General features: G+C 36.3%; 2 protein-coding genes and 2 long non-coding RNA genes across 8 annotated transcripts; all 4 read right to left on the bottom strand.

Annotated features, from left to right (window-relative positions):
- Positions 1-23,046: 23,046 nt before the first annotated feature.
- AGMO (alkylglycerol monooxygenase) lies at positions 23,047-397,104 on the bottom strand. Of its 5 annotated transcripts, XM_079932552.1 has the most exons (17): positions 396,971-397,001; positions 396,644-396,749; positions 393,197-393,265; positions 392,739-392,832; positions 346,160-346,441; positions 343,819-343,949; positions 333,735-333,886; positions 239,000-239,103; positions 223,886-223,981; positions 194,797-194,863; positions 192,526-192,591; positions 192,359-192,438; positions 188,607-188,741; positions 187,024-187,140; positions 174,184-174,266; positions 173,358-173,463; positions 23,047-24,454 (listed from the first exon to the last, which is right to left on the bottom strand). In XM_079932552.1, exons 5-17 carry the CDS (start codon positions 346,283-346,285, stop codon positions 24,380-24,382), a joined length of 1,338 nt encoding a protein of 445 aa, XP_079788678.1. In that variant the 5' UTR covers positions 346,286-346,441; positions 392,739-392,832; positions 393,197-393,265; positions 396,644-396,749; positions 396,971-397,001; the 3' UTR covers positions 23,047-24,379. The 5 variants fall into 5 exon arrangements, with proteins under 5 accessions (XP_079788678.1, XP_079788677.1, XP_079788681.1 ...); XM_079932551.1 differs by lacking the exon at positions 396,644-396,749 and having other exon boundaries at positions 396,971-397,093; XM_079932555.1 differs by lacking the exon at positions 396,644-396,749 and having other exon boundaries at positions 396,982-397,059.
- Positions 397,105-403,098: 5,994 nt separating this feature from the next.
- Positions 403,099-468,718, bottom strand: MEOX2 (mesenchyme homeobox 2). The gene is made up of 3 exons (XM_079931249.1): positions 467,610-468,718; positions 418,769-418,941; positions 403,099-404,579 (listed from the first exon to the last, which is right to left on the bottom strand). Exons 1-3 carry the CDS (start codon positions 468,121-468,123, stop codon positions 404,355-404,357), a joined length of 912 nt encoding a protein of 303 aa, XP_079787375.1. The 5' UTR covers positions 468,124-468,718; the 3' UTR covers positions 403,099-404,354.
- An 11,642-nt stretch (positions 468,719-480,360) lies between these two features.
- LOC307191293 lies at positions 480,361-508,169 on the bottom strand. The gene is made up of 4 exons (XR_013829683.1): positions 508,054-508,169; positions 486,743-486,900; positions 485,830-485,882; positions 480,361-481,615 (listed from the first exon to the last, which is right to left on the bottom strand). It is a non-coding gene; the product is annotated as an uncharacterized lncRNA (long non-coding RNA).
- Positions 508,170-819,176: 311,007 nt separating this feature from the next.
- Positions 819,177-829,754, bottom strand: LOC307191518. The gene is made up of 3 exons (XR_013829793.1): positions 829,680-829,754; positions 821,908-821,987; positions 819,177-819,358 (listed from the first exon to the last, which is right to left on the bottom strand). It is a non-coding gene; the product is annotated as an uncharacterized lncRNA (long non-coding RNA).
- Between the last annotated feature and the right edge of the window lie 22,496 nt (positions 829,755-852,250).

The raw sequence follows: 852,250 nt of genomic DNA, 5'->3' as shown, positions 1-852,250 counted from the left end.
CGGGAAGTTTCTCTTTTTACCTGCCACTTAACCTCCTAAAAGTATTTAGATAAAGGGCCTGGTCTAGGAAGAGTAGTAGCGTCAGAGAGATCTAAATATAAAGAATCTGGTCTAGGGCTTCCCTCGTGGCGCAGTGGTTGAGAGTCCGCCTGCCGATGCAGGGGACACAGGTTCGTGCCCCGGTCCGGGAAGATCCCACATGCCACGGAGCGGCTAGGCCTGTGAGCCATGGCTGTGAGCCTGCGCGTCCGGAGCCTGTGCTCCGCGATGGGAGAGGCCACAACAGTGAGAGGCCCGCGTACCGCAAAAAACAAAAAAAACACTCCTGATGTATCAGTTCTTGAGCCCAGCTTTTCCCTAGAATGTGCTTTCCTCCTCATAAGGGTGGTAGAAATATTAAAAATACTATCATATATGTTCAGATAACATTTTTCATAGAAACCTGAAATGACAGAGACAGAAGTCACTGGATATTTTTCTGATTCCTCAGGGAAATGACAACAAAGTTTTCCAGATATTTGAATTAGGCATACTTTACCTCTTCCTCATGTCTACTTACCAAGATGTTACTGAAATGAAAGATCAGAATATAAATGAAGTCATTGAAGTAATATACAAAGTAGAGCACAAGCTGACAACTTTAAGTGCAATTTAAACGTTTATTTTGTAAGCATTATGAATTACAAGTTATTTCTGCCTTCAAAGTGTTTTAAATCCCAAAGTGATAAAACAAAATGGAATGCCTGTTAACTTTTCTTAAAGAGGGTACTTTTATTAAAATCTGTAGAAGACAATTTGTGACATAGTTCCCAACTTCACAACACCTAGTTTCCTGAGATTTACATCTCCAGTACCAAAAGTCTCATGAGGAACGGTCCCTAGGAGCAGTATTTATACATGAGATTGCACCGTCTGTGCCGCATTGGTTATGCCAGGGGTGAACATTTGATTCAATTTTAGCCAAATTCCCTCCAATAAAATGGAAAGTGAGGTTAGCAGATATTTTGCACCAGGTCTCTGAAGGTGGTTGGTACTGAGGTAAGGAACCTGTCTGTAGAGAAAAAAAAAACTTGAACTAGAGAAAGAACAATGTAGGAGATACAAAAGAGCAGCTGGGATGAGATCTATTGGCTCAAAGACAAAAAAGAAAAGAGATCAAAGAATGACTCCCTGGGTACTCTAGTTACCTCACTTCCATCATGAATCCCCAGTGTACTTTTTACTCCTAGCTTTCATAAGATCTGTACTTGTAAAATAAATTCCTCCATTTTGCACAAGTTTGTTCTAAGCCTGTTTCTGTAATATAAAGCCCAAATGTCTAAGACATCATCCCATAATTATCACTTGCAAATACTGGCCACAAAAGTATTTTAATATCTTTCAAATTTTAATGCCCATTCAATAGCAAATGTTTTATTTTTTTCTATGCAATTTATCCAAGACACCAAATTGACCTGCGTTCACAGGTATGAATAACAGGCCATATCATATGTTCACAGGTATGATGATGATTTTATTCTGCTGCCTGCTCACATTTCCAAAACAAACAATAAATTAATAATCAAACATTAATTGAGTACAAAATGTTTTTAAAAAATATTGGAGCTATGGAGAATGCAAAGAGAAAATAATGCAATTCACATGAGAACACATCGTTTGTCAATAACACTAAAAAGGAAAGAAAAAAAACAAAGAGCATTTTTAAAGCAGTTATAACACATTTCAGCCATTCACTGGGTTCTCAGATCAGACTGAAAACTGAAAGTTCACATCTACCTGAAGTTGCTTGGCTAAGATCACTGTTCTGAGAGCTTTACAACCACTTCCGAAGCTTCTTCAAGTCCAACTCAACAAGAAATTTAAATCTACCATAAATATCTGTGCTGTGGCATCATGAACCTGTGTACCTTGTAACTCTGCGGCAACAGGCATTTAAAATTCCAAATCCTAGAATTTTGCAAGATGTTTCAGAAATGGAAGTGTGATTGAGTATAAAATGCTGTGCCCTAGGGCAACAGTTCTAAACCTTAATAAATATAACATGTAGACATCATCATCTACCGCAGCATAAAGTAATCTTGTCTACAGGCAACTGGCTGTCTCTATAGAAATTCAGCGAGCATATTGGGCCAAAGCAGGTCCCAGCAATGGTACAGGGACCAAACACATCTCAGCAAACATATGCCTGTAAGCTATGCAGATATCTACTGCAGATTCTGGCTGCACAGCGCCTAGCAAGCAATGCCAACAGCACTGGCCTCAGTAAAGGCACAGGTCAAAAGCGATCACTGGCAGCCTCAGGGCACCTATGCTCCTTTTGACTATAGCTTTAAACTTTGTCTCGTATGCCTACCGCAGGGGGAGCAGATAGCATATGCTGGCAAGTCTCAAGGGCCTTACTAAACAAGTGCAACAGAAGTAAGGATTCAAGAAAAGCAAAGAAAAAACAAAGGGAGTCTTTATAGTCCTTTTATATATTGATGGTTAGAGCAATGTTTCCTGTTTTTAAACTGCAAAGCATTAACGAGATCCTAGGCGTAAAATGGTTAGGACATTACCTGGTCAGCCAGTATGTGCTGCCCAAGATGTTAATATTCACACAGAGCCAAGAAGGGATTGTGGAGGATGAGATTTGGATTCAAGTGCTTGTCCCACAGGGTTGAATATCACCCCCACCACGTGGTCTCCATTTGGCTTTTCATTGTTTAATTACATAAGAGGAAGACTCCTTAGCAGGGAGCCAGGCTATTTTTAAGCCTAAGCATTTTCATAGCAAGAGGCAGTAGAAACAGTTCCTAAAACACAGGATAGAAAATATTCACAAGAGAGTATCCATGCTCAGTCACTAGATGGAGCTCACACTCAATTCAGTTTTGGGGTGTCAGAAACATGACTCAAAGTCAACACAAGAATAAGAATGCTTTAAATGTGTTGGATATGAAAGAAAGTCACTTAAAATAAACCTGGTGATTGGGGATGCTGTTATACAAATTTCCAAATTTTGCAAGAGGGTAGCTATGCCTTTAATTCTTCTCTCACTTCAGAAATTCCTGGTAGGCTATATGCAATAACATACTTGGAAATGATTTGGACTGGACAATGGAAAAAGATAATTTTCAGCCTTGGAGTTGGATTGATTAATATACTGCTCTGACCTAGTTCAGAGCCTTCTGGGAGTGCTGTTCTAGAGGCAAAATCCATCTGCCTGTTATCCTCAGGAGGATAACCAGAGGAGGCCTCATGAAGGTGGGTACATTCTGGCTGGAGAAACTGCTGATATCCTCCATTGAGGGAGGAAGCAAAGCCCCTGACTGACTTCAGGTCAGGGGCCAGCAAACCTTTCCTGCCAAGGCCAGACAATATATATTTTCGGCTTTGCAGGCCAGATGGTCTTTGTCACAAGTACTTGATTCTTCCAACATGTAGTGCAAAAGCAGTCATAGGCAATATGTAAACAAACGAGTATGGCTGTGGCCAATGAAACCTTATTTATGGACACTGACATTTGAATTCCACTTAATTTTCATCTGTTACAAAAATTATTCTTTTTTTTTCCCACCATTTAAAACACTGAAGCCCCTTCTTATCTCCTGGGATGTACAAAAACAGGCAGCAGGCTAGAATGGCCCATAGGCTGCCATCTTCTGCTGATCCCTGTACTGAGTTAAAAGGTAAGTCCAGTGTGTTAAGGTGGAGCTATTTTTATCCACCTGTGATGTTTCCTTTTTTTGCTGAGAGCCATCTGTCAAAGTTATATCTCTGGCCTCTTGTTTTACCCCTTACGCCTCCTTATGGAGGTAGACTTACCAGATTGGTGGATCATACCATTAGCTGATATTTCTCAGTTGGACAGAACTAAGGTATTGAAGGTCCTAAATTGCAGGTAAATAGATAGTCACTGGCATCTACTCTTACTATTTGTCTGAGGCAGTGGGAGTCAATAACCGGGGCAGGTGTGTCCCGTTTGCAGACTTAAACTTTCCCTCAGGAGTTCTCCAACAGACTTTTAGTCCTCTCCGGCCAGCCCACCTCATCAGGGGAAACTGACTGGATCCTGATTAGACCTGAGCCATCATTTCCAAATCCTCCAATAGTAACCGGCTCAGGAAACTTGGCGTAAGGCCAGGGAACGTTTGTAATATGTGATGGTAAGTGTTACTAGTTTAGGGATGGGCACAGTGTCCTGAGTTGACTCAAATCTTTTTCCAGAGGACATGTTTTTCTTTTCTGTCACTGGATATGAACAAGAAAGCATGTTGCCACATAATTCATGCTGGCATTTATCTTGTGACCATAAAGGAAGCAAACCCGAGGATAAAGCTGGTATGCTGGGGACACAGAGCTGAGAGAGACGGTGAAAGCTTCCATAGCTCTGACTCATACATGAGGAGAACCCAACTTACCTCTAGGTATCTTGCTTTGTGAGAAAATACATTTCTGTGTTGTGTAAGATTTCTGTAGCTTATAGCTATAATAAGCTACTTAAAAGGGGACAGAGGGTGATTTTAGATTTTTTTTTTTACTGTATAAATAACACATTATTAGTGAAGAAAAAAAGATAAAAAGCCCACCCTCAAGAAACAACCAAGGTTAGCAGATTATCATGTCATTCCAGATGTTACCCTAGGTATACACACACATGCATGTATTTTACACTAACAAATATATACTATGCCTAATGTTTCTTTTATTTTTAGCAAGTTAAAAGTTTTAAATAGTTATAGATCCACAAAAGAGTACAGAGTCTTCCCATATACCCCATGCCCAGTTTATTACCTTAGGATGGTATATTTATCACAATTAATAAACCAATATTGATATATTATTGTTAACTAAAGTCCATACTAAATTCATATTTTGTTAGTTTTTACCTAATGTCCTTTTTCTGTTCCAGAATTCCTTCCAAGGTACCACACTCTACATAGCTGTCATGGCTCCTTTGGCTTCTCTTGGCTGTGATAGTTTCTGAGACTCTCCTTGTTTTTGAAGAGCTGGATGGTTTTGAAGAGTACAGGTCAGGTATTTTGTAGAATGTCAGTGTTTGGTTTCACTGATTTGTTTTCTCATAGCTAGACTGCGGTTATGGTCTTATGGTCTTCCACAAAGGTAAACTGCCATTTTTATCACATTATGTCAAGGATATAAGAATCAACATGACTTATCACCCTTGATGTTAACCTTGATCACCTGCTGAAGTAGTGTTTACCAGTGTAAAGTGTATACTTTTCTCCCCTTTCCATATTGTACTCTTTGGAAGGAAGTCACTATGCATAGCCTATACTTAAGTTGTGTGGAGTTAAGTTCCAGATCCTTGAGGGGTCTCTACATAAATTATTCGAAATTCTTCACCAAGGGGGAGATTTGTCTATTCTCCCCTTCACTGATATGTAATGTATTTAGCACGTTTTCTCCATGAAGCAATTTGTTAAGTCTTTTCATGTCACTAATGAAAAGATCCACATCATCGTTTAATTAGCTGCCTAGTATTCCACTACATGTATGTACCATAATTTATTTTTATCACTTTCTTATTAACATTCAAATTATCTTCCTTTTAACTATCATAAACACTACAATATATATTAAGAAACTTGAGAAATTCATGGGAAGGATCTGCCACAGATGTGAGCTGAGTTTAAAGAATGTCAGAAATTGTGAACAGATGGACTCTCTCGGAGCTGGAGACACACGTAGATATCTAAGTAACCATGTCTCTGACCCAGCACTAGAGGCCACTTACGGAACAAGTATTGAGAACCTGGGATAATCTCAACTTCGTAACTACATCTCAAAAGTGAGAAAAGTGCTTTTCTTTTGCATTCCCCCATGAAGACGATCCAGAGAGTTCTATGCATCACCACGGCAAGATCTGGAGGCACAGAAGCATCCTATTAAATTTGAGTTAATTGTTTGTAGGCAAGAGATCCTAAATTAAATCACAGTCTTCATTATAACCCTGAGTGTATCTCAGACTCAGGAATGAGGAGGAAAGAGGTGTCCATGGCTACCCTTTGGGCACAGGATAGCCAGCATCTCAGACAGAGGTAGGGAGCTGTCCATAGTGAATATTCCTCAAACACCAATAAGTGACTCTGATAAGTGAGTAACAATGGGTAGGGATGAATGGGTTAAATCTTTCCAGTTCATCTTTCTCCCAGATCCATCTCAGGGCTCAGGTTGAAGACAGTACTTACTCAGTTACTTCTAGTCCCACAGAGAGGGTCACACGTGGGATTGTAGTAGTCATTTTGTAAGCCTCAGCAAGGTGAGGGGGATTCATTGATCATGCCTGGATTGACGAAAACATCAGGACTTAAACAAAACCTGACCTTTGACATAGTTGGAGTGAAGAACAGCATTTGTTGACAGGCTGCAACCCTAAGGCTTTCACTGGTGGTTGAACACACCCAAGAGAGGTCCTCAAACCCCAGTCCTAGTATTGCAGAAATGGACTTTGAGGGCTCAGCAAGCCAAGCTTGTGAGTGCCTCCATAGGCTGGAGAGAAAGAATGATGCTTATCCAGAATCCAAAATGGGTGGAAAGGAACAAAAGACAGGTGCTGGGGGAGAGAGTGGTGCTCTTTTGCCTTTCCCTCCTTTGCATCCAAATATAAACTCCACCCCGTGAAGGCTTTACATCTGAAATCTCTGACCAGCACAACTGACAGACACAAAAACTTAGGTGAGAAGAAAATCTCAAAGATAACGACTTCTGAAATAATTATATCACATTATATCTGCTTAAGAGGTAAAATATTTCTTTATAGCTTCTCTTATTATATGTACTTTTTTAACTGAATTTGATTTTTCACCTAGTTCTGTTAAATAAAATTCCTTATATCACAGCAGAAAGGCCAAATGCATGCAAAGGAACTCAACAAAAATTAAAAACAAAGAAACATTATGCCATGTCTTATTTTATAGAAAGGGAGAAAATATCATCTATTTTTATGAAACAAATTTTCCGTCTCTTGGACTTTTACATAGTACTGACTCTAAACATTTTAAAATCCACCTTGATTTCTTACAGCAACATGAGTAAGATCAATCCCCTGGAAACCAGGTTGAAATTAAGCTATGTATCTGCTCCATTGACTATTACCCCAAGATTCAAATGAAACTATGACTGGAGTGGGCAAAAGAATGAGTATAATTAATATTGATAAATGAAATATAAAATAGATAAATATAAAACTACTAAATTGTAGTACTTACGATTACAGAACCATGACCATGTGAAATAAATAGGGCTACAAGAAAATGGAATAAGAAATGAAAAAAGAAGTTGGGAGTTTAAGTTTGCAAAGTTCCTTATTTTGCATAACAAAGAGTCAATAGATAATGTATAAATCTGAAAATGCAGCTTAAGGAAAAAAATACGTTTTGATTCATATTTCTTTAATATTATCTTCATATTTTTCTCTTATGTTTATCTTTAGGAATTAATATCTTTTAGTGTAAAGAAACATTGATTTAAAGCTCTGTGATTCCTTCCGCTTTATTTCAATTTCTTCTAGTTCTATGTCGTGTTAACTTTAATACATTTAAAATTTTAAAATAACATGAAGAGTATGATCACATTTTATCTTTCTTATTTACATCTGTGTTTATAAATGCAAGAGGTCTGAAATGGTGTTTGTAAAAACCTGAGGACCAATATTCCTCGACAGTAGCATTTGGGGGAATTGTTACTTCTTTTTTAGACTTCTTCCAATACTTGTATGTATTTCTTGAATTGCTAGAATATTTGCCCCTAAATACATAGATGCATATGTGTATAAATAGATAGATATGTGTGCCACACCTTTTGTAAATACACATCCATAGATATGTAAATACATATAGTCTAGAAAAATTAAGTTAAGATTCTTTTCCTGGGAGGAGGGGAGTGGTATTAGGGAAGGGCAAAAAGGAATGATCACTTTTTACTCTCTATATACTGTTTGCATTTAATCATGTATTACTTTTGTGATTTTAAATGTCTAATTTTTAATCAAGAAAAGAGAGAAGTTAAATTTTAAGAAGGGTACTTTTCTCCATCACATGCTTGATTTTCTTGGTTAAAGCTCAAAGAAAATGTTGGGATATTTGGTAAGGTCTGCAACCCAGCTGAATGTAGGGAAAATATGTACCTTATAGGTTGTTTTATCAAACAGGGCTTGGGTCTTGGAGTGTGTGTTCTGTATTTCCACGGATTGTCTGAGAGTTCCTTTAAACACAAAATGCCCTACGTAGGCCTAGTACATCCAGGTCTACTTAATTGAAGAGAAGTTTGAGTAGTAGTTATAGAGTAACATATATGCTTTGTTGGGCAAACATATTTTTGCTCAAGTGACAGATTGGGAAAAATCCTAGCTAAAATATTCCCCAAATATTTTTTAAAAGGATATTCACATGTTGAATCAATGAAATTGGTTCAAAAAACTTCCTTTTCTTTATGTTACTGATTCATGATAGAAAGAAAAATCTTTTCTTTAGAGCCTGATAGAGTACATTCTAACTTAAGTCAAACTTTACTCTTTTCTTTCACTACATAATGTTCAATTGTTAGTTTGAATCATGAACACATTGCCTAGATTACATGAGCATTAAAGAATATGTAATTATATTTGCAATAACAACTACTGGCTTTAAAAAAGGCCTATAATACTGAAAACTCATGTAAATGTGTTTTCAGGCAATTAGAGAATGGTGTCATTAAAATGGTTAATCTATTTTACATTCTTAATTTTTAATTTAAAATGGGGTTTTAAATTTAATGAAACCAGTTTTATTTGTCTTCAAAAAACAAACATACACATATTCTCCTGTTTTCCAATAGATGTCAGTATCAAAAAAGTAAAGAGCAAGTCTAGTCATTTAATATAATTGTCTTGCAGTACAAAGGAGAATATTCTTTTCTCTTCTTTCTGGTTTCATGTACTCAGAATTTCTAGAGCTGGTCTAAGCAATCCAACAAGGGACAGTAGTTTTAAAATACATAATGGTTATTATATTTTTTGGGGGGGTAGGAATTCATGTAGTTAGTGTAGGTAGGAATTATGGTACATGAAGTGGAAGAAAATAGTAAGGAAACATCTGAGTGTTTTCTAGATAATCCCTATTTCTTTCTTTGTGTCTCTTCTCTGTATAAAGATCTAATTCCTCCTTGTTAGTTCCCATTTCCAAATGTTAATGCACAAATGATTTTCTCTTCAAAAAAGTTGTTTACATATTTTCACATGGCATTTTAATCTTTGAAATGCACAATGTCTTTTTAAAAATAATAACAACACTAGTCTTTATCTCCATTCCGTTTTCACTATCACAGAACTTTAATTTACCTTAAATGAAACATCATATTAAGAATAAGTATTAATTACTAGAGTTTTAAAATTAATTCAGCAACAATATACAGAATTCAAGGCTGGAGAGAATTGAGGATTTAGAATTTTGTCAAAAATGGGAAGGAATTTTACTCTGAAATTTGTATTTAATCATATGTTACCAGTATAAATTGAGTCCTAACAGATTTTAACATGGTATGTAAATCGCAGAGCAGATCCATTACAGACTCATGGAACTTCTGAACTAAGGTCATGAGGAAGCAATTGTGTCACCATATACAAACAGCAGAAGTGCAATGGCATTGGGAGGAATGGTTAACAAATTCAGGTCATGCCTGTCATTTTGTTTCATTCCATTACACTTAGAACTTTACCTTTTTCTACTTTTAGACTTCAGAATTTGCATCTACTTAATTTATCAAGAGAGAAATGAAAAAGGATCTCATGCCATCTGCACTCTTCAAAATCTTAGAGACTAAAGGACATGAAAGCATTGCTTTTAATAAGATTAGGTTCATGCATTTGAAACATACCACAAACAAAAAAAGTTAATACCTGAGTTAATAAAAAGAAAGAAAAAGGTGTTTCTCATAGTTTGCACAAACTCTGTTCTTTACAAACTCTGGTCTTTCTCTTAAATTAACTGCTTTTATTTTTATAAGAAAATTCACATTGTTTTTGTAAAAACTCAAAGAACATAAGAAGGGTTACCAGCGGGGCGGGGCAGAGGGACAAAATGGGACACTGGGATTGACATATACACACTACTATATATAAAATAGATAACTAATAAGGACCTACTGTATAGCACAGGGAACTCTACTCAGTACTCTGTAACAGCCTATATGGGAAAAGAATGTAAAAAACAGTGGATATATGTATATGTATAACTGATTCATTTTGCTGTACACCTGAAACTAACACAACATTGTAAAAAACAAAAAAGAGAGCATAAGAAGGATTATATAGTAATGAAAATAATAATACAAGAAAATGAAAATGAACAGTGTCCTCCCAGCCCACCAAAAGTTCTATTCCTTCAGAAGCAAATCCTCTTACTATTTTCTGGTTTCAATTTCACTGGTATTTATTTTAATCTTTAAATTCTCTTTTATAACACTTTTTTTTGGGTTCACAAAACATATACATTGTCTATTGATTTCTTCTTATAATAAGAAAGTAATTGTCTCACATTTGTCACCTGCTACAACTCCTTTCCCCCTCTACATCAGAAAACTTTCTTAAACCTCCATTTTGCATCCATTTTCCATAAACAGCATCTTTTAACCCCTCTCTCTGTAAAATGGAAGACATTAGAGCTTCCACCAATATCTCCACTTTTCTCTATCCCCTCCCCACTCGCTATTTGCTTTCTCATTCTCTTGTTTTACAATGCTAAAGTTAAAGATATATACATTCTCTTCAATAGCCATAGTTACATTGTACACTATTTCTAAGAAGCATTCTAGGAATAAAGATGATTTACTATCTTTCTTTCTTTTGGGGGTCCTTATCCACTCCTGTGTCTCTCAATAGCAAAAATTTGGGGCAAAATTAAAATTAATTTTATATTTATACCCCAAGAAATCCTCAATTATTCCCAAGATCATATTACCTAAGTATTCCACTCCCTTCACACCTTCTGACTCTGCAGACCTCCTTTCTGTTCCAATCTCTGTTCCTGGTACTTGTCTTCATCCTGAAAAATCCTCTTACTGCCTTCTTGGAAATGTTGAATCTCTTGTTTCCTGGACCATATTTTCCTCTTTCTTGGTTTATTCCTTGTTTTGCCAGAGCACTTTGTTGAAAAACTCACTAAGAAAGGAATTTTCCAGGGAAAGCTTTTCTGAATGACTTAAATGTCTTTATTCTATCTACCTACTTCATTGATAGATTGACTGATTTGGAATTCTAGGTTAAACCTCATTTCCCCTCAGTCCTCTGAAGGCACTGTTATGTTGTCTTCCACCAGACTACTGCTATTGAGAAATCTGAAAAACATTTGTTCCATAACCTGGTCTTTCTGGAAACACTTAGGAGCCTTACTGCACAGAAATTTCATGGTGATGTGTCTGATTATAGATCTTTTCTTGTTGTTTTTGTTGTTCCTGTGTGTATAAGTTGGTGGGGTTTTTGTTTGTTTTGTGTGTTTTTTGGCAGCTTTCCTCCTCTATCTAGTGTCTCTTCATGAGACAGAGGCTGTAGTAAAAATAACTATGTACTTTGTCCACAAGTAGAGATTCTTGTCTCCCTTACTTAGGCTGCATGTAAACAGTCAAGGAGCCTTGTGTTAAGTTTTGGAACGATTAAAGGCCAAAATGAAATAGGCTTTGTTCTAGGGTACCAACTCTTAAATTTTTCAAACTTCATTAGAGAAAAATTCTCATTTTATTTTCTGGGGCAGAATCACCTGGCTCTTGGCATTTCGTGCTAAATGCAGAGAAGTCTTCCACATAAAATTTTAATGAATTCTTATTTTAATTCCCACATTTCATTCCTATCCATTTCTATCTGTTGAGATTCCTCAGGGACAAATCTCCTTTTTTCTTATCTAGAGGCACTCCATATTCTTCACTGGGCCCTATGCCAGACTACTTTACCAGTCACTACTTACCCATGAGCTGGCTCTCACCTCCCCAAAGCTCCTAGCTTTCTAATTCCTCCCCTCCTATTCTCTTCTTTATTTCTAGATACATACTTTTTTTATTCTATTACTCCTAAAGGAATAGATTTTTAGGAGGGAAAGGAGATAGACTTGTAGGTTCAATACATCATTTGATATTGGAAGGCTCCCTTGTTTTTTTCTTTAATTTTAATATTCATTATAACAAAATTACAGAAGTTTTGGATATCTGTGTTTTGATTCTGATGATTGTTTGTTGTATTTAGTTTTAATATAGGCAGCTCCTAAGAAAGAAAACAGGAAACTTTGTTACTTTGTTAACAGTGAATGAGTAGAACTCAGGGATTTCCAAAGCTTCTGAAGGTGTTGTCTATAGAACTTATAGCTAAAAACATACATTGTACAACTATGTTCACAGCAGCATTGTCACAATAGCCCAAAGGTGGAAGCAACCCAACAGCCCATCAATGGACGAAAGCATAAACAAAATGTGGCATATGCATATAATGAAATATTCAGCCTTAAAAAGGTAGGAAATTCTGACACGATACAACATGGATGGGTCTTGAAAACATTACGCTAAGTGAAATAAGCCTGTCGCGTAAGGACAAATATGGTGTGAGTCCACTTTTATGAGGTGCCTAGAATACTCAAAATCATAGAAACAGAACGTAGGGTGGTGGTTTCCAGGGACTGGATGAAGGAGGAAGGGAGAGTTAGTGTTTAATGGTTACAGAGCTTCAGTTTTGGAAGATGAAAAGTTCTGCAGAAGGATGGTGGGGATAATTACACATCAATGGGAATATACTTAATGCCATTGAACTGTACACTCAAAAATGGTTAAATTGTCAGTGTTATGTGTATTTTACATCAATAAAAATATTTTTAAAACATATTGGAGAATGTATTTCTTTGGTTCACATATGCTTTTCATTATTGATCACGATGGCATATATTAGCAATTGAGAAGGGTTCTATCTTTATATGTCTACTTTACCCTTTTTATATATTTTCCTTTCTCCCCCCCGACTTCAGAGAAAATAAAATTGCTCACATCCGAAACCCACACAGTTGGAAGAAGATCCAAGTAAATGGATCTCATGGTCCCCATCCATTCTACAGGGTGAAAGAGAACAACGGAGCAGGTGTTTGAAGTTTGCAAGTGTTAATTTTTTTACTACCTCTCATGATATTCTGCTGTTTCAATTTCCAACATATAAAATGTTAATTTCATGCTTTAGATGAATCACTTTCCTTGGGGAAAAACCAGACTTAAACACCTTTATTTGTCTAGATTTTGTTCTTGACTTTCAGCTCAGTGAGAGATGATGTAATATATCAGATTCTAGATTCAAATGCTCCCGGTTCTCTTTCAGATCCTTCCATTTAACCACCACATGACTTTTAGCAAGGTGCTTACTCTCTCAAAGGCTCAGTATTCTCAGCTATAAAATGGGCATAATGAATACTTACTAGTGTGGATGTGAAGATCCAAGCAGTTAGTGCACAAGGCAAGAAATTGATAACCTGTTAGCATCTATGACATATTTGGGGGCCAAACTGCAGTTAGATTAGAGTTAATTAGGCCTTTTAGCATCATGGAATTATATTCAAGTAAAAACCCATATAAAATCAATTGTCTTTAATGCCATGAGGGGCACAGAAAAGACAACATAGGGATTTTTTTTCAGTTTATTAAATACAAAAAATTACAATAAAATTGCAAGTACAGTTTTCTAAAATGTGATTGTCTTTGTTAAGCCCATTTTGATTAGACAGAAAACAGCGTGTTCTAATAATTTGCTTAAAATCTGTTAAAAGTAATACCTCCTGGGGAAACAGCCTTTAATTTAATCTCTCCCATCTCCACCAATCTGAATATTTTAACAATTATCCTATATTTAATCTCCATCTCAAATATCAGAATGCTCATTTGAATTTGAATTTCTGAAGCTTTAAAAGAAATAAAATAGTATTTCTCTTTGGAGAAAGGCAAAGGAAGGAAGGAAGGAAGGAAGGAAGGGAAGGAGGGAGGAAGGAGAGAAGGAATGAAGGCAAGAAGGAAAGAAGGAAGGAAGGAAGGAGAGAGAAAGAAAAAAGGTTATTTTATAAAAAGAATCATGAGAGCTACAAATAAATTGTTTTATCATGTGATACTGGTATTAACAATAAAATTTAAAAAATCTATTCTTTTAAACTTTCCCCAGAATATAAAGTTTAAAAAAATTATGTAAGATTAAAATTCATGAAAGCATTTTTTTATATCCATATTATAATATACTTTACTTTATCATCTTTAAAAATGCCTCCAAAGTGGTCATCATCTTATTCACTGTTAAGCTTCAATGCATATTTTGGTTGAATATTGATTTTAACTAATTTTATCAGTCCCTTTCAGAAAAATAAATTGAAAGGTATGATACATTTAAGTTAGAAAATCTAATGTCTTTCAGTTTGCTTGCCTGTTTTTTGGCAGTAAACACATTGGGTCTCGACTTCATTCTAACTTTATGGTATTTTGTTGAAAAGGCTTCTTATGAATATATTTCTGTTTCTGGTAGCTGAATGAATGAGGCCTAGCATTTCTGAGTATGCTTGACATCTCCTAAACCACATACTTTGGCCATGTATGATATATGGCTCCAGGATAAGTAGTTCTTTCATGAAAGACAGCAGGGCTTCTGCCTTGTGACTGCCAGTCTGCATCCGAAGGAGGCTACCCTTCTCATGGATGCCAGGTGTGAACTGTGAGGGGTGAAGGCAGATGATTTGTCTGAAACTTAATCATATCCAGGGCTAGAACTTTCTTTTTGAAGATTAGAGCCCAAGAGCCTTGTTCAGTAAGGCTCTGAACCAACAGTGAATAGTGAAAACCATGATCTCTAAAGAATATGTGTCTTGTTTTCTATAAGAATAAGGTTAATAAAATTTCAATACCACTGCACTTAAGAGACTTGTTATATTGGCCTAGAATCAAAATTCATTAAGTAGGTTCCAAAAGTTCATGGTATGTATTCTTCCTGTCCAATCTTCTAAATATAGCTCTGTCCCATATAATTTTCAAAACTCTGTATACTGAATTTTAACTGTCCTCATACATAAGCTATTTAGTGGGCAAGATGTCCAGACCCACATGCTGTAGATGAAAACAAACCAACCCCCAAAACTCATCTGTGAGCATTTACAGGTATGTATATCAATATTCTTGTTGCTCTCAATACCTTGGTCATTACAGTTGGAAAGTCTCCCCTTTACTGGAGAAGTCAAGTCTAAGGCTGGTTATTTTTTCGCTAATATTTTGTTGGTAATTTGCCACTTGGTAAAACTGGCTTCAAGAGTTCCAGAAAACACTTGGCTCCCAACAACACAAAGGACCATTGCAAGCATTTTTGGTTAGTGCTGATTGAATGCAGATTGCAGAACTGTTTTGCTAGACCACATTATTCTTTCAAATGTTTCTCCAGTAGTCGCATATTACTTTCTAATGATAATCATTTGCATTCTCAAAGCCCGTTTTTGCCCCTGATGTTTTACGAGGAATTTACTCAGAGTTCATCTCTGTCTTCACTGTGCTTCCCTCTGGTTTGAGTGGAGGCCTGCAGCTTCTGGGCTTTGGCATAGCCATGGTAATAAATGGCTGCAAAGGACCAGTAGGAAGAAACCTATGAAAACCACCCAGCATAGGCTCTAGAGCAGGTGATGGGCAAAGTAGAATGCTATCATTTCCCATACTCACAGAAAAAGAAAAAATGAAGGGTGTGCTATGAACTCTATTTCAACACCATACTTAAGAGCTGTTTTTCTTGAGAATGCTACCGCTCTTAGTCTTCTAATGTAATGGAAAAGCTAAACCGAAGGTTAGGCAAGTCAGTTGGATGTTTGGGCCTAGCCAGCTCCCAGTTTTTCTTTTCGTGTCTGCTGCTTCCGCCCCCATATGCTTCTTTCTCTCCACTTCTGGTGGTCAAAGGCCTACTCTGCAGATGTTTCTCCCACACAGTGGAAACATTCTCTAATGTGTCTGTACACTTCCCGGCTCTGCTCATATGGGAAAAGGAAAAACTGGAGAGACATAATGAATTTCTGGATTGGTCTTATTCCCTTTTGTGCCTTTCAAAAGTGCTGAAACAGAGAAAAAAATTACTTTAGACCTATTCACCTTTCCCACACTGCTTGCTACAGAAATTGGTTTATAAAGTCATTGTTTTTACTTTTAAAAAGTAAATAAATAATCTTATCATACCATCTTTCAGAAGTCTCAAGACAGCTAGTCTGTGTTAGAAAACTTTTATAATTTGTTTAAATTGTATTTTTTTTTTTTTTTTCGGTACGCAGGTCTCTCATTGTTGTGGCCTCTCCCATTGCGGAGCACAGGCTCCGTATGCGCAGGCTCACCGGCCATGGCTCACGGGCCCAGCCGCTCCGAGGCACGTGGGATCTTCCCGGACCAGGGCACGTACCCGTGTCCCCTGCATCGGCAGGCGGACTCTCAAGCACTGTGCCACCAGGGAAGCCCTGTATTGTTTTTAAAATAAGAGTGATAAATGCTGCAGACTTGGAAAATGAGACTATAAGCATATACATAGATTGCATCCTGGAATTTTCAAATAATTTTCATAAAGAGATGCTCTTCCCTATTTGCACAGCGGAGTACAGGACCAGTATGCTGAAAACGCAGGACTCACAGAACACAAAAGAAAAGAGTGGCTTTAATTTTCTCCACTCCCCCTCCATTCTCTCTGTAAAGCCCAAGCCATTTCTCTGCCCTTGAATGACATCTTGAGCAGCATCCATAAACGGGCTGAGTTCTCTTTGAATCTATTTCCTTTAGTCACTTTAGTCCTAAAAATATTCTCAGTTCAAAAATTAATATGCCAATGTCTCTGTTTGAAAACCAACTCTGAACTTTATTAGAGGTTCTTCCTCTCCTGTGACCCCTCCCTCCTGATTTGGCCTGCTGCAGGTGAGAAGTATGTAGTGAACCTGTGAGTGTGTGCTGTGTGCTGTGTGTGTGTGTGTGTGTGTGTGTGTGTGTGTGTGTGTGTGTATGTGTATGTGTCCTGTAGGAAGGGTATTGGGGTTTTGATCTTGGTTTCTCTTTACTTTATCATGTCTTCTCTGCTGAAGCTCAGAGCTTAGTCATGGTTGAAACCTAAGGGTCAGGAAAGAGCTTTCCTGGCCACCACTGATTTCCTGCTATTTCTCCACACCCTTGGGGGAAAATAAGACTAACTATCCGCTAGGATCTCTCAGGTCAATTCCTGACAAGGGTGATGCCTTCCCAACTGCTACTCCTGGCTCCAACCTCATGTCACCATTGGGCTGTACACCTCCAGCATCTCTTAACCGGCGTCCTGTCCCCCCAGCTGTCCTATGCCAGCTCTCACACTCACTGTGGCCTTCTAGTTCATGGGAAAACTTGCAAACGAGACCCAGTGCCATGAGTGTGGTTACTTCCCAAATGCAGCCACTGGCCACTTGGCCAGAGATGGGTCAGACAGAAGTCCACCGAAGCACGGCACAAGCTTCAGAGGATGAATAGCTAGCTCTTAATTGGCTTCTCTGAAGCTTCGCTTACAAAGTTTGAGGGAAGGGGAAGGAAGCACTGCCAACTTTTCCCATGTCAAGCGAGGGACAGGTGGAATCTTCATTCCATCAAGCTCTCTCCAGAAATTCTCTTTCCTATCCTCATTTCCTAAACTCACAAATCTTCTTTTGTGTGAGGAGTTAAGAGTCTTAGCATGAATTTAAGACAGTGGAGGTCTTTCATGGTTTTCTATAATCTCACTTTGGAATTTAGGATTAGCTGGTAACTATTATCTTGGGATTCAGCCAAAACTGAGATTGAAAGATATTGGTTTTACCTTGGGTTAATATATGGTCTTAAATAACTAGGGAGTTCATTAATTCACTCATGACACATACTTATTGAGCACCTCCTGTGTGTCAGTCATTATTTGAGTAGCTGGGGAAACAGGACTATAAAACTATAAGAAATCCCTGCTCTCACAGACACTTAGCGGAGAGTACTAAGTATTCTCTGTTGATTTAAATAAAATAAACAAGAAAGATAATTAAAACTAAAGCATGCAAGTAATAAGGAGAAAAATAAATAGAAGAATTCTTTGGGGATATGTGTGTGTGTGTGTGTGTGTGTGTGTGTGTGTGTGTGTGTGTGATTTTAGTGAGAGAAAACTTCATTAAGAAGGCATTTGATTAAAGACCTGTTGAGGTTAGAGATCAAATCACACAAACAATATCAATTTGCTAGGGCTTCCACAGCAATGTACCGCAAGCTGCGTGGCTGAAACAACAGAAATTTGTGGTCTCACAGCTCTGGAGGCTAGAAGTCCAAAACTAATGTGTCACTGGGTTTGGTTCCTTCTTAGAGTTGTGAGGGAATATATGTTCCATGACTCTCTCCTAGCTTCTGATAGTTTGCAGGCAACCTTGGTTGTTCTTGACTGGGAGACACATCACCCTGATTTTTGCCTTCACGTTTCCACGGCATTCTCCCTGAGTGTATGTTTGCCCAAATTTCCACATTTTGTAAGACCACCAGTCGTATTGGTTAAGGGTCCATGCTACTCCAGTATAACCTCATCTCAACCTAATTACATCTATTAACTACACTATTTCCAAATAAGGTCACATCTTAGGTTTTCGGCAGGGTGGGGGGTTAAGACTTGAACATTTGAATTTTGGGTGGACACAATTCAACCCATAATGCCAACATCTGGAGGAAGACACTGCAGGTAGATGAAAGAGTACAGATTGATAAACATTTTATGCAAGTTACATATTTAGCATGAATTTTCTGGAAAAAATTCCGTACTTAATTTATCATTAAACATGCATTTATTTATCAATTTTTTGACTTACTGATGCAAATTAGCAGCCTGATGGTTTTGTTCCTGCAGAGTATTGTATAGGACAAGGTAAGGCTTCTTAGTGTGCCACGTGGCTGCCAGATGCCGTTGTTAGACAGTCTCCCCACATCTCCTGCCTAGAAGGAATTAGCCATCCTTAGACACTGACTGTCTTAGCACACAGCGTATTACCAGCAAAGTAAAATGCATGCTGTGTACTATTCCTGAAAGGAGATGTTAGTTGCATTTTGTCTGAATAGGGCAGAGCAGGAGGAACAGAAACTATTACATATGGACATCTTTCATACTTAACTTTGTATTAAAGTGAGAACTCTCTTCACTGCACATCCACCTTTCACTTTATCACAAGAAGCCCTGGCAAAAGCCAAAAGTACAAAATCCATGTCTATCAAACTTAATCCAGTACATTTTAATTCTGCTATTAATAATATATCATTAAAAATGAGGGCGTCTCTGGTGGCGCAGTGGTTGAGAGTCCGCCTGCCGATGCAGGGGACACGGGTTCGTGCCCCGGTCCGGGAAGATCCCACATGCCACGGAGCGGCTGGGCCCGTGAGCCATGGCCACTGAGCCTGTGCGTCTGGAGCCTGTGCTCCGCAGCGGGAGAGGCCACAACAGTGAGAAGCCCGCGTACCGCAAAAAAACAAAAACAAAAACAAATAAAACCCACAAAAAAATGAAACATCAGGGGCAAATATAAACACGGCTATGACACCAATATTTTTTGATCACACTTCCTTTTTTTTTTAAAGTTATTTATTTAACATCTTTACTGGAGTATAATTCCTTTACAGTGTTGTGTTACTGTCTGCTGTATAACAAAGTGAATCAGCTATATGTATACATATATCCCCATATCCCCTCCCTCTTGTGTCTCCCTCCCACCCTCCCTATCCCACCCTTCTAGGTGGTCACAAAGCACCGAGCTGATCTCCCTGTGCTATGCCGCTGCTTCTCACTGCCTATCTATTTTACATTTGGTAGTGTATATATGTCCACGCCACTCTCTCACTTCGTCCCAGCTTACCCTTCCCCCTCCCCGTGTCCTCAAGTCCATTCTCTATGTCTGCGTCTTTATTCCTGTCCTGCCCCTAGGCTCATCAGAACTATTTTTTGTTTTTTAGATTCTATATATATGTGTTAGCATATGGTATTTGTTTTTCTGACTTACTTCATTCTGTATGACAGAATCTAGGTCCATCCACCTCACTACAAATAACTCAATTTCATTTCTTTTTATGGCTGAGTAATATTCCATTGTATATATGTGCCACATCTTCTTTATCCATTCATCTGTTGATGGTCACTTAGGTTGCTTCCATGTCCTGGCTATTGTAAACAGTGCTGCAATGAACATTGTGGTACATGACTCTTTTTGAATCATGGTTTTCTCAGGGTATGTGCCCAGTAGGGATCATGTTTCCTTCGCCTGCTAGACTTCTGTCCTCTCCCCATCTCACTGACACTTACCTAAGCTTTAAACTTTCAGGTTTTTTTCAGGTTTGTGAGGATATGCAAAATAATCTCATAGTAAAGTATACTTTTCCTTGGATGGCATATCTAAATATCCATGCTTATTTAATCATTATCACCCCATTCTTTTAATTAGTTATAGAAACAATATTCCCTTACATGGTACATCTCTCCTGCGTATTTCTGAATCTCAAGGAGAGGGTCTAGAGAAGTTTTCTTTCACTCTAGATTGCTTATAGCCTCTGTAACTTATCATTAGTAGAACCCTGAACAATATAGACTCTCTGGTACCACTTGAATCTTATGAAATCAGAATTCCAATGTTCCTACCAGCAAGTTTTCATTTTTAAAAAGATCCACGGATAATCCTAGTACATAAAGACAAAGGCTACTTCTTCCTGTGTTCTGCAATGTAAATCTATGCAAGTTAGGATTTTGGATTTATTGATGTTAAAACTAAAGGAGAACACACCTAGGGATTGATAGATACTGGTGAGTCTGGAATGGTTGAAAATCTGACTAAAGAGGTATGACACTTGCAGAATTCTAAAAAGCAGACACAACCCACAAGAGAAAACCATCAGTGCTTGCTTATTTGCTTTTTTTGCTAATGACTTTTTCCAATTGAGTTTTTGGTGAGGGAGAAGTTATCTGTTATGCTATTGAGAAGAAAAGGCAGCAGACTGGAGCAAGTTCCGAAAAAATACCCCAGTAACAGATAGAACATTGTTAAATCTACTTTCCTTGAGGTAGGCTTAAGATGGGGCCTGACACATTCCTTAGTTCTGCTGAAGATAGTGACATGAGAAATGTTTAAGATTCTGAAAGCCAGACTACCTCCGTGTTCTCTATCTTTCCTTGGGATTCTGGAAGCTACAAATGTAAAAATATAGAGGAGAGGGCATAAAAAAGGGAACTCACTTTCTAACTACCGTTGCTCTCCCTAATAAATCACAGTATGTTCATCATAATGTACCCCATACCTTAAAGCATTCCACTCTATGGTTCTATTGCAGAACGTACACTGAATAACTGAATCATATATGACCAGTAAAGTGAAACGTGAGAACCTCTGATAAACATTAATGCAAGCAGGTAATGTTAACTATAACAAAGATTCATGTACTTTGGTGATCCACTGAACTTCAGATACTCAAGGACAGATCCACATATTGCTGAATATCATGGCCATGAGATGATTAGATTAAGTTTAACCAAAATAATTAGAAAGAACAAGATGAAGGGGAAGTAAATGACACAACAAATAGAGCTAGAGTAATGGCCCATTTTATCAAATCAAATCAAGTACAGGAATGGACTTCTTTTAGACATATGGCAATCCTATAAAATAACCTGGGCCTTATCACTTTCAGAAAGATCTTATGTTCTGTACTCGTGCACCTAGTCAACTAATCCATCCTGTAACCAAACTACTTTTTCTCTGAACTTTGTTTTGTACCTTGGAGCATCAAATTGAATAGGAAGTTCTCTGAACTTAAACTCCTGAGGCTGTATTCTAAGGTTCTGCCTTGGGTATCTGATATCATGTAAAGGAGAAACATGGCCTTCAATGTCAGAACTCAGAGGTTTTAAATTTTCTTCTGACAATCGATTAAGCATGATAGGTCTGAGCACGTTTTTTAAACTCTCTCAGCCTCAGAATTCTCTTCTGTAAAATGGTATCAACAGCACTTAATTCCCAGGATTTTAGAGAGTAAAGGAAAGAATGCTAATCGAGTATTACTCAATAAACAAATATGTCTTCCCTCTCTCTAGCCTTCCTTATGGTAGATTATCAAACCTGAGAATATTCATAATCATTTCAAAGTCAGTTGACACCTCTCCAGTACAAGTGCTGAGTAATTGATGAACCCTATTTTTAGTGCTTTTCTCGAGAGAATGAGAGAGAGAGAGAGGTAAAGTGTTTCCAGTCAAGGGTAAGCATAAATTACATGGCATGACTCAAGATTAATTTACAACATTAATAATAGTTATCTGATCTGTCGTCATGTATTAGTGCTCGACAAGAGAAAACTTGACTGGAAAACTAACAAGGTTGAAGGTGAAGAAAAAAGTGCCCTGATTAACACACACAGGCCTTGGGAATATTACCTATCTGGGAATCACTTCTACTTTCAAAGGCCTGAAAATTCCTAGCTTGAAAATAGTCTGCATTTCTAAAAAAATAATAATAATAATTTATAATCATAGTGAGAGTAACTAGGAGAAAAGAAAATAGATTAATTTGAGTTGACTAAAAGAAAACTAAACTTCAGCATAAAAGTATCTTTTATCAATTTTGAATTCTTTATTTCCATTATTAAGCTCATTCCTAGAACACTCCTATAAATTCATATATATTCAAGCATATATACATGTTTATACATGACTCATGGCGAAACCAATGAACTGTCATAACACATTAAAAATCTACTTACAGATTTGTGGAAGCTCTCTTTTCTTTGCTGTTCTTGAAGGCTGTAACCTATAGACTGAAGGGTTTTAGGATGTAGAATATGGGTATTCAGAGTTTTTATGCTATAAAATTAGCAATTTCAAGCCAACAGAGGTTTCACTGCTTTAATACGATTCTAAATATGCCAAGCCCCGCAAGAACTGTTGGTAAGGGAGAAGAATAGGGCTAATATCTGTTATGGGTTCAAGTATTTGCTCTAGCTCTGTGTTAAATTAAGAAGTAAAAAAAGATGAATGAAGCAAAGCCAATTCCCTACTTCTGATGCTTGAAATATAATTTGTTAATTTTTTCCATCATGCAAAATTTAATCTTCCTCTGCTTTTCCAGTTTTCAAAATAAATGTGCTTCAGTTTTGCATCGTGAGTCCAGACACCTGCAGTTTGATTCTTCTTACTAGTTCCACAACTTTTCTCTGTTCAAAGGTTAGAAAGCATATTAAAAATAAGTCAACTGGGCTTCCCTGGTGGCACAGTGGTTGGGGGTCCACCTGCCGATGCAGGGGGCGCGGGTTCGTGCCCCGGTCCGGGAGGATTCCGCGTGCTGCGGGGCAGCTGGGCCCGGGAGCCATGGCCGCTGAGCCTGCGCGTCCGGAGCCTGTGCTCCACAACGGGAGAAGCCACGGCGGTGGGAGGCCCGAGTACCGCAAAAAAAAAAAAAAAAAAAAAAAGTCAACCAACTGATCAGCCTCTTTAAACCAGCAATGAATACAGGCAAAGCTCAGTGAAGGACAGTATTAACTGTTTTAGTGCTTATAACTTTGGTTACTTAAATTGTAACTTTAAATCTAAGAAATACTGGAAGAAGGAAAGAAAAATATTCCAACTGTTTTCAGACCTTCCCCCTTTGAACCATTTCCTGCTTATCTCTGTCAGTTCCCTCCTAATGAAATACTTGGCAGATTTTTACAATCCCAATGAATAATATACACACAATGCTTGGACAATTTTATTTAGAGAGTCTTTTAACATGATTGTGACAATTTAAAATAGCACAGAAATACCGCACACTCCTCAATTTGCCAAAACAAACTGACCAAACATATTAGACATATGTATCACAAATTAATCTACGGAATAAATGAATTCTGACGAATTCTGGTGATTTTCATTTCAGTGATGTCATTTTCTGTAATGTTACTCCTTAGGTCATATGGCTTTCAAAGGTAAACCTAGCCTTAGGCAGACAACTCATGTAATACATTTTTATGACAACAAATATGTATCCAAGCACAATTTTAGCAGACAGCAAATGAAAAGTTGTCTAAACAATGCTAATAAAATCTTAATTCCTTTTACTGTTTTGAAGTTATCCCTTATTCTCATACTCATTGGCTTAGATGTTACCAGTGGATGTAACATCATTCTATTTGAAATCATCTTCTTTCAACCCTAGCAATAAAGTAACTGCAGCTGACTTTAATTTTAATAGAGAATAATAAATGTGGAAAGGAAGCAAGAGTACATAAATGTATTTACCTCACATTAGAGAAATAGTTCATATAATCATTATATAAAATTATACTTCCATAGGCAGTAGTAATATATTATTGTTGTGGACAAATGATTAAAACAAGAGAGTTGTGTACAAACGTTTAGTCATTTCCCAGGGTCTGAGACAAGTTGTTTCATGCTTCTTACTCCCCAGAAAGCAAAGCAGATGGAAAAAAAAACCTGAAGAAATAAAATACAGAGAGGAAGAACAATTAAAATTGATTCAATACTTCTGTTCAACTGAGTTAGAAATACCTTTCTAGGGGAAAATGAATATACATATTTTAAGCAATTAAATTATTCAAATTGAATCTAGCAGTTGTTCACTGATAGAATTTAGCCAACCCAGCTTAAAACATGTTATGTGAAGAGTAGGAGTAAAAAGTTTTGTTTCTGTGGCTTATAAAATAAAATATCCTCACAAATCTGGGTCATTTCTAGGGATGGGGCTATATAAATTAGGCAGTGAATGAAACAGAACTGTCTTCCGGCTTTTGGATACACTGCATGTCGTTTGTATTCTACTAAACAATCTCATTATTTATATAGTTTAAGAAGCCTTCGGAAAAGGAGAAATAAAAACAGTATTAAGGAATCATTTATCTCTGAGGCAATGTGATCTACCATATTATGAACTTCACCCAACATGAATTAAATTCTAAACACTGCTGACTTAACTACTTAGTCTTTTGATCTTCCCAGGTATAAAACTGTAACTGCAAAATTCTCTTTAAAATTGAAGACATACTAAATCATAATAAACAGTCATAAGAATTCATTGAGTTTACCCCTTTGCTTTCAAGTAACACCACACATTCCCAATAAATCACCAAAATTTAACCAAGTGAAAGTGTTGACTTCTTATGATCCTCGCAAGAATGATAATACAGCCATCCTCAGGAAGAATTAACCGGTTGCAGAAATTTTCATTGTGTGTCATCTAAATGCCATAAGACCTAAACACACACACCTTCTGCTCTTCTTGAGGTAAAATCTAGAAACTGGTCATAGTCCTTACACCTCAGAGCTTTCCAAAGTCAACCCTTACCCTTTACCTATACACTAAAATTAAGCTATAGGATTTCCTTTATGATCTCCATTTTATGTGTTATTAGAGTGATGATGAAAAATGTCCAAACAGCTGGGGATATGGGGAAAGCTGGGAAAGCGTTTCTCCATACTTTTTTTTACTGTGCAAACCTCTTCCAATGATTAAAATATGACCACTTGCCTCTCCCCAGAATGATCACAATTACTGAAAGATCCATTAAAATGTACCAAGAGACATAGTCAAGCAATAAGATGAAGGCGTGGGGAACTTTCTGGGGTGATGGACTAAAGTGAAGCCAAGGCCATTAACTGAGGCCAGTCATTCATTCACAGAAAATACCCTCAACTGCCATGAATTTGCTATTAAAGCCTGGATATGAAAATAACAACAACAAAACCCTCTTAAACCCGGATATTTAGATTAGATGGGTAGGTTGTTCAGTTTCATAGGAACCTTCTTGTTCTTTCTAGAGAACCATTATCCTTTACATTAGCTAATCTGATAGTCTTATTCAAATCCATGTGTTACTTTCAGCCTATAACATCCACAATATAAAAAAGAAATACCAAAAATAAAATCAAAAGTCATTTTGAAGCAGGAGTCAAGAATAATATTAACATTCTGGAGTTGCCTCAGAAATCAAATGCAATATACTTAAAGGCTGGTTTTGATTTTGTTTCTTTTGACTGTACTTCAACTAAAATGACCTCATGGGATTTCTCACGCGGTGCCAAGCAAAGTAATATCAAGATAAGGGATATTTGTGAAAGTTAGTAGATTGTGCAGTGAATTACATTTGTATATGCATATGGGTTAATGTTGGCAGAGGGATAGCTGAGAAGACAGCTTTCAAGTGGGACAGAGATGATAAATCTATGATATCGGGGTGAATAGTTTAATTTGGATCCATAATATTAACTGAGCAACTAATTGATACTTTGTGCTGTGCAAGGCACTGGTATCTGAAAAATATTTGGCAGCAGAAATTTTTATTGGTTTTCAATCTAGTGTCTAAGGTCACATGGATTATTTCATTGGTTGAAGTCTAGGGAGAATGAAACCTCTACAACTGTGTGTAAAATTTTGTATGTCATAATTCTCCTCTTCCCTACTTTCCACCCACTAGACTATCCATACTTTCATCTAGGATCTCTGAAATATTAAGAACCTCTGATCTAACAAGAGTGTGAGAAAGGTTATAATTCAGTACTTGCCTTTGTTGTTAATTCACCACTTCCCAACTAAATCCTTCCACTTTTGAAACTATAAATCCAGTCCTATTTCCTTAAGGACCCATCCCTAATGAAAACACAAAGATCTTATCGTATTACCTAAAATGCTTTTACCTTCTTACCAAAAAGTGCAATGTTGCGCAGTTTGTAGTTTTATTTTGTTTCTCTATTTTTGGTTTTCTAGTTTTTCAGGCCCCTATGTATTATCCTTCCAAATGGAGGAGAAAAGCTAATGAAGTGAAGGGGTCAGATTCACATGTAAGATTAATGCACAGTGAAACCCTTGCTTAGGCTGGGCATTGTCTTAGATGCCTTTACTGGATTATAATGTTTTATTCTCACAGCAAACTTGGAGAATTGGTATCCAGTTTACTGGTGAGGCAATGGGAACTCATAATTTATGTGGTTTACGAAGCAGTCACAAAACTACTAAATATCAGAGCTTGTATGATGTTTTTGTCTACTTAATGTCCCCCAGAAAATCAAACTACACATCCTGGCAAGTTAGTTCAGTGAATATGAACATCAATAGTGAATTCATTTTCTCTTTTTTAGTAATCACTGTACTTTTTTGCCACTAACTACTAGGTTTCTAAGACCTTTTCACAATCAATATTTTAAGCATAAAGTGGATTTTTTTATATATAATGAAATCCAGATTGGCACAAGATCATAGAAATTCAACGCAATGAATATGTCCTTCTCAAAATATGCATGACCCTGAAATAGACACCCAGTTTTATTAGAAAATAGTTAAACAGGAAGACACAGATTTGCTTTTATATTTTTGAATGTGTGTATATACTTATAATAGATCTAAACATACATTTCATATATCATTTTAAGCTGGAAAACTACTTAACATGAACTCAATATGATCACTTGATTATTATAGTCATTTTATTTTAAATTTTCCCTTGTCCAATCTTCCTCTTGATTTTTGTATTAGGTTGTTCATTTTAGTTCTCCATAGCTGATCAGATTAAAAGTGTCATTTGAGATAATTGCTCATTAACATATTTCTCAATCAACTATTTGTACAATGAAGGCAGGGGAATTACTACTTAGGCCAGTGTAAGACTACATGGCAACCACAGCACTTTTTCTTTGCAATATTCTTCCCTAATCTGTAGATATGATGCTTCCAGATACGTACAAACTCAATGAACACTTATTTTATTCTAGGTCTGGGCAAGTCCCATGATTTTAACAGCTGGATTCAAAATATGAAACAGAGGAAGTTCACTCTTGGTGTCAAGCCCTCTCTGTGTAACACATCATTAGTGGCCCTTGTCTTCAGGCTATTTCCTTGACTTCCCAGGGCCCTCCACTCTGATGCCTGAACTTTGGCCTGTACAGATGCTCTCCACATTTTCTCCGCCCCTTTCCCAAAAGTTCACCAATTGGCAGGTGGCTAATCTGAGCCATTAATCCATAATAAAATGTCAGCGGGAACTGATGTGTCATTCTGCTGCTCCTCCCCATTAAGTCTGTGTTTTTAGAGGCCTTATTAAAAATGGAGGAAATCAGGCATCTAATCCTTTTTTTTAACGTTTTAAAATTGAAATAGTTAATTTACAATGTTGTATTAGTTTCAAGTGTACAGCAAAGTGATTCAGTTATACATACATATATACATATATATCTATGCTTTTTCAGATTCTTTTCCATTATAGGTTATTACAAGGTATTGAGTATAGTTCCCTGTGCTATACAGTTGGTCCTTGTTGGTTATCTATTTTACATAGAGTAGTGTGTATATGTTAATCCCAAATGCCTAATTTATCTCTCACCCCTCCCCTGCTATCCCCTTTGGGAACCATAAGTTTGTTTTCTATGTCTGTGAGTCTATTTCTGTTTCATAAATAAGTTCATTTGTGTCATCTTTTTAGATTCCACATATAAGTGATATCATATGATATTTGTCTTTGTCTGGCTTACTTCACTTAATATGATAATCTTTAGGTCCATCCATGTTGCTGCAAATGGTATTATTTCACTCTTTTTCATGGCAGAGTAACATTGCATTGTATATATATGTATCACAGCTCCTTTATCAACCTGTCAATGGACATTTAGGTTGCTTCCACGTCTTGGCTATTGTAAATAGTGCTTCTGTGAACACTGGGGTGAATGTATCTTTTCAAATTAGAGTTTACTCCAGATATATGCCTGAGCGTGGGGTTGCTGGATCATATGGTAATTCTATTTTCAGTTTTTTAAAGAACCTCCATACTGTTCTCTATAGTGGCTGCACAAATTTACATTCCCACCAACAGTGCAGGAGGGTTCCCTTTTCTCCACATCCTCTACAGCATTTCTTATTTGTAGACTTTTTAACGATGGCCATTCTCACTGGTGTGAGGTGATACCTCATTCTAGTTTTGATTGCATTTCTCTAATAATTAGCGATGTTAAGCATCTTTTCATGTGCCTGTTGGCCATCTGTATGTCTTCTTTGGAGAAATGTCTATTTAGGTCTTCTGCCCATTTTTGGATTGGGTTGTTTGTTTTTTTGATAGTGAGCTGCATGAGCTGCTTGTAAATTTTTGAGATTAATCCTTTGTCAGTTGCTTCATTTGCAAATATTTTCTCCCATCCTGAGGGTTATCTTTTCATCCTGTTTATGGTTTCCTTGGCTGTGCAAAAGCTTTTAAGTTTCATTAGGTCCCATTTGTTTATTTTTGGTTTTACTTCCATTTTTCTAGGAGGTGGGTCAAAAAGGATCTTGCTGTGATTGATGTCATAGAGTGTTCTGCCTATGTTTTCCTCTAAGAGTTTTATAGTGTCTCACCTTACATTTAGGTCTTTAATCCATTTTTAGTTTATTTTTGTGTATGGTGTAAGGGAGTGTTCTGATTGCATTCTTTTACATGTAGCCGTCCAGTTTTCCCAGCACCACTTACTGAAGAAGCCATCTTTTCTCCAGTGTATATCCTTGCCTCCTTTGTCATAGATTAGTTGACCATAGGTGTGTGGGTTTATCTCTGGGCTTTCTATCCTGTTCCATTTATCTATATTTCTGTTTTTGTGCCAGGACCATACTGTCTTGATTAATGTAGCTTTGTAGTATAGTCTGAAGTCCAGGAGCCTGATTCCTCCAGCTCTGTTTTTCTTTCTCAAGATTGCTTTGGTTATTCAGGGTCTGTTGGATTTCCATTCAAATTGAGAAATTTCTTGGGCTAGTTCTGTGAAAAATGCCATTGGCAGTTTGATAGGAATTGCATTGAATCTGTAGATTGCTGTGGGTAGTATAGTCATTTTCACAATGTTGATTTTTCCAATCCAAGAATGTAGTATATCTCTCCAGCTGTTTTTATCATCTTTAATTTCTTTCATCAGTGTCTTATAGTTTTCTGCATACAGGTCTTTTGCCTCCTTAGGTAGGTTTATAACTACGTATTTTACTCTTTTTTGCAACCATAAATGGGTGTGTTTTGTTAATTTCTGTTTCACATTTTTCATCATTAGTGTATAGGAATGCTAGAGATTTCTGTGCATTAATTTTGTACCCTGCTACTTTACTAAATTCATTGATTAGCTCTAGTAGTTTTCTGGTAGCATCTTTAGGGTTCTCTACATATAGTATCATGTCATCTGCAAACAGTGACAGATTTACTTCTTTTCTGTTGGATTCCTTTTATTTCTTTTTCTTCTCTGATTGCTGTGGCTAAAACTTCTAAAACTATGTTGAATAACATGGTGAGAGTGGGCCACCTTGTCTTGTTCCTGATCTTAGAGGAAATGGTTTCAGTTTTTCACCATTGAGAACGATGTTGGCTGTGGGTTTGTCACATATGGCCTTAATTAGGTTGAGGTAGGTTCCTCTATGCCTACTTTCTGGAGGGTTTTTATCATAAATGGGTGCTGAATTTTGTCGAAAGCTTTGTCAGCATCTATTAAGATGATCATATGGTTTTTCTCTTTCAATTTCTTAATATGGTTTATCACATTGATTGATTTGCTTATATTGAAGAATCCTTGCATTCCTGGGATAAACACCACTTCATCATGGTGTATGATCCCTTAATGTGCTGTTGGATTCTGTTTGCTAGTATTTTTTTGAGCATTTTTGCATCTATCTTCATCAGTGATACTGGCCTGTAGTTTTCTTACTTTGTGACATCTTCGTCTGGTTTTGGTATCAGGGTAATGGTGGCCTCGTAGAATGAGTCTGGGAGTGTTCCTCCCTCTGCTATATTTTGGAAGCGTTTGAGAAGGACAGGTGTTAGCTCTTCTCTAAATGTTTGATAGAATTCTCCTGTGAAGCCATCTTGTCCTGGGCTTTTTGTTTGTTGGAAGATTTTTAATCACAGTCTCAATTTCAGTGCCTGTGATTGGTCTGTTTATATTTTCTCCTTCTTCCTTGTTCATTCTTGGAAGGTTGTGCTTTTCTAAGAATTTGTCCATTTCTTCCAGGTTGTCCATTTTATTGGCATATAGTTGCTTCTGGTAATCTCTCATGATCCTCTGATTTTCTGCAGTGTCAGTTGTTACTTCTCCTTTTTCATTTCTATTGATTTGAGTCTTGTCCCTTTTTTTCTTGATGAGTCTGGCTAATGGTTTATCAGTTTTGTTTATCTTCTCAAAGAACCAGCTTTTAGTTCTATTGATCTTTGCTATCGTTTCCTTCATTTCTTTTTCATTTATTTCTGATCTGATCTTTATGTTTTCTTTCCTTTTGCTAACTTTGGGGTTTTATTTGTTCTTCTTTCTCCAACTGGTGTAAGGTTAGGTTGTTTATTTGAGATGTTTCTTGTTTCTTGAGGTAGGATTGTATTGCTTCCCTCTTAGAACTGCTTTTGCTGTATCCCATAGGTTTTGGGTCGTGTGTGTTCATTGTCATTTTTTTCCAGGGACTTTTTGATTTCCTCTTTGATTTCTTCAGTGCTCCCTTGGTTATTTAGTAGTGTATTGTTTAGCTTCCATGTGTTTGTATTTTTTACAGATTTTTTCCTGTAATTGATATCTACTCTCATAGCGTTGTGGTCGGAAAAGGTACTTGATATAATTTCAATTTTCTTAAATTTACCAAGGCTAGATTTGTGACCCAAGATATGGTCTATCCCGGAGAATGTTTCATGAGCACTTGAGAAGAAGGTGTATTCTGTTGTTTTTGGATGGAATGTCCTAAAAATATCAATTAAGTCCATCTTGTTTAATGTATCATTTAAAGGTTGTGTTTCCTTACTTATTTTAATATTGGATGATCTGTCCATTGGTGAAAGTGGGGAAAGTCCCCTACTATGATTTTGTTACTGTTGATTTCCCCTTTTATGGCTGTTAGCATTTACCTTATGTATTGAAGTGCTTCTATGTTGGGTGCATAAATATTCACAATTGTTATATCTTCTTCTTGGATTGATCCGTTGATCATTATGCAGTGTCCTTCTTTGTCTCTTGTAACAGTCTTTATTTTAAAATCTATTTTTTTCTGAAATGAGAATTGCTACTCCAGCTTTCTTTTGATTGCCATTTGCATAGAATATCTTTTTCCATCCCCTCACTTTCAGTCTGTATGTGTCCCTAGGTCTGAAGTGGGTCTCTTGTAGGCAGCATATAGATGGGTCATCTTTTTGTATCCATTCAGCCAGTCTATGTCTTTTGGTTGGAGCATTTAATCCATTTACATTTTAGGTAATTCTCAATATGTATGTTCCTATTACCATTTTCTTAATTGTTTTGGGTATGTTTTTGTAGGTCTTTTCCTTCTCTTGTGTTTCCTGCCTAGAGAAGTTCGTTTAGCATTTGTTGTAAAGCTGGTCTGGTGATGCTGAATTCTCTTAGCTTTTGCTTGTCCATAAAGGTTTTAATTTCTCCAACAAATCTGAATGAGATCCTTGCTGGGTAATCTTGGTTGTAGGTTTTCCCCTTTCATCACTTTACGTATGTCCTGCCACTCCCTTCTGGCTTGCAGAGTTGCTGCTGAACGGTCAGCTGTTAACCTTATGGGGATTCCCCTGTATGTTATTTGTTGTTTTTCCCTTGCTGCTTTTAATGTTTTGTCTTTGTATTTAATTTTTGATAGTTTGATTAAGATGTGTCTTGGCATGTTTCTCCTTGGACTTAACCTGTATGGGACTCTCTGCACTTCCTGGACTTGATTGACTCTGTCCTTTCCCATATTCAGGAAGCTTTCAACTATAATCTCTTCAAATATTTTCTCAGTCCCTTTCTTTTTCTCTTCTTCTGGGATCCCTATAATCCAAATATATTGCATTTAATGCTGTCCCAGAAGTCTCTGAGACTGTCCTCAATTCTTTTCATTTTTTTTTCCTTTATTCTGCTCTGCAGGAGTTATTTCCACTATTTTATCTTCCAGGTCACTTCTCCTTTCTTTTGCCTCAGTTATTCTGCTATTGATTCCTTGTAGAGAATTTAGATTTCATTTATTGTGTTGTCCATCATTGTTTGCTCTTTAGTTCTTCTAGGTCCTTGTTAAACGTTTCTTTTATTTTCTCCATTCTATTTCCAAGATTTTGGATCATCTTTATTATCTTTACTCTGAATTCTTTTTCAGGTAGACTGCCTATTTCCTCTTCATTTGTTTGGTCTGGTGGATTTTTACCTTGGTCCTTCATCTGCTGTGCGTTTCTCTGTCTTCTCATTTTGCTTAACTTACTGTGTTTGGGGTCTCCTTTTCGCAGGCTGCATGTTTGTAGTTCCCTTTGTTTTTGGTGTCTGCCCCCAGTGGTTAAGGTTAGTTCAGTGGCTTGTGTAGGCTTCCTGGTGGAGGGGACTAGTGCCTATGTTCTGCTGGAGGAAGCTGGATCTTGTCTTTCTGGTGGGCAGGACCACGTTCTGTGGTGTGTTTTGAGGTGTCTGTGACCTTAGTATGATTTTAGGCAGCCTCTCTGCTAATGGATGCAGTTGTTTTCCTGCCTTGCTAGTTGTTTGGCATAGGGTGTCCAGCACTGGAGCTTGCTGGTCGTTGAGTGGAGCTGGGTCTTAGCGTTGAAATGGAGATCTCTGGGAGAAGTTCTGCCGTTTCATGTTACGTGGAGCCGGGAGGTCTCTGGTGGACCAATATCCTGAACTCAGCTCTCATACCTCAGAGGCACTGGCCTGACACCCGGCCAGAGCACCAAGATCCTGTCAGCCACGTGGCTCTTTTGGGAAGTCTGCAGTCTCCTGCCAGCGTTCAGTAGGTGTTCTGTAGGAGTTTTTCCACATGTAGATGTATTTCTGATGTATTTGTGGGGAGAAAGGTGATCTCCATGTCTTACTCCTCCACCATCTTGTAGGTGTCCTCTATACTTTTGAACATTATATTTTGTTTCTTTAAACATGACTACTGTCTGCTGTACAGATAAGAATTTAAGCAGAGATGAGACCTGAATTGTTACAAAATATATCTATTTCCTATTAATGCAAGAGAAGAAATAAACACAAACAGAACTAGAGTAGAAATTGAAGCCATATGTATTGAAGGTCCTTCTGAAATGAAAACATTAGAATATATTAGTTAACAATAAATTTTTTCCCCTAGAGTTTTGCAAGAACACAATTTGACAAATTCCAACTCATAACAAATTGAGAATTATTGATTTTACTTCCAGTATGTTCTATATATGACCAAAATACTGAGTAATATACAGACAAATGAACAAAGGGCTTAAGAGAAATATTTCCAGAAACTACTACTATTACTTGGAAGTCCTGTGTTCTCTGTGCTTATTTCTATACCCTATTCAAAAGCAGATATAATCACAGCTATGTTTAATATGTGGTCTTATAAAGATTCAGTAATATTCATTTCTATTTAGACTTTAAATCAAACATTATAATTTTACATTAGTTTAAAAAAATATATTTATGTTCTTAACTAAGGAAAAAACATGAAAAGAAAGTTCACATGAATGCCCATGTACTAACAGTGGCTTATTTGAAAAAGAATGTGTTTTCCTCAACCATTAAACGTCCTCTGAAATTAATGTTTAAACGAGAGAATACACTAAGCATAGCACAATAATGTTTTTTAAAAAGAAAATAAACACAAAAGAAACATTAGAACAGAGTTTTAAAATAATTCAGCTGAACTCCAAAACCAGAAAAATCAGGTATTTCATTATTTTACTACTCAGTTGGGGCAAAGGACCCATATAATTTCAGTGACAAAGAAGCACTAAAGCACTAAGTTAATCTAGATAACAAATGCAGAATCTTTATTGCAACCATTTCTTCAGTTCCCCAGAGATGATTGCCTCCTATTATGTACAATAAGTTATTCATTTCTTCAAGTCTAAATTGCTCAAGAAAGTGTTTATCCTTTTCAGCAGTACTCCTATAGAATATCCCATTGTTCACCCAGATCACCTTTGAGATATCATAATGACATTTGAAAGCCATAATATTAGTAAGAAGATTAGAGATCACTTAGAGGTCTCTAAGACCTACCTACAATTCAGAGAATATACTTGAAGACAGTTGACATGAATTAGCTACCGTGCATACAAACCCATCTAGTGGAAACCGAATAAACTATAATTAGCATAAAGAGAAAATAGATGCTACATTTCTCAAAAACATCTGTGGATTTTTCCTCTCTGAATTCGAAGTTATGTATAAAGTGTCTTTATAGATATATTACTTTAAATATTTCCAGTATTACCAACCCTTATTCTATGGGTACAACCATCCAGTAACATGGATTTTTAAATTGCCTTTGATTACTTACTACATTCTTGCCTTTCCTTATATGCAATGATAAATCTTCGATTTATACTGATTTCCTGGAAATTTTCTAAATATTTTAATATATATACTCTCAATATCCAGTCTTCCTTTTTCTCAGTTTTTTCCAGGTTAGTTTTGTTGTTGTTGTTAGTTGAAGTTTGTCAAAAGGATAGGTACAAAGAAATGCCCAACTTACCACAAAGAGAAAAATTAGAGAGACAACCAAAGTTGATAAGGCATGATTTATATCCAAAGTATGACCAGAATATGTGCCTTGTCAAAACTGAAGCCTAACTTTATATTTTTCTAATTGTCCAAGTTCTTAATGATAAGATTTTAGAAATTTTTCTTGAACTACAGGAGAGAAAACATTATGAAGACATGGAGAGAGAGTTATAATAAGGTCAAATTAATAAAGGTCCAAATATCACTTGTGAGAATGAATGCTTGGGTCAATGTTGACCATTCTTTTGGGAAAAATATCTTAGGAAATATATATTTTATGGAAAGAATCTTTTTACACTCATAATCTTCCTCTTATACTTATCATGGAGCCTCACATTCTTTACTTTTTTTTTTTTGGTACGCGGGCCTCTCACTGTTGTGGCCTCTCCCGCCGCGGAGCACAGGCTCCGGACGCGCAGGCTCAGCGGCCATGGCTCACGGGCCCAGCCGCTCCGCAGCATGTGGGATCCTCCCAGACCGGGGCACAAACCTGCGTCCCCTGCATCGGCAAGCTGACTCCCAACCACTGCGCCACCAGGGAAGCCCTCTTTACTTTTTATAGATGTGAGAAGGAAAAAAAAAAATCAGGGCAATGAAAAATTTTAAGGATAGTCTGTTTTAGTTTTTATAAAGTTAAGAATAAAACAAGAGTAGGAAAAATCACAAGGGACCCAAGGAACACTAGTTTGACTCTGTATTAAAGTTAGCAATAGGTAAAACATTAAATATAACCCGACTCCTTGCCCTGTGTACTATGACTTCACTTTCTTTTTAAGTGTAAGATAGTTCAGTGAATTTAAAAATTAATTGCTATTATAATTTTTGCTTTTATATTTCTGCCAACAAGTTCTGGCTACTAGAAATAAAATTTCTTTTTAGTTTTCCTGAGTATGCCTAACATTGGCATAAAATTGTTTGCCTCATATCCAGTATGTTTTGAAACTGAAGATTTTTTAATAAAATGTTGCTGGATTAATCATGGTCCTTAAGTGTCCTAACAGAACCCTCAGTAATGATAAAACACATGATATTTAATCTAAAATTCAAAGTACCACACCTTTCTAATGCCTTTTTTCTGACTACTAAAATGTAAAGCATCTACATTCTAAAACCAGAGCTTTGTTTCAATAAAAATTATCAAGAAAATTGTTCTGTTCTAATCCATCAAAATGCCATTCTCCTGGTAAATGAGTGGCAGTTCCTGCCAGATAATCCTACCACAATAGCATGTTGATTCTCAGGATGTCCTACATAGCAATGCTCCTGACATCTCTCTGACGTAAATCAACAGCCCAGGTCTTGTCACATGAATAACAACTTTTAATACTTGATGTACAAAAATTTATATCTGGAAGAGAATATATTTATGCATGCAGGATACCATTCAAGACTGCTAATCCAGGACTTTTACCCTGCTGTTAAAAAAAATTCCTTGTACTTGCCTTGCCTTCTATCTAGGAAACAAAACAAGTCTCTTAAAAATGAGTTCATTTTTGGGGAAAAAATGCCATGTTTACAGAAATAATAGTCATGTCTGGTTTTTAAAACAGGCCAGTATATCTTGGAAAGATATGTTTTGAAAAGATCCTTTTGTATTGTTTTTGCTTGTGTCAAAGGAATGATTAGAGCCCCAGTAAATGGGAACCTCCCAGAGTAGGCTACATAGAAGGCCAACAGCTCACATATGGCTTGCAGCTTGGGGGATTTCTCTCAATGTTCTGCCAGAGATGGGACTGCCCAAATGGTTTCTCGCGTAAGTCCTAAGTCATAAACTGCATCCTCCTAGGCCAGCCATGCCAGAACTGGACCCAAGGGTATACAGAGTCTTGGCTGATGGGAAACAATGACTGCTTCCTAAGGAAGCCACAGCTGCTTTCCTGAGAGACACCCCAGATGTCTGAATTTCCCCCTACTTTCCATTTCTGACTACCTGTTCTGGCAACAGTTCCAACAAAGGGTGAGGCAGGCAGCAGGCACCCAGCTGTTTTCAATAAGCCTTGGCAATGTAGGTACTGATTACATAAACACTACAAACATTCAAAGAGCATATTTTCTAGCTTTTAAAGCTATAAAAAAGGTGTGAGCCTGTTCAAAAGCCCTACATCTCCTTTGCTCAAAATAGTGATAATGGTGACACTGATGATGAGGATAAAAATAATAATGGCTTTAATTATGAAAGCAAAGATTATTAAAGGAAACATGATAACATGAGCTTCTAGGAAAGAGCTCAATCTATACAGAGAAAATTGTAGAGATGTGAAATTTCCACATTACGGGGTCACCATTCCTTTATGAAACAGCAAGGTCAAAATGTGTACTTAATTCACTTAATTTCTTATTTTTCCCACAACCCAGGCAAAAAACAATCAGATGTTGCATTATCCATTTGCTTTACAGCACATTTCCCTTTTCATTCACATACATTCAAAACTACTATTTTAAACTTTTAATATATGTAAAATATCCTATGAAGTATATTAATGAAATATTATATAAGGTCCTCTTTATATTAATATCAGGTCTAGAAACCTAGAGAAGATGTTGATTTACATTTTAATTAAGATGAATTTTCCTGGCTTTAAATTTATATATATACACACACACACACACACACACACATATATATATATATCTCCACTCTTCAGATCTGAGAGTTGAAAACTGAAAGATTTAAGTAACTCATTCACGCCTATAGGTACCTATACAGGTTTATTATTTTTTAATGGTTTCTATATTTTACATATTAGATCAAAAATATATTTGAACATTGTAAGAAGTGAGTTGGAGCTTCAGTAATCTATATTTCTAGGTGACTATTCAATTTTCTGTACAACAAAGTGATGTCCCTCTCCCAAAGAACAGAATTGAATTCAATTTTTTACCTGAAGATTCTCATTTATTTTTTTCTCAATAATTCACAAAAATGAGCTTTGGCCAGGCCAATTCTCTTCAATATATCTATTATTTTTGCTGTAATATTCTTTCCTCCAAGATCCAGTATATATTCTTTGATATGGATTTTAAATTAGACTCTTTCAAAGAACAAATGCTACTGAATAAAAGCAGCGGAGGGAATGTTTTTCAAATTGTTCTAGAAAAATAGTTTTGGACGAAGTGATCAATTGCTAATCCAAAAATTAAGCTACTGACAGGAAATCTGAATATCACTGGTAAATTAGTGAAGGCTAAGAATGATAAACCACATACACATTACAATTGACTTGGGAGATTAAGTGACCTTAGTCAAACCAGAAGAACTCTGGAAAAGGAATAAGAAGATTAGGTTGTCCCAACTCAACACAAGTTATTTTACCTCAGAGATTACTTAGAATTTCAGTTCCTGCCTCTATAAAATTGGAATAATACTGTCTCTAATTTTCACAAGATTATGGTGAATATTGATTCAATTTTTAAAATTGTAAGGCTTTATAAAGATATAAGATAGATTACTAAAGTGTGTTAATTTTCGTGCTAAAAAGATTCAATAAATTAAAAGTGAAAACAGTGACAGATAAGGAGATAAAAAATATAAGTAGAATTTGGAACATGTGAGATTTTATAAATGCCAGCTCTGTGTCATGGATGGTCATAGTTAAAATGATCCTTTTAAAACTGTGAATATATAATTATTGCTGGGAAAACATAATTCTCCTACAAAGTAGAGTAGGATTTTAGTGGGTAAGTACAATTATAGATTGATCATTGTTTGGAGTATTGATAGTTCCATTATGTATCTCATCTTGTAAGAACATGGGAGAGTTTGATGTTCCTGATGTGTTTTCATCATGCCAGCCTTCTGAACTATATCTTTTAGTGCCCTAAAGTGTCCTTTGTAACTCCTTATTTATGACAAAAGTATGGAAAAAGTAATAATTTCTAACGGTCCTCTGTTTTGATCTCTCATGTTAAATTAAATTTCCTTTTCATACCTAAAATTGTTAAAACAATTGTTTTTTACACAGATGCTACTGCAGGGGATCCTGGGTAATATAATGGAAAATATTTTTCTCAATAATTCTACAGTAAATAAATAATTCCTAGTGGTGGTGTTTCTTGAAATATATATTTTTAGAAAAATGTAAAAAGATTATTTAGTGCTAGGTGTGGTGTCCGTAAGAAAAAATAGCATGGCTCCTAGTTCAAAGGTGAATGTATGTATAAAAAATTACATTGACTCAGTCCCCATTGGGTTGTATCCACGACATGAATATTTATCACTCTTGTTTTATGCCAGGCATTCTACTGCTGACAGAACTCACTGGTGAGCAATATAGTCCCTGAATTCATTCATAGAACTTAGACCTATACAGTTTTTCATGAACATATCTATTAAAGGTTGGTTTTATATATATATATATTTCTAAATCTTCAGGTCAAATTATCTTCACAATATTGAGTTTAAATAGAAAATAAAAATGTTTTACTAAAAGGAGGTCAATCACAGAACTATGTTAAATTCCATTCATTGAACAAGTTATTTAATGCCACTCTGCCTCAGTACCTTCACCTGAAAAACGTAGATGATCTTACAAGGGTTGTTGGAATAATTAAATTAAAATAATGTTAGTATTACAGGGTTTCATACATGCAAGTGCTCAACAAATGTCAGTAGTTTAGTTGATGCTACTGATTTGTTATTGTCACTATTGATATTAGGTCCACTTCTATGGCAGTATTTTCTAAACTTTGTTTGAAAATACATCATAGCAGTTATTCTCCCCATTTACCTTTACAATTTTTTCACTTTAAATTATTATTTGTATATTCTAAGACATATAAAAAGAGATTTCTTTTAAAAGAAAGATGGGATAAAATGACTATAAATAGAAATTCTAATATTCACTTCTTTCATTCCAGTGGATCCTCTCATCCATCACCTTCAAAAACCACAATCACAAGCATAAAGAAGCCTTCAAAATCCTAAATTTGGTGCCCTGGGAAAAACACTGGCTGAGAGCCCTAAAACCTGGTTTCTTGTGCTTTCTTTCATAAAATGATTGAGTCATTTTACTTTCTCAGGATGTCAGTTTCTTTAGTTTCTTTTTCTGTTCAATGACAGAATAGAAATAGAAAAATCTCTAAAGCCTATTCTCAGTTCTATTATCTGAAAAGTAATCGAATTGGCCAAGACAATATCACAATGGTAGAAAATTCCCAGGATAGTTCCCCCAAATAATTAAATTTGTAATAAAAAGAACACATCAGAAATGCTTCATCTTGCCCACAATACTACCACAATAAGGTAATTGAAATAACAGAAGAAATGACAGGGAAAAAGACTTTAAAAGAATCATTCTCTACACATGTGGAATATATGAAGAGACTGGCAAAGGATGGGAAAAATGATTTCCAAATTGTCCATTTTTAAATATCAAGATCCCTAATCGTCTCCCTGGACATAAGCTGACTTTCTGGCACTCTGTTGCTGAAATTTAGAAACTTAAGGTTCATCTTTGAAATAATAGCTTAGTGGACATCATCAAAAAGGTACAGAGAAGTAGCCGCAGCGTGATTCTTAGAAAAATCTGCAGAGGCATATACTGAAATAAAAACAAGTAATGGACAATTTTGATAGTTATTGGTAAATAATGATGAGTTTTAAGGACAATAGAAATTTGAGTTAAATAACTTACCTGCTTAAGTTTAAAGTTTAAGAAATACAGTTATACTTCAATAAAGCTGGGGTAGGGGAAGAAATAAAGTTTGGCCATTAATGTATTGTCTAGGTCAAGAAATGAAATTTTCAAAACTTTTAGTTTTTATCTAGTCCATAATTCATTGCCAATTGTTTCTCTCTCCAGTGTGAGAGAAAGGAGAGAAGGGGTAGGGGAGAGGGATTATTACTTGGATCCTTAAAAATAATATTATAAAAAATCTGGGGGAAACTAGTAACCAACATAAGATATTGAATAAAGGGATAATTATATTTTAGTACAGTATGAGTTTTCAGAAAGCATTTTTGTAGCTGTAAATGTGTTTATAATTATGCCAAAAGTATATTTTATGGATTCTGGGGAAATGTGTTAATAATTTTCACAAATAAGTAAAGGCAAGTGGAACCACCTTGGTTAGCTTCTGAAGTTAGCACATACAACAGAAGTTGTCCAGAGTTAAAATTACCCTAGAAAATCCCTTAAATAACCCCTATAGTATAATGGTTTGTGTACACAAACCCTTTATGGTAATTTCTTCACACACTCAAGTTTGAGAACCCTTGTGCTATACTGAAGAGAACAATCAAAGTAAAGTATGTAGATGTCTGATAATTTAAACCAATCTTGCCTTTTGGTTAAATGACAAAACTTAGCAGGAAAAAAAGAAAGAAAGAAAAAAAAAGGAAGGAAGGGAGGGAGGGAGGGAGGAAGGAAGGAAGGAAGGAAGGAAGGAAGGAAGGAAGGAAGGAAGGAAAGAAGGAAGGAAGGAAAGAAGGAAGGAAGGAAGGAAGGAAGGAAGGAGATAATGAGCTCTAAATTGTTTCTGGTTATCTTTTTTTTTTTGCGGTACGCGGGCCTCTCACTGTTGTGGCCTCTCCAGTTGCGGAACACAGGCTCCGGACGCGCAGGCTCAGCGGCCATGGTTCACGGGCCTAGCTGCTCCACGGCATGTGGGATCTTCCCGGACCGGGGCACGAACCCGCCTCCCCTACATCGGCAGGCGGACTCTCAACCACTGTGCCACCAGGGAAGCCCTACTCCTTTTTATTTTTAATATTGAGACTCTGTTACTCTAGTACTACATGTTAGATGAATGTGTTTGCTTTTGTGAAAGTCAAACAAGATATTAGAGTGCATCTTGGAGTTAGCAGTAAGTTCCAAATTCTGAGAGTAGCTTAAATGCACATATGATGTTACTCCACTTTACCTTAATATGCAGGAGAATATTTAGCTTGACTTCTTTGCCATAAAAAAATTTGTTTTGAAATGTTTTAACTGCCCTCAGCTTTTGGTTTCCATTGCTATTTCTAACTGCATCTTTGACAGCAGTGATCCTTTAAGACCTATGCAGGCAGAAGTTTTATTTCAAACATTCAAGTGAATAAATCCAATTCAAATTCTGTCACAACAAGTATGATGTATCAGGACTCTCTGTTATAAGTAAACTAATTTTAGATTTGAATACTGTCTTTTTTTTTAACCGAATTATGACCTTCTGCAATAAACCAGTCTATCACAGAGTGTTTAGTACAGGGATTCCCCTTATTAAAAAACAGGAGTTAAACAGAGAAAATTACAGAAACCTGGAATGAGATGACTATCATGACCCTTGAAAATTTCACCAGGATGAATATTGACTGAAGTGCCTTATAACTGACAATTATTCTATGCTCTTATCAGAAGAAAACACACATATTCAGAAATGTTACTTTTCTTTTTCTTTCTTTCCCCCTCTTTAATTTTTTCCTTTGCTGTGGTGAAGTGAGTTACAAGCTCCCACAAGACCTGAAGCCTCAACACAGCTTGGGTTGTGGACTGGATTTCTCCCACATGAGTTTGGTGGCCGGGTCAGTCGGAATGATATTAGTACATTTAATTTTCAAAACACACACAGTGGAACAGATGTGTTTTATAGGGACTGCAAAATGAAGTTCAGAAATAAGGGGGCCTGGATAATGTTCTGGTACAATATGGTTAGAGATCACTGTATGAAACTAATTCCTGCTGATAGTCATAACTTGTCTCTGTGAAAACTGGTTTATAATATTTGTGTATAGCACTATGGAGAATATCAAAGCTACCAAGATTTGAAACAGTGCAGCAGGAGCTCCAGAACTTTATGTAAATTAACCCCACAACATGGAACACATTAACTTGAGGGTTTCAGGAATTTGGAACTCAGAATGCCTGGGATGTGGGTTTAATTGAAACGTGGTATTATGACAATCAGTTTTTCTCTGGAGACAGAATTTTTTAAGGTGCATGCAAACGTATAATTGAGCATTGACATATTACATCATAGTGATACATTTTAAACAACCCGTATCTGCTTCACAATATTTACTTCACTGAAATACCACTGGATATTTAAAGATTCCTCCTTTCCAGTCCAGCCATCTGAATAAATGAACAGTACACTGAGGTGAGCCAGTCAACTCTCAGATGGGGTCAGGCCTCAAAGGCTCACACATACACAAAGCACTTCTTCTGGAAAAAATGTTTCTGGGTTTTCAACATAAATCAGGGTCAACACATAATACAATCATACTCTAGTACATTTAAAAGCTGGAAAATAGTCTAACTAGGACAGTGATGCTTCCAGCAAACCTTCAGGCCAAATAGCAATCAGAGAATTCATGGCTTTGTGCTCAAACCCCATCTCTGTTCAAGTCCGTGAAGGGGTTGCCTGTTCTCATGGGGAAATTTTAAATGGGAGTTAGAAAACTGCACTTTCTCCATGGTTATGATTTTACAGGATTTCTTTTTCTTTTCCTTTTCTTTTTCCTTTCCTTCTCATTCCTTTTCTCTTTTTTTTTCAACTGTAGCCACAAATGTACCAATATACTTGTGAGTAATACTAAATTCCAGGAGCCTTGATTTTCACACCATAACAATTAACTTACATTTTTATGGTAAAGGAATAGAGTGAAATTCTATATGAATTACTTATAAATAGTAATAAGATTAAATAAAAATATAAAATTTTCTAATTGTACAAAGTCTAACAATATAAAAAATCCTATTTGGTCAAATTGCATATTAGATTCAGAATATGCCTGATAAAATTAAGTATGTTATTGTTTAGGTTCTTTTTATATAAAACATAAAGCACAAAACTAAGAGTTACTTATTGCATGGCAGAGTTGGAAGCTCCAGGATCAACAGACTAACACAAATCTATTGAGTATGCATCATATTCCTAGATATGTACTAAAACTAAAGTAATAGAGAAATAGTATAAAACAATACTATATTTATAATACACACCGTCAAAGGGGCTGGGCCTTTAAGGAAAGTGACATATTACACAGATACAGACCCTCTTCTACCACAAATACATTGAAATGTTACATAAATGCAACCTTTGAAAACCTAATATATACCTCATCTCAAAAGAAAGAAAGGGAATGCTAGATGCTGGGGAAAAGAGCAAGAACGGGAAGGAAGACAAAGCTGGAACTGGAGTTTTAATGCTCGACAGAGCCATGAAATGTGGTCTTGAATCTTTAAGTGTTGTGATGCCAGAGGTGGTCATTCTACATTATGCCCAATCCATGAAAAGATACTAGGAAACAAACACTGGCCCAGAGAGGTGGCAAGGAAGCTTTTAGTTCACCCTATGCTAGAAATGGGAAAAAAAATCAAAGTGTTGCATGAGATATTGAACAGCCAACATTTGTTCTAGAAGTGAGGGTGGTTCAGATATCCAAAGATGCTAAACTAACATAAAAATGGGTCCGTAACATGAAATTGCTGGTGGCCCAAAAGAAATAAATATTAACTCATAAAGATGCTATCACATGCCAAGGCACATGAGAAGCCCAGGGATATAAAAATCCCAAATGAGCGTGAGCTTATAGTAAAAATGTAAGTATATACACATCCATACACTCACACACATTTATAAAAGCAAACCAAAAACATCCTGAGGGAGATTCTAACAGATAGAAGAAATGGATAATTTATACCATGAATGTAAGAACTAAAGAAGCATTTGGAAAGATAGAATAAAGTAAGAATTTTCTTTATATTTTAAAGGGATGAAAATATAGAAATAATGAGGAACAAACAAGGGACTAAGAAAAAACAGGAGATAAATTTAAACATAAACCAAATTAAAAAATCTCAAAACAAATATAGTTATTAAAATTAAAAATCCAATGTGCTGGTGGAAAAGCTCATTATACACAGAAGAAAATAAAATTAGGAAACTAGAAGATGGAAATGCTAAAGAGAGAGTTATAGAAACAAAAATATGAAAAAGAGTTGGAGACATGGAAGTTACATGTGTCTAACATGTGTCTAATTAGACACATGTGTCTAATTAGAATCTAACACATGTTAGAATCACTTATATGTGGAACCTAAAGAAAAATAGAGTAAAAAAGTGGTTGCCAGTGGCTGGTGGGGCAGAGAATGAAGAAATAAAGAGATGTTGGTAAAAGGGTACAAACTATCAGTTATAAGATGAACAAGGTTTGAGGATCTAATGCTTAACATGGTGACTATAGTTGATAACTACATAACTATAGATATATACCATATAACACTGTATTGTATAAATGAAATTTGCTAATAGAGTAGAACTTAACTCTCCATGGTGATGGATGTGGTAATGAATTTGATGGGGAATTCTATCACAATGTACATATACAGCAAATCTTTACATGTACATGTACACTTCACATATCTTACAGTGTTATTTGTCAATATACCTCAATACAGCTGGAAAAAAAAATTAAATTTTAACTCTGATTAAACTTAGTGTTAAATCATGGGTATTTTTAATTGATTTGCTTAATTTTTCCACAGTTTGAAAAAAATTATAGTTTAAAAGTATTTTTAGGGCTTCCCTGGTGGCACAGTGGTTAAGAATCCGCCTACCAATGCAGGGGACACGGGTTTGTGCCCTGGTCTGGGAAGATCCCACATGACGCGGAGCAACTAAGCCCCTGCACCACAACTACTGACCCTGTGCTCTAGAGACTGCGAGCCACAACTATTGAGCCCACGCACTGCAACTACTGAAGCCTGCGCGCCTAGAGCCGGTGCTCCGTGACAAGAGAAGCCACTTCAATGAGAAGCCCACGCACCGCAACGAAGAGCAGTCCCCGCTCGCCGCAACTAGAAGAAAGCCCGCTCGCAGCAACAAGACCCAACGCAGCCAAAAAAAAAAAAAAAAGTATTTTTAATTAAAAAGAGGGAATTAATGAGACCAGTGAAGGTTCAGGACACCATCAAGGTAGAAATGGTATTCCCCTGGGCCTGAGCAGTGGACTGGACTTGGGGTGGAGAGAAGGAGAAGTAACACAAATGAAGCGAGGAGTCCACAGTCACCCTTGTTGGCCTGACTCTCTTTGAACATATTTGAGAGTAAAAGAAAATTTGAAAAAGAAGTCTTTCTATGGGGGCTATCCAAAACCACACTGAAGAATGCGTATCTCACTGGATGATTCTGTAGGAGAATACCATTACAGAAGTATAAAATATGTGAGATAAATTGAGCAAGAGATCATTCAAATCAGGAAAATCTGGCATATTCATGTGTAGTAAGAGAAAGATTCATAGGTTTATTAATTTATTGCTCAAATTTGTTTTACCTCCGTGCATGAATTATCTGTACAATACTCAACAATATTCATCAGGCTATTTCTACTCGTCTGAGATTTGTATTGGAATAGATAATACAGATCGCTGAACGGACAGTGACAATACAGTGACATGCAGGGTGCTGTGTGTAGCAGGGCCACACAACACAGTCTGGGAGATCAAGGCAAGTCTCTTGGAAGAATGAAGGGCCTGGAATACATTATTTCCTCAACTAAATCTTTATGAAAGAGTGATTGCATGGTTAAACAGATGATACTTAAACATTAGAGATAAAGGGGAGTTTGCTAGTGGAAAAAAGAATGGAAAATTTGGGGGCTAGAGACAAATAACCAGGGAGAAAAAAAGAGCACGCACTGGAAGAATTAAGAGACGTTCGGAACGGTCTAACCCCAAAAGCACAGGAAAAAAGTAGAGAGAAATAAGGTTTGCTTAAGACAGGGCAGGCAACTGAGGGATGTTCATCACAAAGTGATATGCTTAACTTTGTTCTGCAGCACCTGGCTGTGGTGTGAAGGGTCGTGACTGGCACACTGGGGGAGAGACCTGTTAGGATGCTGTCTCCGTAAGCGGATGATGACAGGGGCCAGAACTAGAATAGTTTTGGCCGTGGGGAGAGAGAGAAAAAGATGGATTTAAAGGATTATAGGGGATTTAACCATGAGAGTGAATGAGTTCCCCCAAGAAATATATACATAGGAAAATATTTTTATACTCTCCTAATAATCCCGTAGCATATTTTCAGAAAAACCAGACAGCTTATTACTTGTTTCCTAAATGCACCCCAGATCTTTCCTGTTGTACTGCTCTCCTCATTCTCACTCCCTCTACTTCTCTTTTCCTCCAATCCCATTTCTTTAAATCCCACCCATCCTTCAAGGTGGGCTTCAATGTTACCTCCTTCATGGAATATTCCATGATCTCAGTTCTCAAAAATATAGAATCTCTACCTCCTCTAAACCTCCAGATTTCCCACCTTTATTTCTTTTATTGCATTTACTACATATCGCCTGCAGTGATGGCTACTGAATATCTCATACACCTATCCAACTGTGCTTTAAGGCCAGGAAAAACATCCAATTCAATGTGTTTCCCTCTAAAGCATTTGACATATTGTCTTATACATACCAAAATCAGTTTTTACATGTAATACATTACAGTGTATGTAAAAATAATACATTGTATCAATCCAGAAACGTTTCTTTAAGTATGGATTTGCAAGTTATTTCAATAGAAAATTAACCTCATTTTACAACTATTTAAGTTTTAGAACTGACTGTAAAACCAAGTCTAGAACTGACTGTTAATTGATGTCAATACATGCTTATTAGTAGTAGTAACATCATCATATATGATTCTTAACATCTGTCCCTTAAAATAAATAACATTAATCTAATTTTAAATAAAGTATGTTTCCAAAGTGATATGTAGGCTTATAATGATGTTATTTTCCGTAATAATATTCATACATAGAAGTGTTCAATAAATTTGAGAGAATAGGAAAAATAAAATCAAGATATTAGAATTTTAACAATTTGGTTTCCTTTTACATCCCCCAAAGATTAGAAGGAGAGAGAGAAGCAAACCGGATCAACTTCTGTAAAATTTTTCTGAATCAGTGTGCCTCCTTGGTACTGCGCCAATAGAAAATGTAGAAGAATAATTTGGCCCCTATTTGGCTTCTGGATATTGAGGACATGTGTGTCGGATCACAGTTACGGGGTGATTTCCATGAATCTATTCCAATCCTTCTGGAAGTAAAGTCCATCTGACAGTTTCTTGAGCCCGAGCTCAGCTTTTGTTAAGTCATCTATCAAAACTTTGGAATCTGGCTGATAAGGCTGAATGCTGCAGAGGTGCCTTTCATGAACTAACAACTTTACCTACATCATAATAAAGAGAGGGAAAAAAAATGACATAATTTAAAAAAAGATCCTCCTTGTCTTTCTCTTTGAATTCTTTATTTCCCTCTCGGAGACAAAGGGCAATAGTAGCAAACATTTGCATAATTCTCTTTCCCCCTAAAAGATCAAATACAGTCTTGACTTCTTAGCAGTCAACTTTGATATTTTTTCACCTTACTGAAGAGTTGGATATACTACTTTGCCTTTTTTGCAGACATACTGGAAGTAAATTATGGAATTCCTTTTAAAGAGAGAATAAACATATGGGAGTCCTTTAAAGAAAATATTGTGCAGTTCGATGTTAAACGTGCCATCCATAAAGTTAAATTTAAGCATTTGCTTCCTTCAAGGAGTAGCCACTTGCTCTCCTCCTGGAGAAAAACTCAACAGAAGGAACATAGTTTTACCTCTTTTCCAGTATCTATCAATTATCAGGTGATTATTAGACATATGATTACATAGATTACTAGACAATTTCATAACAACTTCTGTCAATTTAAAAGTCAAAGATTCTTAATATTTATATAACATGACCCTCTTTACCCTCAAATTATCTCAAAATTTACAAAGAAGAAATAGCTTAAATACTTATTTTATGATTAGATATTGCATTTGGAGAATAAAACCTCTAATCTTCCCTGTAGTTGCTCTTTGAGATATTTTGGTATGAAATGCTACCTTTGTCTACAGCCATACCACCCTGAATGCACCTGAGCTTGTCTGAAAGATACTACCTTTGGAGGAGAAGGTAGGATGTAAGCTTCAAATTGGTCCACTTTGCTATGGTTTAATCACTCCACTAAGGCATTTTGAAAAGAATAGTGTTACTGTTATGAATCCAATATATTCTGGGAGGTATCTGATAACAATATTTTTGGTCTAGGTAAATAGAATACGGAGGTTAGTCAAGATTTGATGATCAGTTTAATTAACTAGTTTATAAATATTTGAAATGTAGCCTTAAATTTTGATTTTGGAAATCATAATGAAGCGAGATTCAGCCTGATTAACAGCAAACTTAGACAAAAGGCTCAAAATATTTTTAAAGTAAAACAGAGAAAAAGAAAGAAAATGCGTGTGTGAGAGAGAGAGAGAAAGAAAAAGAGAGAGAGAGAGGGAGAGAGAATATGAATGAATGGAGATTTGGTGATTTTTAACATTCACCTAAATAGTCCCTTAAAGGCAAAACTTTTTTCTGTGTTAGCCCCCTTTTGCAACTTACTTGAGTAATGATTAGAAATGTTCAGTAACCTAGCAACCCTACTTGGTTATAGAGAAAATTGTTGCATCTACTAACTTATCCTCTAATTTGTTAAATAAATGATCAATTTCCCCCACCTTATTATGAAAATTTTAAACCTACAAAAAGTGGAAAAATAGTACCACAAATACCTCTATAATCTTTACATCTTTCACATATATATTATAGTTGGCCATAGGTGTTTTCTCCCCTATCGATCCTTCTCCCTCTTTCTAAACATTTTTTTACCATTTGAAATTGCAAATAACAAGAAATTTTACCCCTATATGCTTTAGTATTTGTTTCCTAAGAACAAGGACTTTGCCCTACTTAATTACAAAACTATCGCCACATGCAAAGAATTTAATATTGATAAAATGATTACAGTATAGATTCATATTTCTACAAATGTCTCAAAATATGCATGTGTGTACCTATGCATGTACGTGGGCTCATGTGAATCCCAGATACACTCAAAAAATCAAGCATTGAATTTGGTTAAATTTTATATTTAATTCAAACACCAACACCACTTTAAGATCTTATGGGCATAGGTGAAGCATAATAGCTGGAATCCAATAGCTTTGCAAACTTTAAATGAATGACCAAAATTTAAAGAAATTATTGAAATCCAGTTTCTGCCAAAACCTAAAAGATGTGAAGAAAATTCAAAATGGCACAGTAATTGGTATTTCTAATTTGATCATTATTCCTGTTCAATTTAGTATTGATACTAAGGGTTACTAGAAATGGTATTATCTGATATCCAAGATGAAATTAGCAGATAAAAATTTTGATGAAACTATAGTTGCAGTGATATCGTTATATTGAAATTCTCCATCACATTTTCAAGTAGAAATGACTACTTGCTTTTCTTTTAAAAAGATAATTTTCAGAAAAAAAAGGGAATCTCATCTAGGTATATGAATGAACGTTTGTTAGGGGTTGAACTCAGGCAGATCTTATAACTGGGTCAAAAGAGAATATTAAGAACAGGCACTTTTACAAAATATTAAAATGAATGCAATAGGATGTACAATTGATTTTTGTCATGTGAAAGAGGGAGCTAGACAGGACAGAATTTACATGTCTACAGATAAGAGCTATTTTTACCTTGCTATGAGTTATCTATAATTTATAGAGTTGTAAAATAGCTTCCCTAGAATAAGAATCTGATGCCTGAAAAGGCCTTTTCCAGGAGTCTAGATAATGTGCAGTTTTTACTTAAACACACCTTTTCCCCTATATCTTTTCTAATTCCTGCCCTCAGCTATTTAAAATTTGTTATAATGATGACTACATTTAACTACAGATGAACAGCAATGTTATGGCATTCGAATTCTTGAGATCTGTATAATTCATTGAATCCTGACAAATAAATTATGAATATGTAAACATGCAAACATTTTTTTATCAGCAGCTTTATTGGGAAATGTGCTAAAAATATGTGCTCTAAGCAAACTTGGCTGGAGAATCATACCTTCATTGTCAAGTAACTGTTATTTGAAGTATTCTTTTAATGAACCTTTGATATATAACATTTATTTACAGTGATGTGTGTCAGGATTATTACATATGGGTAGTAAGAATGAAACAGATCTAGAAGTCAGAGAGCCACTTTTTTTTTTGCGGTACGCGGGCCTCTCACTGTTGTGGCCTCTCTGGTTGCGGAGCACAGGCTCCGGATGCGCAGGCTCCGCGGCTACGGCTCACGGTCCCAGCCGCTCTGCGGCATGTGGGATCTTCCCGGACCGGGGCACGAACCCGCCTCCCCTGCATCGGCAGGCGGACTCTAAACCACTGCACCACCAGGGAAGCCCTGAGAGCCACTATTTTTAAGGAGGTATGATATTCCTCCCTATACTCCAGGCTTCCAAAGAGTTCTAGAATAGGAGTATAATAAAAGGGAAAAGGATTTCACAGAGCCACACTGTTCTTTGGAACTATACACTGTGGTCAAATCTTTGACCTCTAACTGTCTTATATCCCTTCCTCATCACCCAATGCCCCTGGAACTCCATGCTTGAAATTTCTCTTCTGCTGTTTTTCTGAGCACTGCTTTCCTATTCTAACTCTAAGAGGTTAGATAGGACTGTCCATAGGAAATATGACACAGTGTTTGGCTCACGAAGAGGATCAAAGCAGTTAGCAAATTTGGCGATATTACTAACAGGGTCCAATTATATCTTCAAAAGTCTTAAAAATTATTTTGCTTCATATTACACACCTAGTAATACTGGAAGGGTTTTAAACGTTTAATTTTTGTTGACTAAAAATATACACACATTGCCAAAATATTGGAAATAGGAATATTATAAAAAACAAAAATAAAGATCCTAATTCAGTGGTGGGGGTAGTTTGGGAAGACATTATCAACATTTGGTATAATTCCTTCAATTTTTTTCTTTATATTTCTTTTTATTCAGTGCATGTTAAATCATACTAAATATTTTGATATATTTTCAATTTAACACATGTGAACATTTTTCTTTGTGATTACATATTCTTCAAAAATAAGATTCTCAAGAATTATGTAGTGTTTCACTGCATAAATGCTCACAATTTTATTCATTCCCTAAAACTGCATATTCCATATGCTCCTAATAATTTACCTCTATAAATAGTAAGGTGATGGTAATCTCTATACGACAACCTTTCAGCCAATCTTTGTGTTTTCTTATGACATATTTCTGTGGTTGGAATTACTACAAAAGACCACAAATATCTTAAATTTCTCCATACCTATTACCAAAGCTCCCAGTAAAACTGTGTGAAAATTTATAATACAACTAGAAGTATAAAAGTATGCACATCTCATTACACTCACACCAATCTTAGTATGATCTGTTTTAAAAAACATACGTTAATCTGAGGGATGAAAAAAGCAACCTAATGGTTTTTGTTGAGTTTTTTTTGATAATTGCTAAGGTTATTCAGCTTCTACTGGAATTGTTACTCATCTAGCTCTCAATAAAAATACCAACATATTCATCCCTAAGGTCATTTATTGTTCATATGAGTAAATGAATATGTCTTGGTTTATGAAATATTCAGGAAAGACAAGCACAGACATCGTAAATATTTTAATGCATCTTCTTAATTATTTGAGTACTGATGAAACTGATTGGTCCAAATTATGATATTCATTCTGTGAAACTTGGCTTTTTCTTGACAGTTTTTTTCTACAGTTCTCCTCTTACCTGGGCATCTAGGTACCGAGCCCACTATCTGAACTGATAGTACTTTTTCCATAAATATTTACTGAGTGAATGAACAGGACAAGTCAGCCCCTACTGTGATAGACATTTTCTCATTGCATATTTCATAGGTATAAATGTGACCCAAGTTTGTCCTGGCTTCATTTGCCTCCATCCTATTCATCCTCTGCCCTAATAAAAACCAGCCCTTCTCACATCAGGTTTTATTCACTAAAATCTTATCAAACCTGGGTCTGGAGGGTATCCAAAAAGCAAAACTTTGAGCTCGATGTTACCTCTTCATAACATCTGATAATGCACTCTATTTCAAATATCACTGGCCTAGATCTGTATCTAAAGTCAGACTGGCAGCCAAGGAGACGATCTGCACTAAAAGAAACCAGTTTGCTCTTTGTTTACAGGGATTCTATATTGTTTAGCCATTGTCAGACATGACCTTAGAAAAGTCAGTGATGCTGTGAGATGGCAATTATCTTCCAACTCGAATTCTGAGAAGGATATTCTGAATTGATTTCTAATGAGAAAACAGTAGATATAAAATTAATCACAACAATCTTCTATAGGTCCTACATTAACAAATAGTCCTTGATGGTCCAGTCCATTACTTAGCTCACTAAGCCATGCTACATTTTAATTTTTTTTCCTTTTACTTACATATATATATATATATATATATTTTTTTTTATTTTACATTGGAGTATAGTTGATTAACAATGTTTTATTAGTTTTAGGTGTACAGCAAAGTGATTCAGTTATACATATACATGTATCTATTCTTTTTCAAATTCTTTTCCTATTTAGATTGTTACAGAGTATTGAGCAGAGTTCCCTGTGCTATAGCAGTAGGTCCTTGTTGCTCCTCTATTTTAAATATAGCAGTATGTACATGCTACATTTTTAGAGAATAGAAATATAGGGTCAGAATTTCTGTTTTGGTAGAGCTGGCTTTTGAGAAAAAACAAAATTCTCTCTGCATAGGACCTTTACTTTATTATTAGCCCTGGAGAAAATAGCCCTGGATAATGTCAGCTTGCTCACTGACCCATAGCGAATCATTTTGGCATATAACGGCACACTAAATTACTCTCAAACCTTAATTCCAACTATTTTTAGGGCAAAAACATTGGATGCTAATCTTACAGATATACCTTATTATCAGAGTCACCTTCCGAAGAGTTTCACATCCATGAAAAATAATCCAACAGAAGACATCATTATAAAATCAATTAAAGGAAAAACCAAGAAATGCCTTTTTCAGACTGTATCTCCAATAAATTATCATCTCACAGAAGAAAGGCAAGGGCCTTTAATTATAATTAGGGAAGAATGCTGAATTATCACTTGAGTAATTACCTGAAAAATCCAGAGAAATGTGAAAAACGTGCCTTATTTTCATCTTTTCCCCTAGAACCAGCTTACCCCTATTTTTATCCATTTCTCCTATTGTTTTAAATAAAACTTGTGTTTCCTCCCATATTGTTTCTTTCCACAGGAAATTAAAGTCTATACTTTTCCAACAGGCAACACAATAAGTCTCAACTTTGGTGGGCAAGTGATAAAATATATCTTAAATTAGCAGGTAGCTTGAGGCACATGTGGCCAAAACATGAGTTGAAGGTGCTCCAATGTTGACAAAACATACTTCATGGAGGGCATGGAAAATCCCAAAAGATCCACAGAGCTCAAGGAAAGGTAATTAAAACCAACTCTGCAGGTTATAAAACTGGAAAGGGGTTTAAAGGGAGGCTGAGTACCAGGAAAGAGAGGCACAGTGTAGGAGAGGCAAAGAAAGATTGAGGGAAAAGGGCTGGAGGAGAGTTGTGAAAGGGTCAAGTAAAAGAGGTGCAATTCAAAATATTAAGAGTTAGGCAGAAGGACATATTGGAAATGCATGTAGAGAAGTGAAAAAGTCACTAAGAGAAAAAGAAGAAGGAAAGACAATAACTAAAGGAAAATAAGTACAAGATACCAAGAGATACAAATGGTCATTAAAAAGCTATCTGGCATTCATTCATGTTTTGCCACAGCAATTATCTGCCAAAGCTGAAATTACAGTATTCCCCTGTGATTCGCCTTAATAGACTCAGCCAGGTGCATTATCTGCAAGCATTCTCATTCAGGAAAAAAATTAGCCAATCATCAATCTGGATGTGAATTTAAGGGACAAGAATAAGTGAAAGCTCTCCAAATGATATTTATGCAGTGGGCCAATCAAAATTGCATAAATTACTGAATTCAATTGCCAGGAAAAGGGGTTAAATTTAATACAGCTAGACAGCTGAGCAGCTGCTTTCATGATTTAAATAAAAACAAGCTGAAACCCATGCTGTCAGCTCAGTGATATATGACTTGTAATGGGATGTTTCCAACCTTCACTTCCATATGACCCCCTCCACTTTAGGTAATGCTCCTTGCCTCCAGTGCAACCAACTTTTCAGAAAAACATCTGGGTCCCATTCCTGCTCTGTTAGCTACAATGCTGTCTCCTACAAACATAAATGATTCATTGGACAACACCCTTCACTTCAGGATCAAATTCGGGAGTTTCACTGATAATTTTATCATGTTTACAACCAGAGATACTGTACACGAACACGGCACACATTTGATCCACAAAATTCCTTCACATGGTGTTCATACTAGTATAGACTGTATGTATAAAATGAGAGGTGAATTTCAGTGGTTGAAATTAGAAAAACAAAGAAAGGCTATCCCCAACAGAATGCAGTTTTTGTCTTGCTACTGACCTACTCCTTTGTATTAGAAACTTCTCTTCATCTACACATTCCCCCATCCTTCCGAAAAATAAAGGGAAGGGAAGAAGAAAAGACAAACATCCCTCTGAAAAGTGGGCTCAGCACAGGGAAAAGAAAGATGAGGACTTTGCCAATTTCACAAAACTTTCTCTCAGGTCAAGGTCAAATCAAAAAGAATTTATCCTACTATAAGAATAAAAATGCCAGAAATGACAATGATTATGGAAAAATGAAAAATCATATATATAAAATACTCATGATTTGAACCAGGACATTTTGTGTCTTGCAAAGCAAACCACGAAGCTCACACTTTCTATGAAGGTATTCATTACTGTAGAACCCAAAACACAGTAGATACTATCCCGAAAGGGAATCTGAAATAGTCACTTGATACTTTAAGACTGTGCCTCCAATAATCGATTTGCAAGTTGTAACCAGCATTAAAAACAAACCATATTTCCCATTTTTAATTCATGAAACCCAAGTTAATATTATAACGTATACAATTTACATTAATTTCTCATTTTAATACAGCAAGTGTCTACATATAGGCACATACAAAATTTTAAGCCAGACTTTCTAAAATGCTTACTTTCCCCATTAAAAGTCAACAAAAGCGGGCTTCCCTGGTGGCGCAGTAGTTGAGAGTCCGCCTGCCGATGCAGGGGACGCGGGTTCGTGCCCCGGTCCGGGAAGATCCCACATGCCACAGACCGGCTGGGCCCGTGAGCCATGGCTGCTGAGCCTGCGCGTCCGGAGCCTGTGCTCCGCGACGGGAGAGGCCACAACAGTGAGAGGCCCGCATACCGCAAAAAAAAAAAGTCAACAAAAAGGAGAAAGGAGGAGGGAGAGGAGGAGGAGGAAGAGAGAGGATGAAATAGAGCAGCAACGAAACCACTGGCTTACTGGGGCTGACTGCAGAAATTTGTGACAATTTTGTTTCAGGAAAGAAGAAAAAAAGCAGTAATAGTTAAAAGTAGTAGTTTTTTTGGTTTTCCCCCTTGCAAAAGAATACAAAGGTTCTTACATTTCCTCCTTACAGTTATAAGCTTCTCTGGTGCTCTGAAAATTTTAAAGTCAAAAATGTTCACCAATAAAGATAATTGGGGAATCCAGCTTCTGCTTAAAAACCAGTATGTAATTTTCTAGGCCTGACTATACGCCTTTACAAAGGTTTTACCGGGCAGGCCTCGAGGGGGAAAGCTGCCCTCCCGGAACTAGCCTTGGTGCACAGTCTGGAGGGAGTTGCAGCTGGAGACTCAGCCCTCCCACTCCCCCCCCCCACCCCAGGTGGGACAAGCTCTTTCACATATTGACATTCTGAGCCCAGGCAACTTCATTCCCAGGTTTCTTGATCTGAGGCCTTGAGCAGAGGTCTTCTGCAGATGCCTCTGCTGAGACCTCCTTGAGGGAGAAGGTAAGGCAAACTTAGAGAAGACTCCACTCAGACTCAGGACCCGGTATTTTTCCACTCCTAGCCTTTCCCCCTTGCGTTCTCCCCAACCCAGGGTCCATAAAACTGCCAGAGCATTTTATTTGGGGCTCCCTCAGCAGTGAGACACGACCGTCACAGACCTCATGTCTGTGCTGATGCACCTGACCCTCCACCTGTGGGAGGAGAAAGGAACAGGGGGAGTTGGTGCTTTCTCTGGTTGTGGACTCCTGCTTATACCATCACAGTTTTAAAGGCCTAACTTCATTTTGGCTTGTTGCTTTAATCAACTACTCTGACACCTGGCAGCTCAGCTCTCTCTTTCCCAGTTCACCTGAGCCCCAGACGATAATAATGCACAAAATTCACTCATTTACAAGTTAAAGCATCACCAGAAGAGGCTTTTCAGAGCATCACAAAATATAAAGTGTTTCCCCTTTAATTTCTCATTAATTCCTGAATATATTAGTTGGATGGTTGCAGTAGGCCAAACAGAAGTTACCGGAGGATGGGAATATGATCACCGCTACCTTCTGTTACACTGGGAAACCTGCTCAACTTCTAATACATTTTTTTTTTTTGCGGTATGCGGGCCTCTCACTGCTGTGGCCTCTCCCGTTGCGGAGCACAGGCTCCGGACGCGCAGGCTCAGCGGCCATGGCTCACGGGCCCAGCCGCTCTGCGGCATGTGGGATCCTCCCGGACCAGGGGCACGAACCCGTGTCCCCTGCATCGGCAGGCGGACTCTCAACCACTGCGCCACCAGGGAAGTCCCTCTAATACATTTTTATCTTTCTTGTTTTACAGTCAAAACCTATCAATAAGACAGTTTGACGGATGCTGCTTCCACAATCGTCTCTCACTTCCCCAGCAATGAGAGCCAACGTACACCCATTTGGTCCTCCACATTCCCCACCTTATCTGAAGGCATAGATCAAATTGTCAGCTCTCACATACGAGCTTTCTTTGAAGTTCCATTTTGTATTTGAAATAATGCAAAATTTGCATTTTATTTTATGATGTGATTATGTTTTAAGAGAAAAATCATGTGTTAACCATCATGCCATTTAAGAAAGTATATATCCGTGTTTATTCAACAGCTCTGCATAATGAATGGCCCTAATTAACTCATATGTATATTTCATTTTGCAAAGCAAAATCTAGTGGAGCCAGTCAGACCTGGGTTAGGATCCTAGGTCTTCTAAGCATTACTGAATTATCTGTGGGGATAATGTTACCATCTTGCAGGGTTGTGTGAGGGTAAAATGAAATAATGCGATCTTCAACACCTATTTCTTCTCTTTCTTCTGCACCTCTTTTCATATGTAACTGGTTAAAAAGCTGCTCAACTTTGTGGCCCAGACATAGCATGGTGTCACAGCCAAAGTAACACCAATCTGACAATCAAAAGTAATGGAGAGGTAATTTATATATTCATGGCAAACTCTTCAAAAAATGTCAAAGGGGGGTTATGCACAGAAAATAAAAAGCTCTTAAAATCATTTTCACCATTCTTTCCCCAAAAGTCCTATTTGTCATATAAGTATCTGTTCTCTATCTTTCTCACAAAAATTTCCAAAGTGATTTTTAAATATTTTTTTGTCCTGCCATCTGCTGAATGTTTTCCTCTCTTTTCCTCAGCTATCAAACTGACCCCTTCAATGCAAAGCATTCGCCTCTCTCCATTTCTCATTTGCTGATTCTGTACAATGCTAGTCCAACAATCTGACTGGTAACATCTGCTCCTTACCAGGCGTGGGATATGGAGATGTTGAGTATCCACGTGCACTTGGGGAAACAGGATTTGTGAAGCTAAGCGACTTGCACAAGGTCACAAATTTAGTAAGTGAAAGATTTAACATGTGCTTTTTTTCTCCTCCTTCCCTCCCTCTGTCTCCCCTTGGCTGTCTTAATACCACTCCTTTTCATAAACCAAACAGCCTTAGTCACGCATCAGCCTGTCAGAATATGAGGCATAAAAATGTGAGTCTCGTACCACTGCTAACTTGATGGATAAGAGGATTAGGGAAGAGCTCAAAGTAATCAGTTCATTAACACTAAAATATTTTATGGAGAAAGGAATTCTGCCTTTAGAACTTAAAATCTATGCTACACGATTTGAAGAACGTGTGCTACACAGCAGGGAAGAAAACATCTGCCAATGAGTAGAACCTGAATCAAAGGAAGTTTTATTAAGAAAATTGCCTTAATTAAAATTCAACACTTCAGTACTCTACAAAAACACAGTAATTACAGCAAGATTTAACTTTAAATGTGCAAACCACAAAAAATGGAAATTCAGAAAAATCCCATCTGGTTCAACCTATCATCTTCAGTAGGCAGGTGCTAGTCACAGTGTGACTGGGAGGAAAAGAACTTAGGATGTATTCAAAAAGAGACAATAGGCTCAAAATGGCTTCAAAATGGCTACAACAATAGGCTAAGTCCACATCACCAAACAAAGTGAGATGTAATACCCAACCTAATTACAGTTTCAACCTCTCCCAGCAAAGTAATCTTAATGGGTCAGTCTGGAATTTCCTGGTCAGCACCAGTGAGGTAATCTGCCTGACAGATCCCTTCCATCCCCCAAGAATGCTGAGGAAAGCCACTCTTTCCTTGTCCCTGTCTCCTCTGCCTACAGAAGCTTTCCATTTTGTACAGTTCCTCAAAGGGAGCTCATTTATGTTTGCTAGATGGGATGCTGCCTGACTCATGAACCATTAAATTCATGAACCATTAAATAAAGCCTATAAGATCTTCAAATTTACTCAGTTGAAATTTGTTTTTTTTTTGCAGTACGCGGGCCTCTCACTGTTTTGGCCTCTCCCGTTGCGGAGCACAGGCTCCGGACGCGCAGGCTCAGCGGCCATGGCTCACGGGCCCAGCTGCTCCGTGGCATATGGGATCTTCCCGGACTGGGGCATGAACCCGTGTCCCCTGCATCGGCAGGAGGACTCTCAACCACTGCGCCACCAGGGAAGCCCTGAAATTTGGTCTTTAAGGAGAAGGAAAAAGAAGAGCTCAAAGAGAAATGAATAAAACATTTCAAAGAGGAAATAGAGATTATAAAATATCAAATTGTGGCATAGGTGGAATTTTATACCATGATTTCTATCTGAAAGTCAGACTGTTGTTCTAAAGAAATAGTCACTTATTGTTTTTGATTCATTATCAACTGTCAAAAAAAAAAAAAAAAAAAACCCAAGAATACAAAGGGAAAAATTAAAGACATCAGAAAAAGAGAAAGGGGATTAATAGCCTCCAAATCTACGGATTGTTTTTACATGAGCATATTAGTCTTTTTGTTTTGAACTTCTATGAAGAAGTTTTATGACAAGTGTATTAAATTGTGTGGGTTAAAACAAATCCATCTAAAGTGCCAGCCACAGCCTGGTATTGTGCACACTTGTCTGGCTGGGAGTAAGGAAAACCTCTCTCAGAGTGGACTCACAATGTCTATCAGGCAAAGCCCAGGCTAAAAAACACAGCTCACGCCAGGGAGCTTGAGGGAGGGATTGAACATGGAGAACCAGTGACAAAACTGATGGCAGAGAACAGAGGTGACCAGGGGCTGGGGGAGAGGGGATTAGGCAGTTACTGCTCAATAGTTACAGCACTTTTGTTTTGGATGATGGAAAAGATTTGGAAATAGTGGTGATGGATACATAACATTGTGAATATACTCTAGGCCACTGAATTGTACACCTGAAATGCTGACTTAAAATACACTGATTTGCAGAATTAGAAATGGTCAAATTAATCAACTTTCTGTTGTGAAAATTTTACCACAATCGCAAAAAAAGAATTAAAAAAGCAGCCAATAAAAAATAGGGATGGCAGAACACAAAAACCTACAGGAAACAGTGTAGCAATTTAGAGATTAACCACAGCAATAGATTAACCACAGCAAGAAGACTTGGCTACCTAGGCTAGAGGGACCAAGGGAGCAACAATGGAGTTACCAGGGTCTGGGAGACAAGGTTCAAGGACTGGAACAACAGTAGAAGCTGCAAACACCAAGGAGACATAACCACTGCTGAAGATGCTGCCCAGAGCAGTCAGAGGGGAAAGGACTCTGGCTTCTGGCTTCCTCCCAACCATCAATATCGCACTGCTGCCCTACAGTGGCCAGAACGAGGTGGAAGACAGAGGTTAAGGAGCCCAGCAATGTACTTGGCAGGGTTCAGTCCCCTCAATCCAGAAAAGAGCAAGGAAAAGACAGGGAACGGATCAGGGAGAAACCAGCAAGTAACCCCCATACAACATACATCGCTGATGGGGTAGTTGGGCATGTCTTAAAAAAATATGATAAAAAATATTATAAGGATTTGACCAAATCCTTATATAATGTGTATAATGTGTTTTATACACATTAGAGAAAGATCATAATAAATCTTTTCCTGAAACTCAACCACTAGCAACAACCTCTAGAAAGGGATTAAAAATAGTCCTTCCATCCATTTATCTTTTTAGACCACAGGTGAATTTGTGTTTAGCAAATAGATTATAATGTGAATCTTCCAATGTGAGGTTCATAATTTCCTATCTCAAAGAGGACTTCGTTGTTTCCTTGCCACCTCCACGTACTTTATTCTGTGTGAATGTCTATCTCTCCCAAAGTTAGTGTCATATACTAATATCTTTTTCATTTCCCTAGCACAGCCAGGGGCCAAAAACGTCCTGACTTGCTTATCTGCTGATGCCTTAGTTCACTTGGACACTGGTCTTGCCTGCACTCAAAAAGTTTTCAAAATATGCCACCTGAGAAATAGTTTACAAAACAGCTCTTAGTGAGACACTTTCTTCCTTAAAATCCATCCATAGCTTTTTTCTCTTATGGTGTACACTTTTAAAGTGTTTGGTCTACAGTAAGGGTCAGCAAAATTTTTCTGGAAGGGAACACATAGTAAATATTTTGGGTTTTGTAGGCCATATGGTCTCTGTCATAACCACTCATTTCTGCCACCCTAGCGTGAAAGCAGCCTCAGACAATCTGTAAACAGAAGGGAGAGGCTATGGTCAATAAAACTTTATTTGTGTACACTGAAACTTGAACTTCATATGATTTCATGTGTCACAAAATATTCTTCTTCTTTCGATTTTTATTCTACAATTTAAACATATAGAAACCATTCTTAGCTTGTGGGCAGTACCAGAACAAAAGGCAGCCTGCAGACCCCTGGTTTACAACATAACATTTTCTGAGATCTGTTGCCTGCCCTCTTTTCAGGCTTATGTTTTCCCATCCCCCACTCTTGGTTTAGTAATGCTGAGCTACTTATTGTTCTTTGAGCATATCATGCTATGTTACAAGTTTCCTCTGCCTAGAATGACTCCTCTTTCTCCTATGCATTCTGCAAATCCCTGCTCAAAGAGACACTCCTCTGAGACTCTTACTCAGGAATTTGAGCTGCTTTATCCAATATTTATCTTATAATCTCTCATTACCTATAATAGTGTATGTGCCCAAACATGGTTCTTACTGTACTGAAATTATCTGCATTTTCATTCTCATTGACCTTTAGGTTTATGCGGACAAAGACCTTCCTTGTTTCATTTGTGTTTTCATCCCTAGAATTTTGCAAAATGCCTAGAATATGGCAAATATTCCAATGAATAATTGTTCACGGAATGGAGTGCCAGTTAACTAAAATAAAATTTCACTCTTCATCATAACACGTTAAGTAACTACCATAAATGTTGAGCTTAGCAGTGTTTCCTCATCTAAGCACTGGTGAGTTAAGTTTGGTCACTTACTTATAATATGTAAAGGGTTCCTTCAAACCTCACTCTGTTCACAGACAACTACTACAATGACTCCAGAGTGCTGTTTCCTGTTAGTGTAGAAATAAGTTGTTGGGTTGTTTTGGGTTTTATTTTGGTGTTTTTCCAGACACTAATTAATTATTGTTTTGGAAAACAGATCCTAATGAAGAAAAATAGAGACTGAGATCACTATTGCCTCCAAAAGCCACAGAATCCTGTGAACATGCAGATGAAATGCCCAGAAACCATACTGCTGATTTTTTGTCAATTTTACTCTCTTTGGATAGAAGAAGGAAGTAATTTAAACCATTACTTTTTAAAAACGAACTAGTAAACAAGGAAATATTGGGCTTCAGACTGCAGAATTTATGTGATTTTTAAGGAAAAACGGGGGAGATTGGAAAGAAATTCCACACCAAAAGTAATTTTTTCTTCTCTGCCCTTTGGTATCTTTTAGGAGGGGGTTCCTAGAAACATTAGTGGGTGGGGAACCTGAGGAACAATTTTAAAACAGTGTTTCAAACACCCTAAAGAAATATTAAATAAAGGAAACAAGAAACTGCTTTCTATGTCCTGAGAGGGGCAAGTATAAGGAATGTAAGTTACACATTTTAAAAACATTACCAGTATATAACAATTAAAGATATGGAAAGGATTCCTTAATTGAAGACAGTTATTCTGAAGATTTTAAGGAAAAAAATCTATCTGTTATTGTATAAGATGTTATTGTATTTTTCATAAATTTGGAGGGCAATCATATATTTATTAACAAAACAGAGAACAAAAGCAAACAGCTTTTGATAGGTAAGTATGGCAAAAGAAGATAAAGATCCCTGTCTTGACCTGTATCAGATGTTAGATGTGAAAATACTGTCCCAAGATCCCTGCTTCGACTTAGACATAAGAGGTCTGTATACAGACAATAACTGGTCCCAGGAATAAAGTGGGTAACTCAAAAGCTTAAAGGAGCAGCCACGGATGATGTAATTGGCAGATGCAATGAAGTGAAAGACAATCAATTAAGATGTGAATTAGAAATACATAATTTAAATACCAAGAGATTTGGGTGTGCTGCCCTCCTGTTATATATTGGAAGTTGTCCTAATTTAAAAGTTAGAGTCTAATTATTGGTTAGTGGTAAAAAGTTGGCCTGGGGCTTTTTTTATATACATCAGATTTTCATACTACTTTCTATTCTATCATCAAAATTCTCTTTAAAACTTTCCTAACACTGTAATTACACGAAAACCAGACTGAAGGTCATGACAAGTGCAACCATCACCTAAAACCTAAATAGCTAAGAAACAGCTATCTAAGAAATAGAAAATATTCAAACCCCACTATAAAAAGTGAAGAGATCTTTATGATTAAGGCAAAGAAAGAGATTTTGAATGCTTTTCTTCTATAACCACTGTGTAATCAACCTCTGATTTGCCTTATAGCTCTTGGAACTTTCTGAAAGATTATTTTGCTATGAAGCTCTGTGTCTGCACATATTCACACCAGACAATGGAGAGAAAACCAGGGGAAGTAGCTTCCAGAAGCAGCAGCTGAGATCCAGAACATGTGCGTGGAGAAACTGTGTGTACCATTGTTGTATGTTCTTTCTTCTTTGGAGGGTCATGCTTATGTCAGAGTTTTCACAGATTTTCACCAGAAAAGATGAAAAAAACATTTAGGGAAAAAAGAAGCTCATACAGACATCCTTATCCTTTTGTGTCCCCAGTGTTCTCTTCATTTGTGAGAAGAAGAAATAGGTCTACCTGGTATTTAAAATCCTGCCTACAGTTCTGTGACAATGTGTATATAGCATATTTGAGTTAGATCTAGAGATTTTTTCCCTTGCCTACAGAACAATTTACATTCAAAATCTGACCACATAAAACTATGGAACTTAAGGTCTGTTTCAAGAGATGGGATATAAAATGTCAGGGAAACTAAAAGATATGCTTCTGTAAGCGTTCACTAAAGATAAAAGTTAAGATAAACATTCCTTTTGCAGGTGTAAAATATCCAAAGTTTTCCTTTAAATAATAGTTATATACATATATATTGACCAAGAAGGACTTAAGTTTCCTTCAGATTGACCTAACTTTAGACAGTCTTCGACCTGACTCCAGGCACCAGACATCCCTTTTCTTAGAGTAGTTACTTTAGAAAACTTTCAGTTGTAAATTATTTCTCTGCCCCTTTGAGATGTTAGTCTCCCAGACTCTTACCAGTTTTACAACCCAGAAATGTCTTTCTCAGGGACCTGGAAGCCATTGTTTTGCAATGTAATCATCAGGACCCTCCTATCTCCGGTCTCTGTGGGAAGGTGGCAGTCTAACTTCAGCAAGTGACAATATCAAATACAGATGGTCTAATTACACAGACCAATCTCCCATGAACATCCTCAGGTACTTTTCCATTAGCTCACCCCAGCATTTACAAATCCTCCCATATTTGGTTTTAGGGGAATTGAGTTCAGTTTCTCTCCTGTATTGCAATACAGGAGAGCTCTATTGCAATATTCTTAAATAAAGACTTATTTGTCATTTTTAACAAGTATTTAGAGTTATTCCTCTTCTACAATAAACACACACATATACACACATGCCTGCACACACATACATGCACACAAATGTACATATACATTTCTAAAGCTAATTCTATTTTAGATTATTCATAATTTTAAATGTTATTAACAAATTAATCTAAAGCTACAGTTTAAAATATAATGGCAAAAAAGATTATACGTTAAAATTAACGTCTGTGGAAAATGAAGGAAATTCAAAGGTATGCATTTCAGAGAATCTGAGAAAATGAAAATTATACAATTTGTTTAAGAAAAAAATTTCCAATTTTACATTCTATTATTATAAACAAAATACACCATATTACACAATAAAATGGTCATGGAAAGTTATAAGTGTAATTATTTTTGAAAATAAAAATATTTTAAATGTCCTAGGGCATTTAATAATTTAATAATATGAATAATTATAATTATACTAATTTAAATAAAACAAACAGTAATATTAACATGAATAATTTAATAACACATCCCTATTACTACATGCCAGGTACTATTTAAAGTTGTTTGCATATAATCAACACAATGATTTTGTGAAGTAGGTTTTATTATGCTCTGCTTTACAGCTGAGGAAATTGAGGCACAGAGAGGTTAAGTAACTTGCCCAAGGTCACACAGGTAGTGAGCAGGAGAAGTGAGATTTGAACTTGGGAAGTCTGGTTCTAGGTCTGTGCCCTTAGCCTTGTGGAAGGCCAGCTCCCCAAATATCACCAACACCACTTGTTGATAAGACAAATCTGAGTGGCTGCTTACTGCCCTAAAGGGGATCAACACCTCCAGAGCTGCAGCAGTGTCTCTGAGGACAGAATCAGAGGTCAGAACTTACTGAAAATTGAAAACTTGGTATAAGGCAGGTCTTAACAAAGGAATGGCTTGATTAGTATTAGCTAAAGATCCAGATAAAAGAGTCTAGGATTAGTTGCAAAAACAAGCTGAAGATATATGAGGCAAAAGATTTACAGAACTGAGGGCACAAATTGTATGCTAATACTTTCTGTTGAAGATGGATCAATCTGGACCAGTATGAAATATCAAGCAATTTTCCTGAGCTAAAGTCATGCTAAAGAAGACAATAGAATAGTAAAGTCATGTGAATGTACATACTAGGCTGTATGGGGGCCTGTAATTTGGTCTTCACTGTCCAAGCTGGGTGTGGGAGTATATACTTTGGGTTCTTTACATCTCTTAAAAGACTACTATATCAATTTTTGTTTTTGTTTGAAAGCAGTATGCCTGTCGAATAAATTAACTATTTTAAGTTGACATTTTAATATGCTTTTTAAAGCACCATTTATGTTAATAAACCTATCAGGATAATTTATAACTTAGTGTGTTTTATAAATAATTTAACTTGCTCTGATTTAACTCTATGTAAATGTGTCTGAAAATTAACATATTTGTATATTTTGTATATTCATATACAATTGAATATATGAACATTGGTATATTCATATACAAATAACACAATTAATTGTATTCAATTAACAGTTAAATTGAATACAACTATTCAACAGACCTCACTGGTTTTTAGACTTAAAAGCAAACCTTAGAGTTTTGTCTAGGACATGTAAGAATAGGCTATTTTTCACATGTGTATTTTCTCATCAGTGCATTTTGCAACTAATATTTTCCCTTGCAACTATCTTTTTTTTCTTTTGTGTTGTTGCTTTAACTCATTATGAAGCAATAACTGCTGTTGCCAATAGAAAGCTTTAAAAGAGAAAAAATTGACTTCTCCTGACAAATGATCAAACTACATTAAAGAGATAATATAATTATATATAATAAACATCTTTTTATTAAAAGTACAATTAATATCAGCTATGCCAGTTCTCTTCATATTAAAATTTCCATACCTAGCAAATAAAAATATAGGACACTAAGTAAAATTTGAATTTCAGATAAAAAATGTTTTTAGCATAATTCATCCCAAGTAATATTGGGACATACTAAAAATTATTAGTAGTTTATCTGAAATTTATTTATTTATTTTTATTGGAGTATAATTGCTTTACAATGCTGTGTTAGTTTCTGCTATACAATGAAGTGAATTAGCTGTATGTATAACTATATCCGCTCCCTCCTGGACCTCCTTCCCACCCCCCCCACCCCCCATCCCACCCACCTAGGCTGTCACAGAGCACGGAGCTGAGCTCCCTGTGCTTTACAGCAGGTCCCCACTAGCTATCTATTTTACACATGTTAGTGTATTTATGTCAAACCTCATCTCCCAATTTGTCCCACCCACCCCTTCCCGCCTCTGTCCACATGTCCATTCTCTACATCTACGTCTCTATTCGTGCCCTGCAAATAGGTTCATCTGTACCATTTTTCTAGATTCCACATATATGCGTTAATATACGATATTTGTTTTTCTTTTTCTGGCTTGCTTCACTCTGTATGACAGACTCTAGGTCCATCCACATCTCTACAAATGACCCAATTTCGTTCCTTTTTATGGTTAATAATCCATTGTATATATGTACCATATCTTCTTTATCCATTCCTCTGTTGTTGGACATTTAGGTTGTTGCCATGTCCTAGCTATTGTAAAGAGTGCTGCAATGAACACTGGGATACATATGCCCTTTTGAATTACGGTTTTCTCAGGGTATATGCCCAGTAGTGGGATTGCTGGGTCATATGGTAGTTCTATTTTTAGTTTTTAAAGAACCTCCATACTGTTTGTTTTCCCATAGTGGCTGTATCAATTTACATTCCCACCAACAGTGCAAAAGGGTTCCCTTTTCTCCACACCCTCTCCAGCATTTGCTGTTTGTAGATTTTCTGATGATGCCCATTCTAACCAGTGTGACGTGATACCTCACTGTAGTTTTGATTTGCATTTCTCTAATAATCAGTGATGTTGAGCAGCTTTTCATGTGCCTGTTGGCCATATGTATGTCTTCTTTGGTGAAATGTCTATTTAGGTCTTTCACCCATTTTTTAATTGGGTTGTTTGTTTTTTTGATATTGAGCTCCATGAGCTGTTTGTATATTTTAGAGATTAATCCTTTGTTGCTTCATTTGCAAGTGTTTCTCCCATTCTGAGGTTTGTCTTTTTGTCTCATTTATGGTTTTCTTGGCTGTGCAAAAGCTTTTAAATTTCATTAGGTCCCATTTGTTTATTTTTGTTTTTATCTTCATTCCTCTAGGAAGTGAGTCAAAAAATATCTTGCTGTGGTTTATGTCAAAGAATATTTTTCCTATGTTTTCCTCTAAGAGTTTTATAGTGTCCAGTCTTACATTTAGGTCTTTGATCCATTTGGGGTTTATTTTTGGGTATGGTGTTAGGTAGTGTTCTCATTTCATTCTTTTACATGTTGCTGTCCAGTTTTCTCAGCACTACTTATTGAAGAGGCTGTCTTTTCTCCATTGTATGTTTTTACCTCCTTTGTCATAAATTAGGTAACCATATGTGTGTGGGTTTATCTCTGGGCTTTCTATCCTGTACCATTGAGCTATATTTCTGTTTTTGTACCAGTACCATACTATCGTGATGACTGTAGCTTTGTAGTATAGTTTGAAGTTGGGAGCCTGACTCCTCCAGCTCTGTTTGTCTTTCTTAAGATTGCTTTGGCTATTCGGGGTCTTTTGTGTTTCCATACGAATTGTAACATTTTTTGTTCTAATTCTGTGAAGAATGCCGTTGGCAGTTTGATAGGGATTGCACTGAATCTGTAGATTGCTTTGAGTAGTACAGTCATTTTCACAATATTGATTCTTCCAATCCAAGAACATGGTATATTTCTCCATTTGTTTATGTCACCTTTGATTTCTTTCATCAGTGTTTTATAGTTTTCTGAGTACAAGTCTTTTGCCTCTTTAGGTAGGTTTATTCCTAGGTATTTATTCTTTTTGTTGTGATGGTAAATGGGATTGTTTCCTTAACTTCTTTCTGATTTTTCATTGTTAGTGTAGAGGAACACCAGAGATTTCTGTGCATTAATTTTGTAACCTGCAACCTTATCAAATTCATTGATTAGTTCTAGTAGTTTTCTGGTAGCATCTTTAGGATTTTCTATGTATAGTATCATGTCATCTACAAACAATGACAGTTTTACTTCTTTTTTTCCAATTTGTATTCCTTTTATTTCTTTTTCTTCCCTGATTGCTGTGGTTAGGACTTCTAAAACTATGTTGAATAATAGTGGCGAGAGTGGACATCCTTGTCTTGTTCCTGATCTTAGTGCAAATGCTTTCAGTGTTTCACCATTGAGACTGATGCTTGTTGTTCGTTTGTCATATATGGCCTTTATGTTCAGGTAGGTTCCTTCTATGCCCATTTTCTGGAGATTTTTTTTTTTTATCATAAATCGGTGTTGAATTTTTTCAAAAGCTTTTTCTGCATCTATTGAGATGATGATACGGTTTTTATTCCTTAATTTGTTAATACAGTGTATCACAGTGATTGATTTGCATATATTTAAGAATTCTTGCATTCCTGGGATAAATCCCACTTGATCATGGTGAATGATCCTTTTAATGTGTGGTTGGATTCTGTTTGCTAGTATTTTGTTGAGGATTTTTGCATCTATGTTCATCAGTGATATTGGTCGGTAATTTTTTTTGTGTGTGATATCTTTGGTTTTGGGATCAGGGTGATGGCGGCTTCACAGAACAAATTTGCGAGTATTCCTCCCTCTGCAATTTTTTGGAAGAGCTTGAGAAGGATGTGTGTTATCTCTTCTCTAAATGTTTGATAGAATTCACCTGTGAAGCCATTTGGTCCTGGACTTTTGTTTGTTGGAAGATTTTTAATTACAGTTTCAATTTCATTACTTGTGATAGGTCTGTTTATATTTTCTAACTCTTCTTGGTTCAGTCTTGGAAAATTGTACCTTTCCAAGCATTTGTCCATTGCTTCATGGTTGTCCATTTTATTGGCATATAATTCACCCCAAGTAATATTAGGATATACTTATACTAAAATTATTAGTAGTTTATCTGAAATTTAAACTTAATTGAACTTTTTTTTTTTGCGGTACACGGGCCACTCACTGCTGTGGTCTCTCCCGTTGCGGAGCACAGGCTCCGGGCATGCAGGCTCAGCGGCCATGGCTCATGGGCCCAGGCGCTCCGCAGCATGTGGGATCTTCCCAGACCAGGGCACGAACCCGTGTCCTCTGCATCGGCAGGCGGACTCTCAACCACTGTGCCACCAGGGAAGCCCTTAATTGAACTTTTGTATTTTATCTGACAACACTCCTTAGTTGCAAGTTTTCATCTGATAAGAGTTGAGAGCAGTAAAATCTACTTAGGATACATTCTTCTATCTTATTCAATTCTTTTCTAACAATGCCCCTTCTATGATTTGCTTTCTTCCATTTAAGCTGTCACTTGGACTTAGGTGCAGAGATGAAGGCAGACCCAGGGTGTTTCTTTATCCTATAGATAGGTTCAATCTAGTCTTTATTAAGGTTAAAAAGCAAAATTAATCTGAAAGGAAAGTTATATGCAATATAAAAACTAACTTTTAATAACTTTAAAAATAACTATCCCTGATATTCCATATTTATAACAAATACAGATGCTGTGGGGTTAAAAGTCTATTCTACAGGGCAATTTTCAGAGATGTAAGACATTATTAAAGGAAAAGAAGAAACAAAGAAACATCAGTCATTCCTGAACGTTTGCAATATGCTCAGGTCCACACTAGAAGCTTTAAAACTTTAAAAAAATGTTTAAGTGGGTTGTTAAACAATATCCCTTGTTACTTTTATTTTCCCAAAATGAGAAATGAAGTTCACTGGAGATAATTGATTTCCTCAGGCTATTGGTCTAATGACCAGTGAAAGCAGAATTCTAGCTATATCTCTATCTGTTAACAATGTTTCGTCCATCATACCAGCTGGGTTTAGATTCCAGTCAGCTTTAATTGACTGTCACAAATGGTGTCAAAAGAAGGAATAATCTATATCAGGGAGTGTCAGCCGGTTCCCACTCAGGAAAGGTGAACACCCAAATGTAAGCACTCACTGTGGTAGGACTGGTCTTGGCATCAAGCCACCAGGTTAACATGCAGCAGCCAGGTTAAGATTAGGGAAGTCACCAGGTGGACAATGTTTAGGAAATGATGATTCCATGGGAAAAGCAAGTCTCCCATCTGTTTATTGCTGTGCCCTTCCTTCCATCATAAAAAACAAAACAAAACAAAAAAGACAACTGATATGGGTCAAAGATGGAGGCATTTATTGGACTCTCAGAATTTTCTTCTCTCCATCTGTTGACTGTCAGTTCCCTCAGAAAGATCAGTAAAAATCTGTTGATCAAGTCAAACTAAGTTTATTAGATGTACTTCAGGGAGGGGTAACACAACCTAAGAGAAACAAACAAATCTTAGGACTGTTATAGACAAGGGAAATCAGAGGACGTATGAATTTTTGTTTGTTTTGTTTTCTTTTTGCCTGGCCTAGGTGATTTTAAAGTAAGTCTGTAAAGGCAGAGAACTATTTGGAATTGGGCAAAGTTCAGGTGAAACAACAGTTTTGGATTGTTGAACTCAGCTTTGGATTGGAAGTGAGACTTTGTGAACAAGTTGATAAGTAAGTTATCTTGGTTGATATAGAGTCTCATCACCAGATGAGATTTTGGATGAATATTTTTTAGCTAGGGACAATTAGATTCAAATTCTAATTCTCTTGATAGACCAGTATTTTACATTATTAGTTTACAGGAATGAAATCAGATATCAAATCAATTATATTTTTTAATCACAATGTTTGGAAAAAATTATCACTTAGTGATAAATAATATCAACAGTCTTAAGACTAAATGCTGGAGGAAAGAAGACAAAAGACCAATGAGCCTGGGCTGCTAACTGGTGATTATGAAGATCCAATCCTTAATTTGAACACATATTAGTTCCAGATACCAGGACAGAGAATCAAATTGATCAATGAACAACTGATTTAAAAACTGCATCATAGAAAAGGAGAAAAGAATTTCTATGTCTAATCAATAAAACTGAGATTATATTAGAGAAGGACCTAACTATTTACATAATTACCACCTTCCCCATTGTAGGGTAAAAAACTTCAGGGGAAAATACATGATAAGCCAAATTATGTACAACATAAAATAAATATGTGAAATAATGAACAGAAACTATATCACCTGACAATTACCTTACTTATATTTAAAATATAAAATGATTTAATTTATTAAATTATAGAAATAAGGTAAATAACATTAAGTGTCGATGATAGATGCTACTACAGTATTTTACCAGATTCACTAACCTAAGATGGAGGAAAACTTTTAAGTCAGAAAAAAAGCACTGTTGTTTGGAAAAAGAGTTTGGGAAGAATGTGGGAACAGCTCGAAGGAATTTCTTATATCACTTTAAAAGCCCACTCTATCATATGATATTTATAATTTTATAATACTTTAAAAAATAGAGATTTAGATGAAAAAAAATCTACTTAGTCTTAACATGCACAGAATGGTCAGATCTCAAGGGACCATTTTTACAATCCTACTCACTAAATCTAAATCATCAGGAAAGAAATCTTCAAATTAAATTTAAGCAAAGTATCTTTTTAGAGTTGGGTGGTAAACATTCATCAATGTTTCTTTGTTCTCTCAAGCATCTACAGCATTATTATTCTCTCAACTACCCTACTATTATGATATCATCTGGAGACCCAAGAGTGCATCTGGTTAAAATTGATGGACCCTTGCTACACAGAAATCATATGAGCTAGAGTTTTCCCCAGAAGACAGAGCAAAAAGTTAAATCAATCCAGATCCATTTTATTCTCTGAGACTTGGAAGAATCTCTATTTTTTTGTTTGTTTGGTTTTTTTAGTGTTGGCCCATGACCCTTAGCTATGGGTAGTGTCAACATCATTTGACGCTAAGCTGAGAAGAGTTTGCAGTGATCATGGCTGGAGAGTTTCAAAGAGAAGCTACGAAGTGACCAAACATATGCCAGTTAAATTTGAATTTTTAAATATTTTAAGTAGTAATAAAAAACCATTGAGTTATTTAGTCAAAGGCAATTTTAGCAGTCAAAACCCAGAAATCCACCAACTCCAGCAACACAAGATTGGTATACTTTTTCCAAAGGATGGAAAATTTTGAGGTTACAATAGACAAAAATGCCCAGAAGTCCCCCAAACCACTCATTCAGTTTCTCCCACTACTCTATCCATTTATAGTTCAACTTGATATTTTCTAATTATTTCCTGAACTTCTACTTCCTGCCTCTGAGCTTTTGATATTCTTTCATATAGAATGTTTTTTCCCTGCATTACCATATTTTAGGACTTAAACAAAAACTCATCCTTGAAACATCCCTCAACTCTTAGCTAGAAGTTATTTCCGTCTTTTGTCCCTTCTTCAAGTGTTTTGCTCACAACTCCTAGAAAACCTTGTACAAGGGGTAAAATGGTGTGTATATAGTAAATTATGTGTATAAGAAAGGAGGAAACATACAGATTAGTTACATTTGCATAAAGAAATAGTGGAAAGGATATACAAGATACATAAAAAGTAAGAGGGAATAAATGTTCTCAATGTGTACCTTTGTCTAATGACTTGATTTTTTGAACCAGTGATTATTTCTTCAAAGATGTGTTCAAATATAAGAAAGAACCATCTTGCGTCACTGTTGTTTATGAGCATTCTCTCCCTTATTTTTTGGTAAATTCTCCTAGAACAGGGGCTATATGTTGTTCATCTTTTATATCCCTTACCTGATTTTGTGTAGTGTATACATTAAGGGCATTGCATAAACACCTGCCCCCCAACTTGCCCCATTAGGGTATATTCTGAAACAAAAGCTAAATAAAAATCAACACAAAGAGAACATATCTTCCCATTTTGTAGAAGTAATAGTTTACACCATTAATGTATTGATGATGAGGCCAGAGCTTCTTTCCCATCTTAATCAAAGACAGTAAAGTACTCACTAATTCTTTTTTTTTTTAACATCTTTATTGGGGTATAATTGCATTCACTAATTCTTAAAGAGATGAAAATATAGTGAATTTTACTTGACTTACTATCTTGAAAATAATACATACTACTGTTAGACTATAAAAAAGACATTTTAGAGTCTAGAAAATTTAAAATAAAGGTTACTCTGTGGATTATAAGGATAACAATGTCAGTAGCAGATGATCTGAGTATTCCAGATCACATGGAAGTCCTAACACTCTAATAGATCAGGTTATTGTATATAATATGACACATTCCACTACAAATACTTAATTTCCTTTCACTTTACTACAATGAAAGATGTCCTCCTTCCCAACTAATCTCCCACTCTACCAGATTCCCAATGTCATCACTGCTTAACTTTCGTTTCCCTTTTTCCTCTGAGATCTGGGACTTAAGAATATACCTCTCTTTCCCCTTTGACCTGAGGGAAAACTAAATACAGTCTAAATTAGAGCCTGAGCTAGACTAATAGACTGAGTCTGAGATTTGCAGGTTTCTAAATAAGCCCTAGATTCCTAATTAGCTCAACAAGGAACAAAATAGCATTCAGCCTTTCTTTCATCTTCTGATCCTCCACCAACTTGGCAAGACAATTTGCAGCCCATGAGGCTCAGTAAAAATAAATCACCATCATAGAGGTATAGTGCACCATAAATATTCAAAACCTAGAATCACAAACTTACAAATTGGAAGGGTTTCACGTATATGTCCAGAGTGCCCAGAGTTATGGACCATTACCCTCTATTAAAAAGGAGAAAAATGCCACAGTCATTACTCATGACAATTTAATCACCTCTATTTTTAGTTAATTAAGAATATTCGTTAACTGTTAAGTACAAGTCTAATTTTCCAATCCAGAAATAACATAAATGCTTGTGTTTTCTCCCTGGGATTAGTACAGAAACCAGAGCTCAAAGGAATGATGGAGGAAGAGAAGGGAATCCCCAAAGCATTAAATAATAGGTCTGCATCTTATAGATCATCATCCCCAGACAATCAGACACTACATAAATGTTTCCATTGTTCATTTCCTTTATTGCAGATACAATGAAACTGTCCAGTATGATTAAGAGATGTCTTACGATAGAAAATAGAGGCACTTTGCTAGAATATATCATTGAAAACATTTTTTAAAAAGCTGAATAAAAGTCTCATCTGTTTCATCACAAACCCTCACTTACTAAAGATAAAGAAATCATGCAGTAATTCAAACTGCATTTTTAGGGATTAAGTTTTATGCCAAAATGATTACATATTCCAGCAACAGCTCTCTAAGGATGCTGGGTTTACAAAACAGCTTCTACTGGTTAAAATAGATAAGCATTTCTAAACTGAATATGCTGCATTTGGTACTGAGCAGGAATTTGTTTAACTAATGAATAAATTTGCTTCTGTGGTAGTAAATGCTACCTGCTGTTAATTAAAACCCCCTAAAATATGTTTTACATAGTGACTTTTTGGAGGAACAACTACTAATAGAACCTTGTTTCTTATATTCCTCAGCAGATAAAAAAAAGTGTCAGTTAATAGATGATGACTTGAAGTTTATTCACGCTCCACAAATTATGATGCATCCTTTTCCAATAGAAGCTATCAAGCAGAGCTTTCTCAAACTCTTGTAGTCTCCCCCCAACCAATAACATATATGTTATATATGTTTTATATATTATATATTTAATATTTTTTATTATCTTATCTCTTCCAACTCTCCATGATAAGGGTTCTCCAGTTGATGGGTCCTCCCCAGTGCTCTGAGCCCCATATCCAACTCCTTCATTGCACACCTACCTGCATATCAAATGCCTCATTTTTTTTTCTTTTTCATCTAGAGCTTCTCACTTTCTGGCACACCTTTAAACAAGCTTAAGACTCTCTAAACTTTCCTTTTTGTCCTCTTTCCCCTTTGGTCCTTTCCCTCCTTTTGCCCTCCTTCTAAAGTTAAGCTTCTAAAAAGTGTATTCCATAGACACTGTCCTCCTTTCTGGCTTCTTATTCCATGCCTCCACCCAAAATTGGAATCTTTTTCCCACCACTCCTCTGAGTCTCTCCTGGATGCACCACCAGTGCCCTCTGGGCATCGTGCAGTCCTTATCTTAAGTGATTTCTAACAACAACTTTCTTGAAACTCTATCCCTTTGGTTTCTGTGATATAATTCTCAGGGTTTCTCCAGATTCTTTGGATCTGACTCAACCTCAGCCTTCTTTAGGAGCAAATATGCAATTTTTTAACATGTCAAATTCACTGGTAATTAGAGAGATGCAAATTAAAATATGATTTATAATGTGTTTCTTATGAAACTTATAGGGAAAATAATTCATACATTGCTAGTGCATATAAAAATTGAAACACCATTCCAGAAAGCAATTTAGCAAAGTGTTTTAAAAGCCTAAAAAAGGCATGTATTCCTTGACCTAATATCATTCTATTGTTAGGAATATGGCCTAAGGAAAGAATCATGAATATTTGAAGGAGTTTATTTGTCAGGACATTGATCTCACAGCACTGGTTATACTAAGGAAATTGATAAACAACTGAAAATGCTCAATAGTGGAAAAGTAAATTATAGTTATCAATACAAATAAATGCTACGCCGCTTTTTGAAATGATGCAAATAATTATATGTACCTGTATTCTCAATACATTTTCAAGTTGAAAAGACAGATTAGAAAACTGTATGTTAAGTATGATCTTATTTATAAAAAGAGTATGTATACAAACACGTAAGTACAAGTACATAAAATACTGGAAGGTTTTGGATCCAAGTGTCTGCTGCTGTTTCATGTGACTGGTGGAAATACCGGTGATTTTTTTTAACTTTTCAATTTTTAAAAAATTTCCTACAATAAACAAGTATTATTTTTGCCAGAATGGAATAAAAATGAAAATATTTTCAAAACTGTTTGTATTTGAATAAACTAAACACAGTATTGAATTTTCAATTTGGAACTTTGAGCTTATAACTTGGATGAATTTGTTATAGTTTCTCTTCAGGCAGATATTCAGAAGTTAATGAAATAAGTGAAGGTTGTTTCAAAATGTTCCCTTGTTCTGACTTTGCATATGGAATAGAACTGAAAAATAAAAGGTTTGGCATGAAAAGCTTGGAAAATTTTACATTGTAAAACAGTAGTTTTTTAAAGATGGTAGGGGAAAGAAATCAACACAGTATGATTTCTGAGCTATCAGAGACGGTAGTAAGTATTATACACTATGAATTACATTTTTATTTCACCAACACCAACAATATTGCTCATATGAGCAGTACTAAGCAATATGTCCAAGTATTGTGCTGAAGACTTAATATGAATCATCTACTTGTTCCCTAGAGCAAAATTATGAGGCAGGCGCCATTACTATTCCCATTTTAAAGATGATGAAAGGGAGACAAAGAGAGATCAATGAACTTATTAATGGTCATGCAGGTAAGTGACTAGGTTTGAACCTAATCTAATTCCAGAGTTTGAGTGTCCAATTACTTTGTGATCTGTCCTCATATCTATCATATCTAAAGAGAAATTACCATTACCAAAATTTCTCATACATATATGACCCAGCTACAGAAAGCGGAAGAGTATAAATGGCATCTATTTTGTTTAGATAGAATATTATCCTATCTATATCCTTTAATTAAAATGGAAAATATTTTTCCTTAAAATTCATTAAAATTTCAAATGTTAAAAAAATGAAATATGATGAAACAATGATAGCCCCTAATTATAATAATTCTATTACACTTTGTTACAATAACTTGGAGACATACACACACACACATATATGCACATACACTTGTGAGTACATATATATATTTATATAAAAATTTCACACATATGAATAGCCACTGTGCCATTACCATTTACCAACAAGGCCATATTCGAATTAACCCCAACATACACAGACAAACAAACATTTACAGAGTTCTAATGCTAATGGAATATACTCTATACACACAAAAAGGAAAGGTGTGTGTTCCGAAAAGTAATAATAAAATATTTTTCCCAACATGACCAAATGTTTTTACTACTTTATACACTATCAGTTAAAGATTCAATTATTCATTATTTCATTCAATAAAAATTTCCACGCATGCCAAACCATGCTAGACACTAGCAATAAGAGATACAAAACTGAGGTCAGTGGTAGAGGCAAAGGTATAAATGACAACTCAGAAGGTGCTTTGATAGAAGGGTACATAAAGTGGTAAGAGGATGAATTCCTACCTTCATCAGAAAATGGGTTGAGGGGAGAGGGAGTTCAAGAAAGCTTCCTGGAGAAAATAGAAGAGTGAACTCTTAAAATGAAGGAAGGAATTAGCTAAGCAGAGCAGTAAAAGAATGTTCCAAACAGAAGAAATCCTATGTATAAATGTAGCCCATGCAAGAGTGGACAGGAAAGTCATTAGCTGCCGTGGGTAGCAGCTTAATGTCAAAATTAGTGTCTTAAAGTCCACGATCTAGCACAACATGTAGTCCCCCCCCCCTTTTCAGTTCAGATTCTAGTCAAGAAGCAAATCTTTTCATTGAGGATTATACGGATGAAATTTCTCTTGCCTTCAAAATTTGGGGTAGAATAAGAACCACCCAGAACACAGAGGAGGCAGTTAAGGAATGAGGGTCCCAAGGAGAGGTGGAAAAATACAACAAAGAAGTAGTGTAGAATAGGCTAGGTAGGACTGGGATGGCAACGAGCTTCAACCTGAATGCAAACTTCTATTAGTTGGAAATAACTGTGCCAAGAAAAATTTCCATTCCCACTAGAATTTTGGTACTGCCAAGGGGTGGCTTGTGAGCCTTTAGTTCCTCCCTCCAAATGCAGAGATTTTGCAGCTTCTCCTGAACCAGGTTCAGTGGGAATGAGTGCTGTAAGCAACTAATGACAGTCGTCGTGGACACTGAATTTGAGAGTAGTGACACATAAGACAATATTATCTTGTGGCTATTTCCAGTCTACAACATAGACTGCTTTTGGGGGAGTAGTGAGAAATGATGCTGAGCTGGGTAGGTAACTGTTGTAGAAAGGTTGTTCTACTATCCTCAGGAGTCTTGGGTACGGTACAGAGGCGGAAAAGTATTTTAACCAAGGGGACAGCTTGATAATCCCATTTCTATAATGACGATTACCACAGTACATGAAAATGTCTCATTTTATTGTCTGATTTCCTCATTAGACTCGAAGCCCTTTGATAACAAGGGGAATAAATCTTTATGTACATGCAGTGAAAAACTCAACTTAGCGAATGAGTACTGATGAGGTGTTTTTTTTTCTTTCTTTGTTTTTTTTTTCCAGCCCTTAAGAAACATTCAAGACATCAAGAATTGTCCAGAGAGATAAGATGAGCATTACATGCCACAGAAATCAAGAGAAAGGAGATTTTCTTTTTTCAAGGAAGAGTTAGTATTTAACTGCGAAAAAAGTCAGAACAGTCATGTAGAGATCTGAATAATGGCCACAGAATTCATCAGTTAGAAAGTTATTGTTGACCTTACTACAGAGATATCAGTACAAAAGTATGAGTGGAATTCAAAGGGCAGTAGGTTTAGGAGAAAGGAAGTAGGATACAGAGAGTATGTCCTATTCTTGGGTGAGGGTATGGGAAGAAGAATAATGGTAACTAAGGACACATATAAAGTTGAGGGTAAGATTATGGGAATTATGTGAATGAACATCTTCTTAAGATTAGAATACGTAGACAAAGATGCAAAAATATTTAGTTACTTCAAACTTACAATATTCTAATTTGTCATTGTTCTCCTACCAGCCTATGTCTGTTGTGCTGAAGAAATGATAGTTTTAATCAGGATAAAAGTTCATTTAAAAAAAGCAATTTCGACCCATGACACACTTTTCCATAAAAAGCCATCCCCAGCTGAAGGCAGACCCCAGTAGAATGTGTGGAAGCAAGGCTTAGGTTAATAGGAAGGCCATGGATATTTAGAAGAGTTACAGAGATGTGAAGAGGAGAACAGAAAGGAGGAGATAGGATGCAAAAAATAAGGTACATCTACTTCACAAAATTTCCTAGAGCCATACTCATTTCTTACCCATGGGTAATGGGTAAGAAATGCCCTCACTCAAAACTTTTTCCCCAGATGTGAAATTAGCAAAGGATCATGACCTAATATCACAGGTTTAATGGTTTATAAAATTTAGCTTGAAAAGCTTAGACTTACATAACATTTCCTCTTAGGGAAATGTCCAAAAAGTGTTTTAAATTCTGAATTATAATGTATCTTTTGATAAACAACCTTTTCATAAGATGCATCTGTCAGTATTTATTCCAGGCTAAGAGAAAGATGATTGCACTCCACTCATGGATTTGTGTTCAGTCTTTTAGGAACTGTGGTTGAAGTGTTCCACAAAGTGATGTAATTGTGCTGAGTTACCACATTTTTGAAAATGATTATTAACTAAAATCTTTCTTTGGCTGACCTAGACTTTTCTAGATGATCTCTGGGAAACAATGTCTGTGAAGATCTATTGTAAACCATCACAGTCTACTAATTTTTATTAATGATCAAGTTGGTTGTCAAAAAGTATTTAGTAGGATATTCCCAGTATTATAGAAAGAATCCTCAGACACTTAGGGAGTGGCTAGATTTTCTTCTTAAGGAATCACTTGAAAATTTAAGGCACACAATATTAAAGAAAAATTGTTCTGCATGTGTGAAGCACGTGCTAGATATAAATATTAATGATCTGTAATAGGTAGAACCATAATCTGGGAGCATTCAAGCATAATTCCAACTGTCTGATGCTTTGATAATATATTCTAGTAAGTGGAAGGCTCAGACGGAAATGAGTCTCATAGGAAATTGAATCACACACCCATAGACTTATGTGGTTGAACTGATTTGAGTATATAAATCTGAGGTTGAAAAAACTCCTGAAGTGACCACTTGAAAACATTTGAAAAGTTTCACCTTGGAATTTTACTGTAGGGTCAAACAGACAAAGCATAGTCCAATGAGGAAATGAAGAATTTATGTGTGCATGTCTAAGCCAGCAAAAGTTGTTTCTGAACCAACAAAGTTTGTTCATACATATATCTATGTGCTTTTGATCCAAGCAAGTTTTGCTTGAATATATTAATATTTGACAGCTCAAGGAAAACATTATATATCCCAGTCCAGCTCAACATGCCTGTCTCTTTCTCTGAGATAGTACTCTGATGTTCCCATCAGTCATTCCCATACTACATGGCCCTGTTTCTTTGTGCACAGATGACAAATTCAGGAGTGGGCACCAGACCACATATAAGCAATTAGATTCTCTCTCAAAGAATTTTGGAATTTTGTGCTTAATCAGTGTCAATCAGGTACCAGCCAGGAAAATGAAAACTATCCTAGGTAATTAAAACAGAGGGAAGTTAATGCAACAAATCTGTTATATCTGTGATGAAAGAGCTACGAAACCAAACGGGGGAGAGTGAGTCAATGTAGAAAGGAAGCCACAACATCCATAGGGCAAGGGGACAAAGGGAGGGAGTGGTATTGCCAGATCTCCTGGAAAATAAAACAGTCAAGAGGCCTTGCACTTATGGAGTTAATATTCCAGAAAGGTAGACAGATAATAATTATAAGCCTATCGGGGGGCTTTTTAGTCTCTACTAAACATTCAGAGTCAAAGGACTGCTCAGTCTATGCAGAACCGTGTAGGACAGGAACCACAGCTTTCTGGAAGGCCAGTGTCAGGCATTCCTCCCAGTGGGGTCCTTGCAGTAGCCACACAGCAGACAACTGAGGAATAAGGATGTGAGGTCCCCACGGGGCTGGTGCAGGAACTCCTCACCAGCACCACTCTGCCTCACATCTCCATGCCTCACACGTCTTAATGTATCTTTAATAATTCCATGGGTGTAAATTTCAGTGTCCCTTGCAAGGGACACCCTAGTTCCAAGACTCAAGACATTCAGAGAAGCTTAGAATATGATGTTCTTATTAGGTATTTATAGGTCATTCTTATTTCCTCCCAGTCTGATGGAATTTACCCATCAGGGGTAATAATTAGCAACAATGCTTCATAATATAATGGACACCGTATTTAGGTCTTTTCAGGGAAACAGAGCCAGGGGTTTAATGGAAGATAAGTGGGGAAAATAGTTCTGTTAGCTCTTTCACTCACAATAATCACAGTGAAAAAATAAAATATACAGTGTGTTAGAAGGTGTTAAGTATTATGGAGGAAAAAAAAACTTGAAGAGGATAAAAAGTTCTTTAGAAGTTAAAAGTTCAAGGTGGTTACGATCTTAAATATGGTGGTAAAGTATGACGGACATACTCTAAGGCGGGACAACATGAGCGCCACCTTCTGGTACTCTTACAATTATGATATCCTGTCTCCTTGAGTATGAGTGGAGCCTGTGACTTCTTTATAACAAATGGAATATGCTAAACGTGGCAGAATATCACTTCTGTGATCACATTACAGATGATTGTAATATCTTTCCATTTCTGGCTTTGAGGAAGTAAGTGGCCATGTTGGGAAGACCTCTCTGGAAAGGAGCTGAAGGCAGACTCCAGCCAAGAATCTCAACCTCTCACTCCAACAGCCCATGAATAATTGAATGCTGCCAACAACCATGTGAGCAAGGATACAGATAGATCATCAAGATACATAATCAAGCCCCAGATGTGACTGCAGCCTTGGCAGCTCGATTGCAGCCGTGCAGAGGACACAGCTAAGCCACGACTGGACTCTTGACTCACAGAAACTGTGAGGAAATAAATGTGTGTTATTTTAAGTTGCTAAATTAGTGGTACTATTTTTTTTTTTTTTTTTTTTTGCGGTACGCGGGCCTCTCACTGTTGTGGCCTCTCCCATTGCGGAACACAGGCTCCGGACGCGCAGGCTCAGCGGCCATGGCTCACGGGCCCAGCCGCTCCGCGGCATGTGGGATCTTCCCGGACCGGGGCACGAACCCGTGTCCCCTGCATCGGCAGGCGGACTCTCAACCACTGCGCCACCAGGGAAGCCCTGTGGTACTATTTTTATGTATCACTAGATAACTAATACATCAATGGACTTCATGTTAACGAGGTGCTCAAATGGCATGTATTTCTCAAGGTGAAGAGCATTTGCAGCAGAGGAAACAGAGAGTGAAAAATCCTCAAGTGGGAATGTACCCAGAATGTTTTAGAAGTAAGCTCATTTGGAATTGAATGGGCAAGGGAGAGAGTAAAAGGAGAAAGAGAAATTTATGTCAGAATTTATAAGCCATAGTAAAGACTTGAGATTTTGAGTGAAATAGAGACACATTAATTGAACAAAGTAACGTGCTATGAGTTAGCATTTTAATAGCTTCATACTGGCTGGCGTGTTGAGAAAAGGCTGTAGGAGATCAAAATAGTAATAAAAGAGACCAGTTAGGAGGCTATTACAATAATATAGGTGAGAGATGATGGTGACTTGGATCAGAGTGAGTGGTAGTGTAAGTGGTGAGAAGTGGTTGGATTCTGGTTATATTCTGAAGCTACAGCCAACAGGAATTCCAGATGAACTAGATGCAGGGTGTAAGAAAAAGAAAATTCAAGGATGACTGAAAGGGTTTGGACAGGAATAACCAAGACAGAGAAAACTGTGAGTGAGCAGGTATTTTGTGTTTTTGTTTTTCCTTTGTTTTGTTTTTCAGTAAGAGGGTGGTGAATACCAGAAGCTCAGTTAAGGATATGTGACACTGTCAGTTCTATTAGGCATCCAGCTGGAGGTGTTGTATCAGTATCGTGGTATGATTAATTCAGAGAGGAGCCACAGCCTGGTGGATACATTTAGATATTTAAATCTGTTAGGCCGAATAAGCTTACTAAGGGGGTGAAGGTAGAGAGAGGAGAGAGCCACAGACTGAGTGCTGGAGTACTTTAAGCGTTCCATCTTTATAAAATGGTGGAACCAGCAACAGAGACTGAGAAAAGGGGACCAATAAGTCAGAAGGCAAACCAAGGGGTTGTGGCATACAGAGAGCCAAGTGGAGGGAATGTTTCCAGGAAGAGGATATGATCCACTATGTCAAATGATGCTGAGAGAGAAAAACAAATTGAGAACCACTGGATTCAGTAGAAGTTATTTATAAACTTCATAAAAACAGATTCAGAAGAGTAGTGAGATTAAATTTGATAAATATGTAGTAACTCATGGGATAAAGAGCAAAGTGAATTTGTTACTATAGTTGTTTTGAGACGAGAGAAATAGCACAGGGAAATTGGCAATGTGGAACAGAAAGAAGAATTGCTGGAGTAATATTTTTGTGTAGATGAGAAAGGATGAGGTCTTCTCAAAAGCAAAAGCTTGGGGAGAAACAAAGAATGTACATGTGTTAGAATAGGAGAGGTGGCATAGGATGGAGACACCAATGATGGTAGGCAGGAGTTTACCAACATTCTTTCCTTATTGCTTCAAGTTTGTCAATTAAACAAGAAGTAAGACTATCAGCTAGGAGTGGCAATGGAGAGTAGCTATTGACAGTTCAACTAGAAGCTAGATGATATACAGTAAGCACCAGGGAGAATGGGAGAGAGGATGGATGGAGAAGAAAGAACAATTTATGGGCAGGATGAAGGACCAATGTGCACTTTCTGAACATGAATTTGAAGCAAAATAAATCAGGATGGTATTACACTTTTTCTCTTTTTATTCTAACCACATTCAACCAGTCAGGTGCAGGCAAGGAATAGGTGAAGGTTTGGAATTAACCAGGGCTGTGGTTTTGCAAAGCACCATGACAAAGTAAAGGAGGAAAGAGGGTTGTGAATATATATGTGAAGTTGTTATTATAGTGATTGGCCATGAGATTTAAGTTAAAGAAGGAGGGATGAGGGGGCATTGGGGATGTAATAAGGTAAAACATTCCACTGATTCTATGTGATGGGGCAGTGGCAATGTTGTAATAGTAGAGATACTAGAAGCGGGAAACCCGTAAAACAGGAAGTGGTGGCCAGTGAGTGGGATATATGGAATTGGGAATTTGGAGATGCCAGAACATATTGGTAATGACAAAGGTCATTGTCCAAAGTTTAGTTGAGAGTGGTATTGGGTAGAATGAACATAGCCAGGAGTTAAAAACCATTAAGAAATAAGAGGGCATATCCTGGTGGCCAATAGGACAATGGTGAGGGGTAGTATTTGATACAGTCTGACTGGATGAGATACAAAGCTGAGTGTTTTTATGATGCAGAGAGAGATAATGGAGTCAAGACATCAGTGAAGAGCAAAGAAACTACCTACCTCACTCCTAGACCCACTGATTCAATTGATGTGGAAGAAAAAAGAGCTACAACCTGACAGGGCTCTAGGTGATAGAGTGTCCCCTGGTTTTACTTAGAATAAGAAAGTAAAAGCAATTTTCAGGTTGGCTTGTTCAGATATTACCTTTCACAATGTCCCTTGAACCCACCAGCTCATTCTCCATGGCACAAAAGAGCAACATTTTATAAAGCAATTATGATTGTGGGAATCCTTCCCTTAAATTATTTTAACAACTTTAAATTCTTCTCAGGATAAAGTCCAAACTCCACAGTTTAAACAATCCAGCATAATCTGGCACTTGCTAACATCTCCAACCTCAACTCCTGTACCTTGCCACTTCTATACTATACACTGAGCACACTGAACTACTTCAAGCTCCCTGAAAATTCTAGTCATGTTTCTTTTGCCTTCTAGTCTTCACAGATACACAGATTCTTTCTTTTCCCTAAAGTACTCTCTGAAACTCCCTAGTTTCATAATCCTTACCATCTACCTCATTAGCTTAGACCCCCTTCAGTTCTTAGCTTTTAATACAATTTCCTCTAGCCAGTTTTCTCATGACCATTCCAGTCCAGGCTAGTGTCCCTCCTATGCCTTTCTAGAACAATGTATACATCTTCATTCACATTACTGCTCATAGCAAACTCTACAATTTATGGACAGGGACCATGTCTATCAAGATTATTCTTCTAAATCCAATATTGAATACCATGCCTAATAAGTAACAGATGTTCAATAAGCGTGTGAATGGGTGATAAAGTACATATGAGTATGAATCTTTTTTTTTTTTTGCGTTACGCGGCCCTCTCACTGTTGTGGCCTCTCCCGTTGCGGAGCACAGGCTCTGGACGCGCAGGCTCAGCGGCCATGGCTCACGGGCCTAGCCACTCCGTGGCAATGTGGGATCTTCCCGGACCGGGGCACGAACCCACGTCCCCTGCATCGGCAGGCGGACTCTCAACCACTGTGCCACCAGGGAAGCCCATAAGTATGAATTTAAAAGAGAAATATCAGTAAAAGGAAAGCAATCCTTCAAACTTCCAACTTATTTACAAACAAATAAATGCTATGGAGAAAATATAGAGGATTAGAGGTCTCAATTGGTTACTAATGAATCACTGTATTCACAGAAAAGGCCAATCAAGTAAATGGATACACTGTTAGATTGTATTGGAAAAGTAAAAACTGCTTAACTACCCAAGAAATTACCATGAAGACACCAGAGAAAATAAATAATAAAGAGATGCTCCATAATGTTCTCCTAGTAAGTCTCTAAATAAAGAGGAACAATTCTCTATGAGAATCTTACATGTGTATTTCTAAGATTCAATACTTTTTAGGTAAGAATGATAAAAGCAATTGCCTTAACTTTTTAACATAGTTTTTTGTTTGGCTTTAGTATGCAATGTACTTTAAAAAAAATTCTTCAAAGTACAACATGAATGATAATCCATGAACTCAAAAGAAGTGAAAATGTTTCTAATACATTATTTACATAAATCATATGTACAAATATGGAATGAGTGTCTAAGAATGATAACCATACACAACACAGGACTCCTATCTCAGGCAGATCTTTATATAATTCAAATATTAATTGGGTACCTGTTATGGAAATATAATTGTCTAATGCTATTATAAAACAAAATTTGAGATCACTTTATTGAAATACCAATTCCTCTATGCTCATCTTATAACAATGCAATATTTATTACAGATACTGTGTTTACATTTAGGCCATAGAAAAGAAATTTAACTGAATTTCAATTCTCTTGATTGTAAAATACAAAGAACATCTCTTTCTACTTAAGTCACAGAATGCTTTTTAAGAATTTTCCAATTAATTATAAATACTCTTTAGGGCACAGAACATTAAGAAAATCCAATGTAATAAGAAGAATTGATCCAAAGGATGTTACATTTTACTTAGAAACATAATTTACCTGAAACACTGTGTTTGGCACCTTACAGTAATATGAATGGCAATTAAAAGCCTGCCTGGCTCTGGCAGGATAGGGGGAGGGAAGGACAGTAAAGAAAGGTTTCAATGGTTGCTCCATCTAAAGGGAAATCATATGCTTTCACCCTCCTTTTTAAAACTTCTGTGTACAACCGGTGTGGGCAGTGGAGATGAGCACCCATTTAACAATTTATGGTAAAACATAAAGCTGCTGTTCAGCACCACACCCAGTCTCATACCCTAAACAGATTTATTTTAGGGAGTTTTTCTTTGTAGTTAACCAAAACTGTATTTTAAGTGATCTGTTTAGCATAATATGAAAACTCAAAATAATAAACTAAAAGCACATGAGTCTCCATTCCTCATTAAATGTATAACATTCCTAACCACACTGCCATCTTAAAACAGTGTGATTTACAGTACCCATGTAAATGTAGAATCAAGGTGTTATTTTAGGTTATAATTTTACAAAAGTTAAGGTATCATCTTTAGTTATGAATCAGTATGTTTCTACTTTCTCATGGCTTCTAATTTTGAGGCACACAATCTGAAATGAATTTTTGAAGTGGGTATAGATTATGTGAGACCAAAGATAACTTTTCCAGTTAGAGGGTCTGGATAGTGTTTTTATTTAAACTCCTCTCTCTCCCTTTATTATTATTTTTTTTAATTTTTAAAGGATCAAATGATCTACCTGGCACTATCTGCTGTTTCATTACCTGCACTTAAAAATACTGATTCTAGCCAAAGCAATCTTGAGAACGAAAAATGGAGCTGGAGGATTCACGCTCCCTGACTTCAGACTATACTAAAAAGCTACAGTAATCAAGACAGTATGGTACTGGCACAAAAACAGAAATATAGATCAATGGAACAGGACAGAAAGCTCAGAGATAAACCCACGCACATATGGTTACCTTATCTTTGATAAAGGAGGCAAGAATATACAGTGGAGAAAAGACAGCCTCTTCAATAAGTGGTGCTGGGAAAACTGGACAGCTACATGTAAAAGAATGCAATCAGAACACTCCCTTACACCATACACAAAAATAAACTAAAAATGGATTAAAGACCTAAATGTAAGGCCAGAAACTATAAAACTCTTAGAGGAAAACATAGGCAGAACACTCTATGACATCAATCCCAGCAAGATCCTTTTTGACCCACCTCCTAGAGAAATGGAAATAAAACCAAAAATAAACAAATGGGACCTAATGAAACTTAAAAGCTTTTGCACAGCAAAGGAAACCATAAAACAAGACCAAAAGACAACCCTCAGAATGGGAGAAAATATTTGCAAATGAAGCAACTGTCAAAGGATTAATCTCAAAAATTTACAAGCAGCTCATGCAGCTCACTATCAAAAAACAAACAACCCAATCCAAAAATGGGCAGAAGACCTAAATAGACATTTCTCCAAAGAAGATATACAGATTGCCAACAAACACATGACAGAATGCTCAACATCATTAATCATTAGAGAAATGCAAGTCAAAACTACAATGAGATATCATCTCACACCGGTCAGAATGGCCATCATCAAAAAATCTAGAAACAATAAACGCTGGAGAGGGTGTGGAGAAAAGGGAACTTTCTTGCACTGCTGGTGGGAATGTAAATTGATACAGCCACTATGGAGAACAGTATGGAGGTTCCTTAAAAAACTACAAATAGTACTAAGAAATACCCTGAGAAGACCATAATTCAAAAAGAGTCATGTACCAAAATGTTCATTGCAGCTCTAGTTACAATAGCCAGGACATGGAAGCAACCTAAGTGTCCATCATCAGATAAATGGATAAAGAAGATGTGGCACATATATACAATAGAATATTACTCAGTCAGAAACAGAAATGAAATTGAGTTATGTGTAGTGAGGTGGATGGACCTAGAGTCTGTCATACAGAGTGAAGTAGGTCAGAAAGAGAAAAACAAATACTGTATGCTAACACATATATATGGAATCTAAGCAAAACAAACAAACAAACAAAAAAACGGCCATGAAGAACCTAGGGGTAAGACAGGAATAAAGACACAGACCTACTAGAGAATGGACTTGAGGATATGGGGGGGGGGAAGGGTAAGCTGTGACAAAGTGAGAGAGTGGCATGGACATATATACACTACCAAACGTAAAATAGATAGCTAGTGGGAAGCAGCCGCATAGCACAGGGAGATCAGCTCGGTGCTTTGTGACCACCTAGAGGGGTGGGATAGGGAGGGTGGGAGGGAGGGAGACGCAAGAGGGAAGAGATATGGGAACATATGTATATGTATAACTGATTCACTTTGTTATAAAGCAGAAACTAACACACCATTGTAAAGCAATTATACTCCAATAAAGATGTTAAAAAAATACTGATTCTACTGATGTTTTATTTTTTAGTATGTTACAAAATTCCTATGTCCGCCTGATTCATCTGCAATCTTCACTTATTTTTTTTTTTAACAAAAATAAGATTATAATAGATTTAACATGTATATTATTTGGAAATTCCTGTAGTCTTCACTGATAAGCACAACACCAAGAAAACGCAGAGAATGTGAATGAAATAATGTTTGTGAATGAAATAATGATACATTGTTTGTGAATGAAATAATGATACATTGCCATGCAGGTTATTTCTATTCAGAAAAGAATGAGACTTGCAACAGAACTTCAAACGTTAAAGAATAAACTAAATGGAGGTTTGAAATATCAGAAAAGAGAAGAAGGCAACACATATTTTAGGGTTATATTGGTTAATTATATGTATGCATCTAAAATAATGATACCTAAAAACAACCTTTTTGAAAGAGTGATAATTATCCGTTTTCAAATGATACTTTTAGAAAAAGCTCAAAAGATATTTTTTAACTACTTTAATCACATATCGTAACTCAGTCAGAAATGGCATAAAAATAATTTCTTCATAGTAAAATAACTGGCATACACTCTATCTTAAATAGTCTGTAATAAAAGCAAAGAAATGGATAGCCCCAGGCAAAAAATACTTAAATTTTGTTTGGGAAAAATATGTACCTTGGATTAAATCATCATCGAGGCTTTTCTGCAGTATTAATTAGTGTCTAATGCAGTAAGGCAGATTTTCAAATAGATACTTTAACATTGATTATTTTTTAGATCCCCATTTAAAAAGTAATTTTAGGGCTTCCCTGATGGCGCAGTGGTTGAGAGTCCGCCTGCCGATGCAGGCAGGGCATACGGGTTCATGCCCCGGTCCAGGAAGATCCCACATGCCGCGGAGCGGCTGGGCCCGTGAGCCATGGCCGCTGAGCCTGCGTGTCCGGAGCCTGTGCTCCGCAACGGGAGAGGCCACAACAGTGAGAGGCCCGCGTACCGAAAAAAAAAAAAAAAAAAAAAGTGATTTTAATTAATTTCAAAGGGACGATTATTGTGGAAGGTTCTTTGCTTGTAACTCTCATATTAAATTTTTACTATATAAAGGGTTTTTCCTTTGGACCGTGATTCATTTCTCTACCCATATGGCTTATTGATACTTCTATTTCTATTTGTTCTCTGCTCACTGTTTGTCATTTTCAGATTCTTTCCCAATAGCTCACAGCTTCATAAAAATATCCTAGAGAAGTCTAAGAGAGAGATACAAACTTTTTCAGTATGGGGAATTTTCCTTCATAAGTTTTTATGAATTCATTCTCCTCACTAACAATTATTACAAATAAAATACTTTATTATTCTTTCATATGTTTTCTCACCATGTATCTGAATAGTATAACAGAATATATACAAATGGTATCAAAATATCTAGGGAAACAAAATAAAGGGTCTATTACAATCAGTAATCTCAAACTAGATGAGATTTAAGATGGCTCAAAATTTTAGCCAATTTTGAGAAGTCCAAGGAAGGGGCAATCGGATGTCTAAAACATTGACATAACTGGACAGTAAACTTTACTTTTGCTAAAACTATCATTTAATGGAAAAGAGAATTTAGAGAAAATGGAAAAGTTCTTTCTTTGACCTTTTGGATAAAATCATCCCATTAGAGGCACTTACTTTGTTTCAGAGAATTTTAATAGGTGGGAGGTTTCTTCTCATTAAAGAGAAATCCCTTAAAATTTAGTTAAAAACAGTTGCAAAAAATTGGCTAATGTTTCTTGTGTAGCTAATCCTCATTATTTTACTTAGAAAAAACTGTTATTTTCAAACTCATTTCTCTTTTGCTTCATGGAAAAATACACTACAGATAATTATAGTGAGATACATTGATTACACCAAAATGTGTTTTATGCATTAACCTAAAGATAGCTGGACTCACTCAGTGAAAAAGATTTAGAAAATAAACTCAATGTGTTTTTTTGTTTGTTTGTTTTTGCGGTACGCGGGCCTCTCACTGTTGTGGCCTCTCCCATTGCGGAACACAGGCTCCGGACGCACAGGCTCAGCGGCCATGGCTCACGGGCCCAGCCGCTCCACGGCATGTGGGATCTTCCCAGACCGGGGCACGAACCTGTGTCCCCTGCATCGGCAGGCGGACTCTCATCCACTGCGCCCTGAAAGGAAACCCTGAAATTTTTACTTTTAAGTGTCTGTTATGCCATCACATGCAAGAGTATTACTTATTCAAGCATTTTCCAAAATTTGTTTCTTAAAGCATTGTTCTCATAGAATATTAATAGTTGTTGAGGGTGAGGGAGCTCAGAAAAGTTTCTGAAATGTATTAAGTTAGGGAACTGCTGGGTTAAATAAAATCCATGAAGTATTCTTTCTGTAGGAATGCTCAAAACCTAAGAGAGAATAATCAAACACATTCATTATTATCTTCTGACAAGACTCAGTTCAATGTCTCTCATTTGCTTTTCATTGTTCTGAGTGATGCCTATCCTGAATATAAGTAGAAGAGGTTGGGCTTACGTGTGGTTCTATGGAGGAATGAAGCCACTAGAAAATTGGTTCATATCACGATCAATAGGGTGAACTCCCTATACTAAGTTAGGTCATTATGTCCAGTATTTTCAGAGTAAGCGTCTTTGCTGCAAGCATTTTTGCTGCAAACATTTTCAACCCATAACTAATTGGCCATAAGGCAATTTTGCCCATGAAAGATAAAATAACTGGATGACAGTTTTGGGTTTGACAGTTTGGTTTCAACTGGCTGAAATGTATTAGCACTTCTTCCAGTTAGCGACATTATTAATGGCTTTATTGAGCTGACAGATGACAATGATTTGCCCCAAGAGTTGGTTCCTTATTCTGAAACACACTACATTGGAGAAGAAAGAGGCCAAGGGTGAGAATAAATAATTGGCCATAAGGCAATTTTGCCCCTGAAAGATAAAATAACTGCTTGACAGTTTGGTTTCAACTGTTTGAACTGTGTTAGCATTGCTTCCAGTTAGCGACATTATTGATGGCTTTATCGAGCTGGCAGATAACAATTATTTGACCCAAGAGTTGGTTTCTTATTTTGAAATGCTACATTTGAGGAGAAAGAGGCTGAAGGTGTTGAAGGCTCAGAGTTGAACCCACATTTTCCATAGAACTTTGAAACATCTTTCAGGAGATACGTGACAATATGCCAAGAACAAATGACAGTTCAGAGGCCTTTACAATGCAACACAAAGCTCAGTTACAAATATGCCTCCTAATATTTGGAAACTGATACCTCTTGTAATAAAGGAAGAAATTTTACTGGAAAAGTGTGGTGCTGAAGGAAAAGATGAATCAACAAGCCAAAAAAACCCAAAACACCAAAGAAATGTACAAAATACTATGAACAAAAGACTTGGAAGACAAGTGCTTAGGTACAAGCCACTGAATAAAATCTGTTATTTGTATAGCATTGTCATGAATCTATATACATTTTAAATGTATTCAAATATTTTGCATTTCACAATAAAGTCTTATTTTGTTATTCATTTCTCATGTTTCCTTATGTACTCTTTAATGTCCCTTTTTTATTTTTCACTGTCGTATCTTTATGGCAAAATAGCCTGATGGCCACTTAGTTATGAGCAAATGTTTGGGACAAAAATGCTTGAGGCAAAGATGTCTACAGCAAAGATGCTGACTGTGAAAGTACCTAAAACTAAGGAAGGTTAGAATACTCACATTCTGTCACCAGATCATTTAAAGAAAACAAAAGAACATTTAAACTTTATTTATGTCAATATTTCCCAAACTTCTGTGATGACTTAAAAAATTATTTGAATGATAGTTACAACAGAGATTTGGAGATTTCCACACCAGATTTCCTGATTCATAACCTCTGGATGACTGGTCATTTTAACTTACTTTTTCCCAGGGTTTCTTATTAAGAAAAAAGAGCTAGAAAATCATCTTTTAGGACAGACAATAGCGTTTGCTTAACTTAATTTAGCTCTTTTTACCGACAGTAAATTTCATTCATTCTCATCCACAACAAGAAAGGTTTATGAATTTTCTGGATCCCAGCAATTCTTCTAGTACTCCAGTAAGGTAATGAAGGAAACACATTAAATGTCTTTCCGATGTGTTTGGATCATCTCCCACAGCCAAAGAAGAGTCAAAGATTTTAAAAAACAGTGATAATGTTGGGGGTGGGGGGTGGACAAGGCTTGGGAGAAGGATTCTGTAAGGTGCCCTCTACGAGGCGAGGAGTGTTTAACTTACAGCATTTAGGTCATCTTGGCTGAATATCTGACTCACCTGAGGAGCTGTAAAAATATAATGTCCCAATTGCACACTTGCCCAATCAATTATATTAGAATCTGTAGGGAGTGCGACTGAGGCGACAGTATTGTTTAAAGCTCCCTAGGTGATTCTAACGTGCAGTCAAATTGGGAACCAATTAGATTGTTGGTTCTCCTGAGCTAACTGGCTGATCCATGAAGGTGATGAGAGGGAAGGAGACATCAAGTGCCACTTGTGGTTTTTTGCTAGAGGAACTGGGTAAATAGTTAAGCACTGGCATTGATAGGAAATATGAGAGGACAGCTGAATACCGTAAGTATGAGTATAAGCCCAATTTTTAACATTTTGAATTTAGAGAAACACATTTTACACTATTGTAAAGCTTTTTCCTGCACTTGCTTGTGAACTTTTGTTGGTTTGGGAGAATGAGAAAATCCCATAAGGACATAAGAAAAGGAAAGATAGAGAAGAGTTTAAATATTAAGATTTCCATCAACATGGTCTCTGATTCTCCAGCCTCTGGAAACATATGCTTTTCCTCACGTTTTAGGCCGAGATTTCTTTATTTAGTTCTTATTTAATAAATAATCACTTATTCATTCCATGACTAGGTTTGTGCTAGAGGTCCCTCAAGGAGGAGTAAGACCTGGTGTCAATTTCATTTAAGGCACATCTTCCAGACTCTGACCACAAGTGTTCCTGGCCTTAACTTAGTTAGTGTCACTTAGGCTGGGCACGTTTTACCCACTTCAAAGCCAGATGGTTTTTACAACAAAAGTCTAAGTAAGACAAAAGAGAGACCTATACTTAAGCTGTATCATTTCCTTGACGATGCTGAACGATTTCAGAGTATACTTAACTAACCAGGGCAGCTGAGGTAGAGTAAACATGTTGGTAGAGGGATTAGAATGAGAGAAGGAGGTATCTGTCCCTCAGTAATTTCTACATGTATAGACAATAATCCTAACAAAATGTGGATTATCCTAATGCAGGAATCCATGATTTTTCCAAGCTATCTAAGATTTAAAAACAAACCAACCAACCCAAGGTACTTGTTGCAAAGGAGTGGTACATTTCAGCTTGCAGTCTGGCTCCCCAAGCAAATGGTTAAAACCCACACTTAGTTGTTCACAGAAAGACCAGTGTTGACTAGTGACGAATAACATAAACTATGCCTGATTTTCTGCATTTTGTGTGTGTTTAAGCTATGCTCAGCCTTTTACTCCAGTGAGTATTAAATTAATACCCTACGCATTTTCTTTGTTCAAAAATAACACTTCTCTCGTTATCTCCAGTTTCAAATATTTCTAGATTCTTAAACTTATATGTATTAAACTGTTGTGTAACGATTAAAGCATTCAGAGTGCACAAAGATGCAATAGTGGTATTAACCAAAGTCACATCATAAACTTTCAAGTATCACAAAGATAAGCACTGATTAGTATACAGGAGAAATAGTGTAGCTGAGGTATTTAGCAGAAAGAAAATTTAGCAGAAAGTGTAAGTAGAAATGTTTAAAAAAGGAGAGTTAGTTGCTTAATATTGGTTAAAATATATTAAGGAATAGCTATCCTAGTTTAAAGCATTTATATTTAATAATAAATAAATAGTTGAAGTCTAAAATCTTGAACAGATTCAACAAAATAAAGCATATTTTTCAAACTATGTGACAAGCCACAAGCAAATTCTACTGAGATTAATGGTATAACACAGTTGCATGTAATCATAGAGGAATAGACATAACCTATAAGAATTATTTTTTGTTATACTATTAGGGCATGTAGTACAAACCCACAATAGCTTGGTTATGACATGTTAGAAAGATTCAACTAAAGCTGAATGTAATACAGATATACTTGTTAATATTTTTGGATGTCCTGAAATGAAACAAAAATAAAAACAGAAAAGCAAAAAAGTAAATTATTAATTCATATAACCCAAAAGTAATAAACTAAAAAAGTTAGCATTACTAGGAGTAGATAGTAAATTGCCTGTTGCAATATAAATGTGAACTAATATTTCAATATATCAATAATATTAAATTATAAAATATATCAAAATGTCATTTTCAATAACAAAAATATAAACTACATGGGGATAACTCTAATGAAATATAAACTAAATGTGATAACTCTAAACTACATGGGGATAACTACATATGTGATATACATGAAGATAATCTTAAAAAATACTAAAAATATTTAAAAATGTGAATAATTTAAGACAAATATAATTTGGGGAGATGGAAAAGCTGCTTATTTTAAAGGTGTTGAGTATTTTCATATTTATTTAGATGCTGAAAACCCCACTAAACATCACTGGTAGCTGTTTGAGCCTTACCAAATTATGCTAAAGTGTATCTAAAGTTTCATTCTGATCAATAAAACTGTGACAAATGGAAAATAATTTATAGCTTGCATACAGTAATTTAATACATGATAAAAGAAACATAAAAATAAAAAGTCATGATATTTATTCAAAAACTAGTAAAACAATGAATATGAAAGCATAACTTAATTTTTTTTTTTTTTTTTTTTTTTTTTTTGGCAGTATGCAGGCCTCTCACTGTTGTGGCCTCTTCCCTTGCGGAGCACAGGCTCCGGACGTACAGGCTCAGCGGCCATGGCTCATGGGCCCAGCCGCTCCGTGGCATGTGGGATCTTCCCGGACCGGGGCACGATCCCGTGTCCCCTGCATAGGCAGGCGGACTCTCAACCACTGCGCCACCAGGGAAGCCCTGAAAGCATAACTTTAAACCCACATCATCAACCTAAATAAGACCTAAATAAAATAATAATAAAAAATAATAAAAGAAACCACCATAAAGTAAAATCTAATAGAACTGAATTACTTTTTACAACCTCAAAAATAAATAGAGAAAATTCTAATCTTGCAAGCTATGGATATAATCATAATTGCAAAAGAAAAGATGAACAGATGTTCACAAGTTTAAAACAACTATTTTTTCCCACTTTATTGAGATATAACTGACATACAACATGGTGTCAGTTTAAAGTATACAACTTGTTGATGTGATACACTTATATATTGCAAAAGGATTACCACTATAGTGATAGCTAACACCTCCATCACATCACATATCTACCGTCTCTCTTTTGGTAGTGAGAACATTTAAGATGTACTCTATTAGCAACTTTCAACTATGCAGTACACTGTTATTAACTATAATCCCCATGCTATACATTAGATCCCTAGAACTTATTCATCTTAAAGCTGTAACTTTGAACTCTTTGACCAACATCTCCCCATTTCCTCCACTGTCCAACCCCTGATAACCACCATTCTAGTCTTTATTTCTTTATATTCCTAAAACATCTATGCTGACATAAATACTGACAATATTGAAATATCAACAATATTTATGTCTATACTGACATAAATAAATGTATATATTTATTGATTATACATATATTTATTTAGTATTTATGTCAAACTACAAACGGAAAATATTTTCAGAACATAATATAGATGAAGGACTGTTGTATACAGTCCTCATTTATATTTAGAAAACACATATTACTTAAAAGATAAATGGACTAAAAAACTGACCAAAATAATAGTATAATTATTCACTTAACAAATTTTTACTAAGCACATGCTACATAACAAGCACTGTTCTAAATCTGAAGAAATAGCAGCATGCAAGCAGACAAAACCTGCTGCCCTTACGCAGGAGGGATAGACACATAAGTGTGACCTAATGTATTGGTAGTAATTGCTATGGAGAAAAATAATTCAGGGAGGGATGATAGGAAATGTGGAAGTGGGAAGGAGACTATAGTTTATACATTCCAATTAACAAATACATGGTTAGAGAATGACAAGGTGATCTAAAATTTAATCCTCACTTTTAACACAATAAATTTGAATTAAAATAATATAGAAATAAATCAGCATTTCTATCATCAATTAATCTACGATAAAGGAGGCAAGAATATACAATGAGGAAAAGAATCTCTTCAATAAAAGGTGCTGGGACGGGCTTCCCTGGTGGCGCAGTGGTTGAGAGTCCGCCTGCCGATGCAGGGGACATGGGTTCGTGCCCCGGTCCAGGAAGATCCCACATGCCGTGGAGCGGCTAGGCCTGTGAGCCATGGCCGCTGAGCCTGCGCGTCCAGAGCCTGTGCTCCGCAACGGGAGAGGCCACAACAGTGAGAGGCCCGAGTACCGCAAAAAAAAAAAAAAAAAAAAAAAAAAAAGGTGCTGGGAAAATAGGATGACTACATGCAAAAGAATGAAACTGGACCACTTTCCTGCATTAAAAAAAAAAAAAAGAAAACTCAAAATGGATTAAAGACTAAAATATAAGACCTGAAACCATAAAGTTCCTCGAAGAAAACACAGGCAGTATGCTCTGCTCTTTAACACCAGTTCTAGCAATATTTTTTTGGATCTGCCTCCTCAGACACATGCAACACAAGCAAAAATAAACAAATGGGACTAAATCAAACTAAAAAGGTTTTGCACAGCAAAGGAAACCATCAGCAAAACAAAAAGGCAACCTACTGAATGGGAGAAGATATTTGCAAATGATTTATCTGATAAGGGGTTGATATCTAAAATATATAAAGTACTCATACAACTCTATATCAAGAAAGCAAGCAATACAATTAAAAAATGGGCAGGGGACCTGAATAGACGTTTTTCCAAAGAAGACATACAAACGGCCAACTGGCACATGAAAAGATGCTTAACAACACTAACCATCAGGGAAATGCAAATCAAAATCACAATGAGATACCACCTCATATTTGTCAGAATGGCTATTATCGAAAAGACAAGAAATAAAAAGTTGTGATGAGAATGTGGAGAAAAGGGAAACTTCTTGCACTGTTGGTGGGAACGTAAATTGGTGCAGCCACTATGGCAAACAGTATGGAGGTTCCTCAAAAATTAAAAATAGGACTCTGTATGATCCAGCAATTCTACTCCTGGGATTTATCCAAAGAAAACAAAAACACTACTGAAAAAATATATGTGCACCCGTATGTTCACTGCAGCATTACTTACAATAACTAAGGTATAGAAGCAACCTGTTTCCTTTGACAGATGAATGGATAAAGAAGATGTGGAAATCTGCATTCCATAAATACAGGCTATTTACACACAACTTTATGCCATCATTACATGCATATTTTTGTGATCATTAAATTATGGTGTCGAGTTCTATAAAAATATTGAAAATATAAACAATACAATGTTAATTGAAGAATATCAGAGTATTATACTGTATATAAAAGGTTCTTAAATTGTCTTTTTTAAATACAAACATTTATGGATGAAACAAAAATATTTCATGAAAAAAATATAGAACTAATCTGCTTTAAGTTGATAGTATTTTTACCCAGAATTACAAAATTTTATAGTGAATGAGACCATATAATGACCAACTTTAATCTCTCAACCAATAGAGAAAGCATTCTACATTATGCCTAGATAATTTAGTTAATGTCAGAGGATCACTCCCCACTAAGATACACTTTTGTATAGCTTTTACCTTCTCCAAGGATCACAGCTTATTTGGCTAAATTATGAGTTCCAGATTAGACAAGGTCTAATCTCATCTAATCTCATTTGGTCTTACAAAATAGTTTTCCACTTAGAAGATTTTTGATACTAGCAACTCTTTCCAGGTGTACCATGGGCCTTATACTGTCCCAGCCTCAACCCCTTGCTCACAGTGCCCATTGCATCTGAGTAAAATAGCCATCCCTTTTCCATCTCCTTGTTAAAGTCTTCCTCATATTTTAGGTCATGGCTTAAATTCCCCCTTATTCAATAGTAAAATTAACAATGAGTAATAATAAGCATAGTAATAATATCAGTAAAAACGTATCATAAAAGGAATGTAATTGAGGGATTACTAGTAAAAGTATTTTAACAATATTAATTCTGTAATAGTCCCTTACCACCCCAAACCACAGAGTACTTTTATTTTTCTTTTCCAAATTAGGAAACTAGGAGTTCAGGAACACCAAAAAACTTGCCACATCAACGATAAAATTAGCTGAGCTGGGATTTGTCCTTGCGCCTGAAAGAAGCCAAAACTAGGGTTTTGTGGGATTTTTTCCCCAGTTTTCCATATTACCATAGTCTTCTTAAGATCCCTCAGATGGAACAAACCTCTCCCTTTGCTGTTCCTCAACTATGTTTTGAACTTGCGTACAGCACTGAGTTTACAGACTACCTTATACCATAGATATCTATGCCTTTCGTTCGCATACTGCCAAGCCATGTCACACAACACACACACACACACACACACACACACACACACACATCTATCCACAGAGGTAAGTACTTGCTCAATAAATACCCACTTAACTGACATAAAGAGAATCCCAATTTAATCTATCACTAGTGAGCCATTGTTGACATTTCTCATTCCAGTGTTCAAGGTAACATGGGCATGAAATCCCCGGAATAATACCACCCAAACCAACCGCAATGACGCAGGGCTGTGAAGAATGTGGAGCAGTGAAAACAGATAATACTTTTAATACTTCTAAAGGAATAGAGTATATCAACCCTAGGCAGTGCTACGTTTTACTATTGTAGTTATTGGCATTATGGAATACAGTTTTAAATGGAGTTTTTTCAAGTCAAATATCTTAATAGAAATGGAGCTATAATTGTACAGTGTGGTAAATTTTCAGCATCTAATGACTCATGAAAGTTTGCCAAAAGAGGCAGACTGTGAAAGAAAAGGTTTACTTCTTTTCTTGATTCACTACAGAGTAAATCACAGACAAGCTAGTGTTGTTTTTGGCTAAGGACTTGAGACTAAGGCATACAAATGTACAAAAGAAAAATATCTAACCAGTATATTCCCCTCCCTGGGCAACACTGAGCTTATCATGTGAGAATGTAAAAGATTTTCAAACAATTATGAAAGTATTTACTCCAGGAATATTTCCATGAAATCATTTCAAGTATGAAGAGAGAATTATACGCATTTAACGAGTTGACAGAAAGTAGGAAAACATGAATGAATGAGTTTTGTGTGAAGGATAAATGATAGATATTGAATTAACATGAAATTCAAATAGCCACGAAGACTCTTCTAATTGCTTAAATACTTATTCTTAGGGGAGATGCTAAATTCAATGGTGAAAGTAAATATTCTAGTCCATTTTTTAACATGACTCCCTTCTAAAGGCACTATACCTTAACTCAAGATAAGTCAATAAAATATCCAAGCACATTTGATATGGAACATTTGGGCAAATCCATAAAAAGAGGATAAAGATTCATATCCTCTGAGCTTTTGAAGACTATCTGTTTAAAGCTACGAAACACAGACTAGCTATGTATAATAAGAATTATCTTGGCAAACTATAAGCTAATCAATTTCCATGTAATATGATTAATGTGATATAAAATAATTAAGAATATTAAATTAGTTCAACACACACTTTTCTATTTTACAATCTAGCCCATTAACTCTGATTTCTCCCCCCTTAATTATTCTCCTTCACACAACTCTAATCATTTAACATCTGATCAATTGTATCTTCTAGTTACCTCCTGTCTCTTTTACAATTTTCTGTTATCATTGCCACTTACTCATTTCAAGCTATAACCTCTTTTTTTAAATGAGAATTAAAGTATGTTATTACAATCTTTTTTACTGAAGTATAGTTGATTTACAATATTATATTAATTTCAGGTATACAACATAGCGATTGGATATTTTTATAGGTTATAGTTCATTTAAAGTTATTACAAAATAATGGTTATATTTCCCCATACTGTAAAATATATGCTTTTTGCTTATTTATTTTATACATCGTAGTTTGTATCTCTCAATTCCCTACCCTTGTCTTGCCTCTTCCCCTTCCCTCTCCCCACTGGTAACCACCAGTTTGTTCTCTATAGCCTCTTAAATATTATACTTGCCTGTGATCTACTAGAGCAACGGTAACCATTTTATTCTTCTGCTTAAAACTCTTCATCATTATTGGGTTGAAACACAGATGTCTTAGTGCCAATGTCCTCTATGATTTTACTCTTGTCTACTTCTTACTTCATCACTTTTGTCTCACTCACACTGAACTATTTTCATTTCCCCCAACTCCCCATGATATTTCACACCTCATGTCTGCTTTTATCACTGTCCTCCAGGCCTCCCTACATTGCTATTTCCATTCATCTTTCAAGGCTCAGCTCAAGTGTTACCTCCTCCTCTTCTAATTGATCTCTAGCCACTTTCTCATCATCTCCCCAAACTGTTAGGTTCTTCTCCTCACGTTTAAGTTAAGATTAGCCAGACCTGAAATTCAAAACCTGTTCCTTTTACTTATGAGTTATTTATGTTGAGCAAGTTAACCTCACTAAGCTTTAGTTATCACATCTGTATAAAATCATATCATGTGGTATCAACAGCACTGTTTTGATGAAAGAAAAGTGTATTTTCTGGAGAATATCATTTCTTTTTGTTCTGTGCTCCCTGTTCATACCTCTATGGTATTACTGATAAGAGTGCTTTGCCGTAATTTATTTTTTCTTGGTGTCTTCAAGTAGACTGAACTTCTTGAGAGAAGAAATAGAGTGTATTTCTCAAATATGTATCTCAATACCTAATCTAGGACTAGTAACAGCTGATACCTACTTCTAATGTAAGCATTTACTAAGGGCTAATATTATGCTCAGCATTTTATGGATTAGAAACATATATTCAACATATCCTCTGTCCTTACTTAGCAGATAAGAACATGTAAAGAAGATATGGGTAAACCATGACATGAGGAAGAAAGCTGTGAATACCATTAAATAAACATGGGCAAAGGCATGGGATTTCAGAAGACAACAAATACTCCCATCCTGAGAGAAATGGGGGAAAATAGAGGTGGAAGTAACCAAGTAGGAAATGAGGAAGATTCTAAGAAATTTGCAGCATTTGAGTCGACACTTGGAAAGGTACTTAGGATTTGAACATAGAGAGATACAAGAAGTAAAGATAGAAGCAATGTCAGATGGGGGGGGGGGGGAAATAAAAGCACAATGAGGAAGTGCTGGGCATTTTTACTTGCTAGCAAATAGGTCCACTAAATGAGAGTTCATGATAGCAAAAGTGGTGAGTATCTTTCACCAGTAAACATGGATCCTAGATTGATAGTTCAATAGCTCAACCAGATTTGGATATGTTGAGTGCACAGCATATTCTCAGCCATAGCAGCTATAGGACAGGATTAATTTATCATAGTCGTACTGACATCTCCAAAGACATAAAACAGTGGCTGTTACAGCCATTGTTCATTATTAATTGAGGTGAATAAAATTTAAAAATTTTCAAGAAAATAGTTCAGTACAGTTATCCTAAAATCCTTAGAGAGTAAAAGCACAGAAATCATCTTCAAAAGTAACAAGCTATTTTTTCCTTGCTGATATCATTTAAATATAACACTCATAGTGCCTTCTCATGTGAAGAGTAACAGAGCATGACCTCATCTGATGAATGGAAGAAGCAATTTTTCTACCACTAACTGGCATGAGAAAGAGCAAAACTCCTGGAGGAAATTAGCAAATCTTAAAGGTGTGGATGACATTCTATAGTAGTGCCTGTCCAAAAAAAAAAAAAAAAAAAAAAAAAAAAGACACAAATTATGGCACTGAACTGTAAAGCCAAACAGCTGCAGACACTCTCTCCATGGCAAAATGTATTTTTCCAGAGATTAATTTCTAAACATGTCAATGTTTAAGTGTAAGTTTGCAGTATATTACAAGTTACACTAAGGAGTCAGTTGAACCTCTCCTCTGACTTAAACACACATAAACACACACACATAGAAAATTTCCACTGGACAACAAGAAAACAAATTCTTATGTTCGAAGAAGCAACTGTATATTTAAAAAGTCTTTTCCATATTTACATTGTTTTAGTCACTGTATGTGTTTGTGGGTGAAGTTAAAAATGTCATTGATGGTAATCTGAATGCAGATGGTGAATGTAACCACAAAATAAAGGCAGATATGTACTCTTATTTTTTAAATGCCAGGGTAGGACAACCAAAATTATGCAACTAATTCTCATAACATGATCTAAAAACAATCCAACAAGTGGCAATTTAAGAATTAATCTTTATGGATAAATATATAAGCAAAAACATAGGAATGATAAAGCCTGAAATCAGGACTGATTTATCCACTAGGTATAACAGCCACAGTGCCAAGGCCCCAGGGGCTCAAAAAACTGTTTTAATTTTAATGTTTTTAAACCAGAAAAAAAATAATATAATAACATTTAATATATAACAAAGAATTCACCCTGGGTTATATTCATCTTACTACCAACACAGTTGGAAAATACAAGTTTTTATGAACTTTATTATGGAGAAAGTGGCCCCAAAAGACAAAAGAACCCATGAAAGTCAGAATGTAGTCCTCTGTGAATTTATAATAGAAGCTACTTCTAGTACTGAAAAGAGGAAAATGATATTAAAGAAGAATATACAGAGAGAGCTCCTCAACTTTTTTTGTAATATTTACTTAAAATTATTAAGCAGATGGGGCATAATGAGATTTCATAAAACTCTTTGGGTACATACATGTTTGCTGTGTTTTCTCCAGTTTTAAAAATAATTCACAATTAAAAGGTTAATAATTGATCCTTTTGATTGAATGAATTATCGTTACATTTTTTAAGGGTAAAATGGCCCTTTAAGATAAGCTGTTAGTTTGGTCTCCATAAATATTTTTCATCTCTCAAATGAACAAACTTTCTTTGGAAAGAAATGTTTCATCTCAAGAGACATGTGATTTTAATTTACAGAATTGTTCTTCTAACCAAAAAATGACACAGTGAACTTTTTTTGAAAATCATGTTGGTTACGGATTTTTTATAGGGTATTAATGTTCCCTAATAAAATTGGTATGGTGACAGAAGGTATGGGATATTTTTGCAAGATTTCCTTATTTTAAAATGTATTATTTTGTTCCAACTCCAGAACTTAATAAAAACAAACTTAGGAATGAAAAAGAGATGGAAAATGTAAAAGTTATTTAAAAATTAAAATCACTGGAAATAAGAATAAAAAATACATAAATCAACCTGACTGGTATAAGGCTTTCAGTTCAGTACTGGTTACAGAGCAGATATTTATTTTCCAATATATTGGCTTATTTGAATTAGAAAGTCTATTTTCCTTAGACTGTAAGCTCCATGAAGAGAAGCTTTTTTGTTTTGTTTTGCTCACTGATGTGCCTCCAGTAACTGGAGCAGTACCTGGCACGTAGTATGTTTTCAATTAATATATGTCAAACGAACAAATCAACTAGGGTTGAGCTTCATAAAGGCGGGGTTCAAGCCATGAAATTGTTGTTGATAGTAATAATTATTTCTGCTCATATTCCTTCTTGACTACTCTTCTGACAGATTAAAACAGGAGAATTATCTATATGTTTTTAATCAGTACAAAACACCTGCGAACTTGGTTGTATTAGGTGAGAAAATTTGAAGGACCTCAAAAGACAGAAATTGGGGATAGTCAGTGAAGAAACAGGAAGAGCAATCCACACAGGAAGAACAGAAGTAAGTGCATTCTTAGAGCTACTTCTCAGAAGACAGCTCACAATGCAAATGGTGATGAGAAAAGTGCAGTCCACAGATGATATTAAGATAGCAACAGCGATGCAGAGAAATGGCTGAATAATACAGGAGTTTTCAGAATTAGACATTCAAGTTAAAGAATAAGTATGTGCGACCTAAAGTTTATTCTAAGTATTAGTTGGGGTTTTTGTTTGTTTTGTTTTGTTGTATTTGAGATACATCAGATAGAAATAAAGATCAATCGTTTCTCAACATAGCAGAAGATAACTAGCAAGATGAATGATGCCTAAGTGTGTGTTTGGCGGCAAACAAGGAAGAGACTAGAAAAAAAAGAGAGAAGTGGTGGTGAACATCTGGGGTGGTTTCTCTTCTATGAAAAGGAAAAAGGTCATATCCCACCCAGTGAGAAGAAGTGACCCCCTCGAAAATGTAAGTGATCTTGCTTGACCTATGACGCGAGCATGAGGATGACCTCGGCTGTTTCACCGCAATGTGTGTTTCTTGTTAGAAAAAAGTGTGAGAGTTGTGCTCTGCCGTAAAAGAATGTGAGGGGTAGGAAGGTGCTGAAAAGCAAAAGAAAGAAGTGGAGCGTGGGGAACTTGATGCAAGCTATGGAAAAAATGGAATACTAAGTCAGCCCTGCCTTTTAAAAATGTTAGGTAGAAAAGATAAAAAGAAATATGCATATATGTACTTCCCTATACACAAATAGATATGCATATACACGCAGACACACACACAGCTTTTTTTTTGTTCTTTAATTGTGGGGATCAGTTCTTTTTCTATTAATGTCTTCTGCTTATCATTAAAATAATGATCTTTACTTGGAAGGGAACAAGGCCATGGGCATGTCTCTAATAGCTCAAAATATCTAATACTATTTTCTGTGGACACCTAGACTCCCAAGTCTAAAACATCAATTTAGGTTAGTTCAACTTTCGGTCCTTTTACAAAAAACAATACCAAGCCAACACCCTTATCCAAGGCTTCACAGTACCCTCAGAATTTTTTTATTCTATAAAATATGTGGGTTCTTTGTTCAAAGTAGCTGAAAAATCCCCATATTACAATATAAATTAATGAAAACTTAAATGACTTGACCTACATAAACTCCTAACATTTGTTTCATCTTTTAAAGTTTTTTTCAATCCTTTTCTCTCCTCTAGCCCTCTCTAGTCCCTCAATCCCCTTGAGGTCTTCTCCACAGAGCCTCATTATTTAAGTAAGAATGCACCCAGCAAACAGCTGTGGAAGGGAAGAACTGGACCGAGGCACATGGCCAAACCAGGACAGAAATATTGGGTACAATGTCAAATCTATTGGTATAAGGACAACCAAACAATTATGAGTTCTCAGTTATGTTAAACGGTGGTGATTCAGTGTTTGTCATTCAGTGTTTCATTATGGAAATATAGGGGAGATTTTACAGCTGAAGGATTGGGGGATTTTTCCGATTATTTCATAATAAAAATCTTACTTATTCAGTTATTAGTTATGAGTCAAAGATTCTGTTTATTTCAAAAGCCCATGACTGAACCTTTACTGGGCCATGACTTTTTTAATAGTCCAATGAACCCAAAGAAACAGAAACTCTCATTTTTTAGGATGCTGCCTGCAGGAACTGAGATGAAACTATTAATCCAGTTATTTAAACAGAACTGAGAAGTGAGATGTCTTCTGCCATCTGTCCTCCCATCCCCCAAAATATTCTCATGGAAATATGAGACCCTGTTACTCTTTCACTTACACAAAGCACCAACACTTAATAAGAAAGTCGACTCTGGCCAATGATTTAGTTAAACCCTGGGAAGCACACTGGATAACAATTTCCTCTTGCTTTCCCTTTCCTCTGGGATTCCCTCCTGAAATCTGAAGGCAGAGTGAGCCAGCTGACATTCAGTAGTGTATAAGGAATTTAATATTAAAAGTAGGGCACTGTTTTGAAATATACACATTTTTACTAGACGCTAGTGTCCAGTGACATGTGGTTACACCTATCTTAAGTAATTATTCATCATCTCACCGTGGATGCTCTGCCACGTGTCTTTGCCCTTGCTTTTTCTACTCATACTCCTGCTCTCCACGAGAGGGCAGGCAGGGGCAAGGAGAAGGCAATTCTGTCGGGAAATCTGGTTAAAAAAAGAAAAAGTTTGATAGGACAGGAAGTAAACAATATTGTCTAAATCCAGATTTGAGGATTATCTGCAGATTTTTTTTATTCCTCCGTTTCCCCACCTCTCCCGGATATGGAGCAATAGGGATTGGCACTTATGGAAGTAAACTGAAGTGAAGGATTTTCTGTGTGTTTGGGTTCACTGGTGAAACCTGAATGATCAAAGTTCAACATGTTGCATCAATTTCTTTTCAACTGGCAGGATGGGTGACTGTGCCACTTTTTCAACCTTGTGATTTTATAGTTATTTCCTTTGACTCAAATACTTATAGTAAATAATTCTTAATAATAATTCCCAATTTTATTCTGAGGAAAATTGCTTCAAAACTACATTCCCACGTGTATATAATCTGGATATATATGTGATTTAGAATTTGGAATGGTGATCTGGATTTTACCTTAGGTATGCTAATTTACTTGTGTATCACAGTTATACATAACAAATTAATTTTTCCCCTGTGCTATTGTAAAATGGAAACTGTAGCTCAAGAGAAATCATATAGAAGATTCTATGAATGATACTTGGACTCCTCTACAAAAAGGTACTAAAAATGTATAATACCCAATTATGGGTAAAGTGGCATTATGGATACGTGGATGGGTTAGAAGAACAAGTGATTTTTTAAAGATATTTTTTTCACCTTAAAATTCTGGGTAATGAAAAATTTTAAGCAACAACAATCAAAAGTCTTCAAATATCTTATTTTTCTGGAAATTCATAATAAAATAATTTTGTGATAAGTAGAAGAAAAAAGTATAACTTTTGATAAAAGAAAGTTCTTAAAAGTAATTAGAAGGCTACTTGAATGCATCCCCTAATATTGTTTTAATTAACCTACTTCCATTACTCACTTTACATTTTCTTTTACATCATATTATACTCACCTTAACTGGAACAAAAACTTGTGATATGCACTGACATTGACTTCATTAAAATACGAAGTTTTGACAGGGAAGAATTTTCTTATTCTATACTAATAAATGGAAGGGTTTCGAATTTCAATGGCTGAAAGGAAGTCAGATTTTAGTTATATGAATCCAGGGTAACTTCATTCATGGATCAAAAAAGACCTCTTGGGGCTTACAAAACCTTTATTATTTTCAAGCTACAAGAAATAGTTTGGTAGAGAGCTGGATAATGGAAAACATATTCTTCTCCAATCAATCCACTTTGGGGTGCTTTCCAGCTGTGAGACAGTCTCTCAAACTTAAAAGTTCTCCAAAGTTCTCCTTGGCCTGGAGCCCAAATTTACTTATAAAAAATATGACTACGTAAAAAAAAGCACTACAAAATACAGCAATTTTTGTTACCTTGCTAAAAACTTAAAATGATTTATGACACTGTTAAGGATTGTTAATGCTTCGAATGGTTAGATTTTAATGTTTAGAATTAGCACAGTTTAAATTTTCACCTACTATTTTAGATTGTATTAATTCTTGTAGGCTGAACAGTATGTCCCCAAACTAAGATTTCTACTTTATTATGCTAAGTACACCGCACTGGAAGAAGGCTACTGGAAATACATAAGTCATACATCTGAGGTGTAAAATATTATTAAGATAAGTTATAATCACCATAACAAAGATAATGAACTCTTTCTCTCTATAAAGTAGTTCACCATTTCTAAATGCATAAGTTACAATTATGAGAAATAAACGTCATTAAAGCACGTAAGATTTGGGGGAGTTTTGATGTTAAAAAGTAATGTAAGTGGGCTTCCCTGGTGGTGCAGGGGTTAAGAATCCACCTGCCAATGCAGGGGACACGGGTTTGAGCCCTGGTCTGGGAAGGTTCCACATGCCACGGAGCTACTGAGTCTATACCCTAGAGCCCGAGAGCCACAACTACTGAGCCCACGAGCCACAGCTATTGAAGCCCACGCACCTAGAGCCTGTGCTCCGCAACAAGAGAAGCCACTGCAATGAGAAGCCCGCACACCGCAAGGAAGAGTAGCTCCTGCTCATTGCAACTAGAGAAAGCCCATGCGCAGCAATGAAGACCCAACGCAGCCCAAAATAAATAAATAAAATAAATTTATTTTTAAAAATCAATATAAGTATCTACATTTAAACTTATTAAACATGAAACAATGATAAAGTGACTCCAGAAGGAAAAATATAATAATTTTAAATTTGTAATTACACAATTATTTCATTCATTGCTAATAAGACAAATCTACGAGTAATGACGATGAGATACATATATTACACTATCTAAACTGTCTAGTCTAGTCCCCTAACTCTAATAGTCTTGTGAAGGATAAAGACATTATTTATATTCCATCACGATGGATTGTTTTGGGATACTAAAATGTGGGAATTCTTGTTTGACATGACTTGTCTTCAAGCCAAACCCATTTATTTGGAAAAAACTGAATCACCCATTTTTTCACATGGGAAAATACTAAAACAGGCATACACTTACTTACAGGTATAATTGAAAATAATCTAAAAGTGATAGTGACAGTACCTGATATAGGACCTTTTTCTTAGATGGGCAAATCAATTTAAAATCTAACATAATATGACTCTTTAATTTACTTGTTTTTTTAAAAGCTAATGTGGATGTTTTAAAATAAATCACTAACTTATACAAGACTTTTTTTTTCTCTTATGACACCTACGGGAAGTAGACATTATAATTACCTAATCATGTAATTGCGTCAAAGTGAGCAACAATAAAAAATTTCCCTAGGTGATTGCTTCTGTGCTGATGGCTGCAATTACCACCTTCAAACTGCACCCAAATCTATGCCTCCAGGCCTGACCGATTTTCCTGAGTTTCAGACTTGCAACTGAGATTCAGGTATCTTACATGTACCTCAGTATAAACAGGCCAACAAATAAACTCAGTATCTTTCCTTTCAAATCTTTGCCTTTCCCATGTTTCTATCTCAATAACAGTATGAACTCACCAATTCTGAAATTCAACAGACTATGCAAGACTCCACAGGTATCCTCCACCTCTGATCAGTTAGTAAACACATCAGATAGAGTCTCTCTTAAATCTCTCTAGTCAATCCCATTTGTTCCCAATGCCTAATGCTTTAGTCTATTTCCAGCTCTGCTTTCTAAATACCCAGAATTCCCCCGCAAGGCCTCAGGCCTCACTGCTTTCCTCCAGCTCTCCATACATCACCCACAAGCTGCCAGAAGAATCTTCCAAAGAGCAAATCCATTCATGTCACTTCTCTTATTAAATTTTGGTTCTTCTCATAACAACAGAGTGGGATAAATTCTCCTTATCCTGTATGTACGTCCCTAACTCATCATATCCCATTCACTCCCTACACAGGTACCCGCCACTCCAAAACATGTGTTACTCCCTGAATATAGAAAAGTTGTCATAACTTTGCACATGATTTTCTTCCTACTTAAAAATGGGTCCTCTTTTCCTTATCCTGCTCAATTTACTCTCATTCTTCTTCTGTAAGCCTTTAACCAAGTTTACATCATTTGAGAAGCCCTTTCTGAGCTACTAGTCAAGATTGGATATCCCTTCTACTATACTCCTGCAGCATCCTCTACCTATATCCTAGAGGTTTTCACTTTGCACAATAACTGTTTCCTCATTTGCATGTATCAATTTACTATAAGCGTCTTAAGGACAAAATTGATATCCTTAAATTCATTTTCAACAGAGCTTTCAAACTTATAACTCAGATAAAATCACAAAAATACTTCTCTACTAAGCAAAGCCCTTTGAGATTCCTGTATCTGTTGATAATCATATTATTACATTGCATATAATGAGAATATAACAACTAACATTATTACATGCTTTACAGTTTACAGAGGATTTCAAATAACTCTTCGAAGCAGGCAATGTTTTCTACATTTTGTGGATAATGAAACAAAGTTTCACAATATTTAAGTAATTTATCCAAAGTCCTTCAGTCAGTGTGTGGTAAAATTAATATTTAATCCAATTTTAGTTTGATTTCAAAATCACTGACTCGTAGTTGGTCACACAGAGAGATTTGGCTTAAATTCACAACTTAAAAGCTTAACGTTTCTTAATATTAAGCAGCTTTACTATGCATTCCATTGTCCCAAATACTGGGCTGGAGTCACAGGCTGAAACAGCGACATCAAGAAATAGTCCATCAGCAGCATTCCCTTCAAGCAGTTATTTATCAACTACTCAGTATAGAAGAGTCATGGTCTATTCTAGAAAGACAAGCCCTGCTAAAAGTCCTTTGGGGGAACACGTTAATTGCAACTGCAGGCACGCATTATGAAGAATCATCATTTTCCTCTCTGAGCTGTTTTACAGACCAGCAAGATGAGTAGGGCCAACATTTTTTCCATAGGAGGACATCTCCAAATTTTTGAGTAGGTACCAGTAAAAGATGATCAGCAGAGGGGAAATACTTTATACTTTCTTAACATGTCTCAGTAATAGTGACGATCTTCAACTATATCAAAAGAGTTATAAAATAAACTTTATGGGTTAGAGGTAACTAAGGCAATTTTGAAGACCATTGCCCTAGCCACAATGATTTGTACCTTTTTCCAGCTCCTCCCTGGAACATAAGATCTCTCATCTAGCCAATGTAACTCAGGTGCTGTTTTTATTGAATTTTATTTTAAAAAACATATTTAGAATGTTAGAGGAGGGTCCTTATTTATTACTATATTTATATATATTATAATAATATTATGTGAGCATATATATGTTTGTGTAGGTTTGGGAGTGTGTAGCCTCTCTAAAATACAATGTTAGAGAGAGAAAAACTTTAGTTATTATATTTATTCTTTATCATTTGAGAGATAACACGAAGAAGGCCAAGAAGGACTTGCCTACGGTCCCTCAATAAATGATCATCATTCTACTTAATAAACAGCATTCCCCATATTTAATAAACATTGTCACCCACTGCAAAGTATACTTGACTCCAGGATCAGTAGAAGTGAGGTCTAATTCTCCCAATCCCATTTTTGCAGGTTTCCAAATTAATGCTAAATTTATTTATATTCCTTCAACTTCATATAAATTTTATGACAAAACATATATATCATATGCTGTCTGGAAGGAAATTTTTGCTCATCATGATTTGTCATAGGATCCTATCCCCAAGGTCCTCACACGGTCCGTGCCAGTCCTTTTAGGATTAGCAGCTGCTGTGAGCAGACACATAGCAGGAAGGCTGAGTAACTTGGCACACTTTAAATAGATCGAGTTTGGTTTTAATTTAAAGAATAATTTGAATCAGTAATGTTATTTAAACAAATGTAAAACCTCTCACAAAAACGCATATGCAGTAAATGATCAAAGCTGTGGTTATTTAGGTTTTTATTTGCTAAAAAAGTCAAGATAATATTTTTAGCAAAAATTTCCATTCTATCCTTAGCTATAACTTGGGAGGAAGGGACCCAGTTAAAATTTCAGTTTCTATCACTTTGCCAGAAATAAGCATATTTGGTAACCATTTGAAATAGTTTGTCTTTTAGCTTCAAATCAATAGGGATTTAAGGTAGAGAGCATCAATCACTAATATAACAAATTGGATCAGACAAAAATGCCCTTATTTTCCTCAGCATCACGTTATTTCACTATTATAATGTTTTAAGTAATTAATGTAAAATAACCAGGACTATAGAGACAGTACTACCGTTATTTTTAATATTTATACTCTTCATAAAAAAAATTGGGAGCTTCTATTCCTGTTAAGATAAAGTATATTATTTTCCTATTGCTGCTGTTATAAATTACCACAAATCTAGTGGTTTAAAATAACACAGATTAATTATTTTACAGTTCTGGAGGTCAGAGGTCTGAACTGGGTCTTACTGTTCTAAAATCAAGTATGTTGGCAGGGCTGCCTTCCTCTCTGGAGGCTCTGAGGGAGAATCCGTTTCCTTGCTTTTTCCAGCTTCTAGAGGCTGCCCACATTCTTTGGCTCAAGGCCCTCTTCCATCTTCAAAGCCAGTAATAACCAGTTGAGTGCGTCTCACATCACCTCACTCAGACTCTCCTGCCTCCTTTCACTTTTTAAAGCCCTTGTGATTACACTGGGCCCACCCAGACAATTCAGGACAATCTCCCCATCTCAATGTCAGATGATAAACAACATTAATTCCAACTGCAACCGCCAATTCTCCTTGCCATACCGTATAACATAGCATATTCATAGGTTCTGGAAATTAGGATACGGACATATATAGGGAGCCATTATTCTGCCTACCACACAGAGTTAAACAACCCTGCTACTAAAAACAAAAATGCTGGAGATTACATATATATATATATATATATATATATATATATATATATATATATATATATATTTTAAAAGTACTGAAGAGCTAATGAAAGAATTACAGAACCAAAAATTCAAGGGAAAATGGGAACTCAGGAGTGTGAGAACTAATTTGGGGCTGAGGATATCTGTGCTCTATCAAATTACTTATTTTTTGACGTCCTCATCTCGATGAAGGGGAAATAAATGAAAATCTAAGAACATGCAAGATGAGAAATCTAACAGAAACCCCCCTCCACATTAATCTGGAATCTCAAGTGATCCCACCTACCTTTCTAACATCAGGGTACCAGAAAGAAATTTGCTTAGGCCCTGAGAGTAGGTGGGAGAAAAGGGTCCCCAAGAAGTTGCAATCACAAGCCAACACTTGCTCAGATGTGCAGCAAAGTCCATATATCTTAGGGGGACCAAATAACTTGTCTGATTGAATCTTCAACTGTCTAGCCAAAGCAGACACAAATTCTCTCTGGAGGAAACCACTAATTTTAGGCCTTAATGAATCACTATATATAATTTTTTTAAAGGCAGTGGCCAATATATAATGAAAAGCAATCAAGTTCACAAGAAAACAAAGCATCCTGAGTGAAAATAAACACAAATAATAGAAAGTTAAAACAAGTCTGTTGAAATTACCAGACGTATATTCTAAAAAAACCTCCTTTTGCCTTTTGCCATATTGAAAAAAATAAAAGATATGTTTGAAAATATTTGTAGGAAATAAACTATAAAGTAATACATTTTAGGAAAACAGTACTCCTGGTAATAAAAAACAGAATAACCAGAATCTTTAAGCTCAATAGTTGGGTTTAACATCAGATTATAATATCAGATTAGATACACATGAAGAAATGGTTTGTAAACTGTTAAGTACATTTTATCTAAATGCAGTAGTGGGAGAAAAAAATGGATATATTTTTTTTTTTAAAAAGAGAGAGAGAGAGAGAAATTAGAAGACATGGAAGATAGGGTGAGAAGGTCTAACATACATTTAATCAGAGTTCCAAAAGGAAAGGAAGAGAGAGTTGGGGAGCGGCAGTATTTAAGAAATGAAAGGTTGGAGATTTTCCAGGATTGATATAAAACACAATTTCGTAGCTTCACAAAGTCAGATGAATGCCAAGCACAATAAATAAAAAGAAAGTCAAGCCTAGATATATCATATTAAAACTATAAAACACAATACAGAAAGGAAATGCTTAAAGTTTCTAGGGCAGGGGAAGAATAAAAGGCAGGTTGCTTCCAAATAATTGACAGTTGGGATGAGAGCTGACCTCTCAAGAATAGTCATGGAAGTCCTAAGACAATCAAATACATCTTTAGCATGCTGAAAGAAAACAGCTGCCGACCTAGGATTCTACACCTGGGGGAAAGGCACGGGGAGATCTTTCAAGAATGGAGTTGTTGGGATTTCCTGGTGGTCTAGTGGTTAAGACTTCACCTTCCAGTGCAGGGGGTGTGGCTTCGATCTCTGGTCGGGGAGTTATGATTCCACATGCCTCAGGGCCAAAAAATCAAAACATAAAACAGAGCAATATTGTAACAAATTCAATAAAGACTTCAAAAAAATGGCCCGCATCAAAAAAAAAAATCTTAAAAAAAGAAAAAGAATGGAGTTGTGAAATAAAAATATTTTCAGACAAACAAAAACTTGGAAAGTCCACTGCCAGCCAACAGCCCCTGAAGGAAATTCTTCTGAACTTCAGAAGAAAAGTGACTGAGACAATGTCAGAGATGCAGAAAAAATACAGAAAAAGAGATGGTTAACATGTGGGAATGTCTATATGAACACTCAGTATGTAACGAAAAACTATGATCAATGTCTTAAGGGGCTAAAAATGAAAACAAGTTTTAGGTGAACAGAGAAAGCCCTTTTATGATTTGTCCTTTTTCATGGCAATAAAGGCATGTTTCTCACTGATCCCCTGTAATAGTAGTTTTAATAAAAATAAATCCTCCCTCATTGACTTTCTATTAACTACATTCCAAACATACTGCTAAACAATTACAGTTACTACCCTCAGTCCTATGAGGTAACTACTATTAAACACATTTACAAATGAGGAAACAAAACAGGGAGTTTACATAACATTTAAATATTCTAAAACTAGTAAGCAGTTGGGCCCAGACTTATCTTACTTTTGTCAGCATAATTTTCAAAAAACCCACATCCTAACAGCTAGGCTTCCTGAAAAGATTGGGGAAATTTTACTAACAGATATGCCTGTATTTTAGAGAGTGAAAGGATTTAAGGTTCTGATAAACACAAAACTTAGTTCAATAAAGCAACTGCTTCATGAACTCAAACACAAAGAAGAGAGATAAGGAAAAGCAATAATGTCATAGTAATATAGTGATATAATTCACAGACAGACATTTATTTTGTTCAGTAACTTAGGAAAATAGGCCAAAAAACCCGGTGAAATATGTATGTTTAAAGTTTGTAAATGTTTATTTTATATATCTAAATATAAAATTAAAAATGAAAACACCTACATTGTACTATAAATCAAATTTTATCCTTCAAAAATTTAATGAAACTTTTCTTGTATCCATATTAATCTGAGGGCTTTTTTCTCCAGTTCATTGGAACATAATCTAATCATTTTTTCTTGATTTATTCTTAAAATATTATTTATGACATATCAAAAAACAGTATACAAATATTTATAAAGTGTACTGCAGTAGGTTGGGTAATGACCCCCCAAAGATGTCCATGCCCTAATCTCTGGGATTGTGAGTACATTGTCTTACAAGGCAAAAGGGATTGTGCAGACATAATTAAGTTTATAAACCTTAAGACAGGAAGATCATCCTGAATTATGCAGATGGACCCAATCTAATCACCTGAGTCCTTGAAAGCAGTGAAATTTCTCTGGCTAGAGGCAAAAGAGGAGAAAAAATATGTAGCAGAAGAGGAAATCAGAGATTTCAAACCTGAGAAGGATTTAATATGTCACTACACTACTAGCTCTGAGATGCAGAGGTCTTAATGTAGGGATTGAGGGAGGGCTTTTGGCAATTAAGAGCAGCCTCTAGCTGATAGACAGCAAAAAAAAAATGGGAATGTCAGTCCTACAACCACTAGGCTCTGGGTTTTATCAACAACCTAAATGAACTTGGAGTAAATTTTTCCTAAAGCCTCCTGATAAGAACCCAGCAGACTGACACCTTGATTTTGCCCTTTGAAACTTAGAGCAGAGAAAAGAGCTGAACCAACCCAGACTTCTGACATGCAGAGCTGTGAAATCATAAATCTTTGTTGTTTTAAGCCATTAAATCTGTGGTCATTTGTTACTGCAACAATAGATACATACATGCAGCAAAACATTTAAAGTAAAATTGAAGTGCAGGTGAAGAGAAAAGCAAAACATCTGCGGATATTTGCTGCATATTTGACTCTCGGCTATTTAGCAACCAATACAAATAGAAAAACAAAACCAGTTACAAAATTAACAGACATCAATACATAAGACAGATACAAATGAGTTTGTCAAGATTACATAACTATACCTGTTAACTTCCTAAAGAGGACCATGATGAAGAATGCCAACTATATCCATAGAGTAAATAGATTTTAAAGGACCATCACACCATTTTTCATAATTTTCTTAATTATAGGTCAACTTCACAATAATTTAGCAGTTTAATAAATGTCGAAAAACAAGACCTAATATCTGAAATTTCAGTTATCTAGAGAAACAATTTCTAAATGATGCTCCAAGAAGCATTAATTTTGAGAGATATTATTAGAAACAATATTGTTGATTGGAACACCACACACCAGTTATCAATGCCAGGGGAGTACTCCAATTCCATGGAGGATAGCAAAGATCATCACAATGCCAGCCACCAGGAAGAGAGGTCCAAACACTTCTGCCCACTGCATCTTTGTATAGGACTCGCCAAGGAAAACACAGCACAGTCAAGCACTGGGTGGAAAAATGCGTTAAACAAGGAAGAGAAGAGTCAGAGCAAGGTCAGCACCAATAGTGTGCATCAGTTCCTACATGGCTAGTGGGTCCTCTTGGTAGTGGAAACAGGGCAATTAGCTTAGCACCCCTCTCTTTACGCAGTAGAAGGACCCCTTCTCCTCCTCCATGTAGTCTGAAATACAGAAGCCTGTGGGACAGTGACACACATACTACAGCAGAACAAAGGAGTGCTCACTGAGTCTGAAATAGAGAAAGATGTTCCCATTCAAGGTGATAAACCCTGCATAGTCTGTGTAGGCACTTTGCCTCTAGGTAAAGAAGTATTCCAGGCCAAAGATCTATTCTTTTGTGGTTGCACGGGTGTCTAAAGACTGCCCATGACACTGCTATCTTTCCTAACAAATATGCAAAAAAATTTTTTCATTAGATCACTAGGCAAAGGGGATATCAATAAAGTAAACATATGTTTTGCTGTACGATACTGAAGTCCTTAATAAGTTATATATTTACTCTTTAACTTTGTAAGCAATATAGTTTTTTGCAAGAAATCCAAGAAAAAAAGTTTCAAAGTAGATTCCTGTGTAACTTAATAAATCAGTCCACTTTACAGGTTTATTGACTGTATGTCACTTAAATTATTATTTTTAAAATTTTAGGCAGTATGTAGATAGCATAATTCACTGTCTGCCAGTGGCATTCCAGTTTCACAGTAGTAAAACCAAATTGTCTTCACATAAAGAGAATGTTTAGCTTTTTGCTTTCTATAACTGGCAAGATGGACATAGGAAAAAAGAAATACATCAAGTATATCCACATGTGGCATTGTTATTAAACCATAAGTACTTTAGAAAAGACTTTCAATTTACAACTCTGCTTTTCTCCCAACCAGTCAAGTGAATCTTCCTTGTGACTGACTCTCGAAATAGTAACTTTGACTTTCATTTTAGTAAATTCTGTCATTATTTAGCACAAATCACAGAAATATTCCACTATATTGCAGATCAATATTAACTTAATCTTTGTTATTTTTAAGATTACTTTTGACTGGAACTGTATATCTAACATATATAAGGTATAAATGTATGACCCTGAAAAGTAGTCAATTCCATAATCCCAGGACACTGTGAAAGCTTATTTAACCAACTGCAACATGACCATTGGCAGACGTCTACATGAAACCAGAAGCTTATATTTAGTGTTGGGACATAAAATAAATGCAGACTAGAATAAATCAGTATGAGTAATCCAGTTTTCTTTATTAAATCAGCAGTGGGAAAAGGCAAAAGGTTCAAATTCCACTCAAGTTATTGGGTTCAAAATCATCTTGTAATAAGAGAAATTTCCTAACCTATTGGTTGGTCTAAGCTTCCTTACCATTTTAAAAACCTGTTAAATCCTCTTAAAGATGAACTTGATTGGAGTGAACGTGAACACATTATTATTAAAACCACTAATAGTAAAGTAAAATATCCCAGAAGACTTTCATTCATTTATTAATTTCCAAACACAGTCGGAAGGTATTTGATACAAGTGTCTGGTATAGCAGCGGTGCCCAACCTTTTTGGCAGCAGGGGCCAGTTTTGTGGAAAACAATTTTTCCACAGTGGGAGGTGGGGGGGTTGATGGTTCAGGCAGTAATGCGAGCGGTGGGGAGCAATGGGGAGCGGCAAGTGAAGCTTTGCTCGCTCGCCCACTGCTCATCTCCTGCTGTGCGGCCCGGTACTGGTCTGCGGCCTGGGGGTTGGGTACCCCGTGGTACAGCAAGCAGGAGAAGAAAATTTGCCACTCAGTAAAGCAATGGTAGTATTCAATGAATAGCAGCATTTATTAATTTCCACGGGAAGGGATTCAGAAAGGTTTCCTTTTATTTATTTTTTGATTTTTTGAATTTTATTTTTTTATACAGCAGGTTCTTATTAGTTATCTATTTTACACATACTGGTGTATACATGTTGATCCCAATCTCCCAATTCATCACACCACCACCACCACCAACCCCCCCCCGCCCCGCCCGCTGCTTTCCTCCCTTGGTGTCCATACGTTTGTTCTCTACATCTGTGTCTCTATTTCTACCCTGCAAACCGGTTCATCTGTACCATTTTTCTAGGTTCCACATATATGCGTTAATATACGATATTTGTTTCTCTCCTTCTGACTTCGCTCTGTATTCTTTGTTATACACAAATAAAAAAGATTAAAAAGTCTCAGAACTGTCCATCATGTGAGTTTTATTCTAACACAAGGCAATCAAGTTCAGGTTTCTGCTGATAAAGATAAGAGCCTTGGATATATACTGTATCTCTCAAAATGATATTATTTTAAAATGTATCCATTTAAAGATAAAAATACCTTGCTGGTCTTGAATTCCTAAACCATATTTTCGGACAGGTGGATATGTTTGCAGATGAGTTCACAGAAATTAAATATTATCAAATTAAGAAAAATATGGAAGACCTAATACTATTTTTCTTCCAAGCTTAAAAGAAATTTCTCTTATGTCTTGTCAGATTTTAGGATTGGTTTGGTAAGCATCATCCGTGGAGTCCATTCACGAAGAAATTTAATTCCAATTTAATCATGGTATGATTTAATTTAAAATGTTTTAAAACATATGGACTACAATTATGTCCTACATTGTCTCAAAACCCTTTTTCTTTTCTTGCCATTACCCAGCTTCTTAAAGAAGCTGGTAAATATGCTTTTTTACCTAACTAGTAATTCAGAAAACCCTAAAATTAGTCTTGAAGTTGTTCACATTAAATTCTCTAATGCTTTCCTAATTACCAAATTCAGTTACCCTTTGCTCAGTACTCATCCTATTTGGTCATTCTTACAGTGCTACTCATTAGCTCTTCTTGAAACTCTTTCTCCCTTTGACTTCCATGATCCTACTTTATTCCTACTTCCACCACTGATTATTGCCAAAATCTCTCAGTGGGGCTTTTCCTTCACCCTCTTTTTCCTCTACCAGCCTTGTCCTGACCTAAATTCCTCCTACTCATTTCTATTCTACACAAAGTTGATTGTTGATGCCTTCCTATGGAACTTCCTCTTTGACGAATGGCAATCTTGGTAATCACTCCTCCAGTGAAGAAACTAAAAAAGTGCGACAAAATCATTTTAAAATATTTTGGGGGAAATTAAAGAATGCTTGTGTGGCATTATCAGAGCAAGCAATGGGAGAGGATGGAAATCCAGAGAAGTGAGTCCAACATGCAGGATTCTCTTGCTCTCACTGAATTTACCAACTGGGAGAGGATGGAGGAAGAAAATCAAAGTCTAGGGTCTCCCAAAGGAGTGACCCTGGTGAATCAACTCTGAACTTGAACTGAAGACCAAAGGGATGCATCCTAGGACTGACGGGATAAACCAAGTAAACCGTGCTTTGCACGCTGTGAAGCTTGGCTTTGAAACATGTATGTAGAAAGTATCATGCCTCAAGGTTGAGTTAAGGTTACCTGGATTGTTAGAGACTATGCCAATGGTAATTTAAGATCCTCTTTGGTGGATTTTCCTAGGACTCATTGATCTCTATAAATTAAACTTTAAATTTAATATCTATCGCACATTTAAAAAACACCAGAAACATAGGAGAGAAGACTCCATGAATGAGAAGCAAGAGAAATGAAAGACAACAGAATAGAATCTTAAGTACTAAAAGATATTGGTATTATTTGACATAGATTATACATACACATCTTTAATATTTTTAAGGAGGTATATGCCAAGCTTCAGTTTTGTCGATGGAAAATGGTAAAGTTACATAAAAGATATGAAAAAAAACTGGCTAGATATAGAAACAAAAAATACAACAATTCAGTGGTTTTTGCTTTGGAGCAAATTAGACATACACGAAGTAAAAACAGATGAAGTCCAGTGTAAGCCTAAAAAGTCAATCCACAGTAAAATTCAGGAGGTAGAGGACAGGAGTGAAGGTGGGAGGATGAAACAGAAGGGAGTGTAAAAGGACACAATAATGAAGTTTTAAAATACGTTTAATTAGAGTTTTAGGATAAGATGGCAGAGAGACTGCATCAGAAGCAGTATTTAAAGGGATTAAAGGCAAAAATTTCCCAAACTGATTAAAGACATCAATTCATAACTTTAAGAAACCCAGAGAATCCTAAGCAAATAAATAAAAAGAATCTAAAACCAGATGTATTTTAGTGAAACTGCAGAACACCAAAGACAAAATCTTCAAAGTAGCCCGAGAAGCTGTAACATAGTGACCTCTGTAGGTGAAAATTCTAATACCTTGATTCTTTTCCCAAGCCTTCTCATACTAGTTCTACAATTGAATAGAAATTTTGCCTTTAAATATTCTAAGTGAGTTATAGTTAAGTTTGTATAAAGAGAAAAAAAAGGACATTAAATCACTCAACTCTCCATTTACACATTAAAATGTTCACACTGCATTTTCATAATATGAAAATAATAAAAAGGAACATTAAATATAAACTTAGATTTATTTCCTTAATGGCTAGATTTCCAAAGTAGCTCAACATTCTTGTTTTCCCTGTCTTTACTGGGAAATGAACTGACAGCCATTATTAAATGAGATGATAGATGTCACAGAGTGCTACATAAGTCCTATTAAATGCATGGATATAAATGAGCTTGAAAAAACAATCTCCAAATTAGAAAAACAGAAAAAGCACAAGCTTTCCCTTTCTGATCAGAGAAATCAAATTAAGAAAACGACTGTGTTTAACATAATTGTCAAATATATGTTACATTTGGGTTATATAGCAAGTTTTTTTAGTCTTTAAAAACACAAAGTTTAAATGTGGTATGACTTTTTTAACGTGAAGCTAAATGTTATGGAAATTGTCTTAAATAACTCTGCTAAGAAACTAACTCTAAGTCCACTCACCCCATTTCATTCAAGCCCCTATTCTGGCAGAGAGAGATGGAGACACCTCCAGAGATGATTCTTTGTACAATTTACAATTCTTGTATGAAATTCAAAAGCTCTGAAATCCACCTGTTATGTCTGTGTGTACGTGCATGTTTCTTAATTTATTCTGCCATAGAACTTAACTGGAATTGACAGAAGGCTGTTAATATTCTCCATTTAGACAAAAATTTGCCCCCCAATGTTTTTTTTTTTTTGGCTGGCAAATTTGCTACAAAAAGTATTGATTGCTGGACTAAGGGTGCTGCAACAGACCCCCTAGGGGTGTTGCATAATACATGGTACATGTACCTTTTAAAAGCTCTAAAATATACCGGATTCTAAACACAACTGGCACTAAAGGTTTCCAAGTGGGATACATTCTTACACGAAGCAATGGCGAGGATCTGTTGGTGGCAAATGCTTATATATACATCATCACCTCCAAATAAGAACAGGTATGTCCAACATTAACTAAGAATGGAGCTCTTGAGGGTTTTCTTGGGTCAGGGGGCAGAGGCAAAAGACGACTACATGATATAAAGGAAGGACGCATCTCTACAGTTTGCATTTGTAGATAAGACAATTTGCTGAAAATTTTGCATTTAACAGTGCAAGATATAAAAATTTTAAAAGACATATATCACTGCTACATTTAGAAGACATCTATTCAACAAAAATAAACTTTAAACTTTAATAGTAAAAAGAAAGACAAATGAGACCTGAGATTTTGCTTCAATACTTTTTTTTCTGTGACTTGAATTTAAGGAGATTCTGAAAATATGGGTAGATTGGTTATTACTCTCCATAGGCTAGTAAGCTGGCTATTTTTTTCTGCTTTAACCTGCATACCAGACCCTCTCTTCAGAGCCGAAAATCTTGGGCTATGACAATGGAAAATTAGGTGTTTATTCTTTTTCCTACTGGGTTTTCTAGAGTAATAAAGTTATTGAAAATGGAAATAAACTAAGCAAAATAGGTTAGGCTTAAAAAAAAAAAATTCTAGGCAGAAGAGCTCAGACTTCCCAAAAGGCCAGAAAATCCCCACGTACCTGGGTAGGGCAAAAGAAAAAACAGAGACAAAAGAATAGGGATGGAACCAGCACCTCTGGGAGGGAGCTGTGAAGGAGGAAAGGTTTCCACACACTAGGAAGCCCCATCACTGGTGGAGACTGCGGGTGTCAGGGGGAAGCTTCGGAGCTACAGAGGAGAGCACAGCAACAGGGGTGCAGAGGGCAAAGCGGAAAGGTTCCCGCACAGAGGACTGGTGCTGACCAGCACTCACCAGCCTGAGAGGCTTGTCTGCTCACCTGCCAGGGCAGGTGGGGGCTGGGAGCTGCGGCTCGGTCTTCAGAGGTCGGATCCCAGGGAGAGGACTGGGGTTGGCTGCATGAACACGGCCTGAAGGGGGCTAGTGTACCATGGCTAGCTGGGAGGGAGTCCGGGAAAAAGTCTGGACCTGCCTAAGAGGCAAGGGACCATTGTTTCAGGGTGCACGAGGAGAGGAGATTCCTTCCCTGTCTGCCCAAAGAAGGCAGAGCACCGCCTAAACGACCTCCAGAGATGGGTGCGAGCCGCAGCTATCAGCTTGGACCCCAGGGACGGGCATGCAACGCTAAGCTGCTGCTGCAGCCACCAAGAATCCTGTGTGCGAGCACAGGTCACTATCCATACCCCCCCAGGAACCTGTGCAGAACGCCACTGCCAGGGTCCCGGGATCCAGGGACAACTTCCCCGGGAGAACACACGGCGCACCTCAGGCTATTGTAAAGTCATGCTGGCCTCTGCTGCCGCAGGCTCACCCTGCATTCCGTACCCCTCCCTCCCCCTGACCTGAAGGAGCCAGAGGCCCCTACTCAGCCGCTGCTTTAAACCTGTCCTGTGCGGGCAGGGAACAGATGCCTGAGGGCGACCTACAAAGAGAGGCGGAGCCAAAACCAAAGCTGAACCCCAGGAGCTGTGGGAACAAAGAACAGAAAGGGAAATTTCTCCATGCAGCCTCAGTAGCAGCAGATTAAATCCCCACAAGCAACTTGATGTACCCTTCATGTGTGGAATACCTGAAGAGACAACGAAGTGTCCCAAAATTGAGGCGGTGGGCTTTAGGAGCAAATGTACACTTGCGGTTTCCTGTCTATGACTGATTTGTTTCTGATATTTATGTTTCTCTTAGTTTAGTTTTTAGCACTTGTTATCACTGGTGGATTTGTTTATTGGTTTGGTTGCTCTCTCTTTTTTAAAATTATTTTTTATGTTAATAATTTTTCTTAATTTTTTTATTTATTACTTTTTAATTTTTATTAATTAATTAATTAATTTAGTTATCTCTTCTTTTTGTTCTGAGCCATGTGGCGGACAGGGTCTTGGTGCTCTGGCCTGACGTCAGGACTGAGACTCTGAGGTGGGAGAGCCGAGTTCAGGACATTGGACCAATTGGTGACTGCTCTCCCAGAGATCTCTGTCTCAACGCCAAGACCCAGCTCCACCCAATGGCCAGCAAGCTCCAGTGCTGGACGCCCCATGCCAAACAAACAGTAAGACAGGAACACAATCCCACCCATTAACAAAGAGACTGCCTAAAATCATAATAAGGTCATAGACACCCCAATACACACCACAGGATGTGGTCCTGCCCACCGGAGAGGAAAGATCCAGCCCCACCAACCAGAACACAGGCACCAGTCCCCTCCACCAGGAAGCCTACACAAGCCACTGAACCAACCTCACCCACTGGGGGCAGACACCAAAAACAATGGGAACTACAAACCTGCAGTCTGCGAAAAGGAGACCCCAAACACAATAAGTTAAACAAAATGAGAAGACAGAGAAATATGCAGCAGATGAATGAGCAACGTAAAAACCCACCAAACCAAACATATGAAGAGGAAATAGTCTACCTGAAAAAGAATTCAGAGTAATGATAGTAATGATGACCAAAATCTTGGAAATAGAATGGAGAAAATATAAGAAATGCTTAACAAGCGCCTAGAAGAAATAAAGGGCAAACAAACAATGATGAACAACACAATAAATGAAACTAAAAATTCTCTAGAAGGAATCAATAGCAGAACAATGAGGCAGAAGAACAGATAAGTGACCTGGAAGATAAAATAGTGGAAATAACTACCACAGAGCAGAATAAAGAAAAAAGAATGAAAAGAATTGAGGACAGTCTCAGAGACCTCAAGACAACATTAAATGCACCAACATTCGAATTATAGGGGTCCCACAAAAAGAAGAGAAAATCAAAAGGGACAGAAAATATTTGAAGAGATTATAGTTGAAAACTTCCATAACATGGGAAAGGAAATAGTCAAGTCCAGGAAGCACAGAGAGTCCCATACAGGATAAATCCAAGGAGAACACACCAAAACACATATTAATCAAACTTTCAAAAATTAAATACAAAGAAAAAGTATTAAAAGTAGCAAGAGAAAAGCAACAAATAGCATACAAGGGAATCTCCATAAGGTTAACAGCTGAAATATCAGCAGGAATTCTGCAAGCCAGAAAGGAATGACAGAACGTATTTAAAGTGACAAAAGGGAAAAACCTACAACCAAGATTACTCTACCCAGCAAGGATCTCATTCAGATTCGATGGAGAAATAAAAACCTTAACAGACAAGCAAAAGCTAAGAGAATTCAACAGCACCAAACCAGCTTTACAACAAATGTTAAAGTATTTCTCTAGGCAGGAAACACAAGGGAAGGAAAAGACCTACAAAAACAGACCCAAAACAATTAAGAAAATGGTAATACGAACATACATATTGATAATTACCTTAAATGTGAATGGATTAAATGCTCCAACCAAAAGTCATAGACGGGCTGAATGGATAAAAAACAAGACCCATATATATGCTGTCTACAAGAGACCCACTTCAGACCTAGGGACACATACAGACTGAAAGTGAGGGGATAGAAAAGATATTCCATGCAAATGGAAATCAAAACAAAGCTGGAGTAGCAATTCTCGTATCAGACTTTAAAATAAAGGCTATTATAAGAGACAAAGAAGGACACTACATAATGATCAAGGGATCAATCCAAGAAGAAGATATAACAATTGTAAATATTTATGCACCCAACATAGGAGCACCTCAATACATAAGGCAAATGCTAACAGCCATAAAAGGGGAAATCAACAGTAACACAATAATAGTAGGGGAATTTAACACCCACTTTCACCAATGGACAGATCATCCAAAATGAAAATAAGTAAACACAAGCTTTAAATGATACATTAAACAAGATGGACTTAATTGATATTTATAGGACATTCCATCCAAAAACAACAGAGTACACTTTCTTCTCAAGTGCTCATGGAACATTCTCTAGGCTAGATCATAACTTGGGTCACTAATCAAGCCTTGGTAAATTTAAGATAATTAGAATCATATCAAGTATCTTTTCTGACCACAATGCTATGAGAGTACACATCAGTTACAGGAAAAATTCTGTAAAAAATACAAACTCATGGAGGCTAAACAATAAACTACTAAATAACCAAGAGATCACTGAAAAAATCAGAGGAAACCAAAAAATACCTAGAAACAAATGACAATGAAAACACAACGACCCAAAACCTATGGGATACAACAAAAGCAGTTCTAAGAGGATAGCTTATAGCAATACAATCCTACCTCAAGAAACAAGAAACATCTAAAATAAACAACCTAACCTTACACCTAAAGCAATTACAGAAAGAACAAAAACTCCCAAAGTTAGCAGAAAGAGAGAAATCATAAAGATCAGATCAAAAATAAATGAAAAAGAAATGAAGGAAACATTAGCAAAGATCAATAAAACTAAAAGCTGGTTCTTTGAGAAGAAAAACAAAATTGATAAACCATTAGCCAGACTCATCAAGAAAAAAAGGGACAAGACTCAAATCAATAGAATTAGAAATGAAAAAGGAGAAGTAACAACTGACACTGCAGAAATACAAAGGGTCATGAGAGATTACTACAAGCAACTATATGCCAATAAAATGGACAACCTGGAAGAAATGGAAAAATTCTTAGAAAAGCACAACCTTCTGAGACTGAACCAGGAAGAAACAGAAAATATAAGCAGACCAATCACAAGCACTGAAATTGAGACTGTGATTAAAAATCTTGCAACAAACCCATGACAAGGTGACTTCCTGCCCAAGACAAGTTAGCTTCACAGGCGAATTCTATCAAACATTTGGGGAAGAGCTAACACCTATCCTTCTCAAACTCTTCCAAAATATAGCAGAGGGAGGAACACTTCCAAACTCATTCTACAAGGCCACCGTCACCCTGATACCAAAACCATACAAAGATATCACAAAAAAAGAAAACTACAGACCAGTATCACCGATGAACATAGATGCAAAAATCCTCAACAGAATACTAGCAAACAAAATCCAAGAGCACATTAAAAGGATCATACACCATGATCAAGTAGGGTTTATCCCAGGAATGCAAGGATCCTTCAATTTACACAAATCAATCAATGTGATACACCATATTAACAAATTGAAGAATAAAAATCATATGATAATCTCAATAGATGCAGAAAAAGCTTTTGACAAAATTCAACATGCATTTATGATAAAAACTCTCCAGAAGGTAGACATACAGGTAATCTACCTCAAAGAAATAAAGGCCATATGTGACAAACCCACAGCCAACATCATTCTCAATGGTGAAAAACTGAAACCATTTCCACTGAGATCAGGAAGAAGACAAGGTTGTCCACTGTCACCACTATTATTCAACATAATTTTGGAAGTTTTAGCCACAGCAATCAGAGAAGAAAAAGAAAAAAAGGAATCCAAATTGGAAAAGAAGAAGTAAAGCTGTCACTGTTTGCAGATGACATTATATTATATATAGAGAATCCTAAGGATGCTACCAGAAAACTACTAGGGCTAATCAATGGATTTGGTAAAGTAGCAGGATACAAAATTAATGCACAGAAATCTCTTGCATTCCTATACACTAACAATGAAAAATCTGAAAGAGAAATTAAGGAAACACTCCCATTTACCACTGCAACAAAAAGAATAAAATACCTAAGAATAAACCTACCTAAGGAGAGAAAAGAACTGTATGCAGAAAACTATAAGACACTGAAGAAAGAAATTAAAGATGGTACAAACAGATGGAGAGGGAATAGACAGTCTACCTGAAAAAGAATTCAGAGTAATGATAGTAATGATGACCAAAATCTTGGAAATAGAATGGAGGAAACCTAAATGTTGTGCAAAAGCTTTTAAGTTTCATTAGGTCCCATTTGTTTATTTTTGTTTTTATTTCCATTTCTCTAGGAGGTGGGTCAAAAGGATCTTGCTGTGATTTATGTCATAGAGTGTTCTGTCTACGTTTTCCTCTAAGAGTTTTATAGTGTCTGGCCATACATTTAGGTCTCTAATCCATTTTGAGTTTATTTTTATGTTTGGTGTTAGGGAGTGATCTAATTTCATACTTTTACATGTAGCTGTCCAGTTGTCCCAGCACCACTTATTGAAGAGGCTGTCTTTTCTCCACTCTATATTCTTGCCTCCTTTATCAAAGATAAGGTGACCATATGTGCGTGGGTTTATCTCTGGGCTTTCTATTCTGTTCCATTGATCTATATTCCTGTTTTTGTGCCAGTACCATACTGTCTTGATAACTGTAGCTTTGTGGTATACTCTGAAGTCAGGGAGCCTGATTCCTCCAGCTCCATTTTTCGTTCTCAAGATTGCTTTGGCTATTCGGGGTCTTTTGTGTTTCCATACAGATTGTGAAATTTTTTGTTCTAGTTCTATGAAAACTGCCAGTGGTAGTTTGATAGGGATTTCATTGAATCTGTAGATTGCGTTTGGTAGTAGATTCATTTTCACAATGTTGATTCTTCCAATCCAAAGCTTTTGCACAGCAAAGGAAACCAAAAACAAGACCAAAAGACAACCCTCAGAATGGGAGATAATATTTGCAAATCAAGCAACTGACAAAGGATTAATTTCCAAAATTCACAAGCAGCTCATACAGCTCAATAACAAAAAGCAAACATCCCAATCCAAAAATGGGCAGAAGACCGAAATAAAAGTTTCTCCAGAGAAGATATACAGATTGCCAACAAACACATGAAAGAATGTTCAACATCATTAATCATTAGAGAAATGCAAATCAAAACTACAATGAGATATCATCTGACACCGGTCAGAATGGCCATCATCAAAAAACTCTAGAAACAATAAGTGCTGGAGAGGATGTGGAGAAAAGGGAACCCTCTTGCACTGTTGCTGGGAATGTAAATTAATACAGCCACTATGGAGAACAGTAGGAAGGTTCCTTAAAAAACTAAACATAGAACTACCATACGACCCAGCAATCCCACTACTGGGCATATACCCTGAGAAAACCATAATTCAAAAAGAGTCACGTACCAAAATGTTCATTGCAGCTCTATTTACAATAGCCAGGACATGGAAGCAACCTAAGTGTCGATCATCAGATGAATGGATAAAGAAGATGTGGCACATATATACAATGGATTATCACTCAGCCATAAAAAGACACGAAATTGAGAAATTTGTAGTGAGGTGGATGGACCTAGAGTCTGTCATACAGAGTGAAGTAAGTCAGAAAGAGAAAAACAAATACCGTATGCTAACACATATATATGGAACCTAAGGAAAAAAAAAAAAAGGTCATGAAGAACCTAGGGTTAAGATGGGAATAAAGACACAGACCTATTAGAGAATGGACTTGAGGATATGGGGTGGGGGAAGGGTAAGCTGTGACAAAGTGAGAGAGTGGCATGGACATATATACACAACCAAACGTAAAATAGATAGCTAGTGGGAAGCAGCCACATAGCACAGGGAGACCAGCTTGGTGGTTTGTGACCACCTCGAGGGGTGGGATACGCAGGGTGGGAGGGAGGGAGACACAAGAGGGAAGAGATATGGGAACATATGTATATGTATAACTGATTCACTTTGTTATAAAACAGAGAGTAACACACCACTGTAAAGCAATTATACTCCAATAAAGATGTTAAAAAAAGAGAAAGGCTTCCCTCGTGGCACGGTGGTTGAGAGTCTGCCTGCCGAAGCAGGGTACACTGGTTCGTGTCCTGGTCCGGGAGGATCCCACATGCCGCGGGGTGGCTGGGCCCGTGAGCCATGACCGCTGAGCCTGCGTGTCCGGAGCTTGTGCCCCGTACGCGAGAGACCACAGCAGTGAGAGGCCCGCATACCGCAAAAAAAAAAAAAAAGAAGACCTAAATGTTAGGCCAGACACCATCAAACTCTTAGAGGAAAACATAGGCAGAACACTCTATGACATCAATCACAGCAAGATCCTTTTTGACCCACCTCCTAGAGAAATGGAAATAAAAACAAAAATAAACAAATGGGACCTAATGAAACTTAAAAGCTTTTGCACGGCTGGACACCATAAACAAGACGAAAAGACAACCCTCAGAATGGGAGAAAATATTTGCAAACAAAGCAACTGACAAAGGATTAATCTCCAAAATATATAAGCAGCTCATGCAGCTCAATATCATAAAAACAAACAACCCAATCCAAAAATGGGCAAAAGATCTAAATAGACGTTTGTCCAAAGCAGATATACAGTTGCCAACAAACACATGAAAGGATGCTCAACATCACTAATCATTAGAGAAATGCAAATCAAAACTACAAGGTATCACCTCATATCGGTCAGAATGGCCATCGTCAAGAAATCTACAAACAATATACGTTGGAGACGGTGTTGAGAAAAGGGAACTCTCTTGCACTGTTGGTGAGAATGTAAATTGATATAGCCACAATGGAGAACAGTATGTAGGTCGTTAAAAAACTACAAATAGAACTACCATATGACTCAGCAATCCCACCACTGGGCACAGACCCTGAGGAAACCATAATTCAAAGAGTCATGTACCACAATGTTCATTGTAGCACCATTTACAATAGTCAGGATATGGAAGCAACCTAAGTGTCCATCAACTTAGGTTGGATAAAGAAGATGTGGCACATATATACTGTGGAATATTACTCAGCCATAAAAAGAAATGAAATTGAGCTATTTGTAGTGAGGTGGATGGACCTAGACTCTGTCATACAGAGTGAAGTCAGAAAGAGAAAAACAAATACCGTATGGTAACACACATATATGGAATCTAAAAAAAAAAAAAGAGGTTCTGATGAACCTATGAGCAGGACGGGAATAAAGACGCAGATGTAGAGAATGGACTTGAGGATATGGGGAGGGGGAAGGGTAAGCTGGCAGAAAGTGAGAGAGTGGCATGGACATATATACACTACCAAATGTAAAACAGATAGCTAGTGGGAAGCACCTGCATAGCACAGGGAGATCAGCTCGGTGCTTTGCAACCACCTAGAGGGGTGGTATAGGGAGGGTGGGAGGGCGATGCAAGAAGGAGGGGATATGGGGATATATGTATACATATAGCTGAATCACTTTGTTATACAGCAGAAACTAACACAACATTGAAAAGAAACTATACTCCAATAAAGATGTTAAAAAATTTTTAATTACTACAGGAAACTTTATTTCCTCGTTGAATAGAAATATATGTTTAATAAGAAAAATGCAATAACACATCATTAGCAAATGTCAATTGAAAAATCAAATACACTTTATGAATCTTAACGAAAAATTGTCAGAAGTATGTCATACTAAATGGGATAGGAATGGGCCAGTAAGAGGTGAAGAGAGTAAAAGCACAAGTTATCAGGACTGGTAAATTCTGATTTAAATATACTATATTAAGTTTTTTCTGTGTAAAGAAAATAGTAAGCCATATACACATAACTATGAAGATCAACCTGTATAACCTAAAAAACAATTAAAGAATAGAAATTAGGCATACCTAATGCGTAAATAAAAACCTCATACTTCAAGAATAGTACAATCTTTGGAGTAATAAGAATTCTTTTAAACTTCCAATATAAAAAGACGATAAGCAAATATATTGATAAAGAAAAATCTTGGTTTTCATAGTATAGTTAAGAGCAGAACAAATTTATTAAATAATCTGCACCGATACAGGCAATTTACCTTAAGAATGTGTTCCAATAGTCAGAAACGAATTAATTGACTGTTCAAGTTTTTGTATATATATTTGTATTATTTTGTTTTTTAATTCTTTGATATGAAAGAATTAGAGGAAGGCATACTGGGAAAATAATAACCATCATGGGAGAAATCCCATTACCTTCCTTTTAAGGGGGTAAGAGAAAAACTGAGAGGAAAAATACAGTGTGTACAATACGAATATTTAATATGGAGATGGTAGGAGGGATGCTGTCAAATTATACTGATTTTTCCAGTTTTATTTAAAAACATTTGTTGTTCTTCATCGTTTCTTTATTTAAACAATTGATATATCTCTGATTCCATGCTACAGCAACCTACTGAAATATTGAGGTAGGATACTGAAATACTCTCAATCTTTTATAATAGATATATAGAGTTGGGCTTACGCAGAGATGCTCAGATTTTATATCCAAACCAAAATGCATGTTAAATTTGCAATGACACTTTTATTGGGAAGGTTTTAGAAGTGAATAAATTGTATCTATTTTATCTAATATTTTCAGATATATGTAATTATAAATATTAACAAGTATATGTTTAGTATTTATATGTAAAATTTAATACATAATTTAATTTAATCTCAGATTAAAATTTACTATAAAAAGCTGGTAAGATAACTGTTTTTTTAAACTAACTTCCCTCACAAAATTCACATCCAAACTGATCTGATAAAGAGTAAAACACCCTACACACACACACACACACACACAATCATATGTATGTACACACAGGTAAATGACAATACCTTAATTCATCAGGACTTTAAAATATATTTAAGGAAAAAACTGTTGAAACAGGAGAAAATAACAACTCAAGACACTGAAAGAAATACCATGTAAGAAGTAAAATGCTTAAATTGAAAATATAGTATTGTACTTTACCACTTCGTATCTCACTTTTAGCTAGTCAACTTAGATTTTTCACCCAGTTCTAACTTTCTTTAATTATATCATTGTTTCATTAATTTATTATTTTTTGTTCATAAGCTTTATAATTTTTTGAACCATGAGACAATTTATGGCATCTTAGCTTGATTGTGCAATTTGTGTTTGTCCTCTTGAATGACAAAAAAAAAATGAAGAAACCAAAAGAACAGAAACTCACAAAAATGGATATTCACTGTAATTACTGTGTAGGTTAAATTTTATAAAGCAGAAGAAATAAAACAGTCTCATTAGAAGTGGTACAAAACTAATATTGTGGAAACAAGTTTTTAACCTTGGATATTACTGTTTCTTAGAAAGAATATAAAACTTAATTCATAGTGTCCTCAAGATGCAAACTCTATTAAATATATTTTTTTTAAGGCTCTGGGAAAATGGTAAAAACTTACAGTTACCTTCTGCCACTAGATGGAGCCTGGGCATCTATACGGCAAAATTCTCACCAAGTTTACATTTGGCCATATTTCATTACTTAGAAACTGACATAGAGCAGTTTAATATGAATGGAGGGAAGGGGAAATAGGCGATTTTTAGCCTGTAGTATCCTGGCAAAATGTAAATTAATTCAAAGTTGACATTACTTTGTCTCTTTAGAGTCTCCTTTCCTGAATATAGATTCTCCAACACAAAACCCACAGACCTCTTTACTTGTATACCTGCCTCTCAATGTTCTATCTGTTGTGCAAAGACTTCTCCAGAGCTTTCAATAATGCTTTAAAGATTATTCTACCTCCATTTTTCTTATTTTTTTCTGAACCGACTGATCATATGAAACATTCATTCTTGATCTTGATCATATAGTATCTGTTACATGTGGTTATAATGATTTCACTTAAAGAAGTGGCCTTCTCTCTTGTGAGGAGATGACAAAACTCTAGGATCACCACTTTGGAATGGACATCAACTTCAAGAATGCAAATGGCCTACTTGAGACAAACAGATACCATCCATTTGTTGTGGGTTGCATCTTTAGGCCTCTGGGAAGTAGGGTAATCATAGGAGAAGGGTTTCTGTGTGCAACAGGTATGGCGAAAAAGAAAAAAAACAGAGATCTGCTGCATCCTGCCTTCAGTAATTCAACTTGTCAGACTGCCAGGTATTATCTTGGAAAAGATTTAAAAACTGTAGTCCCAGCACTAACATAGGAAAGATTTTGTGAAATGCTGGAAAGTTTACAACGTTCCAGAGAATAGAATTTTGGCTTTTGTGGATTTAATGTAAATTATTTCAATTCTTTTTGATCAATCCTGAAAGTTCACAATGTTTAGTATTTGTAATTATGCTGAGGCAAAGCATAATTGAGAAATTTGTAGTGTTATGAAGCTCTTGTACAGGAATGAACCTCTTAGCTTAAGAGTAGGTCTAGTTAACTGCCTAGAATACACATAGCAACTCAGCTCTGTTCTCAACTTACTATGTATGGAAGAAATGTTTTGTGACTTCTCTGTTGAAGTCACCTTCTCTCTTGAACACCTATATTTCTGTTGAAGACCACCTATATTTTCTGTTTTATATTTGCAATTAGGAGAAAGAACACTAAAAATGAAAAATCCTTGAGGCTAGAGATCAGAGAAGAAGGAGGAACCAGTGTTTGAGGAGACAAAACACCTTGGGATAGGGAGACTGTATCAGCTACCAAAAAGACTACTTGAACCTGAATTCCAGAAAGAAAAGGAGCAAGTGTACGGATGACCAGACTTAGCCTAATGCATCTTCCTGGAGCCTCACTTGCTCACAGGCAAAGATCATTTGCTCAGCACCAACAGTGTGTCAGCCACTGAGTTAAGGAGGCTGCATATCCTTTATTGCAACTCAGTTATGAAACTTAGGAGTTTAATGCAAAAGAAAAGGGTAGAAAAGAGACAACTATAGCACAATGATATAGGAAATATAAATTACAACGCGCTACTACAGGAAGGTTATCTACCTTTGGGGTGTATATAGTTTGGAAGTAGGAGCGAGAGAGTAGAGGCCTCCATGAGACAATGGTAAGTTGATTTCTTAAGCTATTAAAAATTCGGGCAAATTTTAAAAAGAGGATTGTCACTGAAGAACAAGGGAAGGAGCTATTTCCCACATGAGTAGCCTGTACTCAGGCTAGAGTAACTCTGAAAAATGCATTCCTTCAAAGAGGAAGATACCAGGATAACTGAAAGAAAATCTGGCGTTGGAGAAGCTCATCAAAAAGGATCTTATACTAAGCCTGATGCCCAGAAGCAGTCACTGAGGGTTTTACACAGGCGAAGGAAACTCATATGCTTTTACTTCAAAATAGTCAATCAATATTCCTTTTAAAGCTAAGTTTTCAAGTGATTTTTTAAAAATTTAATTAATTAATTAATTTATTGGCTGTGTTGGGTCTTCGTCGCGGTGCACCAGCTTCTCATTGTGGTGGCTTCTCTTGTTGGAGAGCATGGGCTCTAGGCACGTGGGCTTCAGTAGTTGTGGCTCACCGACTCAGTAGTTGTAGCTCACGGGCTCTAGAGCGCAGGCTCAGTAGTTGTGGTGCACAGGTTTAGTTGCTCTGTGGCATGTAGGATCTTCCCAGACCAGGATCTTCCCAGAACCCGTGTCCCCTGCATCGGCAGGTGGATTCTTAACCACTGCACCACCTCGAGTGATTTTTGAAAGGTTAAGTCATATCACATTACTCTTCTGCTCAAAAATTTCCAATATTTTCCCATGTATCCCTAATACTAGCCAATAAGCCTTGATGAACTCTGTTCCCATGTTACTTCTTCGACGCATCTTCTACTCCTCTCTCCTTCCATCCATCCTTTCCAGTCCCATTGGTCTTATAGCTCTTCCTTGAACACACCAATCATCCTCTCATAGCAGGGTTTAGAATTATCCTTTCTCTCTGCCTGGACTCCTGTTTCCTAAAATAACTGTATGGTTTGCACCTGTACCTTTTTCAGGTGTTTGCTGAGAGTTTACTGGAACACACACATCTCTTGCAGTCCTTCCCTCCCCAGTTCCCTCTTCACTTCCCTTGTTTTGTTATTCCTCACATCTGACTTATCACTATGTAACACATGGTGTATTTTGTTAAACTATTTCTACAGTCTTTCTTTCTTTACTAAAATGTTAGCCCCCTGAGGGCTTTGGTTTTTGTTTGTATTGTTTCTGACATACCTCTAGAAACTAAGAAAATTCCTGGCACACAGTTATGCCCACTAAGCATTTTTTTCAATGACTTAAATCACGGCTAATAAAAACAAGTTATTAAAAATTTCAGAAATATAAGAAGAGAGGTCATGAGGATCTCCAGTTAAAGTTTGATAGGGCAGAGGGAGAAAACCTCCACAACTAATTGGAAGTTCCTAAAAAGCGTGACAAGACATTGACTATAATCAAGAAGCCTGGGGCCAGGTAAACAATGAGTACTTGCCTGAAGGAAAAACATTTGTTTCTGAAATGAAAATGACAGAAGAACGATTCAAATATATCTTTACTTTCAGAGTGGAATAACCTAGCAACTAGCAGGTACCATTTTTATATAGTCACTACAGTTGTCACTTACTGTTATCTGTATTAGAAATGTTCTCTTCGTTAACTTCATTATCCTATTTAATCCTCTCAAAACCAATGTCCCTGACTCTCCATTTTACAGAAAGGGAAACAGAGTGATCATGGGACAGGAAGCGGTAGCTTCAGATTCAAACTCTCCTGTGGGAGTTTGGATGCTATTTGCTGGAGGAGCATAAGGGAGATTCACTTCCATGAATGTCTTTTCTTGTTGAGTTTGGTAGAGAGTGAAGATGCAGCTCGCGAAAGTTAGTGGAGTATTAACTCTGTACGTAATGTCAGAGACTGAAAATAAAACGAGACATGTATCTTGTGCTCGAGTAGCTTATGGACTGGTGGAGGGGGAAATGTCACTAACATATGGAATTGCATGGCATCATTTATTTTTGATACACTAAATTTAACGACAAGACATTATACAACAATTTCTTAACTTTTTGAGACTATTAATGTTTAAACATCATATTCTTTTTATTGTAATCACCAATGATAAGCTGGATTTCACAGTATTATCCATCTGCCAACCTACTTACAAACAGTCTAAGAAAATAGAATCCTAGGCTCACAGCCTAATTGTGCTTCACTTTAAAACCGTTGATAATAGTTAACTTTATCTTTGGGGGAGGAGAAAAAGATAGGAACAATTGTCCCGGCTCCAGAAAGGGGCTTTTGGTAAGGTTGAAATTCAACCCTAACTATAATCCTCACCTAGTCCCTCCTCCTCTGCTAATTTCAATACCCAGAAAGGAACTGATGACTTACTAATACAATATGTATGTATGGAAAAAGAATATTTTGATAATCATTTATGTTGTAATTTCTAGACCTGAGTTGCAAGAAAGTTCTGAGCTTTTCTGATACTAAGCACTCCCTTTATTTCAAATTTGAACTATCTGAATTTCTATAGTAGCTTTAGCTTCTGTTTGTGCTTACTGGCTGCACATATTTTTTTCTGGGAGAAACACATGCGTACGTACTTTATCTGCTCATAGTGACAATGTATTTTCATTGTTAATAGTATGAATTTTAAAGCCAAACATTCTGTGTGCAGCTATGGGCTTGCTAATTATGTGACCTTGAGCAATACACTTAACCTTCCTTTAAGCCTCACCATCCTTACCTCCTAAATGGAAGTGTATGAATCAACCTGCAAAATGATCCCAGTGATCTATCCCTCTGGTAGTCATCCTGTTATATAAAAGATCCTCCCACAATGAATCAGGATTGGCCCTGTGTGACCCACAGAATACGGTAAAGTGATATTGTGTGACTTCCAAATTAGTCATAAAAGGCATTAACAGCTTCTCCCCTCACCTCTTAGATTGTTCACTCTGGGCAACCCAGAAGCCATGTTTTAAAGACATTTAAGCAAGCAAGAAGACAGGTTGATACAGAGGAACTGAAGTTACCAAGTCCATGACCGGTTTCATCTTTCAAGCCTTGGAAGTAAGACCTCCAGTCCTAGTCAAGCCTTTAGATGACTTCAACTCCAGCCAACATATGACTGCCACTGCAGCAGAGATAGACTCCCAGCTAAGTAATGACTGCCCAGCTAAGCCTTCCCTGAATTCCTGACCCAAAGGAGCTATGAGAATATAAATGATTGCTACTGTTAAGCCACTAAGATTTAGCATATCTTGTTATGTAGCCAAAATAACTATAACATGAGTAACATATCTTATGGAATTGTTATGGGGATAAAATGAAGAAATGTAAACCAAGAGGTTAGTATAGTGACTAGCACACAGTATGTGCTTAAAAAGATTGCGAAAGGTGCTATTAAAATTGTATGTTGGGGCAGGGGGGAGAGGTGGGGCTGGTGCTTAAACACAGCAAAAAACACAGAGAGACCTCTCTCAGGACAGGCTCTGCTACCATATAGATTTTTGCAACTTATAGCCAAGACTAAGTGTTCGCTAAAACATAGCTGTCTCTTGTTAGGCTTGATCGTATTTTTCAGTCTCATGTTTAATTAAGAATGGCCATCTGACTAAGTCCTGACAATGAAACGGGAGGAGAGGTTATATGTGCTGCTTCCACCATGGCCTAAAGCCCTCTAGTGGACAATCTTCTCCTCCCCTTCTACTCTTCCTTTCAGAAGAGAGGGAGGAGAAACCATAAGATGGAAGGAACCTGGGGTCCTAAAAGACACAGAAGACTACACTAAACAAAAAAATGATGTCAGTCTTTTTGTGAGCAAAAAATGTTGATTAATATACACCTTCACTGGACACTGGCATCTTCCTCCCTGTCAGGACTCCTCTCTTTGTTACTGAGAGTTTACTCTGTGCCTGCTTCTGGTTTATCATAGGAACGCAGCAAACATGAGGAACTGAATGGATTTCAACTGTCAAAAGCACCCCTGAGACCAAAATCTCTCTTATCAGGAACTCTCACAAAAATTTTAAAAGACCACATCTTCAGGCACTGGATTCCGTGTACTTCACTTACATTTTTCTTTAATATATTCTCTCCTTATATCCTCTTTCCGATATTTTACCTCATTTTCCCTTGCCTACCTCGCCTCCAGCTTCTGGCCCATCCTAACCTGATATTCTGATTTTTCCGCTTATTAGTTATATGACCTTGGGCAAGTCAAAATACGAAACAAGGCCATTCTGTAAAATTCCAAGAATAGTTAATATGAAATGAGATAAACTAAATGAAGCCAGGGGCCCAAGAGAGTGCCTGGTACTTAGTTGGGGCTTAATAAATAACTACTATTATTCAAAATAAAATGATTTACCCAAATAATTTATATTTATATTCATTACCAAAATAAAAATACATTTTACATTTTTGTTACATAATGATATTTAAAACTATATTTCACCTCTCGATCCTCTGGCAGATATTACAGAATAATACCAATGTCTCACATTGTGGTATAAATTACATGATGCTTTCCGGGCATATGAGTGTTAAATTGATCAGTTTCCCTTTTTTAATCCTTGGAATCTCTCTGGCAATAGAAATTCTTGATGCATACTAGAAGGAAAAGCTTATAGTCCAAACATACAACCAGAAAATTGAGTTCAATTCTATTTTACCATAATATCTCGTACTAATGTGATGACACAGCTGAAAAAATTGAACAAGCTTGCTGATATTTATTTCAGAGCCCCACTTTGTAGCCTGAAATGGATACTCATCTCAGCAGGTGTCAAGACGCAACAACAATCCACTTTCAAAGTTAAATGCAAATTACACACTGAAATTCTATAGAGAAAACAACTCTATTCCTTTCCCCCCAAAAAGACTTCTCATTCTCTAACAAGAGTGCACTTAGCTGATATAGTAAATGAACTGCGGAAAAAAATCCCTCTGGCTTAAAGAAACATCAAAGTCCATTTCATAAATGAGAAGTAAAATGTAACTTCCTTTCAATAAAACAAACACGTTGATGATGATGCTTTACCACATTAACAAGGGATTTAGAGTCCATATACTCTCTTTGAACTTGGTAATAAGTTTCAATGTGCTTAGCATGTTGATGTGGCCCTGACAAGTGCTAATGTATACCCTTTGGGTTACTTGATACTCTCTATTGAGATGCACTACTGAATTGAAAAGGAAAAAAAAAAAGAGAAGAAGAAAAAAAAAGAAAGTTACTGCCATGGGTTCAAAAATTCACTTGTAGAGAAAATGACTATAGAAAACCATCCATATTTAAAGCACTTGGAAAAATATTGATTGTACAAATTATTTCACACTAATCTAGACATCACACTTAAGAGTTAAAAATATTATTGCAATAAGTATCAGGAAAAGTGGTAAAAGTAATTGTAGTATGGTACTTAATAGTCATTTTTCTCTGCAGGATTTCCAAATTCCAACTGTATTTATTCCTTAAATATCTCTTCTTCCAGTGATGTCAATATATCAGCATTTATTATGGACTCAATGTTTTAAATTTCCCATTAAAGTTACTATAGACTACAAGTAAGCCCAAGTAAGTGTGAAGGAAGCAAGTGAACAACAGAGGAAATTAATTTCCCATATCACAAAGAGGATTCCTGAGAGCAGTAATACTCCAAATGATGTAAAAGGAAGCTTCACAAACACCTTTATTTTCTCATTTTTTTTTTACATGTAAAGAACTATAAATAAATGACTTTAGAAGTGGCCAGGGAAAAGTAGGAAGGAGAAAGAAAAACTCATAAAGCAAAATTTGAAACTTTAAATGTCATCTTGAAGTGATATATTATAATGTAAAATTTCACATCATTCTGAAGTCTCTGACAACAAAAACACACTTACTAAAAAGTGTTATTTATGCCCTTGTTGACTAGTTTAAGGAATATGTATGTGCTAGCTTGTATATTTACAATTACGATTTGCTTTCAAATAGTAATATCTTCGAGGTATTTCAGAAAAAAACATCACCTCATTCTATTCTCCTTTCATGATATTAGAGTGACTGAAAAGTAGGTGATTAGAAAATAACAGTCTTTTGTAACTTCAACCTTGCTCTCCCCTGGGGCAGTGGATTATTCTTACATCATAATATCTGTTAGTTAATACCAAAGGCTTCGCCCAACTTCAAAGCAGAGATATTAAAGGCTCACTTTCCACTACAAGCAGGTGTATTTTTATTAGCTTTCTCTTTCAAAATTGCTATGACTTCACTTGCGGATATCCCGCCAACAGCCATTATTGAAAGCCTTACTATAATTGCTAAGTTACATGGAACGTCTGAAGCACAAAACCAATGTCACTTGCAGCCCTCCAACAACTGACTGAAACCAAGTGTTACATCATTAAAGCTGAATTACAACACACCCATGGCGTGTTTTCCATGTGTGCTATTTTAAACAATAGTACAGAAAAACCTGGCTATAAATTCACAGATCCCCAATTTGTTCGAATTCATGAACAATAAGAGCTGTCCTAGAGCCTTTTCTGGCTCTATTTTAGTCAGAAATGTCATGCACCAAAATTAAATGTCTGTTTGGATTTTATTGGAGATGGAAATGCTAGCTTTATGTTGTAAATTTAAACAACCTGCCACAAAGGGAGCCTCACATTTATATCGCTTGGGAAGGCATATTCATCTCTAATTGCTTAGGGTAACACAAATAAACTAATGTAAAGTGTTCGGTTTCTCAACTGGTTCTGTGTAGAATAAATGAGATGAAGTGATGATGGCATGGGTTTTCAGTGGGTTCAGATTGGATTTGTTTTCTTTGATAGAGTTGGATGTGGAATCAGTGTATTCAGTTATTGTTAATGACCAGGAAGTTTTCTGGAAATTCATAAAAATACAGTTAGACATTCATTACTGCCGATAAAAAGAAATATTAGCAGCATACTCGTATTACCTTTTTTTTTTCCCAATTAGGTTCAACCCATTCCATTATTTGGTGATCTAAGTGGAAATATTTCTCCTGTCATAGTGGTACGCAAAGCTATTATAATTACATTTTAGAAAGGTCGACAACTTTTTTATTTGGCTTCAGTGATTTTATGGTGCCTAGATTCCACCGGAAAATATTTAGTCACTCACTTACTTGGATAGAAATCCATCACCTGGAATAGAAATCATGGTTAACATGCCAGCATCTTTGTGCAGACAGGCCTGAAAATATATACTAGGCAAGGCCACTGCCAAATGACTTGTGTCTGGCCAGGACTACCTTTCAAATGTTCTCTGCATACCAGTTACTGTTAAGATTTATTGTAGTATGTGTAGATAAATATACTTTAGCTTTCATATCCATAACTTAGATAATACAGTAGCAGTCTACACTCTACATATTACTTGTCTTCAGTTATGGTTCCTGTAGCCACTCACAATATTCAGATTTCTCACCAAAACTTAACAGTAGTCTTCATGTTACTTTAAATAGATCACATTAAGCCAAGTGTAGGAATTTCATATACACATATATAACCAATCCATAAAGAAATTAGTTTAGTGTCTTAAACGAATCACTATCATGAGAAAATACTTCATCATAAGCAGATCTAATCTAAAATACATGAGAGAAACGGGCCCTATAAAAATATATACTAATCTCAAAGCTAAGTGCTTGACTGGGAGAAATCCACTATATTATTTAAATTCTTTCATTCATGTGAAAAGTAAATAACCTCTATACACACATAAACACAAACACATACACATCAAAAAAATTTAAGGGCCATCACTTCTACCACATTCAATTCACATCACAAATTATGACAGCAAAAGAAATCCATCACACCCACCAAAAGAACAACAAAAAAACCCTAAAACTATCCTCTCACCACAAATATATGTCCACCCAGTTCTTTCCTTTACTTAGAAAATCTCAGTGCCAACTGAATCAAAGCAACCATACTATTTTAGGGTTTATTTGTTTTCTTTAAATTTGGCGGACACTGTTCTTTCCTATAAAATTGGTTGACTCAATAGGGAAAAAAATATCCACCATTAACTTTCAGCATACCCACTTGTTATTCTCATCTTCAATCCCAAAATTCATCCTACGGATTCATGTTTAAGGATTGCTGTTGAATAAAATATTTTATGAAGTGATGTGTTCTGAGTTAATGATTTTGGGGAAATCTGTCATTTAAATGTGTGCCATTGAATATATTAAGCACATTCTTTAGATTCTAGGATCTGGGCTGTTATACTCATCTTCAAGTACTTGGAATTTGACTACTTTGTGTGTTTTGATACACACTGACAAAGTCACAGAGAAACTAAACTATGAGTTACTTCCAGTTTAGACATATCTACTAAATTCTAGGTTGTAGCATTTACATTATTTGAAAGACATTTATTAAGTATTTGTCTTATCAGGCCCTACACATATTTCAGCAAATCAAGATAGCCTAGATTGTATTTACATTTAGACTGTAATTTTCCCAAACCACATAAACAAAACCATTTTGACACCTGGTCCTTTAGAGTTCATGAACTTCAACATCTGAAAACATACGCAGGATTGTCAAACTTTCCACTTCCCTCCCTGGGGGCACCCAAACATATGTAACCATGTATATCACTATGTTATATGCCATCAAATTTCCTTAAAAGAAAGTAACTGGGTCTCTTTATCGCGGCAGCAAACTGTCCCAGCTCTAAGTCTGTGAGATACGGAGCAAGGGCTCTCCGGGAGGAAGCAGCCCAAGGGCAACCACAGGCTTTCTAAAGTTGGAATCAAATATACCCGCTCTCTCTACACTTTCTTTCATTCAAAACCTATAACAGTACCAAACATTAATGCCAGAAGAGGAAACACCTTAAGCCAAAAATCACATTTCAATAACAGAACATATTTTATAATTATATAATTTACATTCTCAATTATTCCGGGGGGGTGGTGGGGAAAGACAAAATAAAAAGGGGAGACAGGCAATGAGAGGAGTGATTACCCATAAAATAGGGGTGTATCCTCTCACTCAGCAAAGCTAAAGGGGATACAATGACATCCACCCCCACTGCTCATCTCTACCGGGTCAGAGATCTTCCAAACTGAGCAAAGGATTTTTGAAAAAGGGGCAGATGGGAAGACTGATTAAATCCACCCTTACCTGCAAGATAGGCAGCATCTCCCCAGAGAAGAGCGCTTTGTAATTCTGCCAGGGGACATGGGAGGGTCAAGTGCAACCCACCTGCTCACCCAGCACATCTTAAAGCTTGCTAGCAACATGTTCACAAAATGCAGCCGCTGCCGAGGCAGCGCTCGGGGTGAAATCTCTTTAGCAGCCTTCGTCCACCTGTCTCTGAGTGCAGCGTCTGGCCGCGTCCTGCCGGCTGTTTCTGACATTTACCAGATTGCTAGCCCTTTTGACCATGGGCAGATAAATTAAGGCACCTGGGCTCCACCTTCCTAACTTTGAGTAGCAAAAGGAAGCCACTCTCCAGTGGATTCTTAGCTCCAGCAATTAACTGAAGAAAGCGCTTAAAGGCTCCCAGGCAGACATAATAGAGGATCTGGGGCTTTAATTAAGCAGTGACTTAGGTTGGCTAGAGGGAATATGCTATGAAAATTTTATCTCTGGTGGAGAGGTCAGTTTTCTAAGTACTTTAGAAATACTTTCCTGTATGTAAACAGGGTTTTTTTACTTTTGTTTTTTACAATCTAGAGAAATTTGAAACACTGATTTCATCTTTTTCCTCTGCGTGACACTTTTTCTGTTTTTTTTTTTTTTTTTACTGAGGGCAAATTCACATAACATAAAATGAATCACTTAAACGTGTACAGTTCAGAGGCCTTTAGCGCAGTGTTGGGCAACCACCACCTCTGTCAAGTTCCAAAACATTTTCATCACCCCCAAAGGAAAAGGTAAAATTCCACACATTCATTTGTTAGGCAAATATTTAAAAGTTATAAGAATTTATTGCTAACCATAGATAAAAATAATATATATAATTTAATCTTAATCATTCAAGTTGTTACACAAAATATTTTGCTGCTGTATCTCTGCTTTCAGATTTGCTAGCTGTAAAACTGTGAAGCTCTCACCTGTAATTATGTAATTTGAAGGTCAGCATCTGACGGAGATGCACTTTAAAACTCTTCCACGTGTGGGTACCTCCACAGCCCTCCTCCCTCCCTTACTGCAGTCTCTACTCAGGAACCAGAAGACCAAGTACTTCTATGCATCCTAAAAAGTAAACTAACTTTAAAATAAATGTATTTTGGGGATTATAAATGAGGGGACAAATGAGGGATGAGTGAAATGAGTGGACAAATGAAGGGATGAATGAAAGTATATTTCAAAAAAGAGTAGATTTCATGACACTGAATTTCATTTAAAATGTAGCGCACAGAATGAATCATGTTCACCCAATCACATTGCCTGCAAGTATTTATATCTGTTAGATCTTTAACAGATCAATGTTTGGTATAGGAGGTTGAATCCCTGCTGCTTCATACAAAATTGAAGAACTGGTAATAATACCAAGTTGTAATTTTATCTGTTCTCTCATACATAAATTGGTTAGAATGCTAACTAGTGGTTCTAAAACAAACAAAAAATTGTTTCAAATAGAAATAACCATTATAGAGCTTAATTAGATTTACATGTATTCAAATAAAGTAATATGAGTGAGCAGTGAGATTGTTTTATGTCTGCATTTTTGTAGTTAGAATAATATAAGAAACCTAACTTGCCTCTCCAAACTCATCAGTTCCCATGGATCTTTAAATGGTTGTCTCCCAAATTTACATCTTCAGCTTAGACGGCTCCTATTATTTCCAAACTTGCATTGCCCCACTTAGATACAGAGTAGGTAATTAGATTTAGTAAGTCTGAAATTCAATGGAAAAACCAGGAAAGGGTAGATAAAATTTTAGGTCAATAGCATTTAGAAGGCGTTGAAATCCACGAGACTAAGGTAAATTGTCTTGGGTTGGGAGTAGATGACACAGAGTGAAAGTAAGAGAACTGAGACTGACGCACTACGAGAAATGATGGTGAGAAAAAAAGTTGCTTCTAGCAGCTAAAAAGGAGAGGCTAGTAAGGCAAGAATAAAACCCACAAGAGAACATTGCTGTGGAAACCAGAACCAATGAAGAAGGAGGGAAAGGTCAAGGTTGTTGCTACAAAATTAAATTGAAGTAAATTCATGTATGTCTTCCAAATCCTTTCCCACCTAAGGAGAGTTAACTTGTTTTTAAAATCCAGTGTTAATCACTTCACTGGTAAACTCCTCCCACCTTTCATCATTCCCCACACCTGCCATTAGTTAGACCAGGCTTCATATCACGTGTTCCAAGTTTTTAGGCAGTCTCATCAATAAAAGTTCTCAGAATGGGAATAATTTTAGGAGGTCAAGAGATTTGGGCTTGCTGTCCTGATCAGACTTTTAAAAAATAGCTTATTTCATTAATGTATGTATTTATAAGGGAACTGTCATGTGTGTTAATATTCTCATCAACGCAGTCATTGTTATTCTTCAGGAGACAAAATAACATAATACTATTATGTGGGAGTACAGTATAATAGCAAATGTACAGTTAGAAAAGAGGTTTGAATTCTACCCTTATAACTTACAATCATATGACCTTGGACAAGTTAACTAACTTTCTGGGTCTCAATTCCCTCATCTGAAAAGTGCATATAATAATATATACTAAAAGATGCTGTGAGTACATGAAAATGCATACTTAGAATGGAGTAGACACTTGGTAAACATCAGTGGCCTTTGCTTTAATGGATGTTTTGCCTTTCTTGCACCTAATAATAATTACACAAATGGAAATCTTTAAGAAATTTTATATTTTCCCACAGCAATTATTAAAACCTAAATTATATTTGGTATTCAGTTACATTCTAAGGAACCCTTTGCAATAGTATATTAGCATATTAGTATATAGTATATTTCATAACTCTCCACTGTAAAATGATCAATTCTATTAATTTCTAACTATGTATCTTTTATGGTAGAATATATCAATGCCTTTTTCTCTTAATATATTCAGCACAAAATTGCCTTTCTGTCAATGAGTGCTTGAACACTCTTCTTGTTCATTCACCCTTATTTCATCCTTAATTAAGCTTTGAATATCAAATTATAATAAGTATAGGTGATATTCTATCAAATATTTAACTCATTTCCTATCCTAACACCAGCATACCTCTAAGTGACATGAAAAGGCAAACAAGCCCGAATATTTAGTTTAGAAGATTTTTGAATGAAAGGGGTTAGGGAAAGTATTAACAGGATCTTTTGTAGGTCTGGGTTCACTTTTGGCATTTATGATATCATATTCTTTCAGGGATTATTAGTATCAAAGAAAAATATAATTCAAAGGATCAAATTACAAAACAAACAAAAAATCTATCATATACACAATTCCTTACCAACCCCGTTGCTTCACCTCACTGCTGTTTTATTTTTATCTGTATATGTTTGAAAATGATGCAAACTTCATAGCTTCCACTTAAATTTGCTGTAATGTTTACCACAAAAACCTCTGCAAAACTTGTATATGATAGTAGTGATTGCCCTTCAAAAATGATTTAAAGTCATGAAAAGCAGAGGAGTGAGATCCATTTATTACTTAGTACTGAAATAGCAGACAAAATTTTTCCTTCTGGTAGCATGTCTTAAACATGTTTTTTTTTTTTCTGTTTTTTTTTTTAACTTTTGGGAAGTCACAGAAATTTTTATTAAAATACATTTGAAGCTTTGAACAGTTATACATATATATATATAAACATAAAATAAAGCAAATGTTTTATGATTATAAATATTCTACCATGTAAATATCTCGAATCTATTCACATCTCTCTAGCCTACTGTTATCACCCTATATAAAGCCACCATCATTTTTTTTTACATCTTTATTGGAGTATAATTGCTTTATAATGGTGTGTTAGTTTCTGCTTTATAACAAAGTGAATCAGTTATACATATACATATGTTCCAATATCTCTTCCCTCTTGCATCTCCCTCCCTCCCACCCTGCCTATCCCACCCCTCCAGGTGGTCACAAAGCACCGAGCTGATGTCCCTGTGCTATGCGGCTGCTTCCCACTAGCTATCTACCTTACGTTTGGTAGTGTATATATGTCCATGCCTCTCTCTCGCTTTGTCACAGCTCACCCTTCCCCCTCCCCATATCCTCAAGTCCGTTCTCCAGTAGGTCTGTGTCTTTATTCCTGTCTTACCCCTAGGTTCTTCATGATATTTTTTTTTCTTAAATTCCATATATATGTGTTAGCATACGGTATTTGTCTTTCTCTATCTGACTTACTTCACTCTGTATGACAGACTCTAGGTCTATCCACCTCATTACAAATAGCTCAATTTCGTTTCTTTTTATGGCTGAGTAATATTCCATTTTAAACATGGTTTAAAAGTTGAAATTTGGGGGGCTTCCCTGGTGGCACAGTGGTTGAGAGTCCGCCTGCCGATGCAGGGGACATGGGTTCGTGCCCCGGTCCGGGAAGATCCCACATGCCGTGGAGCGGCTAGGCCTGTGAGCCATGGCCGCTAAGCCTTCGTGTCCAGAGCCTGTGCTCCGAAACAGGAGAGGCCACAACAATGAGAGGCCCACGTACCACAAAAAAAAAAGTTGAAATTTGTACTCACTCATGTACATATGGGAAACAAGATTTAGAAAATAATAATTTTTACTCTAACTATCCATAAAATTCAGTGGATGATGCTGGCTATCATTTTCCTCTTACAGATTTGGGATTTTAAAAAAAGAAACAACTTGGCTATCAGTCGGGCTGTTACAAATAAAAAGATACAATTCCAAGCTTAAATCAAGAATTTCTTGATTACCCATTTAGAAAATAATACATATTTTTGGTCACTGATACATCTGAAACACCTACATCCATGTATGATACATAATAGGCACTCAATAATATTTACTGAATAAATAAATGCATACATATATGTAATTACAAATACTGGTGTCCTAATTAAGGACACCAGTTAAGGAGTTTGAGTTTCTCTCAACAAAGCTAAAGCAACACAGAGTTTTAGGCATTGCTAATTTTGCAACAGACTAATGGTTTCAGACCTAGAATTAATCTGTGGAGCAAAAATATATTACAATTTGAAACTAGGAATATGCATGTAGGACCACCTAAATGGTATGATGCTTTTTCATTGGTTGAATAAATCTCTAAACTTAAATATAACCTCTCTCAACATTTTACCTGAATTAGTTACCTTACTCTCTTCTATTAGTTTTATCTCTCTGGTGAGATTGTAATTTTCCTGAGATGCTGACATAAATTATCCTAAATTTCTCACTTTTCTCTATCCCTCTCTCCGTAGAGTGACTATCCTAGTTCAAGTCACTGTCATATCTTACCAGGATTACTACAATTAATCCCTAATACATGTCTTGTCTCTTACCTGTTCCCTACCAATTCTTTCTTTACAAAACCATTTCAGTGATTATATTAAAATGTGAGTCTAAGCAAACGGCCTCTGTGCTTAAAACTCTTCAATGGCATTGGTGGTGATGCCGTGAGGACAAAACCCCAAACTCCTATTGTGTACTCTCTACACTTCTTTTTCTGCTATCGCACTTTCCATTTTTCTAATATTATCCCTTGCGTTCTTCCACTGTCACCTAACACTAGAGCCATAAAGAACTACTGTCAATTCCCCAACATGGTGGCCATTTTCTCACCTACCGCCTTGGCCCAAGCTGTTTGGTCTGCTGGACATGCCCTCCCTCAAAACCCTTCAGTTGGTAAACTTCCACTGATGCTCAAGATACACATCATCACCTCGGGAAATCTTATCACACACCACAACTGGATTGTTCATGCTTTTCTTCTTTGTTCTCTCAGAGCATGCTGTGCATAACTTTAACACAGCATTTATCAAACTCTACTGGAATTACTAGTCTATTTGATCATCTCCTCCACCTTCTTAAAGACTGGGATAATGTCTCATTTGCCATTTTCCCTTAGTATCGGTCTCAATACTTGGTACTGGTGCTGTTGTTATTGTTGTTTTCATCATCAGTAACAACACCAGCTAGCACTTGTTAAATATGTACCATGCAGCAAAATTAAGTGTTTTACATCCAATATATCATTTAATTCTTGCAACAATTCTATTGTTATCCCCTGAAAGCTTGAAAACTTACTAATTTTCGCACAACTTGTAAATATCAAAGCCAGAACCCAAACCAAAATTTGTGAGTTCCCACTCCCTGTTCCTAACCTCTATGATAACAATTCCAGCGCAAAGTTGGTACTTAATGTTTCTTGAGTATGTGACTGATGGATGGATGTATTCAATCCAGTAAGTTGAATGAAACCTCAATGTTTTAGTAATAAAATATTAATTCTTAATAAGTGCTAATATAATTATTGTTCAATATAACTAAACATTTTCCTTATAAATAAAAGAAAGGATCATTTAAATAGATTTTTGTTGTGAATAGGAAGAAAAATACTGATTCTTTCTTGGTAGATGTAATACAAAAAAGATGCATTATATTCAGGTAAATATCAAAACCCATTGATAGTATTCTTTGTCATATAAAAACTATACCCTTCAAACTGGAAACAGGCGTCTCAACTGCATACACTGTATATTAGCATTCAATCAGCAATGTAAACAATATAATATAAGCATTACATGGACTCTACATTAAGATAAACCAATCCACTTCTGCCAAGACAGATGTAATCACTCAAATCCCATTGGGAAAGAAGTAACAGCGTTGTTTGGTCTAGGTCTCAAATACTTCATTTAGTAAATAACTTGGGCTTTGTATATTCATTTCTTCATAACACATATTTCTAACATTTAAATATTACAAAGTGTTTCAAGAGTTCTGGGCTTAGGATTCAATGGTAAAGCATGATATTTGCTAATCTTACCTCATCACGCAATTGTTATTTGACAGTTAAGGGGATAATTTACTTTACTCTTTCTTGCATAACACCTAAATAATAAGAGGAATATGGTATTGTTGTACCTTCCTTATATTTCAAGCCCCCTCATTTTTCTAAATCACAGATCTAGAAGTAAAACATAAAGCAGTTTTTAAAAGTTATACTCAGAAAAATTCAACAGTTTGACTTTAGTCAAGAGGTTACTTTTTAAAAATTATTCAAGGGTTAAAATCAGACAAATGAGTTGAGTATATTCAACATATGGCTTTGAAAAAACCAGTTATTTTAGTGTTGATTATCAGCAAAAAGCAAAGTTGTCTAAATTGAAGTGCACCTTGTTCTTTTTTTAATTAGATCCATTTGTTTGAATTAGAACTGTATTTACAAGTAACCATTTTATATATCTAAATGTACACGCTTTAGGGTATTATGTTTATTTCTTATACATTTATGGAAAAAATTACTCTTTGGCCTATCAACATAGGTCATAAAAATAGGTAGTACATTCACATGAATCAACCTTTAAAGATTCTGTGAAAAGGTCCCTTCCACATCTGTTCTCCTGCCATGCAATTTCTCTCCCCAGAGTATTCCAATGTTATTGTGTGTGTGTGTGTGTGTGTGTGTGTGTGTGTGTGTGTGTGTGTGTGTTTCTACGCACCTCCTGACAAATTTCATGCACCTACAAACCATAAATATACAAACAGCAAAAGACTTAGATCCATGTCACATGTAGGGCACATCTGTAAAGTGCCAAAAAGGATAATTAGGTTTCTTCCAATTCTAAAATATCTCAAATGATGAAAGCTGACAACAGCGGTTTATCCCTCCATTTAGTTTCATTTCAGTATTGAAACATCCTCCTTTAATCTATAATAGGTAATCTAGTCATTTTCTTCCATGGCACAAAGTTACAGGGACTTACATGCTGTCTGTCCTTATTTGCCTGTCCTTCTTGATGTCTATGACGCGCAAGAGTCAAAACCCTGCCTAGAGGACCATTCATGGACTCAAAACCATTCTTTGGCTTTAACTCATTAATGTCCTATGGGAATGCCAGTTCAGTGTTGCCAGATCTTTAAATTTTTCAAGAGAAATCATTAATCCAGGTTCTTAAAGTTTCCTGATTTAAAAATGTTGGTAAACTATCAAAACTTTTCCCAGTTTTATTGAAAAAAATTGACATACATCACTGTATAAGTTTAAGTCATACAGCATGATAGTCTGATTTACATATATTGTGAAGTAATTACCACACTAGGTTCAGCTAACGTCCATCTTTTCATATAGATACAATAAAAAGAAAGGAAAGAAAAATAACTTCTTGTGATGAGAACTCTTAGAATTTACTTTCTTAGCAACTTTTCTATATGTCATACAGCAGTGTTAGCTATAGTCATCATGTTGTACATTACATCCTAGTAGTTATTTAACTTATAAGCCATGTCTTGGCTATTGTAATTAATGCTGCTATAAACATGAGGATGCAGATATTTTTTCAAGTTAGTATTTTCATTTCCTTTGAATGTATTCTCAGAAGTGTAATTGCTGGATCATATGTTAGTTCCATTTTTAATTCTTGAGGATCCTCCATACTGTTTGCCACAGTGATTGTACTAATTTACAATCCACCAACTGTATACAAGGGTTCCTTTGTTACACATTCACACCAGCATTTATCTATGTTTTTTATGATAGTCATTCTAATAGGTATAAGATGATATCAAGTACTTTTAATTTGTGTTTCCCCAATGACTAGGGATACTGAGTATTTTTTCATGTATGTGTTGGCCCTTCCTAGATCTTCTTTGGAGAAATATCTATTCAGCTCTTTTGTCTACTGTTAATAGGGATATTTGGAGGGGTTTGCTAATGAGTTGTATGAGTTCTTTATATATTTTGGATATTAGTCCCTTATCAGATATATATTTTGCAAATATTTTTTTCCCATTTCAAGGGTTGTCTTTTCACTTTGTTGATGGTTTCCTTTGCTGTGCAGAAGCTTTTTAGTCTGATGTAGTCCCACTTATGTAATTTTCATTTTGTTGTTTGTGTCATATCCAAAAAAAAAATCATTACTAAGACCCATGTTAAGGAGGTTTATGCCTGTTTTCTTCTAGGAGTTTTACGGTTTCAGGTCTTATATTGAAGTCTTTAATCTATTTTGAGTTAACTTTTGTAAGCAGTATAAGATATGGGTCCAGTTTCATTCTTTTATATGTGAATATCCAATTATTTCAGCACCATTCATTGAAGAGACTGTCCTTTCTCCATTGAGTATTCTTATCTCCCTTATCAAATATTAATTGACCATATATACTCGAGTTTATTTCTGGGTTCTTGATACTGTTCAACTGGTCTATTTGCCAGTACCATACAGTTTTGATGACTATAGCTTTACAGTATATCAGGAAGTGTGATACCTCCTGCTTTGTTCTTCCTTGGAACTTCTTTGGCTATTCAGGGCCTCTTGTGGTTAGATATAAATTTTAGGGCTATTTTTTCTACTTCTGCAAAAAATGCCATTGGAATCTCGATAGGGATTACATTGAATGTATAGAAGGCTTTTGGTAGTATTGACATGTTAACAATATTAATTCTTCCAATCCATGAACATGGATACCTTTCCATTTATTTGTGTCTTCTTCAATTTCTTTCGATGTCCTTTAGTTTTCAGCAGAGAAATTTCATCTCTTTAGTTAAATTTATTCCTAAGTATTTTATTGTTTTTGATCATTTTATAAATGAGATCGATTTCTTATTTTGTTCTTATTGTATAGAAATACTACTGATATTTGTATGTTAATTTTGTATCCAGAAACTACTGAATTCATTGACTAGATCTAACAAATTTTATTTGAAGCTTTAGGATTTTCTCTATAATCATATCGTATGCAAACAGAGATAATTTTACTTCTTCCTTTCCAATTCTGATACCTTTTATTTCTTTTTATTGCCTATTTTCTCTAGTTGAGACTTCTAGTACTATGTTGAATAGGGGTGGTGAGAGTGGGCACCCTTATCCTGATTTTAGAGAAAAACTTCCAACTTTCCACCACTGAGTATGTTAGCTGTGGACTTGTCATAGTTAGCATTTAATATGTTGATGTATGTTCTTTCTACGCTTAATTTGTTAAGAGTTTTTATAATAAATGGATGTTGAATTTTGCCAAATGCTTTTCCTGTGTCTACTGAAATGATCATATGATTATTTTCTCATTCTATTAAGGTGATGTATCATATTGATTGATTGTGTATGTTGTGCCATCCTTGAATCCTAGGGATAAATCCCATTTGATCATGGTAAATGATCTTTTTAATATGCTGCTGAATTTGGTTTGCTAGTATTTGATGGAGAATTTTTGCATCTATACTCATCAGGGATATTGGCCTGTAGTTTTTTTTCCTAGTAGTGTCTTGTTCTGGTTTTGGTATCAGAATAATTCTGGCCTTGTAAAATAAGTTTTGAAGTGTTCGCTCCACTTCAATTTTGAGAAGATTTTGATAAGGATTGATGCTAATTTTTCTTTAAATGTTTGGTAAAATTCACCAATGAAGCCATCTGGTCCTCGGCTTTTATTTGTTGGGAGATTTTTGATTACTGATTAAATCTCCTTACTAACAATTGTTCTATTCATATTCTCTATTTCTCCGTGATTCAGTCTTAATAAGTTGTATGTTTCTAAAATTTTTTTCCATTTCTTCTAGGTTGATAGTTTATTGGCACATAGTTCTTCATAGTAGCCTGTTATGATCTCTTGAATTTCTGTGGTATCAGTTGTAATGTCTCCTTTTACATGTATAATTTTGTTGATTTGGGTCCTTTTTCTTGGTTAGCCTTGATAAAGGTTTGTCAGTTTTGTTTAGCTTTTTAAAGAATCATCTATTTTAATTAAACTTTTCTATTTTTTTGGCTATTTCATTTATTTCTGCTCTAATCTTCATTATTTCTTTTCTTTCTTTTTTTTTTTTTTCTGCTAATTTTGGGCTCAGTTTGTTCTCTGTTTTCTAGTTCCTTAAGGTATAGAGTTAGGTTATTTATTTGGGGTCTTTCTTGCTCCTTAATGTATGCACTTATTGTTATGAACTTCCCTCTTAGAACTGATTTTGCTGCATCCTATAAGTCTTGTATATTGTATTTTCATTTTAATTTGTCTCAAGAAACTTTTTTATTTCCACTGTAATTTCTTCTTGAACCCATCTGTCATTCAGGAGAGTGTTGTTTAATTTCCATGTGTTCATGACTTTTCCAGTGTTTTTCTTGTTATTGCTTTCTAGTTTCATGCCATTGTGATCAGAGGAGATATTTGGTATGATTCCAGTCTTCTTGAATTTGCTAAGGCTTGTTTTGTGGCCTAACATATGGTCTTTCCTAGAAAATGTTCCATGTGCACTTGAGAAGAATGTATTCCACTGTTGTCAGATAAAATGTTTTGTATGTGTCTGTTTTGTATATGTCTGTTACATCCATTTAATCTATAGTGTTGTTCAGATCACTGTTTCCTCATTGATTCTCTGTATAGATAATCTATCCATTATTGAGAGTGGGGATTAAAGTCCCCAACTATTATTGTATTACTGATTACTTCTCCCTTTAGCTCTGTCATATTTTGCTTTATATATTTAGGTACTCTACTGTTGGATGTATAAATATTTATAAATGCTATATCTTCTTGATGGATTGAGCTCTTTATAATTATATAATGATTTTGTCTCTTTTTACCACTTTTAGTTTAAAGTCTATTTTGTCTGAGTATAGCTATTTCTGCTTTTATTTTGATACCATTTGCTTGAAATATCTTGTCCATCCCTTTACTCTCTATGTGTGTCTCTAAGGCTAAAGTGCATCTCTTGTAGGCATATTGTTGGATTTTGTTTTTATTATCCATTTGAGCTATTCTATGAATTTTGATCAGAAATTTTAATCAATTTACATTTATATGAAATTATTGATAGATAAGGACTTACAATTGCCATTTTGTTAATTGTTTTCTGTTTGTTTTATAGATCCGTTGTTCCTTGTTTTTTACCCTGCTCTCTGTTTTGTGTCACGATGTCTTTTGCTATCAGTATGCTTTAACTTTTTTATAGTCTATAGTTCTTTTGTGTAATTGCTATAGGATTTTCATTTCTGGTTACTGTGAAGCTTACATAAAATATCTTAGAATTTTAACAGCCTATTTTAAATTGATAACAGCTTAACTTCAATAAAATTTCTAAACTTTACACTTTCACTTCTCTTCCCCTCATATTTTAGGATGTTGTTTTTTACAACTTACATATTTTTATATTGTATAACTAAAACAGATTAGACTTGTAGTCATGGTTATTTTTACATGTTCTTTTTTTAACTTTTAAACTAAAGTTGTGAGTTATGCACCAGTATTATCATATTACAAAATCTAACTAGACTATATATTTACCATTAGCAGTGAGATTTGTGCTACCCTTTTATGTTTTTATGTTGTTAATTAGCATTATTTTAATTCCACTAAAGAACCCACTTTAGCATTTTTTGTAAGGCAGGTCTTGTGGTAATGAATTCCCTCAGCTTTTGTTTGTTCAGGAGTCTTTATCTCTACTTTGTTTCTGAAGAATAGCTTCACTGGATATAGAATTCTCAGTTGACAGTTATTTTCTTTCAATATTTTGAATATGTCATACCATTCCCTCCTGGCCAGAATAGTTTCTATTGAGAAATTCACTGATACTTTTATGGGGGTTACCTCCTACATAACTTTTCTCTTCTCTTGCTGCTCTTAAAATTATTTTTTTGTCTTTGATTTTTGACAAATTTAGCCCTATATGATTTCAACCTATTTGGAGCCTTTGGGCCTCATGGATCTGTATGTCCATTTCTCTCCCCATGTTTGGGTAGTTTTCAGCCACTGTTGCTTTAAATATTCTATCCCTTTATCTTTCTCTTCTCCTTCTGGAATTCCCATAATGCAAATATTATATATTTTCATTGCATCCCGTAATTACCATTCCCATAGTAGGCTTTCTTCACTTTTTCTTTTTCTCTTTTATTTATTTATTTTTGATCCTTTGGGTAATTCAAATGTCCTGTCCTCTAGGTAGATGAATCTTTCTTTTGTGTGGTCACATCTATTTTTGAAAACCTCTATTGAATTCTTCAGTTCAGGTTTTGTATTTTTCAACTCTAGTTTTTCTGTTGCTTTTTTTTTTTATGGTTGCTATTTCCTGGTCAAACTTCTCATTCTGTTCATACATTGTTTTCCTACTTTTGTTTAGTTGTCTGTTTGTGCCTTCTTGTAGTTCACTAAACTTCCTTAAGAAGATTATTCTGAATTCTTTGTCTGACAGTTCATAGATCTCCATTTCTTTAGGGTCAGTTATTGAAGCTTTGTTAGTTTCTTTTGGTGGTGTCATATTTACACCTGTAATGACCTGGAATACATTCTATGGTTAATTGGGAACAGGTATTCTCAAGTATGTATTAATCTACTATAGCTTTGGCTACAGTCCCTTCCATTTGCTGCTTTGTAACATTTGTGTGTTCATACAGTCAGATAACCTACTTTTTCAGGGCCATTATTACTGAGGATAAATATAAATAAAGAATCTCCCTGATTTTCATGTGAAGATTTTTCTCTGGAATAATGAAATAAGCCTGAGCTAAAAGTACCATTGCACATTGAAATTAGTCTACCATTTTACTTGTTGGTTTTAAAATAAACAGAAATCTAATACAAAATTATCCATAGCCTTCGGCAATCATCTGAAGAATATTTAGCAAACTGAGGAAAATATTTTTTTGCACTGCAATTTCCACATAGTATCACTAACAAAAAATGGAAGAGCAAAGTTTTTTCTAAGTTATCTGACTAATGTATTTTGATTAAACACTTTCACATGCTGATTGTAAACCACTCATGTGTCTCACATTGAGACTTCTTCCTGTGAGTGACACCTCAGTGATTTATAATTGACACTTTAGGAGAACAAAGTGGAAGTAATATATTCCTCTGGTTGCCTTAACTCTAGGCACATTGACAATAACAATGTTGCTGAACATGGATAACACTCTCTGTGCACAGCTATTATCAGTTTTTGGCACAAGGATTCTCAGAGAGCCTTGTTAAAGACTTGCTTTCAATTTATATCATAGATACTGGGATTAGTATTTCAATATCCAGTGTTCTCCCAGTCACAGATTTGTTTCAGAGCCCACTCCAATGACCTGACTCCATTTCCACTGGCCTGGAACCCTTCTAAGCTCCATCATCACCATTAAGAAAGCTTATCTGGAAAAATGGACTTATAGCAAGCAAACTTTTAAAATCTGTTTTGATTATTCATTTGTTTGGAGTGACTCTAGGTTGAAAAGGGTGAAGTGGTGATTATATGCAGGTGCAATTAAATTCTCGCAAAGCACGATTAGGATTATTATTGTCCCAGGCCTATCTTTCATGTTCTCACACATCATGTACTGAAAAATCTCATAGAGTCAATACTTCATTTCCCAAAGATTCCTCAGAATTGCACTCTTCTTAGTGAATTAATCATATGAATGTAAACCAATAGTATCTATTTAATCTGTTTTTCAAAAATTACATAGCCAGTATGAAACCTTAAACATTGAAGTAACTTTAGAAATCAACTTCATTCCCTTGACTTTACAGATGGTGAAACTGAGAACTAAGTGATTTTCCTCATGTTGTTAATTCATAACATCCATGTGTCTGGAACCTGATGCCAGTTTTTTCTCCATCTCATCACAGTATTTTAAACACTTGTACAAAGCTAGGCTGAGCCAGTATCAGACACTGTCATAAACAAACACAATTTAAAAGAGGTAGTAGCCTCTTGGGCTGTACACTAGATCAAATTCCTTACAAGTATTGAATTTTGGTGGGAATAATATAAAACACAGCATAAGCTGTGTTGAAAATCCATATTAGCTTTTAATCTGTATCAGCTGATTCCCTGATCCATTATGTAAGCGTGAAGAGAAGATAATACCAGTTAAACAGCAAACTTAGGAGTCACAAGTAAGGGTGTCAGGTGGTAATTCTCCATCAGCTAGATCCTTTTCTCTGAGATTGCATGTCCAAATGGTTATTAGCGGGTTTGCAACTATCAATGGGCTTAATACCAAACAGATAGATTTTGCTCTTAGTTCTGAACATATTTAGAAAACACACGGGATGTTTCATCACAGAGAAAAGGAATGAACAAATTAGTCAGCTTTTCCTTTCTGTAACAAGTTGATCACAAGGAAGTAACTTTTAGAATGTTCTTAAAGGCTGCATATCGCTTTTTTTGTTTTACTCAGTAAAAGGAAGTTTGGCTCACCAATAACATGCAGAGCATATGGAGGACCTTGAGAAGGATAAATAAGGCATTATTTTTGAAAGATGGTAATTAAGTTGTTCAGTCTTGTTTCTTTTGGTTTATGTTGTTGTTGGTATGCTACTTTACCCAGCAAACTATTAGGTAATATATGTCTTTTTGACCTTTATTACATTGTGGCATACATGTGACATTAGGTATTTTAAGCAACTGAGTTTTTCAGCCTACTTAAAGTTATTCCATGAATATAATAAAATTGTATGATATATTAGGTACACTTGATAATACAGTAATTTATTCATTTAGTTTTACTAACTAATATACTTCAATCTAGAAACCAGACTAACTGGTAGGCAGATGTCTGCACATGTGGTAAGAGTTCTCATAAAAATGCAAATTTAAACTTATCTCTGTTGCCGTTAAATATGAAGATACTACCAGAGAAACAGACACAAAATTCCTTTTACATACCTCTCCACCATTATATAAGTAGAAATTGCAATACTTTAAGAGGAAATAACAGGTGCTTAAAGTTCCATTTGACTACAGAAGTAATAGGTAGTTCTGGGAACTAAAATTCTGTTTTTTTTTTTTTTTTTTTTTTTGCGGTACGCAGGCCTCTGACTGGTGTGGCCTCTCCCGTTGCGGAGCACAGGCTCCGGACGCGCAGGCTCAGCGGCCATGGCTCACGGGCCTAGCCGCTCCGCGGCATGTGGGATCTTCCCAGACCGGTGCACGAACCCGTGTCCCCTGCATCGGCAGGCGGACCCTCAACCACTGCGCCACCAGGGAAGCCCTAAAATTCTGTTTTTAATGGTGATCCTCTTAGAAGAAAACTTGGTAATATTTCTTGAAGGCATGAGTGAAAATTTCAGTGCTAAAAATGTACTGTTGAAATTTTCTCTGCTTTTTGGCCAGCAGGAGAAACAGAAGCAGACTTCCAGGAAGCATGTCATGTACTTAAGGAAAGAAACGGACATGTGCCCAGTGATAATTTGAATACCTGTGTTACTTTGCCTTTTAATTTGGCTTTAGGAAAATCATGTCATTTTCATGCTACAATAGCTGATGTGCTTTAGTTGGATACAAAATATAAAAAGAAGCTTACAGCATCTTATCAAATGAGCATTAATAAAAGCTTACCAAATAACTATGGTTAAAAAGGAAAAAAATTCTTATTATAGTTTTTATTAAATAACATATACACATATAGCTAGAGAGAAAAAGAGTAGGCGAACGTATTACACAGTATTAATTCACATTATTTTCAGAAAATGGGTTTTGACTTCCCTTAACCTTGACTATCTTTAGTTGTCAAGCAATTAATATGACAGAAGAAATAACAGATGTTCTTTTACCATTAACCTTCAGAAAGGAGATCCCCATTTCCAGAATTTATAACCATTTGACACAATCTATTAAAGCAATGGAAAGATTCCCCCAATCAGAGATCTCCAGTTTGCTCACTGCAGATAAAATAAATATATAATCCAAATTTAACTTCATTTTCAAAGGCATATGAGACAGTCTCCTAACGTGTCTTGCCTATTTTTAAAATTTTTATGACGGTAAATAAACCCTGGAAAATTCCTTCTTAGATTTTACCACCTGAAACTGCAGCTGTTGGCTGCCACTATCAAAGCCTCACAACTCCAAACTCACGTGCAAACCTCATCAAGGGCAGACATTTCTAATTGATTCCAGAAGTATTTCTTTTGCTGAGATCAGGGGGCAAAGGAAGAATAATGAGCAGCTTTTTAGAGGGAATTGGGGGTTAGGGTGTTGAGGGGAGGGGAAGGGGAGCTTTTAAAATCTTGGGTTTGGCCAGAAATGCATAGCAATTTTACGGTCAATTGGTGAGAGCATCTGGAACCAGGCATTCTGGCCTCATAGTTGATGGTAGTGAAACCAGCTTACAGGCAACAGCAAGCCCATAATGAGTCCCTGTCATGTACTAGTGGAAACCATGCTGACATTCTGCCAAGTATCCCTGCACCTTTTTCTCAGGGTCAGGATTCCCCTTAGAGCCCTCATCTACTGTGTGAAATCCTGTCCACCCATGGATCTTAACTTATTTTAGCCATTCTTAAAGGCAATGCAAAAAGAAAGACTAAAAATTAGAACTTGTGTATGTTTCATTCCTTGCATGAAGACAAGGCTTTATATCACAAGGCTGTGTTTGCTTTCATTTGGGGGATATATTTCAAATGCAGTGGGCCATCTTGTTAGTGTATGCGGAGAGTGTTGGATGCTCAGGTCATAAATCACAGCACAGCTCGTGGCACACTCAGACTAGAGAAGGCAAAATTTGAGGCTCTTTGTTATTTCAAATGTAAAACAGGTGATTATAAAAAGGGACAGGAGTTCTTTTTTTTTTAAATGCCAAGTCGAAAACCAAGGTGATGTGGAAATAATTTCTTATGAGTAAATGATGTTTACCTTAAGCTGCTGCTCGTAATTCACTATGCTGACATTGGTAGATTATACCCACAAATAAGTCAGGTAAAAGGACAGCCATGAAAAATGTAGAGTGATGTGAGTCAACAGGATGGAAACTGGTTCAGTGGTCAGGAAGGGGCGATGCAGAACGCTAGACTTCTAACATTCCTAAATTTTTGTTTTTATCTAAGCAATATAATTAAGAGAGATGGTATCCATTTTAGAAATCACTCAAAATTCCAAAGTTTGTGATATCGAAATAAATTCAACATGTTTTCTCTTCTAGTTAATCTCTGGGCAAGTAATCACTTCCTGTTTTCAAACAAGAGAAGTGAAACAAGCAAAAAGCAAAAGCAAGGAAACAAAAACTAAACAAAAAGAAAGGCATTTAAAATATTTTTTAAAAACAATATATTTTGATGTAAAATTTTCATAAAATACCTATGCTTTGATGATTTGAGTATAAGTTAACAGAAATATGTAAAATTAGTGTTCCTCATAATTCATATAGTATTAAAATGTGGGGAAAAGTGCTTGATGGTGAAAATTTCCTTGAAGATAAAGTATTTGCAAAAGCAACCATATTTTGTAGATGCCCAGGCTAGTACTTTTCAAATAAAAGCCTAAGGGAGAAGGGACAGGTGGGTAAAAATATAAGATATATTTATATCTCTTAATTTTTAACCATCTTAATAGGAAAATATAATACACAGAAAATGATCAGGGATTAATATTTTCTTGTATGTAGATTCAAAATTTATTTTAAAAATCTCATACTAGGGCCAGTAAATTTCAGGAATTTTAACGTGATCATCTACAATCCACTGTGTCAAATGTAGTCTCTTTGTGCTATCGTAAAACAAAAAAAGCAGTACTATATTCTAATATTGTTTTATTTTGGTTACCAAGTATTTTGTTGCTCATAGAAAGAAAAAGTAATTATTTCTAGAAAAAACACAGGCAGTGGAGAGGAGTTTTTAAAAAGGAGCCTTATATAAATCACCCCAATCGTTTATTTTCACTTGCTACTAATCCTGCTCCACATTCAATGCATTACTTATGTTCTATCCACTCTTATAGAACAGTATATGAATGGACATGAGAAATACATGTGCACTGTCAATGAGTTTACACACATAAAGCTCTCTGCACAGGACCTGGAACAGAGTATTTGCTGTTTGTATGTGCTATACATTGAAAATTTTATATCTTTAGATAATAAAAATGCAAGGAATATAAGGGAGAGTGAAAGAATAAAAACATTTTAAAAGAAAGTGGCAATGATACTTAAATTGAATTAGAGGTGAAGGCAGAAGAGTGAAAAACTTTCTTATATGAACACACAAAAAAATCTAAAGGAAATTTGCTAATAACCTCAATGCTTGTGTATTTTATACTATTCCATGAATGTTGCATATTTTCCTAAAAATAAATATCTCTTATGTCCTATAAAACATATACTCTAATATGTCACATGCAGGTTATTTTCAAATTTCTTAATTTAAAGAGTACAAAAGGGATTACATTCTGGAACCGTGATCTGGCTGGTGAAGTGGCTTATAGTCACCTATTGGATAAATAGCTAATGAACAGGAAATAATGGCTAATTTTTGGGTTGTTTAATAGAAGACTCATATATTCTCTGTAACGTAGCATTATGGACATAGGAGCATTTCAGTATTTTAGCAGTTTTGATATAATGTAAAGATTCTGAAGTAACTTTGAGTACTTTCTCCTAAAAAAGGATAGGGGAAATTCTGATCTATGTATTTAAAATTCAAACAGCCCATAAACCTTGCTAAAGAAGTCAGGCTTGTGGAATTAAACTTCATATTATATGTTAGCTTTTTATTTTTGCATAATTATAGACTAGATTCATAACCCTGTCCAAGATTCATATAGGTTTATACTGGTAGTTACAGGAAAAACTGTAGCTGGATATATTTAGCACTATGTATATAAGAAAAAGTATATGTTTATCAGAATTCATAATAACGAATGGTAGTATCATGTTTATGTGTGGAGGCAGTATACTATTATATGGCATTACTCTGTGGAAATAAAACCTATCTGAGTTCAATCCAGGGGCAATGAGACAAACTACAAGCTGAGGAAAGATACTTTTAACAAATATAAATGACGAAGGAATGGTATCGTACACAGAATTTCTAAAAAGCAAAAGAACTAAATAACAACCAAATAGAAAAAATGGGTAAATGATATGCAAGTGCATATCACTGGAAAAGAAACATAAATAACCAATGAAGATGAAATAATGATCATCTTCAGTAATAAACAAGAAGATGGTAATTAGGAATACAATGAGATATCATTTAATCCCCCAGATGAACAAAAGTTAAGAAAGCTGACAATTCTGACTTTGGGGAGGGAATTTATACTCTTTTAGTGGTAAATTTTACAATAACTTTGGAAAACAAATTAGCGTTCTCTTAGGAATATAAACGGGCCACATCCTACAATCCAACAATTCCACATCTACTTGTATAACCCCAGAGAAACTACATATATGCCATGTGCACTACAAGACCTGTGCACGAATTTTCATTGCAGCATTGTGAAAGTAAAAGCTAGAAACAAAGATTAGAGAATAGATATTGGATACAGTCATACAATGTACATAAAGTACAAATACATGCAATAAAAAGGCTATATTTTAGAAACAAAACGTTCAGTAAATTAAAGGAAATTGCAGGAAACTATACATATATGATATTTTGTTTTACTCAAAGTTTTTAAATAAATCAAATATTGCTTAGTGATAAATTTAAGAATATATGAAAAAATTAGAATTTGTTTAGAAAAAGCATGACAATGATAAACACAAAGTACAAAACAATGGTAGTATCTGTGGGAGTGTGATATAGAGTAGGATCACCCAGGTAGCACATCACAGTGTTAACAATACTTCACTGGTATTGTAATATTTATTTTTAAGGTGGGTGGTTTTCATTCTGTCTTTTAAAAACTATTTTATATAATTTAATGCATAATAAATACTATAATGGAAAAATTATGAGTTGATATGAAGAAAGTATTATTTAAAACATATAGGTACTTTTCATAAATGCAAACTTTGTACGGTTGATAAAAATATTTGAGGTTTGAATAATATTGAAATAGATTAGTCAAAACTGCTCTATATTGAATATCATAAGTCAGTGTGTGTGTGTGTGTGTGTGTGCGCGCGCGTGTGTGCGTGCCTGCGCGTGTTATTTTTCCACATAAATCCATAAGTATGTTTATGGCAGACTAGCATATATTTCATGAAAAAAAGTTGGGTGCAGTCTATTCTCCACATTCATAATGAGGATGGATGTACAGCTGAAATGAACCAACTAAGATGGCTTCAGGCAAATATGTCTACATCCTGTGATATACTAATCATCATTGTGAGATGAACCTAAATAATTATAAAACCCAAATGTGGTAGATTAGATAATGGCCATAAATTCATCATACCCTTTTATAATTGCCTGCTCTTCTAATCAAGAGATGGAGTCTATCTTTCTACTCCTTGAACAATGGCTGGCCTGGTGATGTTCTTTGACCAATGGAATATGGAAGAAATGACACTTTTTGAGTTCCAGAGCCTAGGCTTCAAGAAGTGTGGCAGATTCAGTTGTCATGATCCTGAAATTGCCAGGTTAAAAACCTGGTCTGGTCCACTGGAAAGAGGTCTTGTGGAGTGAAAATAAAGGTGTTCCCATCAACAGCCAAAATGGACATCCCCTCATGTGACCCTTGTGTACATTCAGCCCAGCTGACCCTTAAGCTGAATACAGCCTGATGCGTGAGACTACATTAAAACAGCGGTAGAAACACCACAGAATTGTGAGAAATAATAAATCTTCATTATTTTAAGACATTAAATTTGGGGTTGGTTTGTTTTGTAGGAACAGATAACTTAAACAGCAAAGAAGGTTGAATTTTACTAAAAAGAAGAAAGGAAGACTCCATGAAACATGATGCTGCTAAGAACTGCTAAACCTCCCTTCACTTCCTGACACACGCATTTTGATCAACCCTTTGGATAACAAGGGACATCTGAATATGCATGCCTTGTTATTTGAAGTATTCAATATTTAATTCAGCATTCTATGTAAGGTGAAAATTCCAACAACTTGCTCTCTCCCATTTGGGTGATTATAGCTGTGGAGGAGGTGCTGTCAGTGTTCACTCAACATTTGCTGAATCAACAAATAAATGCTGAAGTCTTTATCATATTCTATTGGCTAGAAGCATTCACAAGTCTCACCCACATTCTGGGGGAAGGGATTATATAGGCTGACAGGTCATAAACAGCAGAGGCAGGGATTATGGGGTCACTCAAGGTTCTGTCTGCCACACTTGGAGAGAGTACGGACAATAATTCAGACAAATACTTATATACATATAAATACTAAGGGGAAAATTAAATCAGGGGTGGACGAGGCAAAATTAGAAAATAACAACAACAACAAAAGTGGTACCCAAGGAAGGCTGGTGGCATTTCAGGTAAGACCTGATATGAGGGCAAAAGTCCTGTGGATTCCTGGGAAAGAGCAGGCAAAGGTAAAATCAAGAGCAAAGGTACTGAGGCAGGGTATACTGAGCATGTTTCTAGAACACTGCACATGCCTGGAACTAAACAAGCAAGAAGGAAAGGAGTAGAAAATGTGGTCAGGGCACTAAGAGGACATCTACTTTTTCATTTGATAAAAGTAGAGTATCCTGGATGAGCCTGGCTGAATCACGTAAAAATCCTTCAAAGAGGCCCTGAGCCCTTCCTGAAGCAAGAGTTTCTCTTTGGGGTTTGATGAAGTAGACGGCCGTGCAGAGGAAGCCCACATGGCAGGGACCTGCGGGTGGCCTCTGGGACCTCAGGGCAGCCTCCAGTCAAAAGCCACAGAAAGTGGGGCCCTAAGTCATACAGCTGCAAGGAAATGAATTCTGTCAACAACCTGAGTGAGCTTGGAAGTGGATTTTTCCATAGATAAGCCTCCAGATGAGAACACAATCTAGTGGACACCTGAAATGCAGCCTTTTGAGATCCCGAGCAGAGAGCATAGAATGAAACTGTGTCTGACTTCCTGACCCATGGAAACTGTTAGACAGTAAATGTGTGTTGTTTTAAGCCACTAAATTTATGGTAAGTTTTTTACAGTAATCAAAAATTAATACACTGATTAAAATCGAGCTCACAAAGGGAAGGCTTTTGCTATGTTTTTGCTGGATCAGGCGTTCAGTAAGTGTTGAATAAACGTTTCCTTTTGCCACTTAGAGCATTAGGCAGGCTGGTTCTGTCTTCTGTGAGCATGTGTTTACCTCCTATTAGGATCCACTCCTTGGGCTGTTGTCACTAGTTTCATCTCATCACTCAAACAGTCCATGGCCACCCCTGCTTCCAGACCTTTCACTGTAATCTCCCTTCAGTCAAGTGTTCTCCACCTTCCCCTCTGCTTGTTCAAATTCTACTCCCCTCTTGTGCACATCTTCAGCAGACATAAGTTGGTTCACCATTTAACAGTGATGTGTTTCCATTTTAATGATTCAAGCAAAAACTGTAAGAATTTAGGGTTTTTCTGAGGTCTAAATTTATAGACATTGCATGTTCTTTAGGAATCAACTAATAAGCAGTTATTCTCAGGTTTTTGTTTTCATTGCTTTTAATGCCCTAGTTCTCAAAACATTGTTTTAAATGTGTGTATGTAGTTTGTGTATGTAGTGTGTGTGTGAATATGGCATAGATAAGTGGATATAATTATTACTTACATGCCAGATATTATGGTAGGTTCTACAGACTATCGTCTTTACTCCTTTGAATATAAAAACAACTTCCATAAGTTTTTTATTCTCCTTTTTGTTGAGGGAACGAAGGTGTGGTTATTTTAGATAATCCCTCAAGGCCATACAACCAATTGGCAGAGCTGGAAATGGCACTTAGATTTGTGTGACTTCAAAGCCAATGCTTTTTCCAGTACCCTAAACTATCTCCTCAATTAAATAAAAAGTTATGTGAAACAAAACATATATAGTATCAAAATATATGCAAACAAGTATTTCCCGTTATCTTATATACCTATATACTTATCAAAATATTTATTCATCTTTGACCTTGCTATCTTTTCTTTAAGTGTCTTTCAGGTTAGACACGTTTAAAGCTACTGATGCAAGTTAAATCAATCACAAATTCATAGGTGATCTTAGAAAAAACAAATTGTACCTGAGCCAGCAGAAAAAAAAGTATGTGTTGCTTATGTGAGTGAGAAATGAGTGAATGAAACAGTGAGGTGATTGGTTTTCTGTCAAATTTCTTATACATAAAACAGCAAGTTTTTTAAAAAGTATGTGAGTCAGTCAAGATATTGATTGATCTATCCAAAAAGAAATGTACAAGGGCATGGACTAATCATTTCATGCACTAGATAGACAACTATGCTCTTGTATACCAGTAAATTTTATTTATAAATAGCAAGAGCACCACACCCTTACTTAATGCTCTCGTGGATCCAAGCTAAAGGGAATAAAACTTCCACATGGAAGTCACAGGATCAGATTCAAATTATACCTTGTATTTCTAACTCAGAATTGTAACTACCTAAGAGCTCTTTTATAATCTAAGTGAAAAATACTTTAAGGTCAATTTTCCAGTCTGTGTGTGCTTGTGCGTATGTGTTTTTAGCTGAACAGGTGTGATCAGCAGTACGCTTGTTTAACGTAGGACTGTTGTCATGCACACCTATGGAATTTGGCTTACATGATAAAGCAATATAACAGACAATCTCCAACCAGCCTTCGAGATAAACAGAGAAGAGTCGTCGGGCTACAAGCTGATGTTGGCAATACATACAACATTGATTTATAAAGAAAAGAGGATTAATTGCTTCAATGTCTCTGATTCTAATGATAGATTCAAAGAAAAATGATGAGAACACTGTATCCTTGTAGAATAATCACTCCTAGTCAGTCAGTCCTAATTCATATTGAATGGAGTCACTGAGGCCATTCATTAGGTTTCTGTACAACTTGTGGGGTGCAAAGAACAGTTTTAGTAAAACTTTGATAAATGGCAAAGATTTACATAAAGTTCTAAGAAATAAAAATGTTAGGAAAACACAAATTTGAAATTCACAATTAGAAAACAAGATTTGGTAACTGTTTTTAATTTTTAAATTTTTGAACTTTAAAAAGAAGTGGAAAAAAGCCTATTTCACAGGTAAAAATGTTGATAATAAAATACTTGCCCAGTCTTTACCACATAGTTATTGACCTCTGGTCAGAGAAGACTTATTCAGGTTTAACCTCGGAAATTCAGTGGCTAATAATAATAATATTTTAATAATGATAATAGTAGTACAAATACTTTTTATAACAACAATAATAGCAGTAATAATAGTAATATGAATAATGATAATTAAAATGTATCAAGTGCTTCCTATGTTCTTCCTTTGTGTCATTTAATTTTTCCACCAAGCCACATGGAGTAGACATCATTATTATACCACTTTAAGGAAACGTTTTAGTGGCAAATCACAGGCAATATCTGTTCTTGAAGAATTGGCCATGTGTGTGCCTTTCTGGAAAGAACAGGTAAGCAGCTTGAAAGATTTGGCCATGGTCCTCCCCTCCTTGAATCATAAACCAAAGATAATTCAGAGGTAACTTATTCAAACTATTAGTCTTTTCAGAGCACTTTGCAGCTAAATGGATAAGACCTTTTAGCTCTCCACATTTTTCAAGGTACTTTTGTTACACTGCATCTGAAATTTCATCTAAACCCCCTGAGGTAGGTGAGTACTGCTATCAATACATGGAAGAAAACATTGCTTAGTGATCAAGAGCTATGGTGTCAGACTGCCTTTGCTGTATCCTGACTTGTTTGCATATTACCTATGTGAATTCAAACAAGTGATTCAACCTGTTACTCAGTTTTCCATTATGAAAATAAGAATACTAATCACATCAAAAGTTTGATATGAAGACTAAACGAAATAATGCAGGTAAGTCTTTTAGAACATAGTATGAGCCCTATGCATATTAGCTCTCGTTAAACCTATTTTACAGGTGAACGACCTGAGGCAGAGTCCAATGTCCAAAAAAGTGAGTGTCAGGCTAAGAATCCATTACCATAACATTACGTTCAACATTGTTTCTCCTTCCCAACCCCATGTCAGTAGTTCCCAAACTTGACTTTTGGATCTCGTGGCAAGCCAAAAAATTATTTCAAGGGACCCTTAAGCTCATATAAAATAATAATAATAGCACCTAACATTTATTAAGCATGTACTATGTGTTAAGCACTGTACTAAATCTCTTACATAGATTATCTCATTTAATTCTCAAAACCCTATTTGATAGACATTATTAGTTTATTCCTTTACAGATGAGGAAGTTAAGGCCAAGAATATTTAAGTGATCAAATAACTGCCCAAGGACACGCCGAAAGTAAGTTCCTGATCCAGGAATCAAATTCAGACAATATGGCTTCAAAGCTCAAGTCCTAACATTCGCTTTTACCTACTGACTAATTTAAGTAAACAGATAGCATTTCACCCCTAGAGTTCATCACCCTCAAAAGCTGGACACACTACACTGCCCTTCACTATCCCACCACCACAAAGCCCAGTGTTTTTTGTAACTATTCCTTTTCACGTTTGCAACATGGACAACTTAAAGAACCTACATTCTCTCTTTGTTCTGGAGCATTTAAGATAAACTACCACAATATACCCAAGAGTAGGTTCATTAAATGGAATTACTCTCCTTCATGCCTCCAATTAGAAGGCCTTCCCTCATATAAAATGTGATAATGCTATGTTTTTTTTATTTTTAAGGGTTTTTTTTTGCATTTATATTACTAAACTTCATTAAACATGTACAATTTATGCTTCTTTATTTTGATTTTAGGTTGTAACCTCAAGAAACAAAATACATGTAGACATATTAACTTTATTTAATGCCTATTTAAATATATATGTTAGATTAGATGATATCCAAGATCCTGGTACTAAGATTTAATACTTCATTTTTTTTAATTTAGATTTTTTAAAAATTGGAAATATATTTACATGGTTCAGAAATTTTAAGGTACCAAAAAATATTAACTTAATGAAGAATCTTCCCCCTATTCTTTTCTTCTAGTCACACAATTCACTTTCCCACAGGCAACCACGTGTAAGGATCTTGTTTATATTTCTGTATACATTTACATACATGTAAAAATATTTGTACATTTATATGCATATAACTCCCCTTCTTCATTTTTATACTTATATGCCTTGTATGGTAGCATACTTCACAGATTCTCCTGTTTCAAGTTTTATTCTTTCTTTCTCTTTCTCTCTTTTCCCCTCTCTCTCTCTCTCTGTTTAATATATACACACATGATGCAGCAAGATCAAATATATATGTATTTTTTATAAATGCTCCGTACTGGTATTAAAAACTTTGCTCTTTCCATTGGTAAATGCATATTCTACTTTGTGAGTGAACCACAAAATTTAAGCAGTTCCCTATTAATGGCTATTAGGTTGTTTTCAGTCATTCCATTACAAATGACTAACTTTGCATATACATCAGTTTGCACACGTGTGAGCGTATCATTTGTGTAGCACAAATTCCTTGGAGTGGAATGCTGCGTCAAAGGGTATGAGTATCTGTAATTTGCTAAGTATCACTGAATTGTCTTCCAAAGCGTCTGTCCCAACTTATAATTATTACACAATTATGAAAGTGTCTCTTTCAGTTTTCCATTAACACTGGAGAGAATATTAGCATCTATGTTTCATGCTTAAATAAGGTTACACAATGCACATTCCGAGGATGTTGGCGGGTTGCTCAGCACCAAAGTTAAACAATATAACCCTTGATTTAAAAGAATAAAACCATGTCCATTAAAACAATAGTGATGAGAATTATGTTTTTTAACAGTTATCTAAGATTCAAAATCATAAATATGAATGCAAAAGTTCAGTGTTCTTGGAAGATAAGTTTTAATCCTAACAGGTCAAATTAAACATATTTTTCAGTTGTAGAAAAATCTCAATTACATTAATGATTTTATTTCTATAGAATTATTAACTCTCGTAAGTAATTAACAAAACATCCTAGTCACAATTTTCACTTTAACAGCCTAAAAAGAAAAATCTCAAATGGCAGAGACTCTGCCAAGAACTTTTTGTAAAATCACTTCTACCACTTGTTGAGAAACAACTACATGGCCTACTTTCTTTATAAACATCATGCAATGCAATTTGTCCAACCACTTTATGAAGGTTAATAGTATCAATCCAAATTTAGAGACCAAAAAACTGAGACTCAACAATATTAACTAGCTCAAGGTGACAAAACAAGTAAGTACTGGCAAGTAAGTGAATGGGTAAAAATTTCCCACAAATACTAGTCACAAAATAAATAGACAAAAACATTGTTGAATGAATGAATTAAATATGCAACAGATGTTTAATCCTGCTATAGCTACCTAAAGCAAATATCTTACCTCAAAAGCAAATGACAAAGAAGGGATGAAAGACTTCAGATGACCCAATCTACACAGCATTAGGAACACCAAGCAACGGAAAGTTTCCAGAACAGCTGCCTTAGGTCTGAAATAAAATGTCATTTACATGCATTAGCTTTATTTTGTTTTGTTTTGTTTTGTTTTGTTTGCGGTACGCGGGCCTCACTGTTGTGGCCTCTCCCGTTGCGGAGCACAGACTCCGGACGCGCAGGCTCAGCGGCCATGGCTCACGGGCCCAGCCGTTCCGCGGCATGTGGGATCTTCCCGGACCAGGGCACGAACCCGTGTCCCCTGCATCGGCAGGCGGACTCTCAACCACTGCGCCACCAGGGAAACCCTACTATGCCATTTTACATAAGGGACTTGAGCATCTGCAGATTTTGGTATGGGGGTGGGCGGGGCTAGGTCCTGGAACCAATCTCTTGCCAATACCGAGAGACAACTATATATACACTTAGGTGTATATTCTGAACTGTTCAATAGCAAAGGAAAAATAAATAATTTTTAGGTTTTATTACATACTCAGAGTTATACTCTATGTTTTGCTGACTTAATCACTATATTTTATAAGTTTTCTTAATATACTTGAAAAACCTAAATTTCACTTAAAGGGCTTAGATTTAAAATGGACCTTTGATTTAAAACCAGACAAACCACTACTCTGTCTCATTTAAAATGAAGGTGTGAATTTGTAGTTTCAACTTTATTTTTTTAATAACAAACATTTGCTGAATTTCAAAATTTCACATATATTTTTAAAACCACATTATAAAGTTACATAAAATGAAAGAATTTCATTTCTTACTTTTGATCCAGAAGAAATCCAATGGAGGTCAAAGTCAGGATAATGAAGCAAGCCCTCAGAAGGAGAGTGACCTGTGATAGTACCTGTCAAACAAACACAGAGACCAATGGATCTTTAGATGAGTCATCCAAAGGAGCATCAGAATTTAAAGCTGACAATAACAGACTCAATTTTATTTTGTTATACCATTTGTTACTGACATTTTTCAAGAAGGTTGAATATGCAGAGAACATTTTGGTTTTCCTAATGTCATTTAGTTATCTTGTTGGACACTTGGAGAATGAATTAGACAATTCTAATGATGTTTTGCTTAAAGTGTTCTTTCTAATAATTCTCCTTTGATGTTTTGGCTTTCGTAATTCTTTGAAACACGCCTCCACATATGGAGAAATCACTTACATTTTTATGAACAAATATCACATTTCAATGGTTATTTTTAATATCACCAATTCTTCGTGGTTTCAAACCCAAAGGTGTCTTTAATAAAGAAAATATTTAAAGGAGAATGTGTTATGAGTGCAAACACATACATGAAAGAAATTATGCACATCCACTCACATTTTTATTTGATGAAATCTGTATGTTCCTCTGTACATGTCAAGGGTCCTTTTTTGAATTAGTAACAAAAACCACATATTTCTTTGTTATAATTATAAATTAATTATGCATTTTGTTTACATGTAAAAATTTAATAATAATATTTATTGAGCATCTACTATTTTATAGCTTCCATGCTATGTGTTTCACACATGCTAATTCTTTTCATATTCCCAACAAACTTGCAGAGTAGGTATCATCATATATGCTTCATATGTGAAAAAACAAAGCTGGAATCAAAAGATGAAGTAACTTTTCCAACATCACACAGAAATAAATGATGCCTCTGAAATTCGAAACAGACCTACCTGACCCTTAAGTGTGACAATGGTAGAACACATATGAGCAACAAACTTATAGGGGGCAGAAGCAGAGATCTATACTGAAGTTACATAGCTCATGTTAGGGCCAGATGGTTACCACTTCAGATTGAGAGTGGATCAGTAAAAGCAAGGAGTTAGACGCACAGCCAATGGACGATTTCCCTACTCACTGATGGTATTTATGTTTCACCTTTATGAGAACACCGAAGGTTGTTTTATGTTGGCTAAAATAGTGATTGAACGCTCTCTCTTTTTTCTTTTTCCTGAAATAACTAGAGGTAATTTCAAGTCATTACTAACTAATATACACACCTACAACTAAGTAGCATCTGTCCAAAGTTATAAACAAATGTTTGTTACCAATTGCAATTGCTGCTCACATCCAATATCTCAGTTCCGTATCATCTTCTAAATCAGCGCTGTCTCTCATGGCCAACTTTTTACACCTCCCTAGTTACTTTCTAAATGCCTACAATGGCACCCAGAATTGCCAAGGGGCTTTAACCCTCCAGGACAATAGTTTAGTAGAAGAGTATTGTTGAGTGGTCAAAAAACTGAATAAAAAGTGTCAGAATGTTTAGGAATATGGAGACAGTGCTGGATATCAGATATAGGATAAGGAGTTCAGTGAACTCCAGAACGTTTGAATGGAGAGCAGGAGAGTACTATTTGGGTATGTGGAATTCCATGGTGGCTGCTTTGGGACAGTAAAGCAGAAAAACAAAAACAAAAACAAAACAAAACAAAAAACACACCAGAAAAATATTTTCTTGGTGGTAGAGGTAACTAGGTGTGCTTGAGTAGATTAATGTTTGCTTAGGGGAACTATTTTGTCTCTAAAGAAAAATGCTTCTTACACCATTATTGCTTCTTTTTGATCTTTTAGGGAAAAATTAATATGGAAGGGAGAAATGATTTGTGCCCCAAACCTATAGCATGATTTTAAATGCTCTATAAGAATGCAGCGCTTGAAATTATTTGAACCTATTAGCCATGTAACCAGTCAAATTGTTCAGCATTTCTAAGCCTCTCTTATGTGTTCAGTACATCTGAAATAAAATATGAGTTTGGCAAATACTATAATAAAGTACTTAGAAGAGTGCTTGGCATAAAGTAAGAAGTCAATCCGTGATATGATGATTATCATTGTTATTATATTCAGGCTATACTAATTTTCTAAATGGCTCTTAGGCTAATCTTAATTAATTACAATAAGTTAAGGAAGCACAAATAAAAGGTTTATTAGCTCTTTCAAATATCATAGGAAATTCAGAGACAGGACAAAATATATTTTTTGTTTTGGTTAGGGAATTTATGATACCTGGACAGAAAAGAATAAAGAACTCCTCTCTCCACAAATTGCTTCCTGGCTAATGGTGTCTGAGTGAAAACCAACTTAATACAGCTATCTGGCTGCCTAGTGAAGCTTCTACTTGGCTATTACACATCTGAAACTTAGCCTGCCTAAAACCCTGTATTTGATTTCCTTCTCCACACCACACGCTCCCCACTTCTCTTCGTTTTAGGGATGGTACCCACAGTTTTTCATTTGCTCAAGCCCAAAACCCATAACTCATCCTTGACTCTTTCTCTCACTGTCTACTTCTAATACATCAGCACTATATTTGAAACACATCCAGAATAAAGATATTTGCTACAAACAGCACACACAAAAAATACCATGTTTCACCCCCAACATTATCTCTACTATATTAAAATACCCTCCTAACTGGTCTCTCTGATTCTAAATTGTGTGTCCACCTATCCTGGCTTCCCTCCCCTGGTATGTAGCCAGAGCTATCTCTTTAACACTAAGTCATTAGTTTTAAACTAAGTCATATTATATCATTCTTATGTTCTAAATCCCCCAGGAGCTTGAAATCTCAGTAAGAATAAAGCTCAGAGTCCTTACTCTGGCCTCTACACAACATACCCACTATTATCATATAATTCCTGAATCATTTCTGTCTTTCATTCTTATGTGACATCAGAAATTTTGCTCTTCCTTGAATATGACAAACATCCTTCCCATTCAAATCTGTTTGATCTGTCTCTTAGGCTTGAAATGACTTCCCACAGTGACCCTTATGGTTTATTCCTTCATTCCATTCAGGTAACTACTGCATGCCCTTGTTCATCCTGTATAAAATAGTACTTCTCCACAATGCTCTATAACCTTATTCTGTTGTATTTTCCTCCATACAACTTATCACGCCCATACACTTATACATTTGCTTGTTTGTTCATTCTCTAGCTGTGTTGTCTGTCTTCTCTCACTCCCTAAGAGAGGTTTTATCTTTTTATTCACTATTATATCCCAAGTACCTAGGACACTGCCCAGCACATAGTAGCTAATATGGTTTTTGAATGACTGACTGAATTATTGAATTATTTTACATTTGTGTTTATTATTCATACCTTTAATATAATTCTAATTGGCTTAATAAATAATTTAATATCACAACATTAATATTTAATTTAATATCAGTATTCTAGTCCTTAAAATTAAAATTATTTAATAATTTAATATACTAAATGCTTGTGTTAAATATTTAAAACATTAAATACTTTAATATTTCTATGTTTAATTTCTTAAAGAACAAAACTGTCCTAAAACTGTTTGAGTTTAAAGGAAACTAAGATTACCAGAAGAAGAAATCCAATATTGAACACATGTTTCCTTTAGAGTCCATTTTCCTATGAAACTCTTAAGTTTTTCCATATTACATCCTTTGATAGGCTAATCAGTTGATCTTCTCTGACTTCTGCACATTCATTCCATGAATATGTACTGAGCATTTGCTAGAGCTGTGGTAAATAGGAGTTTAAGAGAGTGAGCAAGAAGGACAAAATCCCTGCCTAGAAATCACACTACTTTAATCCGTGCTGGTAGGACCATAGTCCAGCTACACTAGAGCAAAATGGAGGGAAAAATAGGGCTTCCCTGGTGGCGCAGTGGTTGAGAGTACGCCTGCCGATGCAGGGGACACGGGTTCGTGCCCTGGTCCGGGAAGATCCCACATGCCGCGGAGCAGCTGGGCCCGTGAGCCATGGCCGCTGAGCCTGTGCTCCGCAGCGGGAGAGGCCGTGAGAGGCCCGCGTACCACAAAAAAAAAAAAAAAAAAAAAACAAAGGAGGGAAAAACAGAATAGACTTCATAGACTTTGACCCCTGTAAATACTTAGCCTCCTGTCTTTTAAACAAGATGTGAAATGACATGAAGCTTGTTAATTTTTTATAACAGTACAATTTCATTTTTCATTGGGTTTACTACCATTTTACACCATTCACTGCTAGTATATCTTTCATGTAAGATATTGCTGTCCTAAAGTGCTAAAATGGAATTATTCTAAATTAGGCTTTGAATATATTATAAGTCTTTATCACAAAAAATGAGAAGGTCCATAACTATAAAAAGCTTATGAAGCAAGGAATTAATTTGCCTCCTTTAAAATTATCTTTCAAATCCCAAGCAGTTTGGTAGCTCTTATTTCCATAGGTTTCTCAGTACGGGAATTGCTGTCCAAATTTTTATGCTTGAAAAAAGCAAACATCCCTGCAACTTTAAGTAGATGAGAAAAAATACTCATGAGGCAACGTTAACTACATAGGAACTCAAAAATTACCATTACATGTTTGATGCAATGTTGCTTAAACAATTAATGAAGGTGTGAGAAGTCCTCCCTTTGCCCACAGGTATATAAAGAAGAAAGCCTTTTTCTTCTCGAATGGGGATATCACCCTCTTACTATTCCACAGAAAAATTCTGGTGATCAACATAATTACCTTTCATGTTTTCCCACCCGACAAATCTCACAAAGGGAAATATCAGACCCATACACTATGTCCTAAAATAATAGTAAGTGTCTGTATGCATTCTTTTTTAAAGAACTTTGTGTATTGTCAGAGGTAATTTGATATTTTCCATAGTTTTATTATAAGGATTTAGAAATGAAAATGTCTTGATTTTACTGTATCAGGGTTGTGCATTTTTAGGATTTTCGGAAAAGATCTACTAAAGTCATTATTTTGACTCAAAATGTTCACCTTCCCAAACATCTGTAAAATAAGGTCAAAATTTTCCTAATACTTAAGTGTCTGTAACCTCTGATGTGAAGGCAGAAAATCTGGTTTGGGGCACACTTGCTCTGCTACCTCATCGTCCCTGTGACTCTGATGGCTCCTTTTAGATACCTTGTGCTGAAACCTAAGGCTTGAAGATGCTTCCCAGTATTACAACATAGACACAGGAACAGAACTCAAGGTGATATAAAGCAATTTGTAATTCTATATGGATCTCAAGAATCTATATTGAAATAAGATCCTGTTTTTTAAAAAATGTATAACAGTATTGACTATATTTTTTTCCAATATTTTCAGAATGTTTGGTTACTGTTGAAGCATACATAAGGAAATATAATTAGAATGAACATTTTCTATAATTTCAAACAAGAAGCAAACTAAATAAATATATCAAAGGTGAAAATATATTGCCTAAAATGTATAACAAATATATAGTTCAGAAGCACTGAATTGGTATGGAATAGTGAGTTTCTACAAAAATGTGTAAGAAATAAAAGCAAAAAATTTTATTTTAAAAACTTTAAGTAACATAACCTGAAGAATAGTTATGTTGTAGTCATATTTCAATCTATGATTCCATTCTGTTAATAATGAATGTGCACCCAACTAAATAGAGAAACAAGGATTGATTTTCCCTCCCACTTGAAAACAAAACAAAACAAAGCAAAACAACATATCTGAAACAATTGTTTTCAAGACCCTGGACACCAGGCAACAAAGGTCAGTGATCCCAGGGAAACAGGATACAAATGACATGACCCCTCACTATTGCTCCAGGTTACTACCTTGAGAGAGTTTCTATGCTGCCACACAGAGGGAACTCAGAGGGGCCTGGTGGACTCCCTGATTTGAGGAGATGGAGCTGGGATTTGGGAGAAGTCAGGGAGGCTATTATTTGGAAGAGAGTACCAAAGAGGAGAGAGCTGCATAGACAGAACTCTATTCATCTGCAGCGGGTGCCCATCAAGTCTCGTATATCAGCTCATACATGTGAGGAGACTATCAAAGGTTAGAAAAGGACTAGAGCTTGCAATGCCCAGAGCTCACAACAGGGCCAGCTAGAGTACAAGTTCCCATCAGCCAGACTGGACAGCCTCATGATTCACTGGGCATTGGGTAGAGAAATCTGTGCATTGACATATATACAATGGAATATTACTCAGCCATATAAAGGAATTAAATTGAGTTATTTGTAATGAGGTGGATGGACCTAGAGTCTGTCATACAGAGTGAAATAAGTCAGAAAGAGAAAAACAAATACTGTATGCTAATGCACATATATGGAATCTAAAAATTTGGTACTGATGAACCTAGTGGCAGGGGAAGAATAAAGATGCAGATGTAGAGAATGGACTTGAGGACACAGGGGTAAGGGGAAGCTGGGACGAAGTGAGAGAGTAGCATTGACATATATACACTACCAAATGTAAAATGGATGGCTAGTGGGAAGCTGCTGCATAGCACAGTGAGATCAGCTCAGTGCTTTGTGATGACCTAGAGGAGTGGGATAGAAGGGTGGGAGGGAGGCTCCAGAGGGAGGGGATGTGGGGATATATGTATACTTATAGCTGATTCACTTTGTTGTACAGCAGAAACACAACATTGCAAAGCAATTATACTCCAATAAGGATATAAAAAAAAACTGTGCATTGAGATTTTGAGTTTCCAAAGCTGAATTAAAGTATCTAATTTTTACATATTTTTAATAAGTCAAAATGAGATCTTAATTCAAATTATAAGCAGTTCATGGTTGGTTGTATTTATTATATGATAGCTTTTAAAAGAGCTGCCTGATGCTAAACAAATTTTGAGACAGTACTAATAGTATGAAGATATATTTAACTTCACAGTTAATATTTCATTATTTGATGCAAATGGCATTTTTAAATGTTCAATTTCCCACTTTATTATATTTCAATATAGTGGACAAAAATAGATTTTTCACAGGAATTCACAGTGATCACTTTTCTAAGTTCCCAAAGTCTATGCTTATTAGACAGGTAGCTTTGGTTAATATCCTTCCTTTACTAATACACATTTATTACATTCATTTCATGGATTTAAATTATAATTGATGCTCAATTTAGCTCACATTTCTTTTTTCATATTACTTCAGTTACCACCTAAGAACTTTAGGAAATTAAATTAAATCCCAGTGGGCTGCACTGGAAGAAAACAGTATGTGCTGAATACTGACTTGAGAGGTTTCACGTAGGACCTAAGTTAGATCTAAATTGTGCAAGCGACACTCTCTGTTATGAGAGTACCACTAAATATATTGATTTTTCTAAGGGTCTATTAAAACATGTCAATATGAAAGCATTGGTTACAAAATTTTAGTGCCCATAATGTTTTACAGGGTACAGCAACCAGGGGAATTTAAGACTATAAAAACCTGTTTCCAAATTTATATTGGATATTCTCAGATGCCTCATATTGAAATATATCACCAAATAATCTGGGTTAGACATATCTACAGTAACTTTATTATATATTCTATTATAAGACCCTGTTAAATATTCAAACTGTTTTGAGTGTGTCTATTATTGAAAAGGGTAGCATTGCCTTTACAGTTTTACTTTGGAAACATGCTAGTGCGTCCATATTTCCATTTCAAGCCCGTATTCATGATATCACCCCATGAGGTGGACCCTGGCAGCTGAGGAATTGATTTCCCAAGCATTACTAAACTAAAATCAACATAAAATACTGTGGGTCATATAACTAAACTAAACACTATATATTTAAATGTATACATTGCAAGTTTCAGTAAGAAAGAAGTGTGCCTTTTCCACCTTTTTGGTGGCCATCAAATTGCTATTTTGACTCCCAAAGTTACTTATACAGAACTTGCACACATTAAACAAGTAAGTATTTATCTACTCTGGTAAACGCATAAACAGAAAAGGCTGTGGGACTACAGCAGGGTCCGCAATTACACGTCAGCCACAACTTTTCTATGTGATTATTGGCTACAGTGAATCTGGAAAAAAAATATTGCTGTTGGATTTTAATGTCTTCAGATGCTTTTAAACATCCCTGAGACTAGAAAGAAACTATAGAATTTTGCAAATAAGCAAGCTTTTTTCCTATTTGTACAGCATGTTTTTAGCAAAGAAAAACATGTGTGGGAAACAAGCAAATGCACTTTTCAAAATTAATTTGTGTCAGGGATGAAGCTGTCTCCAACTCTAATTTTAATTTGAAAAGGATTTCATCACTTGATATTTCTCTTTGTCGACATATCTACATGAGTTTCTCATATAGTTTTTTTACGACAGTGGAAAAATCTTGTGAAAACCATGCTATGAGTTACATATTTTAACATACACCCTGTCTGGCTACATTTTAACCCAAGAAGCACTCACACATGCCTAGACCTTCAAATTCTCTTGGTGAGCTTAATATAAAGGCCTCTACTTCAAAATCAAAATGGGTAAATTTTCATTTTTATTTCTATGAATTAGGTTAATTTACTTTGAGACTGTATTTAGTACAACTAAAAAAAATTCAATAATGCAAACTGTACTCAGTATTGATCAGTATATCAAGAATTAGATATTTAGATGTAGATGATATAGCTTTTCTTCTGGTGTTATTCAATTATCTAAACTCTATTAACGCAGGCATATTTTAATCATAACTTAGGTGAACAAATTAAAATAACAAAGTAGTTTAACAAAGTAATCAGTGATGGGTTAATTATGTAATACTTGAAGACATGATTATGAGACCTTAGGTTAAGCAATTAATAAGTCTAACCATTATGGTAGTTTGACATCTACTTGTGCACTGCTAAGAGTGATGTAATCCATGCTGCTTTTAAGAAAGATTTGCTCCTGAAAGAAATTCTTGGGTTCAAACTTTGTCTCTTTTGAAGCTAAAGACAAATGAACCTGCTACAATTTGGAATTGGTGACATTAGTTGTAGTACATGTATGAACCAGCAAATAATAAGCCATTATATATTCTTCCATGATGTTTTCAAAGCATTTCTGGTCACATCATATCCTATTTCTTTTTTTCAGTCCACAAAATGGAAACCAGAATTTAAATCATTGTTTTCTCCTATGATCAGGAATGAGTTTTCCTGTAGTTTAAAAAAAAAACATTGTACTTGCGCAGAGAGAACATGTGAACTTGTCTAGTGTCCAAAATTGGAGTCACTATGTGTAGCAATTTGGGGTTATTAATTTTAAATGCTAAAAACACAAATACATATGGACAATACCAATCGTTAAAGACTTTAAATAATGTTTAAAATTGAAATGGCTTTCTTCAATATATTATCCAATAGTCTCTGCAGACATCTTGTAAACCTATTTTATTTAGCAGGACACACTGTGACATACACTGCTATTTGCCCAACCAGAAAATATCCCCTATATCTTCTATACTAATACTATGCTGATTTTGTCCAGGTATAAGAAAGGGATGTACTCAGAGGCAAAGTGAACCCTTTATCCCCAGGGCATGAATTATGCTTGGTATAATTCATTCATGGTTAATTCATGAACTAGTGTTACTTATTCTTTCAGTGTGGGCATGTGAATCAGTCCTGAGCAATGAGACATGAAAGGACATTTGCTGAGAAATACTCTGGGACTTTTTTCCCCTCCTTCTTAAGTGAAATTTACAAGATGCTCTAGGAGAACTGAACTTGCTGCCTTTGGTCACAGTGTGAGGACATGATGCCTTGAGTTGCTGTAATTATGATGATGAAAGCCCAGAGAACTGTAGAGAAGGCTTTTTGGAAACTCCACATGTTTGAATTGCTGAACTAATCAATCCTGGAAATACTCACCTCTGAATTTTCAGTTATACTTAAGCCACATTTAATTGGATAATCTGTTTCTTAGAACAGAAGATATCTAATGGACACTCATATCATAGATACTTTAAAATGATATCCTACAAGAAGGTTTATTGTGTTACTAAACATTTATGAGTGTTCAAAGAATATTCTTTGAAAAGAAGTTCAAATCACATAGTATTTAGGAGTGAGAAGGATTCATATAGATCTAACATTTGTTATTTTTGCCTACTTGAGTCTATTTCCTTTTTTCCAGAAACTATCATCTCAATATGTCTTTCAAGCCTTCCTATCACTGGCCCTGTCCTCACATTGATAGATTAAATGGTCTGTGATCCAGGCTTGATCACTTTGATGGGTTCAGTGATACCCAGATGAACCCACCCATAACATCAGACTCCAACTTGGAACTTTCACTTCTGGAGTTCCTTGTGTGGAAGTATTTAAAGCTAGAGCTGCTGGTAACCATCTTGCTACCATGAAGGTTGAGAGCCTGTAGGAGAATCTGCTTTGAGAAATGCATAACTGCAGAAAAGAATGAGAAGATTCCTGATGAAGTTACTTGACTCACTGGATCCAGCACTGCCTAAAGAAGAAAAACCCCAGACTCTTCAGTTATATGAGTTAATAAATTCACTCTAAGTTGAATTTCTGTCATATACAACCAAAGAGTCCTTCTTAATACACTCAGTGACCTATTTTGAGTAGACTTATTTATAGAACTCACTGTGCGAGTCATATGGAATACTTAGAATTGTTCCAATAGAATATACTGTGATTTTTACAATGGTATCTAATTATTAAATATAATTCCATAGGCTTTATATATTAAAATTATTTTAAAAAACTTAGACTAATTTTTCTGTGTATATCATTTATTAACTTCTATTACGGAGCTTTCATGGACAGACTGACATCTTTCAATAGCGCTTTCTTAATCTTTGAAAAAGGTAATTTATCTTTTTTGAATTCACTGCCTACTAATCCTATTTGTATTCATCTGCATTTTTTCTAGATTCTTGTATTATCTTAGACTTTTTCACACTATTTTTTATGTCTAAAGATAACTTCTGTTATGTTTTTTAATATCATTGTCTGTTCACACTGTATAATGGATACTTTTTTTGCTCTTTTAATGTACTAATTCTCGCTTTAGTTGTCTTTAAACTGCCAACGAAGTCATTGACTTCCTTATGTCCATTATATTTTTGTGTTCTAGAAGTCTAATTTGATTATTTCTAAATGTGTTTCATCATTGTTTCTTGATTTTCCATAATTTCTAATTTCTTTTTAATTTCAACTTTTGCTTTTTCAAATATATTAAATTTACTTAATTTATCTTTTAATTGATTTTATTTTCAAAATCTGTTTTTTTTTTGAGGGTATAATTCTGTCGCTTGTTGTTTCTGTTAATGCTTTGTCATAGTGGCTTTCTCCTAGTGTGTTTCTGTGCTTTTTATCTCTCAGTTCATCATCACTGAGACATTACCTGGGGGGACTATGCTGAGACCTGAGTTTGAGGGGATTGCTCTAAGCATGATTTGCATGGGTCTTTTAAACATGAGTCCTAATCTGAGACTACACACTTAGTTTAGGTTTATAAATCAATGGTTAGTGTAAATCCTGGATCCATATCTGAGTGAGAGGTGGTTTGTAGTCAAAAATTCTCAGGGAAGGCTTTTTTCTGCCTCCTCAAAGCCAAGTCCAGTATGGGTAAGTTTCCTTTTTACGTTTCTTTTTCTCATCCTCCTCCCCCTCCCCTTGCTGAGAGTATTTCTTTTGCTTTCAGTTGTTTTACTTGAAGTTTTTTAACTGACTTTCCACCCACGTAGGCTCTCAGCTTTGTTTCGAGTCCCTTAAGGTCTTGATCAACAGAGATTTTTCAGTGCCTGGGATAGCTGTCAGGAAGAGCACCTCATTGGATTTGCATTTTCTCAACATTTTTAGCCTCTAAGGAGTACCTCAATTTTTTGCCTACTCATCTATGCAGTGTATTTAAAGGTTTTTCTTAAAAATTACATTTTGTCCAGCAATTTTAGGTGTTTGATATGCCTTAAAAAGAAGTAGGTGTATTTAACCCACCATTTTGCTAGAAATGGAAGTCCGCTTTCCCTGTTTCTTTAGAGCGTAAACATTACTCATACAGTGCTGCTATGTGAGGCCTCAACATCCCTGACTCAGTGAGGTTCTTTCATGAGGTACATACTACCTTGGTAACAAAGTGAGATACTGATTTTTCATTCTTCTGTCATCCTATTTTCAATTTCACCTACTTCCAAGTTAGTTACTTTACTATAATTTATGTACCTCTTTGAACTATTTTAAATCCTTTTTGGAAGAATATAATATGAATAAATCTGTGAAACAAAGCAAATATTTAAAAATACCTCTGTTTTTAATCTTTTTATGGTTTACAGTGCATTTTTACATACATTATGCTATTTTTGTTTTCTCCAAAATATAGGCAGTGAGGGTATTCTCATGTTGCCAAAAAATGATTCCCCAGGTGGTAATGCCTGAATCAGAATCCAGATTCTAAACCCTGGTCCAGTGCTCTTGTGCTTCAGGAATATTTCAAATATTTAGAAAGGACAAAATAAATGAAGTTAACTGTACATTGCAAACCCCCTAAACTCAAGTTATCAGGGTATTCTTTAATTGAAGATAAGCATGTTGAAATTGCTATAAAGTCTGCTTTCCCCAACACATTTAATTCTAGCTTCTGAAATACTTCTTTTTATTGTTGAAGAATTTATTTGTGACAAATCATTTCCTACTTATATTTTAGATCAATTATATACCATTTGATGGACATCTTATACACAACACTTTGGATACAATTAATTAACTTACATTAATTAAATTAATTCTAGACGAATCAGTTTACCTGTTTAAATGTGAGACATTGCCAAAATTCAAAGATTATTACAGAAAAGAATAGAGCACAGCTATAATAGAGCTTATTTTCATCTTCAAAGTGACAGATAACTTTTTCACACTCTATTTAAAATGAGCACCACTTACAGCTTTATCTGTATAGGTCTCTTCATAAAATGTTAGTATCAGAGCAAACTGTACAACTGCATATGTCTTTAATAGCCGAGATGCTGCTGATGAGAAGGGAACTTCTTCCCCCTTGACCTAGGAAGATAAGAAAGAAGCCTTTCCATTATATTGTTCCCTTATCTCTCACATTGAAATTCACACTAAGTGAAGAGGAGATATGCAAAAAGAAATGAAAGGTTTTGCTATCCTTTTTAATCCTCGAAATGACTCTAACGTTTATTACTTTGGATAGAAAAAATGTAAAAATTAGGAGACTTGTTTTTCATTTCAGAAGCATTATGATTCTGATCTACTCTGCTTTATATAGAGCACTGTAAGAATTGATACTGATGATTAACATAAGCAAAATGAACATGTAATATGAAATATGAAAATATGTCCATGATTATACATCAAAGTGTAGCAAAAGAGAAAATGGAAGGTGATTTGGGATAGTGTAGATATTCATGCTTCAAAGGCAAATACTGTCTTATTGAAAACAGCTTTCCCAAACTACAGTTTCCCAGAAATAATATAATCCTATCCTTATAATGCAGATTTAGGCATCGATATGATTTTAAAACATTCACTTTGAATTATCTATTGCAAAAAAGGAAAATAATAAATGAACTGTAGCTGACTAGACTTTCTGGAGCTGAAATAAGCAAATTATTTTCACTTATATCAAGTCAGATCATTGTTATATAACTAACTGTGAACATAACCAAGTGTCTGGAAATTCCAACACAGCAGCTTTCATAAGTGGATGAGAAAATATCCTTATTCAGATCAGGATTTTTGAAAAATAATAATATTCAAATAAAACATATTTCATTTTCTTGAATACTGGCTAATTTTTATACTCATAATTATCTTTCAAATCAACAGTAGCTTATTGTTTCTATATTACTATCAATGACAGTTATTTTGATAAGCAATCTCAATACATATCCTAAATGATTGGAAAGAAATTCCTTTTCCTCCATTTCATAAGAGAAATTCCATATTGAAACTGTATTTTTCATTTGATTTTCAGTGTTTTAAACCTCTACCTTGTTTATTTTTAGTTTTTCATGGGATTTCTGTATTTAATGCTACTACGCCACTATGAAATGAATAAAGTTGTAATCTAATCTAATAACCACATCATTTCGGTATGACTTTAGACCTTTTATTCTGGAGACCTCAGTTTTTCATGGACAAAATGAAGGCTCGACTGAATCTTCTCTAAGCCTCTCTGTGACAGATCCATAAGTGTCTGTGTGGTTTCTGCACTACACAAAGGCTCTCGGCTGTGGGTTTGAGCCAAGAAAACCAGCTTCTGCTGCTCTGCCCCAAACCATGCTCCCTAGTAAGAGGCAGTGTCAGTCTGGGAGAAGGCACCCCTCTTAATGGCCCCTAGGTGGTGTCCACTTATTAATTTACACATTACAGGGCTGTATCTGCCTAAGGGAACATCTTTTTTCAGATTTGCATGAAGTCAGCATGTATTACAGGCCGGCTGTAGACCTGACAATATGAAATTAATCTTTGCCATCATCGAATTCATGAACTTTATTTACCTCTGGAATTTCTTCAATCAGTCCAAGTCTTGGTTTACCTGGACCCCATCCTGGTCCTTTAAATATGACAGAAAACTTATTGAAGAATCCAGGTGTGGCCCAGAATGTAGTCCATATGGTAAGTAAATGGTGGAACTAGAAGAATAAAAATATAGTCTATTTAAGATAAGAAAAGACCATAACAAAAAAGATTAAATACATTAAATCATGGATTTTATTTTATTGTTTAATGTAACTTACAAATTATTCTTTCATATATAGGTTATGTATAATTTGCTAATATTGATTAATATGCAATTGCATTATAAATTGAAATTCATTCTATGCATTCTGCATACGTTTACATTTAAATGTGTTCTTGTCAATATTTCTGAAGCTCCACAAAATTATAAACAGGAAATTTAATAATAGGGCAATTGTTTAGAAAATTAGCAAAGAATAAAAAGTGAGTTCAGAGAATTTGCTTCCAATGGATTTAACTAGCAGCCTGTGCACTCGACAGCCACATCTCGCTAAATGGTTTTTAAAGTTGAACATGGAATCATACAAATATTGCATATCTGTTATATATTTTTAAAATAATCTTTTATTTAATGTATTGAATTACAGACAAACACCTCATTTTAAGAAAAAATGTTCAAAACCATTTCTGATGGTAGACCTCTGAGGATTAAATAGATAGACCACATTCTGTAATAGGAAAAGTTTGCTGAGTCAGAAGTTTACCTTGAGGCTTATAGCAGGAATTCACATTCTTTAAATAACACACATTTGATATGTATAAAGTTAAAAGTATGCCCACACATGACAAGGACTCAACAAATACTGGCTATTAGGATAAATAGCTATACATATCATATATATTATAAAAATGTATCATAGGATTAAAAATAATCCTAGATATTGGGCATCAGCTGTTGACTCGAAATGAGTTCTATTATACATGTAGTGATAAATTAATGTAGAAAGAAGTTATGGCTCTATCAGAATTTGTGGTCTCATTGGTATTTTCACTATCTCTTACAGAATTTAAACTGCTAGTATTATAAAAATTGTTTTTAAAATTACTTGAAATATTATAATAAGGAATCTGAAGCAATTAAGCAACAATGTAGGATTTAGCTGAGCAGATTTTAAAGAAAAAGGAAATGTTAGATGGAAACTTATCCTGAGGATTTGCAATAATAATAACATAGAAAATTAATGTTACAACACACATTAATATACTTACCTGTTTTGTTATTTTAAAAACTGAGTACAAGACTTCCCTGGTGGCAGAGTGGTTAAGAATCCACCTGCCAATGCAGGGAACACAGGTTTGATCCCTGGTCTGGGAACATCCCACATGCCGCAGAGCAACTAAGCCCATGCGCCACAACTACTGAAGCCCGCATGCCCTAGAACCCACACGCCACAACTACCGAGCCCATGTGCCACAACTACTGAAGCCCATGCGCTCTAGGGCCTGCATGTCACAACTACTGAGCCCACGTGCTGCAACTACTGAAGCCTGTGCGCCTAGAGCCCGTGCTCTGCAACAAGAGAAGCCACCGCAATGAGAAGCCCGCGCACCACAGTGAAGAGCAGCCCCCACTCGATACAACGAGAGAAAGCCTGCGCGCAGCAACGAAGACACAACACCACCAAAAAAAAAAAAAAAAAAGAAAAACCTGACTGAAAATTTACTGCTATCATTCTAGACACAAACCATGAGAATACAGGGCTTTTAAATAAGGAGTACTTTCTCACTTACTTGTTTTCCAATGCCCTGAAACTCTTGGACTCCAAAGGAAAGCAAAATGAATGGTCTATACCTAGTGTCAAAGGGGAAAAAATCCTCTCCATCTAACAGGGGCCATCCTAAGGTGCTTTTGATGCCTCTGATGGGAGGTTGAGAAATTTAGCTAATATAAAGGAATACAAGTGAAAGTAAATACGTGATTTTGTAGGTTTAGGAACTCCTAATTATTACAACTCGCTGATTTGATATTTCTTACAATATAAGTGAGTATGTAGGAGACTAAAACTTAGACACAGTTGTAACAACTATTATGCTAAAGGCAATGTTTACATGAGGGCAGATTTAGCAGCAGCTCATAAAGACCTATGACTGAATACTGTGTCTCCAAATCCTAATCATCCAACTCCTTGTGCAGCTCATGTGATGCAGTTTTCAACTTCTTATTGTATCTCAAATATGAACCCCTTTTCCTCCATGTGTGTATACTCCAAAGCCTTGCTAGCTAAAGGATTGCCATGAACCAGCAGTGTCGGCATCTCCTGGGAGCTTGTTAGAAACACAGTATCTTGGCCAGATTTCAGACCTACTGAACCCTACTTTAATAAGATCCTCCCATGATTCATACGCACATTAAGTTTGAAAGGCTCTCTCCTAGAGGGCAGGGACCAAGCTGTATTTCCTTCTTAATCTCTACATTATGAAGACAAGACCACGCCCAGTGAAGAAGTGGCTCTCAATGTATTATCTTGAAACTGATTTCAGTTCTATCAAGAACGTACCTAGAAATGTTTATTATTAAGGAAGTACCTGGATTCTCCTGAAAAAAATCATATTCTTCGTAATGCCTAACCAAAAGAAAGAGAACCAAAGACAGAGAAAGAAATGCCACTAGTTGAGAAGAAAGAAGAGAAATAATCAACTTTTCTCTTCTGAACAGAGACATAAAAATGCCTTTCACTTGAAAATTGAGTTAATCAAGTTTGGGGCTTGGCCTTCAACCCACCCTACTTAGGTTAGCATCTGACAAACTGTGTTTAGGCGGGGGAATTATTTAAATCCTGAGAAACCTCAGTTTCATCCACCAAAAAACTGAGGTTAAAAAGAACCACTACCTTATAAGGTTTTAGTAATGGTTAAATTAAACATGTGTGCTGTTAGCAATGTCCTGCACATAGTAAAAGTTCAATAAATGTCCATTTATTTTGTTACTGTAACTTTCTTTAAAAACCTTGAAGAAGTAGCTTTGAAAAGCAGACCCAACATGAACCTGTACTTTCTTCCCTTTCTGAATGCTGTATATCCAGTCCCCTGGACAGAGCTGTCATTGACTGATCTCTTCATTTTTTCAAGCATTTTTATCTTTTTCTCATTTATTAGTCCCGACCCCTGGGAGTGTCTGCGGTGCTCTGCTACTGACGGATCAGAGCTTCACAGACATTCCTTATTTCTCTAGTGCCAACCATTGAGACCAGCAAACAACCAATACCACATGTCTGACAGAAAACTGGTCCAGGGCAACAAGTCTTAGCAGGTGAGGCAACGTGCAAACCTAACCAACCCGTAATAGCTCCTGACACCTCCGTCCAAGAAGAGGAGGGCAAAGGCCTCACCCTGAATTTCTAACCAGAGTCATGCAGGCTTGAAGCAAATATTTTTCTTACTCTGGGATCAGCCTTAATTATACATTTTACTACCGCTCCTTCTGAATACATGAATATATTTCAGGTCTATTCTGAGAAAGGGTATGTTTGCTAAAGAGCTATTTCTTTTAATTCTAGGTAACAGACATATTTTAAAATTCTTACAATGAATTGTTTTCAAATGTATTCTGCCCAATTTGATTCAAGGCTTTGAGTGCCAGAGTTATTTCTAAATTCTTTTACAGTTAAAATATATATTTTTTAAGGCTAGTGTAATGTGCTTCCACCTTTCAACAGCTGATTTTTCTTTCAAATATAAAATTTATAAAAGGATGGAATCAATTCAGAAGAAATAAAACCAAGTACATTACCTGCACCTTGAAAGGTTCAAATGAATTAATGGGATGTGTTAGACCATATACAACTTTTTCCTTTTCTGCCTCAAATGTTCCTGGAAGATAAACAATAATGATATGATTGACTTTCTGTGAATGAAGGAGCTAATTTAATTTTTTAAATGCTCATAGTTTTTACTTACCAAAAATTCTATCCCATATAATAAGAGTTCCGGCAAAATTTTTGTCTATGCAATAACGATTTCTGCCTATGAGACAAAATATTTAAAAAAAAATTTTTGAAAATGGAAGTTATACTTTTTGAAACAATGATATTCCTAAAAATATCTTTTCACTGACAACACTAGACTTTATTTGCTAGTAAACTGAGTATTTATTTTCCAACTGATTTTACTAAAAAGAGCAAAGACTTCCTTAAAGCCATAGATATTTAGAATTATCCCAGATTTCTAAAAAAGCATCGTTCACAATTTTTCTGGTCTTTAAAAATCTGGGATAATTCTAAGTAATTCTTTTTTTTTAGGACTATTAAAAAGTAATAATTAAAAATTAAATGGTCCAGAACAAAAGGCAATATGAAATAAGATAAATATCAATAATATGTGCATTTTTTTTTTGATGTGATCTTTACACCTTTTCACTGCCTCTTTTCCAGGAAGAAAATTTTCCACTTACAGTAAGACTTTCCTATTTTTTTCATCACAAAAGACATAAGTAAAAATTAAGTTACCTTTGATTATATTCATTGACTCATAACATACATGATATTTTAATGCCCCAAATAAATAATAGTTTAAATTTAAAGAGTTGGACATAGTTTACTAATTTAAAAAAATTAAATAAACACAATCATATCCACATGATTGTAAATCAAAGGAAAAAGAATATTAATCCACCAAGCCACTACTCCAATAAATTCAACTGTCTCCACGTGTCCTCATTTCTTTACACATCTTCTGTACATGCAAATGTACACATGAATGTAAAGGTACAAGGAAAATTCTCCCCTGGTACAAAAGTAGAGTGGGGCTGGCTACACAGATCCACCAACTCATTGCCACACGTAGGCTAAACAGTGGCTCCCAGTTGGGTGAGGGAGCACTTTGAACCTCAGGGAATATGTGGCAATGTCTGGAGACACTGTTAAGAGTCATAACTGGGAGGGGATACTATTAGCATCTAATACGTAGAGACCAACATCTTATAATACACAGGGCAGCCTGCACGCTCTCCCCACATTCCCAAGTGAAGAAGTATCTGGTCCAAAATGTTAATAGTGCAGAGGCTGAGAATGCCTGATATAAAGCAACACGCATGCGAAGGTGCTCTAAGGCCAAACAGGAAACTAGCAACTATTTCTTTTTCAATGTGGACATGTTTTTCTCCAGTCCTTGTGTTTCCTTTAATATGGAGGGAACAGCAAGAGCATAATGCTCTTGACCTCTGTACCAACTCAGTAATAATTCCCTGTGGTGGAGGTATGACTGTGGAGTTTGGAAGGGGAAACTGCACATGTGCAGCAGGACCCCAGCCTCTCCCCACCTGGAGGAGCTTGTGCTTCTGCTCTGCTCCCTGTCCCAGGGAAAGGGACCTGCCCACCTTGGGAAGGCAGGCCTGACGTGTGCCAGTACTACTGCCTGTGATGCCTGGAAACTTATAAAAACAGAACAATAATATATATTATTTTCTTACTAGCTTCTGTCTCTCAAAATGGCATTTGTGAGATTTATTCATGCCATTACATGTTATAATAGGTTGGACATTTTCATTGCGATGTAGTTCTCCACTACATGAATAGTCTACAGTGTATCTGTTCTATTGCTGACAAACATGCGAATTATATCTTTTTTTCCTATTACCTAATACAAATAATGTCAATATGCACACTCTTTACAGGTCTTTTGGTGAGCAAATGTAAATACTTCTGTTATTTCTTAAGCTAGTGTCTTTAAACCTTAGGCACTGGTCACATGGGATTTTTTTTCTTTGTCAGGAAAAAGCAGTGTATGTTGAGTTTGTTCACAGAATTTAGGCAGAAAGTGAAGTGTTGTTTATTAGGCTTTCCTTAAATACCAACAGTTTTTAAGACCAAGACACTATGACTGTATACAGGAATGACCCTCAGCATGGGGTCAAGGAGTAACTTTCAACAAGCTCCTCACAATATGAAGTGTGTACCCCCTCAGCTGGTTAACTCCTTTTTCCATTACATCTGAGGAGAGCTAAGCAAAAAGGAAATTCAAAAGTCAGCTATGGAGAGGATTTTGTTTTGTTTTGTTTTCCTCCAGTCCTTTCTTTATAGATGAGGTTTGTCCAGGTACGAAGGAAGAAGCAAATGCCTATTTGCAGTGTGTGGTGACTAGGTTGGGTAATTGTGCTGAAGTGATACAAAATAATAATGTCATTTTTCAAGAAATGAGGAAGGAATGAAAGAAGAGATCGAATTTCCTCACCATGATGAACCCTATGATGGCTAGGAGTATTAAGAATCAGTTCCAAAGGACCAAGGTTATCGATGACCTGTTTAAAAGAAAAGGAACATAGTTATTAAATTATATATAATATTTAGGTACTCACATTAAAATCCCATATGGGTTAAGAAATATTGCTAATTCCACGGTTGGCATTAGAGTCCTAAGAAGGTTCTCTATCTTCTGGTGTTCATATAAAGATAACAATTAGCTCATCACGATATTCTAAGAGACAATATAGTAGAGTAGTGAGGTTAAGAGTAGTGAACTGACTGCCTCAGTTCAGTCCCTGAATTCTCTATTTATTATTATGTGGTACTGGGGGAAATTACTTAAGCTTTTTATAAGTCAGATTCCTTATCTTTAAAATGAAAATAATAGTATCTACATAATAATGTTCTGAGGATTACAAATGTTAATGTATTTAGATGCTACTATTGCCAAGGCATACTTCTTTAAGTTTCATGTCATTTTATGTTCTTCACCCATCAGCTATGTCTTTGATGACTTATGTTAACAGAGCATAACTAGGCGAAGGGAAACCCAGTATTATATTCGTTTTCTGGAGTTGGTTTCACCCAATAATCAGTCATGCAGTAACTTAGTATTGCAGTTGCATTACGGTGATCCTTGCTTATTCAAATAGACTCCTAAATGTTCTCTTACTGTAGATGCCCCATCTTCCAGTCCATTTCTGAGGCACGATTCAAAGTCAAATATGTAAAGGGGCTTTTTTGGAATTAAAGACCCTTTAAAATAGCGTCTATTATTCTCTAATGTTTTCTCTCAACATTTCTCAGTAAGAACCCCCTATGCCAGAGTCTGCACACTCTAAAGAGTGTAGAAACCAGGTAGTTACCATAAATTAGAACAGCAGGCCATATTTAAGATATCCATTATGTCATACAGTTAATATTGGACAATGTGGGAACGCTTTTCATCTCAATTACATTATTCTTTCTTCCATCAACCATGGCAGATAACAGTCTTTTACTTTTCTTTAATCACAATCTAAATAGATCTTTTAGAGCCTATTTATGACAAAATCAATACATTGATATTTTAAGAAATTACTCACCTTTAAAGTTAACTTCCATTTAAAGGATATATAAGGAATAAAGTAATATGTTAAATGCTACTTAAGGGGAAAAATAGTCACTGAAATAGTAACACTGACATGAATTTGGCAACAAGTCAGTGGTACGAGAAAAAACAGGGAGCTGGGACTGCTTCAGATGAAAAGATATTTTTGAGATACATACAACCAAACGTATTGTGGGGATCTTGTTTAGATACTGATTTGAACAAACCAAATATAAAAGACATTTTATAGGCAATGAGAGAAAACTGATTATAAACATAGTATGACATGATAAGAATACTGTTTTATTAGGAGTTATGATGGCATTGTCATTGCATGAGAAAATGTAATTGTTTTTTAAGAGTTGTATAACTAAAGTATACGTGACATGAGATCTAGGTTTTGCTTCATCATATTTGGCAATGAAAAGGAAAAAGAAAAAAAGAATAACTGATGAAAATGAATCAAAATCATAGTGTTTTTATTGAAATATAGTTGATTTACAATGTTGTATTCATTTCAGGTGTACAGCAAAGTGATTCAGTCATACATATCTATCTATTATCTATTATTTTTCAGATTCTTTTCCATTATAGGTTATTACAAGATATCATAATGATTTTTAAATTGAAGTTATGGAGCTAGAAACATTCATTCTATTATTCTACTTTTCTGAATGTTTTAAAATTTTTAAGACAAATTTAAATAAAAGAAATTACTACTCTATTAATATACAGTAATGCTCAGTTAGTTGGTTGAAAATATTAATATTGATAGAGCCCTATAGTCCCAAACATACATCTATGTTGTAACTCTTTATATGGCAGGGTTTAATACTTTTTTGGCAACCTCTGACACTGAAACACCCAATCTGCAATTGCTCTGCAGACATGCAGAGCCGCAGGAGCCACACGGTCCTCAGCTTGTGGGGTCCTGCACGTTCCTGAAGGAGAAGCAGCAGCAGCGCTGCCACATAACAATGTTGCATCTCTTCATAGGGCAGGTGTCACCAGCATCTCCTTATTAGACTCACTGCACACCTGAAAGAAACAGTCCTTGCCTCCTTCCCTGCTGCCCAGCTTCTAAGGGGTTCTCAGTTTCCATTACGGTACAGGCATGCAAAGGATGCAAATGTTTGCAATGCAGAGGATATGTAATATGTTATCTCTCTCTCTCTCTCTCTCTCTCTTTCTTCTTGTCTCTCTTTTCTAATCTAGAGTTCTATAGCCATTTTTAAAGTTATCCATAAGAAATGTATTATGGGATCCAAACAACAGACTTTTTTTGTTGATCCATAAGACTTTTTCATTGATTCATACAACAGAACTCATTTATACATGAAAAAAAAATCTCTGCAGTTTTTAATTTCAGGAGTTCAAAATACGGTGAATATATAGCCCTTATATCAGACCACAGTCCTGTGAAATAAGAGGCAAAAATATTATCCCACAAATGCACTATTAATGACCAGAAATTGGGAGGGGAGTAAGTAGAAATAACCCTTAATTTTATTGGACTACATTGCTTTGTACTGGTGGAAAAATATTTGTTGAGAAGAAGAATGGTGACGGATAGAGAACAAGAAGGGGGTTTCTCAGCAGTCAGGACATTGAAATCTGATGCTCTGCTCAGGCTTTGTATCTCTGGCAGAGAACCAGATGGGAAAGGAGAAAACCATTTTATCCTTGTTTGTGTCTTTGGTGGCTAACATATGTTACAAAAACAGACAACAAAAGGGGGTAGAGGAGACTACACTAACTGGTTTCTGCTACCCAGATGCATTTCTAATCCTTGGTCCCGGCGTGTGTGCAGCCAGATTTAAAGCCCCACAAATGGTAAGTGAATTCAGATGATTGGAGCCTTGGCTGTGGGCATTATTTTTTTAATGTCAAGTACTTTTCCTCAAAGAAAATCTTTTGCTTCTGCAGGCTAATGCATGGTGATATCAATATTGAAAATTCCTTTTTTTTTTTTTTCTTTTTTTAGTAAATTGCCAAGTATAACACAGGCAACCAGAGTTAAATTTCCTTGTAGTGCCTATGAGTACCTTGGAGCTGGGGAAGACCACCTTGGTGTGGGAAATGATTCATCATTCAGACAGCCCAGTCAGAACCTCTCTTGTAGTAAACCCTTCTGATTCAAAGTCATGGAGAAGTAATTAATAACTAATAAGAGCTGAGTGGGACGACTTATCACCCATTTTTGCAAATTCAGTCATTTAGAAATTCAACCACATCTAGCTTTGAATCACTTCTCGAAAATATTTTACTGTGAACATAACTGGAGCTATTCTCATTTTTAGAAGTTATTTGTCTTGCTTTTTTTTTTAGATTTAGATGAGTTAATTTAAATTATAAAATTTTAGAACATATAGAGGACTTAAAAATAATATAGTGCAATACTCTATTACAAAAAAGCATAAAACTGAAGCTCGGAGAAGTTAAATTACTAATCCAAGTTTAAACATCTTAGAAGAAGCCCTAAAGTCTTCTCAGTTTCAACTCAGTAATCCTTCCATTTTTCTATCATGTTGCTTTATGAGATACAGCACTTTTTCCATCAAATAAAAGAAATCTAAATTTTTAGAACTTTAACGGGAAATGATAACTAAGTGCTTTTTGACTACATTTCAAAATGAAATCCAGTTATTTAGAAAGAGCCCAGGAATTTCAGCTTCTACATTGCGCTCATCGCATTTTAGGCACTTCTGGGGCTTCTTAGGTCTCTAAAGCAACGGTCTGTGTCTTGTAGCCTGTAGTTTTCTATCAGGGTTTTATAATCTGAGGGCCATGGATGTCTAGAAGGGCCATTTACGGGCTTCAAAAGGCCAAGAACACCCTGAAGTGTCATACCAAATTTTATGAATATGTGACTATGGGTATTTTCTTGGGGAAAACTACTATTTTCACAATATACTCAAAGGGATACATAAGTCCCCAGAGGTTAAGAATCAATGTCCTAAACAGAGTGCTTTAGGTTGTTGCCTTTGCCCTTCTTATTTATATTGTGTTTTTAGTTTCTGTATTATTAAAACTTGGGTGCTAATTTCCCACCCAATCTTCACGGACAGTAACTTTAACATTTTTTTCTGCCTATTTCGTGAAATCATTGTTTTCCAAAAAGATTGTTTCTTAAGCTGCTTTTACCTGTTTAATAATAAATTATTAAAAATAAATAAATAATAAAAGTAACAATTTTATAATTATAAGCTCCATCCATTCTATTGATTAATCTTTATCCAGCAGAAGTGCTCTGGACTGGATTTGCTGGAGTGGTCACAAACTCCTTATTTCTCTCTCCACAATTTATGGTGGATGTAGGGAAGAAGAGTTAAATGTAAAAGTAAGAGAACAGGAACCATGAGTTTCATCATGTCATTTCATCATGTCATTTCCTCTCATCAAAACTAAAATGAACTCAAATAAAAGGATCTTCAGAATGAACTAAATAAAGTCCAAAACATCTGGAATTCAAAGCCGTTCACATTTTTCCTCCAGACCAATCCCAATGCTCTCACTTTTGCCTCTAAGATCTTCATGTCCCATCCTGACCTGCTGAAATCATGCTCTACCTCCAAGACCTAGTTAAATTTTCCAAGCACTCTTCTGGATTTTTCTAAAGGGAATTTTGTTTTCCTTTCTCTGAGTACATATCAAGATACCACTACTTTTTATGTCGGTCTGTCCTATGTCCTAATTATTTGTGTTCATTTCTGTGAAGACAGAAACTGGGTCTCACCCTTCTCGAAGTTTCTCACAGCACATACAACATTGGTTCGCACATAGTGATTTCTCAGCAAGATTATATTGGGTAGATAAGTCAACTTTACTGCCCTCCACACTTCTGCCTTTATAGTAGTGGTTCTTAAACAGGGGTGATTATGCTCCCAGGGGACTGGTGGCAATGTCTGGAGATATTTTTGGTTGTCTCAGCTGGGGAAAGTGCTATTGTATCTACTGACTAGTAGGTTTTAGTGCCGCTAACCACCCCACAGGGCACAAGACATTCTCCGAAAATAAGAGTTATCTGGGAAGCAGCCGCATAGCACAGGGAGATCAGCTCCGTGCTTTGTGACCGCCTGGAGGGGTGGGATAGGGAGGGTGGCAGGGAGGGAGACGCAAGAGGGAAGAGATATGGGAACATATATAACTGATTCATTTTGTTGTAAAGCAGAAACCAACACACCATTGTAAAGCAATTATACTCCAATAAAGATGTTAAAAAAAAAAAAGAAAAAAGAGTTATCTGGTCCAAAATGTCAATAGTGCCAAGGTGGAGAAACTCTGTGTCATGGGTGTGAATGTCTTACTGTGCTCTAGTCTTGTGTAGTTCAGGAGGGAGGCTCTGTATAATTTCTGTCTTCTAATTGGGAAGTTGGAGGAAGGGGTGCATTAGGGAATGAGCCTGGTAGTTACTGCCAAGGCTAGAGGCAAAACATGAGTCTGGAGTGTCCTTAGAGTTTAAAGCCAGGAAAGTGAGTCCAAACATAATTTTTGTTTTAGTGAGGTGAAAAATTAAGACAAATAACTAAAAATAAAGGGGCTAACAACAACAATAACAACAACAACAAAAAAAACACACACAGAAAATCACAGAGGCTAGATGATGAGATAATTGAATTATGATAATCATCGGCAGCTGAATTTCCTGAATTACCTTTATGCTCTCTTAGCACCAGTTTGTGTGGGCTTCAGTTTCAATGAAATGAATCAGAAATAGAAAATGTAGTTTACATGTCATCAAGTGCTTTTGAAAGTTCCTTTGAGAGTTCTCATGACACCCGCACCCCACCCACCCTCCAGTTACACTTTGAGTGAGCTGGATAACTTACAAGTCTAGAAGAGTGATGACACCTTCATAGTGCGTAGGTTACCAGCCTGAAATCATTTGGCTTTGCAAATTGATAAACTAAGTACACGTGGTAAATCAAATATTTAAATGTCTATTATGAACCGATTGCAATTAATTCTTTCCATGATATAGTTCTCAGAAGTTTTCTCACTACCTTACATTACATGAAAAACATACCTCAATAGGTCTTTCCAATTGAAATTGAAAAATCACTTACAGTTGAACTCTACAAGCATCAAAGTAAGTGTTTTAAATTAGTGTCTTGTCTGAAATTATTTCTTATAAAAGTAACTTAGTCCATTCTATACATTTCTTAACTAGTTTCACGGATTCTTCTGATTGGGAAACATGGGTTCGATTTTTATAGTTCAGTTAAGAATACAGAAATAATTACTGGATGGTCAAGTTGGATGACAAGATTTCCTTTCAACAAAAGTGATTAATTCAAGAGAAAAGTATTTCGTTTGTCTGTATTGCTTAGAAAATTGCCTCGTCTCACCTCACTTTGACTATTGAGGATAGGGAAGAGACTTTCTAAATCTAATTTTAAAAACTCTAATTCTATTTTTTCCCCAATTTTGGACTAATATGTGAATACCATATTACATTTCTACCCTGCAGTTTTTCTATCTGCAGACTGGCACCGAAATGCTAAAATATATTACTGAAAGGCCACAGAAATCCTTATAACAACTTACTTTTAAGTAAGAAGGCATGAGCTTATAGTTATTTGTAAAGTTCTTTCCAAATAAGAGATGCTTACAAATATTCACGCATCCTGTCTGAGAGGAAAAAATTATAATAGGGAAAATATGTCTTAAAAAGCATGTGTTTTACAGAATTCTCATTATAAAAATGAATGTGCTAACAATATGATAAATGCTGAGGGGCGACTGGGTTGAGGGTGAAGTGAAATGAAATCTCCGTAGCAGAAAAATGCCTGCATTCAGATGAGCGTAGGTTACAGTGACGACATTGACTCTAAGTAATCAAGACTTCTCCTTACAGCATCATGCGTGATTGATGTTCCAGAGGGACCCATACTACTGCAGGCCTCTGGGTTTCACTGCATCAGTATTTAAGGGAAATGCTAAGCCAGCTCCCAATACATTTATCATCTGATATAAAAATCATTGTCATGTTATATTTAACTAAGAAACATATGCTTGAAGTGCAGACTAAAAACAGCAAAACTTTTCAGGTAAATTAGTGGCAAGATTCAGTGCAAACCCAAACTAAAATTAAATGGACTAACAGTTATATTATGATTACTTGCCTTTTTCTTATCTAATTTTCTTTCTTTCTTCCTTCTTTCCTTTTTTCCTTCCTTCCTCTCTCTCTCTCTTTTTAACTTTTTCCTTCTTTCTTTCAACTATCTATCTATCTGCCTTTCTACCTATCTATGTATATGTCTATGCATGGGTGTTTTTGTATTAAAAATTTGGAGAATCTTTTATTTGGAAAGATCTTTACAATTAACTATAGGCTCATGCATATCTTTTTGAAAAGTAAGTGATTATAAATATTTCTATGACCTTTCAATAATGCCTTCCAGTATTTTAGTCCCATTTACAGATTAAAAAACCTGAAGGACAAAAATATTAATGTATATACATATATTTATTTCTATTAAATATATTTATTATATATATACTAAATATTAAATACAAACTCAAATACCAATCAATGACAATTTTAGGTACCAAACTACCAGTAAGGGTTTTCTATTAGGGTTGGAAATAATCTGTTTCAGAGGATTAAAACCTGTATTTATAAGTCCTTATCAAAGTGTTTTATTAAAAGCTACTTGCAGAATAATCAGAGCAAGAAGTCTCTTGTCAGGGATTCCATTCATTCTGCAAACATTTATTGAATTTCTATGAACTTTACTATAGGTTTTAGAAGTAAAAAGAAATAAAGCGAGATGCAGGTACTTCACATAGGAAGCTTATTTACAGCCCAATGGTCTCTTCAATGGAAAGGTAAAGCTATTTCAGAAACAAAGCTTTTCTAAAAACTTATCTTTCTCGTAAAATTTTGTGATTTTGCGGGAAGGATGAGAAAAATCATTCTTTTTTTTGTCTTGTTTTGTTTTCAGTTACAATGCACAGCAGAGACATTTGAGCTTACAATAAATTTGAATATGTAACTGGCACAAGAGTTATTTAACAAGAAGCAAATTGAGTTCCTTTTCCAGGTCTCAAGCTGAAAACTACCCTTAATAGAGATATATGCTTTTGCTTAGTTTTCTATACTGCTGTTTTGCAAACAGTCCCATTGCTTGTTGCCAGAGAATGCTGTAGAGAATTCTCCCTTGTTCATAAACTTCATCTGACTGTATGGAAATTAAAATAACCTATGTGGGTTTCATTTATTCAATAGGTATTTACTGAGTGCATATTTTATGGAAAGTACTGTGTTAAGATCTTTTGAAAGGTCACGGAATAAAACAATGGAAATTACAATTTATTAGCAGGTAGTTTATTAATTTAAAGGTAGAATGAATGGCAATGTTAGATTTTTATTGTTTGCATATATATATTTATGTACGAATAGGTTTTTCTCTCTCAAAAAAATCTATAGCAATTTCTCACTTAAAGTTTTAGAAAAAGGATAAAATCCATAAATACTACAAGTCAACATATTAAAATAATTTTACTTCTTGTTCTGAATTAGTTGATCTTTAAACACCCATTGTTTTCCTTATTAAAAACTTAATCAATCTGAACAGTTATGGATAAATTTATACTGTAGAGCATCTGGTGATGAAATGTAAAAACAAAATCTTAATTATACCCCCCACTAGATCTGCTGTGTTAATTCAAGACAACAGATTCAAGTATTTAGACAGATGGTAGTGGAGGCCATATTAGCCTCTTGATTTCTCTACAGGGAAGCAAGAGAAAGCAGAGCTCTTAGGATCTGGGCTTGTCTGCCTACTTTCACACTTTGAAATCCTCGACAAATGCTGATTTATTCACAGCCAAATGTTTTCCTATCTGATTAGGCAGTTTTCTACTTCAGTAAGCATGTAATATGGAGGTAGCTGAATTTCCACACTAAGGAGTGAAAAAACAATATTTATAGTTTGGAAATAAAACAATCTGGAGGAATCAGGACTGTTGGGATCATAAAGAGCTTCATAGGGAGTAAATTTTTGATGAATCCATACCACAGGGTTAAAGAGTTAAAAACTTGGTTTTAAGAAGAATGAGACTAGGCTATGTTTATACAATAAACAAGGGTTTTAAAGAACTGTGTTTGTAATAAATTACCTTGAAGGCTGACTCTTGTCACTTATGATTGTATTATTCCTCAAACAAGAGGTGGACAAGTTAGCATTCTATTTGAATTCATCTCAGCTTACATTTTGAGTAACACTTTTAACTTTTCCTTAGAAAAATGAATGTAAGTAGCTGCTGAATGTGTTCCTTCAAAGGCAGGTGGATTCCAAGTGACTTCTATAAAGCAACACCAATTAAATTGACCTAAGAAAAATGGGAAATATTCATAAGCATAACTATGTAAAACTTCATTCTTGTGTAACATCATTTTATTTTACCAATTTGGTCACTCAGTGAGAAAAGGAACCACATTGTTATTAGTGGTAGTAACATCATGTTAAAAGAAGGTAACTGACAAACTGAGAGTTTAGGTAGTTCTTACACAAACTCCAAATGTTTGACTCATTCTAAGGCTCAGTACATTGTGTCTGTCATGATGATCATATTCCCAATTTCAGTGTCGCTTTTACATTCATTAATCAACAAATGTCAGTGATTACTGACCATGTACCTGGCAGTTGCTAAGCATTAGATATAAATCTGCATTTTAATGTTTACAAACTCATAGGTCAGATCTCCTGTCACTCATTATAAATTTTAGTCTGTTAAATATTTGTAAATACCAATTGCTTAAAGGCAAATATCATAGCATGATTTCTCAATTAGTTGTTTGGAAGCTACAAGTATCTGTTTGTCATAAATTAATTTGTCCTGTTCCTATTTGCATATTTTCCTTCTAAGGACAAGCTAAAGGACAACTTCTCCCCTTGTCCCTCAGAATTTATTAAAGATTTATTTATTTTTTAACTGTACATCATGTCTTAGTCAGTTTGGGATGCTGTAACTAAATACAATAGACTGTGTGGCTTAAACAACAAACATTTATTTCTCACAGTGATAGAAGGGAAGAAGTCCAAGATTAAGGTGCCAGCAAATTCAGCATCTTGTGAAAGCCACCTTCTTTCTGTATCCTTTCCTCTTTGTCTCTTCTTCTATGAGCACTAATCCCATCATGAGGGCTCCACCTTCAAGACCTGATTACCTCCTAAAGGCTCCATCTCCAAATATCATCACTGTGGGGATTAAGGCTTCACCATATGAATTTTGGAGGAACACAATTCATTCCACAGCACATCCTCTCTGATCCAAATATTTGCCATGGGTACTCTCTTCTTGTTTCTCCTTCTGCTTCTCTTCAATATATACACATATTATAAAGAATCTGGTTAACATGACCAGACAAGACAATGGGAAAACAAAGAGGTATAAAACATAGTCTTTGTCTTCAAGAAGTTTACTGTCACCTCCTGCATTCATTGTGCTCAAACTTCATCACAACAATGTTCAGTCTAATCTCTTGGGAAGCTTGCTCAAGTTTCCTACTCTTGCTCTCCAGAGATTTAGATTCTGTGGTTCTCAGAACGGGACCATGATTCTATATCTTGAGTAAGCACAAATAGTTCTGATGCATGCGGGTGACTGGCAACAGTTACACCTGCTTCTATTAGCTCTGTCTCTGTGTACCAGTTCCAATATGCAGGGTTTGTTTTGTTTTGGTTGTTTTTTTGCTTTTTCATAATTGCTATCGGTTGAAAGCGTATTATTTTCCAGACTATATACTTAACACATGTTATTTCATTAATCCTAACAACACTCTTATTGGGTAGGTATGACTAGTTTCAGTTAACAGATTTGGAAGCAATGTCAGAGAGTTTAAATAACTCTACTAAATGTCCACAGGCATTCATTCAACAAACATGTCTTGAGCTCCTATTAAGTAGGTACCTTTTATATTCTGGGAACACATTAGTGAAGAAGATGTACAAACCTCTAACAGAGGATAGACTTCTCTTTCATTATAAAACCTTATGCCATTATGTTTTACTATTCCCTTGTTCCTGAAATGTCTTTCTCTTCAATTCTGGTTATAGATTCCGATCTTATTTCTTGTGTCTGAAGGCCTCCAATTCCAATCCTTTCACAACAGATACTTGAATACGGTGATCTATGAATTTTTAAACAGTTTATTGATAATCTTCAGGAAACTCAGTAAAATTCTTGATATTTTATCAAGTTTTTTCCTTTGGCAAAGAGTCACCAGAATCCAACAGTTTCTGGAAGGAGGTTGTGATCCTCAAAATGTTAGTAATAAAGTGTGCCAACCCAGGTCAGAAAACTGGAATCGCTCTTTGGCCCAGAGTAGCTGCTTGAGAAATATTTTTTGAACATATGAACTTCAAAGAGATTTATATATCTAATACATGTGGAAAAGCATTACTAATTTATACAAGAATAAGCAGGGTGGGGGTGAATTATTTTAAAAGGTAACTGTAGAACAGTAGATTTCTTCTAGAGAGAACATGTATAGGCTACTAGAGAGATCAAGGAGTTGAAGATGACACCAGGATTTGATCTTGACATTGTCTTCAAGTAGCAATGGAAACAAAGAACAGCTGACTTGAGGTGAGAAGAGCTGAAATGGAACACGTTTTAGAAATGTCGACTCAGAGTGGTGTCAAATATTCCTATGAATATGTTAAGTCAAACATTCAAAAGATAGATCTTAAATCCATAAGAAAATTCGTATTAGAGCTATAGACTAAATATGCAATTACTTGAAGACAACCTAAAAATGGTGAAGTAAATTAAATTCTAAGAAGGAAGAATACTGAGAGAAGAAAAGAGAATTGGAACCGGAAATTCAGGAAGAAGTCAAACAGAGTAAGGGAGTAAGGAGAGCACAAGTGCTGAGAAATGTCTCAACTTATTTCAAGAACAAAAGGTTTATGATACTAGGTACTATTGGAATAAGCACTGGATAGAAAAAAAGCATGAAAGTTGATTTTTGTTAAAATAAGTATCTTTCAAAAGCATATATTTTGAAATAGAACTTACTCATTCCCCCAAGTTCCGAAAGATATGTAATCATCACCCTCAAAAATTTACACTCTATTAGGGGAGATCCAGCATAAGTATATTCTAGATATAAATACAAGTACGTACACACATATGTTTATTAATATCTAACACTAATAATTATTATCAGCAAGTTACAGTTAATTGTCTATTTAAATACTGGTGTTTGTTTTTATTAAAGTTTGTATATATTTATATAATATATGTACACATACACGTAAATAGATGCTCACATAATAGATGAGGGACACTTTCTGCTATCAAGGAACTCAGAGAATAATGGGAGAAGCAGAGTTAAGCAATAAATACAATAGAGTGGTGTAAGAATTAAACTTCACCATTATTAATTGGATGCTTCCTATGTGCAACAACTGATATGTTATCTCATTTATGCCCTCCCAACAGAGCCCATGCTTTTTATCATTAACTGCCAATATGGAAATAGGACACGGGGTAGTGTCAAGAAAAGTGCGCTCAACTTTAACTAAGAGGTGAAAGAGTGACATTCCAGAGGAAGTGGTAATTGAGTTGCATCGTGGGGAATGTCTGGAAAAAAGGTATCACAGAGAGAGCCTATGCTAATACAGAGGGAAAAAATGTGTTGGGCATGCTTAGGGAGCAAAAAGCAGTGTGGTTTAGCTGGACCGGCTAACTAATGGAATGAGACTGGAGAGTAAGCAGGGTCATATTGTAAGGCTGCTAAAATCTATGTATGTATTTAAGGTGTTTGATTCTATCTTGGAGGCAATAGAGAGCCATTTAAAAACTTCTGTTGCTGATGTTTGTTTCATGTTGGGTGTGCCCTGATACTGCTTGGGTTCTAAAATGATCACCACAGTTGTATGCAAATATATAGGAGAGGAAAGAGTCTGCAGGAATAAGAAAAAAAAGGAATTTTGTAGTAATCATCTATGTAACATGATAAGAGCATAAATTAAGGCGAGGCAGTAGAAACAAAAAGGGGAAGAGAGATGAAAGAGCTGTTTAGGAGGAAAACACAACAAGTGTACAATGAATACCTTAAGAGAGTGACAGGGTGTGCTAGTAAAAATTATGCCAGAAAAAAAAAAGGTATACATTGGGGCTGCACCAGGCAAACTGGGACGTTACCAAGAGATGTGAAATCAATGATACAGGATTTCAAAGGAGGAAAGGAGAGAGAATTGTTTACCAGGTTTTGAGCCACAGATCTACTATAAACTAGCTGCAACAACATTAAACAAGTTCATCTCTATGTAGTTCAATTTCTTCATTTTGAATGGGGACAACAGGGTTGCATTAGTAAATACATTGTATAATCAAATAAGTACATCTTGTGAAATACTTAGCATAGTGACTGACACATGGTCTGAGATACATATGTGTTTGCTCTTAATAAAGGAAACACTTTATGGAGAAGAGGGAACTGAGTTGGGCCTTGCAAAATGTATAGAATAGCAACATGTAGAAAATATAAAAAGGAGAGGCACTGCAATGATCATATATCAGATGTATTTGGGAAATGGAAATGGTCTAGTTTGACTGAATTGTACAGAATGGAAAGTAATGGGATATATACCAGGAGATCTATTTGAAAGGCAGTGCGTGAGAAACATAAAATGCAAGAAATTTAGACTTAACTCAGCAAGCCATGGAACATCACCAAATAATTTTCAGCAGGAGCAGCCTGAGAATAGATTAAATTTTAAGAGGGACAAGTAGATGTGTATGAAGTTCACACAGCAGTTTGGTATAGGTAATATTACAACTGAGCTCTGTCTCAAGTAACCAATAGCCATGATCTTTTCACCGTACCATATTGATTCTTTATGAACCCTGTCGCATTCTGCCATGCTATACTGAGATGTAATCAAATAAAAATTTTGTTTGAAGAAGTACGATGTGTGAGTAATGGCAAAAAATTATCTCTGAGCCAGCTATGTTACCTTATATAAACTGTAGAATCTCAATATTCTTAGCTTTAAAAGGGATGGTGTTTGCTCACAGAGTTAGTGAATATAAAAATTTCAGTTTTCTAAAATTGTCTGTTAAATTTCTGGTATGGTTTCCTGCTGCATGTACTTCTATATGTTGTCCCCTTAAAATAAAGCTCCATTAACTGAAGTTATTTGAACTTACATTCATTCTTTACAACCTGTAAAAGTTTAATTGGTCTTTAGTGACTCAAATTATTTTATGGGAATTAAATGAAAAATTTTTGCTTGGCACATACTCAGTGCTTAATACATGGTAGCTATTTTATTATAACATTAGGATCAGAAATGACCCATCTATAGGGAAGCTGTATAGTGTAGTGGATGAGAACAAGGAATCTGGATCCTGACTACTGGATACAAAGCCCAGCTTTCACATTTACCAATCACATCACCCAGAATAAGTTACTTAGTATATTTAATTGGAGGAAATAGTATTCGTATTTCATAGAGTTGCTTTGAAGATTTAATGAGATAGTATTTGTTAAGATGCTTAAAATTTAATATTTTCAAACATTTTTATAATGCAATAAAATAAGGTAAATTTAATTTTAAAATAAATAATAAATCTAATAACTTAATAAAATGCTGAAAAACTGAGTGCTGGCTAAGTATATGATACACAAAATGAAATAAGTAAATAGACAAACAGAAACGTCATTTAATCATATTTTCCTTGGGATATCTCAGCCAATAACAACTATCAGTAACTGAGAATTATTGGCCTGGGATGACTGTAACTGTTTATTCTCCTAAACTTGTCTGTTTTTTAATATCTTTCAAGCTCAGATACTTTTCCTTCTTCCAGAATATTGCATCTCATTATTCCAGTCTTTAACCCAATTTTGGTTTTTGTTATTACATGCAAGAGTAGGAATGTAATAGGCTAGGCACTCAGTGCATGTCTGTGGGATATAATAATTAAAATATTTAACAAGATATACAGAACTTGGCAAATTTAATAATTTTTTATATTGATTAGTTTCTAAATCACACAAGAAAAGATATTAAAAAACCTGATCAATGCACTTCATGCTAACAATCTGAAACTCTTATAGTGAAGAATGAATTTTTTTTCCCAAAGTAAATTTGTTCATTAATTAATTATTCAAGTTTAAAATCCAACTGCATGGGACTTCCCTGGTGGTGCAGTGGTTAAGAATCCGCCCGCCAATGCAGGGAACACAGGTTCAATGCCTGGTCCAGGAAGATTCCACATGCTGCAGAGCACCTAAGCCTGTGCACCACATCTACTGAGCCTGCGCGCTAGAGCCCATGTGCCACAACTACTAAGCCTGTGGGCCCTAAAGCCCGCATGCCACAACTACTGAGCCCACATGCTGTAACTACTGAAGCCCATGCACCTAGAGCCCATGCTCCACAACAACAGAAGCCACCACAATGAGAAGCCTATGCACCGCAACGAATAGTAGCCCCTGCTTGCCACAACTAGAGAAAGCCCGTGCACAGCAACAAAGACCCAACACAGCCAAAAATTAAAAATAAATAAATAAATAATAAATTTTAAAAAATAAAAAATCGAACTGCATTTATTCTTATTAGTAATTCATACTAAAGTATGTATTATATTAAAATTATGTCATAAAATATACACAAATAATTATAATGATGGCTAGGAATGAATAGTAAGTGACATCCAATAAAACAGGTATCTAGAGTGCAGAAATAGTAACATCAACAATAATAGCACTGAAAACATTTTTTAGTACTTTTTATGTGCCAACTGTTCTAATCAACAGATTGTAACATGAACTCTTTTATAATCCTCACAACAATGCTACATAGTGTTACTATTTTTATTTTACATGTGAGGAAACTGAGGCATAGGAAGGTAAACAGTCCAAAGTTGCAGTGATGATTCACACCACAACAGCCAAAACATGGAAACAACCTAAATGTCCATCAACAGATGAATGGATAAAGAAGATGTGGTACATATATACAGTGGAATACTACTCAGCCATAAAAAAGAAGGAAATAATGTCATTTGCAGCAACATGGATGGACCTAGAGATGATCATACTAAGTGAAGTCAGAAAGATAAATACCATATGATATCATTTACATGTGGAATCTAAAATATGACATAAATGAACTTACCTATGAAATAGAAACAGACTCACAGGCATAGAGAAGAGATCTGTGGTTGCCAAGATGGAGGCAGGGTGGGGGAGGGATGGACTGGGAGTTTGGGATTAGCAGTTCCAAGGATGGAGAAATGGATACATTTGGATACATAGGATGGATAAACAACAAGGTCCTATGGTGTAGCACAGGGAACTATATTCAATATCCTGTGATCAACCAAAATGGAAAAGAATATGAAAAAGAATATATATATGTATAACTGAATCACTTTGCTGTACAGCAGAAATTAACACAACACTGTAAATCAACTATACTTTAATTAAAAATAAACACACACAAAGTTGCAGTGATTGCAATAAATGAAGTCAGGATTTAAATTCAGGTAATTTAATCTCTAAGACCCCAAAAGGAAAAACACAGTTTACAGTATGCAAATGGTATTTCTTACTTTTACTGTGTTTCAAAAAAAGCACTTGAGATGAATAATTGTGTTTATAATACTCATATTTAATTTTAAATAACTATAGTATGTGAAATATTCAAGAATGTCTTCCCAGATGTCACTTTTCTTTATGCAAAATGAATATAAATCTGTTAATGAAAAAGACTTGTTGACTAGCTTAAAAATTCCAATACATTTCCCACCTACACAAAGGACAAAACAACAGCTACAGAGACTTGAGATAAACACGTTTCTCTGCACCTATGACTTAAAATTTATGTCACAAATATTACCTATTTCACTCTTTCTCAATGGTTTATTAAAAAGATAGAATAAAATAGATATAGCTAGGTAAAAGAAAGCTAAATTTTTACATATGACTGGGTCTTGAGTAGACCTGATAAGATTTTGAAGAATAGATAAACACTGCCAAACTTCCATGAGAAGCATAATGTTGGATGCAAAAGGGCAATAAACAAAATACTTTATTAGTTATATCATCAAGAATTCAGGTGTCCTAATTCTCTGCTCATGCTGCTACCACTCTATTGTTTTTGCTGCTATCGCATTACTTTTTCCTATTCTTCTCTATATGTCCTGGCTTCTGCAAACTTCTGGCTTCTATAGTCTCACTAGCTATATTGCTTCAAAATACCACTGTATGTTTCTCATGCTTTCTAACTGTGCACATTACACTCTGCAGTTCTCCTGTATGCCAATTTCTACTGACCTTTACTGTACAGGTCTATCATGAATATATCCACAGAGAAAAGATCTGACTGGGGCAGCTGCATGATTTTATGGTGTTGCTGATGAGAAGAATTTGTTTTCTTCATAGCTTGTCAACTAGATCACTGATGGCAAGTGATGGCAAAACAGTGATGTTTGTTCTTGGTGGATATAGTCTGCACAGTAGGATTCTACTAGAATGGCCACACTAAGTCATGTCCTGATTGCAAGGAAAAGGGGAGCTGGAGGTGGTAGAGCTTGAAGAGAAAGTGCTGGTACCACTAGGTTAGAAGTCAGAGATCAAATTTTGAGACTGCAAGAGTGACCGCAAATTGAACGGAGAAATCCTGTGGCACCACAAGGGGAGGAGCCACATCATCAGCTCACATACTGCCCTCAAACTTGAATCTTGAATTAAGAGTCTTGGCTGACTCTTATATTATTCATGCATGGGACAAGACATTAAGAAACTTGCTGAAAAGTTACGAGGGTAATGAGCAGGAATTTCAACTGCTACCTGGTACTGGCAAGAGGAAACTGAGAATTCATATTCTACCAAGTTAAAGGGGCTCTGTAAACACCTTATGCATTTCATTAACAAACAAACAAAAGGAGGCTACATGCTCTTTGGTGGGGCTAATGGTGGATTCCAGGAGGGCTCTTGCCAGGGACTACTTCCCAGAACTTCTGCTGCCAGTGTCCTTGTCCCCGTGGTGAGCCACAGCCACCCCCCACCTCTGCAGGAGATCCTCCAACACTAGCAGCCATGTGGCTGACAGGGCCCTGGTGCTCTGGCCTTGTGTCAGGACTGAGCCTCTGAGGTGGGAGAGCCAAGTTCAGGACACTGGACCACCAGAGACCTCCTAGCCCCACATAATATCAATAGGCGAGAGCTCTCCCAGAAATCTCTGTCTCAACACTAAGACCCAGGTCCACCCAACGGTCGGCAAGCTCTAGTGCTGGACACCCCATGCCAATCACCTAGCAAGACAGGAACACAACCCCACCTATTAGCTGCCTAAAATCATACTAAGTTCACAAGCACCCCAAAAGACACCACTGGACGTCGCCCTGCCCACCAGAAAGACAAGATCCAGCCCCACCCACCAGAACACAAGCACCAGTCTCCTCCACCAGGAAGCCTACAAAAGCCACTGAACCAACCTCACACACTGGGGACAGACACCAAAACAACGGAACAAGGAACCTGCAGTCTGTGAAAAGGAGACCCCAAACACAGTAAGTTAAGCAAAATTAAAAGACAGAGAAATATGCAGCAGATGAAGGAGAAACGTAAAAACCCACCTGATCAAACAAAGGAAGAGGAAATAGGCAGTCTACCTGAAAAAGAATTCAGAATAACGATAGTAAAGATGATCCAAAATCCTGGAAATAGAATGGAGAAAATACAAGAAACGTTTAACAAGGAAATAGAAGAGCTAAAGAGCAAACAGACAATGATGAACAACACAATAAACAAAATTAAAAATTCTCTAGAAGGAATCAATAGCAGAATAAATGAGGCAGAAGAACAGATAAGTGACCTGGAAGATAAAATAGTGGAAATAACTACCGCAGAGTAGAATAAAGAAAAAAGAATTAAAAGAACTGAGGACAGTCTCAGACACATCTGGAACAACATTAAATACACCAACATTCAAATTATACAGGTCCCGGAAGAAGAAGAGAAAAAGAAAGGGTCTGAGAAAATATTTGAAGGGATGATAATTGAAAACTTCCTTAACATGGGAAAGGAAATAGTCAATCAAGTCCAGGAAGCACAGAGAGTTCCATACACGATAAACCCAAGGATAAACATGTCAAGACACATATTAATTAAACTTTCAAAAATTAAATACAAAGAAAAAATACTAAAAGCATCACGGGAAAGGCAACAAAAAACATACAAGGCAATCACCACAAAGTTAACAGCTGGACTTTCAGCAGCAATTCTGCAAGCCAGAAGGGAGTGGCAGGACATATTAAAACTGATGAAAGGGTAAAACCTACAACCAAGATTACTCTATCCAGCAAGGATCTCATTCAGATTCGATGGAGAAATTAAAACTTTTACACACAAGCAAAACTTTTACAGACAAGCAAAAGTTAAGAGAATTCAGCACCACCAAACCAGCTTTACAACAAATACTAAAGGAACTTCTCTAAGCAGGAAACACAAGGGAAGGAAAAGACCTACAAAACCAAACTGAAAGCAATTAAGAAAATGGTAATAGGAACACACATATTGATAATTACCTTAAATGTGAATGGATTAAATGCTCCAAGCAAAAGACATAGACTGGCTGAATGGATACAAATACAAGACTGGTATATATGCTGTCTACAAGAGACCCAATTCAGATCTAGGGACATGTACAGACTGAAAGTGAGGGGATGGAAAAAGATATTCCATGCAAATGGAAAGCTGGAATAGCAATTCTCATATCAGACAAAATAGATTTTAAAATAAAGGCTATTATAAGAGACAAAGAAGGACACTACGTAATGATCAAGGGATCAATCCAAGAAGAAGATATAAGAATTATAAATGTTTATGCACCCAACATAGGAGCACCTCAATATATAAGGCAAATGCTAACAGCCATAAAAGGGGAAATAAACAGTAACACAAAAATAGTAGGGGACTTTAACACCCACATGCACCAAGGGACAGATCATTCAAATTGAAAATAAATGAGGAAACACAAGCTTTAAATGACACATTAAACAAGATGCACTTAATTGATATTTATAGGACATTCCATCCAAAAGCAACAGAATACACTTTCTTCTCAAATGCACATGGAACATTCTCCAGGCTAAATCATACCTTGGGTCACAAATCCGGCCCTGGTAAATTTAAGAAAATTGAAATCTTATAAAGTATCTTTTCCAACTACAACCTTTGAGACAAGATATCAATTACAGGAAAAAAACTAAAAAAATATAAACACATGGAGGCTAAACAATATGCTACTAAATAACCAAGAGATCACTGAAGAAATCAAAGAGGAAATCAAAAATTACCTAGAAACAAATGACAGTGAAAACATGACGACCCAAAACCTATAAGATGCAGCAAAACCAGTTCTAAGAGGGAAGTTTATTACAATCCTGTCTCAAGAAACAAGAAAAATCTCAGATGAACAACCTAACCTTACACCTAAAGCAGTTAGAGAAAGATGGACAAAAAAACCACAAAGTTAGCAGAAGGAAAGAAATCATAAAGATCAGATCAGAAATAAATGAAATGAAGGAAACAATGCAATGATCAATAAAACTAAAATCTAGTTCTTTGAGAAGATAAAAAAATTGATAAACCATCAGCTAGACTCATCAAGAAAAAAAGGGAGAAGACTCAAATCAACAGAATTAGAAATGAAAAAGAAGTAACAACTGACACTGCAGAAATACAAAGGATCATGAGAGATTATTACAAGCAACTATATGTCAGTAAAATGGACAACCTGGAAGAAATGGACAAATTGTTAGAAAAGCACAACCTTCCGAGACTGAACCAGGAAGAAAGAGAAAATATAAACAGACCAATCACAAGCACTGAAATTGAGACTGTGATTAAAAATCTTCCAACAAACAAAAGCCCAGGACCAGGTGGCTTCACAGGCAAATTCTATCAAACATTTAGAGAAGAGCTAGCACCTATCCTTCTCAAACTATTCCAAACTATAGCAGAGGGAGTAAAATGCCCAAACTGATTCTACGAGGCTACCATCACCCTGATACCAAAACCAGACAAACATGTTACAAAAAAAGAAAACTACAGGCCAATATCACTGATGAACATCGATGCAGAAATCCTCAACAAAATACTAGAAAACAGAATCCAACAGAACATTTAAAGGATCATATACCATGATCTTGTGGGGTTTATCACACGAATGCAAGGATTCTTCAATATACGCAAATCAATCAATGTGATACACCATACTAACAAACTGAAGGATAAAAACCATATGATAATCTCAGTAGATGCAGAAAAAGCTTTCAACAAAATTCAACACCAATTTATGATAAAAACTCTCCAAAAAGCAGACACAGAAGGAACCTACCTTAACATAATAAAGGCCATATGTGACAAGCCACAGCCAACATCGTTTTCAACGGTGAAAAACTGAAACTATCTCCTCTAAGATCAGGAACAAGACAAGGTTGCCCACTCTCACCACTATTATTCAACATAGTTGTGGAAGTTTTAGCCACAGCAATCAGAGAAAAAACAGAAAAGGAATCCAAATCGAAAAAGAAGAAGTAAAACTGTCACTGTTTGCAGATGAGATGATACTATGCATAGAGAATCCTAAAGATGCTACCAGAGAACTACTAGAGCTAATCAATGAATTTGGTAAAGTAGCAGGATACAAAAGTAATGCACAGAAATCTCTTGCATTCCTATACACTAATGATGAACAATCTGAAAGAGACATTAAGGAAACACTCCCATTTACCAATGCAAAAAAAAGAATAAAATACCTAGGAATAAACCTACCTAAGGAGACAAAAGACCTGTATGCAGAAAACTATAAGACACTGATAAAAGAAATTACAGATGATACAAACAGATGGAGAGATATACCATGATCTTGGACTGGAAGAATCAACATTGTGAAAATGACTCTACTACCTAAAGCAATCTACAGATTCAGTGCAATCCCTATCAAACTACCAATGGCATTTTTCACAGAACTAGAACAAAAAGTTTCACAATTTTTATGGAAACACAAAAGACCCCAAATAACCAAAGCAGTTGTGAGAAAGAAAAACGGAGCTGGAAGAATCAGGCTCCCAGACTTCAGACTACTACAAAGCTACAGTAATCAAGACAGTATGGTACTGGCACAAAAACAGAAATATAGATCTATGGAAAAGGATAGAAAGCCCAGAGATAAACCCACGCACATATGGTCACCTTATCTTTTAAAAGGAGGCAAAAATATACAGTGGAGAAAAGAAGCCTCTTCAATAAGTGGTGCTGGGAAAACTGGACAGCTACATGTATAAGAATGAAATTAGAACACTCCCTAACACCTTATACAAAAATAAACTCAAACTGGATTAAAGACCTAAATGTAAGGCCAGGCACTATAAAACTCTTAGAGGAAAAAATAGGCAGAACACTCTAGGACATAAATCACAGTAAGAATCTTTTAGACCCGCCTCCTAGAGAAATGGAAATAAAAACAAAAATAAACAAATGGGACCTAATGAAACTTAAAAGCTTTTGCACAGTCAAGGAAACCATAAACAAGACAAAAAGACAACCCTCAGAATGGGAGAAAATATTTGTAAACAAAACAACAAAGGGTTAATATCCAAAATATACAAGCAGCTCATGCAGCTGAATATCAAAAAAAAAAAAAACCCCAATCCATAAATGGGCAGAAGATATAAATAGACATTTCTCAAAAGAAGATATAAAGATTGCCAACAAACACGTGAAAGGATGCTCAACATCACTAATCATTACAGAATGCAAATCAAAACTACAGTGAGGTATCACCTCACACTAGTCTGAATGGCCATCATCAAAAGATCTACAAAGAGTAAATGCTGGAGAGGGTGTCGAGAAGAGGGAATCCTCTTGCACTGTTGGAGGGAATGTAAATTGATACAGCCACTATGGAGAACAATATGGCGATTCCTTAAAAAACTAAAAATAGAACTACCATTATGACCCATATGCCCACTACTGGGCATATACCCTGAGAAAACCATAATTCAAAAAGAGACATGTTCCACAATGTTCATTGAAGCACTATTTACAATAGCCAGGACATGGAAGCAACCTAAGTGTCCATCAACAGATGAATGGATAAAGATGTGGCACATATACACAATGGAATATTACTCAGCCATAAAAAGAAATGAAATTGAACTATTTGTAGTGAGGTAGATGGACCTAGAGTCTGTCATACAGAGTAAAGTAAGTCAGAAAGAGAAAAACAAATACTATATGCCAACACATATATATGGAATCTAAAAAAAAATAATGGTTCTGATGAACCTAGCGGCAGGACAGGAATAAAGATGTAGACGTAGAGAATGGACTTCAGGACACGGGGAGGGGGAAGGGTAAGCTGGGACGAAGTTGGAGAGTAGCACTGATATATATACACTACCAAATGTAAAATAGATAGCTAGTGGGAAGCAGCTGCATAGCACAGGGAGATCAGCTCAGTGGTTTGTGGCCACCTAGAGGGGTGGGATAGGGAGGGTGGGAGGGAGATGCAAGAGGGAGGGGATATGGGGATATATGTATACATATAGCTGACTCACTTTGTTATACAGCAGAAACTAACATAACAGGTAAAGCAATTATACTCCAATAAAGATGTTAAAAAAAGAAAAATGAAGGGTGATAATTTAAAAAAAAAGGGCTTCCTTTGTGGCACAGTGGTTAAGAATCCGCCTGCCAGTGTAGGGGACACGTTTTTCTTGTTTGTTTGTTTTTGTTTTTTAACATCTTTATTGGAGTATAATTGCTTTACAATGGTGTGTTAGTTTCTGCTTTATAACAAAGTGAATTAGTTATACATATACATATGTTCCCATATCTCTTCCCTCTTGCATCTACCTCCCTCCCACCCTCCCTATCCCACCTCTCTAGGTGGTCACAAACCACCTAGCTGATCTCCCTGTGCTATGAGGCTACTTCCCACTAGCTATCTATTTTATGTTTGGTAGTGTATATATGTCCATGCCACTCTCACTTTGGGGGACACGGGTTTGACCCCTGGCCAAGGAAGATCCCACATGCAGTGGAGCAACTAAGCCCGTGCACCACAACTACTGAGCCTGCACTCTACTGTCCATGAGCCACAACTACTGAGCCCATGTGCCACAACTACTGTAGCCTCTGTGCCTAGAGCCCATGATCCATAACACGAGAAGCCACGACAATGAGAAGCCTGCACACCACAATGAAGAATAGCTCCTGCTTCCCACCAACTAGAGAAAGCCCGTGAACAGCAATGAAGACCCAACACAGCCAAAAATGAAAACAAATAAATTAATTAATTAAAGAAAAGAACCCTAAAAAATAAAACAAAAACAACACAAGACAGGCCTTGTCCTAATATTAAAGACCACCAAAGATAAGGTATATGCCCTAGGACTAAAGACAGTACTAAAAGATGGATGTCCTATCAAAGTGTACATCAAAGCCTCCAAAAACACAAGACAGTTAGCTAATTATTTTGCTTCCTCCTACAATAAAAAATAAATGGTCAGAGAAACACAATAGAATCTAGAGTCTCTACAACAAGTTTTCCATAAAGATTGGCTAGTAATAATTTACTAAATATACAAAGAAGAGAAAAAAAGTGATCCATACTGAGGAAAAAAAAAGCCAATTGAAGTGCAAATGACTTGCACATGACTCAGGTGTTGGAATTAGCAAACCAGAATTTAAGCATAATTATTATAATTAAGACTTAAAGGAAAAGATAGTCATAATAGGTGACAATTTCAGCAGAGAAATAAAAATTCTAAAACTTAAAGCATAATAACTGATGTGAGAAATCCACCTAGTGGGCTTAAAAGCAGATTCTTAAGAGCAAGTAAAAGGGTAAACAAACGTGAAGACAAATTAATCGAAATTATGCAATCTAAATAAGAAAAAAAAGTGAAAATTTAAAAATTATGGAGCATTATTGATCTGTGAGTCAACATCAAGTAGTCTAATAAACATGTATTTAGAGTCCCAAGAGAGGAAAGAGAGAAAGGTATAGATATAATCTTTAAGGAAATAATGGCCAGAATTTTTTTCCAAAATTTGATTTAAAATACACTGTCTGTGAACTCTAACCAATAAAGCAAGAAAAGTAAATAAATAACATAAATACAGGAAAGAAAGAAATAAAAGGCCATAAAATCACACATGGGAGACATCCTAGAGAATTTTAGTTTACAACCTGTACAAACAATTCTTCCTATAAAGATACAGTGATCTATAAAGTGAGGGATTTGTATAAGAGGAGACAAACAAATCAATGAAAGAGAAGACTAAAATTATATTCAACCACATATATGGTCAATTTCTTTTCAACAAAGAACCCAAATAACTCAATGGATAAAAGAAAGTCTCCACAACAAATAGTCCTGGAGTAAGAGGATGTGTGCATAGAGATCATTATGAATTTTGACCCCTACCAAATGCCATTCACAAAAAATTTGTTCCAATATTACAGACCCAAAGAGAAAATTAAAGTTCAAAAACTTCCAAAAGAAATCCTAAGATAATTTATTTGAAAGTTTGTGATAGTCAAATATTTCTTAGAGAAATACAACGAAAGTAACCATAAAATTTTTAAATGATAAATTAATCTTCAAAATTTAATATTTCTTTTCATGAAAAGTCATCAGGAAGAAAATAAAAAGGTATGCTACAAGCTGAGGGAACATATTTAAAATACATATATTTGACATTGATTCATATCTAGAATCTATAAAGAATTTCAACAAATCAATTAGGCAAACAATTATTTAATAAAAAATAAGAGTTTGAACGGACAATTAGTTAAAGCAAATGTATCAGTGTCCAATAAATACATGTAATACTGTTCAACATCATTAGTTATTAGGGAAGTATTACCAACAAAAGATAGCTCTTAACCCACATTAGACTGGGTAAAATTAATGTTAACATTTCATTGTAATCCTATCTGTCAGCCATCCCAAATATCCCTCCCCTGGGAAAACAGCTGGCTACCCACGTGTATTTCTAGAGTCATTTTAGGCATATATGAACATATAAAACATAGAGTTGTTTTCTTTTTTAACATATAAATATTAGTATACACTATACCCTGTTACATAATTTGATTTATTTGGAGATCCGTCCATATTAGTACATAAACAGATCACTCATGTTTGTAACTGAAAATAATGTTCCATGTAGAAGCTTCAGTTTAACACTATAAAAGTCATCGAATCATATGGTTCAAATCTTCAATACCAAGTAATTATTTTTATATTTCTCTGCTCAAGCATCATCTGATATGTATATGAACAATATGATAGCAAATTTAAGTTAAACCAAAGGTAACAGATAAAGTTACTACCGTTACTGTATTATCTAAATCAGTTGACACCCAAATATCATCTAATAGCTTAAAAAATAATTCCAATATTCCATAGTTACTAAGTTTAAAACATGTATTAAATAAATATTTTTCTAATTACATTTAGCAAACTCAGAAGAAAAGTGTATAATTGACGATGAACTGCAGACACTTTAGATGAATGAACAATAAACAAAAACACTGTCATAAAAATTAAGCAACAGTGTACAGTTTTAAGCAGAATGTTTTGTAACTTTCAAAAAAAGGAAGAGATAGATGCTATTGTTTCTTCATTGAAGTAACTCAAAACTAAGCAGAAAATTTCGTTATAAACTCTTTAGTTCGTTATATGACCTACTTTATCTCTCATTTACAATCTTTCAAAACCATGTTGTTAGTTTTTTTTCTTCCTCTTATCCTCATCTGATTGAAGTGAATAAACTTTTCTTCACTTTTAGAAAATCGTACTTCCTTTAGGCCAGATTCCCCTCAATGAAAAGTGATTTTATGGATGTCAGCAGAAGTGAAATAACTGTAAGAAATCAAACCTTCATCCAGGTATGTACAGGGCTCTTTGGTCAACACTGCCACATCTATGGCTCATATATTGTTTCTGTGAATGGAGACCCAAGTATGATGCCTGAAATTAAACAGTGCCAAAGTGGCCTAAAGGGGCTAACATATTTTAGAGTCACAAAGTGGGTATTTTTCTAGGCTGAAGGCCACTGTTTTCAGTTTTTATTTGTTATTTCTTAATCTAATATGTATTAATCTCTAAAAAGTAGGGCAAAAGCATGATAATATATATTTTTTCTTTTAAAAAGGTTAAGTCTTCTCCTCACTCCAGTTCTTTGTATCACTTGCTCCTCTCTCCAGAAGCAGCCACTGCTACAAATCTCTTGGCTCTACTTCCTGAGTGGTTCTGTTATTAGTAAACAAATGGTAGTATGCTGTCTAGAATAATTAATGCAATTAAGTACACAGCTGTAAAAATTTTAGAAATGTACTCACAGTTAATGTATAATTTAAAATTCCAAGAATCAAATCTTAATTTCAGAAGGTATGCTCTTACTTCTGTGCCACTGAACTGTAGTAACTATACGCGTACAGTACTCGCAAAAGTCTAAAGCACAACACAAGTGAGAGGCTCTAATGCATTGCTTTCAAGTTAGAATGAAGCCACATGCAGCTTCTGAGCTTAAAAGAAATGTCTGACCACTGGCTTTCCTCTACTCCCCATTTACTTCTTAGGATAGAACTCAAGCCCTGGCTCATGGACTTCTCGGAGGGCCACAGGAAAAGGCGAAAGTTACTTAGGCACCATTATTCTGTATCCAGACTAATACCAGACCCAACACATGGCATGATGTGGAGCAGAGCTGCTATAAAAATGTATTTCTCCTTTAACCCCTCCATGTAAATCATCACAAAGCTTCCCTCCACTGATTTAAACAAATTTGTCTTTGACCTCTAGAGTCAGAACTGGCCTCAACAACTCTTTCAGATGGTTGTAGTATTGACTGTTTGATGTATGTCAGCTACCATAAAATGCAATACTATTTCATGACAGATCTTCAAATAATGCCACATACGTCCAAAGTCACGGTAACAGTCTTTATTCCAAGTAAATAAGTAGCATGAAATACTGCAGATTAATGAAATAGTGCACTTTGTTGTATCAAGCTTTGGCATCTAATGCAGCTGTGATTTGTGGTAGTGTTCAACCAGTTGCAACACCTGTCAGCATGCTTCCTCTAGAACTTCAAAAGGCTTCCGATAAATACCAAATGCTTGAAAGGGTTCTAATGTGCATAAGTAAGAACTTTTCAGGGTCTGTGATTTTTGGTATTTAACAACCAGATCAATATGATAGTTCATAAAACAATCAGTTGCTTAATGATCTATCTGCAAACATTCAAGTCTGACAATTTGAAATACCACAGAAGACCCAAGAAATTATATTTGTTCACTTTTGTGGAAGAAAAAACTTATTGAACACTCTTTAAATAAAACCTAAACTCTAAAACTAGAGAAAGGTTTCCAATCAAAAGATATTTAGATAATTTCTTTAAGCATTAAATGTTTTTCAAGGAGTTTTCAAGCAGTTTCCACCGATTGATATATATATGTATATATAACTAAAAATGTATAAACATTATATATCTTATATAATTAAATATTGTTCATTATATAACAAGAAATTATATTATACATATAAATTATTATAACTAGTATATATTAAATATATAAACAAAATATTCACAAATATATACATATATATAAATTTGTATCTCTAAATTGAAATGAATTTCAACATCTTTATGTTTAATAAACTGTAATACAGGAAGATACTGTATTGAGTACAGTATTAAAACATTTTGGTACTTAACAGTTCAAAAATTATTTTATTTAATTGAGACCAACTGGCCTCATTGCTTCTTATAAACGTTGCAATATATATTCAGTAAAAAGGAATAAAAATGAACACATGTTTCTCCTTAAAGAAGGCAAACAAAGGTTTTTCTTACACAATAAATCAGCTGCTAGTGGATTTCTAGGACATTGCTTTAGGCTATTTAGGTATAAAACTTAAGAAAAAAAATTACCTTTGTGTGGATCCAAAACTGGTAGAGGAGATTGAACTGAAGATGAACAGCATAGACTGAAGGTGGTATGAAGAGGGCCAGTGGAGAGTAGAATATCTGAAAGATTAAAACATTATAAATTTGCACATAGGACTTCTCAACATAACATATACTATCACTAATGATTCAATATTTTGAGTCTATCCTTCAGCAAATATGTCTTATTTTTAGCAAATATATCTTATTCTGTACATTTTATTGCCATGTTTGACCTGGCAACATTAATTTTTCCACATGATGATAAAGTTATAGACATGTTGGAGCTAAGTCCACTGGACTTCTATTTCACATTTAATATTGTCTTCTTAACAAAGCATACAATGTACGTTGTTTCCTTAATCTTGAAAAGGTTGGGTGTATTTCCTGGAAGTAAAGAGGTTTTTTAATATATACAAAAATACACACTTTCTTTAAGTAAAAGAAATGTAGGAGCATGTGCCTTTATACCTTGACAGCTCCTAAACACTGTATTATTATGGCATTCTGAGTAACAAAATGCAATTATAGTAAAAGACAGTAACTTCATATGAGAAGGGGAAAGAATACATTTTCCCTCTTAAATTTTACTTTATTATTTTGTGGTTGACAATATCTCCTGATTTTTTTTCAAAGTTAGTAAAGAAGGAGCTATGATACTGTGCCATTGTGGAAACAAGTTTTGAAGGTCCCTATTTCCTAACAGACGGAAATGCCTCTGCCTTGGGAAACAACTTATTCGTAAACCACTGGTTAGAATCAATGAGTAAGCACAATCTGCTGTGTTCTCCCAATGACTTTGATCCCCAAGAGTGGTTTCATGTTGTAAGAAAACTTTCTATTAAATGAAAAACTAAACAACAAAATAGGAAGAAAAAGAATCAGACTTCAACTTTACATTTTGGGGTTTATAAAGTTAGTATTTCCAAAAGATGAGATATTTTCAAAACATGCTTTCAGAATACTACAATTTTATTTCTGAATTATTTTAAAGCTTTTATTCCCAATTAGGCCAAATATCATCTCAACAACGTTTAGTAATGAGGATATATTTGAAATCAGACATTTTCTTATAGTTTTTGTTTCGAACTTTAAGTCATGAAAAATCTCAGCTGTCATCACAACAGGATCAGTTGCATTATTTATAAATTCATTATTAAGCAATGGATTAGATTAGTGAACAACAAAAGAACACTGGGCTCTTACTCAAGACATTCCCTTTTAAGCCTTCATTCTACTACAGAATGGCTCTGCAATATTTACAAATTTCTTAAACTTCTCTAGGCTCCAGTTTCCTCAAATGACTGGTGAAGGAGAAGACCATCTGAAATCTAGCCATCTTTTTAGTTCCAAAAAATCTCTAATACTGTGATTTGATTTGAGAATATATTAATATAGTTCTCTTACAATAGGTGAAAAAAATATTTGAAACACATATATGACCAATGATTTAAGTATTTTAAGTTAAGGAATATTTTGGAAACTTTGAGATGTAAATAAAAATATAGAACAAACTTATCTTGATGCTTAATAAATAGTTCTCTCTAGAAAAAGAGTTCATACAAGATGACTATTTATAGTTCATTATAATTCCTCAAAGTGTGAAGAAATAGTCCTTTGAGATAACAACAGGTATTATGGAAAAGGGTGTTCTATCATCAGATAAACTGTGAAGAGTTGAGTAAGGCAAGTGAACTTTCCTTACCATAGAAATTCTCAGAGACTTTATCATGCTAGTACAAACCACAGCCTGTTAGCCCATAGAACACTTTCTTAAGGAATTTCCCATAAGATTTCCTAAAAACGTATTTGATGAACCATGTTGTTGAATTGGAAGAATCAGTATTCTAATATGACCATATTACCCAAGGCAATATACAGATTCAATGCAATCTTTATCAAATTATGAATGGTATTTTTCACAAAACTGGAACAAAAAGTTTTTTAATTTGCATGGAAGCACAAAAGATCCCAAATAGCCAAAACAAGCTTGATAAAGAAGAACGGAGCTGGAGGAACCATGCTGCCTGACTTCAGACTATACTACAAAACAACAGTAATCAAAACGGTATGGTACTGGTACAAAACCAAACACATAGATCAATGGAACAGGTTAGAAAGTCCAGAAGTAAACCCACACACTTACAGTCAATTAATCTATGACAAAGAAGGCAAGAATATATAATGGAGAAAAGACAGTCTCTTCAATAACTGGTACTGGGAAAACTGGACAGCTACATGTAAAAGAATAAAATCAGAACATTTTCTAACACCATATACAAAAATAATCTTCAAATGGATTAATGACCCAAATGTAAGACTTGATACTATAAAATTCCTAGAGGAAAACATAGGCAGAACACTCTTTGACATAAATTGCAGCAATATTATTTTGAATACATCTCCTAGAGTAATGGAAACAAAAGCAAAAATAAACAATGGGACCTAATTAAACTTAAAAGCTTTTGCAGAGCAAAGGAAACCATAAACAAAAAGATAACATATGGAATGGAAGAAAATATTTGCAAATGATGCTACTGCCAAGGGCTTAATTTCAAAAATATACAAACAGCTCAATGTCGAAAAAAAATCAAATCAAAAAATGGGCAGAAACAGACATTTCTCCAAAGAAGACATCCAGATGGCCAACAGGCACCTGAAAGGATGCTCAACATTGCAAATTATTAGAGAAATGCAAATCAAAACTACAATGAGGTACGGCCTCACACCGCTTAGAATGACCATCATAAAAAACTCTAAAATTAATCAGTGCTGGAGAGGGTGTGGAGAAAAGGGAACCCTCCTACTCTGTTGGTGGGAATGTAAAGTGATGCAGCCACTGTGGAGAACAGTATGGAAGTTCCTTAAAAAGTAAAAATAGAGTTACCAATGATCCAGCAATCCCATTCCTGGGCATATAGCTGAAGAGAACTCTAATTTGAAAGATCCATACACCTCAATGTTCACAGCAGCACTATTTACAATACCCAAGACATGGAGGCAACCTAAATGTCCATCAACAGATGAATGGATAAAGAAGATGTGGTATCTTGATACAATGCAATATTACTCAGCCATTAAAAACGAATGAAATAATGCCATTGGCAGCAACATGGATGGACCTAGAGATTATCATACTAAGTAAAGTAAGTCAGACAGAGAAAGATAAATATCATATGATATCACTTATATGTGAAACAAAAAATGTGATACAAATGAATTTATTTACAAAACAGAAATCGACTCATAGGCATGGAAAAAACATAATTACCAAAGGGAAAGGGGGGAGGGGGTTTGGATAAATTGGGATATTGGGATTAACAGATACACACTACTATATATAAATTAGATAAACAACAAGGATCTACTTTAGCACAGGGAACTATATTCGATATCTTGTAATAACCTATAATGGGGAAGAATGTGGAAAAGTATCTATATATGTGGATATATATATATATATATATATACTCATATGTATATATACACATATGTATATTTAACTGAATCACTTTGCTATACACCTGAAACATTATAAATCAACTATACTTCAATTTTTAAAAATTGATGAAACAATGTCTCAAATCTTACAAATCAGTAAATATAATGATGAACTTACAATTAGAAAAATGAACTCAACATAAATTACAAAAAATAACATTTCTAATAAGAAATAAAGATATATGTCAGGGAGTAAGTCACATGAATCATATTAAAATTAATTTCTTGTGATTAATATAATACTATAAAAAGAGTCTAATGATACAATTAAGGTTCCAATTTCTAAAATTGAAATCAGCTTAGTAAATGTCAACTAGTTCTGAGAATTCTTATCTTCTTCTCTACTTCCAAATCCTATACAGTTTTAAAAACTGGTTTAAATGCCACTTCCATCATAAAGCTTCAGATGGTACTAATTTGTCAGAAGAAATTTCTCCTTCCTCAAACTTAAACTCTTAGTACCTGGGCCAGAGGATATTATACTGTTTCCCGAATATATCCATTTCTGCCGTGCATTCAAACCCATGTTATTCTGACTCCAAGGCTCTTTTGCCTTAAATTACACTATCTACCTTAGGTTATTTTATTATCTTTTGATAGAGGTCATACATAATAGGGTCATGAAGGAGAGAAACAACACAAATCTGTATGTGTGAGGAGAGAATAAAGATAGGTCTAGAGGTGACCTTAGGCTAATGGGGAGGAGATGAGTGGGTTTTATTCTGTTCATCAAGTAAATGGGGCAGGCAGGGGTGGTATGAGGAAGCATCATGAAGGAAAAAGCAACATGGCCTTGAGGGGGAACCGTGAGTATTCTGGCACTGCAGAAGCCATTAGAGAATGGGCAAGAGATTGGGGGGAACCATGGAATTCATGGATAGATCTTAAGAAGTCTGTGAACCCCCTGGATAGGACTATAATAAAGTGTGAACTTGTATGTATGGGGGAAATGTGTGATTTTCTAAAGAAACAATCTGTAGCTTTCATCAGGAAGGCTCTGGGGAATCTGTGGCTCACCACAGCCAAACAAAAACAAAAGATAATTTAGACATTGGTCAAACCAGAGAGGGAGCATTTTAATGCCATTCTAAGGAGACTGGATTTATCCTAGGTCAGGAGGGAGTAGTTAACGTGTGATTTTTAAGCTTGTAAGAAATATAAAAGTGGTATGAAATCCTATTTGTATAGCCCAGTGAAAAATCATGCACATTCACCACAGCAGCAGCCATGGGAATGGAGAGGCAGACTATATACAAGAGACCCGTGGATTTGGTAACTATTTAAACATAGGAAATGAGAGAAACAGAGGAGAATTAGAAGACACCCAGATACCTGGCTTGTGTGAAGGGTGATGTTGTTCACCAAGATGATGAACAGGAGGAAGAGTAGATTTATAAAGTTCAGCTTAGGGTATACTGTGTTGAAGCCCTTGAGGAATATTCCAAGAAAGCTGTTGAGGAAGCAAATATGTCCCGAAAATATCAACTGAACTAAAAAACGACACTGGATTTGCAGCTATGGATCAGTGGAGCAGTAGGCCTGGAATGCAAACCTCAGTAAGTTGAAGAATCATTCAAAGGAGGTGATGAAACAGAGGTAGGTTTGATTTACTTCTCTCTTTCTCCAAGAACAAGGAAGGAGAGAGCTGGAGGTATTTCTTGAATAGAACATATGGATGAGGGAGGAGATATTGTGTGTGTGTGTGTGTGTGTGTGTGTGTGTGTGTGTGATTTGATGTGAGAGACATGAATATATTTATGGCATATTCAGAAGGAGCCAGTTGAGAGGAAGAGGGACAGATGCCAGGAGTCATTGACAGGACAAAGTCCAACAGAGGAACACAGTAGGACCAATGTCACCAATCTAAGGATTAGACCTACTGAAGAGAGGTGAACATTTTCTGCAAAACTAGAGGTAAAGGATATGCAGTAGGTCCTTGTTGGTTATCTATGAACCTAAATGGGAAAAGAACTTGAAAAAGAATAGATACATGTATATGTATAACTGAATCACTTTGCTGTATGCCTGAAACAAACACAACATTGTTAATCAACTATACTCCAACGTAATATAAAATGTTTTTACTTAAATTAAATTAAAAAAAAAAATTAAGTATATGTACCTGTGAATTCACAAATCTTAATGAAAATATCTGAACAGAAATAGAGAGAGGGAAAACCAGAAAAACTAATTTCTCTGTGACGTTTTAAATTCATTTATTGGCTGACAAACAGGGGCAGCAGTGGAAAGATCTTGAGGAGACTGAGGAATTTTAGAAAGGCTTCTCCCAGGTAGGGGAGAGGCTCATGTTTATGGCTTAGTTAGCAGCACTGACAGCTCATTTGGGTTTGGAAGCCATTCGTGGAGGGGCACCAAACTCCCAGCTGGTGATGGAGGACACCCATGGCGCTCAGCAAGCTGGGTGTGGGAGTGAAGCAGGTGAGTGACCAGATTCAAGCAAGGCTTGGGGACTTAAGGGCAGATGTAGCAGAAGGAGGTAGCCTGTGCTTGCTAGCGTCATGGGCATTAAGCATCTTAGGTTAGATGAAGTAGGAAGGAAAGCCATGAGGAATGACAAGCTGGGAGAAAAAGCAGGGGTTGACAGAGGAGAGCTGGCCATGAATAAGCTGTAAGCAAAATGGTTGAAGCTCAAGGGTATAATTACTTTGAAAGAAATATTTTTTAAAAAGTCTTTTGCGCTCCAGATTCATGTCTACTTTATTTTAATAAAGTAGTTTAACCTGACTAATAGCTGCACTTCTATGATTCTTGTTTATTTCTGTAATACTTTACAGACATTTTCCTTGAGAATTGAGAAACTAAAGATTGAATAATTCCTTAAGTCTGTGATTAGCAATGACAGACAGCCAATTCCTCTGATTGCAGGTAGAGTACTCATCTCCGTCCTTAAAACACATCTACTTAAATTGTGATGTTTGGAGAAAGTGCTTGTGTTTCCACTTAGAAAGTCTTCTTTAAGAAATCTGGGCCCACCCTTCTGTTCCCATTTCTGTGCTCTTAGCCATTTCCCCTTTTCCCCATTCCGCCTTCTTATACATCCTGTATTCTAGCCATACTCATACCGTGATGGGTTGAATTATGTCCCCTAAAAAGGGAAGATTTGGACACAGAGATAGACATGAACCCAGGAGGAACTTCAGTGAAGAGGGAGGCAGCAATCGGAGTGATACATCTACAACACTAGGAACACCAAAAACTGCCAGCAAACCATAAGAAGCTGTGGATCTGATGCTTCCTCACAGCCCTCAGAAGGAACCAATCCTGCCGATACCTTGATCTTAGATTTCTAGCCTCCAGAACTGTGAGACAATGCACTTCAGGTGTTCTAAGTCACAGTTTTTGGTACTTTGTTAGGGCAGTTCTAAGAAAATAATACACATACCATACATGTTACTTGCCATTCCCTACGTTTATCATATTTGTTCATAATTTCGTGTTTTCACAGACATTCTCCTTCTACATAATGTTCCACTTATAACCATATTCATGGCAAAATTTTTTTCTTCTTACAGATTGGGCTCAAGACTCGTTTCTTCTGTGGTGCTTCACTTGACCCTCCTTGGTTCTCAGAGCAGACATCTCTCTCCAAATCCTTAACAATTTGTATTACAATGGCTATAGACTTGATTGAATCCCTCCAAGGAAAGCAATCACCTTAAGCACAAAAGCTCATGTCTTACTTCTCTTCATATCCCCAACCTCTGCCACCATGAAGACCTCTGTCAGTCAAAAGTGTATATAGAAAAAAACAGGAGTGGATGCGTTTCTCAAAACAAGAAAAATAACATGTAAAGGGAGTGTTTTAGCCACTTGAACATTTTTTTTAAATGCCAGTAAGATAATGCTGTTTTATGTAGAGGTCTTCACTATGATACCCTTATTTATCTTTCATTATAAGGACTACAAGTGACTATCAGATTTCTGTAAAGAAAAATATCAAAAATCAGGGGAAAATTTTATTTTTACCAAATTTCAAAATGGCTTGGTAAGCACCAGAATAGTTCCATTTTGCTGATCTGTGCTAGAATCAAGGATCTAAAACTGGTCAACACACAAACTGGCAAAGTGCTTCTTTTATTTAATGTATGGACATAAACTTTGTCTTACTAATGTCTTTGAATGGAGGTTGAGGGTGGTGAAGGGATACCTTGGAGTTCTGAGGCAAGGTCCTGAGAGAAGTTTTGTTTTTTTTACTTCATGGGAGGCTCAAGGCATGTTTTCCTTCTGTGACATAAGAGTTGTGAGAATTTTATCCCCACTGCATTTGACTGCATTACATCAAAGTTGTTAGTTTTTTGTGTCTTTACTTGTTTGCATTTATCTTTATATAACTCCAACTCCCATATATTGAAAAATAGTCTTTGCTTATGTAGTTTGGCAGAGAGTGTGTCATAATAAAAAGATCTGAGATTTCACTAAAAGTTCCTCTGCGGTTTTATGTGTAATATAAAAACAATATTATACATGTGAATCATACTTCATATAGTTCAAAGAATTTAAAGAATTTACACACATTATTTAAGGTGATCTTCCAATAACAATATGAGAAGGCAGAGCAAATATTAATGCCTAATTTCATGTTCAAAATCACTGAGATTCAAACATTACTTAATTGGTTCAGTGTGGCAAATCTAGCTAATAACTGATCTAAGGCTGGAACCCAGACTTCTTTCTTCCAAGTGAGTTGTTCTCTACTGTTTCCTCAATGAAATTAATATGTATTTTGAAATTATTATGCTCAAAAATAATATCATCATACATTTACATATTCCCTAACTTACAGATATAAAGGTTTTCACAAATTGGTATTTTAACTGTATGTCTTTCCTCTGATACTGGTTAAAATTTACTTATTTTTAGATTGCTAATATGCTCTAAACATATTTTACTAATTCTTGTAATATTGATAATACCAACCTAAAAAACAAGTACCTCTGACAGATACTACAGAGCTAAAAAAAAATTACATAACCCAGTCATTTAAACTAACTGTTTATCATTTTTTACTGCTTTTAAAAGAAATACTCACCTACTGAAATGTAGATAGTGTACTATTTCCCATTCAATAGCTTCATATGTCATGCAAATATGTTAAAATATATTTTATTCCAAAAAATAATTAAGTTACTCACGCTGTGCTCTAATTTTTTGAGGATCTGTTAGATCATAAACATTTAAATGACTGACAGATTTAAATTATTTCACACACTGGTCTTACCCTAGGTAACTTAGAAAAATAATTTCTTTGACAACTATTAAACTTTTCGTTTCATTCATTCATGTTATGTGCATTTATTAAGCACTGACTGCATGAGGCACTTTATACATGCTAAGTATGTAACAGTGAAAAAATAGAAGTAGGTTCATTTCCTTCAAAGTTTACATGCTGGTGTGAAAGACAACAATGCAAATAAGTATTATAATAGAATATGCAAGGCTTTATGGGAGGACAGAAAGAAAAAAAAAAAGTGACCTGGGGAAGTTAGGAAGGTGGCTGTAGAAGAGAAATGAATCTTGAAGGATATAACAATCAGAGGTAAAGCATAAATAACTTTCTAGGCAGAGATAACTGTATGTTCAATAAAATATCAAGGCATTGTGTCATGGTAGATTTAGAGAATTGAAAATTAATTGTTAAACTGGATGGGGTGACAATGGGGGAGGGTGGAAGATGAGATTGGAAACAGGTTGGATCAGGTTTAGACCAGCTCTGCCTGTGATAAGGACTCTATGAGGTTCCTTTCTAACAGCAATAAAGGAGTTTAGCTTGTTCAGAGCTGACATTTTGGAAAATGAGTGTTGGATTGAGAGATTAAGAATGGAAACATAGCTACTTTAGAACAACAGCCAGTTTAACAACTGCATGGCTGAATCATTGTTCTTTATGATACTCTAGGGGGTTCCAGGAATCAATGTCTATTGCTAATGGCTAGATCTAAGTTGTTTTTTTCTAGAGTTGGTATATGATCTACAGTGGCTCTGAGTTTGAAAATGCAGGTATGGACATGTAGCTCTATCTTTTAATGAACTATTTATTTTATAATAGATTTATACTTGCAAAAGGGTTGCAAAGATAATATAGGAAGTTGCCACATTACCTCCCCTGCTACCCCCAGACTCTCTATCGTTAACATATTACTAAGCTGCATTGAAACAACTAAGGAAGTGAAAGTGGTACATTACTTTTTTTTTTTTTTTTTTGCGGTACGCGGGCCTCTCACTGTTGTGGCCTCTCCCGTTGCGGAGCACAGGCTCCGGACGCGCAGGCTCAGTGGCCATGGCTCACGGGCCCAGCCGCTCTGCGGCATGTGGGATCCTCCCGGACCAGGGTACGAACCCGTGTCCCCTGCATCGGCAGGCGGACTCTCAACCACTGTGCCACCAGGGAAGCCCAGTACATTACTTTTAACTAAACTCCACTAAACTCTACACCTTATTTAGATTTCATTAGTTCTGTTTTTCTTCCCCCCTAATATTCTTTTCCTGCTTTAGGATCCATCTAGGATAAAACATTACATTTAGTTTTGTATCTTATAGTCTCCTCTGATCTGTGACAGTTTCTCAGACATTCTCTGTGTTTCATAACCTTTACACTTTCGAGTACTGGTTAGGTATTTTGTAGAATGTCACTCAATTTGGGTTTGACACATGTCTTTTCTTATGGTTAAACTGGGGTTATGGGTTTTGGTGACAAAGACCACAGGGGTGAAGGTCCATTCCCATGTATCTTGTCATAGGGTACATACCAACAGCATAATTTTATCACATCTTATCAAAGGGTACCTGCTACCAATACAACCTGATGATGTAAACTTTGACCCGCGATTTATTGTGTTCGCTAAGTTTCTTCAATCTAAAGTTAAACTTCCACTTCCACCCCACCCTTTGTCCCTTTCCATACTCTATTCTTTGTGAAGGAGTTATTAGAGTCCACACTCAAAGGGCAATGGTAAAGGAGGTATTAACCTCCATTTCCTGGATGGGGGCAGTATCTACATATATAATTTGAAATTCTCTTGAAATTCTTTAGGGGATTTCGTTTCCCATTTATTTGTTCCTATTTATTTATGTATTTAATCATTTATCTATGTCAATGTGGACTGATTTCAAAGATATTTATTTTATACTTTGGATTATAACTTCACACTATGTTATATATTTTGTTGTTCAAATTGTTCCACATTTTGGCCATTGGGAGCTCTTTCAAATTGGCTCCTGTAACCCTTTGACTTATCCCATTCTTTTATTTTTTGAGCACTTCTATAACTATGTTTTGAATATAAAGCTGTAGCATTCAGATATTTTATTTATAAAGTTGGAAGAAAATGAGATGTTAACCTTGACCCTATTATATATTACATAATATTCATGAGTCTAGACACATTTTATTATTTGCAAAGTGGAGAGACTATCATGTTTAAGGCATTATATTATTAAGATGTATAATAAAAGACTGAAGTAGCAAGCAAAACCATATATTTAATTATTATAATTAATATTAATGTATTTAATTATTATAATTAATTATAATAATTAATTATAATGAATAAGCCTCACTTAAAAAGGTGCTACCAAAAGGGGCAATATAGGGATAGGGGATTAAGAGGTATAAACTATAATTGTACAAAATAAACAAGTATATATTGTACAATACTGTTTTGCTGAAATCCTTCTTTCTGTTTCAAGGTTCGTTGGATTCACTGGCAAAATAACCACTCATCTCACACAACTGAGCAGACTTAATTAATTTTTTAATAGAAGATTATTTAACTTAATTTCAATATACAGGCATTAGAAGGGGATGAATAAAAGTATTAGAGAGACATAACAGAGTATATATCATCAGATTGGTCCGACACCTACATCCAGATTCAAATAGCAGCTGGGAAGTCCCAAGTAACAGAAAGCTGGAGTCCCAGTTGGGAAGGGTCCCAGGCGGTGCATCCACCCCACAGGTGAGACTTCAGTTTGCCACTCGAAGGAGCCCAGTTTTTAGCACCAGGCCGCAGGCTGATAACAATCAACCTACATGCAAGCTTGCAGCTCTGGTTATTGTCATAAATGCCTTGGTCTTAACTCATAAGTCTTGGAATGTTCTTGATCCCCAGGGGCTGGCCAGACCCTCAAGGTGCAAGAAGTCCCAGGACTTACTCTCTATCTTATCTAGTGGTTTACAGTGTGTGCTGGCGCCACCCCTTTGGCCTGGGTGTAGCTCAGCAGTTTGGCATGCAGCCGGCTTTAGTGTCATTGTCAGGTCAGAGAGAGGCCTAGTGTGGCCTCTGAAGCCTGAACACGACTACTTTACTAGCTTCCCCAACAAATACAGGGAATATAGCCAATATTTTATAATAACTATAAATGAAGTATAACCTTTAAAAATTATGAATCACTATTTTGTATACCTGTAACATATAATATTGTACATTGACTACACTTCAATAAAAAAAAAATCAATAATTTGGGGAAAAAAAGTTACTCCACTAATTGTAGCTCTTTGGGGATAAGTAATGTTAAATCACCTAAAACTGGATTTAAAAAATGCAAAAAGTATGGCTATAAATTCTCATCTTTAACTACTTTAAATGACAGGCCTGCCACCCTAATTTTCATAGTAATGTCAAAGAAAAGCACTCTGAGCTTAATTTTTCTTTTCATTTCACAATTTTCTCTCCAAAGACATGACCCATTTATTATTTGTTCTAAAATACATTGTTACCTTAGTAGCTACCAAATTATATGCCTTATATAGCTGTATCGATGAAAAGAATCTTACAAAAGATGCAAAGAAAATGAAGAGACCTGACAACTCTGATTTTAATGTCTAGAAAGAGCTATCACAGACTGGCAACCATCACGGATCCTGAAACCATCCAAGTTATCCTCTGGCACACTTACAAATATTAACCAAGAATCCAGGCTGATTGACAATCTCTACCTTTCATGTCCCATACTGGAAATCCTCTCTTCCTCCCCATCTCCACCCCAAATTAAAAGCTGTAATGCGTTCCCAATGCTCATTTACTTATTCAGCATATTTTCTGTGTCTTTGGCAAAGTGATAAGAGGTTATAAAGGGAATTTAGTCTGGCAATAAATAGGTGTGAACCTGCATTTCACTTCAGTTTTCACTAATCTGTATCTTTGGATGCATTGATATAATAGGGGAAAGGACACAAGCTAGACCAGGATAAAGATGGGAGTAAGATGTCTGGACTGTTCCAGCCAACAATGTTCAATACTGGTTGATGGGTGGGCTCCCCTGAGATTCATTTTGTAGCTTTAAAAATAGATGATTTAAATATCGTATCTCCCAGGTTTCTTCTACTTCTGAAATCTCTGATGCTCAGATAGAAAATTTTCCTTTGATCATTCCTCAGATAATTAACTCATTAATGACACTGATTTACCTGGAGCAACTTCCAACATAGCTACATCCCTTGGAGACTTTCTCCCCCAAAATGTAACTACTGGTGGTTTGAGTTATCCTTATGCAAAGAGTAATATATAAATCAGGAGAGAATAAATATTTTTGAGATTATTATTTTAATCAGTCATATAGTCAGCCTATTTTGTATAGGATAATAGCAATTTGTATTAATGCAGCTATTCCTTAAGAAGGGAGGGTGGACAGTATTCTCCTCCCCAGTCAGGAGCCTGTCCTTGCCTCCATTCACTGGACCAGTCTTGAGGTATATACAGCGTGTAATAGGTAGTATGTTCCTCTACTTTTAACCTTCTAAAGTTCCAGCACAAGCTGGCTATAGAAGATGTGAGGGGGAAATTATCTATCTATCTATCTATCTTTCTTTCTTTCTTTTCCATGTATATTGCTTAGAGCTGTGTTATACATTGAATCATGTCACTCTAAAGTTCATGTGTTGAAATCCTATTCCCTAATACCTCAGAATGTGACCTTGTTTGGAAATAGGATCATTGCAGATGTGATTAGTTAAGATGTGGTCATAAGGGAGTAGGGTGGGCTCCTAATTCAACATGACTAGTGTCCTTATAAAAAAAGAGAAATTTGAACACAGACACAGGGAGACCCCCATGTGAAGATCAGACTCCCATGGGGAGTGAAGATTGGAGAAGCTAGGAGAAAGGACTTGAACAGCTGCTCCCCTAGAGTTTTCAGAGGGACCATGACCCTGCCAGCACTGGTTTCAAACTTCTGGCCTCCAAAACTGTGAGACAATACAATTCTGTTGTTCTAAACCACCCAGGTTGTGGTACTTTGTTACAACAGGCCTAGGAAATTAATATAAGCTGTAACATAGGTGTATGGTGTGGGGAGCAGGGGGTGGATTTCCTTCAATATCCTTTGCAGCAAATGTATTAGTGCCACCACTGGCTTATCCATTTGTATGGCCTATGCTCCTGTTTGGGTCAGAACACATGCCAGTACATCTTTCTATTGATTATGAAGAATCTGATTTCAAATATGGGACTTTGTCACTTACTGGTTGTGTAATTAACCTCATTGACCTACAGGTACCTGATAATGGTAATACTTGATCTAGCATAGCACGGGGGGCAGGGATCAAAAGATATGACATAAGTGAAAAACAATACAGAGGTACATAGAAGAGAATTTAGTGTAGAGGTTAAGATCTTTGCAGCCAGGTTGAATGAGTTCAAATTCTACTCCTCCCTTTGCTAGTTTTGTGACTAAACTATGGACTCAGTTATCATTTTGAAATGAGAGTTATACTAGTACCTATGCCTTGAAGTTGTCATGAAAAACAAATGAATTAATACATAAAGAGGTCTTAGATGATTGTCCGGCACATAGAAAATATTCAATAATCATATCTAATAGAAGTATTATACATGCAAACTATTAAGAACCATACAGATGAACATTTGTATTATTATCATTATAATTTATCATTAGTAAACAGCTACTGATGAATGCACTTATACATTGATAACTCTGACTTTCTAGCTCAAGGTGCATTTTAGCAGCAGTACTTTAGACAGCTCAGAAGAGCTAAAGAGGGACAATCACAGATGAGGTCTGATACCAAGTGGACCAGGTTTGCCCAGAGAATGAGAAGAATCTTAGAACTAGAGGCGATTTCTGGTATTCATTAGTCTTGTCATTTCCTTATGTTAAAATACTTTAGAGCCAAACTTTCTGTTGAGCATTGTACTAACTATGCTAATACATAGATAAAAAGCAAAGAATTTAATTAGATTTTACTCAAGCATCCAGAAATGGGAACGGATTTTTTAAAAACTGTTTTTAAAAGTTTGTAATGAAATCTTTACATATATTTGAATTGAGATACATTGTCTATATGTCACACTCCTCAGTTGACAGTAAATAAAGAACAGCCAGCCACTTTCTCACCGTGAGTTTTGGGGCCTCAAGTAAAAGACTACCATTGGAAAAAACCACTTCCTTCATGCGTGTCTGGCTTCACAGAGGAGAAGGAAACACTTTAGTGTCTGGCCTTACAGAGGAGAAAGAAGCATTTTTTGTAAAACAGCTTCTATTCATTTACTTGGAGGAAACAGAAACAGTTGCGACTAAATGAAATTATATTATCACCTTTATTCAATTTCATAAACTTACCCAGGAAGTGTACAGTTGGAAGACAGACTGTCTCAGCGCTGTGGATAAGTTATAGTCTTCTGAACTGTGGTGTGTTTGGTGTGCAGCCCACATAAAATTAACCTCTGCAAAACACACAATTTGAAATGAGCCATGACAATAAGAACAAAGCAATTTTCATTTTCAGTTATGTATGCTGCTCTGTTGAGTGAGGAAGAAAAATCTCGAACATCTCTGAAAAACCTAGCCAATATAATTATAATTAAAATGAGCTGCCTCAAATCATTTTTGGAAGCAGAGATGGTATAAATTACAAAGAAATAAAAAAATTGAAACACAGCCAATAAATATGTATAGTGTATGTGATATAATTAAATGCCTTCAGCAAACTGAAATGACTTCCAAACTTTACACTTTCCTAACATATTACAATGTGACAAATCATAAAAGCCAACTGGTAATGTTGTAACAAATACAGTCAATGCATTGTGATAAGTTTTCAGCATGTGATAACATATTTCTAATTAAAGAAGAGTACTCTGATGGGAGAAATTGGTGCATAAATTTTGGAATGAAATATTTCATAATATTCTTCCCTAATGGCTTTTTAAGAAATTTCAAAATCTGTCTATTGGAATAAGAGGCAAAGCAGAATAACATCTGGCCCTAAAATTTAAGGTTTCAGTTTTATTTACAGATATATATTAATAACTAATAGTTACATATAGTTCTTCCCATACCTCACCAAAACAGTATACCATTTCTAAAATTGTCCCACATAATTGCTGTTTGTCCTCAAAATAAAAAAGAAAATGCAAATTGTTAATTTTCACCGAACATTATGTAAATTGCCCTTGTACTGTCTTGAGATTCATATATACCTAAAGGAGAGTTGCTTGCCTTTTCTACAGCAAATGTGCCACTATAATAACCACCTAAGTATATGGAATTTAAGAAAACAAGCCCACATTTTTCATTCTGCTCTCATTTTTCATTCTGCCCTCATTTTTCATTTCCTACCAGAATTACAGATCAAAATGCCATATATTCTGTTTTAGTAAAAGAAAGTATGCTCTTAGCTAAACTAAGTTATATTTTGTCCTTTGCTACAAATACACGAGATAGAATTAACCATATGATGTGATAATTGTATCCCTGCCAGTATAGATTAGAAATTTAAAATTTTTTAGGCTTGGATGCATGGGAACTGAACAGTGAACCTAAAAGTGGAAATATTGAGCTATTGGTCTCTGCAGCTGCCATATACTCATAGTTAAAATACATGGCACATGGCAGAACAATTTGTTAGAAATTTTTAAAATGAAAAGCATGGATAAATGGAGACATAGACATAGATATAGTCATTCTGGGTGGACTTCTTCTTGGCCATTCATTTAGGAAATGAAAGGTCTGTGGACAATCTATGTAGGGAGTTACCAAATAAAATGTGCAAAAGAGTTTTGGTAAACAAATGAGATATAAGAAAGACTTAGTTCTGTGAGAATGAGATTATGAACAGGATTATGAATACACAGCTCTATCAGAAGTCATTTCTATTAAAGTCATATATTTTCAAGTGGGGCAAGTATTTTCACAAACCATCAGTTTATATCTAACTTAGATCCTGACTGGTTTCATACTTTAATCATTCTAATCGTTCCTAGTAATGACCCTGTATTTCTACCCGAGCAATGAAGGAAATTGTTCTTACACAAATGAGAACTACTTCACCATAATGATCTCTAACTTCCCAAGCATAATCTCTGAAATAACCTAGAACCTAAATCTCTGGTTTACTGACTAGCCTATATAGCTATAAAAATAAGAGAGATACAAAGAATCCCATGGCACTTGAAATCTTCAGATGTTGTGTGGAATATTATTAAGAGGTAATAAATTTGATGAATCTCCTAAATCTTTTAAAACTTTTTACAGATTGAACATCTGAAGTAATCTGAACACCATTTTCTCTTTAGAACATACACATTATTGAACATTTCAGAATCTGTCACATAAAAACTTCATTACAAATAAAAACACTACTTTGTTGGGCCTTTCAGGATTTTTGTTTAAAAAAATTCATCATAACGTATCCATATTATGAGTTCACAAGTGGATGAGCTAATCAGATGGGGTTTAATTAGAGGGTAACAATATGCATTGGAACTACCTCCTTATAATCTCCACAGAAGCTAAATGGTGGAACAAAGAATCCATGAGGGTGGAGGTTAAAGACCTGTCTCTATAGTTGTTTTAAAAGCATTTACTTCCTATCACAAACTGTGTGTAACACAAGCCTTCATTCAATGAAGTACAGCTGTATAAACAGGGTGCAGTAACTGGATCCCACTGCCTTACCTCTGTCACTTTTCAGAATTGGGAAAAACAAGAAGAAATACAGAGGTTTTTTTTCACAAACTATATTCAGTTTACTTGAAGTAAATTATTTTCAAAAGTGGTTATAAAAATACATTTTATAGAAAATTGTCCCCACAGTTTTTTAGTAAATGAGGAGAAGTTAATAGTACATTTATATATATGTTCATCTTCCCTAATACTTGAATTGATGAGTTGTCTGTTCTAAGGAAGAAAACCAAATGTTAAAGAGAAAAAATTGATATTATCACAGTAAACTTCTTTCTGTGAAAAAAATTAATAAAATTATAAGTTGTCAATAATAATAATTTTCTTCTTCTATAAGAAAAAATTATTGATTTTCTAAGCATATGATATGTTATTATGGTTTTTTAATTATATTAGAAATAATAATGCTACTTTCCAGTGCCAAAATATAGATTTCTTTAAATATATTTTATTAATACATTGACCAATCATTCAATTTGTTTGGCCAAAATTTAATGTAATATGTGTGTTTGTATGTATGTTACATTCTTGAGTTTGTTACCTTGTTTCTATTTTTTGTAAATTATGGTACAACTTACATACAGTGAAATTCATCCCTTTTGATATTTAGTTCTATGAGTTTTTGCCAAACAAACACCACTGTGTAATCACTGTCACAATCAAGATAAGATATGGAACAGTGTTGATCACCCCTAAAAGTTCCCTGTTCCACTTTGTGTATGGCAGGCTGACTCTACCATGGCTCCCAGATTCAGATGATGAGATTCTGGACTTTGAACTGATAATGTAATGGGATGAAATGTTTAGGACCTTGGGAGAGGTGAGTGTGTTTTGAATGTGAGAGAAGTAAGAATCCATGGGACCCAGAGGATTCCTATAGGAGGCAGCCCCTAAGATGGCACCCAGTGATTCTTGCCTACTGGTGTTCAACCCCCTGTATAAACCCACCCCTTGGGTGTGGGCTGGATTTTATGACTCCCTTCTAGTAAATGTAATTTTGGCAAAGGTTATGGGATGTCACTTCTGATATTAGGTTATAAAAAGACTGTGGTTTATGTCTTAGGTGCTTTCTCTTGTACTCTCATATACTCTGTCTGAGCAAAGTCACCTGCTGTGTTGTGAACTGCCCTTTGGAGAAGCACATATGACAGGGGACTAGGAGAGGCCTCAGGTTAACCAGTTAGCAAGGAACTAAGCTCCTCAACCCAAACTCCACAAGAAACTGAATCCCAACAACAACCATGTAAGTGAGTTTGGAAGCCGATCCACCCCCACTTGAGTCCAGATAACACTACAGCCAGCAGACAGCTTAACTGCTTAACTACAGCCTCATGAAAGACCTTGAGCCAGAAGCACTGATCCAAGCTGTGCACTGATTTCTGACCTACAGAAGCCGTGAGAGAAGCCACGGATGTGTTACGAAGCAGTAGAAAATTAATACTGTGGTCAATTCTCCTTGACCTCATTCTCAGTCCCTAGTATCCACTGATTTGGTTTCTTTCACTTGCATAATGCATCACAGATTCCTCCATTTTGCTGTGTTTTTCAGTAGTTTGTTCCCTTTTTTGCTGAGTAGTATTGCATTTGTATGGATGTACCACAGTTTTTGTTTTGTTTTGTTTTGTTTTGATCCACTTAGTAGTTGAACATTTCAAGTGTTTCCAGTATTTGGCAATTACAAATAAAGCATCTATAAATTTTCTAGTATAGTTTTCATGTGAACATAAGTTTCATTTCACTTTGGCACATACTCAGGAGTGAGATTACTGAACTGTATGGGATGTTTACATTAGGTTGTCAAAAACTGTCAAAACGTTTTCCAAACTGACCGTGCCGTTTTGTATTACCACCAGCAGTATACAAGAGTTAAATTTGCTACACATCTCTGACAGCACTTGACATTATTAATTTTATTTTTATTTATTTATATGATAACATTCTAATAGGTGTGTATTATTATCATATTGAAATTTTAATTTGCTTCTCTGCAATAGCGAATGACAATGATTACCTCTCCATGTGCTTATTTGTCATTTATATGTCTTCTTTGTCTATTCAAAATTAGTGCCCACAATTTAATTGGGTTGTTTTCTTATTATTGAGTTTTGAGATATCTTTATATATTCTGCACACAAATATTTCCTCCCAGTCTGCGGTTTGACTTTTCATTTTTTTTACAGTACCTAATTAAAACCACTGGGTTTTAATTTTGATGAAATCCAATTTATATACTCGAGAGTTACATTAAAAGATATTTTTAGTGTGTATAAGAACAGAGGTTACTTCCAAGAAACTTTTCAGAATGAGGAAAATTTGTAAGCAGAGTAAACTTGTAGTTTAGAAGCTAACAGATTCTATATGTACTATACATCTAAAGTATATCTAAATAAGTCTCTTCTGTCATTTCTTGTCACCTATGAAATGGAGAGAAATAATTCTTTAGGTTAATCTGAGACACAAACAAGGTCTACAAGGAATTTTTACAGCTATATGATAGCTATTTAATCTTCAGTAGTGGACAGGAAGTCTTGGGGCATCCTGGGGGTGATGATGTTGCCTTCACTCATAATTTGGAAAACCTTCGAGTTATGAAGGAAAAAATGTTCAGGCATAGTTGCAAAATGTTGGTATTTGCACCAAGAAAGGCATGTTAGTAACACTTGATGGAACATTTAACATATTGTGTGGTAACTATGGAACATGAGAACTGCAAGGAGTTTATGAGGTTACTTAGTTCAAATTCTTTATTTTATAAGTAATAAAAATGAAATTAAAAGGGAGAGGGAAAAAAGTTTCATTAAAGGAGAAAAAGCTTTTTAAAATTTTGTCTCTCTCTCTCTCAACAGTGATTTATTTGATGCATTCATTCCCCTCTTGGAGTTTTATTTCTCCTCCAGAAATGGAGGTGACTGGGACCAACTATTCTGTGAGCCCCAGATGACATGCATTTGGTAATTTCCAGTAAGTAAAGGACATTAAGGAGCTCAACACACATTATTAAATGATGGTGCTAAATCTCTTGAATTGGAGCTACTGCTTACTGCCTTTTGCAGGAAATCTAACACTACAAAATACTGAACTAGTCTATTTTTGAATGAAAACAATTGTCACTCTGAATTTGAAAATATCAGTACCAGGTATAAGTGTATCCTTTAAAAATTTGTTCCATCTCTTTCCAACAGACAAGCATGACTGATAAATGATTTCAAGAAAGTAACTGAACTAAGCAATCAAAATATTAGTAACAGACTCGAACTGTCGAAGTCAAGTCTAAATGGAAAATTTAATAGCTGGTGAAATAACAAAGAATATACCCTCAATGAATGCACTGATGATGACATCATCAATTGTGTCATCACAATTTCATTCACTTCCTATAGCAACAAATCAAAGTGATGATAAAATTGATGATATTGCTAATTCATTCAGTGAATAGAGATTGATAGTCTTTATTGAGTATTTTTTTCTAATCTATCCTTTGTCCACTTAATACCAAAACATAAATGACTAAATATATCTAAAAGTATCAAATCAATGAGAATAAAATTGATAAACTGGCTGGACCTCCATATTTTTGTTCAACACATTTTGCATATATCCAGATGTTCAGCATCATAGAAACCAGTCATCTGAAGGACTGACCAAATTTTCACTTTTTATCTATACATTTGGCAACATGTAGATATTAAATCATCTCTCTAGAGGAGGTAACAAATGATGGCTCTAAAATTGTCACAAACACTAAACTGTCTCTCTAATCTTTCTAGCAATCACAACTTTAATATTTTTTTTAAATTTATGTTCACATGGAAGTCTTTAAAAACTAGCATGCAGAATTTTAAAAGACTAGTTCTCCATATGTTTAAATTCTTTCAAAATTTAAACAAAAAATAAAAGATACAACTTTTTAGTATGAAGCAAAATAAATCCTTAAGAATGTATATCACCTTTTCAATCAAAACTTCCATTTCTATACAATGCAAAAGCAAGAAAAAATATGATGCTTATTATTGTTATTTAGATGAAATGTTAAAATTAATTGAAGATATAAAAGAATGTTATTTCCACCTACCATATCCACTATCATTAAAAATGAAAAATGTGATTTTAAAATTTCAGAATTTTGACACGTCCATAGTTAGTTCAGTTGTATTCTATTTTAAATCCATTTAGGAAAGTCTAAAAATTAAGATTATATTTGAAAAGATTTCATTTAAATTGTGTATTTTTTAAAAAATAAGGATTTATTTAGCACTAATTTATTGAATCCCTACTATGTATATCTTTGTGGATATTCTGATAGATAAAAGCATGCAATCAATCAAACAAACAAACAAAAAACATCCCTCAAAGAACCTACAACTAAATAGAAGCAAAAGAAAGATATAGAAAGAACTCGCTGATACAGGAAACTTTTACATCCCTTAAAATAAAAATAATTCTGTGTAAATTATACATGCCCTGCATCACTTTGTAGTCATTGTTTCATAACAACTTTTGAAAGATTATTATAACCAAGGCTTCCATGAAATATAAGAAGACATTAGCTTCACTCTGTCTGACAGATTAAGTGACCCCTTCCCTACCTGTCTTTCTATATGTCTATTCTCCACCTTTTCTAGAAATGAGATTTTACAATATCTCATACAATTTAAATTTGGATCATTGCCTACTTACCTAATGGTTAGAAATGCTATGAGTTCCTCCTTGACTTTACTCAAAGATGAGACTGATTAATGATGATAATAATAATAATAATAGCAATGATTGTAAACACACAAAAGTGCTTATCATGTTCTAGGGGATATTTTAAACACATTATATGTATTAATTCATGTATTATCTAGAACTATACTAGAGGTAGATGTTTGTATAGTTTCCATTTTATAAATGAGGAAAGGGATATATGAGATTTAATAACTTGCATAAGTAATGATTATTTTTCTTATTACATATTAATAATTTTATCATTGGCAGAAATCATATTTTCCAGCCCCACTGCCCCTCAGTGGGTTTGTGTGTCTGATTCTCAATGATGCAGTGTAAGTATAAATAATGTGTGTCACCCCGGGAAGGGGTAGAGAACTGGTGTGATCCTTTGCACTCTCTCTGTTCCCCTCCAATTGCCAGACAGGATATTCAGTGGAGGACGCTGAGGCCTTAGGGTATGCAAAGAAACCAGACAGAAGGATCTTGGCTATCTGGCTACCAGGGTAGAATAGAAAGCTCCCACTGACCATTATTTCACCAGGATGTGAATGAGAAATAAATCTATTGTGCTGTCACTGGGATTTGTTATCGCTCAATGAACTTATTCCCCACTAGTAATTTTTGCTCTTAATACATATGAATATGATGCAAACCCCCCCAGTATCAGTGACCTTATTACAGATCTATGTACTCTATCACTCAGTGTTTCCTATGGACTGACTTCTATGAGGAAATCACTTCACAGCATACTGGGTACCTGTGTTTCTAAAAGCAACCTCCAACTAGCATAGCTCAAAGTAACGTATTTTCTTATCATTAGCCTTCCAAAATGAGTGCTTCAAAGAGATGGCAATAGGGAATCCAGAACATATCCTGCAGATGTTTCCTCTCTCTCTTTCTTCTACTACCTTGAGTCTCCCCTCACTTCATTCTAATGAAAGGCTTGCCTTGCCTTGGGGCAGGTGTGTGTAACAGGGCTGGGAATGTCAAGGAAAGAGAAACGTCACATATCTTGTTAGTAGCATCTGATACCCCAGTCTCATTTCCATGCTCCTCCAAGAGTCCCCATTGTCTTCTCAACACTATTCCTGCCCTTATACTCCTCTCCTTTCATCACCACCCTGCTCTGGAAAGCCCAAGCCTGACTATTCACTTTCCTCACAATGCGGATGAATCTAAATTTTGCTCACCAAAGACCCACCATTTTATTAGTTATGTATGAACGTATTTCTACCTTTACTACCTAAATATATATAGAATAGGAAAACTTTCCTTGTTGCCTTGCCAGATCAAGGAGTAAGAACTTTTAGAAAACTTTAGCAGAACTGAGCTTTCCTTGGCAGAGGAGAGAAGCTATAGGACCACGCTCTCTTCCACAGGGAGTTAGATTACAATGCCAGGAATAAAGGCTCCTATGATAGGCAAGAGGTATTAGGTATAGGAAGGGAAGCAGACAGGCCTTGAGGAGTCATTGAAAGAAAGGAACTCATACTGGGCACTAGGATGAGTCCTGCAAAGTCTCTCACTTCCAATCTCTCGCTACACTTCACCATCTTCAACTAACCTTCCAGGTTAGAGCCCTTGTCCCAGACCAGAAAACACAAAACCAACCATATCTTGAAATTAAAGGTGTACTTCCTTCAGCCTAGGCCAGGCAGGTGGAACAGAAAGTGAGAGGGGGTTCCTCATCCCACTGCAAAGAAAGAGATGCTCCTGGCTTCCCAAGTTGAAAGGCTAAAAGCAGTTCCCACCTGAAATATTATTGTACATGGTAATTACGTCCTATAGAACAGTTTTCTTTCAGTTTTATGATGAACTATATGTCTTTATATAGGCAGATTTGAGAACCTAAGTTCAAAAGGGTGCATTTCTTTTTGAAAATGTGCACCTCGTTCCTAAGAGCCAGTTTACAACTAAGATTTCTAAATATTGCTCACCCATATGAGGAAATTGCTCATATACATATTTTGAGAATTGAAACAGGGGAAGGATGAAAGCGAATCTATGAGGAGAAAAGAAAATGAGGTACATTTCCAATGTAATTTACACATAGGCACACGCATATATTTACCGTACATTTGTGTGTATGCATGTTTATGTATTTATATTCAAGGCAGACAGATATAAAATACACATAGTTTCATATTACATTCCACATTTAGGTACACAGATACGAAGTATGGTGCTTAAGGCTCCACCGAAAGAGTAGAAAGAAACAGTAGTGCATTTACACATGAAAGTAGAGAGAGTTCTACTTTGCAGTCTACTCCATCTCTGAGTAGACTAAGCTTTATTGTAGGTTGTCAGTCCATATAATCTCTGCAACACTTCCAACCCATGAGATAAACTGGTTGTCTACTAGCTTAAGAATAAAATGGTAATTTTTGACTTTACTGTCCACTCTATTAGAAGGTTATAGGCTGCCTGAAAAGAATGCTCTGAATAACAGTTTGATGTCATGCACACTCTTCCTTCTCTAAGCTCCATCATTCTCCATTTATATCCCTCTGCTCCTAGCCATTTTGGGCGTTGATACTTGCCAAGACTAAATATTCACCTAGATTTCTCTTCTTTCTCTTCAGATTAATATTACCTCGGCCCTAGGCCATGGGCCAAGTAATTTGCTAGAGAATACTGATTATATCCTTGGTAATCCGTTGGAAGGAGCTCTTCCTCACTCAATAGAAAAAGTGTTATTGAACTGAAGTATTAAGTGGCTTGAATACTGACATTTCCAGAAATACAACAGACTAGTGAAGAGAGATTTTTGGTTAAGGGAGATTCCCATACCTTTCAACCATGTGGAAAATAAGCTGTGTTTATAGGAAAACTATCCCTCTCTGCAGAAGTTGGCAGAATTAAATACAAATTCTTTGAAATAAAAGTTATCAGTACTACATTTTAAAACAATTATGAATTTGACAATTTTTATGTCTCTTTATTACCCATTTAATAAAACCAAATTCTAGTGCATGTGGGTCCTGGTTAGCAACAGCACAGTAATATCATGGTTTAGGTTTTGGGGGCTGTTAGTGATTTTATCACGAGATTTCCAATATATTCAGATTCTAAGGAATCCACATGCTTTACACAGAATAAAAGCAAGAAACCTTCCAGAGGATTTAATGACATATATTTGGCACTCCTAATGACCTAACTAGCACAATCTGGGGGCAGAAATCGTGGGAGAAGAACTGTCTTTATGTCAATAGACTTAGCTAGGATTGGCAAGCACTCCTTCTGTGCAGCATGCTCGCCTGTGGTGAGACCCAGTGAACTTCTGCTGTATTATGTTTGGAATAATGATTTCTATAATTTGTCTCCACAAGTCACAGAATCCAAGAACAAATTAACCTCCAAAGTTTGAAAGGAGAGAAACGTAAGGAAGTGAACAGGAAAGCAAAACAACCAGGAATTGTCAGGAAAAGACAGGAAAGCAGGAAAAAATGGCACTAAAACCACTAGTTAGAAGGTGGCTGCAATCTGTCTTTATTCTTCCTCTATTAAGCCTCCTGAGTGGATACAGATTACCCCTGTCAACAGCAACAAAACCTACCAGGATCTCTTTGCCAATAATAAGGGCTTTCTATTGGTCTTACCATTTGCCTTTGTGTTCTGAAACTAATTTTTACTGCTTCATAGCAAATGAGTTAGAAGCTTGGAAGATTACTGAATTTGCAAGAAATGCGATGGTGTCCAATGAAGGTGCCAGAGTGAATCAGCACTGGATGTCCCAGCTGGAACAGGTCAGTCTATCCTTTGTGAATGGTTTCATTCTGACATAGATTGGCATTGTCCCTGACCTCTGAGGAACCAATCTGCATCTGATAGATTTCGTTCTACACATTTGTTCCTCACTCTCTTATTATCATTTGCTGACACGTCATAGAACTGAACGTTATTTGTTACTGTGATGAGTTACTTTGCCCTTTCCTCTGTTCCCTGCAAAGTAAATGCATGTCTGAAATCTGAATATATGTCTGGTTTAAAAGGGAGGCCATCAATGACTACCGAGTCTCACTACTATTTGAGGAAGAGGTCTTGGAATATTCTTTGGCCACTGAGAGATGGAAGGGGTTGTGCAGGACCATATCCCCCATTATTCTAATAGACAAAACTTCATATTCTACCTCCAAAGTCCCCAACCATGACTCCATTGCTACATGACCTTCAAATCCAAATGCTATTTGTTAAATGAATTCATTGTTTTCTGCCTATGCTCCTTCTTTCTGTTTCTGACCTTGTAATATGACTATTGTACCTTTGATCAGTCCTTTTCCCTCCCTTGGGCCCCCACCAAGACTTCCCGACTGACTGCCATCAATCCACAAAATCACCTGATTTTTTCCTTTCCTATCTCATACCTGCTGTCCTGGATTAAGGCCTCATTGCCTCGGTACAACCAGAAAATATTCACTGTGTGATATCTATGTGTAAGATACTCTGCCCTTATGTCACTCACAATCTAGTGCAGGTCAGAAAACTGACATCACAGGCCAAACTCCAGCCCACAAACTGCTTTGTACAGCCAACAAGCTAAGAATGGTTTTTACATTTTCAAATGACAAATAAAATCGGAAGAGTAACAGTTTGTGACACATGAATAGTACATGAAAAAATATGTATCTTCCTCTTTTTTTTTCTCATGTACCCTCCATTCTCTGGGCATCTTGAACACCGTCAACACTTTCCTGGTCCCGTCTTTGTGTGACCTGTCAAAATATCCTTCATCTTTCAAGAATAACTGCATGTGTCATTTTCTTCAGGAAATCATATTCAGCCCTCCCAGGTACAATTATTGTATAATTCTTATTACTCCTTGGCCTCTAATGTCACAAATAACTCTGCTATTTTGCACCCTCCCCTATTTTATGAGCTTCTTAATTCGAGGGATTAATTTGTCCATCGTTGTACTTTCCACAGCACCTACTATGATCTTTGTATAGTAGATCACTAATGTATTTTCTTTTCTATGCTTACCAAATAAAACTGTTTCATTTGAATAATCAATAACCAAATAAATAACTATTGATTTTATTTGCTAAATACATGTATTTTCATTAGCAAAATCAATGCTTTTTAAATTTTTCTTTTTCCTTCCCACTGATTCCATCTCCCTAATTTCAGTCATATCTAAACATTCCATTTTGTAAAACATGAACACTTGGCTTTCCCTTTCCTTAATTTGTTTTTATCTCAAACATCTTAAAAGAGCAGATTATTTACTTACTTACCACGCATTCATTCTTAAGCTCATTGTTAATACCACTTAGTTCTCTCCAAAATCATTCTTGGCCTCTTTTCTTGCCAAAACTAAAGACCTCATTTTAGATGTCGTCCTATTTGAACTTTCTGAAACATATGACAATTGCTTCTGTTTGAAACTCTTTTCTTCTGGCTTTAGTAACACCCCTTGCTCCCAGTTTTCCTCTTTATCCATCCAGGTGCAATTCCCTGACTTCCTTCCTGATTCTCACCCACCTTAAAGGGACCAACTCTTGTTTTCCTTTACCCCTCACTCTTACTGTTTTTCATGGTGTGCTACGACCAATGACTTCAAGAATCACTGATCCAAAAATTGATGGCTCCCAAATACTTCAGTCTACAGGTTTCCATGGACTCTGGGTCTGAATTCCTTTTAAGAATTCTATACATATTGTGCCCTGAGTCTATCTCATGATCTTACTTTCTGTCCCCTGTCGTCCTGTTTTCTTAATGGCATTACTACCACCTTGGCCACCCAGGCAAGGGAGATGACAGCCAGGGAAGGTCTCAAAGCAGAACTAGATCTCAGTGCTTTTTTGTATCCTTCTGACCTCTCTTTTGATATTTATGCAATGCTTAGCACATGATCAGGACAAAACCCAGTATCACTAAATGGATAAATTTTTTAAATGACTCCACATTAGTTTGTGATATTGTCTTCTAATACATGGTAGCAAACAGGCCTAAAAGTTGGTTTTATTACTAATAGGAACAACCATATATATAAAAAACATAAAGGGAAAACTGGAATGGCAAAGGTAACATAGAAAACCATTATTATTTGTGCAAGTCAACAATAAAATGTAAGATTCTTTCCTCAAAGATTTGACATTTTAGGAAAAATCCATAAGGAACAGTATATGAAGAAACTCAAAAACTATTTGACACAAACTCTAAAATAATGAGACAGCTTTTATACTACAGAAAATTTTCCTCTAATTCCTCAAGGTATTTTAAATATTATTAAATGGTGTATTACTGCCCCTCTAGTCCCAAAGTTAGAACATCAAACTGGGAGCCTGTCCACCTGGATGCTGTTTACAGATTTCTTAACCATCTGCAAGAAGTCATGACTAGAGTTATCTCACCTGCTTACAGTTAAGCTTACCTTATCATGAAGTTAATCTTTACTTGAACATAGATATTTTTGATACACTTATGAGGTTGGGAGAACAGGAAGGTGATACAGCACTTTAGCATTTTTTTCAGAAGCCTCAAACATTAAAAAAAACAAAAATCAAAGAATATGGCTACACAAAACTCCTTAAAAATTTTCAAATCCCCAAATGGAAAACAAAGATACTGTCAAAACACAAAGGGCTATCCCCGTGGTTTTGCTGCTAGGTAACCCACACTTGCTCGTGATATCCAAAGGAAGTTAAGGGCTCCATGCACTCCTCTTGCCCTTTCTTCTGCCATTCCAAATACGTGTGGTTGTTCTGTGAACTGAATTTAATTCTACCCCGTCAAATACAAAGGACCAGATATTTTATTGAAAAAATACTCTTCCCTAAGAGGACCATTGTATTTCAATATAATTTTGAAAACAAGTTGTTGGAAATGTTTTATAATGTCATTAGTATGTGGAACTGTTATTTTTAAAGTTATTTTGCAAGCAATGAAGATCAATTAAATAGGTTCCAGGTAAAAGGTCATGAAGCAAAATATTACCAAAGTTTAAGGCACACGTGGAACATTTCTCAGCACAATCTAACATCCAGGAGTCCACAATAACTGGCCTTGATCTCTGAGCCTTGCAGTGCAGTGTGAATTTAAGCAGCCATAAATCTATTAGCAGATAACATGACAAGTTCATGTAGGTCAAAACAATGATTTGAACACATTTCGCCTAGTAATTCCCTCTTTTCTTGTGATCATCTTGTCTGAAACCTTGTCAAATGGCAAAAAAGACCAACAACCCAGTTCTGGTGTTGCAGAGTTGCATAACGTGATTTCCTATAATGATGTCACGGTTGATGCAGTAGACCATGTGAAACAGATTAACTGTGACCAAATTAGCATTCTTTTGTAAGGCCAGCTGATATGCACATGTAAAACATGAAACACCCTCATACTTTGAGAGGCAATTAAATGATTCTCAAACACTATGCTGTAAATAATTTAAACCTCATAAATATCTACCTTATAAAGTAGAGATTGCTTTTTATTTGTTTCTTTAAACAAGCATCATGACAACCTAAGTCATTTCAGTGCATTTTCATCTTTGGGAAACTTACTAGGAAAATGCTTTGGTGGCTTTTTTTTTTTTTTTTTTTTGGTTGGATAATGCCTCGTTTGTTCTTTTTAAAGAGTTCTTATGTTCATGTGTTCTCGGCTGTCTTCTGGAAAGATTGATGTCTGGTGTCACTGCTAGGAAGTGCAAACTGTTCAGCCTCACTGCAATCTATGTCCTCATCCTCTTGCTCCACAGGATACCACATACTTTGGCAGCCAACATTCAGAAGGGAAGTGCTTTAATGGTAATAAGTGATGCCAATGAAACCTTTCCCCCAATGCTCAAAACTTAGTGGTTGGAGGCTGAGGAACCAAATGGCGGGACTGAGGGGAATAAATGACCATGTTAGCTGAAAGGGACCAATGCTGTTTATCTAACCAATGGTAAAAGAGATTTGAAATTTCCTCTCTCATTAAACTTTTCACCAAAATATCATCTTCATGGTAGCCTGGGAGAATCTGGATCTATTTAAGGATGTCTTGACCCTCTTTTCCCAGACATAAGAGTTTAGTGATCAATTGTGTTAATAATAGCAATTGTCAGTGTGCTTTTTAGACGTAATTTCCACAGTATAACATGTTCCAGCTATACCTCCACCCCTATGGAGAGTCGAGCAATAGGAGGGAACCCTTGCAATGTAAGTAAAATGAAAGGAATTTATATAAGATGACATGAAACAGGTGTTTGAGACATGTTGAGCTCCTTAGTGCAAAAAAAAAAAAGTGCTATTGTGGAAGCAGTATGTTCAGAAACTGTGTGATGGTGGCAAAGTCATTTAAATTGAAAGTCTGCAATGTTCTCATCTCAATGAGTGAGTGAGGGCATTGTTTTTCATGAAGCGCAATATGGCTACCTTTACAATATCAAGCAGAAATAGAATGTGGATTTTTCTTTCTTATAGATGAGTTGGATTCTGATTGATAGAAATGAGTTACTCATTTGATTGCCTCAGGTCACAAATGTAGTCAAAACCACCAAATCCAGTGAAAACAACTAACCACATGGTGATCTGACCTACCACATTGGTCTTATTATCTCTGTGCTTTAAACAAATTACCTAATTCTTTGAACTGTCCAGTGAAATAGATATCCAGTTGTTTGCAAGCAAAACCATTAAGCATAAAAACTCAAGTTGATCTTAACAGCCATGAGTGATTTCTCTAGTAGTTTAGATTGCTTTTTGTTTGTTTGTTTTAGTTTTTACCTAGGTCACTGCCAAGACTTTACCACATGTAAGTAAAATTCTACCAGGTTTTTTATATTACTTTTGAATTAGGGACACCAAAAAGCAACCATAATAAAGAGTGGTGGGTAGTAAAGACTAAAAAGAAATGATTCTTGCAAGCAATTGTGAGGAGAGGTAAAGGTAGTCTGAAGGAGAAATGAAAGCTAACATACATTGAAGAGTGAAAATGTGTAGAGTTCTAGGCAGATACTTGAGATTATCCTTGCTAAGCTTAACAATGAGTTAACTCTTATTTTCTTGCTGTTTTAAAGAATAGGAAATTGAGGAAACAACTTTTTAAAATCACAGCTACAAAGATGCAGAGGTAGAATCTGAATCCAGGCCCATCTGGCCCCAGAGCCCACACTTTTTTCTGAGCTCTAATATAGGTATCTGCCCACAGCTCTGCATGACATAAAATGTACAGTGAGTGATACCTAGTGCCTACTTTTAAAAGTTTGTTCTTTAGACAGAAAGAGAAGATAAAGACATTCATACGAAAAAGTAAATATTAGAAAATAGTAAACCATTATATGCATAAACATTGCATATAATGGAGATCAGGGAAAGATAATATAGCTGAGACCTGATTACTCAGGTTACATCCTCAGAAAAGGTTAGGGTTGAAGCTCTGCCTGAATGTTAAAATAATAATTTCTAGAAGGCTGGAGTTTAGTATATTAAGAGAGCAACTTTCATTAAAAAAAAATATATATATATATAAAATGCAAAATAATTGTTAGAGTATGCCTTCCTTTAAAACAAATTCAAAACATTGACATTGAGATTAACCCAATTGAGGTATATTTTTTAGTTTTACAAAGTATTACTCAGTTTAAAAAAGGTAAAGTACTACTTGGTTTAAAAAATCATTTTTTGGTGTATTTTTAGGAACTATTACTAATGTTCAAAGTGAAGAATACAAAATATGAACAATTTAATAATGTTTCATTTAGGGAAAGGAAAAATGGAATTCAAACATCACTTGTTTTAAATAAAGAAGGACCACTTAACACTTCATCACATCTTAAAAGCCCCTTTTCTCAAATTTTACAATAATTAGTTCTAAGACATAGACACTTAAATGAATTTCTGCTCAACTCTTTTTCCAATTTAATTTATGTAATCATGAAGCTTAGTTTTTCTTTAAAAGCCTCTGAAGTTTTCGTAAAATATCACAGATGATTTCTATTATTTATATCAACTAAATATTTTTTTTTTGGCGGTACGCGGGCCTCTCACTGTTGTGGCCTCTCCCGCTGCGGGGCACAGGCTCCAGACGCGCAGGCTTAGCGGCCATTGTTCACGGGCTAGCCGCTCTGCGGCATGTGGGATCCTCCCGGACCGGGGCATGAACCCGCGTCCCCTGCATCGGCAGGCGGACTCCCAACGACTAAGCCACCAGGGAAGCCCTCAACTAAATATTTTAAACTTTTATTTCAGTTAAATTTACTGAAAATACTATTTTTTCCTCAAAATATTTGCACTAATATTTTGAAATTTCACCAAAAATATTTATTTAAGTGTATTTACTTAAAAAAAAGGAAGAAAAGAACAAGTCCCTCTATGGATTTTAGAGTGAATATTTATGTAAATGAGATTATTCATCTTGGTTAATCTATTCACAACCACACACACATAAACACACATAAACACACACACACACACACACACACACACACACACACACACAAATGCAAAGTGCCTGATATTATTGTCAATGCATAAAGCTGTTGGATTCTGTACCTTTTCACCCATAAAATGTGCTCCCAGCAATCAAATGCTCATGAGTATATGCTGCTTTCTTTGGTTTTACTCAAAGGCCTGTTGCTGGCCAATTCACTCTCCTTTAACAGAATGGACCCATTTGACAATTTTTTACTTCTATTTGAAAAATACATTTAGGAATCAAAACGTGAAATACTAACAAGAAAATTAAACAAATTCTTTTATGCAATACTTTGGAAGGGGCAAAAATAAAATTTGAACAAAAATAAAGAAAAAAATCTTCAATAGACAATGTTAACTATTGTTACTTGTTTAATTACAGTGTTTTCTTGCAGTGAAAGATGAAGCTAAATATGTTAGGAAGATTGTTTAACATCAGATTTTACTATAAGAAGATAAAAATTTCAGCAAAGGATGTTTCAATCCTCTCAGCTCTTTTTAACCTGAATTGTAGCTGGGCTCTTATAGCCTCTTCATCAGGGAAAGCAAGCAATTCTCTAAGAGGGCTACATACATTATTTTTAATGGAAAAGAAACCGGATATGATATAAAATTATTTTCACTGTAATGGAAGCTATAAGGCTCAAAGAAGACAATGCTTATAATTTATTGCCTATATTTTAACAAGGTAAGAGTGATCCTAATAATCTTTCTATAATAGGACATGAGGAGTTCTGGGTAATTAAATATTCTGGTTAACAGAGAAACACACTCATATGAATTATCCATTTTCAAAGAATTAGGCTAATAAAAATTGGCCACATGAAACTACAATGAGATAATTACATCTTCTCTGTTGTTTCAAAAAATGTGTAATATTGAAGTGTCTCAAGACCATGTCACTATTTCAGCAATGTTGGATGGCACATGTGCAGACAACGTGTTTAGTGAGAGGCCCAGGGTTACAGAGAGCTTCACACATTGCCTTTAATTTGATAACATTTATCTGTTATTATACTGTGTTGAATGGCTATGGGGATTTTTGTCCACCATTGAAAGAAAAGGGAACATTGACCTGTGCTATCGATTCACAGCTGCTTCAAAACACAATATTGTTAAACACTTTGAAATAGTATAAAGACATGAGTCTGTCTTTCCTTCCTTACTTTCAGTTTCCTTCATTCGTTCTTTCGTTTGTTCATTCTTCCTTCCTTCCTCCCTCACTTTTTTCTTTCTTTCTGCCCCAAGGACCTCCTGGGGACCGCTCCTTCTGTATAACCTTTGACCTCTTGGTACTATGCTCTCAGACATGATTATAAGGGACCATTTCACTTTCAAAAGGGATACTTGAACACAGTAACACTCTATAATAAGGGTTTTTCTAGTAATGCAAAAGGCACTAGACTTTAAATGTCTCAAATTCTAGTATAAACTAACGCAAATCATTACATTATTATTATATTATATTCCTTAATCATGTTTGGCTTCAGTTTCTTCATTAGAAGGACAATGGCATTTTGGCAAATGTTTGCAGGGAAGCATTGTATCAACAGGACTTTACATTCATTTGCACAAACACTCATGCTAGGAACAGGCTGGTTCTGATTTGGTATGGTACACTCAAACAGTGGCTAGTAATAGCATTAGCCAGTAAAATTGGTATTTCTTTAAGAAATTGGAAATTTGAACAAAGGAAAGAGAGAGAGAGAGAGAGAGACAGAGACAGAGACAGAGAGAGGAAGAAAGAAAGAAAAAGAAGGAAAAAAGAAAAGGGAAGAAAGGAGGAAGGAAGGGAGGGAGGAGAGAAGGAAAACAAACAAAAATTGTAACCTGATAATAGCCAAGTGTTAAATGTTATACAGTTATCACAATGTTATTATCTAGGAACTAGAATCTTGACTCCCAATTTTCACTATCAGTTAAGGGTTAATATACTGCTTAATTTTGTACGTGAATCTCATAGCTTACTTTTGCCGTATAAAAAATAAAAATTAAGTTATTCCCCTTTGTATTTGATGTATATTATACAATTTGCAAAAAACTTGCTTTTAGGATTTTCTTCTCCCAGTTATTAATTATTCTGGTCCTCCATGCTCTTATCTCACCTGAATGACAGTTTTTGCGTACTCTTATTTCTTGATGTACATTTTTCTTATTTGCTTTCCTTAGAATATCACTATGACAAATCTCCATGTCACCTGGCCTCTGCCTGCGCTTGTTTGTTTATTCTTCTCACTGCAATATATGCAATCCCTGGACATTATCAAGTTTTCACATAGAGAAGGAAAGTGAGACGCAGAGAGCGAGTGACTTACACAAAACAATTTGGCAACAAAACTAGACTAACAGTACAAATAATCACTTCTTACCTACGTGTAACAATTTATAGTGATCCACATACTTTACTATAGTTTATGTATTATGATCATACTCTAAACCAATCAACTATAATCTCAGTCTCTACAATTTTTATTTCTGTGCTTTTCCCATATAACATACTGGGTGTGGAATGCATTTTAAAGTATTCACCTTTTATCTCTCTGCTTGGACAATTCTAGCTCTATACTTTCTCAGTGGAATAAAATTTTATCAGAAGCCAATTCTCTAGTCATCTCACCCTCAACTCAGTTTAATTCAATAATTTTTTTCTGTGCAACCTCTATTTGCAAATCACTGTGTTCATCCTACGCACAAAATAACTTAAAATGGATCAAAATATAAGAACTACAGCTGTAAAACTCTTGGAAGAAAACATAGGTGTATACCTCTGTGACCTTGGCTTAGGCAATATTTTCTCAGATGTGATACCAAAGCCCAAGCAAGAAGAGAAAAAATAGATATACTGGCCTTAATTAAAAAGTAAAACATTTATGCATCAAAGGACTCTATCAAAAAAGTGAAAGACAACCCACAGAATGAAAGAAAATATTTTCAAGTCACATATCTGATAAAGACCTAGTATCCAGAACATATAAAGAACTCTTGTAACTCAACAATAAGACAGATTATCTGATTTAAGTATGAGCAAAATATTTGAATAGACACTTCTCTCAAAAAGATATACAGAAGACCAATAAGCACGTGAAAAGATGTTCAACATCATTAGTCATAAGTGAAATGCAAATCAAAACCACAGTAAGATACCATTTCGTACCTACAAAGATGGCTATAATTTAAAAAATGGACAATAACAAGTATTAGTTAAGATGTGTAGAAATTAGAACACTCATACATAGCTGATGGGGATGTAAAGTCATTGCTGATGGGGATGTGCAGCTGCTTTAGAAAACAGTTTAAAGGTTTCTCAAAAAGTTACATATAGAGTTACCATATGACCCTGTAATTATACTGCTAGATGTGTACTCAAGAGAAAACACATGTAGAGAATATGTGCTTACACAAAAACTTACACTTACACACAAACATACACACATACCACAAACTTCCTCTCTTCACTTTCTCCCAAAAAGGCTGTCATCATTATTTTTGATAAAGAAATATTAAATGTGTATATTTTGTGACTTTGAAAATATTATGCACCACTGAGCTATGCAGCATATTATGAAATTTTCTTCTTCTTCCACATTTTGTTTACCTGAAATTTGCTTTTCTACTTATCAGTAATTTATCCCCAGATTTTGCTGCAGAAAGATTCTCTTTTAATACATTCAAATATATCAGGTAGTCTATGAAAGTTCTCTTTTATTTTTCTTTTTGGATATAGTTCATGAAGACTTTGGGTCATCAGCTTCTCAATCCAGACTGATTGTTCTCAGCTTGGCTTCATAATTTTTGTCTGAGGACAACAAATTTGGAGTTTCCTTTAATGTCTCTCCCATTGCATTTCCTATTTCCTAGATGCCACTTCTTCCTCTTTCTTTAATTATTCTCTTCTCTTGATAAATACCACTTCTAGTCCACAGGAGGTAAGTTTTGATATTAGGCACATCTGAATATATTTTTATTCTATTTACATACTTGATTGATAGTTTGCTTAGGTATATGATTTCAGGTTGGGAATGATTTTTTTCTTCAGAATTTTGAACCCATTGATATACTAGCCCCTAGCATCTAGGTGCTGGTGAGAAATTTCATGCCATTTTTATCCCATCACCATTGGATGAGACTGACCTGATTTGTTCACTTTTCTGCAGGAAGTTAGTGTATATTTTTATCCCTAATGTTCTAAAATTTCATAATGAAGTGTTTAAGTACGATTGTTATTTTCATTTACTTAACTGGAACATGCTAAATTTAGGAACTGCCATCCCTTAGGTCTCAAAAAATTTATTTATTTATCTCTTTGATAATAAGTTTCTTTCCATTTTCTCTATTCTTTCTTTCTGGAGGAAAAAAAAAAGTTAGTTAACCAAAACCACACACAGACATTACAAGAAAAGAAAACTACAGACTGCTATCTGTCATTAAAGATAGATGCAAAATCCTTAACAAAATATTAGCAAAGTGACTCCAACAGCATATAAAAAAGAATTATACATCACAATCAAGTGGGATTTATCCCAGGTATGCAAAGCCTGGTTCAACATTCAAAAAATAATGTAATCCATCACATCAACAGGCTAAAAAAGAAAAACCACATAATCATATCAATAGATGCAGAAAAAGCATTTGTCAGAATCCAGAACCCATTCATGGTAAAAAGTCTCAGTAAACTAAGAATACAGGGGAACTTAATTAGATAATTAATATCTACAAAAAGCCTATAGCTAACAAGATACTTAATGGTGAAAAACTTGAAGATCAGGAATAAGGCAAGGACGTCTCCTCTTACAACTCCTTTTCAACATTGTACTGGAAGTTCTAGCTAATACAATCAGACAAGAAAAGGAAATAAAAGGTATACAGATTGGGAAGGAAGATATAATAAAACTGTGTTTGTTCACAGATGACATGATTGTATGTGTAAAGAATCCCATAGAATTGATTTAAAAGCTCCTGGAAATAATAAGAGATTATAGGAAGTTACAAGAAACAAGGTTAACATACAAAAGTCAATTGCTTTCAAATATACCAACAATGAACAACTGGAACTTGAAATTAACGACACACACACAGATGTAGAAAACAAGCACAGTTATCAGGGAGGAAAGCAAGGGGGTAGGGATAAATTGGGAGACTGGTATTGACATATACACACTACTATATATAAAATATATAACTAATGATGGCATACTGTATAGCACAGGGGACTCTCCTCAGTACTCTGTAATGACCTATATGGGAAAAGAATTTTTAAAAGTGTGTATATATGGGCTTCCCTGGTGGCGCAGTGGTTGAGAGTCCGCCTGCCGATGCAGGGGACACGGGTTCGTGCCCCGGTCCGGGAAGATCCCACATGCCGCGGAACGGCTGGGCCCGTGAGCCATGGCCGCTGAGTCTGCGCGTCCGGTGCCTGTGCTCCGCAACGGGAGAGGCCACGACAGTGAGAGGCCCGCGTACCACCAAAAAAAAAAAAAAAAAAAAAAAAAAAGAAGTGTGTATATATGTGTATGTATAACTGATTCACTTTGCTGTATAGCAGAAACTACCACAACATTTTAAATCAACTATACGCCAATAAAAATTAAAAAAAAAATAAACTTGGTGACTTAAAACAAATAAAAAAGAAATTAAAAACACATTTCCATTAGCACCACCAAAAATGAAATACTTAGGTATAAACCTAATAAATTATGTGTAAGACCTATATGAGGAACACTAAAGAACTCTACTGAATAAAATTCAAGAAGAACTAAATAAATGGAGAGATATTCCATGTTCATGTATAGGAAGACTCAATATGGTTAGGTCAAGATGTCAGTACTTCTCAACTTGATTTATAGATTCAATACAATTCCAATCAAAATTGCAGCAAGTTATTTTATGGATATTGACACATCGATTCTCAAGTTTTGTAGAGAAGCAAAGGACCCAGAATAGCTAACACATTATTAAAGAAAAATACTGAAGAATTGACACTACCTGACTTCAAGATTTACTGTAAACTACAGTATTAAAGACAGTGTGGTATTGGTGAAAGAACAGACAGGTCAACCAATTGAACAGAATACAGAACCCAGAAACAACTCACATAAATATAGTCAGCTAATCTGTGACAAAGGAGCAAAGGCAATACAGTGAAGCAAAGATAGTGTTTTCAACAAATGGTGCTAGAATATTGGACATCTACAAGGAAAAAACAAAAAAAGAATCTGGGTCTTACAATCCTTCACAAATATTAACTCAAAATGCATCACAGACCTAAATGTAAAATACAAAACTCTGAAACTCCTAGAAGATAACATAGTAGAAAACTTAGATGACCTTCGGTATTGCAATGACTTTTTAGATACAACACCAAATAGAACATGAAAGAATTGATGAAATGGACTTCATTAAAATTAAAAATTGCTTTGTGAAAGATAATGTTGGGGGGATGAGAAGACACAACTGATAAGGGTTTGTTATCCAAAATGCACAAAGACCCTCTAAAACTCCAAAATAAGAAAACAAACAACCCAATTAAAAAATAGGCCAAAGACTAAATCCTCACCAAGATACACAGGTGGCAACTAGCATATGAAAAGATCCTCCACATTATATATCCTCAGGGAAATGCAAATTCAAACAACAATGAGATATCACTACACACCTATTAGAATAGTCCAAATCTGGAATGCTGCCAACATCAAATGCTGGCGAGGATGTGGAACAACAGGAATTCTCATTATTTCTGGTAGGAATGCAAAATGGTGCAGCTACTTTGTAAGACATTTTGGCAGTTTCTTACAAAACTAAACATACTCAGCACAAGATCCAGCAATCATGCTCTTTGGTATTCACTCCAAAGATTTGAATACTTATATCCGCACAAAAACCTAAACACAGACGTTCAGAGCAGTTTTATTCATAATTGCCAAAACTTGGAAGTAACCAAAGTGTCTTTAAGGAGGTGAATGGATAAATAAGCTGTGTTATACCCAGATAATGGAATATTATTCAGTGCTAAAAAGAAATAAGCTATTAAGCCATGAAAAGACATTTAAGTATGAAAAGTGAAAGAAGCCTGTCTGAAAAGTCTACATACTGCATGATTCCAACAATTTGGTGGTTTCTTACAAAACTAAACATACTCTTACCATATGATCACTGGATCACTTTTGTTCTTGCATATTTCTTTTATTTAGCATTCTATTCTTGTTTCATAAATACAGTACCTACTCTTCCTTCTCTAAAGACATAATTGTAATTTAATTATAATAGGATTTAAAAACTATTTCTTTTGCTCCTTGCATTGCACACCTTTGTATTTACTCAGAGGAGTTGAAGACTTACATAACATACACACAAAAACCTACACATGAATGTTGATGGCAGCTTTATGCATAATTGTGAAAATTTGGAACAACCAAAATGTTTTTCAGTAGGTGAATGGATAAACTGTGGTATATCCAAATAGAATATTATGCAACACCAAAAAGAAATGAGCTATCAAGCCCTGAAAACATACGCAGGAACCTTAAATATGCACATTAATAAGTGAAAGAAGCCAATCTAAAAAGGTTACATAATATACAATTACATTTATAGGACCTTCTGGAAAAGGGAAAACTATGGAGAGTGTAAAAAGATCAGTGGTGCCATGGTTGGAGGGGTGAATAGGTAGAGTTCAGAGGATTATTAAGGCAATGAAAACACTTTGCATTATACCATAATAATGGATACATGTCATTATACATTCATCCAAACCCATAGAACATACAACACCAAAAGTAAACTGGAATGTTCACTATGGACTTTGGGTAATTATGATGTGTCAATGTAGGTTCGTCAATTGTAACAAATGCACCATGTGGTGGGTCATATTCATAATGGGGCAGCTATGCATGTGTTGGGGGAAGGGGTACATGGAAAATTTCTGTACGTGCCTTCCTCTCAATTTCTTCTTAAATTTAAAAAGTATGTTGATTACACTAAATTAGACCTCCTGTACTAATCCTCTAATTTTTTTTAAAAACTTATTTCTAGTTTTTATTTTTTCTTTTTTGTTTTTATTCTATCCAGAAGATTTTCTCAACTTCATCTTTCAACCCTTGTTTGGAGTATTTTCTTTCTGTTCTCATATAGTTAATTTGTAAGAATTTACTTCTGTTCTTGCGTATTTCTTTTATTTAGCATTCTATTCTTGTTTCATAAATACAATATCTACTCTTCCTTCTCTAAAGACATAATTGTAATTTAATTAAAATAGGATTTTAAAACTATTTCTTTTGCTCCTTGCACTGTCTTTGTTTCACCCAAGTTACTTTTATTGCTATTGCTGTTGTTCTGTTTTTTATTTTGATCTTCATATTTCTCTGACATTTTGAATATCTGTAGGTCAGGAAGAAATCGTCTTATTGTGGACCAGGAGGTTATAAGAACTCTCCAGATATTTTTGAAGCCAGTGGGGAAAGATTTCCTCAGTTTTCCTGTGTTCAGTTTAGTTATCTTGCCTTCAGTTCTATTTGCTATTCCCAAGTGCTACGGCCTTCTGTTTCACTGAGATCAGAAAGTAAGCTTCCTGTCTTCTCCTGAATAAGGAAATAAAGTTCGCCCAGCTCTTCTGGGGACCTGGGGAACACTAATGCTTATAAGGAATTTCAACTCGTCCTCAGTTTTCAACTCCAACTGTACACCCTCTTCAGATGCACCTACGGTCTCCACTTTTTGAGACTTTCTAGGGTTTTCTCAGGCAGATCATCTTTATTCTTGGCTTCATACTCAATAAGTTTGGGTTTCAGCCTTCTTGATTCAGCAAATTAGTTTAATTCTTGTTCATCAACTTTCAGCTTTCAAGATTTTGTTGCAGTACTCTCCACTTGTTGCTCAATGTTCTTGGGGTTTATGGCTTTCTTTGTCAGTCTCTTACTGTCATTTCCATGAGACTTCTCAAAGAACCAGAGATGAATGCAAGTGGTCAATCAGCCATTTTTAAGTGTAAGCAGTATCCATGATATTGTACTGTAAACTGGTATAATAATCTGTAAAGTTATCATTTAGTAATTCTTATCAATGTAACATACAATACTGTCTTTTTTTTAAAATGAACTTTAGTGTGCCAAAGAAAGTTTGGGATTTTTATTTTAAAACTATCAACTTTTCCAACAAACAATTTGAAATATCGATTCCTTTTGTGTACTACGTTTCAAAATCAGAGTTTTCTAAAATCTACTAGTCATTCAGTAGTCAGATAAATTTAATAAATGTGTATCCTCCTCCTAGAGATATCTGATACTTAGTAAGATAACAAAGGTTCGGAGTAAAGAAACATATTTAACTTTATTTAAACTTGGGTTTTCTTTTTTTTTTTCTGCTGTATGCGGGCCTCTCACTGTTGTGGCCTCTCCCGTTGCGGAGCACAGGCTCCGGATGCACAGGCTCAGCGGCCATGGCTCACGGGCCCAGCCGCTCCGCGGCATGTGGGATCTTCCCAGACCGGGGCACGAACCCGTGTCCCCTGCATCGGCAGGCGAACTCGCAACCACTGCACCAGCAGGGAAGCCCGAAACTTGGGTTTTCTTAACCTATTCAACAATTCGATAATTTTCCCACAAAGTTCCTATCAGTATCCAATAGAATATTTGTTCTGTGCAATACATTCTGAGAAACTCTGCTATGGGTTTAATATTTACCCTGTTAGAGTTTACACAGACATAGTGTGTAATTAAGGTTTATTGAAATTATTACCAATACTTTTAAATGTCTTAGAAAAGGGCTACAGTGGATTAGCTTGCCATGATACTACTACTTGCCTCAAATTTAGTTGATAAGTTTATCAAAGATAAGACTATACACCTAGTTCCTTAAAATGTAAGTACCTTTTATAAGATATATGACTACAGTAGTATCATTATTTGGACTCCAACTGTCAATTATGACAGTCATATTTTATGCAGAAGACACAAATATGAAGAATAAATTATACCTGCTTTAACTTAGTTTTACAGTTAATAATGAAATCACATCCTTGCCTTGTTATATTCTTTAGTACAGATACATACACTTTTAAAATCTAACCCACCTGTGATATTCAAAATTGTAATTCCAATTATATACTACATAATGAAGTAAATTGGGATAAATTTACATAAAAATATTTAGAACTAGGAAGCAAAAAAAAAAAAAAAAGGTAATTTAGCTCATAGGACTACTTCTATTTATTCTCTCACTTGCCTACAAGAAAGCATCACTTGGATTACCAAAGTAGATATTTTTCTGCTGTTAGCTCTAAACCAAATATTGGCACCTAAGAACACCATCCCTCCTTCAGCGGATCAAGCCAAGTACAACTACAGCCCAAAAATACATCCTGTCCCTCCTTCAAAAGCCAGCAGTCTTCCCTCACAGTTCCAAAGAAAAACAAGAACAAATATTTGCAAAGATTTTTGTCTTGTACTGAAAATGAGCATTAATAAAATCATGCTTGGAGGAAAGTGCTGAGAGAGTGTATAAAAACGATATTGTAATGTCAAAGTGGGAAGCATTAATTCATAATATGCAGGAATATTTTTAGATGGTACTGACAGTTTGCATGAAGCTTGGGAGTGGTGTAACTTGCTTTCATAGGAAAGGAATGGCCTAGCCTGGGAATTTTATTGGCAGATATCATAGCTTAAAAATGCACATGGGATGTCTGTTTTATAAAGCAACAAGTATAATATTTTACAGCTTTTTTCAATTTATGATAGGAATCAGTTATACAAGAGAAAAGTTTTCTTGTTTTTCTCATTATTCATCGTACTTTTGCTAGACAGTCTTAAACAGAAGTCTGCATATTATCTTGGATTTTATCGCTCTCTATGGTTTGCAAAGTACTTTCACATACATCACCTCCTTTAATCCTTGCAACAACTGTTGAGGGTGTTATTAATACATCTGCTTTATCGAAGAGAAAACTGAAGATCAAAGGGGATTAGTGAGTTGCCTAAGACTACATAACCACTAAATAATAGAGCCAAGTGTGGAACCTTGAACTTCTGCTTCCAAATCCAAAGAGGACACTCCCCTCTCCCGCCCCTGTGACATGTTCTTTCTTCTTTTAATTAGCTAAACATGACTCAGGACTTTACAAAATGTCAGTCTACATTAGGGAGTTATTTTCCATTATATGACAGACTGAAGCCCACAAAATTACCATTTTTTTTTAGGTCAGAAGTAGGTGAATATCAGCAATTGCACATAGTACGATCTAATACATACAGAAGCCCTGTAAAGATATTTGATAATTTGCAATACTGCTCACACACACGTCCTGTTTTAAAACTATATCATAAAATTTAATGGTTTTTAAAAACATCAGCTCTAGCACTTTAAGCCGTGTCTATGCACACACTGGTTTCATCAATTTGATTGACTTCGTTAAGCCAAGGTAAATAAAATCATCCAATGAGTTGTTCTGACTTAAAACTCTTTGTTTTTGTTTTATAAGGAATGAATCAATAAACGTAGTTTAACAGGGTTCATTTAACAGTGTAAGTGGTACAGTGAGAAAGGTGCTTGTGGGCAGGGGTTCGAGGGAGTTCTCAGATGACAGAGGCCCTTGTGCAGGGGCCTCAGGATGCTGAGAGGGAGGGAGGAGTGGTCGTGTTCAGAATGCTCTCATTTCCTGCCCTCTCCCCGGGGAAGCATAGATATCATAAAAGGTCCTGGAATGAACCCTTCTGAATCTTAAAATAATTCATTTTCAACTTTTCAGGGATAGATAAAATTTAGGTTTGATCTTGCTTTGAAAAAGACATGATTTTCAGTCATTAAAAAAAGAAACGTTGCCCAAGCCATGAATAACTTGTGTTCATAGATTTTATGATGGTTCTAAACAAAGTGTATTTTTAAAAAGGCATAGATTTTTACTCAGTTTAAACTAAGGCAGAAAAATAGGAGTAAGAAGAGCAAGATGTCTATATGTCAAGCTATTTGACAAGGCAAACTGTAATAGTTACTCTTTCAGATACAGGTAGTCTCCTTCATGTTACCGGATTCTATAAGAAGGATAGCATGTTTTACAGGGCATGCTCGATATTGAATTTTAAGCAACACTGTGATTAATATTTATTAGAATTTTCCTTCATTGTTTCATTCATTCATCGATTAAATTTTATTTGTTCATAGTAAATACCTAATGAGTGCTTATTGTGGGTGTAGCAAGATTACTCAGGTACTTTGCAGTCCTGGGGGTACAACAGTGAACAAAAGAGACACATAAGGTTTCAAAGTGGCTATTTATCCAATTTCACATTTTTTTCTAACAAAATCTGTTTGTCAAACCTTAGATGCAAGTCCCCATTTTTCAACTGTTCATAAACACAATATCTATAACCACACATGTTCCAGTAATGTTTTCTTTACGATGAGCCTCAAAAAAGGACATTCATCATAATTATGGAAAATATTTTATCTTATTTAAATAAGATTGTGTTCAATTATACTTACTATATTAAAATGCATATGACTATTAAATAATGGCTGAAAAGAAAGAATATTAATTTAATAAACTCTTCAGTGAGAACTGAGAAATTAAATATTGACCTTGGCTATATGCCATTTAGAAATAAGATTTTCGACTCACATTGACATGATTTAAAAATAAGACAATAGTGGGTTTCCCTGGTGGCGCAGTGGTTGAGCATCCGCCTGCCGATTCAGGGGACACGGGTCCGTGCCCCGGTCCAGGAAGATCCCACATGCCGCGGAGCGGCTAGGCGTGTGAGCCGCGGGCACCGAGCCTGTGCTCCGCAACGGGAGAGGCCACAACAGTGAGAGGCCCACGTACCGCAAAAAAAAAAAAAAAAAAAAAAGACAATAGTAAGAAAGTAAGAAACATTTGTAATCTGGAACTTTTATAGGCAGCTGATCAGAGAAAGTTGGAGCAAAAATAACGTCTATGAAGCAGCAGTTTAGGTAAAATACGAAATAAAAAGAAACAGTTGATAACTTCTGAACTGGGAATTAAACTGAGTTTTCGAGAAAGCTAAAAGTAATTTCTATGATTATCAACAAAATAAAGATTTTGATATATTAGTGTGTGATTTCTTCACTGAATTATAATCATAATGTTCTAGTAATTCATGCAACAGACATTTATTGTGTGCCTAGTGTGTAATACAGCCAGTGTTGAAGAAGAAAGAGGTAGTCCCTGCTTCAGTGGGGCCTGCTATTGAACAAAGGAAATGAAAGTTGTGTAAGTGTCCAGAGATGAGGGGACATCCCCAGCTAAAGCACGGGTCATCAAACCAGAAGTCATTGCTTCAAAGTAGCTGGAAATTTCTGACCCCGTTAACTGTCTCATTACAATGCTGCATGCTTTTGAGATTGGCATAGCATTTCTTTAAAATAATCATAAATATAGTAATCATAAATATCCCATATAATCATAGATAGCCCACATAATCATAAATATATATATCTAAACCAGCTAATTATAAATATCCTATATTTAACCCCGTGTATATAAAAATAACTTGATCACCCTTTCTGTTTTCAAAAAACACATGTTAAATAAAGGCTGAAGAGAAACAGCATCATTCATATTTCCTCTCAATGTTGCAACTTCATCTTTACCACCTCTAGATAATAAAAACAACCATAGTGGGTTATACTTAAATTCAAGCATAAAGAGCTTCAGTAAAAAAACTATAGGCAATGGTGATCTACTTAGATATTAGCATAACCACCAAGGACCTGTTTTACCAGAGCTCAAACTTGTCTATTTCTGAGCAGTAGGGGTTTTCATTAACATTCATCAAATCCTCCTGCAGAGAGACCTGGGCTGCTAGTCTCCCTAGAAGGAGCACGTCTTTTGGCACTTTGTTGATCAGACCCCTGGGAGATCAGAAGGAAAGCATACTCAGTAAATGATTCAGGATTTTAGAATTCATTTCCCTTGCCAAGAAAGGAAAACCAGGGTCTTTGGGGGGCTGAGAAGCTCACATATTTACACATGTATTTACTCGAAGAAGTGTGGTGCAAATTCCCAGGACTCCTAGGAAAATAAGAATACTATTTTGTGGTTATATTTGGCAAAAGGACCAGAGATTCAATGTCATGATAGACAAATATTACAAACACTAAAATAAATGAAATAAGACCCCTTCTTTATTTATGCAGCACAAATGTTTGAAATAATTCATATTAGTTCTGCAAATGACCACAGGTCCACAAGCTTAAGATTGAATGATATTAAGCTGGACCCAGAAGAATCTTACTTGGAAAAGGTAAAAAATTTTCTAAAACAAAAAGAAGACACAAAATATGTAGGATAATTTAGGCCCATTTTATCACCTATATCAACCTAGAATTTCTAAGTAAGATAAGTTTTACAGCATATCAGAAAGCTAATTTCTTTGTACATATTCCCAGTACCCTAAATAATGCCCAACACACCACGTGATCTCGATAAATATCAGTTGACATTGATGTATTGTAAAATTTTTGTAAAGTGAAATTATTCTATTCAAATTTATTTGATGTTCTGCAAAAGATGGAAGGTTTCAAGGCTGTAAAAATAAAATGTTTTTATGTAATTGTTCCATCAAATATAAGTCATTGAGATTATTTATTAGTCTGCTGGAAAATCAATTCTACTAATGTCATAGAAGTTTTTTCTTTCTACAGTGTGCAATCACTGGCAGAGTCCTACAAATTCAAATATCCAATTAAGAGTGAAAATATACTAAGAATAACTTAAGAGAAACCATATTTCCTGTAGCAAAATGATAAGCCTTGACTACTGAGCACTAAAAATAAAAGTTTAATAGGCATGGCTAAATCACAGTCATGCACACTAAAGACATGTAGGAACTGTAGGTCTGTATCAACTCTATCCAAACCTAGCTACATTTCTGATTCACTTACTGCAAAAGTTATACATTTCTCTTTATAGAACTCTATCACAGGGACAAGAGCATACTAAAATCTATCATGTGATTGGCCAAAATGTCCTATATAAACATTTCATATGTCTGATCCATAATGGTAGAGTAATATTGATTTATAAATGAATTTATGCAAAATAGGGAGCATCATCTCTATAGCTGCTCCCCATCGCTTGCATTACCACCTGAGCTCCACCTCCTGTCAGATCAGCAGCGGCATTTGAGCACGAACCTTACTGTGCACTGTACATGCAAGGGATCTCGGTTGCACGCTCCTTATGAGAATCTAATACCTGATGATCTGGAGCTGAGGTGCTGATGCTAGTGCTGGGGAGCGGCTGCAATTACCGCAAATACTGCAAACCTCTCATTAGCAGAGAGGTTTGACTGCACAGAGACCATAATAAACCAATTGATTGCAGACTCATATCAAAAGCCTACCAGTGAGTGGCAAGTGAAAACAACCTCAGGGCTCCCACTGATTTTGCATTCTGATCGTCTGGTGAGTTGTATAATTATTTCATTATATATTACAATGTAATAATAATAGAAATAAAGTGCACAATAAATGTAATGCACCTGAATCATCCCACAACCACCTCCCCACTCCAGTCTGTGGAAAAATTCGCTTCCATGAAACTGGTCCCTGGTGTCAAAAAGGTTGGGGACCACTGTCCTACAGGTCAACCAAGACAAATACAATAAACAGTTTATTACTGTAAAAACTACTCTGGACTATTGTAAAGCCTCTTCTAAATCAGTGCAAGATTCACTTTCCAGAACACAAATGGAACAAACACATTGGCGTTCATTGTCTCTTTTATCTAATCATTCTAAACATTCTTCTTGAAACACCTAGTACATTTTTAATTCTCCTTTATAAGTCCGAGGTCCAAAAAGGAATGGAGAAGACCAAAACCTCAGTCCTCACGGATCTCATGCTCTATTACTCCAGAGCCTGTTCTGTAGGCAGCAATGTGCTCATTGCTGCAGGTACAAAGAGAATGATGATGGTGATGACAGTCATAGTAGCTAATATTTATTGAGTGCCTCTCCTTTAATATTCATAGAGGGTCTATCTTTATCCTGATGTATAAGTGTAGAAATGGGGCACAGAGAAGTGAGATAATTTTCCCAAAGACACAGAATTAGTAATTAGTGGAGCCAGGATTCAAATCCAGGTAATCTGAACCTTATGCTCCCTTCCTATCCTTAAGCATTCTTTCGGTCTAGTGCAGTAGACAAGAATTAATGTAAATAATCTTACAAATAAATATGTAACTGCAAACTATGATAAATAGTATAAAGGAAAAGAGACCTGGATTTATAAATGTGAACAACAGGGCATACTGGTCTGAATTCTGCAGCTCTTCTACTCAGTTTGTGTACTTGACCTGCTTTATAACCTGAGATATCCCATCTGTGCTCTTCCTGAAATCATGAGACCAAATTCTGATACTGCAGCCACCTACAGTCCCCAGTACACACCCAGGTGGCCTGTAGTGGTGGCTGTTTCATCCCTCATGTGACTCAAGGATGCACATGGACTGTGTCTTACATCCAGGTTTTGCAAAGCACCTCTAACCTTTCACCTTGTATGTCTGATGTTACCTTCAAAGCAAGAGCCATGGTAGATCTGCTTGGCACCCAGGTATGCACACAAAAATGTAAAGGCCTTAAAACCTTATGGACCACCTTTGACTAATGGAAACAAGAGCCAGAAGAATAAATTATTTTCCCTTCCTAACCCTGATGGACCACTTAGGGAGCTTATCGGGACTCTTGGAAGATGCAGCGGGTGAAGCAGCAATCAGCTTGACAAGAAGCTAGGCCATCTGAGTAATGTACTCCCTTGCATTTACTATCTCTCTCCTTTAATGCCTGCCTTTCATTTTCCTCACTCCTTCTTCCCTGGGATTGCACTTCCTTAGAAAATGTCCAGCCAAATGGAAGAAACATATGCCTTTGCCTCAGGCTCTTTATTCTAGGGAGCCAAAGGGGTGAGGAGTGCTCACCCAGTATGAAGGTCAGGAAAGGCTTCCCTGAAGAAGGTACATTTGTACAGGTCTTAGCATATAAGCTAATTGGAAATGAAGGTCAAGAGGGTCAGAGGTAGAGACAGGGAGAATTTCAGCTTGCATGCGCAAAGCCCTGATTAGGGTAGGAGCACAGTGCTTCTAAAGAAATAAAAGAAGGTCAGTAGGGAAAGTGATGTTGAAAATAACAGTAGTTAACACTATATGCCAAGTACTGCTCTAAGCATTTATGACTATTATCACATCTAATTCTCACAAATCTCTGAACTAGGTATAGTTAGCAGTCCTATTTTATATACGAAGAAAGGCTGAGAAAGGTTAAGGAAATTGCCCAAGGTTGTAAAATGAAGAAGTAGCATAGGAAAATTTAAGAATGCAGATTTTAGAACTAAACTACGTGGGTCTGAATAACTGCTCAGCTGTTTGAGAGTTGTGTGACTTTGAATTCTCTGTGATGCAATTTAATCATCTATTTAAGGGACTAATAATCATACCTTTCTCATAGTATTGCTATAGAATTAAATAAGTTAATATGTGTAAAGCATTTCAAGCAGTTTTAAGTACTCCCATTTTAAACACTGTGTAAGTGTCTGATAAACAACAAAGTCAGTTTCAACTAAAATGCTGGGTCTAGATCCCATACTTCATAGGCACTCTACTGTCTTTTACTGTGTTAACAGTAGTAGATAAGGGTCACCAGGAAATAGAGAGGACAGGGATTAGTGATGACTTAGCAAGGTAACTACAAATTAGGGGTATAAAACAGTATTTACTAGCATGGACCTATTGATTCTCAAATACTGTTGCAAGAACATTGTCAAATATGGATCATACAGTTTTACAGTACTGCTAAATGTAAAAACATAGAACAAAGATTGGAAGAATGTAAATGCTATTCAATCTAATAGTCTCCAGGGATTTTACCTGGAAAGCATGATCCAGACAACAATGAAATGTTGTATTCTTACTTGCCTAATAGACGTGTTGAACTTACTATGGCTCCCCTGATTTCACATGGACATGTGAAATATATTGAGCAGGAAAAGGGGACATTTAGGGAACGTTAAAGGCCTAAGAAGAGCAAGGGGATTCTGTTGTTGGAGGGAAACTTGGCCAGACACATCAGGCTTAATTTATGGGAAAGGAATGGCAGCTACAATATTTGTCCTGACAGTGTAAATGGTTACAGTATTTTTACTTGTTTGGACATAGGTGTTTCTTAATGAAGCTTGTTTTAATTGAAGGCATTATAGTGTTATCAAAAAAAAAAAGAAAAAAAAAACCCCAAACCAGAATTAAAAGCATTTAAATGTATACAAAAGGAATAAAACTTCACAACAGTGCATGGAAATTTAATAATAGGATTCCTGAAAATATTTACACCCCAACACTGCGTCTATAATGGCTCTTCCAGGCAAATAGAAAATCCAGAATTTTACACAGGGTATTTGTACCGTATTAAATAACAGGTATCTGTAGTTTTTGGATATTATTTCTGAGGCAGTTATGGGATTTGTTAAATAAATCTATATTTGAATTCACTAAGCCGTATTCATAATTGTATAATTTTAAGGAAATATAATTAAAGATGAAGAACTTTAATCCTTTTAGAAGGGAGATTTTATAGTTCATGTTTTAGGAAGATGCTCGCTGTTCACTATAGTATGATCCTGAGATGCGGGTGAGGGATTTGTCCCACCCCTGACCCCTGTGAGGCCCCCGTCACCTCCCACACAAACTCAACTTCTCCTTTGACCTCAGCAAACCTAATAGTCTGTTTTTCATTTGTAACTCTTCCTTGGCCTCACTTAACAAGATGTTCTAACAGATCTAACAGCTCTCCTCCCGCCTCCTGACCGAATAGGTGGGCGATTCATTAAATTCTCATCTGTTTCTGGGATAACCCATCAAGAAGGTAGTGAGTTTAAACGTTGGCTCTAAATCACTAATCCAAAATGGTGATGGCAACAATACTATTACAACTGATATATCCATTGTAATATTCTTACAAGTGGCAACACACACAATGCAAAGATTGCTTTATTTTTGTTTTTATCTTTGTCCTGAATTGTAACAGTACCAGACCTTGGTACCAAGACAACTATGCCAAGGATATATTTTCTATATAATACAAGAATTATTTTTTCTGAACATTCAAAGGCAAGATCATTCATGTTTGAAATTTCCTATACTGCTTAACAACTTCACTGTAGGAGAAATGTGTAGTCCTCTCAATTGTATAATTATATGTACATGCATAATACATATATGTATGGGTACTAAATACATGTAATAATTACACATATGCATTAAATGTTTATGTATACACACAAGTGTATATGTATTTATGTACACAAATTACATATATATGTATATGTAATTTGTATACAAGCATATGTGTATGTGTGTGATTTTTTTTTTCTACACTTGGTAAGATGGTGCCTCAGAGGTATAAACTCAATTAATCTTTGAAAAAATATATATCTCATTTTGGAAATGAGAACTTTTAGAACTCCCCTTTTATAAGCTATTTTAATATCTTATGACTTTTACTTTATTTGAAGACTATTTCGAAAATCTCATATATAAATATATAGCTTATTCCTCTTGTCAAAAGCTATGGAGATGGAACTTCTGATGAAATAATACAGTAATATCACAGTATCTTCATGTATGATAGCTGAGGAAAGTCAGTTAATATTTTATCCATAATGTCTAACACAGATTTTTAATCAAGTAAAAACCCATGTAAGAGCAACAACAACTACAACATCTACAAAACCAATTTTAACAAAATGAATGGATGGATTGTACCATTCGATATCTGACTAAAGAACAAGCAGTCAGAGAGACTCACTGCAGTTCGGCCACCTGGTGAGGCAATTACCGGCTGTGTAACCTCGGTAGGTCAGCTGAGCTCCTTGTGCCTTACGGCAAGAAACAGAGTCTGAGCTAGGACCATAAGAATGAAAAGGGATGGGCAGACTCAAGAAGCTCTTGTAGTCAACTGACAGAATTTTGTGACTGGCTGAATGTGAAAGAGAATTAGAGAAAAGAGGCAACACCTTAACCTGTGAGATGCCTTTGAGATGGCAACATAGCTAATAGGGATATAAAATACATGAGGAGAGCCTGTATGGAATAAGGTCTCATCTTAACACACATTAATTTTGAAGGGGCTAGAGGATATCCAAGAAGAAATGTCTAGGAGATACAGTTGATAAGAGAAATCTAGATCTCAGTAGAGAGGGGTCAGGTGTTATAATGCTCAACACACTTGGAAAGGCATCTAGAGAAAACCAAAAGAATGGATGATCTCATTCAGGAATAGCTGTCTTAATGGTAAATGGACCAAACAACAAAAACCTAATGGAAACAATTTTTAAGGTCTCCATTTAAAAAAAAAAAAAAAAAAAAAGAACGGTGAATGACTAGAAAGGGTAATAAAGATGTAGGAGACTTGGAAGAGGTCTGAAATAGAAAGATGGAGTCGTATGGAAAGAGATCAAATAAAATAAGGTCTGGATATATGCCATGTAATTGAATCATTAGGAGATTACTTTCAACTTTTGTAGGAAGAGTTTGGTAGAGTGTTGGAAACTATATGGCACAGTTCTAAGAAGTATATAGCAAGAAATTTGAAAGTGAATATAACATTAATAGTCAAAATAGTCATATTGTATTACCATGACTTCAGTTTTTTCACATTTAAAAAATTGTATCTATTACAGGGGCTTATACATCTTCCAACAGTAGGAAATAATAGACTCAATCTGTTTCTATAATATTACAACTTCAGGTATCCATAATTAGTCTGTTAATAGATTGACTTTCACAAATTAAATCTCAATTTGAAGTCTTATTATATTAAAATATGGGATAACTTTAGAATACTCTTATGTGACCTAAGTGAAACTGCTCCTCTCTAACCTATGTAATACAAAAACTAAACTTTAAGTAACCTTAGATCACTTAAAACGTTGTTATTTTTTCTTTCCTTTTTTTTTAGTGGGGTATAGTTGCTTTACAATGTTGTGTTAGTTTCTGCTGTACAGTGAAGTGAATTAGCTATATGTGTACATATATCCCCTCCCTCTTGGACCTCCCTCCCACCCCCCTCATCCCACCCATGTAGGTCACCACAGAGCACCGAGCTAAGCTCCCTGCACTATTTTTTAATTGTTATTATTTTTGTTATTTTAATTCTCAAGGACAGCAAACTACAGGAACATAAACATTTAATAATATATATACTTACAGAGCTTTTTAGAATACCCATATATACAAATACTTACTTCAAATGTACCCTTTTCTTTTGGGAGTGTGAATAGGTAACACATTTCTTTTTATTATATATAGCATGGATATATTTTTATGAATAACTAAACATATTCATAATCTTAGACCTAAATTGTATATTTTTTAAAAGAATAACCAGATCCTTCCAGGACAAACAGCTGTCTCTAAGTAAAAATTAAGCACTTGTGCGATATATTTGCCCTCTGGATTTAGTGATCTATTGCAACTCCAACACATTCAGATGAACACATTTCCTTAAGTGGTTTATTTATACCTCTAGACTAGTGTGCACATAAATCAGAATCATACCCAATTGTCATCATTATCATTTCCCCATTTCCTCTATAATTCTTGTATTGATGTTGCACACTGGTATGATCTCACAACTTTGCAAGCTGGAGATGAGATATTAAATACCACAGACATTTGTGAACAGAGGTAACCCACTGAAGTACAGGACTTTAAATTTAATATTTTCTGACTTCACTGTATTTCTAGCTATAAACTATGATACTAATAGTACCCCCCAAAATGAGATAATAATTATAGGTCTACATGAAACCTCTTATGAGCATAGTCTATTCTGTATAAGAATGAGAGCATGGCCCAGGATCCTTCTTTCTGCTTTAATTATCAATGAATAATGTCATGATTGTCATGTCTCAGCCATACTTGGCAGGGCATGGAGGGGAATCTTTACTCTTGAATATTGTTTAGTAGCTTAACTATAAATGAGGATTACCCCACACTAAAGCAGCATTGTTTCAGAGACAATGTTAACTTGGTGATTAATGAGGTGATGGATGAGGAACATATGACTGTTTCCAGGTTCATTCCAGCATTTTTCTTAACTTCGACCCCAGCCAAAGCTGTCAGCACTAATGACAAGATGACCAGATAATGTTTCACCTGCAAGTGGGGATCTTGACTGCAATTTAAAATTTCCAAAACTTCCACACGGCACAGCTCTTATGTAAAGCCAAAAAATTTTTTTTTTCTTTCAAAAAGCTTAAAAACAAATGGGACAGCAAATCTCTGAGGAGGAAAAGCAGCAGATCGGTTTGCACTTTTGGAAGTCATGTAAGTATAGACTGATTAGCAGAGTGACTCGGCTGCCCAGAGACTGGAGCATTCAAACAAAGAATTTCGTATTAAAAAAATGATACAAATGAACTTACATACAAAACAGAAATAGACTCACAGACATAGAAAACAAATTTATGGTTACCAAAGGGGAAAGGGGCATAGGGATAGATTAGGAGTTTGGGATTAACATATATACACTACTGTATATAAAATAGATAACCAACAAGGACCTACTGCAAAGCACAGGGAATGTATACTCAATATTTTGTAATAACCTATAAGGGAAAAGAATCTGAAAAAGAATCTGTATGACTGAATCACTTTGCTGTACACCTGAAACTAACACAACATTGTACATCAATTACACTTCAATAAAAAATAAAGTCCCCCCCAAAAGAATTCTAACAATAAAGATGAACCTGATTCTGAATGATTTAGTCATTCAAAATGCCTGCGCCCATAATTTTTGATGAAAAGTTTCTGAAAGACGTACTGAATTTTAGCAGCTTGCAACACGCTTCCACACTGTAAACTGAACTCTCATACGTTTGTCATTTATTTCTTTAGCATAGCCAAACCTAATTTTCCTCAGAGGAAAATATCAAGAATCTGTAAATCTACAATTATACTTACTAAGAAAGAATTTAAGTGTATTGAATGTAAATCAAATGATGCTTTTCCTCCTTATTTAGAATTTCTAATGTTGTAACTCAGCTAGACATGACTGTAGGTGAAAAAATAAAGAAGGAAAATGATTTGAGATGCAGGACTCAAAGAGGATTTAACTGAGCTGTAAATGTAAATGGTTGTATTTTCCACATCAGATCTAAAAAAGGCAGATAAAAAATTCATTTCTGTGAGCCCTCGTTTTCAAATCCTGAGGTAGAGATACTTCCAAATCATCACTTAACAGAGCATCAGCGATGCATTGGTGTTTAATAATCAAAGCAAGTGAAGTGCTGAGTCTGGTTCAAATTGGACTGAGGCAAAACTTCTAGGCAAGTGATAGAAGTGTCACTTTAAGAGGAAGCTTATTGATATAAATATGTACAAAGTGGGAATACATTTCAAAGTAGAAATCTCAGTTCACTTCTGTTTTGCCTTTATCCTTAAGGACTAGAAGATGACCTCAATTACCAAGAATCATTGCTGTTTGAATAAGCAGAGGATATTAAGAAGGAATTGTGGAAACCAAGGTAACAGTTTTCCAAAACAGGATCTCACATTACAAAGATTTCTGTGAGGGTACATTAATCCACAGATGGATTGTATCACTCTTGACATTTTACTGAAAGTAGTGAACTATAACATTCATGAAAAATTCAGTCTCTGAAGATATCCTTTCCATGGAAGGCTTCTTCATGCCCCAATGTGTTTATTTGACAGGAAGCTCCATGGAGGGCAAGACATGGATAAAGGATATTGCTGTTTTGTCTTTGTCTTTCTATGGGCATAAAGTATGTTATTTTATCTACAACTTTCTCTTTCAAAGTGGATTCTTTTCGAAAAATTGGGAGAAAGATAACAAATCTGTCTTTGTGGTGGTGGTGATTTTAATCTTTTTTTTTTTCTTTTCTTTTTTTGTCAAGAGTTCTTTCTGACTAGTTGTTGGTTTGTGTTCTCTGCGAGGAGAATAAAATGATAAAGAACCAAAGAGCTGTTTTCCTTTTATCAAACTTCAAAAGTTGTTGATAATGTTATGTCTCCTGGACTTTAAAATATTGGATGCCCATTTCCAAATACTGCAAAACATATGTAAAGCAAAATAAGTGAAAGCTTGCTGTATTTGAAGGACTTCACATGTCACATAATTTAATTCTTACAACAGCCCTCCAAGATTAATTTTATTATTATCATCCTCCCAATGTTATAGATGAGGAAATGGAAACAAAGTAACTCACCAATTGGGCTGGGATTTGAACCCCAGCAGTCTGAGTCTCAAGACCGCCTCTTAACCATCATGATCTACTTCCGACCAGAGGGTGTACCTACACAAAGCCCCCAGTCATCTGAGGGTGTTTTTTTTTCATTGAATTACATCAGTTTGTGCTAAACAAATTATGTATATACAACAAAATTATGTCTGGCATTAACTATCGATTCTGGAAAGTGCTTTTTTAAAAAGATAAATTCTCCGTACGGCTTTATGTGTTAGGCAAAGTTGAGAATCTCAGATTAAGGAATGAATGAAACTTTGAAATAAAGCACTGAACATGAAAACGACCTAGAGCAATGTAAAAACAAGAAAGGATCGCTTGGCTGCAGTAGCTGGATGCCACTGAAAAAAGTAACTACTGGATTATAGAATCTTCCCCAGAGACAACAGCGTACGTTTTCATCAAATAACTGTTACCTACACATTCACTCTGTCTCCTTGCATAATACTATCATGTTTCAAGGTGTAACTATATTCGGCACAGCAGTATACGATGAATGTAAATGAATAAGAAATTGGGGCAAGGAAATGAGAAAAAATTTGTCTATTTGCCAGTAGAATAAAAAGTTTCATAGTTCACAAACTTTGAGAGGAAAAATTAGGCAATTCTTGGGGACCGCCTAATATTTCTAGGTAGCTGGTATCTAAAATGCCAGTGATGTATGACTAGCTCTCTGATGCTCAGTGAACGTGTAAGATAACTTTTTTTTTCCTTATTGGATTCCAAATTTCTTACCATTAATTATCACAAGAAATAGTAGCGCCTTGATACTCTACACCCTCAAAAGTGATGTTTCCTTTCTTTTTTGATTTTATGTTTCTTCTTCAGAATCACTGCTGAGATTGGTTTTCTCATACAGGAAAGCAATTGAATGATTAAGTCAATTTCGGATTTTTAAGTCAAAAAGTCTAACAATAAAAAGGCTAGTATACTTAGAGGTTACTAATTTACAGTGAGCAATTTTAAGCTATTTACCTAAATGTCAACATTTCCCCACAGTCACTCCTTTTATAAATAATGAACCCATCAGCTTAATCACTCCTTCCCTCCCTCTGCTTTGAAAACCATAATTTTAACTTGGAGCTCATGCTTGACACTTTGATGAAATGTAGGAATTATCATGAATAATCCATAAAGACAATTTTTATAGATGATAATCTAAAGCTTTTTTCCCCTAGAATTTCAGTGTGGTATTTCAAAGTTTGAAATTACTTTCTACACACACGTTTAAAATGTTACAACTGTTCCAAGTGATGTCACTGCCCCTTAGGTTAGGGCAAGAAGACCAGCAGAGAAAAAGAGATGTTCTACACTTCCCAGGCATAATGCAGTCCTAAAATACACTTGTCCATTCCTGATGGCTGTTTAGCTGCATATTATGGAGAAAATAATACCTTATGAAAAGAGCAGGAAAGCATGGATTTGTCAATGTGGAGCAAACTTTCCAAACTTTATTGAAAGATGTTACACGACCTAAACATTTCCAGTTGTAGCGCGTAGTGTTACAAAGGCTTATGCTATAGCAGAAAACCACAAACAGCTGAGTCCTCCTTCCACAAAAGCTGTGAGTCCAAAAACTGACTGCAAGTCCGAATTACCTCAGAACATTAAACCAATACAGATTCCCTGATCTTGCCAACAGAGATTTCGATTCTGCTGCTCTGTCATTACACTTGAGAATCTATATGAACATGTAAGTAAATAAAAACATAATAGATGAATAAATACATAATCATATAACCCTTGGTGATTCCAATACCCAGCCAAATTTGAGAAAGACTTCTGTGCAGGATGTCAGTTGAATTTGGGCCACTGTGCAACCACGTTTCTTATTTTGGATGGACTCCCAAAATATAAGAGGACGAGCCCTTGAACCTTTCCCCTGTGCGTATTAAAGAGACATATAACCTCCAGAGAAATGCTCCGTCTTTGACCAGCTAACATCCACTCATGGGTACGGAAAAGTAAAGCCTCTTCGTAGTGACAGTTTAATCATACATATCAATTAAATACAGCTCTAGCCTTAATTGGAAAATGAGCAGAGACAAGGGGAAAGCCTGGACTCTGAGTTAGGAGAAATTAAATTAATATACCTAACAAATTCCCTAATTTGATATGTGACCTTGAGCATGTCACTTAAGCCCTCTAGCCTTTAATTCCTTGTCTATAAAATGGGTACTTCTATAAGAGGAAGGACCACTTCTCTCAAGTATCGTTGAAGACATACTGAAGTACAAGGAAAATGTTTCATGGGTTTTTTCTTTCCAAACTCAGTGTGGAGCAGACTGTAAAGTGATCACTGAAGCAAACCAGCCAATACACTCTACAAAAACCAGAACAGTGAGTCCAACACATGCACACAACAGGCTGTTGACTTTCCTGTCTGCTGACAGGCATCAGATCTCGTCACTAGTACAGTCAATGGGGTGCAAACTCCTCTGGAATTTGCTGAACTGAACACCACACAGAGGATGGGAACCTCAGACACTGGCCATGGCATGTGTTGTCAATGCTGATCATGTTCCTGTTCTTACTCCAGGGCCAGCCAGAGAGTCTGTTATTTACATTAAAGACAAGACTCTTCATATCAGATAAAATCTTAAGCAATTATTTTGACTTAAGACCTCCTCTTTTATTTTCGAGTTAATGATTTGGTTTTTGAAAAATATATACCCTGGATAAACAGTTTTATCCTAAATTTGGTGCCCTAGAACTTTAATCTATCATGCGGTTCATCATCCGGGATAGGTAGCACTGGAAATGTAAGTTTGTATAGTAACTTTATATCATGTGATGTCAGACAAATGAGCCAATAATATTGTGCCTGCGAGTGATACAGCTCTGAGGCTGAAGAAGTTAGACACACAATTGCTCACGCATTCTAATTGATTTCATTAGAATCAATACACTTATCTGTAGAGACAAATCAAAGATGCATGTTTCTACATAATCATTTGCTCTGCAGAAATGATAGCGATTACAAGACATTTAATTGGTATGGAAAATAAAGGACATCCCAAAATAAGAGTCCCTTTTATGTTTGTGATACCAGAGTTTAAAATGACAAAAGTCAAACGAGGCAGGACCAGGAAAGGGAAGAATCCAATCAGAGCGCAGAAAAACAGAATGGACCTAATACAAACACAGGTGATCTGAAGCTCAGTCTAAATCCATAGAATTGTAAAGCTGAAAAGACCTGAGAAAGACCTAGAAGAAAATGAGCCACTGAGACATTAGGTGATTTGCTTAAATTCACAGGACTAGAACTAGCATCTCCAGACTCCTGAGCCAATGTTCTTTCCACTCTAGTCCATAGCTACAGTTTTAAGTTATTAAGTAGCTCCACTGAATATAGATGGCTGAAAGCAGAAAGAGATTACCATCATTTTTTTTTTTTTTTTTTGCGGTACGCGGGCCTCTCACTGTTGTGGCCTCTCCCGCTGCTGAGTACAGGTTCTGGACGCGCAGGCTCAGCGGCCATGGCTCACGGGCCCAGCCGCTCTGCGGCATGTGGGATCTTCCCAGATCGGGGCACGAACCCGTGTCCCTTGAATCGGCAGGCGGACTCTCAACCACTGCGCCACCAGGGAAGCCCGAGATTACCATCTTTTTGCATGGACTACCATGGGATGTAAACAAAGAAGCCATTGTGGTTTGGGTTAACACTGACAGACATAATTTAGTGAGAGTCATTCAAATAAAAATTGACCCGTCTTGTCATGCATCTTTCTTCTCATGCATTCCATCTATAATGAGGGCTTACCCTATGCCTGGGCATCTCCTCTCTATAAGGGAGACAGGAATATAAATAGACGGCTGCAAAAAGGTATATGGTAGGAGTGGTGATGAGCAGTTAGTAACAGGGCCGGGATTGTAAGAAGGACCCAGATTATGAAGAAGTTGTTCTTGGTAAGGATTTTAAACTATATTTTTGCAGCCAAGAGTCAGTGGATGACTTTAAGCAAAAAAGTGACATGAACAGGTTTATTTAGGAAAATTACTCTGGCTTGTTGATAAGGTAAATGGACAAGAAAAGGGAGTCTAGCAGGGTGACCAAATCAGAAGCAGGTACCATAGCCTGAGAAGATGGTGAGCTTGAAACAAAACAGATATAGAAATGTTTCTGTCAGTAGTTACTTCTGAGATGGAACTATTAGTCTCGTATGGTAATAATTAGAAAGTGATCATAAACTTCTGGTGCATGTAATAAAGGAAAATTCATTTCTTCAGATTAGAGTATGGGTGTTTCAGTCATGTGGAGGAAAGTATATGTTTATGAGCATAGAGAAGTTCTGTTCAAAGCATCTTCAGTTTCAAGTTCTAGGAGAAAGGTAATGATGTCTTGAGTCAGTTGAACATAACTTCCTAAAGTTTGGAATGGGGGAATGGAGTAGAAATGGGGAATTGAGTAGCCTTAAGCATGTGGTTGATGCCATGGGGGGCAGAGGAGAGCACTACAGGCGATAAAGATACAGAGAAAATCATACAGTTTCATAGAATAAAAGTCATAGCATTTCCTATCACTAAGCAGCAAATCAATAACGGGATATCACAAGCGGCATAAGATTAGATTAAAAATTTTAACTGCCCTGATTTTGGAATTCTCCCTCTGGCTCCATACTAATTCAAACACTTCCCCCAAATTAGCTGAATTCTTTAGCATCAAAGTGTAAGGCACTTTTAGATGGAAATTTCCTTATTTCCCATTTCATAAGAAAAGTTTATAGTTTGAATCTTTTTTTGATTTCCCCCTCATTTATTATTTATTTATTTTTGGCTGCATCGAGTCTTAGTTGCAGCACGCAGGATCTTCGTTGAGGCACGCGGGATCTTTCATTGCAGTGCGCGGGCTTCTCTCTAGTTGTGGCATGTGGATTTTCTCTCTCTAGCTGTGGGGCATGGGTTCCAGAGCGTGTGGGCTTTGTGGTTTGTGGCACGCAGACTCTCTAGTTGAGGCACGCTAGCTCAGTAGTTGTGGCACGTGGTTTGCTCCACAGCATGTGGGATCTTAGTTCCCCGACCAGGGATCAAACCTGCGTCCCCTGCATTGTAAGGTGGATTCTCTACCACTGGACCACCAGAAAAGTCCCTATAGTTTGAATCATATAGTCCATATTTTTTCTGAGTCTTGCCATTACATATAAATATATATATTGGAAAAGTCACCTGTTACTGCCACAGGAAGGTGATGACAATTATTTGAAGCCTCAATCAAGCCCCACCTAAGGTTAAAGTGAGTGAGAACTAAGTGTGTGTTGGTCATGATGACTGATTAACGAATAAGAAACCCTCGCAGCTACAGGGTCTTAGGTGTCAGAGAGAAATGGGAGCAGATATAGAATTAATATATATTGCCACATCACAAGACTGTGGACTCAAAGGAAAATTACTTTGAGTCCACAGTGTCAAAGTGGACTGTGAGATTTTAATAGATTAAATTTATTAAATTATATTTAATTTACTTTCTACATTTTAATAGTTTCTATATTTTAATAGTTCTTCTTTACTGCTTTAAAGGAAAATAGTGGCATATAAAAGGAAAAGGAAATAGGGGAGACAATATGATGGTTCTGAATACAAAGTATTTTATTACAGGGATCCTATCCACAGTTCCTAATAATGGGAAGGTCTGGAAAAGTGCAATGGAATCTTTTTCAGTAGGAAAGGACTTTGAGAACACTTTGAGAGTGACATAAGTGTTGGGAGTTACCACAGAGTCCTTGAATCTCTGCCAAAGATATCAAAGCTGAATGTGAAGAACTAGACAGTTTCCTTGATTCTACAAGGTCATAAAACATCTCTAACAATAAAGAGGAATATTTCATAATGATAAGAAGATCAATCTGTAAGGAAACTCTGTCTTAACTGTATATACCTAATAGTAGAGCTTCCAAATTTTTAAGCAAAAGAAAATGACAGAACTAAAAGATAAATAAATCAATCTATATTCAGACTACGAGATTTAACATACCTTTCAATAACTAAGACAAGCAGACAAAAAAAACTTAATAAGGATATAGAAATTAGATCAAATTTGTTAATTTTGTTGTTTAGGATCTAGCAAAACAGAATTCAATTCCTTTTGAGAGCTCCTGTAGCAATTCTGGGGCTAAATGGTGGACCATAACCAAGTTTAATAATTTTCAAAAGACTGAAATACTTCAGAGCATTTTCTCAGAACACAGTGAGATTAAGCTAGAAATCAATATGAAAAATCTGACTAGAATACTACCAACTTTGGAAGTTAAGCAATACACTTATAAGTAACACAATGGTCCAAGAAGAAGTCACAACAAACTAAATGATAATAAAAACACAGATCACACTGTGAGATATATATAAAGCTGTGCTTTGAGTGTAACTTATAGTTTTGCACAAATTAATAAAGAAGGTTGAAAAATCAATGATATAAATGTCCATATTAAAAAGTTAAAAATAAAATTAAACTCAAAGAGAGGAGAAAGAAGGAAATAATAAAAGATCAGAAATAAAAGAAACATAAAATAAATGTACAATAGAGAGACTCAACCAAAGTAACAGATGTTCTTATGAAAATTGAAAAAATGATGTACCAGTAGCAAGACTGATCAAGAAAAATATAAGGAAGGCACACATTACCTATATAAGGAACAAAAAAATAAGATACTCTAAATTCTACAGTTTAAAAAAATGTGAATAGGGTGATACTATGAACAACTTCATGGCAACATATTTTGAAAATTTAGATAAGTTGAACAAATACCGATAAGCGAAAACTTACAGAAAAAGAAACAATATTAGAACATCTGTATCTTGGTATGTGTCCTAAAGAAATTAAATCTGTAATTAGAAATAGCCCCAAACTAAATATCCAGGCCCAGATGTTTTCATGAATGAATTCTATCAATCAGTAAGGAAGAAACAGTGCCTGATTTAAACACTTCTATATGCTAGGGAAAAAACAGGGATACTTCCCATTTTTATTTTGTGGTAGCATTTCTTCTGTACCAAATTCTGAAAATGAAATAATAAAAAAGGAAAATAAAAGGGCAAAATCTATGAAAATAGATGAAAAACACTAAAATATGAGATGTCTCAGAGCTGGAGAAAAAAAGTAATATCACATAATTAAAAACATTATTGAGGACCAACCTGTTTAAAAGGTCTTATGATTTCTATGCAGCTAGGTTTACACATGAATTATATATGTAGGAGGTGGATGGGAACTACTAAAGGCTGGCCGCTATAAGAAGTAAATGAGAGATTACATAAGACAAAGTGATATGAGTACAGAGAGATACAAGACAGATGGTGATAAGAAAAAGATGCTTTGTTTTTAAGCATGGGAAAATGAAAGACTTAAAGAGAGAGAGAGAGAGAGAGACAGAAAGAGAGACTGACGGCCAAAAATGTCAGCTCAGAAGATAAAAACAAACCCAAGAAACACATATTTAATTTTACTCAGACTTTTTATTGTACTTAAGTAAACACTGATCAGACCACAGAGGCTGGCACAGAAAAGGAGTGGGCAGAGGGCTAGGGATGCTAAAGATCAGGTCTCCAGCACATCTGTTCAGTGTTCCTCTTCTAATTCCAAGTTCTCCTCTTGCCCCTCAGGGACCACAAGGCACAGCCAGATCAGGTCTCCCCACAGCAGTGAGTTCTTACAGCTACCGAGGGGCGAGGTTGGTAGGAGACAGGTCTGTATACACGACCTGTATCTGCAGGCATGAGCTTTGAGCAGCCTTCATCAATTTTCTCATGTTCACCTGGGGTCTCTGTGGTGGTTTGTGCTTTGGCGGTGAGGGAGACCTGCTCAGTGTTAACAAATGCACATTGTAACTCATTTCTTAAAGCATAACAGAGATATTTCTCCCACTTTGGTAGGGGGTATGGGAGAAGTTGGGGCCTGATGGAGATTGATTGCAGCCTTGGAAGAAAACTTAGATGACAAATTACAGGTTTCACACTCCTCACAAGGTGCCCTCTTGATCACTACCAGGATTGTTACTCCTTCTCACTATTCTTTTTTTTTTTTTTTTTTTTTTGCGGTACGCGGGCCTCTCACTGTTGTGGCCTCTCCCGTTGCGGAGCACAGGCTCCGGACGCGCAGGCTCAGCGGCCATGGCTCACGGGCCCAGCCGCTCCGCGGCATGTGGGATCTTCCCGGACCGGGACACAAACCCATGTCCCCTGCATCGGCAGGCAGACTCTCAACCACTGCGCCACCAGGGAAGCCCCTCACTATTCTTTTTTTAATTGAAGTATAGTTGATTACAACATTGTGTTAGTTTCTGGTGTACCGTAAAGTGATTCAGTTATACATATATATGCATATTCTTTTTCATATTCTTTTCCATTATGGTTTATTACAGGACGTTGAATATAGTTCCCTGTGCTAAACAGTAGGACCTTGTTTTTTATCTATTTTATATATAGTCGTTTGTATCTGCTCATCCCAAACTCCTAATTTATCCCTCCCCCATCCCCTTTCCTCTTTGGTCACCATAAGGTTGTTTTCTATGTCTGTGAGTCTGTTTCTGTTTCATAAATAAGTTCATTTGTATTGATATCATATGATATTTGTCTTTCTCTGTCTGACTTGCTTCACTTAGTATGATAATCTCCATGTCCATCCATGTTGCGTTACTTCATTCTTTTTTATGGCTGAGCAGTATTCCATCTTCTTTATCTATTCATTTGTCGACGGACATTTAGGTTGCTTCCCTGTCTTGGCTACTGTAAATAGTACTGCTATGAACATAGGGATGCATGTATCTTTTCCAATTAGAGTTTTGTCTGGATGTATGCCCAGGAGTGGGGTTGCTGGATCATATGGCAACTCTATTCTTAGTTTTTTAAGGAAACTCCATACTGTTTTCCACAGCGGCTGCACCAGTTTACATTCTCACCAGCAGTGTAAGCCATTCTTACTATTCTTATAACCAAGGAGGACTAATTCTTTTGTTTACAAACAAGGCTACCTTCTCAGTGAAGCATGCTTTACTCCCTTGTATCAATGTCTCTTTTATAAATAGGACTTATTTGTGGCTCTAAGGCATGAAATATTCTAAGGCTACTGGTATACTACAGAGACATTTTTTGTTGGTCTTCTTAAGTGAAGCTCAATTCTACTTAACTGCATTTTTGCAATTTCTGTGTTTTGTAGGGTTAAGAAACACTTATCGAGAGCAGTTGTAAATTTCACAAACAGAATAGTATGATTGCAACACAACCACTTTTTCCACTGTACCATGCATTGTATTCTTGCTGTATCCTTTGGAGATAACACAAGCCACCTTTCATATGTGCAGAAGTGTTGTTATTCAATGTTTGAAAGCTGACCTGGGCTGTAAAAGGGCTGCTCAGTATCTAGATTCTATCGCCCAACCTCAGTGGTCTCCAGGAACACCTCAACACAAAGTCTCCAGACAGTCAGGGGTGTAATTTGGATTTAGGAAGCAGAATATTGTTTCTAGAGAGTGATGTGGCCTACGTGCAGTTCAATCTTGTGATCCTGGATTTATGAAAAATACTGTCTCAGTAACTGAAATAAGTTTGAGAAAGTGACAACACCTACTAAACATGAACACATGGAAATTTTGTTTGACAGAGGAAAACATTCAAATGACTCCTGAATTTTTGTAAACCATTCTAAATAAACACATAGGGAAAAAAATATCAAGTTAAGTTTGTAAAAAGGAAAAAGTAAATATAGAGAGACTGACAAAATGTGGTAGTTAAAAAGAAATTGTGCTGTAATTAATTTAAGAAAACTTAAGCTAAATTATAAGAGCCCAATTATAATACACCCTGCATGGTAATAGTGATTTTATTGTCATGACAAATAAAATTAACAATACTCACTTTAGATTTCTGAAAAAATACAGTAATACTTCTTTATATCTTATCTCAAAAAAAATCATGATTATTTTGACTAAAGTATGTCCTTTATGGGAAATCTCTTACTCACTGGGAAAAAAATGGGCAACATTATTTTGCTTTAAGTAACTTGTTTGCTCTACGTTATGCTGCACAAAAATATACACAAGTGAGACGAAAACAAAGAACCACTGCCAAGAGTATCTTTCTTTGCTGCCTTGTTTTCTTGACAACCACCAGACACCTCCTCCATCCCTCCCATCCTGTATGGAAGATCTGTCAAATCTCATTTGGCCTAAGTACATTAAAAAAAGTTAAGAATGAATGAAAACAACAGGGAATTACTTATTATTAACTGCTCCAAAATTGACTCTAATCTATTATATTTAAAATAATGGTGGATTAAAGTTTTTAATAAAGATTCTAAATAAAAAGTTGTATTTTATGCTCCAACTTGGTGAAAAAAAAAAAGACTTAAAATGAATTGTAAAAAATAATACAAATGTGAAACAAAAAATCACTGACAATTAAATTATAATAGGAATTAGAGACTAGCCATGGAATGGAACACAAATAAGTCAAAAGCCATATATGGTCACATAAGCTTTGTGACTAGAGCATCTTATGACCTCCTGTGCTGGCAAATTTAATAATTTAATAAAATTAAATAAATTTAATAAAATATTAAAAAATTAAAGCAAATTGAATAACACACTTACATTTGTAGAGATGAGGAGCTAAAGAGTATATTTTCACTTTCATAATAAGTTTGGTATCTGATCAATTGGACAGTGATTCTGTTTATACAGAAAGTTTTGTTTGGGAAATTCACTTAGATATAAAATTATTTTTTAAATTACATTTTAAAATTGCAAATTTCCTAAACACACAAGAATCCAGTCTCTCCTGAAACACTATGAAAAACAGTGAGAAAATTTACTATTTTATTTAAACATGTTTCCTAATCACACTTTCCATTTTATATTTAAACCATTTTTGCCAAATGATGTCAGACATTTTGAGGAGAAAAGTATATAAAATGGGCAGAGCTTTCAAAAGTAATGAAAACTATATTCAGAGCCCTTAAAAATATTTGAAAATATCTTATTAATTCTTGGAATGTCAATTACAACTAAAATGTATTTTCACCTGCAATGTGATTAGAACAGACACAGAATAGAACATCAGCTTCTGGGGATAATGACCTAACGAATTAAAAATCTTAAAAAAAATAAACAGCAAGAATTAAAACTTTAAGTCATCAGTGTTTTATCTCCTTAACAATATACATATAATTTCCCCCAACATCTACTTAGAATGAAGCTGTTTCTAAGAAGAGAAGGAAGCGGCACATTTTATTGCTGGCCCATAAGCAGAGAACAAGGCATAAAGCCACTAAGTTTATTGAAATGTGGAACACATTTTTCCCAACTTTCAAAAGCTATTCAACTTGAACTTCAGCTAAACAGAAGGTAGAAAGTTTTTAAATATTATACTCCTAGTGAAGCCATTTAGCCTAGATTATTAAAGATGCTCTTTGGAATTGTAGTTTCTCAGGCAAATGATTTTTTTTTTTTAATAGTTTTGACTCATTGATCATTCACAACGGGTACTTACAGCCAGATACCTTATTACAAAAGAAGAGGACTTTTGTTTTGTTTTTCGGGGAAACGTACTAAAAAGGTAGTTGACCTCTGTCATACTCTTTATCTTCATGGTAATATTTTTTTGGTAATATCTGAAAGTGACTTTAAGGAACCAGACTCAACAAATTTTAAACAAGCCCATTCTTGACATTGTCGTGGGCCATACAACATAAACCTTGTTTTATCGTCTATTTGGCAAAGTGTGGGAAATTATCGGGCTTGGATCTAACCTTAGAAAATCATTAAGGATCACATCACATATTCGTTTAAGCTACAAAGCACCTAACAGTGCTGAATAGTTAGTAGGTATTTAATAAATATTTAAAGATTATTGAATTTGGATTCTCACAAACTATTTCCAGGATAGTTTAGAACTGCCAGCAAGAAAGACTATATGTTTGACCTGCTCATGCCCAACGATAGGTACATAAAAACACAGTCTGTTATGATCCTTACACTATATGTAAACAATATTAGAAATATAATTTGTGCCAGTAATAATATATTTTTAAATGGATGGAAATAAATGACAATATTTGATAAACTGATTGTATGATAAGTTGGTTTATTAAAGCTAAAGATTTCTAATCAAATAGAATGGTTTGGGAAATAGTTACAATGTAACATAATCACTTTATCCTTACTTTCATTTGTAGTAATTGATAAAATATAAAGAATTCAACGAATTATATACTGTGTCTTCAAACTATGACCACTACTATTAAAAAAGGTGAAGTCTGTAGTTGTTAATGATTGTTTTTGAATTTAGGAAAGGCTCTTGAACATGTTCAACATAAATAACTGAGAAACATTACTTTCATAATGGCCATAAAAATAACAATAAAATAACTAATATTTATTATAAGACCGTAGAATCATATATTATAAGACCGTGTAGAATCATGAGAAGCCTTTCATTGGGGAAGGAAAGCCCCAAATGACAATAAAAACTGTACAACTGTAAGAATTTTCTTTAATGCAGAAGAAAAAGAAGAACCTAAAATTAAAACTGTTATTAGAAGCAGTTGAAAGCAGGCAGGAACTGAAGCTGTGCCTTGCGGTCTTGGCTATTGTTATATTATTGCAGAGTCCCATAGGCAATCCTCACACGTACAGTACATCCTGGATCTTTTGATTCTTTTGTCCACCCTCCAACCTACACGGCCAGGAACTTTCAGCCAGGAAAGATTTATGGAGCCCCCACTAACAGGGTCAACCCTGTTTTATCACCAGAGGCCTTCTTCGTAAAAATAACATCCATCTACAGCTCTGTTGGGCTGATTCTCTTGGCATCAACATTTTGTGTTTATCTTAACAACCAGTGTACACTTAAAGCCCTGGTTGCAATGAACGCCGTCATCAATTCTATTGGGCACAGTAGCCCAGACTCCTGTGGTTTGTCAACCCGATGTCATTCAACGTAATAAATAGGTCAGAGCGTGTGTCCACTTTGAAAGGTTGATAGGGTTTGTATTTTAAGATGAAGATCGTGAGTTTTAGGGAGAAGAATTTTCAACAAAGAAAGCAAACCTACTTCAGTATAATCATGAGTAAATGGCCCCAAGCACAATGGGGACAATTTAAAATGTTACAAATAAATAAGTGGAGGAAAGTTAAAATATTTTTTAAAAGAAATTATTTTTAGAACTTATGCTACTCCATGCACATGGCACTCTGAATTTGAAAGATGTCTAATTTCAGGGTACTATCAATAAGTTATTTCAATGTTATCCTTGTTCTACTTTTAGAAGGCTTACCTAAGCTATTTTAAAATATTAGATTTATATAAAAATAGACTCCTGAGTTGTAAACATTATATACTTTTAGATGGGAAAGACTCACTGTTAGCAATTTAGTATTTGAGATATTTTATGGATCAACTAAATTATTGTTTCTGAAATGCTGATAATTTATTTAAATCATTCATTTTACTTGCTGGTAGTATAAATTTGTGAGATTTTACAAAATGTTTTGGGATTTCCTCTTGGAAAGGAATGTGCATAAAATCCAAAGAAATGCTCAATATTTTATTATAATTGCATAAAGTAGTTCTCTCAGAAAGATCGTTCTTAACAATCTTAATCCCCTGTGCTGTGATGAGAGAGGCTTTTCATGGGTATTTGGCCAAAGGTTTTTTTCTAGAGTTAATACTCCCACTCTTCTTCCTTACGTGTCTTGGGATTTTTAACATCCGCAACACAGACAGGAACTTGGTTTTATGCCTCAAGAAAAGAATGGATCTTTTTTCATATAATAATCTGCAGTGCAATTACCAATGAAAAAGTAATATTGTGCACCATAAACTGAACAATCTGCAAGGAACATTTTAGTAACAGACAATTCTAAACACAGGGAGCATACGGAATTTAAATCAAGTAAAGAGGGAAATCAATACAAGAAAATAAAAAGGAATTCCACCATTTCTTATACAAAATAAATGTGGGGGAAAAGACAGAATACTGTTGTCTGCCCCAGACTTCGAGGTCATCAGAAACACGTTTTCCAAAAAAAAGTCTTATAATTTTAAAATCAAAATTTATAAGATGCTTGAAGACAGTCAGTAATCACCTATATTGATGAAACTAGTTATCAATAGTAGCTTAGCTCAAGAATCAATATTTTCGGGGGCTTCCCTGGTGGCGCAGTGGTTGAGAGTACGCCTGCCGATGCAGGGGACACGGGTTCGTGCCCCGGTCCGGGAAGATCCCACATGCCGCGGAGCGGCTGGGCCCGTGAGCCATGGCCGCTGAGCCTGCGTGTCCGGAGCCTGTGCTCCGCAACGGGAGAGGTCACAACAGTGAGAGGCCCGCAAACCGCAAAAAAAAAAAAAAGAATATTTTGGTAAGAATGTCACCTACCATCATGATTTCATGCCAAGTGGAGGCATAAAGGAGGATCCTGATGGTTCAGTGTCCATAAAACTGAGAACTCTAATCTGCTCAATCTTATAGTTGGGTAGGATTACATTTACTTACTGTTTCTTTCATTTCTCAGTCCATTAATTAACAAAGATGTATCAAACAACTACTGTATGTCCAGGCCCTGGAATACACAGAGATGATGGAGAAAAAGTCCCTACCACCAGAATCTCTTAGTATAGCTGGGGAGACAAACATGTGAGCAAGTAATAATTTTTCAATGTCATGTGTGTGAAATAGAAAAATAAACTACGGAGGGTATTATGAGATAAGTAGTGCTAGGAACAGTCTCAATCCCACAGCGATCTTAACATCACTTGCTGAAATGGTCTCACTGATATTTATTCTGTTTGCTCTCCATTAGTTATGAGACTGAAAATAAATAAATTCACCCAAGTTTCTGCTATTAAACACTTAAATATAATACTTATTATGTGTCATACCAAAAAATAAGCATTACATATAACATTCTAAGGACTTGAACAATATTAACTCATTTATTTCACTTCATCATACTAGTAACAAAAAATAAAGTACCATGTCTCAAGGCTACACTTTAACAGCACAACCCAGGATGACATCCCAGAGGCAAATGGATTCTCTTATGATCTATCTTAAAGACACGGCATTCATTAGTTCATGCGAAAGTCATACTTCTGTTATTTGTGAGGACCAAAGAGCACACCAAAGGGAATCTAGAAGATGGAGACAAAAGAAGACTTCTCTCTGGGCAGTTTTTTTTATATTTGGAGCGAATAAACAATATGTATATCTTCGCAGAGGAACTAAGTAGCCATTTTCTGAATCTTAAAATCAGACAGACTGAAGTCTATCATCTTTCAGCTGGTTGAGAGAAGGAGAGATATCGTCCTGGCTTCACACCAATTCCTCTAGTTAGCCAAAGCTAGGAATATTTGCACTACTCTAGAATAACTGATCTAGCCACTAAGACCTTGCACAGTGGCAACACCAACAATGATGGCAGTATTAAAACATCATATTTATGGAGCGTTTCCTGCATTCTGAAGTGCTTTCAGACAGAACATTTTATTTGATAAGATACTCATTCTAGGGTTGTAAATAGAGCAAGATGTGTTTTTCATTTGGGGAAACTGAATCTCTGTGAAGTGAAATGACTGGCTTAATACACAGCTAGAACCCGATTGTCAAAGTCTAGTCCTTTTTTACATTCTACTCCACCTCAGGGTTAGTACAACTCCTTTCTGGAGATAAGGCAGTGTTCTTCTGCTAAGCTACCAAGGTGGATAAATGCAACTTACTGCAGTTTGTAGCAGGTCCTTCTGAGACCCAATACAAATAATAATAATAAATAATAATAATTCACTCACTAGCAATGGAAGTGTTCTGCTGTTCCACAAGGGTACACAAGTTCTGTGGAGCCAGAAGTGGAATTGTCTAGAATTGCAGTTTCCAAATTGTTCCTTAGGTACCCCAGGCCCCTCACAGCTATACTTGACGTCTGTCTGATACCATACAAATTACTAACTCAAAGCATTCATGGGTCCAACGTTACATTGCACCACATTACTTTCTAAGACATCCTGTCTCGGTGAAGTGGGGTTTTCATAAAACACAAGTACCATGCATTACGCAATACAGGAAAGGAAATGAGAGCACTGGTGTACAATCTGATTCCCAGATTTGAGAAACTGTGCAGTGCCCAATAGACACACATATCCCATTAGAAAGTAATTATGGTTTTTTAAGAATGAAATAAATGTTTTCTGTTTATACGTCTTATCTTTTCAAACAGCTACTAAGGTGTTAGGACATGAATACTTTCAAGTTGATTTGACCTACCTGCCTAATAAACAGGACGGTTGGCTATTTCTCTTAGCCTAGGGATGCCATGAAAAAGTAACTGAGACAGTAAGAGCATCATAAGCCAAGAACTTTGGGAACTTCTGTTTAGAAGTTCAGAATGACTCTCTAAATTTCTCAGTAAATGACTTCTTCAGGTTCCTCTATTAAGGAAAAGGAATAACTCTGCAAAATGGAGAACATAGGAAATCTTAACTTTATTAAATTATTTTTGACTCTTTCACAAAGTGGTGGATATTGGACTTATGAAAAACTAAATTATTTTTCTTTTCACAAAAGTGGAATATGTTCACTTAGTAAAAATTCATATAATCCACATGCACTTACATTAAAGAATACCCTTCCCTTTTGCTCCTGCATGCACCCTGAATGGGTCTGACCACAAATATTTCTGACCTTCTTTATGTTCTTTCTTACTCAAAGTTTTTATATCATTAAACACTCTTAACCACCTTCTTTTGTTGTTATTATTTTACTAGACCATTAGCTCAATAAAGGGACGTTCCTTACCTAGTTCATCATTATTTTCCCAATACTAGTAAAGTCCTTGGGACTTAGTAGGCATGCAATAAATACACACTGAATTCATAGAGAAATGAAGGAAGGAAGGAAGGAAGGGAGGGCAAGAGGGAGGGAGGAAGACTGCTTCCAAAACTCTGCCTTAATCCTGGTCCTTTTATATCTTTTTCCTCTGGTCCTACTTTGGTTTGGTTTGGTTTTGGTTTGGTTTGGTTTGGTTTTTTGCCAGACCTTTTGCCTCCTACAAATGAAATTTGTCATTTCTGACCTCATCACTTTCTTCTCTTGTTATGAGATATTTAGGATGTTTTTCAAGTGTTTGGTACTATAACCAATGCTGCAATAAACAATTTTCCAATTATTTCCTTAGGAGAGATGCCTAAGAGTAAAAATTTTGTTTTAAGCTTCATTTATAAACATCTTAAGGATCTATAATTAGACATTGCCAAATTGCTCTAATAAAATTTTATATCAGAGCTTTATTTATGCTTGTTTTTAAAAAAACTTCAAGCTTAGTTAAAAATTTCTAACAAGGTACAAGAAAGATGCATATAATCATTAGCCACACTGACCAACTGTTTTGCACTTGCCCCATTTATTATTCTCTGCCTTTCTCTCTCTCTTTTGCGCGCGCGCGCACACGCACACACATACACACACAGCAGATTGTTTTCTGACCATTTGTTAGTAACTTGGTGGCCTCATGTTTCTTTACCCCTAAATCTTCTCATGTGTATTTCCTAAGGACCAGTATATTTACTTACCTAATCCCTGTACAAAGATCAAAACTGGGACATGGTTTTACAGATATTTGTTTGTAATGCATGTTTCTTATTTCTTCCTTAACACTAAATTAAGGCTCTAAAGTTCAATGAGTGAATCCCACAGCACTGTATACCTTCAGAATCTGGCAGAGTATATTTACTCATAGCGGGGACTGAGTAAATTCGTCCTGATTACTTTCTTAAGACAAAGAGAAAGGGCCTTTCACAAGGCACTGCTCTACCAGGTTTTGATTTGAAAACAGAGGCTCATCAAAATTAAAACATAAGGGGTTCAGGATATTTGAGCATAGTTATTCACAGGCTGAAGCATATGCGAAAACTGAATTTAGTACCAGATCAAGCGCATTATGGTTGAGTATATTCATGCTACAATTAAAATAATTACTTCATTTAAAAATTAATGTACTCTAAGTATGTTTAATGACTGAAATTAAAATGTGCAATTATAGTATAAATACATGAAATGATGTTGTAGTGTGTTTATACTAATTACCATGCGTCAGCTGAAACAGCTGTAGTGAACACTTAGGTAAGGGTCCAGTGAAGTTGTTCACAGTCCCTCTAGCAAAGGTACTTCTAGACCAAGCTCCACATGGGAGAAGCACGTTCACCCTGGTTGGAGGTTTGAGCAGAGAAAATGTTGCTTTTTTCCTCAGTAGTCTTGATAATTATGCAAGTAAGTAGCTAGTTTACAGAAAGTGTTAAATGCATAAATATCCTCAAGTATTATGGAACAGTTCTTGAATCAAGAGCTCCATTATACAGGAGCTTAGAAATACAGTCACAACCTACCAGACTAAATACAGTGTCCTACAGAAACTGTAATACTGATGCGCAGTCACCTCCCTCTTGTGACTCTACTGACCAATCTTTATAAATCGGATAAACAGGTACCTGTCACTAATTATAAATAAATTCTAAATAATTTTGCCTCACTTCTGATGCCTCTAGGACCTAAGAAATTTTAGCATGGCAGTATAACCTAAAGTATGAGTTTTTTATTTGTTTACTTTAGTAAACAAAACTTTGGCAAATACAACTCTCATAAGAAAAAATAACCATTGATGCATTGATACCTTTGTTAGTACACACTTGATTTATAGCATTTTGCCTCGTGCTTCAAATATTTAAGATTCTGGCACCTTAAATTCCAGGACTCAGAAGCCTCTGGTTGCTCCTCTAAATAGTAAAACTCCCCTTCTTCTTCTCAAGCTAACTTGAGTGCCCCGTAGGATCTGGCATCCTTCCAAACACTGCCCCTTCCCCTTCATGTTTATGCTCCAAAGTATTTCAGAGATAATTTGGTCCATATGTTTCTGATTCATTTACCCTTATGTCATCAAAATATTGTTTGCTTAGAATTACTTGATGCCCAAGTAGTCTTACCAAATTAGTTCATACATCATTTCTTTTTAAAATAGAAGGAGAGATTTTCTAAGCCTTACACAGTAACTAAAGGGGAAAAAGTGGTTTTGATTTTAAATTCCTATAGTCCAGAGCTTCCCATAGCTCTATTTTTAAGCATGTCTACTGTCTTAGACTGCTCGGGCTGCTATAACAAAATACCATAGACTGGGCGTCTTGAAAAGTAGATTTTTATTTCTCACAGATCTAGAAGCTGGGAAGTCCAAGGTCAAGGTGCTGGCAGATTTGGTTCTTGGTGAGAGCACTCTTCCTGGTGGGTAGATAGCTGCCTTCTCAGGGTGTGCTCACATGGCCTTTCCTGGGTGCAAGCACATGGATCTCTTCCTCTTTATATAGGCTGCAATCCCATAATAAAGTTCCTACCCTCATGACCTAAAATAAACCTGATTATCTTCCAAAGGCTCCACCTCCAAATATGAGCACAAAGGGCTTAGAGCTTCAACATATGAATTTTGAGAATACTAACATTCAGTTCATGATACCTACAAAACACTAAAAGCATATTAAAGAAGCAATATCATTGAATATTGTCTCACACAGCCTGGGCGACATGCAAATATCATCACACCCATCCTTAAGGTGAATGGAAAGACTTCAACTCCCATGGGAGCCGACTACCATCTTCAGAGGGTAACCACACAGGCAGTGAATAACAAATTACTACATTTCAGATAGAGATTCTCTTTGACACAAAGGGAAAGGATGCTTACTGACTATTATAAAAGATTTGGGTTCCCTAAAATCAAAGTCTCTCTCCTGCAGTGTAACTCACTCTGTGTTCTGATGTCACCTAACACTTTCTTCCTGGCTTGTAGGAATCTGGGCTGGAGGAACCAGTGGAAATGCTAATACCTTACCTACTGCAATTGCTGAGAGATGATTGGACAAATGGGTAGATATGTGATAAAGCAAATATAACAAAAAGGCAATTGTAGGATCTAGGTAGTGGACAGTTATATGGGTGTTCACCAGCAATTCTTTCAACTTTTCTAGGTGATTGAAATATGCATAATAAAATACTGCTTAAATATATGTTTTCAAAGTCCTACTTCAAAATTAGTAGTAGTTTAGGAATTTAATGAAATTAGCAAGGCCCATTTGAGTTACTTCAGCCCTTGTGCAGTATTCATTTATTCACAATCATTCACTATTTTATTAATTATTGATCATGTTCCCAGTTACCCCAAACCTCAGTGGTACTTCACAGGCCTGCTGTCCCTCACAATGCCCCTAGCCTTGAACCTATTTCTCTACTCTCAAAACTTATCTACACTGTATTCCATTCTTGCCCAGCTCTCTGCTAGCTGTAATATCTGAAATAGATCTGACAGCAAGCAACTAAGGTGTGCTTGAGAGGAAAGAGCAATGAACTCTAAATCAGAGAACTGGAATCCTCACCCTAGTTGTCCCATTTATTTGTGCAAATAGCCTTTGTTGAGCACTGAGGTGCTTATTAAAATCATTTAAACACACTTAATCTTCACAACAACCCTACTGCTCCTATTTTTCAAATGAGAAAGGGTGAGCCAGAGAAGTAAAATATTTTCTCAGGGATCCATGATGTAGCCGAGATTTGGAACTGACCTGTCATGCTCCAAAGCCTCACACTGTAACCACTTGTTCGTATGGTCTCCCAAGCAACATTACCTCTTTGAGTTTTTGTTTCTACAATAAAACCATCTTATTTCACATGGATTTGTTCTTTAGCATCAAATAAAAAACATAGTCGAGAAAGTGTTTTAAATTGTAAAGAACTCTATAAATACAGGTATAAATATTAGCAAGGAGTAAAGAATCTCTTAGATGGCTTTGACAAGTGAAATGAGGTGTCACATCTCATAAAGGAAAGCTATAAAAGAATATCTCCTTATTTAACCATTAGACATCCATTCCTTTGATATTTACAAATAGTGAGAGTGCATACACATTGAGCGGAATTAACTCTAAAGCTCAACTCTGAACACGATTATTAGATCCTTTTTAAAACCATGCCTTGATGAAGCAAAGAAAGTATGAAGAGACAGGACACTTACAGAAACACAGAGAAGCCAGGTGAACTGCAATAAAAGCATCTTTTGCTGCACTGATATTAACACTGCCTGGCACTCACCTGACTTGCGAATCCCAATACAGTCTATTTCCACTCATAGGGCAATTGCAAATTAACAGAGGGACATAAAGATTATAGTTCCTTAACTCAGTGGTTCCCAAACTGAAAGCCTATAAATATCAACATTAAAAAATATTAAGTTTTGTGTTTGTCTCTAGGAGATTCTTAGAGTAGGTTAGTGGGACTTGAGAAACTGAGTGTTTAGAAACCTTACTGAGAGATTTTGATAAACAGCTTATTTAGAGACCAATGCCTTAACTAAAAGAAATGTTTGGAACTATACATTTGCGGGGCACCATTCCATGCTTGATGGCAGAAATGTGCGGCAGCAAGAAGGCTCTTCAAATTATACTACGTAGGCTGCCCCTTCCACACACTTTGTCTGTATGGAAAGTTAGGTCGTTTCCCCTCAGTGAATTAGATGGCATTGATTAAACATAATTTGTCCCCAGACTTACAGAGACTATTACTGTGGCTGTCTGAATGTTAAGTATATCTACTATTACAGAAGAACAAAACAATACAAGCTGTCCAAAAAGATAGAATTAAGAAAAAAGTAGTTGAGATTTCTTGGCACTCAAAAAATAAGTGGATATAACTCCTTGCAAAAGTTTTTCCTGTGGAAAAATATGATAGTGATAATTTACTTTGTATATTAACCAAAAAGGGTAGCATAAAAGGACGATTTAATGGTTTTGAGAGTGACTCCAATTTTTGCATCAGGAAACTGAAGATTGCCTTTTTTGGGAGACATTATTCTTATTTATATTGTTTAAGTCACTTGTATATGTAGAGGAAGCAAAGAATGACTTTTCCATTCCTATGTCTCTGCAGTTTGTTACAGATGAAAAATAGTTTAATTTTGTGTGCTCAGAATAAAAGAGGTTAGAAGGTTACAAATCATGTTTGTATAAGGTATTACAGCATCTCTCTAGTCAATTGGAAAATTAAACTTACTGATGCAGTGACCAAATCAAAACAATGTGCTTATTTTTTTCTCTAGAAAATCTCCAGCCCAAATAGCAATTTGGCTTCCTATTCCTTCACTTACAAAATACGTTTTGATTTACCACAAGTGTCTAATTTAATCAGAGGTACAAACATGTAAAGGGTGTCTGGTTCTTGTTTCACTGTGATTTTAGAATATAAATGAGAAACAGTGAGAAATGCACTTTCTGAAGACATCTATTGTATGTTTTCCCAGCAGTGTTTATAAATTGCAAACTCTTTTGCAGCAGTTTCTAAAATGTAAGAACATTTTATCTGATACCTAAATATGAAAAAAATCTCTGTCTGATATATAAGTCATGTCATCCTCAAAGAACGTTTGCACTTGCATGAGTCATGAGTGGTTAGAGAAGAAAATATGAAGATTCATAGACTCACAAGTATTCTCCTATCCTTGTTCTTAAAATGAGTAACACTTAAAGTTTTAAATCAGGATTCTCAGATCTTTTCAGAGAAGACCATTATTAAGTGACCACCAGGAAGTGATAAATAAATACTTCAGTGCAGCACATATGGACCCTTCATCCTCTCTGGTGGTAAGTTTGAGAACAATGCTGATGATGCTTTCATTCCATTGCAGCCATCTATCTCATAAAATGTTTACCCCAGGCTCTCCCTTCATGTGTGCCTTCTGCCTTACACAGAACTGAACACAGCTTTGAAGAAAACGCTTGCCTCAGAAAGGGTTTATTGGGAGATACATGTGCATAGAAAACTCATAATATACGTGAGCATTTATTCTACCAATCACAGGTGCTCCAAATGCATTTCTATGCCATTAAAATTGCTCTGAGATACTATTTTCACCTATCAGATCGGCCCATATTTAGAAGTTGGACAATATACTCATTTTGGAGAGGATGTGAAGAAACTGGTGCTCTATACAAGGGTGATGTGTATACAAAATGGATCAATGCCACTGGAAGGGAATTTTACAATAACTTGATAGTTATTGCATATTCATTTTCCCTTTGTGGTCTCCTTTAAAAAAAACCTATGTTAGATATACACTGCCAAGAAATAATAAAGAATATATAGACAAGGCTATTTATGGCTGCCAAAGACTGAGATAATCCAAATAACCAACAACACTGAACGGCCTGGATAAACTATGATACATCCCCACAATGTACTATGCAACTGTAATCAAACAAGGCAGATCTCTTTAAGCTTTTTTAAAATGATCCCCAAATATATTAAGTGAAAAAAGCAATGTACAAAGTGATACTTAACCATAATCAAGCAATTTTTGTGAAGAAAAGGAGAGAATACAATTATATATATATATATACACACACACAAATATTTTTTTTTTCTAAAAAGAAACATTTGAATTTTGAAATAAGAATTCATAAAAAAATGTTCAGGCAGATGGGAAAGGACAGAACTCGATGTGTGTACATGTGCGTTATATTAAAGCGAATTCTTTCTGAATGTGTGTTGACATACTTTTGACGTTGGATGCAAATATTTTATCTAATTAAGAAACAAGATTAAAATTTTAAAAAGCAAAGTTTAGAAATTGAAAAAATTAACAAGTGGGATTAACTGAATACCCAGATAATGGAATATCAAAGTAACTTTATTTCTAGTGATTTTAAACAGAATATTTTGAGTGTTTATCCTGAGTGAGATATATCCAAATGACAAAAAGAGCCACAAAGTAGTCTAAAACTGCATTAAGGGGCCTTGTTTTTAAAGAGAGTAGGATACAGTAGATAAGTAATTACATTAATTTTATTAGGAAGCAAAATTTTCATTTTAAGTAAAAAAGATTTTAAAAATCCAAGAAGCAAAAACCTACAATATTTATTTTTATTTGCAAGCATCAGTATAAATTCATATGTTCTTGTGTTACATTTTATTCTGATATTACACCAAACTTACAGAAAAGTTTCAAGTGTAGTCCAAAGAAACCCCACAAACTCTTTCTAATTTCCTATATTTCTTTTTTTAAAGAAAGAAAAGTATTTCATAGTTCTGTCCACTAAAATGGCCTATAAGCAGTGACAATCTCCTAGAAATGAACATCATAGCACCTGGACTGTGTATACTACGTACCTTAAATGAAATCAGAATTTTTTGGAAAAAAAACTAACTCCAGATTTGGGTCAGAAAATGTACACTATGAAGCTAGGTCAGCTTACTTGCCTGAAAGCAAAAAGTTTATCAAAGACCATTAAGGTCATATCAAAAGGTCATAGAGGGGCTTCCCTGGTGGCGCAGTGGTTGAGAATCTGCCTGCTAATGCATGGGACACGGGTTCGAGCCCTGGTCTGGGAGGATCCCACATGCCGCGGAGCGGCTAGGCCCGTGAGCCACAACTACTGAGCCTGCGCGTCTGGAGCCTGTGCTCCACAACAAGAGAGGCCGTGTATAGTGAGAGGCCCGCACACCGCGATGAAGAGTGGCCCCCGCTTGCCACAACTAGAGAAAGCCCTCGCACAGAAACGAAGACCCAACATAGCAAAAATAAATAAATTAATTAATAAACTCCTACCCCCAACACCTTCTTTAAAAAAAAAAAAAAGGTCATAGAGGTACTCCAGTACGAAAACAAGTGATGCCTCTCAAGGATTTAAAACAGCAAATACATTTTAGAAAGCTCATAAAGCCAGGATTTTTATTACAATATTCCAAAAGAAAGGTACACTCATGGATCACCTTTGCTAGGACATGAATTCATGAATCTGAAAATTAATAGGAAGAAAACAAGCATTTACCCTGCCTTTCCTGAACAAAATAGTTGGTTAACTAGTTAACCATACATAAATATATAGTAAGGGGAAACTTTTCAATGAAAAGTTGTTCAATGCAGGAGAAATAATACACTTAGAAAATTGCCATTTGACAAGTCCTGATGAGATCATTAATTAAGAAAGGCCTGGAAAAAAAAAAAAAAAAAAAAAGAAAGGCCTGACACTGGGTGTTATAGTTCCTAGACTGAGAGCTGATGTGGACCTTCAAAATGGATGGATTAACCTGGCACTGGACATGATATGTTAACATAGGTGTATATAGCATCACCTTGGAAGTATCTTTGTCCTTCCCACCTTCCCGCAAAATTCAACTTAAACCTAATCAATTCTCTAGATTTAATTATGGCTTTCATGAAATATTAGGGTGAAAGAAATTAAAGGTTAATGGTATTGAGAGAATTAAATAGGCGAAGGTCTTGGAAAAGAAGATGACACATACTTTTTCAGCAGAAAAAGGGTAGATTGTTATAGAGATCTTAAAAGGCTATAAAACATTTGACGTAAATGCACCATTTGACCTTATTTAGATTCTAATTTTTACAATCAATTGTTAAAAACAAACACAAACTGTTCATTAGATGCTATTAAGGAATTATTATAAATTGTGTCATGTGGTAATGGCATTGTTATTATTTAAAACAAAAGTGTTGTTACAGTTGTGAACTGAAATATTCATAGGTGAAATACAATGTTTTGGTTGTTTTATAACATTTCAGGCAAAAACATGTGTGCTTGTGATGGATGAAATAAGAATGGCTGAATGTTGATAATTCTGAAACTGGATAATGAGTACCTTGATGTTTATTGTTGTATTCTTTCCACTTTTGCATATATTTGAGATGTCCATAAAAATTAAAAGAGTAATAATAAAGTATGTGACTAAATGACTCAATCACTTTAATGATTGGGTTTAGGTCAAATCAAATTAGTACACAAGAACTGCATTATTGCATCCTACAGAGAAAGGAGTGAGATGAAATGAGGGAGAACCCAACGAAAGTTTCGTAAGTGATAGATCTGTGGTGACAGTGGGGAAAGGGTATCAGCAGCATATGAGTTTTTAAAATCAAGAGTAGACTCAGGACAGTAATTATAAGTTTAATAGGAAGGCAAGTGTAATTGAACAAAAAAAAGTAGAAAGCATAAAAGAAGAAAGACAGGAAATCTCTGTGAAAAGTAGAGTCCATTAAAATGTTATAATCCAAGAGTAAATAATCCCAAGGGAATATATCAAAATGAACTGCAGAAGAACCTAACTGATTTCAAGGATCTTTCCCATTAAGGTGGCTAAATTAACTCTATATTTAGCTAATATTGCAATTTCATTGTGCCTTTAAAATAAATTTTACCAAAACTACTCAGCAAGTATAAATAAAAAGAACGACTCGGAGGCAGTAAGGTTTCTCCAGTATTGAAGTTCACAAACCTCAGCACAAATCTCATATTTTAGACAACAGATTAATCCACTTACCCTCTCTGGGCATGCGTTTTTTCTCACCTCCCAAATGAGGGTTTTAAGTCAAATATCTTAGAATATCATTTGTTCTAGAATTAACATTCTGTAATTTGATGACTCAATTTTTTTTTTCTTATCTCTCCAAAATTCCCTGATCTTTCACACCTTTTCAGATTAGAGATCAACTGCATGCAGCCCTGCCTCTCTTCCCTCATTTCTAAACATTCTTTCACTACCCACCCCTGCCCAACCCCCTATCCACACACATTCTGGTAGCATGGGTGAGTGCCAGAGACAGGATGCTGGGAAGTAATTTATAATCATATATACTGCTGCTGTCACCTCGGAGAGGGAGACAATTTATAATAAACAATGGACCTCTTAAAATTATCAAAGCAGTGGTCCTCAGCTCACAGGGTCAGTTCTCCAGAGGGTCACTGATGGTTGCAAGGGTCTGGCTAATATTTGCATCCTGTGTTGCCTCCTCATAAAGTTCCCTCTCATCTCTTCTCCTGGATTCTGTAAGGGCCACCCTAGGAAATGCCTGGGCAAATTATTCTAAGGAATAAACGATGAACTGCAGAAAGGAAGACTTCAGTTTGGCAACTAAGATGAAAAATAATGTTTTAGGTAAGTATATGTTAGGTAGGTAGAAATAAAAATATGGAAAGTAAATGAGGCAAATATATTTAGAGAAACAGAAAATTCCTTTCTTATTTCATTTAGTCTTGAATGGGCAGGACAGTGTTAAGTGTGATAGAAAAAAGAACACTGAATTTGATGCCTGAAGATCTGTGCTCATATGGGAACTCCATCATGTATTCTATTTCTGACTCTCTGCTAGGAACAGAGGTTTAAATTTAGGCACACAAAATGATAACAATAATAACTTCCCTCACACATCTTCCTTTATCTGTCCACACCACTGCCCTAAGCCACCATCATCATGGTGTTATTTTTGGATTTGAGGCACTGACTCAGAAAAGGACAAAGCAGAGCCAAAGTGTCCACAACTTCTAAATTATTCATTTATTCTCTCAATTTATGTATTCATTCCTTTCTCTGAGGTAGTTTGGAAGGCCTGTCTCTTAATCTAGGATAGAGATCATCATCAAACAAATTGTCAGTGCTAAACACCTATTGAGTCACTTACTGCTCACAACCACCTGGATAAGGAGGTTTTATTATCACAATTTTACAGACGAAAAAAGTAGGAAAAAGAAGTTAAATTATCCTTGACCATCCAATTGTTAAATGACAGAGCAGGGAGTTGGGGCCAATTTTGCTTATTCTATCTAGTATTTATTGATTTAACAATTAATATATTTTTCAAGAATATCACTCAAACATTGCATTTAAATACCATTGAAATAGACTTAAAATTACAAAAGAAACCTTTTGTACAACATGAATCAAGGCATGCAATAAATGTAAACATTGTTTAGTATTCTCTAACTGACAATATCACAAACATTTCTCTAAAGTCAATGATAGGAAGTAAATCATATTTCTTGCCTCCCCATTTCAAAAAATTAATAAAAACTATATTACATTTTTGTAATAAGTAAAATAAGCTTTTATTTTTCAGATTACATAAGGAGATGTTTCTGTGTAGTTTTAAAAATCATTCTTTCTTTCTTCAATTCTCCCCAAAGCAATCATAGAGGCACCCCAACCAATTTATGTAAAAGCCCTCTAATTCTTCCACAAGACATGTAGGCGTGTACCTTAATACCAGCAGAGGGAGTGGAGATCTAAGAAGACATTTTTCGATGGAATATAAGGAAACATTTTAAAAGGAAATAATGATTTTCTTACCCAGCATATCAATTGCAAAAATCATGATTTTAATGCATAAATTCTAACATAAACATCTTATCTTCTCTTTCCATCTTCAGTTGAATGCATCAAAATTTATATCTAGAAAGTTTATAATGATAAATGTGAGGGGAAAAAATTAGTATCACTACTTTCCAAAGAACATTTGATATGTCCCAATCCTGGGCTTCTCTGATGGTTTCTACAGCGCCACGTGTTAAGAAGGAAGGCTTTAATCTGTAAAGATGAATTTCAACCTCAAAACCCCCACTGGTTTTAATGGGAGTTACACAGCTAACATGTCACAACAGACTCTGGAAAGGTACCCCTGAGTGTCCAATTAGTTTAAGTGCTTTTCCTATTCACTGTCGCTCAACTGATCACAGTGGATTTATTTGGCAATAACATTCCTCTGACATGAACTTCCGGAGGAATTGCTCCATAATTCAACCCTAGTTAATGCTGCCTTAAAAATTAAGTGTTTCCGTAAGTTTTAAATAGATAACAGTACTTTCTAACAACTACATTCTTGGATACAAGTTTATTACTTAGACAGGATTTTAAAAAATCTGGTAAGAAAGATTTTTCCTTTTCTAGCTAAAATTTAAAAAAAGGTTAAGAGAAAACATCCAGTCATAGGTCCCAAAAAAAAGTCCCCAACCAGGAATTATTTTCTAATATTGCCTCAAAAAAATGTAAAACACTCAGTTCAATATTCATTTCTTTTTTAAAGAAAAAAAGATTATTGTTTTTAGTATTATTAGTAAGCATTTCTCCTTCTTCCCTAATGTGTTTTTCTAGGATTATTATGTGCTCCAAGGCCTCAAGTTTATAATGTCAATGCTAATTTCATGATTATTATAAAAGGCATTAATCCAGTTCCCCAAGTATGCTCTCCAGTGGGCACAGACCTATAGCTCTAGGTTTATTCATGCTTCACATCAAATCCCCTACTGCTAAGCTGCTGCCTATTTTTTTGTAATAATGAAAATACAAATGAATGGAATCTTTTCATTCTATTTAAAATAAGAGAGATAGTGTCTATTAAAAATAACAGGAGAAAATGCTGTTTGCTTTTCTTTTTGTTCTTCTCAAGGTCATCAGGATTTATGAGCAGTATAGATGATGGACCATACAAACAAGCTAGAGTGAGGCACAGACCTGGTATTCACAGAAGATAATATAAAGCTAACATGCATCTGTCTGGTTAAAAGACAGTCAATAATTTAGCAGAATTTATAGATATGTGTGCTAACTCAAGTCTACAGCTAAAACTACTTTCTGCCACTTCAACCAAGTAGGCAGATGTTATTTCCATATAATCCAAATGAAACCAAGGACTATGTCGCTCTTCCTTCCAATTAGTTTCTTATGTTACTAAAATAAACAAAAACAGGCATTGAGCATCTACTTGTTTTACAGAGTTGCAAGAGGTCTTGAATTTTTATTCCTGGAGACAAAGAGGAGTTGATATGAGCATAATAAATACAACTACTTCTATAAAAATCAACTGATATTAAATCTCCATGCAGTTGAAACTTTAAAATATTCTGGATAATTCCCATCTCTTTATGATTTTTGGAAATATTTTTCTTGTTTACATTATTAATAACAGAGAGGGTCTAAGAAGTTCAAATATACTCTTTATTTCTGTTTTTAAAGAAGAAAAGTAAAACAAAAATGACTATCAGATGAGTAGTCTGATGACTTTAAAGCTTAATAGCTTCAGCATGATACAAAATTCAGTATTTTAAAATGAAGTGTCCACCTACATGGTTGGCAAGTTGCCAAAGTCTAAACTACCACAATGGCAAATTTACAGAGGGTCAGGAAAATACAATTTTAATCTTATAAATATCAAAGCTACCTAGAAGGAATATTCATTTTCATTTGAACTATAATTTGTCTGATTTTAATTAAATTCAAAAGTAAAGTCAAATTACTAAATTTACTTGGAAAGACACTTTGAGCTCTGTAACTTGAATTTTTCTCCAAGCCTCTAAAGATGAACCAAGTGAAGTTTCAGTAACTGAGCATTTACTACATGCCAGGAATTGCACATAAACGATATAAAGGTAGGTACTGTTAATTTCTTTTTATAAATGAGGAAACTGAGACATAAAGAGATTAAGAAACTTGCCCAAGTTTCAAAAATTCTCAGTGACAGAGCTGAGATTCAAACACCAGGCATCAGATTCCAGAGTCTGTGCTTGGAACCTGTGCTATACTTGCCTTCTATGACACCATTTTATGACCCTGCTGTCCTCTGTGGCCATTTGTCTTTATTCCAGGCACCTGCGTTACTCCCTGAGAATTGACAGATAACTACAATGTAGTAGTTATCTATCAAGAGTATTCGTGTGGGAAAAAGAGACACAATTCCTTTAACAAATAAATTACAAGGGGGAAAGAAAAGGAGATAGAAGTGGAATTTATAATTAAAAGATTTAACCAATAAAGCAACCATTGCAATGTAAGGAGTTTATTGCCATCCTTATGAAAACAAGTAAGCTCAATAGTGTTTCTGCCTGTTTTTGTTTTAAACTTCCTGTAACTTTGTGGAAAAAATATAAAAATAAAGACAAGTTTCTCAAATAATATTTGGCACTAATATTGTACCTGAAACTGTCTCCTTTGTCTGCACATTAATTTTAATGCCACTGTAGATGTAGAAACTGCTACAGAGCATAGGAAATGGGAAATTCAGGTAAAAGTAGGAGAAGAAAATAGAGCCAGATCTCAGAAAGTATAAGGTGATATTGTGTGTGAGTATATACACACACACATATATATATAATAAAAACATATTATATAAAATACATAATATATATGAAACACATATATATTGACATTTCATTAAAAAAAACAATGAAAGAGAGAGCTCTAGTGCTGTGAGGTTGAGAGAGCTATAATAGCACACCCTTTCTCCTGAAGTTAAGGAAAACTAAGTTTCCATAAAATGAGTAAAAGGATCATGGTCTCATATTCCAGAGATTACATTGGGTCACTGAAGAAGGAAAGGAAATCAAATTTCTGTCAAGTTTATTAAAAACAATATTTTATTTCTAAAAAAAGAAAAGGAATAACACATTTAAGATACTCAAGGAAAGAAAATGTGAGCCAAGGATTTTATAAGCAGCTAAACTAACTTCCAAGTATTAACACCAAGGAAAAACTGTTATCAACATACAAAAAGTCAAGAAATATTGTTCCCAGAGGAATCTACTGAAGAACAAACTTCAGAAAACCATAATGAATGCAGAGACATTGATAAAAGGACTAGTCTTAAGATTATGAGTGCTAACCTCACAAAAAGAGAGAAAACACAACAGTATGTTCCTCCTGACAAAAGAAAATAATACCACTTATAAAGTGACCTTGTGCCCCCAAATCAAACTTTAACCTTACCCAGCCTCTAGATCCTACCAATAATTCAGAGGAATTACAGAGGACAGATGTTAAGCTATATAGCACAGGGATGCAATCAGCAAAACCCAGAAAAAGAGACACAATTCCTTTAACAAATAAATTATAAGGGGGGAAAAAAAGGAGAGAGAAGTGGAATTTATAATTAAAAGAGATTTAACCAATAAAGCAACCATTGCAATGTAAGGACTTTACTGCTATCCTTATGAAAAAACTAAGCTCAAAAATGTTATGATATTCATGAGACAATGAGAAATTGGAACACTGAATGGAGAGCACATGATATGAAGCAATTCTTTTTAACCATTTTTACATGTGACATTGGTCAGGTAAATATATAAAAGAAGGGAAAATGGCTTATTCTTTAGATATTAAATTAAATCATTAACAGATCAAATGAATGCACTGATACAATGTCTAAGTCTTGCTCCAACACTAATTTGGATGGATATGGGTGTGAAAGCAGTAGGACAGTCATGGGGTGATGTCTGTTGGGTGGATGATGAGTGCTAGGTACCTATTTTTGTCTGTGTTAAAAATTCATCCTAATAAAAATTTAAATGGGAATGAAATAGAGGCTTTTTCAAACAAACAAAAGTTAGGAGAATTCATTACCTACAGGTCTGTGTTAAACTAAAAATAGAACTACCATACCACCCAGCAATCCCACTACTGGGCATGTACACTGAGAAAACCATAATTCAAAAAGAGTCATGTACCACAATGTTCATTGCAGCTCTATTTACAATAGCCAGGACATGGAAGCAACCTAAGAGTCCATCGACAGATGAATAGATAAAGAAGATGTGGCACATATATACAATGGAATATTACTCAGCCATAAAAAGAAACGAAATTGAGTTATTTGTGGTGAGGTGGATGGACTTAGAGACTGTCATACTAACTGTGAAGTAAGTCAGAAAGAGAAAAACAAATACCGTATGCTAACACATATATATGGAATCTAAAAAAAGAAAAAAAGTGGTTCTGAAAAACCTAGGGGCAGGACAGGAATAAAGACATAGACATAGAGAATGGACTTGAGGACACGGGGAGGGGGAAGGGGAAGCTGGGACGAAGTGAGAGAGTGGCATGGACATATATACACTACCAAATGTTAAATAGATAGTTAGTGGTAAGCAGCCGCATAGCACAGGGAGATCAGCTCGGTGCTCTGTGTCCACCTAGAGGTGTGGGATAGGGAGGGTGGGAGGGAGGGAGATGCAAGAGGGAAGAGATGTGGGGATATATGTATATGTATAGCTGATTCACTTTGTTATAAAGCAGAAACTAACTCACCATTGTAAAGCAATTACACTCCAATAAAGATGTTAAAAAGAAAAAAACGAATATGGTAACAAGACTGAACTCAACCTGCTCCTCAAGGGAAGAGATACAAATGCCAAGGAGAGCCCACCAACAAGAATGCCAACACAAGACACGGCCTGTGCACATCAAGCCCAACAACAGATTCTTTTCTATTTTCACCCCTCACCCATACTAACCTTGACTGAGTGCAGAAAAGTGTGTTTTTATAATGAGAGCAAATAAAATTTCGCCATATTTTTGGCATATTTCTATTTTTTTATGTCATGTAAATAATAATGTGTGAAAATTTAACGTAGAGATATATCTTAATACATTCCATTCAGGTAAATGTAATTAGATCTAGAAAATACCTTCTAGATAATTTAGCTTCTTTTGAGAACATGGATCAATAACAAAAAGAAACCATCAATCATGCTAAAAATGAACAGAATAAACTTGTTTCTGTGGGAGCTTCAGAAGCTCTGCTTGTAACCACTTCTTAGAATTGGGTAGCCCTTAACAGTCTGACACAAATCACCTCAAATGAGTCCTGTAACAATCTAATCAGAAGGGGAGAGTTTTATTATTTCTAATTTTTCGTTAAGGGAAGGGAGGTTTTGAAACAGTAAGTAGCTTACTTAAGGGCAAATAGTTAGATACTACTGATTCAGAAAAGAAAACAGACGAAATAATTTACATAAATTAAACAACTTATTTTGATGCAGCACGCATCATTCATCTACACGTTGCACACTCAGAATCACATATTTAATGTTTTTTGAATTTACTAATCTCTTGTATTGTCTTTAAAAATAACTTCAGCAAATAATATTGATTTCTCTCATTATAATTCACTTATGATGAAATTTGATATTTCTTTTTCAACTGAGAAATATGTAAATGAGAGTTTTGCCTACACATTTAATAAAATTGATTATTTGGGGTCAGTAATTTATAGGTCAGTGTCTTCAGACAATATTTTCTAAGGCTTTTCCCATTTCAATAACATTTTCATTTATTTAGAAAATTTTTGAAGTAATGTTAGGATTAGCTCCAGGAACTATGAAGTTTTAGAAAAATGGTCCTCTTCAATGTACATAAGACGTCACTCTATTCGTTTTTATATCTTTTCTTCCACGGTTTTTACCCCTTTTTTTTCTCTAGGCTACATTCTTTATAGTTTCTTTTGCTCTACTACTGAAAAATATCCTCTTCTGCTTCATACATTCTGTTATCAAATCTGAGTACACAGTTTTTAATTTCAAATTTGTAGTTTTCATTTCTAGAAATTGTATTTATTTTTGCAAATTTGCAATGCCACTTAAAATTGTTTTCCTAATATGTCTATTTATTTGCAACGTTTAAAAAATGTCTTTAAACATAATAAGTGTACTTGCTAAAATCTGCATCTGATACTATTGGTGTCTGAAATCTGTGCAAGTGAGTTCCATTTGTCTGTTGTTTTTCCTGGTTGTCAAATATAATTGCTTGTTTCCTTATGCGCCTGATTTTCTGTGATATGTGCTGGTCATTGGTGTTGAAAAGTTGAAAAAATAAATGAGGCATAGATAAGCATCACTGTTTCTCCAGAGGCATTTGCTTTAGTTGGCAGGTAGCTGGAGCACCACTTTAAACTACGTTCATGGCCTGAAACGTCTTGTATAAACCTGGCAGTGCACATTTTGACTATAATTATGTTTGGGCTAGTGTTTGATTTACAAACTCTTAGGGATCAGTTTTTTTTTTTTTTTTAATCTTTCTTTATTTCCTCTATTTTCCCAGCAACCAGACAATTTCTCCCGCACTCTAGTGGGAGTGTAAGTGAATGGGTGGGTTTATGTCTGTTCGACTCTTATGTCTTGAGGTCTCAGTTTAATTGATAGAGTCCCCATCTTTGGGGTCTCTACCCCCTTGTGCCCAAAGACAACAAAAATCACCTTTCATTTTAACAGCTGTTTCTTCAGGAAAAAAAAACTAACAGAAGCCCACACAATAAAAGTGGATTGGAGTGCTACCTTAATTTTGGTGTCCTTGCTGTCTTCAGTATGTGACCTGGTGATTCCTCACTATTTGGACATGTCTCTGAAGCTGTTAAGACCGTTTTTATATTTCATCCAGCAGTTTTAGTTGCCCTCGGAGAGGAAGTTAGTCCCAGCAACCTGGCCTACTATTCCTAAATCAGGAATCTCTCAGCACTACTTGGTACAGTTCATCATGACCTTCTCCTTGATATACATACTTTCTTCGATTTCTTCTGTGACTTTTCTGCTGCCTTCCCAGTCTAATTTGCTGGTTCCCCCTTGTGTGCCAAACACAAATAATGGAACATCACAGGGCTCAGCTTTTGGAGCATCTTCCCTTTCTAGATTTACTCCTTTGGACCTCAATCTCTCCCATAGTTTTAAACACCAACAGTATGTTAACAATGTGCTCATTTACATTTCCAGCCTGGACCTCCTCCCTGAACACTAGTCTTATATAAAACTTCCTCCTTGACATTTCCACTTGAGAGTCTAACAGATACCCCAATTTCAACATGTCCAAAATGGAACTCATAAATTCCTGGCTCACTAAACCTACTTACCCCGCTTCTCTTGAAGCAATTCAAGACTAAAAGATGTAAGGGAAGGTATTATTTTAATTTTTAAAAAAGATAAAGTGTAAATGCAAAGTAGTACAATGACTAGTACTCATCTAGAAGATTAATTCAGAAGGCATTTATAAACATGTAGAATATACCAATTAGTAATTGATGTTGAATTTTCCAAGATGAGTAAGACAAGATTCCTGCTCTGATCCTCTCACATTCCATTCCCAGAAAGTGATGGAATGTAAGTTTCATACTTAGAAGTAGTTGTTTAGAGCACTCTGCTAAAAAAGATTCTGAGACTGTATGGCATCAGTGAGACAAAGCACTACAGTCAATTAGCACTATCTTTTACAGTCTGGAATTCCTGAAATAGTCATCATATACTTACCATATAGTAATTACAAGGAGTATCATGGATAAGGTATGTACTGTGTGCCAGCCATCAAACACATAATTATTTCATTTAGCCTCAAAGCACTTTGAGGGGTGTATAATATTAATGCCCATTTTACAAAAAAGTAAATTGAGACTCAGAAAAATTGAGTAATTTGTACCAGGTCACAGTAATTAATAGATGATGGAGTCAGAATGTGAAATCAGGTCAATCTGACTTTAAAACCTCTCCTCTTCACATGAAAAGATGATCAGCATTGCTAATTATTAGAGAAATGCGAAATCAAGACTACGATGAGGTATCATCTCCCACCAGTCAGACTGGCCATCATGAAAAAGTCTACAAATGATAAATGCTGGAGGGGATGTGAAGAAAAGGGAACCCTCCTACGCTGTTGGTGGGAATGCAAATTGGTGCAGCCACCATGGAGAACAGTATGGAGGTTCCTTAACTAAAACAGAGCTATCATATGATCCAGCAATCCCACTCCTGGGCATATATCTGGAGAGAACTCTAATTCGAAGAGATACCCGCACCCCAATGCTCATAGCAGCACTATTTACAATAGCCAAGACATGGAAGCAACCTAAATGTCCATTGACAGATGAATGGATAAAAAAGATGTGGTATCTTGATACAATCGAATATTACTCAGCCATTAAAAAAAAAGAAATAATGCCATTTGTAGCAACACGGATGGACCTAGAGATTATCATAATAAGTAAAGTAAGTCACACAAAAAGACAAATATCATATGAAATCACTTATATGTGGAATCTAAAAAAAATGATGCAAATGAACTTATTTACAAAACAGAAACAGACTCACAGGCATAGAAAACAAATTTATGGTTACCAAAGGAGAAAGAGAGTGGGGAGGGATAAATTAGGAGTTTGGGATTAGCAGATAGAAACTACTATATATAAAATAGATAAACAAGGTCCTACTGTAGAGCACAGGGAACTATATTCAATATCTTATAATAAACCATAATGGAAAAGAATATATATATGAGCACACATATGTATAAGTGAATCACTTTGCTGTACACCAGAAACTAACACAGAATTGTAAAGCAACTATACTTCAATTAAAAAATAAATACATAAATAACCTCTCCTCTTATCCTCTGTGTGAAATTGTCTGACAATGAAGGGCATCTGAAAACTAAGAAAGGAAGTAAATGAATGTCTTAGAAGAGTATACGAGTATATGCAATGCTTTTACATCTTGATAAAAGAATTGTCATATGCATTACTTCTTAATGTCAGTGAGGGAAGAAAAGAAACAGTTTTAGTGGTACCTTTCATGAGAATAACTAAATTAACCCTTCTATCCAACACCTCTCTCTTATGGCCTTTAGAGGTATTGATTAAAGTGTGGACACTTTTCCAGGGATAGGCCAACATTTTGGCAGCTTGCTTCCCACCCCTCCACCTCTGCACTCAAACACAAATAAGGGAAGGAGGGAAGCAACATCTCTGTTAGCACTGGGAGGCTGTTCTGGGAGAGGGAAGACACTGATGAGCTCTGTGATGCTTGAACACCTTAACCAGGGTTGAACTCCTCTTTCTGTCGTTTCCCCCCTCGTCCTCCCACCAGCTGTCTACAACAGGAGGAAGTTAAACCCCAGAGAGGTAGCTCCTCCCTTGGGTGCATTTACAAAGGATGAAAAGGAAGTGCTGTGACTTTTAAAATTTCTCTTCCAATGTGAGCAATCACTTTCTGCCTGCTTATGCTCCTGAGACGACTACAAGATTTCGCCCTGGTCCAACTCTCTAGTGAATTTCCACTGACAAATTTCTCATTATTAAAGGTCACCTATTTCACTTCGAAGCAACTTCCTATTATCTGAGCAAGTTATCGCACTTTTACTTCGGACATCACTGTTCTCTCCAAAACTACATGAGATTTAGGGACACACGGAACCCAAATGGCTTCTTTCTTCTCTAGTTGTATGTTGGAACGCAGCCAAAGAAGTGTCAACTTCAAATCCCAGAGCCCTTTAAAATTCCCGAATTAGGATGTGCTTTGTCATCATTCCCATGGATGTATGTTTTGGCTTCTAAGAAGCATGCAAGGCATGGTAACCATGTAGAACAAAAAGAATATTTTGCTGCATATAAATGAATATTTGAATGAGGGCAGTATCTATCCTATGCAGGAACAATAGCTTTCTCAGGTAGAAAATACTCCATTTTTCATACTACATATTTTAAGATATTATCCATACTAGTTTGTAAGACAGAATTAAGAAATATACTGCTGAAGGATGACATCGTTCTGTAGGATTTAGAAGCAACAAAGTAATTTTGCTACTTTTCTTTAACAGTTTGCCCTAGCCTGTGGTAACTCAGAATATTTGCAAGGTATTTTTGAGGATGTTTAGTACTGTCTAAGAAAGAAGAGCAAGAAATTTGTAGGTATAGATGAGTAAAGGTTTAAAAGAACAGTCTACTTTTATTTCATGGTAAAAACAAGTTCATCAAAAATGTTCAACCACATATTAAAGATAATAAAGCAAGAATTATCATATTCTAAGTCCCCATTTGATTTAATTGAATCTATGATCTTTCTGATACGGTTTTACTTATATAAATCTTTTTAAGCACTGCTAAATAGCGTAGAGATGAAAAAAGTATTTGCTACTTTAAAATCTTGAAGAGTCAGACTATAGTTAATAGTTATGTATTTACTATTTATAACTTCCTCTCTAAAAATACAGGTATTGCATTCCTTGTCTTAAAATGTAACCTTATACATCTGTTGTGCACACATCTGGACATTTAGCCTAACTCATCATTTCCTTCTGTATGTCTCAAAACTGTCAGTTATTTCAGCCGAGATTCAGCCCTTGGGAGAACTGAAAAAGTTACATCCTTCTTTTGTCCAGGTTTTATAAACTCTCCTTTACCTTTTTCCCCAGGATATCAGTAAGTATAAAAATAAGCAGTCTGAATTCCTTCTGGCTCTGGAGAAAGGAGCACAGGAGGACGAGGGGCATCTGCTCCATTAACATTTGCTTCTATAAAGAACAAAGCCTTCATCTGAAAGAACAGACATGGACCGTCCACACAGTTATAAAACAAGCACTTTTTGGGGGGCAAAGGAAATACAATTTGAATATAAGAAGGAGGGAGCTTGAGCACCAATGAAGAAGATTTGTACTTTCAAAAGATAAGGATCTCACACTTCATAATTTAAATTTTTCAATTCATCAAGGAAAAAAACATGTACTATATGACATAGCAAATAATTAAATACATTAATATTATTTCGTGTCAAGATTTTCAGTGTAAGAGAATAAAAATGCAAATATGAAAAGTGAAGAGAAGAATGCTAGAGAGAGGCATGGACATATATACACTACCAAACGTCAAATAGATAGCTAGTGGGAAGCAGCCGCATAGCACAAGGAGATCAGCTCAGGGCTTTGTGACCACCTAGAGGGGTAGGATAGGGAGGGTGGGAAGGAGGCACAAGAGGGAAGAGATATGGGGATATACATATATGTATAACTGATTCACTTTGTTATAAAGCAGAAACTAACACACCATTGTAAAGCAATTACACTCCAATAAAGATGTGAAAAACAACAACAACAAACACAACTAAGCCCAAGCTCCTTGCCCAGAGATTCTAATTTAAGTGGTTCCGTTTCTAGTCTAGGTATGAATATATTTTTTAAAGCTTCCAAGGTGATTCTAACGTGCAGCCACAAAGAGTATCACAAGTCCATCAGCTAACAAACACTGTGCTCTAGGCTTAAAAGGACAGCAATATGAGTATAATATTGATGGTATGAGAGAAAGAGGGTAAGCCTCTTTGTATCCTACTGGAGCTTAATTCTCATTTTCAATAAATTTTTTGACATTTTAACAACCAAATTACTAAATTTAAATTTTCTTTCCTACCAAATATTTGAGGATTTATATATGTCAACAACAATCTAAAATAAATAGATTGGACAGATGGTGATATTAGTATATATTTTATTTAATTAGAAGTTAATTTTAGGGCTTCCCTGGTGGCGCAGTGGTTGAGAGTCCGCCTGCTGATGCAGCGGACGCGGGTTCGTGCCCGGGTCTGGGAGGATCCCACATGCCGTGGAGTCTGGAGCCTGTGCTCCACAGTGGGAGAGGCCACGGCAGTGAGAGGCCCGCGTACCGCAAAAAAAAAAAAAAAAAAAAAGAAGTTAATTTTATTAAGAGGCTAGAGTAATAACAAAGCCAAGAGACTCAGATCAATGGCCCCCAATCAAAATATTCAGGCTGTGGCACATCAACTCTGAGAGCTGGGCAAGTTACTTAAACAATATTTGTTTTAGTTTCCTCTTTTGTCAAAGTGCTGTGATAGAAGTCATCTCCTGGTTGCTTTAATTAAATATGAAAATGTATAAGAAGCACTTAGAAACACTGAGAAAGAACTCAGTAAATGTTAGGCAGTATTAATATTATTTCATAAAGTGACAGGTTTTCAATGCCGAATAGGATGACTTCTCGTCCTATTAGGTCTGGTACTTATCTGGCCTTAATATATTCACAAATATTTTTGTTTACTATACTTAATTCAAGTGCAGAAGATTCAAACTCTGGAGTCCCATAGAATTTAAAAATGGCAAGAAGACTTCCTGCCACCTGTAGAACATCCTACTTACATTTAAATTTTAGTGAAGTTCAGTGCTCACCCTTCACTCACAAACTTTTGGCAAAACCACTCAGAGTGATATCTTTTAGTTCTCCCTGCTGAAGTTTTTGATCTGTGTATATGCTGAAGTATGCATTTAGAGTCACTAAAAAGATGGTGGGTACTTAGGATCTAAGGAAATATGTATCATCCTTCCAAGAAGTTCATGTTATACTGTGGCTACGTATTTCTTTACATTGCAATATTCTTATTCATCTCCATTTTCATAAAATAGTAATCAACCTCTTTTCTTTACATTAATAATTATATCTACCTTTTTTCATATCCCAGTTTTCTACTGATCTTCATCTAGTCTAAAAAATAAGCTATGATGATAACAATGTGCCTATATAACCATTATCTGGCTTTATTCTTAAATTATATGACTGCTTGCACTGTTTCTTTTTAATAATTTTTTTAAATTATAGATTACTGTTATAAATATGATTTATATGTAACTGCCTGCACTAAATATCTTCTACTCAAACTCATTTGCTTTCTTTGCTTTCTATCAATACTTCTGACTCATGTGGCTTTAGGTCACTCTATTCTTTGAGTTATTTTTTTTCCTGAAGCAATATTATCACCATGATGGAGCCCTTAAAATTCTGCATAATGACATATTTTCCCACTATATTTCAAAATTTCTAAAGAAAAAGGGAGTACTGCTAATGAAATCTAATACAATGAAATAAAATTTCTTGTTGATTTAACTACCACCTGCACACCCGGTGCATTTTTCTGGGACTTGTCTGTACCGTTTAACTCATGGTATAAGCGCTTCACATTACAGGACGTGTCCCCTTCAGTGCTTCAAACAGCTCGAAGGCACAAAGCTGGCACTGAACATTTGTTTTTAAAAAATGATGCAGCACAAGCTACATACTGCAAAACCCTACAGTTGTGGAGGGTATTTTTTTGCATTATCAAGATTTGTGTGAATTTGGAGAGGGGAAAAAAATCAAACACATACTTTAGAAATGCCCATAACACAAAATTACATTTTGGAAAGCATTCTAAGAAATATGAGGCTTCAAATTGTAAGAAAAAGGACAAAGTCAAATTACCTATTAGTGTAAGAGAAGAAGGAACAAATCTGTTTTAGTGATTTTTTTCAAGTCATTTTCTAGGTCCTGGAAAAGAGATTTCAATCTCTAAGGAAAAAACTTTTGACAAATTAATATTTAATTAAGCTGAGAAGGCAACAAAAGAAACTTTAACATATAAATAAAATTTATAAATTCTAATAGATTTTGTTTCTTCCAAAAGAACAAGGTAAAAACAATGATGTTTGAAGGAAAAAAGAGTATGAATAAGTTTGACCTACCAAAAACAATTCAAATTATATGACATTCACTTGAGGAAAGAAACAATTTTAAAAGCAAAGGATACTGTAATTTTATTCTTATAGTTGACAACTATTCATTTAGGAAAAGATTGTTAATATCATGTCTGTATGAGTGGAAGCCTAAAACACAATCTTTCAGTGTTCCCTATTGTCTATATATCTGACCTGGTGGTGAGGCCTGAAATGTTCATTTTCCAATACATGCACCTTATTAAACACAGAGACGATTTTGTTAAAACTGATAAATCAAAATCCACATGACCTGTTTGATATAATCAGAATTCTCTAGCTTTAGTATATATTATATATTTCTACATATACCCAATGATACAAATATATAGGACATCTTTACAAGATCCTTCATGAAGTATTATTATTATCTCCAGGTAACAATAAGAAAAAATTGAGTTTGTATGAGGATAACTAAACTTAATTATGCATTTTGAGAAAGATAATTATTTTAACAACTAATATATTTAAGTATCATTTAAGGAAAAAATGATAATTTTCATAATATTATTATATATAACATATTAACAGAGAGACCTGACAACATAATAGTTAATATTTATTTTTTTACTTAATTATGTATCAGTCTCTGCCCTAAGTGTTTTCTCAATTGCAATTCATTTAAACCTCACAATGATCTTATGTGGGTTACACTATTGTTATTTGCGTCTTACAAATAAGGAAAAATAAAAGGAGGCATAGCTTGCTCAATAGTATACAGTAGGTAGTAGAGCCAAGGTCTGACCCTAGGCAGTTTAGCTCCAGGGATCATTCCTTACAACCTACTTACAGAGGTTGTCTATAATAGTTCTTTGTATATTTTAGAGAACAGTCCATTATCAGATGTGTATTTTGCAAAAACTTTCTCCTATCTGGCTTATCTTCTCATCCTTCTGACACTGTCTTTCACAGAGCAGAAGTTTTTAATTTTAATGAAGCCCAGCTTATCAATTTTTTCATGGATCATGTCTTTGTTGTTGTACCTGAAAAGTCATCTCAACACCCAAAATCTTACAGGTTTATTCCTATGTTACCTTCAAAGAGTTTTATAGTTTTGTTTGCTATTTAGGTCTGTGGTCCATTTTGAGTTAACTTTTGCGAAGGGCTGTTAGGTCTGTATTCAGAAGCATTTTTTTACATGTAGATGTCCAGTTGTTCCAGCACTATTTTTTGAAAAGACTCTGCTTCATTGCACTGCCTTTGCTCTTTTGTTGAAGGTCAGTTGACCATAGTTATGTGGATCTATTTGGGGGTCTCTAATCTATTCCATTGATCTATTTGTCTTTCTTTTGTCAGTACCACACTCTCTTGACCACTATAGCTTCATAATAAATCTTGAAGTAGTGTAGTGTCAGTCTTCCAACTTTGTTCTTCTCTGTCAATATTTTGTTGGCTATTCTTTTCTTCTCCGTCAATATTCTGTATTGGCTAGTCTTTTGCCTCTCCATATAAACTTTAGAATCAATTTGTCAATATCCACAAAGTAACTTGCTAAGATTTTGATTGGGAATGAATTGAATATATGGAGCAAGTTGGAAAGCACTGACATCTTGAGAATATTGAGTCTTCCAATATTCTGGCTTCAAAATCTACGTTTTTCTACCACTATACTTGTTGCTTCTCCAATGGCTTTCAATAATAGTTGATTTCTACTTATTAGTATTAATATTAATACTATTACTAGCATCATCACTTCAGGAATATGAGGGTTTTTTTTTAATAGATCTTTATTGGAGTATAATTACTTCACAATACTGTGTTAGTTTCTATTACACAACAAAGCGAATCAGCCACGTGCATACGCATGTCCCCGTATCCCCTCCCTCTTGAGCCTCCCTCCCATTCTCCCTCTCCTACCCTTCTAGGTCATCGCAAAGCACCGAGACAATCTCCCTGTGCTATGCTGCTGCTTCCCACCAGCCAACTATTTTACATTCGGTAGTGTGTACATACCGATGCTACTCTCACTTCGCCCCAGCTTCACCCTCCCATCCCATGTCCTCAAGTCCAATTCCTATGTCTATCAGTTTATTCCTGCCCTGCTACTAGGTTCATCAGTACCATGTTTTTTTTTTTCTTAAGATTCCATATATATGTGTTAGCACACAGTATTTGTTTTTCTCTTTCTGATTTACTTCACTCTGTATGACAGACTCTAGGTCCATCCACCTCACTACAAATAACTCAGTTTAGTTTCTTTTTATGGCTCAGTAATATTCTATTGTATATATGTGCCACATCTCCTTTATCCATTCATCTGTTGATGGACATTTAGGTTGCTTCCATGTCCTACATGTTGTAAATACTGCTGCAATCAACATTGTGTTACATGTCTCTTTTGGAATTATGGTTTTCTCAGGGCTGGGTCATATGGTAGTTCTATTTTTAGTTTTATAAGGAACCTTCAGACTGTTTTGCATAGTGGTTGTATCAATTTACATTCCCACCAACAGTGCAGGAGGGTTCACTTTTCACCACACCCTTCCTAGCATTTATTGTTTATATATATATATATATATATATATATTTTTTTTTTTTTTTTTTGCAGTATGCGGGCCTCTCCTATTGCGGAGCACAGGCTCCGGACGCGCAGGCTCAGTGGCCATGGCCCACGGGCCCAGCCGCTCCACGGCATGTGGGATCTTCCCAGACTGGGGCACAAATCCGTGTCCCCTGCATCAGCAGGCAGACTCTCAACCACTGCGCCACCAGGGAAGCCCCTATATTTTTTGATAATGGCCATTCTGATTGAGGTGAGGTGATACCTCATTGTAGCTTTGATTTGCATTGCTCTAATGATTAGTGATGTTGAGCAGCTTTCCATGTGCCTCTTGGCCATCTGTATGTCTTCCTTGGTGAAATGTCTATTTAGGTCTTTTGCCCATTTTTTAACTGGATTGTTTTTTTTTTTTTTTGATATTGAGCTCCATGAGCTGTTTGTATATTTTGGAGATTATCCTTTGTCTGTATTTTCATTTGCAACTATTTTCTCCCATTCTGAGGGTTGCCTTTTTGTCTTGTTTATGGTTTCCTTTGCTGTGAAAAACTTTTAACTTTAATTAAGAACCATTTGTTTATTTTTGTTTTTATTTCCGTTACTCTAGGAGGTGGGTCAAAAAAGATCTCGCTATGGTTTATGTCAAAGAGTGTTTTTCCTGTGTTTTCCTTTTAAGAGTTTTATAGTGTCTGGTCTTATACTTAAGTCTCTAATTCATCTGGAGTCTATTTTTGTGTATGGTGTTAGGTAGTGTTCTAATTTCTTTCTTTTACATGTAGCTGTCCAGTTTTCCCAGCACCACTTATTGAAGAGGCTATCTTTTCTCCATTGTATGTTCTTGCCTCCTTTGTCATAAATTAGGTGCCCATGTGCGCGTGGGTTTATCTCTGGGCATTCTATCTCGTACCATTGATCTATATTTCTGTTTTTGTGCCAGTACCATACTCTCTTGATTACTGTAGCTCTGTGGTATAGTTTGAAGTCAGGGAGCCTGATTCCTCCAACTCCGTTTTTCTTTCTCAAGATTGCTTTGGCTATTTGGGGTCTTTTGTGTTTCCCTACAAATTGTAAAATGTTTTGTTCTAGTTCAGTGATAAATGCCATTGGTAGTTTGATAGGGATTGCACTGAATCTGTAGATTGCTTTGGGTAGTATAGTCATTTTCACAATGTTGATTCTTCCAATCCAAGAACATGGTATATTTCTCCATCTGTATATGTCATCATTGATTTCTTTCATCAGTGTTTTATAGTTTTGTAAGTACAAGTCTTTTGCCTCCTTAGGCAGGTTTATTCCTAGGTACTGTATTCTTTTTGTTGCAATGGTAAATGGGAGTGTTTCTTTAATTTCTCTTTCTGATTTTTCCTTGTTGGTGTATAGGAATGCCAGAGATTTCTGTGTATTAATTTTGTAACCTGCAACCTTACCAAATTCATTGCTTAGTTGCAATAGTTTTCTGGTGGCATCTTTAGGATTTTCTATGTATAGTATCAAGTCATCGGCAAACAGTGACAGTTTTACTTCTTCTTTTCCAATTTGTACTCCTTTTATTTCTTTTTCTTCTCTGATTGCTGTGGCTAGGACTTCCAAAACTATGTTGAATATGAGTGGTGAGAGTGGACATCCTTGTCTTGTTCCTGATGTTAGTGGAAGTGCTTTTAGTTTTTCACCATTGAGTATGATGCTTGCTGTGGGTTTGTCATATACAGCCTTTATTATGTTGAGGTAGGTTCCCTCTATGCCCATTTTCTGGAGAGTTTTTATCATAAGTGGGTGTTGAATTTTGTCAAAAGCTTTTTCTGTACCTATTGAGATGATCATATGGTTTTTATTCCTTAATTTGGTAATGTGGTGTATCACACTGATTGATTTGTGTAAACTGAAGAAATCTTGCATCCCTGGGATAAATCCCACTTGATCATGGTGTATGATCCTTTTAATGTGCTGTTGGATTCCGTTTGCTAGTATTTTGTTCAGGATTTTTGTATCTATGTTCATCAGTGATGTTGGTCTATAATTTTCTTTTTTTGTGATATATTTTCCTGGTTTTGTTATCAGGGTGAAGGTGGCTTCACAGAATGAATTTGTGAGTGTTTCTCCCTCTGCAATTTTTGGAAGAGTTAGAGAAGGATGGGTGTTAGCGCTTCTCTAAATGATAGAATTCGCCTCTGATGCCATCATCCTGGACTTTTGTTTGTTGGAAGATTGTTAATTATGGTTTCAATTTTATTACTTGTGATAGGTCTGCTTATATTTTCTAATTCTTCCTGGTTCAGTCTTGGAAAATTGTAACTTTCCAAGAATCTGTCCATTTCTTCGTGGTTGTCCATTTTATTGGCATATAGTTGTTTGTAGTAGTCTTATAATCTTTTGTATTTCTGCAGTGTCAGTTGTGATTGCTCCTTTTTCATTTCTAATTTTATTGATATGCGTCCTCTCCCTTTTTTTCTTGATGAAGCCGGCTAAGGGTTTATCAATTTTATTTATCTTCTCAAAGAACAAACTTTTAGTTTTATTGCTCTTTGCTATTGTTTTCTTCATTTCCATTTCATTTATTTCTGCTCTGATCTTTATTACTTCTTTCCTTCTTCTGACTTTGGGTTTTCTTTGTTCTTATTTCTCTAGTTGTTTTAGGTGTAGGGTTAGATAGTTTATTTGAGATTTTTCTTGGTTTTTGAGGTGAGATTGAATTGCTATAAACTTCCCTCTTAGAACTGTTTTTGCTGCATCCCATAGGTTTTGGATCACCGTGTTTTCATTGTTATTTGTTCCTATGTATTTTTTTATTTCTTCTTTGATTTCTTCAGTGTTCTCTTGGTTATTTAATAGTGCACTGTTTAGCCTCCATGTATTTGTGTTTTTTACAGTTTTTTTTCCTGTAATTGATTTCCAATCTCATAGCATTGTGGTCAGAAAAGATGCTTGATATGATTTCAATTTTTTTAAATTTTCCAAGCCTTGTTTTGTTACCCAAGATGTGATCTATCCTGGAGAATGTTCCATGTGCACTTGAGAAGAAAGTGTATTCTGTCACTTTTGGGTGGAATGTTCTATAAATATCAATTAGATCTATCTGGTCTATTGTGCCACTTAAAGCTTGTGTTCCCTTATTTATCTTCTGCTTGGATGATCTGTCCATTGGTGTAACTGGGGTGTTAAAGTTCCCTACTATTATTGTGTTACTGTCAATTTCTCCTTTCATGATTGTTAGCATTTCCCTTATGTATTGAGGTGCTCCTATGTTGGATGCATAAACATTTATAATTCTTATATCTTCTTCTTGGATTGATCCTTTGATCATTATGTAGTGTCCTTCCTTATCTCTTGTAACAGTTTTTACTTTAAAGTCTATTTTATCTGATATGAGAATTGCTACTCCAGCTACCTTTTGATTTCCATTGGCATGGAATATCTTTTTCCATCCCTTCACTTTCAATCTGCATGTATCCTTAGGTCTGAAGTGGGTCTCTTGTAGACAGCATATATATGGGTCTTGTTTTTGTATCCATTCAGCCAGTCTGTGTCTTCTGGTTGGGGCATTTCATCCATTTACATTCAACATTATTATCAATATGTATGTTCCTATTACCATTTTCTTAATTGTTTGGGGTTTGGTTTTGTGGGTCTTTTTCTTCTCTTGTGTTTCCCACTTAGGGAAGTTTCTTTAGCATTTGCTGTAAAGCTGGTTTGGTGGTGCTGAATTCTCTTAGCTTTTACTTTTCTGAAAAGCTTTTGACTTTTCCATCGAATTTGAATGAGATCCTTGCTGGGTAGAGTAATCTTGATTGTAGGTTTTTCTCTCATCACTTTAAGTATATCCTGCCACTCCCTTCTGGCCTGCAGAGTTTCCACTGAAAAATCAGCCTGATACCCTATGGGGATTCCTTTATATGTTATTTTTTGTTTTTCCCTTGCTGCCTTTAATATTTTTTCTTTGAATTTAATTTTTGTTTGTTTGATTAATATGTGTCTTGGTGTGTTTTTCCTAGGGTTTATCCTGTATGGGACTCTCTGTGCTTCCTAGACTTGGGTGACTATTTCTTTTCCCATGTTAGGGAAGTTTTCAACCATAGTCTCTTCAAATATTTTCTCAGACCCTTTCTTTTTCTCTTCTTCTTCTGGGACCCCTATAATTCGAATGTTGGTGTGTTTAGTGTTGTCCCAGAGGTCTCTGAGACTGTATTCAATTCTTTTCAGTCTATTTTTCTTTTTTCTGTTCCTCGGCAGTTATTTCCACCCATTTGCATTCCAGCTCACTTATTTGTTCTTCTGCCTCCGTTATTCTGTTATTGATTCCTTCTAGTGTATTTTTCATTTCAGTTATTATGTTGTTCATCTCTGTTTGTTTGTTCTTTAGTTGTTCTAGATCTTTGTTAAACATTTCTTGTATTTTCTTAACCCATGCCTCCATTCTATTTCTGAGATTCTGGATCATCTTCACTATCATTACTATGAATTCTTTTTCAGGTAGATTGCCTATTTCCTTTTCATTTATTTGGTCTCGTAGGTTTTCACCTTGCTCCTTCATCTGTGACATATTTTTTCGCCATCTCATTTTTTTTTTTTTAATGAATGGGATTGTGTTCCTGTCTTACTGGTTGTTTGGCCTGAGGCTTCCAACACTGGGGTTTGTAGGCTATTGGGTAGAGCTGGGTCTTGGTACTGAGGTGAGGAACACTGTGAGACCTCACTCCAATGAATATTCCCTGGGGTGTGAAGGAATATGAGTTTTTAACATAATTCCATTTGGTTTTTATATAACCACTTTGAAAAAGGTTAATCAGCATATTCAGAAGTTTGGAAATTTAAGAACTAATGCCAATGAGAAGGACAAAGTTTCTTTTGTGAATTTTAAGAATTCACTCCAAAATCATCTTTGCACTTCCCCTATCATTATTGTAGTTAATTGTTAATGTCTTTTACCCATAATAAAATGAACAACTGGTGTTCACATATGTTATTATCCAAGCTACCTCTGATGCCTAATATAGGGTTCGTATAAGATAGATGGTCATTAAACATTTGTTGAAAAAGTTAATGCATGAATGAGTAGATGCATGAATGAAAAGATTATAATCATAGAAAGAAGTCTCTAAGTTAGTTAATGATTCTTGCTGGAATTTTCACTTAGAGTATTTTCCTAGTACTTCACCATGCTTAGTCTCTTTTATTGTAGATTTTAATATTATGACACTAAATTCAGTCACAATTACACTTGTTTAATAAGTGAAAGAGGATAGATTCCAATTGATTTGGCCTTTTGTGGTCTAAAATGTCTTTGCTCGTAGATCTTATTTGCTAATGCACCATATGCCTTTAGTAACAGAAACTTTTTCAAATTCTCCTTTTGAGCAAAAATATTTGGCACAAATGAGACAAATTTGTATGGAAACACAAAAAACCCTGAACAGCCAAAACAATATTAAGAAAGAAGAACAAAGCTGGAGGTATCACACACCATGATTTCAAACTACACTACAAAGGTAAAGTCATCTAAACAGTATGGTACTGGCACAAAAAGAGATACACAGATCAATGGAAGAGAATAGAGATCCCAGAAATGAACCCACAGTTATATGGGCAATTAGTCTACAACAAAGGAGGCAAGATTATACAATGGGGAAAAGATATTCTTTTCAATAGATGGTGCTGGGAAAAATGGACAGCTATAAGCAGAAGAATCAAACTGAACTACTCTCACACACCATGCACAAAAATAAATTCCAAATGCATTAAAGACTTAAATGTAAGACCTGAAACCATAAAAAATCTAGAAAACATAGGCAATACTGTCTTTGACATCAGTCTTAGCAAAAAATGTTTTTGAATGTGTCTCCTCAGTCAAGGGAAACAAAAACAAATAAATAAATGGGACTACACCAAACTAAAAAGCTTTTGCACAGCAGAAGAAACTATCAACAAAATGAAAAGGCCACCAATGAATGGAAGAAGATATTTACAAATGATATATTTGATAAGGTGTTAATATCCAAAATATACAAAGAACTCAACATAGAAACTCAACATTAAAAAAAAAAAGCAACCTGATTTTAAAATTGGCAGAATATTGTAATAAACATTTTCCAGAGAAGACATATAGATGTTCAAAAGGGACATGAAAAGATGTTCAACATCAGTAATCAGTAGGAAAATGCAAATCAAAGCCACAATGAGATATCATCTCATACCAGTCAGAATGCCTATTATCAAAACTACAGCAAATAAGGAGTGTTATCTAAGATGTTAAAAAAGAGGAACCCTTGTGCACGGTTGGCGGGAACATAAATTGGTACAGCCAATATGGAAAACAACATGGAGATTCCTCAAAAAATTAAAAATAAAACTACCATACAATCCAGCAATTCCACACCTGGGTACTTATCCGAAGAAAACAAAAACAGTACTTAGAAAAGATATATGCATCCCTATGTTCATTTCAAAATAATTTACAATAGCCAAGAAATGGAAGAAACTTAAACACCCATCATAGATGAATGGATAAAGAAGAGGTGCTATATATATATATATATACATAATGGAATATTACTCAGCCAAAAAAAAAGAATGAAATCTTACAATTTGTGACAACATGGATGGACCAAGAGGGTATTATGCTAAGTGAAATAACTCAGACAGAGAAAGGCAAATACTGTATTATTTCACTTATATGTGAAATCTAAAAAAACAAAACAAATATAACAAAACAGAAACAGAGTTATAGATACAGAGAACAAACAGGTAGTTGTGAGGGGATGGGGGTGGTGGGGAGGAAAGAAGTAGGTGAAGGAGATTAAGAGGTACAAACTTCCAGATTCAAATAATGAGACATGGGTATGAAATGTACAGTGTGGGGAATATAGTCTATAACTATGTTATATATTTGCACAGTGAAATATCATTTTTTTCCAACTAGCTTTCCATCACAAGTCAAAAGTCTTTGAACTTATGAGTAAGCTTCATAGCCTGAAAGTGTTGAGTGTTTTTCCAGAAGGTTTTCAGATTTTTTTAATGCCTGCCTTTACTGGACTTGGTTCAAAATTTTCTAATGGGAAGCATACTTTAAACAGCCTTGATTCCATGTTTTTAATATATTATTTTACTTTATTGCTATTCCCTGAGAGCACTTACAATCAACATATTTTTTAAAGTTTTATATTTGGTAATATTCTGTTGGTTCTTTGTTTCCTGTTATAATGGGCTTTCAAATATTAAGCAAATTAGCAGATTTTCCAAACACACACATCTATACAGGACAGTGTGATATTAGAAGGTTCCTGAAATTAAGTAATACAATGTAAATGCTTTCTGCATTACCCATTTGCTGCATAGAAAGTGAGGAAAATTGCCAATGGGTTTATTTTAGGGAGAAAACTACTATTTTGAAATAAAATACCAAGTTTACCACATCAATCCTATTTTATTCTTAATCATGTTCAATTTGGGAGTATCCTCTTACATTTATATATAAGGAAATGATGTAAGGAGCTGACCTATTATTTTCAAAGACAAAGGTTATCATACACAAAATAAATAACTTTTTCTAGTTTATCTGTTCACTACAAAGTTTTTAATGAATTAACACTTTTTATAGTCTCATTAAATGTACATGTTTAAAGTGCTTAACAAAATAATGCCATGTTTAAAGTTTAACTGCCTTAAGCATAACGCTGTCCATGCTACTCCTATTTCCTTCATCCTTGCTTGGGAAGGATATTTGGTCACACATACTCCTACACACACATAGCTCAGTTATTCACCCTGATCTCAGAGCTCTTCTTTCCACCTCCCATCTATTTTTTATTATTATTCCAGGTTTCTTCCTCTTCCTTCCTTCCTCCCCACCCACTCAACCCAACTACCCACTGAAATCCTGAGTTCTGCTCTTCAGTAGTTTTTCCAAATTAGCACTTTCCTCCGTTTCCCTTCAGCAATATTTTGCATGCCTAATTCCTCCTTAGAGACCACTTGTTCATCCTAGCTCTACAATCATTCTCCAATTTCTGCTTATCTCACGAGAGATTTAGACAGCTCCATGCTCTTCCATTTTCCATTCCATAACAAAACATTTCTTTGGAAGGTGTGGCCAAGAATCCCCAAAAGCAAGTTCAGTGAACCAGTACCGTAAGAAGGCTTTGTAGCAGACGAGAAATTTTGCAAAGCTGTGGTCACACTAAAGTGCATTATGGCTAATGCCTAGCTGATTGCATTTTCATTTGTAAATATGGCAATACTGCCAAGAACATGAATCAGGCTTACATATGACAGCAGGTTACCTAGGATTCCATGCTGTTACAAAGCTCTTCTGAAAGACCCTTGATAATTGGGGTGTGGAGTGATGCTATAGTCAACACTTTCTAAATGGTTTTAAAAATAAATTATATACAAGGGGTGTGAAAAATGTACCTCTATAATTTCACTTTTTTTCAACAATGACTTCAGATTGTTTCCATTTAAATTACAAATGAAATTTCATTATTAATCTTTAGATGCTGTAAAATAAACTAAGTTATTCATCTAGTCACTTGTTCAATAAATATTTACTGAATACCAGCTATGTGGCAAACACAGTTCAACATAAGTTGAGTATCAAAAAAGTCTTGGTTTTCAACTTACCATGAGCCATACGATGAAACCAGTAGTAACCAAAGTCAACTCCCAAGAAAGTTAAATACCAAGTCCATGGAGAATCCCAAGGCAAACTGATAAGCCTGTAGTTCTCCCAGATATAAATGTAACTGGTCAGTTCAATGCTCCTGGAAAACCAACTGGAAAGATACAATGTATAAGCAATGATTATACTATATTTTAGATGTAAAATTATGCTAAACCATTTTAGATAATATTTAAAAATTAATATGTTCATACATAAAAATAAAATCCTTTCCCCCTTTCTCTTGGCTTCTTACTGCTCTATCATACCTTTGAAGAGGCTCAATTTCCTTGGTATCAAAATGATTCACATGATGTTTCCTTTTGCATAACAGGCATCATGGATGTCAACTATTCCCCTATTTCATGGAATTGAGGAAGTTCCCTTTATATGTCTCTTAAAAATACTTTTCATGGAAACCATATAACATAAAAATGACAAAACTATGACTTATTTTCTGTGACTGTCATTTCTAAATCTTAGTAAAGAACACAAGAAGGGTGCTTTTTAAAGGAAATGTAAAAAGTAGCATATTTTTTAAAGGGACTGCAAAATGACTACTGCCTTAAAATATATTAATCCCATAAAGTTTGCCTTTAAAGTTGCTTCTGACTGACTCTATTCTCTCTTCCTGTCTAGTCCCTCCTCTCTTTCACACACACACACACACACACACACACACACTCTATGTTTTCTAGATATTATTCTTAAGACTACAAATTGGATTCTCATAGCATATCAGTATTTCTTACAGTAATATAAACTATGGATCTCATAAGGGAATAATTTTTCCCTAGAAATAAACAATTGTTTTTAAAACCCAGACAGCATATCTCTTACCACATATTCTACCAAGCTTCTATAAATTCTTATGTCAAGAAATTTCAAAAATATACATAATATACTTCAATTTTATAAAGAGTAGTATTTTTTCTTTTAAATCTCCTGTGATCAAATTTAGGATCAGACTCAAGATAATCATTCCTTTTATCACTTTTATAGATATGATTGAACTGACTTTTTCATTAATATTTTTCACTTATATGTAAAATGAATTATTCTACTTAATAAAGATTTATTTATAAACCATGAACAAGTGAGAAAGTTCTGAAATATTCTAACTTTAAATAAAAGTCAAAGAAGCAGCTCATTAGTTTATTGTTAAAATTCATTATTTCACTAGTATTTCCCTTTACATAGTCATCATCTATGAATTAGCATGTTACTGGTTTTGTTGGAGACCCAGATGTTTACTTTTAATCTAATGTTGACATTAGTTATGATATGACTTTAACTGTGATTTAAAAACTTTAAAATTGTCTCACATTTTGAATCCTTCAAGTTATTATTTAATCAGTAACATAAAACACTAGGCTTCTTCACAACAGCATTAATATAAGTAACTAATAGAAATGCCAAATACCTACACTTTGAAAAAGGATTACACATCATCAGATCTTAAAACTCAGTTTTCAATTTAAGATTACTCTAGGTTTGTAAATTGGTCCCCATACACGGAGGGTAAGAAGAAACTAAAGAAAGAGACAGAACACTCCAGACTGGGAAGTGGCAGTTTTAACAAACAAGGAACTTAGAGAGGAGGTTTGTCTTCTGTGGCTGCAAGACATGTAAATGTCCATACTCACACTCCAGAATGTTAAAATTTTCTAGAAAGGTCTTAACTGGGTTCAAGTCACTTATTCAGTCCAGATGGTCTCAACAACACCTTACTCTCTCAAGACTGCATCCTTGAAACAGCTGTTAGCATGGGACTGTAGATGGAACTTACATTCCATGGACAGGGGAGAGAGTAAGGGAAAGGGGAAGGGGAAGTAAAGTTCAGCTTATAGGTCAACCAGGGTCGCATCCTCTCCACGACCTCCTCCAACAATTATATGGCTGGAAAGAGCAATTTTGTCCTTATTTGTGAGTCCTTGATCCAAGGAGACTACCTACCCAGCACCCCTGTCACAACTCAGGCAATGCCCTGAATACTTCCAGAATCCCCTGTCAAGTGGCCCTGAGCCTGCTTTCAGGACTGCATGGGCCTCTTTCCTGGTCCAGGCCTCCAGAGGGTCCACCTATGCATGCGTGTAAAGTCCTCAACATGACAAGGTAGACAAAAGTGGCTTCATTGGACGTGTAGACAGAGCTGGGACGAGCAGTCTGGGGTGTGCACACACAGGTGTGTGAGGTCCCTCATGAGACAGCACAGGCCATGGGCCAGGGGCTTTCACCCTGTTCTGGAACTCTGAGGAATCCAAGAACTTGAAATTTGAAATGTGTCTTCCAATTTGTCATCCAGGTTATTTATCAGGGTAGGGGGAATAGAACGAATTTTATTTTAAAGCATGTTAGCTTGGTTGGTAATTCTTACACATCTAGACTAAGGCTTCTGAACAGTGTCATTACTGACATTTGGACAAGATAATTCTTTGTAGTAGGGGTCTGTCCTGTGAAAACTATTACCCAAATTATGAAACCTTATAATTGCTCCCTAATACTCATTAGTAGAGGATTAACCACATAAAATTCAAGTTTTAGGGAAAAAATGGTGAATAATATCAATCTTATATGATTATAACTTATTATTACTTAATTTTTCTAAAACAGAAATTCTAAAGTTAGACACTGCTGCTATTTGGGCCAGATGATCCTTTGCTGTGGGGGCCTATCCTGTGCTTTGTAGGAGGTTTAGCAGCATCCCTGGCCTCTGCCCACTAGATGCCAGTAGCACAGCCCTCCACCCAGGTGTGACAACAAAATGTCCAAATGTCTCCCAGGGGCAAAACTGCCCCAGTTGATAACCCTAAAAAAGACTGATCTAGAAAGAAAAAATTAAAACTTAGGAAAATGCAATAGAAAGTTGAAATAATCTAGATTTTTTTATATCCGCTTTACTACATGGTGTCAAAGCAGGTCAATTCATGGATTCATTCAGTCATTCAAAAAATTCATATTAAGTGCCTGCTAGGTTCCAGGCACAGCACAAGAAAGGGAGGACACACTGGTGAAGAGGGCAAATACAGCCACCTGCCTCATCAATGTCCCACCAATTCAGTATCTCTTTTTAAAGCTGCTATCTTTCTTGTCAGTTTTCTAGTGACAATTGAAATAGGCTTTCAGATAACAAAACTTCAATAATAGAAAGAGGGTCCCTGGAAAACTTCCATGTGTAAAACAAAAAGAACCTGCCTGTAATTGAAATACTTTATTTCCTGTGCAGGTGCCAGGTCTTGAGCAGACACCCAATTTATTATTCTGTCAACTTACTTATTAGGGTTGACACAAATCGAGCTGAAATATGCCTTACATACTACAGGCAAGGCTGTTTCTTTTTTTTTTTTTTTTTTCACACCTTAGCACAAAGCCAAACTTTCCTCAAGGTGAAGGGAAAGAGTGGAGAAGCTGTGGGAATTAAATTCCCGGTACTCTATCAGCAAGATGAATATGATCCTCTTCCATCATAAATGGGAAAAAACAGAAATGGAGTGCCCACAACTAAAAACAATTCGGCAAGAGATACACCTGGGAAATGATTATCAAGCTCTGGAAAGCCCTTGATTGCAGGAAATAGCACCTATATTTTCAAAAATGTTCCCACCAGACCTTGAATCATAAGACTAACCCTCTTCCTCTTTCTCTTCCCAATTCCTTCATTCTCTCCCAGCCCCCAATCCCAGCATATGACTCTGCACTCTGGAATTCAAATGACAACTCTAACCCCTATCCTGTAGAAAGAGACGTATGTAATATGCATATATAGTGAGCTTACTTTATCATGTGGAGATGGAAATTAGGTAGCACAGGGGCTTTGAATAACCAAATGCTAGATCCGTTTTATTCATTAAGTTTGAATGCAAGACTGAGAAAATAATCTAAATATAAGGAGGCATTAGACTCCTCTAATTAACAACCTGTATGTGTAGAGACTCCCCTCCCATTTTGTCCTATATTCTTTATAAATTCACCCCAAATAGCTATTTCTCTTGGGTCTGAAGTATATCTTCTGGCAAATGAAAGACAGTTAATTTTTCATGTGTTTTATGTAAGCTTTTCTGTCCACACTAGAAATCTGTCCTGTCAGACTGGTGGTTGCCAAGGGGGAGGGGGTTGGGGGAGGGATGGAATGGGAGATTAGGGTTAGCAGATGTGAGCTTTTATATATAGAATGGACAAACAACAAGGTCCTACTGCATAGCACAGAGAACTATATTCAATATCCTATGATAAAGGAAAAGAATATTTTTAAAAAGAATGTATGTGTGTGTGTGTGTGTGTGTGTGTGTATGTATAACTGAATCATTTTGCTGTATAGCAGTAATTAACACAACACTGTAAATCAACTACACTTCAATAAAAATAAAATCTGTCGGGCTTCCCTGGTGGAGCAGTGGTTGAGAGTCCGCCTGCCGATGCAGGGGACACGGGTTCGTGCCCCAGTCTGGGAAGATCCCACATGCCGCGGAGCGGCTGGGCCCGTGAGCCATGGCCGCTGAGCCTGCGCATCCGGAGCCTGTGCTCCGCAACGGGAGAGGCCACAACAGTGAGAGGCCCGCATACCGCAAAAAATAAAAAATATAAAATAAAATCTCTCCTGTCAATGTTTACTGACTGTAAAATCTGGTAAGATACCAAAATAGTATTCCAGTACTGATGGTGGATTTTTAAAAATATAAAGTTACCTTATAATGTTGAAATTTTTCAATAATCAATAAATGAGAATAAGTATTTGAGGATTGAGAATTACAAAGCTAATCTGTTATCAAAGTCATCTGAGTGTGAATGTTCCCATCATCAAAAGTAGAGAAAGGTAACACTGGACAGGTCGTTCACCATCTCACTATCTCTCAGCTAATTTGACATGAGAGCATTAGGCTGAATGGACCTTAAAATTATCTAGCTCTCAAAATACTCTCATGCTCTAATCATTAATCAAGCAAATGAAATTTGATGTAAGGCTCTCACTGCAAACTGTTAAAATTTCAAAGCAACTTTCAGAGTAAGTTGAATTACGTACTCAGTGTTCACAGACGTCTGCCAACTTGTACTATTTTATAACTGTCATTAGAGAAATTTGGCCAGATTATGCAAAATTGAAAAAAATAAATTAGACTTTTTATTTCTAAAAATCTTGTCATAAATTAGAAAATAAACCAATATTTAAATGAGATCATTTGAAATACCCTTACAAGTTTCACGAAGTTATAAATAAATTAATATATATATAACTATATGTTATATATATAATTATATATATATTGATTTTTCTGATAAATTCCGTTGTTTACTTCTAAATCTCTTATACCTGGCCCAGGAACTTGCACTCTCTATCTGTAAAGCTACTGCCACTTTTGCTCCATCTAGTGGAATATTGATTTTTGCTCAGTAATAACAAAATACATAACACAAGCTCTACCTTCTGCAGGCAGACATTTGTACTGCTATTTCCTACTGTGAAATGACATTTATGAAACAATCACTTAATTTAATTTCTTTTTAAAACAACCGCAAAACCATAGACTTTTGTAAACACAATGTGGTAGATCTGGAAGAAGTAAATGTGCTACATTTTTTACTTTGCAAGAAGTAAATTACTTCAAGTAATTCAATTACTCTACTGAATAAGCACGCAAAGCCAGACTAATAAGTGCAAGGAAGCTTGCATTCATCATTTGGGAAGGATAGTCTAAGAGCTAGCTCTGAAGTCACACCATTAATAACAAAGTCTATTTATAAGGTTTCTAAGGTAAAAGTTAAGGGGACATGTAAAAGTTAAGGGGGCATTCTCTCTAGCAAAAATAACTAACAAACCAGCAGATTTTTTAGATATATTTTGTTTGCATGGGGTGTTCGTTTCATAATTTTCTAAGTTAATAAAAATATGTTAATATTCATAATAAAATACCATTATTAACATTACATAAATAAATTTATCTCTTACTTAGGACAATGAATAACTGTTGACTAAAGTCATCATCCCAAATGACAGGTACTTGTTTGTCAGAAGCCCACGTTGCCAAAAACAGTATTGCCTCTGCTACTAAAGTCTAGTGGAAAAATGCAGTACACAATTTTCCTTTATTCTCTAGTCCCACCCCAAGGAGTCAAAAGTATCTCAAAGAAGTTTAATATCCTCCTCTTTAATTTTTTTTTTTTTTTTTTTTTTTTTTTTTTTTTTTTTTTATGAATTGAAACTTTCTTGTCAGGAGTGGAAAATTCCATGGCAGTCATGGCCAGTAAAACTGTAGATACCTTTGGTCTAACACTGCAGACCTAGTTCCACAGTAAAAATTGGCAGGGACCCATGTGTATTAAAAGTAGAGTGTCCCCAACTCATTTGAAAATTTACCTACTTAAATTATCCCTCTAACCTATTGCAATTTGATTTATAATCTGCTGTTTCAACAGAATAAATGAACCCATTAAAAACAAACATACTGTAGATATTTATATCAGGAATAAAATTTCTCTGGGGAGGATGCAATTTATGAAAGCAGAAATATTGGAAGGAAGTAACAAATTGAAGTCCCGATTTTCTAATGAAGGATTGGAAACTGAGCTCTGCTTCAACAAGCAAGAAAAAAAAAGACGTAATTATTTTTCACTCATTAGCATTTCAGTCAGTAGCAGAATATTTCAGAAGTTTCAGATAGATTTTTAAAAATTGATTTAGTCAATATTTTGTTTAGTTTAACTTTTTATAGTGACAAATGCAAGTAATTGATAGAAAGGCAGATTATCTGCATATGATACAATGCATTTAACTACAATAAATACACATATCTCTCTATAATTTCAGGACTACATTCTGACTAGGAAGTCTGCCTACTGGATTCCAGAAGAGCAAAACAGATGCAGGCCTGCCCAGAATCTGGTTCTTAGGACAGATGGACTTTTATTACATATCATGGTCTGTCCGACAGGCTTGTAAACAAGGTACAATCTTGTCTATGATGAATATTTTCCTTACATAAAGATTTGAAAAGATACACATATATCTTTTCCATCAATATGGTAAGTATGCTACCAATCTTCAAGGTACTTTGACTTTTATGTAATAACGAAATTGAGATCCTCAAATAAACATTGTTTTTCCTCAAAGTCTGCACACAGCATTTCCATTACATGAATGGCAAAGTGGAAAAACATGTTCATGGCTGCACTTTGATTTCCCCAACTTCTTTTTGCAGAGGCCACATGCCTATTTCAAATTATTATCCAAAGTATAATTCCTCACAAAGGGATTAACAAATGGTATACTACCATTTTTCTTGCAATCATGTATTTTAAGGACGTGGCAAGCCCCTGTTGTTGGTATAGAAAGTGAAATTAGTCCCTCGGAGAGGGTATGATCAATGCCGTGTTAATCTAACCTTCAGCTGTTAACGATTTGCAGGAGGATTCCCCTTGATGCTGTGGCTTCAACTGAAATATTGTTCTAAGAGTTTCTGTCAAATCCCCCTTCTCGTCTTGTGCTGAAAGGGGATTGAGGGGCGTGCATCCTGAGGATCAGCTTTCTCTGCTTATATCTATGAATTTTTTTAATAGCAACAAAGTAAATGAAAATATTTTAAAATTTTATTTTCAAATAATTAGCTTTGCTGAGATCTTTCACATAAGACTATGAAAGATAAAATTCTTTATAAAACTTACAAAGTTATCCACATTTCATAATTTAGGATTGTGAACAAAAAAGAAGCAAGATGCTGTTCTCATTCAAAATACAACTATAGAAAAATATGCTCCAAATTCAAGTTCACAACCTTTTCCCTTTCTTTCAAAGGGCACCAGAGTTCACAGCTTGTGTTAGCTTAAGGAGTGTTATGAGTAGTGGGATGTGAAGAAAAAGAACTGCAGGCTTATCCCTGAAGGACTGGTTTGTTTTGTTTTCTCTCTCTCTCTCTCTCTCTCTCTCTCTCTCTTTCTCTCTCCCCCCCCCATTTTCCTTATATTTGGGGGTTTCATTTTTAGCAGAAATATCTATTTACTCTTTGGGTCTCCTGTTAGAACTCTGTACCTTTTTTTTTTTCTTTTAATCACAGTGTTGAACAGAAATAGAGTACTGAGGATACAGTTTATATTTCTAGTTGTTACAATATTATAAGAGAAGAATCTAATCTCACTGTGACCAAAGTCAAACTTAAAAAAGTAAAAGAAATGCTGAAGCATTCATTCAACTTGATGTCTCCCTGAGTTCTTAATAAATTCATTCCAGCTCAACAAAATATGTGATCCATAATTGTACCTGCAGGGCACTTCTCAGTTATCAAGTTATTTTGACGGTTCATCAACCGTCCAATTTCCATAAACCTATACACTTAACTTTCTCAGAGTGAATTATTGTAACCAACTGGGTATTTTTCAATACCCAAATATACATGTCCCTTGAGTATGTTGAATGTATTTCTTGTTCAGTTCTATTCAAGGGAGACATGAAATAGAGGAAATTATGGGTAGTTGTAAACTCTTAATTAGAGTATTCTGGAAATTAACTGAGAATAATTTGAGATATTATTCTCTGATTCTGACAGGAATGTGCAACCATATGAGTAGTTTTTTAGAGACTCTTTTATGATGATTATTACTATTATTATTTTATAACTATTATCCTACCTTTTTCATAGTAACATTTATGAAAAATATTTTACATTTAGGTTTTAAACAATTTTATGCAATTATATGAAATTATTTTATCTTTCCTCAGATATCATTAAGTTTTCATTTTATTTTTAAAAAATCCACCTTGGTTTCCCACTGGGCGGTTCATACAAACATTCCAAAGCAATGAGCACTGGTTAGAAGTAAAGCTCTTAAAACAGTAAAAGAAGCAATGGGTGGGAAGCAGGAATGAGAACATTCTTCAGCAACGCAAAGCACAGACTTCTAAGGGAATCTTCCCTCACCCTCTGCTCTTTGGAAAACTCTCATATAATGAAGAGCCTTCCATTCATTGGTATCTCCTCTAAACACATTACAATTTACTTTCTAAACAGTAGTAGGTCATTTATTGTTTACTGTTTTTTGGTCCCTTCATCCTCAGACTTCACCATCAACATAACACTACAGGAATGTTAGGTGTTTTTATTTTAAAAAATCGACCATGTATCAGACAACATTCCAGGCATAGGAGTTAAAACTAAAAGAACACCTCTGTTTCTCAAGTTGCATGCAAGCCTGCGGGAAGGGCTGGGAGGCAAACAGGTGAGTTTAATATCATGTGACAATTCTATTATGGGGTAAGCACAATACTCCACAGCAAATAGAGCCCATAGTAAAGTGGTGCCTAAAATAGGGTTGGAAAACAGGCAAGATTTGCTGAAGAGTATGACTCTTTAAGAGAAGTCTATGCTTGTGAGACTTAAGAAATGAATGGGAGTTGGCCACTCGGATGACCACGTGAGACATCTGGGTAATGGCAAGTAGCAGAGTATGGAGGGAACAACTACTGCAAAGGGGGAAGAAGAAAGAAGGGACCAGAAGCAAAGCTGGATAAACAAAGGCCTCCATAGATCAGGCAAGAAATATTCCTCAGGCTATAAGGAATCTATGAAGAGTTTCCACCAGATTCACATTATGGAAATGTCTGGCTGTAGATGAAGTAGGACTAGAGACAATGATACCACTTAAGAGACCACTGTAGTAATCCAGAGCTTTGTATGACTTTGAGTAGGGAGTGTCTGCACCCCAGATTGCTACAGCATGTGAATTTACCCGAGGCCAAATTAATTTTCCAGTAGATAACTAGAACATCACTCAGGCCTGGGACTAGCGTAATACAAGTAAAGCACTTGTCTTGGGCACAAAATTTAAGAAGGCACCAATAAATTCAGTAATTAAGATAAATAATATTTACAGCAATATTTTTAATAACAAATGTAAAAAATCCATGATGAACGAAACATCAAAAAGTTAAATAAGGACAGTAACTGAGTTCTTTGGGGATGTATGTGAAAATAGACCAATTCCCCATACAACGGGTTTCTTTTCCATCTTACTTGGAGAATTTCAGTTTATTCACTCAGTGTTGCTAACCAGCTAACTCACCTCGGAAGCCGAGACACAACACCGGCTGATATGGATGTTAAGGCATCGTCCAAAGGACCTGATGGCTTCCCTTTGCGAATCCAGCTGACAACCAGTTCAAGCAGCATCAAGGAAATGAAATATGGAGTTGCCTGGAAAGGAAATTGCAGAAAAGAGATGCTATTGTGCTCGGTATGAAATTCTTCCAAGTTTCCTGATTAGTCATTCCCAAAGTGGGAGGCCCAGAGTGATAGTTCATAGCAGAAAAGGTATATACCTATACTAGAGGATCATTTCCTCCCAACAGGCAAAGAAATCTGATTATTTCAGACAGGCACTAAACAGATGCTCAAATTCTATCATCCAGTTTGGACATGAAATATAACTATAGATGTAACGACGATAATTCTGCCAAGAAAATAAAAAGATTAGGCAGGATGTGTTTCAAGTTAGATCTAAAAAAATACATTTGAAAAGAAGTGCAATAATCAGAAGTCTATTATCTACATGCCTAAGGCCCACTTTAAAAGGCTTTCCTTAAGGATGCACATGATTCTAGTTTTTCATATTAGAATTACAGGAATCACAAAATTGAAACTGTAAGAACAAAATATTTGCTTCTGAGTATTTCAGAGAATGAGGTCATTTTAAATGCTTGTTTTAGGCATCAAGTTTTATTCATACAGTATTTTTTTTATATCACAGAAAAAAATTCTTGTCATCCACAATTGATGACAAATATTGGACTAGGTTTGGTATCATAATATTAAAAAAATGATTTATGAAGATGCAAGTACCACATTTTTTTCTTTAAAAAATCAGAAAGAAGGAGTGATATCAAATCCTGAAAAAGTTATAGGTTTCACTCATTTGGAAGCTGATCATGAGTACTGAAGTTTTCTAAACTGAACTCCCAAGAACATATTCTCTGATGTCATTTTCTTTTCTATTTCTGATCTCAACTAGTAAGTGTTGTAAGAACAACTTTGACAGGGTGGGGAACTTAAACATTCAAGTTCTAATTCTGGATATTTCCACTTCCAATCATAGGCAGGAACCGGAAGTGCAACATGCCTCTGAACACCTGAGTTTCAAAGAAAACTTGGTTTAAGCTGAGACTTGGGAAGTCAGGGTTGAACTAAGTCAGCTGTGTATTCATTCTGCAGAACTATGCTGCTAAAATAAAGAGCAAATCGTTCCTGGAAGGTGGTAGACAAATTTTCCCTTTAGAAACACAACTGTTACAAAGTTTAGTGATGTCACATAACCACTAGCTACTGAGCTTCTAACAGCTAAATTTGTAAGGCCACTGCGTCCAGGAAAACTTTTTTAAAGTTTTATCATAGTCTGGAGTAACATATCGGAGAAGACAAGTTTAATAGGAGAAGATGGTCAGGCATACTGCATGGAGGTTCAATTCAAGTGGAAATTCTACTTTTGCCCCATGCTTTTTTTTTTTTTTTTTTTTTTGCGGTATGCGGGCCTCTCACTGTTGTGGCCTCTCCCATCGCGGAGCACAGGCTCCGGACGTGCAGGCTCAGTGGCCATGGCTCACGGGCCCAGCCGCTCCGCGGCACGTGGGGTCTTCCAGGACCGGGGCACGAACCCGTGTCCCCTGCATCGGCAGGCGGAATCTCAACCACTGCGCCACCAGGGAAGCCCGCCCCATGCTTTTTTGAAACTATTATTTTTTATTAGAATTATTTGAAGAATGGACATGAACGAAACCCTAAAATGTGTTTAACTTACTTCTTATTAAGAGAAAAGCAAGAGTAGCCTCTTCCCGGAGAGTCTCACCCGTTTTTGTTTTTTTAACATCTTTATTGGAGTGTAATTGCTTTACAATGCTGTGTTAGTTTCTGCTGTATAACAAAGTGAATCAGCTGTACATATACATATATCCCCACATGCCCTCCCTCTGCATCTCCCTTCCACCCTCCCTATCCCACCCCTCCAGGTGGTCACAAAGCACCGAGCTGATCTCCTTGCGCTATGCGGCTGCTTCCCACTAGCTATCTGTTTTACATTTGGTAGTGTATGTATGTCCATGCCACTCTCTCACTTCGTCCCAGTTTACACTTCCCCCTCCCCGTGTCCTCAAGTCCATTCTCTACATCTGCATCTTTATTCTTGTCCTGCCCCTAGGTTCTTCAGAACCTTTCTTTTTTTTTTTCAGATTCCATATATATGTGTTAGCATACGGTATTTGTTTTTCTCTCTGACTTACTTCACTCTGTATGACAGACTCCAGGTCCGTCCACCTCCCTGAGAAAACCATAATTCAAACAGAGTCATGTACCACAATGTTCAGTGAAGCTCTGTTTACGATAGCCAGGACACAGAAGCAACCTAAGAGTCTCACCTTTTGAACATAATCAGGCACCTCTTCCAGGGTTTCAAATGACGTTTCATTGGGTTTCATCACGTAAAACATCATGCGAATTCCCTGGGAAACCGAAACATCCTGTTGGGCTTCTGGGTTCTTCATCTCTGCCCTTGTCTGACTCCCAGCTGGAGAGTATTTGTGATTCTGTGGTTGAAGCCAGAGGCTGAACAAAGAGGACGAGATGTGCTGCACAGATCAAGCCCTTTGTCAGAGAACAGCTAAAAACAAAGCGCCACAGAGCACAGCCAACAGCAGATTCTGTGTGGAGAGACAGGAAAATACAAGGATCAATCAGGAACGAGTTCAGAGTTCAGGGACGCTGTCCCAGAAACAGTGCACTTGGGGAGGGGGAGGGGAGGAAGGGCTGCTGCCCAAATCAAGGATAAACAGTGGAGTCTGGCAGCAGGTGGAATAATTTATCATTAAAAAAGAAAAAAGACAAACAAACAAAACCACATGATACCTCCTTGGAAAGGAGAAGAAAAAAAGTGATAGCAGGTGAAAGTTCGCTCTGAAAAAGTGGGTGGAAATTCAAAACTCGAATCACATGAGGAAAATACATTTTTTTCTCTCCCTTTTGAAATTCACATTGTGTTCAGGTTTGTAGTCTCCCCAAAGAGTCACATTTCCTGAAAAGCCAAGGTGTTCTAATCTCACTTAATAAGACTAAGCTCAAAAGTCAATAAGCACTGAATATATCTTACTGGTGACTGCCTATATATTTCTGGATGTGTATCATGTTAATGTCTGAATGTCTGAAAACCAATTTAGGGGCATGTAGCTTCTTGCATGATTTGCATTGTTTAACGGATCTCAACTATTCACATCTGTATTCTTCTTAGCACTAACGGGGACTCTGAAGAAGCTGTTAAGATGCTGCTGAGAGACCTTTTCTGTTTTCCAGGAGGAGTATACGTTGACTGTGCCTCTTAGGTAGAGCAGAAGGCCCTTAACTGGTTGCATCACCAGTGCGTAAGCAGAGCTTTCCTGATTAGCCCTCCACCTAGAAAAGCTGTGGTCATGCTTTGGCTACCACCTCATCTTTTAAAAATGTTTATGTAGATTTAATTAGATTATTAATACATGATTGTTTTAGGAGAAATAAGTAGACACTATAGATAAGCAACAAATAACTTACTACCCAGAGACACTACTAACATTTTGATATATGTATAATCAGTTCCGCTGTCATATGACATACTTGTTGCTAAAAAATCACTGCACTATGCAAGTTTGTGCAATAAAAACCATGGAGCTAATGAGAAAAATGGGATTAGAGTGCAATACTCAAAAATGTCTTAATGGTCCACAAGGAGAAAAAAATAGGAACCTAATAAAAATGGTAGCACACTTTTACACATGCATGTGTCGACTTGGGAAAAAATGCACAACGTGAGAGTTGCAAGTTAAGTTTTATCTGGGGCAAAATGAGGACTAGAGCCCGGGAGACAGCACTTCAGATAGCTCTGAAAAACTGCTCCAAAGAGGTAAGGGGGAAGGTCAGTATACATGTGATTTCAGCAAAGGGGTGTACATGCAATCAAGCACATGTTTTTTGTAGAAGGTTTCTGCTGGTCTCGTGATGGTTACTGCTAGTCATGAGGAACAGAAGTTGCCATACAGGATTTTAGTGCTTTTCTAGATATGAGGAGATACAAGAATTGGGCTCATAAAATCGGCTCCTGAAAATATCTAACTATCTGAAGACCTGTTCTGCCAGTTTTTCCCAGAGCACAGAGTGCCTCATTTCTGCTCTCCACCCTGAGCTCCTTTCAGGGGGTGTTGAAAGTCAGCAGCTGCAGCAGCACATGATTTAATCCTTGCAGAGGCAGATGGCAAGTGCCCATGGCAAGTGCCAATTCGTAGTTGACACATGTTATGCGGTGAAGAAATGCATAAATACTACAATAAGTATGGTATTTCATCTTGAAAAAGACCTGACCTGACCTTTGTTCATGGAAGCGGGCCTTGGAAGAGTTGCAGATTGTGAGTTACTGCTGAGTATGGGAGGAGGCTTATCTGAAATCATACAGAAAGTTGTAAAACCAGAGGTCAGGATACCATAGTTCATAACACACAGGTAGACTGGGGACACTGGTAGATGTTTAAGGTGCGTGCAGATTCGTGCATTTTGTGTCTTCCTAAGCCTTTCTGTTCAGTTGGGCGCTACCTTTAGCATTCATCTGGAATTTATCCCTGACAAAATCACATACAAACATAGATGGCACTCTCAAATTATTCTGTAATATATTAATCCTGTTGAAACAAATTTGTACTTTCAAAATATTGCAGAACTGACTGTACTTTCAGGGGATTCCCATTATAAATGAATACATATGGACATACATATTTAATGAAAGTGATCGTATTAGACACAATATTTTATTACCTGCTTTAAAAATTCTTTGAAATTACGAATATTATGCGTCATAGGAGAAAAAAAATCCAAACGTAGAGGTATATAAAGTAAAAAGTAGGAGCACACCTTCCCCTCAAAAAATACATACACACCTACCTTCAACTTCTCACTAACAACTTATCCTGGAGGGTATTTTGTCATAACTGTTTTTCCCTACAAATGTTAATTGTTGTCATCATTATTATTATCATCATTTAACATTTAAACACACACACATTGATTTTTTTAAACTGACCATATTAAATAAAGATATAGCAACTTTCCTTCTTGAAGTCAACAACTTATCAGGAAAATTCTTCCACTCCGTATATGGTGATACAGCATTTTTTTTTTTTTCCTGGCTGCACTGCTGTGTGTGTACTCCAAGCAGGCAAACAAAATTATTTAAAGTATTTAAAGTAGAGAACTTTAATGCAAAGAATTAATTACAGAGATGATGAAAGAAGTGAAAAGCCAAATGGGAATAAAGAGGCAATCTAAAGGTTAATATCAATAGGAAGCCACTAGCATCCTTAAACTATAGATGGAAAAAGAGGTTATGTGAGTAGAGCTTGGGGGCTGTGGTCACCCAGGGAAAGTTAGAACCATGATGGGCCTGTCAAGGAAGAGCACAGAGGGGATGAAAAAAGTACTTCCTGCCAACCAATCTCCCAGCAGTACTTCCCCTTGGCCTAAAGGAGTCCAAAGCCAGGTGAGGGAGGATCCTAGGAAAGGAAGTCTGCAGGGGGCAGCCCCTGGAGAACACAGCAGGGAAGGAGAAGGTGAGGACTGGATCTAAAGAAAAAGTCAACCAAGGGCCAGCACACCATCATAACTTACTTAACTGTTTCTCCATTGTTGTGCAATTAAGTGTAGTCTTGCAGTTGGGCTAATAAGTTTAATGCAGCAACGAACATCACAGTATAAATATCTTGTACACTTGTGCACATTTTCAAATTAGATTTCTAGCAGTGGAATTACATTGTTGAAGGTTTTATAAAATTTGTATTTTGATAGTCATGCCAACTTCACCTCCAAAATTGCATTTCTCTCTTGCTAACATTGGCTACTATCAATCTTTTACAGTTTTTAGCCAATTGATTGGTGAAAAATGACATCTTGTTTTAATTTGCATTTCCCCAGTGACTTTGAAAATCTTCTCAATACATTTATTAGCCATTTGTTTTTCTTTGTGTGTGATTTACTTTTTAATACATGTTGCACATGATTTTATTATATTGTCTCTTTGTATTGATTTATGGGCTATTTCTATTCTATATATGTATATATTTCTCTCATCTATGTGGTAAATGTTCTCTCATTTTTTATTTTATTTTAACTTTGCTATAAATATGTTGTCATACAGCGATTGTAACTGTGTGTGTGCTATTATCTTTTATTACTTCTGACTTTGGGTCTTGCTTATAAATGTTTTTTTCACCAGAATTCTGTAAAAACGATGTCTTATATTTTCTTCTAGAATGCTTTCTTCTAGGATTTTTAGGCATCATTCCTTTCATCAACTGGAATTTAGTTTTGTAAATGTTATGAAGTCATTATTTCATGTTATATCTTCCCTAACTCCCTTTGATAGATCACAGTTCTTCCCGTACCATTAGTTAGAGTCAATACTTTTCACACTAGCCTTCTACTTAACTGGACTGTTTCCAGGCTCTCCACTCAGGTCCACTGATGTATGTGTCTATTCTTGTGCTGGTACCATGCTGTCTTAATTACTGTATTATCGTAATAAGTTCTGGTAACTTGTAGAACAATTGCTCATTTATGAATATTGTTTTTCAGAAATTGTACACTTTTTTTCACATTTGCTCCCATGAATCTATTAAGACTAAACTTGAAGGAATTCTATTGGTATTTTACTGGAACTTCACTAAATTCATGATTGATTTGGAAGCATTGACATCACAGGCATTCAGTAAACTTATCTGGAACAAATGAATCTATATACTACAATCATTTAAACTTAACTCTGTATTTAAATGATGCTAATGCTCACTACCAATCCTTGTATTCCTTATTCTCTCCATTCCTTTTTTTTGTACTGGCTTAGATTACAAGTTTTCTTTCTTTTTTCCAGAAGTTTACATATATGATCGCATGTTATACAATAATATTTTCTTACCTATATATGTGAGGAGTAACTTAGCTAAATATAAATCTCTAGGTCAAAAATTTGTCCCGCCACAAAAAAAATTCAACAGAGACAAACACTTTCACTGGAAATCTGTCAGGTGAAGCCAAGGTATGTAGAACAGAGGATGTTAAGCCTTTACCTGAACTAGAAAGAGGAAGCCCAAGAATAGTTCCAGGTGCCTTTCTGCCCAAATATCGCAGTCAGAACTTCCTAGTCAATGGGGCCTTGCTGGCAGTCCCTTCTTTAATCCAGTTAAAGTGGAAATGCTTGGGAAGAGCCTGATATGAGTAACAAGCATCTCATGAGAATGCAAGACACGAAAACCTGCTACTCTTAGTGCCACATTTGCAAATAACTCAGCACAAAAAGCCATCAGAAACTTTTTGTAAAGAAAAATCACTTAAAAAACTGATTGGGAACCTCTAGTGATATTGGTAACTATCCATTCCTATTGATATTAGGAACCTCTAGTGATATTGATAACAAAGAGAAATCACAGTAATTTAAACAGGGAAATTATAAAGAATTGTCAGCTGTAATTGGGAATTGGAATAATGACAAAGTGACCAATAAAAGTTAAGGAAACTAGGAAGAGCATAGAAATAGCAGACGAAAGGGGCAGGCAGTACCTCTAGGGCTGGACTAAGGAACTTGCCAGAAATTGTATTGGAGGAGGACAAGAATGCTGGTTGACCTACTAGCTTTGACCCAACTGGAGGCACTCAGAGGCTCCTCACCTCCTCCCCTGTCCTTGGAATACATAAACCTTCTGCCCACCCTTCCCACAGCTGGAGCCATTTTCAAGGACACAGTCTTGAGAGAGCAATGTGTTGTTGAAACGTCTGGACTGACTAGTGACTGAACCAGTCAAGACCTCATATAAACTTTTAAGATTCTGGCAGATGGGTGCAGAGATCTACTTGTTCTGTGGCTGCTGCAGACAAGCCTTGTATGTAAGTTTTCTTGCCTGTTAAACCTGCCACCTCCCAATCTGGAGTGGCCTCTTTCTTTGGTCTCCCCTTGCCCTCCGTGTATGGGGGACAGTTTCAGATTTCACCTGGGAAGTTTCCAAGGATTCAAACCAACAAATCTGCCCTCTAGGATGACTAAGAAAGCTCTTTACCACGGGTATCTCACCAAGGCGCTTCCCTAGGAAACCACCTGAGGGGGTAAAGGCTCTGGCTTCCAAGCATTGCAGGAACTGGGCACTGGAGAATCCCGATGCTGCACAGTGCTGTGTGGTACTGCCAAGTGAGCACAAGAAACCAGAGAGGAAAACCTCTTCCTTCAACAATGACTGTGCAGGGCCCACTCCTGGCAAAGCCTAACGTTATGTCAGCTAGCACACGACCAATATTTAAGGGCTCAGATCCATTTTTGCAGATCAGGCAATGAAGTATGAACTTGGATATGAGAAGCAATACCTTATAACTAACACTAAACATAACACTCTTTAGTAATTATAAAAAATCTTCCTCATCATAGCCTCTTATGCATGTGACACAGTTTCAATGTTCATGAAATTATAAATCACGTAAAAACAATTTTTTAAGATGTGTTCATTGTAAGAGAAGGGGAGGGGGAGAGTTTCTATGTAGAGCTCTGCATTTTCTTTCAGTATTTAACATTTCAGATTAATATGAAGTCTGAGTTCAACTTGACTTTTTTTCTTCCCTAGGTTAGCCATTTCTGTCTCTTGGATGTTCACAGAATACTTTTATGCCCTTGAAATTAAATCATTTTGGTGTGTTGTTTCTTTGATAGGAATATTTTAAAGAGGTAAACCTTCTTAAACCTCAGATTCTAATCTTCCTTTCCTTTAAGGAAATTTTCTCTAATTGTATTTTTGGCTATTATTTCTATTCCATTTTTTTACACTTATTCACAAATACGATTTATCTGTTTAGCAGATCACATTTGTCTTTCCCATACATATATTGTCTCTGACCACTTTCATCTTTCATTTTCTAATGTGCTCTGATTTGCTCAAGGTTATGCTTTAGGTGTATTTTTCTTCACTGTTTCTTTTTTCCTTCTGGTTCTACTTTAAATTCTACAGTAGCATTATTTGTTTTCTTAAATCCTTTCCTTAACTCTCTTAGTATTTCTATTATGTCTATTTCTTATCATATAATCTCTTTTTTCTTCAGATTTATTTCCTATTTAACTTCTTCCTGTGCATAAAACAGTGCTGCCTAAAATTCTTCTTAATTACCTGGGGATGGTAATACTCAGGATACTCAAAAGAATGCCCTTCATCTACTTTTGGCAATCTCTTTCTGGGCCTCATCCCCAATTTGTTTATCTTTGAATGGGTACAGGTCTTTCTGTGCTTTTAATCTCCCAAAAAGACACATGTGGATGATTATTCCTTGGTACTATATCTTCAGGCCTATGTGGCATTTTGGAGATTAGGTTTATCTTGTTAATTCAACCTGAGGGGGGGAAGAGGAGCTCTGAATATGACAAGTCTCCACCAGTCTCTGCCTGTTTTTTCAGCCAGTTGGAACTGCTGTAGTGGTGGCCAGCTTTCCTCATCTTGACTCTCTTCTTGACCTATATTACTTGTCATACAAAAAGACCGTTTAAGGTTTTTTTCCCGTAATTTCTCTTTATTCAGGCTGGAGTTTCCATGGCCCATCATGAAGGGCTTCCAGTCAGAAACCTTGTCTTTTGATTTTGGACAATTTGACAACTGGGAAAAATAAGAATTTGTTTATGGAAAAGTTTCTCAGCATTTGGATTCTCTCTTTTGTGAGAAATTCTATACTCCCCTCCACCCTAGATGATCCCATCCTCCTCTGCTGTCTTTGGCACCAAAGGCCAAAATGACTCCAATTAGACTGAGTCAATCTTAGCCGTAGTTCTCACCACCAGTCCTGACCGCATGCAGATTACAGGGTTCATCCACCACAATGGAGGAATCAAACTCTGCTTTTGCAAAACTGGGCTGGAGAAGTAGCTTATTGTGTAGTCATCTTTCTATTAAGTGTTAAAAATCACACATTAAGTTGAACTTCAATGTGGATGCAAGAAAGGACACTCTCATTTTTTTCTTGGTGCTACCACAATTTTATCCCTCTGAATAAGGGGATATTTAGTTTGCCATTTACTCTAGAACTGATGAAGTCCTTTCTCTCCTATATTAATTTGCTAAAGCTGCCTTAAGAAAATGTCATAGACTTAGTGGCTTAATCAACATAAATTTATTTTATCACAGTTCTAGAGGCTGGAAGTCCAAGATCAATGTGTTGGCAGGTTTGGTTTCTTCTGATGCCTCTCTCCTTGCCTTGTAGATGGATATCTTTTCACCATGTCCTCATATGGCCTTTCCTTTGTGTACATACATACTGGTTGTTTCTCTTACTCTTATAAGATCACCAGTCCTATCGGATTAGGGCTCCACCCGTAAGACATCATTTAACCTTAGTTACTGCTGTAAAGGCCCTATATCCAAATACAGTCATATTGGGAGGAAAGACTTCAACATATGAATTCTGAGGAGTCACAATTCAGTCGAAAACACCTCTTCATATATCCTTTCTTTTAGTCCTTTGAGTGAATTTCTGGGAATTGGACTGGAAACATGATCTTATATCACCCTCTTTAAAAGTTTATTTTTCTAAGGTCATAAAAGCAATATAGGTTCACTGTAGAAATATAGAAAAATGTAGAACATGCTTAAGAAAATAAGTAAACCATCATAATCCCACTAATCAAATTAGAGACTCATTAACATTTTAACATATCAATATATCTTATGTTTAGGTTTTTTTCAGGGACATTATTTCACATAAATGAGTTCACACTATGCATAATTTTAGGTCCACCTTTTTAAAATCTGGAAGTCACATGATGAATGACAAAGTCTCAAAATGGAAGATGTCTTGGTCTTTAAGTCACTACTCGGAGGAGAGTTATCCATCAATCAGAATATTCTGTAAGCAAAATTTATCATTATAATGTGTTTTGTGTTTCATTTGTTATCATTTGAGGCAAATGGTGGCCTAACCAATATAGACAAAAAGGCATTGGAGGGTTTTGATCAGAAGAATCACATAATCTGACATCAGTCTGGTTTCTATGTGAGGAATAGGCTTTAGAGGAGGAGAATGAAAGCAAGGGAGTGTTCAGAAGTGATTGATACAGTCCAGGAACTACACGTGGGTGACTTACACTAGGAAGGTTTCAGTGGAAGTAGTGAGAAGTGGAAGGATTCTGGATACATTTTGATTACAAAGCTGACAAGGACTTCCCTGGTGGCACAGTGGTTAAGAATCCGCCTGCCAGCACAGGGGACACAGGTTGAAGCCCTGGTCCGGGAAGATCCCACATGCCGTGGAGCAATTAAGCCTGTGTGCCACAACTACTGATTCTGCTCTCTAGAGCCCGCAAGCCACAACTACTGAGCCCGCATGCCACAACTACTGAAGCCCATGTGCCTAGAGCCCATGCTCCGCAACAAGAGAAGCCACCACAATGAGAAGCCCACGCACTGCAACGAAGAATAGCCCCCACTCTCCACAACTAGACAAAGCCCGTATGCTCCAACAAAGACCCAATGCAGCCAAAAATAAAAATTAATTAATTAAAAAAAAAGCTGACAAGGTTTACTAACAGACTGGATAAGGGAACAGGCATAGTTTCAAAAATTTGGTTTAAGTAGATGAAAGAATGTAGTGGTTATTAACTACAACGGACAAACTGGGGGATTTGGCTTTAAACATGGTATGAGATGGCTAAAGACATCTAAGTGGAGATGGTTGTAGAAAATGGGTATATAAAACTGAAGTTCAAAGCTCAAAATAGGAGAATTAGTTATGAATAGAAAGGAAAAAGTACTGACAAGAATAGAATAGCTACAAGCCAAACATAAGAATGATTTCCATATATAGATTTTTCAACCATGTTCATATGCATAAAAAATACTCATTTTTAATTTGAAAATCATGGTTAGTATATTTATTTTATTTGCATGACAAAAATTTTATAGTTCAAATAGAGAAAACATAAAATATTATAATTTGCACATTATTATAAATAATCTCATTATGGAAGTAACTGAAAGGCTATATCATGTTCCTATGTTAAATATTAGTAGGCACATCTTTTTTTTTCAAGTATTAACAGTCTCATTTCCAGCTGCTAGAAAGTCCAGTGTACTTTTCTTTTTGAATTTTATTTATTTTTTTATAGAGCAGGTTCTTATTAGTCATCAATTTTATACACATCAGTGTATACATGTCAATCTCAATCACCCAATTCATCACACCCCCACCCCCACCACCCCGCTGCTTTCCCCCCTTGGTTTCCATACGTTTGTTCTCTACAACTGTGTCTCAATTTCTGCCCTGCAAACTGGTTCATCTGTACCATTTTTCTAGGTTCCATATATATGCGTTAATATACGATATTTGTTTTCCTCTTTCTGACTTACTTCACTCTGTATGACAATCTCTAGATCCATTCACGTGTCAACAAATGACCCAAATTTGTTCCTTTTTATGGCTGAGTAATATTCCATTGTATAAACGTACTGCAACTTCTTTATCCATTCGTCTGTCGATGAGCATTTAGGTTCTTCCATGACCTGGCTATTGTAAATAGTGCTGCAAGGAACATTGGGTGCATGTGTCTTTTTAAGTTATGGTTTTCTCTGGGTATATGCCCAGTAGTGGGATTGCTGGATCATATGGTAATTCTATTTTTAGTTTTCTAAGGAACCTCCATACTGTTCTCCATAGTGGCTGATTCAGTTTACATTCCCACCAACAGTGCAAGAGGGTTCCCTTTACTCCACACCCTCTCCAGCATTTGTTGTTTGTAGATTTTCTGATGAGGCCAATTCTAACTGGTGTGAAGTGATACCTCATTGTAGTTTTGATTTGCATTTTTCTAATGATTAGTGATGTTGGGCAGCTTTTCATGTGCTTCTTGGCCATCTGTATGTATTCTTTGGACAAATGTCTATTTAGCTATTCTGCCCATTTTTGGATTGGGTTGTTGTTTTTGTTTGTTGTTGTTTTTTTTTTTGCAGTACACGGGCCTCTCCCGTTGTGGAGCACAGGCTTCAGACGCACAGGCTCAGAGGCCATGGCTCACAGGCCCAGCCGCTCCGCGGCATGTGGGATCTTCCCGGACCAGGGCCGAACCCGTGTCCCCTGCATCGGCAGGTGGACTCTCAACCACTGCACCACCAGGGAAGCCTGGGTTGTTGTTTTAATATTGAGCTGCATGAGCTGTTTATATATTTTGGAGATTACTCCTTTGTCTGTTGATTCGTTTGCGAAAATTTTCTCCCATTCTGAGGGTTTTCTTTTTGTCTTGTTTATGGTTTCCTTTGCTGTGCAAAAGCTTTGAAGTTTCATTAGGTCCTATTTGTTTATTTTTGTTTTTATTTCCATTACTCTAGGAAGTGGATCAAGAAAGATCTTTCTGTGATATATGTCAAAGAGTGTTCTTCCTATGTTTTCCTCTAAGAGTTTTACAGTGCCTGGTCTTACATTCAGGTCTCGAATCCATTTTGAGTTTATTTTTGTGTATGGTGTTAGGGAGTGTTCTAATTTCATTCTTTTACATGTAGCTGTCCAGTTTTCCCAGCACAACTTATTAAAGAGGCTGTCTTTTCTCCATTGTATACCGTTGCCTCCTCTGTCATAGATTAGTTGAACATAGGTGTGTGAGTTAATCTCTGGGCTCTCAATCTTGTTCCATTGATCTATGTTTCTGTTTTTGTGCCAGTATCATATTATCTAGATTACTGTAGCTTTGTAGTATAGTCTGAGTCAGGGAGTCTGTTTCCTCCAGCTCTGTTTTTTCCCCTCAAGACTGCTTTGGGTATTCGGGGTCTTTTGTGTTTCCATACAAATTTTAAGATTTTTTGTTCCAGTTCCATAAAAAATGCCATTGGTAATTTGATAAGGGTTGAATTCAATCTGTAGATTGCTTTGGGTAGTATAGTCATTTTCACAATATTGATTCTTCCAAGATAAGAACATGGTATATCTCTCCATCTGTTGGTATCATCTTTAATTTATTTCATTAATGTGTTATAGTTTTCTGCATACAGGTGTTTGTCTCCTTAGGTAGGTTTATTCCTAGGTATTTTATTCTTTTTATTGCAATGGTAAATGGGAGTGTTTCCTTAATTTCTTTTTCAGATTTTTCATCATTAGTGTACAGGAATGCAAGAGATTTCTGTGTATTAATTTTGTATCCTGCAACTTTACCAAATTCATTGATTAGTTCTAGTAGTTTTCTGGTGGCATCTTTAGGATTTTCTATGTATAGTATCATGTCATCTACAAACAGTGACACTTTTACTTCTTCTTTTCCAATTTGTATTCCTTTGATTTCTTTTTCTTCTCTGATGGCCATGACTAGGACTTCCAAAACTATGTCAAATAATAGTGGTGATAGTGGACACCCTTGTCTTGTTCCTGATCTTAGAGGAAATGCTTTCAGTTTGAGAATGATGTTTGCTGTGGGTTTGTCGTATATGGCTTTTATTATGTTGAGGTAGGTTCCCTCTATGCCCACGTTCTGGAGAGTATTTTTTTTTTTCTTGCGATACGCGGGCCTCTCACTGTTGTGGCCTCTCCCGTTGCGGAGCACAGGCTCCAGACGCACAGGCTCAGCGGCCATGGCTCACGGGCCCAGCCGCTCCACTGCATGTTGGATCCTCGTGGACTGGGGCACGAACCCGTGTCCCCTGCATCGGCAGGCGGACTCTCAACCACTGCGCCACCAGGGAAGACCTGGAGAGTTTTTATCATAAAAAAGTGTTGAATTTTGTCAAAAGCTTTTTCTGCATCTATTGAGTTGATCATATGGTTTTTATTCTTCAATTTGTTAATATGGTTTATCACATTGATTGATTTGTGTATATTGAAGAATCCTTGCAACCCCGGGATAAATCCCACTTGATCATGGTCTATGATCCTTTTAATGTGTTATTGGATTCTGTTTGCTAGTATTTTGTTGAGGATTTTTGCATCTATATTCATCAGTAATATTGGTCTATAATTTTCATTTTGTAGTATCTTTGTCTAGTTTTGGTATCAGGGTGATGGTGGCCTCATAGAAAGAGTTTGGGAGTGTTCATTCCTCCTCAATTTTTTGGAAGAGTTTGAGATAGATGGGTGTTAGTTCTTCTCTAAACGTTTGATAGATTTCACCGGTGAAGCCATCTGGTCCTGGACTTTTGTTTGTTGGAAGATTTTTAATCACAGTTTCAATTTCATTACTTGTGATTGGTCTGTTCATATTTTCTATTTCTTCCTGGTTCAATCTTGGAAGGTTATAGCTTTCTAAGAATTTGTCCATTTGTTCCAGGTTGTCCATTTTATTGGCATAGAGTTGCTTGTGTTAGTCTCTTAGCATGCTTTGTATTTCTGCAGTGTCTGTTGTAACTTCTCCTTTTTCATTTCTACTTTTATTGAGTTGAGTCCTCTCCCTCCTTTCCTTGATGAGTCTGGCTAATAGTTTATCAATTTTGTTTATCTTCCCAAAGAACAAGCTTTTAGTTTTACTGATTTTTGCTATTGTTTTCTTTGTTTCTATTTCATTTATTTCTGCTCTGATCATCATGATTTCTTTCCTCTGCTAACTTTGGATTTTGTTTGTTCTTCTTTCTCTAGCTTCTTTAGGTGTAAGTTTAGATTGTTTATTTGAGATTTTTCTTGTTTCTTGAGGTAGGCTTGTATAGCTATAAACTTCCCTCTTAGAACTGCTTTTGCTGCATCCCATAGGTTTTGGATCATCATGTTTTCATTGTCATTTGCCTCTAGGCAATTTTTGATTTCCTCTTTGATTTCTTCAGTGATCTCTTGGTTATTTAGTAACATATTGTTTGGCCTCCAAGTGTTTGTGCTTTTTACATTTTCTTCCCTGTAATTCATTTCTAATCTCATAGCATTGTGGTAAGAAAAGATGCTTGATATGATTTCAATTTTCTTAAATTTACTGAGGCTTGATTTGTGATCCAAGATGTGATCTATCCTGGAGAATGTTCCGTGCGTACTTGAGAAGAAAGTGTAATCTACTGTTTTTGGATGGAATGTCCTATAAATATCAATTAAATCTATGTGGTCTATTGTGTCATTTAAAGCTTCTGTTTCCTTATTTATTTTCATTTTGGATGATCTGTCCATTGGTGTAAGTGAGGTGTTAAAGTCCCCCACTATTGTGTTACTGCTGATTTTCTCTTTTATAGCTGTTAGCAGTTGCCTTATGTATTGAGGTGCTCCTATGTTGGGTGCATATATATTTATAATTGTTGGACTGATCCTTTGATGATTATGTAATGTCCTTCCTTGTCTCTTGTAACATTCTTTATTTTAAAGTCTATTTTATCTGATAGGAGTATTGCTACTCCAGCTTTCTTTTGATTCCCAGGTGCATGGAATATCTTTTTCCATCCTCTCACTTTCAGTCTGTATGTGTCCCTAGGTCTGAAGTGGGTCTCTTGTATACAGCATATAGATTGGTCTTGTTTTTGTATCTATTCAGCAAGCCTGTGTCTTTTGGTTGGAGCATTTAATCCATTCACGTTTAAGGTAATTATCTATATGTATGTTCCTGTAAACATTTTCTTAATTGTTCTGGGTTTCTTTTTGTAGGTCCTTTTCTTCTCTTGTGTTTCCCACTTAGAGAAGTTCATTTAGCATTTGCTGTAGAGCTGGTTTGGTGGTGCTGAATTCTCTTAGCTTTGGCTTGTCTGTAAAGCTTTTGATTTCTCCATTGAATCTGAATGAGATCCTTGCCAGGTAGAGTAATCTTAGTTGTAGGCTCTTCCCTTTCATCACTTTAAGCATATCATGTCACTCCCTTCCGGATTGTAGAGTTTCTGCTGAGAAATCAGCTGTTAACCTTATGGGAGTTCCCTTGTATGTTATTTGTCGTTTTTCCCTTGTTGCTTTCAGTAATTTTTCTTTGTCTTTAATTTTTGCCAATTTGATTACTATGTGTCTCGGCATGTTTCTGCTTGGGTTTATCCTGTATGGGACTCTCTGTGGTTCCTGGCCTTGGGTGGCTATTTCCTTTCCCACGTTAGGGAAGTTTTCCACTGTAATCTCTTCAAATATTCTCTCAGGCCCTTTCTTTTTCTCTTCATCTTCTGGAATCCCTATAATTTGAATGTTGGTGCAAATAGTGTCCCAGAGGTCTCTGAGATTGTCTTCAATTCTTTTCATTCTTTTTTCTTTATTCTGCTCCCAGAAGTTATTTCCACCATTCTGTCTTTCAGCTCACTTATTCATTCTTCTGCCTCAGTTATTATGTTATTGATTCCCTCTAGTCTATTTTTCATTTCAGTTATTGTGTTGTTCACCTCTGTTTGTTCTTCTAGATCTTTGTCTAACATATCTTGTATTTTCTGAATTTGTACCTCCATTCTATTTCTGAGATTCTGGATCATCTTTACTATCATTACTCTGAATTATTTTTCAGGTAGATTGCATATTTTCTCTTCATTTATTTGGTCTTGTAGGTTTTTACCTTGCTCCTTCATCTGTGACATATTTTTTTGCCATCTCATTTTTTAATTTTTTTGATGGCTACGATTGTGTTCCTGACTTACTGGTTGTTTGCCCTGTAGCTTCCAGCACTGGAGTTTGTAGGTTGTTGGGTGGAGCTGGGTTTTGGTTTTGAGATTAGGATCTACAGTTGAACTCACTCCTACAAATATTCCCCAGGTTCTGAGGTTCTCTCTTAGTCAAGTGGTTCAGACTTGGAGCTCCCACTGCAGGAGCTTTGGCTTGTGAACCAAGATCCTACAAGCCGCATGGGGTGGCAAAAAAAAAAAAAAAAGAAAAGAAAAAAAGGAGCAGAATAACAAAGAGTTAAAAAAATAGACTAGAAAACTAACAGATATGTTAGAAAGAATATAAAAATAAAAATATAGATGAAACAACAATCAGAAGGAAAAACAGAACCACAGTAGTAAAAAGGAGGAGGAAAAAAAAATTGTGGAAAATGCCTTGGTTGTGGGGGGCGAGGCTTAGGGTGGGCGGGGTTTAGGCAGTGTGTGTGGCCTATGCTTAGGACCCACAGGGCTGGAAAAGGCCCTGGGGTGGAGCGGGGAGGGCTTGGGCTCAAGGTAACAGAACAGGCCCAGGCTTGCCTCCGATCTCAGATAGGGGAGGACCCAGCCTGGGAGCCCAGCAGGCTTCCCTGCGTGAGTGGTCAGGTCTAATGCCCTCTGTGCCTCTCCTGCTCCTCTGGTCCTAGAGGGTCCCTCCCGCATGCCTCTCCTGTTCTCCCCTGGACTCCCTCCTATGTCCCCAAGACCCATGTGGCTTAGAGGGGGCCTCTGAAGGCACAGGACCCGGCCTGAGAGCCAGGCAAGCTTCCTGGGTTGACTGGGCAAGGGAAACGCTAGGCGTGCTCCCCCCTGATCCTAGCCCCTGAGGGTCCCTCCAGGCATGAGAACCCCTCTCCCCTCCCAGCCACCCCTAAGGGGCGCCAGTCCTGTGCAGCCTCCATTTCTCCACCCCTCTCAGTCCCCCCACGTTTTAGACGGTTGCTTGGGGGTTCCTCCCAACTCCTTTGGCATTGAGGTCCCCCACCAGCTTCCAGCGGGTGCCCTAGTTGTGGGGAGATGCGAATACTGCATCTTCCCATGCCGCCATCTTGACTTCGCCCCTCCAATGTCAAGCGTATCTTTTAACAGTAAGAAACTGCCTAACTGTTTTCCCAAATGTATGCATCATTTAGCAGTCTCACCAGTATGGAAGTTCCAATTGTTCTGCATGCTTTATAGCACTTGCTATATCCAGGATTATTGTTATTTTTTATTCTCTTTTTCAGATCTATACGGCTGCATAATTTGTGTAGAATAGGTAAGTTGTCACAATGCAAGTTTATTATCTTCATTCCTATTTTATTCCTATGTATTTGGAGGGCAATTGTTTTTAGAACATAGCTATGTGTTGCCAAATTTTTAATATTGTCTCTAAGAGTCTTTGAATCCTTTGTATTAATACATTTCATTAGAAAATGGCAATGTATGAAACTTAATCTCTCTATTTTCTTAGATCAGATTTTATTACTTTTGGCCAAAGTCCTTTCCACGACTTAGAAGGCAAAGATCAGGTACAACATGATCTTTAAAGAAATTTATGGCATGCACGTCAGTTCAGAGCATAAAAAACAAATAGTATTTCAGAAGTTATTTCTTTAAAATCCCATCAAGCTAATACATCTCATTGTTATTTTAACAGTAGTCACTGCCAAAAGTGCAACTCAAAGTTCTGCACTCATATCAGTGTCAGAATGTATGTAACTCGCTCTTTATAGGATTGATTTTGAGTCAATGTTGGAATTAAGCCAAATGCACAGTACAGAATAAAAGAATGTGGAAGATCTCAAGAGTATTTCTTGAAAGAGCTCATGAGAGTCTCTGCAAAGAGAGGCTTTTTTTGGAAAATAAGTTTGGAAAATAAAATAATACACATAACACTTAAAGATAAATTTTGTGTGTAATAAATATTTTAAAGGTTCTGACAAGTCCAGCAACAAAGAAATTTATTTTAATTTGTTCAACTTGCAGTTTCCCAGCTGTAATTTACTAGAGAACTCCTGTTAATCTAACAGTTGCAAACAGCTCTGAGAATATGTATGACACGGTGCATGATTTGGGGATTGCTATCTTACTTAGGGCCTCTTTAGGGCTGTCCTCTGGGGGATGAGGGGGAGGAAGAATGGAAACCTAGCTTTGGTAACAGTAATTAACACCCACTGATTTGAGAGAAAAATCATGATAAAAGACTTGCATATTTCTGAAAATAAGTAAAAAGGCTAGATTAGTGTTCTATACCACATACAAAAGTGTGTTTCTAATAACACCAGCAGATAAGGCAAAGTCCTTTACCTAAATATCCATCACAGGAACTGCTGTCTGCTGATGAAAGGACCTGTGAACCTTCTTTTATAAAACAGAGTTGAAGCAATTCATCGTAGACATAAATTCAGTTCTTATCATTCTCTAGGACACATGGTTAAGAATTTCTCTCTAGTTTCAGTACCAAGAATAATGTGTTTCTCCTGAACAGCATTCACATTATTTAACTTTATGGATGCTATGAATCACCTGACTAATCATGTTTCCCACTTCAGATGGTTTAATATGTAGCTTACTGCCAGATCTATGACATAAATCTAGCAAGTGTGTAGGATCCAACTGGTGGCATACAAAACTCACCCCTGGATCCACGTTGATTCTACCCACATTTTTCTTGCTTAATTTTTATCACCTATTTCATTCTGCTTTATTAAGCTTTATTGAGTGTACTGGTGTAAGATGTTTTTATTTCTTCTTGTCACAAGGTAAAGAATTTTTAATGTTAATAGATTATTTAATGAGTGAAAAAAGCAATTCTCTAGTAGTGCCCCATTTTGATAGCCATTCTCAGGAGACACCTGTAAATTTTTATTATCCTCACAAAAGCACAGATTGCAATTAAGAAGAGCCAGCATTGAATGGGATGCTGGTGATGCCAATGAAAAAAAACTGAAGAGTTTTAGGGCACCAATACGTGATCCCAGCAAACTGATATATTTTTCATTTATTTTTAATTTTTATTTCAAGAATCATTCTCCCAAAATAAAGAGATCACTACTTTTTGAATCATAGTTGACTTTTACTTCAGACTTTTTTCTTGGGAGAAAGGGATTAAATTTATTCAATATCTTGTATAAGGAACTATACTGCTCTATACTTCAAACATGTAACTGGGATGTCTGGATCTTCATTTGGGGGTAGAGCAAATAAGGCTATACCGTAGCATCAGAACAAACAATTCTCAGTAACACATATGCTTCTGCAACACTTCCCCATGTCCTCCTTCTCCGGGAAGTTCAGGAATCTTACTTGGGGGTCAGGGTTCCTTGCTGGAAATGGACAGTCCCACCTTGCTTATGTAACGTAAACGTAAAACTCTGCCCTTGAGTCTGGATGACTCCACAACACTACCAGAACTTGTCTGCCTTATCATTAATCACTGTGCTGTTGTTGCCATCACCTGGTCAAGAATTCTTCTGTGCCAACTGAAATCAGAAATTTCTCAAAGATATCTTCGGTTCATTTTTGCTGACGCCTCTGGAACACTACTGCACATCACTGTCACCTGCCCTGTGCAAAGCAATGAATTTGATGCCTATGATCTGCTTGCTGCTTTCTTCATTTATGAAGAAAACTCTGGAGTCACAGGGGTTCTTTAAAGTAAAAGAATATACCTCACACAAATATATCCAAAGCCACATACCTTCTGCACCTTTCCCACTCCCTCAAGAACTATATCAAAATTTTACATTTCCACTCTTCAAAAGTCACTGTTAAAAGAATCAAAAGATGACCCCAGACTGCGGAAAAGTGTTTACAAATCCTGTATTTATTATGAGAACTGGACCCGGAATAAACAAATAACTCTAAAAACAAAACTTAAATGCAACCTAATTTTTAAAAAAGTGGGCAAGAGATTTAAAGAGACACTTCACCAAAGATCATTCAAATGGCAAATCAGTACTTAAATAATGCTCAATGTCATTAGTCATTAGAGAAATGCAAATTAAAATCATTAAATACCAATTAAAATGGATTTTACAAGACTGGTGATAATGAGCATTTGTGAGGAGGTGGAGTAACTGTGGTCATCGTATACTACTGGTGGGTATGGAAAATGGTACAAATCACTATGGAAGGCTGTTTCACAGATTCTTAAAAAATTAAACATAGACTTACCTTATGACGTACCCATTTAACTCCTAGAAATGTACAGAAAAAAGGAAACCATATATCCGTGCAAATAGTTGCACACATGTTAATAGCACATTTGTTGGTATTTATAACAGATAAAACACACTAATCCATAGATTCACCTTACAATATGCAGGATGTTCCCATTTTCACAGTGGCTTTATGGGAAATATTCAGCTACTCTGTCAAATTTCACTGTAGAGCATACATCTGGGGATCTACCTTGATGCTTCCATTTTTCTTACTTCCCATGTCTAGTTTAACATCAACTCCTGTAAGTTCTACCAGCAAACCAGGGTAGGATCACAACCTACTAGTGGGCTGTGAAATCAATATGGTAGAACATGAGTAGAATTTAAAAAATAAAACAGAACCAAAAAAAGATAATAAAATTACTTCAAAATGTCATCATTCCTGACCAGGGATAAAATCAAGCACCATTTCATGAATTTTTTTTTCAGTCACATACACACCGCTCACAGACATTCACATCTCACAGGTTGAAAATTTACATCTAAGTGTAAATTGCAGTAAAAAAAAAAAAAATTGAAAACCATTGATCCAATTCTGACTCCTTCTTTCCATTTCTCTCCAACAAGCTTGAATCCACTGCTCACACAGCAACTAGAAAAATCTTTTAGTATGTCAATCATATCAATCCTTTCTCCCCCTTAAAATTTTACATTCCCTCTTTTGGGTGGGGCTAATGGCAGACTCTCATGCCAAGGAGTACTCATGCCAAGGAGTACTTCCCAGAACTTCTGCTGCCAGTGTCCTTGTCCCTGCAGTGAGACACAGCCACTCCCCGCCTCGGCAGGAGACCTTCCAACACTAGCAGGGTCTTGGTGCTCCAGCCAGGTGTCAGGCCTGAGCCTCTGAGGTGGGAGAGCCGACTTCAGGGCACGGATTCACCAGAGACCGCCTGGCCCCTTGTAATAGCAATCGGCGAGAGCTCTCCCAGAGATCTGAAACTCAACGCTAAGACCCAGCTCCACTCAATTACCAGCAAGCTCCACTGCTGAACACTCCATGCCAAACAACTAGCAAGATAGGAAAACAAGCCCACCCATTATCAGAGAGGCTGCCTAAAATCATAAAAAGTTCACAGACACCCCGAAACACACCACTGGATGCGTTCCTGCCCACTAGAAAGACAAGATCCAGCCTCAACCATCAGAACACAGGCACCAGTCCTCTTCACCAGGAAGCCTACACAACGCACTGAAACAAGCTTACCCACCCGGGAGCAGACACCAAAAACAATGGGAACTACGAACCCTCAGCCTGTGAAAAGGAGACCACAAACACAGGAAGTTAAGCAAAATGAGAAGACAGAGAAACACACAGCAGATGAAGGAACAAGGTAAAAACCCACCAGACCAAACAAATGAAGAGGAAATAGGCAGTCTACCTGAAAAAGAATTCAGAGTAACGATAGTAAAGATGATCCAAAATCTTGGAAATAGAATGGAGAAAATACAAGAAACATTTAACAAGGACCTGGAAGAAATAAAGAGCAAACAAACAATGATGAACAACACAATAAATGAAATTAAAAATACACTAGAAGGGATCAATAGCAGAATAACTGAGGCAGAAGAACGGATAAGTGACCTGGAAGATAAAATAATGTAAATAACAACTGTAGAGCAGAATAAAGAAAAAGAATGAAAAGAATTGAGGACAGTCTCAGAGACCTCTGGGACAACATTAAACACACCAACATTCTAATTATGGGGTCCGAGAAGAAGAGAAAAAGAAAGAGACTGAGAAAATATTTGAAGAGATTATAGTTGAAAACTTCCATAATATGGGAAATGAAAGAGTCAATCAAGTCCAGGAAGCACAGAGAGTCCCATACAGGATAAACCCAAGGAGAAACATACCAAAACACATATTAATCAAACTATCAAAAATTAAATACAAAGGAAAGTATTAAAAGCAGCAACGGAGAAGAAAAAATAACATATTAGGGGATCCCCATAAGGTTAACAGCTGATCTTTCAGCAGAAACTCTGCAAGCCAGAAGGGTGTGGCAGGACATATTTAAAGTGATGAGAGGGAAAAACCTACAACCAAGATTACTCTACCCAGCAAGGATCTCATTCACATTCAACGGAGAAATTAAAACCCTTACAGACAAACAAAAGCTAAGACAATTCAGCACCACCAAACCAGCTTTACAACAAATGCTAAAGGAAATTCTCTAAGTGGGAAACACAAGAGAAGAAAAGGACCTACAAAAACAAATGCAACACAGTTAAGAAAATGGTCATAGGAACATACATATCGATAATTTCCTTAAATGTAAATGGATTAAATGCTCCAACCAAAAGACACAGACTGGCTGAATGGATACACAAACAAGACCCATATATATGCTGCCTACAAGAGACCCACTTCAGACCTAGGGACATGTACAGACTGAAAGTGAGGGGATGGAAAAATATTCCAGGCAAATGGAAACCAAAAGAAAGCTGGAGTAGCAATTCTCATATCAGACAGAATAGACTTTAAAATAAAGGCTACTATAAGAAACAAAGAAGGACACTACATAATGATCAAGGGATCAATCCAAGAAGAAGATATAACAATTGTAAATATTTATGCATCCAACATAGGAGCATCTCAATACATAAGGCAAATACTAACAGCCATAAAAGGGGAAATTGACAGTAACACATTCATAGTAGGGGACGTTAACACCTCACTTTCACCAATGGACAGATCATCCAAAATGAAAATAAATAAGGAAACACAAGATTTAAATGATACATTAAACAAGATGGACTTAATTGATATTTATAGGGCATTCCATCCAAAAACAACAGAATACACTTTCTTCTCAAGTGCTCATGGAACAGTCTCCAGGATAGATCATATCTTGGGACACGATCAAGCCTTGGTAAATTTAAGAAAATTGAAATTGTAGCAAGTATCTTTTCCAACCACAATGCTACCAGACTAGATATCAATTATAGAAAAAAAACTGTAAAAAATACAAACACATGGAGACTAAACAATACACTACTAAATAACCAAGAGATCACTGAAGAAATCAAAGAGGAAATAAAAAAATACCTAGAAACAAATGACAATGAAAACACGAGGACCCAAAACCTATGGGATGCAGCAAAATCAGTACTAAGAGCGAAGTTTATAGCAATACAATCCTACCTCAAGAAACAAGAAACATCTCAAATAAACAACCTAACCTTACACCTAAAGCAATTAGAGAAAGAAGAAAACCCCAAATTTAGCAGAAGGAAAGAAATCATAAAGATCAGATCAGAAATAAATGAAATAGAAATGAAGGAAACAAGTAGCAAAGATCAATAAAACTAAAAGCTGGTTCTTTGAGAAGATAAAGAAAATTGATGAACCATTAGCCAGACTCATCAAGAAAACAAGGGAGAAGACTCAAATCAATAGAATTTGAAATGAAAAAGGAAAAGTGACAACTGACAGTGCAGAAATACAATGGATCATGAGAGATTACTACAAGCAGCTATATGCCAATAAAATGGACAACGTGGCAGAAATGGACAAATTCTTAGAAAAGCTTCTGAGCCTGAACCAGGAAGAAATAGAAAATATAAACAGACCAATCACAAGCACTGAAATTTAAACTGTGATTAAACATCTTCCAAGAAACAAAAGCCCAGAACCAGATGGCTTCACAGACGAATTCTATCAAACATTTAGAGAAGAGCTAACATCTATCCTTCTCAAACTCTTCCAAAATGTAGCAGAGGGAGGAATACTCCCAAACTCATTCTACGAGGCCACCAACACCCTGATACCAAAACCAGAAAAAGATGTCACAAAAAAGAAAACTACAGGCCAATATCACTGATGAACATAGATGCAAATATCATCAACAAAATACTAGCAAACAGAATCTAACAGCACATTAAAAGGATCATACACCATGATCAAGTGGGGTTTATCCCACTTGATCATGGTGTATGCAAGGACTTTTCAATATATGCAAATCAATCAATGTGATAAACCATGTTAACAAATTGAAGCAAAACCATATGATCATCTTAATAGATGCAGAAAAAGCTTTTGAGAAAGTTCAACACCTATTTATGATAAAAACTCCCCAGAAAGTGGGCATAGAGGGAACTTGCCTCAACATTATAAAGTCCGTATATGAGAAACCCACAGCCAACATTGTTCTCAATGGTGAAAAACTGAAACCATTTCAACTAAGATCAGAAAAAAGACAAGGCTGCCCACTATCACCACTATTATTCCACATAGTTGTGGGAAGTTTTAGCCACAGCAATCAGAGAAGAAAACGAAATAAAAGGAATCCAAATCGGAAAAGAAGAAGTAAAGCTGTCACTGTTTGCAGATGACATGATACTGTACATACAGAATTCTAAAGAGGCTACCAGAAGACTACTACAGCTAATCAATGTATTTGGTAAAGTAGCAGGGTACAAAATTAATGCACAGAAATCTCTTGCATTCCTATACACTAATGATGAACAATCTGAGAGAGAAATTAAGGAAACACTCCCATTTACCACTGCAACAAAAAATACCTAGGAATAAACCTACCTAAGGAGACAAAAGACCTGTATGCAGAAAACTATAAGACACTGATGAAAGTAATTAAAGATGATATTAACAGATGGAGAGATATACCACGTTCCTGGATTGGAAGAATCAACATTGCGAAAATGACTATACTACCCAAAGCAATCTACAGATCTAATGCAATCCCTCTCAAACTACCAATGGAATTTTTTCACAGAACTAAAACAAAAAGTTTCAAAATTTGTATAGAAAACACAAAGGACTCCACATAGCCAAAACAATCTTGAGAAAGAAAAATGGAGCTGGAGGAATCAGGCTCCCTGACTTCAGACTTTACTACAAAGTTACAGTACTCAAGACAGTATAGTACTGGCACAGAAACAGAAATATAGATCAATGCAAAAGGACAGAAAGCCCGGAGATAAATCCACGCACATACAGTCACCTTATTTTTGATAAAGGAGGCAAGAATATACAATGGAGAAAAGACAACCTCTTCAATAAGTGGTGCTGGGAAAACTGGACAGTTACATGTAAAAGAATGAAATTAGAACACTCCCTAACACCATACACAAAAATAAACCCAAAATGGATTAAAGACCTAAATGTAAGGCCAGACACTCTAAAACTCTTAGAGGAAAACATAGGCAGATCACTCTATGATATAAATCACAGCAAGATCCTTTTTGACCCACCTCCTAGAGAAATGGAAATAAAAACAAAAATAAACACATGGGACCTAATGAAACTTAAAAGCTTTTGCACAGCAAAAGAATCATAAAAAAGATGAAAAGGCAACTCTCAGAATGGGAGAAAATATTTGCAAATGAAGCAACTGACAAAGGATTAATCTCCAAAATATACAAGCATCTCATGCAGCTCAATATCAAAAAAAACAAACAACCCAATGCAAAACTGGGCAGAAGATCTAAAGAGACATTTCTCCAAAGAAGATATACAGGTTTCCAACAAACATTTGAAAAGATGCTCAATATCACTGATCATCAGAGAAATGTAAATTAAAACTATAATGAGGTATCACCTCACACCTGTCAGAATGGCCATCATCAAAAAGTCTACAAACAATAAATGCTGGAGAGGGTGTGGAGAAAAGGGAGCCCTCTTGCACTGTTAGTGGGAATGTAAACTGAATCAGCCACTATGGAGAACAGTATGGAGGTTCCTTAAAATACTAAAAATAGAACTATCATATGACTCAGCAATCTCACTACTGGGCACAGACCCTGAGAAAACCATAATTCAAAAAGAGACATGCACCACAATGTTCATTGCAGCACTATTTACAATAGCCAGGACATGGAAGCAACCTAAGTGTCCATCAACAGATGAATGGATAAAGAAGATGTGGCACATATATACATTGGAATATTACTCAGCCATAAAAAGAAATGAAATTGAGTTATTTGTACTGAGGTGGATGGACCTAGAGTCAGTCATACAGAGTGAAGTAAGTCAGATAGAGAGAAACAAATACCATATGCTAACACATATATATGGAATCTAAAAAAAAAAAAAGGTTCGGAAGAACCTAGGGGCCGGACAAGAATAAAGACGTAGACGTAATAGCATGGACTTGAGGACACGTCAAGGGGGCAGGGTAAGCTGGGACGAAGTGAGAGAGTGGCATAGACTTATATGTACTATCAAATGTAAAATAGGTAGCTAGTGGGAAGCAGCCGCGTAGCACAGGGAGATCAGCTAGGTGCTTTGTGACCACCTAGAGGGGTGGGATAGGGAGGGTGGGAGGGAGACGCAAGAGGGAGGAGATATGGGAATATATGTATATGTATAGCTGATTCACTTTGTTATACAGCAGAAACTAACACACCATTATAAACAAATTATACTCCAATAAAGATGTTAAATTTTTTTTTTTTACATTCCCTTTCATTGCTTTTGGAACAAAATGAGAACACATTCCCATGCCCACGTTACCTGGATTTGAGTGTGGAACATGAACTGACCCAAGCCTGTCCCAGCAACAACCTCCCTGAGTGCCCCACCCGCTTCACTTCACTCCTTGTGATTTTGTCAGTATCTCAAATACAACTCAGCCCCCTTGAGGCTTATTTTTGCCTCTGCCTTGAATACTTTCCCCGCCTCTTAAAATCCTTGGATCCGTCTCATTCTTTTTTTGTTGTTTTTTTAAATTTATTTATTTATTTTTGGCTGCATTGGATCTTCGTTGTGGTGCGTGGGCTTCTCATCACGGTGGCTTCTCTTGTTGCAGAGCACGGGCTGTAAGCACGCGGGTTTCAGAAGTTGTGGCTCGCGGGCTCCAGAGTGCAGGCTCGGCAGTTGTGGCACACGGGCCCAGCTGCTCCGTGGCATGTGGGATCCTCCTGGACCAGGGCTCGAGCCCGTGTCCCCTGCATTAGCAGGCGGACTCTCAACCACTGCGCCACCAGGGAAACCAGATCCTTCTCATTCTTCATGACTAGTGTAAATAGGCCAATCTTCAACTGGTCTTCTTTGAATACACACTGACTCCTGTATATCCCTACTCGGATACTACAGACATATTTAGAACTTAACATGTCAATATTGAGCTCATCATTGTTTATCCCTGATCCTCTCCTCACATCACTATTATCAAGGCTGTGTATCTTTCCTATGTCCTACCCCTGTGAATATTGCCACTTTTTAAGGTATAGATATTTCTCCAGTGTAGATACATCCTGAGTATTCCCACTCTCACATCCATTCTATCTCCAAGTCTTGTCAATTCTACTTCTCCTGACACTAGCCAGGTAGATGTTGTCAACCAAAGAGCTTAGTATGTCAGTTTTTCATGCATGACAAAAACAGAGACAGAGAGACAGGGAGACAGAGAGAGAGAGACAGAGAATGTTTGAAGCACACAATTGCTCAGGATTTTCCAACTTCATTGGTATTATTATTATTATACTATGACCTAATATGCAAATATCCATGCTATCTCTAGGACTATACAATGCCCTACTGTGTGATCCATGGCTTGGGTAGCGGGTTTAGAGACTAGGTCATGCCTGCTTTAGGGCAGAGGCCTCTAAGCCCAACAGCAAAAGGAGCAATCTGGCAAGTTCCAGCTCCATGCTAGCTCCAACCTGCACTGGAGCCTCCTACAACTAGGCAGCAATGATGGGCTTTTCTTCTTTTAAAACCATTAATACATGATTTGTACTAGTCTTTATCTTGCTTTTATCTTTAACTTTTTCAATATTCTTTTAAGGTAAACGTTTGGCAGCTCTGTTTAAACTATCAGCCAATTTAAATATTTTTTTGTTAAATTTATTTGTAATATTCCATGGAAAAATTACAAATTTTTCTTAGAAGTTCTCTAAGAAAGCAAATTTGCCCGTTCATGTACTTAATACTTTACCTATGAAACACTGAATATTCCTGAGTCTTCAAACATGTAATGTCTCTTTGATAACTCAACATATCTTGAGGTAAATTAATAATCATTTGTACCCCTCCTGTACAGACAGTAAGGCCACCTCTATTAAAATTTTAAATGACAATCCAATTAATGATACAGTATTAATTCCTGCTGCACACATATCATTTGGCATTCCTATGCTAATTGATATCAAAGGAAAAACATGGAGATGTCTTACAGATGAAGAACCTCATCTTCATCTTAAAGAAAGCAATGCAGAGTCCAATCCTGAGTTCATTGCCAACTAATTTTTGATAGTTTCCTTTATTCATTCAGGAACTTTCTTCAGTTATAAGCACTTTGTAAATTAAATTTTTATTATTTGTATTTAAGTTATTTTTATTATATGTTAAATATTTAATGACATTTAATTTTTGTTATTTTCTTAAATTGCCATCTATAGAAAGTATTCTTTAGTATGCATTCATGTTTGTAATACAAAGTTTCTTCTTTAAATGGTTGTATTACTTTTTTTAAGATTTTTTTTTTGATGTGGACCTTTTTTTTTTTTTTTTTTGCGGTACGCTGGCCTCTCACCGCTGTGGCCTCTCCCGTCGCGGAGCACAGACTCCGGACGCGAAGCTCAGCGGCCACGGCTCACGGGCCCAGTCGCTCCGTGGCACGCGGGATCCTCCCGGACCGGGGCACGAACCCGTGTCCCCTGCGTCGGCAGGCGGACTCCCAACCACTGTGTCACCAGGGAAGCCCAACGTGGACCATTTTTAAAGTCTTTATTGCATTTGTTACAATACCGCTTGTTTTATGTTTTTGGGGTTTTTTGTTTTTGTTTTTTTTTTGGCTGGGAGGCATGTGGGATATCAGTTCCCCGACTAGGGATTGAACCCGCACGCCCTGCATTAGAAGGTGAAGTCTTAACCCCTGGACTGTTAGGGAAGTCCCAGTTGTATTATTTTTTAAATGCAATTAACTTAAAGACACTTAATAAATGATTGGCCTGGCAGAATTTTCAAATTTGATACTCACATGACTAAAATTTAACTAATATTGTATTATGTTATTTAATCCTTGTCTCCCAAGGTGTATATTTTTATCCCATTTTACAAATGAGGAAGTTGGGGGTCAGAAGGCATACTTAAATTATTCAAGATCATATTTATAACTAAAAACGCAACCAAAGTCGAAGAGAACTATGATGAAGGTAAATACAACATTGTTTTGACCATCACTATGAATTAAAGGTGGCAAAGATAAAGAACCTAACTTTGAGGAGCTTGCAGTTTTGTTACTGACAACCATGTGAGCCCACCCTTGGGATATAATGTGCTCAGTGCCTTAGCAGAAAGGACTGTAAAGGGAGCAATAAGAAGGAGGTAGAATATAGTCATATTGACCCTCCTGGGAGGTGAAAACTGAAACAGTGAAGTCTGATTCAAACAGCCATATTTTAAAAAACAATATAAATTTAAAAGTAAAAATTTTAAAAAAACTAGAGTTTTCCCACCTACTAACTTCAGAATGCTTCACATTAAATCCATTTAGATATGTAAATATCTAGAAGACATAATGATATCCATCCAACTTGAGTGGGACCAGAAATTTAGCCCACTTGGAAAGCAGGCAATGTTCTCACTTCTCTAGGTTATTTCTAACCCATCCACACTTCAAAGCAGAGAATCCCCACATGCTTCCTGCTTGAGTTTCTGAATCCTGGACCTCAACTAAATGCAACTCATGAAGTGCAAATTGGAGAGAAGCTATAGACAGAACAACGTGAAATAAGCAGCCACTTATTACATTTGAAATCCTATTCAGAGCTGAGCCAATGCAATTTATTTCTGTCATTTAACATTATTTTGTAATATTAAATAAGCTAACAAAAAAGAGACCATCCTTGAAAAAGTGACTCTTATACTGTTTTTCCAACTGTTTGCAGACTATATCAAAATTGGCAGTGGTCTATTTTTAGAGATTTATATGACATTTATTATTAGTCTGGCTACCAAGTGTAGCACAGACTCAGTACAGAGAATGCCAAACCAAAAGCTGCATTTTGGCCAGTACCTATAGGTTAGGGGTCTGTGTATTATACTTAAATATTTTTATATATGGCACTGACATATCTAACAGAAAATGTAATATGCTTGGATTAGGCCATCATGACTGAGCCAGGTTGCTTGGTGAAGCTTCAAAGGCGATGGTAAATCAAGGCCTGGTTGAATCTCACTCCCTAACATGCTACATGATAAAACTCAGGCAGCCAGATTCCTGGAGGCTGTAAGAATGTGAAACATAATAGCTACCACCACTGGTATCAATTTCCTGCAAGTTTTTTTAGAGGAAAATTGGGCCCTGAAGATCAATAGCATGTTACTCACAGAGCTGTAGCGTCCTCTAGGAAAGGAGCTGTAAAGAATCAGCCCGTTAATCGGGGATGAAATGGACATTGCCATTATTATTCTGGAAGACTGTTCATGGGTCAGACATAAAGTCCTTTCCTTGAAGTCAAATAAAACCAGACTAATTTAGAAAACAAAACTCGTAACGCTGAGCTGTCACAGAGAGTTGACAGGCTGTTTCCTAGTGTCACACTAGGGCATGATGTGAATTCCCAGGCTTTGGGCTCGGCCAGATGTACATTTCAAACCATTTAGTGATTCTAACACAACTCTGAAAAAGTTGCTTAAAGTTTCTGATGCTTTGCTTCCTCTGTTTCTCAACTAAAATAATTTTATTTAAATGATATTTATTTCTTCAACAACTCTTTATTGAGGCTTTTCCATTTGCCTGGCCCTCTACAAGCAGGGCATGCAGGATGACTGCAATGGTCTTGTTATCATAATTCATACCTAGGATTATTATAAAGATTAAATCAAATGATGTGTGAGGCAAAAAGTAGGCACTCGAAAAACATTAATTTCCTTCCTTCCCTTTCTTGAAAAGGGCACTTACTACCAGACTGTAATTCTGTTTTACAATAGAATAGGTGGAGAAAAATGAAGTTGTTTCAGATGAAATTATTTAAAGGATATCACAGTATTCCCTGGACCCACAAGAATATCATGGCAGCTATACATTTACTTAATAGTTATTGAGCACCTACCATATGCTAGATCTTGGACTAAACATTAGAATATAAAGAATAAACAAAGCTGGACTTCCCTGGTGGCGCAGTGGTTGAGAGTCCACCTGCCGATGCAGGGGATACGGGTTCGTGCACTGGTCCGGGAAGATCCCACATGCCGCGGAGCAGCTGGGCCCATGAGCCATGGCCGCTGAGCCTGCGCTCCGCAACGGGAGAGGCCACAGCAGTGAGAGGCCCACGTACCGCAAAAAGAAAAAAAAAAAAAAAAAAGAATAAACAAAGCCTATAAACTCAAGGGGATCAAGCTTTACAGACTCAAAGTATCATTATCATGAGAGCAATGCATATGAATTAAACCACAACTCATATAAAATAGTTGTTTATTTATATAAAACATACAAAATAGTTGTTTACTTATGTTATTAATTATATACTTTTATAATTATTTAATATATTTTGCAGTATATAATATATAAATATATTTAAATTATAATATAACAGAAGCAGATCAGCAATCTACTTAAAATTGATTCAGGAAAAAAGTTCTTTGTATTTATTGTAATCCAACTTTTTGGTGATTGGAATATTTCTTTTAAATAAAGAAGCAAACAAACAAATTAAAAAAAACAAAAATATAAATAATTTTTCCAGTTAATAATATGTAAACAATACATGTTATTTAATATTATACATTGTTCACTAAGACATTATATGCCTTTTTCACTGTGTACAAAAGCAATGGTGGGTAAAACTGCTGACAACAAACTGTACTAGGAATCAGTGTACTCTTCATCACTGCACAGTGGCAGTGCAAAACAGAAAGGAGAAAACAGTTACATTTAAACGTGTCCTTGCTGAAGCAGTTAAAATTGTTAATTACATTAAAACCTCAACCCTTGAGTGCACATCTTTGTAATATTCTGTGTGACATGATGGGAGTGGCTCATCAAGCCCTGCTATTGCACATTGAAGTATAATGTAAATCTCAAGAAAAAGCACTTTTATGATTGAGTTGTGAGCTTAACTCTCCACTTTTTTCATAGAAACCATTTTGACATAATGACAAACCATGGTTATTCTGACTTTAGTACTTAGAGACATTTTCAAGAAACTGAAGTAAGTCAGTCTGCCCATTTGACAAGAATTCTAGCTTCTGAATGAAAAACTATCATCTTGGAAAATTTGTAGAGGCCATCATTAGCTTAACAGCATAATTTGGTGACAGATATTTTCCAAGTTACCAAGGCATGTTCTTCCAAAATCAAGCACGATAAAAGATTCAAAGTGCAACCTGGATAAAAGTATTTTTAAACAGCTTTATTGAGGTATAATTGACATACAACAAGCTATACACATTTAAAGTCCATTATTCATATATGTATGTACACATCCATGAAACTATCACCATAATTAAGATAATGAAAATATTTGTCACATCCAAAATTTCCTCACAGCCTTTATAGTATGTACAGATGGTCCCCAAGTTAATGAGGATTTAACTCACGATTTTTCAGCTTTACGATGATGTGAAAAAGATATGCATTCAGTAGAAACTATACTTCAAATTTTGGATTTTGGTCTTTTCCCATGCTTGCTATATTGAAACTGAGTCCCCCTAAAACTGAGTTCCTCTGCTGAGTTTATGATCAACTCTCAACCCAAAACTTTACTCCCTTTTTTTTTTTTTCCTGAACCCGTTCCCCTCAAGATTGAGTAGTATCAAAGAAAAGGGGGCAGGCTTCCCTGGTGGCGCAGTGGTTGAGAGTCCGCCTGCCAATGCAGGGGACACGGGTTCGTGCCCCGGTGCGGGAAGATCCCACATGCTGCGGAGCGGCTGGGCCCGTGAGCCATGGCCGCTGAGCCTGCGCGTCCAGAGCCTGTGCTCCGCAACAGGAGAGGTCACAACAGTGAGAGGCCTGCGTACCGCAAAAAAAAGAAAAAAAAAGAAAAGGGGGAATTGAAACCATATACAAGCCCCTGTGTCCCTATCCTTGGGAGTAAAAGGCTTTTACTTTAGTCTCCCTGGCCTCTCTTGAGTCTCAAAAGGCTGACTCAAGAGTTAATGTTTAAGAAATGTGAAGATGTAGAAACAAAGAATAGCTGTTGCACTGCGAAACTATTAACAATTTCAACTATAAATCCACCACACAGCAGAATCACTGAATTCACAGTTCCCTGAAAGCTATAGATAAAGGCCTGAGACACATTCCTAAGTCGTTTTTACAGGAAGCAGACTGAAAACTGCTGACTGCAAGAACACAGACCCTAGACTGGTTGAAACCAGAAGGCTGATGATGCTTGAAACTGCACCTTGATGCCAACCAATCTGAGAATTGAGCATGAGCTGATCATGCCCCATGCGGCCCCCTCCCTCACACTGCCTTTAAAACCCCTTCCCTGAAAGCCATCAGGGAGTTTGGATCTTTTGAGCATGAGCTGCCTGTTCTCCTTGCTTCGCACCCTGCAATAAACGCTATACTTTCCTTTACCACAACCTGGTGTCAGTAGATTGCATTTACTGTGTGTGGACGAGCAGACCCAAGTTTGGTTCAGTAGCAATATGTGGTATGATACTCCCAATGAACCACTTGATCACAAGGGTAAACAACCTATACACTTCCAACCATTCTGTATCCAGGCAACAATGTGTTTTTCTCTTTTGATACAGTATTCAATAAATTACATGAGATATTCTATACTTTATTATAAAATAGGCTTTGTGTTAAATGATTTTGTCTCACTGTAGGTTAATGTAAATGTTCTGAGCATGTTGAAGGCAGCCTAGGCTAAGCTATGATGTTCTGTAGGTTAGGTGTATTAAATGCATTTCAACTTATAACATTTTCAACTTATGAAGGGTTTATCAGGATGTAACCCCTTCGTAAATGAAGGAAGATGAGTATATCCTTCTACTTCTGTCCCCATAAACCACCCCCTAATTCTATCCCCAGCTCCAGCCAACCACAGAAGTACTTTCTGTCACTACAAATTAGTTTACATTTTTAAAATGTTCCTTGAGTGGAATAATATTGTAGGTACTATATTTCTTTTCTGCTGGTTTCTTTCACCCAGCATTTGTGAGTCATGCAACTTGTGTGTATCAATAGTTTATTCATTTTTATTGTTGAATAATGTCCATTACATGGACGTACCATAATTTGTTTATTCATTCATCTGTTAATGAACACTAAGTTCTTTCCAGTTTTTTACTGTAACTAATAAGACTGCTGTGAACATTCACATACACATCTCTGTATGACCAAATGCTTTAATTTCTCTTGGGGAAATACCTGGAAGTGGAATGGCTGGATCATAGGGTAAGTGTATGTTTAACGTTTTAAGAACTGCCAAACTGCTGTCCAAAGTTGTCATAAAATTTTACAATTCTACCAAGAGTGAGAGTATGAGAGTTCCAGTTCCTATCCTTTGCAATACTCAGCATAGTCAATCCTTTTAACTGTAGCTTTTCAAATAGATGATGAATATTAATGTTGAGTACCTTTTCATGTGCTTATTTGCCAGCTCTATAACTCCTTTGGTGAACTGTCTGTCCAAATCTTTTGCCCATCTTTTCATTGAGTTGTGTTTTTCATTGTCGCTTTTGTTTTGCTTTTTATTGAGTTTTGAGCATTCTTTATATATTTTGATATAAGTCCTTTATTAATTATGATTTGAATTTATTTTCTATCAGCCTTAGGCTTGTCTCCATTCTCTTAACACTGTCTCTGGAAACACAGAAGTTTTTTTTATTTTGATGAAGTCCAACTTAAGTTTTTATTTTATGTATTGTGCTTTTGCTTTACACCTAAAAAATCTTTGTCTAACCCATGAAAACAAATGTTTTCTCCTGTATTCTACAAGATTTATAGTTTTAGGCTTTATATTAGGTATATGAAATGTTTTCAGTTAATTTTTGTATATGGTGCAAGGTATGGACCAAAATTCATAACTCTTTTTTTTTTTTTTTGCATTTGGATAGCCAATTGTCCCAGCAACATGTATTGAAAAGATACATGTTCTCTCCACCGAACTGTTCTGTTTCTTTGTTGAAAACCAGTTGTCCATATATGTGCAGACCTATTTCTGGACCCTGTATTCTGTTCCATTAATGTACTTGTCTATCTTTACATCAATACATTTTCTTGATTATTGGAGATTTGTAATAAGTATTGAAATCACTTATTAGTAGTATTAGTTCTCAAACTTTGTTCTTCTTATTCAAACCTATTTTGACTATTCTAGGTCATTTGAATTTCAATATGAATTTTAGAATTTGTTGTCAATTTCTACCAAAAAACTGATAGGATTTTAATCGGCATTACATGGATTCTATAGATCAATTTGGATAGAATTAACATCTTAACCATCTTGAGTCTTCCGATCAATGAATTTGATACATCTTTCCACTTACTTAGGATTTCTTTTTATCTCACTGTGTATTATAGCTTTCTGTATATAGTTGTTGACCAAATTTTGTCATATTTATCCCTATCTCATAATTTTTGATGCTATTGTAAATGGTATTCATCCTTTCAATTTCTAATTGTTCCTTACTAGTATATGGAAGTACAATTAAACTTATATTTTACATACTACAAATTGCTAAACTCACTAATTAGTTCTAGTAGGTATCTTGTAGATACAGATATTCTATATACAAATTAAAATGTCATCTGAGAATAAGATAAGCTTTGATATGCTATTTTTTGTTTTTATTTAGTTTTCCATATTTTTAATTTCCTTTATGATTTACTCTTTTATATATAGTTATTGCTGTGTGTTATATATGTTGCAAATATTTCAATGTTTCTAGAGACCTTTCTGATATTGATTTCTAATTTAGTTTCATTTTGTATTTAAAGGATGTATTTTTTAAGACTTGAAACTTTTCACATTTATTGAGCCTTGTTTTATAGCCCAGAAGATGGTTTATCTTAATGTTTCTTATACACTGGGGAAAAAAATATATAGTTTGCTGTTGTCTGAAGTGTTATATAAATATCAAATACACCAAGTTGTTAGTGTTTAAGTTTTTATGTCCTTACAGATTTCTACTTGTTCAATTTATTTTTGAGAGGGTGGTATTAAAATTGACTATAATTTTAGATTTCTTTATTTTCCGTCTAGATTTATAAGCTTTTTCCTCATGTATTTTAGAGCTCTGTTATTAGGTGGTAAATATTTAGGATTGCTATATCATCTTAATCAGTAGGCTTCTTATCATTATGAAAAATACTTTTTTTTGAAATACCCTTCTTTAGCATTATTTATATTTTTTCTCTGAAATCTAGTGTGTCTAATAATAATATGGCCCTTTCAGCTTTCTTTTGGTTAGTGATAGCATTGGATATCTCTCTTTTTTTTTTTTTTACTTGTAATCTATTTGGATCTTTATATTTAAGAGTATTTTCTGTAGACATTATATAGTTTGGTCTTGCTTTTATATTCATTCTGACAAATGCTTCCTAACAATTGTGGTACATAGAATGTTTACGTTTAATGTAATTATTGATATGGTTATTTAAGTCTGTCATCTTGCCATATGTTTATTTATGTTCTATTTATTCTTTCAGTTATTTTTCTTCTTTTTCTCCCAGTTCTGTATTGCTGGAGAATTCTTACTGTAAACGCAGTCTCAAAAGGAAATAAAATTTTTTGACATAATTATGGTTCTAGCGATTATTAGCAGAGGTTGCTATTACCATCCTTGTGAAGACATTTAATCACCCCATGTCATTATGAAGGGTGCCAGTTAATTCATTCTAAATTTTTTGCAATCCTTATTAAATTAGCAGAGTACAGATATTGATATGAAAAAATTTGAAATGAACTCATTTCTAATTTCCAACAAAAATCTAAAGGGCATGCTTTTAATAACTCCTGCTGCAAACAAGTGTTACATAACAGGTTTCTTGTTGATATAAAAATATAAATATCCCGAGAAATGTTGGATGAACCAAGATCCAACAGAGCATGACTTTTACAGAACTTACTAATTTTTAAGAATCACCACAAAATGCAAACCTATTTCAAAGCAAGTTTGAGGAAGCTGAAAGAAATACTGCCATTATGAGCTCTGAAAATGGAGATACTTGGATGACTTCTGTCTTCATAGCTTATGAGTTCTTAAAATAGGAAAGCCTGTTCTGTAGATTTCACCGAGGCAAATTTGGCATAGACCCTGGCCCGCCTGGAAAAACTCCATTGTGCTAATGTATAAAGCAGAGTTAGGGCCTGTCTCCTTGGCATAGTATGGCCACATAGAAAAGGATGCATATGGCTCTAGTTTAGTTTTTTCCTCAAAGAATTTCCTTGCTGCTTTGAGTACTAGAATTTTTCTCCTTAACTTTGCAAATATTTATACAGCACATGTCTGATAACTCTTTTTTTAAAAAAGGTACAGGCCCTAGAAAGTTAAGAAGGCAAAATGCAATATGCTTAGAAAAATAATTAATAAAAATGCTAGTGTTTTCTTCATTGCTGGTATCCTACAGCCCAGTCCAGGTTCTTACAAAAAGTAAGATCTCTGTAAGCATTTTTGAATCAGTAAATGTCAAAACATGCCACCTCTCATTCAGAAGAGAAGTCTTCTGTGGTATTTTCTCTTATGGACTTTTTCTGACTGCAAGGTTACTATTCATAGTAGGAAACACTGCACTTCAGGGTATAAATTATGGCCATTATCTAGGCTGGGGATAGGAAACTCCCCTCGCCCCAACAAGAACTTGCAATGATGTTGTGGAAACAGGACATAAAAAGATGAGTTACAATAAAATGTAATAGTAAAATCAATAGAGCTACAGAAACTGAAAAGAGTGAGGAGAGAGAAGGTGGGAGATGAGTAAGATGTTGATATTTGGGTGAGAGTGAGAAGGGAATAAAATATACTAATTGGGAATGTATGCCTGGAGGCAAATTCTGTGAACAAATCAATAGTTTTTTGTTTGTTTGTTTTGGTTTTGTTTTGCTTTTTGTTTTTTTGTGTTGTTTTTTTTTTTTTGCTAGGGCTGGTATATTCCTGTAGTGAGCGTGAAATATGAAGAGGTATCCAAGAGTCAAATTATGGAAGACAATGAATGCCAGTCTATGACAATTGAACCCTGCGTTTCTTAAGCAAAGTTAGTGTGTGAAAATGGTGTTAACAGAAAATCAAACCCGCAGAATTTGATAAAAAGAATTGGAAGACCTAGAAGGTAGAGTAGAGGGACCATTAGCAGGCTTCAGAAATGGCTTCAGATATGATGTGGTCAGAACCTGGTAGTGATGATGGGAATCAGATAAAAGAGCCATTAAAATGGAAGCCTGGCTCTGGGGAAAGAGGGTATTTGAAATAATTATTCCAACTATTCAAGGCTGAGTTCTTATAAGCATGAGGGCACATTTCATGGGAATGAGAAGATGTGCATTTTGGAAAATGATGATAAATTCAGTTTTAGATATGTTGAGTTTTGAGGTGAAAGGTCAAATAAGACATTTATAGCAAAATTTTGAATATCCAAGTTAGAAACTTAAATATGGCAATGATAAACATTCAACTGCATAGACCTGGGAAATAAATTCACAAAAGTAGGATAGAGAGGAAAAAGAGATGTGAGATAAGTGCAGAACCACATTTAAGTGGGTGGGGGGGTGTAGAAGAGACCATGAGGAATAAGTCAGTTAGATGATTGAAAAATTAGACACTTCAGTATAATGTAAAGCAAATAATGATACCCAAATTTTTCCATTGTATTTACAGTTACAGAATGCCAAAGGAAAATCAAACTTGATGTAAGCCATTAAATTAGTGATTAGTAGGACATCAATAAATAAATACCAGAGAAAGTTACAAAATGTTAGTTTGCAAACTAGGGCCTAATTAAATGCATAAATAATTCAAAACAACTGAAAATAAAATTCTTTGAATATGGATTATTGCTAATGCAAATATTATACATGGCTTTATTTTATTAATTTTCTATTTTTTAATCCACTGATATCTATAATTTATATTAAAATTCATTTTGTGTTGTAGAGTTCTATGCGTTTTTAAAATGTGTAATGTCATAGATCTATTACTATTACAGAATCATATAGATTAGTATTTTGTACGCCTAAAAATCCATTTTTTTAAAAAATTTTTTTTAATCCATTTCTTGTTCTTCACCTATTCACCTTTCCCCTTCTGCCCTCCTTTTGACAACCACTGTTCATTTCACTGTCTCTATTGTTTTGTCTTTTTCAGAATGTCAATCAGTTGGAATCATACATTATATATCCTCTTCAGATCAACTTCTTTAACTTGCCAATATGAATTTAAAGTCCTTTCATTTCTTTTTGTGGCTTGATAGCTCATTTATTCTTATCACTGAATAATATTTCGTCTTATGGATGTACCACAGTCGGTTTATCCATTTACCTATTGAAGTATACCTTTTTTACCTCTAAGTTTTGGCCACTATGCATAAAGTTGCTGTAAACATTTATGTGCAGGTTTTTATGTAGACATAAGTTTTCAACTCAGTTGGGTACATATTGAGGAGTTTGAGTGTTTGGATCATATGGTAACATTATATTTAGATTCATAAGAAATTACCAAAATGTCTTTCAAAATGGTTATACTTTTGCATTCTGACCAGCAATAAATGACAGTTCCTGTTGCTCTGCACCCTTGCCAAAATTTGGTGTTGCTATTTTTCTAATCTCGGTCTAAATAGGTATGTAGTAGTATCTCATTGTTTTAATTCTGAATTTCCTAATGATTTATGATGTTGCACATCTTTTCGTATGCTTGTCATCTGTATATCTTGTTGGTTAAGGGTCTTTTCATATATTTTATCCATTTTTTATTCAGTTGTTTGCTTTCTTACTGTTAAATTTTACGATTTCTTTGTATGTTTTGGATAAAAGTCTTTATCAGATATGTGTTTTACAAATATTTTCTCCCAGGCTTTGGCTTGTAGTTCTCCCAGGCTTTGGCTTGTATTTGTCTTAGTGTCGTTCACAGAGCAAAAGTTTTTAATTTCAAAAAGACCAACCTATCACATTTTTCTTTCATGGAGTACATTTTTGGTGTTCCATTTAATAAGTCATTGCCAAACCCAACATCAGACATTCTCTTAGTTTATCTTCTAAAAATTTTACAGTTTTGCATTTCATATTTAGGCCAATGATTTATTTTGAGTTAATATTTGTGAAAGGCATAGGTCTATGTCTAGATTCATTTTTTAAAATTGTATATGGATGTCCAGTTGTTCCAGCATCATTTGTTGAAAAGACTATTCTTTCTCCATTGAATTGCCTTTGCCCTGTGTCAAAGATCAAATGACTGTATTTGTGTGGGTCTGTTTCTGGGCTGTCTGTTGTGATCAATTGATCTAGTTTTCTATTCTTTAACCAATACCACACATCTTGATTATGGTAGCTTTATATTGTCTTGAAGTTGGTTAGTGCCAATTCTCTGACTTTGTTTTTCTTCTCCTGTACTATGTTGGTTATTCTAGGTCTTTTGATTTTTCATTTAAACTTCAGAATCGATATAACTTGCTGGGATTTTGATTGAGATTGTGTTAAACAGATTGCATTGGCAAGAATTGACATCTTAGCATTATTGAATAAGCATTTCTCCAAACCTGATATACACATGTCCAACAAGCACATGGAAAGATGCTCAAGAATAGTCAGTAGTGAAATGCAAATGAAAACCACAGTGAGATACCACTTCACTCCCATTAGAATGGCTACCATTATTAAAAAAAAAAGCACACACAAAGAATTACCATATGACCCAACAATTTCACTTCTAGGTATATATACCAAATAACTGAAAACAGGTACTTAACAAATACTTGGATATGTGTGCTTACAGCAGCACTATTTGAAGTAGCCAAAAGGTGGGAACAGTTCAAGTGTCCATTAACAGATAAACAGATAAGCAAAATGTGATGTAAACATACAATAGAATATTATTCAGCCATAAAAATCAATGATATGCTGACCTAAATAGACATTTTTCCAAAGAAGACATACGGATGGCCAAGAAGCACCTGAAAAGATGTTCAAAATCGCTAATTATTAGAGAAATGCAAATCAAAACTGCAATGAGGTATCACGTCACACCGGTCAGAATGACCATTATCATAAAGTCTACACATAATAAATGCTATAGAGGGTATGGAAAGGGAACTCTCCTACATTGTTGGTGGGAATGTAAATTTGTGCAGCCACTATGGAAAACAGTATGGAGGTTTCTTAAAAAACTAACAATAGAGCTACCATATGATCCAGCAATCCCACTCATGGGCATATATCTGGAGAAAACTGTAATTGGAAAAGACATATGCACCCCAATGTTCATTGCAGCACTACTTACAATAGCTAAGATGTGGAAGCAACTAAAACGCCCATTGACAGATGGACGGATAAAGAAGATGTGGTCTATATATACAATGGAATATTACTCAGCCATAAAAAAGAATGAAATAATGCCATTGGCAGCAACATGGATGGACCTAGAGATTATCATACTAAGAGAAGCAAGCCAGACACAGAAAGACAAATATCATAGGATATCACTAATATGTGGAATCTAAAATTTAAAAAAGACACAAATGAACTTATTTCCAAAAGAGAGGGGGACTCACAGACATAGAAAACAACTTTATGGTTACCAAAGGGGAAAGGGGGTGTGTGAGGTATAAATTAGGAAGCTGGGATTAACATATACACAGTACAGTACTATGTACAAAATAGATAACCAACAAGGACCTACTGTATAGAACAGGGAACTATACTCAATATTATGTAATAACCTATAAGGGAAAATAATCTGAAAAAGAATATGTACTGTACACCTGAAACTTGTAAACCTGTAAATCAACTATACTTCAATTAAAAATTTTTTAAATGAATGATGTGCTAATACATAGTACAACATAGATGATTCTTGAAAACATTATATTAAATGAAAGAAGCCAGACACAAAAGGTCACATATTGAATGATTTCATTCATATTAAATATCCAGAGTAGGTAAATCCTTAGAGGCAGAAAACTGATGGAGGGTGAGGGGGTTAATGGGAAGTAATTGCTTAATGGTTAGCGAGTTTTTCTTTTACGTTGATAAAATGCTTTGGAAGTAGACAGAAACAGTGGTTGCGCAAAATTCTGAATGTACGTAATGCCACTGGATTGATCTCCTGTGAAAGGGTTAATTTTATGTTATGTGAACTTCACCTCAAAAAAAAATTTTTTTTTAAGCATCTCTATTTGAAGGCATTAGAGAGTGATCCAGGCAGGACTTGATAAGCCCTGGTCCTGAGGAGAAAGGAAGCGAATTTTAGCAATTCTGACATTTAGTACTTTTTCTGCATTAAACCATTTGCTGATTCTAAGCATCAGCTCAGGGGCTAAATAACTGAGCTGAAAGAAGTAAATGATAAAATCAGAAGCTCAGCAAAACTTTCAATAATTTTATGGGACTAAGATTGGGTGTAAAGTGTGGGACAAAAATTACAGTTCTGTTTCCAATAATGAAGAGAGGCTCAAACAAACTAGAATAAGGATGAATTAGAAACAGACCAGCCTCAAGTAGACAAACTCAGCTAAAAAACACCTCATTCCTAATTGAATTATGTGTTCCTACCCAAAAGAATGCCAGAAGCAAACTTGAATCCTTCTGCAGGAATGTAAAATCATCCAGGTCTCTAATAATAATGAGTGTCTTGGTCAAGTTAATGAGAGCAAAGATGGAGTGTAAGGGATGGACATAAAATGAAGTTAACTGAACTATCGACCATCAATTTGAGTTTGAGGGCAGGGAAGGAGTCAGAAGGAAGAGACTCAGAATTAAAATTTGAGCATCTAGGAGGATAGTAGTGGTATCACTTGAGTAGGACATACAGGAGGAGTGGGTTTAAGAAATGAAAGAGTAAATAAGCTTGGATGGGGATTTACTATACTTTGAAGTATCTGTGGATTTGTTCCAGGTGGAAATGTGTCCTGTTACAGGAAAACTGTCTAGAAAAACAATATTTTTTATACGTTTGGACCTGACTCTTTGCATTTGCCATCACTGGGCAGCCTGACTATACATGATGTGAATGCCACCTGTTACAAAGTTCATCTGAAATAGCTATGTGGTTAAAGTCGAAAAAGTACAGATTGTCATGTTGGTAATGAACTCTCTTAAGTGCATAAAAGAAAATAAATTTATAAAAGTGAAATGGAAGTATTACTTTACATATATGAAGTAGAATTCCTAAGCTCACAGTCAATTAAAAAAAATTTTATCTCAGCGTAGTTTTTCCATTCAACTGTGAATTTGATACTACTGAAATATCAGTATATGCTGGAAACACATTCTCCTCAGTTTGCAACTTTACAGAAGACATTCCTGTCTCAATCCCAGGTTATACAGAAAGCTTTAATAATATTTGAAAACTGTATATAACTAAAAAATGATTTACATTTTCAATTGTTTGCAAGCCTTCATCTAATTTATATTACATATCTTAACACATGATATTCTATGTTAATTTCTTTCTCTCTCAGCATATTTACCTAAAAATCCCTTTCCAAGGAATTTTACTTCTTTCCATTGAGAGCAGTGGTTTTTAAATCAGCTCTGAGCTTTATAAGGAAACAAACAATTGATGAAAATTGATGAATTCATTTAGAAACAGATTATATAAAGTAAAATATGCACTTATTGTATTTGATATAAACATATACCTTATAAATATATTTTTTTTCTTTATTATAGTAAAGAGAGAGTGGCAGAGATCTAAAAAGAATGTCTATATTGGATACACATGAAGAATGAATAACAAGGGGGTTTACAAAGCATTTCATGAAAGGAAAAGTATACACCTTTGTTTTGGTAGAAAGATCAAATGGTTGATTTGGGAAATTTTAAAAAACAACTATATCCATTTTCAGAAAAGTGGTGAAAGTGTCTAAGAGCCAATCTATAACAACTGATCCAGAATCTCAGTTCATCTACTTAGATTTCAGCTCATACTCATGTCCTCCTCATAGACAATAGAGAGTTCCCTATTGCAGAGCTCATTTAAAGCTAATCCAAGACATTAAAAGTCCCTGATTATTGAAAGCAGTCCCTGCCAACTACTTGCTATAATGTCATAGGCAGAGATACTCCTGAATCATCCCCTCAGATGGAAGACTGGATAAATCCACTGGCATTTGGAAAGGACTGAACCTATAAAAGCAGGACCCTGAGGTACTGTATCTGACCTAGACCTCTAGAAAAAAATTTTAAAAAAAAACTTTTATTTATCATTGAGCAAAGACAGATAATATAAATTAATAGCAAAATTCAATTATAAGCCAAGCAACACACACAAGCCACTGAACTCTTCAGACAGACAATCACATAATAAGATCTAAGTAATACAATAGTCCTATGCCATCATAAAAGTAATCACTCATTAATCAATGTTGGTAAAATCTAACATTGCTTATCCTACATAGTTTGGTTACACTGCATATTTTATGGTTACATTAGCTAAAAATGGATTATAGGTTTTGGCTAGTGAGTCCCTCACTACAAATATACATGGTAGATTAATTTTTCAATTAAAATTTAGATTACATGAGAGGAATTCAGAATCATTATGAAATACCATTGAATTTTCTATTTAACCAAAGTGACAGTAGAAGATGTTAAAGGCAAAAACAGAAGGTTGTATAGTTGTTAATATTGAAAAGACTGGGTTTTCTTAAGTAATCAAAGACCTGATAAAGACAATGTGAAGCACAGTAAATTATTTTAAGATGGAAAATCTTTGCCGTTCAGGCAGATTACTTAAATGTAAAGCAAAATCTTTGTTTACAATTTCTTATAAGAGAAGACCAACATCTAAACAAACTTTGTCCTTTCAACAGAAAGAAAATCAAATTCTAATTTTGCACCAGCATACTTTTAATATTAAACCTCATTTTTTAAAAATTTAAATAAATCCCTTTGAATCTTAGCAAGCTTGAGCACATATAAAATTTCTTTCCCAGGATTCCTTTTCCACAAACCTTCTAAACTTTCTTACATCCATTCAGTTTTTGTCCTATTTTTTTTTCCTTTTACTCATTCTGGAACAGCCAGTCACTTTACTTTCCTTACCTACTTTTTGTACACAGTTCTTTCTTTTCACCCTCTAAGTAGTTTTAATTACATATATTTATTAGAATTCTTAACCCTTAGAATCCTTAATTCCTAGTGAAAACTAAGAAGTAAGCAATTGTGGACTGTCTGTTATGCTAGCATTCTGTATATTGGCAAATTTATAAATACATTTCTGAATTTCTAGAAGTATTGATGTATTCCTCCTCATAGTAAATATTCCAGTGTGGCACAGACATGTTTACTAGTAGACCCAAATATCTCTAGCTCCTTGGTAAAAGAAAGCCAAAAATGAATAAACCTGTGTTCAGTAATTAATTTTTCAGTATTTTATCTTATTCCAAAACAGTCTAGATATTCAATGAATATTCATCATTTAATTTTCTCAGCATAACTGTAAGGATTTAAGTTACCAAAAAGATTTTGGAAACTATTTTTAAGTAGACATACCATAAAGCATAGTTATTGTTGAAAAGCTCATTTATAAACTTTTATCTTACTTATTTCTATTTAACTTATTTGTTCTTAACAATAGATTTAGATTACTTGTGAAAATTTCATGAGACATTGAACAGCTAATCATCACCTTAAGTTCTCTTACTGACAAATTCTGTAACAGAGATAACATGAGCTTATTTGACTTTTAGTAAACCTAGGTAGAATAAAAGTTACATGCCTGCATTATATTTACTATTAATAGCTCTAAAGATATGCCTGTTTTAATTAAACCAACAAGCTTAAACTAGCTTTTATTTGCTGAAGACTATCCTAGATCACTTGAATTTGAAAAATGTTTGGTTTAGTTTCTATATTTCTGAGAGTATGCTTGATTTATATAAATGCTTAGTTTTCTTTAAGCCAGTTAAACTGACATCTTTACAAATTAATTTTGGAAATTCCATTGGAGGTAGAAAGAAAATCACTCATCTATATAACGTACATACATAGATATACATAAACATATAGAGAGATGTAAACAGAGATCTTACAGCTCTGGGTTCATAGAGGAGACTGGGTAGAACATTTACTTCTCAAAGGCACAAAGAAAAGATATCAGTTTCTCTAGGAAGAGTTTTGTTTTTTTTTTTCTAAGTCCAGATCTTTTGCAATATCGGCAAGCCTCTTAAGATGCATACAGGAGGTTTGGGGACTGGTCAAAAGGATAGGTGGCCTTTGAATTATTTTTAGAGCTGCATTTCTGTTCTTGTAAAGACTGGATTTGTAAAACGAGTACAGTTGTTTTTTCACTCCTCAAAGAATTGGGTTGCAACCAGAATGATATCAAGAGGCTGACCCAGCCATCCAACTACATTATCTTTAATTTGTTTCTTTATATCAAGGAGAAGATTTTCAACTAAGGTGGAAATAAAAAATTCCTATGTTCTACACTTGGAACATATCTTTGGAATGTTGAGGCAAACCCTTCCACAAAGGCCTCAGAATCTTAGCTTAGGGAAGAAAGCCTTAAAAAAAAAAAAAATGCTCCTATCAGGCTTTGAATATCAGCTTTCAATTTCACCAACATCTCACCATAGAGATTTCTTAGAAAATCTTATCAGGTTTCAGCTGGGACAAATAGTCAATATTCCTGGAAGTACTGAACAATCCCATGGATGTAAGAAGCATCCCCAAAGAAAGTAAAGAAGATACCACCCTCCTAAGATCCAGAGCCACGCCCAAGGAAAACCAAAAGAAAGACAGACAATTTCCCTGAGAGCCGGCAACAACTGGTGGGACCCTAGCCATAAATGGAGTGAAACCCACATTTCTGTTAAGCCATATTTCGGGGTCCCCAACCTGACGGTTAAGCTGCCTGGACACACAAGAACCTGTGTGCCCCAGTCAGGCAGAAAGCCAAGTTCTTAGGACACAGAACAAGAAGCCAAACAAGAAGGCAATAGCTGTCCCTGGAGAGGACGGATCAACAACCAAAGAGTACCTGAAAGCAAATTTACAAGTCACAATTCAGAGATCTAACTCTTACACACGTTTTTTCTTGCCAGTGTGAAAGAAAGAGGCAATATGAAATTTCACCTTCCTCTTTTACCCAGGGAACAAAAACAGACATCTGGGAGAGCTTTGGTAAAAATTCTTACCCTTTGCTGGCTTCTGTCAGTTTTCCCAGCATCCTTTCTACAGGCTCTAGAGCAAGTGGGTTGTCCCAGCAAATCTCTCCCTGGTCACCAGAAACTGTGGAGAAGGAAAAGTCATTTCCCTCTATCCTTTATGGTGAACGTTTGGCTGAGACCCCTTTTTCTTTAGAGCACCTGGTAAATGGATAAGCTAATCTAGGTTAAAAGTTCTCCACTGTGGCCACTGTAATTCAAGATGATCTTTGGTAAAGTTAACCCACTCGCGCAGTTTTAAAGCAAAATTTTACCCACCTGAAACCTCACACTGGACCCAGGCAGACCCAGCCCTACCCCAGACCCAGAAATGCTCCAAGTCTGAAAGCTCGTGATGCAAAAGCTGCAGTGCTACGATGGGAGAGGGACTTACTCCCCACCTCCAAAGGAAGCAAGAAAACAGTGAACTGAAGGGGCTCGATAGGTACCTTCACCTGCTGGCTCACTGCTCCTGGGGCCGTTGGGGGTCTCTTCAGTTCCCTCTTCCAACTCCAGGACTGTTAAAAGATAAACTGAGGCATGTTAAATTTAAGCATTTATTTGAGCAAAAATCAATTCCAACCTGAGCTCTGAGGACATGTAGGAAATGAAAAACCTTTATAGGCAGAAGGGAGCAGGAACAAGAAAGTTATACTAACAAAGAAGTGGGTTGGTTATTACAAAGTTACTTTCCTTTAGGGGATGGCAAAGATCTGTTACCTAATCGACAGATTACCTAACTAGTGCTGATCAGGTGATCCTTGAAGGACTGAAGATTCATTTTCTGGGAGAGCCAAAACGTTAATTAAGTCTTGGTTTGATGACATGGGATTTAGCATAAGCAACTCAATTTTGGGCCTGTTGTCTTGTTTTTAACACACCTTAATGAACTAAATCCTGTGTAATGCAGAGATTTATCATGTAAAGGTAATTAGTTTCATTAATTAGACTGAGGTGGCTCTAATGCCACGGCAGCCAATGTAAGCAAACCAAAATCTAAGCCTATAAGTGCCTCAAGGACATGAAATTAAAACGCTAAGGACAACCGATTACAAACAGCCAACTAGGATTTAAGCTACAGCCAATCAATAATCTTCTTACTTTGCTTCCAAACTTTCTCTACATAAGTCTCTCCTCAAGCTCCTGTCAGCAGTGGGATCCTAACCACTTCTGGTTTGCTGCTGCCCAATCTGAATCACTTTTTGCTCAAACTCTTAAAAGTTTTAATATACCTCAGTTCATGTTTTAACAGCTCCAAATGACTTTTTATCATTTTTCTGGATTCTCCTTTGATACTTAAGCTTCCAGTTCTGTTCAAAACCCAGTGTCTGGCAGTAACAACTTTCCAAGTCTTATTTGATAATTCGAATTCATTGCAAGATGAGAAACTGTGACAGAGAAGAATAAATCTGACTCCGTATTGGATCTATTCCTTTAGCTCTAACCCTTGTGCTCTGTTGCCTGTGCTTGGTCACGCTGGCTCTGCATCTAAGAGAGTATTGCCTATAGCCAGAAATATGCAAGATAGCCCATTCTCAAGGCTCTGCCCTTTATAAAAAGTTGCAGAGCAGAAAATAACAATTGTCTTGTTGGAGGTTTACAGGAACATTGTGAGCAGACCTACATGGACAGCTGCGAGAACAAAGGGTTCCTGCACCAAGACATTTGTTAACAACCAGCCACGGTGCTCCTGCACTGCCTTTTTGTATAAAAGCAGCCTGAATCCTTACTCGGGTAGATGGTTCTTTGGGACATTAATCCACCATCTTCTTGGTCTGCTGGCTTTCTGAATAAAGTTGCTGTTCCTTGCCCCACCAACTAGCCTATTTAGTGGCCTGTCCTGTGGTGAGCAGTACAAGCTTGGACTCGGTAACAAAACAAGATAACAGAGCTAATTGGAATTGGATAGAAGAATAAGCTTCCTGCTTTAAGTCTCTTGGCTTTAACAGACCCACTAGATTCATGGTAAAGGAGGGGCCTTTTAAACTCCCTGTTTGTAGCTCTGTTTGCCTTGGCTACAGTGGCTGAAATTTTAGCTGATATCAAGTGGTATGTAAGTTACAATATTTTGCTATGCTGGGGACATTTCCTTTGCGATTAGATGGGCTAATAAGGGAAATCCTTCTACCTAATATGCTTGTTTTATGAAGAGACTATTTTTGGAGTGGTCAAAACACAGGCTTTGGGGTTCAACAGATATGACTATAAGCCACATTTAGTGGTGTATGGGTTTAGGCAAGATGCTTTAACTTGCTAAGCTTCAATTATCTCATCTGTAGCCTAGAACAATACTGGACTCTTATAGAGCTGCTGTAGGGATTAAACGGTATAACGCGTTAACCGTATCGCGGATAGGAAAGGTCACACACCATAAGCATTAACGAAGTTAGAGTTTATAATGATGATGACTTTTTATTGGAGAAGACAAATCTATATTCATACTTTAAAATTTGTCTGAGAGGGCTTCCCTGGTGGTGCAGTGGTTGAGAGTCCGCCTGCCGATGCAGGGGACACGGGTTCGTGCCCCGGTCCGGGAAGATCCCACATGCGGCGGAGTGGGTAGGCCCGTGAGCCATGGCCGCTGAGCCTGCGCGTCCGGAGCCTGTGCTCCGCAACGGGAGAGGCCACAACAGTGAGATGCCCGTGTACCGCAAAAAAAAAAAAAAAAAATTTATCTGAGAGGTTTTTCTATCTTGCATTATACGAATTAGCATAGTATCAGGGGAGTGTGTCATCATGAATCTGTAGTAAAATAACTGTGATAGCCTATAATAATTCTATTTAATTAATACTTTTAAGGAAAGTAAATTGGTTATTTTGCCCTGCAGAGGGCTAAAAAAGACTCCACTGAGTCTATTTATTCCAATAATACAATGGGTTCCATTTAATAACTATGAAAAACTAATTTTGACTAATTTTACAAAATTAATTAATTTATTTTGGAATCGGTAGTCATACTTTTCAGTTCCTCCTTCATGTAATTTTCAGAAAAAACTATAATTGGAAAGATATTTTAGTGAGGGAATATATAACTTTGATGTAGCCTATATCCTTGATTTAAAGTAAAGCTTTAGTCCATTGTTGATGGTGGAAGTAGTTTGAAAGTTTTACAGCTTTGCTATGCAATCTGACCTTTACAACACCCCAAAAATGGAATGCTTACATGCCATGCTTAAATTCCATCTTACAATATGGTAATGCCATTCTTTTCCAACATAGCATAGTCATTTTAGACCACTGTAAGCTTGACACCTGATTTCACTTTAACAGCACCTGCCCGGAGTACAATTAGCAGTCCATTTTTAAAGGAGGATTTCCATACTGCACAGATGGCATTCCTCATACCAGACAAGCAATGATGTATGTTTGGAAACCAGCCAAACTGTCTGCAAAAAAAATTGTGAGAATTTCAAGACAGGCACCTGAGCAGACGGAAATTTTTCCCTTTTCTCTCCAACTATAAATGAACATCTGTTAAAGCCTATTCTCCTTAACTTTTCTTTCTATTTATTCTCATCCGACTTGGTATATTATTAGTACAATTTCAAAGACTATAACCAAATTTTTGCTTTGGCTTGTGACACCCATGTACTGCCCATTAAGAAAATGTACCAGAGCTCCATTTTACAACGAATTTGGATCTACAGGTATATCTTTGAATGGATGTCATGTCATTTCACTCATGAATTAATTCAACAAATATTTACTGCTTGCTACAACTGAAACCATGCGCCACGGGCTTAACAGAAGCTGACGGCTAAGGGGAACTCTAGAGCTTGTCCTGAAGAGCAACAGATATGGGAACAGCTTGTCAAAACCCCTCTGCTTGTAAAGGGCCTTCACTGATGAAGCTGGCGATATTTTTCCTTTTTCTTTCCCTCTCTTTCATTGCCTACCTTCCCAGCTTCAAGTAGCCCAGTTGTTTTACAGGAACTTGGAGTCAGCTCTCGTCCAGTGCGAGCCCGCTAAGGCCGGTTGGGCCCACCGACCCTAAAACTGGACCTGTGCAGATGAATGGCCTTTTGAAGTCTGAGGACTGGAAAATTCCACCCTCAGATCCTTCTAAGCCAGCGGTCCCCAACCTTTTTGGCACCAGGGACCGGTTTCGTGGAAGAAAATTTTTCCACAGACAGGGGTGGGGGAGGGGTGGTCAGGCGGTCATGGGAGCGATGGAGAGCGCTGGGGAGCGCTGGGGAGCTGCAGATGAAGCTTCCCTGGCTCACCTGCTGCCCACCTCCTGCTGTGCAGCCGGTTCCTCAAAGGCCGTGGAACGGTCCCGGTAGCGGTCCGCGGCCTGGGGTTTGGGGACTCCTGTTCTAAGCGCCTCCATTTTGAATACGCAGCTGCAATTCCGCAGTGACGGAATACGCCTCCGCAGATTACGTCACCTCTTCCCGCTTCCAATCACCTTTCGCCAGCTTAGAACCACCAGGCGCAGCCCATAAATATCCCAACCCCCTTGCCTCCGTGGAGGTGGATCTAAGACTTGTTCTCTGTTTCCTTGCTTGGCTGCCTTGTGAATAAACTCTTTCTTGGTTGCAAACCTTGGCTTCTCAGCATTTGGCTTGCCGCTCACAGGGCAAAGGAACTTGGTTCAGTAATATAACCTTTCAAGCACAGGATCGATGTTTATAATTGCGCAAATCATGCGTTGCTCACCGCCAGGGCATGTCATTTACTTCACAATTACCATTGCAGTTTTACAACGCACACTCTGCTCACTGAGCATGGCATTCTGATATTTTGAGGCAGGAATGCCCTTTTGTAATTCCCACAGATTCAGGATATGGGCTGGTGGTCGGGCTTCCAAGGACAGTTCAACGTACTGGAGACAGAGTAATGAGCCCAATACACAAAGTCCTTGCTCCCAGAAAGTCTGCAATCAATAAGGGGAAAAAAATCAGTAGATATCTTCCTAACAGCTAAAAAGGAAAAAACAATACTACTTAAAGGGGTAGAATGTGACAGGTGGTGCCGTTTTATTTAAGATCAGGGATTGCCTTTGTAAGGAAGTGGAAGCCTAAAGGAAATGAGGGAGTAAGTCCGAGACCTATGTCGTGGAAGAGCATTCCAGGCAAAGGGGTTGGGGAATGCGAGGCCTGAATGAGAGAGGCATGAACTCAGCGTGGTCAAGGGTAGGCAGGAAGCCAAGAGTGGTTGGAGCTGAGGCCGTGCAGAGAAAGTATTGGCAGACAAGTCAGCAGTTTGTGGCCAGATTTGCCTGTCTTGAGGCCCAGGTGAAGGTTTTGGTTTTTATTCTGAGCCACTGGAGTATTGTACGCAAAGGAGGGACATGATCTGATTTGCCTTTTAAAAACATCTACAAATGTTACATTATGGACTACAGCTTTCGCTTGAAATTTTACATTTGCAAGAGTCCCCATGAACCATTTATTAATCTGATTTGCATTTTAAAGGGACCACTCTGACCGCAGTGTGGAGAACTGATTATAGCAGAAGAGGAATGGAAATGAGGACAACTATTTTCATGTGTTAAATTTCCCTAAATAGTTTGTAAGTGGCTTTAGCATAGGACCACTGCATTCTTCTGTCCTTCTGCCCAGAGAACCACCTAGAATTTCAAATGCTGTTTGGAAAACAGTAACTTTCATAAGCATAGGTAGGTGTGTAAATTGGTATTTTTAGGCGGGAAATCGGCAATGTGTACAAAAATTCCTAGCAATGAGCACACCTCCTTGTCCCAAATAATCTACTTCCTATAAAAATCCCTTCATGGGAAAAATCAGATTTTGCAAAGAGGAATGTAAAAAGAAGTTCATTTCAATATTGTTTAGGGAAAATTTGGGGGAGGGGGAGTAAATACTCGCTAATAAAGGATTTATTCAATATTGCATACTACATCCACATAAGGGAATACTATTTAGGTATTAAATATGCTTATATTATTAAAACCAAAACAAAACAAAACAAACAGCTTACAGAGCAGCATGTATGCTCTTTCAACTATTACTCAAAATATACATTTTTACTGAAAAATATTTTCTAAAATTTTGTGTAATGTAAATAAAAAGTTCCTGTTACCCATATATATTCCAAGAACATGCAGACGGCATCTCTCCTAAGAAAACATCTACACATAATTTGAATATTGCCAACAAGTAAGCCTAAATCTAGTTAAAGAGGCTTGCACAATTTCTATGTCAATAGTACATTTTAGTAATCAGGGTAACAGTAAAGATGCTGATAGAATCTTCACGAGGCTACCAGATAAGAGTATGGTCACAATTAAGCATCTTTTCATTTAATCAATCTGACTTGTGGTCTGTTGTCAGACTGAACATTCTAATAAGACAAAGTCTCCTTATAAATGTTCTGACTCTAACCTCATGAGTGGTATGACATTCAGTAAGTATTTCATTTTAGATACAATTGATAGATCTTGTCCATCATCATTCTTTGACATCAGCTAAAATTGCATCTTTCCACAGAGCCAAAACTTGTGGTGGTCCGAGAGGCAAATTCGAAAAGAATATCTAATGAATTCTAAAAGAAGTTGAGTTGATGCTACTTTTATAAAATTTCTAATGTCATGAGTTACTTTATCTTTTTCTATTGAACAACTGAAGAAGTCTTTTTCAATTTTATCACTTTAGATAAAATGTTCTCTGTCCACTTTTTCAATGTTTTTAAACACTTAAACATTCTCTTACACTTTACAGGCCTGATGTCATGAAAAATTACTATATCCCAGTGTTGGCAAATCCAAAGAAAATTGAACTCTGCCCTAAAGAAAGTGAAAGCCAAGCAAATAATTTACCTAGGATTAGTAGTCTGGCTTTAAACGTATAGTGTGGGTCTAACGTTTCATCAAACTGAGCAAGTAATGATATATTTTTAAAGTTAACATGTGTACTAAATATAAAAATAATATTTAATGTTTTCAACTACCAATATTATTAACATGTATGCAAGAATGCAATGTATGTTTAATACTTTTAGGATAGTGTAATTGTTCCTTAACATTGTGATTTCTTTCATTTAAAGCAAATACATGTTTGTGTCAGTGCATTTAGTTCATAAAAGGCACAAATATAAATTATAGCCTAAACTTGATATTACTATATACTAAATCACTATATCATCCCTTACATGAAGTGGATGTGACAATAATTTATATTTACAAATTCATTCTCCATTGGAAAGTGTTTCTGAGAATCATCTTGACACAAAAGTGACCAATATCTTAAAGGGGGTGCACTGAGCTGGCTGAATATATTGTAACCCAGTAAACATTTTTCTTGATTTTTTTCTTGACCACGGTTTGAAGCTGGGTTTGAATAAAAGTTAGTAGCTATTATGGAGAAAAAAAGATATAAAAGTAAAAAACAAAAAATGTTTACTCTGTTAAATGTACTCTCAATATATTTAACCATTTTAAATGTCAAGATGAGAGTATTTAAAATAGGGAATTTAGATAAAATAGAGAATTAGATAAAGAAAAGCCATATTTATGTCCTGAAGTACATATTTTATAGGTTTTTCAGAGTTTGGTGTAGCCATCTTTTTCTGGGGCCGTTTTTGTTCCTTTGTCCACTACCTCTAGTGCTATTTTATAAGAGCTAAAAGCAGAAATGTTGAGGTACCCATGAAAAGGACTGTTCTTCAATATTCCGGTTAGCTTCAGGCATATTTAGGGAAAATGAAAACATAATAAAAAAGCCCACTTTTATAACAGTATTTGCAGATCGATCTTGCAGATTTCTAATGCTCATAAGATTTGAAATGTTTAGAATATCAAACTAAATGCTGAATTCATAATAGCTCTGAATTTGTTTTTACTTACAGATTGCTTTTTACTGAAGGAATGCAACAAAAGGAGCTAACAAGAAAATACAATTATTCCCCAATGGTTCAAATAACTATACCAATTATGTATTTGTATTTGATAGTTTAAACATTGCATTGTAATCTAAATACCACTCACCTCGAATATTAACTGAATTATGTTAATACAGTTTTATTAGAAAATAGACCATGGTATAAGTGACTTATTCTTAAACTTCACCCGCCTAAATATATTTAGAAATTAAGGTGAACACGTTTTACAGTAAAGCTTTCTAGTCACTAACTTAGGATAGCTACCATCTTGTTGCTGATTTTATTTTAGCTCTATAGTTTTCTCTAAACTTCTCTCAGAAGAAAATTAGCGTTTGCCATTATAAATATGCCAGTAATTTAAAAAATGTTCTTGAAAACCAGTAGCATTAGAAACATAAAATATATATTTTTATAATTTACTTCACTTTTCTATCCACCCTCTAATCTCATTCTATTATCCTAAGGAAAGCCCTTATTGAATGTCACAAGTCATTCTCACGTTTATTTTATGTAATGTCATCCAGGAGTGTACTAAAACTGTGGGTGGGATAATTTTAAGTGCATTTAGTTTGCTTAAAAAAACAACAAAATGGCAAACTCAGTTCTCAGGTCTATGAAGGGGAAAATATAGGTTGACAACCCTAGGTAAATATGGGAAGTAAGAGATAATTGGGATCATATTACTAATGAGGTAAAAGTATGTGGATCAGCTTTTGGAAAAACTTTGTAGTGTTCATCCCTCTAAATCCTGTGGGAAAAATCACTCTAACCATGATTCCACACTATTTTCAGAGAAAGGTGCTTTCATGCTATTATAAAGTTCCATGGAGCTTCAAGCTCTGACACAGAATTATATGAAAAGGGCATTATGTGAAAAGATACCATGGCAAGCCAGGATCCCAGTGTAGAATCAAAACAAATAAAGTTCTTTTAGATTTTGTCATTCTGGAGTAAATTAAACCCGATAGTACGTGAGAATATCTGAAGTTTCCTTATGGGATTTTAATTCTAGAAGGATGTTGAGTCACTGTCTAGCAAACTTAAGCACCACTTTTAAGATAAGAGAATACAAAAATACTCCAAAAAGACAGTAAGTTCTTCCAATTAAAATTAACCTAGTCTGCTTGTCTACCTGTCAGTGTGTCATCATTTTGCTAATGTGTTCCAGCATCTTCTATGGTGGATCACTTTAATCCACTGTGAATAAAATGATGCCCCCTTTTGGTCAGCCAGTGGCCTCTTCTGCCTAGTGATTCTTAACGTTCTCCAGAGTCAAATTTCACTTCATCATTTTAGAATAGCTTATGATTCTCTAATAAAGGAATGGTCCACAATACAAATGCTTCACATTTCCTAAATGTCATATCTATTCAGAATCACTTTTTCCCACTTCATTTATCACGCTAAGTGGTAATTCTCGTATCTTTCTATTTGGCCACAGCCCTTAGCTCTCATTTTAGCTGCTTTTCAGCTGTCCTTTCCTCTTATTACTGGAGATTATTTTCCTGCTGAAATGAAATATTCTCCACTTTGTCCCTATAGAACTCAATTGGATTTTTTTATCTTCCCACTTCTCTGTCAAGATGTTTTGAATTTAAATCCAAAGTAAGAAAAGTCAGTCCACCCAAGTAGATGTCATCAGTACAAATATACTTTGTATTCATTCAAGTAATTGATAGAAGAGTATCTGTTTTATGCCTGGAAGATGTTAATCTGAATTGCCTCCCTCCAAAAGTTAATTTAGAAATATTGCTAACTGCCGTGATAAAATTTATTACACAAAGGGAAAAATGTGATATGAACAATCTAATTATTCTATTTCTTGAATACTCTGTATATATCATGCTAGACTAAGCAAATTAAAATTAACCAAATCTATTTTTTTGTCAGTCTCACTATTCTAAAGCAAATGAAATCCAATAATGAGGTTTTTGGAAATTTTTACGGATTAGTGTTCTTTATTTTTATTTCTAATTAATTAGGGAATGGGGGAACTGCTGGATATTTCAAAATATTTTTGGTTAAAATATGGGAGACAAGAAAAACAGTGTTATAAAGTTATTAAGTAGGATGTAGATATCCAATGTATGTGCGATCATGCATGATACAAAGTACATTAAGTTAACATAATGCTTGACTTCTTATACTGGTAATGTCCACTAGGACTAAGAATTTTGATTAGCTTATTTTCACATCAACAACTCTGGATATTTTTACTTAGAAACAATCATTGGATAATTCAGCTCTATTTATACATAAGCTTAAAAATGTATGACTGTGTTGTTTCTCACATTGTGGTGAATAATATTACTTTTTCTCCTACTTTTGTCTTTGATTTCTTAAAACATACAAAGAAATCTATTTGGCATATTCTTCAAATCAGGGAAATGGCTTACCACATGCCTATTCTCAGATGCTTTTTTATTACACAAGGATTTTTTTCAGTAATAAAAAAGTTCAGAAATTTAAAAAATGTAGACGATTCACTAATTATGATCATCTGGATTTACACAAGTGCAGACAAATTGGCACTTCAGCATTATCATGAAAACCTGTAAACATTTAGGAAATCACTGTAGGGAGACCAAAATTATTTACAAAGGATCATTTATTAAACACTTTTTTTTTACAAAATACAAAGATTGTTGTTCTGCATGAATACATCATATATGAAAAAATAATGTGTTTTTACTGAATTTAATTTGAAAACATTCAGAATTTTACCTTCTACCAACTTGAGGAATCAATTTTGTTTTGCAACTTGTCTACCATGGCCAATCAGGGGGGAACCCTTTTTCTTGTTAATTAAATCATATTCACAACAGCTAACATTTTATAGAAATAAAATCAGACAATGTCTGTCATACAAAGCTCTTTCTGCAAGTAACTGATTTGCCTATGATCCTAAATTTTTTTTCCAAGCTATAAGATAGGAAGAATTGAGGAGCTAGGTAAGTTTTATAATAATGTATTAGCAGCAGTTGATAGAAAATGCAACATAAGATTTGTTTTGTCTGTGGTACAAGAATATGTCCTATCAGACTCTAATGTATTTTTCTCTACTCAAACACAAGTAAGCATGTGCTGATTGTTTCTGGGATGACAGAATGTATAAAAAGACAAGAAGCTGGCTCTGGCTGTCATTGTGAGTGCCTATTTTCATCAGCTAATACGAATGCATTGCTAAACTTAGTGAAGACAGTAAAATGACTTAAGGGTAATATATACAGAGTTAAAATACATTTTTTAATCCACTTAAGAGTGATTCAGGCACTGTGGCTGTTCAGGATAAAATGTCTCATGGTTTATTCTTGATAGTAGTGTAATTGTCAGTGCAAGCAAGAGCAAATACCTGCCCACTGTCACACACATAACCTCGGACATCTGGAATGTTCAGAGCAAATTCACCTTCTGCATCTTCACTCTGGAGGCACCTTCAATGCACATGTCTCATAGTTTGCTCTTGATAGCAATTTAATTTTCAGTGCAAGCAAAAGCAAACACAAAGCTGCTCACTGTCATACACACGACCAACACATCTGCAATATTCAAAGCAAGTTCACCTCCATCTTCACTGTAGTAGAAACTTTAGTAAGTGGCACTTAGTGTAAACCCTCTATATATCATGAGAAACAGACTCGAGATGCCTGAATTTAATAATATTAAAAATCACGGTCCTAGTCATCTCTCTGTGTAAACGATGTTCGAAGAAGGCTTGCCATCACAACATTTCTTTCCTGAGAATGGAGCTGATCCCCTCCGTGTATATCATAAGTGTGCATGCTCTGAGCTGTGGTCACTGTCGTGGCTGTCTTCATTCGCTAGAGAGTCCCCTGTTTGTTGGAGAGTGGCTGCACCGATTCCCGAAAGCTCTGAAGGGAGAAGTGTTCCTTTTTTCACATTCACCAGTTCCTTTTCTCGAGCAGCAGCTCCTTGCTGTCCTCCTTTTACTCTCTTCCACTTCATTCGCCTGTTCTGGAACCAGACTTTCACCTTTAACGAAGAAAGGGAGCAAACAAAAGAAAGCACGAAAGAAAGTTAAATGGGCCATTTTATTCTTCCTTTTTGGTCATCAGTGAAAAAACTAGCTTTTCAAAGGCTTATACAAACACACTATGAAAGAGTGAATATGAAAATAAATCAACATTGAATTTAATCATGTCCCATGTTCATGAGAATAATTTTAAAACTTTCAGAAGGTACCAAGGACTATATTTCACGTTTTATGACATACAGTATAAAAAATAGATGGGAAAGTACTCTATCATTTTAGGTGGTTCAAAGGTATTTAGCTTTATAAAGAGTTTCTGTGAATTAGAACTAACATTTAATAATTGTCTGGGTCAAACAACAGCCCTCCTCCCGCCCCAGGCTATCAATTCCCGAACCCATTTTAAAAATGCTCAGGGAGGGCTTCCCTGGTGGCTCAGTAGTTGAGAGTCCGCCTGCCGATGCAGGGGACACGGGTTTGTGCCCCGGTCCGGGAAGATCCCACATGCCGCGGAGCGGCTAGGCCCGTGAGCCATGGCCGCTGAGCCTGCGCGTCCGGAACCTGTGTTCCGCAACAGAAGAAGCCACAACAATGAGAGGCCCGCGTACCGCAAAAAAAAAAAAAAAATGCTCAGGGAGCTACTGATGAAGCTACATCTGGAAGGTCATTCTGTGCCGCTGCAGTCCACGGCTGCATTCCCAAAGCTTTACTTGACCATTCCACCTCAGAGTGAATCCATCTTCTTTTGAACTATGCTTTTTTTTCAGCCCTTAGTACTTTTATTTTACTTTACATATATGTGATTCCAATGATTTCCTCAAAACACGATCGAGATCCAAAATTTTCACTGATACTTGTTAATTGCTAATACTGAGATGGTATATTATGTTAGTCTCATCAGCTTTGTAGAGACATGCATTAAATGACCATCCATGACCACAACCATAATAATTAATGGCATCATTTCACTTTCTTGTTTAGGAGGAACTGACTTCCTTTCCTGCTGCACTTCTCATCACTGTGTATTCTTATTAGGCTAACTATTCCTTTTACATTGCATTTCTCTGTCTACCCCACTCAAAGTTACCACAAGCCTGAATTTTGTGTTTATCATCCCCAAGTCCTTATTTGAAACAAAGAAATAAACAGAGACAACAGCTTTTTTCACTACATGTGACCCTAAAGAGTACTGTTTAATTTCACTTGTCTTTTAGATTTATCGAAATGGAATGTTTTTAACTATAGCCTTCTTGCCTTATCCATGTTGATTCAAGGGACTGCATTCATTCATTTTTCATGACTGTATACGATTTCATTGTGTGAATATATCACAGTGTACCCATTCTCCTGTTCATGGACACTTGAACAACTTGTTTTTTTCCATTGTAAATGATGCTGTTATAAATATTCTTGCATTTGTGTTGTGATAAACATGTGATAGAACTTCTCTGAGTATACACTCAGGAGTTGCCATCATACACAGGGTGTATGAATGTTGAATTTAACAGGATAATACAGAAAAATTATTTTCTAAAGCTTCATCAATTTAACCGCCCCACAGTCCGGGGTGTAAGAGTTCTTACCAGTCCACATCTTTGTCAATATTTGGAGTTATCAGTCAGTTTTTTTCCAACATAATGACTATAAATGTTATCGCACCATCTTCTTAGTTTGCATTTCCTGATTACTATGAAGTACAGCATCTTTTAAGTGTTTATGGTCCATTTGTATCTCTTCTTTTGTGAAATGCCTCCACATCTTTGGGTTACACTGAGTTGTTTTTGGATTTAATTTCATTCCTTATGGACTCTTAAAATATGTTCTGAATGCTCATTTAATGCTTTGTGGTTATATGGCTGTTACTATAGTCTCTCAATTTATAGTGTGTCCATTTCCTTTCCTTAGAGTATCTTTTGATGATCAGAAACTCTAAAATTTATTATATTCAAATTTATCAATTGTTTCTCTTATGGCTATCTTTTTCATGTCATCTCTAAAAATCTTCTTTCTTCTGAGACCATTAAGATATTCTTCTTTGTCTTCTAAAAGTTTTAAGGTTTGCATTTCAAATTGGAGTGCTCAATCCATGACGTACTGAGTTTAGTATATACTGCAAAGAAAATTTCTAAATTTACTTTATTCCACTTGTATAATAAGTTATTCCAAGACCATTTAACGAATAGTCCACCCTTTTTCCAGAGATTATTGTTTTCAACTTTGTCACACATCAAGTTTCCATTGACACATAGTTTTATTGATGTACTCATTTGTTATATCCTTTTGACAAAACCGCAGTCTTAATTATTATAATTTCATAGTAAGTCTTTATATCTGGCAGAGATAGTTCTGTTTTATTCTACTCCAGGAATATTTTGAATATTCTCCATTTTCACTTTAGAAACAATCTCAATTTCTGTAAATGCAGAGTGCTAAAGAGAAAGTAAAGAGAAACATATTACATTTCTAAAGATGTACTTATTTTAGTGGTCTTCAAATCACAATACTCCATCAAAATTTGTACAGTTTTCTCAGCTGCTGGCACTAAAAAACATTTAAACCAAGTCATTTCTCAACTCTGGATTTTCACTGTTCTATCAGGCCATAATTAAAATCTTGTATCTTACATTATCCATACACATATTAATCCATTTAACAATCAAAAATAAGAAAATGTAGGAAAAGATTGGTTAGAAACGCAGAATATTTAGTAAAATAGACTGATTAAAAACAAGCTGATTGGTGTTTTTGTATTATTATTACTTAATAGCCAAATGACAAGCTGTGATTTTTAATCACATATCTACTTAGGGCTAAGCCCCTATACTGATAGGTGCTATATATGCATTTTTCAAATACTCAAAATTTTTTCTATATGATTCCTGTTTTATAGATGAGGCAGTTGAGACTCAAAGGTTAAGTGACTTGCCTAAGAGTACACAGACGGGAAAATGTGTTGCCAGAATTTAAACCTGGTGGTTTGTTTGGCTCCAAATTGATTTTTTTTTTTTTTTTTTGGTTTTGTTCCTGTTATATTTCAAACTCCTGCTTTTTAAGCCTTCAGGTTAGAAAAGTAAAGGATATAAAGTATGTGAACTCCATCCATATGATTACTATCATTCAGGTAATTCTCCTACCCAATATAATTAGGTTTGTAAATATGACAGTATTTTCCTGTACTGTAATTTAGGTAATTATACTACTCAATTTAATTACCTTTGCAAGTTTGACATTGCATGTTTCATTAGATCTTTTCCACATGAGTTGGGCTCTACTCCTGGCTTCACTTCTGAGTTTCTGTGTGAATTTGAGAAAATTATACTTCTCTCTGCCTCAATTTTCATATTTGTAATATTGGAATAATGAGCCTTTCAAGATTCTCCATAGGGACATTTTCTCCATGGACAATTCCAGATGGAAGAAACACATCATCATCATTGTCACCAAAGAGTGAAATATCCAGCCAAAATAATCTTGGCAGAAAATGGGAGGAATAGATTTCTTTAAATCTATACTTATTTCCTTTTCTGGGAGGAGGGGTGCATTAATTCTATAATACCAGTATAAAATCTGTTATGTGCAATTCTAAATGAGAAAAATGTAAGAATATGGTATTGATTTTAGAAACAGTATAGGTTATTTTGTGTTGTTTCCTATGTCTACCATGTGAAATTTTGCCATTTCATTTTCTTAAACAGACAAATGAAAGACTTCAGAGTTTTCAATAGTAGCTATGTATCAATATATATACATGGATATATAGATATATGCATGTATATGTGAAAGCATTTGATGATTATATAATAAATCTAATAATTCTAATACCTTTAGGTATTTTCTTGAGGTATTTCTTGAAATGCCTTGAGGTATTTTCTTAGTTCAAGCTACATATTTGATACAGGAACTCCATGAATTTAGTAATGGAACAAAACACAGAAACAGATGCATGATGAGTACACCATATAAAAATGGGAAGGAAGAGTACAGAACTTCAAAAGTCAGTGTGTCCAGCTGTATTTTCAAATATACTATAAAATATTGGGATGAATTGAAATAAGGAGAGGAAGATTTTGGGGAAAAGCATATGTTTTTCTACAACCATCACAGTATTAAAAACAAATCTATAAAAGTATTCCGGATTATGTCAATCTTGCTATTAGAATAATAACTCCATGGTTTTATAAATAAAGAAACTTTATAGTTTAATTTATTATCACTTAATAATCCAGCTTCATTGGCTGGATTGAAAAAATACTTTTGTAAGATAGCTAAAGAATAATCATTCAAATGCTTGACAATTTTTAAAATATGCAAATTATTTTGATTAAAATTTGCAAGTGTGTTTCATATAATAATCTGCACTTATAAACTAAGTAGAGTAAAACTAATCTTGTGTTTCCTTGGTGACTTGGAATCTCTAGTCATTCATTCATACACTCAATATTACTGAATGTTTAGTAACAGGTAAGAGGGGTTAGATTGAGGAATGTGTACAAATAAATAAGAAATAGTTCCTGCCCTCAAGGGCAGTTTACTGACTGTATATGAGGCCTTTGGCATATACTGAGGTGAGTAAAGATTAGCTTCATCTTTTACAGAATATCCTTAAACTGCTTGTTGTTGTAGTTGGTGTCATTGCTGATCCCCTAATAAGAGGTTCCCCCAATGGTCCATGAGATGACATGAACTCTACCCCTACATTCAATGTCCCACACTGTTTTGCTGCCACACAATTATTATAGCAAATGATTTCTTTCCTCTGGGAATCTCATGCTCTTGTTGTTACTGGCATCCTGTGTGTCTCTGAATTTTTTGTTCTACTAACCTAGGGTAGTACCTTAGGTGCTAGGAAATTGGATCATCAAATATTTTGCATACAACTAAAACAAATCTGTCCATCTTGGAGTATGCTATATAAATTTTGTGAACTTTTATTATTTTATTTGTGCTTAAACTCAATTTATCTCCTATCGGCAATTTCTCTGGAAATGCTGGTTAACGAGTTTGTTTGTTTGTTTTTAGTATTTCCTTTTTTTAAGATTGGATCTAGGGCAAGATTCCATATGAAGTATGTTTTGTTACACAGTATGATTAATAACTCAGATAAAAATAAGTTCTTTCTCCCACAAGAATCTGAGTAAGGAAAAAATACCATTGTTCATGAAACCAAAGCAATATGAACCGAACTTATAGCCTCTTAATATTTCTGCATGAAGGTAATATTTTTCAAAAAAATCGTCAAAATAAAAAAATAACAAAGGAAATAATAGCCTGCAGGATTAGTAGTAAATATTTAAAGTGCTCAGTTATAAACCTTACTTTTCAGAACATCTGATTATTACGAAGCCTCACTTTTTAATCCCCTAGTTTACAAATATTTAGTATTCACATTGCCTGGATAATCAAACTACTATTTAAATAAATAGGAAAACATTTTTTCACATCTTGACTCTCGTTACTGATGAAAGCAGCTAAGAGAATCTTACTGTAGCTAATATGTTTAAATGATATTTCAGAATCTAGAAATCTAATTTTTCTCTTTAATAAAAATACTGTAACTGAGAATCATTGTTACTATTTGCTAAACATTCATTTTATCTCTTTAATTTATTTAGTCATTCACATATGGCCTTCTATGTATAAGTTCATAACACCTGTCCTTGAGGGTTCACAATATATCAGGAGAACACAAATGAAATATGTAGCTGTATTGTCATACAATTTTCTAAAATGGCCAGAGGCAAACTGGTTGATAGAAAGTAGAATCTATATAATGCTATAACCCATATTTATAGACTACCATAAATGTCTGTCTTTTGAAGAAACAATCATAACACGTAACATCTGGATGAAAACGAAATATTTCAGTGACATATCTAGATGTCTCTAAACATCTGGAGTTTGTAGATTTAAAATTTCAACTGTTTCTATTTGTATATGAACACTTGAAATACTGTAAACACTAACAAATATTTATTTACATCTTTAACATGTGAAAACATGCAAAGGAGTAATTGTATGAATATAATTTTATCACCGGTGTGATTAAATTTGATCATGGCGGCTGATCTAGTAAACCTACTGTATCAGTAAATGGATCCCAGTAAGACTCATCTAAGTAATTCAGTGGCAAAGTCAGTGGTTAAACTGAAGAATTAGAACCAAGAATGCTCTATAAGGTAAGGATGAAAAATGGGGGAATAGTAAGCTTGTTTACTCTTCCTGTCTGAATAGATTTATATCTGATTAAGAGAAGGAATTCCTCGGCTATTTCCAAGAAGCACATGGGAGCTACCGGTTGACTGCTGTTTCTATAGCAGTGCAACAAGGGGTTGGGACGTGGGGTGTGTGTGTGTGTGTGTGTGTGTGTGTGTGTCTGTGTGTGTGTTGGGGGGTGAAGGGGGTTAGGACATATTCCATGACTAACGCCTGAATCCCTGCGTAGAGGACTGCCACTCACCTTTCTCCTCTATTTTAACACAATGTTTAAGACCAGGAAGTCATTTTCCGGCCTCTAAAATTTTCAGTTTCAAAGTCTCTTTTTTTCTTTTTGTACTTAGAATGCTTGAGAACCAGGCTCACTAAAAAAAAATGTAGTCATAAAACATTTACTATTTCACACGACTTTGAACAAACTGAATACGCATCAGCCATTGGCAGCTGTGGGCAAATAACATGTTGAACAAGAAATAAACTATTTTCTAGGCAACAAATGAAATTCTCCATAATAAATGGTAAAGCAATGGGTACTATTACAAGCCAATCATATGTATTATATTCTCCTTAACAAAAATGCAGCTAGAGTCATCACTCACATGATGAGCAAAATTCTTAGAGGACTGACCACTTTTAAATTTGACCCTTTAGAAATGTCACAGTAGTAGTAAATGCTAACAATTATACCTCTTTTGTCATACCTGATGAAATTCAATTCAAATGACCTACTTTATTAATATGAATTTACAGTGAAAATTCACTACACTATTTCTATACAAGATTAAAAAAACAGATACATCTTTTAGTTATTCTAAGTGAAATACTGTTTAGCTCAGTATATCATGAGTAAATGACTTCAGCAAATCTAAGTGGAAATATCAAAACTAAATTAGGCATTTTTCTCCATTACTGTGTTAACAAATACCTGAATAGCAATTCTTGAATACATGGAAATTGTGTATTCTTACCCACAGCTGCTACTTACCTTGTTTAAACTACTAAGATCAACTAGAATGATGACCTTTGCTCGCAACATCTTGCCTAATCTCTGGGATAATGTTTAACAATAGTTAGCAATATATCACAATCAGTATATACAATTTTAAGAAATGAACTTTATCCTAGCCACTGTCTAATTAAGTGAAATCTATCAAATGTAAATATTTGATTGAAACACAGAAACTCACCATTCTTATAAGAGCAGTAGAATATTGGCAATTCTTATGATTCAATCTAATTAAATATTCTGATTATTTCTTGACAACTAATTTCAAGATCAGAATACATGTGAACCTTCACTACACTTTTATTAGATTTTGGGACTGTCTCCAAAATTATTCTAAGAACTTATAATGGCAATTATTACTATCATATGAATATACACTGACCACAAAAGTATTCAGTAATTTCAATAACTGGGAAAATTTCAAAAAATTGAAAAAAAACTGTTCAGCATAAGAATTAGAAGTGATAAAGAGAAATGAAGTTAAAATCCATCCTAAGTTAAATACATCTCAGGTTTTCATGAGGAGTCATGGAAATAGGGAGTTAATTGGTAGAATGTCTTTTATAGCCAAATTCTCTAGAAATTGTCCATTATTAGATCTGTATTTACTATTTTATAGATGTCATAGAACATATGCAATGCTCTATATACATTTTTAGATAACAGAACATCTCTTTAAAGTTGAAGATGTTAACATAAAACTTGAACCAGCTTCTCAAAATTTCCAGAAGCTTCTTAGTTTTAGAATTCATTTTAAATTACATGAAAAAAACGTATATGATCGCAAGGATACTGTGGAAAAGGAGTAATCTTTCATTACAGAAGATTTTTTCTTTAACATTACACTTTAAATGATGATCTGTGTTGCAACGCATATGTTTCAGAATGTTACTGTCGATTTATTGATTAAATATAAGTTAATTATTTGTTTCCTTATTGAGGAAATACCTAAAATTAAGGCTCACTTTATATGTGTGTGTATATACACATAGGTAGATAGTGATGTATCTGTATATCTCTACGTCTATCTCTCTATTCATCTACCTAAGAACGTTTTAAAAAATAGATTCTTTACATACTCTCAAGGCTGGTTCAATAAGGGTGGAGTCTTATTTTTCTGATTTTTTTCTATATTATTTCAAACTTGGATATTTACATTGGTAAATGGTTAGGGTTCAATTGTTTATTTCTCAGCCTTCTACTTTATACAGCTAATATCTCTGAAAATTAAGTTAGGAGAGGCTGGAATTGTTAATCTTCTCTTTATAGATTTTGCTTTATTGTTGATATTCTTAAATTTTACATCATAGCCTTTGTTTTGTGGAACCTAAGGCAGTTCTGAATGTGGCTTTTAGAGCTCACCACACATTGTCGATATGCATTTCTTTAAAAAAACAAACAAACAGCATCACTCAGGAAATATCTCTTTTTATTTTGAACTAAGATTCCATTGTATATTCCACCATCAAATTGTCCACCCTATTCTACCCCATTTTTCCCATCCGAGTCAAATCATATTTAATCTCGCAAATTAGCAGGCACACCATGATTTAAGCAAAAGAAATATCTAACTGTTACTCTATGTGACTGTTAAATACTACTCTAAAGAAATGAGGAAATATCTAAAATCACTGGCTACACAGGTATTCTTGGATTACCTTGAATAGACAATATGTCTGATCTTGGAGACATAATTTATTACCTAAGTAACTGAAAGTATTCACAGAAATGTATAGAAATAAACCTGCAAAGGGGAGGGATTGCGCAAAATTCTGAGTAAAACACAAAACCACTGTTTATTTGGCACAGGAAAAATTCTCCTTCATAGTCATCCAAAAAATGGACGTCTATTTGGAAAATACTTGGCATTGAGCCATTTAATGATTTATGAGTAACAAACAAAACATAATCCCTCTCATTCCCACTAATGTAATATGATCCAACTAGGTGGGATTTTCCATTTATCTTGGCAGAGGTATCATGAATTCAGGCTGTTTATCCTGGTAATCTTAGCTTACAAATCTGCAACATTGCACCTTTGATTAGCTCTGTGAAATGATTTTGTGAAAAGGAAGGATCTCCCATTCTTTCTATATTTGGCAGCCTTAACTCTATAAATATGTCCATTTTGTCACTCCTATAGTTTTATGCAGCTGCCTTCCCTCTTCTTCCCATTGTGAGACATTAAAAATTTGGCATGAGCTTTTTCCAAGTGTATCTGGATGGATGAAAAAGCGGAATAAGCTTGTCAAACTTAAAAAAAATCTTGGGACAGGAGGGTCTTTAGACTGACTGGCTCTTCAAAGTATTCCAAGTGGGTCTGCCAACTGAGGATTATTAGATGTTGACTGAGAAGGGTATACGAGAATATGTTGTACACTTGAGGCTGTAAATTAGAAACTGGAAGGTTACTAGAGTGGTAACTGAAACCACTATATAATTAAAATATTTAAAGCTCAACTTTGTTCCAGTGTATCCATTTTTATTTAACATAAAACAATTTTCTTGAACACCTAAGTGCTAACATGGAATTCCCTTTGCAGGATAAGCCTCTTTTTCTCCTTCTTTCTTCTTCCTCTTTGGCCCGATGGAGTTCAAAGGGGATTACAGACTTCCCCTACCTGTATAGGCATTGCATTATGGGAGACACAAACATAAAAGTCCTATTTCTTTGGAGATTTCAGAACTATTCTTCAGGTTTGAAAATTTGAGTCCTGAGTGATATTTAAGGATTTAGTGTACCTTACTTTTCTCTAAAAGGAAACCTAATCATTATTGCAAATATTTATAATCACATGTATGTGGCCCATCAGAGCATTGTGGCAAGTATATTGATTGGGTGATATAAACAAGGGAGCAGTATCTACAAATAACATATCAATTATACATATATACATATCAAATATACATATATACATATATACATATACATATACATATATACACATACATATCAAATATACATATATTATACATATATGTATATTATACATATACAGTATCTACAAATAACATAACAATTATACATATTTTATAGGCAATTATGTAAATTTTCTAAATAAAATTACATCTAAAAACTGTTTCTGGTTATAAAGTAGTTTTCATTTAGGAGAAAGTTATTTCTTGTGAAACAATTCTGCTATTAATGGAAATGATTCAATATTTGTTGTTTTTTCCCTTTACATTACTAGAACAAACAAGTTCTTTTTCTATATTTGAATTTTGACAAGCTTTTAAAAAATCAATAAAAAAATTTTTTAGGAGATTAAACTTCTATTAAAGTTAAGGAAAACACTGAGCAAAATGGAGTTAGATATAATATTCTTTGGTGTATACATTTAAGTTACTTTAATAAATCTCATGTTATTTTAAAGTGTGGAAAAAATCTTGCAGCAGAATGGAACTGAAAAATTGTGCATCTATAATTAGAATATTTTACATGTGGAAATCCTATAAAAGGGGAGTTATTTAAGATTTCATATGTCAAGATATAGATTACATAGGTAAGTATGTATGACATTAATGCAAAATCAAAGTAATGGAATAGCTGTATCTCAATTAAAAGAAGATGAATGCAAATGGTTCAGTTTATAACTCTATGTTTATAATTTTAAAAGCCCAACCATGAGAAAATGAACTGAAAATATCTCACTGGGATGAGCACTCTGGCATCTTGGAGGAATATGCTTTCAGACCTTTAAGAATAGCAAAATTGATTGACAGCATACAATATTTTTCTGATGAATTTAGCATAGTAAAATTCAGCCCAGAATAAAAGCCTTCAGATTCTTAATTTAAGATATTGAATGTGTACAGAAGTAGAGGAAAAAGACATGAACATTTGGCATAACCAGAAACATTCTCTCAGATGACCCTGTCATTCCTCTCTTTTGATATTCAACACTCATCACAATAGTGAACACTTGTTCAATTTTTGCTTCTTCCATGAGTTCTACCAGACTTGTCCAGCTTATTTTAACAAGATTTTATTTCTATCATTTAGCTCAACAAATATTTGTGTTACAAAAGGATTAACTCACTATGCCTTGCATAGCAAAGAAGTTTTCCCCCCTCTTGGTGATAGATTTGTTTTATAGTTTATGCTAAGATTTCTTTCACATTCATTGTGACATATAAACCTGAGTAGAAGAAAGAGAAGGTAGTTTTAATTTCCATTTTAGGCCTTGGGGAGATTGTTACTTGCCTAAGAATACCCAATTCCAATTGGCAAATCTAGGATTTTTGTTCAGATTTTTCTCATAACAATTAAATTTTTTTCTGACTAACAAAAACTAAAGACATAATTTTGATTGGGAATTTAGATTCCACATGCATCCATCATATTTTCTTATTAACTTGCAAAACCGTTAATAGAGATTTATAGGATAAAAAACTCTTCTGCACAATACCAAATTTTGAATTCTTTGAAAACCTAATTAACTCTTAGTGTTTGTTGTTGTTATTTTTTCCCTTTATGAGGCTATAGTTGGATTGTTTCCCTAATGACCTCCAAAAAATTTTGCCTTCCTTCCATGTGTCTACTCCCATAGGCGGTCCTCTCTTACAATGACACGGAACTTGGTCATATGATTCACTTTAGACAATGGGACATTAGTAAATATGATGCGAGCAGAGGCTTTGAAAGCCCTTGTACGTTGGCGTTTTTCCTCTAACTACTCCTGGGAATGCTTCTACCACCATTTGTGAATCCCAGGGAGCCTATTAGAAGATGAAACCACATATGCAACAGGGACAAGATGTCCCAGGTGAGGCTGCCTACACCAACCAATTCTTAGTTACCCACCAGCTGACTACAGTTCCATAAGGGCTCTAGGTAAGGCCAGAAGTAGGCCAATTGGGCCCAGTCAAAATCTTTGATCCTCAAAATTTTGAGCAAATTAAATGTTGGTTATTATTTAAAGCCATTAAGACTTTTGAGTGGCTTGTTACACAGCAAAGGCTAAGTGATACAAATTTTAAAGGGACCCTTTTGAAAAAAACAAAGATTAAAATTGTGCATGTGCGTGTATATAGTGTGTGTGGGGGGGGGTATGTATATATATGTACATAAGTTTTTCACATAATGGCTTCTGATTCTTTTCCAAGAATGGCAAGTCAGTTAGAAAAAAGAAGAAATACCCAAAATACCTTCAAAATTCCCAAACCAAATTTAAAGAATTTCTCCTAAAAAGACATTATTCTTAGCCAAAAGTGAGACCTCTGCTCTATGATCAGATAATGACAGGTAACCATAGGACATTCCCAGAAAAGAAAGCACAGATCTTGACTTTTCTCTAGACTAAACACAGTAATGCATCCCATATTTTTGTAGATTACAAGCAAACTCTAGTTTCTTATTTCCTTTATGTATCATTTAAAATATAGTTTCATTTCCTAGAATTCACTGTCTCTATACAAAAACATTAATGTATAATTCCACCCTCCTTCTTTTTTTCTGTTTCCAGTTAAAAAAAAAAAAAAAGCGAAAAAACAGAGGTCTGACAATGTAGATTTTGGATCCTGCTTTCCAGCATGCCAAATGTATACTTATGGAGAGAACTTTGTATGTGAAGTTCAAGGGACTGAAAATGTTGTGCTCCATAACTTCGGTACTTGTCGTAATATTTAATAAAATATAAACTGCCAATAAATAAAACCACATAAAAGTGTTCCTCTGTATATTTTCACTACCCAGAATTATCCTACTAAAACCTGAAACACAGAAATTAACAGAAGGAGAGCAGATGATTGAAGAAGTTGGATAAAATAACTTGCTCTCCTAAGATAGTATTCATCTGTCCACACTATGTTGATATTTCTTTGCTTCCAGTGGGATCCCTGAAGGAGGTGCATACAGTGGAAGAGGAAATGAGACTCTACTCCTAAGAGTGCCAATCAAAACTGCACTGTCCATAAAGATGTTTGCATTTGCCTTTCAGGAATGTTTTCCTAAAGATTAGCAACTATTAACCATCAGTAGGGTAGATTCTCCTAGGGAAAATCAGAATCCATATAAGGAGTGCTCTGGGAACACTACTGGAGTAAATCATATGACATTCAATTAAAATACAAGAAAGGACCTAAAAAGTAATTAATTAAAAATATTATTTAGGTCTTATTAACTGGTGTCCACAGGTCACTAATAATTTCAAAGTGTTCTCTAAATGAGTGGGTACCAGAATTTTGAATTTCTGAGACCAATACAATTTCAAAAATATTTGAAGTAATGGGGTAGAAATGTTTACCAATGATCTATGTAGCCTTGCTCCCATAATTTCCCAGCTCCCTTGAATTTAAGTAGTACCATTGACTATTTCCGGACATTAGAGTGTAAATGGAAGTGACATGGGTCATTTCCAGGTGAAAACATTTAAAGGTCACTGCATGAACCTCCAACTCGTTCTTACCTCCTGTGGTTACCAAGGACACCACATGTCAGGATGCCAGAGGGTCAGATTGGGTCCCTGAGTGATTATTTGGAGTGCTGGACTTGTAAAGTTAGTATACTGAGAGTGAACAAACAATGAATTTTTTTCTTATGTCACTGAGGTTTGGGGGTTAATGTGCAACATAAACCCTATTCTGAGCAATAGAGGAAACCAACATGGGACTGCCAACTCTCTATTGTGCAAAATAAGGAGATTTTAAAATATAAGCAAATAAAATTCCTCTCCATATGCTGTCATTATATAAAAGAAATAATATTTTAAAATAAAAAAAATAAGAAAGGTACAATCACAGAACAAAGGATGATTCCTTAAACTGAATAAATGCAGTTTTCTATAAAACATGGCTATCTTATTCTTTCTTAATTTTGTCATTTTGCTGGGCAAAAACTTCATCATGAAAGAGAAAATCTGTCTTCCCAATGATATTTAAGAACCACAGAGCTAGATACTTCAAAAATGGCGGGAGAAGACTGTTGACCCAAAGCAATTAAAAATATCATATAATCTCAATATCCGACATTACCTGTCTTTCAGTGAGATCCAGATTCACTGCTATCTCATATCGCCTCAGTCTGGTCAGATAATTATGATGGGCAAATTCTGCTTCAAGTTCTCTGATTTGCTCTTTGGTAAAAGCTGTCCTTTCCTTCCTGGGTTTGCTATTGACTTCTGACTTGTAATTTCCTTCCTGGGAGTCTGAAAATAAAAGAGAGAATTAGATTTAGTTCATTCATTTAAGCATGTTCAATCATATCATTCATACCAGAAACATTTACTGAGTAACTACTTTTCCAGGTAGCGTTAGACATGATAAAAATAGAGAGAGACCAAAGACAGTAAGACTTATCTCAACACGGTGAGATAAATTTCTTTTTTTTCCCAATGTGCCCCCAAGTGACTCACAACCTAATTGGGGAAGTGTTTAGTTTTCTTCTTTTGAAATAGGAACAAAAAACTTAACTGCTCTTAACATGCTGTTAAGATAAAACAAAGCCCCTCTAGAAAACAATTTTATATCTGAAACTATTCAGATATAAAATTTCTTCTAGTAAGTTTTTCAACATAAATTCTTGAGATCTAAGGATGACTAAACAGAGTGATCCTAAGAAACAGTGGTGACTTAGTATGTGACTATCTGAGCAATTCAAATATCTAGCAACTGGACCATAAAAGTCAGTTCAAGCTCAGAGTAAGCATATGTGTGTGTGTGTGTGTGTGTGTGTGTGTGTGTGTGTGTGTGTATTTATTGGTTTTTTCATTTCAATTTAAGTGCAGTCTCCTTGAAGGCAATAGCAATGCTCTCCTTTTATTTTGAGTAATACTTAGTGCAATGTGGAATCTGTAAATACAATTTTGTTCATTTAACTCAAAATATGAACAGAGTTTTAAATGTTTTTTCCCTACATATGAGATAAACATAAGATGCACAACACCTAAAATTAGGTACCCAAACACCAAATCTTATAATGCCCTGTAGAAAAAATCATAATTTACAGCAAGCATATCATGCCATCTTTTCTTCTAAGAGTTCAAGACATAATTACCATAGAGTTATTTTACTTATCTTCATAATATCCCTGAGGTGTAGGTTAGAAGACATTCTTAACATACTGAAGAACAGAACGTGTGTCTATAATGGAAAAAAATTCTACATATACAAAGTAATAGATAATCATACCAGCTCTAACAATTCATGTCAAATTTACCTCAGTGAAATATCAACATAATCAAGATAAAGTGGCATGTCTGTACTCTCTCAAAAATTATTCCAATTTTCTAATTATTTTTGAGCCTGTACACACAAATAGTGATGCCTTTACTAGGTAGTGATACAATGAACTCTTCTATGAAGCCAAATGAGAGAAATGATATAGGAAAAATGACGGTCAATCACATTATGAAGTGTGACATTTTTTTAACTGACAAACATAGTATGGTACAGCTTTATGAAGGAACTTTTAAAGTGGTATTTGTTTCTTCATCCAATGATGCTTAAATATGCTATGTACAAAATATTGTTGTTTTTTTTAGTGTTCTTTTCCTTTCTGTCTGGCTGGGGGAAGTCTAACTAAAGTCAAGAGGGGTCTGCATAATGGAAATCCTCTAGACAAGGTGCTCTAATATCAACAGTTTTGATTTGACTCTTACCAGAATCTACGCTGGCCAAATGTAAAGTTTTCTAGGTCTAGTAGCAGCAGTGGCAATAGGTTTGCATCAAAATTTTGGCATACTTGGCCACTAATTTCCTGTGAGGGATCACAGGACATGTTTCACTGACTGGTGCACTGGCACTGTCATAAATTCTTTAGAATTCACAGACCACATTTCTGGGCTTGACACATAGCCCTGTGTTGACTGCCTCCGCACCTTGACAGGGCAGTCAGGGCTTTATCCAGTGCAAAAAGTCGTTTGTGGTATGTTAGACACAGGCTGACTGTATCTGATTGTAAGCCACTGGGACCAGATGAGTTATGGATTAGAAGATGTGTGAGTTCTCAGCTAGGCTGTGTTTACACCATATGAACTTACCAGGCTCTAAGTGGAACTTGCATTATCCACTTTTTTAAGCCACAGATTTGCCAACCTCCACATCTTTGGTTCATTTTGCTATTCTGGTATTATGTGAACAAAACTTTCCGATGATTGATTTCTTTTTTTTTTTTTAACTTTTCCATCAGCTGTACTGGCAGAGGCAAACTCAGTCACAGCCCAGAATATTCAGATAAGTCTCTCTCACAAGGACTCATGTTCTCACGTGAATCAAAAGTATATTTTTGCCAGTTTGGAGCCATGTTTAGTCTGAAATCTGTGGCTGATTATTCTTTACGTGGGGACAATGCTCTTTTCCCTTCAGTAATGCAACTCTGGAAACTGAAAGCAAAGCCAGGGCATTTTTTCTCATAAGCAATTCAGTTGGAATGATTCATGGTTAACACATTCCCTTATATAAGCATGAATGAACAAATTCACATTGAGGAAAGCCTATTAAGTTGTATTTATTTTTGAAACCGATTTCTTTTAACTTTTGCAGTATTCAGCAGTACTTCAAAAATGCCACAGACACACACAAACATACAAAACTTGGGCCAGTTCTTGGAAGAAGGGTTACATGCAGTGGATCTACACGGATGCCCACTGAAACTAGAAATATACAAGAGAAGGTTTATACATCCAGTGACTGAATTTGAACAAAAGTCTGGCTATAATTCAACATGTATATCCAAAAGCAACTTACCAAGTGCCTGAATTCCAAACCAAAGTAGCTCACAAAGTGAAATCCAGTGACTAAAATGATGTGAGTTGTGCACACTTACAATAAGCGCAAATGGAATAGTTATATTGTAATTAACATGACAAAGAGTGGGTATGTGCTTCTTGATTTCATTACCTAAAAGAGAACGTCAATGTAGCTGAGGTAGCACCAATGTCAATTAATTATGTGGGCACTTTTATCCTTGGATCTGTGATTCTGTTGTGGTTTCCACCCATGATGCTCCCACTTTTTCTTTCCTGTGAAAAACATGCTCCTTGGGATTGCATTTCTGGACTTATATTTTCTTATAAGAAAATATAACTTATAAATATAACTTAAAAATATAACTTTTAAACTTATATTTTAAATCTTGGATTTAAAACATTTTTTGACTTTTTTCCCCTGTATTTTGCAAAGTCCATCGTTTGCTGACCCTGAAGCTTCTACTCCTATCACCTGACTAGCTTTTCTTTGGTGGAAAACGGGTGACAGCCTTGGACGAGGCTTTTGGCAAACTGCACATTAGCTTCCATCTGTTTCCCAGCTGTTTCAACTGAGGCAAAACTCCCTCCGTTTTCTTCAACCTCCCATATCCTATGCCAAATGGTAGGTGTTGAGGGGGGAGTCTGGAAACTGCCCTCCTTTCTTGCCTACAACCGCAAACAAAATGTCACCATCTGTACAGTACATTGCAATGTAAAATAGTACAATTGTTGTTTCTCGTCTCAGATACTTTAATGCACATGTGGGTGCACTCTCACACTCCCTCACCGCTTGGAGGAAATGTTGACTTATGTGTTCAGGTATAGTTGGCAGTCCCAGTTCCCTAACCTTTTGCTCCCTGGGACTATGCTAATGGAAGAAGTCTGCAATACTTCCGTGGAGGATAAAAATTGCCCTCCAAGGATCGTTTCTGTCTAGCATTTAGAACTTCTCCACATGTGACTTTTTATTTCCCCTAGTGCAAGAGGATGCCAAAAGATAATAATGTTTTACTGACGACAAGTAATGTGAGGGCTTGGTCTGTTCACTAGTGGCACAGAATGCCTTTTAGCAAAAGAGAAATAATAAAGTATGATTGAGTATATTTTTGGCTACCCTGAGTAAACTTATTACCTTGTTTAAATGAAGAACATAATTTACCAACGTCTGTAAAATATCAAAATGTAAAGGAAGGTCTCCATAGCTTAGACTAAAATGAATACTTATTTCATATTCTGAAGAAAAAAATGAATACTAAGCCACTGTCTATTCTAGTGCTTTGCAACTTCTTGTGTTAACGTTTTGTAAGCTATTCAAAATGAGAGATATTCTGTTATTATTAACAAAGCTCGGCAAATAGTAGATATAGGAAGCTAATAATTATATTTATATAGGCATAGAGATTGTGGATAGATGTAGGGTAATTTATAGAATAATCCTATTGATGCTAGTAATTTTCACATTTAAACGGGAAATTGCCTTCCTTATGGGAAACTTATCCTACTTGCTACTCCAGCTTCTTAATGAGTGGGCATTTCAGCCTTTCCAGATTTTTTTTTTTTTTTCCAGAGTAAATAATCCTCCCCAGGGGTTCTTAAATCCTCTAGGTGATCCACTCTCCAGATTTGAGAACCACAATCATAGTGAGCTACTATTACTAATGAATGTGGCTATTATACACTGAGGTATGTAAGGGAAAAAAAGGATTGAAAACTACTATGCTAAATCTAGAATAGAAATTAGCATTGAAAATATCCACTGTTTCTTATATCATTGATGTGAAAAATGTAGAGCTACTATAACAGTTTCCCGTATAAAGCAAACCCAAATTTCAAAGACCAAAAAAAAAAAGAAATTTCCATTTTTAGTAACAGTTTAGTAATAGTAACAGTTGTATTCAACATGCAAAAGTCATTCTATGGGCTGGACCAGTGACTATCAATTGGTGAATGTACTCTTTTACCATCCAGCCTCCCTCTTCACTGCCTCCTTGATTACTCACAGGATTGTCTAGTATGCTTTCAGGAATGAAATAAGTCAGATAAATCTCACATTAGTGAAACTGAAGATATATTTATTTTTATTACATTTGTGTTGCCAATTGTATGTTTTGAACAAATAATTTATCAAGGATACCCTATTTACTTCTGTTAAAGGCATTTAGGTTCTTACTTGGTGGGAGATATTGAAAGATTAACTGTATATAGCTAAAACTTATGTAATAGAATAGTTACTATTATGTCAGAGTAAATTTTAGTTTACAGATTTGACTTTTTCCCAACACACTTGGGCATAATTTTATACAACTAATTCTTAAAGTGAGAAAAATCAAAATTCAGTGTACATGATTGTGTCAGTATTTAGCATTAGCTACTTACATAAGCAAATATTATAATTGGTAACATTACAGAATCATACCACATGATGTAATTACATAGAGGAAAAGAGTATGAAGACTTGAGATACTTTATAAAATCTATGTATTTTTAGGTCACATTTTAGAATGAGAGCGAAAGAGAGAGACATAATAGCACAAGATTCTTCTTAAATTAGTACCAATTTAATAACTTAGTATGAATCTGGATATAAATAACTTGAAAACAAATACCTCAGAATATACATAAAAATAAAATATTTGGGTCTCTTAAAGTCACCCACACCTTATACATAGATGTTTCCCCACAGTAGTTAATAATCTTACCTTGGCATTGCATTGTATTCTGAGGATAAACTGGCAAATATTATAACAAAGCCCTTCTCTTTGCTTCCTCCCTCCTCTATAATTTTAAGATGATAGCAGTTATACGAATTTTAGCCAATTTAAAGTAGATACGGGCATTTTAACAATATTAATTCTTCCAATCCAGGAGTACAGGATATCTTTCCATTTTTTGTGTCTTCTTCACTTTCTTTCATCAATGTCTTATAGTTTTTAATGTATAGGTCTTTCACTTCTTTGGTTAAATTTACTCCTAGGTATTGATATTTTCTTCTTTTTGATGTGATTGTAAATGAGATTGTTTTCTTGAGTTATCTTTCTGATAGTTCATTTCTAGTGTATAGAAATGCAACAGATTTTTGTATATTAATTTTGTGTCCTGCAACTTTACTGAATTCATTTATTAGTTCTAACAGTTTTTTTGGTGGCATATTTAGGGTTTTCTATATATAGTATTATGCCATCTGCAAATAGTGATGGTTTTTACTTCTTTCTTTCCAATTTATGTCTTTTACTGCTTTTTCTTTCCTAATTGCTGTGGCTTAGACTTCCAATACTATATTGAATAAAAGTGGCAATAATGGACATCCCTGTCTTGTTCCTGATCTTAGAGGAAAAGCTTTCAGCCTTTTACCATTGAGTATAATATTAGCTGTAGCTTTGTCATACATGGCCTTTATTATGTTGAGATGCATTTCCTTTATACCACTTTGCTGAGAGGTTATTTTTTAACCGTAAATGGAAGTTGAATTTTGTCAAATACTTTTTTTTGCATCTATTGAGATGATCATGTGATTTTTATCTTTCATTTTGACAATGTGGCCTATCACGTTGATTGATGTGCAAATGTTAAACCATCCTTCAAAAATTCCACTTGATCATACTAATGTATTGTTAATACATTAATGTATCGTTAGATTTGGTTTGCTAATACTTAATGTATTGTTAGATTTGGTTTGCTAATATTTTGTTGGGAATTTTTGTATCTATGTTGATCAGCAATATTGGCCTGTAATTTTAGGTGTGTATGTTGTTCTTGTTTGGTTTTGGTATCAGGGTAATGCTGATCTCATAAAATAAGTTTGCAAGTGTTCCCTCTTCCTCAATTTTTTGAAAGACTTTGAGAAGGATATGTATTAACTCTTCTTTGAATGTTTGGTAGAACTCACCAGTGAAACATCTGGTCCTGGATTTTGTTTGTTGGGAGGTTTTTGATCAATGATTCAACCTTCTTACTAGTAATCAGTATGATCGTATTTAATACTGTTAAAATGTCCATACTATCCTAAGCAATTTACAGATTCAATGTAATCCCTATAAAAATTCCAATGCATTTTTAACAGAACTAGAACAAATAATTCTAAAATTTGTATGGAACAACAAAAGACCCCAAATAGCCAAAAACAATCTTGAGAATGAAGAACAAAGCTGAAAATATCATGCTCCTTGATTTTAAACTATATTACAAAGCTATAGCAACCAAAACAATATGGTATTAGCATAAAAAACAGACATAGAGATCATTGGAACAGAAGAGAGAGCCAAGAAATAAATCCACCATATATGGTTAACTAATTTACAACAAAGGAGGTAAGAATATACAATGGAGAAAGGACAGCTTCTTCAATAAATGGTGTTGGGAAATCTGGACAGCTATATGCAAAAGTAAGAAACTGAACAACTATCTTACACCGTATACAAAAATTAATGCAAAATGGATTAAACACTTGAATGTAAAACCTGAAACCATAAAATTCCTAGAAGAAAACATAAGCATTAAGCCCCCTGACATTGGTCTTAGCAATTTCTTTTTTATATGACTCCAAAGTCAAAGGAAAAAAAAGCAAAACTAAACAAATGGGACACCAGCCAACTAAAAAGCTTCTATACAGTGATGTAAGCCATCAAAAAAATGAAAAGGCAACCTAGTAAATGGGAGAAGATATTTGAAAATCGTATTTCCAATTGGGGGTAATGTCTAAAATATATAAAGAATTTATACAACTCAATAACAAAAAAAAAGCACTTGAAAAGATGCTCAACATCACCAATCATTAGGGAAATGCAAATCAAAACCACAATGAGATATAATCTCACATCTGTCAGAATGGCTATTAACAAAAAGACAACAAATAACAGTGTAACAAATAACAGTGTTGGTGAGGATGTGAAGAAATGGGAACCTTCATGCACTGTTCGATGGGAATGTAAGTTGGTACAGCCACTATGGAAAAACAGTATGGAAGTTCTTCTGAAACTTAAAAATAGATCTACCATATGATCCAACAATTCACTGAGTGTCTCTCCAAAGAAAATAAAAAAACTAATTCAAAAAGATATACACATCTTCACTGCAGCATTATTTGCAATAGTCAAGATATGGAAATAACCTAAATGTTCATGGATGGATGAATGGATAAAGAAATTGTGGTATACATATACAATGGAATACTACTCAGCCGTAAAAAAGAATGATGTCTTACCATTTGTGACAAAATGGATGGACCTTGAGGGTGTTATGCTAAGTGAAATAAGTCAGAGGAAAACAAATACTACATGATTTCACTTATATGTGGAATCTAAAAAGCAAAACAAAACAAACAAACAAAACAAAATAACACCCAGGCTCACAGATACAGATTGGTGTTTGCAGAGGGAAGTTGATGGCCTGGGGGGCCATGAAATGGGTGAAGGAGATCAAGAAGTACAAATTTCTGGTTATAAAATAAATAAATCATGGGAATGTAAAGTATAGCATGGGGAATAGACTCAATAATATCATATTAATGTTGTATGGTTACAGATGGTAACTAGACTTATTGTGGTGATCATTCTACAATATATACAAATGCTGAAGCACTATGTTTTACACCTGAAACTGCTATAATATTGTAAGTCAGTTTTCCTCAATAAAAATATATGTAATAAAAATGATCAAAATAAAATAGGTACCTAAGCAATAACTCATTTCAATTCTGTACTTTTTGTGTCCATCAATATGTGAATATAGTTTTACCTTACAGCTTCTTCTTGACAGAGTTCCTTTGTTTTAAATAATGAGACGTGAACAGTTGATTTTTTTTTAATTCATTACCTTGGCTTTTTTATTATTTATTTACTATGTAGTTCTTTCTGATAGTAAGAGGCCAACTTAATTGTTCTTCCTTTGTGACATAAATACAAAGTGAAATGTCAAAGAACTAAGAAATTTTGATGAAATTAATATCATGATTGATGTACAATTCAAATATATTTAATAAAAAAAGTATTTTTGCTAAAAATTGAAAAAGAAGCCAAAGACACACAAAATGGAAATACAGCGCAACTTAACTTGAGTCAAATTTAGCTGAGATTTCGTTCTCACTACAAAATTCAAAGTATTTAACACAAAAACAAAATCAACACATGTCTTCAGGGTAAACGTAAACGTCTCCAATCTTTTTTTTTTTTTTTTTTAGTGGTACACAGGCCCTCACTGTTGTGGCCTCTCCCGTTGCAGAGCACAGGCTCCGGACCCGCAAGCTCAGCAGCCATGGCTCACGGGCCCAGCCGCTCCGCGGCATATGGGATCCTCCCAGACCGGGACAGGAACCCGTGTCCCCTGCATCGGCAGGCGGACTCTCAACCACTGCGCCACCAGGGAGGCCCAACGTCTCTGATCTTGCTACACACTTCTAGGCTTAGAAACTCATTACAGAAGCCTAGAATTGACTTTCTGCCTCTACTTATATCCCAGGACAAGGGGATGCAACAGAACAAGGCACACGTACCTGCTTGGATTGTGCCTGATAGCAAAGGCTTTCACTAGGATCACCATTTCCACCTCCAATGGGACCAGGAACCCCTAGTGAAGAGCTTTTGACATACAGCATTCCATTATATTTTCCCTGATCATATTAGTTTAAAAGTGCACCTCTCCTCTGGGATCCCATGAAACGGTCGCGTTTCCTTTTTACAATGCTTACCACATTCTGCCACTGTATGGATTCTTTACTTCCCCTACTAGAACATAAATGTTTGATGTCACCTATTGTTCTCATTTATTCAGTAATTGGGGATGAATACGGGCATTCATATTTACATTTTAATACACACATAAGCAATAGTCAAGGATATGAAGAGGATGCAAACCTCCAATCTATTTGTCATTCACCTTCTATTCAGCTCTATGTCAGCAAAGGGCATGGGGTTACATGGTGTTACAGTGTCTCTGAGAGAATAAGGAGGGAAAGAAACTCTTTCAGAAGTCAGGGATCTACGTCAGTTGGCCGTGGCCTGAAGAATTGTGACATTTCTAATTTACATCTGTCAACAGGTCAAAAGGGACTGAGATCCCTTTCAATGTCAGACAGCACCATACAGCTTTTGCAGTGAGGCCTTAGAAAATTCTGAACCAATTCTGCTAACAGCTTGATAAATCCCTTGGACATGGAAGAGCAGAGCTTCCATAGTTTTCTTTTATATACTGGAAGACAAGTCTACGTCTTCTAAGAGTGTGAGGGCTTGCATTTATGCCATTGTTCTCAGCCTTTTTTTGGCAATTCACCATATATATTTTTTGGCAAGTGACTTTAATATATTTTTATAGCAGTAACTCATAAATTACTGAGCTTTTCATTTATCTTCATGTCTGCTTTCCTTCTCTGGATTCTAGACTTTAGGTAATTTAATATTAAGAAATTTGCCTTATTCATGTTCATATTCCCAATGCTAAGCACCTAATTCTGAATCTGTTCTGGATCTTTGATTTCCATGCTGTGGTCATGAGTTATGATTTCAGTGACAATCCTAAGGGGCTTTCTTCTGTTATAAAAATTTGAATGACCTTCAACTTAGAAAAAAAGAAAGCATCACTCAATATTGCTTTGTATTAACTTTTCAAAGCACACATCTTTCATATAATTGATGGCAGCTCGAGACAGATCCACATTCTAACTGAATATGGAGACATATTCAGATAGAAAAGTGCCAAAGCAGTGTCACGATTATAAAATTTAAAACTCAAGAGATTAAATGTTATACCAAGTGAAGGAACTGATTACACATAGTTCATAATTCCCACCCTCAGCACTATTGACATTTTGGACTGGATAATTCTTATTACATTTATATGCAGTGAAATATGAGCATATTCAAGATAAATGGATGATGGCTGTCCTGGGCATTGTAAGATATTTAGCAGCATCCCTGGCTTCTACTCACTAGATGCCTGCAGCAACTCCCATCTCCACTTCAGTGTTGTCAGATACTACACAGAACTTCCAGTTCAATTTAAAATCCAGATAAACAATGAACAGCATTTTAGTTACGTATACCCCAAATATTGCTTGGGACATACTTATATTAAAAATATTGATCTTTGGGGCTTCCCTGGTGGCGCAGTGGTTGAGAGTCCACCTGCCGATGCAGGGGACACGGGTTCGTGCCCCAGTCTGAGAAGATCCCACATGCCGCGGAGCGGCTGGGCCCGTAAGTAAGCCATGGCCGCTGAGCCTGCGCATCCGGAGCCTGTGCTCCGCAATCGGAGAAGCCACAACAGTGAGCGGCCCGCGTACCGCAAAAAAAAAAAAAAAAAAAAAGAAAGAAAGAAAGAAATTGATCTTTGATCGAAAATCAAATTTAACTTGGAATTGTGTATTTATATTGGTGAAATCTGGCAACCTTACCCCAGTCATGACACTCAAAATGTCTCCAATTGTTTTCAGTGCCCCCAAGGGGCAAAATTACTCCCACTTGAGAACCACTGAGTACAGATAATATTTGAGACAAAACATCAGGGCTTCCCTGGTGGCACAGTGGTTCAGAATCTGCCTGCTAATGCAGGGGACACGGGTTCGAGCCCTGGTCTGGGAGGATCCCACATGCTGCGGAGCAACAAGGCCCGTGAGCCACAACTACTGAGCCTGTGCGCCTGGAGCCTGTGCTCCACAACAAGAGAGGCCGCGATAGTGGGAGGCCCGCGCACTGCATTAAAAAAAAAAAATCAATAACTCCAGGTTATACAACTCTCTCTAGGAATGACCAACTTGATTCAGAAGTAAATGTCTTATGTGCAAATACCACCCTTTTATTCCACAGCCGAGTCTTACCTCCTCCAAGTCAATGACAAGATTGTCTGCAGATTAAAATTGCTCATGAAGTATTTTTGTCAATGCTATGTTTCTACAATACGTCAAATCACGTAAGAGCTATAATAAATCCATTATTTTATTAAATATATATCATTTAATTAGTAAATCTTGGTTTGATTAATAAATCTTGATTTAATATGCATGAATTTTAGAACTTGAACAGATTCTTACAAATCATCTAGTTCCACCTGCTATATTTACAGATAAGAAATAAAGACACTCAGAGTGACTAAAGTGCTCATCAGAGATCACATACTATCAGGTCATGTTTATAGGCTTCAAGTGTCACTCAGTTATAGAAAGAGACATAAAAGCATTTTTCCAACTCCTTAAATATCCTTACGTATTGCATGGTGTCTTCTCAAGAACAAGGATTTCAGAAACTTCACTATTTAATTGTGATACTAAATATGGCTATGAAAGCTACACAAACAGAATCTTTATTATCCAAAATGCCAAATGAGCAGATGTTAAGACCACAGTCTCTGCCACTTATCTGCATATTCAACCATTAAACTTCCTTTTCTGCATATTTAACATAGAATTAAAGTGAAGGAGATAAAATTAAGTAAATCATTTAGCATAGGACTTGCATACTGTGGGCACTCAGTAATCAACTGCAAACTCTAGCCATTATTAGGGGGGGACTAGGCTCTAAGGACCTCAGTAATTGAAAATGATAGATTTGATAGAATCAGGAGCTTTAGAAAGGTTTTTTTTTTTAAGCATATGAAAATTTTGTTCTGAAAACAGAAGTCAACCTAAAACCTAGGAAGTTTAGAATTTACACAGTAACTAGCAGAGCTTTATTTTACATTGAAAAATGCACAAATCTCTAAAAGAATCTGTGTGTTATTTTTGGCTAGTCTACAAATGAAGCTTAAGGTTTAATTATGATTTTTCCAATGAAACTGTTGAGGTGACATTTTACAAGGCCCAGTGGGATCAATGTATGAATTCTTGTTTCCTCTGAAAGTTTTATTGGGATATTTGATGAAATTTAACCAAACCTGGGGTCAGATAGTGTGTGTGTGTGTGTGTGTGTGTGTGTGTGCGCGCACACACGCGCCTACCTGCATGTGTTTATTCTCCTGCAAAGAATCCTAGCAGCCAGGTATATGGTTTTAGGTAGAGAAGAGTCATATTCTGCCTTGATATTAGAGTATACAAAATGTTTAACTAACATTCTTAAATTGATTAAAAAAGTAAAATCAGAAGTATTTACTAAACAGCATTATGAATCCATATATAGTCTACTTACAACTTTCTTCACATAGAGGGTTTGAGAAGTTAATCACATAGGTATTTTTTAACCTCAGAAATAACTATACAGGAAGATTAATAGCAAATGACTTATAGATTGATTTTTCTTTAATTTCACAGTAATAAAAGATAAGTTATAAACACAATTAATAGATAAAAGTAATACAATAAAAATAATTGGAAAATCCCAGCCAACTCGGGATTCTGGCCCATGCAACCAAGCACCAGTTGGTTTCCTTTTGACGGCCGCTGATAAAATTCAATGCTTTGTGATCCATTTCTCTGCTGCAGCTGTACTGGCAAGAAGGAAAACAGCCTCAGGGTGACCAATCTGCATTAAGTCAATTTGTGATTGTTTTCGTAAAGGGATTTTTTTTTTTGAATTCTTAGCTGCTTTCTTTTTTTTTTTAACATCTTTGTTGGAGTATAATTGCTTTACAATGGTGTGTTAGTTTCTGCTTTATAACAAAGTGAATCAGTGATACATATACATATCTCCCCATATCTCTTCCCTCTTGCATCTCCCTCCCTCCCACCCTCCCTATCCCACCCCTCTAGGTGGTCACAAAGCACCGAGCTGATCTCCCTGTGATATGCGGCTGCTTCCCACTAGCTATCTATTTTACGTTTGGTAGTGTATATATGTCCATGCCACTCTCTCACTTCGTCCCAGCTTACCCCTCCCCCTCCCCGTGTCCTCAAGTCTATTCTCTAGTAGGTCTGTGTCTTTATTCCCGTCTTACCCCTAGGTTCTTCATGACATTTTCTTGCAATTGGGAGAAGTCTAAGAATTTATGACTTACATTCATGGAACATTACTTAGGTACTCTCCACAAATAGAATTCTGTTTACATTCACTAAGCAGTACATGCTTTATAAAAAATAAAAACCAATAAAAATAAAATCAGTGCTCTATGATTAAATCAACTTGTGATTTAATAATTTTACAAAATAACAAAGTCTGATGTAAATGTTTGCGCATAATAATATTAAAATGACAAAAGTGTTGATGATGGTTCTCAAAGTGTACAAGTCATACCATCCTCTTTCTCCTCATAATTATTACTACTACTTACTACTTATATATATTTTGAGTTGGGAAAAACTGCAGTGAAATTTACTTTGAAAAAAATCTGAAACGTAAGATCTGACTGAAGAGATGAAATGATAATTTAAAAGAATTTTTGATGGTAAAATGTTAAGAACTACCGGGCTACGCGATAAAGAATATGGAAGCAAAGGTGGTTGATGACAGAGACCAGTGAAGCCAGAATGGTTGCAATGAATAAGAGGAAAAGATAAGCCTCCATGTAGTATATATATATATTATCCTGAGAGATGAAGGAAGAGGTTGAGGTCAGAAGGACTGATTCTAGAGTTACACTTCTTGGACAAAAGAAGGTAGGAACGATGGTCGAGTCTGGGATCTGCCTGTCTGTGGAGAAAGGAGTGTTGGGATCTGACAATCTTGTTGAACTCTGAGGCTCAATAATAAAGCGGCATTTGCATACCAGTTTACGCTATAATCCGTCTTTGAATCAGGCATCCACAGCCTAATACGCTATGTTGAGAGTGTTGTGTGTTAGACACAAACATGAATAGTTTATTGTGTAAAGTGCTAGGAAATGGATCAATATGACATAGTACCTATCTTAAGGTAGCTTACAATCAAGTTGGGGATAGAAGCCGCTTAAGATAAATCCACAAATAATTATAAATAATCATTTTGGGTATAGTATCTTGACAGTCTGATGTTTGATTGTCAAAATTTGATGTTTTGGGATGCATAACCTGTGTTTTTGTTAAGAGCACTTTATGGGAAATACTTGGATAATACCATTATTAGTCCATTTCATGTGGGGGGAGCAATTTTAGAAAGATACATGTGTATATTTGCATATATAACGTACACTAACCATGAAGCCTTCCTTTAATCCCACATACGGCATAAAATATTCTGCAAAGCCGTAAGAATTGCTAACTATATAGGGAGCTCCTAAAATACTTTTTGGAAGTCTTAAATGCAATTACCCTTACATAGAAACTTAAGAACTTAAATGCAATTATTATCTATGCCTTCACAATATTTTTGAGACTAACTTGAATGTAGCACTGTAAGAATTTCACTAGGATATTCACTGAAGTGTGAAAAATAAAAATGATCATAATTACTTTTATATTAGATTTGAAAAATCTTCTACACTTATTTTGAATCTCTACCAGGATAACATATAAATGGTACAGAGTTAAGTCTATCACAAAGTAAAGCTTTCATCTAGGTCCTCCGGACAATTCATGGCTAGTAATTTCACATCAAATTAAGGCATTCCGTCAAAACTCAGTTTAATAATTTTTTCACATGTCACAGATCACAGCCTGTAGCTTTTGAAATGAAGGTTAGGTATTGAATAGCATTCAGTATTCCACTACACTGTGGAGGGAAAGGGGCCTGAAGTATCAACATTATGTTTTACTTAACACCTGTGGATCCACACCTGTGTTGTACAAAAGGAGTACACAATGTTCAATAGGTGGAAAAAAATCTGAACAGTACACATTTTTAAAAGTTTTGCCTTGAGTACACAGAACTGAGGTTATAATTAAAGCTATATACATTTTACAGCTTTACATACTATTTACAACTTTTATGTATTTAGAAGGGAAGAATGACTGAGAGAAAGTATCAGGAGATTTGAAGCCAGCCAACCTCAGTTAGAAGTCCACTGTAGCTACTTACAACCTGTGTGGTCTTAGGTCTTTTGAAATTCAGATTCCACATGTACAGAATCCACACATGATGGCTATACAGAGGAAAATGAGCAAATTTACAGTGTGTATATCTGAGATGTATTACGAATCCAATAATATACACCTATTATTAATAACATTATTAAACTTAAAATGTATCATAAGTAAGATTTAACTAACTGAAATTTTTACTAAATCACATTTATTAGTCTTTTAATTTTATTTGAATTGCTTAGTTGTCATTTCTCACCTAGTATTTAGTTAAATACATGTTGATTTGTTTTTTAAAAAATGATATTGATTTCAAAAGGAGGTGATTATATTTTCTAGCTCTTTCTACCAATACACATGTTAAAAGACCCAGCTGTGCTCATAATTTCTTTGGCCAATCAGCAAGGTTTAATTATGTTTCCTTTTAAAAAATAAATGGGTGCTGCAAGTCTGTATGATTTTATTTCTTTCATACTTTCTTTTTACAGCTTTGCTACTAAAAAGTGTAGCCAAAATTAAAGCACACATTTTTCCTGAGTGTAATTAAACGTCATTGTCTTTTATTTTCAAAGTAAGCTAAAATAAAGTGTATATATGTTTGTATGTGTGTGAGTACATATATATTTATACTCTGAATATTTAAAATATTTTGTTTTATTTAGTCATCATTTGTCACATAGGCATTTAGTCGAATTCAGGCAAATTTTGGTACATATATAAAGCACTTCTAGATTTTTACATTTTCAATCACATGCAGTATTTGAATCCTCTTTTTGAATGACTACAAATGAATTTTATCCAGTTCTGTGCTGGAAGGTGGGGGAAATGCTCTGGTTTGTATTTTCATGTTGTAAATACTCTCACCATAGTGAATTTCAAGCCAGTAAGTTAATGTGATGGCAACTAGCTCTCAAACTTCCTGAAAAGTTAACAATTGTCTCTCTAGAGCCACTACTAACTGGCCCTAGCACACTGCGGTAACACCTTACTATTTCACAAAGCTGAATACTGGGATTCAGAAACTATCATAACATCACGGATAACAATCTATAGTTAGAACTTTCTAGAAAAGAAAGATAGATTAGGCTAAGAGGGTATGATTAGCTAACCTGGGAATGATCTCAATGATTAGACAATAGTATTCAGAGCCGTATTCTAAAGTTTATCTATAGAACTGATGACATTTATCTATGATTCATTAAAAACCCTTCCTGCTGTGCTTATCTGACAATTAATTCATCAAAATGGGTAAATCACAGAGGCTATGCTCATGTCACTGTGAACAAAGAAAAGGTTAGAAGTTGCTATAAGTAAGTGAAAAATATTTCTTCTTAATTCTGTTCAACACACAGGGAGCTGTTGCTAATCACAGATTATTGGGGTATCCAGCAATGATCACTGCATCTGAGTGTTTTGTTTTTTAAATGAAATAATAGCTGTGCAAACCTAAAGCATAGAATAAAATATGTCAAGAAGAAAAAGACCACCCTTCAATATCCAAGTATTGGAAACTAAAAGCACAGACACGGTCGCATAAGAGTGAAAAAAAGCTCCAAATTTCCCATCATTGCAATAATATTTTTCTCTTAAGATGGATACTGGTGTTATTTTCTCTTGAAGATGTTTCCACGTTGAAATTACTTAAGGAACTAGCAAACTGAAACAAAGAAAAGACGAATAATTGTTTGGAAGACAGCAGAGTACCTGAATTATCAGGACTGTCAACAAAGATAAAAGTATTTCTTAGATGCTCTCTTGGTTATCACGCTATTTTAAGTACCAGACAATGTAAGTAAACTATACAAAGTACCTAGTCTCTAGAAAGAGTTGGCTTTCAAATAGTAAACAAAAGGAAAACGACTACGTATATAAGCCTTGTAGCATTCTGAGAAATGTGTATGAGTATTTTTGTGTCATGTGCATTTTGTTTCACACACATTTAAGTGTGTGCTTACAGGTATGTACTTGTGGCAGTATTAAGGGAAAATTTTCCTATTTTTAAGCTTATATTTAATTACAACATCAAAGGGAATCTTCCATAATGAGCACTTACTATGAAATATTGGAAATTTAAAAGAATGTGTTTATAATTAAGCTCCATGTTAGTAGCCACACAAGAAATGTCAATTAATCTACACTAAAACACCAAGTTCTCTGGCAATAGCTACGAAAATGAAAATGGCAACACACTTGTAAAAACCTCAGTGGTGTGAAACCCTGTTCATTTATGTAATAGTTGTAATCCTTTTGTTCTCAGTTTACTGCCAGCCTCAGGTTTCTTAAATGAACAAATGAGATAATATACATGAAAGTACTTTATAAACATCCCCATAAATAAACAGAACATTTTACCTGGGACAAAGTTTATATAGCACTTTGAAAATATATTTTTACAATGTAATTGTACTTTTTTTCTTCCCAGACATCAAATAAAGTGATACTGGTTTTCTATTATTGTCTCCTTCAAATACCTACACATTTCCTTCCTTCAACTCTGGAATATGCTATTTCTCAACTGAAGAAGAGAATATCTCTGCAACATAGAAAAGTTTTGAACTTGAGTTTGAAGTATGTCAAACTCAGTAAAATCCATGGTATTAAAGATCTAGGCTATTGGAAATACTGTACTCAAGGGATTATAATTTAATTGCTCATTATATTACAAACAGAGCTCTTCATGCATTTAGTTAGCTATAAAGCAATGACTTATTAAAAGAAAGTACTCCATGGAAGCTAAGAAGTTTTTTATAATGAAAAGAAAAAACTCTATAATTCATAATTATATTTAATCATGAATTTGAGAAGAGCTCCAGCATTTTTCACTTAAATAAATCACACTGACATAAAATTAATATCCAGATTAGTGGTTTGGTAATGCTTTAGTGAACCTGTATTAACTCTTCCTCTCTAATAATTCATTTTAACAAGTATTTTCTCTTTAATGATAGCTCATTATCCTCAAGGGACTATATTGAATGTGATGTGTATATTTCAAAATATATTTGCCACACTAAATGCAATTTATATACAGTATTATCCACACATTCTCCGTGCTATAGAGAATGGTATACACACCAAGAAAAAAATATAACAAATACATTTATTATGTTAAACAACCCATAGCTAAAGCTAAAATTTATCTAATGTTCATAAATAAGACTAGTAGTAGAAAAAGTTCTTATTTTAGGTATTTCAATAGTTCTATAGGAAGAAAGTTTTTATTAGCTTAAGTAAGGTCTTTTCTGATAATGATTATGCTCTAAAAATATGAATTAAGGTTTCTGTTGAGAAAAATAAACCATCATGCAATTCCCACAAACCTGTGATACTTGAATATACATAAAATGAAGTTGGAAGAATATTTTCATTGCTCATTTTTACCAATAATCCAGGTTTGCCTCATGAACTCATCATAACAGTATCTCGGCGAGGTATCTGTGCTTTCCACATTAAAATGGTAAGACATTTTCAGACATATGGCTCAAAGATATGTTTTAGTAAATTCTATAGCTAAGTTCAACAAGCACCAAGATTCTGCTTATTATGCAAAAGTCTACTTTGATGGTTCAATTTCTTTGTCTTCTCATATTACACTATTTCCTTTCCTTAGCAATTGTATGCATTAACATAGCAAAATCTCAAGGATCATGATCTAGGTTCTAAAATGTAAAGACAGGAAGCTCAATTTTATGGAACATGAAACTAAAGCTGCTGTGAACAGTTATTACATTCTAGTGGCAACGCTACAAGATTTAAACTTTATAATCGCTTTTAATAGCCAATAACAACTACGAATCCTGGAATATTTATTATTGCAATTTTCCTGAAATTGGTAGAACATAATTTCTCATTTTAAAAGATGACCATTAACAAAGCAATAGGACTTTTAAAATTTAATTAACTTTGAAAAGAATGATCACTTTTTCTAGGATTAGCATGTATGCATTAGCTCATCTTCTTACAAAGACTTGACTTCAGAACTCTTTTTATTTTTAAATGCCTCAATTTACAAACCATGTTTTGGAGGGTTCACAAGACAAACTCAAATAATAGAAACATAATAATCTCAGAAGGATTTCCTTTATCCACTCATTAAAGTGGGAAAATCTGGTCTTCAAAATGCTGAATATCCTATCATGCTAGAGATATTCCCAAAGTATTCAAATTCATCCTTATGACATGTGCTTTTTAATTAAATGAATACATATTGGAAGAAATATCAAGAATAGGCAAGCTTTGTCTCTTTCATATTTAAAAAGTCTTCAAGATTTAATATCATATTTTCTTCTCCCAATTGTCATTAGCAGAATGAATAATAAATGTTTACAGATAAAGCACAGCTACTTTAAAAGTTGACTTAAATAGCATTAGTTAATTGACTAACAAGACAATTTTGAACCATACAATCATGTAGTAGGGGACTTCTTTTTTCTCTTTAAAAATGTAACCAACTACACATAAAAAAAAATTTGATGCTGCTGTGGATGAGGAAAAAAATAAAACCAGGAAAGTGAATATCTCATCACACAGTAAATAAATGACAGATTTCGTTTGGAAGGTTTAAGATGGCCCTCTTTTTGGAGTCTGTATAATCACTGCTGGACTAGAGAGGTAAGGATAGCGGGCCAGAGAAGCGGATCTGGGTCCTTTATTGTTACCATTAAAGTCATACATAAAACTGTCTCCGCATTCCATAAAAATGCCATGGTGCTTCAGGAAAAATACAGACCTGAGACAATAGTTTATTTTGGCTGGAACTAAAGTTCCAGAACTGAAGAGTTACTGCCAGAAATAGGAACCAGCTTTGAGAAAAATTTAACTGCACTAGTATGCAAAGAAAGTGCGGCAGTATTAATACCCTGGCGCTTCAGGATCTGAATCAAGGGTCCTTTGTTAAGAACCTTGCAACATAATTGATCATTCAGAGGACGTAAAGAGGTATGAGGTTGCAGTCCAGTTAGCCAGGGAATACCCTTTTCCTCTGACACCCACTTGCCAGTACAACTATAAAATAGGAGCAGAAATGTCTCACTCTATAAAGGATTAATAATATCTGATTTCCATGAAGTTGAGTTGTTCTCTAGCTAAGCCGCAGTTGACCTGGGTTCTAGGGAGGGCCTCCCACAGCTCCCTGAATAACCAAAGCAAGTCACCCTGTCCGGGCTTCCTCATCTCTGTTCCCCTTATTCTTTTCTCTCAAAATGGGGAATTCTGCAAAGGGCTATGCTTAATCTGCTATCTTCCAATTATGAATTTTCATATCTTAACAGTTCTCCATTTTCAAGGTGTCAATTACCATATAAATTCCACTCAACTAATATTTATTGAATATGTACAAACTGGTAAGTCATATATCATGTAACTTCATTAAGTTAAAAAAAGTGTGTGTGGGGGGAGGGGTAGTGTGTGTGTGTGTGTGTGTGTGTGTGTGTGTGTGTGTGTTGTGTGGAGATATCAGGAAAAGGGATATTTTTTAAGTTCAAAAATAATTCAGAACTTCAAAGAACAGGCTTGGTGACGGAATAGAGATACAAACGCCCATGGATAATCAAAGAAGAAAAAAAAATCACATGAAATTGAGGAATCATGAAAAGTTTCATGAACAAATTACATTTATGATGGTACTTTAAAAAAGGCAGTACTTCTACAATGGGAGATGGCAGAGATACCTTTCCAGGTAACAGGGAAAATAAGAGTAAAAAGTAAGGTTAGAGGGGCTTCCCTGGTGGTACAGTGGTTGAGAGTCTGCCTGCTGATGCAGGGGACACGGGTTCGTGCCCCGGTCCGGGAAGATCCCACATGCCGCGGAGCGGCTGGGCCCGTGAGCCATGGCCGCTCAGCCTGTGCATCAGGAGCCTGTGCTCCGCAACGGGAGAGGCCACAACAGTGAGAGGCCCGCGTACCGAAAAAAAAAAAAAAAAAAAAGTAAGGTTAGAAACCAACTAGTGAGTGCAGAAAATAGCAAGTACCTAGATTATACAGTACACGTGGAATAGATGACAAAATCACCCCAGAAAATAGGCTGAGGCAATCTGGTGCCTTGAATGACAGGCTAAGGAAGTAATATGTTTCTGAGCAAAAAAAAGAAAAGTTCTATTACAGCAGTAAGGAAGGGGATAAGGCAAAAGTACAGGTGCCCAGCGTACAGGCTCGCAGAACAAGGAAGGGTAGATCAGGACACTATGCTGCTGACAAACCATCTGAAATTCAGGGCAGGGCTCTAGTTCAGCAGAGAGCCTGATACCTCACGGAAAAGTAAAACAGAAGACTTTCAAATTTAGACAACACTATAGAGATTAAGGCTAAGATGGACTTGTGTGTGTTGCAACACAATTTATTCTAAACTCTCAAAGTTGGTGACCAGACAGGACTACAGATCAAAGGTTTTGGGGATCAACAGCTAAGTAGGGTGGATGTCAGGAGAGCTCTCTCAGTCCCGCTTCTGACTGCCTCCTGGCATTCCCTATTGGTTGTCTTGCCACTCCCTACAAGTCAACAGATTTCGTGTTTTCCTCCTCAAAACTAAACTAGCTACCTTTTCCAAACTCCCTATCAGTGGCATAACAGTTTTCTCAATTCCAGGCTCAAAATCCTTAAAGCATTTTGATTCCTTCCACTTTTTCCCATCCCCCCACAACCTATTAGTCACAATGTTTTGTGTAACTTTCCTTTGAGAAGGTAAACAACACCTGAGTCAGGTTCAGCATTTCGTGCTAAGATTACCACAATAACCAATCAGCCCGATTCACACTAGATATATGAATTTGCTTTTACTCTGCCTAAGAAACTATGTTCTTATTTTATCAAGGTAGGTATCATATGTTCAAATGATGCTGGTCTCAGTACTCTATCCCAAGAACATTTTAAACTAATTCCATCTCCTGTGGATGCAATTATTCATAAAATGTTTACTGAATGCTTCCTATGTGCCAATAACTGTGCTGGGCACAGCAGAGGACATGAAGGTGAGCAAAAAATTCCTCCTGCCCCTGAGGAGCTCACAGTATCAGAGAGGAGAGGGTGGGGGGCAGAAAGAGAGAGAGAGAAAAAGAAGCGAGAGAGAGAGAGGCAGGGAGAGAAGGAAAGAGAGAGAGAAAAAAAAAAAAAAACCATGGATGCCAATTATACTCTTCATTGTACTTTCCTGTAGTTATAAACTTTGAAATATAAAATCAATTAGATTGAAAAGAAATAAGTCAATACAATGAAGGGGGTAGGGTAGAGGTATTTCCATAGTGGTTTGAAAAGAGAGAGAAGCACTCAGTTTGCTTGATTTTAGTTAAGATGGAACCCATAGAAGGCAACTGTGAGCCAGAATTTGGAAATGGAGAAGAGTTTGCCTAAAAGAGAAACCCAGAATTGCATTAGAATCAGAGTGAACAGAGGACTGAGATGGAGCACCTTGAATATGCCAGGAACACTAACTACCTCAAAGTGCTAGAAATGAGGATGTGGGGAAGGAGGCGGTTTAAGGCCAGGGCCAGCCTGTGAGAGCCTTTAATTTCCATGCTGAGTGTTTTCTCTTAATAAAAGTCATTGATGGGGACTTCCCTGGTGGCACAGTGGTTAAGAATCTGCCTGCCAATGCAGGGGACACAGGATCGATCTCTGGTCCGGGAAGATCCCACATGCCACAGAGCAACTAAGCCCGTGCGCCACAACTACTGAGCCTGTGCTCTAAAGCCTGTGAACCACGACTACTGAGCCCGAGTGCCACAACTACTGAAGCCCGCGCACCTAGAGTCTGTGCTCAGCAACAAGAGAAGCCACGACAATGAGAAGCCCGCGCACAGCAACCAACAGTAGTCCCCGCTCGCCGCAACTAGAGAAAGCCTGCACACAGCAACAAAGACCCAACGCAGCCAAAAATAAAAGATAAATAAATAAATAAATTTATTTATTTAAAATAAAAAAGCCATTGATGGTTTTAAAACAGGTGAAATAAAAGATTCATTTTGAATGTCTAATTTTGTTATTTATAAATGAAATATGATATATACTTCCTCCATATATACTTCCTCTACACTGCTATGGAAATCTTCATTCTCCTGTCCAGAGTAAATAAAAGCAGGGATGATTTAATGCATCATCACTAATAGTAGTGCATGGTAGGCACTGAACAAAAACCAATCAATTAATTCTAGCATAAGCTTGATGGTCGAAGATGGTAAGCTATTGCCTCTGGTAAAATTCCAATGCAATACCATTTCTAATCACTAAAAAAGAGAAATTCTTTAAGAATATAGTGGAATTTTACAGTATTCTTGATGTTGATACAATAGTAATGGCTACCCCCTAAGTTGTGCTTATTATGTACCAGGCTGTATGCTAAGCACCTACATTTATTGACTCAATCCCTCATTTCAGGAATAAGGAAACTGAGGCACAGAGAGGTCCAATAACACATGCAATGTCATGTGGCCAGCTAGGCCAAAGCTAGGGTTTAATCCTGAGGATTCTTCCTCCAGAGTCTGTGCATTTAGCCATTGAACACAACTATCTTGTCCCAGTACTTCATTTTGAACCCATATCAAAAGAAATGCAAAGAATGAAAGAAATGCAAAATAAGGAGAAAAAAACACATGAGCAACATTTAATTGCTTGAACCTTCCCAATATAAAAACTTGAAAGCCATATTGTTTCAAAATTCTCAAGGTCTTTAATTATGTAGGGGACCACATTATTAATAAGCTGACATGATTACTAGTTAATTTTGCTGCACCAACGTAAGGCCACTGGACCTTAACAAGCACATCCTGGGAAGAAGGAATGATCTAGAACCCATCCAATGATAAACTCATTGGCTTCTCAGCCTTATATTCTTCCAAAAAGGGATCTAAACAGCTTGCGAAATACCATGTTTAATAGTGTGATACTTACTATTGGGTATAATGATAGGGTGTTATTCTTCGACTACTTTGAACATAGAGGCATCTCAGCATTTAATTCATTTTCTTTTGACTTTTTTTGAAAATTCATTTTCAAATGCAGTTATGCTTTTTTTTTTTTTTTTTTTTACTGCTCAAAAGAAACTCTGGTAGGTGAACTAGCTGTAACAGGGTATTCTTAGGATACCCCTATAGAAGTTTTTCACTAAGTGTAAAACTCCTTTGTAATTACTCATGTTCCCTGAATAAGTAATTTACAATATTTTCAACAAAATGTATGTGGCATAAAAGCATGGAACATATGTTGTGACATCTTTTGTAAACACCAGTCATGTAAGCAGATCTTCTATTCTCAGCCAAAAGAAGTAGTTCCTATTTGAAAGGCAGCACTAACATCTTCTCTTTGGAAGAGAAAATATACACTATGAGTATAAACTATATAATGGCCCATATAAAATGTTAAATAAATATATATTATTTTATATAAAGATATGCTAGGGCTTCCCTGGTGGCGCAGTGGTTGAGAGTTCGCCTGTCGATGCAGGGGACATGGGTTTGTGCCCTGGTTCGGGAGGATCCCACATGCCGCGGAGCGGCTGGGCCTGTGAGCCATGGCCGCTGAGCCTGCGGGTCTGGAGCCTGTGCTCCGCAACGGGAGAGGCCACAACAGTGAGAGGCCTGCGTACCGCAAAAAAAAGAAAAGAAAAGAAAAGAAAAAAGACGTAACTTTACGGTTTCTACACCACTCATATTTTAAAATAAGATTGCATAGTTTATAAGTTTATACATTAAATGTAAATTTGGGGGTTTCTTTTTCCAGAAAGATAGAATAAATGTACTTTTGTGGATTCCTTCCATTAAGTACCACTGAAAATACTGGACACTTGTAGTAAAACAAACCTAAGATGATTCTGAAAGGTAGAGAAAGGAAGGCAGAATGGCTAGGGAATTTGACACGAGAAATGATATGGTGGTCAGGTCCCTGAGTTGGCTTTTGCCTTCTGTGTCGCAGACTTGGAGCTGAAGAAGACAGCAACCTCAAAACGCCAACAAACACAAACAAAAAAGCTCTGACAAAAGTCTGCTGTCTTTGGGCAAAGGTCCAGAAAAGGGGTAGCCTCACAGAGCAAAATACTTCATTCAAGACAACAACTGCTCTACTCAAGCAAAACAACTTTTGCTCTGTGAAAGCCCCTATTCAGAGGGTCAGGAGTTAAAGAGGAGTTAACTATTGATGAATCTCACCAAGTTGGATAATCTCCAGAGAATGATGGTGAGAAAAAAGTCAATCCCAAAGGTTGTAAATATGTTGTATTGTTCCATTTATACAACATACTTGAAAGGAAAATTTACAGAAATAGAACAGAATAGCAGTTGCTAGAAATAAAGGGATGGAACCCAGGGAGCACTGGCCTATAAAACAGTAGTATGAGGGATCTTTATGGTGATGGAAATGTTCTGAATCTTGACTGTTTCAAGGCCAACATCCTGACTGTGATATTGTGCTCTACTTTTGCAAGATAACCATTGGGTAAAACTCGTCAAAGAGTACTTGGAATTTCCTTGTGTTATTTATGGCTGCATGTGAATCAACAATCATCTCAAAATGTAAAAGTTAATTTAATAAAAAATTATGATGGCTTAGTAGTTCTTTAGCATATCTTTTTTTTTTTGGACCAGATAATTCTTTGTTGTGGACAGTTAATTTGGACCAGATAATTCTTTGTTGTGGGCACTGTCCTGTGTATTGGAAGATGTTTAGTAGGATCCTTGGCCGCCAACCAGTAGACTCCAATAGCATTTCACCTACATTCAAGTTGTGACAAGTATCTGTCTCTATATATTGCCAGCTGTCACCTTGGAGATGAAATCACCCTGGTTCGAAAACAACCAATCCCATTTTAAAGTTCTAGCACTGTGCTGACACATAGTCAGTGGTCACTGAAGGATGTTTAAATCAATGTTCATACTTGCATTTAAAAAATGAGGAAGGAAGCATTGGGATAAACTGGAGAGGTATTCTTGTAATGATACAGGTGAAAAATAGCATTTCTAAACTAAGAAATTAGATTAAGGGAAATATTAAACAGTTGTTCAGAATGTAAAATTGATAGCCTTTGATAACTAAATACATAAATAACTTTCCTATTGGTAAGTGGTTTATTTTCTTTCCTTATCAAACTTACAGCTGAGATCTTAGAACTAAGCAAATTAGCATGATTTGAGAGAATATCCAAATTATTTCAATTCTGCTCTTAATTGATGACTACATTAACACGTTCATTAAATTGACTTGGTCAAATAGGCACCTACATAATATATGGGGCCTGAATTTTAGACACTTTTTGCTTTTTAAATCAACCACACATTTTTTTTTTAGAAGTACAGCACTTTGCCAATAGGAGGCACTCAATATGCACATTATAAATGACTGAATGACTGAACAAGTTGGGGTGATAAATCAATCATCCTAAAAATACGATCAACCTTTTCAAAGTGTCCTTCTTGAATGGGTTTTCCATTTATGGCTGAGCAAACACACACAGTTCTCTGTGTAACAGAGAATGCATTTATTATATGACTGGTAATGATTAGGGCAGTGCTCTATAGCCACGAAAGAAAGTCATTCTCTAAAGGAAGCTAATGTCCCAAAACCTGAGCTTGTGGTTTTGGCATTATTAGCACTCTATCCACTTGAGCTAATTGACAAATTTTCCAGTAACAGATAATGACTGGCTGGGGTAGCAGATATAGGTGCTACTACCACCATAATTATATTTAATCACATAATACGAGATAGCATTACGCAGTGGGAAGAGTCAAGTTCAATAGGATAAAAGAACATAATTTTGTAGTTAGAACTTTGCACAGTTAACCATTTCATATTTATTTTAGGCAAGACCATCCTTACACCCTGGAATTAAAAAGGACAAGAGCACTCTCTGCTCCGCCCCGACTAAACTTTATTCTCTTTCCTGGTGTTGACTAAGGAAATCTGGAGTGGAAAATCAACACCACTACTGCTATTTGCTTTCTGGATTATCTTTGAAAATGAAAAATAAGATCAACCAAAGATTATTATTTAGAGAATTCTATATTTATCAACTTTGAGGTCTTCAAGGAACGGTGCCATGTTAATGAAATACATAATACTTGTTCTTTAGGGAAAGGTTTGACTTTTAGTGTTTTTCAGTTCTCCATTGTCTTAAACTGAAAGCAATTAAGCAGATAGAGAAAGAAATCTTGAATCAACTCTATAATCAATAAAGTGGATATATCAAATGGCTCCTGTAGCGTGAGGAGAATATCAGCTGTACAATATTCCGAAGAGATTTTAACTGTCAGCAGATCGAACTTGAGAATGATACTGCATTCAAAATAAAGGAATAAAGATAGGATTGGAAATTAAACATATTTTGTAGTTGCCAGGCAATATAAATTTTCAAGGTTGAGTAATGCATTAATCCCCTATAGGAATAAGCAGACTTTTAGTTTCCACAGTCTTATAAGCCAAATTTTGATATTTTTGGCTTAGAACAATGGAGCAGGCCCCCATTCCTTCAACATTTTTCCACATCCTCTTTAATATCCACACAGTGCAGTGACTGAGTATTTTTGGTAATTTATTTGTATTTCATCCTGAGATTTATAAAGAATGAAACTATTCTAAGAGATTTATGATTTAATGTCCTACATATGAAAATGTAAAAACACAGTTCCATTAAACCAATCAATCTTTCCCATAATTAGAAAGTAATAGCCTAACAGACAATAAATTCTTCATGTTCTGGAGGTCAAAGTCTAAGGTATTATCAACACTGCCCTAGAATTAAAAGGCCTCTATACCTTTTTATCAAATAATTGAAAGATGTAAATTACTCAAGACTCAAATATACTAACACAGTGGCCATTTCCACATCTGTAAATAACCAAAGCCAAACCTGTGGATAGAAAATCAACTTTCCTATTGCAGTTCCCAATGACTGAGGCTGCACAGAGCATACTGGTATGACACTCTTTCATAGCTACAAACTGTATTTTGTTTAAAAGTACCAGGAATCTCTGAAAACCAATATAATTATAAATTTATTGATGATAAGGTGATAAATAGATTCCATTTTAAAACGATGGAATGAAATAAGAACTCTCATCTCGGCACCAAATCTGTTCACGTCAAGCAAGAGAAATTTCTATGATAATTTTTAAAATATCTGATGGCATAGCATCAGATTTATTTTAAAAATTTATTTTTAAAAGAAAAAGTAAATGTGCAAGTTTCTTGAAGGCAGAACCATTATAAATAATTGCACAGTGCAGGCATCCTTAAAGTAGTGACAGATTAGTATAAAGCAGGCAGTGAGAGGCCTGAGTACAGTAATGGCATTATTCCAGTCACTGGGCTATTGGCAGACACAAAACAACTTACTGTCTTGATCTCCCCAGTTACGCTCTTGGTCCTTTCTACATCATCTATTTGAAATCTATGTATGTATGTATGTATGTACGTATTGGTCTATCACCTGAGTTAAGGGGTTTATCAACCTTGAGATGAAAAAAGTTTTTAGTTCAAACAAAAATTGTAATTTGGATCGTGTGTTTTGCTTTTTTTTTTTTTTTTTTAGTATTATGATGTTAAAACAAATATCAATCACAGTAACTTGTGCTCACAAACCTAAGAACTACATGTAAAGGAAATGGGTTAAGAGAAATTTGCTCTGTTACAGAGACAAATAAATTCCTAAATTAAAAATAAAGGATGGGGCTTCCCTGGTGGTGCAGTGGTTGAGAGTCCGCCTGCCGATTCATGGTACACGGGTTCGTGCCCCGGTCCGGGAAGATCCCACATGCCGCGGAGCGGCTGGGCCCGTGAGCCATGGCCGCTGAGCCTGCGCGTCCGGAGCCTGTGCTCCGCAACGGGAGAGGCCACGACAATGAGAGGCCCGCGTACCGCAAAAAAAAAAAAAGGATGAACACAAAATTTAAAGAAAATAGCAATGTATCACCCTTTTAAATTTAATTTGGAGATATACTTGAGTTTTCTTTTTTTATTTCCTTTGTATCTTATTTGATTTTTGGTCTTTCTAGGAGCTTTAACATTTGGCTTCTGTTGTTGTTCTGCCTCTTACTTGACTTTGTATTTCCCTAGTGAATTCCTGGCTAGAATACATGTGCATTTACTTTAAAGAAACCCATTTATTTTGACTGAGATAAACAAAAATAAAACATATGTCTGGAGTTCTCTGAAATTAAATAAGCAAGCAAACAAGCAAACAAAAAGCCCTCAGTGATGGATGCTTGACGTTTACTCCTTAACCAAGACCCTGCCTTTCTAATACATGTTCTTATGTCAGGATCAACTGCCATTTGATTTAAAGTAGAAAATGAAATACCCTAAAGATAAAACAACTCTGTGCCTAATTCAGCTGGGGGCCACAGGCCTCCAGATTCCTGGCCTTTCCTCTTCAAATTTCCTAGGTTTCCATAATTCAGGCTTTCAACTTAAGAAGTTTCCAAGGGCCTTCCAAAGTTTTTTCTTGGCTTCGTCTCTGCACTTTCGCTGAACGTCAAGGTCTGAGGTTTGTTTGAATTCCTGCTCTGTGGAGATCTGCTGGACTTTCTAGCAGGTGTGAAGACCCCATGGCTCCTTCTGTTGCATCTCATTTCCACTTATTAAATACTTTATCTTGGAGGATGAAGCAAAAGTGACTTTCGTGTTTCCTGGCAGTCTCCTGCTTCAAAGAACTTAATAGTGATTTGTTTATTTCTGAGGAAATGGAGACCAGTCAGTGATGACAGATTTATTAGTTAAGTGGACATCACCCGCAAAAAAACCTTTCCTTACAGTTCAGGCTTTCTTCTAAGCACACTCTAAATGTTCAAGACGATGTTATACATTTTGGCAAATCAAACCCATGTGATTCAATATAGTCAAATGTGTGAACTGATACAACTTCTTCCACATACATTTCCAGAATAACTTAAAGAAAAGAAAATGAACAAAGAAAGCTACTATTATCCTAAACTAAGAGAAAAAAAAAAGCACCCTGATGAACTGGTAACACTGAATATGTTTTGGAAGATAACCGAAGGAATATTAAAAGCAAAAAGTGATGAAACAAAAAAATTCAAGTAAGATGTCTGGAATTGAGAAAAAGCACTTGCAATACTGGGGAACCCTCAAATACCAGATCATGAAGTAATTTCAAGTATAACAACACTATAGATTTAATTTTTATATTAATCACTGATAAAATGTATGTTAATGTTTAAATTTTCAGAGTAAATATGAAGAATAGACATCAACTCCAGAATGGCCCAAATTATTCCTCCTCAACGAATGACCAGTTTTACCAGGAAGTAAATGTTAAGCAAGGCAGACACTGAGATCCCATCAAAGGAAATTCTATCCCTTCCAGATTCAAGTAAAAGAAATCAGCCAACTAACACTCAGTATTCATTCAAACCAAGTGGACAGTGGTAATGAAATGATAATATTGCTAGTCTAGGAAAGTAGATTTATATGCTTTCAATACCCTTACTGTAGAAAGTGAACAGTTGAGCAAGAAAGAGTGTAGCTATTTGACATCTTAATATTAAATAAATGGGGTGAAATTTTCAAACAGCAGATTATAGAAATAAGAGAAAGTTACTGAATTGGAAGTTCTTAGTCCCATCTCTGCATACATTATTTTAGGGATGCCACTCTCTGAGCCTCAATTTTCTCATCTTTAAGATTGACAGGGTGGTTTTGATAAATTCTAGAATCCCTTCCAGTTCTAACATTCTGTGAAGGTGCTTAAATATAGTCTGCAGGAAAGTCTTAACAGCTCTCAAGATAAAGATGGAGAGAAATGCCAAGAAGACTAAAGAAGGGAAACCTAGGAAGGACTAAAAGTCATTTCACTTGTTTCACAATATTCTAGTAAAGTCAGCCCTTGAAATATGGGAGAGCTAGTAACACCACAGTCATGCCTATAAATGTACTCCTCAACGTCCTCCATGGGCCTAATCCTTTCCTGCCTTATCAAGATAACATCGATATCATGCCAAGTATAATACAGCATATATATTTAACCAGCTAGCATCTTTTACCTTTCACTGTGATTTTAGCAAATAATAACCTGGGGATAAAATTTTTGAATTACAAAGTTTAGCTATGTACAATCAATTACTGCCCCACAAACCTTGGTGCATAAGACAAATGAATGCTTAAATCATATGATTAAAGGTATGGATGTGAGTGTCCTAGGGACTCTTGTGCATGATTTTGTGCAGGATCCCAGGAGCCCAAAACCTACTCTGCATTTCATATCTACAATATTCAACTAGGATACTCATATTTTTCTCCAAGGGTGATCTGATCCAGGCCACAGTTTAACAGATTTTTAGGTACTCATGCCTTCAGAAGGGAGAAGTAAGAAATGAGAGGAATTGAGGGAGGTGTCATGCACTTTCTGAAACCTTCCTGGATTTCTCAGGATGTTTTCATCACCTTTGCTACATTATTATTTCTTCTATTATATTGCTGCATTTAGTTGTTTCCATCTTTGCCTTCCCTACTATGCTATGGACCCCTCCAGAAACCTCAAGGTGTTCTATTCGTATCAGTGTACCCACATCACGGAACCAAGTCCCTCGCACAGAGTACTCATTTAATGAGTTATGTCTGAGTTTGTGAATTATGAGGCTACTGAAATACCTATGGCATTGGTGTGTGTGTCCTGTGTGTTTCTGGGGGCAGGGGGAGGATAGGCTACAATTTGATACTAATTACCAATTATCTAGATAGTCTTTCTCTGAGTTACTTGTTTGTAAGATTTCAGCTTTATCTAAAATACTAATGCTGCTGCCTAAGGTTAATAGGTGGTTCAAAAAGAAGTATAATTCTATCAGAAAATGTAAAATGAGAACTTTCTGTGTTTCAGTTTTTGTTTCTAATATTAGGAAAAGGGTAGAGAAAATGTGAGGGTATTTATAGCTGAACTGAGAATAGCACAACTACCTCATGAAGAACATCCCTTAATAATAGTTCTGCTTGTGACTCTTGTGTGAAGCAGCCCCTCGCTCATTCGGCACCTCTTCAGGACACAGTTAAATTGTGGAACCTCTTTATTCCACCCACTTTGAATAACATATTTAAATTTCCTATTGGTTTAGTTTGGCTTTTTGACAACCTGAGTTGTCAAGGTAAAACCATTCAATCTGGAAGTCACCTATTTCTACTGTGTACTAACATCCATTCAACTCTATTGCATTTAGCTAACATTCTTTAATTAGCGATGCCCTTTTTTAAATAGAGATGCTTTGCCAATGCAGACTCTTTCTTCTATCTGGTTTTCATAAAAATATAACCCCTTATCTCTATTACTGGGTCCATGGAAAAAACATATTTTTTTTTAACTGGGAAAAACTAAGATTTATTCATCTAAAGTAAAAATCCAATTGCCATTAGTAACAGAGATGACCACATCCATACATTTACACACCAATGGCCACCAACATCTTATGAGCAAATTTTCAATACAAAATTTCTCTCACTGAAAACTACTAAAATGTTTTCTTTACTCTTCTTCTACACTGCCAATAACACTTTATTACAAATTACATTTGGTCTGGCCTGATTCTATTCCAAAACCTCTCAAAAAACAGTGAGAGTTGCCTGGACACTTACGTATGCTTGGCCCAGTGCTATAATATATATATATATTTGTTTTTTGTGTGTTCCTAAGATAGTCTGAACACAATCATTAACATTCTTCCTACATTTTCCTACATGAATATACACTCTCAACTCATAAATTCTAACATGAAAGTATCCAGTGAGATTGTTGCTTAATATGTAGTATTAATATTGCCTTTTCTCCCATAAATCGCCAGCAGTTCAATCATCAATTAGTTACCAATTAATCTCTATTAAAGATGAATCCACTGATGAATAGTCCTGCTTCCCACATATTCAAAACTCTGCGGTTGGCAGCTTAATTGTGTAATGTATGGCTGCAGCCAAACAGGCCCAGATGGTTCACAGGACAGATGTGAGACTCCCTATACTTCACTTTTCCTTGCATTTGCTCTTTGCTCATGCCAAGATGAATATTTTATCCTCATTTTCTTCCCCCAAAGTTAAAAATCTTCTCTAATACACTCTTCTGTTTGTCAGCTACCTGACTTGCAATTCTGGAATTCATACCAGGGACTATAAAAGACCAAATCTTTTGAGAGGCTTTAAAAGTTAATAATTCTTTGTCATTAATTGCCACTGTCTGATTCTATTAAGTTTTCATACTTTCCCCCTGGAAAATCTAGCCTAATTCCTGGCATGTTCCCCACCCGTTCCCAGAAAAATGTTCTCCTCCCTATTCCTCAAGAGGCCTGGAAGAATCTCCCTAGTTGACCTTACATTTTTGAATATGCTTTCATTGTTTGCCTTCCCACTTCCAAAATTCTATAATTTTTTACATTCACACTCATCATTATGTTGTGATTTACTTCGTTTTAATTCTGCATTTATAATTCAACAATTTAACATCTTTCATTTTGCTTTTACTTTGGTAAGTGCCCAAATCCCACATTACACATTATGTTTAATTAACCATTATTTTAAGGTACACTTTGGCCTTTTCAAAACCATGAATGTATTTTATTTAAGTAAACATGTGGTTGAGTAAAGCAAGCATTTATCCAAGAAACCTTTTAGCAAGGTAATGCTCCTTACATTTTAATTTCAGATATTTTTCAACTTTTACAGCTATACTTTTAACTGAATTTGACTTTGTCTGGTATTTGAATTCTCATTATCTCTTTCTCTACTTGAGAAGGTTCCCATCCTTGATGACTCTTTCAATAGCCGAAGAGTCAGAAAGTTTGTCTTTTTGTCTAGAAGCACTGTTCAAGTGGACTTTCTAACTGATTGAAATGTTCTATATCTGCACTGTTCAATACGTTAGCCAATTAGCCACACGTGGCTAGTGAGTATTTGGAATGTGTTTACTGATACAAAGGAACTGGTTTTTTAATTTAATTAACTTTAATTAATTAAAATTTAAATAGTCATATATGGCTAGCGGCTACCATACTACACAGCATAGGAGAGTATTATGATTATTGGTGATAAACAGAGATATACAAATGGCCATTTCTAGGAAATGTGTAATGTTTTATTGAGCGACCGTGTCTAACATTGCTCTCCATGGGCAGAAAAGGGTAAGATTTAGAATACAGCATCCCTGCCCCTCATAGCTTTTTAACCTAGAAACAAGAGTAGTTCTCTGTCTTGGCTATACATTAGAATCACTTGAGAGCTTTTTAAAAGTATCAGTGTTCAGATGAAATAACAAGAAATCTGAGATTTGTTTCAAAGTAATTGGGACAAGGTAAGGGAGGAATGGAATGATAAATGAGTTAAGATTTGCCACGTGTTGATCTATATTGAACATGATGGGCACCTGAGGGTTCATTATACTATTATCTCTATTCTTTTAATGACATAATTTTCCATTATAAAATTTAAAAAATTCCACCTCTGTTCTAGATTAACTTAATCATACTCTATGAGGCACGAGAATTTTTTAAGAGTGCCCAGATCATTCCAATGTAACATCAGTGTTGAGAGTTACTGGTCTGAATAAAGTAATCTCATGATACCATGTTAATGAAAAGGTCCAGAAGCATGGAAAATCTGAAAGTTATTTTTCTTTATGAGCTGAAGGAACTGTTAAAATAGAATCAGTATCAGAGTCATGGATAACAGAGTTTTTAAAAAATTGTCAAAATGTTTTGCAATATGGATTAATTTTACCTCTTTTACAAAAATAAATGCTAACTTACTTGCATAAGTAGACTTACTGCAAACTTTCTTTTCATGAGACAGTTCGTGTGATGTGTGACTAAGCTCAAAGCCACAAGTGAGATGATTTTTTTTTAGCCTGCCCACTTCTCACTGTCATTGCTCTTTCCTTACTAGCCAGACCACCTCATGTGTGGTCACTTGTCAGTGTCTTGGATCCATATTCTCTAATCACATACCATTGTTTGAATCTCGTTAACCAGTCATACTTAAAGCAGAATGATACAGGCTGAGGCATCATGGATTGAATCAGCATCACTGTATCAAGGCACTCAGAAAAGGGATTTTTCATTTCTTTTTTAAAATTCAGCATACTTGAAAATTTTGAAAATTATCTATCTTCTTTTTCAAATCACCATTTGTGCCACTATCCAACACTACAATACTGATTGATCAATACTCCATATTTTCCCCAAATGCCTGATAATTTCAAGTTTAATTTAATTTTTTGGCTTTGTTAGACAGAGATTTTAAGTACTATGATTACTTGGTTGTATGTAATGTGCAAAAGCTCAACAATTCACAGCATAACTGCACAGAATTTTCATAGAATCTCGCCTCACCCCAAAATAATGGAATGAGACATTTCTATACATTAGTTAATGGGAAACTGGGCTTAACAATCACTAAATTGTTGAAAGTATATGCACCTTACCTTTTAAAATGTAGGTGAGTTTTGCTGATTTATAATAAAGTTTCTAATAAATGAGTATTTATTTTTGTCTCGATTAATTCACAAATGGTAAATATATGCCATGTAATCAAAGGTATTTCACTTTAGAAAGCATCCATAAAAATCATTCAGAAACAAATACAGATAATTACTTAAAGTCAATATTCATTAAACTCCCTTATGGATTGACCAACAATCTTCTGAATTTGCCCAACTACTAGAATCCTGGAACCAAGAGTCTCAGAAAACCCCCGATACAAACAATTCATTCAACATTAGTGAAGCATTTTCTATGCCACAAATGGGATTTACCAAGCACTTCTATGCACCTATCCTAATGCTGGATACCACATTAAAAGAAAAAGAAGATAGACTTTTTCTTTGGGAATACATGTAATTCAAATCAAAGACTAGAGACATATGAAATAAAACAGCAAATTTAACTGTGTTGTTATGCAGAATACAGACATTAATGTGGTAAGAGAAATGCAGTCATTAACTTAGGGTGGTATTGACCTGAGAAGGTGTCACAAGCTGTATATTAATGAAAATAATAAATACATATTGGAAAAAGATATTACAGGCTTCAGAATCAAAATACAAAATAAATCTGGCAGGCAGCATAGAGCTAAATACACACACACATACACACAAGAGTGCAATAGAGCTAGTGAAATCTGAATAAGATTAGTGGACTTTATCAATGTCAGTTCCTGTATTACAACATTAACACTGGGGAAAACTAAGTAAAGGGTATCGAGATCCCTCTGTATTATTTCTTACAACTATATGTGATTATACAATTTTCTCAAAATAATAAACTTTTTAAAAAGGGGTAGACATAATCAAGTTTATTGAGGAAATATTGGTTTAAAAAAAAAGCAAAATCAATAACAACAAAACTGGCCCAGCTGGTCAACAAAGCCTTTAATGACTGAGTTGGGATATTGTAGATGGAATCCCATTAATATATATCCCAAAATTTTTAGCAAAAGAAATTGGATAGTAAGTAATGTGTAGCATGTCTTGTCAAATAGAAGATGCAGGAATCTTGTGTGAAAAATTCTTCAATGCAATTACGACTATAAATATTTAGGTACCCACATTAGGAATTATCAGAACACAGTTTTAAAGTAACATTTCACATTGTACTCCAAAGACTAAATGAAAGATGACTTTGCCAGAAAAAAACTGCTCTAAATATATCTATCAGATTATATATGGAATATGTATGAGATTATATTATATATTTAATTATATGTAATATATAACATATAATTGATATAAATGATATTAAACAAAAAGTAATTGCACACAAGAAGCAGTACAAGTAAAACCTAGTGGTATATCATTGACGACCATTAGCCACTCCATGCATATGCATCAAAGCCTATAATTAAACATTCATATTGTCAGTGTAGAATACTTTCAGTTTAATGCAGAATTCCAAGAAGAGGAATGACAAAGTCGAAGTATTACTATATGTTGAATGTAGAATTTAATTAGGGAAGAATGAGCAGAAGTAAAGATATCTGGAAGAGAGAGCTACATCAGAAATCCTGTAGCGAGAACAAAATTAAGTGAAAGAAACATCAAAGTAGGAATACGAAAAATAATATAGAATGATATGCAATAGAATGGATTTGGCCTGAGCTGTGTAGGAAAAGGCGGCATGACTGACTTTGAATTTAAGTCTAGTGGAAAAGGAGTGGAAAATCATCAATTGAGACCATTAACATGAAGGGATTTTGGCTGTAAATTAAAATGAACTAGGTAGAAGAGGAATTATTTTTTATCACCTTGGAAATAGAGTTGTGTTTAGACAAAAGAGGAAAAAAATTCTTGGAAGAACCAACTGTATATTTTATGTTTAATTTTGTTTTCGAGGGTCTAGTAAAAACTAAGGATCTGGAATTTCCATGAGAGGTCGGTGTTAGAGTATTCCAGAGGTTATATGGTTCACTGTATTGGGGAGAAGCACATGGGTCTGGTGTTTACAGATGATGGCGAAGACGGGTGTCAGCAGAACAGGAAGAGAAACATGGAAGGCACATCTGGTTAGCAAAGGCAAAAAATGGTCAATCATTAACATTTTTTAGTATCTTCTGGGCAAAAAAAAGATTGTATTCAATTAAAAAATAAGATCAATAATTATTTTAAAATGGAGTTAAAGTTAAGACTTGAGACAAGGGAAAGTTGCTTGGTGTCTACTTGTAGCTATTTATTACATTGCACACAAAATGCAAATATGTTATAGGTAAAGCCCAATTAAATAAAATCTACTAGTATTGCATTAAACATTTTAAAACAGGAGACAGATTCTTCAGTTCACAAATGGCTACCCAAAATATGATTCCCTTTATATAAATACCTGTTACTTATAGATATCATATAGCAAAGTCCATCTGCACATTACCATATATTAAACTTTAAAATGCTATGGTTTATTGTACAAGGTGTCAAAAATATGCAGGCACAATGGTAACCCATAGCAAGAACTACGTCATCAGAAAACTGAAGCTAAGAAAGAATAACAGTGTTCATATTTATAAAACAAGAATGAAAAATGACCGAGGTCATCATAAATTCAGATTCAGAGAGAGGTAGTTTACACCCAGGTAAAGCATTTTGCCAAATTTTTATTCACTCAAAAGCAGTAGCCAACATTTTAAATGAGCTGAAATTTACTTTCATTGGGAAAACTAAATACTTAAAGTTTCAAAATATGATACGAGATTTTCCTTTTAAGGGCACTAGGCTGAAGTTAAGATATGGAAGTTCAGTTGGTACTACCTGGCTGAGTGCACAGACATTACTCAACTTCTCTGGGTGCAGTCTCTCATCTAGAAAATACATTAATCGATCTGTGTCATGCCTTGGGTCTCTTCTAGTGTCTTGATAATTCTGATTCTAATCATCTGTTGAAACATTATCAATTATAAATCATTTAGAAAACTGACAAATCAAGCCTACCCTTGAAACCCAAGAGGAACGAAATAGTTGATGAAGTTGCCTCTTCCTTGCTGCTTCTGTGTATTACTGAACATGCAATGTTTTGTTTTCTTCTTGTACCCCTGTCCCTACCACCTCTCAGCCCTCCCAATATCTAGCAGAGAAGTAATCAATAGTCCTTTAAAACTCTCTCATTTTAGGGATTAAATTGCTGTCAATCTAAGAGCTTTGAAAGAGTTAGCTCTTGACATTTAGAATTTTAATATAGTATTTGATTCTACTATTTATTCAAAAACAACTGCCACAGACCATCACATATAATAATACAAAATTTCTCTGAAATACATTTCTGAATTTGCCACATTAAACTGTGAGCATAGGAGAGGTGAGTAAGCTGAATAGAATGAAACTAGCTAATCACTCAGGACTTACAACTTGGGCGGGTTTTGTTCTCTATTGCCTCAACCTAAGCAATAATTCTCAGGAATTTATTAAATATAAATAAATACACAAACAAATAAATAATCATTTCCTTTGAAAAAATAACTTATCACCATTATAAAAATGTCTTTATGCATTTTATGTGAGATATAATACAGTTTTAGTTTTTTGTAGCATTTGCATATTTACCATTCATGAGGGTGTCCAAATGGAACCATCAAAAATAACAAAGGGCTATAATATGTAAATTCTCTCAGCAATGAACTTTATAACAGAGCAGAACAATGTCAAGTCCAACTTCCTAGTTAGCAATGGCAAGAGAGACCTGATATTTTATTTTCATATTTAAAACCCTTTGCTTTAAGTTCTGTTCCCTCTTGACTAAATACCCCTTTGTACATTCCTCTTGAAAACAGGTGTTTGATGGAGAAGTGGTAGGAGACATTTGAGAAAGGTTAGGAGATGTCCAAACAAAAAGGGTAAAGAATGGGAATCTTAAGTGAAGGAAACTTGAGTCTCTTACACAGCTTGGTCTAAAACTCATCCTACATTTCAGGAAAATGGCATGAGACATAATTCTAGGGACAGTTGCAGATTATTTTAAATAGCAATCTCAGGCAAGCAACATTTCCTACAGTAATGTTAGCACTAAAATACAAATAAACAGGCAACATAAAACAGAGATTGTTTCCAGATGGTGTATACCCACAACATAATTGCACCTACATTGATAGAAGATAAAAATAACAACACTTACTGAGCCAGACATTGTTCTAAGTACTTTATGTTTACTGACTCACTTTAATTTTTAGGAAACTACACTACAGAGAAGTTAACTTATAGTTAGAAGAGACAGAAGGATCTGTTGTGTTCTCCCAGATCAACTCTTGACATTTCTCTTCTATGGCCTGCATTCCTTTAGGTTGACTTCTATGGATTTTATCTACCGAGACCTCTGCGATCTGCTTCTCTATATTCTGATTATATCTGGCCAGTGGGAGGCAACAGAAGGAGATGGGAAGGCATGAAGAGAGGCTACTGTGTGATATTTGAGATTAGCTGCAATCTTCCATCTGAAGTCCCAACTTTGCTGGAAGGCTTCTGTCCTGCTGCTCTTACTGGATTCCAGATTCGTGTAAAAGCTCCCTCTATTTTGTCAGGTTTACAGGCGCTAATGTTTTCCAATTGTGGGCAGGCCCTGAGTGATGCCCCATCCTGTTGCTTCCCGACACACTGCCCACCATTAAATAGTCACCATCAACCTCTCTTCAGTTATTGCTATGGGTGTGCCACCTATTTTCTTGCCTAATAGGATAACAAAGAAATAAGATAAATCCTTTGTGATCTATGAACTATTGACTAAAAATGCAAAAAAATTAAAAAATAGCATTGCTGTTTCTTCTTATTTTCCCAAACATCTGGGTATCCAAGAAAAAATGGGGTGCTCTACTTCTAGGAACAAAGAATAGTTCCGGAAGAAAAGGCCTCCACAAGTCTCTGAATTTTGAAGGTAAATGTTCAAAAGATAGTAATCCTGGAAATGTGTGTGGCAGCAGGCCCCTAAATTTGGGTGCCTAACCTCTGGTTTTCCTGTCAATTCGGTCTTTCTTAGTAGTTTACGTGTAGATATTCTCTAGTTTAATGCATCCAGACCCATTTACACTACAAATAGGAAAAAAAACCCAAAGTAAATGTAGCCTGTAGTTGGGGAGATTTTCATTGTTAAAGACATTAAAAATACTGAAAACTCATTTTACTTTTGAAAATATTAAATAAGAGAGATATCACTTAAAAGTCAATGTATCCAGTTGGGAGTAAAGCTCTCTTTGGATGGTTCTTAAAATGTGAAAGCCACTTGCTAAATTACTGGCATCCTACAAAATCAAAGCTACTATTTATCAATTTAGTTCCCAGTAAGCTTTTGACGGCACAATTCTATTTTCCTGAGCTGTGTATTTTAACTAACAAAATAAAATCAATCTTTTGTGAAATGTACTTGGTATTCATTGCTTATTTGATAAGAGTCATTGGCCATTTTATACATTTTTTTAAACTAATAAGAATACACCTCAGTTTACTTTGCTAGTTTTTCAGGAGGCTAAGAATACTCATCCAGAAGTTTCCTGTGCAGTCTAGAAAGCTGTAAGAAGCTGCCTATACAGACACCGAATATATTTCACCACTACACTTGCAAATAACTATCATTTGCAAAAATAAGTTTTTATTTGGGTGTTATTTCTGGCAAAGCTTTAAGGCTATATTTTCAAAGAGCAAAACTCTAGGCCTTTAAAATTCTACTGGCATCCACCAACCCAAGCTGGACTCTCCTCTAGGTTTCCACAGAGCCTGAGAGAGAGATGACTTCATCTTAATCATTTTCTTGCCCACAGTCATGTAAGATAACTGGGATTTTTTTTTTCTTGCAGCATTATAAAATCTCTTGAAATGTGTGGAGAGAAAAACAAAAGAAAACAGAAACTGCAGGGAGTTGGCAGATTTGATTTTACGACTAGCACTGATTATCAGCTTCAGCCTGTTGGACTCTCCACACAGCCATATATGCTTCAAACTTAATATTTTATTTTGTAACTAGAACACTTAACATCATATTATCGTCTCTAATTGGATACTTTAGTTCAGATGATCTGTTACGAAGAAATTAAATTTGAAATTCTATTAGTGTATATATACATTTATATAAATAATTATTTTTAAATGTTTATTGTATTTTATTTTTTTAACACCTTTATTGTAGTATAATTGCTTTACGATGTTGTGTTAGTTTCTGCTGCATAACAGTGAATCAGCTATATGTATACAGTGTGCTTTAAGTGTAGCTGCCATGTCCTAGTTAATTCAGCACCTTCACTGTTTTTTTATACCATTAACCTTTCTATTAAAATACAGTAGGGACTAAAAACTATAAAAAATAAACACCTTATGTTCACAATTTCAACCAATACAGTCTATCTAGCTTCAAGAAACATACCTATAACATCTTAGAAAGAAGGCTTATGAAAACAAACACTAGGATATTTAAATGTTGGCTTGGCCAAAAAATTCGTTCGGGTTTTTCTGTAACATCTTACGGAAAAACCCGAACGAACTTTTTGCCTGCCCAATACATTTGAAACATTCTAATCGAATTGATTCTATGAAATTTTGAAGAGCAACGATTTCTGAATTTAAATCTTTAAACAAAACCCTAACATTTTCGCTACTACGAGTTATTACCTACTAAACTTATATTTGCGATAAAACTAAAAACTCCAAGGATGTAAGAATTAAGTCACCAAAATACACAAATATTTTAGAACTATTAAACTTTTAAGGAAATGATAATTTTGAAAAGTAACATAGGTATAATATCAGATAAACTGAAGATTAAATTTATTAACATTTAAATCTATATAGTATAGAGAGCAAAGTAATTATTTTTGAGTTTTCCCCATACAAACCCCTTCCAAAAATGTGTACTTATTAATACAGATTTCACCTGATTTTTCTTATTCGTATGCACATGGAAGTGATCAAAAAGCATATCATAAAATAATTTCAGAGCCCTATGAAAATCAATATTCCAAATTTGTACCAAAAAGTACACAAAGTACCAAATTTGGTACCAAAAAAGTACCAAATCTGCAGGCAGTAACACGTTAAATTCAGAAATATTATATTGCTGTGGAAAATGTGACATTATAAATAAAGGTTTCATGGATAAGGGGACTTTAATTGTATATTTCAAATTCCAAATATAAAGGAATATTAATAATTGACCGAATCAATTCCAAATGAAGGTATATTTTTACCAAGTAATTCTCAGTTAATTTAGTAAGAAGTATTTCAAAAGGTTTTAAAAAGAAATATTACTCTGAAGTATGAAAAAACATCTGAAATTTATACAAATGGATTAATAGATATATTATTTATTACTTTGTATCAGAAAATACTATCTAACACAATTCCTTAAAGGGAAAATAAATTCCTTACGTTTCTGTAATGTAAGTAGAAAATCATTAGAGAAAAGGGGATCCAAGTTAAGTTACTTCTGCCTCTACATAGGTAATGCAAATTGAAGCCTGGGATGTAAAATGACCTTTACTATTTTAAGTTTTACTTCATGAGAGTAATAAAATATTCTACAAGGTTTCCTCCGATTGATTTTTGAACCTCACTGATGACTATGATTTAGAAGTAGTGTGGAGAATGAGAGAGTGTTGTAACTCATTTTTCTTTATTGTGTTACTCCATCTCGACTTGGGGGTTTCAGTTTGATACAGCTATTCCAATAAATAATCATAAAGGTATCATAACAAAAATAGGCAAAATGTTAGTGTTTGATTTTCTTTATAAACTTTACAAAAAGCTTATTATTGATAACTAAACCATATTAATGACTAAAACACATGAGAGAAATAAGTTGTGAGTGTTTTATCTTTTTTTTTTAATGAAACCATTGAAATCAGTCACCAATACAATAAGCCAGGAAATGTAATTTACCTGGCCACTCAATAATTAATCCTTCTTATTTTATGATTACAATCAAGTGGGAAAGAATTCTACTCCTGATAGTCTTACTTCACATGCTAATATATTTTCCTCACAAAATTTTTTATTATTATAAAAAACAACATGGCAAAAATACAAAAGAAATGAGAGATAAATCATCCACAACTCTTAAGTCAACAAATACTAGTTAAGGAATTCCTGTGTGTATTTTATTTGCTAATATCTTTTCACCCTTATCATTTATCACTCGTAAATGTTTGTAATAATTGTAGCAATTCTTGGGAAAAAAATCTCACTCTTAAATTTTAAAAATAAATTACTGAAGTGAACACAGTCTAAAACTAAAATATATTATAACACAGCCTAAAACTAAAATATATTATTGTATTATATTGTTTATTTTCATTTGAAATGAAAATCTAAAAGACATCACATTTTTTGTGTGTTTCTGGCTGCCACTTTTAATACAGTAAATAACGAAATTTCCCAGCACATATATATTTTAATATAGTAAATGAATAAAACTGGCACCATTACTAGGCTAAATACATGTAATAGGTTTATATGTGGGGATTTTTTTTTAACATAAATCAGCTATTAATTCACACATAGGTTACTTCTTAAAAAAAAAAAAGTTAATTCTTCTACTAAATATAGAATTAGTCTCTCAAGTTTCTCTGATTCTAAGGGGATGGGTTGTCCCTACTGTTATTTTATTTTGTTTAAAATTAATTTCTTAAGACTGTTTAGGTCTTATAATAAAAATTATATTATAAATTCCAACGCTGTGATGAAGGGTCTATGTTTTCAAACACAGACAAACAAAGTAATGTTTAAAATATGTTTTTCAGTTTATTAGTGGCGATCAGCTTACTGTGTGCCAACATAATGGTTTCCATTGATAATTACTGTAAAAAAGATTAAAATTTTAAATACTTGGTAAAGGCTTTTTAACCCAAATGAATGTTTTAGCAGTGTCATGTATTACATTTGATGCTTTTCCTTTTCAAATCAACTATAAAGATATTTACGGAGAAATGGAAACTATTTCAGTATTTATTTGCATTCTTCCTTCCATCCATTGCTGACTTTCCACAATAAAGCGCCTTGATTCTAAACGAGTTGCTGCTCTTGACTTTTGAGCGTAATCATTTGAGAACACTCATGTAGGTCAATGGTACTTAGCAGTTTTTTTCATCTCAGGTCATCGTTTAAAAATGTTCACACCTAAAATTAATGTACCACTCCAAGAAAAAGACTGAAAATGGTACTTTTTAAATTCCATAGATTCGAGGCCCTTAATTTCTTCAGTACTGTCCTATAATCATCTATATCCAAAAGACTGTATTTTAAATTCTAAAGCAAATGCTAGAAAGTCATCATCCAGCAACACAGGGATGAATAATAAAGTAACTTTTTTTCTTTCAGAAAACATGACGATAGAAATATCAAGAAAAAAGTGTAATATAATTCTAGAGTTAGGGTAGGTACGACACTACTCGGTATTTTAATTTCTAGCATATTAACATAATACTTGTGTATCATTCTGCAGAGCCAGGCATACAGACAGACATAATTTGACAAGTATTTTATGATCTTGTAGCTATAATAAAATGTTTACAATTTTACAAGAATCTGATTCAAAACCTTGTAAAATCACTACCCCCGAATCACTCCCTTCCTTTTTGATATAATTTTGATTTTTTATAAAATTAATTAATTTGAATATAAAATACTTACATATTTATACTGTATATTACCTGCATAAAAACTAAAGTTAGATTGATTAATCTATTTTGGTGATATTAACTGAAAGTAGGCAGTATTATACTTATTACTACATTGCTTGGTGAACAATCAAAAGTAACTGAAGCTAAGTAATTCACACTATTTATAGACATTTTTTCAGAATCACCTGCTTTCTATAAATTGTTTTAAGTACAGTTGTAAAGTTTTGATTTTTAAGAGTTGCTTTGAAGGCATGGCAGATGTTGGTTTTGCTAATAGTGCTGGAAAGCACAGCAGGTTCAAAGTTGCAAATATGCTTAACACATATAAAAAAATAGTGTGATTTTCTATTAAACTTCGTTGTTTTCAATTGTCAGTAAACTATAGTGGAAGCCTAAAGTCCATAAATATTTGCTTCTAGACCCTCAAACTTCTTGAGTTTGTATATGCGTGTGTCCATGTGTGTTTGGGAAGGGGAACACATGTAAATGCACACTGGAAAATGTTACATATTATGGTTTTAGCATCAGTACCATGGATAAATATTGGGGTTGTTTTCCAGGGCTTAAAATTCCATTAGAATTTCACACAGTCATACACACATACACATATTCATACAATCTGGGTATGAGATGCAAGGATACAGAATTTTGGTTCCGACTTTGCCCTGGGTTTATGTATTACATTTACTCTCAACTAGAAATACACAGAAATTATAAACTGCCTAACAAAATATAAATGGTCTCTATAATGCATGATGTGAGTTTTGTCTAATACAATTTTAAAATTTCAAGAGTGCAGAAGTTACTTTAATATAGTTTTTTGGAAATACCGAAACATTAAACTATGCTATAAGTAATGAGAGATATATGTGTTAACAATATACCAATATTACACTGACTCTGTACTTTGCTTTAGTTTCTGCTAGCTCAAGATGCCCTTATAATAATATGAAATGAAATAACTGTGAACATAAATTATAGAAGACCAAATACAATATCATTCCAGGAAAAAGCTACCTTGAATTTAAATCTAGCTAAAGACCTAACAAATATTAATTAACTAAAATATTGAATTTGGCTAATTAAATTTTATTTTCAAAGAGTATACAGATATTTAACCAGAAACTATTGTTATATTTCTTTTTAGATAGCCAAGAGTTCTTTCAAAATATCCCATCAAAGAAAATGTTCATTCTAACTCCCCAGTGATTCTACCCTTGGTGATGGCTAATTGTATTTCCCGCTCAAGATGTAATCTATTAATACTTTATGTAGCTGATGAAAACTTTTGTTTGTCTTTCCAGGCCTTTAATTGCCAGCTTCAACATGAAAAAATAAACGTATTTTGCTATATGGTTATTTCCCACCAAAGGAGGGTAGCACTGTTAATATAACCAATATTCTTAAGAAAGTTGTTATTAAAATAATTGAAGGGAACCAGTTCTTAGATCCCATTTTCCTTCTTTCTCCTCAACCAAAATAACATATGCCTATATGAAAATTCAATTTGCCCTATGAAACTTAGGTGCATTGGTTCAGTTGAGGCAGCATATGAAACAATCCATCACATAGGTTTCTCACTGCAGAAAGTAAAATGAACAGTAAGAGCTTCTGGTAAATGCTAAAGTGCCGCTAACCAAACTGACCTTGGATCCTCTTATCCCAGAAAAGTTATATTGATATCAAATGCTAACTCTATAAAATGATCTCATTCTAAAATTGACTTTTTTTTTTCTAATGAAGATGGAAACCTTGCTATGATTAACCTTTTAACTCTCTGTCTGAAGGGTGTTTCACTTATGGTTAGTAAAAACCATTAAAATGAGTGATACTGCTGGCAACTTTCTTGGATATTAACTAATTTGTGATGGGGCATTAGAAGTTCACCCGACCTTGGAATGTAAAAGTCAGATTTTAAGTCTGTGATAGAAGAATCCATCCCATACTAACGCTTAAGAATAACTGATACCATTGCTGCAAAAGAACATGAAATATGCGGCTCATTCATTGTCATTCATGTGGGATCTTACCTAAAGCATTATAAAGGATAGACATTTTTCAGTCTTTCAAACCAATATCTGGAATTATCTTCCAGGACTGTTAAACCAATTCCGCAAAGAAAGAAAATATGTGTAAATATTATATTAAACAAACGACAGCTTACGAAAAGACGGAACGCAGGCTGCACTATAGCTACAGAAGAAAACTCACAACCTCCTTAATTATAAAGCATCTTTTAACAATTTCATAAGCATACGGATAGGTCAGGGCTTTGATGAGTTGCCTGCAAAACTTCAGTTTCTCTGGACTGCTAAAATTTAGTTGGCAGCCTCTGCCTTCAGGCATCCGCATTCAGTAAGGTTCCCCTTTTTGCGTGGCGGCTCAAGTTATCCCCACGTAGGTCTGTGCCTCCTGCGCACACCCTCCAGTACCAGCGCTACCCGGGTTGCTGTTTGTTTCCCAGTACTTGTTTCCGATAATACTCACCTGGAGGAGAATTTTACTTTCCACTTTAAAAACTTAGATTTTCTTTTTTGTTAGCATCACATAAATACAACTACTATTAAGAATCGTCTTTCTTCAAGGGTCTGAGCATGTATTTAGTTAAAATTCTCTTACATTCCTTAAAATCCTCTGAATTCCTAGACTGTCTTCTTCCCCAAGAAAGGGAAATTTTTACCATTTGGAATAGGGTGCTATTTAAAGAACTCTGAAATCAGAATTTAAAAAAAAAAAAAAACACAACGAAAACTTTTTTCTCATATGCTCTGCCAAGTTCCATTGCAAGTTCCAACTATTGTGCAATAATTTGGAAATCCAGTTAACGATGGGAAAAATCTAGCCACTCAGTCGGGAACTTGCAATGGAAAAGTCAAGGAACGGCACCCGCACGCACGGCCAGCGGACGCTGCATCCCAGGGTGCAATCCTCTCCCCATCGCTCAGATGGAAGGTCACGCTTCGCAATCGATTTCACATACTTGTCACTTGTCCTTTTTTCTCAACGCTCTGGTAAACTAGTTTGAATCTTGGAGAGCTTAACGCAGTTGGCTGAGTGTTGCGCTCGGAGAAACACGTGCCCCCAAAATAAAAGGACCAAAGCAGCCTCGCCGAATTTGGCGGCGAGGAGCCAGGGAGGAAAGACCTGTACCATAACGCCCGCCGCCTCACTCTAGGGCGAGAATCTTCCCAGTCATCTCTCCGCCCCCTTTCGCCGAGGGTGCCCGGCGCGCCCTTACCTGAGCTATCGCTTTTCCTCTTGCCGCCACTTCTCTTCTCCGCCTCCGCGGGTGACAGCGCCTGGCGGCCGTAGTCCCCTGGCGGGCACGCGGCCCCGGTCGGGGTGCTGGAGCCCAAGCTGGAAGAGTTGGAACACAGGACCGGCGGGCTGCTTCCCAGCTCCGGGGGCCCTCCCGAGTCCGGCTGGAGGCAGAGGCTGTGCCGAGCCGCGCTTGGCGGGGAGGACATCTGCGGGAGGTGCCAGTTGGTTTGCAGAGCCTGGTGCTGCTGCTGCTGGTGGTGGTGGTGGTGATGGTGGTGGTGGTGGTGGTGCCCCCTGTGATGCTGGCTGGCAAACATGCCCTCCTCGTTGGGGTATCCCGCGATTATGCAAGACGAGGAAGAAGTGGAGAGCTCGGGATAGGACATATGGTCAGATCTTCCATGGAGGGCGAGAGAGGACTGGGAGAACGGGTGCAAGCCTTGCGCGGTGGCGTGAGGGCTGCGCAGGCAGCCAAAGAGCGGGTGTTCCATAGCATGCAAGTCTCGGGTTCCAGACAGAAGACTTCACGACGGTTCCAAACGCCGCCACCCTCTGTTACTTTTCCCTGGAAACCGTGTGACTTTTCCCCCTCCCAAAGCAATAGCCGCCCGCGTTTCAGCAGAGCTCGGATAATCCCGGTCCTGAGCCCTAGCGGCCAGTCTCCTTTACATATAAACACTCGGACCTGGAGGAGCTTCCCTCCGAGCTACTCAGATGTTAAGAGTAGGAGAGGTTGAAGCCAAAAGAAGGTGGTCCCAGAGAACTGCTTTCAAGGGGAAACGGCTCTGAGAGGTTATAAATAGAGTGTAACGTGAGCTGGGGGCTGGCTTAGGAGCCCAGTGCTGACCACATGCGAACTCCCTCCAAAACTCCGGCTCAGTCCGCGCCATGCGCTCGCAGTTCCACTTCCTATCGCCGGCTGGACGCACGCAGCGCGCCCACGCCCGCCCGCCCCTGCCAGCAGCCGGGACTGCAAGCGGCGCGCCTGGCGCCTAAACCCGAGCCCCGGCGGGCAGCGGCTCCCTTTCCCACTCTGTCGGCCAGGCCGCGCCGCAGCGCCCTCCAGCCCCAACCCCGCACCCAGTGTCCGACCTGCTCACTGCTCTCATGAAAGGTGTCTTGTCAGTGCCCCTTGGGTACTGTCACCTGCAGGAAAGCTTGGGCTGCGCCTAACTGTGGAGGAGCACGAAAGGAGCACTAGGATTAAGGGAAAAGACCAGAGCTAGTCTGGCGCGCGCTCAGATAAGTTTCTCAAACTTCACATCAATTCGTGCCCTGGGCGCAGGGGCACTCCTAGCTTTTTACAGCCGGTGTCTGTGGGTGGGTTGTTAATGGGCTGGGACGTCAGATCCGAGGATGCTGGGAAGTGACCCACGAGCAAAGAAAGGGCCATTTTCGGTGCTGCAAGGAACGAGACCTGGTGGGGTGGTAGAAAGCATGGGGCGGTGACAGTTGCAGATGTCCTGACTCTGGCATCCTCACCTGCGGTACCAGGTGGGGTCTTTTCCTCTGCTTTCCGCAAATGTCCTCCCTCCCGATTTCCTAGTCCCACTCCATTTCCTAGCCACTTGTCCACCAAGAAGAACTTTTCCTGGATCAGGAGTATTCCGAAGCGATTACGTCCCGGTCACAAGTGAAGTGTATATTGCACGCACATTTCCAGTCTTTTCCCTCAGGAGCCAGCCCACGTCCCCTTGTTTTCCTCCAGAAACCCATCTCTCTTCCGCTCAAAGATAAATCAGCTAATCGCACCCCTCCCCACCTCCCGCCATGGTTCCATTTACTGAAAAAATATTGCACTTCGGTATCCCTTAAAGTTCGGGTCTCCCTGGTTACAATCTTGCATCATAGAAAATGAATTAGAAAACTTTCCACCAGTAAATTAATGCGAGCGGCGGCTGGGCTTTGATACCGTCACATGCTTGAGGGACGACACCGTCTGCTGGGGGCCAAGTCGTTTACACAAGGTAAGCACGCCGCCCGCTCATAATGAGCTGCAGGAACAGTCGCATCATTCCTGGGACGTGTCGCATCAGGAGAATATCGGCGCTCACCTATCCCGCCCGGGACCCCAAATGTGCCACCAGCAGCGTCGCCCTGTTATTTTCATTGTCTCAGGTGTCCAGAGGACGGGGACCAGGTCTTTGAAGTTGTTAATGGGATTAATGGGTACAGCAAACTGGGCCAGACATCTGGTTTGAATTAGGAAAAAGTATTGATTAATCTTTGAGAAATGTCACCAAGGCAGAACCTTTTCCCTAGCCCCGTCCCTCAGGCTTCAGCCTGACCATCTCCCTTTCCTTTTAAGTTGTCCTGTAGAATAGTGGCTTTGCAATAAACCTTTACATCCGTGTGAAAGTTCGAATTGTTTTCCAGTGCTCAGAGGTGGGATAGGGTGGGGGTGATCAGGAATTCTGAGATTTGTAAGCGCTGCTTTCTTTAACGGAAATTGAGCCCTATTTTGAGGGAAATTAGTTTTGCAGACTTCGTTTAAAAAAAAAAAAAAGCTAAAACTTTTGTTCACCAGCTGCTCAACTTTTCAGTCTGGGTCTGAGCTGGAACCTGCTGCAAGCGTTTGACGGTAAGGCTTTCTTTGCCGATATGTTTTGGGAATCTAATATTGTTTTAGATTTCGAAAGGGGGTGTTCTTCACGTTGCACGCTTCTAAGGGTTTTAAGCGCTCGCAGGATGGCGTCCAGGGCTTAGATCTTAAGAATGTTTCTTCCTGCCACTCCCCACGCCCTTGGCTCTTTAAGGATAAAAAAGGAGGGGATATAGTCTTCTAATATAGTCGGAATATTTTTTGAATTTTCATTGTGTTTATGGTTTCAATATGTGCTCTGATATTAAAAGTTAAAGTACAAAGAGCAGCACTAAACTTCCCAAACTCGGGTAGCTCCTCTACGGATCCTGGGTGAAAGCATTAAAGGCTTTATCCAAAGAAAAATTTAGGCAACCACCTCCATAAAGTCACCAGACATATTTATATAATACTGTCTACTAAAAGTATTGTGGAAAATGTCAGACAAGACTAATTAAAAGATACACTTGATTTGCACACATCAATAAAAAACATCCATAAAGGTCCTTTTGGTTTGCATTACAGTGGTTTAGAGGGAGAGACACGAGAAATGAATGGATTTGAATTTAACCAGTGTGTTGCAGGTAACCAGCAACTAGCAAACACACAGAAGTTTCCCTCTCCAGGAGCTGCCACTTCTCCTTGAACCTGCCTTGTGACTGTGCTGGCTTTTTTTCTCACTGTGTCAGATGTTAACAACATGTCCAGAAATTTCTCTACAACCTGTCTCAGTCAGTCAGCTGAGTGTGGGGCTAAAAGTCTGGTGAAGAAAAATTAGAAAAGATTAGAAAAGAAAGGAGTCTCTCTGAAAGGCACACAGTTAAAAGAAAGCTAGCAGAAAAGGTCTTTTTAAATGTAGACCCAAAACATATATCAGGAAACTTGATGTCTAATAGAAAGTATAACACAAGGAAAATGTTACTTGGAAGAGAAAAAGTGTGATTCAAAGGAAAAAAATGTAAAAAAAGGAGGTCTTGGTACATTCCAGAATTAAATATGACTGGTTTGTTTTCTCTGAATTTCTAAATATATACTAATTATTCCATAAAGTTTTTTTTCAGAAGTTTCATTTCTTAGAATATTTGGAAAAACATAAAATATTAACTTTTATTTTCTAGGCCATAGAGAATTTTTTTAAAATGCAATAATAACAGGAAAAATCCTAGCATTTTCTATAATAGCTACATCAATGTCTACATCTATAAAACCCAATGTTGAAAGATGCCTTTTTACCTCAAACGGCTAATTTCATGGAGAATGGTAAAAATTACCAAATTTATTAGAGAATTTCTATAGCATTCATTTTAAACTACATATAGCATAGTATTTACCATATATTTACAATATACTTGAATTTCTGTGAAAAATGTTTCATTAATAATATTTTATGCAAGATTTTGATATCAAGCAGCACATTATAACAAGAGGCTGAATATATGAAAAATGTAAGCTGCTCATCTTTTGTAGAAAACATGATCAAAATTATTTTAAACATGTGCTAAGCTCTTTAAACTTGATAAATGTGTATATCTATGATTCCTTCTGCTTAATGAAATGATATTCAGTAGTAAAGGCAGAGGTATTTTTTAATTAATATTTTAAGGGGAAAAGAACTTAAATTAAGCAAGCTGAAAAATTTATGTTTAAATTCTAAGACTCATGACGATTCTTTTAAGAGTTGCCATTCTTCTGTAAGTTTGTGACATGAGATATGATGGGAATAAAAATATTATAAATTAAAAATGATCTTAGCTACAGATATTATACAACTTTATTTTGAATTTTACCTGCTAGATAAAATTGCCTTGGTAACATATAGTCATGATATATGAATTTAAGTACGGAAGATTATGCTGAAACCAGAATTTGTCTCTGAAAGTTTTGTTGAGAGTATAAATATTATTTCTGCTACACTTTTCCAAGAAATAAAGTCAGTTATTTTGAAATAAAGAATTTTGAAAATATATTAAAAGATGCTAAATACTCAATGGTAATTTATGTGATTTATGATGCGCTCCATTTTACAAAACTTTACAATTGGCTTTCTCCAGGAATTATGAACTATAAAATTTAAGGAAAAATTTGGCTATTGCATGTTATTTAGTGATTCTATATATTTTATTGATTTTTTAAATAAATTACTATTTTTACATAATAATTGGTGCTTTCACAATAAAATCTGCTATCCTTCTACATATACTAGAAGATATGAATACCTATTCATTACTCTGAAAAGTATAAAATAATATTCAGCATATTTTGTTTTTCTAATTTCTCTCTCTTCCTACAATTAGATTTATGATTTCTTTTAGAAATTGGTGGTTTTCTTCAAGTGTCATATAGTAAATAATGTGCTGAAAACTAGCATGAAATATAGATTATGACTGATAATATTAAATTTATGATTTAATTAAAAATTCAAAATATATGCAATCTTTCCTAATTCCAGTTGCTTTCCACATATATTTCATGAAGTTCTAATTATATATTTTTTTGCGGGGGTGTTCAAATTAGGAAGACAATGACTACCTCTCAAATTTCAAAAACTTCTAACTGAACTTCCTTTTGTCCACATGTCTTAAATCCAGAATTATTCAACAAAATTACTTTAAAATGATGCATGTGAGGAAAAATTACATTCAATTCCTACATCTTCATTTGCACTCAACTTGTATGTTATTTTTATTGATAAAGTATGCATCTTAAATTTTTAGAGTTGAAAATTGCCTCCTTTACATATCTAAGATGTAGAGGCACATTAAAGCAAGACAGTTCCATAACGAAATGCTATTTATTACATTATATATTCTATACCATCAAACACATAAGCATTAAATTTCTATCCATATTTTATGGGAAATAAACCATTTCTCCCATGTCATAAAAAGCAATGTTATACTTTTAAGCAGATTGAATTTAGAACAAGTTCATAAATCTTGGGGAAGAAAAATTTAATCAAAACTAAACAGGGGAATTTTAGGTAAAACCTTAGTCTTCTGTTTTAAGTTTTCCAACTTGAAGAGTTTAACATGACTAATGTAATTTTGACACTACGGTAGGTTTTTCTTATGTGTTTTTATTTTTCATGCTTCATCAATTTGTAGCATGTTTTATTCTTACAGTATCTCTTTCATTGTGAGCCTGGGTTTATGATTTGTATCACTAAAAACCTCTGTGTTTTAGTTGTGCTGGTATAGCTTCCCCAAAATATTTAACTGCACACTACAATTTATATAATTCAGACTCGGCAAAGAAAGACCAGCTGCCTTTGATATCAACATTTTTGTTTATAGGGATAAAGGGAAAATTTTTTGCTTACCAAATAAAATGGAAAGTGAAGGCCAAACACAAGATGTCTTATAACAAAATATTTTTAAGAGTTTAATATTAGTACTTTGATTCAGCTCAGATTTGTAAAAGATTTTGAGAAACGATCTGGAGTAATTTTATACAAGGTAATAGACATATAAAAATGGATCAAAACAAGAATGAAAATGACTAAATGACAAATATCTGCTTATGCCTCAGTTGACCTAAGAAATTAGAAGGATGATCAAAGGACAGATTAGGTCAAGGGAAAACCAGAAGAAAGTATTTAACAGGGGGAAAGGCAGGGAAATAAGATAAGCTTAAATATGCAGAAAATAATTCTATATTTGTAATTCATAAGCCATGTACACTTATAATAATGGTAAAAGGATCCCAGGAACATGTTTTAGTTTAAGTGGAATTTTACAAATAAGTAATCAGAAGGTTTATGTTTAAACATATATGTGGCATTTATATTTTTGACAAAAGTAATAAAAACAAAATACTGTTTGAAAAACAGTTTCAAGTAATCACATGTGCATAATGTGAAATGTACGTGCGGATGTGGTCAATGCCTAGAAATGTGCAAGCTACTGAATGTTTGAGGTTCTGAATAACTGTTGCCTTCTCGGCTTGCAAATATGTAACCTGATACTCAGTGTAGTCAATTGTTTTTCTAAATTTTATTTATTTTTAAAGGATGATTTTTGCTAAGTTGGGGTACTAGTATTTGGGAAGGGAATAGCTGGTTTTCAACAGCTTTCAGTGACTGAGGGGGATAAAGAAAAGTATTGGGCTAACTGCGTCCTAGAGCACTTCAAAGTACAAGGGAATCCCGGTAGAATAAATCACTAACCAGAACTCAGAAGGAATATCAGCTGTGAGCCCAAGGGCTCAGGATAAGGCAATTCCTCCTACCATCAGCTAACAGTTTTTGTTTTTACTAACAAGGAGACCTGTGATCAAAGTAAAGCTTTCTCCGTACTACATGAGGTATGAGTACCAGTTGAAACCTCTTCAACACAGAGTGGCTATAAAAGATACCCCCTGCTTGGCAAATTCATTCTGCATGAAACTTGCCTTATTACCTCAGAATTGCAGTTATCCCTTTTGTCAAATTTCATATTTCTAAAGACTAATTCTTGAGAGCATAAGTAACTAATGGACAGGAAAACAGTCATGATTGAAAAAGTCCAAACAATCTTGGAATACTTTACGATAAAATACAGTAAATCTTACTACTGATCTTGAAAGCAGGCTGCATGAGTAGTGGGAAACCTAACAGTTCTTTTCTTTAATCTAGAGCACCTGTAGCAATCTGCAGCAGTATTTCTGCACATACCTTATTTAAGATGACTACATGTACTGGTTTCAGTAGGTGTCTATGAAGACATACTCAAAGTCAATTTAAATAAATTTTACCCATTATCGAATACAATAACATCTCCACTTACTGCAAACAGCTTTAAGAATATTTATATAGAGAAATAAAAATAGCTCAATTATGACTTTCTAGGATAACTGTTACTTTCTTTTTTTCATAACAAGTTACCATCTGTTGGCCAGTAGTCTCTGTCAATTGCTTATGAGATGCTTGGATTCCTCCAAGTTTTGTTCTTAGTCACCTCTTGTATCCTGCATTATGCAGTTAATGATGTGATTTGATCAGAGTAAAGAGCTGAGTAGCTTTGGATTATTAAGATCAGATTTTCCAAAGTACATGGCCTACCACCATCTAATAGACCCTGCCAAGGCAGATGGCTCAGGCCCAGGTGGCATCACTTGGAATTGTTCTTCCAGGTCCAAAGATAAGCACATGACTATGAAACCCCACAAAAATCATCACTGTTGCATGTGTGGTGACAAAGCTAAATGGGTATCTTTTAAAAAGATATAAAGAAGCACATAGAAGCTTCTACGTGCTGTAAATCTGAGGTTGTTGAATTAGATGTTGGTGTTCCTCTTTCTGTAATAACACTAAAGACGTGCCAACCCATGTGTAGTTCTGTTATGCAGATATTATTTTTCTTAAATAGCAGGTGTTAAATCATTATTATGTGGCATTTGTGACCAAATATAACCTAGTCATGGCTAAAACAAACAAAAAAAATGGGTTAGGTTCCTTGCACTGTAGTGGCAATTCCAGTGACCCAAAATTGCTAAATCTCAACTTCACCTTAACAAGTCGCATGTCATTCTCTCTCTGAACTGCATCATTGCCAATCCAGTTTCTCCAGTCAGAAGTAGGAACTCACCCTCGACAAGCCCCTCCATTCTCACCATCCGGTATGCAATCAGTCATTAGGTACAGTAGTTCCGACTATACCGCTTTAATGTTCATTAACTTTATCCTTCTCTCCATCACCAAGGCCATTACCTTACTGGGTGGCCTCACTGTTCTTAGTTGGATGACACGGGACTCTCCACTGCAATCTACTTGCCTAGAGCATCTCCAGAAGCAGGAGGGAGAATGGTTTTGAATCTTAGCTCTATCATTTTCTGACTCTGTGAGTGCATTCATTTGTTAACTCAAAAGAATATTACAATGAATAAATTCAACAATGTTTTGAGTGTGCCTAATACAATGCCTAACATAAACTTAATAAACGTGGAATAGATTTAAGTTAAATCTAGAGCTGTGCTGTTAAATACAGCCTCATGTGGTTATTGAGCATTTGAAATGTGACCAGTCTAAATTAAGATATGCTTTAAGATTAAAATGCACATCAGATTTCAAAGACTTCAGGTTAAAATGATATTTGATGGATATACTGGCCTAGATAAAGTACATTATTAAAAATCAATTTTCTTTCTTTTTCCTTCTTTTAATATAGCTACTAGAATATTTAAAATTACAAATGTGGCTTATATAATATTTTTCTTAGACAGTGCTGATCTAGAGGAGGTAATTTAACTTTTTCTCTGTTTTATTCTCTCCCTCACAAATAGGTACCAAATTACATATAGATCTGTCAGAATGATGTAAGACCTGATGTAAGAAATCTCTCTGTAAGTTGATCCTGTTGACCCCATGATTAGGAGCTTCACAATGTGGTACCACACCTGGAAATCTCCAGAACAAGACCTCAAGGAAACACAGGAAATCCCTGGAGTGGCAAAACATCCGACTTGAAGACATTCAATTATTTCTCTGTGCATCAGGAGCATCACTGTTAATTAACTATTGATATGCTTGAAAGAGTTTGTTTAGCAATAGCCCTTGCAGAAAAAAAAAGAGCCGTGTATTATTCATGATGAACTAGACAATGCTGCCACAATGAGTTAACTTCTACATCTTATTCCCTTGGCAAAAGTTTCGTTCTTAATCCTGCAAATTTTGATGCAAGATGGTTGGCTCTCCAGGCAGATACTGACCTTGTGAAATAGTCATCTCAACATGTTCCTCCATAACAAGACTCCATAGCAGGGGAAGATGGAAGTGGAGGGTCACACACCTGGTCTTATACACTTTGATGCAAAGGTGATACATGTCATTTTTACTTACAGCTTGTAGGCCAGAACAAAGCCTAATATACCTGCAAGGGGTCTGGAAAATATTCTGAAGCACATGGCTGTTTGATGAGCAGTAAATGTTTCTGCCACACCAGGCTTTGGCAGACTTCAAATTTCTTCCTAATAGGCCTAATTTACACCACGAACTGTATATCCCTTGAGTCTTCCTGGAATATTTTGTTAATGTTTTTCTAGTACAGTGTCTGGCACAAAGTATTCAATAAACATACTCAGCAGAACACTTAGATCTGTAAGTTTCACTTTATCTTTGGACTTAAGAACCCATGTAGCTGCTATATCATATCAGGAAAGTGTAACTGCAACTCTAACTGCAATGAAAATTAACAGATAAAATGCTCAGCCCAGCTTCAATTTTGTTTTGTTTTGTTTTTGATTTTTGTAGTTTTTGCTTTCTTTGTTCCAGAGCAGAAGTTCACACCTGATTGTCACTGGACTTAGAACAATAGTTGTGTCCACACACAATGGGAGTGGTTCAAATTCTTTGGGGAATTTGTCTTCAAGTATCTGAAGCCAGGTTGGGACACCAGTCTCTATGTGTAAATTAGGTTCATTCCCTTTCAGATGTTGTATTTTATTTTCGGTCAATACTGTCCATTCGGTAATGGTTCACTGCATAGACTTGAAGATGACATTTTGGGCTGTGTCTTGTATTTGTCACTAACTAGCACTTTGTGGCCAGGTTAATTAACTTTTTGGGTCTAGGTTTTCTCATTTCTAAATAAAAATGTTTATTTCTATAATTTCATGTTGACAAACTAGCAAGTCAATCTAAGTCTGGTAAGTGTGTGTGTATATCAGTGATAGATATTGTTATCATAATGATAATTTTCATTATCATCTATCCTAAAGATCTTATTCTATCTAAAAAGAAGTCCCTGTAAAAAATTTTGAAGTATTTACTTATATATATTTATTCATTCCACTATTTCCCTAATTAACACTCTAATATCTTAAAACATCTTGTCTTAAGACAAGATTCCAATGTTTGTTGAATGAGTAAATGATATACTAATGATAAATGTAACTCTATTCTCAGCATTTTGTACATAATGATCATACATTTAGGTTACACACATTTCACTTGACTTTTTTACTTGCTTCAAAATATGATTGTAAAAACCCTCTCAGCATATAAAACCTAGAAATTGGGGTGAGTGACAAAAACTCTTCAGTATGGCCAAAAGGACTATTAAGTTCTAAGGAAGAAGCTAACTAACATTGCTTAACTATAGTACTTTGGAATAAATTTATAGTAGCATTTGGCACATTTTATTTTAGGTTTTACTGGATCTAGGCTTTGGTTTAAAGGTAACGAACATTTTTTAATAGCAGATGTTTAGTGGGGTAACAAGTGGACTAATCCTACCTTCCATTCTGTTGAAATATGCAACCCCTTGAATTCCAGACAATTAAGACATTTTAACGGTGAAACAAAATACCCCCAAATAAGTAACATTGTAGAACTTAGGATTTAACATCTATGTATATAACTTATGCTTCATTTATATATTGTGTATATGAATTAAGCTAAAAGTAAGCTAATTGTTACATAGGTAATGTTCAGAACTCACTACATCATCTATGCCTGAATAATCTGAGATAGCTATATTAGATAAACATGAACCTACATTTTATTATGCCAATTAAAATTTCTATTATTTTAGAATTGAAACTCTTCCTAGTTCCAGAAAGTTTTTCTGGTGATTTACAGTAGAACTTGATATAACAAAATAATTTAACACAAAGAAAGAAAAACCTACTAGAGCAGTCATTTCAGAACCCTAATCATCAGAAGGACCCTCTTTCTTCTGTTACAAAAGAAATTCATTATAGAACCAACTATATGAAGTTAACAGAGAGAAGCAGAATAGTTATGACAGACTCAGGTAAAGGGAATCTGGTAGCACATGCCTAGTGTTTTGCCTTCTCCTCACTTACCACAGGTTTGTGGGTAGTACCTACAAAGAAACAAAGGAGCTAGGGACACAACCTGAAAACCACTAATCTCACTAATATATACAATCCACCCAGTAAGATGGCCCCTGAAATGCCATACCTGTGTTTTCCTGGTTCATTGATTTATTTGATAGGCACACTCCTGGGGTAAATATTTGAACCACATTATTTTATTTCTGTCTTCAAGTGTTAGTCATCAGTTCCTTCAGATTTTCTATTTAAAAAAAATATAAAGTTAGATTGTCAAACTTTATGACTGTAGAAATACTTTTAGTGGAGAAAATTTTAATGTAATAACCCTATATTTATCAAGTCAAAATTAGAGAAAAAAAATCTATATGAGGAACATCTCCATAAGATCTGAACAGCGCAGTGTTACTTAACAGAATCCAAAAAAGGACCTAATCCGTACAGAATTCAGTGCCAAAAAAAACAGATTGCCAGACAGAAAGGGGGGCAAATGACAAAAACTTCTAAATTATCAAAGAAAAAATACATATGATCAAGAAATATAAAAATATCGCAAGCTACTTGTAATGAAAATGCAAGGTAAAGATGATAGCATTTTCCTTCTACCAAATTGACAAAGTTTAAGAAACAAGTTACCATGACAAGGATTTAGGAAAATAATAAATCTCATACACTACTGGTAAGAGTGTAGTTAAAACAGATTACCAAGACAAAATCAGCAGTAAATGTTAACTTTTGATTCAATAATTTCAGATGAATATATTCAAAGGAAATAATCAGATATATCAAAAAGTTTGTATATAATCAATTGTCTGAAGTGATATTCATTGTATTGAAAATGTACATCTAAAAATAAAATTGATTAAATGCTTTACGATAAATCATTATGATATAGTGCAACTATTAAAAATCATGTTCTAAGCTAATAATAATAATATAGAATTATGATATAATTCTAAGAAAAAAAGCAGGCTACAAACATATGTAAAAGATGCTCCAAAAACAACCACATCATACATCTTTGATTTGTATATATTATATATTTGTCATGTATATTATATATACACAAATATATGATATCAATAGATATACTCAAAATGACAGCAGTTTAATGAATGTTATCTCTGGTTGGTGAGATTAGTAGATATTTGTATTATTTCTTCACATGTTTCAAAGTTGTTTTTTAATTTTATAATGAAGCTATGTCACTTTTATAATCAAGAAAACAACATTATTATTTCTATACAATTAAAAGATGTCCTGTGAAGTAGAAAAAGTCTTTGCGGTTTGAATAAACTTCTTACATGTTAAATAGTTCCATCATGTATAGAAATAATCATCATATAATTATTGACTGACTGGCAGCTTGTGTCAAATACAGTGATTATCTTTGTTATACCTTTCCCTTAGAAACTATTGTTCCTCTTTCTAAATAACATCCATCAGTCTAAAACTGTATTATTATGCTATCTCCAATTCAGAACTACTAATCTGAATTGACTCAAATGTGAAAAGATTCAGTTGTCTGCCCGTACAGTATGGTGAAGCATATGGAGTGCACTACACCTAAGACTGAGAGTTTACACTGGCTGCATGACAGTGTCTGGAGTATAAACTAAGGTGTTGTCTTGGACAAATATAGTCCTTAATGGTTTGAGTTACTGTAAATTTGAAACCAATTCTCCCATGTGTGAAAGTAGAGATTGAGCAAGGGATTTTTTTTTTTTTTGGCAATGGCAAGGTTCAATATTTACTGGGGGTCAGAACAGTAGAAGGTGTTCTCATATTAATGTATGACAAGGAAAAGTTCAGAGTATCACATGATGTCCTCCATTGTTTAAGAAGCACGAGATGCTACAGTGTTAAAGCAGAAGTTCACAGAGTTCCAGCATCTTGAGATTTTCACACCTACTGCAGAGCTCAAACTATTACCCTTTTCTCCCAGTTGATATCATTTTGGGAAATACATTATTTAACTAACAATGCAAAAATAGCACATTCAAATTTCTAACACATAACCAAAGAAGTTTCCTTTCCTTACTTGATAGTGAATGTACTGCACAAGAAAACACAGTTTAATATCCATGTGCAGTAAAGAAACATCCTCTTTCTCTCTCCCTTTCCCTCTCCTCTCTCTCCCTACCTCCTCCATCTCTAGTATATGACTTAGATAATGTTATTGATATCTTTAATATTAAAATACCCTTGGCATCGTCAGAGTTTAAATCAGGCTGGAAATTCATTGAAATGTAAAATTAACAACGAATCTTTTTTTAAAAATAAATTTATTTATTTATTTTTGGCTGATTTGGGTCTTTGTTGCTGTGCACAGGCTTTCTCTAGTCGCAGTGAGCGGGGGCCACTCTTCATTGCAGTGAGTGAGCTTCTCACTGCGGTGGCTTCTCTTGTTGCGGAGCATGGGCTCTAGGTTCGCGGGCTTCAGTAGTTGCAGCGTGCAGGCTCAGTAGTTGTGGCTCATGGGCTCTAGAGCACAGGTTCAGTAGTTGTGGTGCAAGGGCTTAGTTGCTGCACGGCATGTGGGATCTTCTCGGACCAGGGCTTGAACCCATGTTCCCTGCATTGGCAAGTGGATTCTTAACCACTGAGCCACGAGGTAAGTCCCAAAATATTTCCTAATAAAAATATTTTTTTCTGTTTTAGTCATGTTAATATGAATATTCACAGAATGAGCTACAAAATTCAGATTAGACTGATGTTAGCGTTTTTAGAAGTCTATGTTTATTACAAATGTCCACAATTGTTTCCTTAACATCATAGATTTTGACAATTATATAACTGGTAAATAAAAATAACCATGTGCCATAAAAGCAAATTACACTTTTTTTTCAAATTACACTTTTAATCAAGACATGTCAATATTGAGCAAGAATTGTTAATAAAAATAAAATGAAAACCATTTTCTATATTTATGAAGACAAGCATTACTGATTTAACTGAGAGAGAATGTACATATAAAGCATGAATATTCTACCATTATATTTAGTGAAAATGAAAACCTTCAAGTTAATTTTAATAATTTTGTTCTATAGTGGAAAAACACAGGTTAAAAATGTCAAAAATATACCTTAAAATAAAAATAAATTTCTATCATTTAAAAACATGAATCAGTGTTTACTTCAATAGGCACTAAAGGATATACAGATCCCTACGTTTGCCAGCATTTGGTTATATTGATTCTGGAAATAAGTGACAACCAGTTAGGTTTAAAAAAAAAAATGTTACAGGGCTTCCTGGTGGCGCAGTGGTTGGGAGTCCGCCTGCCGATACAGGGAACGCGGGTTTGTGCCTCGGTCCGCGAATGTCCCACATGCCGCGGAGCGGCTGGGCCCGTGATCCATGGCCTCAGAGCCTGCGCGTCCGGAGCCTGTGCTACGCAACGGGAGAGGCCACAACGGTGAGAGGCCCGCGTACCGCAGAAAAAAAAATGTTACAGATTTTTCTTCTGCTTTATCTTTTCCCGTTGGACTTCATTTTTTATTTTAAATATGTCATATGTAAATAATTGCTCATTCTGTACTAAAACTTTGGGTTTTAATTATTAAACACTTACCCAGCTTTGCTAGAAAATTGTTAATAATCCAATAATTCAACTAAGTCAGAAATGATATAAGCCCAAAGAGCTCCAAAGAAGTGCACATCATAAAGGTAATATTTTAAAAGAATAGTCAGATTCCTCTCCTAAGGAAACTTGCTGTATTTTTAGTAAGAGAAGATTTATATACATGAGGAAGCTAGATATATTAAAACAGACATCCTTTATGTAAAAAAAAAGGTTTTACGTATTAGAATTGCAAAGCTCCTGTAGGAAGATAAAACAGCATAAATTTGAAGGAAGTTTGAAATTTCATTTAGAGGGAGTGCTTAGGCATTGTTTGGGCAGCAAGTTAGATAAATAGGAATTGTCAACTGATTATATTTTAGGATCAGAAAAGTAGTTATTAATGGTCATGGTGTCCATTCTTTTGGGACTAGGAGAACGTTGTTGTAGTTGACAGAATTGGAAACATCAAAAAGGGATTTCATCAAGAGAGGAAGGTGGTGAGTTTTATATTAAATACATGAGATTTGAGCTGATGTTTGCTTACTGAATAGATCCCTTTATTAGATGAACTGGAGCATACATTAGAAGTAAGGATAAAAGACTTGGTTGCCAAGTGATCATTGAAGTTATGATGATGAATGAGCTTTCTGAGAGTATAAAAGGTAACAATATAAAAATAAGAGTTCAGCGTTGGTAGCCTCACAGAGAGCAAGAAAAGAATTGAAAACCAAAAGGAAGGCTTGTCAGATGAAATATTAGAGAAGCAAGTGGCAGACATAGCATACTATTCTGAAAGCCAAGAGACGAGAAAAATTTTATAAATGGGTGATGAATAGTTTCAAGTAGAGTAGAGCTATTGTGGAAGATAATATTTGAGAAAAGACTCAGAAAAGGATATAGTTAACAGCATATAGACATGTTTCAGCACAGTATTCTTGGATCCGGAATGCAAAGGAAAGAAGGGAATGCAGCATTTTCCAAGAATTTGTACAATAGCCAGAAAAAAGAAAATAGTGCAGTTATCTACAGGAGAGGCAAAAATAGTGGAAATGCTTTTGTTTGTTTCTTCCTAAGGAAGAAGCAACTTTTGAGAAGGTAATGTTGAAGGAAAGAAACTGATTATGTTCTCATTACTTAATACATGTCAGTATTTATTGAGTGGATAATTGAGAACTAGTTGGAAAAGGCAAAAAATAAGGAAAAAATAATACTTCTTGGAAGTCAGAGAGGGTTACTATAAGTAAGGAGTTTGTTTAAAGGAAGAGAGAGAGAGAAGTATGCTACTTGTAAAACATTTTAAAAGTCATCATATCTTTTCTATACATTGGGATGGGATTGTGGAGTTTTAATAAATTAACATTTTGATATTAAAGAATAATTATTAAAGAATAATAAGAATTTGTAAATAATAATAAGGAATATTGCTTGGAGGTCTTGGTTTATCTTTTCCATGTACATTTTTCTTTCAACCTTACTGTTTAAAGATGCTGGAGTTTGATATACAATATTCTCCTTATGTATCTGTAATCAATTCTATAATACATAAGTAATAAATAATACAATTACTAAATTTTATAATATGTAATAATGTAATCAAAATATGTGTATCAACATTCTGACCAATAAAAACTTCGTAAAGAAAATCAACTAAACAACTCTCTCATTAAGACCTCAGAAAGTTGTTAAACATGCAATTTTTAGACACGTATCAGAAGAAAGTACTTTGGACTTCAGATCAGAATTTTAGAGACTCACTCTTTCATGCAAATTTATAACTTGCTTTGTCAACCTTAAATCACACTTCATCATTCTATAAAATGATCAAGAATTGACCATTAAGTTCAATCAAGCAACTCTCCTGTTTGCTTAAACTTAAGGTAGCATGTTTTCCCAATATTTTCTTAGAGGAAATAGGAAGCCACATTTTGGATCTTTGAATCCTTGCATAGTCACATATGGGTGGGTCAGTCACTTTATTTTGAACTACAAACCACCCTTTGGAAAGACATTTAATCTGAAGTAACTTCAATCAATAATAAAGTAAATGATGATAATAATAATTTTACTGCTTATAGAAATCACCCATAATAGAGTGATAAAAAAATGAAGGAAAAGAGGGCTTCCCTGGTGGCGCAGTGGTTGAGAGTCCACCTGCCGATGCCGGGGACACGGGTTCATGCCCCGGTCCGGGAAGATCCCACATGCCACGGAGTGGCTGGGCCCGTGAGCCATTGCCGCTGAGCCTGCCCGTCCGGAGCCTGTGCTCCGCAACGGGCGAGACCACAACGGTGAGAGGCCCGCGTACTGCAAAAAAAAAAAAAAAAGGAAAAGAAATTTAACACAGATTTAATATTTTTTCCCAGGAAATGTTCTCAGAATTACAAGTGTTAGATATCTAATTAGTTTGGAGTCCTGTAAAGAAGTCTTTTAAAAATTACTTTAAAATAGGGAATGATTAAGTTGTGAGATCAAGCAGATACACTTCTAGGAAAAATAATGTCTTAATATTGTGCAACCAGTACGTAAACAGTGAGATAAAATTTCATGTGAAAGAATTATGAAGTTTTTAAAAGTTCTGTGTCTCAAAAGTATAGAAGAAGGTGAGGATTATGTACTCTTGAAAACTGCCTTGGAAGATTCAAAAAGTGACTCCTGTGTGTATGAATGCACTGGTGTTGAAATGTATATTAAAAGTGTACATATATTAGTGTAAATGTATTCCTAGGGCTGCTATGACAAATTACCAGAAATTGAGTAGTATAAAACAGGAGAAATTTATAGTTCTGGAGACTAGCAGTCTGAAATCAAGGTGTTAGCAGGGCCATGGTCCCTCTGAAAACACTTGGAGAAGGATCCTTTGTTGCTTCTTCATACCTTCTGGTGGGAGCCAGCAAGCTCTGATGTTCTTTGGCTCTAGATACATCACTCATGCCTCCATTGTTATGTGGCCTTGTTCACTGTGTCTCTTTTTTTTCTTATAAGTACACCAGTCATATTGGATTTAGAGCTCAGTCTAATCTAAATAGTATGACCGCATCTTAACCAGTACCATCTGTAAATACTCTATTTCCAAATAAGATCATATTCTGAGGTACCAGGTAGACATGAATTTTGGAAGAACACTAATCAATCTAATATAGGGAATGAAAGCATTCCATAAAAGTGGAGAGTGGAAAATAGCAACATTTCTAAATAATATATTATTTTACATAGGGTTTAATTTAAGTATGTTATTGAAACTTGACAGGTTAAATAATATAAATAGACATATGGCTATTTACCTACATTCCTCAAAGTTTATAAATCCACAATGGCCAAGATCTCTCTTTTCCATCTCCCTAGGGAAAAAAAAAATCACCTTACTCTCAGGCACAGATTGTAGTCTGATAAATACCCTTCTTAACACCATAGAAATAAAGTTGAGCTTAAACATTAAGCAAGTAATTATACCTGGCATGCTTTGCAATGGAAAAACAAAATAAATATTCCTTCCTCAAATGGAAAATGCAAATCTAATCTGATCCACTTAAATCTTTTTTTTTTTTTTTTTTTTTGTGGTACACGGGCCTCTCACTGTTGTGGCCTCTCCCGTTGCGGAGCACAGGCTCCGGACACACAGGCTCAGCGGCCATGGCTCACAGGCCCAGCCGCTCCGCGGCATGTGGGATCTTCCTGGACCAGGGCACGAACCCGCATCCCCTGCATCGGCAGGCCGACTCTCAACCACTGCGCCACCAGGGAAGCCCCACTTAAATCTTTTTAAGTGGCGTTTCATTAAAGTTTTTGTGTCTTCCCTGTTTAAAGACAGGAGCATATCCATCACTAGATAGATATGACTCAAAGATATAGCAATACATGCCTTCCTTTTTCACTTTTTTTTCTGCTCTCTAAATGCTTAAAGGCCCAGTCCAAGACTCACTTTTGCCAGTAATAAACTATATACTTTATTTACTTAGTCTTCTACATATATCAACTATTGCTTCTCAAAAAGCAAACAGAACAAACAATACTCTTACTTGGAGTATGCAGGCATACCTCAGAGACATTGCAGGTTTGTTCCATAACACCACAATAAAGTGAATATCACAATAAAGCAAGTCCCATGAATTTTTTTGTTTTAAAGTGTATATAAAAATTATGTTTATACTATGGTCTATAAGTGTGTGATAGCATTGTCTTTAAGAAATAATGTACGTACCTTAATTTAAAAAGGCTTTATCTCTAAAAACTGTTAATCATCATCTGAGCCTTCAGCAAGTTGTAATCTATTTGCCGGTGGAAGGTCTTGCCTGGATGTTGACGGCTGCTGACCGATCAGAGCAGTGGTCGATGAAGGATGGGGCAGCAAACACAAACCTAAAAGAAGAAAACAGAAGTCTGCCACATTGACTGCCTCTTTCTTTCACAAATGATTTCTCTGTAGCATGCAATACTGTTTGATAGCATTTTTTTTTTTTTTTTTTGCAGTACGCAGGCCTCTCACTGTTGTGGCCTCTGCCGTTGCGGAGCACAGGCTCCTGACGTGCAGGCTCAGCAGCCGTGGCTCACAGCCCCAATCGCTCCGCAGCATGTGGGATCTTCCCGGACCGGGGCACGAACCCATGTTCCCTGCACCGGCAGGCAGACTCTCAACCACTGCGCCACCAGGGAAGCCCTTGATAGCATTTTATTCACAGTAAAACTTCTTCCAAAATCAGAATCAATCTTCTCAAACCCTGCAGTTTTATCATTTAAGTTTATGTAATATTCTAAATCGTCTATTGTCATTTCAACAGTCTTCACAGAATCTTCATCAGAATTAGATTCCAGCTTAAGAAACCACTTTGCTCATCCATAAGAAGCAACTCCTTATCTATTTAAGTTTTATCATGAGATTGCAGCAATTCAGTCACATCTTCAGGCTCCACTTCTAATTCAAGTTCTCTTGTTATTTCCACAACATCTGCAGTTACTTCCTCCACTGAAGTCTTGAATTCAAAGTCATCCATGAGGGCTGGAATCAACTTCTTTTAAACTCCTGTTAATGTTGATATTTTGACCTCTTCACATGAATTATGAATGGTCTTAATGACATCTAGAATGGTGAATGCTTTCCAGAAGGTTTTCAATTTATTTTACTCTGCCCAGATCCATCAGAGGAAAGGAATTATGTATGAAATTCCTTACAAAATGTATTTCTTAAATAATAAGACTTCAAAGTCAAAATTACTCCTTGATCCATGGGTTGCAGAACGGATGTTGTGTTAGCAGGCATGAAAACATTAATCTCATTCTATATCTCCATCAGAGCTCTTGGGTGACCAGGTGCATTGACAATATTGACAATATTTTGAAAGAAATATATTTTTCTGAGCAGTAGGTCTCAGCAGTGGGCTTAAAAATATTCAGTAAACCATGTTGTAAACAGATGTGCTGTCATCCAAGCTTTGTTGGTCCATTTATAGAGCACAGGTAGAATAGAGTTAGCATAATTCTTAAGAGTCCTAGGATTTTCAGAATGGTAAATGTGCACTGGTTTCAACTTCAAGTCACCAGCTGCATTAGGCCCTAACAAGAGAGTCAGCTTGCTCTTTGAAACTTTGAAGTCAGGCATTGACTTCTCCTCTCTAGCTATGAAAGTGCCAGAGGGCATCTTCTTCCAATGAAGGGCTGTTTAGTCTACTTTGAAAATCTGTTGTTTAGTGTAGCCACCTTCATTAATTATCTTAGATAGACCTTCTGGATAACTTGCTGCAGCTTCTATATCAGCACTTGCTGCTTCATCTTGCACTTTGATGTTATGGAGGTGGCTTCTTTCCTTAAACCTCATGATCAAACCTCTGCTAGCTTCACACTTTTCTTCAGAAGCTTCCTCACCTCTCTCAGCCTTCACATAATTGAAGAGCGTTAGGGTCTTTCTCTGGATCACGCTTTGGCTTAAGGGAATGCTGTGGCTGGTTTGATTTTCTATCCAGACCACTAAAACTTTCTCTATATCAGCAGTAAGGCTGTTTCACTTTCCTATCATCCATGTGTTCACTGGAGTAATTTCTTTCAATGACTTTCCCTTTGCATTTGCAACCTGGCTAATTGTTTATTGCAAGAGGCCTAGCTTTCAACCTATCTTGACTTTCGACATGCTTCCCTCACTAAGCTTAATCATTTCTAGCTTTTGACTTAAAGTGAGAGATGTGATTCTTCCTTTCACTTGAACACTTAGAGGCCATTGTAGGGTTATTAATTGGCCTAATTTCAATATTGTTGTGTCTCTGGGAATAGGGAGGCACAAGGAGAGGGACAGAGATGGGGAACTGCCAGCTGGTGGAGCAGTCAGAACATCTATATTAACTGATTAAGTCTGTAGTCTTATATGGTCATGGTTCATGGCACCCCCCCAAAATTATAACAGTAACATCAAAGATCACTGGTGACAAATCACCGTAACAAATATAATAATGAAAAAGCTTGAAATATTATGGGAATTACCAAAATGTGACACAAAGACATAAAGTGACCAAATGCTGTTGGAAAAATGGGACCAATAGATTTACTTGATGTAGGGTTGCCACAAATTTTTAATTTGTAAAAAAGCACAATATCTGCAAAGTACAATAAAGTAAAGGACAATAAACCAAGTATGCCTGTATTTATTCTCAATCAATTTACCACAGAGGTTAATACTTTGCCCAAGTTTGCAGAGCTCTTGGAGGCAAGGACTAATGTCCAATACTTTCAAATTGCAATCTATGTATTTATGACATAAAGTCTTTGTTGATTTTCTACTTTCTCTAAGCACTTAAAGATTTTATAATTGATATTACAGGGCTGAAAAGTGTTTCACCCTAGTTGTTTCAGTTAAGCTTACTTAAATCCATAGATTCCTATGGGAAGCAGCAGATTAATACATTTGGGACCCCAGGGTTTAAGAATCTAGGTCTGTATCCTGGCTTTACTAAATTCTGTTCCATGACCTTGGGCATGATATTTAATCTCTTTGCACTTCAGTGTCTTCATCTGAAAGTGAAAAAATATCAGAAGTATTACTGGAGTGAGGATTTAATGAAGTATTCTATGTCAGGTAAATGGAGCAGTACTGGGCAGAGAGTAAGTGCTCAATAATTGTTAGCCATTGTTCTGTACTTCCTGCTGCCCCTCAAGCATTAAGCATGCAATAGCACCATTTGCATACTTTTCTCATTTTTAACAGTTCTTTGAAATATCTGATTTGATTTAAAGGCTGCCTTAGTGTTGAGTCATATATAATTTAACTTGAAAATTAATTGAAACATTATATTCCAAGTGTTTAGTAAATTTGAAGTCTCTGATTAACAGCTCTTGAAGAGATGAAAATACACATAATTTAAAATATTTTTGAGGACACGGGGAAGGGGAAGGGGAAGCTGGGACGAAGTGAGAGAGTGGCATGGACATATATACACTACCAAATGTAAAATAGATAGCTAGTGGGAAGCAGCTGCATAGCACAGGGAGATCAGCTCGGTGCTCTGTGACCACCTAGAGGGGTGGAATAGGGAGGGTGGGAGGGAGGGAGACACAAGAGGGAGGAGATACGGGGATATATGTATGTGTATAGCTGATTCACTTTGTTATAAAGCAGAAACTAACACACCATTGTAAAGCAATTATACTCCAATAAAGATGTTAAAAAATATTTTAAAAAAGAAGTGTCTTAATTTAGACAATAAATTATAAGATTGCTCTAACTTGAAAAAAAATAATTTGGCTTTTAGGCACATTCTTTCAGATGTACCTATTTTAGTCTGCTACCCAAACTGTATTAAATTCAAAAGTATAGTAATATGATAGATACAAGGTCATGACCTGGATTACAAAAACACCATTCTAATTCCACTGTGTTGGTAATGCTAAATATAAGTCAATATTTAGGCCCGTGAGCCATGGCCGCTGAGCCTGCGCGTCTGGAGCCTGTGCTCCGCAGCGGGAGGGGCCACAACAGTGAGAGGCCCGCATGCCGCAAAAAAAAAAAAAGTCAATATTTAATCATGTGTGATCCGTGCAATATAAAGGTATAGAATATAAGACTATAACTAATATATGAGAAGAAATATTATACCAATGAAGTAATACTATCTGTACTTCATTAACTAAAGGTAATGAAAATTCCTATGGAAGGAGAATTCCTATTTAGGGGAAAATTGCATGAGAAATAAACGTTGGAGACTGAGGTTACTGAAAAATATAAACAATATTTTTACACCCTTTGAAATAAAAATTTACCTAAAATACACTATATAATTAGATTCTCTGTCAGAGTTCACACACTTACAGCAAGTAAAAATACATAAAAGTCATTTCAGTTTTACTTACCATACCTGCTCAACAGGAAAACTTCAGTGTCTAGTCTTCTTGAAATTCCAATGAGATTTATACAATGCATTTTCTTTGTTGCACGAAATCTTCTGACTTACAATTTATAATTGTGGATCCTTATTTTATGCACAGAGTAACAAGAAAACTTGAGTAACTTTATTCCTGTACCACTTTCTCTGTCCAAGTTAAGTTCATGACAAAAACCAGGATCAACTAGCCAGTGTTTCATATATTCATCTCAAGCCCTTCTCATTTAGACATAGTCAAATATTTCTAAGGAATAGTTTATTCTAGAACCTTCCATTTCTATTCGCCATAAGACTCTACCAGTTGTCAAACCTTATCAATCCTAAATTCTATCTCCTACATATGTTTTGCCTCTTTCTCTTTTCCTCCATAATTATCTTTATTGCACAGTTTGTAAAAATAACTTCCGTGTTCTTTTGCTTCTACTTTAGGCCTCATCAAACCAACCTACATACTATTGCCTGGAGAATAAAACCCAGCTTTGTTTATAAGATTTTTTATACAAATATAAAGCACACACAGAATGCCTCATATATAGAAAGATGCCATTTGAAGGTAGAACAGTGTTATTTTCCTCTTTAAAATCCCCTTCCTAAATTGCCACAATACATCCTGCTTGCTGTCAAAGTAAAAATCTTTTGCCTTGATGGACTGATTCAATGAGTTTGCTGCAAGAAAGCCAGACTCAAAGTGGCTTAACAAGAAGGCTATTTTGAATTTCACATAACATGGAGTTTAGAGAGAGATTGGGCTCTGGGCTAGGTCCCTCCGAGTTCAAGCCCTGCTTCTCAGGTTTTTTGGCTCTGCCTTGTGTCAGTTAATTATTCTCAATCTGGCTTCTTTCATGTTTGCAAGAGGGATTCCAGCAGTACCTATGGAACATAATTCTCACCCTGCTTGGAGAAAAAGTTGTTTCTCTTTTCCATGGAGCAAGGAAGTTTTTCTCTTTGAGTTCCTGTTTACTGAGCCAATTATTAGAGAAAGAACCAAATTACTATGATAGGTATATCACTATCTGGAGAATAATTATCTGGACTACAATAAATATTGAAGAGTCAATCATGTATTCCCTTTATGTAACATATCTAATTTTTACATGTTATAGCCTTAATTTTGCCTATATATACTCTAAATGCTAATCACAACAAACTACCTCTGGTTCCTAAAAATCATGCTCTTCCTTCCCACGAGCCACCTTTTCCCTTTTGCATTCTTTAAAGGTTAGCTTAAGTTCCAACTTCTCTGGATACATTTCCCTGATTCTACCAAGTTGAATTAAGAACACCTTTCTTACGACCTTGCTTGCCTCAGCACAGTATTTCTCAACCTCCTCCACGTTGAGTTTACTTTGTGGATCATTTCAAAATACTGGTGGCTTGAAACCACTCTCAAATATTCTGATTCAATTGGTTTGGGAGGGAGCCTGGACATGGGGATTTTTTTTTTAAACTTCTCAAGTGATTCTAATGTGAAGTTAGAGTTGAGAATCCTGCTCCAGCACATCACTTGCCACATCCGATTATTACCACAAATTTGTTTTTCTTTAGTTGGCTGTGAGTTTTTGAGGACGGGACTAGTTTTTCACCTTTGTAACCCAAGCACCTGAAAGAGTGCCTGGTACAAAGTTAGTACTCAAAATCAGTTGATGAAAAAAAGGCTGTTTTGAAAGATGGTCATTTCAGTTCAACTTAGCAGCTATTAATTGCCTACTGTGTGCTGGACTCTATTGGAGATTTGGTGTCCAAAGGTAAACAATACAATGTCAGCCTTTAGCGAAATCATTATTCAGTGGGGTGCTCAGAAATGAGCATACTTATAGTAGCATCAGTCCACTACATCTTAAATTACTGGTCAAGAACCACCAACATTCTCAATTGAACAGAACGAGTCATTCTTTCCTTCAATCATACTCCCATTACTGTAAGTAACTGAAGGCAAAGTTTAAAAAAATAGGGTCTTGCAAGTATATATTTATGAATATGTAAAGACTATAAACAGTTCCCTTTTGCTTTTTTCTTTAAATATTTAATATATAAAAGAGCATCTATTTTTATCTGAGCTCCAAAATAAAAATACCAGAAAAAAGAAAACCTAATAAGTCTTACTTTGTTTGGTTCATTATTCAAGCAAAGGCAGGTGTTCACTAATTAGAATGTGAAAATTAAAAGCAGTCTAACTGCAGAAAGTCCCTTTGAGCCACAAGTTTAAAATTTTTAATGGTTTTACAATCTTCTCAAGCTGTAAATGGAAAAAAGTGGCTTGACATTGAACACATACCAAGTCAGTAGCATAACTATTTTATAATGTCTGATTGGTCACTGAAAAAAATAGTTTAAAATTCAATCCATGTGATGGAAATGCCACTTAGAAAAACACCATTCATACTGCTGTGCTGCAGGAAAACTGTGGTTATAACAGTTCCCATTTCATTCAGCAACAGGATTCTTAAAGAATTACAAATGGAATGGTTCCTAGAATATTACACATTGGGTATTATGAATAAAAATTTTACCATCATAAAATTCATCATTGGTAAGAAGGAAAAAATACTATTTTTCCATCCCACGGATTGAAATGATTGCTCACATTAAATGAATATTCTCAGGTTTATTTATGGGTTTCCCTCTGGAAATCTCCATTCATAATTCCACGAGGATATTCACACATTAATTTAATTGAATTATACTGAACACTTGTTACTGTTTCTCACAGTAGATACGGTTTGCCTAGTCATCTGTCCAACTTCCATGAATATTAGTCGTAGATTCTGAATTCTATGTGAGAAATCTGAGTAGATACAGACTAATTAGTGATTATAGGTTGCTGAAACAGAATTGGTTGCTTCAAAAGATTTATATGTTGAATAACCCTCTACCCCTTCTGCAAAAACAAACAAGTAAAATAAGGAAATAAATCAAACAGTAAATTTAAAAATTCAACATCTGTTATGGAAAATTGTTATGAAAAGCTAAATAGACTTAACCACATTTAGAAATCAGATTCATCTCATATATCTCAGTACTGGACAGTTTTGAGGCCTATAGGTGCTAGTTTCAGCTAAATGTAAATTGCCTAGCTTTGAGAAATCCAAACTAATTGATTTTCTTTTATGCCTAGGGACAAAGAAAGAAAGCATTACAAATCAAACAGAATTTGCCCTATCTTGGTTATTCACTCTGAAGATAGTTTTAGTAGAAGGTTAAAATTAGTGGATAAAACAAAAATTTCAGATAATATGTGGATTTCCAAGATCTCTTTTATCCATTTTCTTCACCATTGGCCCAAATCAGGAATTAGTTCTACCAGGTAATTATTTGTCTTGAAATTTACCCCCATTCTCATCTATAATATGAAATTAAACATTAAAATCTACTTCAATAACTGTATGCTGATAACTAATAAAAATTCCTGTGAAGTACTGAGAGATTTTCAAGGACAAAATAGTTATGAGGTGATGTCTTTAAAGTACTTTGAGACCTGGAAAGGAAGCTAATTTATAGTTACATTTATTTTTTGACATAATTTCAATTAACTTAAAGAAAACATACTACTAAACTTTTATTTTGATTATTAAATGGACTTTATTTTTTAGGTTCACAGCAAAATTAAGCAGAAAATTAGAGTTCCCATCTAACCCCTGCCTCCACACACACAGAGCTTCCCCCACTATCAACACGCCCCACCAGAGTGGTACATTTGTTACAACTGGTGAACCTACATTGACACATCATTATCACCCAAAGTCCATAATTTACCTTAGCGTTCAGTCTTGGCGCTGTACATTCTATGGGTTTTGACAGATGTGTAAGGACATCTGTACACGATTACAGTATCACATAGAATAGTTTCACTGCCCTAAAAATCCTCTGTGCTCTGCCTCCTCATCCCTCCCTTCACATAACCCCTAGCAATTAACCACCGATCTTTTTACTGTCTTCATAGCTTTGTCCTTTCTAGAATGTCATATGGTTGGAATTACACGGCATGGAATCTTTTCGGATTGGCTTCTTCCACTTAATATGCATGTAAATTTCCTCCATGTTTTTTCGTGTTTTGATAGCTCATTTCTTTTTAGTACTGAACAATATTCCATTGTCTGGACATATCACACTTTATGTATCCATTCACCAATGAATGATATTTTGGTTGCCTCCAAATTTTGGCAATTAAAAATAAAATGCTATAAACATCTGTGTGCAGGTTTTTGTGTGGACGTAAGATTTCAACTCATTTCTGTAAATACCAAGGACTGTGATTGCTGGATCATATGGTACTATGTTTAGTTTTGTAAGAAACTGTAAAACTGTCTTCCAAAATGGCTGTACCATTTTGCAGTGAACGACAGCTGCTGTTCCTTCACATTCTTGTCAGCATTTGGTGTTGGCAGTGTTTGGATTTTGCCATTCTAATTGGTGTGTAGTGGTAATTTATTGTTGTTCTAATTTTCAGTTCCCAAATAATATATGATGTGGAGGGTCTTTTCACATGCTTATTTGCCATCTGTATATCTTCTATAGTGAGGTGTCTGCTCAGCTTTTTGGCCTATTTTTTAGTTGGTTTGTTTACTTTCTTATTGTTGACTTTTAAGTGTTTTTTGTATATTTTGGATAATAGTACTTTATCAGATATGTCTTTTGCAAATATTTTCTCTCAGTCTGTGGTTTGTCTGCTCATTCTCTTAACATTGTCATTCACAGAGCAGAAGGTTTTTTTTTTTTAATCTTAATGAAGTCCAACTTCTCAAGTCTTTCTTTCATGAATCATGCCTTTGGAACTGAATCTAAAAAGTCATCACCATACTTAAGGCCATCTAGATATTCTCCTGTTATCTTCTAGGAGTTTTATGAACTCACATTTTATATATTTACGTCTGTAATCCATTTTGAGTTAATTTTTGTGCAGCAGGTAAGGTCTGTGTCTAGATTCATTTTTTTGCATGTGGATGTTCAGTTATATTAAGGTTTTAATATTTGTTTTGTGACCTGTGTTTTTGTGAAAATATCTTTTAAAATTTCATTACATTTGTTTTAAAAATACATTGTAAAAATTAGCCTTAGGAATAATTATCAAGGCCAAACAGTCAAGAATTATAACCACAACGTTTATGAAAACAATGCCCTTTATAAAAGCATCGGACAAATATGTAACACAACACTTCTATAAAAATCAGCAGAAACACTGAAAATATTTCCCTATTATATCTTAAATTGAATCTTACTGAATTATATCTTCCTGAAGAAATAGCGAACAGTGATTTCACTATTTACTTGGGTAGTATTAGTAATCATTTATTAGACAAATTCATACCTAAACCTAAACCAAAAGAAATGCTGTCTGTAAATAGGACGGGTATAGCTCCTATTTTAAAAACACAAGCCATTGCTTTACAGAAATGATGGGAGAAAGGAAAAGCAAAGAAGATAAATATCTAGCATGTTCATTCAGCCTCTAATTTTAACAATTTATATGGCAATCACCATATACCCACTTCAAGTATTACAGCTAAAAAACATTCTAAGTCTAGGAGCTTGCTTTAGAAGGTAACTATCCATCCTTTAAATGTGAAAAATGCACAGTTACTATAAAAAGATGTGTAGTTTAAAGGATTTGTAAAAGTCATTGTCTGTTATTGTGATATATTAAATGCCTTTTCCTCAATAGACACGTAATATCCTTTTCACTGTGCATTGTTAGGATGAAAAGTCAAAAGCAATGGTATGTGTGTGTATATATGTGCCTGTGTGCATATACATGGTCTTTTTTTCATGTATAGGATGAGAAGGTAAGAGAACTTTCTTTTTTCAGGACTTTGAGAATTACATATTTACATCTCTCCCTAAAACAAGTATAACAAGATGGTGTAAAAATGATGAAATATACCCAGAAATGAGGGGAGCAGAAATATTGACAAAAAACTTATGTAATATAGAGAAGAGAGCTAAATATGTGTGTAGAGAAGTTAAATCAATTAAGGTTTTCCTGGATATAGCTCTACGCACACACTATTTCAATAACTTGTCCTTTTTGGGGGTATAAAAGAACATATTTTGTTTTTTCTATCCTATATATATTATTAACATATGCAGATTTCCCCTTTCTCTTTCCTCTCAACCTCTGATCCATTTTCCAATCCCCCACTGATTCCATGTCAGCATGGTCTGTGTTTGACAACACAAATAGTACACAGATTTATTTCTACAGAAACAATCTCTGGTAAAATCATAGAGTGTCTGCTTAAATAATACCCCAAAGTTAACTGCGTGCTTTCCACTGACCAGAAATAACTCACAGAAAATGAATCCACAAACCAGTCAATGGAATATTATACCCCTCTTAGGGGAGCCATTGTACTATGAGAGAAATTTAGGGCAGTGAACCAGCCTTTATTTTACATACACACAGACACACACACACCGTCCTGTGTATGGTATTAACTATGGTAAGAATATGACTATTGATCTGCAAAAATTTCCACTTTAAGTCACGTAACGTTATGTTAATACTCCTTTCATTTACATTGTACCATGGTGATAGCTTATTAAAAATAATTTCATTTATTACTGTTGTAACACTGACAATGATCTGGATTGCAGTAATTCCAAAACAAGAATGGGCTGATATTACTTCTTAGATATAAATCAACATAGATGGAAAAGTTGGTAATATGGGATATGTGTTCCTTAAAGTAAATTCCAGAACTTATTTAAGGGGGAAAAAAATTTCATACTTTCAGTGCATACATTCTGTATTTCTGAGATTAACTATAAGAATTAATTTCACAAATTTCTTTCACTAAAGTCACTTTGGAATTTGGTATCAAATCTAGGGCTGAAAGTGTGGAAAAGTGAAGATGGAAATAAAAATTTTTAGAAGTAAAACTGAAATGTGTCACATGGGGAAAATCATTAACTTTTCAAGTAAGAATGTTTGACTATTGTTATATCATGGTTCTGCCAATGTGCAGATTCATCGTTTTATGATGACATGTTGTGCTATAATTTTTGTGTTATTTTTGGAAGCTCACTTTTGAAACTTTCTGTGAACATACTGGGAGAGGATCTAACGTGCCTGAAAACAAAGAAATGTACTTTTTTTAAGGAAATCAGTGCACCATTAAAAGTAGAGATACAGTCTCAATTTGCCCCAGTCCAATTTAAATGTCCCTTAAATCTAAATGTCACTTAGAATTAACAGTCTTCCTTCCAGTCTAGGGATTTGGTAAATCTTTTCCCCATCCCAAAATGATATTCCAAGGGATTTCCAGATCTTTCTTCCCTATTACACTTGATTGCTTGCTATCTCATCATCTCAAAATCTGATGTTTCCTAGAATATCTACACACTTACACACAAACAAACACATGCACATTAACTACAATAACTATATTGTTTTCCCTTTAGACGTAGTCATGTTTCCTACTTCTTCTAAATTCTGGGCTAGTCACATTTCTCACTTCATCTAATTTCTGGGATGGTCACATTTCTTCACCTCAACTGAGCAAGGGCCGGATTTATCATGTCAGGACTGATAGTGAAAACAGCATGACGAAGGTGAGGAGAGCACACCCTTGCTTCCCATTGTGCCCACCCCCACCTCTCCTGAGAATACAGATCTCATACCGTCATTCTTCTTTCAGAGGTGACCTTCCAAGAGATATAAGGAAGTGATCAGATTCACAGCCTGTTAGAGTGGCTCTGAGTACACAGGACCCTCTATGGGAACCTCATCTGAAGTCTTCTGCACCTTTTATAATTATTATTCCTCTGTGCTTTTATGTCTGTACATTCTTAATGGGGAAGACAAACAAAAAAAAAAAAAAAAAAAAAAAAGGGAAAAGAATCCCAAGGAGATAAAAATGGAGCCCTTTTTACAGAGCCCCCTAACAGAGCTTTCCTTCCAACCTGCATTTCTACTTCTTCCCTGGTCCTACCAGACCACTTGTGCCAGACATGGCACCACAAATGGTAGCTTACAGTTTATGAAATGCCAAATACTAAAACCTGCTAGGGTCTTCCTATTCCAGTGTCAGAGCTGGGGTGTGATTGTGGCATCTCAGGATAGGATTCTGACTGAATTTTTCTCATGTTTAATATTTTTTGCAATACTAGTACAGAATTATCCTTTATGTACAATATGTAGGCTAAACATTGTGGGTCAGGTTGGAAATGCAACCACCATTAACAACACTGATTTTTATTCCTTTGCTCAACAAATATCCATTAAGCACTATAAGGATTTATTCAAATTTGCAAGCAAATGAGAATATAAAGACCACACGTTTTTTAAACTGGCGATTATCTGGGATTAAAATGTGTATGTTGAAATTATTCTTTTTGTCCTCTTCCAGAAGATGTTTAAGAATAAATTTTAATTATTTAATCACCACTAGAGATTTAATATGATTTCTCCAGTTAGACGTGCTAGCGTAAGGTTTTCTTACTTTCAAAACATAGAAAACATATGTCCTAATTTTTTAAAAAAATGAAAGATTGTCTGACTATCCCTCTTTCTACCTATCTATATAGACAGATAGATATGTATATACAGAGATCTCTCTATAGATATCTATACCTAGATAAATATATTTCTCTATATAGAGAGAGAAATGTATATAGAAATATAGATATCTATACTTATATCTTATACCTAATATTTATCTAATACCTAATATATGTCATATCCTCTTTGTAGACATATCTATCTACCTAGAGAGACAGAGAACCTTTCATTTGTGTTAATAATTTGGATATATATATGTATACATACATACCTACCACATTAAAGGGGAATATAAACTGGGAAAGTACTATGTATTTCTGCCATAAAAATAATAAAGTGACAGGATCTGAAAAGATATTTTCTTCCTATGTAATTTTCATAAGACTTATTTTAAATTAATAACATATCTTCCCAATCTGAAGAAAACAAGCCTGTATTTGAAAAAGACACTACACCAAAAAATCTATTTCTGAATCCAGGCTCAGGTACAGAGAAATGTTAAGAGACATTTTATTGCTAATCAAAGAAATTAAATTTTCACATCTATAATAACTACTACATGATATTTTAAAATCTCTATATTATCACAGAAATAGAATATTAAAATAGTTATTCAATGTTATTTAATATCAGTTTAATAGTTAATTTTATCAATGTATATTTTAAATTAAGACACACATAAAGGTTGAGTTGATTTTAAGAAGAAATTAATGGATTGAGGCAAAATAATACTGATATAGTTGAAGGAATACAGGTAGGCAGTTAGAAGCACTAAGCAGAATTTCTGACCTCTTGTCCAATTCTAATCTATAGTTTTGATTTTAAATTTTCAATATCTGAATATACAATACCTTAGTATGAAAGAGTTTGTTTTAAAGACATTTTGGGGTTTCTCATAACATCTTAAAATTTTTATATTTGTAATACTGTGCTTCATACATTGAACCACAAAAAAAGATTTTCTTTTATTTTCAACCAATTTAGGTGAAAATAAAAGCCTTTTATTTTAATAACCTCTGTCTACAAGATTATCATCTAAGTTGGAGGTATTTAACAATACGATACCAGCCTGTGATCTGCAAAGTAACAATCTGGCTATAATCTAACTGTAACTATGTTCATATAGTAATAATAGGCTCTTTTCTTGAAAATGATACTTAATTGGAGTTTCTAAATGATTGCATTTTCCCATCTAATTTCATTTATTCAGTGACATATTTCCAGTTATCTTTTCCATAAGTTACCTAGTGTTTTAAAAAGTGTTTGTTTTTAAAAAGACAAATTATGTTAAACAGATACAATCTTGGGGAGTTTGCAAAGTGCTTATAATTGGGTGAGAAAAGCTCATTAAGAGTTGTGGTTTGGGGACTGATGTAGTTAGGACATTCTCAATGTTCATGATTTATGATTGCCATTACCATGATGACAAATCTTCAAATGGTCTTGGGATAATTTAGACCTCCAATATTCTAGAACTCTAAATATGTATTCTAAATACATATATAAATATATATATATATATGTTCAATTAATACATACATGTGAATATTTTCCCCAAATAAACACAATTATAACAGAAAAAAAGAACAAAGTAAAAACCCAATGGGTGACTAAAAGCCATTAACTTGGTTTAAAATCCAGTCAAAAAGATCACGGTTCTATGCAAACAAAGAAGCACAGGTTGTATGACTACTGTCTCATTCTTTCCTCACTTGTGTCCTGATATCAGGAGGATATACATTTGGGTTCCCAAATTCTTGACACCCTAGGAGAATTTTCATTTCCCTATGATTCTCAGCAGTGAATATGAACCATTATTTCACACTGTATAACATTTCTTTCAATACAGCAGATGCTCAAGAAGGCATAATTAACTGAGTCACACCTATACATGGTATAATGAATTTTGAGCATTTGGGTTATAGTTGGAAATAAAAGTAATCTATAAAGGAAAAGAAAATACTGTAATAACATATTTAATTTAGATGATAAAAGTACTTTTTTTACATTACCGCTTTTTCTATTTTCATATTTTTGGCAAGAAATAAATACTTAGAGATCACCCAGAATTGAATTTTAAAATTAAAAAGTCAAACTCTATACTTTTAAAATTTAAGAATGTTAAAATGTTGTATTAAAATGTATAGATTTTAATGCCTCAAATTTAGAAGGCTTCTTGAGTGCCTAATTTATACATGGCCTATACTAAATACCATGATCTTCATAGAGAAAAGAGAAGACATTATCTTTAAGAATATTCCTTATCTGTATAAAATAGGTAACCAACAAGGACCTACTGTAGAGCACAGGGAACTATACTCAATATTTTGTAATAACCTATAAGGGAAAAGAATATATATATGAACTGAATCACTGTGGTGTACACCTGAAACTAACAAAACATTGTAAATCAACTGTACTTCAATTTTAATAAAATAAAATAAATTTCAAAACCCCCCAAAAAAACAAAACATAAAATCTTTCAAGACAAAACTAAAAAAAAAAAAAAAAAAATCCCTTATCTGCTTTTAATATGGAATGCCAATCTAAAAACTACACATTTAAGATGGTCTTTATGGAATTCTTTAGCTATAACTATTAGAAAATGGACATCCTTAGGTGACAGGTGAGCCCTGATAACTTTGTAATCATTTGAACAAAGACATTTGCCAATTATTGTATATGTATTTATTCTAAAATTTATATTTTAAATGTAGACTCTAAACCAATAGCAGATAATTCCTCCACATAATTACATTTTAATTTCTAGTAACAGAATAAATCTAAGGAAAAAACTTCTAAAAGTGTTGTGTTATTGTTGTTGTTGTTATGAAATGACCCATAATATGCAGATGTGGAAAATCCCTATTTTTCCAGTGGTCAGATGTTTTGAACTTGTGTTGACTGAACCACGAAAATGGCTGACTCCACCACTCTACCTCTAAGGAAATTAAACCTGAAAGATGTATTTCCTTGTTTTGTTCCTCTTCTTTCTTTTCCCCTCTGAATTATTTGCTTTTCCTACAAACTTCACAATCCCCTTTCTTATATTTTAAAATTATTCACTAAACTCACAAGCAAGTGAACAAGATAGTCTTAACCTGTTATGTGGCTGAAAGATGATAAAGACAAATGTTGCACCAGCCCTGCATGATTTTAAAGGTTTAGATGTTATAGAATTAAAGAGCTGAATTGGAACAGGATATAGTTATAGCAACCGACAAGAAAGAAAGGTCTTATATCCTAAAAAGCCTCTACTTCCTATGCTTATATGATCCATCACTGGCACCGAGATGTGGGGGAAAAAAATCACAAAAACAAAAACCAACTTAAGAAAAATTGGAAAATATGCTTAAGTGTTGGAGAAGTAGAAGTCTGTCAGGAACACTAGATTTAGACATCTTAATTATCTGGAACAACAGCCAACCAAAAGCACTTCACAAAATACAATGACATTTCTGAGAATTACTTGGAAAATCAATTCTCAGTATATGTAACACTGATGAACATTCCCTCAACAGATTCTGCAAATATGGGAACTTGCTTCTGAAATTCTGAGAAAAGACTGGAAGAATGTTTTCATCCCTGACAGTGAATCACACCCTGTCAGCGCCATCTACCAGTTGCAGTTCAAAATGCAATGGAAGAAAAGATTCTAAAACAAGGCCTCTGACTGTAAATAACTCAAATACTTTCTTAAGCCATGTAATATACAGTTGTGTCTAACATAAAACATTTTATTTTAAACTCATCATTTTTTCCTTTTTATATGGCCTCATAATAAATGATGTAGGTGGTTTCCAGCTAGCCAAAAGTATGCAGTCACATAGTCCATGGATCACTACATATAGATCCACGGGTCACACAAAAACACAGCTTCCTAAGCTAATTACTATTGGAAAATTCAATTAATTTTAATCAGGACCAATATTTTCTCCAGGACAATATAGTGTCCATACTTTGTCCATGTCTTTCTAACTGTGATGGTGTGTTATGCAGAGAATACTTCCATGACTTTCTGTATCACTGGCCTTCTCATGGTATTTTAGGGTACAGAAAAATCCTACCTTTTATCCTAATACAGATTTGAGCTTTACACTTAAAGGCCCGTTAGTCTTTATTTTTCTCTTGTGGTACTTGAAAATAATTGAAATGAAACGTATTACTAAATCATTAAAGTGTTATCACGAGACATTTTTGTATAGTCATTTGGTTTAGAGCCTGCTGAATGGGAGGCACACTATTCTAAATTTTGCCTTGGAACACTGCTTTAGTTAAAGACATTAAAGTCTCTCATGGGCATGTGGTATAGGCTTTTCTTTCCAAAACTAACAGTCAATTGGCTTATTATCATTTCCTACCCTCCCTTTCTTCCTCTTCCTCTTTCTCCTCCTCTTCTGACAGAAGCAGAGAAATTATTTGAGTACTTTGAAATAAATGTCCTTTTGGGGCCCAACATGTCTCTCTTTTCACTACACAATTAGAAAAGCAGAAGAGGAGGGCTTCCCTGGTGGCGCAGTGGTTGAGAGTCCGCCTGCCGATGCAGGGGACACGGGTTCGTGCCCCGGTCCGGGAGGATCCCGCATGCCGCGGAGCGGCTGGGCCCGTGAGCCATGGCCGCCGAGCCTGCGCGTCCGGAGCCTGTGCTCCACAACGGGGGAGGCCACAACAGTGAGAGGCCCGCGTACAGCAAAAAAAAAAAAAAAAAAAAAAAAAAGAAAAGCAGAAGAGGAGAACTCATCCAAACTGGGAGGCCAAAGGGTAAGCAAGTTTCCAAGATGAAACATAAATGCTTCCATGGGTAACTGAATTGGCTTTGGCACTTGAATCTACACTAAAGATTCAAAAAGATAATTTGCTTGTAAGCATAAACAATAAAAAGTTGTACATATTATTTACCTCAAGGCATTTCTTCTCTCATACATAATCTCCATTATGCATTATAAATGAAATGAATGAAAAGAACATTTGCTGGATCATAAAGCTCTATTTGGTTGACTTCGTTAAAAACTTTATGAAGAATTTTAAAGGGCCACAAATAATGTTCTGATTGTTTCACTTTTAGGAAGAAAGAGTATTCAGTTTGCATTTGTCCAGACCTCAGCAATATAAAGCCTTTTTCCTTTTTGGAAAGGAAGCTTTTTTATACACTTGGTTCACTTCACCAAAAACAATCTGGGACACAAATGTAGGCAATTTAAACTAGTTGTTTGGGTGAAAATCTCTCTGTCTTCATCTCACTCAAAATATTACCTAAATGTAATCTGAACCATTTAGAGTAGCTCTACTTAAACCATGTTATGTTTTCAGTAGTAAAGACTGATAACTCGATAGTTCCCAAGGGTTTGTTTCGTATAGTTTAACTACAGAGTTGACATTACATGCTATTTTTCTGAAAATCCCCAGGGCTATATGAGAGATGAGATAAGTAAAGATGTATAGAGCTGTTTAGAAATCTGGGGCTATCTTCAAACCCAGTACTACTAGTCAACATCCCTATAGATGTATTCATTCTCACAGTCATATAATCTTGTTAACTGGTAATTAGAAGAAGATAATGAAAACTTGGCCTCCAAGTTCTAAATATATACACATACATTATTTGTACTGTGAAAATGCCATTAAATACACTTTGTAGGTGTTATTTTTTGGAGGTTATGAATTCATTTTTTCATTCTAACACAGAATGAAAATTGTATTACCAGAAAAGCTCTTACTTCAGGCCATCATAACTTCTCCTCTGAACTACTGCTTCAGTCCCTGTGTTCCTAACCTCAATGACACCATTCTTCAATTTATCCTTTCCACAGTTCTCACACTGATTTTCCTAATGTGATTATCCCACCATCACTACATAAAAATACACACTGGTACTCAACAACAGTCCCTCATGTTAAGATTTTATCTCCTCACTTCTCTAACTGAAACCTGAAATTCACCCACACCGAACTGGTGACAGTTATTTTAAAGGCCGTGTGCTTTCTCTCTCAATCACCCACTCCTAACCCCAATATCATATATTTAGGACATATTCATTCATTTAATGATAGCATTCTACTAAATGTTTACTAATTCTAACTACTTTTTTTTTCTTTTTTGGCCACACCATGCAGCTCGCTGGATCTTAATTCCCAGGGATAGAACCCTGGCCCTTGGCAGTGAAAGCATGGAGTCCTAACCACTGGATGGCCAGGGAGTTCCCTACTAATTCTATCTAAAAAAAGGGCACTCCTATGAGTAATCTTTCCTGACCTCTTCAATCCCTCTATTAATCTACCCAGGCTTCCTACTCACATTGCACTGTAACCACTTACTTGGAAGTCATGATTTTAAAGGCAGAAAGCATGCTTGATCCATTTACTAATCCTAAAACTGGACAAGGCCTGACTAGAGATAACCAGTGTAAGTTCCCTGCATAAATGAATGGATGACTGAGTAAACAAACAGATCAACTTAGTAACTTTAGAAACAAGGAAATTGAGAGGCAGCTTGATTAAGAGACTTGCCTAAGGCCACCCTTCGAAAAAACTGCACTATAACTTACCAGATGACAATTATTATTATTCATCATTCAGTGTTCCTCCCCTTCTTATATCTTGATAGTAGTCCCAGAAAAATCTTAAGATCAATATCATTAGTTTATGAATAAATCTTGCTACAATGGTCCAGTAAGAATAACATGCTATGCTTTTTTCTTTGTATTTAAAGTACGTAATCTGGAACACCGCAATTTGAATCTAGTGGCCTCTGCCCCATGCCTGAGGTGGAGTACACAGTTTCGGGAGCTATGATTGAGTGACAGCCCTTTCTATGAAGCATCTAGGCTGCCCACAGTTTCTTGAATGCTTGGGTTTTCCTGACTTCCTCCAGTGGTGGTTTTTTGTTATTGTTGCTGTTATTGTTATTGTTGTTTGTTTTTTTTTTCTTTTTTGCGGTACGCGGGCCTCTCACCGCAGCGGCCTCTCCCGTCACGGAGCACAGGCTCCGTACGTGCAGGCCCAGTGGTCATGGCTCACGGGCCCAGCCGCTCCGTGGCATGTGGGATCTTCCCGGACCGGGGCACGAACCCGTATCCCCTGCATCGGCAGGCGGACTCTCAAACACTGCGCCACCAGGGAAGCCCTATTGTTGTGTTTTAAGTTTGAAGTACAGCCAGCTGGCTAGAATCTGCTTCCATGCGTTCTTAATAATTTTTATTCCCCTAAGACCTTGCCTATGCTTATCAAACCTGACTACACATGAGAATCACCAGGGTAACTTTAAAGAAATACCAACGGGTAAGCCTATAACTAAACATACTGATTAAATTGTTCAGGGCTGGATCTTGGACAATAGTAGGTTATCAAAACTCCCATCTGATTCCAGTGTGTGGTTAGACCTGGCCCGGTCCACTCTTGACCTTTTCACGTGGAATACTAGAATGGCCTGACCTTTTATTCGATTTGTACAACATTTCTGCACACAACTTCCGGGGCAGAAGACCCTGCATACCAATATATAATGACTATTCAAATGTGGAAAGAATGATGCATTTGAAAAGACTGTTCTTTCCTTGTGTTATAGATTGAGAATGGTGCTGGGCAATAATGCCTATGACAGCCAATAGGAAGAGAAGGAACCACTCGATTCCCTACCATCAACGTCTGACCTTGTCTTGTAAAGAATATACTGGAAACCTATACAGATTTGGTTTTGGAAAGCCCCTCATTCCCCCTGAAAGTTGAGGCATGTGGTAGAAGAGTCTGAGTACAGAACAAAGAACCATTTCCCTTAATTTCTCTTAAATTCCTGCATAGTTTTAACTCAATTCCCATTCCACTAAACTCAACTCCCTCTTGCATTGAATATGTGATATGAATAGGTCCTCCATCAATGTCAAAAAAGATATTGCTAGTATTAACACAGTAGAAGATTAACGAAAAATGAACAATGAGCTATACTTAGCATAAATAACAGAAGAGATAGAAGACGCTAGTGCCTTATGACTGTCTAATCAGTGATGATTCTCTTGAGATATTAAATTTGGTGCTGCTGGAGGTTTAGGCAAAGGACACTGCAGCTAATGTGTCAGCCAATTCACCTGTCTTTTCTATGCTTCCTTTTCAGAGACGTTGCTTTGGCTCATAGTATCTGTCGACTGAGCAGTGGGTCTAGAGAAAGCTCCACCTCTGGCCATTTCTGACTGGACAAGAATAGACATTTGATTTAAAGCTATTCAGTTTCTTGGTTGGCCAGTGACCAATCTGATTCTCTTCCCAACACTCCTACTAATGGTGTCTGAGATATTAGGAGCGTTTTGGACACTGAAACCTTAAGGTTATACATTCTGTGGGCCAGTGGCCAAGTTCAGCAATGTGTAAGTTGATCATTAAACAGAAAACTATAGTTGCAAATTCAATGTATTGGGTATTCGGCTTAACGAGTGGCAGAAAATCACCAGGGTAACTCTGCGTCGCCACGCCAGGAGCGAAAGCGAAAGGGGAAGGGGACTGGCTTGCTGGCCCAGTGCAGTCCCCCAAAGACTCTCATCGACCTGAGCAAGCCGGGGCTCCAGGCACCCCCGCCCCCCGCGACGCTCTTTCCCCGCACCCCCTGGCCAACTACCACAAGGGCACACCCCGCCACGTAAGCCTGCACGGCCTCGAGCCCCACCTGGCACACAAGAAGCGCTGGTGCCTATCCGTCTGCACAGCTTCACCAGCGCCCGGGCTGCCGTCGTGCGTCCCTACGCACCCGGGCTGCGTGGTCGCGGGAGACGGTCTGGAGCACTTCCGCCTGGAGCGCGGCCTGCTGGGAGGTGAGCCTCGTGCAGCTTCCGGGCGGGCGCCTGGTCACCGGCCTAAGGCTCTCCGCTTTCGGTCAGCACCTCCTCGTAGCCTCGGCCCTTCGCCTCCCCTCCCCGGACAGCCTTCACAGAGCTGAAGGAGCCGCCCCAGTCTGGTCCGGTTCCCCGCCACCACGCCAGCCCACAGCCCTTCACCGGCGCTGGAAGCTGTGCTGGGTTCCCGCCACGTCCCTTTCCCACTCAGACGGACTAGGACATTCCAGAGCCCCGGCAACCACAGGTACTGCTGTCTGTGCAACATCAGTTTCAGCAGCCGGTCCGCCGTCATCGCTCATGAAAATTATTACTGGTCCTCGCAAGTGCGGACGGAGCACGTGAAGTGAGCTAGGCACGATAGGATGGAGTGGTACCCGCTTTACACGCCCCACTTCTCTCTCCAGCAGCAGGACCGGCTTGCTTGTAGGATTGCAGAGATGGGACAACCCCCAGGGCCCTGGCTGCTGGGGATTCTTGCTCCCGGAACCTCACCAAGCACAGGACATAGTAGAGGGATCCGCCTGGACCCTTGGCACTTAATAAATAAATTCAGTTTGATGAGCCAGCCTCAATGGCCAGAAGCTGATGGAGCCGCCCCTGGGATTCCTGATGACTTTTTGGTTCCGGGGAATCATTTCTACATTTCCTTTGAATTAGTTCAGGAGTTTCCCGTGTACTCATCCGAGGCATTAATTTATTTCCTCAGTTACTTTTGGTTCATTAAAATAACACTGCCCTTCACTAGGAAAATAACGAGTTCAAGAACATAGATACCTGGATTAATCTGCACCTGGATTTTCTTTACCAAAAAGATATTTAGTTTTGGATTGACAAATTTCCAAGGAAGGCTTTTCACCTAAAGGTTACAGTGGAAAGAACCACAGGCTTGTGCTATGGAGGAAAAAGCAGGAGAACTTGAAAGATGAGGAAAGCATCATATCAGTAAGTTATTTCTTCTTATATAAAACTTCATAATATTCTTTGCAGGAACAAAAATATTTTGTATACTTTTAAAAGGCTACATGGGTACACTGTTAAATACATAAAGAAAGAAAAATGCTGTCTTTTGAAGGAATGCTGATTATGATGATGATGATAATAATTGTTAATTATGCGTCAGCCTCTGTGCCAAAAAAATAACAACAAACTTTATATGGAAGAAAACATTGAATTCTAACAACAATTATATTAAATAAAAATTTTATGAAATATTATGCCTATTTTATGGATAAGTAAACTTAAGCTTAAAGTGATTTAATCATATGTCTAAAAGTTGTATCGCTGGAATGTGGTTATTGCAGATTCAGGACGAATCGAGTCTTGTTTTAGAGGCCATTATCTTAACCACTCCACTCTATTATACTTAGAGGGAAACTTTTCTCAATTTCTAGAGTTGGAAAATTACCCAGGGTCGTGACAATGCAAACCATCTGAGAAGGGAGAGTCTGTGAGTATGGCTGTCTGAGAGACAGCATTTCATTATAGCTGACGTCCTTGGGATGAATAGAGACTTTGTAAGATTTAATTTGAAAAAGATTATCTTGACACTTCTCAGGAGGGTTGATCAGAAAAAGAAACGTAAGTCAAAAGACTATTTAAGTAATTAGAACGAAACAAAGATCTGTGGACTTGGGTTACGGTTGTCGAGATTTGTGGATGTTGGTAAAGGAGAAAAAGAGTTACAGACAATTCTAAATTTTGAGTCTAGTGGACTAAAATATTATGGTGCCATGGGGAGCGACAGGAAAATTTGAAACTGTAAATTTTTTTATGAGGGAAGGAAAAATATCAATAATATGTGTTTTACTGGTGGTTCAGCCAAATTGCGAGCAGAGATGTGAGATAGATCTTTTTTTGAGATAGATCTTTTCTTGTTCAGGTGAATTGTCTTCCTCTTCTGTTCTAGACAGGTCTCCTGAGTGTGTAGCTCAGTATTTCAACTTCAGATTAATATTTTAGCTGGTCTTAAATGTGGTCTTTGTCTTGTACTTTGGGACAGTGATTTTTCATCCCTTATCCATATTTCAGTAGCTAGATAGTACACAACTGTATGCCCTGATATCCTGTTGTGTTTCCCACAAGGATCAAAGGTTATGGAGACCTGTAACTTAACCCAGTGGTTGGAGTTTCTAACTAGCAGTAGCTCTTTGGTGCTAACTTTATATATACTACTTGGATCTTTGCTTATTGACTGATCTGCCCAGTTCTCATGGTGTTGTATTTTGCTTACTGTTCACTATATCACCTGGGTAACTGTTCCTGCATAAACCTGAACATTGTAGATATCTATCTAGTTTCCAGAGACCAGCTATTTCCAGTGGGGCTAATTCTACCTGGGCCACAGTCCAAATTTTTTGGTTCTCCTATTGATGCAGAATTCCTTGATTTCATTTAATACATCAGATATAATGTGTTGCAATAAATCTATAGTTTAGTAGCCAGTGTACCATCATCTTTCCTTCCTCTTTTTAAATTTGTAGTCACAAAAAAGAGGAACCACCAATAACCTCAAATTCTTTACTTTTTTACCTTACACAGTGAAAGTCATTCTTATGTTTGCTTGGTCACTTCCATCTCCCAAATGTAACCACTATAGAATTTGCTAAATATATTTTTTTCTGATTTCCACACATTTGTACATATCTGCATATGTACTCTGATACATTTATTACATTCATTAATTAGCTTCTTGTGTACAAAACTGGAATCATGCTACATATATTGATTTTTGGCATTTTTATCCACTTAATAGATTATCATATGTAGGTTTACAGGTCAATATCTCATTCCATTTAATAGTTTCATAGTAATCTTTGAATAAAGGTACTGTATTTTTTCTCTTATGTTACTTTACTGACATTGAAACTGCATGTAATATTTGAAACCAGTATTGCTCTCTGTGAGAGTGTGAATATGTGTGTGCATGTGTTTGTGTGCTACCATGGTTAGGACAGTATAACTGGCCTAAGAATTTATACATCAAAAAGATATAAAGGGAGGCTTCCCTGGTGGCACAGTGGTTGAGAGTCCGCCTGCCGATATAGGGGACACGGGTTCGTGCCCCGGTCCGGGAAGATCCCACGTGCCTCGGAGCGGCTGGGCCCGTGAGCCATGGCCACTGAGCCTGCACGTCCGGAGGCTGTGCTCCGCAACGGAAGAGGCCACAACAGTGAGAGGCCCACGTACCGCCAAAAAAAAAAAAAAAAAAAAAATATATATATATATATATATAAAAAGGGGTGTGAATTGACTTTGCACATCTACTGCATAGGTTCCAAATTAACTTTAATGTCTGCTGAAATGCACCAGTTGGCAAATCTTTGTGGCCTTAATCCATACTGGAGCTCAAATTATACTGAGGATCTCACTATTTTTTTTTTTAACATCTTTATTGGAGTATAATTGCTTTAAAATGTTGTGTTAGTTTCTGCTGTATAACAAAGTGAATCGGCTATATGTATACATATATACCCATTTCCCCTCCCTCTGGTGTCTCCCTCCCACCCTCCCTATTCCACCCCTCTAGGGGGTCACAAAGCACCGAGCTGATCTCCTTGTGCGATGCAGCTGCTTCCTACTAGCTATCTGTTTTACATTTGGTAGTGTATATATGTCATTGCTACTCTCTGACTTCATCCCAGCTTACCCTTCCCCCTCCCTGTGTCCTCAAGTCCATTCTCTATGTCTGCGTCTTTATTCCTGTCCTGTCCCTAGGTTCTTCAGAACCTTTTTTGTTTTTTAGATTCCATATGTATGTGTTAGCATAGGTATTTGTTTTTCTCTTTCTAACTTCACTCTATATGACAGACTCTAGGTCCATCCACCACACTACAAATAACAATTTCGTTTCTTTTTATGGCAGAGTAATATTCCATTATATATATGTGCCATATCTTCTTTATCCATTCATCTGTCGATGGACACTTAGGTTGCTTCCATGACCTGGCTATTGTAAATAGTTCTGCAGTGAACATTGTGGTACATGACTCTTTTTGAATTATGGTTTTCTCAGGGTCTGTGCCCAGTGGTGGGATTGCTGGGTCATATGGTAGTTTTGTTTTTAATTTTTTAAGGAACCTCCATACTGTTCTCCATAGTGGCTGTATGAATTTACATTCCCACCAAAAGTGCAAGAGGGTTCCCTTTTCTCCACAACCTCTCTAGCATGTATTGTTTGTAGACCTTTTTTTTGGCGGGGTGGGTGGGTACACGGGTCTCTCACTGTTGTGGCCTCTCCTGTTGCGGAGCACAGTCTCCAGACGTGCAGGCTCAGAGGCCTTGGCTCACGGGCCCAGCCGCTCCGCGGCATTGGCAGGCGGATATTCCCGGACTGGGGCGCGAACCCGCGTCCCCTACATTGGCAGGTGGACTCTCAACCACTGCGCCACCAGGGAAGCCCATGTAGACCTTTTGATAATGGCCATTCTGACCGGTGTGAGGTGATACCTCATTGTAGTTTTGATTTGCATTTCTCTAATGATTAGTGTTATTGAGCATCCTTTTCATGTGTTTGTTGGCAATCTGTATATCTGCTTTGGAGAAATGTCTATTTAGCTCTTCTGCCCATTTTTGGATTGGGTTGTTTGTGTTTTTGGTATTCAGCTGCATGAGCTGCTTGTATATTTTGGAGATTAATCCTCTGTCAGTTGCTTCATTTGCAAATATTTTCTCCCATTCTGAGGGCTGTCTTTTCGTCTTGTTTATGGTTTCCCTTGCTGTGCAAAAGCTTTTAAGTTTCATTAGGTCTCATTTGTATATTTTTCTTTTTATTTCCATTTCTCTAGGAGGTGGGTCAAAAAGGATCTTGCTATGATTTATGTCATAGAGTGTTCTACCTGTTTTCCTCTAAGAGTTTTATAGTGTCTGGCCTTACATTTAGGTCTTTAATCCATTTTGAGTTTATTTTTGTATACGGTGCTAGGGAGTGTTCTAATTTCATTCTTTTACATGTAGCTGCCCAGTTTTCCCAGCACCATTTATTGAAGAGACTGTCTTTTCTCCATTGTATATTCTTGCCTCCTTTATCAAAGATAAGGTGACCATATGTGTGTGTGTTTATTGCTGGGCTTTCTGTCCTGTTCCATTGATCTGTATTTCTGTTTTTGTACCAGTACCATGCTGTCTTGATTACTGTAGCATTGTAGTATAATCTGAAGTTAGGGAGCCTGATTCCTCCAGCTCTGTTTTTCGTTTTCAAGGTTGCTTTGGCTATTTGGGGTCTTTTGTGTTTCCGTACAAATTGTGAAGTTTTTGTTCTAGTTCTGTGAAAAATGCTGTTGGTAGTTTGATAGGGATTGCTCTGAATCTGTGGATTGCTTTGGGTGGTATGGTCATTTTCACAATGTTGATTCTTCCAATCCAAGAACTTGGTATGTCTCTCCATCTTTTTGTATCATCTTTAGTTTCTTTCATCAGTGTCTTATAGTTTTCTGCATACAGGTCTTTTGTTTCCTTAGGTAGGTTTATTCCTAGGTGTTTAATTCTTTTTGTTGCAATGGTAAATGGGAGTGTTTCCTTAATTTCTCTTTCAGATTTTTCATCATTAGTGTATAGGATTGCAAGAGATTTCCGTGCACTAATTTTGTATCCTGCAAGTTTACCAAATTCACTGATTAGTTCTAGTAGTTTTCTGGTAGCATCTTTAGGATTCTCTATGTATAGTATCATGTCATCTGCAGTGATAGTTCTACTTTTTCTTTTCCAATTTGGATTCCTTTTATTTCTTTTTCTTCTCTGATTGCTGTAGGTAAAACTTCCAAAACTATGTTGAATAATTGCAGTGAGAGTAGGCAACCTTGTCTTTTTCCTGATCTTAGAGGAAATGGTTTCAGTTTTTCACCATTGACAACGATGTTGGCTGGGGTTTTCATATATGGCCTTTATTATGTTGAGGTAGGTTCCCTCTATGCCTACTTTCTGCAGGGTTTTTATCATAAATGGGTGTTGAATTTTGTCAAAAGCTTTTTCTGCTTCTATTGAGATGATCATACGGTTTTTATTCTTCAATTTGTTAATATGGTATATCACATTGATTGATTTGTGTATATTGAAGAATCCTTGCATTCCTGGGATAAACCCCACTTGATCATGGTGTATGATCCTTTCAATGTGCTATTGGATTCTGTTTGCTAGTATTTTGTTGAGGATTTTTGCATCATGTTCATCAGTGTTATTGGCCTGTAGTATTCTTTCTGTGTGACACCTTTGTCTGCTTTTTGGTATCAGGGTGATGGTGGCCTCGTAGAATGACTTTGGGAGTGTTCCTCCCTCTGCTATATTTTGGAAGAGTTTGAGAAGGATAGGTGTTAGCTTTTCCCCAAATGTTTGATAGAATTCGCCTGTGAAGCTATCTTGTCCTGGACTTTTGTTTGTTGGAAGATTTTTAATCACAGTTTCCATTTCAGTGCTTCTGATTTGTCTGTTTATATTTTCTTTTTCTTCCTGGTTCAGCCTCAGAAGGTTGTGCTTTTAAGAATTTGTCCATTTCTTCCAGGTTGTCCATATTTTTGGCATATAGTTGCTTGTAGTAATCTCTCATCATCCTTTGTATTTCTGCAGTGTCAGTTGGCACTTCTCCTTTTTCATTTCTAATTCTATTGATTTGAGTCATCCCCCTTTTTTTCTTGAGGAGTCTGGCTAATGGCTTACCAATTTTGTTTATCTTCTCGGAAAACCAGCTTTTAGTTTTATTTATCTTTGCTATTGTTTCCTTCATTTCTTTTTCATTTATTTCTGATGTGTCCTTTATGTTTTCTTTCCTTCTGATAACTTTGGGGTTTTTTTGTTCTTTCTCTAATTGCTTTAGGTGTAAGTTTAGGTTGTTTAGTTGAGATGTTTCTTGTTTCTTGAGGTAGGTTTGTATGGCTATAAACCTCCCTCTTAGAACTGCTTTTCCTACATCGCATAGGTTTTGGGTGGTCATGTTTTCATTGTCATTTGTTTCTAGGTATTTTTTGATTTTCTCTTTGACTTCTTCAGTGATCTCTTGGTTATTTAATAGTGTGTTGTTTAGCCTCCATGTGTTTGTATCTTTTACATATTTTTTTCCTGTAATTGATGTGTAGTCTCATAGTGGTGTGGTCAGAAAAGATACTTGATACGATTTCAGGTTTCTTAAATTTACCAAGTTGTGATTTGTGACCCAAGATATGATCTGTCCTGGAGAATGTTCCATGAGCACTTGAGAAGAATGTGTATTCTGTTGTTTTTGGATGGAATGTCCTATAAATATCAGTTAAGTCCATCTTGTTTAATGTGTCATTTAAAGCTTGTGTTTCCTTATTTATTTTCATTTTGGAATGATCTGTCCATTGGTGAAAGTGGGGTGTTAAAGTCCCCTACTATTGTGTTACTGTCGATTTCCCCTTTTATGGCTGTTAGCATTTGCCTTGTGTATTGAGGTGCTCCTATGTTTGGTGCATAAATATATACAATTGTTATATCTTCTTGGATTGATCCCTTGATCAGTATGTAGTGTCCTTATTTGTCTCTTATAATAGTCTTTATTTTAAAGTCTATTTTGTCTGATATGAGAATTGCTAGTCTAGCTTTCTTTTGATTTCCATTTACATGGAATATCTTTTTCTATCCCTTCATTTTCAGTCTGTATGTGTCCCTAGGTCAGAAGTGGGTCTCTTGTAGACAGCATATATACGGGTCTTGTTTTTGTATCCCTTCAGCCAGTCTGTGTCTTTTGGTTGGAGAATTTAATCCATTTACATTTAAGATAACTGTCAACGTGTGTGTTCCTATTACCATTTTCTTAATTGTTTTGGGTTTGTTTTTGTAGGTCTTTTCCTTCTCTTGTATTTCCTGCCTAGAGAAGTTCCTTTAGCATTTGTTGTAAAGCTGGTTTGGTGATGATGAATTCTCTTAGCTTTTGCTTGTCTGTAAAGGTTTTAATTTCTCTGTCGAATCTGAATGATATCCTTGCTGGGTAGGGTAATCTTGCTTGTAGATTTTTACCTTTCATAACTTTAAATATGTCCTGCCACTCCCTTCTGGCTTGCAGAGTTTCTGCTGAAAGTTCAGCTGTTGACCTTATGGGAATTCCCTTGTATGTCATTTGTTGTTTCTCCCTTGCTGTTTTGTGTGTGTGTGTGTGTGTGGTACGCGAGCCTCTCACTGTTGTGGCCTCTCCCGTTGCGGAGCAGAGGCTCTGGACGCGCAGGCTCAGCAGCCATGGCTCACGGGCCCAGCCTCTCCGCGGCATGTGGGATCTTCCCAGACCGGGGCACGAACCCATGTCCCCTGCCTTGGCAGGCAGACTCTCAACCACTGTGCCACCAGGGAAGCCCCTCCTTGCTGTTTTTAATATTTTTTCTTTTTGATAGTTTGTATGGGACTCTCTGCGCTTCCTGGACTTGATTGACTATTTCCTTTCTCATGTTAGGGAAGTTTTCAACTATAATCTCTTCAAATATTTTCTCAGTCCCTTTCTTTTTCTCTTCTACTGGGACCCCTATAATTCGAATGTTTGTGCATTTAATGTTGTCCTGAGGTCTCTGAGACTGTCCTCAATTCTTTTCATTCTTTATTCTGCTCTGCAGTAGTTATTTCCACTATTTTATCTCCTAGGTCCCTTATCCATTCTTCTACCTCAGTTATTATGCTAGTGATTCCTTCTAGAGAATTTTTCATTTCATTTATTGTGCTGTTCATCATTGTTTATTTGCTCTTTAATTCTTCTAGGTCTAGTTAAACGTTTTTTGTGTTTTCTCCATTCTATGTCCAAGAGTTTGGATCACCTTTACTACCATTACTCTGAATTCTTTTTCAGGTATACTGCCTATTTCCTCCTCATTTGTTTGGTTTGGTGGGTTTTTACCTTGCTCCTTTATCTACTGCGTGTTTCTCTGTCTTCTCATTTTGTTTAACCTGCTGTGTTTGGGGTCTATTTTTCACAGGCTGCAGGTTCATAGTTCCCATTGTTTTTGGTGTCTGCCCCCAGTGGGTGAGGTTGGTTCAGTGCCTTGTGTAGCTTCCTGGTGTAGGGGACTGGTGCCTGTTTCCTGGTGGGTGGGGCTGGATCTTGTCTTCCTAGGTGGCTGGGCCGCATCCAGAGGTGCATTTTGGGGTGTTTGTGAACTTAATATGATTTTACGCAGCCTGTCTGCTAATGAGTGGGGTTGTGTTCCTGTCTTGCTAGTTGTTTGGCATGGGGCGTCCAGCAGAGAGCTTGCTGGCCTTTGGGTGGAGCTGGGTCTTAGCATTGAGACGGAGATCTGTGGGAGAGCTGTTGCTGATTGATATTATGTGGGGCCGGGAGGTTTCTGGTGGTCCAATGTCCTGAACTCACCTCTCCCACCTCAGAGGCTCAGACCTGACACCAGGCTGGAGCACCAAGCCCCTGTCAGCCACGTGGCTTAGAAGAAAAGGGAGAAAAAAAGAAGGAAAAAAAATAAAAATAAATAAATTTTTTAAAATTATTAAAGTAAAAAATAAGAAGAAGAATAAAAAAAGAAGAGAGCAACCAAACCAATAAACAAATCCACAAATGATAACAAGCACTAAAAATTAAACTAATATAAACATAGAAAATCAAAAACAAATCAGTCGCAGACAGCAAACCCCAAGTCTACAATTCCTCCCAAAGTCCACCGCCTCAGTTTTGGGATGATTCGTTGTCTATTCAGGTATTCCACAGTTGCAGGGTACATCAAGTTGATTGTGGGTATTTAATCTGCTGCTCCTGAGGCTGCTGGGAGAAATTTCCCTTTCTCTTCTTTGTTTGCACAGCTCCTGGGATTCAGTTTTGTTTTGGCCCCTCCTCTCTGTGTGGGTCGCCTGAGAGCATCTGTTCTTCACCCAGGCAGGATGGGGTTAAAGCAGCAGCTGATTAGGGGGCTCTTGCTCATTCAGGTCAGGGGGAGGGAGGGGTACGGAATGCAGGGTGAGCCTGCGGCAGCAGAGGCCAGCGTGACTTTACAATAGCCTGAGGCGCACCATGTGTTCTCCCAAGGAAGTTGTCCCTGGATCACGGGACCCTGGCAGTGGCGTGCTGCACAGGTTCCCAGGGGGTATGGATAGTGACGTGTGCTCGCACACAGGATTATTGGTGGCTGCAGCAGCAGCATTAGCGTCTCATGCCCGTCTCTGGGGTCCAAGCTGATAGCCACGTCTCACACCCATCTCTGGAGGTCGTTTAGGTGGCATTCTGCCTTCTTTGGGCAGACAGGGAAGGATTCCCCTATCCTCTTGAACCCTGAAACATTGGTCCCTTGCCTCTTAGGCAGGTCCAGACTTTTTCCCGGACTCCCTCCTGGCTAGCTGTCGTGCACTAGCCCCCTTTAGGCTGTGTTCACGCAGCCAATCCCAGTCCTCTCCGTGGGATCCGACCTCTGAAGCCCGAACCTCAGCTCCCAGCCCCTGCCCGCCCCGGCGGTGAGCAGACAAGCCTCTCAGGCTGGTGAGTGCTGGTCAGCACCGATCCTCTGTGCGGGAATCTCCCCGCTTTGCCTTCTGCACCCCTGTTGCTGCGCTCTCCTCTGTGGCTCTGAAGCTTCCCCCCAGCCCACTCACCGTCTCTGCCAGTGCAGTTTGTTCCTAGTGTGTGGAAACTTTTCCTCCTTCACAGCTCCCTCCCAGAGGTGCAGGTCCCATCCCAATTCTTTTTTCTCATTTTTTCTTTTTTTTTTGTCCTACCCAGGTTCGTGGGGATTTTCTTGCCTTTTGGGAAGACTGAGGTCTTCTGCCAGTGTTCAGTAGGTGTTCTGTAGGGGTTGTTCCACATGCAGATGTATTTTTGATGTATTTGTGGGGAGGAAGGTGATCTCCATGTCTTAACTCCTCCACCGTCTTGAAGTCCCTCGAAAAGTAGATTCTTAAAGGCTGAATCATTGAGGCAAAAAGTAGACAAATTTTAAAATTACATACATATTCCCAGACTATGCTTCAAAACTCGTATCTACTCACACCAAATATTTGAGTGCCCTTTTACCACATCCTTGACAGCATTGTATTCTATCAGTGTTTTGATTTAGTTAAGTAGCTGTATAAAAAGTATGACATTGTTTTAGTTATATTAAATTAACCAAGATGAGGATCTTTTTATGTTTGCGGAGGTATTAATTTGCATCTTCATTACTTTTATTCATTTTCTTATTTATTACATCTTCCTAAATTGTTTTAGAAATTAGTTACTAAGTTCTGTTTCTCAGATTTTACTAAACTTTATATGTAAGAGCTGCTCTTTATTAATATGCTATTTACATCTTTACTTTGGTGTAGTTTATTAAGATTAAATATATTCTTCTGTTTGAATATAGTATTTTAAACTTTATATTTTAAACAATTGTACTTAGAATGATTAAAAGTACATTAAACTAACCACAATTCATTTTTTTTTGGATTTTACGTTAAGCAAGGACTACATGGAGAAAAAGATTTCATTTATCTGAATGCACATATAACTACGGAAAACTCACCACATGCACATGCACTTTAAAAACATGTAAAATATATCAGCCGTGTACAGTCTGCTCTTAATCATGGCAGTATGTTAAAGGAAATTTTAAAACTACTTAGCAGACATAATTGAAGTATTTACAAAGAATAAAAGAATTGAGATTATGCTTGCCAGAAGTAGTATGTTTTGCACGGTACTTCATATGCTATATTTTTAAGGCACAGCCAATTTTTAGCATATTTGTGAGAGGCATGTATAAACAAGTTTACAATGTTATTTCCCTTCAAAATGTTGTTTCGTAACTTCATACTGATTAACAATATAACAGTGATTACAGTGGTAGTATAGGGCTAGATTTACAGGCAGTAATCAGATTTCAGTGAATGTGTTTTAAAAGACGGAAGATTGAGACACTGAAAGAGAAATAGAAAATGATAAATTATAGCTAGAGAGAGATGCACCAGGAGCAAATCCCAGATTACTAGGGGAATCAAGATAAATACATTTATACTAGGGAAATTTTCCTTTGTTCATTTTCTCACCTTTTTTTTTAACTTTTAATTTTTTTTTAATTTAATTTTACTTTTGGCTGCGTTGGGTCTTCATTGCTGCAGGTGGGCTTTCCTCTAGTTGCAGCGAGTGGGGGCTACTCTTTGTTGTGGAATGCGGGCTTCTCATTGCAATGGCTTCTGTTGTTGCGGAGCATGGCCTTAGGCACACGGGCTTCAGTAGTTGTGGCACGTGGGCTCAACTTAATTGCTCCGCGGCATGTGGGATCTTCCAGGACCAGGGCTTGAACCCGTGTCCCCTGCATTGGCAGGCGGATTCTTAACCACTGCGCCACCAGGGAAGTCCCTAACTTTTAATTTTATATTGGAGTATTTTCTCACCTTTCTTTCAGTCCAATCTCTCTTAATTCCTCTAGGAAAATGAAATTAATGGTAGAATTGCGTATGTCTATGCCCATATATCAATAGAAATCTATATAATTCTTTTATTATTTTTTTCCCTATGAGTAAAATAAATCAACTAGAAACTTTCTTCACCTCTCCATATCATCTTGGGTCATGAAAAGACATCTCTAAGAGAGTTTCAGAGGAGAAAAGTTCTTGCTGTCAGAGAATTATAACCAGCACCAATGTCCATTGTCTCCTAGGTATGTAGTTGGTATGCATCAGGTTAAACATTATGTACATTAAAATCACTCAATATTTATGAATTGGTGAATGAATATCCAACATTTATTGTGTATTTGTGATATGCTAAAGAATACAGTGGTGAGTCAAACCAGAAAGTTTCATTCATGGAACTCAAATATATTTTAACAAAAATATTTTTTAATTAGTTTTATAATACTATATAAAGAATATAGTGGTATATTATAAATCATGGTCTTTGGGGTCTCAGATATATAGATTGTTGTCCCAGCATTGCCACTTACTAGCTATATGACCTTGGGCAATTTATTTGACCCCTCTAAGTGTTTTTAATTATTTTGTCAGAGATTATTTCCTCCTGTCATTCTAGAAAGTGTAATGGGAAGAACACTGAACTAGAAGTAGGATCTTGGCTTGTTGGTTTCCACTCCTGCCTCCTTACTCCTACTCACTGTGGGCCTCAGTTTCCTTATCTGTGAAAGAAGGAAATTGGATCAGGCAATTTCTTAAGCTTCTTCCATATTTTAGGATGCAAGGAATCTTTGTCCTTGCACTTAATTTCACATTCATGAAGTAAAATTAGGTTTCCTAGTGTTTCTCCATTCCTTTGTTTTTCAGGTTCTCTTGCAAGACTGTAGTTTTGAATCAAGGAACAAAGTACGTTGAAAGTTTTAAAGTTTCAAAATCATTTATTTACCAGAAAAGACCTTTGCCATTGGATTTCAAACAATGATAGGAGTGGTTTTAAGAAACACAGTCTGCACTACAACTTATTTCCCAAGGGCTCCAAAAGACAGACCTCTCCTTCTAAAACTTACATTGTTGGGAAGGGTGGAGCTGAACTCTCGTCTGTAGAAAACATCTGTCAGAATGTATGACTCATTGCCAGAAGCCCTCTTTTGGAATCTTTTCTTAATAACAACAATGTATAACAAAAAGACGCTTTGTATTTCAGTAATGCCTTTATTTAGACCACCTTTCCAATCCATTTATAAACATGTCTAAGAAACAGGCTATGTCTAGACTACCAAACAAAACAAGGCACCAAAATTGAACAGGAAGAGTGTTATAGCATTGCTGAACTGCTGTATTCAGTAGTTTGATTCACAGTAGTTTATTCCATTTATAACTTTCATAAAGACTCTAGGAAAAAATACAAATTTTATGGCAGCAGATTTCATTTAAATCCTTCTTTATAGGTTTGGACGTATTTAAAACATCTTTGTTAATTGTGATTGGTGCTGGTAGCCTAAAGAAATGTAGGCTATGCCAGGCTTACCCACATAAAAAGATAAACATCAAAATAAGAGTGTCTTAAAATATTTTACCCATTTTTAAATTGTGTAATTTTCTAATTATTGATTTAGAGGAATTCTTTATATATTCGAGACATAAGTTCTTTCTCAGATACATGTTTTAGGCATATTTTATCCCAGTCCTTTTCTTGCCTTTTTGTTTTAATAACAGTGTCTTTGAAAGGCAAACGTTTAGTATTTCCACATAAATTTGAGAAACAAATTGTTGATTTCTAAAATAAAGCCTACAGGGATTTTGATTGGGACTGCATTGAATCTAAAGAGAAATTCCCTGGCGGTCCAGTGTTTAGGACTCGGCACCTTCACTGTGGTGGCCCAGATTCAGCCCTTGGTCGGGGAACTAAGATCCTGCAAGCTGCGTGGCACAACCAAAAAAAAAAAAAAAGGAAGATAAATTTGCAAAGAATTAATGTCTTAACAATATTGGGTCATCCAAATTATGGATTCAAGATATTTCTGCATCTACTTAGGTCTTTATTTTATCCCAGGTATGTTTTGTAATTTTTAGTGTATAGGTCTTGCCCCTGTTCTGTCAAATTTATACCTGAATATTTCATATATTTGATATTATTATGTGGCATTATTTTCATAATTTCAGTTTCCAGTTATTCACTGATAATATAATAGAACTGTGATTAATTTTGTAAATTGATCTTGTATCATTGCAACCTTGTTAAACTCATTTACTAGTTCTGATAGCTTGTTTTGTAAATTTTGTAGGATTTTGTACATAGACGATTGCCTTTTAGTTCTTCTTCTACCTGAATGCACAGGCTAGAATTTCCAGTACAACGTTGAACAGAAATAATGAAAATTATTACCACCTTGCATTGTTCCTAACTTTAGAGGAAAATATTTAGTCTTTCACCATTAAGTATAAGCTGTTAGTTTTTTGTAGATGCCATTTAACAGATTGCAAAGATTTTTATTATTATTGATATTTGAAAGCATTCACCAGACTTCACAGAGCACACACATATGAGGGTACTGTTTAGAGGCAAAGGATAAGGTACAGAATGAGAAAGAGAATGCAGGCAAGCAGCAAGGGGCTGAGAGACATTCCACAGGGGAGTTCCTGGTTCATACACATGTACCACACGTGTACCATGCTGTGTCTCCAGCTTGAACTGGCTGATCTGTGCAAGGAATGTTGGCTTCAGGAGAGTTCCCTGAGAAGCTTTCACTGGCCATTTAATCTGTCAAGCGAGGTTGTCAAAGTGGTTACACTAGTTGCAAGCATCAGTAAAGAAACTGGCCAAGAAGGCCATCAGAAGAGTTTCAGACCTTAAACAGCACATCATAAAACCTGCTGCCTTTATCTGGTCCTAAAGTTACAAACCAGGTACCCAGGCATCCGGAAAGGTAAAGAACTTTTCCAGTCCAGTAGTAAACCAACTCATGATCTCCTTGTAGTTTGAAGTTCACTTCTATTCTTACTGCTGAAAGTTTTTATCAGGAATGGGTAGTGTATTTCATCAAACACTTTTTCTGCAGCTATTCAGATGATCACACGGTTTTACCTTTTTAAGCTGTTAATACGGAGAATTACATTGGTTAATTTTCAAGTGAGACTAAGCAGGCACCCCTGGGATAAACCCCATTAGTTATGACGCATTTTTTTTACATATTGGTGGATTGAGTTGCTAAAACTTTTTAGGAATGTTTACATCTGTGATTATAAAGGATACTCATATCTAGCTTTCTTTTGTTGTAATATTTTTGTGGTTTTGGATCAGGATCATAATGGCCACACAGAGTTGGGAAATGTTCCTTCTTCTTCAGTTTTCTTGAAGATTTTTTGTGGAATTTAAATGTTCCATAGAATTTTCCAGTGAAACTGTCTGATCGTGGATTTTTCATTATAGGAAGACTTTAACTAATAGTTGGATAGATTTAGGGCTATTCAAATGACCTGTTTCTTCTTGAGTGAGCTTTGTTGGTTAGGGTCTTTCAAGGAAGTTTTTCATTTCTTCAAATTGTCAAATTTATTGTCGTAAAATTTATTATATTCCCTTATTATTCTTTGAGTGTGTTTACAATTTGTAATGACATCACCTCTCTTGTTCCAAATTTGGTAATTTGTGCCTTCTCACTTATTTTCTTTATCCATCTGGTTAGAAGTTTATCAGTTTTATTGGTCTTCTCAAACAAGCAGTTTTCATTTTTATTTGTTTCCATTTACTTCCGTTTTTCATAATTACTATTTCATATCTTATGTTTTCTTTGTGATTAATTTTCTCAGATTTTGCTAGTTTCTGAATATAGATGACTACTGATTTGATAATTTTCTTTTTAACATAGATATTTTGTGCTATAATTTTATCTTTTAGTACGGTTTCAGCTGCATCTCAGAATTTTTGATAGGTTGTGTTTTCATTTTTCTTCAGTTCAGAATGCTTTCTAATTTCTTTTTTCACATATTCTTTGATTAATGGATTATTTAAAATTTTGTCTTATATTAATAGTTTCCAAATATTTTGGGACTTTCCTAATATTTTACTGTTATTGGTTACTAATTTAATTCCATTATGGTCAGAGAACACACTTTGTATAATTTGAGACTTTCTAAATTGAGACTTCTTTTATGGCCCTGAATAAAGCCTTTCTTGGTAAATGTTCTGTATGAACATGAAACGAATGTATAATCTGTTGTTGAATGGAGTGTTTCATAAATATCAATTAGTTCATGTTGGTTGGTAATTTTGGTCATGGTTTTTATATCCTTAAGGATATTCTGTCTAATTGATCTATCAGTCATGAGAGAAGGATGCAGTCTGGTCCTACATATATGGTTTTGTTTATGTTTTTCTTATAGTATCATCAGTTTGTTCTTTATGTGTTTTGAAGCTCTGTTATTTAGTGTACACACATTTAGGACTGTTACATTTATCTTATATTTATATTGATCCCTTTATCATTATGAAATGACCCTTTTTAGCCCCTTTAATATTCTTAGTTCTAAAATCTCTTATGTCTTAAATTACGACAGCCATTTTAGTGTTGTTTTCACTAATGTTACTATGGTATTTTCTCCTATTCCGTTAATTTTCATCCATTACTGTCTGTATACTGAAAGTGGGTTTCTTTCATGCAGTTGTATTTGGATCTTACTGTTTTATACAATCTAGCAATCTCTGTCTTTTAACTGGAGTGTTTAGATCATTTATGTTGAATGTGATTATTGATATTATTGATTAAACTACCTCCTTATTATTTGTTTCTTAATTGTCTCATTTCTTATCTTTTTCCTCTTTTCCTTTTTTGTCTTCTTTCAGGTTGAATGTTTTTATGATTCCATTTTATATTATTTTTGGGTTATTAGCTGTAACTCTTAATTGATGGCAAATAAGCACATGAAAAAATGCTCAACACCATGAGTCATTAAGGAAATTCAAATTAGCACTATAATGAGATACCAATATACCCATAGAATGTATAAAATCAGAAATTCAGCTAATAATAAGTACTGGTGAGGAAGTAAAATAACTAGAACTCTTATACACTGCAAGTGGGAATGTAAAAATTATGCAACCACTTGATAAAACTATTTGGAAGTTTCTTAGAAAGTTAAACATATATTATGATCCAGCTGTTTAACAACTAGGCATTTATCCAAGAGAAACCAAGGCAGATATCCATATAAAGATTGAACACAAATGTTCACAGCAGTTTTACTCATAGCAGTAACTTGAAAACAACCTGAATGTCCATCAAAAGACGAATGAATAAATGAATATCTATGCAATAGATTCTGCTCTGCAACATGAATTGTTGAATATCAAAATAATTACGTTGAGTGTAAGATGCCAGATCAAAAAGGGTTCATAGTGAATGATTTCTGTGATGGTTAATTTTATGTGTCAAATTGACTGGGCCATAGAATGCCCAGGTAGCTGATGGAACATTGATTCTGGGTGTGTTTGTGAGGGCGTTTCTGGAAGAGAATGACACTTAAATTGGTGGAATGAGTAAAGAAGGAGGCTCTCCCCAACGTGGGTGGTATCACCTAGTCCACTGAGGTCTTGAATAGAACAAAAAGGTGGAGGAAAGTTGAATTCACTCTCTGCCTGACTGTTGCAGCTGGTCCATCGATCTCCTCCCCTCAGTGCTCCTGGTGCTCTGGTCATCAGACCCTGGACGAACATGCGTGTGCTCACCCTCTCTCCGTATTTTACATAAGTGAATTATATATGTTTTTTTTTTCTGGGCCTCTCACTGTTGTGGCCTCTCCCGTTGCGGAGCACAGGCTCCGGATGCGCAGGCTCAGCGACCATGGCTCACGGGCCTAGCCATTCTGCGGCATGTGGGATCTTCCCGGACCGGGGCACGAACCCGCGTCCCCTGCATCGGCAGGCAGACTCTCAACTACTGTGCCACCAGGGAAGCCCGAATTATATATGTTTTATGTGTATGTATATATATAATCTACATAATCTATAGTGAGAGAAAATAGATTAGTGATTGCCTGGAGCTGGGGAATGGTGCAGAGTGGTGAGTGGGAAGAATTACAAAGGCTGATGGGAAAACATTTAGAATTGATGGATAAATTGAACATATTGATGGTGATGGATAGATTGATAGATATTAAACACTAAATATTGTGGGACAACTGTATGTCATTAAAATAAGAAAAATCAACACAAAATATTTTATACTAAATTCACAGTAGAAGGTGGAGGAAATCTGAATTATAAGAGTTCCAAAATTTTGATGATCATTGAGAACTGGGGCAGTTACAGGTGGTGTTTTTAAGTTTATGGTTATATTCATGAAGGGAGTTTATGGTTAAAATGGACCCTGATTTTGGATGGTGCTAAACAGTAGCAATTTCCTGTAACTTTACACATAAAGAATGTCACCATATGGTGCAAGCAGAAAAGAATTATATTCTATTTCCCCCTTGCCTATTCAAAGTTTTCTATGGGGCTAGTTATTTCCTGTCTTTGGTGACATCTAAGGCAGCCCTCATGTCTTTGTCTGGTCTTATTTTAGTAATTAAAATGTCTAGATTCATGAAATTGTCAAAACCCATTTCACTTATAATCAATGATATCTTCTCTCCATTCTCCCTTGTTGTACCTGTTCAGGTGTGGAGCCTGTAATAAAAAAGAAATATGCCTTCATTTTCTCTATTTTGCCAACCATTGCTTCTTTCTCTCCATCCCTGCCTCCCACAACTTGCCAGCTTGCTAACCCACATTTCTACCCTCTCCAGTGAAGTTGGAAGAAAAGAGAGGTAGGGGAAGGAATTGTTGTACTGATCTAGTACTGTCATGATCTTGCTTTAGTAGATATTGAAATTTAACTCTTTATCTCATGGAGTGTTCTCCTGCACTTCTGGTTACTCAGGTGATGTACCTGTTTATTTGTCCCTTGCCCCCCAACTCCACATTCCTTCCTCAGCCTTGGATTTCAGAAGGCGTACCCATTTGGTTGGGTAATATCAAGCCTGAAGATGGTCCTTTTTAATTCCATTCCTGACCACCAGCTCTTTCTCTTTTGGCACAACTCTATATTATAGAACACACTCACAAGTTATTGCAGGGATGTGTGTGATGGCTACCTCACTTCTTTCTCTGTCTCTCTCCCTCTCTCTCAGATTTCTCAGGCGCCTGCATGCTCTTCCTTCACTCCAGAGCACATATATCAAGGTCTCCAAATGCTTAGATTAAACCCCCTCTTAGTGAATTCAGTTAAGAATAGAATACCATCCTTACTTTTCTGACACTTTGAGTTGAGTGGAGGCAAGGAAAAAAATGCCATAGCAGTTTAACAACTTTATCCAGAAAAGAAGTTATTTCTCTTAGCTGCTTAATCCTTGAAATATTTGTGCTGTGGTGAGTATTTAACTAGGGCTTGAAAAACAGCTTTCATTTTTGTTTCCTTGCTCTTTCCTTTGCTAGTCTGATATAGGCAGTATTTCACCTCAGTGTGGAATGTGGAAGCACTTGCTCATTATTGTTTTCTTCTTGGAATTTGAAATCTGAGCCAGAACTGAAACAGAAGGGTTTCCATTTTGACATTCTGTTAGAAGACTGTGTACTGCCAAGGATAGGTTGTAATTGAATTTCACTATCAAAGTCTGTGGTTCTAAGAACATAGGACTGCAAGAGGCATCATTTATAAGCGTCTTGAAAGAATGTGTGATTAGAGTTAGGATATTTAATTTTTTGTTCGTTTGCATTTATTTCAGATTCTGTGTGAAGATGGTATTAGGATTTGGATTGGATAACAAAACAAGATTATGTATAACTTTAAAAATGTCAAAATATTGGAAAACAATCTTATTAATATAGTAATTTTCTATGGAAGCTCTCAGAGTAAAAACCATATTTTGAAAAAAGATGTTTCTTATAATATCACAGATTTATCGGTATTGACATTAAAATCATAACTTTTTCTTGCAACTAATATATAATTGATTCTTTTGGGCATGGGATAATATGATTAAATATCTGATAGTTTTATTAATTCTTGAATTTATCAGTCAAAGCTTCAGGTTGAAAAATTCATAACAAGTTAAAATGATAAAGTTTATGCACCCCAGTGTTCATAGTAGCACTATTTGCAATAGCCAAGATATGGAAACAACCCAAGTGCCCATCACCAGACATTTGGCTTAAGAAGATGTGGTGTGTATATATATTTATATACATATGTGTATGTGTATAAAATGGAATATTACTCAGCCATATAAAAGAATAAAATATTGCCATTTGCAACAACATAAATAGACCTAGAGAATATTATGCTAAGTGAAGTAAGTCAGACAGAGAAAGACAAATATTATATGATATGACTTATACGTGGAATCTAAAAAAATAATACAAATGAATCTATATACAAAACAGAAACAGACTCACAGACATAGAAAACAAACTTCTGGCTACCAAAGGGGAAAGGGATGGGGGCAGGGATAAATTAGCAGTATGCAATTAACAGATACTAACTACTATACATAAAATAGATAAGCAACAAGGATTTACTGCATAGCACAGGGAAATATAGTCAATATATTGTAATAACCTATAATAGAAAATAATCTGAAAAAAATATATATATAACTGAATCACTATGCTCTACACCTGAAACTAACACAATAGTGTAAATCAACTATACTTCAATTTTAAAAAGTTATTGAGCCTAAAAAAGAAAAAAAGATAGTAAAGTCTTTAAAGCTGTTTCATAAAACGGGGAGAAATTATGTATAGATTTGCTAGGAGGTGTGTCGAAGACAAAAATCCAGACAAGTAAGGAAAATGATTTTATTCAGGCTGTTCCAATAGCGAGAGCACCTCAGATCTGAACATCAAAGTTTCTCAGTAGAGTGGTTTTGCTTTGAATGTATATATAGGTGGGAATACACAGTTTATAGGTAGGGTGATTATATAGTAAAGATTGTTTTTATAATTAGTGAGAGTCTCAGTCAGCTGAATATGACGTTTATCTCTGCATCTCGCTACATATTCTCAACTTTCTGTCCAACGTGTAAAGAGCTTAGAAGTAATCAATCCCATTCTCACAAAAAGAAAAAGAAAAAAAAAAAGCTAAACATAGAATTAACATCTCTGTTTAGAATCATTAGAGAATTGAAGTCACAGGGCAAAGGAGTGCCCTGAAAACTGAAGAGACAGGGGAATATAGAGAATCACAGTTTACCAAGAACAGAAGGAGCCACAAATGACAGCAACTGGTAGGAACATTTAAATGTACAACATTTTGCCTATAGTTAACAGTAATATGTTGTACATTTAATTTTTAAGAGGATAAATCTCATATTAAGTGTTCTTTTTACAATAGAACATTTTTTAAAAGTATGATTGACCTTGGACTAGCTTGAAAGATGAAACTTCCTGGGCTTAGCCTTAAGGGGGTTGTCATATATTCTGAGTTTTACCTCTAGGAGCCCACCAGGATCTCAAGGTGAAAGTCAGAGGAAAACCCTGTTATGCTTCTGGCAGGGGGAGGGAAAAAGTAACTATTTGGAAATAAGCCCATAGTATTCTGTCCTTCTTAACAAAGGCTTAGCCTCAAAGGAAACTATTGTACTAGCAATATTATCTTTCAAAAGCAAAGGAGAAATAAAGACTTTCTCAGACAAATAAAACTTGAGGGAATATGTTGTCAGTAGATCTACTTTGCAAGAAATGTTAAAAATTTTTCAGAAATAATAAAAATGATGTAGGTCAGAAACTCAGATCTACACAGAGAAAGGAATAGCATTAGAGAAGGAAATAAATGAAGGTAAAATAAAATATTTTTATGATTCTTAATTGATCTAACAGAAACCAGTTGTCTAAAATAATTATAACAGTAATGTGTTTGTTGATTATAGGTTATGGATAATGAATGACAGCAATGTTACTAGGGATGGTAGGGATGAAATGGGAATGCTGTGTTATAAGGAACTTGGACTGCCTGTGAAGCAGCATAGTGTTATGGGAAAATGGACTTAGATTACTTATAAATGTATATTAAAAACAGTAGGGCAACCTTTAAATGTTTTTTTAAAAATTACAATTGATATGCTGAGAGGTGAGAAAATAGAATCATATAAAATGCTCGACTGAATCAGAGAAGGCAAAAAAAAAGAGTAGAAGACAAAAAACAAACAAAACAGAACAAGTGCAGTGCAAGAGAACAGTTACAACTCTAGTAGAATTTAAGGCTTAAATAGGTTAAATCATTTCCTCTAAGATCAGGAACAAGACAAGGATGCCCACTCTCACTGCTTTTATTCAGCATGGTATTGGAAATCCTACTTACAGCAATTCAGACAAGAAAAAAATAAATTTAAAAAAAGGAATCCAAATAGAAAGGGAAGAAGTAAAATAGTCACTGTTTCCAGATTACATGATGCTATGTATAGAAAATCCTCAAGACACCATTAAAAAACTACTAGAGCTCATCAGTGAATTCAGGAAAGTGGCAGGATACAAAATTAATATACAGAAATCTGTTGCATTTCTGTACACTAACAATGAGCTGTCAGAAAGAGAAATTAAGAAAACAATCCCATTTACAATCACATCAAAAAGAGTAAAATACCTAGGACTAAATCTAAGGAGGTGAAAGACATGTACTCAGAAAATTCTAGGACACTGGTGAAAGAAATTGAAGATGACACAGACAGATGGAAAGGTATACCGTGTTCATGGATTGGAAGAATTAATATTGTTAGAATGACCATACTACCTAAGGCAGTCTACAGAATCAGTGTAATCCCTATTAAAATACTAAGGGCATTTTTCACAGAACTAGAACAAATAATTCTAAAATTTCTATGAAATAACAAAAGACCCAGAAAAGCCAAAACAATGTTGAGAAAAAACAACAAAGCTGGAAGTATCACCCTCCCTGATTTCAAACTATACTACAAAGCTACAGTCATCTAAACAGTATGGTACTGGCACACAAACAACACATAGATCAATGGGACAAAATAGAGAGCCCAGAAATAAACCCATGCACTTATGGTCAATTAATCTGTGACAAAGGAAGCAAGAATATACAATAGAGACAAGATAGTCTCTTTAATAAGTGGTGCTGGGAAGACTAGACAGCTACTTGTAAAAGATTGAAACTAGAACATTTTCTCATACCACATACAAAAGTAAACTCAAAATGGATTCTAGATTTAAATAAAACCTGAAACAACTTCTAGAAGAAAACATAAGCAGTATGCTTTTTGATATTGATCTTTGTAATATTTGGCTCCTCAGGCAAGGGGGAAAAAAAGCAAAAATAAACAAATGGGAATACATTAAACTGAAAAGCTTTTGCACAGAGAAGGAAACTACTAACAAAACGTAAAGGCCACCTATTGAATGGGAGAAGTTGTTTACAAATGGTATATCCAATAAGGGTTTAATATCCAAGATATACAAAGGACTCATACAACTCAACATCAGAAAAACAGACAAACAAAAAACCTGATTAAAAAATGGGCAGAGGATCTGAATAAACATTTTTTCAAGGAAGACGTAACAGGTGACCAACAGGAGCATGAAAGGATGCTCGGGGGCTTCCCTGGTGGCGCAGTGGTTGAGAGTCCGCCTGCCGATGCAGGGGACATGGGTTCGTGCCCCGATCCGGGAAGATCCCACATGCCGCGGAGCGGCTGGGCCCGTGAGCCACGGCCGCTGAGCCTGCGCGTCCGGAGCCTGTGCTCCACAACGGGAGAGGCCACAACAGTGAGAGGCCCGCGTACCGCAAAAAAAAAAAAAGGATGCTCAACATCACTAATCATCAGGGAAATGCAAATGAAAATCACAATGAGATATCACCTTACACCTGTCAGAATGGCTATTATCCAAAAGAGAACAAAGTCTTGGCAAGGATGTGGAGAAAAGGGAACCCTCATACACTGTTGGTGGGAATGTAAATTGTTGCAGTCGTCATGGAAAACAATATTGAGATACCTCAGAAAATTAGAAAGAGAACTACTATATGTTCCAGCAATTCCACTTTGGGGTATTTATCTGAAGAAATCAAAAACACTAATTGAAATGATATAGGCACACCTTTGTTCATTACAGCATTATTTATAATAGTCAAGATATGGAAGCACCTGAAGTCCCCATTAACAGATGAATGGATAAAGAAGATGTGGTATATATACACACACACACACACACACACACACACACACACACACACACACACACACACACAATGGAATACTATTCAGCCATAAAAAAGAATGAAGTCTTGCCATTTGTGACAACATGGATGGACCTAGAGGGTATTATGCTAAGTGAAATAAGTCAGACAGTTAAAGACAAATATTGTATGGTTTCACTTATATGTTGAAGCTAAAATATTAGAACAAATGAACAAACATAAAACAGAGTTATATATACAGAGAACAAATAGATGATTGCTGGGGGGCTGTGGGGAAAGGGAAAAAATAGTTGAGGGAGAGTAAAAGGTACAAACTTCCAGTTGCAAAACAAATGAGTCACAGGTATGAAATATACATTGTAGGAAATATAGTCAATAACTATAAAAGATATTACTACAAAGTAATATCTTTGTATTGTCATATATTGTAAGTAGACTTATCTGTGCTGATCAATTTGAAGTGTATAGAAATATTGAGTCATGTTGTGTAACAGCAACTAACATAATGTTGTAGGTCAATTATACTTCAAAAACAAACTCACAGAAAAAGATCAGATTTTTGATTACCAGAGCCAAGGGCTTGGGGGAAGGGAGAATTGGATGAAGGTAGTCAAAAAGTATAAACTTCCAGTTATAAGATAAATAAATACTAGGGATTTAATGTACAACATGATAAATATAATTAATAATTAACACTGCTCTATGTTATATATGAAAGCTGTTAAGAGGGTAAATCCTAAGAGTTCTCAGCACAAGAAAAAAATATTTTAAAATTTTTAATTATTTTTTCTATTTCTTTAATTTTGTATCTATATGATTTGATGGATATTCACTAAACTTTTTGTGATAATCACTTCATGATGTATACAAATCAAATCATTATGCTGTATACCTTAAACTTATACAGTGTCAACTATATCTCAATAAAACTGGAAGGAAAAATTTTAAAAAGACTTAAATAGGTTAAAAAATAAAGGGATGTTGAAAGATATATCATGCTAACACTCATCAAAAGAAATCTAGAATAATATTCCAGGCAAAGCATACTTCAGGGTCAGGACAATTATCAGGAATAAAGAGGATATTGCAAAAGCATAAAGGAATCAATTCTCTAAGAAGGCATAACAATCATTAATGTCTATGCATTTAATAACAGAGTGTCAAAATATTTAAGAGAGAAATTCATAGAACTTCAAGGAGAAATAGACATTCATCCACTATTATAGTTGGATATTTCAACACCCCTCTATCAATAATTGACAGACCCAGTAGGCAGAAAATTAAGTATATAATTGAACTGAACACCACCATCAATCAATTGGCTCTAATTGACGTTTATAAATTATTTTATTTAATAATATCAGAATGCACATTCTTCTCAAGCTCACATGGAACATTCATCAATATAGACCATATTCTGGGCGATGTAACACACTCTAACGAATTTAAAAGAATAGAAATTATATAAAGTATGCTTTCAGTTCACAATGTAATTAAATTAAAAATAAATAGAATGATAGCTGGAAATTCCCAAAGTATTTGTAGATTAGATAGCACACTTCTAAGTAACACCAGTGCAATAAGAAATCTCAAGATGAATAAAGATATATTTTAAACTAAATGAAAATGAAAATACAACATATTGAAGTTTGTAGAATACAGAGAAAGCAGTGCTTAGAAGGATATCTATAGTATTGAATGCATATATTAAAAAAGAAGAAAAGTCTAAACTAAGAAACCTAAGCTTCTATATTAGGAAACTAGAAAAGAAGGGCAAATTAAATCCAAAGTAAGCAGAAAATAAATAAAAATTAGAGCAGAAATCAAATAAAAACAGGAGATCAATAGATAAAATCAGTGAAACCAAAAGCTGGTCTTGTAGAAGATTAGTAAAATGTATACAACTCTAGCTGGGCTAACCAAGAAAAAAAAAAGAGAAAAGCTACAAATTACTAGTATCAGAAATAAATGGGGGGGGTGTTCATTACTACTGATCCCATGGATATTAAAAAGGTAATAAAGGAATGTTATAAATAACTCTTTGCCCACAAAATTGATAACTTAGGTGAAATGGAACAATTCCTTAAGTAATGCTGCTGTTCAGGGTACCACACTTTGATAAACATTGCTTTAAATGAACTTAGACTGCCAAGATCTTTAAATGTTTCTATCATTTTTTATAATAATATGTTCCTTAACATTGAATTGCCATTTGCCACTTCTACATCTTAAAACAACAAAAGCAAACACCTATAACTATAAAATACCCCGTTTTCATCCTTTTCTCTATCTTGAAAGTCTGTCTGTTGGTAAATCTTTGGACTGGGATAGAAACCACCCCATTCATGGATAAGGAACTCCATCTACACACAAAACCTCAGCACAAGGTTTATCAGCAGTTGCATAACACAAGAGAGAGAATACTTTTTTTGGGGGGAAGATTTGGGAAAACAAATATCTGGAAATGATTTATTATAAAACAGAAGATATACTTGGGAAGATCTACTTAATGTTCTTGCAGAAGGTAGAGAAAAACATTACCTGAGTCATTTCTTAAAAGACTGATTTGAACATGTTACTGGGTATGAATCACAACTGAAAACTCAAGCTATGTTCTCTTGGACCCTCCTATATAAACAACAGGACAAAATGCAATTCATCATACAGTCTCTGTCAGGAATCATCCCTGGGGGCAAGCATGGTGGAGGGAATGGTCACATCAGCGAACTTATATGTGTGTGCAAAGTAGTCAATGTGTGTGTAGGCAGGATGGCCTTTTACAGTGTAATCTGGCTCATGAGCCAAGGGAAACAATTTCCTTATCTGTGCTGTTCACAAGTCCTTCGGTAGATTTGCTACCAGATTCTGAAGTCCGGTGAAATATTATTATAACTGGGTTTAAAAAAAAAACTTATGTCTACTACAACAAAGTTAACTTATATAATACATATTCTAGCAGATCAATGATATTAATCATGTCTAATTTAGTCATATATATTTATGGTAAATATAATAAAACATTTATTCCATAGTCACCACTAGATAAGCTCAATTGTAAAACTCTTGAGAAAGTAATATATAATGTTCTCTGATTGAATACATACCACAGAAGGCATAAGCAGATTCTGCCAAAGTATTTCCCTGTGACACTCTGAGGTGCATGTGATTCTCATAAATACTTTCATGCATTATATTGTGTTCCAAATCAATGACATATGTTTACCATTACCTGTTGAAGAAATTCCAAGTTTACGTTCAATAGTTAAAGTAAGCAAATGCTTAGAAATATAGAAAATTCTTATAAACTGTTACTACCTGTCACCTGTCAATGTTAACATTTTGAAACTAACAGGAATGCATTCACTGGCTGAAGTGAGCACTTGAAAACCATGCCCAGAAAAAGTTTGGGGAAATGAACATAAAAATTTCGTGCAGATGAAAGAAGATAAAAGAGGAGATGGTCTAGCAAAATTTAGAGAGATCTCAGCTGGCCCTTTTCATGCTTTGTGTGCTGCCTGTGTAGGATGGCCAGGAGCCTTCCTGGGTTCTGAGGAGGGAGAGGGGGTCTCTGCCTGGGTGGTAATCCTAGGGTATTCTAGGAAGGTCTCTTTGTCTGAACTGGCCAATATGTGTGACACAGTCGATGTGTATGTTGCCAGCATGCCCAGAGTTGTCAGGATGTAAGAGCCATTAATGCATCTAGACTCTAGAGTATCGTATCAGTCAGCCTGGGCTACCAGTTTATCCAGGAGAGCACAGATGCTCAAGCAGGTGGTTGGTAAGGTTATTGGCTATACCTTTTTCCAGCATCTCTTTGTAGGTGTTGGAGTGGTCCTGCCCTTGTAGCTGGGATATTGCTATAGGCAGATTGCTACTGGAGTGAAATGTTCTAACAGCTCATTTTGGAATTCAAACTCCTGTTGCTTCCAGTTTTCCAGTTTTCTTCTAGCTGGGTACATCTGCACTGTCTTGTCACACTCCCCTCTAGGCAAGAAGTCAGGGAATGGATCTCTGGAAAGTAGCTTAAGTCCTAGGTAATATAGACAGTGGGAATCTCTTCTTCCCCAAACTGTCTTCCCATCTTAAACCTGGGGGCGTGTGTGTACTGTATCCCCAGTAGTTGCCCTCTGCCACCTGTAGAGTCTGAGTGAATCAAAGTGTTAGTTGTACTAGTTACTGGTCGAACAACTCTTAACCACTGTGTGCCTTAGTTAACTCATGTAAAGCAAGGATAGTAATAAGATTTGACAGTAAGGATTCTGGAACTGGAATTCCCAACTCCACTATTTTCTAGCTGAGTCACCATGGACAAGTTATTTAACCCTTCTGTGCCTCAGTTTCTTCATCTGGAAAATGGGAATCATAGTAGTACCTACCTCATAGAGTTGATATAAAAATTAAATGAGTTAATATTTGTAAGTAGTTAGAACAGAACCTGTTACATAACAGACACTATGTGTTTGTTCTTATTACTATTTCATCATCATCATCATCATGGCATTTTCCTAATAATGGAAAGTTGAAGAGTTTTTGACATGATGATTGGATGTCTCTGCATTCGTTGGCCAGTGTGTTCATGTAAAAATTACACACAGGTGAAACTTCAGAAAACATAAGTAGATAGAGAAATAGATAAGTAATGTAACATATAGATAATAGTATTTAAGTGGCATTTCAGTGGGCTATTATTTTTCTCTTAACTTTTCTGTGTTCAAAAAATGTATAAATAAATGTATCATTCTTAATAAAAGTACAAGCTTGAAAAAAGCCTATAGTTGGCAAAGAGTGATACAAGCATGCAAAGAAGAAAAGGGAAATACTATTTAACATGTGGTGGTTAGACAACTGGCTAGCTTCTATCAAAATAAATTTCTAATGGAGAACATTTTAAATGTTGAGAAGTCAAATAATAAAAAGAGATAATATAGAGGGAGAATTAAGAAATCTCTGAATAAAGATGAATTTTATAAAATTAAAACTTATCATAACAACATTTTAGATTTGAGCAGGACTTACGGAGTGGTGAAGTGAGAACCTTGGTAAATCTCCTCCACAAAAACAACAAATATCAGCAAAACAGACTCTTTCAGAACTCTGGAAATCAACCAAGGGCTTCCAACCATCTGAAGATGGATTATTCAAGAAAAACTACCAGACTTCAGTAAAAACAGTGGGGTCTTTGATGTTTAACTTGGCCTACTCCCATCCCCCTGTCCACAGAAATGCAATTTAAAACCACAATAAGATGTCATTTCAAACCACCTAGAATGCCTGTAATAAATGAAACTGACAATAGCAAATGTTGATGGGGGATGTGAAGAAACATGCTGGTGGGAATGAAATTTTTACAACCACTTTGGACAATGGTTTGTCAGTTTCTCAAAAAGTTAAACATAAAATTACTAAATATCTACATAAGAGAATTGAGCACATATGTCCCCACAAGGACACGTTCATAGTTACATTATTCATCATGTCCCAAAACTGAAAAACTGCCAATCAACTGGATAGACAAAATAGGTGGATCGACAAAATGTGGCATATCCATACAATGAAATACTATTCAACAATAAAACTATTGACATATGCTATATCATGGAAGAACTTCAAAACATTATGCTAAATGACAGAAGCCAGGCATTTTATGCACATATTGTATAATTCTATTTATATGAAATATCCAGAATATGCAAATTTTTAGAGAAATAAAGTAAATTAATGGTTGCCTGAAGCTGGGAATGGTAATTAAGCATAAGTGGATAAGAACAATCTTATTGAGGAATAAAAATGTTCTAAAACTGATCTATGATGATGTTTATAGTAGTTAGTAATATTAATAATCTTTAAAATATACACTTGAAATGGATGAATTGTATGATATGTAAGATATAGCTCAGTAAAAATTTTACAAGAATATTTTAAGCTAACTTTTCCTCCCAGCTATCAGGGAATACTTTACTGGGTGTACTCTGGGACCAGTGGCCTGGAACCCCAATTGGACAAAGAGGCAGTTTCAGTTGCTAATACTTTGCTGTGCCTTGTACTGAGAGCAGGCATAGAGAGGAGAGTTTATGAAAGTTTCTTGGGAAGCCTTTGAATGAAAAAGCCATAAAAAGAATGGGTTTTCTTTAAAAAGGAAATTTTTTTGTGTGTTTTATTTTTTTGTTTTAAATTTTACATTGGAGTATAGTTGATTAACAATGTTGTGTTAGTTTCAGGTGTACACCAAAGTGATTCAGTTATACATATACATGTATCTGTTCTTTTTCAAATTCTTTTCTCATTTAGGTTATTGCAGAGTGTTGAGCAGAGTTCCCTATGCTATCCAGCAGGTCCTCGTTGTTTATCCATTTTAAATATAGTAGTGTGTACATGTCAGTCCCAAACTCCCAAACTATCCCTCACCCCCCGTAAAAAGGAAGTTCTTGATGTGAAGTTAAATTGCTGGATGTGAGAGATTCAAGTATGTACAAGAAGATTTGAAGTCAAATTTAGGAAGCAAAACTCAGACACTTTTTTTTTTTTTAATGACAAAGAGATAGCTAAGTGGCCTTGGGCAGCTGTGTATAAAAGGGAGCTATACTGACTGCCACACATTTTTCCTCTCCTCCTAGATTTTTACTAAGGAAATAAACATTCATGGATAAATAACCAAGGGAAGAATAAAGTAGAGCTTCATCATTATAAATAAGCATCTTTTATCATTGAAGCTGAACTTTGAGAAAATCCAAATTACAAACACAACTTTTGTTTATTTTATTGAACACTACATATTTCACCTTTCTTCCTTAACAGAGAGTAGGATATTTACTCTACAGTTCATAGCTATTTAAAAAACAATTATTGAACAATTATTATGTTTCAGATACTCTTCTGAGCACTTAGGATATAGCAGTAAACAAAACAGACCTCAAATGTTGCCTTCATTGAGCTTGTATTCTGAAGGGGAAAGAGAAACAGTGGCACATAAGTAAATAAATATGTCAAGTATGTTATATAGCAATGTTATTGAAAGATGTAAACATAGAAGTGCATGTGTACAGCTATGGGAAAGGAGCTGCAATTTTAGTTAGGGTGTTCAGGGATACTTCAAAGAGAAAGTGGGGTCACTCTAGGTGTTACTGACCCAGGTTCTTGGCCTCCCTTAATCAATAGAAATTGATAAGAGCCAGGTAAGAAATTCACGCAAGGCGTTATTGGGGCTCCTGCTGCAGCAGGAGGGAGTGAAAACAAGTAATAGTTTCCCTTGTTCGCTCCCCGAGGGGAGGCAAGCTGGTTCCTTATATGGGGTGAGGGTAGGGGTGGATCCAGGGGTTGGGCCAGAGGGGTGGCTTAGGTAGTCTGCCCACCCCCTTGGTGCTGCTATGTGCATGGTGCATGTGCAGTACCCTACTTTTGTTGAGTTTTTGGTCTTTTTGTATCTTGTTCACAATTAGTCCCAACTAATTATGTGCATGCATGCGGTTATTTTTAGTCCCTTATAGTTTCTTTGTATTTTGTTGCTCGAGGAGACATTTGTCCAGGTGTAAGCACTGCAGCAAAGGGTCCCAGGTCCCAGGTCCCAGGCTGTCTCATAGGAAGGGACAAAACCTTAGGTGAGGCAGATCTCTACATCTGAGGCAATCACCAGGGTGGCTGACAGCTAAACACTGTTCACCAATAGCAATCCCAGCCATACTTGACAAGAAGTCCTTTCCTGAAGAGAGATCCAGGCCCACCATGTAACACAATATTCTCAAACTATGAAATTACCAGAATAAGTTATTCATCATTCGTTATGTATAGGTTTATGTGTAGGTGTTTAAGACCAATATAGTCAAACCAGATGAGGAGGTGATGCTGTTTTTGTTCTAAAGCTTAAGACATATACACCTATCTACTAAAGGATCTTAATCAAGTCATTAGGGCTATACTGCATTTTTAAACAGGCTAAAAAAAACATGTGAAACAATTATCAAAATAAGCATGAGTTTAATACTTTACTGGTAAATTTTTAGGTACAGAATATGTGTAAGAATTCAGAAAGTGTAATAGTGATGTGGTGGAAGAAATCATCAAGGAGTGGATAGGTTCTTATTTGGGCATTTGCCATCTTTTTAATTCTTAGACCTAGTAAATATTAAATAATATTGCTATTTTGTCTTCTTTTTTTCTCAGGTACTTTAGGGTTTAAGCAAAAAGATGAAAAAATCATGTGTATATTCTTTAAGTTCTGTTTACTTTAAGCCATCAACAAATTCCAGTTCTTTTACATTTAATCATAACCTGATACAAGGTAATTTAATCTAAATTAATAGTTATTTCACAAATACTTTTGAAGAGTGCATATTTTCAGAAATAGTAATAGCTATGCTTATTGAGTAACCTCTGTGTGTCAGGCATGACATGGAACACTTTAAATAATTTACCTTAGTCCTTTAACAACCCTACCAGGAATATTCCAGTCTTAATTATCTTCATTAACATATGAGGAATCTGAGAGTTAGGGAGTCTAAAAAACCTAAGATTATCAGATACTAAGTAGCACATCTCAGGTCCAGCCCCAGCCTTGGGGTTAGTTGCAAAACTCTTAAGAGCTTTATTGCAAATAATCCTGTCTGATGGCAACAGGAGAAATATTGCTGCTATGAAACTGAGTAGCAGAGATAATAGTCATATATCAAGGATATGAATAGCACTCCTTAGTCTGGCCTCATCCCCATCTCTACCTCTTCACCTCAGATCTTGAATGGAACAGTCAACCATCATGAGACTATTCACTTTTGCAATGGGAAGTTAGAAAGCCAAGAGCTAAAAACCTGAATAATGACATGAGAAGTGATAATAATTTGGTAAAAGCTAACAAAGACAATTCACTTGCATAAAATTTCACAGGAAAAGTATATGATCTTTAAGATGTGCTATGGGATAGTGTCGATTCTCTGACGATACATAAAAAAATCAGTCCAGTATTGGAGGAACAGAATGCAATATTTAACAAAAGTAAATTGCTGAAAATTTGTCTTTGCAAAGAAATTCTGCAGTATGCAATTGCTTTAGCTGAAGCAGATGGAGTTAATCATGCCATATTCGAGATTTTTTTTTCACCTCTCCTTGAAATAATTAGCCACATGACTATAAGTACATTTTTCATGTCAAATGGACAGTGGCTTCAAAGAAATTGGAAAGCGGAAGTGCAAGAGAGTGAGAAGACTGAGTTGATGCACGAAAGACAAAATATCAACATTTCTTGTATAACCACTGAACATGTGTCAGCAAGCGTGAAGTCACTTTTCACTGGAAATAAACTAAAATAGGTAGTTTATTAAGTTAAGAGACGCAATAAAATGGAGCTCATCTTGCCTGTCAATGCAGCAACTTGCAGAATATTGAGGACAGCCTAGGGGTTTAGTTAACTCTAAATTCAAACAATATGAGTGAAAGTATGTTAAAACGTCTAGAAAAACTAATGCTAAATATGATGTCTGGCAAAGAAGAGCAAAAACCTACTTGCTTCCGTGGTCAGATCAAAGTTGATGAGATATCTTCTGGTCAGTACTCCATACTTTGCACAATGGTGGCAAAGGAGAATGTGTTAGGAAAACATTTATATTATAGAAGGCATAGTAGGAGATCTCTTATTCAAGACTATCAAACTGGTAATACTAGGTTAGGTAGTTTTATTTTAGTTCAGAATGTCCGTTATATGACTTCTGCCTGTGCTCATATGAACCTGAATTTTTAGTAAGGAGTAGTCAATGAGTTTTTTGAGTCTCAATTTAGTTTCTGTCAGATTCTAGTTACGTGAGCAGAAAACAGGCACACTTCTGGTTTGGCCATGCTAAGACTATTTACTGCCAAAGCCTATACATTGCGTCACCAACCACAAAATAATAATAATAATTGTAGTGTTCTGGTCAAGGCACTTTATATATATCAACTCCTGTAACTGTCATAATACTCTTTGAAGTAGATCCTATTATAATATATTCATTTTACTAATAAGCAAGCCGAGATGCAGAGGGGTTGGATGACTTTATTGCGTCACACAGCTAGTAAGTAGCAGAGCTGAGATTGAAACCCAGTTATCCTGTCTTTAGAGTCTGTGCTCTTAACCATGATGTAATATAAACCGTGACAGCTATACTGAAGCCACTTTGCTATAATACATGCCATACCCTCTCTCTTGGATCTAACTAGAGGTTTTTCATTCACTACTGCTGACTATTCTATGGAGTATCTCTTTTTGCTTTTTCTCTAGGGTAGCCCAAGTAACATTTATGAGAATGCCATAACTTACATGTAGCCTCTGTGGAATCAAGTTGCGTTTCTTCTGTATTATAGAACAAGGTCCTGGGAGGCCTAAATATAAAGTGAGTGGAAATTTACCCAATTCAAAAGTACAGCATGCCGTATATCATTAAATAAGAATGCTCAGAGGGCCTGTATCTAAACCTGCTTATATAAACTTGGACTAATGATTGAAAAATGTTTTGTAAAAAACTCAAAAAAATGTTCTAAGCAGTTTTGGAATGAGTAGTTGATGTTTGTGGTATCCAGGGACAAATTAGTCATTCAGAAATTTAAGAAAGGAAGAAAAACCCCATGGGTGTTTCTCCAAATCTTATTTTTCTTCTCTTTTTTTTCTGTTGTCCCTGTTTATTGTAATGATCTGTCTGATTTTGGGGTGCTTCTATTCTCTGTTTATATAGCTAAGATCACTTAAGAGACATCTGCATGTTTTGGCATTTCCTAGGTATAGATGCTTAGCCATACCATCATCTATGGCAGCAATAATGTCATTCCCATGCTTGCCCCTCTTTCTAATCTAAAACCTACTAGACTTCTACCTTTAGAATTTAATTCCTGTAACCAAAAGATTTAAACTTCTGCCTATTCCAAACACTGACCTGCCCTAGAGAAATTGTCTTTCTAAACTCATTTGGGGCTCATTCTCACTTTTACCTCTGTCTTAGAATGTCCTAATACTCACTGTCATCTCAACCACTATTTATCTCCCGTTATCATTTTTTTTTTTTTTTTGGCTGCATCCGGTCTTAATGGCGGCACACAAGCTCTTCATTGGGGCATGCGGGATCTTTCGTTGTGGCGTGTGTGGGATCTGTAGTTGTGGCGCATGGGTTCCAGAGCACATGGGCTCTGTAGTTTGTGGCACACAGGCTCTCTAGTTGAGGCACACAGGCTCAGTAGTTGTGGCACACAGGCTTAGTTGCCCCGTGGCATGTGGGAAGCTCCCCCACCAGGGATCGAATCCACGTCCCCTGCATTAGAAGGTGGATTCTTTACCACTGGACCCCCAAGGAAGTCCCTGTCATTTCTTTTTAATCCATGACCTTTCTCTATAGGACTTCTTTTTCTAACCCATAACTTAGTTGATATCCCTCACCCCCTGCCCTGTCCTCAGTCCAAAAGCCTGCCCTAGGACAGCTACTATTTTTTCTGATGGTCCCTGTCTTTATGCTCCTTGACAGTAATATTAGAAATACCAACTCTATTTTCAGTCAAACATGACACATTATTTGTTGCCTAATTCACTAATTTCCTTTTTGGGGATCTTCTCATGATTAAATTTCTGGTGCACAGCACATTACCTGGTGTATAGTGAACACTCAAAAATATGTGTTGAAAAAGGGAAGAGAAGAGGTGGGAAGAACATGAAGTCAAACATTCTTGTGTTCCAACTTCAGCTTAACTTCTTGCTAGTTGGGTGAACGTGGATGAATAAATTAAGCTCTGTGTAACTCACTTTCCTCACTATAAAGGGGGACTAATAATATGTTTCATGTAAATTAGGAAGGGTTAGCAATTTTTGCCTTTAGTAACAAGGTAGAATATTCTTTAAGTACTGGAGTAAATAAACTGACTTTAAAACATGTATATATCATATATAATTGTATATGATTATATATAGTTATATGTATATGTGATATATGTAATAACTGTGATACCAGCTAATAAAAGGAAGGGGAAATTTAATATATTTCAGATCAGTGTCTTTAGCACATTTGTTTTCTTGAATACCAGATAACTGATAGATGATATCTTGCTCAAAGTAATATATATATTAGTAGGATTATTTTTAATCAGTTAGTAGTATTTTAAATGAAGTGACAGAAACGCCAGTATTTACTATTTGTATTTTTAAAATTCTGGATTTTAAAATAATCGATGAAATTTATATCTGTCACACATAAATTTCTCTTTTTGTACAAGAAATTAATCTACCTTTCTACGTATAGAAGGAATATAAAAAGTTTAAGTAAAGTCTTGGTTACTTTGAACAACTAACTGTTGATTACAATAATGGTGCATGAATAGAAATATGGATGCAATATAGTTTACACTGTCATGTTTCAAGGTCTCCCCCAAATATTATATAATTTGGCTTATTAGTTGCACTGGTCTATTTCACTTGTCCTCATAGCAGCAAGGTATTGAAATAGGAAATTATTTGAGCCAAGTAATTTCACTGGAAGTAATTCAGTTTACTCGTAGTTTTTGAGTCTCTCCAGGACAAGTCAAAATACACCTTAACTTACAAATATCCAAAGTTCTGACCTTTTGATTTTTCATAACTTTTTTTTACTGACATCAGTTATTCTTCCCACCCTTTTCCAGTTAGTAATTTGGGTTCCTTCCTGAGGAGGATTTTTCCATGCAGACCACATAAAGCTATCCATCAACTTCTTCCCATGCTTAGGTTTTTATTCATCTTACCAACATCAATTTTTGTTGGAAACAAATCAGAAAGTTTGGGAAACTACAAATGGAAAAGATATGACATGTCAACCAGTATAACTTCCTACAAACAAGATTACTACTTGTAATTTATTTAGTTTATTATAACTGACACCATCACAAGAACACCATTATCCTTTAATCACAGAGTGAGAATATTATCTTTGTTTAATGCTTAATATAATATTCAGTTTTATGTTTTCTCCCTTCAGAGAGTTTGAGGAAAAAAAGAAGAGAAATATTTTGGCTGCATAATTCTTCTCCCATCCCTGCCTGTGCCAAATCTTTTCCTTTGAGCCCTGAACCATTAATTCTTAGTGCACTCAGAGGCATTACTAAGCTAAAGGGGACTCTCTTCACCAGGGCAGAAAGCCATTTATCATTTACTGGAGAAGGGATAAAGAAAAGTATCCAAATATATTCTCTGGTTGAATAAAGCTAGCACCATGATCCTCTTAATTGCTATCTCCCACTTCCAAACTTCCTTGTCTATGACTCTCAACTCTCTCACCCAGTTATTCAGACAACATTCAAGTAGTTCATACTATATGGCAGGCATTTTCCTAAGCATAGGGTTTAAAAAATTGAAATTCTGTAATTCCAACTCTTAAAGTGGTGGGGAAAGAGATGGCAAACCACAATTACATACTATATAAAAAGTGATTTAATAGAGGAATGCACACAGCGTGATGAAGATATAAAAAGACATTACCTCTGGGATTACAGAAAGTCTTCAGAGAAGAAGTGATTGAGTTTTGACTTGATATTTGACTTGAAGAATGACTAGAAGGAATTCATTAGGCAAGATGGCCAAGCAAAGGGAGCAGAGTATGTAAAAACTGAAAGCTGTGAGTGAATGCAACACACTTGGCAAACATTTCTGAGTCACAGGATGCCTGAAGGTAATAGTGAATTTGGAACTAGATATCATAAGACCTTTGATTTTTATTCAGAAATGCCTGAGCGTTTTGGACAGTTTAAATAATAAGGGACACCTCAATCAAGTTTACATTTCTGAAAGTTTATTCATCTTATTGGTATAGTTCTTCTGCAAAGATATCATTTAAAATGTTTAAGTCTAGATGATGATAACCATATTCTATGGTGAAAAGGAAGGCGGGAGAAGCACCATGGAATGGCCAAGCAAGGAATTCTGAAAACCCTTGCTTCCATAAAAGTAATGTGAACAAAAATAATCAAAATTAACATTTCCAGAACTCTGGAAATTGACCACAGGCTTACAACAATGCTGGGAGCATTTATTCAAGAGAAATGGATTATGTGGAAATGATATCAGCAAGATAGCTATATAAGACATTTGTCATTGTATCCCCCCTTCAACAACAATTTGGCATCCATCCACAGACAAAAGTACCTCTGAGGGAGCTATGGGATCCAGCACCATATGCCAAGGAACCTAGAAGACCCACCCGAGCAGTGGGTAATAGGCATACAGACTTCGTCTTGGTAGTGGACCCTGCAGTGGTCTGTGAACTGGCTCTAGGTACTCTCAGTCTGTGTTCTCTCCTGGAAAACACTGTATTAGAAAATTACTTATGGATAGGTGAGCTTTTATGGAAGTCCAGAAGAAGTTCCAGCACTTAATTGAAACAACAACAAAAACAATTTTGGAGACATTAGAGAGGGTAAGAGGAAGCATTTGATTTTATCTATATCACCCCAACCCAAAGTGGCATAGTCTAATGCCAAGAGAGACCTTCTTGGCCAGAGATTTCTCCCAAGGAGGAAGGGAAGAGCATTTGAGTGAGTACCCAGTTTTCCCAGCTGGGTGGGTGGGATGCTGCCAGAAAGGCCCATTTCTCTCTCTCTGCATCCAGAGTACTGTGTTGTGAGCTACAGGAGTTGGAGACACAAAGAGGCTGGGGGAGTGGCAGGTAGGACTCTTGCAGGGCATTAAAGGGACACGGATCACACCATGGACTTTATTAAGAAGCTGCGCATGAACCACTGGGGATGCCTCACCTGTAGATCCTCCCGGTGGCTGATGGGCACCGCCAGCTCTCTGTGCCTCACCCACACATTTGTGGCCAACTCCTTGTGCGTACTCCCAGTGGTGGCAAAAGTGAGCTTTGGCAGAGGACTAGTGAGCAGAAAACTGGCCTGAATCCGCAGCCCAGGGAGAGACCACAATAAGATCAATGGCTGACTTTTCATCAGAAACCATGGAAACTGGAAAGAATGAGATGACATTTGTAACGTACTGAAAAAGACTTACCCAAGAATTATGTATTTTACAAAAACATTCTTCAAAAATAAAGGAAAAATTAATTCATTTTCAGACACTAAAACTAAAAGACTTTATCATTAGCAGATCTGCTCTACAAGAAATATTAAAGGAAGTCCTTCAGGCTAAAATGAAGCTAGATAATAACTTGCTTCAACATGAAGAAGTAAAAGCACTGATAAAAGTAATTACAGAAATTAATAAAGATTACGGTATATTTATCTTTTTGTTTGTAAATCTTTTATCTGATACAAAAGACAAATGCATAAGTCAATAATTACAAAACTATGTTGATGAGATTATAATGTACAAAGATGTAATTTGTAGTGTGATAGTAGCACAAAGGAGTGGGGAGGGAATGGACCTATATTGGAGCAAAGCTTTTATATAATATTAAAATTAAGTAGATATTTATTTGAACTAGATTGTTTCAGTTAAGATGCTAATTGTAATCCTAGGGCAGTCACTCAGAGAATACCTCAAAAAGTAGTAAAAGAAACAAAAGTTTTAAAATAGTATGTTACTAGAAAACCTCTATTTAACACAGAAGGAAGCACTTATGGAGGGATAGAGGAATGGCAGCAACAGCAAAATAAACAACATAAGACTTATGGAAAACAAATAGAAAATGGCAAATGCAAATCCTACTTTATTCATAATTACATTAACTGTAGATGGGCTAAACTTTCCGATCAAAAAACATATTTGCAGAATGGATTTTTTAAAAAGATCCAACTATGTGCTGTCTGCAAGATACAGAGACATTAATTCAAAGACAAAAATAAGTTGAAAGTATACGATGGAAAAATAAATACCATTCAAACAGAAACCACAAGAGAGTTTGAACGGTTATACTAAAATCAGACAAAATATACTTTCAGACAAAAATTGTTACTAAAGACAAGGAGAAATATTTTATGTTGACAAAAGAGTCTATTCATCAAGATGATAAAACTGTTATGAATTTATATATCCACTTAAGAAAAAAGAGTCCCCTTCAAAAATGAAGCAAAAACTGACAGAATTGAAGGGAGAGACAGACAATTCAATGATAATATTTGGAGACTTCAGTACCCCACTTTCAATAATGATTATAATAACTAGGCAGAATATCAAAAAAGAAAAAAGAAGAATAACAGTATAACCCAGTTAGCCTTAACACACATCTGTTGATTGCAGCCCAACAATAGCAGAATACATGCTGTTTCTAGTGCACATGGGATATTCTCCAGGACAGATAATATGTTAAGCCGTTAAAAAAATTTCTGTAAATTTAAAAGGGTTGAAACCATAAAACATGTTCTCTGACCACAAATGACATATTAATAACAGAAGAATGATGAGATCAAGTCTGACATGATCAAAATATGAAGTCATATTTTTTAAGCAGAAAGAAAAATTATGAACATTTGTCTTTAAGGAAAATTAATTCAAAAACTTTAACATTCAGTAGAAAAAAGACTATATAATCATGTTCATAATGATAATTGGTAATTTATGTAATCATATTAGAATGACCAAATTTAAGAATTATTCTCAGCACCTCACATTCATGAATATATTTAACCTTTCATAAAACCTATGATAGAGGAGATATTATTGTATCTCCATTTCACAGATAAGGAAATTCAGGATAAGGGATACTAATAACCTTGCACACCATTACACATACCACAATTTATCAATTCTCCTATTAATAGGCATCAGGGTTGCTTCCATTAAGGAGCTATTAAGAATTGTGTTGTCATTAACATTTGTTCACACATGTTTTTGGAACTACATGTTCATAATTCAGGTCCTCTGAAAGTCAAACATTAAAATGGGATTAGGTGTGAAAAAGATTATTCATGGAAGTAGCTATGAAGGATAAAGGGGAGAATCAGAGAAGATGGAATAGCCTTCAGACCACAATTCAAATCTGTTAGGAGAGGAAGGAAAGATGATTGCTAAGGAAGAGTACCAATATGCAGTGCTATCCTAATAAAGTTTTAGCCCAGTGAAAGTAGGCCAAATTTGTAAATGTCATAAATCATATTAGTGAAGTTTCTTTCTATTCTTAATTCGCTGATAATTTCTTATGAAAGGCATTAAATTTTATCAGTTGCAGTTTTGTGTCAACTGAAATAATCACAGTCTTTTTTTTTTAGTTCTATCAATGTAGTGAATTAAATTGATTTTCAAATGTTAAACCACCCTTGCTTTCCTGAGATAAGTCTATTTGATCATGATCTATTTTCTGATTTTCCTGGAATATGTTTGAGAATCATTTAAAAACTCATGCCTGGTGATTCTTAAGTACATTAAAATTTGAGTACAAATGTAATCCATTTGTATACCTTGCATATCCTTTATTATGACCATAAGGTATATAGATAAGATTATGAGTTCACACCAAAACCTCTAATTCCTATGTAACAGAACAGTTTATCTAGCTTTCTCCATTGTGATATTTGTAAATTCTCTCTCATGCAGTGAATAATGTGGTACCCATTATTTATTTACTTAAGTATTTTCCCTGGATGTAAACAATTTTTCATCTTCTTGCCATCACATCATCCTTGTGGATACCTCATCACCCCATCTGAGCTTTGACTCCCAAGGCATTGTCTGCCCTCTTCCACATCAGTGCTCTCTTCAGCTTTCTTGGGCTTCAACACCTCATACGACGCAGCCCCTCCATTTGGACATTCTTCTCACCTTGCTCAGGCTCTGACTCTCCACTCAGGGTCACCCACCTTCTTGCATAGAAACCCTAGTTAGCACATTTGGGCTCGAACAACTCACGCTGATCTGTTCTTCTACATGCATGTCCTCCTCACCTTGCTTGGATTCTAATTGCCCACTTGCTTGGATATACTCCTTGCCCTTCTTGGGCTCTAATGTCTCACACCAGGCTGTTCCTCCTCAGGAACACACTTCTCACTCTGCTCTTTCTCTGACTCCCTGCTTTGGAACTTTGCTGTTTGTATTACTTCCTCATCCCACTCAGGCCCTGACACTCTACATGGGGCGACCCTTCTATAGAGATGCCCTCTCACCTTGCTTAGGCTGACACCTCATGCCAGGCAAACCCTCATGTAGATACCCCCCTTAACCCAGTAGAACTCAGACAATCTTTCCAAGGTATTCTTGCCATGTGGGCACACTCTTCACCCCACTTGGACTCTGACACCCCTCTCTGGGCCTCATATCTCCCATTTTAATGCTGACGTAGTCACCTACCTTGATCTGCCTAATCTAAAGCTTTCAGGACTAAATTATTCATTAAAAGAAGTAAAGGGAAGAGAAGGTAAAGGAAGGAAGAGTGGAAGAGATAAAGAGGAAAATGAAGCACTTGCCATAAACTTTTAGGACTAGAAGGAGGAACTAGAGGTGTTCTTTGCATACTAGAGAGAGTCTTGCCTGGTAAACAGTGTCATTGGATGTACTATCTGTGAAAAACACCTGTCAGTATTAATTAGTGTGGCCTTGGAGGATGCCAATTAAACGTATTGAGATAAAATTCACATAACATAAAATTCACCAATTTAAAATGTAGAGGTCAATAATGTTCAGTATATTCACAGACTTGTGCAGTCATCACTACAATCTAAGTTTAGAACATTTTCTTCACTCCAAAAAGAAACTCTGTACCTGTTAAGCTGTCACTCCCCTTACCCCTCCACCCTCTGACATAGGCAACTACTAATTTACTTTCTTTTCCTATAGACTTGTCTTTTCTGGACATTTCATATAAATGGATCCATACAAAATGTGGTGTTTTGTGCCTAGTTTCTTTTACTTAGCTTAATGTTTTCAAGGCTCATACATGTCATCACATGTATCAGTACTTTATTTCTTTTTATGGTCAAACAATATTTCATTGTAGGAATATGCCACATTTTGTTTATCTGTTCATCAGTTAATGGACATTTGGGTTGTTTCCATATTTTGACTATTAAGAATAATGCTTCTATGGAATTCATGTGCAAAGATTTGCATAGACATATCTTTTTCACACCTTGTGTTAGTCTGCCCAAGCTGCTGTAACAGAATACCACAGACTGAGTGGCTTAAACAACAGCAGTTTATTTTCTCACAGTTCTATAGTCTGGAATTCCAAGATCAAGGTGCTGGAAGGATTGATTTCTGGTGAAATCTCTCCTCCTTACTTGCAGATGGCTACCTTCTCACTGTATCGACACATGGACTTATTTCTGTGCACATATACTCCTGGCGTCTCTTCCTTTTCTTATGAAGACAGCAGATTATTTAGACTGGGGCCTCATCCTTATGACCTCATTTAACTCTAATTACTTCATTAAAGGCCTTATATCCAAATTGAGTCCCATTGAAGACTGGGGATTCAACATATGGATTGGGTTGGGAGACACAACTCAGTCCATAACTTTCTACAGTCTTGCCCCCTCCAAATTCATATTCTTTTTTTTTTCATATTCTTCTTGTATGCCAAGTACATTCACCTCATCCCAGCAGCCCCAAAAGCATCAACTCCAAGTCCAAAGTCTTATCTAAATATCATCTAAGTCAAGTGTAACTGAAGCTCAAGGTGTAATTTGTCCTGAGGTAAAATTCCTCTCCAGGTATGAAACTGTAAAACTAGACAAGTTATGTGCTTCTAAACTCCAGTGATAGGATGGGCATAGTGTAACCATTTCCATTCCAAAAGGGAGAAATTATAAAGAAGAAATGGATAACAGGCCCCACTTAAGTCTAAAATTCATCAAGGCAACTTCTGTTAGATCTTATGATTTCAGAATAATCCTCTTTGACTAGATGCTCTGTGCTTTGGGTCTACCACGGTGGTGACCACTCCTTCCAGGCCTGCTGGAATGGGGCCTCACTGTTAGGGCACATAGGGCACCAGCCCCATCCCGTTGGCTCTGACTGGTGGCCCTGCCCTCTCAGCCATAGGCTATGACCTTGCTCCTGAGGCCCCAGACAGGAACAGCTTGGTCTACTGAAACCAAGGAGGTGGCCCCGCCTGCAGTAACCTAGCAGGAGAGAGCCTTGCCCCCTGGGCCTGTACACTCTTGGTCTGTGGTGGCAGTGAATTAATTACAATCCATCCATAACAGGTACATACCTAGGAGAGGAATTACTGGATCATATGGTAACTATCTTTAACCTTTTGAGAAATTGCCAGACTCTTTTCCAAAGTGGTTGAACTATTTTACATCCTCAGCAATGAATGAGGATTCCAGTCTCCCCATCTTCAGCAATACTTGTTAGTGTTTGAAGCTTGTCATTTTAAAGGAACTCTTGAGCACACTCGCTGCCATCATAGTTTTAACCACAGCCTCTCTCACATTCTTTCCTTTGCCCTTTGCTGACTTGTTTTCCTTTCTCTATCATTCCTTCTCATCAGGCTAGTGCCAGCTGAGTCCCCAGAAAGCAAAACATAAAAGGGACCTTATGAAGCTATTTAAGGTCTTTATTTATTTATTTGTTTTAGCTTTGTTTTTAGTATTATGACATTTGCCATCACTTAGTTAATATGGTTTTGCAAGGCAAGCTCTCTGAAGCCGGTTAATTTTGCTGAGACACTGTTGCTACAGTTTCCATCCAGATAGTTTCTGGTTGCCTAGAAATTAGCTAAATGAGCCTCAGGCAAGGACTGTCCAATGTCAGAGCATGTATGTACACAGGAGGAAAGTACATTTTAAAAAATCAATACAACTAATTGATATAATAGCATAAATTATGTAATTGCTCAGTAATTTATGCTGTTTACCTAGCAAATTAGCGCATAGTTTTAAAACAAATTTATGCCCTTGTAATAACCTTTTCACAGGCAACAATATGGGACACATCTAGATACCGAGGAAAAAATAAATTAAGTAGAATAAATATTTTTTATTTAGTTAACTGAATTTTTTTAATAGCCGAAGTAAAACTGGTGCTTCTGGTTTCCAGCTGTGTATTTCCTGTCTGTAATTTTTTTTAATGTTCTGTTTTGGTTCATAGTGGTCACATAAGCCTGGGATATCCTCTTTAACTTTCAGTTGAAGATTATCAATATCAGACTGGAATTACATCATAAAGGATTACTGACTGATTCATTAGAGCTAGTGTTGTAATGTTTCTTCATTAAATGTGTTTACTGTGAAGCTAGAGCTTCAGAGATTTTTTGATACACAGAGTTTTCCATGGCAACAGAGAATGTCTTGTCATTTTATAATTTACTAGACTGAAGTAAGACCCAACCAAAGATAAAGTCAGCGGATGCTCACAACAGGAGGAACAAATTCCAGGCCAAAACTAAAGACATTATAAATGCCTAAAATTGCAGTCTTTATCTCTAAGCCAGGTGTTTCAAAACTGGACTGGTCCCAAATATTTTTTTTTTCCTTTTTGGTTATTGTTTTTCTAGAAGTTGAAAAGGATGTTAACGATAAGGCAGGTGTTAAGATAAAATTCCTCACTAGGAATGACTCATCAATAGCCAATCAGGGGTTCTGTGTCTGAACATGACCGGGGAGGGGCGGGGGGTGGCTTGGCCATGGCTATGAACTCTCTCTTCAGTCCAGGAGAAAACAATATTTTTAAACAAAAGTTTGAAGTAATTCCCACTTAAGGGAGAAAAAAATCTCTGTAGTGACTTGCCCCATTTAGATAACAAGGAACCTGTTACTATGTCACTATAAAGTTAGCAGCTCTGATTTCAACTTTGCCATTTACATTGAAGTGCATTATATTGTTAATAGTTAGAATTTTATAGGATGATAAATCTCTTAGTACATATAAATTAAGCATGTCAAAATGAATTATTAAAGTAAAATATGTTAATGAATGAGTCATTAATAAAAAGAAACAAACATAGAATTTAAGATGTTCAAGGCCAGTGTCTTCCAGAGATACACCAAGTATTTTTTCTAGGAAGAAAATGGATTAATAAATAATACCAAGAAAGTTTATAGACCTCTTTTGTCATTTACCTCCTCAGGGAATTATGGCAAGGAACAGTTGCCCTTGTTAACCTGTGAACATTTTTCACTCCCGTAGGTCACTGACTCTGGCTCAGGGGTCCAATTTTCCTTTCATTCATTAACCACATTGGGAAGCAGAGTTTCTAACCCTTTCCAGTCTAAATGTGGAACAATCACATCCCCTCACAATCAACTGCCAGTGTGCTGGGACTTTTACGTTTCACTGTGCTCTTGCAGTGACGCAAGTTTTTAACAATTGAAGGATATTAACTCAAAAACTTGTTTTCTAATTGGAGGAGCTCAAGGGATTTCAAATAAATGAACTTGTATAAACTGGAAGCTTGTACATGTGCCTTTCCAATTATTTTTGCTCAAATTGGGGGAGAGGGCACTGCTAATCTCAGAAAGCAGATTTCAGAAATTATTTTCGCTGTGAAGCCAACTCAGGATAACAAAATTGAGCAGCTGTGAATCGTTTGGATAGCTGAAAAGACATAACTTTGTTTTTTATCTTAGTAAAGGTATCATATATTCAGAACAATGTAATTTAATTATTTTAATATGTGCATTTTTGTTAATCCACTAGATTATTTCCTTTTATCAGACCCATTGGAAAGAAGAAAAAGAAATGTCTAATTGAATTTTAGACTTTTGCTAGACCTTTTTCACTTTCCTCTCATTTGCATAACTTAATTGTGAATTTTAAAACCACAAAGTATCCATTTGTAACAATTATTACCAAAATATTGTCTTTGTTAATAAAAAAGATACTAAGAAATTTATACTGTCAGGGAACATCTTCCCATACTGCTTCAATTAAATACATTACTTTCTGGAGATTGAAAGGAGTACATGACACAGAGCTTTCTAGGAACTTTCAACTGTACAGTAGCATGGTCAGTTAAAGAAACTTGGTTTGGAAAAATGATGGGGGAATCCTCTATGTTCTTTGTCATTTCCTATTTCCCTCCACACAAGTGAGTAAGAAAGAGAGAGAATGGGATGTGGGGTGGGATGGTGATTCTAATGGTTAATTAAGCCTTTAGTCAGATAATAGTAGATATTTCTTGAAAAGAAAGAGATTTAAACCCTTAAAATCTATAACTGATCTTCACAAGGGAACATATTCTTTAATAAAATATTTTATCATTCAGGAATAACTTTTTACGTAAAGTGATATATTAATATATGAAGATATTAGAAAATTCAATATTAAGAAGTTGCCATTTCTCTCTCTCTCTCTCTCTCTCACACACACACACACACACACACACACACACACACAAACGAACACTATATCTCCAATGGCAGAAATGTCTTATACTTAAATAACATTTTTTTCAGTCAGCTCCTGGAATTAAGGCACTAACTGGACCAGTTGGCAAAGTATGCATATTTGGGTATAGAACTGAAATAATTAGCCATTCATTTAGCTTTTTAAAACTTTGTTTAAATTACAGAAGTAATTCATAAAGACATATCTCTCATAAAAGAGTCACACTATACATAACACAACTGGACAGCCAGTTCTGCAAGATAGATTACCAGTAGTAGCATTTTTTGAAAAAGGGATATCTATATTTTTCATGCCCTTATTTTTTCTACAAATATTTATTTTGTAATATACTACAAATTACCAATTTACAATTTCACCAAGAGTATGTGACAGTGCCTGTTTTTTCATAGCTATATTAGACTCAATATTATTCATTAAATTGTTTTCAGTATTATGGACAAAAAATATTTTTATTGCTTTTTTGATTTGTCTTTCTCTTATTATAAGTGAATTTGAGCTGCTTTCAATATATTATTGATTATATATTACTTTTAATTTGTTTTTTATATACTTGTGTTCTTTAGATTGTTTTTATTTTTCCATTTACTTATGTCAGAGCTCTATATAGTCTCAATAGCTACACTAAATGGTTTATTTGTTCATCACGTATTTACTAAAGGCACTTGTAACTTGTCAGTCACTGTTTTATGTCCTAGGAAGACAGTACTAAACAAGACAATCCAGTAAGGGAAGACAGACTAAGAATATACAAACAAATGAATACATAAGGTAATTGCTGTGAAGAAAGTAGATTATAAAAGAAAATTATACCAGAAACTCTCATTGCTGGTGGGAATACAAAATGCTACAACCACTTTGGAAGACAGTTTGGCAGCTTTTTACAAAACTAAACACACACTTAGCATATGATTCAACAATAGTGCTCCTTGGTATATACAAAAATGAGTTGAAAATGTATTAATATGTCCACACAAGGAGGTTTATAGCAACTCTATTCACAATTGCAAAACTTGGAAGCAGTCAAGACGTCCTTTGTTGGTGAATGGATAGATAAACTATGATACATTCAGAAAATGGAATATTATTCGGTGCTAAAAAGGAATGAGCTATCAAGCCATGAAAAGGCATGGAGGAAATTTCAGTGCATATTATTAAATGAAAGAAGCTGAAAAGTCTACATACCGTATCATTCCAGCTATATGACGTACTGGAAAAAGCAAAACCATGGTGATAGTGAAAAGATCATTGGTTACCAGGAGCTGTGGGAGGTGGAGAGCAGGGGCAGGCAGGGATGACTAGGCAGAACACAGCCTATTTTTAGGGTAGTGAAATTATTCTATCTGATACTATAATGGTGGATACATGTCATACATTTGTCAAAACCCATATGGTGTACAACATCGAGGACAAAGCATAATGTAAAGTCTGGACTTTTTGGGTGATAATGATGTCACCATAAGTTTATCCATTGTAATAACTTTACCACCACTCAGGTGTGGGATGTTGATAGTAAGAGAAGCTGTGCCTGTGTGGGGACAGAGGGTATATGGAAACTCTACACTTAACAGCTCAATTTTGCTGTGAACCTAAAACTGCTCTAAAAAATAAACTCTATTAAAAAAGAACAAATTATAAAACAGGTTCTCATACTTCTAATTTATTTGTAATTTTGCATTATTATATACACTGAATACTATTAGGTAAGATCTAACTTATATTTGTTAAATGGATAAGGAATTTCCACATGTTAAATTTCATAATGATTTGGAGAACTTTTGAAATTTTGCATTAACATGGGTCGGTATATGGACTCTGTACTATCCCATTACTTACATGTCCATACTTACGACAATACCAAATGGTTTTAATTACTTTGACTTTATAATATATTTCATTATCAGGATGCATATGGTATTGGTCAAGGATGTGGACTTTAGAATTAGACCACACAGTTACTAATGGTATGTATAACTTGGGCGATATACTTAGTCATCTAGTGTCTCAAATAACTCATCTGTCAAATTAAGATATTAAGAGTTTTTAGCTATATTAAATAATATATATGTAAAGCTTTTAGATGAATGCCTGACACAGAAGTGGTATTTATTACGACGTTTACTAATTCTGTGATTGTTACTATCATGTGATAGGGCAAGTACTCTCCTTGTTCTTATTTTTCAATAAACGTTTGATCTTTTAATTCATTTTAAAGTTCTGCCTTCCATGTGATCTTGGGGGAAAAAACCCCAACTTGTTGCATTCTATAAAAAAGATAAAGTTTGCTGTCTTGATTTCTTTTGTAACAGGTTACAGCTGAATTTATATATTAACTTGAATTTGAATGGGTGTTTTTATTTATATTGAATGAGTGTTGTCACTGCATTGTATCTTTCCATGCAGAAACATTGCATTTCTTCCCTCTTATTCAGATATTTATGCCCATTGGTGAAGTTTTCTCCATATAGTGATGACCTTTTTATTCTAATTTTAAGATTATTATTGTTTTGTTGTTGATGTTGTTGTTGTTTATGGAAGCCACCCTCCCCCTTTTCTCATTCCCTCTCTCCTTACAGTTTTTAACTTTTTATTTTTGGTCTAAGGGAAAATAAATAATTGATGTTGATATTACGTATGGTCACCTTTTTCAGCTTGCTTATTATCTAGTGGTTTTTCAGTTGATTCTTTGTATGCCTATTTTTGGGGTGCAATTATATTCCCCCAAAAAGTATTTTGAGGTCTTAATTCTCTGTACCTCATAATGTGACCTTATTTGGAAATAGGATCCTTGCAGACGTAATCAAGCTAAGATGAGGGCATTAGTGAGGGGAGGGCCCTAACCCAGTATGATTGGTGTCCTTACAAGAAAAGCAAAACATCAGGTGAAGACAGAGACACATGGGGAGAATGCCATGTGACTACAGAGGAAAAGATGAGAGTGATACAGAGAAGGAAACTAAGGATCAAAAGTCACCACCAGAAACTAGGAAGAGGCAATAAAGGATTCTTTCCTATAGCCCTCAGAAGAAGCATGTCCCTGCCAACACATTGATTTTTTTGTTTTGTTTTTTTTCGGTACGCGGGCCTCTCACTGTTATGGCCTCTCCCGTTGCGGAGCAACAGGCTCCGGACGCGCAGGCTCAGCGGCCATGGCCCACGGGTGCAGCCGCTCCGCGGCACGTGGGATCTTCCCGGACCGGGGCACGAACCCGTGTCCCCTGCATCGGCAGGCGGACTCTCAACCACTGCGCCACCAGGGAAGCCCCAACACACTGAATTTTCATTTCTAGTCTACAGAATTGTGGGAGAATAAATTCCTGTTGTGATACACCATTCAGTTTGTGGTACTTTTATATGACAGCCTTAGAAAACAAATACACTTATGAAGACATATGACCTGCAAATAAGAGTTTTAACCATTTCTATGTATACTTCAGTCCTTTTTTCTTGTGTGATTACATTACTCAAGATGTCCCCACAGTGCTAAAGAGTAGTGGAGATAATGGACAATAATCTTATTCTTGAATGCAGTGAGATTCTTGTTAGTGATTTACTAATAGTATGTTGCTTTCTGGCACTTCTGTTAGATAACATTTATGAAGTTAAGAAAGTTTCCTTCAATTGCAGTCTGGCTAGCAAATTCCATTAAAATTGATTTTGGAAATTTTAGGGGGGGGGAATTTATTGAGAAAATCATATTATTTTTCTTCAGTCTTTCCCTGCAGTGACTTGATTTATAATATTCCCTCACTCTGAAATATTCTTATATTCCTGAAAGTGTTATTGATAATGCATTGTTATTTTACTATATTGCTTGATTCAGTTTATTAACATTCTATATAGGATTTTTCATACAAGTTCATAAATACAATTGACCAATAGTTAATTTTATCTTTTTGTGTTCTTTTGGTTTGTTTCAGGATTATGCTAATTTTGTAAAATGAGTTGGAAAGTTTTATATCTATTTCCAGCTTTATTTCTCATTCCTAACAATATTTAGTGGTGTTTTTGTCTTTTTTCTTTTTCTTTTAGTCTTGCCACTTTATATCTCTTTAAATTTCTCTTTAAATGATAGTGTTTGACATTTTGATCATAACTACTCTTTAAATTAAAAAAATATTTTTATTACAGTTGACTTACAATGTTGTGCTAATTTCTGCTGCACAGCAAAATGTATCTTTAAAATTGTGTTCTCATCAATCTATTCCTTTCTGTTGCTTTAGACTTTTTTTTTCTACTTCATATGAAGCTTGGATAACTTAATTTTTACATTTTCTTATTTATTTATTTATTTTTAGTAAATCAATTTATGGGTAAACGTTTTCTTTTGGGCATGACTTTGGTCACCTCCCAGAGATTTTAATATAAAGTATCTTATCTTTATTTCTAAAGAGATTCTTGTTTTCATCTTGGTTTCTTCATTATCCCAAGAGATAAAATAATTTCTTTTAAAATTAATTAGTAGATATATTGATTGTGATTTTTATTTTTTTAATTTATTTTTAGTTTTTTTATTGTGATTTTTGAAAAACAATCCACATTATTTTTACATGTGAGCCACATGGTCTCTGCTTTTAGGAATCCATAGAGATTTCCTATCCTCTGTGACCTAGTTCCTGGCTAATTTGTGAATTCCCCAACTTAAAAAAAATGTTTTTTTTGTAGAATATAGATACACACACATTTTATGTTTATTATATATACATAATCATGTTTTTATTTGTCTTAAAATTTATTTAGACAATTTTATTTGTTAACTCTTCTTGTATTTTTTAAAACTTTTAAAAAGTGTTTTTTCTTAACATATGTCTGTTACCACTTTAGTCCTATTTATTGGATTTATTTTGTTGGGAATAATCTTCTAGTAGTTCTCTTTTGGAAGGTCTGTGATTAGGAAATTTATGAGTATTTATGTTTTATAATGTCTTTATTTTTTCTTTCTATTGATTGATGGTTTGGATGGACAAAAGATTCAGACTTAAATTCACAATCATATTCTCTGAACTTGATAAATACTGCGCTTTGTGCTATAGCATCTGCCATTGAGAAAGAAGCCAGATTCAGGTCTAATTCTTGTTCTTCTGTAGGCAAGCTAATTTTGTCTCTCAAGAAGCTTTTAACTTTTCTCTTTATACTCACAGTTTTATATTTTACCATGCATTTCAATGTGTAGTTCTTTCTTCATTCATTCATGTTAGGATTTTGTTGTTTGTGCGTTTAATTTGAAGATGCCAGTTTTTATGGGGGAAATTTTCTTCTGTGTTACTCTGATTATTGGTTTTTCTTCATATATTTGGTGGTACATTATTGTCTGCCCATTGTTTTATTTGATGACACTTTTTCAAATTTTATTAGAATTATTTCTGCTTGTATGAATTGGTATGATCAATTGTGGGAAATGGATAGAATATGCCTGTATGAGGTGTAATCGTAGTTTGTCTTCTGGATGCAGGGCTCCACCTCCTTTTAAAGATATTGTCCAGATACCTTTGCTTCCTCTAGATTAGCCAAAACAGGAGATAGAGGAAGGTCTAATTCCTGTGAGGTTTACAGTCACCTGAATAGCCCCCCTGGTTATCATTCTGCTTCTCACGTTCAGTTGCTTTGCTCTATCGTCCATGACAGCTTGTCTATAAGTGTTTTGTACCATATTAAGCCCCAGCTTCCCTCTTAATCTGATTCCGCCTGCTTTGTGTCTTACAGAAATCCCTCCTAATTTCAAATCCACTGTTGCAGGGCTGCTATATTATGCATGGTACCTTTTGAGTCATGCCCTGCATAATAGCCTGTTAATGTGTGTGTTGTTGGGCCAGGCAGGCGTGGTTTTCATTTTCCAGCATTGTTGAGATTCATTTATCAATTTAGAGATAGTTTTCTTCTCTATTAAGGATTTACTCAGGAAGCAAGCCAGAAGTATTTTATGAATCTGACACCTTCTAACAGATCTCTTTATTGACCTTATCATTTGACTGTTGCTGTCATCTGTGCACCATAACCTAAAATTCTTTTTCTTTTTTTTTTTTTAGTAGTATAGAAAGATCTTGCCCTGCCATGAACACAAGACTATTACTACAAGTAATCAGATAACATAAATTTCCCTCTTCTCTCTCTCTCTTTTTTTTGGGGGTGTGTGTGTGTGTGTGTGTGTGTGTGTGTGTGACAACAGTCCACTGTTTCTGAGGAAATTTGGAGTATGTTGACTCCAATCAAATAATTATGTTCTTTTAGCTTTATCTAAAAATTAGAAGAAAATTATTATGAGTTAATTATTCAAGAGAAGCAATAAAGGAAAACAATTTACACTCTCAGTCTTTTGAGAAAAGCCATGGCTTGTCAAATTTTGATGTCTGATATAATTAGTTTGACATGAAAGAGTTTACCTGGCTTATGTACTGGAGGTAGTTTGATCGTGAGTACAATTTTTTAGGAAACATAAACATGGCTTTCTAGGTAATTAGAAAAGAACGTCTGGAAATGAGATGTGTTCCTTCCTATCCTTTACACTTCCTCTGCTATGGAAAATAAAAAAGCCCTTAGAATTTTTTTTATCTTATCCGATCTGACTCCACACAATGAGTTACTGAAATGAACTTCCTCCCATACATAGTTCATTATTCTGCAATACTTCACCACTAATCAATCCATCTGGAACTTTATCTAGTCACTAGCCAAAATCCTCCTCCTTCTTAAAGATGTTCTGACCCTCCTCTGAGTTTTCATTTCCTCCCACTCTACCCAAGTGATGAGCTCTAACCTCTTTCCTCCAGATGTCAAACCCACCTATTCCTCTGAGATAAAATATCTAAAACAATCTTGCTTCACTGCCAACCATTCACAAGGTAAAAATGAATTTTCATATGTCCATGTCAAGCATCAAAAGAACCCGCTTCAACTGGAAAGAATTGTATCTCTTTTTAAACTTATTATCACTCTACCAAATATATCAATTTGAATGCAAGAAATTATTTTATTTTAGTTTCAACAGTTCTTACAATTTTTTCAGTGTACAGACACATACCATATTTATGATAAATTATATCCAAATGGCCCATTTCTATAAACTTATGAAAAAAATCATACTTTCATTTCTCTGAAATATTTGGAGGCAGGATCCCTCAGTGTAAGCTCATACATGCCTTATAGTTAAACTCTCCTCTTTATAATTTCTTATAGTATTGATTGCTTATAACACTAATAGAAGTATGTAGTCTTAACAATAGAAGAGATCATAGAAATTATATAATATAGCTTCCTACTCCTACCATGGAAGCTTAAATACATCTAATTTTAGGTGCTTACTATTTTGTGATAAAGTTTATTCGTTATTCAATCATGTAATCAAGAAGTATTTTTTGAATGTTTCAGTATGTCCCAGGCTTAATGTAATGGCTGGGCATAAATCAAGGGTCTGCACTTTCAAGGAAATTACATTTTAGTGGAAGAGAAAGAGAATAAGTTAAAAAAAAACAACAACAATACTGAAATCAGTAATATAATGTGATGGTATAATCTGGGATTTTGCCTACTTGCAAGTTAATAAGATAGATAACCTGTTATTATTTCGTGGTTGTTGGCAGAAGACATGAGACCTCTGGGTCAGAGACAATATTCTCTTTTATGACAGCAGAGATGGCAGTGTATTAGTACATTTTGCATGGGGATTATGCAGATGGGACCGGATAGATACATACTGTGACCACATTAGTAGAGTTTTGTCACAACTAAGGAACAGTGAGTATGGGGAAATAACCATTTTTTAACAAACAGTAAACATACTTCTTTTTTTGTCTCAGAGAGAGACATTAACTTCTCTCTCAATATTGCTTACTACCAACACAACTCTGAGATATGTCCCAGTTAAAAAGATATCTGAGTTTTGCATTCTTTTTTTTTTTTTTATTCAAACAGAAAGTCACAAAAATTATAATCATCCTCGTCAGTTCACTCAGTCCCATGTAATTAATTTTTGTTTTCGGGCTTCCCTGGTGGCGCAGTGGTTGAGAGTCCGCCTGCCGATGCAGGGGACACAGGTTCGTGCCCCAATCCGGGAAGATCCCACATGCCGCAGAGCAGCTGGGCCCGTGAGCCATGGCCGCTGAGCCTGCACGTCTGGAGACTGTGCTCCTCAACGGGACAGGCCACAACAGTGAGAGGCCTGCATACCGCAAAAAAAAAAAAAAAAAAGAAGATATCTGAGTTTTGCATTCTTTTTTTTTATTCAAACAGAAAGTCACAAAAATTATAATCATCCTCATCAGTTCACTCAGTCCCATGTAACTAATTTTTGTTTTCATCTTGATCTTTTGTTAGCACTTTTATGAATTCATCAGTTTTCCATTAGAGTTCTGAAAATGCTTATTCATTCAGTTCAGCAGGTATAGTCAGTTACCAGAAACCTGTACTTGTCAGAGTCTTTTCCATGAATTCCTTGAAGATGAAACCCTTTTATTGGAACATTTTTGCGAAAGCATCAGAGTACACCCAGAACTGTCTGTAAATGACAAAAGATTTAAAAATGACCATGGTTAAAGATTTAATGAAAGTTCATAATAATGCAATTGACAAGGAAATTTAGTTATTTCTGAGATATACATTTTAAAGTAATAACTAGAATTATGACTTATAACATTATACCAGAACATATAAGATTTTTAGAAATTTCATGTAATGTCTGAAACACTTATATTAACATATTTCCATACAAATAAACCAAAGAAAGTTTAGTATTAGTTGTTTATTTGTTTGTTTATTTTTGTTTTTTGTTTTTTTTATACTGCAGGTTCTTATTAGTCATCAGTTTTATACACATCAGTGTATACATGTCAATCGCAATCGCCCAATTCAGCACACCACCATCCCCACCCCACCACAGTTATCCCCCCTTGGTGTCCATACGTTTGTTCTCTACATCCGTGTCTCAAGTTCTGCCCTGCAAACCAGTTCATCTGTACCGTTTTTCTAGGTTCCACATACATGCCTTAATGTACAATATTTGTTTTTCTCTTTCTGACTTACTTCACTCTGTATGACAGTCTCTACATCCATCCATGTCTCAACAAATGACTCAATTTTGTTCTTTTTTATGGCTGAGTAATATTCCATTGTATATATGTACCACAACTTCTTTATCCATTTGTCTGTCAATGAGCATTTAGGTTGCTTCCATGATCTGGCTGTTGTAAATAGTGCTGCAATGAACATTGGGGTGCATGTGTCTTTTTGAATTATGGTTTTCTCTGGGTATATTCCCAGTAGTGGGATTGCTGGGTCATATGGTAGTTCTATTTTTAGTTTTTTAAGGAACCTCCATACTGTTCTCCATAGTGGCTGTATCAATTTACATTCCCACCAACTGTGCAAGAGGGTTCCCTTTTCTCCACGTCCTCTACAGCATTTGCTGTTTGTAGATTTTCTAATGATGCTCATTCTAACTGGTGTGAGGTGATACCTCATTGTAGTTTTGATTTGCATTTCTCTAATAATTAATGATGTTGAGCAGCTTTTCATGTGCTTCTTGGCCATCTGTATGTCTTCTTTGAAGAAATGTCTATTTAGGTATTCTGCCCATTTTTGGATTGGGTTGTTTGTTTCTTTAATATTGAGCTGCATGAGCTGTTTCTATATTTTGGAGATTAATCCTTTGTCCATTGATTCGTTTGCAAAAATTTTCTCCCATTCTGAGGGTTGTCTTTTCGTCTTGATTATGGTTTCCTTTGCTGTGCAGAAGCTTTGAAATTTCATTAGGTCCCATTTGTTTCTTTTGGTTTTATTTCCATTACTCTAGGAGGTGAATCAAAAAAGATCTTGCTGTGATTTATGTCAAAGAGTGTTATTCCTATGTTTTCCTCTAAGAGTTTTATAGTGTCCGCTCTTACATTTAGGTCTCAAATCTATTTTGAGTTTATTTTTGTGTATGGTGTTAGGAAGTGTTCTAATTTCATTCTTTTACATGTAGCTGTCCAGTTCTCCTAGCACCACTTATTGAAGAGACTGTCTTTTCGCCATTGTATATCTTTGCCTCCTTTCTCATAGATTAGTTGACCATAGGTGTGTGAGTTTATCTCTGGGCTTTCAATCTTGTTCCATTGATCTATGTTTCTGTTTTTGTGCCAGTACCATATTGTCTTGATTACTGTAGCTTTGTAGTATAGTCTGAAGTCAGGGAGTCTGATTCCTCCAGTTCCAGTTTTTTCCCTCAAGATTGCTTTGGCTATTCGAGGTCTTTTGTGTCACCATAAAAAATTTAAGATGATTAGTTCTAGTTCCGTAAAAAATGCCATTGGTAATTTGATAGGGATTGCACTGAATCTGTAGATTGCTTTGGGTAGTATAGTCATTTTCACAATATTGATTCTTCCAACCCAGTAACATGGTATATCTTTCCATCTGTTGGTATCATCTTTAATTTCTTTCATCAGTGTCTCATAGTTTTCTGCATACAGGTCTTTTATTTCTCTAGGTAGGTTTATTCCTAGGTATTTTATTCTTTTTGTTGCAGTGGTAAATGGGAGTGTTTCCATAATTTCTCTTTCAGATTTTTCATCATTAGTGTATAAGAATGCAAGAGGTTTCTGTGCATTAATTTTGTATCCTGCAACGTTACCAATTTCATTGATTAGCTCTAGTAGTTTTCTGGTGGCATTTTTAGGATTCTCTATTCTCATCTGCAAACAGTGACAATTTTACTTCTTCTTTTCCAATTTGTATTCCTTTTATTTCTTTTTCTTTGCTGATTGCCATGGCTAGGACTTCCAAAACTACATTGAATGATAGTGATGAGAGTGGACATCCTTGTCTCGTTCCTGATCTTAGAGGAAATGCTTTCTGTTTTTCACAATTGAGAATGATGTTTGCTGTGGGTTTGTCATATATGGCCTTTATTATGTTGACGTAGGTTCCCTCTATGCCCACTTTCTGGAGCGTTTTTATCATAAATGGGTGTTGAATTTTGTCAGAAGCTTTTTCTGCGTCTATTGAGATGATCATATGGTTCTTATTCTTCAATTTGTTAATATGGTATATCACATTGACTGATTTGCCTATATTGAAGAATCCTTGCATCCCTGGGATAAATCTCACTTGATCGTGGTGTATGATCCTTTTAATGTGTTGCTGGATTCTGTTTGATAGTATTTTGTTGAGGATTTTTGCATCTATATTCATCAGTGATATTGGTCTATAATTTTCTTTTTTTGTAGTATCTTTGTCTGGTTTTCGTATCAGGGTGATTGTGGCCTCATAGAATGAGTTTTGGAGTGTTCCTTCCTCTGAAATTTTTTGGAAGAGTTTGAGAATGATAGGTGTTAGCTCTTCTCTAAATGTTTGATAGAATTCACCTGTGAAGCCATCTGGTCCTGGACTTTTGTTTGTTGGAAGATATTCAATCACAGTTTCAATTTCATTCCTTGTGATTGGTCTGTTCATATTTTCTGTTTCTTCCTGGTTCAGTCTTGGAAGGTTATACCTTTCTAAGAATTTGTCCATTTTATTGGCATAGAATTGCTTGTAGTAGTATCTTAGGATGCTTTGTATTTCTGCGGTGTCTGTTGTAACTTCTCCTTTTTCATTTCTAATTTTATTGATTTGAGTACTCTCCCTCTTTTTCTTGATGAGTCTGGCTAATGGTTTATCAATTTTGTTTATCTTCTCAAAGAACCAGCTTTTAGTTTTATTGACCTTTGCTATTGTTTTCTTTGTTTCTATTTCATTTACTTCTGCTCTCATCTTTATGATTTCTTTCCTTCTGCCAACTTTGGGTTTTGATTGTTCTTTCTCTAGTTCCTTTAGGTATAAGTTTAGATTGTATATTTGAGATTTTTCTTGTTTTTTGAGGTAGGCTTGTATAGCTATAAACTTCCCTCTTAGAACTGCTTTTGCTGCATCCCATAGGTTTTGGATCGTTGCGTTTTCATTCTCATTTGTCTCTGCATATTTTTTGACTTCCTCTTTGATTTCTTCAGTGATCTCTTGGTTATTTAGTAACGTATTGTTTAGCCTCCATGTGTTTGTATTTTTAATTTTTTTTCCCTGTAATTCATTTCTAATCTCATAGCGTTGTGGTCAGAAAAGATGCTTGGTATGATTTCAATTTTCTTAAATTTACTGAGGCTTGATTTGTGACCCAAGATGTGATCTATCCTGGAGAATGTTCCGTGCACACTTGAGAAGAAAGTGTAATCTGCTGTTTTTGGATGGAATGTCTTATAAGTATCAATTAAATCTATCTGGTCTATTGTGTCATTGAAAGCTTCTGTTTCCTTATTTATTTCATTTTGGATGATCTGTCCAATGGTGTAAGTGAGGTGTTAAAGTCCCCCACTATTACTGTGTTACTGTCGATTTCCTGTTTTATAGCTGTTAGCAGTTGCCTTATGTATTGAGGTGCTCCTATGTTGGGTGCATATATATTTATAATTGTTATATCTTCTTCTTGGATTGATCCCTTGATCATTATGTAGTGTCCTTCCTTGCCTCTTGTAACATTTTTTATTCTAAAGTCTATTTTATCTGATATGAGTATAGCTACTCCAGATTTCTTTTGATTTCCATTTGCATGGAATATCTTTTTCCATCCCCTCACTTTCAGTCTGTATGTGTCCCTAGGTCTGAAGTGGGTCTCTTGTAGGCAGCATATAGATGGGTCATGTTTTTGTATCCTTTCAGCAAGCCTGTGTCTTTTGGTTGGAGCATTTAATCCATTCACGTTTAAGGTAATTATCGATATGTATGTTTCTATTCCCATTTTCTTAATTGTTTTGGGTTTGTTTTTGTAGATCCTTTTCTTCTCTTGTGTTTCCCACTTAGGGAAGTTCCTTTAGCATTTGTTGTAGAGCTGGTTTGGTGGTGCTGAATTCTCTTAGCTTTTGCTTGTCTGTAAAGCTTTTGATTTCTCCATCAAATCTGAATGAGATCCTTCCTGGGTAGAGTAGTCTTGGTTGTAGGTTCTTCCCTTTCATCACTTTAAGTGTATCATGCCACTCCCTTCTGGCTTGTAGAGTTTTTGCTGAGAAATCAGCTGTTAACCTTATGGGAGTTCCCTTGTATGTTATTTGTCGTTTTTCCCTTGCTGCTGTCAATAATTTTTCTTTGTCTTTAATTTTTGCCAATTTGATTACTGCGTGTCTCGGCATGTTTCTCCTTGGGTTTATCCTGTATGGGACTCGCTGTGCTTCCTCGACTTGGGTGGCTGTTTCCTTCCCATGTTAGGAAAGTTTTCAACTATAGTCTCTTCAAATATTTTCTCGGGTCCTTTCTCTCTCTCTCCTCCTTCTGGGACCCCTATATTGCGAATGTTGTTGCTTTTAATGTTGTCCCAGAGGTCTCTTAGGTTGTCTTCATTTCTTTTCATTCTTTTTTCTTTATTCTGTTCTGCAGCAGAGAATTCCACCATTCTGTCTTCCAGGTCACTTATCCGTTCTTCTGCCTCAGTTATTCTGCTATTGTTTCCTTCTAGTGTAGTTTTCATTTCAGTTATTGTATTGTTCATCTGTGTTTGTTTGTTCTTTAATTCTTCTAGGTCTTTGTTAAACATTGCTTGCATCTTCTCGATCTTTGCCTTCATTGTTTTTCCGAGGTCCTGGATCATCTTCACTATCATTATTCTGAATTCTTTTTCTGGAAGGTTGCCTATCTCCACTTCATTTAGTTGTTTTTCTGGGGTTTTATCTTGTTCCTTCATCTGGTACATAGCCCTCTACCTTTTCATCCTATGTCTCTTTCTATGAATGTGGTTTTTGTTACACAGGCTGCAGGATTGTAGTTCTTCTTGCTTCTGCTGTCTGCCCTCTGGTGGATGAGTCTAAGAGGCTTGTACAAGTTTTCTGATGGGAGGGACTGGTGGTGGGTAGAGGTGGCTGTTGCTCTGGTGCGCAGAGCTCAGTACAACTTTAATCCACTTGACTGTTGATGGGTGGGGCTGGGTTCCCTCCCTGTTGTTTGTTTAGCCTGAGGCAACCCAACACTGGAGCCCACCTGGGCCCTTTGGTGGGGCTAATGACAGACTCTGGGAGGGCTCAGGCCAAGGAGTACTTCCCAGAACTTCTGCTGCCAGTGTCCTTGTCCCCACGGTGAGCCACAACCCCCCCCCACCTCTGCAGGAGACCCTCCAACACTAACAGGTAGGTCTGGTTCACGCTCCTATGGGGTCACTGCTCCTTCCCCTGGGTCCTGATGCGCACAGTACTTTGTGTGTGCCCTCCAAGAGTAGAGTCTCTGTTTCCCCCAGTCCTGTCGAAGTCGTGCAGTCAAATCCCACTAGCCTTCAAAGTTTGATTCTCTAGGAATTCCTTCTCCCATTGCTGGACCCCCAGGTTGGGAATCCTGATGTGGGTCTCAGAACCTTCACTCCAGTGGATGGACTTCTGTGGTATAAGTATTCTCCAGTCTGTGAGTCACCCACCCAGCAGTTATGGGATTTGATTTTACTGTGATCGTGCCCCTCCTTCCGTCTCATTGTGTCTTCTCCTTTGTCTTTGGATGTGGGATATCTTTTTTGGTGAGTTCCAGTGTCTTCCTATTGATGATTGTCCAGCAGCTAGTTGTGATTCTGGTGTTCTCGCAAGAGGGAGTAAGAGCACATCCTTCTACTCCGCCATCTAGAGTCCTCCCCAGTTTTGCATTCTTGACGTACTCAGCAAGATGTGTGGAAGCACAAGTGACCCTTGATGGTGATTTCCCAAAAGATAGAAGGTGATAACTGCTATGGAATAAAGAATAAGGTATATCAGGATCATTAGGACAGGAGAGGCTGGAGAGGGAATGGTAATCTGCAGAGTTTAAGAGGTTGGTCAATGTAGATAGGCTAGGTTAGGTTATGCTCTAGTAATAAACAATTCCAAATCCTAGTGGTTTATGGTGACAGAGATTTTTGTTTCATTCACCATATATGTCCACCATCAATTGTCAGGGTACCTCTTTCATGGCAGTCATCGTTTCTCTTGTACCCACACCAATGGAGCAAGAACAATGTTTTCCTAGTCACAATATTAGATGAAAAGGGGAATAGAGCAAAGCACAACCTATCAAAGCTTCTTTCTCACTTATGTCTCATTAGCCAATGCAAGTCAGATGGTCAAGCCCAGCTTTATATTAGGGAGGAGAATTGGATGCTGATAATAAAAGTAGTCTTCATTGAAAAGGTGAAATTTGAGCAAATACTTGAAGAAATGAAGAATCTAACCAAATCGATATATGGGGAAGGGAATCCTAGGCAGAAAGAAAAACTAGAGAAAAGACTTTAAGGTGACAGTGTGCCTGGGATGTTGGCAGACTATCAGCGAGGCTACTGAGGATGGAGCAGAACAAAAGAGGGGAGAATTATTCTGCTGAGCAAATAGAAGAAGGCCTTGTAAGCCACTGTAAGGGCTTATTGTAATACTTTGAGTGAAATAGGGAATCACTACTGTGCAGGGAATAAACTATAGGAGAGGAAGGATAGAAGCAGGAAGATTTGTTAAGAGCTAAATTAGTCATACAAGCAACTGTAATACTGGCTTAGACCAGGGTAGTATCAGGTACCATGGTAAAGAGATGGATGTTGCATATACTTTGAAGATATCACCAATAGGATTCTGATAGATTGCATATGGGGGACTAGGGAAGGGAAAGAGAATGAGAGAGAGGCTCATCATGTCATACTTGAAAAGATTGTATTATGAAAGATAATGTGTGCTGTAAAATTCACATTACATTCATACTAATGTGAATTAATAATATATTCTTAATCTTCTTTATATTTAAGACATTTTGCCTACTTTTTTTTCTATCAATTTCTGAAGGCCACGTATTAAAAACATCCCAGTATGATTTTGCAGAAGAATTTAAAATTGTCATATCTTCCTATTGGATTGATCACCATTATGAAATCTGTCTCTCTGTTCCTAGAAATATTTCCTGATTTAAAGTGTGTTTTATCAGATATTAGCATAGCCATATCAGCTTCCTTTTGTTTAGAGTGTACATGACATATGTCCAACATTTTTACTTTTAAACATTTAAGGGGTATGTCTTATACAGCTTATAACTGAGTTTTGTCTATTTATTTCTCCAGTTTGACAATTTTGAATTCTAACTGGATCATTTCATTAATTTACATTTAAAGTTTTACTGATATATTTGTATTGAATTCAGCATTTTATATTCCCTATTTTCCTAATAGTTTTCTTTCTTTAAAAAATTTTTAATCTCTGTGTTTTGTTACTTTATTTTCCTTCTCTCAGTTTGTTAGGTATGTTATTTCTTAATTATTTTTTTGTGGTTACCCTAGAGATCACAGGATTTGTCCTTGATTTATTAGACTCTTTTTCAAATTAATACATTTACCACTTTCCAGAAATACAAGGATCTTCTTTATTTTAACCCCATTTAACTATCTCCCTTTATTTTTTTCTATTTTGGTAACATATTTTAAATCTGTGTATATATTTCACACCATGTCAGATATTGTTACCGTTGCTTTTTACAGTCAATATTCATTTATATTTACCCTTATATTTAACCTTTCTGTTCTTTTTCATTCCTTCTTATTACCATGTTTTAATCTTGGATCATTTTCTTTCTGCCAGAAAAATCCCCTTAAGTATTTATTTTAATGCTAATTTCTTACTATTGCATTTTTTGGCTTGAAAATTATATGTATTTTCCCTTCATTTGTGAAGCTTACTTCTGCTGATTATAGAGTTGTAGGTTGCTACTACTGCTTTCAAAACTTTAAAGATGTCATTCTACTATCTTTTGTCTGCTGAAAAATCTGACTTTAAGTCTGCTATTACACCTTTGAAAGTAATGTGTTTTTTTCTGGCTGCTCTTAAAATAATCTCTTAGATTTTAGTGTTCAACAATTTTTCTAGCCCAAAATGAGGTGTGGTTTTTTTGCATATATCCTGCTTAGAGTTCATAATATTGAATACCTAACTTAAAATAATGTATTTTTTTCATTGTAGAATTTCCATTTGGTACTTTTTATTAATTCTACATTTATATTGAAATTCTCCATTTTGTACCTATTTTTCTTAAACATATTAGTCATAATTCTTTTAAAATTTATATCTGGTAGGTCCAGTATCTGTGTCACCTATGTGTTTGTTTCTAGCAACTGGATTTTTTTCTCCTGATTTTCAGTCATTTGGTTCTATCTCTGGGATACTTGCTTATTTTTTATTGCACGCTAAACTTTGCATATAAAAAGTTATGTAGTCTTTTTCTTGCATCAGAGATTTAATTTTTAGCTAGCAAAAAATTAGGATATGGGTGGGTTAAGCTGTTTCAACTAAAAATTAAAAACAATTTTTATTTAGATTTCAGTGTGTTTGAAAGCTGGCTTACTTCTGTTGTGCTCTTAAGCCTAGGAAGGGTCCTCAGTTGATGAGGGCCCTTTTTCCTTACAAGGCAGTAAATTCCTATTTTTTCTCTCTGTAACATTGGGAGACTGATAAAATCTGTTTCATTTTTTAACTCCTTACCAGCTATTTTCTAATTTCTTTTTTTTGTAAATATGGCCCACACAAGAGTAGCTTACGAGTTAGGAAATCCCTTAAGGGGAAATAGTACAGAGAATGTTAGGCTGTGATTCTCTTTATTATCTCTGTGATTCTCTTTATTATCTGCGATCTTGGAATCTTGAATCTTGGCTGTCTTGGTGGTCTAGAATTCCAATTTTTTATCTCCTTAACCTAAGTTGATTGCTAAAATCTTTAACCTGATAATTTTCTGCCTCTTTGCTCAATGCTTTGAATTACCAAATGTCCCAAGGGGAAAATGGCAATGGCAAATGTATGTCTTATTTTGATGCATTTCTTCTCTTTCCTAGGTCCCCTTGTTTGTTCACCAGTCCCTCTGTTGGCTGTGTTTTACATTTGTGTTTTTGTGTTTGACATTTTATTTAACCTTTTTTCAGTAGTTATCCTTAGCAGCAGCCTTAGTCTGATATAACCTACATTGTTACAGTAAGCATTCCAACATTTTTTTTACATATTTTAAAAGTTGGATTGTGTGTTTATGAGTCAGATTAAGAAAATCAAGTTTACTACTTTTCTGACTACCAACTATTAGCAAGTTAGTTACTCTTGGCCTGAGTTTCCTCATATGTAAAATGAAGATAACAGAGTTGCAACATTACAGAATTGTTGTGAGAAGGTTTAGTTGGCCCTGTGTATCTGCAGATTCTGCATCCACGGGTTCAATTGCAGATCAAAAATAATCAGAAAACAATTCCAAAAATCAAAACTTGAAATTTCTGCACACCAGTGACTATTTATATAGCATTTACATTGTAATAGGTATTACAAATAATGTAGAGATGATTTAAATATGCAGGAAGATGTACATAGGCTATATGCAAATACTATGCTATTTTATATAAGGAACTTGAGCATCCACAGATTTTGGTATGCGCAGGACAGGGGCGGGGATTGGCCTGGAACCAATCCCCCTGCAAATACAAAGAGATACCTGTATAAGAGTTATATATTCAATATGCTAAGCATTGAGTGTGGCACTTGTGAAGCACAAAGACAAGTTACAAACATGCATATCAGTCAGGTTCTGCTCTAAAAGTACTCATCACTCAGCAGAGTAGAAGTGTCATATTATTTTTTAAAGTAACCCTGGTCAGTGCTTAGCAGTTAAAACATTTTTTAGTAATCAAAAAATAATAACAATCCATATCACATAACAATCACTGAGAATCTATTCAGTGATTGTTGCAAAGTTTACTAAATTGTATTTAAATATTTTTCTTTTTAAAATCTGTCGTTTTTCTATCTCCTGTCCTGTGACACCTTGGCTGTTCTGCAAAATTTCCCTAATATTATCTGTAGTAATATTATACTATATATGCTTCTTTGGAGCTGTTTGGCATACAGTTTTATACTGTTGTTTATTTAACTTGTACTTCTATTTTCTCTCCAACAAAATTTTACATTCCTAATGGAAACCATGACTTTTGTGTTATCGTTGATAACATTACTTTGAGCAGAGTATAGAGTGCATTATTGTCATTCAGTAATTATTTGTTGAATTTAATTGGGGCATGAATTGAAAGAAAGAAATTGGAAAAAGAGAGATTCCCACTTCAGTTTAAAAAGTTGAGAAGATGTACAGGGATTCATGGTTCTTAAGGCTGTGCTTTCAAGAAAATATTTCATTTCTATGCTCTTTGATCACCAGAAGATGTAAAATGTTAAGTCTAGTAAGAGAGATCATTTATTTTATATATTCAAAAGATAGAAAATACTTCCAAATTACAGATTTATTAATTTCAGAGACCAATCATAGCTTGTATTAGGAAACATTAGCCTGTACTAACATATGAGAGCCATTGCACTATAAAAATCACATTAAAATCTTTTTGTTACTTGAAAACAATTGATCTTATAGTTTGGTTTTATGATTAAAATTTCCAGGCTCTTTGGTAGGAGAGAGAATTCCAGGAAGGCATAAACTGTGAAAGCCTCTCTTTAAAGGCCTCTTGGCTGCCCTGGTCCATTAGACCATTCTTAAGACAAGGCCTGGCTTGTAAAACTAAGAGACTTACCTGGAACAGAACTTTGTCTAGCTCTGTCTCAGTTCTTTGTCTACTTCTAGTTTTGATAAACTCCATATAAGAATTGGAGAGCATCTTTACTTATACTATCTACATATGACCTTTCTTCAGATCTTCCTTGCTTTCAGGTTCTTTCCACAGAGGGCTCAAGTTTGAGTTTTCTACTTAGGCTCCCTCTATAATTCTAGTAATTGCCAATATGAAGCTTTTACCGATACGGTGTAATAATTACCTAAAATTCTCCAGAGAAGCTCTTAATCTCTAGCTTTTAGGGGATGCCTTGGCCACAACATAGTCTAAAAACCAAACTTTCATTAAAAGGGATGAACCCAAGCCTAACTGAGGGGAAGATATAGGAGTACTATAAATAGTAATTTAAACTGTATACTGTTCTAGGATTAGTCTTGGTTTTGGATTGGCAATTAAAGTAAGATACACAATCGACTTCACCCAACACCAAGTTGGCTTAGCTTTAAGAAGGAACACATTACAAGAAAAAATACAGCATCAAAGCAATAGCATAGAACTACCAGACACAACTTCCAGTGTCCTAATATTTCACATTTGTATTGCATGTGTTCATGAAAGATGACGCTAAGCTGTCATGCTGGGGCCTTTCATGTTTAATACCTGCTTAGTCACTTAGCTCCTTCAGAAGTATGTGACTCTCCTGTTTCTTCCTATTCTCTGTGTCTATCATCAATACCTTCTACATATTGCTTGGGAACAGGTGCTTGGTAGCCTTTGGCCTAACTAGTTTCCATTTATCTTAGATCCAATATAGATAAACTGCTAATAGTTAATTGAGTTAAAAGCAGAATTGTCCAAAGATCAAATCCTCTGGTGTCCTGAGACCAAAGGAAAGGCCACAGAACCAGCTATTAACCCAATATACAAGAGTGCTTATGAATTTATGAATAATGAACAAAAATAACATCTAAAAGTGTCAATTATTTTATAATTAGTTAATGACATTCAGTTAAGGAAACATTTATCTGTCACTTCTATATTTTTGCAGCTAATGGAAGGATTTTCATTCTTTTAGATTGGTAGTTTAAGTCCAAAATGGGTTCTGTTTTTAAATGTTGGAACCATATTTTTAGTAGAGTGCTACAGTGACTTCACATTGGAATAGTTATGTGTTTTACTAATATTAGCAAGAAAACGTTTGATAGCAAATAAGCTAGTATGAATGTGTTTCACTGTCTATCTGTGTCTTTATGTTCAAAATATTTGTACCAAATGAGGTTCAGAATGAAGAAAAGTTTCTTCTTTACTTCAGTTATTGACAACAATAAATAATCTGAGATGGAGCAGTAAAAAATCTGAGCTTAGTTTTCTTTAACAAGATCAAAGTAAAACGTTATCTGTCATAGCATGGTTAACAAAAATATTTCAATATTAGTAGCATTTGTGATATGTTTAAATAACACATTCATAATTTTTTTTAGTCAAAATACTGAAAATATAAAGTACCATTAACTAGCCAACATAATACTTATGGTACTGTTACTGAAAATTATAAAACTATTGGCAGTTTTGAATCTCTCTTCCATTGCAGTCATTCCAAGAAAGAGCCTATGTACTTGGGTCTGAATATATCATTATTGATCTCTGAATAATCTGCTCAGTATTTGATGAAATTCTTCTGGAAGTCTTCCCAGTATTAGGTGGCAGTTGTTCTGTAAGAAGGGGCATATAGAAAAGCCAATTCGCTTGCCAGGCTCCGTAAGTGGTATTTAAGAGAGGCCTATGGCTACTTTGATTTTACAGATTTCACTAGGTAAGAATCTCTCAGCTATCAGAATTAATGAAAATTCAGGAAATGTCAAACTTCAGGGGATATAAAACCTCACATAAAAATACTTTAGAAGAACTCAATAACCTTCCCAAGTGACAAATCAGGCCTTTCTTTACATACATTAGAGGGAAAAGAGAAGATAGAAGGTGAGGATCGGTATGGGAGGCAAAGCTGGATCCAAAGCTTCTGACAGATGTATTTTGATCCTCTACTGCACCTGAACATGGATCAGTCTCATTTAATTAACTAGTCCTTCTCACACATCCCGTAAGAATGGAGCACATGCTAGATCTCTTGCAGAATATGGTAACTGAAAGAGTAAATGGAAGTACAGAGCAAGTAGAGTGATGCTTGCCAACTTCATAATCTAAGATAACATGTATGTCCATCCCTGACCCTTCATCAGCCCTTATTCTAGAAGTTCTAGAAGGTGCTGACCACACTTTAGGCAATTCAGTTTTCACTGCCTTATTCTTTAGGACCAGCATCTGTGAAGGTGATTGAAATAGTATATTAGAATATTCCCTGTAAAAGGCAGGAGGGAAAATAACTCTGGCATATGTAGATTGAATTTTTCCTTTCCCCTAAGAAATGCACGTCTCACTTAGCTGAAGAAAGAAACATTCTTCTTTGTAACCAGCAGCTCTAATGCTTTTTTGAACTTTCTTAGGAACAGTATGTATATCTTCCAAGGTCACTTCTGTGTACCTGGGATAATCCTGGGGTATATACCCCATCTCTGTGGCTTCAATGAGAACACAACAACTCTTGGATGCAGACGAATGAAGGGTTTTGAAGCCCTGGTGCTTTGTACTATAGGTAAACCTTTAGAAGGTAGCACATTCATTTAGAACAGGTCATGCATCTGTCTATATATTTAAAATTTTCTGCTCCACGACCTATGGGTTTCAGCAGTAAGTTGGCCTGATACCACTTTTCATCCATTTTTCACACTGCAGTCAGAAACGCAGCCTAAAATAAAAAGGCTGTGAAGCATAGCCATGGGAGCCTCTTCTTTTACTAGGGCTGTCCTCTGGAAGCACTTTTCCCCTCCCTAAAGAGCTTATGCTTTTACCAGCTAAACTAAAAATGGGTCTCTTCCATGTCCATTTCCTGCATATTTTGTTCTTGATCCAAAACATTTTTTTTTCTGCCTTTCATGTTAGTATTTAAAAAACCCTCATTGTGCCTTAGTGCATATATTAAAATATAAAATAAAAGAAGATTAAATGTGTAAACGGAAAAGTCAGCAAGCAACTAAAGAGCCTAATACCAAAAGGAAGAAGGTCAAAAGGTTACAAAGGAAAAGAATATGGGTTTCTGAAAGTGGTTTAAATGTAAACAGCCCCCTGACCTTGAGTTCAAATACAGAATGAATAGAATGGTTGGACATATTTATTAAGGCAGATGATTTGAAAATTTTAATCCTCAGCTAAAGTAAAAAACATCCAAGGAAGGCAGTATTTGAATATCTACCCTCAAGTCCAAGAGGAGGACTCTCTAGGGATTTTCTGGAGAGAAGAAACTCTATTACAACATTTTCCTGGCCTGAAAGCCTATTTAGGAGGAAGTGAACAGAACCTTGCCCCAAGGCCAAATTTCAAGCTCAAGTGGATGGACTGCCAGGACATCCTACACACCGGACAAAGATAGTAGAGCCAAGACTACCCACATTCCCATGTTTTTAAAAACTGGGGAACCTCAAGGGGGTACTTGATTTATGTGGAATAATTAGCCTGCCCAAATACATTTCAGAAAGAAAACCTTTTCCAACACCCTCACCTGGGATTGAAGACTCTGGAAAATGGGGGTAGAAGAAGAAGGGAGTAAATTAAATTACTCCTTGGCTAATGCATTAGGACTCTTGGAAAAGAGTGTAAGTTTGGGAAGATAACAATGACCAGCAGTTATTGAGCACTTTCTGTGTGCCATGCCATGTAGTTTTAAATGTAACATCTGCTCCCATCCTTACAAAACTCCTAGTAGGCATACGCAATTATTATATTAAATTATTATATTAATTTTTATTGATAAAGAAGCTTGAGCCTAGATTAGTTACCTAACCACTTAACCAAGAAACATGCTATGCAACATAAAATGAACAGCTAGTAAATGATAGAGCCAGGATCAAACCCAGATCTGTCTGACTTGGGGCCTGCATTCTTGACAACCTACAGAATTGGATGAATGAGCCACTGTAATAAAGATAATCATGAACTGGGAAGCAAACTTATTACACATATGATGTGTATGATCTTTACTCAAAGTAATGAATCTCATGAATAAAAGATATCAACCTACCTAAGGAGACAAAAGACCTGTATGCAGAAAATTATAAGACACTGATGAAAGAAATTAAAGATGATACAAACAGATGGAGAGATATACCATGTTCTTGGATTGGAAGAATCAACAATATGAAAATGGATATACTACCCAAAGCAATCTACAGATTCAATGCAATTCATATCACACTACCAATGGCATTTTTCACAGAATTAGAACAAAAAATTTCACAGTTTGTATGGAAACACAAAAGACCCTGAATAGCCAAAGCAATCTTGAGGAAAAAAAAAAAAAAAAAAGGAGCTGGAGGAATCAGGCTATTATTTACACTATTTACAATAGCCAAGACACGGAAGCAACCTAAGTGTCCATCGACAGATGAATGGATAAAGAAGATGTGGCTCATATATACAATGGAATATTACTCAGCCGTAAGAAGAAACAAAACTGAGTTGTTTGTAGTGAGGTGGATGGACCTAGAGTCTGTCATACAGAGTGAAGTAAATCAGAAAGAGAAAAACAAATGTTGTATGCTAACACATATTTACGGAATCTTAAAAAAAAAAAAGAAAAGAAATTGGTTCTAAAGAACCTAGGGGCAGGACAGGAATAAAGACAAAAAAGTAGGGAATGGACTTGAGGACATGGGGAGGGGGAAGGGTAAGCTAAGAAAAAGTGAGAGAGTGGCATTGACATATATACACTACCAAATGTCAAATTGATAGCTAGTGGGAAGCAGCCTCATAGCACAGGGAGATCAGCTCAGTGCTGTGCGACCACCTAGAGGGGTGGGATAGGGAGGGTGGGAGGGAGACGCAAGAGGGAGGGAATATGGGGGTATATGTATATGTATAGCTGATTCACTTTGTTATACAGCAGCAACTAACACAACAACGTAAAGCAATTATACTCCAATAAAGATGTTAAAAAAAAAAAAAAGACTGTTTAGAACCCATCTATAGAACAATAAGTGCTTAGAAGACCTAACTTTGCAAAGTGCAATTTTCATATTCATGTTCTAAAATTTCGAACCTCTATGAATTGACCCTACTCTGTTGCCAACTGTTATCAATCTAATTTATTGATATTAAAATAATGAAAAGTAAAATTTTAAATTGTGTCTACAATAAGTTGTTTCCTGTGCTTTTGCTGTATGCATTCACAGATATTCTCTCTTAATATAATGCCCTGCTCAGTGGTTAGCATAAAATATGCATTCAATAAGTATTTTTAAAATAATGAGGTAGGTAATATTTCCCTCATTTTACAGATGTGACAACTGACACTCAGAGAAAACTTACCAAAGACCACAAAACCTCATGTAGGATTCAAATTTAGTTTTTCTGTCTTCAAAAACCATACATTTGGTATAATATCGAAAGCCACAAAATTACAAAATTATGTTGTTATAGAAATGAATAAAATGAGTGGAAAGGAGTTTACACTTGTGCAGGACCTTAAATAACGTGCAAAACCTTTCATGGAACAAAAATTGATTGTATATGGGGATGTGGAAGAGTGTGGAGGGAAATATTCTTGGCCACTGCTTCCAAATTTGTTCATATCATGTAATATTTTTATAGCATACTGTAGCAAATGAGGAAATAATTATCAGTTGGAATGCTCTGGCCACCCCTGACTCTGCCCAGCGTAGCCTGTGAGCAGTGGGGATCCATATCTTAGCACACGTTTAATCCACTGGCTGCATACAAATAGTCCAGAGTTACCAGTTGAGGAGCTTAGTTCTAGGCATATAAATATAAAATAGCATTCAGAAATGTAGATATGAGGACAAGCATAGAGCATTTTTTAGATGTTGAGAAGTTCAGCTTGGCTTAGGAGATAGGGAGATAATTCTGGAGCAGTAGTTTAGAGTCAGATTATGAAGATTCTTATATGCCATGTACTAGGATTGTAAAATTATAATAAATACACAAAAAACTAAAATAATGCAATAATGGAAAAAAGGATTTTCCTTTATCTGATTTTTTCTTCAATATCATTTTATGTATTTGAAACTACATTTATAACTCAGGGCTTCTTACTGTGATGCAGTAGTTGGTATTATACAAAACCTCTCACGGAAATTAACTATGAAAGCTGAATAAAATGAAATCAAATAAAACAAAAAAGAACAACTGTTTAAAATTATTCTCCAATAACTAAGGCAACAAGAAAATGAGGAACCAAATTCCTGAAGAGAAAAGAAGTGCATTAAAGTGAACTCTACATTTGTCTCCACTTTTTCACCTTGGCTGCCGATTCCTAGCCCTGAACATAGAAACTGATTACAAGACAGCAGCCGAGAAACTGCAGAAAGACAACAAATTGGACCTTAGGATTACCAGAAGAGCTCTAATTTGAAGGGTGAAAATCAGAGGGCTTCTGACAGTCTACATGTAATTTCTACTCTAAGCGTTCACTAACTCTGATCCAGGGAGAAACTCTGAGACTCTGCTCAGAAGCTAAAAAATATAGTGGAGATTTTGAAAATCTCATGGTGCTAGAGAGACAAAAAGCAGTGTTAGATCCCCCAAATAAGAATGATACCATTTAAACTTTACTCAAGTTTTTTGCACTGAGATTCCTGAAAACACTGCATACAAGGAGTAAGAACAAACTAAAAATAGGCCGGTTCTGCCTGGATGAGTAAATCCAATGAAAATCGTAATACTTTGACACAGATATCTACAAAATATTGTAAGAGAAATCAAAGTAAACAGAAATAAATGGAGAAAAACACTGTGGTCAAAGATTGGAGGATTCAATATTGTTAAGGTGCTAATTCTCTCTAAATTTATCTGCAGTTTTAATATAATTTCAGTTAAAATCCCCACTTTTTTTAAAATTAAAAGACTAAATTTAAATTTATACGAGAATGCAGAGGGCCAAGAATAACCATGATAATCTTGAAGAAGAACAAATTTGGAAGATTTGTATCACCAGATACCAGGCATTTTATAAAACTACTATAATGAAAAATATGTGAAATCTCTGATACATGAATAGATGATTTGACCAATGGAACAGAATATAGAGTCCAAAAGCAAACCCGTTCATATATACTCACCTGATTTACGACAAAATTGCTGTTAAAATGCAGTAAGGAAATGATGGTCTTTGCAGTAAGTAGTACTGGGTCATTTTAATTTTTATGAAAAGTGGTAATTTATTCCTACTTCACACATCATATACAGAATTCAGCCCCAGTAGATTGTAGAATTAAATGTAAAAGGTAAAAAAAGTAAGATCCTGCGAGATCAAAAAATATCAACATGTCCATTTGGTAGAAAATATTTCTTACAATCTTTCCGAAAATTAAATTTTAAATCATAAAACACTGTCCAGAAACAAAGTTTTGATAAATTGCACTTTATTAAAATTAAAAGAAATTCTTTTGATCAAAAACACGCCTTTTAAAGAGTGAAAAAGACAAGCCACAGAGTTTGAGAAGACATTGGCAATACCTATATTTGGGAAAAGACATGTATCCAGCATTTATTTTTAAATACCTAAAAATACATAAGAAAAAGGTAATCAATTTTATTTCAGTGGCCAAGGACGTGAGCAGGAATTTTGAAAAAGGTGATTTCCAGATGTCCAATAAATATGTCTAAAGTTGCTCAACCTTGTTAGTGATCAGAGAAATACAAATTAAAATCACAATGAGACAACACGAAGTGTTGGTGAATATGTGGGACACTGAACTCCTATACACTATGAGTGGTAATGTAAATTTTTATAACTATTTTGGAAAACTAACAATATCTATAAAGCTTAGTGTATGCATACCTTATAACCCAGCAATTTCACTCCTAGCTATATAATCAAGAGAAACGCCTATCATTACACATCAAAAGACAGGTTTGGGAATATTCACCACACTGTCAGTCACAATAGAAACTGGACACAAATCTCCATCAACAATAATTTTTTACATCTTTGTACAATGGGATGATATACAGGAATAATAAAGAAAAATTCTGCTATATGCAAAAACTAGATGAATCCTACTGATAGATGAGCCAAAGATCCAGACATGAAAGAATGCCTGTGTAGTGTAACTCCATTTATTTAAAGGTCAAAAGTGGCAAAACAATTCTAGTTGGTAAAAGTGAGGTTACTGGTTAATACTTGGGGGCATTTTAATTGGTAGGCTGTTAGGGAGGCTTTTTAGATTTTCTATATCTTCTGCATGTTCTATATTTTCATCTGATTCTTAGTTACATAAATATATTCCCTTTGAAAAAATTCATTGAGCTGTGCATGTCAAATGGGCGTATGTTACCGTACATGAGTTACATTTCCATAAAAAAGTAAAAATATCTTTATGCATGGTGTAAATAAATTGTATATGTTTTATTATGCATTCATTTAAACCATTCCCTTTTGGATCAGTGTACTGCTATCACCCTAAACTAAGCTGTATAAACTCGTCCTGTGTTTGGTTTCAACCACCTACTCGCATCTCTCTCTCTCTCTCTCTCTCTCTCTTCCCTTCCTTGATCCTCGCGTGCCGTGAACATCTGAAAAAATAAGTTTACTTTTTGGGCTCCTGTTTCTATATAAGTAAAATATAAAGATTGTGATACATTACTTCAAAAAAACTTCTCTTCAAACTACTGCCACTCCAGTCTTCCTTACGTATAGCTTTCATTACTCCTCTGAACAAATCTGACATTTTCAACAATAAATTTTAAAAAGTCTGTGTGGTTTCGAAGGCAGAAACTGTTCTCTGCCTGTCCAATCTTATGTCTTGCAGCTCTCAAGAACATCCCTCTCTCCCCTCTTGCTGGTCCAGAATCCTCCCTGCCCCATGGTTTCTACATATTAAATTTTGTTATGTCTTCTTTTTCTGCCTCTCTCTCTGATCTCTGCTTATTGTTCATGCCCCACTCAAGCCTTCTTTCTCCAGTAAACATCTCCTTAGTGCTCTGGTCCTCACCGATGTGCCTGTTTTCAAATTCTTTGCAGATAGAATGGGGTAACCTTATGCTGTCATAATTTGCCTTACCTGTGACCATTATATCCTCCTAAGGAGGTATCAGCTCTTTAAGGAGGGGAAATATGGGTTTTCATTCCATACCATTAATATGGCATGTGTAGTCTCCTGATGTAAGGCATTTTTCCCCAATTTTCTTAAAATACAATTGACACACAGCACTACATAAGCTTGGGGTGTACAGTATAATGATTCGACCTACATATATCAAGAAATGATTACCATGGTAAGTTTAATGACCATCCATCATCTCAAATAGATACAAAAAAAGTCTAAAACAAACAGAACAAAATATATCTTTTTTTCCTTGTGATGAAAACTCATAGGATTTATTCTCTTAACAACTTTCATACGTATCAGTATCATACAGAAGTATTAACTATCATAACATTGTGCATTGCATCCCTAATACTTATTTATATTATAAGTGGTGTTTGTGCCTTTTGACCACCTGCTTCCAATTCCCTTTCCCACCTCTGTTTATCTGTTTTATAATTCATCTGCTTGAATACTTAGTAAGATTCTAGAGGCCAGGCTTCTAATTGTATACTTTATTTCCTCACAAAGATGAGCCTAATGTCCTGCATGAAGAAAACCTTCAATACATACTCATTTTTTTAATACATACTCATTAATTGATTTTTCCTGATCCTTTCAAAGAGACAGATAGGCCATTATAGTATTAGAAACTAACACCACAGAAGTTTCCTTTATTCAAACCCTCCAATCAGGTCACACTCTGCCTAAAATCCTAACTTCCCATTATTTCTATAGGCCGTATAGGATCTAGGCCTTGCCTAACGCTCAGGCATTCTGTCCTTGCCTCTCTCCCCTTGCTCCTTCTCAGCCTTTCGTCTTACTCTTCCCTTTGCCTGGAATGCTCTTCCCCCAGGTCTTCACAAATGTTACCTTCTTAGGGAGGTCATAATCCATCTTATCACTCCCTATCCAGGATTTTCTCTTATTTTTCTTCATAACTTCACCTATTCCTACCCCAAATATAAACTACTCAAAAGCAGGGACTTTGAGTTTCTTATGTTTGGTATATCTCCAAGCCTTGCAGTACAATGTGTTTAATCAATGTGACTTGAATAAATACATCAATATTGAGAAATGAAAAAATGAAATAAACACCTACAAATAATGATTGAAAGAGAGATTCTAATTCAAAGCATAGATTCAAAGTGAATTAAAGATCCTGAGGGACAGAGTAATATATCAACCATGCAGGAAAAAAGACACAACCTCAGAATCTGTGGGTATAATTAATACAAATAGGGTGAATGTGAGTTGTGGGCAAATTGTTCTTACAAAATGATAGGATAAGTGATAGTGTTTTAAATCTTCTGAATTCAGCCTAAATTGAATATTGAGCTCCATAGTAAAAAATGAATAAAGTTGATTATTTATTTCTAATTTTATTATAAAAAGCAGTGCATCTGGGCCCAAATGACTTTAGAACACATTATAGACAATAACTCTTTAATTCTTTAACATAGGTGGAGACAGCAATTATTATCCCATTTAGGAGATCTTAAAAATTAAGGCAGGGGCTTCCCTGGTGGCGCAGTGGTTGAGAGTCTGCCTGCCGATGCAGGGGACACAGGTTCGTGCCCCGGTCCGGGAAGATCCCACATGCTGCGGAGCGGCTAGGCCCGTGAGCCATGGCCGCTGAGCCTGTGCGTCCAGAGCCTGTGCTCCGCAACAGGAGAGGCCACAGCAGTGAGAGGCCCGCATACCGCAAAAAAAAAAAAAAAAATTAAGGCAGTAAAAACTAATGGTTTGTCTAACATTTCAACATTAGAATGTCATGTTGAATTTCAGTTCATAGCTACATGTTTTTTCCTGCATCTACTACGTTTATTATTACATAATCACAATTATTACATAACTTATATTATGAACATGAGTTTCAACATAGTGAGAGAAGCATCACACTCCACATTCTGCAATAGATTTCTCTTCTGTAATCATCCAATTATGGGTAACCAGAAAGGCCATGAATACAGCACTAGGTCTTAAATGTGGACATTTCTCCCATTAATTTATTCAAAAAGTGCTGTATTCATGGTCAGGGAGTTGGTTCAGATTCAAGAATGGACTGACTACGGAAAGACATAAATTCAAGGCCAGATTAGAATCTTAAAGGAAGTATATAGTACCCTACAAAGCAGAGAAAGTGGGTTTGTGGTGGCAAAATTGTAGCAAATACCAATTTGATGACTCCTGAAAAGTCACGTAGAAGCAGTTTCTCAAAAAAGTAAATCAAGATTTAGAAGAAATGTTAGTGATATATAATCATTTTTCGTCTTGTGTGCCACTTCCCATAGATTTATTTCTTTAATTTTAGTTATTTTTTATTCATGGATACCCCAAATTCCACTCTCCCTCCACTAAGAAAGTTCCAGTCTCAAAGTTGTTAAAGTAAAAACAATTGTTGTTAAAATGGAAAATAGAAGCAATTTTTATCATTGGCCCACCACAGTTTGGCTCAGTTTTTCTAGTCTCTGCTCTAGTGAGAATAAAGCCAGACCACACACTGAGGCTGAATTACAGCACTTCAAAAAGAAGAAAAACACTAATGGAAAAAGTCTAATGGGTTTCCAAATGGGAGGTGGCAGACAGTGCAGAAACCTCTTAGCACAGCTCTTATGAGGACTAAACTCTGAATCCAAGAGCCCAACACGCAATCATGAGTTTGCATTCCCATTCTTCTGTGGCTATAGAACAGGAAATGTCCATTCAGCTGTAGACTGTACTAGAGTCCATCAGCTTGAGTGGAAAAGCGTGTTTAGAGCCTTTCACCGCAATCCCCACTTTTTGTGAATTGATACTGCCATTTATGAAAATAAAAATGAGTGCTGCATGGGATATTTTCTCCTTTAAGATTATTTCAGTAAGTGAATGGATAAATTGGGGAGTGAATAATTGGAAAGAAAACCTTAAGTTGGTAGTGGTAAAGAAACCTAACTTCTGGTATCTTGGACACAAATGCAGCTTTCTAAGTCCTAGAATCCAAGTAAGTGTTGATAAATCAAATTGTGGGAAGGGTACAAGTGACAGTGTATTTTAGGGAAAAGTCAGAAAAGGTACTTGATTCCTTCTGAAGTATTCTCCATCTTTGTCTCAGGCCTAGGCATTTAGGGTATAGTAGTAAGCAGAAGAAGATACTGTCCCTTCCTTCAGAGAGACAGATCTAAATTTAAAAACAGCCCCACAGATACAAAATTAGAATTGCTGTGAGTAGTGGTAAAGAGAGATACATGTTAATATGAGGGTGTATAAAATGTGTGAATTGACTAGGGAATCAGGGAAGGCTTTTCTGTAGATTTAATGGAGTTGACCTATACTCTGTGCTAATCAATCTCAGAGTCATAAAGATTTTCATATCCTAAACGCAGCTGGGCTGAGGAGGGCTTTCCAACACTATGTCTTGGTTAGACCTGGGAAAGTTAGGGTCATTTGGTGAGACATGTATGCTTCCATGGCTCTTTCACAAATATGCAAACTTCTGAAAATCTGCACCAAGCTGGGCATTTAAGGAGTCATTTGGGGAAGAGCACAGATAAGAGCTTGGGAAGATGCTTTAAAACTCATCAGAATAGGGCTTCCCTGGTGGCGCAGTGGTTGAGAGTCCGCCTGCCGATGCAGGGGACACGGGTTCGTGCCCCGGTCCGCGAATGTCCCACATGCCGCGGAGCGGCTGGGCCCGTGAGCCATGGCCGCTGAGCCTGCGCGTCCGGAGCCTGTGCTCCGCAACGGGAGAGGCCACAACAGTTAGAGGCCCGCGTACCGGAAAAAGAAAAAAAAAAACCTCATCAGAATAAATAAAAGGGAAAAATAGAAGAAAGAGGCAATAAGGAAGAAAATGGACATTTTTAAATGGGAAGTAGAAACTAGGTGCTATATATAAGTTATCCCATTTAATCTCCCCCTAATACTATGGGCATTGAGTGTAACTATCCCAATTTTATAGATGTGGAAACTGAGGCTTCCAAGAGTTAAGTAATTGACTGTGACAAATCCAGTTGATAGATATGCTAGAATTTGAACACAGGTCTCTGGCTTCAGACTCATGCTCTTAATTTTTCCATACACAGTGCTTCTTCTCTAGAGAAACCTCATTAGGTCGTGTAGTGGATAATATGTGTCATTCTAAAATAAACTCTGCCTCTAATCTAATTTAAATAAAGGGGAATGCTCTTGAGCACTCAACCCAATTGCCATTATTCCAAGAGAAAAACTACAGAGATTTGCCTTAATTCTGTGAGTCTTTGATACCATTGTTTCTGTCAACCTAGTCATGCCCTAAACTTTTTCTTGTGAAAATAGATTGTGCTCTCCCTAACTGTAGACGTAGGCTCATAACCCAGGCTGGAATAACAACACATTTCTATCCTCCAGGCAAAGCACTTGTCAGTATGGCAGACATTGTGGTTTGGCTCCATTACTCAAATATAATCCATTTCTTCTCTTCCTGACTCCATCACAGAGTTTGGAAAATATGAAATAATCTTTTTCCCAATCTCCTGTGAGCTAAAAGTAGCCATGCAATCCATTTCTGGTCAATAAGATGTATATTTGCTGAATAGTACTTCTGTGAAATGTTTCCTTCCCCAGTAAGAAAGAACAGACTCAGTTGGCTTGTCCTTTTGAGTATTTGTTCTCTTACAAGCCTGAAATTCAGATGTAATAGCTGGAGATGCAGCATCCCTTCTGTAACCAGAAAGCAATGAAGGCATAAGCCAACGTTGAGGATGTTGGAACAGAAAAATGGAGAGAGCTTAGGATTTTGAGTCATTTGTCTGGCAATTGACTATGTTCTCTTGGTTTTGTTATTGGGCGAATTCATGATCCTCCAGTTGTTTAAGCCACTACTTTTTAAAAATTCTTTTCCACTATGGTTTATTACAGGATACTGAATATAGTTCCCTGTGCTATATAGTGGGACCTTGTTGTTTATCCACTCTATATATAATAATTTGCATCTTAAGCCACTATTATGAAGTTATTTTCTGTTTTAGTGCCAAAAGCACTACTGAAAGATAGAGTCAGAGTTGCATATATAAAATAAGCCAGGCCGGTTGGAACCCTTCTTCAACATTTTTCTGCTTGAATTAGAAGGGTGATGCTCTTTTCAATGTTTTGTCTGAAGGAAGTGGTCATGTTCCCTCTTATTGTGGCCACTCCACAGAAACAGAATGTACCCCCAACAAAACTGAGTTTGGATGTCTAGATTGATGATGCCCCACACACCCAAGGAGGGTATGAAAAGATTAGTTATAAATCAGACAAAAGGTGTGCTAACCTGTACAAAACCTACAAAGCTTTGCTGGAAGTAATTAAAGAAAGTCTAAATAAATTGAGAAACATACATTGAACAGGAGTTGAAGAACTCAATATTTTAATATGTAAATTCTTCCCAAATTAATTCATAGACTCAAAGAAATCACAACCAAAATTTCTGCAAACTATTTTTGTAGAAAATGACAAACTGATTAAAATACATATATAGAAATGACCTAGAATAGCCATAACAACTTTTGAAAAGAATGAACTAGTTGAAGGACTAACACTTGATTTTAAGTCTTACTCTAAAGTTATGGTAATCAAGACAGTGTGGTACTGGCATCAAAGTAGACAAATAAGTGAATTAATATAATAAAGCACCCAGAAATAGAATCACACATATATGGACAATTGATTATTGGCAAACATGCAAAAGCAATTCAGTGGAAAAAGGAAACACACAAGGTGCTGTAACAATTGGCTATCATTATGCAAAAGGTAAATGTCAACCCATACCTCACATCATATATATATGTGTATATATATGTATATACATATACATATATATATATATATACACTCAATATGGATCATAGAACTAAATTTGAACCTAAAAATATAAAAATTAGAGAACAAAACATAGGAGAAAAGCTTTATGACATTGGATTAAGCCAGTGTTTCTTAGATATGAGCCTACTGCAGTGGATGGGTAACAGTATTTCACTGAGGTTTTAGTTTTCATTTCCCTATTGATGTGGGAAATCTAAGTATCTTTTCATGTGCTTATTTGTCATTTTTATATCTTCTTCAGTGAAATGTCTGTTCATCTTTAGCCCATTTATGATATTTTATTTTGTCTTATTGAGTTGTATGTTCTTTGTACTAGATATAAGACATTTATCAGATCATTGTTTTGTAAATATTTTCCTCAGTTTGTGGCTTGCCTTTTCATTTTTTAAAAATAGTTTCCCTTTAAAAGTAAAAACGTTTGATTTGATGAGGTTCATTTTATGATTTTTTTTTTACGGATCAGCTTTAGAAATCCTAAGAAATCTTTGCTTACCGCCAAGTTATGATGATTTTCTACTGTTTTCTTCTAGAAGTTGTATAGGTTTAGCTCTCACATGTAGGTCTTCAATCTTTCTGAAGTGTGAGGTAAGGTTTCATTCATTTTCTGTATGGATATTCAGTTGTTTCATCATCTGTTTGTTAAAAGCTCTGTCCTTCAATCCTTCACTTATCTTGACACGTTTGACAAAAATCAGCGGTTCATATATGCATTTCTGGACTCGTTCTGTTTCATTGATCTGTTTGTATACCCTTAATGCCAGTATCACAAGTCTTGATTACTGTAGCTTTATTAAATTCTTAAATTGTTGTATGATGACTTTGGCTTTTACACCAGCAAAATTGATTAGCATATTCTATGTCCTTTGATTTCCATATAACTTTTAGAGTCAGCTGTACATTTCTAAAGAAAAGGCTCTCCTTTTTTACAGCTTCCTTCTCTTTCTTATTCTGATTCACAAATTCCTGCCACCTTGGTTTCTCTAGACTCTGATGTCTGTCTTGTTAAATCTGCAATCCAGAAGGCCAGCAGGCTCCATTTGGGCTCATCCTTCCCACCCTGAGGCCTGGAAATTTCTTCCAGGAAGTATACTGGAGCATTTATAGGACTGACCTTGTTTGTTTCCTTTCTGTCAGGGATCCTAGGTCTCTGCTATCTGTTGTTCAATGTCTGGAAACACTTGTTGCAAATATTTTGTCCAGTTTTCTGTTTACATTGAGAAGGCAATGCCTGTAGCAGTTAATCCTTCATGGGCAGAAGCAGAATTCCTGCCAGTCATTTTAATTTTAGCCCTTCTAGTGGATGTATAGTATATCTTATTGTGATTTTAATAACTGATGAGCAAACTGTCATGTGCTTATTGTTCTTTCATATATATCTTTTATTAAAAATTTATTAAATATTTTGTTCATTTAAAAGGGATTGTCTTCTTATTAAGTTGTAGGAATTTTTATACATTCTAGAAGCCTTTGTCAGAAATGTGTATTGTGGGACTTCTCTTCTGGCTCAGTGGTTAAGAATCCGCCTGCCAATGCAGGGGACATAGGTTCAATTCCTGGTCTGAGAAGATCCCACAGGCCACGGAGCAACTAAGCCTGTGTGCCACAACTATTGAGCCTGCGCTCTAGAGCCCGTGAGCCACAATTACTGAGCCCGCATGCCACAACTACCGAAGCCCACCTACTTAGAACCTGTGCTCCACAACAAGAGAAGCCACCGCAATGAGAAGCCTGCACACCACAGTGAAGAGCCCCCCTTGCTGCAACTAAAGAACGCCCGTGCGCAGCAACAAAAGACCCAACGCAGCCAAAAAAAAAAAAAGAAAGAAATACGTATGGTAAATATTTTCTCCAGGTCTCTGTCATTCTTTTCTTTTTAAAATTTATTTATGTTATTTATTTATTTTTGGCTGCGTTGGGTCTTCATTGATGCACGTGGGCTTTCTCTAGTTGTGGTGAGCGGGGGCTATTCTTTGTTGCAGTGTGCAGATTTCTCATTGCTGTGGCTTCTCTTGTTGTGGAGCACAGGCTCTAGGCACACGGGCTTCAGTAGTTGTGGCATGCAGGCTCAGTAGTTGTGGTTCATGGGCTCTAGAGCGCAGTCTCAGTGCATGGGCTTAGTTGCCCCGTGGCATGTGGGATCTTCCCAGACCAGAGCTCGAACCTGTGACCCCTGCAATGGCAGGCAGATTCTTAACCACTGAGCCTCCAGGAAAACCCTCCATGTCTCTGTCATTCTTAATCATGTCTTTTGAAGGGCAGAAGTTTTTAACTTCAGTAAAGTCCAATTATTGATTTTCTTCTTTTATGATTCTTACTTTTTCAGTCTCAAGAGACCCTTTTCCTACCCCAAGGTCACAAACATTTTCTCCTATCTTATTTTTCTAGAAGTATTATAGTTTTAACTTATATGGTTGCATCTATAATCCAATTAAAAATTAATTGTGCATATATAGTGTAGGGTAAGAGTTGAGGTATATATTTTTTCAAATGGATATCTAGTTGTACCAGCACCATTTGTTGGAAAGAAAATCTTTTCTTATTACTACTTTAACATACTTGTTAACATTGATTAACCACATGTGTGTATGTGTTCATTTTGAGGCAATCTGTTTTTTCTTTCTTGATTTATATATTTATTATATTTGAAGTTATGTAGTATAAGTCCTCCAACTTTGTTCTTTTGCAAAATTATCTTGGCTTGAAAAAAGGATCAAAAGTTCACAGGAGCAAACCTGAAGTCATTCATGCCCAACGGCCAAGAAGAAGAAAATTGAGAAAAAATTATATAATTATAATATTGAATTTTAACATATAAAATTTTTATCTCCATACTAATATAAATAAAAAATTTTAAAATGTGTATGAGGAAAAGGACAGCTCTTCCATTCAGAAGATTTCCAAATATATGTAGAAAGAAAGAGGGAAATTCTGTTACATTTTGCCATAAATGAGTGTTGAACTGTACTATCTTTCTCTCTTTCTTTCTTTCTTTTTGCTGTGTTGGGTCTTGGTTTCTGTGCGAGGACTTTCTCTAGTTGTGGAAAATGCGGGCCACTCTTCATCGCGGTGGGCGGGCCTCTTACTATTGCGGCCTCTCTTGTTGCGGAGCACAGGCTCCAGACGCGCAGGCTCAGTAGTTGTGGCTCACGGGCCTAGTTGCTCCGCAGCATGTGGGATCTTCCCGGACCGGGGCATGAACCCATGTTCCCTGCATCGGCAGGCGGACTCTCAACCACTGCGCCACCAGGGAAGCCCCATTCTTTCATTTTTAATGTTAATTTATATATTGAAAGATTACCAGTATAGTTTACCCAAAAAGGCTGTTTGCTTTCTTGTGTTTCATATATATATATATTTTTTCATATATATATATTAGATTCTCACCCAATCGTAAGGATTAATTTGTGAAAAAGTGTAGGCTGCATTAAATGGTACCCCTTAAACATTTTTGCTTTAATACTCTTTGAATTTAGTAAAAAAAAAAAAAGATCACTGGTAATTTGAAAAGAAATGCATTGAATCTATAGATTGCTTTGGGTAGTATGGTCATTTTAACAATATTCATTCTTCCAATCCAGGAACACAGTATATCTTTCCATCTGTTTGTGTTGTCTTCAGTTTCTTTCACCAGGTGATGGTAGCCTCATAGAATGAGTTCAGAAGTGTTCTTTCCTCTGTAATTTTGGAATACTTTCAGAAGGATTGGTGTTAACTCTTCTCTAAATGTTTGGCAGAATTCACCCCTGCAGCCGCCTGGTCCTGGACTTTTGCTTGTTGGGAGTTTTTAAATTACTGATTCAATTTCAGAACTGTAATTGGCGTTCATATTTTCTGTTTCTTCCTTGTTCAATCTTGGGAGATTGTACCTTTCTAAGAATTTGTCCATTTCTTCTAGGTTATCCAATTTATTGGCATATAGTTGCTCTTGGTGGTCTCTTATGATCCTTTACAGGTCTGTGGTGTCAGTTGTAACTTCTCTTTTTTTATTTCTGATTTTATTGGTTTGGTCCCTCCCCTTTTTTTTCTTGATGAGTCCGGCTAAAGGTTTATCAATTTTGTTTATCTTTTCAAAGAACGAGCTACATGTAAAAGAATGAAACTAGAACATTCCCTAATCTCATATACAAAAATAAACTAAAAATAGATTAAAGACTTAAATGTAAGACTGGATACTATATAACTCATAGAGGAGAACATAGGCAGAATATTCTGACATAAATTGCAGCAATATTTTTTGGATCTGTCTCCTAGAATAATGGAAATAAAAACAAAAATAAACAAATGGGACATAATTAAACTTAAAAGCTTTCACACAGCAAAGGAAACCATAACAAAATGAAAACACAACTTATGGACTGGGAGAAAATATTTGCAAATGATGCAAGGGGTTAATTTCCAAAATATACCAAAAGTTCATATAGCTTAATATCAAAAAAACAAACAACCCAATAAAAAAAATGGGCAGAAGACCTAAATAGACATTTCTCCAAAGAAGACATACAGATGGCCAAAAGGCACATGAAAAATGCTCAATATCGCTAAGTATTAGAGAAATACAAATCAAAACTACAATGAGGTATCACCTCACACCAGTCAGAATGGCCATCATTTAAAAGTCTACAAATAATAAATGTTGGAGAGGGTGTGGAGAAAAGGAACCCTCCTACACTGTTGTTGGGAATGTAAATTGGTGCAGCCACTATGGAGAACATTATGGAGGTTCCTGAAAAAACTAAAAATAGAACTACCACATGATCCTGCAATCCCACTCCTGGGCATTTATCCAGACAAAACCTAATTCAAAAAGATACATACACCTCAATGTTCATAGCAGCACTATTTACGATAGTCAAGATATGGAAGCAATCTAAATGTCCATTGACAGATAAATGGTTAAAGATGTGTTACATGTATACAATGGAATGTTACTCAGCCATAAAAAAGAATAAAGTAATGCCATTTGCAGCAACATGGGTGGACCTAGAGATTATCATATTTAGTGAAGTTAGACAGAGAGAGACAAATGCTATATGGTATCACTTATATGTGGAAGCTAAAAAAATGATACAAATGAACTTATTTACAAAACAGAAACCAACTCACAGGCATAGAAAACAAATTGATGGTTACCAAAGGGAGTAGTGGAGGGTGGGGGAGATAAATTAGAAGCTTGGGATTAAAATATACACAATACAATATATAAAACAGATAAACAAGAAGGACTTACTGTATAGCACAGGGAACTTTACTCAATATCTTGTAATAACCTATAGTGGAAAAGAATCAGTTTGCTGTGCACTTGAAACTAACACAGCACTGTAAATTAATTATACTTCAATTTTTTTAAATTTAAATAAATAAATATTTAGTAAATATATGTATATCTTTGCACATTTTCAAGTTAACAAATATTTTATCAAATGTTTGATTATTTTTGCGAGAGGTAGGATTTCTAGTATATTGTAAAACTTGGCATTAAAAACAATCTATTTTAAATGTTTAGTGTTTTAATAAATGTTGTAGTGATTTGATATCCTCTATAATCTACTTTTTTAAATGTGTTTACCAGTTCTTTTTGAAGCAAATTTCTACCAAAGACTGTTGTGTCATAATGTAATATATTTTTAGCCTTGAATTATTTTATTGACTTCTGTATTATACTTCTCTGTCACAATAATAAACACTGAAGTTGAAAGTTAAGTTTTTTTCCTCATTTTCTGGAATATAATATCCTCAATTTTAAAAAGCATTTTCTACGTATTATTATAATTATTGATATTATCCTAAAAATTGTTCTAAGTGACATAAAATACACATTTTGTTAAGTAATTATTAAACATTTAAAGAGAAGATTTTTTTTTAAAGGGAAGATTCTTATGAAATGCATTTCTTAACGAGATGGATAGATTTTGTTGGTTTTTGTTGTTGTTTGTTTTGTTTTAGCTAGTTCTGTATCCTTGGATGCATATTTCTATTATTAGGATAAGAAGGGCCTCAACATTTATTACCTGACCATTTTTCATTTTTATAGAACTAAGCCCTGAGGAGTCATGTACTCATAAATACGAGAAGTGAAATGAAGGGAATTTTATTTTAACCATGTCACTCAATTCTTTGTACATCTTCTGGGTTACATGCCGAAAGTGACATGATGATTTATCATTAAAATTATTTTTGATGATCCATAAGTGTATAACTAGATTATAGTTTACTTCAGTGTTCCTGATTATAAAGAATTTGAAGCCATCTGATCTGCAAAGAACGTTTGTTAACTAGTAGTGTCATTTATTTTCACTGATGTCATAACACCAATATTTAGAATATTTTTAATTGTTCTTTTTTCACCTCCCTAGAGGTTTGAACACCGAGAGTTATGAATAAAAGAAAGATTCAATCAATATTTCTGTTGTAAAACAGAAAAACAGCTATTAATTCCTTGACTATAGGCATTTTCTTAGACAACTTTAGGAAAGAATATAGATTGAAGTTGAGGATCTGGAAATACATACTATTTTTGAAGCTATCCATGTCCATGCATTACTTGGAAAATCTTTATGTACCCTATGTAGTCACAGACCACAGAACCAGAAGACTCTGGGTGTGTGCATCTACTAAGAACAGTTCTAGACACTGTACAATATAGAGAGTGTAAGATGTAAAATTCTGCTTTCTATAAGACCACTTTATTTGGAAACAAAAGACTACACACTTAAACTCTATAAATATTCCACTCATTTTTACAGGTGAGACAAATGAAGCTCAGAAAAGTAAGGTAGTATGCCCTGTTTCACGGATGGTAAGTGTTAGACCTGGAACTCAGACCTGGGCTTCTGTTATTCCAGAGTCCATACTACTTTTACATATACTATCCTTCAAATGGGCAGAAAAATAATTACATTTGACAAACTTCATAAATGTAAGCTACTAGCTGAGTAGTTATTCACTGGAGGTCTACATAAAGAAAGAAAAAAAAAACTTAAGCTTGAAAAATGTGGAGGATTTTTATAGGTAAAAACAAAGACCTAAATAAACTAGAGAATAGTACAAAGAAGTTGGGAATGTGTAAGGTACATTGTAGGGGAAAGGGGAAACCAAAACAGCTATATATGGAGTTTAATTGGAAAATAGAGAAAGTTGGCAAGTTGCTGTTAAGTCGGGTATGGGAAAATCTTAAACAATGCTTCAGTCCTGAAGAATTAGGAGTCTCTGACGGGTTTTGAACAGGGGACATGATAAAAGTCATGTTTTAGGAAGAATTATCTGGTAGTTGCCTGCAGTATAGTTTGAAAACAGCTTTGACAAGACTACCTAAGTAGGCTGTTGTAATAATCCAGATGTGAGATTATAATGGAATAGGCTAGAGTGTTAGCTATGGGAATATAAAGGGGAAGACAAATACCAGACACAGTAAGAAGAAGGAAATCACAGGTTGGGGTAGATAATTCATGTGGGGAATAGTGAAATATTAGGCAAGAGCAACTGCCTTGGGTTGCTCAGAGCCTTTAATGCAAGCTCAGGTCTCTGGACATTGTAAGTAGTGAGGAGCCAGAAAATTTTTTGAGCATGAGAGTGAGAGTGTTTAAAGAATATTAATAGTAAAATAAGTATTTTCTCTCATTCTACAGCAATAACATTAGAATATAATTGCAAAAATCTAGAAATCTAAAGTCTTAATTCCATAAATTATGAATTCCATTCCTCAAAGGGTAAAGTTATTTATTTGTTGTATTAGGTCACAGCCAGATTATTGTTTCTGGTATTTTATGTTTAAAAGGAAGCGTAAGATGTTCAGTGAGTCTTTTGGTTTGCCCTGGAATTGGCTTCTGTCCGGAGACAAAGAGGATATAAACAATTTGGGCTTAGACACCTCTTCAGGTAGTAAAGCTTGTTTAAGCAAAGGCTCCTATGCCCAACCATCACCATGAAACATGCCTTTTCCTTTCTGCTTATAAAGTCTTGTGGGGAAGGTGGTGATAAAAGGATGTTTAGGGGTAGCAGAGCTAATCTGGTATTTTCCTAAGAAGATTGTAAGAGGATCTGATCCCTAAATTTTTAAAGCATTTTAAAATATTTGATGATTTTTAGTTCAGAAATAATTCTAAACTTCCTGAAAATTTAAGGAATATTAGAAGGAAACTCCCTACTGCCCATATTCACATATTGTTTACATTTTATTTTATCATCATATCATCTATCTATCTATCACCTGAAAGTTGGAGATAATGAATCTCTTAACCCTTAAATACTGCACTATATATTTTCTAAGACATCTGGTTCTTTTTAGAATGTGCCAGGACCAGCAATTTGTCCCTAATTTTCAATTCTAGTGATAAAATCCAGAGCAACTAAAAAAGTCCCACTCAACACCCTATTATAACAGCATCTATGAAACATTTTTCTTAGAAAGCAAATTGATAAGTAGTAATATGATATAGATTTGTTATCATTATACAACAACTACTTATTAAGATTTTAAAATATACTTGGCAATGTATTAGTCATGTTATATATAATTTAGTACTCTCATAATATATTTCTAATCATGTTACTCTTCACAATAAACTTATAATGGAGGCTCTATTTGAACAAAATAGCCATAGAATATTAGTTCAGTGAGTAAGGAAACCTGGAAAGTGCTATTAGTTAATATGTGATAAATTATTAATTTATGCCCCTTTATGTTAGAAAGGATGAATTTATATCCTATTAACAGAAAACATCACTAAGTGATTAAGAACCTGAACAATTTGTAGAAGACTATATCAAATAGATTCTCAAGCTCTTATTGAAAGTGTTCACTTTGAGCAGGGAGTTTGGGTTGCTTTGATTTTATATTTCCTTTACCTTGCTCTAGCCTTCTTCATTGGGTACCACAGTAGTTTTTTATTCTTGAATGTTATAGTTGACTACTTGTTCACTTCTCTTCTGATGCCCCAGTGTTCTTTTCCATCCCACTCTTTGTTCCTTTTTCTTTTCCTGGTCATGTATATCTAGGGAGGCCTTTGGATCTAGCTGACATAGAAGAAAAAAGAACAATAGAAGGTCAAATATCTACAAAATGATTAGATCTTTTAAATAACCCAGGGTAATTCATTCTTAAAGTAACTTCCATGCTAAGATCTTCCAGTTCTTTTCTTATCTTTAAGTGTCATTAACAATAAAAAAAATATTAATTTAGTGTCTTCTAAGGGTCATGCTCTGTTCTGTCATTTTATACATAATGCAGTTGAATCTTCAAGCTTATTCTCTGAGGGAGCAATGTAACCAATAACTGAGAAAAGATTGCTATTGAAAACTCTGTGACTAGAATATAAGATATTATCTATTATAATTTAATAAGACACTAGAACAGAAATAATATGATAGAATATAAATAATATAATAAATAAAAATATCTCACTATTTGGGGCCCATCTTATAAAATACTCATTTTTTTTCTATTACTGTTGGGTGTCACTTTCAGAAAAAATCCTTAGAAGTTGTTTGAGATGCTTTTCCTTTCCCCACCTTACTCTGTATCTTCTCTTTCTGCTACCTGGCACAGATAGGATGGCTGGAGCTCTAGCAAGCATCTTCAATCATAAAGTGATCTTGAGAATGGAAATCTTGTGCTAAACATGGTAGAGGAAGAAAAAAAAGGATCCCTGGTCATTAATGACACTGTGAAACCTCCATATGAGCCTAAATCTGCTGAACTCCAGAGTTGTTTATGTGAAATAGAAATACAATTCTCTCTCTTGAAGCAACTCTGGTATCAGTTTTGGTTTTTCCATTATATAGAAATAAACCCAAACTCCTAACTTTAAGTACTTAAATATCCTATATATTTTGGTTCTTGTACCTTGTTTTACCAGAAGCTCCACAAACACATTAATAGCTATTAGGCAGGGCAGAAGGGGATCAGATTTTGTGTTTCAGATTTTGCTGACTACAATATGGGGGATAATTTTTTAAAAACACAGAAAACAGTATTGGAGGCAGAAAACCAAATAGGAGGCTGTTAGAGTCATCCAATAAAAAGGTGATGGAAGCCCAGTCTAGGAAAGTTGTGGTTGGGATGGGAGGAAAAGGAGAGATTAAGCAAATACTTGAGATATAAAACTGTCAGGAGTGCAAGATTGATTGGTACTGGGATGGTGGGAAGGGAATGGGCAAGTTCTAAAAACTCTTTGAGTTTCTAAAACTAGTGGTGCCGTCAATAGAGTTAGTGAATACTGAGAGAAGAAATGTCAGTGGGAAAGTTTAACTTTGCCCATGTTGAATTTGAGTTATTTATGTAAAAGCCAAAGGGATATATGCAGGATACAGCTGGATAAGAAGACTGTTGCTGTTGCTTTAACAGAGGAATTCTGGCTGGCAGTGTGTGTCTGTGTGTGTGTGTGTGTGTGTGTGTGTGTGTGTGTGAGAGAGAGAGAGAGAGAGAGAGAGAGAGAGAGAGAGGCGGAGAGAGTGAGAACAAAAATTATCAACTAGAGAAAAGACAGAGAGTGGGAAATTCAGTGAGCAGATAATATAATCCTGGAGATCCTCAAAATTTAGAAGCTGGTGGAATAAAACAGGTGTCCAAACAGGAGACAGAAGAAAAAGCGAGTGCAAAACAAATATATCCAAGAATCATTTCAAGAAATGTCATGTCAAGAAGGAGTGAATAATAAAGTGTTCTCGGTACAGCAGATCATCGCTGGATTGGGCAATGAGGAAGTCATTATTGTTAATGAGCACAGTTTTGACTGAGTTGTTGTTGGCTTGGGGCATTATTACAATAGATTAGGAGTGAATGGTAATTGAGGCTAGTTGACTATCCTTTAGAGAAGCTTAGATGAGTAGTAAAAGGAAACATTCAGTAATAGTGAAAGCAAAATCTGCATTAGAAGATGATTAAATGACAGCTGATTAAAAAAATAAGATGATTGAAGTGTCCTTATTAAATAATTGAGTAAGAACATTTGGAGTGGCATCAAAATGATGCTCATATCCTTGGTCTAAAGAAATTTGATCTTGGCTTTAATTAAGGTTTTAAAAAGAGAGCAGCAGCTCAATACAAATTTTAAGTTCTGTGTGGTAATGGATGAAGTTATTTAGAAAGGAAATAATGAATAATTTACTTTGGTTGGATTTTGTATCAGTGGGAGAAAAATGAAATAAATCAAGAAGACAACGAGGCAAATGATTGGTCCACTAATATATTTTCATACTTCTGCTGGCAATTAGGAAAATGACACACCAGTCACATCTGTACTTTTTCAGTCAGCATACGGATCCAGGAATGAATTCTAAGTTAGTACCCCTGAAGCCAGCAAGCCCATGCCAATGTTGTAACTCACGTTTTTGAATTTCACCATTTCCCAAATCAAGTTGACCCAATGATCTATATTTAGTGGTGATTTTTCTTCCCAGATGTTGAAAACAGCTTCTTTGTTGGCAGTCGGTCCTCGAGGATGCATTTTCTCTAAGCTTTAAATAGCATACTTTAGGGAATTAGTGTTACCCAAGATATAAAAAGACTAATAAGGATTTAAAATTAAATAACTTGGTAATTCCTTTAATGGATATGCATCCAAACTGTTTCCTTGGTTAATATTATAACAGCTTATTTATCAGCACATTCCTAGGAGATAACTCTTGAGTTTGTGACTGTAGGGTTTCAGTCATAATGCAGTGCTGAGGCCACAGGCCTTATGTCTTGGCACAAGAGCAACCTTGCCTAAGTCCATGTGTGAGATTTTGGAAGGCCTATCCCCTTCGATCCCCTGTGTAAAGTTTCTTTTTAAAGACATATGAATTTTATCTGTGTCTTTCTGGCTTTCATTGAGAATGTTTATTCAATTCAATGTGAGAGAACTGAACTCTCGACAAGGAGCATGATGAATTTTCTAATTCAAACTGGGTACCAAGAGGTGGCCTGTCATCATTTTCCTTTTGTTGCACTGAAAAAAAAATAGCAAATGAGTCTCCTTGAGAGCAGTTCCCACTTCTGTTTCAAGTTCCCCCATCAAGTCATTAAACATTCTCTGGGTTTTGTCAACAGCCTGGTAAACATCCAGAGAAACAATCAAAATAAGATCGTTTATTTAACATTCTTCTCCTCCAACTGCTGATTAAAATAAATAGTTTGGATAAAACTCCTATCTGATCCAACAATCACAAAAAGAAAGCATTTAGCTGTTGGAGAAGTTTAGACTGAGTTAGAAATACTTTAAACAGCAAAGAATTTTTTGCACACTTTGATATTTTCTTTATCTTCAACTCATCTTGTTAAGGCGATGTCAGAGCTAAATATTAATGTTGAAAAACTACTGAGAAAGCTCCCTAGAATCTAAGTAAAAATGTAGGCACTGATTTCCAGAACAAGCTATAGGCTGAAAAACTGCAAATTCAGTGTTCCATTTTAAGTAACTGCAAGAAGATGAGTCTAGATAGCTATTTCTGAGAACTGCCTTTTCAGACTTTAGGTGAAATGTGTGTTGATTCTACTTATCTCTAGAAAACCCAATAACTTAGCCAAGGAGAAAAAATGTTTCTAATTATCAAAAAGAATTTTAGGCTTGTAGGAGATCAGACATAATATTATAATGCCTCTCTGTGTAAGCTGTATCAAGAAAATATGTTGTAATCCTAAATAAAGATCTAATGAAATACTGCTGAGTATGCAAAAGACGTATTACCATCTCTTATGACTTATAATGCAGTTTTTTAAACATCTTTATTGGAGTATAATTGCTTTACAATGTTGTGTTAGTTGCTGCTGTATAGCAAAGTGAATCAGCTATACATATACATATATACCCATATTCTCTCCCTCTTGCATCTGCCTCCCACCCTCCCTATCCCACCCCTCTAGGTGGTCTCAAAGCACTGAACTGATCTCCCTGTGCTATGAGGCTGCTTCCCACTAGGTATCTGTTTTACATTTGGTAGTGTATATATGCCAATGCCACTCCCTCACTTCGTCCCAGCTTATCCTTCCCCCTCCCCGTGTCCTCAAGTCCATTCTCTACATCTGCGTCTTTGTTCCTGTCCTTAATAGAGTAGTTGTGGACCAATAAGTTAAATAATTAGCAGATTAAATTTTTAACAAGGATTCAAGATTCTCTAATCGTTCACAAAATCTCCTCTACCTCCAGCTCTTACCAACATTGCTCTTATCATCTGTCCCATGCTCCAGATAAAATAGTATAAATACAGGATCCACAGGATACCACACATTTCAGTGCTTTTCTGTCTTTTCTCAGTCCTCTACTTCAAATGCTCTTTTCATTCTTTAAGGCTGATTATACTCCTAGTATTCCTTCTAGAATGACCTCAGATACCACCATGGAACATTATCTTTACTCAAAATAATGATTGACCAACAAACTACTATTCTTCTGACTTGGATATTGGGCAAACGTTTCCTGGAAAAGGAATAAAATAAATCTGTCACTTTGAGAAAAACAAGTGACAGTAATTGTGATAAAATTAGAGCTGTCAAAAGAAAATGAGGATTTTGGAAAACTTTTATCTACCACCATGATTTTGTAGTTTCCCAAAACTTTAAACACTTTTTCTGATGAAATTGGTGAGGACATTAATGAATGTGACTTTTTGATAACATATAATTAAACATGTCAACCTTTGGAAGAGCAACATAAGTCAATGATCTGTTTCCCAGCTGATGAATATTTGAAGTTACAAAGTCATGTTTGAATAAAGTGTAAGAAAAACTAGTGATTTTAATATGATGGGGTAAGAAAAGTCAATTGGTATGATTTCAGATTCTACATTCCAAATAACTTTTTAGAAACAAATACTTGTCAGGTTTTGGTGTAGTATCAAAGACGAGTATTTGCAATTATCTGAAAATTCTCCTCCCTTTTCCAATTACTATCTATGGGAAAAATAGATTTTCTTCAGATACTTCAACAACAACAGAAAACTACTCTATAGATTGGCTGCAGAAAAAAAAAAAATTAAGAATCCAACTATCCTTGATAAAGATACCACAAAGATCCTAACAGTGTAAAACAATGCCACACTTTTAACAAAAAATTTTAATGTATGGTTATTTTTCAAAATAGCTGCCAGTAAGTATGTTCTATTGTTGCAAGTATAATTTCCTCTGAAAAATATGGGTATGTAAGAAATCCAACTTCATTTATTTTCTGTATGCAAGTAAATTATTTGCCTGATGAAGAAAAATATACATATATTCCTAATAGTCTCATTTAAATTCAAGGATCTCTTAATGATTTTAGGTTTAATACAAATTATTTTCATCTCTTTCTTCCCACCTAAATTTGGTAAAAGGAGGGAAAATGGAGACGGGGCTGTGCAAATGCTAAAACTCTCAGTGGAGTAAGAGAATGTTAACTTCTCAGTCTTGATCTGAGATCTATGACACTTCCTTCACCACGTTTGCAATAATTTGTCATCTGATATTCTGCATAGCAGGGATTTGAGGTTCCAAGGGTGTATGGTGGGTGAAGGGTAACAAATTAAGTAACATGATGTGAGAAGAAGTATGAAAAGCATATCCACTAGAACTTAGATATATTATCATCGCCACATTGTTTTAGGTATATGTGTGTGTGTGTGTGTGTATATATATATATACACACACACACATATATATACATGTATATAATATATATATACACATACATACACACACACACACCACACACACACGCACACACATTTTACATCTTGTTTCCCCATTACATCTGTTTTATAAGCTTAATATACTGGGGACATGTTGTCTTGTCATTACATATTCTCTAAATTATAATTTTTAAAGATTGAATAATATTTCATCATATTTCTTTCAAAGGACATTATACTTAAGAAGACTCTTGTTGAATATTTAGATGTTTCCAATTTATTGTTATTATAAACAATGAGCTTATGTGAACATCTGTTCATCTGTTCACCCAAACCTTTGTATTCATTTGTATTCATTCATGATTATTTCCTTAGGCTTTTTTGTTTTTTGCTATTGAGTTGTATGTGTTCTTTTTTTTTACGGTACACGGGCCTCTCACCGTTGCGGCCTCTCCCGTTGCAGAGCACAGGCTCTGGACGCACAGGCTCAGCGGCCGTGGTTCACAGGCCCAGCCGCTACGCGGCATGTGGGATCTTCCTGGACCGGGGCACGAACCCGTGTCCCGTGCATCGGCAGGCGGACTCTCAACCACTGCGCCACCAGGGAAGCCCTGTGTTCGTTTTTTATTTTGGATATTAACCCCTTATCAGATATTTGGTCCACAAATATGTTCTCTGATACCATAGACTGCCTTTTCATCTTGTTGATGATTTTCTTTGCTGTGCAGAAGTTTTTTTGTTTTGATGTAGTCCTACTTGCTTATTTTTGCTTTTATTGCCTTTGATTTTCATGCCAAATCCAAAGAAATCATTGCCAAGACCAGTGTCAAGGAGCTTACCCCATATGTTTTCTTCTAAGAGCTTTAAGCTTTCATGTCTTAATTTCAAGACTGATCTATTTTTAGTTGATTTTATGTATGGTATAAGATAGGGTCCAGTTTCTTTCTTTTGTATGTGGCTATCCAATTTTTCCATTACCATTTAATGAAGAGAATATCCTTTCTCCATTCCATATTTTTGGTTCCTTTGTCAAAAACTGACTATATATGTAATGGTTTATTTCTGGTCTCCCTATTTTGAGGATCTACCTGTCTGTTTTTATGCCAGTACTATACTATATTGATCGCTATAGTTCTGTAATATAGTTTGAAGTCAGGAAGTGGTGATGCCTCCAGCTTTGTTCTTTTTTCTCAAGATTGCTTTGGCTATTTGGTGTCTTTTGTAGTTCTGTAATATGGATACTTTAGATTCTGCTTCTTAATGTAAGTTGTGGTTGCTTTTTAGTTATTAAAATACATTTTAACCACAGCAAAAATGTTTACCTCGCACCTGTTATTTAATTAGAGTAATAACACTTGAATTATTTCTCTGTTGCATTACACACCCAGTTGTTGCATTATATAAGGAGCTTTTTGGTGATGACTTTTGTGTTATTTTAGCATGACAATTTTAAAACATACTCAAAATTAAAAAGCTCAATGAAGCCCATTATACGCATCATCCAAATCCAAGTAAGCTGTGTCATCTATCCTTTTTTTACTTAAGAATATTTAAACTCACGTTTTTCTAATTGCCAGTGTCAATAATGAAAAAGAACCAATGCAATAGCTTTTATAAAAATGATAATTTATGTCCGTTTTATTTTCTTTCTTATTTCTCTCTTATTTTTGAAATCTTTGTTGATATATGCATATTAATATTAAATTATTATATTTATATTATATAAACAGTAATGTAAGAATCTTTTGGACACACATTGAAAACCTCTGAAAATAATTATTTAGACTTAATTCTACATTTCCTAGTTTCGTGGTGCACCACAATTTCTTTCATACCATTATTTTCCACACTTGAAACTTTGCATTATTTTCCAATCTACTACAGCATGTATTTGGGTGTATTTGGGTCGTCTTTACCAGAAAACTATGTAGGTGGCATCCTTCCTAATCCGTTGTATGTCTGATAATGTCTACCTTCTCATCTTGCACATAAATGAATTTGGCTGGTCATAGAATTTTGCCACACATGGAAAACATGACACCATTGCTTTCTGGCAGATAAACAATTCTTTGTGTCTGGATGCTTGTAGTATTGAAAAGTTTATCCTAAAATTCAAAGCTTTCGTAAGGTTAGATGTAGACAACAACTTATTTTTCCTGAACCATGACAATCTCTTCTACTCTGAGTATATTTTTCTACAACTCAAGAAAACTTTCTTCAAATGTCTCTTTAACTTTCACTTATTTGTCCACTCTGTTATCTTTTCTTAATCTCTGTTACGTATATTGAAATTCTTTGGTCTCTCATAATATATCTTAATTGCCCACATTTTAGTCTTTTTCTTCTGTGCTGTGAGAGACTTTCTGGAGCTTGACTTCTGTTTCATTTATTCCACTTTCTACAATGCCAGATATGTTTTCTGTCATCTCTTTTAAAGTGTTAAATTCTGCAACCAAGTTTTCCATTTCCACACATCTTTCTGGGGTGTTATATTTTTATCTTCATGTGCCTGCTCTAGTTACATAGTTAAACCTTCCTCAAATTTTCTTGAGAGGATCTCACATTTCTATAAAAGTATATTAATAATATACTGCCAGGTTTCATATAGTGTTCCTTCATATGTAGACTGTCACTGTTGAGGGAGAGGAAGAAAAGTGAAGTGGTGGCTTCTTTCATATTTAAAATCAACTAGTCTTATTTTCAATATTTTTAGCAGGAATTCTTCAGTTTCTGTTAGGAGGGCCTTCCCATTCTCCAGTTTCCAGCACAGATAAAGGTGTTTTTCTGTATTTATAATGCATCCTTTCAATGCCCCATTTATAATCTAGCTGTTGCCCTCTAATAATCTCACCCATTGGGAAAGTAGCCTTTTGGTGACATTTGTGTGACTGTTTCTGACATTTTCCACCAAAGATTTTGCTATTCCTTCAGGATATTTCCATTCCACACAGTGCTTTAGCCTTCCATCCCCTATCACCAGGAATGTTTTAGAGATCTCCATGATCTCTTCCTCTAAACCATTATGCACAAAAATTTCAGACTGGAAGTTGACATTCTCCTACTCCACTGAGACTGATGACATTTGCATAATCCTATCCCCATTTCCCTTCCTCCAAGTTTAGATGGGAGAAAAGAGATTAAAGTAATTTAATATTAAACCCAAAATCATTTAGAAATCTCTTTAAAATATTGATTTCATCATATAATTCTCCTGGCCCAAAAAGTGTCAGTGCACCCAAAATGCCTATGGGATAAAATGTAAACATTGCAATTTATCATCCAAGGTTGGTCATAGTATGCTTTTTAAATAGTTTTTCCAGTCCCAGCTCACATATCTCCTCAGTTCAGTGTTTTGCTTTAATGAGATTGTTTCCTCGTTTTTTCCAGTTTAAACCATACTAGATTCTACCTGCACATCTTCTTCACACTGTATCATTGCTCTGAAATGCCTTGTATCTTTTCATTGAATTTTATTATTTTATTCCTAGCTCAAGACTTACTTCTTTTATTGAGCTGTCTAAAACCATAGTAGATTATATAGCATTTTTTCCCCTGTGTTACTCAAGTTCTTGATTAATTGTGTTGAGTATTTTACCATACATGAAATGAGGAGTTGTCTCATCTCTTCTACTTGGATAATACCTTGAGAAGCGGCACTTAGCATTAATACTGCTTGATCTTCATTTTACCTCCAACATTATTTACATAGTAGTATTGATACTTAACAAATGCTTGCTGTATAAACAGGGAAAACAAAACAAAAAAGACCTAGTAATTGATTTTCATTTTAAGGTACTTTACACATTCTTGGAAAAAAAGTCTAAAATTATCAGTGAAAAGTTCAACTGAGTTGGAGAGAGTTTGATCAATAGTTTCCACAAAAAAGTTTAAATTATTATAAAAGAAAATTAGACCACATTCACAGGGTATTTAGAATGACTCTCAATGGTATCATTTCTAGGGAGAGATAATGTTGCCTCATCATGGAGGGAGAATGGTGAAATAGGCTCTGAAGTGAGATTACCCTGAGTTCAACTCTCTACTCTGTCACTGTCTAATGGAGTCCTCTCGGGCAGTTTTCTAATTCCACTTTACCATTTCTTCATCCATTATAAATGGGAATAATAATTGCCCATGAATGATATATCAGGAAATTAAGTGGAGACTAAATGTTTAAAATATTTCTAGAAGTGCAATGTCTACTACATAGGAAATAATAAAAATCCCATTTATTGAGTATATTTCTGTCACCTTAAAATATATTAATTCATCTACTGTAACTTGATGAGACAAGTTGTATTGTTACCTCAATCAAAGATGCTAAAACGGAGAGACAGACAGGATAAGTAATTTTCCAAGATAATGTGGTTTTAAAAAAAGTGGCAGTACCAGACAATTCATGTTGTGTATGTCCAGATCTCATAATCCTGACTACTAGGCTATGCCGTCACCAAGATGTATAGAGATTCTTGGTATCTATTCTTATCCATCTTAACTCACACTGGCAGTCAGTCCTCATGCAAGTTACTTACCTACTTTTGCAGAGCTGGTGTAAGCCTGTTGGGATGTTAATGAGAAATGATAATCCTCTATTTCTCTTGAGATGTGAACACAAGATGGGGGATTTAAGAAAATATATCATATTGCTACAGAAAGTCATAAAATCTCTTTTCTGGTGATTTTCAACAATATTTTTGGAATAGTTGAAGTATTTCTGGATGAATTTTACAATATTTCATGGTCCCCTTTGAGCCCTATATTCATACAATTTGATTTTCTAAATCCATTGATATATGTTACAGATAAGTTTTCCTTCATTTGGAAATGAAATAGCTAGTATCCTAAGTGGGAAAGAATTCATATTTCTAAATTAGGCTTCTGTTTATAGTTTTTGGAAAGAAATTTTAAAATTTTATTATATATACATTTAAATGAGACTATGCCTTTTTTATAGTTAATGAGGTAACAGCATTCCAACAGAGTTTAAAACATTTAATATTCGGGCTTCCCTGGTGGCGCAGTGGTTGAGAGTCCACCTGCCGATGCAGGGGACGCGGGTTCGTGCCGGGGTCCGGGAAGATCCCACATGCCGCGGAGCGGCTGGGCCCGTGAGCCATGGCCGCTGAGCCTGCGCGTCCGGATTCTGTGCTCTGCGACGGGAGAGGCCACAACAGTGAGAGGCCCGCGTACCGCAAAAAAAAAAAAAAAAAAAATTAATTTTCAAAACGCTTTTCATAGCTTTAATAGATTCTGTACATTTTAGTTAAAGTAATTAAATTGTCGTCTTAGAACATTCACAGCACAAACATATTAAGAGATATAGAAGCAGTAACAGAGAAGGAAAGAGAAGTGAAGTGACAGGATAGCAATGGAAAAGCAGCTCACTGGGCTTGAAATACTGCTGAACATGTTTATATCCTAGCCACAGTATCCATATCAGAACATGATGACAATTCTAAAGACAGCTCCCAGGATCAGACTTTTGGATGTGGATGGCATGAACATGAGTGGGTGTGCGAATGTTTTTTCTTGGCTGGACAGATATTTTTCCTCTTGCCAAAGCCTTGGTGTTTGTATGAAAGATGAAATTCCTGTTCCCAGTGCTGTTATAGGTACCAAGAAGGAGTAGGAACATACTGGAAGCCAACTCCAGTTTGGAAAACTAGACCAGCTCTTGGAAGGAAGCCTCAAAATACTGAGTTAATCTTTGTGTAGAAAATCATTCTTCTGTGGTTTGCATATCAGTTATTTAAATATCCTGAAACTAAGGTAGGGAGATAACACATTACAAAACTTGAACTGAAATGACCTTAAATGCCCATTTGGAGCAAGTCTTTGATACTTTATCAAAGTCTTTATGATACTGTCATAAAGCCAACTATAAGAAAATCATGCAGGATGGTGGCCAATCAGCTTCCTCAATGCAAAGAGAAATATCATGATTTTTCACTTGTGAGGCTATTCCTACATTTTATCACATTTCAGTAATGAAATTTCTCTTTACAAATAGTGAATGTAGACACATATGGGTTGGGATATGAAAGAGAAGAAAGAAGTGAAAAAAAATAGTTTAGCTACTTTAGCATTAGGCACATAGAAGATGTCAGTGAATACCAGTCCCTTACTCTTTACAAAAATCCTCTCAATAGCCCTTAAATATTAATATTATACCCATTTTACAGAAAGGAAACTAAAGCCCACCACTTACAATGATGGAGCTGGACTTGGTGTGTTTGACCACAAATGACACATACAAGCTTCCCAGAACATCAGGATCTTTCTCAGATTGTACTGACTTTCCCAGAACTATAGCAAAGACCCTTTTTTTCTGTTTAATCGGTATAGTTTCTTCTCAACATGTCTGATTTAATGATCAAACCTTTCTCTCCCAAGGCATTCTAAAGACGTGCTTAAAAGTTTGGGCCTCTGGAGTTAGTCTGAATTTAAAGACAAGCTCTGTCAACAACTATTGCATAATCTTGGAAATTACTTTAAAAGTCTGGTGTTCAGAACAGTGAAAGGACATTAAGTAAGAACTAAGGAAATTTGAATAAAGTGTGGACTTTAGTTGAGAATAATGTATTGGTTCCTTAATTGTAACCATACTAATGTAAGATATTAATTATAATGTTCATACTACCTCTGGGCTTAGGGTATGGGGAAACTGCAATTTTTGTATAAATGTAAAACTGTTCTAAAAAATAGTTTGTTTTAAAAAAACTGTACTTCAGTGTCCTCACGGTTTTCTTATGAAAATTTGATGAATTAAATACATATACAGTACTTAGTTCCTGGTAAATATGAATATGCAGATAAGTGTTAGCTTTTTTTTTTTTTTTTTTTTAAGTATTAGCTATTTGGGAGGGATGTTTAGGGAAAGGGGAGGTTTTGGCAGAGAAGGAAATGTTTTTTATTGGGAATCTACTTAAAGTGTGCAAAGAATGAGTAGTCAGACTAAAGAGTTCCTGCCTTGCTATGTACCAGAAGTTTGTATAGCAAAAGTCTTATCAGGGATGAGCTTTTTAAGATCAGCAAGTATCCCTATATCTTCCAAGAAGAGTTTACTAGCCTGCTTCTCTCCAACCTGTCCCCAGTTACAAAGAAGGATCAGGTAAGATTGAAAAGAAGAAACACACAAGGAGAAGAATTAAACTAAGCACTGAAGAGAACCACATTAATCCCACATACAAGTTAAGGATATTCAGCTTAGAATAGATTCTGTGTGACTGGTTGAACTATGAAGCTCAATACTGGAAACTCAGTATTCTGCTGCCTAAATTTCTCAGTCACCAGTCGCCCGTCACCGAATTCCCTTACTCCTCAGTATTTGTCTGTGTTGCTTTCTGTTGCAATTTTCTTACATAGGATGAACATTTCTGTGTAGTGCCAAAGAAAGAAAGCATATGTGAAAAGATAGCGCATTCATTAGGAAATGAAACTAGGTGTCAGATGAAAAGAATTAACAACTAAAATGAATATCTATGAATCATCTTGAGAAGCTCACCACTTGGTTGACTTTCTGCACATCACAAATTTGGGGAGCAGTGTCCCTGTCCCCTTCTTAACATAGTGCTCATTTCATCTTCTAGTGTATAATCAGATCACAAGAACAGTGAACCCTTAACTTTAAAAGATTTTCCCATAGCTGAAATTATACATTGATTTTCCCCAGTCTTGAATGTGCATTTCTTACAGACTTCTAGACATTTGAACCCACTTTGTTGAGTAAAGTTATAAAGGATTAACCTAAGGTACACTACACTGTGCCTGCACATGGCATTTGAACTCAGTAAGGGCCAGCAGTCCTGTCTACTACCACTGGGTAATAAACTCCTGTGTTCTAAAACTCTCAAGTAGTTCTAAATATGTCTTCATTTTTTTTTTAACAGAAATGATTGCTTAGCTCAATAATCTTCAATTCTGGCAGTACCAGGGAGAACTTTCACAAATTGCCCCTATGTTGTCTACAGAGATTTTGATTTAGTTGGGTTGGTGCAGCCTGGGAATTACTATTTTTTAAAGCTTTCCAGATGATTCTATCATGCAACCAAGATTGATAACCACTGTAGAAGTAGATCAGCTTAATTAATACCTTTTTACTTTACCTTTTTCATTAGTTAGATTCTTCACATCACCCAAATGGTACTAAGTTCTGAGGCGAAACAAAATAAGTGGCCGCTAGCCTCTAGGATTCTGAAATCAAATATGTTTGAGACATGCTGTGTACTGTACTTCTTGTCCCTTTCTTAGAGAATCACTGTGCATTTATTAAAGCTATATAGGTTATCAGAGTTTCTGTTGAATATGAGCAGAATGCCAGAACTGTGGGGCTGTCAACAAACTGATAGAAAATGTACTTTGGGCAGACATTTGCGTAGGTTTACACATCTAAAACCTGCCCTACCAAAAATGAACCAGTCTCTAGAGATGACACTGAGAGCAATATGGGTGACAGAGTCTCCCTGGCCTAATTAACGACATGGGTATCAAGTTTGTGTCAATAGAAAACACATTAATTATAAGATCTTTAAATAGCAGTATCACAGCTCTCATCCCTCTAGCCTGTCGATCTGAAAGGAAGAGAAAATTTTAATAGTGTTATAAACAGTAGGAACAGACCTTGGCTTTCCTTGAATCCGTGCAAGGAAGGAAAAGTGGTGTCTTCTGTACTCAGCATAGGACTCTGATTACTTCAATCAGGACCAACTGCTGACAGATTTCTCCTTCACTCCACCCTTGGAACCAGGCCAGAAGCTGGGCTTCAAAGTATATCTAAGTGAAAGTTCATTTCAGCTTTATCAACAAACATGAGTGCGGCCAAGTCATTCTGAATTACCCTTATATAAACAATGTTTATCTGTTATTTCCCTTTGAAAATAACTATTGTGTTTTTTGAATAAGCCAATAAAATATTGTTTTTCTTTGTGATTCCTGACATATTTGTTTATACAAATTCCACCAGTAAAACCTACTTTTGAAGGTTCCCAAGATTTGAAAAACATTTAGTGTTTTGCCTATGAATGAGAGTGCAAACACAAAAAGGGCTATTCTGCATCATTGAATATTCAAGAGTGTCATAATATTAAATATTACCACAAAGTATTCCCCCCCCTTCAAACTTTAGTTTCCTTACTAGTAAAATGGGGTGAATCACACCTACCTTAGTGGTAATGAGGATAAAGTGAGAAAATATTCACTGTATTTAACAACTTTTAAAGCTGTCTTCTGTCAATGGTGAGCTACCTGGTGCACAACAAATTCAAATTCAGTCTGTCCTGTCCTACACTCAATTTGTGCATGACCCAGTGGTGGGGACTGTAGTACACTGAAAAAGAAATGTGTCGTACACTTAAGGTTAAAATAGGGAGCTTCTTGAGTCTGCCTCAGACTCAAAGGCGGAGATACCTTTTCAGCTTCATCTACTCTCAAACTAATTGAGATTCATTCTGCTTTTAATCAATGAAAACATGTACAAAGGATTGCATTTCTTTCTCCTTTTAGGCCTTTACTTTTTAGAATCAGTGCTTCCCAAACTGGTTCTCCCAGAGGCCAAATACTTCCTCAGAGGTATTGGAGGGGGACAGAGAAGGAATGATCATGGGTTCAAACAGGTGCTTCCACTTCCCATTAGAGCAGCTTTACTCCTACTCACTTATAATTACTGGTCTGGAATAAGACTTCTAGAAAGGAAAGAGTTCTGCAGCTAAAATAAGTGTGGTAACCGTTGCTTTAATGAATCACAGGGTATGGAGCACTACCTAAAACGAACCTATCCCCAACCAAAATAATAAATGATTGAGTGACCTCCCATTTTCCTGCCAACTCTATTAATATTTCTTTGAAGGGGTATGTTAAGTGGCAACTTGTATATTAAATTTCATTTCCATTTTGACTTCCTATGTGTTTTCAGATCTTTGTTTCCACTAAAAAGTGTTTTTTGTCCTCCTATCTCATTGAAATATTTAATCAATAAAAATGACTTTGTCAATTTGGTTAAAATAAGTTATGTTAAATGTCATTTTATTGGAACATGCTATTCAAGCCATCATTCTGGACATTCAACAGTTTAAAATGTGCAGAAATCAAATCAACAACAGGTATGACCACATGGATATATTTTCAGGGGACTGTACAAGGAGTGAAGGTTTTGTTTAAATTGCTGTTAATCTTTTCAAGATATTTTCAGATCTCTGCATAGCAGCTTTTTCATATTTGCTAGCAGGACAATTCTAAATACAAAGAGAGAGGCATCAGATAAACAAATCAGACTACAGTAGCACTTCATTAAATGCAAGGATGTGAAAGGTCATTTTATAAATATGAATATAATGAACTGACCTATTAAACATGTGCCTTTTAAAAAGATATATGAATCTCAAATACTACTATTTAAATATAAAATTCAAACACTGCTAATGCTATAAATTTATTTTTCAAAAGAATTCAGCTCACCAAATTTGATTCAGACCAGTGTATAGATATTTGGGCTGATGTTTCCAAATAATCACAGGTGAAAAAGATTATGTTTTTCCTCAAGTTAATTTAAGTAGGTTTCGGAGAAGGTAGGATTTATTTCTCTTTCATTAAAAGCAATGAAGAGAAAATATTTTTCTTTTCTCTCTTTTTTTTTCTTTCTTTTTTGCTTAAATTAGTTCATCACTCTAGAGCAGCGGTCCTCAACCTTTAGAGCACCAGGGACTGGTTTTGTGGAAGACAATTTTTCCGCAGATGGGGGATGGGGGGGATGGTTCAGGCAGTAACGTGAGCGATGGGGAGCGATGGGGAGTGGCAGATGAAGCTTCACTCTCTTGCCCGCCGCTCACCTCCTGCTGTGTGGCTCAGTTCCTAACAGGCTGCAGACCGGTACTGGTCCATGGCCCAGGGGTTGGGGACCCATGCTCTAGAGAGAACTAGAGAGGAGAATGAATGAAGCCTATCAATTATTTCAGGGAGTAAACTATACTTTCTGTAGGTTATCATGAATAGATTTTTTTCAATGTTACTAAGATTACCAAATGAATGACAAACATTTTGAAACTCCAATAGATTTCCCCTTTGCTAAAGTCTGTTTTAAAGTATAAATTGGAAGTATGTGACTTGAAATAGATATGTGAGGTTCTTTCAGGGATATGTAAGAAGACATCCATTGTAGCACCTTTTTCAGTAGTGATGATTTGGAGACAAACTGGGACTCCATCCAGGAGAATGGATGGTTAAAATGTGGAGGATGTGCAACATGGAGATTGTAGAGCAGATAGATACTGTGGATCAGATTACGTGTTGCAATGTAAATTGACCTTAAAGACATAATAATGGTCAATGTAAAGGACAGAAGAGAATGTGATACATAACATAGTACTATGTATGTAAACTAAATATCTCTGCACCCTAAAAAACAATATGTATTTTGCAAGAGTACATATATAAACCAAAAAAAAAAATGTGCATTGATTGAAAAGTAAGATTATTTCATTCAGTCCTGTGCAAACACAGCCCACTAAAAAAGGGTGTATGATATTAGTCCTCCATCAAATGTTGATTAAGAAATACAAAGAAAAGAAACAAACAACTTAATGCATTATCACGCTTTTTTCCCTTTCTTACATGTAATATTTTTACAAGAATTAATACTGAATATTTACAGGACTGATAAAAAGTTCAGGATTATTAGCTACCTTGAAGTTAATTTAATCATCATTTCCAATATTAAAATTCTCTTTATAACATTGCCTTCAGGTGCCTATCAAACCAACAAGGAACACCTGCAATGAAGAGGGCTCTGCATCTTTTGAAGGAGCACACTATTTTGGAGTGTGCAGATTTATTCTATTCATAGGAAAACCAGTAGGAGAATGAATAAGAATAAGAATAATGCTCTTTGTGCAAAATTTAATTCTCATTGGATATAAATCAGTGTTTTTTCAAAGTTGAGGAAGTGACCACTGGCATTAGTATCAAGGAGAAAGTTGTTTAAAATGCAGATTCCTGGACCCCACCCCAGACCTACTGAATTAGAATCTCTGGGTCTGAAAATTTGAATTTTTGTTAGTTTAGTATTTTTTTAAATTGAAGTATAGTTGATTTACAATGTTGTGTTAATTACTGCTGTACAGTGATTCAGTTATACATATATGTATATATATGTACATTCCTTTTTAAAATATTCTTTTCCATTATGGTTTATCATAGAATACTGAATATAGTTCTCTGTGCTGTACAGTAGAACCTTGTTGTTTACCCATTCTGTATATAAAAGCTTACATCTGCTGCCCCCAACCTCCCACTTCATCCCTTCCCCAGCCCCTTCTCCCTTGGCAGCCACCAGTCTGCTCTGTATGTGCATGATTCTGTTTCTGTTTCATAAATAGGTTCATTTGTGTCATATTTAGATTCCACATATAAGTGATATCATCACTTATTTGTCTTTCTCTTTCTGACTTACTTCACTTAGCATGATAATCCCTAGGTCCATCCATGTTGCTGCAAATGGCATTATTTTGTTCTTTTTATGGCTGAATAGTATTCCATTGTATATGCATACCACATCTTTATCCATTCATTGGTCGATGCACATTTAAGTTGTTTCCATGTCTTGGCTATTGTGAATAGTGCTGCCATGAACGTAGGGGTGCATGTACCTTTCTGGATTAGAGTTTTGTCTGGATAAATGTCCAGGAATGGGATTGCTGGATCATCTGGTAATTCTATTTTTAGTTTTCTGAGGAACCTTCATCCTGTTTTCCGTTGTGCCTGCAGCAACTTACATTCCTACCAGCAGTGTAGGGGGGTTCGTTTTTCTCCACACCCTCTCCAGCATTTATTATTTGTAGACTTTTCAGTGATGGCCATTCTGACCAGTGTGGGGTGGTACCTCATTGTAGCTTTGATTTGCATTTCTTTAATAATTACCGATGTTGAGCACCTTGAAAATTTGAATTTTTAACAAGTCTCCTATGCCCACATCCACTAAGTGATTCTTATGCTCATGAAAGTTTAAGAACTACTTGTATGAATAAGCAACATTAAAGTATAACTCACTCCACTCGTGTTCCTATTCATAAAAAACACGATGTCTGGTGGTAAGCTATTCTATATTTTTTTGTATATCAAGTTCACACTTCATCTTTCTTCTCTTTCGTTCTTCTAAAACATCAAATTCACAATGAAATTTACAATAGAGGAAACAAATCTATTAGCATATTTTTAATTTATGGTCTTGTTGAAGAAGAATCCAAAACCATCAGGAATAAACTTAAAACATGATTACATTTATGTCCTTCTATCATAATAACAAAGGATTATTCCTTTACTAAATATCCCTGTAGTTATCCAATTCAGAAAATCCTTTTCCTTTCAATACTGTCACAGAAAAACAAACATTCACTGGCAGAGTTGAAAGAAAGCATTAGGGATAAAACATTAAGATCTGACACTAAAGTTATATTTGTCACATATGCATATCTATTTTACTAAGAGAGGATACTACATGAGGATTTTGAACACTGAGCAACACTGTTTGGAAATCTAAGTTCCGAAGCCAAAGTTTGTTGCTCTGTGCTAATGAGAGGACCACTTTCCCCCTTGTCATTCTCTCATTTTTAAAATCTGAAAATTTACATTTATGATGAGGAAAAAAAGCATAAGAGAAAATCCACTTTTTCTAACTACAGCCAGTTGAAATGGACAATATATTATCAGGCATACAGTGATCAAGTTATTGTGGTATTTAAGGCTGTGATCTGCCTCATTGATTTGACTTTGCAAATTTTGGAATTCTGGCAGTGATGCCGGGACTTGGGATTTGTAACTTTTTTCCTTCTATTTTCTCTCCAAAAGCTCAAAGAAAACTACTGATACTGCTGACACACACACATTGACTACACACTCGCACACGCACATGTATGCATATGCAAGAGTGCATGCGCCGACGTGCACACACACTGCCTTTTCTCTCTGAGAATAGAAATCTGGCCCTTTGAGCATTACAAAGAATACTAAGGGCCAAACGTCTTAGGGCTGGAAAATAGCTATGTTCTTGCCAGTGAGTTAAAGCCAGAGTATCCCCTTTGTCATAGCCAAATTTATGACATGGATCAAAAACTATAAAAAGCTATGTTGCATCCTGCCATTAAGGAGAATTAATATTTTCAGTGGTATGTTAACCAACGTTTTTCCAGTGTCTCTCGTTAAAAGCAGATTGTTGACTTTTCATCGTGGTGTGCCAAACATTTTCATTGAAACCCTAACAAGACTTTCATCTTAGAACCATTATTTCTTAATGGACTTGGATAGGGACAACATAAAGGAATGGCTCTGCTTTGCAGCACTGCAGCATTAGGCAATGGCCGTCATTAGCGTGTTGGACCTTGCTGAATCATTACACATGCAGACATTTAAGGCATTTCCAGTGTGACTTGATTTTTCCCTTGAAGCACACTTCATGTTTTATCTATTATGCTTAAGCAATATAGGTTCTTCTTCTACTTTTATGTGTCTTTATTATGATTCTTTCTATTCAGCTCTCTCCAGTTAAAACTATAATAAATCACAGCATACACACACAGGGAGCTTTTTTTGCTTCTTATTTTTTTATTGAGAATATCTATCTGTGGTATTTTCTTCTGTGCTTAGGAAATCAGTGCATCTTTAACAACCCTTCAGCCCCAATAATTTAGCAATAAACTACATGACACCAGTTGTTCAGATTCCCCAAATACATACTTTCTCATATATCATTGTCTTGATGTGTACTGGAAGTGACTGTACTATATAGCAAAGGAAGTCTGTAGGTTAGATGACAGAGGGTACCATGAAAATAGAATGGACCCTTCCATTGGCTGAGTTTTGAAATACATGATGTGAAAATGATTTTCATACAGCCACTGAGCTGATGCTGACAGGCTCTAATTTGCCCAATACTTCTTTTCTCTCAAATACATATTTAGAGTCAATGACAATTACACATAGAGATGGAAATTTTGGCTTTTGGCTTGGGTCCTCACTTGAATGTATTGGCTTGAATGTCTATTGAGTGTTTTATGATGTGGTTGATCAAACTGTAAGGTATGGCTATAGACCACACCACTGACTCTGAAACCAGCAAGCTGAGAGTCACCTGAAGTTAGCTATCAAAATCAGATAAACTTCTGAAATCCAAGAATGCATGGAAGAGGGCCATTTATCCAAGAAATAATACTTAATTCCAGAATTTAGCTTTTATTAGTTTAATATGCCTCCCAAGAAGTTTTATGACTTGGAAACCAGCATGAATTAAATACATACTTCAAAATCCTTTATTTGGAATATAAGTATAGCTATTCAATTTTTATTCCTAGGAAGCAAAAATCATCCCACTTCCCCTAAATCTATTATTTCAGTTCAGATGCTTTTGAATGCAAGTAACAGGTTTTCACAACATAAGTGGATTGAACAAGGAAAGGTTGACCATCCCAGGTGGGTAACTGAGTAGCTCAAGTGTGTAGGGCCCTGGGCAGCCCCTCTGCCATTAGCCTTCCCTCATAATTCCAAGACTGTTGTAGCTCCAAGCATCGCTTCCTCACACAACAATATGCAAGCCTAAAGCAAAAGTAATTGAGGCTTTCTACTCACATTTTTCTTTCTTTTTCTCAAAGAAAAAACATTTCTCAAAAACTCAATAGATTTCCCATTATGGTTTTGTTCCTTTATATGTTTGTTTTTAGCAAGATATGCTACATGTATAAGGTAAATGCAAATACTTTACAAATTATTTGAAGGAAGCGCAAATGATAAAAGTTTTTACTGTGTCTAAACAGACACATGCTATTCCAAATATTTAATAAATTGTACAACTTGGGGACTAACCAGAATAGATGCGGTGACCAATCAGAATGGATGTCAGGTGTAGTGACCAGAGCCTGTTCAACTGAGAACTGGCTGAAATGACTTGTCTTCATTTAGCCTTTCCAAGTGTTTAGATAAAAGGGCTTTAAAATAAAAGGTCATGGAAACCTACACTGTCATGACCTCCACCAGACTGTCCGTTTCTTGAGGGCTAATAGTGTGTTTTACTCGTGACTGAATCCCTAATATTCAGCATGGCCCTTGAAACTCGGAAGGCACTCAATATTTGGTGAATTAATCAATGACTAGGTGTAGTCAATCACAGAATATCTGGATTTGTTTACTATGAAGTTGCAATTCTTTTTTTAAAAAATAAATTTATTTATTTATTTTTGGCTGCGCTGGGTTTTCGTTGCTGCACGCGGGCTTTCTCTAGTTGCAGCGAGCGGGGGCTACTCTTTGTTGCAGTGCGCGGGCTTTTCATTGCCGTGGCTTACTGTTGTTTTGGAGCACTGGCTCTAGGCACGCGGGCTTCAGTAGTTGTGGCTCACAGGCTCTAGGGCTCAGGCTCAGTAGTTGTGGCGCACGGGCTTAGTTGCTCCGCGGCATATGGGATCTTCCTGGACCAGGGCTCGAACCAGTGTCCCCTGCGTTGGCAGGCAGTTTCTTAACCACTGTGCCACCAGGGAAGCCCATCTTTTCTTTTTTAACTCTTCCATCTGTTACATTCTTTAATTGAATTTTCAATAGATTCTCTTCTTTAAGTTTTTTTTGTCTTTTTATGGAGTGTAACTGTAGTTGGTTAGAATCTTTTTCTCTTTTTTTTTTTTTGGCTGAGCCATGTGGCATGTGGGATCTTAGTTCCCCAACCAGGGATCAAATCCTGCATTGGAAGCGTGGAGTCTTAACCACTGGATCGCCAGGGAAGTCCTGAATCTTTTATTTTTGATATGATGAAATATCTAACCATTTTATTGCTGATATAGTAGAATTTAGTTACTCTGTAACTTTTGAAGGGAAGCAGAATTTGCTACCCTAAAATATGTCTCCCGGGGATAAGGATTATTTTAGGCTGATTTTTTTTAAGAAACAGCAGACCTAGAAAAAGCCCTGAAAAGTGAATAGAAGTTACTCTTTTGTAAGAGATATTTACATTTATGAGGGAAACCTTCATTTATAAGAGTGTCTTCCCCCCGCCCCCCACAAACCCCATTTACTAGGAAGAGGAAGATGACTAAATCTCTAGAAACTCTTATCGAAGGAGAAGGCAAGGACTTAAATCTGTATAACAACCTTATCCGTATTTACTGGCTTTGCCTGATAACCTCCCATAACTGGCTTCCCACCTCCCAACATCTTATTTTGTCTTTAGCTGGAGGTGGTATTTAAGGAGATGGCTTGGGCCATTTTGGGGAGTTAATAAGTTTTCCTGAGTCTTTTCCATGTATACAGGAAGAATACATTTTATTACACTTCTGTTTTTCTCCTGTTAGTCTGTTTTTCTTACAAGGCATGTCTCAGCCAAGAACCTAGAAGGGTAGAGGAAAAATTACTTTTCCTCCCCTAAACTTTATTTTTGAATCAAATAAATGTATTATAAATGTTTCAAAGTAAGTAGATTCTTCCTGTGACATATTTTGTTTCTACTGTGATGGTAATTATGAGGTTAGAAATAACACTGCATTTTATATTTTAGCATAAACTATTTGGTTTATGTTTCCTCTTTGGGCACAGACATACACTAGCTGAATTTCCTAACTTTGCAAATTCCAAAATAAAAGTTATCTTTTAAGCATACAAATATTGTATGTCTTAAAATACGTACAAATGGAATATTATGATAATAGAATTACCTTAAAACTATATATGAAAGACTATGATTATGAAATTAACTCCTTGTTAAATAGGTCCAACACAAAGGCAGGGTACTTTTAAAATTTATACTTTAAAAAAAGCAACTGCACCAAAGGAAAAACTATGGAGAGAGCAAAACTTTCAAAATGTGATTTTAAAAAAAAATGGAACCAGAGAACACTATTAATACAATATTTGATGTGCTAAAATACTTCTAATTACTTCAGAATTCAAACCTGCTTTCGCTTACTAGAAATTGTTGTATAACTCAAAAGTACCATTATAATTCAATCCAAATGGTATGGTACTTCAATGAGCTGGTGGAATTGATTCAGGACATTAAAGAGATGCCTGCAAAGTTATAAATCGCTATTCTAATCGGGAGTGAAGAGGTTAATTCAAGATTCCACTAAAAAACAGACTGGCAGAAATGTTTCCAGGGACATGCGTTTGTTTGGGTTTTTTTTTTTTTCTTCTTCTTTCTCTCTCTCTCTCTCTCTCTCTCTTTTTACTCAGTAGGGGTTTGGAGAAGAGGTTTGGAAGGGAAGGAGAGGGCTGGTTCCAGGCCCCCTGCATTCCCCAGAGCACCGTTTCAGAACGGGGAGGGCTTCCTGCCCAGGCAGCCATCTGTAACATTCTGCGAACAGCAGGAACCCAGGCTGCTCCAGTCAGCAAGCCCGGGGTGAGGATTCTGTCTGCATTCAAAGAAAAAAACTGGAGGAGTTCCCCCTCTTATTTCTCGAATCCTCTCTGCCTCTCTTTTCTTTTATCTGTTGCTGGCGAACAATGGAGCTGGCTTTATTAGGAGTTGCTTGCGTAAATAAAATAGTATCTCAACAATGTCAGACCAATAATATTGAGGAGACTGGCTTGACCAGTACCAAAATACCCAGGCTGCCTCCAGGAATGTGCTGGCAGCAAGCTGGGAATGTCATCATCCCAGCTAATGTCACACTGTGGAACACTTTCTGGGTTCACTGAACGTGTGTCTGATGTTCCCTAAAGTTACTGCTTTCTAGGCTTGAGTCAGTTAGAGCTGACTTTTTGGAAAGTGGTGTCATTTAAGACCTATTTTATGAAAGTTATTTTTGTGCCTATAATTTGGAGCTCACACGTCTGTTATTTCCTCCAGTCCTTGGCATGCAGAATATGCCGCCTATGGAAAGTAGTAAAGAGTGACAATGGAAAAAATAACAAGGGTTTTTTTTTTACTTTCAACATCTGGAGAAAACACATTTAAGGAAATGTTAACAAATAGGTACAGGAATAGATAAAGTAAAAAAAAATATATATATATATATATATATATATGCTTCCTTATAGAGGCAAAAATTATCAGGATAGATGGATTTTTTTATAATCAGTTTTACACAAAAAATACAATAAAATTTAACAATGAAAATGATCTTATTTAAGAAGATTCAGTTTACATCCTTTCTTAGGGTCAGCCAAATGACTAATGTCAAATCCCCAAAGCACATAGGTACAAAAACATTTTCTCAGAAAAGAAGAAAGGCACAGGATTCTAATTTTCAAATTTTCCTATTTTCCATTTTTCAATAAAGCTTTACTATTATATTTAGATTCCTGGCAGCAGTCTAGAGAAGCAAGCAAATTCTACTGTAGAATTTGAAACTTAAAAATAAGGAAGAAAACTTCAAGAAGCATTCCAATACAGAGATAAATATTAGGATGAACAATTCAGCTGTAGTGTCATTGAGAAAAAAATGTACAAATGTGAAGGTACTCTATTTTTATACACCAAAATAACTTAAAGACAAAGTATACTTCAAGGGAAAATGGATTGTAATGAATATCTACTACTGTTTTAACAAAACCGAAAAACAGTAGATATATTTCAGCATAGTTTTTCTACCTCATTTTTTTTTCACATTTTTTATTCCTTAAAGTAAGCATCAGTAAATATTCTCATCTGGTCTAAGTTTTAATTTTTGTCCCTACATCACAGTTTTATGATAGTATAGGCTAATTTACAAAGGCATCGCATCAAAATTTGAAAACACGAAGAACTGAATAGTTTCTTTTTTTCCTAGCATTACCCATTGTTTAGATGAGGAAAAAAATCCAAATCAGTATTTGGGGACAAACTACATATTAACAAAATACTGTAACAAGACATTAAAAATTGCAAAATCAGATCTGTAGAAATGTTTAAAGCTTTAGAAAATAAGTGGTTTGCTTCAAAGTACATAGAGTTAGTACTTATGGGGTTAGAATACCCTTGTTGGGGGGGTGGGAGAGGCACTTCCTAAGGTTGCTTTAATTCTTTCTTTGTGTCCAATCATCTTGATGTCAATGTCCAGGATTAAGCTTTGAGTTTAAACATCTCAGAACGTATTTTCCTTTTGATATTTCAAAGAAAAAGGCCAGTGCATCATCAGGATCATGAGACTACCATATACTACCAGAAAAACAAATTATTAATTTACAATTTTATGATAACAAATAATTACAGTAAAAAGGAGACTGCCCTGATTCATACAACCAGTGTTTCTTACCTAGGAATCCAACTAGCTAATGAATTGGCAATGAGAACATGTTGTCCAGGATAAGAATGGTACAAATTCTTATGACCATCACATTTTCTCCATTAAGGCAGATTTTCCCTCTTTAAACAAATTAATATATTGAATAATGTTACAGTCCAGATAAGAGGTCCTGGGATCCATTTTGTCTCTTCACGGAAAATATAAATATATTGGATGATGTACAGTTGTAAAGTACAAGTCTCAGCAAACAATTTTATCTTTCTCACGTCTGCATTTTTCCAGGCACTTTTTATTTTATATAAGTACTGACAACAGAGTTTACTTCCATGTATTGACTGTTTTCAATGGCTATTCAAGAGAAATGGTTATTGTGAAAATCTCTAAATTAATGGGAGCCCCCATTTTTCTGGAATAGAGCAAGATATTCATGAACCTTAGCTATATATGTGCCAATAAAAGACTGTGAAAGTAGTTATGGGGAAGTCTACACCTGCTTAACCATTTAACCCTGCCGCTGTGGATAAAACACAAAACCCTTGAGTAAGAATAATTAGCCCTGATTTTCTGATGAGGAAGCTCAGCTTACACAACATTTTCTAGTCACTTCTCTGGTAAAGACAATGAAAGTATCTGAACTAGGTGTCTCTGACTTCTCCGAAGGACCACATGGCACTTCTCTATTTTGACTTATACTTGGCTAAAGAAAGGTAATGCCCCATAAACTAGAGATAGGTTATTAGATGCCGGGAACTGTGGGGTTTGATTTATACATTCCCAGAAACTAGCACAGTGAAACAGAAATGAGACCCTCAATTAATATTTGCTGAATGAATGAATGATGTGAGCTCAATAAAGAGTTTAATTGCCATGTTTGCAAGCTGTAAACTGACTTATATTTCATTAATCTGTTTCCTTCAAATTTATAGTCATCTTTGAAAAATATACTTATTGTGTTTAAATTATGCTCACGATTTTGGAATTTTCTTTAACTCTTTTCCTTAGAATTATCAAGGAGAAAGGAAAAAGCGTTTTATCTATATAATTTAGAAATATAATCAGAGCTGAACATCACTAATAATTAAAAAAGTACAAATCAAAACTGCAATGAGATACCACTTCACATGCATTAGAGTGCCTAGTATTAAAAAAAAGAAAAACAGAAAATAAGTGTTGGTGAGGATGTGGAAAAATTGCAACCCTTGTACACTGTTGTTCAGAATGTAAAATGTCACAGCTGTTGTGGAAACCAGTATGATGGTTCCTCAAAAATTGAAAAATAAAATTATCATATGACACAGCAATTCCACTTCTGGGTATATGCACAGAAAATTGAAAGCAGAGTCTCAACGAGATATTTGTACATCCATGTTCACAGCAGCATTATTCATAATAGGTAAAACATAGAATCAACCCAAGTGTCCATCAACAGACAAAAGGATAAGCAAATTGTGGCATATACGTACAATGGAATATTATTCAGCCTCAAACAGGAAGGAAATTCTGACATGTGCTACAACATGGATGAACATTAAGGACATTATGCTAAGTGAAATAAGCCAGTCACCAAATACTGTATGATTCCACTTACAGAAAGTAGAATGGTAGTTGCCAGGTGCTGGGGGAAGGGGGAATGTGGAATTATTACTTAATGGGTATAGAGTTTCAGTTTTGCAAGATGAAAAGACTTTTGGAGATGGATGGTGGTAATGGTTGTGCAGCAGTATGAATGTACTTAGTACCCATGAGCTGTACACTTAAAAATGGCTAAGATAGTAAATTTTATGTTATGTGTATTCTACCACAGTAAAAAATTTCGGAAACCGATAATGATCAGGGAAAGAGACATTAGTCCATACACATAAGACCCTTTTTGGATTCTACTCAGCATTATCCCTTTCTTGTTTTTTGGTTTATTATTTTAATATAGCTAAGTTTTAATTGTCTAATTGTACTTTTTTATTATGAGGGAGAAGGTGAAGATCTGCGGACCTTGGTTAATTATTTAAGTGAAGTGGCATCTTTCAAGTTAAAAGAACCGATTTGTTCTCAGAGAGTTTTAAAAAGCCAACGCTTAGATACTCACAGGAAAGTGCTGCCAAGGAGTCTTAAGAAAACCAAGAATTATTAGAAAATCCAGGGCTTTAAAGAACAATACCACCAAAGCATGAATTATTTATGAGCAAAAAAATTTAAATTATTGATTAAGGCACAGGCATAAAGAGACAGCAGCAGTTAATGAGCTGGGTCTGTTGCTCCACATTACATGGATTCTGTGAATTAATTTTGGAATTGTTGCCTCTGAGCAATGAAGTTTCCATGGGCCAAATGATACTTTCTTTAGTCAGCAGCCCATTAAAATATGTATTTTAAAAATTCATTTAGCAAATATTATTGATGACTAGCCCTGAGTAAGTAGAAGGGGTACAAGTCTGACAAACATGGATATATTGAAATATGCATTTTTATTAAATAACAATTCCAAAATTTAAATAGTTATGTATATTGTACAGGGCTTTTCTTTTAAAATTAATATAATCCAAATTTCTGGCATTGAATTAGAATGTCTAAAATATAGCACTATAATTGATTGGCAGAATTTTAAATGTTGCATACTTCTACTAGTGTTTACAAGTGGTACTGGTCAAGTTCACTCATTTATGGTTAAAAAAGGTCTTTCATGGTTTTTGCTCTACGCTGTTTAATGAGGTCAAATAAAATTCTCTTTGAATTTCTTCTTTTGTGACTAATTATATAAACTCATATATTTAAGAATTTAATTAAAGGGACCATTAAGGAGGTAGAGATATGTAGAAAGGAGTCTCAGTAGAGATTCAAGTCATCACGCATGCTTTTAGCCGTGGAACACGTTGTTACATCTTATTAAAGAAGTTAGCGAAAAGAAGGCTGTGTGGCATACTGCCTTGGTTTTTCAGGAGAACCCTGGTGTCAGTGCCAGCAGCCTTCCTTAGGTAGTTCTAGGGCCCTTGACTTTCAAAGAGAAAACTGAGGAGAAAGAACCTGAGCAGTTATAATTTTACACACCAATCAGGTAGCCCCCAGAAACTCTGAGGAAACCAGATAAAATTTTTTAAAAGGTTGACCTAAGTTCCTCTGGTCATGCATGTGGAAGTAAAACCTTCCAAATGTGGGCTTTAGTTTTAGAGTGAACACATTTATCCACTCCCCAACCCACCTCCAAACTAACAGGCTGGGGACATTTACAGAAGACACACTTTATATCTATACCTTTCACATGGCATTCATCTCCCACTTTGGATTCCTATTTACATTCTTTTGTGCTTAGATTTAGTTTCTCTAGGAGAACTATAAATGTCTTTATGGCACATATATGGTAAATCAGTAGAAGGTGCTTCTGATACCAAGGAAGTGTAGAGCAGAGGAAGATGGGAACCTAAGTAGCGGATTCACTACTGGCTTCTGATCACATGTGTTTGGTAACGGGTAACAGCAGGGAATTCCCTGGTGGTCCAGTGGTTAGGATTCTGTGCTCTCACTGCCGAGGGCCTGGGTTCAATCCCTGATTGGGGGGTTCAATCCCTGACTGGGGAGCTGAGTTCACACGAGCCACGCAGCATGGCCGAAAAAAGGGAAACAGCAAATAATTTGTGAAGAAAAAAGACATGGTTCTACATTGGGAGGTGTAGATGAGTAGTTTCACAGCTTTGAATGGTTATTAATGAAAGCAGTCATTCAAAGCTTTCAAGAGGTAACCGATACCCAATTTTAATTTTCTAGTGGCCAGTTCTAGAAAGAGCTTTGCAGAAAAACAAATCCTACACTGGTGGGGAGCACAAAGAAGGAAGGGAGATATTTGGAATATGGGGATTTCCCTTCTTGCTGGCCCAGATCATTCCTACTGTCCCAGAGTGGCTTTATCCTGGCCAGGCAGCACCATCAAGAAGTAGCAGTGTGGAGGTGGGTTGGGAGCAAATGACAAGCTCCCGCCCCAATGCATACATTATAAGGTTTTTCCTAAGTCAGAAGAAGAGGTATTGAAATTGGAAGACTGTAGTCTGATGTGGTAATGATGGGTTTCTCAAAACAATGGCACTCATCTTTGTTTTGATTTATACTTGATTTAACATTTGCAATAATTAGACTATTGCAAAACAAGTTAAACTGTGCGTATATTTTACAATTTATCCAGCTAATTTTGTGTACAAATCATGTTTCATGTATTATAATATTTGAGCATATAGTTTCTTCCACACAGGTAATACCGTTATAATGGGGTATCCATTATAACGGTATTACCTGGAGGTGGGGGGTGAAGGCAGGTGCCCCGGTTCTTGGAGGTGGTGGTAAACCTATAGTTACGATTATGCTATCATGTGGGTAAAGGAACATTGTGAGCTACTGCGCCAAGGTAATTTTCATGTTTGCCTCGTTGTGAGCAGTTAAAACAGTAATATAGAATATGGTAACTTTTTTAGCACGGACCTAACAGTGACCTTTCCTGCCCTGTCCCACTGTTTCTTTATACACTCACATGTTAACTCATTCAATCCTCACAACCATTCTGTATTAGCCCCATTTTACAGATGAAGAAACTGAGAAGGTTTCGCTCAGTAGTGCTAGAAGGAAATAAAGCTGGAACAGCAGCTCTAAGTCCAGGAGTCTGTGCACTGCTCACCAAGTAGCCTCTCAATAAACAGATTCATCCACAGAGACTGAGGGTTGCTTCCTGAATGTTCTTGTTTTCCTGAAAGACCTTTCAGCAAGAACTGTGCTAAAAAATAAAGTGGGACATTGTAATTGAATGCTCTTGCGTTGCTGTCTGCTCATTGTCTCTCTTTTAAACAAGAACATATGGCACATCCATTTCTCAGCAGCATCGCAGAATATCACTACCTAATTTAGGCTTCATTCAGGAAATAAATAGCAGGTTCTAATATGGGCTTGGGAGGTGCAAATACATGTGTATACATACCAGCATGAATGTACATAAGTCCCTTTGGTCTGCTCAGTCACAACAATTACTACAAAAGCTTCAGTAACTTCATTTTGGCAAACAGAATGATAGGTCTGTGAACCAAATGTTAGCCTTAAGTGTGTTTTTCTGTTAGATCATTAGGTTTCTTTTTTCTGTACTTAACAGATGTGTGGGAACAAAATGGGTCTGGAGTCACTGATATTTTACGAATATGAAAAGCACTGTCCTTCCTGTGAATATAAACAACCATTATCCAGTTAATTGATCTAAATAAAATATTTTTCTGCCTGAAAAAAATAGTTTCTAATGCTCTTAATTTCACTTTTTATACTCTTAACCTCTGGAAACCTAAACATAAAAGCCTATGAGGCTATAAATGGGAGAAAACCCTTACTTATGCATTTTTCTCCATTTGCCTGTTAAATTTGACTCATGTCCTCTTTGAAGAGGAGTGAGTGGCAACTCTGCAGCCCCACCATTGTGAATACTACTACAACGCGTGCTATGTCATCACACACTAATCACTGTATGAAATAACAGGAAGGGACTTTGGAGATTACCTGATTTAATTCCCTTACTTTATAGAGGAGGAAACCAGGGTCTAGCAAAGGAAGTCCCCGGCACAAGGTCACATATAATTAGGGGCAAACCATGTTTATTTATATTAATACAATTCAACCTTCACTGTTCTACAAACAGCTGGTGGCTCTGTGACAGGAAAGAAGAAAAAAAAGGATAACACTGCTGCCATATACACAAACTTCATTTATTCATTCAACTTATTCAGTCAACTTTTAAAAAATATTTATCGAGCCTTCCAGCATGCTAAATGTTGGGAATCCAGAGCTGAACATATCAGCTGAGGTCCCAGCAGAGAAGAGCAGTCCTCTGCTTCCATAGGCAACAATCAGGAGTTGGTCTGTAACAAGCAAAGGCCATTGAGGACTCCTCATAGCATGTGGATATTGCACGAAGATAATGGCTCCTGCCAAACAGAGTGAGAGAATTCAAGGGGTGGTACGTTAACATTTTCAAAATCACTAACAGCTGCCATTTTCTGTCAATAACTCAATCAGGAAAGACTACACATGAGTGGAAAAGTAGAGCTGACACTAGGGTACTGATTCACAGGTTTCACTGATTGTTAAGTTGCAGTTTTCCTTAGACTTCCTACTCTCTAAAAACATTACGTTTTTAAAAAAATATATATTCTTTTAAGCTCTGGAATAGACGTCAAGAGATTAGAGCCTTCTTCTCTTAGGTAAACGTTCTCAAGGAGTTTAAAAATAAATGACAAAAAACACTCCTTTAAGAATGTCAGGCTGGATAAAAGCCAATGTCCCTTTCAGCCAGCAATTCTATTCAGGAAATACTTCACTTTATATTTTGTAGAAAATATATTTTTTAATAGAAACATATATAATTTGAGTGGTTATTTTTCTGTAACAGGATTACACAAAACAGAAGAATCAGAGATAAATTCCTAGAAGACAGGGACAGTACCTAGGATGTCTGTACATAAAGGTCATAAAAAACACTAAAAAATAGTGAACACTCAGGCATTAGACATATCTCAAGTAGGAAGGATTCAAAATCCTAGAGGTAAAAAGTAATAGAAAATATGGTTAATTTCAAATAGCAGATTACCTTAGTCATGATACAACCCGTTCACTAAGCACAGAAATCGAAGAGGCTCTAATTTCTAAATCTAAGTGGTATAATGTGCTGGGGAAGACAGATCCGGTTTGAAATACTTGTTCTGTCATAATAGTTTCAATAACATTCAAAAACATTGGAAACTATGAAGATGAAGTAGCAAAGTTTATGTTTTATATTCCTAAATTCAACTATACTTGAAACTGAAAATTTTTCATTTAATATTAAGCAACATGTTAGAAATACAGATATATATCTCCTTTAGCTGGGCAGGATGCATTATTCACCAAATGCTGGAAATCCTTTTCTGGTTTCCCTACATGGAGATCTTCTACAGCCAGTTGTTATTTCTATCTCTTAAGGACATGGACAGTTAACAACAAGCAGATTAGAAACTGAAGTTAAAGAAGTGACTGAGAACCAAAAAGGATTTTCTTAATTGCTTATTCTATGTCAAAACAGGCCTTGGGCCCTAAAGACGAAAGTGAGTGTTTCCTAACAGATAATTACTGGGAGGATAGTTTCAGTGACAGTTCCACAGCCAGGAGTGGAAGCAAATTGGCAACCCGGTCCTTCCATTCCTCTCTTCTGTTATTTCAGCAAGATAAGGTGGTGTGAGATCAATTACCCCCTTTCTCTGGGCTTTCCATCTTTCTCTAGCAATCAAGGACAGTTCCTTTCCATGTTTCAGTGTCAGTCACCCCTTGCCCACCTCTCCCACCTCAGAAGTCAGTGGAATCTGCCTTGGGTTAGGAAAGTTCCAAAATACTTCCTAGCAGAATCATGGATGTTAAAGATGTGGAGGACTTCGTTGGATCATCTCGTTCATCTATTTCCCATTAAGGAGTTTTCCAGATGGATGACTTTCATACACTGGATGCCTCCTCTCATTTCTGCAGAGCCTAAAGTCAAATTTTTAGCTTCCAAGCCTAATGTGGAAAGGTGAATAAGGCCTGCATTCAATAATTTCATAGACAGAAAAGTGCCTTATCCCAAAGGTGTTATCATATTACAGCAGCTTTTGGATGGAAATAGGTGACACCTCATCAGAACAGTTACGTGAGAGTGCTGTATGGTCCTCCAAGCTCCACGGCCTGACATTTTTTTGCAGAGAGCAGTGTTTGGTTGCTGTGTCCTGAGCACAATGGAACCCATTGGGAACTCAGCCTTTCTCTCTCTCTCTCTCTCTCTCACTCTCTCTCTCTCTCTCTCTTGCTTTCTTTCTTTCTTGTTGTTCTAGTTTTCTACACATAGGAACTGCTGTTTCAGGGATTTTTTCCCAGAAACCTCCTGGAAGAGAGGAGTAATGTCTAATGGTACATAGATAAATCTGCAAGAGGACTTAAGTCAGTAACAGATACCTTTTCACCAGCAATTTATTTATGAATCTCCCCTTCATATATTTCCATCTGTTTCACACAATGCCGCCAAAAATTGGTATGAATTTCTTTCTTAGTGTTTTATTAAAGAGACACCTTAAGTAAGTGCCATTGTGGTTAGAAGGTTATGGCCACATTATGGTCCAGAAGAACCTTCTGATTTTTCCATAATGCCAAAATCCAACTTTAACGTCAGGTGAGGTGGAATCCTGGCTTGCTTTCTTCCTTAGCTGTGTAAACGTGCATGAGTTATTTAGCTTGAGTCTCAATCTACTCATTTGTGCAAGGATTTTTTTATAAGACAAAATAAATATTAAAATATCTGGCCCATGCTCAATGCAAAATAAATAGTAGTTTCTTTTCTTCCCTTTTTTAAAGGTAATTCATCTCAGAGCCTTGGAAGAATCCCAAAAAATGAGGAATAAATGTGAAAATGTTTTCCCCCCTGCCTCACTTTAAGAAAAAGCCCAAATTAATTCAACTTTTTTCTGGTAATAATTGCTTGCTTCTGAGTACGCAGCTCCTTGATACCTTTTTTTAAAAGAAAGAAGAAAAAGAAATCTTGGCATTCAGTGTAGAGTTGACAAAAACATTTAAAAGAATTTTAGATACTAAACTTATTAAATTCCATGATGCCCTTGCCATGACACATTAAAATATACCTTAAAAATGTTAATAACATTGGAATCAGCAGACATATCATACTCATGGGTCAAAATGGTAAAGTCTCTTAGTTGCCAGTAGCAGGAAACAACTTGAATTAACAAGCACAAAGGGTAACTTATAGGAATAATTTGGGGAGCATCTTTTCTTGAAATTCTCTTCCCTTAAATACTCCATTTTGCCTTTTCTTCCTCATATTGTTGTTAAAATGTTACTTTCTCAGTGAGGCTGTCCATGATCTCCCTTAATAAGATTACAATCCCCTTTACATCCCCAGTACCCCTTCCGGAACCTGCTATATTTATTTATATTGTTTATTTCATGTCTGCTCTCACTAAATGTAAGGCTCACAACAGCAGTGATTGTAGACCATTTTATTTACTGCTTTTGCCTTAGCAACTAAAATGGTACCCGGCATATAGTGAGAACTCAGTAAATATTTATTGACTAAGTGAATGAATCTGAACCTCGTGGAATCTGAGGAAGAATAAAAAAAATTGGCTTCAGAAAGAACCAGAGTCATGTTCTTTAGAAGCAGGAGTATTTAGATTTTCCCCCTGGAGTTAACCATTAACTGCCATTAATATGGAAGTCCATTTATGGATAAAATGTTGTCTTCCAACATCTCATTCAGTGTTCATTCTCTGTTAGCATATCCAAAGAATTGATTTGAAGGAGGAGGGTGTGACTGACTTGCCTGCCATTAGCGTCCAATGGCACCTCAAACATTTCTGCTTAGATTCTGGAGAAGTGGCCAACACTCAGATGTTTACCAAGTAATATAAAGGTGTGAAGCCAACTGGGTGTAATCCACTGGGAAGTAGTGTACCCTAGTGGTTTACATTAGGGGATAGTGTATTGAAGCAGAGAACAAGTTCCACTTTTAAAGGGCGAAGCCCCTATGCAGTCTGACTGCGCTCTGTTGGGCCAAAGCCCACTTTTTTCCAGACATTCTGATTTTCGAAAGAAGCTGTAAATATGGATCTTTTATAAAGTCTCCCCATTTCAAAATTGCGACAACTATTTAAAATACTATGTTAAAATACACTGTGAAGGTCATGCAAAGCATATCTAGAGGACAGATGTGGCCAACTTGCCCTGTGTTTGTAACCTCCAGTCTAGAGTATCTTTCAGTTCTAGTTATCTGAATTTCATAATCTAAGCCATCTTCACTTATTTGTAACATTTATAAAATCATTAACAAAATCTGCTTTCTCCTTCTAAAGGATCCTCCTTATTTCCTTGATTATTTTAATGATTTCCTTTAGGACCTTTTCTATCTAGTTCATTATATTTGTATCTTTCTTGAGTGCTAAGTGAAACGGGTAAAAGAATACTGAATGTGCATAAAGAACATCTAGGTTCCGTCCTATGTCTCACTAGTTGTGCAAGTTTGAAAAAAATAATTTAAACTACTTAGATCTATGCCTTTGACCCTTAAAATGAGAATGACAGCACTAATTCTTCTATCCGATGTGAGGCCATGTACGTGAAAGAACTTGCAAACTATAAACTGCTTAAAACGTAAGACATTCAAGTAGAGTAAAACCATTGCTTAATAAGACTGTTGAGTCCCACTGAATGCTTTATTTCTAATAAAATGCTTTATTGCCAATAAAACTCTTTATTTCCTATAAAATTTAGAATGCATAATTGCGTGGTTTTGTTGTTGCTTCTGCCATCACAGCAACATTCTGAGATGTTTTCCAGACTATATGATATTTTTCTTAGGTCGTAATTTATAATGCACAGTGTAGTAGTTTATAAATTCATTTTGCCCTCAACCTGGCTCATTTTATCCTTTTTCTGTCTTCAAATCAACTCTCAGAATATCTTCTTTTTGTTGTCGATTATCTCCTTTCAGTCACCCCAATTGTATTTATTGGCACATTTAATCCTTCTTTCTCATTTATTCTTCTTTTTAAAATACCTCCCTTTTTAATCTCCATCTTTAAAAATCACATCAAGACATTGTTAGCTGCTCAAATAAAATGTTTTATTTTCAGGTCCCAATTCATCCAACTAAAAATTACCTCTTCTAAACATTTCTATAACTTTATTTTTTAAATCTTAATGCAGTTCACTTTGATAAACCATTTATTCATGTATCAAAGTAAATACGATGTTCAGTCTTGTTCACTTTTGTACCCCTGCAACTCTTAAAATAGGACTTTGTATATAATAGGTACTCAAAATAAATTGGATAAATGGATTTTTCTTTATTATCTTTATTTTCCTACATCAAAGTTAAGTGCTATTATTCTTTATTTTAATTGTTTCATTATATTCTTGCATGTTATGCCTGTCAACTCAGTATCTTACTACACTTAAGACCTTGGCAATTAGGAAAAAGAGGACTTAAAGAATTCTTTTATTCTAAGCAATATATTTAACATGTTGGTTGAGACTGTGTTGCAGCATCAGTCCCCAGGGAACCCTGACACTAACTTTTCTAAGTAGAGAAATGATCATTTATTCTTACACATTGCTTCCTGTCATTAAGCCATTTCCGTACTTAAGACAAAACATTTTCCATAATAACAAGGAAACCAAGTGGTTTTTTTAAACTGTTGTTTGACTACCTATAGCATACACACACTTCCAAAGTTTTTTGAAAGTAGAAATAAAATTACCTTCTCTTTTGTCAGTATCACCTCTGAGAAATCTGAGAGATTCGTTTATTCAATAAATCTGTTGAAAACCTGCTAAGTGCCAGGCGCTATAAGAGACTGTAAGGACACATAAAAGGAAATCCCATTTAGCCCTCAAGAAGCTTCACCTTTTGCAATTGGCTAGGTGCTTCAGTAAGAGTGCAAAGGAGTAATCCTCAAATTCTGCCTCGTAGGGAGGCCCATGAAGGTTTAACTGAGGTGGACGCTTAAGCAGAGTCTCCAGGAAAATTTACTTGGCGGTCAAGTGTCAGGAGGTACATTCTGTGAAAATGGAAAAGCACATGCTAAGGCGTGGAGGCATGCACCAGCATCCCAGTGTGATGAACTGCATGCAGTCTGTCAGGCTTTTCTGGAGAGGAGCCACAGCGCAAGATAAGACCAGAAGAGACCTATGGCAGAAGGCCTTCTGAACTATGGTGGAGAGTTCCTATTTTGTCCTGTAGTCTGAATAATCACATGTTTGCAAGCAAGGAAGACATCTGATAAGATATATCCTAGAGGGCTTCCCTGGTGGCGCAGTGGTTGAGAATCTGCCTGCTAATGCAGGGGACACGGGTTCGAGCTCTGGTCTGGGAGGATCCCACATGCCGCAGAGCAACTAGGCCCATGAGCCACAACTACTGAGCCTGCGCGTCTGGAGCCTGTGCTCCGCAATGAGAGGCCGCGATAGTGAGAGGCCCACGCACCGCGATGAAGAGTGGCCCCCGCTTGCCACAACTAGAGAAAGACCTCGCACAGAAACAAAGACCCAACACAGCAAAAATAAATTAAAAAAAAAAGATATATCCTAGAGACAGTACTCTGATGATGGGATAAAAAATGTACCATGGGAAGTGAGACTGTTTGCAGATTATCTGAAAACTTTAGTTTGATGCTCTAAGCTGTTAGAGCAGCAACCATGAGGAGAGAAGGGGATAAGGTATATTGTTTTGGTGGTTTAATCAATAGTAATATATGATTATGATTGAGTTCATTAGTAAGGCATTATTTTCCACTTGTAGAAGCCACAGGACATATTTCTTCCAAAGTTATATTTTTCTAGGAATCCATGTTACTATCATTCTCTCCAGGTGCTGCCATCCTGACGAGTATGAGAATACGAATCACCACACTTGAGTTCCCAGGTTTGCTTCCAGTTTCCTCCCAATGGACACTGTGTACTGGAAACCATTAGTCTTTGCTACCACAAGTCAGTTTAGCATGACAGTTTGCACATTCTAGCCAAAACTTTTACCAGGGTCCCTGATGACTTATTCGTATCTAGTCTGTCAATTAAATATGGAACATACTCTTGATTTACTCAGTACAACTTTGTTTTTAGATTTTAACTTGCCATAGTTCATGCATCCCTTGCTTTCCTTTAAAGATGAAGATCTTATCCCTTCAGCAGTCTCTGCTCATCCCTCATTTCTCATTGTAGCTTGCTAACAGGAGCTATGTTTGAGTTACTTTTTTTTAACATGTGACACACGTTTTCCCTGAGGTATTTAGTAAGGTCGTTGTAGGTGACTCCAGGCTTCCTGTGTTCCAGTTCCTCTCTAAATCCCTTATTTTCTTTACCAGTTTATGCCAGTAAGTGAGGATAAAGAAATATGGGACAGAAGGAATTCTGATACATTATATATCATATACCATGAAATTAAAACTGTTGGGTCCACCCTTAATTCTTTAATTTTTTTATTTCTTAAGATCCCAGAAATTTAATTAAGGTACATACCAATAGCTCCAATTATTCCATATATTCATCCTGGTATTGTTTTTAAGCACAGAAAAAAATAGGAAATAATCACAATGCACTAAAATGTTATATTTAGTGACTCAATTATGGTATGTCTAGATAATATACTAAGCAGCCTTTAAAACTTATTACTTTAATCTGATATTTTGACATGAAAAACTATTCATTATACAATATATAACAAAGAAAAAACACATTACACAATTAGATACGGGGTATGACCTGATTTTGTGATAGATTTCTTTTTATATGATACAATTTGAGTAATAGAATTTCAGTTGAATTTAATGTAATTTTTACTATTTTATATTTTCTGGTGAAGGGAGCACATTGACCATTCAGAATACTTGCTATCTTTATTTGGGAATGCTTGTCCTGGGTTTGAGCTTTGCTAAAATTTTCAGAATAAGATATTAGTAAGACAAATGGTCAGCAGCATATTTTAAGAATGTTTTTGATATGTTTTGAGATGTTGCAAAACAAAACAAAAAGCTTCCATCATTTCCTCTGAGTTAGTAGCCCTTGTCTGACTAGAGAGAGACACTGGGTTTTCCCTGTGCCTAAGTCTAGTCAGGGTTAATTTCACAAACAGTAACACCACCATAACTAAATCAAATTGACAACTTCAGATTCATTATTTCTGAGATGATATTTAAACTTTATATATATATATATATATATATATATATATATATATTTTAGATAGAAGACTGGGTTTTTTGTTTTTCTTTTTCTTTTTTCCTACGCTCCTTGTTGAAAGAATCCCAGCTCCTCTGCCCTCCAGTCTAGCGTAGAAGGGCATTATTTAGCATTATTATTCCATACTAAGAAAATAAAAGGACAGTGGTTGGGCAAGTTGACATTCAGTTCTGTCTTTATTTTCTTGGTGGCACATATCCTGACATTTCCCACTTGACAACTAGTGTTAATATACTGTGTACATTTTTCTTTTCTTTTATTCCCCTTTACATTGGCAAGTCTCGTAGGAAGAGGGGATGACTTCTTCCAATATCCAGTGGGTTTTTTTTTTTCCTTCACAATCTGGAAAGTTTCATTATGAAATCTAAACTCAGTGTTATGCCACCGACACATTTTGCATGCTAACTCGCCAAGAAGATAAATCACATTTTCTCATGATTCCAGAATCCCTAGGATTATAGGGCATCCCACACTTGCTCCCTGGACGTTCTACACTGGAGCTCCATCTGGTTTTCTTTTCTAAATATGCTCCCCTGAGATCTTCTTCAATTTGAATTGTATTAAATTCATCAAAATTCTTAATGAGCCTTGGGCATTGTTCAACTTGTGTGGTAGTCTCTCCTGGATAGTAGCAGAGGAGAATCGTAACTGTTCAGTATATGTACTTCTGGGCGTTCCCATCAGGTCTAAGCACTGTTTCACATTATGTGAATGTCATAAATAACTTGGTTGAAAGGGTCAGTGTTTTCTTATCTAGAAGAGAGTCAAAGGGCAGTTTGCATTTATCTAGGAAATGCACCTCACAGATGCTAGTCTTAAAAGCTCCTCAGGGGATGGGTGGGGAAATACTATTATCCTTACATAATTCTAAAAGCCTAGGGGGTGGTGGAACAACTGCACAAATTCTTCCTTTTCCTTTTCATCAAGGCCACAGCAAGAGGAAAAAAAAAAAAAGAAAAACACCACTAGTAATTTCATTTATCTTACAATTCACAGTTTCTTCTCAGTAGTGTATACTTGTCACATCTTGGCTTATTTCCTTTAGGATGTCTTTTACTTGTATACAGAGTCGGTTGTAAGAGGTTTACTTCAGTACTTCCCTGGAAAGATTCTCAAGTATACCTCCCCAGATCAGAAGAGCAGAAGCCAGGGGTTTTTTTGTTTTGTTTTGTTTATCTATGATGGACTTAAGAAATTTAACTCAAATCAGGTTTAAAAAAAAAAAAAAGACTTGTAACCATATTTTAAAGGCCCCCTACACAGTCTACAGCTGTCTGGATCTGTTCCTGGATGGAAATCATAGATGAAATCTGTGATGTCTCCCTATTGAATTTTCAGTCCACCACCCAGTTTTAGTTCATGCTTTCTGCTCCTTGCCAAATTCTACTTCCTTTAGACTATAACCCATATCCATTGATTTATGTTAGAAGTCTGGGAAAATCAGCTTCTAAACACTAAAAAAGTTGAATTTTACCAACTAATCTTAAAGAATAGATAAATGCCTGCAAAATTCCTCTTAAAACAAATATTTTGAGATCAATTCTACTTTATTATTGACTTCTGCAACTGAATTAGAGGATTTTTTTTCCTTTAAATCAACTTTGTTGAGGTATATTCTACATGGAAGAGAATGCACTTGTTTCAAATGTGCAGTCTGATGAATTTTCATAAAGATATATGAAACCATATAGCAACCAATCGAATGAAGGTACAGAATAGTTCCATCCCGTTAAAAATTCCCCTATGCCTCTTCTAGAGTGCAGCTAGTGAAAAATTCCTAAAGTGAGATTGAGATTGGCAGGTACAGGGAATGGAAAGAAAGCCAGTGCAGCTGGCTTAGTGAAGTAGCAGAGGACAACATGAAAAGAGGGCAGAGAAGCAGGTGGGACCTGATCTTGCATGTTGTAAAGTTTGACTTTATGTCTGATGTAAAGAAGCCCTTGAAATCTTGTATATAGAGGAGGATTATGATCTGATCAGCGTCTCATTTTCCTTCCAACTCCATCTGTCCAATCCTACAGTTTCCACCTGGCCTGGATCCCCTGCTTCATGCTTTTCTGATCTCATCCAGAAGAATTTCTGGAATCTTTTTTAACCCCCAAACTTTTATACTACACGTGTCTTCCATTACTTACACCATTGCTTCCGTACTACCTTCTAGCATGTAAAAGGATGGAAGGAAAGAAAAGAGATGAGGAAGGAAAGGTTTTAAAACCACATTGCAAACTGACCATGACAATAAATTACATATTTTATAATATATGACTGCCCTTATTGGCAATTTACTGCTATATAGGTAGTTTTATGAAAAGTGAGACAGAGCATAAAAACAGCAATTTGTTAAATGCATACTATCTGGCATTACTTCAGGCATTGTAGCAAGCATTATACAGTAGAGCATTTAATTTAATAACTACCAGGCTCAGTAGATGCTGCTTGCATTTAACAAATGAGGAAATAGTTTCATAGAATTAAATTAACTTTCCCAAAGTCACCTAAGTTGTAAGAGTGCCCGGGTCTTTATGGTACCATAACCCATTCTATTCTCTTTTAATACATACTGTCTCCTCAAAATTAGGATTTCCTTTCTAGGAGAAATAATATATGCATTTTAACCACGTGAACAGAAACAAGGAAAGGAACTGATACTGTTTGTTAAGTTCTTAATATGTGCTGCTCATTAGGCTAGGTATCTAAAATTTTATCTCTTTTAATTATTCCAGCAATCCCAAAGGAAGGCTCGGAGAAGTTAAGAAGCCTACTCAAAGTCACATAGCCCATTGGGGCAGAGCTGGGAATTGATTCAGCTATGCCCAGTTTTGATACCCATGTTCTTGGCACCTAACTAAACCACCTTCAGAAGGAAAAAGGTGGCATAACCTCCCTAGAACTAGACTTAAAAGGTGCATAATATACTTATTCTGCAGAACTTTCATCCAGAGGTGAAACAGAAAAACCTTGTACCAGCAGGGAGTGGGGCAGTAATCTCCCTCCACTTCCTTGGTGTCTCTGAAAGAGAACATGGTTGTCAGGTACCCTAGAATTAATGACACCTTTTGATGGAAGCGTAAGAAGATCTATGTTTCAGGACTCACAGCCACAGAACAGGAAATGGAGCTGTTTGCAAGAGAAATGAAGTTGCCTTCTCTGGGGGGAAACAAAAAGGAACATTTGAACAGGCAATTGATCAGTAGGAAAACTGCAAGGTGATAAAAGAACTGGAAGTCACAAAAGCCCTTGGCATACTAGTTTTAATAAAAAGGATTGTCTCCAGCTATGCTTTATGCGATGAATTCCTTGATATATGTTTCTAAGTGTTATCTTTAACAATTCAGGTGTTTCCATCCAGAGTCAACCCCTCTCTTTACCAAGGATAAAAGAATCCCTTTGGACTATTTATCTGATTGGCCAGTCAGGATGTATTCTACAGTTTTGGATATGTGACTTTTCAGTAATTATTCCTAGGATTAAATTTGAAACCATTATAAAGTAGGTATTCACTAAATATTCCTTTTTAAATTAGATGCTACTTGGTAAAAATCTTTTTTTTTTACTTGGTAAAAATCTTAATAATTCTGAGTAAAATATTAAAAACTCCAAATTGGTTTAATATAAGAAAACACATCTTAAAACATTAAAGAAAGTTAATATTTAACATTTTGACTCATGATATGGTGACATGTAATTTATTTTGTAATAATTAGATTAGAATCAACAAACTAGATCATATAAAGGTAGTATAACAATCACATGCATTACGTGGTCCATAATAGCTCCTTGCTGTGTATATATTATTATATGGCACATAACCATACTAGCTAGTAAAGTGATTTTTCAACTCAAAATGAATATCAGAGTTGCTACTGAGAGTTTTCAGATTGAAAAAACACTGGCACGAAATTACACATCTTGGTAATGAATAAGAATAAAAATCTCTTTGCCTGTGTAGAAACAGCTTTGTCACGTGGCAAGAAAAGCATAGCAAAGTTTTCTCTTTTTTTCTCCTTAATACGCTCAGAACTAGCATTCACCTGGCATTCCCTAAGTAGTTTAGGATTTCAGAACTTCTGCAAAACAGCCACTTCTCAAAATTGGTGTGACCAAAAGACCCTAAACCATATGCCCCAGATAGTTTTTCTTCTGGAATCTATTGGGAGACCATTTGTTCAAAAGACTCTAGAGAAATTCAGCAACACATCGGGATCCTTGTCCATTATGATTGACCATAAAATACACTGGAATACTGTGGATGTCATCTCTAGTGTTTTCAGGGGGGAGGAAGGTTGTAGAGAATAGGTAGCAGAGTCCTCTGACTTTGTGGATTAACATAAAATGGCCATGACTTGTGTATATTGCTTCTATTCACAATCCTTTGGAAATACTGTCTAGAATATAGGAAGACAATAATGAGACTCTTTCATGGAACACCTTATCTATGTATGTATGTATGTATCTATGTATGTATGTATCTATCTATCAATATTTGCAATATCAAATTCATCTGAAAGTTACCCCGAATACATCAAATATCCTTTTAAGTATAAAAGACATACATTAAGATGTTAAGAGATGCTTTTCTACAAACATAGATCAGCATATCAGAGCCATGATATGTGCTTGGACCAAGTTAAACCAATATTATATACTTCGAACAGACCCAAATAAATAATAATAATTCAAAGTAGCTAAGAAATTTGAAAATTGATTGATGTAGTTTAATGTTAAATGTTCCTGTATCCATTGATGTATTTATTTATCCTTCCCAGTCAAAGAAGAGCTTTGTGCCTGCTACAACCCAAAAAACATATGTTGGCTCTTACTTATTACCATACTTTTTTCTTGTTGCTGCTGTTGTTGTTGTTGGTTATAATCATTTTTTTTTCCCTCTATTCACATTAGATTCTACTTGTGATAGTTTTCAAACCTCTAAGCGTAGATCTGACCCTGAAGAACATGTCAGGGACTGATTGCCTAAAAAACAAACAAACAAACAAAAAGCCTCATGAAAATGGAAATAAATCATATTTAAGAAATTCCTTTGGGAATTTGCCTGGTGGCTCAGTGGTTAAGAATCCACCTGCCAATGCAGGGGACACAGGTTCGATCCCTGGTCCGGGAAGATCCCACATGCCATGGAGCAACTAAACCCGTGCGCCATAACCACTGAGCCTGCGAGCCACAACTGCTGCGCCCATGTGCCACAACTACTGAAGCCCACGTGCCTAGAGCCCATGCTCTGCAACAAGAGAAGCCACCGCAATAAGAAGCCTGTGCACTGCAATGAAGACTGGCCCCCACTAGCCACAACTAGAGAAAGCCCGCGCTCAGCAACGAAGACCCAACTCAAAAAAAAAAAAAAAAAAAAGCAACTCCTCTGGAGTTTGTCATCCTACTTGTTTCCATCACTTTAGCCCTGCTCAGTGAATAGTATATAAAAAAAAATGAATAGAAATATTCTTCTTTGGGTTAATTTGCCAACTTTGATGGTGTAAACGTAAGATTCATATCTGTCATGAAAACAATATTGTATTTTCAAGATTCACAAATCCCCAAGGAGGTAATGCCTCAAGCATAAACATTGCTAGTTGCATTTATTCACTTGACTCCTCTTGATATTTAAAAAGAAACAACAACAACAGCCTTTACAAATAGCATTGTTACAGTGGCTTCACTTTTCTCCAGAATATCAGTTGGAATTGATATAAGGCCAGGATAACATGAGATGGTGTTTATTTTTAAAGTTACCTCTATAAATGAATCTTCCAATTTCACATTTTTATGTTTCTCCTTTATGATTAGTCTCTGGGGAAAATACAAATTAAAGAGTTTTTATTCAGCTGAAATGGAGGCTTTCTTTAGAAGAATTTCTTTCATAAAGCATAGATCAAATCTAACCTCATATTTTGAATATGGAAATTCTCTTGGTGATGAAATTTATACTTAGTAAATGTGGAATGTGTGCTTCATGCTTTATGTGTTCTTGAAAATAATCACTATGCCAGTGAACTTCAAGATGATGAAGTTTATAGGGCCCTGGAGCCTGAACAGATCTCACTTCTTGGATTCAAATATGAACTTGCAATCAGAAGTGTGTGTAGAATCAGCACAAATCTGCAGAGAGTCGTGGCTCTGGTGGCAAGAACATGTGTGCCAGTCACAGGAGCCCATGGCTGGTGTAAGTGACTGAGGAATTGAGAACTTTGGCTCGCTAAGTGGAACTGGGTGCTAGACAGGATTCCACTAGAAAACTTGTGCTGAGATTAGACTAGTTTGTAAAGGATGCCAAGAAAAGCACAGTTGGTGCTGCTGAGGGCAGACTGAGGCAAGAAGAGTGAAATCATTGGACATTATAGAGTATTCTAAAAGATGAGGAATTATCTAATAAAAAGTGTTGTTTTTAGTCTTTGGACCTGCTTTTTTGGTTTGTTTTCTTTTTCCTTTTCCTCTTCCCTGTCGTGGTCAGTGGTTGACCTACAGCTAGGTTCAGTTATTTGGATTCTCTGGCACTAATGTCGTGGTCAGTGGTTGACCTACAGCTAGGTTCAGTTATTTGGATTCTCTGGCACTAATGTCATCTGGCCAGGGAATTATAATTAATTATTTTCGTGAAATAGTGACTATCTTAACGCAATTCATTTATACTGGCAGAAGGTCAAGGCTAGTGTCAGAGTTTTGAGTGCCAGAAAGAATTGGAAATCTTTCTCTTCTCATGTCCTGAAAATGAAAGCAAGTAGGTAGTTCCAAAAGGAATCGTGGAGCTTCTGGCATTACTGGCCTTTGCTTTGACAACAAGAAGAAAAAGGAATGATTTGGAAAGACATAGGAAATTTAGTTCTTACCTAGATGGATCATGTCAAGTTTTGGTTTTTCCATTTCCCTGTATTTCATTTACCTTTTTGGACAATGCTGTAATTTCACAAAGTGGTTGCGAAAACACTGCTGACTGAATTTACATCCCTGGGTCACAGTGGTCACCAGGAGATTGGGTCCACAGTGAATAAGCAGCAAGAATCTGGGTAGAGGCAGTGGGCACAGAGATATTATAGTAACAATTTATTTTAAATAGCACAAGACATCACCACTCTAACTTTTTTCTAATCCATATAGCTATAAGGTATTTCAACCCTTAGACACAGTGTTGGGATATGAAAGGAGTAAATCATGTAAATTAACATCTTAACTATATTAATTTGTCTTCAAAAGGCTTTATAATTACATGAAAAATCTATTAGTATATTTGAAATTTAGAATTAAGGGCTGAGTTATTGCCAAATAATAAGTGAGTTATTTTATTTATGAAAGTTAGGGGAAGAAGAAAATCAAACTAATCAACTGAAAACAGTTATTTACTGAACAGTACGTTGTTGATAGAAATTTGGGAATTAAGCAAGTCCTATGACCTATAATCTAGTAACAAAGAAAGTTTGCCTATCTATTCCTTTCCCATTCTTTAAGGGAAAGCGATAGGCTTTTAGAACCTCTCAGCCTTTCCTTGGAGCCATGTGCCTTGCTGTGAAAAGAGGAGTAAGACACCAGTGTTTACAGACTGTCTACTCTAAGTCAGGTGTTTTACACACGCTATCTGACACAACCTGGATTAAATGCTACTGAGGGAAGCATTATAGTCATCTTTTTAGTGAATAATAGCATGAACCTCGAAGGCAAAAAAATAACTCCACCAAAGGTATATTGTTAATGTGATGAAGTTTGGATTTTGAACCAGATCCTTTCTATCCACAAATTCACATTTGATTTACTTCACTGACAAGCTAGAAGTGGAAAGCAATGAAACATATTTTTCAAAACCTGTACTTTTACCCTTAGCACTATGGGAATGAAAAAAAATCAATGGAAAAAAAAAAAAGCCTGTTTCATTCACAATTTATACATTCCGTGAGAGTAGTTTGGAGCAGTGAATGACCAAGGCTGGAGCAAAGAACTAACAAATGTGCCTGTAGTCTCCTCTACAGATCCTCACTCTCTGGAAAAGCCCGATGCTTTTGTATTGTTTCTCTTATGTGATGGTCAGTCAAGTGTGGTCACAAGAGGAGACACAGGAGAGGCTCGGGCAAACAAAGTTTCTGATGCTCACAGGTCCAAGAGACAGGAGGCAGGCAGGGCCACATGGGAAAGACACCAGGGTGGTCAGGAGCCAAACGACAAGAATGAGGGGAAAGCCTTAGGCCAGAGCCTTTACTGGGGTTTCTGTGGAAAAGGCAAGGCAGGGCAGGGAGAACAGTTTCGGATTGGCTGGTTTGAATTTTTTCAGTGGGCTTTATACAGCTATAGGGGTGGTCCCTAGTTGCCTGGTACCTGGCCCTGGCATGATTAAGGCAAAGGAATAGTTCCTCTTGAGGAGTATGGCAGATAGAGGAGGTGCTGGCTCTGGCTTGGTTAGTGTGCATTTCAAAACACACTCTGGGCTGGACCCTTTGCCGTCATCTGTAAGAACTGGTTGACCCTGGGAGGGGCAAACTCTCCCCAGCTGCAAAGGTTTTTTTGTTTTGTTTTGTTTTGTTTTTTTAAGATATCAAAACATTATAATACACAGAAAATTAAAAAGATATACGCTACACCTGACGGACTGTCTCACATGTTATGGTTAATGCTGTCCCTTGAATTTCAAGTCACTATCCCCTCAGGTCTTTGGTTCAAGAATATGTGAACGCTCTTGACCACCTGATTGGCAGACATTCTTCCACCATCGAGAGAAGCCTGAGTCTTAGTTAGTTCAGATTTCTGACTTCCTTCATGTAACCCGCATGACTCAAGAGAAAGGTGACCACACCATGAGTGAGCCTGAATTATCTAAGGGTAACTGCCCTTTCTGATTAGCAGTTGAGTCCAGTTGTGGGTATGTGACTCTGTAAAGATTTCTGGAGGGCTCTAAAGAAGCTTTCATAGATCTGCTGAAAGGAACACAGAAAGCCTTTCTCTCTCATTTTGAACACTTGTGACCTTAATGCATCAGGCACTCACTGCATGAACACAAGGGGAGACAACCTTGCGATGAAGCCAGCATTGCACAGGACAGAGCAGATAGACAGGACTTGTGAAGTAAAGGTATAGTGGGGCTGAGGGTTCAACAGTCCTATCTCTGGATGTCCCCTCATTGTCTGAGCCAGGTTGAGGTGGATTTTCTATTGCACTTTTGGCTCCAAAAGCTTGCTCCTGAAACAGGAGTTTTAGATAAGTGGGAAAAAGCTGGAGAGGACCCCCACTACAACATTGACTCTGGTGTTTATCCAGGACTACTGTTTAGAAGCCCTACTATTCCACTTTTGCTTTTCAGAAGGTGTTGCATTAAAGAGAACGAGTAGAAAGGAAGGCATTTTCAGTAAACTTTTGTCCCAGAATTAGGATCACACAGTAGGAAGTTAGTTGAACATCTGCACTGTGCCAGTCACTCTTCTGGGCTGTAGAAATATAGTGAAAAGCAGACAAAACCTCCAAAGACAAGTTACTATTTTAAAGGAGGAGAAAGACAGCAAACAAATCAGCAAATAAGTATATAAAAGGCCAGGTGGCATGAATATTTTCATGCCAAGGCAAAATAATATTCTAAGTAAATATTAGAAAGTGCTATGAAGAAGAGTAAGAGAGAGTAAGGCAACAGAGAATGGCAGTGTGTATGCGGGGGGGGGGGGGGGTACTATTTCACATAAGGTGCTAAGAGATGATCTTCCAAAGAAAGGGCATGTATGCAGAAACCCCGAAGACTGAGAGAAGCAGTCATGGAGTTATCTGGAGGAAAACTCTTCCAGGCAGCAGGAACAGCAAGTGCAAAAACCCAGAGGTAGGACCATTCCTGGGTTAGAAGAATGTCAAAACGAACAGTTTGGCTGTAGTAGAATGAATGAGAGGAGAGGGAGAAGATGAGGGCAGAGAGTGGGGACACATGCCTGGGCATCACAGGACACAATAAAGACTTTGGATTTCTTCTTTTCAAGAGCTTTGTGTGGAGGCGTGAGATTCTCACTGAAGTGAGAAAATAGACGCTAAGGAGGTAAGACTAGAGGCAGGGAGACATATTAGGAGGCAAATGCAATAGTCCAAATGAGAGAAAATGATGACTTAAATTTGGAAGACAACATGAAGCTAGTAAGAAGTTGCCAGATTCTGAATATATTCTGAATATTACTGAAAGATTGACTATGCAGTATGAGAGAAAGAAGGGCTTCAAGAATTATTCCATGCTTTTGGTCTGAATAAGTAGAATCCTCTTTTTGTAAGATTGTGGTAACTGCAAGATGGGCTACTTTGGAGGAGGGTGGAGTTACAAGTTCAATTTTGGAATTGGCAATTTTCAAATTTAGGATTAGTGAAGAAAACTCAGATTTTTGTGGCCCTCCACAGAGAAGTGTTGAGTAAGAAGCTGGGTATCCAGCTGTAGAATTCAGAAAAGAAGCTTAAGGTTGAAAACCTAAGTTTGAAAGTTGTCAGAATCTGAATGTATTGAAAGTAGTGAAACAAAATAAAATCATTTGGGGAATGAATACAGACAGAGCAGAGTTTTAAGACTGATTCTTGGGCACATCAATGTTTAGCAGTTAGGGAATATGAACATTACCCAGGGTAGGAGGGAAGAGATTAGAAGGGGAGGCCAGTGAGTTTAAAAAAAAAAAAAAAAAAAGACAGGGCTGTTCCAGAAGCCAAGTGAAGAATGTGTTTTAATGAAAAAGGAAAGAGCAAGTCCTTCAAATACCACTAATTGGTAGAGTAAAACGAGAACTGGAAAATGACCATGATTTTATGAGGAAAAGGCCAAATTCAACTTGCTTGGCTTTTCTTTTCTGCAGGTACCACCTTATCATAGTTCTTTAGCATTTGGAATGCAGACTAATTAGACTACTTATTTTTGAGATTATATTTGATTTCTTATCCTAGACAATAAGTGGTATAAACTTAAATATGATTAGCAAGCTGAAAACACCTGCCTCTGTGCTTCTACCTAGACTCTAATTTGGTGAGTGAGTTAGGAGTATTCAGAGGGTCATCCTACAGTTACATGGGACTCCTGAAAATATGCAAATAACCCACCCCCCCACCAAAGCATTACATCTCTCATTGGGCTTTAAGGTACACATTTCCAAAGCCACCAGGAAAGGTTTAAAACCAATCTGATTGGCTTTAGCAATAGTCGAAGGATGAGGACAGCATATACTAATGATTTCTGGCAAGCCATTTGGAGATTTTTATTTAACTTTCACTATATATAGCTGTTAAATTATCAGAAGACCTCATGCCAGTATGATAGGGTAAGTCTTCCAAACTAAAGCATTTCCACATCTGTGAAACAGCTGAATATATTTTAAGTTTGTGAATCTATGTAGTTATAAATTTAATTAAATTCCAACTTATATATTAATGAAGAATTCAGGCTTCCAAATTGAATATTATACTCAAATTTTGGCCCCTGTTTTTAATATTGACCATCAAACATTCAAACTAAAGGCTTTGTATTTTTTTAATTAAAACATTTTTTTGATGTGGATCATTTTTAAAGTCTTTATTGAATCTGTTACAATATTGCTTCTGTCTTACCTTCTGGTTTTTTGGGTTTTAGCCGGGAGGCATGTGGGATCCTAGCTCCCTGACTAAGGGATTGAACCCACAACCCCTGTATTGGAAGTTGAAGTCTCAACCACTGGACTGCCAGGGAAGTCCCTAACGGCTTTGTTATTTTCCTTTGTAGTAGAAACAATGTCTCGAGGCTGAAGGGAGCTGATAGAGTGCGGTACAATGAAAGGGAAGACTATGTTGTTTGCATAGTAGTTAGCAATTAACCTTAAGCTCTTTCTTGATTATTTCTATGTGAATATAGATGTTAAAGAAATGGACAGCTTTTTATTAAATCTCAGTTCTTACTATTTTTTCAAAGGGATAATTTTTGTCTTCTAATACGTGATTCACAGAAATCTTAGTTTTCACTATAGAGGCATTAGTGATTTTCTGTGGCTACAGATCTGAGAAATGCCTCACCGCCACTGAATGAATTCAGTAGGAATATTGTAGACAATATATTTATTACTAATTAGGGATAAATGTTAGTTCTTAAAGAAAAGAATAAATCAGCATGTCCATGAGTAATTATTTAATAGTTTTTTCATGTTCCAGACACTGTAATAAGCTCTTGATATGTAATTAATTCCTGGGAAGAACTCTAAGGGATAGGACTATTTTACAGATGAGCCCTGTTTTAAACAATGGAAACTGGGGTCTGGAAATTTTAAGTAATTTGGTGAAAGTCACAGTAGGTATGTTGGCTTGCCAGGCTCTTAATCAGTACTCTATACTGAGCCGCTACGTACAAGTCCAAGTCCTCTTGTAAAGCTTCCATTCCAGAGGAGGAGATAAACAATAAATAAATCAATATACACAATTTTTTCACATAGATATCCCAAAATTTCTTGAGGTTTATTTTTTCTGAGTGGTTAATAGCTCTAATAGATACAAAATATTATTCCTTGTTCATTTTTAAAATACAAGACATGTATGTATTTTATTTAACTTATTAATAAATGAGGAAACCAGTAAGATATTAGAACATGTTCGAAAGAGAATTCAGAGAGCACAGATATGGGGAGTCAGAACTGCTGAAATGAATGTGTTAATAGTTAATGAGTTCTTGGAGGTGCACTAGACAAATTCACTTTCTGTGGACAAGAATCATTTTCATTGCTACCAATTTCTACAAGTTACCAAGTTATAAACTTGTTCAACAATAATAAATGCAGATAAACCAAGAGTATACTAGACAGGACACCAAGTTATCTTTTTGCCGTTCAAAGTCTTTAATATCTTTTCTGACAGTCTATTCATCCTGTGATCATAGTAATCTCAAAGATTATCCTTGAGCATAAAAATAGTGCTCTTAGGTTTGACCTGATTATTTCCCCAAGTGCAGGAAGAGTGTAATTAATCGTGTAGACTCCTTGAGTTTGCTTTGCAATCCTGAGTCATGCATACAGTACTGAACAGCTAAAAAGGCCATAAATTAACGTCTGCCTAGATATTTTCATAAGGAATCTCAGATTTTACTTTTTTTTTTTAACATCTTTACAGGAGTAGAATTGCTTAACAGTGTTGTGTTACTTTCTGCTGCATAACAAAGTGAATCAGCTATATGCATACTTATATCCCCATATCCCCTCCCTCTTGCATCTCCGTCCCACCCTCCTTATCTCACCCTTCTAGGTGGTCACAAATCACCAAGCTGATCTCCCTGTGCTATGCAGCTGTTTCCCACTAGGTATCTGTTTTACATTTGGTAGTGTATATATGTCATATATAGTGCAACTGACATATATAGTGCAACTCTCTCACTTCGTCCCAGCTTACCCTTCCCCCTCCCCGTGTCCTCAAGTCCATTCTCTACATCTGAGTCTTTATTCCTGTCCTGCCCCTAGTTCATCAAAAACTTTTTTTTTTTAGATTCCACATATATGTGTTAGCATACAGTATTTGTTTTTCTCTTTCTGACTTACTTCACTCTGTATGACAGACTCTAGGTCCATCCACCTCACTATAAATAACTCAATTTCATTTCTTCTTATGGCTGAGTAGTATTCCATTGTATATATGTGCCACATCTTCTTTATTCATCTGTGGATAGACACTCAGGTTGCTTCCATGTCCTGGCTATTGTAAATAGTGATGCAGTGAACATTGTGGTATATGACTACTTTTGAATTATGGTTTTCTCAGGGTATATGCCCCCTAGTGGGATTGCTGGGTCATATGGTAATTCTATTTTTAGTTTTTTAAGGAAACTCCATACTGTTCGCCACAGTGGCTGTATCAATTTACATTCCCACCAAGAGTGCAAGAGGTTTCCCTTTTCTCCACAACCTCTCCAGCATTTATTGTTTGTAGATTTTTGATGATGGCCATTCTGACCAGTGTGAGGTGATACCTCATTGTAGTTTTGATTTTCATTTCTCTAATGATCAGTGATATTGAGCATCTTTTCATGTGTTTGTTCGCAATCTGTATATATTCTTTGCAGAAATGTCTGTTTAGGTCTTCTGCCCATTTTGGTATTGCGTTGTTTGTTTTTTTGATATTGAGCTGCATGAGCTGCTTCTGTATTTTGGAGATTAATCCTTTGCCAGTTGCTTTGTTTGCAAATATTTTCTCCCATTCTGAGGATTGTCATTTTTATGGTTTCCTTTGCTGTGTGAAAGATTTTAAGTTTCATTAGGTCCCATTTGTTTATTTTTGTTTTTATTTCCATTTCTCTGGGAGGTGGGTCAAAAAGGATCTTCCTGTGATTTATGTCATAGAGTGTTATGCCTTGTTTTCCTCTAAGAGTTTTATAGTATCTGGCCTTACATTTAGGTCTTTAATCCATTTTGAGTTTATTTTTGTGTATAGTGTTAGGAAGTGTTCTAATTTCATTCTTTTACATGTAGCTGTCTAGTTTTGCCAGCACGACTTATTGAAGAGGCTGTCTTTTCTCCATTGTATACTCTTGCCTCCTTTATCAAACATAAGGTTACCATATGTGCATGGGTTTACCTCTGGGCTTTCTATCCTGTTCCATTGATCTATATTTCTGTTTTTGTGCCAGTACCATACTGTCGTGATTACTGTACCTTTGTAGTATAGTCTGAAATCAGGGAGTCTGATTCCTCCAGCTCCGTTTTTCTTTCACAAGATTGCTTTGGCTATTCAGGATCTTTTGTGTTTCCATACAAATTGTGAAATTTTTTGTTCTAGTTCTGTGAAAAATGCCATTGGTAGTTTGATAGGGATTGCATTGAATCTGTAGATTGCTTTGGGTAGTATAGTCATTTTCACAATCTTGATACTTCCAATCCAGTAACATGGTATATCTCTCCATCTGTTTGTATCATCTTTAATTTCGTTCATCAGTGTCTTACAGTTTTCTGCATACAGATCTTTCCTCTCCTTAGGTAGGTTTATTCCTAGGTGTTTTATTCTTTTTGTTGCAATGGTAAATGGGAGTGTTTCCTTAATTTCTCTTTCAGATTTTTCATCATTAGTGTATAGGAATGCAAGAGATTTCTGTGCATTAGTTTTGTATCCTGCACTCTACTAAATTCATTGATTAGCTCTAGTAGTTTTCTGGTAGCACCTTTAGGATTCTCTATGTATACTATCATGGCATCTGCAAACAGTGACAGTTTTACTTCTTCTTTTCCTATTTGGATTCCTTTTATTTCTTTTTCTTCTCTGATTGCTGTGGCTAAAACTTCCTAAACGATATTGAATAATAGTGGTGAGAATGGGCAACCTTGTCTTGTTCCTCATCTTATTGGAAATGATTTCAGTTTTTCACCACTGAGAATGATGTTACCTGTGGGTTTGTCATATATGGCCTTTATTATGTTGAGGTAGGTTCCCTCTATGCCTACTTTCTGGAGATTTTTGATCATAAATGGGTGTTGAAGTTTGTTGAAAGCTTTTACTGCATCTATTGAGATTATCATATGGGTTTTATCCATCAGTTTGTTAATATGGTGTATCACATTAATTGATATGTGTATATTGAAGAATCCTTGCATTCCTGGGATAAACCCCACTTGATCATGGTGTATGATCCTTTTAGTGTGCTGTTGGATTCTCTTTGCTAGTATTTTGTTGAGGATTTTTGCATCTATGTTCATCAGTGATGTTGGCCTGTAGTTTTCTTTCTTTGTGATATCCTTCTCTGGTTTTGGTATCAGGGTGATGGTGTTCTCATAGAATGAGTTTGGGAGTGTTCTTCCCTCTGCTATATTTTGGAAGAGTTTGAGAAGGATAGGTGTTAGCTCTTCTCTAAATGTTTGATAGAATTCACCTGTGAAGCCACCTAGTGCTGGGCTTTTGTTTGTTGAAAGATTTTTAATCACAGTTTCAATTTCAGTGCTTGTGATTGGTCTGTTTATATTTTCTATTTCTTCCTGGTTCAGTCTCAGAAGGTTGTGCTTTAATAAGAATTTGTCCACTTCTTCCAGGTTGTCCATTTTATTGGCATATAATTACTTGTAGTAATCCCTCCTGACCCTTTGTATTTCTGTAGTGTCAGTTGTTACTTCTCCTTTTTCATTTCTAATTCTTTTGGTTTGAGTCTTCTCCCTTTTTTTCTTGATGAATCTGGCTAATGGTTCATCAATTTTGTTTATCTTCTCAAAGAACAAGCTTTTAGTTTTATTCATCTTTGCTACTGTTTCCTTCATTTCTTTTTCATTTATTTCTGATATGATCTTTATGTTTTCTTTCCTTCTGCTTACTTTGGGGGTTTTTTGCTCTTCTCTCTCTAATTGTTTTAGGTGTAAGGTTAGGCTGTTTCTTTGAGATGTTTCTTGTTTCTTGAGGTAGGATTGTACTGCTATAAACTTCCCTCTTAGAACTCCTTTTGCTGCATCCCATAGGTTTTGGGTGTCGTGTTTTCACTGTCATTTGTTTCTAGGTATTTTTTGATTGCCTCTTTGATGTCTTCAGTAATTTCTTAGTTATTTAGTAGTGTTTTGTTTAGCCTCCATGTGTTTGTGTTTTTTACAGATTTTTTTCCTGTAATTGATATATAGTCTCATAGTGTTTTGGTCAGAAAAGATACTTGATACGATTTCAATTTTCTTAAATTTACCAAGGCTTGATTTGTGACCCAGGATATGATCTAGCCTGGAGAATGTTCCATGAGCACTTGAAAAGAAAATGTATTCTTTTGATTTTGGATGGAATGTCCTATAAATATCAATTAAGTGCATCTTGTTTAATGTGTCATTTAAAGCTTGTGTTGCCCTATTTATTTTCATTTTGGATGATCTGTGCATTGGTGAAAGTAGGGTGTTAAAGTCCCCTACTATGATTCTGTTACTGTTGATTTTCCCTTTTATGGCTGTTAACATTTGCCTTATGTATGGAGGTGCTCCCGTGTTGGGTGAATAAATATTTACAATTGTTATGCCTTCTTCTTGGATTGATCCCTTGATCATTATGTAGTGCCCTTTTTTGTCTCTTGTAATAGTCTTTATTTTAAAGTCTATTTTGTCTGATATGAGAATTGCTACTCAAGCTTTCTTTTGATTTCCATATGCATGGAATAACTTTTTATATCACTTCACTTTCAGTCTGTATATGTCCCTAGGTCTGAAGTGGGTCTTTTGTAGACAGTGTATGTACAGGTCTTGTTTTTGTATCCATGCAGCCAGTCTATGTCTTTTGGTTGGAGCATTTAATCCCTTTACATTTAAGGTAACTATCAATATGTATGTTCCTATTACCATTTTCTTAATTGTTTTGGGTTTGTTTTTGTAGTTCTTTTCCTTCTCTTGTGTTTCCTGCCTAGAGAAGTTCCTTTAGCATTCGTTGTAAAGCTGGTTTGGTGGTGCTGAATTCTCTTGACTTTTGCTTATCTGTAAAGGTTTTAATTTCTCTGTCGAATCTGAATGAGATTCTTGCTGGGTAGAGTAATCTTGGTTGTAGGTTTTTCCCCTTTCATCACTTTAAATATGTCCTGCCACTCCCTTCTGGCTTGCAGAGTTTCTGCTGAAAGATCTACTGTTAACCTAATGGGGAGTCCCTTGTGTGTTATTTGTTGCTTTTCCCTTGCTGCTTTTAATATTTTTTCTTTGTGTTTAATTTTTGATAGTTTGATTAATATGTGTCTTGGAATGTTTTTCTTTGGGTTTATTCTGTATGGTACTCTCTGCTGCCTGGACTTGATTGACTATTTCCTTTCCCTTATTAAGGAAGTTTTCAGCGATAATCTCTTCAAATATTTTCTCAGACTCTTTTCTCTTCTTCTTCTGGGACCCCTATAATTCAAATGTTGGTGTGTTTAATGTTTTCCCAGAGGTCTCTGAGATGGTCCTTGATTCTTTTCATTCTTTTTTCTTTATTCTGCTCCTTGGCAGTTGTTTCCACCATTTTGTCTTCTAGCTCACTTATCTGTTCTCCTTCCTCAGTTATTCTGTTATTGATTCCTTTTATAGTATTTTTAATTTCAGTAATTGTCTTTTTCATCATTGTTTGTTTGCTCTTTATTTCTTCTAGATCCTTGTTAAAAGTTTCTTGTATTTTGTGCATTATGTTTCCAAGCTTTTGGATCATCTTTACTATCATTACTCTGAATTCTTTTTCAGGTAGCTTGCCTATTTCATATTAATTTATTTGGTCTTGTAGGTTTTTACCTTCCTCCTTCATCTGTAGCATATTTTTTTGTTGTTTCTTTTTTTTTTTTGATGGATGGTGCTGTATTCCTGTCTTACTGGTTGTTTGGTCTGAGACATCCAGCACTGGAGTTTGCAGCCAGTTAGATAGAGCTGGGTCTTGGTGCTAAGATGAGGGCCTCTGGGACTCCTCACTCCGAATGATATTCCCTGCGATCTGAAGTTGTCTGTTAGTCCAGCAGTTTGGACTTGGAGCTCCCACCACAGGACCTCAGCCCCGACCTCTGGCCTGGGAACTAAGATCCCATAAAATTTGTGGCGTGGTAAAAAATAAATAAATAAAAGGAAGAATGAAAGAAAAAAGGAGCAGTACAATATCAAAGAATAAAAAAGAAAATAAAATTAGAAAGGTAAAAATGTATTAGGAAAATAAAACTATAATTGAAACAACTGCTACAAGGTAAAATAAAACAACAGCAGAAAAAAGAAGAAAAAAAAGGTGTGGGGTGGGACAACAAGCCAAAGGAAGAGATCACTAACAAAGTATAAAGAATAAAATAAAATTATAAAAATAAAACATTTATTAGGAAAGATAAAAATATAAAAGAACAACAATGAATGAAAAAGGTAAAACAGAACCCCAATCTAAAAGAGGAAAAAAGACAAGAAAAAAAAAAAAAGCCTTGGCTATGGGGGCCGAGTTTAGGTGGGGGGGGTTGAACTTAGGTAGGGGCAGGGTTTGGGGGAATGGAATCTAGGCGGGTGGGATGGTGACATTTGTGTGTGGGGCGGGGCCTAGGCAGGGCAACGTTCAAGTGTGGGGCGGGGCCTCTGCTTAGGACCTGCGCAGAAGGGGAGAGGCAGCAGGTGGAAAGGAGGGCCTGTGGAGTGAGGGGTTTTAGAGTTTGGAGGTAGGGCCCTGAGTGAGGGTGTGTGGGTGGGGCTTAGGCCCAGCTCATTGGCGGGGGTCTCTGAGTGTAGAGGTGGGGCCCTGGGTGGGGGTGTAGGGGCGGGGCTTGGACTCTCAGCGGCAGGAGGGAGGCTCCGAGGGCAGAGGATTAGGGCCAGGAGCTCAACAGGCTTCCCCAGTGCCTAAGTGGACAGGGAAAGCACTGGCCCCATTTCCTTCCGTTCCTTCACGCCCATCCCCCACCATCTCTTCCACGGTCTTCCCCGGACCTCTAACCATGGGTGGGTCCTGCTGGGTATAAGAACTCCTTCCCTCCCCCAGCCACCCCTCAGGGGTGCCAGTCCCAGAGGTCTGGCCTTTACTTTTGCTCCCCCTTCCCTCCCTCCCACTCCCTCAGGACCTGCGTGGCTCGAGGGGTCCTTGGTGGGCAGAGGATCAGGCCCGGGATCTCAACAGGTTCCTGGGGATCCAAGTGGGCAGGGGAAACCCGGTCACGCTCCCTTTTGATATTCTGCCCTCCCAGTGGTTCCTCTATTTCCCCCTTCGGGTGTGAGATCCCTTCCCCTCCCCCAGCTGCCCCTTAGGGGTGCCCGTCCCCTACCACCTCCACTTCTCCTCCCCCTTCACTCCCCCTATGCCCTACCTGGTCCCTGGGTGTTCCTCCTACCGGTGCCTGGTAGGTGGCCTAGCTGTGAGGAGATGCGAATTCCGCGTCCTCCTAGTATGCCATCTTGACCCTGCCCCCAGATCTTACTTTTTAAAAGCCTCTACTTTTCTATCCCAAGGCCAGGAAGCCAAGCCCAAGAATGTCTCTCCACCAGGTTTTACTGGCAGTACCTACACATCGAAGTGAATTCCTATCTTCTGGAAGTCCCCCAAATTTTTAAAGATTCCTAGTCAGCCAAGAATTTTCTTACTACGCTTTAGGATAACGCTGGGACCCTGTAAGCCAGGTATTGGGCCAGTTTTCTTGGGAGAAGTTTGGAGACATTGGCTCCATATTTTTTTTTTCCCCTTAAAGGCAGCTTGTCACACCTGATTTAAAAAGTTTCAGTCTCTAATATTGATACAACACCCCAGGCAAAATCTTGATGTACAGATTTGTACTGTGGCTATGCAAATATTTCCATGAAAGGTAAAGAGACATACTAAGTTTCTGAAAATAGAAACTTAAAACTATACCAACAGTATTCCAAACAAATAATCACAATAAAATTATCTTCATCGCTTTTCTTATTCAGCTCCAGGAAATGAATTCTTATCCTACTGGATCTTGGATTAGTGGTCTGGCTTCATGAAGCCATCTAGCAGTGTGGTGTGAAAGTTGTCTGTGTGATGTAAGTTCTAAAGCCTGTACTCAAGAAACCATTCTTCGAAATGTCAATCATTTAAAGTCTCAGAGACCTTCTCTTTTTTTTTTTTTTTTTTTTTTTGCGGTACGCGGGCCTCTCACTGTTGTGGCCTCTCCCGTTGCGGAGCACAGGCTCCGGACGCACAGGCTCAGCGGCCATTGCTCACGGGCCCAGCCGCTCCGCGGCATGTAGAATCCTCCCGGACCGGGGCACGAACCCGTGTCCCCCGTATCGGCAGGAGGACTCTCAACCACTGCGCCACCGGGGAAGCCCCAGACCTTCTCTTTTGATGACACAACTCTGGCCCGTAGCTTATGGCAGAGACTTCAAGCAAGAATCAGAGTAAATCAAAACTGTTTAGAGACTTAATGGCTTTTGTTAATATATCACCATAGTCAATAATATTATCATCATAATCAGTAATATCAAAGAGAGTAAAATTCTCTATTGGGGTATAGCCTATATCTATTTTATAGAAGTCTTGATCGATTTCCCTTGGGAGTAAAACTGTATTATGGATATAAAGGACACTGAAAAATTTCCAGGGACTTCCCATGTTTCTGAAATATTTACATTAACAGCAGTTCATCCCCACACACATTATCAGAAAAGGCTGAGTGTCTCTTCCGAACTGATAACTTTTCTATGGGATTCTTGCAATAGTAGTAGATCAAATGAACATAAAGTTGTCTCACATCTCTTTATTTATCAGATAATAGAACAAATCTTTGTGATTTCTCAGGAGACCTCTGGGAAATCTCAAAAATAGTTTTAGGAGTAAAATACATCCTGAAAATGTTTTCATTCTTTTCTAAATTCAGTTTTCAGGAAGGCAAAAGCAAAAGAGTAGTCACAGGCAATTTGGGCACTTTAATAAAATAGGATAATCCTGTCTGAGAAACAATTCCTAGTTACCTATTTAATCAAAGTGACAAAAGATTTTAAAAACAAATCTAGAAGGTAATATCATTGTAAGAACTTTAGCTCTTTAATAACTGAGGAAACTGTATTCTTTTGTGTTTGTTTCTGTTTAATTAAATAATCAAAGACATAATTAAGTAAACATAAAGCACAGAAAATTGTTCTGATGAGACAGTCTCTGCTAGGTAAGCAAGTTACAGAGAAAGTAAAGAAAATCCTCTCATAGTGTAGATGAAGGCATGAATCAGTAAACCAAGGAATTAAGCCCATCAAAAGTGAGCAAATGTTACTAAAATTTTAACATATTTCATAGCTTCTTTTCAGATTTAGGTATCATAAACCAAGGCTAATTCATTCCAACTTTCCAAGTTTTGTCCTGTATTTCACCCTTTCATATTCTGGAACATACTGACCTTTTATTGGAGGACAACATATGGTCTAGGACCCCTGGGGAATTCTTCAGAGGTCTATGAGGTCAAAACTCTTTTCATAATAACATTAAGATTTTTTTTTTTCATTTTCATTCTCTCACAAGTGTGCATTGGAGCTTTCCAGCAGTGACATGATGTCTGATATTGTGACATATTGGATGCAGAAGCAGGTTGAGAATCCAGCTGTCATCTATTATTTCATATATTAAAGATATTTTTTAAAATGTGAAGCAATGTTACTCTTCTAATAAAAAGCTTTTTAGTAAATAGTTATTTTCATAAAAATATGTTCTTTCTATCAAGATGTGATTGATTTACTCCTTCTATCTTTAAATAAACCAATAAATTTGTATATTAAAAATATCTCAGTTTTAAGCTTTAATATCAAATATTGATAGTTATAACCCACAAGATAATGCTCTTTGGGGTTGACAGTAATTTCTAATAGTTTAAAGGTAGGCAGAGATGAAAAAGTTTAAGGAAAGCTACTTTAGGAAAACTGTACTTTTCCTTAAAAAAGAAAAGCACAGAGTTGTATTTTTCTGTCACTATTGCTCCCTGTATGGTCTCAACCACCATATTGATTGTAACTTTTAACCATGGTAACTAACTTCTATATCTAAAGTCATAGGAAGAAACACATTTTTTTTTTTTTTTTTTTTTTGTGGTACGTGGGCATCTCACTGTTGTGGCCTCTCCCGTTGCGGAGCACAGGCTCCGGACGCACAGGCTCAGCGGCCATGGCTCACGGGCCTAGCCGCTCCGCGGCACGTGGGATCTTCCCCAACCAGGACACAAACTCGTGTCCCCTGCATTGGCAGGCGGACTCTCAACCACTGTGCCACCAGGGAAGCCCAGAAACACATTTTTTAAAATGTAATTTGAATATATATGTAGGCCATCCTTTTACAGAATAGACATAAAATATGAACTACACTGATAGGATACTAATATCTAGATAATAACAAAAATAGCTCTGGAAAAGAAAAAAAAAATAGCTCTGGAAGATAAGAGGGACCAGACACAACAGAGCACATGTTTTAGAGATTAACAAAACTTCATTAAAATCACAAGTTATCACACAGAGGAATTCAATATTCACCAAGAGACAGGCTCTCTATTTTATGAATGTAGCCTGAAAAATCTAACAAGAACACAGGAAGAAGGACAGTCAGAATCTCAGCCAAAGCAAATAAACTTTAGTTAGAAAGACGCATGTTAGACCCACTGAATAGCTGTACACTCCCGACCATCTTACACCTCCCTAAAGGGATGGGAAAACCTGCACTTATCTAGGAATTTACTGAAGACCTAATGACAGAAGCTACAAGTGACTTTCTTTGTAAAGATTATTTTGGCTGTGGTGGGTTTTGTTTGTTTGTTGCTTTTCTCTGCAAAAAAAGAAAATCTATTATCAGTACTGTTTTTGGTTCTTACTAGGAAATGGTGACACAACAGCTGAGTACACTCATAGAGTCTGGTGAATGGGAAGAGAGTATATATGAATGTGAAAAGTCATCTCGATTTCAGGAATTTGTAGGAAATGCCCTGTGCAGTCAAAGAAGGCTCTACACAACTATTAATGAAAGCCGTCTGTGTGCTTCTTAGCTGAGAGAGACGCTCCCATCTTGGCTTGTGAGAAAATTTATTGTTTTTTTTAATTTTTTACTTATTTATTTAATTGCATGAATGTAAAATGACACTGAGATACTGTACCAAGTTTTAATATCATATTGGGAAGCATTAGAGTGAATGATTATAGTCACTATAGCTAATGCATTGGACTGGAGACACTCACATGTACTGTTCAGGAGTGTAACTCTGCATCTTCTCTGGAGGACTATTAGCCACATAGTTAAAGCCTTTAAAACTGTGTCAATCCTGTAATGCAGCAATTCTGCTTCCAGAAACTTACAGAAACACTCAGATGTTATCAGTGTTAATATAGTTAATTATTATTAACAAATAATAATAAAGAAATAGAAACAAACTGAACAAGCATCAATCCAGAATTGGTTGAAGAAAATAACAGTTCATCCATGTAATGAAACACTATTAGTAGTTACAAATAATGATGTGCCTCCATTTGTGTCTTCATTCACTCAACAAATATTTGTTTGTAATATTCTAGGCACTGTTATATAAGTTGGGCATACAGAAATAAACAAAAAAGGAAAGTCCCTGTCCTCCAGGAGCTTACATTCTAGCTGGAGAGAGAGGCAAAAACACACTAATAATAGGGCTAATATATCACGTTAGCACTAAGGAGAAAAATAAAGGAGGGAAATGGGAAGGCGGATTTATGATAGGGTGGCTGAGGAACGATCCACAGAGAGTGTGAATTTGCAACAAGATGTGAAATAGATGAGAAAATAAACCACATAGATATCTGGAAGAATAGGATCCTATACAGAGGGAACAGCTAATACCAAAGCCCCTGAAGAACAGCAAAGAGTCAGCATGGGCAGAATGTAGTGAGCAAAAAGACGAGTCCTAGATGGTGAGGTCAGAGAGGTAAAGGACTTTACCTCTGTAAAGTGCCAGTGAAGGACTCTGACCACTGGAGAAGAAGGAACAGAAAGGTAATGTGATTTGTCTTACATTATAAGATTACACTGACTGCTATATTAAGAATAGATAAGAATGAGCTAAAAGTGGAAGGAAAAAGACGAGTTGTAAGATTTCTTCAATTATCTAAGCAAGTGATAAAGGGGCTTGGACCTGAGTGTGTTAATGGATGTGGTAAGTGGTAAATTCAGGGCTTATTTGGAAAGACAACAACATTTTTATCCAGTCAGATCTGGGATATCAGTAAAATAATTAAAATATGACTTCAAGATTTATTTCATGAATAACAGGGAGGATGGAGTTATCATTTATTGAGATAGGAAACAGGAATAAGTTTGGCAGATAATATCAACAAGATTTGAACTTGAACTTTGAAGTTTTGAATCTTAAGTTTGAAATGCCTATGAAATCATCAAATAGAGATGTCAAATAGTCACTTGTATGTATCAGTCAGGAATTCAGCGAAGTCCAGGCTGGAGATATATATTTGGGAGATGCCATCCTGCAAATGGTATTTAAAGGCATTGGATTATGTATGAGCACGATGGGTATAAGTATAGAAAGACAGGAGAAGAGGTGAAAGGACTGAGCTCAATAACACTCCAGATGTTTAAAGACTGGAATTGAGAAGTCAAGGAAACCAAGGGAATTCCCTGGTGGTCCAGTGGTTAGGACTGGGTGCTTTCACTGCTGGGGCCCAGGTTCAATTCCTTGTCAGGGAACTAAGATCCTGCAAGCTGTGTGGTGTGGCCAAAAAAAAAAAAAAAAGAGGAGAGAGACCAAGAAGAGGCCAGAAAATTAAAAGCAGAAGAGGCTCTAGAAGCCAAGTGAAGACAATGGTTCAAGAAAAGAGAGGGATCCACAATGTCAAGTAAAGGTCAAGTAAAATGAGGAATGAGAGTTGTACATTGAAGTAGAAGTTAGTAGTTGTCTTATGGAACAGTCAGTGGAATGGATATAAAAGTCTAATTGAATCTAAATTTATAGATAGGTAACATTTTTGAAGCCTACTTATAAGAATAATTAGGGTATAAAACAATACATATTTGGAAAGTATAGTATGAATTTGTTAAATATGTATGTTCATATCAATGTTATTTTTTTCTTAAATTTTACCCCCAGACTGTATATTTCATACCCATGACTCTTTTATTTTATAACTGGAAGTTTGTACCTCTTAATCTCCCTCACCTATTTCTCTAGCAAACAGGTGTTTGCCAGAGAGGAGGGAAGTGGTAAGGTAAGAGAAATATCAGTGTGTCTTTATATGTATATGTGTACATGTTTAGTATTAAAATACATATATAGGAAACGTATGAAACAAAGTCCACCAAAATATTAACAGGGACTATTTTATCAAGTGATGTATTAAATCCTCTACTTTTGGGGTTTTCTCTGTAGCTTTTTTTTTTTTTTCTAGTGAGTATCTATTATGCTTTCAATGAGAAAAAAAAAAAAGCCAAAGCAATTTCCTAAAAAAATAAGGGTAAAAATACACCACAAAAAATAAGGTAATGTGCACTATGGTAAAAACATCTGTAAGATAAAGAATAAGCTAAAAAGATTTTGGTTCCTCTTAAGTTAGGAAGGGTTTTAGAAAAAGTTTAGTTGTAAAATGCATTTGTATTTAAACACTTGAAGAAGTTCGTAGAACTCTTTCTTCCTACACTGTGAATTATTATTTAGTAAAGAGTGTTCTTTTACTTAAAAATAAAAATCTGATTTCAATTGTTCTTAATAGTCTAAAAACAAGATGCTGCATTTAAAAAGCTCATAAGAATATGCATTAGAAAGTTGGAATTTTATTCTTTTTTTTACAAATTCACTTTATTTTTCCTATAGCTCAATAAGTGTTTAATATAGCAAGACTTATATTTTATGTGTTTTAATAGTGATTGTTTAGGAAGGCCTCAGTTTACCAAAAGATCCTCAAACATAATCATGACCCAAGAAGCAGCTGTATCCCATTTCCAAAGAAAAAATTACACCATGCTGAATTGTTTAAAAGAAGTAATATAGTGGTGAATTTTTTTCTTGTGATTTAGTTTGAAATACTGTGCCTAAAATGCTGAGCTCGAAGTCCCATAAAGCTTGGTATGCTTTACAAAAAGCACTCCCAGCTTAATTTAGGACAGGCTTCCTTTTGCTTTGAAGGAACAAAAAAGAAACATTAACTGTTCCTGGCCTTCTCCTTAGGAATTGACTCAACATTTCCTCAGCAGTCATGGTGATGTTCATAGCAAACTGAGCTAATTTTTGAATGAATGAATGAATGAATGAACTGTGGAAAAAAAAACAAAACAGTAAGTCACATTTTATCTTAACAGAATGTAAGTGTAAAGTCTTAAAAATGTAAAAGCTTACAGTCAAATATATTTTTCTTTCCCCTGAGGCTGTTTCCTTTCAAAATTACTGTAGCTTCAGGCATGCACTACAGTATTTAAATTAAGGCTCATTGTGCTGTATCACCTAAAATCTAAAAAAGATAAATTTATAAAATATTTATGTATTTACTCTTCAGTCCAAGTAATATAAATGGAGATTCAGTCTTGCCCAATATTTGTAATTGCTGTACTTCTTGTTTTCTCATATAAGAACTATCTTCTTCTCTTTTCTTCTAGTCACTCTGAAAATAACTTTCCATTGTCTCCATAATCTGAGTTTCAAACACACATTATTGGTGTCAAATAGCCAAATATCTCTTCTACTGATCTTATATAGAGGAAAAGTTCAAATTCAAAAAATAATCATATGGAATGCATATTCTAGTCTATAAAGTAATAACTAAAAATATAAAGCAATGAAGTATAGATTAAAAAGTCATTACAGGGAACAATACAAAATATTTAAAGATATTTGATTGTTCCAAAGGATCAGAGGAACGGAAGAGAAAAAGAACAAAAAATTGTTGGGACAAATAGAAATAAAATAGAGAGACTGTAAAATTAAATTCAACAGTGCCAATAATTACATTAAATGTAAATGGACTAAACGCTCTTATTTGAAGGCATAGATTTTCAGAATGTTTTCAGATATATCCAGGTATATCCTGCTTACACTGACAAAGTTGAACAAAGTTGGAAGACTTAACTGTCTGACTTTAAGACTTATTATAATGATACTGTATATAAGAGAGTGTGTATTGGCATAATAGTAAATAGAACAATGGATCAGAATATAGAAATAGACCCAAATATATACAATTTATTTTTGAAAAGATGCTGAAGCTGTTTAATGGGAGAAAAGAAAATGTTTTCAAGAAATAGCACAGGAAAAGTGGATAAACATATGGGAAAAAATAAACCTAAACCTTGACCCAAACCTCACACCACACATACATGAGGTGAATTGTCAGCCTAATGTAAAAGCTAAATTGCCTAGAAAAAAAATATAAGAGAAATATCATTGCAAACTTAGGTAGACAAAGATTCATTAGAAATTAAAAAGTACTAATTTTAAAACAAAAAATTGATAAACTGGACTTAATTAAAATTTTGCTCAGCAAAAGTTATTACAACATGAAAAATCAAGCCATAGAATGGGAGAAAATATTCACAACTAGCATTTCACAAGAACTTGTATCAATAATATATAAAGAATTCTTGAAAAATAGTATTATTCATAATAGCCTAAAACTAGAAGTGATTGATGTCTATCCACAGGTGAATGGATGAACATATAATGATATAAATATATCATTATTCTACTTGGAAATGAATAAAAGAAAACTGATATAGGATGATCCTCAGAGACTTTATATTGAGCAAGATAAGCCTGATACAGAAGTGTGCATACTGTATTTTCTATTTATATAAAATTCTAGAATATCAAAACTAAACTATTGTGACAGAAATTAGAACAGTAGTTGCCTGGTGGTGGAGGGATGGAGATTGGTAAGGGGCAGGAAGGAACTTTCCAGGTTAGTGAAAATAATTTATGTCTTGATTAATCTAGTGATTACATGGGTGTATACAATTGTCAAGAATCATCAAATTGTACACCTAAAACCTCTGCATCGTATTGTACTTGTTATACCTCAGTTTTTAAAATGTGGTCATATTAAGGAACTCTGGCTGCTGGGATTCCTCTGCTGGGTTCAGGGATATCAAGCAACACTATATTTATTTTGCCCAAGAATGCTAAAGATAACTCTACCAATAGGATATAGTGATAATAATCCTTTATAGCAATCCAACACATAGAGTTTTAAAGCAAACATAACTCCCTTTTTGCCTTAAAATAAAATCTCGAGTTAAATAGGCAGACATCATTGTTTCATGTCATAAATGAGGAGAGTGAAGCTTTTTAGCAGGGCATAAGATTAGAAGGAGGAAAAAAAAAAAAAAAGATTAGAAGGAGAATCTCAGCTTTCTGACCATTAATCAGTTCAGCTCTCTGGACAACTGTGTCTATACAGACTATTGCCATTTTAAGGCTTTGACTGATTGTCCACATTCAACAATCACCCATCTATCTCCTGGCTGTGCTGTTAGGTTATAAACATGAATAACACAAGGCCTCCGTTGTCAAGTAGAATATAGTCTATACTCACTCTGCTGGAGTACCTTGTAGGAGGATATGTGTTTTGAACACCTTATACAGACATTAAGATGTGAATGCATTTCCCACATTATCTGGTATGCTGGAATTAAATTAGACATCTTAATCGATAATTTATCAAAATGTGTTTATTAAGGGAAAAAACACTTTTGGACTTTAAATTCATCATTTGTCCAACTCTTCAAACCCTGAATAGTAGTTTTTATTGCAACAGACCAACCCACTAAATGTGTGCCTTTATTTCTCAACTGGAAGTGGAGGCCTCAAAACCCCAGAAAGGAAACATTTGTTTTGGCCTTTTTTTAGCTGTCCTCGTTGAGAATATACGGACAGCTAGGAGAAGGGATCCTGTTAAGTTTCCATAAAACCACCAGTCCTGACACCACAGAACAGTTTGTTCCTTTTGTCGGTTTTCACATTCCCTGAAACTCGGAGGTGGTGACAGGAAGAAGAAAGGCTCATCAGTAAGGAAATGGGAAAGTTACTGTAGAATAATTAGGCGGTTGGTTCTCCAGCACAATATTTTTTATCTAATGAAAGAAATAGTTTCAATTTCACTCTGAAAATTAATTTTAATTATTTGAAAGGGTGACTTTACCAAGGATATCCTTAAGCCCTAATGTTTATTTTCCATTGTATCCTGAAATTTAGAATACAGTGATTAATTTTGCATTTTAAAATTAACAGAAAAGTACAAAAATACCTATTGTAACCTTTTGACTTATTTGGATATATTAGAATTCATAGATTTTAATCTGTAAACAACTAGAATATGTTGACATTTAAAATGACGTTTTAAATGGCATTTCTGACAGATTAAAAATATCCCAAATTACTGTATAGATAGTGAGCTGTAGAGCAACTGAAAGCCTCACTTGTAACTTTAATGAATGTGAAGAGTAATTCTATTTTTTTTAATAAATTTATTTATTTGGCTGTTTTGTGTCTTTGTTGCTGCACACAGGCTTTCTCTAGTTGTGGCGAGCGGGGGCTACTCTTCATTGCGATGTGGGGGCTTCTCACTGTGGTTGCTTCTCTTGTTGCGGAGCGCAGGCTCTAAGCGCGCGGACTTCAGTAGTTGTGGCATGCAGGCTCAGTAGTTGTGGCTCGCAGGCTCTAGAGTGCAGGCTCAGTAGTTGTGGCGCATGGGCTTAGTTGCTCTGAGGCATGTGGGATCTTCCCAGACCAGGGCTCACACCCGCGTCCCCTGCATTGGCAGGTGGATGCTTAACCACTGCGTCACCAGGGAAGTCCAAGAGTAATTCTTATTTAACATTTTAGAAGTGGTTAATACCATATTTGTTATACATTTTTCATATAAAATGTGGTTTTCAGTCTGCAAAATAAAAAACACTTAAGACTATAAATTTTATCATAAAAATCACAAAAAATGAGATTGATAATAAAGAAAGATTTAAGTACTATTCAGTAAGGAAGAGCAGTGGGTGTTTGAATTATAAGACTTAATCAGAAATGACTATGAATATGTTGAATAACTTGTTAAATCTTGTAGCCAACCTGAACAAGAAACTCTGATCAAAAGGAGAACCAGTTTCCATTCCTGGTTTTGCCACTAATTAAACGTGTGATATTAGATAGAAACAAAGAATTTTAGAATGATATGAAGACCCAAAAAACTCAGTGAAGGAATTTTCTCCAATGGAAAAGACCATAACACTGATCCTACCGTCTCTGCCTGATCACTTACATTAACAAGGACTCATGGCTTCCTGAAGCAGATGTTAATTTCCTATAAATTATCTGAGATTACTTCAGTTTAAATAAAGTGGTATAAATGTGAATGTTAGTTTTAATCTGTGCCCTAGATAGAAATAATTAGTTAACTTAAAGAATCCTAATCGAGACTACACCCCCCCAGGGATGGTTAACTACTACTTGGAAAATTCTTATCAGAATCCTACACTGCAAAATTATGGTCATAATCAATTCAGTGGTCCTAAGTCTTGATCTCTGCTCAGTGTCAGATGGTATAATGAATAGCCTAAGGAAAGTTAGCAGTGATTTTTCTGTGATGAAATGAGTATCATATAAAATAACATGATAACATGAGTTGATCTCTCTGCTCTTGGTTGAAAGAGATATAAGAATCTTGGGTTAGCTCAGTTGTTCAAACTGGTGCCCTACGCCTAGGGCTATGTCCTCATTCTGACTAGCAGACTAAAATAATTTTGCTACTGAAATGTTGTCACATTTGCCTCATGGGACCCTCTTGTTTAAATTCATTACAAGAGTCGCCCAAAAGAACAAAGAAACTTCATCGAGTTTCATGTTGAATTCCTGACTTGTGTGTGCTTTGCTAATGTGTGGCATAATTTAGCCTGTATCTTGCTTTTCTCATAACATACCAAATGCTAGTAAGGTGCTGGAAGCGACAGCTACTACCCCCAAAAATCCAATATTTATTTATTTTCAACTTTATTGAGATGTAACTGACATATAATATTGTACAGGCTTAAAGTGTACAATGTGATGATTTGATACATATATTTATTGCTAAATGATTTCCCGTGTAAGAGGAACCCAGTAATTTTGAAGGACTAAATCAGTTTAGGTAAGTTCACAACAGCAGCTCATTCTGTTTTTATTTTTGTGTTAATGTCTCAGAATACCATTTATTAATTTGCAAAGAGAATATCAAATTTTAAGGGAACCAGAACATGTATATTAGCTGATGAACACATTACCTCTTCTGGCTTTATAGCTCCCTAAGGAAATATTCTTTATATTTAGCTGACATTGACTTCTGTAAAACTTACATGCATTTGTCATGGTATTTTGCCTTCCGGGCCACACACATAAGCCTAATCCCTCTAAAGCAGGGCTAAATTTTTAAACACAAACTCAAAACATGACTTAGTTTTTCTATTCTGACGGAGACCTCACTTACCGTAAGAGGATAAAGTTCAGTCTCAGTCCATTTGAGTGTTTACCCTTTCCAGCTCATGTGAAAACCCCCGAGTCTCACAAAAGATAGCCCATTCAGGGAGTCTTCTCCCATCTTCAGTCCACATTTGTTTCATCTCAGTTACTCATTACCTAAGATCCCTTGATGAAGGCTGTAACTTGCCATGGTCCCACAGCCCTGGAGTTGGAGGCAGGGCCTCTCTAGTTGCACCAGACCATTCTACTCTGACATTCTGCCACTTTCCTGAAAAACAGCTTCTTGGGAATCCATGCTATCAGTAGAATTACAAATCTTGGCTCTCTTCTTACCATGGGAAAAACAGCCTACTTCCAGGAATTTCTACCTCCCAATCTCCAAGAAATCGGCCCTTATACACAAGCACACACATACCCATTACCTTCATCCCACAATGTTTCATCATTCCCTTCCCCATGAGTCCCCACCACCATCTTCCCAGAGGCAATTACTGTTATGATTTTTTTAAAGCCATAGATTAGTTTTGTCTGCTCTAAAATTTGTATAAACAGAATGATACAATATGCAGTATTTTCTTGTGTATGGATTCTTTCACTCCGTAACATGATTTTGTGTTGTTTGTATCAGAAATTCATTCCTTTTTCTAATACTGTAGTAGTATTCCATTATATGAACATACCGCTATTTTAGGCATTCTCCTATTTATGAACACTTGGATTGTCTCCAGTTTTTAACTACTCTGAAAAGTGTATTTGTGAAAGTATTTTTAAACTTTTTCTTGGTTAAATATATTGGAGTACAATTGCTGGGTCATAAGGTATATTCAGTTTTAGAAGAAACTGCCAGACCTCTACTGAAAGTGACTGGTACCATTTTACATTCTCACTAAAAATGAGTTCTTCTACTTCTTCATCAACATTTGGTGTTGTCCGTCTTTTTATAACTATTTTGTTGAGTATGTAGTTGGATCTCATTAAGGTTTAAAGTATATCTTTTCTATACTTCTATGTGTTTTAGTATTATTAACTTCAACTCTAAGCCACAGTGGAACAATCACTTGTGTGCTCAAGTTTCAGATCTTCAAATCTTGCGAAATATCCCAGTTGGAAAGATAAATATACAGGCCTATTCCTAACTCGCAGCAGTGCAGGGGGAGCAGATTCCCAGTTCATACTTGAATGTGGAAGTGTGGGGAAGCCAGCCTGAGGCCTCTGGCCTCTGTTGTATCCCATCTTTGGCTTCCTCCACCTACCATGAGGTTGCCCTGTGCTCATCCATGTAGACAGTCCAGGCCAGGCATCTGAGCTTTGTTCTTATCCTCATACACAGCTTCCCTTTGAGTCTAGGGAAGTACATATCAGTGTAGTAATCTGGAAGCGGGCTGAGTGAGGGAGTATGGACAAGGAATTCAAGATTGCATGTTCCTGCAGATGGGCCAGAGGGAAGAATGTGGACTTTAGGTGGGCACATCCTTTGACCCCTACCCAAATCCTTGCTCTTTGGGAGAAGTAAAGCCAGAAGCAGAAACCCCTCTTGCACAAATCTGAATATAGTAGTGTAAGAACACCCATTTCAAGTTTCATTTTACTACTTGCCTGAGTGATAACGATTTTCACCACTGTTGCTGCATTGGTAGATCCTAAAGGGACCTCTCATTTCCTCAGCCACCTTGGCCTTTCCCCAGTATTTGGCTGAGACGAGTGTAATGTTTGCACAAGGAAAAGAGGGAGAAACACAAAACCAACCAACAACCCAGAAAATGCAAAAGCACATGCATGGATGTTACCTACCTCAGAGAACTTTTTACGGCTGATATCTAGAAATATGTTAGTGATATAGCCAAAACAAGATAACCAGAGAAAAGGAATTCACAACCCCCTCCTACACACACAGACACACATACCCCTGCCAAAATTATACACAGTTGGAGCATTCAGAAATGCTTCAGAAAACATTACGAATCATAGTTGATTGAACACTGTCTATATATGGTAGTCACTGCTCTAAGGACTTTACATGCACTGCTTATTTAATCCTTACTCTTGTCACCTTCATTTTACAAATGTGGAAACTGAGGCATAGTGAGATTAAGTTAAAAAGATTGCTCGGGGCTTCCCTGGTGGCGCAGTGGTTGAGAGGCCGCCTGCCGATGCAGGGGACACGGATTCGTGCCCCGGTCCGGGAGGATCCCACATGCCACGGAGCGGCTGGGCCCGTGAGCCATGGCCGCTGAGCCTGCGCTCTGCAACGGGAGAGGCCACGACAGTGAGAGAGGCCCGCGTAAAGCAAAAAAAAAAAAAAAAAGATTGCTCGAGTTTACTTGCTAGGAAATGGCAGAGGCAACAGTCTGGCTGCTGAATCCACAGCCTAGGCTGGAGGCTATGCTGGGTAGGTCTATGTGTTAGGGGTTTTATGAGGTGTTTTATATAGATTAGCTAATTCAAACTGTGACATAGGTATAATTATCTCTGCTTGACAGATGAGAAAACAGAGGCTAACTAATTTGCCAAAATTATAAAACTAGTAAATGACTGAGCTGGATTTTACTAACTTGGCAAAATTTTATAACTAATAAGTGGCTAAGCTCAGTTTCAAACTTGATTAAATTATATTTGGACCCCCCCCCATAGCATATGAAAACAACATGTAATATTTTAAAAGATGTTTTAAAAAAATGTTTTTTTATGTTTTCACTTTCAATTTACACATAGAAGAGTAAAATTCAAGTATCTGGGCATTTCTTTTACATGGAGCACCCCAACCTTTAACAATGCCTGATAAATAAGGCATTACTATACCTTATTACACACAGGGAAGATTTTATTTGATTTCCAGTCCTGCAGCCTAAATCAAACCTGGGGTTTTGAAAGTGGTGTTATAATTGGCATTAAGTGCATTTGATTTTTCTCTGAGAGAAAAAAAATTCCTTCTTAGACATAAAAAACAATATATCCATAAGTACCAAACACGTTACCTCATTTCTATATACATTTATGGATAAGATAACTTAGTGATTTCATATTTTCCTGTGAATGCAATAAAATCTGAGGAAAATTAAAGAAAAAATATCTACACCAAATCACTCAATATGCATTCCTCAGTGCATTCCACAACTTGGAGCACATACAGGAAAGTATGGAAAAAATGACTGCCTGAGCTCTCCTACTTGGAAAGATTTAATTTTTCTTCTGAGCCCTTAGTGTGAGCATAGGTGCAGCATTTATTGTACATCTGTCACACGTTTTCAGGTTGCCACTGAATTGAGCATGTGCTTCTTGAATGTAAGGCGGAGTGAAAAATTAGGAAAGGTTCTTAAAGGAGGCAATGCCCTTTCTATCCCTGAGCAGAAATATTTGCACATTTAAGCATAAACCAAGACTATACTTACCCAACAGCTTACGACTTTACTTCTCAGTATGCTTTTATGATAAAATAAAAGCATACTTCTCAGTATGCTTTTATGATACTTGAAGAAATATTCATTGACTAATTATTCTGGTTAGACTACGCTTTGCAAGCTTCACAGTAAAATTCATTTTTTTACAGATCTTAAAAATACTAGAAGGTCTGAGGAGGGAACCCCTCCACAAATGGGGAATCTCCAGTAGCACTGTAGGGCTGGTGATTGGAGAAAGCAGAGCAAACGCAATTGCAGGAAACCCTACGGCTCCTTTAAAATTAGTACCTCCGTGGAACCTTACTTCTGACGAGAATGCGTATCAGTATGGATCGAGGTTTACTAAGCCTGGTGATGTTGTTGTGTGTGAATATTAGTGGGTGTGTTTCACTTCCCCTAATTCCTCCACACAAGCATGCTATAAAATGTCAATGCATATTGCTGCAGAATTTATCTGTTTGTTTAGCTTTGGAACTTGACTTTCCAAGAATGCTTCAGCAGTAAATGAGAGGCCCCTGGTGAGAACAGACCCCACACAGCTGCTGGCGCTGAGGATGCCTGGGCACAACCCACACCGTGTGGGAAGCTGCTCCCACATATTTGGCAGTCCTGCTGGGGCCTGGAGCCACTGGCAACCTGGCCACCCCAGATCCTTTCCTAAATGATAGGGTCTTCTTCGGAGGATGGGAGCCAACATAGCCGGAGGCAAGGCTTAGAAATGAACATGGAACAAAGGGAGATGAGAAGAAAAAAAAAAAAAAATCTTGTGGCTTCTTTGCCAGAACCAACAGTGGATGGAGAAATCCTTTAACTTGCTGGTTTGAAAGAAAGGGCCTTCAAGGTGAAGAATATTTTTCTTTTGTTCAGAGTTTGAACTCTGCCCTGATTTGATTTTTGATTTATATTTCACTCTGTTTTTTTTTAGTTGTTGTTGTTTTTGACTATTTAATTTTTTGAGAAACAAAATCAAACCCAATAGGAAATGAGAACAAATGATTACCCTCCAGGTGATAATAAAGATTCTGTAGAAAGTATTTTTTAAATTAACTTTTAAAAAATGTTGGAGAGGCAGAATACGCTCTCTTGAGGTTCTGCTATGTGCTAAAGAACGTGCTAGATATTTAACACTTATTATCCTGTTTGGTGCTCATAATAACACTGATAAAATATTTATTTTTAGCTCGGTTTTGCTGATGTAGAATTTAAGGTACGAAGAGGTAAAGTGACATGCGCAGAGTGATACGCCACAAATGTGATTTGTGACTCAACCTTTGTCCAACAGAGAAGTTCATTCTCTGTCATCATACTGAAAAGCAAATTGTGTGCATTTCTCCTCATTATTAATTGTTAAATAATTTTATCACATACTAACGTCTATACCAAATAAGAATTTAGAGGTTTCTCAGAAAATTCCATTGTCAGTTTTGTATTCTGACTTTAACAGGACTTCCGTAGAGATATAAGTTTTCAACCTATTTGGTTGCATGGCTAGAGTTTAAACATTCTTACACAGAATCAAAAGAGGATTAAATTAGGAGACGCAAGAGATTGTCGAGTCATGCGCTGTCCACAGTTGTCACTAGCCACGTGGGGCTGTTTAAATTTAAATTAATGAAAAGTAAATGAAATGAGAAAAATGTGTTCCTTTGTAAAGCCAGCCACACTTCAAGTGCTTTAGTAGCCCCGTGTGACTGCTGGCTACTGTATGGGACAGTACGGAATATGGAGTATTTCCATCATTACAGAAAGTTCTGTTGAACAGGGGTTTTCTATCCCTCACCACTTTACGTTCCAGATGAAGAAGCAGAATTCCAGAGAGTTACTGTGTGTATAACAAATACCTCTGGTGTGCTCTCATCCAGCCCTCTTGTCCCCGCACTACACTGTCATTTAAGGTTTTGTTCTTTGTTTTTTAATATGAGAAAAAAAAGTAAACAATTATAGGAAGAACTGCAGGAAATTTATTTCTTGTTTGTGACATGCCAAAATGAAGGGAAATGATACTTTTTGTTTCACGATCTTATTGTGAGCTATAGGTTTGATGGCAAAGGTAGAACTCATCTGCCCCAAATCATGTTTCTTATGAAACTGCTTTAAAACCTGGAGAGGACAAAAAAAAAAGCTATGAAACTTTGATCAATATTTTTTTTTCCTAAATGCAAATATCTGTAAGAATTTATCTCTTGTTTTTAAGTGATGGTCATTTAATAAAGAATGTTTTTCAAATGCCCATTTTGTGATAAAATAATCCATTCAATTATACTTAAATAATGAAATTTAAAGGAAATTACCAATATATTTTGTGAAAATGAAAATAATTTCCAAAATGTTTTAAACCTTAATTCTCACAGTATTTGGACATTGTCATTTCTTCCCTGATTTTCTTCATATAAATACTCATATATAGATTGTATACTTAAATCTACATTTCTTCATTTGTTCCTAAAACTTCATGTAAACAATTGCAAACACATGTAAGGACATTTTGATTGAGACCCAAAAGGTTTTTCTCTATACTTATTTAACATTAACACGTGGAATCACTTTCCTTACAATAGTTACACCTGACTTTAAATAATACCTCACTGAGTCTTTACATTAATACTTGCACTTCTATGTTGTAAGTCATATTTGTTTATTAAGAAGGATTCAAATACTTTAGTTCTTACTTTCCTCATAGTATTCTCCTGATGTAGAAAAACAACTAGCTGAATTCTGATTCACAGGAGGGAAAAATGAAGCACAAGGCTGTGATTATCTGAGAGTTTATTCAATATAGTAAAACATGCAGCAGTTGGATGTCAGGTAACCTGGATCTGCTGGCTCACAAATGATCACAAACTACGTAAGTCTCTTAATTTTCACACTTGTAAAGTCAGTATTATAGTTAAAGGGTCCTGATAGATGTAACATTTATGACTATGTTCAGTGTATATGTGGGTGCATTTATCATTTAGGATATACACTAGAGTGAATTATCTTTGCTAGATTCTGTGAAGTATTGGGTGTGGGGTTAAGTCCTGACATGATTATAACATTTAGAGATAGAGAATCTTTCACTTAAGCACCCAGCCCATTCTTCTCTACCATTAGGGGTATTTCATGAAAGAAGTTAGACAAACATGAATTTAAACCATCATCCTTCAGTTCAGAAGTTTCAGATTTTTGTTTTTTGTTGACCGTGCTATGTGACTTGTGGGATCCTAGTTCCCAGACCAGGGATCGAACCTGTGCCCCCTGCAGTGGAAGCACAGAGCCCTAACCAATGGACCACCAGGGAATTCCCAGTTTCAAATTTTTTTAAGTTTATTTCCCACACTGTCTCTGTCTCGTCCAAGTTTTCATTTCTTTTCTTTGTTTTAGTTTCTTTTAGCTTTCTTTTCAATTAGGATTTTTTTCTAAACTGCTTAGCAGTTCTTGGCAGTCATCTTATGTTAGAAGTGTACCAAATGGATCAAGAAAGCAGAGCCTGCACATTGGTAGGCTACTGTATGATCAGGCCACTCAACGTGGCTGTTCTCTTGCTCTCTCTACATCCCTGTTCAACCAGTGCCTGCTTCACCTACACCCTACTCACCTGACTGACCTTCCTACATACTTGCCTCAGCCCCAGCTAATGATTGTTCTAACTTTCGATCAGAACACCTCCACCTGATAGCTTGTCAAAGGGGTGGTGAGGGGCGGGCCCCTCTGCTAGTTTCCCTGGTAACAGATGAACCAACCTGACATCAATTCCCCCTATAAGTGGTAACCTCCCCCCTGCCCTTGGGAGCGAAGACTTCCGGCACATTCTGCTCGCAGGTCTCTGCCACGCACAGTGAGGTGTCGCTCCAGGACCTTGCTTCAGACATGTAAGTTTGATGTCTCTGTCGCTGACTCTGGGCTCTTTCTTTGGTCTTGAAGCTGGGCAAGTACAGGGCTTGCGGACCTGCAGCGTGCAGCCCAACAGTTGATAGAGCAGCCAGGAGACTAGGGAAACTTCCATGAGCGCCGAGATACGAGGAAATAAGGACAGGAGATGGGAAGGGGGTGGGGGTGGCATGCACTAACATGTGGTGCCTGAAAGTTGGGGGGGTTCCCCGGGGGTGGCCCTCCACTAATGTGGGGCTCTGTGGTAGCTGTCCTTGATGAATCGTGGGCTCCCAGAGAGTACAGAAAACTCGGACACCCCTAAGGCTGTTTCAGAGCTATTGGCCGCCATTACAGTGGGGAAAAAACAAGTGGCTACAGCTGTGGGCTGGCTGTTGCCCTTTGTATTGAGGCCACAGAGGCTGAGCTAACAGCCAAGGCGAAGCTTAATGCTAATTAAGGAATGCTGATTCCTGTTCCTCCGAAAGTGAGACGTGTGAAAGTGAGGGAATGACATGTATTATCGTCTATTACTGTTATTTGTTAAACTGAATTGGTGATTTTGAAACAGAAAAAAATCCTGAAAAATGGCCAAGATGGGAATCTTTTGATATTCTAAAATGGTTTTTGTATGTGCCTTAGAGGAAGTTAGCTTTCTGGAAGGTATTTCTCTTCTTGTGTGTTTGAGATGTAAATGATCTATGGGGGCTCTCAGGAACTTTAATCCCTGAGAGTGAAGGAAAAAAAGAGGCCTATTGACTTATTTATTTAGTTATTTATGAAGTATGGTTAATTTATAATGTTGTTAGTTTCTGGTGTACAGTATATGTGTATGTGTGTATATATATATTCTTTTTCACATTACTTTTCATTATGATTGATTACAAGACATTGAATATAGTTCACTGTGCTATGCTGTAGGGCCTTGCTATTTATGTATTTTATGTATAGTAGTTGGTATCTGCTAATACCACACCCCTAATTTATCCCTCCCCCACTCCCTTTCCCATTTGGCAACCATGAGTTTGTTTTCTATGTCTGTGGGTCTCTTTCTGTTATAAATAAGTTCACTTGTATCATATTTTAGATTCCACATATAAGTGATATCATATGGTATTTGTCTTTTTCTGTCTGACTTCACTTAATATGATAATTTCTAGGTCCATAAATGGTGCTGCAAATGGTATTATTTCATTCTTTTTTATGGCTGAGTAATATTCCATTGTATATATGTACCACATCTTCCTGATCCATTTATCTGTCGGTGGACATTTAGGTTGATTCAGGTCTTGGCTATTGTAAATAGTGCTGCTACGGGCACTGGGGTGCATGTGTCTTTTGAGATTAGAGTTTTCTCGGCAGGAGTGCCCAGGAGTGGGATTGCTGGATCATATGGAAACTCGACTTTTAGTTCTTTAAAGAAGTTGCATACTGTTTGTCATAGTGGCTGCACCAATTTACATTCCCACCAACCATGTGGGAGGGTTCTCTTTCCTCCACACCCTCTCTAGCATTTATTATTTGTAGACTTTTTAATGATGGTTATAAAAGAGGCCTTTTTAAACTCTAGCAGGAAAACTGTGCAATCTCTCTGTCTATACAGACATATGTATGTCTACGTGTACCTTATAAATATGATGTGTCTCTGCCTCCAGATAGCATGGCCAAGATCATTAGGCATAGAAGCAACAAATGACTTCAAGTTACAGTCACTAGGGGTGAAAAAGCTTCTAATACCATTCAAGAGTGGCTGGGTTAACATTTGTTGAAAGCCTTATTGTGACTTTGGCAATACTCACTTTGATATTTGGGGTGCTATTTTTCATTTCCTTCTTATACTCATTCATTCATTCATTCACTCATTCATGTCTTTTACTAAATGATGAGGCAAGAGATAAGAGTGAGCTGTTCAAGCAACTGGAGTAGCACCATAAAAGGAAGAAGGTGGAGAAGAATGAGGTGATGTGGGGGGCCCACAAATACCCAGTTTTGCTGAATTATAAGAAACTTGTTGAATAGTAATAGTAATCACGATGCTTAATTTTATGTATCAACTTGACTGGGCCAGTGTGCTCAGATATTTGATCAAAGATTACTCTGGATGATATTTACATTTAAATAAGTTGATTCTGAGTGAAGCAGATTGTCTTCCATCAGGTGAGTAATCCTCTTCCAATCAATTGAAGACCTGAATTAAACCAAAGGCTAAACTTCCCCAGCAAGAGGGAATTCTGCAGCAGACTGCCTTTGGACTTCATCTGTGACATGTGCTCTCTCTCTTGGATCTGCAGCCTGATAGCCTTTCAGAATTAACTGTACAATCAGCTCATCCCTGGGTGTCCAGCCTTCCAGCCCACTATGCAGATACTGGACTTGCCGACTCCACAATTGCATGAACGATTTCATTAAAATAAATCTCTTTCTATATATACACAGCCTATAGGTTCAGTTTCTCTGGAGAACCCTGACTAATACAGTAATGGGAGAAAGGTAACAGAGGAAATTTGCGATAAGAAGCTATTAGCAATTTTTAAGTAGAAGAAAGACAAGATTAGATAGAGTCATGTTTATGGCAAATGAATCATGTGGTGAAATGTAAATTGCATGGAGGGGCAAAACACATGGTAGGGAAACACATTGGTGGGAAATGTAATAGAGGTTAATAAGCGTTCAAGAATAGGAGTGACATTGTGATAAAGAGCGAGGGAATAGATATGAGAAAACATAGGTGATGAAGCTTGCAGGTTCTGGAGGCAGAGTGATCTGGATTTGAAACCCCAGCTCTTCTCTTTCCTATTTGTTTGAGCTTAAATAAGTCCCAGAAAAACTTCCCTTATCTGTAAAATAGAAATAATTCTGGTACCACTCTACTTCATAGAGTGATTGGAAGATTAAAATAAATGAATAATTACTCTGTAACGTGTAACACAGTTTCTGTGTACCTTGTATAGTAACCACTCAACAAATACTAGTTCTTTATACCCTTCTCCCCACACCCTGCACACACATACATACACGATAGCTAGCACATATATCGAGGGTTAACTATGTAAGAGCTAGCATATATATATGTGTATACAAACACATATGTTGGCTCTACATGTATGTGCTATCATATATAACTACATATGTGCATATATATATATATAATGTGTATAAAGTACATGGCACAGTAGCAGCAGTTTGGATAAGAAATTAAAGGGAGGGGAGGGAATTCAAGCTTAGGTGACTTGGTAAAAATGGTACCCTTCACAGGAATAGCAATATCAAAAGCAATAGCTCTTTTGGAGGTGGAGACAAGGAAGGATAATGAACTTGCTCATTTTGGAATGTGTTAGATTTGATGTACTAAATGAGAGCTGAGGAAGAAAATCTGGGTGGTTAGAAGTGAAAGTTTAATCATAATAAAGCAATATCTTAATTCCAAAATAGCTGGAAGGAAATTATCAAGATTTTAATATGCAAATATGTATATTTCTATTACAACAATATTAAGAAAAGACAAAAAATTTTAACAAAATGGGAAAATACTGTATTACAGTCATTGCTTCCAATACACATTAGTTAAAACATAGTCAATTCTATAATATAAAATTGTAATTCATTAATTATGTTTTCATCACTGTAATGCTTCAGATAAAGCTCTGCTTTGTAAAAGTGGGCACATGTATCAGATATCAAGTTCTATTAATTGAAGTAGTATTCATTTATTAACATTGAACTATGAAAATGAAAAATCAAGGTCAGAAGTACATATGTATGACTAATTAGTATTTAACACCTATTATACGCTGGGTTTTGTGCTGTTATTTACTTCTTCCTCAGAATATCTCTGCTGCGTTGGAATTTCTTCCCTAACCTATAGATGAGGCTCTCTTTGAGAATACAAAGCTAGTAAGATTACAGTTTGATCTGTACCCAAATTTATGTGATTTTGCAGCACTTAGATGTGTGGACTGGTTACCAGAAAGCATTTTTTTACCCAGCAGTTCTCAAAATTAAACATTTTTATTGGTCAGGATGCTTCAAAAGGATTCTGTGGCCAAAGATTTTCTATTCCTTTTGGATTCTGCTCAATCACAGAGGAAGTTGTAATAAAAGTTCTCATGGTAAGACACTTACTTCAGCTACTGTCTCCTCACGCTGTCTATAAAAAGTTTATGTACCACAGACCATAAAGAACACAACTGAAGACAGAGACTCACAGGATAGAGCTGAGGTAATCTGTGCTCTGCAGACACTCTTCCTATATACCATTTGTAGAAAAGCACAATGAGACTTCTCAGACATCTGTTTTTGAGGTTACAAAAACTGAAAACATCTACAGACTTCAAATAGCTTTAAAAACTTTAACACAAGTTGCCATATTGGAAACTACCAGTCAAAATACATTTCTTAAAGCAACCTATTCTTCTTTCATATTTTATTTGTGCAATTATTCTTTTATCCATTAGTCTAGCACCGAGTCTATTCACTGTATCTGGTGATACTATTTCGAGTTAAAGTAACATTGTAAATTAAGTATACTGCATATTTATTGCTCCTTCACATTTTCAAGCTTTGACAAAGACCAGGGCAAAGACCTCTGAAGGCGGTCTGGAATCCTGCAACAGAAGGGAATGTGTCAGGAAATGGGCTTCTTGAGAAGGTGAGGTTCCTAGCCGCTCCATGGCTGGGCCACAGATTGGCTAATGGGCAGTGCAGGCAAGTGACCACTTACAAAAAGCACTATAACAGGTGACTATAAAGGGTGACTGGAAGATGACCCCCCAATAAGAACCTACTTTGTTCCTACTCCATGAGCACTTATTGGTCAATCCATTTTTTCTTAAATGTGAAACGATACGAGATTTCACCTAAATTCTTAAACCTATTCCACACCATAAAAATACAAAAAAAAAAAAAAAAAGGGATCAAAACAAAACACAAGCGTATACTTCTGAAATACTCATTAAGTAAAACCAAACAGAATATAAAAGCCATTTTGTTGATGTCCCTTATGGTGGATCACCCTATGTGAGTAGAAATGGCAAACCACCTTACAAGGCAAATCCAGTGAAGTTGGAAGTGTTTATTCTTTCAGAATCCGTAAACCTTTCTTTGAAAAACATTTCTCTTTGCACCAGAATCAAAATTAGATTCATCTTTAAATTTGTGCTTTATTAAACTATGAAAGCCTATCAATTGGTAAATGCTAAAGACAGGATTGCCCTTGATATTTGCAGGGCCTGAGGCCTGCACACGGCATGTCTGAGAATTTTAAAGTTATACATCAGGCTATAGTTATGGTCCTGCCTGGTTCTCACTAGAGCCCTTGAAGCCTGCTCTTGCACTTACCCTGCAGGTGAGGTCCAAGGGGTATTGCTCTCCCCAGGCTGCATCGATCCCTGTAAACCCCAAAAGCCCCCTGGATCCCCTGGCACAGGGCAAGGTAGAGACTGGTCCAGCACCCAGGATGCCAGGGCACTCACTGGAATTACCTGAGCCCAGATGGGTCTGACCTGGTAAAGTGTCCGGGAGCCAGGGTGGGCAAGGTCGCCTCCCATTCTCCTTACCTTTCCAGCTCAGGATTTCCAGGCAGTTCTAATCACTTCCCAAAGCTGCCTTGCCCCAGGAGGAGGAGGGATAGTATTTAGTTGTTTGGAGAATCCAGTCTGACTAAACACCTACTTGGGGTGATTTGAGTCAGCTGGATTAAAAAAAAGCAGCTTCTTTCCCTGACTTCCAAGGCAGGAATGGTGATTTTCTCCACTGCCGTGCCTCACACTAAACACACACAGCCTCTGGAGGGGCAGGTGGTGGGGGGCGAGGGGGGAGGTTGGTGTCCCAAACATTCCTCCCAAATAATTCTGTTTGTCCGATCAGTTAATGAACTTTGGAAAACCTTCCTTAAAAGGTCAAAAAGGAAAAAAAAAAATCTTTGTATTTTGGTGTTTGAGAAATGTATTGATTCCCCTATAGCATGGGACCTAGTCCTGGAGCCTTTGAAGACAGGACTCAAAAGAGATTTATCTTGTTCATGCATTTTAATGTTCTCTTCATTGCTTTTCTCCAGTATCTAGTAAAATTCAGCCATATCTGTAAGAGAAACTTCTAGTTGTCTTAGAGTCATTTCCTTAGTTATGGTATTTCTTAGGATAGTGTTTGTTATCAAGACTTTCAGATCTTGAAAGGTAGAGTATCTCATATCTCATTACATTCTTATGGTTAGATTGAGTTTCAGTAGAGAACCCCTTTTCCAGCAGAGATGCACACTTCTGTATCCCCACGTGCTTCTCCAGGCATGGTCAATCAAGGGGCCTTACCTGGGACCTGGCCCCCGAGTCCTGGCAATGTGACTTAAGGTTGGACAATCTGAATATCTAATGCCTTGGTAACATGATTGGTGACAAACTGGGCGAATCAGAATCCAGAAGTTGTGACCGAAATGTTGGGAAGAATATGTTCTTTTCCTCAGGAGTCAAGAGCACATTGGATTAGGGCCATCTGTAGTCATCTTGCTGCCTCACGGAAAAAGCCTCTGAAATTGAAGCCAGATGCAAGCAGGGAGAGATGAGAAAGTCCTAAGGACAGTGCTTAGATGCCTGATGCCAGTTGTGTCCCTTGAAAAAGCCAAGAAATCCCTTGATTTGGTTTAAACTAGTTTGAGTTGGATTTGTGTCACTTGCAACAAAAAGTGAACTGAATAATAGAACTTTGAAAGTAACAAGTCCATCTGATTCCCGGCAAATCTGCCCAGATGTCCCACAAACACATCATTTTAAAAACTAAACTTATCTCTGTTATTTGCCCCTCCCTGATAAATTGCCTCTGCTCCTGTATTCCAAAACCTCTGTTCAAAAAATACAGCACTTCCCTTGAGGTTCCATTTCCATAAGTTCTGCCACACTTTGTCCTGAATATTCTTGAATCCATCTTCTCCTCTGTTCTTCTCTTGTTGCTGTTTATTCCATAATCTTAATTTTTTCTTTTTTGCTAGACTGTTGCAATAACCTGTTTCTAACTGGTTTCCTCTAACTCCGGTTTTGCCCACTTGCAAACTATATTTCATGTTGTTGCCCAAGTGAGATTTCTGACAGGTACTTTTAAAGATGTGACCCCTGTGCCCCACCCAACCCCAGCCCCAACACAGAGACACAGACACACACACAGACACACACACACACACACACACGCACACACAGACACACACACACACACCTTCAATTGCTCATCATTGCCTGAAAGGTAAGGTTCAAATTCCTTAGCACTGGTTAGCTAGCTGCTTTATAATCTGACTTCAGCCTGAACATTTCTAAGCTGGTCTGCTGCCACTGCCTCGTAAATAACCTGTGGTTCATCCGTAGAAAATTATTCCAGTTCCTCGGGCACACTAATTTGTTTGCACGTGCTGTTTCTCCTTTACCTGAAATGGTCTTTCCAATATTTGTTCTCAGCAGAAAAATTGCTATGTGCTTTTTTCTAGATTCAATCAAGCCTTGCTTCCTTCTAGGAAACTTAGTCTTTCAAGGTTCTGTATAACCTGGAAAGCCCAAATCCTTCTACTTCTTAAGCTCAGCAATTTATTTGTATCCATTTTTCTTAAGTCCACTAAGAGAATCTGTGAGGTGTGATCATAGAGGAATAGGAGATAGTAGAAATACGTCTTAGAACTTTGCTATGAAGAGGCCATGGTTATTATCTATCGTTCCGGAAGCCAAGCAGATGCACAATTTTAGATCTCTTGGTCCTGTACTATTTGGCTGGCTCAGTATATCCATGGATTACACACTCGGGGTCCCATAATATAAACCCTAAAACACACTGGTGTGTGCTGAAAGCGTAGGGACACTCCATGTTGTTTATGACCTTTCTCCTTCAGTATAGCTTCTCTCCCAGGGCCCAACTTGTAACTCTGTGTCTTCACCTCTAAATTAGAGATTTTCTTCTATTTTCTTCAGTGTTGTACTTTGGACATTTCCTCAAGGTCTCTAGCTTGGATTCCCACTGCACACCCTCCCTACTTCAGGTTACTTTATAGAGCATATATACATATTGTAGGCAGCTCATTGGAACCCACCTCTTACACATATGCCCCACTCTTGGGCATATAGACTCTTCTGAATGCTGACCAGAACCTCCTTTTAAGTATGGTTAGTAGGCAGTATGAATGTTGGCTTAGTTGTGAGCACAATGTAAGTACCCAACAGTAATCATGAAACCCAACTAGATTTCTTTTGCAGTTACTTAGCTCTCCTTTGTCTTGCTTTTTTAGTCTCTAAATGGAAGGAAACAAAAGTTCCTGTTTATTTCTCTGGAGTGCCTGCCTACCACACTGATTTGTTCATTTTCAACCAGAGAGTAGTTGAAGCCAGCAATAGTGTGACTCATCCATTTGAAATAATTATTTCAGTCCACCGCAGCAGACTGACTTGTTGAGGCTCCAAGGCAACAATGCCGGGGTAAAGTGGTTTATCATGAACTCTCAGATCGCATAATGCCAAATGCTGGATTTTTAGAGTCATAGGTGTTCTGCAAAACCCTCAATGCCCAGGCGAGACATGCTGAATACATTCTGTGCATTCTGGTAAATACATCAAGGTAATAATTACTTCCACATTTTTCCTTTTAAATACACATTTTTACTCGGGCCCACAGTTTGCCCTTACATACACCCAATGCATTTCAGATTTCTGTGTAATTTAAAGAAAAGGTGTTGCTGAGGTGAGCCAAATTTATATATGAGTTCTTTGTGTAAGTTATTTCAGAGCTACAAAGGCTGTCGCTTATATACATCCTTATATACAGTTTGTTTCCTCGTAATGGCTTTCTGCCATCAATTGGAATACCTTTCTTACAGTGCCCTAGATCCCAATATGAAAAAAAGTTTACTTATTTTTTAATTAATTTTTTAAAGAAAGACTTCTTATGTATGTTTCTACGAGGACTGGTTTACATTTTCAATACCCTCGATCTGGATATGGTAGAAGAACTGATGTGTTGGAAGGGAAAATAGCGAATTGTAAGGCCAGTGGAAAGAATGGGATTGTTTTCTTGCTTTGCAGGCAAGGGAGAACATACACAATTTTTTACTATGTGGAAACTGAGGACGAAAAATATTTTAACATGTCTTTATTGGACAGAGCAAATCTAATAGCACAGTTCTTTAAAAACAAAGTATATTTAAAATGAATAGAATTAGCTTCTGTTGCACTGATTGTATTCCTTGTAGAATGTGTGTAGTCATTTGGTTTCATATCACTTTGAAATCTTTCTTACAGTTAACACTCAGAATGCTATTTATACTACTCTCTGTTCAGTATTGATAATGTCATTTACATTATTCATCTCTGCAGATTTTGGTTTCATTAATATTTGGGAATGGCTTTAATATTTCTTTGGATAGGCCTTTCGTATAGAATCAGGTTTCTTAGTTTCAAGTGCTCCTTCTAATTATATTTGATTCAAGAACATTTGGGACTTGATTTTGGGGTTCTCTTTTGTGTGTTGTTTTTGCATTTTCCTAAAACCGCTGACAGTTAATGGACGTATTGGGAAGTCACTAGGTTTTACTCTGTTTCTTACTATTGTCCATGCTTTCTGTTAAAATACTTATTTAAAATAGCACAAAATTTTGTCTGTGGTTTTCGGAACTTAAACTTAAGTGCATTCTGTGAATCAAATATGTGTCTGTTCAGAGACAATCAAAAAGAAAAGCAATTGAAAACTCAAGTGTAATGTTGTTACATTTTTATTGAAAATAATTTTTTAAAAGCCAGGTATTGTGGTACCAGATACATTACTTTAATGGTTAACTCCTTGACATCCTCTTAAAAGGTAGGACTTGTATCTGGGATAGCTTTATGGTATAAAAATGTCACAGCTTTGATTTTACTGCCTCTGACTATAGAAAATCGTTTTAACTAATTAACCCTGTGAATGGTCATGTGTTTAGCACCATCCATGGAGCTTTTGTGGAGAAAATATACAGGATGTATCGTTTCTAGGGTTTCCTTAGATTGTTTGAATAAGCTTTAAATTTAAAATGACTTTTGAATATCTTGATGTGAGTTAAATTCCAACCTGGACTTAATTGGTCTTTTCTCCAAATGAAAAGTCCAGAATTCAGTAGAATCTCATGATTTATTTAAAGAAGTTTGTACCCAGGGAATGAGAAAGAGGAGGTGAAGCTACCAAATGCTGAGTACTTACTCATTTGGGTTGATGCTTCTAATTATTTCTTGTTCCGTAGCTCTTTTTTGGAAGACAGGATAGTCAAGTGGTTAAAAGCTTTGGCTCTGGAATCGCATTGAAGGTGTTCAAATACCAGGTTTTATACTTGACAGTCACGTGCGCTTGGGAAAATTATTTGTTCTCTCTGAGACTTAATATTCTCTGGGAAATTTGAGTAACCTTTAACCTACATCATAGGACAGTTGAGAGGATTAAATGAGGTTAATGCAAACAAAGCATTTATCTTAGACTCTGGCACGTGGTGAGATTTGTTAAATCATTCCCCAATTGTTAGAGATTAGGTGGAAGGTAGTGTGGTCACTGCACTGATGAATGGCATACTAATACCATTTGCTAACATTCTGACGACAGAATGAGGGTGATCAAATTTAATATAGATCCATCCTTATCTTTTTGAATGATGGGAAGTTCACTTGTCAGATCTAATAAACTCGGAAGCGAAGCGGGCATTCTGGGCTGCCCACAGACAGCGGCAAGCCAGAGAATGGTGACTATTTGGTAGCCCAGTAATTTCCCACACCGTTGATACTAGAGAGGTTAATGACTGGGAAGATGAGCACTTGGCTTCCAGTGCCCCAGGTGAGACCATGTCTGTCAAACCAGTTGCTCTTGATCACAATTAATGACTGGGAAAATCGAAATGTGAAAAATGTGTGTCGTTTATGCCAATTCACAAAATTTCCAAGAAGATGCAAGTCTTGCCTATGTTTTCTATAAAAGGAAAATACAGTATCTGTAAACCCTTGCTCATGGTTTTAGAGAAATTGCAAAGGAAAGATGATTAGCTACACATATATTTACTGAGTTGTTTGCTTCAGGAAAGAATGCATATCATTTAGAGGGCTAATGCCAGTATAATATAAAAGTGACCGTCGGGCTTCCCTGGTGGCGCAGTGGTTGAGAGTCCGCCTGCCGATGCAGGGGACACAGGTTCATGCCCCGGTCCGGGAGGATCCCACATGCCGCCGAGTGGCTGGGCCTGTGAGCCATGGCTGCTGAGCCTGCACGTCCAGAGCCTGTGCTCTGCAACAGGAGAAGCCACAACAGTGAGAGGCCCGTGTACCACAAAAAAAAAAGTGACTGTCAATGTCAAAAAAACACCCAGAATTTTTCTCAAACAGGTGACATAATAACTTATCACACTTGCACGTGGAATGAGGTTTGAAAGGGAACATAGTATCATACCCCTTGTTCAAAATGACAAGCCTATGCACACTGTCTGACCTGTAATTTCTTGTTTCTGTTTCAGTCTTCGTTTCTCCCCTGACATTTTAAGTTCTTTAGATACAGGGGCCAAGTCTTACTTTTTTGCTAAGAACAGTTCATACCAAATGACACTGGTTTTAAAAAGTTTCTCTTCTTCTTCTGCCAAAATGTTGCTACTGAGGCATTATCATCAACGCACTCAAAGTTATGTCCCTCCAGTGTGGACGGTGGTGTTGAGTCGCCCGCACTCTGTCACCTGATCCCCTTTTTGATCACGGCAAACATTTGTGACACAGCTAGCTGTAATGATGGTTAGCTGCAGGATGAGTAGAATGCTACATTTTTTGTTTTCAAATACGGTTCCAAAGGGGTAAATATTACAACTCTGGCATCATTAACACTGTATTCTATACAACCACTAAGCTGCATGCTGAAATGTATATTTGAACTGGAATGACGTTCACAGTTGCACACTAGAATCATTCTAAACTCACTTGTGTTGAGAAAGCCAAATTAGAATTTCTGTATTTTGTGCCTGAGGTGTTGCTGGACCTGAGCAGTGATTTAGGAGAAAGAGACATGCGTTCTAGGGCTAACTGGGTTGTCCTTCACTGGGTTAGTAATTTTCCTTTGTCTGAATCTTCAGATCTGAAGAACAAGGGATTGGGCTAGTTGGTTGTTTTCCAAATGTACTGAATCTTAATAAGCTCACCAAGTCCTAGCTAATCCTAAACATTGCTCTTCAGCAGGGGTACAGCCTGTAAAACCATGATTTTATCAAACACTCTAAGTAACTGATACCAGAAAAATTGGGGAAACACTGGATTAGGTGTTGTTTGACTTACCTGCGCCCAGCCTCAAAAAGTCAATGGTGGGCTTCCCTGGTGGCGCAGTGGTTGAGAGTCCGCCTGCCGATGCAGGGGACACGGGTTCGTGCCCCGGTCCAGGAAGATCCCACATGCCGCGGAGCAGCTGGGCCCGTGAGCCATGGCCGCTGAGCCTGCGCATCCAGAGCCTGTGCTCTGCAATGGGAGAGGCCACAACAATGAGAGGCCCGCGTACCGCAAAAAAAAAAAAAAAAATGTCAATGGTATAGGAGGGGGTGTTACCACATTGTTAATAACATTCGTCTGCAAATGGCTACTCTAAGAGATTTGCTTACTGTAACAGAAAAATCCAAGAAATAAATTCCTTTAAGGACACATTATTTTGCTTTTATTGTATAACTAAATGGCAAAATATATTAATATATTCATTAGTACATACTAATACATTGAAACCATCTGATAGAACATGGTAGTCCTTAAAAGCTTGTGACATCAAGTTGAATGAAGTCTGTTGATGAGAGGGAAAGCAGCTTTACTTTTCTACTCTCTATTCTTATCTGTAGTTGCAACATACTATTGTAGGCTCTAGAGCATGAAGAAGTGTTAAAAAAAAAAACATGGAAATTTAGGCTTGATATCATCACAGCTGTGAAGATTATGAGCATGGGCCCTATTAAGGAGATGAAATGATATAAAACAGTAAAATTTTATAACATACACACACACCTTTGCTCATGCTCAAACATCCACACACTCAAACACACTTATGTCCTCACAAATATGAACACATGCACACCCTCTTTGGAACACATGCTGTGTCACACTCTCAACTCTGGATTGAGTTTTTAGTTGATTAAACACATGAAACTGAAACTATCCAAATAAACTCTTTTGGCAGTTATTGAAAGTCTTTTGAAGTAAGCCAGAATGTCTCTACAGTCAGTGTTTCCATACTGAATCAGTCCCTGTCACAGTGATATTATGTTTATTTTTTATGCTGGAACGTAGATTTCTTCTTTCATTGCACCAGCTCTGCAAAGATAAAAATAAAAGGTAATAATGGACCTTTCTGTGCTGTTTGAAGACCTCCTCTGTGGTGAAAACTTATGCTCTAATTCTTTTTGCAGTCTATTTAAAAGATTGGGCTGCTACTTGTAGCATTATTTTCAGACTTTTTCTATCCCCTCAAAAAGGGAAAATCTTTCCTCGCCTCTATGAACCAGTAAAGCTTCTTAATACTTGGTGATTCCCTCCTTCCTTTTATGTTTCCGGGGCCATGTGGTGTGTTGGAGCCTGTCATTTGTAACAGGAGTGGACTGGGAAGGACCCGTGTGGGAAATTCTAAAGGTCGTTTTGAAGATTTCCCCAAAAGCTTGTTTCTTTTTTCAGAGCCCTTTACTGCTTAGAAGCAAAACGTTTTTATAGACCAAATTTAGACCTTGAACTACAAGATAAAATTAAATATTTCCAAAAGTTAACTCATAACTTTCTACACCCCACATAAAACCATCCCCTTCCTCCAAAAGTCCCTGCTTTGGATGATGGCATCAGCTGAAGACTCGAGCTCATATCCTTCCCTACTCGTCAAATCTGGTTGTTCTTCACATGCTATCTTACCTCCAGGATAGCTCTTAGTTCTCTTACCTCTTGATTGAGTAGGATTTTGTTGAATATAACCTGTTAATCTCCCTGCTGCTAGCCTCTGCTTCCTCAAGTCCTAACTCTGTTGCAGTAGTCTTATTTCTAAAGTATGAATCTGATCGTGTCTTTAGGAACTTTGTAAATAGGATGAAGAACAATGCTTTTCTCTCAGGATTGTCAGCTCCTTTATAACCTATCAACAGTCTGACATCTCAGACTCATATGCTATTATTTCCTTTAGCCCTCATTCAACCTCTCCAGCCCCCTTTTAGGGACACTGACCTTCTTACCATTCCCTAAACAGACCCTCCTGTTGCCTGGAATATCTCCCCAGAGATGGTTCCCCTACCTCTCACATCATGACACTTCTGCCCCAGGCTAACAAACTCCAGTTCATCCTTCAATATTCATCTCATGTCATATTCTCTGTGACACTTCTATACCTCCCTCCCAGAGTACTCTGTTCCTACTCTATTACAGTGCAAATCATGATATGGGTAGTATAATGAGTTGAATGTTGGCCCCCAAAAAGGTACATCCACACCCTAACCCCCTGAACCTCTGAATGTCACCTTGTTTTGAAAAAGACTCTTTGCAGATATAATTAAGAATCTTGAGATGAGATCATTGGATTATACAGTTGGGCTTTATATCCAATTCAGGTGTCCTTGTAAGACACACAGAGCAGAGACACACAGGGAGAAAGGGATACTGTATGAAGATGGAGTCAGAGACTGAATTGACCACAAGCCAGGAAACTCCTGGAGCCACCAGAAGCTGTAAAGATTCCCTCCTAGAGACTTGGGACCTGTCGACATCTTGATTTCAGACTCTTGACCTCCAGAACTGTGAGAGAATACATTTCTTTTGTTTGTAGCCACCAAGTTTGTGCTAATTTGTTGCAGCAAACCTAGGAAACTAATAAGGATAGTTATTTATACATTTGTTGCAGCAAACCTAGGAAACTAGTAAGGATAGTTATTTATACATCTGCCCCAATCTAGATCTTGAAATCCCAGAGCAAAAAGGACCATAGATTTATTTTATTTTATTTTATAATAGACTTTTTTTGGAAGCACTTTTAGGTTAATGGAAAAACTGAGTGGCAAGTACAGAGTGGTCTCACATACCCCCTCTCCCCCAGTTTCTTCTATTATTAACATCTTGCATTAGCGGTATATACTTATTACAGTTAATGAGCCAATATATATACATGATTATTGACTAAAATCCATGGTTTACATTAGGGCTCACTCTTTTTGTGGTATGTTCTATGAGTTCTGACAAATATATAATGACATGTATCCACTATCACAGTATCTTACAGAATGGTTTCACTGCCCTAAAAAGTTCTGGTGGTCTACCTGTTCATCCCTCCCTCCTCCCAAACCCTGGTAACCATTGATCTTTTTAGTGTCTCCATCTGCCTTTTCTAGATTGTCATATAGTTGGGATCATATAGTATATAGCCTTTTCAGATTGGCTCCTGTCACTTAGTAATATGCATTTAAGGTTCCTTCATCTCTTTTCATGGCTTTATAGCTCATTTCTTCTTACCATTGACTAATATTCTCATTGTCTGGATGTAAGAGATCATAGACTTTTATTCCACGTTTGTAGCCTTAACACCTAGCTCAGTGCATGACACAATAAATGTTCATTGAATGAGTAGGTATAAGTAGGTACATGGTAGATGAATGGTTAATGAACCATGAATGAGTTTAAATGATTTACTGACTATAAAGTGAAAGCATGAAATCCTATAAAATGACCAAAGTGACTATTAATTTCTTGTTGTCACTAAAAGTACCGAACGGCTATTATTCAGGGATTCTGGGTTAGTTCTGGGTTCTTTGATGTGATTTGTGTAATAGCCTAAAGCCGAAGGACTAAGCATGAACTGATCATGGAAAGGACACTGAAACTCCTCCTGTCATGTGAGGAAAAGGAGCCTTAAACCTCCAAAAGGTGTATCATTCATATTCATAAGTTGAATACACTTTGAGTTTTATCTTGGTAACTTTGATTTAAAAAAAAAAAAAAACATTAATAGGAAACTAATGTAGCCTTTAAGAATCTCCTTTAGGGCCAGATTCCAGGCTCTTACCATTGCTGAGCCCCATGGCTGAATGGCTAGGATCAGAGTTATCCTTTTATTTTGCCCTCCCACCATCTGATTTTTAAGAAAGAGTATCTTTCAGTAGCATTCAATATGTATGAATGAAATGATATGAAGTGGAGGTTTTAATTCAAAATAATTTTGAGAGGTCTTGGAGGGAGAGATACATATGAAAGAGTGGTCCTGAGATGATAGTTGTTGAAGGTAAGTGATAGAGATATGAGGTTTTGTTTTATTCTCTCTAAATTTATACGTTTGAATTTACTCATAATAATACTGATGAAGAGAATTTCAAAATACTTTTAGATAGCTATATTATGTGAATTGAACTTTTTATCTTATCTCAACACAAAATTTTTATATCCCTAAAAAATTCTAAAAGACCAAATATTCTGTATTAATTAAGCAACTTAAGGATCTGCATGCAAAAAATGTGTATATATGTACATATGGGTGTGGGTGTGCATATTGAATATGTATAATATATTCTTAGAAAAACAGATACTTCAAAATAGTGATAATTCAGAGTAAATTACATTTGAATCATATTTTTTAAAACACTAGAAAAAATGCTAGAAGAAATATTGGTAACAGTACATAGTCAAATAGAAATATTTTGGATGCCATTTAAGGTCTAAAAAGCCAAATATAGAAAGTTTCTTTACTATTAAAAAAAGTTTCAAGAAAGGATATTTGAATAGCCTCAAATTTGTCATCATATAATATGATTTTGGGTGCAGTTTATTTGTGGTGACTTCAAGGAAGACACAGGAAACAAATCTCTTCTGCAACTTCATAGTAAATAATTTATGTTCAATCAAATTATTGATACATCACAAATTGGAAGGATTCCCCTCCCACCACATTTAAGACTATCCTTAAATAAACTATAAATTCATGTTACTGTGTGGTAATGAACAGAAGCAGATTGATCATTTCCTTTTTGAATAATGAAAATGTTCCCTTCAAAATGCCCCAAAAATATTGAACAGGAAAAAAAACCTAATATTTTGTTCACAACTTCAAATGATTCAGTATCTGAAGTCCTACCATATAAACTTATTTTGATAAAACTAGTATTACTTAGCTTTATTTCTTAATAAATATATTTATACTTATATAAGAAAATTCTTATAAGACCAAAAGGAAAAATCCCAGCCTCTGGTTTTCAGAGAATACAGATTGCTCAAACATAGTCATCTTGGTTCCCCACAGGGCTACAGCTATAGCCCCCTTCCAACACCTCTAACTGTGGTCTTCTGCTTTTGCATTTTTCTCTTCCCACATCGTTTGTGATAAAAATTTCTGGCACATTTATCATCTTTGGTAAAGTAAATTGTTGAAATCGGATTTGCTGCCAGCTTTCTGGTGAACATGGAAAAGAGTTGAAATCTGTGTTTTGGAATAACATTTTATTACTTGGTTGATACTTTTTTTTCTGCCTGTAGCAGTGTTATTTTGGTTTTGCTTGTTTTTAAGCTTCTTCGATTTTTGCTACATGTTTTTTCATTTGACTAATAGAAAAATGTTTGCTTCTTTTCTTAGTCATGTCAAATGATTCATTTTTCGCTGCCTTTTTTTTTGGAGGGGGGTAATAACATCAGGCATTTTTACTGGTGCCTCTAAATTTATCATGCAGCTTTAAAAAAAAATCCCCACGAGAATCCTAATGTGTGCTTTGACAGTGTAATGAATATACCTATCTTAAAAATTTTAATACTTTAATGTATACAGAATGCATAACAGCATCTCTGAATCCATTGCTTGTCCCAGGAGTCAGAATAAGCTACAATAAAAGACTGTCCTGGTATGATGATTTTCTAAAGATTTGGGTTTTAAGTAGTCACTCCTTCTTTTTTTGTTTTGTTTTGGTGCTATAAAAATTTTCCCTTAGTCCCATACCACCTCCCTAATCATTCATTTAGTTTTCACTTACTTATTTATTTGATAAATATTTGTGACCACTGCTAATTTGCCTGCACTAGGTTAAACATTGGAACCATAGATGAATAAGACACTGTCACTGCATATAAGTAGCTCACGCATCCTGAGGCACATCCTTGTTCAAAAGGGAGAGAGAAACTGGTGTTAAAGATGAGAAAAATGAAAGTAATAACATCTTTCTCTGACATAGGCATAACTGAAAAAATAAAACCGTAATACTGACAACTTTGGAAAGAAAAGGGACTTGCAGAAACATTTTATATTGGGAGCAAACATTTGGATTTAAACACAAGGCTGTCTAGAATCCACTCAAGTTGAATGACAAGGGTTATTTGGTGACATTTTTGCAACAGTCTGCAGGCAAATGCTGCATATTGATAGTCTGGAGGTCACCAAGTGGTGGTTCAGGGCTTTGGAGTGCAGAGATACAGAGGGGAATGAAGAAGCATAAAGGGAAAGTGAAACTACTAGAGTTTGAATATTGATATTTAGAAATCAGAATAGTAGAGACCTCCTATTGATAATAAGGTGATGAGAATGAGGGTTGTAATAATGGGTATTTTGTTTCATTTGTGTGATAGTGTGGTGCGGCTGAGCTGCAAATGAGTAGTACGAACATGATAAGTGTTATTATAATATAAACTAGTAGGTTTATCATCGTTATAGTTGGGTTTCCAATATAATGGTTGTTATTCACCCTATGTGAGCAATTGATGAATAAGCTATACTTTTTCGTATTTGGGTTTGGTTTAGTCTGCCTCATCCTCCAATTATGAGAGATAGTATGGATACAGATCATATTAGATTTAGGTCGATGGAGAGTGACATTTGGTATAATACTGACAAGGGTGCAAGTTTTTGTCATGTTAATAAGATTAAGTCTGCTGTTAATGAGATACCTTGTAGAACTTCACGTACTCAGAAGTGGAATGGAGATAGTCCTAGTTTTATGGTTAGGGCTATTGTTATTACTATTGATGATGTTGGATTAAAGATTTTTGTAATAGTTCATTGGCCACAGTATAATAGGTTAGTGATAACGGCTATTATAAGTAGTATTGATGCGGTACCTTGTGTTGGAAAATATCTGGTGGATGCTTCTATAGCTTGTGGGTTAAACTTTTTTTTATTATAATGGGAATAATGACTAGTATGTTTATTCTGAAACCGATTCAGATAAGTAGTCAGTGGGAGCTGGTTATTACAATTATGGTTCCTGAGATAATGGTCATTAGGATGATGGTAAAGATGATGGGATTTATTAGTACGGAAAGAATATATGTCAACGTTTTCGGGGTATGGGCCTGATAGCTTATTTAACTGACCTTACTATAGAATATAATGTAGTATGGTAGCAAGAAGAATTTTGAATTCTTAAAGGTAGGTTTAATTCCTATGATTCTAGAAATAGGAGGCTTTAAACCTCTATTATTGACTCTATCAAAGTAACTCTTTTATCAGCCATATATCTTACGTTTGTGGAGTAATGCTTGATGTTACAATAGGTAGTGAGACGTGTCATATGCATAGGGCTAGCGTTAGTGGTAGGAAGTTTTTTCAAAGTAAATGTATTAGTTGATCGTATCGGAATCGAGGGTAGGATGCTCAAATTCATAGGAAAGAGACTGTGAGTAGTAGCTTTTTTTTTTATAATAAAGTTAGTTGTGTAAAGTTCTGGTATGTAGGGGTTATGGAACACTCCTAGAAATAGGATTATTGTGGAAATGTTTATTATGGTAATGATGGTGTATTCTGCTAAAAAAATATGATGAATGGGCCTGCTGCATATTCTGCGTTGACGCCTAATACAAGCTCAGGTTCTCCTTCTGTTAGGTCAGAGGGGCCTGGGTTAGTTTCTGCTAGAGTGCAAATAAATCATATTATAGCTAAGGGTCATGATGGGAAAATTATTCCTAACTGGTCCATGTTGTGATGAGGGTTGAGAGGGTGAAAGATCCATTTATTAAGAGGACGGATAAAAGAGTAATTGCTAGTGTTACTTCCCATGAAATTGTGCTGCTGCTCATCGGGCTCCGATCAATGTGCATTTTGAGTTGGAAGCCCATCCGGATCATAAAATGGAGTGGAGTGCCAGGCTTGATATAGCTAGCCTAAATAGTACTCCTAGATTCATACTAATGAGAGGGTAAGGTATGGGTAGGAGAATTCATATGGTTAGGGCTAGAGTTAGGGCTAAGATTGGTGCAATGATAAATATGCAACTAGAGGATGGAGCTGGTCATAGTGCTTTTTTTTTAATTTACATTTTTATTGGAGTATAATTGTTTTACAATGTTGTGTTTCTGCTGTATAACAAAGTGAATTTGTATAACAAAGTGAATCAGCTATACATATACATATATCCCCATATCTCCTCCCTCTTGGGGCTCCCTGCCACCCTCCCTATCCCACCCCTCTAGGTGGTCACAAAGCACCGAACTGATCTCCCTGTGCTATGCAGCTGCTTCCCACTATCGATTTTACGTTTGGTAGTGTGTATATGTCAGTGCTACTCTCTAACCTAAGTGTCCATGAACAGATGAATGGATAAAGATGTGGCACATATATACAATGGACTTTTACTCAGCCATAAAAAGAAATGAAATTGAGTTATTTGTAGTGAGGTGGATGGACCTAGAGTCTGTCATACAGAGTGAAGTAAGTCAGAAAGAGAAAAACAAATACTGTATGCTAACACATATATATGGAATCTAAAAAAACAAAAATGGTTCCAATGAACCTAGGCACAGGACAGGAATAAAGACGTAGTGCTTCTTTAATGAATAATTTGACTGTATCACCAGTGGGTTGTAATAGGCCATATGGTCCTACAATATTTGGCCCTTTTCAAAGTTGCATATAACCTAAAATTTTTCATTCACTTAATGTTAGAAATGCTATGGCTAGAAGAATTGGGATAACAAGTATTAAGGTATAAATTATAAAAATTTTGTTAGGGAAAGGATTTGAATCTCTGGTTATAAAGGTTAAAGTTTTATGCAATTACCAGGCTCTGCCACCTTAACAAACCCTGATCTTAGATAATGTTTTGTATGTATTAATTAAATTGAGATTATATCATCAATTGGTTTTAAGACACTTTTTAAAGTGGGCCTTATTTCTCTTGACCTTTTGTACTGGGAGAAATATATAATAGATAGAAACTGACCTGGATTACTCTGGTCTGAACTCAGATCACATAGGACTGTAATCATTGAACAAATGAACCTTTAATAGTGGTTACACCGTTGGGGTGTCCTGATCCAACATCGAGGTCATAAAGCCTATTGTCGATATGAATTCTAGAATATTGTGCTGTTATCCCTAGGGTAACTTGTTCTGTTGATCAGTTTTTTGGATCAGTAAGTGATAATATGTTTTGACTGGTAAGTCTAGGCTTTAATCACTTGGAGGGTTTTTTGTTATCTGAGGTCACCCCAACCAAAATTGTCAACCCATATAAAATTTTGTTATTCCTTGGTGATTTAGTTAGGTTTTTTTTGAGTTAATTAATTAAAGCTCCCTGGGGTCTTCTTGTCTTATTTCGTTATTCCCGCCTCTTCACAGGAAGGTCAGTTTTACTGATTGAAAGTAAGAGACAGTAAAACCCTCATGTAGTCATTCATACAAGCATTTATTTAGAGAACAAATGATTATGCTACCTTTGTACGGTCAGGATACCATGTAGCAGGATACAGTTGTCACTGGGCAGGCAGTGCCTCTAATACTAGTTGTGCTAGAGGTGATGTTTTTGGTAGACAGGTGGGGTTTGTGTTGGCCAAGTTCCTTTTACTTTTTTAAATCTTTCCTTGAGTGAATGCCTGTGTTGGATTAACAGTGTGTTTAATAAATAATTTAATGTTGAGTTGTATTTGCTTACTAAATAATTTAAGGTTGAGTGGTATTTATTTACTGCTAATTATCAATATATTATTAGTTACTGATGTAAACTTACGCAAGGAGAAATACTTCTTGTTACTCATATTAATATTATTGCCTCTGTTGTTCAATAGATTAGTCCAGTATAAATCTAGGAGTTGATTTGTTACTGGTATTAAGGTAAAATTACTGTTGCACTTGAACGCTTTCTTAATTGGTGACTGCTTTTAAGCCAACTATGGTGTTTGTCTTTACTCTCTAGATAAGGTGGTATCCATTTCTAAAAAGCTGTGCATTTTTAGATTAACATTTAAAAATACATTAAAATTTAGGGGCTTCCCTGGTGGCGCAGTGGTTGAGAGTCCGCCTGCCGATGTAGGGGACATGGGTTCGTGCCCTGGTCCGGGAAGATCCCACGTGCCGCGGAGCGGCTGGGCCCATGAGCCATGGCCACTGAGCCTGCGCGCCCAGAGCCTGCGCTCTGCAACGGGAGAGGCCACAGCAGCGAGAGGCCCGCGTACCGCAAACAACAACAACAACAAAAATACGTTAAAATTAAAAATTTTTTTTGGTAATTTTTAAATTTGAACTGAAATTCTTTTCCTGGACAACCAGCTATCACCAGGCTCGTTAGGCTTGTCACCTCTACTTATAAATCTTCTTGCTATTTTGCTACATGGAGGAGTTTGTTCTTATAAACTGTTCATAAGTAGCTCGTCTGGTTTTGGGATATTTAACTTAAGTTTTCTTTGTTAAATGTTTGCTAGTTAAATCATTATGCGAAAGGTACGAGGGATAAACTTTGCTTTTTGTTACTTTTAATGTTTCTTTCATCATTCCCTTATGGTACTTTCTCTCTAGCGCCAGATGCTATTTAATTTATTTATTTATTTGTTTGTTAACATCTTTATTGGAGTATAATTGCTTTACAATTGTGTGTTTGTGCTTTATAACAAAGTGAATCAGCTATACATTTAAATATACCCCCATATCTCCTCCCTCTTGTGTCTCCCTCCCACCCTCCCTATCCCACCCCTCTAGGTGGTCACAAAGCACTGAGCTGATCTCCCTGTGCTATGCGGCTGCTTCCCACTAGCTATCTGTTTTACATTTGGTAGTATATATAAGTCCCTACCACTCTCTAAATTTGTCCCAGCTTCCCCTTCCCCCTTCCTGTGTCCTCAAGTCCATTCTCTACGTCTGCTTCTTTATTCCTGTCCTGCCCCTAGGTTCTTCAGAGCCATTTTTTTTCTTTTTTTAGATTCCGTATGTATGTGTTAGCATAGGTATTTGTTTTTCTCTGACTTACTTCACTCTGTATGACAGATGCTAGGTCCATCCACCTCACTACAAATATCTCAATTTTGTTGCTTTTTATGGCTGAGTAACAATTCATTGTATATATGTGCCACATCTTCTTTATCCACTCATCTGTCGATGGACACTTAGGTTGCTTCCATGTCCTGGCTGTTGTAAATAGAGCTGCAGTGAACATTGTGGTACATGACTCTTCTTGAATTATGGTTTTCTCAGAGTATATGCCCAGTAGTGGGATTGCTGGGTCGTATGGTAGTTCTATTTGTAGTTTTTTAAGGAACCTCCACACTGTTCTCCATAGTGGCTGTATCAATTTACATTCCCACCAGCAGTGCAGGAGGTTCCCTTTTCTTCACACCCACCAGAGGGTATTTTAAATTTCTATCTCCCATACTTTAAATGTTGAGTAAATGTTTTATTTCGCTTGCTTATACTAGTAGAATGGAGAGGAGTGTTCGGATGTTCAGAGTATTCATAAATTATGAAATCTCCTAGGTATAAACGTAGGTGCTTTAGTTAAGCTATGATTTGATTTATCCAAGCACACTTTCCAGTATGCTTACCTTGTTACGCCTTGTCTCCTGTCATATAATTAGTGTCTGTTAATAGATTATAGGAAATTACTATAATACTTGAGGAGGGTGATGGGCGGTGTGTGCATGCTTCATGACGTTATTCAATTAAACACTTTATTGTTAATTTACTACTAAATCCTCCTTTGGTTTTTAGTTTTCATAAAGACTTTCGTGTGGTGAGAAATAAATTCTTGAAGTAGAAAATATAGCCCATTTCTTCACACCCCGTCGGTTACACCTTGACCTGACATTTTTATGTGTAATAATCATGCTTACTTTTATTCCTTTCTAGGGTTTGCTGAAGATGGTGGTATACAGACTGAATTAGCAAGGGTTGGTAGGTTTATCGGGGTTTATCGATTATAGAACAGGCTCCTCTAGAGGGGTGTGAAGCACACCAAGGTCTTTTTTAAAGCTGCTTCTAGTAGTACTCTGGCGAATAATGTTGCTCTCTTAATTATTTGGGTTTAGGGCTAAGCATAATGGGGTATCAATTCCCAGTTTAGGTCTTAGCTGTCTTGTAATCAGGAAATACTACAGTCACTTTCGGAGTCTATTTTTATTTTGGTTATGGCTTTCTATGGCTTAATTAAAATGTAACTTCATTTTATATCACTCTTTAACATGCTTTATGCTGAATTTCTGTTGATTTGGGTTAATTGTATGACCACAGTGGCTGGCACAAAGTTTACCAACACTAGTTAGTATAACTTAGTTTAACTTTCGTTTATGGCTTCATTTTTATCCCTGCTGTTTCCTCTGCGGGTGTGGTTAAGCAAGGCGTTACGAGCTACTAATATCAGCGTGCTGGATGCCTGCTCCTTTTAATCTTAACGATTTAGAGGGCATTCTCACTGGGGTGCGGATGCTCGCATGTGTAATTTTATTAAAAACTAATAGAAAGGCTAGGACCAAACGTATGTGTTTATGGAGTTGGTAAACTCATCTAGGCGTTTTCAGTACCTTGGTTTAGATTTTATGCCACATTAACAAGCTGTTTTTATATAGTGAAGTAACATGTATATAGTTATTTTATGTGGTTTAGGTTGGATTTAGTGCTAAAATTTTGATAAAAAATGGTTGATAGATCTAGAGACATCTGTCGTATAAATGGTAAATAAGTAGTTTATTGGTACAACTAGGGTTTATTGTCTAGGTCTAACTAATTTTGAACATTAAATTGTTCATGTTTATTGGGTGGATAGCTTAGTTCTATGTACTTATATGTTTTTACTCTGTTTGGGGGGTTTGGCAGGGCATATAGGCATGTAGAGCATGGGATTTAGTGGGGGGTAAGGGGATTTGTTGAACAGGTCATTTACCTATTCAGTGCATGTACGTGTGTGTACACGTGAGTGTACATATGTCTAATTTCCTTGTGTTCTGTAACCATTGAGTGAATAACACCTTATGGTTGATGTTGGTAAATAATATTCAGTTAAAGTCCAGCTACAGTCTGACTGTGTTAAGGCCTTACATGGCCATAGCTGAGTCACAGCATTTCTTTAAAAATTAAAAAAAATACCAAATGCATGAAACCACAGTCATATGTGAGCATGGGCTGAGTAGTCAGTAGTCCACTGAGATGTCTTATGTAAGGGGAAAGAATAGGCAATATTAGGTGAGATGGCACTGAAGTAAGAGCCAGATGTCTGATAAAATTCACTGATAGAAACACCCGTAACTCATGGGCCCGGAGCGAGAAGAGGACACCTGCCAAGTGGGTTGATGGTTTCACGTGGCTTGCTGATTAAGCTTGTGATCTATTGGATATGACACGCATGTTGGCTAGAACTGATTTGACCTAATGTGCTATATACGATTAATAATAACATGTACTCTGTAATAATAATAATGTACAGGCTTATAAGCATGGGGTAAATAACATACAATTATACATATAATGTATTATGTACAGTATAATATGTATGTACATATTAATAAGGTAGTGCATGTGTGCACGAAGTACATAGTAGTTTATCCTCCACCCAACTTGACAATATTTTTCATGTCTCTTACCTGAGATCTTTTATGTTCCCAATCTACACCTTCTTCATATTTCAGTTCCTTCTTTCCCTTGGTTTGAAGTATAGCCTGTAATCCTAAATGTTTTTTTTTTTTTTTTTTGGCCTAGCATTCTCATTGGCATTCCATATCCATGTATCCACCTGCCTTGGTATCACCATCAGGCATCTCACAGGCGCTGACTCAGCTATAGGCTCTTCTAGATCTTCAGTCTCCACCTCCAGTGCCCTTAAATCACAGTGCCATCCAACTGGTTGTCAAGCCAGAATGCTGTTTTTATTTGTCTTTCTTGACACTTCCCTCTCCTTCAATGTTCATATCTAATGCACTCTGAAGTCCTGGGGATTTTGACACTGTCGCAAATTTTCTATCTTCCTTCACTGTTCTTCATCTCCACAATCAATAAAAGGTCTCCCTGGTTGTATTCTGGCCCTTTTCCAAACCATTCTCAATATTGTCCCCCAAAGAGATCTTTCTGTTAAGTCAGAGCTGATGATGTTACTGTGACGTCTTAAAGTTCTTGACTCTTCCTTCTTCAAGACTTCCCATTATGTTACATTAAAATTCAAAAGCCTTAACAGAACCTAAGGATCCTACGTGGTCTAGCTGATGCTTGTCTCTCCAGCCACTCTCTGCCTGCTTGCTGCACTTCACAGTGGACTTCTTTAAGTCCTTGGGAAGGACAGGCTCTTTCCTAACCTCCGAACCTTCACACATGGTCTTTTTTCTGCCTGAAATGCTCTTCTCCCACCATTTGCTTTTATATTTCCTTTTTATAATCTTAATCAATATATTGCTTCACAAAACAAAGAGGCTTACTTTGAATCCTCCTGTAATAAATACTGCATACTTTATCCACACCGCTTTTTTCAGAGGTGAAGTAAAATGCTGGAAATATTGGATGTCAGTTGCTCACACTTGTATCTTTCACTGGAAATAGTCATCTTCAGAGGGCTATACCATGTCCTATGCGGGGATAAAAAGGTCTGGCCCTTTGCCTCAAGTTGAAAGAACTGAGGTCCAGATGTCCTTATAGGGTTTATTGAGGCCTCAGTTGCATGCCGGGTCAACATCACTCTCTGTCCAATCCTGTCTTCCCCACTTCACAGATATCTCCGTAGAGCTCTTCCCAGTACACTTTTAGAACACAACCATTTTTTTCTCAGAGTTTGTTTCCAGGGAACCCAACCTAAGATAGTATCAAGAATGGTCCTAGGAAGCCAGCTATAAAGTGAAAACCTTAATGCTGAGCTGCTTAGTGTCTGGGTGGCAATAAGGATACCATCACAGGATGAGCAATGGATAGCCTCTGGTGTGCTGTGGTTTAAAATAAGCATTTACTGGAGCTAAACTGGGATAGAATACCAGTGGGAGGGTACAAGATCAACTATAATATTTCTGGCACGTGGGAGGGATGAGCAAATTATTTAGCTATAATGCCTATGGAAGGAGGTGGCTGTTGATGAGTTCCAGTGATTCGTTGAAAAGAGATGTCAGGCTCAGAGTAATTAGTCCCCAATCTAATGCAAAATGTAAAAGCCACCGGGCCTCATTTAAAGAAACCGTAATCACGTGTTGCGGAAGGAGGACAGAGCAGAGAATCAGATACAGGACTTCATCCTAAGAATAACAGAGTTTCCGTTAAGGCTGCATTCTCAGCCAGCAGATCTTCTATGCCAAGGTCAGAGCCCAAACAGGAAAAGAGGGGACCCTCAGATATGGAATAAGGATTTCTAAATGAATGCTCTTGAGAACTTTGCATTCCCAAATTCCCCTGAACCTGCAAAATTGACCATATACTCTTTTTTTTTTTTTGCTTCTGTTTTTAATATAGCTGTTACAAATTACAGCGTAACTCCTCAAGATCATCAGCTCTAAGTATTTTTTTAACATCTTTATTGGAGTATAATTGCTTTACAATGGTGTGTTAGTTTATGCTTTATGACAAAGTGAATCAGCTATACATATACATATGTTCCCATATCTCCTCCCTCTTGTGTCTCCCTCCCTCCCACCCTCCCTATCCCACCCCTCTAGGTGGTCACAAAGCACCAAGCTGATTCCCCTGTGCTATGCAGCTGCTTCCGCTAGCTATCTATTTTACATTTGGTAGTGTATATGTCCATGCCACTCTCTCACTTCGTCCCAGCTTACCCTTCCCCCTCCCCGTGCCCTCAAGTCCATTCTCTATGTCTGTGTCTTTATTCCCTTCCTGCCCCTAGGTTCTTCATAAGCTTTTTTTTTTTTTTAAGATTCCATATATATGTGTTAGCAAACTGTATTTGTTTTTCTCTTTCTGACTTACTTCACTCGTATGACAGAACCTAGCTCCATGCACTCACTACAAATTACTCAATTTCATTTCCTTTTATGGCTGAGTAATATTCCATTGTATATATGTGCCTCATCTTCTTTATCCATTCATCTGTTGATGGACACTTACGTTGCTTCCATGTCCTGGGTACTATAAATAGAGCTCTGATGAACATTGTGGTACATGACTCTTTTTGAATTATGGTTTTCTCAGGGTATATGCCCAGGGGTGGGATTGCTGGATTGTATGGTAGTTCTATGTTTATTTTTTTAAGGAACCTCCATACTGATCTCCATAGTGGCTGTATCAATTTACATTCCCACCAACAGTGCAAGAGGGTTCCCTTTTCTCCACACCCTCTCCAGCATTTATTGTTTGTAGATTTTTTGATGATGGCCATTTGACTGGTGTGATGTGACACCTCATTATAGTTTTGATTTGCATTTCTCTAATGATTAATGATGCTGAGCATTCTTTCATGTGTTTGTTGGCAATCTGTATATCTTCTTTGGAGAAATGTCTGTTTAGGTCGTCTGCCAATTTTGGATTGGGTTGTTTGTTTCTTTTGATACTGAGCTGCATGAGCTCCTTGTAAATTTTGGAGATGAATCCTTTGTCAGTTGCTTCATATGCAAATATTTTCCCTCATTCTGAGGGTTGTCTTTTCGTCTTGTTTATGGTTTCCTTTGCTGTGCAAAAGCTTTTAAGTTTAATTAGGTCCCATTTTTTAATTTTTGTTTTTATTTCCATTTCTCTAGGAGGTGGGTCAAAAAGGATCTTGCTGTGATTTATGTCATAGAGTATTCTGCCTCTGTTTTCCTCTAAGATTTTATAGTGTCTGGCCTTACATTTAGGTCTTTAATCCATTTTGAGTTTATTTTTGTGTCTGGTATTAAGGAGTGTTCTAATTTCATTCTTTTATATGTAGCTGTCTAGTTTTCCCAGCACCACTTACTGAAGAGTCTGTCTTTCTCCCCTGTATATTCTTGCCTCCTTTATCAATAATAAGGTGACCACATGTGCGTGGGTTTATCTCTGGGATCTCTATCCTGATGTATATTTCTGTTGTTGTGCCAGTGCCAGACTGTCTTGATTACTGTAGCTTGGTAGTATAGTCTGAAGTCAGGGAGCCTGATTCCTCCAACTCCGTTTTTCTTTCTCAAGATTGCTTTGGCTATTCAGGGTGTTTTGTGTTTCCATACAAATTGTGAAATTTTTTATTCTAGTTCTGCGAAACATGCCAGTGGTAGTTTGATAGGGATTGCATTGAATCTGTAGATTGCTATAAGTAGTATATCCATTTTCACAATGTTGATTCTTCCAATCCAAGAACATGGTATATCTCTCTATCTGTTTGTATCATCTTTAATTTCTTTCATCAGTGTCTTATAGTTTTCTGCATACAGGTCTTTTGTCTCCTTAGGTAGGTTTATTCCTAGGTATTTTATTCTTTTTATTGCAATGGTAAATGGGAGTGTTTCCTTAATTTCTTTTTCAGATTGTTCATCTTTAGTGTATAGGAATGCAAGAAATTTCTGTGCATTAATTTTGTATCCTGATACTTTACCAGATTCATTGATTAGCTCTAGCAGTCTTCTGGTAGCATCTTTAGGATTCTCTATGTATTGTATCATGTCATTTGCAAACAATGACAGCTTTACTTCTTCTTTTCTGATTTGGATTCCTTTTATTTCTTTTTCTTCTCTGATTGCTGTGGCTAAAACTCCCAAAACTATGTTGAATAATAGTCGTGAGAGTGGGCAACCTTGTCGTGTTCCTGATCTTAGTGGAAATGGTTTCAGTTTTTCACCATTGAGAATGATGTTGGCTTGGGTTTGTCATATATGGCCTTTATTATGTTGAGATAAGTTCCCTCTATGCCTACTTCCTGGAGATTTTTGATCATAAATTGGTGTTGAATTTTGTTGAAAGCTTTTTCTGCGTCTCTTGAGATGATCATATGGTTTTTATTCTTCAATTTGTTAATATGGTGTATCACATTGATTGATTTGCATATATTGAAGAATCCTTGCATTCCTGGGATAAACCCCACTTGATCTTGGTGTATGATCCTTTTAATGTGCTGTTGGATTCTCTTTGCTAGTATTTTGTTGAGGATTTTTGCATCTGTGTTCATCAGTGATATTGGCCTGTAGTTTTCTTTCTTTGTGACATCTTTGTCTGGTTTTGGTATCAGGGTGATGGTGGCCCCATAGAATGAGTTTGGGAGTATTCCTACTTCTGCTATATCTTGGAAGAGTTTGAGAAAGATAGGTGTTAGCTCTTCTCTAAATGTTTGATAGAATTTGCCTGTGAAGTCATCTGGTTCTGAGCTTTTGTTTGTTGGAAGGTTTTTAATCCCAGTTTCAATTTCAGTGGTTGTGATTGGTCTGTTTATATTTTCTATTTCTTCCTGGTTCAGTCTCAGAATGTTGTGCTTTTCTAAGAATTTGTCCATTTCTTCCAGGCTGTCCATTTTACTGGCATATAGTTGCTGGTAGTAATCTCTCATGATCCTTTGTATTTCTGTAGTGTCAGTTGTTACTTCTCCTTTTTCATTTCTAATTCTATTTATTTGAGTCTTCTCCCTTTTTTCTTATTGAGTCTGGTTCGTGGTTTATCAATTTTGTTTATCTTCTCAAAGAACTAGCTTTTAGTTTTGTTCATCTTTGCTATTGTTTCCTTCATTTCTTTTTCATTTATTTCTGATCTGATCTTTATGATTTCTTTCCTTCTGCTAACTTTGGGGTTTTTTGTTCTTCTTTCTCTAATTGCTTTAGGTGTAAGGTTAGGTTGTTTATTTGAGATGTTTCCTGTTTCTTAAGTTAGGATTGTATTGCTATAAAATTCCCTCTTAGAACTGCTTTTGCTGCATCCCAAAGGTTTTGGGTCATCATGTTTTCATTGTCATTTGTTTCTAGGTATTTTTTGATTTCCTCTTTGATTTCTTCAGTGATCTCTTCATTATTTAGTAGTCTGTTGTTTAGCCCTGATGTGTTTGTATTTTTTACAGATTTTTTTCCTGTATTTGATACCTAGTCTCCTAGCATTGTGGCTGGAAAAGATACTTGATATGATTTCAATTTTCTTAAATTTACCAAGGCTTGACATGTGACCCAAGATATGATCTATCGTGGTGAATATTCCATGAGCACTTAGAAGAAAGTGTTTTCTGTTTTTTTGGGATGGAATGTCCTATAAATATCAATTAAGTCCATCTTGTTTAATGTATCATTTAAAGCTTGTGTTTCCTTATTTATTTTCATTTTGGATGATCTGTCCATTGGTGAAAGTGGGGTGTTAATGTCCCCTACTATGATTCTGTTACTGTCAATTTCCCCTTTATGGCCCTTAGCATTTGCCTTATGTATGGAGGTGCTCCTATGTTGGGTGCATAAATATTTACAATTGTTATACCTTCTTCTTGGATTGATCCCTTGATCATTATGTAGTGTCCTTCTTTGTCTCTTGTAATAGTCTTTATTTAAAGTCTTTTTTGTCTGATATGAGAATTGCTACTCCAGCTTTCTTTTGATTTCCATTTGCATGGAATATTTTTTCCATCCCTTCACTTTCAGTCTGTATGTGTCCCTAGGTCTGAAGTGGGTCTCTTGTAGACAGTGTATGTACTGGTCTTGTTTTTGTATCCATTCAGCCAGTCTATGTCTTTTGGTTGGAGCTATTAATCCATTTACATGTAAGGTAATTATCGATATGTATGTTCCTATTACCTTTTTCTAAATTGTTTTGGGTTTGTTTTTGTAGGTCTTTTCCTTCTCTTGTGTTTCCTGCCTAGAGAAGTTCCTTTAGCATTTGTTGTAAAGCTGGTTTGATGGTGCTGAATTCTCTTGACTTTTGCTTGTCTGTAAAGGTTTTAATTTCTCCGTCGAATCTGAATGAGATCCTTCCTGGGTAGAGTAATCTTGCTTGTAGGTTTTTCCCTTTCATCACTTTAAATATGTCCTGCCCTCCCTTCTGGCTTGTAGAGTTTCTGCTGAAAGATCAGCTGTTAACCTTATGGGAATTCCCTTGTATGTTATTTGTTGTTTTTTCCTTGCTGCTTTTAATATTTTTTCTTTTTATTTAATTTTTGATAGTTTGATTAATATGTGTCTTGGTATGTTTCTCCTTAGATTTATCCTAGATGGGACGCTCTGTGCTTCCTGGACTTGGTTAACTATTCCTATCCCATAATAGGGACGTTTTCAACTATAATCTCTTCAGATATTTTCTCAGTACCTTTCTTTTTCTCCTCTTCTTCTGGGACCCCTATCGTTCAAATGTTGGTGCGTTTAATGTTGTCCCAGAGGTCTCTGAGACTGTCCTCAATTCTTTTCATTCTTTTTTTCTCTATTCTGCTCTGCAGTAGTTATTTCCACTATTTTATCATCCAGGTCAGTTATCCGTTCTTCTGCCCCAGTTATTCTGCTATTGATCCCTTCTAGAGAATGTTTCATTTCATTTATTGTGTTGTTCATCATTGTTTGTTTGCCCTTTAGTTCTTCTAGGTCCTTGTTAAACGTTTCTTATATTTTCCCCATTCTATTTCCAAGATTTTGGATCATCTTTACTATCATTACTCTGAATTCTTTTTCAGGTATACAGGTTATTTCCTCTTCATTTGTTTGGTGTGGTAGGTTTTTGCCTTGGTCTTTCACCTGCTCTGTGTTTCTTTGTCTTCTCAGTTTTCTTAACTTACTGTGTTTGGGGTGTCCTTTTCGCAGGCTGCTGTTTTGTAGTTCCCATTGTTTTTTGGTGTCTGCCCCCGGTGGCTAAGGTTGGTTCAGTGGGTTGTGTAGGCTTCCTGGTGGAGGGGACTAGTGCCTGTGTTCTGTTGGATGAGGCTGGGTTTTGTCTTTCTGGTGGGCAGGTCCGTGTCCGGTGGTGTGTTTTGGGGTGTCTGTGACCTTACTATGATTTTAGGCAGCCTCTGTGCTAGTGGGTGGAGTTGTGTTCCTGTCTTGCTAGTTGTTTGGCAGAGGGTGTCCAGCACTGGAGCTTGGTCATAGTTGAGTGGAGCTGGGTCTTAGTGTTGAGATGGAGATCTCTGGGAGATTTTCGCTGTTTGATATTATGTGGAGCTGGGAGGTCTCTTGTGGACCAGTGTCCTGAAGTTGGCTCTCCTACCTCAGAGGCTCAGGCCTGACACCAGCTGGAGCACAAAGACCCTGTCAGCCACACGGCTCAGAAGAAGAGGGAGAAAAAAAGAAAGAAAGAAAAATTAATTAATTAAAGTTATTAAAATAAAAAATAATTATTAAAAGTAAAAAAATTAAAAAGTAATAAAAGAAAGAAGAGAGCAACCAAACCAAAAAACAAATCCACCAATGATAACAAGTGCTAAAAACTATACTAAAAAAAATAAAAATTAAAACAGATAGAACCCTAGGACAAATGGTAAAAGCAAAGCTATACAGACAAAAATCACACACAGAAGCATACACATACACACTCACAAAAAGAGAAAAAGGAAAAAAATATATATATAACATTGCTCCCAAAGTCCACCTCCTGAATTTGGGATGATTCGTTGTCTATTCAGGTATTCCACAGATGCAGGGTACATCAAGGTGATTGTGGAGATTCAGTCTTCTGCTCCTGAGGCTGCTGGGAGAGATTTCCCTTTCTCTTCTTTCTTTACACAGCTCCTGGGGTTCAGCTTTGGATTTGGCCCTGCCTCTGCGTGTAGGTTGCCTGAGGGCGTCTGTTCTTCGCTCAGACAGGACGGGGTTAAAGGAGCAGCTGATTCGGGGAGGGGTACGGGTGTGGGGCGTGCCTGCAGCGGCAGAGGCCAACGTGACGTTGCAGCAGCCTGAGGCGTGCCGTGCGTTGTCCCGGGGAAGTTGTCCCTGGATCCCGGGACCCTGGCAGTGGTGGGCTGCACAGGCTCCCGGGAGGGGAGGTGTAGATAGTGACCTGTGCTCGCACACAGGCTTCTTGGTGGCGACAGCAGCCGCCTTAGCATCTCATGCCCGTCTCTGGGGTCCGCGCTGATAGCCGCGGCTCGCGCCAGTCTCTGCAGCTCGTTTAGGCGGCGCTCTGAATCCCCTCTCCTCGCGCACCCTGAAACAATGGTCTCTTGCCTCTTAGGCAGGTCCAGACTTTTCCCGGACTCCCTCCCGGCTAGCTGTGGCGCGCTAGCCCCCTTCAGGCTGTGTTCACACAGCCAACCCCAGTGTTCTCCCTGGGATCTGACTGAAGCCCGAGCCTCAGCTCCCAGCCCTGCCTGCCCCGGCGGCTGATCAGACAAGCCTCTCGGGCTGGTGAGTGCTGGTCAGCACTGATCCTCTGTGCGGGAATGTCTCCGCTTTGCCCTCCGCACCCCAGTGGTTGCGCTCTTCTCGGTGGCTCTGAAGCTTCCCTCCTCCACCACCCACAGTCTCCGCCCACGAAGGGGCTTCTAGTGTGTGGAAACCTTTCCTCCTTCACAGCTCCCTCCCACTGGTGCAGGTCCCGTCCCTATTCTTTTGTCTCTGTTTATTCTTTTTTCTTTTGCCCTACCCAGGTACGTGGGGAGTTTCTTGTCTTTTGGGAGGTCTGAGGTCTTCTGCCAGTGTTCAGTAGGCGCTGTTCCACATGTAGATGTATTTCTTTTTTTTTTAATTTTAAAATCAATTTATCTTTACTAATTTAAAACGTTTTTTAATCCCAGAGCAGTCTCACAATATATCAAAATATCCACATTATAGAAATGATGTCTTCTTATTTTTATATCAAAATATCCAATCTTTTCTTTTGCAAACTTTGATATGGGAACATATGTATAACTGATTCACTTTGTTATAAAGCAGAAACTAACACACCATTGTAAGGCAATTATACTCCAATAAAGATGTTAAAAAAAAAAAGAAATTGCATCAAGTAAAATCAAAGTTTGCAATAGATGTATTTCTGATGTATTTGTGGGGAGGAAGTTGATCTCCACGTCTTACTCTTCTGCCATCTTGAAGGTCTCCCATACACTCTTTTTTATTAGAATTTAGTGGCTCCCTTGCTTGAAGATTGTGTAGAGGCCTCAAGTAAGGCAGACGCTTTGTAAGATGATACTCACGGCTCCAAAGATCTCCTCCCACCTACCATCCTGGCAGCTGTTTCAAGAACCATATCAATAAAAGTCAAATCCCAGCATAGCCTGAACAGGAACTTGAGCCTGATCAGCCAAGGAAGGAGAGGGACTCAACACTAAAGAAGATCCCGGGTCGGGCTGATATATACACTACCAGTGAGAGCAGGGAGAGAATGTATAGAATGGGGTTCTGAGATGTGCTCAGGGAAACAGAAACACATCTGATAAGGAAAAGTTTATTCATGTGGGGTAGTTTTCTGTGGAATAAGATTTAAAAGTCTGACAAGGATCCCCGGAGGTAGTACTAATACATGGCTACGGTGACGCCTGGAAACTTGTAAAAATCGATGGTCTTCCCTAAGTGAAGTATCAGTGTCAGAACTGCTGTAGTGGTAGTGGAGTAAGGGTTTAAAAGTCTCCTGGAAATAAACTTTATATAGTAGATATACTACCTGAGGCTGGCAAACATACCAATTATTCAGCTGGTTCCATGGGAGGCCCTAGGGAACATTCTGTTTACCAAATAAATTAGGCATGCCTAGTGAGAGGAACAGTGGCAGCATTGGGAAGTTCAGTGGAGGATTTCTTCTGTAGGCAATAGCTGATAGTAAGACATTCTGCTCCTAGTCTGGGCTTCATGATCACGATGGGGATGATGGGATGATAGAATGAGAGGAGCCCAGGTGGCAGCACTTAGCTGTTGGGTACAATGGTGGGTGCAGCTTTCACAATGAACAGCACAATGAAGTTGTAGCCAGGGCTACAGTGAGAGAGGTATGGAGAATTCTAATAAAACACAATATCACTGTAGACAAAATAGGCATCCAAGAAGGGTATGTCTTAATTATACAATGTAAACTAATGGAGAAAAGGGGCATGTGGATGGACCTACAGCAGTAAGCATAGTGTGTGAAGATATTTGTATTGCATGTTAATGCCCAATAGAGAGCATAAACCCCAGGAGAGAAACTAAATAAAAAGGTAGAGATAATGACTAAAACTGTTAAAGATAGCCAGTTGTTGTCATTGGTCACCCCAGTACTTGGACAAGGGGAGAATAATGGAGATGCTGTGATGGCGGAGATGGAGGTTACACATGGGCTGCCCCCGCTGAATGTTTAACTGGCCAAAACAGATACCAATGCTGAGTCTCATATGATGCCAGCTCTAGAGAAAACCAGCCAACCACTTGGTGGAGAGTTGATTGCACTTGACTTCCCCCACCTGGAAGGATGAGCAAGTCAAATTCATACACTGCTTATACATTTGCCCTTCCTACGCACAAAGACTTGGTCATCCTCTGTATCTGAAGACATACAGAAAATTGTATTATCTACTGACATAGCATCCTGCATGCCTATGCCTTGAACAAAGGGACTAACTTCATAGCAACCAAGGTATGGCAGTGGGCACATGACCATGGGATCCACTGGGCCTATAATATATAAAACCACCCAGAAGTTACTGGCCTGCTGAATGGTGGAATGGGCCTCTTAAATATGTAGCTGATCATATGCATCAGTTTGGTTTTAGAGTGTATTACTTTGCTAGGCTCTCATAACAAATGCCACAGCCTAAGTGGCCTAAACAACAGAAATTTATTTTCTCTCAGTTCTAGAGGCCGGAAGTCAAAGATAAAGGTAGTGGCAGATTTGGTTTCTCCTGAGGCCTCTTCCTTGGCTTGCAGATGGCCACCCTCTTGCTGTCTTTTCACATAGTTATCTCTCTGTGCAAGCACACCCCTGGTGTCACTTTTTTTTGTCAAAATTTCCCCTTTTTATAAGGACATCAGATTGGATAAGGCCTCATTTTAACTTAATCACCTTTTTAAAGCCCCTGTCTCCAAATAAAGTCACATTATATGATACTGGGGTTTATGACTTCAAAATATGAATTTGGGAGGGGGACACAATTCAGCCCGTAACAGAGGAGGAGGGGTGCCACCCTCCAAGACACAGTATATACCCCAACTCAAGGAACTTTATATGTTGGTTTGTCCTCAATATCTCAAACACAGGAGACTGGGAACCAAAGAGTTGGAGGTAGCAATCGCCCCACTTATCACTCCCAATGACCCACTAGGAAAATTTGGGCTCCCTGTGTCACCAGGGACACAGTAAGAGTCCCACTCAACTTGCAACTTGAAAGTTGCTGTCCAGTAACTTCAGACTCCTTGTACCAAGAAAACATCAGGAAAAATAGAGAATCACCATCCCGACAGGCATCTCGGTAAGAAACCCACCCTAAGCGTCATGCTGCAAAATGGGAGTGAACATATTTTGTGCTCCAGGGATTCACTGGGGTACCTCACTGCTTCCCTGACCAGTTTTCATAATAATGAACAAGCACAGCAGCCATTGTCTGAGAAGAGCATGGTAACTAGGGACTCAGATCCTTCAGGGACAAAGATCTCATTCACTCTACCAGGAAAACCACCTAGCAAGCAAAGGCGTTAGCTGAGAATGAGGAAAGTGTGGAATGTGTGGTGGAGCAGGGTGATGAGTATTAGTTACTGCTAAGAGGTCACACGAAGCAACTGTGGTTCATCCTATAGCCCTTTTCTTGTAAGTTTCCCAGGAAAGGTCAATAAGAACCCTGAAGGAGCTGCTCCCAGATAGGGAAAACTTACTAGAAGATGTTGGTGGATCTGTACCACTGGGTAATAAACTATAATTATTACATGGTGCTTCACTCAGATACCCTCTATAGGGCTGACACACCACCCCCAGCTGCTGGGAAAACAGGCTGCTGAGAGCTCACTGATACATCCTTCGCTGTGAATTTCCTCAGCTACCGCAGAGAGTGCCTTACCCTTTGTTATAAACTCTTCCAGGGGAGCAACTTATAGCCAGTGACCATGAAGAATGCAAAGCTCTGTCCCCTTGCCTTAATTTGGGATAGCTCTTTTTTTTTTTTTTTTTTTTGCGGTAAGCGGGCCTCTCACTGTTGTGGCCTCTCCCATTGCGGAGCACAGGCTCCGGACGCGCAGGCTCAGCGGCTATGGCTCACGGGCCCAGCCGCTCCGTGGCATGTGGGATCTTCCCGGACTGGGGCACAAACCCGTGTCCCCTGCATCGGCGGGCGGACTCTCAACCACTGCGCCACCAGGGAAGCCCAGCCCTAATTTTTCGGCCAGCACTAATTCTTGCCCCTGCCCTTCACAGATGAGCTTCTTGAAGAGTTGTTACATTTGCTGTTTTTGCCTCTTCACTTTCTAGTTTTTCCCCATCAACTTCAGTTTCCTTTGTGGAGTCCATCATTCCACTGAAATTACTCATACCAAGATTGCCAACAATCTCATTGTTAATAAATCCAACAGAATTGTTTTCAATCATCAGATTACAAAGCCTTTCTTAAGAATGTATGACATTCGTCCTGTCTCCTGAAATGCCCTCTTTCTTGGCTTTTGTGATACCAGCTAGCTTTGTATTCCTTTCACCACTGTTCAAAATTATTGTCAGGCAACTTTATTAACTCCTTATCTTCTGGGACTCCCATAACTATTGGAATTTTCCTGAGTCGTTGGCTCTCTTCTCTCCATATTTTATGATGCTCAAAAGATAATCCCGGGCTTCCCTGGTGGCGCAGTGGTTGAGACTCCGCCTGCTGATGCAGGGGACACGGGTTCGTGCCCCGGTCCGGGAAGATCCCACATGCCGCGGAGCGGCTGGGCCCGTGAGCCATGGCCGTTGAGCCTGCACGTCCGGAGCCTGTGCTCTGCAACGGGAGGGGCCCCAACAGTGAGAGGCCCGCGTACCGCAAAAAAAAAAAAAAAAAAAAAAAAATCCCATTCAGTTCCTTGGCCTCATCTATTCCATCCGTATCTCTGGTGCTGATCTCTATGTGATTGTCAAATTCTACATTTCCAAACCCAAGTTTGTTTTCTTTCTCACTCTCTCCTCTTCCACTCTCCTTATATATGTACTCCATTCACCCAGCAACACAAATCAGAAATTTAGGAATTTAGGAATAATACTTGACTATTTCTCATCTTTTTCTTCAGTTCATCACAGAGCTTTCTGAAATCACAATTATGTTAGTGCCTCACTGACATCTGCTCAATGATCTATACTGTCCCTAAGGTAAATCCCTATTTCATTTATAAGACTCCTAGACCTTTCAGGAGCTGAACTCCCTCTCACCAGAAATATTTTAATCATTCTTTTCTATCGAGAAAGATAGGATGATTCAAGAGAATCAAGATGCCTAAATTTGAATTCATCATGTACTATCTGTGTGACGTTTATTATCTGTGTGAGGCAAGAGAATTAATTTATCCATGTCTTTTTCCTTTAATGTTAAAAGAAATGAATAATAGTATCCATTTGTGTATGTATGAGAATCAGTTCATATCTGACATGTAAAATTCTACAATGGTACCTGGCAAGTAGGAACCACTCAACAAATTTTAGCTATATTTATTATTATTATTACCAATAGTAGTAGTAGTATCTCATTCTAGACATTAAATTTCTTCAGGGAAGGTACTATGGTAGGCATATAATAGATATTAATTAAATGATCATTGTGTGGATAAAAAATACAAGAGCTCTTCTTTTGAAAACCAACTCATGACACTATGTAATATTTTACTACTTTAAATGCTGAAATAATTGCAAAAATAAACACATTTCAAAGAATTTCAGTAAGTGTAAATGCTGAACTTACGGCAGAAGGAAAATACTCTGACACATGTAAAATGAGAAGGGACATTAAGACTATCTCGGGAGACTCAAGCACTTCACGTGTAAGGGCTTGAGAAGCAAATCTTTTCTGAAATAATCAAAAAGAAAATGAAAAGTTATGCCATCAATTTATCATGCCTATGGCATAGGAGAAAGCAAGTTATGCAAAATAAAGCTCAACCAAAGCTGAATCTCAAACTGTCTTATTTAAAACTTCTGGCAGAGACCGAAAACTCAACAACTTGGTTTATCAAAGACCGCAATCAATATAGCAAGGCTTACAAAAGATTGGAATGAACAAGCTGCTCCACAGACTCTGAACATTATTAGAGTTCAATAGAGTCAGAGCCAGCCATACCATATGGCTGCTGAAAAATTCACTCATCAGGAAGAGCCATAAAATTGCAGTATATTTCCAGAGGTGCAAAACTTCTCCCTAGTAAGGATTAAAAAACAAAACAAAACAAAAGAACAACAAAAAACACAGAGAACTTGCCAGGAAGGAAAGGGAAGCAAGAATAGAAGTCTTCTAAAATGCTCTTAGAGTGTTTGTGGTATATACAGCTACACAGCAGACAGCGAAATACGTCCTAGGAGCTGCAGAGATAACAGCGACGCACAGAAATTCCAGCCTGTTTGTGAATTGTCTATAGACATTCCTGACTCAGTACTCACCCACTACTGACAGACGCCCTTCCAATGGCCTTTTCACCTACTACATGTCCTGATTCCACTACTGCCATGCATTTCCTTCTATTCCACAAACTTTTTGGAATAAAGCAAGTATTATGTTTTTCAAATAAAACCACAACATGTAGGTATCAAAACATATTTCTGAATAAAAATAAAATTGACTCTCCGTCACTGGTGAGAAATTCAGTCTCTCATATGGCAGATCCTCAGGTCCCCCAAATTGTATAAAATCCAGAACGTTTAAAGAGGGCCTCCTGTTTTTTTGGATTTCATTGTCTATTTGTCTGTGCATATCAGTCAAGTGGGACTGGTCTCCTGAGGGTGGGAGGCACCACTGGTTTGTCACCAGGCTGAGGAGAGAGCATTTTGCCTAAATTTACAGCTTCAAAGTCCACCATCTGTTCTCCTAGGGATGTCCTGAAGCTCGTATCTTCTGACGCCTTGCTACCGCCTCCAAAGTAGCAAGAATCATGCGTTGTAACTGATCAAAATGCAACTTTATTTTTGTTTCCTGCAGCCCCATTAATTCTTATTCAGTGGTAGAATTCTTCCCTATTCGTGAATGAAAACTTGGATGAAATCAAAGTCCCTTTATTTTCTGCTCATTCTTTATGTAATTGGTCACTTTGTCACAAACGCTGTCTCATTTCAGTTATTAACATGTCCAGACCAAGATTCAAATTAACCTCTTAACTTGATGAAGCAAAAATCTCTTCTCTAGCCTAGATCAGCCTTAGGCTAGAGCCTGCAAAAGAGATCGCAAGACTGAGTCAGATATTGTCAGTCAGCTGTACTCCTGGACTTGGCCCGTAGTTAAACTAGACTTTCTCTTGTGATGCACTTTCAGTCACTTCAGGGACCCTCACCTGTGGAAACCTCTATTCTACAGCCCCATGCCAATGTCTGTTCTGAGCAGATACTTTTGTGTTCTTCCTCAGCATCCTGTGACACACCCTGTGATACCCGCTGTGATACACCGTATCAAGTCTATCTCAGCTGAGGTCTCCTCAGTCTTCTAATCAGCATTCTTGGCATGATCTTAGGTGACCTCATGCCAGCTCACATGGCCCATTCTGATCTGCAGAACATGTTCTCACATGCTTTGCCCTGAGAGACTCCGCAGTGCTGCAGCATCCTGCTGGCTTGTCACCAAGCAATTAGTTGGCACTTCTGCCCACTAGTGCTTTCGATGTGACCCCCACAACTGCAGAGACACACATATTTTAGCTCTCCAAGTCTTCTTGTGAAAGTCCTCCTCACCAGGCTTTAGGAAGTGGTACAGAGCCATGTGCCTTTGGTGGAGGGTGCCCAGGTTGGTTACAGAGCTCACAGCACCATCTTCTGCACAGGCATTATTCTCAGAAATCTCTTGAATAACATCATCTGCTGAGAGTTCTTGGAGTGGCGACGCTGGAACTCAGATATTTTATGAATATGCATTGCATATAAAGATGTGTCTTATGTCCATCCTGCTACCTCAGTCTCTCTTACTGGAACATATTTGAAACTGAGTCAACATGAGTCTCATTCCAGCATCCCGTCATGGTAGCATGACCTGCTAACACCATAGCATCTTCAGTTGGGGGCACGTTCTCAGACTTTATACTCTTGCTGCTCTGTTTTCCTCCTTGTTGCTTTCTCAAAAAATACACACGTTTTCCCCTCACTTTAAATTGGCTTTTAAATCCTCTGTTCTTATAGTGGAGTGGGTAAATAAGATGCAAAGACCAGTCTTATATTTTTCTCATCAACTGATCCCACTATAAGAATAATAAAAATGAAAGCAAAAGTTTCACATAACTGCACAGATCAGTAACTACTGAGAAATAATATGTATTTATTATATAATTTCCCAATAGTAAGGGATAAAAGTATACACTTTAAAATTTTGCTAGCCAAATATCCAACGCACTTGAAAGCTCTGATAATCTTTGCAATGAGTGAGACATCTTTAGTGCTGTTGAAACATTCCTTGGACATACGATGAGCATTCAAAAGGAAATTTAAAACTTTTATGGAAGGCAAATATAACAAAACCAGTAATCACAGTCAACAACCTGTGGTTATTCCCACAGATACTGTGACAGGTGAGAGCTAAGATCATTCATCTCTAAGTTTCCTTTCCTCTTTCTCTAGTTTTTGTCAAATGATGAGTGTACCTGGGCCTCAGTTGTGTGCAGAAGTATAAATAATGCAATGAATAATCTCAAAAGAGGAGCCATTTATTTTCAGTTAACAAAAGAGAAAGACAGGCACCAACCTGAAATACTTGCCTGGGATCCCAGAGCTGAAGCTTGATACCTGCATCTTAATAGAAGTTTGAAATTACACCAAGTATTGGAATAGAGAAGTATGTAAAACATGACAATGATGTCAATTATTGGAGACATCGGGTAAAGCATCAAGTAAAAAGCTCATGTGGGGGCTTCCATGGTGGCGCAGTGGTTTAGAGTCCGCCTGCCGACACAGGGGACGCGGGTTCGTGCCCCGTTCCGGGAAGATCCCACATGCCGTGGAGCGGCTGGGCCCGTGAACCATGGCCGCTGAGCCTGCGCATCCGGAGCCTGTGCTCCACAACGGGAGAGGCCACAACAGTGAGAGGCCCGCGTACCGAAAAAAAAAAAAAAAAAAAAAAAAGCTCATGTGGATAAGGAACTCGACTGTAGATGAGGTATTGCTTTGCTGTCTACACATAAAGTATTGCAAGGGAAGGGCAAGAAATATTTAAACTGCCAAATGAATAACTAACAATGCCACTTATCTCCCTCCAATACAATGAACATTCATTTAGTTCAATTCAAAATTATTTTTCTTAAGCTTCATTGTTTTAGTTGGTCATAGAATTTCCATGTGTGTGTGTGTGTGTGTGTGTGTGTGTGCATGCGCATAAATGGAGTGAGACTTAGCTCATTAATGGTACGGAAGTAATACAGTTGATGAATGAAACTGGCAGTGTGGGAGAAGAGTGGTTCATTGTAAATGCTGTACAAGGTATGACATATTACCTGTGATCAGAAAATAAGGAAGGGAGTGATGGTGTTCCTGTTCTCTACAACAGGAGTGTGTTTGGGGTGTGCTAAATGACACATTTTTAAACGTATTGGGGTGAACAATAACTCACTTAACAATGTGCAATTAAGAAGAGAAACATGACACCAGTTAACATTTTAAAAATGACAGAAAGAGCTGAGAATGTTTTCTCTGGAGAACAATATTCAGTTGGACATGTAAGCTGAGGGACGTAAGTACTATCTTCACGTGTTTGAAACTACCATGTAGAACAAGGGATAGATATTTCTTTAGATGCCAGAGGAAAATGAGCAAAAGGTAAAGGGAGATCATGTTTGATCAAAGGTAAGATGGGATATCTCAGAAAGGAGGTCCTCTGCCATCTGAAGTGTTTCGATAGTAGATGTTAATCATATCTGAGATAGAATCTCACTTGCCTCATGTTTCTGGACTCATGAATCCCGGTCCATCACCTACTAACGCATTAGACTTATATGGAACATATTCAAATAGGTTAAAGAGGCACGTGTATAAGAATACCCCTTGGCTCCCTATCCCAGTTAGGGACCCCGTATTGACTCCTACTGTTGAGCCTGGGGCTGAGTAGAGGTGATAGCCGAATCACAGAATTCTTTTGTGTCTTAGACCTTTCAAAGTGGATAGCTCCCTCCACTAGGCTCTGAATCAGTTCTAAAGAATCCTCTATTTCTTTGTTCAATTAATCCATACCCTCCTTTTTTGTTTTCAGTCCTGAAACTATTTTTTATGGATTTCATAACTTAAAAATTCATGTGACACATTGACAGACCAAAAAAGCACTTTCCCTTTTCAACATCTGTACTATTGTGATTTATGACCTCTTTTTATTTAGTTTGCTGTCCTACATTTTTTAAGCAGTAGGTAGAAGAATGAGAATCAGTTCTTTGAACTGTATTGTATATAAATATCTGAGCTGAAGTACAATAACGGGTCTGTTGTGCATCACAAAGTAGAACCAGTAAGATAAATAATGTAGCCACATAAAAATATCTTATTATTATAAACACCTCTGATTTTACCTAAACACGGCCAAGTACAGAGTAGCCATATCATCTTGGTGTTGTGCATAGCAACTGTGAAGCACATAAACTTGTATGGGTATTTGTTTTCAGTATTTTCTAATCATTAAATGGAGGTTAGCATTAGTTCATCTTTAAATTCAGAGCATTACTCTATACATATGGAGCTTTAACATTTTTTCCCATATGGTGTCATATTTATTTCTACAAAGGAAAAGTGATGACAGAATTTTTTTTTAAAAAAAGTTCCAAAAAAATATGTATTAAAACAGCAGTAGATTTCCCATTAAGCAAAGAATTCCGTACCTCATTTTTCAGCCAGTTGAAGGAGCACCGAGAATGTACTGGCTTTAGAAAGGATACGTCTTTCCAGCCAAAGTCTTCAGAAAAGTTCAATAAGAATAATTTCCATTCAGGAATTCCATCTTTCATATGCCAGGTGTCAGGACTGTCAAATCTTTGGACTGTTTAGTCTTATCAAACCTAATAAAACAATCATACATAACCACTAGGAAACATTTTGTTGTTCTTTTCTTCACAGCATCACTTTTAAGTTCAACTTGGTTTACTAAAAACCAGTTTTGCGTTCTTGAACATCTTGTTCAGATTTCTAAAGAAAATTTTCTGGAAAGTATGTCAATATAAGGAGTTATTCAAATATACACATAATACAAGAGTGATATTCAGATGCTTATGTATTGAATGTAAACTGTGAGACATAAAGTTTAAATGGTATTCTTTCTTAGGAAAAAAAAATCAGTGGTTGAAACCTTTTAGCCTTATTTTACTGACAGTTCATGGGGAGTTGGATGATGCTGGCTGGATATTTCTTGGTGCCAAGCATTTGAAATTCAGTAGAGAAAAGGGGTGTGCAGATGGCCTCCTTGCACCATGATTCAGTTTTGTGATATGATGGCTTCCCTTGTAGAGCTTTGAGTTGAAGGGGTCCTTGTTTTCCTTAGTTCCCATAACGTGTAGTTCTACAAAAGGAATGGGGTGGAAAGAATTTCTCAAATCAAATATTTTAAGTGTCACCTACAGTTGATATTGTTAAAACCAATTCCTTGGCTTAATAACATTAAGGTCTCTTAATTTCTTCTTCAATATATTAGCGAATAAGAGGGAACTTTATTTTCAGAGGGGGCTGATGCGATTGCTAACTGTTGCTCTGGGACAGGATGAAGCATGATATAGACTGCATTTTTATAATCCTCTGTGGGTTAAATTTCTCTGGATTTATGAGAGAATTATAAACAGTAAATGCTGGAGAGGGTGTGGAGAAAAGGGAACCCACTTGCATTGTTGGTGGGAATGTAAATTGATACAGTCACTATGGAGAACAGTATGGAGGTTCCTCAAAAAACTAAAAATAGAACTACCATATGACCCAGCAATCCCACTACTGGGCATATACCCTGAGAAAACCATAATTCAAAAAGAGTCATGTACCACAATGTTCATTGCAGTACTATTTACAGTAGCCAGGACATGGAAGCAACCTAAGTGTCCATCGACAGATGAATGGATAAAGAAGATGTGGCACATATATACAATGGAATATTACTTAGCCATAAAAAGAAACGAAATTGAGTTATTTGTAGTGAGGTGGATGGACCTAGAGTCTGTCATACAGAGTGAAATAAGTCAGAAAGAGAAAAACAAATACCATATGCTAACACATATATATGGAATCTAAAAAAAGAAAACGGTTCTGAAGAACCTAGGGGCAGGACAGGAATAAAGATGCAGACGTAGAGAATGGACTTGAGGACACGGGGAGGGGGAAGGGTAAGCTGGGACGAAGTGAGAGAGTGGCATGGATTCACTTTGTTGTACAGCAGCAACTAACACAACAATGTAAAGCAATTATATTCCATTAAAGGTGTTAAAAATATATAGATATAAATCACTCCTTTGCATACCTGTCCTGGAATGGTTGAGGATGATCTTACTGCATTTGAAAAAGAGATAGAAACTTTATTGACCAACTGTCAGATAATGGGCCAGGTGCTTTTAGGTATATTGTCTCCTCTCACAGTCTCAGTTGTCCCTGAGGTTGTCAACCAGTCCTGCCATTAGTTAAGAGGAACTCTAAGCCATGACTTGTTTTCAAATCATTGGGGCCACTAGATCTTTTTTTGACTGTAAATTATACTTCTAAATTCAAGGATTCTGTGTTAGGTTTAAAACCAAGTCCTTGACCTTTGTATCAGTTTTAGTACAGGAGTGTTTTGGTTTATTCTTTCAGTACTGGCCTGATACTTGAGTTCATCCAAGAGTACTTGGTTCTGTTTGCTTTAACCATGCTTCTCCAGAGAGTTGAGTTCAGTCCTAATAGTTGCCACTGGGTGCTGATGACCAGTGGCATCTGACTTCCAGAACATCCAGTCATTAAACCGTTGTAGCCTCTATGCTAACCATTGCTTTGGAATTACCACTAGTAACTAGTGGGATAGAAATATTCATAAGCCTGTATATGCTCATAGCAGGGCAATGCATTTGAATATCAGCTATCATATGTGCCACTTAAAAAAAAAAAAGTTGAAAATCATCAGTTGTAGGAATTTTGAAGGTACCGTCAAAGTACAGTTTGTCATTTTGTCCCCTGAGTGCATAAAATCTTCAAAGCCAGAGAGCCCTTTTCATCACTGTATTCCTAGCAACTAAAATGGGGCCTGGCCCCAGATGCCTGTCCTATCTTGAAAAGGCAGGTCTAGTTGCTACATTCTAATCCTTTCCAGTCTATTTCCAGAGTTTGATTCTAGTATCTGATAGCTTCTTTTATTAGAGACTTAGGAGCTTAATTTTTTAAAAAAATGTTTAAATGAGATTAGCAGTTGCAGAAGTTGATGGCAGAGCAGAGCAAACCGTAAAGAAATTGAAGTGAAAGGGAGAAGAAAGAAGGTATACCTCTTATTACCTCCAGAAAATATCATAGGTGATTTTGTGATTGGTCAGAGAACCATATTTGACAGATAACATTTAGTTTAAAAAGAAAAGCTTAGTTTAAAAAATGGATATTTTAGGGGGAAAGTCATATAATTGACCTATATCATCTTCTTGAAGAATACTTAATATACTTAAATTACAGTTTTTTTCCACATCAGTTCCCATGGCAATCGATGTTCCCATACCTGACACTGTGTGGTCATATCCACGTTTAGGCACCAAATCTAGAATTTTCTCCCCAGTGGTCAAGAAAGCAAGGAAATGAGGATGACACATACAGATTATGTATTCTTGGTTCTTGTCTAATCATTTTTAAGTAAAATTTATATGTTTATAAATTAATAAAATTTACAAATTTGATACATCTAATCTTGTTAGTAGGAAATGTTTAAGCAAAAACAAACCATTAATAATAATTATGAAATAAGATATGAAGTGAATATTAACGAAATGTGAAGGTAAATCTCTATACTGGTAAACAAGTACAATTGGAGGACAGAAATATGAATTATCCAAGAGAACAAATAATTTAAGAAATACAGGAGAAATCATTTGTTAGGCAAGAGAAATAGTTCATATTTTTTAGAGACTGTGTTAAGTCTGCTTTGGTAAAGAATAGCATGTCCTCTCAAACATTAAGTTAAATGATCATGTAGCAGGTGCAAAAGAAAATATTTTGGAAATACGCCAAAATTTCATAACTTAATATATGCAAGTTCCATAAAAGAATTTCTAAGTGATAATTTTTACACGGCGGCGTATAAACATTCTTGTAGCTTATAGAACTCAGCAGTATATTACCCTTCTTGAAGAAATATTCTTGAATCTCAATGATGATTTACTGGGGTTTGTAAGAATATTAAAAGTAAAAACCAATAGTTACAGTGATTGTAAAACTATATATAGAGAGAGAAAGCATTTTTCAGAAAATGTACACAAGTAATTAATTAGGGGTTGAAAAAACATTCCTTCAGAAGATAGTAAGAAGCAGTTAATACCAACAAACTTCTTAGCAACATGTTTTCATGGAATCTCAGTCACATCTATATTCTTATCTCTTGTCTAAAATCTCCAGCATTTCACTGAATAATTTTAGTTGAGATTTTCAGACATTGAAAAGCTGACTCTGTGAGAGCTTACATATGAAATACCTTCTAAAGTGTGTGCCTTTATTCTTTGTATGTTTATTTTACCCATATTTTTACTCTTCTATTTTTTTTAACGTATTTTCCTTCAAACTTTGACCTGCATATCCTGAGAGTAGATCGCCCTACTTCCTGACACTTCCAAGTACAAAACTCTCTCACTCCGTACGTCTCATGGGGATCATGGTTTTTTGTCATGAGAAGGGGTACTGTGAGAGTCAATCTACTGCCACTCAGTGTAACATCTTTCTAATCCTGGGTGATGGTCCAGGTGGCATATAATACTGTCACACACATACCACAGTGGAGCATAAAGGATGAATATTCATATTTAAATGCTTACAAGGATATCCATGATGACACAGTTGTTAGTAGAATTTGTGAGAAACAAGATTTTTTTTAAAGTCTCAGCTAACATATCTTCAGGAGATTATTTGACATGTGTAATTTTAAAATAGATTTATCCTTTAAAAATACAATCTTGAAGGAAATATCATAATTATAATTCATGAAAAATCAAACCACAAATAGTGACCAAAAAATATTTTCAGCAAGTTGAAAACTACATTAATTGTTCATAAGAGTATCAGTTTGATCATCTTTTGAGACTTAGTATTGAATTATTTTTGTATGTTTGAAATTATTTTTCTATTTTATTTCTAAATTTCTCATGCCATCCATGTAAAATCATACTTAAAGATTCAGAAACATTTCATAAATGTATTTATTTATATATTATATAAATATAGTATACATTTGTATATGTGTATATGTGTGTATATATCTGTACACACACACACACACACACACACACACACTTTGGAGAATAGAATATTTATCTGTGTTTCTCTGTTCTGCCTTGATGTAATTCAAAGCCTGTGTTTTGAATAAGATTATTAAGTGGTTTATTGGTTAAAATTTAATGAAATACTCCTCGTTTTTTGCATGTACATTCTCCTTAATGACGATGCTCATTTTTTTAGCTACCTTCTCTACTACAAATTATCATTCCAGATGGCATTCCATTGTTTAAAAATTGATGCCACTTGCCTTCTTTTAGGAAAAGATTGTATTTAATAGGAAGTCTGGGCAGTGTTTTTCTACAGAAAGGCAGAGAGGGTGTAGCTTGAGGAACAATATTAGGCTTTGCAATTGAATTGTTCTTCTATGAATTACTTCCTAAAAACTGATGTAAGCAAATAACTCTTCCAAGTCTCTAAGAACTGTTTTACAATAGGAAGTATCTCAACAATTTGCTGAAAATATTTTCATCCCTTCACTCAGGAAGTGAAGATCAAAAGTGATTTATTATTTCTTTTTCCTTAAAGAAACACATCATAGGTGCCATGTGTCATAGAACACACACCTTAGCTGTGGGTGTGTACCCGTGTTGGAAAACACTAGTACACCCTTGAAAAGAAACATCTCCCTTCCCCCGCTCCTGCCGACAATACGTTTTTAAATAAATTAAATGTAAAGATCCCTGGGAGTAGGAAGAGACTTTTATATACTATGGTCATCTCAGTGCCTAGCTCAGGGTCTGACACAGATGCTCTATAAATACTGACCAGATGAATGACAGAAAGCTGTTGATAGTCTCAGCTGCTGAGCGGCAATCTGAGTGAACTAAAGGATGCTGGGCTCTTTCCTCACTCACTATATTAGCCCCATAGCTAAGAAAGGCCTCAAGGATATCTCAGTATCAGTTTACCCTTTCAGGTGATAAGGTGATAAGAACTGTCTATATTATGTCTGGGAAACACCAACTGTGGAGATAAAGGCTATATAGAAAATTAGGAGGAAAAAAAAAATCACACAAGACTGAGCCAGGTAGGGACCAGATTATCACTAGCCTGTTGTTAGGTGGAGGAGATGGTCTAAGTGTCTGGATCTCTTTCAGGGTCTATATTCTATCATTCTGTGACCATTTTGCCCACAATATACACTAAGTTTGCTTATATACATGGGTGTTCTTGTACTAACAATAAACAAACCTAGATTAGATATCTTAGGAACTCCAGAAAGTCACTCAGGAATGTAGAACCTAGAGGGTCCTAGCATCTTCCCTAGTTCTGTTTTTGACCTTTCTCTACTCTACATGTAGAGTAACTTTCTCTACTCTACATGTAGAGTAACTTTTATTTCAAGTTCAGTTTCACACTCCCTTTGTAACTTTTTCATTGGTTGAGATTCTGCAGGATGTGAATTTTAAGTGCTGTAATAACTATTTTTTAAGGAATGGATTTTAAGCTTATAGGATAGTAGTTAAATTCTGGTTCATCAGTAATCACTTCCCTTTTTTCGTTTCCTGTGGATTTTTCAACTGGCACCCACTGTGCCCTAGACTCACGAAGTCATGCTGCTCTTTCTCTTCTAACGTTCCAGTTAATAATGTTGATCTACGGGCTTCCCTGGTGGCGCAGTGGTTGAGAATCCGCCTGCCAATTCAGGGGACACGGGTTCGAGCCCTGGTCCGGGAAGATCCCACATGCAGCAGAGCAGCTGAGCCTGTGTGCCACAACTACTGAGCCTGTGCTATAGAGCTCGTGAGCCACAAGTACTGAGCCCATGTGCTGCAACTACTGAAGCCCACGTGCCTAGAGCCCGTGCTCTGCAACACGAGAAGCCACCACAATGAGAAGCCTGTGCACCGCAATGAAGAGTAGCCCCCGGGGCTTCCCTGGTGGCACAGTGGTTGAGAGTCCGCCTGCCGATGCAGGGGACACGGGTTTGTGCCCCGGTCTGAGAAGATCCCACATGCCGCGGGGCGGCTAGCCCCGTGAGTCATGGATGCTGAGCCTGTGCGTCCGGAGCCTGTTGCTCCGCAACGGGAGAGGCCACAACAGTGAGAGGCCCGCGTACCGCAAAAAAAAAAAAAAAGAGTAGCCCCCGCTAGGCCACAAATAAGAGAAAGCTTGTGCGCAGCAACAAAGACCCAACACAGCCAAAAATAAATAAATAAAGTTATTTAAAAAATAATAATGTTGATCTAAATATCCCAGTAAACTTTATTTTTAGTGAAAATAGGAATGACAAGTTCCAAATTTTTTAATTTTATATATGCTACATACTAAACTTTTATGGTTACAGTAACTTACATAAGGGCATGCCATCTAAGAATTCTGAGCACTTCACTCATTTACCACATTTCTTATACTGAGAAAACACAAGGGACTGCTTCTCCCAGACCCTTGGTGATGAACCTGGAGCGGTTCATGTCTCACTTCCACTACAGGTTATTCTCCTCACTTTCGCTCTGCTGGGGCCTTTTATAGTGAAGAAACATTGTTTCTACCAGCCCAGCATCCCATTCTCCTTCTTCTGATATAAATACCCGGATTTTTCTTAGGGAGCCACCCCTCCCCGAGTCTCAACTACATGGTTAGAACGTGCCTGACATTGCTACTAGATTCAGGACAGGGCTTGTAACCCGAGTTTGTCAGATCATTTACATGACATTGACACAGCAGCTTGTTCAAGGATAGGTGTGTCACTCAAGCCAGTCTAAGAAAACTCAAATATAGAACTTTATTTGGAACTATTAGGAAAGAGAAACTTTTACTGGATTTAAAGGTGACACAGATATTTTCGGCACCGTAATGTGGAAGAGTCCTTGGGAAAGAGGATAGTATGGAGGGATAAAAAGTGATACAGAGACTAGTTATGACATTATTTAAGGCATGGATTCAGCTACACCAAAGCCACGAGTCTCTGCAGTCTGCAGTTATATGAGGCAACAAATACCCTTTGTCTTTAAGAAGTTTTTTGGGGGAGTGGGGTGGTATGGTAGTCAGAAGATAATAGAGAGGTAAATTGTCACTTGTAACTGATAGCATCTTAGTAGCTAGTTTTATCTTTCATTTCTGGAATTTCATGGAACTTTAAGTCAAATTCCTTCATTCATATGCAGAATAATAAAAACTCACCTAAATTTCAAACCTTATACCAAATCATCTGGAAATGGACCATGGACCTAAATATAAAAAGTAAATCTAAAAAAAAAAAAACAGTAAATCTATAAAATTTCTAGATGAAAGCATAGAAGAAAATATGTATGAACTTGGGTCAGACAAAGAGGTTTGTGACCCAAGTTTGATGACTCAGACACCAAAACACAATGCATGAAAGTAAAAATGGATAAATTGAACTTCATTAAAATTAAAATTTCTCCCTGCAGAATAAGCAGTTAAGAGAATGAAAGGACAAAATACAGTGGGGGAAAAAAAAAACCTGTGCAAAGTATATATGTGATAAAGCTATCATATCAAAAAAAATTTTTTAACTCTAAATATTCAACAATTAACAAAAAGCGAATAGCCCAGTTTTTTAAATAGGCAAAAGATTTGAACAAACATTTCACAAAAGAAAATGTAAGAAGGGCTAATAAGCATATGAAAAGATGTTCAAGATCATTAATCTTTAGGGAAATGCCAATTAAAACCACAAGGAGACACATCATAACACATTGATTAGAATGTGTAAAATCCGACAGCTAGCAATACCAAATAGTGGTGAGCTTGCTGAGCAGCTGAAACTCACGTCCGTTGCTGGTAGGATTAAAATATGTCTCAGCCATTTCCAAACTGGAAAAGAATTTGGGAGTTTTTTAATAAAATTCAACATACACCTATTGTATGACCAAGCAATCCTACTCCTAGATATCTATCTAGAATAAATAAAAAGGTATATTCACACAAAGACGTGAGTATTTATATTAGCTTTGTCCATTATTGCTAAGAATTGGAAACAGCTACACGACCTTTAACTGCTGAAGGTATAAGCAAACTGCAGTATGCATATACCTGCAATGAAGTATTAGCCATAAAAAGAAGCAAACTATTGATCCACACAACAACATGGATGAATCTTAAATATATTTTGCTAAGTGAAAGAAGCCAGTCCCCAAAGGCCACATATTATATGATTTCTTTTATATGGCAATAGAAAAGGTAAAACTACATGGTGAAAGACAAGTCAGTGGTTGCCAGCAGTTGGGGAATGTCTAGCTTGGGGGGAATGTTGAGTGATAGAACTGTTGTATACGGAATTGCTGTGGTGAACAAATGACTCTATGCATTTGTTAAGACCCGTAGAATCGTACACAATAAAAAGAAAATTTTATTAAGTGTAAATTAAAGAATAAATCAGCCAGGTAGGGGATGTTGGGGAGGAAGGAGAAGCAGTATTACATATAAATCACTTAATCACATTCGAGGGGACGGGGGCAAAAGGAGCTAACACAATGTGTTCTAGTGTGTAAATTTCTCTCAGGGGTATGGATTAGAAGTCTAAAACTATTCTATTTGTATACTAGGACTGAACAAATAAGTAAGTAGACATAGATAATAAGATCCAGTCTCATTCTATCAGAGAGCGAAGTTGTAATAAGGAAAGGGGAAAGGTGAGAATGAATCCTGCAGTGCTGGATTAGTGTGGATGGTACCAGTACTGACTTATTAAAGAAATATAGGTCTATACACACAGGTAAATCGAAAAATAGCTATGGATATGCGTGCATGTATGAGTTCGCACACATATTTCTTAGCTTTATCCACTGAATGGGGCTAGCATCAGTGACATCCTATTCGCAGATTAGCACACCTCATGCCCAGATATCGGTTTCCTCTTTTTAAATTAGTTAACTAATTAATTTATTTGGCTCTGTCGGGTCTTAGTTGCGGCATGCGGGATCTTCGTTGGAGGCTTCTCTCTAGTTGCAGTGTGTGAGCATCTCTAGTCATGGCACACGAGCTCCAGAGCGTGCGGGCTCAGTGGTTGCAGCGCACGGGCTCAGTGGTTGGAGCATGCAGGCTCTCTAGTTGTGGTGCATGGGCTCTCTAGTTGTGCACGGACTCTAGAGCACGCAGGCTCAGTAGTTGTGGTGCATGGGCTTAGTTGCCCCGTGGCATGTGGGATCTTCCCTGACCAGGGATCATACCCGCATCCCCTGCATTGGAAGACAGATTCTTAACCACTGGACCACCAGGGAAGTCCCCAGATATTGGTTTCTAAATGCTACTGTCTAATAAAGGAACCAGGGCTCCTGGGAGAATGGTTTTCTCAAGGTGTGAGGCAGGAAAATATGAGATGAGCCTGGAACATTGTGTAGTGCCAGGAGTAAAGGAGTGTGGAGAAAAAAAGAAGAGGAAGGAGGTAGGCATATGGAAGGGCACAGGAGCCAAACTGAAGGATCTCCCAATGGACAAAGTTTGAATAGCTTGAACAACAGAATAAGTTACTGTGGTATTTGAGATTAAAAACCCCGAAATAAAAATCTATAAGTATATAATAATGTAAATAAATTAGTTAATGCATAAATTTAAATGGGAAAAATCAGTGACTCTCCTTACAGAATTTCACTTAACACATTCAAAAGTACTAAGAGAAAATAGAAAACCACCATTTAAATACTAGAGTAAAAATTATCACAGGCAAGATCCAAAGATGGATGCTAAAATGAGTTGGATAAAAGTTTAAGCTGAAACAGGATATTTGCACAGTATTTCTCTATAGTATTTAATAATTACAACAGGAAAAAAAAGTTTAGAATGAAAAATCTCAGCAGACACTTCCATGACCAAGTGGTTAAGTTTACCATCTCCAGTCATATGTACTGACTTCATGTAGCCCCTGATACAATGTATTGAGAAGGGCACAGCACTTCTGTGATATTCTTCTCATTAATCCGTAGTGTCAATCTAATCATGAGAAAACATTAGACAAACCCAAGTTGAGGGGCTTTCTACAAATAACCAGTACTTTTCAAACATGTCAAGGTCATAAAACACAAGTAATGACTGAAGACTGTCACACATTGGGGGAGACCACATAGGCATGACAATTAAATGAAATGTGGAATCCTGGATTAGATCTGGAACAGAAAAATAACATTAATTTTTTAAATATGGTAAAATTTGAATAAGGTCCGTACTTTAATACTAGTGTGTCAAGGTTAATTTCTTAGTTTTTGATAAATGTTTATAAGTATAAAATTTTCCCAGTATTAAAAAAAAACTAACTAATTGATCATTTTAACCAGGAGTAGGCTATCAGTGCTATTTATTCCATGTTGCCAATTTGAGTTTTTATAATTTAGGACATTTCCTAATTTTCCCCAGTGTGTTTTCTGTGATCATAGAGAAAGCATGGAAATACTGCAAAACATCATATATATAATTTTTATTAGTTAAGATTGACTAAGTTTTATCGGCCAGACACCAGAGAATCAGTGACTTAAAAACTACAGTTCTCTATCCAAAACAGTACAGGGTGGGGCTTTGAGGGTGTCAGGCAGCTTTGGTTCACAGAGTGATTCAGAGATCCGGTTTTCATTCATATTTTTTCTTCACCATCCTCTGTGGTGTCTTTCTCATATGTTACCACCATGTCCAAGTTAGAACTGATGGGAAGTAAAAAGAAAAACTCAGGAAGCTCTGCCTGGTCTTAAGAAATTATCCTGGAAGTGGCACATATCACTTTCACTCACATAAACTGGGACATCTGTAAGGATGTCTAGGAACTGAACCAACTACAATTCTACTGCTATGGAAGAAGAGAAGGAAGAGTTTGGTGGTTGGCTAACAGTCTCTAAAGAGCGCTTTTTGGAGATTCCCAACTGTTTTCAATAATGAGGAACTTCATATATAGAAAAGAATCTTCAAGAAATATGAATAATGTCATAAGTATTAATGGTAATAGCTGACATCTGAATAGTACGTTATACTTCAAAAATGATTTTCCTGTGAAATGTCAACATTTAATTCTGCGAAACAAATATATTAATCCCAATTTACAAAGGAAGAAATTAAAGCAGAGAGAGATTAAACATTAAATAATAGTACTGCAGGAATACAGTTCTAGATTATCTGACCCAACATGGGCATTTTCTTTATAGACTGTTCATGGATTCCCTCAGTTTAATTGTTAAGAATGGTTTGAAAATTTAAAACTCTCACCTCAGTATCATTCAAATTGCATTGCTAGAAAATTGTATACACTGGTTTCAGGGAATTAGGAGTTTAAGAATGAGTCAAGCTCTCCTTCTGAACATGACCTCACTATATTTGTTCAGTTTGTAATGACTGAATGTTTTATTTAGACCAAAGAACCACCAATTCTAGGCCCTGGTTAAAAGCCAGACCTCAAAGTCTGCTATTATTCCAAGACTACATTTCTAAATATTTTATTTCCTTAATTTGTCTCATGCACTGGTTTTGTCCCAGGCAGTTCTCGTTCACCTCCAAGTTCAAACAAGAGCCTTCAGTCTCATAGTCTCTCATCTCTCCCCCAATTTGTTTTGGCTGATTGCCTCCCACTGTGGCCACATGATTTCTCTCATTTGCACAATTGATGCCATAAGTCACGGCTGTTGGCAAGGGAGTACTTGAAAGGGCAGGTTCCTCCGTAGAGAGTGTGGTTAAAGGACAGATCCCAGAATTGAGGACCTCTCCAGTCCATAACATTCCATGATCAGTCTCCTTGTGGAGTGATAAAATAAACATCACCCCTATAGAGCACAAGATTCTAAATAAGTATGCTGTTCCTTTCCTACCCACATAAAATTGATAATAAGATTATAATGAAGCTGCCAAAAATGTTAATTTGATTTTTCATTAACGGAAGTTTAGGTATCTGAATGGAGGAGTGGCTGTTATGTCCTCGCTCTGTGATAGATAAAGCAGACCAGAAACTTTAGGCAAAAGTCATGGTCTCACAGCTTAACAGGCCTTTTTATAACTATGTAACCGTTAGAGAAGGGAAAGGACTCAGACGTTCCAAGATGAATAAGAAGTGTTCCTGTTAAGACTGGAGAACAATTGTCTCCAAATATTTCAAAGGCAGCCCTGTAGCAGCCCTTAATAAGGCATCATTTTGCATTAGCTAATAGGGAAAGCTCAACTTCAGCATTTATTAGAAATCATATGTTAGCTCAACATGAAGAAAAATAGGCATAAACATAAGAGCTATCTGAAAAAAAAATGGGGATATTTCTACAGTGAGCTAGTTTCTCGTCCCTTCAGGTACCAGAGCAGCAGTATCAGAGTCTGTGGTTAAGAGAATAAATGCTGAACCATACTGCCTGGGTCTGCAAACTTGGACACAGTATACTTTAGCATCCGTGCAACATAAGTGGAATAATAATGCCATCTATTTTAAACAGATTTGTGGTAATTAGTTTATATGGAAAGTACTGAGATGGGTGAATCTTTACTAATTCTAAATGCTCAATAAATGTTGTAAATATTTTGTAACAGCCAGAAATGGAGAAAAATATGATGTAAATGGAAAAGAAAAAAAAACATATAGGAGATTGAAGAGCTGCATTGAAGATTATAATGGATCTGTAAACTCCCCTTAAGACTCTATATGGTCTGCTTTCCATCTTATCTGTATTAAATTGCAAAGTATTAGAGGGCAGAGAATGTATGAAGAGAATGCCAATTTGAAGCCAGGGAAGATAGGGTAATGCACTGTTTTACAACCAAACTGTCATGGCTTATTAATGGGCTGTGAATGGGTTACGGATATGGTTACAGGAGATAACAAAATGTAAATCCATTTTATAACCATTTAAAATTTTTATCAATTGAAATTATTGTATGGAGCTATTTCAAGCATCAAAACTGATATAAAAGAAGTTATGTGGGCTTCCCTGGTGGCGCAGTGGTTGAGGGTCCGCCTGCCGATGCAGGGGACACGGGCTCGTGCCCCGGTCCGGGAGGATCCCACATGCCGTGGAGTGGCTGGGCCTGTGAGCCATGGCCGCTGAGCCTGCGCGTCCGGAGCCTGTGCTCCGCGACGGGAGAGGCCACAACAGTGAGAGGCCCGCGTACCGCAAAAAAAAAAAAGGAAGTTATGTTTATTTAGCAAGTTTAAGTTCATTAAAACTTCTGAAAACATTAATTGAGACTTTTTATTACTGATAAATAAAATACAGAAAATATGATGTTTCTCATCAAGTCTCACATAGACCACCCCATCCCTGAAATCACTTCCAAATGATGCCAGTGTGCCGATTAAAGATTATGATTTTCTACATATTATGACATTAAAATGTATTAGAAGTACTAGATTCCATGCTCTCTTATATAGAGTGGTCCATTGATACCTGCGGGGGATTGGTTGCAAGACCCTCCCCACAGATACCAAAATACAAGAATGCTCAAGTCCTTTATATAAAATGGCATAGTATTTGCATATAACCTATGCACATCCTTCTGTATACTTTAAATTATCTCGAGATTATATATAATACCTAAAACAAAATAAATAGTGTGTACATAGTTGTAAATACAATGTAGATAGTTGAGAGTACACAGCAAATTCCAGTTTTGCCTTTTGCAAGTTTGTGGAGGTTTTTTTTTCGTTTTAAATATTTTCCATCCGTATTTGGTTGAATCCATGGATGTGGAACTTGTCGATACAGAGGGCTGACTGTAATCTTCTTTAATTATTTATTTATATCTTTTACTAAATCCCAATATAAAAATTGCAATAAAACCAAGTTAATCTGGTCATAATGTAAGTTTTTGTTTTTGATTTGAATTTTATTTTATTTTTTTATACAGCAGGTTCTTATTAGTTATCTATTTTATACAAATTAGTGTATATATGTCAATCCCAATCTCCCAGTTCATCCCACAACCCCCCAGATCCCTCCCTTGGTGTCCATACGTTTGTTCTCTACATCTGTATCTCTGTTTCTGCCTTGCAAATGGGTTCATCTGTACCATTTTTCTAGATTCCACATATCTGCATTAATATACAATATTTCTTTTTCTCCTTCTGACTTACTTCACTCTGTATGACAGTCTCTAGGCCCATCCATGTCTCTATAAATGACCCAATTTCGTTACTTATTATGTCTGAGTAATATTCCATTGTATATATAGTACCACATCTTCTTTATCCATTTGTCTGTCGATGGGCATTTAGGTGGCTTCCATGACATGGCTATTGTAAATAGTGCTGGAATGAACATTGGGGTGCATGTGTCTTTTTGAATTCCGGTTTTCTCAGGGTATATGCCCAGTAGTGGGATTGCTGGGTCATATGGTAGTTCTATTTTTAGTGTTTTAAGGAACCTCTATACTGTTCTCCATAGTGGCTGTATCAATTTACATTCCCACCAACAGTGCAAGAGGGTTCCCTTTTCTCCACACCCTCTCCAGCATTTGTTGTTTGTAGATATTCTGATGATGCCCATTCTAACTGGTGTGAGGTGATACCTCATTGTAGTTTTCATTTGCATTTCTCTAATAATTAGTGATGTTGAGCAGCTTTTCATATGGCTCATGGCCATCTGTATGTCTTCTTTGTCTATTTAGGTCTTCTGCACATTTTTTGATTGGGTTGTTTGTTTTTTTAATATTGAGCTGTATGAGCTGTTCTTATATTTTGGAGATTAATCTTTTGTCTGTTGATTCATCTGCAAATATTTTCTCCCATTCTGAGGGTTTTCTTTTCATCTTGTTTATAGTTTCCTTTGCTGTGCAAAAGCTTTTAAGTTTCATTAGGTCCCATTTGTTTATTTTTGTTTTTATTTCCATTACTCTAGGAGGTGGGTCAAAAAAGATCTTCCTATGATTTATGTGAAAGAGTGTTCTTCCTATGTTTTCCTCTAAGAGTTTTATAGTGTCTGGTCTTACATTTAGGTCTTTAATCCATTTTGAGTTTATTTTTATGAATGGTGTTAGGGAGCATTCTAATTTCATTCTTTGACATGTAGCTGTCCAGTTGTCCCAGCGCCACTTATTGAAGAGACTGTCTTTTCTCCATTGTATATCCTTGCCTTCTTTGTCATAGATTAGTTGACCATAGGTGCGTGAGTTTATCTCTGGGCTTTCTATCCCGTTCCGTTGATCTATATTTCTGTTTTTGTGCCAGTACCATATTGTCTTGATTACTGTAACTTTGTAGTATAGTCTGAAGTCAGGGAGTCTGATTCCTCCAGCTCCGTTTTATTTCCTTCAAGATTGCTTTGGCTATTTGGGGTCTTTTGTTCTGTAAAAAATGCCATTGGGGGCTTCCCAGGTAGCACAGTGGTTGGGAGTCCGCCTGCCGATGCAAGGGACACGGGTTCGTGCCCCGGTCTGGGGGGATTCCACGTGTCGCGCAGCAGCGGGGCCCGTGGGCCATGGCCGCTCGGCCTGCGCGTCCAGAGCCTGTGCCTCACGGCAGAAGAGGCCGTAGCAGTGAGAGGCCCGTGTACCGCAAAAAAAAAAAAAAAAAAGCCATTGGTAATTTGATAGGGATTGCATTGAATCTGTAGATTGCTTTCAGTAGTATAGTCATTTTCACAATATTGATGCTTCCAATCCAAGAACATGGTATATCTCTCCATCTGTTTGTGTCATCTTTGATTTCTTTCATCAGTGTCTTATAGTTTTCTGAGTACAGGACTTTTACTTCCTTAGGTAGGTTTATTCCTAGGTATTTTATTCTTTTTATTGCAGTAGTGAATGGGATTGTTTCCTTAATTTCTCTTTCTGATCTTTCGTTGTTAGTGTATAGGAATGCAAGGGATTTCTGTGCCTTAATTTTGTATCCTGCAAGTTTACCAAATTCATTGATGAGCTTTAGTTGTTTTCTGGTAGCATCTTCAGGATTTTCTATGTATAGTATCATGTCATCTGCAAACAGTGACAGTTTTACTTCTTTTTCAATTTGGATTCCTTTTAATTTTTTTTCTTCTCTGATTGCTGTGGCTAGGACTTCGAAAACTTTGTCAAATAATAGTGGTGAGAGTGGGCATCCTTGTCTTGTTCCTGATCTTAGAGGAAATGCTTTCAGTTTTTCACCATTGAGAATGATGTTTGTTGTGGGTTTGTCATATATGGCCTTTATTATGTTGAGGTAGGTTCTCTCATGCCCACTTTCTGGAGAATTTTTATCATAAAGCAGTGTTGAATTTTGTCAGAAGCTTTTTCTGCATCTATTGAGATGATCATACGGTTTTTATTCTTCAATTTGTTAATATGGTGTATCACATTGATTGATTTGTGTACATTGAAGAATCCTTGCATCCCTGGGATAAATCCCACCACCTGATCATGGTGTATGACCTTTTATTGTGTTGTTGGATTCTGTTTGCTAGTATTTTGTTGTGGATTTTTGCAACTATATTCATCAGTGATACTGGTCTGTAATTTTCTTTTTTGTAGTATCTTTGTCTGGTTTTGGTATCAGGGTGATGGTGGCCTCCTAGAATGATTCTGGGAGTGTTCCTTCCTCTGCAGTTTTTTGGAAGAGTTTGAGAAGGATAGATATTAACTGTTCTCTAAATGTTTGGTAGAATTCAGCTGTGAAGCCATCTGGTCCTGGACTTTTGTTTGTTGGAAGATTTTTAATCAGTTTCAGTATCATTACTTGTGATTGGTTTGATCATATTTTCTGTTTCTTTTTGGTTCAGTCTTGGGAGCTTATACTTTTCTCGGAATTTGTCCATTTCTTCCAGGTGTCCATTTTATTGCCACAGAGTTGCTTGTGGTATTTTCTTAGGATGCTTTGTATTTCTGCGGTGTCCATTGTAACTTCTCCTTTTTCATTTCTAATTTTATTGATTTGAGTACTCTCCGTCTTTTTCTTGATGAGTCTGGCTAAAGGTTTATCAATTTTGTGTACCTTCTCAAAGAACCAGCTTTTAGTTTTATTGATCTTTTCTATTGTTTTCTTTGTTTCTATTTCATTTATTTCTGCTCTGATCTTTATGATTTCTTTCCTTCTACTAACTTTGGGTTTTGTTTGTTCCTCTTTCTCTAGTTCCTTTAGGTGTAAGGTTAGATTGTTTGCTTGAGATTTCTCTTATTTCTTGAGGTAGGATTGTATTGCTATAAACTTCCCTCTTAGAACTGCTTTTGCTACATCCCATAGGTTTTGGATCATCGTGTTCTTGTTGTCATTTGTTTCTAGGTATTTTTTGATTTCCTCTTTGATTTCTTCAGTGATCTCTTGGTTATTTAGTAATGTATTGTTTAGCCTCCATGTGTTTGTGTTTTTTATGTTTTTTTCCCTGTAATTGATTTCTAATCTCATAGCATTGTGGTCGGAAAAGATGCTTGATATGTTTTCAGTTTTCTTAAATTTACCAAGGCTTGATTTGTGACCCAAGATGTGATCTATCCTAGAGAATGTTCTGTGTGCACTGGAGAAGAAAGTGTAAGCTGCTGGTTTTTGGATGGAATGTCCTATAAATATCAATTAAATCTATCTGGTCTGTTGTGGCGTTTAAAGCTTTTGTTTCCTTATTAATTTTCTGTCTGGATGATCTGTCCATTGGTGTAAGTGAGGTGTTAAAGTCCCCCACTATTACTGTGTTACTGTCTATTTTCTCTTTTATAGCTGTTAGCATTTGCCTTATGTATTGGGGTGCTCCTATGTTGGGTGCATATATATTTACAATTGTTATGTCTTCTTCTTGGATTCATCCCTTGATCATATGTAGTGTCCTTCCTTGTCTCTTATAACATTCTTTATTTTAAAGTCTATTTTATCTGACATGAGTATTGCTACTCCAGCTTTCTTTTGATTTCCATTTGCGTGGAATATCTTTTTCCATCCCCTCACTTTCAGTCTGTATGTGTCTCTAGGTCTGAACTGGGTCTCTCATAGACAGCATATATACAAGTTTGGTTTTTGTATCCATTCAGCCAGCCTCTGTCTTTTGGTTGGAGCATTTAATCCATTCATATTTAAGGTAATTATCAATATGTATGTTCCTATTACCATTTTCTTAAGTGTTTTGGATTTGTTATTGTAGGTCTTTTCCTTTTCTTTTGTTTCCTGCCTAGAGAATTTCCTTTAGCATTTGTTGTAGCGCTGGTTTTGTGGTGCTGAATTCTCTTAGTTTTTGCTTGTCTGTAAAGCTTTTGAGTTCTCCGTGGAATTTGAATGAGATCCTTGCCAAATAGAGTAATCTTGGTTATAGGTTCTTCCCTTTCATCACTTTAAATATATTGTGCCCCTCCCTTCTGCCTTGTACATTTCTGCTGAGAAAGCAGCTGTTAACCTTATAGGAGTTCCCTTGTATGTTATATGTCGTTTTTCCCTTGCTGCTTTCAATAATTTTTCTTTGTCTTTAATTTTTGTCAGTTTGATTACTGTGTGTCTCGGCATGTTTCTCCTTGGGTTTATACTGCCTGGGACTCTCTCCACTTCCTGGACTTGGGTGGCTATTTCCTTTCCAATATTAGGGAAGTTTTCCACTATAATCGCTTCAAATATTTTCTTGGGTTCTCTCTCTCTTCTCCTTCTGGGACCCCTATAATGCGAATGTTTGTGAGTTCAGTGTTGTCCCAGAGGTCTCTTCATTTCTTTTCATTCTTTTTTCATTATTCTGTTCTGTGGCAGTGAACTCCACCATTCTGTCTTCCAGGTCACTTATCCATTCTTCTGCCTCAGTTATTCTGCTATTGATTCCTTCTAGTGTATTTTTCATTTTATTTACTGTATTGTTCATCTCTGTTTGTTCTTTAATTCTTCTAGGTGTTTGTTCTTTAATTCTTCTAGGTGTTTGTTCTTTAATTCTTCTAGGTCCTTGTTAAACATTTCTTGCATCTTCTTGATCTTTGCCTCCATTCTTTTCCCAAGGTCCTGGATCATCTTTACTATCATTATTCTGAATTCTTTTTCTGGAAGGTTGCCTATCTCCACTTCGTTTAGTTGTTTTTCTGGGGTTTAATCTCGTTCCTTCATCTGGTACATAGTCCTCTGCCTTTTCGTTTTGTCTGTCTTTCTGTGAATGTGGTTTTCGTTCCACAGGCTGCAGGATTGCAGTTCTTCTTGCTTCTGCTTTCTGCCCCCCCCCCCGCCATAATATAAGTTTTGATCAGACTTCGCATAAGGTTGGCTAGATATTTTTCTTCCAAGGAACATAATTTTAAAATTTTGTAAAAACTGCACTTCAGTGATCTTTTATGGTGTGGGCTATGATCTCCTTTTGGGCAGAAAGGTTTTACCCAATGGATGAAAATTTACCTGAAATGCAAGTTTTTTCTTATGTTCTTATGATCAAATGATGGTCAACTCCACACAAGTATATATTTATGTATAACTTAGAATAACATTTTAAAGTGAATTATTGTGCCTTATACTAAATGTAATATTTATAAATAAAAGTTAATGCATTCCACCTATTTACTGTGGGTTTTTTCTGCAATGAAGTCTGGCTCCCAGACCACATCCACCAGTGTTGCAAACCTTCTGTTGAGTGGTACTCATATACATCGGCTGGAAATTTTTCAGTGCCCAAGAAGGCATTGTTTGTTTTAGTCTTGAGTTGGACATATTCAGTATTTTTCAGTTGCTTTTCTTGCTTACTAGTAAATTCTGCTTTTAAACCACCCTGAACAAATTTTGCTTAGGCTATGACATTTTATTTTTATTATAATTGCTCTTCCTCCACCAATAAGAAAGTATAAATGGCAAGTTTAAGTGGACTTCGTATACCTAATGTATTATTATCAAAATAATCTGAGAGCCAATAGTACAGTGAAAGGACAATGAAACTTGAGTCAGAATATTTGACTCTTAATTGTTAAATTACTTTAGACAATTTATTTAACCCCACTGGGTCTATTTTCCCAATAGTAAAAAGAATAACAACATCCCTATTGTAGATCTCTTATAGAGGATTGATCTACTGTAGAAGCTTAGTGATGTGAGCTGTATCTGTGTCCAAATGTTTTTAATGATCAGTTTAGTATTAACATTGTAATCGTGGATTCAAAAAGGGGCTACCAAATAGAAGCCATGGTAAAAAAAAAATCTCCAGTAAAAACAAATGAAATGAAACAGGCTTTTCTTCAATAAGTTTCTCCCAGAAGAGCCACTGACCACTGACTAGCTGTGATGCAGGCATTCATTTATAAATACCTTCAGGCATAGAGTATAATGACTAGATAGCCGCAACATGCCTGACAAAGTTTATTTAATCATTTTAACAATCATCTTGGGTTTATTGCTGAATTTATTTGATTAACTGTGCATAAATCTGTTAAGATAAATATAGATAAAGGCTAATGGATCCAATCAAAGCCAAAAAAAGGGGGGTGGGGAATGAAGAGGCAAATACAGGTCAATTGCAAAATAACAAGGTGTGCTAGTTAATTTCTAGATGCATATCTTCCATTGTGATTTGCAGAATACTATAATACCAACATGAAACCCACAGAATGATCAGAAATTAACAATACTTAGCAGGCCTCGATGGATGTAAACTCCGATACAAATGTCAGCCCTCCCAAATGAAGTAATAAAGAGGAAAAGCAACATTACATGACTGGCAGCCTCAACTATGCCAAGGATATTTGTTATTCTTTCTTACCAGGGCTGTTTCCCCTGGCGGGCACTAGTGGAGTCATACAGGCAGATCTGTGAGGAAAAGCATACAGCCTAGGGAACCTTTCCAGGCACTACTTGGAGGAGACTGATTTTCTGTTGTTAAAGAAGGTTGAAAGAAAAAAGTCTATGTCTTTAAATCTTATGCACATTAACTTCAGGTTACTTATTCCCTCGACTTTTTCTTGAGGTAGAGAATAGTCTGGAGTTATTATATATATGTACAGGAAGGTTGTACAACATGCAGAGAAGAGTATATGACTATCAATTACAGAAAAATTACTTTGATTTTATATTCATTGTATACATGGTTTGGAAAGAACAAAAAGCATCACTTTGCATTCAAATAAATACAAAGAATTTATTAAGACCAAAGGATCCTAAAGAACAGGGATCACACTTATATGGGCTTGTTGTGCTTTGGAACATAAGCTAAATCAGCCTAATAAGCTGATTAATTAGCTATCTTTGGGTTGATAATTGACCATTTTTGCTGGGTTGACAAGAAATCTAAATCTGCAACTCAAAAGGGCTTCAAATATTCTGTTAAAATTATGTGTAAAAATTAAAAGAAATCCCAATATTTTGAGGATAAATAGGTTTCTTGTAGGGGATACAATTTGGTAGGGAATCATTGTCTCCAGAGCTTTGGAGCTGGATGCCTTGTGAGATTTTAACTTCTTTTCTCCTTTCCCTGTCAGGCAGGTAAGCAGCTCTATATGTAATCATTTCAGGATAGACGTACGGCAGAAAAGAGGAATGAGCCACAAGTCTTTGTAGACATTTTTCTCAGTGTTTAAGCTCTTAGGAGAGCCTAGAGGATTTTATTATGAAGCCAAATCTTTCTTGGTTTCATGAGCATAAATTTCTGAACACAGAAGGAGGATTGACTAGGCTGTGAATAAGAAGAGTCAGAGAGAAGGTGATAGGTTCACAGACAGGGGACACCACATCTTGTTCTTCAGCAGTTTCTCTGTGGAGCTGACAGGCTGTTGGATGGATGGATGGATGGATGGATGAATGGATAGATAGATAGATAGGTAGCAAAAGGGTCCTGTCTGCCAAGCATGTGCAGGAAGCAGCAAGGAGTAGCTGAATTCAAAGAGCCTGTCAGCCCTCTACAGCAGTCATCACAAAAGCAAACCATAGGAACCAAAGACTAGAGTCTAAATCTAGGATGACTCACATGTCCCAGGTTACCTAGGACTTCCCCAGTTTTAGCACAGAATCCCCTCAGTCTCAGATAAATCAAGACATTTGTCATCTCCCCTTTCATCCCTCTCCCTCTCCCAAATACAATGTTTAAGTATATGGAACTATGCAACAAGCCTTCTACCCCTACCCCTACCCCTACCCCAAATACAATGTTTAAGTACATGGAACTGTGGAACAAGTCTAAGGTGAATATTTCAAAAAGGACTAAGATTTCCACTTGACCTAAGGAATGGGGATTGAGATTCAGAATTCAAAAGGAATTATGGATAATAAAGAAAGTTCTATATTTACAAACCAGAACTTGGGTACTAAGTGATATTTACAATAACTGAATACTAAAAGGAAACAATGTCATGAGTTTTCCAGTGAATATTACTAGCCTTAATTTCTGTACTGAGCTAAAACATTGTGTAGACCCACCAAAGAAATAGTGTCATAATTGCAAAATTCAGAAAATCTAACAGCATTCCCGAAAAAGGTGCTTGAAGGACTATGAGTTGATGTAGAAATGAATCAAAAGAAAAGCTCAGGAATTAGAGTAATGAGAAATTAGAGTAGTAAGAAATTATATAATAAGAAATCACATGAAAGCTTGAAGAACAATTAAAATTAAGCCTAATAATGTTTCAAAAAATGATAGTACAACTAAATGTTAAAAAGGTGAAAAGGTTCTCAAAAAAAAAAGAATTTGACACAAGAATGATAAATCAAAGATAACTTTCATCACGTCACCTATACACATTTACAAATTGTACCTTCGAAGATGGGGAAGTAAGATCATTTATTTTTATTGAAGTATAGTTGATTTACAATTTTGTGTTAATTTCTGCTATACAGCAAAGTGATTCAGTCATACATATATGTACCTCTTTTTTTCATATTCTTTTCCATTATGGTTTATCATAGGATACTGAATATAGTTCTTCATGCTATACAGTAGGACCTTGTTGTTTATCCATTCCATATATAATAGGTTATATCTGCTACCTGCAGCCTCCCACTACGTGCCTTCAAACCCCTCCCCCTTGGCAACCACAGTCTGTTATTTATGTTCATGAGTCTGTTTCTGTTTTGTAGATAAGTTCATTTGTGTCATATTTTAGATTCCACATATAAGTGATATCATATGGTATTTGTCTTTCTGACCTACTTCACTTAGTATGATAATCTCTAGTTGCATCCATGTTGCTGCAAATGGCATTATTTCGTTCTTTTTTATGGCTGACTAGTATTCCATTATATATATGTACCACATCTCCTTTATCTATTCCTCTGTTGATGGACATTAAGGTTGTTTCCATGTCTTGGCTATTGTAATTAGTGCTGCTATGAACATAGGGGTGCATGTATCTTTTTGGATTAGAGTTTTGTCGGGATATATGCCCAGGAGTGGGATTGCTGGATCATATGGTGATTTTATTTTTAGTTTTCTGAGAAACCTCCATAAATGGCTGTACCAACTTACATTGGGGAAGTAAGATTAAAATCATTCTGTTTTTAAAGATTACCAAAAAACAGATCAAAAGATTTGTTGACATTTGATTTTTTTAATAATATATAGGGTAAAATAATTGTCTAGAAACCATAAATAGATTTTTTTAATGAAAGAAAAAGAAAGCAAAGGATAAAAGAAAAGAAATAGGAAGATAGTATAAATAGGATACACAAAACAATTACAAAAGTAGGTCTAGTCATATTGCTTACGATCATGCAGGTTAATGAGTTAAACTTAAATTATAAAACTCTCCATTTACATTATAAAAAGTAATTTATTATATGCTGTTATAAGAGAAATGCTTAACTTCACAGTTATCTTTGGGCCGTCCAAAAGTGCTGAATCTTGAAACCCCATTGTAATATCACTAAAGGGATTATTTTAAAAGACATAAACCCACAAGGATAAAGTAGGAGTAGAGACAATAGCGACAGAACTTTGAAGCCTGGGAAACAGATGAACGAGTGGCCTTGGCCTGATTTGCACCACAGAATCTTCAAAAGACTCAGGAATTGATGTCCACATGTACCTCAGTTAGTGGGGGTGATGGCTGAGGAAAGGGATGGTGGATGAGAGCTATTTGAGAAGCAGTTGTCTGTCTAGATCTCCTCTCCCACTCTCTCCCCCAACTGCCCTTCCCCCCCCCCCCATTCATTGTCTAAAGCTCCCTGGAAACTTGACAGAGGGGATATCTTGACTGAGGGACACAAGGAAAAGTTGAGGGCAGGTTTGCTGTGACAAAAAACAAACCAAAAAATCCGGGGAGATCAAGGGTACACCTGCCAACTGCATAATGAGACTTCCTCCTCAAGTCCCTTTGCCTTTTTACCAGTGTTACAGCCGAGAATTGACTAAACTTCTGGACAGGACTTCAGTGAGTTGCTCAGTGGGAAATACAATCACCCCAAAGAAGAGGACTAAAGACATTGACATGGAGAGAGCCACAACACGTGGCCAAGTCAAATCATCTTACTGTCAGTCTCAAGAGCAACAGGTCCCATCACAGGCACAGAGCTTATAATCAGCTTTTCAGGTCCTTCAGTCTTGAATATAGTAAAGAACCCAGGATTACCAAGCATTTTAGGAAAGCCTCTAATATGAAAGACAGGCGATCAAAACATACAGTAAAAGAAAACAATTTGGAGGAAAAGAAAATTGTGAAAAGAGGAGGAAAAAACATCGTAATCACAGGGAGGTACTGAATCTCAGACATAAGTATACAAAGACTATATTATTTAAAAAATGGCAAATTAGATCTACAATGGCATCTAATTTTAATCTGTCTAATGAAGGTTAAAAACAATAATTATCCATGCTATGAAAGGTATGATGTACTTTGCCAAAACCTTGTAGGAAAGAAAGCTTGAGTAGTAAACCAAGAGACATAAAAGTTCATATGCATTTTTGCCCAGAAAACCCAGTTCTAGGAAATGATCTTATGTAAATAATTATACATGTACAAATAGATATATAAGGACAGTCAATCTGAAAGTATTCATAATAGCAAAAAGTGAGAAAAATTCCATATGTGCATCAAAAAGTGGATGGTTTGCATGTATAAGTGACTAAGATTGTTTTAGTCATTAGAAATCATAGCATGTAACAGTAATTGAAGACTTTGAAAATTTTTGTAATATGACATTAAATTGCAATTTCAATTTTGAAGAAGTTTGGGTATATGTGCATATGTGTTTAGGTATATATATATATAATTAATAAATGCTAAAAAATAAAAGACTGAAAAATATATCAAAATTTAACTGTTTATTTCTAGGTAATGGGGTTATGGGTTAAATTTATTTTCCTTTTATACTTTTTATTCATGTTCTAATTTTTAAAATTCAGAAATAGTAAATATTTTAAATAGGAATTTGAAATTCTCTTCAATTGAATTGGCTAGTGAAAAATATGGGATGAATGCTTTTCCTCCAAAGCATTTGATTGCTATTATAGACATAGTCTTCCTACTAGCAGAAGAAGCCCAGAATAACCAACAAAAGTTGTTCACACAACTGTGCTGACAATGATATTAATACCTAGAACAACATAACAGTTAACTAAGTGAAAACCATGTTGGGTTCAACTCAATGAGAACCAGGGGAGGGTAAATGCAAATAGAAAAAAGATGAAATTGACAGGGAAAACCAATGCTCAGTTCAAGCTCCCAGCCTCGTGGGCCCTTTGGGTGGGAAACTAACCTCTCCAGAGTTTGGGTTCACTGACCACAAGTGGAACAAAGGTTTGCAGAACAGGCCAGATTGAAGCAAGTAGCTATAAAAGTGTTCTGTTCTGTGAACACCACCCTGCAACATAATTGGCCACCTCAACAAAGGAAAACAGTGCCCAGGGTTTCTCCATTCAGGAAGCAAATACGAAGAGTAGGAACTGGAGCCATGTGCCAACACTTCCCCAAGATCAGAGGCCAAGAAAATAGTATAATATCTGAAAAACAAATCTGGTCAATTTCTCATAGGACTTTCTAACTCAACTATTTTGAATTGGCAGTATATTTCTAAGGGTCTGGGTATTTGTTCTATCCTAAAACCATAAGGTTTTGTGAGGTTATTTTTACATAGCAACAGACTTTGCTATATGAACTATCATTTCTGATATTTGAAAGAGAGCTAGTCTACGTGGATTGTGGGAATACTTCTGCTACTTTAAAACAAGACAAAACAACAACTATATATATATATATATATATATATATATACACACACACACACACACACACATATACACACACACACATATATATGAAATTAATAGCCTCAATTCCTTTTTTTCATTAATTCATTTGAGTATTCAGCCTCAGTTCTGTATATATAAGGCATTGATTATGCCTAGGCATTGAAGGGTATACAAGACAAGTCCCACACATTCGTCTTCAAACCTAGTGGGAAGGGAATAAGATTAATATATAAATGCTTTATTTTTGTGATTATAAATATAAAGGGCTCTTATCAGTCAGTATAGCTAGACTATGTTGCAATAATTGAAAAAAAAACCAAACACCTTGATGTATCAGTGACTTCATATAATAAAGCTTTATTTATCAGTCATAAAAGTCTAAAGAGGGCAAGAAGTTCTCTAGAGCAAATCTCCACCAAATGGTGACTCAAGAATATAGGCCAAAACATGGCCTCCAAATTTGCTGCCAGAAAGAGATGGAAGATGCACACTGGCTCTTTTTTTTTTTAATTGAAGTATAGTTCATTTACACTGTTGAAAGTGACTCAGTTGTTTATACACATATACACATTCTTTTTTTATATTCTTTTCCATTATGGTTTATCACATGATATTCAGTATAGTTCCCTGTGCTATACATTAGGACCTTGTTGTTTATAATTCTAAATATAATGGTTTGCATCTACCAACCCCAAACTCCCAGTCCATTCCTCTTCCTCCCCCCTCCCCCTTGGCAACCACAAGTCTGTTCTCTATGTCTATGAGTCTGTTTCTGTTTTGTAGATAGGTGCTTTTGAGGCACACTGGCTCTTAAATATCTCAGATCAGAAGTGATATTTGCACGAAGTGTGAGTGTATGTGTGGGTGGTGAGAATATGTAAGATCTACTATCAATAAATTTCAAGTATGTAATACAGTATTATTAACTATAGTCATCATGTTGATTTATTCATCTCATTAATGGATATTTGTACCCTCTTACCAACTCTCCTCACTTCCCCCCCAGCACCTGGCAACCACCCTTCCACTCTGGTTTTATGAGTTCAACTTTTTTAGATTCCATATATAAGTGAGCTTATGCAGTATTTATATTACTATCTGCCTTATTTCACTTAGCATAATGTCCATGTTGTCCAGATGGCAGGATGTCCTTCTGTTTTATGGCTGAATAATATCCTATTGTGTGTGTATGTATGTGTGTATATATATATATATATATATATATACATACATATATATATACACACACACACGCCACATTTTGTTTATGCATTTATCTCTTGATGGACTCATAGGTTATTGCCATATCTTGACTATTGTAAATCATGCTGCAATGAACGTGAGTGGGTAGATATCTTTTGGAGATACTAATTTCATTTCGTTTAGATATATGCTCAGATGTGAGATTGCTGTTAGTTCATGTGATATTTCTATTTTTAGTTTTTTTAGGAACTTCCGTACTGTTTTCCATAATGGCTGCACCAATTTACATTCCCACCAACAGTGTAAAAAAAAAGTTCCCTTTTCTCTATACCCTCTCCAACACTGGTTATCTCTAATCTTTTTGATAACAGCCATTCTAACGGGCATGAAGTGATAGCTCATTTTGATTTTGGTTTGCAATTCCCTCACGATTAGTGATGTTGAGCACCTTTTCATGTACCTGTTGGTCATTTGTATGTCTTCTTTAGAAAAATGTCTATTTAGGTGCCCAGTCCTTTGCCCATTTATTTTTCCAGATATTTAATATGTTTTATTCACCAAGTTAGGGGAGCTATTTTAACATTTGCTAATGACACCTGCTGTCCTCTCTCAGTGATTTTCTTTTTTTTTTAATTGGGGTATAGTTGTTTTACAGTGCTGTGTTAGTTTCTGTTGTACAGCAAAGTGAAGCAAAGTTCCCTGTGCTATACAGCAGGTTCTTATTATTTATCTACTTTATACATATTAGTGTATATATGTTAGTCCCAATCTCCCAACGCATTCCACACCCCCTTCCCCCCTTGGTGTCCATAAGTTTGTTCTCTACATCTGTGTCTCTATTTCTGTCTTACAAACCATTTCATCTGTACCATTTTTCTAGATTCCACAAATATGCGTTAATGTACGATATTTGTTTTTCTCTTCCTGACTTACTTCACTCTGTATGACAGTCTCTAGTTCCATCCACATCTCTATAAATGACCCAATTTCGTTCCTTTTTATCCTTTGCCCATTTTTAAATCATGTTGTGTTTTTTGAGTTGTACGAATTCTATATATATTTTGGATATTAACCCCTCATCAGATACATGGAATGAAGATATTTTCTCCTATTCCATATGTTGTCTTTCCATTTTGTTTACTGTTTCCTTTGCTATACAGAACTTTTTAGTTTGATGTAGTCCTACTTTCTTATTTTTGCATTTGTTGCCTGTGCTTTTGGTGTTCTATCCAAAAAAATCATTGCTAAGACCAATGTCGAAAGCTTTCCCCTACATTTTCTTGTAAGAGTTTTACAGTTTCAGGTCTTACTTTTAAGTTTTTAATAAATTTCACGTTCAATTTCTGTGTATGGTATAAGATAAAAGTCCAATTTCATTCTTTTGCATGTGGATATTGAGTTTTCCAAACACAATTTATTGAAGAGACTCTCCTTTCCCCGTTGTGTATTCTTGGCACCCTTGTCAAAGATTAGTTGACCATATATGCATGGGTTTATTTCTGGGCTGTCTATTCTCTTCCACCGGTCTATGTGTTTGTTTTTATGCCAGGACCACAGGGCTGCTTTAGGCTCTGCAATTGGATGGAGGTCTGTGGGCCTGCCTCCAGGGGCCAGGACGAAAGTTTCTCCCACCAAGTGTCTGAGCAGGAAGGGCTGCTGTCAGACCATAGCTGAGGGGGGCTGAGGCTGAGTTACATAGCCATTTCTGGATCTGCTGTCAGGCTGAGCATGGCCGGCCTGCCTCAGGAGGGGTATGTGGGGGAAACAGGTGGTGTGTCTCCTGCCTGGTCCCTGGGTGGGCAGAATTGCCTCCAGATCTCAGTCAAGATGGGCTAGAGTCAGCCACGGGACCACACCCAGGACCAATGTCAGCAGGTTTGTTACCCAAGGCACCTATGGGCGTGAATCCTGCTGGGTCCCTTGGGGGATGGTCCTGGGGGCAGGACCAAGGCCGAATGGGGCTATAGCCAATTCCACAGGGGGATGGGGCTATTTCTGGGTCTGTATCCAGGACCATGGTTGGTGAGTCAGCCACCTGGGCATGGGCCTACCTTCTCAAAGTACCCCTCCTCGGTCTTGGGCTCCACTGGGGTTTCACAGTCACCTACATGGGTCCCAAAGTTCCCACAAAGGCACTTTTGTCTGTGGCTGGCTGCCAAATTATTGTTGCTGAGGGGGCATAGGAGCAGGGGACCTCCTATTTTGCCAGCTTGCTGAAGTCACCTCTCTAATTTATTATTTTTGTATTTAACGTAATAGCCTTAGTAAAAAGTGTTGATACCATTTATTTTAAGTTATAGATCTGTTAATGTAAACGAAGGAGCTTGCTTAGCACAACGCCAGCACATAAAAAACTCTTCATGACTCTTTTGACACATTAACTAAGAAACAATAAGAAGAAAATAATTCCTTAGCAAGCACAAAATAATATCCATGAATGACATGGGTAACTGTTTTTAAGAAACACTCTTTAAAACCAGTAAAATTGACTTGAAAAGAACTGGAAGAGATAAGTAATCAGGTAGAGATTCTAGAAATGTAAGATCAGCCCTTAGGCCCAAATCAACCAAAGTTCTAATGCAAATTAAGAAAACAAAGGAATTTTAAAAATTCAAACCCATAGCAGACATAATTTGTGATCTTTTTCACAGATCTTTCTACCCACAACTTTGTAGGAATTTCTCAAGGAACTTCATTTCAATCTTAATTGTTTTATCCTACCTTTTTCTTCTCTTTTGTTTTTAGTTGGCTCCTTTTTTGTGTAATTATGCTACTCTTATATGATGATTTCCACATTAGATGATGCAGAATTACTATGCTCTGTGATTATTTTGAAAGTGGATTAAGGCTCAGTGTTTCCGTTGCATTTTGCCCTTCACTAACCAGTACCAAGAGAATGATACCAGCTTTAAAATACACAGTACCTAGGTTTAAACAAACATCTCTGTTGGAAAATTACTGTTACTGAAACTAGCTGCAAAGAAAATAATGTACTAAATTTAAAAGACAAAAATCCAAACAAATGCATTAGAGATATTTCACCCACACCAGTATGGCTTGAAATTTGGACTTCTCTGATTCTAATGGCCTCTCTCATTCTAACAAAGGAAAATTCTAAAGAGAAGTAAGTTCCAAAGACAAGGACTGCTGTACAAAACCCTAAAACATTGCTCCTAAGCATTTATCTTTACGGCAGCCAGAATACAGTTCTCAACTGGCTTTAGCTGCCAAAACACAACCCAAAGAGGCTATAAAAATCCAAGAAATTAAATTCAACTGTTTGAGAGAATGGACTTGAGGACACGGGGAGGGGGAAGGGTAAGCTGTGACAAAGTGAGAGAGTGGCACGGACATATATACACTACCAAACGTAAAATAGATAGCTAGTGGGAAGCAGCTGCATGGTACAGGGAGATCAGCTCGTGCTTTGCGACCACCTAGAGGAGTGGGATAAGCAGAGTGGGAGGGAGACGCAAGAGGGAGGAGATATGGGGATATACGTATATGTATAGCCGATTCACTTTGTTATAAAGCAGAAACTAACACACCATTGTAAAGCATTTATACTCCAATAAAGATGTTAAAAAAAAAAGCATATTTTGGAATACCTACCATATGCTGGGGCCCACTGGCCTCTGGAAATACAAAAATGTATACGGCATTTTCATGCTGATACTGCAGTAAAGACATTTACTCAAACCCTGATACCAAGACTGGATAAATTATTGTTGTCTAAAGAATATTCCCAAAGGTATCCATTAACGTTAAGACTCAGTCAACACTTGTACTTAAATAATAACAGTCATTTATTAAGCTCCCACAGCATTCTGGACTCTGAAATCCACCTAAGTATTTAGAACTCTCACTCTCATGGTGATACTGGGAATAATGGTCCTATTGTACTAAGATCTCTCATCCCTAATTACTTCTTTATCTGAAAAAAAAAGCACTATGTACATTTAAATGCTTTATTTCATTTTATTAGAGGTAAGTTTACACATGGAGACTGCTGAGTACTCTGTACGTATGCTGCACTATTTGTCCTTAAGTCTAGGGATTTCCTTTACTTGGCATGAATTATAGGAGAGGTACCTAACACCCAGACTGAGTGAGTTATTCTAGCTTATGGTGGTGTTGGAGAGAAAAGCGCATAAACCAGAGGATGTCATTAGACCAGTGACAGTGAAGGAGAAAATATCCAGCGCTGATAGCCCCACTCACTTGCAAGCTGATGGGTGTCAACATACAGAGCAGTACAGACAGAATGGCTTAGGAAGGGGGTTGCTGCATCTGGCGAGAAAGGAAGTGTAACAGCAAAAAGAGAACAAAATATTGTATGTCTGTGTTTGCTCCACCTAGGAAAAGCAGACACAATGAATCTACAGTATGTATAGAAAAGGTACTAACCACATGTATTAATACAGTCTTTGTGCCTCAGCTATAAAACAGGTTCTGGACTTGTAGTTAAAGTGGCTGCCCAGATGGGGCCTTTTTCCCTTTCTTTGCAATATTCCATATTCTAATTATGACTTGCTCTGCTTCTGGCACAAAAGCAAGGCCGCTGATGTGGCCCCAAGTGTAGGCATGATAAAAAGCCAGGACCATGAACTTGTGTGACTGCTCTTTTCCACTTCCCTTCTCCTCCCTCAGCTAATTCAGTCTGTTTTTTTATTTTTTTGACAGCATTTGGAATTCTTCAAGCTGTCTCTGGTTGCTTTTCACTCACTGAAAAAAAAAAAAAGAAAAAAAAGATCAGATCTTCAGAAGTAACTCTATAGTTACTGGCGGGAGAGGAAGCACAGACTAGTTAATGATGTAGTTTAAAACCCCACAAGCATATAAAGTGCTAATAGTTGATTACAGTGAAAAGGACCTTTTGAGAGAGAGTGGAATTGTCCAGTGTTCTACATAAAATGCAAGTGCAAATCTACACCATGGGTGACAGGTTTCCCCACTTCATATGGTACTTCATTTTGGCCCTAAATGTTTAGGTTTACCATTTTAAACCATAAAAAAAATAATAGCATGAAATTAACGAAAATCACTAAATGAGATGGTCGAAGTCACCTTGTTACATTTCTGTGATTGCTACTGGAGGCTTGTAGGTTTTCTGTTCTATACAAATTGGTGTTGAACTATTGAGTATTAGAAGATGCATTGAACTATACCTTAACATTCCATCAAACTCTTAAGAAGGACAAGTGTTCGTATCAATGAGTCTCATGTGAGCTATGTAGCTATAAATATAGGAAAGTATACTACACAATTTGTCCTTATGTCTTAGCTCTTTGAATATAGTACTAACATAATTCTCAGGTAAAGCGTCTTCTATTTTAATGTAAATATTTGATACTTCTTCCCCCTCTTTTTCGCCCTTGGAGTCATTTTTTCCCTGAGATCTCAGTAATTTGTCATTTAATAATCATGAGTGGGACTTCCTGCAGTGGTTAAGAATCTGCCTACCAATTCAGGGGACATGGGTTCGAGCCCTGATCCAGGAATATCCCATACGCTGCAAAGCAGCTAAGCCCATGCGCCACAACTACTGAGCCTGCGAGCCACAGCTACTGAAGCCCACGTGCCTAGTCTGTGATCCGCAACAAGAGACCCCACCACAATGAGAAGCCCGTGCACCACAACGAAGAGTAGCCCCTGCTCGCCACCACTAGAGAAAGCCCACGCGGCAATGAAGACCCAACACAGCCAAAAATAAGTTAATTAATTTAAAAAAAAATCATGAGAATTGTTGTATTCATTCACTCATTTATTCATTCAACAAATATTTACTGAGTGCCTGGAAATACAGTAGTTAACACACCAGAATGAAACCCATACTTTACCAAAAGGAGATATATAATAGATAAAATAAACAAGTAAAATATATAGTAAGCTAGATATTGATGGGAGTTACTGTATAGAGAAAAATAAAGGAAATAAGAGGAATAGGGAATGGAATTTTAAATATGGTAGCCAGGAAATGCTTCACTGAGAATCAGCCTATTTATACTTCAGTAGAAACAGACAGAAATCCAGTCATGTGCATTTATGGTAGAAAATTGTTCTGTAGAGAAAAACGACTGCAGAAGTTTTGAAGGCAGATTATTCATGGAGTATGAGAAAAGCAGAGTGGCTAATATAACGAGAATGGAGCAACCAGCAAAGTTGACCACAGAGACATAACCAAGACCAGATTATGTAGATCAATATAAGGACTTCAGCTCTTACTGTGAGTGAGATGAGAAGCCACTGGAGAGTTTATATAGAAGAGTGACGTATTTGAATTTATGCTTCTTAAGGCAGCTATATTGATAATAAACTGTTGGGGAGACAAAGGCAGAAATGAGAATACTAGCTAGAAGCTTGTTATGATCATTCATTCAAAAAATGATGATGGCTTGGACTAACGTGATAGAAATGAAGGGAGTGCAAAATGCTTGGATTATAGATTTATTTTAAAGGTACAGTGAGCAGTGCTTGGTGATGGATTGAAAGCAGGTTAGGAGAGAAGGAGAAAAATTGACCCCAGAGATTTGGGCCTTGGCAAATGAAATGTGGAGTTGCCATTTACTGATATGGAGAAGACTCTGTGAAGAACAGACTTGAAAGGAATGGTAAGAGCACGATTTTGGACTTGCTGACTTGGAGATGCCTATTACATATCTAAGTAGAGAGATGTTTGAGTTTATAGAAGAGGTCTAGGTTGGAGATATCCAACTGGGAGCTGTCAGTGGAGAAATGATTTTTGATACCATGTAAAAGATGTGATTGGCAAAATGGTATAGGGAGAGAAGAGAAGGGTCTGAGGACTCAGCCCTGAGTCACTCCAGTGATTCCTGGTCAGGTGATTAAGAGAAACCCTCAAAGGAGTCTCAGCTGAAGCAGCCAGTGAGAAAAAAGAAAACCTGAAGAGTGTAGGATCCTGGAGACCACATGGGGAAACTTTCAAGGAGGAGGGAGTGATCAACTGTATCAAATTCTGTTGATGGATCACGTGAGATGATGAACAGGAACTGATTTGGATTTAGCAATATGGAGGTCATCAGTGATTAAACAAGAGCAATTTCAGCAGAGTGGTGAGTTCTAAAGCTTGATTGGAGGGGCCGTAAGAAAGAAAGGTAGAAGAATTGAGGACTGTTACTTTAGAAAACATTTTGAAAGTTTTTTTTGGTAAAAGGATATGAAAATTCAGTGGTGGCTGAATGGAATGATAGAGTCAATAAAATCCTTTTCCTTTTTTCAGACGAGAGTGATAGAGCATGTTTGTTATAAATGCTCTAGTAGAAAATGGAAGAAAATAATAATTGGAGGGAGAGCAATATCTAGAAGTAGGAAAGTAAGCAAAACAATCTCCTGCCAAGTGGAAGAATTGTCTTTAGATAGGAACGCCCTTAAGTCATCCACAGTCAAAGGAACAGATGCAAGTAGGTGGTTAGTTATTATGGTAGGACTTTGTGGAAGCTCTCTTCTGTTCGTTTCTATTTTATCTGAAAGCAAGGTCATCAGCTGGGAGTTAGGATTTAAGAGGAAGCATTAGAAGTTTGAGGAGAGAAGAAAAAGTAGGAAATATTTTTTAGGGAGAGTGGGAGAATGAATGGACTAGGGGAATATAATATGATTGCCAGGCAATATGAAGAGCCCACTTGAGATTAGAGGTCATAAATTTAAAGGAAGACAATCGTTATGGTTGTGTTTTTCTGCAGCCGTATTCATCTGTATGGGAACAGATGTGGAGTAGGCAGAGAGATGGATTTAACCGTGGATTAACCATGGGTGAAATTCTGCAAGACAGATACAATGCAAGGAGAGAGAAGAGAGAAATTATAATGACGGGTCATGGCATATAAGGTAGCTGAATAAGAAAGGGAGTTCATAAGGGCGACAATGAACAAGTGGTATGATCAACTGATTTTGGCCACCATGAGGTATAAATATGCAAGAACTGGAAAGACAAAAGGTAATAGTCAAGGAGAAAGATTTCTGACAATGCAAATTTTGGAAACTAAGAGTTGTTAGTAAAAAGAAACTATATGGTATAACCTTAGTACTGATTGTCTTATGTAGATGGGAGGTGATCATTTTAGAGCAGTGGTCCTCAGCCTTTTTGGTACGAGGGACTGGTTTCATGGAAGACAATTTTTCCAAGGACCAGGGCGGGGGGGATGGTTTTAGGATGATTCAAGTACATTACATTTATTGTGAACTTTATTTCTATTATAATTACATTGTAATATATAATGAAATAATTATACAATTCAGCAGAATCAGTGGGAGCCCTGAGCTTGTTTTCCAGTTGATTTATTATGGTCTCTGTGCAGTCAAACCTCTCTGCTAATGATAATCTGTATGTGCAGCCGCTCCCCAGTGCTGGCATCACTGCCTCAGCTCCACCTCAGATCATCAGGCATTAGATTCTCATAAGGAACACACAACCTAGATCCCTCTCGTGCTCAGTTCATAGTAGGGTTCGTGCTCCTATGAGAACCTAATGCAACTGGTGATCTGACAGGAGGCGGAGCTCAGGCGGTAATGCAAGCGATGGGGAGCAGCTGTAAACACAGATGAAGCTTCCCTCGCTCACTCACTGCCCACCTCCTGCTGTGTGGCCCAGTTCCTAACAGGCCACGGACTGGTACTGGTCTGGGGGTTGGGGACCCCTGTTTTAGAGGAGAGGAGGTCAAGGCACCAAGGAGCTAGACTGAAGGAGCATCTACATAGATTTTGAAGTCAGCAAGAATTAAGACAGCAGTAGTTTAGGAGAGAGTGACTATTATCTAAGAATTAAAATCTTAAGAAAAAAGGGAAAGTGACCGAGTGGTCAGTAAATGAGTGCAACAAGGAAGGGTAATATGAGCTCTCACAGCATGAGCTTTAAAGCAGGAAGAATTGATGAAAGGGGGTTAGAGAGGATTGCTGAGAAACGACAACAAGCAACAAGTGCATCTGCCCCATCTCCAGGCCCAGGGGTAGGAGAGTGTAGAAAAGAGCCACCAATTAAGGGGACTCCTAAGGAAACTGTCCTCAAGGAAGAACCAATTTCAGGTACAGGCATGGTTCTCAGACTTGGCTGCTCGTCTCGTAGATTGATTAGATAGATAATAGATAGAATAGATAGGTAGGTAGGTAGGTAGGTAGATTTATTTTAGATAACTATTTTTCAGTGTCATTTTTAAAGCTTTCCCCCACAATTCTCATAGAAATCCTGCCATAGGATTAAAACAAGTAATTTTTCAGTCAAGTAAATTCCATGAATGACGTTACTTACATCCTCTATTATGTAGTGAGAAAGGTATCCACAGTCATGCACATAATCAGTTTTCATTATCCCAGAAGATTTAATCACATGCAATTAGGCAGGAAATAATCTCACTTAAACTTTCTTTGAGTATGAAGAGTTCTCCAACAATAATAAAGACTAATCCTTCTTCATGTGTAACATTGAAGCTCTGGAATTGTGTGTGTCACTGGGTACAACTCCGAGATGGCTGCTGATACAGCCGCAGGAAGGCCATGTGGCCTTATTGAACTGGATGTCCACACTGCCTCTGTTCCAGGCACTATCCCCAAGAAAACCTAGAAATACAACTGTAGTCTTCCATGTTTGTGAGAAAAGCTGTGTTTATATCATTCCTATAAGGTATTATGGTATATAGTTCATTGTGAATTAATGTACAATTGGTGCTGGAGAAAACGTTCTAGTGCTTAATTATAAGAGACAAAAGAGGCAATTCATAACTTTTTAAGGCTGAATATTTTATCATTTTAAAATGTGTTCATTTATTCCTTCAGACGACAGGTTCTGAGTATCTAATATGTGCGAGGCACTCTGCGGGCTAATGGGCACACAGCCGCGAATGAAACTCTAACTTCCCATAGTTTACATTCTTCTTCACTCTGGTGAAGAGTCTTTTTTATTCACCATCCAAAAAGCAAGATATATGAATGTTCCGGATAAATATAGGGGGCTGGAATTAACTTTCAATTGGATATTTCCTCCTAAAATTATTTCCTGATATCCCTTGTGAAGATTTAAGATATATAGGAGTCTTACAAAACTTGGAATGAGAACTCACAAACTCAGAGAAAACTAGTTTCTTAGTAAATCTCTTGTGATGTTTGTAATTTCAAAAATCAGAAACAAATGTTTCTGTCACCCCCTAACAAGTGGACAAGGCAGCTAAAATCAACTCATACATCTTTTTTTCTTTTTTAAAGATGAATACTAAAACATAGATGAGATTAAATATGAACAAGAGAGATCTGAGGGTTTAAAAATAAAAAATGTGGCCATAATTCCTCTGAGAGGAAAAGCTAAGACAAAATACAGTGGTGCTGCAGAAAGAAATGAAAATCCCCAAGGCAACCCGGCAAAGGAAGAAGAGGTTCTCTTAAAGTATAAATGGGTCTTTGTTGAATTTTAACAAGCCCTCAAAGGACAGATTCCCGGAGATGTCTGAAGTTCTTCATTTAATGTGAAAATACTTTACACTTTCCTTTAAACAAAGAAATCACCCCACTGGCTTGGAGCCAGAGCTTGCGCATTTTTTGAGGCACCACAGGAAAAGAGAAAAGAAGAAAGAAGCCAAGCACTTCCACATTCACCCTAGGGGAAGAATGCGCCCCACTTCCCAGAGTTCTCATCAGTGGCAGTTCTGGATCCTGATTAATGAGTCCTTCCATGCTCCTGGCTTTGCCGCCCCCAATGCTGCTCTCCAGTTTCAATTTTCACCCCAAATCTGGACGTGGCTCCTCAGTGAAGAAAGCCCTGAGATGATGTGGAGGGAATAAAAGGGAAATGCAGATATTAGTGCTACCTGACTAGCAGGAAATTTGAACTGTATCAACTGAGATGGCCCAAAGAGCTGTTGAAATGTAAGATAAAGTTCCGAACAGGATTACTATGCCATGGACTTTGGGGAGGGGGGCGGGCAGTGAGAAGCAGTTGGAACTAAAAGTTTACCAGTCAGTATGGCACACCATCACTTTTTCATTGCCTCCTGCTCTGACGGGGGCTTCTTTGAGTCACAGCTGCAGTGAAGATTTTTACTTAACCTCCTGAAAAGGACTTTTCGCGTCATTTGGGTGGCTGAGCTGGGATACCTTATCTGTGGGTTACGATTTATTTAAGTATGTGAATATGATATTCATGGATACAGATAATCATAACACCTACATTTCATACTATTTGGGCTCTGTAAATATAAAATAAATAAATCTCCATAACATGGCCATATGGCATAGCAATGGGAGACAGGGAATGTCTATGATTCACTCATGGTCCCACAGCTAGGAGATGGCAGTCAGGGCTCCAGACTGTGCTCTCAAGCACTCAACCATCAGCATCTCCTTTCCAAGGGAAACATTGACATGAGCACTAACTGCTAAGATGTACAGATGCTCCTTTAGTCACCAGCAAAGCTCACTGGAAGCCCACAGAAAAATAAGATGAAATCCAGGTCAAAGCTCTGCCCTCTTCTTTTGCACTTAGTCTAGTTCCCTTGCCTGTAGGGGGCCACCATGTATAGAGGTCTTGCACCTAACACATGGGATTAGAGTTCCCAGTGCAGAACTGCTGCTGCCCGACACCTCAATTTGGCTGGCCGTGTGCATAGATGCGCCTCCCGCCCCCACCCCCGTACTGCAGCTGGCAGGCCACGTGCAGAAGCGCTGTCCCTGGCACTGCGATCTGCAGTTGGAGCAGCACAGCTGCACCTGCCCCGGAAAGCTTCCCTTTGCTTCTGAACCAAACTCGGTCTCATTCTATTGGTCTGAAAGACACCGGGCAGGAGGACCCTTCTTAGGGATTGACTGAGGAGGGTGGATAACACTTTGAAGAGAAACTAACATTTTTAATAAAAGCAGAAAAGGAAGTATCTAAGAAGGCAACACAGAGCAGCAGTAAAGAGTTAGGACTGAGTTTCTTTTTATTTTTTTTAACATCTTTATTGGAGTATAATTGCTTTACAATGTTGTGTTAGTTGCTGCTGTATAACAAAGTGAATCAGCTATGCGTATACGTATATCCCCATATCCCCTCCCTCTTGTGTCTCCCTCCCACCCTCCCTGTCCCACCCCTCTAGGTGGTCACAAAGCATCGAGCTGATCTCCCTGTGCTATGCAGCTACTTTCCACTAGCGATCTGTTTTACATTTGGTAGTGTATATATGTCAAGGCTACTCTCTCACTTCATCCCAGCTTACCCTTCCCCCCCACCTCGGTGTCATCAAGTCCATTCTCTACGTCTGTGTCTTTATTCCTGTCCTGTCCTTAGGCTCATCAGAACCACTTTTTTTTAGATTCCATATATATGTGTTAGCATACAGTATTGTTTTTCTCTTTCTTACTTCACCCTGTATGACAGACTCTAGGTCCATCCACCTCACTACAAATAACTCAATTTCGTTTCTTTTTATCACTGAGTAATATTCCATTGTATATATGTGCCACATCTTTATCCATTGAGGAGAGGGTGTGGAGAAAAGGGAACCTTCCTGCACTGTGGGTGGGAATGTAAATTGATACAGCCACTATGGAGAACATTATGGAGGTTCTTTAAAAACCTAAAAATGGAACTACCATACAACCCAGCAATCCCACTACTGGGCATATACCCTGAGAAAACCATAATTCAAAAAGAGTCATGTACCACAATGTTCATTGCAGCTCTATTTACAATAGCCAGGACATGGAAGCAACCTAAGTGTCCATCAACAGATGAAAGCACTGAGTTTTGATCCCTTCTTCGTCCTGTTTCCTAGCCGTGTAGCAACCTTGTTAAGATTCAGTTTTCTCATCTGTTAATCAGGGTAATGATAGTAGGTTTACTTTAAAGATTAAATGAGATGATGCATAATAGATAGAACATAATCTGGACAATAACATTATAATAAATGGTGGCAATTAATTTAGTGGCTTTCACATGCCTCCAAATAATCTAATAGTGAATTCACCACAATGGAATCTAAAATTTCCACTTTTTTTACTCCCAGAATATATATTAGAAGATGGTCTTACCTAGCTCAGGGGTTGGAAAATGGCAGGGATATTTTTGGTTACAAGAAAGAATTGTGAAAATTAATTGGAGCACATCCAAATTCTGGCAACAAGCTGACAACATGAAGCAAATAATTAAACTTAGAAGAAACGGAGAAGCGGCTGTCCAAGGAAAATCAGAGCAAGTAATGCATCCTTCTTAGTTTGCTCCCCAAATTGTCCCTCAGCCTTAGATGTCTCCTGGGCTGTTTAGTTTCTAGTTGCTGTGCTCCTGGAGCAGCAGTTGCTTAGACCTCAGCATTGTGGTTTCTAGCACCAAAGGAAGCTTTGTGACCATATCACTCTAAGTCATTGTGTTTCAAGCTGCCAAAGACTGGGGTTAAGAATGGTAGAGGACTTCTATAATTTAAGACCAGTTTTCTTTTTCTTTTCTTTTTTTTTTTTTTTTTCCATTGGAGCAATTCAATGTGCATTGTGTGCACATGTGTTCCAGTACCGATGGAGACTCAAATGACTATCAGACCCTTTGGTGTGAGTTCAAATTTCCTGAAGGTGTTGGAATGTCTGTAAAACATCAGATGCCCTTCTGCTTGAGTTTTTCTTAAGTAAATATATTTTAATTCTCTGCTGATTTGAAATCTCACTTTATTTAGGGAAAGGATTGGCAGTATCTCTGAAAAATTGTTCATAAAAAATGTTTTTGAGTTTCTGGCAGGTAACTGATTTTCATATTAAGAAGTTAGATCTAATTTGTCTATAAACAAAGACCAGGCATTGTGTTTGTGTGTGTTCCCTCCCACCCCCAAAATCTAAAATCTTTGTTCTTGTTCCAATACTATTAGTCATATTTTAAAGAATTATTGGTGAGCCGCTGTCATCACTCTTACAATGCTTTTTCCTACTTAAGCTTCAGAAAGGTTTTTCAGGGAGGCGTGGGCAATGTTATCACTGTAAGTGTTGGGGTTTTATTTCTAAGCCTTTCGATAACTGTAGAGTAGCTTCCTCTGACTTCATTTTAAACAAATCGCATTTGTCAAAGAGAGGAAAGAAGCCTCCCCCAATACTGTGCTTTGAGTACGGGATTCTGCAGTCAGTGGCTTCCACCAGTTACCTTTGTAGCCGAGAATCAAAACGTTAAGAAAATGCTGTGAAAAGGCGAGGATTTGTGGCAGATAGAATCTTTAGTTCACAAAATTTTCGTACTCAACCAGAAACTGAAAACACAAAAATATCCATCAGTTAGAACATCATCAGCAAGCAACTTTGCAGATGTGCTGAATATGTAGCTGCTTTTATAACACGGTTTGAGGTGCATTTGTGGTTTCTGTTTGCCCAGCTATTCCCCTACATAAATCTCTTGCTCCCTGTCCCATGGCAGAAATTCTACCATTAGAGTCGTTCCTATGGACTCTAAACCAGAGACTAAAGCAATGCTGCTAGAATGCTCCTGGGACAATATAATATATGATACTGGTCCCCTCAGGATAGGCTTGCTCATGCTGTGGGAGCAAATGACCACCAAGTCACAGTGACTTAAAATAATAGAAGTTTTATTTTTTTCTTGTTTACATGAGATGTCCATCATGGGAGCAGAAGGCTTCTGCTCATCATAGACATTCAGGGAGTTCTCTCATCATCATTCCAAAACAAAACGGGATCCCTAAAATAGTCTTTTTTTTTTCTTTTTTTAATGAGCAAGACAGGAGGGGAATTTATTTTAAAATTGTATTTATTTATTTTTGGCTGCATTGGTCTTCATTGCGGTGCGCAGGCTTCTGCTTGTGGTGGCGGAGCACGGGTTCTAGGCGCATGGGCTTCAGTAGTTGTGGCTCGCGGGCTCAGTAGTTGTGGCTTGTGGGCTCTAGAGGGCAGGCTCAGTAGTTGTGGCGCACGGGCTTAGTTGCTCCGCGGCATGTGGGATCCTCCTGGACCAGGGATTGAACCCAGGCCCCCTGAATTGGCCGGCGGATTCTTAACCACTGCGCCACCCGGGAAGTCCCGAAAATAGTCTTGAAGTTACAGCTGGGTACTCAGATCTCCAGAGTTACACATATCACTTATAATTACAATTCATCTGTCATTACTGGTCTCATGGCCCCCACAACCACAAGCACGGGCCAGCAAGCGCATCCAATATGTGCCTGAAGTGGTGAGAACCCGAAAGCATTTGGTCGGAGCACTAAGGACTCTCGACATTTATCTCAAAGGAGGAGTTCTGAATCTGGAAACATCCTTTACCCTCTGGCTCCAGGAATTCTCAAGATTAAGTGCTGGATGAGCAGAGGGGAAGTAGAGCAAGCCTCATTAGGTTGAGAGGCTTCATGGGATGAAAGCCAGAGGGAGAGGATCCTGGTTGTTTGGAAGCAAACAGCAGATGTTAGAAAGGCAAAAGTAAGACGGAGATCAATTCGCTATGCAACTTTGCTTAAAACTATATTGTTGCAGTTAGTGTCAGAGGTTTTTTGTTTTTTTGTTTTGATGTAAATATTCTTTAAAAATAATGCAAAATAATAAATACTGTATGTGAGAATATTATCATAAAAAATGTTACATACTTGTGGACTACTACAAATAACAAAGCCGGGTCATTCATTATTTGCTTAGCATCAAATGAAAGCAGCTGAAATTTGAAATGTACAGACACTAAGGTTTATGTGTACAAGTTTCTAAGTTTGCTTAGGTAAGTGTATTATAAGTATCCTCAGAATTTACTAATATAGATAACTACTTGTCAGGAAATCAACATTTTTTTTTGTTTAAGAGGCCACTTACAGTTTGTTTCAATCTTAGATGTCAGTGTTTTTAAAATTAATTGCACTTATTTTTATAGTCACTCTCTCTAACCATGAAGCCACTCATGAATACTAGATTACTTAACTTTTTCTTAAGTGTGTCTCAGGAGTTAATTCCTTTTTATGTTGCAGAGTATTACATTGTATGCATACATGTAATTATTTATCAAATGATCTGTTGAGGAACATTTGAGTTGTTTCCAGTTTTTGGTATTACAGATAAAGGTGCTTTGAACATGCAGGCACAAGTGTTGTATGGACATATGCCTTCAGTTCTCTTGGGCATATACCTAGGACTGGAATTATTGGGTCATAGGAAAGTGTATTTTTAACTTTTCAAGAAATTGCCAAACTGTCTTCCAAATGATCGTACAATTTTCCATTCCTTTGAGCATTGTATAAGAGTTCCAATTCCTCCATATTTTCACAAGCACTTGGTTTAGCCAGTCTTTTTACTTTTAGCCACTCTCATAGGTGCATACTAGTATTTTACTGTAGATTTAATTTGAATTTCTCTAATATTGAGCATGTTTTCATATGTTTATTCACCATTTGAAATATTTTGTGAAGTGTCTATTCAAATCTTCTGTTTATTTTTTGGGTTGTTGTTTTTGTTGTTTGTCATTGACTTGGAAGAACTCTACATATTCTTGATACAAACCTTTTGTCTGATACGTGTTGTAAAGAGTTTCTACCAGGCTTTTTTTGCCTTTTCATTTTCTTAACTGTGTTTTTGGAAGAACAAAAGACTATGTTAAAAAAAAAAAAAAAAAAAGGCTTCCCTGGTGGCGCAGTGGTTGAGAGTCCGCCTGCCGATGCGGGGGCACGGGTTGGTGCCCCGGTCCGGAGCGGCTGGGCCCGTGAGCCACGGCCGCTGGGCCTGCGCGTCCGGACCCTGTACTCCGCAACGCAACGGGAGAGGCCACAACAGTGAGAGGCCCGCGAACCGCAAAAAAAGAAAAAAACACAAAGTTTTAGAAGAATTAAAAAACAAAGTACAGGCAACTTACTTCTTAGGTTAGAAAGTAGCTTTTCTAAAGAAAGGGACTATCCTCAAAGTTGCATTGCAATCCTTCTGAGTCTAAGATACTACATACTGTTAAGGTATGAACAATCCAGAACTAAAGATAATCATAACAAAAACCACCACCACAACAATATCCATTTCCTGAGTGCTGACACTGTGCCAGGCAATGTGGTTGGCTACTTAAATAGGAAGTGACTGAGACAGAAGCCTTCCCAACTGCAAAATTATACAGTTTTTTTATCTCTGCCCAAGGCAGCACATTTCTGGTAGTGTTTCATAACTACTCTGACAACTTAAAAAACAGTGAATAAAAAATACACATTTATAAACATCCGCTTCTCTGACTCTCTTTTAAATACTGTGATACTGAGACAGAAAACTAGGTTGATGCAGGTGATATCTCAAAATGCAGGATCAAATCGCTTTGCATTCATCTCACTTGTTAAGAACTGATCAAGACAATGATATAGCATTACATCAAATAACTAAGAGGTTTTGCTTGTTTTTATTTATTTTTAAATTATTTTTTCATAATATTTGCCTAACTTATTTTTTAACTATTAAAACAAGTTAGTACACCGTGAGGAAAATCTTATGAATTTTTAAGGTAAAACATGTAGTTTCTGGAAAATATCATTCTTACATTGGATTATTTCAACTGTACCCTCCTGGCACAGGGTTTTTTATTCACTGGCATTTGTCATGTGGTGCTCTCTGAGAAAATAGCCAATAACTGAGTTGCAAGTCAAAGGGAGTTTGATGTTTAAGTCTTGAAGGGTGGTAAAAATTTACATACGTACCCGTGCATACGGTAAGCTCTAGCTTCAGTGTAACCAGTTACAATTTTCAAGCAAATGAACTGAGATTAAATAATATAAAGAATTCAAACCAAAAGAGGTAGAAAGTAGAGGAAATATGTATATACAAAATGTATAAATATCATAAATAAATTATAAAATATAGATTTAAACATAAATATGTCAGTAATTATAGTAAATGTTAATACATTAAATTCCCTATTGAAGCCAAAGATTTTAACTGAATTTATCAACAACAGCAACAATTCTGTGCTTGTTACAAGAGACACAGCTAAATAGAAAGTTAAGAAAATAATTAAAATTTAAAAAGGAAATATATGAAGAGCAGAAACTAGACACACACACAAAAAGCAAATGTAGTGATAATAATATTGAGGTGTATAAGTCAGAAAGCATTAGCAGAAATAAAAAGGAAATTTTCCTGAGGATAAAAGGTTCAATTGACCATGGTGATAAAAGGTTCAATTCTAAATACCTAATTATATAACTTAAACTTTATGAGACAAAAATTAACTGAAATTCAAGGAAAAGTAAAAAATTAATATGTAAGAGTATACAAATTATGATCACTGGGCTATAAAGCAAGAAATGAAAGTAATATAAACCACAATGTAAAATTTTTAAAGAAAAGATGTACAAACCAAATCTTGCAAGATGTAAAAAAAATTATTCCAATCAGGAAGGGATTATTCAAGTGATGCTTGGTTTTCAAATATTGAACTATCAGTATATTTAATTACATTAAAGAAATAGAGAAAAAATTCTGATTTTCTTTATACATTCAGAAAAAGAATTAACACAAATTGCAATAACCATTACTTATAAAAAACTTTTATAAAACTGAATTAAAAAAATTTCTTCATACTAAAGTGTATCTTCAAAAATCTATAGCAAAATACAGTCATAAAATATTAAAATCTTTTCCCTCTAGTGTCCTGTTATCAACACTGTTATTCTACTTTTTATTGGGTTCCCTAGCCATTATAATAAGACAAGAAAGGAAATAAAATATATATGGAATGGAAAGAAAGAAAGAAAATTGTCACCCTTTGCAGTCAGAAAATCCAAAATAATCTATACATAAATTATTAAAATAAGTGCGTACATCAGGGTTGCTGGATATAAGGTTGTATTTGGGTTCTCCAGAGAAACAGAATTGAGAGAGAGAAAGAGAGCGAGAGGGAGATGGGGGCAGAATTTAAGAGAATGTCTTACATAATTGTGGGGGCTGGCAAGTCTGAAATCTGCAGGGTGAGCCAGCAGCCTGGAAATTCAGGTTAGAACTGTTGAATTCTTTTTTTTTTTTTAATTTATTTATTTATTTTTGTCTGTGTTGGGTCTTCATTTCTGTGTGAGGGCTTTCTCCAGTTGCGGCAAGCAGGGGCCACTCTTTATTGCGGTGTGCGGGCCTCTCACTATTGCGGCCTCTCTTGTTACGGAGAACAGGCTCCAGACCCACAGGCTCAGTAGTTGTGGCTCACGGGCCCAGTTGCTCTGTGACACGTGGGATCTTCCCAGGCCAGGGCTCAAACCGCGTCCCCTGCATTGGCAGGCAGACTCTCAACCACTGCACCACCAGGGAAGCCCAGAACTATACAATTCTTGAGTCTGAAATCTTCAGGGCAAGTCAGCAGACAAGGTTTCCAATACTGCAGCCTTACGGCAGAATTGTTTCTTCTTTAGGAAACTTTAGTCTTTGCTCTTAAGGCCTTCAACTGGTTGGATATAGCACCACCACCACCACCACCCCTCCCCGTGTTATGAAAGGTAATCTACTTTACTCAGAGTCAAATGATTTAAATATTAATCATATTTTTAAAAATAGCCTCACAACAACATCTTGATTGGTGGTGAATAAATAATTGGGCACCATAGCTTAGCCATGTTGAAACATAAAATAAGCCATCACAGTCTACCCCTTGTCAATTTGGCACCCATGCACATCTTTTCCAAACATACTTAAACTCTAAAGACATTATTAAAGTCATACTTCTGCTTAATATGATACAACTATCCTGTGTGAAACCCAAGTCCCCTAACCCTTTCACCAGAAGATGATGCGAAATGCTTGAATGATAATCAGTCTTCCCTTCATATTCTGTAACTCAAATACTATGATGTAAAGTTAACAAAACTTAACTACTATGAATCAAAGTTAATACATCTCGTTATATGATAAGAGAGGAAAGAAAAAAATATTAGGTATACACACACACAAATATATTCATAACAAAATAAGAAATACTCAAAACAATTATATTCCTAGTTTCTGCAACTGGTCACGTGGCCATAACTGGTATTTAAAACTACCTATTCCTCCATCTCTTCCATATTGTCTTAGCCCTCAGAAAGTACTTCAGCTGGCTGTGGTCTATACCTGGTGGCATGACTCAAACCTTCATTCCTGAAGGTCCTAGGCCATTAGTAATCCTGCCTGAATTGAGTTGTTGTAGTTTTGTTTTGTTTTTTTAAATTTATTTATTTTATTTATTTTTTATTTTTGGCTGCATTGTATCTTTGTTGCTCTGTGCAGGCTTTCTCTAGTTGTGGCGAGCGGGGGCTGCTCTTCATTGTGGTGCGCGGGCTTCTCATTACCGTGGCTTCTCTTGTTGCGGAGCATGGGCTCTAGGTGTGCGGGCTTCAGTAATTGTGGCACGCAGGCTCAGTAGTTGGGGCGCACGGGCTTAGTTGCTCCGCGGCATGTGGGATCTTCCCGGACCAGGGATGGAACCCGTGTCCCCTGCGTTAGCAGGCGGATTCTTAAACACTGCGCCACCAGGGAAGCCCAAGTTGTTGTAGTTTTCTACTGACTTGAATCACAGGGCATTGTAGTACTACGAGATGCCCTAAAGGAACTTCTGCATTGCAGATCTCCTCTTCCTTACCTCCATTTTATAGTAGCAGTCCAATTTCCCTTTGGCAGTCAGGATCAGTCCCCCTAGTAACTCCCTTAACTGCCTGTTGATTCCGAGGCATGAGGAGCCCAAAGTGGTCAGGTGGCCATCTTCCCTTCCAATTCAGTGGAATCATGCTGTGTTTACTGATGGAAGCATTCCTCCCTTTGGAGACCTCAGACCAGGGAAACATAAGATGGTGAGGACAAGAAGAAAAATTTTTACTGATGGATCACTAGCAGTAATAGTGGTGCCACTTCCATTTCCACTCCTTGATCCCTGGACCCATGAGTCCTGGATATGGTAGAAACAAAACCATATGTTGGACACTGATTTTCAAGATTCCTTGATATTTATATTATTTTATATATTTGTATACATATACACCTACATATAAATCCATATATACATACATATATATCAGGGGGTCTTGAAAAAACTAAAAGGAAAACACAAATTAAAGAATAAGTTATGAACTATAATACTATTTTATATAACATATGAAAGCACACCACATTATTGTTTATACATATATAAATAAGTAGTAAAGTATTAAAATCTGAATAGAAAAGATACACAAAATGCAAGAATAGGGTTATTATTAGATACATAAAATGATATGATTGGAGAAAGGTATAAAAGAACTTTCATTCATAAACTTATTTAAAAAAAAACATTCTGAATCAAATATGGCAAAACACAAAATTTTTCAAATGGGGCACCTAAGTCTATGCTATGGACTGAATTGTGTCCTCCCAAAATTCATATATTGAAGCCTTAAACCCAATATAATCATATTTGGAAAGGGAGTCTTTGGGAGGTAATTAGGTCTAGATGAGGTCATGAGGGTGGGGCCTCATGATGGGATTAGTGCCCTAATGATAAGAGACATCGGAGAGCTTACTCTCTCTCCATCATGTGAGGACACAGCCAAAAGGTGGTCATGTGTAGCCCAGGAAGAGAGATCTCACCAGAATTCTACACTACTGGCATCCTGATCTCAGACTTCCAGACAGCAGAACTATGAGCAAATAAATGTCTGTTATTTAAGCCATGTTGTCTATGGTATTTTGTTATGGCAACCCAGGCTAAGACAGTCATCATTACATTATTCAAAATATAATTCCTTATATTTGAAAAATCACCTTTCCTTTAAAAAAAAATTCATTGCCATGAATATCAAGGTCATGTTGCCCAAAGGGTATATAGAAAAGCAGAATACTAGAAAAATTAAAAGTGAAAGCATTTTTCAAGTTTAAATGACTACACAACTATCAGATACTGTAAAATCCTTAAAAGTAGGAACTATATGAGTATCCCTAGTGCCTACTGCAGTATGTGCCATATACCAGTGCTTAATGTCTGCTACATACAGAGTACATAAATGAAACAGAAACTGTAAAGCTCCACAAACTATTGTTCTTCTGAAATCCCATAATAAAGAGATGAGGTTACAACAACTGCAAAAATATATCTTTTCAGGGACATTTTATCATGTAGCAAGTTTTCAAACTTTAATGTTGCTATAAATAACATGGACCTCTTGGTCTGGTAAAAACCAGTCTCCTAATATCCTCTTTACACAAATTATTAATTCTGACTTCTACAGTTGTGATTAAGCCCTTTTCCTTGCTTTCTTTACAATCTCCTTTCCCTAGTCTTCCTTTCCTAGTCCAAATCCTGGATCATTTCATACTAAACAGGCGCATGTGATAGCTTCCTTCTTTGCTGTCGTTTGAGCTAATCATCCCAAAGAGGGAATCACTCCTATTTTGTATCAGTCCCAAGAGGTGTACTTCAACTTGTTCAGGAAAAGTGATCGCATTTTATTAACCTGCATCACACAAAGTTCAGAAAATTTTTTGATATACCAATAAGCTGTCATTGTAGAGAACCACATCTAGATTATGGGCCTGGATAGAATCATAGAAATGGAGCTATCAGGGAAAATCTAAAAAGAAAAGCATGGCTCCAAGTAAGAATTGTATGTATGGTTCTTTCTCTCTCTCTCTCTCTCTCTTTTTTTAATATCATATGTGTTTATACTTTCACTAAATTTCCAAACGTGTTAATACAAATTGGTCTCCTAAGTATTCCCTTCTGTTGGTAGCATTTAGCTGTATAGTAAAACGAGCAGCTGCCACAGAGCATTTGCTAATGCTTCCTTTCTCAAAGGGAGATTAGTACAAGTTTAAGTTTGTGTTAATCCCCACCTGTAGCGTGATGACCTCTGTTGGGTTTTCGTGAGTTCAAATAATTGCTACAAAAATAGTTTGGTCTTATTTGCATAATATAGGACTATAGCAACAATATCTGCACTGTGTCATTAACCTGTTTTGCAGTAAATGGTGTTTACATATGGCCTTGGACATGTGGTATCTATTAAGTAACATCACCAAGAATGGACGCTTACTTACTTGTTAAATAGAAACCAAAGTGTCAAAAATAATTTGGGGGAAAGAAAAAGTAAATGGCAAACGTTGACAGTCATGAGGCTTACTGAAGTTATCAAAAATGCAGATTACTTAGACATTAATAAAAAATAATAATAGCAGCTTTTCAGGTTTGACTGGGACCATTTATGGCACGATTTCAACATCACAAAACATGACACATTCATATTTTCCCAGTGCAGTTTTCAATTATAATATGATACAAATTTTATTAGTCATCTAGTAATACTGTAGAATAATTGAAAGAGGCAGTGCATGATTTTTAAAATGGGGACATTGATTCTGATTCTATGAGGCCTTGATTTAAGAAGAAAATAATTAAACTTTTTTTATGTAAGGGAAAAACATCTTCCATGGTTTTATCTTCCATTGTTGAATTTTTCGCTTTATTTCAACTGTCTTTAAAAATGATTTGTGGGCTTCCCTGGTGGAGCAGTGGTTGAGAGTCCGCCTGCCGGTGCAGGGGACGCAGGTTCGTGCCCCGGTCCGGGAGGATCCCGCATGCCGCGGAGAGGCTGGGCCCGTGAGCCATGGCCGCTTGGCCTGCGCGTCCGGAGCCTGTGCTCCATCACGGGAGGGGCCGCAGCAGTGAGAGGCCCGTGTACCGCAAAAAAAAAAAAAAAAGATTTGTAATGGCCTAGCATAAACATAATGAACGCGCGTTAATTACAAAATGTTTTTAAATGTAAATGATCAGGACCCATTTGAGAGAGAAGAGTCTTGGGTACTTTGGCCTAAGGATAAACGTGGTATCTCACCAAGTGTTTTCTGCTCCTAAAGAACTGTTGTTGCTGGCATCTCCTGTGACTTCAGGTCCAATACAAGAAATGTTCAGCTATCCTTCTCCAAGACTATGCTACTCAGAACTCGAGCAAGAATTCTTCTGGGAAGTTGTTCTGCACAGTTCAACTACCTCATTCGTAGTGTGAAAGAATGATGGGAACAGATACAGCATCAAAAATTGTTGGTACCACTGCTAAGTAAACACTTTTTTGAGCGATGCCACCATTCAGCCCTTAACGTAGTAGATTATAACGTGAATTCCAAGACTGAAGGAAGTTTGGAGAAGTGTACTATATCTATGGATAGGTAGAAGAAAGAACTAAAACAAAACAACCCTACAACTTTGGATCTTTAATTCTTCAATTTACCAGTTTTCATTGATAAATCATAAAAAAACATAATGCAAGACATCTGTGTGTCTATTTCTTATTTAATGAAACTAATTTCAAAACTGAGTTTCCATCCTGCCAGGCTGGTGGAAGATTCAGCCTGAGTTCTTCTGGGGATCCTCCTACACAGAGGTCCCAGTGTTAAGAAATAGGAAATCTCTCTGGCCAGTGCTGACAGTTGGCCTTTGCTGCTTCAGGTTGCTTGAGGTTTTGTTGCTCTCAGGAGCCCTGGTGCTTCTCTTCAGGCATCTTCAAAAAAGCTGAGAAGCTGAGAATCTCATCAAAGTTCCACAGGGTTGTGTGATATCTTGGGTCAGAGAAAAGCCCCATATTTTTGTTTCTCAAAGGCACACCCCTCTCCCTTGCCCCCAGAGGATTCCAACACAGTACCTTCACTGATCTTAGGAGGAGTCTGCTATATGTACCTTCTATTTTCTGCTCTGCAAGAATCCTCAAGGAAAGGAACGACAAAGGGCAGCTACCCATCTGGAATGCAGGGACTGGCAAATTTGTAGGGTGCACAAATGCTATGCAATATTAGAATAAAATATTGCCATAAAAATGAATAAAAAATGATGGCCAGAAAATTTTAATTTTAATGGTAACTGAACCAAAATGTGAAAAAATATTTTGTCTTGTCCCTTCAGTGCAACGCATTCTAAGATGTCTTAAAGCACATGCTATATTTTTTTCCCAGCCATTTTTGTCTGGTTTCTCTTGGACTCAAACTAAAACTGACCTTATCACTCACTAGACTCTCCTCTCCAACCTACCCAATCCAGTCACTTCTCCCCTCTCGTCTTGTCTGCACCGGAGACTTCACTGCTAAGGTAATGTACTCCTGAGAAGGGGTACATCTTATATTTATTGACTCTCAGTGTTTCAGAAATAGTGATTGATGCAAGCTAGATTCTGTCATTCCATATTCCTCCACCAGTCAACTGGAGATGCTTTGCTCACTATACACTCAGTTACTGCGTCCTATTGATTTTACTTTTGTCCATGAACTTCTTTGTGTTGGCATTTTTATGATGCTCTGGTTACCTTACAGCACTTCATCCAGAGCCTTCTCTTGAGGAATCTGTCTACATGCAGATTTTCCTTCATTCCACCCTGTACAACATCACATGACTCTTCTGAAAATACTGGTTTAGCTTGGTGTCCTTGGTCTTGCCCAAAAGTGTTCATTCTTTCCCTCTTGTCAGAAGGATTAATTCCAAGCTATTCAGCATGGAGCTTCCAACCTACAAAAATATGGACCCAACTTTCTTCTTATATCTATTTAAAAAAATCAGTCTAGGCATGACTTTATAGTTCCTTCTTTGCAACCCACAGGTCCCTCTCCTATTGTTCTCCTGCATCTGAGGAAATCCCTAATATTTTTTAAGTCCGGGTCAAGACCAGCTTTCTCCAAAAAAAAGTGCTTCACACCCTGTAGTAGAGACAGTGGCTTCTCTTGTCTGAAAACTTCCAGGTTTGCTTTCTGGTAGCCATTTATTACTTCCTTGAGTATAAACTTGTTTAGACTTGTTGTTGCTCTTTTGTATTTTTAAATCATTCATACTACTAATGAAGTTTTACCTGTGTGGCTATAGACCGTGGGCTTTGAGTGTGAGACTGGTTCTTCTGTATAGAGATGGGCACAGCATGTGAAGCTGCTTCATCTTGCCATCAAGATGTCAAATGAATGTATAGCCATGCCTCAGCCTGAAGACTATGGCCGAGTATAGAGAAGAAAATGTTTTTGGTGAAAATTAACATAGAATAAATTGTCTAATATGTGTGTATATATATGCACATAAGAATGTATGTATATCTATAGCTTCTATTACAAATAAAATGGCTAAGTACACATCTTAATTTTTGATAGGCTTGGAGAAAGAGGTCCGACATACCTCTGGAACAAAGAAAAAGGAAATTTAACTAGTGTAAGGGATGTCTTTCCTCCAAAAGAAAGGAGAAACCTTCCTCCAGCAACCAAAATCCAATCTAAGTTTTAAAAAGTATTTTGTATGCATGTAAAAGTGGATAATATTTGAATTATCCATTCATCAAAGCGTTAAAACTCAAAAACTCATTTCTGCTCTCCAGAATGGCGCCATCGCACATTTCTGCTCCAGAATAATTCGTGTAGACGGATCTGGCAGCCAAACATGAAAGTGTGGGTGCTGAACGGCTGGCAGCTGGCCCAGTGTTTAACCCTGCTGTTTTAGAATGCCATAAAATAAGCACAATTTAATCTTTGCAAATCATTTGGTCATTGGCTGTGATTTCCGCAGAAAATAACTTCAAAGAAGACAGGCACCTTTGTTGATGCTTGTTTAAGCAGCCTTGAGCGCCAATATATTTAAGAAGAGGAAACAAAAACCTCAAAGCCTGTGATACATTTCTGGGATTATAAACCAAGGGGGTGTGTAAACCAGCCTATTAATTTTCCCCGGTGGTAAGGATGTGCTCAGATTGATACAATTAAGAGATAATGTCATCAGCTAAAAAGTCATCACAGGTGAATAGATACTGCTTGTTAATATCTATCAAAGCAGAGACTTTGCCATAGATACAGAGAACAGATTGGTGGTTGTCAGAGGTAGGGGGTACTGCTCAGTGAAATGGGTGAAGAGAGTCAAAAGGTACAAACTTCCAGTTATAAAATATATGAGTCATGGGATGGGATGTGTAGCAGGGCAACTATAGTTAGTGTTATCCTGAATATTTGAAAGTTGCTAAGAGAGTGAGTCTTAAAAGTTCTCATCTTACTCATTCCACGAGGCCACCATCACCCTGATACCAAAACCAGACAAAGATGTCACAAAGAGAGAAAACTACAGGCCAATATCACTGATGAACATAGATGCAAAAATCCTCAACAAAATACTAGCAAACAGAATCCAACAGCACATTAAAAGGATCATACACCATGATCAAGTGGGGTTTATCCCAGGAATGCAAGGATTCTTCAATATATGCAAATCAATCAGTGTGATACACCATATTAACAAATCGAAGGAGCAAAACCATATGGAGGTTTGTATGGAGGTTCCTTAAAAAACTAAAAATAGAACTACCATAAGACCCAGCAATCCCACTACTAGGCATATACCCTGAGAAAACCATAATTCAAAAAGAGTCATGCACCACAATGTTCATTGCAGCTCTATTTACAATAGCCAGGACATGGAAGCAACCTAAGTGTCCACAGACAGATGAATGAATAGAGACGATGTGGCACATATATACAATGGAATATTACTCAGCTATAAAAAAAATGAAATTGAGTTGTTTGTAGTGAGGTGGATGGACCTAGAGTCTGTCATACAGAGTGAAGGAAGTCAGAAAGAGAAAAATAAATACCATATGCTAACACATATATATGGAATCTAAAAAAAAAAAAAAAAACTTCTGAAGAACCTAGGGGCAGGACCGGAATAAAGACACAGACCTACTAGAGAATGGACTTGAGGACACAGGGAGGGGGAAGGGGAAGCTGGGACGAAGTGAGAGAGTGGCATAGACTTATATGTACTATCAAATGTAAAATAGATAGCTAGTGGGAAGCAGCCGCATAGCACAGGGAGATCAGCTCGGTGCTTTGTGACCCCCTAGAAGGGTGGGAGGGAGATGCAAGAGGGAGATATGGGGATATACATATATGTATAGCTGATTCGCTTTGTTATAAAGCAGAAACTAACACACCATTGTAAAGCAATTATACTCCTATCAAGATGTTTTAAAAAAATAGTTCTTATCTTAAAATTCTGTAACTAAGTATGGTGACAGATGTTACATATGCTTATGGTGGTGATAATTTTGCAACATATAAAAATATCAAATCATGATATATACCTGAAACTAATAGAATGCTGTGTGTCAATTCTACTTCAGTTGAAAAAAAAAGTGAGACTTTGCTATGGGGAACACAAATCAGTGTATAAAATTGTGATGTCCTGCTATTGACCTAGAAAAAAACAGACACACACTTATTTAGGATATTCCTTACAATAACCTCATTAATTTATGACATCGATCTGAAATGCAGATTGCATCATTTTATCTTATGGTTACTTGGAAACTTATAAGAAACAATTATTTTTTTTAATGCTGTCATTTGACAGTTTGGAGAATATTATGTGATTTATTTCAGTAATTGTTTCTATCATATGTGGAGACAAACTCTATGGAAAGTAACTGATCTCCCTTGACCAAAGCAGAGGAGATACATATATATATATATATATATTTTTTTTTTTTTTTTTTTTTTTTTTTGCGGTACGCGGGCCTCTCACTGTTGTGGCCTCTCCCGTTGCGGAGCACAGGCTCCAGACGCGCAGGCTCGGCAGCCATGGCTCACGGGCCCAGCTGTTCCGCGGCATGTGGGATCTTCCCGGACTGGGGCACGAACCCGTGTTCCCTGCATCAGCAGGCAGACTCTCAACCACTGCACCACCAGGGAAGCCCCGCAGAGGATATATTTTAAATTAAGAAAACCAAACCTTAAGTATTCTAGCAGGAGGGACCCTGTTGTCATAGTTGAACAAATTTTATCATGGTCAGTGAAACTCTGAGACATGGTTCATTATTAAGACCATCTCACCTTGTCTTGATTAAAAAAAAAAAATGTATAGAAGACCAAAAATTCATTATGTTCCCAGTGCATTCATATGACTTAGACTACACACAAAATAGAGTAGTTCAAACCAAAATTACTTCTAATATCAATAATACAAAGCAATTTATCTCTTATTTACCTTATCATCAGGAACTAACAGATGTCACATCATGTATTTTATTAAGCACCCTAAGGTGTTTTTCTGTCATCAATTTTGTCCCGTATCTCTTGTGCAAATATTCTGTTTGGTCTCCTTTCTTTATATTTTCTGGTGACAACTTTTAATTATTTTACTAGTTAATAGTCCCTTATGTAGTTCAACACGTCATTGATTTTTAGTTCCTTGATCTCTTTTATATGTTCATTGCCAATTATATTTATATTCTTCCCTCCAAAACTAGGATGCATGATTTGTCCTAATACCATCCTCAAATTCCTTGCCCCTTGAATATCCTTATGTTGTACTTTTTAGATGATCAATTTCTATCTCTGGTTTACTCGAGCCAGTTAAGTTCTCTGTTATTCTTCCTTGGCTAGAAATGATTACCAGCAAAAAAAATGGCCTAACTCTACTAATAAATGCCATTACAAACATGACATTGGACGGAGCAATCTTCATGCTGATTCCCGTTTCACCCAGAGATTGTCGTAGATGTTTACATTCTTCTTAAACCTACATGATTCACTCTGTAGATGATCTGTCCTCCTTAACCACAGAGTAAAAATTTCTCCTCTCAAATCCCACAGGGATAAGGGTCTGGATCACCCCACTAGGAGACAAACCTAGACCAAGGGAACTACTAGTTGAGGGTGAGGGGCATCTAAAACAGGTGGTGGAGGAGGGGATGAGCGTATTAATTACTCTCCAAAAGATGACCCACTGAATAACCTCAGAATAAGCCCAATACTTTCTGATCCCTCTTGTAGCAAAGCCCTACCTTTCCTTAAAGATTGATGTGAGTCACCCCTGCCACTATGGCGACTCATTTGCTTTCCTCATAGTCTTTAGCATAGGAGCCTGAAGTAACAGATTAATAGCTGTAGCATAGAGTTCAGTGGGACTATGTGTCCATTGGTGGAAGGGTTCTCCTTTGGGAACTAGCACCTCTCAATCCACAGAACCTAAATTTGTGGCAATGAGAAGCACAAGTTCCCCAAGTATGTCACTGGGAGTGATGGTAATTGATAACGGCTGCTGTTTCCACCACTTGGTTCCCAGATTCGTGTACTCTACTTAAAGACAAAACATCAGATGATGGTACTTGATTTAGAGTGTACACTCAGTCCTGAGGATGACGCAGTCCTGGAGGATTATTCTTGCAGGGTATCATTTTCAAACTTGTGCCTCAGCTGTATCTTTAAGAGGTCAAATTACTGTGCCGCCGAGCTAGTGGCTTCTCTCCGGTCGTGTATGGGAAAGAACGAGTGGATCCCTTGGTCTTGTTTCCACTGCCATATCTCCTCTGATGTAATTATTAAATTATTTGGTATTATGTGTCAGTGAATAAAACACTCCGTAAATCCTCAGATACTGGGTCCAGACAAGGCTTTGCTGGCATAAAAGTCGATCCCTTAGCAAGCGTGTGTGTCGATTACAGTCAAGATGAGTTGCTGCTCCTTTCAGAGTGGAAAGATCCAATGTAGTCAAACAAGAAGCTGATTGGACTCTTCAGAATACAGTGCTGTAATAGGGTCAAGGATTGATCTCTTTGCTGACAATTTGGGCGTTTAGCAGGGGCAGTCATTAGACTAGCATTGGTGAGTGGGAGCCCATGCGTAGTCTCCATGACTTCACTCTTCATGTATCCATTGTGCCAGCACTAGAGTGAACAATGATGGAGGCTGGCTGACGTCTACTGGCCAAGTCTCTCTGTCAACTTGGTTGGTTAATACCTCTTTTGTGGACAGTGTGTGTATTCTCTGATGGACATGGACAGGAACTTAAGATTGTCACATTTTGCGCTTATTCCATAGGTGCAAATACACGTCACTTCTCCAGACCTCCTAGTCCCTAATTTTCCATTCTTACTTCTCTATGCCCCTGACCAGTCAGCTGGGCTATTTACCACTGTCCATGAGGTCATGTGCCCTTGGGCTATTTCTGTTTCCACACAAAGTGGATGCTAAATTCACCACTCTGAGCTCTGCCTATTGGGAGAGTTTGCCTATACAGTTTCCTTTCAGGGAAACCCCTGGATTGAACTGCAGTGAATCAGCCATCCATTTTCAACTAACACCAACATAACACACCAACCCTTTAGTGAACCCATTACTGAGGAATATTCTTCTCCATCAGCTGGTTATAAGGGACCTTCAATGCTGCCATAGGTGTGACTTGGGGGAAATCTGCTGGTGAAACAGTGCTAGATAATGTGAGGGTGGGTCTGGGCCACCTGCTTATGCATTTACTTTTTCTCTCTGTCCCTGCTTATGCCTGACTCTGAATGTACTACTTCCATCTTACAATGACTGCTGGGTCCACCTGGCCATATTAACTCAGTAATCTGAGAGGACTAAGTTCATGATGGCCACCTCTGGATGCTTGGTCACTTGATGTCACAGGGTCAGAAGCTCACTCCTGCCAAGGCCCAGTTTCATACCAGGAGGTATGCAGTAGGTGTATTTTTAGTAGGTGTGTAGTTCTTTGCAACAAATTGTATGGCCTGTTGCCAGAACCCAGGGATCTATGTTTGAATACTCCCACCGCAGGTACCGTAGTCTATGCTTTGATTCTCCCATCAGAGATACATATGGTACCACAGTACAGTATGGCTCAAGCGGCAGGTGCTTGCACCACATCATGCCCTTTCTTCCTTTAGGCCCCACAAAAAACTGGGAGCCTACCATGTCACACAGAAAATGGGTTGGAACATGATCCTAAGTGCTGAAGATGATGGGTGCAGAATTCAGAGTTTTGTGCTTCATTTTCAGATTCTTTCTATCCACACTTTTCCTAAAAGTATATTTAAATTTCTACCATGGCCAAACTTTGCCTTGGACCAGGGGTATACGAACGTGGATAGGAAAGATTTTACCTCTTTATTAAGCATTTTCTTTCACTATGTTCCACAGTTGTGTTAGCGATACCTGTTACTTTTTCATTAATAGGAATCACGGATACTTTCATGTCACATTACAGTTATTCCATATATCTTGAACTATTGTTTCTTTACTTAATCATTTTAATATTGTGAGTTATAGATCTGCCTGTGAGCTCTTGAGTTTTGATAGTTTATAAGTGTGTATATTACTGCATCAAAAATCCATGATTTTCTTACATATTTGATGTAATGTTTCAATATAGTTGATTCCCTTTATGGTTCTATATATTTATGTTATGTATTTATAAATATATTTCTGAGAAAGAATCCATAAGCTTCTACAAAATTCCACAGAGCTCTCGTTCATGGCATACGTTTTCGGAACGCCTGCCTAGACCAGGCTTCTCTCTCCAGCACGCTCTTTTATGACCCTCAGGCTTTGGCTTACATGGCAACCCTCACAGGCCTTCCTGACCACCCATCCTTAAGGCAGCCTCCTGGGCACTTCTAACCAGGCTATCCTGTTTTTCTTTCATCACAGTATTTATAAACGCCTTATATTTCCTTGTTCACATGGCTGTTTGTTGGCTCAATCTGTCACATTTGATCTAGTTGACATTTCCTTCTTAAATGTCCACTCTAGTATTTCAGGCTTTTCCCTCTGGATTTCCTTCAAGGGATAAATTTCCTTTAAATGATAATTTTCCTTAGTTTTTGTCCACTAACCTTTCTTCTCTAATTCACTTTCCTACCTGAACAATTTCACCCATTCCCACTAGTCCAAACATGATCAAAAATGTATTACTCCCAAGGAGATATGCAGGTCCACAATCCGTGATCTCCCATCCTGAAATCCATAAAGCTCCTTTTTCTACAAGTTCATTGGCAGCAAAACAGCACCTGAATTCACAAAATAGCCTTTATTCATCTCATGGCCTGTGGATACTCATACATTTCACCAATAGAACGCATACATTTCACCAACAGAACTCATACTTCGGTTTATTACGTGGTGCGGCCCAAGATTCTGCTAAAGATACTACCTTTCATAGGATGTGAATACATAATAGTTTTCAAGTCTGAAAAACTGTGACATCGGAAGGGCTGAGATCATTTGTCTCTTTCTAGCCCATATCTAGAGAAGGACCCAGCTGTCTTCTTAGTATCCCATAGCGCAATGTGATTGCGTTGCTCTTCTACTTATAAGCCACAACTTCAGTCACTTCTCTAAGGACATCCAGTGCTTCAGCCACATCAGACTAGGTTCACGCACGCACCTCACTTCTCCACACCCCTGACCCTGGAAAATAAACCCTCCTGTGTAGTCCTTGTAATGTCTGCACGTCTCTGAGAATTTTTCCTTAGCCTACCAAAGCAGGATTACTGAATGTCATTTGGGGACACTTTTGATTGAATAATTGTTGCTGAAAACTCTTACAACATTAAATTACAAAAAAGCGTGTCCTGGTATTTCTCTTGCCACTATGTGAAGAGCTCCATGAATGGAGAAGCCATGTCATATTCCCACAACAATGTCTGGCTCTGTTCTCACACTATGTTAGAGAAATTTACCATTTTTCCCCAGCTCCCTTCTCCCGTTTCATTCCGTTTCTGTTAATTGCACTAACAGGTATCTAGTCACTCAAGCAGCATTCCTTCATTCTCCCTCCCATCATTCTCTTTAACTATAACATCAGTCATTCATGCCTTGTGAATCCATCTTTTCTCTGTCTCCTATGCCACTGCTATATGCCCTCATTATCTCTCGCCCAGTGTTTTGAGACACTGTCCTTTTTCTCTACCTGAAAACTCACTTTCTATGCAGTCTGTTATTATTCTAAATGAATGGTCTAATTGTGTTACATGCTAATTTTAAATGTTTTAAAATGACTTTACACAAACTATACAATGCTCAAAATTGTTAGCATGGCATAAATATCCTTCAGAAGTTGCCCCAGTCTACTATTCAAGCATCACTCCATGTTATTCAACCCCCAAATTTGTACTTTCCAGCAAATCTTCTGTGACTTGAATCTTCTTGCTCTTTCTGGAATATAAGCCTCTATATTGGTCCCATGTCAAGTTTCAACTCAAGTTAAATAGCCAGCTTAAATACCACCTTTAAAAAAAATTCTCCAAGTAGAGAAGATGGACATCTCAAGAAAAGAGAGAATTCACCTTTCTTCTGCCCATCCATACTGGTGAGGGTGGATCTTCTTTACACAGCCTACTGATTGAAATGCTAATCTCTTCCTGAAACACTGTCAAGGATACACCCAGAAATAATGTTTCTATTATATAATAATGTTTCTATTATTCTAATGTTTCTATTATTATACCCAGCTATCTGAGCATCTCTTATGGAAGTCAAGTTGACCCACAGACTTAACCAACACAGTTAGAATTAAGATAAGGGTATCTGTTATCACCATTATTATTTAATTACTCCATAAAGTAGTCAACAAATAATAAATGCATTAAACAACAACAACAACACGCATGAAGCAAAATTTTAATTATTTGTAGGTTATATGATAATTTCTTTAGGAAAGCAAAATAACTATTGTATAAGTTATTAGAAATTATAAAAAATTTCAATAAAGTAGTCATTTGCAGAATAAATTCTTTGCTTCTACAGCAGTATCACATAGAAAATATATATTTGATTTACAAAATCAATAAAAATATACCTACAAGTAAACTTAAAAAAAAGAGTTATATCCACATGAATATGATTATAAAACTCTATTAAGGGACATTAAAAAGATCTTTATTGAGATATATATTGTATTACTGGAGAGTAAAATTTAAAAATATTTTAAAATATCAATCCTTCCTAAATTACTGTGAAAATTCAAGGCATTCCCAATGAAAATAGACATTTGTTTCTCTTTGGTCTCATATCAAATGATAAAGCTGAGAAAATTCTTTGAAATATAAGCAATGAGGGTGACCTAGTCTTACATAGCATTAAATGTCATTATAAAGTTAAAGTGATTGGAAACACTCAGTACTGATGGAGAAACAAACATATCAATGGCACAGAATAGAGAATGTAAAAAACAGATGCAAATATGCATGGGAAAATAATATACGTAAAAACTGGCATTTCTACATAGTCTAGATGATTAATCAAGTGGTATTGGGCCACCTGACTTATAATTTGGAGAAAAAAAAAAAAACTCCGGAAAATAAACCTTGACAACGACTTCACTTTCATCAAAATAACTCCCAAATGGACTTCAAAGCATTATAATGTAAAAGGCAACAAACACAAGAAATCATTTTCAAATATCTTTCATCTTTGGGGTACAGAAGCTTTTCTAAATATGTTGCAAAATTCAAAAACCATGAAGGAAAAAATAAATTTTAAAACATAAAAATTAAAAATAAGAAAAAAAGGGAAATCATTAACTGGGTGGAAAGACAAAAATATAATAGACAAATGGGTAATAATTACAACAGAGAAAAAAGTCCTATAAATTATAATGTAAGCAAAGAACAACACAAATGAAAATTTAGCAAATTGCCTGGACTGGCATTTCAAATACATTCAATAACCTAAAAACATATGGTCAAGTTCTTCATCTCAACAAGACAAAAAATTTACGAATACAAACAATGAAATATTATGGCCATATGGTTAGCAAATATTTTTAAATGATTAATAAGGTAACTTGGCAGTATTTACCAGAATTTCAGTTGTGCATATTGTTTGACTCCATATTTCCAATTCTATATGTCTCTTCTTCACAAATACACAAGTGGTAAAGATTTCAGTATGAAGTTAATATAAAGTAATTTTTGTAATAGGGAAAACCTGAAAATAACCTTGGTCAACAGGAGAAACACTGTTCAATAGGAGAAGGATTCAATAAATTAGCATACGGACTACATAATAATATACAGCCGTTAAAAATAAAATAGAAAGTTATTGTGAAACATTTTTTAGTGAAAAGGATGCTGTAGAATAAAATATCAAATAAGATCGTATTTTTTTTTTAATTAATTAATTTCTTTATTTATGGCTGTGTTGGGTCTTCATTTCTGTGCGAGGGCTTTCTCTAGTTGCGGCGAGTGGGGGCCATTCTTCATCGCGGTGTGTGGGCCTCTCACTGTCACGGCCTCTCTTGTTGCGGAGCACGGGCTCCAGACGCGCAGGCTCAGTAGTCGTGGCTCACGGGCCCAGTTGCTCCACGGCATGTGGGATCTTCCCAGACCAGGGCTCGAACCTGTGTCCCCTGCATTGGCAGGCAGACTCTCAACCACTGCACCACCAGGGAAGCCCAGATCGTATTTATGACTGACAAGTAGTATGTACATTAAGAACACATGCCCAAATAGAGATTTTTGGAAATGCACAGAGATGGTGGCAGTGGAGAGGGCAGAGAGAGAGCTGTGTGAGTGAGGGAAGGAGACGAAAGAGAAAATAAAAATTGCCTTTTAATCTTATTATATACAGTTCTATATTGCTAGACGTTTTTTAGATTAGCCTGTATACTTTGTATTATTTTAAAAAGGTAAAGGGAAAAGAGAGAAATTGTGATAAAATTCATGTTTGTATAGGAGTAATAAAACAGGCATTTTTTATTTTGACAATTTTGTTGGCAATGCAAATTATTACAGTTTTTAGAAAGCATTTGTTAGCATCAATAAATTGAATAATGTGCATACACACTGAGCCAATAATGATATTTTCAAAAATTACACAATAGCTGTGTAAACCTAAGTATGCAAAACTGTTTATGAGAGAATGCTCAATGAAGAATTGTTTCTAATAGCTAGAATTTGGAAACAACTTAAATATTTTATCAATAAGGAATAGGTTAAATAACTTATTCAGTTTTAAGTAAAAAGACACATGTTTCATTTTCACCAAGAATTTTATTGAACAATGTATTCATTAACCAAACAAACTTTTTGGCCAACCCAATATTAAGAGAATACAGTGCAATATTAAAAACACTGGAGCATATCTCTGTGTATCGGCAGAGGAAGTGGCCCATGTAAAAAGCTGCAGGGCAGGACCCGTTTCTAACTAAACTAAATTCTATCTGGTTTCTGTAATTTACATAATAATATGAACCATTATTGTATACACTGTTGGTGTATACATGTGCAAAATTAGAAATAATATACATGAATCTGTTAACATATATGCTATATATAAATACACATATGTAATCTTTGTTATAGTTGAAGGGTAAGATTAAGGGGATTCTCTAATTTCTGCTCTCATATTGGTGATGATTTAGAAGATGACTTAATACTTTCAATATCAGAAAAATAATAACAGTATTAATTCAAAACCACCTAAGTTTTTAGATGTCCACACAAATATATTAACATGAAGCATAACTTGGTGAAATTAAATAAGTTGTCTTCTTTGCAAAAAAGCAAGTTAAAATTAATCTGATGCATGTAAAGACCTATCAATTTGATGTCACTCTTGTTAAAATATAAATATCCAAGAGCTCAGATACTGCCTCTTGGCACACTGCACACCACTCACTCAGGTGATGTTCAAGGGTAGGAAGACCTGCAAATTATTCTCATAGAAATTAGCTTCTCTTTCTGTAGACCTATGCACTACAATGTTCATATCTAAAACTTGGTATTGTTTTCTCATTCAATCGCATAAAAATCTTTCACAATGACAAGGTCTTTTAGCCTTACCTCTGTGGGTTACCTTTGAGACTTTCCTCTTTCACAGAATTCTGACTGTGGAAATGGATGAACTATATCATTATTAACCAACCCATCTTCTGCATGACTTGTACACTCAAACAATTAGAGGCTATATTCTCCTGCAAAAAAACTTTATTCCCATAAGATATTATGACACTGAAATTGAAATTCACAAAGGTAATATTAAAAAAGACTATGTTTTCAGAGGATTTTATCTTATTTCAGACTTTGGTCATGATTAAAATCTCAAATCACTTCTAATGTGTGATAATAAATATGAAAATTTTTAGTTTAGTAACATGCATTCTAAATATAAGAAATCAGAGTAACTTATGAACTCAATCTAATATATTTGAAGTTAGGAAATATGTCTTCAATATCTAACTTACATAGTACTGAAAAAGTAGAATAAAAGCATGATTAACATGATCTCCTTAGATGTATGTTGAGTAAAAGACTTCCTTAATGATAATATTCATTTTTTTGCTTTAATTTGGAGTTAATTCTGGAAATTTCAGTTTCTTAGGCATACAGTATTTATGCATCTAACAAACTCAATAATTTTCATTTTATAGGGCGTCATAGGAAGGCAAAACTCTAAAAACTCAAACTCTAAAATCCAAGCTGAATGAAAATAACACCAGGATATACATATGCATATTTGTTGGAGGCTCTATCTTATAAAGTCAGAGTTTGCAAAGTAACATAAATGAATTACCATGCCTTTTGCACTTATAGTTCTATATATATATAATACACATATGCTTGCTGCGTTACATATGTATGTATACATATAATACCTACGTATACATATAACACACACACACACACCTAATACTGCATTTCCTGGACTCTAGAAGCAGGCACCTCTGAACCACAGTCACCCTCACTTAACAGTTTAAAGGAAAATTTACTCCATCCTTTAATAAGGCTGTTTCTAAATTTTGAATCATTTCCTCTAACTTTCCATGGTAAAGTATATTTTTTAATATTTTATATATATAAAAATAATGAATGGCCTTATTAGCTGCGAGCTATAAATGCCACAAAACAGATCTGGAAATTGGAACATACCCAACGTAAATGGTTACCAACAGTGAATGGGAAGGCATACGAAACAGGGCAATAAAGCCACCACACAATATGAGGAAAATCATTAAACAATCTGGAAAAGCATCAAGATGGCTGGCCTCTTTGTAGTTCCAGCACAAAGACTGAGCCTTATTTCTAAATATTTTCCCTGGTGGGGAATAACAGCTTGAAAATAATCCCAGATGTATTCGTTTGTGTAACCATTTGCTTCTTGTAGCATATAGGCATGGAAAAATTATTGAAGGCTTCAGTTCTGGACTTGTATTTTTTTAAATGTCAGGCTTTTGAAAAATAGCACCATTTTTCTTTAAAACCGTTCATTTACCTGGAATGTTGGCCAGCAGGCCTATAATATGGACTTGGTTTTGTTAAGATTGAAAAAATGCCCAATGGCAAAAGAAGAATGGGCAATTTTAGTGGATATAACTAAATATGAACCCAAACTCAACTGAGCAAATGTCCAAGCAGGGTAAAAACCAGTGCTTTTATGATTCTAAGCTAGCCAAGGAATTCTAGATCTTGTTAAAGAAATATCAGTTTAGAGAAAGAAAGTAATCTAGAAAGTTTTCTTAAAAGAAACTGAAAGCAGAGCATTTGGAATAAAGTTTAAGACAGTACTTTACACTCAGGCATTTCTTTTTTCTTGAAAGTATCCTCTCATTTTGAGATGATTCTAGATGTTGAGACAAGAGTTCCAAAAGCTAAAAGTCATTTTTTAAAATCAATTTTAAAACAGATGAAACAATTCGCAGTTCTCCATCAACTGTTGACAAATTCATTTAAACTCAACTTTTCAAAGTTCTAAAAATGTATCAGATGATCTGCTAAGTATTAATTCTGCTTTCTACATCTGAGTATACATTAATTTTTTTTTTTTTTTTTTTTTTGCGGTACGCGGGCCTCTCACTGTTGCGACCTCTCCCGTTGCGGAGCACAGGCTCCCGATGCGCAGGCTCAGCGGCCATGGCTCACGGGCCCAGCCGCTCCGCGGCATGTGGGATCCTCCCGGACCAGGGCACGAACCCGCATCGCCTGCATCGGCAGGCGGACTTTCAACCACTACGCCAGCAGGGAAGCACCTACATTAATTATTTTTAAAGTAGAATCTCTGCTTAGTGTGGTGTAGGTGTGTCCGTGTGGGTATGTGTGTAGAGAGAAAAAGGGAGAATGAGATTTCAATGGCTTTTTTTTCCCTCACATGATCAGATTTTTTTTGTTTTAAAGATCACTAGGAAATAGCTAACTTTTTTTGGTAGGCATTGCTAAAATGTTGTTTTATTATTATTATTATTATTATAAACTAATTGTTGTTTAGAATGTGAAGGGGTCCATGTTTGAATCCATCATCCATTTTACAGATATTTAATGAGCACCTATGCTATGCCAGGCACAGTTTAGCAACCAGGGCTTCAACAGTGGTAGGGAAACCGCAGTACATCACGCCTCCAGAAGGCTTCTTCAGAAAAACTAGAATCACACTCCTGATTACCTAAGGGAAGCAACCTGGGACAAGAAATAAATAGGGGAGTATTTTTTCACTTACAGAACTCTAAATATTTTGTAAACGTTACATCAGTTTCCCTATAATTTATGTAAAAGATTTATCACCTGAGTATGTGTAACTGATATCCTGTAGCTTAGAAAAAAAGATCTCTTTGACTCAAATGATCTCTTGCTTTGAGACATACTATTAGCCACATGACAATGACACCAGAAGGAATGGATTAGATTAATTTCAAGTGAAAATAAGGAACTCAATCTAAACTACGTAAAACTCACCTCACTATGATTTATTGCTTTTTTCAGACCATTGAAGCTGCAAATAAAATTTATGAGGGAAGAACAATAAATTAGGACTGGATAAAGGCATAATTTTAGGCCTCAAGTTGCTTGTACAGTCAGATTTTAACACATAAAATTGGGAGCATAATACTAACAAGTTAATAAAATCAGCCAAGTGCTGACATGTAAAAACATTTTTTTTTAACAATTGGTTGGTTCAATCAGTTAGCCTTGTTGACAACCTGAAATTTCAAAAATCTACATTACTTACATTCAGTGAACATTAAAAATGTAGAAAAGTTCATAAATGCATGCGACAGAAGTTCACTGGTCTTGGAATATATTTGGGGAGTAGGGGTGGATAAGTTGCCTTTAAAGTTAAAACTGTAAAATTACCACATAATAAAAGCCTGTGCTTTGAACACTAATTGCCCATTTATTAAAAAATACATAAATAAATAAAGCTCTCTTCCTACAATTATGAGGGTGTGATGTATAAACTCTCTTTGGTTTTACTGAGATGTGTTTTATATAGTTTCAGTTCTACTGTTCTTTTCCATTTATTCTTGACTTTAATTCTACTAATATGCATAGCACCAAGAAAGCATTACATCTATGAAGATTCCTACAGTGTTTTAATTGAGAGTAAATTGCCTTCAATAAATGGGGCTTCCTACTGGCCTGGAAGGCTGGCCCACCCTAGTGTCTGGGCACAAATGTTCATTAAACCGAGAGTTAAACCGAGGCACGATAGCCCACTTTGTCAGCTGCCTAGAGGGAAGTTGTCAAGTCTGGGACCCTGCTGCTTTATTCCTATAACTGTGTTTTAGAAACACCTCACAAGTGGAATTGTGGTTGCCTCATCCAGAAAATGTGGAAAGGATTAATGTGGCATGTAAAACAAATCACTCCTGAGCTCAGCTGAGAAAGTGGGTATTAAAAGCACTCCAGTCAAAAGAGCTTCAGTGAGAGGGTCACGGTGATATACAGTCAGCATATGTTGGGCTGGTAATGCTGCAGGGTGTTTGGAAATGGTAATGGTCCATGGGTGTAAAGTCTTTCAAGACCTCTTAAAGGCACATGTGTTTCTTGAGCATGTTCTCCAAACAAGGACCTGTTATGGGTTAGATTCACTGAAGCTTTTAAACTTTATTGATTGGTTTGTGGGATTCCAGGTTCACTTATTGCTTAAAAAAAGAAAAAAAAAAAACCTGTTGATAAACACAGGCAAGAATCCCACTTTAATCTTAACCTTATGAATCAATAAACAATGTGGGATGTTGCCTCCTCATCGATTATGGTACACACTGTTTATTTTTATTATGCAAGTGCTTGCTAGTTTTCAGAGTTAATGGCAATAGATCTATGTTGTTCTTCTAAATCCAGGTGCTTTGTAGATTTATTTTTGAGGGGGAAGAAAAGGCAGACGTGAAGATTTCTTGCTATTTGAAATATGAACCATGGCCTTAATAAAAACTTGTGGGTTTCAAGTTGAGAGAGAACAAATAAACGTACAAAGTGTAATTTCATAAACTGAAACGACTTTCTTTGGTATTCCCACTTTAGGTACAAATTCTTTCAGAGCTCATGTTATAATGCAAATACGTAATTGTAGCCACAGTTGAATGAACTGTTAAAGAAATAAAATGCACTAGTTTTCTACATATAAGTAAACTATTTTTTGCCAATTCTCCTCCGTTTGGTTTCTATTTGCACTTTTTTATGGGACGCTTATATTTTTTCTAGCATCAATTCATTCATTTTTCTAAATAACCTACACCAAAGGATCATGCAAAATCTTTGAAAAGATGAAAGCACAGGCAAAGTTTGCAATAAATAAGGAGTGATGCATTTAAGTAGTTGTCAGCACATGGACTCAAAACAAGCACGTGATTTTAGGTAAGACCTGATAAAACATCAAGACAGGTTAGCAGGAAGTACTGGTTAACTAACCTAAAAATCTCATCAGTGATACTAAACAGATAAAAATATTACATGAGACTGGCAAAAGACAAGGTAGTGTGCTTTTGGGTTTGGGTTCAGTGCTTCTGAGTTTGGCCCCAACTTACAACCATGACTGCAAATATTTTTTCACCAACTTCAAGCATGACATTATTTGTTACCTTTGCTTTACTGCAGGCCTGGTAAAAGTCAAGATCAATAATTTCTCAGGACCATTTCCACTCTGCACTGAAATTACAACCAGCCTGAGGGACACAGCAGATATAAAATTTCTTGCCATCTCTGTAAAACTCATAAAGCATCAGCATCGCTTTGTTTTTTAATTGAACTTCCCGTCTTAGTCCCGTTTACGTCACTACCCTCTGACAAATACATTTGGCTGGGAGGAAGGTGTATGATGAGCAGTCATGGTCATTGTATTGGATATGAAATTGATGTGTATAGAAAGAAGATGAAAATGTTACAAAAGCTAGATGGTAAGGACAAGGGAAGCTGTCGATATCACTGTATTTTTGCTAGGCAAGCATGGAATAGTATAGCTATGACTACTTTATATTCAAAGAAGCAACTAATGTTGCTGCTCTCCACATGCCCAGCTGTGGCTGAAAGGGACACTGAGTTTTCTGTGCAAAATGCTCAGTATACATGAGTCACTACCCATGCACCGATTGCCCTTATAGCCTTTGATCTTCAAATGCATTTATTTTATGTGAATAGCCTTCTTCATTGATAAGCACGCATGAGTCTGCAGCTCTGTCTTCCCAAGTTGCTTATAATTACTCTTTCAGGGTATTCCTGCCTTAGATATAAATGGACGTAACTTTTATGCTCTCCGTTAGAAGCCACCACTTCCAAATGTAAAACTACTCAAAATCTTCTATTCTAGATTTAGGATTTTTCACATAATTTGCTAAATATGATAAACGTCCAGAAGGTCAAAGTGCAATGCTTGTCTGTTTCATATTATTGGAAAAGGTATTTTCTTTTCATACTGGAATGACGATAGGAAGTGGATGATCCTGACAATATTTCTTTCGTTGTTAGGTATGTGTGAGCCTGTACATGCATGTGACATTTTTGCCACTTTACACTGAAAATGGTTCTGGGCCTGAATGGTAGATTCTGAGATGTCTAACTAGTACTGAGTTGGGAAAATCCCTGTGCTCAGGGGTTCTGACTTTGAACACTTCCCCAAACACACTAATTGGGGACCTGGACTGTGTTGAGTTTTGGAGGTTTCCACATCTCCCAGACAGACTGCACCTGAGGGCAGACTAACCCACACCAGGATGTGCTGCACACCTGTACAACAGATGACCAATTTTAAATGTGCAAAGAAAAACCTCCACAGAATAACGTGGTGTTTCCTTCACATGGTATACATGCAATTCAGACAGCTAAGGGGCTAAAGCGTGCCATTGAGCTGTAAGTTTTCATTGCTAAAGACATTTTATAGGGCTTAAATTTTATATAGTCCAGTATCAAGTAGTACTCCTAATTGCATGACTTCAAAGTAGACATGTGAGCCCTACTTTAATATGATTTTAGTGGTAGGCAGTCACTGCCCTTCCAATTGTTCTTATGAGGTCCTATATTAACACTATTATTGGGAATTTTATTTAACTTCAATTTTGGTGAAAACTATGCCTCCTTCTCTGAATGGCAGTTTGAACACTGAGATTAAATTGATAGAGAAAATCAAGCCTGAATCAGCTTATAGCCCAGAGGTACATTGTGAATCCCATAAAGCATTGTTGCAGGAACCTGGTTAGTGTTCTGTACACCTGCTTAATGTTTTTTTTCATCATCACAAATGTCAAAGTGCTCTGTAAGTCACTGGGGTTTGAATGACAGCCGTGCACTAAGCAAGAAGTTATGTTCTTTCACTACCAAACTGGACCATAAATGATGAAAAAGAGGTCAAAAAGGAAGTATGGAACCATACAAATTTGAAAGGGGAAACTGCTAATAGCCATAAACCTGGTGCAATCAAAGGCTTGGCAAGTCATTGCAAATTACCTGCTCTGTGAATTACTGATCGCACTGCATTATGATATAGAACTTTCTAACTCCTTTCATCTGTAGTAACAGGGCTTTTAATAGCTCACAGATCAAAAGCAAAACACTGCCAGTGGAATCTTGATACAAATAGGCCAAGGTTGCAAAAGTATAATGCATGTGAACAAAATGGTAATACATGTCCAATATTGCTTTCAGTTGACAGATTATTTAATATAGTATATGTGTTTTACAAAGCAAACTTACCAACATAATACTTACAGAAAGGGAAGATAGGTAAGGCATGCCTGACTAATATAAAAGGAAGAGTGAAATCTTGCATGATACTTTCATTAGGGATTCATGTAGGTTGGTATGCTTTAAGCAAGATCTTGGCAATCTTTCACATGGAAGATGTCAAGTCCCTAAATCCTTCTAGCCCAAAACTCAGACATGTGGGAGTCAGGGGTACTACAAATTATCCCTCCAAATATTTTTCTTATGAGGGAAAATATATGTATCGATAAGTTTCTTTTGCAAAATGTGAAATGCCCATAAAGTGGGAAGTCTGGCGGTCATTTGCAGGCGGTCATTTGCATGCCACTGTAATCAGATTGTTTTCCTCTTGCCCCCTTGCTGAAGATCATGGGTACTGATTAAATGGACATTTTTATTCTACGTAAAAAAGTCCCAGGGAAAAGAACAAAAAAACCCTGGACCATCAGATATGTTATAGCAAAGATTTGGCTGAAGTACTGCCAAGCTAGATTTTTGCACTGATGCAAAAATACCCTGATGCCTGGGAGGTGGAGAGGAGGAAGAAGCAGATGAAGCAGACAGTTGCCAAAGAGAGATTTTCAGTCATACTTGGACCCTTTATACTTGATAATAACTGATATGGCTGAAATAGAAAATTATTTCCTTATTGGTTCTTGGATCTAAGTTCTTATGTAACCCACTGTAATTCTTTTGTAAGAATAATTTTTTTCATTTGTGATCAATTAGTGTTACTCCTTGCTCTAGCGTTAAACACAGTGATGAAATAAGAGAGCTAGCATTCTTATCTTACAGGAGATGCACATAAGTGGCCACAATGATATAAAGAAATACAAATGGTGACAGTGCTATAAAGAATATAAACAGAAGGCTGGGAAGATTTTGAATAGGGATGCTATTGAGGGGGGATTGTCAGGAAAGGCTCACAGATGAAATGCTGTTTGAGCCGGGATAGGATCAATATGAAAAAGCTAGACTAGTAAAGAGCAGGGTAGATGGGAAAGATAAGATAGAAAGGAAGAATAATAAAAACAAAGGTCCCAAGTATGTGAAGGGCTAAGAGTAGTTGATGAAATGCAAGAAATACAATGTGGCTGGACCACAGAGAGCAGGGAAGAGAATAGAAGATGATGGGGGCAGATGATGTAAGGCTGTGAGTCAGAGTAAGGAAAAGAGCAACATGTTATAACTAGCTATTCTAGGAGGAACAAATGATCTGTGAGAAAGCACTGAAGCAAAACCAGCTAGGTAAACATTGAAGTGCCCAAGTGAGAGATGATGGTGGTTTGGATGAGGGTGGTGGCGGTGGAGGAGGATAGAAATGAAAGCAGTCTGACTCTACACCCATCACGTCCCCAGAGAAATAGTGAAAGGCTCTCAGCCTTCCAGTCCATGTGATATAGTAGCCCAACCTTCTGGTTAAAGTGTTCCAGGAACAATACTCTACCCCCAACCTCCAGACAGAGAATTTGTCTCCCCCACCAATAGTCCCTTGAAATTGGTATAGGATTTTTTTAAGTCTATTGAATGAGCTAAGTATAGAACTCAGGGAAACACATGAATTACTCCTGCAGTGTCTATTTTAAAAGTGATTTCAAATCTTTCTGGCACCAGGTGGGGTGGTCAATAAATCCACTGGTCAATAAGTTGCAGCTGATGAAATCTGAGCAGCTGAGGTGAAGTTCTATATATTATGAGAGAGAGAGAGAGAGAGAGGGCGAGCAAGGTTGCTGGGGCAAGGAGTGTGAGATTAGGGAGGACTTTAGGAAAAATGAGTTCTCTTCTATACATTTTTGCTTATTGTTTTTACAAATAGCTTTCATTCACGGTTCTGTATTTTGTATAAATTAAGAAAGTTTATTTTAAAATTATTTTAAAGCATTTGAAAAGAGTATCTGGAGACTTTCCGCCCTCAGTACCAGATCAAAGAGGGGGAGGCATGAGCATGGAACGGAAGAGTAAACAAGACAGGTTAGAGGCTGTTGAAGGACTGTGTAACAGAGAAATGCATTAGTCTGTGCCTGGGGCCAGGGTCCTGGGAGGGGCAGCTGGTAGATAATACTGGATAGTAATGCCTGCAAACCACTTATAGTTGCAGTTGCTAAATAATTATTTCATGAACCACATATAGTTTGTTATAGAGGACAGGCCAGGGTTGATTGATTCCTTTATGTTTTATAATTTCTCACGAGAGGAGGAAACTTTAATTCGTTAGTGAAGGGAGGAAGATACACACCCTTGGTCCTTAAGTTGCCAGTAGCCGCTGCCTATAAAAAGACCAGTAACCGATATGCCTTGCTGCAGGGTTTCCCCATGCTTTTCTTGTCACAGCATACAGAGAAAATGACAGGATTTGTATGGCTCACTGGAGGAAACTGGAAGGGATTTAAGAGTGTCTATAAATACCTTTGGGGGCAAAAAGTATTACATTTTCTTGACATTTTGTAATTACAAACACACAGAGCATTAGAGAAAATACTAAATGTTGAAAATTTTATCACACTGGCAAATAAAATCTTTTCAAATATCCAGTGAAAAACTGAGTTAACTTTCATGTATAAACTAACTACCTTTGAAGAAATCATCATGTCTTTCACTGACAAATGCAACCAATGTTGGCATTTCTGAGGAGAAAATAATTTTTAATCCAATTGAACTTTTTCATATATTTCAAACTAGAACTCAGAATGTATGCATTGCTAGAGCATCCAACGTGCAACAAGCTTAAATGTCACTGAGAACACAAATGTCAAAAACTTATATAAGTATCCCATATATGTAAAGACAGAGATTGAGGCTGCCACTCCCATCTAAACCTAAGAGTCCCTGCAAAATTTCTTTGTCCCTGCAGGCTGTGTGCCACTGTCTTTGGGGATCTGAGACCTAAACTCAGTTACAATATGTTAGGGTGCCCCAACTAACACAATCTGAACCTGAGTCCTGAATAGATGTTCATGTACAGCAGGGGTCCCCAACCCCCGGGGCCATGGACCGATACTGGTCTGCAGCCTGTTAGGAACCAGGCCGCACAGTAGGAGGTGAGCGGCAGATGAGCAATCGAAGCTTCATCTGCTGCTTCCCGTCGCTCGCATTACTGCCCGAATCGTCCCCCACATCTGTGGAAACACTGTCTTCCACGAAACTGGTCCCCTGGTGCCAAAAAGTTTGGGGACCGCTGATGTACAGAACACTCCTTAGCCATTGAGAGAGACTTCATTTTTTAACTTTTTTTTATTGAAGTATAGTTGATTTATAATGTTAATTTCTGCTGTACAGCAGAGTAATTCAATTATATATATATAAAATACATTGTTTTTATTAAAAAAAAAACTTTTCCATTATGGTTTATTGTAGGATACTGAATATAGTTCCCTGGGCTTGGGTCCAACAGTAGGACCTTGTTGTTTATCCATTCTATAAATGATAGCTTACATCTGCTAACCCTAGCCCCCCACTCTATCCCTCCCCCAACCTCCTCCTCCTTGGCAACCAGAAGTCTGTTCTCTATGTCCATGAATCTGTTTCTGTGTTTTAGATAGGTTCACTTGTGCCATATTTTAGATTCCATATATAAGTGATATCATATGGTATTTGTCTTTCTCTTCTGAGTTATTCAGGTAGGATGATCATCTCTAATTGCATCTATGTTGCTGCAAATGGCCTTATTTTCTTTGTTATGGCTGAGTAGTATTCCATTGTATATATGTACCGCATCTTCTTTAGCCATTCCTCTGTCGATGGACATTTCAGTTGCTTCCATGTTTTGGCTATCGTGAATAGTGCTGCAATGAACGTTGGGGTGCATGCATCCTTTCCAAGTGTGGTTTTCTCCAGATATATGCCCAGGAGTGGGATTGCTGGGTCGTATGGTAGTTCTAGTTTTAGTTTCTTAAGGAGCCTCCATACTGTTCTCCATAGTGGCTGCACCAATTTACATCCCCACCAACAGTATAGGAGTTTTCCCTTTTCTCCACACCCTCTCCAGCATTTGTTATTCACAGAATTTTTAATGATGACCATTCTGACTGGTGTGAGGTGATACCTCATTGTAGTTTTGATTTGCATTTCTCTAATAATTAGTGATGTTGAGCATCTTTTCATGTGCCTACTGGCCATCTGTATGTCTTCCTTGGAGAAATGTCTATTAAGATCTTCTGTCCATTTTTCGATTGGGCTGTTTGTATTTTTGCTGCTGAGTTGAGAAAGACTATTCAGATTATCAGGTAGCTGAAGGTATCACTTGGCCTTTCTTGCAACCCAGTGTTTGGGGGTCCTTATCTATGAATCATTTCAATGTCGCTTATAGCAAGAGGCTACTGAACCAGGATGCCAGGCACCCCAGGCCCTATCTGGATCTTCCAGGACTGAGGGGATATCTTGCTGTAAATCTGCAACTCAGATTTACAGCAAGAGGCCACGTACAGGAAAATTCTATTTTACAGAACAGTCACTGAACCAGGAAGCTGCCTCTCTACATGCACACTAGACTTTAGACCATATAGGCCCAGTCATACCCCAACAGAAGTGTAAGCTCTTTGATACACTCATTCCCAGCAGGCCACAGGGAAATGGGAAAGAAGTGGAAGCAAGGAGAAAGAATAAACGACTGGCTTCCCATGAGGATTACTGAATTTTTCTCATTAGCATATATTTTTGGCTAATATTTACAATATGGCATGTTCTGGCCTCTTTCTGGAAAAAAAAAAAATACAGAAATGCTCCAAATCCTTTCCTTCCTACCCTGTGGAAATGAAAAAAAAATAAATTCAGACAGCACAAGTTCACTGCCAGCCTTAGGTGATAAAATTAAATATACAGTGACAGAGAAGCAGGCATATCAATTACAGTAATGAGGAAAGAAAGATTACTATTAATTTTGATTAAAACACCTTAATATTTCCTTCTGAAACACTGATAGCTAATGTTCCTCAGGAAACCAGTTTGAATATTTAAAAATACTATCGCAACCATGTTATCAGAGTGTAACTCGTCCAATGTTGAGTTGGAATTTGGGTCGCTCTGATTTTCCGTCTTTGCTTTGTTTGCAGTTTGTGCTCATTGCTAAACTCCTGTTTCATAGTTATGGAATATATTTATTTAAATATTTCTCTTCACATGGGCCCAAAGCATATCCAGAGGTGTCACAGAAAATTAATCTATCAAAATCAAAAGAGTATGTTTCTGTATATATATACATGCAGCACACTATTTTTGAATCACAATCTATATTTTTCCAGCGTTTTTCCACAATGTGTATTTTTCTTTGAAAAAGAGAATTTGAAAAGAATTGCCAAATCTGTCTTGGAACTTCCACTTTAAAATTCAAAACAGATTCCCAAATGTCTACTGGGATATATCTCTAGTATGACTAAGAATGTGCACCTGTGATTACCTAAACTAGCCAAAGAATGGCACCATTGCTTCACATAAATGTAGTCACAGATATTTTTTATTTGGTTATAGAATTTTATCATAAATCCCATGGCTCAGTGTAGAATTCTATCTGTCCTACAGGCCCACTTTTTGCCTTGAGATAACATTTTACAGCAAAAACCTGATGTATTGCTTCTGTCACACTTTGGCCACTAAAGGAACTTAAAACAGCACAATGGGTGAATAATAAGGAGACAAAGGGAATTCTCTGCCCTTTTGGCTCAGTCCATGCATATGGTCATAATTTTCCAACTTTATGACAATAAGGGGAATGCATTTATCACTCCTCTGCTCCTTCTTAAGTTGATCCTCCATTGTTAAGTTTAGCAGTTGGCCATATGTCTTATAGAATTATTAAATAATGTGAGATGGCCACTTGAGTTTTACAACGAAATAATGAATGAATGGTGGAGAAAGAGTGGCAGGTTTGAAGGGCAGGTTCAGAGAAGCGTTAACCCAATTGGATGATTATCTTAACAGTTTCTGAGAGTTAAATAGAAAGCTAAAGATAGCCTGACAAGTCTCAGGCTAATCTGTTCTGTCATGTTCTGTTGCAGACAGGATAGGCCCACAGCAGCCCTGGAGTAATTACAATAACAAATCTTATCTTTTTTCTTCCTTATAATTGTAGACCACACCTAATAGTCCTTTACCTGATTTATCTATAATTGCTCCATACAATTTGGATGGTTCCTAAGACTGAGTTTTCAGACAACTAATTAAATGACACGGTGATTTCACTTGTATTCAGTATTGCCCACTTTTCAAAATCAGGCAAGGAACACGACAGTCCAATTTTTAAAAATATGCAAAAATACTGGACAGTTTACAAAGGAAGATAATAGAGTGTTCCATGTCATGACTCATCAGCAAATTGCAAATTAAAATCACAATGAGATACCACTATATAATCACCAGAAAATCTAAACGTTAAAAGACAGAAAATGTCAAATGTTGGTGAGCTTGTAGAGCCACCAGAATATTCATACATTGTTGATGAGAATGTAATACCATGCAACTACCTTGGGAAAAGATCTGGCAGTTCCTATATAAAAGTAAACAAAATGCCTACCTCGCAATCCAGCAATTCTACTCTTAGGTATTTACCTAAGAAAAATGAAAACGTGTACACCAGAAAGACTTGCACAAGAATATTCGCGAAAAGCCTAAACTGAAAAACTAGATCAAGTTTTCATCAAGAGAAGAATGGATAAACAAACTGTGATATTTTCATACACTGGGATATTACTCAGAAATAAGGAGGAACATATCACTACAACCCCATGGATAAATCTCAAAAACATAATGCTAAGTAAAAGAAATCTTATACAAATGAGTGGTTACTATGTGATTTGTTTGAATGACTATGAAGACTAAAATGGCTAAAAGTAATCCATGATGTAAAAACTGGAACAGTGATTGTCTCTGTGAGCAGGGGGGCTAGGAGATGAGGATTATGTTGGATTTGGCATAGTAATATTCTATACTTTGAAAGAGGTTTTAGTTACGTGGATGTAGATACACATCAAACATCATCAAATGATGCACAAGATTTGTGCATTTCACCTTACATAAAATTTACCTTAACAAAAAAGAGTCAATAAATATTGAACCCTGGTTGATGATATTCATACTGTTTTGAGGTGAAGGGCACTGATATCTGCAGTTAACTTTAAAATGTATCAGATAAATAAGATAGGTTAGTGGATAGAGAGATTAGTGGATAGAGAGGTGAAAAGTAAAGCATGCAAAATTATAGAAACTAGATGCTGACTGTATGGGTATTTACTGTGTAAAAGTTTCAAACTTTATGTTTGGAAATTGCCGTAAGAAAATATTAGGAAAAAGAAATCAGGCATCGCTGATTTTTCCTTCTTCTTTTGTACTGAAAACCTAAAGTTGAAATGAAAAAAAAGCAAGAGAAATACTGAATACAGCTCTCTAGTTTAAATAAGGCTTCGATGTTCTGCTTGCTATTCTGTTTAAACCCGCATCTCCATGATTATTTAACGTGGAAATGAATGACTTCCTTACCCAGAAGGACTCTGTTCTCACAGTAAAGAGCAAGCATGGAAAGCAGTGAAACAAGTGCATTGGCCAGGGGATGCACGATGAGCCAGGCATATGAGAGGCCTGCTCACAGACCTCGCCTGTGCCAGCAAGCAAACAGCAGAAGTTCTTCCTCTACATAAGAGGCAAGAAGACACAGTGATTCACTACAAGGCTTTGAAGTCAGGGGCATCTAAGTTTGAATTTGGGCTCTCCCTACCATTACCTTTCTTTCCCTATCAACATTAGGTTCAGAAAGGTTCACTTTCTGAGTTTTGGTTTCATCATTTACACAATGGACAAATTATTGGCATGTACTCTTGAGGGTCTTTCTGAGGAATAATGAAGTACTGTGGGTATTAAAAATTATTGTCACACACACAGACACTCACACACAAATGGAGAAGAGAGAACAGAGATGAAGAAATTAAGTTTGACGGAGAAAAGTAAAGAGAAAAGTAAAGTTTCTGGAGCAAAGGGTGTAATGATAAAATAAGAAGCTAGAAACAAACTATCAAACTACACAACTCCTGGTTTTCCTTTATTGCTTTTTTGTTTTCTTTTTTTATACTACATGGGTTGCAGAAGTCTTTTTTTTTTTTCCCTTCGACAGTAAAGCAGTGACAGCAATGATTATTCCTAAGCACCGGTCTGCATAAAAAGCCACACTATGGAATATTTTACTTTCCCTGTAAATCTCCTCACAACCTTCTCATAAATAAATGGGGCTAGAGTCAAGGAAGCTGGGCTAAATCCCTCCCTTACTGTTTGGACTATTCCCAAATCATTCATCATGGACACCGGAGGATGGGGGCTTCTCTGTGGCATATATCTTAGGGAGGTCTGGCAGGGTTAAAAGAAAGAGACAAAGGAGCCTATGCTCAAACATCCAGGGCATTTTTGCCAATCTAATGCTCAAAAAAAAAAAAATGCACGCACAGCATACTTTTGTCAGTAAATCCTCTAGGTGCTTACACTGAAGGTGGTGAAAATTGCTTAGGTCGTTCAAAATTGTCTCTGGAGCTTTCTGCAGTCCAGTGTTCTGACAAGTGAAGATGATCTCTAGATCCTAAACTCAGTGACCTCCGAGAATTGCCAGTAGTTTTCTATTGGATTAGAACGGACTCTTTCAATTTGAGTGGTATCTATTTCGATTCTACCATTATTTCTGAGCAAGGAGGATGAACTTGTGCAGGGGAACTGGGCCAGTTTTAGGGCAAAAATATCCTGGTCCCAGGGAAACTATGCATGTTGTGTAAGAGTCACAAAATCCATGATAGATTGCTCTGTACAACTGCTCTTAAGTCTGCCTAGGAGTCCATGTCCTATTTTAAATCTTTGAAATGAAACTTTATGCCATAGGGTTCTCAATGAGAGAAAAGGGTAAAGGAAAGATATAAAGTAAGGCTGAAGCAAGACAGCACATCTGTTATGGTGTGAATGGCTCTTACAAAATCTCTTTCTTTCACTCAGAAAGTCATATTGTTATCTGTTTTATTTGGGGGTATAAAATTATTTATGGGGTTTAGAGTAGAAGGCCACCATGTTTTATCTTTTTCTGGCTTCTATGCTTGAGAACAATTGCCAAATTGTGGTTGTGTCAGGAAGACTTTAAGTGAAAAGCATTTCATAATTTCTTTACTTAAACATGATCAAAGGCGCCCTTCGAGCATTTGAATGAGCATTTTCCTAGTTATGTGGCACTGTCTATATTTTAACATAGCCATTGGCTCGATGAACCTGTTGTTGGTTCCATAGTTCCTTCTGCTATGAACAACCAAAATGTTCCACTCTTTGAAACTTAGTGTTTTACCATATACAGATGAAACACACCTGTTTCTGATATACAACCACTTTCAATTCTTGTTAACTGTGAAAAATTCATGAAATGGATAAAAATCTGTATTCCCCTTTCTGGTGTAAAATATAATTTGGGGCTTCACACTGTCGATTAAAAAACAGCGAGCACCTACCATGTGCATGGAAGGCACTATGAAATTCAACAAATCTGAAAACGTTCATTGAGCACCTACTTTGGGGCAGGCTCTCATGCACCGTCTGAAAGGTGGGCTATGAAAACAAAAAAAGAAAACCGGAAACAACACCAATAACAAGCAGAGAAGGAAGGGGGTGGGTTGACGTTTAAACAGGATGACCAGAGAACTTAGTACTGGGGGAAATAAGCTTATAATGGGAAAATATGAAGAAAGATGGATAGAAAAATGAGGGTGCAAAAAAATATAGGTTGTTGGGGAAGATCTTTCCCAACAGAGGGAGCCACAAAGGCCTTGAGGTGGAGGAACACTGAACACTTGAAGAAAAGGCCAGTGATGCTGTAACTGAACACCTGGGGCGGGAAGAAGCACAGGATGAGTTCATAGAGGTAACAGGGAGCCAAATTATACAGGGCCTTGTAAGCCACTGCAAAGACTTTGGTTTTTACCATGAGCGAGATGGGAGCCTTTGGAGGGGTTGAATAAGAGAAGACATTATCTAAGTTTAAATAATACCTAAATCAGGATGGTTGCTCTCTTGAACAGACACACACACACACACACACACACACACACACGGTAGGATGTGAGTGTAGAGACAAGAGAAACCAGTTAGCAAGCCACTGAGTATCCCGGATGAGAGATAATTATGGCTTGGATCAGGGTCATAGACATGAAATGATGAGAAGTAGTCAGATTCTGAATATATTTTGAAAATAGAACCAGCAGGATTTGTTGAAAGATTGTATGCATGAATTAAGAGAAAGAGATGAATCGATGGTTCTAAAATGCTGGTTGCCATTTACTAAGCAGGGGAAGGTAAAGCAAGTTTTGGTGGGGCGGGGGTTGGGGGGAATTACGATTTCTGTTTTGGACACATTTCATGTGAGATGCCAAGTGAGGAGGCAGGTGAAGATGATTCGGCACACAGGTGGAGATAAATCTGGAGTTGAGGGAGAGATCCAGGCTTGATAATATATTTGGGAGTCATCAGCATTTAGATGGTATTTAAAGCTGTAAAATTCTATAAGGTCATCTTGGGAGTGAGTGGATATTGATCAAGTTAAAAAACCAAGCTTTACTACATCGTGAAGAGTCCAGACTGAGGAACTAAAACCAAAAGAGGGAGAGAAGGAGGGAGGGAAAGAGTGAGAGGCCAAGAAGAAATGGCCAGTGAGGGAGGAGGAGAACTGAGAAAGCATGACGTCCCAGAAGCCAAGTGAACACAAATAGAAAAGAGTGAGGATTATACTTTTTGATATACAGAAACAATTCTTTACCTTATAAGGAAGATAGATATAACGATATAAAAATATTCCAGATTTAGTACAGTGAGTGGTAAGTGCTACAAAAGATCTGTATTCCAACTGCTACAGTCACACACAGAAGGGACTTCCTGACCCTCAGCTCATGGGAGGCCGGCATGAAGCAGGTGGCATTTAAACCCAATGTTGAGAGATGTGTGGAAATGTGACGGGTAGAAGGGGAGGAAGAGAGGACAGTTATATCAGAGGGAACATCTTAAAAAGAAGCTCAGAGAAGGGAAAGAACAAGGTGTATTTAAGGAACAGGGAGTAGTTCAAGCTGGCCTGGGTGCAGAGGATGTATGGCCTACTTTCTGCACACCTCTAAGGCAGGTGATGTTCAGATTTTGCTATGTGGTTTCTGTTTTTGTTTCTTATTACCTCTCCAAAAGCAATGGGTATAAGAGGTCTTAACACAACCTTGAAACGTTTTCAATCCTTTCCCCCAGTCTAACTAACTGTTACCTACCAAATCTTACATTTTCATTTGTAAATATGGTAAGAGTCATGGAAAACATCTGTATCTGTTTATCATCTGTGGAGTTCTTGTTCTGTGTAAACTCTGGTGGGAGGAAAAAAAGAGTAACAAATATGCAAAAATATCTATTGTACTACGAGTCCCTACTGTGTTTCAATTCTGAAGTTGGGAGGAAGAAGTTGTTAGAGAGAGAAATAGGAAAAAGATAAGGCTCACTCTTTGAACAGTTACATAAATTTATGAGGACAGTCCGCCTTAATGGTTGGAAAATAGAAAATTCGTTCTATAGATTTGGAGTTTGGCCCAGCATAATCTGACCTCTGCTCCAGTTCCATGGAGACGAGAAAGTTGTGTTGCCTGCAACCATATACAGAATTCCTTAAAAATAACAGTCGTTATCTCTGGGGTCTGATCAACTCATGGCACTGAAGAGAGAAAGAGATAGAAAGAAACATGAGGAGGAATCACATGAGATTTTATTGTCAGTAACAGACAGGAAATATATTAATAGATTCCACCCCTCAAGAAAATGAACATGGTAAATTTTCTTACAGATATTTTAATGTGAATTTTAATTTTAGGGCCAGTTGCACAAGTTTTTTCCCCATCTTTGTATTGCCAATGGCACAGTGGGATGAACAGAGAACCTATTATCCAGTTCAAACTCAGACACCAATTTAAGCCCCCAGTCTCTTTGCTCCTCATGGGTCTCATTTGCAAAATTGAGGGAGAGGACACTGGTATATAATCAAGTGGGAAAGACTTTGGAGTCATACAGATTTAGTAGCTATATGATGTTGGGCAAGCTACTGACTGTCTGAATTGCAGTTGTTAAACTGCAAATTAGAGAGAATAACAGCTCTCACACAGTGCTGTGATGAGGATTAAAAGAAATCATGTAGGGAAAACTTCTGGCACATAGTAGACCCTCAATAAATATTCATTTCCTTCCTTCTTTTAACTTGAGCATTTCAGTTCCAGTATAACGTCAAGCCCTAATTTGGGGGAAAATTTTTTGAGAGAAATTACAGAGTTTACCACTATTAGTTGTTTTAAATTTTTAAAAATTGGCATCCAGTCTGTTTCAGAAAATAAGACAGACAGCCTCTATCTTTAGGGTAAAAATAAAGAATTTGTAGGGAGCACGTACTACATGGACAGTGAGGAGAAAACTGGTATTCCCCTCAGGAGAAAGTTTAAGATTATTGGGAAAAAAGAGAATGGAAGGAAGGGAGGAAGGAAGTTAGTTGATAAATAGTTTTAAAGCCTATAAATTAAAAATGAACCAAGTAAGAGAAAGAAAGGTATTTGCTCTGCTGCCCTTCCCATTAAGATGGGTTAGGTATTAGGGCTGGCATGACACAGACATCTCTCTTGTTCCTAAAACGGAAAAAAAATCTTTTATGAAAGTGAGTGAGTTTACAGCAGGAATGTCAGCTCAGTGAATGATTCAGTGCTCTAGGTAAGTGGATATATACTTTACTACTTTGACCTTTCTGTATTTTTCATATTTTGCCCGACAACATATTGCAACCATTCCTTTCAGTTAGCAATTAAAGTCTAACTTGCAGCTGCCTTTATAAAACCAGAGCTTCCTTGCAACAAATGAAAATTTTCAAGTCCTCTTGTTTGATCTCTAGTATCATACAGTTCGGTATTTCAGACATATAAAACGCCCAGAGCACGAAAAAAACACAGTAAATAGTCACCGTCCTTTAGCACCATCCGTTACTCAATGTTTCACTTTGTCATACAGTATGAAATATAAATGAAGAAAAAGAGGAAGGGAGACACAGCAGTAATTTATGCCTGTCTAGAAAGTTTGGCACTGCAGCTCCAAGTATAGGGAGCCATTTACAGGAGAAAAACCGTAACCAGAGAATATGGAAGTGTGGAAGGTGAGATCATCCGCCAGCAGCAATCTTTCAAATTCATAGACACTTTCGGATTCATGAGGTGAGAATGAGCAGTGCAGAGAACTGTGAAGTTCATTTGTAGTGTTTGACTTTGTTAACACGCACTCTCAAGCTGTCCTTGTTATGAGATGGTGGTCGAATAGTAAGTGAAAAAAAAAAAATCAGTATGGAAAATATCCCCATTAATTGGAAATAATAATAGTGTTACACATAAAAAAGTTAAAGGACTATATGTAACTTGAAAGTGTTATTTAAAAGGGAAAAAATATGTAAATTTAGCAGAACCTTGTACCAATCATTTAAAAAAAATCTTTACCTGAACTTTTAAATGATTAATTTGAATTAATTTCAATTTATCTGAATGCATTTGTCTTCTATTAAGCATGGTCAAAATTTGTCTCGAAACATTTTTTTTTAAACTAAACATTTTCTTCAAGGCAGAATTAAATCTATCAACAATTTAATACAGTCAAGAAAAGTAATTTATGGAATGAAGCAATGATCCAATGATCCATGCCTTTCTTAAATTTCTCTCACTAAGCCCCACATAGATGTTATTTCAATTTCAAAATCAGAAGAGGGAATGCCCAATATGTCTTAGTAGTTTCTCTAGAAACAGGCAAATCAAAATCTAGTAATCAAATGATGAGAGTCTTTAAGGTGTTTCGGGGTGAGAGAAGGGAGGGGACGTAGCATCAATATGGCTTTGGGGGTCTGAGTGTGTACCAGAAAAATTAAAATACCGTGCATCAATAAAGTGTCACTTATTCTGAAAGACCTGTCTAGCAATTCAGAAATTTTAAAAGTAAACATTTGGGTTAACAAAAATATACAGGTATAATAAACATGATTAAATTAGGCGTAAGATCAGGAAAATCTAAAAGGACACGTAAGGACCTTAGCTGTATAGACCAGAGCTTTTCAAATTTTAAAGTGCGCACAAATCGCTTGGGATCTCATTAAAATACAGATTATGAATCAGTTAGTTTGGGGTGGAACCCAGGATTCTTCATTTTTCACGAGCTCCCAGGCCATGCCAATGCTGCTGGTCTACGGACCACACTTTACGTAGCAAAGCCCCAGATCACGATAAAGGAAGAAGGTTTATCCTAGAAATTGCATCTAGAGAAGTGTGAATATCGTATGCTCTTTCAGAGCAACCCCTGTTCCCACTCTGTTATTTTCAATGGAATTTACTCTAGAAAACATAATTGAAAGTAACATATTCAAATAAACACAATGTGATATCCTACTAAGGTAAATATATGAATTACTTAACTCAGTTCTCAAAAGAGCCTGTGAAGTAAAGACTTTTATTATCTTCACTTTATGGAAAAAGAAACGGCCTTGGGGAATTGAACTAATCAAGTCAAAACCACATATGCAGGATTTAGAAACAGTTCTGAATTTGGCAAATCTTACTCCAGAGCCTAAATATTTTTGTCAGTTTTACTACAATTGTCAAGATTGCCCTATTGCATTCTTAGTAATCTTGCAAACAAAGCACTAGACACAAAAGATACAGTAGGGATACAATGGTGTATGAACGTTGGGCTATACCATCTTCATTGACAGCATCTAGAACAGGAGTCACTCAAGAATAACTGCTTGTGACATTAGAGATCTCACATGTGTGGTGAATAGCAGCCTTGATGCAATAAATAATCTGTTTCAAGAACCAGAATGAATGAGAGATGAGGATAAAATACTGGATTAAGCTCCTTACGCTAAAGAGTGGACAAATAGATTCTAGACAAGGACATACTGGAGGTTCCACAGCCCTGAACATATGGGATGACCACTAAAGCTCCACGTCAGAAAAAACAGCCCTAGATTTTAGAATCCCTAAGGGACTTTTTTACTCTATGAAGGGTACACTACTAAATATTTTATGCATTGTGTTATTATTAAAGGGTAAAATCCTTCCCCTAAGGTGTGCTGGCCCCAGGGTCTTTGAACAAGTCTAGACCAGAATTAATTAGGAGCCATCGTTTTCATTACAAGTACGTTATAATTATGTCTGCTTATTTCACACTGTTCAGTATACTCCCTCCTGTTAAACTACAGCACAAGGCCTTTAGCACCTGTTGCTTATTTCTGCCAGACTGAAAATATTCCTTTCTCTTTATTGTTCGTGTGCAAGGCTAAGATGGACTTGCCAAGAGCGGTCATTCTTGAATGCACCTGCCAAGTGTCAGATACTTCAATAGGTGAAATGCTTATACCATATGCTGTGTTTGCTGCAGCTTCCAACTTCCAGTGCCCAGTATTTCACAAGAGATTGAATATATTCAGGATGACCGATCCATTCCTTGATACATGTGTATGTGACCGTATGCCCATGCGTATACAACACACTTATATAACACACCCCCCAGGTTAGCTTTGGCTGAGAATATATCTTATAGTAATTTACTACCTTACATCTTCAACTTTAAAAAGATAAACAAGAAATCCCTTGCACTATACTCACTGATTTGTTGGCAGTTGTTTTCATGGCATCAGTCTGAAAAATAAAAACATAAAATTGAGTTTTGGGCTTCAAGGTAGCACCCTATGTCCTGTTTTGATAAGTTCTTTGCTTTCCTTTTCTGAGGATGCTAATCCTTTTCCCACTCTCCTATTAGGTCTTCAATCCATCCAGATAAGAGTACTGCAAAGCTCCTGTAATTGAGGGATGGGGCCTAGAATAAAGGCATCCATCCTCGATATACTGAGGTACCCAGCAGGGTGAAGACGGAAAGGAATGCATCCCTTTTCCGTGAGTTATTCACCTTTATCCTGCCAGTCTCATCAGATGTTATCAGAGGTGTGGAATGGAAGGAAGGGTAGAGAAGGTTTTCTAGAATGCTGACGTGGGACTAAATGCCAAGAAAGATGGAGTGATGATGGTTCTGCTTTCGTAGCTTTACCACATTCCCAAGGATGAGTGAGGGCTTCCACGTTTTGTTCAGGTTCCGAGGAGCCCATGTGTTTTATGTTTACCTTCCCTGCCCGGCAGAACATTAACTTCCCTTTCCTTGACAGATATCAAAAATCCATGTAAAACTTTCCTGCAATCCGCAGTAAAACTGACATCTGCAGTAGGAAGCAGTCTTATTTTATGAGCACCCTTCTTCAGGTAACCTCAAGATAGAACAATTTAGACAATTTTCCCTTTTGAAACAGAGCAAAATATTCCTAGACCTCTCTCTCCCTCTTTTTCTCCCTCACTTTCTCTCTCTCTTTTGCTTTCACTCTCCCACCCTCTCATATATGAAAACACCATTCAGAGCTCAAGCTGCTTGGTAATTAAAGAAGGAATTATACATCCTAAGGCCTTTACTATTAGAATATACATGAGTTTAGTTCATGAACAGCAAGCTTTCACGAACCAAGTGGTCAAGAACCTTGTTGATATAGCACCACCAGAATGAAACCAAGGGACCTTTCTCAGAGGAAGAATTTCCCATATAAGTAAGTCTACAAACCTGTACACTGACAATTCATTACACCTTCTGGAAAGGGAGGTATTGCTGTATAGGGCTGTAGTCAAATTGGATTTTTCTTATCCCAAGTTAACTTATGCCTTGGTAACTATACTTCCTGGGATGCGATTCAGTCACAAGTGGGATTTTCTCAGAGGTTCTTGGCACACTTAATTTCTAATTGATGCCACTGATAACATAAAAACAGGATTGGGTTATACTTCAGGACAAAAAAAGATTCTTCAGGTGCACTCCGAATGAGCTCATTTCATCCAGCAAAGGAACGGAAGAGCATCTGCAGGTAAGGTGACTACAACTCTACTACCTGTAAGCAATAGTATCACTGGATCGTTACCTAGGAAAACAACCCTAGAAAAAGGTCAAAGCTGGTAGCTTTCAGAGGACTCAGAAAAGCACGCAGGGGATAGAATTCTCTTTCTCTCAGAGCCTAGGCCACACTGATCAAAGAATTCCAAAGAGAATTCTGTGCACAGTCACTGATAAAATTTAAAAGGAGTTTAGAGGCCCCTTTCCAGCCAGAATGATCTGAAAGCCCTGACATGTACCATTATATTGTTTGATGAACATTTCCAGAAGAATGAGATGTCCATTTTGACCTTTGCAGTGTGAGTAACACATGTCGAAAGGAGGACAGAAGGCTTGTTTTTATACAGATAGCAGAAAGTTGCTCCCCTTGTTAAGAAAGCGTGGCAGGCTGATTTTGTCTCTTTTTTCCTTTGTAATTTGAAAGTCCTCCCAGATAAACCTTTGCAGTATACAACTTGGTTTTGACATCCTGGCTTTATGCCTCTAACTGTTTATAAGTCATGCAAGGAAGTCATCTATCTTGACCAATATGGCTCAGACATATTTTCCATGTTAATTACACATGTTTGGACTGACATTGCAGTGATACAATTTCATTTGTTTAAAACAACAGAACGGATGGCTCTTTAACTCAACAAATGTAGGTAAAAATTCTTCCCAGAGTAAATGCAACAAGTCTGGAAATTATAAAGGCACAGGCACTAGTGGCTGAAACCCCAGAGACTAAGAAGCTGATATTCTGCAAAGATCCCTTATTTAGATTAAAAGCATGTTGGAAAACTACGACATAATTATCAAAAAATTATAATTATAATATATGTGTTAGACACTCCAACAAGATGGGTGTCCTAAAAATAATCACCAGCTGAAAAGGAAGCAGAAGCATTTTTAACTCTAACCCAATGGAACTATTCGAATTTGGGCTGTGTTTTTGAGCAGGACCTCCACATTTTTTTTACACTTACCAGAACACCAGCGGTTAACCCCGTAATGGCCAACTGCTAGTTATTACCCTACATTTGGTCCACAGCTGCATGGTTCTGCTCACTTTATTGTCATTTCAGCCCTCAGCCCGTTAGATGCCTGGTGACCGCTTGCATGCAGAGGGGCCTTTGGTTAACTAAATCCCCATCAGGATCACAGCTGTTGTAAAACATTCGGTGACAAAAATATCCATGTGCAACGCATAGTAGATAAATTTGCGAGCCAATTTGAGCAAAACTTGAAAAACAAATGAGGGGACTAGTCGAATTCTCTGGCTTCTGAACTACATTTCCTCTATTTTGGGGGAATATGCTTTGTAACATTCCAGCATTCCCCTCTCAGTGCGACAGATGATTGGGGCTAAATTTCAGAGTGATAGGCCCAGTTAAGCAAAAAATATACTTTTCCACCTTCCTTCACTCAGCCTCAGCAGTTAGAGAATGAATGTCATGTTCAGTTATTCAGACAGATTCCTGACTTTGGCATAACACTAAGGTCAGTATTGAGTATTTATTCACGATGTGCCTCAGCTTAAGACACCAAACCCTTGTTTCAGTTTCTTCCAGCCTGGAGGCCTAGCACAGTGGTTGCATATGTGCAAGTGTGTCTTACCCCAATCGTGCAACAGCCAGTGCTGTTGGGTCCAGCCAGTGCTGTTGGGTCCAGGTCCAGTTCATCGCACAGAGGGCCCTGAAAGTGCCCTGTAGGTGATTATGGTTGGTGGTACAATGGTCAACCCCATGTCCGGTTATGACACTGAGAGACTGTGCCGATTCTGCTTCACCTCGCTACCTGCAAGTGTTTCAAAACAGGAAGAAGACAAGGAGATAAATGACCTACGCCCCAAAAATTGAATGAAGAGATCCATTTCTCGATTGTATCATTGAATGCCACTCCTTTGTCACTTTTTGTCAAGATCCAAGATCAAGTAACAGATGTGATCTGAGACTCCAGATCACAGATCTAACCAAATTTAAACCCACAAAGGGAGAGTTCATTCTGGTTCTAACTAATCTGAAAGTTGGTTTGTACATGCCTGTGTTGATTGATTGAATTCCTACCCCACACATATTCTGTTCATTCACTAAATTGTTGAGATGTTGCTTAACAGTCAGGGACCTAGACTTTTCTCCTCCATTAACTCATTCAGACATGTCTTAAGCACTCACTATGTGCCAGGTACTGAGGATAAAATATTAATAAGTCACAGTCCTGGCATGCAAGGAATCTAGGGTTCAGAGGCATATAATCTCTCAAATGTAAGAGAGGGAAGCTTCTTTTTTTTTTTTTCTTACCCTTCCATTAATTCTCCAGTCCTCTGCTGCCATAAATTATACAAATTTTTGAGAGGAAACAGTGCCATTAGTTAGTTTCAGGTGTTTCCCCAACTTGGTGAGGTAGGAGAGAACTCGTGTATATTACCTATGCACTGATGAGTTATTGACTTCTTAGTAATGTTCACTGAGGAAAAAAAGATTTTTTAAATTTTGAAACTAAAAATTATCAGGTAGATATCTGGAGCACAACCAATGTATTATGTGCATGGAGTTAAAAAATATAATTTATACATTCTAGCTCTAAAGAATTTAAGTCAGGGAAAACAAGATTATGACAAATAATTAAAAAACAATTGTGTGTGTATGTCTATATCTATGTAAGATGTGAAAAATTATGTATAGGAGAGCTCTTGGTATAGAATGGTCATGGCAAACTTAATTAGTTTAGATTCTCATAATCTAAATTATGTTGCCGCACTTCATGATACTTTACAGAGGGTCCCCTCCATCCATAAGATAAAGCACTGGAAGGGCTGTGTGGAATCCGTAGGTGAGTGCAACTCTTCTATGTGAAGCCTGTAAGCTTATTAAAGATTTGATCAAGACCAGTGAATTCCAAGCCTACCTTTGGTCTGTCTCCCTTTTCTACATATTTTAGCTTTTTCTTCTTGTGTCTCCTCTCTATTGGTTAATTCTGTGCTGTTATTTGAAGGCAGGTCATGGTTCATAAAATAGAGGTTTTCTTTAAAGTTAAAAAAATAAAAAGAACTTTCTGGATTTGAATGTGAGCTTCTTCCTGACCAAGAAGACCTATAAGATATATCCCTTTACACTAAATATATAAACCTGGGGCCAAGGATTAGCGATTTCTCCTCCTCTAATGTAATAAGAAAGTACAATAGTAAACATTTTCTGAACTTGTTCAAAGAAGTTTTTGAAAAACTATAGAGCAGCTCACTTCTTATATTTCTCATAATAGAGGAGAAATGAAGACATGGCATTCAGTTTAGTCCAAAAATTACGTATTGAGAGTGTGTGTGTGTGTGTATCCATGCTAATACCATATATGTATATATGCTATTAGGTGAGATATTGTGAGCACAAAGGAAAATAAGACAGTCCCATACATAAAGTTACTTCTAATCATCAGAGAAGTAGAAGAGGAGCAAAGAGCTTAATCATGATACAGATAGATTAAAAGAAGGAGGAAACGTATCATAAAAATACGTATAAGGGGGCTTCCCTGGTGGCGCAGTGGTTGAGAGTCTACCTGCCGATGCAGGGGACGCGGGTACGTGCCCCGGTCCAGGAAGATCCCACATGCCGCGGAGTGGCTGGGCCCGTGAGCCATGGCCGCTGGGCCTGCGCGTCCGGAACCTGTGCTCTGCAACGGGAGAGGCCACAACAGTGAGAGGCCCGCGTACCAAAAAAAAAAAAAAAAAAAAAAGTATACGGATGAGCACCTGGGCCATACCAGATAGTCTCTCAAGAGGCAGGTAAACTAACTCTTAAAAGAAAAGCAAAATTTAGGAAATCAAAGAAAAAGAAATGACACAGACTCTTACTTCCAAGGAAACAAACAGTTTTTGAAAAGAACGAACAGAGACATACAATATGTTGAATTTTCGGGAAGAGCAAATAACTCAATATAAAATGCAAGAGTTGGAGAGAGAGAAGAGATCGGAAGAGAGGGGGCTTTATATACCAGATTACAGAGTTTGGAATTTATTAGATGAGGGACATGCATTAAAAAATTTTATGAAAAAGAATACCACGATGAGCTAATAAGGGCCTATGCTAAGCACCGTTTGCCGTGAACAAGAAAAATAAACATATTGAATATATTCAGGAAATAAAATTGATACGATTTCACTTGGAAAATGTAGAGGAAAAGCTGGTGTCAAATGTGATTTGCAAGTTTTGCCTTGAGTGATAGATGTTACTACTTGAAATAAGAAACAGAAAAGGGAAGGGGGAGCAGAGGTGGAGGCCTAAGGCTTAAATAGGAGGTAGGGGAGAAAATATCTGAAACTGCAAAGGAGACAAAACATAAAAATATAAATGAGTGTTTTACTCACCAATTTTCTCTGAAAGCTAGATATATGTTTTCTGACAGATTCTTAAAAGAAAGATTTTCTTTTAATCTTTATTGGAGTATAATTGCTTTACAATGGTTAGTTTCTGCTTTATAACAAAGTGAATCAGTTATACATATACATATATTCTCACATCTCCTCCCTCTTGCATCTCCCTCCCTCCCACCCTCCCTATCCCACCCCTCTAGGTGGTCAGAAAGCACCAAGCTGATCTCCCTGTGCTATGCGGCTGCTTCCCCCTAGCTATCTATTTCATGTTTGGTAGATATGTCCATGCCACTCTCTCGCTTTGTCACAGCTTACCCTTCCCCTTCCCCATGTCCTCAAGTCCATTCTCTAGTAGGTCTGTGTCTTTATTCCTGTCTTACCCCTAGGTTCTTCATGACTTTTTTTTTCTTAAATTCCATATATATGTGTTAGCACACGGTATTTGTCTTTCTCTTTCTGACTTACTTCACTCCGTATGACAGACTCTAGGTCCATCCACCTCATTACAAATAGCTCAAGATTACACTTAATAAGATTGAATCTGAAAGTCAACCCTTTTAACTGAGAGAAATAATCCATATTCTGAGAATGATAACTAAGAACAGTATTTCCTAAGAGCTCTAACTACAAAATTTTGTAGTTTTAGAAAACATTACATCTCACCGTTACCTGAAACTAGATTTCTTTATGTAACATATAAGCTTTGCATTTCATTTAAAGTGAAAATACTGTGCTATAAATCTTATAAAATAAATATTGGAAACTATATATTTCATGAGATATTATTCAATTTTTAATTAGAAAATTTATAGGCCAGCCATTTATATGAGAGAGAGAGAGAAGGAGAGAGAGAGAAAGGTAATAATATGAGAGAGAGACAGAGAAGTAATACGAGAAAATATCCACACACACAATTTAAGAAAAAAAAAAAATGTCATGAAGAACCTAGGGGTAAGACAGGAATAAAGACACAGACCTACTGGAGAACGGACTTGAGCATACGGGGAGGGGGAAGGGTGAGCTGTGACAAAGCGAGAGAGAGAGGCATGGACATATATACACTACCAAACGTAAAGTAGATAGCTAGTGGGAAGCAGCCGCATAGCACAGGGATATCAGCTCGGTGCTTTGTGACCGCCTGGAGGGGTGGGATAGGGAGAGTGGGAGGGAGGGAGACGCAAGAGGGAAGAGATATGGGAACGTATGTATATGTATAACTGATTCACTTTGTTATAAAGCAGAACTAACACACCATTGTAAAGCAATTATACCCCAATAAAGATGATAAAAAAAATGAAATAATTTGACATCATTGTTTACCTATCAGTTGGCAAAGTTGAAGAAATGGTAAGAAAACAAGCACTTTTAAATACTGTCAGTGGATAAAAAGAATTTCTTATATAGCAGTTTGAAAACATAGATTAAAACCTTTAAATTTTGCACACCGTTTTTATCAAGCATGTTATTTATAAATTATGGGTGTATTCAAGAATTAAGCTGCAAATACACACACACACACACACATATATGTAATCCCTGTTTATGTATTACAAATGAAGTGGTAGTTTTTAATCAGTGTTTTTTAAATTTTAAAGAAAACATCATCCAATATTCAAAAATACTTAAAAAATGAAAATTTTCATATTCCTCAAAAGGACTTTTGAATGGGTATTTTGGTCATACTACACAGAAGTTCCAAAAATCTTCCCCAGTTTATCGTCCCTAAAATCCTCATTACAGTTTGGCAGCCGCTCCCAATGTCTCCGATTCTCTATTACTCTCCATAACTTTTTTCTACAATTGAGCACTGGCCATTTATTCTCTCTCACCTCTTTTCTCCATCTTTTCAACTCAACATTTTTCTTTTCTTGCATGTGTCTTCCTCACATGGATTAACATAGCCTCTTAGACTTACACATTGCTCTAATTCATCCGTTTCCTGGATCAACACAGCAAAACCCCACGCCTGAAATTGCCAAAACAAAGTATCCTTCCTCTTTGGAAGGTAGAAGAGAATGCTTTAGAAGAAGAAAGACAGCTGAAAATATGTATATATGTTAATTTTTGAAAGTATCTGTCATAGAGAATTTATCGTATTTGTCATATTTATAATTGAGAATATTTGAAATTCTAATTATCCAACAACAGATTGGTTACATTAATTATGCTAAATTGATGCAGTAGAATTTGATGACATAGCTTTCAAAAAGTGTGTGTGTGTATGTACATATGAAGTACATTTAATGACAATATTCATATACTAAATTTTAAATCTCTAGTTTAAATAAACGTGTGTAGAGTTAATTTCTCCACTTTTTATTACTGGCTTTGTTGATATATCAAAATATATCAGTAGGATAAGAAATTATGTTTTTCTTTTGTCCTATGTTTTCTAAATGTTTCATAATTAAGTTATTTGTAAAGGTGAAAATCTTTACTGCTCTAATATAAATAACATGTTAAACTCAGAGAAATGAAAATGTGTCTAATTTCATCCACACTGAATTTTTTTAAAGTCTCCAATTGACATTCACTTACAATCATGTATGCTAGTAGTTCTAAAAACAGATGTGAGTTATTTTTAGCACAACTTAAAAAATATAGAACAGTTTCCAACTATATTAATTTGCTGCCATAACAAAATGCCACATACAGGTGACTTAAATAGCATAAATATATTCTCACAGTTCTGCAGGCTGCAAGTCCAAGATCAAGGGGGTGGCAGAGTTGATTTCTCCTGAGGCCTCTCTGCTTGGCTTATAGATGGCTGCCTTCTTGCTGTGTTCTCACATGGCCTCTCCTCTGTGCACGTGTATCCCGATAATCTCCTCCTCTTCTCATAAGGACACTAGTCCTACTGCCAGAAAGTGGATCTCAAAATAATAGAAAGATACAGTTTATACAGTAGCACTACTGTATGTTTTATTATATTTTAATTCTTTGAAAGTGTGTTGTCTACAAAATAATAAGAAGTATAATTAATTGAAGATGCCTTTTTTCAGTAATGCTAAAAAACAGAAAGAGGCTGAATGTATTTCCTCCATTTTTAATCTAGCTGTGCCGTTACAAGTGTCACATACACAACTGTGCTAACAGATACAGTCATCTACAATGCATAGCTAGAAAGGAAATACTACACTCCAGGGAATGCCTTAAAAAAATTAGCAGAGCTACTCATTAGTTGTTCTTTGTTTTCTACTTTGAATTACATCAAACTGACCCAAACTCCTATTTATTACTAGTCCATTAAAACAAAAGCAAAGTTTAGACAGAGAACATTAATCAATTCATATTTCAATAAGCACAAAGACTACATAGGCCAATAAATCATGCAACCAGCTGTGTCTTTTTTTTTACAAGCATTGGTAAATAATCAGTTCGACTGAAATTAATTGCATCTTTTCTTCCCCCAATCCCTCATACACATAGCAGTGTGAAAGTATCTGGAGACAAAGAATAAACTGAGATTCAGTCATAACTAAGATAACCAATTTGTCATACAGACCAAGTAGTCCATGGTGAGATCATTGAGTTCTTATGTATATAGCCAAAGCAAAACAGAGTGCTAAGAAATTAGATCACAAATTTTTCCAAGGGACATAGGTAGTTTTTCAGTGTGTAAAAATGCATCCATATACGAGGGCTTTTTTCCTTTTGTGGTATCACCATCATGATGATTTTATTTACCCAATTACTTTTCTTAAACTTTCATCAGATAATTTACTCAAATGATTTCTGATTGTAACACTTTGTTGGAATTGTGGTTTTCTAGGATTAGCTATGTCATCTCATGACCTGAGGCTTCTACTTCATCTACTACCTACACCAACTTGGCAAAAATCCATGCCCAGAAACCTCCTAAAAAATGAAGTATCTTTCCTCTTTAGAAAGTAGCACATGAGAGTTGATTCAGGATGCTTTTATGTTAAGTATTCAAAACTATACCTTACAGTGTTAACTACAGTCACCATGTTTTACATTAGATCCTCAGACTTTATTTACCTTATAGCCGAAAGCTGATACCCTTTTACCAACCTCTTCCCATTTCCCCTACACTTCAGCCCTTGGCTACCCCTTTTCAACTCTCTCTGTATGTGTTTTTTTTTTCTTTTTTAAACATCCCCATATATGTGATATCTTGCAGTATTTGTCTTTCTCTATGTGGCTATTTCACTTAGCATAAGACCAAAAGGTCCATCCATTTTGTCACAAATAGCATGGTTTCCTTCTTCCTCATGGCTGAATAATATTTCATTATATATTTATATATATATATACCACATCTTCTTTATCCATTCATCCATTGACTGACATTTAGATTGTTTCCATATCTTGGCTGCTGTGAATAATGCTGCAATAAGCATGGGGATGCAGATATCTCTTTGATATCCTGTTTTTATATCCTGTTTTATTTTCTTTGGATATATGAAGTATGAGGATCTAATGTAAAATATGGTGACTACAGTTGATAACACTACATTGTTTAATTGAAGTTTGCTCAAGGAGTGGAACTTTAATGTTTTCACCAAAAGAAAAACAAACAAACAAAAGGTAAATACGTGAGGTGATGGATGTGTTAAGTAAATGGAGGGAATCCTTTCACAGTGTATACGTATATCGTATCGTCACGATGTACACTTTAAGTACATTTTACAATTTTATATGTCAACTGTACCTCAATAAAACTGAAATAAAAAACTACCTTGCAGCTGATTTTTCTTCTTCTTCTGGGGACATAATGAGGACTAATTCTGTCACATCTCATACTGCTGTTTACTTTGGTCAGCCCTAAATCTGAGTCCTCCAAGTCATCTATTAACTCCAGGACTGCTGAGAAGCAACACAGCCTGGTAGTTAGGAATGCAGATCTAAAATCAGGCTGCATGCACTCTAGAGCTCGCGAGCCACAGCTGCTGAAGCCCGAGCGCCTAGAGCCCGTGCTCCGCAACAAGAGAAGCCACTACAGTGAGAAGCCCGCGCACCTCAACGAAGAGTAGCCCCCGCTCGCCGCAACTAGAGGAAGCCCGCGCAGACAGCAACGAAGACCCAGCGCAGCCAAAACTAAATAAAATAAATTTATTAAAAAAATTATACTAAGTGAAAGAAGCCAGACACAAAGGTTGCATATTGTATGATCCTGTTTATATTAATTGCCCAGAATACGCACATCCATAGAGTTCGAAAATAGATTAATGGTTGCCAAGGGATATGGGGAGTTACTGCTTCATGAGTATGGGGTTTCTTTTTGGAATGATGGAAATATTCTGGTACTAGATAGTGTTGATAGTTGCACGACTTTGTGAATATACTAAAAACCACTGAATTGTAAACTTTATGTATACATTTTATGGTATGTGAATTACATCTCAATTTTAACAGTAAAAAAACAAATCAAATCAAATAAAATCAGGTTGCAACTTACTGTGACTTTGGGCAAATCATTTAAATTTCCAGTGCGTTCGGTTCCTCATCTGCCGAAGAGGGAGATACCACCTACCTCACCTGTTAGAAGGGTTAAATGATAATATTGGTTAAGCATTTAAACAATGGTTAGCACATAGCAGCCTCAAACAAAGAAATATAGTATATCCCTTAATCTGACCAAATGCTGCCCTCCCTCCCCAATCTTTTTCCTAGGCCCAGAATAGGTAGGGCCAGCTTCATGGGCATGTTACCTGTGCAGTCACGCAGGACCCCACACTTAGAAGGGCCCACATTTGACATAATGTTTTGTTGCCATCTTGAAATACATAACGATTCTTTTTTTTGTAAATTTATTTATTTTTAGCTGCGTTGGCTCTTCGTTGCTATGCGCGGGCTTTCTCTAGTTGCGGCGAGCGGGGGCGGCTCTTTGTGGTGGTGCACGGGCTTCTCATTGCGGTGACTTCTCTTGTTGTGGAGCACGGTCTCTAGGCACGCGGGCTCAGTAGTTGTGGCTCGTGGGCTCTAGGGCGCAGGCTCAGTAGTTGTGGTGCATGGGCTTAGTTGCTCCGTGGCATGTGGGATCTTCCCGGACCGGGGCTCGAACCCACGTCCCCTGCATTGGCAGGCGGATTCTTAACCACTGCACCACCAGGGAAGTCCCGAAATTCATAATGATTCTTGAACATGATGTCCTGCATGTCCATTTTGCACTGGGCCCTGAAAATTATGTAGCCAATCCTAATAGTATACTATCCTGAGATTTCCTTATCAATTCAGTCTCTTCTCTGAGCACTATCTTTAATTAATGTTTTAATTATCTTTAATTCTTTAATGATTTTCTTACCTTAAGTCCTGATGATACCATCTTCCTTGTCTGATGCAGAGGTTTTGGGTTTTTTTTCTATTATACCCCATATACCACAGGACCAGAAGGTAAGGGGTTGGCTACGTATCACTCCCTCCCATCTGAAGCTTGCACCATCAGACTAAACCACCCACTACATCTCCTCCTTATTCTCATATTTTGACCCAGTTTGTCCCTCTTGACTCATTCTCTTCTCCATCTCAACTCCATGCCATCATTCTCGGTAACTTCAGAATGCACATGGATGAACCATTTACCCTGCCTGTCAGATCCTTCCCTTCCTCACCTTCAATTACCTGTTCCTCCACCCGCTCCCAACCAGTGATGCTGGTTGCATCAGCAGTAACTCACCATCCCTGAAAACTTAAAATCAGTCACTCCCTTCCCTGGCTGCCAACTGCTGTTCTTTCGGCTTGCATTCCCAAGTACTCATTTTGCCAGAATTCCTCAACTTCAGTGAAACATCTAACCCATTGCCTTCACGTTTCACTCTCTTCCAACTTAATTATGTTTCCTCTTCCCCCTTTAACCTGGCTTTTAGTCCATGTTACCTAACTGAAATAATTCCCTTTTAATTATTTTACCTTGCGTGCCTCCTTTTTTCTCTAGCACGTTCCCCTGAAAAATCCCAAATATTGGCTGAAACCATTTAAAATTTTTTTTTCACGCCAGCATCTGAGAAGCTAAATGTAATTGTAGATAAACAACTAGGAAGAATACAACCACTTGAAATTTATGCTAAAATTTTCATACAGCTATTTAACACTGCCAGGCAATCCTACTGCACTCACATAGTAGTTTCATTTCCCCAAATAAAATCATAAACAGCATTTTTATACTCTCTTCAGTCTTTTCAAACTACTGCCCATTTCTCTGCTCCGCTTCATTGCAAGGCTGCTAGGATGATTTTTTTTAGTACTTATTAATCCTATTTCCTGCCATTCATTATTCAACTTATGACATTGTAGGTTTTTTCCCATCACTCCCAAGAATCTATTCTTTTGTTACAGTCACTTATGACCATCATCTTGCCAAATCTGCTGTTCTGTCCTCTTCTTACTTGACCTTCACCAGCATTCTATGGTTGACAGTCTCTCTTCCTTTGGTTTCCAGATATTTGACACTTTTCTGTCTTGCCTTTACCTACCTCCTCACTGGTGAGCTCTTCTAAGATTCTTTCCTCTTAATATTTTCCTGACTCAATCCTGGTGTGTGATTTCCTTCGTTGCTCTTATCCAATTCCATGGTGTAAATACCATCTACATAAGGTGAGAAACTAAACTACCCCAGTTTGCCAAGGAATAAGAGGATTCCCAGGTCTTAGAACTTTCAGTACTAAAACAGGGAGGGTCCTGGGTAAACTAGGATGATAGTTCACATTTTACCTATGTGCTAATAACTCCCCAAATTATGCCTCTCGTCCACACCTCTCTGATGAGCTTTATTTCCATTTTGGTGTGTAATATACATTTCAAACTCAAATTTGTCCAAGCCAGAAATCTTGATTTGTGCCTTCAATTTTTTCTTCTCCCATTAGCTGCATCTCCATAGATATCATCATAGTGTACCAGTTATTATGTAAAAAAAAAAAAAAAAAGGGAGAGAAAAGGAAAGGGAAGGAAAGGAAAGAAGAGAAACGGGAAGGGAAGGAAACTAGAAATCATCCCTGGCTCCTCATGACTCTTCCTTTTCTATCCTCCAGTCCAGTTACCACCACCTGGCCCACGCCACCACCATCTCCTACTTGCACCACCACAACAGTCTCCTAACTACTCCCTGTTTAACTCTTGATCCTTTCCAAGCCCTTCTGCATGATGAAAGCTGGGACAATTCTAGTTTTAAATTAGAAAATTCTTTTGTACGATATATATAAAGAGTCATTTCCTTTTAAAACATTTCAATGGCTTACTACCTCTTTGAGAATAGCAACCAAACATCTCTGCAGGTCTTATGACAGTGCTTCTCTATCAACCTGTGGAGAGGATAAGTTTGTTTTAGTTTATGCTTTTGTTTTTTGTCTATTGCACCATGGACTGACATACGGTCCTACTGCATATGACTGGAAGCAATTTGCAACATGAGCTGCACCATCCAACTTCAAACTCACCTGAACTGAGGTGAGTCTGGTGATCAAGGGCTGGAACCTCAGCAATGTCAAGCTGCTATAAAAGGTTTAAAATTTAAGTACTTTTCCTGTTTGCTGACTAGAAGTGGTTCAACTCAAACTTTTATTAGCAGTGGTCTATAAGTCTCTGCCTCCCTGACCTTAATCCACACCACCTATCCATGTGCCCCTGACACAGCTGGTGCCCTGCCTTCCTTTCTGCCCTGTGGATTCAGCTTAGAATATTCTTTGTCCAGCTCTCCACAATAAAGCTCATTGTTATTCTTCAGGTCTCAGCTCAGACACTTTCCTCAGAGAGGCTATCCCAAAGGCTCCCTCTCTCAGGTGATGGTCTCTAATTACTCTCTGAATCCTAATAGAGTTTATTCCCTTTACAATACATTCTAGAATGTTAACATATTTTTAATTTTTGTGTTTTAAATTTTGAAATTAATTAGGACTAGTATAATAAGTAAAACCATCCTTTGCTTGCCAATTCTACACTTTCTGAGGAAACCAGAATTAAGAAATGGATAAGTATCATCTTTTCAGTACAAATACATATAAACACACACCTTTCTTTGTTTTTTTTTAATGGACCCATTCTCTACATATTACTCTGTGAAATAATTTTTCACCTAAGAATATATTTTAGACATTTCTAAAGTCTATAGACCAAGACTACACTATTTTATGGTTTCTCTTGAAGGAGGTATACATAACTCAGGTAGGTAGTTTTACATAAATGAGATTTTTGGTTATGTTTTTAATTGACAAGGCTTGTTTTCTTGGTTTGCCTACTTCTTCTCTGTTCCCTTTCTTCACCTGCATCAATTCACCCTCCCCCATTATGATTCTTGTAAAAACTCTGCCACTTTTTATAGTGTGTGTTGTGTGTTGTTCTAGTTGTTTCTCTGCATCTTGCTTTTCTCACTCAACAACTCACTGTCATAATCGCTCCAAGACAAATGACACAGGTCTTACTCACTGTTGTAATTGCTTTTTAATAGCCCATAGTGTAAATGTATCGTAATTTTTTCTCAGTTGAAGGCCATTCACTCTTTCAGACTCTTGCCTCTACGAAAAAGTACAATAAACATGCTCGTATGTATATTTTTATACAGTGGTGCTTTTACTTCTGAAGAATGGGGTTGCCTCTAAGGCTATGGTTATTTAAAATTTTAGAAGCACTGCTAAATTGTTTTCCAAAATGATGAGAATAATGTATAATTCCAGTAGCAAAGAATATGTAATTCCCTTCATCCCCACCAGCAGTAGGTTTATTGAAATTTTACAATTTTGTCAGTCGTCGATGGTGAAGTGATACTTCCTTGTTATTTTAAGGACAGGAAATTTGAGTTTACTCTTTTGTGAATTCCCTATTCATATCCTTGAAGTATTTTTCTATTGAGTGGTTTGTCTTTCTCTTTACAATTTGTAAGGATTCTTTCTGTATTATAGACGTTAAATGCTCATCATCATCTGGGTTGCAACCTTTTATGTCCTTCCCCCAATTCCATCGTTTGTCTGCTGACTTTATTTATGTTAGTGTAGTGGACACTTGTCACGTTTGTGGCTGTTCCAGGATCTACTGAACACTTTTTCTATATGTGGATGATTTTCCACTTATGAGTTCTGTCTCCTAAGCCAGAAAGTAGAAACTTGCTTTCCCAGGTTCCCTTTCAGCTAGGGTACTAGAACATGCCCCAGCCCCTTCCTATTAGATTCACCTGCACATAACTCTAAGGTGGAAATGATCAAGGCAAGACAGTGAGTGTGGTATTGATGTCCTACAGAGACAGCAGTGCTATCTTCTCAAAAGCAGTCCCTCACTATAGTTGTTGCATTTTCCCTTCCAAATTGCTTTTCTGAACATACAGTTAAAATGTATGTTGTTTTCAACCAAGAACCTTAACTGATACTGATATCAATGTGTATACAAAAGTTATAATTTTTATGTCAACTATATCTCTTTATTTTTTCTGGGTTTCTGGTAACATTACGAAGTTTCCCCTTAACCCCTATATTGTATAGGTAGCCTTGGTGATTTTCTTCTGTTTTATTTTTAAATTTTAAGTCAATAGGGAACAATTAAATGCACATGTATACATATATATTTGTATTTTTATGTTTATGTAAATATTTATAAACAATATATACATGTAAATATTATACGGAGAGAGAGAGAAATCAGTGCTGTCCAACAAAACATTTTGCAAAGCTGGAAAGCTTCTATAATCTACACTGCCCAATAAAGTAAACACTAGCCACACTTTAAAACATGAGTAAAACAGCTGAGAAACATAATTTTTAAATTTAAGTTCCATTAAAATGTAAATAACACTTGTGGCTAGTGGCTACAGCACTGAACAGCACATATAGTGAGAGTGGACCCAACTTAGTTTCCCTCTGGATAAATAGCTATTTGTCATCCCCACTTAATAAATAAGTCACTCTTTTCCCACAGAATAGAAATACTAACGTTCCCATATATGAAATTTTCATATACAGACATTTATTTTCTAGATTCTCTATTTTTCATGGATCCATATGGCTAATACCATATTGATTTGACTGTAGTGACTTTATAGTCTGATGAATGATGTGTGAAGCGTATTTCGCAGCTTCTGATTCTCCTATAATCAAACTTTTCTTGGTTGCTTCAGACATATATTCTTCCAAGCGAACTTTTATATCATTGTATCCAATTCTGAAATCAGCCTTGATGAAGCTCTATTTATTATTAGTGCCTCAAATTTATAGGAGAATTTTGAAGAATTGACATTTTTACTGTATTAATTCTTCCCATCCAAAATCACACTATGTTTTTCCATATTTCAAAGATTGTTTTATGTCCTTTAATATTCTATGAGTAAGATTCACAGATTTTTTTCAACATAGGTCCTGTGTTTTCTCTTTAAAAGTCATCTGTGAGAATATTATGCTGTTTACTATAAACAGCTATCTTTCCATTTCCATTGCCATTTGCTTATAGACAATATAGACAAAAGTTCTTGGTCTTAACATATTTATCTTGTTTTTATCTTAAATTCTCTTATCCATTATTTTTCATTGATTCTGATTTTAATTAGAATCTTAGGGTTTCTAGACATACACTACTGTCATTAGGAAAAAAAACTTCTATTTTCTAATGTTTTTACTAAATTTTTTTTAACTTACCATTCCAAAGCAATGGCAGCAGTAGACATTTACATCTAATTTTTCATATTAATTGCAATGAGAATTTTCTAACTTAATGATAATTAGTTTAATTTGAGGTTGATTATTTTGTCATATTTTCTTATTAATTCATAAATTTAAAAAAATATCTTTATTGGAGTATAATTGCTTTACATTGTTGTGTTAGTTGCTGCTGTACAACAAAGTGAATCAGCTATGCGTATACATATATCCCCATATCCCCTCCCTCTTGCGTCTCTCTCCTACCCTCCCTATCCCACCCCTCTAGGTGGTCACAAAGCACCGAGCTGACCTCCCTGTGCTCTGCGGCTGCTTCCCACTAGCTATCTATTTGACATTTGGTAGTGTACATATGTCAGTGCCACCTCTCTCACTTCATCCCAGAGCGTGTTATATATGTGTTAGCATATGGTATTTGTTTTTCTCTTTCTAACTTACTTCACTCTGTGTGACAGACTCTAGGTCCATCCACCTCACTACAAATAACTCAATTTCATTTCTTTTTATGGCTGAGTAATTTTCCATTGTATCTATGTGCCACATCTTCTTTATCCATTCACCTGTTGATGGACACTTACGTTGCTTCCATGTCCTGGCTATTGTAAATAATGCTGCAATGAACACTGTGGTATGTGACTCTTTTTGAATTATGGTTTTCTCTGGGTATATGCCCAGTAGTGGGATTGCTGGGTCATATGGTAGTACTGTTTTTCATTTTTTAAGGAACCTCCATACTGTTCTCCATAGTAGCTGTATCAATTTACATTCCCACCAACAGTGCAGGAGGTTCCCTTTTCTCCACACCCTCTCCAGCATTTGTTGTTTGTAGATTTTCTGATGATGCCAGTTCTAACTGGTGTGAAGTGAAACCTCATTGTAGTTTTGATTAATTCATATAATTTTTTCAGAATGTATTGATATTACCATATGATTTTTTTTAATAGATTGATGTACAGCATTTATACTGATAGGTTTCTGGATATTACAACTATCTTTTTTTTTTTTACAAAGATCTTTGTGTATTTACATAGGAGTTTGAGCTGCATTTTTGTTTTTTATGATAACTTCATAAGGTTTTATATTAAGAATTTTTTCCAGGGGAGCAGTAGCTTAAGTAACATAGGAATTATCTATTTTTTATAAAGACTTGATACAATCCAGCTGGGAAAATCTGTAGCCTTAGTGGCTTTCATTAATGGCAGATTTTTAACCTTCTCAATCACTTTTTGATTATTGACTTTTTTTTACCTTCTCTTGGGATAATTTTAGAAATTTAAATTATGTTAGAAAAGCATCTATGTCACCTGTGTCTAAGGTTTTCAGATTTGTTGTCATAGAATTGTCTGCAGACATACTTTATTATTTTATTACTATTTTAATCACACCTCTAGATATGTCTCATATCTCATTCCCATTCTTGCATATTTTGCCCCTTTCTAGTCCCTTAATCAGGCTTCTTTTTCTTGCTCTTCAAATCTCACTTGACTTTCAGTATAGTTCAGTAGTTGAAGAAAATGTGACCTCTGAAGTCTGAATAGCTATAATGGTATGCTATTATAAAACATTTGTCACTATGAATAATAAGAAATTCTGTCATTACCTTGAGTCTTCAAATGTAGCTCAATCAGAAGGTCGACTCCCATTCAGTGATCAAAACTCAGTCCCCCGTTGAGGGTCTATCAGGGGAAGAGAGGAGAGATGGGGCACAAACTGTATTTAGTAAGCAGGTGAGGGCAACTGCTTGTTGGCAGCAATCGGGAGAAGAAGGAAGCAAAGAGAACAAGAAAATTCTTGTTTGACTGACATTGTTCTGAGCTGGCGTGGTAATCCTTGAGGCTTGCAGACATAAAGCTGGCTCAGAGTGTTTCTTAGGTTCTTCAGAAACCTCCATCTCTAGGGAAGAGGTTGGTTGATTACTCCTTTTGTATCCATTGAGAATCCTTAAGGGTCTGGGCCTCTTCAGCATCTCTCCCTTGAGATCACATCCTCTCCTTCAGAGAGGAGCCTGCAGAAACTGAGATGATCTCATGCAGGTTCTTTCTCACACACGGCCCGTATATGGTGCGGGTCGGATGGCTCAGGTGTCTTTGAGAACTTCTAAACACAAGAGTTAGTCCCTGCTTCCCCCCTCCTTGGCTTATTTACCAGCTGCTGGCTAGTCACTCATTTGTGACCTTTATACTTAACAGCCGAAGTCAGACTCTAGGCTCCAGTGTCTCCCCCAGTCTGCCATGGACTGAACTAGATTCTCAATGTTCTCTTAAAGCCCTCTCTTTAGATCAGAAGTGAAGAACAAAATAAGCCCCACCCTCTGCCTTTATAGTGTGAATTCACAGAACAGCTATTTCTAAATAATTCCTTTACTAAATTATAACAACGGTTCAGACTCAGAAAAATGAATGAACTTAAGCAATTTTAAGCAGAAAAACGATTAACTCACTTAACTGGTGCCTACCAATCCGGGCAAGGCAGCAGAGGAGGCTCCAAGTGGGCCTGGAGGACTGACTCCCAACCACTGCAGAGAGGACCCATCAGGCCTTGGCCACTCCTGCCACAATCAGGAAACTCCACCCGACACTATGTACCAGTTTCTACTGCAGTTCCTGAGGATGCAATGGTGAGCAAAGCAGACAGTAAATTCCTGCAACCGTGAACTCTTACTTTTGGGGGGAAAGTGGGGATGGGAGACAGGGAGCAAGCGAGGTAAATATGTAAAATATACATTATGTTAGATGCTAATGATTGCTATGGAGACAGATAAAAGAGGCATTTTGCAATTGCAAGTAGGTTTTTACGGTTGAAACATTGTTACTTTTCTTACAAGATTGACACAAACATATCTGAACATTTTTTGAATAATCCTTGATATTTTCTGCACATATTACCTCTTGGGATAACGCCCCAAGTCTCTCAGCCAGTCTCTCTGCCAGTAAATGGGGAGTGAGAATTCAAACTCAGGACTGGCTGTCTCCAAAGCACATGCTCTTTCCACTACCCACTTTTTTTTTTTTTGCGGTGTGTGGGCCTCTCACTGTTGTGGCCTCTCCCGTTGCGGAGCACAGGCTCTGGACACACAGGCTCAGCGGCCATGGCTCACGGGCCCAGCCACTCCGCGGCATGTGGGGTCTTCCCGGACCGGGGCACGAACCCGTGTCCCCTGCATTGGCAGGCGGACTCTTAACCACTGCGCCACCAGGGAAGCCCTACCCGCTATTTTTTATAATAAAATATAAATGAGTTTTAGATTTGCCACATCTCAGTTCTTTTATTAATGTGCATATAATTAAGAATTGATATCATTTAGAGAAATCACTGAATCTAAGTAGATTAAAGCAAATGCCTTTGGGTCTTTCTAGTCATAAGGCCATTCCTGGAAAGTTCTGGACACCTGTCTTAATGCCTAGTTATTGCTCAATCTGAAAATGGTGCCTTGAGTTGGACCTTGTTAGATGGTAACCAAGATGGCTGCAGAGTTGGTGAGGTGTGTTTGATGTTATCTGTACATTCTCCCAGAACTGCTCTAGTCCTTCCAGTTTATATATTGAAACGCTCAGGAGTAATCACCATTCTTAACAGACTGGATCTTGTCCAAGCCCAGATTCTTGGGCTTCTCTGAATCTCATATAATGGCCCCGGAATCAAACCCTATTAACTGCTAAGGACCACCCAGGAGTAGCCCTTAAACTGGTTGTAGACATATCGAATTTCCCAGAGCTCCTTCAGGCTAAAGTGGGTCACCCAGACCACACAGAGGCAGGACAGGAGATGTAGTGGAGTTTTGGGTTGGACTCTACTTCCAAAGAATGTGTGATGTCTTCTCCAGCACCGAGAAAACAAGCCAGAAAGGCTAGAGCCTATTCACTCGTGGAAACAGCTTGGATGCAGTGTATCGTCCTACCACTTGGCTTCAGTAATGTGCGTGAGTATCCACTGTCCTCATCTGAGGATCACAGCTTATGAATCCTAAATTGTGAATTCTCCCAAGAATGTTGTAAAAGCCATCTGTCCAATCTAGCCTAACGAATAGATTAAAGAAAGCTTTCACTTTGTTTTCTCTCAATTGTCTCTGTCTGATTCTTGGTAAATTCAGATTATTTTCATCAGTATTTTTCTAGAAAATTATTAACTAGGTAATTATATGTGCATTACAATTTTTAGATGACATGTGTTATATATGTGGAAGAGTCACATCGTTTGTCATTCAGTTTATTTCTGCCCATGAGTTTTGGGAACACCTCAATCAGAAATATCTACAACATGAAGATTATATCAGAGTGAATTCTGTGAACTGACAGTAGTAAATTGGGATTTGCTTTACTTTTTTTAAAGCCTGATTGTGCTGGTACAGTACTTGACCTTACACCTAGTTGTATGTCTTTGTTTTATATGAGCAAAAGTGGAAAGTGATAAATGAGCATATTGAACCATTCTCTAGCTGAGAATTTTTGACCTTCTGAGTATCTATTACCACTGCCATGTTCTAAGCCTTTCTACTAAATCCCTTGAGCAGTCCAAAATTGATATTGTTATTTAGAAGAAATTTTTCTTCTGTAAAGAGATATTAGCATGGTTATACTACAAGTCACCATATAATCTGATCTAAGCATAGCAATGCCTCTGAAAAACCCAGGATGCTGCTTTTCCTTTAACCATCCATCAACCCGATGACTGAGAATGTAAGACAATTTTATTTATGATATTCCACTTTCTGCCGAAACCAAGAACAAGAGGTCTCATCAGTTTATAAAATATTTAAAATTTCATCTAAGATAGATAAATAGATGTGCAAGTGATAGTTCTATAGAGAAAAGAGAAAATTCTGCTAATTTGTCTATTTCTTGAATAAGAGGGGTGGAGGGCTAACCCAAGAGTCATTTGTCAACCACCATGTGGAATCACTTATGCCAGACCGGGCCATCAATTAAATTGGAAAGCACTGCACTGCACTTTCTAGATTGTAGAAAAAATGCTTATACAAATGAAAAAGAGGGAGCAGCAAGACTGTACCTAGTTGATCCAATCCCCCAAGTTCCTCCAGTTCTATTACCATAGACTGTCTTTCATCACCTCCTGGATTTTCACTACAACTGCACTGCAATACCAGCATCCAGTTACATATCCACACCACTGGTTAGCAGACACCCTAAGAAATCTCTCTAGTTTAGTCATTTATGTGTTAGTGAGCAGGGAGCCCCACTTCCCTCATTGCCACAAAACTTACTTCTGCAGGACTGGAGTGATGGCCAAACATTTACAAGCCATTTTCTTTGGCTGACAATTTAGTTTTTAAACCCTTAATGGAGCATCTGCAACTACTGTTGTATTGACATAATTTCAAATGCAGTTGTGTTTCCAGTAATCTATGGCAGTTTTAAAAGTTTGAAGAGACCAGGAGCTGGAGACAACAGTAGAGCAGATGTGTTTCACTGGGATTTGTTAATATCTTACTAAGCTATGTTATAGAGACATTTCAGGAGGCAGGCATCAGCTCAAGCAACAACTCATCTTTAAACACACATACTTCCATGTCAAGTGATAAAATGAGAACACACAAGCCACCGAACACCCAGCCCAGTATGCAACTATCATAGATATATATAAGGTGAATGAGTAAAACAGTCTCTTAAGTTACATGAGTTCAAGGAGCTTCTATTCCAGGGGTGGGGGGTGGGGGTGGAAGGGGAGGGAGTGGCAAAATCAGATTGAAACAAAAATAACAAATAAGTAAATTACAATTCTTCCCAGAAGGTGACAAGTGCAATGAAACGATGAACAAGTGGAACACGGTAAGGGAGCTCCAAAGTACAGGGATTGGCGAGGGGTGTCAGGTCATAGAATCTTAGTCAGTATACTGTCTGACAAAGTGATATTTGAACACTTAAAGGATGTGAGGGGATTAGGAATTATTTTAAAATAATAAATTATCAATTAAATATGAAAGTATAAAAAATTAATATGATAAATTGCACAACAATCTGATAAACAGAGCTGAAAACTAAGTAAGTTGTCAGAGAGCAAGAATGACGGTAAAAACAAACTTTCCTCAATTCTCACTGTGCTCCTCCCAACTGCTTCTTTTCCATAACTCCCTTCTTCCTCATTTCCTGCTTCGCTCTTCTTTTCTTTCCCTGACAAATTCACATGCTTCTTCTCCCTTTATAGGTGTACTTTTTAAATTACATGAATAACTAGAAGTGCTTCCAAGAATACATTATTATTTTCCCAGGAAACCAACACACCCACTTACCTTATTCTTGCTAGAAACACCTTTTTTTCTTTACTCAGGTTGTGACCATCGGAATTATAGTAAGCGCTGTCTCATTTAATGATTTTAATTTTGTTCCTAAAACCTTGCCCTAAAGTGAAAGGTCGTAAATTGAAAGCAAAATTCATTAATTTTAAAGGGAAATTACGAGGTATATTATTCCAATCCAAAATACTCAAAAAAATTCTATAGACTGGAATATATATATATCAAGTGAACAATGAAAACAAGTTTATATAAATAAATAGTATGAATAAATACAAACAAGAGTTTGAAAATAAAAGTCTGAACATAAATCGTAATGAAGTTTATTTTACTCACCGAGGAAGGAAGAGACTGAATAAGGGATGGCAGTCACAGTTGGTGCTTATCTTCAGACAGGAATTTGAAAATTGGATCTGCTGGATATATTAGTTTCCTACGGCTGCCATAACAAATGATCACAAGTTGGGTGGCTTGGAACAACAGACATTTATTCTCTCATAGTTCTGAAAGCCAAAGGTCCAAAATCAAGTCCAAAAGCCTTGGCAAGCCTTCTGGAGTCTCCGAGGGAGAATCTGTTCCATGCCTCTCTCTTAGCTTCTGGAGATGGCAGGCAATCCTTGGCATTCCTTGGCCTGTAGATGCATCATTTTAATCTCTGCCTCTGTCTTCACATGGTGTTCTCCCTCTGTGTCCCTGTGTCCAAATGTCCGTGTTCTCATGAAGACATCAGTTGTTTGATGAGCACTCACCCTCCATTATGATCTTATCATGACTTGACTACATCTACAAAACCCTATTTCCAAATAAGCTCCTATTCACAGGTACCAGAGTTCAAGATTTGACCTTATCTTTTTGGGAGACACAGTTCAACCCACTGGAAAAGAACTTCTTTAAGACTGTGATGAAATAAAGGCTAAACCTGAGAGCAGTGGAACACGTGGACACACGTGGAAACATGTACAAAAGAGACTATAGATTCAGAAGATGCAACATCTGTCTTCTCACCTGGCATCCTAACGCAGAGCAAAAATGTTTTGTTTCATCCAGACATGATGCTCGATTTGAATTTGTTGCAAATGATATTCTTATTAGAAATTATTGTGTTAAGTAATTGGCAATTGTGACTTTTCCTGGAAATATATTGTTTATAGTTTTCAGTACATTTTGGGATGAAACCGTTATTTCAAAAAAGTGTTATTTTGAGAAAAGTGAGCTGTTATGGTGAAACTGGTCAATTGAACAGTCACAATGTGAAGTAAATCTATATCTTTAGATTCGAGAGCAACTCAACTGTAATCTAGATTCATCATTTATTTTCATGATAATATACTAAAAGCAGTATTTCCAATGTATGCTACTGAGTAGGCCCTTAAAATTCTTAAATATCCCTATAGTGTATAATTTCTGCATAAAAATGGAGGAAGAGGAAAAAGATTGTTGCCATGTGGATGTTGCAGGTTCATTTTCTGATTAAGTAATTTGAACACCAACTGTTATTGGTTGAATTATGTTCCCTCAAAATATATGTTGAGGTCCTAACTCCTAGTACCTCAGAAGGTTATTTGGAAATAGGGTCTTTGCAGATGTGCTCAAATTAAGGTGAAGTCATTAGGGCCCTAATCCAGTATGAATGGTGTCCTCATAAAAGAGATGTGGACAGAGTCAGACACTATGTGAAGAGGTTTCACGAACCTTTATCTTCACATAGATAAAGGCAGAACACCATGCATGTACAGATGAAGGCTGAGATCAGGGTGCGGCATCTATAAGCCAAGGAAAACCAAAGATTGCCAGAAAACCACCAGAATCTAGGAGAGGCGTGGCAAGGATTGTCTCTTACAGCCAATCCTGTCAATACCTTGACCTTGGATATAGCCTCCAGATCTGTAAGACAATAAACTTCTGTTGTTTAAGCCACCTCGTATGTGGTATCTTGTTATGGTAGCCCCAGAAATGAATACATCTCCTACTGTCAGAAAATTTTATGCCTCTTGGTGTGAAGGGGGCTAAAATTGATATGACATAAAAATTTAAAGTTATTTATTATATGCCATGGACCTTCAAGTTTGGTCTTGAACAATGGAAACCTCAAATACTGAATGCCAGGGGTCTATCCTATACTGGAGCTTCCCAGTACAACTGTGTCCCTACCTCTCTGGGAGAGTATGGTTTAATTATTGCTCCAATGAGAGATGAAACTCAGGTTCCTATAACAAGGGTGGTCAGTGGATGAAGTTGCATCTCTTCTCTTTCACTTTGGGTGACTTAACTCCAAAGAGGAGTCTGAGATGGCACTGAAATGTAACATATATGTAGCAGTAACTCCTCACTACCAGCATAACCTCCACGTTTTTACTCCTTCCTTTGTGAGAGAGGATAGCGGAAGGCAAGTACCTGGCTAAAAATATATTTCTCAGCCTCACCTGCTCAAAGGATGCTCAGTAAGATGCACGCACATCTTATAGGCAAGATGTGATAAACAGCTGGATGAGACCTCTGGAAAAGTTTACTAAGCTGACAAGTGCCCCTTCTTTTCTTCTTCCTCAAAAACTGGTTGTAAGGTGTTGAGGTCCAGCAGTCACTTGGGGACCATGAGTGGAAGGCTAAGAAATTCATCCCAGAATCCCTGACACTCTTGTGCTATTGAACAGCTATCAGTAACTGCCTATCTCTATACTTTTTATTGACTGACAAATATACATAGATATTTAAATCACACAAGTCAGCAGCCTGTCACTGGTAGCCAAATGCAATTCTTAACTGATATAAAAATCTATTCTTGCAGTAGACACTCCCTTGGTTTCCAAGTTTCCAGTTAGCTTGATCTGAACTTGTCACACTTTACAATGCAGATTAATACACTAACATTCTTCATTTTTTGTCACTGAAATAAACATTTGACCATGAGAACATTACTGCACATTTCAAGGAACATACTTCTAATGAAACCATAATAAATATGTTTACTCTGAGGATTATTCTTGTTTTATCAGGTGACTACTTCAGAGATAAAGAAAATTCCCCCTCAAAAAAACCTTTAAATTACTTAATTTTTTTTAAATTAATCAGAACAAGTAATCAAGCCACAAAATGGGTAAGACCTAACTATCTGGTGTGAGTTTCACAGAGTTTTCAATTTTGTGGGCAGCCAAAAAGAGATGAAGGTGGCAATGGTTATTCACTGATTCACTGAGACCTCTCCAAATAGCTTCACTAGCAGAGGAGTGGAAATTAAAAAGGAAGAATATGAGGGATTCTTTGGGGATATTAACCACCTTTTTGGAACCCAAGTAATGTCTAGAGCATAATTCTAAGAGTACTGGTAGGTGTAACATGGAAAACACTTTAAAAAATATACCACAGAACCACTTACCTGGGTACCTACCAGGTAAGTTTGTTTTATTCATGTCTTATGGATAAGAGATAAATGGAAGCCATTCTTTGCTTTTAATAATTCCTCTTTCCTTTCTCCATTCAAAGAAAAAATTTTAAAAATAGAGGAAAAAGAAGGCGATCATCTGAATTCCTTAAAAATTGAGGTTACAGCATTGCCTAAGATTAAGCTTATGTAATCTTCAATATTATAAAGTTAAAAGCATGTGGTCAAAATGTTGTTATTGTTGTTCTTTTTTAAAGAAAGTGAGGTTTTAAGAGATTTCCCCATGCTTTCCTAGTTAAAAGAGCTTATTAAAAACCTATGCTTTTTTCTGCAGTTTCCCCCTTAAAATTGTATTATTTCACTTAAGAAGTCTTAGCTCAATTCAGTTACTTGGCGTTGTTTCTTTGAAGGTGTCATCGTCCATGTGAAAAAAACAAGTTGCCCATGATGACCAAGTACCTGAGATGCTTCAGATGGTTTGCCTTTTCTTTTTTTCCTTTTTTTTTTTTTTTTTTTTTTGCGGTACGTGGGCCTCTCCCTGTTGTGGCCTCTCCCGTTGCGGAGCACAGGCTCCGGACGCACAGGCCCAGCAGCCAAGGCTCACGGGCCCAGCCGCTCCGCGGCATGTGGGACCCTCCCGGACCGGGGCACGAACCTGCGCCCCCTGCATCGGCAGGCGGACTCTCAACCACTGCGCCACCAGGGAAGCCCTGCTTTTTCTTCTTGGCTACAACATCTAGGCTCAGCAAAACTGTCTTAGTCAAGGGCACAGGTAAAAATATTTTTAATTGATCACCATTCCAGAACAGTCAGCCAATAAAGCCTTTTTAGGATAGCTCTTCCCAGGCTTATAATAAGCTCTTCCCGGGCTTAGGATAGCTCTTCCCGGGCTCACTCATTGACAATCTTAAGCAACAGCAGACTTCACTTAAAAAACACACTGTAGTTCTTAGCCAAAGGAACAAAAGTCACAAGTGGTTCCAGCATTCTCGTCTTTCTTTCCTCCTAGTTGCAGATTTTCACTTTAGGACTTCTGATTCTGCTAATATTGTAAGTGCTTCTTCTTCCCTTCCAATCACCATTCTCTCATCTTTTTATTTTCATAGCCATTATCCTTCCAAATCCTGTTTCTGAATGACATCATTCTCGAGTTCTTTGACATCTACCTAGATACTTGAGTGTAACATCTCAAACGTGTTTGGCATCTTGGAGTATAATGAGATTTCATGTTCATTATCTTATTCCTGAGGAGGCAGGTCAGGTAGGGAGAATCATAAATACAAGTTCTGACACTGAGGATCAGAACAGCTACTTATAACTCAGCCAGTATCACATATATGCTAAGTGACAGAGCCAAGACTTAGCATCCAGTCTTCAACTTCCTCGTCCAGCTCTTCATTCACTCTGCTGTCTTCTACACTCACTTTTGAAATGGGTACTTTTGCCCCATCAACTAGGAAGGTGACTGAAGTGACTCATGGGAGATAGAATTCTCTCCCAGTCAGACATGTCTCCAAATCGAATTATTAACATTGCTGAAGGTTTAAGAAGCTACTAAGGTACAGAAAAATGTTATTTTGAAACAAACCATTTACATTATGTTACTCTCGACAGTTAGGTCATTTACCAAAACTATAATATTCAATGCCATTCATGCAAATCTAACACAAAGCCATTCTTAAAAGCTGAACAAATGACAAATGTTTCCAGAGGTATCCTTGGCCTGAAATATGTGGCTACCTTCGGGAATTTTATGAATCCTGGTACAGGATGTCATAACAATGTCTGCTTGGGTCAGAGAGCTTCTGCTCCGAGATTTACAGGACATTTGGCTTGTATTCTTTGTTCCTCTATCTCATCAGTTATTTCTAAGGAGACCTGTATTGCCACAGTCTTGAAAAATGGTCTTCAGGGTTAGGGAAGGATGAAGATTGGTGGCAAAAATCCAGTTTTTCTCCTCTGTTCTTCCAATTCCCACTTAATTTTAGCTGTCTGTAGCCATGAGAATCAGCCTAGCGTAAACACAAAAATAAGGTTGAATAAGCACACCCAGAGCCTAAATAAATTAAACCAAACTTTGTAGGTGAGGGTATGAGTAGCTGGAAGCTTAAAAATCATGTATACCTGTATTTTGTCTTGATTATTTTTGTTTTTTTTCTTAGCCATCTTTGTTGGAGAGATATTCTGAGTTTATTTATTAGAGAAAAAAATATTAAAACTTCTCTCACATTAGGAAGTAATTTGCCGGGACTTCCTTGGAGGTCCAACGGGACTTCTAATGCAGGGGGCGGGGAGTTCGATCCCTGATTGGGGAACTAAGATCCCACATACCGTGTGGTGTGGCCAAATAAATAAATAAATAAATGCCATTTAAAAAAATAAATAAAATGGTTAAGATGGTAATTTAAAAAAAAAGGAAGTAATTTGCTGAGTCAATGATCCATTCAATAAGTACTTACTGAGAGCTTATTTTGAGAGACACTGTGGTAAGTACTGGGGACAGCATATGAACCAGACAAGTATGGTCTTGCCTTGATGAAGCTTACCGTTGATGGAAATGTACAAAAGTACAAATAAAAATTAAACATAATAAGGGCTGCAACAGTGAGAATATAGAATTCTATGAGAAAATTTAGAACAAAACATTCCTGTGGGTATAGCTAAGATTAAATACAATCCACTGTATATCTGGTTTAACTCAATTCAAACTTCCTCCTACTCTTAAGAAATTATATAGAAATAAAAATAAATAAGGGTGATATTATTATAAGGATAACCTTGAGCTTGCTATAACATAGAGAAAAATGTAGATCATTCTTAAATTTGAATCCATTAATAATTTTTGTATTCTATTAATTGCAATGTAGTGTCTTCTAATACTATGTGACATCCTCTTTCTAAATATGAAGAGATTATTTTGAACATTAGTTTAGAGTAAAATAAAAAGACATGCTCTTTTATGCTAATAATTTTTTTGTAACAGTAGGACTCCATCTTCCTTGATTTGTGTCTCGAAGTGGCTGCACTTATGGGTGTAATTCCATGTGAAAATAAAGCCACCAAAATCCATTAATATGGTAGGAGATGGGCAGCTACAGCTAATGTTCATCTGTACTTTTAATGAAGAAATTATAAATTATTTATTACTTTTAATAAAGAAATTATATTATTCTACAAGACGGTTAGTGCTTTAGTGCGGTCATACAAATATATCACATTTTCAAATTGCTCACCCAAATTCACTGCTAAGAAGGTATGTCTAATAACCTGATACCGATTTTAATAAAAGAATAATAATGAACTAGAGCACATTACAAGTTACTTTTCTTACCTCAGCAAATTTACATAGTGTTTCTACGAGAAATAACCAAGAAACCTTGGCAAGATTCTATACTGACGTTACAATGTCATTCCAGGGAAAGAACTTGCTGTGGTAGAACCGCTATAGCTCCACTGCAAAAATCTTAGCTCTGAGTTGATTTGACAAACAATACCAGCACCACCCAAACTGAATGAACATGAACATTTATTTCTATTTATGAATATGTACTGCTATCATATTGTTTAGGAAATATTTTCCACAAGAACTTTATTCCTATCATCAGGACAGCCTAACTAGGACATATGATAATAGATGCTCCAAGATTAGCCAGCTGTAATTTGAACATTTATCATAACTTGAAATACCTTTAAATTTTGATAGGAAGGATCCAGTCTATTGAATTTTAGTCTTGAGTCAGGCCAGAGCTATTTTGGTACTAATTTAATAAAGAAATACCTTGTTGAAGATTTACTTCTTCCTTGTCTTTTTAACAGTATACATATCCACTTGATCAGTGATGCAAATCTAACTACAGGAGATCCATGGAACTGACAGGAATCATGGTACTCCAATCCATAGAATCTGAGTAAATGTTTGCCACACTCAGATTTACATCAGTCTAAAATAAATACCTTCTAGTTTCTCTATCTAGTCGTGTTTCCTAAAGGGCTACCAAGTCTGACAGCTGCTATAGCTATAGCTATAGGCAATCCTATTTTAGAGCTGATAGTACAAAAGAAAACAAAAAACAAAAAACCACCACACACACACACACACACACACAATTTTTTTAATGTTCACATTTCTCAAGAGAGTAGCTGTCAGCTATCCAGGGAATGTGTCTATGTGGGCCAAACCACAGAGAAATATTCCTATCTAGTGTATATTTATTTTACCATTTGCCATATTATAAATATAATCCGAATTTCCCTTTCTTCATGAAATGTTAATACATGTGTTCTAATCTGAAGCTGGAAATCTGTGTCATACCAGTGCTCTTAAAAGAATAGCAAAATAAAAAATTTCATATTATATCCAGATATTTTTACTTAATACATTTAAAAAAATCTACATTTATATAACTAGCTTCAAATAATGATTAAATTATGCATAATATTAAAAAATAGAAAAGTGTCCTTAGTCTTTAAATACATTTCAAAAAGAAAGATTCTTATTCATGAATTAAGTAATATACTTTCTGTGAATGTTTTCATTGAGTATATGGTATATAGTACATGCTTGAAAAAGATGTTTGAATTTATTGAAAGAACAAATTAAGTATCTAATCGTATACATATATCTAATCACATTAGCATAATATTAACTGTGGTATTCTAAACATTCATATATCCAGTCCAATATAAAACTCTTTTTCACTAATTCACTTAAAAACTGCACTTTCAAAACAATAAAAAATAATCATACTTACTTTTAAAAGTTTCTTGCTGTCTTCTCTTTTAAAAAAATAACAGTTTCTAATTAAAATTTGACTTTTTAATAATTTGTAGCTTAAGGAATTTGAGCACACATATTTGTTTTCCTTTCCTGTGGCACCCCACTTAAAATGATAGTAAAACAAAAACAACAATAAAGAATACACTTATAACAGTGAAAGAAATAGAAGGACAACAAAAAGTAGATGAGGAGAACTAATTTTCTGGCAGTTGGGCAGCCTAGATACTCCAACATAACTTGCCCTGAAAATAACTAAAAATGCTGGATACAATGTACACAGCATCAGTTGAATTTGTGGGTGTGCTATAAAGAGGTGAGGATTATTTAGGCAAAAACTTGGTTTTACCTTGAAGATATTTGTCAAACCCAGGTAATCTTGAGCTATAGTTTCCAAAATTTCACAAATCATGGGAAACATGAAGTAAACCCTAGAGCCAAGCCAATATGGAACTCTTACAGATGATTTTTCTACATAAGCCAGAGGGGACAAGGTGCCATATTCTTGATTTGAATATAAGTGAATGTTATCTCCTACAATCCCCTACTTTCCCACGCTCACCCTACCCCTCCAGCTTCCACCACCACCTACACCTTTTCTGCTAATGATAAAAAGAAAAATTTCCTGAATTGAAATTTGGTGCTGGCAGAGGAAAAAAAAATTAACTCACTTAAGAATTCATAAATAAGAATAGTTTATCAGTGAATTTTACAAATCAATGCTATACTAGCTGGAATGCCTAAAGAATTTTAGGTCATGAGCTTATTCTGAAGTGGTCCAAGATCAGTAGTAAGTACAGGCACTGGCAGAAATAACTTCTTTTCTGAGGGACACCAGTCTTAGACCAAGGCCTTAAGGAAATACAGGCTAAACTTCAAAGAAACATGAACTCATACTCAAAAATCACCAAACATATAGGAAATCAAGCACCATGAAGGAAAGCCAGCAGAATTAACAAATAGCAGAATCAGACAAAAATAGGAACAAAGAACAAGGGCAAAAATGAGAGAATAATAATGAACATAGCAGATATTAATCCAACTACATCAATAATCGCTTTGAATGCCTAAATGCACCAATCAAAAGATAAGACGTTGGGCTTCCCTAATGGCACAGTGGTTAAGAATCCGCCTGCCAGTGCAGGGGACATGGGTTCGAACCCCAGTCCGCGAAGATCCCACATGCCGCGGAGCAACTAAGCACATGAGCTGCAACTACTGAGCCTGCGCTCCAGAGCCCGCGAGCCACAGCTCCTGAAGCCTGGGCGCCTGGAGCCCGTGCTCTGCAACAAGAGAAGCCACCGCAATGAGAAGCCCGTGCACTGCAACGAAGAGTAGCCCCCGCTCATCACAACTAGAAAAAGCCTGTGCACAGCAACAAAGACCTAACGCAGCCAAAAATAAATAAATAAGATAAATAATAATAAAAAAATTTTTTAAAAGTACACGTTTAAAAAAAGATAGACGTTGTCAGAGTGGATCTAAAAACAAGATCCAATTATATGCTGTCTACAAGAAAACCACTTTTAATATAAACACAATTATAGATTAAAAGTAAATAGAGAAAAGTATACCACACTAACACTATCAAAAGAAAGCAAGAGTAGCTATATTAATTTCAGACAGAGCAGAACTCAGCAACATCATCGATCAGCTGGGTATAATTAACATCTAAAGATTACTTCATCCAACAACAAAATACACATTCTTCTCAAGTTCATATGGAACATTCACCAAGATAGACGATATTCTGGGCCATAAAATACACCTTAACAAATTTAAAACGACAGAAATCATTCAATGTCTGCTCTTAGACCACAGTGGGATTAAAGTAGAAATCAATGACAGAAAGACATCTGGGAAAGATACTGTATTTGAGAAAAGCCCAAAATACATGGAGATGACACAACACACTTCTAAATAACACGTGGGTTAAAGAAGAAATCTCAAGAGAAATTTTAAAATATTTCAAACAAAATGAAAATTAAAATCCAAATTCTCAAAATGTGTTGGGGGCTTCCCTGGTGGCGCAGTGGTTGAGAGTCTGCCTGCCGATGCAGGGGACACGGGTTTGTGCCCCATTCTGGGAAGATCCCACATGCCGCAGAGCGGCTGGGCCCATGAGCCATGGCCGCTGAGCCTGCACGTCCGGAGCCTGTGCTCCGTAACGGAAGACGCCACAACAGTGAGAGGTCCGTGTACCGCAAAAAAAAAAAAAAAAAAAAAAAAATAGTGCTTGGGGGAATATTTATAGCATCAAATACATATATTAGAAAAGAAGAAAGATTTAAAAATCAATCTTATAAGTTTCCAATTTAGGAGACTAGAAAAAAAAAGAGCAAATTACATCCAAAGTAAGCAGAAGACAAGAAACAATAAGAATTAGAGCAGAAATCAATAAAACTGAAAATAAGAAATCAACAGAGACTATCAATGAAACCAAAATTTATTTCTTTAAAAAGATTAATAAAATTGATAAGCCTCTATCCAGACTAAGACTAAAAGAGAGAGGACACATATTATTATTATCAAAAATGAAAGAGGGAACATCACTCTGGATTGCATAGACATTAACAGGATAATAAAGGAATAGTATGGACAACCCTATTCCCACAAATTAGAAAACTTAGATAAAATGAACCAATTCATTGAAAGACACAATTTGCCAAAATTCACACAGGGAGAAATAGACTATCTGAATACATTTATATCTATTAAAGAAAATGAATCAATAATTAAACCTCAGAAACAGAAAGCACCTGGCCCAGATGGGTTCACTGGTAAATTCTACTAAACACTTAAGGAAGAAATTATACCAATTCTCTACTATCTCTTTCAGAGGATAAAAGCTCAGGAAATACTTGCTTCCTAACTCATTTTATGAGGCTAGCATTACCTTAATTTCAAAACAAGACAAAGACATCATAAGAAAAGAAAACTAAAGACCAATATTTCTCATGAACATAGATGCAAAAATCCTCAACAAAATATTACCTATTTGGATCTAACAATGCATAAAAAGAATTATACACCACAACCAAGTGGGATTTATCCCAGGTATGTGAGGCTGGTTCAACATTTGAAAATCAATTAATATAATCCATCACATCAACAGATCAAAATAGAAAAATCACATGATCATATCAATAGTTGCATAAAAAGAATTTCACGGAATTTAACACCCCTTTATGATAAAAACTGTCAGTAAGCTAGGAATATAGGGAGTGAACATCTTCAACTTAATAAATAATCTACCAAGAAACCTACAGCTAATATCACACTTAATGGTGAGAAACTCCCAGCATTCCTACTAACATCAGGCAAGGATGTCCCCTCTCAGTCCTCCTTTTCAACACTGTACTGGAATGTCTAACTAATGCATAAGACAAGGGAAAAAAAAGATATAGAGATTGAGAAGGAAGAAATAAATGTCTGTTTGCAGATGACATGATCATCTATGCAGAAAATCGGAAAGAACTGACCAAAAACTCCTGGAACTAATAAGCAATTATAGCAAAGTTACAGCTTACAAGGTTAATATACAAGTCAGTCATTTTCATATGCCAGCAATGAACAAGTGGAATCTGAAGTTAAAAACATAATATCATTTACATTAGCACCCAAGGATGAAATACTTGGGTACAAATCTAACTGAAGATGTACAAGATCTATGTGAGGAAAACTGTAACACTCTGATGAATGGAATCAAAGAGTAACTAAATAAATGGAGAGATATTCCATATTCATGGATATTCCATATTCATGGAAGACTCAATATTATCAACATGTCAGTTCTTCCCAACTTGATCTATAGATTTAATGCAATCCCAATCAAAACCCCAGCAAGTTATTTTGTGGATATCAACAAACTGATTCTAAAATTTATACGGAGAGGCAAAAGACCCAGAATAGCCCACATAGTATTGAAGACGAAGAACAAAGTTGGAGGACTGACACTACTCAATTTCAAGAGTTACTATAAAGCTACACTATTCAATACAGTGGAGTATCAGTGAGAGAATAAACAGATCAATGAAACAGACTGGAGAACCCATTAATAGACCCACACAGATGTGATCTTTGACAAGAAGCAAAGGCTGTACAAGGAGAAAAGATAATCTCTTCAACAAATGGTGCCAGAACAACTGGACTTCTAGGTGTGCAAAGAAAAAAAAAATCTAAACACAGACCTTACACCTTTTACAAAAATTAACTGAAAATGGGTCACATACCTAGATATAAATCACAAAACTATGAAATCCTAGAAGATAACATGGGAGAAAACCCGGATGACCTTGGGCTGGCGATGACTTCAGATACAACATGAAAGGCACAATCCATGAAAGAAAGAATTGATAAGCTGGGCTTCATTAAAATTAAAAACTTCTGCTACGTGAAAACAATGTTAAGAGAGTGAGAAGACAAACCACAGACTGGTAGAAAATATTTGTAAAAGACACAGCTGATAAAGGTCTGTTATACAAAATATACAAATACATTTTAAAACTCAACAATGAGAAAATAAATGACCTGACTAAAATATGGGCCAAAGATCTGAACAGACACCTCACCAAAGAAGGCATACAAATGTAAAATAAGCATATAAAAAGATTCTGCACATCATGTGCCATCAGGGAAATGAAAATTAAAACAATAATGAGATACCACTGCATACTATGAGAATGGCTAGAATGGTGAGTGTTCAAAGCTGAAACACTGACAACACCAAACGCTGGCAAGGATGTGGAGCGACAGGGACTCTAGAACATTGTCGGTAGGAATGCAAGATGGTGCAGCCACTCTGGAAGACAATTTGGCAGGTTCCTACAAAACTAAACATATTCGTACCATATGATCCGCCAGTTACACTTCTTGGTATTTACTCCCCAAAGCTGAAAATTTATATCCACACGAACACCTGCACACATATGTGCACAGCAGCTTATTCATAATTTCTAAGACTTGGAAGCAACCAAGATGACCTTCAGTAGGTGAATGGGTACATTCAAGCAATGGATTGTTACTCAGTACTAAATAGAAATGAGCTATCAAGCCACGAAAAGACTTAAAGGAACCCTAAAAACATATTACTAAGTGAAAGAAGCCCATCTGAAAAAAGGCTACATACTGTGTCATTTCAATTACATTGCATTCTGGAAAAGGCAAAACTTATGGAAGTATAAAAGGATCAGTGGTTGCCATGAGTTGAGGGAGGCGGAAGGATGAATAAACAGCACAAAGGATTTTTAGGGCACTGAAAATATTCTGTGTGATAACGTAATGATACATGTCATTACACATTTGTCCAAACCCATAGAATGTACAAAACCAAGATGTAAACTACAGACTTTGGGTCATTATGGTATGTTAATATAGATTCATCAATTGTAACAACTGTACTAGTCTGGTGGAGGATGATGTTGATAATGAGGGAGGCTGTACATGTATGGGGCCAAGAGTATATGGGAAATCTCTATAGCTTCCCCTCAGTTTTGCTGTGAACCTAAAATATTCTTATAAAATTTTTTTTAAACATTAGCCTTAGGGAAATAAATGTTTTAGATTAAAAATAAAAACAAGTAGCAGAACACAAAATTAGAACTTACAAGTAGCTGCCTCTTTGGAGCAGAACTGTGGGTAGAAAGACATGTGGATTAGAGAACTGCTGTTTTTCATTATAAGCCCTCCTGTACTAGGTGATCTTTTTCCTATTAAAATGAACCACTTGCATCTGCATTGATAGATGGATAAATAAATAACACAAAACTAATACAAAAGGACTCTTGCACAGAGCTCTTATCATTCATGTGACTAGTGGCTGCCCAGCCTTCTCTTACGTCCTCCACTTGACACTATTTTTACTTCTTTGTCAATATATGCTATCCCATATCATGAGGTACAATGATATCTCTCCTCCTTTGCAGGAAGAGAGTCTAAATAAATCCCAGAGCTGAACTGCAGGAAGTTTCTTCAACAGCTTATAAAATACTTTGTAATCACCCCTGCACGGGAGCTGAGATGCATGTCAGTCATGGAGGAGGAAGAGAAAGAGGCAACTGAGAATCGCTGGGATCATTCAAGCTGATCATTCAAGCTAATTTATAGCCAGAGCACAACTGGAATTTAGAGATCTCCCCAGGCTCCACAGATGGCAGCTCAGCCCTCTGTACAGGAGTGCCCCTTAACTGGAACACACCTGAAGAGAGATGACAGTCCTCCACGTCTAGGGTTCACTCAGTGAACCTAGCAGTGACCCAGGACCAGCTAGCCTGACTCACCTCTGAGTCAGTCCCATTCTGTCTGTCCCTAGTTAACCTTGTATCAAGTTCCTTTGGTGGTGCTTTTGTTTGTTTGTGTTTTTAAACAGGCTTCACAACTAAAGATAATTTTGGAGAACAACATTTTCCCCCTCCCTTCATGTAGGATCAGGAATGACAAGCTATAAACGTATCCCTTAGTAAGGTAGCTGATGCCTTATTGGGTGGTTTGCCACCTATGCAATATCAAAAGGACACAGTTCCCTAGACGTTGTCAAGAGAGCATAAACTCATCAAGGGACCAAATGTATTCTCTTCCTCTACAATTAAAAGAAGAAAAGAGCAAAGTTCTAGTCTTGTCTTCCTATTGCTAGTTGTAATTCACTCGTCCCTCCAGTTTGCTTTCCAAGGGCCTCCTCCCAATATATAACAACCCCAGAACATGGAAACCCCAAATCACACCTTTCTAAAACTATCCTATGTTGACAAACAAACAGTACAGTAGAGAACTGTATTAAAGGGATGATTAATATCCCAGTTTTGATTTTTCTATATTTTGTTTAGTAACTCACCACATTTTCCCATGTCCTGTCTTTACTATGTATTTTCTAAAGCTTTACTTTATCAGAACTGAATGAATCTTGCATCTCATATCATCTTCAAAGCTATGCAAAGAGAGAAGAGAGAATAATTTCACAGACTGGGTTTCCCAAAAAGAACAGATCAGTAAGAAATCATTGCCAATCTCATGATGAAATATATTTATAGGTTTGGAGTACTTAATATACATTAGCACAATATAATCACCGAGATGACAAAATAACCACAAACACATCAGAATCCGTGTTTCACCTCACTGGACCTGCAGATGCTTTCCATTCTCACGCAAAGAGCAGAGTTTTTACAGAGCAGTTTACCTAAATCTGAATCGTAAATAGGGAAAAAATTATGTAACCAAAATATGTATTTACCCCAAATCTCTCAGGCATTTTAACGTGCCTATATGTATGGAGTGTGGGGTGCCCTTGCACATATGTGCAGATGAAGTTAAGATACCCACATACATGGCACGGACACTGGTTTTCGTGCTGTTCCTCCAACACACCACATGTCCTGCAGGCTAGGGGCTCTTCATTTACTGTTCCTCCACCTGCCACCCTCTCCCGCAGTTAGCAACACGGTTCACTCCAGCCACAACTTTACGCTTTGCTCAAATGTCACTTTCTTTGTGAGGTGTCCCCAGATTACCGAGTTTGAAATCACAGCTCCTCCATCCCAGCAACTCTGAACACTTCTTCCGTGTTTTATTTTCCTCCAAAACACTTAATACCTTCTATTGTATCTATAATATACTTCTTTTGTTCTCTAACATCAATCAATATGCCTTGCACACTGAGACCCTCAAAAAGCGTTTTTTTGAATGCTTGAATGAATTTGAAGACGATGCAAATGATGTCAGCTTAGTATCCTGATAAACTTTTTAATGTGTCAGTTTTCCACTATAAACATGCATTTCCTTTTACATCTCAGTAAAACTATATATTCTTTCCAATGCCCAAATGTTTTGATTTTTTTTTTTGCTCAAGAGATTTCTTAGCTTCCCCCATTTTCAATTGCTGTATCTCACTGGCCTTCTAGTCTGTCTTCATCTAGTGTTTATTTGACATTTCCTAGTTTATTGAGGACTACCTCAACAAAGAGGGGTTTTCCAAGCGAAAAAAATCCCACAAAGAAAAAAAATCAACCCTGCCACAGGAAAGAAGAGAAATTGCTGCAGGAGGTCATGTAAACAAAGTGAAAAATATCTGGGAATTATAGGCGAGTGGTCCACCCAGAAGGAGAGAGAAATTGGACTGCCCAAGGAACCCCTTGCTCCCATTCCTCAGATGAGATGTCTCTGGCAGGGGTCCCATCTACCCCCTCTCAATGGGCAATAATTTTCCAGGAGAGCTGTTCGGACACGTGGCTACTTTCCAGTCACTTGAGAAGTTCTCCAGCAACTGTGTCCTAAGATGTCTACAGCGTAGGTATGATTTCAGAAGATGAATCTGCCTGAATGATTTGTTGCCTGGACTTGGCTGGGACTTTTTCCATCTACTCTAATTTTTTTCAGTCTACATTTTTATGAGTATTGAATAATAAGAGTATTTTAGTTTAGATGTCTCTAGTAGCTGAGATCAAGTCTTAGACAAAAGACTTCTAAGACTGAAATATATATAGAGAAGAGTTCAGGATGACATCATGGTGTATGCACACCAGAAGTGACCACAAATAACCTACAATAACCTTTAAAATTAGTTTTTTCCTGACTTCATAAAACAGTATTTTATTTGGCAGGCATATATTGGCAAGCTCTTTCAAAAGCTCTGTTTGTTTTCTGTATCCAGGAAGACACAACCAGTGTTTTCACATAGGTTTCCTTCTATGCTGTGGTTTTGCCATTTTCTGCTTCTTTATGAGTAGCTGCTGCAGAATAGTTTTCTTTGAGACATTTATTAAGAGTAACAGGAAAAAAAAAAGAGTAACAAGGATATGAATGAAAAACCATCCGTATAACAATACAGGGTGGGTTTCTGCTTCCACATGCAATGCTGACCAAATCCAAAGGACAGAAGTTGAATATATCAACAGTGATACGGTTGCTTTACTCTGAGGTTATATAATAACATGCACCTGGATAAAAATATATTATAGTACATTGAAGGGAATCAGTCCATGTGTCCTTTGATGTGTTAATTAAACCCAAGGTTAGAAAGAGAATGTTGTATCGTAACCTAGTTTAAAAAAAAAAGTTATAAAATTATCCAAGCCAAACTGAGGTATAACAGAGAACAGGAAAATAATTTCAAAGTTATCTCATAGGTATGCCAATTGTTCTACTTAAGAAAAAAAAAAGTTCCTATTACAAAATAAGTGATATTTTTTCTAAATATTTTAATATAAAATCCGCTGAATCTGATTAATTTCATATTACTCAGGTTTTCAAATTAATTCACATCACAGTTTTTCAAACTTCTACTGTTTCCTAGAAGACAAAGATGATTATGTATAAATCCTTTCAAATATAATAAAAGCAAAATTTAAATTTCCCAAATAAACAGCACTTCTAGAATAAGTCACTATATTTCATTTTCTTCTTTTGGTTCCTATTAATCTTTTACTGTCACACAGGCAAAAGAGGAAGGTTCCAATAATTAACCTTGTGCTGTTGACCTAACCAGAATTAACTGGCTATGCAACAATTTAGTTGTCCATATAAAAACAGGAAGAGAGATTTCCCCAAGTAACCCTTATTCACCATGAGAAAAACAGCTGGTGCTCTCTCTTTCCATATAAGCCTGTGAAGCATGGATGAAAGGATGTATATTTCTGATATCCTCTCTTGTAAATGGGTGGTTTTTTCAGTGGAAGTATGCCAACATTCAGTTCCTGAGAAGCAGGGGCCCCAAAAATTCTGGTCAAAATATTTAGAATTATATCTTTATAAGAGGAGATCTGTGAAAATGAACCA

The sequence above is a fragment of the Stenella coeruleoalba genome, assembly GCF_951394435.1.
Source record: "Stenella coeruleoalba genome assembly, chromosome: 9".
NCBI lineage: Eukaryota > Metazoa > Chordata > Mammalia > Artiodactyla > Delphinidae > Stenella > Stenella coeruleoalba.
Note: the sequence above shows the minus strand (reverse complement) of the source record. Positions and strands in the feature narration are given on the sequence as shown.

What these genes read in the sequence shown, in the direction of transcription:
- MEOX2 (XM_079931249.1), bottom strand. Translation starts at nt 468,123, where the DNA reads ATGGAACACCCGCTCTTTGGCTGCCTGCGCAGCCCTCACGCCACCGCG. An exon ending in GAGGAAAAGCGATAGCTCAG is followed by an intron (nt 418,942 to 467,609) that starts GTAAGGGCGCGC and finishes TTTTATTTTCAG; the next exon opens with ACTCCCAGGAAGGAAATTAC. An exon ending in TGGATCTCACTGAAAGACAG is followed by an intron (nt 404,580 to 418,768) that starts GTAATGTCGGAT and finishes TCTTCGTTAAAG; the next exon opens with GTGAAAGTCTGGTTCCAGAA.
- AGMO (XM_079932554.1), bottom strand. Translation starts at nt 346,285, where the DNA reads ATGAAGAACCCAGAAGCCCAACAGGATGTTTCGGTTTCCCAGGGAATT. An exon ending in GTTGTGTCTCGGCTTCCGAG is followed by an intron (nt 333,887 to 343,818) that starts GTGAGTTAGCTG and finishes GTATCTTTCCAG; the next exon opens with TTGGTTTTCCAGGAGCATTG. An exon ending in AGTTTTGGATCCACACAAAG is followed by an intron (nt 194,864 to 223,885) that starts GTAATTTTTTTT and finishes TCTTTTAAACAG; the next exon opens with GTCATCGATAACCTTGGTCC.